Genomic DNA, 1,129,734 nt, shown 5'->3' with positions numbered 1-1,129,734 from the left:
GTTCCCACATGGGAAGCTGGGACTGACAGAGGGGAGCTCACCTCGTCTTATGGATCCAAATCTTCAACTTTCAGGTCAACCATTCAGCCGGCACAATCCATTGCACCATTGCGGCCCCTAGTTAAAGCGATGTCATGCTGTATTAATTCGTACAATTTTGATGCCAACCCTAGTTTGGCAAGGCTACAGAACTCTTTTGGGCAGAGAAGGCACAAAACCTTGTGAAATGACAACTCCTAGATTCCACAGCATTCGGCCATGGCTATGAAAGTGATGTCAAACTGAATTGTGCACTCTCAGCCACCCGTTACCCACTCCTCAGGTTAGGCTCTCCATCTCCAAGCCGAATGTGAGTAATTTTTCCCTTGCTCTGATTTAAAAAGACATTTAAATACCCTAAAGGCACCAAATACCATCTGATCTTGAATGTTAAGCAGAGTGATCCCTGGTTAGTATTTGGATGGGAGATCGCCAATGAATTTCAGGTGCTTTAGGATATATTTCAGAAGAGGGAACTGGCAAAACCATCTTTGAGTATTTCTTCCCAAAGAAAACTGTAAAATTAATGTGGTTGACAGGCAACTTGAAGGCGCATATACACACAAATACTTGTCTTATTCTTTCAAGTTGCTTGTGTTTAAAGTTCCCCCCAGTGATGCTGTCCATACATTTTATTAAATGGTATTACTTCTTCTGCATATTGTGAAGTTCTGATGTTTGCCTTATATGTTGCACCGAGTGCCTGATAGATGCAACTCTTGCTTTTTAATCAGTCTGATAAAATAAACATCTCACTTGCCTTGGAAATACAGTATTACATTGACAATGTATGTTGAACTTCATCATATGGAACTCAGCAACAGATTGACTAAATAAATTGATACAGCCTACTGGAGTCAGTCTTGTGGATTACATAGGATCTTGCTTGTTCTAATTTACTAGTGTATTCATCATGAACTTTGGATGGGAGCAGAGTAATTTAATGTTGTCTAAGTGTACCTTGATGTCTACAATGTTCTACTCAACTACCTGCATTCTCTCTAGTAAATAGCCGATTGTGAAAGGAATAGAAAAAGGTGTTACAAGGCTGAAAATGAGAACAAAAACAAGTTGAACATTTGAATCTTATGATTTACAACAGCCTGGTTACTAACTGGAATTTATGCCTTTGCTTTGAGGTATCTATTGTTTTTATGCCTGCTCCTGCAATCTATATTCTTATCTTAATTAAATATTGTTTCCCGGGTAATACTTCTTTAAAAGATAATTTTGTACCAGAGGCAGAAATAACTTGAAAAGGATAGGTTCTTAGAACACAAAAAATAACAGAAACTCAAAATGTTTCAGAAATATTTTTGTTCAAAACCAACAATACACTAGAGTCTTGCTTATCCAACATAAACAGGCCAGCAGAATGTTGGATAAGCCAAAATTTTGGATAATGAGGGATTAAGGAAAAGCTTATTAAACATCAAATTACGTTATGATTTTACAAATTAAGCACCAAAACATCATGTTTTACAACAAATCAATAGAAAGGCAGTTCAATACATGTTAACATTATGTAGTAATTACTGTATTTATGAATTTAGCACCAAAACATTGCTGACTACACAAACATTGACTAATAAAAAACTGACCACATATAAAGATAGAATTGTATAAAATGAACTTATAGTAACAACACTGTCGAAAGTTCAGTCCTGTGAAGATTATAAAAAATCTGTGATTCTTGCTTGCCTAGAGAAACAGCTGTGGATTCTGGTGGGAGGAGATTGTGTTGGATAATACAGAAAGTTGGATGAGTGAAGGTTGGATAAGCGAGACTACTGTATGTCTATCTGAATCAGTGGTTCTCAACCTGTGGGTACCTAGGTGTTTTGGCCTACAACTCCCAGAAATCCCAGCCAGTTTACCAGTTGTAAGAGGCTGAGGGGGGAAAGGAAAGAATTGTGGGAATTGAAATCCAAAACACCTGGAGGGCCAAAGTTTGCCCATGCCTGGTTTATACTGTTTGGTTACTTCTATTATTAATGCAAGCATATTGCAGCTGTGCAGTAAAATTTGAATTACACTTATTTGTTAGCTGTTTAAATTACTGTATGCATTTATCAAAATGGAGTGATAGATAACCAAATGGTTAACTATTTTGAAGGCAGAATAAAGAGAAAATATTATTAACAGTTAAATTTAACTATGGGCAACACGTTTTTAAACTACCCTTGAGTAAAAGGAAGCATGTGGCAGATGTTAAATTTCACAATACTGTATTGATCTTGACCGATTTTTAAAAAGAATTTGACACCATGAATGTGTACATACCTTTGTCTAGATTAGCATTTCCTGTCATGTATTTGGAAAAAGACAATTGATTTAACAATCCCTACATGTATTTGAAGACAAGATTGAACAATAAAGAACAAAGCATCAATTACAAGATTTATTTGATAGTTCAGTTTTTGGTCATCTCCAGTTTCCAAGAAAATTAGTAACTTCTGAAAAGATTTACAGTGATACAGCAATAAACAGATTTGCTCCTTAAGCCATATTCTGCAGCTTCAATAAAAAAGGCAAAGGACACCATCTGGTGGCAACAGAATGTTTTTGAAAATACTAGTATGTTTAAATCTACAGTAGGAAACTTTGTTAGAACCAACAAACTATTACAAAACATCTGAAAAACTTGGGTGAATCTTAATAAAGGTATTGCTCAACTGTAGAATGTGGACACTTTTCCTCCTTGTGAACCAAGACATTGCTTTTTGTGTGCTTTAAGTTACAAAACCTTTCATACTGTATTAATGGGACTATGGGAGCTTGTTTTTTAAAGCAAACATTTTACATTTTTCATAGCAATCCCTCTATCTCTTGATATTTTCTTCCAGCATAGATATTAATTAAATTGCTTCAGAAGGTTAATGAAAAAAGCTATAAACATCAGTATTGGAAATAGCAACCTTCTTAAAGCTTCTGCTAGTAATTTGTTTTGTACATGATTCTGTTTGCTTACTTACTTGTATATGCATGTTTTGGTATGCAGCTTTCCCTTTACTCTATGTTTCTTAAGGTTGTGGGAGGGGCTGCAAACCACATGATCAGATCTAGGAGTGCTCAGAGCCGAGACTCCATTTTAGAGCACAAGAAATGCTTTAGCCTTGAGTTGCTTCTGACTTAGACTCCATTAGAGAACAGACTCCATCAGATGCCATGTGGACTATGGACTGTTAAGAGCAAACTCATGTTGCTCTTGATTATAAGAAAAATGCCCTATGTTATCTGCATAGAGAAACCACTTCAAATCCTATCTGAAACTGGATCGACAAATTATGTACCTGTATAATAACTTTATTTTTGTATCCCGCTTCCATCTCCCTGAAGGGACTTGAGGCGGCTCACATGGGGACAAGCCCAACCAACACAGTTAAAATAAAGCATAAAATTTATAAAACAACATAATAACAGATAGACAACAAACAAAATAACACAGTACAAACATCATCAAGCCAAGTGACTGTATACTGAATACATGAAGATTGTGAGTAAATCAGATATGTTACTTTTAATGTAGTCTACTTTATTTTTGTCTCTTGAGAGCATGATATAGAAACAAGATGTTTTATGGGAGAATAGATGTTTTGGGGCTCTGAAAAGAAACACATCTGAAGAACTGATGTTTTTGTGCATTGGCATAATCTCTGTTCTTAACAGATCAGAGACAACTAGGTTAGCAGTCTAACAACTGGAAGGCAAATTGCCTTGCATAAGTACATGTGGATATATACCACTGAAGAGAAGATTTTACTCAAACTTTTGGCTCTTCTCTGGAAGATCATACTTTTACAAGAGGTTATGATTTTCAAATGGTTGTGAATTCAATTTTTTCCCCAAAACGTTATGGAGATTCTGTTGTTCCAAAAGGTTACAATCCCTTAAAAGATCATGCCTGTCCAAAAATAAGCTAAAAGATATATTATAAAAAAACTTGATAATAATTAGGTGGCAGCAGATGCAGAAATTGGCATGTATTACAGATGTGCTGGATGGATCATATTCTGAGCAGAATATTGCAATGCTGTGTATATAAAGAATCTGAAAGAAACTGGAGAAACATTTAACTGCTAGAATGCTTATAGGGGCAGATAATTTTATATTCCTGAACCAGTTTATTATCAGTTACATCCAGAAAATTTAACAGCGCTGGCAATAACCTTCGAGAAAACCCTATAGAATTAATAGGATTGCTATAAGAGTACAGGCAATTTGAAGACACACACACCTGAAGGTAAAGAAATTTACATTCATATGGACTTGCTAAACTCCAAGTCAGTCTTAGGGCCATTCCACACAGTCATATAACCCAGAATATCAAGGCAGAAAATCCCACCATATCTGCTTTGAACTGGGTTATCTGAGTCCACACCGCCATATATTCCAGTTCAAAGCAGATAATGTGGGATTTTATTCAGCTGTGTGGAAGGGGGCTCAGAGGCTCTGCTCTTAAATCTGTCATTAATTGTAAGTAGTTTGGCGATAGGCAGGAACAGGACACTTTTGGAATTCACTTCCTCTTGTGGTTTTTTCAGCAAACGCTCAAGGATTAGCCCTTGTGCAACCATTCTGATTCCCATAATGGTTGCAACAATGCTACCAGTCAGTTGACACATCTTTTTAAAAGTATCAAGCAGCAAAATATAGAGGGCTGCCAATTTAAAGAAATGCTGCCACAAATTAGACAAGTCAAGGCAACATCACCAAAATACGTATTAAAAGGGCTACCTAGTCCATTCCCCATCAAGAAATGTAGTATGCCAAGATCAGCAGAAAAGCATGCTTTGTATGGAAGTACCAGTTCTAAATTTAAATTCATGTCATCTTTAGTTGAAAAGGTGGGGCAGGAGGCCAAAAGAGATGGAAGTGGGAAATGAGTTTGAGGAAAACATTTGACTTAATTGTCCGAGAGTCTAGCACTGTGGGCAGGCCCATAGCCAGGATTTTTTTTGGGGGGGGGGGGGGGACTGAGTCTGAGTGAGAGAGGATCTACCTTAGCAAACCTTTTGTATCGTTATCCCAATACCCCCATGCATAAGGGATATATTGAGCATGGTGATCAGATCATGATATGAATAAACATAACTGTTTAAATAATACCAGTAAGGCCTTCTTGCAGACCACCCTGAGAATTTTGGGGGGGGGGAGATGCTGAAGCCCCTTAAGCCCCCCCCCCCCCCGCTACATGCCTGACTGTGGGAGTAACTAAAGAATTGCAATGGGCTCACTCCAAATGATGGATAGAGTTCTGGATGCTTGCAGGACTCTGTTCTCTGAGTTTGTTTGCGAAGCTTCGGACACAGAAGAGTACGTACAAAGCAATTGTGGGTACTGGTTCCTTACTTACTTAGCCGATCCCTCATTGTCAGAGTATGATGGCCTTCCAAGTGTAGTGTCTTGGCGGTGGGTATGTAGCTGACTGTAGAGCCCTATTCTTGACCTGCATGTTCTTCCACAGTGAGGACATTGGTTTCCAGGTGGAAGGCCGTCCCGATCTGGGTTGGCCTGACGCACCTTCCTCTTGACACATTTCTCCCTTTCACCCTCCATTCGTGCCTCTTCAAATTCCACAGCACTGCTAGTCACAGCCAGGGCCGGTTTGACCTATGAGGCCCGTTAAGCCGTGGCCTCGGGCGCACGCCGCTAGGGGGCGCTGTCGACGCCTCGACAGTGCCCCATAGCACCGCCGCTGCCGCGCCGCGCCAAACGGCAAAGTTCGGAAGTTACTGGATGCAGGCGCAGATCGGCTGGGCGATCTGCGCCTGCGTCCAGCAACTTAGGCCGGCTAGACCAGGGCACGCTGGGCAGGAGGCGGGGCACTGTCAGGGCGATGCCCCGCCTCCCGCCCAGCGTGCCCTGGCCCCGCCTCCCATGCTGCGTGGGAGACGGGGTCAGGGCAAGTAGCACGGGAGGCGGGGCCAGGGTTGGCCCCGCTTCCCGCGCTACACACCCTCGTAGCAAGGCCAGCCATGCCACAAGGCCAGCTAGACCAGGGCACACTGGGCGGGAGGCGGGGCACCATCAGGGCGGTGCCCCGCCTCCCGCCCAGCGTGCCCTGGCCCCGCCTCCCACGCTGCGTGGGAGGTGGGGTCAGGGCAAGTAGCGCGGGAGGCGGGGCCAGGGTTGGCCCCGCTTCCCGCGCTACACACCCTTGCCCGTCTGGCCTTTTCCAGCTGTAATCTGGCCAGCTGGACCACCGCTGTAGTCTGGCCAGCAGGAAAAGGCCAGACGGGCAAGGGTGAGTAGCGCGTGAAGCGGGGCAACCCTGGCCCCGCCTCCCGCGCTACTCGCCCTGACCCCGCCTCCCACGCAGCGTGGGAGGTGGGGCCAGGGGAAGCTGGGCGGGAGGCAGGGCCAGGGCGCGGGAGGTGGGGCCCGCCGGCGCCGCGGGAGGCACATGGCCACGCCTCCCGAGGCACCAGCGGGGGGGGGCGCTTTTCCCCAACCCCGCTTACTATTGTAAATTTTCTCCGGCCGGCCCTGGTCACAGCTAACCTCCAGCTAGAGCACTCAAGAGCCAGGGCTTCACAGTTCTTTGTGTTTATGCCAGTTTTTAAGGTTGGCTTTAAGCCCATCATTAAATCTCTTTTCCTGTCCACTAACATTCCACGTTTTGTTTTTGTGTTTTTTGTTTTTGTTTTTTTCATGTCAGGAGCGACTTGAGAAACTGCAAGTCACTTCTGGTGTAAGAGAATTGGCCGTCTGCAAGGACATTGCCCAGGGGACGCCCGGATGTTTTGATGTTTTTATCATCCTTGTGGGAGGCTTCTCTCATGTCCCCGCATGGAGCTGGAGCTGATAGAGGGAGCTCATCCGTGCTCTCCCCAGGTGGGATTCGAACCTGGCAGCCTTCAGGTCAGCAACCCAACCTTTAAGTCACGAGGCTTTAATCCATTATGCCACCAGGGGCTCTCCTGTTCTTGAGTTGGGAGCATAGTAACTGCTTTGGGAGATGGTGATCGGGCATTCGGACAAAGTGGCCAGTCCAGTGGAGTTGATGGCGTAGGAGCATTACTTCAATGCTGGTGATCTTTGCTTCTTCCAGCATGCTGACGTTTGTCCGCCTGCTTTCCCAAGAGATTTGCAGGATTTTTTGGAGGCAAGACTAATGGAATCGTTCCAAGAGTTGAATGTGACATCTGTAGACACTCCAGGTTTCGCAGGCATATAAAAGGGTTGGGAGGAAAATAGCTTTATAGGCAAGCACCTTGGTCTCCCTACAGATGTCGCAATCCTCAAACACTCTCTGCTTCATTAGGAAAAATGCTGCACTTGCAGAGTTCAGGCGGTGTTGTATTTCAGTGTCAATGTTTACTTTTGTGGAGAGGTGGCTTCCAAGGTAGTGGAAATGGTCAACATTTTCTACCATTACACCATAAAGCTGTATTTCTGGTATTGCAGCGGGATTGGCTGGTGACTGATGAAAAAGGTTTATTCAATGTTCAGTGAGAGGCCGAGCTTCTCTTATGCTTCTGCAAAGCATAGTGGTTCCACCTCAACCAAATCAGTGTTTCCTCTCTTCACGTGTCCCTGACCCCTTGACTATGTGGTCATGACACAAAATCCCATAATGCTCCAAGTGACTTGGTGAAACAACCAACTTTAATGCAAAAGACACCGATTAACCTTATTCTATATTTTCTCATACAAAATGTCCATTATCCTCCCTTTGTTCTCTAGGTACTTATCTGTTAATTTCCAGAGACTGAGGGAATAGCTGCCGAGAGTAAATGGCTACTAGCTCTGCCCCAGCCTTCACAAAGCAATACCCCACTGTAGAATCTTGATTATAAATGTCACAGATCTTTGATTAGATTGAAAAAGAGAGGAGACACCAAAGTTAACTGCTATAGAATTCTGCTTTTAATTTAATTTTCTGAATGAGGAAAGTATGCCAATGTAAGCATAAGCAGGGATGAATGGGAAAGGTCGTTTTTAAAAGCCTTTAAATTACAATCACCATCATCATGGAATTTACAGGGACCCAGACATCACCTGCAGTTAGTAAGCATCCCATGTTTTTGCAGTACTTCTGCAGTTTTCTTACCATAAGAAAAACAAAGTAACTGCACAATGCCTTTTTACAGATAATGCTAGGAGTAGTTTATCTAGAAGCACCTTGGCTAGTAAATATCTCTTCCTCTTTTGCATGTAATAAGTGTTGTATCTTACAAAAGGCTGATTGCACAATTGTTACTTAGTATAAAATATCAATGCTATTATCTCGTTAGAACCAGTAGGAGTCATTTTATTTTGATGGCAATAGCTACATTGTTAGACCTATTCTCAGTAAAAAAAAATGGCTAATGTTGTGGTTATTTAAGATAAAACTATTGACAGCCACTGAATGTAATGGCATTTCAAACCCAATATATATCAAGTTGTATAAACATAAATGTAGGGTGAGAATAATGCCACAACTTCTGCATCAAGAATTCAGAGCCTAAAACAAGGAGGAGAAGGTGCACTAATCTTCTCTCAAATTGAACTTACAAATTAAAAATCGTTTTTATTGTTACCCTGGTACAAAAATACAGTACAATATGATGAAACAAGGCATCCACCAATAACATTCAGCGAATGAGAGATTTTTTTCACACAAAATACTTCAGTTTCTTTCATTAATAACGGACCTAAAGAAAACAAATGCACAAATGGAAAAGCAGTATTTCTGTCTAACTGCAACCAAAAAGGAAGACAATGACTCAATATTCTTCATGCTGTGTCTTCAGCAAATAGGAAAGTAAGACTATTTAGCTTTCATGGTAGAGAGTATCAGTTCAGCACAATTTTCTCAAACTGTGCTCCCTCAAATGTTACGGACTTCAGCTCCCATAATTCCTAACAGCTGGGAAGCTGGCTGGGATTTCTGGGAGTGGAAGTCCAAAACACCTGGAGGAGCACAGTTTGAGAAACACTGGTTCGGCATATTTGGCTTGCTGAGGCCTAAGCACATGGTGCTCACCCAGCGTTAGGCAACCTGAACGCCTCCATATGGTTTGAAATACAACTTTCACCAGATCTGCCCAACAAGATCTATTGTCAGGAGTGATGAGGCTTCACTAAAAGACAGGTGCAGGGTTGCCTATCTCTGATGCAGTTCATATTGAAGTAAAAACCAGATTATTGATCGCAATCCTAAATATCATTATTCTAGATAATAGAAGAAACAATTGTATCAGACTATCATTATAAAGTAGGTATCAGCCTTTTCTTAACATATAAAATGGAGTTTAGGAAAGAGTTAGGCTTCAACTACCACTGCAATATTGATTTGCCATGTGGCTAATGTTGAAGCAGTTAATTTACTTTAAGCATTATTTCTCTTATAAATATGCATTTTAATGTAAACAAGAGGAAATAATGGTTCATTTATTTCAATTGTGTGAAAATTAGATAGTATTTGATTTAGTAAGTAGTCAGTAGGAAAAAGTTTTTTTTTCAGTGCAGCTACAATTCCTTATCTGGAAAAATATAGGGAAAATCAGAGCTTTAAAAAGTTACTCTTAATACCACAAATCCCCAAAACTGCCAGAAAGCATGGGCAGTATTTATGGTAGTCCAGGAACTCTGAGAATTATAATGAAAAGGTAACTTTTCTAAGTTCTGAAGAAGATAAAATGGTATCATTTTGGAATCTGAGCCTATATAAAATATGTCTTGGCTTCATTACAATTCATCTCCAAGATGTTTTTTCTTGAAAGCATCACCTGTCAGCTTCTCTTGGGCTTCTTTCATACCCTGGATGACTGAAAAATAGAAGCATAAACAATATTTCAAACTGTTCAGGTTATTTGAACAGCAAATTCAAAGTCCATATACAACGTAATTTTTATATGTATTACTGGCAAATACGCCAGGGTTTTTTTCCTTTTTGACTGGTTTTCCCGCACTTTCTTCCCATTTTATACATTCTTCTCTTCTCTGATTCTAGCCCCTGCCCATACCAGTCATTAAGCAAAGAACATTAGTCAATATGAGAGAATTTGTTATTCAGATTGAGTGAAAATGTGTAGTAAATTAGTTTTGTGTGAAGTGGTTGGAGAGGACAAAATAATTATTGCGGGTGCTGGGTGTTTCTGGAACTGTTTTGAGTTTTCTCTATTTTGCAGTTTTAGTCTCTTCTTCTGAGATGCTATTATATACTCAGAAACAAACAAAAGGACTTCTGAAGTTTGAATGCATTTTTCAGATCACTTTGGAGGGAGTCAATAACCAAATAGATGACACTGTAGACTACTAATGCCACAGAGTTCATTATATAACCCTTTTTTTACCATGGATAAATCCTTGAAATAATTTTCAGGCCTCAGGGAATCCCTGCATTACAATGATTATATCTATACCTTGGGGAAAAATCTCCAAAGTAAAATACAAATTGCTACAAAACTGTCATGGCCACTGTCACCTCATCAAAAGCTTATTTAAATATAATTTACACATACCTTGTTCAGCATTAGTATAAAAATACTTGTAGCTAGGATTTCCTTTTTCGTTTATGATCTCTGGATGCACTTTCCCACTGGGATCTAGTAATAAACATAGTATAAATAGAAGGTTTATGAACTGAGTTGCATAAAACTGCTAATGCATAGCTTTTATCAGCAAAACTGGAAGAAAGGCAATTCAACCACTGCACTTCCAGGTTTTTCGATGCCATGAAGAACTACCAAGGGGAGGAAAGTGGAGGAAAAGTCCCATTTTACTAGTGGGACATCGGTTAAATGCAATGCCTCACTCACCCAAGAAAAGGATTCTGGGAATGTAACCACCATCAGGGCTAAAAGCTTCATCCTTAGGTTCATCTTCATCCTGCAAGAGAAAGAAAGTGAAGGAACACTAGTAATATTTCCAGATAAGACTATCACAATAAAGTACAGTAGAGTCTCACTTATCCAAGCTAAACGGGCCGGCAGAAGCTTGGATAAGCGAATACCTTGGATGATAAGGAGGGATTAAGGAAAAACCTATTAAACATCAAATTAGGTTATGATTTTACAAATTAAGCACCAAAACATCATGTTATACAAGAAAACATGTTATACATGTTATACAGAAAAATTAGTTCAATGCGCAGTAATGTTATGTTGTAATTACTGTATTTACTAATTTAGCACCAAAATATCACAATATATTGAAAACATTGACAACAAAAATGGCTTGGATAATCCAGAAGCTTGGATAAGTGAGGCTTGGATAAGTGAGACTCTACTGTACTGTTATGTCAAAAAGGAAGGGCTTTCGCTTATTGATTTTTTGGGGGAAATTCCCCAGAAGCACTGTTTTTCAGCTATATTTTCCATATCACGAAATGAATATTTGCAATTGCTGAGGGCATATTAGATTGTAGTCAAACTATGTTAAAGATCACAAAGTACAGGGGCAGAAATTCTCCCAATTTTGTATCACAAGGTGGTTAACTGAGACTCACCTCAAGGTTCACCATCACAAAGTTATGGGCAAGCTCTGAGATTTCCTTTGAGTCTGCAAACTTTGGTTTCAAAGCTAAGGAAATATAAAAACCAAACATTAAATTAGGCAAGAGATCAAACAAGCACACATTTTAAACATTTAGATCTACCAAATTAGATCCCACTGAAATCAATATAGAAAGTTTAGAATAATTAAATTAAATTCCAGTGATTTCTAGGGGAGTCATGTGAACACTTTCCTAGTAATAAGCACACTGATAGCACAGGTACAGTAGAGCTGCGGTTATCCGAGATAAAGGGGCAGGCCCCATCTCGGATAACCTAACGGCTTGGATAGGGAGAGGGCTCGCCAAGGGACGTCTCCCCGGATCTCCCTCGGCCGGGCCTTTGCTGGAGGAGGGGGTTTCCTCCAGAAATGGCCTGGCTGAGGAAAACTCGCAGCATGCTCCTCATTTCTCGGAGGGATGCCTGTCCCTCTGAGGGGCAAGGAGCGTGCCACAGGTTTTCCTCAGCCAGGCCATTGCTGGAGAAAACTCTTTCCTCCAGCAAGGGCCCAGCCAAGGGGGAGATCCGGTGAGACATCCCTCGGCGAACCCTCGCCCCTTGGGAGGCAACCCACAAGAGCTGCTGCAGCAGCGATTGCGGGCGCTTCCTCCTCCCTCTCCCTCTCCTTTTCTCGCGCTCCCTTCGCTCAAGAGAAGGAGAGGGAGAGGGAGGGGCGCACCCGGCAGCGCCTCTGATAAAGCAGATCTCGGTTAACTGGGGCTCTATGGTACAACTACATTGTAAACACAATGATCTTAATCTGGATCAAGGTTGCAATTTTTGGTATACATTGTTTCTAAAGCACAGCATTTCTTCTAAACACATAAATTGCAAGCCTGGACACACTTATATGAAAGTAAGCCAAAGGCCCCTTCTACACAACTGTATAAAATCCAGATTATCCGCTTTGAACTGGATTACATGGCAGTATAGACTCAGATAATCTAGTTCAAAGCAGATCATGTGGATTATCCACCTTGATATTCTGGATTATCTGGCAGTGTAGAAGTCAATTTAGGGGCTTTTTATAGGGATGTACTGTCAGTCAAACTATTTGGGAACTGTTTAGTAAAAACCTATGTTGTTCCACGTTTCAGTGGGACATTTTGTAATTGGATTAAAATCTTCCCAGATTTGTTAACTTCCCTTTTATTACTTTTAAAAAACAAGTTCATGTTCATTCTTATATAATAAAAAATTGAACAAAGTAGATGCTATACAAATAAAAAGGAAAATACTGTCAACCTTGCCTGATACTTTCCTCTGGTTTTGTGCAAAACCAAATAAATCTTAAACTAAAAATATATAATTGAAATGAACTTCACTTTCCCACTGGTGAACAAAGAGTTTATTCATTAGTATGGCAAACAACTATTTTTTTACCTGTGGTAACTATTTTGTATCTATAAGAATAATCTTACGAATGTATATATAAACAGAATACATAACAATTTTTTATTAACTGTAAAATTATATCTTTTACATATAGTTATCAAATGACAGATGTTGAAGTGATATCAAGAACAAATAATTTATCTCACCCTTGCAAGCACCACACCAGGATTTGTGAATGATTACCATGAGAGGTAACCCACTAAAAAATAAAAGAAAGAAAACCATTCAAATACACAGTCAAAGTACTTTTATAGCTACAATCCTAAACAATCACACTATGGACAATGAATACTGAAACCTGTGGAAACACAATACCGTTTTGATTCGGAATTTTTCCTTAAGCATCATGTGCATAGGCAAATCTGTTTGGACCAAATACAGACAGTCCCCAAGTTACAAACATTCAACTTAAAAATTACTCATAGGGCTGCTGTGAGTTTTTCGGGCTGTATGGCCATGTTCCAGTAGCTTTATCTCCTGACATTTCAAAGGATAGTTCAAATCACAAAAGCCAGGCTACCTCTATACAAATACCCTCAACTGATTGACTTTGCAGCTGCAAGGCTACTCAATGCAAATCAAGTTTGCTAATTGCAATATTCACACCTGCTTCAAATAGATAAGGACTCTTTCTCCCACCCTGGACATGCCACAGACTCATATATGTACTCCATTTGCCTCACCTCCAACAGACCTCTGAAGATGCCAGCCACAGATGCAGGTGAAACATCAGAAGAGAATGCTACTGAAACATGGTCATACAGCCTGAAAAACTCACAACAACCCAAATTACTCATAGTTTCAAATGGGGGTTAGACAATTAGAAGTGAGAGAAAACTATCCCCCAGAAGGGAAATTCACTCCTGTAAGAGTTATAATGGGGAAAAGGTGTTTCCGCCAAAGCTTTATCTCCAATCCTTGTTTCCACAACAAGTCAATGTTTTCAAAATCCAGTTATCATGGACAGAAAGTGAGGTGAAATCTTCTGAACACCACAGATAGCAAAAGAAACACCACAGGGGAGTTAATCCTTCCCTGAGCTATCCACACACACACACACACACACACACACACACACACACAAACATGTGTGTATGTGGGGGGGTGTATTTTAATGTCAGGAGTGACTTGAGAAACTGCAAGTCGCTTAAGGTTTGGGAGAACTGGCTGTCTGTAAGGACGTTGCTCAGGGAACACTGGGATGTTTGATGTTTTACCATCCTTGTAGGAGGCTTCTCTCATGTCTCCACATGGAGAGCTGGAGCTGACAGAGGGAGCTCACCAGCTCTCCCCAGATTCGAACTGTTGACCTGTCAGTCAGCATTTCTGCCAGCGCAAGGGTGTAACCCACTGCGCCACCAGGGGCTCCTGTGGCTGAACTTACACTTAAAAAAATGTACCTGTTCTGACTTACAAATTCAACTTAAGAACCAACTTACAGAACCTATCTTGTATGTAACCTGGAACTGCCTGTAATATTATCTCAGCAGTAATTTTAAACTGCTTATAATCACATGTGTCTCTTTATCCCAATTCATATCTAACTGTATGTCATTTCACTGAATAAGCTAATCATCACTGTGGTCAGATAAAACTTGACTGATTTCACTGTTCCCAAGCTGACATTACTATAACAATTTTTCACTTATCTAAACAATTACTGAATACAGTAGATACTCCTTGCTAGCTATACAGAAAACAGTTTCATGTTCTATGTAATCAGTGGTTCCCAACCTTTTTTTGACCAGGGAGCACTTTCCAACATTAGTACCAAAAAGGTTACGAATCCGTTTTTGGTCAACTTTAGATTCGGTTTGGTTATTTGGGGTGGTGATTCAGAAAACTGCATTGGATAGACCACATAAACTCTAGTTTCTGATACAGAACATATGCCATCCAGTAGTCGCCATCTGCTCACCCACAGAAAACCATACTTAATAATCTAGAGCTGATGTGGTCTATCCAATGCAATGGTCACCTCTGTGGAAAGGAGTGGAAATAAAATAAATAAAATAAAATGAATAAAGCGGAAGAAGGTTCGCAGACCAGATTTTAATCCTTACAGCCCACTGCTGGGCCGCCACCCAAAGATTGAAAATCACTGATGTAACTGAACACCTTAAATAATTATGTACATACATTAACATTTTCTTAATCATATAGTCACTACATGAGTAGATATTTTCCCCCTATTATTCAGTACAAAGATAGCAAAGCTACAGTAGGAAGTTATTTTATGTTACTGTTAAACAATTGTAATCTTTTAAAAAAACACCCAGAGATCTAGAAGGAAATCTAAATTTACCTACCAAATAAGACTGATTAGGAATCAGCCATTGTAATTTATTACTACCATAGGAGCCCCCAATAGTGCAGTGGGTTAAACCCTTGTGCTGGCAGCACTGCTAGCTAACAGGTCAGTGGTCCGAAACTGGGGAGAGCGGATGAGCTCCTCTGTCAGTTCCAGCTCCCCATGCGGGGACATGAGAAAAGCCTCCCACAAGGATGGTAAAACATCAAACATCTGGCCGTCCCTTGGGTAACATCTTTATAGACAGCCAATTCTCTCACACCAGAAGCGACTTGCAGTTTCTCAAGTCACTCCTGACACGAAAAAAATTGCTACCATAGGGGTTTGATACAACACAACATTATTATGCAATATAAAGTGTGGCTGCTTAAGAATACAACCTTATTGTACAACATACCTGGCAGCTGCCTCCTTTTTCCCATCTTCTAAACTCCTCCAGTGAATATGATCTCCAAAGCCTTGTCAGGAAAATGGAATGTACATTACATAATGTAAAACAATCACAGCAAATAAAAAATAATTTATCATATTTGACCACAGCAAAGAAAAGCATTTCAAATGGTAATACCAATAGTATTTCTCAGAACATCCTCTATGAATACATGATGTATACCTAAGTTATTCTGGGGCAAGCAATGCATGGAATGTTACCATAATTTATCCCTCCCTTCAGAAATATACTATTGAAATTCTTCTGCAAAACGTTTTTTGAAAGTTGATCTGCAGGTACATCTCCTGTTGTTGTTCTGAACTGCACCTTCAATTTGATTTCAGCTTAAGATGACAATATAATGGAGTTCCCTTGGGAAGACTGGTTCACACATTTGTTCTTGCCTTTTTCTTAATCTCAGAGCAGGCACATTATTGCAGTGTTTAAAGCATCAGGTAAAAACCTGTTACCAAAAAGTTTTAATAGTGCATCCTATCAACATCCAATTAGAAGCAGTTTGATGAAAATTTGAATTCAGTCTACCACTGCTGCAAGGAATACAAATTCTACACTGAGCGTAATTATAACACAAATGGAAAATAAGCTTACTAAAATCATATTCTCCTAATACAAATCTATGCTGTGATTGCACTTTGGATACTGTTTACAATTTTGGCCACTGCATTTGAAAAACATACTCCAAAGATAATAATGTCCCTCAATAGACCCTTGCGCTATGCTGCCTGTACAAAAGGGCAATCAAGGCGAATAAAGGTCTGGAACATCTTCCTTATGAGGAAAGGTTACAACCTTTGGGACAATGTTCATTGAACTTCTAAAAGGACATGACAGAGAAATATAAAAATAGCTTTATGGGAAAAGGAGAAAGAGAGAATATTGATAAATAGCAGAATTTGCTACCTGTAGATATAGTAATCATTAGTTTGAATAACCTTAATTCAACAAATTTGAATAACCTTAATTCAACAAACAAGGCTACTAGTGATAATTGTTATAAATAGTACATCCCCTGTATCCACAGAACTGGTACTTGTGGCTTTATTTATCAGCATCTGGCAAATTATGTTCTCTCTAGGTAATTTTTCTATGTACTGTAATTGTATGGCATTATTGGGCGAGAAGCCCTTCATGTCAACAAGGTTTACTATTATCTGTGGATTTCCGTATCCATGTGAAGTCTGGGAATGTATCACTTGTGGATATTTGGGGGAGGGGGTCATACCATATTATCTCTAATGCCAGTGACAGTATTCCCCTGAATATCCATTGTTGGGGTATATAAGTGTCAATTGCACTCATAACTTCGAGGCAGGATTCCCATAAATACTACTATGGGGCTACTACCATGTTTCCCCGAAAATAAGACAGTGTCTTATATTTATTTTTGCTGCCAAAGATGTGCTAGGTCTTATTTTCAGGGGGTGTCTTATTTTTACATGAAGAAGAATTCACATTTATTGTTGAACAAAAAAATGAACATTATATACTGTACAGTAGTTGTCATCACAAACCAGCATAACCAGACAAACTGTGAATCCTATCAAGAATTTCTTGTTACTACCATTATTTCCATGTACAACTGGTATGTACATTTACCAATCCTGCATGCTCTGGTGTTCAGTTTGGCAGGCGCTGGGCATGCTTCCAAACAAAAACTTTGCTAGGTCTTACTTTCGGGGGAGGTCTTACATTTAGCAATTCAGCAAAACTTCTACTAGGTCTTATTTTTCGGGGATGTCTTATTTTCAGGGAAACAGGGTATGTGAAGGCTGCTGACTAAACAAGCCTTTGGTCTACTCCACCATGGCTGTCCTAATTTTCTTAAATAGATCCCACTGAATTCAAATGGGGTTGCTTTGGAGTTAGAACTGCAGATTAAATCTCATTGTTTTTTCTTACAACCTACAGCTTATATTTTAAGTGGAGTTAGCTGTCTTACGTTCTCCAGCACTTTCCATATATTTGTGGAAAGTCCATTTATAAATATTAGATAAGATTCCAAATTATGCTCACTGGGGAGGTTGAGGAGGCACTCTTTGAGATACCACTGCAGCTTACTGATCTTTTGGAAAAGTCCCTTGATGGCTCCTGAGGAAATCGTCCGACATGAGAGGTAAGAAATGGAGAAACCTACATTAGGTCCCAGTGCCTTCCATGGACAGAAGTGTTCTTAGAGTAGTCAGTCACAAGTTAACCTGATTCAATCATTTATTATTCTCATAATGTTTCAGAGGGAGATTATTACTAAGCATATTTTTTAAATGACACATACAAAATCACCAAGAGTCATTTACAGATTACAAACATCTATACGTTGCTATTTAACTCTTGAGTTATACTCCTTCCTATTTATTATGACTTGCTTTTATTTCTGGCGATTTAACTTTGCTTGATTTGTTATGTGTTTTATTATCATTTATACTGTTGTCTTGTTGTAAGCCGTTCTGAATCCCTTTGGGAGATGGGGCGGGATATAAAGAAAGCTTTATTCATTCATTCAACTCCACCAAACTACAGATTCCAGGATTCCAAAGCAGTATCAAACTGCATTAATTCAACAATGTTGCACCTTTTGTTTGTTTGCAATTTCCTTCTTTGCTCAAGAGCAACTCATGGCCTACGCCAGGGAAACTGCTCTGTCCCTGCTCTGTCAAAACAGATGGGAAAGTTGAACCAATAAGAACTACATTTTCACATAAAAATGTGGATTTTTATTGCTCTGTACGAACAAGCTGTAGATGATGATGGTTATTATTATGGTCTTGTTTAAAAAAAAAAGGATAGAAAGGTAAAAAAAAAAAGCAGGTAAGAATCTAAAGGGGGAGGAGGGGTGAAGGATAATATACCTAACCTTTTGCAAGGGCTTCTCCAGCAGAAACAACGACCAGCAGCTGGCAAAGGCAGCACAAGGAGAAAGTAGCCAAGGGGGCCTTCATGACGCCAAAGGAGCTCTTCCAAGGGAAAACTACTCCGATCCACACGGCCAAGAAGGACCCGCTGTATCCCAATCCGCTTTCCCTTTTTTTAAAAGAAGAGAGGAAGTGATGTTATCAGGCGGATATAGGAGGCGCTGCATGCATTTGGGTCCGGGGTAAATTGGGCGAGAGGAGAGGAAAGGAAAGGAAAGGAGGCAGTCCTGAAGTTACCTAATGAGAAAACCATTCAAAATACCAATCCTCCTCGTTGGGAATTTCGACTTGAAGGTATTTCAAAAACCAAAATGAGCGGTTAGGTTTTTAAAAAAATGTCTAAATGCTGGGTTGCTGTGAGTTCTCCGGGCTGTATGGCCATGTTCCAGAGGCATACTCTCCTGACGTTTCGCAGGCATCCTAGAGATTGTGAGGTCTATTGGAAACTAGGCAATTGGGGTTTATATATCTATCTGTGGAAGGTCCAGATTGGGGGAAAGAACTCTTGTCTGTTTGAGGCAAGTGTGAATGGTGCAATTGGCCACCTTGGTTAGTATTGAATGGCCTTGCAGCTTCAAAGCCTGGCTTCTTCCTACATGGGGGTATCCTCTGTTGGGAGGTGTTAGCTGCCCCTGATTGTTTCATGTCTGGAATTCCCCTGTTTTCTGAGTATTATTCTTTATTTAATAGTATTATATTTTAAGACAGTAGAGTCTTGCTTATCCAAGCCTCGCTTATCCAAGCCTCTGGATAATCCAAGCCATTTTTGTAGTCAATGTTTTCAATATATCGTGATATTTTGGTGCTAAATTCGTAAATACAGTAATTACAACATAACATTACTGCGTATTGAACTGCTTTTTTGGTCAAATTTGTTGTATAACATGATGTTTTGGTGCTTAATTTGTAAAATCATAACCTAATTTGATGTTTAATAGGTTTTTCCTTAATCCCTCCTTATTATCCAAGATATTCGCTTATCCAAGCTTCTGCTGGCCCATTTAGCTTGGATAAGTGAGACTCTACTGTATATTAGCTCCATGTTAAGTAATATAGTACCTTCATGTTTTCATCCACACTGTAGAAACAACGCAGGTTTGACATTATTTTAACTGCCTCGATTCCATATTATGGAAACATGAGAGTTGAAGTTTTACAAGGTCTTTAAACCAACCATCGTTGAATCCTAGAGTTGAAAGAGAAATCGTGGGCCATCCAGTCCAACCCCCTGCCAAGAAGCAGGAAATTGCATTTAAAGCACCCCTGAAAGATGGCCATCCAGCCTCTGCTTAAAAGTCTCCAAAGAAGGAGCCTCCACCACAGTCCGGGGCAGAGAGTTCCACTGCTGAACAGCTCTCACAGTGAGGAAGTTCTTCCTAATGTTCAGGTGGAATCTCCTTTCCTGTAGTTTGAAGCCGTTGTTCCGTGTCCTAGTTTGCAGGGCAGCAGCAAACAATCTTGCTACCTCCTCCCTATGACTTCCCCTCACATATTTGTACATGGCTATCATGTCTCCTCTCCTCCTTCTGCAAGCTAAACGTGCCCAGCTCTTTAAGCCACTCCTCAAAGGGTTTGTTCCTTGATCATTTTAGTCGCCCTTCTCTGGACACATTCCAGCTTGTCGACATCCCCCTTAAATTTTGGTGCCTAAAATTGGACACCATATTCCAGGTGTAGTCTGACCAAGTCAGAATAGAGGGGTAGTATGACTTCCCTGGATCTAAACACTATGCTTTATGCAGGCCAAAATCCCATTGGCTTTTTTTGCCGCCGCATCACATTGTTGGCTCATGTTTAAGTTGTTGTCCACGAGGACTCCAAGATCTTTCTCGGAGCCCCAGACATTCCACACTTGCCTAGTTTCCAACAGACCTCAAAACCTCTGGGGAAGCCTGCCATAGATGTGGGCTAAACATCAGGAGAGAATGCTTCTGGAAGCAACGCAGTGATTCTGGCCATGAAAGCCTTCCACAACACATTGAGATAAAGTCTTGGGAAGGTAACATATCCATGAGGTTGGCATTTGAGCTTATATGTGTGCTTTTAAGGAGCCCCTAGTGGCGCAGTGGGTTAAACCACTGAGCTGTTGAACTTGCTGACTGAAAGGCTGGTGGTTCCAATCCGGGCAGTGGGGTGAGTACCCACTGTTAGCCCCAGCTTCTACCAACCTAACAGTTTGAAAGCATGCAAATGTGAGTAGATCAATAGGTACTGCTCCAGTGACCTTGGGGGAACAACACCGGCTCTTTGGCTTAGAAATTGAGATGAACACCAGCCCCGCAGAGTCAGACATTAGATTTAACCTTTATTTATGTGCTTTTAAGGCTCCTTTCAGATTATGGCGACCCCAAGAATTTCATAGGGTTTCCTTAGGCGAGGAATACTCAGAGGTGTTTCCATCATATCGTTTTGTTATATAGCTGTTATCCGCGGACGTACCTGTTCCTTTTAGCCTTCTTGAGGAAGACTGCAACTCCCACCATGCACCGCATTCCCGCCACGCCTCCTTGAGGCTCGACGCTTTATTCATTGTCCTCTCGCCGGTGGGGGAGGGGTTATGCAAATGAACCTGCGTTCCCTTCCAATCGCGCGGGAGGTGGGCGGGGCGTCGGTCCCGTGGTCCTTTCTCTGGGCCCCTTCCTTTCCTCCTCCCCCTCCCTCCCCCGCGCGCCTCGCCGCCATCTTGTTCTTGCCGCGTGTTGCCTGCGGGAGGTTCGTCGGATTGAGGTGAAACTTCCTGCTTGACCCCCACATTTCTACGGCCCTTGTGTCCCCCCCTTCAGGGCCTCCCTTTCCCCCTCCATAGGCCGGGCTGCGGTCTTGTCTGAACCCTTCTTCTCCACCTCACACGCGAGGCCGCCCCACGGACGGTGGGAGGGGCTGCTGATGGGCCCAAGAGCCAAGGGAGGAGGAGGAGGATGGGCTTGGCTTGGCCTGGCCCTCCCAGCCCGCCTGGGCCCTGCGCCCTTCTTCGGAGGAGATGGAGGTCTAAGGAAGGGCCTTCCTCTCCCAAGGCTTGGCTTTTGTGGAGCCCTTTTGTGCTCCCTTCCCAACACAACCCACGGGAGGCCCCTCCTGTCCCTTTCCCTCAGAAGCAGCGTTGCCATTGAAAACAAGAACTTCACTCTTCTTGGTCGCACCTTATTCTTCCATAGAGGGGGATCATGCTGTCTCCTGGCCTCCCTTCCTGTTGTTATTATCAGGGGCGCCCGCCTCTAGCCTTGAGATATGATATTATAGAGGGGGCTGTATTATTCCCTGGCTTCTCTTCCTATTGTTAGTAGTATTACTAGTAGTAATATCCCCCTCCAGCCTTGAGGAGTGGTGGGATAACAATAGTAACAATAATGGTAATATTTATTTATTTATGTATTTATTTACAACATTTATATCCCGCCCTTCTCACCCGAAGGGACTCAGGGCGGCGTACAAAATTGGCAACAATTCGATGCCAGCACATAATTAAAACAGCAATGAAAATCCAATTAAAACAATATAAAAATATAAAACATATGATAATAGTGATTTACCTGCCTCTCAACAATCGAGGAGGGATTGAAATTAGCATTGAGGTATCTTTCTATCAAAGCACAGTTCCCCTTTCCTTGGTGGCACCTTATTCTTCCATAGAGGGGATGATACTGTCACCAGCCTTATCTTCCTGTTAGTAGTAGTAGCAGTAGTGTCCGATCTCTATTCTTCCATAGGGGGATAATGTCACTGCCCTCTCTTTCAGTTATTATTAGTAGCAGTGGCACCCAGTCTCAAGATGAGAGATGGGATTGTTATTGTTGTTGAGTTGCTGTGAGTTTTCCAGGCTGTATGGCCATGTTCCAGATGCATTCTCTCCTGACGTTTCGCCCACATCTATGGCAGGCATCCTCAGAGGTTGTGAGGTTTGTTGGAAACTAGGCAAGTGAGTTTTATATATCTATGGAATGCCCAGGGTTGGAGAAAGAACTCTTGTCTGCTTGAGGCAAGTGTGAATGTTGCAATAGATCACCTTAGCATTGATTAGCCTTACAGCTTCAAAGCTTGGCTGCTTCTTGCCTGAGTGAATCATTCGTTGGGAGGTGTTAGCTGCCCCTGATTGTTTCATGTCTGGAATTCCCCTGTTTCTGAGTGGTGTTCTTTATTTATTGTCCTGATTTTAGAGTTTTTAAATACTGGTAGCCAGATTTTGTTCATTTCCATTATTTCCTCTTTTGTTGAAATTTCCCCATGCTTGTGGATTTCAATGACATCTCTGTGTAGCCTGACACGGTGGTTGTTAGAGTGGTCCAGCATTTCTGTGTTTCCAAATAATATGCTGTGTCCAGATTGGGTCATCAAGTACTCTTCTATGGCTGACTTCTCTGGTTGTATTAGTCTGCAGTGCCTTTCATGTTCCTTGGTTCATGTTTGGACACTGTCTTTGATGGGTCCCTATGTAGACTTGTCCACAGCTGCATGATATATGGTAGACTCCTGCAGAGGTGAGAATTCTCCTAGGCAGGAAGCAACCAAGTTTAGAACCTGCAAAGCTATTCAGTGCTAATCTAGGTGATCAGTTGCAACATTCACACTTGCCTCAAATAGATAAGAGTTCTTTTTCCCATCCTGGAGACTCCACTTGCCTAGTTTCCAACAAACCCGGAGGATGCCTGCCATAGATGTGGATGAAACATTCAGAGAGAATGCTTCTGGAACATGGCCATGCAGCCTGGAAAACTCACAGCAACCCATTTATTTCTGCCATGAAAGCCTTTGACAACACATTGAGGAATCTTTCTATAAAAACACAGCCCCCCTTTCCTTGGTGGCACCTTATTCTTCCTTAGAGGGAGATAATGCTGTCACCCACCTTCTCTTCCTGTTATTGTTAGTAGCATTAGTGTCCTGCCTCTAGACTTGAGAGATGGGGATGTTGTTGTTGTCTACCGTGCAAGGGATTGAATTTAACATTGAATAATATTTCTTAAAAAACAACCCCCTTTTCTTGGTGGCACCTTATTCTTCCATAAATGCTATCACCTGCCCTCCCTTCCTATTGTTATTAATAATAGTAGTATCCCATCTCTAAACTTGAGGAGAGGTGATATAATCGTAATAATAATGATAATAGCTGCTGTTATATATCTGCCTCTCCACAAAACGTGAGGTGAATCAAAGGATTGAGGGGGGGGGGGGTGTTATTTCTTGGCAACCGCAAACCAACTCCCCTTGGTTGCAGCTTATTTTTCCATAGAAGTGGATAGTGCTATCATCTGGCTTTTCTTTCTATTATTATTAGGAAGGGAGGGAGAGATGATGGTGATAATTTCTTTTTACCTGCCTCTCAAGTCTCGCAGTGGGATACAAAGGATTGAATATAGGACTGAATTTGAGAAAGTTTCCCTAAAACCTCTTATTGGGCCTTGTTTTCTCGAAAATGCACCTTCCTCTAATCTCCAGGAGTTGGACCAGGTTGAGCATTTTGAAGGGGGCTGCCACTGAGTATTTCTTTAAAAACACAAACCCAACCTTGGTTTCACCCTATGCCATAGAGGATTATGCTGTCACCTGGTTTCTCTTCCTATTATTGCTGTTGTTTAGTACTGTATTTAATATGTTGGAAGCCACTTGGTCCTTTTGTGGGAGAAAAACGGGATAAAAATAAAGATTAATTATTATTAATATTATTAATCGTAGTAGTACCTTGCTTCTTGCCTTGAGAGGAGAGATAATAATTTACCTGCCTCTCAAGGAGGAGTACAAGGGATTGCATTTAGCATTGAGGAAGCTTTAAAAATACAAGCGTCCTCTCCTTGGTTGCACCTTATTATTCCGTACTGCTGAATAATTCTATCAACTGATCGCTCTTCCTATTATTATTAGTAATAATAATAGTAGTAGTGGGATAATAATAGTAATATAATAATAATAATTGTTATCACTTACCTGCCTCTCCTCAAGTCTTATGGAGGGATACAAAGGATTGAATTTAGCATTAGGAAGGGGGCTGCCATTGAATAATATTTCTTTAACAACAGAACACACTTTTCTTTGTTATACCTTATTCTTCAGTGGTGGATAATACAATCAGCTGTCTTCTCTTCCTATCATTGTATTTCTTCAGTTCAAAGATACATTTTCTTTTATATAAGCAAATCTTAAAATGGGATGTGTTTTAGAATCAGAGGTGTACCTTATGTATTTTTGTTGGTGGTGGTGATACTACAATTAGGGTGTGTATTAAAATCTTTGGAGTCTTATTATTTGAAGTAGTAGTAGTATCCTGCCTCAAGGCTTGAGCAGAGGAGAAGGAATAATAATAATTGTTCTTTTTTCTTTACCTGGCTCTACTCAAGGAGAAGGGGTACAAAGGATTGAATGTACCATTGGGAAGGGGGGTTGCTATTGAGAAATATTTATTCAAAAACAAAACCTACTTTCCTTGGTTGCACCTTTTTCTTCCATAGAAGAAAATAATGATGTAACCTAGCCTTTCTGATAATAATAATGAGTCTACCTACCTTTCCTTAATGTTTGAGACAGGGCATCAATGATTTCATTTAAGATTGAATTTGAGAGCCTAAAACTCTTAGTGGGCTTAGTTTTCTTTAAAAATGCCCATTCCTTTAGTGTCCAGGAGTTGTTACAGGTTGGGTATCCCTAATAAAAAAATCCAAAGTGCTCCAGAATTGTCAGCATGGGTGGCAGACGTAGTGATCCCTTCCCTCAGAAATATTGGTGGGTGTTGACATTGAGTATTCCTTTGGAAACAGAAACCTACTCTTGTTGGTTGCATCTTATTCCAACCTTGAGGCTAGGCAAGTACAAAGGAAATATTTTTCCATAAATGTGGATAATGCTGTCAATTGGTTTATTGTCCTCTAATAATAATCATCATCTTTACAATATTTCTTCAATTCTAAGACACCACTGTTTCTAACACACCCTAGTTTCAGTACCATAACCAATAAAAAATGCATAAGATATGTCTGTCATTCTAGGTTAAACCCCATTTTTAAAGATGTTTATATAGGGAAAATGTGCCTTAGAATTGAAGAAGTAAAGTACAGTATTAGTATTACTCTTTCTTATTTGCCTCTACAAATGACTGAATTTAGGTTTGAATTTGATAGATCTTCCCTTACATTTCTCACAGGACCTTGTTTTTAAAACAGTGCCCCTTCTCTAGTCTTCAGGAGTTGGTACAGGTTGAGTGTCCCTTATCAAAAATGCTCCAGAGTTGTTCTCATGGGTGGTAGAGACAGTGACACCTTTCCATGCACAAAATTATTTTAAAATACTGTGCCCATAGGCTTTGTTTATATGATGTAATATGCCATATAAATGCATTTTATTTTTAAAATGTATTTTATTTTTAGACTTTGGACCTGCCTTAAAATACCTCATTGTGTATATGCAAGTACTCAAAAAATTGAAAAATCTGAAATACAGAACATTTTAGATCCCAGACATTGCGGATAAGGATTATTCAACCTGCTAATATGGAATCTTTTCATCCACTGTGTAAATAAGATAAAGTCTTCTTATATTTTGGAGAGCTTTTTTCTCGTTCCTTTTAAAAGTGCAAAATTTTCATTGTATTTGAATTTCCATAATCAAAAATAGGTTTATTTAAAAAAAATAGGCCCCTATGTTATGCAGATTGATGGTTCTTGAGTGCTTTTTCTAGGTTTGAAACCCAGTGCATCTATTTGTGTAGTACAGTAAGGTTACTGAAGATGTAGTACAGTAGAATTTCGCTTATCCAACATAAAAGGGCCAGCAGAATGTTGGATAAGCAAAAATGTTGGATAATAAGGAGGGATTAAGGAAAAGCCTATTAAATGTCAAATTACATTATGATTTTACAAATTGAGCATCAGAACATCATGTTTTACAACAAGTCTACCACTTGTTTGGGAGCGTGGCTGCACTTATGTTGTTGGGCGTGTTGGCCCACTGTACGTTGCTGCCTAGAGAAATAGCTGTGGATCCTGGCGGGAGGCAGACTGTGTTGGATAATACAGAACGTTGGATGAGTGAAGGTTGGATAAGCGAGACTCTACTGTAAATGTTCCTTTCCATGACCTACTGGATCAACATCTTCTATAACAGTTGTTCTCAACCTGGGATCCCCAGATGTTTTAGGCCTTCAACTCCCAGAAATCCTAACAGGTGGTAAACTGGCTGGGATTTCTGGGAGTTGTAGGCCAAAAACATCTGAGGGCCCCAGGTTGAGAACCACTGCTCTATATATAACAGCAGCCTGATTTCTCAGATTATTTGAGACAAAGTGGGAAAGAGTTTTCTCCTCAAAGAACTTGGTTCTCCTGGATCTCATTTTGTTCTGGCTGTTAACTTTCTTCTAGAAATGGCTTTTCTTACTCTTCCCACGACCTTCTGTAGACGTGCCAAGGAATCCATTTCTCAAGGCTGAAATGACAATTATTATGTCTTTGTCTCCTTTTTAATCTGAATGTTTTTATACTCTCTGAGCTGAAAGCATCATGCAATAGAGTTGTATCTTTGTCAAGTTATTGATAAAGACATTGTGGTTTCTTATTTCTGGGAACAATTTATTTTCCTTTTCTCAACTCATGAGAGCACTTGAATTTGGGAGATTCTGTATTGCTTCCTTGCCAAATGTAAAATCAGATTTCCCTGTCATTTTCATCTTCGATATTTGATTCCACAAAGATTAAAGATGGTGATTAATTTGGAATTCCATTGCAACAATGGTTAATATATAAATAAAATATCTTTAACTTTTCCTGAAGTGGGAATGGTATAATATAGAATAGAATTCTAAAAAATTAAAAGCAAGCATATCTAATCTTTTCACTCCAGTGTGAATAAATTGCTGATTAAAAGTAGATTTTGGGTTTTACTTGTTATTTGACAAGTGTATCTTTATTTCTCTTGTCCCATCCAGTTTCTAGAGATATATTGGATCTATAGCATTTTGTGCTATGAGTTTAGAAGAAAATCTCAATTCTTGCTAGTTTGGTTACTGTAAAATCTTGCTGTTTAATTCTTACTATATTTGGTTACTATAAGACAAAATAAACAACTGAGAGGGGCAGATTTTTATTTTGTTTTACTTACTTAGTTTGGTCACTGTGTGAACGGGGAGTCAGATTTAACCTACATGCTGTACTTTTTCAGTCTTAGGGTGCATCTACACTGTAGAATTAACATAGTTGCCATGTCTCCATAATGTGGAGTCATGGGTATTGTAGGTTTCGGAGTCTTTTACCTTCTCAGCCAAATGGTGTTCACCAAATGCTCCCAGGATTCCAGAGCATTGAGCCCTGGCAGTTAAAGTGATGTCAAACTGCATTAATTCTGTGATGTACCAGCATACTTAGTGATGTTGCTCATTTATGTAGGGTAAAGCAAGTTCCTCACTTAAGAACAGCACTGTAGAGACAAAAGTAGCAGTGAGAGGGCAATGGCAGGGCAAGGAGGGGGGGGGGGGGGGGAGAGAAAAAACTATTTTCTTAAAACAGAAGCAGAGTTAGGTCCCTCAATTTCCTTTCTCCAGACCCCCAAAGAAGTTGGATCAATAATGAAATGATAGATATTTTGTAGGTTGCTTATGTTCTAGGTCACATTAAATACACACATTTAGTTTTAACAAATGGTGACTTTAACAAACATTTCATTTAAAAATGAAATCTGAGCATGTTGTAAACATAGCATATTTCCTTACTTTTCAGATAAAGCAAGATGAATCAAGAAAAACTCGCAAAACTTCAGGCTCAGGTCCGAATAGGTGGAAAGGTATGAACAATAAATACAAAAGTAGTCCGTTTCCATTATAACTATTTGTATATATGTGTGTGTATGGAAAATATAGACTGTAAATATGTATACATATAAATATTTTGCATATTTTACTCTATGGGTTTTTTGAGCATTTATTTAGACTGCTTTCTGTTCTAATGCACTATTGTTGTGGTGGTGATGACTGCATTGTTTTAAGAAAAGATAGAAGCATTTTCTGTTATGAAATTGTTTTATACCCACCTGTACTTGATAAATATGGCAGATCCCTCCCACCCTAAGGCAGGATTATATGTTAATTAAACAAGTATGTCTGGTGGTATTTAAGAACACTGGAACTTCTTTGCAGGGGTGTTAGACAATCCCTTCTCAGGCTCACAAACTATCCATTTTCAGGCTCATTTTCTGCTAAGGAAAAGTGACATACGTTTTGTGCACCCTTGAAACTGGGGCCTGTCTATACAGGCCACATACCCTGAATCAAGCCAGAAGTCATCCTGGGTGTTCAGATGATGTTCAGGGACTTTCAGCCCCTAACATACCATAAAGCTGATTAACCCAATTTTACTCAGTGTCAACAGAAGTCAAGAAATGCTACGGAGTTTACCCAAAACTGGAGTAGCTCTGCCCTTTGGGGTTGGTATGAATAGCGGAGTTGGTTTTAATTTGAACTGATCCAGCTGTTCACATGGAACAGTGGATGTCTCATCACTGTAGCAGAGGCCACAGAGCTCCAGAGAGTTCATGGAGGTTGCCAGACACCTTTGCTGGTTCAGCAAAGACGACAGCACGACTTGGAGAAAGTGGGGGCATTATCTCTCCTTTACCCAGGTTGCACAGGTGCCTTTGGTGACATCAATAACGGCACCTAGCAATAGCCAGGAGCTTTCTGGAGCTTCATTGCTGCTACTACAACAACAAAGACTGGAAGGGTGACCATCCAGCAGGGGTTATCAAGACTCTTCTGCAACTGCAGTGTTTTGGAAGTAGAGAGGCTTAAACACCTCTGCAAGACATGGGGCCAGTCTGAAGCAGCAAAGCTGCAGACTTGTCTGGAATTTAGGTGCCTGCGTTGATGGGCCCTAGGAACTGAGCCAAGACTGAGAAACACCACCTTTATTATATAATTATGTAACCTATCATGATACGGTTTATCAAATGGAAGAATATCATCATTCCTTTTATCTAAGTTTTGATACAGCAATAGGCTTCTGTTGAAATAGACTTTTGCCCATACATTCCCATACTGAAGTACAGATTCAGCATCCCTTTTCTGAAATCTGAAATGCTCCAAAATTCAATATTTTCCACATTGGTGGCAGAGATAGTGATATCTTTTGCTTTTGATATACAAAAGTGTATACAAACTTTGTTTCATGCACAAAATTGTGTAAAATACTGTGAACAAAATTACCTTCAGGCTATATGAATAAAGTTTATTTGAAATGTTAACGGATTACTTGTTTAGACTTGCGCTTCACCTTCAAGATACCTTGTTGTGTATATGCAAGTATTCCAAAATTCAAAAAAAATAATCTGAAATTGCAACATTTTTGGTTCCAGGCATTTTACATAAGGGATACTCAACCTGTATAATGTTTAAGGTGATAAAAATGTTTTTCTTCATAAAAGAGCAACATGTTTTCTTTATTGTGTCTCTTAGGGTACAGCTCGTAGAAAGAAGAAGGTAGTCCACAGAACAGCCACAGCTGATGATAAAAAACTTCAGAGTTCGTTGAAAAAATTGGCAGTAAATAACATTGCTGGCATCGAAGAGGTACAAATATTTTCTGCTAAAAAAACAGATAACCAAGATAGATTCTGTAGGTTGGTCCTTAAGCTGAATTTGTATGCAAGTTGGAACAGGTACATTTTTAAATGTACCTTCATTCGTGTGTGTGTGTGTATACACACACACATACACATATGAATGAAGGCACACTTTATAATGTACCTGTTCCGACTTACATGTGTGTGTGTGTGTGTGTGTATAGATCGATAGATAGATAGATAGATAGATAGATAGATAGATAGATAGATAGATAGATAGAGGTGTGTGTTTTGCTGTTTGTGCCCCTGTACAGCAGATTTCACCTCACTTTCTGTCCCTTTGAGAATAGGATTTTGAAAAAATTGGCTTCTTTTTGGAAGAAAGGATTGTGGTGAGAAAGACCCCTTTTTCTCCATGATAACTCTTTCAGGAGTGAATTTCCCTTCCTAGGGGTAGAATTCTTTCACTTCCTGTTGCCTCACCCCTGTTTTTCACTATGAGTCATGTGTAAGTCAAATGTTTGTAACTCGACTGTACAGTGGGGGGCTGGGGGGCGTTCCTAGGCTTACTGTGGATGCTCAAGTCTTGTGAAGTAGTAAAGTGGTGCCCCATATACAAAATGGTAAATCAGGTTTTGCTTTTTAGATTTTAAAAAAAATATTTTCTAACCATTGATAATTTTATCCACGGAATGGAAGCGAAACTGTATTTTATTTTGTACTAACTTATTCAGATGCATTAATATTAATATGTCTGAAACAGGTGAATATGATAAAAGATGATGGAACAGTTATCCATTTCAACAATCCCAAGGTCCAAGCTTCACTTTCTGCAAACACTTTTGCAATTACTGGTCATGCTGAAGCCAAACCTATCACAGAAATGCTACCTGGAATCTTAAGCCAGCTGGGTGCTGACAGTTTAACAAGTCTCAGAAAGTTAGCAGAACAGTTCCCAAGGCAAGGTAGGTATCTTGTCCTGAGCCAGCTTATTGAAGATTTTGAATGTTTGTGCATGTTTTCATTACCATAAACTGTCTTAGTAAAAGAAGAAAATCCTATTAAAATTCTATTAAGCTTCATTTCTCACTGGATAGGATACCTAATTTCCCTAAAGTGTGCTACAGTTTCCATAGTACGACTAACTGATCCTACGTATGCTTATTCAAAAATGAATCCCATTGCATTTAATGAACCACACTACCATGTACTTGCAGTCCCCATATTACGAACAAGATAGATTCTGTAAGTTTGTTCTTAAGTTGAATTTATGTTTAAATGCAACTCCAACTACACATACACACACACACACATATAAAAGCTTTGGATAGCATAAGGAAAGGTTAACACCCCTGTGGTGTTTGTTTTGCTACTTGTGCCTGTTTGGAAGACTTCACCTCACTATGACAATCGGATTTTGAAAAAATCAGCTTGTTGTGGAAACAAGTGAGAAAGTTTCTGTGGAGACAACTTTTCCCCAGGATAACTCTTTGAGGAGTGAATTTCCCTTCCTATTAAGCAGATTTCTCTCACTTCCTGTTATCTCACCCCCATTTTTAATGATGAGTCTTCTGTAAGTCGGATGTTTGTAACTTGGGAATTGTCTGTAGTTTTACATTTGATAGCAACATTTAATTCAAACCTATATTAGTATGGCTAATTTTTTCCGTTTCCTACTAGCCTGTGCATACAGTATGAATAATTTTGGAGTTCCTTAAATGTAATATTTCAGTGGAAGTAGAAAATGTCTCCAGCAAGGGCCTGTCCCTCTGAGAAACGAGCGTACTGTGGGTTTTTCTCGGCCAGCCATTGCTGGAGGAAACTTTCCTCCAGCAAGGGCCTGGCCAAGGGAGATCTGGGGAGACTTCCTCGGCGATCCCTCGTCCTATCCAAGCCGTTCGGTTATCCGAGATTGGGCCCGCTCCTTTATCTCGGATAACCGCAGCTCTACTGTACAAATATAAATATTCTAAAGTATGAAAAAATCCAAAATGTTTCTGAGCCTAAGTGTTTTAGAGAAGAGTTACTCAATCTGTAATTACACGATTGTAGTTCTGCAGTGTAATTCTATGTATGTCTGCTTTCCATATGACCTCCTTATGTGTGGTATAATTATTACATTTTATTTTTTTAGTGTTGGATAGCAAAGTACCAAAATCAGAAGATATTGATGAAGAAGATGATGATGTTCCTGGTAGGATTTTTTTTGCTAAATCTAAAACTGATATTAAATAATACAGTTTTAATGAAAGTTCACTTGACTAAATTTCATGATAATTATATATAGAGTCTTCTCATAGTATTGAGAACAGATATTGATATTTATAAAAAAATATCTTAGTGGGCATACCTGCTTTATGTTGTGTCCATAACAGGACTGGATATTGTGAATGATGATCATGATGATGATAGTGATGATGATTAGTTCTTTTATTGAACAACTTGCATGCAAATTAATCCCATTCCACATTTGTTTGCTAGAAGATGTTCTTGTAGTACTATTGTAGAAAGAACTGTCCATAGAGACAGTGAAAAAACAGATTTTTCCTTTAATTTAAATAGCATATTCTGAATAGTAGAACAATCTTGCAAGAATAAGCAGGGCCAGAAAGCTGGATAACTAAATTAATCATTAGTTGCACAATTAATCATGCTTCCTCTGTACTCCATAGTCACCATACTCTCTCTTTTTTTAATTCTTTCAAAAACTGCATATAAACTCAGTTTCCTGAATGTGGTCATGCACCCAACAATATCTAATATTTTTGTATCTTGAATACCAAAGTCTTAAGAGAGCTTTATAGCAACATCCAGCTATCAGAACCTAATATGGCAGCTCTGTAACTGTTCACCCAAACATGTTTAGAAAGCAGCCTTCATACTTTCATATTCAATGCCTTAAGATCCTGATGTTGCCGAACACATGAGAACATTCAGACATACATTTCTGCATTAAAGCGTTTCACAATTACCACTCCACCCTGAAAACTCAGTTTTTTTTTGGAAGTCAAACAGAATCAGACCTGGCAAGTATTTTTAGATGGAATACCACCAGGGTAGAGTTGAGAAAAATTGTGCATAGAATTGTGACTTTTGGATAGTTAAGAGTTGACAGGACTTGCTTTGATGAACCAGTAGCCTGGCTTGATGTTTCAGATTCCCTTATCATGTACATTTAAAACTGAATTATTTTGCAAGGTCTGAATGTGCATATAGTATATTGGCAAGATTGTACTACTTAGTTGTTATGCAGAAGTCTGTTTTCTATAAGCAGCACTTGTGTTTATAGACTACAGTCCTTAGCATTGTTACATTGGTGTAAAGACCACTGCTAAAGTATAATTTTTTTCTAATCCTGGATAAGATTTCATGGTTAGATAACTTTTGTTGGAGAAACATAAATTACTCATAAATTATCATTTACTCTTGGGTGACAGACACAGATACCAAGATTGCTCCAGAATTAAACTGGCGCAGTTTAGCTGTTCTAGAACTAAACTGGAGTTAATTGATTAGGTAATATCATATTTCTTCAACTGGAAGACACCATTGATTGTAAGTGCACCCTAATATCAGTACTACCACAACTAACAAAAATACAGTGGACATCCCTGTGATTCTAAGTTGCACTCCCCGCCCCCTTTTTATAGATGTTTATATTGGGAATAATACATCATAACAGTTGAAGAAATACAGTAATAAACAACATAGGCTTTTTTGTTAATGCTGGAAATATTTTTTCTAGTGGCAGAATTGGACAGGGACTGTGTAGGAAACTTTCCTCTCCTCTGCAACCACCAGTACATCTTCAAAAGACTATGTGTGGAAGGGACTAGGGCCCCTTCCACACAGCTGAATAAAATCCCACATTATCTGCTTTGAACTAGAATATATGGCAGTGTGGACTCAGATAACCCAGTTCAAAGCAGATATTGTGGGATTTACTGCCCTGATATTCTGGGATATAGGGCTGTGTGGAAGGGCCCTAGGAAACCCATTGAAGCCGGTCCTTGAGTGATGATAACACAGAATAGATAAAAGAATGTTTTGTTGAAGTAAAAGTTGAATGCTGTCAAAATGCTGTTTTTAGGCTTTTGTAAAAATAGTTTCGGTAAAATATATTTCTAATGAAAATGTTTTTCTTTGACACTTGTTTAACTGTTCCTGTATTATGTTTGTTTGTTTACAGATCTTGTAGAAAACTTCGATGAAGCATCAAAAAATGAAGCTAATTAATTCACTAATAGTTCTGGAAGTTGACATGGACTAGATTTAAGAAATCAGCTGTGTGGTTCCAAAGTTTTACAGAAACAGTGAACATTTACCCGTTTAATAGTTCAGTAATATAAAATATTTTGTATTTTGATTATGCTGCTTGTTCAGCATTTCCTTTCAGTTGATTTTTGCATTTTGCACTTACTCCTGGGATCTACCTTTTCAGTTAAAAAGAAGAAATAAATAAGACATTTTCAGTGCAGATTAAGGAGTGTGCGCCTGTGTGTGGATGTATGTATGTCGCTTTATGTAACCGTTAAAGAGGGAAATGGAGGACAGATATGCTTGACTCCCTTCTCTTTCTAAAGTAGAAATAAAACAAGTCTTTAATTTGGTTACAGTAACTTTTCTTATCGCAACCAGGCAGTTCTCATGAAATATGAAAAATGAGTTTACCTGTCCACGTTTCATGAATTCCCAGTGCTGCACATTAAGTTGCATTTGGGTTTGAAATAGGGATAAGTCTTTATTGGGCATATTTCAAGAAGTCCAGATACTGCTCACTAATTAGCATTTCATTTTATGTTTTAACTATTGTGTTTGCAAATGTATTTCTCTTCTATATTGATTGTGTATCTGTGGAGTTTCCCCATCGACTCTCTTTTGATTTTAAATTGTACCAAAGACTGGATATTAACATGCATGTTTATTGCAACATATTTTTAAGAAACACTTCTGAAGAGCTTCCCCCCTCTATAAAGCTCTTCTCTCTTTCACTTTAAAGCTTAAGTTGCATTCACATGTTATGGGATAATCTACTTTGCCTTGGATAAAAGCACTATTATTTGAAGTGCTTCCCATCCCGTATGGGCAGGTACCAACCCTGCACCTGTGGCTTGCACTCGTTAAAGAGGCCCAAATGGTATCCTTTTTCAGGATAGCTGGGAGAAGCCCACAGTATCTATGGTTGTGATAAAAATTAGAGGCTATATTCTATTCAGTGACTAATCCATTGCTTTGTGGTTTTCTCCTTGGTACAATTGTCCGTCTTTTCGTTTGTTCCCCTCTTCAAAATGCTGAGTACTGTTCCACCCTTTTTATCTTGGCTAAGCAGTACTCATCCTGACTTGTGGGTTTATTTTTTCAGTGATATTACTCAGCTTTGATAGGAAAATATCCCTCTTTCCTCAGACTTTCAGTAGGAAATGGTGCATTGTTGTGCCAGCTATAGATCATTTGTTATAAGATGTAAATCAGTTCTAGTGTTATAATTTAGCTCCTAAGGGCGTGTGAGCCATTGTCTTCCAGATTTTTGAATCTGGATGTGTTATTTTGGTGATACAGAAGGAACAAGGAAAGAGTCATTGGCTGGTGTAGCGTTTCTACAAACTTTCCAACCTTGAAGGGAATGCCCCTGTATCTTTTATCTGCATTGTAGATTTGGGAGCATTTAATGGGTACTGTCACATTTGAGAAAACAAAAACCCTCCTCTGGTATGGAGGACCTTGTGGTATCACTGGTACAGTGCAGTATTTTATAAACCCTTCCTCTAAACTGCTGAATGTGAAGCTCTTCCTAGCAGTTCTTCAAAGGTGCTTGATGTAATCTTTGCAGCTGTGCATCCTTGTAACCTTTGTCAAGGGCAACTGCGGCTTGGGAAAGCCATCTTTCTTATCAGCTTACTTTGGCATACTTTTGAAACATATCGGCTTTCTGTGCAGATATATACATTCAGCAACTATACACTTTGAGGCTCTCAGCCTTCTAGTGACTTCAAACTGAACCACGAAAGCGGAGCTTGTAGTGGTTTGTCATCTGGACTACTTACTTGATTTTATAGACTTGTTCAGTTTTCTTGTTCTATTTTATACAATACATGGATCTTAATAAAATAACTCAAAGGAGGCAGTGATCCCTCTTGTGTGTTATCTCCTTCTCTCATCAGTTTTAACAGAGGAAAATAATGTTTATGTAGATAGAGCTTTAATCAGCAATATACTTGTCATAACACAGAGGGATTTTTTTTTAACATTTACTTTCTTCTGTACACAAGCAAATGACAAACATTCATCCTTGCAATGTCTTTGCTCTCACTGGATATAGCAAATGAATAGAGCATTTTTATGGAAAGCTTGTATTGATTAAAATTGAGTGTACTCCCTTAACACATCATGGCTGTGCTACTCTAATAATATTTTTATTTCCCCCATTAATAATTCGTATCAGTTCACGACTCATGAAATTTAATTTCCTGTTAATAAGTATAAAATTAGAAATGTCTTTAGCAGAGTTTCTTAAAAATTGGAAAAGGGTTAGATTGCTTGCTTAACAAAACACATCAACAAAATTCCTACTGTATACTTTTTAGTTACAAATTTATTTGTAATCTTTATTATTGCTTTTTTTAAAAAAGGAGCAACCTAACTTGCATAGTGATAATTACTTTTGCTGTATGAAAATAACTGTTGATCACCTTTTATTTTGCTGGCGTACTAAAGCTTATAGAAAACTATTAAACTGATAATTGAAGGTGTGAACAATTAAGGCTCTTGTCATGTTGCCCAGTTCTCCCTTGGCAATTTTCTGGTACTGACATCCCTCCTAGGTCAATCCATCATAGTATTCTTTATCTGATAGAATGGGGTATAGCAATTAGAGATGGCAATTTATAGGTAATTATCTTAATAAAAATGAAATTCATAAACTCTATCAAGTTTTATTTTAATTAGTGCCTTCCTGAACACATTTGGTACAGTGGGTGCATCTAACTGTGCAGTTAATGCACTTTGACACCACTTTAACTGTCATGGCTTAATGTAATGGAATCCTGGGGTTTGTAGTTTTACAAAGTGCTTCACTTTCTCAGCCAAAGAGTGCTGGTGCTTCACCAAAACTACAAATATCTGGATTCCATAGTATTGAGCTATGGCAGTTAAAAGTGGTGTCAAGCTGCATTGATTCTGTAGTGTGTAGATGCTCCTGATGACATGTATTACAGATGAAACATTAGAATTAATTGTCTGTTAGACAGTGTGGCTCTGTGGAACCCTGATCTTGAAAAAAAAATTGTGTCTGGAGCAACTTGAGAAACTGCAAGTCGCTTCTGGTGTGAAAGAATTGGCCATCTGCAAGGACGTTGCCCAGAGGACACCCGGTTGTTTTGATGTTTTTACCATGCTTGTGGGAGGCTTCTCTCATGTCCCCGCATGAAGCCGGAGCTGATAGAGGGAGCTCATCCGCGCAACCCAACTTTCAAGTAATCAGTCCTGCCGGCTCAAGAGTTTAACCGACTGCGCCACTGGGGGCTCCAATCTTGATGCTATTGGTGTATATTGAACTGATTTGGACCAGAATAGATTTTATTTATTTATTTGTTTGTTTATTTATTTGCAGTATTTATATTCCGCCCTTCTCACCCCGAAGGGGACTCAGGGCGGATCACATTATATACATATAGGGCAAACATTCAGTGCCCATATACACATAGAACCGAGACAGACACAGAGGCAATTTAACCTCCTCCTGAGGGGATGTTCGATTCTGGCCACGGGGGAGCAGCTGCTTCATCATCCACTGTGACAGCACTTCCTCATTCCAGTGTCGTAAATTAGTTAAATTTGCCTCCCCACTTTATAAGTGGTACCTTATTTCCTACTTGATAGATGCAGCTATCTTTTTGGTTGCTAGGTCAGCAATGAGCAGGGGCTATTTTTTATTTTTTTTAATTGACGGGTGCTCACCCCGCCATGGGCTGGACTCGAACTTGACCTCATGGTCAGAGTGATTTATTGCAGCAGGCTGCTCACCAGCCTGTGCCACAGCCCGGCCCCTAAAAGGGATTGCTATTATTTATAATCTGCAGATAACCTTACTGGAGGGAAATTATTGCAGAGTGATAAAATACGTAATCCACTTTGCAGAGGCATTGTTTTGGTTCCAGCTAGATGTGAAATAATTATGCTCTTAAAGTTTAGCTTGTTAGAATCATATTAACCAGGAGACTTGGTGAAGTGGGTTAACCTTGCTAGTAGGTTATCTTTATGGAAGAAAGATCTCTGAAGCTTTGTATAACATGAGAGACTACTTGGTTACATACTGTTACCAATGTTAATATATTTGCTGATCTACTTTTTTACCTCAAATTTTAAGTCTATATGGTTTAAAGCAGTGTGGTCCAACCCATGGGCAGCATGTGGCCCGCCAATTAATTTTTGTTGGCTCTTGCCCTTCTTACTGGAAAAAATATTTTAATTTAACATTTGGGGAAAAAATGCTTACCCTTCTTGCTGCTTTAAGTTTTTGAATAAAATATGTAATTCGTTTTCTTTCTGGAATGTCTCTGGTCCTCACATTCCTATCCTAAAGTTTGATTGGCCCTTGGGTAACTAAAGGTTGGACCATACTGGTTTAAATAATTCCAACTCTTCTCAATGGCTGCTCATGGTTTCATATGATCCTGCTTTCAAGATACTGCTATCAGCATTGCAGCAATTGCAGAGGAGCTATGCATGAATACTCAAAGACTATCATGAAGAGGAAAGCTGCTCAAGTTTAGGGATATTAATTTGAGCAAACATAGTCTTGGGGAAAAAAACATTATCACTACATATGAACAGGGGAAGGATGAAATAATGCAACAATGCTGAACAGTAGAACCAGTTCGGTATAATAACCTTGGATAGGTAAAGGTTTCCCCTGACATTAAGTCCAGTCATGTCTGACTGAGGGTTGGTGCTCATCTCCATTTCTAAGCCGAAGACCCGGCATTGTCCATAGACACCTCCAAGGTCATGTGGCCGGCATGACTGCATGGAGCGCCGTTACCTTCCCGCCAGAGCAGTACTCATTGATCTACTCACATTGGCATGTTTTCAAACTGCTAGGTTAACAGAAGCTGGAGCTAACAGCGGCCGCTCATTCCGCTCCCGGGGTTTGAACCTGGGACCTTTCGGTCTGCAAGTTCAGCAGCTCAGTGCTTTAACACACTTCGCTACCGGGGCTCCTCAATAATCTTGGACAGAGTAAATAGATTTGCAGAAAATGCAAGAAGCTGCATGATACCTAGCCAATATGAATACTTATCTCTCGGAAGTTAAGGCAACCATCCTTTTATTACTACTGTTGTACCTTGTCACCAATTAATAGTTGCTTCCATATATTTCATGACATCTCAGGGGGCACTGAGTGTTCTATTCATGTCATAGGAGAAAATTAGAATAATTGTGATCTGACAAATTGTGCATGCTGGTTCAAGAACATAATGGGTGGCATATTAAAGATATATTCTACAGCAGTGGTTCTCAACCTGTGGGTCCCCAGATGTTTTGGCCTACACAATTTGAGAACCACTGTTTTATAGCAATGGTGGAAGCACAAGGGTTAACATGAGAAAGATACGTATTTTCAAGGTATATACCATCAGAGGTAGCAATATGCTGATGCCAAATTGTCATATTCTGCAGTGTTAGACATCAGCATATCATGTGAAAACCATCCAAGGTGATAACTGATTTATCTGTCTGTTACAACTATCTGACCCCCAAATTTCACTGATAGTTCACCTACATCTGCAACTTATATTTTGGAAAAGACTTTTTGTGCTCTTTATTATATTTGTTAAATAAGGTCAACTCTGAAGTCACTATTGTCTTGGAGAAAATTGCTACAGCAGCTCACCATGTACACACTATATATTTCTTTAGTGACTACTCCCTGAGATTTCATTAATGTAATCTCACCCAAATTCAAGGATTTTTGTACTAATATATAGGGAAACCTATACAAAGTCCTACTTTGCTGCAGACACAGAGGTGATCCTGGGTTTTTTAAAGCCATGACAAGCTGATAAGGCTTCAAGTAAAGCTCTGGATATGGACTGGGTCTCTCATCTGAGAACTACCCTGAGTTTGGTTAGGATGGCACATCCCCCAAAGGATGACTATCAGGTGGTGTTATCAACTATACATGGAAGAATTGTAATCTGCATCAGTTAAAGGACTAACATTGATTGAAGATCTTCAGACTATAACGCGATAATCTATCCACTCAGTTAATGATTCTCAAAATGTAAGTATCTTATCCCAGTAGGCCCAGACTATTCACTACTCCTAATCAATGCAATACAGGAAACTACATTTGTTGACATTTAAGGGAACTCAGGGACAGTTTCCTGCTTTCCCGGGCCCTAAAACATAACAGCCCATGGCAAATATTCTACTTGGATTTCTTGAAGACAACTATATGTGACAGAGGAGGCTCAAATATCTCATCTTTGGTCATCTACACTGTAGAAATCATGCACTCTTAACAGCATTTTAACTGTCATGGCTGAATGATATGGGATTATGGGAATTGTAGTTTTACAAGGTATTTAGCCTTCCCTGCTGACTTACTTAGGCGATCCTTCGTAGTTCAAGGATGATGGTCCTCCATTTCTTGGAAGACACCTGTGCGTGATTTTTTTTAATGTGTAGAGGTCGGTGCACGGCCAGTCAACACACAGTCTTCACATATTGAGGTTCCAGCAGTGGTGTGATTAACGCAACGAGAGTGACTTCTCAGTCCGTTGCAGCCTTCTTCCGCCTTCATAGCCGTTGTAACATGTACCATGTTATCCTCCGCCTGTTCCGCCGTTGAGGTCTTTGGGTCTTCGGATTGTTCTTGGTCTGGATCCTCCCCAGTGGCCAATCCTGGGAGTGTGTGATTCCCATGGTTGTGCCCGCAGGTTCATTGGAACACGCAAGCCCCCTCATCACGTCAAGGTGACAATCCATCGAGGGGACCCTGCCAAAGAGTGCTGATGTCTCACCAAACTACAATTTCCATGATTCTATACCATCAGCCATGGGAGTTAGTGGTGTCAAACTGTCATTAATTCTACAATGTACATACACCCATTGACATAGAAATATTTAAATTAATGTGCATTAAATGTGGTAATCTGAAAGATGCAATCTGCTATAGCATCTCCAGTCATAATCTGCATTCTGATGTTCAGTATGCAACATATGGGTGGCATTTGCATGATATAGTGGTTTGAGCATTGGCTGAATCCGGAGACTGGGTTTCAAATCCTCATTCAGTCATGGAAACCCACTAGCTGACCTTGGTTAGTCATATTTTCACATCCTCAGGCTGACCAAGACAACCACATGATCAATTTCAGGACTTTGCAAATCAGAAGCAAGAAGATATACAACAATATGGGTCATTGTGCGCTTTTAAATATTTATAAAAGAAGTACACAACCTCAATAATCATAACATGTTATATGAACAAATTGTTATTTTCTCTATGCACTGCACTCATAGATGGGTGATTGTGCACTTCGATTATCTCAAGTATCATATGTAAGAAGCCAACCATGTGTCAGATACCTACACAAATAATCTCCGATCTCATCTTTTGCTTACCATAGAAAAATAATACTAGTAATAAAAGACAAGAAAAAAACCATTTTCATATACATGATGAGATATCTGAGAGGAGACCCAAGTTTAAGCACAAAATTCATTTGTTTCATATGCTATGTTTCATAGCCTGGAAGTAATTTTACACAGCATATTTTTATTTATTTTGGGCATGAAACCCAATTTGTGTACATTGAACCATCAGAAAACAAATGTGTCATTATCTCAGCCACCCAGATTGACAATTTCAGATTTTAGAATTCCAAATAAAAGGTGCTCGACCTACATATGTCTACTTCTTTAATTCTGGAATTAAGTTAATTCTAGTATTAAATATACAAGCCATAAGTAAGCATTATGAATTTCAGAAATTTAAAATGCTAAGAACTATTTGCTCTATGATAGATTTTTTTTTTCCTGTCAGGAGCAACTGGAGTTGCTTCTGGTGTGAGAGAATTGGCCGTCTGCAAGGACGTTGCCCAGGGGACGCCTGGATGTTTTTTTTTTATGTTTTACCATCCTTGTGGGAGGCTTCTCTCATGTCCCCGCATGGAGCTGGAGCTGATAGAGGGAGCTCATCCGCGCTCTCCCTGGGTGGGATTCGAAACTGGCAGCCTTCAGGTCAGCAACCCAACCTTCAAGTCACAAGGCTTTTATCCCCTAGGCCACCGGAGGCCTAGGGGATAAGATTATTCAGAAATAATCTTACAGTTAAAGTAAAATGTTACACAAAGTAAATAAAAATAAAATTTAATTATCTGCATAAAATTGAACAATTAATACAATAAGACAAAATAAAATAACAGGAGCAAAATGATATTAGTCAGTTTTTTGTTCTAAACCATATTTTTTTTCTCTTCAGTGTAGCAGAGCTAAGAATAACTTCCCGAGATATTTTCAAAGGAGAAGGATAATTAATCACCATGCATTATAGTATTATCTTTGCTTGTTTGTGTTCTTACAATGCTGTAATCAAAGAGCTAGGTTTCTTAAGCATTTCATAAAAGGCAGTCAACTAACTCGTGAAATCTTAAAACTGGATTTCAATAGCTGTCAGTAATACCAGAATTGTTTTGCAATTATACTCAGATATATTTTTATTGCTAACAAGCTATAATAAACTTTTAAAATCGTCACAACCGACTCTGTTTGATACACATGCTAAACTGTCTATAACAACTAGAATGTGGGTTGTTTTAATTTATGTTTAAATAAAGGCTATAATATTGACATGTTGTTTCACTTCCCTCAAGCTTATGCAAATGCTTAATCTCATACGCATATTTGGGGTTTTCCCTCATACCATCAAACACAGATGGGCAAAATGACATTTTGTCCTTAAACTTATTACTTCTGTGTATATATGGTAACAATCTGAAGCAATTACAGATTACATGATTGTGTATTGTTTTCATACAGGGATGCGCAAAATAGGCACTTTGTAAGCATTGCTTTGTGGAGGATGTTTGTGTTTTGCTAACTCTGCATTTCCCATTATGGATAAATCTGACAGCACTACAACTGCGGAAAAATATAATATGTTCACTGATATTTGAATTCGGAGTTGATCAGTAGACAACTACCTATGGCACAGTGGTTCTTAACCTGTGGGTCCCCAGGTGTTTTGGCTAACAACTCCCAGAAATCCCAGCCAGTTTACCAGCTGTTAGAATTTCAGGGAGTTGAAGGCCAAAACATCGGAGAACCCACAGGTTGAGAACCACTGTATTAGCAGCATGAAGGGGGTCTATGTATAATCTTTAATCATATTTTCACTGATTTACACATGATACATTCAAATTGTCTGCGAGCAAGAGCTACAGCAGTAAAAGAAATAAACGAACCCAAAAATATTAGCGGAAAGCTTTCCTGCTGTACTTCCAGAGTTTTCCATTCGGCATAGTTTTATTAATAGTACAGTAGAGTCTCACTTATCCAACATTCTCTTATCCAACGTTCTGGATTATCCAACACATTTTTGTAGTCAATGTTTTCAATACATCATGATATTTTAGTGCTAAATTTGTAAATACAGTAATTACTACGTAGCATTACTGCATATTGAACTACTTTTTCTGTCAAATTTGTTGTATAACATGATGTTTTGGTGCTTAATTTGTAAAATCATAATGTAATTTGGCATTTAATAGGCTTCTCCTTAATCTCTCCTTATTATCCATCATATTCGCTTATCCAACGTTCTGCTGGCCCGTGAGATAAGTGAGAGACTACTGTACCTGAAAGGAATTATAGTCCTTAAGACTTCAGCCCCTTCCACTGCAGGAGTCTACCGGATACCATGCAGCTGTGGACAAGTCTACATAGGGACCACCAAACGCAGCGCCCAAACAAGAATCAAAGAACATGAAAGGCACTGCAGACTAATTCAGCCAGAGAAATCAGCCATAGCAGAGCATTTGATGAACCAGCCTGGACACAGAATATTATTTGAGAACACAAAAATGCTGGACCATTCCAACAACTATCATGTCAGACTACACAGAGAAGCCATTGAAATCCACAAGCATGTGGACAATTTCAACAGAAAGGAAGAAACCATGAAAATGAGCAAAATCTGGCTACCAGTATTACAAAACTACAAAATCAAAACAGTAGATGGGAACCAAAACTCTGAGGGCTTGACTGACAAAGGATGCCCCCAGGCAAGAGACAAAAACATCTCCAGTGCTGATTAGGGTGATTAACTGAAACATTAATGCTGGCTCCCAGTGACAAAGGACCCTTGCCACACCCCAGACTCTACACAGATATATATATTCTTTCCTTTCCTTACTTAATTTATCCATACCTCACAACCTCTGAGGATGCCTGCCATAGATGTGGGCGAAACGTCAGGAGAGAATGCTTCTGGAACATGGCCACACAGCCCGAAAGACATACAACAACCCTGCTTGTGATTCCTTTATTTTATCATTTTTAAACTTATTTATTATGCAATGCTTTTGACATGAAATAAATAAGCTCCACCTGTGTTTGCTGGGACTTAATTTTGAGCAGGTATGCATAGAAATATGGTGATAGAACAGCAAATGTAACATTTGTGTTCCACTGTCTCCTTTTCCAAATGAAAGATGCTTTAAAAACTTCACAAAGCCTACAATGTGATCTTGCAAAATGTGTATGTTGTTATGAAACGTATTTCTAGTATAGTACCTTGCCACCACAGTTATAGAATAGAAATTCCTGTTGTGCTACATGTACAATCATAACAAACTGACAGGCCGTATACCTAGGCACATCATCTTTTGCAACATATAAAAGTAAACTCCAGCAGAGCGATGCTGAAGGGAATGATGATCAGTGTGAAAATACTAAGCTATGAGTCATTCCACTAGCATTTTTTTCCCATTGCTATTCTGTGAAAGAATGTGTCAGGTTAAGAGAAAGAACAATACAATGACTAATCTCAGGAAGCGATAAGAGTTGTTCCATCAAGCTTTAGAGCATCACATTGTATCAATGTTCCAAACGTTTTTAGATCAAATAGTTCACTGATGCTTTTGTAGTATGCTAATTAAAATAATAATAAACATGTTGGGGCTTCTTTTGTGACTGTACAAATGGTTTGGTACCCACAGCTCTTCTGTATTACGTATGAATTATTAAACATATACCCAGTCAGTAAGTCAAGGACAAATGGTAAGCACATCAACATACTTAACAAGATGTCTCAGCAGAGAACAAGTTCCCTGAACCCTGCCTCCATTGTGTATCGCTTGGCTAATCATATTTCAGCACTGTGAAACAGCAAGAGGGTTTCTTGTTTTAACAAACATTATTTAAGACCAATGTTCTCACGCAAGTATGCTACATCTTATATCAACTCTGCTGGACCAGCCACATTGTCTGAATGCCCGATCACTGTCTCCCAAAACAGTTACTGTACTCCCAACGCAAGAATGGAAAACGACTGTTGGTGGACAGGAAAAGAGATTTAAAGATGGGCTTAAGCTAACTTTAAAAATTGTGGCATAGACCAAGAACTGGGAAGCCCTGGCCCTTGAGTGCTCTAACTGGTGGTCAGCTGTGACCAGCAGTGCTGTGGAATGTGAAGAGGCACGAATGGAAGGTGAAAAGGAGAAACATGGTAAGAGGAAGGGGTGTCAAGCCAATTCTGACCAGGACCGCCTTCTACCTGGAATCTAATGCCGTCACTGTAGAAGAACATGCAGGTCAAGAATAGAACTCCACAGTCACCTACGTACCCACCGTCAAGACACTACACTTGGAGGGCTATCATACTCGGACAATGAGGGATCGCCTAAGTAATCCAATATCTTTGTATTTATTTGCAATAGTACTTTCACACCATGTCACAGAAAGGTAAAATAGCTTAGTTCACTTCAAGAAATCCAAGGTCTGACGTTTTTCCTAATAGCAGTTGAAATACTAAACAATGTTCTAGATGCCAAATTCTGTTTATGGGATTTTCTCCTTGCCAACTACAATAATTTCAGAATAAGTCTAAGGGAACTATTGTACTGTACTGTTAAAGCACTCTATTCCACATTAAGTGCCATGGCAAAAGTATGTGAAATTCTGTGGCTTGTTGTTTAAATTCAGGATGAGAACTCCAGATATAATTCCCTAAACCGCAAATCCTGTGATGTCATATGATGTTGCTATGGCAGTTAAAGTGGAACATAGTGCTATAATAATGGAAGTGTGATAAGAGTTCTAAAATTAAATCTCCTTTTTATTGCTATAACCATGCTACTCCTCTTTTTAATTCCCTAGTGATGCCTTCTTATAATTATCAAAGTAATTGTTTTACTATGTGATTGCACTTAAAATATCTCAGCACCAATTGCTCAGCCCTTAAATACCTTTCTTGGGTGTAATCCAGATCTGGTTTCTGTGTTGCTGGCATGCATACATTATCTGTTTGGGCTTGACTTGTAGGCCTGGATCATATATTTGTAAATTACTCCATGATTGCATTGGCAGTGAGTGAACTATGTTTTTACAATTGAACAATCTCAGCTCTCATAGAATCATAGAATAACAGAGTTGGAAGAGACCATATGAGCCATCCAGTCCAACCCCTTGCCATGCAGGAAAAGCACAATCAAAGTACCTCTCACTGATGGTCACTAGCATCACATAAGATATTTGAACAAAGCAAATAAAGTTACTTAAGAATTGCAATGCTTATCTGTGCCTTCAGCAAAAAAAATGCTTCACTTTATTAAGACAACATGAACATTTTGGGGAGATGTGTACTCAAATTAGTATATTGTGGGAGTATAAACATGGTAAAATAAAGTACATGTTGTTGATTATTTGGTCAGTTGCTTCTGACTCTTCGTGACCTCATGGCCCAGCCCAAGCCAGAGCTCCCTGTCAGCCGTGTCCACCCCAGCTCCTTCAAGGTCAAGCCAGTCACTTCAAGGATACCATCCATCCATCTTGCCCTTGGTCGGCATCTCTTCCTTTTTCCTTCCATTTTCCCCAACATCATCATTTTCTCCAAGCTTTCCTGTCGTTTCATTATGTGACCAAAGTACTTAAACTTTGCCTCTAATATCCTTCTCTCCAGTGAGCAGTCGGGCATTATTGTCTGGAGTATGGCCTGGTTTGATCTTCTTGCGGTCCAAAACACTTTCAGAATTTTCCTCCAACACCACAGTTCCACATCTTCCTTCACTCAGCTTTCCTTATGGTCCAGCTCTTGCATCCATAGGTTACTATGGGGAATATCATTGCTTTAACTATACAGACCTTTGTTGCTAGTTCGATGTCTTTTCGCTATTTTATTGAGATGAAAAAAAATAGTACATAATTTGTGAAATTTTATGGATGTTATGAGCTGTCGCTGTTCTGTATATAGAGATGTATTTCCTCAAAGTATTAATTTACCCTCTCCTCCAGTGCTCCTAGTCAGTGTTAATTCTAAGTTTGTTTTCCTACTGTGCAAGAAGCCAATGAGTCCAAGAGCAAATCTAGCTTGAGCTCTCACAAGAAGCCAATATGATTAATTTCCAAACCATACTTTGGAAATATAATGAGATGACATGACTAACTGTAAATGATACTAACACTCACTAAATTGGAAGGCAAAAGGAAAAGAGGAAGACACATTACAGATGGTCTGGTACCAAGGAGAACCTTATCTCTAAACTGTATGGTGTCACATGTTATTTTGTGTGGCCAGGCATGATGTAGGAATTGATTTATTATTTTGTGTTAAGCAAAGTTTTCCAAACTGTGTGCTGTGATGCATTTGTGTGTCAACTACAGTATGTCGGTGTGCTCCACAAACGTAATGAGAAACCTCTAAGTCTATGTGAAATAAGCAATAACTCATACATTTATATATATACTAGCTTGGGTACGCGGCGTTGCCTGGGTTATTTGAAAAAGTCAATTTTTAAAATTGTACAAAATGCATAAGGTTGTGGGTGAACTACAACTCACATCATGCCAGGTTAACCTCCTGAAATTCCATCAATAGTTAAAGTTTGTCATGTTGGGCAAGTTTGCTCTCTAGATAAATAATTGGTGGGGTCTGTGTGATCTCTGGCTATAGGGTGAACTACAGCTCTCACCATGGTGGGTCAGTTCCCCTCAAACCCCTCCAGTAGGTTAAGTTGGTAATGGTGGTTCTGTGTGCCAAGTTTGATTCCAGTGTATTGTCGATGGTGGTCACAGTGTCTTCGGATGTAGGTGAACTACAACTCCCAGAAATAAAGATTAATTCCTTTCAAACCCCTCCAGTATGTTTAGTTGATCATGGTGGTTCTGTGTACCAAGTTTGGTCCAGGTCCATTGTTGGTGGGGTCCAAAGTGCTTTGATTGCAAGTGAACTATAAAGCTCAGTATCTACAACTCCCAAATGTCAAGGGTAATTCCCCCCAAAACCTATCAGTATTCCAAATTAGGTATTTTGGGTATGAGTGCTAAATTTGGTCCAGATCCATCGTTGTTTGGGTTCACAGTGCATTCTAGATGTAGGTGAACTATAATTCCTATAAATCAAGGTGAATTCTCCCCAAAGCCCTCCAGAATTTTTTGTTGGTCATGCGGGTTCTGTGTGCTAGGTTTGGTCCAGGGCCATCATTGGTGGGGTCCAGAGTACTCTTTGATTGCAGATGAACTATAAATCCTAATACAGTAGAGTCTCACTTATCCAACATAAACGGGCCAGCAGAACGTTGGATAAGCGAATATGCTGGATAATAAGGAGGCATTAAGGAAAAGCCTATTAAACATCAAATTAGTTTATGATTTTACAAATTAAGCACCAAAACATCATGTTATACAACAAATCTGACAGAAAAAGTAGTTCAATACACAGTAATGCTATGTAGTAATTACTGTATTTACGAATTTAGCACCAAAATATCACGATATATTGAAAACATTGACTACAAAAATGCATTGGATAATCCAGAACGTTGGATAAGCGAGTGTTGGATAAGTGAGACTCTACTGTACCTACAACGGTTATGAATCAAGGTGAATTTTCCCCCAAACATCTTTAGTATTTTTCTTTGGTCATGGGAGTTGTGTGTGCCGAATGTGGTCCAGGCCCATTTCTTTGTGGGTCACAGTGCTCTGACTTGATTCAAGGTGAACTACAATTTCCATCATGTGGAGTCAATCCCCCAAACTCCTCCAGTATGTTTAGTTGCTGCTTAGTTCTGCTCTCAGACAGAGTTGAAAAGAGTAGGAAAGGGCTAAGGGAGAGGCAGTGGGCTGGATCATACAAAATCCACACCAACGAAGAGAGAAAGGAACACTGGGAAGGGTCTTTGGTGGGGGAAACATATAAAATCTAGGATGAAATTGTTCTCAAATGAAAACTAGTGGGCCATAGTGTCTGAGGAGGATATTGGCAGGGTTTGGGCTACATGTTCATGATGCTCACTATCACCTGAAGTATTATTGAAGAGAGTCTTTGGTGACTTCTCAGCAATGTGGGTTAAAGGTGTTTGTGGAAGCAGACTCCAGACTGCCACATACACACATACAGATTTTCATTTTTATTATGTGTATAGATAATATGTGTATGTATGTGTGTGTGTGTGTGTGTGTGTATATATATATGAGGAAGATTTTAATGAGATACATTGGGTCCCCATGCATTTAGCTATGGCAGTTTATGCAGTTGTCAATATTCCTTATAAGGGATTGGTTTAACCTCCGGTTTGCTAATAAAAATGAATTACTGTGTCGCTAAATTGTGCAAAATCTAAAAAGTAAGTCAAGAACGTGAAATGTTTGGAAAGCTTTGATGTTGTTTAGTTGGGAACGTTAGTGTGGGTATAATTCAATGGTGTAGCTGTGTTAATCGGGAATATCGAATCTTGTCTAGAGGCTGAGAGAGTCAAGTTGGTAGCAGACGTATTCTTAGATGAAGCTAAATAAAAAGAGTCTGTTAAAAAGGATGCTAGGAAATCTATTCTCAAAGGTACAAGTTGCTTTGCATCAGTGTGAGTAGCCCTAGGCAAGGGATAATAAGAGACAATCTAATCAAGCAATTTCCTGTGGTGTGATGGGACTCTATACTAAAGCAGAAGTATTTAAAAAAAATCTGAAGGTCAAATTAATTTTTTTTAAATCTGGTGATCAAAAGCACAGTTTTTTAGGTGCCAGGGACTACTGCAGTTATAACTCAAAAGATGTGCTGGACAATTGACAATGATGGCAACAATGCATATTTTTATGAATACAGTAGAATCTCACTTATCCAACATAAACGGGCCAGCAGAACATTGGAGAAGCGAAAATGTTGGCTAATAAGGAGGAGTTAAGGAAAAGCCTATTAAATGCCAAATTACATTATGAATTTACAAATTAAGCACCAAAACATCATGTTTTACAACAAATTGACAGAAAAAGCAATTTAATACATGGTAACATTATGTAGTAATTACTGTATTTACAAATTTAGCACCAAAACATCACAATGTATTGAAAATATTGACTACAAAAACATTGACTACTAAAAGGCAGACTGCGTTGGATAATCCAGACTGTTGGATAAGCGAATGTTGGATAAGTGAGACTCTACTATATATAGCTTCATACTCATATCTACCTTGGCCACTGATGGAGCAGTTAGGTATGCATTACTCCAAACACAATAATGTATTGTTAATATAGTGCATAATGATGACATTTAAATAGCTAAAGATTTTCTTGGTTCACTCATGCATCAAGGAACCAGAAGGCATCTAACTGGGAAAACAGCTGTAAAGGGAAAAATATATATTAAAGTGTAAAAAGGTACATGATTAAATACCAGAGTTACAATAATCCATGCCAAAAAGACTAATAAATGAGTCCAAGAGCAAATCTAACTTGAACTCTTACTAGAAGCCAAAATGACTAATCTGAGGAAAGCATACTTTGGAAATATAATGAGATGACATGACTAAGTGTAAATGATATTAATGCTCAGTACAATGGAAAGGAAAAGGAAAAGAGGAAGACCATATTACACGCAGATTGATTTAATCAAGGAAGCCACTGCCTTGACCTCCCAAGACCAAAGTAGAGCTGATGATGACCAGTCTTTTGGAAGAATTGTATTTATATGATTACCATAAATCAAGGCCAAATTGACACCAGCAAACCAGTGTCTGTATAACATAACTAAAAGGTGGCTATATTCATTTGAACTTTCCATCCTTATCTTCGTATGTATTCGGTTTAAGAAATCTTATGATCTGTTTTTCAAGAAACGTTCTTCCTAATTAAAGCCCACATAGGTTGAATATTCCATATCTGGAATGTTTGGGACCAGAAGTGTTTTTTTGATTTCATGTATTGTCTTTATTTAGAAATGCATTCTTTTGCATATAGATACAAAATGAGATATCTTGCAGAGAGGACCCAAGTCTAAACAAGAAATGAATATATACGGTGTGCTGTCAAAAGCCTTCATGGCTGGAATCACTGGGTCGCTGTGAGTTTTCCGAGCTGTATGGCCTTGTTCCAGAAGCATTTTCTCCTGATGTTTCGCCCACATCTATGGCAGGCACCCTCAGAGGTTGTGAGGTCTGTTGGAAACTAATCAAGTGGAGTTTATATATCTCTGGAATGCCCAGGGTGTTTGAGGCAAGTGTGAATGTTGCAATTGGCCACCTTGATTAGCACTGAATGGCCTTTCAGCTTCAAAGCCTAGCTGCTTCCTTCCAGGGGGGATCCTTTGGTGGGAGGTTTTAGCTGGCCCTGATTGTTTCATGTCTGGAATTCCCTTGTTTTTTGAATGTTGTTCTTTATTTACTGTTCTGATTTTAGAGTTTTTTAAATACTGGTAGCCAAATTTTGTTCATTTTCATAGTTTCCTCCTTTCTGTTGAAATTGTCCACATGCTTGTGGATTTCAATGGCTTCCCTGTGTAGCCTGACATGGTGGTTGTTAGAGTGGTCCAGCATTTCTGTGTTCTCAAATAATTTGTTGTGTCCAGGTTGGTTCATCGGGTGCTCTGCTATGGCTATTCAATGCTAATCAAGGTGGAGAAGAAGATGAAGGAGAAGGAAAAGGAAAAGGAGAAAGAAAAGAGGAGTAGGAGGAAAGAAAGGGGAAAGAAGAGAATAAGGAAAAGGAGAAGGAAAAGGAAGAGACAAGGTAGGAGAATGAAGGAGAAGGAGCAGGAGGAAAAGGAGAAGGGAAAGGAGAAAGGGTGAGGATCAGTAGAAATAAAATGAAGAGGAGAAGGAGGAGAAGGAAAAGGATGAGGAAAAGGAGGAAAAGGAAGGGAAAGTGGTAGGAGAAGGAAATGGAGGAGGAGAAGAGGAAGGAAAACGGGGTGGATTAGGAGGTGGAGAAAGAGGAAGAAGAAATGGATGAGGAGAAAAAGGAAAAGGAAGAGAAAGGAGGAGGAGAAAATGGAGAAGGAAAGAGGGTGAGAAAGAAGGAGGAGGAGAAAAAGTAGGAGAAAGGAGAGAAAGGTATGAGGTTAGGCCATCTCCTCTTTGTCCGAGTATGATGGCCCTCCAAGTGTAGTGTCTTGGCTGTGGGTATGTAGGTGACTGTGGAGTCCTATTCTTGACCCGCATGTTCTTCCACAGTGAGGACATCGATTTCCAGGTGGAGAGCGATCCCGGTCAGAGTTGGCTTAACGCGCCTTCCGCTTGGCACGTTTCTCCCTTTCGCCCTCCATTCGTGCCTCTTCAAATTCCACAGCACTGCTGGTCACAGCTGACCTCCAGTTAGAGTGCTCAAGGGCCAGGGCTTCGCAGTTCTCTGTGTCTATGCCACAGTTTTTGGGGTTTGCTTTAAGCCCAACTTTAAATATCTTTTCCTGTCCACCAACATTGTTTTCCATTACTGAGTTGGGAGTAGAGTAACTGTTTTGGGAGATGGTGGTCGGGGATTTGGACAACGTGGCCTGTCCAGCGGAGTTGATGTCGTAGGAGCATTGCTTCAATGCTAGTATCTTTGCTACTTTCAGTACGCTGACACTTGTCTGCCTGTCTTCCCAAGATATTTACAGGATTTTTGGAGGCAATGCTGGTGGAATAATTCCAGGAGCTGAGTGTGACATCTGTAGACCGTTCCCGTTTCTCAGGCATATTACAGGGTTGGGAGGACAATAGATTTATACACAAGCACCTTGGTATCCCTATAGATGTCCTTATCCTCAAACACTCTCTGCTTCATTGTGAAGAATGCTGCACTCACAGAGCTCAGGCAGTGTTGTATTTCAGCATCGATGTTGACTTTTGTGGAGAGGTGGCTGTCAAGGTAGCGGATATGGTCAACATTTTTAAACATTACATCATAAAGCTGTATTCCTGGCACTGCAGAGGGATTGGCTGATGCCTGCTGGAAGAGCACTTTGTGAGGATTTGTAAAAGAGGCACCATGATTTGATGAGTTAACTGGAAAGGGCATGTGTCGACAGCTGATTGGTTGAGCCAGTCAGGAGCCAGAATTCCGATTGGCTCCTGCCTCTAGCTTGGTGCTGAGGCAAAGGGTTTTAACTGCCACTTTCATCTGGGAGAGTGTCAGACCCGAGGCAGCAGGGCACCAAGAACCATACACGGAGGCCAATCTCTATCTAATATCTTTATTAAGTAAATATATAAAAGCAATAAAAACAAGTGAAGAATATAGTTCAGAGGCAGACCTTTCAAATAAGGTCAAATATAGTCCAAAAATGTATTGTCCAATAAATGATATTAGAGTTCAAAGTTTTAATCCAAAACCGAAACACACACTATTGCCAAGCAATAGTGTGGGGAAATGCCAGAGTCTTAGGAGTCCAAGGTAGCTTGACAACAAGGCTGGATACAATCTTGATTCTTTAACAAGGTCCGTGACTAGGAACAAGGCAAACAGAGATTCTTGGAACAAGATCCGTGGTTAAAACAAGGCAAGGCAAATCTTGAATACTTGATCCGGGAAGCAAGGAACTGGGGTTGCGAAGTCCACACACGATCTTACTCCTGAAGCTGCTCTCTTGACTCCGCAAAGATTCTCCCGTGTCAGGCACCTATATTGAGGTCTCGTTTTCCCGCCAACAACCTCTTTCCCTAGAGAACGAGAAGCGAAAGCCAACTTTGTCCAGATGCAAGACTCCTTAGAATTTCCCAAGGGAAGCAGGTCTAATCAGCCTGTTGTTTGGCTGCAATCCGTAAACTCCTGCGGTTCTGTTCCCTCACTCCTCTGTCTACAGAATAGGACTCTCTCCTAGGGAACGGAGGAGAGGAATGCCCAAGGTCTGTTTTACTGAGTTCTTGGGTACAAACATCAACATCCGGCAGGTGAAAAGATTCCGGCTCTTGTTGAACCGGCGAAAACCCCATGTTTTCGTCTTCATCTGCCACGATGGCACTAGGAACAGGACTACAAGGCCCATGAGGCATCACACTATCCCCTCTCCCAAGGCCCCCCTCATTCAGGGCCCCTCCCCGAGAGTCGCGGGGCCGCGACTTGGAAGGGTAGGCCTGGTGGAAGCGGCGGACTAAGTCGGGGGCGTGGACTGTGGAAGCATCTTCCCAGGAATGTTCTTCTGGGCCAAAACCCACCCAGTCAATGAGATACTGAAGGCGGCGGCGATGAAAGCGAGAATCCAGAATGTCCTGCACCTCGAATTCCTCCTCTCCGTCCACTAATACAGGGGCGGGGGGCGGTCGACTCACGTCGGGGCGTACACCATCCGCCGGAAGGAGCAGGGAACGATGGAACACCGGATGAATGCGCATGGAGCGCGGAAGTTGGAGTTTGAAAGTCACGGGGTTAAGTTGTGCCACCACTGGGTAGGGACCAATGAAACGGGCATCTAACTTCTGGCAAGGGCGCTGGGAGGGTAGAAAGCGAGTGGACAACCAAACCCGATCTCCTACCTTGATCTCGGGGCCAGGCTGGCGATGGCTGTCAGCGTGACGTTTGTAGTCCTCCTTGGCTTGATCAAGTTGCTGGTGCAAGAGTTCTTGCACCGCTGTGAGTTCCTGTAGCCAATCTTCTGCTGCAGGGACTTCTGAGGTCTCCACGATGGAAGGGAAGAAACGGGGATGAAAACCGTAGTTTGCAAAAAACGGGGCTTCTTTAGTTGAATTCTGGACACCATTGTTGTATGCAAACTCTGAAAGAGGTAATAGGGATGCCCAATTGTCCTGTTGGTAGTTTACGTAACAGCAAAGATATTGTTCCAAAGTGGCATTGGTGCGCTCAGTTTGTCCATCCGTTTGAGGATGGTGAGCTGAGGATAAACGGGAGTCTATGCCCAATAGTTTTTGCAGGGCTTTCCAAAAACGAGAGGTGAATTGAGATCCACGGTCAGTGACCAAACTCTTGGGCAGTCCATGCTGAAGAAATAAGTCTGCGGTCTCTTTGGCCGTGGGAAGGCCATCGCAGGGGATGAAATGGGCCATCTTGGTGAAAAGGTCCACCACTACTAGAATCGTGGTGAATCCAAGGGATGGTGGTAGATCAGTGATAAAATCAGCGGAAATTATCTCCCATGGGTGAGAAGGTGTGGGAAGGGGATGCAATAGCCCTGGCGGCTTCTCCCTTCGCGTCTTGGAACGCTGGCATATAGGGCAGGTATTGACATAATTTTCCACATCCTTGCGAATCTTGGGCCACCAGAAATCTCGCAAGATGAAGTGCATGGTTTTAAATAGCCCAAAATGTCCGGCAGGCTTGCTGTCATGGCACAAACGAAGTGCCTTTTCTCTGTCGGGGCCTGGAGGGATGTAAACATGATTTCTGTAGCATAACAGTCCGTTCTTAAGTGAGAATGGGAAACATAGTCCTTGGCGGATCTGTTCTTGGGCCCAGGCGTCTGTCTGTTGGCTGGCCCTAATCTCCTGATTGAGAAGGGAATCTGTGGTTGGGGATTTTGGGTTAGGAGGAGCTGGCTCAATTGAAGTGGATTTGGTATTTCCCACTGTGAGCGTGGCAAAGTTCTCGGGTTGCAGCAATCGAGATTCTGAGGTATCTCTGCGCCCTGCTGCATACTCTGGTTTCCGTGATAGGGCATCTGCTTGCTTGGTCTGAGCAGGAGTCACATAGTGGATCCGGAAGTCAAAACGTTCAAAGAACAAAGCCCAGCGTTGTTGCCTTTGGTTTAGCTTCCGTGCAGTCCTTAGGTGCTCCAGATTCCGATGGTCAGTGTGAACTTCAATGGGGAATTTGGCCCCCTCTAACCAATGTCTCCAATTTTCAAAGGCTGTCTTTATGGCTAAGAGCTCCTTCTCCCAAATGGTGTAGTTTCTTTCCGGAGCTGTTAGTTGGCGTGAGTAATAGGCACATGGATGGAGATGTTCTCCCACTGGTTGCATCAGCACAGCCCCTACTGCCACATCGGAGGCATCCGCCTGAACAGGATGAACACATTGGAGGCATCCGCCTGAACAGTTTTAGGATCAGGGTGGTGTAGAATTGGCTGGGTCGTGAATAATCGCTTTAGCTGCTGGAAGCCTTTCTCAGCTTGTTCTGTCCAGCGGAAAGGCTGTTTTCCTCGGATGCAGCTGGTGATTGGGTCAGACCAGCAAGCGAAATCTGGGGTGAATTTGCGGTAGTAGTTTGCAAACCCCAAGAAGCGCTGCACTTCCTTTTTGTTAGTTGGCGCCCGCCATTCCAACATGGCCGAAACTTTTGCCGGGTCCATGGATAGCCCTAGTGGCGAGACGCGGTATCCCAGGAAGTCTACTTCTTGCAAATCAAAGGCGCATTTTTCTAACTTGACGTATAGTCCATGATCCCGCAACCGTTGTAGCACCATTCTGACGTGCTGATCGTGCTCTGTTTGTGATTTTGAGAACACCAAAAAGTCGTCCAAATATATAATCAAGAAACGATCTAGGTAGTCCTGGAAAATATCATTGACAAAATGCTGGAATGTTGCGGGAGCTCCAGATAATCCGAAATTCATGACTAATGTTTCGTATAATCCGAATTTGGTCTGGAAAGCGGTTTTCCATTCATCCCCTTCTCTAATGCGAACCAGATTGTAAACCCCGCGAAGATCCAGCTTGGTGTAAACCTTGGCCCCCCAGAGTCGGTCCAGTAGGTCCGAAATCAGTGGCAATGGGTAGCGGTTCCGCTTCGTGATGTTGTTCAGTGCTCGATAGTACACGACCAAGTGTAGGTCCCCTGACTTCTTTTTCACAAACATCACCGGGGAAGCGGCTGGGGATTGAGAGGGTCTAATAAACCCCTTGCGGAGGTTTGTCTCTATAAACTCCCTGAGAACTTCCTGCTCTGGTTCAGTCAGGGAGTAGAGGTGTCCCCGCGGAATTGGGGCCCCCTCCACCAGATCAATGGCACAGTCATAGGGTCTATGTGGGGGTAGTTTCTCGGCTTCCTTTTCATTGAAAACATCCCAAAAATCCGAATATTTCTTGGGCAGAGTGATGATGGGCTCTGTGTCTGTGGCATGGCAGACCTTGGCTACTAGACAATGATTTTGGCAATACTTTGAGGCGAACTGCAGTTCCCTGTTGGACCAGGAGATGTTTGGGTCATGGAGTGTCAACCACGGGATTCCCAAGATCATGGGGAAATGAGGAACCTCAGTAACGAAGAAGGAGATTTCTTCCATGTGCTCTCTTATCCACATTCTGGTGGGCTCGGTCCATTGGCTTACTGGACCTGTCTTCAGGGGTCGGCCGTCAATGGCTTGCACCACCCGGGCGTTCTTGAAATCATGATATTGTAGTCCCAAGGAGTTAACTATCAATGAAGTTGTTTGTTGCCCCAGAGTCTATCATGGCATGGATCATGACGGGTCCCTTTTTTACTGACCACAGCGTGACCACCAAGAGAAATAGGACCCCCGTTTGCGGCTCTTGAGTGGAGTTTTTGACCGGGTTGGCGAGCCCTTCTACACCCGGTCGCTGGCTTCCCCCGCCGGCTTCGTTCCAGCCGCCTCGGCAGTCTCCGCTTCCGCGGAGGACGCCGCCGCCAGACGGGCGGGGGGCTTCTTCTTTGCTGGACACTCCCTGGCGAAGTGGCCCCCATTCCCACAGTACCAGCACAGATTCAAACGTTGGCGGCGGGCCTTTTCTGCAACATCCAGCCTGGGGCGCACATTGCCCAATTGCATCGGCTCCTCCTCGCTTCCCAGGGGGTTAGTGGCTGGCTGTGGGGGTCTCCATACTGGACGAGGCTGGACACTGGTAGAAGAGGGGGGTTTCACCCCGGCTCTTCCACTCTGGCCCCGGAGCCACTGTTTCTTGTTGGCGAGCAGGACTTCAGCCCATAAACAATGGGCGATGAGTCTTTCAAGAGTCTCTGGGGGATCCACCTTGGAGATTTCTTCCTGCATCTCATGGTTGAGACCCTCACGAAACTGTCCTCTGAGGGCTATATCGTTCCAGCCCGTGTTTTGAGCCAACACCCGGAACTCGGCTATGTACCGGGACAGCGGTCTGTCCCCCTGGAAGAGGCGTCGGAGTTTGTGGCCAGCCGCCTCTTGGTCATCCTCGATTCCCCAGGTATTTCGAAGATGGGCCAGGAATTGCTGTGCGGTGTTTAAGTACGTGGAACCCGCATCATACAGCGCCGTCGCCCATGTGGCCGCAGGTCCATCTAGGAGACTGTAAATCCATGCCACCTTGACATCTTCTTGGGGAAACTCGGTGTGGCGGGCTTCTAGGTATGCCATGCACTGGCGACGGAATACATGAACCTTGGAGGCTTCTCCGGAGAACTTGGTTGGTAGTGCTAGGGCAGGGAGTCGGGCTCCGCGATCCTTCAAGCCCCGTATTTCTCCCTCTTGCTCTCGGAGTTTGTCCCGGAACCGGTTGAATTCATCTTGGGAAATGGTGTAACTGGCTGGTGGTGGCTGGGCAGGGGCGCCCGCTCCAGCTCCTGGTGTAACAGACATATTGGCCTTAGGTTGCTTGGTGCTTTGGGTGGCGGAGTCAAACTGTCAGACCCGAGGCAGCAGGGCACCAAGAACCATACACGGAGGCCAATCTCTATCTAATATCTTTATTAAGTAAATATATAAAAGCAATAAAAACAAGTGAAGAATATAGTTCAGAGGCAGACCTTTCAAATAAGGTCAAATATAGTCCAAAAATGTATTGTCCAATAAATGATATTAGAGTTCAAAGTTTTAATCCAAAACCGAAACACACACTATTGCCAAGCAATAGTATGGGGAAATGCCAGAGTCTTAGGAGTCCAAGGTAGCTTGACAACAAGGCTGGATACAATCTTGATTCTTTAACAAGGTCCGTGACTAGGAACAAGGCAAACAGATTCTTGGAACAAGATCCGTGGTTAAAACAAGGCAAGGCAAATCTTGAATACTTGATCCGGGAAGCAAGGAACTGGGGTTGCGAAGTCCACACACGATCTTACTCCTGAAGCTGCTCTCTTGACTCCGCAAAGATTCTCCCGTGTCAGGCACCTATATTGGGGTCTCGTTTTCCCGCCAACAACCTCTTTCCCTAGAGAACGAGAAGCGAAAGCCAACTTTGTCCAGATGCAAGACTCCTTAGAATTTCCCAAGGGAAGCAGGTCTAATCAGCCTGTTGTTTGGCTGCAATCCGTAAACTCCTGCGGTTCTGTTCCCTCACTCCTCTGTCTGCAGAATAGGACTCTCTCCTAGGGAACGGAGGAAAGGAATGCCCAAGGTCTGTTTTACTGAGTTCTTGGGTACAAACATCAACATCCGGCAGGTGAAAAGATTCCGGCTCTTGTTGAACCGGCGAAAACCCCATGTTTTCGTCTTCATCTGCCACGATGGCACTAGGAACAGGACTACAAGGCCCATGAGGCATCACAGAGAGGGAGGAGAGCAGATGACTGGAAATTGGGAAGGAAGGAGATGGTGACCATACTCTCTGAAGCCTGATTATTTATAAGGCAGATGAGGCATATTTAAAGACTGTTATATACAATGTTCCCTCACTTATCGCTGGGGTTAGGTTCCAGGACCACCCGCAATAAGTGAAAATCCGTGAAGTAGGGACGCTATATTTAGTTTAATATTTATACATTATTTTAGTAGTTATACACTATTTTAAGTCTTTATCAACCAATTGTGTGTTGATAAATCGCCTCCTCCTTCTCTCATTGCAGCTTGGGCTCCTTTTCTCTCCCTTTGGCTTCTTGTTCCTCCCTTCCTTACGCTGTAAATTGTAATTTTTTATTATTTATAATAGTCTTTTAGAGTTTATTGAAAAACAGCGAAACAGCGACTCTGTGGAAAGTGAACCGTGAAGTAGTGAGGGAACACTGTATATTGTTGCTCTGTTTGAACTTTTGAACTAAAGATACTGTTACTCGTTGCACAAGCCCGAGTGACATTTTATTATCCTGCAGGGTTTATCTTGATTCAGAAACTGTGGTAAAGCTTTTATTTATTTCTATAACCCTCAACACACTTTGGTGATGATGAGGGCGGAGATGGAGGAAAAAGAAGGGAAGTACCAGGAGAAAGAAAAGGAGGGTGTGAAGAGGAAGGGGAAGGAAAATGAGGAAGGGGAAGGAAAATGGGTAGGATTAGGAGGTGGAGAAAGAAAGGGATGAGGATAAAAGAAAAAGGAGGAGGAAAGGGCGAAGAGGAAAGAGAAGGAAGGAGGAGGAGAGAGGGAAGAAGGAAAAGGAATAGAAGAAGGCAGAGGAGGGGAAAATGGAGCAGAACCAGGCGGAGTCGCCCCTGGCGGCCTGCGGAGGGAGGCCCGCCTCCTGCCTGCCTGGGCGCTGATGCCGCAGTGCTGTGCGGCGCCTCTGGGTCCCGTCAGGGGGCGCTCGTGTCCCCGGGCTGAGGCGGCTTCTCGAGGAGTCAGTCAGAGAGCGGGCCACTGAGGAGCTCGCCTTTCCCGCGGAGTGGAGCAGAGCGGAGCGGAGCCAGGGCCCGAGCCGGAGCCGGAGCAGGAGGCGGAGGAGCCCGGGCCCTCGCGGAGCTGGCCTTCCCTGCTCGGCACCCTCGCTCCCTGCCCGCCATGCAGGCCCCGCGGCGGCGCCTCCTGAGGTGAGCGAGCCCCTCGCCCAGCAGGCCCTCCTCCTCCTCCTCTTCCCTCCGCCCAGGCCTGAGGCGCGGGGTGAGGAGCCGAGCCGGGGGACCTATTCCCAAAATAGGGCTGGCGGGAGGGGGGCCCTTCTCCCTTCCTGAGGCTTTTGTCCTTCCTGAGCCCCCGAGGGGACCCAGAGGCGCCTTGTCCCGCCTTGTGCCCGCCTCGTTCTCTTCTCCCGGCGGAGCAAAGCAGACCCCAAAGAGTTGGGAGCAGTTCCCTCCTCCCTCCTTCCGAGGTGGCAGCAGCAGCAGCAACAACAACAACCCTCCCCCTAAGCACTGCCCACTCCCCTTCAGGACAGGCCCTGTCGCCCCTTATGACCTTTCCCCTCCTCGTTGTACCCCTCAACACTTCCAGACCCCCCCTCCCCCCGCCCCGGCCCCTTTTCCATACTCCTTGGGCCCTTCCACACAGCCCTGATATTCTGGGTTATATGCCTCTATGGACGGGCCCTGAGTCCACACTGTCACACATCACAGTTCAAAGCAGATATTATGGATTTCCTGCCTTGATATTCTGGACTATATGGCTGTGTGAAGGGCCCTGAGTCCACACTGTCATATATCTCAGTTCAAAGCAGATATTGTGGGATTTTCTGCCTTGATATTCTGGACTATATGGCTGTGTGAAGGGCCCTGAGTCCACACTGTCATATATCTCAGTTCAAAGCAGATTTTGTGGGATTTTCTGTCTTGATATTCTGGGTTATATGGCTGTAAGGAAGTGCTTTCTCTCTCTCTCTCTCTCTCTCTCTGACACAAGATGTGTGTGTGTATATATATATATACACACACACACATACAGGTAGTCCCTAAGGGCCTTTCCACACAGCCCTATATTCCAGAATATCAAGGCAGAATAACCCAAAACATCGGCTTTGAATTGGGTTATCTGAGTTCACACTGCCATGTATTCCAGTTCAAAGGAGATAATGTGGGATTTTATTCAGCTGTGTGGAAGGGGCCCTTGTTTGTTTTTGCAGTTCTGCCTCCTTGCGCCCATCTTTCCTGCTCTGCTTCTTCACAAGATGTATCTATGTACCGTATGAATGGATGGATGAATGAATGGGTGTGCGTATATATGACACAAAATAGGCCATCTCTCTCTGGCCCCTTTCACACAGCTGTATAGAATCCCACATTATCTGCTTTAAACTGGAATATATGGCAGTGTGGACTAAGGGCACCTTCCACACAGCCATATAACCCAGAATATCAAGGCAGAATAACCCACAATATTTGCTTTGAACTGAAATATCTGCGGCTCCGTACACACAACTGAATGAAATATCACATTATCTGCTTTGAACTGGAATATATGGAAGATATTGTGGGATTTTTTACTTTGATATTCCACACTAAATCCACATTGTCATATATCTCAGTTCAAAGCAGATATTGTGGGATTTTCTGCCTTGATATTCTGGGCTATATGGCAGTGTGGAAGGGCCCTGAGTCCACACTGTTATATATCTCAGGGCCCTTCCACACAGCCATATAACCCAGAATATCAAAGCAGAATAACCCACAATATCTGCTTTGAACTGGGTTATCTCAGTCCACACTGCCATCTATCCCAGTTCAAAGCAGATAATGTGGGATTTTATTCAGCTGTGTGGAAGGGGCCTCAGTTCAAAGCAAATATTGTGGGATTTTCTGTCTTGATATTCTGGGTTATATGGCTGTAAGGAAGTGCTCTCTCTCTCTGACACAAGAAGTGTGTGTGTGTGTGTGTGTGTATACACACACACACACACAGGCAGTCCCTAAGGGCCTTTTCACACAGCCCTATATCCCAGAATATCAAGGCAGAAAATCTCACAATATCTGCTTTGAACTGGGTTATGTGAGTCCACACTCAGATAATGTGGGATTTTCTTCCTTGATATTCTGAGATATACGGCTGTGTGGAAGGGCCCTATGTTGCAAACATCCGACTTACAAATGACTCATAGTTACAAACGGGAGTGAGACAACAGGAAGTGAGAGAAATCTACTCCTCCGAAGGGGAATTAATTCCTGAAAGAGTTGTTATCGTGGAGAAAAGACATCTCCATTGAAGCTTTATCATCAATTCTTGTTTCCACAACAAGCCAAATTTTTCAAAATGTATTCTCACAGGTATAGAAAGTGAGAAGAAACAAACATCATGGGTGTTAACCCTTCCATATATATTTATATGTATACACACATATACACATACACACACACACATATGGCTGGAGTTACACTTAAGACGTGTACCTGTTCCGACTTACAAACAAATCCATCTTAAGAAATCTACAGACCTTGTCTTGTTCATAACTTGGGGACTGCCTGTATATAGACAGATACACACACACATACATACATATATACATACATCTGATACATCTGATACGACTCCTGTTTGCAACATGTCTTACCTTGTGCCTGCCTGAAGTGCCTTGCATTGATTTGTCTTAAATATTTGCAAATAATCTGTTCCCTATTAAAATAATTTGAAAGGTGCCACTGTTGCTGAAGGAAAATCCTTTTCAGGACACAAAGTTACTTTTAATCATATTTTTGGTTGTCTCTGTTTAAATAGCATTCATCCTAGTGATAAAACTGACTAGACAGATTTTTCAAGCAGTGTCTTTTCAATTCATAGTAATTTGGATAGAGAGGCCCAGATGATGCAATAAGCTTCTTTACTTTTATTATGGGCATTACAGGAAGTTATCTTGCTTGAATGCTTAGGTATTGTGCATCTAAGGCATTTATGTGTATTAGACTGAAATGCACACGTGGACAACCTATTGTTTTATTAATAGATTTGAATAATAAGGAAAGACTCAGAGTACAAAATCAAGAAACTCTGAATGATTTGCAGTAGTTAACATAAATTTTCAACTCTGAGCCTGTTTTCGTGCATGTATACCTTACAATTGATGCAAATTTCAAAGAAACTAACAGAACGAGTAAGGAAACATAGAGGTCATGCTGGAGGTTATAAGGACAACTGATGTGTAGGACATAGATACCTAGTATGATAATGTCTCAATTATTTAATATAATAAACCCTGAATGTATATATACAGGAGTGAGTGCTGGTTTGAATAGTGTCTAAAAGGTTCACATTGCTCTTATGGGCTTGGCCGAACAAGGAACAAATTGATTAAATACACTTTATTAGTTAGCAGTGCAAAGGTGTATTGATGTGCTAGCAAACTGCAATTGTCTTTTAGGAATGTATTTCACACTCCATATTTTTTTGAATTGTAATTGTTAGAATTTCTTGAGAAAAAATATGTGAAGTACTCTCCAGATTAAACAGTAAACAAACCACTACTTTATATGTTGTCATGTGGTAAATGTAGGGGTTTGAAGGTTTGTGGAAAGAACTTATTTTTATTTCGTAATGGATCATACTGTATTTCTCCACTTCTTAAATACACTCCCCATATAAACATCTTTAAAAAATAGGTTGGGTCTTAGAATCACAAGTTTTTGTTATACAAACAAAGTTGATTTTTTGGTGGTACTGAAATGACTATGCATCTGGGTGTCTTAGAACCAAAAAATATGGTTTGTAATGATTTCTGGAATTTAGATAGAATGCTGACACATTATATCTAAATTCCAGAAATCATATCATATTATTCTAGCCGTATGGAAGCCATTGACCAGAAGGCAGTTTCTTACTGCAAACTTTGAAGGAACATTGTTTTATGTGTTGTCGAAGGCTTTGTTTGTTTTGTTTAGATATTTACTAACAATCAATAAATACGCATGCTTTATGACTTCAAATCTTGAGTTAGATGCTTCTTCATGCTTAAAAATTTCACCTAAATTAACCTTTAGTATACATTTAAGGATTGCAGATGTTGTGTGCACTTTAAAAATGTGAGAAAACAATTAACCTTTCAAGTTCTAAGTAAAGACGATATATATTGTATAATTTAAACTATGACTTATATAGTCTCTCTTTTAGCTGTTTTGATTTAAAATTTGACAGATAACTAGTTATAATTATTTCAGTAAAATACCGCATTAGTGGAGGATGTTCCTCTTTTTCTTGTGTGACTGAACAGATTAATAAATTTCAGAGAGTTGTAGCATTTGACCTGAATCTATTGCTCATATTTAAAGTACAGTAGACCAGTTGAATCAATAGTATTTACTTAAGTACTGACACTAAGTTACTGTTGATGTAATGAGTCTATTTTAATTTGAGTCTATTGCTTGGATTTAGGCCTCTATATGTCTCTTGATGCCTCTTTTTTCTTGAAATGGAGAGTATATTTCTAGTCCACTGGGTTTTATGGGAAAGAAATACAAACTGATACAAATGATCAATAATTGTTTACGCTGTATTCTGATGTGGAAACTGTGGCTTCCTAGATATTGCTGGATACAACTCACACCATGTTTGACTCTTGACCACAAGACTGAGGGCAGATGAGAGCTGAAAACAGCAACAGAAGGGACCCAGATCCCAATACTTAGCTTAAGATGTGTTGTTGTCAATTTATATTAAGTCAGCCTCAACTTATAGTGACCCTACGAACAAGAGACCTCTAAGTTACCTTGTTATCAATAGCCCTTCTCAGGTCTTGAACGGCTCATGGCTGTGGCTTTCTTGTTTGAGTCTATCCACCTTGAATGCAATCATTCTCTTTTCTTACTGCCTTCTACCTTGCCCAGCATCATTGTCTTTTCTAGTGAGGCATGTCTTCTGATGATATGTACAAAGCAAGACAGTCTCAGCTTAGTCATCTTGGCTTCTAGGGAGAGTTTAGGCCTGATTATCTTTAGACTCATTTATTTGTCTTTTTAGCATCCCGCAAATCTTGCTTCCAGCATGTCTCAAATTAGTTTATTATCTTCCTGTATAGTGTCATGGACAATCCTTACTTTGCTATCCAGTAATATCCCTTTACATTTTTAGGTGTATAATTGATAGTACTGTATCTCTTTTGCAAAATGACAAGCCTTGCTAATACATATTTAGGATTGAACTAATAATTGATTACACCCTTTTATTAATGTAATACTAATAATCATCAATTTTATTTATTACCAGTCTCTCCTGATGGCTTGATGTGGGGTACAACATAGACAATAAATTACATAGATAAAAACACAAACATATAAAAAAACTTGCACCAAACACAGATACAAAATTGACATATAGTAGAAACAGAATATAAATCAAAACCTACAATTGAAAGTTGACTGGGTATGTCTCCTTGAAGAGATGGGTCTTCAATTGCATTTTAAATCGCAACACCTTGTTTATTTGTCGGAGCTCTTCCAGCAGGTAGTTTCTACAGTTGTGGGGCAGCCAATGAAAAGGTCCTCTAGGTGACAGTCAATAGTCGGGTTCTGGCTGTTTTGAGTAAGCATCCCCCAGAAGACTTCGTAAGTGTCCTAAAGGGCGGATTGTGCAGGAGAAGTTTTGAAGGATTATATTTTTAAATAATCCCTAAAAATAACTTTATAGGCATATTTCAATTAATAAAGCCTTTGACATACTCATTTTTGCAAAGACTTTTAATGGGAGCCCAACTCATACCCTTTCTTGTCTTATTTTTTTAATCTTTTTCTAGCTGTATTTTACTCCTGCAATGCAGGCATTGGGAGGATGGTGAAAAATATGCTGGGTTGCAATATAATAAAGCCTAACTTGGGAAAGAATGAAATTTTACTCTACACATGATCCTACTGTACCTGTGTGTGCTATTATACAACAGGCAAAGTAAACACCTGCCTCCAGAATCACTTACTGAGCATGTGTGAAGAGTAAAACAGAAAGAAAGGGGGAAAGCAGATTAGTGTGCCATACCAGCAACACTGGCATGCTGAAAAAAAACATAAACTGTTAGTTTTGCCACCAAAATGAAAATGATAAGTAAAGTAGAGGCTGTTGAAAGAATGAAAGGGGGCACTGTTCCATTATCTGGGTGGAGGCCTAAACGGGGCACTAGACAGAGAAGGATAGTCCATTTTATGGGAGGGGAGTTAAAGGAGGAAAAGGATTTCCTCCGTTTTCGCTGGTTAATCTCCACCTCCCATTTCACAAACAAGTATTATTTCCATTAGGGCTACATGGTTGGGGGAATAACAGGAAAACAGGGGGAAATGGTTTTCCTCCTTCAAACCCCCCCCCCCCCCCCCAAATAAAATGGGACTATCATTTTCTGTCTAGTGCCCCCTTTTGGACTCCGTCTGGATAATGGATCAGTATCAAAACATGATTTGGGGAGTTTCCAAAATTTGAATGCTGTCTGGTTTGGGCTCCTTCTATGTATGGATTGCTAGCAGCATTCCCAAACACATGTAAGCCTATTTGAACATCGTGTGACTTAATGAAGTAAATATTCATATGATTGATTTCTTGATCTGGTAAATAGGATCTGTACAATCTGTTTTATTTTTCTCAGTCTTACATTATGGATGTCAAGGTCTGAATGTTGTTTCAAGGAATATTGGGGAGTTGTAGATTTATTTCTCATATATATAGGTGTAATTAATGTAATTAAGTGTTTTTCTCTCTGAAATTTGAACAGAGGCAAGTTCAGTAGGTTCTATCCAGTTAAATTACTAATTTTGACTTAAAACAAAACAAAGGCAATTAATTGATCTAAGAATCTTTGACTACTTCTCAATGTAGTTCTTACAACATGAGGCCAGTCAAATGGCTATTGTTAGTTTTCCACAGATGTTGAAAATCAGTATCAGGCCATTGTGGCTGTTGCTAACAGGGAACTAAGCTGGTTGCAAGCTTATTGGAGCATTCTTGTTGACTTTAATTTGAGCTTGAAAGAAATGGACCTAAAAATAGGTAACTTCTTGTTGTCCTGTAGCTGGATGAAATTATAAATGAGGTGGTATTTCTTTAGTGGAGACTCTTCTTTAATAGTAAATTTTCATTTTGCAAACTGAAAATATTGGTATTTTAGTTGAATTCTATAGGCAGGATCCTAAAGTTATTTCTTTCTGCCTACCTTATTATAGTAGTACCCCATACCCCTAATATTTGCCCTTAAAGTACACCAAAATGTATTAGCAACTTGCTTCTAAAAATGTAAGTTGGAAACGCTTCTTCCCTTTCCACATGTGGGATTAATGACAACCCTCCGAATCTCAATTTATTGCTAGTTTGCTCTTTTACTATAGGTGTAAATCCTGAAATATTCTGTAATTCTTTGATAGCAAGTATAGGAATGCTACACTCAGAATTCAAGACTTTGTGATTTCCTGTTAAAATTATAAAAAAACTCTTATAGTACCTTGTACAAAAACTAGTTCATTCATACATGTAGACTAGTATGTGATTAACCTGTGGGTTTAATAAGACAGCTAACTATTTTTTTTAAAAAAATGCAATTTGTTCTCATTTTTCTAAGTAGATAATAAATGCACTTTTTGTGCACTAGATTATGATTCAAATTGTAAATATTCAACTGCTGTACATGTGTTTTCATTTCTCTAAAATATAATGTTATTAATGTTTTTTTCACATGGAACTCAAGTGGGTACTGTAGGAAAGGGGAGCATTTCTAAAATAATTGTGGGGTATTTCCCCAAAAATATATGTTTCCACTGTAATTCTACTATAATACTTGAAATATGCTGAAGGCTTTTAAATGTTGTTACTTCTGTTAACATAATATATACTCATAATTTCAAGACCAGATATGTGATATTTTCAGAATTGTAGGACTGGCAAAATATGAATAATGTTTCACATAGTTATTTGGAAGAACATTTGGAAAATGGAAAATTACATATAGAAATCTATGTCCAAATCAGTATTGCTTACTATGTGTTGAAGATAAAAAAAATGGTACAATCAGTAGACTGTATCTTTCAAGTTGAAACTACATAATAATTAAAGTAAGATTTAGGAACATGGCAGTTGAGCAGGCAGAATATCTCATAGGGCCAATAGTTAAAATCACAGTGCAGTCTGAAGAAATAGTTGTTTCTGTTGTTCAGCAAACCGGCTGTTAGTTCACTGTTGTTCCAGTGATATGGCTAGTACATTTGGCAAATTCACTTGCACAGTATTCACTGTGAAATCTTAAGTGGTGTATGCTAAGGGTGCTCCTAGTAGTCGAAGTCTGACCACTATGTGGATTAAAAGGCAATTTTAAATACTGCTTAAAGAATGCAATGCGGCTGCCCATCTTGAAGGAAGGCTTCCTGTGAATTAAAACCAAATTATATGTAGGCGTAAGTACCGTAATCATCATAATCATATGGGGAAATTCTTGAGTCATAAATTCTATGACCTATTTATTTAAGAGTATTTCTTGTCTCCTTTTGTAAAACAGAACTTGAGGTCACAGTGTAACCAAAACAAAAATGAAAACAGTTCATCATTTTAAAAATAGGGTTGGCGACATCATGGAAGACAAAAAGGGGTCAGTATAATAAATGCATTTGCCTAGCAGGCCATATATGTCAAAACAGAAGCATCTTAATAATACGGCAGAAGGCATAGGAAATAATAGAACAAATGAAGTACTCTAGTGTAGCCACAGAGAAGGCCACTTCCATTGCTCATGCTAGGCAGCAAAGAGCCCTGTAGGTATTTGAGAATGCAGACTTGTACGAAAGAAGTGGTCCTTACATCTCCTGGCTCAATCCATTTTAGAACTTTAGAGGTGATAACTGACACTGTCAATTATACATAGAAAGTAGTGCATCTGCTTTGATATGCTTGTCATAATACCCTATATATTCATGTATAAGACTGGAAAATTCAGTCTAGTCACATTGTGTTGTGACTCAGCTGGAATCTAGGATTGACTCTGATGAGGAAACAGGGGTCCAGGTTCAGAATCTCCCCAAAAGGCCTGTAACTTTGGAAGATGAGAACAAAGAGTGCAAGTTCAGTTTTCCCACAGGGAGGGATGGTGTTGATGATTCTGAAACCAGCCAAGTGCACACTGACTTGGGAAAGGAGGAAGGCAGGATGGAATGTTCTCAGCCTGATAATGAGTCTCAGCGAAATAACAAGCAAGCTGACCTTGATGAGATAGGCTCCTTGGATTGATCAGACCATTTGGAATTGAGGGTACGCCGTAGTACTAGAATTGCAAACAGGTATGGGGAGCCTAGGGGGCAAAGGAATGCTTTCATGTTTTGCAAAGAGCGTTAAAAGGGGACGTTTGGGGAAAAACGGTTGTCAAAGCAACTTACTTTCACCGGAGAAGCAAGCGCTAGTTTTCCTGCAGTGTCTTGGATTATCTTGCAGTCTATGTATCCATGTTCCTTGGACTTTGTCATGCTTTCTTTGGACCTTGTTTATTCCTTGTGAGTTCCTGATTTGTATTTCAAGATTATATTTTGTAACTGACTTTTGAGATTTCTCTTTTGCTTTTTAAAGAACTTTTTACTATTCATTTTTAATAAACTGAAAAGACTTAAACCTGCTGTACAGTTTGTGTGTCAGAGCAAGGTGAATCAGGGCTGAGGTGCGACACATCCAGCATTGTCCAGCGGTCAATGTGAGTAATTGTACCTTATCAAAAAAGGAATCATGGGTAGATAGAGTAGGAGCCACGGTGATGCAATGGGTTAAACTCTTGTTCGGCTGAACTACTGACCTGAAAGTCGGTGGTTCAAATCCATGAGACAGGGTAAGTTCCCGTCTGTCAGCTCCAGCTTCCCATGCAGGGAGATGAGAGAAGCCTCCCACAGTATGGTAATACATCCTGTCATCCCCTATGCAATGTTTTTGTAGATGGACAATTTTCTCACACCAGAAGCGACTTGCAGTACAGTGTTCCCTCTCTTATTGCAGGGGTTATGTTCCAGGTAGAACATAAGTGAAAACAATAAGTGAAAATCCACAAATAGGGACACTATTTTAATTTTAATATTTATACCTTATATTGAAGCCTTTCTTACCAGCGCCAGTGAGAAATGTGGAGGACTCAGAAGAGGGGGCGGGACTCGTGGAGGACTCAGCCCCCTCTTCCAAGTCCTCCACGTTTCCGGCGTGGCCCGGCTGGAGTGGCAGCAGAAACAGGAACCTGGCTGCCTCTTCCAGGCTCCTGCTGCCACTGCCGCCTGCCCTCATTCACTTACCCACCCTCGCTCACTTGTTCACTCACAGGGTGGAGCGGCGTTCCTTCTTCCCTGGCTGCAGGAGCAGAGGCAGCCAGAGCAACGTGGCAGACATGAAGCAAGGGGGCAGCAATGGGATAAATAAATAAAAAATTTCCCGCGGAACAACGAGTCTGCGATAAGCGAACCGCGATGTAGCGGGGGTACACTGTACTGTATTCTCAATTTGCTTCTGACACAATAAAAAATGAGTAGAGTGATGAAAGGCCAAAGCTTGGTTTTTCTAGGAAGAACTTAAAAGAAGCACTGACCTTTTCTACTCCCTTTGCTGTTGCACCTCTTCTAACCTTTTTGAATGCCTAGTTGGGAAAATGGTGGTGGTGGTTGCCAGGTGTGGTTGTCTATCATACTAATTGACTTGCATGTAGAACACAGATTTTGTTGTATTTTTGATGGACATCTTCTCTGATGAGACCATGCTCTGAATGTGTTTATGTGTCTTTAAGTCACCTGTTTATTTATTTATTGTGTCAGTTAAAAACCTTAGCATTATATTAAATGTCCTTTGACCAATGGCTTTGGAGTACCTCTGGTGTTACTGTAAGAAGGTCCTCCACTGTGCATGTGGCAGGGCTCAGACTGCATTATAATAGGTGGTCTGTGGTTCGCTCTTCTTCACACTCGCATGTTGTGGACTCCACTTTTTGGCCCCATTTCTTAAGGTTGGCTCTGCATCTCTTGGTGTGCAGCAGGGCCGGTCCAATGTGGAAGCGGATTACTCCGCCGCGTTGGGTGCACGTCAAGGGGGGATGCTGTTGAGGCCTCAACAGCGCCCTCGTGTAAATTTAGCGCCCGGTACTGCCAGAGGTGGTCCACGGCCTGTGTGTTTGTCTACTTGAGGCACACACACCTGTTTGGTAAGGCACCAGCACCCTTCCTTTGGCAGAGAAGGCTAAAGGCCTTGGGAAACTACAGCTCCTTGGATTCCATAGCCATATAATACCTTGAACCGGATTATATGGCAGTGTACACCCACCCACCCCACCCCCGGCACAGTTGAATAAAATCCCACATTATCTGCTTTGAACTGGAATATATGGCAGTATGGACTCAAATAACCCAGTTCGAAGCAGACATTGTGGGATTTTCTGCCTTGATATTCTGGGTTATGTGACTGTGTGAAAGGGCCCGCAGATAATTCAGTTCAAAGCAGATATGTTTTGCTAATTATATGTATATATATATGTGTGTGTGTGTGTATGTGTGTGTGTGTGTGTGTGTGTGTATATATATATATATATATATGTCTGTATATATACATGCATATATACATATATACATAATTTACAATAATATATAATATTATAATATATTGTATATGCATATAATATTAATAATATTATTATATTGTAATACAATATAATACTAATAATACAATATAATAATATTAATTATATATTATATATTGCATGTTATATTATTAATAATATTACAATATATAGACATAGTACAATATGGTAATTTATTACCTGTATTGTGCTATGCTAATAATATAATATTGTATGTAAATTTAATTTGTAAGCCACTCTGAATCCCTTTTGGGGTGAGAGGGGCAGGATATAAATGTATTAAATAAATAAATATGTGGGTGATCTGAATTGATAATCTTTATTATATGGCAGTGTAGAAAGGGCCTTGAGGGCCTTCCACACAGGCATATAACACAGAATATCAAGGCAGGAAATTCCACATTATTTGCTTTGAACTCGAATATATGGCAGTGTGGACTCATATAACCCAGTTCAAAGCAGATATTGTGGAATTTCCTGCCTACATATATCAGTGTGGACTCAGATAACCCATATAACCCAGAATATGAAGACAGAAAATCCCACAATATCTGCTTGGAATTGGAATATATGGCAGTGTGGACTCAGATAACCTAGGTTGCTTCCACGCAGCCATATAACCCAGAATATCAAGACAGAAAATCCCACAGTGTCTGCTTTGGACTGGGTTATCTGAGTCCACATTGCCTTATATCCCAGTTCAAAGCAGAAAATGTGGGATTTTATTCAGCTGTGTGGAAGGAGCCTTAGGGGAAAATGATCCTTGCAGTCATAATCTAGTGAAAGTGATGAGCATGGTCCCAGGATCTTATTCTAGGTTTTGAACTGGATTATATTAATATTCACTGCCAGATAATCTGGGATAAGCAGATAATCTGGGATCAGATCCTGGGATATAGGCCAATGTAGATGACGGTCCTGGAGGAGGAATATGGGGGTGGATGTGTGTGTATATATATGTGTATGTGTATATATAGGGAGCTCCCAGTGGCGCAGCGGATTAAACCACTGAGCTGCTGAACTTGCTGACTGAAAGGTTGCAGGTTCAGATCTGGGGAGCGGAGTGAGCACCCGCTGTTAGCCCCAGCTTCTGTCAGCCTAGCAGTTTGAAAACATGCAAATGTGAGTAGATCAATAGGTACTGCTCTGGCAGGAAGGTAACAGCCACCGCTACCACCACCTTCAGGTCAGCAACCCAATAATTTGTTGCCTGTTCGAATTTGGGGAGCATGGTGAGCTCCCGCTGTTAGCCCCAGCTTCTGCCAACCTAGTAGTTGAGTGATTGGTTTTTGGAGGCAGGGGCGCCAAAATTTCTGTTCGCCTACACTTGAAAATTACCTTGGACCAGCTCTGGTGTGCAGTCTGTTCAGCGTCTTCCAAGCCACTCAGTCTTCTGTGTGCCCAGGAGGGAGTCTCTCATCTGGTCACAGACACTGATTGAGGTTCTGTGTTTTAACCTGCTACTTTTGGACTCTCGCTTGCTGAGGTGTTACTGCGAGAATCTCTGTAGATCTTAGAAAACTATTTCTTGATTTAAGGCATTGGCGTTCTGACTGATATCCGAACAGGGGTTGGGCCGGAGATGCCACTGCCTTGGTCCTTTCATTATTGGTTGTTGCTTCCCGGTGGATGTAAGGTGGTGCAATACCAGCTAAACAGTATAATTTCTCCAGTGGTGTGGGGCGCAGACATCCTGTGATAATGCGGCATGTCTCATTAAGAGCCATATCCACTGTTTTAATGTGATGAGATGTGTTCTACACTGGCATATGTATTCAGCAGCAGAGTGGCAAAGCACAAGGGCAGATGTTTTTACTTTGTCTGGTTGTGATCCCCTGTTGACTTTTGGAGGCCTCATGACTTTCATAGAGTTGTCTTATGGAAGGAATACAGGAGTGCATGGTTTTTGCCAGTTCCTTTCTTTGCAATATAGCCTAAAAATAATTTGATGGTCTCCCATTCAGGCACTAACCAGAGTTGATTCTGCTTCGCTTCCAAAATGAAATGGGATTTGGTGCCTTTAGACTATTTAGATCCTATTGTCTCAAAATTACTTAAACAGACATTAATGCACAAAGGGTTTATTCTGTAATGTAACTATATATTTGGTACAAACATCTAGAAGCAGACGTACATGTCTCCCAGTCAGTGTACCTGAGGAAAACAAATGTTCCTAAAATTTACATAAGGTTGGGGGCCGGGAAGTAATCCAAAGAGGATTGTCTCTTGTCTTTACCAGTCTATGTTATTTCATTTGAGATGAACAGTTGACCCAGGGGTGTTGTTTTTATTGAACCAGGTGCTTAGGAACTGAAATAGAGGTTCGGGGCGGGGGGGGGGGGGGGAGACTTATAAGATATTATGCATGTTTTCTGTTTAGTTCATGCAGTTTAAAATTCCTGATTGTATCTTAGAAATATTCCACCCCCCTGTTTGGAGATTGATGTGATTTCTTGGATAAAGCCTGTTTACTTTGACATATGTTACACTCTATAGTATTAATGCAAATCTGGGTCAGCATAAAAAGGCAAGAGTTAAATGTATATCTCAAGTATGAGAGCTGATGTTTTGTTATTCAAATGCAGATTAAAAATTATTGCCTTTTTATTTCCACATGTATTGATTACAAGGTTATTTATCATCAACTGATTATCTTTAATTAGACTTCATTTGTACTAGTAAGTCTTGAGTGTTCTGTAGTAGAAAAGGAGTTTAATATGTTAATCTTAAAATGTTGTGTGGGTGATCAGATTTTGAGCTAAGTTATAACCTAGAATATCTTAGTTTAAAATATGAATTGTGTGCAGTCTTAATGAAATGTATCATTTTTATATGTTTTAAAAGTCTTCTGGCATTTAAATGAACTGTTTTGGAAAGCCTTTAGCAGTTTGTCAGATGCTTCTATGCTGACATTTACTTTCTTTCTGGCAAATAATACTGTAAGGGTAAGAATCAGTCATGTTCTGGGTAAGAGGCAGATCAAAGTGCTTTCTAAAACTGCTAATAGCTGTTCTAGCTATGAATGCCATTTCTATCATAAAGAAGTCTTTGCTTTTTGAATTCACTTTGCTGTGTCAAAATCTTGCTTTGAACACAATTCAGGCTGCTCATCTAGCTGTTTATACACCATTTGATGTAAAACAATCCTATGTAGGATCAGTAGGATGAAAGGAAATGTAGGTGTTACATTGCCTAATACTTGTCTTGCTTTAGTCACCAACTTTTTAAAATTCATAGGGTGAAAATGAATTATTTTGTACTTCACTATCCTGATGTCATTCATTTCTGTTCATGCTGTCATTACATCAGAAGCAAAAATGTCTGAACAGAATTGTGGTCTAGTAGGTCTTTGGTCTTACCCAGTATGGGTTTTGTTCTGTGTCTTTCCTGCACACAACATTTCCAGATTCCATGAACCACACATCACTAATTCTGTATACAATCTTGCAGCTCAATATGCTCACAACTTCAGTTCCCTGCCTCTGTGTATAGTTGACCGACATAAGTATTGATCAAGGAAAGAACAGGGAGCACAATCTATAGCAGTGACAAGAGAAAGAAAAAAAAAATCAACATGAAATTATGTTGGCCAGGGGCTCTGTCAACAGCAAAGAAGCATAGAGCAAACCTTAGTGGTGGTATAATACAACAGAATTATTGCAGAAGATTATACATTTTTAATGTTATTATAAATTATTCATGAGTATTGTAGTTCTTTTCTTTATGTTTAATTATAGTCGGTGATCATGCATCCACATTAGTATAGTGTTTACATTAGTTTAGGATATAAATTAAAATTTAACATCGTTATGAAATATAAGACCTACTCTGATTATAAGGTTTGAAAAAATAACCTAGACCTTAAAAATATAACATGTTAAAAAATCTCGTCCCATACTATCCGACTGCTGGATGTCACTTTTTATGTTTATAAATTGATGCACAGCAGCGGGCCTTTAATCTTATAATTCTGAGGTCAATGCCCATTAACATAGTCCAATATATCTCTAACGTTTGAGCCAGACAGACCTACCAGCACTTGACTGAGGATTTTTTTTATGGGGCTTTTCATAGATAGGGTGTCTAAAAGGCCTATGCTCTAGGACAGAGGTTCTTAAAGTGCAGAGCAAAGCATACTGGGGGGCTCCGTGCTTTCCTCCTTCTCCCTCCCCCTTCCTCCTTCAAGCTTTCCCTCCTCTTTTCTGCCCCTCCCCCTCCCCTACCTCCCTCGCCCCCAAAGCCTTTTTTCCTTACCTTCCTCGCCACCAGATCTTTCTCCCTCATGTTGCTTGCTTCCAAAACTCTTGTTTCCCTCCCATTGCTCAGGGAGTGCTTTGATTGTGCTTTTCATGCATGGCAGAAGGGAGTTGAACTGGATGGCCTCTGGGTTTCTGCTATTGTTGTTGTTGTTGTTTTTGTTATTGTTGTTGTTGGGTTTCTGTTGTTGTTGTTGTTATGATTATGATTATTACTACTACTACTACTACTACTACTACAAAGACTGTGTAGTCATCTGTTGGGAGTGCTTTGATTGTGCTTTTCCTGCATGGCAGAAGAGGATTGGACTGAATGGCCCCTGGGGTCATTCCACTGAAATACTGTTAAGTTTATGGGGGTTACATTTGTTCTTCATTTTAAATATTGTATTGTTCTTTCTTTCTTTCTGTCTTTCTTTTCTTCTTTGTTTTTGCGCTAGGAACTCGATATGTGCAGTGTGCATAGGAATTTTTTCATGTTTTCTTCAATTAGTTCACAATCACTCCATCCATCTGCTACTGGCCTGGCTCGCCTGCCAAATTTTAAAATATATCAAACAGTTTGTATATAAACTTTTCTTGGGGCTCCACGAGAAACTTTTGCTTCAAAAAGGGCTCAGTGGCTGAAAACATTTGAGAACCTCTTCTCTAGGGAATCTATTTCATCCAGTGAGTAGGGGCAAAGTTAGCTTTCAAAAGTTCTAGAGAGATGCGATCAAACCTCTGTGATGTCTCAGAGACCCTCGAGTCATGACCCCGCAGCCATTATAGATCAGACTGAAGAGGATATGGGTTTTTTTCCAACTCGGCAAGATTCTGCTCCCTTCCAAATGTTCCCTGTTGACAGCTTGGGTCCAAAGCTAATTACAAAAGCCCTTGAAACAGAGCCTGGTTCCCCGGAAAGTGTTCCTTTTGATAGAAAATTGTTTCTCAAAACACACTGCTCTGAGAAGGAGATTTGGAGACGAAGCGCGAGATTAGCGGAGAGAGAGGATGCTAATTAAACCGTTTCCCTTGGGAGTTTTCAGGGAGGGTTGCATCTGGCAAAGTTGTTGTCTTCAGTCTGTTTCCCTTGGGAAAATGTGAACTCAGGCACCTGGTTTGGGGAAGATTTGAAGTTCCATAAAAGTTCTGGGCATAGGCTAGATATCGCGGTGTCAACCTGTCAGTTGGAAAGTTAACATCGACTCTAGTTCCTGCGGCGCGCTACTCTTGAGTAGACCGGGCGTTGCGTCTCGTCTCCCTGCCAAGACTGGACTGCGTTTCAGTTCCACCATGACCAACTTGCCTTGCCTTGTTTTCCTGCCTTGGACACTGAACTTGGAACTTTCTTGAGAGACCTTGCTTTATTCCCCACTCAAACTGCCTGGAAGTTTGAGTGTGTTTCGGTTATTGGATTTGAAGATTTAATCTCTAATACTGGACATTAAACTTTATATTACTGGACTATATTTGACCTTTCTTAAAAGGACTATTGCTGGACTATATACTCTGCTTATTTTTGTTTGATTCTTTTATTGCTTTAATAAAGATATTAGATTGTTTATTGGCCTCCGTGTTGGTTTCCAGTGTTCACGCAGCTTAGAGGCGTCACAAAACCCTGGTGCTTTACCACTTTTCAGATGTTTTATATAGGACTTCACGTTACCAGGAGAAATGGGGGTGTGGGGTGTGCGGGGGGGGGGGGGGGCGTATTGGCAAATTTCTGGTTTCAGGAGTAGGTTGTATATTATCTAGCCAGTCATAAAGAGACTGGAACAAAGAAGCCCACCTGTTTGCTAGAATCCCAGAAGAGAGGGCTGTTGTCATGTTGTTCTCATGTCCCGAGACCAATGTCCAGAATAAGGATTTGTTCTTGTTCTTAACTAGCCCAATCAGCCTGTCCCAGAGGATTTTGGTGTGTATATATATATGTATATGTATGTGTGTATGTATATATATATATTAATGCATATAATTTGGGCCTTGTAATCCTTTTTGGTGACTAATAGAGTGGAATAGACTTCTTGTTTAGCCTCTCCATCAGCCTTTAGGCTTGCCTATAGGCATAATTTACAATGTTTGTTGGGAGAAATGCATGCATTATCAAACTAAGGCTTAGAGGGAGGCTTACTTTTTGGGTTTTGTGTGTGTGTGTGTGTTAGGAGCAACTTGAGTCGCTTCTGGGGTGAGAGAATTGGCAGTCTGCAAGGACGTTGCCCAGGGGATGCCCAGATGTTTTGATGTTTTTTACCATCCTTGTGGGAGGCTTCTCTCATGTCCCCGCATGGAGCTGGAGCTGATAGAGGGAGCACATCCGCACTCTCCCCGGGTGGGATTCGAACCTGGCAGCTTTCAGGTCAGCAACCCAACCTTCAAGTCACTTAGTCCACTACGCCATCTGGGGGCTCCTACTTTTTGGTGGTTCTTTAGTATTCTTAAAAATCTGGGGCTTTTGATCTTGGATCAAGTTGTCATACATATCTATAGAATCAGTTTGTGGATATTTGGCCTCTAAAGCTCTTTGTAAAGCATTCAGCTTTTCTTAAGTTAGAATCCCCATTACACTGTAGTTCTTTGATGTTAGAAAATTGCTATGATACAGAGTAGTGGGCACAGCGTGGACTTCTATTTCTTTCTCATAGGGACTTGTGTCCTGGTCTGGTTTTGTGATAGGAAGAAAGCAAATAACAGATTAGAGGACTGAAAAAAACACCCTGGTTTGGATCTTTCTGGCATATAGAACATTTCCAGAAAACACCTGCAAATTTTTGGAGAAATCTCTAAAAGGAGGCATTTAGTTCTTCATGTCTTGCAAAGATGTAGTTTTTAAATACTTTTAATCTTATTTACTTGTTTATATTTGGTATTTTTACTTGCACTGGGGTATGGCTAATGCAAAGAAAGAAAATAGTAAAATCTTCTTCTGAGTTGTTTCTTTATTCTCCCCTGTCACCACAATCTATTCAGAAATAGCCACATTATGAATGTTTAACAGCTACCTAGGTGTATAGTCTCACCTGAAAAAAGCAGTGATGTTGATGGTGATTTCTGTCTTGAATCAACTGATAGTTGCCTGGTTTATGGAATGGACGCTGCTATGAAAAGTATAAAAGTACTTTAAAGGACAATTAAGTACTATGTATTTTATGCAAACCAGATATTAACCTTTATTTCAAAACGTGTCTTCATTTTTTCTTTCTTAAAACTATTGTTATAACTTTTTTATATAAACTTGTATAAAATAGAAAAGTCAAAGTTAATTTTTATGGATTTTAAGAATGTTTTCAAGCCTTAATGCTTGAATCCATGGATACAGAATCTATAAATATAGAGGAACGAAAAAAAATGCATTTTTAAAGAGATAAGTCACTGAACTGCTCTTTCAAGATTTTAACCATCTTTTTCCCCCTTTTACTTTTTCTTCTCTTCTGTCCCTTACTTATTGAAGAGTTTCACTGGTCATTCATTGGAACTTTTTTTCTTTTGGTTCTTCTTGATTGTGCCTTTTTTGCAGTCATTCTTGAAAAATGGCTTTATTTCAGCCCAGAGCTGTTTTCTTGTTCATTAGGTTTAGTGTTCTTTACATGGTCTTTTAAATCTACAGGAATATTATTCATACTATATTTTGATATAATGATTAATATAATATACTTCTTTAACTTTGTCCTAATTTTTGATATAAGTTGTTATTGTCTGTGTCACCAAAGGTTCCTGGTCTTATTTTTGTAAAGAGAATGATGCTTTCCTCATGCTTGTAAAGAGAACTTCTGTTTCCAATTAAAGAGTCCATTTGATTTCTGTATTGGCTGTCTGGTAATGTCCATGTTTGCAGTTATCTCTTTAGTTGGTTGCCTGAAGAATGTGTCAGTAGTGAACTCACTGTTGGCAATATTTTACTCTTCTCCTTCATTTCTTGGACCTAGGCCGAATTCTACTTTGACAATGTCTAGTTCTGCTCTGTTTCCTACTTTGCATTTTGGTTACCTGAGATTACAAGCATGTCTGCTTTTTGTGTTTAATCAGTTTCTTTCTGGTCGCTCATGTAGCAACTACTTTTTCTTCCTTTGTGCCAGAAGCATAATCTTGATTACCATTAAATTGATAGGTTTTCTTGGCAGTTTTATTGATATTCAGTCAGAATTCACATATCCCCTGATTGCTTTTGCTACATTTCACCTCGCTACAATGCCATCCCATTCCTCCCTTGATTACCATTTTCAGAGTAATCTGATTGAAATGTTCTATTCCTATCTACTTTACCTCCCTCACACCAAATATGGTTGTACTCATGCCTTCCATTTTTTGTTGTATGATTTCTAGCTTTCCCTGATTCATATTTCTCACATTCCATGTTCTGTCTACATACATTGTGCAACTTATCTCTGCATGTGTCAGCAACTGAACATCCTTTTGACTTGAATTTGATTGCGTCCTTGGGCTTACCACTCTCAGATTTGATCACTGCTCTTCCTCAATAGCTGGTTGAGAGCCTTTTGACCTGGGAGTTTTATTTTCCAGCACTATCTCTTACTACGTTTTGGATTGCCTTATCATAGGGGTTCCAAGGCTAAAGGCATTTAAGTGTTGTTGATCGTTGCCTTCTTCTGCACAGTACCAACTTGCTCAGTTAACTAAATTTCAGCAGTTTTTGAGAAATACTTCCAGTGTAACCTTAGTTCTGCTGTTGCCCAGTTGTTCTTTGATGCATATAGTCTGACACCTTAGCAAAGGTCTATCTGACTTGGGACACCCTATCAGCAGCAATACTACGAACAGCATAGCCAGCCACATGTTTCACTGGAGCTTATAGATCCATCAAATACCATATCTCACATTTTTCTGATATAAAATGAAAATAGATCATGCCAGTTCTATATAAAATCTAAAGCCATTTAAATGACTGCTATCAAAGCCAGAAACTTTTAAACATTATGGTTTCATGTTTGCCAGTTTTGATCGTCAGTCATACTTGAATATCTGGAGTTGATTAACACATTGGAGATACAAATTGGTTATCTTTAGACTGTACATCTGATATACTCACGTACAGGCAGTCCATGAGTTATGAACGTGCAACTTACGAAAAACTCATAGTTGTGAACGGGCCTCTCCCCTCAATCTCTGCCATAAAATCGTAGCACTGAGCCAAAGCGTGTCTGCATCTCTCCATCCCCTTTTCTTTTTCTTCCTATTGATATCTCTCCACCCCCTTTTCTTTTTCTTCCTATTGATATCTCTCCAAACCTCTTTTCCCTTTTCTTCCTATTCCTGTCAATCTCTCCAAATCTCTTTTCCCCTTTCTTCCTATCGATCTCTCCAAATCTTCTGTTTCCCTTTTTTCCTTATTGATCTCTACAAACCTCTTTTCCTTTTATTCCACTTTAAATCTGGTTGCTGCCTTCTGCAGAATTCTGGGATTTGAAGTTTACTGGGGCTCAGGACGTCTCTGGACAAGCAGTTTAAAGGTCCCTCCCTAAACTACAAACCCCAGAATTCAGCAGGAGGCAGCAACCGGATTTAAAGTGGATAGATGTTCTAGTCAGTGTGATGAGGTCCAGTATATCCTTTATTCTCCCTGTATCTTTCCACCTCTCCTTTCCTTTATATCTGACACCACTTTTAATTGCACTGGCTCAATGTATGCAATGCTGGAATTTGTAGTTTGTTAAGACAGCAGCATTCTTTGGCAGAGAAGGCCAAAGACCTTGTAAAACTACAGCTTCCAAGATCCCATAGCAATGAACCAGGGCATTCATTCCACAGTATAAGTACACCCCAAAGAAGCTCTACAGGATAAACAGGAGAGATTCCTTATTGGAAGGATTAATTCTATGGGTTTTTTCTCCATTACTTGGAAGCTTTGGTGTTTTTTTAAAAAAGGGATTCAAATCACACAGAAACTATTATGTGCATCTTTTTTGGCCAAATTACCTAAATTGCACTTTTTGCTGCCCCTATTCCAAACTACAAATAAATTCAATTTAAGAACAAATCTACAGACCCTAACTTGTAACTTGGAGACTGCCTGTATTTGTGGATGTAGTTCTGTGAATGGTTCAGATATTTACTTTGACATTTGAAATTTTATACCATGGTTTACTGCAATTCTGCTTGTCTTCCTCCTTGATTTATTGTTGTGGCACAAATCTGTAAACAAGAGCAAAAGGCTTACTGTAATTGTTCTATATTTTTATATATTGGTTTTGCTTGCTTTGTGTTGAATTTGTAAGGTGGGTATGATATGTTAAACCAGTGAAATTAATATTCATTTTATATCTATACATACACATAATAAAAGTGAAACTCTGTATGTGTGTATGTGGCTGGAGTACCCACTTCCACAGACAGCCTCCCGTCTCCACAAACAGCTACAACCCACAGTGCTGATGAACCACCAAAGCCCACCCCCACTGACATTGTAGGTTATAGTGAGTGCCATGAACATGTAGCTCAAATACTGCAGCCCACCCCCAAAGAAAAGCTTTCATTTAAGGACCATTTCATCCTAGATTTTACGTGTTTCCTCCACCACAGGCAGGCATCCCAGGGTTCCTTACTCTCTCCACTGGTGTGGAATCTGCCAGACACCGCCCACTGCCTCTCTCTTAACCCTTTCCTGCTCTTTTCAACGCTGTCTGTATAACAAATAGAACTGAGCAGCAACTAAATATACTGGAGGGGTTTGGAGGGCTCCACATGATGGAAGTTGTAGTTTACCCTGCATCACCCCCCCTTCCAACAATGGACCTGGATTACACAGAATCATAGAATCATAGAATAGTAGAGTTGGAAGAGACCTCATGGGCCATCCAGTCCAACCCCCTGCCAAGAAGCAGGAAATCGCATTCAAAGCACCCCCGACAGATGGCCATCCAGCCTCTGTTTAAAAGCTTCCAAAGAAAGAGCCTCCACCACAGTCTGGGGGAGAGAGTTCCACTGCCAAACAGCTCTCACAGTGAGGAAGTTCTTCCTGATGTTCAGGTGGAATCTCCTTTCCTGTAGTTTGAAGCCATTGTTCCGCGTCCTAGTCTGCAGGGCAGTAGAAACAAGCTTGCTCCCTCCTCCCTATGACTTCCCCTCACATATTTGTACATGGCTATCAGGTCTCCTCTTAGCCTTCTCTTCTGCAGGCTAAACATGCCCAGTTCTTTAAGCCTCTCCTCATAGGGCTTGTTCTCCAGACCTTTGATCATTTTAGTCACCCTCCTCTGGACGCTTTCCAGCTTGTCAACATCTCCCTTCAACTGCGATGCCCAGAATTGGACACAGTATTCCAGGTGTGGTCTAACCAAGGCAGAATAGAGGGGAAGCATGACTTCCCTGGATCTAGATGCTATACCCCTATTGATGCAGGCCAGAATCCCATTGGCTTTCTTAGCAGCCGCATCACATTGCTGGTTCATGTTTAACTTGTTGTCCACAAGGACTCCAAGATCTTTTTCACATGTACTGCTGTCTAGCCAGGCGTCCCCCATTCTGTATCTTTACATTCCATTTTTTCTGCCGAAATGAAGTATCTTGCATTTATCCCTGTTGAACTTCATTTTGTTAGTTTCAGCCCATCTCTCTAGTCTGTCAAGATCGTTTTGAATTTTGCTCCTGTCTTCTGGAGTGTTGGCTATCCCTCCCAGTTTGGTGTCATCTGCAAACTTGATGATCGTGCCTTCTAACCCTTCATCTAAGTCGTTAATAAAGATGTTAAAGAGAACCGGGCCCAGGACGGAACCCTGTGGCACTCCACTCGTGACTTCTTTCCAATGAAAAATACTGGAGAGGTTTGGGGGGAATTCACCTTGATTTATAGCTGTTGTAGGTACAATTTTACAATTTTAAAATACTTGCTCCACTATTCTAAAAACAAAAGTGGGAAATTGTCTACCCTTCAGTTATAGATGAACAAGAACCCCTCTCATTCATCAGCATTAGCCCAGGTAGGCTTGAACTGATGAAAATTCAACAGCAGCATATGAAAGTTATTTAGCCCAGTCTAAAATTGCTTGTCTCATATTCTTCACTAAGGGGTTATTTACACTTATTTGTGGTTTTATTATTTCATAGTTGTACCTAGAAGTTCTAATAATTAGAATTGAAAGTATTGATTAAAGTTTCAAGGAATTAAAAAAAAGGAATCAGGCTTGTCCAGATACCTTCCTTTTGTTTTTAATTTTAATCTTTTCTGGCTCCTGTTATGGAAGATAAAGATAATTAATTCAATTCTTCCTTTCTTGGAGTGACTCGTCCACTACTTATACCTCCACACTTGGAAATATGTGGCAACAATTCAAATTTTAAAGTCTCACTGAAGGCCAAACTACACTCATTTAAGCATTTACAAACCTTCCACTGGGAATATATTTCTGATCTCAATCAGAAAATTGCACCCTTTTAGCTTTTTATTCCCAGTAGTAGTTCGTGAAAACAGCACTTTTTTGGGGAGGGGGGACTAATCACCAAGCAGAAGTTGATTTTCAGCAGAAAAAGATATGGGTTGCAGATGAGCTGGCTGCATGTTCTGAATTGTAACACTGCAGTTCCATTTTTGTTTTTAATTTTTGTTCAGGAGAAAAGTGGTCTGCATAAATATACTTGTTTAAAGATGTGATTGATAACATGGTCAGATTGTCAAGTTAGAGGAGGGGATGCTAGATTCTCCACAGCAAAAAGGAGTCATCAGCATGTGTTTTTATGTCTGGACACTAAAGGAAAACAATCCAGATTTATTTATGGAAATATTTATCTCACCCTACCTTGTGGGGGTCTCAGAGTTTGATTAAAAAATTAGTTAAAATCAATAAAAGAAAATTTTAAAACAACAGCAATTAATTGAATAAAGCAAAAAACCCTGATTAAACAATTTAATAAGTAAAAGTACTGAAGAAGTTAAAACACTTTTAAAATGTATTGTACATGCATATTTTATTAAAAACATGTTAATGCCTGAATGGTTTTTTAAATTTTATGTTTTGATTGGTGCTGGAAAGGAACCAGTGTTGGTAGCAGTCAGACCTCTATGTTTTACTGCCTTTTGAAAGTGCTGGTCCCACTGATGAGAATGAAATCAAATCACAATGTTCAGATATGCTTCAGAATATTTAGCGAAAGATACAGTAGGGGGTAGCCAAGTTCTGAAACAACCAAAGTGTTGCAGCCCAGGCAGCGAGAGCACTGAAAACCAACACAGAGACCAATAATCTTTTAATATTTTTATTAAAGCAAATAATAATCTCAAAATGAATTGGTGGAAAAGTTGAGCAAGCAATAGCCCTTTAAGAAAAGGTATAAGAAAGTCCAGAAATGTCAAGGAATATGTCCAGTATTAGAGTCCAAAGTCCGGAAACCGAAACACACTCAAAACTTGTCAAGACCCAGGCTACAGAACACCAATAACCATGCGCAGAGGCCGGATTCTATCTAATATCTTTATTAAAGGAATATATAAAGTCAATAAAAACAAGTGAAGAATATAGTTCAGAAGTAGACCTTTCAGGAAAGGTCAAATATAGTCCAGGAAAATAATGTCCAATATGTGATATTAGAGTCCAAAGTTATAATCCATTAACCGAAACACACACTTTGCCAAGCAATAGTGTGGGGAGATGACAAGGTCTTTTAGTCCATTGAAGCTTGACAACAAGGCTGGAAAACAAACTTGATACTTGGCTAGACAAGACTTGATACAAGGCAACAAGAAGCAAGAACAAGGTCCGTGGCGAGGTCCGCGGTCAAACGTGAAACAAGGCAGGCTTGGAACTTGGTCCGGAAAAACAAGGAACTGGGGTTACGAAGTCCACACACGATCTCACTCCTCAAGCTGATGAGTTGACTCCGCAAGGTTTCCCTTGCGGCAAAACACCTAAATAGGGTCTCGTTTCCCGCCAGAAGAACACTTTCCCTGGAGAACTAGAAGTGAAACCCAACTCCGTCCAGATGCATGACTCCTTAGAATTTCCCAAGGGAAGCAGACCTAATTAGCTAATTGTTTGGCTGCGATTCTGAGGCTCCGGCGATTCGCCTCCCTAGCTCCTCTATCTCTATTATAATTGTCCTTTCGAGAAAACGGGGGAGAATTCTGCCCAAGGCTTGTTTGGCTGACTTCTTGAGGGCAAACATCCTCCAGGTGCAGGGGCTCCGATTCTGGCTGAACCGGTGGAAATCCCATGTTTTCCTCTTCGTCTGCCACAATAGTACTAGGAGCGGGACTACAAGGCCCATGAGACATCACAAAACTGATGATAGCCTTTGAGTGGGGAATTAAGTCAGCAAGCTAGGCAGATGAGCAAGGTCCAAATATTCAAAAATAGTTCTTAGAAGCAAGGCAGGAACTTGAGATCATGGAAATAAATCTTGGTTCACGAAAAGACAGGAAAGTAGACTTAAATCCAAGTCTATTCGTGAGTCGCGGCACCTGCTGGCCGCTTGAGTCAAGGAGCTGGAAACTGGAGACGATGCACCTTCTTAGTGGTAAGCAACGTTGACACCGCAAGGGAAACTACTGGGAGCAAAACTTTTATTGAAGTGCAGAGTCTCCCCCCAAAAGGGGGGCCTTCCTCCCCAAAGTTCCCAAGGGAAAGGCTTCTAGAGAGAGTCTCCACGTTCAGCCACTTCTCCTCCACGCTTGTTTCTCAGATCTCTGCTTGTTTAGATACTCTCTCCAGTTGAAGGACACAGACTCCGGTGAGCTAGAGACATCTGGCAAGGGGGTAGAGTTATCCACAACACTCTCCCTTTCAATTAGAGCTGGCTGTGTATCGTCAACAAGTGGCAGCTGCAAATTCATTGGGTCTTGCTGACTCAGAGACATATCAACATATTCTTCATCCTGGTCAAAGGCGAACCCAGGGTCAGGTACAGGGGCCAAAGGTAGCTGGGATATAACACAAAGTATCATACGTTGCTCTAAGAAGTAATTAGATATCCTATTTCTATTTATATCTTTCTTTTTAAACTTGGTGTTACTGTATTCTTAATGTTTATATGTTCTTGTCCCCGTTAAGCGCTCAGGCTATATTGTATGTTAGCCTCTGAATTTGGCATATTCCTTCCTTTTTTGTATTAATCTCAAACCATCCATAGAAAAGTGAATATGTTCACAGAAGAATTTTTTTCAGTATTAAACATGAAACCATGTTCCCTGATAGAATGTAGGAGCTTGCGTCATGTGTCTTAAATGACACAAGATGAATTAAGACAACTTTCTCTTGTAGTTGTTCTATTGTTCTACTGTGTCTTCAGCTCCAAAAATAGGAAACAAGTCCTATGTCATCTCAGAATTGGGTTATTCAATGACTCGTATTGCTGTGTTGTAACATGTTATATGAAGATTCATAAAGTGGCTTGATACAATTTGGGATAGCAGTATTTTAAAAATGCCAGTCTTGCCTCATTTTTCTCTGTATTACTTTCTGATTATTTGTATTATCTAGATTTTGTAAGTTCAAAGTAGTCACCTTCAGATCATGTGAGTATACCCACAGGTAACTTGTGAGCTAGAGTGGAAGGGACACATCTCTCATCATTTTGGAATAACATGCCTCTTTCTGCTTGTTCCACAAAATGAGAGGCATCTTGTTGATGCCTCTTTAGAACTGCTATGAACAGTGTGAATGTGAGATGGAAGTGCTCTTAGCTACACTTGGCTGAAGCCACACACATTATCTTATGTAGTGTTAGCGAATCTAATGTGTGGTGTTTGTTTTATTTCTAGGATCAAGGAGGGCATACAGAATCAACTCAGCTAGCTGATTGTGCATTATACATCATGGATAGACATTGGCTCAGCTATTTTTTAATGCATGTATAAGAGAAAAAGGTAAGATGTTAGTAAATGTAACTAAACATCAATTTCCAGTCAGGAAAATTTGAATTAGGGCAGTAGTTTTTAGCTTTGTTTTGTCTTTAAAAAGTTTCTTAGAGCATTTTTACACTACAATCCTATGCTGACATTTTCTAAACAGGGCCTTGTTGAGCTCACTGAATGTTACTTTGGCTAAGTATGTTAGATTACAGCTTTAGTGAGCTTGGAACTTTGAAAAAAACATTTCCAACTGTTCCAGTGAAAGATTAAATCATAGCTGCTGTACAGAACAGTCTCATAGAACTGTTATATCTATAGAAGAATTGGATTTCCTTCCTCGGATGAAAAGGTTTGCCTGTGTGTTGAAAAGGAATAAGAAACTGAACTTTGCTTGATGCAGGAAGCAAAACATTATGGGAAATATTGGGTTTCCCACATTATATGTTCTGTGATCAGTAAAAGTAGTTGTAAGCCAAAATGGGGTAAAATTGGAGATTCATTTTTTTTGGTAAATTCCATTAAGCTTTGCACACAGGTTTATAAAATATGCTAAATTCTGGTAACAAATGCAGGTGCAGGACCCCTGTGAAAGTGGAAAAACTGTGAATATCTCTAGGTTGCATCTAGTTGCATTTGTCAAGTAGGGAAAATTTAGGTACGCTTTATGCGGGAGGCTAATTTAACTAATCTACAACACCATAAAACTGCTCACGAGGAAAAGAAGAGGAAGAACAGCCACCAATGGACGGTGAAGCAACAGCTCCCCCTGTGGCCGGAACCGTGAAGCTGGAAAGATGTTAAAAATGCCTCTGTGTCTGTCTAAAACTGAATGTTGTTTGTCTGTTGGCATTGAATGTTTGCCATATATGTGTTCATTGTAATCCGCCCTGAATCCCCTTCGGGGTGAGAGGGGCGGAATATAAATACTGTAAATAAATAAATAATAAATAGGTGCCAAAAACCCTCATTTCTAGGGAACATCGCAGCCGCCTGGAAGTGGTGGTTCTGCTCGTTCTTCACAGGATAGAAGTAGGTGGTTGGCATGTTACCTAGAGGTGTGGGAGCATGAAAAACTAGTGGTCAGCACATTGCCACCAGCAAGCCTTTCGTTCTGCAGGATGATCCTGTTCCAGCCATAATCTGTGCAATTTTTTCTCTCCCACTGCCTTAACACAGTTTTGCATTGCCTATAATGGAGACAGCCACGATTTCTTCTTTGAGAGGAACTTGCTTACTAGTTGTAGGCATTTAAAAAACTTCATTTTATCAAAGGCCAACTTGTGAATAATCAAATCTGTGAAAGTTGACTCTCCCCCATTTGTAGAGCCAACTTGTTTCGTATAAAGATGACTTGTAAAGTTCCTCACTTCTGCCTTTGCAGAGACCATACTGAAATGATTTGATGCATTTTGATAGTTTTGATCTGTACATAATATTCTACTCCTAGCCAACAATTTACTGTCACCTATAAGTCATTTTTCTTTTTTTTTCTTTTTTGGATATGGTACCTTTTAGAAACAACCTTCACATTTTTGAAACAGAATATAAGGGGTGCAGCAATATTTTTTTAGCATTTGGTCCATCAAAGGATGTTTGCTATAGTTGGCATTTTCTCGGCATCTGTTGTGTCATTTTTAGTATAGTTGTACTACTTTCCCAGATAGAGAAAAAGCATTACTTATAAATGTAATGTACTTCAGTACATGCAGGATTCCTCTTTAAAATCTGTAGTAAAGGGGGAAGTGAGGAGGAAAACCCGAATACACTGATGTGATTAATATTTTAGTATTGTGACACGAAGCAGGAAGCTTTTTACATTGTTAACATCTGTACTTCATTCATTTTAACGTATTTTAAATACAAACAATTGTATAGACCATATGTAGTTGTGTTCTAACATTGGTTTGTATGGGCATCTAATTGTTGCCACTGTTGTAAGCCGCCCTGAGTCCCTTCGGGTGAGAAGGGCGGAATATAAATGTGAGAAATAAATAAAATAAATATCCTGTGTAGTTTTGTAAGGGAGCTGTAACCAATGAGAAATGTTCAGTTGATTCTTTGGCTTCATGAGAGGTGTCAAACCTGCTGATAAGGCATTAGCAGTTATTTCCAATATAGAAATTAAACAGCTTCCGTTTGTGTAGAAAGGTATATTAAAGGATTAGCTTTGAAGAATTTGTATTGAAAGAAAAACTAGAAAGAGGACTGCATGTCTGGACAAAGATGAAATGTTCCTCTTAAACACAGTTATTATGAACTAATCACAACTGAATGCAATGAGATTGCCTTCTGAGTAAAATGCACTGTAAATGTTAACTAATTTCAGCTTTGCAGTAACAAGAAGTTGGTGCTGTGAACAAATAATAGTAGACTTACTTAATGCCTGCAATCTGTTTAAATATGCTGAAAAAGCACTTCAGTGTCTTGAATGGCTACTGAAATACTCTTTAAAAGCCAAGTTTGGCTACTTATTCCTTTTGAATTTTGTTTTGTTTTTTTTTTCTTACCCTTTGAACTTGGCATCATTTAGTTTCAGTCTATTCTAGATCGTTGCATACCTTGTTTTCTCAAACAGGAAATGTTGGTGGGCAACTTATATGCTAGACTATTTTGTGAGAAGGTTTAGCAAAGTTTAAATTGTGTCATTACGTATGTCAGGATTACTTGTAGTTCCATTCATTGCAGCTGCATATATTAAATGAATGTGTTGTCTAAATAATTCACTACAAACACGGCTAGCAGTTTTGAATAAATCTCAAACTGTTTTCATGTTCAAATACTGCTTTTGTTGAAAGAGTTGGTTGACTCATTTGCTGTGTGCAGGAATAGGCCAGTTATATGTAGCAGCTGTACTGTTTTAGTGTTCATTTTAAATTTCAGTATTAAATTGTGGTGATATATAGAAAACGCATTCTATATAGAAAAGGTATTCTATTAGTAGAATGTATTCAAATTTCCCATAATTTTATAAAACACTTAAGAAAGCCACTGTAGGCAATTAGAGTACATTCAATAGAATGCAAATATAGTGCGTCTTACTAGGTGCTTCAGGCATGTGGTGGGCAAAGTTAAGCATCACTAATAGTGTTTTCTATGATGCTTTAATCTAGGTTATATGTTTTATACTTTGTATATTTAAGAATAAAACTTTACGAAATAAAATGCCATTCTTGAATTTATAAGGATTATTGTGAATTATCATTAAACAATTCATGAGAATGGTTAGAGTGGTTTTTTGTTTACTGTGTTTAAAAGTGAAGGTACTAAATTGTCATGCCTTCATCTATTTCCAGTTACCATTTGACTGAAGACATAGAAAAACTTTCTGGAAAGAAATTTTTGCAAGTATCTTAAAAGAAACTTGGGAGTTCAGGAAAATTTATGTGGGATGATACTGACCAGGCAACAGGGTTTCCCAACCAGATTTGATGCTTGGATGATAAATTGCAGATGGCAATTTTATTAGATATTGGAGAGTATCTGGATTTAGTTGCTGATTAATTTGTCTTGACCAGATAAAGGATGTATGTTAAACGTACACATTCCAATTGCACTTGAAATATTAAGTTGTACTACACCAGATATAATATATTGCTGTGACCTGCCTTGCATTGGTTTTACTATGCCCTTGTATTGTTGTTCATATGCAGTTTTATTCCACTACCCGAAATATAATAGTATATTACTTTTAATAATACGTCTTACTATATATGTCTTACTATAACATTACACTATAGTTTTCCTTTTGATGTCCTGACTTTCTTTTAAAGAAAAAAAACATGGAGAATAACTGAAGAAATATAATATTAATTTTGGCCATAACAGACCTGTGCTGCAGTTTTATTCTCACTCTCATGTTCATTACTTGCAGTGTTTTTAAGTGAAATGAAATGCGTAGTTTTTTTTCTCCTTCAAGTTCTCACTTATCAGTATTTTGGAGTATATAAGAGGAAGATCCAGCTGAAGTTGTTTGAGAACATGTCTAATTGAAAGTAATGATGTGGAAATTGGAGGCCTGTAGATTGAAATAGGAGTGTTTTTGTAGCAATTATACTTGAAGAGAAGTGTACAATTGAGATTATCACTATTACATTGTTTGGCATTACTTAAAATTAGTGTATTTCCTAAATCAAGATAAAGATATTATATTACTCCAGATAAAACTGCAGAACAACTAAGAGCCATGATTAATCAATAGAATCATGGAATCATAGAATCGTAGAATTGGAAGAGACCTCGTGGGCCATCCAGTCCAACCCCTTCAAGAAGCAGGAAAATCTCAATAACTTGTTCTAGTTGCCAATTGATAATAGCATGCATTGTTCCACAGTTATTATCCATTATCATTGCAAATCCACACAGGTTTACACCTTGTTTTTTTTTAAATCAAATCTTTTTCTTGAGTAGAATTAAAAATAATACATCTTCAATTACTGTGCATTCAGTCTATTACCCATTAACAAATGTCAACAGTGTTAATTAATTCACCTTCACAATAACTGTCAGATTCTTTTATTAGCATTTCAGCAAAAATTGATCTGTTGAGCCAAAGACACCACCACTCTTCATAATTTTTCCCCTCAGTATTTTCCTATGAGAACTTTCTGGTTTACCTTTTTGTGACATAGTTAAATTTAACTATATATTTATTTGTTTAAAAGCTTTCTCATTATTGAAGTTACCTAGCTGATTGATGTTGATGGGAAATTTAGAATTTGACAATACTGCAATATTGGGAAAAAGGAATGTTTTTACAGGAAACAACATGTAAATGGCCTACATTTTAAGTTTTGTAACATTCTCTTAATGTTGTGGTGGGTCATTGGACTATTGCTGGAAGTTCATAACTGGCTGTCTGCTTGACAGGTTCAGATACGAAGCTGGGTGTCATTCCTGACAAATGGAGAACTATTTCCAGGCAGAGGCTTATAACCTTGATAAGGTTTTAGATGAATTTGAACAAAATGAAGGTGAGTAACTTTTGTTAGGACTGGAAAGCCAAACCCATCTTTGGATCTGTGAGTCTGGTTCTGTTTGTCTGTATTTTTTCTTCTGTTGTAGGAGCCATCTGTTCACATGTTTTTTCTTCTTCTGAGAAGAAACACATTACAATCATTTTACTAGATAGGAAAAATGTTTTTCTGAATGTCCATGTAAATGTCTCTTTGGATCACAAGTGTTGTTAGAATTGCATTTATCTTCAATTAGCTCTAATTAATAAAAATTCTGACCTACCTTTTAAAACCCTGCATTGACCACTTTTAAATCTCTTAACCCTAAGTCATGGCCATTTAACTTTGGGTTAGATCCAGAGTTAGGCATATGCAATTAAACTGGCAAGCGTGAGCACCCTCCTTCCTTATGGCAGCTCCCCCAACCTCTTAGAAATGATGGGGAAGTAAAGATAATGTTTCCACCTCAATTTCAGGCCTTCACCCTTCCACCACAGCCTGGCCGATTGAAGGTAAATTTGTGCCTTCCAGATGTTTTGAATTGCCATTTCTATATCTTTTTGTCTATTTAACATCCAATCTGTGACTTATGAGAACTGTCCAAAATATCTGGAGGGCACCAGGTGTGTCTACTACTCTATTGTAGCATTGTCAAAGACCAAATCAATTGAATTAAGATTTCTCCTTCTACCAAAACATTGAGCCCACTTTAGTCTTTAATATAAATTCCAGAATCGAAATAATAATAATAATAATAATAATGATGTTGAGGCAGGTAGTACTGTGTGTGGCTTTATTCCATATCTTTAGAAACTGAGAGATAAGGGAATATGCAATTACTGTAATTGAGCATTTAGGTTATTTTGCTGTTCTATAAGGTACAGTCACTAATAATTCTGTGTTAGATATTTATATGACAGTAAGACAGCAAAAAGTTTAATAAATTTAAATTCCCAAATGACTCCTCTTTTTGGTTGATTATTCCTATAACTGATCTGTCTGTGCTATTTGTCTTGTAAATGTCTGAGTTAAGGTTGTTCTTCATGTTTTATTTCCATCCTCACTGAACTATGCTTGGTTTGTTTCATATACTCTTTTAAGTAGACCTTAAAAGACTCATTTATTCTATGTCATTTTTCCTTAAAGGTTTTCACTGTTGTTGTTTTGAAAATGCTGTTCTCTTTAAAAAAATTTTTGTTGATTTGTTCAAGCGTTTCTGATTCTGCTTTTCAGTTGCTGTGTTTTGTAACTATTTCAAGAGGATTACTTTTCTCCTCTCTCGCCATGATTAAAAATATATATATATTATATTGTATGTAAATTAAGTTGACTAGGCCTTCAGTTGGTCTTAAATCAAAATGCTCTTATGTCTCTCATTTATTAAAGATCTTAATATGAATCTGATGTAGAGCTGAATCAGAAGTAGATGAATATACAATTTATTTCCCTGTTAACATTTTCACAAGAAGGCCATTCTAAACTATGTGAACAGAAACATAAGAACATTCTAGCTCTATCAAAGTAAATAGCGTGCATTTTAAAAGGAGAGAATGAAGAAGGCATTCGAAAACTTGGTTTTTAAGAGTTGATGTATCTGAACTTGGGGTTTTTTTCTCCTGTAGTATGGTCAATAACTATTGACAAATTTATCTTCCATGAGTTTGTCTAATTCTCATTTATGTATATAATCAGTTATTGCCCAACTAATTTGTTCTGGGCAGTTTACTTTTAAATTCATTCAAACAAGTGATGACTGTCATGGTAGCAAATTCCATAAATGTAAAAGCAGTGGTAGTATGAAGGATTATAGCCTTTCCCATTTAATGTGACCAGTTAAAGAACCATTTGACATTAATGTAGTTTGGTTGCTTTTTGAAGGTTTTTTTTGTCATTTGAATGCTGGAAATTGCTTTTTCAGGGCTGATTTGCACAGTGTTCCTTTGAGGAATGAAAGCATTGTTAGTTTATATTTATAACTTATACACCAATTGGTTTTCTTAGTCATATCTTGCTAAAGAATGCACATTGGAAGAGCAAATGTAATTCCTAATGGTAATGTGAGTAAAGAAAACAGAAGAAGCATTTGGAAGAAACTGAAAAGTAGAGGGTAGAGAAAAAAATGTTGAAGAGACAGAAAACAGCATATATGCGTGGATAGGAAATGTGAGGATTGTGTTTAGCCTTGAAAATACCTCTTTTTTTTCAATTTCTTGTTATCACTGTGACACAAAGGTCAAAAAGAAAGGACAGATGAGATTTCCAGTTCTGTCATGTCCTTTGGGTATATTCTCCCTACATTTTGTCAGGTATACAGAATTCGGTAGCAGTAACATGGAGCTAAAAGATGGCTAGCTCAATAATTTTGCTCAGCTAATTCATAAACATTTTCAAGAGAGATGGTAGTTTAACTGATGTAATTTCTAATTTATCCTCCTGGAGAAAGGTTTCTGCTTTCATCCTATCACATCCCCAGCTGAAAACTTCAGAAAATACTTCCTCTCTTGAAGTTGCACAAGTAGAACAATATCATTTGCATATGTGTGTATGTGTGTGTGCGCACACATTTGAGACAGAGAAAGCCCTTTGGTGCACTTTTCCAGAGCATTAATATTTTGAAAAATTTGTTGTGATAGTAGACAAAACTAGATGAAATGGCCACGTTGAATGTGCTTAAAAATATAACAGATGTAAGGAGAGGAATCAGAATTGTGATAGCAATATGCAAGAAACATGCTATGTTATGGATATAAATTCCCTTCTATCCCAGCTACTGTTTGCCTCAGGGAAAATGCTGCAATTGGCAGTTTCTCTCTTTAGGCAAATAGTATCATTTATGGAAAGGGAGTTATCAGGGCTGTGAGGAAAGATTTTTAAAAGAGAGAGCAAATCACCTCAGGTACTGATAGGGCTGATGGCTCTTGGCATTAATAATGCCTAACTTGCTTCTTAACCTGAAGCCTTAATATCACTCTGTACTGCATCTGGAGAAGTGGGTTTATAGCTACAGAAGCTCATGGTAAAATAAAAACCAGTTAAAATTAAAGGTGCTGCTACATCCCCTTTCTTTCTTCCTTTTGATGATGCAAGAAATTAATGTTGTTATTTGAAAAATGCCTGCTTTAGTAGATGAACAAGGTTTATCTTTTGACCATTCACATTTGACCTTCAGGTCAGTGGCTTACAAAGAAAAACATGCTAAAATGTTGCATTGTTTAAAGCATCTTCTCAGGTGTTTAGCCTGTGCATTCTTTTCTCTGGCACTTGAACAGTCACTGAATGTTGCCTGTCTGCCAAGTTCGCTGTGTGAATCAGAAAATAAGATGGGGCTTTTTATGCACTAAAGCAGGCATGGGCAAACTTTGGTCCTCCAGTTGGAGAGCCAAAGTTTGCCCATGTCTGCTCTAAAGACTTTTTTCTTTGACATCTTTTTCGGTTCACTCCTTAGCATTCACCTTCCCTGTTGTTTTTCCACTTAGCCAGTCACCATTCCTTGACCACTGAATCCTCATTTGGCTATTTTTGGAGATGTTCCCTTTTACTAAGTGTCCCCCCCCCCCACCTGTGGTTACCCCAGGTTTACAGATGTTTCTCTTGTTACCATTTTGGCTGCTTTCATGTACTATTATTATACTCATGAAAGATATGAATCAGAAAAACAGTGGGGAGGAGAATGGAAAGTCTATTTCTATTTTCCTCCTTGGAGTGAGTAGATGTCAAGCCTCAGTGTTTCATTTGGTGAAGATTGTACATTGGGACAAGTCACAACCCTGAGAGGCAGGATAGAAGAATATCCCCAATAGGCATTGTAGCATTGTCTTTCAGAAGCCTTTTCCCTACACAAAGAACCATTCCAGCTCATCTGTAGGGAAAAGGCTTCTGAAAGACAAAGCTTGAGTTTGAACTAGGACTCTGAAGACCAGGGTTTGGATCCTCATGGAAATCCACTAGGTGACCTTGAGCACATTACATTCATCCTCAGAAAGAAAGAAAAGACAACCCCCCAAAAGAACAAGTAATGCCAAGAATGCTCCATGATAGGTTGGCTTTAAGGTCGCCACAATTCAAAAATTGCTTGAGGGCACACAGCAACAACAACGAAAAAAAATCAGTCAGATAAATGTATTAATATTGAACTAATATTCATAGTTATGAATGAATTTGTCCTTTAATATTTCAAACTAAACTTCAGATGAATGACATTACATATATTGATATTCTGTATAGTTTTATATGCAGTGTTATTTAGTGGCAATATGGGAAGGAATTGGGGCTACAAAATGCCACAGATTCCTACACCCTTTCTCCTCAAACCCTGTTAGATCTTGGCATGAAATATAACCATTCATTTCTTAGTTTGTTTATACCATAACAACCCTAGTCTTTTGCACATTTGGTAGCATTATCCTGGGAAGTGGATATTCGTTACTTGTGGTCTAGAAACTTTACAGGCATTTTCTAGATGTGAAAGTCCCTAGTATATATGGGACCCAAACACATTCATTTAATTTTATATAATCTGTCTTTTCACTTTGGAAACATGAAAATGTATTTGAAATTGATAAAATTTTGGTCCAATATTTCTGTGTATTCCAAACTGTTACTTGTGTGTGTGTGTATATATATTTATTATTAATACATTTATATCCCACCCTTCTCACCCCGAAGGAGACTTATTATATATAATGCACATAAAGAGTCACCATACTGTTACAGTATTTTGTACAGCGATAAATGTGTAGCATTACTTTTAATTTCCATAATATTTTTCAGTAAAGGAATGCTTTGCAATAATTTTGTCTTATTTAAAATGTCAGTTTTTAAAACTGTTGTAATTGTTTTTGTCTGTTTTGATGCTTTAGTTCATTAGTTTTTTAAATAGAAATGGATTATATAAGTGCACAGAAATTAATACTTTTGTGCTACGTTTTATGGTACATTACGATACATGGATATATTAATTCCAAAAGTGCCCAATAAACTTCATGATTAAAAATAAAGATAATTCTCTTTCATTCATCTTCAAAATTAGCACTGTGTTTAGTTTGCTACACTATACTGTCCCAAATTGCATTGCATAACTTGTATGCTGTCAGATGTAGTTTGGTCTTTCCATGTTCTGATCTGAGCTGATTTTTTTCATTCCTCTGAATTGCATCTAAACATAGCAGTCTAGATTTTAACTTATGCCAAAAATATGGAATAATACGAAGAAATATTCTAAGCCTCTTAAAAGCTGTGTAGAGAACCCCACTTTTTTTAAAAATAAGAGTTTTGCCTTTTAAACTGTCTGGGCATGTCTTGTTTATGAATGCATATAAACTGCCTTAAGGGCAAGATGGATGGATGGGATCCTTGAAGTGACTGGCCTGACCTTGAAGGGACTGGGGGCGGTGACGGCCGACAGGGAACTCTGGTGTGGACTGGTCCAAGAGGTCACGAAGAGTCAGAAACGACTATGCGACTGAGCAGCAGCAGCAGCATAAAATGCCTTTGGTCTCATTTCAGGAGAAAAACAACATACATACATGCATGCATACATGAATTTGAACTTCTGACAGGTTTCTAAACAGATGGAGCCACTTGTAAACAGTCAGAGAGTGCATAAAACCATACCTATAAAGAAAAACACTGCCTTTTTGGTTACTGTGCAGCGAAACCCGCAGCACTGGGGGCCTTGGTCAACTTCTTTAGAGTGTTTAAAAGATGAGGCATGCTAGATGTCTGCCATGGGATTAAACCAATTCACAATGTTGCTCTGATTCCGATTGGAGTCTTCTGTGATACACATAAAAATATGCCAGTACAATTCTTCCCCTGTGAACCAGGGTATCATTTGTTCTTGGCTTAAAACTAGTTTAAATGGAATGGGTTCCCTCAAAACTCGTCCATCCTTGGAGTTCTGTTGTGGAGGATAAAATGGTAATGAAGTGGTGGATGAATGTTAGTGGTTTATTTATTTATTTATTTATTTACAGCATTTATATTCCGCCCTTCTCACCCCGAAGGGGACTCAGGGCGGATCACATTACACATATAGGCAAACATTCAATGCCTTTTAACATAGAACAAAGACAAGACAAACATGGCTCCGAGCAGGCCTCGAACTCATGATGGTCAGAGTCAGAGTGGTCAGAGTGATCATTGCAGTGATTCATTGCAGCTGGTCTCCAGCCTGCGCCACAGCCCGAGCCAGTGGCGGGTGGTTCAAGACATTATTTGAATAAAACCACTACTTTGACTGATTATACCAGTTAAATACTGCTGCTTTTGTTAACTTTGTCAGATATTTATTTATTTCCTCACATAATAGTCACCATCAAATAATAGATGGACCCCCCTTTTTTGGGTGGCAAAATTGGAATTTTAGTATTCCTTGCATAATAGTCACATCCTTAATTCACTCACCTGGGCAAATGACAGAAGGCCGCGATTCCTCCACTCACCTGTTCTTTTGGTACTATGGGGCTCTACTCAGCTGCTACACACCTGTCCATTTGCTGCTACAGGGCTTCACTTGGCTGGCAGCTCCAAGGGGGCAGGTGCTGCTGGAGGAGTGAAGCTCTGTAGCTGGAATTTTTTTAAACTACGTAATAATCTCCTTCCTTTTTTCATCCAAAAATAGGGGATAAAAATTATAACTATTACACAATGAAATGTGGTATTTATTTAACTTTCAAGAGTAACTTGGATGTAGAAAAAACTGAATTGGTTGAATAAGGTGAAGGTTTTGTGAACAAGGTTAATTAAGCATCAAAATATTAATCCAATGTTATCCAGGTTGATGATTTGAATGAAACAAAAGTTTTAGCAGTACCAACTCCTTAAAATTGTTTTACAGAAAGTTCCATTCAAAATAGATACACACATACCCCGCCGCAGGCCAGTTTTACTTTGCTGATGTGTTGTGAATTTATACAAAAATATTTGGAATGCCAGTTGAATTGTAAATAAAAAGGTTACTCAAAATTTATTCACAAGTGGGTGCATTTTAGAGCAAACTATGCAGAAATCTAAATTGTTTTTTCAGGGGAGACCAGAATTAGTTGAGACATCAGGTTTCAAACTGTTTTATTATTACCTTCTTGGGCATAGTAGATAACATACCAAATTTGGTCAAACTGGGATCAAGCATATGTTCCTATATAGAATAATAAACACCTTAATTATATTATAGGTTGGTTGATTTTATTTTTTCATTTTTTTCAGATGAAGCTGTTTCTCCTACATTGTTGGATGCAAAGTGGAATCAAATTCTAGATCCTCCTTCTCATCGGCTGTCTTTTAATCCAGCTCTAGCCAATGTGAATGAATCTACAATTGCTAATGAATGTCCACAGAAATTAAAGACTTTGTCCCTATCTCATTTAGCCACTGGATCAAGAGGTAGTGGTCCCCACTGTTCCAATGGAAAGAATCTTAATATGAACCAAGAAATCCCAAACATGTGGATTGATGATCAAATGACAACAGAGGATCAACCAATAAAGAGAAATGGTAATCAGAGTACCCACTGTAATGTTGTGGATGAAGCAGAGAGAAAATGTGGCAATTGTTTACCAGAGGGAAAAAATGTTGTAGTTGTAGCTGTCATGCATAACTGTGACAAGAAGACATTGCAAAGTGATTCATTGGATTGTAAAAATCACAGTGATCCCTCCATAATGGATACTGTTAGCTTTACACTGGATAGTGAAACCCAAGAAGCTGATCACCTTGATGTTACTATAAATGGGTCTACTGAGAAAGATATGGATACTGAAAAAGAAGCAGTACGACCAAGGAGGCTGCATACAGAAGAAGATTCTGTTAAACATTGTATTGCTTCTGCTTCTGATTGCTTATCCAGTGGCTATTCCTCTTCTCTGTTCAAAGAGAAAGATAACACAAATAAAGACTTCGAGTTCTCAGAAACTGCAGCACCAGGGATGAATGTATTTCCCTTGCAGAGATCACTTGATCCTAGCATTAAAATTCAAGAAAGTTGTACATCAAGTGAGGGTTTTGATACTGATGTTGCTGCTCAGAGAACAGAACGAGAAACTAGAAACTGTTCACATAGTTCATGCAGTGGGGATTTGTCCGTGGAAGCAGAGCAGACAGCCCTGCAGTCTCAGCCAGGGATATCTGAACTCTCTGCAAATTGTCAGCTTAATGCATTTGAAAGTGGCAATCACTGTGAACATTCTGGCAGGCATTTGGATTCTCAGGCTCCTAGTGCTCTTGAAAATGAAACTGACAAAGCTGACAAATCTGAAAATATTCTCTGCACAACCGACTTGCTCAATAAGACAGTTTGTTTATCAGAATCTCAGGAGATGGCAAATGGTGAATTGACTAAACAAAATGATATGAGTAATAAGCAAACACAGGGGGAGAATGAAGGACAGCTACACACAGAGGAATTTTGTGTTAATAATGGAGATGGCAGTGATAGTTTGACAGAAGCAGATGTTGACTTAAAGCAGGTATCTATAGATGAATCTGGAGATCCTAGTCCCACCGACGGCACTGGAACATCAGTATCAAGAGGTCTGCCTAACTGTTGTGATTCCTATGGAATACAGAACTCAATTCTTACTCATATTCCAAAGACTTTGCCCTCTAAGGAAGACTCTGTGACTGAGGAAAAGGAGATAGAAGAGAGCAAATCAGAATGTTATAGTAATGTTTATGAACAAAGAGGAAATGAAGTCTCAGACAGGAGTGGACTCATTTTGAATTGCACTGGTGACCAAATGAAAAAAAAATATTTACATAATTTCTGTAATCAGGTACCAACGGAAGCAAGTCAAGCATCACCAAAACCAGCAGCTAACCTGCAACCTCTCAGTGTTCCTTTTGGTGGTGCCCGACCCAAGCAGCCTACAAATCTAAAATTGCAAATTCCAAAGCCATTACTGGACCATTTACAAAATGACCTTGTTCCCCCAAATAGTGTTAGTAACAGTAAAAATAAAAATGATATATCTGGAAAATCAAAAGTTTCAGAAAACCCAGCAGCAAACGTATTTTCTGATGAAACATCACTGAATGCCTCAGTTGTGGATATTGTGGGGGAGCATTCAGATGAGTCTGAGCCTGGGGTTTCTAGCAGTTCGTGCCTTGCCTCTGATAGTCCAGACAATGACCTTGGAGCTGGCCAGTTTGGAGCTCCTACAAGAAAGCCATTTACTACTCTGGGTGAAGTAGCTCCAGTGTGGGTTCCAGATTCTCAAGCACCAAACTGCATGAAATGTGAGGCCAGATTTACTTTCACTAAAAGGCGACATCATTGCAGAGCCTGTGGAAAGGTGAGTTTGTATTTAATAATAGATTCCTTTCAATGATAGAAGTCATGGTTACAGTCTAAAATTAATTGTGTTATTGTGTATCTTCAATTCATTTCTGACTTACAGAGGGGATTTACTGTTGCCTTTGCTTGAGACTGAGAGTGTATGACCTATCTAAGAGAGTGTCTATGGCTCAGTGGGAATTTGACCTTTCAGAGTCTTAATCCCTCTAAAATAGTTACTTTCTTGGTTTGAAGTATTCTTGACATTTTTTTTCAACGAGACATAGTAAGCATTTGATTTTTTTAAATAATTTCTAAGAATAACAGATGGCTTATAATGGCATTACAGGTATTCTTTTTAAATGATGTGTCTAAATACTCTCTCTTATCTATTAATTATACTCTCACATTATACACTTCTTTAACTGAGAATTTCTAGAAGTACTTTAACAGATCTATGTTCAGAAATTTGGGTAGAGTTTTCTCCTTCAGGAGAGATAAAACAGGGTATTATTATTATTATTATTATTATTATTATTATTATTATTAATAATATTGAATCACAAGTTTTTCTTTTATCTGATTATTCTCATTACGCAATAGATTATTTAGATTATATATAACAGTACCAATATGTTTGTCTGTAATTGAAGTGCTTTAATTTAAATTCTTAAAATTAGTTATATTCTTTAGTGGAAAGGATATTGTACATAAGTGTTTAAATTGTTCTCATCACATCCAGCTAGTCACGAGGCAAGTAAAGCTCCCTCAAATCAATTTGTTTATTTTTAGATTTATTTTTGCATCTCAAATAAAAATCTAATGAATTGTATTTCTTACCCACCTCTCCCCAATGCCCTAGACAAGCTACAGCATAGGTTAAGTGCAATATATCACTAAAGACACATGAAACACGTAAACATTAGGTTAAAACACAATACATCATTCATACATAAACTTCAAATATCCATTTAAAATACATAGTTTAAAATAGATTGGGTAGGCCGTCCATCATGTTAGCTCACTATGTATGCACATATTTTGATAAATCTTAAGCAATGTTCTGAGTGTGGTGTGGCCCTATGGTGTGTGCAATGTGTGGAAACCTATAAAACTAGAGAGGTAAGATGATGTCACATTTTTCGTGCTGAACTTGAATCTGAAGACTGTTTGACTGTTGTGTCACCTCACCTGTAATGCTTATTTTTGGATTTCTTTCTCTGGAATATAAAAGGTAGGCAGAATAGAAGCTGAGCTTGGCAAAGTTTATTTTTTTGGATTATAGCTACTAGAATGCAAAGCTTGTTCACACTTTGAGTGGGAATACTGGTCACCACTGCCTGAACGTTCGTGGTATGGCATCAAAATGTGAAACCCAACAACCTTTGTTTCCTGCCTGGTATCTTCATTGAGAGAGGTAGAGAGAAGTTGGCCCTTCCTGCATGGAAATAGATGGAACACTTTATATTAATCATAATCGTAATCATCATTTATATTCTGCCGTATCTTCCCAGGGGGACTCCAGATTAATAGAGTGTTGAGTCCAATTTTTAACATGACTTCCATTGTCAGTGAAAAATTGTGGATCCCTATATTAAACAGTTTGCTCATGATTCCATCCCTTTTGGGTCATAATATTTTTAAAAACTAGCACCGCTCTCAAGTGTTGCGATATCGTGATATCCAAAAACCATTATGAGGGTTATAAATATGGTGGTTGCTTATAAAAGTGATAAAAATAATAATGTTTATTTGTGATACCCTTTCCACTAAAGGGCAGAACATCAAACATATACAATCAGTCACAAAGACAATAAAACATAATATTATAAATATACTTAAAACCTCACACCATATTTTATGTATTTACTACCATATTTAAGGGTTCCATATTTATTACCATACATGATTTATCACATATAAATACACATATTATGGCGTCTTGATCATATTCATGTTTGTTTTGTGGCCAGCGGTACAAATAAGTCAGCAAAATTCCTTGTTCCCAAAATATTTATTGCCTATCTGTTTGCTTGTAACTATAAGTCATTTATGGTTTTAGGGAAAAGAATCTTTTAAAAATGTTTTGTTTAGTTCCTTGGAATATACTCTTATTTGCTGTAAATGACTAGGCAGTAGGCTATTCTGATATTTACAGAGAACCAGGCAATATCTGTGCCTGGCAAATTAGGTTTTCAGTTGAAACCATACAGTAGGTTTGGTGCGAATATAAGAAGCCAGCTACTCTTTATGTCTATTTTTCTGAAGAATATATAAGCTTGAGATTTGATGTGTGTGTGTATTCCTTCTACTGAGTTTTTGTTTAAAGAGTATACTTGTGGAAACCTTGGGGTTCCCCCAACATTACTTGTAAATCCAAATTAACTGTGGATGCTATTTGGTTACATGAACAGTTCTTTTTAGAGAACTTAATTGCAATTAAAATCTGTGATAATATAGCTTGGGGCCTTATTCAAAATGCAGGCTTGAATATTGTTTTCATCTAAGAATAGAAGATGAATAAAAGATGCAAAAGCAGCATAGTCATGTAGTCTTGTTAAAACATGATGTTTTATGTAGTGACTAATCCATTTTTTAAAACTGAAAAGCTACTGTGTTTTGTACTTCTAATAGGATTTCAGTACATACAAAAAGGTCTCTCATGTTTTAAACTATATAGTCAGGCGAAGATCAGCCTTTCAGATGTTGTTGAATTGTATCCCTAGCAGCCCCAACAGTGAGGAATGCTGCGAGTTGCAGCCCATCATCTAGAAGGCTGTGCTTCGTGAGTGTGCCTTCAATTCACCTATAAATTTAGGGTCACCCCATCTATTTCAAAGAGTTTCCTAGGCAAACAATACTCAGAGATGATTCTGCCAATTCATTTTACTGAAACATTGCCTACAATATTCATTGGCAGTCTTCCATCCAAGACCTAACCAGAGCTGGCTTCACTTAGCTTCCAAGACCACATGGGTTCTAGCACCTTTAGAGCAGGGGTGTCAAAACCATTTTCACCGAGGGCCACATTAGCCTTATGGTTGCCTTCAAACAGTCATTTGTAATTGTAACAACATTGCCCTAGCATTGAAAGCCTCATGGGCCACATAAAATGATGTGAAGGATTGAATTAGGCTCACGGGCCTTGAGTTCGACACACGTGATTTGGAATATTCAGGTCAAAATACCTTTCTTAAAACCAGTTCCATGTCTTCATTTATACTCATTACTGTTGAAATAAAACTTCATTAGTTTTAGCTACTGGAGAAAACATTTGATTGTTACTTCTTAGCTCTGATATTTACACTCCATAAAATGGTGTTACCTACTGTTATTAGTTGCTCTTAGTTTGCCAAATCAGCATTTACAAGTCTCAATATAGCCAAATCCCCAAATTGCAGTAGACATGTGCAAGCCACCTCCTTCAAACAAATGAACATAAAACAAAATTCTGAAAAACATCCCAAATAGCTAAGGGATACTGTGGATCAGTGTAATGTAGTCATTTGAGCATTGTACTACAACTCCGGAGACTCATCGCTCAGCCGTGAAACCCGCTGGGTTACAGTCACTCAGCTGCAGAGGAAGACCAGGGCAACCCATCTGAAAAAAACTTTCCAAGAAAACACTGTGATAGAATTGCAATAGGTTGGAAATGACTTGAAGGCACACAACAACAACACAATGTTTGAAAGTAGTTACTTAGAATTATCTCCCACAGTGTGCAAAATAAACTTCAAAATTTCCATTTCTAACAAGTTTCTTTCGTTTACAAGTTATTAAACTCACCAGTTCATATTTTGTGTGACTTCAAGTCATTTCTGACTCACGGAGGTCCTAACCCAAATGTATCACAGGGGTTTCTTGGCAAGATTTGTTCAAAGGGGGTTTGCTTTGCCCTCCTCTGAAACTAAGTGAATGTGACTCTTCCAAAATCACACAGAGTATTTCTAGGACTGAACAGAGATTCAAACCCTGGTCTGCAGAATTGTAGTCATTTCACAGACCTTTAACAGATCCCACACTGCAAACAATGATAGAATGTGAAATGAAAATGTTTCAATTTAAGTAGAAAGCCAAAACCTGACATTAAAGGTATGAGACATGAATTCCCTATGGAGTAAAGGGAGAGGGGTAAAATTCTGGTTTGTCCTGAGGAAACATCATTGGACAAGAAAAAGATGTCAATGTGCAAGGAAACCTTTACAGCCTGAAAAACTCACCGCAACCCAAAAATCTTTTCTTTTTGAAGCTGCAAGAAAGGTGGATCACAGTGGAGAGCAACCAGCTCATTAGCTTGGTGTGCCAAGTTTTACTGTGACCAGGAAAGCCATTTTGAGATAAGTAGTCTGATGTCACAGGTAGCTAAGGCTTCAAAAGGTTTATTCTTAAGATGCAACAAGACAAGTCAAAGATCGCATGCAGGTTCTATAGATAGCAATCTCATCTGAAGGTGCTTGAAACCTCAAGAACAATCCGACATAAGAATCAAGAAACAAGAAAAGTCAATATGACCTGTTGTAGATGCCAGATTGACTCTCATTGGGAAATAAGTCTATCCTCTGTGCCCTAAGATTGCTAGGAACTTGAGAACATCTATTATCCCCAAGGCTTCTGTAGTGTCCTTTTTGGCTGTCTTGATGAGTTTGGAGGATGGGCAGGTTTTTTGTATCAGCCATAAAGCAGAAGAGGATACACAAACCATGATTGCCAAGGCTGGCAAAAAGGAACTGATGGAAAAGAGCTGTTGAAGCATGTGAAGTGGGATAGGACAAGACTCATATAAAACTGCTTTGCTCAATTCTACAAGTTTCTGACAGAGTCTGAGACACAGATCAGCCCATTTGTGTGAAACACAGAGATCTTGAAGAATAAAGTGATGCTTGTCTAAACAGTAACATCTCCAGTAATTAAATGACTGATTTGAAGAGATTGATTACAAATAAGGCAATATAGGAGGATTCAGATAAGAATTCATCAGCAAACATACAGTGAGTACTACTTTGTTTGATTGGAGACAGGCATGTGACAGTAGAATCCTTCTCTGAAATACTGTTACAGAAAAATATAGGCAGGAGCATATTTAAGTTCAGGTAAAGTACAGTCAGTGCTGCCTAAATACCTTAATGGTGACAGATCTTGTCTAGTCTTGGAAGCTAAAGCAGGGATCCGTTCTGGTTAGGGCTTAAGATAGGAGACCATTGATGAATGCCAGGGGATGTAAGCTGTAGTTCAGAAGAAGGAACTGGCAAAACCACTTTGGAGTTTTTCTTGCTGATGAAAGCCCTGAGAATGATGGACAGTTGGGGGGAGAATGGATGGGGAGAATGGATAGAGTGATTAGCAAAAATCTGTAGATCTGGAAGGTTCGGAAATCATGTTCTGCTCTGGTACAGACCAATATGTGAGAATGCTGAGATGACCACTTGGATAAGATAGGGTTGGAAGTAATCAGTTTACATAAATGTTTCATATTTTCCAGCTGAGAGCTGTCCTAAATGATTATATATCATCTCCATGCCATATGCGAGCTTCTAAGTAACATCTATAGGTATTGCGTGGGCAGTGGCGACCAACCTCCCCCCTCCAGGAACCCACAAGGAAAGACAGATACAATAGGTTTGGGATAACCAAAGGCCACAACTTGTTTATTGGTTACAATGAGAAACAGGTTTGACAGCCATGCACGGGTCCTAGATCAAGAATCGGTCAGCCCGATGCTGACCAATGCCATTTCACAACAGTAGGGGTCCCTGGCAGTGAGCCGACTGGTTCCGGCCTGGAACACTGGGACTGCCGCACCCCTACACCACAAGGACACTCCCTCCTCACCGATAAAGGGGGGAGGTACACAAACCAGATCCAAGGCCATGCCACACACCCCCAAGTTGTGACAAAAGCAAATGCCGAGCAATTGAACAATACAATGATAGAATTTCAGGGTGGGAAGGATGGGACAGCTGAGAGGTGCTGGTCTGCCCCTGCTTTGTTTGCACGCGCAGAACAAAGCATGGCCCTTGTGCAGCTGATCCGGGCGCAGGCTGGAGCAAACATGATTGGCTGCCCAGCCAAGCGCGCCAAAAAGCACAGAGCGCAGGGGCTCCTCGGAAAGAGAACCCCAAAGAGAGGATGGTGGGGGAGGTGCACCAGCCGCCGCAACCTCCCTGCCTGGTAAGTCAGGCAGGGCATTTATAGCGAATGAGCAGAAGGGATATCAGTCAAGAAAACACTGGGAAGTCATTTGAATGTAAATATCAGTGGGCCTTGAACTAAGCAATCAAACATTTGCCTCCCATGCTATTCTGTTTGCTTTTAAATTTTATTTTTAAAAAGTCAATTTTTGATTTCTTTCACAGTGAGTAAATATTTACCTCCATTAGAAATCCTGTTTTTAAAATTTCTATTTTAACATGTAAAATGGTAAAAACATATTTTAAATATTGTCCTTTGAAGAGAGTGACTTATAGTAATCAAATATGTATTCATCTCTAGCATGCCAAATTCTCAATTAATTACATAGCTGTTCAATTTGAAATCCATATAATCAGTTTTACACTTGTAATAAACATTTAATTTTTCTTTGTTTGATTTTTGTTTTGAAGCATTTCTCCATGTAGTTGCATTGAATCTCATCTCAGGAGAAAAGTTGTATATACATTCAATAAATACATAAGAATGAGGAGAGTTTTGTCTTGACCAAATCAACATAGAATTCAATTTGTCTGAATGAGTTAGCCATAAGAGATTGCTAAGTGACTGAATACTGTATATGTTTCCTTATTTACTTAAGGTCTTCTGTGCAGCCTGCTGCAGTCTAAAATGCAAACTACTATATATGGATAGAAAGGAAGCCAGAGTATGTGTAATTTGCCATTCGGTTCTCATGAATGGTAAGTAACAGATTTTGGAACCAGATGTGAGTTCTATGGCCTTTGTGCTGGACATCATATTATGTGCATCATATTGTTCACATACCTTTTTTGATTAGAGAAAAGATTTTTTTTCAATAAAATGTTTACTGAAAATATTGGCAAATAATAATCAAAGCCAAGGACTTCTAATATACTTATAATATTACTTGGATTTTTGTTTTCTAGAAATTTCCCAGATTCATAAAATAAAGTTAGCTAGGTGTGCGCACTTGGGAGTTTTAGATATGATTTAGAGTTAGACAGATAACCAAAGACTTTAATAGAAATAGATTTGAAATTGTTTTCTATTAGTGAAACCTATGCAGTTTTGGCATTAATGATAGGTCACCAAAACAGGTAAGTGTATTTTTTTTGCAATTTAATGTTTTGTTTTGAAACAGTTGTGCAAGGCATGAAAGTGGTTTTGAAGAAAGAAGAGCGAGACTGTAAAATGTGCTTTTATGACTTAGGAGATCAAAGGAAAGAAACACTTGCAAGTGATGCATATAACAGAGTTATCTTGACAGTAGTATCAAACATCTCTACCACATTCCTTAGTTTTGGTGCTTCAAAAAGGATGCACTGTGAATGCACTGCTTAGAAATATCAGCTCCTTTCTATCTAAAAATATTTCTAAGAATTATGTAGCAAAAATTTGTTCTGCTTTTTGAAAAATGATTTCTACAGTATAAGTGCTGTTTAAAATATTCAATACTAACAACCTTCCCTGTAGGTGGATAGAAATGTGACAGAAAATGGTGGATTTATTGCAGAAAATAGTAACATAGATGGCACTGGGTTTTTTTGTTTTCTTTACTGAGGGGAAGAAACACAAGGGAGGCAGAGAAGCTGAAAATCTTCAGGTGTTTCTAATGTACTTTACGACTCCTATATCCGCAGGACTGGTATCCACAGTTTCATAAAAATATGTCCTCTCTAGGCATTTTCTAGATCCTCAAGCAGAAATCTGTGGTATTCTTGGGCCACAAATTCTTCATTTCAATAGGGTTTACTATTATTTCTGATGTCATGTATCCACACAAGGTACGGGAACATATTCACTGCAGATATGGGGTCAGAGTCATACTATACAAAGCAGTTCTTGGTTTAGTTGCAAAGATGGCTGTCTTATCCAGTTAGTGAATAATATTTCTTGTGGTTTATGAATGCTAGAATCTGAAATATGTTCATTTGAATCATTTGAATCTGCAGTTATTTTGGTTAAAGAGGTGTCATAAAATCCATATCATAGTACAGTAGAGTTTCACTTATCCAACATAAACGGGCCGGCAGAACATTGGATAAGCGAAAATGTTGAATATGAAGGAGAGATTAAGGAAAAGCCTATTAAACATCAAATTATGGTATGATTTTACAAATTAAGCACCAAAACATCATGTTTTATAACAAATCGACAGAAAAAGCAGTTCAATACACGGTAACCTTATGTATTAATTACTGTACTTAACAATTTAGCACCAAAACATCACAATGTATTGAAAACATTGACTACAAAAACATTGGCTACTAACAAATTGACTACAAATAAAGACAGAATTGCATAAAATGAACTTATAGTAACAACATTGTCGGAAATTAAATCTATAAAAAGTTCAGCCCTTGCTGCCTAGAGAAACAGCTGTGGATCTAAGCAGGAGGTAGACTGTGTTGGATAATCCAGAATGTTGGATAAACGAATGTTGGATAAGTGAGACTCTACTGTACTTTCAATGAGATGATTTTTTTTCTGTTCCATTACTAATAAGTGATGGTAAGTAAAATTAAATATACAGTAGCTATCTTTACCTCTAAAGTTCTCATGTGTCAGGAACCAACTTTGCATTTAGGTTCCATAAAGCTGCACTGGCCTAGTTGGTAGTTTTAAGTGATAATGCTTTCATGTTTCATGTCAGATCATTTGTATTGTCTGAGCCACTCATTTACCTTTTTCCTTTGGTGCTGGAAATTCTTTATCATTCTTTGCTCTCTGGGGGCTTATATATTTGAAGCAGCAATTGCTCCGTTGGTTCTTACATGCACATTTTGAGTAGATGAGAATAAAGAAGTGTTGTGTTTCTGTGTAGTTTTGTTACTCAATCTTAAATGTGACAGTATATTAATACTTTTCTCTTCTTTTTAAGTGCTTTCCAAATTCTGTTTTGGATAAAAATTGTAAATGGGAGAGGGACAGAAATTTCTTTCATAAAAGTTTTAGGATCAGAATACATTGATATTAATTGTACCTTTTAATATTCTGACTTCCAAAGCTTGAGGTTGAAACAGTATTTGACAATACAGATATATTTCAGTGTTAATAAAATTAGACCAAATATGTTTGTCAGGATGCCAGCTCTTTTCACATAGTTTGAGTTAATGTTATGAGATTTATCATTAATTTTGTATTTTATTTTAATTAACAAACTTGAGTTCAGTCCTGTTCTTTCCTGAGCAGGGAGTGGTGGGTTCTTGGTATTGGTGGACATCCTGTTTTCTAATTTGTTATGGTTCTAGGAAATAGTTTGTTCCAAGTGGCTTAGGAAGAGCTCTAGGAGCAGCTCTGTCCCTGAACTGATGAAATAACAACTGTAGTGAGCATATAGAGATTTAATAGGCATATGGAGTTGAGCTATCTATCATGCCACTTACAAGTTATGAATGCAACTTGTGCAGCAGAGGCAAACTGTATTTCATCACAATGATAATCGCCACCGCGTAATAGTCGTACTTCATTTTTTCCTTGCATAATAGTCGCATCCTTGATTTAGACTAGCTTCTACTAGCAGTTAGGCTTCCTTTCCACATGTCTTGCTGCCCTAAACAGCTTTACCAGCTTGTCAACTCCCTTTCAGCAAGGGTGCTCTACTCACTCCCCCACCCATCTACTCCCCCACCTGTCCACCAGGTGGTGCTTCATTCACCCAACAAGTGCCATGGCTGAGTGAGTGAGCAGATGGGCAAAACGGGTGAGTGAATAAGGTAAGCACTGCAGATAAAACTGTTTAGGGTAGCAAAACATGTGGAAGGGAAATCTAGCTGATAGTAGACGGTTCACAACGGTACAACCTCCCTATTTTTGTAATAGTCACACACCCTTTTTATTTCAAAAAAAGATAAAAAGTATGACTATAATGCAATGAAATAGGGTATTTGTACTGCAGTGGTTGGATAAGTGTCCACTTGTAGTGCGAAGAACAGCACATTTAATCGTCAGCAGTACAAAGCACAACATTTGTAATATAAATGCTTACACAGTAGTCAAGACGAATGATAACCCCTCCTCCACCTCCAATTTGTTTCTGAATCTCAGCTTCTAATCTTGGGAAAAAATTCTGTAGCAATTTTAAAGATCTACAGAAGGGGAGAGCAGCACGAGAAAGTTACTGATTTCTGACACAACCATGTCTACCCATGCTAATATTAGTTTCATATTGGCAGCCTGAAACAACTATCTTGCTTGCTTTCAGAAATTTCCATGTTTCTTTTTTCATATAATTTTTATTGTGCATATATGTGTCTAATTTTAATAATATTTTATAGACTTTTGCTATTTGTTTTTTCTTGGATGGAAAAAGTATCTATTTCATTGGATTGTTGTGTGTTTTCCGGGCTGTATGGCCATGTTCCAGAAGCATTCTCTCCTGACGTTTTGCCCATATCTATGGCAGGCATCCTCAGAGTTTGTGAGGTATATTGGAAAAAACTAAGCAAGGAAAGTTTATACATCTGTGAAAAGTCATTAATCATTTTGATTAGCATTAATGGCCTTGCCAGATTCATGTCCTGGTTTCTTCCTGCCTGGGGGAATCTTTTGTTCAGAGGTGTTAGCTACCCCTGATTGATTCATGTCTACACTTCCTCTGTTTTCAGAGTGTTGTTCCTTATTTGCTGTTCTGATTTTAGAGTTTTTTAAAATACTGGTAGCCAGATTTTGTTCATTTTCATTGTTTCCTCCTTTCTGTTGTAATTGTCCACATGCTTCTGAAACATGACCATACAGCCCGGAAAACACACAACAACTCTGTAATTCTGGCCATGAAAGTCTTCGACAACATATCTATTTCATTATCTTACCAATTGATGTCTATCTTCTTATACATTTGGTATTTTTCTTGTAGTTGTCTATATTAGAATCATAAAAATTGTATGCTGTCTTGTTTTCTTTTTTTTTGGCAAGCGTCATTTTGTTTGACCAATTAATAACTGTTTATACATGGGGCATTGGTCTCCCCCACCTCTGTCCGATAGAAATCTTCTTTGGTAGATATCCACAAAGGTTTTTTTAAATAAAGTCTTGATTTGTACTTTGGATAGTGTATTTTTAGCAGGTGGCTCTTAAAATCGATTAATATTTTTCCATATATTAAGTATCCATGGCATCCATTTTTTAAATCACGTCCTTCTAATGTCAGTAATGTTTTATTTATCTAGAGTTATCCATTCTTTTATAACAACAACAACAACAACAACAACTTTATTTTTGTACCCCGCTTCCATCTCCCCAAAGGGACTTGGGCAGCTTACATATGATGCAAGGTGCCTAAAACAACGCATAAAATAAACATACAATACAAAATAAAACCACTAGTATATAAAACAACTATTTGAACTCAGAACAGTGCCCAATAACCTATAATGTCATCTGTCGTGAAAACATGGCCAACTGTAAACAAGAAGAAAGGAAAGGGATAGTGCAAGTTGTAGCTAAGGAACAAGGGAATGGGATAAAAGTGCTGTGCTGTATCATAATTGCAGATCATTGGGCTAGACATTGTCAAAGGCTTGTCTAAACATCCAAGTCTTTTATCCAAACTAGAGCTGCGGCTTTATAGCATAGCTTAAAGTTTGGTATGTCTTTGACATCTTGCAATGATTTCATCTTAATTCTTGTTGTTTTGCCTTTCCAAATGAATTTGCTAATATTGTTGTTCCATTGAGGCAGGTGTCATTTAATTATATTGATATTGTTTGGAAAAGAAACATAATTTTAGGACAAACATTCATTTTAATTGTAGATATTGTTCCCAGCAAAGAAAGTTCTATCTGGGACCATCATTTTAAATCTTTTTTTATTCCATTCCATGCTTTTTCATAGTTGTTTTATATAGGTTCGGATTTTTCATAGTCATGTAGATTCCCAGATACTTGACTTTGTTGACAATCTAAATACCTGTTCTTTCCTACAAGATTCGATGTTTCTGCTTCTGAATATTCTTAATCATTATTTTTGTTTTCTCTTGTTAAGTCCAGCCACTTTTTCAAAGTCCTCAATAATTTCCAATATTTTAGGTATTGTCTCTATGGTCTCTTTTGTTACTATCATCACAACATGTGCAGAGAGCCTCAATTTGATTTTTTTAAATTTTCACTCCTCTAATGTTGTTGTCATATTTTTTCTTGTCATATTTTTCTTGCTAACACTTCTACCACCATTATAAATAGTAATGGTGATAATGGACATCCTTGTCTTACGTCTTTCTGGATTTCAAATCTTTAAGTCAAATGGCCATTTATTTGTATTTTTTGCATATTGTTTAATATATTTTGCCTCCACCACATTCCAAAATTTTGTCCACATTTAATCGTCTTGAGCATTTCTTTCATACATTCCCAGCTTAAATTGTCAAATGCTTTTTCTGTATCTAAGAAGAAGAGATCACCTTGTTTTTAATTGTGTTTATGGAAGTATTTTATCAAATAGATTATCACTCCTGTATTTTCTCTGATTTGCCTTCTAGGTAAGAAGCCTGCTTGATCTTTATGTATCCATCCAGTTGGTATATTCTTTAGTCTGTTTGCCAGTATTGTCCTGACTCATTTATAATCGGTGTTCATCAGTGAAATACGTCTGTAGTTCTGGACTTATAGGGGATCCTTATCTTCTTTTGGGATCAGTGTAATGTTTGCTTCTTGCTACGTCTCTAATATCCGCTTCTTTAAAAGTATCTCATTCAAAACTTGTGGAAGGTAGTACAAATTCATCTGCTAGTGCTTTATAATAGACTGCAGTGAAGTCATCAGGTGCCTTGTCTAACCATGTCTGCCCATGCTTATGCTAGTTTCATATTGACAGCCTGAAACAACTATTTTGCCTCTTTTCAGAAATGTCCCTCTTCCAAAGCAGTTATTTGTTATCACAGTTTTGATCATTTGTTCTCTCTTGAACAATAATTACTTCTGTGTTTCTAATAAAAGGTAGAAGACAGCCAACCTTGGAACTGTAAATTGCTTTCTTTCTTTGTATGTTTAACTGATTGCTTCTTTAATGTTTTTCCCCCTCTTTGTTTCTTTAGCACAAGCCTGGGAAAACATGATGAGTGCCTCAAGCCAGAGCCCTAATCCTAACAATCCTGCTGAGTACTGTTCTACCATTCCTCCCTTGCAGCAAGCCCAGGCCTCTGGAGCCCTGAACTCTCCACCTCCCACTGTTATGGTTCCTGTGGGAGTCTTAAAACACCCAGGGGCAGAAGGTAAAGAATTTTGTTATATCTCTGTCTACTTCTGCGATTCTTACTTCTCTGGATATTTATTTGTTTAAATATTTATATTCTGTCCTTTATCCCAAGATCTCTGGGTGCCTTAAATGTATTATTATTATTATTATTATTAATAATAATTTCAATTTAAATGCAGATAATTTTATAATATTGTTCTAAATAATGTTTTGGATTTGGAAGCAACAGATCTGATCATGAATTTTCTCAGCAAGTAAGTATGTCTGAGTCTTTTAACTTGTAAAATCTAAATAGTAGCTAACATGAACTGTGCATGTTTCTGCATGTGAATAGGCAAGAGAGAGAAAGAGTACTTAAGCACTGTAAAAGTATTATCAAAATGCAGATTAGCACTGTTTACTTGATCTGAGAGATGTGATGTGCACACATGGGGAAAAACTTTGCAGTCTCTGCTTTGTCTGCTCTTCCTACTACAGCAGAAGTTCCTCTTGCTGAAGAGTCAAGTTACATTTCTAAAAAATCAGTTCTTATTATGGATTGCTTTTGTTACACTAGAAAAAGAAAACTAAATTGTGACCTTGGAAATATTCGTAGTTACTGCTGCTGATTTTTTGTTTGCTGTATTTCTGTATCGTGGTTTGAAATATTAAAGTTGGCTAATTTCATCTTAAGCTTGTATTTCATTTGTAAAGTTGTTCCCAATTTTCTCCCTAGTAGCTCAGCCTAGAGAACAAAGACGTGTTTGGTTTGCTGATGGGATCTTACCCAATGGGGAAGTTGCTGATGCAGCAAAATTAACAGTGTCTGGAACAACCTCTACTGGAGCACTGGCAGTCTCACATGATCCCAGCAAGCCCATGAGCAACAATGCCTCGCCAGTAGAGGTGAGAAAACACCCTGACGTATTTAAGTAGAGCTGATTAAATAACACCAGCACACAAACATAAATGCTTTAGGTAGGTTGGTGTGACACAATGAATGGTTGGTCATCTTTAATATAGGTTAGATCCAGACATAAGTTGCTTTCAGCTCTCTGACTAGCATTCCTCTGTTCATGAAAGAGACATAAATCCAGTAGAAGTGGGGGAGGCAGTGTCCCTTTTCCTTTGAAAATGTCCTCCAAAATGTTGAAAGGGCAGAATTGAGCAACATAAGAAATGGCATCAGGGATCATGGAGAACACCCTCCCCCATCCACAACCAGTTAGTTAACCTTCTAGTGGACTTTTCTGTGAGTGGAATTCCATTGACATTTACTTCAAAAAAACTGATACTATCTGTTTAGTAAGAGTAGGTACTTTTCATCAGGTTATAAACTGTATTTTTTACTTAGGATCCAATACAACAAATTGTTCTGGTATCTTGTGTTTACAGAGAACAACAGATCTAAAGTTTTTTTTTTCTTTTACACAATGTTTTTGTTGCCTCTTGTAGGCTGAAAGCACACTGGCATTTTCAAGAAGTAAAACTCAGGTTGGAAGTCCAGTTGGCAGTGCAATGAATCTTATTCCAGAAGATGGGCTTCCTCCAATTCTCATTTCTACTGGAGTAAAAGGAGGTGAGATCATTACTATCTGTAAATAGTATTAACCAGTTGTTCATCATAGAATAGTCTATGTGGAAACCCAACTTTTCACTCTGTCAAGGCCTAACAGGGATTTCGGTGGGGAAAGCCTGTCTTAATTAGGTGTAACTATATGTTATCTCTTACATAAGGAGGAATTCTGTGGACATTCTCAAAAGAAGATATTTTAATCTCATTGGGGTATTTAAAATGAGACTTTCATCAACAGACATTACTGGGCTAAGTTTTTTTTTATTACTTCTTACAAGAGAAAAAATATCCAGCTATTTCTACTTAGAGAAACTCTTGAAAACTTCTTACCTTTATTATGATGTGCTGTTTTATTATCTTCACTAGCATCATAAGCATTTAAATATAAATGTCTAATTGTTCTACATAAACTTCCCATTTCTAAAAAAAATCTTATTTCATAAAATTCATTATTACTAACTCAATAAATAAATGTCAATATAGTATCAGGCAGTCTTGATAGTTTTGAAGGGATCTCATTAACATTTTTACATGGACTTTCAAAATTCTTTAGCAAGCTCTGGCACCAAAGAATCCAAGATAAATTTAGTAGTTGTTGGGGTAAGAGGAGAAGTCGTCTTATGAACTGAAACTAGTTCAACATCCGGAAAGGGGGGGGGGGGGGGGAGAGAGAGAGAGAGAGAGAGACTGATTGACTGACTGACTGACTAAATGGCTAGTTCTCACAATGGAGAGACTGGGGGCAGTGTTTTTGAAGTTGTTCATGAAAGACCTGAAAATGGGAATGACTAGCAAAGTATCTAAGTGTCCTGAGACACAAAATCATTTTGTGGTGAGAACAAGAGTATGATGTGAAAAGCTCTAAAAGGATAGCTCCAAATGGAGTAATATTATAAATGAGATGGAATGTTATGTAAATGGCATCCCTGAAGTTCACACGTACTGGAATGGGATCTGAACTGGTACCAAGTGCATGAGGGACTTTGAAAAAAATAAGTCTAAGCTATTGAGGCGGGATGAAGATGATAATGATATGCTGTTGATGATGATGCTTCAAATAGCTTTTGTACTCAAAAGAGAAATCAGTAGTTTGACTTAAAATGCATAATTTCTAACTTTCTAAAAGCCCTAGCCATACAGAATCTCCTGTTCCATCTAATAGTTCCAACATATAATATTGAGAAATTGTAAGGGATCTTAAGACTTGCTTGTTAAATTACTCATCTAGATTTTATTTTGACCAAACAGGCCCATTTGCGGGTTTAATTTTTTGGTTAGATTTTTCGCAGATTGGATTAACATGTACTTTCTAGAAATCTCTAGGTCCTTCAGGGTGACTATGTGATCAACATCTGCTAGAAGTTAATTGTCAGGTTACATGGGAGGACCTAGAGATTTCTAGAGATAACAGGTCTCTAAGAACCTTTAAATTTTCCAGTACCTATTCATGATCCACTTCTGGCAGAGATTCAGCATAGAGTTGCCTTGGAGGACCTAGAGATTTCTAGACATGTGTTTTCTCAAATTAAAAGAAATAACATTTTAAAAAGTAATTGTTTTTCCACTTTTGCAGGAGTCTTTCAACTCTAACACCTGTAAAAGTGGAGGCCTACTGTATTTCACTTTTTGAGATCAAGGAATAAAGTTTAGAAAAGCAGACCAAAAGTTCTGCTTCTTTGAAAAATTCCTAGTTGTAGTTTTGATTAAGATTGGTAACATGTATTTTTAAAAAATGACCCAAGCTTAGTTTCAAAATACTGTCAATCTTTTGACTAAATTATTAGTCTGAATAGTGCTGAAATATCAGTTGTATCCTATTACAAAGTTGAATGGAATACTTTACTACAACTACTTGATAGCTATTCTTTTCTCCCCTTTTAGATTATGCTGTAGAAGAAAAACCATCCCATATATCTGTGATGCAGCAGCTAGAAGATGGTGGCCCTGACCCTCTTGTGTTTGTTTTAAATGCAAATTTGCTATCCATGGTTAAAATTGTAAATTGTAAGTAACTTTTTTGGGGGGATGGAAAAATGGCAAACCCCTTATGCATTTAATACATTTCCTTTGATTTTTTGGAGTTTCTTAGTAGATAATCTTTCTCCTGTGTTTGTTCTGTATTTTGAAAGTGATTTGAATAGTACTTGAGTTCAAATATACTCCTTTAGAAATTAAATAGGTTTGTAAGTCTTGCTACTTTACAAAAGCATTGCAAAGGGATACTGGAGTGAAATGTTCATTTCATGCTGTGAATGATGGGTTTATACAATCATGTTCCCTGCTGTCAATTAAGAGTGCAAATAAATGTGTTGCACAAGACCCAGGAGTGCCGATTTCATGTGGCTTTCAAACAATAGCAGCTTCAGAGATGTGAGATTGCAAAGCATGTTGGTCATATTTGGGGAGTTTATCCTAGCACTGTGAGAAATATTTCTTTGTAAGGGTTAATTACATGAGACGAAAATACTTGCCCACTCAGTTTCCTGATCCTGTTTCATACACACCCTATGGTGACTGTTTTTGTTTTAAAAATATGTAATTTCCTAACCAGAGGTTTCTATGTAATTTCTGGTTTTACCTTGGCAAAAAAGTAGACTTCCGCAACCACCTTTAATCGTTTTTCTATTCTACAGATGTAAACAGAAAATGCTGGTGCTTTACTACAAAGGGAATGCATGCTGTAGGCCAATCAGAAATAGTAATTCTTCTACAGTGTTTACCTGATGAAAAGAGTTTGCCCAAGGATATTTTCAATCACTTTGTGCAGCTTTATCGTGATGCCTTGGCAGGTAGGAAAATGGCTTATTTGACAATTTTGTAAGTACAGTAACTAGAATTATTCAGTCACCAGAAGTGTGCAGCAGTAACTTGTAGATTATTTTATCATTTTTGTGCTGAGTTCATGTAAAGGCTCAGGTTTAATTTCTAAGTGATTTTCACCTAAGAAAATGGAATAACAGATATTCCAGGTGTATTCATTATTTGTATTATTATTGTTGTTGGTTGTATCCTGATTTTTCACTCTAAAAAAGAGACACAAAGTTGCTTACAGTAAAACCAGTACAACACAATTTAAAACTTAAAGTGTACAAACATTAACATGAAATTGAATAGTAACATTAAAAATGAACAGTTAAAACCGAGAAATCTGGCCACTAAACCACAGACCACTCCTTATCTTGTAGAAGGGTATTCAGTAAAATAACTAAAATATACTTCTAAGTAACATTTAGGTTGGAATTCTAAAATATTTCCCGAAGGTAGGTAGGAGGCTATAAATGAAGAGGGCGGGTGGACATCAGCCCAACATGGCCCAAAACAGGCATCCCGTAGGAATTCCAAGGGGATGTCTGGGAAGGACTTGGATATGAAGGATTCTAGCTGTCTAGTCCCCCCCCCCCCCAATAGTCAGTCTACAGTAGCCCTGAAGCTCACCTTTAACTGGGCTACTTTAACATGGCCATACAGCCCGGAAAACTCACAGTGACTCTGGCCATGAAAACCTTCGACAACACATCACCTATAACTGTTCTTCTAGTGCAACCAGTGTCCTAGTACATAATGTTATTTTTTCAGAAAACAGTTTTGAGACTGGCTGGGCTACAAGTGTGGAAGATACTCTGCTGTGGATGTCCCCTCACCCCACCCCATATTGCATAGGTTTGCCCTGCCCACTAAGCAAAGGACTTTATCATCATTGTCAGATTAGCTCCTGAACTTTGACACAGTCTACTACAGTTTTATGCAGTTTCACTATATAGTTATATATTTTACAGCTTTTGTATAACACAGTCAATCAAAAAAGTTCTTTGTGTCTTGGTTTTTATGCCTGTACTTTTCTGTTTGGGGAGCTAATTCAGAAAATTACTTTGGATAGACCACATCAGTTCTAGTTTCTTAGATATGGTTATCATGGTTTTCTGTGAAAATGTAGATGGCAGCTAGTAAATTGTATATGTTCTGAATCTCAAAATCAAAAGCTGACAGGGGAAAACTGGTGACATTTTTTCGATTTAGTGGGTCAAATATAGCCAGAAACAGGGCTACAATTTGAGGCACCAAAATGTGTGTTGGCCAGAAGTTTTTTTGAATTCTGTTTTTGGGTTTGTTTGATACACTGTCCTGCAGAAACATAAGGAAAGCAAGGTGTTGGGACTTTACAGTTTTGATTCTAGTTAATCAAAAGCCAGCACTAAGCATTCATTTTTATGATGGGGTATAGTTTGTTTCTGAAGTCTAGAAATGCAAGGCAAACAAATTAGATCATGTGTTTCTGTACAAATAAACAATAATAATTCTTGTTCTGTGAGCAGATGATCATCATGAGTCATAGCACCCTCAGTCAATTCCTTCAATGTTCAACAATGCATTCTTAGTATGGGAGTTCTGTTCTGATGTTAGAAGCACTTGAAAGAGGGCTAGATAATATACTAAATTAAATTAACACAGCAAGAGGTTATCACAGACAGCTTGTCTACCATAAACACAGTGATTGAGGCAACAAGCGTAACCATTTCTTAGAAAGAGCAATGTGTCCCTGTCATAAGAGAGGTACACCAATGTATAATGTCCATACAATGTAAGGGAATGATTGGGAAAAACTTTCCACCATAGCAGGGGTTCTCAAAGTTGTGGAGCCCTTTTTGAAGGAAAGGTTTCTCATGGAGCCTCAAGAAACTTTTGGACACAGGGGCCACATTGCATTTTAAAATTTGGCAGATGGGCTGGGCCAGTGGCAGATAGCTATAGAATGCTTGTGTGAACTATTAAAGGTTCTCTATTAAAAAGTTGTTCTAAGGTCCTAAAAGCTCAATTTTCTTTAGGCCATGTTAAAATAATTGCTGGTCCGAAATAACAATTCCAAAAATATACCATTACCCGTATATCTAGCCATTGCCTATTGTTGATCTTCCGGGAATGCCTGGTACTGTAAAAAGGTTTTAACATGAGAGCAAAAAGGCCAGCAAGGAGGGGGGCTGATTGCACCTCTCTGGGAAGGGAGTTCCAGAGCCGTGGGGCTACCACCGAAAAGGCCCCCTCTCTCATTTCCACCACCCACGTTTGTGATGGTGCCAGGACTGAGAGGAGTGCCTCTCCTGATCTCAGGGCTGTGTGGGTTCGTAAGAGGAGATGCGGTCCCTCAGGTAGGCTGGGCCTGAACCGAAAAGCAAAAATACTCTCAACAGATGGCCACCCAGTGGTTGTAATCCTAAAACTCCTTTATTTTCGCCTTCAATTTCAATGTTTTAACTTATTCCAGGCCTTTTTCCTGTTTCAGCTCTCATTTTGACCTGATTGACAGATTTCAAAATTGAACTTATGGTACTACAGCATTCCTGGGTCAATATTGGGATGTTACATTTTAGAATATATTTGAACAATAAAAAACCTACATATGTTAAGTTACATCTCTAAAATGCCTTTTTGAGATGGAGAGAGCCATTCTGATTTAGCAGAAAAACCGAATTATGAAATTCTCAAATTTTATTCTGAAGCAGTAGCACTATACAGTGTTCTTGTATGGATGTTTGAATTAGTAATGTGAGACAAAACTTGGTGAAGCTTTTAAGAAAATACTAAAACATATCAGTTCGTTTGTTGTTGTGTGCCTTCAACTCATTCACAACATAATGGCAACCCTAAAGTGAACCTATCATGTGATTTTGTTTGCAAGATTAGTTTAGAGAAGGTTTCCTTTTTCTTCTGAGTGGAGAAAGTGTGACTTGCAAAGTCTCCATGTCAGAGTGGGGATTCATTTATTAGAAAAAGAAATAATTCCTTTGAAAACACTGGATTAAAATTGATGTAATTTAAGAGCTTTAAGGGTGGCTTGCTATTTTATATGTGACATACCACATTTTGAATTGCACAATGACTAAAGAACTGTCACTTGAAGTCCCTTAGAGAATGTCAGTGGATGAATGTGCATATTGTTACATACATTGCTCATAACTATTTACATTTTTACTGTGCTAAAAAGCTGTATATAGAGTGAAAAATGGTAAATGTTTTATTTTTAGTACTAAATAACTTTTAGTACTGTACTTTTATTCCAATACTCTTTTAGTTCTGTTGTAAGACCATCCTATGTATAAGTCAGATTAGTGTAGTAAATACGATCAGTACAATGTTCCCTCACTTATCGCGGGGGTTAGGTTCCAGGATCACCCGCAATAAGTGAAAATCCGCTAAGTAGGGACACTATATTTATTTTAATATTTATATATTATTTTAGTAGGTATACATTATTTTAAGTCTTTATCAACCAATTGTGTGTTGATAAATCACCTCCTTTCCCTCCTGTTGCCACTTGAGTTCCTTTTCTCTCCCTTTGGCTTCTCCTTCCTCCCTTCCTTAGGCTGTAAATTGTAATATTTTATGATTTATAATAGTCTTTTAGAGTTTATTGAAAAACTGCAAAACAACGAATCCGTGAAAAGTGAACCATGAAGTAATGTGGGAAAACTCTCTCTCTCTGTGTGTGTGTATAAGGTTTGCATGATCAGTAATGTTTTCTGAGTGTCCTTTATTTACTCAGGCATTTAAATAGGCAACACATGCCTGTTAACAATATTTTTCATTTTTCTAGGTAATGTTGTAAGCAATTTAGGACACTCGTTTTTCAGCCAGAGTTTTCTCAATAGCAAAGAACATGGTGGTTTCTTGTATGTTACTCCTGTGTATCAGTCACTACAGGACTTGGTCCTCCCAACCCCACCATACCTATTTGGGATTCTTATCCAGAAATGGGAGACTCCTTGGGCCAAAGTATTTCCCATCCGACTGATGCTGAGACTTGGAGCAGAATACAGGCGTAAGTCCTTTTACTAATAATATTGGACTTTTACATTGTCATTTTGGAATAACTCTTACAGAAAGGCTAAAAAACCCACAATTTCTTATAACAACATTTGATTGAATTCTTGACTTACTGCTCCATGAAAAAGAAGAAACTTCTTTTCACAGAATGGTTCCTTGTGTAACTATAGGTCTTTCAGTGAAACTTTCTTTTGTTCCCAAAACAAAAGGTTAGGGATCAAAGCATTAAATTATACAAGACTGTATATGTTTAGATTTGCTTTTTGTGTATGCTCTTTGTATGTATATAATAACAAAAACTGCCAAATTCACTCTAGGAATTAAATCCATTGATTTCTGATGTTTGCTTCTTGACAAACATATTGTTGAACCAATTGCTTGTTGTACTTATAACTTGCAGATCCTTTCTACACATTTGTTGTTTTGTCCCAAAAAAATTGAAGTAGCTGAAGGCTACCCAATATTTTAAATTAAAACTGTTTACAAAATCTGGTATTAAAGCCCAATTTCCAGGGTCTTTGTCACTGTTTGAAGATACAGCTGCCCATGTGCTGTTAGGTTTGGAGTTAGATTGCAGTCCCATTCTGTGACTTCCCATTTCTCTGTTGTGACAAACAAACAAGAACTTGGAAGTTCTCACTGGAAACAATAGGCATCCTATCCCAGTGCAGTTCTGTGCTCATAACAAAAAGCTAGAGACACATCTCATTCTATCCCTGGCATGGTCCTAAACCAACTTTGGGTACAAAAGGTGTGAAAATAACTCTTGCGGTGTAAGTATCTGGTTATTATATTTTTAGATCTAGATTTTAACCAGTCCAGTTTGAGTAAACTTCTCGTAAGATAAAGTCGAAGCTGACTTCTTGTATCCATTTTTATTTTCTCAGTGTATCCTTGCCCACTTTTCAGTGTCAGATTTCGTAAGCCATTGTTTGGAGAGACTGGACACACCATTATGAATCTTCTTGCAGTAAGTCTTGCTGTAATCATGAAATAAAAAAGATGTGTTCCTCATTTAAATATATGGTCATTATGAAAATATTGTGCCACTTTCATTTAGATTCAGCATGCTCGAATTAAATAAACAAATGCCATCCTTAAATCTGGAGCAAACTTTGGTGATTTTTGACATCTCTAAAGATATGAACTGGATTTTCAAATAGTGTGAAATGCTTACCTACTCACACTTTTTAAATAATTAAAAATACTTTATGCCTTTGTCCTTGTTAGGATCCTGGTTTACAAAAATCTTTGTGAACCCTAATGGTACAGTAGAGTCTCACTTATCCAAGCTAAACGGGCCGGCAGAAGCTTGGATAAGCGAATATCTTGGATAATAAGGAGGGATTAAGGAAAAGCCTATTAAACATCAAATTAGGTTATGATTTTACAAATTAAGCACCCAAACATCATGTTATACAACAAATTTGACAGAAAAAGCAGTTCAATGCGTAGTAATGTTATGTTGTAATTACTGTATTTACGAATTTAGCACCAAAATATCACGATATATTGAAAACATTGACTTCAAAAATGGCTTGGATTAACCAGAAGCTTGGATAAGCGAGGCTTGGATAAGTGAGACTCTACTGTAATTACATAATTTCCATAGGTTTGCTGTGATAACCTTTGTGAATTCCTTTCTTAAATATCCAGTAGGTTTTACATTTATTGATTCCATGTCCATGAAATAAAACTATTAATCAGGCAAACACGGAGTGCATGAGAGTCAGGGTAATTGCACAATTTAATGAAACCTTAATTTCGTCAACAAAATTAGGGGAAATATTAGAATCAGGCACTTATATAATTAGAATCATAGAATCATAGAATCATAGAATAGTAGAGTTGGAAGAGACCACATGGGCCATCCAGTCCAACCCCCTGCTAAGAAGCAGGAAATCGCATTCAAAGCACCCCCGACAGATGGCCATCCAGCCTCTGCTTAAAAGCCTCCAAAGAAGGAGCCTCCACCACGGCCCCGGGGAGAGAGTTCCACTGTCGAACAGCTCTCACAGTGAGGAAGTTCTTCCTGATGTTCAGGTGGAATCTCCTTTCCTGTAGTTTGAAGCCATTGTTCCGTGTCCTAGTCTGCAGGGCAGCAGAAAACAAGCTTGCTCCCTCCTCCCTATGACTTCCCTTCATGTATTTGTACATGGCTATCATGTCTCCTCTCAGCCTTCTCTTCTGCAGGCTAAACATGCCCAGCTCTTTAAGCCGCTCCTCATAGGGCTTGTTCTCCAGACCCTTAATCATTTTAGTCGCCCTCCTCTGGACGCTTTCCAGCTTGTCAACATCTCCCTACAACTGTGGTGCCCAAAATTGGACACAGTATTCCAGGTGTGGTCTGACCAAGGCAGAATAGAGGGGGAGCAGGACTTCCCTGGATCTAGACGCTATTCCCCTATTGATGCAGGCCAGAATCCCATTGGCTTTTTTAGCAGCCGCATCACATTGTTGGCTCATGTTTAACTTGTTGTCCACAAGGACTCCAAGGTCTTTTTCGCACGTACTGCTGTCAAGCCAGGCATCGTCCCCCATTCTGTATCTTTGATTTGCATTTTTTCTGCAGAAGTGAAGTATCTTGCATTTGTCCCTGTTATCTTGCATTTGTCCCTGTTATCTTGCATTTGTCCCTGTTAATTAAGTAGGTCTACAGTGATGGGCTGGTATGCTGCACTCTATAAAAAGACCGATAACTTCCTAAGTTTCTCCTTCGTGGTCTGTGGAAAGCCAAACTTGTTCGCAGCCTGTTGAACCTGCTGTTTCTGCTTGAGATGGGTGTTCGTGTCAGGGTTGAACAAACCATCATCATGCGCTAGCATATCCTCCGCTAGAATCTTGCCCTTATCAGAAAGCGTTGAAGTACGAAACCGGCATGTCTACGGATGGAAGTAGACAGGGAAAACATCTTGCCCGCATTGTTGGCCAAGTGTTGATGCAAGTCCTTCTAGGCTCTAACCAAAAGCAAGGCTTCCTGATGGTAGGCTTTAGCCATACTCTTGTTCTGGTGGCAAAAGATCCAAAAGTAGAGCCATTTTCTCCCATAGAAAGGCATCATAAGAGAACATGTATGCCCCATAGTGTGCCATCTGGGCAGTCAAGCTTGCATTGGCATGAGCCTTTTTACCCATGGACTCCAGTTTCTTTCCTTCCTTATCTGGGGGGGGTTGGTTGGGAGGTATGAGATCTCTTGCATTTTGCAACGTCTACCACAACCTAATTTGGCTTGGGGGGACAATCTACCCAGTCTGCCGTTGTGAGGTCTACATGGTACCTCGCATCCAACCTCCTAGACACTGCCAGTACCAGTGAAGGTGCCTGGTCTGGATTCTGAGTCAATTGAAGAAGGCACGGGAGCGGTGGTAAGGCTGCTGAGACTACTGTCTGCTGCACTTGCTGATCCAGTGGGTACACTGGATCAGCCACAGGCTCCCGTACCTGCTTTGTGGTTCAAGGCTTTAGACATCCTCACCATAAGAGAGGAGAAGCCAGAAGAATCATCAACAGATGATGAAGTCAAAGGCCCAGCTGCCTCTGTAGATGTAGGTTTATCTACAGAGGATCCTGAGGCATCGCCATGCCTAGAATCTTGGAATGGGGAGGGATGAGATGTCACTGAAGGTCTGTGGGGCGACAACACAGGTGGAGGTGGTGTAGGGTTGGGGCATTTATGGGCCCTATGCTCATAGAGTAGAGCAAAATAATAGGGCCTTCATCCTGGGGAATAATTGACATAGTCAGGCCCATAAGGCCGTTGATCCCGCCTTGGCGATGTTCGCTTGGCATCATGCTGTCGGTATCAATGGTAGCGTGTAGTAGACTCACGCAGGGAGTATTCAGATGGGCTTCGGCCCTTGAAGTAGTCATCAGGTTCAAGAGGAGAGCGGCTGTGGGATCGAGAATGGCACGTAGCCCTTGATGCCAAAGAGAGCTAGAACCGTGATCTCCAGTGGCGGCAGCCTGGTCTCGGTAAGGCTCCACGGCCTGGATGGCACAACGCCCTATGCTGGCTTGCCTGCCGTGATAGTCCTGGTTCTGGGCCTGACATGCCTGGCAAGGCCGCAGCCTGCTCTGTGGGCAGGGCAAGCGTCTGTGGAGGAGGGAAGGAGGCTCCGCCTCAATTTCCAGATGCCGACGGAAGTTCGCTCCACCCCTGCGCAGCCTGAAGGAGAGAAATCTGATCCAGCAAAGATGGCGGCGGAGAAGTGGATGCTGGAGCATGGAGCTTGGAGGAGGGCTGCTGCAACTCGGAGGCAGCCTCTGCTGCACCGCACGACTTTCTCTTCTTCTTGCGACCTTTTAAGGCAGGTGAGGGAGTGCGTGTGGCGTCCCTGTGTTTGCTCTCTCTCTCAAGGTCAAGAGGCCAACAGTCATTGGCTTACAATCGCAAGCCTTACTTCCCAACAACACGCGCTTCAGCCCAGCCTCGATCACGCTCCTCAAAGCAGCAGACACAGGCGTCTGTATGCCAGCAGGGAGGGGGAAAGTATCAGGCAAAATCGAAGCGTTGCTTTTAGCGACTACCTCTTCCTCCTCTTCACTGGAGTCTTTCTCACATTCTCACCACCATCTACGGGCACTTAAACCACTTCCTCTCACCTCCCCTTCTCAGCAGCATGCTTCACCTGTACACTTTGGCACATGTTTGGCTGGCTTTTATTCGGCATGGCTATTCTGTTGAGTTTAAGAAGCAACCACGGTTGGGCGTTGTGATGACAACACCGCCCTCCACTGGGATGAGGTCCATACTCTCCTTCAGAAGGGGGCTATCGTTCCTTTGCATCCCTCAATGTTTTCTTACTCCTTTTTTTTCTACTTATTTCCTCGTCCCCAAAAAGGATGGGGGCCAGAGGCAAATTCTAGACCTTCGCGGTCTTAATGAATACATCCATGCACGACGTTTCCGGATGGTGATGCTCCAAGCCATCCTTCCTCTTCTTCCACGGGATGCATACGCCACCCAGACTTCGGCCTCCTTTGCCTCATGGCATGGCGAGTCCGGCCCCACCACTTTCCAGCTCAGTGACTCGTATCATAGATGCGGCACACCATCCATCTACTCAGCGCTCATATGAGGCTAAATGAAATCGCTTTGCTGCCTTTGCCACTCAACGTGGGGTTGACCCTTTCCAAGCATCTACCTCTGTCCTGCTTGATTTCCTCAGTGCTGGTGGAAGACGGCTTAGTCTCATCAATAAAGTGTTACCTTGCCGTGCTTTCTGCTTGTCGTCGTAGGAAATGCGGTACTTCGTGGTTCCAGGACCCCATGGTACAACTATTCTTAAGGGGCTACAGGAACCTCCAACCGCCAGTCTCTCCCCCACCCCCCTCATGGCAGCTCGACTTCGTGCTTGATACACTAACGAAACTGCCATTCAAACTCATGGCTACGATAGACCTACCATACTTTTCATGCGAAGTTTCCATTTTAGTTGGAATCACATCAGCTCGGAGGGCAAGTGTGTTATGTGCATTGCGGGCAGATGAGCCCTATCTTCATTTTCACCGAGAGAAAGCAGTTGCAACTTTTGCCAAAAGTTGCAACTGCTTTTCATTTACAGCAAGAGATAATTCTTCCTGCTTTTTTTCAAGATCCATCAACCAAGATGGAACGGGCATTGCATTTACTTGATGTCCACAAGGCGTTATGTTTTTATTTGCACAGGACAAAGGACTTCAGAAAGTCCCCAAGACTGTTCCTAAAGTATCGCAATGATAGTAAGGGCTTAGCAGCTTCCCCCCAATGCCTCTCAGCATGGGTGGTTTCAACCATCAAGATGGCCTATCAGATGTCAGGCAGAGATCCGCCTCCACACCTTTGAGGCCACTCTACAAGAGCTGTTGCTGCTTCAGCAGCATACCTCCGTGGAGTCCCTTTGCAGGACATTTGCCGGGCAGCAATCTGGGCTACCCCGCTGACGTTCGCCACGCATTATAAGATGGATGTCCAGTCGAGGAGGCACACCGCCTTTGGCAGAGCAGTACTCTTTTCGGCACTGGCATGATGCCCACCATCCAAGGTTTGTGGCTTGCTATTCTATCACATGTGCTAATTTCAGCAGAGACCACGAAGGAGAAAGGATGGTTGCTTACCTGTAACCATGTTTCTTTGAGTGGTCATCTGTGAAATTAGCACAGCCCTGCCCATCCTCCCCGCAATACATGCTTAGGCCACGAGCCACAACACAGCGGCAGGGAACTGATGTTACAGGGCCTTCTACAGCTGATATAGCCTCCTATGGAGGGTAGGCAGGGGGCCCAGCCACAAGCCTAAAGCTTGCTAGAGGTTTCCACTGATTACTGCACAGGTGCATCAGGTATCACATGTGCTAATTTTACAGATGACCACTCAAAGAATCATGGTTACAGGTAAGCAACCATCCTTTAGTCTTCAACATACGGTTGTGTGGAAACAAGTCATGCTATGATCAAAAGAATTTCCATGGATCCCAGGGGGGAAAAGTTGATGCTGTTCCATTCAGAAAGCATTATAAAACAAATTCTAAGGAATTATGACTCCACCAATGAGGCAGATAATCTACACATTGAGACTATTAATGATCACAGTTAGTCTATCCAGCTATCTTCCCAAAATATGTTTATGAACAAGCCAGTGTGTTATCCAGGAAGTCATTAAAAACTCCACAAGAATGTTTAAGGTTCCTACTGTGGCTAATGTAAATTTTCATTATTCCGCAATTAGAAAGAACAAAAATTACAATGATGGGAGGAGAAGTAGGAGTAAACCATTATTCTCTGAAAAGGACCACTGCACTCCAGAAAGCCTGTTTACTAATATGAATGCTCTCCAGGTCTTCTGGCTCAATGTTCTCTAGACAAAAAAACCAGAAGGAAATATGGAGAAATACTGTCTGGCGAAAACAAACAAACACTGAGTTCAAATAAAATGATCCTAGCTGTCAAACAGGGTGATAGAAGGTCATGATTTGGACCTGTTTTGCTACCTGAGGCTTGTACAGCTTGTTGTTGCCGACACAAATGCAAACTTTGCAAAGTAAGATTATTTTCTTGAGGAGAATGCCAGGTCAGCCATCTGAGAACCTAAGCACGGGTGGGTTATACTGCAGAGTAATAGTCCTCAGGATACAAATGATCCACCAAAGAATGACTGTAGAAGCCATTTCATGTTTTAGTAAGGCTTAGTCACAAGTCCTGAACTAAACGTTTCAGATCTTAAGGAAGGATCTGAAGTGAGCTGTTCAAGCAAGGAAGCCCTCAAATAGTACTGAGCTGAAGCAGTTCTGTAAGCATAAATGGGCCAAAATCCCTTGGAACAAATGTGAGAGAGAAGTTCTAGGAAACTTGAACTTGAAGTCACTGATGCTCAGGAAAATTCCATCAGTTACTGAATCTAAAGATTTGCATATTTTTTGTTGTTACTAGGATTATGAAGTTAGATTGAGATGCAAAAATGTTTAGAAAGTTGGAAATAAGAGGGCAATCATAAGGTGTTCATGAACTTTTCTTGCCACTATAGAGCCCAGTGGCTCTTTTGACATCTGTAAGAAAGGGTGTTGTTGCCCTTTGAACATAAACAATGCCTTGTGGGCTGTGCTTCTCAATATTTATTTATTTATTTATTACAATATTTATATCCCGCCCTTCTCACCCAACAGGGTACTCAGGGCGGCTTACAATAAAACAGACATATAAAAACAGTACAATACACTATAAATCAGTTAAAAAATTAACTTACATAAACATTCATAAAATGCATTTATAAAATATAGATAGGTGTGTACAAGTTTAAAAGACTGGGTCTGTCTGGCCCCACAACCAAGTTTTTACCTTCCTACGGAAGGATAGGAGGGAGGGAGCCTGCCTGATTTCAATGGGGAGGGCGTTCCATAGGCGGGGAGCCACTACTGAAAAGGCCCTGTCTCTCGTACCCGCCAGCCGCACCTGTGAGGCTGACGGGACCGCGAGCAGGGCCTCATCCGACGATCTTAAGCTTCGAGGTGGGTCATAGCGGGAGACACGTTCGGACAGATAAGCTGGGCCGGAACTGTTTAGAGCTTTATAGGCTAAAGCCAGCACCTTGAATTGTGCTCGGTAGCTAATCGGCAGCCAGTGGAGCTGACGTAACAGAGGAGTGGTACGCTCCCTGTACGCCGCTCCAGTTATTAACCTGGCAGCCTCCCATTGGACTAACTGAAGCTTCCGAACAGTCTTCAAAGGCAGCCCCACATAGAGTGCGTTGCAGTAGTCTAAACGGGATGTAACAAGGGCGTGGACCACCGTGGCCAAGTCTGGTTTCCAAGGTACGGTCGCAGCTGGCGCACAAGTTTTAATTGTGCGAAGGCTCCCCTAGCCACCACTGAGACCTGGGGCTCCAGGCTCAACGATGAGTCCAGGATCACCCCCAGACTGCGCACCTGCGCCTTCAGGGGGAGTGTGACCCCATCCACCACAGGCTGTAACCCTATACCCTGTTCAGCCTTCCGACTGACCAGGAGGACCTCTGTCTTGTCTGGATTCAATTTCAATTTGTTGGCCCTCATCCAGTCCGACACAGCGGCCAAGCACCAGTTCAGGACCTGAACAGCCTCCTTAGTGACAGGTGGGAAGGAGTGACAGAGCTGGACATCATCTGCGTACAGATGACACCGGACCCCGAAACTCCTGATGATCTCTCCCAGCGGCTTCATGTCGATGTTAAACAACATGGGAGACAATACAGAGCCCTGTGGGACCCCACAAGTCAACGGTTGTGGGGCCAAGCAGGCGTCCCCCAATGACACCATCTGGGACCGACCCTCCAGGAATGAGTGGAGCCACTGCAGGACAGTACCTCCAAGTCCCATTCCCGTGAGGTGTCCCAGAAGGATACCATTAAAGGTCCATTAAATGTGTGATGTGTTCTTTGACTTCAGGGAAGATGCTTAACAGTAGTGGTGTTGGTGTTGGAGTGGGTGGATGATCCATGACAGTCAGATAGATTTGCTCCTTGTCCCCATGTGAGCCGCCCTGAGTCCCTTCGGGGAGATGGAGGCAGGATACAAAAATAAAGTTATTGTATTATTATTATTCCCATGGGTAACTTCTCTGGATAAAACTGGATAAAACATACTTGGCTTTTTCTTTTGTAAATGTGGGGAATGTGTAGTTCTGCATCCATACGCATTGCTCAATAATATTTTATTGTCTTTGACTCCTCCACCCTCCCTTTTATCTGTGCCCCCTCCCCAGAGATATCTTTTCTTTCTTGAAACCCTCTAGAAGCAACAATTCATCTTTCAAATAGTTTATGGTTAAGCTGCAGTTTAATTTTTAAAATATGCATTGTAATTTTTAAATCAATTTTACTTTTTTTGGCATTCTGTGTGATCTGCCAAATTTTACTAAATAGTAATGTAGTCTTAGCAAAACAATACTAATCTAGTATTCTGTGCTTGCAACTGAACTAAATTTAGAGTTTGTAATATCATTTTTCTATGCCAATACTGTTCATTGTGCTAGTAAAGCTCAACCTCTTGTTAGTGTCATGATTTTAGTTGATCTGTATTTTGACAGGACTTCAGAAATTACCAGTATACATTGCCGGTTGTCCAAGGCTTAGTGGTTGATATGGAAGTAAGGAAAACCAGCATCAAAATTCCCAGTAACAGATATAATGAGGTATGCAATATGAATAAATCCATGACATTCAAGTTGCAGAAGCAACCCACTGAATATTAGACGTGAAATACGTCAGTGTTCTTGTGTGCCTTCAAGTTGCTTGTTGACTTGTGGTGATCCCAGGAGTTTCATAGGGTTTTCATAGACAAGGAATACTCAGAGGTGGTTTTGCCATGTCCTTCTTTTGAAATACTGTTTACAGAACCTAGTATTCATTGACAGCTTCTTGTCCAAGTACAAACCAGGGCTGATCATGCTTAGCTTCCAAGACCTGGTGCCTTAAGAGTTTGATATTGTGCCTGAAATTGCTGTTGAGTAAGGCCTTGTGCCTTGCTCCACATCTGGGAAACTTCAGTGAAGAGGACTTGACACTCCTTATAATTGTGCTGGGGTCATCTTCAAATTATATTTTAAGCTAGGCAGTTATTTATTTTTGAGAAGTGTATTCTTAAAGTGAGGTGGAATTTTATAAATAGCCTGAATATAATCTACCTAACATTTTGTAGGTAGTTTCGATACAAAAGTAGCTACGCAATAATAGTTTCACATAGGCGCTAAAGCTGAGATGAGCATACTTCCGTCTCTTGGCTGTATGTGCTTTCCTGAGCTATATTTGAAGCCTGAAAAGATCCTCACACCTCCCTCTACATCTCCCTGACACAACCTGCAAGCATCTAGGAAGCGCTGCTGGCTGTTCCATCATATTTTGGAGTGTTTTGATGTCTCCGCTCCCCATTTTTAGGCCTACAGAATCCCTTTTTTCAGCCTGTATAGACCTTTCGTTTTCAAAATAGAAAGTGACCAGAGCAGAACATCTGATCACTTCCTGGCTGGGACGACGATCTTAAAGAAGGTGATGTATGCAACACATTGTTGAAAAGGGGGCAAAATGCCCAGTAACCAAGTCATGAAGGGTGTGGGCATAAGAGTGAGAGTGCAAGGGTTAGAGGATACTCATCCTAGGTTCCTGTGGAGAGCCTTGGCAATTGTTTACCTGTATCCTAAAGAGACTACATTTCCTCCAAGGATTCCTCCCACATGCCAGGAACATTTCATTGTCACGTTGCAGTTTGATACTATGTGATAACGCTGTATGTTCTGTTTTTGGTTTGGCTGCAGATGATGAAAGCCATGAACAAGTCGAATGAACATGTTCTGGCAGGCGGGGCATGTTTCAATGAGAGGGCAGACTCTCATCTTGTATGTGTGCAGAATGACGATGGGAATTACCAGACACAGGCCATCAGCATTCACAATCAACCAAGAAAAGGTGAGACTTCCTGCCAATGGCTAGATCATTCATTGTCTCAGTGTAGCATAAATATCCACAGGTCGAGTTACACTGTGTTAGCAATGCAATCCCTACCAGTACACTGAATTGCATTTTTGTACTACTTATGAGAAATTGTGACTGTGCATAGAAGCACTCTGCACATTGGTACACTGTTCTAGATACACCTCTGGATGTGGAACTCTTTATTTCTTTTACCATCAATGTTTGTTCTCCGTTGTCATTAACAGGATTCTGGCCAGTTAATTTTTTTTCTGTACTTCGTGCATTTTTTTGTCATCTCTAATTTTCTAAGTGCATGAGAAATAGGTCTCAACTTTTGACTGAGTGTCAGACACTGATAAAAATAGAGACTTGAATGCACTTTTCTGATTTTGTGTAAACACGATAAATCCAGTCACTGCATCACGTGTAGCTTTTTTGCTGCTGTTTATCTTCATTTTAATGAACATTTTCATGTTTGGTGTGATAGAATATCCCTGTTCAGATGATGTAATGCTGGTTAGCCTTGTTGGGATGATACTTATAGTCTAAGAACCTGATTTTGGGTGACCAATCACATTAAATATTTAGAATTTCTTTTTTAAAATAAGCCATTGTCTCTAAGTAAGCCATGGGCTGTAAGTCATATTTAACCAGCTCTGTCATGATTGTGGAGCAAGATAGTAATGACTTTTTAACCTGATGGGTTACACCCTTATCACCCCGAGATTGCATTTCATTTTGCCTTTTGCATAGCCTGTACTTCCTGTTTTCTCCCTTCCATTCTATAATAATGAAATTATCACAAGGAAGGAGATTTTAAGAGATACGTCCTTAGTGTTTTGCTCACTCTAAAAGAAGCTCAACTTGTAAAACTGTGTTACTAGTAATTGGATTTCCTTTGAATATTTCAACTTGTTATATTATTTTACTTGGCATAATAATTGTTTAAAGGGAGGGAAAATACGCACCCAAGGATATATTATAGCTCTTAACTTTAGTGGACTCATAAGAGCACCCTTTTTCTTCTCAACAAAAAAGGTGATTTCACACTCCTGGAAGCCTTTCAAGTGTGGCATTTTGACATTTTAAGTAGGAGTGTGTGTATCTGTGTGTGTGTGTGGGGGGGGGGGGGGTATACTGTTTGTGTGAATATAAGTGTATATGTATGTGTATATCTGTGTGTGTATATATATATATCCATGTGTGTGTGTGTATGTGTACAGGTAGTCCCCAAGTTGCAAACATCCGACTTACAAATGATTCCTAGTTAACAACGGGTGAGACAAGAGGTGAAAGAAGCCGAATTTTTCAAAATCCAGTTATCACAGGAACAGAAAGTGAGGTGAAATCTTCTGAACAGGGGCACAGACAGCAAAACAAACTTCACAGGGGTGTTAACCCTTCTCTATGCTATCCAAACCTTATATTTATATGGCTGGAGTTACACTTTCCTGACTTATATGCAAATTCAACTTAAAAACAGCCTACATAATCTATCTTGTTCTTAACTTGGGGACTGCCTGTATTTATATTTCTTTCTTCAAGTCAGGGGTTTACAAAATACCTGTGGGAAATAAATAAGCAAAACCATTAGTACTCATTAGTGGCTGCATTATTTTTTCTGTTGTTAATTTTTCTGTTGTATTTGCTGCTTTGATGCTCCGTGTATTTCTGGAACAGTTTGCATATATACATTATAAATTTGTGGGGTTTTATTTTCATTGTTACAGTGACTGGGGCCAGCTTCTTTGTATTTAGTGGAGCATTGAAATCATCTTCAGGCTATCTGGCAAAGTCCAGTATTGTAGAAGGTAGGTTTTGAGTCATCCTCCATCAAGTACATGTTTATTTACTATAGTAGAACATAGCTTGAGTGGTGGTTGGAACTTAAATTGCTTAAAAACATTGCATTGCTATTTTTAAACGAAATACTTGTTCAACTAAATAATGATGTCACAGAGCCCAAATGACAACAGCAGATAAACAAAGTGGAATGTATGTAATAACACATCAGAACTAGCCATGGGGCTGATAGTATCTGTCAGTAATGGAAAACTACTGCACTAAAATAATGGATAAAACTTCTCAATGCCATCTTAGAGGGTGTTTGGGGGGCATCAAAATGATTTTTTGGCAGATGGTGCAGTACAGGGTCTTCCTTTCAATGTCTTCTTGGGATGTTGATGTTGCTTCATAACCTTCCATGATTGCCCATCACAAACACATGTAAGCCCCAAAGAAAATACCAAGACTCAAGAGCTTAAAATCTCGTATCAAAAACCGAGTGTAGAATTTAGCTGGTTGCAGCATTAATCTGGCTAATATGTGTTATATGTGTTATACATTTGGTATTTGATTAAGAACACAACTTTGGGTTGTTTTCACCTGCGGTGTCTTGTCTTCCCTAGATGGTGTTATGGTCCAAATAACAGCTGAAAATATGGACTCCTTGAGGCAGGCTTTGAGGGAGATGAAAGACTTCACTATTTCTTGTGGTAAAATAGATGCCGAAGACCCTCAAGAGCATGTGTACATTCAGTGGGTAGATGATGACAAAAACTTCAACAAGGGGTAATACATTCGTTTCCAGCTGTCATTTTTTACATAAGTTTATGTGGTTTCACTTTTGTAGCTTATAGTGCATTCTGTTTGGAATGGGGAAAGAGAAGGTTCCTCTGCCCATGTGTTGATTGCATCTTAATATTTGAAGTCCTGGTGGACAGGTTTGTGGACTAGGGTCTTTGATCAAATTCATAAGAGCACATTGGATATCATGATACTTCAAATGTACCTGTGTTTTTTCCTTAAGTCAGATGCTTTACACTGGGCAACACACACATTTGGTGCCTCAAATATTAGATCTGTTTCTGGGTATAATTGATCTGTTGATTCCAAAAAAAATGCACGATTTTCCCCAGTCAGCTCTAGTTTTTGAGATGGAAAACATAAGCCATATACCACTCCTCATTCTGCTTGCCCATAAAAATATCAGGATATTTTCATGTAGTGTTTAGATTAATATATTTAAAGCATGAAGGAAACAAATATTAAAAGCATACTACATGAAAATCTGCTTATTTCATACCAAAAGCCCAGAGTTATGGTACAAGCTTTCCAGTCATTTGACACACACATCTAAGAAACTAGAGCTGATGTGGTCTATTTAATGCAAATTTCTGAATCACCACCACAAATAATTCCAAGAACAGGCCTAAAAACCAAGACACTGAGGAATATATTTTTGGGTGGCTGTTATTTACTATTTTTAAAGAGCATCCTTTTTTTCCTGCTACAAAGAACTAACAATATGTTGAAAGTGGATATAAAAACCAAGGTACCTGACAACATAATTGTATACCATTTCTTCACATGATTTTACACAGGAAACGTGTGTTGTATGAAATTATATATTCACCATCCTTGTGAGATGCATACAAATATACTATGCATAAATGCTGTGAGAAAATCCATGAAATAATGGCAGTCCCATTCACATACACTGTCTGGAATAACTAACACTGGAAGAGGATGAGAAAGTTGTGCTGAAGTGGCCATTTAATATATATTTGTGTGGAGCTTTCAGATAAACTTTAATCTCTATTATCCACGATGTCATCCTTAAAATTTACTACAATGATGATGATAAGGAGCATGCTAGAGCAATTCCTTTCCATTACCCCAGGATATGAAAGACAATTTTCCAAATACAGCCTTCTTGCCATGTGATCTGCTTTCATCTGAAGGTTACCTTCAATATAGGGAACTGCCAGCATTTTCCTCCTTCCCTAGTGTTTACAATATCCAGGCTGGAAATAGCTGAATATAGCCACCGTCAAAAGATTGTACAATTTGATGTGATCAGAATAGTATTTATTGAAGACTTTCTGGTATTATAGTCTCTGAAAAAGCCACACTTCATACATAACCTATTTTAATTGTTCATATTACTGTATGCCCATTTCTTCTAGGATGCTTTAAATTTACTTTAAGGGAGTGGGCTTGTTTTACATTGTCCTCAGACCCAGGTTTCTAGTCCTATACTTATAATCAGATTTAAGGAACTATTCTTCTAATAAAGCGGCTTACTTATTCCTTCTTTTTTCTAGTGTTGTGAGTCCCATTGATGGCAAATCTATGGAGTCTATCACAAGTGTAAAGATATTCCATGGCTCAGAATATAAAGCAAATGGGAAGGTTATTAGGTGGACAGAGGTGAGGAAAGCAAATCGTTTGTATGTTACAGAAGGGATCTCATTCTGACCTTGGATGATGAAACTCGTGCATCTGTGCTGATCAACACAAAGTCTAGCTACAAGAGACTGCTGGGAACCCAAAAAGGGATGGATACACTCACTTCCACTAAATATTCTAATGTTAAATGTGAACATATCTCATGTGGTTTCTAGTTTTCCTGGTGTCGGGACTTTGCTAACTTAACTTGGAAACATGTAACATTACAATATTACCATTCAATTGAGAATATTCTGTTAAGAGATAGTATCAATCCCTATCAGTCACTTTTCAAAAGTTTATTTAATATCCAACCTTTTTCTCTAAGTGAGATCAAATTATCTCCCTATTTCCTGTGATTGATAGATAGATAGATAGATAGATAGATAGATAGATAGATAGATAGATAGATAGATAGATAGATAGGTTACCAACTTGCTGTTATGCTTCTGGCTGTTTTTTTTCTGCCTTTCTTGATGCTACTGCTACATTTATAAACCTAGCATCCATTTTTATTTTTAAATATAGCAATCTTTTAGTTTTTGCTGTGAAGAAAGTTTTTAACTGGAATACAATCTGTTGAATATTCAAAATGAATGAATAATATAAATTGCTTGTATCTCCATGTGTTCTCAAGTTGCAACACTAATAAAGTATAGCTAGAGACTTCATATGAGAGCGTTTTTCCCCTTCAGGTTTTCTTTCTGGAAAATGATGACCAACATAATGGCCTAAGTGATCCAGCAGACCACAGCCGGCTGACTGAGAACGTGGCTAAGGCTTTCTGCCTGGCCTTGTGTCCTCATTTGAAGCTGCTGAAAGAAGATGGGATGACCAAGTTGGGTCTCCGTGTTACACTTGATGCTGATCAAGTAAGTAGAAAAACCTGAGCAGCATTTTACCCACCTAAATGGTCTGTATGTATCTTTTAAAGAGCTGTATAATCTACAACTAGATATTTCCAATTTTGGTTATGAAGATCTTCTAACAAACATAGCAATTTCTGCAGTGTGATCTATTTCTGTGATCTATTCTAGTGCTTCAAGTTTGGAAAATAATGTAGGGTTTTGCTTGTGAAGGTCAGAATGTTCGAAGTGACAATTTGATTATTTTCTGGAAGTGATATGAGACTCTGATGTTTTTTCTTAGTGTTTCATAGATAAATATTGAATAAATATCTTTCTATTTCAGTAGGGGATTGTGTAATTTGCTTTTTAAGTATTGTTGCCATGCTTGAATTGGCATGTTAGACACTCATTATATATGTTCTAAATGGAGACTTGTTTGAATCTAAATATTACGTATGGAATGAAGAAGTGCATTGGTATATTTCTTTTCTGCCAGCTGTTGAAGCTGAGAGGTATTGGCTGGTACTGTAATTGAGCAGAATTTCCTTTGCAAGGGATCCATAAGTCTAACCCCCGCCCCCCGCCCCCCCATTAGTATCCATCCATGGTATATCATGGACCCATCTTTGTTTCTTTCTCTGTGAAAACAACAGATTGCTTTATTAATCATTCCTTGCAAAATATTCTTGCTCAATGACTATAACAGCATCTTTATTAGTAGATTATGGTAGGGCTTCTTTTTAGCCCCATTTTCAATACCAACTTCCTTTCGTGTTTGTTTCATCCTTGGATTTTTAAGAAACTTAAAGACGGTTCAATAATGGAGTTTTGTTCCTGAGCAGACAAGACATTGTGTTTCCTTTTTGTTGTGTTTTTCTGTAGGTTGGCTATCAGGCTGGGAGCAATGGTCAGCCCCTGCCTGCTCAATACGTGAATGACCTGGACAGTGCCTTAGTTCCAGTAATTCATGGAGGAGCATGCCAGCTGAGTGAAGGCCCAGTGATCATGGAGCTTATATTTTATATTCTGGAAAACATCTCATAAGAGGACTTCATTTTCTGTTCAGACCTGTTCCAGTAGCAGTTGTATCTGAATCATTTGCACTTTAAAACTGGAAAATTAAGCTTTTTGTTGACACTATTATGAGGGGCGCTGGGGAGGGGGGGCGTGAGAACAGTTGTTCCATAATTCTGAATCGTCTATGCATTTGTTAACAAACAGGATCAGGGCAGCTTCAAAATGGCTATGCTATCTTTGCAGTTAATACATTTCTGTTACAGATTAGAAACATGACGGCCATGTTGAGACAAGTGTAGTCATGTATTCAATGTTAAACGGGTGCAGAGATCATGGGGAGAAAATGTCAACATTTAGTGTGTTTAGATGAACCTATTATGAAGAAACAATCAAGACCTCCATTCTGACCTCATACTGCCATTTATGGTTAATTTCTCTAGACATTAAAAAAGAATCGTTTACATTATTTTGACCAGGTTATTGGTCAAAGTACCTCCAAGGTATGTTGGGATATTTCTATAGTAGGTGTACAGAAAGAAGGCAGCATGACTGAGGGTATCTTTTAACGCCTGCCCCAAACAAAGCAGCAATCTCTCTAAAAGCTATATGTAAATTAAGCTTGCAGTTTTGTGTGTATAAATAGGATAGTTTTGCCTTCTTTTTCCTTAACTGTGAAACTGTCCCTACTTCAAACTGATAGTGTGGCAAACATCTGCCATTGTGAATTTTGGGGAAAATACAACTCAAAAACAACCATGGCATGGGAATTGTTAGCCTTAAAGAGCAGTTACATGGAAATGCTGTTTTCTTTCCAGATGCTCCTGCTTTTTTAGAAAGGGGAATGTCCTTCCCTGGTTTTCCCGATTGGTGTGCACTGTATCTACATGAGCCCTCCCATTATGCCTGCACTTACATAACACTTTATAATCATAGCACCACACTAAGCTCGCCTGTGAGAACTACAGTATAACAATTTGGTGGCCGTTGCATGTTTTGCTTTCACTTCAGGCTGGAAAGCTTGTGCTCTGCCGCCTCAAAAACTGACCTTCACCAGGAGGGCAACCCCAAGTCCTCTTGCTGCAACTTGTGCAACTGGCAAGGAAGGTAAGCGGAGGAATGTGAACACATTCCCATTACATGGAGTTTCTACCCTGAAAATCCTATAACTAATAAGGGACAGCTAGTCAAAGAGTAAGAAAGCAAATTTAGGCTTCAAGCAGAGATGACTGCTTCTATTGAGACTGATTGTCACAAATGTAGAACTTAATACAAGTCCAAAAAGTAAAGAAGCAGGGGCAAGCTTAGTAGAAAAGATAAATAGCAGTTGTTACAGTCCTGTTGAATTTTTAAAGAAAGCCAATGTATATAGCAGTGGCAGCTTTGATAGTTACCTTTTCTCTGTAGGTAGAGAAGTACTGCGTAGTCAAGCTCATTGTTGAGCCAGTTGCTCCTGCTTGCCTAGGAGTAGTAAAACCCTTGTCCCATGGCCTATTGTAAACCACAGCTAGACATTGAGGGACACAAGGGTATTAAATCTAGGATCCAAATGAAAGGTTAAACGAAGTTAATTTTGTTAAATCTGCATTATTGCTGGCCACTTTATCTGAAAACAGTTCTTAGGCTCCTGCAAAAGGGGCTGAATATTGTGTCATGGGATATGGGTCAGGCATGAATAGGCGCCACTGAAATCCTTTGTATCCCAAGGATTCTCAGCAGTTTAAAGAGACGTTTCGTGGGCTTTCTTTTCCTTGCATATAAACTCAAGTTGCTTTTAGGATTTCCTTTCTTCAGCGACAACGTTGAGTTTTCTGGTACTCTCCAACATCAATTAAAATTTGCTACTTAGCAACAGCAGTTTCCTACTTCAAGAGACGGCATCCCGGTTTCATCACAGAAGCAGCTTTTTCAGAAACTCAGTTTTGCTTTAAAGTTACTGAAGCAGGGAGGAAAAAAATGATTTTTTTCTTGCTCTTTCTCCTTGCAGAAGACCACTTTGTTAGGGTTATGCTGGCGCAAAATGCTATTGACTGACTGGTTTGCTTCAACCATAGCCTTTAAAATGACCTTAAGATTACCATATTGTTAAGAAATGAGTACTTGTTTAAATAAAAAATGTACTTTTAAAATTCAGTTAACACTGCAAAAGACTGCATATTATATTTTTATTTTCAACATGTAGTTTTGTATATTAAATTTATTAAAATTTAAAAAAAACCCAGAATACTGTATTGTTTCCATCCACTTAAGACAGAAACAAAGGTTGCCTGACATGGCACAATTAGATTTATGAAGTCATATTTTTATTTCCTGTGGAAATTGTCTCCAAGTCCCCTGCTGTGGCCCATGAAACCAGACTAAAGGCAGGGAAACCCGCCGCAGCTTTGTGAGTTTTCATTTAAAATAAACGGTTAAGAATCCCAACTTCGTCACACAAAGCCAAAATTATGCAATTCTCAAACTCTTAATCAGAGGAAAGCTTCAGTTCAGTTTCAGTTGGGGGGGGGGGGGAACGGAAGAAAATGTGTGTTTAAAAGTTAGCTGTTCTCTCCGTCTCATATATGATAGAGGTCCCTTTCAAAATATTAATGCTAGTGTTATTCTAATCTAGAGTAATTAGAATAAACGGCCAGTGGGAGAGATATAAGCTTATAAAAGCAATGTAAACAGACTGTTAACAGTAATAGCCGTTTCACTAACTCCTCTGTATGTAAGAATAGAGTTTATTCCACAGCTAGGAAATGCACAATCTTATTGGAAAGTTACATGATAAAACTTCCACTTCCGCAGCACATTTTAATATACCACTACTCATCAAAACAACACTTTTTGTCAGCCGCTGCAAATGTATCCCTGTCAGCAATCATTTAACAAATAACATTCATGTAGTACTAATGTTAGTCCCAACAAGTCCTAAGAGAGATCAGTCCATCTTTGTGAATCAGAACCTCCATTCCTAATAGTAGACTTACAAAGCTTACCAACTCATACTATATGATAGTTATGAAAAAAAAGATGTTATGTTCAGTAGTGCATTCATTGAACATCTTTGGTGCTTGCAGAACCTCTTATGTCTCTATAAAGTCCATTCTGCAGCTTTCTTGCATTCCTGGATCTGTAAAGATGGAATAAAAATGGAACATAGCTTTAGAAGTACGGCAGGGCAGGGCAGCAATAATCGGAGACCACGTAGAAGAAGTACAATGTCTTTGTAGCATGCATTCAATCAAAAATGGTAAAGGCAATGCATAAAATGCTATTTACAGTAGAGTCTCACTTATCCAAGCTAAACGGGCCGGCAGAAGCTTGGATAAGTGAATATCGTGGATAATAAGGAGGGATTAAGTACCAAAACATCATGTTATACAACAAATTAGACAGAAAAAGTAGTTCAATGCACAGTAATGTAATGTTGTAATTACTGTATTTACGAATTTAGCACCAAAATATCACGATATATTGAAAACATTGACTACAAAAATGGCTTGGATTATCCAGAAGCTTGAATAAGCGAGGCTTGGATAAGTGAGACTCTACTGTATATTAACATTTTAAAGGTAAATTGATTCCAGTCATAATTTTGGTATAAAATATGACTACTGGAATTCTTCCTGTGGCTATAATATAATCATTCTGTTTCTGAGTAATCTGTAGTTTGACTTAAAGCAGTGTATTTGTCTTACAAATTAAGTCTTCTTAGACTCCTTAGGCACCACAGTGCTATAAATATAATAGAAATAGTTTTAAAACAAAACTTGCTTGAAAAAAAAGCTAAGATCTGTATCTCTATAAATCAAAGCACCTTTCATAATCTGCTTTTGAATATTGAGTAGTTTTATATTTTGCTTTCTATCAGAAATATATTATGTGGAAGATACAGATGCCCTTACCTCAGTGGAATTAATGTTCAAGGACCAGCCAGTTTTCTGTAATTGTTTGAAGGTCTTGCCCAGTAAGTGGTTCCCTGAGTCTCACTTTTACTTCTAGTTTTCCACCAGTAGGCTTTCTACTATCCATAACCTAAACACGAACATATAAAATGTATGGAAGGTAAAATAACTTAAATCCAGAGAATTTTTCCATTTGCATTTTGAATTTTTCCCAGCTACAAGCTTCCCAAAGTATAGATTTCACAAGTGTTAACTTGTGAGTACAATGAGTTTCTATTTGGTATTCTTGTCACCCGTACCATCCCTGGGGATATTTGATGTCACCTCCCACATGGCCTCCTTGCAGCCAATCCAATCAAACCAGTATTTCCTTGACCTCTGAGCAGATTTGTTCTGCTTTGCAGACAGCTGGACTGGATGACTCTTTTAGCCTCTTCTGGCTTTGATTCTATTATTATTACTACTCATTGATTTTTAAATTTTGTAGCCAAATTGTTATTTTTTGCTGCTTTCTTGCGTATGGTAGATGCTAAGCCACATAAGCAACAGTATTCATGCCTCATGACATCGGAAGGAAAGGGGAAATTAGCAATGAATCAAGAGCAGCACAATTTAGAAGGGACTATACTTTTTTTTAAAATTAGGATTTTCCTACCTTGCCTTTTCGTGAACAATATTCTGACATAAGAATATAAGTACCCACATTTAAATATACATGTGGTGTGCGAGATGCCTTCTAGTGTGAATGTAGCACCTAGTTACAGTTGCCTAGAGGGAGCTTTGGTTTCAAAGCCTGGTCTTCCTCCTTTCTGGAAAAGCTCCTGGAAGCTGAGCAGAAGGGAGAGGACCATGTTGACCTACGCCACAATTCTTGCGCTTTAAAAAATGCTCCACAAACTTTACAAAGTTTACAAAACTTCCGTATGTCTACACTTTGAATAACTGGAAAATCCTACAAATAGGGACAGAGTTTGGATCTATTTCCAAATACTTTTGTATTGGCATACAGAGAACATAATTTTAAGATACCACAAGAATGGGAAAAAGCAACTATATCTGCAACAATTCAGTTACACAGAGGAAGTCAGTGCAGTCTACCCTGTTTTGGAAAAAAACAAACCATTTGCATAGCATACAATTATGCTATCACTATAGCTCAGTTCAAGAACAAAACCAGCATTGTACCTCAATGATTTCTCTAATTTCACATTCAGATTCCAGTTTGTCTAGCTTCAAATTAGCTGTTCCCACTTGCTTGTCACTTCGAAAAAAGGACCTGGAGATAGACATTAAGGTTCATCTCATAATAATGGGAAACAATCAGAGCCCCCAAAGTATTCAGAATATGAAGCTGTAATGAAGTTCATTCCCAATCCATATATTTTTGTCAAGTTGACAGTGGATGACAGAGTCCTTTGACTCAACAGAATTCAGTGTAACAAAAGCAACATGTATGGAAGAAAAATAAAATGCAGTATCACTAAAGACTCAGGACAAAAATGATGTAAGTCTTGACTGTTACACACAATTACTAAGTGAGTTGGGGGGGGGGAGGGAGAGAATGAGCTAAGAGCCTTTTGCCAAGTCTGCTAGCTAAAGTGATCATGTCATTTCATCACTGCTAAAGAACAGCTAAAGATAATGGCTCAGTACAATAATAATACAGAATGCAATTTGAATGTCTTTTCATCAGCACTGAAACAGACTTGTAAATAGAACCATACTGTGCTTTCTGCAATCTCGATTTTCAAATGGAGATGACATGTAAATAGAACTTACACAGAAGTACCCTAGCATCTTCTCACAATGTTCCTGAAGGAGATCTTAAAAATGTGTTGAATCTAATAAATTCTCTCCCTGCCCAACAGAGACTTCCCCCTTTCCCCTCCGTTTTAAGAAGTTGTTCCAGCAAGCCCTGGGCTAAGGCACTGTCTCTTCAAATATGAAGAGAGGATATCATAAGCCAGCGTCTTAAGTTTGCAGTAATTCATAAGGCTTGTTGAAGTTATGTCTGTATGTGAGGAGAGGAAGCAGGGAAGAGTGAAAGCTCTGCTCCTTCACCATCACCCTTTTCAGTGCATGGAAGGTAAGGACTTTTGTCCACTGAAAACTTCTGCACTATTAAGATTACTGATTTTCCAACATTCAGCTCAGCTTGGGAAGAGATTGTTTTGACGAAATGGGTTTTTTGTGGCAGCATTCTACAATTTTCTACCCAGAATTAATAAGGCCCTACAGAGCTAGGGTGGTCTAGTGAGCTTTGGACTATGAGTCCAGGGTAAAATCCCTGCCCAGCCCAGCCATGGAAACCCACTGAGTGACCTTGGGCGAGCAACACCTTCAGCCGCAGCAGAAGTCAAATCCAAATTTCTGAATAGACCGTGCCAAGAAAACCCCATAAGTCACCTCGCCATAAGTCAGAAATGACTTGAAGGCACATAAGGTCCTAATTTTGTTCTGCAGAGGCTACATTTTACTGGACAAAATGCTTACCCTTTGTGGAAAATTTCAAATTTAATTCCTTTGGTATGAATTGCTCTCCGGAAACCTCTGTGATTTCTGTTAATGTTCAACTTGAACAACTGATCATATTCTGAAAATCCAAAGGAAGATATAAGGAACACATAAAGCTACTTTGAGTACTACTTCAAGATTGAGTGCAGTGCAAGTGGTCTAATAAAAAGGTTAACTTGTCATGGGAGAATTTTCAACCAAGTAGCCCCCCATAGATGCATATCCTGAGAACTGCACATCATACCATCTGTTTATATCATTATGTACAACGCCAGCTAATGGCTGATATCCTATTTTCACTCCAGAAGCAAATGGCCCTTCCTACTCAAGAAGCAAAACCTAGAATGCAAGTTAATGTTACATACATTATATGACTGACACTAAGGAAGTATGGCAAATTAGCATTGTTGCCTTGTCTGGATTCCAGCCCCCTATCCCACAAGTCCCTGAAAGGGATTCAAAACTTATTCGTTCCAAGTCCTGCTATAAGTAGCTATTCCTTCAGTAGTAGAGCATCTCCTTTGCCATGTATAAGGCCCCAAGTTTATCTTCTCATTAGCTTCATTAAAAAAGGTTTCCCAAATAGTGAGGCTACCTGTGATTTTGGAGAGCTACAGTCAGACAGGCCAGACAACAATAGGTTTACAATCTTACGCTTTGACTCTGGGATAAAGCAGGCTCATATGCAAAAAACCAGAATTGCTATTTATATAATGAACTCTCAGAACCCCCAGCTTTCTGAAAGTTGTAGTTTATAAAGGATGAATTCTTGGTGCTGTAGTCTAAAAATGTTGAATAATTTCTTTCAGTCTAATTCTTAAATAAGAATTCAATTGAGCCCCTGGTGGCGCAATGGGCTAAACCCTTGTGCTAGCTGAACTGCTGTCCGGAAGGTTGGCAGTTCAAATCCTGGGAGCAGGGTGAGCTCCTATCTGTCAGCTCCAGCTCCCCATGAGGGGACATGAGAGAGGCCTCTGACATGATGGTAAAACATCAAACATCTGGGCGTCCCCTGGGCAAAATCCTTGCAGACAGCCAATTTTCTTGCGGTTTCTCAAGTCTCTCCTGACATGAAAAAAAAATTCAACAGATCCCCTCTCCCTATAAAATGTAAGAAGAGACATCTGTACACACCTGGGCAATTGGTGTTTTTAATCACTGAGGTTTTACTTTTCTGGGCTTGTTCCTGTTTTGAAAAAAGAAAACAAGAAAATTTACCCCTCTAATGCACCAAATGCATGCAGCAGAATATACCAATGTTAAAAAGAAACTTTATTTTTGTTATTTTGTAAAATGTCTTGCTCAAATGAAGATGCAACAAAATTCAAATAAGTGAAATAGAATCGTATGATCCAATGGAAGGAGGACCTTCACTACATTTTCTGTAAAAGATGAGACTGATGCATGGAGTTCTCAGTATTGTTTATTTGACTTTCTCAAGAAGATTGGGGTACATAAGTTTGGAATACTTCTGGTGTAGACTTCTAAATAAATTATTTAACTACTATGTCTCTCTCATTAACAATCCAGTCATTACAACAAAATAAATGAACTTCCAGTTCAAAAGCACAGTAAAAAGTGTCCCTGGAGAGTAACAATGTGACCCAATGTGTGTAGATACTTTTAGAATCTAGTATCAAGAAACACAGACTTTATAATCTTCACAATCAACTCTTTTACCCTTAACCCTCTATCAGTATAAATGCCATGGGTGTCACCTATTCAAAAGCGTTATCTCTACTATTGCAGAGAACTCATTACTATTATTCCGCTACAAGCGGAATTGTGTTCCCCAATTTCCTTAAGAAAAAAATGTTGAATTCTCAGTCTGCTCCCTTATATGGAAACAACATATCCTCTCTTCCTTTCAGAGGTGATTTATCTAAAGCAGACAGCACAGGTGCCAATATCTGAGGGTTACTTTTACGTGATATTATTTCAGCCTACAGGTTCAGGATATGAGCCATGTAGAAGATAATTAATGAATTCATTCAGTGGTCCTTTCATCTCAATCTGGTAATTATTTCTCATCAGCTTTGAAAGACTGTTACCAGAAATACAGAGATTACAAGAAATGCTTTGGTCACCCAGAAAAAAAACATTCTATAAGCTTCCAAATGTTTTTGCTTACAACTCACATCAGCCGCACACAGCATACCCAAACAAAAGAGACAATGGGAACCATCGTCCAAAATAATCTGGAGGGTCAAAAGTTCCCTGGCTCTGATATGATTAGTAAATATTATAAGTATGTGAGGAATTTCAGGCTTGAACTGTCTGATTCATTTTTTTTACTCTTTCTCCTGGAACCACCCAGCATTTCCTGGATCACTTTCAAGGACACTTAGAAAGGAACCGTATAAGATAAAAGCAGAGAAATATGAAGCAAACTCCTAAAATATAAAGCTGAAAATACTAATTTCTTGCCATCATCCTGTCAATGTTAAATACTGTACTAAAAAGTAGATTTTTTTGGATGAAGGTGCTACTACTTCTACATTTGATATATAATACAGTATCTACAAATTGAGAAAGAATGATGGCCTTGATATGTACTCACTGTATTAGGGTAATGAAATTCAAATTTCACAAACGCATCCAAATCATTTGGTGCCACACCTGGATAAAGAGAGCAATCAAGTCAATGAAATATATGGTGTGACATTAGAGGTCAAGATTCTTTAAGGAAGCCCTGGCCTTACAAAATACTCTCAAATCCCACTTATTCAAGCACCAACACAAGCCTGTCAGTGATCTCATAGCAAACTACAACAATGGGCCTGTTGTATTTACTGATGTTGTTACTTGTCTTCCACATGGCATCTACGATTATAAAAATACCGAACAAAGGTCAAGTTTCTTGTCATCTTAATTGCAGAGAAATTTATAAAACCTAAGTGCAATCAAACATAGTGGAAGTTGAAGATAAGAGCCACGTTTATAGCGGATGCGCTAATCCACTTAATTACTGACAGGGATTCCAAAACTGCACTGCTTCATATCAAATTTTCTTTTACAAATTTCTCAAACAGGGAAGTAACAAATCATGCTGTTTGAGGATCTACCAAGCCTCTAGATCAAACTTCCAGACAGAATGAGGACTCATCCAAATCACCTTCTATCCTCCTCTATTGACCCCCATGAGTAAAGAATTGCTAAGATAAACCTGAGACCAAGCCAATGTTTTCAGTGTTTCATTGAGGGATTTGAAGACCACAAAGAATCAACATTAGATAAAATGTCAAAGGCTTGGGAGATGCCAAGCCACACCAGATCGCCATGAAGTTCGATGATGAGAAAAATTCTTAAAATTATTACCTGATGGAGCTGGTAGGTTTATTCCTCTGACAATGATGAGGTGCATTTCAGTGCTATTTAACTCAGAAAATATCCTACAAATCAAAAATACCATATGATCACTAGCAATCTCACATGCCATCATGCTCCTATGACACAATGTACAGAGTTAAGAATCATTGGGGAAAGAAAGAACAGTTCCCATTTTTGGTGGCATTCCCTTTTTTTTTTTTTTGGTAAGCTTACTTTTCCCCTAAAATAGTCATAAAAGTATCTGGAAGATTTTTGGTATTTGGACATTTTGGCTCAAAAGTCTGTAATATTCTAGATTCTTTTGATTTCAAAGTAAAACAAACCCCTAAACTATATGTGTGAAAGAGAAAGTGAGTTTTCCCATTGCTGCTTGCATAACATCAGTTTTCTGTACCTTACAATCTTAAAGGTTCTCTCTTCAAAGTGATGGCTTGGGGGATCCAGCCCCTGGGCCTGGGCAAGACGTAAGATGTCCAGATCTCGTTCACAATTCTGAGCCAGCTTTTCAAAGCTGAAACACAGTGTAGAGAAATATCAATACAAACAGCAAAAGTACATGGATAAGTAAGTGCCTGGAACCAAAGTCTGTTGTGGCAAGTGAGTCCTGCCATACTGCTAGATTTCCAGGTGACAATCCCTATCAGAGTGAGACAATAACCGAGCTTTATTTGAGTTGCAGACAGCTTCATGCCAATGGACAAAAGCAGAGCTGTGAACAAAAATGGGCACTGGATTGGTGGTATAATCATTAGAGGTTTAATCTCAATTACAGGTTGTTTCGGGAATCCCATCCTTATACATCAAGACAAAAAACCTGGATTCCATAAAAAGATGATTTACCACTCCTGACAAGCCTTTGTTTAGTGAAAAACAAAAGTGCTTTAAAGTATTTTTTAAACTAGAAATTAATTTTGGGTCTCGTTCAAAAAAATTTTTTTTGGAAAAAATTTAAATCTCAGAACAGAAGAAATTAGTTTGCAAAACCACCAAATTTGCTTGCCCTTGCTCTATGTAAAAAAAGAACATTGTGCACCAGAGTAATGATCATGTGGTCCTAGAGATGCTACTGAATTGTAATTTTCGCAATTTATCACAAATGGTTATGTTGATAGAGATTAATGGGATTTGTAGCCCAACAGTTGTGGTGCAGGCTGGAGAGCAGCTGCAATGAATCACTCTGACCAGGAGGTCATGAGTTCGAGGCCTGCTCGGAGCCTATGTTTGTCTGTCTTTGTTCTATGTTAAAAGGCATTGAATGTTTGCCTATATGTGTAATGTGATCCGCCCTGAGTCCCCTTCAGGGTGAGAAGGGTGGAATATAAATGCTGTAAATAAATAAATAAATAAAACAGAAAGAGGAGGGCAGCATGATTCTTGCCCTGTTATACAAAGTGACTTTTACTAAACTGGTGCAAGACATGAAACAGCAGCACTCCACTGCCAAATCTGAGCTACAGTAAACAGCTCCCCATAAATAGAGTAGCAATTTTTGATCACACATAGCAGAAATGTATCTCACTTCCTGGCAATTTTCCTAAAAGGGTGGAAAGTGTGCTGACATGGGCACAGAAAGGTAACTTGAACAATAAACCTACCGAGAAGTTTCGGCGACATTTCCAAGATGCATGAACTGCTTGGAATATTGCACACATCTCTGTTAAGAAGGAAGAATAGGGCAAATGTTAGAGACAAGTTACTTTTGCAAAATGACTTAACATGGAAGCACTGTGTTACACTAGCTATGTTATACAGTAGTTCCCAGTGATAAAACTGCAAATTACACACATTCATTTTAAAACATGTTTCATTTTATCCACATACTTGGAAAGATGTACATAATCTAAAATTACAATATGATTGCAGATCAAGAATTCAGAATTACTACAAGGGCCTGGAAAGAATTAATTAACACAGTAATGTTAGTAGTGGTGTTGCTCCATTCATACTGTGTTTAGCTGTTTTATTCTCTGTGTACAAATTTCCAGACTTGGATGGTAAATTTAAAACCCTTAAGGCAGCGATTGGCAAATTACATTCTCCCTGCATATATGCACAGGGGGCCCAGAGGAGGCCTGGAACCAAACCTCAGCAGATGCTGGGGGCCCACTTTACAACAAAAGCCCCCTCCCCAAATTACCATGTACAGAAGTGTTCATCTAACCAGTACTGGGGAAGAGGGTTTTGCTGTCTCTACATTTCCTCCATTGGTGAAGATCCAGGATGGGCAAAACCATCAACCCTAATATTACATCTATACAACCAACTCCAGAGACCAAGGATTAAATCTCGGTGGTAATTTGCTTCCGTTCCTCTATCTAGCCTTGCATCAATAGAAAGATATGCACTGGAGAGCATTAGCTTCTGAAGTAACTGGTTTGTGCTCTCTCTTCCTTCTGGTCCACAACCCCCACCCCTTTATGCCTTTTCTTGGACAGGATACAAGAGACAATTCTCTAGCCCAATGGTTCTCAACCTGTGGGTCCCTAGATGTTTTGGCCTTCAACTCCCAGAAATCCTAACAGCTAGTAAACTGGCTGGGATTTCTGGGAATTGTAGGCCAAAACACCTGGGGACCCACAGATTGAGAACCACTGCTCTAGCACTTTTCATGCTGTCCAAAACCTCTTGCCCGTCACGATCAAGTTCCAGGATGGAGCACTAGTGCTGCTGCTTACTGGTCGGGAGGGGAAGAACTAGACTGTTAAATCTCAAAGCAGGAAAGAAATGGGAGTGCACTCACAGATCGAGAGCACCCTTCTATCTCTTCCTCTCAAAGTTATATCATCTGAACAGCCTCCCCTCTTTTGCTCCTTCCAACTGATAAGCAATAGGAGCAGCTGCTGCCCCTCCTGAGATGTGTGCATGAGTGTGTAGGGGGACAGAATATTAAACAAATAATAGCACCTTGTGTTGGGGGATAATTTCCAAAAAAGAAAAAAGCATTTAAAAATGTAATGAAGCAGCAACAGCAGTAGCAGCAGTTCCGCAGCTTCTAGTGCCAGCAGTAGAGCAAATGAGCTTAAGCAATACAGGAGAAGAGCCAAGCTTTAAAAGTTATAAAATACTTTATTCAAAGAACCACATATCTAGATGGGAAAGTTATCAGGGTCTAAACATTTAACTAACTTACAGCAGACATCTTGTCTCTCTCCATGCTCACAGAAGAACAACAAAATGAAGGACTCAGGGACTTGCCATGTGCTCAGAAAAAGAGGTGTGTCCCTGAGATGTATTAGTTTGAGAAGCAAAGGTTACAAACAGAGAATAAAGTGGCAGGCAGACAAAGAGGGTAATGGGGGTAGGGCTTTCCCTCCCAGCTAACTCATCTGCCTAAGTCCTTGATGAGGACTATAAACTTGTGCAGGATGTGGTTGAGTTCCAACACCTTGTATTCTGAACAAAAAGAAACATACACATGTGTAAGTCACACCTGATTCCAGTTTATGTACCCAACTGCCTGAATATAGAGACTAAGAGTCACCAGTTCAGGGACTGAAGCTAACAGCATGGATTATCTGCATGCAGCACGTTTTATGACATCTCCTAGGAGGTGTTGGGGTTGGCAGGGAGCCTCCAGTAGGGCTGATTCTAGGGGTCAGAGGCTCCTCTTCTTCCCTGCGATAGAAATGGGAAGGTGTCTTTCAGCAAGTATACAAAGCTACCTCATGCTGGTCTCTCAGGAGCTTGATGAGCTGACTGTAAACTTCTTCTGCTTTCTGAGAGAGTCTGACATCCTCATGATGGATGAAGATAAAGTCAACCTCGTCATCTGTTGGAGGCGATGGCAACTGCAGAGTGATACAGAAAAAAAATCAGGGAATCTGAATATGGTTCATTTTTTAAAAAGAATCAAGCTTACAAATGCTACATATTTAGTTAAAGAGAGTTATTCCTACAACTTGTCTGAACAAACTGGGACATATAACAACGAAAACATGTCCTTAAACTGAATTCATACCAGCACTAACTGCGTTTATTTCAGTCTCAACTGTCCCAGTATGTAAAGCTAGTGCAATGAAGTACTTAGAATGCTGGACATATCAGCAAAGAGCCCAGGGTTTAAATATCCATTCTGTTTTCAAAATTTTAACTCCTTTCTCTGCAATAGAATCTAGCACTCCAGTCAGGTGTTACGCAAAAATTTTGGTCTTATCTCAGTGCAAGGGAAGAAAAATACTATAACCAGTACATTTTCCTCTTTACATGTATGATTCCTAATTTCATAATTGTGCAAGGTTTAAAATCTATCTGTTCCACTAGAAAAGCTCTAAATTTTGGAAGCTGCATGGAACAGGTTTGATGCAGAATAAGAAAGATAAGGAGTTACAATGTCCTGAGATTTTACTTCAGCAGGCTTTAGTTTATGTTTTTAAATTAATTCACTGAAGAATTTATAGTTTAATATTAAATGACACTGAGGAGAGGAAAGACTCCTGAAACTTAAGCAGCAACTAATTATGTTCATTAAGTGCACAACTGCTTTAAAAGATAAACCCATGAAGTGTGCGTAACAGCATCAAAGGCATCAAATGATATGAGTTGGCACAGATGACATCCCTTTCAAAATATGCTAGCCTTGATACACTTTTCAGCATCTCTCTGCTAACCTTGGAAATGTCGACCAACTTGCCATTTTTTGCCTGCTCAATCTTTGGGTCCAAGCTCTTTGCTGTTCTCAAATACATCTTGGCTTGCTCAAGATCATTTTGCTTCTTTGCTTGGATTGCAGCCTTTAGGTACTGTTTCCTTCTGCTTTCCAGAAATTCAAGATGCTCTCTAGCTGTAAAAATATAAAGATACAGTTTATCACTCATAGGACACAGTGAAGATCTTTTTGCATTTTCATACATTTCAGAAAGTGTCCTGGTTCACTTTCTCTTTTTGTAAAAGAGGATTCTTTTGTACCCAAAATATGAAGGGGGTGCATTTTTGGCCAAAAATATATCAGGAGGGAAATGCTGGGGGCACAGTGTAGAATCGGTTCTCCAAGGTTTCATAGCAGTGGTTCCCAACCAGTGGGTCCCTAGATGTTTTGGCCTTCAGCTCCCAGAAATCCTAATAGCTGGTAAACTGGCTGGGATTTCTGGGAGTTGAGGGCCAAAACATCTGGGGACCCACAGGTTGAGAACCCGTTTCATAGGGAGTCAATGTGCCCTTCTCTACTGGACCACAGTCCATCAAAATGCAAGAGGAAATGAGAACAAAGATCAAAGCTGGTCAAAGGCAAATTAATACATTATATGTCAGTATATCCCCAGCAGCCTTAGTCGGGGCTGAGTTTGGTCTCCCTTCCATTAGATCACATATTCACTTCACCCTATTTAATTATTGGAGAAGTGTAAAAGATTCATCAGTTAGGGTCCTCCCCAAGGGATGTTTTGAACGGATAGCAAAATGTAAAGTCTGGAATACAAGATACCAGAAGCTGCTTGAATTTCACCCCACTCTGTCCAATACACCCTCCATCTTGAATTCAAGGGAGAAGCTCAATGAATCTATTTTCAATCAGAGTGTTCACCTGGATAGGCAGGCTATTAATAACTCAAAATTTTCTCACTGGTTCAGACTGTACAAACTTGACCATGATAGGGCTATCTACCTGACTAGGCTCACATTTCCAAAACTTAGGCAAGCCTTCACAGTCCTTCGTTTCCAAAGTATGCCCACAGCAGTGATTGATGGTAGATATACAGGCATCCCTCTGGCTCTTTGTTTATGTGTGTGTGGGGCCCCAGAAATTGAGGATTTGCCTCACTATTTGTTTTCCTGCCCTCTGTATTCTGAGCCAAGAACTAAAATTCTGGGACCTACTCTTTATCCCCTCCTAATAGATACGGTGTCAGGAAGGATTTTCTATCTTCTGTCTGACACTAACCCTGTGGTTACTCATAAGGTGGCCCTTTTTGCCCTGGCAGCACAGAAAATCCGGGCAAGACTAAGCTCCGATATCGCAGTCGACTGTGCTGGGGATGCTTTTAACTAATAGTGGTTGTTTATATCCAAGGTGTTCCCTGCTTAAGTTTTAATAATGCTGTACTTACTTGGTTTTATCTTGGTTTTAATTATGTTGGTGCGAATCCATGAAATATGTCCTGACATTGATATTTGCAGCATTTTAATGTTTTAATGATTTATATAGGGTTTTAATGGCATGTTTTATATTGTATTTGATGGTCTGGCTTTCGTGTATTTGTTTGTTTGTCTTGTCTAGTAAAGATACATGTAAATAAATAATAATACATACTAACATTTGAAAACACATAATTTCAACACAACACAACAATTCTCTGCCATTTTCTATCATTCTTCAAATATCTGAAAAATGCCAGCATACTTCCAGAGTATTGCCAGAGGGACACAGTTCCTTCAAATGTTTCCTTCAAATGCCAGGCGCCTCATACAAGTAAAACGAAAAACCGGCCAGTAGCTAGCCAGTCCTTACCGATGGGACAGAGGTGCTCAGTGGATGCAGACCTCTCTGGTGCTGTTTCAGGGGAGGACAGAGAATGATCCTTCTCTGGACAGGTTTCTTCTTGAGTGACAGCAGGTGACACTATTAATGGCTGAACAACCTGCACTGGTTTCTTAGGCAGCTGGGTGGGTTTTTTAGCAACTGGAGTGTGCATGGAAGCTTCACCCTGGTGGGATCAAAAAGGAATTGTACAGAGCCTTAATGAAATGCAGATAGAAGGCCCAGAATGAGGAGAGACAATAAACAAATGGATCCCTTCACAGCAGCCATCTGCTTTGCTAATGAAAAGAAAAGAAAAGGCCTTGTCACATTCTGATCTGATCTGTTTGCAGAGGCTTTACAGTTTTGCAACAACATGGGAAAAAGCATGACTAGAATGAGAAGCACTGGGCTCACTGAGATTAGCTTTACCTTTTGTAGCATGAGGTTGTGTTTTGATGGTAGTTGTCCCTATGTGCATTTCCCAATGCACCAGGGGTATTTACTAAATGCAATAGTTTTTTGGTGTGTGTCTGTGAAATGTACCCTTCTCTGATTCCTCTCAATATCACCGCCTACCTTTTCCCCTCTTGGTTTTTCCTCCCTCTCTTTTGATTTCAAACTCCCCATTTGGAAATCAGAATTTTAAAAAAATCTCAAGCAATTCAGTGCAAAAGAAATAATTTTTGAAAAAATTCAACCCATTATTACACTAGTCTGAGCGCACAGAATTTTATATTACAAACTGACAGTACAGAAAAAAGTGAAAAGATAGAAATTGGTTTTAGCAGATAGGAAACTTGAAATTCATAAATGGTGTCTCAAATTATGATCAGTGAATATCTGTAGCCCATGTCATTGAACACCAAAGACACATTTTGAAACAAAAATAACATGAACCATAAAAATGGGTGCACACATGGAATCGAAATTCAAAATCTCCGGAAAAATACTGGGACAGGACAAAATGCTTATTTGACTGAAAGAGTATCATATATACTCATGTATAAGTCGACCTCACATATAAGTCAAGGGCAGGAAAGCATTTCAGGGGTAAGCTGCCCTTGGCCACTGCTGCCATTTCCCCACCCAGACATTCAAAAAGGCCAGAAGGAGTGCCATGGCAATAGAGAATAGAGAGGGGAAGATGATTCATTTAGATTTTCCTGGGATGGACTCTTGCCTTTTGCCACTTTACTCCGAGAAGGGGATGGTTGCTTTCTTGATTAGAATTAAGGTACAGTTCTCATGTTGATCTATGGATCGGTCAGCCCAGATTTTATGGGGTGATCTCTGGGCTAAAATTTCTAAACTTAAACTTGGGTATAGGATAAATATTATAGTAACTAAAGGAAAATACCAGGAGAAACACTAGGACAAGAAAAATAGTTGACCCTCAGAAATAAAACAATAAGTTATAGGTAAAAACTACGATATTCAAAGAAACCTGGTTTAAAACAGAACACAAAAACTAAAACAGGCATGGACAAACTTCGACCCTCCAGGTGTTTTGGACTTAAATTCCACAACAGCCTACAATGGTCCTCCAAATGTTTGGGACTTCAGTTGCCATAATTCCAGAGCTTTGGCCATGCTGACTAGGATGATTTTTAATTGAAGTCCAAAATATATAGCAGACCAACATTTGAGAGCCACTGAGTTTGAAGACAGCCCCTTGCAAACCACTAAAAAAAGGCCCTGGAAATAAATCATTACACCCTGTCAGCTTGATGTAACATCTCAACCTCTCCATCGAGGAGCCAAGTTCACAAATAAAACAGTGAATTTTCTGTGAAAAAGCCGGATGGACCCAGGATTCAGCACTTATTCTGAAAACACACCTCAGGCTCATCCTCTTCTTTGTCATGCTCCTCTTCCTCCAACTTAACCAGCCTATTAGCATTTTCCAGCACAGCAGCAAATGTACTACCATCCTCTGTGGGAGTCATGCCAGGAATTGGAGGGAAACCTGAAAATAAAATGTATGCTTTGAAATAAATGAAGAGGAAAAAGCACATTTTAAAAAATCCAGACCTTAAAAAAAGGTGGATTATTCAAAACTTTAGTTAGGTTAGTGCTTTAGCCATAGACTACAATTGTCATATCCAATGGCAGCCTTGTAGCTAGAAAAATGCACTAACCATTCAATATGAGCTCAGACTGGGGCCTGCAGTTATTTAGTCTTCCACAGCCAGGTAAACTTATGTTAAGAATAAATTAAAAGGAAAATAAGAGCAGTGGAAATCAGAATTTATCCCATTTACAAGCCATTATACAAATTTCTCATATCACTGCTGCTGTTCAGAGTATAGGAACAAAACACAATTTTTACCATGCTTGATCATTTTCACATGCCTGCTTTGCTTGTGATAAAAGTGTTTTAACAATATGCTAAAAGTTGCCAACCAATCTTTCAAATTACCAATGTGAACAAAACATACTGTTTCTTTATTTGTTTGATTCGTATCTTGCTTTTCTACCAGTATGAGATGAAAGTGCTAGGAAAATTTTATACAAGGAAATGCATTCATTTCAAAATCTTACACCACCAATCATACAAACATAAGTGGATTTCCCAGCAGATCTTGCTGTAGACTGGCATGCATTGAGCCAATGGGGGCAGGACCAAAAGTGTGGTTTTGCACTTAGTTCTGGCCTTCACATATTTTTACGTAGTGCACAAGAGTTTTCCTAAAGGTTATTACAAAAGAGTTTTAAAAGCCCTTCCAGAACAGATAATTTAAAGGATTTTGCTACTTCCAATCTCCTATATAAAAGTCTGATTACAGAAAATTCTGAAAGGAAGTGTTAAGACATATTCTCAAATTTCAAAGCTCTTGTCATCCAACAAAAGGCAGTAACTTTCAGGCAATCACGAATGTCAAATGTTGACTTTTCACTAGCTCACTTTAACTTGAATCTGCAAGTCCAAATACTCTCCCTGTCTGCAGTAAACAGCAACTGATATTTTTTTATTTTTTAAAAAGTAAAGGTAGCCATGTAGATCTACAGGAAAAATCTCAAGGCAGTATAGTGTAGTATTTTTATTAATCCAAGCAAAAGGTCAAAAAACTGTGTACAAGAATTTGAGATCTCCACATCTTTTAATCAGGTACAAAAAGCAGAATCCGCCAACAAGCCATTTCATAAACAGCAGCAAACAACAAATGACAATAGTCAGTTTAACAGCACATTCTATTGTGTTGCCAACCCAGTCTTCTGACGGGAGTAGGAGGAATTCTGCTGAAGCCTTCCTAGTAAGTTGTACCAGGAAAACTGCTTATACAAGGAAATCTGATGCATCAACATGCAGCCCCAACAGTCAAACACTTACCAGGAGGAACTGGCAATTCAGCAAAATTCACTTTTTTCCCTGCTTTATGGGCTCTTATGGCATCCTGATATTGCTGTAATAAGAGACTTAGGTCAGAAGAGAACCATTCTGCTCAGGTTGGGAAATGGGGAGAAGTAATAAATATATATATATATCATTCTTATTTCCAAAGTTCACAAATGTTTCTGTTTAGAACAAACATCACATATGTGTTCTAAACATTACATATCATTTTATGAGCACCCCAAGCACAACCTTTTGCAGTTAGGAAAGTGCAAAGCTTCTACCACATAGACTGCCCATTCTCGCTATGCTTGTTTTGGGTTGGATTCAGATTTCTATCACATTTAAAACGCAAATGCACTGAAACTGGTGAGAATTAACATAAATCATGGCTAGTGTCAATCCTAGGGATTCTAGTGGGTCTTCTCCATGTGTGAGAAAGTCTGGACCAAATTTATTAATCACAGTACAACCCTATAAAGTTATACTGAGAAATAAATCCCAGTAAGGTAAACTGGTCTTACACCCAGAGGATGTGCATACTGCTTCAGTGTGTGAACACTTTCATACTTACAAGATCTGGGATCTGTTTTGCAGAAATCTATCATCCACTAATCTTACATTCAATTACTTTTATAAGAACTATTTTAATGCAATAATAACAATAATATTTATTTACATATCACCCAATGCTGTTCTCACATATCATAATAGCTATTTTTGAGACTATGAGGACAGCACATTAGATCAGGGATGGGCTATTTCTGGAGAGGGGAGTTGAATCTCCTGGGAGACACACGGGTTGTCTCATGTCACCAGTTTTCTTATATTTTCTGCCAGTGAAACAACCATAATTCAAAATAAGGCCACATACAGAGAAACAAACTTCTGTGAGGCATCCAAAGGCAACAAAAAAGGGACGGGCAGGAGACAAAGAGACATGTAGCCCAGAGATTATATTTTGCCCACATCTGCATTAGAGGGTCACACCAGAAGATGTACACCCAAGCACACCCAAGTCCTTACTAACCTTTGCTATCCTCTCATGCATCCTGCTTTTCCGACTGTCTCCATTTGCTTTGGCTTGAGCTGCTGCAGTTTTATATTTCTCCAGCCTCTGCTGTAAAGCTTCTAGCACTGTTTTGGGCTGCTGTTGGGAACCTTTGGAAACAAAGATTGAAAGAATGTACTATGTGAGCTCAACCATATGAAAAACACAAATAAGTGAACCACATTGATCCACATGATATGGTTTTTATTTTGTTTCAGTGTGACCCATTCTTCTTCTCCCCACCTCCCAGATAGAAAAAGCTGCATAAGTAACTTAAAAAGGATGACAGCTCGATGTGTTTCTAATCTAAACAACACAACAGAGAGTCCTAGCTCTAAAAACACCTCATCTGAAGCTTCATTACCTGGACCATCTGATGAAGTCACAGGTTGCGAAACTTCCACAGGTACAGTTTGCACTGACGGAGGCTGCACCTGTTCTGGACTTTCAGGTTCTGAAAAAGGAGATGAAAAGGACAAGAATTTCAGACTGTGCTTCATAGAATGCAGGGCACTGCAAAAATACAAAGCCTTTAGTACATTTTGAAGGTAATTCAAAAAGATCTATAAACAGTTCTGAATTGTAAAGAGAGGCTGATGTTTTAAGAATACCATAAATGGAACTCCATGGTAACACTGTTGGAGTAAGACTACCATACACCAATAGGCCCTGTACCGCTTTCAAAACCTTGTTGGTTGCCCAAGTAGATCTGATGCATCACTAAAAAAAGTGTAAGAATTCCATGGCAATGTAACGATTTCCAACCAAAACCAATTCATGCCACAGAGGTGAAATTGAGGTAGTAATTTACGTCTGGTGTTGCCTGGGTGTCATTAGGACTGCTGCCCATCTACTTCCTCCCTTCTCCAGCTCTGAGAAGGCCAGCCTCACAATGTCGCCATGACAACACTCTGGCAATGGTTGGCAGGCTCTCTTTGTGGCTCTTTCTTTCCTTCCTCCGTTTCAGTCATAGAACTTTCTTTTTCTCTTTTCCCTCCCTTCCTCCATCCCTTTTCTTCCCTTCCATTCTCTTTCTTTTGTGCTCTTTCTTTCCTCCTGATACCTTTCCCCTTGATACCTTTCCCCTTTTCCGTTCCTTTCCTTCCATCCTGTTTCTTCCCTCTCTCTTCCTTTCACCTTTCTTTCCCTTCTTTTTCTCTTTTTTCCCCCTTCTCCTCATAATGTCACCTTTCTTTTCCAGTGACATTACAGAGGGCCACTTCATCTAACAAAAGCAATAATATTTATTTATTTACTTACTATACAGTAGAGTCTCACTTATCCAAACCTCGCTTATCCAAGCTTCTGGATTATCCAAGCCATTTTTGTAGTCAATGTTTTCAATATATCGTGATATTTTGGTGCTAATTTCATAAATACAGTAATTACAACATAACATTAGTGCGTATTGAACTACTTTTTCTGTCAAATTTGTTGTATAACATGATGTTTTGGTGCGTAATTTGTAAAATCATAACCTAATTTGATGTTTAATAGGCTTTTCCTTAATCCCTCCTTATTATCCAAGATATTCGCTTATCCAAGCTTCTTCCAGCCCATTTAGCTTGGATAAGTGAGATTCTACTGTACTTCTATCCTGCTTTTCTCACCCAAAGGGGACTCAAAGCGGCTTACAAATATGGCAAGATTCAATGCCACATTACAATGTAAATAAACAGACACATAGAATAAATAAAATATTTGTGTTATTATATTTATTAATCACACACCAGAAGATATCAAGCTAATAAATAAACAAAAAAGCAGATTTAAAATAAATGGAAGATAAATTCAACATGCTGAAGCAGTTCAACATAATAAAAACAAAATTCACAATCAAAGAGACCAAGGCTATTATCAGTGACCCCAAAAGCCTAGCTAAAGATTTAAGTTTTGATTTTTGCTGTAATTAGGCTAAAATGGCTGTCAAGAAGAAAGCATTCCATAACTGGGGCAACACAGGAAAAGGTCAGCATTTATCTCCACTAATCAACTGCAAAAAACAAACAAAAAACAAAAAAAACAGATTTGGCCAAAAATCCCCAGTAAGAACAAATACAAAGAAGATCTAAAATATGGGGCACAAAAACAATACTTTTGTCCAATGTCAACTAACAGAAAGGAACTATAAAGTAAAAACCATCCCTGGCATTATCTGTTGTATACATCAGTTTCATTTTTAAATTCCGGAAAGCAGTGCTGTGACTGACTAAAAAATTCCAGTCTTAGAAATCTTATATTTTCATCGGTTGGAAATTTTTCAGTATAGCTCTTACCCTGTGGTGCTGGGGGCATGTTCTTCAAATCTACTGGCTGCCCACTGTCAAGTGCTTCCAAAACCATACTGAATTTCTAACAAAGAAAGAAAGAAAAAACAAGTAGAAAGCAAATATTTGGAAGATATAGAAATCTAGAGGTCCTAGATTTAAAGACAATTCATGATGTAGCGTTCCCATTCAAGGCTGGAAGCATTTTTAGAATCCTGAAAACCTACTTTAATATGGATATGAGAACTGTGGTGGTCTAGGGACTCTTTCCTGCCTCAGGACCCTTCAAGGCAACAAGGAGAACAACCCCCCTCCCTATCAAATAAACAAAGAAAAAGGCTTTGAGAGGACACAAATTTATTTTGAAAAGTCAAATAATCACCCAGTCAAATGTACACTATAGAACATATCTCTTTATCCAGTGATATCCTTGTATTTGGGCTAAGATTGGCCAACTGTTCCCTCAGATATTTCCAGAAGGCTATTTCAGCGCCCTAGAACTGTTCTAAATTTAGCAAGTGCTTTTGTTATAAGTCAGTACCAATGTTATACCTAAATCAAAATTGAAGCCTGGGTGGGAGGAGTGCGGCATATGAACATGCTTAGTTGGTCACCAAAGGTCTGGGTGGATTACTCTAATCTTCCATTCCATGGAAACTACCACAGAAAACTACACACGTTTTCTAATTTAAATAAAAAATTCTAATGGCACAGTTTGGTTTATCTGGTCAAAGCAGGATTTTTAAAATAATTATACAATCAAGACTTTTTTCTCTATGAAAAGAAGAGAGTAACAATCTATTCATTACTTTCACCAAGGTGACCACCATCATGAAGACAAATTTAATGTATGAGTCAGGTGCATTTTATAGAGACTTTCCCCATCTCTGATTCAAATCAATGCTGGCCAATGAAAGGCTCTACCACATATGGTAAGTTTCATTTCATGATATGCACAGAAAAGGATATTTGACCCAAGGATTTTTGCTTACCCATGTTGAAGTGGCTTGTAAACTCATACAGAGAAGAATAAGTATTCTAGTGAATCAAGATACTAAAGACATATTCAAGCTTGCAGAAAGTTCCCTTTTCTTATGCATAATGATCCCTCACCTTCCCAGTTCTCATATAATCTTTCGCTTTCTCAAGATCACCTCTTTGTTTAGCCTTCAGGGCCGCCAATTTATATTCCTTCTCTCTGGTCACAAGCAGTGATCGTGTGGCAAAGTTTGAGGAATCTGGACAAAACAATAAAGGCAGGCAATAAAACATCCTCTACAGACATCATGAAAAACAAAAATGCCTTCTTTCTGAGGCTGGCCCACCTTCCTGGAAGAGACAAGCAGTAAAACAATTTCATTGTTTTGGCTAAATGCTGATTGGAGATGCTGTATGGGGAAAAGGACCATCCCAAAAACTACCTACTGTTTTCAGAAGTGGTACTTATATCCGGATCATCCATATCTGTGTTCTGGCTTTGGAGACTAGTTGCACTCTCAGAATTTTCCAAATTGCTGGGCTCCTTTAATTCGGGATCTGCTACAGAGTTTTCATTCTCCTCTTGTTCATGTGGTGTAATTTCATCTTCATTTTCTAAGCTTTTAGGCACATCATTGCGATTAATGTCTTGTACTGTTGCCAATGAGCTCTTCCCAGATGCTACAGGTGGTGGCATTTCTTCTGCATTCACTTTTTTACCTTTCTTCACTGCAATTCGCATGGCTTCTAAAGCCTGTCAGGGAATGGGGGACAACATCACTTCACTAATTAAATACTCACCCCATATGATCAGGCCTTGTCATCTATTTAGAATAGAAACACATACAATTCATACCCCAGCATAAACTAAGTGAACAATATTACTTTTTACAGCCAAACAGCAAACTATTTGCTAAAGTATTTCTTATTCCTTTAGAAAAGCTATTCCCTTGCAGATATTCCTATCATTCTTGATCCAAATCAGGCATTCACCAGGGCAGAGGTGTGTGTGGAAGCACTGGGTGGCACTCAAATTCCCTTTTCATTTCTGTATATAAGACAGGGCTTCTTAAACCTTCCGACTTGCAACCCCTTTTGGCATGAAACATTTTTATGTGACTCAAGACATATAAAATAGGTATAAAAACAAATATTTACTGATAATTAATCAGCATTTGCAAGACTTGTCAAAGAGGTTGATTTGCCTTTTTATAAAGTAACAATGAAGCATCTTCTGCAGAGTTAACTGCACAGCAGATTTGTGTAAATGTCTGAAACAGCCACTAGGTTACTGTTACCAATTTTTTTTGTGACCCCAACATTGAGTTAAGCGGGCCCCATTTGGGGCCAGGACCCACAGTCTAAGAAGTAATGATATAAGGAATTCTATCATGTGCATTTTTGGTATCCATGGGAGATTTTGGAACCTATCCACTGTAAATACCAAGGGCACAAGTAAATGAGAAAAATGTAAAGTAATAATCTATACACAGATCCTGTTGAATGATCTATAATAAGTAGCATTTATAAGTAGCTTTCTAGACAAATGTTTCCTTTTGTCTAACACAGATCTTAAACTCAGAATTTCAAATTTTGCAGCCATACTCTCTAACATTTATAGCAAGTAACTCTTTCAACATATACAAACCCAAATTTATTTAGCAACTAACTTCCTATCCGGACTGCTATTTTTCTCATCCAGCTTTGTCAGATAAGTATCTGTTTATATGTTTTAGTGACTAAGAATGAGTATTACAGCATGGAAGTGTAACTGTGATACTAGATTTTCAAAACTCTGGGGATAACAACCTTAATAAAAGCTAGCACCAATTGAAGTGCAACCCACTGCCAAAATCACCACCACAGAATCTTCTCATTATCTGACACAGAAGAAATGCTAATAGGGATGTTTTCTTTACTCTAAGCAACTGTTTTTCTTTTAAAATGACAGAGCATAAGTAGCAGTCTGACAAACCATATAACTGAACTAAAGTGCCACACATTTGCTCTTTTCCACAGATTTATTGTAATGAATTCCTGGAATACTAGTCTGTTTTGAACTGAAAAGATGGCCAATCTGAGGCCAATAAATCAAACCTACCTTGAGGCCTCGCTCATATCGTCGCACTTTGGCACTCTCGCCAGCCTCCCTCGCATTCAGTATTGCTGTCTTGTAGTTACTTATCCTTTCCTCTATTGTTTGCTGTAATTCATTGGAAACAGGAGTCATCTCAAGGAAAAAAAGAAAAGTAAAGTAAATAAAGAGGGATACCTATTTTGCCCTATAGGATTAGAGACCAAGAAGATATTCAAGTAGCAGCCCCAAAACACTCTCTGAAGCATATACAGATAGAACCCTAGACACAGCCAGTCAAATATCTCTCTCCGAAACAGGGGAGTCCTTGTTCTTCTGCAAAAATTCCACAGATCACCTCCAGGCTGTCTGCCAAGGGAGGGACGGTGGAACACTTTGGGAGACATCTGAACCACAGAGTAACATTTAGTCAGTGAAGAAATGATAGAATACAGTTAGAAACTCTTAGTCATTTTAGGCAATAGTTATTCTGGAGTATTAAAGAATTTTCCTCCCCATCTATGAGTGTTCAAGCAGTTCTCTTCATCAAAACTTGTTTAAAATCTCTCTTTTGAACTGGAGATGGAAAAGACTCCACGAAAACTGCTGGCACATAAGCACCAGCAAAACACTCTGTTAATATGCAGCCAATGTAAATAAATAACAGCATTACTTCTCATTAACAAGAATTCTCAAAATAAGGAAATTCTCAAAATGTGTTCAAATGGGAAAAAAGAAACAAAATTAGCCTCAAGTCAGAGTGGATAACTTTCTGGAATGAGCTACACTGGCATCTTCTAAAAAAACTGAGAGCTACCATGTTTTACCACTGTTAAAAACATACTGCCCAGATTTTCAAAACTGCTGTTGCCGATGTCCCAAAACGATATTTGCAGAGGTGTCCATAGGTATTTTGCCTTAGTAGACAAAATGAATGTTGGCGTCCCCCCCTGCACCGCGGGATGCGTGGCTGCGTGATTCGGGAGGCATGGCCACACAATGCAGGACGGGCGGCTACATGACGTGGGAGGCGAGGCTAGACCTGGCCCTGCCTCCTGTGCCATGTGCCCTGGCCCCGCCTTCCGCGATGCGTGCCTTGGCCCCACCTCCCGCGCTGCCTTCTCCTTCGGGCCTGGATGTACCAGACCACATGGTGCAGGAGGTGGTGCCAGACCTGGCCCCGTCTCCCATGCCATGCTCCCTGGCCCTGCCTCCCACGCCACGCGGGAGGTGGGGCCACGGTGCGTGGGCCACAGCAGGAAGGTCCAGCCAGCCTGGATGGGCCTTCTCCTTTGGGCCTGGATGGGCCTTCCCACCGCGGCGGGAAGGCCCAGGCCCAAAGGAGGAGGCGGGGGGTGGAGCCATCCTCCCGGGGGCTCGACTGCGCCCCCGGGATGATGGCGCCACAAGCAAATGCCTTCCTCGCTGGCGGCTGGACCGCCTCTGGATATTTGCCTGTATTTTCTACAGCAGTGATGGCCAACATGGTGCTCTTCAGTTGTTTTAGACTACAATCCTTGCAAGTACATCATGACCAATGATCAAGCATTCTCAGAATTGTAGTCAAATAGATGTGGAAAACATCAGGGATGAGCAAAGTAATCCAGCTACAATTTAGAGGATTTCACCTCCTTAGAACAACACCTTCTCATAATATAGTGCACTGAAATTGTATTGATACAAATTTTCCTTGCCCAAATTCATATCAGCACCACTCCTTCTCCTCATCAGTCATCACACCACTTGAGCAGCTCTCCTTACTAACACTTTCTTCCCTCATCCATTAGATCAGAGGTCTCAACCTGTGGAATCCCAGATGTTTTGGCCTTCAACTCTCAGAAATCCTAACAGCTGGTAAACTGACTGATTCCTGGGAGTTGTAGGCCAAAACACCACAGGTTGAGAACCACTGCAGAAGGTAGGGACAGTGGAGAGAGGAACACCCCTTGGCCTACAGGGAAGCTGCGATCAGACACTCCTTCACCCTGACTCATGTTTTGGTTGCTCTCCCTTTCCCACCAAGAGGAATAAGGCCTATCACTCCCTTTCCTCACCCGATTGGTATTGCAAAGCTTCTGTGTGTTTCTGGGTGCCACTCCCACACATATACATTCCCATCATCTGCTGGTTGATGTTCTTACAGGGCCTTCACACACATGTGGGATTCCTTGGTGGCGGGGTAGCCCACTCCACCTTCCTCCAATTTGGAGAGGCCTAGTAAACTCCTGCTTTTCTTCTGGTGCACAGGTGACCTGGGTAGTTAGCAGACCCCTTGGGGAAGTAGGACCAACCTACAATCACCCCTGCCCCTGTGTATGGTGCTATATGTAAAAGCTTCCTCCCATGGAAGGCCCTACATGGCCAGAGAGCCTTATCTCAGGTAGATGGGTTATCCCAAATCCCCTCTCTCCCCACAGATAATTTTTGCTTCTGGGTGTCCATGCACTCCAACAAATAACACAAACATTTTTTAAAAAATGGAGATGCTTACCATCCACCAATCCATCAAAAGTTTTTAGAACAGTATTATATGTAGGTTAGGAAATAAGTTGTCCCCCATAGTAAAAAAACAAACAAACAAAACTCTCAGCAGCACCAGCCAAGATGGCTAGCGGTCAGGATCATATGGGGCTATAACCCATATAATCCGGAGGTCACCAGATTGGCAAGATGGTATGATTTAAATTGATGGTCTTTATCTTCCTTTCTATCCCAATAACATTTTCAGGCTTAAAGTAAGGATTTTCACCTACCTGTGTCTGAAGATCAGAATGTTCTTCTGTGTCTGGAAAAGATACTTCCATTGTTTCTGTTTCATGCTCATTGCTTTCTCTTCCATTTTCCTCTCCTAGAACTTCCTGCAACTCTGCCTAGAACAAGAATCAGTACAATTGTTGCCACAGAATGTCTATGTCTATTTTAATTCCTGTGTTAAAACAAACCACATAACTATCCAAAGGTAGGTAACAGGAACAGAATAGGGATTCTGTTGGTTGCTCAACACTCTCCCTTCTTGAACTAGTGAGAGTGGTCTTGAGGTTGGTCTTGGGTTTCTGCAGCTAACAGTGTTAATAGACTTCAACATCCATGTTGAGACTGCTCTATCAGGGGTGGCTCAGGACTTCATGGTCTCTGATACAACTATAGGCATATTCTGGATCTTGTGTTCTGTGCTGGATGTGATAATGGTGATCTAGGTATGAATGAACTTTCTCCAGGTGTAGACTCATTGGGACATGGAACCTATGCAGGGATACAAAACTGATTAGGCTAATCCATCTCAGTAGGCGTTTCTTTAAAAGCCTATTGAATGAGCAAATGGCCAGGGCAGTAAACATAATAGTTCCCAAGCATTCCCTATTATGGAGTGGAGCCAACTCCCTGATTTTCCAGGGAATTGGCAAATCAGGTAAGATGGAGACTAGAGTTGGTGGAAGAACTGGAACAAGTATGAGTGGCTAAAGCCTATTTGAAGGCCTACTCCATGGCAATGTAGGCAGCTAAGAAATTTTTTTTCTGGCCACCACTGCATCTGCAAGGAGCCACCCAGAAAAGTTTTTTTTCCAAGCAGTACTTCTGGACAGCTTCAAACTGGAAGCACCAGCTTCTGCAGTGGGACTAGGAGACCTTTTGCACATTCAAAGCTTATGTGCCAGCTGTGTCTGTTCTTGAGATGTCAAATTTAGTCAGGGTGGTACATCTTATTTATTTACTACATTTTTATCCTGGTCTGTCTCATCCCGAAGGGGACTTAGAGCAACTTCCAAAGTGGCAACAATTCCATCTCATTCAAACAAATGTATAAATATAATAAACACATACCTTAAAATCCATAAAATTACAAAATCATAGCAGGTAAGCTGGGCCAGAACCATTTAGGACTTTATAAGCTAAAACCAGCACTTTGAATTGTGCTCAGTAGCAGACTGGCAGCCAGTGGAGCTGGCGTAACAGGGGGGTTGTGTTCTCCCTATAGGCCGGTCTGATGAGCAATCTAGCTGCCACCAGTTGGACTCCTTGAAGCTTTTGAACAGTCTTCAAAGACAACTCCACATAGAGTGTGTTGCAATAGTCTATTTGAGATGTAACAAGAGAGTGGACTACTGTGGCCAAGTCTGGCTTCCCAAGTTACAGGCACAACTGATGTACAAGTTTTAATTGTGCAAAAGCTCCCCTAGCCACTGCCAAGACCTGTGGTTCCAGGCTCAGGGATGAATTCAGGAGAACTCCCAAGCTGCGAACCTTAGTTTCATCCTCTTTGGACTACTGTAACCTGCTCTACTTGGGACTGCTTTTGAAAGGTGTCTGGAAACTTCCACTCCTCCAAAGAGTGGCAGCTGGGCTGTTAACTGGAGCAGGTTACAGAGACCATACTATGGCCCTACTAAAACAGCTCCACTGGATGCGTTTGTTTCCAGGTATAATTCAAGGTGCTCTTTCTGACCAATAAAGCCCAATATCGCAGACTATATTTCCCTGTATGAACCTGCCCAGGCTCTGAAATCATCAAGCAACCCCCCTCCCTCAGTTACATCTCTGTTGCAAACACTAGAGAGGGCCTTCTTGGTGGCTTCCCCAGACACTGGAACTACTCCCCTAGAAACGCCAGAATGGCTTCCTCCTTGCCCTTCCACTGGCAGGCAAGCCCCTTTTTATTCTGTTTAGTTTTTAAAACAGAACATTTTGAAAGATGGATCTGGGTGGACTGAACTGTTTTAAATTACTTTTATCTTTTTAACTGCGATTTATTTTATAACTGGAGACTTGAATGGTTTAATACTGTAAATAGTTTACGGTAGTAATATTTCAAAATTAAATTTCTGTATATTTTCAATTGCTGTTTTAAATTGTAGTCTACTTCGAGTCCTAATTTTGTGAGGAAAATGTGATAAATAAATATAATAGAAATAGTAATAATAGTAATTCCACGTGTCTCAACTGCTAAGATTCAATGGCAGGGTCCTTTTATGTTCAAACCAACTGCATTTTTTTCAGAAAGCCAGCATCACACATGAATAAAGGATCTGCCTTACTTGCTAAAGATAAACATAATTTTCAGAGATAGAAAATTAGATATTCCATGAAGCCCTATACATGATTCATGCACAAAGCCACCCCTTATCTAAGTAGAATCAGCAAGAAAGCTATTCCATTCAAACCCTGGTGTACAGCTTTTAGAATTGGGACAAGTGTTGTGTATTAATGTCTTACATGCTGAATCATCAGCTAAAGCACATCATTCAAGGGCCAATACACTCCTCATTTCATCAAAACTTCGACATGAAGTTATTTCTAGAGTGCTTCACAGCTATAAAGTAACCAGAAGAACAGTGTTGCGCATACATTTTTTTCAGCTATGTCTTGTTGAGTGACCTATCATTCACTAACTGCAAGAAAAAATTCAGGACAAGACCTTACATAACAACATTCTTGCCTGGATTCAGTTAGTAATTTGCAAACTTTAAAACTGACAAATGGGAGAAAACACCATTCAAAAGGACCCCATGATATTTCTGACCCATATTTTATTGATTATGGCATTACATTCACTAGCACTTCCCCTTTAGTGCTCCATCTTGAGAAATATCAAAATTATTTTAATATAAAGATGGTGTATTATAGTATATCTATTTCAAAGGGGGAAATAGTATTAGAAATAAGCCCAGAGAGATTATCAAGCTTTTTACGCCATTTTCTCAGGGCTCCTGCATTCCTAAGAACAAGCCATTCACATGTGAAAGGTTAGGAATGCTTACCTCCTAATGTGAACTTCATTCTTACAAAATCAGTAAAAAATATATTGATTTATAATAATAATAATAATAATAATAAAACTTTATTTATACCCCGCCACCATCTCCCCAGCGGGGACTCGGGGCGGCTAACATGGGGCCATGCCCAAAGCAATACAATATAATAAAATATAAAACAGCATATCATAACATAATTAAAAATAATACAATACATAATAATAAACATCACATCAAGAAATCAAGAAACATTTATGCCACTTTACCCTCAAACTTTATATTGCTGTGGCTGAATTTTCTCCACATACAACACTGACCGTTAATCTCAGGAAATTACATTTCCTTATCACATGGACACATGTGAGCAACTTCCTTTCCTTCACCTCTCCACTTCTGCTTCAATCCGAGAGGAAAAGTCAAAGGGCAAGCAGATATGGCAGTCGGAATCATAAAAGTTAGAAATAAGTATTGCTCCACACCAACATATTATACAGAAATACTACAAGCAACCTTCACTGTAAGTTGTACCCTTCTTTGCACTAAGAAAAATATTGTTACAAAAGAATTCCATATATACCAAAAGTTCGGTATCTTCCTCCAGACCTTCATCATCATCTTCATTCAGGTCCTTCATGCACTCAGCAGCCATTTTTTCAATATGATCCATTGGCAGAGGGGCTGATAAAAATGAAAGAGAGAAATCCTGAGGTTCAGAGAAAAAAATCTTTGGACGTAAATCTTAGAATCGCTGTAACTAGATACAAGAAATTTGCTGTAATTTTATCCATTTCTTCTCAGCATAAAAAACTAGGATGGTATCTACTAGATTCTTTCCTTGCCTTCCTTCTTTAGATACACTAGGAAACGACAGGAAAAACATCTAAGCAATTTAAAATAATCCTTCAGATTTTCACTCTCACAATTCCCAACAAGTGACCATGTTATCTGGAAATGATGGGAGTTATAGTCTAAAATATCTGGAGGAAATCAGGCTAGAGATGGCTGATATGGCAAATAAGGATCGCTGCTAACTCAAACCAATATTTAGCTAATCAAACCCCACCTGATGTTTTGCTTGAAGGCACAAAGGGAAAATGCTTGAAATGACACATAAATCATTGACATTTACAATTATGTCTGGAAAAGAAAGTTATCAGGAGCCTATTCTTCATCTTTGTAATATCAAAAACTATACTTTTTTTAGTAAGCATTGTTCTGTTATCTAGACTGTCAAGTGGATTACATCCAAGTGAACAAACAAAACAGTAGCATCAGGATAACCTTTAATCTAGTGTTTAGACTGCCACAATTTTCCAGTAAAGTATAACCTCTAACAAGCACCATCTTTGTGGCATTTATCTGATCTTTCCTGCACCTTAGTTATTTAAAACTTCATGCAACAATAATGGCAAAACACAACCAGAAAACGAGTATGTTTAGGTTCCTTTATGTTCCCTCTATCTTTCTCAACTTCCATCTTCCACTTCTTTTGTGCCACTGAAATGATTTTTTTTAAAAAAAGATAATAATTTATGAAGCAATTTCAATAGCAAATGGCTGTAGCTTGGTTCTCATTTTGAAAGAAAAGTGAGATATAAATTCAATAAAACAACTGGTTGGACCTAGTGTTGGGTTCAGGGCACTGCAGCTTATGGAAAATGGTGAGGGAAGGGAAAGAAATGTCCTGGCCAAAGTATCTCCCCTCCCCTAATTCCACCACAAATCTTAGTAACCTAATTCATATTTAATAAGATAGAAAATGCAAGAGCCCTTTAAGAATACATTCAGTAAAGAAGGGAATCTAAAACTGGATCCTTTTCAAATTTAGCCTCAAAATGTACTTCCTAGTCTGCTAGCTGTGTTGAAAAATCACTATCAAGTCATTTCCACATGTTTCTCCTATTGCCTTTGTAAATCCTTGATCACGACTTTTACATCTCATCTATAGATCACCACTCCTATTTTTATATTATCATCTCCTCTCCTCCATCACGCTCTGCCATCTGTTCAATCTTTAGTCTCAACTGCTCCATTTGACTCCTATTGCTCAATTCACTGTTTGCTACTATAGTTTCCACAAATATTTCAGCCTGTTTCTGAATCACTATGGAAGAACAAAACCCAAGCAGCCTCCAGTGAAGAAGACAAGCAAATAGATATAGATACTGGGATTATCCAGGTGCTATTGAGCTGCACTACCATCATGCACAGGTTGTACTGGGTAGGGCTGATGGAGTGGAAGCCCCCCAAAACTTGGAACATTTTAAGTTGCCTGTCTCCATTGTATGCATTTTCTTCAAGTAGGTTTCACTGAACTGCTCTGATCTTACTTCTAAAGAGTAATATGTAGAAGGTATGAAACTTTGTTCCTGTATGAGGGTTTCATTAATAGTTGTAAGGGGGGGGGGGGGGGAAGCAAACGCATACATTATTCAGTCCTACAGATGCATTCTCAAAGTAAATGCTACCAAGTTCAATGAGATATATGTATTGATAAATATCTCTTTCCCTTTCTCCCTCTCCCCTCTCTAAATATATAGAGCCTAAAAACAACTTCAAAATTGTTATCTTTTTATGTTAAACAACATTTTCTAGAAAATGAGCTTACTTTTTTCTTTAAGTTTTGTTTTCCCTGTAGGCAAGTTTTCTCCAGTGATAGCAGCCAGCTCTGCTTCTAGGTCCTCATCATCTCCAAGATCCAGCATAACCTCTTCAGGATTAAATTCTACAAAAAGTCCAAGCTGAAACGGGGGTGGGGGCGGGGGTGGGGTGGTGGTGGTGGTATTTCAGTAAAAACAGGCAATTTACACTAACAACTACAACATCCATGTTGCATTGATGTCAATAGCAATGCAACTGTTTTTGTTTTTGCTCAGGTTTATGGCTTTTTAAACCTATCCCAACCATGGTTCAGTTTGCCTGACACAAAGGCATTATCTCTGAAGTACATCAGAGAAAGAGAAGGGCTAGTGTAGCATTAAATCCTATCTTGTTTTTGTAACACTGAATTATGAGTCAAAATTCCAATCAAATGCAGTCTGGTAAATTACTAAATTCAGGCTGCCATGTCATTATAGCTTTGTGTTGTCGAAGGCTTTCATGGCCGGGATCACAGGATTGTTGTATGTCTTTCGGGCTGTGTGGCCATGTTCCAGAAGCATTCTCTCCTGACGTTTCGCCCACATCTATGGCAGGCATCCTCAGAGGTTGTGAGGTATGGAGAAAACTAAGCAAAGAGGTTAATATATATCTGTGGAAAGTCTAGGGTGAGAGGTCAGTGTGAATGTTGTGTAGTTAATCACTTTAATTAGCATTGAAAAGCTTATCTGCTGTCTTCTTCCTGCCTCTGGGGCATCCTTTGTTTAGAGTCGTTAACTGCCGTTGGTTGATTCATGTCTGGAAATCCTCCGTTTTCAGAGTATTGCTTTTTATTTACTGTTCTGATTTTTGAGTTTTGTAATACTGGTAGCCAGATTTTGTTCATTTTCATGGTTTCTTCCTTTCTGTTGAAGTTGTCCACATGCTTGCGGATTTCAATGGCTTCTCTGTGTAGTCTGACATGATAGTTGTTAGAATGGTCCAGCATTTTTGTGTTCTCAAATAGTATTCTGTGTCCAGGCTGGTTCATCAAATGCTCTGCTATGGCTGATTTCTCTGGTTGAATTAGTCTGCAGTGCCTTTCATGTTCTTTGACTCTTGTTTGGGCGCTGCGTTTGGTGGTCCCTATGTAGACTTGTCCACAGCTGCATGGTATCCGGTAGACTCCTGCAGAAGAGAGAGGATCCCTCTTGTCCTTCGCTGACCGTAGCATTTGTTGGATTTTCTTCGTGGGTCTGTAGATAGTTTGTAGGTTGTGCTTCTTCATCAGCTTCCCTATGCGGTCAGTAGTTCCCTTGATGTATGGTAAGAACACCTTTCCTCTGGGTGGATCTTTGTCTTGACTCTCATGGCTTGTTCTTGGCCTTGCAGCTCTTCTGATGTCTGTGGTGGAGTATCCATTGGCCTGTAGAGCCCAGTTTAGGTGGTTGAGTTCACCTTGGAGGAGGTGAGGTTCGCAGATTCTTTGTGCACAGTCTGTCAGGGCTTTGATTGTGCTCCTTTTTTGACTTGGGTGATGGTTGGAGTTTTTATGAAGGTATCTATCTGTGTGTGTAGGTTTTCTGTAAACTGTGTGGCCCAATTGTTGATTGGGTTTGCGGATGACCAGAACCGGATACCATGCAGCTGTGGACAAGTCTACATAGGGACCACCAAACGCAGCGCCCAAACAAGAGTCAAAGAACATGAAAGGCACTGCAGACTAATTCAACCAGAGAAATCAGCCATAGCAGAGCATTTGATGAACCAGCCTGGACACAGAATACTATTTGAGAACACAAAAATGCTGGACCATTCTAACAACTATCATGTCAGACTACACAGAGAAGCCATTGAAATCCACAAGCATGTGGACAACTTCAACAGAAAGGAAGAAACCATGAAAATGAACAAAATCTGGCTACCAGTATTAAAAAACTCAAAAATCAGAACAGTAAATAAAAAGCAATACTCTGAAAACAGAGGATTTCCAGACATGAATCAACCAAGGGCAGTTAACGACTCTAAACAAAGGATGCCCCAGAGGCAGGAAGAAAACAGCAGATAAGCTTTTCAATGCTAATTAAAGTGATTAACTACACAACATTCACACTGACCTCTCACCCTAGACTTTCCACAGATATATATTAACCTCTTTGCTTAGTTTTCTCCATACCTCACAACCTCTGAGGATGCCTGCCATAGATGTGGGCGAAACGTCAGGAGAGAATGCTTCTGGAACATGGCCACACAGCCCGAAAGACATACAACAACCCCATTATAGCTTTCTTGCTAAGTTTGTCAAAGCTAGCAAAAATAATAGATAATAACAGCTAACAATAAACATAACAATAAATTTGGTGTTGTTTTTCATGTAAAAGAGAACTCAATTTAAGGTATTTTGTTTGTTGGTTTTTCATTTCCCGGGAGACCTATCCTGACAATTTCTGTTAAAAAAGAACAACACATGCATTTGCCAATTAATAATAAAATTATGACAAAACGTTTTTGCTGGGGCTTGAAAAGCTGCAGCTTTTTCATATATTGTACTTTCTCAAATATGCTGCTGGCTTTTTTCCCACATGGAAAATTAATGTAAGAACTCCGCAAGCTTTAAAATCCCCCCCTTTTTTGCTAAAGAATTCAGATCTCCCCTCTTTTACCCCTTATGTTACTCATTTGCAGGGGGAAATTCTATAATCCTAAATTGGGCAATACCAAAATGCCACCATTTCAAGTTCTCAGACATCAGGATAGATTGAATTGTTGGGAAGTTAGGCCTTCTTCCCATTTCCCCCTTTTGTAAGGCCAGATTCACTATCATGTTGGAAAGCTTTTTCTTCCACTGCAGCATGTGATGTTTCCAGGCTGCATAACTACTTTCTCTATTAGCATTGTTCTAAACAGCTCAATGATGCTGTCAGGACTTTCTAATCATCCCTTGTTGTTGAAGTGAATTAGACTTCACCCTGTCAGACTAGGCATAATGTAGTCAGATAACAAAATTGGTTTTGTAGGACTCACTGTTGGCTGCTCACTGGGCCTTAGGCTGCATAAGGTGATCTGTAAGGGCCCTTCCACACTGCCCCTTTATCCCAGGAACTGATCCAGATTATCTGTTTATCCCAGGTTATCTGGCAGTGGGTACGCATATATTCCAGTTTAAAGCAGATAATCTGGGATCAGATCCTGGAATAAAGGGCGGTGTGGAAGGGCCCTAAATAGCTGATGGATTCTGTTTCACTGGGGAGGTTATCCTAAGCAAAATGTTGGTTCCTCTCCACTCTAATGACATTTTATTACTTGCTTTAAAGTACTGTATGACTCTTGTATCCACAGGGAAAATTTCCAAAATTCATAGTGGATACCTGAATCCATAGCTAGCCCTGTATTTTTATTATACTTAAGTAAGAAGCATGCATAGACTCACAAACACTTCCACTTATGAGTCTCTTTAGATCCTCCAGTGCTATTCTGTAGTATACTCAGGCCAGAACAATACCATAAAACTGAACTCAAGGATATAGAGAGGCCTCAACACTTCCAGGGAGGAAATGCTTTTTTGAAGCATGAGTAAGTGAAACTATGGGTATCGAGTCTATGGATAAACAGACTGTACTAAAACAAAATCTGCCACATACATCTCTACCAAGCACTCAAGAGTCCCTGCAACACAATACTGTATATTGAAGTAGCTGCTGACTTAGCAGCATTACTGCCAATGTTAGTCCACAGTAAAGTTTTTAAAAATCGATTTAAGTATTCCAATTTTGTTTTAAAGGACAGCAGTGTCCCCAAACATCTGTTATCAGATATTTTCCAGGCATCCAGAAGCAGAAAGCAAATGCTGACTGCAAGTGAACATTTAATAAAAGAATGACCCATCAGGTCACAAATTGAAAGGATAAAAGCACTTGGCAGTGTATAGCCTTCCTATAAGAAATCCCTGGCTTAATTCCTGCCAGGGTTGACTGAAATTCAAGGTAACCTGCCTCTACAAAGGGCTAGACACACCCATTTTCAGTCTTCCTGGATCAACATCTGTAATGAGTGCTCATGCACTTGCAACATAGGTTGCTACAATTACAGCATTTCTCTACTGTTACTGAAGTAAATGGCACAAATTTTTCCACAGTAATTTTAAATCATAAGTAATGTGCCATTGATGAACCTATGGCCCTCTAGATGTTGAACTACTACTCCCAACATTCATCAATCTGGCAAGAAATGGGAAGCAGAGCCTGGTATCTAGTAAGCCACAGGCTCCCCACTTCTCTAGTAACACAACAAAAATTGCTCAAACAGAATGAACAAGGCATTCCAACTAGTCCCAGCATGCTCAGCAGAAAATAGATACCTGTTTTGCAGCAGCTGCAGCCTGACCCTTCACCTGAGGGCTTTTCCTGGGTCTTCTGCCAAGCATTTTGGCTTATTAACAGTCTGCACAGCCTTTTGTTGAGTTCACAGAAGTTATCTACAGACAATGACATGAAGAAACAGTACACAAATTTTTGTAATTAGTATTAGTTCCTTTATAGTAGAATATAACAAAACCAGACCAATTTGCTGTCGTTCTTTACTTTAGGTCTCAATTCCAGTAGGCAGCCAAGCTCTTCCTCTCTGCCACTGCTTGGGTATGGGATGATACGTGTGCCACATCTACAGTTATTGTTGTTGTTATTATCAACTTTATTTATATCCCACCTTTCTCCCCATAGGGACTTAAGGCTAATAACAATCATATAGTTTTAAAGGATATAATTTCCAATTATATTCTACTTTAGATATATGATTATTTTTATATTTGTGAGACATTGAATTTTGGTATTCGTTATGTTGTAAACCGCTTTGAGTACCCCCAGGAGGAAGAAAAGCGGTATAGAAATGCAATAATAAATATAAATAAATAAATAATAAAACACACCTAATACAAAATGAAAATAAGATAGATACAAACATTAAAAAGACAATAAAATATTTGTGAATAAGTACAAGTTAAAATACAAGAAATACAATTAAAATTTCATTGAAAAACTAAATACCCCCTCCCCAAATCCCATCCAAAGCCTCCCCAGCAGTGTCCCTCATCCTCCCTCAAATGCCTGCTGGCAAACAAGTGACTTTACCTGCTTGCAAAAGGCAAGCAGGGATGGGGCCATCCAGGTCTCTCTTGGGAGGGAGTTCCAAAGTCTGGGAGCAAGCACTGAACAGGCCTCTCCTTTGTTCCCAACAAATATGCTTGGGCTGGAGGTGGAACAGAAAGAAGGTCCTCCTCAGACAATCGTAGATTCTAACAGGTTTGTAGACAGGTCCAAATAACCTGGACCTAAGCTATTCATGAAGACAAATGTAGAGACATATCCCAAAACTCAAGTTTATCCACAAGCCAATTCCCAGAGTTGGGAAACCTACCATAACAATAACACCAAACTTTGTGTGTGTGTGTATGGGGGGGGGGGGGGGCTTTATATGTACATCATATGTATCAATTAAGGTCTCAAATTTAATTCAAGAATATCAAATTAAACCTTGTATTCCAAACAGTTCAACTCATTATTTTAAAAAATGTGTATACTTAGAGGTATGGGTGTACCTTCATGTTTATCTTGTGGGTCTCTTAATAGCAAGTTAGCACTCAATATCTAATGAAGAATATTACTTCCCCCACCCAAGACTGAACAATGGCATCCGAAAGCCATTCCCAAACTCACCCTGGTTAAAGGACAAGTCCTCATGAACAACAAGTTAAACATGAGCCAACAATGTGACGTGGTGACTAAAAAAAGCCAATGGGATTTTGGCCTGCATCAATAGGAGTATAGTGTCTAGATCCAGGGAAGTCATGCTCCCCCTCTAATCAGCCTTGTCAGACCATACCTGGAATACTGTGTCCAATTTTGGGCACCACAATTTAAGGGGGATGTCAACAAGCTGGAATGTGTCCAAAGGAGGGTGACTCAATTGATCAAGGGTCTGGAGAACAAGCCCTATGAGGAGTGGCTTAAAGAGCTGGGCATGTTTAGCTTACAGAAAAGAAGCCCGAGAGGAGACATGATGGCCATTTATAAATATGTGATAGGAAGGAGGGAGCAAGCTTGTTTTCTGCTGCCCTGGAGATTAAGACGTGGAACAATGGCTTCAAACGACAGGAAAAGAAATTCCACCTGAACATTAGGAAGAACTTCCTAACTGTGAGATCTGTTCAGCAGTGGAACTCTCTACCCCTGAGTGTGGTGGAGATTCCTTCTTTGGAGCCTTTTAAACAGAGGCTGGATGGCCATCTGTTGGGGGTGCTTTGAATGCAATTTTCCTGCTTCTTGTCAGGGGGTTGGACTGGATGGCCCACGAGGTCTCTTCCAACTCTATGAAAGTGGTTAAGGTCTTAGTTGTTGTTATTATTTATTTCTATCCCACTTTTCTCCCAGATAAGGACTCAAAGCAGCAAACATGTAAACAAAACATTGTATAGCATAAAAACAAACATAATAATCAGACCCAAACATATCTAATAAAAAAATTATACAACCCACGACATACATAGTACAAAACTAGCAAAAACACAATTTAAACATTCAATAGATTTAAAAATCCAACGAATACCCACTCCTTTAGGCTGTTGTCAGATCAATTGCTTGAGGACCTGTGATAGTTGTGTAAGTCTAAAGTGGTGTCAAACTGCATTTGCTGTATAGCAGGCATGAGCAAACTTCGGCCCTCCGGGTGTTTTGGACTTCAATTTCCCCAATTCCTAACAGCCTCAGGCCCTTTCCTCCCCCCCCCCCCCCCCCCAACTTGTTTCCTCAGTTAGAAGTGTTACAAAATCCCTTCGCCTTAGCAAAAGCAAGCTTTGCACCTGGAAGCCTATTAAGGAAAAGAAAAGTGTATTAAGTGTATTCATTCCCTTGGTGCTCTTGGACTGTTACTGTGTTTTACGTATTCCTTGTATGTATTTGACAACTCCCCTCCATTCCTTCCCTTCGCAGCGCCCATAAAGGCACTCCAGTCACGTCCTGGGAGATGACTTGCATGCCTGCGAACAGGCAGGGACAGAGGCGAGGCCAGCTGGCACCAAAGGTAGTTCACACGCATCCTGAGGGGGGAGGCACGTGAGAATGAGGCCAACCCGGGTTCTAAATAAAGGCGAGGGTGCTTCACTTGCCAGCTAAGGGGGTGGAGCCCCCACCACAGCCCCTTCCCACCCCACCCCTGTTTGTCTTTCCAGGCCCAGGCCTGCCAAACAGAGGTGGCTAGGCACTTCACAACAAAACATTGACTGAGGAGGGCGGGGGGAGGAGGAGCGAAAGGAGGAACAGCAGCAGCAGCAGCCCCTGCCGATCCTTCCCCCTTCCTCCCTCCGTCTCAGTCTCCCCAGCAACGGGGCCTCTCCTCAGCACGAGGGCCCGAAGGCACGCGCTCACCTCAGCCTGCCGCAGCCGTTGGGGTCCGTTGGCGCAGACAGGAAGCCGCGGCTCTCCCACTGAGATACATACATACACACAGAGAGGGGGAGAGAGAGGCGCTAGCCGTCCCCGCCCACTCCGGCTCGGCGAGGGGCTGCGCCAAGAGGCCTGGCAACGCGCAGGCGCAGGAGCGCTCTTCAGTGAGAAGAGGGAGAGCCACTGGAAGGGGGCGGAGACATGAGGCGCGGGGGCGTGGCTACGGGAATGAGAAGCCTCAAGAGGGGCGGGGCTAAATCTTCTGCTAGGAAATAGACCTGGAAATAGCAAGGGGCACTCTTTGGCAAAGAAGGCTAAAGACGACCTTCTAAAACTACAAGTGCCAGGATTTACCTAGGATTCCATAGCATTGAGCTATTTCAGTTAAAGTGGTATCAAACTGTATTAATACTACAGTGTAGCTGCACCCCAACATTCACCATTATTACACCATTACTTGGCCATCAGACCTTGAACAGGTAGGAACAGCGCAAGGCCAAGTCACCAGAAAGAACACATTCTCCTGTAGAAACCTAAATGTTGTTTATGAATGAAATGCAAAGATTAAAAAAAATGAAATGCAAAGATACAGAATGGGAGAGATAAGAGCAACGCCTGAAGTAGCACTGCTGTCGTTTATCAATAATAATGAAATATCAAAAGAGCTAAATGAATTAATTCCCAATCTGGTAACAGCTGCAAGATTGTTAATAGACAAAAAATGGAAAGAAGGGGAGGGAGATCCAATTGGAAGAATGCTATAGGGAGATCTGGAATACAGTGTTTCCTCACTACTTCGTGGTTCACTTTTCGCGGATTTGCTGTTTCGCAGTTTTTCAATAACTCTAAAAGACTATTATAAATAATAAAAAATTACAATTTACAGCCCAAGGAAGGGAGGAAGGAGAAGCCAAAGGGAGAGAAAAGGAGCCCAAGTGGCAACAGGACGAAGAGGCGGCGATTTATCAACACACAACTTAAAATAGTGCATAAATACTTAAATAATGTATAAATATTAAAATAAATAGTGTCCCTACTTTGCGGATTTTCACTTATTGCGGGTGGTCCTGGAACCTAACCCCAGCAATAAGTGAGGGAACACTGTATTGCAATAAATGATAAATTGACATGTAATATAAAGATTAAAAGAGGGTTACTGAAAAAGGATGATTTTGGGAAGATATGGGGAAAATGTATAGAATTTGTTTATTTAGAAGGTAAGGGGAACAAACCTGTAATAGAAACAATGGGATTTTGGAAATAAGAATTGTAATTGGCTGGTCTGGGGGTGAAGAGTCAGCACTAGGTGAGGGGAAGCAAGGGGAAGGCAGATAGAGGTCAATATAACAAGTAAGTAATAGAGTTGAAGGATGGATATATTATAGAAATCAAGAAGAGAATGATGCTGGGGAAAATGGAAGGAAAAAGGAAGAGGGGCCGACCAAGGGCAAGATGGATGGATGGTATCCTTGAAGTGACTGGCTTGACCTTGAAGGAGCTGGGGGTGGCAATAGCCGACAGGAAGCTCTGGCGTGGGCTGGTCCATGAGGTCACAAAGAGTCTGAAGCGACTAAACGAATAAAAACAAACTATGTTCTCAGGAACAAAAGTTTACTATAGCGGTGATTGTGATTTCTGATGATCCTGTGTATCCAACAATTTAACCATCCTTACAGAGTTTGTAAGTCGGATATTTGTAACTTGGGGACTCAAAATAAAATCCAAAAAGCAAACCTTGATTTTGCCATGGTAAGGGACACCACTTTCCTAAGCTACAGTATTGTATACAATGGGACTCATATTAGACTAATGGATTATGACCTGTTGGGATCATAACCTATTGGGCTATTGGATTCTGACCTGTTAGGATCACAACCTAATGAGGATTATTACCTTTTAGGATCATAACATATTGGGTAGCAGAGTTTCAGGAGTGTTCCTTTAGTTTATTGGGTAATGCACGATCACTGGGCACATAAATATCTTGTTTCTATTTCCATGATCTCAGCAGACAAAGATTCAAGTAGACTTCTTTAAAATAACATGTTTATTTTACTCTCAACTTCATGTACAGTAGAGTCTCACTTATCCAAGCTAAACAGGCCGGCAGAACGTTGGATAAGTAAATACATTGGATAATAAGGAGGAATTAAGGAAAAGCCTATTAAACATCAAATTAGGTTATGATTTTACAAATTAAGCACCAAAACATTCATGTTATACAACAAATTTGACAGAAAAAGTAGTTCAATACGCAGTAATGCTACGTAGTAATTACTATATTTATGAATTTAGCACCAAAATATCACAATGTTTTGAAAACATTAACTACAAAAATGCGTTGGATAATCCAGAACGTTGGATAAGTGAGACTCTACTGTATTTAAATATACAGGTACATGTCTTGTCTGGTTAAGTTTTAAAACATTTCAGTTTGTATCTTTAACTTATAATCTTTAACAGTCTCTTTAAAACTATATTGCTTTGTACAGTTCTCTTTTATAACAGGCTACTTCGAAGAAAACTTAAGCCTCAACTGGCTTCTAGCTCCTAACACTGGCTTCTGCACTCTAACAGACTCAAGCCTCAACTGTCATCCTTTTTAAAACTGAACATTCTAAACAGTCACTGAACCAGTCACATGGTCTGCAGCCCCTCCCACTGCTTCAAGTATACAGAGCTAAGGAAACTGCAAACTAAAGAAAGCATACACTTCAGGAAATAAACCGACACATTATAAAACACACAAACATCTAATAGAGGCTTGAGAAAGTTGCTATCTCCAACATAGGGGTGATTGTGACAGTTTGTAAGTTGGATGTTTGTAACTTGGGGACTGCCTGTAGTCAAAATGAAATCCAAAAAGCAAACCTTGATTTTGCCATTATAAGGGACACCACTTTCCTAAGCCGTTGTCTACAACGGGACTCAAGTATCAAGATTGTGGTTTCCATGAGAGACCCTAGAATCAGACTCCATATGAACAAAATTTGAAACCTATTCATCCAAAAATACCATCCAGTTTCTTCTACAGCTGTGGTAATCTTGGAGTGATGCATTTTTAAATAAAATTTTATTTTGGCCTTTGGCAGAACTCTCTCTTTACAGAAATAAAAATACTATGCTAATCTTTCTCAACTTTAATATACTCTAGGAATGAGGAAAAAAAGAAAATAACCCTTGGAACTGTATTAGGCTATTGGGCTCACTGGACTTCTTCCATTATTTAGTTATACTCACCCACATATTAATAAAGAAATCAAATTGACATTTCCAGTTTTTGAAGCCCACTGGGAGAATGATTATGTCAAAAAAGGCATGTGATGTTGAGTATTATAATTATGAAAAACTATCAGCTAAAAGTCTGAAAACAGGAACTAAATTCGCATAAATGTAGCCCTCTAAGCAAAAGATGTGCATTGCCATCTAGTGACCATCAATGGAGCATACAATGTTTTAAGTTCAGCTGAACAATAGAAAAGCCAAAGCATGGTTTAAGGAGTGGAACCACCCCAGATTTCTACCTTCCTAATCAGTTTGTCGTATTTTAATTGGAAAACTAATATTAGCAGTTTGCTTCCAAGCATGATTAAAATTAGGTTTACAAAATATAGTCTGAAGATTAGCGCTAACCATCTTTCCCAATTTATTACAATGGCCAATACACATTTTGGTGCCTTAAATGTTAACCCTGATTCTGGGTAAATTTGATCTGCTGATTCAAAAATGGCACTAGTTTCCTCCTATCAGTTCTAGTTTTTGAGATACAAATGCCACATACCTGTCTTCATCTGCTCATCTGATAACCATATTGAAGAAAAACTAGAGCGGCTGCAATCTATCTAATGCAATTTTCTGAATCAGTGACACACAACCCCAGGCAAAGGCCTAAAAACCAAGACACCAAGAAAAAAATTTTTTTGGTTGGACTGTGTTATCAAAGCATGGAAGTTACTTTTATGTTAGTTGAAGGAGTTAAAGTGCAAAGAGCTCACACTTTTTGATCTCAAGTTTATCATAGGAATTTAAGAAGCTGTATTATGTCTCAATTGAGTTTGGGAAGCTGGGACATGGAAACGCTTTAAACAGCTGAAGACAAAGATTTTGGAACAACTTGTTCATAAATGTTGGGATACAGAAGTAAATAAAAAAAACATTGACACAACCTTTTAAGATAAAGAACATTCCAGTTTAATCAGCACCATAATTTAAAATAAACATCTTTGATATTTCATACAAATGTGTTGCCACCAGTGTACAGTTGGCTTCATTCTTCCTTGAGGGCATACATAACATCATCCTGGCTAACATTAAGTCGAACTCGCATGTGAAGATATTTATGACTGGATTCGCACAACAAAATCCTACAAGCACCAAGCCGCGAGGCAATTGCCATTGTGTCTGATAGGTTGGGAGTTTGCAGGCCTTCAATTCTACTCAGTGCAACATGCTGGTGAAATATCTATAGGAACAAAAAAGAGTTCATCTGGTTAGTAAGAACAGAACAAATATTGAAGAGAGAACGACGATTATCCTTCTGCTCACCCAACTAATGAGGTATAGGAGTATATTCTGAACCACAGGATTTTGAAAAGAGATTTTCAAACTAGTTCTGGATTTAAAGTGCACAACTGGGAAGACAATTTGTTGGGTTTTTGTATTAGTCACAATCCTGTAAATACTTTCAACACTATATACTATATATACTTTGCTTATTGGAGAGCTATTGAAGATAGGTAAGTCCTGTTGAAGAGGCTGGAGGCAAAAATGACAATACATGGAAGAGACCCCTGGCCCCATCCTGGCTTGCCTTTTGCAGGCAGGTGAAAACATGTCTCCACCATTATGAGGGGCAGGCTGCTGGGGAAGATGTGGGTGGGATTGGGGGAAGCAATCTAGTTTTTAAATGTAATTTTAATTGTATTGTAACTGTTTTAACTTTCACACTTATGACACAAATACTGTATATAATTGTGTTTTTAATTTTTATATTCATATGTGTATGCATTCACCTTTGTTTTTTTTAAATTCTACTGTATTGTGCCATGTCATTGTTAGCCGCCCTTTGTCCCTATGGGGTGGATAAAAATAAAAGTAAATAAAAAAAATAAATTTGGTCCATGAATATTAATGAATTATAAGGTCACATGTGATAGATTACACTGTAGGTTCCTTAAGTATATAGGCAAGGATTCCATTGTGTACTTGGACTGGATCTTGCTACTTTCCCCCCACCGTACCTTTCCATATACTATAAATCCTTCTGGAACAGTCTTTAAGGAGCACAGAGGTCTGTAATTGGATAGAGGGACGTTCTAGTGGGTACCAAAGGTTTTCATCCTGTTCCTATGGATCCCAAAAATCTAACTTTTGTGTTTGTTGCAGAGGCTGGAATTATAAACGAAACGCATAATCATCAAACTCTCTCCGAAATGCATCTTTAAGCTGTTGCATCTTCCCCAACATGGCCATTGATTGGCTAGTGGACAGCAAAGTTGTGTGTCTGGTAGTGACGTTTCCAACTATGGCTGGGTGCACAGCAACGACATCATCCTCTGGGACAATCCAAGAAAATGCCTGCCACTGGAGGTCCAACTCAAAGAACTTCTCTCTCCATCAGCCAGTAAATCACCATGTTTGGCACGAGGTAGCAATACTTAAAATGTAGTTGGCAAGGGGAGACCTGTTGCAATTCTGCCTATGTGGAAATTTACAAGACATTGCCTGATCCAACATCTTGAGCCAAAATATAACATTGAATCTTGAATGCACACAGCCGTTTTCCATTAGGGGATTTTTGGATGCTATAAAATGATGACACAAAATCAGCTATATTTTTTTTAAAACCTACCTGTTGAACTGTAGCCTCCTCCAGTCCTGATTGGCGAAATTCTGCAATTGTTGCTTTTAAGAAGATTTGCTCCTGTAGAGATGAGTTCCTGAAAGAAAACATATGAACATCATGAAATCAATTATACAAACATAACGATTTTGACCCACAAAGGATATCCTTCGGTGTGACAAGCAATATTGAAAACTGTTAAGAAAAAATATCTAAAAGATATGAAAACAGAGTAATAATCCTAGGCTTACTTCAAGAACTCCCAATAACCATATTTTCTGTATTACTTCCTGTAATTTTCAGGATTCCATTTCATAACTATATCTCTAATTGTCTACACAAATATGGAGGGGATATACAGGCAGTCCGTAGGTTATGTACAACTCAATTTGTATGTAAGTTGGAACATGTATGTAAGTTGTAACTCCAGCTAATATATATACAGTAGAGTCTCACTTATCCAAGTTCTGCTTATCCAAGGTTCTGTATTATCTAACGCAGTTTGCCTTTTAATAGTCAATGTTTTTGTAGTCAATTTTTCAATAAATTGTGAAATTTTGGCGCTAAATTCATAAATACAGTAATTATTACATAATGTTATCGTGTACTGAACTGCTTTTTCTATCCATTTGTTGTAAAGCATGATGTTTTGGTGCTTAATTTGTAAAATCATAACATAATTTGATGTTTAATAGGCTTTTCCTTAATCTCTTCTTATTACCCAACATTTTCGCTTATCCAATGTTCTGCTAGCCCGTTTATGTTGGATAAGTGACTCTACTGCATATATTCTTTAGTGCTGGAAAGCATAGGGAAGAGTTAACACCTCTGTGTCTTGTTGTCTGTGCTTCCTGTTCAAAAGATTTCACCTCACTTTCTGTCCCTGTGATAATTGGATGTTGAAAAATTTGGCTTGTTGTGGAAAGCAGTATTAGTGATGAAACTTCAGTGGAGAGACCCCTTTTCCCCATAAGAAGCCTTTCAGGAGTGAATTTCCCTTCTGAGGGGTAGATTTCTCTCACCCCCCCCCATTCTTAACTATGAGTCGTTCGTAAGTTGGGTGTTTGTAACCCGGGGATTACTTGTATATACCAAAATCAGCAGTCCACAACTCTACCCACTTTCTTTTTCTTCAGCTTAGGTTGTGCATAGAAGATCATGTCCTGCAACTATATAGTCTGACAAGATGCAAGCAGCATAATGATAAAGATTCCCACTGAGATTACAATTCTCAGCTAGAGAAAGATGGGATTTGTTATTTTGGCATTCAGTGTCTCTGCTCAAGGCCAAAGGAAAGGCAATCATTTTTGTATTTCCACTCCATTTTCAGGGAAACAGAGTTGATTCTGACCTCATATGGAACTGCAATATAGAGTCAGGGACAACAGGCCACTGGTGTGCCTTTCTACTGTGAACCAAGTTCCAGTGAGTTCAGTGGAGCCTGCTTATTAGTAGCCAGTACAAAAAGCGAACATCAGGTTTGAAATCACATCTTCTTCAAGCAGATGTATTCTCTATACACCAAGTTCACACCTTGGGGTTTACTTTATGTTAAGAGGACATCAGAATTTACTATATGAACGTAAACTGCATGATTAAACTGTCATATTACCGAATTGCACTTATATAAGATGATGAGAACATTTCATCTATGGCTTCCATAACATGTGCCATGCCAACAAGTCCTGAGTCACTTTTCTGTTCACAGATCTCTGTGGCCCTTCTGCAGATATCAAGGCAACGTCTTGCATCACCAGATAAAGCCGCAACCTAAAAGAAAGTATTTCCAGAAAATAATGTTCCCTAAAACGAATATTGTGGATGGGGGGCAATAAGACAGATCATATATAACTCGTTAACAAGAAATTATTTGCTATAAAATTAATTATCTTCCTGGCCCACAATGTTATCTGCTCTATGATTAACATTCAAAACTCTCTTAAGGCAAGAACATGAATTATTTTGCTTTCAAACTACCATGGATACATAGATTGGAACATGCAAATTGAAGCATATGGTTTAATGTCAGATCAATGACTAAAACAGAAACTAGTCATTTCAAACAGACCAAATGCTGTCAAACATTAACTTCAGAGCACCAAAGCAAAAAAACAAAATTAGAATCAGAATCACCACTGATTTTTCTTAAAACCTAATGGAAGCTAGTAACTGATATTTTTAAAATGGATAGCTATAGAGCCAGAGTAAAATACTTCAGTAAAATATCTGCTGTCACTTTGAACATGAACCTAGCTGCACTGAACCTGTCCAATATGCATTTGGGATAGTAGCCTTATTTTTTAAATACCTTATTACCCTATTTACTCAAATTTAATGCTCACCTTTTTTAGAGAATTACCTCGCCAAAATTAGGGTGCGCATTAGATTTGCATCATACGGTAATCATAGTGCTGAGCAAAAGGGGAAGGTGCTTCAGGAGCTGCACATGTAGCTCTTTTTGAGGGACCTAATCTCTAATTTAACAGTCAGGGCTCAATACTATGCAATCATGGGATTTGTAGTTTGGTGAAGCATCAGCATCCTTTGGCAGAGAAGGCTCAAGACCTTGTAAGACTACAGCCCCAATAACTCCATAGCATTGAACCAAAGCAGTTAAAGTGGATTCATTCTGCAGCATAGATGCACCTCAAGGTCTTCTCTTCCATTGCTGAAAGCTTTTGTGTTCAAATACTTTTGTTTTTAAAGAAGGAATTCTAAGCAGGCAGTCACTGTAATGCACACCTTTTTTGACCAAATTACAAAGAGTTCATCTTTGGTCGCTGCATGTGACATTCAAAAGCAAACACTTTTTTTTATTTCAGAGTTTTGAGAACAAAAGTGTGCATTAGATTCAATGGTGCATTAGACTCAAGTAAATATGAGTATATTCCAATTTAGACCATGCTAACTAGGTCAAGATTTTCTAGGACAAACACAGCAGACATATTTTTACATCAGAGCAACACCTGGATGAATACATCCTGGCGTTTTTTTGCACCTCCAGGATCTCTGTTGCTGACTGAAGGGTTTCCGTCACAAAAAAGACATGCATTTCCTCCATACTTTGATCACAAATGGAATTATAGGTCTAGAAATTCCTTATTTTAAACTGAACAATTACAGATTTTTTTCACTATGTGGAGATGGCAACAAATGGGAAGGACTCACTTTAGATAGAGGTAGCGTTACAACTTTCAACCCTTGGAGGTAGTCTGTCCTGCACTAAACTTACCTTTCTGGAAACAAGCTGAATTGCATCCTCTTCAAATGCTTTCAACTGGCCCATCCGGGATGAGATAATTTTCTGTAACTGTTTGAAGGTATATGGCTGGAAAGACATTCTGGTAAGACCCTGGAGGGAAAATTACTGGACTTTTAGTGTGTATTACAACTAAGGGGCTTGTTTATTCCCAAGAAACACGCCCCTTTATTTCAAGCACAGCTTTTTCTTCTGACTTTTGGTATTTTTGTTGCTTATTTTCTTTCTCTTCACAAGCGAATGATGTAAGAATCTTTCCCTTTAGTTACATCCTTCTCTATAGATTCAGTTTAAAAATTATACTGGCAACTACTCACTTGGGTGAAGAAAACTGACATGTCCAGAAACAATGAAATTCACCTTTGAGTTGCTGATACTGGCCAACACACATTTTGGTGCCTCAAATGTTAGCCCTGTTTCTGGGTATATTTGACCCGCTGATTTTGATTCCAAAAATGACACTAGTATTCCCCTCTTAGCTCTAGTGTTTGAGATACAGAACATATGACATTTATAAATCTTCATCTGCTTGCCCAGAGAAAACCATATCTAAGAAAATAATAATAATAATAATAATAATAATAATAATAATAATAATAATATATTTGTAGATTGCCCTATCTCCTTGGAGGGACTCAAGGCAGTTTCCAACACATATGGCAAACATTCAATGCCAACAAAGAAACACATAACAGATTGTATCATAGAAAATAGAACAGCTATTACTATAAACTTATTATCAAATAGAAATTAACAAAAAAATAACTGGATAATCCTAATAGAAATAATCACATAATATAAATTTAAACATGGTAAGAATTTAAAGCAATTAAAATCTTATTAAGAGAAAAAAATGGTTGCCATCAATTAACAGGACGAGCTCAATTCCAGTGTCTAGACATCATTTAGTATATCTAGACAATGTTATATGTCAAGATGTATTAATCTTCCTTCTCTCTATAGTTCTTTTGGGAGGGAGTTCTAGATGCAGGGAGTGATCACAGAGAAGAGAAACTAGCACTGATGCAATCCATCCAGCAGAATTTTCTGAATCAACGCCCCAAATAACCCCAGAAACAGGCATAAAAACCAAGACACCTAAAATTTATTTTTGTTAGGCCGTGTTAAATATGAAGCCAGTATCCAGAAAAAGCTAACCCATTATCTAGCTCCCATAATGTTTGAAGATGCAAAATTCGAAGCCATAAACAACATGTGAGTAGTGAATAGTAAATGCTCTATTTTTTCTCAAAGCACAAAAAAGAGCATTTTCTTTTATAAACAGATTTACATATCCACCGGAAACCCTGGCTGGCATCCTCTGTGGACACAAGAGTCATACTGTACTGCATAAGAACTGCCACAAAGCTGGAAGAACATACCAGCCTGCTAGCTACTCTGTTCATCATGATTCTCTCTGGCAAATCCATAGTGTTAGCAATGGCTAAAACGATCAGCTTGGCATTTTTCTGGGTTGGCCAGTCAAAGAGATTGTACATCACGTTTTGTTTTCTGGTCCACAAAAGGTCAAGCTGGTCAGGGAAAAATAGGAAACAAAGATAAAAGTAAGAGAAAATGCAATTAAAAGATTTGAGTGAACATAGGTATGCTTTATTTTTAAATTTTTACTTTATACAGGCAGTCCCCAAGTTACAAACAAGATAGATTCTGTAGGTTTGTTCTTAGGTTGAATTTGTATGTAAGTCAAAATAGGCACATTTTTAAGTGTAACTTCAGACAATAGTGTATATGTGTGTGTGTGTGTGTGTGTGTGTACCCTTTACGTACCTTATAAGCTTTGGATAGCGTAAGGAAAGGTTAATACCCCTGTGGTGTGTTTTGCTGTCTGTGCCCTTTCAGAAGATTGCACCTAACGTTCTGTCCCTGTGATAATTGGATATTGAAAAAATTGGTTTCTTGTGGAAACAAGGATTGGTGATAAAGCTTCAGTTGAGATACCTATTTCCTATAACTCTTCCAGGAGTGAATTTCCCTTTCTAGGGATATCTCTCTCTCACTTCCTGTTGTCTCAATCCCATTTTTAGCCAGGAGTCATTTGTAAGTCGGATGTTTGTAACTTGGTGATTGCCTCTATACATGTAGCAAGTATACAAAATAAGGAAGCTCATCTACCACATGAATTGTTTTTGTCATTGCAAAACAGGGATCTTCTGGGTGCATATTTATATAACACACCTAACACTGAGACATAAGACAGTGTTTTAGCTTGTTCAGATGCGAACAATAGATATGTACATCTTCTAGTCTTCTGGTTTAGGAAAACTTGCAAAGCAGGCTAAAATTATATGCTTCTAACAATGTAAGAAACTAACCTTACCTCATCTACCACAAGTACTATAGTTTCCCTTTTAGATCCAGACTTGCAGAACATCTTCTCCAGGAGCTCAGCAGCATGATTTGCAGTTGCCTTCTGGCCTGTCAATAACTATATGCAGCATGGAATTAAGTAGAAATTCAAGTTATGGTCTGAAAATTATAATAGATTCTGCTCCACCAGCGGTGCAGTTTTGTGGGTATTTACTTAGAAGTAAGCCCCACTGTATTTAACAAGGCTTCTCCATGAACCACTTTAGAATTGTAGAGTTAAATGGTCAACCCCATCCCAACCTATAAATCAGTGGTTCCCAAACTTATTTGGCCTACTGCCCCCTTTCCAGAAAAAATATTACTCAGCGCCCCCTGAAAAGGGGGGGCGTGGCTCCTGCTCAAGAGGGCGGGGCTGAGCCTCTCCCCTAGTCCAAGATTCAGAGCTGGAAGTGGGAGGTGGGCGGGGCCACAAATGGGCAGCCAGGACTGGGATGGGCGGAGTTACAAGCTCTGAGGCAGGGCTGAGCTTCTATCCCTGTCCTGCAGTCCCTGCCAGGACACCTGGGGTAGGGCTAGAGGAGGGGGAGGGACCTCTTCCCAAGTGCCTGACAGGGCTGAACCACTATACCCCGCCCTATGTTCTAACAAGCGCCTCAGGGGAGGTATACAGAGGCTCTTGGGAAGAAGCCACGCCCACTCCTCTAGCTCCAACCCCTGTGTCCTAACACCTAGCACCTCAGGGGCTCAGCCCTGTCTCCAGTACTTGGAAAGAGGCCCCTCCCCTCCCCCGTCCCTAATAGGTGCCATGACCGCCCCCCCCTGGATCGCTGCAGCGCCCACCAGGGGGCGGTAGCGCCCACTTTGGGAATCACTGCTATAAATCATGAATTGACAGGAATTAATAATGGGAGCATACACCATCCAACCCCACTTGCAAACCTAGAGTGACTCTAGGGCACCACTACAGGTTCAGTTGCTAAGTCAAATGAGAGCAATATGAGCTCTTCAAACATTAAGTTAACAGCTTTATGTAGCCATATCATACCTATAAATAAAAAATGAAGGTTTCAAAACTTGGTAAAAAGTCACTTTCCCCAAAATGAATAGTATGCTTGCTACAGAACTAGATGCTTAAAAATGATATAAGTGGTTTCTTCCTTGTTGAGATTTCTTCTACCATATCTTCCCATTTATAAAAGCAGGCAAGTTAACACTGTTTTTGTGAGCCTTTTTAGTTCAATGTTTATTCAGAGATGCTTACTACCTTCTCAGGTATCAGAGACATACAGTCTATTTTCTCACCTTTAAGATCTGCACATATGCTTGGTGGGGATCTGTCAACTTCATGCCATTGATCTCTATAAACTGGAAGGATGGTAGCTCATCGTTTTCTGCAGCCTGCTGAAGATAATGAATGACCTCATGAACAGTGGCTGTTTTGCCTGTACCAGGAACTCCAGAAATGTACATACACCTGAAAAATTGAAAAAAGGATGGTGATAAATATGATTATGATGGGTATTTATATCCTGTCTTTCTCTCCAAATTGGAGCTCAGAAAACATATGTTGTTAGATAAGATCTATTTACTATTGATGTTCTGGCACATATGACTGTGTTGAATTTTTAGCGCAATCTGCAAAATACTTCATTTCCTTTTTTTATATCCCATTCACTTTTTTCCTTCCTTCCTCTTCAGTATGAATATTGCTTTGCTTTATACCAATCTAAAAATGGTGGAAGACAACACTCACCCGCCTGTCCGATCAATGAGTTTGCTTTCTATAAAGTTACAAATATCCTGGAATTCTTTTTCACGACAAGGCAAGGACTCTGGGACAGCAGACACATGTAGTCTGCAATTAAAGAGAAACAGAAGAAAGCAGACGTCACTGAAGTATTCAAGAGCAACGTTACAAGAGTTCTAATCAAGACAGAAGAAACAGTACTAGGGCACATTCTCATATACTTCTACACTGGTTCCATTCCATAATTCTTTTAAAAACACTGATGTTCTAAATTTGCTACTGGGAAAAATGACACAAAACATGAGAACTAGAATAAAATATTTAGAAGTGCAAATTATGAAAGCAGAAATAATGTAATAGAAACAAACATATCTAAAACCACACCACATGTTCTGATTTCGCAAGGTTTGTGTACTTTATGCAATCCATAGAGAGGAATTCCCATGACTTATTTTAAATGTAATTTGTTTATCTTCTCTTCTCACATATCAGAAATAGTTTACCTCACTCTAGCCTCTTCGAGTGCATTGGCTGGCTTTGGAGTGGTTTGATTTCGCACTCGGATCCTGGGTGTAGCGTCCCGTGGTGTCTTGGGAGTTCTTGGCTCAGGCTGTAGAGAAATATCACATCCACAAAAATCAGCACACTGTCTTTTGTACTGCATCAAATACCTATTAACAGCCAGCTTCAAAATGCTCACGCAGCAAACATTTAAGTATACCAAACGCTACAAAATAGGTTTAATTTAGTCCAACACTAGGTGACAGCTAAGGTGTTGAACACGAAGGAAATGTGGGGCCTGTACATACTGAAGAACAGATCACACAAAAGAGAAATGGTCTTCTCAGGTTATCTGTGTTCATGCTCCTACAGACAAATAATGCTCAGGCTGGAAACTTGTTAAACACACTATGTTCTTTCACTGGTGCTTTTCTTTCTCTAACTTTCAATATCTATTTCTGAAACTCTAAGAAAATTAACCAATTGTTTAGTTGAAATATTTATACATTAAGATGTTTCTTAAATTGTTTAAAATCCACATTTAAACTTACACATGACATTATATTTGAAAAATCTTTTAAAATGTACATGAACAGCTAATAGTAAAGCATAAGCCTTTCCTTTGATGTTGTGTGTGTGTGTGGGGGGGGGGGGGGGGCTCATTCTGGTTAGTCAATCCTGTGTTTAAATGAAGCTTCTTTCTCAGTTGAGATATATAAGATTGCAGTATCAGTCCTTACGGTATTGCAAAATTCTTTGTTCATGTTGCAGCAATAAGCCAACATAACCATTTTGGATTATCTGCCAATTATTCATAATTTAGATTTCAGCAAAGGACTTCTTTTGGGGGAAATGGATAAAATACCACATTTTTAAACTCTTCTTCTAAAGCAGCAATAATAATACAATTGCCTTATCAATAAAGTAATAAGGGTACATGTTTAGGTGCTGCTGTGTGATCAGGAGCCCAATATAAATGATCACATATTATATTGTAACTAGCTAGGCCCGGCCACGCGTTGCTGTGGCGTTGTCTGGTGGTGTTGGTGAGAACTTGTTGAGGTAGTGGTGGTATTGAATGTCTGTTGTATGGTTGTCCTTATGTTTCGTATGCATTTGGTTGTTTGTGTACTGTGAAAGTGGTGAGGGTAGAGGGGGTCTATGTCCCTGTGTAGTATTGTATAGTATTTATACGTTGTCCATGTGTTGTGAATGCTTGGATTGTGTCCTGCTGCATAGTAGAAAGGGTTGGGCTGGATGGCCCTTAGGGGTATCTCCAAACTCTTGTGCCTGTCCCCTGAGCTGAGTGGGTTGCTAGGAGACCAAGTGGGCGGAACTTAGCCTTGTAACTGGCAGCAATTGGATAAAAACAATTATTCCTCTCCCTGTATTAGGACTTTATTTTTCTTTTCTTTTTGTTGTATTAACCTAGAGGCGTGAATGATGGGTTGTGTTGTCAAATTTCGAGGTTGGGGGGCCTGTAGTTTTGTTGTTTTGTCCGCTGCCCTGATGCCATCGCTCTTTTATATATATAGATTAGAGCCATTATAACGTTGTGATTTGAGGGTTGGACTGGGACTTTGAGACCAAGATCTGAATCCCTACTTTTTCATGAAAATCCACTGAGTGACCTTGGAGGGGTCACATTATCTCCAGCTAAGATAAAAGAGGGTTTCGGAAGGGGTTGCCAAAGGGGGTTACTCCAGAAGAGGGCATTTCTATCCCATTTTGAGGAGCCCAGACCAATTAAGACATGGGGAAAACAGACGGTGAAATCTATTCATTTCCTATTGTTGAAAATTTATTTCCTGTGCCTTAGATGTCCCAGGAAGGTCCAAAACCTAGTATAAAGCCTGGAGGGCATTTGAAGGCATCTGAGATCAAAATGTGGTGATGCCATGCTCCATTGTCTCTTGAGTGGCTAATACAACCTCCTAGGCTTCCAGTTGCCCATCTTTGTCTAAGAGAAAAGTAATGGCAAGCATCCCATTAATAAATCTTGCCTCCTTCGAATAAATCAAGGATAGTGTTGCCATACATTCAGATCTGACTGAAAGGCACATAGTAACTTGTAGTACTTTGATTTCATTTGTTGTTAATCATAACCATGCCTGCTGCCTGATCACTACCGTGTTTCCCCGAAAATAAGACACTGTCTTATATTAATTTTTGCTCCCAAAGATGCTCTAGGTCTTATTTTCAGGGGATGTCTTATTTTTCCATGAAGAAGAATTCACATTTATTGTTGAGAAAAAAAATCAACGTTTATTATATACTGTACAGTAGTTGTCATCACAAACCAGCATAATATGTCTAAGGTGGTAATCAAAAGGATTTCCACAGGCACCAAGTATTTACTTGCAGTCAAGTAAACTTTTAACTAAAATAAAGATTCTTGTCCCATGTTGCCATAAAATGCCATAAAAAGAATATATAGCTCTAAAAAGATTATATACAGTAGAGTCTCATTTATCCAACATAAACGGGCCGGCAGAATGTTGGATAAGTGAATATGTTGGATAATAAGGACAGATTAAGGAAAAGCCTATTAAACATCAAATTAGGTTATGATTTTACAAATTAAGCACCAAAACATCATGTTATACAACAAATTTGACAGAAAAATTTGTTCAATACACAGTAATGCTATGTAGTAATTACTGTATTTACGAATTTAGCACCAAAATACCACAATGTATTGAAAACATTGACTACAAAAATGCGTTGGATAATCCAGAACGCTGGATAAGAGAGTGTTGGATAAGTGAGACTTTACTGTAGCTCTAAAGAGTCATCATCTTTTCTTTTTAGTTTTGTATTACTTCTCAGGTAGTCAAAGTTTCCTAATTAATTTTCTCTGTTAATAATTGTTCACAGTATAATGTTTTTGGTGCGTGAAAAAATGACTACAGATATTCCCCCGAATCTTACAGTTTTGCTTGGATCCTTGTCAGATTTTCTACCAGATGATTTCCTCAAATTTTTTGAAGCAGATCTGAGTTGTCTCTTAGGTGTATGAAGCAACTGTCTGTTTTCTTCTTCCTCATCAATGCTCTCAGAATCAGAACTTCCTGAATGAGGATGATAGTTCTCCTCCTCATCGTTCTCATCTTTATCTGTTTCTAAAACACTAAAGCAGAAAAATGTCATTAGTCATGTTTGGTGTTTTGAATACAAATGTCTTTGAACTACAAATAAATACTGAGGCAGGCTCCTGTCAGCTAAATAAAAATTAAGATATCAAGTACAATAAATTCTATTTATTGCTGTGACAACAGAAGGCCTGTTCACTAGAGAACAGAGGGACTATAACATTAAGTTATATCTTGTATATTCAAAAAAGATGCATGTAGTACTTTGTCCCTCTGCTCTACAATCCACTTTTAGGCAAGCAAATCAAAGTGAAATACTGTTTATCATGGCAGACTCCAAAATCCTGTTACTATGTTCTACTGAATATAACTGCTCCCATTGTTACTTTGTCGGCATGGTATTAATGGCTACAAATAACAGACTCAATAGGAATGTATCAGATGTGCTAGAAATTAATTTCAACATCTGTTTTTGAAAACTACAGATAAACAAAATGATATCTCTTGTCCAGGGGGCATTCAAAATCTGACATTTGTCCAGGACTACTATCATTCTAAAAGTATCCCAAATAATATTTTAGATGAGTTCCATAATAACATAAATGATTATTCCATTTATGCTGTTACATTGTGTTATTTAATTTCGACTTTTGTTTTCAATAGACACCTTCTTTAAAAATGTTTTTTCACAATTGTGTCTTATGACTCCAATAGTATTGGGAGTCTTAAGACACAACTGAATCCCATAATTATGATGCAGGATATGGTTCCTCCCTCGTACTACAGGACTATATCCTGTATAAATATAAGAGTGTGTGAAAGGTGTTAGTAAATCACCAAAGGCTTATCTAATCCTCAGCAGTTGACAATGAGATGATAATGGGAAGCCCACAAGTGGAGTATATGTGCAAAAGGTTTTGTTCCCCAGCATCTAATACTGATTTTATATTTGTAACATGACAAACAGACAATAAGGGTCTTTAGGCCTAGTTGGTTAAATAGAAGTACCATGACAAAACCCATACAAAAACTTTCTTCATAGAATGGAGGATGAAAAGATTTCTCAAGTAGCATTACTAAACTTGTAAAAACGGCAAGTAGCAAATAAACATCTTACTACTCCAAAGGCACAACATAAAAATGTAAAACATTTCCTCCTTTATCCCAGGATCTACCACATTATAATATCCTGGAGGAGGGAAAGAGCCCGGGGCTAATCAAAAAGACCTAACTTTAGGGACCTTGTTGGCCAATGGAATGTATGGAACAAGTGGTGTATTTGTTCCACAAACAACTAAATGCTCACATAAAAGAAAATATTTTATGGAAGACTTGTAGGGAAATATATATATAGGCATAAAAAATCTGGTAGTCAGAACCAGATTTGGACCAATTTTCTTGGATTTAATTGATAAGAGTACACAATCAGTTTTGGATCACCTTCTTCTAAAAAAGCCTTTGTATCAAAGAGTTTAATGTGTATATGTGTGTGTGAGGATGCATACAAGACAAACAGGTTCACCCAAATAGTTATTATATACCTATCTCCGTAATGTACCAGGCATGTCTGGACTTTTGAGCTGCATGCAGAGAAAGTATATTTTCTATAAAGAATATATTCATACCCAAGTTGTTGTGCAATACGAATAGCAGTTTTCCGTGCACATTTCCTGCGCGACCGTGGAGTCAATGCTGGACTTCTAGATCTGAATTCCTGTTCTTCACATAAACTACATAGAAAGAATGACACAGGATTCTCTGAATTCCTTGGAAGACTATCTGATTTATAACTCCAGCATCTTTCTGAAGAGTTTAGTATCACAAAAAGAGGTCCTTTACACTGTAAAATTGACACCCCTTTAACTGTCATAGCCTAATACTACAGAATCATGGAAGATTGTAATTTTTCATAGTCTTCAGCCTTCCCTGTCAAAATACTATTGAGTGTTTCACCCTTTGATTTCATAGCATTAAGCCATAGCAATTAAAATTATGTCAAATTGCATTAATTCACTCAAGTGATAAGGTAGGTACAGACAGCATTTAGTTGTATTCACCTGACTTTAAAAAAACCCCTAAAATGCCAACTTTTATTAAGCAGGCCGGCATAGAACTTCAAATTGAAATGCATCTCAATAACAAGCCCAGATATGTCATTAGTAACAAACCTTAAGAGTTTTCACAAAAATCTAGTCATACACATCTATCTAGGTCTATCCTGTTTTCACCCAAGCAAACTATTTGATTTCTGCACCTTAATTCAAGAGAGAAAACGCCTTTTTCCTGTTAGCAATTGTTAAACCACTAGGAGTCAAAAGCACAAAGTGAACTACTACTGCCATTTAGAGACAAATTAACAGATACCTAACAGATGCACATTAAAACCAGTGTTCCTCATTCACAAAGCCTGTCAGAGCTCTTCAATTGTATGTAATCTGGGAATCAAGTATCAATTTATATGTAGTAAATGAAGGCATGTTTATACTATCATATATGTAATATAAATATTCATGATTCCTTGCAATTCTCTAAATTCTTTACTGTTCTAAACATGGACCCACTAACAAGACCACTGAATGAATGATAAAGATTAGATATTTTTAAAACTCCTTAAAAGTTTAGTTCGAATTGAAGTGCTCATCCATATCAGTCTTCCTTACAATATACATACATAATATCTACATGGCGTTGCTGAAGATCATTTACCTCTGTTGATTTCTAAAATTCCTTGCAGGAATTACTGCTTCTTTCTCCGAGTCTTCCAGATGTATGGCTCTCTTGCACTTATTATCCTGTCTGCCTACATCACTTGAATTAAAAGGAAGGAAAAACAAAACAAAAGCATGATGCATAAAGTATAATATCATTTGACATTACTATATATTTTCCCAATAATAAATCTCCCAAATAAATGGGATTAACATCAACATCAACAAGACAGCACTCTTGGTCTCTTAATGTTCTGTTCTGTTCTAGAAAGCAGGGCTCTTCTTTAGAACTTAGAATTGATTGTAAAAAAAGACTACCAGAAAAAGAGCAGTAAGAGTTCTGAGTTTCCCACATGCTTTAAACATCACATCTATGCACCAGATCAAAGTCTTCTCTGAATCCATTTTACTGCCTGAAAAGCACCGTAACATAAACAGACAAGACACTTTCAGCAATTACTTCACTTTTAGCACCCATGGGGGAAAGTCTGTTAAAAAAATGTTATAACATTTTTTTTCAAATCCAATATTGAGAAAGCTTTTTTTATTCTCTATCCTAATTCAATGGCTTGTACTCTAAAGTTTGAGAACAAAGCATTCCAAAAAATCTAATCAATGTTGTTAAAAAGACACTATATTCTTGTATAGTTAGAATTTGAATCTTATTCTCCCACAGTAGCGTAAAGGGTTAAACCCTTGTGCCAGCTAAACTGCTGACTTAAAGGTTGGCAGTTCGAATCCGCAAGGTGCGGTGAGCTCCCGTCTGTCAGCCCTAGCTTCCCACGCGGGGATATGAGAGAGGCCCCCTGCAGGATGGTAACATATTCGGGTGTCCCCTGTGCAACAACTTTGAAAATGGCCGATTCTCTCACACCAGAAGCAACTTGCCTCAATTCGCTTCTAACATGATAAAGAGAACAACAAACATTTTTGAATGCCATCGATTTGGGAGCAGAAGGCAAAATAATCTTACTTCTTGCATTCCTTAGATCCTTCAGGAATTTCTGTGTCTTCCCTCAACAAAATTACTTGTTAGAATAGATAAAATAAGTATATGTTTCGCAGCAGAAAAGATGTTAGAAAAAGATACTGTCACTTACTTTGTGGAACACTCTTTCACAACTGAATGCCTATTTTTTGGACTGTCATCTTTGTTAGTCTTGCATGGAGACCATAGGCCTCCACTAACTCTTTCAGATGCATCTTCCAGTGGTTTGATGTCTAGAAATGGATCTCCTTCATCATTAGCAAAAGGTATTTTTGAAGGAGAACATTTGATGCCACTGAATGTCACTTTTCGCTTTGTAGCTGATCTCTTCAAAGGCTCAATGAAATCAGAATCTAAGACCTCAATTATTTCACATTCTGCAAATCTGCTTCTGGGAGAATTTGTAGGACCTAAAAACAAGAAATGGATTATCATACTTTCGACATATAGGATGATACAAGTTAACAGAAAAGTCAATAACATTTGGTTATGTAGAAGACACAAGACTGCAGCACTTGATAACAGACAGTTTTTCAAGAGTGATTCACTGAAATCTGGCTTGTTATTTTTTTTGTAATGGTATTTAATTCTGACATTGTTTGGTAGTTTTATTTGCTGACTGTTCATTCTGGGTTTTACTGCTTTTAGTCTGTAAACATGTTTTCATGATACATTATACCCTTTTTAAATTTCACTGAGAGGGATTTGTTTTTGGGGAGAGGAAAGGAGGGAAGTGAGAACCTTATACACCAGAACTTTCCAAATATTTCAAGTTGATTACACACTTTTTAGGCCAACAAAATTTAGCAACACAATAATTCAGATTTAGTAGCAAACCAAACATTAAATCCACCCCTTGTAAGAGATACGAACACATACAAGAATTGAGGTAATGAAATGTATGGTGACACAATATATCTCATAAAAAATTTGTAATTTGCATTTATATTTTTGAAAATGTATGATTTATAAGATACATTTCCAAGATTGTTGTCATTTCTTATTACGTTGACGCAACACACCTGCACACTGCAGCCGACAGACTAATGTGTCGCAACACAGTTTGACAAGCTCTGTTATATACTTATGTATAAATTTGGAAATTTTGGTCAAAAATTGACCCAATAAACATGGGTCAATTTATCCACAAGTTGATGTAAGTACTGTACTTTAACACTTCTCAAAAAATAACACCCCTTTCTTGAAATAAAGTGGCAAAAAGTGAGCTCTTAGGTTCCATCTACACAGCCATATAATCCAGATTATCAAAGCAGATAATCCACATTCTATGCTTTGAACTGGATTATATGAGTCTACACTGCCATATAATCCAGTTCAAAGCAGAGAATCTGGATTTTATATGAGTGTAGATGGGGCCTTACTAAGGCCAACCTACACATGAATATATACAATAGCTAAGTAAATAATCTGTTATCTTCCAGAACTATCACATTGGCACACAATATCTTTATAAAGACTCTAATGTTTCTATATAGAACCATTTGAGAACATACTGTTCAGCTGTAATTTCTTCTTTACTGCAGGGGTATGGTTGCCATTGGCTATTCTCTGGGAGTATCTCCGCTTGGCCAAGGAAGACTTTGAGGCTGAGTGCCTCGATTCCACTTCTGGAGTGTTCTTCACATCATTTCTAATACTCTGAAGGACCTGTTCAGGTTCTGCTGCCAGGGGGCAAATAGTGCGTGAGGGGGTCAGGTGGCACTCAATAGAAAAAATCATGTTGTTACTCTTCAGTTTTACAGTGTCTTTCAACTCTGCCAGGACAGCGGGTGGTAATGGCTTAAATCTCTTTCCATCCCAACATTTTCTTATAAAGAATATTTTTTCATCATTTGATCCAGCAGGCAATGTTTCCCAAGGGGACAATGGAATAACCTAAAAAGGGACCAAAATACCAAAAGTTCAATCATTCAAAATTTGCTAAACCTCTGAATACAGAAGTATTCATCAAATCATAAGACAAAAGAAATGGAAAGTCTAATTTCTACTTCTAACAATTTTGCTTGTAGGTCTCATGCTATACATATGTATTGACTCTTTCTATTAATTGACTCTTTTCTTTGATTGTATATAACTTGATCAAACTCGCATGAGTAACAGCTCAAGTAGGAAAGCTCATTTTATTTTGTTTTGGTGTCATCCAGGTATATTAGAATGCAATTCCCATCAACCTCAGCCACCACGGTCATGGGTTAGAGCTGATATATGTAATAATCTAATATATCTGGAAAACAGATAGAGGAAGGATAATTTAAATGACTGGGTCAACACTGTTGACCTTTAGCAATCGTTCATAGAAATTCAATTGTTGGAAAGCCAAATTGTGATGCAACTCAAAGGGCTCTAATTAAACTAGAATTCTTAAATCTAGTCCCATGAGCTGCCAGAAAGCACCTGATCACAGAACATTATCTGGATTAAACTAATATTGAACTTTCTTCTGGAAAGAGGAATGGCTACAGTGGTGCTTCCCAGTTATTACACACCCATGCATAATTTTCAAGCAAATCTTCGAAACTAAAAGCTTTGATGAAGGGCTTCCAAATATTACAAAAATGCTAGAATCAGACTTTTTTCTCATGGAATCACAAGAAATTTCTCTCCTGCCATCCAACTAGACTAGAAACATTATTTTGGACTACAGTTCCTGGTATCCCCTGAACAATGCAGCCAATAGCATGCTTGAAGGAATATTATGTGAGTTTCACTATAGAAACTTTTCTGAGTTCTGCTTCCACCAGATGAAAATTCAGTACGTATACACACCGTGACATTACTAATAATAGATGTGACAGGTATGCTGGTATCTTGTTCAATGTTTTCATTAAAAAATATCTCATGAGAAGCCTCTTGTCCCAAAAGCAACCGGTGTTTGAGAGGTATTTCCACACTGCGAGAGAACCACTCCACAATTGCATGCCTTTCCTGAGCATCTGAGAAAGAAAAACAACAACAAAGCACTTGAAGAACTTCAGTGTCATGATAATAATATTTTTATGTCTTGCCCACCTCTCCTCACGGCCCGAGGCTGGTTACAACATTGTAAAACACACATTCACAAAAAACATTCTTTAAAATACACATATTAAAACGTATTACAAAAAATACATATTAAAATACAGAAAACAAAGATTAAACATAAGATGTAAGTTTAAAATTTGTCATTAAAACTGTCTGGGTATCCCTTATCAAAAATGCTTAGAACTAGAAATGTTTTAAATTTGAGTTTTTGAATTCTAGAACATCTGTATTTGCATATGCATAAATAATAAGATATCTTGGGGTGGGCCCATGTCTAAACACAAAATTTATTTATATTTATTTATATTTCATGTAGTCCTTATATGGCTATTGAACCATCAGAACACAAAGGTGTTGCAATCTTAGTCACCCATTTGGATGATTTTAGGAGTTCAGAATTCCCACACTCTCATTGTCCCATTACATTTGGCTGCTGGACAGTCTTCAAGTAAAGCAAAGTGTATGCATCTGTTAAACTGCTGCAGGGAATTCTAAGATATTGTTAAAAAATATACACTGATTTTTGAAGGCTGATCAACAATAAGGGACTCAACTTGGATGTGCTTGAAAGAAGAGATTACACCACTTGGTAAGAAGTAGTAGTTGTGAGCAGGCTGCTTTTATGAATGGCTGTCCATCAATGCCTATCTTTTCACATTTTAAGTTTCCAAACACCCTTTGATGCCACTGGCCAAAAAAAGGAACCCAAGCCTATCTATTTCAGTCTGTTCTCCTTCAGACACCCAAAATCCCACTTACTGAATATTAAGAGGAGAGAACAAGTACACAGGTGAATGTAGCTAATGAAAAGAATTGGGGTCAGTGTCACGGTTTTCTTTCCTCTGGCAGAATCAGAAAGGTAAACCCCACCTCTACTGCAGCCTTGCATCTCCTTAAACCTGTTCTTATGAGCTAGGGAATGCTCTGGAGCAGACTTTAGCAATACAGATGGAGAGAGCTATTTGCACTAGGAGGCACCCAGCAGTGTCACACCAAATTTAAGTCATGAAATTAAATGTTGGTACATCTTCATTTCACTTGGGGTCTGATTTTTTAATGCGATACATGCTGTTCTGTAGCCCTAATATTATCATTCAGGAACAACTGTAGCTGTAGAAACAGATTTTGACATCTGTATATCCCAAATTATTCTGTATTCAATCTAGAACTCTATTTTAGTCAATATAAGTTTATAAAATAAATACCTTGCGGGGTTGGAATCTTAATAGCCCTATAACAATGGTTCTACTAGAAAAAAATGCAAACTTACCATCTTCATATAATTTTATGAGTCTTGCCACAAGCAGCTCATCTGTATCCTCAGCTTCTATTAAAATAAATTCTCCAAGGAAAACACAGATCACAGCAACACTTTCTGCTGATTTAATAGCTATTCCCCTGGAAAAAGAGACAAATATGTTGTGCATTCTTATATTTATTTATTTATTTTATTTATATACCGCTCTTCTCCCCCAGGGGGACCCAGAGTGGTCTTACGTAATGGCAAGATTAATGCCACATATAATACAAAATATAGTAAAACAAACGATCGTAAAAACACACTTAAAAACCAATATCATACCCCATTTAAACAGTAAAACACTGTGTGGCCATTACAACAGGGCCAGTAGCATTGGGCCAAAAGTCACAGCCAGTCTGTATTCAATTACACATTAATCCAGCGAATACATCAGATTATATCAACCGTATCTTAGGATGGGCCAAAAGCTTGGTCCCACATCCAGGTCTTCAGCTGCTTCCTAAAAGACATGAGTGAAGGGGCTTCCCTAATCTCCCTTGGCAAGGAGTTCCACAGCCGCGGAGCCACCACCGAAAAAGCCCTGTCTCTCGTTCCAGCCAAATGCACCTGTGACGGTCACTGATAACCAAAAATACTTCCTTTGAACTCAGTTTCTTTCTCATGTCTCCCTGCCTTCAGCTACAACTCTGAACCTTCAGCTTTTAGAAAGCCCCTTAAATGATTCTGTTCTTGCTTTTCTTAACTGAAAGCCCCTCCCAGAACATCTGCATGACACTGCCTTATTCTTTTCCTTTAAATCTCCCCAGGTTAAAAAAAAAACAACAACAGCTGCACAATTTCCTATGAGGATGTCGTAGCAGACATCAACTACTGAAATTACATATGAATAACTGAACAGAGCACATATTTCTTCCCTGTAAATTCTGAATTTATTATTTTTCACTTCACACTATTAAATTGAAGTTTGTAAATTCAGCCAAATATATACCTATAATGGGAGATCTGCAGTTGTTTGTCCACAGAGAAGGCTTTCCCAATCCATGTGTAGATGCGTTTCCTCTGGCTCCTTCTATTCATGTTTTCTGTGAAGTAGAAACTTTAGACTATTTTTGAGTGCATGCACACATGGGCAAGTTACTATAGAGAGAATAAAAGAAATTTCAATTCATGACATCCATCTTTTACTTATGGCCCTTCCAAACAAGCCCTATATTCCAGGATCTGATCCCAGGTTTTCTGCTTTAATCTGGATTATATGACCCTGCACTGCTAGATAATCTCAGATAAACAGAAAATATGGGATCAGATCCTGAGATATAGGGCCTGTCTGGAAGGGCCCTTAAACTACCAAATGACCAAATACATTTAAAAGCATGTGCATGGGGCAGCATCTATGATCTACCTTGTCTGCGAGTCACTGAGTCACAACATAGAAAAATGAGCATATTTCTTTGATTCTAAGACACAATTTCTCCCCATAGAAATATCTCTAATAATTGGGGGAATCTTTCTTATCTATGCATATAGAGAACTTTTTGTCTGTTGCTGATACTGAAATTGGTGCGCGTCTTACAATCAATGGCACCGGATAATCAAAGAAATATGGTACTTTGGAACTGCAAGTCTCCCAATTCCCAGAAACTTGGCTGTTTGTGGGAATTGGCAGAATTGCAAGTCCAAAATACCACTGAGAGTTTCTATGAACTCTATGTGGTGTGGTGGTTTGAGCAATGACAATTGGAATGGCTCTGGATTACAATCTTGAACTATTTGGTTTTAATAAGTGGTGTAATGTTTAGATCAGTGATTCCCAAAGTGGGCGCTACCACCCCCTAGTGGGCGCTGCAGCAATCCTGGGGGCGGTGATGGCCACAGGTGCATTTGCCGTATGCATTAATACATATATCTTTCTGTTTAATTGCTATTAAAAATTTAAATTAATTTCCAGGGAGCGCTGAGTAATATTTTTTCTGGAAAGGGGGTGGTAGGCCAAATAAGTTTGGGAACCACTGGTTTAGATGTTTTAATTTTATTGACTTTAATGTAAATGTTTATTTTAATTGCATGTTGTTTTTTTATGGCACTGAATTGTTGCCTATATGTAAGGCCGTTGTGAGTCCCCTTCAGGGTGAGAAGGGTGGGGTATAAATATGGTAAATAGATAAATAAATAGGACCATGATTCTGGAGACTAAAGTCGGCCATGGAAACCCACTAGGGCTTCATTCACACTGTTGCAGGCTAAATGTAGTTTCATGCCAGTTTAACTGCTATAGGATCTTGGGAATTGTGAGGCACCAGCACTCTTTGCCAGATAAGGTTAAAGGTCTTGTAAAACTACAGCTCCCAATCCCATAGCATTAAATCATGGCAGCTAAAGTGGAGTCAATTTGCATTAAATTCTACAGTGTGACTATGAACAGGTCACACTCTATCATAGTCAGAGAAAAGAAAAGAAACCCCTCTTCTGACCCGAACACCATGACAGGAATGCATCTACACTGTAGAATTAATGTGGTTTGACACACTCAGTGCCATGAGATCGCGGGAGTTGTAGCAAGGTCTGCAGCTTTAATAAAATAATAATAAAATAAGAATAAAACTTTATTTATACCCCACCACCACCTCCCCGAGGGGAGGAGCGGCTTACATGGGGCAGAGACCCAAACAACATAAGGACAAAATATAAGCAATATAATACAAACCACAATATAAAAAAGATAAAACAGTAATACAATATATCAATTAAAACAACAATACAAGGATAAAAAATTGCATTTAAAACACATAAATGGTAAGACCATAATAAATAAAGGATTATTAAAAACCCTCTGGGGCTGATTAATTAATGACCATCTCACCGAAGGCCTGCCGAAACATCCAAGTCTTCAGTTGTTTCCTGAAGGAAGATAGAGAGGGAGCTAACCTAAATTCCCTGGGGAGGGAGTTCCAGAGTCAGGGGGGGGGCACGGCTGAGAATGCCCCCCTCTCTCTCTATCTCATCCCCACCAAACACAGTTGTGAAGAGGGTGGAAGTGAGAGGAGGGCCTCCCCGGATGATCTCAGAGATCGGGTGGTCACGAAGATAGGCTTTCCCTGCAACAGAGAGCTGGTGCTTCACCAAACTACAGCTCCCAGTGGTGTCAATCTGCATGAATTCTACAGTGTAGTTGCACCCAGGGTCGCCATGAGACAGGAATGGCTTGAAGACACACAGGAACGACACCACTGAAACTGACAGGAAACTTTTTCAGACTAAAAGTTTGTGAAAATGAATGTAGCTTAGAAAAATTCAGAATTTTATAATCACTTGAAGCCCCCCACACAGCTGAATACAATCCCACATTTTCTGCTCTGAACTGGAATATATGGCAGTGCGGACTCAGATAACCCAGGGCTCTTCCACACAGCTATATAACCCAGAACATCAAGGCAGAAAATCCCACAATATCTGCTTTGAACTGAGTTATCTGAATCTACAGGGCCATGTATTCCAGTTCAAAGCAGATATTGTGGGATTTTATGCCTTCATATTCTGGGTTATATGGCTGTGTGAAAGGGCCCTGAATCCACACTGCTATATATCCTAGTTCAAAGCAGATAATGTGGGGTTTTATTCAGCTATGTGGAAGGGGCTTCAGATAACACAGTTCAAAGCAGATATTGTGGCATTTTCTGCTTTGATATTCTGGATTATACGGCTGTGTGGAAGGACCCCTAAGGCCCTTCCATACAGCCATATAACCCAGAATATCTGCTTTGAACTGGGTTATCTGAGTCCACGCTGCCATATATCCCAGTTCAACGCAGATAATGTGAGATTTTATTCAGCTGTGTGGAAGGGGCCTTAGTCCACCCTGCAATATATCCCAGTTCAAAGCAGATAATATGAAGTTTGATTCAGCTGTGTGGAAGGGACCTTAGATAACACAGTTCAAAGCAGATACTGTGGGATTTTCTGCCTTGATATTCTGAGTTATATGGCTGTGTGGAAGGACCCTGAGTTGCCTAGACCTTACCTGCCCCTATGAATGCCCCTCCTCACCAGGCAGAAAGATCCTGAAGAGAAATCGGCGTGAAGCACGAAGAAACTCACTTCCTTCCTCTTTCCCTCCCTCTTTAGGACGAAACTTCGCGCCAAAGAGGGTTGACCACGCCCCGGAAGTGAGCGAAGAGAACGTGCCTACGTATTCGCCATGTTTGTTGCTGGCCTAGGCACAGTGTTTAGGACGCTTTTGCCCAGGGTTGAGGACGGAAGGAAGTGACTCCGTAGAGGAAGTGAGGAGCGAAGACTCAAAGCGGAAGTTCTTCGTCGGGGCAGAGGCGAGAGCGCCTTTTACCGTATCCCTCCGGCCTTCCTTCTCCGGCTCCGAGGCCATGGCGAACCGGACCGTGAAGGACGCGCACAGCATCCACGGCACGAACCCGCAATACCTGGTGGAGAAGATTATCCGCACCCGCATCTACGAGTCCAAGTACTGGAAGGAAGAGTGCTTCGGCCTCACAGGTGAGGCTCGGTTGGCGTCTTTAAAGGGGAGGGCTGTTTGAATTAGTATTCCTTTAAGGAACTTACCATACTTTTAGGGCAGGCACATGGGCAAACTTGGGCCCTCCAGGAGTTTTGGACTTCAACTCCCCCAATTCCAAACAGCCTCGGGCCCCTTCCTTTTCGCCCTCAGCCGCTTAAGCACACGTTTGCCCATGCCTGATCTACACTGTAGAATTAATGCGGTTTGACACAGCTTTAATTGTCATGGCTCCATGCTGTGGGTTCCTGGGAGTTATATTTTGTTGAGGCATCAGCACTTGGGCAGAGAAAGCCAAAGACTTTCTAAAACCACACCTCCCAAGAGTCCCTAGCTTTGAGCGACATCAAAGTGGTGTCAAGCTGCATTAATTCTACAGGAGAGGTGTACCTCTAATTATGGGTATGCTTATATATTACTTTCAGTGCAAAGGATTGTCTCTAAACATGTTTGTTTATTTATTTACCGTATTTGTACCTTGCCCTTCTCAGCCCCAAGGGGGACTTACAGTGGCCTCACGTATCAGCAACAATTCAATGCCTTAAGATAACATACAGTTGGTAAGCATCTATATTAAAGACCAGAAAATTAAAACATCTAAAAACGATTCCATCATTTGTTAAAATCACATAATTTAATTCTGGAGACAGTTCATCGCTCTATTTTGAGAGTGATCTGCAAACGAATTAGGGGCAATTCATATTACTGTGCTAAAGTTCCATGTGTTTGTTAATATGTTTTTCAAGCATAGGGAAGCTTGGGGTTTTTTATTTTGTCAAAAGCGACTTGGGAACATACTGCAAGTCGCTTCTGGTGTGAGAGAATCGGCTGTCTACAGAGATGTTGCCCAGGGGCACCCAGATGTGTTACCATCCTGCTGGGAGGCTGCAGTAGCAGCTTTAAGACTAACTGGTTTCTATTTTTGCATGAGTTATTCTTAAAGTTGCTGCCACATTCTTTTCTTTTTTCTTTTTTTTTTTTGGTATTTGGGATATTTGAGTTACTGCTAGTATCTTTCTGGAAAAAAAACCTTCTCATTAATCACCAGCAGAAACTAAATTTCTTTCTGTTTGATTCTTGTTATAGCTGAACTGGTTGTAGACAAAGCTATGGAGCTGCGATACACTGGTGGAGTTTATGGTGGAAACATCAAGCCCACACCATTCTTGTGTTTGACTTTGAAAATGCTGCAGATACAGCCTGAAAAGGATATAATTGTTGAATTTATAAAAAATGAAGATTTCAAGTAAGAAAAAAATAATCCTGTTATGATTATGTAGTTTATGTCAGGCTTCTTAAACTTTTTCCAGTTTTTCTACCTGAAAAGTTTTGTGACCCCAAGTACATAGGTATATAAAATAGGTATGAAAATCAAATATTTGTTGAAAATAAATCAGCATTTGTAAGTCTTGCTAAACAGGCTGATTTTCCGTTTTATGAAGTACATCTGAAGCAATTTCTGCAGAGCCCACTGTAAACACTGCATGTTGCTGCCAACAGATTTGGGTAAATGGGCGACATTCAGAAATTTATGTGACCCCAACATTAAGTTAAGGGGACCCCATTTGGGGTCAGGGCCACTGAAAGTAGTAGTTTAAATTAGTAGTAAGGTCTTTTTCACTAATATTTTAACAGTGTTCTAATCCATAGTGTAATATTTTATAATTTCTACTTGTATTGTTTCTACTTTGCTAAGCCATTACCCTCACCATCCAAAGTTCAAGTTAGTCTTGCGCTATGATAATTACTTGGTGATCTTATTGATGTACTTCAGCTTTTTTTCCCTTTACATTGATTTTACTAAGCAGCAGATGAGACTCCTCGTCATTACTGTAATGAAAAGTGTTATGGCAGTTTCAAGAGAGATCAATTGAAAGGTCGCCTTTTCATTGTCATTGGGAAACATTCTGAACTTTTTTTGTATTTTCTACTTTTCAGGTACGTGAGGTTGCTGGGAGCATTGTATATGAGATTAACTGGCACTGCTATAGACTGCTACAAATACCTTGAACCCCTGTACAATGATTATCGAAAAATAAAAAGCCAAAATAGAAATGGAGGTAAATGGACTGACTTCATAACTTTTCTGTTTGGCTCTTTCCTTGTTTCCAAACCTTTATGAAATTATCAAATGATGATAACATGATGTCCACATGTCCATGGCCAGTTGAAATAGCGGATTTGGAGGAGCCACTATACAGCTTTCTTTTACACTTTGCATTATTATAGAAATTAATAGTAGTTCTCCCTTGTTTTCCAGAGTTTGAGCTAATGCACGTTGATGAGTTTATTGATCAACTGCTTCATGATGAGCGCATGTGTGATATCATTTTACCTAGACTACAGGTGTGTAATTGCTGCATTATGAGATAAATATATATAATTGTATATAAACCTATCTCATGTTAGGTTTGGGGGCCAAAATAATGTATTTTGATATGACCCAATGATAATTCGAGGGTCAATCTGTGAAGAGGTGAAAACACCAATGCTGCCTTAGGGAGGCAGCCACTTACCACCACTTCCCTGTCCAGGAATTCAAAACGGCCAGAAATGGTACCATGGCAGAGAGAGTAGAGGGGGGTTAGTGCTTCTTTTAGGTTTTTCCAGGATGGATAAAGCTCTAGCCTTTTGCCACTCTACTCAAAGAAGGGGATGGGTCCTTTTGATAAGAGTTAAGGAACAATACTCAGATTGACTCACGGATAAATTGACCCAGGTTGATTTTTTGACCTAAATTTCTAGATTATATATAATTATATAGGGGGTAAATTGATTCTCAAATCCTGGGTTTTAAAGAAAAGGAACCTCAGTTATAATGGTTGGAAAAGAGAAGACATTTCTGGATTTGCACATCGGGATTATACTTTCGTGATTTCTTTTTTCCCATTTAAGTATTGCCTGTATTGATTAAATATTTGTCCTTTTCAGAAACGATACGTCCTAGAAGAAGCTGAACAACTGGAAACACGCATTAGTGCTTTGGAAGAGGATATGGATGATGTGGAGTCTAGTGAAGATGAGGAAGAGGAGGATGAAAAGGTTTAAATGATTATTGATTTTTTTATAGTGTGAAAGAATGACATCTGTGTATCATGAGGCCATGCTTTTGTATAGTGCTCAGTTGATAAGCTTAAGACTTGGCCTTAGCTGTAGACAACATTTATATCTGATTATTATGTTGTCCATAATAGAATTGTCAGACATGTACTTTAGAAAATATTTTATGCCTATGAAATAGGTTATTGAATCTAATTAAGGCATTTGCAGTTGAGTATAGAGATGGCATTGCTTTTATGATATTTTGTTCAGAATGCTCTTTTTATTAATATTTTCAGCTGGAGAGAGCTCCCTCACCTGATCACAGGCGAAGAGGCTACAGAGATCTAGACAAGCCCCGCAGATCTCCAACTATGCGTTATAGGAGAAGCCGAAGTAGATCTCCTAGAAGGTAATGCTTGGGGAGTTACCATAATATTTTCAAAACAGTGTGAAACAAAAGCTTAAAAAAGTACAGAATAACATTTGTGGTTTTCCTTCCGGTTTTGTTTTTAGGCGAAGCCGTTCTCCCAAGAGGAGAAGGTAGGAAACCTATTAAGTTAACTTGATTTTTTAAAAACAGTGTAAGACTTTTACTAATCATCTCTGACTTTACAGTCCGTCACCACGCCGAGAAAGACATCGCAGCAAGAGCCCAAGACGGCATAGAAGTAGATCCAGAGAAAGACGCCACAGATCAAGATCTAAATCACCAGGTAATGGTTGTGAAAGGAGGAAGCTATGAGTGTTTCTTTGACATTTTGTCAATCTGTTTCTCATTTTTAACTACTGAGATAAATCAAAATACTTGAACAATTAAAACATTTAAACCCAGTTCATTGCAATTCTGATTTAATTACTTGGTGCTTGTCTTGATGGTGAACAGATTTATAGTATTTTATATTTTCTCAGCAGGGCATCACCGTAGCCACAGACATCGCAGCCATTCCAAGTCCCCAGAAAGGTACGTACTGCACATGTTTTTGCATAATGAAGATAATGTAGGGATTACAAACTTTTCTCTTCTTATACCCAAAGAATTGTCTTTATAGCTTTTCTTCCAATCCTAAATTTAAATACAATTTATATTTATTTGCTAGAGGCTTTGGTTTTCATAAAAACCCAGTTACTTCATAGCAAAAGTATCAACTATTAACTGAAGAGTGATAAGCTGTTATTCTTCTTTCAGATCTAAGAAGAGTCATAAAAAGAGTCGTCGAGGAAATGAGTAACATTATGTACTTCATGAATCTCAGCCACTTTTTTGTAGATGAAAGACGGCAGGACCAGTAGAAGTTGCTTTGGTAGAAAGTTGTTTTAGTATTGCTAGGGTTTGTGTGTGTGTTTTTTTAAAAAAAAGAAAATATGGTGTTATTCAGTATTTTGTTAAAGGGGAATTTTTTCAATCTATGTTCTGGTCATATCTAGAGCTTGGAAATGCTAGAAAACCCAGCCAGGAAGGCTACTGGTCATAATGACTTAGGCATTCTAGAAATTATAGACCAGCAAGATATGATTTCTAGACTCCTCTCCCAAGGGAAACTTATGCTAGAAGATATGAAGTTTAAATTATTTTGAAAGCAAGTGCATACTTGTTATAATAGCAAGACAAGACACTTTAAATTCATTGCCAGAACTATTAGTGAAGCCTTGTCTATTTGGACTTTGTAAAAAACTGATGCGATTTGTATGTAATTCCTGATTTTAACAGATCCAACAAGCTGTCAGAGGCTAATTCTATAGCAAGTTATTTTTATGTGTGCCACAAAAATACTACTGTGATTTATTAAAAATGTTTGATAAACAAGCTAAAGTATATGTGTCAAGGTACAGATACCACGAAGTCAGTCCCAAGTACAAAGTAACAATAGTTTAATGAAGAAACAGCTCAAAAGAATAAAAAATGCTTAACAGCAGCAAAATAGTATTCAAAAACAAACACAGACCAACCAGTCAAAAAGGAGGTAAAACAGACAGTCCCAAAGTCCTAAAAAAATCCCAACCCACTAACCAAAATACCCGGCAGAGGTATTCGCTATCGTTTCAGCTAACACGTTCCAAGATGAAGTAAAGTCGTAGTCAAGCTGGTCCAGGGGTCATCCACAGCAAACAGGATACAGCAGCAGCATCAACGTCCAATCCAAAGTCAGGGAACAAGAGCAAACACAATGTCCAGAAGCGATCCGAGGTCCAAACCAAGAACAGTAGCAAATCCCAAAGAATCCACTAAGTTCAGGAATCACGACCCAGCATAACATGCAACCCAGCATGCACTTTGCCAGTCGCAAGGTCCCTATTGCAACCAGTCCTCCTTTTATTACAAACCTTCCTCTGAGTTGCAATCAGCCAACGCCCCACCCTCAGCTGCTTCTGCATTCTCCTCCAAACTAGAATCAGACAACACCCCACGCTCAGCTGCCAGTTGTGCTGCCTGAGCTGCTCTTTGCCTTGCCTGCCAAGCAACCCTTCTCTTGCTTCTACTTACATCCTCCCAAACAGCAGGCAAATCATTTTCCCTCAAAGTTTCATTCCCAACAGATCTGAATGTGCCACTACTTGTAGGCTCCTCACCCACTTCTGCTACTTTTGTCCAATCCAGCTCATCCACAACCTCATCAGTGTCACTCCCAGCACTTCTCATAGAAACTGCTTCATTGTCAAACCCATCATCCCCATCTAACCCTTCAAAAGACTCTTCATCAGTGGGTTCAGTAAGTATTTGCCGAATCCTCTTCTGCTGTTGCTCTTCTATAGGATCTTGTTCCCAAGTAGACCTTTCTGCCTGCCTACTCTCCAACTCCCTGTTGTTACTACTACTCAGACTCATCCACAACAATATGTCTGTCCTGGATGTAACTATGTCATCAGAGGAGCTTAATTTAATTAGGATATTTTTATAAAAGAGAACTACATGCTAAAATGAGTGAAATTGCTTATATTTCTGCTCTGTATCAAAAATACAATAGAAGCCATGAATTCAATAGGACATGTTTTGGGATAAGGCTGTAGACTTGAAAACATGCCCAAATTTAGATTTACATCTGTGGTTGTGCTTATTCATGAGCTTGCATTTCCCACCTCAATTTGGGGCTCCCATGTGAACAGCAGTCCCATCATCCTTAAGAGGTGGAGTGGGGGCAAGGAGTCCTCCCCAGCACCACCGCTGTCCTATGCTGGGAGGCAGGACAGGGCTTGTACTTTTGTTGTTTAGTGGGAGGGGAGGACATTACTCATTTATATATATATATAGATATACAGAATGCAAAAAACAAATGTAATAAAATCGTGAATGTGTATGCTATTCAAAAGTATTCAAGAGGAAACTCTGAATTCTCCAAGGATGTGAGTGCTCCTAGGTCCGTGATGGCAAACCTATGACACGCGTAGCCATTTTTGATGACATCGAGAAAGATATTTCATCCTCAGCTCCTATACGGCCAGGTGCAGAAGATAAAACATTTGCTGTAGTGTTGACACTCTTGTGCCGGAGGTCTGCAGGCCAAAACAACGGAACTCCGGCACAGAGCGTCTAGTTCTGGGACTTCTGGTTATTTATTTATTTACAGTATTTATATTCCACCTTTCTTTCTCACCCTGAAGCGGACTCAGGACGGATCACAATACACATGTATATGGCAAACATTCAATGCCATTAGACTGCAAAAGCAGATGAAGGCTGCAATAGATAAGAGGCCACCAATCATCATGATAACTATATTTTGGATTAAGTGAGGGGGAGGCTGGGAGAGGCGAAGGCCTGTGCTATGGGTGCCGTTTCCTACCATTAGAAATAGTGAAGTGACACACCACCTGAGTTATGTTTGGTTTTTTGGCGAATTTTGACACCAAGCTCAAAAGGTTGCCCATCACTGTCCTAGGTGAATTTTATTGCTAAAAAACTATTCATTCTTAACTTTATTATTAAATACAATTAAAATCATGTTTAAAACTGATAATTCCCCCCCAGAAACCCACCTGCAACCTCCTCAGCAGCCTGCCCCAAATGCCTGATGCCTGTGAAAAGCAAGCAGAGATGTGGCCATCACGGTCTCTCTTGGGAGGAAGTTCCAACCTCTGGGAGAAGCCACCGAAAAGTTCCTTTCGCATGTTCTCATCAAACAAGCTTTAAAGTGTGGTGGGACAGAGATTCCCCCCAGATGATTGTAGATTTCTAACAGACTCAGACATACGGTCTGTCAGATAACCTAGCCCAATCCATGTAACACCTCATGAGGATTTCTTACAGGTTTGTTTATTCATATGCCAACTTAGGCATCTGAATGCTAGAAAGTAAGAATTCATGGAATCCACAGTAGTAAAAACTGACATCATTACACATACAGAAAAATGTATCTTTATTTTGATTTCTAATTTTGCAATTTATTTTTTTCCTTTTAAAAAGTTTTTGGCACTACATTGCTTTGTAAAGAAATGACAATCTTTAACACATAAAATCCCTTTCTAATTTCTTTTTAGAATAGATATAAAGTCTGAACCAAAGTATGAATAAAGCTAATAGAAAATAAACAACTTAATTTTAAAAACTCTCTTTACAGTTTTATCAAGATAAAATAAAATACAGTTCCCCTTAAAAATAGGGTAATAAAATAGATGACATTTATCACTTATTCTTGTGACATTGGTAAAAACTATATTTTATATCTATGTACAAATGATACAGTTAAAAACAATTTTAAATAATCTCTTATCTAAACATGTTGCAATAAGATTTTATCCTTAACCTGATTTCTTCCCATCCCTTTATTCAAACTTCATTTTTTCTGCTGAATAAAATTCACGTTCAAGTGTGGGTGGCCTTGAGACAGAAGCGAAAACCGCTGGTTGTTCTGCATCAGTAACCCAGCTAAAAGAAAAAATGGGTCGTTATTTTAGGAAATATCACTTCACTGAATTTAGCATACTGGTTCAAAAGCAAATATTAAACTCCCTGCTGCTAATGGAGTACTCATTCTGTGTCTGCTTAATTTTGTATCAATCTTCCCTTGAAGTTGACAATGGCTTAATAGAATGATGCTCTAGAAACCACCATATTTTTAAATCTATCATACTACTGATTGGAAGGCGCACATTAACTTCAATACCACCAGCATAAAAAAGCTTTAGTTTTATATATGAAAAGGACCTCTGATTCTACGATGCGCCCCGTTTTTAGAGATGAGGGAAAGTGCATCTTAGAAGATATGCAATATATACAGCGGAGATGGAAACGTCTACAGTATAGATCGCCATATCAGACAAGGTTCCTTCCCACAGGAAGGACATCATTATGTCAAGATGCAAATAAATAAAATAACCATATTTTAGCTTCTAAGACTTATTCAAAATATGTTTTGTTCTCTAAATACGTGACCTTAAAAGATGTAAAATCATCTACAAAACCCCCCAACTATATTATATGATTTTTACATCTTTCTGCAGGCTCATTTTCAAACTGTTGATTTCTGTTTCAGTGATATTATTTCAGAATGAATAGCTTAAGACAGTGATGTCAACCAGTGGTGTCCAGATGTTTTGGACTTCAGCTCCCAAAATTCCTGACCATTAGGCAAGCTGGCTACAGTTTCTGGAGTTGGAGGTCCAAACACCTGGAGGGCCACAACTCTGACACCTCTGGCTCAAGAGCTCCCGCCAACAAAAGTGGAAAAGTCAGTAGAAGGGTTCCAGTTTCTTGATGTCTTTATTCCTAGTACCTTGGGGGTAGAAAGGTTTGTTCAGTGGGTAGCTGGCATTTCCCTGCTGCACGTAATTTGGAGACATACTGTAAGGCCATGTCCCTCGAAGCAGAGGAAAATGGGCAGGGGATCCATGGTCCCAAGGAGCAGCAGCAGCAGCCGGAGAGGGATTCGTTTTACCAAACTGTCCTTGGAAGGCCTGATCTAAATTTCATTTAAAAGCGGGGGAAATTGAATATTGAATTCACAAGACAACAACCACTTCACCAGTTAACAGTGTCAATTTTTGCCAAATGAACAGTTATGTTTAAATGCATAATTAAACTTTTCCAGCTTAGTATTTTTATCAAAATTTTTGAACACACATTTGTGCAGTGCAAAAGGGAAACTAGAATAAGTTCTACGAACTATACAGGTGGGAAACAAATGTGAAAGAAACAGTTCATAAATGTTATATTCAAGACAAATATTAAAAATATACACTTGTCTGATTATATCAAGGGAGAAAGTTCTCTCAGTATTTAAAAAAATCTGAAGTAAGTGCACATTAAACAAGACATACAGAAAAGTATACGACAGAATCGAGTAGGATAAAATTAACCAGCACTGATCATCTACAAGATTTTACAGAAGTGCTGCAACCCATTTGTTCTGTGGCAGGTTTTAAGTTTTTACTTGGATTTGGATGTAATGCAGTTATTCCATAAGCAGAACATTTCTTCTGCCTTAGAAGGGCATGTTTAGACTCTATTTTAATGTTCTCAAAATTATGAATATACCAAAGCTATTAAACCAAGATTGGTGGAAGGCTAAGGGGCCAAACTGGTCTCCAAGAAGACTTTGGAGGTTTCTGCTCCACATTTCTCCTTCCCAAATATGTTTTCTTCCCTGCACACATCTAGCAGGCATTTTTGAAATATCTGGGGGTAGAGGAGGCTCTGGGTCACTTTAGACCCAGGAAATGCCTACCATTTAATAACAGAAATGGATAGGAAATCACAATTGGTTCCAAAGACTTTTTCATGGATCCTCAAAATGTAGTGGAAATACTTTGTAAATGCTTTCTATTAGGCTTGTGCATTTTGACAGAACTTCAGCTGGCCGGATACTGGTAGACACCCCCCCCCCCCGGTATCTATTTTCACGTGCCTCCCAAAAACGGGTGGGTAGCTGGATAGCAGTTTTTGGTCCATAGCCGAAAAATGCGGCTAGATCTGGCCCACTGGCGGCAATGGGGAACTTACGAGGCTCCCCTTTCAGTTCCTTGGAGCCTTTCCTTTTTTCCTTCAAGGGAGCCTGGGTATCAACAAAGGGTTAAGAAAGCACCCTATCCAGCCCATTATTGGGGAGGGGGGGGGGCTTCACATAGGTTCCCCTTCCATATCCTTAATTAAGACCTAGATTAAACAGGTTTAATGCTTTGTTAAAGCTGTTTCTATTCTAGGGGACAGGCACTGCAGGCAAGCATGTGCTTTCTCTCCTTGCAGCATGTCACGAGCTTTCCAAGGCATTTTAAAGAGGCCCAGGGAAGGAAGAGCAATGAGCTGGAGCTATACTTCCTGGGCTTTATTTGAAAAACTCTTTTTTCTCTACTGCAGGCCCAGTCTGGAGTAGGCATGCTTCAATCTCTTTTCTGCTTCTGATTTAATGCTTCCTTAAACCTGTTTCTTCTTTCTACTCTAGAGGAGAGATAACTAGGTGGCAGTATTTTTCAGAGAATGAGGGTTCTTTTTATTTGCGGGGATTTTTTATTATTATTATTATTATTATTATTATTATTATTATTATTATTATTATCATCTTTTAGAAGTATATGAAGAAAAGGAAGGGAAGGGGGGGGAAGCTAAAAGGGTGACTCTCCCAAGCCCCCAAATGCATGCACCCCACCCACCCATCCCCCACACATCCCCAACTCCCAGTCAGTCCCACTAAATAAAAAAAATCAAGAAAATAAAGGAAAACCAAAAATATTAAACTATGGTGCCAAATAGGGGAGGAGGAGCCGAAATCGAATGCCACGTGGTCCCATTACAGATGGGAATCCATGATGGCTGGGCCCTTGTCGTTATGGGCACCTGAACAAACCGAAGAAGCTAGATTGCCCGAAGGAAACGGCTAAAAATGGATCTGTGGTCAAGCCTACTTTCTATGCAACAAAGGACAATGGGTACAGCTTTCTGGGTAAGCATATAATTGTCTAGTTCCCAACCCCATTTGGACTCCAGCTTTGGTATCCATATTTTTCTGCAGAAAGCCCAAACTTTTATCTTTAAAATGTATCCTTCTAAAGCAACTCACATCATCAAATATTTTATGTGTACTTTACATGCCATCTTGCCCTTTCAAATATTCACAAAATTGTTAAAGACATTAATTCTTATGTGTGTCCTCCAAAAGCACCAGATAGAATGAATCGATTGAGAAATGTTGAGAAAAGACACCATCAGTATTGGTACAAAAGAGGAAACAACAGAAGAGAGTTACCTGCATTCCCCACCGTGCCATTGTTCACCAGTGAGCTTAGAGTCACAGAGTTGTGCCAGTGTCCCTCAGGAGAATTGCTGGGGATTCCTACCGGCCTGGCAGCAGGCTGTGCAAAGATGATACTGGGATCATTCAAGCTTAGGCTGCTCTGATTATTGGGTGAGTTGCTGCTGCCAGCCCTCACAGGGAAAGGAACGTTTGTAGCATGAGAAGGATTACCCGGTGCAGAGTGAATGACAGGCCACGAGGTGTTAGGGAGTTGGATTTGGTGGTGATGCATCTGAAACAGTCCCAGGTTAGGCAAGTTGGGATACTGACCTGGGGGAGATTGGGCAAAGTTAAACAAAGGCAGCTGGACCTGGGTCCCCGGCTGGGGCTGCAGGACATGATTAGACGGGGCTATTGGCTGTGGCTGAGTCTGGTTAATGGAGGCTGGTGGAGAGGAATTCTGGGTAAATTGTTGAGGCTGAGGAGAGTAAGATGACGGATGCGAATCTGACTGAAAAGGGGGGAAAAGAAAGTAGTTTAGTTATTACATGTTATTTTGTGCACCTGAGGTGCAAAAATAACTTTCCTCGATTACTATATAATCCCAAGTCGAAAAAGAGCAAACTACAATCAGTTGCAAAAATATTATTGAAAGTTGATTAATCAAAAAGCTCTATCACTGAAAAACAATTATATTACTAAAGCAAAAGTTAGCAAATAAGTTTTTCATTCACTAGCTGCATCTTAGTTAATTTGGTTTTTCATTTCCTTAGAATTACTGCTAAACTTGCAGTTTCTTCAGTGTAATCACTAAAGTATCATAGTTTAATTTATAACATTTTGGAATCTTTTGGAATAGGTTAAAATATTGCTAAGCAATAAGAGCTCTCTTGTACCAAGAAACCAGGTTTTCCTATACCATTATAAGAAATATTTTTCCTAATAGCATTATTCAAAGAACTACTTTTATCGAAAGCAACTTACACATTCTGATGGCTGCCTAGTGCGCAAAGGCCTTTCCACTTGCTGCGGAATTGATCCAGTTACTGGCTGTGCGTTGACAAGGCTTCGTACTAACTGAGCAGCTGGATAAAATGCACAGAACATGGGTTTTTAATATAAACAAAGAAATCAAGTATGTTGTGATCCAAAGCAATGATTTCTGTGCATCTAGAATTTTATTTACTCAGCATGTTGCAATCATGTCCTCAAACCATTTTTATAACTCAGTATTTTTTCTGCAGTGCTAACTATTCTATCAAAACCAGGAATATTCCTAATTATGTTTGCAGTTCTCAAATAAATATATTTCCTGCTCTTTAGATCCCAGCTGAAGCTCACTCTTAAAAGTCAGCAGAGAAATAATCCTTACATCTCCGGAGATCTCATAGTTTCATATCCTTGCTTTCAGAAAAAGAAGGACTGAAGGGGGACTCTGTTACTATTATGCGAGGAACACCTAAAAATGGGGGTATTTTAGTCACTATTTCACAGTGACTATTATGCGATAAAATGCGTTAGTAGGAAGTGGCATCTGGTGTGCAGGGAGAACATTTCTCCGATCTTGTTTTAAAGCAAAGAGTTTAGGGCAGTGTCAGCATTAATACTTCCCACCCCAAATGAATTCATCAGTGAGAGATTCTGTCATACACATTTTATTTGTTTGGATTCCACCATGAAATTGTTTGGATACCACCCCACAATAAATATCAGAGTATAAAATTGGAAGGAGGATAGTGGTAGAGTATTTTGCTTGAGTTGTTTTTTTTACCTTGAATGCCATTACTTCTTTGTCTTGTTTGTTTGAATTCAGGACAGTCCCTTCGAACATGTCCCACGTCACCACAGATAAAACATCTCTTTTCTCTAGTATCCCTGTCTTCCTCCTTTACTTCCTTTTCATCTTCTCTCTCATTCTCCTTTTTCTTCAATCTAAATGTAAACAAGTATTAACATATTCTCAAAGTTGTGTGGCTACTACAGAAGGCAACCAACCCAGAGGGAAAGAAAAAGCATTGACGATCAATTGCATATCTACTATATGGACCAAACAAGGCAGATTGAAGATGTAAATGAATCTTATTTCAAAAGAACTGTAAAATCTCATCTCTGAATTACTATAAGTGGTCTCCCTCTTTTCTCAGAGGCAATTGAAATCAGAAGTAACCGAAAGGAGGGTCACAGCTACATCATTACCATTTTTTTTAAATGACTCCAAATAACTTTCTGATCTCATTACCAGTCTAATCCTCCGGGACAAATAAAGAGTACTGTTCATGAAAACCTTAAAAAGGTAATGTAAAAGCATTTAGGTAATCTAGTACAATATTTTCATTGTTTTATACCAGCTTTTGAATACAGCCAAAGTTCAATCGCGCGGGGGGGAGAGAGAGAGAACATGAAATTTGAAAAAAGCAGTTTTCAGATCAACAACTTCAAGATGTAGTTTTCAGATAAAAATAACAAGAAAACAGGATGTGAAGAATTGGGTTTCTCTACAAAAACTGTAATCTTTTATATTCAACATGTATTTGTTTTAAATGAGAGGGTATGTAGTTTCCTAACCTCCTCCTTTTGGGGCAGTCCTTCATGTAGTGACCAATTTTGCCACAGACACGGCAACATCTGTCATTGGGTGCCAGTTCTCCATCAGTCAATACTTTTGAGTTAAAAAAATACTCCTAAAAAGGAAAGAAAATATTTTACCTACAAATTCTCTATGTTCACTTTCTACATGAAGAAACTAGGAACCAGGGAAATCACACACACAGAGAGAGGGGGGGAGCGAAAACAGCTGCACAGCATATTAAATATTAACATGTGGGGTGGGGATTGCACTGCTAAAACTTGAAATGTAAAAAAAGGAAAGCTAATCTAAATCAGTACAAACCTAGACTTGTCTGTTCAGAAGTAAGCAATATTGAGTTCAATGAAGCATACTCTTAAATAAGGTATTATAGGAAAGAAGCTGGTAGCTTTAACACGGCGTCAGGCAATCTAACATAGAGTAAGTTTTCTACTACTGGTCATATTTGCTGAGATTAATGGTAATTGTGAACCATAACAAATGGAAGCCCAAAGGCCCCCATCCTGATAAAAGGAATAATTATCAGGACTACATGAATGAGGAAAAGAATTATGAGGAAGTAAGGTCACATGCTTTGATAAAGAGTACTGAAAAGTGCTTGATTCAGCTCTATCAATATTTTTCTCCTCCTCTACCAAATCTGCTATTAAGCACCATCAATTCAACTTTGACTTATAGTGACCCTATGAATGAGACCAAGTTAACCAATCATCAACTCAGGTCTTGCGGATTCAGAGGCATGACTTCCCTGATGGAATCTATCCATCTGAATTGCAATCTTCCTCTTTTTCTACCTTTCACCTTAACAAAAAATGTTGTCTTTTCTTCTTGTGATATCTTCAAAGTATAACAGTCTCAGTTTAGTTTATTTCTAGGGAAAGTTCTGGCTTGATTTGCTCTAGCACCCACTTATTTGTCTTTTTAGATGTCCACAGGGTCCACAGAACTCCTCTCCAACACCATATTTCAAATGAGTTGGTTTTCTTTCTATTGGCTTTCTTTACTGTTCCAGCTTTCACAACCCTGTCCAGAAATTTGAAATGCAATGGCAAGGGCAATTCTAACATAAGCAATTATGTATCTTTACACTTCAGGAGCTTGCCTCTTTCCTTCATAGCTCCTCCTGCAAGTCCTAGTCTCCTAAATGCCAGTCTGGAATTGCATGAGTGTTAGCTACTTGTTTAAAGCACCATACACACATACTGTAATATCCAACCATTTATGCTTATAGCAAAAGAGTGTAAGTTACAAGATGAGAGAACTTACAGCTTCTCTTCCCAAGACTGGATAGAAAGGAGTACCAAATAGTTTTCTCCCATTGATTAATGCCTTCATTATGAAATTGGTCACTATGAAAGAAAAGACAAATATGTGTGTATGTGTGTGTAAATGAATATGTATATGTAGATAGACAGATACAGACACACTAGAGAAGTCATAGTACTTTAGAAATGTATTACTGCTAAGCAGCAGTTTTCAAATCCTTACTTTTTCTAGAAACTCCTGCACCCAAGTTATGATTCAAGTCAAAAGGATCTAAGGAAAGGGAATAAAAACAAGCAGGTATGAAATTTGAATAGGGTTTGTTTCCTATTAATGAATGCTGTTTTTTGTAGCTTCTGCTGTAACAACATTCTCTCACAAGAGAGATCTAGACACACAACATTTTTTAAAAATACCCTCCTATTAACAAAAGGTATTGAAGTAGAAAAAGCAAGATTTTTTATTAAGTTAGTCGTTTAATAATTCCTTCAGAGAATTATATTACATTTTTTTAGATAAAAGTTATTTCACAGGTACCTTCGATAGCAATGCATTTGGATGTCCACTGTTTTTCAAATGTAGTCAACAGCTTCTTCTGCCGAATACTGATGACATATTCCTTGAAGTCAAATTCTTCAGTATAAAATCGCAGTAACCCTAACCAGAGTTCTCCCAGTGATTCTGTGTTTTTCCCAAGAGAAGGTAGTCGTTTTTTCTGTATAAAAGTGATATAATATGAAAAAGACATTTGTTTCTCATAAGAGTTTTAGGATGATTATTAAATAAGACACAGTAAAATACCAATATCTAATCCATGGTGAAGGTATACAGTATATATCTACACATTACCGTGTTTCCCCGAAAATAAGACAGTATCTTATATTATTTTTTGCTCCCAAAGATGCGCTAGGTCTTATTTTCAGGGGATGTCTTATTTTTCCATGAAGAAGGATTCATATTTATTGTTGAACAAAAAAATGAACATTTATTATATACTATACATTACTTGTCATCACAAACCAGCATAACCAGACAAACTGTGAATCCTATCAAGAATTTCTTGTTACTACCATTATTTCAATGTACAACAATCTCTGGTACGTACATTTACCGATCCTGCATGCTCTGGTGTTCTGTTCAGCAGGTATGCTTCCAAACAAAAACTTTGCTAGGTCTTACTTTCAGGGGAGGCCTTATATTTTGCAATACAGCAAAACCTCTACTAGGACTTATTTTCAGGGGATGTCTTATTTTCGGGAAGACACGGTAGCAGAAGAAAACAATCCAAGCATTTTTCATGTTCATGGAAAATCTACCCGTGCAAGCTCTAAATGAGGGACTCTCCTTCCTAACATCCTCAACTGCACTAGACCTATAAAACTGAATTTCACCAAAAACTGTAGTACAGATTGCCTCCTTCCTTTCTGAAATATTTGTTAACTGCTACTATTATTACTAACTTTATTTTATATTCCATCTTTTCCTTCCAATTGGATTCTGTTTCATCTGAAGATCTCACTTCCTAATGATAATAAAGAGTAAGGAAACAAGTTTCTATTAATTAGTATTATAGAAGATGAAAATTGGGACAGGAAACTGAAACGGTCCCTTGCTGCTATTTATATACTCCAAACCAAAGTGAAGCACTAGGGCATTCATTTGTACACTCTACCAGTTTGTCCCCACCTAAATCTCAATAGTCATTTTAACACTAGACTTTATTTCTCTATCTAAAACCAGGAATGTGGGACTACTCATTGCCAGGTCCATTTAGAGAGCTTGCACAGGGAACTTGAAGAAGTTTTTGTTCTGCCACGAGGAAAAGCAATGAAGATGATAGGACAGGGAAGGCATATGATTCCTAAGCAAGTCAAATCAACTGCATTCTATATCTTCTTTTTTACTTGCTTTGCAATCATTTAAAAAATCTCAAGTGTCAGAGAGTGCTGCTTAGACATACAATGTATTTTTCCCATGTTTGTATCCCTTTCATCTTCTTTCTGCCAGTATGCAGAAACAGACTTGTACAGAGATGATTTGCCTTTTTAAAACCTATGTATTATTCTAATGACATTTAACTGAGAACAATATGACATTCCCTTACCCATGTACTTGATATCTATGGTTTCACTTACTTACTCCCATTCTAGATCCCCAGTATTATTTTATGGTATCCTTTCAGTCCAAGCATATCAAAGAACAGCGTACTACAGTGCTAAAATATTTAGGAACACATGGAGTATAACAAGTCTAGACTTAAGAACATACTGATTGTTCTAGAGTTAGAGCATTACCAGTTCTTCAGTATCATCAAAGAAGAAAGCATTCCACCCATCAACCATTCTCTGAGGGATCTGTTGTCCATCAAATATCTAGAATACCATGAGGCAGAGAGAGAATAACAAAACTATTTCTGAAAATGTTAACGGGAGCCCATGTAAATCTTTCTACATTTAAAAATTAATTTTCAAAATGGAAGATGGTGCTATAAATCACACTTTCCAGAAATGATACCAGTTGATCTTGAATTTGGTATATGGAGGGCAGAGAAGATGATGATTGTGTTACTGCCAGGCCAGATTATGCTACATAATCATAATAATGGTACTTTCAGAATTTTCACTATGTGAAAAGCAAGAAGTTTCCATGTGGAATCATGAATGACAGTCTACATTAATTCATAACTTGTGCACTAATATCTCATTATGTGTAAAGCTAGGCTCACAGTGACAACACTGAGAATGTCCAGGAAAAGATCCAATTCTGAACTCAACAACTCTTCAAACAGAACCACAGCCAACCCCATTTTCACATGGAAAGACAACTGAAAATAAACAAGAATTCTCAACACTGACTTTTATGGCATTGTCTCCAAGAAACTTACCTCCTGAAGGACGGGTATTACCGGTGGTTCTCTTTGTTGTAGGAAGTATAACACCATCAGAATATAGGCATATGAAGAGAGACTCCCTCTGGATGCATCTCCAATATCACAGCGCTGGTTAGGGACATTTTGAATACAATGAAGACATGACAAGACATTTAGCTCTAACAATATGCTACTAAGGGAAAAATATTTGTCCATACAGAGAGGTATTTTGTGATGCTGCTACAAAATCTGAGCTCTGTCATGAACAAATGCCAAAGTGAAAAGTACACATGTAAAATAATAATGCAGAAAGTTGTCATATAAACTAAGGTTATATAAAGGTTATATAAACTAATTTCACAAGACCTTAATGAATCTGGACTCCTATTTTTTAAGTTTCCATAACAAACAGGAAACCAATTTTGAAACTAGCAGGTGTTCGAATCACATCTATGATATGTGTTTCTTCTTCCAAAAAGTCAAAAATCCAAATGGTGGCCCCTTGAGTGTGTTTAAAATGTCATCAGAATTTTCTTTCATTCATATTTCATTATAAGTAACAAGCTAAAAGTTAACTTTAAACTTAACTGTAAATTTATAGTACTGATTTTTTTTCATGGAGCATATTCCAAATTGCAAAAGAAAAGGAAGTCAATAATAAGGCCTCGTATTAGGTTTATACCAATACAAATTAGCAATCTCTAAAGTTAGAACTGGAAAGCAAAGGCAATAGACTAGCAAGAAAGTAATCTTGATGTTCACATTTTTAAAAGAACATCAACTTGAATAAGCAGCACCTGCTCTAAAAAAAGATCACTGAATGCTCACAACCCATCTGCTGATCATACCTATACTTACCTTTGCAAAAACTTTCATTGTATATCCTAAGTATTGCACTCTTGGATCAATGGCTGCATATGTTGCAAGCATCCTTGTATTGTGCTGCGCCTTAAAACAAGTTAAGGATTTAGTTGTCAGGCTATGGTTTGGCACTTGCATTGTTTACACTTTAAATTAGGCATGGGCAAAGTACAGCCCTCAAGATGCAGTTGGGATTGCAACTTCTAGCATTCCTCACTGAGGTCTATCCTGAATAGACCTGGTGGAAGCTAAAGTCCAAAAAACTGCCTATTCCTGTTTTTTTTTATAAAGAATGTTTACACTAGCCTGAGAAAACTACTGATCTACAATTGGTGCTGCACATTCTTTTAGGTTAGGGATGCAGGACTCCGCAACAATGGAAAATCTGTGAATAAAGGCCTGCTATTTTTTTAACCTGAGAGAACATTTTTGTGGGCAACTGTAAGTCCTCCAGTGCAATTTTATGGTTGGTCTCAAGCAGAAGCTGACCACATAATTGTGTTAGAAGGCCTACAAATGCTTACATATTTTTTGAGCATGTGTTGAGGCTGCATTGGAAGTGGCAGCAAATACAGCAACAATCAAACCCATGAATGCTTAACTCACAGATGAGAAAGGAAAACTGTGGTTAATTTTAATATTGAATCTAGACGGTTATTTCTAAACTGTCTAATAATACCAAAAAAGAAAATAAAAAAGACTAAGTAGAATTAATTGCTGAGAAGAGTTGGGTTGGGAGAAACAGTCCACATGCAGCAATGCATTAAATATCTCTTTGCTACATTTTTGGCCTTTCTGTACAAAAAGACTACAAAAAGGAACTACATGTGGCTTACAGGTTACACTTTGCCCACTTCGGGCCTAAAAGATAAATATTATCTGCAATTTTTAGGTTTTAAAAAATTAACAGTACTTGGAACAGCATTTTTATTTTTGCTGAAATAAGATACTTGCCAGTGTATTGTATAAACTGATATCTCCTTCTAAGCCACTTCGTCTGTGCTCAAATTTTACTATAGGCACTTTGGCTGTAGTTATAGGCAGGATGTTTCTTAAACCTGAGAAGGTAAGATGTCTATATGTAAAACCAAGAAGTTTTACATACATGCAAATACTAAGCAACATAAACTGTTATTCACATACCTGGATGCTTTTTAAGAACCTTTGCCAAATTTTCAATGATTTCCTTACAATTTAATTTCTGGGAAAAATAAATGAATAAAACACTTTTGTTACTACCTACCATAGATTAAAATACAACTTATAAAAAAGTCAGGAATTTTAATACATATGTGACATTAGAATAATTATTCCTTCAATTATATAAAATTTATTTTAAAAATGAATTACCTCTGCATTTTCATGGCCCTCCAGTGTCATGCAAATATCCAGATCACTGTCACGGAACCCAAACCCATTCTTTGAAGAGCCAAACAGGCACAGCCTGGCCTTGTCTGATTAAAAAAACAGGGTTTAACAAATATTTAAAATTAATTTTAGATTACAGCTGAAGAATTATGAATATATCATATTCTAACATACTTCACAAAGAAACTGTTTAAATTCACATTTTTGCAGCCCCAATATAATTTCTGGTGGCTGTCCTACCATATTTCCAAGTATAAGATATTTGTCCAGTTTCTGAAGTTTCCAAAAACATTTGACAGAGAACTGCGACACATGCTTTAAAATATGTTTTCCTTTTATAGTACAATGTTTTTAAAATTGATTTAATTTCTATCCCAGTTTTTAGTGATAAAGTAATTATATTCAAAGAGGGTTTTTTAAATCTTGACTTTAGTAACACTGATTGATTCAGTTAATATTTTCCGAGCACACACATTATTTTCCGAGCATACACATTACACACATCCAAATTCCTACTTAATCGTAATCAGTTCTTAATTGTTTCATGATCACAATGTTTCTATTTTATTTTCAATTTTCCCATAAGTACTGTGGCCTGATGCCAACATCTGTTCTACTCTCCTATTTAGACCATAACCTGATAAACTCACAGTAACACAATAACCCCCCTTTTGAGAGGAAGACTGGATATAAATTAGATCAAATCAATCTATATAATCCCTCCCACCAAATGCAAATATACTACAATATCTTGGCACCTGTTGACAGAGATATTACGTCGCTCATAAGATGCTTGATAAAGAAAGATTTGAGTGTATTCTTACCAATTTTCTTGCACAGACACAATTCCAAAAGATAACAGTTGAATGTTAGTATGCTACTGAATTTAGTCAACCTAGCTTCAGCTTAGTTATATATTAATACTAAGCTATGCTTAAATGTGATAAATGTGTCTAATAGTAATAGTATTGAGTTTTACATTTTATATATATATATAATAAATTGGATGCTTTGAGTGTCTTTTTACAGAGAAAAAGTGGGATATAAGCAACAACAACAATAAAGCCAATCAGTAAAAAACAGGCCAGACAATTGTAAAAAAGTGTTTTATTTATAAAACAAGGTGTCTTTAATAATTTTTCATTACATACCATTATATTCTTTCCGAATAAATCTTTCCAAACTTGCCAAAATTTGCTCTCGATTTTGTTGCTCTGAGAAAGGAGGCGACAATTCATCTAAACAAATAAAAATTAGATGAAACATTCAGCAATACCTAATATTCAAACTCTTAAATGATACCGCCATAGTCCATAAATAAGAAATGCAGTCTCTACATGGCCCTGGATAAGTCTGCGGACTAGTAAAACATTCAGTCAGAGAAATATTGGCAGATATCTGAGTATCAGATAAAACCCCTGAAATAAAAAAAAGATCATTCAGTTTGCAAAAAGATACCTAGATAGCTGAGGTTAATTTCTTTTGCCAATTTGGTTAGCTGTCATTTATTCCCACACCTATGGTAAAGTCCAAAATATACTGTGGATCTTCAAATGGGAGGAATTCATGTGGCCATTCCAGATTTTGTTTAGCCACAAGCCACAGCAATCTTAGTTACCAATGCTTTTCCAATAGCGGGGAAAGCTTCGAACTATAATTCTACAACATCTAAAGAGCCACATAAGTCCCACTCAAGCCTTTAAGTGAAAGACAACAACACAAAATTATATTCTAGTATCAGATACTTGAAAAAAATATTTCCATTCCCACAAGTAGAAAAAATCCTATCTTAGCATGTGCAGAGTTCAGTTTGTTGTTTAATTTTAACAGAGAACTACTCACTTGGTCAAAACAGCAAATTGTACTTACCAAAGCACCTTTTACATACTAGATCAAGTATTTCTCTAAATCTACTTGTCATTGGCGGTAGTGGTTTTAGATCAATTTTCTTAAAATCTTCCGGGCAATCATTTTTGGAATGGCCATCTCTTTTGCAGATACTGCATACTATTGTTGGAGGCTATGGCAGAAAAAAAATCAATAACCAAAATTATTTTAATATTAAAATTGTTTAATTAAGATATTTTTTTCCCGAAAGACAATTGGTGTGTTCCAGTGAAGAAGTCTTGGATTCAAGTACAAAATTCAATTCACTGTACAGTTTGGGGTATCTGGTATCTTCTCAAAGTTGCTTACTTGTTAAACAATATAATAATCACATTTTCCCAAAGTGGTCCCCATGCCAGAACATTATATGCAGGAATCTGTTATTAGTACTCAGTTCCTTGCCTAATTCAAGTATTACAACAACTACAAAAGGCCTAGTACTTCATGCTTGCTACAGTCAAATGGCCCAGGCCCAAAGCCAAATCAGAATTTGGGATGAGAGAGCTTGTGAAAATCCTACACCAAAGATTGATGGTGGAATGAGGAAACAGGCAAAGCATTTTCAGGCTTGACCTTTACTACACAAAATAACAACTTTCTCTCCACACCATCTGAGCAGTGAAAAGGACTAGCCTGTATATAAACCTATATACAACCATACAAGGGACTTAAATATTCTTTAGTCAGCATCATGCTCAAGAAGTATAAGAAAAGTAAAGGAACCCCCAGAAGAGTGAAATGCATTTGTTGTGTAAATAAGTATACAAATCATAGATGTGATTGTTGCAACAGGAAACAAAATGCAATGTGAAAGACTTGTGCTGAGAAAATCAGTATAGGCATTGGCAAGTTTTGTGCCTGGTGTGTAGTCTAAATAATTCTGTTGATAGCAGAAAATAAATGGTTTTTGAGTAAGATGTTATTTCTTTGCTTTTGCAGAGAAATCTAAATTAGAATTCTTTCTGATATCCAAACTTTGAATAAGTTGGAAGTAATATTGAATTAATTATTTCTATATATGTTTACAAAGTTTAAAAACATGTAAAAGGAATTGTAGAATCTGAACTCATTTGTCTGTCTTAAGACAGGGTTCTACAACGTACTTCTGCACACTGGCCAATCACACCCACTGAAAACTGGATCGACTAAATCAATCTACCACACATAGTTTCTTGTCTTTTTGGGAGACTTGACTTGTTGGGAGAAAGACAAGCCAGTACCCTGGCTTCTGTCATGTTCACATATTACACTGAACAAAACACAGACAATCAGTAGTTTGTTCATATTGCACTACAAGTATGAGAAGCTAAACAAGCACGCAGATTGCCAAAGCTAAACCAGGTTTCTGCTAAAACTAGACTTTATTATAGCCACATCAGCAAAAATATGAGGACACTAGTGCTATGATCACATTGTTGAGGCCTTCTAAAATGTCTAACCTTTGGAAGAATCCTAGAAAGCAGTCATCTAGCTCATAAGACCTACACTTCAATGAACTCATGAGAAGGCCTTGATGGAAAAGGCACAAAGCCTCATGAATCCTGCAGAGGGCAGATTTGTTTTTCCTAGACTTATGCAAAAGTAATACAAAGTCATGAGTCAACCCAATTGCCTATTAAGTGCTTCATTGGACTATAAAGACTTGAACAAATAGTTTAAGAACTCTGGTTCAGTAGATTTATTCCAGCCTTGGGGAATGTTAAAAAAAACAATGGTATGAAGGCACTATGATCTAATGGCTAAAGGATTACAATATGTGACTGCATTCTGGTAATGGAGTAAAAAAGACTAGCCTTACTTTATTTAACAAGCATCAGTGGAAAGACAGGTTAATGAACCTAATACCTTTGAAAATAAATATTTTGAACTCATTTTACCTTTCCAGAAGTCAAAATAAATTTATCAAACACATAATGCATATCTTCCGTGGCGATTTCATCATTAGTGTCTTGAATTTCTCCTACTGCTTGGCAGTTGTGTGAGGTAGCTGATGTGCTAGTGCCTGAGCACATATTTATTTGTGGATATTCAATTATTGAATTCTGTCTGTTTTCAGTGTCAGTTAGTTCACTAACAAAATCAGCATCAAAGGACCTATGTTCACTAAAAACACGATTTTCTTCAGTTGTAGTTTCTTGATCATTCTTTGCCTCAAGTGATTTGTGTTCCAATTCACAGCATTCATTAGCAATAAGGGATACAGTTTCCTCTCTGCTGTCACAGTTTGTATTTAGAATTTCTGGTGTTTTTGCCAGCAAACTTTTTGAGTTTTCAGACGTACGTTTCCTGGATGTTGGTTCCATTTCACTACACTCATTTAACTCACACTCTAGTATATTGTCTGCACAGCCTGCACTCTGCTTCTCTGCAGGGTTGGCTTGCTGTGGAAGGGAACAATTGGCTGCAGGTTCTTCAGGTTTTTTGCTACCAAATTTCCCCTTTTCCTTTTTCCTGGTGTCTGATTTGAGTTTACTTCCATCTTTATTTTGTGGACAGGCAAAATATTTATACGCTGTCCTGAACCTCTCAAGTATGTACTCAAACACCATTTGGCTGTTCAGGCTCCGTGCAACATTTCTTTTTAGTGCAAAAGGATCTAGAAAAAAATAACACAGATCAATTTTTAGCAAAGTATTTAACACATATTTAACACAAATATTTGTGTTAAAGTTCCAGAGCTTGAGAGCAGCCTCTGAGAAAATTTTCTCCTGAGTCCTCACAGACTGGTACCAAGAGAAAGCCCTCTCCCGAAGTTCTTAAACTGATCATACAGAGAGATAAAGACTGTCTGTGTTATGATTGAGCCTCATGGCTCTGTTACTGACAGACGTGGGCGTAAGACTCCTCGGGAGTCAGATACTCTCGAGGAGCGAGAGAGAAAAAGACTGCGAGACATATTTGCAGCACCATCTGACGAAGAATCTTTCGAAGGGTTTACGGAGAGAATGGAGGAGGGGCTGGTTAGCTCAGAGGAGGATGAGATGGATTGGACTCGGGTAAGGGAGGAATTGGGTGCCACTGGCCATGATGGGACAGAAGATGAATGGGGACCTTCAGGATTAGACCCATGGCTTAGCTGGAGGGATGGGACGGGATCCACAGCTGGAGATGCTGTTGGGCGTAGTCAGAGGTGTTCCAGCTCTGACGAGGAAAGTGATGAGGAAACGCCCGGGTTAAGGAGGACAGCTGACAGTGATGAAGATTTGTAACTGGCATAAAATGGGGCTTGGGAGCAATTGCAAATTGCGTCGGGCAAGGTAATCTGGGCAAACGCTTGGGATCCGTGTGTGTGTGGGACGCTTCCCTGAAGACTTGTGTGCTTTCCTGTGCTGAGACGTAAGTTGATTGGAATCCAAGGTCAGACGGCGGGAGGGATTGTGTGGGCATTTGTTTGTGCAAACCTGTGCTTACTCTTATTAGCTTGACCTTCCGTCGTCTTTCTGACGGACGCCATCTCCTGCTTTGAGAACCCGGACTGAACTGACCACGGCTTGTCTTCCCCCCTTCTTGGACTTGGAAAAACTACAAACGTCTGCTTCTGGCTTTGATCTACGGAACGGAACTGGTCTACTCTACTTCTGCAATCCTTGGCTGAATTGCTCGTGTTGGAGATCCTGTCTACTGTGTGTGTGTGGGAGCGACGCAAGTTACTCTAAGCACAGTGCTGGCAGCAGAGAGGAATCTGCTGCCAATTAGTTGCATTCTTTGTATCTTTTGTTCTTTGGCTTTTGTTCTGTTAATACCTAGGCTGAAGCAAGCAGTTTGTTTTTACCCGGATTAAACTCCGGTTTAATCCGGTTTATCTTTTGAACATTTACTTTTGTCCCTTTTTGCTACTAAAGGCAAAAACTGCCTGGCCCTTGTGTTTTTACGGGCATTTTTGAGTTCTGTAATCTAATAAACTCTGTTACTTTGAATCTTGTGGCGTTCTGTCTTTGACAGATTGCCCGACGCCCATAAAAGGTTTATTGCAGCAATAAACCCGTCAGGAAGACGATGGATGAGTTAAGAGCCAAAGTAGACCAATTGCAAACGGCCTTTACCGTAAGCCAAACAGCTTTTGCTGTGAAAGGACATGTTTTGACTCCTGAACGCTTTGACGGAACCAGGTGCAAGTTGCCAACCTTTTTGGCACAAGTGGAGCTTTATTTTTCACAGCTCAGTGTTCATGCTTTTCCTACTGACACTAGTAAGGTGGCTTTTATTTTGAGTTTGTTGACCGGTCCCGCAGGACAATGGGCCACTAATTTAATTTTGGGAAATGACCCAGTCAAGGACAATTTGAATAATTTCAAAAAGTTGTTAACTGATACTTTTGGGGATCCTCTCCGCACGGAGAACGCTGGGTGGGCTCTGTATCGGTTGAAACAGGGAAAGGGGACTGTTTTGGATTACTTAAATAAGTTTAACCTGTATCGCCACCAGCTGGATTGGGGGGAAAATGCATTCATGCTTTTATTTACTGCCGGGTTAAGTGATATGCTCCAGGATGAATTAGCACGCTTGGAGCCGGCTGAAAGCTGGGACGCCTTAGTAGCTAAGGTGCTGCGTTTAGACGCAAGGTTCGAGGCTCGTAAACACTCAAAAGCAATGTGTGCGCCACCCATGCATGTAACCAGGGCACCTGTGGTGATGGGGGAAGAGCCCATGGAGCTTGGGGTCTTTAAAAAACTGTCTACAGAGGAAAAGAGCCGTAGGAGGCAGCTGGGCTTGTGTTTGTACTGTGGGAATGCTGGGCATTTTGCCAAAAATTGTAATGTGAAACCTTCCCAGCTTTCGGGAAAAGGCCAGCCCTAGTGCGACGTGAGTCCAACGCACTAGGGCTCCTCAAGCAGTCAACTGAGGGGAGGAAGCATGTTTTCGTACCCATTACATTATCTGTTGGGGGAAGGGAACTTGTTTCTACTCTGGCACTGCTGGACTCAGGAGCTACGGTCTCCTATATAGATATTGAGTTTGCTAAGAAGCATGGCATTCCTAGAGTGCGCAAGGCATGCGACGTGTGGGTGGAGGGAGCAGATGGGAGACTGCTGGAGACTGGGGTGGTTAACCAGGAAACCTCAGCAGTAACGTGGGAGGTGCAGGGAGTAACGGGAACGTTTGTGTGGGATATTACGAGCTTGCCTAGATATGATGTGATCCTGGGGATGGATTGGCTAGCTGTAGTAAACCCACAAGTGGATTGGGCAACACGTAAAGTGATCTTAAAGAGGCAGGATTGTTGCACTTTAAACGTTACTCATGCTGATATGGAGGGAGTGCCTGCTGAGTATGGGGAGTTCTCTGATGTATTTTGTAAAAGAGAAGCGGACAAATTACCACCGCACAGGCCATATGATTGCGCCATCAAGCTGGCAGAAGGTGCGAAACTGCCAGCAGGGAGGCTGTATGCCTTGACTGTACCGGAAAGGCAAGCTTTGCGGGAGTTTTTAGATGAAAATTTAGCCAAGGGGTTTATTCGCCCATCTAGTTCTCCAACTGCGGCACCAGTATTCTTTGTAGCCAAAAAGACTGGGGAACTTAGGTTGGTCTGCGACTATCGGATCCTAAACAAATACACCATTCGGGATAGGTACCCGCTCCCTTTAATCTCGGAACTGTTATCAAGGGTGCAAGGGGCTAAGGTCTTTACCAAGCTTGACCTGCGGGGGGCCTATAACTTAATCCGTATACGGGAAGGGGATGAATGGAAGACGGCATTTAACACGTGTTTCGGATGCCACGAGTTCCGAGTCATGCCTTTTGGGCTTTGTAATGCTCCTGCGGTCTTCCAGAGGTTCATGAACGATGTGTTCAGGGACCTAATTGACCAATTTTTAGTGATTTATTTGGATGATATCTTGATTTTTTCTAAGGACGAGAAAGAACATCGTCAACATGTCAAGCAGGTTCTGCACCGACTGCGGGCTAATGGGCTTTTCGCCAAGGCTTCCAAATGCGTCTTTCATGTGCCTGAAGTGGAGTTCCTAGGTCATGTAGTGTCAGGTAGGGAACTTAAAATGGACCCACATAAGGTTGACGCCGTCAACTCATGGCAGGAGCTGAAAACTAAGAAGGATGTACAAAGGTTCTTAGGTTTCGCTAATTACTACCGGGAGTTTATTCCGAATTTTGCAAAGCTCACGGTACCTTTGACGCAGCTTCTGCGCAAGAAACAGCCATTTGTGTGGGGGCGGGAAGCTCACGAGGCGTTTCTACAACTTAAGTCTAGTTTTCAATCGGACAACATACTAACCCATCCTGATGTTGACAAACCGTTCGTGGTAGAAGCGGACGCTTCTAGCTACGCGTTGGGGGCTGTATTGTCTCAGAAGGACTCCTCAGGGACCTTGCGTCCCTGTGGATTTTACTCGCGGCAACTAACACCCTTCGAGCAGAACTATACCATATGGGAGAAGGAGTTGTTGGCGATTAAGGTGGCGTTTGAGGTGTGGCGGCACTGGCTTGAAGGGGCACGGCACCAGATCGTGGTCAGATCTGATCACAAGAACTTAGAGCACTTGCAAACAGCAAAGAAGTTAAACCAGCGTCAAATCCGATGGGCTTTGTTTTTCTCCAGGTTTAACTTCAAGGTGCAGTTCGTAGAGGGGAAGGCAAACTTGCGGGCCGATGCTTTATCCCGCAAGCCGGAGTTTAAGACCAATGAGCAGGTTGTATGTCAGACCATCTTGCCTACTGCCTCTCTGTGTGTTGTAGATAATGAGCTCGGGTTACATGACCAGATCCTTGCGGCTCAGAGGGATGATGTGTGGACACAGGAGCAACTGATGCTGCTCTCAGCAGGTAACCGTACCATACTGCCGCATCTACAAGATCAAGACGGAGTATTGGTACGCAGGGGGCAGGTCTACGTACCAGTGGGGGCCCTCAGGTTGGAGGTGATTAGAGCCCACCATGACGAACCCATGGCTGGGCACTTTGGCAGATTCAAGACCGTGCAGCTCATTACCAGGAGCTATTGGTGGCCAAAGATGCGGCAAGACATTCTGCGCTTTTGTGACAGCTGCGCCGTTTGCCAGCAGAGTAAGACGCCTGTTGGGCGCCCTAGAGGGTTGTTGTCGTCTTTACCTGTTCCGGACAGGCCATGGCAAATCATTTCCATGGATTTCATTTCAGATTTGCCTAAGTCTGGGGGTTATACTTGTATTTGGGTGGTGGTGGATTTATTTAGTAAACTGGCTCATTTTATTCCTTGTTCAACCATTCCGGCGGCCCCTACGTTGGCCTTACTATTTACTAAGCACATCTATCGTTTGCACGGAGCACCCGAGGTGATTATTTCAGATAGGGCTCCGCAATTTGTGTCACGCTTTTGGAAACATTTCCATGAGTGTTTGGGGACTAAGTTAAACGTTTCTTCAGCTTTCCATCCGCAAACGGATGGACAGTCGGAACGGGTTAATGGGCTCTTAGAGCAATATCTGCGTTGTTTTTGTTTAGACCAACCCACGGCTTGGGTGAAGTGGCTACCGGTGGCGGAATTTGCTTACAACAATGCGGTGCACACATCTAGTCAGCATACGCCGTTTGAGCTAACTTATGGTTTTCATCCACGGGGAGGTGTGGCGCCGTCGACCAATGTGGTCTCTTCGGACCCTGTGTACCGCTCTACGGAAATGGCTGCATTGCATGATGTTGCCCGTCGCTTACTGCTGGAAGCTAAGGCAACGCAGAAGACTCAGGCTGACCGCCACAGGCAGGCAGGGGAGGAGTTGGAAGAAGGGGATTTGGTGTGGTTATCTTCCAAACATATTAAACAGGCTGGGGGAAAGTTTGCGCCTCGGTATTTGGGTCCCTTTCCTATCGTTAAAAAGATTTCTTCCGTTGCGTTTCGTTTGCGTTTACCGTCTAGTTTAAAGGTCCATCCAGTCTTTCATCGTTCACTGTTGAAACTTGATACCTCTAGTCGTCGTGGTGCTATAGCGGAGGGTATCACTGCCACTTCTCCGCCATCGGGGGAGGAGGCCTTTGTGAGAGGGGATAGTGTTATGATTGAGCCTCATGGCTCTGTTACTGACAGACGTGGGCGTAAGACTCCTCGGGAGTCAGATACTCTCGAGGAGCGAGAGAGAAAAAGACTGCGAGACATATTTGCAGCACCATCTGACGAAGAATCTTTCGAAGGGTTTACGGAGAGAATGGAGGAGGGGCTGGTTAGCTCAGAGGAGGATGAGATGGATTGGACTCGGGTAAGGGAGGAATTGGGTGCCACTGGCCATGATGGGACAGAAGATGAATGGGGACCTTCAGGATTAGACCCATGGCTTAGCTGGAGGGATGGGACGGGATCCACAGCTGGAGATGCTGTTGGGCGTAGTCAGAGGTGTTCCAGCTCTGACGAGGAAAGTGATGAGGAAACGCCCGGGTTAAGGAGGACAGCTGACAGTGATGAAGATTTGTAACTGGCATAAAATGGGGCTTGGGAGCAATTGCAAATTGCGTCGGGCAAGGTAATCTGGGCAAACGCTTGGGATCCGTGTGTGTGTGGGACGCTTCCCTGAAGACTTGTGTGCTTTCCTGTGCTGAGACGTAAGTTGATTGGAATCCAAGGTCAGACGGCGGGAGGGATTGTGTGGGCATTTGTTTGTGCAAACCTGTGCTTACTCTTATTAGCTTGACCTTCCGTCGTCTTTCTGACGGACGCCATCTCCTGCTTTGAGAACCCGGACTGAACTGACCACGGCTTGTCTTCCCCCCTTCTTGGACTTGGAAAAACTACAAACGTCTGCTTCTGGCTTTGATCTACGGAACGGAACTGGTCTACTCTACTTCTGCAATCCTTGGCTGAATTGCTCGTGTTGGAGATCCTGTCTACTGTGTGTGTGTGGGAGCGACGCAAGTTACTCTAAGCACAGTGCTGGCAGCAGAGAGGAATCTGCTGCCAATTAGTTGCATTCTTTGTATCTTTTGTTCTTTGGCTTTTGTTCTGTTAATACCTAGGCTGAAGCAAGCAGTTTGTTTTTACCCGGATTAAACTCCGGTTTAATCCGGTTTATCTTTTGAACATTTACTTTTGTCCCTTTTTGCTACTAAAGGCAAAAACTGCCTGGCCCTTGTGTTTTTACGGGCATTTTTGAGTTCTGTAATCTAATAAACTCTGTTACTTTGAATCTTGTGGCGTTCTGTCTTTGACAGTCTGAAACCTTAAGGTAATAGACATGTTTGAAGGATGCTTTTAGATTCATCCTCTAAAATAACTACTGGTAAATATGTGTTAGGACAAAGTTCATGTAAATGAGACATACAATGAAAATCTATACAACAGACCTGCTGTTATTTGCAGGGCTTTGGTTCTGGGATCCTCCCCAGATAAAAAATGCAGATGACCATTGGAAATCACTGATCCAGATCCAAGAGATCCAGAGAGCCCATGGTATTTTCTGCAATTTGGGGTAATATAGCATAAAATAATACACACAGATAAATATGAAGTTCTACCAATGACAGATATAAGCAAAGTTATAAATAAAGTCTCCCCAGAGCTTAACAGGAAACACAGTTTCTCTCACCTTCAATGGCTATTCGCCTTTTAGGCCAGGTTTTGTTCTCTCTGGTTAAAAGTTCTTGTACCCGTATGCTGATAACGTATTCTTCCAAAGCAAATTCCAGTGTATAAAACTTCAGCAATTCTAGCCACAGATGTCCCAATGATATCTGGTGTGGTTCTTCCAATGCTAAGGGAGACTGAAAGATACAGAAAAGGGAAACTAAATTTTTCATTTGTCGTGAAATGGTATCGTTTCAGGGGAAAAAATCAAGAAAGGTCAATTTCCATTTCAAGGAACAACTACTTACACTGCCATTTTTCTCCTTTGCATTATGCTGGGAGTCTGTTTCTACAGATGATGCATTCTTGTCACCACTGTGCTGTTCACCTTTAGCTTTTCCTTCAGCAGCACTCACGTTTTTCCCTCCACTGTTTGAGGGTTTGTACTCCCACACTACAAACTTTTCATCTTTTATTCTTTTCAATTGGTAGTCATCAGCCTTTTTAGAATCAAAGCCTTCAATCTACAGAAACACAAAAAAAGGCTTCTCAAAGACCAAGATCATACAAGTACTGAATCCAAAATGATACTGACACACGTCACAAAGCTTCCTTTCCTTTATTTCCCTCACCCCAAGTCCTAAAAAGCTTCCCAGAAAATGTTGTTGGGGGTTCCCTGCCCCTTCCCCCGAAGCAGGCTGGGAGAACTAATCGGTTGCAAGTAAAACTCACCCATCACCCGACCACATTTGATACAGACCAAAGAAACTGAGACATATAAGCTTTTATTTTATACTACAGCTTATGGCTAGAAATAAATTTCATGTAGAAATTTTATGGCCAATTCAACTTCTTTACTTTCTCATCTGGGTCTGTGGAACTGATTGCCTGTTTCTTACCATCCAAACTTTTCTACCTTAATTTATAAAACTTACCCAACTGCCTAAATATGATGGTAGTATTCGTGGTTCTCTTTGTTGAAGGAAAAATATCACCATTAAGGCAAAAGAATATGAAGGGATGCCACCTTCTGCTTGACAGTCGATATGGCACAACTACGACGTAGGAGATAAAAAGTTATAGTTCCATTATATACTTATTAAGTCAAAGGCATGTCCTATGTCCTAAGTTTCATTATGAAAAAAGCCAAGACATAAATTCATGTAGAGACAACCAGTTATCACTAAACCAATCTGCCACAGATACCCTATGCTAGACTTTAAAAAAATATGATTAATTAAATTTAATTTGTGTGTATGTGTTTATAAACATACACACACATATATAAAAATTGTATTTTTATCATAGCCTTTTCAGCTATGGAAGTGTTAGGGATTCCTCTTCAGAAGAGGAATCCTTAACATCAGGACAGGAAGCCACCTTGGACAGTGAGAAGGGTAGGATATAAATCAAATAAATAACTAAACGAATTACCTTTATCCCAAGTGTTCACTCAACTAGAGTAAACTCAACTTACGCTTGCAAGTTCCACTAGTCCAATGGGACTGTAGCAGCTGCGACTAACAACTGGGTAGCAAATGTATAATACTCACCTCCATATAATTAATACTCACTCATTTTTAAATAGCCAGGGAGACATTTAAAAACTTAGCTAGAAAAGGGTTTGGGTAAATAACATGCTGCTTACATAAATAAGGGTCACATGGAAGACTGCCATTAAATCCAGAAGATTAAGATTTTGTTAAAACAGACAATAGAGATAGGAAACACACTTGTGCATGCAATCATAAACATGCATTCACTGCTGTAGGGGCAGTTTGTAAGTGACATCCCTGAATGGAATGAAAACATCTGTCTCAAACTAGAAACTACAGCTACAGTCGCTCCCTTGGACTATAATCTAGAACCTGTAGGGGTAAAATCTAATGAACATACTGTTATGTTATTTTTGTATATACCAGTTCAATATTGGGGCTTAGGAATTTAGCTAATCTTTGGTACCTTTTATATATAAAATTTCATCTCCCCTCTTCTGTACCTATATGAGCAGACTCTATGTGATTTAAACAGACAAGAGATGCCACAAAATGGACCATGACTCCAAGATTCCTCTCTGCTCATTAATCATACCAAATATAGCAGAGTTCAATTTCTAACTACAATTCCTTACAGAATACTGGCAGCTACTCCAAATGATCCTCTAAAGTCCTTTAAAGTGCAAGGGGTTTCAGTGCAAAACATGAAAAGTCTCAATGTGCAAATGGAAGAATTGTGTTCAGTTTTTTGGATTTCATCCAAATACTCTTCGCTTTTTATTTCAGAAAAAGAAATACAGTTTAAAGAAAAATAAATATTAAAAGAGCTTTTCTTTATAATATACAGGGGCGTAAGTACCATAAAAGCACCTGGTCCCACCTAAACGTGGAAGGCAAGTAGGAGTTGGCCCTGGCTGGTGCTTGGATAGGAGACTGCCAAAGAATACCAGGTGCTGTAGGTTATAACTACGTATTCCTTAATAAAACCTTATGAAATTCATGGAGGCATCATAAGTCAACAGGCAACTTGAAAGCAGATACACACATCAATCTATATATATTTTAACAAATTTGCAGCTGTTGTAAAACTCCTATTGCATTTAAGCAGGCAAATATTAACATATATACTATATCACTGCATTTATATATTTATATGTGTTTATTTTAAAAACTTACTCTAGCCCAGTAGCGAAAAGCCAACACCAAAGGAACAAGAACTGGTTCTAGTTTGCCGAGTGCAGCTAGTAGGTCAGTCGTAAGGCAGGCCACATCATTTCCAGCACTAACTTTGCAAGTTAAACCACTGACATTGAAAGAAATTTTAAGACAAATTGTAAGCCACATCACTGTCTCCCAGTAACTGAAGTATGAAGACAACTAAATAAAGAACATGCAGTTTTCATCATATAAGCAGCCTATGCTACTTTATTTGCACATGTTGATTTCTTTCCCCAGAAAATGCAATTTATTAAGACATAGTCAAACTTCACTCAATAGGCTTTTTCTACATAAAGAAAGGACATGCCTAGCTCTCCAATTTCTGACTATCACTTTCCTCAGATGGAAAATAAAGTGTATGAAAGAGAGGTTCCTGCCTGAGTAAAAACCATGGCAGTAAAAAACCTTGGAATATCTGGGATATTAGTCATATGGAAAGCCTCAATGTGAAAAAGAAGCTCTCCACTTCTAATACATCAATTCCAAATTAAAAAAAAAACAAGAGTATCCAAGCACTTCCTTGCTTGCATACTGAAGAAAGTAAGGAGAGCAACACCTGAACACAGTTTTGCTTTATTAAGCATTTATAAGTCTTAGTGATTTAATCAGAATTACAAATACGTTCTATTATCTCCAATTTAAATCAATGAAACAAATGTGTTTGACATTTAGCTTGGATCTACTGGCCTAAATACCCTACAGATATCAGTTCTCATCTGATCTTGGATCAAGGTCAGCCCTGGGTAGTGCTTGGATGGGGAACAGTCAAGAAATAACAGATGTTGACTCTATGATATATTTTGGAGAAAAGAACTAAAGATTCCTTGTCTAAGAAAACCCTATAATTCATGGGGTTGTCTAAGCCAATAGGTGACTTCAAGGCAAATGCACAGAGATTATGCTTTGCTGTTCTTTTTCAGAGAAGTAGCATTACATTTCACATGAACATACAATGGAAGATACACAAACCTTTTATTATCTTTACAAAAAATAACAGGAACTTTGGCATGGAAATCTGATTCCACATCTGAGTAACAAGCTGAAGGAGGAAAAAAAACAGAAAAGTACATCAGGGAACAGAGCTCTATTCTACCTATCAATCTAGCTAATTTAACAGAACACAACTATACTATATTCTTTTTCAGATCCATTTATGATCTCAGCATCAATCAGAATATAGATCATGGAAATGAGAAAAAAAACAAGAGAAAACTTACCAATGTTTTTTAAAATTTCAAGTGCTTGTATCAGAACATCTGGATGACTCATCTAAAACACAAACAAGAAAGTTGTTTTACATTCATTTTGATTTTATCAAAGTAAGCAGGTAACAGAACACAACCCAGACCTCCACTGATCCACACAATGAGCAGAGTTCAGTCATCTGCATGTAGAAACATGTAGCACCCAAAGAGCCCAGATGCATTTGCTGCTGTAACCTGAGTCCAGTCCCAGGAGCTGTGCAAAATTAAGGATTTCTTTTCCTCATGGCTAAGCATGGTAGACAGACATATCTAGAATCTTGGAGAGAATTCATGCAAGTATACCAGCGACTTCTCTCTGAAACATGCATATAGGCCAGGGGTCCCCAAACTTTTTAAACAGGTAGTCAGTTCACCTTCCCTTAGACCGTTGGAGGGCCGGACTATAGTTTTAAAAAAACTATGAACACTGCACGTATCTTATTCTGAAGTAAAAAAACAAAACAGGAACAAATGCAGCCTCAATGTTAATAATAAAGAGGGTTGGAAGAGACCCCTTGGGCCATTTAGTCCAACCCCCTCTGCTGTTGTGCACCAAAAGCACAAGCAAAGCACCCTGACAGATAGGCACCCAGCCTCAATGTTGTTAATAATAATAATAATAATAATAATAATAATAATAATAATAATAATATACATCAGACAGTCCTAAACGCTTGGGAAGTGTTTGACTTGTGATTTTGTGATACGAAATCCAGCATATATATCTCATTTGCTGTGTCATACTATGTCTTTGTGTCAATAATAATAATAATAATAACAACAACAACAATAAAGCAGGTTGGAAGAGACCCCTTGGGCCATTTAGTCCAGCCCTCTTCTGCCTTTGTGCACCAAAAGCACTAGCAAAGCACCCCTTAATAATTATTAATTAAATGATAATTAAAATACCCAACCTCTCCGTTTTAATCCATGTTTTATTAGTTCTTGTCATTTGTTTTTATTCGTTAATGTTTAAATTTTTATAATTGTGTATGTTTTTTGTCTATTGTTGTGTTTTATATTGCTATTGTTTTTATTCGGGCTTGGCCCCATGTAAGCCGCCCTGAATCCCCTTTGGGGAGATAAAGGTGGGGTATAAAAATAAAGTTGTTGTTGTTATTATTATTATTATTATTATTATTATTGACACAACGATGTTGTATGACACAGCAAACAAGATAGACATGCTGGATTTCGTTTCACAAAACCACAAGTCGAACACTTCCCAAGTGTCTAGGACTGTGTGATGTATTTTCGGATGATGCGTGCAGATCCCAGCAGGGTGGCCTTTTGCAGTTGGCAGATCGTAATTTTGTCAATGTCTATTGTTTCCAAATGCCGGCTGAGATCTTTTGGCACGGCACCTAATGTGCCCATCACCACTGGGACCACCTGCACTGGTTTCTGCCAGAGTCTTTGAAGTTCAATCTTGAGGTCCTGATAGCGGCTGAGTTTTTCCTGTTGTTTTTCATCAATGCGACTGTCACCTGGGATGGCAACATCAATTATCCAAACCTTGTTCTTTTCCACAACTGTGATATCTGGTGTGTTGTGTTCCAGAACTTTGTCAGTCTGGATTCGGAAGTCCCATATTATCTTTGCGTGTTCATTTTCCACGACCTTTGCTGGTTTGTGATCCCACCAGTTCTTTGCTGCTGGCAGGTGGTACTTGATGCATAAGTTCCAATGGATCATTTCGGCCACACAGTTGTGCCTCTGTTTGTAGTCTGTCTGTGCAATTTTCTTACAGCAGCTGAGGAGATGATCAATGGTTTCGTCAGCTTCCTTGCACAGTCTGCATTTTGGGTCATCAGCTGATTTTTCAATCTTGGCCTTAATTGCATTTGTTCTGATGGCTTGCTCCTGGGCTGCAAGGATCAGGCCTTCTGTCTCCTTCTTCAGGGTCCCATTCGTGAGCCAGAGCCAGGTCTTCTCCTTGTCAGCTTTTCCTTCAATTTTGTCAAGGAACTTTCCATGCAATGTTTTGTTGTGCCAGCTGTCAGCTCTAGTTAGTAGTGTGGCTTTCTTGTACTGGTTTTTTGTCTGCTGTGCTTTGAGGAGTTTCTGATTTTTGACTTCAATCAAAGCAGGTTCTTCACTTTGCTTTACATATTCTGCCAGGGCATGTTCTTCTTCTTTGACTGCTTGTTTTACTTGTAAGAGTCCTCTGCCCCCTGATCTTCTAGGCAGATATAGCCGGTCAACATCACTGCGAGGGTGCAGTGAGTGATGAATGGTCATGAGTTTTCTTGTTTTTCTGTCCAAATTGTCCAGTTCCATCTGTGTCCAGTTTATAATGCCAGCAGTATATCTTATGACAGGCATGGCCCAGGTGTTTATGGCCTTGATGGTGTTGCCTCCATTGAGCTTGCTTTTGAGAATTTTTCTGACCCTTTGTGTGTATTCTTTACTGACCACAGTCTTCACATGTTCATGCTTGATGTTGTCCAGCTGTAATATGCCCAGATATTTATAGGCCTCTGGCTGGTGACACTTTATTGTTTGGCCATTAGGCATATTTATGCCCTCACTTTCAATGATTTTCCCCTTCTTCAATGCCACTGTCGAACATTTGTCCAAACCAAACTCCATGTTGATATCAGTGCTAAAAATTCGGACAGTGTTAGTCAGAGACTGGATTTCAGTTTTCGTTTTTCCATACAGCTTCAGGTCATCCATGTACATCAGATGCGAAATTTTGTGAGAATTCTTAGATGTTTGGTAGCCGAGATTTGTTTTTTGTAAGATTGTTGACAGAGGGATCATGGCAATAATGAAAAGCAGAGGGGACAATGAGTCTCCCTGGAAAATTCCTCTCCTGATGTTGACAAGTCCATAGCTTTCATTTCCAACAAACAGTTCAGTTTTCCAGTGCTCCATCATGTTTTCAATGAAGGTGCCAACGTTTTTACTAATCCCGATGGCGTCCAGGCACTTGATGATCCAGCTGTGTGGGAGTGAGTCAAAGGCCTTTTTGTAGTCAATCCACGTCATGTGAAGATTAGCTTTTCGGCTTTTACAGTTCTCCAGAATCATTTTGTCAATCAATAACTGGTCTTTTGTGCCCCTGCTTTTCCGTTTGTTGCCTTTCTGTTCATCTGGCAAGATGTTTTTTTCTTCAAGATAGTCTTGAATTCTGTCAGCTATCATGCCAGTCAGTAGTTTAAACATAGTGGGCAGACACGTTATTGGCCTGTAGTTTCCTGGTGCTGCTCCTTTTGCTGGATCCTTTTGTATCAGGTAAGTTCTTCCAGTTGTTAGCCATTCACTGATACTTCCTTTCTGCAGCATCTCATTGAATTGTTGGGCCATTTTTCCATGTAAACTAATCAGATGTTTGAGCCAAAATCCATGAAGTTGATCACTACCAGGCGATGTCCAGTTCTTGACTTTTTGCACTCGTTTGCTGATCATTTCAGTTGTTATTTCCATCTGTTCCATTTTGTTCTGTGAGAATTTTCCTTCAAACTCCTTTATCCACCCAGCGTTTTTGTTGTAGTTCTTATTATTTTCCCAAAGCTCTTTCCAGAACTTCGTTGTTGCAGTTTTCTCTGGCTTTATGGTTACTGTGTCTGTTGTTTGGTTCAGACTCTGGTAGAACTGTCTTTGGTCTGATTGAAACAGTTGATTTTGTCTGTACTGGATGATTCTGGCTTCATATCTTTCCATTTTTCTGGCTGTTGCTGTAATTTGTTCTTTCACAATTTCCAAAGCTTCTTCAATTTTTCTAGTGTTCAGCCAGTACTTTCGGATCAGGTATTGCTTGATTTTGTCATTCTTCAGTTTCTTCTCTTTCATATTTTTCAGGTTACTTGCATCTGATCTAAGCTTTTTGATTTTCAACTCTAGCCTGACCTTCCACTTTGGTTTTCCAGTCGATTTTCTTTGGGGCTGCCTTGGTTGTAGGAACCCAAGCTCTTCTGTTACTATCACTGCTGCACTGTAGGCATACTGGTTTGTTTGTTCAATTGATGTTATTTGGACAGTGGAGAGTGCTGCATTCACATCTTTCATGAGAGGCGCCAGGTGTCTCTTGGGCACTGTTTTTAGAGTTGGGAGCCGCTGTCTTATTGCATTTGCTGCAGCATGAGCCATGATCTTATCCTTGAGCTCTTGTTGTCTTGCTGTCAAGGTTCCTGATGGTTCAACAGGTGTTTCAAGTGCTGGTTCATCAAATTCTTGCAAAAGCTCCACACTTTCTTCTGGTTCAATCTGTTCCACCATTCCAAGTGTTGCTGGAGTCTCTGCTGCTGTCTGTGCTGTGGTCTGATGGTAATTTGCTTTGCAGATTTTCTGGATTTCTTCGAGTTCAACTTCACTGAACACTTTGTTTCTGATTATGAATCTTCGTTGGTCAGCCAGTCGGGGTTCTGTTATCTGTGAGTCAGGGTACTCTTGTTTCCATAGCTGATGCATCCTTTTTTGGTAGCCACGCTTTTCAGGTTCAGAGTTGTAATAGCATTTCATGACTGTGCGGTTTTCTGGCATTGTATATTTCTGCCGCTTCTGTGACTGTTCATTTGGGTTTTGATGATTCCGTAGCCCACTTGTCGATGGATGTCCAGAATCAGCAGCATCCACCGCGGTCCTTTTTATCCTGGGCGACGACCGAGCCAGTATAGACTTCGTTTTGGTTTGATTCTCCATATGCTAATGGGTTAGGTGCACTTGGTTGCATTCCTCCGCTGAGGCCTCTCTGGCTTGGTTGGACCTGCCGGTAGTTACACTACCGCCAGCACAGCCCTCAGCATCCTCGGAATGGCTAAGCCCCCCCACCACGTCAAGGTGGCACCTGCGGGGGGGATTATTATTATTATTATTATTATTATTATTATTATTATTATTATTATTATTATGCCATTATAAACAAGCAAAGCTTTGGAATGAGTGCACCAGGCAAGGGAGGAGGTGGGAAAGGCACGCACCTTTCCCTTCTCCCTCGCGCCGCAAGTGCCTTCCTCAGTGGAGGAGGGAGCCGCTGCTGCAAGGGCCGGATAAATAGCTTTGATGGGCCACATGTGGCCCCCGGGCCGTAGTTTGGGGACCCCTGATATAGGCACACTGTATCACAACTGCAGAGGCTTTAAGGGAACTGTAAAGCACCAGGATGATAGACCTTCTTGCTTCTACTTTACAACTTTGATCTGGTTACTAGACTGGATGCAGCTATAAAGCCTGCTAATCTAGTTCTGTCCAGTTCTCTTAAAATCATCAGAATGGTATGTATGTATGTATTTATTTATGAAATTTGCACTCTGCCTTTCCCCAATCAAGGGCCCAAAGCAGCTTACAGCCAATAAAAACATACCATATATAAAAGTTAAGAACAAGTTAAAACCATAAATATTAGCAAGTGCTGTTAAACCCTTATTAAAACCCCCAACAAGTTAGATGAAATCACCATGATAAAACCAAACTGAGTCGAATGGCCTTCTTAACCTTTGGATATCATTATCATGTGGTGGGAAAAGCAAGTTGCTCAACAAATCTGGCAGAATACCCTTCCAGTCCTGGAAACCTACCGCAATTTTGAAGTTATAAATAAGGAAAAAGTTTGCTGACAATCCTCCTGTCTTCTTCATGCAGACTGGATCAGACATTTGATTAGACAATTGTTAGTGTTAGCTCCTCCTACTTCTTTTATATCTCCTGTCAAATCCATGAATACCTAAAACATTTCCTAGATTCCTATAAACTCACATACTGGTTTAAAAAATCCAAAACAATAACCCTATTGGTTTTTAACTGCCCCCCAAAGGCACTTTGAAAGCACTTGTGGATAAAAAATTTAATATGGCACTAGTATTCATAAACTAGTCTATTAGACACATGACAGACTTTTCTCTTCATTCTTTCTCCTTTTTTAAACAAACACATACCTCTCCCCTAAAGACAGTTTCTCACATGTAAGCTTCAATTGTTTCTATGCAATGTTTTTCCAGTTCAGTATGTTTTGTTTGCTTTCCTTCTTATATATAACTTAAGCAAAAAAGTATTTTTCTTTATATTCCATCTATATATGAGATCAACTGTTTCAAAAGGAAGATTTGGCAGTCCTAGTATTAATTACTCTGAGATAAGTAGACTGAATTGAATTAAGATGCTCATACTTATCTATAATACAGTTTCTGTTGGAACACTCTGAGAATGTTTACTTATTGTAATTACAAGCCAAGAAACTTATAGGTTATATGGACTGGGGCAGATATTTAAGATTGCAGATATAAAATACTTCTGTTTGATAACAACTGATATCTCCTCAACTTACCGTAGAGGGAAATTTTATATCAATATTAACATCACTGGTTTTAAAAGCAAATCTAGTTAGGCAGGATCCATACATCCGCAATGTACATTCTGAAAGTAAAGACAGAATTCTATAAGAAATCATATGGTTCTCAAACTTTTTTATTATTGTAATATTAGACACCATGGATTCAGTATCAAATCAATCAAATTAAATCCAATTACATTATACTACATACGAATTTATTATTTTATTTTGCAGTTACAAAGGATTTTGTTATTAGAAAATCAGAAATAAATACTGTTGACTCTACATCAGAAAAAACTAATACAAGACTCTTAACATATATCACCTGGCAAGTGCTGCTGGATTATCTTCTCCATATCACGTACAATATCTTGACGGATTTTGAAATCATCATCTGATATTCCTTGCTCCTTTGCTGCTTCCATCAGCATAAAACTTAAGGCTGCCACTTGTGCAGGGGAAGGGGGAGGGAGGGCACGTAATTCATTTTCTTCTTGCTTTTCCTGAAGAATATTATGAAATCAGATTAAAGTTAGTAATGTAGGTGCAAAAATCCTCAAATCCCAGTTTCTTTCGGGCAATTTTTATGAATTCTTTTAGGAATTGCTAATCAGCTGCCCCCAAAAACCCTTTTTCAACACTTACCATGATATTCTTTTTGTGACGTTTTTCTTTAATATGTTTATGAGCTCCCTGGATATTTTCAATGTGAACTAAGCATAGCTTGCATAGGTACTGGCAATTAGCATACTCTGGAGAGCGCTGTGGAAAAATCATATACTTACAGTTCAGCAGCCATAATTATACAGTACCTGTTTTCTTTTCAAAATGACGTTCATAAAATGCTAAAAGCACATCCACCACAGAAAAATATGGTGGATAACAACTGTCCCTACAGGGTTAAAATGCATTCATTCATATAAGGATTGAGCATCCTTTATCCACTTTTGATTTCTGGTGGTTCAGTATACACACATTTTGTTTTAACTATAAATGTATTTAAAACATCACATGAAATTATCTTCAGACTATGTGTACAAGGTATATATAAACTATAAATGAATTTCGTGTTTAAATTTGGGTCCCAACTCTAACAAATCTCATTATGTATATATAATACAAATATAGACATATAAACCTCCAAAGAAATTGTTCCAAACTTTTCGGATAAGGGATATTCAATATGTAGTATTTTTTAAAAATAGCTCCTTTTTCACCTATCTATAAACTTACCATTAAAAATCTTCTGGTTAGCAAATATTCTGAAGTACTAAAATATGTACCTTACTATTTTATTATATTACTAGCTGTGCCCGGCCACGCGTTGCTGTGGCGAAGTATGGTGGTATGGGAAATAAAGTATTGAGGAATTGGTGGTAGTTAAGGTAAAGGGTAAAGGTTTTCCCCTGACATTAAGTCCAGTCATGTCTGACTCTGGGGGTTGGGGCTTATCTCCATTTTTAAGCCGAAGAGCCGGTGTTGTCCGTAGACTCCTCCAAAGTCATGTGGGATGACTGCATGGAGCGGCGTTACCTTCCCGCTGGAGCAGTACCTATTGATGCACTCACATTTGCATGTTTTCGAACTTCTGGGTTGGCAGAAGCTGGGGCTAACAGTGGGGGCTCTCTCCGCTCCCCCAATTCAAACTTGCGGCCTTTCGGTCCAGAAGTTCAGCAGCTCAGCGCTTTAACACACTGCACCATCAGGGGATATTATTTCCTAAAGGTTGTGAATATACAATATTTCTGATTGTTGTTGGGTTTTTTTGTCTGTTGGAGGCAAGTATGAATGCTGCAATTAGGGAAAATGATTAGGATGTAATGGCCTTGCAGCTCTAAAGCCTAAGTTTGCCTGTCCCCTGGGCTGAGTTGGTTGCTAGGAGACCAAGTGGGCAGAGATTAGTCCTCTAACTGGCAGCAATTGGATAAAAACAATTATTCCTTTCCCTCTAATTAGGACTTTATTTTTCTTTTCTTTTTGTTGTATCAACCTAGAGGCGTGGATGATGGGTTGTGTTGTCAAATTTCGAGGTTGGGGGGCCTGTAGTTTTGTTGTTTTGTTGGTCGCTGTGATGCCATCACTCTTTTATATATATATAGACTATAAGAATCAGAACTTATTTTTAAACCTGTGACATATCTATTTTGCTAACATTTGTGTGTAGAAAATACAGGAAAAAATTGAAAATGAGGCAGAAAAAATCCCTATGATACGAAGGATACAGAGATGTATATGAAAAAGAGTTTTAAAAGGTGACATCAGGAACAGCTGGATAAAAGAATGATTTCAACATTTCACAAAAACAAGCCCCACCTCAAAGAAAGAATATTATTTGATACAGGAAAAATAAATAATGAAAAAGAAAACTACAACGTAAGACTGCAGTGATACCTTGACTTAGGAATTTAACTAGTTCCGTGACCGAGCTATTAACTAAAAATGCTCTTATCTCAAAGCGAATTCCCACTGAAATGCTATTAATCCGTTCCGGCCCCCCAAACACCCCTCCCATTTTTCGTTCCGGCCTTCAGAACACCCCTCCCATTTTTGTTACATGTTTTTAAATAAGAAAATGCACGTTATGGGTAACCAATACAGTAGAACTCCAGTTAACTGAGGCTCTGTATTATCCGAGGCAGCGCCGGGGCACCCCTCCCTCTCCTTCTTGCAAGCGAAGGGAGCTCGCGAGAAGGGGAGGGAGGAGAAAGCACCCCGGAAGTGCCCCGCCTCTTCCTCTCCTTCTCTTGCGTCAAGGGAGCTTGCGAGGAGAGGGAGGAGGAAGCATCCCGGAAGCAGGCCACGACAGCTGCTGCAGCAGCGCTCGTGGCCTGCTTCCCTGGGCCGAGCCTTCGCCCCTTGGGAAGCAGTGCTCGTGGGCTCCTTTCCTCCAGCAAGGGCCTGGCCGAGGGAGATCCGGAGAGACGTCCCTCGGCGAGCCGTTGCCCTATCCGAGCCCTTCAGTCATCCGAGATTGGGCCTGCCCATCTACCTTGGATGACCGGGGCTCTAGTGTAATGTATAAATGCACATTCACATGGACCAATAAAAAAGAAATATAAACTTTAAAATGATAGAAGCACAAAGTTGTGGCAAGGAAGCACAAAGGCAGAGGCATCCTTTTCTTCATACTTTACTCATTCCAGCCTCCATACCTCCTCTTGCTCTCTCTCCCTCTTCATGAAGACAAACATACCAGGAAAAAACCACACAAAATCAACTAACCCAAATTTCCTCAAAGTGGATAAGCACAAAGCAGACAGCAATCTCCCCATTCCGACAAGACCACAATGCACGGAGGCTGCTCCCTTGAAGCCCTAAAACCTTGTACTCTCAAGCTAACACTCTGGTGCTCGTTCTCAACTTAAAACACTGTTCTTATGTCAAAGTGAGACTCAGGCCGAGCAACTGGTCTTAATTCAAAACACTCTTAAGTTTGGACACTCTTAAGTGGAGCTTCCACTGTATATATTTTTATGCTCTCGGTAGAGTCAATCAGAGCTTAGTCTTTCATTTGTATACATGGTAGAATTGTGAGTGGAAGCTGGAAATAAATTACAAATTTTGATTCCTATAAAGCTTGTCGTATACACCAGCTAATGTGCAAGATTCGTTTTTTCACACATTTACTCAGTCCAATTCATATGGCAGCAGATACACAAATTCTGGCTTGTAAAGGAGTATAAAGCAATATGAACATGCTTCTCTATTGGTTACTATACACCCATGTGAATGTATTCTAAATTAAAGGAAAATATATATTACACTGACACAAAGAATGCATGATGCCAATCAGAAATATCCACATCAAATCCAAAACACAGCTGGAAAGGAGCCAACTCACACTACAAAACCTGGCAACACTTAGTGAATCCATCACAGGGCTTTGCTAGCAAAATTCTTTCAGAAAAGGTTTGCCAGTGCTTTCCTCTCAGGCTGAGAGAACTGTGCTTTGCCCATGGTCAACCAGTCGGTTTCATGGACAAACAGAGATTCAAACTCAGCTCTCCAGCGTCGCAGTCAAACACTCAAACCACTACACCAAAATGACTGCCATATACTGCAATACTGTACTAGAAAGTAGTCCAAAGAAGAAAAGAACATAAATTTAACTCCTTGCTTACTTTTTCCAAACGGATAATATAATCTCTTTCCAGTCGTTCTTCTGCTTGTTTCAAGCCAAGTTCCTGTTCTGTTATTAGTGTTGATTCACCAGTTACTGCAACATTTTCTAAGCATTTAGCCTCTGAATTAGTTTCTTTAGAGGAATCAGGCGGCTTTGTGTTACCTGGTAGAAAGATAATTTTTTAAATAAAAACCTTTACTTCAGTAAACAATTACGAAAAATATTTTGTAATATCATCACAACCACTGCCACAACTGTCACTCTAATTAAACATATGTGGTGTGTTATTACTTGAAATAGTGAATAATGTGCAAATGCGGTCTCAAACTCATGACAAATTCATGGTCCAATTAGTGTTATTTCAATGATATAAATGAAGAGATTAGACTTTATTATTTATTTGCCAAACACAAGTCAGTTTTCAGGTTGTATTTGATTTGTTGTGTCAGATATATTGCATTTTCAAAGTGCTTCCCAATGGAGATTGTGCCACAAAAAAATAAATCTGACACAACTAACTGAAAGACTTGGCCTACAGCATCCACTACACACTACATAGATTTATCTTTGTAACTGTGTTCCAGATCTCAGTTCAAAAACCTACCCACCAAGTGCATGCAGGTTATGGGACATATGGACAGTGTGATATCAAGTATTGGTGTGATCCAATAGAGTTGACATAAAACTAAACAGGGTGAAGAATGGTCTAAATTATGCCTTACTTTGTTTACATATATTTCAAACTAAGAACGAGCTTATCAAGAAGGAATAATGTATAGAAGCTGAATGCTGCACTCACATGCATCTTCTGGTTTCTGTTCCACTGCTCTCAATTCTGCACTGCTTTTGCCTGAATCACCAGATCTGTTAATTTTGGATATATCTTCTCCTGGCAGATTTTTCAGTTCTGAACTTTCTCTTTGGGCAATTGGTAAGGTTTCTGTGATGGCTCCATTCTCTGAAACATAGGAGCTTGGAGGATTCTGATCTGTATGCTGATTTTTTAACTGATGTAGATTTACTGTGGTTTCCGATACATTTAGTAACCTTTCTGCTTTGCTGCGACTTTGATCCTGAACACTTGATCCCATTTTTGTACATCCAGGAGTACAACTGTCTGTCTTACATGATTTATTTTCTCCTGACTTTTCAGGAGAAACAGCATTTTGTTTATTCTTTTTTAAACTGCTCCCACTTGAAGAACTTTTCCCAGATCTGTCATTTTTATTAGTTTTATAAACTGGATTGGTTGCAACTCTGACAGCTTTGCTTTTTTCACAGGCAGTATGGACAGATTTTCTTGTATCATGATTTCCACTTTTTGAGCTCTTTCCCTCTTCCATTATTGAGAAGGCCTGCTCCATCTATCACTTCCAACTATTTGAATTGTAATTTTTCAACTACTGTATCAGTGGGGCAGAATCTTGTGCCCAAGCAAGATTTCCCGCTTGCCTGCAGGAAAAAATATGATCAAATATCAAAACATATTACCAAAACACAATGTAATTCTAACACTACAAACCTTTGAAAAACATAATGCAATGAATAAACACATGAACAATATAAAATGTATTGTTAAACATAACCCCAAAATAATTGCTGTTGTGTGCTTCAAGTTGCTTCCGACTTATGGCAATTCTAAGATGAACTTAGCACAGTGTTTTCTTTGCAAGGTTTTTTTAGGAGAGGGTTTGCCTTTGCCTTCCTCTGAGGCTGAGAGAGTGTGACTTACTCATAATCACACAGTGAATTTTCATGGCTGAGAAGGAATTCAAACCATGATCTCCAGAGTTATAGTCCAATATTCAAACCACTATATTATTATTATTATTATTATTATTATTAACTTCATTTATATCCCACTCTTATCACCCCGCAGGGGACTCAGAGCGGCGCACAACATACATTTAGACAAAAATTCAATGCCTCATTATACAAAGCAAATAAAACATAACATAAAATCAAAAGAAACAATCAACATATAAATACAATTTAAAACCATTAACATTAAGATATTAAAACATAAAATAGCATCTAGAAACACCCTACTAGCCTCCCCCCCCCCCCCCCCGGTCATGATCTTATAGTACTACACTGGGTATCACATAAAACAATATCCAAAATTTTGTGCTAGGGAACAAAAAGCTTATGGAGGTAGTTGTGGCAAATAAAATATTCAAAATCATAATCCAATTATACCATGAACTATTTTTATTAGGACTACAAAGCAAACATATGAAATCACTAAATGCTCAAACACTACAATGTGTGTTAATTGGAGCAAGAATGTTATTATGCCCAAAATTGGGGAAAAAAACAGCAGAAAAGTATAATGCTTGGGGGGAGGGGATCAAAACAACTACAGAAAGAGCTACGACCATTTAAAAACTTTCTTTGAAAAGAAAAAGGCACACAACTATGAACTAAGAGCTTCAAATAAGTTTGATGCAGAAATAATGTTATATTAAAATATCTAGAAACAACAATCAGTTAGAGTTTAACCTAGCATTGTTAACTTGGAAGATATTTGTCACATATGTATGTGCAAGTAATAGTGTTTCCTATCCAGGAAATGGGAAGCCAATTGGGTGGCGCGGGGGGGGGGGGGGAGTTGTACTATTCTATTCCATTTTATCTTGAACAAAATATATAATGCCTACAAAACAACAGTGGAGAAAAATTAAAAAATCTTACTTAAAAAAGAAAGAATTTCTTCTGTAGGGGTAAGAAGAGAATTAAAGTGGAAGTGGTATAGGAAAACAACTTACTTTTTTATCTATATTGTTCTTTTAGATTTGTTAGTCAAACTAAGGGTTGTCAGTCAATTACCCATGTTAAGGCTGCAAATTGTTACAATTATTTTGTTAAAATATTACCAGTGTACACTATTTTCATAAGCCTTACATGAAATAATTTAGTTTTTACACATACTTTTGTCAGTTGCCAAAATAAGTTTACTAATACTGTGTTAAACATGGAACTGATATGTTTATCCTAGACAGTGATAACTGTGCATCTTGTAAATATGATGGAATCCTATAACATTGGCTAAAATCAAATGAAAAAGATTATTATGTTGTCTATTGGGAAAACAGGATAGGTACCATTCCTTGCTTTAATAGAAATGTAACACTTCACATGCTCAAAACGTGAACACTAAACATTTTAATGATAAAATGTATCAGCCACCTGTACTTTATATCCGAAACTTAAGTTGTTTTATGTTCTATTAATAAAATGGTTTCAATTTGGCTCAGACAACTGAAGAACCAGGTAAGTTTCACTTTCATTTCATGTTAAAGTTGTTTTGTATTTTCCACCAACATTATCATCGGATGTAATACAAAGATATAAAGTACCGAAAACAAAACATTCACACTACAGAAATACAAAAGGGGCAAAATGTTAACATTAAAAAAAACACCTTTATATTGCAGAGTTGTCAACTATTTAATATACTAATTATGTAAAACTGATAATAAATTAAGAAATTAGACATAAATAGTTTGCTTCTTGATCAGACCTAATTAAGCAATATTTCTGTGATACTAGAATAAAAAGGTTAAAACACTTTAAATTGTTCAGCTCTCTGAGTTATGCATCAACTTTCAAACCAATATAGCTTACCGACACTCAATCCTGTAATTCATGAATTTATTGTCTAAATTAGTTTGGGTGCAAAATATCTGAGATGCTCAGACAAGAGAATAGTGCAGCGAAAAACAAAATGTATATTTAAGAAGACAGGGTCAAACTAAACATGACACTAGCAATGTTGTACATAACATAAAGAAAGATGGGAATTATGAAGATTTTGGAAGTAAAAATACATAGATGAGAAGTTTGAGACCCTTACCTCACTACAGAGTTTCTCCTCAATGAAACTTCAGTATTACAAGTGATCTCAGCTCAGAGGAGATGCCCTGCAGCAGGGAGGTAAAATATAGATGAGGGAGGACTATATACTTTTCATCCATCTCCCCTTCTTCATTGCTTTTAAAATTAGACCCTCACCTTTCTTTTGTATGTGATCTAGTCAATTCCATTTATAAATTCTACACCAAACTACACTTTTCCACAGCTTCTCTACATTTTGAAACTTGAGAAAAAGCTACTCACACATTTTAACATTTTCACCTAAATGGACTAATAATTATACAGCTGACATTCATGTCATTAACATACAAACTTTATTTATTTAGTTCAAGTATAAGTTGCCAAATATGGGAAGATATTTGGATCTTTGCAGATATTATCAATGTAACTCCTGATTTGTGAGAAATGCCTTTGTTTTTATATTAACTACTTTGCACCAGCATTTTCTACCCCTGTTAAGAAGAGAAAATACCACAAGGCCTACTTACACTAACATTCATATTTGAAAAAGACTGCACTAACATGAGACACACTGATTATTTCTAGACTGTACTGCCTTCACTTCAGAATTTCTGATTTTTTATATTTTTGTAACTCAACGAAAGATATTAAAAGCATGGAACATTCCAACTGTTATGAACAACCTTATTCTCCAAAAACATGCATACATAGCTTTCTGCTATGGGTTATATACAATGACAGGAAACATACATACTGCAATTAAGTTTGCAACATAACAAAACCAGGTGCTGTAGTTTTTTTTACTTTGAATATGTTTTAATGGTTTTTAACTGTAATTTTAAAAATATTGGTTATATTTAATTCTGTTTTAATGTTTGCATGTTTGTATATACTAATGTTTTTATGCTAAGCCACTTTGAGTCTCCTTCGGGTGAGAAAATACGAGGTATAAATAAATATTATAATAATATATGTTCACATACGTATAGTCAAAACATGCATACATTATTTTTGTATTAGATTTTTAACTTTATAGAAAACGTAGTTGCATAATTGAGCTGAAAAGAAATACTTTTTTAAGTATCTAAAGAATGGTAAACTGGACGATCACCACTTTCTTGTTTGTGTGTCCTACCATCAGTTCTATTAGCAAACTCAAGTAAAGAGTTACAACAGCTAATTAATAAAAAAGAAAAATATGACAAAAGATTTGTGGAAGAACCCTAAAACATAAAAAAATATTTTTAAAAATTTACAGAAAAAAATGTGGAGGGAGGGACACATCACCCAAAAGCCCGAAGAGAAAAACAAGGGCTGTACATGAGCATGGACAGTGGTCAGAATGTAAGGGAAGGGATTGGGTTCGAAAGAAGACACAACCTATTGACTGAAACAGAAGCATGCTCCATTGCAATATTTTATTCAAAGTCCCATTTGTAATTTCAAAGGTAGTTTTTCTTATTCTAAATTTTAAGAAGCATATGCTTCTTCTTCGTCCTAATTGGCCAGAAAACTTTACTAATAATATAAGTCCTAAAACATTCACCAGTGTGTAAACCACTGTGCTTCCTGAAAACCACACACAGGGCAGCACATATATAAACAAACACAGAAATCTTGATATCACATCATACACATTCAGTACAAAATAAGGAATATAATAGAAAACTCTTTTTCCTTTGGGACAAGTTTGGGAGAATCACCAAGAGGAATTTGATTATTATGAAGGTCAAGCCAACACCAATTTGAGATTATTGATCATACTTCCTAAAATAACTATAGGTTGTTATATGACTATCATACATGAAATTAACACTCCCATCTAAACTTATCTATTTTATTTCTCAAATTATGTCAAAAAAAACTGGAATACATAAATCTGATGCAACAGGAACTTTAAGTCATGCTGTTGTCAGTGTTCAGAGATCTCCGTATATCATAAATTACACAATTCTTGCTATAAACTGTACTATAGCATTAAAGTATGACTGTTATTACAGTAGTTGTAAACCGATGCTTATCTTATTTACCTACCATGCTCATGTACTAAAAGGCTCACATTTATTGCAGAATGCCAAATAAACCTTTTTGTGAAAAGCCACTGTGTGAAAAGCCATTGTGATGATCTTTTATTATTACTTGAATTTATAGGGGATCACTGGCTCCTGAATTGCTAACATGCTTCATTCTGCATAAATGTCATGATAGTCCACAATTCTACAGAATCTGTACAAATGGAGAACACGATGAAACAGGCCACAAGTACCATTTTGCAACATTCTTTTAGACAGTGGTTTATTGATTTTTGCTATACATTGCAGCCACAATATCTACCTTTACTTCTGAAATGTGTATTCTTTATTTCTGCCTCCTGCAAAATTAAGATAACCACTTCGTCTTTTAATCAGTTGATGGCTAGAAAATATTTTGTTTTGTACATAGAGAAAAGCAGTTGAGTGTTACAGGAGAATCACAGAGCTGGAAGGGTCCCCAAGGGCTACCCAATCCAACCCCATTCTGCCATGTAGGAAACACAACCAAAGCACTCTTGACAAATGGCTATCCAGCCTCTACTTAAAAACCTCCAGAGAAGATGCCACCACACTGCAAGGCAATGTATTCCACTACTTAACAACTATGATAAATTCTATAAGCTAGCTGGCATTGCCCCCCTCTGATGTGCGACAGGAAGTTGCTGCTAACTAGAAGAGAAATAAGGTTGAACATTGTGAAAGCCATCCACTGCATGGCTATCAGCCTCCTCCCAGTAGACTCAAATCAAGGAAAAGCTTCATGATAACCACCACTCCTCTTAATGTTCCTCCAGCAATAGCAAGAATATCCATGTGGGCAGCTAAACCAGGAAATCCCAAATGGATGGCCCCCCAAGAGGGTCTGCTTCCAGGGGCAAGAATGGAAGCAGAATGGGCAACTTGGGCAAATTGCCAAGAATGAGCAGAATGGGCAAATTGCCAAGAATGGTCAACTTGGAAGTCTCTGAACAGAAGTGGAGTGGGCAGATCAAAAGACAACCTGCCAAAATGGCACTACCTAGAAGAATCCTCCACCTTGTGCAACGGTGAAGCAGAACAAACAACTCAGCATCTGTAAGCTGGTCCACAATGCTCTGCCTCATGCACAGAGGAAGAATTGTATAAAGCTACAGACAATGCAGTTGCTGTTGCCCGTTTTTGGTCTAAAATTATTTAGTTGTTTGTACTCCCTCTATTTTATCAGTTTTATACTTATTTATTCAATACTTTTGATATGAAATAAATTCTGCCTAATGTTTCAGTGGAATCTCTTTTCCTGCAATTTGAACCCATTGCTCCACATCCTACTATCTAGGGCAGCAGAAAACAAACTTGCCCCCTCCTCAATGTGACATCCTTTCAAATGTTTAAACATGGCTCTCAGCCTTCCTTTCTCCAGGTTAAACATACCCAGCTACCTAAACTGCTCCTCATAGGGCTATGCTTCCTGATCTTTGATCATTTTGGTCGCCCTCGTCTAGTTTGTCAATATATTTCTTCAGTTGTGGTGCCCAGAACTGGACACTGCATCAAAAGCATAACATACGAACCCCGAAAACTGGCATGGGCAAACCTGGGCCCGCCAGGTGTTCTCGGCTTTCCAACTCCCACATTTCCGAGCAGCCTCAGGCTGAGGGGGGGAAAGGAAGGGGCCTGAGGCTGTTCGAAGTTGGAAGTCCAAAACACCTGGAGGGCCCAGGTTTGCTCATGCCTGCCTTAAAAGTGCATTAAGTTCCTTAAAGGCATACCCGCCCTTTTTAAAAACCAAACAAAACTATGGATCTTTTTATCGTGCTTAGTAATGGGGCTGCGCAACAAACACGGCCTACAATGACCTCACGCTCGGAGGAACAGCACAGAGCCGAAGAACTGAAATCTGGACCGCGGAACGGTGGGCATTTCCCCCCACGAAAGTCCGTCGAAATGGCACGGACAGATCTTGTCACAACTCGGCCTTGGAAACTCCGCGGAAACCAACCCTCTCAGGGGACTCTTTCCTCAAGTTGTTGTACATTCAAAACAAAACAAAACAATTCTTCGAATCCGCAAGTTGTCAGCCGACAAGCCGCCACTCCCCGCTCCGTTGTCCTGTGAGGAGGAGGAGGGCCTCTCCTCCTCAACTTTCCTCCCTCGCGAAGGAACGAGAGGGGTCCTGGCTTCCCTGAGGGAAAGGCGGCGGCTTAACGGAGCAGCAAGAACAGGCCAAGAAGCGAAAGGAAGGCCCAGGGAGAGCCGTCCCGAGGAAGGCACGGGAGGGAGGCGCCTGGGGTAACCCTCGGCCCCCCACGCTCCTCCCCGCGGGTCCGAGGCCTACCTGCCCGTCACCCGAGAGCGGCCCCCGCCGCGCCCCGCTCCATGTCCCGCTCCGCCGCTCGGACGAGGCAGGCCCCGGCGGTGCGAGCGAGCGCCTCAGACTGGGCCCGCCGCCATGTCCGCCGCCGAGCGCAGTGCATTGTGGGGGACAGAGAGAGAGAGCGAGCGAGAAAGGGACGGGGTGGGGGGAGGCGCCGCTTCCCTTTTCCTCCGCCTCAAGAGTTGGCCCAGGACTGCACGGCCTCCCCTTTTGGCCTGCTCTCTCTCTCTCAGTTTCCTCTGAATCCTTTTAAGTTTTGATTCTAGCGAAGAAAGGGGAACTGCCCCAGAAGGGGACTGGCATTTGTTATTGTGTGCTTTCAAGTTGCCTCAAACTTGCCTCAAACAGACAAGAGTTCTGGGTTGCTGTGAGTTTTCCTGGCTGTATAGCAGGCATGGGCAAACTTGGGCCTTCCAGGTGTTTTGGACTTCAGCTTCCACAATTCCTAACAGCCTCAGGCCCCTTCCTTTCCCCCTTCAGCCGCTTAAGCTTAAGCAGCTAAGGGAGAAAAGGAAAAGGCCTGAAGCTGTTAGGAATGGTGGGAGCTGAAGTCCAAAACACCTGGAGGGCCCAAGTTTGCCCATGTCTTCTGTATGGCCATGTTCCAGAAACATTCTTTCCTGACGAACCACTGATTGCACAGGGAAGCTGATGAAGAAACACAACCTACAAACTATCTACAGACCCACTAAGAAAATCCAACAGATGCTACGTCCAGCATGCTCCTCTGCAGGAGTCTACGGTATAGCATGCAGCTGTGGACAAGTCTACATAGGGACCACCAAACGCAGCGGCATTGCCCAGACACGAATCAAGGAACATGAAAGGCACTGCAGACTGGCTCAGCCAGAGAAGCCAGCCATAGCAGAGCACTGTTGTATCTCAGCAGGATTTCACCTTGCTCACAGCACCCATCAAGAAACCAAATGTAAAAGTCAAAACAGTTTATTAAGAAAGCATATATCAAAAGGGTAAAACATTATGGAGTAAATAAAGACTAAAATCCAAGAGTTGGTATCGCAGGCAAAAGTCATAGCCCAAAAAGCCAAGCCAAACTGTGTACAGAGAATAATCCACAGGCAGCAGAAATCCCATAATAAGATTTAAAACTGGAGCATGAAGGCAGGATAAATCCAAAATACAAGATTTAAAACCAGGAGCACAACAGGAGTAGAAATCCCAGAATAATCCATGTAACAAGGAGCCAAAACGAGCATAAATCATGGGTCTCCAACCCAAGCTTGAATAGAGAACAAGGCCAACGAACCTCCTAGGTTGAGTGATGTTGCTAGATCTACAATCCTTTCACAGAACTCTCTAAGGGCTGCAAAACATGAATGCATTCTTCTGCACCCCCCGCTTCTCCCTATCTATTATTTATTTTATTATTTTATTTACATCATTTATATTCCGCCCTTCTCACCCTGAAGGGGACTCAGGGCGGATCACATTACACATATTAGGCAAACATTCAATGCCTTTTTAACACAGGACAAAGACGAACAACATAGCTCCGAGCGGGCCTCGAACTTATGACCTCCATCTATCCAATGAAGTCTCTCAGCTTTTCTGCACCTGATTCCCTCCCCCTTCAGAGCCAGCCAGGAATGTTTATCCAAATCCACTGTTCACTCAAATGAGATGGTATTTTGGATGCAGTTACTAGATGAAAGCTCACCTCCCTGACTTCTGGATTCCAAAACATCAGTACTTTCACACGGTAACACAGAAGCAGGCTTTTGCTCTAACAGCACCTCCTGTTCCCCTGTTTTGGCTGTATCTGAATCCAGCATTCTCCCTGGCTCTGAAACTGAATCTTCCAGTCTCACAGGCCCTGACACCATAAATCCCTCATCGTCATCAGGTTGAACCCCAACAAGCACTTGATGAACAAACCTGGAAACAGCATACTATTTGAAAACACAGAAATGCTGGACCACTCTAACAACCACCATGCCAGACTACACAGAGAAGCCAATGAAATCCACAAGCATGTGGATAATTTCAGCAGAAAGGAGGAAACCATGAAAATGAACAAAATCTGGCTACCAGTATTTTAAAAAACTCTAAAATCAGGACAGTACTTAAAGAACAACATTCAGAAAACCAGGGAATTCCAGACAGGAAACAATCAGAGCCAGCTAACACCTCCCAACAAAGAATTCCCTGCATTATACTAAACTGGCTCTTGTGAGAATAACGGTAATCTATCCTGACTCTCCTTCAATGCAGTATCTCAGCAGATACTGCCTTGGCCACATTGTTGTGTGCCTTCAAATCATCTCCAATTTACAGGATTTGTTCCAAAGGGGGTTGCTTTTGCCTCCCTTTGAGGCTGAGAGAATATGACTTCCCCAAAGCCACCCTAAAGATTTTCATGGTCTAATAGTGATTTGAAATCTGCTTTTCAGAATGATAGTCCAATACTCACTGCTTCTCCACCAACCCCAGAATAGTCAGAAATCACATAGTCAGTAGTGGCCAAGCTCAACACCCAAATACCCTGAAATAGGCCCCAGAAAATGTGAAGCATATTGTGCAGTGTTTTACAGGTGAAAATTGAGGCGCCAACCAACATCAAATTGTGGTCAAGATTATTATTGTGTGTCTTCGAGATGAATCTATGATATTGCAGGGGTTTCTGAGGTGAAGTGCCTATGTGACTTCCCCAAGGTCACCCAGTGGCTTTCCATGGCCAAGCAGGGATTCAAGCCTAGATTACTGCTTCTATGTGGGTCCTGACACCAAATTGAGTCCTCTTACCTTGGTGTTGGGGTCCTGAACAATTTGACAACAGTAAAAGGTTTCTGAATTACACCTAGTAGCCTGTTTTAGACTTTTACACAAGTCTGGTGTGCAGTGTTTGCGATGGACTCTGCAGAAGATGCTTTGGGTATAAACTCTACAAAAAATAAATTCAGCCTGTGTAGCAAACTTAGAAAATGCTGATTTGTTATCAGTAAATATTAATTTTATACCTGTTTTATATACTTATATAGCCGGGATCATATAAAAAATTATTAGGCTAAAAGGGTGGAAAAGTTTAAGAAGCTTTGGTCTAGAGTCATAATCCAATACTCAAACCACTATTCCATGCTGGATTCCTCAAGATTATTATTTTTCATTTGTATAATGCCATCACTGTACATGGCACTTCACAAGAACAGCAAGACAGTTCCCTGCCTTCAGGCTTAGAATCTAATTAGAAAAGACACAAAAGGCAAAGTGGGTGGCAGCGTGGGAGAGGATTACGTTCAGCAGGTAGCAAAGAAGAACACATTACACGGGAGAAACTGAGGGTCCTTCCACACAGCCATATAACCCAGTATATCCCACAATATCTGCTTTTAACTGAGTTATCAGTCCACACTGCCATATATTCCAGTTCAAAGCAGAAAATGTGAGGTTTTATTCAGCTGTGTGGAAGGGGCCTGAAAAACCCCTTCCTTTTGCCAGAGCTACTGGGAAGGGCCTGATTCTGGCTCATGATGCCCTCTCTCCTCTGCTGATTTAACTGAATGCAAACTACTTTTGCCCTTTGAATACTGTTTGCAGTTTGAGGACAAAGGGAGAAATGGGAGGAGATGATGGAAACCAAACTGAGTTCTGGCATTGTGAAAGAGTTATGGTGTAATAATATAAAATAACACACAAATCAATGCTGCTACTGACTCTTCAGCAATGATCCCACAAAAGAATTAAATATTTTCTTCATGCTTTCAGTGTCACACAAATATTTTAGCGCAAAGGTCCAGAACTACCAGTAAATTGTTAGTGCTGTCGTACAGCACCTTAGAGCAATGACACTTCCTTTCATTAAACTTCAGAAATTAGTTTACAAAAGCTAGTTTAGACAAATGTGAAATTACAGTAAAAGTTTGGAGAAACACCTTACAGTTGATATCACCAGCCCACCAGAGTTATTTTTCAAAGGCATTGCTGCCGTTGTTGCTTTAAATTGTGACCAATGTTTTAATAACTATATCTTCCCCAAATATCTGATAGAGAACCACTCATCTCTAAATGTGTTGGTCATGATCTATTAATGGGTCTGATCCCATGATTTTTGTGAAATAAATTCCACTGAGTTCAGCAGTCTTGATGCCAGGAAGGGTTCAGGCTAGCATGGGGATTTGATCAGACCCAGGCAAATTATAAATTACTAAATACAATTATTCATATGCATTAATTGTCTTTGTATTCTTGCCCTTTCTATACTTAAATGGATTGGATACAATGACCAATGAGATAGATATATTTTTATATTTCTCTAACACAATCTAAGGTAAAGGTAAAGGTTTTCCTCGGACATTAAGTCTAGTCGTGTCCAACTCTGGGGGTTGATGCTCATTTCCATTTCTATGCCAAAGAGCCAGCATTGTCTGTAGACACCTCCAAGGTCATGTGGCTGGCATGACTGCATGAAGCTCCATTACCTTCCCACCGAAGCAGTACCTATTGATCTACTCACATTTGCATGTTTTCGAACTGCTAGGCACAACCTAGGTAAAAGGTAAAGGTTTTCTCCTGACATTAAGTCTAGTCGTGTGAGATTCTGGGGGTTGGTGCTCATCTCCATTTCTAAGCCCAAGAGCCGGTGTTGTCCGTAGACACCTCCAAGGTCATGTGGCCAGCATAACTGCATGGAGCACCATTACCTTCCTGCCAGAGCGGTACCTATTGGTCTACTCACATTTCATAGAATAGTAGAGTTGGAATGAAATGTGAGTAGACCAATAGGTACATTGGTACCTATTTGCAAGTAGGTACATTTGCAAGTTTTCGAACTGCAAGGTTGGCAGAAGCTGGGTCTAACAATGGGAGATCACCCCACTCCTTGGATTTGAACCGCTGACTTATTGGTCAGCAAGTTCAGCAGCTCAGCGGTTTAACCTGCTGCGCCACTGGGGACTCCGGTTCACTGGGAGCACAACCTAGCGAAGTTATTTAGTAAAGTATTTGTTTGTCACCTATTGTCCTGCTAATGTTTCTCAGGCAAGATACAACACATAAAATCATTATTTCGTAACTAACCAAAGCAATTTTAAAATAACACAAAAAAACTACCAAAGGCCAAATCGGGTTCCTAGAACCAGAAGTGACATGAACAATCTTAGCTGTTTACTAAAAGCTCAAAACAAATTGAACCAGTATGACTTTTCTCAGAACAGAGAAAGCCAAGTGCCATATATTAACCAACCAGGAGTGCATCTACACAGTAAATATAATGCACTTTGATGCCACTTTAACTGCCATGGCTTAATGAAGTGAATCATGGGAACTGTAATTTTACAGTGTTACCTGTTACACCATTTTTTTAAACAAATAATTGTTGGGGGTAGGGATATAGTTGTCTCCTGGAATCAAATCCAAAAGCATACCTCATGTTTATAATATCCTGGAGAAATTATATCATGGAGGCAATACTCAAAAATTCCACCTCTAAAAAGGTAAGTGACACCACAATGTCATGACAAAAACTAAATAATTATGTTAAAAAGGAAACGATGAAACCAGTTGTTTCAGTAACGTTCTTGCACAAGATCTCCTGTCTTGTGGTAAATTTTTTTGCAGTGACAGCATCTTTTTGAAGGCTATCAGGAAATGTCTCGATTAGTTATACAGTTTTACTTGCACAATAATTAAGCTAATGTAATGCAAATAAGAAAATGTGTTCAATACAATAGGGAAAGTATACCAATTGCATCTGGAAAACAATTTCTACTTGTCTATTGGCCATTTTATTTATTTCTGCTGTGAATTCTTAACGAAGCTCTAGTTCACTGGTTCTCAACCTATGGGTCCCCAGATGTTTTGGCCTACAAACTCCTAGAAATCCCAACTAGTTTACCAACTGTTAGAATTTCTGGGAGTTTAAGGCCAAAACATCTGGGGAAGCACAGGTTGGGAACGACTGCTCTAGGTAGTCTTTTTGTCTCAAAGACATTCACGTACAGGTTGGGTTGCCAGGCAGGGAAAAGGTGCAACTCCAATATTTTTATCAATTATTTTGATGATGGGATGGAGGGAATTCTTATTAAATTTGCAAGTACTACAAGATTGGTAGGGGTAGCTAACACATTAATGCAAAAGAACCTTGATAAACTGGGTTCGAATTAATAAAATTAAATTCAACAGAGGCCAATAAAAATTTCCACATGCTGGCCAACAAAACTAATACACAGGTATGTGATGGGGAATACTACATGCACAAAGATCCTGGGGATTATCGTTGATCATAAATGGAACATGAGACAGCAGTGTTATATTGCTGCAAAGAAGGCAAACACTGTCTTAGCCTGTATTAATAGAAGCATAGTTTCCAAGTGAAGGGAATTAATAGTTCCCCTATATTCTGTGCTGTTAATATCTCATCTGGTGTACTGCATTCAGTTGTGAGTGCCTCATTTTAAGAATGCTATAGACAAGTTAAAGTGTGTTTGGAGAAGGGCAATGGAGCTAATAAGAGGTAGAGAGAACAAAATGTATGAGGAGAGATCAGAGTAACTGAGCTTGATCAGTTTGGAGAAGAGGAGACTGAGAGGTGACATGATTGCACTCAATGGCTGCCACAAAGAGGAGGCTTCTGGCTTGTTTTCTGGCGTCCCAGGGGGCAGAAATAGGTCTAAACTTACAGAAGAGTAGATTTTGATTGAACATTAGAAGGAACCTCTTGACCATGAGAGTGGTTCGTCAGTGGAACCAATTGCCTAGGGAAGTTGTGGGGTCCTCTTCACTAGACGTCTCCAAAAAGAGGCTGGATAGCCATCTGCTGAGACACTCAGGGAATCCTGCATTCATCAGAGAGTTGGGTGTGATGGCCTCCAGGGTCTTTTCAAAATCTGTAATTGTATTCTTCCTCTCCCTTTCTACCATGGAGGCAAAAGTTGTGCTAGGAGGGGTGGCTACAGCTCAAAACATTTGAAAACATTCTGCTCCACAATCTGTTCAGGATTAAAGTTACAGGAGTTTCATCCCATACCCATCTTGATAATCTTACAAGGCTTTCTTCTGGCAAGGATTCAGTTTTGGTTTATTGGCTCAGAATCCATCAATCGCTACGTCTAGGCACTGCTCCAGACCCTCTTTGGTCACACTTGATTCAGATGTAGCAAAGAAGAAGCATTGAGCGCCATTAGTATGTTATCAGCATTAATGTGATTGCAGCCAGACAAGAAAGACGTGATGGCAAGTCATATATTTGTTGTACTAGCAAAAAATAATGTATTGTGGCCATTTATCTATTATACTGGCTTTTATTTCGTGTCAAAAGCATTGCATAATAAATAAGTTTAAAAGTGATAAAATAAAAGAATCACAAACAGCTAAATAGTTTTGGACCAAAAGTGGGCAACAGCAATCGCATTGTCCGTAGCTTTAAACAACTCCTCCTCCGTGCATGAGGCAGGGCATTGTGGGCAAGCATACATATGAGGAGTTGTTTGTTCAGCTCCACAGTCACACAAGGTGGAAGATTCCTCCAGGTAGTGCCATCTTGCCAGGTTGTCTTTTGATCTGCCCACTCCACTTCTCAGTCTGTTTAGGGACTTCCAAGTTGCCCATTCTTGGTTTGCCCCTGGAGGCAAATAATATACATAATAGATATAATAGGCTGACAATTATGTCTATTATACTGGCTGTTACACACACACACACACACACACACACACACACACACACACACACAATAGATAGATAGATAGATAGATAGATAGATAGATAGATAGATAGATAGATAGATAGAATGTATGTAAGTATGTATGTATGTATAGCTAGATCCAGAATGGACTACTGTAATGCACTCTACATGGGGTTGCCCAGTTTGGAAACTGCAGCTGATGCAAAGGTCACCTGCCAGATTACTAACTGGGGCTAGCTATAGGGAGCATACCATGTCCCTACTGAAACAGCTCCACTGGCTTCTGACAAGTTTGCAGGCTCAATTCAAGGTGCAGGTTATTACCTATAAGTCCTTATACACTTCGGATCCAACCTATCTTTGAGACTGCATCTCTTTCTATGAACTGGGATGGGCTTTGAGATCTGAAGGGGAGGCCCTTCTCTCGGTTTCACCACTGTCTCAAGAATGGTTGGTGTGGACGAGAGAGAGGGCCTTCTCGGTGGTGGCTCCCGGCACTAGAATACACTCCCAAAAGAGATTAGGTTAGCCCCCACTATTCAATCCTTCTGACCCAGCCTAAAAACATGGATTTTTAAACAGGCCTTTGACCTCAAGTAGGCTGTAATGAGCTCATATGGGTTTGACACTGGCACTTTAGTTTGTGAATTGATGGCAGTTAGTTTTTATCTACAGGTGTTCTGCATGTTTTAAACTGAGCTATTTTATTTTATGTTATGTGTGTTGGTAGTGGTTGTTATAATTTTATGTGTTATTGTTTTATACTTATGTACTGTTTTAGGGAGCCCCTAGTGGCACAGTGGGTTAAACTGCTGAGCTGCTGAATTTGCTGACTGAAAGGTTGGCAGTTCAAATCTGGGAAGCGGAGTGAGCCTTTGCTGTCAGCTCCAGCTTCTGCCAACCTAGCAATTCGAAAACATGTAAATGTGAGTAGATCAATAGGTACTGTTCTGGCAGAAAGGTAATGGCATTCCATGAAGTCATGCTGGCCACATGACCTTGGAGGTGTCTATGGACAACACTGGCTCTTTGGCTTAGAAATGGAGATGAGCGGCAACCCCCAAGAGTCGGACACAACTAGACTTAAGGTTAGGGGAAAACCTTTACTACTAGCATTTTATGTTATATACTGGACCCTGGAATGCCTTTGTAAGCCATCCGGAGTTCCTTCAGGGAGACGGTGGTGAGATATAAGTTTATTATTATTATTATTATTGAAACAACGGCGTTGTATGACACAGCAAACAAGATAGATATGCTGGATTTCATATTGCAGAATCACAAGTCGAACACTTCCCAAGTGTTTAGGACTGTGTGATGTATTTTCAGATGATGCGCGCAGATCCCAGTAGGGTGGCCTTTTGTAGTTGGCAGATTGTAATTTTATCAATGTCTATTGTTTCCAAATGCCGGCTGAGATCTTTTGGCACAGCACCCAGTGTGCCCATCACCACCGGGACCACCTGTACTGGTTTCTGCCAGTCTTTGAAGTTCAATCTTGAGATCCTGATAGCGGCTCAGTTTTTCCTGTTGTTTTTCATCAATCCGACTGTCACCTGGGATGGCGACATCAATGATCCAAACCTGTTTCTTTTCCACAACTGTGATGTCTGGTGTGTGTATTATTATTATTATTATTATTATTATTATTATTATTATTATTATTATTATTATTAGATAGATGGAGGGATACAGCCACTTGGATATTTGGGAGAGAGGCTATGATGAACTGATTTATCATGTATGTAGAAAAAAGGGGGACATATTCAAAGTGCACCTACACTAGAATTAATGCAGTCTGGCATTACTTTTAATTCACACGGTTTAATGCCATGGAAGTTCGGGAATTGTTTGGTGAGGGACCAGCATTCATTGGCAGGATTCCATAGCACTGAAATTAAAGTGGTGCCAAACTGCAGATGCACCGCCAGATGTGAGTTGAATGAACTGTTCGCCGGCCTTATAGTGGGTTTGTGATTTGTTTGCTTTTTAAAAAAGGACCCTTTGGCATCCGGGACGGGAGGGGCGTTGAGATTTTTCAGCAACGGCGCAAAGCGAGGCTGAAAAGAGGCAGCGTTGATGGAAAATGGGATCACAACGCCCCTTCCGTCCAGCATGATAGACCCCGAAGGCAGCTCGGAGCCGGAGAGCCACCCTCCTCTCGTCTCCAAAGTTTTCCTGGTCCCTTTCGCCATGCTGCTGGCCGTGGGCGCCTTGCTTTTCCTGGCCTTTTCCGCCTCTCAGACCAAAGAGGACAATTTTTACGCCTTTAAGGTGGTCAACATCAGGGGCAAGCTGGTCTCCCTGGAGAAATACAGAGGCGCGGTAAGTTCGCATGAGGGAGAGATGCCGCCGGCCTCGAAATTCACCAGCAAGGACTCGCTCCGCTTGGCATGCCTGCATGGAGGATGGGGAGGAAGGGGTGGCCCACGGTCTCTCGTGGGGAGGCTGCACGTTTTGGCGAATAATAATAAAAGACCTAAAAGCTTGCAAGTCGGGTCCTATTTTGCTCAGTCTTTCCTCTGTTGACGTGGCACTCTCGCAGGACATTTCCCCACGCTTTTCTGGCTTTCAGTTTTAACCCACAAAACACAAAAGCACAGGGTTGGCATCTCTGCTGTGTTTTCTGAAACCTTTATGCCTGGCAAACTTATCTTTCGTTGAGTACAGACAAAACCAAACGTTTTTATTTAACGGAGAAAAGCGAAGTAAGCCTCATCACACTAGAGCAGGCATGGGCAAACTTGGGCCCTCCAGCTGTTTTAGACTACAACTCCCACAATTCCTAACAGCCGGTAGACTGTTAGGAATTGTGTGAGTTGTAGTCCAAAGCACCTGGAGGGCCCAAGTTTGCCCATGCCTGCACTAGGGCTTGGATCCACTTTAGGGAGGGGGCTTTAAACAGCTCAGCCAGACAGGTCCTGGGCCTCACCAAACTACAAACCCCAGAATTCTGCAGGAGGCAGAAACCGGATTTAAAGTGGATTCATGCTCTAGTGAGATGAGGCACTTAAATGAAGGATGGCCCAATATCTGCAGACAGGAATCCTGTATCTCCCTACCAAACAATGTGTGTAGTGTGTTGTCAAAAGCTTTCATGGCCAGAATTACTGGGTGGTTGTGAGTTTTCTGGGCTGTATGGCCATGTTCCAGAAGCATTCTCTCCTGACATTTTGCCCACCTCTATGGCAGGCATCCTCAGAGGTTGTGAGATCTGTTGGAAACTAGGCAAGTGGGGTTTATATATCTGGAAGGTCCAGGGTGGGAGAAAGAACTCTTGTCTATCTGAGGCAGGTGTAAATGTAATTGGCCCACTTGATTAGCATTTAATGGCCTTGCAGCCTGGAATCCTGCCAGCTAATATCTCCCAACAAAGGATTCGCCCGGCAGGAAACAGCCAGGCTTTGAAGCTGAAGGGCCATTCAGTGCGCATCAAGTTGGCCAATTGCAACATTCACATTTGCCTCAAACAGACAAGAGTTTTTTTTCTCCCACCCTGGACATTCCACAGATATATCAACCCTACTTGCCTAGTTTCCAATAGACTTCATGACACGAATATGATATGAATAAGGGTAAAAATATAATAGGAGAAAAGCTCCACAATTCTTGTAGGTAAAGAGATAGAACCATCCGATAAAGACCATTAGGTAAAGAAGGGAAAAATCTTTACCTTGCGTATTAAAACAACTCAAGAGAGACGCCAAATCTTCTAATAAAGGAACTCTTCAGAGTTTCAAAATAGCTTAGATAAACTGACACTCCCTTTCGTAGAAGACAGAAAATTATCTTGTTAGCATGCCTCGACCTTCAGACTGTTTAGGATTCTTAGTTTTAGACAAACTTAGTCGGTAACCCATAGAGTTACGTTATCAGGGTGTTTCACTCTGCGTCATCTTCTCACAATCCATCAGATTTCACAACCTCTGAGGATGCTTACCATAGATGTGGGTGAAACATCAGGAGAGAATGCTTCTCAAACATGGCCGTTCAGCTTGAAAACTCACAACAACCCAATGTGTGTAGTTTCAAACTTAAATAAAACTATATTTGGGCTTTAATATCCCCAAAACACCTGTCCAATCTTAGAAAAATTCTCTTTTACTAGTTCTGTGGATTGTTTCATTGTAGGGTTTTTCGTCATGTTCAGGAAAGTTATAAAGTAGAAGATTGTATTACAGGTGGTTTGCCTCAATCAAGGGAGCCACAAATAGCTTGGAAAGGTTACAAAACCTATGCAAAGCTAGTAATAAAAGTCTCTCTTGGAAGTCTCTCATTCATAGGGTTGGCTGTGGAACTGGCATGATAATAGTCTTTTGAGAGTTGGAGTAGGACTCAGCCTTAAAATGAAAACAATAAAAGAATAAATAATGCCAAGAAAATTCAGTAGTTAAGATTAACATAAATCAGAGTCGACAGTACAAAATGATAACAGGAGACAGATTCTGTGTCCATTCCTATTCCCTTTCGTAAGTTCAAGACCGTCCAGGGAAGTCATGCTGCCCCTCAAATCCGCCTTGGTCAGACCACACCTGGAATACTGTGTCCAATTCTGGGCACCACAGCTGAAAGGAGATGTTGACAAGCTGGAATGTGTCCAGAGGAGGGTGACTAAAATGATCAAGGGTCTGCAGAACAAGCCCTATGAGGAATGGCTTAAAGAGCTGGGCATGTTTAGCCTGCAGAAGAGAAGGCTGAGAGGAGACATGATGGCCATGTTTAAATGTGTGAGAGGAAGTCATAGGGAGGGGGAAGCAAGCTTGTTTTCTGCTGCCCTGGAGTCTAGGATGCGGAGCAATGGCTACAAACTTCAGGAAAGGAGATTCCACCTGAACATTCAGAGGAACTTCTTCACTGTGAGAGCTTTTTAGCAGTGGAACTGTCTTCCCCGGAGTGTTGTGGAGGTTCCTTCTTTGGAGGCTCTTAAACAGGCAGGATGACCATCTGCCGGGGGTGCTATGAATGCGATTTTTCTGCTTCTTGGCAGGGGGTTGGACTGGATGGCACATGAGGTCTCTTCCAAGTCTATGATTCTATGTTATGAAAAGAAACAATGTATTTCCATAAATAGTCTGCTTTCTTTTACCATATCTTCAAGAAAATGCCTTAAGGTCTCTTGTTCAGAAGCTTAGTTTAAAGACAACATGGGCAAATAACTTTTGAAGATGAGAAAGCCATATTAGTATAGATTTTATTTAGATGACTAAATAACACGCACACACACACCTTAAAACACTCTGCTATAATTTTCTCTGATTGATTTTCCCAGTTCCTACATAATTCAAATGATCAGCTGTTGAACACTTTGCAACAAATGCTTTCACTACCAAAATACATGTATAAATGAGGCAGCAAGGTTCAGCTCTCCATTCAACCATGAAACCCACTGGGTGACCTTGGGCAAGTCACACTCTCTCAGCCTATGAGGAAGATAGAGAAAAAAATTCTTTAAACAAATCTTGCAAAATTTTTTTCCCAAAAAACAAAAAAACCCCAATCCAAGCTGTGATAGTATCCACAAGCAACAGAAATAACTCCAAGGTACATAAAGAAATCATATTTAATTACTTGAATTTTTATTAGATCTAAGTTCCAAAATAATGTTTTAGCATTTGTTTTAGCCAGCATATTTTGTGATTACTCTCCAGATTTTCACCACATGCTTATTACTTCATTGCTTTTAACATTTCCAGAAGAGACACATATGAAGTGCTTATAGTACACACTAGATGGCAAACTTGATTCATATTCTCAAAATGCCAGTGTGATAAATACATTGGTGGATAATGGCTTTGTTCTTCTCTGTAATTAGAAGCTATTTAAAATCCCAACAGGTATGGTTGTAAATTTCAGCTAGAAATGTGCACAGCAGTAAGAAAATAAAATATGCGATAAAAAACAGGTTTTTGTGCAGTTGGTGATACCGTATGGAGTTTAATCAGGAACAAGGATATTTCATTAAACAAAAAAAGATTGGGGGGAAAAAAACAAAGAAATAGAAAATGAAAATCACTACTGTTACAGTTCAATCTTCATGACCTTATTTTAAAGTAGATTACTGAGACTAAGTACCTGAGTGCTCTCTGTGATGTTAAATGTTAAGTGATGATGTTAAAAAGGGGTGCTTAAAGCCTGATTCTGACCAAAAATGCACATATTCGCATGACTGTATATCCTTGCAGTCATGGAAAACACATGACTTTCTTCCTATACCCTGATGTGGACTGCTGAGTGCACGTGGGTGTTTGAAAAGCCTAACACAGCTGATCGGGCTGTAAAAAAAAAAAGCAGCCATTGACACACAGGTGGCTAAATGGAAGCACAGTTGAAAAGCAATTACAATTAGAACTTTTTGCAACCATTCCTTTGTTCTAAACTTTATATCAAACAGAGCTTGAATTTATAGTTGGGTAAGGAGAGAGAATAAAAAATTTGCTTGTGTGTACATTGAGATATCCGCATGAGGTCCAGCGCATGTCTGAGAAAATGCGGGGAAAAGCAAACTTCTGGCAGATGTCCCCTGTCCATCTTAAATGCTGTAAATAAATAAATAAATAAATCTTGCAGATTTTTAAAACTCCCTACAAATGAAGGTGTCAAGATGGCAGGGGACTATTTCCTGGGATTCACAGGTCTGTGTCTAGACTTGCTGCCAGGTCCCACATTTTTTAAACCCACCTATTTGATCCGCATTTTGAGGCTGTCTGGAAATGCCCATAATTGTATGCCTGGCTATAGAGACACAGCTGGATATTCGTCTGACATCTATTCTCTGCTGACCACTAAATGGGCTGTAGCAAGAGACAGGTGGATTTTCAGGGCATTGACAATTGTTGAGCTAAGAGAATACTGAATTTCCGCTCTGCAACAACACCCAAAATGATTCATGTCAATACTAACCAGACGTATCACACTAACAAGATGCCAGTCTATATTTTTATAAGAGGTAGGTTTAAAAATAAGAAAAAGTAAAACATCTAACATCATTTGTGCGTTTGGTTGGTTCTAACCTACTAAGTTGCATGGTTTGTTAAAGGGGTAGCTTTACTTGTTAAACTTGAATACCATACTTATATAGACTCTATAATAATAATGTTGTCTTTTTAAAAAGTGAAACTGTCCACTAAGTAAAACAAAAACAAAAATCTCCTCATGAGAAACTCAAGTCTAATTCTAATTGTTACTTTTCTTTTAGGTCTCTTTAGTTGTCAATGTTGCAAGTGAGTGTGGATATACTGACAACCACTACAAAGACCTTCAAAAACTGCAGAGAGAGCTTGGCCCATACCATTTTAATGTGCTGGCATTCCCTTGCAATCAGTTTGGACAGCAAGAACCAAATACTAATAAAGAAATAGAGAGTTTTGCTCGGAAAACATATGGAGTCTCCTTCCCCATGTTCAGCAAAATTGCAGTCACAGGCAATGGGGCAAATCCAGCTTTCAGATATTTAGTTGGTAAGTTGACAGGTGGCTTGAAGGTGCTCACAGCACATATACACACAGAACAGGAATGCTAAAGCCTCGGCTCTGTTTATCTTCTGGGAACTGCGAATGATTTATGATGGCAAAGCCATTTCAAATCAAGTACACTGGGAAATCAGTAGTGTTCAGCGAAGCTCAAAGCACTTTGATACATTCAAGGTTAAATTGTGAAAAAGCATTTGTCATGATTACTTTCAATCCTTCCCCTCCTTCCCCGGCAGTTGGACAACAGCTATTCAATTAAGGTTTAATTGCCTTGTCCTTCGACTTGAAGTACCATAGAGTTTTCTGAATCACTTGTGACTCAGATAAATTCTGTTCCTGGAAAAATGGGAAAGGGGGTTTCTGTAGTGATATGGGAAACTAGCACTTTAGGTGATGTGCCTTGATATTCTGGATTATATGGCTGTGTAGAAGGGCCCTTACTCAGCTAGACTGAAAGACAATGAAGATGTCTATCGAGAAGACTGATTGATGCTTAAAATTCAGCCTAAATCCATGAATTTTACTGTTTATATGAAAGAGTCAATGTGCTGAAGTAGGCAGTGTTGAATTTAGGTGTGGACAATACAAGCCATCCAGAGTTCATGGATCTCAATGGATATTTGTAGATAACTCACTGTCTGTCTAATCTATCTCATGAATGTCTATGATGGACACATCCAGACATCCAGAGTTCATGGATCTCAGGCCCCTTCCACACAGCTGAATAAAATCCCACATTATCTGCTTTGAACTGGAATATATGGCAGTGTGGACTCAGATAACCCAGTTCAAAGCAGATATTTTGGGATTTTCTGCCTTGATATTCTGGGTTATATGGCTGTTTGGAAGCGCCCTCAATTGATATCTGTAGATAAGTCACTGTCTGTCTAATCTATTTCATGGATGTCTGTGATGATGAAAACAGTCTTTGGCTATTCTAGAGCGAAGCCCAAATAGAGCTAAAATAGCTACGTAGAACTCTACAGAAAATATTTATATTGTAACTATTTGTGTAATAACCTGCAGAATATACATATTTTATGCCTGTTTCTAAAGCAATATATTTTCATAGGTTTTAATTTTGTAAATATTTAAAATGTATAAAGGTGAATTAATTTCTCAGTCACTTTAGGGAGCTACTGAAAAAACAGTAAGAAAATATAGAAATGTCAAAATATGACCAGAATATTCTAATAGTTGCTATAAATTACATCAATTTTCAAGACTTCAAGTTGGTCCCATTTGACTAAAATCATTATGGATGACACTGATATGTCATTGTTGGAAAACTGCTGAAACACTGACTTTTTCTAAAGTGTTGCTTAACTATCATTTTCATTTTGCTTATCAAAATGTACCCTTTGATTTAATGTGCCTTTTCAAAAGAACTTAATAATAATAGAATCATATGTAAGATGTTCCAATTTTATCTATATAATTTATTTTTCTGGACAGAATCCATTAATGAAGAGCCAACCTGGAATTTCTGGAAATACCTTGTAGATCCAAATGGAAAAGCTGTAAAGGCCTGGGACTCTACTGTCACTATTGCAGAAATAAAACCTCACGTCACTGAACTTGTGAGAAACATCATCCTGAAGAAAAGAGATGAACTTTGATTTTTAAAAACATTTGGGGGTTTTTGTATGTCCAATTACAATTTGGTCTGTTATTCTTATCTCTTAAAATTCCTAAAAGAAAATGTGTTCAAGAGAAATAATTTTCATCATTCTGAGTTAGCTTTGTTTTCTCTAAACCTGTGTTTAACTTTTGATCCTCCCAATATGTTTTTAATTTCTAGGTCCTTCTAGAAACTATAGCCAAAATGTCTAATGGTCAAGGATTCTGGGAATCAGAATCAAAACCTATGCACTACCAAAAGTCTACTGCCATTGCCCTGAGTACACGTTTCCTTTGTTTTACATTCTTTTCTTCCGATTAAACCAAATGGAAATTGTTCTCTCTTAAGATAAGAAAACCTGATGCAATGACTTTATTTCTCATTCAAGTCACTGGTTGATTACAGTGAGATATAATTAGAATCTCTATGCAGAAACCTCATTTCAAAATGAATTTCCTAGAAAAATCTTATGAATAGCAATTTCCCATCATGAATGCTATTGTTATTTATAAAACGAAAACAACAACAAAATAGGTAATTGGATAGAGCAGTCATTATGGTGGAAAACTGAGGGGTCCTTCCGTTCTCCTTGAACAGCTTTTGTTGTCCCCTGGTGCATCCACACTGAAGAATTAATGCAGTTTGACACCGCTTTAACTGCTCTGGCTCTGTTGCACTATAGCCCTGGAATACCTTTTCACTCAACACCACACAATGTTCAGATAATCAAATAAGTGAACATTCATTAATGAATAAGTATGAAAGGAAAAAGGCAAGTTAATAAAGAAGCAGCAAAAGTAAAACAGTTACCGGTAATCTGCCTTCTGAAACTATATTATATGGCAGTATAGGTGGTGCATCTGCCTCAACCAAACTATAAATCAACCCGGAAAATTCACAGCAACCCAGTGATTCTGGCCATGAAAGCCTTTGACAGCACTATAGAAATGTTATTTTTAGTTTCTCACTTTAAATGGAAAGATGATGTAAACTCTTGGAAACCATTTCCATACAGTAGAGTTCCAGTTAACCGACTTCCGGTTATCCAACTTACCGTATTATCCGACGTGCCAGGACGGCCCCTTGGAGAAGCCCGGTGCATGTTGCTAGGCAGCAATGCACACAGGGCTACCCTAAACCAAGTGCTTGCCATAGGGACAAGCCTTGTCCCTCCGGCGAGCACTCGGCCCTTCGGAGGCGCCCTGTGCGTGCTGCGGCTTGCCGGGAGGGATAATAGGGCCTCCCTATTATCTGTCAGTTCCAGTTATCCGACATTCAGCACACCTGTTTATGTTGAATAACAGGAACTCTACTGTAGCAAATGCAAGCGTGAATACAACAACAGGCAAGTTGTAAGGCAAATGGTATATACAGATAAAATGAAGACCTTAAGAATGAGCAGCTGTCACACAGCTTTTGTTCTCTTTTTTTGCTAATGAAGTGTTGATGGGTGCTATCAAAGAGTTGCTGTATTTGAATTCAGGAAGCTCTTATCAGTAGTTGTGCGAGGACATTTTCATGATTAGGTAGAAGACTGGTCAGTTGAATGTGACTTGATATTGAGCCAAGATGATCTGTTCAAATCCTTCAAAGTTATGTCATAGTTGGCTGGAGTTTACTTTTTAAAAACCCATTATTTTCCAAGGCTACTTTGGAAGTATATATACATTACAGCACACCAAAAGAACACGTTTGTCTTCTTCATAAATTTGTGATCTTAGTGGAAACACATGCACTCATACTCAAGCTCTTTGTGATTTTTGTATGGACTTGTACATCGACTAAATTTTCCAAAAGCAAAACTGAACAAAATATCTGACTTTTAATTTTTTCCAACCTACGTTTAAGTGTTATAGTTTAAACAGAACTAAATTGCAAATATCCTGTCTCTTAAAAACAAACTGTCAAACTCACTATAATTATTCCAGCATATGAACATAAGAAAATAAGTGGTTTGCCACTTACTGAGCTGACAATTTTTTCCAGGAAGAATGTATTTAATTCTTCTTCTATAAGTTCCTTGTTTAAAATTCCCTTACTCTTACAGCTGCCATTTTATCATTATAAGTACACACAAGATTATGATCAGACTTCCAGCCTGAAAAGTTTACAACTGCAACAAGCTGATGCCCTTGATCAAACAGCAAATAGGTAAATACAGTAACTATAAGAGGAGAATTATTTAGGAGAGGAATGTGTTTTGTCAAACCAAAATACTAAATATGCTCCAGCATCATTAAGCAAACAGGAAAATAGATATATTTAGCTGATCTAATAAATATCCAAGTTGCTCCTGACATGAAAAATAATAAAAAATATAACATCAGATTAGTAAGATTATAGGAGCCAGGCTTCAAATGTATGGCATAGCAATACTGAGATTATGATATTGGTAGATGCAAGTCATAGAGTCATAGAATCGTAGAGTTGGAAGAGACCTCATGGGCCACCCAGTCCAACCCCCTGCTAGAAGCAGGAAAATCTCATTCAAAGCACTCTCGACAGATAGACATCCAGCCTCTGCTTAAAAGCCTCCAAAGAAGGAGCCTCCACCACAGTCCGGGGCAGAGAGTTCCACTGCCAAACAGCTCTCACAGTGAGGAAGTTCTTCCTGATGTTCAGGTGGAATCTCCTTTCCTGTAGTTTGAAGCCATTGTTCCGCGCCCTAGTCTGCAAGGCAGCAGAAAACAATCTTGTTCCCTCCTCCCTATGACTTCCCCTCACATATTTGTACATGGCTATCATGTCTCCTCTTAGCCTTTTCTTCTGCAGACTAAACATGCCCAGTTCTTTAAGCTGCTCCTCATAGGGCTTATTTTCCAGACCCTTGATCATTTTAGTCACCTTCCTCTGGATGCTTTCCAGCTTGTGAACATCTCCCTTCAACTGCGGTGCCCAGAATTGGCATAAAGGACAGGGATTGTGAAGATATTCCAGAATCAAACCCGAAGAAATAGTCAGTTTGAAAGCAAATATTTTTTTAGAAGACCATAATAAGATAAAATATCCCTCTGCGGTGTGTAACATTTCTCTTGACGAAATTTCAGTTTTCTAAACTTCATAGCACAAGAACAAGGAACGTCTGGCCTCCACATATGGCTGGACTGCAACTTCCATTAACATTATTCGAAATAGGCAGAGACAATTATAACAGCTGGCTTCTGAGTCATTGGAATATTACTGTGTGGTGCTCGAAGTGGAACGAATCAGACCGAACACGGCTGCGCCTCTTTCTGAAGGCGTATGCCGCAGCAATAGATGCTGCAAAGAACGCCTTCTTTGCAGCTAATATTGCATCCGCGAAGAACCGTCTGGCGGAGCTGTTTCGAGTTGTTAGAGGTTTGTTAAATCCCACCACTCGAGATGGGATCCCTGACAGCTCGGCAGCTCGCTGTGAAGCATTTGCTCGGTTCTTCGCGGATAAAGTCGCTCTGATCCGCTCTGGCTTTGACGCCATATTAACGGCAGTCTCCGGGGATGTAACACGAGTACCTTCTTGTCCTATTTTGATGGATTCTTTTCAATTAATTGTGCTCGAGGACGCGGACAAGGTGCTTGGAGAGGCGAGGGCTACCACATGCATCCTAGACCCCTGCCCATCCTGGCTGGTGAGAGAAGCCAGAGGGGGATTGGCCGAGTGGGTGAAGGTGGTGGTGAATGCTTCCCTTAGGGACGGCATTGTTCCAGCGAGCTTCAAATTGGCTGTGATAAAACCGCTGTTGAAAAAGCCATCACTGGACCCCACTCAATTGGATAACTATCGGCCGATTTCCAATCTCCCCTTTTTGGGCAAGGTCGTGGAACGGATGGTGGCAGTGCAACTCCAGGCATTCTTGGTAGATGCTGGTATTCTAGATCCGGCACAGTCTGGCTTCAGGCCGGGGCATGGTACCGAGACAGCCTTGGTCGCCTTAGTCGATGATCTTTGCCGTCCTCTGGATGCTTTCCAGCTTGTCAACATCTCCCTTCAATTGCGGTGCCCAGAATTGGACACAGGTGTGGTCTAACCAAGGCAGAATACAGGGGTAGCATGACTTCCCTGGATCTAGATTTGCATGTTTTCGAACTGCTAGGTAGGCAGAAGCTGGAGCCAACAGAATGCTCAAACTTTCGTACAGTGGCACTTATTTCACATGGCAGTAAGGTAATACTCAAGATCCTGCAAGGCAGACTCCAGCAATACATGGAGCGAGAGTTGCCAGATGTCTAAGCTGGGTTTAGAAAAGGCAGAGGAACGAGAGACCAAATTGCCAATATCCGCTGGATAATGAAGGAAGCCAGGGAGTTTCAGAAAAACATCTATTTCTGCTTTATTGACTATTCTAAAGCCTTCGACTGTGTGGATCATAATAAATTGTGCCAAGTTCTTGGTGGTATGGGGATACAAAGTCACCTTGTCTGTCTCCTGAGAAATCTGTATAAAGACCAAGTAGCCACAGTAAGAACAGATCACGGAACAACAGACTGGTTCAAGATTGGGAAAAGAGTATGGCAGGGCTGCACCCTACCTATTTAACTTGTACGCAGAACACATCGTGCAATATGCAGGCCACTCTGATGGCTTAAAGCAAGGAGGAGCTGAGGAGCCTTATCACCAAGGTGAAAGAAGAAAGTGCAAAAGTTGGGTTGTAGTTAAACATCCAGAAAACCAAGATTATGGCAACCAGACTGATTGATAACTGGCAAACAGAGGGAGAAAACATGGAGGCAGTGACAGACTTCATATTTCTAGGCACAAAGATCACTGCAGATGCAGACTGCAGCTAGGAAATCAGAAGACGTTTACTTCTTGGGAGGAGAGCAATGGCCAACCTCGATAAAATAGTGAAGAACAGAGACATCACACTGGCAACGAAGGTCCACATAGTTAAAGCAATGGTATTCCCCATAGTAACCTATGGATGCAAGAGCTGGACCATAAGGAAGGCTGAGCAAAGGAAGATAGATGCCTTTAAACTGTGGTGTTGGAGGAAAATCCTGAGAGTGCCTTGGACTGCAAGGAGATCCAACCAGTCCATCCTCCAGGAAATCATGCCTGGCTGCTCACTGGAGGGAAGGATATTAGAAGCAAAGATGAAGTACTTTGGCCACATAATGAGAAGTCAGGAAAGCGTGGAGAAGATAATGATGCTGGGGAAAATGGAAGGAAAAAGGAAGAGGGGCCGACCAAGGGCAAGATGGATGGATGATATCCTTGAAGTGACTGGCTTGACCTTGAAGGAGCTGGGGGCGGTGACGGCCAACAGGGAGCTCTGGCGTGGACAGGTCCATGAGGTCACGAAGAGTCGGGAGTGACTGAACGAATAAACAACAACAACAATCCCCATGATTCCATAGCATCAAGCCATAGCAGTTAGAGCAGTATCAAACTACATTAATTCTACAGTGGAGATACACCCTCTGTCCAAGCTTTAAAAGAGCCATCCAATGTTGTTAATTCTATACCTCAAACAGCACAATACCTTTAATAGTAACTAAAATGTAGGATGGATTCACTGCCGCACTACCATGGAAGCCACCTCTGGATAGTAATGGATGATGATAGAAACTACAGTGAAACAATACCAGAATGGCTACCACGCTCCTCATATCTGTTTTAGACCAGTGGCTTATTATTAATCTTCATGCAATTTTATCAGATAAAAGGCTTTAATGGACAGGTTCAGCAGCAGCACAGGTCCATAGCGGATTGCTCCTCCTTGCCATCTCAAGAATGAAAGGGGTTCATTGACATTTTACATTTTAGATGTTCAATGGGTGTACAAAGCCATGTTGAAATACAGAGAATGTATGCTTTGAAGAAAACAAAAGCCTTGGAAATTACACTGTTTAATTGATGACCATGTTATACAGCTACTACTATTGTCTAATCAATATTTTACAATTAATGTATTCACATGCTCTCTACACTGTTTCCCCTATAACACCAACCAAACATGGTTAAGTATTTTAACAACATGAATTTAAACATCAAAAAGCAAAAATAGTTTTTGGCCCAAGTGAGAACTATCTGAATTATATCAAGTCTGTGCCACTTTTACATAGCTAAATTCCAATAGCTCTCATAACTTAGACATCGTTGGAATACTTCCATTTTCCATCCCAACCTTGCCCATCTTTGTTTTCTTGCACAGGAGTCATTTCAAGATGGCGAGGAACTGTCTCAACGTCACTCTGGAGAGAAAATGTGCGGAAAAGATTTGATATAGGCTCATCAAGGTAAGCATCACTGGGAAATGTTTTCAGTGAGTGAGTATCTCTGATGCCATCTGATTGCTCACTCCTCCTGTCTAGTTGGGGATTCCTCCCTGATAGCTGGCTTCTTCTGTCCTGAAAAACACAGAAATATAAAGTGCCGAAATGCACACAGATTTATACTTATATATCCGGATATATCTCATCCTGATAGCACATTATTTTCAGAGTTCTGGCTAACTAACTGATTGCTGTAAAGGTAAGACACGTTCCCCAGATTTACAGCTGTCAGATTAGTGCATTTATGGATTTTTTATGAAGTACGACACCTTTTGGTCATCTAAATGTACATCAGCGAAGACTTCGTCAGGTGGTATGTTCTCATCTTCCACTGGCATCTCCTCTTGCAAGAGATCTGGCTCCACAGCATAAAGGACGGCATCATGTAGAGTTGGAAAGAATCGTGCTTTAGTGACACAGTGGTCAAAAAAATCCATCTTTTCAAAAGATCTCATTACTGTGGCTGTGAGATTAAAATGCAGAAAGAATTATGTGTCACCAGCTATGCATAGATAGATACTGTTCATGTGAATGATATCCAAAACAGCTAGAGAAATAAAATTACAGTACTTACGATGACATGCAGCTATCAGAACTGTGATGCCAGTATTCTGAAATGCATGACAAAGCTGTAAAAGGAAGGCAGTATATTAACAGTAGTTGTGCCTATATCTTTTATACATAGACTGATACAAAATTATTTCAAGGATTTAATTCGCTTGCTTTTAGTATGAAGATTGGTGGCAGGAACAATTGCTGCTGCTTTCTGTACTACTTTAAAATCAGAACTTTACAGAAAATAATACACCATCCTCTGCAAGATATATTGTTGAATCTCTCTCCCCCCCTCTCCAATTCAGCTAACAAGCTAGAGATGTATGAATTATATTCTTTAGGCCTATGATTAGATAATAAATTATACATTCTTCTTTTGCAAATATAGGCATAACATGGCAAAAAAGCATATTTTCCATTCTTGACCTAATAGAGCATTCTAGAAATTATTTATTTTATGGGAAATAAATTTTAGGAGACAAGTCTTCCTTTATGATGGGTCTCAGTTCCCGAGATAAAGGCAAGATATAAACATAGATAATTATAAATATAATAATAATAACCACATCATATGATATGATACTTGAACACCCCATTTTTATCCTTCAGTTCATACTGCTATATCCACACAAATCTAACTGGTTCCAACTTAAAAGTAAAATGTCAATTGTTTATTAGACAACTGCAAAAAATGATCATCCCACCTGCAAATTATCTGCATACAAAATTTTAATATTTCACAGTGATATTTAAACAGGTTCTATGCGTCAGACCAGGGGTCCTCAAACTATGGCCTGTGGTCCAAATCCGGTCTGCCAAGGTCTTTTGCCCACTCACCCTAAACTTTACTCTCACCGCTACTACCACCACCTTCTTCTTGCCTTTCCTTTCTCTATTTCACTCCTTCTTGCTCCTTCACTCTACTTTCCTCTTTATCTCCCTATAAACAGGAAATCTCTGCACACATGTCTTAACTCTCCCTTCCTTTCCTCTCTCTAATTCCCCCCAAAAGGGAGGGGGGAGGGAGGGAGGAAGAAAGAAAGGAAGGAAGGAAAGAAGGAAGAGAAAGAAAGAGAAAGAAAGAAAGAAAGAAAGAAAGAAAGAAAGAAAGAAAGAAAGAAAGAAAGAAAGAGAGAGAGAGAGAAAAGGAGGTAGGAAAAAGAGGAAAGGAGAAAAGAAAGGAAGAAAGGGAAACAGATGGGGAAGGAAGAGAAGAAAGGGTGAAAGAAAGGAAGGAAAAAGAGAGGGAAATAATTCAGAAGTGTGGTGTAGTGGTTTGAACCTCGGACTATGGCTCTGAACCCACTGGGTGACTTTAGGAAAGTCATGTTACACTCTCTCAGCCTCAGAATATGTATCTCTCTCTGCTGAATATGCATACCCAGTGTAGAACACATCTCGCCACGCTAAAACAGTGGATGTGGCTCTTAATGAGATGCCACATTATCACAGGATGTCTACACCCCACACCGCTGGAGAAATTATACTGTTTAGTCGGTATTGCACCACCTGACATCTGCCGGAAAGCAACAGTCTAAAATGAAAGGACCAAGGCAGTGACATCTCTGACCCATCCCCCATTCGGATATCAGCCAGCATGCCAATGCCTTAAATCAAAAAATAGTTTTCTAAGATCTACAGAGATACTCGCAGGAACAACTCAGCAAGCAAGAGTGGAAGGCTAAAACCCAGAACCTTAAGCCATGGCTGATACCGAATGACAGACTCCCTCCTGGGCACACAGAAGACTGGGCGACTTGGAAGGCACTAAACTGACTGTACTCTGGCACCACGAGATGCAGAGCCAACCTTATGAAATGGGGCTACAAAGTGGAGCCCATGGCATGTGAGTGTGGAGAAGAGCAAACCACAGACCACCTATTACAATGCAGTCTGAGCCCTGCCACATGCACAATGGAGGACCTTCTTATAGCACCACCAGAGGCACTCCAAGTGGCCAGCTACAGGTCAAAGGACATTTAATATAATGCCAAGTTTTTAAACTTTTTTTTGTGTTTTTAAATACATTACAACTATACCCTCGGTTCGCTTCTGACATGATAAATAAAATAAGCCTCAGATGAAGATGAAGTCAGATCCCCTTTGAATGAAGCTTGACAAGAAAATTCTATGATAGGATTGCCTTAGGGTCACCCTAAGTCTGAAATGACTTGAAGGCACACAACAACAACAACAACAACAAATTCTACTCTGCCCCCCCCCCTGGCAGCAGTCTGAGGTACTCAGTTTTAAAGGTTTGAGGACCCCTGCTCTAGAAGAAATACATTATTAATACATCAGCTAAGTGGCAATAATTTGGGTTACTTACCCCCCGTAATAAGTAAGATGCTTGCAGATCAACAAAGTGCACCATGCTAAAGTCCAAAATAATGGTGTGTATCATATACACTGCAGAATCTGAATCAAGCGGGTACAACTGAGTTGTGGATTTTGTTAAAGGAGGATCTGAGCAAGGCCATAATTTGATCATATTTTCTTTCCTTTTTATAAAATTATTTCCTTCTACTCTTTCTCCGATAGACTGCACATAATCAGTATCAGAAAGATATCTACTGTCATTTCTTGTCCAGCGTACCAAGGCCAAAGATGAAGAAGAGAATGACTCAGATGTATGAACTCGCCGGATAAGTTTCTCTGTATAAGGCACCTAGAATGCAAGGGAGTTGAGATTTTGAACCATGGTAGGATGACACTGCAATTCATTTATGTATTTTTCTTAATTTTATTTAATTATCTTTAACATGACTGGTGTGGTATATTAGTTAAATGGCTGAACAATAATTTTTAAGATTCAAATTCTAGCCCCCAGTAATATAGAAAACATACTGGGTGACCTTGAACTTGCTACTGTCTCTGAACCAGACCTACTGCACAGGATTGTGGTGAGGATAAAGTGGGAGGGAAAGCCATGCACCATGCCTTGAGCTCATTAGAGTAAAGGTGGAATATAAATGAAAAGAAGATACAGTAGATAAAAAATATATGGATTTTGAAAAATATGACTGCATCATACATCCAGAAACCTGACACATCTAAAACTGCTACCATTCTTCATTTAGGATTAATGACAGCTTGGTTTTTTTTCAATTTGAAAGCATACAGTTGGGCTGGAAATGACCAAAGTGAAAGTAATCTACAAGCAAACTTAATTTAATTTTAGCAACATAACTTAAGAGTAAATTTAATGCCAAACATTTTTTTTGTTTTGATTGATTGAAAAAACAGTGAACTGGAAAGTAAATGCTAGGTTATCTAGCTATATCTGATTTATTGTTGAATCAGTAATACTGATTCAGTGCCAAACTAGAAATGGCTTTTTCATTCTGATACGGGCATATGAGAATGCACGGAGATGTGTGTTGTATTTCCTCCTATTCCCTCCCTCCACACCAGTATTTTACGCTGAAAAGAAGCAGCAGCAGCAACCATTATTTTAGATGTTGACTATAAGGAGCTGAAAATCAGCTCAAGGGAACAAAGACATAAATGCAAAAGATTCTGTATATTAGTTCATCGCGGGCCTCTGAATATAGCCTACAGGACTATAACTGCGAGCAGTATGCCTACCATGATTGGTAGATATTGATCTTGCTATCCTCCACAAAGGAGTTCCTGTCCTCCTCCCTATTCTATGTAGACTATGGCTATGCCAAAGAAGGTCTTTCTCCTTTCATAGGTATAGCAAAAGTTCCCTTTGCCCTTGGTAGAGAGGTGAGGCCAGTCCACAGCAAGGGAAGAGGGATTCTCTTACATTAACAGAAGCTGATTTACAATACAGATGATATAGCAACCGGCATTGCTTTCTTTTTCCCTCCAGTTATCTGTTCCTAAGGGGTATCATGTTTAATATATATACACTGACAGATTGAATGTTGTTATTTTCTCAGATTCTGTGCATATACACAAGTTTGGTAGTTCTAGAGTTCGGATCTGGGGAATGAAAAACACTTGCCTCAATGGCTTCTGATGGGGAACTCTAAAAATAATGTGATTAAACAAACAAAACCTGAAGCATGAGGTTTTTAGACAAATTGATCTAATTTACATATGTTTTAAGTGTTATAATGTATTTTAATGATGTATTTTTATAGTTTTAATTGATATGTACTGTTTTTGTTTTATTATTATGTTCTTGGCATTAAATGTTGCCAACTGTTGTAAGCCGCCCTGAGTCCCCCCCCCCCCCTTCCCGGGTGAGAAGGGCGAGATATAAATGCTGGAAATAAATAAATAAATAATAAAAGTTACAAAAGAGAAATCACTAACCCTGGGTAATGGTTCAGGGGGATCACAAACGCAGGAACACTTCAAATCCTTGTTCTGTCCTCTAATGGTAGACATACTTTGTGAGATCAAAGCTCTCATCTCATGTTCATTCAAGGGCACAGCCTTCATATCCATCTGAAACAGAAACAGGGGCAGTTTATTGGAGACATCAGTTCATCCGAAGCCAGAGGTGTGGAATTCCTGGCCATTATCATTAGAAAAGCAGTGATTACCTTACGCAAAATGTATCTTTTGAAATTCTTCATATTTGCAAATGAAATAGAAGCACAGCACTGGAATATCTTCAAACCTTGAATCTCTAAAGCCTAAAAAATCAAAGCAAAACTTTATTTATTTTTACAGGCAGGACTTGCAAAAACTGTTATAGCATGGTATGCCATCCTCTTTTCCTAAATGTATTATTCCATTCCCATCTTTTTTCCTTTTCTGTCCCCTGTGAGTCAGTCACCATGTTCAGTATTTACTTAAGTTCTCCCCTCTTTTCTGTACTTCTGCAAACAAAACACAAGTAGCAACACAGCCGGTGTGTCACAGGTATACTTTTCTTGTTTATGTCAGGGGTAACAAGGGAATAGCAAACAGCACACATTGTAATTGTTGACTGCATTCTGACAGGAGGAGCATTATGCCCCATATTTTTCAGAGCTGGTGTCAGAATGCCAGAAACTGTGACTTTTCAAGTATAGCTCTTCAATTTCAGTCACAACTGTGGTAGTTATTCTCAGTGCTCTACCAAAATATAATTCCTGGAATCAATTAAATCAGATGTATTATCAACTACTGTTGTGTTGGTGATGGGGGATGGTTATATCAAATAATATTAACACCTCCCTTACCTCATTGTAATCAGAAAAACTGCGATAAATATTGGTGCTTGGAATCTGGCCTAGGGTCAACATCTTCATTCTGAAACAAAATATATGTTAGATCTGCTTTCTCAATTAGTAGAACCTACTACAGTACTTTAAATGCTAGTCTCTCTCTCTTCCCCATATAGAAGTATGCCTTTAGTGAGAAAATAATTTATTTACACTGCAGGAAGGAAAACGCGATGGGCAAATAACTATTTAACTGAGAATGTGACTTTAAATGATTATCTAAATTACAGCCAGCTATTCTTCCCAGTTTCCTATGGAATAGATATGCTAATCCCCCTTGCCACCAAAAAACAAATAAGAGGCTGGTCTTATTTCTTACTCTACTATGGAAACAAAACATTCGCTCAAATATGGTGCAGACCACCTCCATACTGTAAATTATCTCACAGTAAAATGTGATATATTGTGTGCTATAAAATTTAACATTACAGTTTGTTATGTGCTTGTTGTGTAGTCACAACTTGGCTAATGAAGCCTGGAATTCAGAGGATATAATATCGATATTTATTTAATTAATTTTTTAACAGTAATCCAAGTATGTTTATCCAACATTTTTTCCATGTCAGGAGCGACTTGAGAAACTGCAAGTGGCTTCTGATGTGAGAGAATTGGCTGTCTGCAAGGATGTTGCTCAGGGGATGCCTGGATGTGTGGGAGACTTCTTTCATGTCCCCGCATGGGAAGCTGGAGCAGACAGACAGGAGCTCACCCTGCTCCCCGGATTCGAACTGCCGACCTTTCGGTCGCAGTCCTGCCAGCACAAGGGTTTAACCATTGCGCCAACTGATATCCACAGATGAAGAATGCAACTACCTAGCCACCATTCTTTTTAGCCACTATGTTCTCTCCAAGAAAGTGCTCTTTCCTTTCCATAAAAGCGATCTTTCTCTACATTTCTATGCACACATTTCTTTCCCCCCACATACATTAATCTAATACTATACTACTAAAGGAGACAGTACCTTTGTGACCTGACACTTATTATGAAAAAGGCAAATCCCATAGCAATTCCCAAGCCTATATCCAGACCAAGGCAGAGCACAGCTAGAAATGTCACAATCCAAATACCCTTTAAGAAAAGATGAAATAGGAATAATATTAGCTATTTAAATATAATAGTAGGGCACAAGTATAACATTGAACCATTATGTACTGGAGATAAAAGAACAAACTGTGCAGGAATGATAGGGCCTCTACGTTTGGCTGAGAAAGAAAATGTTCAAGAATTCTTAAAAGATTTTGTATCTCAGCTGAACGTGGGGTCCTTTTTTTGTGTCAGGAGTGACTTGAGAAACTGCAAATCGCTTCTGATGTGAGAAAATTAGCCGTCTTCAAGGATATTGCCCAGTGGGTGCCTGGATGTTTGATGTTTTACTATCCTGTGGAAGGCTTCCCTCATGTCCCCACATGGGGAGCTAGAGCTGACAGACGGGAGCTCACCCTGCTCTCCCCAGATTCGAAACTCTGACCTTTCGGTCAGCAGTCCTGCTGGCTCAAGGGTTTAACCCATTGCACCGCCGAGAGCTCCAGTGGGGTCCTTAAAACTACTTGATAATTTTGAATCATGGTCAGTATTGTTAAGGTTGTAATCCAAACAGTATCCAAAGCTCTGCTTCTATGTTGTATTGTTTCAGTTAGGATATGATGATCCTCTCTGATAAAGCATATTAGCACCGTTGAAACAAAGTTATACAGTAGAGTCTCACTTATCCAAGCCTCGCTTATCCAAGCCTCTGGACAATCCAAGCCATTTTTGTAGTCAATGTTTTCAATATATCATGATATTTTGGTGCTAAATTCATAAATACAGTAATTACAACATAACATTACTGCGTATTGAACTACTTTTTCTGTGAAATTTGTTGTATAACATGATGTTTTGGTGCTTAATTTGTAAAATCATAACCTAATTTGATATTTAATAGGCTTTTCTTTAATGACTCCTTATTATCCAACATATTAGCTTATCCAAGCTTCTGCCGGCCCGTTTAGCTTGGATAAGTGAGACTCTACTGTATGTCCATGGAAATCCCCCTCATCTGCTTTTGTACTTGACTTCAGAAAACCTCCCCATTTTCAGTGATATCTGAACTATGAAATTGTGATTTAAGAGCTTTCTCCAAATCAAAATATGTTTTCCAAGATTTCATGCTGGACTCATATCCTGATCTGAAGGAACCCTTTTCTTTATAAGTTACAGAGCTTCTCCTTACACCATTAGTAAAAATATACATTTAGAAAGAGAAGATTTAATCATGGTTATCTATCATCTTACTTATACTGATCCCCTCAACCAACAGAATTTAAAGATATATGGCCGTGGATAACTCCATTGTTGTTTGGATATATATAGCATGAATCTGCCAGCCCATTTCATTTCTATTTCCCATTTTTGTAGATTGTATGACACTTACAAAATCGTATTTATCTTGCCTCCACAAGAAAGGAATATCCATAAATTTCTCCAGAAACGGGAACATGTTGGCCAGTATAATAGCAGCTAAAACAGCCTGTGCAAAGTAGTAAAACATTAATTTGCCTTTTTCTGAAAAAAATACTATGCACAAAATATATTGAACATCGTTAGACAATCTGTCAGAACAGACACTTGAAATAACTCACTAGTAGGAAAAGGCAGGTTTTGTTTCATTAGCAAGCTAATGTTATATTAGCATATGTAATGTATATTTCTAGAGCAACTCTTTGAAATGGATGCTGTTCAGATCTGATAGAATACAATTACAAGGCCAACACTTGGAAATAACTAATAAAAAAAATGAACCATGAAAATGAACAAAATCTGACTACCAGTATTTAAAAACTCTAAAATCAGGACAGTAAATAAAGAACAACACTCTCTGAAAATGGGCATTACAGAAATGAAACAATCAGGGCCAGCTAACACCTCCCAACAAAGGATTCCCCCGGCAGGAAGCAGCCAAGCTTTGAAGCTGCAAGGCTTTTCAATTCTAATAAAGGTGATTAATTGCAACATTCATGCTTGCCGACAAGAGTTTTTTTCTCCCACTCTGAACCTTCCACTTGATTAGTTTCCAATATATACCTCACAACCTCTGAGGATGCCTGCCATAGATGTGGGTGAAACATGGCCATGGCCATACAGCCTGGAAAACTCACAGCAACCTAGTGATTCTGGCCATGAAAGCCTTCGGCAACTAAAGAAGAATTCATCTGTTGCCCCAACTGACTGGGGCAACAGATGAATTCTTGTTGACTACACATAGAAGCCATTCAAATCCACAAGCCTGTGGACAATTTCAGCAGAAGAAAACCATGAAAATGAACAAAATCTGGCTGATAACAATTTCGACATTCCTTTTTTAAATTATGAAACACCAACAATTTTATTTTTGAACAACAATAATTACTTCTATTTAGTTTGATATTGATCATTTTAGTGTTATTAATGCTATTTTACAATTTAATGATTTAACAATTCTTCAAGATAGATTATTACTGAATTTCCTCATTGCTTTATTACCAATTAATCAAGTTTCTTTGACGGTTTAACACTAATGTTAAATCATTCATGCTCCTCAAATCTGTTATAGGCAAATGGCAGATAGTGATGGTGGTAGTTGTGGTCCAATATATTTAGAAGGAATTGAGTTGGGAAAGGTTGCACTGTAGTTTGTACCACCATAGTCAGTGATGATACTTTCCTGTCAAATGTGATAATCTGCAATTGCAATGGTCCTAAAAAGGCTCTGCATCTAGATAGATAGAATAATCAATAGATATACAGTATATATATTGGCATCCTGTGGCAGTAAGTAAAACTAATCTCTAATGCAGAAATGAAGAGGATTTCCCCCAGTGGTTGTCAAATGCATCCTGCCAAACTCATTGAAACATCATGATCCAGCTGAAACTGTATTGGTCCCACTGGACCCTCATTGCCACTCCTATCTGATCACAGAGCTCTGTGTGAGCTCCTGGTTGTCAAAGGCAAGGAAAGAACTAGGAAGGAGGCTGATCTCATCCCCTTCTTCCTGGTTGCATGGGCGCCTCTGTTGATGTCAGCAACACTGAGGAGCTCACATGGAGCTCTGCAGCTGGCTGGGAGTGGCAATGCCGGTGGCATGAACATTATCATCTTTTTCCCAAATCGAACCAGATCCAGCTATCCACAATGTCCCAAAGCTCCAGGACACTCTGGAATTTTAAGCAAACTTCAGAACATCCCTGACTTTGCCTTAAGCAGGGCAAAGTCCATTCAGAACTTGCAATACCCATCCGAAATGCAAAAGCATTGTGAAGACTGCCAATAGTGAAATCAGGGTGACTCCAGATTTTCATGCCTGTGGAGACTTGCTCTTAGTACATGGTGAGAAAGTACTATTTGGAACGTCCATGACCTTCCTCTTCCCCATTACCTCTCTCCTCAGTTGACTTCATGGTTCAGGAAATGCTTCCAGGAAGGAAGGAAGGAAGGGAGGGAGGGAGGAAGGAAGGAAGGGGCCATTTATTTTCTAAAGCCAACAAATATGGTAATGTTCATATTGTTATCGAGCAATTTAGAGCAGCAGTGGATAGTGAGATCCAAGCAGCTGTGGGTTAGGCCTGGTGAGAAAAAGAAGCCAATAATTCCAGAATAGATCTCACCAAGCTGAAGCAGAAGCCACCAAGGTATTTTATTTAATTTCATCTGAAAGTGATGCCAGCCCAGGATAATTCACCAAAATAGGCTGAGATACATAACACAGCAAAACATGCACTTTTATAGTTTTTTTCATTTGAAATTCCCACGTCCACCCCCTGAGTTGGCTTGGCACTGATTGGTCAGGGTGTTTCTGACATCATCAGCCTGGGAGGAGCAGCTGGGGGGCTTGCGTGCTTATCCAATGAGAGCCTGAGCTCCACCTGTGATGCTGCCTCCCTGCTGGCCAATGGTGAGAGTGGATGCAGCTACAGCAAAATAAAGAGAAATATTTGACATGATGACAGGATTATGGTTGGTCCTTTGTTCAAATGATCTGGCGATAGCCAAATCCCATCCAGCCTGACCTGTCTATTTACATGAAGATTTGAAACAACATTTTTCCACAGACACAGCATCAGTTCCATTGTTAACTAGCAGCAATCCAGATATCTTGATGGGATCAGATGATTCTAGCTCCTGGGAAGGGGAAATGTCATTGTGGGGAAGGTTGCAACCTTCCCTGCTCCCCATAGAGAGGAAATGTCCTTTATGAAGAATGATTAACATGTCCAAGCGCTTCTCATCTTCCCAAGTGGGAAGAAAAGCCAATCGTCTATTGTTCCCTGTGTTGGATGCATGGAAGTCCTTTGACAAAGGTGATGGTCTAAGGCAGGGGTCCCCAAACTAAGGCCCGGGGGCCGGATGCGGCCCTCCGAGGTCATTTACCTGGCCCCCGGCCTCAGTTTTATAATATAATATATTGTATATACATATAATATGGATAATAATATTATAATGTAATACAATATAACACTAATAATAACATATAATATTAATTATATATTCTATATTACATATAATATTACTTATAATATTACAGTATAGTGGTATAGATCAATAAAGTAATATATAATGCTAATATTGTGCTATGCTAATACTATAATATATTGTATATACATATAATTTGTAAGCCACTCTGAGTCCCCTTTGGGGTGAGAAGGGTGTGATACAAATGTAGTAAATAAATGCAGTAAATAAATAATAAATAAATAAATACATTTTAGACTTAGGCTCGCCCAAAGTCTGAAATGACTTGAAGGCACACAACAACAACAACAACAACAACAACAACCCTAATTAACTTGACTATCTCATTGGCCAGAAGCAGGACCACACTTCCCATTGAAATCCTGATAAATGTATGTTGGGTTAAAATTGTTTTTATTTTTAAATATTGTATTGTTCTTTCATTGTTATTGTTGTTTTTGCACTACAAATAAGACATGTGCAGTGTGCATCGGAATTTATTTGTATTTTTTTTTAAAATGATAATCCGGCCGCTCAACAGTCTGAAGGATTGTGGACCGGCCCTCGGATTAAAAAGTTTGAGGACCCCTGGTCTAAGGCAACCTGAAATACCCAGATCTTAGAACTGTTGGTCAGAGTTCACAACGGGGTCACCCTGCTTCATGTTTTATAAAGACATACATATAATCATATAAAATGATACAAAAAGAATAACAAGATTATACATGCACACACATGAGGGGCTGTGTCCCCACATGTTTGGGTTTACACACAGATTGAGATACACCAGGTTCTCTAAGGGGCTTCTATCTCCCTTGATCCTCTTGTGGGGAGGAAATATGAAATTATAGAAAAAGACAGTGGGACATTCACAAGAGGGTCCAGGAAGGCAAGGACACCTAAAAACTAGATGGGCTGACCCCCCCTTGGGCAGGACAACACATGCAGAAAGGACATGAATGAAGAAGGGAGACCATCTAGATCTCCATATCCACAGGGGGTTGGGTTGACAAAGGTGATGGGATAGGAAATCTAGTGCCAGGGAGGGGATTATGAGTTAAATAGTTAGTGAGAGTGAGAGAGAGAGGGGGAGAGAGAGAGAGATGGGAGAGAGAGAGAGAGGCTATCTAGTGGATGATGTGTTTTAGTAGAATCTAGTCTAAAGCATCAAGGGAACAGAAAAATGTGTGTCAAAGGTGATACAGAGGCAGAAGGATACATTTCAAATTTGAGAAGGAAAGGAAGCTTGGCAAAAATCAAAATACCTTTTGTGACATGGTTTTCCTTGGGACCTTCTGCTATAAATATACAAAATGTAAAATATAGAATATAACCCTTGGTCAAAGGTACACAGATTTAACATGGGAAGCATTCCTTGTGGTGGTTGTTGGTCCCTTTTGCAAATTGTCCAAGATTTAACTCTTATTATCCAGCCTGGTGTCCTTGGCAAAACTATAAGTTCCCTGATTATAAACTATCTTCTATTTGGGGGGGGGGGGTCACCCTCAACTACAATATGGTGAAAAGCTCAATGTTTTATAGATAGACATATTCTTAATTGTCCAGTTACTCCCACCATTTTACTGAGATTCTATTATACATTAACTTACATTAGGAAGGTACTGGAAGTAGTATCCCAACTTTAGCACGATCCCCAGCATTAAGGAAACTCCAATAAGAGCTGCAAGCTAGTTAAAAGAACATACTGTATTACACATTTGTTCTGGAATCAATTGGTTTTTGCACCATTCCTGAGTTCATCAGCAGAAATCCATATTGTGTCAGCCATCACGTTCATCTTTCTTGGATTGCATTCAAAACCATGAGTTCAAAGGAGATCAGCAAACTTAAGTGTCAGCTTCTATCACATCATTAAGTATGTTAATAATTAACATCATCAAGAAATATAGCTTTAGACCAGTAGTTTCACACTACATAATTATAATTTGGTGCTTTGTTATGTCATACTGATGACATTTTCCCCCTGGGAACAATTATAATTGCTGAGGATTTTCATTCAGGACTCAAACTACCTGGAGTGTCTGAACAAGTGTATGTCAATAATGGTAATTTTCAGAGGCTTGCTCCATCTTCTGTCACCAAGAAAGGCATGGCTGGAAGGGAGAATTTTGATGGTGTAGCCGTTTGATCTTGGAAGCTAAGCAGGAACAACCCTGGTTAGTACTTAGGTGGGGGACTGTCAATGATTTCCAGGCTATATTTCAGAAGAAGTGGTAAAACCACCTCTGAGTACTCCTTACCTACGAAAAACCTAAAAAATGCATGTGATCACAATGTCAAGCTTAAAGGCACATCTACACACAGATATATGCATATTGTAGAAGTTCAAAGTAGTTTCTTCTTCCCTGTATTTTACATAGATGCTTAATTTCTGGAGTAATTTTAGTTGTTTTTGATCTTGATCTGTTTAATGTTCCTGGGTGTTTTTTTTTTTTGGAAGATTTTACAGTGTTGTAAACTGCGTTCTGAAAACCCTAGTAGAGATAAAGCATGTTAAAAACGAATATTTTTGCAAACAGAAATAATCGTCTTGAGTGAAGGATTCCTAAATCTCAGAGAGATTTTATTCCTTTACTAGCTTGGGGACCTGGTGGTGCCCAGGTTTAGAGAAGAAGGCATTGAACTATAGCCATTTGTGGAGGCAGAAGGCTGTCTGTGTAAGTAGACACCTCTGCCACATACACGCATACACATTTTTTTACTTTTACTTTTATTATACTCGACTCAATACATTTTCCCAGTTTTTTGTGGTAAAATTAGGCGCCTCGACTTATATTCAAGTCGGCTTATACTCGAGCATATATGGTATTTCTGTGTATAGATATAGATCAGGCATGGGCAAACGAAGGCCTGGAGGCCGAATGCAGCCCTCTGGGTGCTTACCTCAAGCCCTCCTCATTTTCCCTGTCCTCTCAGCATAACGACAGGGTGGCCCGCCGCATCCTAATGCAGAAAGGACAGGGGAGGAAGGCACACAGCAGCTGAGAACCCTCTGGAGCAGGGGTCCCCAAACTTTTTAAACAGGGGGCCAGTTCACAGTCTCTCAGACTGCTGGAGAGCTGGATTATAGTTTTAAAAAAATCTCAATGTTAATAATAATAATAATAATAATAATAATAATAATAATAATAATGAGGGTTGGAAGAGACCCCTTGGGCCATTTAGTCCAACCCCCTTCTGCCTTTGTGCACCAAAAGCACAAGCAAAGCACTCCTTAATAATTAATTAATTAATTAATAATTAAAATACCGTAATAAAAAGCATGGTGCTTTTTATTTAATTGGGATCCCGGTGGTGAAGTGTGTTAAAGCACTGAGCTGGAGACTGAAAGGTCGCAGGTTCAAAGCGGCCGCTCTTAGCTCCAGCTCCTGCCAACCTAGCAGTTCGAAAACATGCCAATGTGAGTAGATCAATAGGTACCACTCCAGCGAGAAGGTAACGGCGCTCCATGCAGTCATGCCGGCCACATGACCTTGGAGGTGTCTACGGACAACGCCTGCTCTTTGGCTTAGAAATGGAGATGAGCACCAATCCCCAGAGTCAGACATGACTGGACTTAACGTCAGGGGAAACCTTTACCTTTACCTTTTAATAAAAAGCACAAGCAAAGCATTGGAAGGCACACCTTCCTCGGTGGCGGTGGCAGGAAAGGTGCATGTGGGGCAAGTGAGGAGGCGGGAAAGGCGTGCACCTTTCCCTCCCCCCTCACCCTGTGCGTGCCTTGCTTGGCAGTAGGAAATGTGCACACGGGGTGAGGGAGGAAGGTAAGCGGTGCCCCTTTCCCTCCTCCTTCATGCCGCATGACCTTCCTTGATGGAGGAGTGAGCTGCTCCTGCGGGGCTGGATAAATGGTTTTGGGACGCATGTGGCCGGTGGGCCGTAGCTTGGGGACCCCTGCTCTGGAGTACTCTCAGCCACATCATGTCTTGCCCTCCTCTTGGCATAAGGCAGGTACGAGCAGCTCCGTCCTTATGCCAAGAGGACGGCCCAAGGAAGGCATGTAGTGGCTAAGAGCGCTCTGGAGGGCTCTTGGCAGTTTCCTGTCTCACCCTCCTCCCAGCATAATGCTGAGAGGACAGCCCGAAGCTCAGGGGATGAGTATTGGGAAAGTTGCCGCATGTCTCGTTTTCCTCCCAGCATAAGGATGGGATGAGCAGCCCCATCCTTATGCCAAGAGGACAACCTGAGGATGACCTGGGCCCTGTCCCGCCCCCTCCCACCCCTACCCTCTCACAGTCCTTCTCCCTCCTGGCCTGTACAGTATATCTAATTTAACAAAAAAGAGATGGAATATTTTATATGTAATCGCCCTCGTCCCCCACTTGTATCCATCCCTTTTCCACTATTTTCCCCCTTCCTCTCCGGTTCACCCCCCTCATTTTAGGTGAATTAACTAACCTGAGTTTTTCCACCAGACTTCTCCTGAATAACAGTTGTAGAAATAGCACAGCTGACAACAAAGCTCTTAAAAAATGAACTGAAGATATTGCATAGGCCAATTGCCATTAAATCCTGCATGTGATAAATGAAAATTCATCTTGGTCAGATTATTGTGATTAAAAACGTATACTCATGAAGAATGATCCATTTATAGCATGCAAAGATAAATTGTATTTATTAGGGAAAGCAACCTTATCCTGTTAGGACCTGTTAGTGAAATTTGTGGCCTCTATTTATGCAATGGAATTTGTCACCCCAAAGCTGTATAAGTCGGTGAGTAGGTACTGTATGACAGAGATTAATATATAAACTGAAAAAGCTAGTTGAGATACCAAATGAAGCAGAAGGAGATTGTTGTGAATCCCCCCCCCCCACCCATCCCCACCCCACACATACACTGCCTGGATCATCTGAAGGATGTTACTTGGGGAAACCGTGCTTCCTTTGCCGCAGCTCTGTGCCAGAAGGCATTGCCCTTTACAAAGGATTGTAAGGAACACAGGTTTCTTTTAAAAAAAATACTTTATACAGTTTGGCACCGTTTGCTTATTTGTTAAAGAAAAAGCAAGCCTTTTCCTTGTTTATGTATGCTAATTTGTGCTGGGGGATGGAAAGAGAACCTCTGAGACCCTTTCTACACTGCCATATAAAATCCAGATTATCTGCTTTGAACTGGATTATATGGCAGTGTAGACCAATATAATCCAGTTCAGATCATGTGGATTATCTGCTTTGATAATCTGAATGATATGGCAGTGAGGAAGGGGCCTGAGAGGAGAAGTTCGAGTGAAAGATTAAAAAACTTATGTAAGCATTGTTTCTGTCTTTCAGTGGATAGAAAGAATTTTCTATCATACACTTTGGACCACATTCCCAGAACCCATCGGCTGATATATGATGTTTACCTCATACCTGGGTGTGTCTGACGTGATAGTTATGCATATTTGCATACTTCTTTCCCACAAAAATGAGAAGGAAATAGCTCACTATTGCCAGTGATGAAGCATGTAGTGCCATATTCTTCCATTTGGAAACATCTGGTAATACAGGATACAGAAAGCTGAAAGAAAGGAGATATTGTGCGTCTTCTTTTGCATTGTACAATTAAAGTTCTTGTTAACTCTGTTCAAAAGCAATGGCTCTGGAGATCTGTTTTTGTGTAGGACAACAATTTTCTGTTTCACTACAGCCAGTTTGACAGCTAAGAAGATAGTGATTAGCTATGGCATGAGAAGATCCTTTTAGGTCTCAAACATTTAATTTTGAATATTTATTGTTAGTAGTCTTAGACAGTTTACTGAAAGATATAGCGCTTTTAAATGATATACTTTAAATACATTGATGGACAGATGTCATTTGAACCAGGAATTAACCAACTGCTATACTATGCAAGTGGTGTGAACTCAAGTTGAAAATGTATATGGGGAGCTATTGAGAAGGAACTTTCTATACCAGTGGTTCTCAACCTGTGGGTCCCTGGGTGTTTTGGTTTACAACATCTGGGGACCCACAGGTTGAGAACCACTGCTCTATACTAATTCAGATGTTCTTGACTTTGGAAAGCAAATGACATCAACATGTCATCACAGCAAATAGTTGCACGTCAGGATGGGCAGATTGTAAACCTGACTAAGGAGTACCAATAAATTTGTAAGCATTCGACCTCGGCACAAACTCTTAATGTACATTGTATGGAGAGGTATACCAAATCTGAGGGATGACTCTCAAGACCATATATACATACATCTGTGTCAAATTTGGATAGCAATATCTAGTAAAGTGATATGTTATATTAGCAGTGGATTACTAACCTTTGTGGAGCCAGGTTAAACACTCCTTTACTGGATTCAGCATATAGTCGTGTTTGGCTCGAAATGATGGTAAATACAATAATCTGTAAAATAAAGCATAGAATTACCTACCTCCAAAATAAAATAAAAGGCCTCCTTACCAAGGCACAAGACTCACCTTAGTGCTATAGCACTGATAAATAATGCCAGGGAGCCTTGGGGAGGGGAGAAGGGAATTCCCTTTGTAAAGCTCCTTGGCATTTATCAACTGATAATACCAATCCCAAAATGCCATTATCGGAAAGGCAGAGTGGTTTACATATGACCTTAGCAGGCGGGTCAAGAGTCTTTCATGTAATAGTCAACATTAAAAAGAAAGAAGGATTTGCATCAGTGGTATATTTGTTTCATTTTTCATTTTAATTGGTTCATCTAAAGTCGGTGAATGTCACTAATACTGCAGCTGGTAAGAGATAATTTTCCCTTCCCATGTGTGGGGACAATTTGTTATTTTCCACCTAGAATTAGCTTAAAGAAGCATACAGGATAACTCTAAGCATGTAATTAATGTCATGTGTAAGTTTCTTAGATAAGGCAGCATCTGGGAAAGAACACTGGCAGAAATATTTTCACCTAAAAAGGAAGAGTGACCAGTGCTCCTTAAAGCAGTGCTAACAATCTGTGGTTCTCCAGATCTTGCTTGACTCCAATAGCTATCAATCCTAACATAATAACCAGCTGTCATTATCGATGAGTGTTATAGGAAAAAAATATGGAAAGCCATAGGTTCCCCCCTCCTATATTAAAGGGCCAAAGCCCAACATCTATTATAATAATCTTTGGTCCCATCTACACTGCCATAGGAAATCCACATTATATAGTTTGAACTGGATTATATCGCAGTGTAGGCTCATATAATCCAGTTCAAAGCAGATAATATGGATTATCTGCTTTGATATTCTGGATTATATGGCAGTGTAGAAGGGGCCTCAGTCTTGTACCCCTCCAGGCTTGAAGGGGCCAGAAAAGTTGACCATAAAAAACAAACAACTAGAAAAGTGACTAGAGTGAAAATGCCTCTACATAATATGTATAATACAGTAGAGTCTCACTAATCCAAGCCTCGCTTATCCAAGCCTCTGGATAATCCAAGCCATTTTTGTAGTCAATGTTTTCAATATATCATGATATTTTGGTGCTAAATTCGTAAATACAGTAATTACAACATAACATTACTGCATATTGAACTACTTTTTCTGTCAAATTTGTTGTATAACATGAAGTTTTGATGTTTAATTTGTAAAATCATAACCTAATTTGATGTTTAATAGGCTTTTCCTTAATCCCTCCTTATTATCCAAGATATTCGCTTATCCAAGCTTCTGACGGCCCGTTTAGCTTGGATAAGTGAGACTCTACTGTATTGCTAAAGCTAATGTTTGAAATTTTCCAGGAGCACAGATTTTCCCATTCCATAGTGTTTTTGATCTTGACATAAAGAAACTGACTGGAAGGAAATCAAAACATTTGAAATGTGATGCTGGGGAGGAGTTCTACAGGTTACATAAACTTCCCAAAAGATGAATTGGGAGTAGATTGCTTCAGAGGGTGGTAGATCTCCTCTGCAGGTTTTTAATCAAGGTAGGATGGCCATCTGTCAGGGTGCTTTGATTGTGTTTTCCTACATGGTAGGGGGTTGAACTGGATGGCCCTTGTTGGTGGGACATTATTCAAACATTATTCAAAAAATCAAAATACTTACTAAAAGAAGCTCCATGGGAAACTCCACAGGGTAGTGTTTGTAGGTTATCTTAATGCATTTACTGACCCTCAGCAATAGCATTGAAAGCAAGAAGAGCAGTATACTAGTGGAATTCGCTTTTGGAATACCCATGCAGTAATATGCCAGGTTCTGGGGGGAAATATCAAGAAAAAATTAGAATTAGTTCATTTTTAAGGGCTAACTTGCTATTACATGAAGGTGTCTTGAATATGAATGGCTGAGTTTCAGTTTTAGAGATGTGTTCAGCAGTGTGGAAAGCCATTAGCATTTCACTTATGAAGTCGGTAGTCTGCCTATATGTCAGAACTCTGTTATACAATGTTCCTTGAAGAAATTGGAACATAGCATACAATTTTTTTCACTGTTTCTACTATGTGCGCATTTACTTTTGATTTTCTTTCTAACTACATTAGCAGAGGAAGGAGAAGTAATCTTAGGCCCCTTCTATGTTGCCATATAAAATCCAGATTACCTGATTTGAACTGGATTATATGGCAGTGTAGACACAGATAATCCAGTTCAAAGTAGATCATGTGCATTATCTGTTTTGATAATCTGGATTATATGGCAATGTAGAAGAGCCCCCAAGTATGCAAGTTTCCATTGGCCTGGTCTTCTCAGACCACATCTGCAATTCTACCTATTTTCTATCTGCACCTAGTGTTGTCCACTATCATAACATGTTTGCTGTTGCAGGCTTCCTTCTCTGCAATGATGTCATAGCTTCACTATACTATTGTAACAGGCATCCTACTAGCGCACAAGGGCATTTGTGGATGATAGGGCTGTGGCATTAGTCATTTAATGTAGCCAATAATTCACTTCACCGTTTTATTTTCCATCCAGGTTGGAAATTCAGAGTTGGGTATGTGCTGCTAAACTAAATAGGGATTGCTGGTGCTAAATACCTAATTCTAATATTTCTGAGATTTCATCAGCTTCAGCATTAACAGATTTAATGATGTCATTATGCATTTGCTGCTGTTGTTTGAACTGACAATTACTTGTAACAGTAATGGCTAGTTGCATTTTTAACTTGCTGCTCCCTATCCATGCTTTAGTCCTGTGAACCATTTGACTTTGTTATTTGTGGTTGAGTTTTTCATCTAAAGTAAAATAGGAAAATCTTTTGCACAGCAATCCCTTACTCATTCTGAAATTCAAACCTATGGCAAAAGTTTGGAGTTTGTGCTATGATATAAATAATAAGCTTGTTGACTGTCTGTAAAGATGGGAATAGAAAAAAAAACCCATCATAGCTTAGTTGACTTCACCTGAGCACAATTAAACTAATATTAGAATTGACAAATCCAGACAAAACCCTTTTATAAATATTCTAAACATTTTTATTTAGAACCTACAATCCTCAGAACATGTGAAAGGCGTCTGTATGAGTACACTATCATGCCACATTGTCGTCTTCTTATTTTATTATAATTTAGCATTCTTATTACAGTACTGGAAATATCATTGAAGTTATGATGTTAGATGTTAGCAACAACCATGAAGAAGGTGTCTTGCAGCCCCATCACACTAGAGCATGGACCCACTTTAAATCTGGTTTCTGCCTCCTGCAGAATTCTGGGTTTTGTAGTTTAGTGAAGCCCAGGACTTGTCTGACTAAGCAGTTTAAAGGCCCCTCCCTAAACTATAAGGCCCAAAGTTCTGCAGGAGGCAGAAACTGGATTTAAAGTGGATCTCTGCCCTAGTGCAGTGATTCTCAACCTTTGGTCCTCCAGTTATTTTGGACTTCAACTTCCAGAAATCCCAACCATTTTACCAGCTGTGAAGAATTGTGAGAGCTGAAGTCCAAAACACCTGGAGGACCAAAGGTTGAGAACCACTGTCTAGTGTGATGAGGTCCTTGATCTACATGAGCTGTCCTACAACTGAGCAGCAACAGCACACTTTCTACCTTTCTATTTCCCCTTTTAAAGCTTGGCAGGGTCCAAATGGACAAAATGGCCAATAATAATTACTATATATACTTGAGTATAAGCAGAATTTTGAGCCCTTTTTTAGGGCTGAAAAAGCCCCCTTCGGCTTAGACTCAAGTGAAGGTCCTGACTAGCTTATATTCAGGTCAGCTTATACTTGAATATGTAAATTACAGTTTTATGTAAATATGCAAAACATTTAACCTACCGATGCCTCAATTAATGTAATTTTATTGGTATCTATTTTTATTTTTGAAATTGACCAGTAGCTGCTGCATTTCCCACCCTCATCTTATACTTGACCCAATATGTTTTCCCAGTTTTCTGTGGTAAAATTAGGTGCCTCAACTTATTTTCAAGTTGGCTTATACTTGAGTATATACAGTATTTTTGTCACCGACAATGCTTCACCTATTTTGCAATAAAGCAGTTTGAGGACACTTTTAACTATTACTTGCAAGCTTTGCCTTGTTACTTCTCAAGCTGACCTTTTCGTTTCTGTACCAAGAAACATGACTTTGAATAAAAGGTAGATTTACTCACATAAAAAAATGCCAAAGGACCTGAATGAAAGTCGATAACAATCCCAAAGATGAAAGAAAACTGGGACATAATAACATGCAATGCTGCTGCAGTGAGGTAAGCATTCATGAGACTTTCCGATACATACGTTGTGACAAATCCCAAGCCAAAAACACCTAAAAGGATCTAAAAGGAAAACAAGAGAAAGTCAACATAAGAAATATGAAATTTCTAGGCCCAGACATTAACGGCAGCTTCCTACAATGCCACCTGTACCTATAATGGGTTGTCATATTGCCCAGTGGGAGTTTGAAGGTGCTAGGCTTGTATTCTATGTTTCAGGTTTTGCAAGGAGTCCCTCTATCTTCCAAACTGGGCAACTTTTTCAGGTAAATCTATATTCATATTTCCAACTGCCTACCTCCTAAACTCAACCTCTTTTCCCCAGTAAAAAGCATGTTGCACCCCTAGGATATAAGAATAAAGTATTATTATTATAGGCTGCGTAGGCACCTCAAAACCACACTGGAGCCCCAGAATATAAGCAAGCAAGCTGTTTATTGAAGATTATATGCAAACATAGAAAATGAGTTTAAATCCACAAGAACAACGTACTTGAAAATCTTGAAGCAAGAGTCTATCAAAGTCACTCAAAGAACATAGTCCAAACTGGATGCCAAAGTAAGTCCCACGAAAGATATCACAAATAGTCCGAACAATTAATCCAAGGTATGAATCAAGCTGGAAACACAGAAAGCAACACTGGAATGCAGGAACAAATTTCAAGTTTAGACCAAAGTTCAGAGTCCAAGCTGGAACACAGGGCAAGGGTCTGGGCTGGAACAAAACTCCAAACTGCAAAATACTAGAGCATTCAACTGGAAACACAGGAACAAGCAAGGCTGGAACTTGAATCACGATACAAGGCTGCAGAAATACACACGAAACAAAGATCTTCCTTCTTGGATTTTTAATGTTACCACCTCTGTGTCAGAGAAAGCACCCCTTCTTAAGGGAAATTCAAGGTCCCACCTCATGAGAAGGTTGCTCATCATTTCATTTCAAAAGCAAACGCCTACTCCTCCTAACATACTCCTTTTCTTTTCTCAACTGAGTTATCGCTCTCCTCCTGTCAAGCACATTATTCCTCTCCGCTTTATCACTTCCAGCATCCGAACTGGAATGTCCATCTGCCACCAGGAGATCCGACCTTGATTGCTTTGAGGAATGCGGTTCAAACTGCCTACTTGCAACCATTCTGTCTCTGGTCCCAGAATCCATTGGGATAAACTCCACCTGCATCTCAGGCCCAAACCCAGAGTCCTCTGGTGTGATGCCTCATGGGCCTTGTAGTCCCGCTCCTAGTGTCACTGTGGCAGATGAGGATGAAAACATGGGGTTTTCTCCGGATCAACAACAGCCGGAATCTTTCCAGATGCCTGATGTTGATGTTCTCGCCCCAGAGCCAATTAAGACAGACCTTGAACAGCTCTCACCTCCCTTTGCTAGGAGACAGTCCTTTGCTGCAGACAGGGGAGTCAAAGAGCGGGTTCGCAGGAGTTTACGAATTGCAGCCAAACAAGACACTGATTAGCCATGTTTCCCCTGGGAAAATCCAGGGAGTCTCACATCTGGAGAAAGCTGGGTTTTGTTTCCCGTTCTCCAGGGAAAGAGAACGCTGGACACCTGTTTGGCGGGAAAACGAGACCCAGATATAGGTGCCTGGCACGGTTAGTCCGGTGCGGAGTCAACTGAGCAGCTTCAGGAGTGAAATCGCGTTCCAGCCTTGTGTGGACTTCGCAAGTCCGCAAATCCAGTTTCCTTGCCTTGCTCATTCAAGTATTTCAAGAATTGCCTCGCTTTGCTTCTAGCCACGGATCTTGCTTCAAGAATCAAGTTTTGCCCTCGTACCTTGTTGTGGACTTTTACCTTGGACCCTGAAAGACCCTGGACGTTTCCCCACACTATTGCTTGGCAATAGTGTGTGTTTCGGTTTGGATTTAACTTTGAACTCTAATATCATTTATTGGAAAAAACATTTCTGGACTATATTTGACCTCATTTGATAGGTCTGCTTCTGGACTATATTTTCTACTTGTTTTTATTACTTTTATATATTTCCTTAATAAAGATATTAGATAGTTATTGGCCTCCGTGTTTGGTTCTTGGTGCTCCGTAGCCTTGGGCGTGACAGTTTGACTCTGCCACCCAAAGCACCAAGCAACCTAAGGCCAATATGTCCGTTACACCAGGAGCCGGAGCGGGTACACCAGCCGGGGCACCACCGGCCAGCTATACCATCTCCCAGGATGAATTTAACCGGATCCGGGATAAGCTCCGAGAACAAGAGGGGGAGATCCGGGGCTTAAAAGACCATGGAGCCCGACTCCCTGCTTTGGCGCTGCCAACCAAGTTCTCCGGAGAAGCCTCCAAAGTTCATGTATTCCGTCGCCAGTGCATGGCATACCTAGAAGCCCGCCACACCGAGTTTCCCCAAGAAGATGTCAAGGTGGCGTGGATCTACAGTCTCCTAGATGGACCTGCGGCCACATGGGCAACGGCGCTGTACGATGCGAGTTCCCCATTCCTGAATACCGCGCAACAATTCTTGGCCCACCTTCGGAATACCTGGGGAATTGAGGATGACCAAGAGGCAGCCGGCCACAAGCTACGCCGCCTTTTCCAAGGGGACAGACCGCTATCACGGTACATAGCCGAGTTCCGGGTGTTGGCTCAAAACACTGGCTGGAATGACATAGCCCTCAGAGGGCAGTTTCGTGAAGGTCTCAACCATGAGATGCAGGAAGAAATCTCCAAGGTGGAACCCCCAGACACTCTTGAAAGACTCATCGCCCACTGTTTGCGGGCAGAGGTCCTACTCTCCAACAGGAGACAGTGGCTCCGGGGCCAGGGTGGAAGAGCCGGGCCGAAACCCCCTTCCACCGCCAGCGTCCAGCCTCGTCCAGTCTGGAGACCACCACAGCCAGCCTCTACTCCCCTGGGAAGTGAGGACGAGCCGATGCAGTTGGGCAACGTGCGCCCCAGGCTGGATGTTGCAGAGAAGGCCCGCCGACAGCGTTTGAACCTGTGTTGGTACTGTGGAAACGGGGGCCATTTTGCCAAGGAGTGTCCAGCAAAAAGGAAGCCCCCCACCCGTTTGGCGGCAGCGTCCTCCGTGAATGCAGAGAATACTGAGGCGGCCGAGATGAAGCCGACGGGGGAAGACAGCGACCGGGTGTAGAAGGGCTCGCCAACCCGGTCAAAAACTCCACTCAAGAGCCGCAAACGGGGGTCCTATTTCTTTTGGTGGTCACACTGTGGTCAGCAAAAAAGGGACCCGTCATGATCCATGCCATGATAGACTCCGGAGCAACCAACAACTTCATTGATAGAGACTATGCCAACTCGTTGGGACTACAATACCATGATTTTAAGAATGCCAGGGTGGTGCAAGCCATCGATGGCCGACCCCTGAAGACAGGACCAGTAAGCCAATGGACCGAGCCCACTCGAATGTGGATAAGAGAACACATGGAAGAAATCTCCTTCGTTACTGAAGTTCCCCATTTCCCCGTGATTTTGGGAATCCCTTGGCTGACACTCCATGACCCAAACATCTCGTGGTCCAACAGAGAACTCCAGTTTGCTTCAAAATACTGCCAGAACCACTGCCTAGTAGCCAAGATCTGCCATGCCACGGACACAGAGCCCATCATCACCTTGCCTAAAAAAATATTCGGACTTCTGGGATGTTTTCAATGAGAAGGAAGCCGAGAAATTACCCCCGCATAGACCCTATGACTGCACCATTGATTTGATCGAGGGGGCCCCAATTCCGTGAGGACATCTCTACTCCCTGACTGAACCAGAGCAGGAAGCTCTCAGGGAGTTTTTAGAGACAAACCTCCGCAAGGGGTTTATTAGACCCTCTCAATCCCCAGCCGCTTCCCCGGTGCTGTTTGTAAAAAAGAAATTGGGGGACCTACGCCTTTGTGTGGACTATCGGGCTCTGAATAATATCACGAAGCGAAACCGCTACCCATTGCCACTAATCCCGGACTTATTGGACCAACTTTGGGGAGCCAAAGTTTACACTAAACTAGATCTTCGTGGGGCTTATAATCTGATTCGCGTGAGAGAAGGAGATGAATGGAAAACCGCTTTCCAGACCAAATTCAGATTATTCGAAACGCTAGTTATGAATTTTGGTTTGTCAAACGTGCCCGCAACATTCCAGCATTTTGTCAATGATATCTTCCAAGATTATCTGGACCGCTTTTTGGTTATATATTTGGACGATTTTTTGGTGTACTCGAAATCACAAACAGAGCACGACCAGCACGTCAGAATGGTGCTACAACGTTTGCGGGACCATGGACTATATGTCAAGTTAGAAAAATGTGCTTTTGATTTGCAAGAAGTAGACTTCCTGGGGTACCGCGTCTCGCCACTGGGGCTATCCATGGACCAGGCAAAGGTTTCGGCCGTACTAGAATGGCGGGCGCCAACCAACAAAAAGGAAGTGCAACGCTTCTTAGGATTTGCAAACTACTACCATAAGTTCATCCCAGATTTTGCCCGCTGGTCTGATCCAATTACCAGCTGCATCCGAGGAAAACAACCTTTCCGCTGGACAGAACAAGCTGAGAAAGGATTCCAGCAACTGAAGCGGCTATTCACGACCCAGCCAATCCTACAGCACCCCGACCCTAAGACCCCCTTTGTTGTCCAGGCGGATGCCTCTGATGTGGCGGTGGGGGCCGTGCTGATGCAACCAGTGGGAGAACATCTCCACCCACACCATCTGGGAGAAGGAGCTTCTAGCCATCAAAGCAGCCTTTGAGAACTGGAGACATTGGCTAGAAGGAGCCAAATTTCCTATCGAGGTTCATACTGACCATCGGAATTTGGAGCACTTAAAAACTGCACGGAAGCTAAACCAAAGACAGCAACGCTGGGCTTTGTTCTTTGAACGTTTTGACTTCCGGATCCATTATGTGACTCCTGCCCAGACCAAGCAAGCCGATGCCCTATCACGGAAGCCAGAATATGCAGCAGGGCGTAAAGACATCCCAGAAACCCAATTGCTGCAACCCAAGAACTTTGCCACGCTCACAGTGGGAAATACCAAATCCACTTCAGTTGATCCAGCTTCGCCTAGCCCAAAATCCACATTCACAGACGCTCTTTTCACCCAGGAGATCAGGACCAGTCAACAGACAGACGCCTGGGCCCAGGAACAGATTCGACAAGGACTACGCTTCCCATTTTCACTTAAGAATGGGTTATTATGCTACAGGAACCATGTATATGTTCCTCCAGGGCCCGGGAGAGAGAAGGCTCTCAACTTATGCCACGACAGCAAGCCTGCCGGGCATTTCGGACTGTTTAAAACCATGCATTTGATTTTGTGAGATTTTTGGTGGCCCAGGATCCGCAAGGATGTAGAGAACTATGTCACCACCTGCCCTATATGCCAGCGCTCCAAGGCACAAAGGGAGAAGCCAGCAGGACTCTTGCATCCCCTTCCCACACCCTCTCGCCCATGGGAGATAATTTCGGCGGATTTTATCACAGACCTACCACCGTCCTTTGGATTCACCACGATCCTAGTGGTGGTGGACCTTTTCACCAAGATGGCCCATTTTATTCCTTGCGAAGGACTTCCTACGGCCAAGGAGACTGCGGACCTATTTCTTCAACATGTATTCCGTTTGCATGGCCTGCCCAAGAGTCTGGTCACAGACCGAGGATCTCAATTCACCTCTCGTTTTTGGAAGGCCCTACAAAAACTATTGGGCATTGACTCCCGTCTATCCTCAGCTCACCACCCTCAAACGGATGGGCAGACTGAGCGCACCAATGCCACTTTGGAACAATATCTTCGCTGTTATGTCAACTACCAACAGGACAATTGGGCCTCCCTGCTACCGCTTTCGGAGTTTGCTTTCAACAATGGTGTCCAGAATTCAACCAAAGAAGCCCCGTTCTTTGCAAACTATGATTTTCATCCCCGTTTCTTTCCTCCTGTTGTGGAGACCTCGGAAGTCCCCACAGCGGAGAATTGGCTACAGGAACTCACAGCAGTACAAGAACTTTTACATCAGCAACTTGATCAAGCCAAGGAGGACTACAAACGCCATGCTGACAGCCATCGCCAGCCTGGCCCCGAGATCAAGGTAGGAGATCAGGTTTGGTTGTCCACTCGTTTTTTGCCCTCCCACCGCCCTTGCCGGAAGTTAGATGCCCGCTTCATTGGTCCCTACCCAGTGGTGGCGCAACTCAACCCCGTGACTTTCAAACTCCAACTTCCTCGCTCCATGCACGTTCATCCGGTGTTCCACCTTCTCCTTCCAGCGGATGGTGTGCGCCCAGATGTGCACCAACCACCCCCTGCCCCTGTTTTGGTGGATGGAGAAGAAGAATTTGAGGTCCAGGACATTTTGGATTCTCGCTTTCATCGCCGCCGCCTCCAGTATCTGATTGATTGGGTAGGTTTTGGACCGGTTTTGGACCCTTCATCACTGGCTCAACTCAGGCCCCTCCTACACTTGCTATATAATCCAGATTATCAAAGCAGATAATCCACATTATCTGCTTTGAACTGGATTATACGAGTCTTCATTGCCATATAATCCAGTTCAAGGCAGATAATCTGGATTTTATATGGCAGTGTAGAAGGGGCCTCAGCAGTCTTTAAAGACACAGCTATAAAAAAATAAAATGCAGTTTCATTTCCTACCTGAATCATGCCAACTAGAAATGTTGTAGATGCAGTGTATGTTAAGACCTCCATGTACTTTTTCGTAAAGGTTGCATCAGAGAAGCTGTCCAGACTGTTATTACCAGGTGGCCTAACATTGAAATCAAGAGCGTTGTGAAAGTTTGCCATCATTACATTCAGAATGCTGAAAGATCCTGTTATGAAAAATAAAAATAATTAAAGCCAACTCCAAAAGCAATTCTAACTACCACTTTATTTACTTACTAATATGCCTTTATTACTTGTATTATTATTCTGCCCTTCAATATATAAGTATCATATCCTCCAACTGTCCTGATTTGGCAGGGACAGTCCCAATGACTCCTTTTGTCATCTATATTGATCACTTAGGTAGGTGTAGTGGGAAATCAGCTTTGTAGTGGCTAAACGGGGCGCCACCTTAATACGAACTTTCCTCAAATTACCCAAAGTTGGTTTGGGGAAAGGGTTAGGGTTGACACCAAACTGGGAGAGATAGCTAATACTCCAGAAGACAAGAGCAGAATTCAAAACAATCTTAACAGACTAGAGAGATGGGCTGAAACTAACAAAATGAAGTTCAACAGAGACAAATGCAAGATACTCCACTTCGGCAGAAAAAATGGAATGCAAAGATACAGAATGGGGGACGCCTGGCTGGACAGCAGTACATGTGAAAAAGATCTTGGAGTCCTTGTGGACAACAAGTTAAACATGAGCCAACAATGTGATGCAGCTGCTAAAAAAGCCAACGGGATTTTGGCCTGCATCAATAGGGGTATTGCGTCTAGATCCAGAGAAGTCATGCTCCCCCTCTATTCTGCCTTGGTCAGACCACACCTGGAATACTGTGTCCAATTCTGGGCACCACCGTTGAAGGGAGATGTTGACAAGCTGGAAAGCATCCAGAGGAGGGCGACTCAAATGATCAAAGGTCTGGAGAACAAGCCCTATGAGGAGCGGCTTAAAGAACTGGGCATGTTTAGCCTGCAGAAGAGAAGGCTGAGAGGAGACATGATAGCCATGTACAAATACATGAGTGGAAGTCATAGGGAGGAGGGAGCAAGCTTGTTTTCTTCTGCCCTGGAGACTAGGACGCGGAACAATGGCTTTAAACTACAGGAAAGGAGATTCCACCTGAACATCAGGAAGAACTTCCTCACTGTGAGAGCCTTTCAGCAGTGAAACTCTCTGCCCCGGACTGTGGTGGAGGCTCCTTCTTTGGAGGCTTTTAAGCAAAGGCTGGATGGCCATCTGTCGGGGGTGCTTTAAATGCGATTTCCTGCTTCTTGGCAGGGGGTTGGACTGGATGGCCCATGAGGTCTCTTCCAACTCTACTATTCTATGATTCTATGATTCTAAGGGTTGGGATGGTTCCAAAACAGAATGGGCTGCAACTGTCCCCATTGCCACCCTGCGAATTCAGGGAACACAGGATAACAATCCCCCCACCACTTGTGTCATGGCGGTCTCCATTCATAACAAAGTCTTCCTCTGCCTGCTCCTCATTCCCTTGGTGCTACGTTTCTCCAGCTGACATCACAGCCTTCAATGATGGACAGGAAGGACCTGTGTTGCACCCAGAGACTGCCACGACACAGAGGATGGGGGATGCAGTTAGGGTGGCCATCCAGTGGCACCAGACCACTTTCACTTCTGCTGGGTGGTGCAGTCTCCCTTCTGCCTCCGTAGTGGTTCATACCCAAGGTCAATCCAGCATCTGGCTTCTCAGATTGGCCCCTGGTGATGGGATCAGGCATCAGCAAATTTCTACCCTCCATGTGTTTTGGAGTTTGATTTCCAGAAATCCCAGCAGCTTAATGGCTGTTAGCAATTGTGGGAGTTGAAGTCCAAAACACCTGGAGGACCGAAGTTTGGTGTAGAGTAGACCCACTCCAGGATTTCTTAGCAGGAGTATCACAGATTAACCAATCTTGATCAATCATCAACTATATTAAAAATAAATATTAATAACCACTTTAATTTAGTCCTTTTAATAGAAACTATTATTTAATGCAGTTTAACTTTTATGTTAAACAGGGTGTTCAGTGCAAATTATCTTTTTTTAGCTGAACTCCTTCATTCTCATTCTGGGAGAAATGTGGGATACAAACAAAATAAATATATAAATAAAAATATTATAGAAATGGACTTGTCTCCCACTTCTCTTGTTAGATAACCATAATCTAAATGAAAAAGAACAGTACTTACCGATTGATATATGGCGTGATGTTCCAAATATGACATATGTTAAAGAGCAGCAAAATGCAGAATAAAAGCTATTGACAACTGGTAGTGGTAATCCAGTTAACAATATTCCTGATAGTCCTGAAATAAAATTAAAAATATATGCCAGACATGTTAATCAAATAGCTTTAAAGTAAAAAGTTCATTATTAATTTTTGTTGCAGAACATCAAGCCAACCCTCATTCATTAAAGTAATGAAAACAATTTGTGGCATGTTTTTCCTCCTTTTTTTCCTCCTTCAGCTAGCCCCTAAATGTTTGTTTTAATTTGTCTTTGACATAGGATTAGTTCAGCTTCTAGCCTGATATCTAGGCTAATTCTTTGATGTATTTTTAAAGCAATAGGATTAGGGATTTTTAAAATGGTTTTAATAACAGGAAAATGTTAACGCATTAGGATAACCTCATTGCAAAATACTTTTTAGAATTTTTTAGTTCTAAAATGTGGCTTACATTGAGGAAACTTTAACACTTATAAAATTCCCATTAATACTTTTTAGAACTTTCTAAAAAGTGGCATTATAATACTTTATTTTTTAAAATGACTTTGCAATATATAAAGGACTTTAAAGCATTAGCTCTCTCTTTTTCTTTTTTTCTTTTTTGTTGCACAACCCAGTATTTCAGTTCCAACCTCAAAGATGTTCAATAGCAATTATCTGGCAAGATGAAAGAGAATGGCCACCTGTCTGATGTTATAACGGAATACACCTCATATGTGGTGCAACTCAAGTGGTAGACTTGTCCCACTACTTAATAATGCTGGTTGTATTCCAGTTCTAGAGAACATTATATACCTTCTTTTTTAGGTATATGAGAAATATGGGGGCTGAAAACAAACTGAATTTTGCAAAATGATGATGTCCTTTTTCCAGTTAAAGCAATCAATTTAAGGGGGGGGAAATGAAAGTATTAATATATCAGGTTCCCTTTGCTCTGCTTTCAAATTTGCTGCACTATGTAAATATTTGTTATTTTTATTGTCTGTTTCTGTTATGACTGGTTGACTTAATCAATATACTTTTTCCTCTCTCAGTTTGACTGTCACTCTCACTCAGTCCTACTTAAACTATACAATATGTGGTACAGGTATAGATTAATTATTGTTCTTGTGAGATAATGGTTGCCTTGAGCTAATGTTTAGAAATTTTGGATTTGCTGGATTAAAGAGATTTGTGTTGTAATTAAATTCATTGAATTTAGTGGCATGGTTGGCCTTACAGAGTGAACAGAATGAAGTGGCCACCTCAGGCAGAAGAAAATGGGTATCTTAAAACAGTAGCAAATTCCTAGGTATTTACTTTGTTATCTTTTTTTCCAGCATTGTCAGCATAAATTATTTTTGTAGTTTCTGACTTGTGTGCCAGTTTTTAATACTATATGGCTTGGCTTTGGAGAAGAAATATATCATTTGGACTCCAGTCAGTGAAATGTCCTGACCATTGAGGGGTCTTGAACCAATTGACTTCTCTAAGCGATTAGCTAGGATAAAATGACTGGTGGAATATAACTGTAGCATATGATAAATTCAGATCACATATTGTATTAGTAAACTGAGTCTATGCCAATTCTGAAATGTTAAGGAACAGGATTCAAGATAATAATAATAATAATAATAATAATAATAATAATAATAATAATAATAATAATAATAATACACAGAGAGAGGGGGGGGAGAGAGAGAGAAAGAGAAAGAGAGAGCGGGGGGATAGACATAAGATTAAACACAATAAAATCATTTGTACCAATACAATGTTAGTTAAAATGTATAGTTTAAAACTGACTAGGTTGGCTTGCCAGATGACCAATGGATCAACAATTGCAAACCAGACAGATAAAATAAAATGCTGGGCTTATTTCTACTGGCACAGATTTCATGTTCTTTGATACCCCACAGGATGATGATGATGATGATGATGATGATGATGATGATGATGATGATGATGATGATGATTTATTGTGTGCCTCTCCTCATGGATCGAGGATAATGACAACATTAGATCTGTTACAGCAGTGGTTCTCATCCTGGGGTCCGCAGATGTTTTTGGTTTACAACTCCAAGAAATCCCAGCCAGTTGACCAGCTGTTAGGATTTCTGGGAGTTGAAAGCCAAAAAATATCTGGCGACCCCAGGTTGAGAACCATTGTGTTAGATTCAGGGCTGGGTACAATTGAGCCTGTTGATGGTCTATCTTACCAAGAAAATTAGTGACCTTAAATTGAAAGTGCAATTGAAGAAACCTTGACTACATTCTTTCTCCTAGAAACTCACTGGGAGATCCCTCATTGCCACAGAAGGTCTAAATGTAATATAGACTATGTTCAGAGGTTCCCTTCACAATGTCATGTGTCATGGTAATTTATGGAGTCAAAATTATTCTTAGCAATTTCCAAAACAAGCTAAACTTACTAAGCAAAAAAAATCTGATCATAGTCACATTAATACAATTTTTACTTCATCTGAACATTATTTGGATCACTTAGACTTTGAAGAAATAGAAGTTAAACAATTTTAGAAAAATCTGCTTCCAGACTATTTTTTTCTAGATGCATTTTGAGAAGACACTGGTAAATTGGTACTAATAATGAGCAACTTTCTAGTTACAGAAGGGGGAGATCAGTGGTTCCCAACCTGTGGGCCACGACCGCGAGACCTAAAATAAGGTCTTCAAGACATGTGGAGAAAATCAGCTCTAGATTATTAAATATGGTTTTCTGTGGGCAAGCAGATGGTGACTACTGGATGGCATATGAAATGAAAGCTGATGTGGTCTATCCAATGTAATTTTCTGAATCAGCACCCCAAATAACCAAATTGAATCTGAACTTGATCAAAAACTGATTCATAACCCTTTTGATCCTAATGTTGGAGAGTGGCCCCTGGTCAAGTGGTCCATGGTAAAAAAAATTGGGAACCACTGAGAAGATACTGGTATACTGGTACTACTAATGAGTAGCTATCTAGTTATAGAAGAGGTAGATGATGGTGGCTCTCCAGACGGTGCTGGGCTGTAGCTCGTATAATACTTCACTGTTAGTTATGTTGGCTGGGAGTTAGGACTGATGGGAACTGTAGACCAAAAGTGTCTGGAGTACCACAGATGCTCATCCCACTATACATAGAGGGATAGGCATTTCCCCATACATGGACAAGACTGGATGATTACAATTATAAAATATAATATTAGCCACCTTTGAAGCATATCAAAAGACAATAATCTTAATCTTGATAATTTGGTCTAAAAATATAAAAGAAGTATTGTCAAAAAGAAGAATATCATATTTACCTTGAAAGATCTGCACCAAACCCACAGTTATGCCCGCGTGAATGTCTCCTAGAATCCATTCCGTGATACGATAAGAAAAAATCCAGTTTAGTACGGGAAATGTCTTGATGAGTAACTCCTTGAACCGTGCACATGAGAATCTGAAACAAATTGGACTGTGTAGATAAATTTACCATCTAGCAAATCTCTTCCATCCTCCACTTCAGATGTTTTATGTAATTCTTATGGTACAATAGTGATAGATGATGAGGTGTTATCACAGTACAGATACACTTTCATGATAGAAATGTATGGAAATATGCAGTATAAGGAGAAACCAAAATAGTAGAATCTTGGATCACCCACTGAAGGTGTATCGTGGAAGATTCAGGATAGATAAGAGGAAATATTTCTTCACCAAATGCAGAATTTACAATCGCAATATATAGCTATGACTTGGATGGCTTCAAAGGCGGCTTGGATGCATTCATTGAGATTAGGTCCATCAATTACTACTGCCCAGCCAGGTTTAATCACGAATTTTAAACTTACATCTTATGTTTTTAATCTTTGTTCTGTGTATTTTAATATATATTTTGTATAAATATATTTTAATATGTATATTTTTAGAATGTTTTTAGAAGATTGTGTGTTTTTAGCGATGTTGTAACTTGCCTAGAACTGTACCGCAAGGAGAGGTGAGTAAGAAATAAAATAATTAGCATTATTATTACATTATTATAGGCAACACTCCTCTGTATACCAGATTTTAGAGAGAAAGTTTGAGAACAAGCTATAGCAGACATGTTTTTCTAGGAGATTTCCCATAGGAAGTGACAATATGAAGAGAGTACTGGACAAGATATCCAGTTATGGGCTGGTTATCTTAAATGCATGGTGTTGAAGATGACTTTTTGCCTTATTCATTTTTACATGAGCAGTTCAAGCTACCTTTGTCAGCTAAATGGCAATATCTACAACCGAGACCCCTTCCACACAGCTGTATAAAATCCACATTGAACTGGATTATATGGCCATACAGCCCGGAAAACATACAACAACCCTGTGATCCTGGCCATGAAAGCCTTCGACAACTCAATATATGGTACTTTATATTGATTTCAGGGGACTGTTTGGCTGATTCTCTACCTATTATCTTTCTGCAGGCTAACAAAGACCTTTTAGCTCAGACAGCCTTTGGCATTTTAAACTCTGCAGCTGTTAAAAGGTTTGAGCTGTTTGGGTGCTGTTTGATGTGTTTTGTGTTTTTAACAGCATTTTATTCTGTCCTTGTGTTTAAATTGTACAGGCATTCTCCAAGTTGCAAACATCCAACTTATAAACAACTCGTAGTTTAAAACTGAGGTTAAAAATAGAGGTGAGACAACAGGAAGTGTGAGCAATCTACTCCTAGGAAGGGAAATCCACTCCTGAATTATCATGGAGAACTCCTGTATCTTAAATGGTTATATAAAAGAAGGAACTTCATTGGCTGGAACTTGCATGACAAACAACATCTTCTGAAATTCTCTTATACGTATATAGTTTTAAAGGTACAGGAAGCCTGTTGTCTGATTTCTGTTTTTAATAGCAATTTATTCTATATGTATGTCCTAGTTGTATTTGTTTTTAATCAGAATGTGCTTACTGTTTTTACTTGGTGACCCTGAATGACATCAATATGCAAATACCAAGATATTCCAGTCATTTAATTACAATACAAGGCGGTATTCAAAGAAAAGGAATAAAAGTCTTGCTTGATTCTTACCTGCATTGAATTCTCCGTCCAGGTGGAGGGGTCTCAAAGTCCTGATTGGTTTGTGAATAAATCTTTTGGTCATGATCTCGTTCGAATTCTTCTTCATTGTACACTTTTCTGTTGATGGTATATGTCACTCTAAGTGGCTGTCTTTCATTGGCGATATTAACACATGGTTCAATTTCGTCATATGTTTCCTGTTGTTAATGTTTCATATTAAGACAAGAAAGAGTGAGATCCGGAGATTTTTTTTAAAGAAAAGAACCCATATTTTCCCTTCCTGGGTATTAATGCTTCTAAAATGCTTCTCTTTATGTGTGCTTTTTTAACTCTGGTATGAGATATATATATATAAAAAATATGTAGATATATCATTACGGTGGTATGGTATATATAGGAGCCCCCGGTGGTGCAGTGAGTTAAATTGCTGAGCTGCTGAACTTGCTGACCGAAAGGTTGGCGGTTTGAATCCAGGGAGAGGGGTAAGCTCCCGCTGTTAGCCCCAGCTTCTGTCAAGCTAGCAAATGTGAATAGATCAATAGGTACCGCTCTGGCGGGAAGATAACGGTGCTCCTTGCAGCCATGCCGGCCACATGACCTTGGAGGTGTCTCTGGACAACGCCGACTCTTTAGCTTAGAAATGGAGACGAGCACCAACCCCCAGAGTTGGACACGACTAGACTTAATGTCAGGGGAAAACATTTACCTTTTCTATGGTATATATTCCATTTTGATTTTATATAAAGTTGAAATTATAAGTTACAAGTATCAAACAAAACAAATAACATTCTGCTAAAATATACATAAATAAAATACATTACAAACAAGCACAATGGAAATGGAGAGACTGAAAGAGCAAGTGAGAGAAATTATGTGTAAGCAACTTACAGGCTTGGTATTGAAAGATAGAATATGAAATTAACTAAATAACAAGAATGACAAAAAGAAGAAGCAAAACATTCTGAGTCCTGCATTAAAAGCCAAATGAAACGTGAGGTTTATTACATTAAATCAATAAATGGGCATGTTTCATGTTAATATTTGTGGGTGGAGGGGGGAACAGAAAACAAGATTAGGACAGGGTATTAAGTGTGAGTAACATCCCCCTCAAAGCTGCTATTTGCTCCAAGAAGGAATCCCCTATGGTCATCATAACTGCAGGGAAAGGGGAGAATATAATGAGGGAATTGTCCCCAAATAAGAATTCGGTCAACTGAAAAATAATAAATTCATAACAGATATGTTTTAAATATTATACTTTGACCTCTGTTCATAATATTGCAAAATTAATGTGCTACTGAGAGAAAATGCAGAATATGCCCAGGGGAAAAGTCATTTTCCTAATCATGTCTTAATTGTATCATATGTAAAACAACATTGCCTCTTCCTTCCTTCTTGCTACTTTAATTTTTTTTTCGTGTCAGGAGCAACCGGAGTTGCTTCTGGAGTGAGAGAATTGGCCGTCTGCAAGGATGTTGCCCAGGGGACGCCCAGATGTTTTGATGTTTTACCATCCTTGTGGGAGGCTTCTCTCATGTCCCCGCATGGAGCTGGAGCTGATAGAGGGAGCTCATCCGCGCTCTCCCCGGGTGGGATTCGAACCTGGCAGCCTTCAGGTCAGCAACCCAACCTTCAAGTCACAAGGCTTTTATCCCCTAGGCCACTGGAGGCTCCGCTGCTACTTTAATGTGGCTGGCTTTTCTTATTTTCTCATCCCACAAGTGTAGTCACCCTAATTCCCACGAGAAAGGCATTTGATGCAACATAGTTCAATGTACTTTGTTTTACATACATACATCTGCAAACCCCCTCCACTCCCTAAGCTGAGCATTTAATAAGAAGAGAGGCAAAGATTAGAAGACTGACTTGAATCCAGACAAATTACATTTTGGTGCAGAATGTTTAAAAGAATAGAAAATTGATGAGACACAGAGAGAAATAGTTTACATGGCCATGTTGGTGATTACAAAGTGACCTCAGAGGCTGAGGCACAGATGGCATTTAGGCTGTATTGATCTGTTTCGTTTGAAATGTCATTAGTGGTAAAGTTCCTTTAAAAAGAACTAGTTACACAGATAATGAAAATGCCATCCCTTAATACGTAGTCATCCCTTTCCCTGGAAGATTGATTGGGTGGCTTCACCATTTAATGCTTCCATCTAGTGACATTCAATATTGTTTGTGGGTCAGAAACTTCAGTTGCAATGTAAGGAAAACAATTGTTTGTGAAGCAGCCAAAAACAAAGTAAAATTAATACAAACAGGCACAACATATTTTGTTACTTGAGTAAAGGACAAGCTGTCTCACCACCCACTGTGCACCTAGATCTTGAGGGATTATGGGAAAGGTGTAATACAGAGAAGTAACCTTTTCAAGATCTATTGAGACACATACAGCTCTGTGATACAAACAGATGTGCATCTGCCACCTAAGTTAGCTATCTACTCTGCCCAATGCTAGGGCTAGACCTATATACAGTATTATAGTTCATTTCAATATATTTTCTAATAATTAAGACAAAACTATTCATATTAATTCCTGCTTTTCTTATTGTTCAGCAGTAATGTCAAAGCAGCTGTTTCCTCACCTAAGCTGTTGTTTGATTTGGTGGAAGATCAAAATGCTTGGACTTTTGATTTATTATTACAACATGATATCTTTAATTGTATTCCATAAGTTCTAGGATGCATCTAGCTAACCTAGGTGGCAGATGCACATCTGTTTATGTTACAGAGCTGTATGTATCTCAACAGATCTTAAAATGTTACTTCTCTGTATTACACCTTTCCCATAATCCCTCAAGATCTAGATGCACAGTGGGTGGTGAGACAGCTTGTCCTTCAACCCGGTAACAAAATATGTTGTGCCTATTTGTATTAATTTGCAGAATGAATGCAGTTTGACACCACATAAACTGCCATGACTCAGTGTGATGGGATCATGGGAGTTGTATGTAGTTTGATGAGGCACCAGCACTCTTTAGCAGAGAAGGCTATAGACTTGGAAAAACTGTGAATCCTATGATTCCATGGTACTGAGTCATGACACTTAATGGTGTCAAACTGCATTCATTTTACAGTCTGTAGATGAATCCTTAGTCCCCCAACCACTTTAAAGAGGAGTGATTTCCTTTTAAAAATAGCATGCCCATTTAAATTTCATATTATTGACTCTTTTAACATAGATATACCATTTTATTTCTCATTGCTTTCCTTTCACTTACCATTTTGAGCCCAACCTGTCCTCTGCTTCTTTCCTGTATATTATCATGCTACTGGTTGCTCTATATCAGTTAGAGCTGTTTAGAATTTCTGCCTCATTTTGAACATTCTGTGACTGTCAACAGAATGCAGACTGAGGTTGAATGTTCCATTAAATGATGTCAACTTTGTCCTAGCTCTGCTTGGTTTATTTGGCCCCTTTCACATAGCTGTATAAAATCCACATTGAACTGTATTATATGGCAGTCTGGACTCAAAGAATCCAGTTCAAAGCAGATATTGTGGATTATCAGCCTTGATATTCTGGGTTATATGGCTGTGTGGCAGGGTCCTTTGATGGTTTGTGCATGTTATGAAACATGAATCCCATATCTAAATCCACAGTTCCCCACTCATTTCAGCACTCTGTATAGTAAAGGCTCGCAGGTTCATCGGAACATGCAAGCCCCCTCACCACGACAAGATGACAATCCATCGAGGGGGATGGTGTTTGATTCCCCTTGTTGATGGGAAGCTTCCCACCGGTGTGGAAATCATCTATCAGATAGATGGCAAGCTATTTAACCTCAGCAGACTGAGAGCCAAAACCAAGGTCACCACAACATCTGTTATAGAACTCCAATATGCCGACGACAACGTAGTCTGTGCGCATTCAGAAGAAGACCTACAAGCCACTCTAAACACCTTCGCAGAAGCATACGAGAAGCTTGGCCTCTCACTGAACATCGAGAAAACCAAAGTGCTTTTTCAACAGGCACCAGCTAACCCCTCTGCAATGCCAGGAATACAGTTTAATGGTGTAACATTAGAAAATATTGACCATTTCCGCTACCTTGGCAGCCACCTCTCCACAAAAGTCAACATTGACACTGAAATACAACACCGCCAGAGCTCTGCGAGTGCAGCATTTTTCCGCATGAAGCAGAGAGTGTTTGATGATCGGGACATCCATAGAGATACCAAGGTGCTTGTTTATAATTTATTATTTCCAGCATTTATACCCCGCCCTTCTCACCCGGGGGGACTTATAAAGCCATTGTCTTCCCAACCCTGCTCTACGCCTGCGAAACGTGGACGGTCTACAAACATCACACCCAACTCCTGGAGCGTTTCCATCAGCGTTGCCTCAGAAAAATCCTGCAAATCTCTTGGGAAGACAGGCAGACAAATGTCAGTGTGCTGGAAGAAGCAAAGACCACCAGCATTGAAGCGATGCTCCTATGCCATCAACTCCGCTGGACTGGCCATGTTGTCCGAATGCCCGATCACCATCTCCCAAAGCAGTTGCTCTACTCCGAACTCAAGAACGGGAAATGTAAAGTTGGTGGGCAGGAAAAGAGATTTAAAGATGGGCTTAAAGCCAACCTTAAAAACTGTGGCATAGACACTGAGAACTGGGAAACCCTGGCCCTTGAGCACTCTAATTGGAGGTCAGCTGTGACCAGCAGTGCTGCAGAGTTCGAAGAGGCACGAATGGAGGGCTTAAGGGAGAAACGTGCCAAGAGGAAGGAGCATCAAGCCAACCCTGACCAGGACCACCTTCCACCTGGAAACCGATGTCCTCACTGCGGGAGAACATGCAGATCAAGAATAGGTCTCTTCAGCCATCTACGGATCCATCCCCAAGATAGCGAGGACAATCGTCCTCAAACTACGAGGGCTCGCCTAAGTAAGTAAAGTAATAGTAAAGGCTATATTGTAAAATACTAAAGAAAGAAAAGATCAGAGGTATCTTTTAGGATATTTACTAAGGATTTTTCTTTTTTTACAATTTTGTTCTCATTATCCTTGAGTTTTTTCTTTTTTTCCAAGTAAAATTTTACCACTGACGTAATCACATTTATAAATAACTTTTATTGGTTTTATACAACCATATTTGCATTCCAGATTTTTCTATTAGAATTTGTCAAAATTCAAATGTAGATGAAAGGAATGTGAGACAACCAGCCTGCAAAGTTGCTAGTAAAATTAAAACTGAGATTCTCGACATGTGGAATATTGTATTTGGAATTACATTCTGTGCTTGTATAGTATTATGCCTGCATTACCAACAGATTGAATATGCCCCAGGGCATGAGCAAATGATAGCTTCCTTACACTTAAAACAACAACAAAATTGCACATTTTCATAGAGGGCCACACCAGCTGTTGGATTAATGGACAGAGAATTCATGAATACAGAGGGCCAACTATATATTTTTTACACAGTGCACTTTAGTTTTTACCCAGTTTGGGTCCCAAGACGTTATTGAACGATAACTTCCATCACATTTGATTATCTGCTATGAGGATGGGGATGATGGGAATTGCAACCCAACAGCACTTGTGGCTGTAAGGTTAGGGAAAGGTTAAAATACATTTTAAAGTCCGACATAATATCCACATGCCTTGTATCTAAATTCAAACACCACTCTCATGAATCCTAACTAAACAGAACAAACTGCAACCTTCCTGATATTCCTCTATCACAAATCCCATCAGCTCTAGTCATGATGTCTAATGATGAGGAATATAGCAGTTATAGTCCAGCATCTGGTGGCCACATAATATGACATTGAGGGCCAGATTTGGCCTGTGGGCCTTGCGTTTGAGACATGTGATGTAGATCAGTGTGGTCCAACCTTTGGTTACCCGAGGGCCAACGAAACTTTAGTATAGGAATGTGAGGCTTCAATATGGCCATTATATGGCTGTTTCTTAAAACTTAAAGCACTAAAAAGGGTAAACGATTCTTTTCCAAAGGTTAAATTAAAATATTTTTCCAGTAAGAAGGGCAAGGGCCGACAAAAGGTGGGCCGCATGTGGCCCAAGGGCTGCAGGTGGACCACACTGATGTCGATGATAAAAAGGATGTAATACATGTCCAAGAGAAACAGACATATATTTTTATGAGACACCAACTTGTTTCTGATAGAAAACCAAACCATATATGGACAATATACAATGCCCTCACATAAGTTTTTGTCAGTTATATAATTGCAAAGGAAGGAGATGGGTATTGTATGTCTAGACTGCAATGACTGGACATGCTCAAACAAGATTGCAATAAACTGGCCCTGTGGGATTTCACTTTCCATGTACTGACCTGCACTGACTTGGGCAGATGTGATAATTATGGGGTTTGTTTATGTGTTAGAGCACACTGAACCCCACCAATGATGCATCTAGAGCAAACTTGCCCAACATGACAAACTTTAAGTACTGTTGGAGTTTTTTGGGGTTAACCTGGGATGATGTCAGTTGTAGTTAATCCACAACCTTATGCATTTTGTACAATCAAAAAACTGACTTTTTGAAATAACCCGGGCAATGCCGGGTACCCAATCTCTTATATATGTGTGTGTGTGTGTGTGTGTGTGTGTGTGTGTGTGTGTGTGTGTGTAATTTATTGCTTCACATAGACTCACGTTTGTCATTACATTCCTGCAACAAACTTACACACTATTGCCGACACACTTAAGTGTCACAACACACAGCTCTGATCTAACGAAAGAAAAGTTATATGATGCTGTAGAGATGGGGCAAAACTAGTGACCTGTGTTGAACTTCAGAAGGCTCCTCCATCCATATTTGCTTCATCCTGAAATACAACAACATCCATCAGTGCAGCAGTCCCTTTGAGACAATGCCCAACTGTATCACTTTATTGTTTTTTAATTGAAACATCCCAATACATTAAAATAATAAAAATGCAGACAAAGGAAAAAAGAAAGAATAAGCAACGACTTTCTTAGCAATAGTTATATATCTTAATATATAGTCTTCCTTCTGCAGCTAAAGCACTATTTCTAGACTTATTTTTTAGACAAAACATTTAGCTGCCGTGGCTCAATGCTATAGAGTCATGGGATTTGTAGTTCTACAAGGTCTTTAGCGTTCTCTTCCAAAGTGTGTGGGTTCCTCAGCACACCATGATTCCATAGTATTGAGCCTGGGTGGTAAAAGTGATGTCAAACTGAATTAATTATACAGTGTAAATGCACCCACAGCCTTAGGACCAGGTTAGAATTGCCCACTGGTCTAGACATCATATTCCTGTTGGTTTGCTCAAACAAGATTGCAATAAACTGTCCCTGTGGGATTTCACTTTCCATGGACTGACCTGCACTGACTTGGACAGACATGGTAATTATGGGGTTTGTTTATGTTAAAGCATTTATACTTCACTCTGCATTTGGAAAGGCTCACAGAATCTTAGCAAGCACTGTCAACAGGTGTATAATCCAGAAAGAAGGGCACAAAACAAAAAGGGGTGAGAAAGAAAGCAAAAACTGTGAAGAATAAATCCTGGTAGGATTTGCTTTGTTTGATGTCTGTCTGTTCCAGCTTTCTCCCGAGAGTAAGACTCCAAAGGCACTTTGTGGTGCAGCAATCACTGGATTGCAGTTGGGACAAGCAAAGCTGACACACTGTCTATTAAGAGAATCAATCCTGAGCCTTATTAGTGTTTTTGGACATAAAGGCAACATTTATGTCTGATCTATGATTACTTTTCTTATGCCCCACAAGGTTGGGATGTGAGAGCTGACTAGCATAGCTTCCTCTGGCTTATTTGCTTGATCATAGAGACCCTTTTGGTACATAAATGTTTCAAAACCAGGTCTCATCATCCCCATGACCTCAACTCACTTTTCCCAGCCATGAGATAAAGTAGGGGTTAAAATATTGGAAAAACAAACCCCTCCAGCCTAAGTAGAAAGGGCCTTACATTGTGATTCTCATGGATTCAAACAATTTATTCTGTAAATGTGCCTTGAAATATTCCTATACTTTGCTTATGAGTACAATTGGATATAGCGTTCACAGTTGCTACTATGGATTAAATTTATTATTAACCACTATTTCTGGTTATGACAACAGCTGGATTCCTAATATGGATCAAAACAATAATTTATTTCATAAGTGTGACTTTAAAGTTTCTTCTGGTTTTGAATACAAATGGATTGTTAATATGGATTGAAATGATAATTTCTTTCATAAGTGTGCCTTGAAAATTTCCCCTACTCTGGTTCTGAATACAACTGGATTGCTAATATGGATTAAAATAATTCCTTTCATAGCTGTACCTTGAAAGTTTCTTCTACTTCTGGTTCTGAATACAACTCCATGCTAATATGAATTAAAGTAACAATTCCTTTCAAAAGAGTGCCTTGAAAGTTTCCTCTGCTCTGGTTCTGGGTTCAACTGGATTGCTAACATGGATTAAAATAATAATTTCTTTCATAGCTGTGTCTTGAAATTTTCCTCTATTTCTGGCTGTGAATACAACTGGATTGCTAACATGGATTAAAATAATACTACCTTTCATAAGTGTGCCCTCAAAATTTCCTCCGCTCTGGTTCTGGATACAACTGGATTGCTAACATGGATTAAAATAATAATTCCTTTCGTAAATGTGCCTTGAACGTTTCCTCTACTTCTGATATTGAATACAACTGTTTTGTTAACATAGCTTAAAACAATAATTTATTCTGTAAATGTGCCTTGAAAAATTCCTATACTTTGCTTATGAGTAGAACTGGATTTAGTGTTCGCAGTTGCTACTATGGATTACATTTATTATTTGAAAGCTTCCTCTACTTCTGGTTCTGAATACAACTCCATGCTAATATGAATTAAAGTAACAATTCCTTTCAAAAGAGTGCCTTGAAAGTTTCCTCTGCTCTGGTTCTGGGTTCAACTAGATTCCTAATGTGGATCAAAACAATAATTTCTTTGTGTTGTCAAAGGCTTTCATCGCCGGAATCACTGGGTTGCTGTGAGTTTTCCAGGCAGTATGGCCATGTTCCAGAAGCATTATCTCCTGACGTTTCTCCCACATCTATTGCAGGCATCCTCAGCAGTTGTGAGGTGTTGAAAGCTGGGCAAGTGGAGTTTATATATCTATGGAATATTCAGGGTGGGAGAAAGAACTCGTGTCTATTTGAGGCAAGTGGAAATGTTGCAATTGGCCAGCTTGATTAGCATTGAATGGCCTTGGACCTTCAAAGTCTGGCTGCTTCCTACCTGGGGGAATCCTTTGTTGGGAGGTGTTAGCTGGTCCTGATAGCTTCTTGTCTGGTATTCCCCAGTCTTCTGAATGTTCGTCTATATTTACTGTCCTGATTTTAGAGGTTTTTAAAATACTGGTAGCCAGATTTTGTTAATTTTCATTGTTCCCTCCTTTCTGCTGAAACTGTCCACATGCTTGTTTGTGGCTTTCAGTGGCTTCTCTATGTAGCCTGACATGGTACAGTAGAGTCTCACTTATCCAACACTCGCTTATCCAACGCATTTTTGTAGTCAATGTTTTCAATCAATTGTGATATTTCGGTGCTAAATTCGTAAACACAATAATTATTACATAGCATTATTTCGTATTGAACTACTTTTTCTGTCAAATTTGTTGTATAACATGATGTTTTGGTGCTTAATTTGTAAAATCATAACCTAATTTGATGTGTAATAGGCTTTTCCTTAATCCCTCCTTATTATCCAACATATCCGCTTATCCAACGTTCTGCCGGCCCGTTTATGTTGGATAAGTGAGACTCTACTGTAGTTGTGAGAGTGGTCCAGCATTTCTGTGTTCTCAAATAATACGCTGTGTCCAGGTGGGTTCATCAAGTGCTCAGCTATGTCTGACTTCTCTGGCTGAGTTTGTCTGCACGCAGTGCCTTTCATGTCCCTTGATTCGTGTTTGGGCCGTGCTGCGTTTGGGGGTCCCTAAACCCTTTCATAGCGGTGCCTTGAAAGTTTCCTCTACTTCTGGCTGTGAACACAACTGGATTACTAACATGGATTTAAATAATAATTCCTTTCCAAAAAGCGCCTTGAAAGTTGACTCTGGTTATGAGTAAACCTGGGTGGCTCGCGCGGGGGGGGGGGGGGGGTCACTTTGTGGGAGCGGGGCAGAGGGACACTCTACCCGTCCTGCCTAAAAAGAGAGCTGCTATAGCAAAGCCCCCCTTGGTAGTCCCACGGCGGGGAAGGTGGAGGCGGAGCGCGGCGCCGGGCGGGAAAGGCGGAGGGAAGGAGCTGCCTCTCTGTGTCTCTTTCTCGGGAAGGCAGGCGAGGCAGAGGAGGAGGGCAGCCGTCTTTTCCCGCCTTCTCCTCGAATCCCTTCCTTCCCTGCCCGTCGAGGTGTGCTTTCCCGCCTCACCCGCGGCCATGGGCGCCGCCGACTGCACGAGTTACGTGACGGCGGAGAAGGTGCTGGTGGGCGCCTTCAGCTGCCCGCGGGAGGGCGGCGAGGCCAGCGCCATCTACTGCTGCGGCTTCCAGGACGTCAAGTACTGCTGCGACGACCCCCACAGCTTCTTCCCTTACGAGCACAACTACATGTGGTGGCTCAGGTGAGCGGGGCGGGCGGAAAGGATGTATGAAATGGATGCATGCATGGGAGGGACTGCCTCAAAGTCCTTGCCGAAGCAGGAGTTATTACTCAACACACCTGGAAAGCGGAGGGAGAACATGGGAGGCTAGGACTGGGAGACATGGGTTCAAATGACAGACAGGAAAAGACATCCTGTCATTTGAACTCATTGTTCAGCTGTGGAACTCTCTGCCCCGGGACTTGGTGGAAGCTCCTTTTAAACCAGGCATGGGCAAACTTGGGCCTTCCAGGTGTTTGGGACGTATTTATTTATTTATTTCCATCATTTATATTCTCACCCGGAGGGACTCAGGGCGGCTTACACAATTGGCAACAATTCGATGCCGACAACATAGTTAAAATCATAACTATATAAATCCATTAAGAACAATTAAATACAATATAAAATATAAGACATATGGTTCAATCAGTTCATCCAAGACTTCAACTCCCACCATTCCTAACAGCCTCAGGCCCCTTCCTTTTCCCTTATGAGCACAATTACATGTGGTGGCTCAGGTGAGCAGGTTGGGCAGAAAGGACTGGGAGCCATGGATTCAAATGACAGGAAAGGAGATCCCACTAAACATTAGGAAGAACTTTCCTGACTGTGAGAATTGTTCAGCAGTGGAACTCTTTACCTCAGGGTCTGGTGGAAGCTCCACACCCTGGGCTTTAGCAAGCTGGTAAATCACCAGCAGTAATAAGATCTACCAACCAAAAGATGACCAGTTCTAAGCCCCGTTGGGGTGAGCCACCTGACTGTCAAGCCCAGCTTACTGTTTACCTAAGCAGTTCAAAAACAGCTTAGAGCTGTAAGTAGAGAAATTAGGTACCGCTAATCCGGGGGGGGGGGGGGGGAGGTATTTTATGACACCATAAAAGGAATGAAAATGCTGGTGACCAAAAGGAAGGAGGAAGTCCTGATGGCCCCATGACTGAATCCGAGCACAACCTCCAAGGCACAGAAGCTCCACAACACTCAAAATACTTTGGCTCTCCAGGTGTTTGGGACTTCAACTCCCACCATTCCTAACAGCCTCAGGCCCCTTCCTTTTCCCCCTCAGCCGCTTGAGCAGCCTGAGGTTGTTAGGAATGGTGGGACTTGAAGTCCTAAACACTTGGAGAGCCAAAGTGTGCCCATGCCTGGTCTAAACAGAGGTAGGATGGCCATCTGTTTGGGGTGCTTTGATGGTGCTTTTCATGTGTGGCAGGGGGTTGAACTGCATGGCCTTTGTTGTCTCTTCCAACTCTATGAGTCTAAGAATCAGTGAAACATCAGGAGAGAATGCTTCTGGAACATGGTCATACAGCCTGGAAAACTCACAGCAACCCAGTGATTCTGGCCATGAAAGCCTTTGATAACACATTTAAGAGCACCAGCCGCTATGTAAAATCATTATAGTTGGTGCTCTGTATTCACTGATTCTTAGATTCATAGAGTTGGAAGAGACCACACTCTCCTGATTCTCTCCTGATGTTTTGCCCACATCCTCAGAGATTGCGAGGTCTGTTGGAAACTAGGCAAGTGAGGTTTGTATTGTTTCCAGGCATGATCAGGGCCAACAAAGGATTCCCCCAGGCAGGAAGAAATGTGAATGTGACAATTAATCACCTTATTAGCACTAAATAGTTTTGCAGCTTTGAAGCTGCAAAACTATTTAGTTCTAATCAAGGTGATCAATTGCCACATTCACATTTGTGTCAAGCAGACAAGAGTTTTTTCCCCCACCCAGGGCATCCCAGAGATATATAAACCCCACTTGCCTAGTTTCCAACAGACCTCACAACCTCTGAGGATGTCTGCTATAGATGTGGGCAAAATGTCAGGAGAGAATGCTTCTAGATCATGGCCATACAGCCCGAAAAACTCACAGAAACCTGGTGCTCTTTAGTTTTTACCCAATTTGGGCCCCCAGATGTTATTGCATGACAACTCCAAATCACTTAATTATTCACCATAGTTTTGATGTTGGAGATTTCATAGTCAGGCGTCATATCCACAAGCCTTGTTTCTTCATCCAAATCCCACTATCCTGACTACATAGAACAAACTGCACCCTTCCAAATGTTCATGTATCACAGCTCCCATCAGCTCTAATCATGAGGAGTGCAGGAGTTGTAGTCCAGCATCTGGAGGGCCACATAAGGCAAGATTTGGCCTCCAGCCCTTGAGTTTGACACATGCTCTATGTGTTTTCCAAACATTTTATGTTGGTGGCATATTTTTTAGATGTACATCTACGTAACTTTTATAAAAAAAACAGGTAAGATTACTTAAGCATGAGTTGGTTTTGAGAAACTCTTGCTGACTTTTAGTGATCATGGCATTCCCTTCTAAGTGCTTACAGATTGTTTCATGATTTGCTCTAAAATCTTTCCTAGTATTATAGAACAGGGCATTAAATAGACAGAGAAAATGCTGTGATTACTAAAAGTCAAAATGTGTTTCTCAAAAAAAGGTCATTCCAGGCTAATCTTATCTCTTTTTTGATGGAGTTCTACTAGTGATTAAATGAATGCAATAGGACTAGTCTTGCTACACAACATTAAGGCTAGGTTGCTGTCAGTTTTCCGGGCTGTATGGCCATGTTCTAGAAGCATTCTCTCCTGACGTTTCACCCACAACTATGGCAGGAATCCTCAGAAGTTGTGAGGTCTGTTGGAAACCAGGAAAATGGGGTTTGTATATCTGTGGAATGTCCAGGGCAGGGGAAAGAACTCCAGATAAGAAACAATTAGGGCCAGCTAACACCTCCCAACAAAGGCAGGCAGGAAGCAGCCAGGCTTTAAAGCTGCAAGGCTTTTAATGCTAATCAAGGTGGTCAATTGCAACATTCACACTTGTCTCAAACAGGCAAGATTTCTCTCTCTCACCCTGGACCTTCCACAAATATATAAACTCCACTTGCCTAGTTTCCAGAACATGGACAATAAATGTTGGAAATGCAAGGCAAATGAAGGTACATTCTTCCATTTATGGTGGACATGTAAAAAAACATCGGATTTTTGGAAAAACATCCATGCCAAATGTCAAAAAATTCTTTAAAAATCTTTTCCAATGAAGCCAGAATACTACCTTCTGGGTATGTTCGATTTAGGACTATTTGCAAATCAAAATTTGGACAAAATGTTTACTTTTTTAACAGCAGCGGCAAGAATAGTTTTCTCCAGAAGTTAGAAGCTGGATACTATTCCTGAACAGAATGATTGGATTATTAAAATAATTGAAATGAAAGATATGGATAAATTAACATTTTTATTAAAAGAGAATAATGGTCGTGGATTGAAGAAGACAGACTGGTCACCTTTAGAATATTATCTTAAGAAACACAAACGACATGTTTGAAGTGTACAGATAGTCTAACAAATTGCTACTGTTTACTGTTAACTCTGTTTTTACTGTCAGAGAAAACAGAGAAGCGTTGAGGGATTTTCAGCCTCAGATGTCATCAAAGGTGCCAAGCAATCTCTCTGGAAGGGAGTCATTTTGAGAACAAATAATGTACGAAGCCTCTCTAACTTTATATTTTCACTGCTGTCCATTTTAAAAACCTCGTGGTGTTAGAGATGCATATCTATTGCTTGCAGACCAGTGCCCAGAATCATACAGATTATGTCCATGTAGGTTTGTACATGAGAGATAGATAAATCACAGAGTGCAGGGATTTGGAATTTAAAACTGGTGGCAGAAAAGGCATCCTTCCATCATGGTTTCTCCATGATTTCTCCAAGAAGGTGGTGGAAGCTCCTAACCATAGCCTCTCACTGTGTGTGCCAGGCAGGAGAGTATGTGTGTGGCAGAATGCATGGGGCCTTGTGTGTGCCAATGTATAATTATAGGGTTTTTATTTGCAAAAAAAATCCTCTTTACAATTGTGGCCTATTTTAAGTAAAGCAATTGAAATCTCTGCATGGGAGATAATTCAAATACGCACACTTTGCTGGGGTGGGTAGTAGTCAAAGTTTTGTCACTCCTTTTTATATCTTTATCAAATCACTAGCTGTGCCCGGCCAGCGTTGCTGTGGCGTTGTCTGGTGGTGCTGGTGAGAAATTGTTGAGGTAGTGGTGGTACTGAATGTCTGTTGTATGGTTGTCTGTATGTTTAGTATGCATTTGGTTGTTTGTATACTGTGAAAGTGGTGAGGATCCTGTGTAGTATTGTATAGTATTTATATGTTGTCCATGTGTTGTGAATGCTTGGATTGTGTCCTGCTGCATAGTAGAAAGGGTTGGGCTGGATGGCCCTTAGGGATCTCTCCAAACTCTTGGATTCTATGCTTCTATTATTACCATCATCTCATCATCATCATCATCATCATTATTATGTAGAGGCTGGATGGCCATCTGTCATTATGTTGTCGACCGCGTTTTAGGGGATCGGGCCCTTAAGGAGAGACCCGATCCGGTCCTGAGAGAACGGACCTTGGCGGAGCCAATAGGAAAATATGAGCCGCAATACAACCTGAAGCCGAAATGAAGAAGGTCCGCCAAAGTTGAAGGAAAATCCGCCAAGGAGTCTTTATTGAGCAATTCAGCTGAAGAGGACTCTAGTAGCGATCATTCAGTCTACTAGGGTACCACATAATCAAAATAAAGCCATATTTATACAAAATTTCAGTCTGACAGCCCTTTGAATTTCCCGCCCCGCTCCCCCGCCCATCTGATCATTGATAGGCTAGAAGGTTGAACGAGGCGGGCTTTCGTTTCCCGCCTTGCTCCGTTGGCCCAATAGGAAGCTACCTTTTGTCTCTACTCGGGCCAATCAGGAAAGAGAAGGCGGGAGTTATTGAAACTATGGGGTGACAGGGCAGGAACTGTCAGATTAAGACCTGCTAGACCGATTTCTAAAGGGATTAATGGCAGCAATCAAGGGTGTCCGGGTTTCTGTCACGTATACAGATTTCAGATATGCCTTGGGGTGTCAGAGATGGAAGCAAAGATGGGTGGTGATGAGCCATATTGACAGGCTCTGCAGGGCGCCTTCCTGAGGTGTCCTGGTTTTTCCTTTGGGTGAGATATGACAATGTTTGCCTTGGGGCGAATCACCTTTAGGTCAACACTCCGAATTCGGCGACTCAAGCCCTATATTGTCCATGCAATCTGAATTTGATTGGGTTTAGCGGTGGCAGATTATCCTTTTGTTTTTGGGAAGGGAAGCCTGGGTCATAGAAAATGGGATAGGTTCTGGGGTTCAGGTTGAGTTCAAAATATTTCCTATTTGATTTCATGACTTGGCAATTATATGAAATAAAATGAAAAATAAAATAAAGTTGGAATATAAACCCTGCTGGGAAAAATACATATTTTTTGGGGATCCCAAAGAGTACAAATACATATAGGCAGACAGATAGATTTCATGGAAATAAGGGAGAATCCATAAAAGTGAGTTACATTGCCTAAAGGGGAATCATGAATGATATAAACAATTGAAAATATTTGATAAGAACGAAGTTCATAACATCTGGAGAACCCAGCATGGAAATTCATAAAAGTGGAGTTTTAGCAGCATGATTTTACAATTCATGAAGTTGTTATCTCTTGCCTCAGAGTGCAGGGATAATCCACAGTAAACTCCAGTAAAAAGTCTCAATCACCTTCTACTATAAATATATGGAATATAGAACATAAAGTCTTGATTTTTGAACTATCTTTTACAAAGTCCTGGGGGGGAGGGTGTTCACCTCGATCACAAGGAGTGATTGGATTGTGTCCTCCTGCATGGTAGAAGGAAGTTGATGTGGATGATCCTTAGAGGTCACTCCAAATCTTAGGATTGTATGATGTTGTTGTTGTTATTATTATTAGTATTATTAGTATTGAGAGGCTGGGTGGCCATCTGTTGGGAGTGCTTGGATTGTGTCCTGCATGGCAGAATTGGGTTGGACTGGATAGCCTTTAGGGGTGTCTCCTAACTGTCTGATGGTATGATTCAATGTGTATTATTATTGTGCAGATATTGGATGGCCATCTGTCAGGAGTGGTTGGATTGTGTCCTTCTGCATGATATAAGGAAATTGAACTGGATGATCCTTAGTGGTATGTGCTAACCTTAGGATTGTATGATCTTCTTCTTCTTATTATTATTATTATTATTATTGAGCGGCTGGCAGGCCATGTGAAAGGAGGTGGAAAGAGGAGTTTTTGGAGGAGCCTTTTTTTCCCTTTAAGGCTTGAGTTGGCTGTTTGCTGGGTTTCCTCCATGAGGAAATGTGCCTGGGGGAAGAGGGCAGCGGTGGTCAGAGAAGGGCGATCTGGCTGGCTGAGCCCTTCCCTCCTTTCCCTCCCAGATCGTCTTTCCCTGGGTCCCCCATACCTTGTTGTGTTCTGAAGAGATTTTATTTTCCTTTGAGGTTCGGGGGGGGGGGGGAGGTGGAAAGAGGAGTTTCTGGAGGAGCCTTTTTTTTTTCTTTGAGGCTTGAGTTGGCTGGGTTTCCTCCATGAGGAAATGTGCCTGGGGGGAGAGAGCAGCGGTGGTCAGAGAAGGGCGATCTGGCTGGCTGAGCCCTTCCCTCCCTGATCCTCTTTCCCTGGGAGTCCATACCTGTTCTGAAGAGAATTTTTTTTTCCTTTGAGGTTTGGGGGGGGGGGGGAGGGGAGAGAGAGAAAGGAGGTGGAAAGAGGAGTTTCTGGAGGAGCCTTTTTTTTTTTTTTTTTGAGGCTTGAGTCGGCTGGCTTTCCTCCGTGAGGAAATGTGCCTGTGGGGAGAGGGCAGCGGTGGTCAGAGATGTCAGTGTTCGTAGTCAAAGGGGTTTGGGTGAGTGAATTGGGCGGACTGGCGGGAAGCAGGAATTGGCCGTTTTTGCACATGCGCAGATGGCGCAGCGTCCGTAGTCAAAGGGAAGCGCAAGGAGGGCTTCTTTGAGCAAGCGGAGATGGTGGGTTGTGGGTTGTGTGATTTTCTGTCCCTGTGAAGGTGCATGATGTGATTTGTCATTGTTTCAACCTTAAGGCATGGATGTTGCATTGTGTGGTTAAATTTCTATGTTGGGGGGTGTTTAATTTTGTTGTTTTGCTCGGCGCTCGAATTCCATTACTCTTTTATATATATAGATTATGCTACTCTAGTGCCTTATTTTTTTTCTCATGTTTAGGAATCCACTAGGCAAACGGCTTTGTTTCCTGACTTCCTCCATTAATTATTTTTTACATCTGTTTTGTGCATTTGTTTTTTTTTTTTTTTTGCCTGTATCCACACTTTTTGGTCTGTCCCTGAGAGTCCCAGTAGTCTGCAGTATATGATATGAAAATAATTTTGGTTTGTTACAAATGTAGCATATTAATTTTGTCAAGAGGCCTCTCTTTCCAATGTCGTTTTCTTTCCCAGTTCCCAGATGGCTTGCTGCTAAATGGCTGAAATATTTCTTTTAACAGGATTATTCTAAATTTAGCCTTTTTCATGCTCTCAGATCTCATAGCAGAGCACATGCATTGATACAATTGGGAGATATCTCAGATTTCTGGGTTGGAATGGCTGACTGAAGTCAACAACTGTGAGCAATTTGCTACAGGATGGGATTCTTTCCACAGATAATGCCAGTCCTGAACATTAGGAAAAATTTCGTGACTGTAAGCACTGTTCAGCAGTGGAACTCTCTGCCTCAGAGTGTGGTGGAGTCTCCTTCTTTGAAGGCTTTTAAACAGAAGCTGGATGGCCATCTGTTGGTGGTTCTTTGATTATGATTTTCCTCCACCCCAGGGGGTTGACCCAAGGTCTGGATGGCCTTTCTGGTCCCTTCTGATTCTGTGATTCAATGAATAAGTTTGGGCCAGCAAAAATCTTTCCCTGGATCAAAGGGAGCCTGGGAGATAATCCTCAAAGATGTGCAAGCCTCATTCCCGATTATTAAATTGCTACCTTGGTGGTGAGCGAGACCAGGTGGAATAGTGGAGACAGACTGTGAGTTTACCCAGTCATATTAAAAGCCTACCAGGTGATGGACACAAGGTCCACAAAACTAGCTTTGTTAGTTAAATGAAACAAAGCATTGGCCCATGTTTAAGAGAGGCTTTCCAAACCCGATAGTGAGAGCAGTATTTGTGATGAACCTCTTTGGGCAATCAAGAGATTATGAGCAAATTGACTTTAAGTTTTTAAAAGAGTTTTTGGTAAAGAGTAAGAACTGAGGGGGAAGTATTTTACTGAGAGAATTAAAGACCAAAGAGACATATATCTTTAACAAAACATAAGAATAATAAATTTAAGAAGGTTGGAAACCTGATTTCATAGAATCATAGAATCATAGAGTTGGAAGAGACCTCAGGGGCCATCCAGTCCAACCCTCTGCCAAGAAGCAGGAAATCACATTTAAAGCACCCCTGACAGATGACCATCCAGCCTCTGCTTAAAATCCTCCAAAGAAGGAGTCTCCACCACAGTCTGGGGCAGAGAGTTCCACTGTTGAACAGCTGTCACAGTGAGGAAGTTCTTCCTGATGTGGAATCTCCTTTCCTGTAGTTTAAAGCCATTGTTCCGTATCCTAGTCTCCAGGGCAGCAGAAAACAAGCTTTCTCCCTCCTCCCTATGATTTCCCCTCACATATTTATACATGGCTATCATGTCTCCTCTCAGCCTTCACTTCTGCTGGCTAAACATGCCCAGCCCTTTCAACCGCTCCTCATAGGGCTTGTTCTCCAGACCCTTGATCATTTTAGTCTTCCTCCTCTGGACACTTTCCAGCTTGTCAACATCTTCCTTCAATTACAGTGCCCAGAATTGGACACAGTATTCCAGGTGTGGTCTGACCAAGGCAGAATAGAGGGGAAGCATGACTTCCCTGGATCTAGATGCTATACTCCTATTGATGCAGGCCAAAATCCCATTGGCTTTTTTAGCTGCCGCATCACATTATAACTCATGTTTAACTTGTTGTCCACAAGGACTCCAAGATCTTTTTCACACATACTGCTGTCTAGCCAGGCATCCCCCATTTGGTAACTTTGCATTTCATTTTTTCTACCTAAGTGGAGTATCTTGCATTTCTTTACTTTTGAAGCTGTGAATAGAAACTGAGAGTTAAAATGTGTGAGTTCTCATCAGAAGGGACATTGTGTTGATGATATGACCCACTGTAGTCACTAATACGAAAAAAAACAAAACAAAAAACAGCAGATAAGTTGGCAGCTTATTGACCCAAATATAACCAAATATAACTTCTGGATTATAAATGCATGCTTACTGGATGGCAAAGATGACAATGTTTAAAGAAAATGAGAGTGTTTGGAATTATTATTATTATTATTATTATTAACTTTATTTATACCCCACCTTTCTTCCTGAAGGATCTCAAGGCGGCTAACAGTCCACACTAGACAAGTTTAAAAAGTGCAATGCAAAGGTTAAACAGTGTGGTAAAAACAGCATTAAAATACAAGAAATACAGTAAAATGGCCTTTAAAACTTATATCCCCCACAATCCCACCCAACCTCCCCAAGAAGATTTAGAAAGCCAAGAGGACTAAGCAATCTGGAAAAAAATTATAAAGAGCCTAAGTTGTCAAGAAAGCAGTTTGAACCAGATGATGGTAGTCAGTAGCTGGAGGAGAATTTTGGGAGAAATGGAGGTCTCATCCTCACTGACTATATAATCCAGTTTAAAGTAGATAATCTGCATTCAGAAACTGGATTATATGGCAGTGTAGATGTGGCCTGAGATGTATATGGTTGAACAGCTCATTCAGGGCATGTAAATGTGAAAGCTCAGGTTGGAATAAAAGATATGGAGAAGGGTAGGGATGGTTTTGACAAAGAATTGTGTTATCTGAAGAATTTATGATCAAGAAATTTAGTTTCAGTTCAAATCCATCTGTCAGCAAAAGGAGTCTCTCCTCCATCAAATGCTACCTGGTGGCAATTTCCTGGCACCACAGAAAAACTGGGAAAACTTCCTGTTTCCAGGACCCTCTTATTTAGCTCTTCCTCAAGGGGCTCCACCAGTTATATTCCCGTCCCCCCATGTGGAACCTGAAACTGGTTCTATCCTAGTTCTCCAAACCACCATTCGAACCCTTGGCTTCTGTAGATCCAGCTTTCTCTTGTGGAAGACAGTGTTTCCTGTCACAGTCACCCCAGCTGGACATGCTAGCGAACAGTGTGCACTGCGAGCAGACTCGCTATAACTTCATTTCCACAAAGATAAGGTGGTTCTTCGCACTGATGTTGCCTTCCTACAAAAAGTAGTCTCCTGCTTCCACATTTGCCAAGACATCACCTTGCCTTTTGTCAAAATCCCTCTTCTGCTCTAGAAGTGGTTCTTCATTCCTTGGATGTGCAAAGGACGTCCACAGGACATCAGCGCATAGAAATCACCTAAACCAGTGTTCTCAACCAGTGAGTCCCCAGGTGTTTTTGCCTACAACTCCCAGAAATCCTAGCCAGTTTACCAGCTATTAGGATTTCTGGGAGTTGAGGACCAAAACATCTGGGGTCCCACAGTTTGAAAACCACTTACCTAAACCATTCTTCAAATATCACATAGATGTTCTGGGTCAACCAGTCACCTCACAACATCTTTCCTCTTGGATCACAACAACTATTCGCCTGGCCTACTAACTTGCAGGCTGTCAACCACCACAACAAGTTAAGGCTCACTCAGTCAGTGCAATGGCCACACCACAAACTTTTTTTGCACGGAGTCCCTCTAGATGACATCTGTTGGGCAGCAACGTGGTCCACTCCTCTCATGTTCACCAGCCATTACACACTGGATGCCTTGTCCAGGAAGGAACCTGCCTTTGGCAGAGCCATGCTTTTCTCTTTACTGGCATGATCCTGCCTTTTAAGGTGGGTAGCTTGCTAGTCACCCATATGTGCGATTTCACAGACAAAACAAAGAAGGATTGCTTGCTTACCTATAACCATGTTTCTTCGAGTGGAGATCTGTGAAATTCGTACATCCCTGCCCATCCTCCCCGCTGTTATCATGCCTCTTCTCCTTAGCTGCTGGCCATAGTGGCTGGGAAACTGAGGTTCAGTCCCACGCATGGCTACTACTACTATATGAGGAGAGTGGGTGGGACTATTGCCAAAATGTTTTATTCTAGAAATCTAGAAGATTCCAAACTGCACCATGCATATGAGGCCAAATCCATTTGTGGAATTTCACAGATCACCACTCAAAGAAACATAACCATTACTGGCAAATAACTAATTCTCCCTTACCCTAGAGCTGTGGTTCTCAACCTGTGGGTCCCCAGATGTTTTGGCCTTCAACTCCCAGAAATCCTAACAGCTGGTAAACTGGCTGGGATTTCTGGGAGTTGTAGGCCAAAACACCTGGGGACCAACAGGTTGTGAACCACTGCCTTGGAGTAAGATGTGCTTTGGGACTTGCCATTTATTTGACCAGTGTCCTTCTCCTTGCTAGTTGAGCAGACATCACAGATGCAGCAGGTGATGGCCATGTGCTTTCACAGAGCTCCATTGCTGTCAGGGAATGGTAGTGGCAACATGGAGGATGGGCTGATATGGTCTGCAACTGTCTCTGTACCAATGCAGTCTTGCAGTGGATTCTGCCTGTCTGGAGTATAATGCTCTGGATGTGTCCCATCTTAAGCAGCCAGCAGAGGCGGTCCAACCATAAGGCAAACTAGGCATTCGCCTGTGGCGCCATTGTCCTGGGGGCGCCATCATCCTGGGAGGAGGGCGCCAATCTCTGCCTCCTTCTCCTTCGGGCCTCCCAGTGCCCGCGCTGGGCCTTCCAGCCAGCGCAGGCCCGCCTTCGCACCATGCGAGCCCACCTTTGGGGCCTTCAGAGATTGTGAGGTTTGTGGGAACTTGGAAGCTAGGTATTGGGGTTTATATATCTGTAGAAGATAAGAGAAAGAACTCTTCTTTGAAGCAGGTGTGAATGTTGTAATTCATCACCTTGATTAGCATCTAATGGCCCTGTGGCTTCAAGGCCTGACTTCTTCTTGCCTGGGAGAATCTTTCTTTGGGAGGTGTTAGCTGTCCCTGATTGTTTACTGTCTGGATTTCTTCTGTTTTCAGAGTGTTGTTCTTTATTTATTGTCCTGATTTTAGAGGGGTATTTTTAATACTGAGTGTTATCTGGGTTATCTAAGTCCACACTGCCCTATATCCCTGTTCAATGTTTAGTGCTAAATTCGCAAATATAGTCATTCCTACATAACATTACCATGTATTGAACTGCTTTTTCTATTGATTTGTTGTAAAACATGATGTTTTGGTGCTTAATTTGTAAAATCATAATGTAATTTGATGTTTAATAGGCTTTTCCTTAATCCTTCCTTATTATCCAACATTTTCACTTATCCAACGCTTTTATTTTTCGGTGATTGGTTTGGGGGGGGGCGCCAAAATTCTGTTCGCCTACACTTGAAAAATACCTGGGGCCGGCTCTGGCAGCCAGTATAGACTTTCCTTAATTCTTTAGTCAGCTATTATTTAAAAATTGTAAATAGTGTTCTTACAAACCTTTCTTGTTTTTGCACAGGATTTTTTGGTCTGTTTGGTGCCTGAGAGTGTGCAGACATTCCCTTTTCTTTATCCAATTATATATTTGTTTGTAGCCAGTCAAGAAGGAGAAAAGGGTTTACTCAGATCAAGTCTATGTGCATTAAATTCCTCTGATTTCCATTTGATTCCTCTGATCTCTGTTTTGTGTGATTTTAGCCAACAACACTGGTTCCATTCTATAACGCTAGTTAATACAATCATGTGATTTGGTCTACTGATCTAAATATTGTCAGGATGGGTCAGTAATGAATTGCTGTGAAATGATTTGGCTCCCACAAGAACATTAAAGACAAATCCGTTTTCCCTATGGTGTCAAAACATCTGTCTTCCTCCATTAAATACATGTACGATCAATGTTTTCCCAGGTTTGATGGTGCCCTTAGTGAAATTACATTGCTTTTTCTTTCCTCAGTGTTGGAGCACTTGTTGGCTTGTCAGTCGCAGCAGTTGTCCTGCTGGCTTTTATGATCACTGTATGTGTTCTCTGTTACTTGTTTATCAGCACAAAGCCACGCAGAAAATTGGATACAGGCTTAAGCTTAAGCTTACAGGCAACAGGTAAGACTCCCTTATTCAACAGAAAATATGCAGACATATTCAGTAGAGCTGAGCCATCTTTCTATTTGGATTTTAATGTGTTCTGATATTATAACTCTGAAAACCTTCCTTAATTGAGAGTAATTATTTTGAGCCTATGAAGTCAATGGGTTCGCCATAAGTTGACAGGTGACTTGAAGGCACATATATATATTCAATAACAGAAGATTGATGTAACATTTACCCCTGCTGCAAGTCTAAAGAAAATTTGGTAAAAAGAAAAAGAAAGGTTCAGAAGATGCATAGTAAAAGAAGAACTCCTAGCCCAGATTTTCAGCTCAACTAAAAAAAAGTGGTTTATCAAAGAAAATGTGGTTTCAAAGTACCTAGAGCAACCTTCTTTTTATTTCAGATAGTATGAATTTCATGATGCTATGCCCAAAGACCAGATTATTACATCCTCAGCAATTTGTCTTGGGAAGCCTAAAAATATGTTGAAAGAGAAATAATGTATATTACATATCACTTTCAGAGTTTCTTCTTCTGCCTTTTGAGACAGAAGGAGCAAAAATATTGAGATCTTAAATATTCTTTGAACAGATGAAGATTGACACTTGCCTTATCAAGAGAGATAGATGAGATGTCACTTATGTGGACTAAAACACTGGAAAAAAACAGACTTCAATTTTCCACTTAGCCATGGAAACCCACTGGGAGCCCTTATGCAAGTCACATTTTCAGTCCCAGAGGAAAGCGAGGGCAAGTCCCCTCAGAACAAATTCTGCAAAGAAAAACTCTTCAATAATTTGCCTTGAAGGCCTATAACAACAAAATGTCTTCACTCTTCTGCTTATTATTCATATTATTTTAAAGCTTGGTTGCTTTCTGAACTTTCATCTTTTGGAAATTTATGACTGACCTAGTATTTTAGGCTGATCCAGATTTATGAAATCATCTACATGTTCATTTAGAAGGAAAACCCATGGAATTAAATGGAAAATACTCTTATGCAATGAATATACGATTGTAGTATTCTTTTTCAGCACTTGAAAGGTATATTTTACCTGTGTTCATATGCTTCATACCATTAGGAAATGGGAACCAGTGTTTGACACTAGGTGAAAAAACTGAACTACTTTTAATTATGTCCCCAGCAACAACAGATTTCATACTCCATCTTGGAAATTACAACAATATGGATAAGAGTGAGCAGATCCCTTAGGCCTAAATCCAGTTCCTGGTTCCAATAGAGTAAATTCACTAAATACATTCTGAATGGTACATGAACATTTTCTAATCTGCCATTTGATTCAATTACTCTACTTTAGTTGGGGTTAGTGATCGGATTTATGCCTAACTCTAGCCACAATCTACAAATTGATAAAATATCAACGTAGTGACTGGTGAGTCCAAAAAGGTGTGTTGCACACTCTCCAGTGTTTCACACTTGGGATATGTGTAGCTAAGGAATATCAAAGTATGGCAAAAATTAGTGAGGAACACACAAGCTAAAAGAGGCTGCAGTGTATATCTTTTGCAGTGTTCTGGAAAAGACAAGATTCTCCATCCTCTCTTCTCCCCTTTGCTAAGTTAATGAGAAACTGCTTTTGCACTTTGGATTTAGTTTACAGAGCTGAAGTGAGCAAAGGACAAAGGGGAAAACTGGGAGGAGGAAAGAGAAACTTGAACATTTTAAAAGCAGTTGAAAAAGTAGGATGACAGAGGATTGATTGGGACAATTCCTGTCAAATCTAGACAGTTGAAGGGTGTAATATTGGATCCAAGAAGAGTACAATTACATCAGGAATCTGATCAATCAAAAACAAGAAAACTGCCCTAATACCAGGTTCCTCTGTCTGAAGCATGCATATTCATGTTATCAATCAGTTTTGTTTGTTGTGGCTTCAGTTGTAAACTAACGACTATCATTGACTTTCAGCAATGTTCTGGATTGAGTTAGCCCTGCTTTTGTGCAACATATACACCTTTCATGATTGTTCAGTTACAGAAGATTCAAAAAAGTTTCCTCAGATAGTTCTGCATCCTAACAAAATGTTAATAAATAAAATTGCATTTTATTATGGAAGCCAAAAGCAAGTCCCATTTACCCTCCTTGATATGTACCCTGAATCAAGTTGCAGAAGCGTGAAATTATTACCTTTTATGCAAGGATATGAGATACGAATTTCCAATGCATTTTCTAACCTACATATCTGTATCCTTTCTTGTTTAAACCACATTCTGAAATCCTTTTTTTTTTCTTCCCACGTTGAATTTTGAGCATATTTTCCATATACATATTCCAAAATGTATGGCTTTACCTACACATACTTTCTAAAGCATACATTTGTACATATTTTATCTTATTTTCTAAAACCTGTTGGGGAGAATCTTTGGCTAGCCTCCTGTTGAACCTTTATGTTGGAGCATGAAAGAAAAGTGTTGCAAACAAGAAATAGGCTTGGTTGGAGTCGGCAGTTTCCTCCTCCCACTGACAACAACAGCAGTTTTTTTTGATACTACTCTGTAATCTGAGGGGGCTGCAGTGGCGTAGCAAGTTAAGCTGCTAAGCTGCAGAACTTGCTGACCAGAAAGTTGACAGTTCAAATCTGTGGTACAGCGTGAGCTCTCGTTGTTAGCCCCAGCTTCTCCCAACTTAGCAGTTCAAAAACATGCAAATGTGAGTAGATTAATAGGTACCACTTTGGCGGGAAGGTAACAGTGCTCCATGCAATCATGCTGTCCACATGACCTAGGAGGCATCTTCGGCTTAGAAATGGAGATGAGCACTACCCACCAGTCAGACTCAACTAGACTCAATGTCGCGAGGAAACCGTTATCTTTACCTTACTCCGTATTCCTGGAAAATGTGCAATGAAAAGCAATAACATACCTCCATATTCATTTTAACCTAGATATTTTTGACATGTATGCATGATTTTTGCATATAAATATTCCACAGGTCTCATAAATATAGACATATCTAAGAGCCATTTTCTCTCACTCAACAAATCTCAGGAGGATGTGAATTGGGTAATTTTAGTGAGAATCTTGCATTTTTTGCATCCCTACTTATAATTCTTATGCAAAGAAAAGACATTATTCCTAAAGTGAAAAAGGCCTGATCCAAATAAAGAGGTGCAAAAAGGTTTTTAGATGCAGTTTGCAAACAGACATCAAAAGAAGAGCTTGTACTTGATTTTAATTAGAAAGAAGCTATCATTCTAGTTTCCCCCTAAAGGAGAAGCTCTTTCTGACAAAAACAAAAAACACCCTTTAATTAATAACCCCTAATGCGACATTGACCAGTGATGCCAGGAAATGAAGTCTACTGATTGAAAAATTCTCAATCCTAGTGTCTTTTATCACACTTACTTTGTTTGATTTTGTACCATGTCAAAGTATCCATTCTATGAATTTATGTAGCTTGACTACATTTCCTCCAAAATAAGAAAAGCTACACCTATCATTAGCAATTTCTGAATAATTATTTTGATATTTTTCAAATGGGTAGAAGCAAAAATATTAGTTGCTGAGTGTTAACAGCACAACTATTATTAGAAAAAGTGGAAAACATGCAACTTATTGAGCACACGTGATATCTGGGGAACATTTGAACCACAGGTGGGAGAGCTTTGGGCCGCCACGTATTCTGGGATTCAGTTCCCCCAAAAAAAGAACTAGCACAGCCAATCGTAGGCGACTTTAGAGGCTGCATGGTACAAGTAGGCTTATTAATGTTTTAAATGCACAGTTTTATTTGCACAGGGAACTAGTAATTTCAAAGTTGTTTTCCTATTTTTATGGCTTTGTTTAGCCTGTGCTGTTTGAGATCTTCTGCCCTTAAGTAACAAAAATGGTAAACTATTAATTATTGGTTGTTTTTGCTTTTTTCCATGCTAAGGGCTTGTGCAATTGTTTTGCCTCTGAATTTATTGGTTTCTAATATCCTTGCATTTTGACATCACTTAAGGTTGCAGTCTTGTAATGCTTATTTGGAAAAACAAAGCATTTAATTCAATGCAACTTACATTCTCCAACTTCAAATGGATGCACGGAACTGCAGATAATTACAAACTATTGAAATGAAGGACTTCTTATCCAAGAATACTATAAAATTGTGCTGGAGGACTTAGAAAATGCATATAGAAGATGTATTGTGTCAGACTTGGATAAATGAAACCATGGATAATGGTCCTACTGTTATGGGGGTTGGACTGTATAGGCGTTTCAGGCTGTTGCCTCATATATTTCCTGGATCCATAATCAGTAAATATGATTTTTGGATGTTACTATATTTGTTATTTTTTCAAAATCACTACTTTTATAATCTACTTTACATTATTAGACTATAAAGTTAGAGATGGCCATAAAAATAGGCAACTTTCTTTGATGCCTTCAAGTCATATCCCATCTATGGCAACTCTATGGTGAACCTATCACAATACTTTTGGCACGATTTGTTGAGAAGGTGTTGGTTTGAACACTGAACTTCAGAGTGTGATTTGCCCAAGTGGGATTACAGGGCCAAATAGGAATTTGAACTTTGGTTTTCCAGAATTGTAATTCAGCATTCAAAACACTATATCACACTAGCTCAGCAACCTTTCTCGGAGATCTGCTTTCCTAATTTGGGGTGGGGAAAGAAGGAGGACAAGTTTTTTTCTCCTCCATTTATCTATCTCAACTGGATAGAATCCCAACTGAAAAGAACCTTTCTGTTAATCCTGTCCTGGCTCGTCCCAGTTACTTGTCGATTTATGGTACCCCTCAATTTCATTGAGTTTTGTTATGCAAAGAATACTCAAAAGATGGTTTTGCCAGTTCCTTCTGAATTTTATCGCTTTTTATTTTTATATATGTATGCATGTTTATTTTAAAGTGTAATAGCATAGGAGCCATGTTAGGAAGAGAAAATAGTGGAGGGGAATCTAGCCACATTTAATTTTTAGACCTTTGCTAATTTAATTTACAAGTTCCAGTTATTTCCATATGGAAATCCTCTTCAACTTTACTGTCTATTAAGCAAAGGAGCCTTGCAAACATTGCTGACCATGAATATAAAGGCAGTCACTAGTAGACAGGAAGGAAATAAAGGTACCGATTTTTGTTGGGGTGGAGAGGAGCAAAGGTTGTTAATTACAGATATAATTATAAGAATTTTCAAGCACAGCAAATGTGCCAGTTGAATGAGCTGCATTCCAAGTCATATAAAATAATTAGCAGTTTCAATGCTAAAAGTGATCACTCAGCTTCATATTTAGTGACTATAGCAACCTGGTTTGAAACATACTGTATATCAATAAGGATTTATCTTAATCCTTATCTTCATAGAAAATCTTTTACACTAATACTATATATATCTCTGCTGACATCTCATTTATTGACTTGATCTTACTGCAGTGAAAGCGTACCTTTACACTCCTATATTTCAATGTACCGATACAACCATTGCAGCTAAACTGACATTTTGAATTCCTCTTAGTTATTAATTCAAGATTTATTTATGAGGTTGCTTTGTCATAATTATGTAGCTGTTAATTTAATCTGGGAGTAGATACCAGTGCTTTGAATAAATATTCTCTGCTTTAGTATAAATAGCAAAGCATCTTAAATAGTTTGCTTGGTACAAATAATAAATAAAACCTTGTATGTCATGAAAGTGAAGGTGAGAACTGGAAAAAGTAAGGTTCATTCAGCCCTTCCAAACTAACTTGGTGAGGGTAAATCCAAACACTTCCAGATGTTGCTAAGTTACAACTCCCATCATCACTGACAACCAGCCATATTAGCTGGGACCGATGGGAGTTGGAGTTCAGCAACATCTTAAACATTACTGGTTCTCCATCCCTTCCCAAACTATTGGAATACTTTTCCTCAGATCTGATAGCATATATTTTAGGGTGTTGGGCATTACAGCTGTCCCTCTACAATTGCTGGTTAAGCATTCACATATTTGATTATTTATGAATTGCTGTATTTGTCATTGCTGCCTTAAATATTACCACTAAGCATTTGCAGGTCCTCCAGCATAATTCTGTAGTCAGTTTCTGCTTGACTTATTTCCGGAGGACCCAAAAATGCATTTAGAAATGTTCTCTCAAGTTTAAAAATTAGCATTTGTGATTTTTATTTATATTTGTGCTTTTCCCACTTTGCAGGTTTCCTTAGCCCTGCAAATGTGAAGAGACTACTGTATATAGATCTTTGAGTGTGGGTTATTTATATTATGCAAACATGTTTACAACAATCTGCCAGCGGAGGCAATTGTCTATGCATCTCTTAAAACGTGTTGCAGTTGCAGTTCATGAAAGTTTATGTTAAAGGGGGAAAAATGGTTGTCTCTTGGTCACTTTTGCTGCAATGAAGTAATATTCACACACACACACACACACCCCACATACACACACTTTGTAATTGGAAATGCCTGTTTTTTCAGTTTGATTTTTTAAAATATTTTTTGTTTTGTTTTATGTTTCAGATGTAGAAACTAGGAGGAATTCTTTATGTTAAAGAAAGATATGTACAGGCCGGTTCCTCAAACAAATAGGTACAGTACTTTTCCTATATGTTCCCTATTTTCCACTTTGCAGCCAAGACTCCATTTCCATTTGAGATCAGGAGCTATGGGATCAGGAATGAGATTCTATGAGATTTCATCTGCTGCAAAAGAAAGATTACAAACCATTCTACACTGCTGACTGTAAAATAATTAATACATTCCACTTCTATTAATGGTTGTAATACTTAAGTGGTACTTTGGTGTGGTTGTAATATTACATGTATGCCTAATCAGCACAGTCCTTTTAACAACCCTGTAAGCTGGGTCAGTATTTATTAGCACTGTATTGTAATGTGAAACTGGGTGCTGTGATAATTAATTTATTTTATTATGTTATGTATTCATTTAGCTTATAACTTGCCTTTCTCATTGCACAGGACCCAAGGTGGCTTGACTTATCTAAGAACATTCTGTTTTGTGCAGATTGAGTTCTAGGATCACTGATTTTTCAGGGTTTTTGAGGGGGAAAAGTGGGAGTTGTGATTTTTTCAATTACAAAAAAAATCTTATCTCATTCTCAGGGCAAGACCATGCTATATACACCTAGGCTATATACACCTAGGCAAATGATTGTGATTAATATTAAACTAGAGAGGTCTTTGCTCTCATCCAGCATGCTCTTCTCATCTTCTTAATTTGGCCTTTAATAGGTAACTCCTTTGTACCAGGGTTGGATATCTTTGTAATGAGTATCTCAAGCAATGCTCATTAGAATGCAATTTCTGTGACCAGAAAGATTGCTGCTACCACTGTTCCCTTTCAGATAAGAAGAAAAAGAAGAAATTGGATCTTTTTGCAGCAGTGCTAATTTTCAGTGGTGTGCATTGTTGCAGCAGCAGGAGCTGCTGAGAAATGGAAAATAGACAGGGAAGCAACATGTGGCTGTGAGCAATGTGTTGTCCACACCTGCTTTATATCAAATTAGAGAGTTTCCAGTTGGCACTAGAAGTATCAAGCTTTATTATGGAGGACACAATTGGAACCTTTTCATGAAAGTAACTCTCAAAACAAACCTGCAGCCCCTTCAGTTAGGAAGATAGGGTTCCCTTAGAAAGAAGCTTATGTTAAGAGGTTTAGCATTGTTCTGCTCCCTAAATCCTGTTTATGTGCCATAATAATGACAGACCTAGTGTTGGAGGAAAGGGAAGATAAGAAGTCATATTGAAAAGATCAACAATTTGAGTGTCTGCATCCGGGCAGGGGTAAATCAGCAGAAGCATTCAGTCTTTAAAGGGAATCTATGTGATAAATACTGATTTATCTGAATAGAGGGAATTACATTTATTGTGGTGAAAGCTCTGGTCTTCTCGCTTGGCAAGAGATATTTCATGAAAAGAATCACAGATCAATGAGGATTTAGAGTAAAAGAAAAATAACAAACCAAACCTCAGGGGAATTTTTTTAAAAAAAATCTGTATTTCATGCTTTAGACAATAAATGGAATATACTATTTTGAGTCTCATTATTTTGGATGACAGAAAATAGAATACATGGGGTTTTTCATTTATTTTCAGAGTCCGGAATCCATAACAGAACATAGGGGTCAGAAATAATTTATTTTCAGAATTGTGAACTACACGCTGGGTATACTATCTGGAGGGATTCAAGAAGCTATCATTCTAAAAAAAAAAAAAATTCCCTCAACTTTGCCTTGTTTAATGACATCACAGTATTGTATCAGAACTTCAGCTCATAACAGGAGACACTTACCATGGTGCTGTCCAGTGCTGATACATTCTGGCACTGCAATCTATCTGCCTCATTTAGGATGCCGCGTGTTATTCCTGCCATAATAAGGCATATTCCCTTGAAAGCAAGGGCTAATTATAGCAAACAAGTGAAGTAGAGTGTAGAGTAACAGACTAGGACTTGGAAGACCCAAGTTCTAGTTCTCATTGGGTCACCTTGAGCCAGTCATTTGATCTCAGCCTGGCCTACATTATAACAATACAGTGAAGAGAAGATGGCCACGTATGCCACTTTGAACTCATTGGATTATTTATTGTATCAGAAGTGAACAGAGGGTACAGTTGTAATGTATTTAAAATACAAACAAAGTTTTAAAAACTTTGCATTATACTAAATGTCCTTTGACCAGTAGCTGGCCATTTGGAGTGCCTCTGGTGTTGCTATAAGAAGGTCCTCCATTGTGCATATGGCAGGGCTCAGACTGCATTGTAATAGATGGTTTGTGGTTTGCTCTTCTTCACACTTGCATCTCGTGGACTCCACTTTGTAGTCCCATTTCTTAAGGTTGGCTCTGCATCTCGTGGTTCAGCACCTTCCAAGTTGCCCAGTTTTCTGTGTACCCACTGGAGAAAAGACAGGATATAGAATAAATGACTACATAAGTACTTTAAAGCAGGGACAGTGGAGTGATGACTCCTAGTTATCATCACAAGATTGTTAATTTTTATCTGTTAAAATATGAGCCAGACTGCAATTCTATCCCAGGACATTATTGATCCATCCTGCTAGGTAGAAAGCCAGGGGCATACTCCTGTTAGTACATACAACAGAGAAGAGTTGATTTAAACAAAGAACAGAGAAATAGCCCCATCATATGTAGGTCTCAGGGTTGATGAAAGGCCTTCCCTCCATCCTGCCACTGGTGAGCAAAAAGAATTAAGAGCAGCCTGCATTTACTGGATTTAATCCCTTCCAGAGCAGCTGAGTGGAATTGATAGGAGTTGAAAGCCTAAACATCTAGAGACATTTTGGGAAATTGATGGAAGTCAAATGTGATAAAAATAAATCTATTGGAAAATGTATTATAACAGTACTCTCTGTTTGTTTTTGTAGATGAAAATTGCATCCTTGAGAAGGCACCAGCAATTCAGCCTCCAAAGAGCTAGAGAAAAAAATGAATTCAGAACTGTAACCTGGAGAGCAAAAATCCAGTGCAAGAACCTAAGAGTTCCTTGAAATGTGTTTTTAAGCCACTGTGATCCCTGTTAAATGCTAAGGAGCCAGGCAGAACATATATCCATGGATATAAAATCATCATTGTAACCATTCATGCAGCATTGTAGGCCATGATCCAGGGACCCTTTAGCCTTTTTGGAGACAAACATTGTCTTATACAGTTGGCCCTCCGTATCCATGGATTCCACGTCCATGGCTTCAACCATCCACAACTTGAAATTACCCCCTCCCCCAAAGAGACAACCCAAAAAGCTTTTAAACTGATGTTAATGTTATTTTAATTCATTATGTATTTCAATTGTTGTTCATGTCCTTAACTGCATAATGTGTCTGGTTGTTGCTGTGTTTTAATCTGTTTTCCACTGCCTCAACCCATTGTAAGAGGTTGGTGAGAAATTATTGTTGTTGCTGATGATAATAATGTTGCAGTGGCCATGTTTACAAGAGTTACAAAGTGGCACTTGTGTCTTTCAAGGTTTGCACTGTTTCTGTTTCTCACATATATGTATATATGAGGACAGGAGTCCATTTCCATAAATCTATATTCATTACAGGAAAGGCATTTTGTATTGAGCAGAGATGTGCAACTCAAATCAGTCTGAGGGGCCACTTTTCTATTTTTCCAAAGTCAGTGCAAGTGAAATACATCATCACATTATCAACAGATAGTTTTTTTCTCCTACAGTACCAATACATTCTTTACAACTTTTCTCCTGTTGGTGTTTTATTATTTTTCACCAATGAAGACTTCTCTGAACTCTTTGTGTTCATTGTCTCCCCCTCCCTATTTTGGCTTATAGCATATAACATATGTATTCAAATCTAATGTGCCATCAAATGTAGTGTGCACTTCAATTTTCAAAACCCTGAAACAAAGATAAAAATTGCTGGTGAATGTAATGTGCAACAGCAAAAAGTGCATTCTTTGTAATTTGGCCAAAAAAGGTGTGCATTACAGTCACTGCGTGCTTAGAATTCCTTTTTTAAAACCAAAGTGTTAGCATACCAAATCTTCCAGGAATTGAAAGGAAAACCAGAGAAATAGGTAACCGTTCCCTCAAGGAGTTTCTCCTGTTTATCTTGCCTCAGCTTCCTTGAGTGAATCGATGCTACAGAATGAATGCAGCTTGACATCACTTTAATTGCCCTGGCTCAGTGCTATGGAATCCTGGAAGTTGTAGTTCTATCCGCTCTTTAGCCTTTCTGTCGAATAGGGTTGGTGCCTCCCCAAACTACAAATCTCAGGATTCCATAAATCAAATCATGGTATTCTAAGTGTTATTTAACAGCATACATTTTGTTGTTGAAGGCTTTCATGGCTTTGACAACAAAATGTATGTTGTTTGATAACACTTAGAACACGAATCAAGGAACATAAAGGCACTGCAGACTGATTCAACTGGAGAAGTCAGCCATAGCAGAACACTTGATGAACCAACCTGGACACAGCGTATTATTTGAGAACACAGAAATGCTGGACCACTCTCACAACCACCATGTCAGACTACACAGAGAAGCCATTGAAGTCCACAAGCATGTGGACAATTTCAACAGAAAGGAGGAAACCATGAAAATGAACAAAATCTGGCTACCAGTATTTAAAAATACTCTAAAATCAGAACAGTAAATAAGGAGCAACACTCAGAGAAATTCCAGACATGAATCTATCAGGGGTAGCTAACACCTTTGAACAAAAGATTCCCCCAGGCAGGAAGAAGCCAGGACATGAATCTGGCAAGGCTATTCATGCTAATCAAGGTGATTAATTACAACATTCACACTGGCCTCCAACAGACAAGAGTTCCTACTCACACCCTGGACCTTCCACAGATATATAAACCTTCCTTGCTTAGTTTTTTCCAATATACAGTAGAGCCTCACTTATCCAAGCAAAACGGGCCGGCAGAAGCTTGGATAAGCGAATATCTTGGATAATAAGGAGGGATTAAGGAAAAGCCTATTAAACATCAAATTAGGTTATGATTTTACAAATTAAATATCAAAACTTCATGTTATACAACAAATTTGACAGAAAAAGTAGTTCAATATGCAGTAATGTTATGTTGTAATTACTGTATTTACGAATTTAGCACCAAAATATCATGATATATTGAAAACATTGACTACAAAAATGGCTTGGATTATCCAGAGGCTTGGATAAGCGAGGCTTGGATTAGTGAGACTCTACTGTACCTCACATCTAAGACATCTGCGATAGATGTGGGCAAAATGTCAGGAGAGAATGCTTCTAGAACATGGCCCTACAGCCCAGAAAACACACAACAACCCAGCATAAATTTTTATAGTATAGGTGCATCCTAGGTGATGCCAAAGTCCTTGGATGAAAATACACTGGAAGTAATGCAGTGTGACACTACTTTCACTGATATGACTCAATGCTGTGGATTCATGGGCGGCAGTAGTTTACAAGGTCTTCGGCCTTCTCTGCTAAAGAATGCTGGTCCCTCACCAAACTACAACTCCCATCCCTTGCCATTGGCTGACATCTGACTACATGTAGAGGAGCACATATATGTTGGGTTGTTGTATGTCTTTCGGGCTGTGTGGCCATGTTCCAGAAGTATTCTCTATGGCCACACAGTATGGCCACACAGCCCGAAAGACATACAACAACCCTGTGATCCTGGCCATGAAAGCCTTCGACAACACACATATATGTTTTTAAAAAGGAAATTGCTAATCGTTATTTAAAATACGTCTCCATATTATATTGTCCACCTATACTTAACTAAATCTTATGAAACTGAGTTCATGCAAGTGACTGAAAACGGTAATGATAAATGAAAATGTGAACATTTATGGTTGTTTATTAGCTTTTTGTGATGGTATCTTTTGTCCTCAATGTTAGAAATGTCTCTCATCTAAACAAAAGCATGACAGCCTGATGATTTAAGGAAAAACTGAAACAATGTGCATTCTGGTGCAAATCTTAAAATCTGTATTATCTTTGTAATGTTGGAATTGCTGTGTCTGCTCCTGATGGTGCAAAACATGCAAACAACTGCCTGTCATTCTAAATAGACAAAGTGTATTATTCACACCTTCACAATCAATGACTTGGACCCTGTAATGTTATTCTAGTGCCCTGATTTTTCCAGCCTAATTTGTATTGGCAGCCAGTTCAAGAGTGGCCTTTGTGTGACAGCTTTTCTATACTATCATTGTAATATACAACATCCAGTTCTTTCTTGTAATTACATGATGGGGTCAGTTCAGAAAACATTAAAGACATTATTTCTGAGGTTTCAGAAATGGTTATTGTCTTTTTCAAATGAAAGAAACCTGGCATTTCTCAAGGGTGACAAGTGGGTCTAAAAATGGAAAATATTCCTTTTCAAGCAATAGCTTCTAGTTAGCTTGACATGTGGATTCAATTTGATTCAACAAATATGACTAAGGCAACACATTTGGTTAGCACTCAGGAGTTCAATGCTGAAGGATGCATACAGCTATCCATGGATTTAGTGGTGACTTTGGGTGCATCCTCACTGTAGAATTAATGTAGTTTGACATCACTTTAACTACCATGGCCCAATACTGTGGAATCAAGGGAACTGTAGTTTTATAAGGACAAAAAATCTTGGCCAAAGAATGCTGATGCCTCAGTAAACTGAAACTCCCATAATTCCATGGCAATTAAAGTGGTGTTGAATTGTCTTCACTCTTCAGTGTAGATCAGTGGTTCTCAACCTGGGGTTTTGGCTTACAACTCCTAGAAATCCCAGCCAGTTTACCAGCTGTTAGGATTTCTGGGAGTTGAAGTCCAAAAATATCTGGGGGGCCCAGGTTGAGAACCACTGTTTTTGTTGTTTATTCCTTCAGTCGCTTCTGACACTTCATGACCTCATGGACCAGCCCACACCAGAGCTTCCTATCGGCCCCAGTTCCTTCAAGGTCAAGCCAGTCACTTCAAGGATACCATCCATCCATCTTTCCCTTAAGAGAGAACCACTGAGAACCACTGGTGTAGATGAAACCCTAGTTGGGGAAGCCCATATATGTCATTCGTGGAGTATGTATGGTTTTCTCTCAGATGAAATTAAAGGAGAAACTTGCCATATCCTGGTTTTGGCCATCTGCTTCTTGCACAGAGAAAGGCAACTGAATTGTTCTTAGGCTAGAACTTAGCTATTTACATAAACTTAGCTATTTACATAATGTGCCTTCAGCTATGAAGTCCCTAGAAATTATAGCTGTATTAAAGATGTATCCATTAGACTAGAGCATACAAAGGACCATTTTGGATCAGACCAAAGGCCTATCTAGTCCAGCATTTTCTTCCACAGAGCCAACAAGATACCTGTGAGAAGTCCATAATCAGGACTTGAGTTCAGTAGTATAAATCTTCCCCAGCAAATGTTATTTAAGGCTCTGATATTGTAGATAACACACAGGCATACTTTAGTTGATTCTGGCTTATCCTCCATAACTATGTGCTTATCTATAACAAACAAGATAAACCACAGATTTCATTACAAAGCATGTGTGAACAGATAAACACAGAAAAGAGGTAAGCAGAGAGGACAGATTCTTCATCTGGGCTTATTTTTGGTGGTGGTGATGTAGGAACCAGTCTCTTTTCTTTCCCTATTGTTTCTGCCCCTGGTAGCAGATTTCCTGTTAAGCAATGCCTGGATACACATCTGCTTTGTTAACTAGCTATACCTGAATTGAGATAATGATCAATAATAATTCATCAGTTTAATTTTCCTTTTAAAGCTGGCCATGTTGGTAGCCATCACTGCTTCTTCCATTAGCACGTATGGATTGACAGTATGCCATATAAAGTACTTAAGGATATGGTAGGTGGGAGAATCATATACAATATATGAAGGCAGGATAGAAAAGCTATGTGTATGGATAATTTCCACTTCCATTGTGAATGACAAAGGCAACAAGACTGGGATTATTTTCATAGAACCATAGAATTGGAAGAGACCACCAGGACCATCCAGTCCAAGACCTTGCCATTTTGTGTGTGCATCACTGTCACAACAGGATCTGTTTTCTCTCCACAGAAGTTTGTCAATTATTTAGAAATGCCAGATACCTTTTCTTTTTAGCTGCTCTGTTGACTGTTGGCTGCCTACAGTTCATAGACATTTGAAGCTTGAACCAGTCATTCCTTTCCCTTCTGCCTGTATGACTAAAGGCTAATTTAATGGCACAGCAGGCATGAGTGTTTTCTAGGGGGGAAAAAGGTACCTGCCTTACCTAAAAACACTTTTTTAATGCCTCTGACTATATGCTTCATTTTCTTTTCAGTATAGAAGCATGCCCTAAAACCCAGCTGAGATTTAGCGGCTGTTTATTTTTCATTCTTTTCTCCCTAATGCTTTTGGTTTTGCTTCCATGGCTTGGCATCATAATGTGGTTTGAACATTTCAAGTGTTTACATAGCAGCTAACAAAAGCTGCAAATGAGGCTTGCCAGGAAGAAAATGCAGTCTGGCCTGTAGGAAGTCAGTGTTTGGACCACAGCGCAATTCTCCTACATCTGTCTTTCTTGTTCTGATAACACCCCCGCCCCCACCTATACATTCAAGTTAATTAAGTCTGCAATTCATTTAGTCTGGCAAGTAATGTAGTATATGTATAGAACAATCTGTCTGACAGAATATACATTGTAAAGTTCCACTGATGTTTTATTTCTAGAACTGTTTATTTCTCCCAATGTATACAGTGTGTTGTTAGCCCCAGCTCCTGCCAACCTAGCAGTTCGAAAACATGCAAATGTGAGTAGATCAATAGATACTGCTCTGGCGAGAAGGTAACAGTGCTTCATGCAGTCGTGCTGGCCACATGACCTTGGAGGTGTCTACAGACAATGCCGGCTCTTCAGCTTTGAAAAGGAGATGAGCACCAACCTCCAGAGTCAGACACAACTAGACTTAATGTCAAGGGAAAACCTTTACCTTTACTAATGGTTTTCATATTTTTGACAAAGAATCAACTCTGGATTTTAGTTAAATCTTAAAAAAACCAATTCTAGATACAAACTGTAGTTTGTGTATAAGGTTCAGGACCTTGGATAGTTACTTTAAAGATAAAATTAAAAGCTGATGTACTGTCCCACTGAACATGGAAGCCACTCCACCAGCTGCCAGAGCTGCTAGTTTTTAAATCAGCATGGGAACACTGAAAGCTGCCAAAAGAGCTCACTGTGGCACTGATTATCTAATAAAATAATAATGCTCTCTCAGTCTGAGCTTGATTAATATGTGAAACAGTAAAAACCAATATTTTTAAAACTTGATAAAAATACAATGCTCACTTCATGCAAAGGAAATTACCATTAGTAGGATGCAGCTGTGGTATTGATTGAAATAAATGTATTCCTCTCTACAGCCCAATGCTCTTAGAAAACAGCTTATCACTTATAATGTTACTTTTTAAAACCTCACTCCGCCTGTTGATTTCCCAGTTGCTTAACTTTTTGAAATGTATTTCTCCTGCAGTTACTTCAATATCATAATTTGCAATGCTCCATCAAACAGAACCTTGTGCATTTGTTACCTTAATTATTTTGGCTCATGCAGAATCTTATGTTCCTCCCCTCAAGGAAACTGTAAGTTTACTTCTACTAAAAATATTATAAATATTTTCAACAGAGATGGAGAAATATGCAGAATTTATTATCAGACACTACAAAGAATTTCCAACATTACAACATGGCTTGTAGTTCCCTTAGGCTAACCACTCTGCCGGTTCCATATATGGAGTCTTAGTATGATAAAGGTAAAGGTTTTCCCCTGACATTAAGCCTAGTTGTTTCCGACTCTGGGGGTTGGTGCTCATCTCCATTTCTAAGCTGAAGAGCCAGTGTTGTCCATAGACACCTCCAAGGTCATTTGGCCGGCATGACTGCATGGAGTGCGTTATCTTCTTCCGGAGCTGTACCTATTGATCTATTCACATTTGCATGTTTTCGAACTGCTAGGTTGGAAGAAACTTGGGCTAACAGTGGATGCTCACTCCACTCCCTGAATTCAAACCTGCGACCTTTCGGTCCGCAAGTTCAGCAGCTCAGCATTTTAACATGCTGCGCCACCGGGTGCCCTATATGGAGTCTTAACCTCCATATACTGTATACTTGCTGGAAGGCATTGGGGTCACAGGAAAGTTCTCATTTACCAGTGAAATGATGTTTCATTTGTCTGCTCTAGGGGCCCATTTATGCCTATAGTAACATCCATAGGAACAAATCTGCTGACAATATTAGCACTAGGAGGACCATTGACAGGCTATGAAATACGGGATTCTTGACACTGGCCATTGAATCAAAAGCCCCCATTTCCCCCTTTGGTTCCCTAGGATTGAACCCCATGTCTAAGCCGTTATTTCCGTACTGCTTCCATTGATTTTTATGGAAGGGGAACATTAAAAAATGTGGGGATCATCAGACCATCAGTCTGCCCCCTCCTGCATGTGCCCTTTCCCCTGATCCTGGCTTCTAGCATTTTAACATTGCTGCCATGATGTTGACTTTGCAGCACGTGTCTCAGGGTTAATTTGGGTTGTTCTGTGAGTGCTTAGTGTCTTAATATACTAAGACATATCTATTTGTATCACAATATTATGTGACTAAGCAGGGATCATGAATACAGATCAGTTGTGGATGGGTAACTCCAGAATATGCAATGATAATAATAATACACTTTATTTATATTCTGCCCTTCTCCCCTTGGAGACTCAGAACAGATTACAGCATTTACATACATAGGCGAACATTCATTGACTTTTACAAACATATACAATGAGACACACAAACACAAACAAAAGCAAAGCTTCTTCCATTTGAGGCTTCTGGAGGCAGTGCTCATCTCTGGCTCTGGGAGTTGCTTTTTCTCTCCATTTTCAAGCTGAGGAGCCTGCGTTGTTGCCTACTGGTTGTGTAGCCGATAAGATTGCTTGCCTTTTCACCACTGAAGCAGTACCTATTTATCTACTCATGTATGCTTGTTTTTGAGCTCACCCCGTCTCATGTATTCAAACTGCCAATCTTCAGGTCAGCAGTTCAGCAGCACAAGGGTTTAATCCATTGCACCACCACAGCTCCTGAGAGATACAATGCATCCATCATTGTATACTGAATTCCAGCCAATATTTCCAAGTTCTGGGTCCCATTCAATATTATACATAGACTACTGAGAATAGTTTAGTTTTATGGATAACCTTTTGTCATGGATATTTAAGTACATTTCCCCAAGGAGAATGTAGATTTCAATCTTTGCAGAATGTGAACTGGAAACAAATTTGCAAATTTTACATGTGAGGTTTACAGCAATAATGGGTTAGAGAATTGGAATGTCTAATTCTGAATCATCACTGGCCATTGGTTTTTAACATATGTAACTAGTAGTGCTACAGATCTCTGACAATGTTTTATACAGCAAAAATTGCTCTTTCAAGTACACTGGCCACTGCAACATTTGTTCAAAGAAAGGGTTTTAAAAAATATTATTTAGTATAATTGTATTAATTGTATTTGAAGATGTAATACTGCTAATGCCTCCTTAACATATGTTTTTGAATTGTTCCATAAAAACTACATTTTGGAAAAAATACTCACATGAGAAAACATGGCTTTGGAAAATTATTGATATTCAGGGACCTATATACTCTTCTGAATTGTTTATGGATTTCTTGGAAATAAAACAATGGCCAGAGAATTATTTGTTCCTTTTTGACTGCTAAAAGATTAAGGCTTCATTACTGGAAAGATAATTTTCTCCTTAGTGAGACAATGGATAGAATTATGGAAACTAACAATTAATGTGATTATCTCCCTTCCTTTTGTATTTTTTAATTTTACTGCTTTTGTTATATTGGAACATGATTGTATATAATTGAGATCTTTTTGAAATTAAAAAACATCCAGCTCTATAGAGCCCAAGACTCCGAAAAAAATTGCTTCAATCATTTTCATTTAAAGATGTTATGCGCAGAGCATATCTAACCATCAGATGATAATTAATACAGATGATAATTAGTGGCTAGGGTATGTGATAGTTGCATTCAGCTTCATTGATGAATCATAAGGATAGGAACAGTGATGGCAAGCATTTCTGTGTTTTACTGTTATAAAAATGTTATATGCATCTGTCCAGGCTGTCAAAAAGAAATAGTGTAACACAGTACTGCCTTGAGATGTCCGAAGGAAAAAAATCAATTAAATCTGTGCCTGCAGCATTGGCCAGTTCTCTAATTTTAGTAGTTCAGGCTGCACATAGCTATTTTTCTTTATAGCTTTTGATATTTATAATGCTGGATTCCAAATCAGCCTCAGAAATCAACTGAAAAACAACTATGGCTGCAATTGGACAGGGATCTCATGGACCATGGAAGTTTGGCCACCATAAAATGTTCCTCTGGACAGCCACTCTGAATAACATCTGAAAAGGAATTTAATTTATTTTTTTTGTATAAGGAGCGACTTGAGAAATTGCAAGTCACTTCTGGTGTGAGAGAATTGGCCGTCTGCAAGGACGTTGCCCAGGGGACGCCTGGATGTTTTGATGTTTTCCCATCCTTGTGGGAGACTTCTCTCATGTCCCAGCCGAAATAGTCACAGTAGAAATCTTGTTTCAGATTTCAAACAGCGCTTGTTGCAGTTTAAAATACCAGAACAAACTTAATTATACTTGCAACATCTTACAATACAGTTAAACATTATGCATTGTAACTGCAATAATTCACATTACAATTCCCAGAAATTTAAGACACAGAAGCAGATTGGTTTGATTTGTGAAATCATCCTGGTTGGTTGCACACCTTTTAAAGCCTTTCACGCTGTTTGAAGATGGTGGAAGTTGTAATACGACACATCTGGAAGGTCGGGAAGGCTGCCTAACCATTTTGGATGAAAATTTAGATTATCCTGGTTCAAGCACCTCTCAGCCTAACATGCCTCACCAAATTATTGGGAGTATATAATGATTTTTTTTTTCATGTCAGGAGTGATTTAAGAAACTGCAAGAGAATTATGAGAGAATTGGCAGTCAGCAAGGACATTGCCCAGGGGATGCCCGGTTTTACCATCCTGTGGGAGGCTTCTCTCATGTACCCGTATGGGAAGCTAGAGCTGACAGAGGGGAGCTCATCCCACTCCCTGGATTCAAACCGCCGACCTTTTGGGGGCAGGAATTGAGTTGTCCAGTGGGAGTTCAAGGTGGTTGGTAAGATTAACAGGGGGAGGGGGAGGAAGCTTATTGGTTGATATGTTTCTGTTTGCTGGCAAGAGAAATAACTAATAGCCCCTGGTTGCCATGTGGCCAAAACTAATCCAATGGTAATAGTAAAAATAATAATAATAACTTTATTCTTGCATGCCACCATCTCTCCAAAGGAACTCAGGCCATACCTCACAACCTCTGAGGATGCCTGCCATAGATGTGGGCGAAACGTCAGGAGAGAATACTTCTGGAACATGGCCACACAGCCCGAAAGACATACAACAACCCTCTGAACTCAGGGCAGCTTACACACAGCACAAAAGTGCCTAAAAACAGAGCATAAAATAAAACACAATATAAAATGCAATTAAATAAAACAAATAAGCATATAAAACAACCACTTAAAATACAATGCAATGAACACATGAATATGGCAAAACCATCTTTTTTCTTCCAATGTTACTTTGGGTTGGGGGGGAATTGGTGGCTGTCAATACACATTAGGTATGGCTTATAAGGGAGATGTGTGATGGTAACAGGGGTCAAACCAGGGAAGCATACTCCACACTGGGGGTTGAATTGTTTTGCAGTGTGGATGCAGCCTGCGCAGGCTTTTTGTAGCACTGGAGAAAGACTCACTGTGGTGTTATTGAACCACGGTAAACCCCGCACCCCCCGGAAGACTTATAGTTCACCAAGGGCTCAGAAATAAATATATGATTTTTTTTTCCTTTCTAAAAAGACCCTTTCCGGTCTTGTGCAAGTACAAAGCATCAGAAGATCGAGATTGACCACCAACAGCTGTAAACCTCTAAACTTTATCGTATCTAACCCTTCAATAAACTGTATCAACTTTACGATTTTGTCTAACTTGTATCTTTTAACTGTACACTATATCTATTTCCTATATACACTGCATATGAATTGCTTTATAAAATTGTACAAACTGTAGCTTAGGGACAGCCACCCTCCATAACCCTGCTAAAATATCCTAAGGCTAGAATAATAATAATAATAATAATAATAATAATAATAATAATAATAATAATAATAATAATACATCACACACTCCTGGACACTTGGGAAGTGTTCGAATTGTGATTTTGTGATATGAAATCCAGCATGTCTATCTTGTTTGCTGTGTCATACAATAAAATAATAATAATAATAATAATAATAATAATAATAATAATAATAATTTATTTCTATTCCACCCTATCTCCCCAAAGGGACTCAGGGTGGATTCCAACAAAAGTGGGACAAATTCCCCTGGCTGTTTCTCAAGCCAGATAATCGTCAGATTCATTGTTTATATGTAAGGATAGATGATATTTATTTATTTATTTATTTACAGCATTTATATTCCGCCCTTCTCACCCTGAAGGGGACTCAGGGCGGATCACATTACACATATAGGCAAACATTCAATGCCTTTTAACATAGAACAAAGACAAGACAAACATAGGCTCCGAGCAGGCCTCGAACTCATGACCTCCTGGTCAGAGTGATTCATTGCAGTGATTCATTGCAGCTGCTCTCCAGCCTGCGCCACAGCCCCGAGCCCAATGTCATCTAGATTAGCTCAGAAATGCTTGTGCGATTCCCCCAAAGCTAAGAGTCTGTTGCCCCTGCAGAAACAGAGACTTAAAAATATGTATATTTGTTAATTCTTTTATTTGACAACCCATCTCTTGATTGCCCAGGATCGGACCTTTGTTTCTGAGTCTTACACCTTTGTTTCCTGATCCCTGTATCATTGATTGTAATGGAAATGGACAGTTGTGCTAATCAAAAGTTCATCAACATATCACTAGCATTGTTTTCTCTGGTTCACACCCTCCCAGGGGGTGTCCCAATAGCTGATTGGTCCTTTGCCTGACCTGTTCCCAGCTGTCATTCTCCCCCCCTGGAAGGGAATCCCCCCCTGGAAGCTGTGATGTCAGGGGAGCCTTCAACCATCCTGGAGCGGATTCTAACCAGTCTTTTTTTCTGTCCAATTAGAGGAGGGAGTGGAAGGTTTGAATGGCTGTCAGGACTGTATGAGATGTATGCTTGTACATTTTGAATGAAATTGTTTGTACAGCACTTGCATCCTTTTTTGGCCAATAAACATCTGTGGCTTGTCTTTAACCTGGTGAGTTGTTTCTCTGGCCTGGCCCTTCTGGTTTTAGCATATGCTGACCAGGCATAGATCCTTTTATCCATGATCCTAGCTAAAAACACTACAATGGCAGGGTTCACATGGTAGATATAGTTTACCTAAATTTCAAAAATAATTTTGATAAAGTCTCTCACAAAAGACTCCAGAACAGAACTACTAGTTGTGGATTGGCAAAATAAAGGAAAAACAGAGTCAATTCTTGCAAAGGAAAATCAGCCAACAAGAAAAGACAGAACAGATGCTCAGTACATTGAAACTCCTTGTGACATCATCAGCTCTCTACCTTGTAACATCACCAGGCTTCTGCTCATAGGTCTCTAAGATGATTATACTGGGGAATCAGCTCATGGAAATAATGCATTTTAAGTAATATTCTTGCATACATTTAGGGATAATGGGATGTGTTGTCGAAGGCTTTCATGGCCGGAATCACTGGGTTGCTGTGAGTTTTCCGGGCTGTATGGCCATGTTCCAGAAGCATTCTCTCCTGTCATTTCACCCACATCTATGGCAGGCGTCCTCAGATAATAGAATATATTACAAATAAGTTGATGGCAAAGTTTAGAAAGAATAATGAAACAAAGTACAGTACTTTTTAAAATCTATGTTCTAAGTTATGCTGAATTACACTATCTTACCAGGGGTCATTGCTTCTGTCAATCAAGTCAATTGAAGACCCTTTAAGAGGACAGTAAAATTCACTTTGTCAGTGAATGACATTTTTATTAAAATTATTTTCCTGTTTCTATTACCACCTTCACAATAGGCAATTTAACACTTGAAGTAAAGCATATAAGTGAGTTAAGATACAAGACCTTCGATATTGGCAAAAGAGTTACAAAACCTAAGTGAAGGAGATGGTTGGTTCTTGTGCATGGAATAGGAGAAACCTATTGTTCCATTCTCTCTCCAAAATGGCTGTTCTTTCTTTAAATGTTAAGCTTTTTGATACTGAGATTTTTAAAAGACATTTATTTCTATTCATTCAGAGAGAGAAAGAAAAAGACAAGTACCTATTTTCTAGATTATTTGATGATCCATATAAAGGGAGAAGAGAGGCAGACAAAACCTAATATAAGCCAAGCCTTGACAGCAGCTTAGCCCAGCTACAGAGATGGAGGATGATATCAGTGGACACATTAAAGGCAATTTATGACAAAAAAACCCATACTTAACAGGGCCAGATCCTGCTGGTTTTTTCTTGAAGTAAAATACTACCCATAGGAATTTAATGACTAGAATCAATGCAATGACTACTTTTGGGGGACAAGAGTGGAGCAAGCAGACATAAAAGCTATAAATCAGACTACTGCAAGAGTAGGTAACATTTATGAAAAGTAGATTACATGCAACGTTTGGAATTATATTATTAATCAGGTTCCATATCCAACACTTAGAAATAAAACATGCCCCATAGACAAAGTAAGTCCAACCCAGTGAGATCAGTGACTTCTCCATCCTTGAAAAGTTTCAAATGTTAGTCTATCCCAGGCATGGGTAAACTTCGGTCCTCCAGGTGTTTTGGACTTTAACTCCCACAATTCCTAACAGCCTACTGGCTGTTAGGAATTGTGGGAGTTGAAGTCCAAAACATCTGGAGGACCAAAGTTTGCCCAATTCTGGTCTATCCATTTAAAGCAAGGTAATGAGTAAAACAAATATTACAAACTCTGACTTTTCTTTCTTCTATGAACAATAGTTTCAAGCTTGCCAGACAGGGGAATGTCATTTCTAATGGGGGGAAAATAACTCTCTTCCTACCTTGAAAGATTCAAACAATTTGAAAACCTCTCCCTGAATTGTTTGAAGTGTGGAAGTGATTTGGGTACAGATTAAACAAGGAGGTGGTAAAGGGGCTGTTACTTAGAAAAGTGGTTTTCTACCCACATGTGACTTATTCCGTGTAATTGCTGCTGTCAAAATGTGACACCTCCTGTCTGCTTGTTGAGGTTACATTAGCAGGGCTTTTTTTAAAAAAAAAATCCAAAATAAATAACAAGAGACTTCCAAAGATGTGACAGAATTGTTCATATTGACTACACAGAGCAATTTTGTGCTTTAGTCCTATGTCTTTTATAAGCTCCTTGCTCCTCTAATTTATTAAACATCCTTGTCTATTTGTAAGGGAAAAAATAACTCTTCTGGCCTGTTTTATATTTGCATTACAAACATATCCAGAAATTCTGAGTTACCGATGTAAAATTTTAAGATCACAGAGAAATTGTTTCTCTCTTTTTTCCCAGCAAAACATATAGACTTTATAGGGGTGATGGGTTCCAAAATGAGGTGTCTGTTAGTGTTTGGGGGGAATTTCAGGCAGACAAAGCTGATGTTTTGAATTCTTCAGATCATTCCAAGGCAATAGGGGAAAATGAAAGTACAATTTCCCTAGAGAAAAGGCCTTGGGAAGATGAGGTTACAAGGGAGTGTAGATTAGATCTGAGAATGCAGGGCATGAAAAGCAAGCAGACTAGATATTCTCAGAGGATTTGAGATAAGACCTTGATGTCTGGATGTGTTAGGCATGATGTCATGGGTGCCTTGCTGGGCTTAAATTAAGTGGTTTGGCTCCAGGCCTTTCAGAGGAGAAAACGTTGCTAATGGGGATCAGTCTCCTATTCATGCTTCCAAGTTCATGGTTCCTGTATTGTCCTGTACTGTTTCATGTTCCTGTTTATGTCTATATACCTTTGGAGAATTTACCTTGGAGAGATTCCTGTTTCATGTTCCTGCTTATGCCTATATATCTTTGGAAACTTTATCTTGGAGAGGTTCCTGTTTTCATGTTCTTGCATATACCTTTGGATTAATTCTGTGTTCTTGGATTCTTTGGTTTTGGTGTTTAACCTAGCATTTTTTGATTACTGCTACTGAACTCTGGCTTCTTTTGTGTATTTCATTTTATATCCTGACTGTCTCTTTTAGATTAGCCTTTTCCCCTTTTTATATACTTTCTCCAATAAACAATTTATTATTGGATCACTGGATTCTGATGTGGTGCTGGGTGAAAGGGGGTTTCAGTGCTAGAGTGCAAGAGGAATACTAAATGCGATGGCAATTTATGGTGGATAAAAGTTTCTCATAAGTGAGGACCCTTCCATACAGGACTAAAACCCGTGTCAAAGCTGGTTTAAGTAACACACTTCGACACAAGTTCCAGTCCACACCTACCCACCCAAACATGGGCTTTCTCTGAGAGCAGGGCGATGACTATATGCCATCCCAGGACAAATGTTATTCCTTTCTTGTTGTCATATTCTATTTCTCTGAATTGATTACTTAGCACAACAAAATAAAACTTGGTGTCTTGGTTTTTAGGCCTGTTTATTTTTAGAGTAGGACTTATTTTTGGGGAAACAGGGTTTAATTAAGTAAGTAGCTGATAGAGAACATTGGCCTGCATTTTTTACATTGTATGCTAAAGGCTGTCAGAACATATGCCTAACCATAGTTTGCAATTATGAGAAATCAATAATTGGTAGAGAAGACAGAAGTCTGCAGATGGTAAGCTAACATTTTATTAGTGCCTTCCAAATTAATCATGTTTGCTGTTATATTTATTAATTAACCTAATCAGGTTCAAAATGTACCCTCTTCTATGTATGGGCACACCATTCCAAACTAGAATTCATGTTCTGGTACTATTCACAGTAAATAAAAGGTCCTGTTATTTTCCAAAAGCTTTTATACATCTTTATGAAATGTTTTCAAAATCCATTAGCAGTTGCTGAGGCAAATTCTAAAGTGTACTGTTCAAAATGCCTAAAAGTCTAATGTTAGACTTTTTCAGAATTTCAACAATTGAAACTATATGGCTTTCTAGTGGAAATAGGACTAATATTCTTTGTATGCTGCTTTTCAATAGGTCAATTTGTCCACGGCTTCTAATGCAGAAGGCAGGGTTGTGATCTGCAGTTTTTCATTTGGCTTTCGTATTCAGTTGTGGTCAACAAAATAATGTTATCTAATTTTGGAACAAAGAATATTCTCTAAATCTATGTAATGCTAGCACTTTTTCTGAAGTGATTAAGTGATTAAGTCAAAATGCATGTTTACCATGAAAACAGAACATACCATTAGCATCCTTCTGTTTCATCATAAATAAACTAAATGAAAGCTTCTATTGCTTACAGATAAAAAGGTAAAGGTTTCCCCTGACGTTAAGTCCAGTCATGTCTGACTCTGGGTTTTGGTGCTCATCTCCATTTCTAAGCCGAAGAGCCGGCGTTGTCTGTAGACACCTCCAAGGTCATGTGGCTCGCATGACTGCATGGAGCGCCATTACCTTCCCGCCAGAGCAGTACCTATTGATCTACTCACATTGGCATGTTTTCAAACTGCTAGGTTGGCAGAAGCTGGAGTAACAGCAGGCGCTCACCCTGCTCTCGGGGTTTAAACCTGGGACCTTTCAGTCTGCAAGTTCAGCAGCTCAGTGCTTTAACACACTTCGCTACCGGGGCTTACAGATAAATATATATATATATTTAAAAACCTCATATCCTAGATCTTCACACTACATATTCTTTGTGCTATGATTCTATTTTAATTGTCATGACTGAAACCTATGGAAACCGACAATTTGTAGTTTGGCGAGGCACTAGAGCTCTCTAGCTGAGAAATCCAAATACTCCTCCCTATCTATCCCAGAGTACACTATATTTTAAAAAACAACCCTATTAAATAAAAATGGTAGAACAGAATAAATTTATTAAATACAAGAATCATAGAATCATAAAGTTGAAGCATCCAGTCCAACCTCCTGCCATACCAAAAAAAATGCATTTAAAGCATTCCTGACAGATGGCCATCCAGCCCCTGCTTAAAAACCTCCAGAGAAGAAGACTCCAACAATATGCTCTGAGGAGGCAGCATATTCCACAGTCAGACAGCTCTGGCCATCAGGAAGGTCTTCCTAATGTTTAGATGGAATCTCCTTTCCTGTAATTTGAATGCATTGCTCTGTGTCCTGTCTCTAGAGCAACAGAAAATATGCTTGCCTCCTCCTCAATGTGACATCCTTTCAAAATAGTGTTTATTTGCTGGAAGCTCAATAAATTATCAGTTGAAATGTATTTATTGACAAGTATAGTACCATACATTGAGCAAACTCCAAATTATATGTGGAAACATACATGAATTCTAGTTTCATATTTGCCTTTAATAATGCAGAATTTGTTATTATCATGGTCTATCTATCTATCTATCTATCTATCTATCTATCTATCTATCTATCATCTCTCTCTCCCCCCCCCAACCTTTATAAATACATAAATACATGTATATAAAATTATTCAATGTCATCTTCAAACCCTCAATGGCCAATATTTAACAATCTTAGAACAAATAGTTAAACACCAATGCATTACTTCACAAGATATTTGCCAGCATGCTTCTAGCAGCTAGATAGACCATCTCATTGCACATAGGAGCACTCAGACTTTCACTATACATTCAAGTTATTTTTTAGAGTGAACTAGGATTTGTGAAACTTGAAAACTTTTCAATTTCGTTAGGAACAGAATGTAATTCAGATAACGTTGACTGAGATGGAGGTTAATGAAATCCATACTGATAAATTAGTTAGAGGCCTTGAGACTTCGAAAATAAATGGTGCCTTCCTGTAATGAAAAGAGCAATTGCAAGTGCTCAGAACAGGTTTCCAGTAAAGTGACTCATCAGTACCTTACCATTTGCTCCTAAAGTTTGATTATGAAGGATCTAAAGATAAGTTGCTGATATACCCTCTCTTCCCTCTCTACCTTTGACAACATATATTATATTTTTAAAATTAAAAATGTTCAATTGATATAACGGAAAAATAAGAAAAGGGAAACCAAGAAAGAGGAAAAAGGGGGAGGTAGAGTTATTGTTAGTAGATTAAACCATGACAAATATTAAATATTAGCTTGGGGACCCGGTGGTGCCTGGGTGTTTTGAGAAACTTGTGTGCCAAGTTTGGTCAGAATCTGAAGTTGGCTGGGTTCAGTGCTGTCTGTATAAGGATGAACTACAACTCCTAGAGGCTAAGGTCAATCACCCCGAAACCCTGCCTGTATGCTCAGTTGGGCATGATGAGGCAGTAGCCAAGTTTGGTCCAGATCCGACGTCAGCTGGGTTCAGGGCTGTCTGTATAAGGGTGAACTACAACTCCCAGAGGCTAAGGTCAATCACCCTGAAACCCTGCCTGTATGCACAGTTGAGCATGATGAGGCAGTGTGCCAAGTTTGGTCCAGATCCAACGTCGGCTGAGTTCAGTGCTGTCTGTATAAGGGTGAACTACAATTCCCAGAGCAAGAAGTGAGTGAAGCTACTTGGTCCATCCTCCCCCAATCTGCCCCAGGATGGAAAGGGGTTCATTGGGGTTCTGTGGGCCGAATTTGGTCCAGTTCTGGCACTGGTGGGCGTCGCAGTAGCCTGTGGGAGCCGTAGCTATTGAAAGTACTACAAATCCCATCACCCATGGTCCATCATCCCGCAAACGGCACCATGGGGAGTAAGCGTGTCCAGTTTGGCCCAGATCAGTCATTTGTGGCGGTCGTAGTTGTCCGTGAAAGTGGCGGCCAATCAGAAAGCTGCCACATACTCCACCGCATAGATACATACATACCCGCATACATACAAACATTCACTTTTATTATATACTAGCTTGGGGGCCCGGCGGTGCCCGGGTTATTTGAGAATGGAATTGTTTGCCTTTGTTCCAAGTTTAGTCTCGATCCAGTGTCAGTTGTCTTCAATTGGTATGGGTGAACTACAACTCCATATGTAAGTCCATGGTCCATCCCCCTCCAAATAGCGCCAGGATGTAAAGTAGGTCATGGGGACGCAATGTATCAAGTTTGATCTTGATCAGTCATTGGTGTGGGTTGCAGTGGTCTGAGGAAGTGAGTGAAGGTACTGTAAATCCCATCTTCCCTGGTCAGTTGTTTCCTCAAACGGCAGGAGGACTTAAAGCTGGCCACATTGCACTTGTGTGTCAAGTTTGGTACAGTTTCATCATTCATGGGCATCACAGTGGTCTGTGGGAGGTGAATTGGATGAAGGTACTGGAAATCCCATCATCCTTGGTGCATTCTCCTGCAAACCACACCAGGACATAAATTGTGTCACATTGCACCTGTGTGTCAAGTATGGTACTGTTTCATCTTTCATGGGTATCACAGTGGTCCATGGGAGGTGAATTGGGTGAGGGTACTGCAAATCCCATCATCCATGGCCCACCCTGCGCCAAACTGGACCAGGGCGCAAAGGGGGCCACATTGCACCTGTGTGTCAAGTATGGTACAGTTTCATCATTCATGGGAATCACAGTGGCCTGTGGGAGGTGAATTGGATGAAGGTACTGCAAATCCCATCGTCCTTGGTCCATCCTCCCCCAAACTGCTGCAACATATAAAGTGTGTCATTTGGGATATATATACCAGATTTAGTTCAGTTCTGTCATATGTAGCAGTTGCTGTGGTCTCAAGAAGCGAGTGAAGGTACTGCATTGTAGCGGAACCTTTGTGCTACGGTCCTTGCGAGCGCAGTGGGAGGAATTGGAGACGGACAACTGGAGTCTTTCCAAGAAAACAGTTTATTGGCAAGCGGCCGCTGGGGTTCCCCCTAGCACAACACAGTGCTTTCCCAGGGAGAACCCCCAGCTGAGTAAATATTTATACACATTACAGGGTTCGGGTTATGCCCGCCCACAAGCAAATTCATTGGCTTAGAGTTGTGACGCGGCTCGACTTGTATCCAATCAGCGCTGACCAGCGGCCCGGGTGCACTCTTTCTGTGTCGTGTTCACAATCACTCAGAGCGCCTGCGTGCGCACGCGCAGTTTGTTTATCTTTAGCTTTCATTTCTTCAGAAACACGTGATTTCCCAGAAATCACATGTTTCTGTGAGCTTATGCACCCGGGTCGCTAGCCGTCGCCATCTCTGCCCATATATGGCATTTCCTGGGGTTCTTTAACCTCCCGCCTCACTCCCCCATTTTCTTTTTGCGAAGCGCGTGTACAAAAGCTGAAGCAAAGCATTATGGTTCCATCCAATCCCGCTTGGAGTATGGCTATCTTTTCTCCAGGTAAAGATTGTGTGATACACCTAGTACACATTTGCTGTGATGACTCATGGGCCTTGTAGTCCTGCTTATGACACTGTAATGCCTGATGATGAAGAAAACTTGGGTTTTTTACCTTCCCAGTCTGAACTGGAATCTTCCCAGCCAGATCTTTCCCAGGCAGATCTGGGAACCTTGCACCTGCAAGAGAGTTGTGACCCAGAAGTATGTCAAACAAATCCGGAGCCCACTTCTCCTGTGTTCTCCCGCCATGAGTTTTGTAAACAACAGAGAAGTTTGGAAGCTGCTTCGCGCAGGAGTGCGAGGATAGCAGCCAAGAATTCAGCCAATTAAGTCTGCTTTTTCGTGAGAATCCTTAAGGAGGCAAACATCTGGTCTCAAAGATTAGCTTTCGTTTCTGGTTCCCAGAGAACTGCTTCGGCGGGAAAGTTAGACTCTATATAGGTGATTTACCCGCGAAGTAACTTCGCGGAGTCAATTCGTCAACCTCCGGAGCGAGTTGTGTCTGGACAGCGCGCTCCGTTTCAAGCCTCGCTCCTGCTCAAGCCTTGCCCTGCTTTCCAGCCTTCGCTCCTGTTTCTGCCTTTGTTTACCTACGGACCTTGCTTGTTTCCCAGGACTAAACATTGCCTTGTATCACGGATTTTACCAAGTTTTTCCACGGACCTTGTTCTTGTTCCTTGTTACCTTGTTCCACGTTTTAAGCCTTGTTTCAAGTATCAAGTTATTTCCTAGCCTTGCTCAAGTTTATGGACTAAAGGACCTTGTCATCTCCCCTCACTTTGCCTGGCAAAGTGAGTGTTTCGGTTATTGGATTACAACTTTGAACCTTAATATTTCATATTAGACATCGCTTTTTTGGACTAATTTAGACCTTTCCTGAAAGGTCTGCTTTTGGACTATTTCATATACTTGCTTTTATTAACTTTATATATTCCTTCAATAAAGATATTAGATAGATTCTGGCCTCTGTGTTTGGTTATTGGTGCCTTTGCAGCCTGGGTCCTGACAGTTTGACTCCGCCACCCATAAGCACCAATTAACCAAGGCCAGAATGTCGACCGGAGCCGCGCCGGCTGGGCAGCCGCTCAGCTACACCATCAGCAAAGATGAAGTGGATCGCATCCGTGACAGACTCAACGCGCAGGATGGAGAAATAAAAGGATTGAGGGAGCGCGGAGTCCGCCTCCCGGCCATGGCGTTGCCAACTAAGTTTTCTGGAGAAGCTTCCAAGGTCCAAGTTTTCCGCCGCCAGTGCCAGGCTTACCTAGAGGCCCGTGCCGCCGAGTTTCCCCAAGAAGACATCAAGGTGGCGTGGGTTTACAGCCTTCTAGACGGACCAGCGGCCAGCTGGGCGACGGCCCTATTCGATCAAGCCTCTTCCCACCTAAGAACAGCGCAACGCTTCTTGGATCACCTTAAGGAGACCTGGGGAATCGAGGACAATTTGGAGGCAGCCGGCCATAAACTCCGGCGCCTCTTTCAAGGAGACAGACCCATGTCTCAGTACATAGCTGAGTTCCGAGTGCTGGCCCACAGCACCGGCTGGAACGATGTAGCCCTCAGGGGACAATTTCGGGAGGGTCTCAACATTGAAATGCTGGAAGAAATCTCCAAGGTGGACCCTCCCCAGTCCCTCGAAGCACTCATTGACCAATGTTTACGGGCTGAAGTCTTGATTGCCAACAGGAAACAATGGGTACGTGGTCAGAGCGGTAGAGCTGGGGCAAAACCCCCCGCTCCCGCCAGCGTCCAGCCGCGTCCAGTGTGGAGACCCCCACCACCAACCCCATACCCCAGAGGGAGCGAGGAGGTGCCGATGCAGTTGGGCAACGTGCGACCCAGGTTAGATGCCGCCGAGAAGGCCCGTCGCCAACGCTTAAATCTCTGCTGGTATTGCGGAAATGGGGGCCACTTCGCCAGAGAGTGTCCAGCCAAAGGGAAGCCCGCCGCCCGTCTTGCGGCGGCGTCCTCCACGGAGACGAAGGCGTCTGAGGCGGCTGGCACACAGCCGGCGGGGGAAGCCAACGACCGGGCGTAGAGAGGCTCGCCAACCCGGTCAGGAAACCCATTCAAGAGCCGCCAACCGGAGTCCTGTTCCTTCTAGTGGTCACCTTGTGGTCAGCAAAAAGGGGACCCGTCATGATCCACGCCATGATAGACTCCGGAGCCACCAACAACTTCATTGACAGAGAGTATGCCGACTCTCTGGGATTACAATATCATGACTTCAAGAATGCCCGTGTGGTGCAAGCCATAGACGGCCGCCCCCTCAAAACGGGGCCCGTAAGCCAGTGGTCAGAACCCACCAGGATGTGGATAAGGGAACATATGGAAGAGATTTCTTTCTTTGTTACCGAGGTTCCCCATTTCCCTGTGATTTTGGGAATCCCGTGGCTGACTCTCCACGACCCAAGCATCTCCTGGTCCAACAGAGAACTACAGTTTGCTTCAAAGTACTGCCAAAACCATTGCCTCGTAGCCAAGGTCTGCCATGCCACAGAGACCGAGCCCATCATCACCCTGCCCAAGAAGTACTCCGAGTATTGGGATGTATTCAATGAAAAAGAAGCCGAGAAATTACCCCCACATAGACCTTATGACTGTGCCATTGACTTGGTGGAGGGGGCCCCGATCCCGCGAGGGCACCTATACTCCCTGACTGAACCGGAGCAAGAAGCTCTCAGGGAATTCATAGAGACAAACCTTCGCAAGGGATTCATCAGACCCTCTCAATCCCCAGCCGCCTCCCCAGTGATGTTTGTGAAGAAGAAGTCAGGGGAATTACGCTTGGTGGTGGACTATAGAGCATTGAACAATATCACCAAGCGGAACAGTTATCCCCTGCCCTTAATCTCGGATCTACTGGACCGACTTCGAGGAGCCAAGGTCTACACCAAGCTGGATCTTCGAGGGGCTTATAATCTAGTTCGCATCAGAGAAGGGGACGAGTGGAAGACTGCCTTTCAGACTAAATTCGGATTATTCGAGTCCCGAGTTATGCATTATGGATTATGCGGAGCCCCCGCAACGTTCCAGCATTTTGTCAATGATATTTTTCAGGACTATCTAGATCGGTTCTTGATAATCTACCTGGACGATTTTTTGGTGTTTTCTAGATCACAATCAGAACATGAGAACCACGTCAAAATGGTGTTACAACGTTTGCGAGATCATGGACTTTATGCCAAGTTGGAAAAATGCGCTTTCGATCTACAAGAGGTAGATTTCCTTGGTTACCGTATCTCGCCTCTAGGGCTCTCCATGGATCCAGCCAAGGTTTCAGCAGTATTGGAATGGCGGGCGCCAACTAACAAGAAAGAGGTGCAGCGTTTCTTGGGGTTCGCGAACTATTACCGCAAGTTCATTCCAGATTTTGCCCGCTGGTCTGACCCAATCACTAGCTGCATCCGTGGAAAACAGCCCTTCCGCTGGACTGATCAAGCAGAGAAAGGGTTCCAGCAACTAAAGAAATTATTCACGTCCCAGCCAATTCTACAGCACCCAGATCCTGGAACCCCTTTTGTTGTGCAAGCGGACGCCTCGGATGTGGCAATTGGGGCTGTACTCTTACAACCGGTGGGAGACCACCTTCATCCCTGTGCCTTTTACTCCCGTCAACTAACCACACCAGAGAGAAATTACACCATTTGGGAAAAGGAACTACTGGCCATAAAGGCAGCCTTTGAAACTTGGAGACATTGGCTAGAAGGGGCCAAATTTCCCATTGAAGTCCACACTGATCATCGAAATCTAGAACATCTAAGAACTGCCCGCAAACTAAATCAGAGGCAGCAACGTTGGGCTTTATTCTTTGAACGTTTCAACTTCCAGATCCATTATGTGACCCCAGCCCAAACCAAGCAAGCAGACGCCCTGTCACGTAAACCGGAATACGCTGCAGGACGCAAGGAGACCTTTGAATCCCAACTACTACAACCCGAGAACTTTGCCACGCTCACAGTGGGGAACACCAAATCCACTCCCATTGGTTCAACTTCCTCTACTCCAGGACCCATCTGTGCTCAAGAAATCAGGGCTAGTCAGCAAGCAGATGCCTGGGCGCAGGACCAACTTCGTCAAGGTCTGCATTTTCCCTTTTCGCTTAAAGATGGACTGCTTTGCTATAGAAATCATGTTTATATCCCACCCGGACCGGGCAGGGAAAAAGCGCTTCGTCTGTGTCATGACTGCAAACCAGCAGGGCATTTCGGACTATTTAAAACCATGCATCTGATCCTAAGGGATTTTTGGTGGCCCAAGATCCGCAAAGATGTGGAAAAATATGTCAACACCTGCCCAGTATGCCAGCGCTCCAAGATAAGAAGGGAGAAACCCTCAGGGCTTCTACATCCCCTTCCTACCCCATCTCGCCCATGGGAAATAATTTCTGCGGATTTCATCACTGACCTACCACCTTCCTGTGGATTCACCACGATCCTAGTGGTGGTGGACCTTTTCACCAAGTTAGCCCATTTCATACCCTGTGAAGGTCTCCCCACGGCCAAAGAGACTGCAGATCTATTCCTTCAACATGTTTTCAGACTACATGGATTGCCCAAGAGTTTAGTCACAGACCGTGGATCTCAATTCACCTCTCGTTTTTGGAAGGCACTACAAAAACTATTGGGCATAGACTCTCGCTTATCTTCAGCTCATCATCCTCAAACAGATGGGCAAACGGAGCGCACCAATGCCACCTTGGAGCAGTATCTTCGCTGTTATGTAAACTACCAACAGGACAATTGGGCTTCTCTGTTACCACTGTCAGAGTTTGCTTATAACAATGGAGTTCAAGCTTCTACAAAAGAAACGCCGTTCTTTGCAAACTACGGCTTCCACCCACGTTTCTTTCCCCCTGTCATTGAAACTTCAGAAGTTCCCGCAGCAGAGGATTGGCTGCAGGAACTCACAGCGGTACAACAACTTTTGCTCCAGCAACTGGACCAAGCCAAGGAGGACTATAAACGCCACGCTGACAAACATCGCCAGCCGGGCCCCGAAATCAAGGTAGGAGATCGGGTTTTCCTGTCCACTCGCTTTCTGCCCTCCCACCGCCCTTGCCGGAAGTTAGATGCCCGTTTCATTGGCCCCTATCCAGTGGTGGCGCAATTAAACCCCGTGACTTTCAAACTCCAACTTCCACGCTCAATGCGCATCCACCCAGTGTTTCACCGTTCCCTGCTCCTTCCGGCGGATGGTGTGCGTCCTGATACAGACCAACCGGCTCCCCCTCCTGTTTTGATGAATGGGGAGGAGGAGTTCGAGGTTGAGGACATTTTAGATTCTCGCTTTCACCGCCGCCGCCTGCAATATCTCATTGACTGGGTGGGTTTTGGCCCTGAGGAGCGCTCTTGGGAAGACGCCTCCACAGTTCACGCTCCTGATCTAACCCGTCGCTTTCATCAGACCTATCCCACCAAACCGCGGCCTCGCGCTTCGGGGAGAGAGTCCCAGTTTGGGAGGGGCCCTGAGGAGGGGGATAGTGTGATGACTCATGGGCCTTGTAGTCCTGCTTATGACACTGTAATGCCTGATGATGAAGAAAACTTGGGTTTTTTACCTTCCCAGTCTGAACTGGAATCTTCCCAGCCAGATCTTTCCCAGGCAGATCTGGGAACCTTGCACCTGCAAGAGAGTTGTGACCCAGAAGTATGTCAAACAAATCCGGAGCCCACTTCTCCTGTGTTCTCCCGCCATGAGTTTTGTAAACAACAGAGAAGTTTGGAAGCTGCTTCGCGCAGGAGTGCGAGGATAGCAGCCAAGAATTCAGCCAATTAAGTCTGCTTTTTCGTGAGAATCCTTAAGGAGGCAAACATCTGGTCTCAAAGATTAGCTTTCGTTTCTGGTTCCCAGAGAACTGCTTCGGCGGGAAAGTTAGACTCTATATAGGTGATTTACCCGCGAAGTAACTTCGCGGAGTCAATTCGTCAACCTCCGGAGCGAGTTGTGTCTGGACAGCGCGCTCCGTTTCAAGCCTCGCTCCTGCTCAAGCCTTGCCCTGCTTTCCAGCCTTCGCTCCTGTTTCTGCCTTTGTTTACCTACGGACCTTGCTTGTTTCCCAGGACTAAACATTGCCTTGTATCACGGATTTTACCAAGTTTTTCCACGGACCTTGTTCTTGTTCCTTGTTACCTTGTTCCACGTTTTAAGCCTTGTTTCAAGTATCAAGTTATTTCCTAGCCTTGCTCAAGTTTATGGACTAAAGGACCTTGTCATCTCCCCTCACTTTGCCTGGCAAAGTGAGTGTTTCGGTTATTGGATTACAACTTTGAACCTTAATATTTCATATTAGACATCGCTTTTTTGGACTAATTTAGACCTTTCCTGAAAGGTCTGCTTTTGGACTATTTCATATACTTGCTTTTATTAACTTTATATATTCCTTCAATAAAGATATTAGATAGATTCTGGCCTCTGTGTTTGGTTATTGGTGCCTTTGCAGCCTGGGTCCTGACATTTGCATCATTATTGGAGTGCAGCACATAACTATGAGAACAATGAACAATCCTAAAATCCCTACCAACAATATGTCCTTCAACCATTCTACTGAGGGTAACCAGCTAGTCACCCAGGAGAAGGGAGATCAACCTCCTACCTCCTGGACATTATTGTAAATTAACTTTTGCAATGACTCGATGTCATCTTCAATAGTACTATTCAAGTTATGAAATTTCACTACACAACACCCTCTAACCATGGCGCATAAACCCCCCCTGGCCGCCAGTAGGTAGTCAAGGGCCAGCTTATGCTGTAGGGCCATCTGGCTGATTTCTTCTACTTCAGACTGGATTTCCCGGAAAATTTTACCAGTGGCATTTATGGACTTTTCAAGACGGCAAGTCAGGCCCAGAACACTTCTACGATTAGCCTGGGCTACAATCCCTGGGTAGGCACCCAGGGTCAATAAGCCAGTGACCAAGCCTCCTCCTACACGAGAAGCTTCTGAGCCTGACAAAGCCTTATTAATAATTACTTCATCTATACATTCTGGTCCCAGAGGATCGGTTTGGATTATGTCTCGCTTACGTCTAAGTCGTGTTTTATGATAAACTCTAACGGGGAAAGTTAAGTATCCTATTCCAACACATTGATAGCCTCCTGGGTGATAGTTTGTTGCCCACTTATCAAAAAAGAACCACAAGTTGGGGTCTCTGATTAACCATGAAGGCGGCATATCAGGCAGGGTCCTAACGGGCCGTCTTACCTGACCAGTCCCCCAACTAAGATAAGGAAGGTATCCCATCTCACCATCAGTAGAATTGTCAGTTTTGAACATGTCCTCGGGGGGAATAGGTTCGGGGGGAAGATATTAGGGGTACATAGATGTCCACTCAGTATCAGCTAGATTAGGGAAGGCATATGATCTGTTATACAGACCATGTAGATAGAAACGGTCCCGGCAATAGGAGTAGTTTCCTAACCGGGAAAAGAATGCCTGTCTGGGTCCCCAATGTTTCCACATGGAATTATCAACCTCCGGCCCCCCATTGGCAGAAGCACAGGCCTCTTGTGGAGGCATGATATCTGAAACGCCGGAATCGGGTGGAGTTTAACTTCCGGGATATGCTTGAAAATAGAGTGGGTGGCCACGCATTCTGGACCTTTACTAGTCCCTCTAAAACAATCTGTGGTTCATCAATCAAATCGGGAAGAAATGAAAAATCTCCTACGGTGAGGGGGTGTTCATAAATCAATGTTGCCTCTTTCCCATGTTGTTCAAACATATAATTGGCATGTTCTTTTATCCAATTCCCATGTGCTCTTTTTCCAAAAGAAAGAATAAAACTCAGCACAAATAATATACCAAAAACAGTACGCTTTCCTCCCCTCCTCATAACTTGTCTCCCACTTTTTCCTCTCAAAATGTCTAGCCACCATCTCCCAGAGAGCGCCTTTGTTGGGCCATGCTGCGACATACTTGACCACCGACGCTCCGTTGCACCCGAAGGGATCAGCTTCATGGCCTTGTTGACCCCTCAGGGAGTTGCCGGATGATCCTGAGTCTCAGGTCCTCACCAGGAACTCGCTCCGTCCGCCACTCCTCAGGTGCTAGTTTTACACGTGTGTAATGTATCCACGGCTTAATCTCCTTCACCTTCACTGCAGTGGGGGTAGACAGGAGCACAACATAGGGTCCTCGCCACTTGGGTCCCAATGGCTCAATCTTCCAATCCTTGACCAAAACCTCGTCACCTGGTGAAAAACAATGTAGAGGTGTGGTAGGGAATGGTGGGTTCAATTCAGAAATGTATTTTTCTAACTGCTGCATTTGTCTGCCCAAAGCCTGAACCTGGGCCAATGTCTGTTTCTCTCCTATGAGGTGTTGCTCAGCTCCTGTCTCTAAGGCTCCCTTCAAGTTCAAAGGGGGTCGTCCATAGAATCTTTCAAAAGGGGAGAGTCCTGTCCGTTTGTGTGGTGTACATCTGATTCCTAATAATGCCATGGGCAAAACCACCGTCCACGGCAATCCTGTCTCCTGGCAAAGTTTCCCAAGCTGAGCCTTTAATGTCCTATTCATTCTTTCCACTTTTCCAGAAGATTGGGGTCTATATGCACAATGTAACTTCCATTTTATGCCCAAAATTCTACATAATCCTTGCACGGCCTGTTGAATATATGCTGGGCCATTATCTGATCCAATTTCCAAGGGTATGCCAAATCTGGGAATAACATCTTTCATTAGAGCTCTTGAAACCTCCACAGCCTTCTCAGTCTTTGTAGGGTAAGCCTCCACCCATCCTGTGTATGTGTCCACGAACACCAGTAAATATTTGTATCCTTTGTATGGGGGCATTTCTGTAAAGTCAGTGACTAAAGCTTCAAAGGGTACCCCACCCACATGTTGGACTCCTGGTGGCTTGAGGGGTCCTTCTCTGGGGTTATTTTTGATACATGTCCAGCATCTTCGGGCTGCTGCTGCCGTTAGGCTATGTAATCCATCGATATACATCGATATACAACTGTCGTCCTAGCAGATTTGCCAATGCCATTTTTCCTAAATGTGTGTTTTGGTGCATGTGTTGGACTATGTGCCATGCCAAGTCCTTAGGGACGTAGACACGGGCGTCTGGCATCACTATGAGTTCTCCTGACCACTGACCCTTCTCCTTTAAGGCCCATTCTTCTTCCTCTGGTGTATATGTAACGTTATGTTCAGTTAATTCTACCTGTAGGGCCATTACCTGATGTTCAATATGGGGCAGCCTAGCTGCCTCTTTGGCTGCCAGATCAGCCTGCCTATTTCCTTGCACTACGGGATCGTCTCCACGTTGGTGCCCTTTACAATGCATCACAGCCACCTGCCTTGGCTTCCAAACCGCCTCCAGGAGATCCACAATCTCTCCGGCATGTTTCACGCACTTTCCTCCAGACGTGAGGAGCCCGCGCTCCTTGTACAGTGCTCCGTGTGTGTGGAGGGTAGTGAAGGCATATTTTGAGTCTGTGTAGATGTTAACCCGCTTTCTGCTTGACAATTCCAACGCTCGGGTCAGGGCAATCAATTCGGCCTTCTGGGCAGAAGTCCCCGGGGGCAGTGACCCTGCTTCCAGCGTCTCTCCCCCCCACCGGACAACCGCATAACCTGAGTGTCTTTGATTATTTTCCATAAAGGAGCTTCCATCTGTGAACAGAGTGTCGTCCACTTTCGTCAGTGGCACATCCTTCAAGTCCGGTCGACTGGAGAATACCTCGTCCATCACCTGGGCACACTGATGGATCGTGGTGTCTCCTGGAGTCGGGAGCAGGGTGGCCGGATTCAGAGTGGAGCAAGTCTCCAGGGTCACCAGTGGGTTGTCACACAGCAATCCCTCGTATTTCATTAACCTCTCACTTGTGAGCCAGCGTGGTCCCTTAGTGTCTAACAGTGCCTTAACGCTATGGGGCACCTTAACTGTCAGTGGCTGTCCTAGGGTCAATTTATTCGCTTCTTTGATTAAATCTACTGATGCTGCCACAGCCCTCAGGCAAGGTGGCAATCCACGAGCCACTGTGTCCAATTGCTTTGACAAGTAGGCAACCGGCCTTTGCCATGAACCTAGTGGTTGGGTCAATACTCCAACCGCTGTTCCTTCCCGCTCTGCAGCGAACAGAGTGAATGGTTTTTCCAAATCGGGCAGTCCTAATGCTGGAGATGACATCAATGCTTCTTTTAATGCCTTAAACGCCTGTTGACATTCTTCTGTCCACTCAAACGGATCTTCTCTTCCACCTCTCGTAGCCTGGTACAGCGGCTTAGCCAACACGGCGTAGTTGGGGATCCACTGTCTGCAATATCCTGCTGATCCCAAAAATTCCCGCACCTGTCCCCGGGTACTGGGAGTGGGAATGGCGCAAACAACTTCCTTTCTTTCAGCTCCTAACATCTTCTTTCCTTCGGTCAGATGGAACCCCAAATATTTCACCGTGGGACAGCACAACTGGGCCTTTTTCCTTGACACTTTGTAACCCTTCTCTTCCAATTCCTTGAGTAACCTCAAAGTATGCTCTCTACAGCCCCCTAGTGTCCGGCAAGCGATAAGCAGATCATCTACATATTGAAGCCAAATTCCCTCTTCTTTAGGTATTACAAAATCTTGCAAGTCTTTGGCCAGGGCTTGACCAAAAATGGTCGGGCTGTTCCGGAACCCCTGAGGAAGGCGTGTCCAAACATACTGGGTCCTTTGCCCTGACTGCTGAGATTCCCATTGGAAAGCAAAGATCGGTTGGGATACGGGGGCCAATCGAATGCAAAAGAATGCATCCTTTAAATCCAATACAGTAAACCATTTGGCAAATGCTGGTACTAGACTCATCATGATGTATGGATTAGGCACTACTGGGGTTAGGGGAACGGTGGCTTGATTCACAGCCCGCAAATCTTGAACTGGGCGATATTCTCCTTGTCCTCCAGGTTTCTTGACTGGGAGCAGGGGCGTATTCCACGGGGAACTGCATGGTACCAATATCCCATGCTGCAGAAGTCGCTCTAGATGCTTTCTGATCCCCTGCACCGCCTCTCGACTGACGGGATACTGTGGCTTACATATGGGTCCCATTCCTCTTTTCACTTCCACCACCACCGGTGGAACATATTTAGCTAATCCTGGAGGATTATCTTCTGCCCATACTAAAGGAGTCTCATGCCATGGCCACTGTATTTCTTCAGTAAAAATCCTAACTTGAAACAGTCTCCATTCCTCTTCCATGGGACGTGATATTTCCATTTGTCCATTCTTCATGAACTGGAGTTGTGCTTGTAATTTTGATAAAATGTCCCTTCCCAACAAAGGGACTGGGCAGTCTGGAAGATATAACATCTTATGCTTGACCTGATGTCCGGCCAGATTGCAGGTGCGTTCCTTGAGGAAGGGGCACTTCTGGGTCCTCCCAGACACCCCTATTACTTTCGTAGTTTCCCGAGTTGGTGGACTAATTTTTGTATTTACTACTGATTTTTCGGCACCTGTGTCCACTAAAAAGTCCAATTGTTGGTCCCCGATTTCAAGTGTGACCATCGGCTCCCCGGGGTCCAACAAAACAAGAGCCTGGCTTCCTCATTCCTCTCCTCCATCCATATCTTCCCATTCTTCTTCCATCACAGCTGCTGCAGCTATCACCTCTCTCGCAGGAAAAGGTACGTAGTTTCCACGTCCTCTTCCCCTTCCTGGGTTTCTTCCTCTCTCAGGCCTTCCTCTTCCTCTCGGTCCTTCCTGACTTCCTTCTTTTCCTTCTAGGCATTCACCTTTCCAGTGTCCAAACTTCTTACATTTAGCACATTGGTCTCGTCCTAACCTCCGAGGGGCCCCTCTTCTTCCTCCTTGTCCCCCTCTGGCATATCCTCCTCTTCCTCTCTGTCCACTTGCACTCTGTTCCATCATGGTAACTAATGCTTGGTATTCCTGCTTCTTCTTCCTGTCCTTCTTCTCCTCTTCTACCTGGTCCCTTGCCATATAAACCTGATCTGCGAGTGCCAACAATTCATTCATAGTCTTTCCTAGAAATCCTGGTTGCTTTTGAATCTTTCTCCGGATGTCAGGAGCCGCTTGACTGATAAAAGACTGTTGAATCGCCCTCCTACCGTTTTCATCCTCCAAATTATACGGGCTATACTTTCTATATGCTGCCTCCAGCCTTTCCAAAAAGGCTGTTGGTGACTCAGATTTTTCCTGTACCACTCCCTGAATTTTTATAATGTTGATGGGTCGTGGCGGGCCCCTCTTTACCGCTTCTACGCTCTTTACCGCTTCTACACTTATACGCTGGAATCCTTTCAGTCTCTGCAAATGTCCTTCTTGCTCGGTGTCCCATTGGGGATCTATTTCCACAGGAAACCTCTGTGCTCCCCACTCAGCTGCATCACCATCTTGTGGGGCCCCAACCTGGGCTATGGCTACCCCATTATTCAACACTGCTCTTCTCTCTTCTGATGTGAACAACATATTCAACAATTGTCTGCAATCTTGCCAGGTGGGATTATGGGTTGCCATAATCCCTTCCAATAGCCTAGCCATAGCTTGGGGTTCTTCACTATAAGGTGGAGTATTATTCTTCCAATTCAGAATATCACTACTACTGAAAGGCACTACCTGGTATGCTTGAACTATCTCATTCCTGTTGTTCATCACAGGCACCGTCCTCAAGGGCATCTGGAGGGCCGGTCCGGTCGGTGAATCACTAGGCCACACCGGAGCTCCATGTCTCCGAGTTTGTGCCGGAGAAGCATCACTGGGCATCTGTTGTGACTTCTTCTTTTCCTTCGTTTCCTCCTGATATTTTTCTAGGCTAGGATAGTGTTTCTTGGCTGCTTCGGTTGACTCTGGAGAGTAGGGTGGGGGTCCCGTTCCTAGTGTAGGTGCACCGGGGACTGTTCCCTGGGGTGGGGGCGGTGGCGGTAATAATTCCTGTTGTCTGGCCTGTACACTCAACTGTAAATCTGGGTAGTCCTCCTCGTTGGATTGGAAAACTTCCTTCTTTTTCCCTTCCTTCTTCACCACCATACATTTGCCATTCTTGCACTGTCGAACCCAATCTGGATCTTCTCTAACTACCCGTTCCCAGGTAGCAATATAGACCCACTGGTTCGGATGATTCACAGCACAATATTCTTCCACTGTTCGGATCAGTTTCAGATCCCACGTCCCTTCTCCTCGCCAACCTAACCCAAACTCTGGCCATTCTCCCTGACACAAATTCCTCAGTCTATAATCTCTCAGGTCCCTTGGATTGCCTGCTACGGCTCGGGTGGCAAAAGAGCCAAAATTATCTAAGATGCATTGTAAGGGAGTGGAACTCTTTGAATTTTTCCCTCCCATCCTGCCTAATAGAGGGGACTGCCTTGGCCTGGGCACCCGGACACTCAACGGTATGCGTCAGGAATCACAAGACAGAGCCCCTTTCTACCTCCCTGGGAACCTTTGTGTGTCCCTCCCGGCGCCGGTGTTCCCTAGTGTCTCACTTAACCACTATACATGCCAGATTTCTGTAGACGTCGGACCAACCTTCGCCCCTGGACTTTTCCCTGGATCCTTTTCCCTCCTGGCTGGTTTCTATGGAACCTCGCTGGTGTTGCAGCTCCCTCTGTCGGTCGGCGTTGGCTGTAGAGACAAACACCGCAGCCGGTCTTAGGATGTTCAGGGGCCCCTTCCTCGTCTCACGGTAGTTGTCTCCGGCCCCCGCCGCCGAGTCGGGGCCGTCCTGTCAATGGGATCCGCCTCCACCTCCCTGGCCCGTCTTACAGGAAATCATGTCGGGGTCACCAGAAAATGTAGCGGAACCTTTGTGCTACGGTCCTTGCGAGCGCAGTGGGAGGAATTGGAGACGGACAACTGGAGTCTTTCCAAGAAAACAGTTTATTGGCAAGCGGCTGCTGGGGTTCCCCCTAGCACAACACGGTGCTTTCCCAGGGAGAACCCCCAGCGGTGGGCTGAGTAAATATTTATACACATTACAGGGTTCGGGTTATGCCCGCCCACAAGCAAATTCATTGGCTTAGAGTTGTGACGCGGCTCGACTTGTATCCAATCAGCGCTGACCAGCGGCCCGGGCGCACTCTTTCTGTGTCGTGTTCACAATCACTCAGAGCGCCTGCGTGCGCACGCGCAGTTTGTTTATCTTTAGCTTTCATTTCTTCAGAAACACGTGATTTCCCAGAAATCACATGTTTCTGTGAGCTTATGCACCCGGGTCGCTAGCCGTCGCCATCTCTGCCCATATATGGCATTTCCTGGGGTTCTTTAACCTCCCGCCTCAGCATGTCCCATCTGTGTGCCAAATTTGGTCCAGTTCCGTCACTGGTGGGCATCACAGTGGTCTGTGGGAATCGTAGCGATTGAAAGTACTACATATCCCATCACCCATGGCCCATCATCCTGCAAACGGCACCAGGACATAAAGCGCATCATGGGGTAGGCTCTCTGGAATTGTGGGAGTTGGAGTCCAAAACACCTGCCCAAGTTGGCTCATGCCTGGTTTAAAGGCTTCCATACAATCCTAGAGTTAGAAGGGGGCCCCAAAGGCCATCTAGTCGAACCCCCTTCTGCTGTAAAGGAAGACACCATCCAAGCCCTCCTGACAGATGGCCATCCAGTCATACATACGATTGGGAGATAGAGAGAGTCCTAGATTTGAAAGGGGTCTTTGAAGGTCATCCAGTCCAGCCCCTTCTGCCACAAAGGAAGAGACCATTCAAGCCCTCCCAACAGAAGGTCATTCCAACCATACATACCATTGAGACATTTATTTATTTATGTATTTATTTAATTCTGATATTTCTCCCCCGCCTTTCTGCAATGGACCCAAAGTGGCTTGCAAGGTCATTAAGCCACGTGCTAACATCCACCATATAAATAAAACATAAAAGTAATGTCAAGCAATAGTAGTATAAATAAGAAATAGCAGGGTTCAGTGGGGCAGGTGAACTACAACTCCCATATGCAAGTCCATCATCCATGTTCCATCCCACTCCAAACAGGGCCCGGATGTATAGTAGGCCATGGGGACTGTATGTGTCAGGCCTGTTAGAGTGAGTAGGCCAAAGCCTGCTCTGTGGTAGTTTTTTGCCTCAGTAAAAACTGGGGGGGGGGGGGGGGGGAGTAAATGATCCTTAAAAGGAAAGAATAAAAAGATAGTCATTATTTTCTCTTTAGTCTGCTGTGAATAGTATTTACGTACTGCCGCCTTACCTTGTTGAAGGAGAGTGCTGTATCCAAAAGACACAGGCAAAAGCTGCTCTGTTTGGAACCATGGGGAACAGAGAAGATGGCTGCCTCTTTTGCGGCCTAGCACAATGGAGCCAGGCTGCAAGGCCTGAAACATGTTAGCAAAATGATCAAAGGAGGCTTGGATTGGGGCTTTGGGGGCTAGAAGTGTTCATAAGCATATCGTTAAAAAGATAATAACAATGTTCTCTGCTGTCTTTTGAGGCAAGTAGGGCCTTACAAAGAAGTTGAAAGCTGAGGCAAGATGGCGTCTTCCTTTTCGGCCTAGCAGCGAGGGGCCAGCCTGGAAGGCCTTAAACATGTCAGCAGAGGGGCCAAAGGGGGCCATCCGTTGTCAGTGGGTTCATGGGGTGATGTGTGTCAAGTTTGGTCCAGGTCCGGCCTTTCTGGTGGTGGCAGTGGTGTTTTGGATTACCAAAGTGTAAGCCGAGGCTGTTAACTGTCCCAAAGCTAGCATCGTTCTGAGGAGAGAAGTAGGCCGAACGAAGCCAGTTGGTAGTAGTTTTTCCCTCAGCGATCCCAGTGGCCGGTGAAAGTGGCGGCCAATCAGAGCTGGCCCATATTCCGGCTGGCCAATTAGAAAGCTGATCCATATTCTGCGAGGCCAATCAAAACGCGAGCACATATTCCGCCAGGCCAATCAAAACGCTGATACATACTCCGATTTCACTTTTATTATATAGATAGATAGAGATATATAGATGTTGCAAAAGAAGAGGGAATGGGTTAAAGAAAAGGAGGAAAGACAATTATCAAAGTATAAAGTTTTCTTAATGTCCTTATTACATTGGGGGAAAGCATTTAAATTAAAGCATTTTTTTCTTTTTTAATATATCTATTAGGTAAAGGTAAAAGTTTTCCCTTGACATTAAGTCTAGTCATGTCAGACTCTGGGGGATGGTGCTCATCTCCATTTCTAAGTCGAAGAGCCAGCGTTGTCCGTAGACACCTCCAAGGTCATGTGGCTGGCATGACTGCATGGAGTGCTATTACATTCCCGCTGAAGCAGTACCTATTAATCTACTCACATTTGCATGTTTTCAAACTGCAAGGTTGGCAGAAGCTAGACTTAACAGCGGGAGCTTTCCCCACTCCCCAGATTCAAACTGATGACCTTTTGGTCAGCAAGTTCAGCAGCTCAGCGGCTTAACATACATCTATTACTTCAAATCAATTTGTATTAATTACAAGGGTTATATAAAATACCAGAAAATCCATGTATCTATCTACTATAGTTATGGGAGGAATTATGTTGTCACCAAACAATAAGTCTACTGCTGTATCTTCTTCCAGTATTATCTCACAATCTTCTACAGCCTGGCATCCGGGACGCATTCCCCACCCTATCTTATCCTATCCAATTTGTCATCAATTCACTCCTTTGGGTTTCACACAAATCTACCATTTGCCAAAATATGCGATCCTATGCTTTCCTTTTCCATTTCTGGCTGAATAGCTTAACCAATAGTTCATCCCATCAAGTACGGGGCCTGCCCAAGGGTCGCTTGTGGCCTCTTGGTATCCAGTTCATTGGTTGACATGTCTATCAGTTCATGTTGTAAATTTTCTGGATTGTTGGCAAAAAGGACGCAATTGTCTGCAAAGAGGAAATGAGAAAGTTGTTTGCTGTCAAATGAAATCCCGCCTTTAAATTTAAATTTTTGGAAGAAGCTTTCCAAAGTCGTCACAAATGGTTTTGGCAGTATTATGTCTCTTTGATGCACTCCTTTGTTTATTGTGATATGGCACACTTCTGACAACAGCTCGTTGTGCACCCTGTATTGATACTTTTTATGATGTTCACTTATGCTGGATTTACGCTGGCTTGGTGTAGAGTGTTAAGGATAGCATTTATCTAAACTGAGTTGAAGCCCTTTTGGTAATCAACGAAAGCAAAACAAACCGGAACTTGAAATTCTCTGCTTTATTCCAGTAACTGTTTGACTGCATGGATTGAGGGTAGAGCAGCTGCGTCTGAAGCCTGCTTGTTCTCTGTTGATTTCCACATCTTGATATATTCTTTGTAGCAGGAGCTTTGTGAACAGTTTATATAGTTGAGAGAGGAATGTAAAAAGACGATAGTTGCTAAGGCTTTCTGTGTCTCCTTTTTTCATTAGAAGTATAGTTGTCCAATCTTTAGATAAGATGGCATTTCGCAAGTATTGCATAAAACATTCTGCGATCGCCTTTTGAAGATGATAACCTCCCACCTTTAGGTGTTCTATTATTATTCCATCCTTTCCTAGGCATTTATCTGGATTCATTTTATATTTCATCTACCTCACTCAATAATGTGATCTCAACATGTGGTTTGACTTCAACTACCTGCACCTTGGAATAATAGAAGTCTTTGCATATCTGTTACATTCCCCGGCCAGCTTGATCAACTCTCAGCAATTTTGGGGTTGATGGGGATCAAAGCAACAACATTTGGAGGATACCATATTTGGGAAAGCAGAAATGAGGGCTCATGTTGTAGCTCAGCCGTCAGGTTCTGCCCTTCCGCAAGAGATGGAGGGTGAATCAGTGTGATTCAGATTTTGGGCCCCTCCGGGATTTGGATCAAAGTCCAATGGCTTTGCAGGTGCCCGAAGTTGTGCTTACTGAAGATCTGTTAATTGGAGAACATTCCAATGTTCAGTCAAGGTAGGTTTTTCCAGATGTTGTTGTGGCAGAGGAGGATGTGGCTTTTGATCGGAGGGAATCTTTTGCAAAGGACAGGAGTTGAAGGAAAGGGGTGAGACAAAGTCGGCGCTTGGCTCTCAAGTGCACGAATGAATACCTTTTCCCATGTGACGTTCTGCGCATCCGGACTTTCATTGCCCGGTAGCCTTGAGATCTCCTTAAAGGGGCCTCGCTTCCTGTTCTCGTGTCAACATTGCCATCCTTGGAAGAGGACTCTATGTTCCAGTATCTTGCTCCTTGTCTTGTTCCCGTGCCTTGTTTCAGGATTTCCAAGCCGAGTTCGTGCCTTGTGACTCTCAAGTATTCCTTGCCTTGCTAACCTCGATTCCATGATTTCCTTGGTTTTGCTTCCCATGTGGATTACAGTTTGTGGATTTCCAATGTCTTGTTCCTGTTTCTGGCCACTTCTGGCTGATCCTGTTTGGACAACGTTTATGGACTAATCCTGTTTGGACAATGTTTATGGACTAACCCTGACTTCTTGGTGTACTAACAAGTTCTATTTGTGAATTACAATATTGAGAGACTTTATTGGACTTGCTTTTGGACAATTAAGGACATTACCTTATGAACTATTTTCTCCATTGACTTTAAACGCTTTTGCTAGCATATATATATTCCCCAATAACAGGCCCGGTCCAACGTGGAGGCTGTTGAAGTGGCCGGCTCGGCCGTCCGTCAAGGGGGGCACTGTCGAGGCCTCGACAGCGCCCCCGTGTAAATTTACCAAGGAGGGAGGTGGCGGCGGCAGTGGAAAACATTGACTCCCTCCTCGGTGAAGAGCTAGGCCTCAGATGAGGCCTTAGCTGAGGAGGGAGGCGATGGTCCCCGCCGCCGCCACCTCCCTCCTCGGCGAATGCAGAAGGCCTATCTGGGGCCTAGCTATTCTCACGAGGACTCGTGAGGTCTCGCGAGGACTCGCGAGACCTCGCAAGAAAAGCTAGGCCTTAGATAGGCCTTCCGTGTTCGCCAAGGAGGGAGGCGATGGCGGCGGGGACCATTGCCTCCCTCCTCGGCGAAGGCCTCAACTTTCGTCGAGGAGGGAGACGATGGTCCTCGCCGCCTCCACCCTCAGCGAACGAGGAAGGCCTACTGAGGCCTAGCTATTCTCGCGAGGACTTGAGAGACCTCTCAAGAAAAGCTAGGCCTTAGTAGGCCTCCCCCATTTGCCAAGGAGGGAGGCGGCGGGGACCATCGCCTCCCTCCTCGATGAAGACTTCAATTTTCACCGAGGAGAGAGGTGATGGTACCCGCCGCTGCCTCCGCCCCCGGCAAACGTGGAAGGCTTCATCTGAGGCCTAGCTTTTCTTGCGAAGTCTCGCGAGGACTCGTAAGGTCTCGCGAGACCTCACAAGAAAAGCTAGGCCTCAGATGAGGCCTTCCGCATTCGCAGAGGGCGGAGGCGGCGGGGACCATCTCCTGCCTCCATGGCAAATGCGGAAGGCCTTGTGAGAAGAGCTAGGCCTCAGTTGAGGCCTTCGCGTGGGAGGGAGGTGATGGTCCTCCCCGCCGCCGCCACAGCTGCCGCCGCCGAAGGAGGTATGTGCAGGGTCTTGAGGGTGGGGGGGGTGCAATTTCGGGGGGGGCACGGTCACTAGGTTCGCTTACAAGGCGAAATTACCTAGGGCTGCCCCTGCCCAATAAACTGCTTTGCTGTTGATCCTGGCTCCGGTATGGTTTTCAAGGTGCTCTTGCAGCCTTGGGGTGTAACAGCTCAGCTGAAATTTGCAACTCTGTTGAACATATTCTGTACCACCCCCCGTGCTGTCCATGGTCCAAAACAGCATACATCTCTAATCCATTTATCTGTATTTTGTTGCTTTATGCTCTACAGGTGTTTCTGCTGCATTAGTTGTTCCTATTACCCTGCTTTGTTTCCTTGTGCTTCTGGTCATATTGTGGTGGGCTTCCATGACTATCCACAAGACCCGCAGTCTTATACACTTGCACAACTCTCTTGGCTGACTATAGTGGGCATAATTCTCTAAAGACTTATGGGTCAGATGGAATAGGTTTTATTTTTAATCTATATTACCAAGGTTGACCTAGAAGACATTTCAAAGAATAGCTGACATGTACCTGATTCTTATAATCAATGTCTTAATCATTCCTTTCAAGGTGCAAGGCAGTGAAGCAACCACTTCATTTTGTGTCAAGCACTCTCTATCACTCTTTTCCGTAGAGAAATAAAATACTATGTTTTATCTGGAAATTGCAAGGCTCTGTCTGATTTGTCATGGAGACCTCAGTGCAACTATATTCCCATTAAACTACCAGAATTACATTCTATTCATGTTTCCTTATTCCTATTTTATAGCCTGATCGAAATGTAGCTAAAATAAGTTTTGCCTTGAGAGAAGTATGTTCCGGTGTCTTTTCATGGCAAATTATGTTATTTTTTAGATGTAAAAGCAACCTTGGTTCTGAAAGAAGAAATGTAAGAACAACTGTATCCAGGCATATATTACATAAGGTTCCTACATAATGCAAAGGCAGCTTCTAAAAACCTTCAATTCAAGTGATTTCAGAAATGATTACTATTTCCAACCTAGATATTTTTGTAGTAGCTATCTCATCTGTCCAGTTCAATGCTGTGTTTTAAGAAAGATTCAGGTTGGAACATCATGTCATACTTCATCGAGTTCAAGTGGTACATGTACCACTGGCAAAATCTTGAAAATTTATCTCTATATCAATTTATTGGAGAATTAAAAATTGGATACCATAGTAATGAATAAGATTATAACACACAAATATATCTGGGAAGAAAAACCTAATTAAAGCATTTTTGAGCAGTACATGTGGTCCTTGAAGTTGATTTTATATTCCCTCTCTTCCCCAAAGTAGTGCCACAGGGGATATTTTTCTTTTCATATCTATGGGATAAGAAATCTCTGTATGGGGAGAATTTTAAAATTAAAAAATAGCTGGGAGGTAGAAAATTTAAATCTCTCCCACCTGCACTTGTGCTTTACGCATTCCTATTTTAAGGTAAAAATAATAATGGGATTTAATACTGAATGCTATACATTTAAGTAGTTTAGCTCTGCACTTATTTTTTTATGCCCCTCTCTTCACTTCCCCCTTCCATTTTGTGGCTGTTAAATTATAAACCTGTGGTCTGGGATTATCATTGTTTAATTGACTCAACATAAATTGCTCTGTCGGCCTTTTCTGCTGAACATTAATAGCATAACAGCCCATGGAGTCATATACTTTATATAAATACTAATTCCTTTAAAAAATCAGAGTTTTCAAAATCAGTGTTGTTCATTAGATCCAATTTCTTGAAATATTTCAAGTTGCTTGATGTGAAATTAAGCCAACCCCGTGATCTGATCACTGCATTGTATCTTGTTGCAGTGGTTCACTCGAGTCTGATCTCCTCCCTAAATATTCTCAAGTGTTCATGTATCTGTATATGGAAGAATATACGAAAGAATAATAATTTTCTAAAAGAAATGAATAGATAATATAGAAATGCTTCATTATATATAATGTGCATATGCAATAGTTGTCTATTACCTATTCACATATTTTGTTAAGGTAAAGGTAAAGGTTTCCTCTTGACATTAAGTCTAGTTGTGTCTGACTCTGGAGGATGGTGCTCATCTCCATTTCTAAGCCAAAGAATTGGGTTGACCATAGTCACCTTCAAGGTCATGGCGGCATGACTACATGGAGTGCCGTTACCTTCCCACTGGAGTGATACCTATTGATCTACTCACATTTTCATGGTTTTGAACTGCTAGGTTGGCAGAAGCTGGGGTTAACAGTGGGAGCTCACCCTGCTCCCTGGATTTGAACAGCCAACCTTTCAGTCAGCAAGTTCAGAATCCGCCTGGGGCAGATTTTGTTATTATATACTTAATAAAATAGTTAAAAAATAAAAAATGTACCTGTATATGGGAATTTTCTTTTGCAAAGGTAACTCAATCGAGCAGATAAAAAGGAAAAAAGAGCTGTATAATGGCTATTGTAACATATGGAATCTGCCTAAACATGATGAAACTTTTTTTTTAAATCTTCCATTTGTTTATGGCAGAGGTAACTCTCTGTAATGGAATTGGGCTTTCATAAAATTATATATGAAAATCCCTGAGAATAATATTCAGCAGCTACAATGTTAAATAGCATTCTGCTTTCATAATTTTAGCATTAAATAAATTGATTTTTGCAGAGAAATTACACTGTGTACAGCAAAGGCAATTTGACTAGAGCACATCGCCTGCTGTTCTTTCTCCACAACATGGATATTTTAAGGGCATGGAAACTGTTGTTATGTGCCTTCCAAGCTGAATTCAACATAGAGGCACCCAATCATAGGATTTTAATAGCAACATTGATTCAGAGGATATTTCCCATTGTGTTCCTCTAAGGCTGAGAGAGTGTGACTTATTCAAGGTCTCCCATTGCAATTCTATGGTCAAGCGGGGATTCCCAGACTGTTAATCCAATACCCAGATATCTGTACCACCCTACGTTCCATGGAAACTGCATGACCTAGGAAAAATTATGGATTTTTTCTGCCATATAGAACTTCAATAGTAAATGTATAAAATAATGGGGGGGGGATCAAAAGACAAGTGTTGATTATTACCAACACTGCATCCTAAAAAATCTACACAATTATATAATGTTTTAACACTATGTTCCTCAAAATTCCACTCTTTCCTTTTTCTATCCTTTGTCCACATGTAGTCATTTCAGCTAGGACTGTGGCTAGAAAGGTCCATGCCTGGTGAGCATCCACTAAATCAGATCAGCCAGGACAGAGAACAAGCTGTCTGGGTTGAAGGCAAGTCACAGAGGTTAATTACAATTCAGTCAAAAAGGATGCAAGTACAAGCAATATGCTTCAAAAGATATACACATAAATTAACACAGAAATACATGATATATCATACATTTCTGACAGCTATTCAGACTTCCTGCTCCCTCCCCTGATTGGCTGAAAAAGAGGCAGGCTAGGATCTGCACCCAGATTGATCGGTGGTTCCCTTGACATCACAGCCTGCAGGAGGAGATTCCTGTGATGGGAAGAATGACAGCTGGGGATTGGCCAGTTCAAACAACCAGTCCATTGCAGAGATGCCCCTTGGGAGGGTTCAGTCCATGAGGAAATCGTGGTATGGATGTGCTGATGAGTCCCTGATGAATCAGAGTGTCCAGTTCTGCGTGAGACAAAGGTGAAAAGCCCAAAAGACAAAGGTGGTGATTTTAGACAATCAAGGGCTTGGCTGCTGGCATAAGGAGTTCATGAAGTCCTAACTACTAAGCCCTCTCTTCCATAGGAGCGGCAGACTCTCAGCCTCAAGTTAAATGGACAAACATCCTGAGTTTGCCCTTGTGACAAAGAGGATCACCTATCTGCATACATACACAAAAGTTTTGATAGTTATCTGGCTTGAGAAATAGCTAGAGGGATCCTGGCTGTGATTGCCTTTCCCAAGGAATTATGCAAATGGAGGGCATGGAGAGGTAGCTGCCTTCTAGATATACCTTTAGATACATTACATTTGATACAGTTTATACTTTTAGGAATTGGCACAGTGCATAAAAGATACAAATTATACAAAAATCATCACATTCATACATTTTATTAAAAGATTAGATTTGCTAGAGTTTGTAGGGTACAGTTGCTGCTAGGTCCATTCCAGAGCCTTTAGAGCTTTAGTATTTCACAACTTTGTAGCCATGGAAAATGTTTTAATAATAAAGAAAAAGTCACATATCTTGCTTGGAGTCTCTTGGTGATCTATACATCTTTTTGGGGAAGGGGGTGCTGTTGCTCGAGAACACACATATAATTGCAAGTTCAAGATAATATTCCTTCTTGTTCTGAACAAAGTTGTGCTCTCTTTCAGTTTCATTGACATTCTTTTTAAATCAGGCTGTGATTTTTTTTGGAGCTGGTAGTGTCTTTTCTAAATGGCAGTATTTCTCCTAATTTAGCTTCTATAATTGTGGTTTTAAATAAACCACTGGGTTGTGGAGAGAGCTGATTACCAGTTTCCCACATCTTATTTTAGCAATTCTCTAATATTTAAGAAGTTTCCTTTTCTGAAAAAAAAAACTTTGGTGGTTTTCCTTCATGACCTATAAGTAATTAGATTTGATAGTGTGATGGTTGCTGTGTCCAGCCATTCCAACTACTGTACATTCAAGTCTCATTCTACTTCCTACATCTAGTGTTCCTTGATTTAGGAAGCACGTTTATCTTTTCAATACAAGGGCAGTTAAAAAAAACCTATTATTCCAAAAGCCTTTTAATATGGAAAATGTTTAAAGAATGGGCTAGGGTGTACTGTTTTAATAGCTTGTAACCCTTATAAAATTGCATTTAGTCTTAGTGATTTTAAGCATTTCAATACTGTCACTATTTGGATTCTATTTTCATGTTTGCTTTTTGTATGTTTTTAGCTGTATTGTTCTTTTAAATTGGATGTTGTCTTGATTCCCAGGTGGATATAACTAAAAGGAGGAATAAGAAGGACAGTATAGTGGTAATGAATATATGAACTCATGGAGTTTCTATACAAGTTGCAGCAACAAATCAGTTCTTGCTAATGGTAACAGTTTGCTGCTCTGCTGGGTAAGCTAGAAATGTGTATTCAACCCTTACTTCTTGTCTGGAGCTAAGTCCATCTGAAGACCTAGAAAAGCATATCACTTCCACGAAATTTCAACTGGTGCCCTGAGAGCGGATAGTTCTTGGCTGAACAGAGAGTTCAGAGCACTCAACTGGAGTGTGCTGTACTGAAACATTTTGTTGTTCATCTTCTCTCATATGTTTGGTCTCACTTTAATTTATCTAATGAGACAGGCCATGCTGTATTGAATAGATCAGGTATACCATGAAACCTCTGTTTCCAACCATTCGGAGTTTTCTCAGTAGCAGAACCAACGTAAACTGGCTCAGAACATCAGCACAGACCTGGGGGAACAAGTCACATCATTCACAAATGTGACAAAGCCATTATCTTTGAGTTTCAATCCTGCATCAAAGATCACCATTCCAGACACATGCTTTTTTTTAGGATTAATACATAACAGATTTTTCACATCCTTTGTTACTGTTTTTGTTGTATACCTTCAAGCCATTATCTTTCAGTTTCAATCCTGCATCAGTGTTGATCATTTGTTGGAAACAAATGCTCTGATACTTAGGAAAATATTCTTTATAAATTACAAATATTATTTCTGCATTAAAGAGAGAGAAATATTCAGATCTTCCCCTGTTAAGAGCTAAAAATCTTCATAAGGCTTTTGTGGTTGAGAAGTTATGTATCCCAATTTAGTTATGGCAAAAGTAGGTACACTTGTAATATTATTCAGAAGGAAGCCACTATAACATCATAATCATTTGCTTAAAGTCATGGCATCTATTACAGGATCACAACATCTCATCCTGTGCATATCCTGAGTTGCATTGCCTTTTTTCAACCCATGTTTTAACAGAGTCATAATTCTTTGTGTTACATGGCAGCCTTGTGTCCTTTTATGTTTTAAAACTTTTAGGAGCACTTGCTGTATTGATTCTGCTGCATATTGTTACAAAAGGTCAAAGAAGCATTATGGTAAATGCTGATGTTGAAAAAAATCTATTATCCAACCACTTCAAATACTATAAAAAGAGAAATGAGAAAATACACTAGTTATTTTTGTCTTCATTAATGTGGACTATCAATACTTTCAACTGATACCCATATAATTCTCTAGTTCCTCTTCTTTTCCTATCTCTTGAATACAAGTATAATAAAAGAGATGGTCTTATATAACCTGTTTCTTAGGATAGCGTGATTTTTTTCAGATAGAGATCTAGAAAAACATTTTCTAGTTTCTTTTCTCTCTCTTATCAAGAAAATCTTGTAATGAATATATTAGCAAGCTTGCGCATGTGTACTAGTTTTTCTCATCATTCTATTTTGCATATTTTATTCTCTAATTCAGACTTCCTAAATCTGGCACCTTGCAAATGCCTCCTGCTTTGCAGTCTGGGGAATTTTAGTCCAAACCCATGTCAAGGAAAACTGCTTTAATTTCAAATTACTGGTACTTTGAATTTACAGTACTTCTCTTCCATTTCCACATATCCCAGCCCTTCCAAACCCAATACCATCCTCTTGTGTTCAACTAAACTCCCTTTATTTTACAACAATCTTGGGATTTCATATACTGTTCTCTCTGATTGTATTATTCCTTAACATAGTTACACCCTGTTCTCACTAAGCTGGACTATATCTTTGTATTCCCCTTCTCTCTCTCCAACTCTTTCCTAATTATATAAACTCTTGTTTAAATACAGTACTTGCTATAGAAAACATTTCAGTACTCTGTCAAGAGTTTCTTGAGAAAATTAGTTCTATGCTTGTTTGGAACACTTTATTTATTTATTTATTTATTTATTTACTTACTTACTATATTTATATCCCATCTTTCTCAACCCCTGGGAGAACTCAAGGCAGCTTACAAATGGCACTGCATAGTGAAACTTTTCCTTCTACCCTGTCCAGGCTGTGTTTTGCATCCAGTTGACCCAACTGCTCTCAAGGTTTTGAAGCATCTTCACTTTTTCATATCTGGAACTTGCTCAGTGGTCTCAGTTGTCTTAGTTCATCAATTGATTTTAGCATAATTTTATCACATCACATCCTTTTTAGCTGGGCCCCTTTTGTCCTGCTCTCTCCTGATTCTTTTCAAAGAACACTGTCGAATAAATACAATATGCAAGGAAAATAACAGCCCAACTCGCTTCAACTCCATTCTCTACTTCTGTATCATTTAAAAACCTATGCCTTCTTGCCACTTTGTGAACTTTGCTCTTTAAATTTTCCAAATGCTCCCTTAGGTTCTACATGTCATTTACATTCATTACTCCAAAATGTAATTCTCTGGCTTTTACTTCTTCTGGTTTGTCTAGGATATATTTGAGGACTCATTGGCACTTTTTTTTTGTTTCAGCAGTGTTTCAAATAAAAATAATGAAAACATCTTCTAACCTTCACCACCAGACAGCTCTTTGCCCATTACCACTGTGCCTGACATTAGTTCCCCTTGACTACTAACAAACTAACATCTGAGGAACCTTTGCTGCCATCTGTTGCTGCAAACAATCCATGTTTATCTATCTGCTAGTTTTATACATCAACTGCCAGATTTTCCTTCCGAAAAGCACAGCGGGATAATCCATACAAAATATCAGCACACTGAATCCTCATTGTGGATTCATAACAAAAGTTGCATACATTTGTACAAAGAGGAATGAACCCAGTTATCGGTTATGTTATCCAACTATAGATATCATTGCCTCTGTCTAGATTTTGTAGAAAGAGCTTCAATTAATCCTCTGTTGTCCCACTTTTTTGACTGCATTTAAAGTAGTCCACAATTTCTTTCTTCTTCTACACCTCTCCCCCATTTTGTTCTCAGATTCAATTGCTGCTACTTTCACCCTTTGGGCGGGGTGCGACTATTATGCAGGGAAAGAATTTTGCAGCTACAGCCTTGGCTGCCAGCTGAGGGAAACCCCATAGCTAGTGGTAGCCAGCCTCATCTCTCTCCCATAGTGACTTTGTAGCTCTCTCTCTGACAGTGTCACAAGTGTCCAACCACAATGCTGGTTTCCCTGCCTTGTGTGATAAAGCTCACAGTCTTATGTCTACTTCCCATTAGGAGAGGGAGAACACAAGGGAGGAGCAAAGCCAAGTTCCCCTTTGAAGTGGTTGCACTTTGAGGAGAGGTGGCATGGGAAGCTTTGATAGCTCAATTAGGGGGAACAGCAAAACAGATTTGGTCAGCAGGCTTCTCTCCCTTGTAACTAGTGTTTTCCACAATCTCAGCCAACCCTTCATCCTTTGGGAAGGCACTCTGAGCAGATAGTTCAAAATTGCATTCATGATGTATACGTTTGGGACACTACTTTTGTTCTAAACAAGTAGCTAATACTGATAAACAACTGAAAATATCTGTACACCACTACATTTCTGGTTTGTTACACTAATACCACTGTAAGATGCTGTAAAATCCTTTGTTGCTGGCATTGTTCATCCTATGATCTGTTTCTCATTACAATTCTGATCAAAGGAGCAGATAAAATCACAGCTCTGAAGCTCTCTTCAGGCACAGAATAGTCCAATTAGTGGTATGTCAAAATGCTTTTCAAAAATTAAATCTGAAGAATTGAGGATTGTCTCTTTAATGAATCTTTCAACACAGAATTATAATGATCATTTCCTGTATAAAGTTTTGCTTAACACTGTTTTAATAGTTGCTTCCTTAGACAATTCTTAAATTATTTTAATAAAGGTATGTAAGATAGTATTCACAGCATTAAAAAGTAAAATCTACAAAAATAGTTGAAAAAATAGTAAATGTGTTTTTAAAAAAAAAATCAGACAGGTATTGTTAAGAGAAATAAATGTTTTAAAAACTGAAAGATAGGAAAGCATTATGCAAAAATAATCATGGAATAATATGGGGAGGGGGAAAGTACACTAAGAAGTTCAAAGCATGATTGTGTTCTTTCTTCCTGTGACAGCAGTGAAAAACGGCACATAGAGGATGCATTAAATCTAGACACTCCAGCTAATCAAGTTAACATTGTAACAAAAGCTGCTCTAGCACCATCAAGAATTAATTCAGTCACATTGCCCTAAAAGCTTGGCTGTATGCAGAGCTGCATATAGAGTGAACTATTTATTCTCTTTTGGTTAGAAAGGCATTAAAGACAGGACTTATTAGATGAATTGCATCAAAGCTTGAGGATTGCTTGTACAATTGATTATTCTCATGTAGATGAATTGTGACAATTCTATGTGTAGGAGAAGATTCAAGCTCAAGCCTACATGCTGCTTCAATTATTTGCCACCTTTCATAGAATCATTGTTGGAGGAGACCACACGGGCCATTCAGTTCAATCTCCTGCCATGCAGGAACAGCATATTCCATCATTGAACAGATCTTGCCGTCATATTTTTTTCCTGCTAATTGAATTCATTGCTCCATTTCCTATTCTCTACAGTAGCAGAAAACAAGCTTGCTCTCTCTTCAATGAGACATCCTTTCAGATATTTAAACATGGCTATCATGTCTCCTTTAAATCTTCTTTTCTATAAGCTAAACATACTCAGTTTGCTAAGCTGTTCTTGGCTTGCAGATCTTTTATCATTTTGGTCATCCTTCTCTGGACATGTTCCAGCTTGTCAATATCTCACATGGAATGTGGTGTCCTAAACTAGACACTGTATTCCAGGTGAGGTGTGGAACTATTACTTCTCTCAGTCTAAATGGTATATCTTCAACATGTTACTGAGTCCAGTGGCTGGCTGATGAGACTCTTAAAGATCCCTCTGCTTCCTTCTTTGATCAAAAGATGACCTTAAGTGTTAATTCAGTGTTCGTGGATGAATTTTCACCTTCATTGCGATTAGCCCACCTTCATGGGTAAATTTTATTTTCTCTTTCTTATAGTTAGAATTGCTTTATTTCAGAACAGAGCTGTCCAACTAGTTTTAGACTTCCACAAGTATCCACCTTTCTTCCACACTAGATTCCTTCACTGACTACCAGTTTGGGCCACATCCCATTTTAAACTTTTGGTACTTGCATTTAGGGTTCTGCACTCTAATCTCCTCCGTATTTGGCAGCTTTACTAGCATGGCACCCATCGCCTAGGAATTTAATATTTATAGGTAAATTATTGTTGTTGGTTTCACCGATGTGAACTGTTTTGTCAATGCTGCCAGTCCTTCAATATCTGTACCTGTAGGACAGTCTTCTTTGGGGTCTCCAGCTAGAGGAAGATGGGATCTGTTTTTTTAAGGGGTCGAGGACCTTGCTCTTTGATTTGCCAGACTATATTCCTGAGCAGTGCTTGAAGTTGTTCAGATAGATGGTGGCTGATGGGATATTTAGATTTCCAATATATCATGCTTTTCTCAGTATCTCTGATGATGTATGTTTAATGTTCTGCCCTTGGGAGAAATATTATCATTATTAAGTAATAAATATAGTAATAAATATGTATGATAATAAATGTATTTAAAACTTCTAAAAATATTACTCCAAATTAATGAATACAGTAGAGTCTCACTTATCCAACGTAAACAGGCCGGCAGAACGTTGGATAAGCGAATATGTTGGATAATAAGGAGAGATTAAGAAAAAGTCTATTGAACATCAAATTATGTTATTATTTTACAAATTAAGCACCAAAACATCATGTTATACAACAAATTTGACAGAAAAAGTAGTTCAATACGCAGTAATGCTATGTTGTAATTACTGTATTTACGAATTTAGCACCAAAATATCACGATATATTGAAAACATTGACTACAAAAATGTGTTGGATAATCCAGAATGTTGGATAAGTGAGACTCTACTGTAGTTTATTGCCCTAGTACTTACATGATGCTACAAACTGGTTCGTTTTTCAGATTTCAAGTTAGCATCCCTGAAATAAACTATTTCCCAAGAGCCTTCTATAGCAAACACACCAGAAAAAAAAACTACTTAATGTGTGAACTTTAATACATGAGTGCCCCCTAGTGACTGGGAAAAAATAAAAGCATATTATTACACTATTCTGAAAGAGCTCATAAAATTCAGTCAAATTTCAACAGTACATTTCAAAGTAACTGAGCCAGACTGACATTTTTACATAGGATAAAGACACACTGAACTCAGCAAGAATTACATCTGAGTAGATGCTTATTACATGTACTGTTAGCTTTCCTATTTTAGGGATCACTGACTCAGCTATCAAAGCTGATGTTTAAAGATACAGAATAATCCAATTCATAAGAACTTACAAAGAAAGCAAAATATTATTCAGAACAAGAATACAAACTGAAATGCTTTGCACAAAGCTGAGGTCTGAAAGGATACTTTTTTCTGGATGAACGTTGCATACAGAGAAACATTGCATAAAGAGGAAAGTATTTACTGCTTCATGAAGTTGCTGCTAGGGTTAAAAGTAGTTTTCATAATCACAAATACAGTGGCCATATTTTCTGTTTTACAGCGGGCAGTCCTTTGTCTGAAGGGCAATAAGGAGACAAGTCTCTGTATGAAGATATTCTTGATTTTAGGGGTAGAGAAATATACTGGAAATGACTTCTTGTATCCATTTGACAAACTTTGTCTCTTCCCCATATGAAAAAGAGAAGATGAATGAAATCTTCTCAGCTCGCAGGGGAAAGCACCAGTTGAAACTGGAAAAACATCCCTGCTGTTTATGACTAGTAATAAACATCTCCTCTTCCAGCAAGATGGCAAAGGAGTGATGTGAGAGGAAATCATCCCAAGTCAAGAATCTATGGCAGTTTTCATGGGTCAGATGGAGAAACATCACATCCAAAAGGCTCCCTCCTCTGGTCTATCTGAAAAGTTGTCCAGCCCAAGTCCAATTCAAGAATAAATAACCAGATGGAGGGAAGAGGGACCTTGGTGCTCTCCTTCAATGGCTGACAGACTGAGCAGGTATGCATCACAGTATTCTCCAAATGTGGTGAGATGAGATGCATTCCTATTGAAATTATTTCTAAATGTTCTCATCCAAATGTAAATTACTATTTTATGCACAGGTATGCTCACTTTTGGGTGTTTGTGTGTACATAAATTATCATCCCAAGATGCCAGCTATCTTTGAATGACCCAAATCTTGCTTGTATCTGGCTTCACCCCCTAAAAGAGGGTCCTGGGGCTAAAAATAAGTTACAAATAGGTTGCTTTAATTTGGCAGTCTCTAGATTAATCACGTTTTCTCTTGCTGAGGTCATCCATGTGAGCAATGGACCATTTATTAAGATGCAGACAGAATTACTTGATTTTAGTAACATCTAAATAAACAAGTAGTGAATTACTCAAACCATGATTTAGAAGGGGAAATTTTTCTTACAATTCTGTAGTCAAACAGTGGGAAAATGCTTCAGACTTAAGATAGAAAAGTCTGAAGCATTTTCCCACTGTTTGATTACAGAATTGAAGAGAACACACACTGGAATGACTGCAGTGCTAATTGTAGTACCTCATTCACATAACCCACTACAGAACCAACTGATCATCATTTTCTCCCATTGGTGTCTTTGTAAGTCTCAGGGAATGGCCTGTCTATCTTCTTTGAGAACTAAAATTAGCAGACAGTGTTTGTCAGAAAAGGAACAAAACTAACACAAAATTTTAGTCTTTAATTAGAACATTATTTTAATTCATTGCATGTCACTGTACTGTACTGCAATTACAAGTATTTACACACAACAGGATCTTATATGCATGATTCTGTGCACGCCTATTCAAAAGTAAGTCCCACTGATTACAACATCCCTGTTAAGGAGGGTTTGAAAACATGTGGCCTCTTAGGTGTTGAACTAACTCTCAGCAGTTCTACCTAGTAGGCAAGGATGAAAAACATTGGAGCTATAAATTCAACATTAGAAGGCAGCATGATTCCCACCTTTGCTGTTAGGAGTCTATAGGACAGCAGCCTTTTCTTTCTCCTTGTCTCCTTTCCCTCTTTACTTCTCTGCTTGCTGGAAGTAAATAGAGGACTGTGGTGCAAAAGGGAATTGCTCTACTAAGAAAATAGGTTCCTTTGCATTGCATACATTTTCTGGATGTCACAAAAGATTTGATTGTTCAACACATTGAAAAAAACACATTCTAATGTGAACAGACATTTTTGTTCTGACTTTAAATAGGACTTTTTCATTTCATATTTTAGATTAATTAAATTTACTCCCCCAAAATTAACACCCTAAAATATACAGGCTATTAAAAAACTTGCTTTCACAAATATATCTTCAATGTGTACAATGAAGCGGCTCTGTAGACCAATTTTCTGCACCGCTTAATAAAATATGCTTCTTGTGAAGGTTGTAGATCACTGGACTAGGCTTACTCTCCAAATGTTAACGATCTTGCAGGTATCTGTTGTTCCCTGTGCAAGTCTTTTGCTCTATTCTTTAGGGTTTCTGCCTTGGCATCATTCTTCTCAACTCCATCTCCCAGTTTATACATTCGGCTTGCATTAGCACATGCCCATACATGGCCCAAATCACATGCTTTCAGAGAATAGTTCAGGGCCTGGTTCATATCCTTTGCTATCCCAGGGACTCCTTGAAGATATATTGTACTAAGGTTAAAACAGCTGGGTGCAAAACCCGCATCACAAGCTTTACTGTAATAGTCCCTGGCAAGGGGTGCATTGGGCTTCTCATCATCATTCACCCGTCCATCATGTACCAGCAATCCAGCATTGTGACAAGCATCTGTGGATTTCTTCCCTCCTTTCTTACAAGATTTCAAAAAGCAATTGTATGCAGTTTTCAGGTCTAAAGGGAGGCCACCTGCAAGGAAAATACCGATACATTATTTACACTACGGGTATAAATAAATGTGTACCTACTGCTCCTCTGGGTGATTTGCAGTAGATTAAGCATTTCTAACTTCTTAAATAATAATGAAATAATGACTGTTTGAAGAAAGCAATTGGATTTATCTATAAAATCTATAACCTTCACTCATTTCTGGCACTCAGAACAAATTCCTGGTTTCAGAACAGTTTCATTTTAAATGTATATTTATGCACCAGTCCCCAATTGGTGGATTCTGGTGTACTAATTTTAAAATGACAACACGCAAACAAATTCTGGCAGCATGAGGTCTGCCCAACTTTGGTTTACATAGAGCATTTCCAAAATGCTTGAAGTGCTTCACATTTGTAAGTAATTCTTGTAAAATGCATGAAGTGTTTCACATTTGTAAATGATATCTATAAACGTACTCAATTTTATTTTTCCGCATTTATTTATTTATTACAACATTTCTACTCCACCCTTCTCACCCATTAGGGGACTCAGGGCGGCTTACAAATATAAAACACGTATATAAAACAATTACAAGCACATTTCAATCCATTTAAATTAAATTACATTAAAACATTCATAGATATACATATAAATATACATTCAAGGCACATTCTGAGTCCAACCCGGGTCTGTCATTATATCTTAGATCATATAATTGTAATTAATGCTGCTATTATTGGTCAAAAGCCTGGTCCCATAGGCAAATTTTTACTCTTTTTCGGGAGGATAGGAGAGAGGGAGCCTGCCTGTTTTCATTTGGGAGAGTGTTCCATAGGTGGGGGGCCACCACTGAAAAGGCCCTGTCTCTCATCCCCGCCAGCCGCACCTATGAGGCTGGTGGGACTGAGAGCAGGGCATCCCCTGAAGATCTTAAATTACACGATGGCTCATAGCGGGAGACACGTTCGGACAAGTAAGCTGGGCCGGAACCGTTTAGTGCTTTATAGGCTAAAGCCAGCACTTTGAATTGTGCTCGGTAACTAATCAATCAAGCTAATCAAACATTACAATCAAAAAGGCTATGATGAAGTGACAGTTAATTTTTTTTATCCTGGGTAGTATATGAACTGTGGATTTCATGGTTTATAGTTCATTATTTTAACTGCTACACTGATCTCAAATTTACCCACACATATTCCTCTGTCTAAACTATCTGAATTTTCTTTTTTCTTACATTCAGAGTTAAGCTGGGTAGTACATTTATAGAGAAGCTCTTCCTTACCTTTTCCAGTTGCATAGTAAGCTCCAAGTTTGTAGCAGCTTTCACTGTGTGAATTAGTTTCACAATTCTCCTTTAGCACTTTAGCAGCTCCCTCAAAGTTTTTCTTCACTCCTTCTAGGTATTCTGCCAGACGGTGACAACCTGTGGTTTTACAATGAAGCATAGGTGATAAAGAATCATGGTTATGCTTCACCCACTGTGTTTAACTTGCAAGATCAGCTTACTTTTTGGTTTTGTTTTCATCAGTTAGGATGAAAACAAAAAAGCAGTTTAAATTGTTCCTAACATCCTTTGCCTCTCAGTGTAGAGAAAGGCACTGGGAGGGGGGTGACTTCTGAATTAGAAAAGTAATGGGATTCGCCATCTGAGTTACAGATGAGTCTGGTATTATAATGAGTAACTTTAATCTTGTAAACCACTGATATATACTGCCTTAATATTATATTTCAGAATAGTATGAATGAGCCTTTTGTCTAGATACATAGTACCTTCACTCCTTTTAAATAAATCAACATGCTTCTAACCACAGTTTTCCATCTCATTGGAAAAAAAGAAATTATGGCTAGCACCTTGAGAACAAGTCAAAATACTCAACAAATGTAAAACCATTATTCAGTATCCCATCTGGCAGCAAAACTAGGAACTATAGTCCCCAGTTCGTATATAATGAGACTTGGTGTGCTACGTTAGAATCATAGTTGGAAGAGGCCTCATGGGCCATCCAGTCCAACCCCCCCCCCCCCCCCCCCCCGCCAAGAAGCAGGACATTGCATTCAAAGCATTACTAAAGAAGGAGTTTGTCTTGGCTTATTAAGATAAGATATGATAGTCTGAAAGCAGGCAATGCAGCCAAAGAGTAATATTGAATTGTCCAGCAGTTTGACCTACAACTAAAATGAAATCCCAGTCTTGAATATATCTACTGGAAGATCTCAACTGAATTTTCTTTAAGTTTACAACCACTGTTGACAAAGCTAGTCCTAATCATTTTACTATAGAGCCAATGATTTCAGCATTGGACTACAACTTTAGATCAGAGTTCGATTTTATGCTTGGATATGGAAATCCAAAGTGGTGTCAAACTAAGCTGATTCCAGTGTGTGGAAGCAAACATGAAAAGGCATGCAGTTCCCACATTGCAGGCCTCCCTCCTCACCGTCGGGCTCCTTCTCCTTGTAGCACTGGAAGCTGTACTCGACGCCCAGGTTCTCCAGGTAGCCCTTCACCTCCTCTTCATCCTCGAAATTGATCAGCCCTGCCATGTCCCGCCACAAAAGAGCATCTCCCCCTTGAGGCGCTTCCTACAAGGTGAAAGCGTCCCAGAAAAAGCCTTCCCCTCTTGCGGCTGGCGGAAGGGAATCGGCGACGGACACAATTACACATCCGCTGAGGCTGAGAGGGCGGGGTGGGTCGCAGAATGAGCAGTGACGTCAGTAGTTGAACTACTCATCCTAAGAAGAAACCCTGGCTGACTCTCTTCGGCCCAGCTGTTAATTAAAGGCGCAGGAATGCTATTTTTGAGGGTACACAATTATATTAGTTCGACACTACTTTAACAGCCATGGCTCTCCATCCTATGGAATCCTAGGATTTGCAGGCTATTATTATTATGGAACTCTCTGACAGGGAATTGTAAATATCCCACAAAGCTACAACTCCCAGGATTGCATAATGTCCTTTGCATTTTTATTGTCTCCCAACCTGGACCTTCCATAGATATATAAACCTCCCTTGCCTAGTTTCCAACAGACTTCACAACCTCTGAGGATGCCTTCCATAAATGTGGGTGAAACATCAGGAGAGAATGGAACATGGCCATACAGCTCAGAAAACTCACAGCAACTCTTTTTTATTGTCTCTTCATCAGGAGAAAGGCAGAATAAATAATTCAGTAAATAAATAGAATAATAAATAACACCAACAGCTTAAAGAAGGTAACAAAACTACTGTGATGTAGGAAAGTTATTGAAATATTTCTGTTCTTCAAGGCTTTTCACTTTTATTGGTTGTATTTTCATCTCTTACCCTTTATTATTACATTCTCTGTTTTTGTAGATTACACTATGGAACAAAAATTGAAAAAAAATCTGTACCTAGTTTGAAAGTGTTATTTTCTGTTTAATTGTGTGGTACTTACATTGAAAGTACAGTAGAGTCTCACTTATCCAAGATAAACGGGCCGTCAGAACATTGGATAAGCGAAAATCTTGGATAATAAGGAGGGATTAAGAAAAAAGCCTATTAAACATAAAATTACATTATGATTTTCCAAATTAAGCACCAAAACATCATGTTTTACAAGAAATTGACAGAAAAAGCAGTACAATACACAGTAATGTTATGTAGTAATTACTGTATTAACGAATTTAGCACCAAAACATTGCAATATTTACTACAAAAACAATAACTACTAAAAGGCAGACTGCCTTGGATAATACAGAACCTTGGATAAGTGAAGCTTGGATAAGTGAGACTCTACTGTAGTTGTTGAACTCCAGAAACCTCATTTTCTTGGCTGTCACAAACAATGATAAATTGTTTGAGACTTGGTGAGATATTCATTGAAAAACTATAGTAAAATGTGCTGCAGGATGTCCCACAGTTTTTGCAGTTTAATAAACTTTTCCCATGTTTCACCGCTCAGGCATAATGCATAATAACAATAATAAAATCTAATAAAATATATTATCATGCATTTTGAGGAGCCCCCAGTGATACAGCAGATTCAACCGCTGAGCTGCTGAAATTCCTGACCAAAAGGTTGGCAGTTCGAATCTGGGGAGAGGGTGAGCTCCTGCTGTTAGCCCCAGTTTCTGCAACCTAGCGGTTCAAAAACATGCACATGTGGGTAGATCAATAGGTACCACTCAGGCGGGAAGGGAACAGTGTTCCATGCAGTCATGCCGACCACATGATCTTGGAGGTGTCTACAGACAATGCTGTCTTGTCATCTTAGAAATGGAGATGAGCACCAACTCCCAGAGTCGGACACAACAAGACTTAATGTCAGGGGGAAACCTTTACCCTTTACCTATGCATTCTGAAACTGTTATATGGCAGCCTAGATGCGGTCTGAGTGCTTGAGAGAGTATATTTCAGAGTACTGGAGTTCAAATGAAGCCGAAAGCTTTGCTCTTTGATTTAGAATCCTCTTATTGTGTTTGGAATTCAAAGACATGACTGTGTTAATCTGGGATAATAGTATGCAAAGGGTTCTTGTAACACCTTTGAGACATAGGGCCCTTCTAGGGCCCTTCCATACAGCCATATAACTCAGGGCCCTTCCACAGAGCCCTATATCCCAGAATATCAAGGCAGAAAATCCCACAACATCTGTTTTGAACTGGGGCCCTTTGGCCCCATCCACACAGCTGCATAAAATCCCACATTTTCTGCTTTGAACTGGAATATATGGCAGTGTGGACTCAGATAACCCAGATCTAAGCAGATATTGTGGGATTTTATGCCTTGATATTCTGGCTGTGTGGAAAGGCCCCCAGTTATCTGGGGCCCCTTCCACACAGCTGAATAAAATCCCACATTATCTGCTTTGAACTGGAATATATGGCAGCATGGATTCAGATAACCCAGTTCAAAGCAGATATTGTGGATTATCTACCTTGATATTCTGGGTTATACGGCTGTATGGATGGGCACACTGCCACATACAGTAGAGTCTCACTTATACAACATAAATGGGCCGTCAGAATGTTGGATAAGTGAATATGTTGGATAATAAGGAGGGATTAAGGAAAAGCCTATTAAACATAAAATTACATTATGATTTTACAAATTAAGCACCAAAACATCATGTTTTACAAGAAATTGACAGAAAAAGCAGTACAATACACAGTAATGTTATGTAGTAATTACTGTATTTACGAATTTAGCACCAAAATATCATGATGTATTGAAAACATTGACTAGAAAAATGTGTTGGATAATCCAGAACGTTGGATAAGCGAATGTTGGATAAGTGAGATTCTACTGTATTGCAGTACAAAGCAGAAAATGTGGGATTTTATTCAGCTGTGTGAAAGGGGTCCCAGGCAGGCCCTATATCCCAGGATCTGATCCCAGGTTTTCTACTTTAAACTGGATTATATGAGTCTGCATAGCAGATAATCTGGGATAAACAGAAAATCGGGGATCAGATCCCGGGGTTTAGGGCCTGTCTGGAAGGGCCTATGGGGTGCATCCGCACTGCACAACTATTCCAGTTTGATTCCACTTTTATCTGACATGGCGCCATCTTGCATAATCCTTCAATCTGTGGTCTGTTGAAGCACGGAAGCCCCTTCCACACAGCTGAATAAAATCCCACTTTGAACTGGAATATATGGCAATGTGGACTCAGATGACCCAGTTCAAAGCAGATATTGTGGGATTTTCTTCCTTGATGTTTTGGGTTATATGGCTGTGTGAAAGGGCTGAGGGGGGAAAGGAAGGGGCCTGTGGCTGTTAGGAATGGTGGGAGTTGAAATCCAAAACCCCTGGAGGGCCCAAGTTTGCCCATGCCTGCTCTACAGGGAGACCCAGGGCTGCGTCCCCTTTAAGGGAAGCTCTCTCTCGCTCTGTGTGTGTGTGTGTGTGTGTGTGTGTAGAGGCGCCTGTTTGGTCGGGTTTCCCTTGAGGCCGGCTTGGCCGGGCTTATTCACTTCCAGGTCGAGGGTGACAGCTGGGCTGTACAGGGAGGTGGCTTGCTCCTTGGATGGTGGTCGGGGCCCGCCCCCAGAAGCAGCAGCAGCAGCAGCCTCAGGAGGAGGAGGAGGAGGAGGAGGAGGAGGAGAAGGAGAAGAGAAGGGCGAGGGCTCCTCGGTGCAGAAATGGTGAGTGGCTGCGGGGGGAGAGGAAAGAAGGAAGGTCTTGGAACAGCCACCCCTATGGAGATGCAGGAGGGGGGGGGGAGGAAGATCGAGGGAACAGCGGGTGGAATCGGGAACGTTCCTTCCCGCCTCAGTCAGTCTCTGGGTAAAATCTGAAGAAAAAAAAAATCTTCTGCCATTGGGATCAGAGGCGAAAAGGACATTCCCAGTGGGAAGAAATACCTCACGCAACATGTTCAAGAAGAGAGCATCCTGTCCCTACATTACTACATCCCTCATCTGAAATGTTTAGGACCAGGCCTGTGTTGGGATGTGATACCTTTGAGGAGGAGGAAGGATTTCCCAGCGGAGGAATATATCTCACATGACATAGAATCATAGAGTTGGGAGAGACCTCATGGGCCATCCAGTCCAACTCCCTACCAAGAATCAAGAGAATCGCATTCAAAGCACCCCCAACAGATGGCCATCCAGCCTCTGCTTAAAAGCCTCCAAAGAAGGAGCCTCCACCACACATCTCTCACGGTTAGGAAGTTCTTCCTAATGTTCAGGTGGAATCTCCTCTAGACATGTTCAAGACAAGAGTTTAGTTCTCCATTGGGTATCCCTTATTTGAGAACCCTTCCACACAAAATCCCACAATATTTGCTTTGAACTGATATATATGGCAATGTGGATTCAGATAACCCAGTTCAAAGCAGATATCATGGGATTTACTGCCTTGATATTCTGGGTTATATGGCTGTGTGGAAGGGCCCTGAAATGTTTGGCACCAGGCCTGTTTGGGATTTGATAACTTTGAGGAAAAACAACATTTCCCAGTGAATGAATTATAGGATCATAGGGCCCTTGCACACAGCCCTATATCCCAGAATATCAAGGTAGAAAATCCCACATTATCTGAGTGTGGACTCCAATAATCCAGTTCAAAGCAGATAATGTGGGATTTTCTGCCTCGATATTCTGGGATATAGGGCTGTGTGGAAGGGCCCATAGAATCATAGAGTTGGAAGAGACCTCTTGGGTCCAACCCCCTGCCAAGAAGCAGGAAAATTGCATTCAAAGCATCCCCAACAGATGGCTATCCAGCTTTTGTTTAAAAGTCTCCAAAGAAGAAGCCTCCACCACACTCCACGGCGGAAAGTTCCACTGCTGAACAGTTCTTCCTCATGGTCAGGTGAAATCTCCTTTCCTGTAGTTTGAAGCTGTTGTTCCGCATCCTAGTCTCCAGGGAAGCAGAAAACAAGCTTGCTCCCTTCTCCGTATGACTTCCCCTCACATATTTATACATGGCTATCATGTCTCCTCTCAGCCTTCTTTTCTGCAGGCTAAACATGCCCAGCTCTTTAAGCCACTCCTCATAAGGCTTGTTCTCCAGACCTTTGATCATTTTAGTTGCCCCCCTCTGGACACCTTCCAGCTTGTCAACATCTTCCTTCAATTGCAGTGTCCAGAATTGGACACAGTATTCCAGGTGTGGTCTGACCAAGGCAGGATAGAGGGGTAGCTAGCCTAGTTTTCCAACATACCTCACAACCTCTGAGGATGCCTGCCATAGATGTGGGTGAAACTTCTGGAGAGAATGCTTCTGGAACATGGCCATGTAGCCTGAAAAACTCACAGCAACCCAAATAAATAAAACTTTATTTATACCCTTCCACCATCTTCCAATAGGGACTCGGGATGGCTTACAAAATAGCACACAATGGTGCCAATATACAACATAAAATACAGTACATCAACATCAATAACACATCAATTTACATAAAACCACAATATATAGAAATTAACAAAAGCACAACTCAAATTAAGTAAAATGATCAGTAAAACGCAGCAGTAGCCAGCCACTCAGTTAAAAAGGGGCCGTATACTCCTGAAAGCATTATTATGTGGAAAAGGTGTCTCAGTTGAAACGTCATCACCAGACATTGTTTCCACAGCAAGTCACAATTTTCAAAATACAGTTCTCTCAGACAAACTAAGGTCAGTGACATCTTCTGAACAGGGGCACAGACAGCAAAACAAACTCCACAGGGGTAGTATTAATAATAATAAAGCTTTATTTATATCCTGGCCCCTCTTCCCAAGGGGACTGGGAGCGGCTTACAACAAGGAAAAATATAAATAATAATAATAATCACATATAATAACTAACTCTTCCCTATGCTATCAAAAGCTGAAGAATGTATATATTTTGTCTGGAGTTGCACTTAAACATGTACCTGTTCCAACTTACATACAAATTCAGTTTAAGAAAAAAACCATTGAATCTATCTTGTTTGTAGTTTGGGGACTGCCTGTACATGTATGTAAATTCAAAATTGCACATCTTGGACACATGCTGTTCATCTGTCTTTCAAATGTGCCTTTTAAACATGATCTGAAGGTAATCTAATACACAATCGTTCTAATGGTTTTGTTGTCTGCAATCCAGATGAGTAAAATCTGATAGGGGAAAGTTTCCAAGAAACTATTAGAATAGACACTCAGGGGGGAAAGTAGGGAAAGGGAAAGTAAGAAAGAAAAAGTGAAAAAAGATTTCCCAGTGAAAAAAAATATTTACTTAGGTCTCCATTGAAATATAAGTTGACAATCCCTTACCTGAAATGATTAGTGTCAGGCGTGCTTAGAATTTGCTAATTTTTGGATTTTTGAATACACAATCACATCTTGGAGATGGGACCATAAATTGAAACACTGCATTCATTTGTTTCATGTGCGCCTTATAATTTTGTGCTCAATATTTGTAACAATGTTTGAATCGAAACTACAGTTATAATGTATAAAAAAACCCACAAACAAAATTAAAAAGTTGGCATTACACTAAATTTACTTTGACCAGAAGCTGGCCACTTTGAGTGTCTCTGCTACTGCTGTAAGAAGGTCCTCCATTGTGTATGTGGCAGGGCTCAGACTGCAGTGTAATAAGTGGTCTGTGGTTTGCTCTTCTCCACACTCACATATCGTGGACTCCACTTTGTAGCCTTATTTCTTTAAATTCTCTCTGCATCCCATGGTACCAGAGTGCGCTCTGTTCATTGCATCCATGTCTCCAAGTCTTCTGTGTTCCCAGGAGGGAGTCTCTCATCCGGCATCAGCCACTGATTGAGGTTCCGGGTTTTAACCTGCCATTTTTGGACACTCGCTTGTTGAGGTGTTCGTGCAAGTATCTCTGTAGATCTTAGAAAGCCATTTCTTGATTTAAGGTGTTGGCATGCTGGTTGATATCCATACAGAGCATTGGTTCTCAACCTGTGGGTCCCCAGGTGTTTTGGCCTACAACTCTCAGAAATCCCAGCCAGTTTACCAGCTGTTAGGATTTCTGGGAGTTGAAGGTCAAAACATCTGGGGACCCACAGGTTGAGAACCACTGGTATAGAGGATGGTACCAGAGATGTCAATGCCTTGGTCCCTTCATTATTGGCTGCTACTTCCCAACGGATATCAGGTGGTGCAATACTGGCTAAACAGTATAATTTCTGCAGCGGTGTAGAGTGTAGACATCCTGTGATAATGCAGCATGTCTCATAAAGAGCCACATCCACTGTTTTAACGTGGTGAGATGTATTCCACGCTGGGCATGCATATTCAACAGCAGAGTAGCAAAGTGTAAGGGCAGATGTCTTCACTGTATCTGATTATGATCCCCAGGTTGTGCCAATGGCATCTATAGACACAATCTAGGCTAGTGTGAGGGAAAACTCTGGAAAAGTTTGAAATGAACCATTGGAGAAAAGGGATTTTGCAATGGAGAAATATCACACATAACATGTTCAAGAAGAACGTATGCCCCTTTTATCTCTCAATTGAGATTCAAGTTGGGTATTCCTTATCTGAAATGTTTGGGATCAAATGTGGTTTGGATTTTTCCTTGATTTTGGAATACCTGTATGTGCATGCACACACACACACACCCACACACAATCTTGGAGATGGGACCTTAAGTTGAAATATGAGATTAATTGTTTCACATGCACTTTATACACACAAAGATAATATTATATAAATAACTTTATTTTAAAATGCATTTCCTGCTTCCCTTTGGTTGGTTTCTACATAATAATTTATTTTTTCTTCCACCTTCCAGCAAGCTATATTGTAATATAGCAAAGTTGTAATAATGTTGTGCATGAAACTAAGTTATACATTGAACTATCAGAAAGCAACATTGTCATTCTCTCAGCCACCCATGTGGACAATTTTGGGGGATTTGTATAAGGGATCTCAACCTGTGTCAGCAGACATCTGTCTTCCACTTCTACGTTACTAATATGGATTCAAATAATAATTTCTTTCTAAAATGTGCCTTAAAAGTTTATTCTATTCTGGTTGGCAAAATGGGTTGCCTGAATTTAGCAAGAAGTGCTAAGGATAGTTGTAGTGACCTTGGTTACTAGGCAGCTCTGTATAGTGAGAAAATAGCCGCTGCATGTGTGAGAGAGATAGAAAGGTAAGACTGGTTTTGTGCACCGAGCAGCTACAACAAAAGCTCCATGGTGACAGCCATACTGCAAGGACACATAATGTCTGAAAACAGCCTGCTGCTTAATATGACCATAATAGCATTGTGCTGATAATGTATAAGATAAGATTTTCTCATTTTGAAAGCTATGACACATTTCAGTCGCAGTTTAAAGTCATAATCATGTCTCATTTCACAATGGCCACAACATGACAGTCCTAGGATGTCAAAATCTGTTGCTGTAGTGTGCAGCACTTATATGGTGCACCTACACTATTAAATTAATGCAGTTTGACAGCACTTTAACTGCCATGTCTCAATGTTGTGGAATTATGAAAGTTGTAGTTTTATAAGGTCTTTAGTCTTCATTGCCAAAAAGGTACTTGTTCCTCCCATGATTTCATACCTTTAAACCATGGTACATAAAGTGATGGCAAACTGCATTAATTCTAAAGTATAGATGCACCTGTTACGATTTGCCTAAGGTGGATTTTTAGCGTAGAATAGGGACTAGAGCTCTCATCTCTTGGGTACCTAGGGTGCATCTACACTGTAGAGTTAATGCAGTTTGTCATCACTTTAACTGCCATGACTGAGTGCTATGAAGTCCTGGGATTTTTACTTTGGGGAGGCACCAGCATTTGTTGGCAGAAACGGTTAAAGACTTTGTTAAATTAAAACTTCCAAGATTCCATAGCATTAAACCATGGCAGTTAAAGTGATACCAGTCTGCAGTAATTCTACAGTGTAGCTAAGTGTAGATGAATGCTTAGTCTAATGCACAAACTACTATTTTGCAGTGGCTCATCTTAATAGGTAACTAGTTGCAAAGGAGAACAAAGCTGTTATGTTTTTAAAAAGCTATATAGAACAGAGAATTTGGTGAGATCCAGTTTGTCCTAAAGGGACAGAAATAACTCTAAATACGTAAATGTAAATCCTAAATATACATGAGCTTGCATTCCTACTTCACACTGTCTTGTGAGAGATAATAATTAACAATTGTCATCAAATTGCAGTTTTGACATTAAAATACTTAAACTACATCGGTTATTCTTCAACACATTTCAGTCACCTTCTTGTGTAAAATAGGGACTTTCCAATATATGCTGACATGGGTAGTGTGACTAGTCTTATCATTGTTAAGGATTGTGAGTTGAAAACTGCAGGTTTTGTAATACAGCCAGAGTAAACAGACTAAAATAAGAGAGAATTATTGTGTAAATGGATCATTTAGAGGCAGTTTGGTGGAATTAATTTAGCTAGAAGTTTAAAAGGAGAAAAAACTTGCTTTCTTGGAAGACAGTGATAACATGATAGTTATTTTTTAAAAAAACTTCTATACAAATCCTTGCTCATTCATGGAAACCCATTGAGTGAGCTTGTGTAAGTGATATTTTCTCAGCCTCAAGGTAAGGCAAAGGCAAAGCCTCTCTGAACAAATTCTGCCAAGAAAATCCCAAGGACGAGATTACTACTTCAATTAAAGGAAAATCTTTAGTAACTTTTAAAAAATACTTGAAAGGCCCAAATATACTGAGAAAGAACAAAATAGATGATTATTTGCTTTGAATATTAATATGAGTTAAACTTGTAGACAAGTTGTAACAATATAGGATAAGAAATATAGAAGTTGGAAGTACAGAAGTTGGAAGTCATGTTGTTTTTGTATTTCAATGTGTTTTTTAAAATGTTTCCGTGTGTTTTGTCATGTGATGTTTTGAGTGTCTAGAATTCCAATAAAATAATTGCATCCTGGGATTTTTTGTTTCATGAGATACTTAGAATTCACTGCCAGGGAGATCTCATTCTGTACATCAAGAAATAGCACTAAGAACTACAAACTTCAGGATTTCATAGGTGGGAATTATGGCAGTTAAAGTGAAACCATGTTTCCATAATCATGCAGTATAAATACACCCTCAATTAGTTTGTGATTTTTAAAATCTTTAGCTGAGTATTGTTTAATGTGCTCTTGGATTTAAAACACATCACACTAATAGAAGTGCTGATAGTTGTCTCTAGATATGTCTGTTATTTCTAGATATGTCTGTTATTTCTGCAGGCACAAAAGTTAACTTCGTATGGAAGAAGGGTTGATTCTAATAAACAGAGGGACAAATGAATAAAGCAGAGTTTCTCAAACTGTGCTTCCCTAGATGTTTTGGACTTCAGCTCCCACAATTCCTAACAGCTGGTAAACTGGCTGGGATTTCTGGGAGGTGAGGTCCAAAATATCTGGAGGAGCAGAGTTGGAGAAACACTGTCATGGCATATAACTGGTTAGATGGCACAGTGGAACTGCATTTGAAACAACATTTTGCTGGTGGGAAACAATAACAATGTAGCTGTAGAGCTATCCCATGCTTACAGATCTTTTGAAACATCTGTTAATAGCGATTCTTGTGATCTTCAAAATACAATAGAGTCTCACTTATCCAACATAAACGGGCTGGCAGAACGTTGGATAAGCGAAAATGTTGGATAATAAGGAGGGATTAAGAAAATGCCTATTAAACATCAAATTACGTTATGATTTTACAAATTTACAAAACATGATTTTACATCATGTTTTGTAAATTTGTAAAATCATAACGTAATTTGATTTTACATCATATTTTACAACAAATTGACAGAAAAAGAAGTTCAGTACACGGTAATGTTATGTAGTAATTACTGTATTTACAAATTTAGTACTAAAACATCACAATGTATTGAAAACATTGACTACTAAAAGGCAGACTGCGTTGGATAATACAGAACGTTGGATAAGCGAAGGTTGGATAAGCGAGATTCTACTGTACTCTGATAGTGCCCATAGGCCATTTTATTATAGTTGACTTGCTAAAAAAAAGTGGCTGTGTGTTGAACTGCTATCTTTTCTTTGCATCAGTTGGTATTACATTACAGTATATATAAAAGCAATGATATATAGTTAATAAGTGATGTGATTTGTACCCAATTTAAAAAAAAGTAGTGTGCTCTAACTGTTCTGAGAAGTGAAAGTTACTTTATCCTTCTAAAAAAGTCTTGGTTCTAGACCAGGGAGAATACTGCTTCGCTTTACTGCTTTAATAAGTTCAGATTTCAACCATGCATTGTAGGAGGAAATTGCTTTATTAACTTTCAAGGATTACTGAAAACCCCATGAGTGAAATACTGTGGGAGGAAATCTTTTTCCCCCTGAGGATTATTTCTGTGCTGTTCATTTGAGTTTTGCTTATTGTGGATCGATTTTGTGTGTGAATGTGATTTAAACCAACATGCACATATAGATGGGTATTCATATTAAAACATAACTCCAAACTTTTTTAAAAAGTGTGTTTTTTGAAATGCCATCAATGTGTTCTTTAAAGCAAGAGTTACTCCTGGAAACCATGTATAAACTTATTTTAGAACATGGAACTGTAAACACCTCTTCACTTTGTATTTATAGGCAAAACAGAAGTCTTGTATTGAGAATATTCCAGTGCTAACAGACATTGACTTTCGTTATCCGTAAGGATAATACATTATACATGCTTAGCCAAATTTGTTAATTCACAAAAAATAGGGATTCATAGAATCATAGACTCATAGAATAGTAGAGTTGGAAGAAACCTCATGGGCCATCTAGTCCAACCCCCCGCTAAGAAGCAGGAAATTGCATTCAAAGCACCCCCGACAGATGGCCATCCAGTCTCTGCTTAAAAGCCTCCAAAGAAGGAGCCTCCACCACAGTCCGGGGGAGAGAGTTCCACTGTCGAACAGCCCTCACAGTGAGGAAGTTCTTCCTGATGTTCAGGTGGAATCTCCTTTCCTGTAGTTTGAAGCCATTGTTCCGTGTCCTAGTCTGCAGGGCAGCAGAAAATAAGCTTGCTCCCTCCTCCCTATGACTTCCCTTCACGTATTTGTACATGGCTATCATGTCTCCTCTCAGCCTTCTCTTCTGCAGGCTAAACACGCCCAGCTCTGCAGAAGAAAAGGCTGAGAGGAGACATGATAGCCATGATTCAACCTATCAGTCCTAAAAACAGATTGAAAATCAATTCAAACTTTAAATTTTTTTGTTGCCATAGTATATCAAGGCCACCAGTTTATTTGTGCTATGAAGCTTTGTAAATTAACTTAACAGTTTTAACCTTTGTGAATAATTCAAGCGATGCTATCAATAATTTATTTTATAATTATTTTTCTTTCTTCCGAGATCATAGCAGAATGATGAACTAATTGCTCTAGATTTTAAGCATGTTTATAATGCTAACCAAAATGTGTTTTATGACCAAAATGATATTTAGTCCATTTACAGATTATTATTAAGAAGCGGGCTGGGAATATTTGTGGGTGGTGGCAGGTAATCTTGACTGATCGTCAGATTGTTAATGCAAGAATATGCCAGTATTGGTGCAAATCACACTTACTCCCAACAGAGTAAAATTTTCTTACTGATTACTAGAACCTTTGACCCAGCTGGCCAACTCAGGGTGCTGTTTAATTAACTAAGGTGACATTCCTGTGCTAGTCCTCTAACCCTAAAGCCTTATTGCTGTCAGCTGTGTGACCTGTGGGTGCAATCTCCAGACCACAGATTGCTTTAGGACAGTCTGGGTTGATCAATAACTCTGATAAAATTGATTAAGCCGTTACTCTGCAGTGCTTATTGTAGCGATAAGAGGTCTTTCTTTCTCTGTTTTATATTTTCATTTTTTATTTTTAAAAATTCTTTTTCTGAAGAAACAGTCAAGCTCTAAATATGCATTGAAATACATTATCTTGTCTGTATATATCTGAGAGAGCTTTCACTTGAGTATCCACAGATTTTAGGATCTTCTGAGATTTGGTTTCAGGGCCTCCCTGGATATCAAAATATGAGGATGCTCAAGTTCTATTATAAATAATGGCATCTCAAAATGGTATATCATATAAAAGCGCTAAATCAAAGCTTACCTTTTTGATTTTTTAAAAGAATTTTTCAAGCCATGGATGCTGCAGAATCCATGCATACAGAGGGCTAACTGTAATGGGAGCATTACTTTTTTTTTGGGGGGGGGGGAGTAAAGACTGAAGGTATTTTATATTAGAGTTCTTCAGAGTTTATTTTAAAAACTTTCATGGGGTGAATCAAAAGAACAAAAAACACATAAAAGCGCTGCAAAAGAGAATAGATACTAAGGTGAATTGGTGTCCTGGAATGAAATTATTCCTCTTAGTTTGCAAAGGGGTTGTCACAACTATTTTTAAAATTGGCTGGGGGAGTATGTATTAGCCTACGGAGCCTGCTTTTTTGAGAGTGAGTCACCAAGTTTTCATTATTCCCTTAAGCAAGTGAAAGCTAAATAATTGCAAATGTCAGATATGAGGGGGAATGTAAGAATAAGCTGGATAATCTTTCATATTAAAAAGAAGACAGTCTAAAGCTTCAGCTCACGATTATCTTGGTCACTATATGTGATGCCTATTATCTGCAGTGCACTGCTATAATAGCATGGAGCAGTAAAGGTTGACTGAATCCATTTTACACCCACCAAGCTTAAACTTAAACAGTCTGCTTTGGCCTATGCTTGAGTTTGTTTATTCATATTAGCCTTGAATAACTGGTTCTACACTTAGGGGCACAGGAAAGTGAAAAAAACAAATAAAAATACTATGTTTTTTAAACCTTAGAGAACACTTCTCTAAAAATCTCTAGGTTTTCCTGCACAAAACTGGTCAGCATCCATTGGAGATTGACAATAGAATTGAACTAGGGGAAACAGAAATTCCTAGAGGTCTTCTATTTCAGACTCTCTAGGTCCTCCAATGTTATTCCATAGTCAACTTGACTATAAAGTTGCATTGGAAGACCTAGAGATTTCTAGACAGAACATTTAAATAAAATCTGCAATTAAAACATGCAAATGTGCAGAGCCACCTATATCTGCTTTCAGTGGTTAAATTTGTTATGTTATTTAGATTATTCTAATACTATTTTCCTGTACTTATTAGAAGGGTTTCTGCTATGTATTTTATGTCAAATATTGAGTAAATAAATAAGAATAAATGAATCATGTAACCATATTTAAACAAGGAAGCTGAATAATTTTTCCATCTCACGGTATCATGTATATGCATTTTAGCAAAATAAGCCACTTTCAGAAGCTTGCTATTTGTCACTTTTACATGAAAGTTCAAACTTCCTAGGAGAAGCAGTTTGCAAAATACGCAGCTGAATCTGTATTGAAAGGCATTATCAGTTCTGAATAACTTCTATTGCCCTGCTCAAAAAAGCTCTTACCAACTTTATGGAGCAGATTATTCCTGCTAACAAGTCAGGATTGTGGCTGACTGTACAACAGTTTATTACTTCTTTAAATGGTCTCCTTAAATGCCATTTTATGTGCTAAGTGTCTTACTGTAGCTATAAGAATTTTTATTTTAGAAAAGATAGCTAAGTACATTTTAAAAATGTACATAGCTATGAAAACTTTTGCTATATCTTATATCAGTATCCAGATCTTAGCTAGAAGCAGGGATAGAAGGTACTGGTTTGGGTAAATGTACACCTCCATGTTATTAATGATTTTGTCAATGTGTATCAGAATACATTATTGATAAATGTGGTGGTTTATCATTTTTATTGCCTTATTTTATTCGTTCTCATTAAACTTACTTCAGCAACTTGTTGAGAAGTACTCCAGAAATGGAAGAAATAAAGGGATTATATAACCATATCTTAAAGTTCAAAACTGCACTTCCAGTAATTTTGCTAGCATTACAGTTGAAATATTGAAAGATAACTGTACTGTCCCATTACTGAAAAATAAATTTTTTGCAGTTTAACTTAGATGTATTTTGTGAAATAGGTAAGCACTTTGTAGAATTCTGATTTTTGTAACATGCCACTAAAAGTATCTCTCTTAGTTTTTTTTAAAGGTTAGAAGGCAGAATGTTACTAACGTCACGTATTTGTAAGTATAATAGCAAAAAGTAGCATGTGTATACCATGGAACTGTAATAGTACATTTATTTTCTGAAAGCATCTCTCCAGGTGCTGTTTTTTCATTACCCCAAATTCATGTGACAGCAATGGGAGATTGTCCACTACTGCAAATAATATGCAGAAATCAGTGAGATTACTTGTGACATATAATTGTGTTTGTGTGGTTTTTTTTTTTACAAAAACAACTGTTTAACACCAGGCATTGTCTGCTCTTTGATAGGAAGAGGCTTCACCATATTCTTTGCTTGACATCTGCTTGAATTACCTAACTTCTGACCTAGAGAAGTTCTGTACAGAGAGACAGGATGGGACATTATGTTTGCAAGAGCCTGGGATATTCCCACAAGAAGTGGCCGATCGATTGCTGCGGACAATGGCATTTCACGGTAAAACTATTCTTTGGGATTCAGTAACTAGAAGTCCTAAAAACAGTGAAGTGCAATGTTAGGAAAAGTAACTGTTTAAGCTATTGCTTGATTAGCCTGTATAAGGCATTTTACCACAGTATGCCTTTTGTATCTATGGGGGATACATTTCTAACCTTCTGCAGATAATAGCAAACCCTGCTGAAATGAAGAACTTTTGTCCTATAATATCAGAACCACACTAGGGAACCTAGAAAATGCCTAAAGATTACATTTTTGTTGGACATAGATAAACGAAACCATAGATACGGGGATTGTATTGCAATTGGATTTTTCATCTTGTACTGTGGTGCTAACAACTGTTGTGGTGCAAGCAGTATTTATGTCAGTAGCTAATTGGTAGTGGGAAAGTAAAACAAAAGTATGGAACATTACTTTGCTAAACTGTAAGTTATTTTGTGCTATTTGAAAGCTGGGAGCAAGACTATATAGGTGCCTATGTCAACATATGACTATGCCCTCTTCCCTGCTCTCAAGCTTCCCATCAGGATATGGGTTTGATGGAAATTATAGGAACTCTGGGACAAGATGGCAATTATCCTTTACTTCAGTCCTAGTGCCTTACTAAGTCTTGTATGTCACAACTTGAGTGCAACACTACATGGCACAGTTTGGAACCTTTTCAGTACTACATACTGGAGCTTGTAAAAGTTCATTTGTTGGGCTACAGCTCCCAAAATTCTTCAGCCAGCACATAAATGATATTTTAGGAGTTTTCCAAATTCTGCTGCATGTATATTGACTCCACCTACAGGAGATAAAAAAGAGGGAAGCCTCAAATTGATTCATTACTGTATTTATTGGACGTACATCACACCTCTATCCTACAATTGGAGCATCAAGGTAGCATATGGTGATACTGAACAAAATATACAATGAAAACACAAACAAAGTCAGAGATTAAAACAGAATTAAAGAGACAATTTAAAATGCTTTAAAAAGGAAAGCTAGGAGTGTAAGTGACTCCTTTCCCCTCTGGCAGGGCTACCCCTTTCTTCTGCTGTATCCCTGGTCTTAGATCTGGTAGGAATTCCTTAGCTATGGCATCCCTCCCACAATGTGGAAAACCTTTGGACTCCAATTCTTAGAACCCCCCCCCCCCCCCGCCCTCAAACAGCAGGACCTTTCATATTTTTACAAGAAAATGTGTTACTGAGTTCTTACTGCCTTTTTCCTGTTTTTGCATCCTTTTCATTTTCACGCTCTCACTCACTCCCACCCGTGTGTGCACAGGACTGCTAAATGAAGCAACTGTGGGCATTTTTCGAGGCAACCAGATGCGCTTGAAAAGAGCTTGTATCCGCAAAGCCAAGATTTCTGCCGTGGCTTTTCGGAAAGCCTTCTGCCACCACAAGCTGGTGGAGCTTGACGCTACCGGGGTGAATGCAGACATTACCATCACAGATATCATCAGTGGACTTGGCAGCAATAAATGGATCCAGCAGAATCTTCAATGCCTTGTGCTGAATTCATTAACTCTTTCATTGGAAGATCCTTATGAACGGTGCTTTAGTCAGCTGACTGGTCTTCGCGCTTTGAGCATTACCAATGTTCTCTTTTACAATGAAGATCTAGCTGATGTGGCTTCACTTCCAAGATTAGAGAGCTTGGATATATCAAACACCTCTGTCACTGACATAACTGCACTTCTTACCTGCAAGGATCGCCTCAAGTCTCTTACCATGCACCACCTGAAATGCTTGAAAATGACCACTACTCAGATTTTGGATGTCATCAGAGAGTTAAAGTTCCTGAATCATCTTGACATTTCAGATGACAAGCAGTTCACATCTGACATTGCACTTCGGTTGTTAGAACAGAAAGACATATTGCCCAATCTTATATCTTTGGACATCTCAGGAAGGAAACATGTTACTGATGAGGCTGTAGAAACATTTGTTAAACAGCGACCCTCAATGCAGTTTGTGGGGCTTTTAGCCACTGATGCTGGCTACTCGTTATTCCTTACTGGAGAAGGAAACTTGAAGGTTAGTATTGATTTTCGCTCCCACTGCTTCCAGAATGTATTGCTCAAAAGTAAAGATATAACTCTTCCTGTTTCTCAGTTTCTTGCTAATTTTCCTTAATTTATTAGCCACATTCTGCTTTTGCCATAGTACTTTTCACTGAGATGTTCTATACTCTGAGTAATGTAGACCAAGGCTTCTTTTCCACTCATGATCCCATTTGGCCTGATAAATGCTTACATGACCCCTGGTATAAAGATATAAAATTAAATATTTACTGATAATAAATCAGCATCTGCAAGGCTTGCTAAATTATATTGATTTTTCTCTTTATGAACTACAGCTGAAACATCTGCAGAATCCATTGCAAACACTGCAGAACAGATTCATGTAAATATTCAGAAAATCTTTTAATGTTTCTAAATTTTTGGGGTCCCAACACTGAGTTTGTGCTCGAGTTGCACAGATAAGAAGCAGTGATGTAGACAACTATTTCTTCCTCGTACAAGCTTTCAAAAGATCATTTACTGATTATGGTTGGTCTTCTTCGTAAGCTGACAGAACTTCGTGGGGTTTTATTGACAGAGTTACAAATATCCAGTACAATTATGTATATATAGGGCACAAATGAAACCTTTTCATTTTTCTGAGAGCCTTCTTTTCAAAGATTCTACCAAGGAACATCTCTCTGACTGCTTTTCAACCTTCCCTCTGCATTTATTGGGGCACAGGGAAAGAGAACATCTTGTGAAATAGCATAATGTATTGAGCATTGGTGAATGTTTATTATTTTCCTCAATATTTTTCTTTTTAAACAATTCTTGTGCAAAGCTTTAATGTGGTGTCTTAGGCTTTGAGGGGTTTTTTTTTTTACAACCCAAGAGTTCTCAAAGTCCTTAGTGCGCATGTCAAACTCAAGAGCCACAGGTTGAATCTGGCCCTCTATGCCACGTTATGTAGCCCTCCAGATGTTAGACTACAACTCCTGTATTCCTCATTATTAGACATCATGAATAAAGCTGGTGGGAGTTTGTGATGTAATAACATTTGGAAAGCGGCAGTTTGCTCTGCTCAGTCAGAATAGTGGGGCTACAGTTTAAAATCAAGGCTTCAAAATGTCCTTTCATCTTTCCCCAACCTCAGAGCCACAAGTGCTGTTGCCTTACAGTTCCCATGATCGCTAGTACACATGGCAGATAATAAATGTGATTGAAGTTATCGTTCAGTAACTTCTGGCGGCACAAACTGGGTAAAAACAAAAAAAGGCTGACAACTGTGTAAAAAAAAAGTTGTCCCTCCATAGCCACGGATTTTCTATCCATGGATTCAGCTTTTCTTTGAAAGCAACCATAAGGCTGATGTGGCCCTCAGTGAAAATTAATTTAACATCCCTGACTTAGTGGATCCTCTGAGGCACCTTTTCAGAGAGAAACTTGTCTGTAAAAACAAGCGTGCACAAATTGTGTGCTGTTGTTTGCCCCTCTATATAGAGTTGGTTATAAGCCAGTCAAAAACCCATTACTTGTCTCTTCTTTTGCAGCCTCATTTGTCACTGTCCTTTGCAGGATATAGGTTTCTTATTCTTCAAAAACCCAACACTGTAGCAATGACAACTTGCTTGTATAGATTTCTAGAAGACTCTTCTGTAGTGATTCCCACCATCTATAATTTCTGACAATATGTACAGTATGTGGGGCTGCTTAATTTCTTTAACCTGAAGAAGAGGAGAATAATTGTCTGCCTAGAAACAAGTGGCATAGGTCTAAATGATTATTGCACATTTCTGCTTTTCAGTATATTATCTTTCTGACAATCAGTGGTCAACCAGCAGTTTGTATAGTTTGTTTTATATATTGCACTTGTTCTGCCTTTGTACAGGCTGTAATATGTTTGAAAAGTACTCTTCAGTTGAGTTGTTAAACACATATAAAAACTGAAGGCAAGAATTGGTTAACAAGGGTTATTTAATAGAAGTGGCTCTGTAAAGTGAAAGACACTATAGAGAAATTGCTATAAACTGAAGCAGGATAATGCACACTGGAGATTAATTATTTTGCAGGTATAGATTCAGCTTTTGTTTCTTAATAGATTTACTGAAAGTGTTGTGAATGTAGATCAGTAACATGTATTTTTATCTAACAGCACAAGCTAAATTGTATTGTCTCATGTAGAAAAAGCTGTCTACAACATCTTATTTTCACTTAGCTCAGTGGTTTTCAACCAGGTGTTTTGGCCTACAACTCCCAGAAATCCCAGTCAGTTTACCAGCTGTTAGGATTTCTGGAGTTGAAAGCCAAAACATCTGGGGACCCACAGGTTGAGAACCACTGATTTAGCTGGAAAGTGTTTTCATTGAACTTATTAGGACTTAATTCTGAATATACATGGATAGAAACCTATTCTGAATTGACTGCTTAGCTTAAGCAGTGCCCAATGAAATGAGAATGATTGATAATGAACAAGCTAAACATCGACAACAGTTTGTTGTGCACAACTTCCGGCATTTAATCACACAAATAAATCTGGGATCTTTATATTACCTATATTTCCTTCTACCACAATTGCAAATTGCACTACATTGTGTTTCTATGTTACAGGTATCTGGAGAGGCAAATGAAACACAGATTTCTGAAGCCCTGAAGCGTTACAGTGAGCGGGCGTTCTTTGTGCGAGAGGCACTTTTTCATCTTTTCGGTCTTACCCATATAATGGAAAAAACAAAACCAGAAATCCTAAAGGTAGAGCTAAATAGCACTGATAGGTATCTTTAGCTTTGAGAATGGGATCTGAAGAAGTGTTGTCTTCAGAAAAGTTCAGATCAAATTGAATCAACCTTGATACGTTTGAAGAAGATTAGGGGAAAGGGAATAACTGTGGATAATAATAATCAGAAATTTGCGCAAAAAAAAGGAACTATCATTTGTATAGATCATATCAACTTGAAGGACAAAAAGTGAGGGACTCCCACAATAAATTTGCCACACACACAGTTTGGAATCCCACGGCTGGAGCTTTGAAGCAGAAATTCATTCCATAGATACCTTGTCTGATGAGGTCCTTATGATGGACAGAGCTCTTTGAATGTGAATCTCTACCAAGCAGCAGTAAACTAACGAGTTCCTGTGGGGAGCCAATTTGCTGCCATCCTCCCTAAATGACTAGTTGGGGTTGCAGCAGCAGAGATAAAATCCTAGCAAAGTGGCAGGTTCCTGACCCTCTCAAATTAAGAAGAGGAAGGCAAGGGGAGTAGACCATCTGACTAATGCAGCCATCACTAGGAGAAGGAAATGTTGAGATGTTGTTCCCTTCTTGGATTCTTTAAAGTAAATGTCACAGTTTGGATTTTTTATGTAACAACTAGTTTAAAAAAAACCTTGCAATTGATAGGCTGCTTATTTTTTATATACTTTATTTTTATTCCGCCTTTCTCCCCATAAGGAGTCAAGGTGGCTAACAGTGACATTATAAAAATTTAAAAATAAATGGTTCAAATAATTTTGGTACAGGGCTTGGGAAATTAAATTTTATAGCAATCGAAAATTGCATTTTATAGTTCATTTTTTTCCGATTCCTATAAAATTTCTTCAGATGGATTTGATACCTTTTGAAAACAAACGCCACATATACATTGGACTACACAAATTAAACAAATATTTGTGTCATGCATATATAAGTTAAAATACAGTTAAAATACAATTAAAATTACATTTAAAAACTAGACATGCTGAAGATCCCATAGCTAATTATATGCCTTTTAAATGTAAAAGGAATTTTTATTTGGTCTTTTTGTTTGTTCTCAGCTTGTAGTTATTGGGATGAGAAATCACCCTCTGAACTTGCCAGTGCAATTAGCAGCGAGTGCCTGTGTGTTTAACTTGACCAAACAGGATTTAGCTACAGGCATGCCTGTAAGGCTTCTGGCAGATGTTACTCACTTGCTCCTTAAGGCTATGGAGCACTTTCCCAATCACCAACAGGTAAGCGAACTGATGATTTTTTCCCAAGGGGTGTGTGTGTGTGTGTGGGGGGGGGGATTTCTGAACACAGAACTCACACACAATATCAATTTCCAAATGTAACAAATCTCTTATAAAATTGGCCTACTTAGAAGAGGTAGAATATATAACTCTGTACTAGTGGACTTTAAAAAAGTGATCTGTATTAAACAGGAACAAGCAATGTCTTCTCAGACATTTTGTGAGTCAAATGGTTTGAGTCTTCCCACCCTGTAATAGATTCAGATGCTACTTGTTGCTGTGAATGTGGACAATATGCCTGTTGCTATTAATATAGCCCATGGCTAATGGATTCCCATTGCTGCAAAACTGCATTAATCATTATGTTGGTGATGTTTCAACATTTTAGACTGCTGTAATTTTAACACTATTACACAACCCCCTTTCTGCTTATATCATCTTACTGGTTGCATTTGCATGTAATGCTGAGGGATGGCTTGAGCATTTAGAGAACAAGCCCAACCTTCCCTTTAGCTCATATGTGTTCACTTCTCTTTTTTTGAAGGAGTACAACATTTTGTGTGTGTGTACGTATGTGTGTATGTGTGTATATATATGAATGACTTTGACATCTTATGAAGGCCTGTGAATACTTTCACTTCACTCCATTTTCTTTCATATTTTCTAAACAAATACATTTGCAAGTGAGATACAGTAGAGTCTCACTTATCCAACATAAACAGGCCGGCAGAACGTTGGATAAGCGAATATGTTGGATAATAAGGAGAGATTAAGAAAAAGCCTATTAAACATCAAATTAGGTTATGATTTTACAAATTAAGCACCAAAACATCATGTTATACAACAAATTTGACAGAAAAAGTAGTTCAATAACCAGTAATGTTATGTTGTAATTACTGTATTTACAAAATTAGCACCAAAATATCACATTATATTGAAAACATTGACTACAAAAATGCATTGGATAATCCAGAACGTTGGATAAGTGAGACTCTACTGTAATTAAATAAATAAAAAGATTGCTTTTGAATTGTTAAGAATTTGTTAGATTCATGACACTGGAAAGTGAAGTTCAGAAATGATACCTGTGAAATGCTTATTGATGAGCAACATTTTGCTCTTTTACAGCTGCAAAAGAACTGTCTCTTGTCATTGTGCAGTGACAGAATACTTCAGGACGTTCCATTTAACAGGTTAGTTTGTCTTCCGGAGTTCTATAGAGGGGGAGTATGAGTTTCAGGCTGCTGAAATGGCTAAACATTACTGCTTAGCAATTTGCAAACCCCTTATTCCTGGGAAAATTAAAAATTCTGAATAAACTTTAGGAGCAAATAATGATTTATTGCTCACAGAAAAAAACCCTAACCTGACTGCATTTGCCATTTTTTCATGAAATAACAAGTGCCATTTGCTAGATCTACATTCATGCCAGTTTTATAGGGTGATTGAGTTTTTTTGGGTTAGGAGTATGCCTCCCCAGTTATAAATTATTAGTGCTGATTTTGTTTGTATTCAGAAGTGTCTTTCAATTTATCTCATTTTAGATCTGGAGGTTAGGTATTTTGAAGAATAAAAAAGTGGCCTTGTTCATGAGCTATAGCCTGGCTCAGTGGTTCTCAACCTTTAGTCTTCCAGGTGTTTTGGACTTCCAGAAATCCCAGTCAGTTTACCAGCTGTTAGAAAGTGTGGGAAATGAAGTCCAAACCACCTGGAGACCTAAGGTTGGAAACAACTGGTCTCACAGATCTCCAGCCTCTGACTTGGTCTGAGAAAATGTCCATATTCATAAATAGTGCCAAGTTGGATAGAAAATCCACCCACTACCTTCTGATCTAGCAAGAAATAATTATATACTACCTAGAATTAAGTTCCACATTGCGTAATCATTAATGCATACCCACGTAATTTTGGCATTTAAAATCAGTCTTTGTATCATGCGATTTTCTTGTTAGTGCAAACACTTCATGGCTTTTTGTTGCATGTCCTGATGAAGAAGACTTGGAAGCAAATAGAGAGTTGATTGTGATTTTAGTAATTGCAGCCTTCAGTATTTTCTTGCTGTCCTCCCATGATAATAGTTTTATGCTTTTCTGCCCATGCTCTCTACCTATCTGTAGTCTCTACCTACCTGTAGTCTCCACAGTCTGTGCTTCATCCCAATTGCAGACAAAAAGGGGGAAAAAAGATTGAATAATATATGAAGGTTGAATTGGTTTTTTAAAAGTTCTCTTTTAGTGTCCCTTTTAGATATATTCATTGTTGTGGATTGCTTTTCTGATTCTGAGGGAGAAGGAGGACAGGTGGTTGAAGAGGCAGCACTTGGGGATTTGGGGTTAACTGGTGAGAAAGAAGAGGAAGGAGGAGAAATGGCAGAAATCCCTACTTTTCTGGAGTGACAAAGGGAGAAAGAAGGCAGAAGGAGGTCAGCTAGGCTAGCAGAGAAAACACTGAACAATCAGACCTCGCCTAGGGTCAACTGTGCTGGGAATCTCAGGGCTATAAATTTGCAGCAAGGTCAGGGGCCAGTGCTGGCTGCAACCATCTTACTTTCGAGGGAGATTCTGTTATCAGCACCGTGCATGGAATCTCTGAAGCCTCCTGTTGTTTACAACTTGTAAGCCTATATATCAAAGACTTTATTTGTTGTCTGCCATGAAGACTTTTTTTACATTTGCTTGAAGATTGTGCTGTATCATCGTGATTGTACTTTCTGTTTTCTAAATTGCATTATCTTTATTTTGGTTGAGATAAACCTTTTTTATTTGCTTTCACTTGTGTCTAAGGCTGTTTCTGGTGTAGAATTGGACACTCAGGAAACACAGCCCACTGTACATCCCATTGTAATTATTAAAAAGATGTAAAAATAAATGCCAAATGCTGTACAGTAAAAGGTATCAGAAAGGTTAATGAGAGTGAAATAATTACAGGTTATTCCTGGAGTGGGACAGCATTGTGGGAAAGCAAAAAAATTCTTGGTATATGAAACATTAATCCCAAACTTATTATAAGCATTACTTGGCAAAATATACACATGTGTGTGCTCACCCACAATTTTTTTTTAAAAAGGATCAGCGTTCCATTGTGAGAACTACTTCTGTCTACAACCATGCTTTTTTAAAAATCATGTCAGAAGAGACTTGAGAACATACTGCAAGTCGCTTCTGGTATGAGAGAATTGGCCGTCTACAGAGACATTGCCCAGGGGCCCGGGTGTGTTACCATCCTGCTGGTAGGCTTCTCTCATGTCCCCACAAGCTAGAGCTGACAGATAGGAGTTCACCTCATCTCGCAGATTCAAACCGCCAACCTTCAGCAACGCAACCTTCAAGTCAGCAGTTCAGCCAGCACAAGGGTTTAGCCCAGGGGTCCCCAAACTTTTTAAACAGGGGGCCAGTTCACGATCCTTCGGACCGTTGGAGGGCCAGACTATAGTTGGCCACCAAACAATAATAATAACAACAACAACAACAAAGAGGGTTGGAAGAGACCCTTTGGGCCATTTTGCACCAAAAGCACAAGCAAAGCACCCCTGACAGATGGCCTCCCAGCCTCAATGTGAATAATAATAATAATAATAATTAAAGAGGGTTGGAAGAGACTCTTTGGGCCATTAAGTCCAATCCCCTCCTGCCTTTGTGCACCAAAAGCACAAGCAAAGCACCCCTGATAGATGGCCACCCAGCCTCAATGTTAATAATAATAATAATAATAATAATAATAATAATAATAATAATGATGGTTGCCGTGGGGGCCGGATAAATGGCTTCGATGGGCCGCATCCGGCCCCCGGGCCTTAGTTTGGGGACCCCTGGTTTAGCCCATTGCGCTACCCAGCTCTTTCACAACCATACTAGTGTAGCATGAGAGAGAGATGATGTATGTAAGAATCTAGTGCAGGTTGCTCTGTGTGCTTTGTAGAACAAGGAGGTTAGACTACTAGAAACTATTAAAAAGGGTCCTCATCCACACACTTTTGAGGAATATGAGCACCCTTTACCTCTCAGAACCCCAGATGCTTTTTTACAGCACCCTAAGACTTAAAATATTCACAATCTGCTGCTATCATGCTCTTTCCTAGTCCCACTAATCAATTAGTAATTGGAACTCATAACATTCTCTGCTGAACAGATTAAATCAAGACAATGACTTTGTGACACTGTTGGCCCAAATTTTGAAATATTCTTGTTGTGTGCCTTAATTATATTCTTTCATTTAATATGGCTGTGTGCCAACATGAGATCCATCTTTGGGAGAAAGGTGGGCTAACATAGACAATAAATAGATAGGAAAGACCAAGGAAAAAAACATTTTGTTCATTGCAAATGCCTGAGGCCAGCTTATTTTTTGAAAAAATGCGTATGTATTTTTTTGTCTTAGGTGATGATTGATGTACTTTTCTTTTTTCTGTCTTGAAAAGTATGGTATGTTTATTTTCTGATGTACCACTGTTTTGTGAACTTTCTATCTGTTTCTTTTCAGGTTTGAAGCAGCCAAGCTTGTCATGCAGTGGTTATGTAACCATGAAGACCAGAACATGCAGAGAATGGCAGTTGCAATAATCTCCATTCTTGCTGCAAAGGTGCGAAACTAGGCCTCACGGATTTAGTGTCTGTAACTTGCTTAAATCACCAGTCTTTCCAACAGTCATCTGACATTTCCATGTTTTATTTTTTGCTTACAGCTTTCAACAGAGCAAACAGCTCAGCTCGGTGCCGAGCTCTTCATTGTCAGGGTAAGTTACCTTTGGAAGCTAATACTTTATGTGAGAGATGGGAGAAATTTCACAGCATATGGTTATAACGCTATGATTCCCACTTTTTACTGCTATGCTCCACTCCTGTGGAATCTTAAGACGTACAGTTCCCCACGACATCTGTAATGCCTCCTCAAACCACAAACTCAGGATTCCTAGGATGCAGCCAGAGCGGTTAAAGTGGAATTATAGCACTATAGTGGAGTGGTGTGAATCAGCTCACTGTCAACTACCACTCTTCCTTTGATTACATTTGACACATATTTTATTGATGCTGTGCCTTTGAAAAAATATTCTGATGAACTGGACACACATAACTGGTTACGACTGCATCTCCTCAGATTCAGGGACAGGTGTGAACTGTGATGTTTGTTAGCGGAGGGGGTCTATTTTGGTTTTACCTCTTTATTTTTTGACTTTTGATCACAAGTTCCTGTCAGTATGTTGTTGTTTGTAACATTTATTATAATCATAATATGCTCAAAAAGGGGAAAATGTTATACAGTGTTGACCTAGCAGTGTGAAGCATTTATAAGAAATATATGATTTTACTGTTCAAAGAAATTACATAGAGCACCATAATTTGCTAAAGATACCTGTAGCCTTTTGTCTACGATGGATACAAGGCAAAAGGAGAAAAACACTCAGTTACATTCAAGCCATTTACTACATTCCCTGCTCCCTACAAGGCCTTGGACCCATATTGGCTATGACATTCATACATTTCATTTCTCCCATTCTGCATGAGAAGGCAAGGAATCAGAAAGGCACTTAGCTGATATTAGCCCAAAGTCTTTCTAGAACTCTTCTCCCAAGCATATATTCAAAATGATACCACAGAGGGATTGAGAATGTAATGCTGTATGTGTTCTTGCAATTCCTTGGTTCTAAGTCAGATAGGCCCCTTATAAATGTATATGAGTCAATGCTGTTGGAAATTAATAGTATTCTTTTCCACTTAAAATGGAAATGGCAAGGCTGGGCCCCCACTGCAGCAGGGCAGGAAGGTTCGTCCCACTATTCTACATCCTATTTGATGCAAAAACAAAGGACCTTATTACTACTTCAAATATCATTGCAGCAGAGCTGATTACAAACATGTGCATGCTGCCATTGTGCAGCCTGAACCTCAAGAAGCCAAAAGTTGAAACAGATAGTTTGGAAAACAAACATTCTTGTTTTTTCTTTTGTTTAGCAACTACTGCAAATCGTCAAGCAAAAAACAAATCAGAGTGTAGTAGACACTACACTTAAGTTTACACTGAGTGCACTTTGGAATCTCACGGATGAGTCCCCAACCACATGTCGGCACTTTATAGAAAACCAGGGGCTGGAACTTTTCATGAAAGTCTTGGAGGTGAGAACTGGAGCATATTAGTGTTGGGACTGGCATTTCTGTTTCTCATGCAGCAAACTCCCAGGTCTGCTTGTAAAAGTTGCAGGCTGACAATCTAAACAGGCGAGAGGAAGGTTTCTTCTTCTGACTGAAACCACTTTTACTTATGTTAAAATAGTGAGGAAGCAGGATGCCCCCATTTCTCCTGCTGTAACTCCTGCTACTGCAAAGTTGGGAACTGACTCCAGGGCTGATTTGGGTCAGAAGAAGTGTTCTTTCTATTGAACTTGCCCTGATTCCAAAACTGCCCCCTGCTTCCAGGCAGTTATTTCAAAGTTTAAAGGCCCAGCTCAACTTTGTTTCTGAAGGCATTATGGAAGGGGAGACACTGGGCTTTTTGGATCACTTCAAAGTTCCTGTTTCTTGTGCTTGAGATGAAATGTCTCCTAAAAATTTCATGGGATTACTCAAGCAAAGGAAAAAGTTCTCCTGTCCATGGTTGTTTCCCCCCAAAGCAGCCATGCCAGCAGAGTAGGTGGAGTGCCCCTTTACATGCAACACCTTCAGTGTTTAACCCAAATCCTGCCCATCGCATACCAGAAAGACTCATAGGTACCCATTTGCATGCTTCCCACACTTTCTCTGATTGCAGTCCTTCTTATTTTGGAGGTAGTTTAGGAGTTGGGGTTGCATTTTTAAACAATATTTGAATATGTTGATTTCTCACAATTATTTGAGAATTCTTCTGGGTATCTATTCATAATGAAACCTAAATATGCATCTCATCTGCCAAAAATGGTTGAATAAACATAATAAAAAGTTGTTTTTCTTTACAGTGTTTTCCATCTGAATCTTCTATCCAGCAAAAAGTTCTTGGCCTTTTGGTAAGATGGATAGAAATATATATATATTGACTGATATGAGACAATTTTGCTTTCTCTTTTTTCTGTTATCTGTCTCTTGCTCCATTATATTATAGAGGATTCTTTCCTTTTCATGACATTTCATTAATTGTGGCTGCAGTCAACCAAACCCTGTCCTGCTCAGTGCCCATTGGTTTCAAAATCATTTTGTAGAAGCATTAGAGTCCTGCTGAACCAAGATTTTATCAAGCCAAACATCAGCCATAGTCAACCTGTTGCCTCTAAGGAAGCCATGAGGAAGATTTTCTGTCCCGTCATGTATGCATCGTATTGCAGTTTGAGTCCCCTTCAGCTGCTTTGGTTCCAGCCTATGGAATAATGGGATTTATCATTTTGTGAAATGTTTAGCATTTTCTGCCAATGAGATCTAGTGCCTTCTGAAAGTAGAAGAATATCAAGAACTTTCAGCCAGCATAACCAATGATATGGAATTGTGTGAATTGTAATCCAAAGCATTTAGAACTAAGACGTCAGCAAACAGGAAGTGAAGATGATTGCCTCCCTTTCTAATGCTGTTGATTCTAACTAGCCTCATACAACTTCACCAATGGACTAATAGCTTTGACAGCTGACTATGATAATGGCTATTTTTATTTTATTTGTACAATTTGGATAGCACTATTAGATCCGTCTTTCATGAATTTACCTAATACCTTTTTAAAGCCACTTAGTCAAATTGGTATTCCCACATTTTATTCCAGTGAACTCTAAAAAGCTTTTTGGTGTGTGAAGAAATATATTATTTTGAGCCCCTGGATATTGACAGTTGGTTTAATTTAAGGCTGTACATAAATCGGCTCAACATATTGTTGCAGCCTTGTTCACAGGTGGCAAAGTGGGAGGTATTTTTCCAATTCTCATGGTAGATATGCACCAAAATTTGCTGGCATTGTGAGGGAGGAGTGGACAGGGGCAGCCTCCTTGTTATGTTTTTACAACTATTCTTTTGCGGCTGAATGTAGGGCCAGAAATAAAAGTCTTGCTGCACTTTTAGAGGCCTGACTAATATGTTCTTAATGCTTAAATTGCTTGAAAGCAATACCATCAATAGACTGTTTGTAGGCTGGGGGACATGGTAAGGCCCTTTGTGTAATTCATAGGCTTGTTACTCTTGAACACTGTCTGGAATATGGCTGCACTTTTTACAGATGAAGGCAGGCTAATCTTTGCTCAATCTAGAAAGACTTTTTTTAACACAAGGAGAATTTGGCATAATTTTCATAATTAAATTATGTCCTCTTTATACAGAACAACATAGCAGAAGTGAACGAGCTCCATTCAGAGCTCATGTGGAAAGACTTCATAGACCACATCAGTAAGCTGTTGCACAGTGTTGAAGTGGAAGTCAGTTATTTTGCTGCTGGGATCATTGCACACTTGATATCACGAGGGGAACAAGCTTGGACATTGAGCCGCAGCCAGAGAACCTCACTCCTAGAAGAGCTGGTATAGTTGAGACTGAAAACAACTGATCATGTTTATTCCAACACACCATTGTTAACTTTCAGAGTAATTCCATTTCCTCCCTTGTCTTACAGCACTCTGCCATTTTGAACTGGCCTACACCAGAATGTGAAATGGTGGCATACAGGTAATTATAACCTTGAAAGCTTGAGAAAAAGATTAATTTGCTGGAAATTATACTATTTCTTTTGCTAATTGTCTGTCAATCCGAATATTCTGGTTTACGTGGTCTGTTATAAAGGCACATTGCCTGGTTTTAAAGATCTCTTCAAACATTTCAGCTTTGATTCTGTACAAAGTGATTAGGGAATTAAGTCCATTTAACTCAGTGAGAATTGCTTCTCTGCAGACACATAACTGATGATAATATTATAGTAAGATCCTGTTAATGCTTACTCATAAATAATTTCCATTATGTTAAAAGGGCCTCCTTTCACCTGAGTGTGCATAGTATTGTAGAGGTACTGAATTCAGTACTTCTGCTGTGAGATAAGACTGAGAAATAATGTTATTTATTTCTTGAAACCTTACAGTTTGCATTGTTACATGAAAGATTATTGATATTTTCATATGTGTCCAGGATTAGGTTACTGCTGTTTTGGAAGTTAGAGCAGATTTGTTATTTTATGTGATGAGATTTTTGAATTAATACATTTGCAATTGTTTCTCATCTAGTCTACATCAGATCCCCAAAGGCCATGGTCCTTCTCCAGAAATAACGCATTCTCCCAAAGTACAAAATTATTAGGAATTGAAATTGTCTACATCCCATAGGGAACATACCTGTTTTGATTGTGCAAGTTTTGAGGTCCTACTCCCCAGAATATAGCATATAGAAGACAAGATTTTGTGCATATGTAAGAGGTGAAGGGGTGTTGGTGGACAGCAAATTCTGAAAACAGGAGCAATTTCTCCACAGTAATATTTTACCAAGAGTTAACAGAGTTTGGGAGATGAGGGGCTCTGTAGTTGATGCTTAGTCAATTTTCTTGCCATTAACTTTGTGTGGGAAAGTATTAACTGAGGATGAGCTAAACTACCATGCAAGCAGAGTAAAAAGGGGGCTTTCATTTTTTTTCCTAAAAAGTGAGTTTGATTGGGGCAGATTGCAGTGAAAATTGTCTCTGCTTAAGATATTCCCAGAGGTAGTGTTTATGCTTAAAATTGCCTTCCTGCCCTTTAAGCTTTTTTCTACTGCACAGGAAGTCTGAAACCTGACACCTAAGAGACATGTCTTTGCAATCTGCTTGGACCAATACATTATTTTGTGATGTGCATCATAGAAATGGACAGAAACAGCCTCACTGAGACATTTACTGTCCCTTTCCATTGCTAGAGTGCTGGAAGTGTGGTGGTACTATAGACTGAATCAGAATATATAATATTCTTTTTTTTAAAACAGATTTATTTTACTAATGCAGTTCCTTCCTTTGCATTTTGTTCATAACCAAAAACATGAGGAGGGCCAATTCCACTTACAGCACAGATGTTTCGTCAATGCAGAGCCTGCTTTCTGAAAGCCTTCAAGCTGCTTACGAGGATACTGTTAAGAAATAAAATACTAGTGGGACATGCCTTCTCTAACTGTATAGAAAAAAGATTCACCGTCTTTTGTAGGAAAATATAGTGCCATTTTCCTCACTTTGTTGAGCCATTAGCACTACTGAAGTATTCCTTTGGAACCAGTGATGAAGTAATATAAAGAAGATACTTGTCTGCACATCTTTGTATATATGAGAGCATTTGAGAAAGGGAGAGCATGTGTTGACACATATGTTACTCTGTCCACAGCCTAGGATGGGATTGCCTTATACACTCTGGTTTTAAATTAAAAATTACATGTCAAATTAGTAGTAAACAGAAGCTGTTGAGGTTTCTCATCTGGATATCTTTTGGCTAAACATACACAACAGACTTCAACTGTTACCATGTAGGGTTTTACCTATATGATTGTGCCTCTATTTTCCCCCTTATTTCCAGGTCTTTCAACCCTTTTTTCCCTTTACTTGGTTGCTTCATGACTCCTGGGGTACAGCTGTGGGCAGTATGGGCCATGCAACACGTTTGCAGCAAAAACCGTAAGTAACTCATTCAATATGTAGCTAGAGCAGCTGATAATTCTTGTCATGCTAGCCATATATCTGATTTTAAAAAATTATTTTCTTTAAAGAAAATGAAGAATTATAACAGTATTGTAGCAAATTTAAGTATTATGTCTTGATTTTACAGATCAGCTCTTAAAGTGGGTAGGGGGTTGTTTCACATGTTTAGAGTTCTGGTATATATTCTGAAGCACTGGATTGAGTTTTAGATCTGGATCATGGAAAATAGGCTGAAATTCTTCCTCACAAGCGAAGCCGAAGGGACTCTAGGGCAGTTTACAGAAAAATGACAAAAAATGGCAAACATTCAATGCCAAAAATCAAATGGACAACCAAAGCAAAAACATAAAATAGAGAGAACTCAATATAACTTATAAACAATCAAAAACAAGGGTTAAACTAAATAAACATATAACACAAAGAATCATACCAATTAATATACAATACATTAAAAGCACAATATAGCATAACATGTCAGCGAGCAGAAATATCCGTTTTTTTACGTAATGAAAAGCAAAGTACAGGATAATGAATAAATGAATAAACAATATCCAGTAGTGTACCCTACCTAAAAGCAGACCTATCACTTACTTGGGTCACTCCCAGAGCAGAAAATAAAAAATGCATTTAATCTATTCTCTCTAGAGAAGTACTACAGAGGTCCATGCAAAAGAGATATGAGAACAAAAAGCTTGTTTCTTGGGTTGTTGAGACACAACCAGGAGCCATTATGGCTGTGTTGGTGGTAGTTAGCAGATAAAAATATGTCGGGACACACTGAAGATTGGCAGTGAAAAGAATACATGTGGTATGGAGGAAGGAATTGGTCTGGGCTGCAGAATAAACATTTGGTATCTCAGGATGCTTGCAAATAAGCTTTTTATTGTGTCACTGCCTTACCTTAAACATGGAATTTTAAACATGGGCAACATTATTTCCTATTTACTGTCTTCCTATGTTTTTCTACTAGTGCTTGTCTTTTCCTTGACACAAATAATTTATTTAAAGGGGGGGGGGGGGGAGAGATCTAATAATTACACTGTGTCTTTTAGTGGTACCATGAATGGTTTCTCTGGGAGCATCCCCAGTCCCAAATACTATCAAGACACAGCCACAATGTAAACTTGCTTGTCTTTCAGGTCCTTATGCAATAGGTGTTGAGTCCTAATTCTCTCTTCATCGTCAGTCTGAATCTGTGAGACAGTTCCCACTATTTTCCTAAGACAGACATTTAGAGTCTGCAGATGGCAAGTGAGAACTCAATTAATTGCACTTACATTTTATTCAATTAAAGAACAGCAGGCAAGAGATGAGAGGGACTTGCTACAAATAATCAGGGAAATAATTTTTCAAAATACTTTTGTGGTTTCAATTCAAATTCTGAATTGTAAATATTGTATAAAAGGTAACAAGTAGGAAGCTACACACAAAGGACTCAGCTTCATTTAATTTCTCTCTCCCTCTCTTGCTTCAGCCGCCAGGTACTGCAGCATGTTGATTGAAGAAGGTGGATTGCATCACTTATTCAACATCAAACAAAACAGCCAGACTGATCCAGATGTTCAACGAATTGCTATCTCAATCCTAGATAGTTTAGAAAAACATATTTTGCGTCATGGGCGACCTCCTCCTCCTTGTTAAAATGTAGGCAGAGCTTAGCCAGTTGAAAGTGAAAGAAAAATACATAACAGGGAATAGGTGTCTCAATTATCCTCTAATAATCCCTTATGAAGTGTCTCTAATTGGAACACATCCAGTTACAGGGATCACCATTAGATCTTTTTTGCCAGCTGTTGCGAAGAAAGTAAGTACAACTCATGGCTGGCAAATGTTGTATTTAATGGTCTCTGTGTCAAGGGTATTCATGAGGATCTAGGATAAATTCCTAAACTAGTCATGTCTATTGGATCACCTCTTGCTGTGGGGAAAACATGCAGATTGTACAATTCAAATGCACGTTCAAATGAAACTTCTAGGAATTTGTGAGATCAAGTACAGAAAACCTTTTCTGCTTGCTTCATCCCTTCAAAATAGTTGTTTTTAAGTAGATCTGTTCACCAACTCAGTATTTGAATAGAACTGTTTGTGCCTGTCATGTCAGCACTTTTGAGCCTGAAATGTCATGCATCCACATATTAAAACAGAACAGGTTATGAGTAAGGTGACCAGGGATCTGCTGTTTCTCTGGGGACTTTTTAGAAACACATATGGAGACACCAGATTCATCTATGTTCCACTTACTGCCTCAAAAAGAAGTACCTGAGTTCTGGACCAACAGTTTAAATTCCCTGATGTCCAATGATGAGAAACTGTTGGTAGGAACGAACCTGACTTCTGTTCCAGGGAGCCAAAGGCATAGGAGATATGAACATTCCTTGGAATTTTTTGAAAAGGAGAAGAAAAAGAACAAACCATGCTATTACACTAAGTGTACGTTTAACAAACAAGTAGGAAAACTTTCCACCACAAGGATTGTAAAGGTGGAAAGAAGATGCTAAGATTCTGGGAAGGTACGAGAACAAGAATATCTGATCACCTTATTTATGACAGACTATGAATTGCTTTGCTCTTTCTCGTAAATACTTCATCAGTATTTGTGCAGTGAACTTTATGTGCAAGGCAGGACCATACAAAATCTCATCCAACATCCTTTGTTAAGTCTGGTGTAAATTACATCATTGTGCGGAGTATTACAGTTTTACATAAAACTTCCCATGATTAAAAACTTCCTTTGATGTGTACTTGTGAATGTTTTCTGTGACGTGGTGAAATTACGATTATACACAAGGTCTCATATAAAACAGAGCTGATGTGATGCAAACAGTGCCATGAGCAATTATCTTATTTTCAAAGAGATGTTTCATAGCATGTGAGTCTCCAGAAGTTGCTGGACTGCAATTCCTAGCAGCCCCTAGTCAGTGAAGAGAAATGCTGGAAGTTGCACTCCCAAGAACTGGAAGGCTGCATGATTTTAACACTTCTATAGTTTGCTTCATAATTCTGTGAGAAGTATATGGATGTTTAAATAGTAATGCATTTCTTCAATTGTTCATGACATTGATTGTAAAATGCACCCTAATTTCAGTACCAACTATAACAAAAAAATATAAGACACATCTGCGATTCTAAGACACAATGTTTTTAGAGATATAAAATAAAAAGATGGCTTTGTTGTTTTGTTATTTAAATGAGTATTAGCAATTGATGTGGAAATTAAGCAGACAGTGAATATTGATTATTTCATCCACAGTTTATCATGAGATATAAAAATAACTGTGGCCACTGCGAGCCAAATACCAAAACCAATTTCTCTGTCTTCCAATTTGTGCAGGGTTTAGTGATTGTTTTCAAAGACAGCAGCCTTATGATTAGCATTCAGATTGTATCTGGGCTTGCTGCTTAAGCAGAGAAGATATCAAATCTGTTTCCCACAACCCCTCGGCAAGTCAGACTGTACAGAAAGTGTAAAGCCAGGCATGTTATTTAAGAAAAGGAAGCAAGAATTTCCATAAACACCTCTCTGTGTTTCTTCCAACTTATTTGTTTTCTTATTAATATATTTAACGAATTTGCTGCCCTTTCATGATACCCAAAGTCAACTGTCTCATTGCCATCTCTCCTTTGCCAAGAGTCCTAATTTTAAAATTGTGGCTTCAGTTAGAATTTCATTGTGAAAGATAAGGTGGCAAAAAAGGATGATATGATGCATAGAGATACCTGATGCCCCAACTTACTAGGTCTGATACAAAGAACACACCATGTATGAACCTTGCTGAAAATATCCCACAGAATGGCATACAATCTCTACACACCCCTTTTGACACCATCAAATAAGCCCTACCCAGAGTTCTATGCACATATTTTTACCCTCTGAATTTTCAGTAATTATTACTACTCAGCTTCTAAATTGCTGTTTTATGTGGCTATAAAGTTTTAATTTTGCTGATTGTTTTAATCCATGTTGATTGGGCTTGTTCCCATGTGAGCAGCCCTGAGTCCCCTCGGGGAGATGGAGGCGGGATACAAAAGTAAAGTTATTATTTTATTTGATCAAGGGTCAGCTCCAATCACAACACAGCATAAATATTGGTGTTTACTTCTGAGGTGCTCATGTTTTTTCGATAAAAGAAGCAAAATTATTATATTTATACCCCCTTTTTCTCTCCACAAGAAAACTCATTGGTATCTTAAAAGTATAATTCTAAATATATTTACTAGGCTAGGAAATAGTTTCCACTGAATACAATAGAATTTACTTGAGTGAACATACATAGGATTACACTGCTCGTGAATGCTTTCTCTTCAATTATATCTGAGGATATATGTAGCTACCACTACAGTCAGGTGGAAATTCTAATAATTATTTTCCGCAATGTTTTTAATTAAAACGTTTAACATTTTGAAAAGCCACAAATACAATACTTATGCATACATAAACATAGATATACCTAGCAACAATTACATATCAAACTACACAGCATACATCTTTATCTAATTTATATAAATAAAAAATGTAATGTCTGTTTGTGAGGGACCTCATATTTCCCGAACTACTTCACCAATTACTTCAAAATTTGGACACAACATAGCATTTGAACTGGCAAGTGTTTTAAAGTATTCACATACCTACTATTATACACTTGTCACACCTGAGACAGGTAAAACCATGCTTAGGTTCACAATGCCATCTGTTGGACAAACAAGCAACAACTGCTGTACTACAAACTGTTTAAGCATATTGGCATCCCTACGAATGTCCCGATCCTCAAACACCCTGTCCTTCATTTGGAAAAATGCACTCGTAGTGCTCAGGCAGTGTTGTATTTCTGTATCGATGTAGATTTTTGTGGGGAAATGGCTGTCAAGGTAGCAGAAATGGTCAACATTTTCTAATGTTACACCGTTAAGCTGTACTTCCGGCATTGTAGAGGGATTGGCTAATGACTGCACTTTGGTTTTCTTGATGTTCAGTGGGAGGCTAAGCTTTTTGTATGCTCCTGCAAAGGTGTTTAGAGTGGCTTGTAGGTCTTCTTCTGAATGAGCACAGACTACGTTATCATCTAGTTGCTGAGATATGGTTATTTTTTATGTTTGTAATTTTACTGCATATAGTTACATATGTTGTAATAAAACAAACATAGGAAAAAGATCATATACTTGTACTAGACTTGATATATATTGTTGGACTAATGGATTATGTCCTGTTAGGATCATAACCTGTTGTGACTGCGCCTTCGGGGACTGTGGATGATGGTGGTGGGATCAGGAGAGGAAGGAAAAACCCTCGTGAGGAGGGCTCGTTGGAGGATTTGTACAGAAAGAGAATTAAGGATCTCAATGGGTAGTCTTCTGAGGAAGATTCAGATGGGGAGTTTGTGGAAGAAATGGATGCTGGGGAACAGGTGGTGGCTGAAGAAGTGGGCACTGACTGGGCATGGGCACCGGAGATGCCTGGGGAGGAATCGGGGGCCATGGATACTGCTGACACTGGGGAAGCTTGGGTGTCTTCAGAAGCAGACCCCACTTGGGCTGCTTGGAGGAGTGAGGATGGATCCCCAGGTGTGCACGGTGTTGGGCGTGGGCAGGTTGATTGGGATTCTGATGAAATAGGCATGCCCGACCCACAAGCTTTAGCTGTGTGGAGTTCTGATTCGGATTAAGGATTTGGGACACCTGCTCTTTGGGCGTTGGTGTTTGGACACCCAGGGAAAATTGGGATAAATTGGGAATGTTTAGTCACTTCACTTTGTGTGTGGCAAGGTGTTGCTGGGCGCCACTGGGACTCCTGTACGTGTTAAAGAACACTGGACTGGGACTTTGCTTCAGATGTAAGTTAATCTGGGTTGTTCTGCAACGGAGGGCTGGAACTGTGTGGGTTTTCCTGGACTGCACTGTTATTGCTGTTTTGCATTAGCTGCTGTTGCCTCCGTTGCCTTGGCTCTTTGTGCCATTCCGTTTCGTGGACCTTGAATTGATGACTTACAACCCCTGGACTTTGGACTGGAATTCGACTCTTCTTCTGCCTTTGCTCTTTGATTTGTGTCTACCCACAGCTCTTAACTCCTGGCTTGCCTCCCGACCTTGCTGCTGTCTCCTTTCCTGGCCCTGGACCGACCTGACGACATCTCTTCACTTTATTCCTTGACCTCCTGGCATTGTCTGCACTCTTGAAGTGGATTATTGCTGCCCCTGCTGTTTTGACTCCGGACTGATTTGACGACATCTCCTTGCACTGTCCCTTTAAATCCCAAAGCCTGGTGCTGGCCGCAGTAAAGGCTTGGAGCCGCTTTCTCTCCTTTTTCACGGGCTTCCAAGTTTGTTTACAAGCTACTCTCACTGGGGAGCTCCTTTGTCCAGTGTGAGTTTCTGTTTGAGGCTTTAAGTTTGAACTGCTAAGTTTGGGACTTTGGGGAGTTTTTTGGGAGTTTCCAAGTCTTTGCTTTGTTTTGGTTGCTTATTCCAAGCCAACTCAGAACGTTTTGAGCTGAATTGAAGCACCTTTAGTTTAATCTGGATTATTTGCTTGAATAATCCTATTTATTTGTTAAAGCATATTTTTTTGATATATTTTTGTTTGGACTGCCTTAAAATACTGACGGTTAAGTGTTTTACGCCATCTTTTATGTTTGTGACTAGTTTTTGGGCTATTTCTTGAATAAACTCTGTTTTGCTCTCTAATTGGCATCTGACTTTTGACATAACCTATTGAGTAGCAGAATTTCAGGAGTGCTCCTTTAGTTTATTGGGTAATAGAAGATCACTGGGCATGTAAATATCTTGTTTCTATTTAATGCTCTCAGCAGACAAAGATTCAAGTAGACTTCCTTAAAGTAACAAGTTTGTTTTACTCACAACTTCATGTATTTATATATCCAGGTACATTTCTTGTCACGTTAAGCTTTAACATGTTTATCTTTAACTTATAGTCTTTAACAGTCTCTTTAAAACCATATTACTTCGCGTAACTCTCTTTTATAACAGCCTACTTCCAAGGAACTCAAGCTGCAATTGACTTCTAACTTCTAACATTGGCTTCTGTACTCAAACAGACTCAAGCCTCAACAGTGATTCCTGGACTTTCATCCCTTTTAAAAACTGCATTCAAAACTGTCACTGAACCAGTCACATGGCCTGCAGCCCCTCCCATTGCAAACCAAAGAAGACATACACTTCAGGGAATAAACGACACATTATAAACAGACAAAACATTGGATAGAGGCTTAAGAAGGTTACCATCTCTAAAATACTTACATACATACATACATGGTAAAAGCTAAAGGTTTTTCCCTGACATGAAGTCTAGTCATGTCTGACTCTGGGGGTTGGTGCTCATCTCCATTTCTAAGCCGAAGAGCTGGCATTGTCTGTTGACGCCTCCAAGGTCATGTGGCTGGCATGACTGCGTGGAGCGTCGCTACTTTCCCGCCAGAGCGGTACCTATTGATCTACTCACATTAACATGTTTTCGAACTACTAGGTTGGCAGAAGCTAGGGCTAACAGCAGGAGTTCACCCCACTCCCCAGATTTGAACTCCCAACCTTTCGGTCAACAAGTTCAGCAGCTCAGCAGTTTAACCCACTGTGCCACCAGGGGCACCACATACATACATACATACATACATAAATATAGTCTAGTTCAGGCATGGGCAAACTTGGGCCCTCCAGGTGTTTTGGACTTCAGCTTTCACAATTCCTAACAGCTGGTTAGGAATATACACATGCAAGAGTCTAGTTACCAAAGACGTTGCATTGGAGCAGTGGTTCTCAACCTGTGGGTCCCCAGATGTTTTCGCCTAACAGCTGGTAAACTGGCTGGGATTTCTGTGAGTTGTAGCCCAAACACCTGGGGATCCTCAAGTTGAGAACCACTGCACTGGAGGTTTTTAAAAGGGGGTTCAAAGAGGGTGGCCAACTTTGGCTCAGGAGGGTTTCAGCCATCCATTGTTCGGTCATCGATTTCTCTCCCTCTTTTCTCTCTCGCAGTACTGACGGCTTTTCCTTCCTTTTAGCCCCGCCTCCCCACTCCTGCGCGCATGCGTTCTAGCCACTTCCTCTTCCATGAAGGAGACCGAGCCGCGCTGTTTCTTTCTCAGTCCGTGCTGCCCCGCTTCCGGTTATGCCTGCTCCCTTTCCGCTTGGGCTGCGTTTGAGGCCGGTCCTCGGCCATGGTGCGGTTCCTGCATATCCAGAACCGGCAGCGAGCGCCGCTGACCTTCTGCGGGGAGTGCCCTTCCGTGCAGGTGGATGGACCGGGGCCGGGAGAGAGAGGAGGGCAGCGGGAAGAGGGACCGGGCTTGGGCCATGGGGACTGTCCCCGGGAGGGGCGGTTGGCGGGAAGGCGCTGCTGAGGCGGAAGGACCGAGTCCTCATGTTTTGTGGGGAAGACGTGCGCCTCTTTCCCCACTATGTGCATAATTTGACACTTGTTCCAAGGCTATGAAATCATGGAGTTGTACTTTGCTGAAGCCCCAGCACTCTTGGGCAGAAGAATCTAAAGGCTTTTAGAGATCTTAACCTTTTGGAAAACCAGAATCTCCATAACCTTTTGGGAAAAATTGGCGTTCTCAAGCATTTGGAGATTATGACCAGGGAGCCAGCGGTGGCACAGCAGGTTAAAGCGCTGAGCTGCTGAACTTGTGGACCGAAAGGTCACAGGTTCAAAGCCGGGGAGCGGAATGAGCGCCCGCTGTTAGCTCCAGCTTCTGCCAACCTAACAGTTCGAAAACATGCAAATGTGAGTAGATCAATAGGTACCGTTCCAGTAGGAAGGTAACGGCGCTCCATGCAGTCATGCCGGCCACATGACCTTGGAGGTGTCTACGGACAATACCGGCTCTTTGGCTTAGAAATGGAGATGAACACCAACCCCCAGTTGGACACGACTGGACTTAATGTCAGGGGAAAACCTTTACCTTTAACTTTTTTTTTTTTTTGTAAAAGTATGATCTTCCAAAGAGGAGCCAAAAAACTCATTTGACTAAAACCTTTTCTTCAGTGGTATATAATCACATGCATTTATGCAAGGCAGTTTGCTCTCAGGGCCCTTCCACACAGCCATATAACCCAGAATATCAAGGCAGAAAATCCCACAGTATCTGCTTTGAACTGGGTTATCTAAGTCCACACTGCCATATATCCAGTTCAAAGCAGAAAATATGGGATTTTATTCATCTGTGTGGAAGCGGCCTCCGTTGTCAGACCTAGTGGTCTCTGATCTGTTAGGAACAGAGATTATACCAATGCACAAAATATAGCAGTTCTTCATAAGTGTTCTTTTCACTACCCAAAATTCTCCCATAAAAATCCTGTTTCTATATCATGCTCTGAAGAGACAAAAATTAAGTAGTTTCATGACCTTCATGTATTCAGCATACAGGTACATACAGTATAATTTCTCCAGCGATGTAGAGCATAGACATGAGCATGTCTCATTAAGAGCCACATCCACTGTTTTAACGTAGTGGGATGTATTCCACATTGGACACGTGTATTCAGCAGCATAGTAGCAAAGTGCAAGGGCAGATGTCCTCACTGTGTCTGGTTGTGATCCCAGGTTGTGCCAGTCAGTTTTGTATGATATTATTTCTAGCATCCACTTTTTGCTTGATATTCAAGCAGTGCTTCTTATAAGTCAGAGCACAGTCCAGGGTAACTCCCAAATATTTTGGTGTGCTGCAGTGCTCCAGTGGGATTTTTTCCCAGGTAATCCTCAGAACTCAAGATGCTTGTCCGTTCTTAAGATGAAAAGGACACATCTGGGATAAAAGCTATTCTTCAGTCTGTTTGTCCTTGTCTTTGTCACATTGTAACTTCAGTTTGTTTGTCCTTGACTTTGTCACCCTGTACCGTCTGCCAGGTGGCAATAATTCCAAAGAAGAAGAATATGCCAGGTGAGATGGATCCCCAAGAATGCTCTGAACTTTCTTAAGGCAGCAAGAATTATAAAGTTCTTTCAGAGAGAGGAGGGAGCAACCAATGATTCGCTGTGCAGATGTGGAGACCCTTTGGAGTGTCTTCCTATCTTCCACTGTGCAGCTGCCAAACCATGCACAGATGCAGTAGGTTAGGACACACTATAGCACAGCGGTAGAAAGTCACCAGCAGTTTTTCATTCTGTTGGTAGCTGCTTAGGAGTCTCAGCTAGTACAGTCTCTGCTGAGTCTTCTTCATCAATACTACCGTATGAGTGCCCCAGGTTAGGTCCTCCTTGACAGTGACACCCAGGAACTTAAAACCAGCCACTTGCTCCACTTGGTCTCCATTTATGACCAAGGGCTGGATTTCTAATCTGTTCTTCCTATTCTATTTTTTCTTGTCAGGAGTGACTTGAGAACCTGCATGTCGCTTCTGGTGTGAGATAATTGGCTATCTGCAAGGGGGCTGCCCGGATGTTTGATGTTTCTAGCATCCTGTGGGAGACTTCTCCCATGTCCCCACATGGGGAGCTGAAGCTGACTGTCGCACCTCAGGTTAGCTTCGCCTTGCTATATATACCAGACAGCACACAGGTTGAAGTCTTTTGTAGTTTATTAGAAAGTAGAAGATAAAAAGTTATTTTAAAAACAAAAGTAAAGTTCCAAAAGATTGTTACAAAACAAAGCCTTAGAGAATAAGCCAAGAAATCACAAGGAATAAACAAAGTCCCATGAACATGAATCCCATAGGCTGCAAGATAATCCAGGAAGATGAGACCTTGCTTCTTGGTTGAACGAAAGTTGCTTTGACAAAGGTTTGTCTCTAAACACACTGCTTTAATACCATTTACAAGGCATAAAAGCATTTCTTTGGCCTCTGACCTCCTTGTTTGCTATTCTCACACTTATTCGAACCCTGAATTCCAAATGGTCAGCTCGATCTAGAGATTCCGTTTCATCAAGGTCAGCCAGCTCGTTAGCGTCAGCCTGCTTGCTATCAGACTGAGAACTGTCCTCCTTTTCTGAGTTAATTTGCACCTGGCTAGTTTCAGTATCATCAACATCATTCCCTGCTGTGAGAAAAACCCTCTGTTCCTCATCTTCTACAACAGAGACATTCTGAACCTGATTTTGAACCTGAATCCCACAATCCCCATCAGAGTCAATTTGAGGTTCCAGCTGAGTCACAACACTGACATAGGGGAGCTCACCCAGCTCTCCCCGGATTCGAACCGCCAACCTGTTGGTCAGCAGTCCTGCCAGCACAAGGATTTAACCCATTGCGCCACTGGGGGCTCCTATAATCCACTATGTTCTTCCTATAATCCATTATGAGCTCCTTGGTCTTTTTGATGTTTAGAACCAGATTATAAGGCTGTTCGGCATTGTGGGAGCTGAAGTCGAAAATACTTGAAGGACTGAAATTTACCCATGCCTGAAGTAGACTCAGTTAACCACCACACCATCATCAGAATTCTCAAGCAGCTGGCAACTTCCTCCTGAAGAAATAATACCTTAAATAAAAAATTAAAAAACATGTATAAACTGTTACATGAAGTTTCTCTTTATTTGTCTCGATTTGCATTTAATTACGGTGTTTTAATATTAATATCACGTTAATACGGAGTTTATGGTATTGTATAGTATGCGATATAGTTTGGACTATTTTTAATAGTAACTCAAGCAACCATAAGATATATATAAGATATATCCCCATGGGTGCTGGTTAACCGAGGGTCTACTGTATATGTGAGTATTTATGTGCAGGCTGTCGCCAAGTTATAATCATCCAACTTGCTAATGACTCATAGTTACAAACGGGGGTGAGACAACAGGAAATTAGAGAAATCTATCCCTCGGGAAACTCACTCCTGGAAGAGGTATCATGGAGAAAAGACGCTTCTATTGAAGCTTTCTCAGCAATCCTCGTTTTCATAAAAAGCTTGGGGACTGGTTGTATATGAGTCTTCTTTTTTTTAAAAAAAACAACAACTTCAAACTAGGGAAATAACCACTTCCTGGTGGAAAAGTTCATTGGCCATCATTAAGTCCTTCACCCGATGAGGACACTTCCATCTTTGGGGAAAAGGGGCTAGTCACAAATCCAGCACTGAGCTGCTTTGATGGTTTGTTTCTGCATAGCAGGTTTTAGTCTGGATGTCAACCTTGTTTCAGGAAGCCTCGAGAAGGGAAAGAGAACCGGGGGTGGGGTGGGGTGGCGGTGGATTCTGCTTATGCAAAAACTAGGCAGGTGCGCACCCTCCTTCCACCTGACTAGTGACTTCAAGGGGCAGGTCCCCTGGATATTGTCTGCAAGCTGAAAGCAATCCCATTGCCTGTGTCCAGCATGGAGAGAGTGAAAAAGATTCTGATTCTTTCAAAGGATTTCTCCTCACTTTCTAGCTACTTTGCTAAAAACGTGTCAAGTTTATGACAGCTGGGGATGGTCCCTGTAAAACGAAGATATCTTTTTCATGTGACTGATTTTGTATCCCTCTATAATGTATATGCACTTACTATGTATATGCAAATGCAGGTGTCCCAAAAACTGGGGTGGGGGGAATTCTAAAGCACTTCTGGTCTTGAGTGTTTCATATGAGACACAATCTATATATGCTTTGGAGAGCTAATAAACTCTCCAGACAAGAGTGTTGTTTAGTGTAAAGGGGTTGCTGATGAGAAGGGTGTCAAGTTGAGTGTGAGTTTGGGATTGTGATGACTCATGGGCCATGTAGTCCCGTTCCTAGTACTATTGTGGCAGATGAAGAGGAAAACTTGGGTTTCCCACCGTTTCTGCCAGATTTGGAGCCCTTGCACCTGCAAGATGTTTGCCCACAAGAAGTCAGACAAACAAGCCTTGAGCAGAAATCTCCCCCATTTTCTCGCCGGGATTATTATAATCAAGATAGAAGCGCTCGAGAGGCGACTCGCCGGAGCGCTAGGATAGCTGCCAGACAATTAGCTGATTAAGTCTGCTTCCCTTGGGAAACTTTAAGGAATCATGCATCTGGACACAGTAGAGGTTTCGTTTCTTGTTCCCCAGAGAAAGTGTTCCTTGGCGGGACAACAAGATCCTATTTAGGTGTTTGTCCGCAAAGGAATCCTTGCGGAGTCAATTCGTCAGCTGGAGGAGTGAGATCGTGTGTAGACTTCGTACTCCAGTTCCCTGCTTCCCGGATCAAGTTTTCAGCCTTGCCTCATCCCGCGTTTACCACGGACCTTGTTTTTGCTCTTGTTGCCTTGTCTCAAGCCTTGTTCTAGCCAAGTATCAAGTTTGCCTTCCAGCCTAATTGCCAAGTTTCTATGGACTTAAGGACCTTGTCTTCTCCCCACACTTTGCTTGGCAAAGTGTGTGTTTCGGTTATTGGATTATAACTTTGGACCTTAATATCACATATTGGACATTATTTTCCTGGACTATATTTGACCTTTCCTTAAAGGTCTACTTCTGAACTATATTCTACACTTGTTTTTATTGACTTTATACATTTCCTTAATAAAGATATTAGATAGATTCTGGTCTCTGCGCATGGTTATTGGTGCTCTGCAGCCTGGGTCCTGACAGGGATGTATATGGAGGGAAATTGCCTTCCCCTGGATCTGTTGCTGAACTTTTTGTCTGAAGATGTATGGAGTCTGCTCTAAGGAGGCAGTTTCAGATAAAGTGTGTCATAAATTTATTTTATACGTAAATGTTGACATAGACTTAGGCCATATCCAATGGAGGTCAACTGGATGATTTAGTTTTGAGGGAAATCTTGGACAATGAACCTGAGACAATGAAATTCTATTTAAAAGCATGCCCATCTTTAGACATTTTTCCTTGTTAGGCAAATAAGAACATGATTCTGGCAGCATATTCAATGGGAAAATTTTATAATCTTGCAAAATTATCACTTATGGACACTCAATATTTATAATATGTGTCTGTGCGTGCATAATCTTGATTTAATGATGGGTATTAAATGTAGGCACTTTGGTTTATTGTGAGTAGAATTTTTTGTAATGTGTCTTAGTAAAGTGTTGTAAACACTGTCTTACTAATTACTGCTGTTTTGTTTAGGCCGAAGCATCACCATATTCTCTAGTTGACATCTGCTTGAATGCCTTAGTGGCCGATTTAGAAAAATTCTGTGTAGAAAGGCCAGATGGGTCATTGTGCCTCAAAGAATCTGAACGGCTTCCTCAAGAAGTAGCTGATCGATTGCTGCAGATAATGGCATATCGAGGTGAGCATTATTACCGTGCTAGCAGTAGCAGAACATTTGGTACCGTTGTTCTGAACACGAGATCACTAAAAAAAAAAAGCACATCTTGTTCTATTTATACCATATTTCATTAGTCTTGGCTAATTATTTCTTTCATATGTGTATGTTTCTAGTATATGTGTGTCCTACACTATTTTTAATAAGGATTTGCGTGGGAGGGGGATGTCCTGGAACCAATCCCCCACAAATGCTGAGGGGCCACTGTACTTTTATGTCAAATATCTTTGCACTGCTTTGGAAATCATACAGTGGGAATCAGTTGACCTGATTTCATTAAATTTGTTTGTATTTTCTTTTCTCAATAGAGCTGCTTAATGATGGCACAGTGGGCATTTTCCGGGGAAACCAAATGCGTTTGAAGCAGGCTTGTATCCGTAAAGCGAAAATCTCAGCCCAGTCCTTTAAGAAGGCCTTCTGTCATCATAAACTAATTGAACTTGACGCTGCAGGAATGAATGCTGCTGTTACTGTTAGGGATGTGGTGCATGGACTGGGCAGCAGTACCTGGATCCAGAACAACCTCCAGTGCCTTGTTTTAGACTCATTAACTCTTTCCTCTACAAATCCGTCTGAAAGGTGTTTTAGTCAATTATGTGGTCTTCGCTCTCTGAGCATTACAAATGTCCTTTTCCACAATGAAGATCTAGCTGAAGTTGCTTCTCTGCCAAAATTAGAAAGCTTAGATATATCCAACACTTCTGTTACGAATATAACTGCCCTCCTTGCTTGCAAGAATCAACTGAAGTCTCTAACTATGCATAGTCTGAAATGTTTGAAAATGTCTGCCCTAATGTTCTTAGCTGTAATAAGAGAATTGGAACATCTGATCCATCTTGATATCTCAGTTGAACAGCATTCCACATCAACCATTCCCCGTCGTTTGCTAGAACAAAAAGACATTCTTCCCAGTCTTGTGTCTCTCGATATTTCTGGAAGTAGGAACATTACTGATGAGGCTGTGGAAGCATTTGTCAGACAGCATCCAAGAATGCGTTTTGTCGGGTTGCTAGGAACTGAAGCTGGATACACGGAGTTCCTTTCAGGAGAGGGAGCCTTGAAGGTTTGAATTTTTAAAATATTCTACTGTTACAGTTAGTGGACTTTTCAGTTTGAAGGTTTGAATTTTTAAAATATTCTACTGTTACAGTTGGTGGACTTTTCAGTTGGTGATCTATTTCCAGTTCATTGGCTTAATTATAAAGCAGTCACATGCCATGAAACAAGCCAAACCTGCTGCAAAGCAGGAAATTGCTTTTTCTTGGTATGCTGATACACTGTGTATAGCAACCAGACACCCCACTGCTTCCACAGAGCAACGAGAGCTTGTTGGGCAGGAAAGTGCACAAAGGAGAAAAGATCTTGTCTATGTGTCCTGCAGTGATGCAGTAATTAAGGAAGTAAAACAAGTAGGGAAGAATTTCAAAAAAGCTTTGGGGTGATTACAAAAATGTTCAGTTCTGTCTGAAGCCTCTGGCTAGGCCCATATTCTTCTTAATCAGATATACTTATGATGGAACATAGTTCACTCTCTTTCAGACTATTAGAGATATGAAAGAGTGATAATATGACTGGCCTTTGGTTTATTCAGTATAGTATGTCATCTTGTTGCTTCTAAAGGTATACAGATATTCCAGTTCTGTCTTCCCAACAGGATGCAAGTTAAATCATGAGAAACATTGAGTATTTGGGGGTTCTTTCCATATCCTAGGATGGCTAGGTAATGTTAACATAAGAGTATCAGGATCACATTTTAAACTAGATGTATCAGGCATGGAATAGATGTTCTGACCTTTGAAAGCTAAAAAAATGAATTCTTTATGTGTGAAAAGGTATCGGGAGGAGAAAATGAAATGCAGATTTCAGAAGCCTTGAAACGCTACAGTGAAAGAGCATGTTTTGTGAAGGAGGCTTTCTTTCATCTTTTTACTCAGACATGTTTTCTGAGAATTACAAAACCTGAAATTTTAAAGGTAAGAGGTATTATAACTTGAAAGGAGTAGTTGGTTACACCTTTAGTGTGACCAATTTTGATATCTCTTATTTGGATCTTTCTAATGTGACATTTTCTTTCTGTTTAAGTTCATTGGTTTCTATCTATATCTATAAAACCTTCAGACAACTGCTTATTACCATATTCCTGATCTTATTTTTAATTTAGTTGTCTTCTATGTGTGCTGTGTCTGAGTCTGTCTTCCTTGCTTTGCTTATTGCAGCTTGTGATTATTGGAATGAGAAACCACCCTTTGGACTTGGCAGTACAGTTGACTGCGAGTGCCTGTGCCCTCAACTTAACTAGACAAGGCTTAGCAGCAGAAATGCCTGTTCGTCTGCTCTCCAATGTAATCCAGTTGCTGCTAAAAGCTATGGAAACATTTCCTGAACAGCAGCAGGTGAGTCATAGTTAGTCATTCTTATAAAAGGATCTTACAGTTTGAGCAGTTCAGAATGTTTCCTGAGCAAACTAAATTTTGGAAATTAAGTTTAAACAGATTCTCCTCCTTACAAATTTTTGCTGACTTTCAATTCATCACCCAATGTATGCCTTATGTGTCATGTTTTGCCAAGTCCCAGTTATCCAAGCAGGATTTCACAAGCAACAGAAGATCAAAACAAAGTTCCAATATATTAACAGAAAAAGCTGCAACTGCTGAGTCCTTGTAGACAGCTATATTAGGGGACATACACACACAAGACATTCCGTGTGAGACTAAGACAAAGCCTGAGTCCAGTTTGCCAAGCTGGAGGAGTTTCAGAGTTCAGTCAGGAACAAATATAAGCCACAATCTCAGCCCAAATTCTATAAAGCTATAGTCTGAAATCAGCAGAGTCGGAAATTTAAGTATGGAACCAAAATACAATAGTCAGAATCAAAATTCACACCGCAAAGCAATGATGTTGTCTCACAGCACAAGGCTTCACCTTGAGAGCGTTTTATCCCATGCTCTCTGGTGTTGCCTTTGTAGAGCCAATTTCTCTGCTAATCGCACAAACCTGCAGGCTCCTGCAGGCTCTTATTTGTGTTCTAAAAGGGTTGGTACAGTTAACTTTTCACCAGTCTGCCCTGGCTTTTGTTTTCTCCCTCTGCTGGGAAGTGGTGGCTACTGCTGAAGGCTCCTCTTCTGCAGTAACTAAGGCCTGATTTTTTTTTTTTTTGCTGGGGGGGGGGGGTGGCAGCTGTTGGTCTCCAACTCCATCACTAGCCCTCCCAACAACGCTTTGTTTGTCCTCACTCTCAGAGCTGATCAGGACAACATGCTTTAAGAACAGACTGCTAAGGTATGCCTAATAGAGCAAAATACCATCAACCATCTTTGGAAGCTTGGAATTATAACAAAATACTAACTTTTTACTTTAAGAGGAAAACACACTATCATCCATTTCCAAAGATCTAAATAAATGGGTGATGTCTTTAAGTCACCAAACACATTACACATTCTTTTTCTTTTTCTCTGGGCTGGGTAAATGCCTGTAAATGTGTTGACCCATGCACATCATTGCAACCCATTTCCAGGACATCTGCCCTGCCACATACTGCCACTGGCAGAGTGGAAGGGGTGTGTGGATGTGTCCATGAGGTTTTCTTCTTACAGGGTTCTTGTGTTAATGGAGTCTTCATCCCCTTCCCTCTCTTCTCTAGACAGTGAATATGTGACTGGCCCCTTTCCTCCAAAAAGAAGAAGTGGGTAATTAAATGTTTAGGTGTTTGCAAAATGGTGGAATTCCAGATTGAGAGACTCAGCCCATATTTGAAGTATTTCAATCTTCAACTTGAATAGCTGCAGTAACCCAATTACATGACAAACATGTCAGAGCGCGCGGTTTGGATAAACACACATGCAGCGGAAGATCAACGAAGAATCACTGGCACCAATAAAGAGGCTGAAGCCTGTTTGGCTTTCTACAAAAGATTTACTGACAAACGGAAAACTCTCAAGACGATATATACATACAGAGTGCAAATAGGCAGAGAGCAGAGGGCAGAGGGAAGAACAGATAACACAGCAAGCTATTTATAACCACCCCTGCTGTCTGATGCAATACACAGTTAACTCTTTACACACTCGCATAGTGGACAGCAGACAGCATGATGCAATCTCCAGCTCACATTGCAACACTATAACTCAATTACATTTAAACAACTCTATATACAATCATTCCCACTGCAACAATTCCCCCTCTTTAAATGTAATTTAGTCATCACAGTTATATACACAGCTCAAACACACTTCAATCACCTTCTATAACATTGTTACACTCTGAATGTCTAACTTTGCAACTGAGGTTAAACAAACAAATACAAAATTTCTTCTTACATGTATGGGGAACACTTTCACAAGTTTACAATTCATTACACACAATCACCAACAACTATAGACTCATTCTTCAACAATTACAAATCTACCTCTACTAACAAAATCTTTTGCCACAGGTGTTTTATGAAACTTCGTTGGATCATATGTATATGGCACTAAAGCATATCTCTTCTTCTCTACACTAACATGACTCAAATTTACCTCTTCTTTAGCTTCTTGTTTCACCTGTGTGTCTACACCTTTGTTACTAGATCTTCTTCTTGTTCCTTGTTTCTTTGGTGTACCTTGAATTGCTTTCTTCGGTGTTATGCATTCTGATTTCACTGACTCAATTACTTTCTTAGATGTTTCTTCACTTTCTACATTGACTTTAGCTCGCTGAAAACCATGTAACTTATCTACATTGGAATGTATGTTATTCCAATCTCTGGGTCTTTCCAAATAAGCCATCTTTGACCATTTCACTTTGGTAGGTGTCTCTAAGAACTTGTAAGACTTTTTACTGTACCCAATGAATGTCATTTCTTTGTATTTTTCTTTCTTATTTGCTTTCTCACTGGCTGGGATGACTATATTTGCTCTCTGGCCAAATATTCTCAAAAACTTGTAATTTGGTACATGATCATACAACTTTCGAAAAGGAATGTCTTGCACACACTCATCCCACAGCCTGTTTGTCAAATAATTACATGTGTGTAACACTTCTGGCCAATAATTGTTAGCTATATGACTGTCTTTAAAGATACACAATTTCATCACATTTAAAAGCTGTGCTCTTTTTTCAGCAACACCTTCACCTTTCATTTGTTCAGTTTCAATCCAATTAATATTCTTTGACCTTAACAATGCTTTAAATTCACTGCCACAGACTCCTGCACCTTTGTCAATTATTAAAGTGTCCAATTTCTTTTCATACACATTTTCTACCAAACTTAGCCAATCACTCAATTTTCTAGTTGCTTCTGATAAGTCTGCAAAGAAATATGCATAACCGAATCTGCTCATTCTTTCTACAATAAGCATCATATATTTTGATCCACCAGTACTTTTCTCAAGGACCTTCAATATGTACATGTGCCTTCTCAAACATGCCATCCACACTTATTTTAGACCTCTTGTAAAACTTTACAGGCTCTTTCTTCACTTCATTACATATGGCACAATCTAAATCATAGTTACATGACTCCATTTTGTAATTAGGGCACAAATTAAGTGTCTTCCTTAATATTTCCATGCTAGCATGACCCATCACTCGGTGGAATAAATGCAGACAACTATCATGTTGAATTTGACACACATAACTTCTACATTTTCTCCATCAATGCTGTTCACTTTTTCAAACATTTCATACATTCTGTTTCTTTTTACTCCTTTGCCAACCAATTTTCCTTCCCTATCACGAATATAGCAATAAATTCCTTTAAAAAACACTTTAAACTGTTGATCAGTCAATGTGGCTACACTTAACAAATTTGTCTTAATTTCTGGCACATACAAGACTTTCTCCAAATACAATATTAAACATGGAATATAACAGGTTCCAAATTTAGAAAACAATTTAAATGACCCATCAGCCAAAGTTACATTTGCTCCTTCCAAATCTTGAACAGAGAAATATCGTTAGTAACATGATGAGTGGCCCCTGAGTCCAAAACCCATTTGTTACTTCTTTCGCTGTCTCCATCTTCATTTGCAGCCATCAAAACTCTCGGCTCAGGGTTGTTGTTCAGTCCACTTCTCCTGTGACCACCTCTGGTTTGGCGTCCTCTTTGATGTCTTTCTTGGCTCTGGCAATCTCTTGCTAAATGTCCTGGCCTGTTACAAACAAAACATTTCCTTACAGCTCTAACACTCGCACAAGCAGTCTGGCTCGGCGTCTCTGGAGTTGACTCCCCCTCGCTCTGTTAACTTCTCCCACACGAGGTTTCGTTTTCAAAACGTAGTCGTTCCACTTCCTCCAAGTTCCTGGAACACACTAAATCCAGACTCAGATCTCCTTCAGGCACATTTTGCAAGGAATGCAACAGATGATCCCATTCAGCAGTTAAGCTCGACATCATAATATAAGCCTGTTGCTCTTTGGCAATCTGAACACCTCTGTTTTGGCATTCAATAAACAAATCTTTCATCCTCTTAACATGTTGCCTCACATCTGCCCCTTCTTCAAGTGTTGTTCTAAAAAGTCTTTTAGTCCAAATCATTTTCCCATGAGTGCTCTGTCTCTGATGAACTTGCTTCAACACATTCCATACCTCTTGTGCAGTTTGCAAATTCTGCACATGAACTAACTGACTTGGCATTAAACTCAAAACCAATGTTGCCAGTCCTCTCTCATTTTTAACTGCGTCTTGTTTCGTTCCTAGAATAGTATTTTGTAGCCCTTCTCTGACTAACAGATGCTTCACATAAATGCTCCACTCCTTATAATTCTCATCATTTAACTTATCAAACACAGTCAAAGGATTTGAACTCGCCATCCTTGCCTTCCTGGGAGGACCCTCGATTCCCCGAGATAAAGCCTTTAGCAGCTGACGAAACACACGCTCAGCACAGCCTGGCAGTCCTCAACTTCACAGGAATTTATGGCACTTTTATGGCTTTTCCTTTGAACCTTCGCCTCGTAAATCACTTCGAAGCCCAGCACGCCCCGCTGCGAAGCACTGCTTTTTCTGCTACAGGCAAAGCTTGCTTCCACCGAAGACAAACTCTCCCCCTCCAGCAGGTTAAGCACGGCTCACCGGAACGGCTTCCTTCTCACAGCTCACAGCTCAGCTCACCACTCAGCTCCCGGACCTCTGGCTCCACACAGACTGATCAGTATACTGGGTACACTGGAAACTGGTCTGGTTCTGGCACAGTCGCAGGTTCTGGAGTAAGCTCTGGTGCTGATCCAGCTGGTCCTTCTGGTCCCCTTCTGGATTCTTCTGAACACTGGTCTGGCGCAAACCTGGGCCCATAACCACTGTCAGAGCGCGCGGTTTGGATAAACACACATGCAGCGGAAGATCAACGAAGAATCACTGGCACCAATAAAGAGGCTGAAGCCTGTTTGGCTTTCTACAAAAGATTTACTGACAAACGGAAAACTCTCAAGACGACATATACATACAGAGTGCAAATAGGCAGAGAGCAGAGGGCAGAGGGAAGAACGGATAACACAGCAAGCTATTTATAACCACCCCTGCTGTCTGATGCAATACACAGTTAACTCTTTACACACTCACATAGTGGACAGCAGACAGCATGATGCAATCTCCAGCTCACATTGCAACACTATAACTCAATTACATTTAAACAACTCTATATACAATCATTCCCACTTCAACAAAACAGATCTGATACAATAAAGTTTCACTTCTTGATCTTTAAGAGAGCAGTGGCACTTTTAATTATTGTCTGAACAACGAAAGATTTCTGCACGTTCACAGAATGGTATAAACTGTCCTAAATGTTATCTTTAGAATGTATTTATTTATTTATTTTGCAGATTTCTGGTCCATAAGTAGAAGCCAGTGAATCCTCTCTGGAACATGCTTCCCCCAATACAGAGTTTATTGTCAAATAGTTTATCTTGACAATAGTTTAAATATACTACTTGAAGAATACACATTGGATGAATCATTTCATATACTGGTTATCACTCTTGCTTATAAAGCCAAACACTTCCCTACAAAATACAAATCATGTGTTCCTGAGATCTTTGCCCTTGAAATAATTATACCTAAAATATGATTGTTTTGTGATGTTTAATGCATTATCTCTTTATCTTTCTCCAGATCCAGAAAAACTGTCTTCTTTCATTATCCAATGTCAGGATTTTGCAAGATGTTCCATTTAACAGGCAAGTGACACTTAAAACAGTACTTATAAGTTCAGTTACTTAGTCTGATAAGAATCCACAGGGTTATTATTAAGTAGCATGTTCACCTATCTCTTAAAATGCAAAAATACAATTTATACAAATACATCATGAGATACAAGTCTTAACCTTCCTATGAGAAGTGTAACAGAAAATGTCTTCATGTCCATCTAAAGCTAATTTTATTACAATGCCAGCTAGATTAAAGCTGCTTATTTAAGTACCATTCTACATGATTGAGTCATCCAATAAAAAAACAGGTATCGCAAGAGTCCATGAGGCCAGGTAATGGGCACATCAAAGATTTTTTTAACAGAAAAATGCACGACTGTGCAGTGGTCATTCATTTAGCACTATATGATGGCTACAGTGCATTGGTTGAGATATTAATGCAGTTTTCTGATCCTTACGTAGAGGTTAGTATATCCCCTCTGGAGAATGCTCCCCCCAATACAGATTTAGGTAGCTGAGATGCATATTGAGGCCACTTCTGTTGCTGTTCAAAATAAAAGAAAGCCCTGAAGCAGGGCCCAGGACAGGCGATAACCTTTGACAAACAGATTCAGTTATTACCATCTTTGATTAAAGAGCTTGGAAACTCTGAGACCATGGAGAGCTTTTACCAATAAACAGTACTGACCTAGAGAGATGGCATGGCTTTCACATCTGATTTGGTATAAAGCAGCCTTGATATACTTGACTGCGAGAATTACAAAGCAGCTACTGCTCATCCTAATTATGCATATTCGGGGTGCCCAAAATTCCATTGGAAATGAAATCTGACCTTGTTATTCAACTATTTTCAGTTCAGATGATTACACCTCTTTCCTTTGTCCTTGTTAAGAGAAGGCTTATCAAAGCTGTACAGCATATAGATGTATTTTACATACTGGGCAGAATATATTTTGCAATTCACAAGACTTTAATCTTTAAACTGCTCTTGAGATGGTCAACTTGGTTATCTTCATACATATCAGCAGGCTATAAGTAGGAACATAATCTCTTGATTATACTGAGTTACTTAAAAAACTGATGGTAAAAAGGGAGACTACTTCACCACATAATAGTTGCAATTTTATGCTCTTTTATGCAAAAAAAAGGGGGGGGGTGATGCAACCATTATATGAAGACGAAAACGTGTCTTGGCTTTGCTGGTTTCTGAGAGATTAGGGAAAACCCCAGCTAGCTCTGTTTCTGGGTTTTATTTTGGGTTTTGTTTGTTTGTTTTTTGGTTTTTTGATGTGACTGTTACATGAGGAAAGGGGGAGGGGAACAATTTTGCGACCAAAAAGAGGGTGTGTGACTATTATGTGGTGAAATATGGTGTCCTTTGCCCTTGACAGCATCATAAAACATTTCTTTCTTTTTTTTCAAATTGTAGTTTTGCAGCTGCCAAATTTGTTGTTCAGTGGTTGTGTAACCAAGAAAATCAACATATACAAAGGATTGCAGTTAATATTATCTCTATCCTGGCACTTAAGGTATGTGGTTTTTTTTATTTGAACTGGTTTGGTTTTATTTTGAACATCTTATTTATGGATTACTTTAAAGTATCTACTTCATTTTCAGCTTTCTGATGAACAAGCAGCACAACTTACGTCAGAGTTTTACATTGTGGTTGGGGTGAGTTATAGGTCCGTTCCATATGTAAGAGTACTGCAACATGTTTAGGGAGTGAGAATTCTATTATGTAAATAGACTATGTTTTCCTCCTTCCTCGTAGAAACTTCTTGAAATAATTGAACAGAAAACCAATCAGATTGAATTGGATACAACTTTCCATTTTACGCTGAGTGCCCTTTGGAATCTCACAGATGAATCTCCAACAACCTGCCGTCACTTCATTGACAACAAAGGATTAGAACTTTTCGTGAGAGTTTTAGAGGTGAGCATAGGAGGTGTCCTAACCTGTTGGTAAATGGAATTGTACTTACCCTTAATTCTTATTATTTTTGTTTCTCTTCACAGACATTTTCTTCTGATTCTTGTATACAGCACAAAGTCCTTGGCCTTCTGGTAAGTTCAGAATTAAGTGCAATGTGTTGGCATTATTGTAGGTTTTTAAAAAGTGTGTGTACGTCTGCTACTTTTCTGGATAAAATAATCCCTCTTGCTTTTTGTCAAAAAGTGGAGGAAATAAATGGCAGTAGTAAAACAAACAAACAAACCCAAAACCTAGCCAGCCTAAGTGAGTTTTGTTTTGTTTTTTGTTTGTTTTTTTGGCATTGCCAAAAAGCAAGCAGTTTTTGGCAATGGCCAAAAATACGACATGTGCGTTTATTGCGGTGGGGAGATTTAAATGCCAGCTCTCTATACCAGATAGCATGAGAAGCACTGTGCTAAAAATTATTCACTATAACGATAGTAAATGGAGCATTGACTTTTTGCTCCCTTTCTTCATAACTATGTTTTGTTTCCTGACATATCAGAATAATGTAGCAGAAGTGAGAGAGCTACATCCCAGGTTAATGCAGAAGGACTTCATGGATCATGTCAATGAATTGCTGAGCAGTGCTGAAATGGAAGTTGGTTACTTCTCAGCTGGGATTATTGCCAATTTGCTATCAAGAGGTGAACAAGCCTGGACATTGAGTCAGACATTGAGAAGATCCCTTATTGAAAAACTGGTACGTTGGACTTGGTTGCAAACTTCCTCTGAGTAGTTTTAAGAGCTCCTTCAAAAATTGACACTGGCTTTCCTTGTTTGCAGCATTCAGTCCTCTTGAAGTGGCCAACACCAGAATGCAAGATGGTAGCACTTCCAGCATATAGGTATAACATTAGTTAAAATATACTGTATACTGATCAATACCTGCATACTTTATTCTGTCATTGGAGAAACCTTATAGAAAGTGTTGCTGTTAAGAAAAAGATGTACATGTGCAAAGCCATTCATGCTGCTCTTTAATAAAGTTATATGCTGACTAAAACAATAACTCAAAACTTTTTAAACAAGACTTTTAATCAAAGAATACTAATTCTGTTGTCTCAAAATCAGCGTTTTTTGCTTAGTTTTGGTTATAAGGATAAGTGCAGAGATTGTATTGGGGATCCCTTGACATGGTTAAGGTAGCAAGATCAATTTGTGTGTTAATGTGCATCAATTCTTTCAGTGAATTTCCCTCTCACCATTTCCCCAAATGAGTGTTTCCGTCTAGGATTTTGAAATGGGCTGACAAACATAGATGGGGTGAATGAACCAAATTGAAACAAATGTTTGCTAGCTTTGAAAGCAATGATTAACTACAGCAAAAAGGGCCTAAAAGGTGGGATTTGTGCCTGAGATGTGGGGAAGTAGCTGAGAGCATGTGATCCACTGCCTGCTTTTCTTATATTGTAATAAAAAGAGAGCCACTGTGATTTTGTGAACAAGCCAGTCTTTTGTAATTAAAAAGGGTACTCTTAGTCTCATGGTATCTCGTACTGTACTGCTGTACTGTAAATTCTATCCAATTGAACCTCTCGCTCTTTTCCCCCTATTGGTGTGATAAACTGCCTCTAGAATTTCATTTTCTCCAGTCCTACAGTCTTTGATGATTTAAAACAATTTATCAAATTTCTGATCCACTATTATAATGTCAGTCAGGATCTCAACAAATTAGTCTGCTTTTACCAAATGTTTGCATGTTGAGTTATGGTTCTTATCGAGACATATACTTATGAGCCTCTAGTAAATTTTATTTGTAATGTCTTCGTCTGTGATTCTGTTTGCAGTGACATCTCCCAAAGGATTTTTGCCATTATAAAACATTGCTTTGAATGTTTTAATTGAACATTGAGTGGCATTGTTGTCACTATCAATAATTTGTACCCACAAATGTTTGCAGATAGGATTTTTACATGCTCTAACAGTATGTTTACTCAGAAATAATTGATAAACATGTGGTAACTCTCCTTCAATTCATAGATCACTCAGAGCTTTCTACCCATTGCTAGACTGCTTTGCTTTACCTGGTGTACAGATATGGGCAGCATGGGCCATCCTGCACATTTGTTGCAAAACCCGTATGTACTTGGTTTTTAATAAACATTTAATTTTGATGTTTATTCTTTCAAGCTTGTTAGTACAAATGTCTAAGTTTATCTCAGTAGAAGGTGAAAATACATGCCATATGGATTCAGGCAAAAGATTAATTGGTGTGGAAGTGCCCGTTCCTCCTGGTTGCAAGCATTTAACTTTCATGCTTATCCTTTATACATTGTGCAGTTTTAACTGTTAGTGGTTTTGAGTGCCCTTGAGAAAAAGAAAGTGGGATGTAAATATAATAAATAACAAATTAATGCTTGTTAATACATATGTGTAAGCTTATCTTAGTGGAAGTTGAAGATTCACGCTATATTAGTTCAGTTTGGACATTAAGTTGGTGGTGAAGTACCCCTTCCTCCTCATTTCTTAAGCTTTCCAAGCTTTTACCTTCACTAAATGTAGTTTTCTGGAAGATCTCAGCTTGCAAACTGTGATTAACACCCTGTTACCTATACAGAGTTTGTAAATGCCCATTTAAAACTGTTTTGCAAATCAGGATTGGAATTTGGCACAGCCAGTTTTGCTAAACCACAAATGACTTGAAAATAGACAGCAACAATGAACTATAATGGTTTTCTGTTAGAGCTGGATGGCAAAAGAAGCATATCTTACTACAGGAAATATCTTTTTAGAAGGCAGCTAATCTCCAGTTCTTCAATAAAAGTTACAATTACAAAAACTCAAAATTCATTGTTTCTTCAGTAAAAAAACACCATGTTCTATCTTGCTGTTGCTTTAACTAATAGGTTAATAGCTTCACTTGAGAAGATTGCTTAAATGTGGTTAGAGGAAGATACCAGTTTTCTAAACACTGTAATTCAAGTAGGATCCTCTAGTGAACAAACTCTTATTTCTCTTCAGCTGCCAGGTACTGTGCCATGTTAATAGAAGAAAATGGACTACAGCATTTATATAACATCAAAGAAAACTATCAAAGCGATCCAGATGTCCAGTATCTAACAACTGAGATACTAACTTATGTGAACACTCACATGAAATATTATGGGAAGTTTAAACACCGAAAGGAGCTGCAAACCAAATCAAATGGATAACAGAGGGCACAGCTGAACCTTCATCCTGTACTGTTCGCAATGTGTGCTGGCGATTTATACCAGTCATTTCTGACCCAGATGGCCCTTCTTGTAAGATGTGAAGATGCTTGTATGCTGCACACATCTCGAAGTTTACAAGGTGCTTCAATTTGTAACTTCCATTTTAAGAGGGGAAATAAGGTCTGTCCCTAAACGAAACTACTCAGTAGTTTTGTAGGATGAACTAAGTCTGTCATTTACAAACAGTCAGTTTCATAGTGGCAGTCTCGAAGACAAGAACATCACAAAGCTTTAAAACTGTTTATTCTCCTGCAGGTAATGCCCAAAATGGCAAATTCAGGTCCTCTTCCATCATTACCTATGTTCTATCAACAGCTGAATAAACAGTAATGTTTTATTATTGTTGAGCAGAATAAACATTGGTATAGTCTTACTGGTTTGAGATGTAATTCCTCTTCCAAAAGTTTCAAGAAGCTTGAGAAGAGTTCTGAAAATACTAGGCACAGGAAGACTAGTTTCAGTTAATATATGTTGGATGAGTCTATTGGAGACTGTTAGGCCAGGTAGACGTTTTCATGAACTGGTCATGCAACACTTCTAAACGTGCATGGTCAAAGAAGGGAGATTTTTGGCTGCTAGTCAGTTGTGTATTATATCACCAAGTCTAGCATAATTGCATTGTTTTGAGAGTTGTATATCAACTATTTTTGTATAAGGTCAGGAATGGGATCATTCAAAGTGCTCTTTCAGTTTTTGTATCAAAATTAAAAGGCATGTCAATTGATGGCACATATAGCTGCACGTTTTTATCAAGCTAGCTAGTAAGAGTGAAGCGGAAGCTTCACCAAGGTCACCATAGTATTATCAATAGAATACTAAGGCTATAGAACAGACTTACTTCACTCTAGCTGTCATTTTTCATTGATAATGTAGATGAAGTATGAACGCAGTGAAGGTATTGTGAGGTATAAGTGAGGCTTGGATTAGTGAGACTCTACTGTACATACATATACATATACATACACACACACACACATTAATCTTATAAAAGCATTTTTCCCTGAAATATTTGTTAAACCCTCCTACAGATATATAGGCATTTCCTCCTGCAAGCCTTTGCAATCCCTATGTACCTATATATCTGAACCTATCTGTCCATATACATTAATTTTATATATTTTCCCCTGATATATTTGCTGGTGATCTCAAAGAAAATCGCAATGCGTCTTCCCTTCTTCATTTGCTTCCCATACCTCAAAGATCATTCGCTGCAGTCCAAAACAAAATGTGGATCCAAATGGGTTTGTATTGTTTGGAGAGGATGACCTGGAAAACAAAACAAAACAAAACAAAACAAAGACTTAGAGATTCTAAAGAAAACCAGTGAGAAAGTGAGAAACTATATGTTGTGTTATATTGAGATGGGTGAGAAACGTCCCAGACCCACTCCAGGGAAACAGCTATTCTAGAGGAGATTCGGTTATGAGAAGTACATTCTCCACATTTTTGTTAACTTGTGGAGAAGAAAGCATGGGTGATTGTAAAAGATCTATGTTTCCATAAAATGGTTTAAATTGTTTAAATTAAATTTAAATTCTGCAAACCACTTCATAGAAAATTAGAATAGTTGGCCCTGAAGCAGATAGATTGTACTATCTAGTTGGGACTTCACTTATTATTAGAAGGGGAAATGCCTACCTTTGGCAGGTATTTTGCTTCTTTCTTTGCTCCAGACTGTTGGTACCATAGCCTTGATATTTGCCTTCTTAAAAATTGACCAGTGTCAGCGGACATGCCATATTGTTTGAAATAAATCATACAAACAATACACTTTTGTAATGTGCTTTTTGCCATGGTATCTATCTATATATATAAAAGGATAAAGTTGCGGGCGCAGTGACTATAACAACAAAACTAAACATCCCAGAAATACGAAACTTGGCAACACAATGCAAAAGCCTTGCCTCCCGGTTACAACAACACAACCACACCACAAAACCACAATCCGGACGCACAGCAATCACAACAACACATCATGACTATAACAACACAACTAAACGCCCTAGAAATACAAAACTTGGCAACACAACGCAAAAGCCTTGCCTCCCGGTTGTAACAACACAATCACACCACAAAACCACACTGGACCCACAAAACTCACAACAACGCATCGTGACTATAACAACATAACTAAACACCCCAGAAATACGAAACTTGGCGACACAATGCAAAAGCCTTCCCTCCCGGTTGTAACAACACAACCACACCACAAAACCACACTCCGGACCTGTCCTGCCACGAGGAGGCAAAACATTACCTGCTGCCCTGTCTCTTTAAGGTTCCAAAGGGGCGGAGCATAGCCTTGGCCCCTGCCAGCCTGAAATGGCAGTTATTTTTGTCAGTTAGAATTTGTCAGTTGGTGAGGCACTGGAAGGAAGTGTAGGAAGTAAAAGGATCACAGAAATTCACGTCACGTTGGAACTGTATTCAAATTAGATTAAAAAGCCACAGACTACAGCAATGGAGAAAGCCATGTCAACAACACTGCATTGAAGTCATCTCAAAGATACAAAGAATCCAGTCATAACAAGACTTTATACTCTGTGGCAATATCTATCCAGAACTGCATAGACTCAAAGATTTCTTTCCTCACAAGAGACTTCATAGTGGCAACAAGAGGAAAAGAGATCAATTTTGTCTATTAATAAAATATTTTGTTTCACAACTACAGTCTCCAATCTGTCCTTCATGCTATGAGTCCTTCCAGTTCATTTAAGTTAAGCATGGAGGCAGAACAGGACCCATAAAACTCACAACAATGCATCGTGACTATAACAACATAACTAAACCTCCCAGAAATACGAAACTTGGCACACAACTAAATGCCCCAGAAATACAAAACTTGACAACACAATGCAAAAGCCTTGCCTCCTGGTTGTAACAACACAACCACTGCACAAAATCACAATCCGGATCCACAAAACCCACAACAAAGCATCGTGACTATAACAACACAACTCAACGCCCCAGAAATACAAAACTTGGCACACAACTAAATGCCCCAGAAATACAAAACTTGACAACACAATGCAAAAGCCTTTCTTCCCGGTTGTAACAACACAACCACACCACAAAACCACAATCCGGACCCACAAAACTCACAACAACGCATCGTGACTATAACAACACAACTAAACGCCCCAGAAATACAAAATTTGACAAAACAATGCAAAAGCCTTGCCTCCCAGTTGTAACAACACAATCACACCACAAAACCACAATCCAGACCCACAAAATTCACAACAACGCATCATGACTATAACAACACAACTAAACGCCCCAGAAATACGAAACTTGGCAACACAATGCAAAAGCCTTGCCTCCCGGTTGTAACAACACAATCACACCACAAAACCACACTGGACCCACAAAACTCACAACAACGCATCGTGACTATAACAACACAACTAAACGCCCCAGAAATACGAAACTTGGCGACACAATGCAAAAGCCTTCCCTCCTGGTTGTAACAACACAACCACACCACAAAACCACACTCCAGACCCATAAAACTCACAACAATGCATCGTGACTATAACACCACAACTAAACGCCCCAGAAATACGAAACTTGGCACACAACTAAATGCCTCAGAAATACAAAACTTAACAACACAACGCAAAAGCCTTGCCTCCCAGTTGTAACAACACAATCAAACCACAAAACCACAATCTGGACCCACAAAATTCACAACAATGCATCGTGACTATAACAACACAACTAAATGCCCCAGAAATACAAAATTTGACAACACAACACAAAAGCCTTGCCTCCCAGTTGTAAGAACACAACCACACCACAAAACCACAATCTGGACCCAAAAAACTCACAACACATTGTGACTATAACAACACAACTAAACCGGATGGCCATCTGTCTGAGAAGTTTGGGTGGGTTCTTCCTCCATGACAAAAAGAAAGAAAGGGGTTGGACTGGATGCAAACTACAAATTCCAGCACCCCATGGCATGGAGTCCATGCATTTCAATTAGAGGCCTCTTCCTTCTCCCTTTCCCCGCCATCCAACCCATTGACCCAGTTCCATGGATCCGCAGGCAGGAAAGGCTGGGACGGATAGAACGAAGGAAGGAGAGAGGGAAGGGAAGCGAAGAAACATCAAGTACAAGAGCCCTCTCTCTCTGCCCGGAAGGCCAAGAGCAAAAGGGAGAGAAAGACCATTGATCCGGTTATATTTACCCTCCTTTCTGACCAGTGTGTTCTTATCAGCGAGCTCAGGATCGGAGCAGAGAAAGGGAACAGCATAGGAATAAAGGAAACAAGGAGAGCACCCACTCTATCTATCCATCCACTCATCTATCCATCCACTCACCCACTAATAATAAACACCTACACAGGCAAGAATCAGCCATGCACTGAGTCTACAAGGCCATTCAGTGCTCATCCACCTCCCCAATCCCTACATTCACACTTGGCCTCCAAAAAAACAATTACAATAATAACTATGACAACAACAACAATAAGAATCTACACCATCACAGGCAAGAAGCAGCCAGGCACTGAGGCTGAGAGGCCAGTCAGTGCTACACTGGGCCTCCAAAAAACAATACAGTAACATCTAACTTATCCAGCCTTCATGACCACTATAACAACAACAATAATAAACACCTGCACAGGCAAAAAAAAAAAGACTATTGTACCACAATAAGATGTAAACCACACTCAGCAGAATCAGACATCACGATTAACAACAAACAAAAGACAACAAGTATCTCAAGCAATTATCAATCAACACAAAAATTGAAGAAGGTAACAGACTTCAAATACTACTACTAATGTGACTATAAAGAAGGGTGGAGGTCACAGCATAAATACAACCTAATGTAGACTGACCAACACCACCAGACTAAGCCACAGCAACGCGTGGCCGGGCACAGCTAGTATTTCTATAGTTTTTGTTAGCATTGTTAATATACAAGAGTTGGCTTATGTTTGACTTTCCCAGTTCTTGTAGGAGCTTTTCTGGTTTCAAGGACTCCTGCTCTTTGGCAATCTAAATGAACATTACAAAACCACCCACTATGATAAAAATGGTTGAGTTGGGGTAGTGAAAGAACGAGGGTGGGAGAAAATGAGAGAAAACAAAGGTATATTCTTGGTTGCTTCATTTCTTGTCCAATATATACAAAACAGATTTTTTTATCATGCAAGCAAGGACACGGTACTAGTTTAATCTTTTTATCTAGGACATTTGGTCAACAGCAGGCAGATATCTTGTACTGAGACAAGATATCCAAATTCCTCTGTATCTTTATTACTGCCTAGCTTTTATGCTTCAAAACTGTACACAAGTGAAACTTCAAATTTCCTGAATACAAAATTTTATGTAGAAATGTATTTCTTAAGGCACAGCCTTCCTTGAATTCTTTTCACATGGAAAAGATTTGACGGCATCACTTTCCAATGAATTTGGGTTCTCTCTTCTCTATGAAAGCAGCCATCCCTTCTTGACGGTCTTTGGTAGGAATATTCTGGAATTAAAGTACAACAAGCAATAGTTAATACTTCTGCTTTTATTATCTACCATGTTTGACATACTGCACAAAAGTGTTCCCTGTCTTTGTCTTTTCTAAAGGACGTTTGGTGGAACACAGTTCCACTGACGGTAAGATATGCATCTCTTTATCTGTATTATTCAAGGGTTCAAGGAGTGAAGGAAATTGAAACACTCCACTACATTTCTGAGGTTGAAAGGAAATGGTACAGACTATAAAAGCATGTGGTTGCTCTTGCTGATCTTCACAAATGACTACACAGCTACAATTCTTTGTATTCAAGCACCATACCTAAGTGTATACTTTTAAAAAATGTTAACCAACCTGTGCATAGCACATCCGTTCAATAGCCATCCCAGAAGCAATGTCTACCTGTGAAAGAGGAAATAGGGAAATTGTATGCTGGACAAACACTAAAATACTAACAACTTTGTGTATAATACTACTAGAAACAATTATGTTTAAGTGTCATGGGAAATTATTGAGATTCCACTGAGCAAGTCTTCAGTGGTGTGCACAAGATCTTATGGCACTCTTAAGAACACTGTTTATTGAAAGAGCAGCTTTTAAGAAGTAGATTCTTTCCCATCACATTCATGCGTCTGATAGTGGTACATTTACTCAAGGGTTACACAATATTTTACCCTGAGGCTACATTCTCTCATGGAACATCGGGGCTGAGCACGTTTTATTTTTTCTAACACTGCCATATAAAATCCAAGTTATCTACTTTAAACTGGATTATATGGCAGTGTAGGCTCATAGAATCCAGTTCAAAGCAGATAATGTGGAGTCTTCATTGTCACCAAATATGCTTTTTAGAAAACCCTAATTGCTATATGGGAAGTTATCGCTAATTAGATAGAGAGGGACACGTTTTGCATCTGTAGCTGCACCACCTTAAAATCACACATGTTTTGTGTAGCAATTGGGCTTTTTAAAGGCACCTGTTAGCGCCAGTGGGGCCTTAGTCTAACTCAGAGGTTCTCAAACTTTTTAAGCCGAGGGCCGGTCCACAATCCTTCAGACTGTTGAGGGGCCGGATTATCATTTGAAAATAAAATACAAACAAATTCCGATGCACAATGCACATGTCTTATTTGTAGTGCAAAAACAACAACAATAAGAACAATGAAAGAACAATACATTATTTAAAAATAAAAACAATTTTAACCAACATACATTTATCAGGATTTCAATGGGAAGTGTGGTCCTGCTTCTGGCCAATGAGATAGTCAAGTTAATTAGGGTTGTTGTTGTTGTGTGCCTTCAAGTCATTTCAGACTTTGGGCAAGCCTAAGTCTAAAATTTATTTATTTATTATTTATTTATTTACTGCATTTATTTACTACATTTGTATCACACCCTTCTCACCCCAAAGGGGACTCAGAGTGGCTTACAAATTATATGTACATACAATATATTATATTATTAGCATAGCACAATATTAGCATTATATATTACTATACTGAACTATACCACTATACTGTAATATTATTAGTAATATTATATGTAATATAGAATACATAATTAATATTATTATATGGTATTAGTGTTATATTGTATTACATTATAATATTATCAATATTATATGTATATACAATATATTATATTATAAAACTGAGGGCGGAGGCCAGGTGAATGACCTCGGAGGCCTTAGTTTGGGGACCCCTGGTCTAACTGCTGTGGAAGGAGGGAATTTGGGGAAGCCATTGAAAGTTTCTGTTCTAAGGCATCTGATGCCAGTCTTTAAGGTGCCGCAAGGCTTTTGTTGGCGACCAGAGTTTAATATAGTCTTCTAGGAATCTAATACAACACAGTATGCTGTAGTTCAGTTTTTGCTTGAAGCAATTTTTAAATGTCGGGCTCAATTCTATAAGCAAAGCTGAATGAGTGATATGGGAATGGAGGTGAAAACAGACCGCTTGTTTGAAAAATTAGAATTGCAGAATAGGAGAATAAAAGAGTTCAGCACCAACACATTCTTAAACCTTTGCTTCAAGCTGTCTGGTATCTACTTTCCACAGAAACACATGTTGTTGGGGTTTGACTAAGATTTCCTTAAACAGTTAAGATTAATAGAGTAGTCCCTGCTTTGTGACAACATTTTAAAATAAACATACATAATACATCATTACCTCAATCCCTTTGTTTATAGCCACTTTGCCCATTCTTACTGCTATTGGGGCCTTTAAAAGAAGAGAAAAATGTGAGTTACTACATGTACAGACCAAGAACATGAGAAAGATGTTTGTGTGTTTCAAATCAAAGTGAAGAATATGCACTGACCCGAGGAACAATCTCTTTGGCCAAAGTCAGGGCTCTTTGGTAAGCTGCGTCCCCTTCATCATTCTGTGGAACTGAATGATTGACAAGGCCCATGGAGAGTGCCTCCTGCCCATCAATCTGCCGACCAGTGAAAATAAGTTCTTTAGCCAGGCTTATTCCAATGCAGCGCGGTAGACGCTGGGTTCCACCTGGGCAGAAAAAGAAAACCATAAATGTATGGCAGCCCTGACAAGAAACAACTGCTATGGTTTCAATGTTTGAATACAATAAGTGAAAATATTCCTATAGTCTCTATCTGGCTCTCAATACATTTTTCAAATGCTTCTCTAATGGCTGTGAAGATTTACTGAGCCTGAACTTATCGCCTACTTGCATGCCCCCTGGAATCGCTGGGACTTTCTTCTTAGCAGGCACATCTTAGAATGGCATAATTAACAGCGTAAAGAGGCCCTACATAATAACACTATGTAACAAAATTTGGAAAAAATCTGTTCCTGGTTTCAAAGTGTTATTCCTGTTTAATTGTGTGGTACTTATTTTGAAAATAGTTGTTATACTTCAGAAACTTCATTTTTGTGGCTGCCACAAACTATGTTAAATTGGTTGGGACTTAATGAGATATTCACTGAAAAACTATAGCAAAATGTACTGCAGGATGTCCTGCAAAAACAAAGTTCTTACAGTTTAATAAACTTTTCCCATGTTTTATGATAGAATCGATTAGAAAATGACATTTATAACCCAGGAACAAAAATTGTGTTACATAGTGTAATTATTGGAAAATTTCATTATAACAGCTTTGGGATTGAAACATCAGTATAAGATGCGCAGGTTTTTTTTAAAAAAAAGATTACACATTTTTAAAACGATACAAACAGTGGTGAAATGCAATAGTGTAAGTGAAATTTGTGCCATCACAACTCACTATTGTGGGGATCAAAATTATTTACCAACCATGCAATAACCACAAATCCCCATCACCCACATTTTCTTAGAAGCAGCCCCTCAGACCCAAGCATTTCCTCATAAGTGGAGAGCAGAGGGAACAGCAAACAAGCATACTGCTATTTTTGCCAAACAAAAAAGATAAATTTGCATTACCTGCACCAGGAAAGAGTCCTCTAGTTGTTTCAATCAGGCCCATTTTAGCTGATGATGCTGATTTAAGGAACAAACAAGGAAAGGTTCTATATTAGCACAAATTAAGTACGAAACAATAACAACAACAACAATTGTAATATTCTACTTTTATCTCTTGATTGAGATGCAAAGTGGCTCACAAAATTAACAAGAACAATATAATTTAAAATCCACAATGTAAGAAATATTAAAATAGTGCTAAACTTTGGCTGCCTCAAGACAATAACTGCAGGAGAACCATTCCAGTTGTCACTTTCCATCAGATTATGATTTCATAAACTCTACAGTCTTCATTTCAACTCTTAATTATTCCTGTAACATGAGCACAGGATATGATGGTGAACGTACCCGCTACTCGAAGGTCGCAAGCCAGTGCCAGCTCCAACCCTCCACCCAATGCGTAGCCTTCAATTGCAGCAATGGTAGGCATTGGCAGTGCAGCTGTAAACATGAAAAGAGTGAGCCATTGAGTGCAGCCTTGTTTAAATTTAATCAGAAAGCATAACAGTTTATGGATGTGCAAGGTTTTAAAAAACTTTTTCCACTCATCACCCCTTTTTGCTTGAGAAATTAGTTTGCAAACCCAGGTATATAAGTATATGAAATAGGTATAATAAATCATCATTTACAATGCTTGCTAAAGTGTTTGATTTTGCTTTTTATGAAGCACAGCTGAAGCATTTTCTGCAGAATCCATTAAAAACTCTGTGCATTGTTGCTAACAGATTTGTGTAAGTGCCTATGTGGTACTCAGAAACCTTTTAATGGTGGACAATTTTTCGTGACCCCAACACTGAGCTACAAGGACCCCAAATGGGGTCAAGACCCACAGTTTAAGAAGAAGCAAATTCGACCACCACGTTTTAACAATTAATCTACACAGGCAAGGATGTAGACCGATCCCAAATGGCATATATGATTTTCAAACAGGAGGAATTCCTAATTGGGGAGATGGGCTAAGTGAAGTGTGCAGACAACCCCTGAACCCCAGTCCTTGTAGCCTCAAAGCCCTATGAAACAAAATTATAGGGGAGGGGGATTTTCAGGCTTCTTTCTTCTTGCAAATGAGCTTGCTGAAATTTCTTATACAGACATTTGTTTCCTGCATTCTGGTAATTTGCCCAAAAGCTTTCTTATAGCTAAAATGCTGATTGGAAGTGATCTGTTCAAACTTCATTATATGGCCAGTGTAGAACCAGCCCAAATCTCATTAGCCATACTAGATATGTATAGGTAGATTGACATGTAGGTATCGTTGTTTTAATCCCCAGGGCAACATTTCCTAATCAGGAAAGCAAGCAAACAAACCTGTTTTTACTTTGTAAACTGCCTTGAGACCCAGAACTGGGAAAAAGCCAGGCCATAAATAAATAAAATAATAAGCATAACAATAGTAAAATATCCTTCCAGGTAGAATAAGGGCTAAAAACTGATACCACCCCCATATGCACAAGGGATACATTCCTGGACTTACTGTGTAAATGGGAAACCGTAGATAATAGCAAATTGCATTTCAAATGACTGACTTTCGATAGAGGCATACAACAGATTTGTGTGAGAACCAGGAAAATGCCGAGAGATAACATATTTTTGCCGGGTGGATGTGTTTTTTGTGTTTAGGTGATCCCTTATTGTCCGGGTATGATGGCCTTCCAAGTGTAGTGTATGGCAGTGGATACATAGGTGACTGTGGAGCCCTATTCTTGACCCACATGTTCTTCCACAGGGCGGACATCGGTTTCCAGGTTGACGGTGATCCTGGTCAGAGTTGGCTTGATGTGCCTTCCTCTTGGCATGCTTCTCCCTCCATTCGTGCCTCTTCAGATTCCACAGCACTGCTGTTCACAGCTGACCTACAGTTAGAGGGCCAGAGTTTCCCAGTTCTCGTTGTCTATGCCACAATTATAAGTTTAGCTTTAAGCTAAATCTCTTTTCCTGCCCACCAACATTTTGTTTTCCATTGTTGAGTTGCGAGTATAGTAACTGTTTTGGGAGACAGTGATCAGGCCAGTCCAGCGGAGTTGATGGCGTAGGAGCATCGCTTCAATGCTACTGATCTTTGCTTCTTCCAGCATGCTGACATTTGACCTCCTGTCTTCCCAAGAGATTTGCAGGATTTTTCAGAGGCAACGCTGATGGAATAGTTCCAGGGGTTGAATGTGAAGCCTGTAGATGGTCCATGTTTCACAGGCGTATAACAGGGTTGGGAGGACAATAGCTTTATAAACAAGCACCTTAGTATCCCTACAGATGTCCCAATCCTCAAACACTCTCTGCTTCATTTGAAAATATTCTGCACTCATAGAGCTCAGGCAGTATTGTATTTCAGTGTCAATGTTGACTTTTGTGGAGAGATGGCTGTCAAGGTAGCGGAAATAGACAACATTTTTTAATGTTACACCATTAAGCTGTATTTCTGGCATTGCAGAGGGGATAATGAAAATTAACATGCTGGCCTTGTTTGTTTATATCAAAACAAATTTAACATGTTGAGGACAACTTGCCAATGCCATCCATCAGGCTCCTGAGCTTCTGGACAAAAAGGTCTGTTTCCACATCAGTCATTGAAGCACGCTCTTTTAAGTCAGCACCTGCAATTTAAACAGGAAATACAGTTTACGAGTACAGAAAAGAATACTGGGAGTTGAACAGCAATATTTTAACATTCCCCCAATTCCCCAGTGAACTACAAGAGATGCTTCCAATCCAATCATGTGTTAAGAGAAGCCCTCATAATATGAGGCAGTTTAAATAATAGCTTGCTGAATCTGATCTATAGAATATAGTTATAAATATATCATTTTAAGAATATCCATCAGGTTTGGAAGTTTTTAAAACCAATTATTATGGAAAAATAATTATTTTCCATTCCCTCCATGCCATAAATGATATTTGTTGTTACTGTGTGCCTTCAAGTCGTATCAAGGTATGATGAAGTGAAGGAAAATAATAATAATAATAAAAATAATATCAAGTAGAATAACATGACTTGTGAGATATTTACAATTGAAATGCATTTCCATCCATCAATTCATTTTTATTTTATCATTTTTTTGGCTTTTCATTTCCTTTAGTCAGAAGAAACCTTGACCTACCTGCACAAAATACGCCTGCAACATTGCTCCTAATTATTACCACGCGAACACTGTCATCAAAATGGAGAGCATCAAGGGTTTCAAACAGCTGGAATGATAGAGAGAGAGATAAAATATTCACAAGTTCAGTTTATGTAACAGAGACTGAAAGAAAACTAGACTCCATAGTTTTATTTAGTGATTTTATTATGTTGATGCAAGTAAGTGGATCAATTTTTCAATGTGCAGGTGGATTGTTCCAATACGGTATTCCCACTATGACACTGTCTAACTTTATGCAATGCTTACTCAGTGTTCAATCTTTTCCTGTCATGTATATTTTACTTCAGAATCTATAAGGTTTACTAAGGGTGCATCTACACTGTTGAATTAATGCAGTTTGGTAGCACTAACTGCCATGGCTCAATGCTCTGAAAAGGGGACGTTATTTGATGGTTCTATCCACAATATCAGGCAGAGAAGGCTAAAGATCTTGGAAAACTAACTCCCGGGATTCCATAGCATTGAGCCAAGACAGTTAAAGAGGTGTAAAACTACATTAATTCTACAGTGTGTGGATGCATCTCAAACCACAGGGTACTTGAGATAACGCAGCTAAACTTTCAACACAGCTATTTTTTTTTTCAAATTGTATTTACAAAACTGAAGACCAAAGGAAGATTTCCACTTACCTCTTCCACAAACACTTTCCCCAGTGAATTTTTGGCACGTGGCCTGTTCATCAAGATTTCTGCAATACCTTCATTTTGAAAGAAACAAAAGAACAACAAAAACAAAGCTCGATATAAATACGTATCCCCACATACTGATATTGCACGCTTGCATCGCTGGGTGACCCTAAGGTGAATCTATCATGGAGTTTTCCTAGCAATGTTTGCTCTCTTTGACTTTCTCTGAGGCTGAGAGAGTGTGCCTTGTCCAAGTTTCCACCCAAACAAGCCTCGTATTATGTGGCAATTAAGCAAAACTGCAGGACTGCTGGGGCAGCAATTTACAAACCTCTCGTAAAGCAAGGCCTCAAATGCTTTAACATCTATGTTTGGACCACCAGCGCTTGCTGCTGTAACACTTACAAGAATTCTTGGTATTTCATTCAAAACGTTCATAAAAAGATGCCTCCATTGTGGTAAAGCATAAAGGAACACTAAAACTCCTGTGTTTGTAATAAAATTACATATCTTTCCAGTCAACATTTTACAGTTTTCTTGTAAAATTGAATACTGTCCGTCCTCCACATTCATGTCCATCACCGCTCAAGCAGGGAGCTTTGAAATGGTAAACAGAAGCTCTCCGAAGCTTTAGGTGCTCTTGCTGCCTATTACAGGAAAAAACAGCTAATTCCTAATCTTTCTAAAACGCAGACATGTGCTTTTCATCTTAAGAACAGGCAAGCATCTCGAGCTCTGAGGATCACCTTGGAAGGAAACCCAGGAGCTTTGCAGCACACCAAAATATCTGGGAGTAACCCTGGACCGTGCTCTGACTTACATGAAGCACTGCATGACTATCAAGCAAAAAGTGGGTGCTAGAAATAATAACATAGGAAAGCTGACCGGCACAACCAGGGGATCACAAGCAGACACAGTAAAGACATCTGCCCTTGTGCTTTGCTACTCTGCTGCTGAATATGCATACCCAGTGTGGAATACATCTCACCACGTTAAAACAGTGGATTTGGCACTTAAGGAGACATGCCGCATTATCACAGGATGTCTACGCCATACACCGCTGGAGAAAATGTACTGTTTAGCCGGTATTGCACCATCTGACATCCATTGGGAAGTTGGAGCCAGTAATGAAAGGACCAAGGCAATGACATCTCCAGCCCGTCCCCTGTTCGGATATCAGCTAGCACACCAATGCCTTAAATCAAGAAACGGCTTCCTAAGATCCACAGAGATACTTGCAGGAACACCTCAGCAAACGAGAGCCCAAAACTGGCAGGCTAAAGCCCGGAACCTGATACCAATGGCTGATACCAGATGAGAAACTCCCTCCTGGGCACACAGAAGACTGGGTGATTGGGAAGGCGCTGAACAGACTGCGTTCTGGCACCATGAGATGCAGAGCCAACCTTAAGAAATGGGGCTACAAAGTGGAGTCTGCGACATGCAAGTGCAGAGAAGAGCAAACCACTGACACTTACTACAATGCAGCCTAAGCACTGCCACATGCACAATGAAGGACCTTCTTTTATGAAATTCTATCTTTATTTGTAGTCAATTTGTTAGTAGCCAATGTTTTTGTAGTCAATGTTTTCAATACATTGCAATCTTGCAATGTGCTAAATTTGTAAATATAGTAATTACTACATAACATTACTATGTATTGAACTGCTTTTTCTGTCGATTTGATGTGAAACATAATGTTTTGGTCCTTAATTTGTAAAATCATAACGTAATTTGATGTTTAATAGGCTTTTCTTTAATCCCTCCTTATTATCCAACATTTTCCCTTATCCAACGTTCTGCCAGCCGGTTTATGTTGGATAAGTGAGACTCTACTGTAGTTTCAAACTGCATTAAATGATCAATGACAATGGGTCCTGAATCTTTGCAGTTACCATAGTGCCAAGCTGCATCAATTATACTGTGCAGACACACGTTTGGAGATGGGACCCAAGTCCAAACATGAAATGTATGTACATAGGCACTTTAGTCTTGTGGCAATTTTTTACAATACTTTTAATACTTTTTTTCACGCAACTGTCAGGACACTGAGCCACAGCAGTTAGTGGCGCCAAACTGCACTGATTGTCAGGGCCGTAGCCAGAAAAAAAAATTGGGAGGGGTTTTGAAAATTTCGGGGGGGGGGGTTGAACCCCTAACCCCCCCCCCTTCCCGGCTACAGACCTGTCAATATCTGCTTGAGATAGTGCCTGGAGGGACTCTTCATGTTTTGCGTCCCATAGACTTAGAATGGGGATTTGGCTAACCAGTTAAAATTCATGAGTAAACCAGGTTTTTTTTAACCTGAAAAATTTCGGGGGGGGGGGGGGTTGAACCCCTAACCCCCCCCCCCCCCCCCCTCTACAGGCCTGCTGATCGTAGATCAGGCATGGGCAAACTTGGGCTCTCCAAGTGTTTTGGACTTCAGCTCCTACAATTCCTAACATCTTTGTGGAAGCTGAAGTCCAAAGCACCTGGAGGGCCGAAGTTTGCCCATGTTGCATCCTCAGGGACTCAAATAAGCAATTTTGGAGTGTGGTATTGTGGAATTCCGGCGAAGGGCGCCGAATTTGCACCAGAAGGCGCTATTTCCCGCTTTACCTGGAGTTACAAACTTTTTTTTTTGGGGGGGGGGGGTGTAGTCGCTGAGCGGCACTGGGATTGGTGGCTGGAGGCTCAGGTGGGGCCAAAGAACAACACTCCTCCTTGGCCCAGTGAGTGCCCTTTCCTTGGTGCAGCGGTGCCAAGAGTTCACTTTGCAAAGCCCTCGTTCTCTTTGCAACTCACCGCGCTTTTCCTCCGCGTGGACTCGCAGGAGGACCTCCTTGGATCTCCCTCCGGACGCGGGTCTCCTCGGGAGGAGGCTCAAGGGGCCCAGCAGCGCCCGCAGCGGAGCGGCTGCCCTTCCCAGGCGGAGCATCGCCTTGCTCTTCGGAGGGGCAACCCAAAGGGGCGGCTCTGTGCTGCGCCTGCCTTCCTTCCTTCCTTCCTTCCTTCCTTCCTTCCCTCCCCGACTCAAGGCCCGGGAGGAGCCGCACCGGGCAACGCCTCCTGCCATCCACCCTCCGTAGCCAGGAAGCCCTCTTCGCAAAGTCTCAAGGCCTGCCTGCCTGTCTAGGGTGCCTCTTGGCATGAGCAAACTGCCCCGAGGAAAGGCAGCAAAGGGATCTCTCTCAAGGCTATATCTACGCTTGTATAGAAGGAATGCAGTTTGTGGCCATTCTCACTGCCCTCCCCTCTGTGAGATAGAAAGCTGGAAGTTTTAGTTTCCCAAGGCCTTCAGCCGTCTCTGCCACACCACTTTCACTGCCCCTGCCTCCATGCATTAGAATGCTGGGAGTTGTAGTTTCCCAAGGCCTTGAGCCTTCTCTGCCCCACTACTTTTAACTGCCCCAGCCTCCATCAGTAGAATGCTGGGAGGTGTAGTTCCTCAAGGTCTTGAGCCTTCTGTGCCCCACCACTTTCACTACCTTGCCATATTATGCTGGGAGTTGTAGTTTTCAAAAGTATTGTGCCTTCTCTGCCTCACCACTTTTAATTCCCCTGCCTCCATGCAATCGAATGATGGGAGTTGCAGTTTTCTAAGGTCTTGAGCCTTCTGTGCCCCACCACTTTCACTGCCTTGCCATATTATGCTGGGAGTTGTAGTTTTCAAAAGTATTGAGCTTTCTCTGCCCCACTACTTTTAACTTCCCCAGCCTCCATCAATAGAATGCTGGGAGTTGTAGTTCCTCAAGGTCTTGAGACTCCTGTGACTCACCACTTTCACTACCTTGCCATATTATGCTGAGAGTTGTAGTTTTCAAAAGTATTGAGCCGTCTCTGCCCCACCACTTTTAATTGCCCTGCCTCCATGCAATAGAATGATGGGAGTTGCAGTTTTCTAAGGTCTTGAGCCTTCTGTGCCCCACCACTTTCACTGCCTTGCCATATTATACAGAGAGTTGTAGTTTTCAAAAGTATTGAGCCTTCTCTGCCCCACCACTTTTAATTACCCTGCCTCTATGCAATAGGATGCTTGGAGTTGTAGTTTCCCAAGGTCTTGAGCCTTCTCTGCCAAAATGTCTTGAGCCTTCTCTGCCCCACCACTTTCACTGCCCTGTCTCCATGCACAGGATACTAGAAGTTGTAGTTTCTCAAAGCCTTGAGCCTTCTCTGCCAAAGAGTGTCCCACTAAAATCTAACTCCCATGATCCCACAACCATGGCAGTTCAAGTGATGCCAAACCACATTCATTCCCTAGTGTGGATGCACCCTTAGTGAAGCGTGTACATCAGGGGTCCTAAAACCTTTTAAGCTGAGAGCCAGTTCATGGTCCCTCAGACTGCTGGAGGCCGGACTATAGCTAGAAAAATAAAATGAACAACGTTCTCTGTACACTGCACATATCCTATTTGTAGTGCAAAAAAAATTGAAATAACAATACTATATTTAAAATGAAAAGCAATTTAAACCAACATTAACTTACCTGTATTTCAGTGGGACGTATGAGCCTGCTTTTGAGAAAGTCAAGTTAATTAGGATTGTTGTTGTGTGCCTTCAAGTAGTTTCAGACTTAGGGTGACTCAATAGTTTAGAACAGGGGTCGGGGAAATAGCCTTAGTTTGGGGACCCTTGGTGGAGATATTGAAGGGAAATACATATAGCAGGGAAATACCACATAAACATTGCATAAAGTTGGTGCCATAGTGGAAATGCAATCCGCCAGTATACTGAGCATTTGATCCATTTAGTTGCTATGGCAGTTCAACTGGTGTCAAATGATTCTACTGATTTAATTTAATTTAATTTTCTGATTGATTTGATTTTCCTGATGGTCATGTGTCTTATTTGTTTTAATTAATCTGACGTGGTGGTTGTTAGAGTGGTCTAGCATTTCTGTGTGCTCAAATGATATGCTGTGTCCAGGTTGGTTCATCATGCTGGACCACTCTAGCAACCACCATGTCAGACTACACAGAGTAGCCGTGTAAATCCACAGGCATGTGGACAAATTCAACAGAAAGGAGGGAACCATGAAAATGAACAGTATTAAGAAAAACTCTAAAATCAGGACAGTAAACAAAGAACAACACCCAGAAGACAGGGAAATTCCAGGGAAGAAACAATCAGGGCCAGTTTACACCTCCCAACAAAGGATTCCCCCAGGCAGGAAGCAGCCATGCTTTGAAGCTACAAAGCCATTCAATGCTAATCAAGCTGGCCAATTGCAACATTCATACTTGTCTCAGGCAGACAAGAGTTATTTTTTCCCACGCTTAACCTTTCAGAGATAAAAAAAAACCCGCTTGCCTAGTTTCCAACATACCTCGCAACCTCTGGGGTTCCCTGCCATAGATGTGGGCAAAATGTCATGAGAGACTGCTTCTGGAACATGGCCATACAGCCTGGAAAACTCACAGCAACCCATTATTATTGTTATTGACACAAAGACATAGTATGACAAAGCCAATGAGATATATATCTTGATTTTGTATAATAAAATCACAAGTTGAAAATTTCCCAAGCGTTTAGAACTGTGTGATGTATTTTCGGATTATTATTATTATTATTTTATTGTATGACACAGCAAACAAGATAGACATGCTGGATTTCATATCACAAAATCACAAGTCGAACACTTCCCAAGTGTCTAGGACTGTGTGATGTATTTTCGGATGATGCGTGCAGATCCCGGTAGGGTGGCCTTTTGCAGTTGGCAGATCATAATTTTGTCAATGTCTATTGTTTCCAAATGCCGGCTGAGATCTTTTGGCAGGGCACCCAGTGTGCCCATCACCACCGGGACCACTTGCACTGGTTTCTGCCAGAGTCTTTGAAGTTCAATCTTGAGGTCCTGATAGCGGCTGAGTTTTTCCTGTTGTTTTTCGTCAATGCGACTGTCACCTGGGATGGCAACATCAATGATCCAAACCTTTTTCTTTTCCACAACTGTGATGTCTGGTGTGTTGTGTTCCAGAACTTTGTCAGTCTGGATTCGGAAGTCCCACAGTATCTTTGTGTGTTCATTTTCCACAACCTTTGCAAGTTTGTGATCCCACCAGTTCTTTACTGCAAGGAGGTGGTACTTGAGGCATAAGTTCCAATGAATCATTTGGGCCACATAGTTGTGCCTCTGTTTGTAGTCTGTCTGTGCGATTTTCTTACAGCAGCTGAGGATATGATCAATGGTTTCGTCGGTTTCCTTGCACAGTCTGCATTTTGGATTATTATTATTATTATTATTATTATTATTATTATTGTGTAGATGCGCCCTCTTTCCTTTTTCCATTGGCACACTGTTCCTTCAGGTAGCACATTAACCAAAGTGTGCAAGTTTGCTTTAAGTAGGCATGAATGAGTATAAGGCCACATTGATGCCATTATGGGCATAAATACACTGACCCCTTGGAATCTGCAACGGTGCGTCTACACCAGGGGTCCCCAAACTTTTTATCCAGAGGGCCGGTCCACAATCCTTCAGACTGTTGAGGGGCCGAATTATCATTTGGAAAAAAATACAAACAAATCCCTATGCATACTGCACATGTCTTATTTGTAGTGCAACAACAACAACAACAAAAGAACAATACAATATTTAAAAATGAAAACAATTTTAAACAACATAAACCTATTAGGATTTCAATGGAAAGTGTGGGCCTGCTACTGGCCAATGAGATAGTCAAGTTAATTAGGATTGTTGTTGTTGTTGTTGTGTGCCTTCAAGTCATGTCAGATTTTGGCCGAGCCTAAGTCTAAAATTAATTAATTATTTACTGCATTTATTTACTACATTTATATCCCGCCCTTCTCACCCCGAAGGGGAATCAGAGCAGCTGTATGTACATACAATATATTATATTATTAGCATAGCACAATATTAGCATTATATATTACTATATTGAACTATACCACTATACTATTCTATAATATGTAATATATAACATATAATTAATATTATTATATGGTATTACTATTAGTATTATATTGTATAACATAAGATTATTATCAATATTATATGTATATACAATATATTATATTATTAAAACTGATATAAAAATATTATATTATAAAACTGAGGGCGGGGGCCAGGTAAATGACGTTGGAGGGCCGCATCCGGCCCCCGGGCCTTAGTTTGGGGACCCCTGGTCTACACTGTCCAGTGAGTGCTATTTGACACCACTTGAACTGCCAGGGCTCAATGCTATGGGATCCTGGGAATTGTAGTGAGCCATGGCAGTTCAAGTGGTACCAAACTGCACTCATTCATCGTAGATGGACCCATAGCTCAATCCATGAGGAAGGAGACCAGTTTGGGGAAGGCTGATTTGGAGCACTGTCGCTTTAAGGGTCGAGGCGGAGCGATGGAGCTCAGGCAGCCGCCCCGGCTGCTTGAGCTCCATCACTCCGCCTCGGCCCTTAAAGCGACAGTGCTCCAAATCAGCCTTCCCCAAGCTTTTGACCTTTGCACAGTGTTATCTTTCCCGGGGAAGAAGCTGCATAAGAGCTGGAGAAAGGCGTTTGCAGTTGAGCAAAAAGTCAGCAGCAGTTGCATTATTAGCCCCACGCGGAGGGACGGACGGTTCAGGGCCATGGATCCATCTCGGCTCAAGAGAGTCTTCGTGGTGGGAGTCGGCATGACCAAGGTAATGGGAAGGGTCTGGGCCGGGTCAATGCTATGGCATCCTGGTAGTTTTACAAGGTCTTTAGCCATCGCTGCCAAAGAATGCTAGTGCATCACCAACTTACAAACCCTAGGATCCCATAGCATTGAGCCATGGCAGTTAAAGTGGGGTCAAACCGCATTTATTATGCAGTGTAGATCAGGCATGGGTAAACTTGGGCCCTCCAGGTGTTTTAGACTTCCACTCCCACAATTCCTAACAGCTTATCGGCTTTTAGGAATTGTGGGAGTGGAAGTCCAAAACACCTGGGGGGCCCGTTTGCCCATGCCTGCTGTAGATGCATCCAGAACCTATTGATCTACTCACATTTGCATGTTTTTGAACTGCTAGGTTGACAGAAGCTGGGGCTAACAGTGGGAGCTCACCATGCTCCCCGGATTCGAACCACCGACCTTTCGGTCAGCAGATTGAGTAGCTCAGCGGTTTAATCCATTGCGCCACCAGAGTCTCCACATATTCTCTACCTGTCCCTAGATTGAAATTATTGCAAAATACCTACTCAGGCTGTATTGTTGTAAATGTGAACCCTCACTAAAAGCCAGAATCTATCCTGGAAAAGATGTTAATAAAGTTAAGCAGGGACAACTAGAGCTGAATCTACACTGCCATATATCCCAAGATCTGATCCCAGATTATCTGAGTCTCCACTGCCATATAATCTGGGATAAACAGAGAATCTGGGATCAAAACCTGGGATATAGGGCAGTGTAGAAGGGGCCGGTTATTACATGAATGGGAGACAGTCATGCGCTGCAGGCTATATTTCAAAGGAATGAACTGGCAAAACCACCTCTATGGGGTCCGAATAATGACCACATTGCAGGTAGAATCTGCCAACCCTGATTTTCAAGACTAGAGCAGAACTATGGAATGTGTCTTTTAAAGTTACATAATTATATATCAAAGTTCACATGGGATGTATGCACACAGTGAAATGGATGCAGTTTGGCACCACTTTAACTGCCATGGCTCAATGCTAGGGAGTCATGGGAGTTGTAGTTTGGTGAGGCACTAGAACTCTTTGGTAGAGAAAGCCAAAGACTGCAAAACTCTTACTCCTATAATTCCATGGCTTTGAAGCATAGCAGTTAAAGTGGCATCAAACTGCATTAATTGTACAGTGTAGATGCACCTTTTGGTGGCAATTAAATATATTCAGGCATTGAATTGTGTATGGAATCTGCCCTGAGTCCCTTCGGGGAGATAGGGCAGAATATAAACAAAGTAGTAGTAGTAGTAGTAGTAGTTGTTATTATTATTATTATTATTATTATTATTATTATTATTATTATGTTTGCCACCTCTTTGTTACAGCAGATTGTTAGTATAATATCTAGCATAAGGGAATACTCTTGTTTTTAAGCAAGGAATTATGCAACATCAAACCTTTGTACTATCTGTTACTGTGTGGATCAAGAAGCACCTCTACATTCACAATGCAGGGAAAGATTTGAGGGAGGAGGGGAAATAATTCACATGGAGAGACTATTTGCCTTTTTTCTTTTAACAGTTTGAAAAGCCGGGGACTCGTGACAATTTTGATTATCCTGATATGGCTAAAGAAGCAGGTAATGATCAGATATTCTTTGTAAAAGAATATAAACTTTATATTATAAACCAACCGCTGGGCAGTTTTCCCAGTCCTGTAACCCTGACCGGTTCCTACAAACAGTTGCACAGCAGTGGGTTGTTGTGAGTTTTTTGGCTGTATGGCCATATTCCAGAAGCATTCTCTCCTGACGTTTTGCCCACATCTATAGTATGCATCTTCAAAGGTTGTGAGTTGCACAACAGCCAAGTTTCACAAATTTAGGTGTGCCTGAGCATTAGGGATCGTTTGCTTGGGACATCATCAAGGAGGAAGGGAAGTTGGAACTGGCAAAACTCCATGTGGTTCTCTTTTCCTAAATACTTAATTGTCTAGAGAAGAATGGGGATAGAAGCAAATGTGAAGTTAACTACGTTTACCCCATCATTATAAATTCTATTATTTTTATATGAGCTCCCTAATTTTGCATGATTTTAGTCTTCCAGATGTTTTTTGGCCAATGGTATGGGATTATGGGAGTTGTAGTCCAAAATATGAAGGACCAGATTTTTTCCATCCCTGTCATAAAGGGTTGGTAAAATTTGCAGAAATGAGATTGTCCTATGTGTCAGAATGATCATGATAGATATTTATTATTGAGCTTCTCATCACTTTGCTAGGGCCTCTGGGCTGATGCATAGCATTAATAAATTTTTACTTTTAATGCCTGAAGCAGTAATCGCCAATCTTCTGAAGTTTCTGTGATCTGAAGTTCAAACTATCTGGAGAACTAAAGATTGGGAACCACTGTCCTGAAAGATTAATATTACAGGGCAAGTGGGAAACTAATTCTCCTACTGTCAATTGTTTGTCCTCAAACCTGGCACAGCCTGGATGAGGTTAGATAACAGCAAATAAAAAACAACAACAAACAAAATAATAGTAATAAACAAAGGATGCCCCAGAGGCAGGAAGAAGACAGCAGATAAGCTTTTCAATGCTAATTAAAGTGATTAACTACACACATTCACACTGACCTCTCTCACCCTAGACTTTCCACAGATATATATTAACCTCTTTGCTTAGTTTTCTCCATACCTCACAACCTCTGAGGATGCCTGCCATAGATGTGGGCGAAACGTCAGGAGAGAATGCTTCTGGAACATGGCCACACAGCCCGAAAGACATACAACAACCCTGTGATCCCGGCCATGAAAGCCTTCGACAACACATTAGTCATCCCACAGTTTTTGCTAGTAGAATTTATGTCTCTTGAGGCAAAGGGAACCGATTGGCTTGAACATTATTCTGTGTAGGGCTGAGTATCAACTAACATTTCATACTCTGGACAAACTCTGGGCAAGTAGTCTCCTAAGACATGGGAACCTTATTAAACTTGATCAGAATATAACATATATGCAATTGCCATATCGTTGGCACCTATTTTCAGGATTACAGCCACTTGAAAAATATTGCCACAACAGCTTTGCTTATTTTAAAATACCACATACGTAACACTGGTTATGGTGGAATGCATGATGCATCCATCTACAGTATCTGTAATGAAATATTATAATAACAGCAGACCTCTTGTCTGAACAGGCCCAGGGTTTTAAGAAATAATAATCCTTTCTGGAGAGTTCATGAATGTACTTGCACTCCATTTGCTTTTAAAATGTAGTTTCCCTCCCCACAAAGAGTTCCTCATTCTGTTAAAAAAATTGAATATTTTTATAAGGAGTTTTTATTTTTAAAAAATTTATTTATTCAGGTCAAAAGGCTCTTGCTGATGCAGGTGTCCCATATTCTGCTGTGCAACAAGCATGTGTGGGCTATGTTTTTGGTAAGTATGTAATGTTCCTGTTAAGGATTTGGACTTTTTTCTGTACGTGATTCATTATGCCTTCATATTGAGATACAGTGAATGTAGCTGCCCAAAGACACAATTCTCCAAAACTGAGAAGCTTAATGCTGAGTTCTAACATTAACTGCTAGACATGCTAGGTATTCTGTACTCTAAACTGGGATATATGGAGGAAAATAATATATCAACATTCCTGAGTGTTTTGTGATTTATGTTCCTGCTAGATTGATATTCTGTCTGCAAATTATTGAAATTTAGTTGTATTATTAGCATCTTACAGTATAAAACAAGGAAGTCGTGGAGAAAGAAAATAATGTGAAGGGAAAAAACCTTTAAGATTAACTCGTTTGTACTTTAGATAAAACCCAATTCCTAAATGCAGTACAGTGACATTAAAGCTTTGGGTTATAAAGTACGTTGATATAATAGTTAAGAGTGAGAAAGTATGTAACAGGATCCAGAAAAAAATCAAAATTATTTCCCTTGTCCTAAATTTTCGAAGGGCTGGTCAAGGTGATACAGGTCTTTCAATCATTGTAGATGCGTGAAAGAAATCTAATTAAAAGTTAAAACTTTCTGAGAAGACTCCTTTCATTATATGTCAGGTTCTACAAATATACAAAAGCTTGCTCTAAATTAAAAACCATTATCTTTTTTCTCCCTTACCCTTCCTCATTTTTGTCTACAAGTTATATAGTATGTTCTGTGTAATTTTTGGGGTTGTTAGCACTCTAAATATGGCATTCTTGGTCCTTGATATAAAGCTTGTTTTTAATGAGTACTTTTACTCAAAATTGGAGCTGAGCTGCTGAACTTGCTGACCGAAAGGTTGGTGATTCGAATCTGGGGAGCGGGGTGAGCTCCCACTGTTAGCCCCAGCTTCTGCCAACCTAGCAGTTCGAAAACATGCAAATCTGAGTAGATCAATAGGTACCGCTCCAGCGGGAAGGTAATAGCGCTCTATACAGTCATGCCAGCTACATGACATTGGAGGTGTTTATGGACAACGCCGGCTCTTCGGCTTAGAAATGGAGATGAGCACCAACCCCCAGAGTTGGACACGACTAGACTTAATGTCAGGGGGAAACCTATACCTTTACTCAAAACAACACAGACCTTTGAATTAACTCTGTGCAGCTAATTAATGCAGATGTGTGCAGTGGTTAATTCAGAATTTAAGACAATTTGGATAAGATGCAGGTATATAGGAGGCTATGTCATTAAGTTTGGAATAGAAGGGATATAAATAAACATAATACTTGGAAAAAATCATAGATAAATGTTCTCTTCTTAACGGAGAATGTGGATAGCTCTCCCAACCTCTAACCCAGAACGCCTGCTATTGACTTTACCAATCACTGTGTTAACAAATGTTGAATACTTTCCCCCATTTTATTAGGAGAATAGAGAATGTGATATAACTTTTCTTAACAAAGTGACTCTACACTTTGATTTCTTTACATAAAGGTGATTCAACCTGTGGCCAGAGAGCTATTTATCACAATTTGGGATTAACGGGTATTCCTATTATTAATGTTAATAACAACTGCTCAACTGGATCTACGGCATTGTTCATGGCCAGACAGTTAATACGAGGAGGTGAGTTTTGTTATTTGCTTCTACCAAATATGTACAGAATGATTTATTCTGTGGATGTTTTAAGGAAAAATTAGAGAACCTTTTTACAAAAATAGTTTTAGGGAAGGAATGGGGAATTTTGATCCCATGGGACAAACTCATACCTCTAGGGACCTCACTCCAGACCTCCAGCTGTTCCCCCAGACAAATTTGTTTGCCCTCCACTGCATTAAAACCATTCCAGATGATTGATTTTCTTTGTCATGTACTCTCCACAGCTGCAAAACTGCATAAGTAGTAAAGGAGAATGCCTGAATGCAAAAATATCTTCTTTATTCTTTCTGTATCAAAAAAGAAGAAAAGGCAAGGGCCAGATCTATAATTCTTTTTACCTTTGACTTTGGCTGTATCCATTGCTTTAATTCAGATCTCGACAGGAAGACTATTCCTTACCCACTGTGGGCATTTAAACATAGTCAAAACAAAAAACAAAAACAAACCAATAACAACAAAAATATCATCTTCTGAATATTTAATTTTTATTTTCTACTGGTGAAAATTTGCTTAGCAAAATCAAGGAAGGATAAGGATATGCTGTTGGGAAGGTTGTGAGTGGGATTTGTTTGGGGGTGCATTTTTAAAATGCATTTTAATTGTATTTATTATATTTAACTGTATTTTAAGGAGCCCCCAGTGGCACAATGGGTTAAACCCTTGTGTCAGCAGGACTGCTGACCAAAAGGTCAGCGGACCGAATCTGGGGAGCAGGGTGAGCTCCCGTCTGTCAGCTCTAGCTCCCCATGCGGGGACATGAGAGAAGCCTCCCGCAGGATGGTAAAACATTAAACATACAGGTCTCCCCTGGGCAACATCCTTGCAGACGGCCAATTCTCTCACTCCAGAAGCAGTTTTCAGTTTCTCAAGTCGCTCCTGACATAAAAAAACCTGTATTTATCCTAACACACACAGTACTATTTAATTGTTTTTAAATTTTTGTATTTGCTTTGTTTTAAACTAATCAAAGTGTGTGGTTGTTAGCTGCCTTGAGTCCCCTTGGAGAAAAAGGCAGGGTATAAATAAAGTAAATAAATCAATCAATAAAATAAGTATAAGAAAGTCAACACTGATTTTCTAATGAAGACATTCCTTAGTTCTGATCTTTGAGTTGTTAACATTGCAGCTCACTTACCTGATAAAATTCTTGTCAACTGTAGCATAATTCTGTGCTTTAAAATTAAGCAGAACATTTATGTGTATAACTTCATGTGTACATAGATATATACATAGATCTATCAGAAACAATTACAGTGCTAATGGTTAAATAAAATGAATTCCTACTTAAGTCTCTTCTCTTTCCTCCACTCTTCAAACGCATCAGTTTTGCTATGAGTTTGAATTTTGTCATTTGGAAACAAGCTGGTAAACCTTTTTACATTATGCAACAGAATAAACTGTGCAATGTCACATGATGTTAAAATCCTAAAAATACATTTTTAAAAAAAACAGGTTTCTGGTCTGTTCTTGCCTGGACTAAAGTTTATAATATACAGTATATTCAAGTTTAAAACACTGATTAAATCATACATTTTAAGAGTCCTGTAATTTATATTTAAGGCTTGGCTGACTGTGTCCTGGCTCTTGGATTTGAGAAGATGGCAAAAGGACCCCTTTCATCAAGTGGCGTAAGTATCTAAACATGTAAGGAAATAGTATTGAAGGGATACTAGATTATTATTAAACTGTACCAGAGGGAATTCAGGCATGTTCTGTTCTCAACTGTGGGTTTGTTACTAAGGTAACTAAAGGATTTCCTCCCATGTTGGAACTGTATTTATCCAACACTCAAAATCATAATTATTATTTCTGAAAAAATGTGGCTTTCTCAAGCAATTATCATTATTATCATTATTATTATATGTAGAATCATAGAATCATAGAATCATAGAATAGTAGAGTTGGAAGAGACCACATGGGCCATCTAGTCCAACCCCCTGCTAAGAAGCAGGAAATCGCATTCAAAGCACCCCCGACAGATGGCCATCCAGCCTCTGCTTAAAAGCCTCCAAGGAAGGAGCCTCCACCACGGCCCCGGGGAGAGAGTTCCACTGTCGAACAGCTCTCACAGTGAGGAAGTTCTTCCTGATGTTCAGGTGGAATCTCCTTTCCTGTAGTTTGAAGCCATTGTTCCGTGTCCTAGTCTGCAGGGCAGCAGAAAACAAGCTTGCTCCCTCTTCCCTATGACTTCCCTTCACGTATTTGTACATGGCTATCATGTCTCCTCTCAGCCTTCTCTTCTGCAGGCTAAACATGCCCAGCTCTTTAAGCCGCTCCTCATAGGGCTTGTTCTCCAGACCCTTAATCATTTTAGTCGCCCTCCTCTGGACGCTTTCCAGCTTGTCAACATCTCCCTTCAACTGTGGTGCCCAAAATTGGACACAGTATTCCAGGTGTGGTCTGACCAAGGCAGAATAGAGGGGGAGCATAACTTCCCTGGATCTAGACGCTATTCCCCTATTGATGCAGGCCAGAATCCCATTGGCTTTTTTAGCAGCCGCATCACATTGTTGGCTCATGTTTAACTTGTTGTCCACGAGGACTCCAAGGTCTTTTTCGCACACACTGCTGTCAAGCCAGGCGTCCCCCATTCTGTATCTTTGATTTCCATTTTTTCTGCCGAAGTGAAGTATCTTGCATTTGTCCCTGTTGAACTTCATTTTGTTAGTTTCGGCCCATCTCTCTAGTCTGTCAAGATCGTTTTGAATTCTGCTCCTGTCTTCTGGAGTGTTAGCTATCCCTCCCAGTTTTGTGTCGTCTGCAAACTTGATGATCGTGCCTTCTAACCCTTCGTCTAAGTCGTTAATAAAGATGTTGAACAGAACCGGGCCCAGGACGGAGCCCTGCGGCACTCCACTTGACACTTCTTTCCATGATGAAGACGACGCATTGGTGAGCACCCTTTGGGTTCGTTCGCTTAGCCCATTACAGATCCACCTAACCGTCGTTTTGTCTAGCCCACATTTTACTAGTTTGTTTGCCAGAAGGTCGTGGGGGACTTTGTCGAAGGCCTTACTGAAATCCAGGTACGCTACATCCACAGCATTCCCTGTATCGACCCAACTCGTAACTCTATCGAAAAAAGAGATCAGATTAGTCTGGCATGACTTGTTTTTGGTAAATCCGTGTTGACTATTAGCAATGACCGCATTTGTTTCTAAGTGTTCGCAGACCACTTCCTTAATGATCTTTTCCAGAATTTTGCCTGGTATTGATGTGAGGCTGACCGGACGGTAATTGTTTGGGTCGTTCTTTTTTCCCTTCTTGAAGATAGGGACCACATTCGCCCTCCTCCAATCTGCTGGGACTTCTCCCGTTCTCCAAGAACTCTCGAAGATAATTGCCAGTGGTTCTGAAATAACTTCCGCTAGTTCCTTCAGTACTCTTGGGTGTAGCTGATCTGATATGTACTGTCCTTATATCCCACTTTTTTCTCTCCCAAAGAAGACTCAAAGTGGCTAACATTAAAAATTATAACAATGTATAAATTAAAACTAAAACAAACATTAAAATATAATTAAATATAGGACTATTAAAATACATAGTAAAAGCCAATAAAACTTTAAAATATATTAAACTACACAAAACACAGCATCTCCTGGCTCAGTCTTAAAAACTTTCTTTTTAAAAACACTTCCAGTTCTCTCCATGTATTTCATCCCAGTAAGGAAAGGGGTATTTGGTGAAGCATTGGTATCTGTCCGTTACGAGGAGCAAGTATTTTGTATCTGTGCAACTGAAGCTAAGTTACCTACTACATGTTCATCCCTTAATCGGTCATCTTCTTGCATAGCAGTGTTACTGCACTACTGAGAATCAAATGAACCAGATTCCTGAATGACTCTTCTGTATGTTAAATGTAGAACAAAAGATGTTCCAACATTTGTTTCAACCTTCCACAGGGTATCTAGCATGGAGATTATTGAAAGGATGTTTTCAAAACATCTTCATGCTAGCCCACAAGAGCACACTAGAGACATTCCTTCTGTTTTGTATTGCCTTGCTGTGGCTAACATATTCAACTCATTTGTTCCAGTCCATGGACAGGGTGAATCCAGTAGACAAGCATTTGGAACTGATGGTAAACAAATACGGCCTAGCAACAGCACCAGTTACACCACAGATGTTTGGAAATGCTGGCAAAGAACATATGGACAAATATGGTATGAAGTGTTGTCAAATGTATTATATCCATGAAGAATATGATTCTGATCAGAATCCATAGTTTTTATGTTGACCCACAAAAGAATAAAGGTTCCTCTAAACCAGTGGTTCACAACCTATGGGTCCCCAGGTGTTTTGACCTACAACTCCTGGAAATCCCAGCCAGTTTACCAGCTGTTAGGATTTCTGGGAGTCAAAGGCCAAAACATCTGGGGACTCACAGGTTGAGAACCACTGCTCTAAACACTACTCTAGAAGGGGAACATTGTGGGGAGGAACATAGTATTTAACTTTTTCCAATGTTGTGTATAGGACCACATAGTTGGTCTTGACTTCTGTTTTCTAAATAACAATAACGGTATATTGAATGACACCATCAATGATGTGCCAGATTACTACTCAAAGATTCATGTACCAGAAATTTGAACTCTTGAAGAGGCATAATTTCTGTTGCAATGCATGGGTTTTTGAAGTTCTGAATTTGTTTGGCTTTCATGACTTCCTAAGTCATAAAAAATGGATGCACTTGCAGATGACACCCTACTACAAGCAGAAAGTAGAGGGGAAAATGGAACAGCTACTGAAGAAAGTGCAAAGGCAGGTTTGCAGTTGGACAAATAGAAAACAAAAATAATGACAAAAGGCAATTTACATGACTTGAGATAGTGTAAGATTTTCTATATCTAGGCCCAACCATTAATCGAATTTGGGACTGCAGTAAAGAAACCAGAAGAAACCTCGATCCTGGAAGGGCAGTTATGAAAACTAGAGAATGTCCTGAAGATATATCATTGAATAACAAAGGCAGGATTGTCCATGCCATTATTTCCAATTTCTATGATAGAGAATAAGCTCACTTTGAAAAGTGCTGGGACAGAGTTCTGCAGATAAGCTGCATTGCCAAAAAACAAGTATGCCTTCTAAGTTACCTGTTAGCTTCTGGCAGTCTTATGAATTTGATAGGGTTTTCTTAGGCAAGGAATATTCAGAGGCTCTTTCATCTGAAATAGTCTACACCTCCAGGTATTGCTTGTCTCCCACCCAAGTATGAGCCAGGGCAGACTCTTCTTAGCTAGATCTAGTGTCTCAAGGGTATTTACGGTCCTTCTTCATTCATAGGGCCACTCTGAGTTGATGTCAGCTTGATGGCAGTTGAAAACAGCTTGCCTCTAATGCAGAAGAGCTTCTGTAGGTTTTTGAGGCTATGTGACTGAACTTATGCACTTTATTTGCTTGGATTCAGACAAGTCTGGGTTATAACAAAATCAGCATTTCGTAGACATTTTATACTAGCCAAGGAGGGATTTTGAAATACAAGGGTTTTAATTAATCCTGCCTCTTTGGCTTTTTAGGGACAAAACCAGAACACTTTGCAAAAGTTGCATGGAAGAATCACAAACATTCAGTTAATAATCCGTAAGTACAGAATTATATATAATATGCGCCTTCCTACAGCACCTGATATTTGTTGGTGGTCTCCTACCCAAGTACTAGCCAGGGAAGACTCTGCTTAGGGTTCAGAGGCAGTATTGCTCAAAATTGGGTAGGCAGCTTTAGAAAACATGAAGTTTTAGCAACCAAGACATCTATATATTAAATTTTCACAGCCTAAAACATAGTGGCCACATATCCAATTCTGTTTTGGTTTTTTCTAAATCTTAGAGTGGAGATTAAGGGCACTCCTAAATCACAGATTTGTTCCTCCTCTTTTCATGTAATATTCCTTTAAGGGGCACCAGGGTCGTTCCAAAAGGGTCTGTAGGTAACAAAAATATTCCTTTGCCCATTCACTCTGAATACAAAACACAGAAGACAATAACAAAAAATAATAATTAGAAAGTTTGTGCAGCAAATAGTAGAGCAAAAGGCTCTTAGTTTGATCTAGCAAATACATTCAAATGGAAATGTCTTGTAGAAATTAAGACAATGATATGGTGCTTTTGCTTTGTTGTTGTAGATAGCGTACTAATTGAGATGTTTCTTTTCTTTTGCTCTTGACAGAAATTCCCAGTTTCAAAAAGAGTACAGCTTCGATGAAATCTTACAGTCCCGCAAGGTTTATGATTTCTTGACCATCCTACAATGCTGGTAAGAATAGCACATTTGAAATTATCCTCCCTTTTCTTACTCATTTACACACTCATGTTTTTTTTTCCAATCTGTTAACTTGATATATTTTTTAAAAAACCCTTTTCCTTACTGTTTGTAGTAATTGTACCTGCTTCAACATGTCAGTTGAGTTTTCATAATGAAGCGTAGATGTTAAATAGGGTAGGTTTGGGGTAGCATAATGATTTTTTGTATTGGTGGTGTTCTTTTCACCTGGTGCCAAGAATTGAACCTGTGACCTTTTGTATGCAAAGCTTGTGTTTCACATCTGATCTAGAAATTCAACCAGTTTGTCTGAACTTAAAGACAGTTTTTAGGAATTTTGGAAACTAACTGTAATTAGGTGGCTGTTTTGCATTGTTCACAACTACAGTGTAATATTTCTCTTACTCTGAAAAAAAATCTCACTGTCCTTTTGCAAGGATTTGATGTTGATGAATTTAGATACAAGGAGGACTTGTAGCTGCTTCTTGTCACTACAAGCAGCCTTTTTTGATTTAGGAGTTTTTGCTTCATATAAACGTCATGGCTGTAGATGTTTGCCTCTCCCAGGAAAAACACACACTTTAAAGACCTTTTGTTATTTCTGAGAAGACAAAATATTTGCTTTTAATGAGTGACAGTTTTTTTTGTTTTTTACCCCAGTCTCTTTTTGTTTTTCTTTGAATAAAAGACAAACGTGATTAAAACGTAAATTTCTCTATTTTGCTTAGTCCAACATCTGACGGTGCAGCAGCGGCAGTGTTGGCTAGTGAAGAGTTTGTGAGGAAGAATGGCTTGGAGGCAAAGGCGGTTGAAATTGTGGCCCAGGAGATGATGACTGACCTTCCAAGCACCTTTAAAGAGAACAGTTGTATAAAAATGGTAGGGTTCATCTCTTAAATTATGTAATGGCAACTTCCACAACTTCTGGAACTGTCAGTTCATATTTTACAGAGTCTAAAAATTTCCTTAAAAGTTTGCTAACAGTATAAAAGATAAATACAAGCTCTGTGTGGAGGTACAAGCCAAACAAAATGGAGTAGTGAATTAATGTATCAAATAGCAGGATTATTATTTTTAACTAAATTGTTTTTGTTTTGAGGTGCATTCAGTTTTTTGGTTCATTTTTTATTGTGTCAGAAGTGATTTGAGAACACACTGCACATCGCTTCTGGTGTAAGGGAATTGGCCGTCTGCAAAGACGCTGCCCAGCGGACTCTTGGATGTATCACCATCCTGCTGGGAGGCTTCCTTTATGTCCCTGCAAGCTAGAGCTGACAGACAGGAGCTCACCCGTCTCATGGATTCGAACATCAACCTTCAGCTCAGCAGTTTAGCCAGCACAAGGATTTAACCCATTGTGCCACTGCAGCTTCTAGTTTTTTGATATAAGCTGAATGCAGAATGTGCATGGAGACATGGGAAATGTGTTCAAGCCAATGCGTACAGCTCATTATTGCATACAGCTCTTAGTGTATATTCTGTTAGCAGAATACAAAGCTGGCTGGATAAATTCCTGTTTTGTAGCATCACTTGAAGATTATGTTTCTTGACATGGATACTTGAAGTCCTTGTTTTCTGAAGAGAATGTATTGTTGCTAACACTTAGTTCTTCTAATCTGCTTAGTCCTTAATAACTGTTGCATGTATAAGAATACAAGTAAAATAAATTTATTACCTGCCTTTCCTTGCATCTTGAGGCAGGGTGCAACAGGGTTAAAACACAGAGAGAGAAACAATACCTATTAAAATATGTATAACAACATACATACAATACCATATCAATAAAATGCAGGTTAAAATTCACAAGTTAAAATGTAATTTACATTGTAAAAGTAACTATTATTTGTTATGCTGAGCTAACTGTTTGATTAGAGTCAAGAGAACAGGAAATAGTTTTCTATTCTAATAGCTTTTGCTTATATCTTATTAATAGATTGGGTATGATATGACTAAGGAGGCTACAAAAAGATGTTTTTCCAATGCTGGACTGAAACCTGAAGATGTGGATGTGATAGAACTACATGACTGTTTCTCTGCTAATGAATTAATTACTTACGAAGCTCTGGGACTTTGCCCTGAAGGTATTCTTTAAACATTAGAAACATCAAACATCTTGGATAAAAGTCAACACAAAATTAAATATGTTTAAGCCCCAATAAACTCCTCAAAGATGACTTCTGAGTCATTCTGCCCCTGCTTCCCCACAAAATAAAAGCAGTATAATACCAATGCTAGAATTCCATAAGCACCATCCTACCAAGTTGCTCTTCTAGAACACTGCAAGAACATCTAGATTTAATTAAGGCACTGTACGGACTTCCGGCTCAGTTCTGGGATAATTGCCCAAATGTGGGGATTTTTAAAAAAAACAAAAGAGCATAATCTCTGTGAAAAAAAGTATAAGATTACAATAAAGAAAGCAAGAGGGAATTTGAAAAGCAAATTTTAAAAGGAAGATGCAGCACATCTTTAAATGCATTTCAACAGGAAGCTGGCTGGGTTAAATGAATTGTTTCCATTAACTTTTCATTTGAGACCTATATCTGAATCAATTATTAACAGGGATGAAATATGAGGAACTCGTTCACTTATGACAGAAATGAGCAGATTTGCAATTACAACTTAGAACTCTCTGGGACAAAATAGGAATTGCCAAAGTACTCTTAAAGAACTTGAAAAAGAAATTGTTGAATAGGCAAGTTTGTCATTAAAACTAGTCTCCTCATGAAAGGACTGGAGTCCATCAAATGTAATTTCTTTTAAAGAGATCCATAGGAAACCAAGAAATGTTCAGATTTTTTAGTCAAAGTTTTATCATTGATATTTTCCAAGCAAGTTAAACATATATAATACTGTTTGAGAGAGGGCTATTGGAAGAGAAAATTCCTATGGTGTTGAAGACAAATCATCATGATTTCTGGAAGTCTATTCTAATCAGGCCTTTGGAATCCGTTTGACAATTTCAATAAGTGATGTTTTTCTGTCTTTATGGTTTTCCCTCTCTCCCCCCTGAGAAGGAGGAAGGAGAACACATTGGTGGATAATGTATGATAGTGAGTCTCTCAATAAAGTGGAGGCCAAGAAAGCATAAAAAAAACCAAGTGTACAAATAAGGACAGTTTGGTAAAACTCATATGTCGTAACACAGAATTTCAACAAGTTTCTTGCGTCTCCCTTCTTTGTAAAACTGTCAATCATGAGGTAAGTGAACAGGTTATTTCAATGGTCCCCAAAAATAGGGTCCGAGAGAAGGAATAAAATACATAGCTTCAGCAATGAGGAGAAGCAAGTAATAGGTTTTTTCTAAGGGCCAAGAGACTTGGAGGTGGATCAGTCCCTCCAATGAAATAAAGCAGATGAGGTTTCAGAAAAGAGAAAGCATATAATAGGCAATACAGTAAGGTGCTAGAATAAATGGTTTTTAAAAAGATCAACCAGTTTGTGCACTAAATAGAACATCAGGGGAATGAGAAGTTCAAAGCCAGTGAAATGACTGGAATCAGCCTGTTGCCCTCTGTGAAAGTACAACTCTTATGATTCTAGGTGTGTAGGTGACATTCATTCAGAGATTTGCCATGTGAAAAAAGGAGAATTATTCATAGGTTTGCAATATGAAGGAAAGGAGAAAATGAGATAAAAAGAACATTGTTTGAAGTATTCGTTACAACTGAGATTAGTTCCAGAGCTGGGGGACCACCACGGAGAAGGCCCTCTCCCTTGTCCTGTGGTTGGTGGAGTCGAGGGAGAGGGCCTTCTCCATGGTGACCCCCCAGGAAATCAGGCAAGCCCCTACCCTACCCTCCTAATTTTGAGGAAAAGCATAAAAACCTGGCTTTTCCAGCAGGCCGTTGGTGAATGATCCTCCCCCTCATGACAGGTCTCGTCCTTGTGATCAATACCATATCTGTTGCACTTTATTCTCCTTCTGCTGGAAATAGCTCCCATGTTTACCTCATCCCAAGCCCTTTACCAATTGTAGCACTGTGGTTACCTACTTCACTCTCTAGTTTACAATTCACTTTTTCAGCCCAATTCGTTTTTATGAGCTTGCTCAGGTTTTTAAATTATTTGTGTTACTTTTGTTGTGATTGTTATTTTATTATGTTCTACATGGATCTGTATTTTATTTAGATGTGTTTTATTTACAAATGATTGTAATCACCTGGGCTTGGCCCCATGTAAGCTGCCCCGAGTCTCTTTGGGGAGATGGAGGCGGAGTATAAAAATAAAATTATTATTGTTATTATTATTATTAAGGTACAGTTAGGATTCAGAAAGTACCTTTAGGGGAGAATCAGAAAGCAGTTTATGCTAGTTTTATATGCCAGCATAGTATTACAAGTAGAATATTGGATTGGAACCAGGAAGATATTTGTGCTTGTATTGCCAAATGGAAATAATAGAATAATAAGAGTAGGAAGAGATTAGATGGCCTATGTGGTCTCTTCCCGTTCTTTTATTCTAAGATTTCCACTTGGAAATACAAGCACAAATATCATCTATGGATTTATTAATTCCTGCTATTTTATGGTTGATCCCCCTTTTCTAGCCAATCATCATATTTTATGAAATTGTTATTATTCCTCTATATGCCACTAGAGGGTGTTTGATTTCACTTAAGGATATTGAGATTTGACGATCAAGGGAAAAAGTCAGCATGAACATGCACCTAGTTTTATTTACATAGTGTATCTTTTAAAATTTATCTCCTGTATCCCATAAGGAGCCCCCGGTGGCGCAGTGTGTTAAAGCGCTGAGCTGCTGAACTTGCAGACCGAAAGGTCGCAGGTTCGAATCCGGGGAGCGGAGTGAGCACCTGCTGTTAGCTCCAGCTTCTGCCAACCTGGCAGTTCGAAAACATGCAAATGTGAGTAGATCAATATGTACCGCTCTGGCGGAAAGTTAACGGTGCCCCATGCAGTCATGCCAGCCACATGACCTTGGAGGTGCCTACGGACAACGCCGGCCCTTCGGCTTAGAAATGGAGATGAGCACCAACCCCCAGAGTCGGGCACGACTGGACTTAACGTCAGGGGAAACCTTTACCTTTACCTTTACTATTTCATATGCTTGTAGATTTTGGATGCTTGTTAACATGGTTTTAATAATTTTTATTCTGAAAAAAGAGCCACCTTAAAATCTTTCATTTTGTAATTTTCCATTGACCACTCATTGATTCCTTTTTCAATTGTTACTTTGGGAATGTAGTCAGCTTGGTCATTTCACATAGGTCCCTCAAACAAAATATTGTTTTTTGCTTTCCCTTCAGAGAAGCTGCTTATTGGAAAATGAGCCCTCTAGAATAAGTCAATTTGGATTGAGGAGTACTTAAGCCTGCACTTCTACCTGTTTAGGTAAAGGTTTCCCCTGATGTTAAGTCCAGTCATGTCTGACTCTGGGGGTTGGTGCTCATCTCCATTTCTAAGCCGAAGAGCTGGCATTGTCCGTAGACACCTCCAAGGTCATGTGGCCGGCATGACTGCATGGAGTGCTGTTACCTTACCGCCGGAGCAGTACCTATTGATCTACTCACATTTGCATATTTTCGAACTGCTAGGTTGGCAGGAGCTGGGGCTAACAGCGGGCGCTCAAGTCACTCCCGGGATTTGAACCTGGGACCTTTCGGTCTGCAAGTTCAGCAGCTCAGCGCTTTAACACACTTCGCCACTGGGGCTCCTTTTACTGCTTCTTTATTCCTTATACAATTTGGGATAGGTTGGAAAAAGTCCTTGAAGACGTCCTCGCCCTCCCCTAAAGCTGTTTCTCCTTAATGAAGCTGTAATCAAGCAAACTTAAATCCTCAAGCAAACTTACTTGGAAGTATCTTCTCTCAACTGGAAGAGATTAAGTTTTACTTCCAAGAAAAATGTGTTGATGACAGAATCAACTGATTTGATATATTGCCAGTCCATCATAATTCAGTTCAGAATTTCCCATTATAGTACAGTACTTAATTTTTAAAAATCTGCTCTTCCCAGGATTTTTCTCAATACATAAGGAAAAAAGGGCAGAAAGTATAAGTTCAAATATGGTCATATGTGTACAGTAAGTCTCATGTGCTCAGTAAGCTTTTCCTGCATGGCATGGGGTTGGACTAGATGGCCCATATGGTCTCATCCAACTCTATTATTCTATGATTATTCTATGATTCTATAAGTCAAGGGATAGTAAAAGCATTCCTTTCAACTAAATAGTGTCGGTTGCAGTGCCTATTGGATTTGTTCATAATGATTTACCAGAAGTTGAGAGGATCTTATATGCATTTAGTATCATTAATAATTAGTAATCATCCCCCCTTTCTTTCTTTTAAGGAAGAGCTGGTGAACTGATTGACAGAGGAGACAATACCTATGGTGGGAAATGGGTGATAAATCCAAGTGGTGGTTTGATTTCTAAGGGACATCCACTGGGTGCCACAGGTAAGTTCATTGGCTCTTTTTCTTAAGAATCTAGCACCTGCAGGTGGTAAATGGATGCTGTGTGGTTCTTGTGATTATTATTTATTATCATATATTTATATAGGTCACGACTGGATTTAACGTCAGGGGAAAACCTTTACCTTTACCTTATTTATATAGTGCTGTCTGTTGGTAATGGCAACCTCCCAAGCCTTTTACTATTTATTTGTGAATATCTATATATATACACATATACATACAGTAGAGTCTCACTTATCCAAGCCTCGCTTATCCAAGCTTCTGGATTATCCAAGCCATTTTTGTAGTCAATGTTTTCAATATATTGTGATATTTTGGTGCTAAATTCGTAAATACAGTAATTACAACATAACATTACTGCGTATTGAACTACTTTTTCTGTCAAATTTGTTGTATAATATGATGTTTTGGTGCTTAATTTGTAAAATCATAACCTAATTTGATGTTTAATAGGCTTTTCCTTAATCCCTCCTTATTATCCAAGATATTTGCTTATCCAAGCTTCTGCTGGCCCATTTAGCTTGGATAAGTGAGACTCTACTGTATATATATGCTAACCTATATTCTATGTACAGTAGAGTCTCACTTATCCAACACTCGCTTATCCAACATTCTGGATTATCCAACGCATTTTTGTAGTCAATGTTTTCAATATATTGTGATATTTTGGTGCTAAATTCATAAATACAGTAATTACTACATAGCATTACTGCGTATTGAACTACTTTTTCTGCCAAATTTGTTGTCTAACATGATGTTTTGGTGCTTCATTTGTAAAATCATAACTTAATTTGATGTTTAATAAGCTTTTCCTCCTTATTATCCAACATATTCACTTATCCAACATTCTGCCGGCCCGTTTATGTTGGATAAGTGAGACCCCACTGTATATGTTGATTTGCCAGTTTGACTGTACCTCTTTGGTGTGGGAGGGGTTATAGACGTGTGATTATACTGAGCATGTTCAGATTCAGGTCTCCATTTTGTATTCAGTGTCTGCTTTACACCTCAGTGGAGGTGGATGCATGTTTGCATCAGACCTCAGTGGAAGTGGGTGCATTTTGCTGTTTGGACTTCAGTAGAGAAGTGTAACTTATGGACTTCAGTGAGTACAATTATACCTAAGACTATGAACTATTGATGAAGAATGATACGCTCTCTACTCAATACATAGAGAACTACATCCTACCTATAACTGAACCTTAATAAGAAATGTACCTGTATGGTGAATTAATGCAAGATGTTTGTGAGTAAACAAGATATGTTAATTTTCAAGGAAGACTGTTTTTTAAATCTCTGAATGTATATTTTAAACTAAGAGGTTTCAAGGGAGTGTATATCTTGTGGGCAATTACAATTACAACTGCAGCTACAATTTTGACTTCAAAGAACAACTATTCTCTGCTAACCAAATATATTTTTGTAGTGACATGTCTTTGTATTTGGCAGTTCAAAGACATAGTCCTTCAGTTTAGTAGGACACAGCTGAGTTACCTGTGTGCCATTACATGAATGCTTATGAATGTCGCTTATTCAAAGGCTTGACTTCTAACAAGGTCATGCTTTTCTTTACTAGTGGTTTTCAAAAGGTGGTCATAGAATCATAGAATCATAGAATAGTAGAGTTGGAAGAGACCTCATGGGCCATCCAGTTCAACCCCCTGCCAAGAAGCAGGAAATCGCATTCAAAGCACCCCCGACAGATGGCCATCCAGCCTCTGCTTAAAAGCCTCCAAGGAAGGAGCCTCCACCACAGTCCGGGGCAAAGAGTTCCACTGTCGAACAGTTCTCACAGTGAGGAAGTTCTTCCTGATGTTCAGGTGGAATCTCCTTTCCTGTAGTTTGAAGCCATTGTTCGGGGTCCTAGTCTGCAGGGCAGCAGAAAACAAGCTTGCTCCCTCCTCCCTGTGACTTCCCTTCACGTATTTGTACATGGCTATCATGTCTCCTCTCAGCCTTCTCTTCTGCAGGCTAAACATGCCCAGTTCTTTAAGCCTCTCCTCATAGGGCTTGTTCTCCAGACCCTTAATCATTTTAGTCGCCCTCCTCTGGACGCTTTCCAGCTTGTCAACATCTCCCTTCAACTGCGGTGCCCAGAATTGGACGCAGTATTCCAGGTGTGGTCTGACCAAGGCAGAATAGAGGGGGAGCAGGACTTCCCTGGATCTAGACGCTATACCCCTATTGCAGGCCAGAATCCTGTTGGCTTTTTTAGCTGCCGCATCACATTGTTGGCTCATGTTTAACTTGTTGTCCACGAGGACTCCAAGGTCTTTTTCGCACACACTGCTGTCAAGCCAGGCGTCCCCCATTCTGTATCTTTGATTTCCATTTTTTCTGCCAAAATGAAGTATCTTGCATTTGTCCCTGTTGAACTTCATTTTGTTAGTTTCGGCCCATCTCTCTAGTCTGTCAAGATCGTTTTGAATTCTGCTTCTGTCTTCTGGGGTGTTGGCTATCCCTCCCAGTTTGGTGTCATCTGCAAACTTGATGATCGTGCCTTCTAACCCTTCGTCTAAGTCGTTAATAAAGATGTTGAACAGAACTGGGCCCAGGACGGAGCCCTGCGGCACTCCACTTGTCACTTCTTTCCATGATGAAGACGACGCATTGGTGAGCACCCTTTGGGTTCATTCGCTTAGCCAATTACAGATCCACCTAACCGTAGTTTTGTCTAGCCCACATTTACTAGTTTGTTTGCCAGAAGGTCGTGGGGGACTTTGTCGAAGGTCTTACTGAAATCCAGGTAGGCTACATCCACAGCATTCCCTGTATCGACCCAAAAAAAAAGCTACTCCCCCTCCTCTCCCCTTTGTTCTATTTCTGTGAAAGAGGTTATAGCCCTCAATGGTTAAATTCCAGTGATGAGAGTCATCCCACCAGGTTTCAGTGATGCCTATGACATCGTATGTGTGGTGCTGTGCTAAGAGTTGGAGTTCGTCTTGCTTATTTCCCATGCTCTGAGCATTAGTGTAAAGACATGTAAGCCCCTGTGACCTCCCCTCGAGCTGTTTATTTGGGATTATTGTGCTCTCTGTACTTGGTCCTTGCTGTGTTTGTGCAGCCCTCCGTTTAGCCTTTTGGCGGTTCCCTGTGGTCGTGGGTAATATAGTGTTCGCCAGGCTGTTGTTCCCCTCCCCCAGTGGATCTAGTTTAAAGTGCGCCTGATGAGGTTTGTGAGTCTGTGTGCAAAAAGATGTTTTCCTGCTTGTGTGAGATGCACCCCATCACTTGCCAGTAGGCCATCCTTCTGGAAGAGTAGACCATGGTCAAGGAAGCCAAAATGCTCCTCTTGGCACCATTTTCTGAGCCAGTTATTGACCTGTACTATTTTTCCGGCCCTTGTAGAGCCGTGTCCTACAACGAGGAGGAGGGATGAAAAGATCACATGTAGATTATACAGTTTTAGCTTTGTTCCCAGAGCTCGAAAATCATTTGTGATCTTTTGAAAAGTATGCCTAGCGGTGTCATTGGTACCTACATGGATCAGCATAAGGTGGGGAGGGTGATGGGGCTTTAGGAGCCTGCTGAGCCTCTGAGTGATATGGTGTATTTTTGCCCCCGGGAGGCAGCATGTTTCTTGAGCCATCCCATCCGGTCTGGAAATGATGGCTTCTGTTCCTCTAAGGAGGGAGTCACCTACTACCAAGACCTGTTTCCTTTGAGGATTGACAGGGCCCCTTTTGGTCTCCACGTGTTCATGGAGATTCACATTTGCCAAATGGATATGGCATCATTTTTCCTGTTCAATAAAGTTATGATTGCCATTTATTTTCAAAGAGATATGTTGTCCAGAGACTGGGTGCAGTTATTTCCAATACTGTCAATATAGAAGGCTTTTTACATGACTGGTTTACTATGGTTAATTATCCTCTCCTTTCTGTGACAGTCCTTGGGGTATTTAAAAAAGAGCAATCCTCTTACCCCTAACTCTTCTCTTTGCCAGATTGAACATGCCCAACTCCCTCAACCTTTCATCATATGTTTTGTTCTCCAGACCTTTTGTCATCCTTGTTGCCTTTCTTTGAACCTGCTTCAATGTGTCTATAATTATGTATCTTTCTTAAAATGAGTTGCCCAAACATGAACCCAGTACTCCATATGATGACTAGCCTGTGCAGAATATCATGTGACTTCTTCGAATTTTGAAACTATGCTTCCATTCATACTGGCTAAAGTGCATTTACCTTCTTTGCTAAACAGGTCTCTACATTTATGAGGGCTTCCTCAAGCCTTAGCATTTTCTTCTAAAAGATTACTTTCTATTTAGAAACTTCAGAAATACAATATGGGTTTCTGTTTATATCAAAGGTATAAAAACATTTCATTTGGCATGCCTTTGGCACACTTGAAGAACCTTAGATTCAAATTTAAATATTTGAAAGGATATCATAAGGAAGAGGGAGTAGGCTTGTTTTCTGCTGCCCTGGAGACTATGACTTGGAGCAGTGGATTCAAATTACAGGAAATGAGATTCCACCTGAACATCAGGAAGAACTTCCTGATCATAAGACCTGTTCAGGAGTGGAACTCTCTGTCTCGGAGTGTGCAGGAGGCTGCTTTGGAAAACCAAAGTCCTAACAATTTTAACTGTAGCTTTTTGAAATTTTCAAGAAACTCCACAGGATTATCACTAAGATCCTATACACTTTTCACACTGCCAGTGAAGTTACACTGGATCCCGGTGGCATAAGGCCAGGGACACAGTGACACCAGCAGCATTGAGCTCACCTGTTGTGCGAAGTTGAGAAATAGTTGGCTACTCTAGGAGTTGGTGTTGTATAACTTGAGAAAATGCAGCTGCTTGTACAATTATTTTTATACTAATATAGTACCTCAACAATATTCCAGGCCATATTTCTAGCTTCCAGCCCCAAGCTAAAAATAATTTAATATTTTGCATTTCTACTTTCATTGAGTTGTAGTTGTTTCATGTATGATGCACTCTACTAGTTCCATATTTCACATTTTTAAGAGAAGTTACAAGATCCATGAGTTAAAATTCCACTGAACCCACTTCTTTCAAATCTTGAATCCGACATCTGAGTAAATCTAATAGCTACCTAGAACTGCTCTTTGTAATTGTCTCCAGCATAGAACAGTTTCCTATGTGAATTTTTGCTGTTCTGTCTTATAATCATGATTTTGAAATCTAATCTTTGGAGTGTCAAGGACTCTGCCTTCATGTAGAAAACTAGACTTTGGTCCTGCAGGTCTGTACAAATAAAAGTTTGATATGTGTTATGTTAATGTTTGGGTTGACTTTAGCCTTCATTCCAGAAGGAGATGTGAGCGCTTATGGTTCAGAATGATTAATTCTTCTCTATTCGAGAATATCTTCTCATAGGTTTTTGGGTTTTAGTCTCTTTAAATGTAGTGATAAAGCAGAGTTGATGCATGAATCCCTGTGGTGTGTGTCACTTGCCATATAGGGACTTTAGGAATATAAGCATTCATCTCTGCTGTGACCCTTGAAGCACACTTGTCTGCTGGCTCTTTTTGTGGCATAAGGCTGCGAGGCATTAGGAAATGATATAAAAGAAGTCTGATAGTCTATTTCTCCTGGGAAAAAAGGTTATCTAAATTTAACATTGTGGGGCAATGCAGAATGCATGATTTGTTGATTTGTGTGAAAGATGCATCTTTGGGGGTGGTGGTGTCTGAGTAGATGGCGATAGTGCATGAAATGTAATTTCCTGCCCATGTTTGAACTGGATCCTGTCTGAGGAATTTTCCACTATTTTTCCCCCACTATGACTCCTGCCAATAAGTGGCCTCCAGTCAGTTTCCATCAATAGAGTGTAGCTGTAACACTATGTAACAAAAATTGAAAACAAATACGTTCTTGGTTTGAAAGTATTTAATTAATTGTGTGGTACTTACTTTTAAAGTAGTTGTTATACTCCAGAAACTTTGTTTTTATGGCTGCCACAAACTATGTTGAATTGGTTGAGACTCTATGAGATGTTCATTGAAAAACTAGAGCAAAATGTGCTGCTGGCTGTCCTGCAAACACAAAGTTTTTTCAGTTTATAAACTTTTCCCATAGGTATAAAACTGTGATTCTGTTTTAGCTACTGTGGCTCCATTTTAAAGACTACTGGGATTTGCAGTTCAGGGAAGTGCTTTTAAGAACTTCAGTGGTTTCCCAGATTGCAAGCCCCAGAATTTCATGAGATGCATTTTGCAGTTAAAGTGTGAAATGATCCCTGGTCTGTTGATATCATTCTGGGAGCTAGAGAGTGACAAGGGGTGCATGTATATTGTAGAAATAATGTAGTTTGACATCACTTTAATTGCAATGGCTCAATGATACGGAATCATGGGAGTTATAATTTAGTGAGGCACCAGGACTTTTTGGCAGAGAAGGTGAAAGACTTTATAAAACTACAACTCCCATGATCCCCTACCTTTGAGCCATGGGAGTTAAAGTTGTATTGAATTGTAGACATAGCCCATGAAAGAGAAATTAGAATGCCTAGAGGTGTTTTCCTTTGTGAAGATATTTGCAGTTATTATGGTACAAAGTCGTTCTTATTGTGGCAGAATTTACATCCTTTAAAAGATCGGGGTCCTGTGATGTCATCAGCGAATGCTAGTCTTATTTACGAAGCAATCTGTAAAGCCAGATCTGGTTTAGCTGTGTCACAGCCTACACTCCAGGGTGATTCCTTTTAAAACGTTCCTTCAGTGCCCCATTTAAGCTTAAGAGCAGTGTTTCAACCTCAGAATTAGACTAATTAGACTTCAGGTTTAATTCTGGTTTCACTTCAATACTCTTAATGAGTTAGCACAAGGAGACAGTCAAATTAGTCCTAAGTTACTTTATGCATCCTGGAGGCAGATCTGATTCCTATTTCATTTTTTAAAAAATCATTGGTTTTAATAACATATACCCTTAAATGGCAAAACATACAACCTTTAAATGGAGATTTTAAAAATCTTGTCAGAAGCAACTTGAGAACATACTGCAAGTCACTTCTGGTGTGAGAGAATTGGCCATCTACAGAGCGATAATGTAAATGGGGATTAGCAACTACAATGACTAGGTCTTCCAGCATTAACTATGGAGCAATAACTGGGAAATGTTTTCACCTTTGCTTTGCTATATGGAATGCTGGCTGTTTCAATGGTAGCATGCAGTGTTTTGCCATTTAAATCCATGTGTTTCAGTTTAACTAGTAAACAAACATCCAACAAAGGATTCCGCCAGGCAGGAAGCAGCCAGGCTTTGAAGCGGCAATGCTAATCAAGGTGGCCAGTTGCAACATTCACACTTCCCTTAAGCAGACAAGAGTTGTTTCTCCCACCCTGGACATTCCACAGATATATAAACCCCACTGGCCTAATTTCCAACAGACCTCACAACCTCTGAGGACGCTTGCCATAGATCTAGGCAAAACATCAGGAGAGAATGCTTCTCGAACAAGGCCATACAGCCCAGAAAACTCAGCAATCCAAACATGTATTGATTCTCGGACGAATGTAGGATGAAATGGTGTTCAAAGGGTTAAGGGCTTTTGTTGGTATATGCTTGACATGGCCTCAAAAAGCCCTAATGAGATTCATGGGGTTTCCATAAGTTGATAGATGACTTGAAGGCACAAATATAAACATACACAAACACAGTAGATTTGAGGCTTAGAGGTAGCTAAACATATTCATTTGCTTTAAAACAAACCTGTGTATAGAAATATATTGAAAGTGTTCTAGAAACACTGAGGATATGATGCCACATGTTGGGAAATTCTTTAGACTAGAATTTAATAGCTAAAACAAGGTGGCGACCCACAGACCCTGGTGAGTTTCCAGAAAATAAAATGAAAATGAAAATAATGGGCACAAATGTGGTGCCAGTGCCTGTTACATGGGGAAAAAATAATTGCCAACCCTTCACTTGTAGCTTGGGAAGTACTAAGTTACAGTCAAAACTGTGGTCACAATGTTATGAAATATGCTAAAATAGAAGCTTAAATTTCTGCACCAGAAATTTAGAAAACATTCCCTTTTTGGAAAACATTTGGAAAAGCTTGCTGAATCCAGTCTTACAGAGGTTTGCATTTTTCTGCTTGGTTTTTAGAGTATTTTTTTCTTATGCCCTCCTTTTGTGGTTTGTTGTTTGAAAGTGTTTATGATTAGTGTTTTTTTTTTCTGTAGGGACGCAGCTACACTGTTGAAGTAATGCAGTTTGACATCACTTTAACCGCCATGGCTCAATGCTATGGAATCCTAGGAGTTGTAATTTTGTGGGACAAGTACTACATGGCAAAAAAGGCAAAAAAGCTAAAAACTTTGCAAAACTACAACCCCCTTGATTTTATAGTATTGGGCCTTGTCAGCTAAAATGGTATCAAACTACTGTAATTCTATGGTGGCCCAGCGGTGGTGCAGCAGGTTAAACCGCTAAGCTGCAGAACTTGCTGACCGGAAGGTCAGCAGTTCAAATCTGCGGGCCAGGGTGAGATCTTGTTGTTAGCCCCAGCTTCTGCCAACCTGCAAATGTGAGTAGATCAATAGGTACCGCTTTGGCAGGGACTCCATGCAGTCATGCTGGCCACATGACCTAGGAGGTGTCTATGGACAACGCCGGCTATTTGGCTTAGAAATGGAAATGAGCACCACCCCCCAAAGTCGGGCTTAACTAGACTTAATGTCAAGGGACAACTTTTACCTTTAAATTCTGTCATGAAGAATGATGCACCCTAAGACTGCAGTCTACTCTTTTGAACACAGCGGCTTATACATCTAAGGGTTCAATTCACATTGTAGAATGAATGCACCACTTCAACTCAATGCTGTAGAATACTGAGAGTTGTCATTTTACAAGATCTTTAGCCTTTTCCTCCAAGGAGTGCTGGTGCCTCTCCAATCTACAGTTCCCAGGATTCCATAACCTTGATTTGACGTTAAGTCCAGTCATGTTTGACTCTGGGGTGTGGTGCTCATCTCCATTTCTAAGCCGAAGAGCCGCCGTTGTCTGTAGACACCTCCAAGGTCATGTGGCCGGCATGACTGCATGGAGTGCTGTTATCTTCCTGCCAGAGGGGTACCTATTGATCTACTCACATTGGCATGTTTTCGAACTGCTAGGTTGGCAGAAGCTGGAGCTAACAGCGGCCGCTCACACCGTTCCCGGGGCTTGAACCTGGGACCTTTCGGTCTGCAGCTCAGTGCTTTAACACACTTCGCCACCCTTTGCTATGTTATGTATCTTAGTCTATTTTTGGCGAACTATCGCAGGCTGGCATCACTTCCAGCTGAAATTAAATAAAATTCTTCGGTGGCTTCTGCTTCAACCTGGTGAGTTATATTCTGGAAATTATTGGCTTCTATTCTCACCAGGCCTAACTCACAGTTTGGATCTCACTGTCCAATACTGTTCTAAATTGCTCAACAACAGAATCATGGCAGTGGAACTAATGTCAGGCTGGATTAATTCTATAGGGTCGATGTATCCCTTATACAGAGAAAAAGCACCAATCACCAACAGTTTCAAACAAAATATCATTTAAAAACATAATAAAATCTTTCTAGTACCATGGCAGTTGATGTAGTGTCTAAATGGATTAATTCTACGTTGTAAGTGCACCTGAAGTTTAATTGGTCAAGGATTGGCCTTGGATTCATGGAATACTGAAGTGGTGCAACCAGAATTGCCTCTTGAGCAATTTGGAAAAACAGGTTTCCCCAGTCACTCCGTACAAAGTGCAGCTTTCAGGTTCCATCAGCCAAAGCTGTCGGTTGTGCAAAGGGAATAGCCTCCCGCTCTCCCGGCTTCCTTTGTGCTTGCTTCCTTATGCACATGCGCTTGCACTCTTGCTCCATCTGCGCTCTCTGTGCTTGATGCCTTAGGTCTGGCTCAGTGTGCCGAACTCTGCTGGCAGCTGAGAGGAGAAGCTGCAAAGAGACAAGTTCCTGGTGCAAAGGTGGCCTTGCAGCACAACTTGGGCCTTGGTGGTGCGGTTGTGGTCTCCCTTTACACAATGGGCTTTCCTGAAGCCGCAAGGTGAGTGTGCGATCCTCCTTTTTTTGTACAAACATCCTGTGCATTCATCCATATCAGGTTTGCACTTAAATTGTCCAGTCGTTGCTTTGCCTACAATTGCAATACATGATTAAACACCTTGACAATCCCCTTTAGGATAACGCAAATATTTCCGGCTTTCATTCCTGTTAAATCACAAGTAGACAGCCAAGAATTCCCTTTGCTTCATTTTCTTTATAAGCACGAAGATGATTGGTTCTGACTACAACACACTTGCTCAGCATTTTTTAAAGGGATAACTACATTGGTTTCTTTAGCTACTTGAAACTCTCCTTGTGGTTTTGGTTGTGGATTGAGGACTTAATTGTGTTTTCCAAAGACTGGTCCCATGTTCATAATAATAATAAAAACAAATGTAAGCAACAGTTAAAGGAATGTGCAGAGTTGGCATTTTCCACGGAAAATTCAACACAAGGAGTAGAAGTTGACTAAAAGAAACAGGGGTCTAGGGTTTCTGAAATTTCACAGTACATTCTGTATTTAGAACAAGGAAAGTGACTTTGATGTTTCTCAGACATGAAATCCTATTTTATTTTCCCTCTGGAAAAATATGGGTAGCGTTCCTAAAGGGTGTTCTCTAAAGCTAGGAAACCTAGAAAATGTACCCAAGCAATCATTTTTAACTACTAGGCAGTAACAAATATTTCATTTATTGTTTTCTTTTGTTGTTTTCTTACTTAGGAATGTCTTTTTGGTGCAATCCTGTTGTCTAACTTTTTTAAAAATGTCAAAAGATGTCTTTTTTGGCAGGGGTGGGAAATCAGTATTTGTAAGTTTTAGTTCATTTGCTTGGTGACATGTGGAAAGGTTTTCAAGTAGTACAGAGTGGCTGAAAAATCACAGATGTTTTAATAACTTTTTGAAATGTATTTTTTAATTCTACACGTTATGTAAGGTATGTATTTCCCATATATACTGTGTATGATGCTACGGTATTGTGAATTAAAAACTCAAAATAAAGGAGTTATTAAAACTCAATTACAAGGTGTAACTTTTGGCCTACCTTGGAGTTTGATTTAAATTCTTAGAACTGTATGGAGTATTTTTAAAAAGGTCTTAAATAGGCCTTTCTAATTTTTAATAGGTTTTTAAGATTACTACTGTAAGTAATCTTAAAGTAGGGATGAACTTCCACACAAGGAGATCGACACCTTAAGAGATGCTTAATTCATATGAGCAAAATTAAGAAACTCTGATAGTTATCAAATAATTGAAAGGTATTGCATAACAGATGTTATTTAGACTTGCCTTGTTACAAGAGTGGTGTGGGTGTAATTGTAACTTGCTAGGATGTCCGATTTAGAGATAGCTTTTTGCAGCTTCTTACCCAAGGTGTCTGTGCCCATATGACATGTACAACAGACTGCATTCAATAAATGCATAGTTCCATTTGAATCTCCCTGTCACTTGCTTTTAAGCTGACTTGTTAAACAGTACTTTCAATATTTGATTTTCAGGATTTTCTTCTGCAGAAGTACTTTGCAGTCTAAAGCAAGACAATTTCTCATCTTCAGCCAAACAAAAGGCAGAACTACTTTTGTGCTAGTTGTCACCTTTTTAATTGAGTCCCAAATGGCTCTAGTTTTATGGGTGTTTTGTTGGCAGGCATGTTGTAATATAGCTTGGGCACATCAAGTACATATATGGTACAGATTTAATTAACCAGAACTCAAGCAGCTGGAAATTTTTTAAAACTAAAATTGCATACTGATTCCACAAAACAGTTTTATAATACAGTAAAACTATGTTACATTAAATTAAGCTTGTCTTTGTTTGCTTTTAATTACTGTGTTTCAGTAATTAAACACAATCTTTATAGACAGCTATTCTCTCACACTAGAAGCGACTTGCAGTATGCAACCAACCAACCAAACAAACAAACAAACAAACGGACCTTTTCAGGACCAACTATGACAATAATTTCAATTAATATCAAAGGCATGTTACCTGCCAAAGAATACCTGCTTTATGTATTGTGTCTAGATAAGAAATGTGACATGCTGTGTGTCCATAGGGATAAACAACAGAAATGAGGAATGATCTCAGTGGTGGAAAGACCACATGCGCAGTATGGAAGTGCTGTTTTTGTAAAACCAGGCCTCCAAGTCAGCAGTGCCCATAACACTGAAGGAAACAATATAGAGGTTAAAACAGTAGAGCTTAGTAACATCACAATTATCTCTCTGTACAAGCCCCCAAATGAAGGGGTTTGTTTCTCTCCTGAGAACTTTGATAGGCATCAAAGAGCAGTAGAAATTGGTGACTTTAACAGCCATTGCCACTTATGGGGCTATGCTCAGGAGGATAAAAATGGAGAGGCTGTCCTTTCCTGGGCTGAACTGCATAAACTATTGCTTATTCATGGTAGTAAGATCCCACCATCCTACAACAGTGGGAGATGGCACCAAGGATATAACCCAGACCTTCTGTTTGTGAGTGACAGTATCATGCAACAATGCACTAAATCAGTGGAACCACTTATACCAAACAAACAGCATCGGCCAATAGTATGCCAATTATTTCCAACTATAAGGGCTCAGGATATTCAATTTAAACAAAGATTCAACTTCAGAAAGGCAGATTGGTCTAAATTCTCAGATATGTTAGATGCCAAGATTATATCGATCACCCCAACCCTTGAGGAATATGAGTGCTTTATTAAAATAGTAAAAATCTGCTCACTGGCTTCTATAAACAAGAGGCTGCAGAACGCACTACCTTCAGGGCATTACTCCTGATACAGATTCCTTGTTGGAAGACTATTACAGGCTCCACAATGAAGACTCATTTAGTGAGCAAACTCTTCAGGCAGCGCAGAGCATTCTGTCCCCCGATTTCTGAAGTCAAGAAAGAACAGTGGAGGCGTGGAGGCTGTTAAGATGGTTGAGCAATGATCCCTCACAAACTAATATCCATGCCAACATAAAGGTAGATCAGATAGCAAATAAACTTCTGAAGAATGGGAAATCCAATCTTTCCACCAAACTAGGAAGGAAACCAATAGTCAGACAACCAGATAATGAGCACAACAAGAATCTTGATGAACTTTTTACATCTACTGAATTGGAATCGGCTCTCAATAAATGTAAAAATGGCAAAGCAGCTGGCCTGGATGATCTACGGATAAAACAAATTAAGAATTTTTGTCCAAAAGCAAGGTGCTGGCTACTGAAGCTGATGAACAACTGCATTGCATCCTGTCAGGTCCCTGAAATCTGGAGGAAAGCAAGAGTCATAGCCATTTTGAAACCTAGCAAAGACTGTAATGATCCAGAAAATTATAGACCAATATCCTTGTTGTGCCATTTTTACAAAGTTCTGGAGAGACTTATCCTGCACAGAACTATGGAAAAATAGATCCATTTATGATCCCACAGCAAGCTGGTTTCAGGAAAGGGAAAAGTTGCACATCACAAGTGTTGAACCTGGCTCAGCACATAGAGGATGGTTTTGAAAGGCAGCAGATTACAGGAGCTGTCTTCATAGACCTGTCAGCAACATATTATACTGTAAATCATTGCCTTTCCCTGAGAACATTTATAATACCCCAGCTCACCACCTCACCCATTTCATAGGAAATCTGCTACAAAACAGGAGCTTTTTTGTTGAGTTCCCGGATCAAAGAAGCAGATGGCAAAAACAGAACGGCCTGCCTCAGGGGAGCATGCTTGCTCCATCCATCAATATTTACACAAATAATCAGCCGCTGCCAGAAGGGTCAGAGAGTTTTATCTATGCTGACGATTGTCCCATCACCGCTCAAGCAGGGAGCTTTGAAATGGTTGAACAGCAAAAAGTCGGTGCTAGAAATAATATCATACGAAAGCAGACTGGCCCAACCTGGGGATCACAACCAGATACTGTGAAGACATCTGTCCTTGCGCTTTGCTACTCTACTGCTGAGTGTGTGTGTGTGTGTGTGTGTGTGTGTGTGTGTGTGTGTATATATATGGCTGAAGTTACACTATCTTGTCAATAACCTGGAGACTGCTTGTAGTTGCATGGAAAGTATAAAACAGCAACTATATTCCTCAATTTTTCATCATTTAGGTAGATCTTTTCCCCAATTCTAGAATCGGTTGTTTTATTATGTATATTCTGTTTTTATCTTCACACTTATCATGAACAATGGACTGAAAGATTGTGCCTTGTCCAAAGTAAATTGCTTAGCTGAGTAGAGATTTTCCACCTCGGTTCAAAGAGTACTTTGTTTCAAACTCCTTTTCATGGCACAGAAATCGATTTTGCTTGAACCACCCCTTCCACAGCGGCTGTGTTTGTTGCAAAATTGTGTTGTTAAAATCTGAGCTGCTAATACAGCATAGTTACACAACTGAAGAACTGGGAGTGGATAGATTGGGTAATTAGGGTAAAGGTAGCTGTGTTTCATCAGTTTCATCTCACAAATGCCACAGTTATTGTTGCTGATAGCCAGCCCTGGCTATGGTTGAAGATATTGTGCTGAGACTGAGAAATCCTAGCAATTAATCTTACAGGAATAAATTGCACAGTTTATTCATGCTATGTAAAGTAAATGTAGTCGATAGTAGCTAACAAAGTTTGCTTTTTCAGAGGGCCATACAGCCTTCCTTGGATAACAACAATATATGACATTCTCACTCCTGTCTCTCCAGTAAAATGAAGAAAAATCCTTATTTTGCTGATACGACTGATATTACGTGACCTTCTCCCATTTCAGGAATCGGCAAATCCAAGCTGTTCCCACCAAGACAGAGGTGGATGGATTTAAGGCAGATCTTGTCTTCAAAGAAATTGAAAAGAAACTTCAAGAGGTATATAAGATGAGAATACATGTTCATGGAGTAATGTTTAGACAATTTCAAGCACGTTATTCATGTTTTGGCAAAACCAGGTTGTCTGTCCTTTCTTAAGAGCAAAAACCTGTGTGTGTGTGTGTGTGTGTGTGTGTGTGTGTGTGTGTGTGTGTGTATATATATATATATATATATATATATATATATATATATATACACAGTATATATAAGTATATTCCATCCACTAGTTCTCAAAAAAAAAAAAACCAAAACAAAACAAAAAAAATGACATTGGAATGATACAAATTAACTCCCAAGGCAATCATCAGATTATGAGCATAATTTTTGAAATAATGGCAGGACTAAACTACTGCATTGTACCTTAAACCTAAAGATATAGTAAAAAAAAAATCTATAAAAGATCATGGTCAACTTGGTTCTCAACTTGTGGGTCCCCAGGTATTTTGACCTAAAATTCCCAGAATTCCCAGCTAGTTTACCAGCTCTTAGAATTTCTGGGAGCTGAAGGCCAAAACATCTGGGGACCCACAGGTTGAGAACCACTGTGCTAGATTATTTGTTTATGTATAAATTGACCCGGTATTTTCATTTGAAATCCTAGCACAAATTGCCCTCTCATTTCTGGCTTTGAGTTACTTCTGTGGGCAATGTTTAGTTTGCATGAAGGATGTTTCAAGTTAGAATTTGCAGCTTCTAGCTTTGGTTCTAAATATGTTTCTGATTAGCTTAGTGTTGGACCCTACAATTATTATTTTTATGGATTCTCTAGAGGGCTGAAGAAGTAATCCGCAACTTCTGGGATAACACCAGCTGATAAAGACACAAGACTGAAAGTGTAGCTTTCTTCTCTTTCCCGTTCAGTTTTTTTTCTCCTGCCTTGACAGCTGGTTGAGGGTCTTTTTCTCTCTCATTGTGTGTTTTAAAGTGCCAATTTGGACTGGAGAAAAAAATTGAAACAGTGGCTTCAAGCTTTTGGCATTTTTCAGTTAGTGTCTCCCTCCTTAATTTTCTGATATATCTGAGGTCTGCCTGCAACATGCTAGGAGCAATGAGGGGAAAGGTTTTGTGGGATTTCCTAGCCTTTGAGCTCAAATACTGGGAAAGCCTATAATTTTCAGAGTAATTTCCTCCCTTTACAGATGGTGCATCCATAATGGAGCTTTCAAATTTAATACGTGGTAGGCACCAAAAACACTTGCTCATTTATTTAAGACCGTGGTTATCAACCTGTGGGTCCCCAGATGTTTTGGCCTTCAACTTCCAGGAATCCTAACAGTTGATAAACTGGCTGGGATTTCTGGGATTTGTAGGCCAAAACACCTGGGGACCCACAGATTGAGAACCACTGTCTTAAGACAAGTTACCCAAGTATATAGTGAATTTGCCTTTGGGTTGTATGCCAAGACTGTGGATGGAAAAGAGTATGTTTGGATCTGTACATTGAAAATTGTTCGTGGAGATGGGTTTTCAGGTGGCTTTTTTTCTACCTGTGTTGATTCCATCCTAGTCAAGGATAAGAGTGAAATCTGAAACAATGAAAGTTTAAAATTAGCAGAGTTTGAAAACACTGGATGTGTGAATAAATGGATATCCATTTGCTTTAATTGTGATGTGTGACTGCTACATACTCTTCCAGGAAGGAGAACAGTATGTCAAGAAAATTGGTGGAGTTTTTGCCTTCAAAGTGAAAGATGGCCCTGGAGGTAAAGAAGCAACTTGGGTGGTTGATGTGAAAAATGGTAAAGGCTGCGTGGATGTTAACTCAGGTTAGTGTTGCTTTTTCATACTGTAGATGTTTATTATTTTGTGGGGATCAAAGTGTTTAGGCTTTTAAGCACTGGAGGCAGTATTGCAAGATAAGAACGGGTTTGAAGAATACAAGGCTAGGTTCACTAGGTGCATTATTCCAGGGACCATAAAATAATATCAGAAATTTTTGTGTTCACTGTCTGTTTTTACAATCTCGTGTGCCCCACACAAGATATTGTATCTGGCCTTGTTCAACTGTTCAAATGCAAAATAGGGAAGCTATATGATCTAGATGGGGTTCCCAAGCATTTTTGGTCATGGGACCCTTCAGAAGAGGGTTTTTTCCTGCAGAATCCTAATTCTTTTTCTGATTTTCTTGCAAAACTCTAACTGCGTCCCTGAGCATTGTGAACCCACAAAGTTCTTCTTTCATCTGTTCCTATTGTCTAGCAGTTTGAGATAATGTAGGTTTGGAAACAAAGAGATTCAAATTTCATTTTCAAAACAGAGATAGATTGAATTTTAATAAAATCTTCACACTCTGACACAAACTTTTTAAAAACTGAAAAGAAATGCGTAAACCCCTATGATGCTTTTGAAGAACCCTAAGGTTCCATGGAACACAGTTTAAAGCAAGGCAACATTTCAAGGAGCCTGATGCAAAAAGGGGGCTATTTGTGACATACTTTACTACTGAAATCACATTATAATACTCTTCAAAATCTACTGAGATCATATTATAATGCTCTTAAAAAAAAAACCAAACCATTAGTTCCCGGCTGAGTGCTACTCTCTTAATAGCATTGGTCAGACTCTCTGCCTAACACACCAAAACTAATGTACTTTAAGTGTGGAGAGGGCAAAGCAGCAGAGTTCCTCCTTTTCTTACTGCCCTGACCTCTCATGCACTTGTTACCCCATTCCCACCTCCATAGCAGTTAGGTTTGGGGGATAAAATCTCCCATGGGAGCCACTAGCTGTGGACCCATCACTTCCCTGCTGCTTATAGGCTTGAAAAAGCTTTCATGTTGCTGCTCAGGAAGATGAGTGAGCAAGGAAACCGCAGGCAGGTTGGATGGGAAGGTCCTATGGGAAGTTGGAGAAATGTGATTTATGGAATGTTCTCTTTCTTTGAACTCAAGCCTGAAATCAGTTTTGGTTATCTTTTACATGCCATTCTTTTGAAAATGCTTAATTCTGTGAATATTGTCAGTTGACTTAACTTTTCTCTTGTTCTGCTGCTCTACAGCTGTTTTGATAATATTGTTCTAATTATTTTTGCATTGAAATTGCAAGACACCCTGGCCGCCTCTATGCAGCGTAGAAATGCTTTAAACAAATGAATAACATCTGGAGGGAGGCATTTGCCTTTCTGCATTCATTGCTTTTGCTATTAAAATTGGAAAGTAGCTTTACTTTATTGATCTGATGAAACACAGGGACATCTCATCTATTAAAACAATAGTAAATGTTCAAATCAGCCCAAATTTGAAAGCTGACAAAAGAATATGAGCCATTTCTTAGTCGTCGCTAGTATAATGACATTATCCAGTACAGGCTTATTATTTTTTCATAACTCAACATTATGTTTTGATTAAATGTAGCACTAATACTGGCTTGTAATGCACAGACTAGACTTGTGCACAGATTCGGAGTAATTGGTTTCCTTCGGCCAATCCGGCTTGGCCGGATGGCTGTAATGGTAAGGACGCAGCCATCACATTTTTTTGTTCGTTACGGGACCACATGGCAGCCAATTATGGTTCCACCTCCCTTATTCAGCATTATTTGCATGAAGAAGCTATCGTGTGCTGTGGCTGCGTGGGATTTCCTGTGAACTCTGCGTTTTGGGCCAATCTGAATAGAAGAATGCTGTGACGTGTCTAACGCGCTGCTTCCTTAACCCTGTTGCTGAAACCCAGACTCCCTTCAAAGACAGAAAGGAAAGGGTCCCGGGATTGATGCTTCTTTAATCCCATTGCTGAAACCTAGACTCCCTTGATAGGAAGAAAAGAAAGTATCCCAGGAATGGAAAGGGGAGCCTTGTAAGTTCCCCATTGCCACCAGTTTGGCCGGATGTTCCCGGATCTTTTGGCTGCCTAGCTGAAAACAGATGTTACCATTACCCGATTTTCGGAGGTCTCCGAAATATGGATCTGGGTGCCCAACAAAATTCAGATGCCAAAACCGAATGCCCTCCAGCCGAATTGCACAAGCCTAGTACAGACTGTGTTCAAAAACGGAGTTTATTTTAATATTGGAATGTTTTTTACGGTACTTAATACCAAGCGTTGATTCTCTGAAACTGAAAGTAAAGATTAGCAAAGTCTAGCAAAGGATGTGGCAGAGAAGAAAAGGAAAGGGGGGATTTTATGAATCTATCTCATTACTTAGAAACATTTCAGTTTGGGCCCAAATGTGCTTAACTATGGTTTAATGTTACCATACATACGAGCCTAAGGTGTATGCGTTATTAGGGTAAGCATTAGGCACTACTTTTCCAGTAACAAAGTAGAGTATCCTGATTTATATACTGGGAATGTACTGCCTTTCTGCAGTACAAATTCTAATTTGAGGAAAGACCTCAGGCACTCAGACAAGTGAGTGACTGCTGCTTCATACTTATACAAAATTATCAATTGCAAAAGAATTTCTGAACGGAAGGAAATGTCTATTCTGAACTTTCTGCTGACTTTTGAACTTTGTGCTATCGGTGAGTAGATTGTCCTTGAATCTAAGAGAAGTTTTTTTTTCATGTCAGGAGTGACTTGAGAAATTGCAAGTCGCTTCTGGTGTAAGAGAATTGGCCATCTGCAAGGATATTGCCCAGGGGATGTCCGGATGTTTTGATGTTTATACAAAGCATTGGGGAGAGGAATAAGTCTGGCCGTTCTGTAATAGTGATTGTCATTATTAAGATTCTAACTTGAAGCTAATGTGCATAATCTTTCGGTCTGCTTATAGATAAAAAAGCGGACTGTACAATTACCATGGCTGACTCTGATTTGCTGGCTTTGATGACTGGCAAGATGAATCCGCAAACAGTAAGTAAAGCACAATGGAAATTGTATTAAAGTTGAATATAAGTTTAATATAGAGTTGAATATAACTTCATGCAGAGAATAAAAGAAAATAGTCAGTTTCCCCTTTCCTTCTATGTTCTTTGGATGCTTCTGAGCACCTGTTTCGTTCAAAATAGCTAAAGATTACAAATACAGATTGTTTCCACTAATATACTTCCAGAGCATTTGGCAAAGTATTAGCTGGCTGTTGTTTAAGTACACACTGTTTTTTTCCCTTTGGAATAAACTTTTATTATTTGGCTCGATGCATAACTAATGGAAATAGTCGCAGATGATTTACATAACTTTAAAACAGACACTAAGGTATTAAAAATGGCTCAAGATTTTCTGTACAATGGCTCAGTCATTTATCAGAATTGACACCATCATAAAAGAATCAGAAGAAGATTAGGACTTGGAAGGGAAACTATGGAAAGAACTAGCATGGTCTTTATATCTAATGATATATCATGGAACACTAAAGTTAAGACTATCCATGCCACTGTATTTCCAATTTCTATATATGGTTATTAAAGCTGGACAGCAGAGAAAGCTAACAGGAAGAGAATCAACTCATTTGAAATGTGATGCTGGAGAAAATCTCTATGAATACTGAGAATCTCTAGAAAGACACATCTCTGGCAGGCATCCTCAGAGGTTGTGAGGTCCTCACAACCTCTGAGGATGTCTACCATAGATAGCGAAATGTCAGGAGAGAATGCTTCTGGAACATGGCCATACAGCCCGGAAGACTCACAGCAACCCAGTGATTCCAGCCATGAAAGCCTTCGACAACACAAAATTGCAATTGGTTATGATTTTGAAATAAATTATTGAAGAGGGCGAAAATTCACTCTGAAGCAGTGAGAAGCGCCTTCCAGAATAGTGTGATTTAATTATTTTTATTTGTTCTTTCCTTCTAGGCTTTCTTTCAAGGCAAATTGAAGGTTGCCGGGAACATGGGCTTGGCTATGAAGCTACAGAATCTACAGCTTCAACCAGGCAAAGCGAAACTTTGAATCACTTTCAATCAAGATGCAGTCAAGACTTGAAAATCAAGTTTCTTAAAGCCTAGGCTGGGACTAGATGTTGGAAGTAGCATGGTACAGGTCTTCTGCATACGTGTGATCAACTCTAGCTTTCCAGGAGTCTCTGTTTAATGGAGATTTCAGCAATGCCTTCCAAAAATCAGTCTAGACTATTGCAAAGTACTCTACGACTGTTTATAATGCTTAAGAGCAACACAATATATTACAAACCCTGATTTCAGTCCATCTTAAATTTATTTTTAAAATATTAACATATTAAAATAAGGCATTGATCTTCTATTCCTCTTGTGATTTTTTAGAATTAAAAAGTCAATAGGAAAATGTAATACAATATTACTCATTTGGCGAACATTCTTCCATAACTTCATTTTTATCTTAGATTATTTTTCATAACGAGTCAAGAAAGCCCTCTCTGTTTTGGCTTGGATTCAGAGAGCAATTTTAAATAGGCTAAAAGACCTGGATTTATCTAATTATTGTTTTCTTTAAAATACACATATAAGTCTTGAAAATACATGATTTGAAATTCCTTCGTTTCAAATTAGGTTTGATGTCATGGGGAAGGTTGGACTACTACTACAGATCCAGAACTTTCCTAGGGTAGCAGATTTAGCTATGTGTTTCCTTGCATCTTAGCTTTTATCTAATAGAAATATCTTCTTCCTCAGTTAACATATTGAACCATCTTTAAGCACATCAGATTGTTTCTATTAATTAACTGTAACATTAATTGTGCTTTCTATTCTGAACATATTGAATTCAGAAAATAACACTTTTTAAATAAACGGTTTGATTATGATATACATAATTCTGGAAAGTGGTAATTCTTTACTAAATTAATATCTAATATTCTAATTATTAAATTCTTTTTGTTTGGAGGTAACATTTTGATCTGAAAGTTTCATAGTAAACTTAAATCGATTCTTCAGTTTGTGTTTGTGGTGTTTTCTTGGTCAAACTTGGATTATAAACTAGAATTCATGAAAGCTGCATGTTGCAGGAATATCCGAGAGCACTGATATGATTCCCAAAGAACAGCAATACAGAGACTGTATTGGGGGGGGGGGGGGGGGTCAGATTCATGTTTTGTGGGTTCAGCAGACTTTTGCATTATAATTAATTGGGTATTCTGCTCAAACTGAAATTTTGGATTGGGCCAGATAGGGCCCTTCCACACAGCCATATAACCCAGAATATCGAGGCAGAAAACCCCACAATATCTGCTTTGAACTGGGTTATCTGAACCCATTTCGCCATATATTCTTTCCCTTGAATATACCTTCTGCCAAAATGTATCACTGCCCCTGGAGAAGTGAGGGGGTAAAAATGAAAACAAACAGAAATAATATATTTTTCCTTTATTGCCTTACAAGGGGCTTCCAAGGAGAGAAATAAACCATACACCGCAGTAGACTATATAATATTTCAAATTAAAAACATGTGCATGAAAATTCACTTACAATAAATATGTAAGGGCCTTCCTTTAACAGAGACATGGTGCAAAATGTCACAGACCCAGAATCAGTTAAGCATTCTGTTCGTTGTTTACTTCATGACCAGAGTACAAAATGACAAATTACTCTCTATACTTATATAGAAGTCTAAAATATTTAGTCAGAAAATCAACCCAAACCCAGGTCAATTTATCTGTGGGTCAATGTTTGATGTTTTCCTCTTCTATGACATCCACTGTACTGTGAGTACTATATCTTAATACAGTAGAGTCTCAGTTATCCAACATAAATGGGCCGGCAGAATGTTGGATAAGCGAATATGTTGGATAATAAGGAGAGATTAAGGAGAAGCCTATTAAACATCAAATTAGGTTATGATTTTACAAATTAAGCACCAAAACATCATGTTATACAACAAATTTGACAGAAAAATTAGTTCAATGTGCAGTAATGCTACATAGTAATTACTGTATTTACAAATTTAGCACCAAAATATCACGATGTATTGAAAACATTGACTACAAAAATGCATTGGATAATCCAGAACGTTGGATAAGCGAGTGTTGGATAAGTGAGACTCTACTGTATATCAAAAAAGGAACCATCCTCTTTTCTGAGTATAGTGTCCCCCAAGCCTGCTTTCAATCTATATATGAGATTATATGGTAACTTGTCAGCCGAGAACACATATGGTATATGCAGATACTGCTGCAAGTAGAAAAGTTGGCAAAGCACCAATAAACATGTTTTAATGGTGGTATATGGGAGTTCCAGTTTGCATAGTTAAGGACTGATTATTCTTTTTTTTCTCTAAATTCTGCCCCACAAATGGCCTATATTCTGTGGATCTGCAATAATGTATAAACTCAGCATTTTTCTATTGTGCTCATTTAGAATATTTAACCAAAACTTTGCATAAGGTAAAACTTACAACTTGCTTGGCTGGAAGTACACATGCCAATTGCTTAGTAATATTTTAAAACTTTGTGCTATATACTTTAAGCACAGAGGAGACATGATAGCCATGTATATGTAAAAGGATGTTATAGGAAGAGGGAGCAGTCTTGTTTTCTACTGCCCTGAAAACTAGGTCTCAGACCAATGGGTTCAAATTACAGGAAGGGAGATTCCACCTGAACATTAGGAAGGACTTCCTAATGTTCAGGTGGAATCTCCTTCCTGTTCACTGTGGTACTTTGTCTCAGAGCTGATGGAAGCTCCTTTGGAGGCTTTTAAACAGAGGCTGTATAGCCATCTGTCAGGGGTGCTTTGATTGTGCTTTTCTTACAAGTCGGGGTTGGACTAGATGACCCATGTGGTCTCTTTCAGTTCTATGATTCTATGAATGTTGAATGACTATACTTGTTTTTCCCCCCCTAAAAAGCTATGAATAGGTTCTTCATGTAAATCTGTCTCTAAAGTAGGAGCTTTATGGGTGTTGGTGGACTATGGCTCCCATCAAACCTGGCAAAAATAGTCAATAGCAAGGGAGCTGCAGTCCAGCGTTTGTCAGTCAATAAATTGTCAAACCCTACTCTCTGGATTATTTGATACACACTTTTGCACTGTCTCAGTTGCTTTATGGTCTCCACATATGGTCACTATTGGCTAAATGCACTCTTTGTTTCAATTTTATTTATTTATATATTTATTTATTTATTTCCAACATTTATATCCCGCCCTTCTCACCCGAAGGGACTCAGGGCGGCGTACAAAATTGGCAACAATTCGATGCCTACACATAATTAAAACAGCAATGAAAATCCAATAAAACAATTAAAACAATATAAAAATATAAAACATATGATTAAAATTTAAAGTACTGTTCACATTGCCACAAGGTGATAATGCTAGGTGAATTGATGACGTGACCTTCATGTCTACTTTGCTCATCATTTTCATGTATACACCAAAGATTTGTTTGCACAAATGAAAATATGGCAAGTATTCTGAAGATGAGAGTATTATATATACTGTATTGTATATATTTTTGTACTAATACAAAAATAGCTGCTGTTGCAGTAATTCCTTAGTGAATGTATTCAGAGTACTGCACTAGAACTGTGAAATAACAAAATTGCATGTTGTTAACATTGCAAATAAACTGACATTGTGGGTCTTTTCACATTGCACAAGTATAGCAGTTTGATTCCACTTCTTTTCGGTGGCTGCATCCCATAAAATCCTTGAACAACTTATATTTTGCAGAGCCACTAGATATCTCTCTCAGAGAAAAACATTTCTTCCTAAACTGCAGATCCCATGATTCCCTAGAATATTGCCATGGGAGTTAAAATGGGATTAAAGTGCTATAATTGTGTTGTATGGAAACAGCCCTCATGTTTGTATGATACATTTCTATAAAGTCCAAGATTACCTTTTATAACAGCTCTGAGGAAACTGGAATTTAGGGATCAGATCTGTGTAACAGAATGTTGTCAGTGTAGAAAACATGGGTCGTGACTCACTGAAGTGGGAATAATTTATCATGCAGCCGGATCATATGCATGATTCTTAGGAAGTTAGGCAGAGTTTGTAATGAGTTTTATCCACTGAAAAATGGGCATATGTTTGTAATTGTAATTGTCTAGGAATAGGTTTTTTGGATCACACAAAATATTAAAAGACCAAAGAAACGCTGTCTTCTTTCAACATTTACTGCCACAGACTACTAATGTTCGCATATAATATTTCTTGAGGAAGGAGCTGAATTTTCTGGTGGTTTTAAAATTCCTTCTTAAATACACATTCATCAAGGACGAAATATTGCTGCATATGGAACACAAATGCTGGAAATATGCTCTGGCTTGACTGGAACCAATTTAGGTCACAGTTACAAACAGATGTGGCACTTGCAGAGGTGGCAGCATGATTTAGCTCTGATCATGTGTTTTATTGAGACAAATCACAATGACTTGATGAGAAGTGGCACCTTAAAACCATCTACTCCTTGTTCTGCTAGGAATGCCTTCTGAAGGAGTTAATACGGATAAAAGGCATTTCATTACAGTTACGTTATTCTTCAGCTCAACAATTTACACCAATTCACCAGATACATACATATGGGTGTGGTTAGTCATTCATCCATTGCAGGAAAAAACTTTTATTTGTATGCAGTTTAGGAGCTAGCGTGATATAGTAGTTGTGTTTTACGAGAGACTGCCAATGCCACTGTGTTAGTTTTTTACAGAAGCATCTCCACATGGTACAAAAGCTGGGAAAGTCTTGAGTGCTGGGAATCTGAAAGTTTGCATACTGTTGCCAGAGAGTGTACTCAGATCAATCTCTCCTGGGTATCCAGTTTACTTGAGAACAAATTATTTGATATACAAAGGGATTCTGCACCTCTGCTATCCATCCTGTCTAGTTCAGCTGTCCTGGTTCTCTCCTCCAACAGATTTTTCAGGTGAGAGAGCAGAGGTAATATTTTCCTGGGCATCCACACCAATCCCATTCTTTCTTTAGGCTACAGTTCAGAGGAAGGAACTGGCAAAAGCACTTCTGAATATTCCATGTCTAAGTAAACGCAATGAAATTAATGGGGTCATCATAAATTGACAGGTGACTTAAAGGCACATAGATACTAGACTCTAAGAGTGCATTGGCTCTATCCAGTACTTGCAGGATGTTACCATTACTCTGAAAAGGACTGAAGATTATATCGGGGTCTTTCAGGAACTGTAGTTCATGGAAGTGTGTTAGCAATCTTCTAAAGATAATTTTAAGTGTATCACTCAAAATTCTAGGCAGTATGAAATTGATATAGATACACCTTAAGGGCTTTTTTAGATTGAAGGTTTCCAGCCTTAGCAACAAAAAACACTAAGTAACAATTCCATCTTCTTCAACAGATTTTCTGTGGTAATAAAAAGGAATAAAGATGTGTAGAAAACAAGATAGGGTTACAAGTAGAAAAGGAGGAGGCTGTGTTGACACAAGACAGGATAGTGGCACGATAACAATTCGTCTAGCTGTGGTTTTGTGCAATTTGATCATGCTGGTAAATGACTAGAAACATGAAATTTTTTAATAAAACACAAATCCAAAATCCTCAAGACTTCTCAAAAGAACAACAAAGCTTTATGGGCCAACCAAATTGCAGAAAACAGAAGCTTTTAAAGCTCTGCTGGCTCTTTCATCAAACAAAAGAAGAAAGGGAAAAGGGAAAAATAACAGCATTACAGTGACAGGACAACCATTTGTATCCAATGATGTCTGCTGTATTTCAGTTGGTTTGGAGATATTGCATGCAGACAAATAGCAGTAAAATTGAAACTCCATTAGTAACAATTAAATAACTCCACTGGGGATTCAAGCTGTCTCCATCTCTTGTAAAGTCTCAAGGCTCTTTCTTAGGCAGAGGGCATTGAATTTCTCAAAAGGTCCACATGATATTTTGTCTGGAAATAAATTAGATGCTGTATAGGGACTTATAGTTCAAAATACAGTTTTACCTTTGTTGAATGTGAAAGCCTCCAAGGGTTAAGTATCATATATGTGTGTGTGTGTGTGTGTGCACACACCTGATGATCACGTGGCTAATGGAGTTTCAAAAACTTGCATGTCATGTTTGGTGCATTTTGGTTGGCCACTCTTTTCTGGATTTAGGATTCAGTTTTATTTTTCTGTATGGCCCACTCAGCTGCTCCTGAATATATTTTCTAATCAAATGTTTAAAAAGAAAATCACATCTCAAGGTGCTTCCAATTACATGGCTTCTAGCATTGGATCAATATTCCATCTTTCCCTTTTTACTTGGGTGGGTGCATGGATATGCAAGGAAAGAAAACAGGAGAAGAACTGGAGGGAGACTTACAAAGGAAGAATGACAACATCTAGACCAGTGCTTCTCAACTTGTGGATCCCCAGATGTTTCGGCCTTCAAATCCCAGAAATCCTAACAGCTGGTAAACTGGCTGGGATTTCCGGGAGTTGTAGGCCAAAACACCTGGAGACCCACAGGTTGAGAACCACTGATCTAGACACCATACAATTTGTTGTCTGAGGCCAGGCACTCGCACAACCAAAAATCGACGTGGAAGAACCAAGACTTGATATTTCCCAAAGCCTGAGTCAGAAAGCAACAGCATGGAAACAAAATGCAAAAAAAGTATTTCTTTCTGTCACTATGAAACATATGAAACAAATATTGACATGAGCTGCTATTATACCTTATGTATTTGCTACACTACACTTGATCCCAATGTTCTTCCTTTTTGGATGGAGGTATTTTCATCTTCCAAAATCACAATACTCTTTCCTTTCTAGAAATATCTGCTTTCTGGCGCCACTGTTGCATGTGTGGTCTGTCAATGTGAGATTTGTGTAATGAGATTGTTTAAATGTAATTTGTGCCATGCTTGTATCCCGGTGTCATGGAGTACGCAGACTATAGAGGCAGAGGGTGAAGAGTGCAAAAGAAGTCTTACAGCTGAGTCATTTTGCACAAAAGAACCAATTTGTTCAAGGCAAACTTGCACTGCCCTCGTTGGCTTTTGGGAGTCGTTCATGCTCCAGAAGTGGATCCATTCCAGTTGTAGGAAGCCAAGATTTGAGACAGAACAGCAAGAGAGACTGGAAACAATAAAACTTGAGACTGAGCAAATGTTAAAGTGAATGTGGAAAGGACAACTTGAAGATTTTTTTATTCCCAACAAGTAGATGCTTTTTACTCACAGGTATAGTACAGGTTGTGACATGAGGATTTGTTGTTGTCTGTGATTTCGTTGAATGTTTGCTATTGTTACCAATGTATTTCGATCCTGGTTCCAGTTTGTTTCACATGTCACTCTAATATGCTGTCCTTTTACAAATGAGAATCTAAAAATGGCACATGCTAATGATTTGGATGATACTCTGCACCAAGGTCAACTGAAGGACTGTCACGGTGGTGTGACTGCAGTGGCATGGGGTGCATTGAGGGCATTATTTTATCCCAATAAGAACCATCTCCACTCACAAAAAGTTCCTTTAGTCCTCAGATTTCTAGCTCTGAAATAACTGAACATTTCACTTGGGCATTTAAAAATACAATTTATGCATTTAAAGAAAAGGAACTGATAAAGTGACTAAGGAAATATAATTTTATCGTGTTAGAAGCGACTTGAGAACATACTGTAAGTTGCTTTTGGAGTGAGAGAATTGGTCATCTACAGAGACGTTGCCCAGGGGACACCCGGATGTGTTACCATCCTGCTGGGAGGCTTCTCTCATGTCCCCACAAACTAGAGCTGACAGATGGAAGCTCACCTCATCTCGCGGATTTGAACCGCTAATCTTCAAGTCAGCAACCCAATCTTCAGGTCATCAGTTCAGTCGGCACAAGGGTTTAACCCATTGTGTCACCACAGCTCCTAGGAAATATGAATACAACAAAACAAAAAGTTCTAGGAGTAAATAATTGTCAATGGCTCTCTGCAATGCCATAAAAAACAATGACTAATGAACAAATTAATTGAAGAGGCAACATTCTTATTGGGGGAGTTTTTTACTTTTGTCCCCACGATAGCTACCTTTGACTGACACTCAGATTACAGTTGCACATAATAAAGTCCCATGGGCAAGCTGAGAACTTCAAAGATAGGGAATTAAAATGGGACAGGGAGGAAAGAAATAATATTTGTGCTTTTGAAACTCAGACAGCCCCAAACCCCTAGTGTAAAGAGAGAGGGGAAGAGCAAACAAGGAAAAATTGGTGTTAAAAAGTTCAGGTGGCAGGGCTGTAGAGGAAATGCAACTTTTGAAGTATAGTTCTCTCTGCTCTATGTGTTACTGCTTAGAATTGATTGCAGCAATCAATTCTAATCATGTAGAGCCAAGAGAACTATACTTTATCTTGGTATTTTATCTTGGTGTGCACAGAGACTATGGTGATAAAAGTCACTGGATATGACCAAGTCACCAAATTGGCCACAGTGGTCCACGTTCTTGTTACATCTCATCTAGACTATTGCAACTTGCTCTACGTGGGGCTGCCTTTGAAGACTGTTCGGAAGCTTCAATTAGTCCAACATGTGGCAGCCAGGTTTCTTACTTGAGCGGGGCACAGGAACCACACAACCATTTCTTGCGTCAGCTCCACTGGCTGCCAATTTGCTACCGAGCACAATTCAAAAGCTGGCTTTAGCCTATAAAGCCCTAAATGGTTCTGGTCCAGCTTACCTGTCTGAATGCATCCACCTTTATGAACCAGTTAGAGCATTAAGGTCGGCTGGGGAGGTTCTGCTCTCAGTCCCACCACCTTCACAGGGAGGAAAGAAACAGGGCCTTCTCGGCTGTGGCCCCTCAGCTGTGGAACTCCCTCCCCAGTGAGATTAGATTGGCCTCCGCCCTCCTGGCCTTTAGAAAGCAGCTCAAAATTTGGCTGTAAAACAGGCAAGCAGATAAAGAAAATCATGGGAGTGATGCAATTTTTAAATCTACAGTTTAATGTTTAATATTTTATCATTATGTTGCTCGTTTTTAGATGTACAGTAGAATCTCACTTATCCAACATTCGCTTATCCAACATTCTGGATTATCCAATGCATTTTTGTAGTCATTGTTTTCAATACATCATGAAATTTTGATGCTAAATTCGTAAATACAGTAATTACTACATAGCATTACTGAGTATTGAACTACTTTTGCTGTCAAATTTGTTGTATAACATGATGTTTTGGTGCTTAATTTGTAAAATCATAAACTAATTTGATGTTTAATAGGCTTTTCCTTAATCCCTCCTTATTATCCAACATATTCGCTTATCCAACATTCTGCCGGCCCGTTTATGTTGGATAAGTGAGACTCTACTGTGTAATGTTTTTATATGTTTATATGGATGTGAGGCATTGAATTTTTGCCATGTATAATGCTGTACAGTGTTCCCTCATTACTTCGCGGTTCGCTTTTCGCGGATTCGCTGTTTTGCGGTTTTTCAATAAACTCTAAAAGACTATTATAAATCATAAAAAATTACAATTTACAGCCTAAGGAAGGGAGGAAAGAGAAGCCAAAGGGAGAGAAAAGGAACCCAAGCAGCAACAGGAGGAGATGAAGGTGATTTATCAACACACGATTGGTTGATAAAGACTTAAAATAGTGCATAACTACTAAAATAATGTATAAATATTAAAATAAATATAATGTCCCTACTTTGCAGATTTTCACTTATTGCAGGTGGTCCTGGAACATAACCCCAGTGATAAGAGGAAATACTGTATGCCGTTTTGATTCCCCCCCAGGGATGGGAAAAGTGGTCTATAAATGAATAATTAATAAATAAATAAGTAATAAATAAATAATAAATTCCTATCACAAGCTATGAATTTCTTTCTCCCCCACGTCTCTTCCCCACCAATTCCTTCCACTCTGTTCACTTACATTTTCCCATATGGTGACTTTGGAAAATTCCTCTCTGCATAGAAAAGGACAGGAAATGCTCTTTGGGAGAGAGAGGGTTGCCTATTCTCTCTCTCTTGCTCTCCCTCTCCTTTTTTATTTCAGCTGATCACATCTGGAAAGGATCTAACTCGGGAAGGGGAGAAAGTGTTCGGCACTTGAAGTGAATGTAATTGACATGGCATGAGCAAACACAGCATTTTTGGGGGGGACCAGAGAAACACTGTTCTCCAGATACTTCCATCCCTATCAACTGAGCAGAGGTGAGTCTATTTCAGCACCTTTTTTGTTTTGAAAATAAGACCACTGTAGTAGCATGAGGCTTGGAAAGATAGCGGACAGCTCTTTTCATGTTGGCTGCAGCTGTCTGAGAATTCACAACACATGCACAAAAATGCAAAACCTGTTAGTGCTGCGTAGAGATAGTACAGCATGTTAAAAATATCCCAGAAAAATGCTGGAAATACCAGGAAAATTGACTCTATATATACTATGCATATCTAACTGGGGTGTTTTTCCTCCTGGTGAGATTTCAAACCACTCTTAAACTCTCGAGTGATGCTAGGTACATTGTTCCCTGTACCTAATGGTGTACGGGTGCTGATCTTGAAAAGCAGAAATTAATCTGTTGGGCTCTGATGCAAAAATAGCTATTTTCTATGTATCTCTTATTCTACTTGATTGTACTTGATTTTGCAGGATCCAAGTCAAACATTAGTAGAGTCCTTGCACAGACTTGAGTGAGACAACAAGCCTTGGATGAGGTACTTTCTGTAACAAGAGTGGAATTTTTATTTAAAAAGGAAAATGGATTAGCTTTTTTTGGACTGCAAAAGAAACCAAAACCACTAGCCTAGTTTTACTGCCCTCCTTGTTGAAAGCCAGCAATTTTTTATTATCCCAACAGCTCCTCTGTTATCCCAGAGTATCTACTGTTTTGTGGAGGGAAAGGAGGGGAGATGATACTAGTGAAGAGTCTTATGAAGCACAGTGAAGCCGGCAAAATGCATACCCTCTTCATTTCAGGATTAAAGACTTTGTTGATTTAAAAAAAAAACCCTTTTAATCCATCAGTTCATCTATGGTCAAAACAGATATCCTGCTTTTCAGTGAATGCATTTACACTGGACCCTTATATTCAGAAATAGATGTTATTACGTTTGATGGTACACATTGTGATATATTATATTATATTGTTATTATATATATGGGAGGTTCAGAAGACAAGAACCTCAATAGTGGGTGTTGCATTATCAGGGGCAGAGATGCCATTTAATACTTGGTATATGAGAGAAGTGGATCAACAAACAGTTTGGATCTAAGACTGAAGCTAGAACAAAATCTTATACTGTTCTTTGGGAAACTGTGGTCCCTTCTACACTACCATGTAATCCAGATTTTTAAAGCAAATAATCTACATTATCTGCTTTGAGCTGATTATATGAGTCTATGCTGCCATATAATGCAAAGATGATAATCTGAATTTCATGTGGCAATGCAGAAGGGGCCTGAGTTATAAGGAACAAAAACCAGGATATCAAGAGGCTGTACTAATCTTCCACATGTTTAAACTGTGATTTAGAACAACTCAAATATTTTTACATTATTCATTCAAAAGGATATGTTTTATTATTTTAAATATGTTTGCTTCTTTGTAAGTACTTTACACCCAAAATATGTGGTTTTAAAATCCCATTGCTTTACTTGGGCACCTGTACCTTTAATGATTGTGTAGAGGAGGGAATGTCAGCAAGTGTCTTTTCTTATCGGCTTGCATGAAAAATACAGAAGTTCTCTCTATTTTTCAATTTTGCAATCCTCATTGTCTCTTGATTTTCCTTTAATTCTGGACCCTTCTACACTGTCATATAATTCAGATTATCCAATCAGATAATCCACATTATCTGCTTTGAACCGGATTATATGAGTCTACACTGCCATATAATCCAGTTCAAAGAAGATAATCTGGATTTTATATGGCAGTGTAGAAGGGGCCTCCATGTACTTTGTTTTCCTAGATGGTAAATACGGACTTAATTGGTAAGTCCAATTGCTGAAGCACATATCTCCAGGGAAAGGGAAAATAAGTTAAATGCAAAGAAACCCATTCTTCTTAGTTTGATATTGTTTCATGACCCTTTATTAAGTTATATAGAGTTAATGTTTGGAGACCATGGAAGGTAGATGGAAATTCTCTTGGTTTAAATGGAAAAGGTTGGTTTTAGAGGGAGGGCCAACATAGATTATATCAAATGAGTGTTCTAGGAAGTGGTTACAAACATTAGGACAATGAGAAAGCAGAGACAGAACTTTTTGAAAGAACAGCAGGTTACAGCAGATCTCTGGAAGGCTGAAAGAAGAAAAGTGAAAGTGACAGGTGACAGGAGAAAATGTTCTGAAAGTTAAGGATAAGGAGCACATCCAAAACCAGCATAAGGATTTAAGGAGGATTATCACATGATCATAAAACTAATACCAGAAAGACAAATTACTTTTGGCATCAGAGTCCTGTAAAGATGCAAAGGGGAAAAAGGAGCAGAACAGAAGCCCAAGAAGTGACAGTAGCAGTAGATTAAGGATGCATCTACACCAAGCATGGGCAAACTTTGGCCCTCTATGTGCTTTGGACTCTGTAGGCTGTTAGGAATTGTGGGAGTTGAAGTTCAAAACATCCCGAGGGCTCAAGTTTGTCCATACCTGATCTACACTGTAGAATTAATGCAGTTTGATACCACTTTAGCTGCCATGGCCCAATGCAAAGGAATCCTGAGATTTGTAGTTTGGTCAGGCAGCAGCCCTCTTTAGCAGAAAAGGCTAAACGTATCTTGTAAAACTACAGCTCCTGTGGTTCTATAGCATTGAGCCATGGCAATGAAAGTGGTGTCAGACTGCATTACTTCCTCAGTGTAAGTAGATGCAGCTCAAGAAAGAGAAAACCAGGCCACACATGCAGATTCAGCAGAAAGATCAGAAGGATTTGAATTTGGTTGTGTTGTAATGAGAGAAGAAAAACACAATGAGTGGAATATGTGGAGCAAAGGAGAGAGAAAAGAATCAACAGTTCAACAGTAACATTATAAATTGATAAGGAATGTTTACAAGGAGAGGAGGGCTTAAGGAGGAAAGATGAAAAGTCCAATTGTGAACATACTCAGCATGACTTGAAGTTAACTTGCTATAGCCTACTACAGCACACTAGGAAAATCCACACCTGCCAAAAACTTGTTTTTTATTAACTATTAAGGTAAAGAAGCTAATTTTTCATTGTGTTTATTTACTGCTATTTTGATTCAGAAATCATCATAGGCATATTTCTGATTTAGGAATTACACTTGTCAACCTGTGGTGACCCAGGGTTCTCTTAGGCGAAAAATGCTCAGAGATGGTTTTGCCAGTTCCTTCTTCAAACTATAGCCTTTAGCAGCAGATGTTTGGAAGTGGTTTACCACACAAGTACTAAAACTAGGGCTGATCCTGCTTAGCTTCCAAGATCAGACAGGATCTGGTGCCTTTAGGATGCTTAGGTGTAACATTAACAATTTAAGGCTTGGTTATCAATATGAGATATTCAGGCTTCTATATTGTTGTGCTGACATTGAGGTTTGTGTGTCAAAGACCTGATCATGATTGGCTGCTTACTGCAATGTTTCCTTGGTTTCAGTGGCAATGTCCCTGCAGTACAGATCCCTGTTTCCTGTGCTGTGGTTGTTGGTGCTCGGCTCCAGCAGGATTCAAGGGCAGAAGAATGAAGACAGCAATGAGTTCACAGAAAATTCATCTGAACTGCTTGATCTGGAACACAATTCCTTGGCTCCACAGTGTCCGAAGAAATGTGCTTGCAGCCCAGAAGGAATTGTGGATTGTGGAGGGTTTTCATTGAAAGAATTTCCCATAGATATACCGGAACAGACAAACCACCTTTCCTTACAGGTAAGGAAAAACAAAATAGGGACTGCAAAGAATGAATCCTGTAGTTACTGCCAATTAGAGGAGGTTCACTGTTTCAATGAACTAATGTAAGTCTTATCCGGGAAGCCGCCAATGGCGCAGCAGTTTAAACCACTGAATTTGCTGACTGAAAGATCGGCGGTTCGAATCCAGGGAGCGGGGTGAGCTCCCACTATTAGCCCCAACTTCTGCCAGCCTACCAGTTTGAAAACATGCAAATGTGAGTAGATCAATAGGTACCGCTCCAGCGGGAAGGTAATGGAGCTTCACGCAGTCATGCCGGCCACATTACCTTGGAAGTGTCTACAGACAACGCCGGCTCTTTGGCTTAGAAATGGAGATGAGCACCAACCCCCAAGTCGGAAATGGCGACTTAATGTCAAGGGGAAACTTTTACCTTTACCTTTACTAAGTCTTAACCAGCAACAGCTGATTCAATAAGTTTAGTCTAGCTGGAATTAACCGTGGGATCTGGGCCTATTTCTGCGGTCAAGATCCCTGTTGTCTTTTGCCTTGTAACTCCCAACAATAACGTACCATTTTCAAGGCTGTTAAGATTGTCAAAAGAAAATCATGTAATTTAGCAATTTAATAGATATAAATCCCCTGTAATGTGATAGAGTAGAGGCCCCCTCTAATGTAATGATTTCAATACTGGAATTGGATGCTGGGAGACCAGGGTTTAAATTCTTCCTCATTTATGGAAATCTGCTTGGTGACCTTGGGCAATTCACACTCTCTTAGCCTCAGATGAAGGCAAAGGCAGCCCCCTCTGAACAAAACTGGCCAAGAAACTCTGATAGCTTTGCCTTAAGTTCACTATAAATAAGAAATGACATGAAGGCACATGAAGAGACAACAATAATATGACAGATATGAGCTAAGGCACCCTAATCTTATTATACTGTATTATTAGTCCAAAAGGTATATTCTTGTCAGACAAGATGCAGGATTCTGTAAAATAAAATAAAAAATATGTAAAATTGCATAACTTCCTAAGCGCCCAGACTCATTATGGCCTTCATCCAACTAGTCTACTTGATTCTGGAGGAATGTTTGAGCTCACATAACAGCCACCAGTGCCAGCTTTTTGTTTAGTAACTTAAGAAAGCTTCCAAAATATGAGAGATCTGCTATTGAAAAGGCATGAGGCTGGGGCTGGTATATGTATATGGCATGGCCAACCTTTGGATGGATCTAAAGTAGCTGTTGCAGCCCTCTGTACAGACAAGCAAATCAGAGGACTTGATTTGCCAGGCTGTGGTGCAGCTGGTTAGTAGCCAGCTGCAATAAATCACTACTGACTGAGGGGTCATGAGTTCGAAGCCAGCCCACATCGGATTGAGCGCCCAATCATTAAAATAGCCCAGCTCGTTGTTGACCTAAGCAACCCGAAAGATAGTTGCATCGATCAAGGAAATTTAAGTACCGCTTATGCGGGGAGGCTAATTTAACTAATTTACACCACCATAAAAATCATCTAGCAGCGTGCGGAAAGGAATGAGGAAGTAATCCATCAAGGATTCTGTGTCACAGTGGATGATGAAGCAGTAGCTCCCCCTGTGGCTGAAATCGAGCATACCCTCATGAAGCAGGGAGCTGCAAAATGTTAAATTGCCTCTGTATCTTTGTCTCTGTGTTCATATGGCATTGAATGTTTGCCATGTATATGTACATTGTGATCTGGCCTAAGTCCCCTTCGGGGTGAGAAGGGCAGAATATAAATACTATAAATAAATAAATAGTATTACCATACACAAGTCCAGTCAAGATACTGACATTCTTGTAATTTTGATCCAAATGAAGAGAATCTTCAATGCTATCTTTCATTTTATCAAGGGGAACAACTTACCCTACTGTCTTGAGCTTCTAACCCCTCTTTTCCCTTCTTCCAGAATAACCAGATAGAAGAAATATTTCCAGAAGAGCTTGCCCGTCTCTCCAAACTAGAAACGCTGAACTTGCAAAACAACCGTCTCACTTCCAAAGGTAAACTAGAACAATCTAAGATGGGTGCAGCCTGAGGCTAACAGCTAACTAAGATGAATGTACAGAAAGAACAGACTGTGAGTTGTATCCTGGCACCCTGGTTACCTATGCTTAAGTACAGTCCATCCTCTAGACACTTCTCAGTTTCTCTTCCCTTGGAGTAGGAGAACCTTGCTTCAAGACTGTTTTGGGTTATATACAGTCAAGGAGCTGTATATAACACAATTCAAGAAACGTGGGACACAATCTTTGGACCTGGTCAGCAGTCAAGGTTCAATATATTGTACAAGCCAGGAATCACTCGCAGAAGAGAAAGGGAAATTATACAGAGATTCATATATTATCATCAGGTTTGCTAATGTCTCTATAGCAGTTCCTTTGTCAAGGAATAACATATGGGGCTCTTTATTGTCAGAACTATAAAGTTGGTTGAAGGAAAACGCTAATGGAAGAAAAAGATACAGCAAGAAAGATGTGTCTTTTGGGACAGAACAGGCATGTTCAGAAAATTCTTCCTAGTTCCAAAAAAATATGCAATTTCAATATAAAGGCAGTCCCCAAGTTACAAACATCCGATTTACAAACAACTCCTAGTTAAAAATAGGGGTGAAACAACAGGAAGTGAGAGAAATCTACCCATTGGAAAGGAAATTAATTCCTGGAAGAGTTATCAGGAGGAAAAGGTGTCTCCACTGAAGCTTTCTCACCAATCTTTGTTTCCACAACAAGCCACATTTTTCAAAATCCAATTATGACAGGGATAGAAAATATTCTGAACAGGGGCACAGACAGCAAAACAAACACCACCCTTCCTTATGCTAGCCAAAGCTAACGCATATATACTTTTGGCTGGAGTTACACTTAAAAATGTACCTGTTCTGACTTACATGCAAATTCAATTTAAGCACAAACCTACAGAACCTATCTTGTTAGTAACTTGGGGACTGCCTGTATTGAGATTAAGAATTGTTTCCTTTATGCGTGGGTTTCCTAATAGGGTTGTCCAAATATTCGTTATGTTTCTCGTTTCGTAATTATTTCGGATTGTTCTCATTTTTTGAAACGAGTATTGAAACGTTTTCCCTGGGCGCAAATGGCAATGTAATTCGAACCATCATTGGCCCATTCTCTAATTGTTTCTTAAAATTTTCGTTAATTTTTTTCCTTCCAAATTTTTTTTTTAATATTTTTTAAAAAATATTATTTATTTATTTTTTTGTTTCTGCAACCTAACATGAATGGGAGCCTAGCGCAGCCTAACATGGCTGCTCCCTGGCCAATCAGAGTCTTCCACGATGGCTCCAAAGGTGGGGGCTAGCGTCCTCCGTGTCCACGTGGAGGATCTCTATGAAAATCCCCAACCGCAGCCGACCCAAGCCATTCTGGGTTGGGACACTGAGGAGAGAGGGTGTTTGGCGCACGCTGGGAAGCTGCTGCTTGCTTGTTTGGGGGAGAGAGGGCTAACTGGGGGTAGAGTGTTTCTGTTGTTGCTGGTTCGATATTGTGTTTTTTTGGGGGGAAATTGGCTGGGGGCTTGGGGCAGAGTCCTTGCTGTGGCTGGCTTTAGGGAACTGTTTTTTTCCAAAGGACGTCTGGTTCCTGCAAGTGCATTGCTTCCCTCCCGCTCCGTTTGTAATCCCAAGCCCCCGGGCTGAGTGTTATTGCAGCAATCACAAAGACACACATTGCTTTCACACCTAAAGGGTACATTGGAAGTAATAGTTTCCAAAGGACGTGGGGCACCCGCCAAGGCATTGCTTCCCTCACGCTCCATTTCTATTCCCAAGCCTTGGGCTGAGTTTTATTTCTGCAATCACAAAGTCAGACATTTATTTGATTCAATAGAGGGTCCACAGCAATTTATAGTTTCCAAAGGACATTGCCAATCCTGTCAAGGCATTGCTTGGCGTGTGCTGAGTTTCTAATCCAAAGTCTACACAAGTAGAAGAGGGACTTTTACAGTGATAAGAACCCAATTGAACAGGAAATAAGACTTTCAAACCAGGAACAGGTTTCTTCAAATATTGAAAAATAGTGTATTATAAAAAGTTATAAAAATTCGCCAAAAATCATAGGAGACAGGAAACATTCTGCAATTTGTTGAGCAAAGAGTGTGGAATGTGTTCTCCCACTGTACCAAATTTGATGCGAATAGCTCAAGAAATGAGGGCGGGAGACCCCCAGAAAAGTCCCCCCCCGGTTTCCTGTTTTTTGGCGATTGCGCATGCACGTCCGCCATTTTAGAAACATTTTAGAAACATTACGAATTTTCGGAAATATCTGAAAATTTTGGGTGAAACATTTAGAAATAATTTCTACATCGAAGAGCCGGCACCCCCTACTTTAGAAACGAGAACTGAAACATTTTTTCCATCGATTGGACAAGTCTATTTCCTAAGTACAGGTTTCCTAATTGCCATATGTAAGCAAAACAAATGCCTGTAAGCACAACAGAAGCGAGGAAAGGCAGAGGAAAGGAGGGTGAATAGAGACATCTGCTACTCCTGAGATGCCTATTTGCCAATGGCATGTCTTTCAGTGAGGTCTTCAGAATGAAAGTGCTCTGTAAGGAATGGCTTGAGAATTTTCTCTAGAATGACACACGCAATTGTCAAAGTCACCCTTTCAAGCATACCTTTACTGTCAAGGTCCCCAGTGAACTAGAACCAAGAGGATCCCAGCCCAAAAAGAGCTTTTGGGTGGTAATGCCCTCAGGGTGGTCTATCAGTTTTCATTGGAGATGTGTTTTTTAGAGGTTGGGTGACTCTTTTAACCAGAATGTCTTAGCTGTGGGCTGTGGGTTTATTATCAGCAGAGGGTTGGACTTGGTGAATTTAGTGGTCCCTGAACCATATATTGTTGCAATTATGTGATTTGTTCCAATATCACTTTGAAGTATGATTCAACTATTATTTCCGTTGGAGTGAGAAGAGGATGCCCTTCTGATCCTTTTCTTTCAGGCAGCAAAATATGTTGGTTGGGCCTGCCCTGTGCTGACAAAATAGATGATAAAAACAGCTTATCTTTCAACTGTCCACATTTGGCAGGGCTGTCTTGGTTAATCCTTTGCCATCCTACTTTCTCGGCTGTTTTTAAAATGTCCCAGCTTTCCTTCTATATTTCTCACTTTCTTCCTTTGTCCTCCGCTTACTGCCAATGGTGCAGACGGGGTTAGAGACAGCTTTGTGGGCTACTAAAGGGAATATCTAGAGTCAGGGTCATAGTTTATCTGTCAAATAAATTAGGCCCCTTTCCTTTACTGGTTTTCATGATGAAAGCTGGTTGTCATGGAATCTGTCCTTTCTTTTAGAACTGTTCTGAGATGCACACGTGTGACTGAATTAAGAAAAAACGATAATGCTGAGAGCAGTTCAGCATCAAATAAGCTGCCCAGAGGGGTTAAATTGTCATCTTCCTTGGAAGTTTTAAATACATATACCGGTATATATAAATAAAGGATGTTTTAAGTACAGGATATTATGTCCTGGAACAGGGAGTTCTAAAATTATTTTTCTTTCTTTTTGGTTTCAGCTGTTGTTTGCATTATCCCTCTATTATATTGTTTCAGCTTACAAGAGGAGGAATGAAATGGATTTTGATCTTCTCTTTAGTTTGCTTTAGGTGACTGAGTCATTGTTCGGAAGTCATAATTTCCTGAACTTTATTTCTAGGCACTTACATACATATGATCCATCATGTAGCAAAATATCTTGTCAGGGAAGCTATTCCAAAACTGGGGAAGCAAGGGGTAATGGGAACAGGTTTTAGATTCAAGGTCTGGCAAAAGATAATGGGTTAGCAATAGACATTTGGATGATTTCTAATGGACAGGTAACTTAGTTCATGTCATTTAACATTATCATCAACAAATCCAGAAAGTTTGAGGTAAAGCCAAGTATTCTGTGTATCTTGTTTGCATTCAATTTCATGGGATTTTCTTAGTACCACGAAACCCATCACACAATCTTTCCTGCCATCCGGTGTCATCCATTGCATTTCATTCTCAAAATGTGTAGAAACAAGGGAGAAGGGGAAATGGGGGAAATAATATTCTGATACCTCGAAGTGCTCAAAAATGGAAGAAAGTGCTCAAAAATACACCAGTGTTGTTTTGCTTCAGTGACATGGAGCCACTGTAATTCCTTTGGGTGGTCTTCCGGCGAACATGGACACTCCGAATCTTGTCCCAAGTCCTTCTGGGTTTTTTTTTAGTGCCACTGACAGAAATTGCACAATGAAAAGCTATCACTACTGCAATTGCTTTCTTTCCTCCCTCTGCAGTATGCTGTGCTTTCACAATATTGCTATTTCAAACTTGTTATTTTTTTAAAAACTTATCGTTGTCACTTTAAAGTTCAGAAATCACTACTTGCAACCTTATATTTCTTCCCCACATTAGAACTTAGGAGTGGTCCTGTTGTCCAGGTGCTTCAAACTATCAGAAATTCCTCTTTTGAAGTACTGCGAGATTTCAGAGTTCTGGGATTCCGAAAATATACTAATTAAAACAAAAAGAAATACAGAGTGGGTGGGGACAGAACTTGCCTGTATGATGGGTAATAATGTGGGACACAACAGGCTAGGGAAGATATCCATGTGATGGTAAGCATTGAAATGTAAAGCTCTGTTTCGGGATGGAATACTACGATTTCAGACTATTCCCCTCGCTTCTATTAGCTCATGTGATGAGGTCCTTAGTCTACCTAGGAAGCCATATTTGAAACTGAGGGCCTTTTCAAAAGTAGTTTGTGATCTAGGACAGGAATCTGCTGTTCAGGTAAAAAATTAAAAATGCTACAGAGTACACCAGAACTGTCAGGTGTGCCTGAAGTATCTGTCTGAGTGGCTGCAACCCTATATATGAGCAGATAAAAAATAAAGTAAAACATATTGGGCCCTCAATATCACTGGGGTTTGGTTCCAGGATCCTCCACAGACACCAAAATCTATGAATGCACAAGTTCAATTATACACAATGATGTAGCAAAATGGTGTCTCTTATGTAAAATGCAAAACAGAAAGGGTTGTTTGGGGGAATTTTTTTTAAAAAAAATAAAGATTCAAGTTGTGGATGGTTGATTCTGTGCCTTTAGAAACTGTGGATATATTTTCTGCAGGCACGAGTAGCTGACTGCACTATTTGGATATTTATAATTATTTTTAAAGAAAGAAAAACATTAATACAGATATAAATCCTTCAGGGGACGCAAATACTTGTTCCAACTGCTTTCTCTTGGAATATTAATTATCCAAATACTTCTGTTATTTGAAGGACTTCCAGAGGAGATATTTGACCAGCTGGAAAATCTGAATTATCTCTACCTTGCAAATAACCAGGTAAGCAAATGTGATTGTTATAACAGCTGCTGTTGAGCGTATTTGTATATAAATTGCCTAGAGAGAGACTGTGGAGTATGGAAGGTTAGAGAACATCAAAAGATATCTATATAATGAGAGCAGGGAACAAAGCCATCTTCAGACACAAAGATGCAGCTAGAGAGATGTGGTAATTTTATTTTGGACATATCATGAAAAGAGTTGATTTGTTAGAAAAAATAATACTTGGTGAGGGAGGATGAAATGAGGAAGACTGTATTGCAGTTTGATGGACTAAGGAAACCACAACTCTGACTTTATAAGCACTGAGTTGTGATAAACCTTCAAATCGCCTTGTTGCTAACAGGATAATTTGAAGATCTATTATTCATCATAAACTAAAGTAAACTTGATAGCAAGGAACAACAACAACAACGAAGAAGAAGAAGAACACGTAACAGCTTGAGGGGAGTATAAAGCAGCCCATGTGCTGTAAGTTTCCCACATGTGGTAGAGACAATAAATGCTTCAGGGTGTCATAGCTGATAGGTGTTTATATCCTAGCAGTGTGTTTTCAATTTTTACAGTGTTGTAAATGAAAAAAACAATGTGATTGGATTGAGTGTGATTTAAGAGCATCTGTAGTACTCAAAAGGATTGTATGGTTCAACTTGGGGTTTCTCCAGATTTCTGTAAAGAAGTGTGTGTTCTCGGAAGAACACTGTATTTCCTTGAGTTTTGCCAGTTGTTTTTATCTTTTTGTCCACTCATTCCAGTCTCTTTTGGGGCGAAAAAGAAACCTGCTTTAGGATGAAAATAAAATGTTTCAACTAGTGCCAGGAATTGGCAAGAAATACTCTGCAGAAACAGAAATATCATTTGAATATATATATCCCACAATAATTATACCAAATGCCCCAATTTGCCCACATTCTTAGAAGAATGAATAGTCAATTTAGTGCAGAAAAAATGATAGTGTGATTTTTGAGCATGATTGGCTCTTAGCTACATTGCAAGATCTCTGTTGTGTACATGGATGCACAAAATTTTCAACTGCTTTTGCATGAAGATTTATGCAAATGACATTTTTATGATTTTATTGAGAGAAGGACCTCATTTTGCTCTCCTGATAGCAATGAAAGATGTTCCTATCTCCTTTCAAATCACTACGTTTAATTTTCTCATTCCTGCTGACTCCTGAAGAATCTTAATTGGAAACTGAGTTGTCAGGGTGTTACTTACAAAAAACAAAATATATAATAGTTAGATAAACACATCTGGTTAATTCCATCAATGTGGGCTAGATCAAAAGCATCTAAATCATTGGCCTTTTAACTGTGAATGCGAGCATGCCTCCTGAAATTATTGTCGTTTTGGAAAAGTCCAACCACAAAACATTATCCTGTCAAGTCGATACAAGGAGCAAAGCTGCAAGAACCAAATTATGGACAAGACAGGTTCTGTAGATTTGTTCTTAAGTTGAATTTGTATGTGAATCAGAATAGGTAAAATTTTAAAGTATAATTCTAGCCACACACACACATCTTTATCTTTGTATGGCATAAGGAAAGGTTTACACCCCTGTGCATTTGTTTTGCTGTCAGTGTCCCTGTTCAGAAGATTTCATCTCACTTTCTGTCCCTGTGACAATTGGATTTTGAAAAATTTGGCTTGTTATGGAAACAAGGATTGATGATTAAGCTTCAGTTGAGACATCTTTCCCTCATGATATCTCTTTCAGGAGTGGATTTCCTTTCCTAGAAGTAGATTTCACTCACTTCCTCTTGTCTCACCCATTCTTAACCATGAGTAGTTTGTAAATCAGATTTTATAACTCAGGGACTGCCTGTATAGAAATTAGTGGATGAGATTTTATTCACTTTTGGAGCAACTCTGTACAGCCCCCCCCCCCCCCGCCCCGGCCTTTTTTTTTTTTTTTACGGTACCCAATGCATGAGTATAGTTTAAAACTGAGGATCTGGGTGGTCATCATATGAAAGAAAACTGCAGTAACCCTATTGACTTTCTAGATTCACCCTTTTGTTGCTGAGGTGCAACATCAAACTGTTTCTCCAGTAACATCATGTCCTTTCCTCCCATTTACAACAATTTTCCATATGACAATTTTGGCAGGGAGAACAGCTCCATAAAAGTGGAACACAAGCCAGGTTATGACTAATATTCCAAACCTTTCTGTCTGGCCCCCCTGCTCCTTGCTCTGTGCGATAAAATAGCCATTAACCTTTCCTGTTGTTCCTTCTGCTGAATTAAAACTGCACCCAAATATGAAAAATCATACTAACTCAAAAGGTGTTAGAATGAAATGTTGTAAACACAAATAATTCACTTGATGACTTTGCATATTTGGAACCAGGCAAATATGTTAAAATATATATACCGCATTTCACCACATAATAGTCACATTTTTTGCCCTTTTCCACCTTCAAAAAGGGGGTGTTTGACAAGTGGTGAAAATTTGGAAGCTTTTGGGGGTCTCAACCAGCCAGTAGCACAGAAAGACCCCACAGGCCTCTCCTGCCAGCATGCGAGTATTATGTGAGGAATACAAATATATTGCTACAGGGCCCCCAAAATGGGGGTAAAGCTATTGTGCCATGGTGACTATAATGTGATGAAATATAGTATTTGACTGTTGGAAATGTTGTAGAGGATGATCACTTTCAGCAGCAGGGTAGTGATAAGTTGGAATTTGTTCTGTGATAGGCATTTTTGGACACCTTCCACTCTACACAGCTGCATCATTGTGATCCAGCTTAAATTAATATAGATCCATAGTCTATGTTACATGGTTTTCATGGTAAGTTTTGTTCACAGGAAATTTGGCTTTACCTTCCTCTGAAGCTGAGAGTGTGTGACTTGCCCAAGTAGTTATCATGATTGTGCTAGGATTTGAAGCCTAGTCTCCAAAGTTACAATACAACTACCATGCCATGCTGGCAATATCTGTTTATGCTCTATTCTGCTAGAAGTTTCAGATTTAAACACTAGAGGACCCTGATATGTACTCATGTATTCTCATAGGACTTTACTGGGAAAGAGCATTGCACTACTTTCTGAAAGGAATGAAATATAGAATACAAAATGTATTTTTTTGCCTCAGCCCACTTTCCTAACAGCTCCAGCCACCCACATCAAAAACCCAAAGCATAATAAAAATCCTCAATAAAACATTGTTTTCTAGAACAATTATTTATATCAATAAGGAAGGTAGAACTTTCTTATTGTGAAGAAGCTCTATGGTGAGGGACCTTTGAGATGTCAGTCTTCTCATTGAATATTATCACTACCTGATAGTTTTCTGCTGCAAAGTTTGACGGGGTGTTGGAAATTTGAAGCATTTGTGTCCCAGACAATGATCTCTGCCTCTGGCATCACATTATATTTCTCTTCCAGCTCACAGGGGCTCCAAAATTCCTCCCAAGGACTTTGATCAGTGCAGATTTTGCAGCCAACAATCTCACAAGGATTTATGATCTCACATTTGGACAGAAGCCGAACTTGAGGTACAGAGTAGGGTTAAGAGACAAAGGAAGGAAAATTGTATTCCTCCTCTTGTGGTGGATGAAGAAAAAAATGTTTAATAAAATTACTTGTGATGTACCTATTATATTTGGAAGAAGGAGGTTGTTTATCTTAGGCATGCTTCAGACAAGTGCAAATTGGTCCCTTCTGCTTAGTGTCACTTGCTTTCATCCAGATAACAACCACATCGGAAGGTTTATCATAATATATGTATATTATGTAAGTCAGAAATGTGTCTCATTGGTTATATAATCTGTTGTTCATGCAGGAGGGGATTTTCAGCTTCTATTTTAGCTTCACTCAAACATCTTTTTTACAATAACTCATTAACTGCAATAAGGAAAAGTTAGGTTGTTATAGACAGCTCACTTCTTAGAGTGGTGAGAAGTTCAAGAGGCATATCATTGCTCCAAATTGGGTCATTTGGAAAGGTGTGGAGTGTTAAACATCTCTTACCTGTGTACAATGGTTCTGATCTGGCCTAGATTGTCTTTGTTTGCTTTGGAATAAGGAATAAAGTGAGACTCTGTGTGCATTTACAGTGTAGAATTAATACTTTTCAACACCACTGTAACTTTGTGCTGTGGTTTTATGGGTATTGCCACAAGGATGATAAAAACATCAAAATACCTGGGCATCCCTTGGGTTACGTCCTTGCAGACGGCCAATTCTCTCACACCAGAAGCGACTTGCAGTTTCTCAGGTTGCTCCTGGCACGAAAAAAAAATGGGTATTGCCATTAGCTTTCCCTGCCAAAAGTGTTCTGGTGCCTCACCAAAATACAAATCCCAGATTCCAAATCATTAAACCATAGCAGTTAAAGTGGTGCCAAGCTGCATTAATTCTACAGTGTAGGTCCACTCTTAAGTCTCTTGAAGACAGCAATATATGTTTTTTAAAAAGCTGTCCTCAAAAACTGAAGAGCATTCTGTTGTATCCCAATGCACATACTTTAAAAATGCACTCTTCACTTGTATTTTCTCTCACATTTTTCTTGCACCATGAAGTATTTTGTTAGCGTTTCCAAGTACTTGACTAATGCAAGACTATTCCAGTAAAGATCCAAGGGCTGCCTTCCTGGAACAGACAGTGTCAGTGGCTAGCTGGAAAAACATAGAAGGCCATAAACTCTGAAAGGAGCCAAACCAGATGGGATGCCTGATCATGTGATGCTAAACTAGATAATATACGTAGCTGAAGATGTGCTGTTCAAAAGTGCCAAAGATTGAAACACAGCACTACCCTATTCACATAGAGAGGTTACTGTTCTGCTTTTCAGAGTGAAAATAATAGGTAAGGAGATCCCTGCTGTCACCGGCAGCCTCCCTCCCAACATATTCATTTCCCAATTACTTCACAATAAGTCCAGTATTAGAAAATAAATTGGCTAGGCAAAAAAGTCCGAGAATGGATCCATGGGTAAGCAAGCTGGTGAGAAACAATGCTCTTCATCTTTGCACTTCTTTGACTTAAAGCAGTGATTTATCTCTTTATATATGATGGTTCCATTCCGTGTTTACATATGGAGCTGTCACAATCTTGTCTAGCTATGCACCAACCCACACTATTGAATCTACTATGCCAGGACAAATAATGCCACAATTGTGAATACATAGTGTATCTGACTAGAAAGTAGTTGCAATGCAGGGTGCCAGTCACTAAATGTATTAGACTTATTGTGTATCTTATCATTTCCAAGGCTTGATGACTGTAATTGTAACTCATTACAATTTTTCATTTTAATTACCTTAATAAATACATCACTCTAACATGAGTTTAGGATTTTGTTGTGTTTTGCTCCAAGGCCAGCATGGCTATTCATGAATAACCATATATGATAGCTAACATATTCCTAATCAAAGGAGAAGTTCAGGACTCATATTCAGAAAGCCTGATGGGAAAAAAACCAAGCAGGGTGGTCTATAAGGATTCCTAGCTAAGTTTGGGTAAGTTTGTTTGTTTGTTTCTCCTTTATTATAGGTCGGTGTATCTCCACAATAATAAACTTGAAGACCCTGGATTACCAGAGAACATGTTCAATGGCTCTGACAACGTGGAGGTCTTGATCATGTCCAGCAATTTTTTAAAATATGTTCCCAAGAATCTGCCACGAGCACTGTATAAGCTGCATTTGAAGGTACAATGTCAGTCCTATTCGCTTATTCCCTTTAGAGTGTTTTTCTGCCTGTTAGAAGTTGGGGTTTTGCAAAGCTGACTCCTTCCAGTCAGTCTGTTGTATTTATAGGCTGTTTTCTCTCTGCCCAAGGGTGTTGGAGAGGCTCACAAAACAATAAAAACCAGCAAATACAATAGAAATGGCAGCAGTAAAATAGCAATACCAGGCTGCCAACAGGATTAGTCAGACTCAAACAGAACTCGACCAAACCCAAGCAAGTACTGGTTCCACTCCACCAAGGAGGCTCTGCTCTTATGCTGAGCTTGTCACCAACCAGAGGGGATGGGAAGGGATCATGAAGAGCCTGATGGTTGTGTTGCAATTGTCTGGAAAGCTGACAGAATTATTTTGTGCCACCACTGGCTTTCAGAATACTTTATAGACAGTGTATGCCATGGCATTCTCCAGGCAATGCTTCTGCCACTTTAGAGAGTTTCCCTATGTACTGTGAGGAGGAAGATGTTAGGTTTATGCTTTCTTTTATGTGCTCCATTTCCTGTGCTTCTTGTGGCAGAATAACAAGTTGGAGAAGATCCCCAAAGGAGCATTCAGTGAGCTCTTAGGACTTCGAGAGTTGTATCTGCAGAACAATAAACTAACAAACGAGGGCATGGACAATGAAACCTTCTGGTGAGCTTCTCAATATTCTTTACTCTCTTGCTATGTCTCATTAGTCATACAACAAGGTGTACTTTGCACATTATTGGGATTAAGCCACAGTAAGCATATTAGAAAATCACTCTATCCCTAGCAATGTGTGAGGAGTTTTTGAATGGGTGTGGGTGTCAGTGTGAGAGAGAGGTTTCACTCTGTCCCATGTGCAATATATTCAGAGATAATTGAACAATCGCTATCCCACCCATTTATAGCCAGATTGGTGAACATGCAATTAACAACCATGTTTTACCTCTAGAATCTTTTAACTAGAGATGAAAGAGAGAGATTGGAAATATAGCACACATTTTCCTTCAACATTGTATGCCTTCTGCTCTATGTGTGGGTCAGTTATTATTCCCACAGCTCTCCCATCATGTGACACTTTCTGAGTTTATTGAATAGAAAATATGGAACCAAATAGCCGTATACCATTTCATTATTTCTTTAAAATCTATCAATCTTTTTCTCTGTTGGTCTATCTGTCTTAGTTTTTCCCTGCCTTTTAATTGACAATATTTTTATTTGTTTTTTCAAGGAAACTGTCAAGTATGGAGTATCTGGATTTATCCAGCAATAACCTCTCTCACATCCCAAGTGGCTTACCTAGAAACATTGTCCTTCTCCACCTAGAGAAGAATGCCATTAAATCAATCGGCAAGGATGTCTTAACACAGATCAAAAATCTGGAATACCTTCTTCTTCATAATAACAAATTGAAGGCTCGTGGGATCCATCCCCAGGCTTTCCAGGGTCTGAAGAAACTGCACACTGTCCATTTGTATAACAACCAGCTGGAAAAGATTCCCAGTGGGCTACCCAGGCGGGTGAAAACTCTTATGATTCTGCACAACCAGATCTCAGAAATTAGCAGGAATGATTTTGCTACCACTTATTTTATGGAGGAACTAAACCTGAGTTACAACAAGATCATCAGCTCACAGATTCACCGGGAAGCCTTCCGTAAGCTGAGGTTATTGAAATCCTTGGACATTTCAGGGAATAACCTTCAAACCATGCCTTATGGCTTTCCAAAGAACCTGCTAAGTCTGAAGCTAAAAGTGAATGAAATCAGCTCCATTCCCAAGGGCACCTTATCTGGAATGTCAAAGCTGCAGGAGCTGTATATGAGTAACAACAAACTCAAAGTCAGCTCAATTTATCATGGATCATGGCGGGACCTCACCAGCCTCAAGGTAGAGTTACAACCCTATAGGTCACATTCAATTGTTTTCTTAATATCATGCCTTTTTCCCAATATGGGACCCAACTTGGTTCACACTGTAAGATAAAAGAAAATACTGCTAGCATGACTACTATTTATTTCTTACCTGCCTCTCCCTATGAATTGACATAGAACAATAGAACAAAATCCAGGAACAAACAGGCACACAACACAGCAGAAAAAAATCCACAAATAGCAATTTAAGTACATAACAACAGAGCATAATATTAGTTTTAAAAGCATACAAATAAATCAATCAATTCATAATTTAAAATTCATAGTTTTTAAACTATCTAGATAGTCCTGTTCAAAGAGATTGGTTTTTCAATGCTGTTTTAAACAGAGACAGTTGTTCAATCCCTTCTGGAAGGTAATTCCACAATTTTGGAATTTCTAATGAAAAAGTCCTCTGGTTAACTTGCCAGCCTGGCCCAGGATAACTGGAATAAATGTCCTCCAGAAGACCCAAGTGTAAGGGGGAGGGGGGGTTATAGAGGAGAATAATGACTTAATAGGAAACCTGGACCCAAACTGTGTAGGGCTTTAAAGGTAACAACCGACACTTTGTATTTTACCAGGAAATTAACCCACAGTCAATGAAGTGGTTTTAACATAGGTGTCATGTGAGCACTCCTAGATGCACATGTAACCATCTAGATGCTATGTTTTGCATTAATTGAAGTTTTCAAACTTGGTATAGAGGTAGTCCAATATACAGCACATTCACAGAATCCACCCTTCTGGTACCCTGTGCATTGGACTAGCATGTGCACTATTGTCCTAGGAAGCTCTAGGAAATGGCCAGATGATATATCAGCCAAAGCGATAGTATGCACTCCTCCTGGCCAGAGAAGACACACTATCTGTAGTTGATGCTATTTTTGAGGGAATTAAGAAGTGATGTCAGCAAAAGTGCCAATGATGGCCAGGAGCTCTCCAGAGCTCTCTGTCCATTTGCAGCGGAATAGAAGAGCAAACATTTCCACTCTTTCCCATTGGCTCTAGGACTCCCTTGTTTCTCCTGCTCTTAATTTCTCCTTGTCTCCATTTCTTTGTACTATTTTTAAAACTACACATTCACCTTCTCCACATCATTATTTTAGCCCATCTCCCCCTCTCCTCTTTAGATCTATTTGCAGTGTTCTTTACAACCATGTTAGTAAGATGATTGTCAAATGTTTGGCTGTGTTTTGAGATGTGGCTGCACAGTTGAGTTGTAGCTGGATGGCTGAATGAGCTACAGTCCCAGTTTGCTTTTTGCTTTTTCTTTTTGGTTGGCTTCACCTCAGCTGTCTTCCTCTTGGCCCTTGCTTTCTTTAAATTTCTTCTGGCAGCTTGGTCAGCTGAGTGAACAGGGATGGCTGTAGTTGTTAATAAATGTGCAGCATTACAAAATCTGGCATTTAGTGGACAAGAAGGTTTTGGACAGAGGGAAAGGACTAGCCTAGTGACTGGTGATGTTCCCCTTCACTCTGCAGTGGAAACTTCTTAATTTTTTTCTGTGAATTTTGAGAACTTTCTCCAAGGCAAAGATTGTATGCCTTCCAACTTAAGACACCCCCTTTTTGGCTCTCTTAGCTTTCCTACAGCATGACTCCTGCCAGTAATGGTCAAATAATTCAGGCAAATTACTGTTGATTTATGTGCCTAAATACCCAAAAGGTACCAGAACCCGTCTGATCTTAAAAAGCTAAGCAGGGTTAATACTTGAATTGGGAACCTGCCAACAAATACCAGGTGCTGTAGGTTATCCTTCAGAGGAAAGAACTGACAAACCCATCTTTGGCTATCTTGCCTAAGAAAATAATAAGATTGCCACAGGTTGACAAGCAACTCAAAGGTACATAAATAAATAAATAAATAAATATTACATAAATAACAAAATTGTTAGCTGCAAATACGTCTGAGCTCAGAAAGACTTATTCTCAGGTAAATATGGCTTATTCCACTTTTTTTTATTTCTGTTTTAAAATTAAATATGGTATAATTGTACATTTTATTAAGCATAGTTTTATTATTCTTCCATATTTTATTTATGTTTATATACATTAATCTAGAACGATGCTTGGGATTTTCATGTTTCTGCCTCAGCACACTATGTTCCCACTGCAGGCCAGCCCAAAACCTGTTCCCTTGAAAGCATGCGCCTTTTCATTACTCTTTGTGGGTGTGCTTGTCGGCTCATCTATACTGGTCAGAGCGCTGGAGGAGTCTCATGCCCCTTTCCTAACCCAAGGTAGCTGTGAGGTGAAATCTACATAGTTCAGCTGGGCCAAAATTGATTCATGCAGTACTGTGTACTGTATGAACACACATCCATACATATCACCCATTGTTGCCATATAATAATGCACAATAAGTTTTCCTGAACCCAGTGTGACTTATTTCTGCACATAATATAGTTAATTCCATCTTTTCTATGCAAACTGCAGGTGTCTCATTACTCTCAAATCCTAGGTAAGCAATCTAGACTTGAAGAAGCATAAAGATGTTTTTTCATTAGGTGTCTCAGCTGATTCTCTGCCCTTTGCTCTTTTTTTGCAGACATTAGATATGGCTGACAACCAATTGACTTCTATTCCTTATGATTTGCCAGAATCCTTAGAGTATCTTTACCTCCAGAATAACAGGATCACCACTGTGCCAGAAGATGCCTTTGAATCCACACCCAACATAAAAGGAATCTATCTCAGGTTTGTACCCTAGGAAAGAAGGAATTTATTCTCCAAGGTGCCTGCCTCTCTTAAAGGCCCAGATTCAAATAACTGTTTGGCATGCCGAAGAGCTTGGGTACACCCAGCAGGGTTTCTTTAATATTAATTAAAATGAACACTGGAAACTTACCATCACATACTGTATCATATATTGAAAACTTCTTTGAAATTCCAAAAGTAGTTGATAATGTGGTTTGGGGAGATTATGTCTAAGAAATATAAGTTCCAAGCGTCCTGGACACAATGTAGTTATTGGACTCTGACCGTTATTATGCATTGTGGTTTGAGCATTGACCTACAGTCTTGTGGACTAAAACCCTGTTCAATTCCTGTTCAGCCAAGGATGACCTTGTGCAACTCATACAATCTCAGCCCCAGAAAACCCTGTAATAAGGTTGCCTTAGGGTTGCCAGACCTCAGAAGCATGTTGAAGGCACACAATAACAACATCTGGTAATCCAGAAAAAAAAACTTGGGTGGCATAAATACCTTCACGGCAAGACAGCATTACTATTAGGAACATGCACTGCCCTTAGTAGGAGCTTTAGATAAAACAAACCAGCACATTGTTAAGCTGTTTGTTTGTTTGTTGTTGTTGTGTTTCTACTGTCAATAATACTCAGTGATGCTGGTTTATGCGCTAAAATACTTTGGCTGGGTTTGGCTGTCTTATAAGTTAACTTGGAGTGGAAAGCGAGTAGTATTGAATTTCTTGCTAGATTTCAGGCAACAAAATGTCTTGGGTTAGTCCTGTGAAAAAACATTAGCAACTCATTAAAAAATCTCTGCACTTAATTTCTTTTTTTTTCAAGAATATAATGGGCATTTTGCACTCCTTGAACACACATGAATAAATGTCTGTACTTGTGAAGGCACACAGAGCAAATGATACCTGGGCATGATCCTTTTTCTGTATGCAGATAGAAATCTCTGCACACTTTAAGATGCTCATGAATGTGGAAACCTCATGTGGATGGAAGTGGGGTTAAAATAGTGACACACGAGCAGAATATTGTTATAAATAGATATGACACCATTTTTCTCATTCCAGGACCATTGCATGGTAAGTGGAGACCTCTTCTTGAATCAGAGTCTAGTAGATTTCATGAAGGGGATTAATATTTGCAAATAAACTCACACTTGCTTTAATAACATGAATTGCCTTTTTTAAAATTTTCCAGGTTTAACAAGATTGCATTCAATGCAGTAAAAGAAAGCACCTTTCAAAAACTGAAGCATTTGCAAGTTTTGGACATTGAAGGAAACTTTGAATTCAGTGACCCTTGGAAAAATGTAGATCATTCTGAGGAAGACATGGAAGAAGAAGAGGAAGAGGAAGAACAGGAGCTGGAAGAAAAATGAAAGCAAACATTGTGTGTATTATATGGTGGAAGATTACCTTTAATGCTACACTGTCTCTTTCCTTGACCCACCTTCCTGTGACCAAAAGTCTCTTTATGACCCAATCTTGTGAGCAGCGAACAAATAAATGTATAATGAGACATAAATCTAGCAATATTACAAGGTGATCAGGATTTGGTGCAAGGATCACAATACTTTTACCAACACAGTACTGTCAATTCTATCATGGCTTTGACAAGGCATAGATAATCCATGGTTATTGTGCCATATGTTGACTGTGCATTATTTGTGATTACACCAGTTTCATTCAGGATTTTGTAGCTCACATATATGCACAATTAAAAAACAACCTGCAGGTACCCTATGATAGTATTCATGATGCAACCAGTCTCTGCACTGTACTTGTGACAGCACATATATAGGTGTTTTTCTGAGGCTGCTTCTCAACATAGAAAGCTGCCTTGTACTGATGGAGCAATTTAGTTCAGAATTGTCCACAGCATGCTGACTAGCAGGGGCTCCATAAGGCTTCGCATTAGGGGTAGGGTAGGGATACTAAGGGTTGAACCAGGGTAAAGCAGAGAGGTTCCCCCATCTCTGGAAATGAGCAACAGCCCTTCCCCATTCTCTAACACTTTCTTTTTCCAAGGAGCAGTAAAACCGGGGTCTGGATATTCTTTGTGACTGAACCTCTACCAGGCAAAATATTTAGGAGTAGTTTGCTCCACAGCAGCCACAGATACATAATGAGGAGTCCACACATACTGACATGGAAATGCCTCCAAACCCTTTTTGCAGTCCACAAGGCCTGATGGGCTGGCAGCACATCGACACCAGTGCCTTGTCTTCTTGGGTGTCGTTGCTGGTCTTTTACTGTCTAGACCAGGCACAGGCAAACTTCGACCCTCCGGGTGTTTTGAACTTCAAGTCCCACAATTCCTAACAGCCTACCAGCTGAAGGGCCAAAGTTTGCCCGTGCATGGTCTAGAAGCAGCTTCCTGTCAGAACCATGCTGGTGACATTGCTTCTGGTGATCACTTGGTTGGTGAAACAGTGGTCGGCTTTTTTTGATGTGTGGATACTGGAGCACTCCATATCCAGGCCCATTCAGCTGTCTACACATCAAAAACATTGGGGGTCACTCTAGAGTAATCTGCTGTTCTTCTTGTGATGAATTAATGGTTGGAAGCAGAGTTCTGCTGCAGACCTTGTTGAATGTCGTGTGGACTGCTTGCAGCAGGGATGTTGAGATGTTGAGAAAGAATGAGCAAAGACTCCTTTGGTGGGATGCTTTTTAAAAGAGGTAAATGCAGATACCTGAGTGCTTTGATGATAGAATCCTGGGTCACTGGGGAAATATAGGCTTGATTAAATGGAAATAAATGCATTGTTAGCCATATCTGCCTCAGTTTTGATCCCTTGATTGATTCTCTTTGAAACGAGGATCTCTGATGATATCATTAGTATAAACATCTAATTAAGTGTGATAAGATGCAAGGAGTTCATACATAAAATTCTGATTTCATGTTTTGCAGGAACTAATTGAGTAAAACATGTATCTCTCATGTATATATCTATATGTATCTCTATTTCTATAGACATGCAGATAACTCTTAGCTGAAGGTGCAAGAAATTACATGCAGGTGTTTGGATTATGAGATGGTTGCTGAGGCCAGTTGAACATAGTTTACTAATATAGGAAGGGGAGATTTTCAAGTGTTATTTTGTATCTTCTACTTTATTTTCGCCAAGTAATTTCTGAATCATCAGGGACTGGTAGGGAATTTACAAAAGCTGGCTTTTGTTTCTCTTCTTATGTTACTTCAATAGTTTTCATCTGTAAACAACTGTTGGACTCTTTAAAGTAAATATCCTAGAACAGGCTTATGATGCCAGCACCACTTAATGAATGATTATATTCAGATAGAAGAGCCATCCGATGACAATGAACCCATCTTTTCACTCTGTTCAATATGTATATTTGGATTTTTAGAAGTCATATTATGGCTGGACCCCTTTTATAATTTATCCCTGTTTCCAAAGCCTGCAATGTGTGCATCTACCTTTCTTGAAGGTTTAAAATATCAAATCATTCTATTTTGTGAAAATTAAAATATATTTTGCTTTTTGTCAGACTTTTGCATGTATATTTTTATGTGAATGTGTGTGTGCATATGTGTAGGGTGCTAATGCCCCTTGGAAGAAGAATTCACGTAATAATATAATGAATTCATAATGGAAATGTAATGTGAAAAGTTCCACAGCTTCTTTTGATTCCAATAATTGATCAGACAATTTTAAGGGGGAGGAAAATGGTTTGCAATTAGCCTACTGATGTCTCTGGTCAACCTTTTGAGAAGATTTGGAAATTCATTATTCCTTTAAGTAGGATTGAATACTGCAAGGCCAAGAAAAAGAGAACACGTACAAACTGATATATATGTTCTGCATGGGAAGTGTGACCTCAGGAATGTAGATATGGGTGGGTGTCAAATACATTGTAGTAACTTAAAACTTGGGATCAGCATTTAGAAAGAAGATTTTAGTCATCCACAGGAAAGAAGTGGCCAAAATGACCAAGGAAATGTGAACACAGCAAATATGAGTTCTCTGTGTGAGGGATTTCCCTGTCTCAGTCTTTTCAATGCTAGAAATTTGGAAACTGAAGGAAAATGTCATGGAGAGGGTTGAATTATTTTAAGGGTAATGCCCTCATCCCATTACACTTTTGCTTCCAAGCACGAACACACATTGCAAAATAGCAGCAATTAGAGTGGTTATGTGCTGCCAACAAAGAGGGAAGACATTCACCAGAAGCAAAAAAAAGCATAAAATGTATGTAAATAGTGTATCTCACAGTGACAGCGAATACCACGACGGCGTGGTCTGTGTGTCACGCAATGTGTTTTATAAGTGTTTTCCTTTCTTATGGTTCCCACATCTTTAAAACTGGACTTCGACTGGATACCTTCCAAACAGAGAACCATATTCTAATGGCTAGCCTCGCAACAAAACTTTGGCAGTCCTATTAAAGCCCTCATAATACACTGGCTTTTCCAAGCTTTCTACATAGAGTTTTCTATAGTAATAGCTTTTTAAAAAACTGGGCCATTCTTTTGCTCCTCCTAACCTTATTTAAAATTACTCTGCTCATTTGTGAATGGCCTTTTATTATGTTGCATCCATCCACCACTTGTTCTAGAACAAAATGTAACTGATTTATGTGCGAGCTGCATTGTTTTGGTTGTGGGTTAGTAGAGCCCTTGGAACATGTGCAGCGATTGCGATTCAAGCAGAGATGTTTCTAACTGTAAACCAGCAGGGAAAACACCTGATAAAAACCCATGCCAGCCAAAAGGGCCAAGAAATCTTGATATTAGCGTGGCTGTCAACTTCTTCCCCAAGCCGGGCCTCTCCAAAGAATCGTATTATTGCACAATACAAATGCAGCTGTTGCTGTTGACCAAAGGCCAGGGTTTATAAAGACAAATCCCAGTGCCTTTCAGCAAAGCAGAGCCTCTGTTGAGGAATGCCACATGCCTTTACACTGTTGAACAACACCATTTAGTGTGGTAAATGTGATCCTTTCTTACAGGCTTTGAAATTTTAAGTGATGTGTGCTGAGCAATATACAACGTGTTCTATACAGGGTAATGGTCAATAGGCAAAGACAGAAGGGAGAAATTATGGTCATTTTTATGCTTCTTTGAGTTAGCCAGCTGGAGTTCAGTAGCACCTGCCCAGCTACTATTCTACCTAAGCCATTCTAATCATGCTTGCCTATATCACCGCCAGTAGATACAATCCATGAGAGTGAAAAGATGGATTTACCTGGAGTTTTTATTCAAATATTAATGCTGCTTACATAAGTATTAAACCCATTGAGTGGGGGTTAAGGTTAACCACCCAGCATAGGCTAAAATCCAGACCTGATACATTGTCTCACTTTTATGGAACCCATCAACAGTCACTGCAGTCAGTGGACTATACTATAGTAAATGATGCTATAGTATGTTTGTATACTTTCCCTTCTTTTGCAGTATAAATTAATTTATATTGCTTTTGTAATTATGGGACCATGGCCACATTATATGGTAGAGGAGGGCTAACTCATGCTTTAACTGCTGGTTTCTGATGTAATTGAAGCAGCTGCCATGTCCTCTGCTGAGGGCGTTGAAGTGATTACAAAAAGGCTGGAAAGTGTATATTTAAAATGCAGGTGAGCAACTTCCAGCATTTAGATATCTCAACAAGAGAAACCAGAAGGGAAAGCTTTTAAAGTTATTTTTGAGATATGGTGTTGCTTTTCACAAATTCAACTCCTTTTGGGGCTTCAGAACCATAACTACTTCTAAAATTAACATGTTCTATGTAAGTGGTTTTCAGATGTTTCATTTATTGAAAACATGTATGTTATAATAACCATGATTATGTCCTCACAAAAATTAAGATAGAGTCATTTGTAAAGAAAATGTTTTGTTTTGTTTAAAGAAGAAAGCACTATCTTTCACATTGAGGCAAATATCTTGTTTGAGTTCTGGAGCTGTCATCTAAAACTCTCCAGTTATAAAATGATCATATCTAAGACAAAAGGATGGGCCGTGTAGCAAATAAACCCTCACTTATAAGCAAAGATTACTAAATTGAGGCTATTGTAGTCTGGACACATTGGAAAAGACAATAATGCTTGGTTGATAACTGGGGCTCTTGGATGTCTTTCATTCAAAGGGTCACATAACTCAAAGTTAATTTGATGGCAAATGAGAACAACATGAACACAGCATAAGTATGCATATGTTGATTGCTCATATGTGAAACTCCTTCAGAATCAAGTTACAACCGAGTTGACCAAAGCCATTAAACAGATGAATAACAAATGTTATATGTTCATGCTGAAGTGCTTTGTAAATATAGGTCTAGATCCTTGTACAATTGCATATTGTACAACTGCAGATGAGCTTAGGTTTTACAAGGACATTTCAAAGCAGATTTATTGGGTGCATTATTACATGGAACTGTTGGAATGTTAGGAATTCATACTGTTTACACAGTTCAGTCCAAGAAGGAAAACAAATATAAATCTACTTGTATTCTTGCTTGCTGTCAACGCTGCATAGGAATGCTCAATTAATTTGGCAAGCTTAATTCTTGTCATTGTTAAATTGGACTCGTTTTTAATTTTGTGGAGCTGCACAACACTCTTACCATCCTTGAGAATTCTCAGTTCTATGAAAGATGCTAATCATGTTTTGAGGGGTAGGACACCTAACCTCACTTTATTGTCCAAGAGTAATGTAATTGGTTTAAACTATTACTTCGAGGACTCCATCAGTATGACAATAACTACTGAATATGAGATAATAATCATAACACGATTGTGTGTGTAGTTTAACTCCATGACTCATTTTATCATCACAGCAGTCTGGTGTGGTGGGCTAAGTCAAGTTAATATTGATCACTGAGTGAACTTCAAGGCTTTGGATGGGTCAATCCAAGGGTGGAAATCATGATAACCCTCAGATGTCATTGGACTGCCATTCCCCAGATTTCCCATCACTGGCTATGCCACCTAGAGCTACAGTACAATATCTGTAAGTTCCCATCGACAGGAGACTTTAAACTGGGACGTACTTGCCTATTTCCATTCAAAATCACACAGATCTTCAGGTTAAGAATAAATGGATTTTGCAGACCTCTATACATTGAGGGCAAGAGCTGTAACTAAAGTAAAATGTAATGGTGTCCTGTTATGCTTTGGGAAACCAAAGTACTCATCTTTTGCCCACTCCCTATTGTTTCTGGATATTTTTAAAAATGTGAATATATTAGATTGTTTCTTGGTATTTTAACATGGTAAGTCCAGCTGATCTCAATAAATCCCACAGTGCTCTGTTTTGACATCTGTGAAAGCAAGCCTAGTGGGGCTTAATGGGACTTGTAGCATTCAAATACTGAGAAGCAGCCTGACACACTTTTGTCATACTGCTACTTCTCTCAGAACAAGATAAAATAGGAAGTGTAGGTAAACACGGGAATAGTTGTAAGTTTTTTCTCAGCATTTTAATGTTGTAATGGATTCTTCTTAACTTTAAGATCGGTGGAGTTTGGGTTGTTTTGAGAACTGGGGGAGTTATTCATCACTAACTTATCTTTCTTTGTATCTATATCTTTTCTTGCCATACCCTCTTTATTCTATTTCCCCTTCCCTTCACAATTGCAATTAGCAATTATGTTTTTGTTTATGTTTTCATAAATCCTGTTGAAAACAAATAAAAATTACTTATCAAAGAGAACTGGGGGAGTTAGTGTCACTTTGTTTTAATGTCTCCTGTTTTCCTTCTCCAGTCCATGGCAGGGGATCTGGACTTGAAAAAAAGCACACTTTGGTGCAATCATCTGTGTAAACTGTCTGTATAACCAGTGTAAGTACTTTGCCAATATTTACCACCAGGAATTTGAGCTGTTTCCTGAAGGAAAATGCAGTTTTCAGCAGGAGGAGAAAAGCAAAATCCTGATTTTGGCCGAAAAAAGAATAATAATAGATTTGTTTGAGTTATTCAACTCAAAACTGTTCAGGAACAGGAAAGACAAAGTTTTATATTCCAAAGAGTAATCTGGTTGAAATCACGAGGTGTAAGTTGATTATGACTTTATTTTTCTGGGTATGTTCTAAATCTACCAGGTCCAAACCCTCTTTATCATAATGATTACATTACCAGAAATAAAACTCTCTTATTTTTCCATCCCTTTAACAACAGTGGTTCTCAATTTGAGGGTCCCCAGGTGTTTTGGCCTACAACTCCCAGAAATCCCAGCCAGTTTACCAGCTATTCAGATTTCTGAGAGTTAAAGGCCAAAACATCTAGGGACCCACAGGCTGATAACCACTGCTTTACGATTACAGTGATTCTTCTTTTTATAGCATATAATTATGAGCAAAGTGGTAAGGAGTTGTTAATATAAAATAAGCTAATTTTAATAAAGGACTGACTTGGTTTTCAGCACACTGTCCGTACTCTTGTTCATATTCCAGTTAATACTCTTATTTTCCACATGAGACCTGCATGTCATCCTTCACAGAAGTTTCCAAGGCATGCTACCTGCCTAGTAATTCAATTGGGTTTCATTATTGCTTTCACAGTGAAGAAACTTTCTAAACCTCTTGAGGAACTGTGGGCCAGATTTCCCTAGAACATAGTTTGAAAGCTCTGCAGGAGTTTATCACATGATAGCTTTGTTATATGATTGCGCTGGGTTAGTTTTGTGTTTGATATCTCATTTCCCCACAATATTGGCGGTTCACTGGAAGCTAGCTAGTGGACCATATTCCATTGTCTGATAGCCTTTGTAGAAACATAAAAGACAACCAACCTTGTTCAAATGTTACACTTGCTGATAAATTGAACACATGAACAATTGAGTGGATCTGTGATGAATCTGCTGACTCTGACATCACTCTGTGTGAATATATTGCATTAACATCTACAAGTGTGAAGGCTTCCATACAACTGAAAACCCTACACAAAAGCCTTAGCAAATATTGTTATGTACATGAAGGTTCCTTCCCTGAACATACATGTATACTATATGTGGAACCAAGATGGAAGTCTTGACACATATATCAAGCTGGTCTGCTTCTGGCTTTTATCTTCAGTTGACTTGCCCTAATAATAGAAGAAAACAAATATCTATTAATATCAGGCTAGCAAGACAAAGGGGAATCTGGAAAACAGAGCAAGGGGTATTTTAATATCAGTATGCTTGGGACTCTTAAGAATTAAATTACAGTATCTGGTCTCTTAAGCATAATGTCATTTTTTCTAAGTCTCCCATAATATTAAACTTGTGGTGCTGGAGTTGGAGCCTTCCAGCTACTATAAAGAGTGTTTATGGAAGAAAAATGAAACAGAACTGAAAAAAGTGAGCCCTTACATCTGGGGAGGATCCACACATTCCTTTTCTCCAAGTATAGTTTTGGAGAAAATAATGAAGAAATCTGCAATAATTACTGAAGTGATGTAAACATTGGAAATTCTCTAGATATGTATTTAGTCTACTTTATGGCTCCACTCTAATGGCGAACATGAAACCTTGGGCCAAAAGTTCTCTGCTAATGATTTTTAAGAATGTTGCACCATTGGTTTAAGTGATCAGCTTTCCTCTATTATTTCTTACCATTAGTATTGTTATCTGTTTTTCCATCCTAATTTTGAGCCTGTTTTTAGACATCGCTAATTTCTTTTTTATTTAGGGAATAGGGCTGAATAATAATATTTTCCATGTCAGAATTACTTCCTTTCCATTGAGAAATCTGGTTTAATTCTGCTCAAAATGCTGCTGTGATCTACAGATGGTTTATTTTATATTACTATCTGAGGGTGTGGAATTTTTTTTGTCTCTTGAGGAACTCATGAGAACCATAAGTTCTCAGTACAAAGCATTTACACATACAGCTTACATAATCAACAGCTGTGATGATATACTGTAGGAAAATAAGAAGTGAAAAATATCTGTAAAATCTAAGATTGAATTCACAGGTTGCCCTTTTCCCCTCTTGCAAAGTATTTCCTGTTGGAAGCGGGCAAATAATAAACAGATGCATATTCTGCAATGTCTATTTGTTTTTAGTCCTGAGAAATTGTTAAAATGTAAGCTACTTTTTCTATATCACACTTTACAGACTGGCCTTGCAAACGATTTTGCATTACAATACCAAACAGAAAGCACCCATTAAAATAGACAATGAAACAGAAACATAATTGTCTTGAAAAACTATCTCATTTCTTTGCATTTTGTGTCAGGAACTGGCTATTCTTCAGAAAACTCTGCTGCAGAAATTGAATCAGTGGAAAACCTGAATTTTGGAGTCAAAATACTGATTTAGAAATTGTGTATAACAGAAAATCAGACAACAGTAGTTTTAACTCCGAAAATAAAAATAAGCTCATTCTACAGCTGCACAGACAACCACGTTTCACAATGGCATGTTTATTAAAAACATTTTCCATCAAAAACACAGATAATAAATACATTGTTTGATAACTGTTAATACTGTGGGGTTATTTTATAATTTAAGGATTCAAGAGAGGAAGACAGGAGAGAGCAAGAGAACGAGAACACTCAAGTCGCCCAGCCATTTGTGTGTGAGAGTGTGTGTGCATAGAAAACAAAAGCCAGCAACCAGAACAAATTCCAATCAAAATCAAATCAGTTGCATATGGTGGAGATGACAGAACTGTTCCCCTTTCCTCCAAATGGCTCTGTGGCTTTTTCTCAGAACTGTATGACATAAAACTCTCTTCCTCTCTCCAGTGAAGGAATAAGGCAGGGGCGAGAGAACAGCAAATTGCCAATGTACTGAGTAGCAGAATCCAAGGTAGGAGAAAGAGGAGAAAACAGAATGCACAAGGGCATGCAGATCAATGGGTGAAGTCGCGTGCAAACTGAACAGAAAGACATCTTCCATGACCCATGTCCCTTCTGCAAAGCAGGCACTGAACAGGAGAATACCTTTCAGATCCAGAAGAAGCCATGTTCCCAGTGTTCTGGAACAAACATGGCGCCCCAAAGAATTATCACTTGCAGACACAGTCCCAAAATGCATACCTACATCGGTCTCTGCTGATGATGGGCACTGTCTATAACCCTAAGTAGCTTCTTTGCAATTCTGCCCAAGACCAAAAAAGAAAGAAAGAGGTTCATGTACTTTAAAAAGATTTACATAGCAGAGAATTCTGGCATGTGTACATTGGAACACAGAATTCAAATGAAAACTACACTTACCAAATATTTACTTACTATATTTTATTGTGGCTTTCTTCCAATACCATTGTGGTGGCACGTGTCATCCCCATTTCCCTATTTTATCATCATCACAGACACCCTTGTGATGGATGGTGGACTCACTGAGCAAAAGCAAATGGCCCAATTCTAGCCGATGTGTTTCCAGATTGAATGTGGATCCCCTCAATCTCAATCCAAAGATTTACACCCTCACAGTAGAGGTGTCTTGGCCTCTATGTTCAGCAAATAGACTGTGAAATTGGCACAGTCTATTCAACCACTGAAGCACTGTGTCTTGTCCCCTACATCATGCTGTTCCAACTTCAAATGAAGCCACCACCTTATTGGAAGCACAGGAATATATGTCTGGACATTTGGATAGGACCTAAAGGAAGGCCACCCAGGGTAAAGACTGATCGAGTGGGTGCGAGGGAGATATAAATATGGTTTTAATTCAGAGACACAAGTCTACAGATAAAAATAATTGGAACCTTATGAAGGAACAATATTAAAATGAAGTTAAAATTGGTTCCCAGCCTGTGTTTAGTCTGGTACCGAAGCACAAAGTCTATATTAATAAAACCGGGCGAGTAAAGATCACAATATGTACAGTCTATACAAGTGAGAGAACATTATGTACTCTTCTTTAGCACCATGGGTTCTCATTGTCCAGACTAATTCCTATAGTGCTAGGGCTTGGATGGAAGGAAGAATGAAAAAGAAGCATGTATCTGGCACTTGGAAGGCAAAAATGATGGGATATTTGTAGACGGTGGCTTACTACCCAAGAAAAAATCTCCCAAAATGAGACCTCCTTCAAATAGCAAACTCCTTAATCAGAACTCTTATTAGTTCTCAAGGGAGATAACAACAAAAGTGACCCAAAAAAAAAAAACATTCAATGCTTTAGAAAATTGAAAAACAAAACCCTAACCAAGTAACAAATGTGGTTGGTTGCAACTTTTTTTGTACAAATGTCAATGTTTTGAGAATCTCTAATGTACGCAACTCTTTTTATGTTTTATCAATACTTACATTATTGTTGCATCAACAGAATTAGAGAAGAAGAGCTATTTAGAGTTTAACTGAAAGGTATGGAGCTATGCAATCAGTATTTAGATACACTGATTATTGAAATAGAACATTTGATAATATGTAATTTTGCAACCAAGAGTAATTGTCACATGGCAACTTTGGCTGAATTCACAAGGAACAGTGAACCCCAGCTTCCGACTCACACATTACAGTATATGAGCAGTGAATTATGCACTACATAATCCCATTTTCTCCTTTGAAGGAGTCCCAGAGAAGAAATTTTAAGCTTCTACATGTTTTCTTTACAAAGCCACTGTTATTTGTTCTGACCAATTAAGAAACTTTGGTTAGTGTTAACTATAGTTTATTGAAATAAGCCAAGACAAATAGCAATTGTGTGGTGCTGATTTATTTCAATAAGCTATATTTAACATTAATCATAAACTACTCTGGCTCAGTCACAGCTGCAGTTGGTTCAAAAATTGAGATAAATCCTCTATAGTAGACTCCCTGAAATAAATGCAATTTCTTAGTCAATGCTAATGTAAATACCATTTACTTCAACAAGTTTACTCTAGTTGGGACTAAACTGGATTTTCTCCATTACAGTTGGTTAGACATATAAAAATAAGATTCTTTTCCAAATAGGAAATAATATCCTAAACTATGGCTAAGATAGATTTCTCTTCAATTTACTGCTATGTCAACCAAATAAATGTAAAATATTCATTGATTGAGGTTAAAAAGTAAGTGCAATTATGACAAGTCAATTTGAAGCTACATATAGTCAAACATGGCATTATTGAATACCGAAGGGTTATCTTCACTATCAGTATGATGAAAGGAATGTGACCACTAAGAAATTGTTGGGATCAGGGATTTTTGAAGTGCATTGGAGATGCAATTGCATCAGCTTGTCCAAAGAAAACCACTCCTTTTTCATTTTTGTTTTATCAAAACCAACCTGCCTACTGAAAAAGTCCCAACCGTTTTTCTTCTTCTCAGATGTTCACAGCTGGCCTCACAGCCTCAGTTTGTATATTGCAGTCATTCCATGCTTTCCTATTCAAGGCAAGAGGCTGACTCCCAACTCCAGCTATGAGGTAGTCTTTAGGTTTCTGACAACAGCAGAAGTAACAGCTACACATTGGTCTCCAATTCATTGATTTCAATAGTACAGTGGTCTTTACTGCAGCATTTCTCTGTATGAGTGTCTGTGGGAATTTCTTCTTCCTCCACTTGGATAGGTATGTGATGGTGTATTGACTTTGATGACTCAGATCCATGTGGCTCATTCATGCTTTTCACACAACCATTTCTCTGGTACATGATCTGGTGGATACTAATGGGTTTTGTGTCACAAATCAAAGGCACCTACAAATAGAACAGGGAAGTTCTGATTAACATTACCCATCAATATCACATTGTCCCCTTTCTTTATGTGTGTGTGTGTGATTATACAGCAGAGTCTCGCTTATCCAACCTTCGCTTATCCAACATTCTGTTTTATCCAGCACAGTCTGCCTCCTGCCCGAATCCACAGCTGCTTCTCTAGGCAGCAACACGCAATGGGCCAACACACCCAACAACAACACAAGTACTCCCAAACAAGTGGCAGACTTGTTGTAAAACATGATGTTTTGGTGCTTAATTTGTAAAATCATAACGTAATTTGATGTTTAATAGGCTTTTCCTTAATCCCTCCTTATTAACCAACATATTCGCTTATCCAACATTCTGCCGGCCTGTGTATGTTGGATAAACAAGACTCTATTGTAATGATATTTTAGGCATAACATATTCAAATCAAGATGGTTATGTTGACGTGCTTTAAATTACACATGCATTTAAAAAACTGACAGTTACTTGTTTATGAATGGATGGATGATATAGAGTTCTTCCAGGCAATGAAATTGTTTTTGAAGTTGCAGTATTGGAAGTTCTTGTTTTTTTTAAAAAAGATACCCAAAGAAGGTTTCAGTTATCCCAGACTTTTTCCTGGCCATTTAGAATATCATTTGCAACACTGTATTCCCACTCTTGATTTTTTTTTTAAGATCTGAGATAGATTGGATAAAAGATCTTCTTCCCTCCTCTCCTCATAGTACATAATTGAAATGGCAGGTTTTGCACTAAAGCTTTAAAAAATTGGAGGAAGAAAAAAGACCATAAGACCATAAGATCATCTCAGCAAATTACCGGGGTGATTATTTTTATTATTATTTTTAAATTCCCGAATATAGATCCAAAGAATCATTACAAATAGCTCCTCTCCCCCATGAAGTTAGTGGATATGAAAGTGACAAAACTGACAAAACCCAAGAACTCGCATGTCTTTTAGACCTATCCGAGAGACCCTATATCAGCACCTGCCAAGTGGTCAAACCTCAGAAGGGGCCTTTAGCAAAGAGTTCCCTGGATATCTTCCTCCACAGTTGGAACATGCTTGTTTATATCATCCTCTGGCCTCAAGAAAAGGTGCTATGAAGAGTAGACACCTCCTTGCTGGTAGCAAAGAGGAGGTCAAGGAAGACAAGAAGTCCCAAGCGACATTGCTTATGAAAAGGTACCACTAATGGAGTGGGGATTAATGACGATGTCTTGCCCAAGGGTCCTCTAAAACCTGGAGTTGTGATAATTCAAAGACCCGGGTTGTGGCGCAGGCGGGAGAGCAAGCCAGCTGCAACCAGCTGCAATGAATCACTCTGACCAGGAGGTCATGAGTTCGAGGCCCGCTCGGAGCCTATGTTTGTCTTGTCTTTGTTCTATGTTAAAAGGCATTGAATGTTTGCCTATATGTGTAATGTGATCCGCCCTGAGTCCCCTTCAGGGTGAGAAGGGCAGAATATAAATGCTGTAAATAAATAAATAAATAAATAAATAAATATCTTATTAATTCTTCTCACCTCAGTTCCATCTTTGGTAAATTCTTTTCTGCAGATATGTGCCATTATTCCAGCTGCAAGAGCATCCCCTAAAACATTGATCATTGTGCGAAATCTGTCTCTGTCAAACAAAGAGAGGGTATTAAAGAAGTTTTCGTTCCTTCTTATGTCAACACTCAATCCTACATTTTTTCTGTTATACTTGTGTCAAATTTGCTAAATAAGCATGAGAGGCATCTCTGTCTCCTACCTGCCTACCTACTGCCTGTTACCTGCAAGATAGGCAAGGCAAGATGAGTTGGTGGGTCACTTCCTAGCAGATCCAGTGTTGTCTCCTCTAGGCAATGACCAACCAATCAGCTCACTTACTTACCTTCCTTTCTTCCCTCTCACTCCTTGGAAATGATGTCCTTGCAGGGCATCTGACTACAGGAAATGAGCTATATGAATCTCCCTTGACTTTCAGTGAAACAGAAATGGCCATGTTGGTAAGGGTTCTGCATAACTTAAAAGGTGGATTTTTGGAGGAATTTGGGTCATTGTCCAGTCAATACAAAAATTCTGACCTTTGCAGAAAAAAAGGTTGCAATGGCATGAGTCCAATGTATGCCATGGCAATTCACCAACAAGATTTTATGTCTTTATGTTTGGCTCATTCTGAGATTTACAGAGAACACAGAGATTTACAGTGTGAAGGTTACACTACTGATTTCAGGGGCTCAACGGTGTTATTGGTTCCTTGAACAGTGGTATTTTCTGTCCATGTAAAGTTGTATTCCTCCCACTTAGAATTGTTTTCTAGATGAACTGCAAAGCTCATAATACGGTAATTATTATCTGGGAAAGGTTGAAAGCTCCAAACATCTAGGCACTGTCTGGTTGGGAAAGGCTTTCCTAAAGTGTGAGATCTTATCTTACAATGTATACAACCAAATCTGCCATTCGTGTACATTTCTTTTCTTCATTTTTTGCCATACCAACATGTACCTGTCACTTGTTCTTCAAATATCTTGATTAAAAGTTAATAAGTAATCATGAATTATGACTGGAAAATTCTTATTAGAAATTTTTTGAGAGCCTCTTACCATATGTTGAACATTTCTCTGATCAATTGACTCACTACACTATTTCTGCCTCCTCTCAATCACGAAGTATGGTCTGCACAAAAGAACCAGAGATTCCTGCCATAGTCTGTTGAAACAATTAGGTATTTAACAAATGTAAGGAAGGTGAATAGGAAGCTAATTCCTCCCTGGATTTTGTGTAAATAAAATCCAGCTCCATGTAACTAGCATTGTGTTGCTGGTTTCTGGGTTCTATTTAATTGGCAACAGGAATCCCTGAGTGGGTTGATCTGGAATTAATTTTACAAAGTGTAGAATCTGGTACAACAACTTTAAAGACTTTATAATGAAAGAAAGAAATCTTCTTCTTCCATCAGTCCAGAAATATTATTACACTTCTGTGCATAATGAAAGACGGAATCTTGAGCCAAATACTAAAAATAAATCTGGAGCATGTTTTTAAGTCAAATACAGAAGAACAAGGAAAAGCAGAAAACACATTCCTCCCAACTGGAAAAATAATAGAGTTTAGTCCATAGATACAGAAGAAATTAGGGGACAAGAATGTGACTGGAGATGAAAATTAGTATGCTTGGCATTATGTTTAATCTCTTATTATTAGTATTTATTGTTACGTTAGCTACTATGTTTTTGTTTTAATTTTTTAATTTTTTCTCTTTGTAGATAGATATTATAAAGTAAATAGATATAAAGTAAAAACAATTTCATTCTAACTTTCAGCTTTTTACAGATCAATGTTAAAAGGGAAACATTTTTAAACTGTACCTTTTAAGCTGTTTTGTAGAACACAAAAATTGGGGGAAAGGGCAGGTGTATTAGCTGGGATGATTCTTTGTACATAATTTCCAGCTCAGCCAAGCTCATCTTGGCAGGTCTACTTTAAATCTGAAATATATCATGTGATCTCCAGATTTTCCAATGCAAACAAGCACAGCTGAAAACTCCATCACCTTAGTTAATATATTAATGTGGGTTATAAAACTGAAATTTGGGAACATCCAGATGTTTGGCTTAACAAAGTGCAGGATGGTCCAAGAGCAGCTCTGTCCAGGTTTTGACTTGCTTAACTTAATGGAGAATAAAGTTGGGTTGAACCACAAAGGGTTTTATATGCTGTTGAGGACACATGTGTAAGCAAATATATTGGTTTGATATTGGTCCTTTCCGCTTTCCTACTGTCAAACCTAAAGATAAACTCAGTGCTTGTGGATTTATCACTCATGTGTTAATGTGGAGCCTGAATCATAGTGTCTTTGGGGGACGGGAGGAGAATCCTCTCACAAGTTCCTTGGGGTGGTTAGGGGAAGCGGAAAATTGGGCTGTTATGTAAATTTCCCATATGCCCAGAATTATGGAAGGGCACTGCGAAAATTTAAACAGAGTAACTGTCAAATTAAAATGTGGATCTCTCAGGATGGAGGACGGCTAGTCCAGGGACAATGTTTCTTGGAAGATACGTGCTTTGACAGTGTCCCAAAACTGTCATGTGTTGAAGACTTGTTTGCCTTCCTCCTTCACATGAGGTGTGTGATAGAAGGAGCGCATAGGTGAGCATTGCTGAGCCTTCTAACTCCTGCACTGTACATGCCGTAAGTCTATGCATTGCTACTTCTCTCTCTTCCTGCCTTTCATTAGCTGTTGGAATCAGAAATTGAAAAGGTGATAAGAGCAACTGATTGCAAGGAAATCTTCTGCACTTCTTTGACATCCTGCTACACATGACCTTGGCCACTGAATCAGGTCTATCAGGTCTTCATTAGCCCTAGAGTTTGACTGTGAGGGTGGGAAGAATAAGACATATGCCTTCAAATGCAATTTGCTAATCAGCTCTGCATTAAGGACAACGTAGGTGGTGGAGGAAGGGAAGTATATATTTAAATTTTAACTACAAAGCTTTGTATAGTATAAAACATACAAACAAAAGAAAATATAAAAATGACAGCGACAGTTAACAAAACTACTAACTTACCACACCACATGGTAAAATGCTACATTACAAAAATAAAAAGTGGGGTTGGGAAGGCAATTGCACCTCCTATTTATTTATTTATTTATTTCCATCATTTCTATGCCGCCGTTCTCACCCGAAGGGACTCAGGGCAGCTCACAGTCTGGCAAACTTCAATGCTGATATACAGTACAAAAAGATATAACGTAAGTAATTAAAACAGTTAAACAATTTAACAAAGTACAATAAATAGATTTAAAACAACTCAATATAAAATACAAAACCTTACACATAAATCCTTTTTTGTCCCCTGAATACTAACCACTGTACCTAGGTCTGATAGATTATAGAAAGTGGCAAACGTTACATTTAAAAACATTACGTCAGATACAGTGATGAAATATAAAAGAACGGCCATCATCATTCATCCCATTGAGACAATGCCCTGAAGCAGGTAAGTCTTTGCTTTGGTTCAGTGAAACAGTTGCTATTTGGTTAATATGCCAATGTTATCAATGGAGAACAGAACTAGAAAAAAAATGCAACAAAATTATTGGTGGACTGGACTATCGTTTTCATGATAATCCAAGTCCACCTTTTGGATCACCACGAACAGTCACTAACAAAAGTGCCCATTCCTTACACAGTCTACTTGGTTTGAAGATGGTGGAAAATCTCAAAAAGCTTTCAGTTACTTACAACGCCCAATCAACAGCAATTATTAGAGTTATGTCATCTGTAGGCAGACCCACTGATGTCAGAACGATGACCATGGTCACAAGGCCAGCTTGTGGGATCCCAGCTGCACCTATGCTGGCAGCCGTCGCTGTGATACTTTAACAAACAAGGAAAAAGGCATTAACAATGTAACACAGAAGACATCTTTCAATAACTCTGCATGTATTACAGCCAGATTTGGGCACTCCTTCACAAGACATAACGATGTTTAGCCTAATAGACAACATAATCAAATAATTCCTAGAAAAGCTCAAAGAGAAGAAAACCTGTCTTACTGTCTCAGAAAAGGTAGCTGCTCCTGACAAGACCTTTGTGCTAAAATAGGAAAGGCTTGCCTGGCAACAATCCATTCAATATGTGTGCTTCTTTAAAAAGTATGGAAAAAACAGTACTAGAAAGCTTAACTAACATTTAGGACAGAGGTAATTGGAGTACAGAGGATATTTTTTTTGTCTCAGCCACTGTCCTGACCACCACTCCCCCAAAACACAAGTTTTCTAAAACTCCAAAATTGTCTACATGGATGGTTGAGATAATATCACCTTTCTTTTCTGATGGTTCGGTGTACACAGACTTTGTTCCATGCACAAAATGATTAAAGGTATTGTATGGAATTACTTTCAGGGATTGTGTATAAAATATATATGAAGTATAAATTAATGTCATGTTTAGACCTGGATCTCATTTCAAAAATACATTATTATGCAAATACAGGTATTCCAAAATCCACCCCCCCCCAAAATCCAAAATACTTTTGGTCTCTAGCATATTGAATATGGGAAACTCCACCTACATTGAAACTATATTACACTATTTATTTTTTTTAAAAGACTCTCCAGTTCCCATTGCATTTCTTCTAGATTCTGTCATTGATATGATTCACAAAAATGTGCATGTTAATTGAATTCATGTAAGTGTTTGTCTCATGAGCTTAATTGTATCTTGATGATGGCAGGAATTTTTATGGAAACTGCCAAGTACCATATAATCCTACCAGTAATGAGCAAGTATTTGCCAGTTGCTTACATATATTCCAAAATGGTATTTTTCTGCCACAGGTAACAATAATTTCAATGCAAGATAAACCATATAGGAAAGGCAGTTAGTTTGTGCAAAAGAGACAGGGAATAGGTGAATTCTCCAGAAAGGAAACATGGATTTTCTGTTTACCCCAGGTACAAAAGTTGTTGCACCAGTCTAATATGGTTGTGACTGGTCACAATCCAGCACAGAGAAACAAATGGGGTTGTGTTTAATTAAGTAGGGATTGAGCTGCAGTCCTCAAATATGATTACAGTTAAATTGTCCTGAATCGTTCAGACTGGGCAAGCTTGGGATATCATATACAAGTAGAAGATGTTCCAAATAACTAACTCAGGGGAGTTTGTCAGGGACTAAGATTAAATCAAGAGATCAATCTGAAGGTTATAATTCATTTTGGATTTTTTGGTGAACCCTTATGGCAGGGGTTCCTAAACTATGGCCCGTGGATCAAATGTGGCCTTCTAAGGTCATTTGCTCAGCCCCTGCCATAAATTTTAAACTTAGGGTCACCCTAAGTCTGAAATGACCTGAAGGCACACAACAACAGTCCTAATTAACTTGACTCTCTCATCCGCCAAAAACAAGCCCACACTTCCCATTGAAATACTGGTACATTTATGTTGGTTAAAATTGTTCTTCATTTTAAATTGTTCATTGTTCTTTCATATATTTTTTTGCTATGTGCAGTGTGCATAGGAATCCATTCATGTTTTTTTCAAACTATAGTCTGGCCACCCAACAGACTGAGGGACCATGAAAAGTTTGAGGATCCCTGCCTTATGGTAACCTATTGCAACATGTGACTTAACATGCCAGATGCAAAGCACCAGTCAGAGACTGCCTTACCAGGGCTATTGAGCTATGTTTGGCTTGATGGGACACTCACATGTAGAACAGGCTTGCTCTAATATGACCTTCAGCATAGAGCAAGGGAAATAATTGCATCAACACTAATTGCTGGAATCTCCTTGCTCTTAGCAGTAATTCCCAGAAACCACCAGAACTAAAAAATAGAAATCATAGCTGCATAAATGCGGCCCAGCATAAAGCTGATTAGTGTGATGCTTATGCAAGCAGAATGACAGTATTACTAATCTAGCAACAATATCAGTAGTAATTTCAATGTTTGATAGAGGGGTTGTTTTAGGGGATGAGAGCGGGTTCTGATTATTATTTATCTCACCCTCAAGGGGAATGTATTTCACCTACTTCATCCCCTTTCTAGTCCAGAAATTACATGACAAGTAACATAGGTACCCAGCAAGTGTTCTCCATTTGCTACCCCCACCTCCTTTTAGCATTTACACAGAACAGCTTGCAGTGAACAGTCAACAAAAAGGAAAAAAATAATATACTTTGCTTATATATTTTACAGTTTGGGCCCTAAGCTACTATGAGCTTGTGAAATCTAGTGTTTAACATAAACATAAACATAAACTCAGGATCCTCCGGGATCTCACCCTGACGCAGGCGAAAATGTTGGATAATAAGGAGGGATTAAGGAAAAGCCTATTAAATGTCAAATTACATTATGATTTTACAAATTAAGCACTAAAACATCATGTTTTACAACAAATCGACAGAAACAGCAGTTCAATATATGGTAATGTTATGTAGTAATTACTGTATTTACGGATTTAGCACCAAAACATCACAATATATTGAAAACATTGATTACAAAAACATTGACTACTAACAAATTGACTACAAATAATGACAGAATTGCATAAAATGAACTTAGAGTAACAACATTGTAAAAAATTAAATCCGTAAAACATTAAGTCCTTGTTGCCTAGAGAACAGAAAGAGCTGTGGATCCGGGCAGGTGGCAGACTGCGTTGGATAATCCAGAACGTTGGATAAGCAAAGGTTGGATAAACGAGCCTCTACTGTACTAGTGGTTTTAATTTGTTTTGTACTATGTTTATTTTATGTGTTGTTTTAAGCCCTTTGTGCTATATGTAAACCGCCCCGAGTCCCTTCAGGGAGATGGAGGCGGGGTACAAAAATAAAGTTATTATTATTATTATAAAATAACAAGAAAGAAGTTCCTGCCCATAGCAGGCTCCAAGTGCCATTCTCTAACCTGATGAGTAATCAGACATTGCCGCATAATAATGGGTTTTGAGAAAGCATGTACAGAAGAAGTTGTGGCTTACAGGATCATCTGATTCTGAGTCTTGTTATTCTAGAAATGTACAACTAAAACCCTTGCAAAGAGATGAACTAAGCTTGATGTAACTCTCAAGGAAAAATGAGAGCTTAAGTCACATATGATGAACCCACTTTCAAAACTACCGTGTTTCCCTGAAAATAAGACAGTGTCTTATATTAATTTTTGCTCCCAAAGATGTGCTAGGTCTTATTTTCAGGTGATGTCTTATTTTTCCATGAAGAAGAATTCACTTTTATTGTTGAACAAAAAAATGGACATTTATTATATACTGTACAGTGGATGTCATCGCAAACCAACATAACCAAATAAACTGTGAGTCCTAGCAAGAATTTCTTGTTACTACCATTATTTTCATGTACAGCATTATTTTCATGTATGTACATTTACGAATCCTGCATGCTCTGGTGTTCTGTTTGGCGAGCATAATTCCAAACAAAAACTTTGCTAGGTCTTACTTTCGGGGGAGGCCTTATATTTAGCAATTCAGCAAAATCTCTACTAGGTCTTATTTTCTGGGGATGTCTTATTTTCAGGGAAACAGGGTATGTAGTCACCTAAAGGCATAATAGAAGTCAAGTGTTGCTTGTTTTCCTAGTTCATTTCTTTCCACAGCCACTCTTCTAAACTATAGGGACAGTTTATTCCCTACATATTCATTTCAATAATATTTGCCACCATCTGCTAGGCAAACTTTAGGAAGTTTAGTTCAGGCTATACTTGAAAACCACAGCGGTGAGGTTTTTGAAAAGAATGGTAATATACAACAACACTCAGTCTAGACATGTGAAATAAATGGAATGAGAAGTACTTTGTCTTTGCGAAAAGTATGATTCACAGCTGCACCTCCTAAGGAAACAATAAATAAGGAAACTCATGCACAAAGCAATTTCCAATTCATATCTTACTGGTCAGTGGGAATAATCTATAGAACTGGCTAATGGATAACATTATTTCATCCTAAACAATTAAAAGGTAAAGGTAAAGGTTTCCCCTGACGTTAAGTCCAGTCATGTCTGACTCTGGGGGTTGGTGCTCATCTCCATTTCTAAGCTGAAGAGCCAGCGTTGTCCGTAGACTCCTCCAAGGTCATGTGGCCGGCATGACTGCATGGAGAGCTGTTACTTACCCGCCGGAGCAGTACCTATTGATCTACTCACATTGGCATGTTTTCAAACTGCTAGGTTGGCAGAAGCTGGAGCTAACAGCGGTCGCTCATGCTGCTCCCGGGATTTGAACCTGGGACCTTTCGGTCTGCAAGTTCAGCAGCTCAATGCTTTAACACACTTAGCCACCAGGGCTCTTCCCTAAACAATTACTCAGTGTACACTTTTGAATGAAGAAGTTCAATGCAGAGTAGTATAGAACTTTCTGCAACAGACAGGAAAGCACTGTGCTATCGTGTTAAAGCTGCTGAATAATGGAATTTTTACCTTATGGTGATGATCTGTCCAAAATCCAGTTCATAATTGTTTACTTGAGCAATGAAAATGGCAGCCACTGCTTCATAAAGGGCAGTCCCATCCATATTGATTGTGGCCCCCACGGGGAGTACGAATCTGGCAATTCTTCTGTCCACGTGGTTATTCTCTAACAAGCACTTGAAGGTTATAGGCAAAGTGGCTGAGCTGTCAGAAAAATACAAAAATGATGAATTTGGAAAAGAAATGCGAAACTGTGGTTCTCAAAATGATTAAGCAACCATCATGGGAAAACAGGATGTTTTATCAACAATGTGGGACCAAGCTATGCAGATTTCTAGCATCATGTTCATGAGAAGCATGGCTTTTATTAATCTGTACATATTAGCCAATGGCAGCATTAACTGCCAAATTATAGCAAAATAAACATTTTTTCTTCTGCCAAGAGATACTTCTGCGAAGGGGTTGGGCATAAGCCAATGGAAATATGGCAGATATGTGTTAGTGTGTCTTTGATTTACAGAAAGAAGATAGCTGTCAAGAAAGTGGTAAATAATATAAGCACAACCATTATATTATTATCTATATATATAAAAGAGTGATGGAATCCTGGCACCGAGCAAAACAACAAAACTAAACATCCCCCAACCTCAAAATTTCACAACACAATCCATCATCCATGCCTCGAGGTTGAAACCACAAAATATCACGTCACGAACCTCTACAGGGCCTAAAAACCCCCAAAAAACGGAGCTATTCCGTGCATTTCCAATGGGCCACAGCAACGCGTGGCAGGGCACAGCTAGTATATTATATACCGTATTTTTCGTTTTATAAGACGCACTTTCCCCCCCCCCCCAAAATAGAGGGAAAAAGTCAGTGCGTCTTATAAACGCAATCTGCGTCCAGGAAGGGAGAATGGGGACGCGCGGACGGCACAGATCGCCCCATTCTCCCTTCCTGGACGCGTCCGCAGATCGCCCTGGCCGTTGATGGGCCTGTGCATGTGCTTGAGCAAGGAAGCCTCCGTTGTGTCACGTGAGGCTCAGAGGGCGGACGGAAAGGGTCCTCGGGCTCCCATTCCTCCTGCCCGCAGGGCCTGTTCTTGCTGCTGGCCTGCACACCCCCGCCTCCTCCTCCCAGGCCTGCGGCCTCTCGCCGGCCTTGCCAGCCTTGCCGGCTGCTCGCCTGGCCACGATGCCTGCTCCTGCCTGACCGGTGCCTGCCCCCACCTGGCCACAATGCCTGCTTCCCCGCCACCTTCGCCTTCCCTTCCACCCCGAAGGCGGGATGGCGCCGCTGGACCATGGTGCGCTTCTCCGTCCTCTCCAAGGCAAGGAAGGAGGGAGGCGGGGGAGCCAAGCCAGCAAGCGGTAGCAACAGCAGCAGCCCCCTCCTCTGCCTCCTCCTCCTCCTCGGCTGGGGCAAAGGCCAGGTGAGAGGCAGGGGCCCTTCCTGCAGGCTTGAGGGACTCCTCCCTCCCTCCCTTCCTCCCTCCCTTTGTCCCTTCTTTCTTTCTTTTCCTCTTTCTTTCCTTCCTTCTTTCCTCATCTCCTTTCTTCTGCCTCCCTCCCGCAGCTTAATTTTATTTATTTATTTATTATTAATATTAATTATATTATATTAATATATTATATAATATAACGTATAAATAATTATATTTATTAATAATTAAATAAATAAATTTATTAGTTTAATAATAGTAATACCCCTTGTGACGGCGCTAGTGGCGCCATCTATATGTTGGAACTATAAGTTTCAAGATTTGAATTGTATCATGCCTGATTTTGCCCTTACCCTGTAAATGTAGTTGGATTGGTTATTTATATCTGTCAATCAATGTTGTTTGTACCTGTTACATTGCTCACTCAGCAAAACTGTTTGGCTCCACCTCTTCCTGGAGTAGGACTGTGTTTCCTCCTTTTCATTCCATCAGCAAGTTCTCTATCGGATGGACGTGAAAGGGAGGCTTGGCTCAAAAAGCCCTTCAAAAGTTACCTCTCAGCACCAATTCTGAGGTTCTTACCCTTGGGACTCACACTTCATGTTCAGGGCCAACCTGAACAACGTTGAGGAGTCTCAAGCGCCTTCACATCAGTCCTTTGGCAACAGAGGAAGACTCTTGTCTTCAGATATAGGTCATTGGACTGAGGCTGAGTTTGCTCCGGCATTGACAGCCAGAGAAAGAGGGATCTAGAAGGCTCCACGGACTTAAACAATCAAAGACTGTAATGTATATTTTCTTTTACCCCCTTTGTGAACAATAAACCCAGTTTTTGAGTTAACTACCGTGTTTTGGTCCTTGGGAGTTCCAGTTTCCCTAAAGGAGGGCAAGAAGCAATCCCCTGGGGAAAGATGTCACGTCCATGCCTCTTTCACTAAGAGTTTACAGCCCCAGGCGCGACGGCACACCCCTTATCCTTATTTAATGTGATAATAATAAATGTATTACCTGTCTCTCCTTATCTAGCCTAACAACAACAACAACAACAACAACAACAACAACAACAACACATTTATTACCCATCTTTTCATAACTAGGAGGAGGAGGATGATAAATTTATTGTGTTGTCAAAGGCTGGATTGCTGTGAATTTTCCAGGCTGTATGGCTATGTTCCAGAAGCATTCCCTCCTTTTTCCCTGTGGTAATCCTTTGTTGGGAGGTGTTAGCTGGCCGTGATTGAGGATTCCCTGGCACCCTCCCTCTTCTCCCTCCCTCCTCCTCTCCCTTTCTGCCCTTCCTTCTTCCTTTTCTCCTCCTATGCTTCACTCCTTCCTTCCTTCATCCCTTCTTTCTTTCCTCCTTCTTTTCTTCTTCCCTTCTTTCCTGCCTCCCTTCCTCCTTCCTCATCTCCTTTCTACTGCACCAACATACATTGGCCATTTTCCCAGTCACTGGTGGGGTTATGGCTATGTTCCATAAGCATTCCCTCCTGGCGTTTTGCCTGCATCTATGGCAGACATCCTCAGAGGTTGTGAGGTCTCTTGGAAACTAGACAAGTGGGGTTAAATCTATCTGCAGAAGGTCCAGGGTGGGAGAAAGAAAGAACTCTTGTTTGTTGGAGGCAGGTGTGAATGTTGTAATTGGCCACCTTGATTAGCATTAAATAGCCTTGCAGCTTCAAAGCCTGGCTGCTTTCTGCCTGGGGTAATCCTTTGTTGGGAGGTGTTAGCTGGCCCTGATTGTTTCCTGCCTGGAATTTCTCAGTTTTCTGAGTGGTGTTATTTATTTACTGTCCTGATTTTAGAGTTTTTAAAATACTGATGTTTCACCCACATCTACTAAGTTTGTCCCCACTTCAAGTAAGTCACCCCAGCCTTGCCATCAATGGGGCGATCTGTGCCGTCCGCAGATCGCCATTCTCCCTTCCTGGACGCAGATCGCCAGGGCGATCTGCGGACACGTCCAGGAAGGGAGAATGGGGCGCGTGCGCACACAGCACAGATCGCCCCATTTTGCCCTTAGTTCCTGGACGCAGGCACAGATCGCCCGGGCGATCTGCGCCTGCGTCAAGGAACTAAGGGAGAATTGGGCGATCGTCCAGATCGCCCAATTCTCCCTTACTGTTATGTTATTTTATTAAAATGTTCTAGGTCATCTTTTAGTTCAAATTATTTTTCCTCATTTTCCTCCTCTGAAAGCTAGGTGCGTCTTATCATCAGGTGCGTCTTATAAAGCGAAAAATACGGTAATTGAAAACCCTTAGTTTCTGTTGATTTTTCCCAGATCAAACTAGAGATCTTATTCTATTTTAAAAGTCAATTCACTTTATGCGACTTGAATTTAAAAGTCAAGAACTCTCAGTAGGCTAAAGTTCTATGTGTCTAGATTCTGTGTATTTCATAGAATAGTAGAGTTGGAAGAGACCTCATGGGCCATCCAGTCCAACCCCCCGCTAAGAAGAAGGAAATCGCATTCAATCGCATATTTATTTTTGGAAAATAAATAACCTGATCATATGACATTTGATCTTATCTTAGGTTAATAAGGTGTTCCTTGAGTAACCATGCATTACATGTCATATACCAGCATTTTTCAATGACAGGGAAGGGTATGTCACATTCCAGATGTCATTGGATAGCTGCTATTTGCTATGCTAGATAAGCTGATTGGGTATTGTAGTTCAATAACATCTGAAGACAACATATCTCTGGCCTTTGTCAACCATAGTGCCCACTCGATGATCCTAAGCTATAGCTCCCATCAGATTCAACAAAATGAGAAATTGTTAGGGATAATGGCAGCTAGAGTTCAAAACATATGGGGATTTTATCTGGGAGGAAGTCTGCCTTGCATACTTTGGTTTTGCTACTTCTTTGTGAGCAATTAGGATTGCACAAAATTTGTATAAACATTCATTAAGAGACCAAGATGCTGTCAGTGTACATAAGACTATAACTGGACAAGTGAAATAGGCTATTATCAAAGTCAGTTGCAGACAACTGTATTTTATCAGTTCAACCACTATTTTTATCAAATGAGCACTCATTTTTATACAACTACACTGATGAACTGCCATCAATGCATGCTGTAGACCAGAAAAAATATTTTGAAGGCTGTAAGTCTCCATCTTTGTATATAGACATGTCAGTGACTCAAAAAACATGGACTAGCACTCCTTTTGGGATGTTGATTTCCTAAATGTACATTGTTTTTTCAGGTTAGTAGAATACAACAGCAGCTGAAACTTTTGCTGCAGCTGCTGCTATGATCTACAAAGCTTGGGTGAGAGTTAGCATATGACATGACTCAGAAACTGTTTGAGCTCCAATCGAATTCACCAGTGTTGTCTGTCTAGAATATTTAGTATTACAAAGTAATGCTACATCAGAAGCATTACAGAAAATGAAAATGGTGCCCCTCAGTTCTCTAATGTTGTCTATCAACTCAGAGATGTTACTGCCAAAGAACATGAAGTACAAAGAGGTCCATGAGATAGCACTTTTCTGAGTGACTTCCTGGAGACAGCCTTATATAAAACTTAAGTTTTACTGTCAAAGTCAGTATCGAGGGCCACAAATCTAACTAGAATGAGACAGCCACTGAAAACAAATAAGGTATTCTCTTTTCCACAAATACAGTTGATCCTAAAGGTACTACTGTCTTTGTGCAGTTCAAGTAATTAGTTGAAGAAGCCTTGCTACAGGTAATCGTTATCTGAGATGCATCAAGGTGAACATGTCTTTCAGGATTTCTACTCTTACTATATGCGTTGTGACCTAATGCTAAAGGGCAAGCCAGACTGAAATGGATCTAGATAAGCAGCTTCAGTGAGATGCTTCAACCCAGCCCCTAGTTCTTCGGTGAGGTTATCTACAAATCATGTCTTAGACATTAACATTATGCAATGGCCTTTCTGTGAGTACTATTTATCCAGATACACATCAGTAGAAAGCACTGGTTTAGCAGTGGCGGGGTATAAATAAATTATTATTATTACTATTATTATTATTGTTATTATTATAGCATCCAAAAATCATTATTGCATGCTTTTCTGTCCACAATTTGATCATATCCAGCAAGACATCAATTTCAAACATTCCAAAATTATTGTTTCAGTTATCTCATATAACTCTGCCTTTCTCATGCATTTTGAACTTTGCCTGTGTATCACATTCAACACCAACATTCAACACCACAAAGTTTCCATTTGCACTCTGAGATGTCTGTCTATATGATATAAACATACTCCCTTCTATGCTAAAACAACTGAATTAATTTATTAATTACTACCAAAATTGCTGGCATATGATATATGGTTTTATTCTGCCTCTTTTTTATAATTAGGATTATACAGTTAGTCAGTTGGGAACATCTTGTATTATATGATCATAGGACAATATCTGAAGAAATATACAACAGGGCACAACATTAGGTTGTCAGGACACTTCCAAACTTCCAGTACTTCTATTTGTCTAATGAAATAAGATCATTCCTATGAAAAGAGTACATTTTCCCAGATTACTTTCTTCTTCATTTAAGAGGTAAGTGTGGTATATGTCACCCCAAACACACCAACATTGAGAAACCGGAAGGATCAAACTTTCTAATATTTCACAAAGATTAGCAAAGTTTTTTATTCCTTCCTATACCTATCCCTAAGCCACAAGTGAAACTAAATAATCAATTTTTGAAAATCTCATAACTGGCCATATTCAGAGTTGAACAACCACAATGAGCTTGTTTGCTTTGCTGAGAAATTCCAATTTAGAATTAGCCTATAATTCTCCAAACCCCTGGAGTCAAGTCAACTTTAGTGAAGTATGACCTACTTCTTTCTGGCTACTAATGTTTATGATTTCTCCAACAGGGTTGGGTCAATCTTCATCCAACTTGTGTGACATCAACTAAAACCATAAAGCTAAGAAAACTTCTGGTATAGATCCTATTTTCAATATGGAGTAAAAATCAGAACAGGTCCAAGATGGAAAAAAAAATAACTGGGGGTTCTCTAAAGCCAAGCAATAGAATTTGGCATAGCTCTGAAGTATTGCTCAATCTAAGAGCATATAATAGGTAGCACCATTTGTCAAGCACCATTTGGGAGACTACCATTTGTTCACCAACTGCTCCTGGGTCAGTTGGACTGTCTACAATAGTGTTTGTCACTTCTGAATCCAGGGGTTGAGAGATCTGGTGTCTAAGTAAGATAAACCAGGAGTATGGGAGCTAGAACATCAACAAAAATCAGGACCTGTGAAATCAAATTCAGCAGATGATTCCTATGATAAGCCATTGCTCTAGAGATCAATTCATTCTGCACAATTCATGGTACCTGGATGATGTGGCCAAAGCAATAAGCAAGGCTTGAAGAATCCCTCTGATGAAGACAATGGGGTTCTTCTTGGTGATGAAAAAGTACATCATTGGCAGAATAAAAAGACCATGGACCACCAGGCCACACACAACAGTAATGGCATAGAAGCCAAGCTTCTTCCCAATAGCTGATGGATCATCCATTTCCAAGATCTTACCAGCAATTAGGAACACTATTCCAAATGGAAAATACCTGAGAAAGAGAAAGCTGTGTGAAAGAATACATCTACACAAAAATGGAATAGAACTAATTAATATATAGACTATGTTTAGAGCCAAGTTGTACACAAAACAGGAAAATGTGATTACTTTCCACTGGCTTTTTAACTGAAATCCACTGTTGAGAGACTACACCATTTATTGCTGCAGCAGCAATGAACTGTCCCTTTAAGTTACCTGCCAATCTATGGTACCCCATACATTCCATGGAGTTTTCTTAGGCAAGAAACACTCAGATGTGGTTTTATCAGTTCCTTCTTTTGAAATATAGTCCACAGCAGGTGGTAAGTGTCTGTGATCTCAAAGTACTAATCAAGGTTGACCATGCTTAGCTTCCAAGATCAGACATGATCTGATATTTTAGGGTACTTAGGACACAGTGAGTTTTTGTGCATATGCTGAAATTCCCCAACATACAGCATATTTCCAAACAAAAATAGCTTCTGTTCACAAGTTATGGAGAGGGTAGAAAATATTATGTAAGTATTCTCATGTTTTTCCTCTGGAGTTAGGACAAAAAACGAGACTACTTAACTCACAAGTAAAAGATAAAGGTCATAGCACTTCAGAGCTGAAACTGTTATTAAAGCACCGGTCCCCCAACAGGAGTACAATGGAAAATAATGAGAATAATAGCAACAATGGATTTGGAAGAATAATCACAGGTCTTCTGCATCACATGTAGGTTAGACCCTGAGCCAATTATTCCCAAGCAGCTTATCAGGAATTTCACAATCAGAAGATTGGGAATGATAAACAAGCTTGCTTGAGTTTCCTTCTTCATTACCAATTTCTTCCATATGCAGCCAGCAGAGACTTGTGGCTGAGTTTTAGGGTTTAGTCTTAAGTCCGTGCACACCACTGCCTCACACTGTTCACCTTGAGGTAACCCAGAGTCTCCTGCAATGCATTGGAATCCTATGGCAGACATCAAGGGAATCATTGTCAGAGGATGCAGTGTTGATATTCATAAGGACATCATGATGACAGAAAACTACAGATTGAGAAGAATTATTAAATGACATAGGCACTGACTTTACACTTCAATTCCTACTATTAATGTTCAGCAAGGTGGTGCTCAAGGCTGTCCCTTCTCAAAGAGAATATACATGTGAATGTCTGTTTTATTAGCAGCACTTTAGAGCTTTCATTCCCTTTTTATTGCTGTTGATTGTTAGGGCAACTATGCCATTGCATCAGAACCTCTTTCTATGAAGACTGTTTGTTGGTTGCTGTGCATAAAACAAATTCATACACAGGTATCTTCCAAGCAAACCAAAACCAACAAAAGTCCTATGGCCATTGATGAGTGACAATGGGCGCAGGACTCTGAAATCTGGAAGCCCCTATCACGGACCAGCACATGGGTGATGGGGATGGATTCAGTCGTTCTAACTCAAGGTTTGAGGCAGTTGAGCAGCTATATCCATGAATGAGCAGCTCTATTTAGGATCCACTCTACTCACTCCATAACTCACACAATTAACATTCTGAATTTAGGACTGCTATTACTGCAAGCAAGCTGAGGCATTTTAAAACACCTAGAACTGGGAAGCCCTGGCACTCGAGCGTTGTAACTGGAGGTCAGCTGTATAGATTTTGAGAAGGCACAAACAGAGAGTGAAAGGAGAAACGTGCCTAGAGGAAGAAGTGTCAAGCAAACCCTTGACATGACTGCCTTCCATCTGGAAAGCTATGTCCCCACTGTGAAAGATCATCTGGATCCATAATAGGTCTTCACAATAACTTACGGACCCACCACCAAACTCTACCCTTGAAAGACAATCATACTCGGCTACAAGTGATTGCCTGAAGAGCGTTATTCTTAAGTGCCTTCAAACTGTTTCTGACTTACAGCAAACCGAATCATGGGGTTTTCTGGGGCAGGGAGGTTGTGATTTGCCCATTGTGGGTTTCCATGGCCAAGTGGAAACTCGAACCTTAGCCTTCAGAGTCATAATTACTCTCAAACCTCTACATCACACAGGGTCTTTGATTCCTTTTATGCAGCCTCATTTCACTGTTCAGGCCACCCCACCAAAACACACTTGAATGTGGAAGTAGCAATTATGTCAAGCAGCACATTTACTCACCATACAGAAATAGCCACTATCTTCATGACAGATTCATTTAAGCACTGGCAAAAACTGACCAAGGGAACTCCGCTGTTACCCATTCTGCCTAGCATTAGTCCTAAAAATAGATAAAACATAATTATTCAATTGTTTCACTATTAAGGAAGTTTTGATCATATACTACATCAAACTCTGAAATGTGCACAAAATACTTAAGTCTGAATAGCCAGATGAATACTGCAGTTCTAAAGTGAGACATACCTGCACACAACCCATACCAGCACTGATTTATGACACATTTTCTGATTTCACAGTCTATGCAAAAGAGTATTTGAGGTTAATCTTACAAAGATATTGAATGGACACAGTATCTATGTTCTGAAGTGAACTAGCCTTTGTCCTTTGAAAAATGGGCATGATCGCTGCACATGTTTTGATATTTCTTGGATTGCTGGGTCCAAATTTGGGACGTGCAGACAGGAGCTGCCTCATTCTGGGTTGCTACTGTGCATCTTCTACACACAACCACCATGAGTGCCATTACCACTGTCACTTTGACCAGAAGCATTTATTTATTAGTTTATTTTACTGCCTCCTTTCTCCCAGAGCAAGACCCAGGGTGGCTTCCAAAATTCGCAATGTTGCTTGAGATTATGCTATTGCTCCATATGATGGACCCCAATTGATATCACAAAATCTAACCAATACAGACACAAGGAAAGACTGTAATATTCTATAAATGTGTTCTAACACAATCAGCAATTTATTCTTAACCTCCATAGCAATGGAGATTGAAGCCTCAGCTACACCACCCCACACTACCCAAAGACCATACAGCCATCATGAAAGATCTAGAGATTTCTATAAATTAAAAAATTCCAAAAGAATGTTTTTATTTATGGTTTTTTCACTTTAGTGGGGGATATGCCCCTAACCCCAGTGAAAGTGGAGGGCTTACTGTACTTAGAAAAACACCAAGAAATGGTGCTGCCTTGTCCCCTTTTTTATTGTAAATTGCTGGGTTTATTGCAGGATGAATAAGCTATACATAGCTGATGTTGGAAAATGACACTGAATAAAAGAGTGCATCATGTGGAGTGCCAGAAAGCAACTGCATTGACCCACATACAAAAAACCTTCTAGAATATAACAATCTTCCCATCTGGTTTCTCTTTAAATCCAAAGATCATTAATTGAAAGAAAAATATGCGCTAGTTACTCAAAGAACCAGTTCAACAAGCAGATACATTTCAAAATGATTAAGTCAAAGTGACTCCTTAATGATAGTCTGTTCAGCAAATGTGTCTTGATCAAAAGTTCATCTTGTTCCATGTCTGCATACGTAAACCAGATTTCATATCTTGCACTAAACTTGATTCAAGAGGTTGAGCCATCCATTACTCTTCATCTAGCCATAAATTGCAGATTCTACAATAGGTTTTTCTTTTCAACTAACAAGGCAGATCAGTTTGTAAAGCCAGCTATGGTTATTGTGAAATGAAAGCTTTATTTAAGAAACAGGCAGTTGGAAAAGAGTGTCACCACACCATAGTTGGATTAAGTCAATTAAAAAAACCAAGGGCAGAGTCTGCAAAACTTGTTCAGGACAGTAGATTACAGGGTGACTTGGAGGCCTCTTGTTCACAAGGGCCATCTTAAGTCAAAGTTGACTTAATGGCAAAAAAATACACCAACAAAAAGATTTAACCTGCCTATAAATTCAGAACTAGAGAAGAAATGCTTGTATTTCACATTGCGTCTGGTTTTTACGGGAGTAGACAGTCCTTCAATTAATCTGGGAATGAATTGTAAAGAATTTGAATTGTGTCCAGAAATTACCATCAGCCAGTGGAGTTATTACAACAAGGAAGTCACATCATTGTGCAATCCAATCCTATGCATTTTTCTCCCAACAAGTCTTGCTTTCAGATGTATGTTAAGATGGACTTCTGCCCAGCATGCTTAGGACTACAGCATAAATGTACTCTACTCTTTTTTGGTTGCCATCATTGGAACACATTTTTGCATGTGAGGTTCAACTGGTAATCAGTTAACAGTGTGATTATTCCTTCTGGAATTATCTGTAACTCTTTTACCTTATACATTAAAATTGGGAGGGGCAATTGCAGTGGGCCAAAGGACCCAATCTTCTTCCCTACGACTATCTAGGAGCTACACAGATTATCACAACTATGGGGGCCATAGCAGTACACCAAGGGCATGTGTGTGGATGTTGCACAAGAAGTTACTGAATATGTCTTCTGCAACAACATGATTTTGTCACTCACACGATTCCAGGATGAAATGGAGTTTTAGTGAAAACTGCCGATCAGCAAGATGTCAGGGATGCTGTTCTTTGTATTATCCAAGAGAAATAGCACCCTCTTGTACAACAAGAGGGGTAGGGGATGCAAGCAAATAGAACATATAAAAAGTGACCTGAACAGTAAGTTCACAGGATTGCTTTCATTAACAGCAGAGGATTTCACACTATTATCTAATGAAAGGCATCCAGAACTGACTGGGGAATAATGGATCTGTGCCACCATATATACAAAATATCTACTTTGCTGCTGATCTCAGGCACTTTTCCGCCAAGGATTAAGGGGAGGTTGTAGGTTGTGTATGGTCTTATATTTGCAATGAAGGCATTAAAGGTGCTTTTCCTGAGACGTAGTCCACACATTTGATTTTATGCTACAGCTCTCTGCAAATAAAAGGAGCAGCTGTCTGAACTCTGGGTGTAACGTCAGCTGAAAATGGTTAAATAGCTTTCCATTTCAATTAATCTGTTAACATGCCTGTTCCAAAAACTGGAATTTACAGCTTAGATATCATGACTTATCTCTTTCTGGGAAGAGGACATCTAGTACATGAATCAAACCTCGATTTAAACATGTGATGACTAATGCCAGCTAGACTTATGCTTTAAACAATATCCACACTGTTCAGACTGGAAACAATTAAAGTTGATGGTAAAATCAACAAGAAAATTACTACTAAACTAGATGCAAGGAAAAGATGCAAGAAAAAGTTAGATTCCACTGCTCTCTGCAGGGCATGCAGAGAACTATTTGACTGACTGTTATGTAGCAATTCAATGACAGCTTTTGATTAAACTAAAAATTGAAAAGCATTTCAGAATTTCATCTCAACATTCAATAATTGGCAACATGAGGCAGTAGACAATAAGAAGAACACATGCTTATTCATTATGATTACTGCTTAAAGAGCACATTAAATAGGAGACAAATGTTTCAGGACTCTTTAATGCAATTCACAATCTACCCCCCTACTCCAAATAATAGAATCTTGTAATCTATTTAAATCTGCAGTCCGATGATCAGGTATCTGGGAGAAATTTGGAGAAGTGGAAAACTACCCTGGAAAGTTCTGATTGTATTTAATACACACTGAAAGTTGGTTCTGAACCAGTGCAGTTTTGCAGATTAATTTCTTCCCCAAGTGATAAGACAGGAAATGTGGCCCAATTTATTCCACGTGCACTTGTCTTTTAAGTCTTTTTAGTAATAGCACTAACAGAAAACTATGTTCTGTGGACTGTAAAAGTTTACGGAAGTGTGCCTTTACCCACAGTTGGGTTCCTCATTCAGAAATACTCTCCTCTTTCTTTGTTGGGTCTACTTGAGTAAAATAATATTTCATGCTGAATTCAATATACAGAAGTTGGATAACTCAAATATGTGTGTTTGCATGTGCGTTATCTAAACACCCACAGATTATTATATACATTTCAGGATATTTCAGTCCTGCGTGTGTTGAGAAATCCAGACTAAGCATCCCCTGCTCAGTTGCTTAACAGTAGCATTATTCTTGTAAGCCGTTCTCTTCATTCAAGGACCAAATACATTGTTATTGTTTTTCTTTCATTCAAAGCATCTGTTCTTAAAGATAAATATTTATCAGCTGTGTAAGATGGATTCAGTTTGAACCTTCTTTCGCAACACAATGTTTACAATATTGTACTAGCTATATATGAGCTGAACCACCAATACTAAATAATACTTATGTAAAAGAAACATATTTTTGTTCCTCTGATTGTAGTTACTTTGCTAAAACTCTATCATTGAGATTGGGAAATATGTAGAGAAACAAGGGGGATGGCATAAGATGTGTACTCAGGACAATAAGAAACATAACCATAGTGCTCAACTACTAAAAAACTGGTAAGCCATACTTTTCCAAGGATAAATTCTCTATAATAATAAGCCAAGGAATGAGAACATTAGTCTTTCCTATCAAATACCAGTCTTATTCTGAATCTTTTACACTGTATCCCACTCCAACAGCTATAAATATTATTTATAATTTGAAGCTCTAATATCATTCTGTACTCCATCTGAAGAAGCAAGTTTATATCATAAAAGCTCGTGATAAAATAAAAACCAGTTAGTGTTAAAAGTGCTGCCATTTTCCTCCCCCCCCCCCCTTATTCATTTCCTTTTAAATATATGGGTTTCAAATACATACCCATAGTAGCAGAGAATATTACAATGCCCAACACATTCATGCCATCACTGGTGCCTGGCTCTGATTTGTAAATCACTTCTGGCGGTGGTGTGATATCCAAGGCAAAATTCTGGATGTTAGATCCATTTTCATCTTGGACCCCATAGATTATTATTCGGCGAGTGGTGCTGTCAGATACTACCTTCTCAGCTTTGACAATAGGGATGCTTTTGGTTCGGTACTGAAAGGACAAAATTAATCACTGTTAAATGTGAAAGGATGTAGAACATTTCAAATGAGAAAATCCATGAAGAAGAGCTGCTATAATCACATTCTGTGATGTCTCATGGGCCATGTAGTCCCGTTCCTAGTACTATTGTGGCAGACGAAGAGGAAAACTTTGGTTTCCCACCGTTTCAGCCAGAATTGGAGCCCTTGCACCTGCAGGATGTTTGCCCTCCAGAAGTCAGCCAAACAAGCCTTGGGCAGAATTCTCCCCCGTTCTCTCGTAAGGATAATTATAATCGAGATAGAGGCGCTAGGGAGGCAAATCGCCGAAGCGCCAGAATCGCTGCCAGACAATTAGCTGATTAAGCCTGTTTCCCTTGGGAAATCTTAAGGAGTCATGCATCTGGACACAGTATGGGTTTCACTTCTTGTTCCCCAGGGAAAGTGTTCCTTGGCGGGAAAACAAGATCCTATATAGGTGTTTACCCGCAAGGAGATCCTTGCGGAGTCAATTCGTCAGCTTCAGGAGTGAGATCGTGTGTGGACTACGCTACTCCAGTTCCTTGTTTCCAGGACCTTGCCACGGACCTTGTTCTAGTTCCAAGCCTGCCTTGTTCCCCGGACCTCGCATCGGACCTCGTTCTTGCTTCTTGCTTCTTGCTTCTTGTTGCCACGTATCAAGTCTTGTTTGCCAAGAATCTAGTTTGTTTTCCAGCCTTGTTGTCAAGCTCCATTGGACTAAAGGACCCTGTCATTTCCCCACACTTGCTCGGCAAGTGTGTGTTTCGGTTATTGGATTATAACTTTGGACTCTAATATCTCATATTGGACATTGTTTTCCTGGACTATATTTGACCTTTCCTGAAAGGTCTATTTCTGAACTATATTCTTCACCTGTTTTTATTGACTTTATATATTCCTTTAATAAAGATATTAGTTAGATTCTGGTCTCTGCGCATGGTTATTGGTGCTCTGCGGCCTGGGTCCTGACAGTTTGACTCCGCCACCCTAAGCACCGATTAACCTTAGGCCAGGATGTCTACAGGAACCGGGGCGGAAGCCCAACCACTCAGCTACACCATTTCCAAGGATGAATTAGACAGAATCCGTGATACACTCCATACGCAGGAGGGAGAAATACGGGGCTTGAAGGAACGAGGTGTCCGGCTCCCTGGCCTGGCGCTTCCAACCAAGTTTTCTGGAGAAGCCTTCAAGGTTCATGTTTTCCGTCGCCAATGCCAGGCGTACATAGAAGCCCGTCAAGCCGAGTTTCCCCAAGAAGACGTCAAGGTGGCGTGGATTTACAGTCTCCTAGAAGGGCCAGCGGCCAATTGGGCGACGGCGCTATTTGATGCGGGCTCCATGCACCTAAGTTCCGCGCAAAACTTCCTGAATCACCTTAAGGCGACATGGGGAATCGAGGACAATGTAGAGGCGGCCGGCCACAAACTCCGGCGCCTTTTCCAAGGGGACAGGCCGTTGTCCCAGTACATAGCCGAGTTCCGAGTGCTGGCCCAAAACACCGGTTGGAATGATATAGCCCTCAGAGGACAGTTTCGTGAGGGTCTCAACATTGAGATGCAGGAAGAAATTTCCAAGGTGGATCCTCCAAACTCTCTTGAGAGACTTATTGATCAATGTTTACGAGCCGAAGTCCTGCTTGCCGACAAAAAACAGTGGCTCCGAGGCCAGAGTGGAAGAGCAGGAGTGAAACCTCCCGCTTCCGCCAGTATTCAGCCACGTCCAGTGTGGAGACCCCCACCACCAGCCCCATACCCCAGAGGAAGCGAGGAGGAGCCGATGCAGTTGGGCAATGTGCGTTCCAGATTAGATGTTGCCGAGAAGGCCCGCCGCCAACGTTTAAACCTCTGTTGGTACTGCGGGAACGGGGGCCACTTCGCCAGAGAATGTCCAGCCAAGAGAAAGCCCGCCGCTCACTTGGCGGCGGCGTCCTCCGCGGAGACGGCCGAGGCGGCTGGCGCAAAGCCGGCGGGGGAAGCCAGCGACTGGGCGTAGAGAGGCTCGCCAACCCGGTCAAGAACCCCACTCAAGAGCCGCAAACCGGGGTCCTATTTCTCCTAGTGGTCACGTTGTGGTCAGCGAAAAAAGGACCCGTCATGATCCATGCCATGATAGACTCAGGAGCAACAAACAATTTCATCGATAGAGAGTATGCCGACTCTCTGGGATTACAATATCACGATTTCAAGAACGCCCGGGTGGTGCAGGCTATTGATGGCCGTCCCCTAAAGACGGGTCCAGTAAGTCAATGGACTGAACCCACCAGGATGTGGATAAGGGAACACCTGGAAGAGATTTCCTTCTTTGTTACCGAGGTGCCCCACTTCCCTGTGATTTTGGGAATTCCATGGCTGACGCTCCACGACCCAAACATCTCCTGGACCAACAGAGAACTACAGTTTGCTTCCAAATATTGCCAAAACCATTGTCTAGTAGCCAAGGTCTGCCATGCCACAGACGCTGAGCCCATCATCACCTTACCCAAGAAATATTCAGACTTTTGGGATGTTTTCAATGAAAAGGAAGCCGAGAAACTACCCCCACATAGACCATATGACTGTGCCATTGACTTGGTGGAGGGGGCCCCGATCCCGCGAGGACACCTCTACTCCCTGACGGAACCAGAGCAAGAAGCTCTCAGGGAGTTCATAGAGTCAAATCTTCGCAAGGGATTCATCAGACCCTCTCAATCCCCAGCTGCCTCCCCGGTGATGTTTGTGAAAAAGAAGTCAGGGGACCTACGCTTGGTTGTGGACTATAGAGCATTGAACAATATCACGAAGCGGAACCGCTACCCCCTGCCTTTGATCTCGGACCTATTAGACCGGCTCCGGGGGGCCAAGGTTTACACCAAGCTGGATCTCCGGGGGGCTTACAATCTAGTTCGCATCAGGGAGGGGGACGAGTGGAAAACCGCCTTCCAGACTAAATTCGGATTATTCGAGTCCCTAGTCATGAATTTCGGTTTATCCGGAGCTCCCGCAACGTTCCAGCATTTTGTCAATGATATTTTCCAGGATTATCTAGATCGGTTCTTGATCATATACTTGGACGATTTTTTGGTGTTTTCTAGATCACAATCGGAGCATGAGAAACACGTCAGAATGGTGTTACAATGATTGCGGGATCATGGACTATATGCCAAGTTGGAAAAATGCGCTTTTGATCTACAAGAGGTAGATTTCCTGGGATACCGTGTCTCGCCACTAGGGCTCTCCATGGACCCGGCAAAGGTTTCAGCAGTATTGGAATGGCGGGCGCCAACCAACAAGAAAGAAGTGCAACGTTTCTTGGGGTTCGCGAACTACTACCGCAAGTTCATTCCAGACTTTGCCCGCTGGTCTGACCCAATCACCAGCTGCATCCGTGGAAAACAGCCTTTCCGCTGGACGGAGCAAGCAGAGAAAGGGTTCCAGCAACTAAAGAAGTTATTCACGTCCCAGCCAATTCTACAGCACCCTGATCCTAAAACCCCTTTTGTTGTGCAGGCTGACGCCTCCGATGTGGCAATTGGGGCTGTACTCATGCAACCAGTGGGAGAACATCTTCATCCTTGTGCCTTTTACTCCCGTCAACTAACAGCCCCAGAGAGAAATTACACTATTTGGGAGAAGGAACTTTTGGCCATAAAGGCAGCCTTTGAAAATTGGAGACATTGGTTAGAAGGGGCCAAATTTCCCATTGAGGTTCATACTGACCATCGTAATTTGGAACATCTAAGAACTGCACGCAAGCTAAATCAGAGGCAGCAGCGCTGGGCTTTATTTTTTGAGCGTTTTGACTTCCAGATCCATTATGTAACCCCAGCTCAGACCAAGCAAGCAGATGCTCTATCACGGAAACCAGAGTATGCTGCAGGGCGCAGAGAGACCTTCGAATCCCAATTGCTGCAGCCCAAGAACTTTGCCACGCTCACAGTGGGAAACACCAAATCCACTGCAGTTGAACCAACTCCCTTTACTCCAGGACCCCTTTGTGCTCAAGAAATTAGAGCCAATCAACAGGCGGATGCCTGGGCTCAAGATCAAATTCGCCAAGGACTACGTTTCCCTTTCTCACTTAAGGACGGGCTATTATGCTACAGAAATCATGTCTACATCCCTCCAGGGCCAGGCAGAGAAAAGGCACTTCATCTGTGTCATGACTGCAAGCCAGCAGGACATTTTGGACTTTTCAAAACCATGCATTTGATCCTACGAGATTTCTGGTGGCCCAAGATCCGCAAGGATGTGGAGAAATATGTCAATACCTGCCCGGTATGCCAGCGTTCCAAGACAAGAAGAGAGAAGCCCTCAGGGCTACTGCATCCCCTTCCTACTCCATCTCGTCCATGGGAGATAATTTCTGCGGATTTTATCACCGACCTACCACCCTCCCTTGGATATACCACGATCCTAGTGGTGGTGGACCTTTTCACCAAATTGGCCCACTTCATTCCTTGTGATGGCCTTCCCACGGCCAAACAGACTGCAGATTTATTCCTTCAGCATATTTTCCGGCTACATGGATTGCCCAAGAGTTTGGTCACTGACCGTGGATCTCAATTCACCTCTCGATTCTGGAAGGCACTACAACAACTACTGGGCATAGACTCTCGTTTATCTTCAGCTCACCATCCCCAAACAGATGGGCAAACGGAGCGCACCAATGCCACTTTGGAACAATACCTTCGCTGTTATGTAAACTATCAACAGGACAATTGGGCATCCCTATTACCTCTGTCAGAGTTTGCCTACAACAACGGTGTCCAGGCTTCAACCAAGGAAACCCCGTTCTTTGCAAACTACGGATTTCATCCACGTTTCTTTCCTCCTGTCATTGAAACCTCAGAAGTCCCCACAGCGGAGGACTGGCTGCAAGAACTCACAGCGGTGCAACAACTATTGCTCCAGCAACTGGATCAAGCCAAGGAGGACTACAAACGCCACGCTGACAGTCATCGCCAACTGGGCCCCGAAATCAAGGTAGGAGATCGGGTTCTGCTGTCCACTCGCTTTTTGCCCTCCCACCGTCCCTGCCGGAAGCTAGATGCCCGTTTCATTGGTCCCTATCCAGTGGTGGCGCAACTTAACCCCGTGACTTTCAAACTCCAACTTCCGCGCTCTATGCGCATCCATCCAGTGGTTCATTGCTCCCTGCTCCTTCCGGCGGATGGTGTGCGCCCTGATGCAGACCGGCCGGCCCCCACCCCTGTTTTGGTGGACGGGGAGGAGGAATTCGAGGTTCAGGACATTTTGGATTCCCGCTTCCACCGCCGCCGCCTTCAGTATCTCATTGACTGGGTGGGTTTTGGCCCCGAAGAACGCTCTTGGGAAGACGCTTCCACAGTCCATGCCCCCGACTTAGTCCGCCGCTTCCATCAGGCCTACCCTGCCAAGCCACGGCCCCGCACCTCGGGAAGAGGGCCCATTTTGGAGAGGGGCCTTGAGGAGGGGGATAGTGTGATGTCTCATGGGCCATGTAGTCCCGTTCCTAGTACTACTGTGGCAGACGAAGAGGAAAACTTTGGTTTCCCACCGTTTCAGCCAGAATTGGAGCCCTTGCACCTGCAGGATGTTTGCCCTCCAGAAGTCAGCCAAACAAGCCTTGGGCAGAATTCTCCCCTGTTCTCTCGTAAGGATAATTATAATCGAGATAGAGGCGCTAGGGAGGCAAATCGCCGAAGCGCCAGAATCGCTGCCAGACAATTAGCTGATTAAGCCTGTTTCCCTTGGGAAATCTTAAGGAGTCATGCATCTGGACACAGTATGGGTTTCACTTCTTGTTCCCCAGGGAAAGTGTTCCTTGGCGGGAAAACAAGATCCTATATAGGTGTTTACCCGCAAGGAGATCCTTGCGGAGTCAATTCGTCAGCTTCAGGAGTGAGATCGCGTGTGGACTACGCTACTCCAGTTCCTTGTTTCCAGGACCTTGCCACGGACCTTGTTCTAGTTCCAAGCCTGCCTTGTTCCCCGGACCTCGCATCGGACCTCGTTCTTGCTTCTTGCTTCTTGCTTCTTGTTGCCACGTATCAAGTCTTGTTTGCCAAGAATCTAGTTTGTTTTCCAGCCTTGTTGTCAAGCTCCATTGGACTAAAGGACCCTGTCATTTCCCCACACTTGCTCGGCAAGTGTGTGTTTCGGTTATTGGATTATAACTTTGGACTCTAATATCTCATATTGGACATTGTTTTCCTGGACTATATTTGACCTTTCCTGAAAGGTCTATTTCTGAACTATATTCTTCACCTGTTTTTATTGACTTTATATATTCCTTTAATAAAGATATTAGTTAGATTCTGGTCTCTGCGCATGGTTATTGATGCTCTGCGGCCTGGGTCCTGACACATTCTTAACTGTGAAATTTTATAAGCAAAGAATGCACAGTCTGTCACCGAGTTCTAGGACTTTCTGCACAATTCGTGTGCTGCGGAACAAATTTTAAGTACAAAATCTATATCCCTCGGTTTGAACTTTCAGAAGTAGAGCACTGTATCACAATACTTAAGAAAATTTGATCTTTTACTGCCCTCAAAGCTAAAAAATGATAACATTTGCATTTTTAAAACTTAACCATCTGCTTCTGAAGCCAATAAGGAAAACAATAATCACATTGTTCAAGCAAACCAAAATATAACAGTATGGAAACAATCACTTTTTCATCTTCCCTCCAATTGTGGTATTGTACCATTTTGGTGAGGCATATTCCCACAATTCCCACACTGCCTCACATGTCTGTTCTACATTGCACATGTCTGCTTTTTATTCCACCCACCCCTTTTTATTCCATAATTATGCAGTTTCAGTGCTGTTTGCAAATTGAGTGCACTGTCATAACTGCATAATAGTAGAATGCTGGTGACCCCCCCTCCCATAGCAATGCAATTGCACAGTTTCAGCAAAAGAAAAAAATAAGAATAAAATAAAATGGAGTAATGCAGTAAAGACACATGACTTCATGATGCTTGGGGATATGAAGGAAAGAGGAGGAAAATTATGCCCATTCACACCACATGACTGCTGGTATATTGGAGGCGCAGTGCAACAAAATCAACGTATCAGTAATAATAGCTGAATGGTAGTAATATCGGAGCCATTGACAGGGTTTTCTCATTAAGAAAAAAGATGTAATCAAGTAATGGTAGAAATGCAATTCACAACTGGGGAGTTGTGTGATAAGGAAAGATCAAAAATACAACTAACCCTGTGCAATTATACAACAGTTAACAGTATGTCATATAGGAACATATGTCATGTGATAGACCATAGATTTCCAGGAGGTCCTTGATAAGCAACAACATAGGTTATCCTGTTTTATCTACTTGTTAACATTGTTCATATGAAGGATATTTCTCTAGTACCCAAATTAAGAAAGATGTAGGCACTCACCTGTTTAAAAGTGGCCTCAACAAGGTTTGCAGGGAACATATTCCTGAAAAGAGATGAAAATTGCCAAATAATTACAATTTGCAATGACTGGGCATCATATTTGTACGCTTGCCTTCTTGCATTTCTGTGACATTTGACTAATAAAAGAGGTTCAGCTGCTTCAACAGATCAATTATTTTCAGTCTTTCTAAGTTCTTAAAGTAACAAGCACTTTGGCAAGATAAAACTGAAACGATGGGCCCTTCTACACTGCCACAAAATGCAGCTTGAACTGGCATTGAAAATACCAGTTCAGAGCTGCATAAAGACAACATATATCTGCTGTATTCCACTGCAGTGGCAGGAGACCAACCACACAACCCAGTTGTGCCAATGCTGGTTTGGCACAACCTCCTGAGCCCGGCTTTCACACTGATTCCCCTTAAAATGATGGAAAATGGCCCTTACTATTGCAGGAGATTGTTCTCTTCCTGGATTGCATTACTCATAATGGGGCAGAAAGCTCGCCTCCCCTCCTGGATAGCATTCTAAGTGATGTTATTCAGGAAGAGGACAGCCTCCTGCGATACTAAGGATGATCCTCATTGTTTTTGTGGTGAATCAGAGTGCAGGGAGGCTCAGAAGGCTCTGCCATCCCACCTTCCTGGGCTGTGAGGATACCACCTACCATCACATGGTGATCCCAAATGGCAGTCTCCATTGCCACAGCATTTGCAAAGATCTGGATATTCCTGGAAGATTTGATTTTTTATTGGCTTTTAAAACCTGAGATTAAACTAGAGTAAAAGTCTCATACTGAGTATGTTATGATTGAGCCTCATGGCTCTGTTACTGACAGACGTGGGCGTAAGACTCCTCGAGAGTCAGATACTCTCGAGGAGCGAGAAAGAAAAAGACTGCGAGACATTTTTGCAGCACCATCTGACGAAGAGTCTTTTGAGGGGTTTACGGAGAGAATGGAGGAGGGGCTGGTTAGCTCGGAGGAGGATGAGATGGATTGGACTCGGGTAAGGGAGGAATTGGGTGCCACTGGTCATGATGGGATAGAAGATGAATGGGGACCTTCAGGATTAGACCCATGGCTTAGCTGGAGGGATGGGACGGGATCCACAGCTGGAGATGCTGTGGGGCGTAGTCAGAGGTGTTCCAGCTCTGATGAGGAAAGTGATGAGGAAACGCCCGGGTTAAGGAGGACAGCTGACAGTGATGAGGATTTGTAACTGGCATAAAATGGGGCTTGGGAGCAATTGCAAATTGCGTTGGGCAAGGTAATCTGGACGAACGCTTGGGATCTGTGTGGGACGCTTTCCTGAAGACTGGTGTGTTTTCCTGTGCTGAGACCTTGACCTTCCGTCGTCTTCTTGACGGACGCCATCTCCTGTTTTGAAAACTCGGACTGAACTGACCACGGCTTGTCTTCCCCCCTTCTTGGACTTGGAATCTACAAACGTCTGCTTCTGGCTTTGATCTACGGAAAGGAACTGGGTCTACTCTACTGCTACAATCCTTGGCTGATCTGTTCGTGTTGGAAATCCTGTCTGCTGTGTGTGTGGGAGCGACGCAAGTTACTCTAAGCACAGTGTTGGCAGCAGAGAGGAATCTGCTGCCAATTAGTTGCATTCTTTTGTATCTTTTGTTCCTCGGCTTTTGTTTTGTTTATCCCCAGGCTGAAGCAAGCAGTTTGTTTTTACCCGGATTAAACTCCGGTTTAATCCGGTTTATCTTTTGAACGTTTTTCCTTGCCCCTTTTTGCTCCTAAAGGCTAATACTGCCTGGCCCTTGTATTTTACGGGCATTTTTGAGTTCTGTAATCCAATAAACTCTGTTATCTTGAACCTTGTGGCGTTCTGTCCTTGACAGAGTATGTTGTTTGGATGACCCAGGCTAATGTATTTCCTATGCTGCACTTTTGTGGCAGTGTACATGATCCCTATATGAGATTCTGTTAAGTAAAGAATCAGAACGACTGCACTGCTTTCTAAATATTCTTATTCTTAGACATGTGGGAGCACTGGAATTTACAAGCTCCAAAAGGCCTGAAAATCATCTACTATTTAAGCAGAATTCACCATACATGTTACACACCCATTATATGATTTTATTGTCCTCGAATGGTATTTATGAAGTGAAGGAGGATTTGCTATTGTTTTAATTCCTCCTATTGTTTTGGGAGCTTTTGTTTTCTGACAGTCAGTAAACCCAACTCCTTTCCTAGCCCATGCAAGCCCTAAAACATGGTGAAATTGACCTGAGGGCACAAAACATGTCAAAATGTTCCCCATGTTCCCTAAAGGTCACCTGAGTTAAAATATATTTGACCTTTTCATTTTGCAAGGAGATATCCTGGAAGGTGAATGTGGCCCTCTAATCACCAAGAGTTGTTCATTTTTTGATGAATATGACCTCAGACAGTGCTTGCAGATAAGGGTAATACAGTTGGAAAAGCTAGATTGTTGCCCCAGAGATAATGTCCTACTTTTCAAATGCCAGAAAAATGTTTTCCAGGAGCAGAAAGACCACTAAACTAAATGTTTAGTTACTCTCCACCATCAAAAGAACAGCAATAGTGTTTTATAGAACAGTAAAAAGATCACTGAGAAAGACGTGCACATCTGGCCACATGTTTTCTAAATGGAAAATTTCCTTTCATTTGTCATTCAAAAATGTTGTTGGCTCACCCGCAGAATTTATTTATCAGAGCAAAAATTTCATTAACTAATTCATGTGATTTTTAGATGAAAGGTGCTACAGACATGCAAAGGATTATTATGCTGATTAAATTATAGTTTAGTCCCTGATGGATAATTAATCAGGAGCTCCAGCTTTCCATTGAGGATTTTTCTTCAACCTGGATTGAAGAGGAGTTGCGCATGTGAGCCATGACCGCTTTTGGAGCAGGGAATGAATTGAATGGGGCCTTGCATTCCTGCAACAATAATTGGCAGCATTAAAATGCAACTAGTACTACTTGGGAGAAGAAATATCAGATGGTCAGTAGCTAGATTTAATGTTAGCCAAATTTGTGGAGGATTACAGCATTTTGTTTCTTTTTCATTCTTTATCCAGCAGGAATTACAATGCTCCTCTTAATACAGGAGGCTGGAATTCTTCCAAAATATTTTAAGTAGATTGTTCTTGTCGTTTTACATAGTGAACCATTCTTTGAGAGTAGCTTTGCTGAAGTGACCAAAGTGATCTGGTAAGAGGATGCCAGATTATACTTGTAAAATCTCTATTTTCTATGTGCGTGAGATATGCTGAGAAAGAAGGAGGCGGAGGAGGAGGAGGAAGAGGAGGAGGAGGAGGAGGAGAGGAGAGGAAAGGAAATACTAATTTGCAGATTTCTCAGCAAGCAGTTTGTAGGAGATTCTCATCTTCCATCTATATTTAATACATTACAGGAACTTGCTGTAAGTGTGATATTTAAGATGGCCCCTACATGTCCCTTCTACCTTTAGGAGGAACATGTACTCACTATTGACTACATTAAATATCTGAGTATTATTATTATTATGCTTATGTTTATTTGTCTAAAGACATAACACCTGCATTGAGTAACTGCCTGATTGTCCTGGTAGGACAACAAATTGCCTCCCTAACATACCTGCCTAGTTATAAAATGCAACCTTTTTAGTGTAATTGACAGGGTGTTTAGATTATTTACTTATTCATTTCTGAATTCCCCCAATTTTTTATGTTTCTTATGAGCGTATTTTTGTAAGATACCTCCTTGTAAATTGTTGCACATACATTTTCTGTGTTCCCTCTAAGGATATCAGAGAAATCAACGATTTCCTTATATAGTCAGCCTGTGGTATCCAGGATTCTGTATCCATGGATTCAACTACCCATAGCTTGAAAATATTATTTTATATAAAAACACAATTTTACTGTATCATTGTATATACATGGAGGTGCTTCCAGACAGTGCCAACATGCGAATTTTCAAAGAGGGATAAACAAACCCAGGACCTGCCTGCGGGTCCTCACACAGACCCACAGGTCCTGGGCTGTCTTCCCTCACCGTCCTTACAGCCTTTTTTTTTTTTTTTGGCTCAGAATAAAATTGAGGGCAGACAGGAAACATCTGCCAGAAGTTTTTTTTAAAAAAAAACTTTGTTATATGCTGATCCTTATATGCCCACATGCGAATACCTTTATATAAAATATGAAGAAATTCCCATGTGCACAATATGAGGATCAGCATTTAATGGAGGGATTTTTTTAAAAAAGCTTCCCCCAGATTTCTCTTTTTCCCTAATTGTGTTTTCATGCTTTGTTTAAATTTAGAAACTTTAAACTAAAGATTTTCAGAGAGCTCCGATGCCTCTCCTTCCTGCTCTGTTTAAGCTAGCTGGAAATCAGCTGTGTCTCTGTGACAGCTGTGTCTTCTTTAAAATGGACCTGCAGTCTCCATGGGTGGGAGGAGCGGGGGGGGGGGGGGGGAAGGAGCGGGGGGGGGGGGGGAGGAGGTTAATCACACATTTTACATGACTGCAGGGGTAGACACAGTCCTGCAAAAATGCACATTTCCCCGCCAGAACTGGGATAAAAGAGAACTTCTTTATCCCGTGTTTTGGCTGTGTTGCTCTGATTCACCACAGATTTACTAGTAACCCTAGCCACTCTCCCCCTTTAACCTGTTCTCTCTAGGTTTTTTTTGTGCTGTGTGGAAGGGCCCTGACTGTTGAGTATCCATAGATATTGAGATCCACAGAGGTCCTGGAACCAAACTTCAGTAGATATGAAGGGCCCACTATACTCTATGAATCATAATATCAGAGGTTACTGATACTTATAACTTAGTAGTTATTGCTGTGGCCTGCAATGAACTGCACTTGGATACCAATATAGGTTTAAAATAGGATAGCATGAACATATCAAGTATTTATACAGATAAATTAGTACAGCAGAAGGTTCTGTCAAAGAGATTCACAAATAAAATGATAAGAGACCACCATTTAATAAGTGCAAATACTTTCTGCATTTAAAACAGAAGCAAAATCAGGTAGCCATGTTTCTCTGTTAACAGGGCAATTGAGGTCATATCTTTTAGAAGAACAAACAACCTCCAGTGTGCAAATTTGGCCAGTTAGAACTGTTTCTCAAGGATGGATAATATCACTGTTCAGAATTTGGGAAAAGGTACTTCATTTTCTAAGACATACATATTTTACTTCAAATGCCCAGAAAATGTGATAAAACTTCAATGAATATGATGCACTACAAAAAAATCTAAATGAAAGGCAGCATGAGCAGGACAAAACAGAAACAAATGCAAAATTAACACTTCAGGAAAAGGGCATGCATATGTTGTCTCTAAGAATGAGAGAAAAAACAAAAATAAAGCATGTTCTGCTTGTGCAATCCTGATCCCTGATAGTTTTCCCTAAACATGATGTTTAACAGTCTAAATCTGCATTATGTTACATGAATTATAATTTAGACAAACTGGGATACATCTCAGAGCCTTTTGTTATGGAATTTCCTTTTCTTTTAGCAGGCACCTTCCTTTTGAGCCCAACTAATTGAAGCCAAACACATAATAGAGGCTTGAGCTGGATAAGATAAAGCAAAATTAATGACAAGCCATTAATAGAAACAGTGAGTAAGCAGTGCAGTTGCGTGGGTGAGAGAAAGGTAAATACAAATTGGAAAGGAGTATGGAATACTGCTGCCCAACGAGGTAAATTTAATAACCAGCCAGGTACACATATGAATTGTCCATAGCTATAAAAATGCTAACTCTCTACTTAAATCTATGTTCTGTGTATTTTAATATGTATTTTATAAAAATATTTTAATATGTGTATTTATATAATTTTTACAATGTTTATGTATTTTAATTATGCTGTAACCCACTTTGAGCCACAAGCTGGGCAGGTAAGAAATATTATTATTATTACTACTACTACCACTACTACTACTTGTTTCAGCATTTTAATTGTGTCCCACAAAGTTTTCTTTGGAGGCGTCAAGGCTTATCAGTACAGTTGGTCTTGCACATTTGTGGGTTTGACTTTTACAGATTTGATTACTCATGGATTTGATTAAAATGTTGTACGTATAGGATCCTGCAGATCCTGCAGTGTGACTCTGAGATCAACCCCCACCAGAAGCTGACCACAGAGTCATGCTGCAGGACCTAGAGATTCTTACAAAGAATATCTCTCTAGGATTATCTATGCCTTCCCTCCAATGTGATTTTATGGTCAATGCCCACTGGATGTTGACCACAAAGTTATGCTGGAGGACCAAGAGATTCCTAGAAAGATGTTCTATCAAGTAAAAAAACAATACTTATTAAAAAATTGCACACACACCCCCGTCCTCCCCTCCCCCCTTTTATGGCGGTCTAAACCCAGCAAATATGGAGGGCCAACTGTACATAGCTTTGCTTCTTGGGGCAAAAATACACCATATCACTCAGAGGCTCAGCAGGCTCCTAAAGCCCCTTCACCCTCCCCACCTTATGTTGATTCATGTAGGTACCAATGACACTGCTAGACATACTTTTCAAAAGATCACAAATGATTTTCGAGCTCTGGGAACAAAGCTAAAACTGTATAATGTACATGTGATCTTTTAATCCCTCCTCCCCGTTGTAGGACACGGCTCTACAAGGGCCGGAAAAATAGTAGAGGTCAATAACTGGCTCAGAAAATGGTGCCAAGAGGAGCATTTTGGCTTCCTTGACCATGGTCTACTCTTCCAGGAGGATGGCCTACTGGCAAGTGATGGGGTGAATCTCACACAAGCAGGAAAACATCTTTTTGCACACAGACTCACAAACCTCATCAGGCGCACTTTAAACTAGATCCACTGGGGGAGGGGAACAACAGCCTGGCGAACACTATATTACCCACGACCACAGGGAACCGCCAAAAGGCTAAACGGAGGGCTGCACAAACACAGCAAGGACCAAGTACAGAGAGCACAATAATCCCAAATAAACAGCTCGAGGGGAGGTCACAGGGGCTTACATGTCTTTACACTAATGCTCAGAGCATGGGAAATAAGCAAGACAAACTCCAACTCTTAGCACAGCACCACACATACGATGTCATAGGCATCACTGAAACCTGGTGGGATGACTCCCATCACTGGAATTTAACAATTGAGGGCTATAACCTCTTTCACAGAAATAGAACAAAGGGGAGAGGAGGGGGAGTAGCTTTATATGTCAAAACCAGTTACATTGCAGAAGAAATGCAAGACTGTAATCCGGGAAACCAGCTTGAAAGCATCAAGGGAACCGGGACTCAAAAAGATCTTGTCGTGGGTGTCTACTACAGACCTCTGAGTCAGGATGAAGGACTTGATGAAGCCTTCTGTCAACAGCTGACCAAACAGGCACAAAGAAGAGATATAGTAGTCATGGGCAATTTCAATTATCCCGATATCTGCTGGAAAACAAACTCAGCCAAGAGTACAAAGTCCAACAAATTCCTCACTTGCCTTGCAGACAATTTTATGGTCCAGAAGGTAGAAGAGGCAACAAGAGGATCAGCAACACTTGATCTAATCTTAACAAATGTGGAAGACCTGATCAATACAGTTGAAGTGGTTGGATCCTTAGGGGCAAGTGACCATGTGCTCCTGGAGTTTGCAATACAAAGGAATGCTGAAACTAAGACAAGTCAAACACGCATTCTCGACTTTAAGAGAGCTGACTTCCAAAAAATGAAGGAATTACTGAGCGGCATTCCATGGACGCCAATATTAAAAAACAAGGGAGTTAAGGATGGATGGGAGTTTTTCAAAAGTGAAATACTCAAGGCGCAAATGCAAACAGTGCCAACAAAGAAGAAAAATAAGACAAGTGCAAAGAAGCCAGAATGGATGTCCAAAGAACTTCTAACTTCTAACTAAGCTCAAAAGTGACATGCACAAGAAGTGGAAAAGGGGAGAAATCACCAAAGAAGAATTCAAACGTATAGCCAACACCTGTAGGGAAAAGGTTCGCAAGGCTAAAGCGCAAAATGAGCTCAGGCTTGCCAGGGACATAAAAAACAACAAAAAAAGGCTTTTTTGCTTACGTTGGTAGAAAAAGGAAGAAAAAGGAGGCGATAGGGCCTCTGCAAGGAGAAGATGGGGTGATGGCGACAGGGGACAGGGAAAAGGCAGAACTGCTCAATGCCTTCTTTGCCTCGGTCTTCTCACAAAAAGAAAGCCATCTTCAACCTCAGCAACATGGAATGGACGAAGGATTTGGGGAAATCCAACCCCAAATAGGGAAACAAGTTGTCCAGGAACACCTGGCCTCTCTAAACGAATTCAAGTCCCCAGGGCCAGATCAGCTACATCCAAGAGTATTGAAGGAATTAGCGGAAGTTATTTCAGAACCACTAGCAATTATCTTCGAGAATTCTTGGAGAACGGGAGAAGTCCCAGCAGATTGGAGGAGGGCGAATGTGGTCCCTATCTTCAAGAAGGGAAAAAAGAACGACCCAAACAATTACCGTCCGGTCAGCCTCACATCGATACCAGGCAAGATTCTGGAAAAGATCATCAAGGAAGTGGTCTGCGAACACTTAGAAACAAATGCGGTCATTGCTAATAGACAACACGGATTTACCAAAAACAAGTCATGCCAGACTAATCTGATCTCTTTTTTTGATAGAGTTACGAGTTGGGTCGATACAGGGAATGCTGTGGATGTAGCCTACCTGGATTTCAGTAAGGCCTTCGACAAAGTCCCCCACGACCTTCTGGCAAACAAACTAGTAAAATGTGGGCTAGACAAAGCTACGGTTAGGTGGATCTGTAATTGGCTAAGCGAACGAACCCAAAGGGTGCTCACCAATGCGTCGTCTTCATCATGGAAAGAAGTGACAAGTGGAGTGCCGCAGGGCTCCGTCCTGGGCCCAGTTCTGTTCAACATCTTTATTAACGACTTAGACGAAGGGTTAGAAGGCACGATCATCAAGTTTGCAGACGACACAAAACTGGGAGGGATAGCTAACACTCCAGAAGACAGGAGCAGAATTCAAAACGATCTTGACAGACTAGAGAGATGGGCCGAAACTAACAAAATGAAGTTCAACAGGGACAAATGCAAGATACTTCATTTCGGCAGAAAAAATGGAAATCAAAGATACAGAATGGGGGACGCCTGACTTGACAGCAGTGTGTGCGAAAAAGACCTTGGAGTCCTCGTGGACAACAAGTTAAACATGAGCCAACAATGTGATGCAGCAGCTAAAAAAGCCAACGGGATTCTGGCCTGCATAAATAGGGGTATAGCGTCTAGATCCAGGGAAGTCATGCTCCCCCTCTATTCTGTCTTGGTCAGACCACACCTGGAATACTGCGTCCAATTCTGGGCACCACAGTTAAAGGGAGATGTTGACAAGCTGGAAAGCGTCCAGGGGAGGGCGACTAAAATGATTAAGGGTCTGGAGAACAAGCCCTATGAGGAGCGGCTTAAAGAGCTTGGCATGTTTAGCATGCAGAAGAGGAGACATGATAGCCATGTACAAATACGTGAAGGGAAGTCATAGGGAGGAGGGAGCAAGCTTGTTTTCTGCTGCCCTGCAGACTAGGACACGGAACAATGGCTTCAAACTACAGGAAAGGAGATTCCACCTGAACATCAGGAAGAACTTCCTCACTGTGAGGGCTGTTCGACAGTGGAACTCTCTCCCCCGGGCTATGGTGGAGGCTCCTTTCTTGGAGGCTTTTAAGCAGAGGCTGGATGGCCATCTGTCGGGGGTGCTTTGAATTCGATTTCCTGCTTCTTGGCAGGGGGTTGGACTGGATGGCCCATGAGGTCTCTTCCAACTCTACTATTCTATGATTCTATGATTCTATGATATAAACAGATTTAAGCCTAATTTCTAGAACAGGGCAAATCAAACATTCATCAAGCTGTAGTCAAAAACAAGAACCCAAATTTTCTCTTGCATTATTAAGAAAAATGTCAAATTTGTTTAATTTTATAATTTACTTTGAATCTGCAAGAGAGGGACAATAATAAAATAAATGGTTAACAACTGCTCATTAAGAATTCATAGATGATCTTAATGAGTTTCAACTTATATTATGGGGAATGTTCTATATTGGGAAAGAGACCATAACTGGGTGAGAGACAACATCCTCCACCTGCAGAAATTCCTGGGCTCTATTTCCGACTCCTATAGCTTAAAGCGTCACAAAGTAAGCAACAGGAAATACCTCAGCTTATGACACAACAGAGGCAGTTCACTGTCAATCAGTGTAGTCTACACTAAGCCAGAAGTACAAAGAGTGTAAACTGGTTTGGAGAAGTGATTATAGTTCTCCTATGTCTCATGTAGCATGACCTGTCCTAGGGACAATCCTCACTACTTAGTACAGTTGCTAAGAACAAAAGAATCTTCTTTCCATAATGCATAGAACTCCCAAAGATAAAATGGAGCCCCCAAAGTGTAAATTGTGGGGCGCTGATATGAAAAAAAAACCAAATATTATAGTGGCTGTTTGATTTGTATTCATTGGCATGATCTATTTTATATGTGCATGTTGTTACCCCCATCTTTAAATTAGAGGGGGAGGATCCAAACAATTACTGTCAAATCAATTTTACATCAATACCAGTAAAGATTTCAGAGAAAAGCATTAAACAGCTATTTAAAAGAAACACCATGATTATTAAATATCAACATCAGTTTCTCAAAAACAAGTTGTTGCTTTTTTTCGTGTCAGGAGCAACTTGAGTCGCTTCTGGAGTGAGAGAACTGGCCATCTGCAAGGACGTTGCCCAGGGGACGCCTGGATGATTTGATGTTTTTACTATCCTTGTGGGAGGCTTCTATCATGTCCCCGCATGGAGCTGGAGCTGATAGCGGAAGCTCATCCGCACTCTCCCGGGTGGGATTTGAACCTGGCAGCTTTCAGGTCAGCAACCCAACCTTCAAGTCACTTAGTCCACTACGCCATCTGGGGGCTCCCTCTCAAAAACAAGTCACACCATACTATATTTATATTTGTGTTTGAAAGAGATACAAGCTTGGTTAATATTAAGGCAGAAGAACATATGGAGTGTGGCAATCTAGCAAACTAGCTATACGTGAAATAATTGCATGTCAGTAACATTTTTGAAATGTATGTAACATTTCAGTAAAAAAGAAAATATTTTTAAATGATTATCATTGCACCCAACAGGAAAATGATGAAATAAAAGAACCAAACTGACAAAAATAGAACAGATTTTTAAAAACATACTGAGCAAGCAGTGAATCAAAACCCAGAAAAACAGGAAATTGAAATAAAACTAAATTAAAACATTAGAAATTAACTATTAAAACACTGTCACACTTGTAATAGAAATTTAATGAATATCCACAATGGTAAAATGTGAGGATTGTTGCGTGTTTTCCGGGCTATATGGCCATGTTCCAGAAGTATTCTCTCCTGACGTTTCACCCACATCTATGGCAGGCATTCTCAGAGGTTACCTTACAACCTCTGAGGATGCCTGCCATAGATGTGGGTGAAACGTCAGGAGAGAATACTTCTGGAACATGAGCATACCGCCTGGAAAACACACAACAACCCTGTGATTCTGGCCATGAAAGCTTTCGACAACACGGTAAAATGTGAATTTACTGTATCAGAAATGAAAGGACTAGGCAATATCTTAATATTGCAACTAGCACTAAAAACCTTGTATTAATTAATTTCTTGGGGAAAAAACAATCCTGAAGTTGTGGAAAGAAAGGACAAAGGGTAGTTAGGAAGGAATCATATAATTTGTATATTTGTACCCAGGTGCAAGAAGAGATCTAACAACAAGACAGAAATCACACTGTGCTGTTTTATATTAAGGACCAAGTCCACTCTGCAAAACAAAATCACCAACCAGCACACAATGTATTTGTTCTGAAAAAAAGAGAGCAACAATTATAGTAGTTTTAGCTGTAAATAGGGACATGTGAGTCATGGATCTAGGTGTTTACCAATCCACCCGTTGATCAATGAGCCTGATATTCTGGTCCACTGTTGGAGACCTTGGGATGACAAGAGGAATGTGGGAATAAAACCCCTTTGTTGCAGTCCTTCTCAGAACCAGAGGCTGCCAGAAAGTTGTCTACCCACTGAGTTGGGGCAGACCTGACTCCACCACAAACACTCTGGGATCCATAAAGGGACCCCCATATGTTATCAATGTTTAAGGGGCACTGGTAATCAATGTCTTAGATCCATGACTCATGCCAACCACCCTGCAGGGTTGTGACAAAAAGAAACTAACAGAGTGGCGTAAACAATCATGATATATAATGACAGGGTGGGATGACACCCAGAAGACAGGATAGAAGTTGGGTACTATCTCTTGTTTCCTTTTGGATTTGTATACCACAACATTATATTGTGCTATTGTGGTCCAAAATAGGCATAGTACCACCTCCCCAGCACTTGTTTTTCTCCAAGGGCCACACAGCAAAAATGGCCTGTTACATTATTCCAGCTTTAAAACAAATATTAGCTGCAGGAGCAAGAACATATCAATTTAAATTCCCAGATTTCCCAAACTGTCAGAGCAGTCTTATGACTGTAGTTTAGTGAACTGGTGGAATTTCCTGCACATAGGACTATTTTGTAATTAAATGTACTGTATACTGTCAGATCTGACTATTGATTAACTCAGTCACTGTAAAAAGTACACAGTGATTTCAGAACAAATTGTAAAATGCATCATATAAATAAATGCAAAAGGTTACTTTTCATAAAAGCATTAAGAATAAATGTATTTACCGAATTAAGTCCAATAATGCATCGGCTGAGCTCATGATTGGCTTCCCACTTTCCTCAGTGTTCTCCTTTTGGGCTGCCCCACCAGGATGGATGATGGAGACCATGACGATGCCCACAACAACAGCCACAAAAGTAGTCCAGAGATAGTAAGTGACTGTAATGATACCTAATCGACTAGATGTCTTGGCATCAAGAGCTGCTAACCCAGACATTAAGCTGTTGAAAGAAAATGGAAGAAACATATAACTTTTTCCAGTCTTAAATGAATGATATTAACTACCATATGCATCCAGCGTGAGAGCAGAGAAATTGAGGATTTTACGCTTCTCATTAACTCATTACATCTCCCTCTCTGAGCAAAGATGACCAAGGAAAGAATTTGCTAGACTGGGAATTCATGAGAATTTGCTGTGGAGTTCACATTTCCCCCCAAATTTCTATCGATTAGAGTTACTTCTCAAATTATTTTAATGCTTGTACATATATACTGACTGAATTATAATTTGATTTACTTAATTAATTCCCCCCACTATTTTCACATTCTTCTTTTTCATTACATGCTTAATAGTGTGGATGTAGAAACTATTTTTGAAACTGGACTAATATAAATTACTATTCATCTGCATATCAAAAAAGTAGGATACATCTAATGTTAGTCCTAACTAGAACAGATCTATTGAAATAAATGGTACTTATAATTAAATCATAGAGATGGAAAAAGACCACAGTGGTTCTTTGATAAGCATGTGTAACATATAGTGATTTATAATGATATTAACAACATTGGTTGATTTAGTATACATAACACTAACATGCTAATAAATAGATTTAGAAAATATTTTCCTACAACTGGTTCAGAATGTCTAAGAAGAGAAAGAAAGAATATAGTGTTATAAAAAGTTTTGATTACCTGTCCTTTACAACATCTTCCCTTTCCGTGATGATTCATTAGACATGTGCTAGCACTTATTAAACTACGAACAATAACTTGAATAAGTTTTACCCCTCCCTCTCATTTCCTAATGTATATTGTTGAAAATATCAATATTTTTTTTTAAAAACAACAACATTGGGTCCAGAACTGAACTTCTGTAGCTACTTCTCTCCAGAACAAAGAGCAACCATTGGTGAGTAACCTCTGTGGTCTGTCTGCCAAACCAACTGTTAAGCCTACAATCCACCTCCTTGCCTTCAAGAATACCATGTCAAAATTCTTATCAAATCAAAATATACTACATCAGTGGTTCTCAACCTGTGGGTCCCCAGGTGTTTTGGCCCACAACTCCCAGAAACGCCAGCCAGTTTACCAGCTGTTAGGATTTCTGGGAGTTGGCGGCCAAAACACCTGGGGATCCACAGGTTGAAAACCACAGTACTACATTCCAGGACTCTCTTGATCTACCAAGCTTGTAACTCTATCAAAGAAAAAGATAAGTTTAGTTTCATATGACTGATTTTTGACGAACCCATATTGGCTTTTAGCAATGACAGCATTTCTTTCTAAGTTTGCACAGATTGTATCTGTGTCAAGTAGTTGTTTGGGTCATCTTTCCCCCCTTTTTTTGAAGACAAGATTTGTTCCAGGAGAAGCTGGGACTTCTCTAAGAATTCTCAAAGACTACTGACAATGACTCGGAGTTTTTAGTACTCTTGGATGTAGCTCATCTGGCCCTAGAGATTTTAATTCATTTAGAATAGCTAGGCATTCCTTTATTGCCTCTTTATCTGGGCTGTAGTTCTCCGACTACGTTATTTATTCCATTTTCACCAGTTACAGCATTGCCTTTCTTTTGGAAGAAGACTGAGGCAAAGAAGGCATTAAACAATTCAGCCTTCTAACTCTGATATCATTTCACTATTTTCTCCACACAGTGGAACAACCATTTTCTTATTCTACCTCTTGCCTCTGAACATAATCAAAACTTCCCCGACCCCACCACAAACAAAAACCTTTTCATTATTTATAATCTTCCTATCAAGCCTGAGCTCATTCTGAGCTTTAGCTTTACTAATTTTCACCCTACAAATATTGACTATTTATTTGTATCCCACCTTTACACACCTCCTCATTGGAATGGTTTTGTCCTCAAAATTTCGACCCCACCTCATTCCAGAATAATAACTTACATTAAGTCTCTGGAGCCCATTTCAGTCCAGCCCAAGCATTACTGAGAGGATTAATTTAATCAACTGACTGCCCAACTGAACTGGGGAGATGTAAAGGAAATGCTCCTCAAACAATGGGATAGTCCCACACCCCTCTCCTTTAGAGCCTTTTCCCTAAAAAGATTTTGAAACTTCTCCCTTTTCTGCATTCATGTTTATGATTTATTAGAAATAAATATACAATGGGAATGGGGACGACGACAATGGCTTGTGAATATATTGGGTACACTGGACTAGACAGTAATAATAATGATTTATGGGACCCTGGGAAATTTTAAACTGAAAAACTGGTTTGGCATCCTGTTGAAAGAAAATCCTCTCAAGCAGGCAAAGCAATAGGAAAAGATTTGTTTTAAGATTCAATTAAGATCAGATATCCAGATGTGTTGGAAAATATCAAATATAAGCTGTGCCTCTATGTGATCTGTATTGTTTTGTATGCTTTCCATTTAGTTTTGAATAAACTTCATCTTTGTCTCTGAAGTTGGCACTCTTTCTGGACTCATAATCCCATTCTGGACTATTTACATTGTCTTAGACAATTTTCCAACAAGTCTTGTCCTTTTTGTCTTGGGAAGGCTTTCCAAGTTGTCTCAGCTTCAAATGGACAAATAGCAGCTCTTAATTTTTCCTGCCACAAAGGAGACTCTGTCCACCTCTGACATCACAGGAAATCTCCAGCCAGCAAAAGCTCAGATCTTGGCTTGGCCATCTCTGAGCCAATCAGAAGAGGAAGTGGGTCCTTTGAATGGCTGTCAAAGGGGATAAATGTCTTGCACTGTATTGTATGCTTATGTCCGACTCCTTTTCAACTGAGACTCTTTATCTGGCCTGAATGTAGTAAACCTCTGTTATTGCCTTCAAACCCAGTCTACATTTTTTCCTGGCAGTCACGATAGTGTGCCGTGCTGAACGATGGATTCACTCAACTCCTTAAGTGGCTAGCTAATTGAGAATACAGTTTCCTCCTCATTGGAATGGTTTGTGATTTTAACCTTAATATCTTATCTTTAATAAATTTGCATGCACCGTGATTGAACTTTCCTTTAAACAGTTCTGACCATGGGATTTCACCATGCTTTCTCTAGCTTCCTTTGCAAGTATAAGCCATTGCAAAAATAATGAAATAAAATACAGCCTAAGGATTTGGTATAAGATGAAACAAAGGCCCATGAAAGCAAAAGGAAGCTATCTAAACTTTTAAATCTACTTCCCAAAGTAGATAGCAAGTTTCCTTTCCTGGAATATGGCAACAATTTGACAAAATTGTGCAGAGGTCAGACTGAAGTGCAGCTTACCCTTTAACATAAATTTGGCAAAAACACTGCAGTGGGATTTAGCATTCAGTCATCCAGTAAATCAATTAAGAAAATGCACTGCTTTTCAGCTTGGCAGTCTCTAATCCTGCAGGTTTTGTTTTCAGTTCATTGTGTACTGTGAGGGAAATGGGTATAAAAATAAAATGAAATTAGATTTCACTGTAATTTCAGCTTCACCCTCTGCAATGAAATCCCTCCCCTGCAACCCCAGGAATTGGGGGGCTGGTTGTGATTAAATGACACTATGATTTTGACCAGTATGTTTAAATATGCTGAATGATATTAACTGCTCCATCAAATTAATGAAAAGGGGTTAAATTAATTCTTATGAGGTTTAATGCACAAAAAATGCAGATGTATTGTTTAGTTTAACAGACAAACAAGAGATCCAAAGCAAAAGGTTCAAGACTTTAGAAGCAAAATTCTTATCAGTTCATGTGTGAATAGTGATACATGTGAGTCCCCTTCGGGATGAGAAGGGCGGGATATAAATGTTGCTAATAAATAAATAAACAAATATTCATGGTAACTCTTTCCAGAAATCCTATGTAATATAGTTCAACTTCTAAGGACATGATTATGTACTCTTATTTACATTATAATCTGGTTAGCTAGTATACTCTGAAAGAGAAAGGTAAATTACAAAAAAACCCCCTATGCTTCTTTTTTCCATATAAGCCCTGTAGATCCTGACTTCCTTGAAATTAAGCATAGCTTTTCAGAGAAAATAAATAAAACTACCCAGTTCTCCTGTATTCCATTTTAGTATCTTTAAAAAATTGTTTCATGCCTTGCTGACGATAACTAGTAAGGAAATTGATTTTTATCTACTTACAGTCCTACATTAGAGACTGCAGTATTTAATATGTATTTGTTGCATGTGTTATTGATATGGATATCAGCCCCTCTATGCATGTTACATAAGCTGATACCAAGTCCTCAAAATGTAAAAGAACAGGTTCTTCCAACTAGCAGAAGCCAAAAATATTATATAGCCTCTAAAGACTGCCCCAGCCACACAAAACAGTTGTAAAAATTAATAGGAAATTGAGAAATACATGGTGTCTCCAAAATGTACACACACTTAACAAGATTAAAGATTACAACAGTAGAGAAGTATCTCAAAATTACAAGAGAAACTTTAAGCAAGGTTTGCAGCTTCCTACTTTGACAATGCAAGCAGTGCATTGCTGCATAGAAAAAACAATGTAAGCACCCTAATAAGCACTTCTAATACTCACCATTGTTAAAGAGGTAAAAGTGTATAGTTTTTGGGAAACCCTGTACATGCTTTGTGTTCTATGATAGCTTTGTACAAGAAAGGGCAAAATTTCCAGACTCCTACCCAAATCTACAGAACAGAACCGCTTTTAACAAGGACTGTTCTTGTGCTTTTTCCAATAATTTCATGTGAAAACTAAAATCTATTGGCTTCCAGATGAAGTGCGTGTGTGAAGAAGTTTCAAGAAAGATGCAGTAATGGGGAGGAAATTAATTTTAATTGCTCAATAAGAATTGATGTTCATGAATTTATAAATTCAGATGCCAGGTCTTATCTGTTCCTGATTTATGAGTTATGGAGCTGTGAAAGGAGAAATACGTTTCTCACATCAAAGGCTTCCAACATTACAGCAACGGTTTCTGACTAATGCTTATCTTGATGCCATGAAAATAATGACTTGATGAATTCTCCAGATCAAGCTGCTGTTAAATTCATATCAGGAGGCCAAATCAGAGTGTTTCAATGGCTGGCCAGGATATGAATGCTATGGAATCCAAAGGAACTTTGGCCCATAATATAATCAGATGGCTCATATTGATGAAGTGGAAAGGAATTATTAATTATTAATGAATATGCATATGGACTTGGGTGAAAACTGAAATATTTATTCGTGTTGTGTAGTAATAATATTTGACCTTCAACTCCCAGAAATCCTAACAGCTGGTAAACTGGCTGGGATTTCTGGGAGTTGTAGGCCAATACACCCCAGAGTTTGAGAACCACTGTTCTATACCCAACAAAGGGAAAAACAGATGTTACTTGTGGTATAACTAGCACTGCAGCTTCAGGAATAGGTTTCACTATTTGTAAAATATAAGTTAAATGTAATTCAGCCATATGTTCTAATCTGGCACCAAAATAAGTGGAATATTTCATATTGGTGAGATGATGCTCCATGATTTATATGGACTTTAAATTAAGGTAAAATAATGAATATGTGGTGAGTCCAAAGGTAAGCCAACAAAATGATCTATTGCAGTGGTTCTCAACCAGATGTATTGGCCTTCAACTCCCACATCTGGTAAACTGGCTGGGATTTCTAATAGGTGTAGGCCAAAACACCTGGGGACCCACAGGTTGAGAACCACTGATCTATTGGTTCTATAGTCATTGCTTGATAGATGTTGCCTGATTACCAACTGTATTGTGGTTTACAGTTCTGTCTTATCATACGTTAGCTCCAAGGTGACAAATCCTAGAGGGGTCTAATAATGAGATTGCCCTGTCTTTGGAACATGTCCATTAATAAGATCATCATCTGTAATAAGATTACTTTGCCACCAGTTAATGTAACTATGAGGTTGGAGATGTAATGGTAAAGTTCACAAAAGTAATTAACTGTTGAAATGCACTCCATCAGAAGTACTGACTGGAAAGCTAAAAAGGTCATACCAACTGTATCCTGTTAATATCATTCAAAAGTCTGGAAACCGGGATGCTCCAGCCAGAAGATGACAAGGAGAGAAGAAAAAAGACATACACACACACATTACTTCACACACTATGCAAAATATTGGCCAAAATCCAGCTGGTACCTCTTACTAATTATAAATAGCTTTTGTCAGCTCAACTCAGATATCCCCCATCTTTTCTGTGTATATGCCAAAAGACTACAAAATATTAATGTAAATTCAACTGATTCAATTAATCTACTCTATTTGGGATCAGCAATTGGATTTAGGCCACTGTCTATTTCTTATTTTGCACAAAGTGAACATTGTTGCATTAAACTTAATGTTCAAGCTGCAGATGGTACCATACTTTTCCATGGACTTGAAGAATTCATTGACGTAACATGGAAATGGAGCCAGATTTGTAAAGACAAAAAATCTAAAGGTAGGCTCCTATCCTATTGCTACCCTGCTTTAAACAGTTGTAGCTTACAATTCACATAAATGTTAATAGAGCAACAAAAGCACAATACACACACATTTTCCACTCAGGTGAAGGTAGCAAGAACATGGGAGCTACAAACCCCTATAAGTTTATCATTTGAAACTATATTTAGTACTTAAAAATAATCATTCCTTGAAAGTAATTGCAGGTTTTGAATTATTTGGTTTTTTCTCTGAAAAGACCTTTAAATGCCTAATACATTCACAATCATTTACATCACACCGAAGTATCTAAGGATGCATCTACACTGAAGAATCAAGGACATCTGATACTCCTTTCACTGCCAATGTTTAGTACTATGCATCCATAGCAGCTGTAATTGGGGAGTCACCAGCACTCTTTCATAGAGCAATCTAAAAATGTCATAAAACTATAATTCCCAATGTTCCATAGCACTGGGCCATGCCAGTTAAAGTGGTGCAAACTGCATTACAGTGTTTCCTCACTTATTGCTGGGATTAGGTTCCAGGACCACCCGCAATAAGTGAAAATCCGCAAAGTAGGGACACTATATTTATTTTAATATTTATACATTATTTTAGTAGTTATACCCTATTTAAGTCTTTCTCAACCAATCGTGTGTTGATAAATTGCCTCCTCCTCCTGTTGTTGCCGCTTGGGCTCCTTTTCTCTCCCTTTGGCTTCTCCTTCCTCCCTTCCTTAGGCTGTAAATTGTAATTTTTTATGATTTATAATAGTCTTTTAGAGTTGATTGAAAAACCACGAAACAGTGAATCCATGAAAAGTGAACCGCGAAGTAGTGAGGGAACACTGTAATTGTACAATGTAGATGCACCTTAAGATTGAAGTCAGTTTAGTTTTGGTCTTCAAAGTCCAGCTCTGTTTATCTACTCAGGGCTCTGCTAAAACAGCTTTCTCTGTTTGTGAATGATGTGAGCATCAAACACAGAACTCTGCAAAAAGGGTCGGTCACAAAACCCATTCATCTTATGCCTCTCTAGCTTGTTCCCTTCTTCCTCATGAGAAGCCATCTGGATATTGCTTTGAAATAGATGGATTGTGGATAAAGCTGTCAAAGGGGATTAGTGTGATTAGAAAGGCATTAATCCTGTCAAGAAGTAATGGTCAAGTATTAACCACCAGCAGTCAGCACAAGTCCCATGTTTGTTTTCATTCATTCACTTCTTAGTCATATTCTCATTTTATAATTGCTTGCTGTGGAAAAGCCCTTTGTAAGGAAGATTACCCAGCAAGAGTCCCCTTCGACAGCGACATTAACAATGATTAGATGTGGCATGATTATCGTCTGGCAAAACTGGAGCTCTGAATTCTTTGGTTTGTGATTGGCTACGTGTCTCTACCAGTTGTACTTCTCATTACTCTTCATGACAAGGCCATTTTCTGGGGTGTAGCAGGGCAGAAAGATGTATTTTTCTATAACATCTTGTTAAACAAATAGTTTGTTAAAGAAACTTTGGAAATTCCCCCTCAGTGGCAATTTATTCATAAAATAAATAAATATGTTTACAACACGTGTAAACATATTTTGTTGCTGCGTGATATAAAAATCCTTCTCCATGAAAACCATGATTAACCTTGCTTTAGACTAGAGTGGGGAAAAGGGGTCATTTCACGGATTATTTCAACCAGTGTGGATGTTAATCACATAATAGCACAGATGTTTTTCTCTCTCTCACGATTTCTGAATATTCAGATTTGGATACGACAGTGGACACTTGGACAGCGACAGATGCAGCTTCCTTCTTATTGCTGCAGTGGCATACCAGTGAGTCTAGCCATTATTTTGGTACCTATAATCAGCTTTTAATACAGATACAGAAAAAAATAATAGATATTGGGCCTAAATGTTAGCATTTATGACGTATGACTGAAATGCAATGGTATGTAGATTACTGATCTGCAAATAATGGGGAAAAGATGGCCTCACTGTTGCAAAACACTGCAGCAATATGTCAAAAGAAGCTGAAATTTTTTTAAAAAGATTCAGAGGGGTTTTTTTTTTGCTTCTTATAGTGTTATAAAGCTACAGCTCTGTCAGTTCTATTGCTTTTACTTATTATTGATACTTTTACTTATTATTGATACGTTCTTTAATTTTTTTCTTGGTTCTGACTATTTCATGAGCAGTATCAGATTTTTTTTTATCCAGTCTTTGTTCTTACTTCCAAATACTGAAATTCTTAGTAGAACTCCCTGAATTGTACTGTTTCTCCCACAATTTGACTTATCAATAATAGAACTTCATCCCATAATCGTATTTTTGGGCACATTAGCCACATGTGGTTAATTTCCCCATAGTCTAGAAATTCCATTATTGATCCTATATAGTTTAAGTGGATAATAGCTGAGCATTTTCTAAATTAAACACAGCTCTTAAAAACAAATAAATGAGGATAACTTGTTCAACAGAGAAACAGAGCAGAAAGTATGATCACAACCAGCAATATTATGAATAATCATGTACAAGATGATTGCTTTATACTTTGCTAGCTAGAATTTGAACAAGCAAAGAAAGAAAATACAGCAAGGTTGAAAAAGCTCTACTCACATTCACTTGAATGTGAATAGGATGCTCCACACAACTAGGCACTCTGATAAAGGAGTATAGTTGATAATGGTGGTGCATTGTATTCATGCTTAACTGAGGCCTACCTGCACTGCCATGCAATGCAGTTTAAACTGGATTATATGGTCAGTATAGACTCATATAATACAGATTGAACTGCATTGAACTGGATTATATAACTGCCATAAAATCCAGTTCAATCTGCATTATAACAGCAATGTAGATGGGGTCTTAATGTAAGCAGAACTTCTTTTCAGATTTTGCCACTCATTACACCAAGTCTGAAAAGTGTGTGGTGGGTGAGGCTAGTGCACAGCAGGCTTGTTTGTCTGTAGGATTCCAAGATGTGAACCCCTTCAACTCTGCCAGATAAACCAGGTCATCAAAGCAGAAAATCCACATTATATTATTTGAACTGGATTATCTTAGTCTACACTGCCATATAATCCAGTTCAAAGCAGATAATGTGGATTTTATACAGTTGTGTAGAAGGGGCCTAAGATCCTGGACAGTATTCTTTCTAAAGGAAGGAGAAGTGTTTTGAAAGAGTTGCGCTGTTAGTTGCAGTTTTTTTATGCTATTTCGGAGGGCCTACAGTAGACTCCCCAGAGGTCACATCTTCCTTCTCTCTTTTATCTCCCTTGTTGGATGTGTATTTTATTTGAATGATATGGTAACAACTGTAGTTAGTGGACAATTATTATGTTTCATGACCTCATCAGTCAATGTCCCTAGGACTCATGCATTAAGCCTTAGGGTCAGATCATTAAATCTCAGCATTTGGGATACTCTTGACCTTGAAGCCCAAGCCCGATATCCCACTCCCATGTCTACCCACTCATGCTAAAGATCTTAGTTTTAAGGTCTTTCATCATGAAAGCCAATGTGGTGTGGTGGTTTGAGTGGCCATGGAAATCTAGCAGGTGAGCTGGAGCAAGGCACACTCTCTCAGCCTCAGAGGAAGGCAAAGGCAAATCCTCTCTGTATAAATCTTGCAAAAAAATATATCCCATGATAGATTCACATGTGTGCTTGAAGGCACACAACAGCAATAAATGTTTGATTGAAGTCCTGTGCCAAGCACACTACTTATTAGAAATGCATGGTACAATAATAAAAAGTAATGCTTTCTTTTCAATAGTGGCACCAGTTTTGAAATGTCAACTCTAAAATGGGACACCTTGGGGCCTAATTTGCAATCCTCAGATATCAAGTGAAAACATTTTTATTTACTCAGACATTTTAATGTGTATACTCAAACTACTTCATAATTTTAGTTTTTTTACATGCCCAATTTCTCATTGCTTGGTGTCCTGGGGACCCTAACAACAACTAACATTCAATTTGGTATCTCCTGTATTATATAACCCAGTAGCCTTCTCTTTAAAAAAAGAAAAGCTTATCCATAAAGTTGTACAATGCATTACCATATTATGACTTGGCTGATGATATCATTTTGAAGTTTTAATTAAATTGGGATTGCTTAATTTAGTTGCAGTACACTATAGGATAGCCTATGCATAGTATGGATTTCCTGGATCCTTAACATAAAAATAAGGGTGTTCCTCTCATTCTGAAACAAGGCAATTGTATTTATTTTATCTTCTCTTTACTCTCCCTATTGTTTATCTAGCAAGTGCTAATTCATGCGTCTCTGCCTTTTTTTATATCTGTTAGGGCTGTTAGAAGCAATATACTAGTCTACGTGCTTGGGAGCTAGTACACTAGTTAAGTACTTATCTCTGCTGTATAATATCTGGGATAAAATGATGTCTGTCATACCAGTCTGAAACAAGTGTTCTTAAGCTATGCTCTTCTACTTTTTTGCATTATAATAAGAAAAAATATAACATAACCAAGGACCCCTCTCTTTAACCAAATTGTAGTATTTTGATTCCCCTTTAACTGTCATTTTTCCATCCAATGTAATCCCGGGATTTGCAGTTTGAGAAAGCATTCAGGGTTCTTTCCCATTCCATGATAGTTTAAAGTGGTATCAAAGTACCATACCGAAAGTGCTCCAAATCACAAACCATCCAAACCATCAAAATTACAGAAGATAAAAGTATTTCAAGGGGACAAGCATACAAATCTAACAAATGCATTCCCCCCAGTCTTTGTTGATGCAGAGTACATAAACATTTGTGTACACATTTCACCTTTCCAAAGAATTCCTTAATTTCCATGTTTATTGCAACACATATATTTGTGATTACTCATGGAAGAAGCCTCTTGGATATAATGGATAGAGTATTGCTCTGGGTTAATAGATCTGGGTTGAAGTCTGGATAGAGTCATGAAGTTCACTGGACCATCCTTTCACCCTGGTCCCTGACCTATCTCACAGGCATTGTATGGATAAAATGAAAAGGAGAGGAGACTTACTTCTTAATTATTGCACCATTTTTCCAATATAGAATCCAAGGCAGTTCATGACATAATTAAAGAAACAACAACTTAAAAATATAAGAAAAACTGTTAAAAACAATTAGTCGTTTCTCCACATTTTCAGGTTTGATGTTTGAGAGTTGATTATTCACTGATATGATTAAAATGTTGTCTCTAGGAATCTCTAAAGGCCCTTCTAGACTACCAAAAATCTCAGGAGGAACTGGGTTATTTTAACCCAGTTCCTCCTGAAATTTTGTTCCCATCCCCAAACCAAACGTGTTTTCCCTTACAGGGTGGCTAGATGACATCCCAGGTCAACGAAAGGGAAATATCTCCTCTCCCCCATCTCCTGATGCATCCTTTTCGCATGTCAGTACTCTGCAGAGGGTCCTGCACTGCAGGTAGGTGCCTTGGGCAAGCTGCTTGGGGGGCAGGGGTGCCCTCCTGCTCTTTCAGGCTCCAGGAGCCCAAAGAACCAGAATGGCTGTGGAGATTGACTGCAGAAGCAGTCCTGGGAGTCAATCTACACAGGGCCCATACATGGAAGGTCCAGATATTTCCAAGTGTTTTATTAAGCCAAAACAAACTGGGGAATTGTTTTCTCTGTATTAATTCAGTTTTACCTGAGGCATCATTTGGACACCTCAGGTAAAACAAAGATGGGTATCGGATTAAAGCCCTGTCTGGAAGGGCCCAAGGTCTTCTAGTTTAATTATTTAGTTACTATCTGTCAGAAGGTGACCAAAGAATTGTGTGGAAGGACTATAGACTTCTGGAGAGGATACGTTTCTATATATCTTTAGGTCCTCCAATATGATTGTGGTCAACATCTGACAGAAACTTTACCAAAGAGTCATGTTGGACAGAAACTTTACCAAAGAGTCATGTTGGAAGACCTAGAGAGGTATTCTCTCAGGTAAAAAGACATATTTTTTAATTCATGGTTTCCCCACTTTTAAAGGAGTCCTGCCCCTAACTACAGTGACTGTGGAGGACTGACTGTAAATGGTTTCCACTGTGGCAGGTGGTTGGGTTGGATGGTGTCTTCCAACTCTATGATTCTATGAAATAAGCTATCCTATTAAAATAGTACTAATTTAAACAGTTTAAATGATTTACTACTGAATAGTGAAAATAAAAGTACAGGCAGTTCCCGAGTTACAAACATCCAATTTACAATCAACTCATCATTAAGAACGGGGATGAGACAACAGGAAATGAGAGAAATTTATCCCTCAGAAGGCAAATTCACTCCTGAAAGAGTCATCATGGGGGAAAGGTGTCTCCACTGAAGCCTTATCATCAATCCTTGTTTCCACAACAAGCCAATTTTTTCAAAACCCAATTATCACAGGAACAGAAAGTGAGGTGAAATCTTCTGAGCAGGGGTACAGACAGCAAAACAAACACCACTGTGTTAACCCTTCCTTATGCTATCCAAAGCATTTTTGTGTGTGTGTGTGTGTGTGTGTGTGTGTGTGAGGCTGGAGTTACACTTAAAAATGTACCTGTTCTGACGCACATTCAACTTGAGAACAAAACTACAGAACCTATTTTGTTTGTAATTTGAGAACTGGGTTGTTGAGAACTGCCTGTATAGGGGAGCCATGCTGCTATAAAACTCTTTTGCTGTACTAAAGCCAATCTGAATAGAGAGGGGAGAGAACACGAGATGTCTTTCATGGGGAAGGGAGTTTCACAGCCTGGGATCAGCCATCAAGAAAGTGTCCTCATATTTCCTTACCAAATGGGTCTGTAACATGATGAGTATGAGAGAAAGCCCTTCCATAATAATCTTGACAGGCAGCTTCATACAGGGATAAATCAAGTAGCTTGAAAAGCACCAGTCAAGACTTTGAGATAGTTAGAGCTATCTCATGTGGGGGACCAGCATTTTTTATTTCCAATGTGCCAGTCATGCATACCATATTTGTTCTCTCTCCCCCTCCCAAATGGGATTTTTTTATTAATTATTATTATTTGATATGCATAATCATAATTACATTTTCCTTTTCCATTCCCTTCTCCCTCCCCACCCCATATTTGTTCTCGTTGGCTACAGCTGCTTTTTTCTTTACTGGAAACTGTCTGCAGACTGCAGATGGAACAGCAGTAGTCCCAGAATCACTACTCTGAGTAGTACTGGTCTAGACTCAAGCCTTATAGGGCTTTATAGCTCATAAACATCATTCTGAATTATGACGGTTCAAGATTATTAAAACGTTACTAATGGGTCCTCGGTATGCAATGGAGTTTACTTCTAGGACACCTGTGGATACCAAAATCTGTGGATGCCCAAGTCACATTATATACAATGGTATAGTAAAATGGTATCTAGGTTTGCTTTTTGGAATTTTTGGAGAGTGTGTGGGGGTGGGGGTGGGGGAGAATATTTTCAAGTCATGGATAGTTGAATCTGTGAATCCCTAATTCATGGATACCGATGGTGAACTGTATATTATCTAATAGCACACATAGTGATGCTTGATACCTGTGCTAATAAAATACAGCTGTCACCTGCATTTTCATGTGGTATCAAAACATGCACAGGCTAATTTGTATAGGATATCAAAATATAATTTCATAATATGTCCATAAGAAACCAATCTCACTCTAATTAGAATCCATTATCTTCAGCAGGCATAAGTATACTGAAACATCCAAATGTAATCAACACCACCAAGCTGTTTCTGGGCAACAATATGAAAGCTTATTAAATTATGATTAGGTCTGATATAACTCCAGCAATATCTTATGAAACACACCAAACTGTTCAGAGGCAAATGCATTACGGCAGCAGCAACAGATGGCCTCCAGGTCTGAAAAAATAACCTGAAATAACCATTGACTAGATGAAGTGAGAGCTTAAGATATTGAATAGAAACTCATCACTTAAAATGGTATAGAAGTGGGTAAAACTTTTTTTAATATCAGGATTTCCCTAATCTTATTTTAACAACTCATCAACTAATGGAAGAGAAAAAGAATAAATAGCTACCTTGGAGACTATCCCATCAGAGTATCTGAAAATAAATATTGATTCATAAATTGTGCCTGCCTTTGGACACAAACCTACTTATTATCATAATTGCTGTTTAGTAAAATATTTATTTATTTATTTATTTATTTCCATCATTTCTATCCTGCCCTTCTCACCCGATGGGACTCAGGGCGGCTTACAAAACTGGCAGAATTCGATGCCAATACACAACAATACAAAAGAATAAAAACATAAGCAGTTAAATACAGATTTAAAACAATACAAAATACTTGAGCCATTCATCCACAAAAACCTTGTACATAAACCTTAGTCCAGACCGAGTTGAAGCCAACAAAACTTATTCTTTGAACTCTTGCTCATATAACCAGGTCTTCACTTTCTTTCTAAAACTCAAAAGGGATGGAGCCTGCCGGATGTCATTAGGGAGGGAGTTCCACAGCCGAGGAGCCACCACTGAGAAGGCCCTGTCTCTCGTCCCCACCAGCTGCACCTGTGAGGCTGGTGGGACCAAGAGCAGGGCCTCCCCTGAAGATCTTAAATTACGTGGTAGATCATAGTGAGAGACACGTTCGTACAAGTAAGCTAAGTAAAGTATTGGCTCACTCAACACAAACTAGAATGTTACTATGATATAATATTTGCTTCACAATCATTAAATAAGAAAGAAGCTAAACACCAAGCCAATACACTGATATACGGTATTGTACCTCAACATTTTAGCCTTTGTAAAATATTTGGCATGCAAGGTTTGAAATACATAATTTTAGATACTTTCTAGATGGATACGGAAGGCTGATTACATAAAGTGGAGTGGCTGGATATGGCTGTGTAGGACACAGCCTAAATGCAACATGTCCCCTATATGTTCCATATATAAGTCTAGAAATTATAGTAAAAAAAATCAATCCAAAAAACCTGAGCCAACTTATCTATGGATCAATCTGAGTACTGTGCCATAACTCTTACTTTAAAAAAGGAACCATCCCCTTCTCTGGGTTGAGTGGCAAAAGGAGAGAGCTTAGTCCATCCTGGGAGAACCAAAAAGAAGCACTGACCCCATCTACTCTCTTAACCACAATATCAATTCTGGTCTTTCTGAATGTCTGGGTGGAAAAATAGCAGCTGTGGTCAGGGGTGGCTGACCTCATGATAGAGTTTGATGTTCTACCCTCTTTGTGAAATTCCCTCAACTTATCCATGGGTTATATCAAGATGCATAATTTTGGTCCCAATAATTGCCCTCAATTTATATATGAGGTTGACTTATTCATGAGTATATATGGAAATCAAATAGTCTATTATTGCTTCATATTATACTCATGCTGCACCACGAACCTCCTCAAAGACACATTGACATATTAGCACTTCTCTGATTTGCAATTTCAATCTTCTAAGAAGTAGATATTACAAGTATGGCAAAAAGGAACACTAAGAAATTGGGACCTAGATTCAAGGGAGAGTCATAAAACAGAGTTTTAATTACAGTATATGCCCAAACTCAGCTCCCAAGATGCAGCAAAAGTCATACAAACAAAAGACTATCTTGAAATCACACTTTTGTTTTCAGCCCCTTTATCTTAGTCTGTCATCACTGAACAAAGATATTTAAGCAAACGATAAATGGCATGAAGTGAAGCATGCAAAATTATTACAAGTAACAGAAGCAACTTCAAAATATATGTTATGGTTGAGCCTTATGGCTCCGATACTGGGAGACGTGGTCGTAAGACTCCTCGGGAGTCAGATACTCTCGAGGAGCGAGAAAGGAAGCGGCTGCGGGACATATTTGCAGAACCATCTGACGAGGATTCCTTTGAGGGTTTTACTGAGAGAATGGAGGAAGAGATGGTTAGCTCAGAGGAGGATGACATGGAATGGACTCGTGTGAGGGAGGATTTGGGTGCCACTGGCAATGATAGTATGGAAGGCGATTGGGGACCTTCAGGATTAGACCCGTGGACAAGCTGGAGGGATGGGACGGGATCCACAGCTGGGGATGCTGTGGGGCGTAGTCAAAGGTGTTTCAGTTCTGATGAGGAAAGTGATGAGGAAACGCCTGGAATTAGGGTAACAGCTGATAGTGATGAGGAGCTGTAAACTGGCATAAAATGGGGTTTGGAAGCAATGGCTAATTGCGTTGGGCAAGGTAATCTGGACGAACGCTTGGGCTCTGTGTGGGAAATTCCTGAAGACGGGTGTGATTCGTTTGCTGACTACGTAAGTTACCAAGGACACTGGGCATAGACGGCGGGAGGAACTGTGTGGACTTTTGTTGTGCAACCTGTGCTTAATCTTAATAGCTTGGACCTCCGTCGTCTTCTTGACGGATGCCATCTGTTTATTCTGGACTGACTGACTGACTGACTACGGCCTCGGACTCTCCTTCCTGTGATTATCGTTGGACCTGGTGAACTACAAACGTCTGTACCTGCCTTACGACCTTCGGACCGGATTGGAACTTCGCTGACCGCTTCTGCCCTTGAATGCTGCGTTTGTATCTGGAAATTGCTTGCTGTGTGGAGGAGTAACCTCTTAGTTACTCAAACATAGCTTTTGGCAGCAGAGAAGCATCTGCTGCCAGTTTTTTGTATTCCTTTGAACCTTTTGTTCACCAGCTTTTGTTTGTTTTAGTCCCAGGCTGAAGTAAGCTTTTTTGGTTTAACCCGGATTAAACTCCGGTTTAATCCGGTTTATCTTTTGAACGTTTTCCTTGTGTCTTTTTACTTTTAAGGCCAATGTTTGCCTAGCCCTTGTCTTTTACGGGCATTTTTGGTTCTGTAACTCCAATAAACTTTGTTATATCTTATCTTGTGGCGTTCTGTCCTTGACAATATACCTGTGCTTCTTAATAGACAGGTATAGAATTGCACTGTAAGAGTCAAAATGTCTTTACAAAATGTAGGCTGCTTTTATCTATTCTGAAAATATACAAAAATTAATTTTGTCTGGAAATTAGTATTATTTACACAGTTCTTTGTGGATTTAAATTGTACAGGAAATATGTAAGAGTGACAGTAATTTCATCACCATTTAGCAGTGCATAAATAAAGATAGGATCAGGTGATCATAGGTCCTATCATAGTCATTTTATTCTGCACATTTAAAATCATACACAAGAGCTGAAATGGGCATGACTGTGGCCAACACATATTGTTCACACAGACACAGTAGGTGGAAATCTAACCTTTAGAGTAAAAAGAGTGCGGGAAGCTCTCCGCATCCCTGGACTCTGCGTCCATGGATTCAACCACCCATAACTTGAAATTATTAAAAAACAAAATTCAAAAAGCTAATCTTGATTTTGACATTTTATATAAGGGACACTATTTCAGTGTGCCATTGTATATAATGTGATGAGCATTATCTATGTGTTATCTATGAAGGATCTTGGAACCAAACCAAGGACACACTGTTCCTGAGGTATAGACTTGTACTTTCCCTTTTTATGACTTATTCCCCTCAATTTTGTTGCATTATGGGTAGCTCCTCTTTGGGAAAAAGAAAAGTTAGATCAACTAAGCAGCAGAGTTTTAAGAGAGATGCACCGAACCTCTGGCATATTCTTTTGAGAGAAATTAACTTAAGTTAAAAAAATAAAAGCAGGCAGCATTTGGGAGAAAATGCTGATTACATTGAAACACATAGTCTAGTCATACATTGATTGATTGCCTAAATTTTGATTAACAACGGTTTTAGGGAAAAGAGTAGTTCAACAGAGTTGGGTCTCATTCTCTTGGAGAAAGTAGAAGAAATGAAAGAAGGAAGTAGAGGGAGGAGTTTCTATTTGACCAAAGATACTTGGAGCTTCTGGGCCTACATGGGCTGGTTGCCTAGATCCAATGATGGCCATGCATTACTATCTATAGTTTAGCAAGTGGAGAGAACTTTAAGGAACAGCATGAACAGAGACACATGGGAGCAGACACATGAGGAGAATGCTTAATTAGACCATTTATTTTCCATAAATGTATTCATCCAGGCACAGTTCTGACATTAAAAGTGGGCCTGAGAATAGAGTAAAATAATGAGCACAATGGGCTATGGATAGAAAAGAGTGCAAGGTAAAGGGCTGAGACTGTTTTGCTGTGATATCCCCCACTCCGTCACTTTACATATCAGGAGGATGTGTAGTTGAATAATGGCCCCATTACATTCAATTTGGACCAAAGAGTATCCAATGCCGATATGCATAATCATATGTGTTAAATCTATAACATTTTGTAGCAAGAAGGAACATATTACTTTAATCCTTTATAAAGTGACTTATAGAGGTATCTCATTAATATCTCACCAAATATCCAAAGCTAATGGCAGATAGTAACAGCACAAAGTGTATAATAAATCTTTGAGTAATTCAGTAATAAATGATTAGATGCCCCGAGCCCTAGGGAAGTGGTGGCATATAAGTTTGAATAATAAATAAATAATAAATAAATTATACAGCAAGACTGGATCTAGGAGTTACACTTCTTTCAGATTGTTTCTCCATAACAATATAATCCCAATGAGGCTTACTTCCACATTATTTGCTTTTAAAAATGCAGCATTGAAGCATGGCTGACTTTCTTTTTAGAATATGCTGTACATATTGCAAACTATGGTTTGAGCTGCTAGTTATTTCACAATATCTTTCAACTCATTCTGAGGATATGCATTTAGAAAACTTCCTATTGAGGTCTACCTGACTATTTTTTTTTCTTTTTTAAAAAAATTACTTCAAACTTTCACATGGAGCATCCTGCTCAATCTGACTTCAGAGTTTGGAAATATGCTTTTAAGAATAAATAAATAAATGAAATCCTCTACTTGGTTTGAACATGTAACACAATACTGTCTGGATGTCTAATCTGTTAGACTAATCTGTTATATTCACCAGTAAGAAGCTCATCTTGATAAATGTTTTGTGATGCGCGGACCTAAAATGCCAAAACACAAGCAAATAAAATAATAATTGCAACTGCAAGGAACTGTTAGTTATGAACCTACAGTATGCTCTTTTAAAAGGGGGTATGTTTTTACAGATGCTGACAAAGTGATTGGTGACTCAGTAGGGTTGATTGATTTTTCATCAAACTACATTAATGACAACAGATGGTCACTAGTAACCAAAGACTGCCCAAGAAAGTCCAGAAGGGAGAAATCTTAGCCTTGTCATTCACAGAGCTGTTAAGCCGGGATGACTGGCCAGGTCTCTCTTTTTCTTCACTTGTTATTTGGCAGTGCAGTCTATATATGAGAGAAATGGCTCTCGGAGATAATGATTTACCAAGATGATTCTATTGAAGTTATTGAAAAATTTGCATGGACAGAAAAGCTTAAGAATACACTTTGAGATAATTTCTGGTATCACTGTAAGTTTTTATTATTTAATGCGTATGTTTACAAAAACATAGACTCAGTTTGAATTAGCTGTATCTCTGCAACCACGAACAGCCCATGAAGGAAACTTTAACCTATTGAAAGGATGAGGCATAGAGTTTCAAATTATTCCCACTAGATGCTTCTCCCAGAGCACTAACATCCCCTAGCCTCAGTTATTTACAAGATGGATACTTCGCAATATAAAGATTAATGAGGTATTGTCCATTTGCAAATTTATTGTTTTAGACATGTTTCTGGCCCAAAATGGTTATCAAAACTTGATAACTCATTAAACCATTTGTAACTTTTTGTGTAACTGTAACATGTTGCATAATTTTGAAACATCCTGTAAATATAAATATTACATTTCTGTCACCATTTAAACTGACTTACTTTAACCTAATTCCTTTATAGCATCACACTGCCTTAGTGGTAGGTAGCCCCATCCCCCTCTCTGCTAAAGATCCTGGCCTGGGGGGCAACTTCAGGATGTGAGGGCCATCTGATATTCATTGGTGGTCTCCCATCCAGGAACTAATCTGGGTTGCTTAGCTTCCAAGACATGAGGATCTGGGAGACCAAGCTTTCAAGGAATTATAAGTTAAACTAAAACAAGCCATCTCAGACTTTAGCAAACTTTGGACCTGAACTCTCACAGCTGGCACAAATCTACCTGTTCATCAGATATACTAGCCATAAGAGATACTGCAAATCAATAACTAGCAAATGATCTTGCCATATGAAAGCACTGGCAAATAGTTGTATTTTATCTATCACATAAGTGATTGTAGGGAGTCAGAAGCTCGTTGTGGCCCATGTAACACATTACATAACATGTTTTCTTGCTAGCATTATTTCCAAAACAGGGGAGTATTCATGCATCATTTTCAATATACAGTAGAGTCTCGCTTATCCAACATAAACAGGCTGGCAGAATGTTGGATAAGCAAAAATGTTAGATAATAAGGAGGCATTAAGGAAAAGCCTATTAAACCTCAAATTACGTTATGATTTTACAAATTAAGCACCAAAACATCATGTTTTACAACAAATCAACAGAAAAAACAGTTCAATACACAGTAACATTATGTAGTAATTACTATATTTACGAATTTAGCACCAAAATATCACAATGTATTGAAAACATTGACTACAAAAACATTGATTACTAAAAGGCAGGCTGCGTTGGATAATACAGAACATTGGATAAGCGGAGCTTAGATAAGTGAGACTCTACTGTAATAGTGTCCATTAACAGATATTCTTCACTTTACCAGTTAGATATAGCAACCAGAAAGCATCTAAAATGGTGCTACCTAACTCTGTTTGTTATCACAGATGGTGAAGCATTAATGGTAAACTACATTTTTATGTGCAGCTATATTTATTAGAGTTCCCATTATTATTATTTTGTAAATTATGTAAGAAAATTGTGCTTGAGAATAAAAAGGGAGATTCAATTTTTCCTGGCTTTTTTTCTTTGCTCAAAACCCTCCTTACTTCCCATGGCTCTTCCTCATGACATGAAGGACATGTTTACTTCAGAACTATTGTGAACAGCATTTTTCATTCTCTATATATTTATCCTCTCAAACTGTATACTGTATGAACATCTTGATTAAAACCTTCACATTTTATAGATCAGCAGATCAGAAATATGCATTCATTGTATACCTACTATCTCCGTTAAATTTGCTTTCAGGGTACAATCAATTCAGATACACCTGGAAGTGTGCAGTATGGTTTTCCAAAACAACCTCTTATCCATTAACATACCTTGAAACAACCAGAGGTAGAATCAACATTTTCAGCATTCTCATCAGCAGTTCTCCAGGAAACTGGAAATAACTAATTTCCTGTGAAATGAAGAGATGTATCAATTACTTGAACATTTATTACTCTTCTTTTAAAAAAAACCACAGTTAAAATGCTGCAGTCTGTTTAATTTGATCTCAGTGGATGCTCAGACAGAAGAAAATTAGAGAGATGGGAAATAAATATGAAATAGTACTGTGGTTTGGGTAAGAATAGTAGGGTTTTCTTATGCTTCAACACCACCACCACCAACAACAACAACAGTTCTTTTGGATATGATCCCAGTCTTAATTGCATTTACTTCAAAATATTACTCAAAGTTATCAGATAATATTGAATGTTAATGTGATCATTACAATATAAGAAATCATTTGACTGTTAGTGCAGACGGAGGGAATGGTGCTAAAGGCTCTGTCAACTGAGAGACATCTGTCCATTTCTTTAGCAATATGTCAATCCCTTGTAGGTTGATATTTATATTAAAAATTTACACTATTAACAAAGGGCTGAACAAACCAAAAAGGAACCCAGGAGCCATAAAGAACATCTGCTTTGACAGACACTTATTATACCTTATTTTGTTGGGTTTAATAGTTGCTTCCCATATATCACAGGATTTAGAATGAAATTAATTTGGCATTTAGTAATAAAAAATAGTTCACAACTAGATACCTGAAGCTTTAAAAAGGGATTAGATCCCATTATTTCACAAAAATATTAATAAACCTATTTCTCTTTCATACAGTCTACTCTGGATGAAAGGGGAAATGAAATTAATTATGCAAATGAATTCATATTTTTTCTAACAATTAATTTTTTAAAATGTAATATTATGGGCTATGCTTTGGTTGTAAATTAAAATATTTAATAGTTTTTATTTAAAACAATTTAACTACTTCAGAATAAATGGCAGAGTGAATTACTTCTTTGTATTCTGCAAGGCGACAAAATATTTGCTCAAATATTATCCATCTTTCTGTAAAGTATCAAAAATTCACAACAAAATCAGTTTTGAAAGATCTAAAAACAATTCACACCTAACATTTATTCACCTGTATAATTATAAAACAAGTTCTTATGAGATCTCAGATCCCTGGAACTGTGTATTTTATGTAGCTAATTGAAACATTCTTCTCTTCAGTAAAAGTTCCATTCTTTAAGGACAAGTAGCGTGCTTCACAAAAATTCCATCTTATCTTCAAATGTACCCTTGAAAGGCTGACAAGTTGCCTTTTGTCTCCAATTTTGTTATATAAGAAACACTCTTTTTCTTACCATCACCGCCACACCTACTTGGGTCACTCACCTGTTGGGAGAGGCGCCTGGTCCTGAGGAAGAATCCGAGGAGGCATCCAATGATGACGGATAGGACCGAGAGAATAAGTAAACCATTTCTTTTACACACATCCTTGATCCGAGCCAACATCGCATCAAAGCCCACTGCCATGCTTTCCCCGGTGATCTCTGGAAGCAAATCAGCATCCCATACACAGAGAGACCTCACCAGCCGCTCTTGTTAGAATAGCTGTCTCTGGATTGCTATAGATTAGATCAAAGCATTTCTAGTGCTGCTTAGGTGACCTGCAAGGTCACCTCCTCTGCCAATAGCCACCAAGCATGTAGCTGGCATTATTTCCAAATTAATACCAACAATCCTATTAGTGACTACATCAATAAGAACCTGGAAGCAGATTAGGGACTCTGGAAAATTAGAACAGAGCAGTGTCGTATTTTTGAAACAAGAGTGATCTCAAAGCGAGGCAACACCCAACACGAGAAACAAATGAATATCACTTACTGATTGTTCCACTCTTAGAAATAAATCAAAAAATTAAAGCAAACGATAAGAAGAGGAAAGCCTAAGGAGACACTGTGTTTCCTATTCGCGGGCTGGGTGAGTAGCACTTAGGTTATCACAAGAGGGCAAATTAGGTGAAAGATTGCATTTCTTTAAGCACCTTTACTATTGGTATAAAGAGAAAATGTGTAGACATAGTATCTGATCTTAGGTAATATGCAGGATCACCTCCAGTCAATACTTGGATGGGAGACCACCAACCAATATGAGGTACTGTAGACTGTATTTCAGAGGAAGGAACTGGTAAAATCACCTGAGGATTCATTGCATAAGAAAAGCCTCTGAAATGTATAGGGTCAGGATAAGTCAACAGGCAATTTGAAGGCCTTTGCATTATTATCCCATCCTTATTTTCCATCTTCATAGTTATAATTCCACACCTTGTTGATGGGAAGCTTCCCACCAGTGTGGAAATCACATATTGGAAACATGGAAAGCTCTTTAATCTTAGCAAATTGAAAGCCAAAAGGACATAACAACTTCTGTTAGAGATGATAATATAGTCTGTGTCCATTCAAAGCCACCTTAAACACGTTTTGCAGAAGCATGTGAAAAGCCTGGCCTCACAGAACATTGAAAAAACCAAAGTGCTGTACCATCAGACATCAACCAACCCCTCTGCAATGTCAGAAATAAAGCTTAATGGTGTAACACTAGAAAATTGTGACCATTTCCGCTACCTTGGTAGCCACCTCAGACATTGACGCTGAAATACAACACTGTCTGAGCTCTGTGAGCTCAACATTGTTTCGAGTAAAGCAGAGAGTGTTTGAGGATCAGGACATTCATAGGGATACTAAGATGCTTGTTCATAAAGCTATTGTTCTCCCATCCCTGTTTTACGCTTGTGAAACATGGACCATCTACAGACATCACACCCAACTTCTGGAATGCCTCCATTAGTGTTGTATCCGAAAAATCCTGCAAATCTCTCGGAAAGATGGGTGGACAAAGACCAGTGTTCTGGAAGAAGCAAAGACCATCAGACCTAAAGCGATAATTCTCTGGCATCAACTTAGCTGGACTGACCACATTGTCCGAATGGCTGATCACTGTCTCCCCAGATTTAAAGATGGGCTTAAAGTTAAACTTTAAAAATGTAGCATAGACATGGAGAACTGGGAAGTTCTGGCATTTTGAGCTTTTAACTGGAAGTTAGCTGTTACCAACAGTGTTACAGATTTTGAGGAGGTATGAATAGTGGGCGAATGGGAGAAATGTGTCAGGAGGAAGGCTCGTCAACCCAACTCTTGATAGCACTGTCTTCCATCTGGAAATCGGTGTCCTCCCCACGAAAAAACATGCGAATTAAAAGTAGGTCTCTACAGTCAACTGTGGACCCCAGCTAACAGTCTGGGAAACTTACAGAGAAGGGAACCAAAAACACAAATGCACACAGAAAGGCACACATTTTCATTCTTCTTTCTCAGCAATTGACTGCGAGAGACAATACAGTGGAGGTCCCATACTTGGCCCCAGCTATACTGACCATTTTATGCAGTTTGAAGCCACAAAATCCCACAAAAGCATGCAAAATAAAACCCTTAATGTGTTTTAAGGGTTTGTGTAAACACCATCTGGGCCACAAACCGGTTCCAGATATCCTATGGAATCATTTGCAGAACCAATTTGAAACTGGGGCCCCTTCCACACAGCTGAATAAAATCCCACCTTTTCTGCTTTGAACTGGAACATATGGCAGTGTGGACTCAAATAACCCAATTCAAAGCAGGTATTGTGGGATATTCTGGATTATATAGCTCTGTGGAAAGGACTTGCATTAAATGGTCAGTGTAGATGAGGCCACAATGCACCTTCCTTTCACTCCACAGTACTCATCCCTCCTCTTCCTATTCTTCTTCGTCTTAGATCCCGCCACACAGTAAAAACAACAGCAAATTTATGCGCCTGCGTCGAGGCCTGATGGATTGTGAGTTATATAGTTTTCCAGTCTTCGGCTGGTTTTATATTTGAGGGAGAACTGCGTCCTCTACAGGCAGAATAGAAGTCCCGTCCATTGTGTCGAGGGGGCGGGCTATGGAAGGGCTGTGCTGATTGGTCACTCGAATCCCTTTTGCCCGACACGCGCTGAGATTGGTCGGTAATGATTGGACAATAGAGCTGTCATTTATTTCCATGGACATTGCAGGCCTTTTTCTGTGGCCAACCAGGCATAAGCGGACTTCGGCCCTTCAGGTGTTTTGGACTTCAACTCCCAGAATTCCTAACAACCTCAGGCCTTTTCCATTTCCCCCTCAGCCGCTTAAGGCCTGAGGTTGTTAGGAATTCTGGGAGTTGAAGTCCAAAACGCCTGAAGGGCCGAAGTCTGCCCACGCCTTGCAGGTTCGCTCTGAAGCGCCGCACAGAGGCCTCCTCTTCCTGGTCCATCCTCCTCTCAGAGCAAACTCCTCCCAAGGGCGGCCTCCTCTTGCTCTCCTGCTCCTCCTGTCATGGCGCTGCTGGGCCTGTCCTCCTCGCCCTTCCGCGGAGCCCCCGCCGCCCGCCTCCCGCCTCTCCTCTCGGGGCCCCGGCGGAGGCACTACGGCCAGGAGACATCCTTTCCCCAGCACTTGCACCGCAGCCTCGTCCCCACCTTGCATTACCAAAAGAGCCTGCCCCGGTAAGGTCACGCCGGGCTCCCTTGGAGGAAGCATCGACACCGGGGGTTCACACCTCTTGGGACTGCCACGACTCAGAATCAATGCAGCTGTCCTGAGTCACCAGCCCTCCTTGGCGGAGAAGTCAGAAGACCTTGTCAAAGTACAGCTCCTATGGATTCCATTGCCCTGAGCCGTGGCAGTTCCAAGCGGTGTCAAACCTCATTCATTCCACAGTGTGGATGTACCCCAAGAAGCACACTCATTCATTAGTAGGAATGGATTGTTTCTCGTGCTAAATGTACAGTGTTGCACTGCCGTAATTTTAATTAATTGCAGCCTCCAACTTGGCACTGCGGTAAGTGTAACAACAAAGTGGGAATTAATATACTATGGGAGAGAAGTGTGACTCTTTTTTTCATTATAATGTTGTCATGTATTAAAGTGACACACACACACACATATACATACAGTATATATATACATCACTATATAACATGATTTTTGTTCCTGGGTTATAACTGTCATTTTCTAATTGTTTCTCTCATTAAAACGTGGGAAAAGTTTATTAAACTGAAACAACTTCATTTTTGCGGGACATCCTGCAGCACATTTTGCTATAGTTTTTCAATGAATAGAGTCTCAACCAATTAAACATAGTTTGTGGAGCCACAAAAACAAAGTTTCTGGAGTGTAATGACTACCCTCAAAGAACTGCACAATTAGACAGGAAATAACACCTTGAAACCAGGAACAGTGGGTTGCTGTGAGTTTTCCAGACTGTATGGCCATGTTCCAGAAACATTCCCTCCTTACGTTTCACCCACATCTATGGCAGGCATCCTCAGAGGTTGTGGGGTCTGTTGGAAAACTAGGCAAGTGGGGTTTATATATTTGTGTAAGGTCCAGGGTGGGACAAATAACCTGTCTGTTGGAGACAAGTGTGAATGGTGCAACTGACCAGCTTGATTAGCATTGAATAGCCTTGCATTTTCAAAGCCTGGCTGCTTCCTGCCTGGGAGGAATCCTTTGTTGGGAGGTGTTAGTTGGCCCTGCTAGTTTCATGTCTTAAATTCTCCTGTTTTTCTGAGTGTTGTTCTTTTATTTACTGTCCTGATTTTAAAGTTTTTTTTAATACTGGTAGCCAGATTTTGTTCATTTTCGTGGTTTCCTCCTTTCTGTTGAAATTGCCCAGATGCTTGTGGATTTCAATGGCTTCTCTTGAAAATCAGTAAATAAAGAACAACACCCAGAAGACAGGGTAATTCCAGACAAGAAACAATCAGGGCCAGTACTGCATCAGTGTTTTGTGGATATTATGTTTCCTAGAGCAGACAGTGAAAAAGGAAACACCTCTTTCAAAATATACAGTACCACGATGAGAAATGTATTAGGAGTTTAGTATGAGAGTGAGAGAACAATCTGAGTTGCAGCTATTAGTGAAAGCCTTCAACCATGTATTGTATGTGGGTGAAAGGTTAGTGCTAAGAGGAGGACATGATTTCTGTGATTGCTATCGCATATACATTTACATTAATTAAATATGTGCCCTTTTACCTCCTTAAAAATGAGTCCCAAAAGCAGAAGACCAGAGGAAGTGAAATTATTTTGGATTTTTTACCTTACATGTTGTTAATTGATGCTTAATTCTTAATAAATAATCATACTTAGGATCATACTGTGAAGATTATAGTTAAACACTGGCACCATAATTCTTTTGGTTCACTACACAAGTGATTTTCCTTTCTTCAGATTTATTCAACAGTGACAAGGGAAGGCAAGCAAAATCTGTTGGCTCCAAGCAACCTATTCTACAGCCTTTCTGCTTTCTTAGGGTGCATTTACACAGTAGAATTAATGCAGTTTGGCATCTCTTAAGCTCCCAAGGCTCAATGCTATGGAATCCAAGGAGTTGTAGTTTTACAAGGCCTTTAACTTTCTCTGGCAATTAGTGTTGGTGTCTCACCAAACTACAACTCCCAGGATTATATGGCTTTGATTCATGACAGTTAAAGTGGTGTCAAACAGCATTAATTCTTCAATGTAGATGTAACCTAAGTCACTATGGCTGTCTGTTTTCCCTCCTGGCACTGCTACCCGAGGAGGATTTTTCCTAAATACCCATAAAACAGACAGTATAAATATACCTTTCTTTGACCTATTCTCAATATATTTTTTCCAGTATTTCTTTCAAGATGAACCATCTCCAAGCAAGAAAACTGATAGCAAAGATGGCAAAAACCTGATGTAGTTTACATATTTATTTATTTAGTTTATAACCTATCTTTTTCCCAGCATGAGCTTGCATGGGAGTGTCAACAAATATTGCAGCATAGGATACTCCTGTTCCATATTGAGACCAGCCAAACATGCTACTAAAGTTTTGGTATTCATCTTCAAAATCTGTCCCCCAAATTGCCCCTCCTTATGTATGAATGATATTGTTTTGTCTACAAAAGAACTGAGGCTCAGAGGATAAGTTTGCTCTTTAGCTAATAAGATCTATTGTCCATCATGAACTGTGACTTGAATTGATGGAAACGTCCTATAACTTACGTAATTTACAGCTCTATGGCTCTGACTTTGAAAGAGGAGATCAGACTCATTGTCGAAATTCTGCATATATTTCTATTGTGTCAGGACAAATGAAGAGAGGATGGCTTAGAAGGGTTTGGTATGGATAGATAAGGATACCTTTTGAATCCAGTTTGGTTCATGGGTCTCATGACATGGGGGAAATACACACTTTCCCTTCGATTACTTGTAATGGCAATGAATGTAGTGGAAGGACTATCCTCCTCATTTACTTTTACTCTGCCTACAGAAGCATGGTAGAGTTGTGGATGCTGAGGTCCTTGAGCATTTCTGTCCCACCAGGCCTTTACAAATTGATAAATGTTGGGCTGTTGATGGTGTCTGGTGCTGTTTTGAAGATTTTTAAGGGGTTTCATGGAGTTTTAACACATTTTAATAATTTGTTATTATTTAGTTTACAAACTTTTAAATCTTACATTTATACTTTATTCTCATGTTTATACATTTTTAAAGTTGCTTTGTTTTTAATATGTTGTGAACAGCCTTGAGTCCCATTATCAGGATAATGGCAGTATGTAAATGAACAAAATAATAATAATCATCTTAGAATCCCTTTTAAACCTATATTTCAGCTATAAATTGCTCAGTAGTCTAATCTTGAATGAGCAAGTGTTTTCTTATGTGCTTAGTAGAATGCTTAACATCATTTTTAGATTGTTTTAATTCTCTCTCCCTTATTAGTTTGCCAATTCCAAAACTTGAAGATACAATTAGAAGATACTTGAATGCACAAAGACCTCTTCTAGATGATGACCAATTCAGGTAAGAACAAAGAGGAAACCAAGGATCTAATTCACAATGTTGACAACAACTTCTGTGCTCTAGCACAGAAAGCTAAGGTCTCTAGTGCTGCATCCCAAATATTCTTGCCTAATTACACATATCACTTATTTGAGAAGATTTAGGGTGGAGAAGGGAAAATCACACAGGATTTCTATGGATTAGTTGTCATTTGGTATTTATCAAGATACTTTACCTCTCAGGAAGAGGCACAGCAGCTTAACTAAATTTCTTTTTCTCTTTTTTATATAAAGGAAAACTGAAGAACTTGCTGCCAAATTTGAGAAAGGAATTGGCCGAGAATTACATGAGCAGTTGATTTCACAGGACAAGCAAAACAAACATACTAGTTATATTTCAGGTAGGAAACTCATTGTGAAACTTATTTTCTTGATTTCTGTTCTCCAAATTGCTGAGTTAGAAATCACTGTGATCTAGTTTAAAGTCAGATTATACTCTTATTGCTGCCAAAAGAATGTAGGCTGGTTTATTCACTCTTATATATCTTGTGTGAATTGACATAACTACAGTAGAGTCTCACTTATCCAACATTCTGGATTATCCAACGCATTTTTGTAGTCAATATTTTTGATGCATTGTGATATTTTAGTGCTAAATTCGTAAATACAGTAATTACTACACAGCATTAATGTGTAATGAACTTCTGTCAAATTTGTTGTATGACATGATGTTTTGGTGCTTAATTTGTAAAATCATAACCTATTTTGATGTTTAATAGGCTTTTTCTTAATCTCTCCTTATTATCCAACATATTTGCTTATCCAAGGTTCTGCTGGCCCGTTTATGTTGGATAAGTGAGACTCTACTGAACTAAGAATTGGCTTCGATCTGAACTAAGAGAAGACTTCTTGAACATGTCCCACGGTTTTCAGCAGATTGGTTCTAAGTTTATTTAAATTGGGCTCAAACCCCCTATGTTTTAAGGAAATGTTGGGTGACATGAAAATTGGATGCTCAATAGTCCAGTCACTCCTGCATGTCACTAATTAAAGCTGTAGTCACTAAATTTCATGTTTGTTCTAAAGATAAGCTGTGTGTGTTTGTTTACATAACCTAAGAGAAAAGATAGTAGAGCATATACACTCATTACATGCAGACAATTTGTTTCTACTGTCCTGTATTAAAGAAATTTAGGCACTTTGCAAGAACGAACTTCACCTGGGGTATGATAGAAATGTTGCTAATCGGATTTGACTTGTGGTATATCTATACTGTAGAATCACTGCAGTTTGGTAGCACTTTAACTGTCATGTCTCAGTGCTGTAGAATCCTAGAATTTGTAGTTTGGTGAAGTACCAGAACTCTGGCAGAGAAAACTAAATACCTTGTAAAATGACAATTCCCATTATTCCACAGCATAGCTGTTAAAGTTGTGTCAGACTGCATTAATTTTACATTATAGATACACCTTAACTAAGGGGCCACAAACTCATAAGCCATCTCACTGGAAGCCTCTATCTATTTTTACAGCTTCTTTCTGATTTGATGTCTGTTTGGGGACAGGAGATAAAGGATTTCCACTCCTTCATCCTAAAGAAATCTGGCATTTAAATTCCACATTGATGACAGTTGAGGCTTTAAAAACTGTAGTTTTAACATGTTTTTTTTTGGCAGAACAGTTGCATTTGTGGAAGAATGGGTAGCCATCCACACTACTATACTAACACTCAGAAAGCTGCCTCTCCTACACTGAAGTGAGCCTTTTAAAACCATCCATTGGTGCTAATGGTTTATTTGAGAGCCTGGCTGCAGAAGGGTGTGTGTGTGTGGGAGAGAGAGAGAGAGAGAGAGAGAGAGAGAGAGAAAACGAGAACATATGAGCATGTGGGAGAGAGTGGATGTCAGGGCATAGACGCATAGCTCTATCCACTTGTTGGCATGTGGCACTAGTGTGCTTATTCCAAAATTCCCACAGTTCAGACCAAAGCCTCCTTTGGAGCAAACATTACTATACTGCATGGGCCAGTGGTATGTCCTACAATATGGAGCCTGTTATAGCCCTGCTTATTCTCTTAAATGGTAAAATCGTTCAGGAACATTAATGTAAAGGAAAATATATTGTTGCAATAAAAAGACTATACATTTGTGATAAGGAAACTATGTATTTAAGGAAAATAATGATTGTTACAACCAGTGACTGATTCAAAATAAATGTACATCTGTTACAGAGTATTCAAGCACCAGACTTCAGAAAATCCAGCTTAGTCCCAGCAGTAAAATTGCCTCTAAAAAGACAGCCAAGATGAGAGAGAGAGAGACAAGGAGGCATGCTTCAGCTCTTAAGAAAAGAAATGTGTTTTTAAAAAAATATTTTGCCAAAGAACCAGAACATGAAATGTGCAACCAGCAGAAGACAAGGGCAACCAAGGAAGGGAGTCAGCAAATCAAATAGGAGAAAGTGAATAAAGAGAAGAAAAGCAAGCAAGCAAAGGTTTACAGCATTTAGTTTAATCAATTTTAAATGTTAATTCAGTCCTCAAAAAAGTTTCCCTGTAGCATGTATTCTGCTGGTGCCTATAAAAATATCCAGGAGAGTATATGTACTTATGCACACTTGGTGTTATTATACATTTAATCCCCCCCCCCCCAATGAAGATGAGCCAGATCCTTCAGAATATTGAACAAGAAAGTGTGTGAATGGTTGTCATATAGATGGGACATGATTCTGTTGTTCTCTCCTTTTATCTCATTTGATATTACATGGAAGTAGCATAAGTGTTGCAAAATTTTGTCTTAAGTTAAGGTTGGGAGGATGATAGGCAAATGGAGCTTCATTGCCTGAAGCACAAATGTTGCAAGATATTTATTTGTTCAATTGAAGATGGGAAATATGATAGGCAAGCAAGAGCAGGTAAACTAACCTAGCTGATTTTGATATGGAGAAGTGTGTTCAGAGAGGAGTATGAGGAACAAGTGCTTCATAGTGTTCACAAGAGGGAAGCTCTTTGTCTTCTGTCATAGCTTGTATTCCATAGATGAGACAGAACACACATCTTGATCTATGAATTGGTATCTCTGAGTGACTTTCAAACAAGGCACCCATTTTCTCTTGTTCCTTCACCAAGATTACATTTGCTTTAATTCTGTTTCCTTTTAAATATTTTGTAAAGGTAGAGGACATTTACAGTACAGGCACTATTTGGTTTTATACTTCCCCAAGCATTTTTGTTGTCATTCTGACTTTTGTGGAGCACAGCACTATACTAAGATATACTAAGAAGAATTTTCAGAATATAAGCTGGAAATTTTTCTAATATATTTGTCATGCTACAGGTAGTGTGTAGATTGTTACTTTTCATCTCCTATTAACATTTACTTTGCAGCCCTTATATTTATGAAGATAATCTACAGTTCTTAAGTCTAAACTCAATCACATTAGTGGATAGAATGAAGACAGGGATTAGAAGTGTATCTTGTCTAAGGAATTGAGACTTGTATAAAAGATGGAAAGGACAGCAGCGATAAAGGAAGATGACAAGGAAAGACCAGAAGAGACAGACAGACAGGCAGGAAGGTAAAGAAGCTATTTTTGGTTTTGATTTTCACATTCAAAAACAGTACATTGGTAAGTTCCAAAGGAGAGTGATTTGTGAATGGGAATTAAATGTAAAATTGGATCCTAAACCAATGTACTATAAGAGTCATATGTTCAATTCGCAAAGAATAAACAAGCAGTCCCATTTTGGATTGCAGGAACCTGAGGTAGAATTGAATCACATGAGAAGACATTGTTGAGACGTGATTTGCTCCCAGTCAGTCTCCAGAGAGGCCCCAGCTCCTCCAGATTTTGAGGGTGTATGAGGAGGGAGGCGGAAAGGAGGTTTGCTTCCTCCTTATTTCTCAGGTGGAAGCACTTCTGTCCACAGAATAACTTTATTGGATTTCTCTCTTGCAAATTGATCTTATGTGGCATCTTATAGCCAACAATAATCACATGGCTCTTTCAGGATTGTGACACATTTATAACATGTATTCTCCTTTTGGTCTCTATCTTTATTTCTTTTACCACCTCTCAACGTTAGGTCCCTGGTTTGACATGTACCTAAGGGCACGTGAATCAGTTGTTTTGAACTTCAATCCTTTCATGGTTTTCAATGCTGACTCCAAAGTGGATTATAACAATCAGCTCACAAGGGCAACTAACATGACTGTTTCTGCTTTGCGATTCTTGAAGACTCTCAGGACTAACATTTTAGAACCAGAGGTTTTTCACCTGAACCCAGCCAAAAGTGACACTCAAGCTTTTAAAAAGTTCGTTCGTTTTGTGCCTCCTTCTCTGTCATGGTTTTGTGCCTACATGGTGAATGCCTACCCACTAGACATGTCACAGTACTTCAGGCTTTTCAATTCTGCTCGACTGCCCAAGTCTAACAAGGATGAACTATTTACAGATGAAAATGAGAGGCACTTATTGGTGATTAGAAATGGAAACTTTTATGTATTTGATGTGATAGATAGAGATGGGAATATACTGAAGCCTTCAGAAATTCAAGCACATCTACAATTCATCCTTTCTGACAGTAGCTCAGTTCCAGCATTCCCTCTTGCGTGTCTGACTACTGAAAATCGGGACATATGGGCAAGGTTGAGACAGGAGCTACTGGAAAATGGGAATGCAGAAGCCTTAAGAAAAGTAGATTCAGCAATATTTTGTCTGTGCCTTGATGATTTTCCAATTAACGGCTTGAACCACTTGTCCCATACCATGTTGCATGGTGATGGCATCAATAGGTGGTATGACAAGTCATTCAACCTCATTTTAGCCAAAGACGGCACTGCAGCAATTCACTTTGAACACTCTTGGGGAGATGGTGTTGCTGTTCTTAGATTCCAAAATGAAGTGTTTAAAGATAGCACTCAGACACCTGCAATTACCCCTCAGTCTCAGCCTGCTGCTGTTGATTCTGCCTCATCTGTACAGAAACTGAACTTTAAATTGAATGATGCCTTAAAAGAAGGAATTACCCAAGCCAAACAAAAATTTGATGCTACTGTGAAAACATTGACTCTGGAGGCTCATCAGTTTGAAAGAGGAGGCAAGGAGATGTTAAAGAAGCATAAAGTCAGTCCTGATGCTATTGCTCAGCTCGCCTTCCAGATGGCTTTTCTGCAGCAATATGGGCAAACTGTTGCCACCTATGAATCGTGCAGCACTGCAGCTTTCAAACACGGTCGCACTGAAACCATTCGTCCTGCCTCCATTCACACAAAGGCATGTTCAGAGGCCATTGTCAGAAAGTCATCCAAGCACAGCGTAGCAGAGCTTCAACAGATGATTGCAGAGTGCTCTAAGTATCACAACCAGCTCACAAAAGAAGCTGCTATGGGTAAGTGTGAATGTGAAGCTGTTCTGTTTTTCTTCTGCAATTTGCATGGTAATACCAAGCAAGCCCACCTCTTTACTAATGCAAGTATGCTCAGCCCTCCTAACCTTTTAAGGATAACATTTAGGATATTTGCACTAGATATTGAATAATCTCACATATCCAGTACATGACTTGAATGAAAACTTTTCTCAACTTCTCTGTAGTATCTTTAAATCCTATTCAGTTTATCTTCAACTTCCTAAATGTTTGAAAAAGATTGCTGTCAAAATAGATCCTTCAGAGAAGCCAGTCACACTGGAGTACGACATTTCTTACAAGCTCATTATACACAATGCCTTTTTCTTTCATTGCAGAGGAAAAAATTCATTAGAAATCTGGAATATTAATATACTGGGCTCTAGGTATCTGCTGGGATTTGGTTCTAGGACCTCATGTGGATACTGATTTCTAGGTGCAGGGCTCCCAATTATATACAATGGCATTGTAAAATGGCATTCCTTTTATAAAGTACCGAACAGCTCAAATGAGTGCCAGGGGACCTGTGAAATGATGGAAGGCTACAGCAGAGTATGACTACACATTAGTGTAGTGCTCAATGCATACAAAATCAAGGTTTGTTTTGGGATTTTTTCAAAAATATTTTTGAGCTTTGGTTGGTTGAATCTGTGCATGCTGGGCCTGTGATATAAAGGGATGACTGCACTCAAATTTTGTGACAACTTTAAATAGGGCTTTTCATCCTTCATTCCTGCTTCTCCTTTTAGAAATATGGCAGTAAATATGTCAATGTACACTCTTGTGAACATTGAGAGCTTCCTAAGATTTTATGAGACAACCTTTATATAAGTACCTCTTATCTGTGAATTTGATCCTTCTTGTAGAGGAAAAGAAGGTTTATAGTTTCAAATAAACAGTAGAGACTCTAAACTAACACCATCAGGAGTTGCCTGGTTTTTTTCTGCATATGCAGCCTAAATTCATGGATAACAATGTTAATGTTTGTTTAAAATTGTTAAGCTAATTTGCTTCAAAATAATTTAACATGCCTGAGTTTGGTTTTGCAGTGCTATTCACTATTGCATTTTGTGTTGGCAGGCCAGGGCTTTGATCGGCACTTGTATGGCTTGCGATGTGTGGCGGAATCTCGAGGAACCCCCTTACCAGAATTTTATCAGGACCAAGCCTATTCACAGATTAATCACAACATTCTCTCCACAAGTACTCTGAGCAGCCCTGCAGTCTCCATGGGTGGATTTGGGCCAGTGGTCCCTGATGGTTTTGGTGTAGGATACGGAATACACAATGATTGGATTGGGTGTAATGTTTCTGGCTATCCAGCGAGGAATGTGCAAGAATTTGTCCAGTGTGTTCACAAGTCACTGGACGATATTTTTAATGTTCTGCAAGGTAAACAGGTTAGTAACTGAGCCACAACAGGATTGGCTTTTAAAAAACTTGGGTGATACCAGTTCATCTTCAGATAGAAAATTATTTTTAACAATTCTAGCTGGATGTTCAGGTTAGCACCTACTTCTGGAAAAAATGCCAGAATTAAAATAATGTGTTCAATTGTTTTAGTTGGGTCTCAACATAATCATGTTTAGAGTCTGGTAAGCTAAACTCATACAGATACTTAATTTTAATACTGATTGTAAAATAAAATGTATTTTGTGCAAGTATCTGCCAAAGACATATCACTGAAGATTGAGGCCTAAATCTTTTTCTTTGTCTCAACTAGACTAGAATCAATAAATCAATTAAATTTATGTATGTGTTGACTCAGCAGATGATTCAATGAGCTAGCTCTGGTTGGGACTAACCAATAGCATACAGGCCATATTTAGGCTGACTGATGTACTGTATAGGGTTCTTTCCTTCTTAATGTATACATCAATTTGATAATTTTGAAATAGAATCGTAATATAAACAGACATGTTCCCGACATGAATGCATATAGAGAGAGTTTGGTTCACGTGCCTAATTCAAACATCCCCAATCAAGCCTTTTTGTTGGAATACATCCCAAGAATGAAATCTTTTTGAGCAAAATTCATCCACCAACTGTGAAGGCCTTCCTAAAATACCAGTTTTCATATTATTTCTCCAGAGAGCTACATTGTGATAGTGTGTGACTTATAAGAAACAGTTAGGTGAATCAAAGCAACATCTGTTAGAATAACTAATCTCACTCTTCAACTGGGAAGACTTCTGGTTAAAGTAAGCTTTAATTGTACAGATGGTTGTTTAGAAAATTTAATTTTATCATCATGTAACTTTTCCAACAGGCTAAGCTAGAGACTTCAGACTTACCTGGTTTGAGTCAGATCTCAAAGACTTTTAATTTAAAAAAATCAAAATGTTTGTAGAACAATTTTTGCATTCCTCCCTTACCAACATTAAGTTTCTGCTGGACTTCACTTCAAACATTTTAATTCTTCTCTAAAATGTGTTTTTAACAAGTGATCTCTTAAGACTAATACCTCAAAGACAAAATGAATTTGAAAGAATCTAAATATACAAGTTGCACTGAGGATGATATGCACTTCGAACAGCTGCCTTATTTTTCTTATTATATTTAGCTAGGTATCAATCTAAAACGTGTGCTGGGAACAATTTAGCCTCATTTATTCAAGTGAAACTTAAATGTGAACTTCCAACAATCTTGAACTAAATATTCATGTTTTTGTGATGAGAAATTACAGCTGAAATAAATAACTTGGAAATGAAGGTTTGTTTATTTGTATCCCAAATGGTCTACACAATCCCCATATTTTTGATCACTGAAAAATTGCATGCATGAAAAGCTTTCTTGAATAGTGGTGGATGAGGGGAGAAGAGGAATACGAATGTTTCCTTCTAGGGACTTGATTTTTCTTACGGTCTAAGACAGAGTCTCTACTCTGTAACAGCAGATACAGTTAATAGCCTTTATGCTAGTGGTTCGCAACCTGTGGGTCCCCAGGTATTTTGGCCTACAACTCCCAGAACTCCCAGCAAGTTTACCAGCTGTTAAGATTTCTGGGAGTTGAAGGCCAATACATCTGGGGACCCACAGGTTGAGAACCACTGCTTTATGCTAACAAAACAGACTTCTATTGGCTGGGAGTTCCTCTGATTTTTTTTTAACTTCTTTGGTGCTCTGTGTTACATCCCATACTATTTATGAAATCACCTCATGATCCCTGAAAAGGATCAGAATGCAAAAAGACATGAACATGGAGGTGGGAAAATTTCACTGCAGGACTGAAACTTTGCCTCTGGATTCTGCTTATGGCTATCTTCAAATAATAAAGAGTCCAAGATTTTATTACATTGCCATTAGGTGTACTGGAGCCATAAGAGGCCTGCTATTCCTCAGTGAAAGGTGAAGGCATTTTTCAGGAATTGCAGAAGAGCAGGATTTTCACATTAGTAAAAATACACTATTAACTGTCAAAATACTTTAATCAAAAGTGTAATGCTATTTACACAGCTTTATGTTTCTCTGAAACACTTTTAAAATCCATTACCTTCAAGAAAAAGAAAGCACACACTTAAAATGTCAAATATGCTGACAATATGTTATATTTTTTGTGTTAATGTAAAAGATGACAAGAACTTAGGCTTATGATATGATTTCATGTCAATGAGACAGCTATTACAAGAGGTAAGGATTTTCTGCCCCAACCGTACTGCTATATACATCAATTAAAATGTAGTGATCCTTTCTATGTATCCACACCTTTCTGTGAAGTAGAAAGTATAGGACTTTATTGCAGATTGCACACAAACAAATTGAACAACATGGCGATACAGAAAATGATTTCTTACAAAACAAAACGTTTCAGCATTTCACAAACCTATGCGTAACTTCATAGATGCCAACTGATTCCTTTATCTTTTCATCATACTCATTCCAATCCTGTGGGAATAAATAGACAATGTTAGCTCTGAGTGTCTCTATATCTATATGTACATGTTGGGATGAAGCTACAATATGGGATCTTCCAAGGTACACAGTTTGATTCTGTCTTGCATTTGATATAAGATCAGGGAAAGCTTCAGCTTTAATTCATCTTATTACCCTTACGCTTCTTAACATTTCTGACTTACAATGTCTCTAAGGTGAGCCTATCATGGAGTTTTCTTGGCAAGATTTCTTCGGAGGGGGTTGCCTTTGCCTTCTTCTGGGGAGAAAAAAAGTGACTTCCCAAGGCTTTTCATGGTCGAGTAGGGTTCAAACTGTAGTCCAACACTCAAATCAGTCTACCACACTGGCTCTTGAGCTAACATTTTTAGCTTAGTGAAATAGACCTTTTGCTCGTGAAGTCTTCAGTTGTACTAACAGGTTCACTATCACTCCGGATGAAAGGATTAAATTTACCAAGCTATTGAGTCACTAGACAGACTAGGTTTCTTGCCAAGGAACAGAATTGACAGATACTGACACTCAGAGATTAGGAAGTCTGATGGTGAATTGTGAGCTTCCCAAGGAGATTGACATCCTCCATAACAGTTCTGTCACAAAAGACTACTATAGTAAATCAAGGGGAACTGCTTGCCATCTTAAGACTGTTATCTGAATAAATGATTGCAGGGTGACATCTACCCCAATGTTACTTAAGAAGAAAACTTTTGTTGCCCCTAGTAGATTCTTACTGCTAGTCATCTACTACATAATGCTGAAAGTAGGAGTGGGGAAACTGCAACCTTTGCGATCAATGGAGAAGCACAAGGGTTTTTCGCACCCTTCTAACTCCTTGCTGGGCACCCCCAGGACGTCTACACCCTGAAGAAAATGAGAGGCAAAAAGCTACACTTGGAGGTATCTTAACAGTGATTCAATGAAAAGAATACACTCTCCCAAAACTCAAAATTGATCATGAACTGGAAGTAATGTCGCATTTAATTTTCAGCTACAAAATGGCTGATTGGCAGCCACAGTCTGTTGGAGGGAACAAAGGAAGAACCTGACTCTCATATCCTCCACAGTTGCTGACCCCCACTCAGAAGCATATTTGCAAATACAAAAAGCTGTGGCTGATTACTGGAGCTTATTGCATACACAAATACCAGATTTCATCTATTGTACAGTATCTCTAGACAAGCCCAAAAGAAGATTGCTGTATGAACTCTGAAAAGCTGCTCACAGTCCAAATAGCTGTAACTGATTGAAGTTAAATGGAAGTCTGGTGATCTTAGGTAGTTTCATGTATTTAAAGAAGAGACAACTTTTAAGCATAACATATTTTTAAAGTCTCAAGATTCTTTCAGCTACACCATATTTTGTGTTTGTCATTAAAAGGCTGGTTTGCAATAGCTAGGAATGGGGCGTTTAACCTTTTCGTTGGATGAAAATCACTTATTCGAAGTTGAATTATATGAGAATTTCCCATTGGCGTCAATGGGAAATTTGCTTAAAACTCAAATGAGCTCTAGGAAGGCAAATGTTGTTGGAATATGGCAATGAGAAATCTTCAGCTGCCATACACTGAGATGCACAATTGTGATCCAGAGACTATGTGAGCTTCCCTGCAGGTGCTACTTACAAGAAATATATATTTAACGGCATTTCCTGGTAATGCAAAGACTGAAAACCACAAAATTCAGAGAGAAGCATCCTGATCCTTTTAGATGAGCAGCTTGGTTAAAGTTGCTTGGTTAAAGCACTGAATACGGAGCAGCATCCCTTTGACCCCAAGACTTCAAAGAATATGGAAGGACAAGACTATCTTTTTTAAGTTTAACAGTCTATTTCTGATCCCAAGCCCCAGAGAGCATGAAGGTATTTTTTTTGATAAATATGATCAGAGACTGTACCTTCTCCAACAAGTTGATGTCGCTGAAAGATGTGCCAGACTCTGCACCATTGGCAGCAAAACCAGCCTATAAACATATAGAAAGCTCATACTATCATGTACACAATCTTACAAACAGAAAGACAACAGCAAAAGAAATAGCATTCAGAAGCCCTTAGCCAAGCTAGTGACAGGACTTGTAGTTCAAAACAATCACTCTTCTAATAGCTGTCTAATTCAGGGTAACATCACAATCAAGTTAAAACCAGCTGATTATTGGACAATCTTATAAATATTGTTGGACTTCAATGCCCTACGCCTGTGGGCTCCTAGAATACTGTGTTTGGCCCAATCCCTACTTTAAGGTATCACAACATGCATCTGTTTTAGCTTATTTCTGCTAAAGAAAATCTGCCCCCTGCTGGCTGTAAAAACAAACAAGCAACATCCAAAAGCATTTCAAAAGGAAATTTTACACCAGGATGGAAAAAGTGTAGTCCTCCAGGCATTGCTGGATGTCAATTCCCAGGAGCCAATGTTAAGAAATTTTGGGAGTTGTAGTTCAATATCTGGAAGGCTGAACATCTTCCACTGCTGTTTGTACAGGCAGTCCTCAAGTTACATACAAGAGATGGTTCTGTAGGTTTGTTCTTAAGTTGAATTTGTATGCAAGTCAGAACAGGTCTGGCAAAAAATGCACTCTTTGTAATTTGACCAAAAAAGGTGCACATTATAGTTTTTGTGTAATTAGAATCCCTTGTTTTAAAAACACCAAATCTTCCAAGCAATGGAAAGGAAAACCATAGAAATATATAACCCTTTCCTCCAGGAGCATCTCCTGTTTATCCTGCCTCAGCTTCCTTGAGGTGTACTTATGCTGTGGAATGAATGCAGTTTGACACCACTTTAACTGCCCTGCTTCACTGCTATGGGATCCTGGGAGCTGTGGTTTTACAAGTTCTTTAGCCTTCTCTGCCAAAATGCCAAACAAACTACAAATACCAGCATTGGATAGTATTGAGCCAGGGCAAATAAAAGTGGTGTCAGACATGAAGGAGAGGTAGAGGGAAGACAAAGGAGATATTGATAGGAAGAAAAAGGAAAGGAGGGTGGAGAGAGATCGATAGGAAGAAAGAGAAAAGGGGCTTGGAAAAATATCCATAAGAGAAAAGGGGGTTTGGAGAGATATCGACAAAAAGAAAGAGGAAAAGGGATGGAGAGATCCAGAGAAAGGAAAAGGAAAGGGGGTGGAGAGATCCAGAGGAAGAAAAAGGAAAGGAGGTTTGGCGAGATATAGACACACTTTGGCTCAGTGCTAAGATTTCATGGCAGGGGCGGGGAGAGGAAAGGCCTGTTCATAACTATGAGTTGTACACAAGTCATAACTCAGGGACCACCTGTATATATAATTGTCAATTCCAGCTATAATTTCTAATAGCACTTGCTATAAGTCATTATGACTATCTGGCTTATCTCTGCATGCATAGAACATGACCCCCGGTTTGTAAAATCAGATTGTCGTAAGAAACAATCAAGAGGAGAATGGAAGTGAATTATGGACATTGAACTCCCAAGATCTGTGGTTAAAGCTAGGATTAAGTTGAATCGGTATCAACAATAGTATGCAAATTCCCTTGTTGTCATTCTAGTTTAACTCAGTCTGAACAAGGTGTAAAAGTATACTTGGAGTACTATGTAATTACAAGGCTGTAGTCAAAACTCTAATCATACACACATATAGTAAGATCACCATAACGCCCTTAAGTTGTCTTTCTCACTCAATATTGTCACAAAAACAGTGCCAAAGATATATTGGTGCCAAAGATATATTAATTTAGGTCTAATAGACAGTTCAAAGAAAGATGCTCTGAAAATTGTAAGAAGTAACTTGCCTGTGGTTGAAAGTCAACTGGTTCAAGGCCACGGCATTCAAACTCCACTATCGTCTTAAATGTCTCATTATCTTCAGCCTAGAATTAAACCAAAACAGTAGTTAGCTTCCGTATCAGAGAAATGTGGCCTGGGAGGAACACACAGAATATATTCCCTAGGTCATCATATGCCATAAAAATGCATTAGATCTATTCTAACAATTGCAAAAAAACCAAAAACACTTCTACACCCCCAGAAATAGTTCCATCACATAGTAAAAGCCATAAAATATTCAACTGCAAAATTTAAAAGGCATTGGTAGAAGAAAATATGTATTACACAGAGAGTAAGGAGGGAGAACAGATAGTTATCCAAACCACTTAGAAGTCAGCTCTGGAGGGATGGGGGGGGGGGGGGTGTTGTAGGGAAGAGGAAATATGTTTCCTCCAAGACTGGCTGAAGGATATCTGCTGGTGTCGGATCTAACTGGATTATGGCTTTTAAACATTTCCAGATATAAAAATAATTAAACTTGCCATATTACCCATAACAATAGAAGGAATTTGACTTACATTGTAAGGTTTCATTGTATGACTCAAAATATCTGAAAATATAAAAGACAGTACTAAAGATCACCTGTAATTAGTATTTTAAAAGTATCAATGTAATGCACAAATCAGTTCACTGATACTTACATTTAAATAGGTTAAGTGCAATTAAATATAAAATCCTACATTAATGGGTTTATAAATTGAGTTTCTCACTTTTTAATGAAAAAGGGAAACAAAACCACAGAATGATCGACAAATTACAAGAAAAACAAATGAACAGTACTATTTATCTCTTTTTCCAAGGATTATATTTCTCCTGGGGCAGGGATTATGCCCCATTCCCATTTCACATTTAGAATTATGAGCAAGGAAGGGAGACAACGTGCCTCAAATGTAGAAAGCAGTGGGAATCAACAATGCTGGGGAGCCACGTGACAGACAGAGCATCTTGCCAAAAATTAGACCCAGAAAGATAGAGGTGATAGGTACCACTTTTCAGAAAGTATTCCTGAAAATAATTCTCAACTACATTTTTTCGTAATCAGTCTCTCATTTATTTATATCTCATTACCTGCTTTCTAAAGCAGAAGCTACACCCCAGTATTTTAAACATTAAGATTTCATAAAAAGAACATATTGGAACCAGAAAGGCTAAGTGATGAAAACCAAAATGCGATTGTCTTCCTGTCCAACAAAACCTGTGGAATAAAATGACCTTCAGCAGGCAAAAAGCAGCAACAGAGACCACCACTAACATTTACTGGGCAAAGCATTCTTTAATTTTGGTGCAACCATTGTATTGTAGTTTCCATTAATGAAATCATATTTAAAATGTAAGTGTCTAGCCTAAACTGAAAAGAATCAGATGTATTTTAACTTGCAACTGCATGAACAATATCCAGCCTACCTATGGAGTTTTCTCGGGAACACAGCTTGCATTTCTGCACCATTGTGGCACTCCCCCGGCCTCCTTTGAGAGGATGGCTGTCCTAAAGAATATTTTGAAGGGAAGATTACTTATCCTCAGAAAAAAGTCTAACTCCAGTGCTGTACTGGAAATGCTATTTTATTTAAGACTAAAATGTTATACTGTACATACATAGATTATTATTTATTTAAGAAGAGCTCACGGATAACAACGGAGAGAATTGCCCTCACCGCAGGTAAAATCTGACCTTATAATAAATACTCAATTACTTCTTCCAAAAAGCTTTTTAAAATGTTTATACCTCACCAACCATAGCAGGCCAATCTAAAGATAATGGCAACCTTTTCATTGCATCACTGCATACAAGGAAGCCAAGACACTGTGAATATGTGGAGTCACAAATTTAATGGGTTGGAGAAAAAATGAAAAAGATGGCAGTGCTAACCCACTGACTATGAAAGCAAGGTAGCAGATGCTCACACTCACAACCAATAATCCTCTGTCAATATGTCAGTCCAACTCTGAGCTATGGGATTTTGCTGCCCAAAGGATGAGTAGAGAATACTTCTTGTACAGAAAAAAATTCAAACAGCAAATGTCCAAATTTTCCATGCCACTCATCAAAATATTTCATATACTGGTGTATATATAATGGTAAACTTCCTGAAACAAAGTAATATTTTAATCTCCATACATATGAGCTCAAAATGCTGAACTCAGGATTCAAAATGCTGAAAATTTTGTTTAGGGCTACAGACAGCCAACTGTAAGTAGCTCCGGTGTATATGTGAGAGAGATGCATTGGACATTTACTATACTGTTCTCTGTTCCAAAGCTCAACAACAGCCAGGAGGAGAAAATGGTATCAAGGTTGGATATAATGGTAAAACATTTGTGCAGCAAAAATAATCATTTTCACCAGTCTAGACCTCTTCAAGTGTTTTGAGCTAAAGTTCTCTTTCCCCCTGATCTCTGGCTATACTGGGGAAACTGTTGGCTAAAATGTTAGCTACACCAGAAAGTTGGCCTCTAAAAATGACAATGGAATCATTTATAAGATTGCAATTCTTTATAAACTTATTTGAGAATAAATCCTGTTACATGAAGTGATTTCTAAGCAAACAGATGTGGTATCCACTATTTTTTGGTTCCAGATCCCCCCCACCACCCCCAAATCTGTGGTTGCTCAAGTCCGATTATATACAATGGTGTAGCAAAATAATGTTCCTTGTTTAAAATGGTAAAACCAAAGTTTTGGGAAAAATTGAAGAGAGAGGGAAAGGAATTATTTTTAAGCCACGGATGGTGCAATTCATGGATGCAGAATCTGTGGCTAGGGAGGGCCAACTGTATAGCATTTTACCTATCATTTGCATGCCTTGGCCCATAGCAACAAATTCCTGCTTGAACTATATAATCAACGCCTCACCACCAGACAGATGTATTTGGGTCATGCAAGCCACAAAATGTTTCAAGCTCTGAATTTTACTTTTAATGTCCACTTTTGCACACATTATGAATGGCACAAGTGTATAATCTTTCCCTGAAAACAAATATAAGGGATCTGTCAGATGGACAGCAAACATAAATGATGCTGCTTGAAAGTGTGTGTATGTAAGTAAATATCCCAACCCTAACACAGTTATTCAGTTTCACACACATCATAAATGATTCTTCATATTCTCATTTTGATGCTTACCATTAGTCGTAGATATTGCCATTTTTCTGAAACTTCACCACAGTTCCCACATTTCAGCTGGAAAAAAACCCCAAAATTAATGTAGATTACCACCAATATGCAAACAACTGAAGACTCCAAATGCAAAACAATACTGATGCTGAGATCAAGATGTGCCAAGACATACATGGATGTGAATGACGCAGTTCTAACATATTCTCCACAAAAAAACCTCATAAATATGAAAATCCTGATCATATTTTTTGGGAAATAGCATTAGAGACTTATAAAACATTACAAAATGTCTTGATCTATAGCAGTAATCAGAAGCATTAGACTTTTAACTTAAGGCAGCCTGCTAACACAGGCTGTTAGTTAAGTGAAGAAAAACAACATACCCATAAATAATTGTATGCACTCTTAACAAGATAAAAGATTCCAACAGAAGAGAAGTGTTGCAAAATTGCAATAAAACTTTAAGTGATGTTGGCAATGTTGTGCTTTGACAATATGAGTACATAATTATAGAGTTGAAAGAGATCCCAAAAGCCATCCAGTCCAACCCCATTCTGTCATGAAGGAAAACACAATCAAAGCCCTCCCAACAGATGGCCATCCAGCCTCTGCTGAAAAACCTGCAGAGAAGAAGACTCTACCAGGCTCTGAGGCAGCACATTCCCCTCTCAAACAGCTCTTACAGTCAGGAAGTTCTTCCCAATATTTAGCTGGAATCTCTTGCAATTTGAATCCATCAAAAGGTTTCCAGCTGTGTGATGATCATCATGTTTAAATATTTGAAAAGATGTCATAAGGCAGAGGGAGCAGGCTTGTTTTCTGAGGCCCTAGAAATTAGTACACAATGGAGCAACAGGTTCAAATGACAGGAAAGAATATTCCAATTGAACATTAGGAAGAACTTCATGACTGTAGGAGCTGTTTAGCCATGGAACTATCTCCCTTGGAGGCTTTTCTCTTTTCTCTCTTTTAAGCGATCCCTCATGTCCGAGTATGATTGTCTTCCAAGTGTAGGGTCTTGGCAATGGGTCTGTCGGTGGCTGTAGAAACCTATTCTTGATCTGCATGTTCTTTCGCAGTGAGGACATTGATTTTCAGGTGGAAAACGGTCCTGACCAGGGTTGGCTTGATGCACCTTTCTCTTGACATATTTCTCCCTTTCTCCCTCCATTTGTGCCTCTTCGAATTCCACAGCATTGTTGGTAGGAGCTGATCTCCAGTTAGAGTGCTCGAGGGTCAGGGCTTCCCAGTTCTTGGTGTCTATGCCACAGTTTTTAAGATTAGCTTTAAGCCCATCTACATATTTCTTTTCCTACCCACTAGCATTCTGTTTTTCATTCTTGAGTTGGGAGTACAGTAACTGTTTTGGGAGGCTGTGATCGGGCATTCAGACAATGTGGCCAGTTCAGTGGAGTTGATAGCGAAGGATCATTGCTTCAGCGCTGGTGGCCTTTGCTTCTTCCAGCACGCTTCCAGCACATTTGTCTGCCTGTCTTCCCAAGAGATTTGCAGGATTTTTTTCGGAGGCAATGCTGATGAAATTGTTTTAGAAATTGAGTGTGACATCTGTAGATGGTTCATGTTTTGCAGGCGTATAACAGGGTCGGGAGGACAATATCTTTATAAACAAGCATTGTGGTGTTCCTACAGATGACCCGATCCTCAAACACTCTGCTTCTGGGTTATTGTGAGCTTTCCGGGCTGTATGGCCATGTTCCAGAAGCATTCCCTCCTGACGTTTTGCCCAGATCTATGGCAGGCATCTTCAGAGGTTGTGAGGTCTGTTGGAAACTAGGCAAGTGAGGTTTATATATCTGTAGAATAATGTCCAGGGTGGGAGAAAGAACTCTTTGTCTGTTTGCGGCAAGTGTGAATGTCGCAATTAGCCACCTTGATTAGCACTGAATGGCCTTGCAGCTTCAAAGCCGTGATGATTCCTGCCTGGGTGAATCCTTTGTTGGGAGGTGTTAGCTGGGCCTGATTGTTTCTTGTCTGGAATTCCCCTGTTTTCAGAGTGTTGTTCTTTATTTACTGTCTTGATTTTAGAGGTTTTTTAAATACTGGTAGCCAGATTTTGTTCATTTTCATGGTTTCCTCCTTTCTGTTGAAATTGTCCACATGCTTGTGGATTTCAATGGCTTCTCTGTTTAGTCTGACATGGTGGTTGTTAGAATGGCCCAGCATGTGTTCTCAAATAACATGCTGTATCCAGGTTGGTTCATCAAGTGCTTTGCTATGGCCAATTTCTCTGGCTGAATCAGTCTGCAGTGTCTTTCATGTTCCTTGATTCGGGTTTGGGTAATGCTGTGTTTGGTGGTCCCTATGTAGACTTGTCCACAGCTGCATGGTATATGTTAGACTCCTGCAGAGGTGAGAGGATCCCTCTTGTCCTTTGCTGAACATAGCATTTTTTGGATTTTCTTAGTGGGTCTGTAGATAGTTTGTAGGTTGTGTTTCTTCATAAGCTTTCTTATCTGGTCAGTGGTTCCCTTGATATATGGTAAGAACACTTTTCCTCTGGTTGGGTTTTTGTCTTTACTTTCGTGGCTTGTTCTTTGTCTTGCAGGTCTTCTGATGTCTGTGGTGGAGTATCCGTTGGCCTGTAGAGCCCAGTTTAGGTGGTTCAGTTTCCCTTGGGAGGAGGCAGGGCTCGCATATTCTTTTTGCATGGTCTGTCAGGGCTTTAATTGTGCTTCATTTTTAATCTGGGTGATGGTTGCAGTTTTTATGTAGATATCTACCTGCGTGTGTAGGGTTTCTGTAAACTGTGTGGCCCAATTGTTGATTGGGTTTGCGGATGACTAGGACATCTAGAAATGACACTTTTCCTTCATTTTCTTTTTCTATGGTGAATTTGATGTTTGCTTTCAAACATCTGTTTCATTTGGAAAAAAGCTGCACTCGTAGAGCTCAAGCGATGTTGTATTTCAGTGTCGATATTGACTTTTCTGTGGAGAGGTGGCTGCCAAGGTAGTGGAAATGGTCAACATAACACCATTAAGCTGGCATTGCAGAGGGTTGGGCTTTTAAACAATGGCTGGATGGCCTTCTGTCAGGGGTACTTTGATTGTGCTTTTCCTGCATGGCAGGAGGTTGGACTAGATGGTGCATGTGGTCTCTTCCAACTCTATCATTCTATAATTCTATGCATGCCCTTCCTCATCAGAGCCTACCTTGAGGTACCACCGAAAGTCCTCCCCGACAGGCCTGAGGTTGGTAATGTTTTCCAAAGTGGCCTTGAACTGCAGCCCGATCTTCTGCAGAAAGAGAGAGGGGCCGTCAGGTCACTTAACCCTACCCCAGCCCACGCTCAAGGGATATACAGTATATGTCTCCATTGAAGAGGGAGAGCCTTCTCTTACCCCCATGACAGGAAAGGACAGGTGAGGAGAAGGGTTCCTCAAGAACACTATTCAGGGCGCAAGGCTTCTGCAGCTGAGGAACGGTGAACTGGCACCGAAAAATGGGAACAGCTGCCACTCAAACATCGCGAGGCTTCAGACTCGTCGCTTCCTGCATAGACGAAGTTGTATTCAGCACAACAGCCGCGAATTGCCCTGATCCAAGATGGCGTCCGAGCAACCGTTCTCAGCCTTTTGTCGCTCCCAATATTTCAGGCTTCAACTCCCAGAATTCCTGAGCCATGGCCACACTGGTTGGGAGTTTTGGGAGTGGAAGTCCTAAAATCTGGAGAACCAACACTTGGGAACCATTGCTGAAGAAGCTACAGTAGAGTCTCACTTATCCAACATTCGCTTATCCAACGTTCTGGATTATCCAACGCAGTCTGCCTTTTGGTAGTCAGTGTTTTTGTAGTCAGTGTTTTCAATACATTGTGATATTTTGGTGCTAAATTTGTAAATACAGTAATTACTACCTAGCATTACTGCATATTGAACTACTTTTTCTTCCAAATTTGTTGTATAACATGTTTTGGTGCTTAATTTGTAAAATCATAACCTAATTAGATGTTTAATAGGCTTTTCCCTAATCCCTCATTATCCAACATATTTGCTTATCCAACGTTTTATCAGCCCGTTTATGTTGGATAATTGAGACTCTACTGTATCTGGATTATGGGTTGCTGTGAGTTTTCCGGGCTGTCTGGCCATGTTCCATAAGCATTCTCTCCTGATGTTTCGCCCACATCTATGGCAAGCATCCTGAGGTTGTGAGGTCTGTTGGAATTCTTGGAATGTAGGGTTTATATATCTGTGGAAAGTCCAGGGTGGGAGAAAGAACTCTTGTCTGCTTGAGGCAAGTGTGAAGGTTGCAATTGATCACCTTAATTAGCATATAATGACCTTGCAGATTCAAAGCCTGGCTGCTTCCTACCTGTGGGAATCCTTTGTTGGGAGGTATTAGCTGGAATTCCAGATATGAAACAATCAAGGCCAGCTAACACCTCCCAACAAAGGTTTTCCTTAGGCAGGATTTGAATCTACAAGGCTATTCAGTTCTAATCAAGCTGGCCAATTGGAGCATTTACACATGGCTCAATGCTATGCTATGGAGTCCTAGGGGTTTCAAACTGCATTTACACAGTGTAGACCAAACATGGGCAAATTTGGACCCTCCAGGTGTTTTGGATTTCAATTCTCGCAATTCCTAACAGCCAGTAGGCTGTTAGGAATAGTGGGAGTTGAAGTCCAAAACACTCGAAGGGCCCAAGATTGGCCATGCCACACATTCTTCAACTCGCAGTTTTGGTTAGCGTTGCCATTGCCTGTAGGCATGGGTTGTGGGAACTGTTGTCCTAAACACAAAACCAAACCCCCTGGCATCCAAGGCTAACACTCTGTAGACTGAATAAGGAGACTGCATGTTTGATTGTGAAAGATTATCCAATTGTTCGTTTTTACATTTGTTGGGGAAAGTGAGAAGAGATGCTTGTGGAAATTTATCTTGTAGAGAAAGGCCTTGGATGGTTCAGGAAACGAAGGTACCATATGCTGCTCTGCCTTGGGCAACTAAATGTGTTCAGCTGAGCCTTTCTGAAAGGTAGCAGATTCTCCAGGCCTGAAAATAATGTAGCTGCAATGTTATGGACCTTTTGGGGAGGAGGATGTTGCATTTATTAGATAAAAGAGGGTAATGCAAAGTATGCAAGATGCAATAAGGAAAGTGTGAGAGGAGTGACGAATGCCGAGTGTCCGTAGCTGAGGATTTTGAAAAATCTCAGTATGACAGAATGAAAGGTTTGGTCAGTCAAGGCCAGGATTAGGAGTCTGTCAGAGGTGGAGATTAGGAGAGTTTGGGTTAGAGATAGAGGCATCAGGATTAGAGCTATGACATGAGAGTTGTAGTTTCAGTCGGGATATATACAATATGTATTAAATAAATTTCAATCCTGTTTAATAAAATCATTACATTAGCCAACACACATTTGGTGCCTTAAGTGTTAGCCCCTTTTCTGGGTATATTTGACCAGCCGATTCCAAAAACGTCATCTGCTTTTCCCTAGTTTTGAGATACAGAACATACATAATCTATCAGTTGCCATCTGCTCACCTATGAAAACCATAACCCTTTCTGAGAAAATAGAGCTGATGTCTATCCAATGTAATTTTCTGAATCAGCGCCTCAAATAACCCCAGGATCAGGCCTAACAACCAAGATACCAAGAAAACTACTTTTTTTGTTGGACAGTTGCTATTTTCACATTATTCTGTTGAGCCTTTAAAAAATACACGTTGGAAAGCTTAAGTTCAATAGTTGATGGCAGCAGTTGCTACAGAAAGTTGGTGTCCGGTGGGATAAGATGAAGTCTTGCACAGGAGGGCAGTTAAAAGGTCCTCACACAGTAGTGGGAGAGGGTCCTTAACAGTTGATGGCAGGTGAGCAATTAATGAAAGCCATCACATTTGGTGACAGAGGAAGAGATACATGGAAAGCCTTACTGTCAATTAACCATTGCCAAAAGATGTGTATCATCAAAAATTAGTTTTTATAAATTACTCATGGTAGTTTATATAGATAAAAATTGAAAAAATGGTTTTATATTCTGAACAGGATAGTACATCTCATCTGAATAGAGGATTATGATCTCATGTGGCTCATGTGCCTGCTGAGTGTGCTATTCAAGTGTTATTCATACCTTACATTAATCTTTAAATCAGACTTGAGCTAATCAGACAGTGCACCTTCAAACAGAAGATTTGTCTTCTGGTAGACTTTCAAATTTAGGACTGTCCTTTGAAAAACAGGACACACAGGCCTGTCTGGCAAGCAAATGCAACCAGGAAACAAAGTGTTACAAATATGTTCCCTGAAACAACAAGACCATCCCTACCCCAGAAAGGCCCCAAGGATTAATGTAATGTTATTTCTAGTTAGCCAAAATGGCAATTGCAGTGGCGTGTTGTGGGCACAGGATGAGTAAAGCAATGGGCATGCAGCCTTCCAGGCTTTTGAAACATATTCTCACTATAACTGGTGGCCAATTTCACTGGTCTCTCCTCCAAATTTTTGCATAATAAATAATGTCATCATACAAGTACTGAAGAAATCCTACTGCGTGCCACTACTCTAGTAAGCACTGCCTACTATATGTTCCTACTCATCTGGTTACAGCTTTAACCTACATTGAAAAATACCCTTCCACTTTTAGAAGGGAAGTGACAAAGCTGGGGTAATTTTTAGAGGTGACCAGTTCCATTTCATTAATTTGATTTCCTAGAACCGAGAAGCTATCATATTGTATGCAAGGAAAAAACTCCAGTTATATAAGGTCTTCCTTTTCTTTTGTTATGTGTCAATATGCGGATATCCATGGTTTTGAAAATGAGTTGTGATTACAAAATATCATCCATGATATAAAGTCTTTGAAGGTTTGTTTTGGGATTAATGAGGGATAACTGGCACACTGAATAGTGTCCGAAAAACAACAGTGTGGACCTGGATATTAGAGTATTAGTATAGTGTACTGTTACTGGATTCCCCCCCCCCCAAAAAAAAACAAAAAAACCAAAAACAAATGAGAGGAAATTTTAGGATAAGCAAGGATTAACTTCCCATCCCATGTGGCACAATGCTCACCAACCATCCCACTATAAAGTGGCTTCTCAGTGCAGCACATGGCGAACATGCTAGCAGCTTTGCTCTTGAACACAATTCACTAAAATGAAAAAAATGAGCTTTTCTGCATATAAATCATGGTAGTACCTAATACCTGATTATAATTGTGGATTGCAACTAACCCTGATTAAACTTTAAAAAAAGCAATTTTATCTTTATCCCAACCAATGCAGAGGTTATGAGATATCCAGATATCTTAACTCTCACTCTTGTTATTGACCAGCAGAAATTAAGATACTCTTAAATAAATCTACAAATCTCACTTCAGAAAGATCATTGTGGAATACAAATACTTTCTAAGTTAAAAGGAAGCTTTACAGCATTTATTACATTTATTCTGTAAAAAAACCTGACATACACAAAAGTTATTTAGGAGAGAGAAGGAATGAAAGTGACCCCACCCAAAGAAACTTTACAGTACAAACTCAAATCCATTTTACAATTTAAATTGGCTTAATCTTAAAGTGTAATCCAATGAGACTGAAGACTAGACACTTGAGGTCCTGGACAAGGTAGTAAAACACTCTTAGACCTTCTGGATCCCTAAAATATAAAAAGAAAAAGGAAAAGGTATTAAATACTTGAATTTGGAATTTTGAGACAAACCTATATGATCTAGGTCAGGGGTCCCCAAACTTTTTAAACAGGAGGCCAGTTCACGTTGGAGGGCCGGACTATAGTTGACCACCGAGCAATAATAATTGATAATAATAATAATAATAATAATAACAACAACAACAATAATAAAAAAGAGGGTTGGAAGAGACCCTTTGGGCCATTGAGTCCAATCCCCTTCTGCCTCTGTGCACCAAAAGCACAAGCAAAGCATCCCTGACAGATTTTAATAATAATAATAATAATAATAATAATAATAATAATAATAATAATAATGGTTGTAAGAGAAGAAGAGACCCCTTGGGTCATTTAGCCCAACCCCTTCTGCCCTTGTACTATGGGGACCGGATAAATGGCTTCGATGGGCCGCATCCGGCCCCCGGGCCTTAGTTTGGGGACCCCTGATCTAGGTCATTATTTATACAACAAAAGTAATGTGAGAGTATTCTAGCTACTTAACAAGACTTCAAGCATACTTCAGAAGCACTGCAAGAATTATTTGATCTGTCTTTTTGTACCCAAGGACAAATTGGTTTGGAATTTTTTAGGGCAGTGGTGAACACTCCATAGTGCATGGTCTACATGCAACCATTAAGCTGTTTTTTTTTCACACCCTGCAATGTTCTTTTTTAGTCTGGGGAAAAACTTTCCCATTCCAGAATGCCTCAAGCAGCAATAGTTTTCACTTAGAATACGGAACATGGCTACACAAATCCCCTTGGAAATCAAAAACCTAAAACCAGATACAGACTTTCAGGCAGGTTTTTTTGTAGGGGGATGGTGGTACCTTTCGGGACTTATTGCAACCGATGTTGGGCTTTGGATGTGAAAGTTTAAGGCCTCAGAGACTGCTAAGTCCTCTACCTCTTGCTTTATCACAATGCTGTTTTATACATGTTTGCTTTTGTCCACTGATTAAAGACAACCCGTACATTATGAAATAAAATGTTGTGACTGAGACAACTTCAATCTGATCATCTCCAAACTGAGTTAAATTCTCATCAGTAAAACAATGCAATATCATAAAATTGTTTTCAGATCAGAAACGTATTTGTATTTTAAAATTCCCAGTGGCTTCCTAAGGGAGCTGAAATAAAACTATATGCTTGTCTCATGGGTGCTTCTCAAACCCGTTCTATTGTGTTATTTTATTTTTATAGCCTTAATGACAAGGTTTAGACCCCACTCTCATTTGAGTCATGTACAGGGACAACATCAAAACCAAATTCATTTGCAGTACTAGGGATGAAAATATATATTCAGAATGGCCAGTTTTATGTGAGGACTTATCTTCTCAAAACATAAATAGTTTAGTAAATATAGACAACAGTGTTCTTGGAAAATAGCCTTATACTGCTCATATTGGCCTGTCAAGAAAAACATTAAAAATGATTCGTAGAACACTTACTTGGACTGATTTACATCAATAAGAGAACCAATTTTTGAAGTAGTAAATGAAATGTGTTCATCACCAATTACAATTTCGAGCTCCTAAAAACAAACAAAAAATATATTACTCGTGCGAAGATCTACAAGATTATAATTAATCCATTTCATTTCTGGCTGTAATTTTTCCAAGCATCCCTAAACATTTCTCCATGCCTAAAATAATACATTTTGCCATCAATCTTGAATCCTAGATATCAATCCATCTGTTTACAGAAAGGATAGTAACTATAAGGTGTTTAAAAATGACACAGCAGAACATTAATAATCACAAATGTTACTTGCTGCCGTACAAATGTTGTTCAAACATATATAGATAGCCAATAAACTTAAAACTGTTGTACTGAATTTGCTCACCTGCCGACCGACTCTGTCTGGTGGAGGCCATAAAGCATCATCTTCTTTTGTAATTTCACTGTCATCAATTATTCTCTTTAGTTCTTCCATCACACTCTTGTGCACGTAGGCCTATAATAATATGTTTATTTAAAGACAAGCAAACTGGTATAAAAAAACCCCAGATGAAGTGGAAGATAATGGCATACATTTTCTTCTTTCTCACTGATATTCGCTGTCCATGGGAAAAATTTCATGGGAATTGGGAAAACCTATTTAAGATGATTTTTTTAAAAGCATCACTCACCTCTTTTCTGATCATGACATCATTTTTATAATTGCTGTTGTTTGCATATCTGAGTTTACCTGTTGAAAAAATTAAACTAAAATTACTTAAGAAGCAAGGTGGCATACCTTTAGTGACTTCATTTATTTCTTTGAAATGAAAGGACTGTGTTAAAGCCTATGTAACAGGATACAAACACTCATTCACACACACAAATATGGTTGTTGCAACTTCTCTCCATCCCAAATTATTCAAACTGGTGGCAGGCAGTTTTTTCAGTCCCATGAACCAAGAAAGGGCAATTAAGTAAAGGTGCATCTAAACTGCAAAACTAATGCAGTTTGACACCACCTTAACTACCATGACTCAATGCTAAGGAATCATGGGAGTTGTAGTTTGTTGAAGCACCAGCCCTATCTAAAAGAGAAAATTAAAGCTCATGTAAAAGCATAACTCCCACGATTCCACAGCATTGAGTCATGACAGTTAAAATGGTATCATGCATTAATTCTACATAGTGAATATATCCTAAGTAATACCTAGGCTAGGGGAAATAGGACATTACTACACAGTTCTTTCAAGATGTCTGGCTCATAGCACTTGCTTAATTTCCTTCTTTTCATATGTGATATTGCAACTATACCCAATTGCAAGATCCTCTTGTTAGCTGACAGTTCACAAGTCAGCATCCTTCTTTCAAAATAACTGCTCTCAGTTGCTTTAGGAGTCACTTCTTTCTTTACTTTGCCAGTCAAGAGAGTGGAAGATAGACTGGATACTGGATGCCTATATTCTCTAAATTGCCCCATTCTGAATGGTGTTGGAAACTAGGTAGGAACTGCTCTGGTTACTAACTGAAGCTACCTACAGGGAGCACATGATGTCCCTACTAAAGCAGCTCTATTGGCTCCCAATAAGTTTCCAATTCAAAGTGCAGGATACTGTCTACAAAACTCTAAACGCGGCGGTTCGAATTCGGGGAACGGGGTGAGCCCCAGCTTCCCATGCAGGAACATGAGAGAAGCCTCCCACAGGGCAACCCCTGGGCAACGTCTTTTTTAGATGGCCAATTCTCTCACCCCAGAAGCGATTTGCAGTATGTTCTAAATTTGCTTCTCACACAATTAAAAATTATTATTATTATTATGAATATCAGATACTGTAAGCTATATTTCAGATGAAAAGGCTTGGAAATAAACGCCTCTTGGTATTCCGTCTAAGAAAACCCAATGAAATTCTTATTTCCCCACTTTCTCCCTATCGTGTTCCTACATCGAAGTGACTGCCTCCTTCTGCTCCTAAAGAGACCTTATTGTAACGACCCTGATAGTATTTTAGCTCTCTGATGAGAATTCCTGTGCGATGACGACTGCATGGCTGGCCTATCTTGGAAGACCTTGTCCGCTTCTCCAGACTCCATGGCTTACTTGGTCGCACTAGAGCAGGCCTCTTCAGACTGCGGCCTTCTTGCTGTGTGGGCCTCCAACTGCTAGAAGCCCTAGCCTTCTTGTGCAATAGCCAGAGATTCTGGGAGTTGGAGGCCCAAAATGCTGCAGGGCCGCAGTCTGAGGAAGCCTGCACTAGAGGCGCCAAATGCCAGCCTCCGTTTCTCAGCCGAACAGACCAAGTCGACCCCCAGAACCCTTTCCTCCTCCTCCTCACCGTCGGGCCGGAACTCGAACTCCAGGAATTCGTGGCCGAACTTGCCCTTGTGCCCGACGTAGTAGCGCAGATAGAAATCGCTCGCCATGGCCCGCTCTCTGTGTGCGCGTCGCGTGGGATTTTACGTCACGAGAACGCGCGAGTCGTGTTACTCTGTCTCCCTCTAAGAGCAAAACAGCCCCTAGAGGTAGGAATTTGTAGAGTGACACGCCCATCGTGATCTCAGTAGAAACCACTTCCTGCTGTAGAATTAAGCCCCGCCACTCTTCACATTCCTAAGTCTATATGGCTTCCACCAGAGCTAAAAGACCGGGTAATGATAAGGGAATCTGGATGCTGAAGTCCAAAACCTCTGGACGATCAGAGTTTGGGAAACGCTGCTAGAGCGAAACTCGTCGTCGTCGTCTCACTCGTTCAGTCGTTTTCGACTCTTCGTGACCTCATGGACCAGTCCACGCCAGAGCTCCCTGTCGGCCGTCACCGTCTCCAGTTCCTATTCGGCCCTATTGTTGGTGCAGCTACACCAAGCATGGTAAAGCTTGGGCCCACCAGGTGTTTTGGACGCTTAAGCGGCTGAGGGGGAAAATGACAGGGCCTGAGGCTGTTAGGAATTGTGGGTGTTGACGTCCAAAACACCTGGATGGCCCAAGTTTGGCCATAACACAATTTGAAACTGGTATGGAAAAAAATGGTTTCTTTGTGCAGATGATTACATAGGAAATCTTGGAAGAGGTCTGAGGCCCAGAGATTGCTTGCTATATTGTATGTATACACAGTAGAGTCTTGCTTATCCAACGTTCTGTATTATCCAACTCAGTCTGCCTTTTAGTAGTCAAATGTTTTTGTAGCTAATGTTTTCAATACATTGCAATGTTTTGGTGCTGAATTCGTAAATAGAGTAATTACCACATAACGTTACCGTGTTATTTGTTCAGTCGCTTCTGACTCTTCATGACCTCATGGCCCCCCCAGCTCCTTCAACATCAAGCCAGTCATGTAATCATAATGTAATTTGATGTTTAATAGGCTTTCCTTAATTCTTCCTTATTATCCAATATTTTCACTTATCCAACATTTTGTCGGCCCATTTATGTTGGATTCGCGAGATCCTATTGTATTGGTATGCAGTTTTTGTTGTTGTTTGAGGTTGTGGGAGGGATTCCAGACCATGTGACCAGATCTGGGACTATTCAGACTGAGACTCCATTTTAGAAGTCAGTATGTATGTTGTCAGTACAGTTGAATATTGTATAGTAGTCAGTATGCATCAGTCACTCTGTACAGTAAATAGTTGTGTATAGTATAGCAGTCAGTATGCATTAGAAGTTAATTGAGTACAGTATGCGTCAGGAGTGTTAGTCTGTATGCAACAGGAAAGAGACTCAAACAGAATGTGTAAAGAATGGACTGTTTAAACTTTGAACCAATAAGCAATGTATATCTATGCTGAACACATGAAGTTTTGTAAGTAAATCAACTGTTAACTTTTAACGAAGACTACTTATTTATAGTCTCTTGAGAACATGATTTAAAAGCAATATATTTTATGGGAAAGAATATGTTTTCTTTTGGGCAATTGAAATAACACTTCTGAAGATCTATATATTTTATGGATATTTACTACTATGTAAGGAGGAGATTAAGTCAAGCGAGTTTTTAACTCTTCTCAATGAGATCATACTTTACAAAAAGGTTATGATTATTCCAAATAGTGTGAATGCCAATTGATCTCCAAAAGGGTCATGCTTTCAAATGGTTATAGAGATTCTGGTTTTCATGCCTTTCCAAAATATTCTTTATTGGTCAGGCCTCATCTGGAGTGACTTCAGTTCTGGGCATCTAATTTTAAGAAGGACATAGACACATTGAAGCAGGTTCAGAGATGGACAACAAGGGTGGCAAGAGTATGGGGAACAAAGATGAAAAATTAAAGGAACTGGGCATGTTCAGCTTGGTGAAGTAGACAGAGTGGTAACATGTTTGCATACCTCAAGGGAGGAGGAGACCTGTCCTCTGATGCCTCAGATGGTTTGAAGTTACAGGAAAGCAGATTTTGATTGATTTGAAGGAACATATCGCCAGTAAGAGATATTCGTCAATAGAACCAATTTCATAGAGAAATGATGGTGTCTCATTCTCTAGGTCTCCTCAAAAAGAGGTCTGGATGGCTACATGCTGGGGATGTTTAGGTAGAGATCCTACATTGAGTAGGAGGTTGGACTCAATGGTTCATGAAGTCTCTTCCAACTCTTATGTTTCTATGATTCCATGCCTAGCAAGTGATGAAAAGATCTTTCTCAATCCCAACTGTTGGGGGACTGTAGTTCAGCCTTTTGGCCATTATTAGTATGTAGGGTTCCACAGGGGTCAATACTGTTCACTAAGCTTTCAACATCTATATCAGTGGTTCTCAACCTCTGGGCCTCCAGGTGTTATGGACTTCAGCTCCCATAGTTCCTAACAACTGGTAAACTGGCTGGAATTTCTGGGAGTTGAAGTCCAAAATACCTGGAGGCCCAAAGGTTGGGAACCACTGATCTATATGAAGCCACTCTCAGAAGTCATCTGGAGCTTTATCTCTCCTTGATACCAAGGAGTTTGTGGTAGTACCGGATCATTGTCTGGATGAAGTAAAGTATGTGTCAATAGACTGAAGCTTAATCCAGATAAAATGGAAGCGCTGCTGGTCATTAGTAAAACCAGCCTGCGTTTGGGATCATAGTCTGTTTTGAATGGAGTTGTTTGCCTTCTTAAATACCATGTTTTTAGCTTGGGGATGCTCTTGAACTCAGTCTTGGTCCTGCAAAGCTAGGTTCCTAAGGTGGCCAGGAACATCTTTGCCCGACTTTGGCTGATATGGCAGGTCCTCCCTATGGGAAGACAAGGGCTGCTCACAGTGATTAATGCCTTAGTTACTTCTTGGTTAGACTACTGTAATGCGCTCTATTCGAGCTGCCCTTGAAAGACGTTCAAAGGCTAAAGCTAGAGCAAAATGCAGCAGAGAGGTGCCAGGTGTGCACTTTAGAAATAATATAACACTGGTCCTGAAAGAACTGCTCTTGCTTCCAAATATAATTCTATCTGCTGGTGTTGACTTACAAAGCCATAAATGACATGGAGTCAAGACTGCCTCCACTCAGACAAACCTGCCAGAAATTTCAAATCTTCAGATGAGTTCCTGCTGTGTGTTTCAATATTTCATGAAGTTAGGCTGATGAGTACAAGAGGGCTTTCTCTGTAGCAGCATCTTGACTCCCTAGTCAAGAAAGTTAGGCTGGTTCCATTGCTTTTAGGCTTCCAGTGGGCTGCCAAAACAATGCTGTTCTGCATGGCATTCCATGTTTGGAATTGCTGTTTTAATAGTTTCAAAGCGAATGAGATAAAGGCTAAAATAGGAAGGTCACAAGTTCCTTAAAACAATTGTAAATAAGTCACTTGACCATGATAAGTGACAATGACATCAAGGCAAAGATGCTTTTGCAAATTTTGAAAGGGTGCAGTCTCCTTCCCCATCTCTCACTAAAATGACAAATATATTAAAATACTTATAACTTTTTTTTAAAAAAATGAGGTTGTTAAAACTATGTGTATTGTAATTTTTGTACATTTAACTATAAGCATTTTTATACCCCTGGTGGTGGCGCAGTGTGTTAAAGCGCTGAGCTGCTGAACTTGCAGACCAAAAGGTCCCAGGTTCAAATCCCAGGAGTGGAATAAGCACCCACTGTTAGCCCCAGTCCTGCAAACCTAGCAGTTCGAAAACGTGCCAATGTGAGTAGATCAATAGGTACCGCTCTGGCGGGAAGGTAACGGTGCTCCATGCAGTCATGCCGGCCACATGACCTTGGAGGTGTCTACGGACTACGCCGGCTCTTCGGCTTAGAAATGGAGATGAGCACCAACCCCCAGAGTCGGTCACGACTGGACTTAACGTCAGGGGAAAACCTTTACCTTTACTATACCCTCTTCGGGACTCAAGTGTTGTTAAATAAGATAATACATTGCAAGTTGCCAATAAAAATTTAATATCTCTATAGAAACAGTGCACTGCCTTACAAATGTATTCATTTGGTTTTCAGTACCCCCTACTGATGTTAAGTACAGTAAATGTTATCACAGCCCTTCCCATCCCAGCTCCCTAGACCTTTTGTTCAGAATAAAAACAGAAACACAAAAGGCACCAAGCATGTATGCATCCCAATGGTACTTCAATATGACAAGACAGAGGTCAGAACTGGTTACAATGTTAAACAAGATTCTAATGTTCCCAATTACGTATTTAAAATAATCCATTTTATCTTTTTTTAAAGGAAAATTTGGTTACTGACTTACAAATCTGAAATTGGAAAGCAGGAAAACATCACATCATAGTATTTTACAATGGTCTGGGGAAAAATCCCAGGTTTTTTTTAACATGGTATTTGTACAAGGATTTGCTTTTAAAAAAGTATCAAAACTGTAGATTCTTCAAATCTATTTACAGATTGAGGTTAGTTACAGTTATTACAAACAAAAGTTTTTTCTCTCCTTTCCATTCGTTTTTTCATACACATAGTGCATGACTGTGTAGTATCTGAGCAGAGCAGCTGCAACAACGATCAAACTGCATCCTCACCCCAGCTTTTTCCAGTATATATTTATTGATGGGTTTCTATTCTTAAATCTAGCAGAAATAAATTATTGTGCAGTACACATTAGATATAGAGTAATATTTCCAAGGTGCAAATATACATTTAAAAAACTTTAAACGTTAACTAAGACATGTGGGACTAGTCCGAAAATATGGGTTTATTGGTCATTTGTCATCAAGGGATGATTTATCCAAGTGAATGAATGAATGTTACAGATTCATCATCATGAACACAGCTTCCACAGCAAACCATATTTTCAGTGGAGACACTTCAGAGAGCCAACTGGAAGTTTTTCACATTAATGAACGAGAACCTGCTGCTCGACTGTAAAAAGGAGTCTTAGAATTGATTGTTACATGGGCAACAAGGAATCCAGAATTGTAAGATGTAGGTGCTGTTGCCTTTCAACAGTTGTTTAATAAACTGCTTTTAAAACATGAAAATTACAATGAAAAAGGGAGATACAAAGGTGCAAGGTGTAATGTATGGCAAAAGCAGTTCTTGAAATCATGGAAGACCAGCTCAGGCTGGGGACAATCTGACTTTCAAGCACTTCTTTTGAAGTTTCAGGAATGGATGTTGCTACAAAAAAGTAATTATGTTCAAGTATTTGGTTCACTGCTCATGTAGGTACAGTACTTGAAGTCTGCAGCTTGATGTGTGAAACAATTGCTTGAGGTGGCAAATCTTGAACTGCAATGGCTGCTTTATAGATGCAAGTCTCTGACTGCAAAGTCATGTAGGGTATTTCCAAATGAATTTTTTATTATACAGTTATTCTGCCTCATTAATGGGATTGTATAGTGGACTCAGATCACACCTTCCTTCAATTGTTTGGCTTCCCATATTTTGCTGCTACTTCTTCCTTAAATTTTCCTTACCAGAAAAGAATCTGTTAAGGAAAATAAGATGGATGGCTGCAAAAGTGTCTTTTAATCAATATTAGGGGTTCTATGTTTAGAAGCAATCTTATTCTCCTCTTTCATAATAATATTTGTCACCCATTAATCCCTTAAACCAGAGCCTTCCAAACTGTGTATCAGGACACACTATTTTGTGCCTGTAGTCCCTTATGTGTGTCGTAAGAAAAATGCTCCTCCTCCCAACAAACAAAGGCTGGTGAACTAAAGCAGTCATGAGACCTTAAAGATTCAGATTTCTTAGCAGTAAAGGTCACTGGATGATATAGTTTAAAAAAAATATTCTGCCTTTATGGAATCTTTTGTAGTCATTGTCTGCAAAGGAATCCTGTGTGTTGAGGATACATTTTAGATCATGTTCAGACCATATGAACCCTCTTAGTCTGTCGTACAGCAACTGAAAAGTTCACTGTTGAGTACACACCAATTTCCCAATCATCCATTGTGGAAGAGAAGGAGTGGCAGCAACGAAGGTAGGCTCATCTTCACAGACCTTTTCATTGAAGAACTGTTAAAATACTCAAGGAGTTGTTAGAACACAACTCAAAACTACTGAATAAGGAGATGTAATATTGAAGTTTGGAGGAGATATCATCCCAGAAATCTTCATCCAGGCCAAACTGACATGAGATTCTGAGAGTTATTCACTGAAAAGTAATGTTAACTGCAACATGTTATGTAGAAATTTAGCCCCAACATACAAATGGATCCACAAGTCTTCAGAAATGGGTCTGAAGTACATATAAATGAGAATATATTTGAACTAGCACATTTTATGCATTCTTATACTGAAAAGAGCATATCTGCTAGCTTGGATCCTGGCAATAATTCTGCCTGGTAAATGTTCCATTTTAGTGGCTTTCCACAAGAAAATTAGTATCTTGCTAAAAGGCACAATGAAATGTGTACAAATATTGTCATCCTCCAGGCCAACCTATTTCGTTTTTAAAATATTTTTCTTTAAGAAATGTTACAAGCTAACACTGATCTTTGTTGGAATTTTTATGTCCTTTAGAAACAAAAATGTTTTTGTTCTTGAAGACTTCGCAAATAAATTTTAGGTTGCAATTTTTAATCCAACTAATCATTACACAACTTACTCCTGAGTAAAACAGGCACAGGGCTGCAGTGTTAAAGTTACCCCTCTCTTCATATGAAAGCTATTGGTATGGAGAGAGACTTGAGGGTGCCTTTCTACCAGAAGGGCAGGTGCATGAAGAAGTATATGGAAATATACTAAAAGTAATGTCAGAACAAATAATGCTAGCCAAAATGAAATAAAAACAGAATGACACAAGTTGTGTTGTCTTGAGTACAACAGTCTTCAGTTTCATTTGTTTTAACATCTTGAAGTTAAAGAAATAGGTTGCAGAAGTGTGTTAATCCTTCTAGATACCTTTGTACTGGTTTCTGTTACAACCAAATCACAACAAGCATCATCAACAACAAGTGAGTGAGACACGGTGGCCAATGTAGCCATTTACAAGCCAAACCTGTATAGGCAGGATAAAATTGATGTCTTCGTTTGCTTTCTGGATTAGTGGTCCTTTAGCACTGTTTAGTTATAGTTCAACATTAGTATAGTAATGTTTTACCCATCAAAGAGCTTCCCGCATACTAATGATATTCTTTAATAATCTGTAGTCAATTCAGTCGTAGGTTGGTAAATATTCTCCCCTGGTGTTTTCTGTTTGAGGTTCTGCTGGTTTTATTGCTTCCTGAAGATCTTAACCAGGGAATAATAATGAATTGCCAAACAATTTTGTTTTCATAGTGATTAAATTATTGTAATAGTGAAATAATGTTATTTTACCATGCAAACTTCTTAAAAATTGGAAGACTGGTTAAAGCTGTGCCATGGAAGAGAACCTGACTTGAGGTAATTCAGAGAGGCTATTCAAGGAACAGTCATTTAGTTGCAATCAATAGGAAGTAATAAAAAGGTAGGACCTGCAAACTGGAAATATCTAACTGAAAGCACATGTACCACGAAAAGATTATGGGTTGCTTTAACTCACTACACAGAACAGGCTGGTGCTCCAGTTGTCTTTTAGAAACAACAAAAATCCATACATTATATTGAAAGTACATAGGAGGCCAATCCATAAGATTGTAATAATGTGTAATGATGGGAAGTCACTAGTACCAACCAATAAATAGCAAATAGATAGCGTAGGGGTGGGATGGAATAAGATGGAGCCCTTGGATTACATGCAACCTGATTGCCCTTCCAATTTTGTAGGGATTGACATCACACCTTCAGAAGCTCCTAAGTGGAAAACAGACCATTTAAGGCCATTTTCAGGCTGTAACCAGGTCTTTAAAAATTGCCTCCTTGAGGCTAAATTAGACATATGACTCTCCGAAAATGGCTAATCACCCCCTGAAAGCTCCAGGGGCTACTCTTGGTCATTTTTAGGCCAAATAAATGCAGGGGGAGAGTTCTTGAAGGTTCTAGGGGGTTGGGATGGATTTCCAGTTCCCGAAAGTTGTTTGTCTCTAAACTAGTGCAAAAGCCATCTCAGATTATTGTAGTTGATTTAGCCAGCAATGAACATCAGCAGGACAGTGTCTTTCAGTAACAGAGAATGAGATTTTCTGTATGCATTGATAGAGAATTATATATATATGTTTGGATATTGATGCCAATACCCTGCATTCCACAACTGCTGTTTCTACAACCCAATTCACATTAAGAATGTTTTCCACCAAACCTGAGGGACTTAACTCCAAATATGCACATTTAGGATTATGTGGTACCCCTAGTATTATGTGAGAATAGTATTTAGTTATTCTCATTATAGGAGAAAACCTGCTATTAGTAAACACTTCTTTTTTGAACAAAAAGGAACACTCCTAGACCCAGAATATTTTAAGGTGAAAAATTCCAATAAGGCTAACAAGCCAACTGAAAAAATGTTTACTGTGAAGTACATCTCACTGAGCTTGATGGGATGAACGCACTGTAAATTTGCTAAGAACTGCATACAAGCTTGGACAAAATTTGGTTTGTTCATCATATGACTACTTTGTTCTTTTGACAGTGATCAACTATTCTATTCTAACAGCTGCATTTCTTACTCAGTAGTTTCAAATGTCAAAGTAAAATTTCCACAAAACCTCCCATAAGAATTTTTTTTACTCTACTTCCCATACTGCTGGGTTAGTCTTTCTAAAATATATTCATTTATTGTATATATATATATATATTTATATTTTATATAGAGATTTATTTATATATGGAGATGTCTATATACCTATCTAGCTTTGATAGGCATAGACAGAAAATCTATGCACAGCGAGCCAAACATACAAAAAATAAATACTCTTATGCTCTAGGTATATTTACAGAATAAATCTTATATCCAGAGTTTGTTAATAAATATCCTAAACGGCTTGTATAGATCTCTTTTTTCATGTTGCTGGACAGCCACAAAGTATGTTTGATATATTTACAAAACTTCTATAAATATAGTTTTCAAAAATGACCTGTAAGCTACTGACCCGTGGGTCTGGCTGGTTGTATACGTCGAGTTAGTAGCTGAGCAGTAGAGCAGGCTCCTCACTATTAATAGATGGATAGTGCAAGAAGTTAAAAAGGTGTATAAAAGATTATACATACAAAACTCTCACATCCTTTGGATGTTTGTAGTTCATTTCAACTTTGTGGTTACCCTTCTGCAACATAAACAATAATTAAAAGGGCAAGGGAAAGGGATAAAAGAAGGTGGATTCCATGATCCACAGCAGATCTGTTCAGTGCATATCTATCAGTCCACTGGCTGTAGGGATAGAGGAAGTGCTGTCTTCTCAGGGCAACCCATCATCTTCTAGACTTAATGCGACACGCTGTGGAGGAAGAAGAGAGGCATTGGTTAGTCTGATCAATCAGATGTCTGTAATCACGAGGGCAGGAAATATATTTTTATAGGTCTGTAAACTGTTCTGTGAGGCTAGAGTCGGTATTACTGTAACAACGCTGCTAACAACTTTCTTTGTAGACCATAGTTTCTAACAACCTTTCATAGACTACTGTGGACAAAAGGAACTGCATCTTGGGGGAAGAATGTCAGCAGAATGGCACTTCAAACTGTCCAGACTAGTGGCCAGAAGTTACAGAAAGACAAACTAAAAGCTGGCACACAGACCTCTGCAGACGGTTCCATTAAAATTTGTTTGTCTGTTTAAGTCATGCACTTACAGCCCACCAGGATTCCTAAGGTGATGGGTTAATTGGGATAATTGGTTTAACATCCATTTTATTATATTGTATTTTGCTGCAGATGAATTGTTAGCATTCTGACAATACATTGTATATGACCTTAACTTAGATCTGGGAATAGGCAACCTGATACCCTCCTGATAACAACAGTGGTGGGACTTATCTGTGAGAGGGATGAGCCTATCTACTGGAATGAGATGGATCAGCTGCTCTCATGGTGCAGGCACAATAATTTGGTTCTTATGATCAATAAGACCAAGGTGTATATACTAGATTACAGAAGGAATAGATAAGAAATTCAGCCTTTGGTTATAAAAGGAGATTGAATGGAGTAGGTAGAGGTATTATCGGAGACTTTTAAGGAACCAAAAAATGGATTGAAAAACTACTGGTGACTTTCTACTATTGTGTTATGGAGAGTGTTCTAACCTATTGCATCTGTGTATGGTTTGCTAATTGCACAGTAGCAGATAGGAAGGTGCTCTAAAGGGTTACCACAACTGTCCAAGGAGTTACGGGTTGCCCTCTACCCTCTTTGGAAGAACTGTATGATTCCTGCTGCCTTAAGAAAGCTCAAAATATTATTAAGGATCTATCTCACCTTGGATATTCATTTTTTGAATTATTACCATCTGGCACATGGCATAGGATGTTACAAACAATGACACATAGGTTGAGAGATAGCTTTTATCCCAGAGCTGTGACTATATTGAACTCTATGGTTTCACACTGATGTGGTATGAGGAGTTGTGCAATAGTGACTGGAATGTAGAAGAATTATTTTTTTGTTTTGTAATTCTACAAATATAATGTGATTGGGGATTACATTTAATTTTGTCGTACAATGACAACAAAAGCTATTCTATTTTATATTTTGAGCTACACATTCTGCAAATTGCAGGGAGTATGTCTAATGGGCACTGAGTATGCAATCTGCAATCAAAAGTACCAGAAGGCACTATCACTGGTTTTGGGTGCACCTACACTGAAGAATTAATGCAGTTTCACACCACTTAACTATCATAGTTCAATGATATGGAATCAGGGGCATTATAATTTTAGAAGGTCTTGGTCTTCTCTGCCAAAGAGTGCTGGTGCCTCGCCACACGAAATTCCCAGGATTCCATAAAATTGAGCCATGGCAGTTAGTGTGGTATCAATTAGCATTGATTCTACAGGGTAGATGCACCCTCAGATTAAAAAAACAACAACAACAAAACAACAACAACAAAAAACCCTATATCTCTGCAGAAATCAATTTAACTAAAATGGTTTAAGTGCTCAGTTTTACTGTTCTAAATCAAATCTTCATTTATGCCAATGCTATCTATCTTCAAAGAAGGTTCAGATCATTTATATCAATTGGACCAGTTCAGCATAAGAAACTATCACACACTTTAAAACTACACACAGACTAGAGACTCAGGGAAGCCCGCTTAATAGGAAACAGGTTACTCCCAGCTTCTTCTTGTGACGAAAAAATGGGATCTATACTTGCTCATGCCTATTTTCTGATGCATTGAACAACTGAATATGATATAGTCTATGTCCCAAATAATTGTAGTCTTAAGGCAAAATCCATAGCACTTGCTTCAGATACAGATATGAAGAAATAGCACATGTAAGACCACAGCAGTTCATGTGTACCTGACATTTGCTTCTTTTCTTACTTGCCATACAACTAAAATGGGTGACCACAGAATGGACATCAGTTGTGCAGTTTTAATTTATTATGTTCTGCCTCCATATTGTGAAACTAGATTATGTAATAATTGTGACATACACTAAAATGCTTTGATCAGCATGATGGTTTTCTTTTTGATTTATGCTGATTGCCTATTCACAAAACATGATTCTAAAAGATTGGTAAGAAAGGCATCATTAGAGACTTACTGCTGGGTACACATGCCCAATCTGTGTCGTTCTCCCAATATGAATTTCATCTTCATCTTCCTCTTCTGTAGTCTTCCTATATACAGGGTTATCAAAGTTCATGCTTTTTGTGTTTTTCCGTTTCCAGTTTCTCCAGATGAAGTACCCTCCCATACATAACAGACCAATTACCACTAGGAGAAAAAGCAGGCAGAAAGAGAACAAATCAACATTTCTAATTGTTTCAGGGAACTATAGTTCTCCTAATAGATATCTATGTTCTAATTTCTTAATGTCAGGTCAGGACAAAAGTGCTGAAATATACCGGAAAATTCACCCAGAAAGAAGGCAAAACATACTTACCAACAGGAACAACAATCCCAATGATGGCTGCCATCACAGTTGATCCAAAACCTTGTCCATCATTAACATCTGCAAGCACAGAAGATCAGACTCAGAGCAACAATAAGCATTCTGATATACCGAATTGAAATTTAAACAATTATTACTTTTTAATAAAAAGCTTAGAGAAATTAACATCCTAGTCAACATCAAATGCTTAGCCTATAAATCCCAAAGCTAAAAGAAAGAATTTGCAGACAAATGTATGGGTATAATGTATCAGAGTTCAGAACTGTCTAACTGGATTCCACTAAAATGGGGAGGGGCTTTAGGTCCAAAACAGAATCTGTGGGTCTGGTGAGTTTACTAGATTGTCTTGAACAGTAGCAGGATCCTCAAAGTGCTGATATGATTCTAGGATTCGTTAAACAGAACTTTCCAAACATTTTATATTGGTGACACACTTTTGAGACATGTATCATTTTGCGACACAGTAATTCAGTTTCACTAGCCAACTAGTGAATCAACCCCTTATAAGAGATTCAACCACATACATAATTGCAATAATGAAATGTATAGGGGCACATCATATCTCATGAAAATCTTTGATTTATATTTTTAAAAGGTATGATTTGTAAGATAATAACATACATATCCAAGATTTTTGTTATTTCGTATTACATTTGTGCGACACACCTACATACTTTAGTCAACATATTTGTACCCCACCTCCATCTTCCCGAAGGGACTCGGGGCGGCTTACATATGGCACAATACATAAAATAAATAGACAGTACAATACAAAATAAAACCACGAGTAGATAAAACAACAATTTGAGCTCAGAACAGCACCCAATAACCTAGTGTCAAGATGTTGCAACACAGTGTTTGGAAAGCTCTGCATTAGAGCAGTGTTTCTCAAATTGCTCCTCCAGGTGTTTTGGACTTCAGCTCCCAGAAATCTCAGTCATCTTACCAGCTGTTAGGAATTATGGGGGCTGAGTCCAAAACATCTGGAGGAGCAGAGTTTGAGAACCACTGCATTGGAGTATGGATAGAGATATCTGAATTAGTGATGCCCTGCAGTGTTCATTAGTAAACCCTATGTTGAAAAGTAACTTCTACATCTTCTGTATCTTCATACATGATAAATGGCAAATGTTGTTTGCTCCGGTTACCTGTATTTGGAAAAAATGTGATGACACTTGTGTATTCTCGCTGGAGAATACACAAGTTACTTTTGGAGTATGGACTCCAGTGGTTAACCGTTAGTGGATTTGGGACATTGCAATTTTTTTTAGGCCTGGAATGTCTTACACAATGATGAAAAAAGCTGGAAAAGCAAGGCTAGTCATGTATATGAACTAAGTTTTTATAGTGCTGTGAGAAAGGCCTATTGGAGGCCTATTTCAGAAATGAAAAAGATGAGAAATTGCTATGTGGCAGGGCTATTGGAAAGAGAACTAGGGGAAACTTTAAGGAACATTAAAAAGGAGTAGCATTCAAATCAGTTTGGAAAAATCTGGGTTAATCTATCAATGTGGGATTTTTGGATGAATCTCAGGATTAACTCTGCTATCCTTAAAATAGGCTATAAAACAATTTGAAAAAAGGGGATGACTGAAGATGCTTATGAAACCAGATCCTCCACAATGAAGTCCATATTGAGATAACATTTATATGTCTGAACAGGAAGGCAGCAGATAAAAGCATCTTGTTTTACCTTCTCGAAGCTATGCATACTCCCAACTCAAACATATTACACTATTACCAGACAACTTAATCAAGTTCCAAGGGGGGAGGAAAACATGACTATATTGGCTTACAATGCTGGGAGAGATTGCTGTTTCCAGTTGTCGTTATTTTGGATTCTGCTGTTGTGGTTGTTGTTGTTTCTGAACGGAGGCTTGTAGTGCCAAGGACAAATTGTGTTGTGGTTTCTTGGCCTTCTGTACTAATGTTGCTGGTGCTATTGGTTGTAACAATGGTGGTGGTGGTTGTGGTTGTTGTCATTATAAGAGCAGTACTAATATCAGTAAAATTGGGCAAATAAGTTGTAGTAGTAACAGGCACATGAGTTGAGGTAGGTGGAAGGTCTGCAAACATAAGCAATATATAGTTAGCAACAGCTACACCAAACAATTTCTACTTAATGTATCTAAACCAGATAAGATCATTAAAAATATAGGAAAAGTGAAGCCTTCCACATTTAGAAGATTATGAAAGATAGCCAATTTGTCTACTCAAATATTTATTGAAAATATCAGATTGTTGAAGAAACAGGAAGTAACCATCTTCTTCCCAATTATATGATTAGCTGTACAGGACTTATAATAACTACCCATTTTCCTTTTCTCATCGCTTTAATTCCCACCATCAATCCCCAGTCATTACCACATGATACGTTATGTGTTTCTAAAGATACATTAGAGTGGGAGAAAATACAAAAAGGGATTGGCTGCAATCTCATTCAGAAAAAAGATTTATGGTTGAAGTTTAGAAGGGAAATTATGGAAATAAAGAGTGAAAAAGACAGTAAATATGAAATACTTGAATCCAGAATTGTAGGTACCATGTTTCCATTGATAACATAATGCAAACATGCCCCAAATCCTGGGCACGAGAAGGTTCATAGAGCGAAGACAGCTCTTCTTACCTTGATAGCACTTTTTCATATCAGGGCCCAACCACATATTGTCAGGACAAACACATGTATACTTTGGGGAATGTGGAGAAATCTGGGGCGCAGGAAGACAAAGATATTCACAGCCTCCATTTAGTTGGGAGCTCGGATCACAAGCATTTGGAGCTATAAGGGGGGAGATAAAATAAGAGGGATTTATGCTGATTGTTCTTGTTAGTAATTTGTGAAAGTTCAGTACCATGAAATCTTTGCCACTATGGTAGTTCTGAATCTGACACTCTGAAGGCATTTCCAACAATGAATGCTACAGAAATAAAATGGTGGGAATATTTTTATTCTTTTAGATTTAAGAGTTCCTGTAAAGTTTTACATAAAATATTCCAAAGCAGTGCCCCAGTATAAAAACAAGAAAAAGGATGCTGTTGTTTCTCACAGAGGTAGAATCCAAAGACATAGTCGTGTTTGTCTTGAGTATGAGTATGCAAAGGGATCTTTATACTACATTAGAGACTAACTTAGAGACCAAAGTTGGTAGTGTAATATTTCATAGATTAAATTTACTGAGAAAATGGACTGAGGGCTGATCTACATAAGCCACAAAATCAGAGATGGGTGGTTACGCTGGGGCACTTACACTGCAAAGACATCAGCAAAGGTGCCTGTGCAACCAGGGGAAAGGAGGACAATTCTTCAGGAGTGCAAGAGAAAGGGGATGGTGGGCACTGGCTTGTAAGGACCTTGTTCTGAATTAGAACTGGGCCAGCTGTCGACCTCAATCACAAAGTGTAGGGCTGCTCAACAGTTTAGGCAAAACTCCAGAGCATCCCTGACTTCTGCTAATGTAGAATACAACCAGATTAATCGGCATTATTCCATGTTATGGATTGGAAGTCTTTGGAGTGTGAATGTCCACGAGTGACTTCTAACCTGATTTAGGGTTTCTGCTCCTGGTAGACAAGTCTTTGGTCTATGAAACCTTATGCTACCAGCTTCTTTTCAATAGTTAAATTTTAAAATGTTACAAAATCTCTTTCCATGTTTTGTTCCTCGCAGTGGAAGTCCTACTGTAATATCTGCTATTGAAAACCAGTCACTCTGGTGTCTACTTAAAAGAGAGGTGGGCAATGCTGACCCTGAAACCAATTGATAACTGCCCTTCCCAAATCCCCCCCCCCAAAAAAAAAACTGTTTAAAAATAAAAATCCAGAAGTGAAAAAAAATCACTGATTTTTAAAAAGATGCATCTACATATATAACTGCTAGATTTTACTGAAGAGGGGTCATACGCCTTGCTTTAGGGAAAAACAGAAATTTTGTGCGCGCTTCCATTAGCAGCCATTTTTCCTTTTTGTCCTCCCCCAGTGGGGGATTTTTGCTTGTTGTTGGGAATAAAAAAAATAAAGAAATCCTGTGGTCCACGGGCCTAGTGTTGCTTTAAAATTTTCTGTTTCTTCAGCTTGTGCAAACATTTCATTTCTTTTAAAGATACTATTGTATTTCTTCCATTCTAAGATGCATTCCATTTTTAGAGATATTTAAGGGGGGAGCATATCTTAGAATCGGAAGAAATACAGTATATGAGCAGCAGAGGGCGGAAACACAGCATAAAAAAGCCTAAATGTGTTGGGATTTGTATATAATATCTACTTGTGTATAAATCAAGGACATTTTGTGGATTTTGACATGACCAGTGGACTATTTGGAATTCCTGAGAAAGTGACCGCTGAAGGTCTCCATTTGAGGGGAAGTGCCAGAGAGCCTCTGCTGTTGCATAAACCCACCCAGGTATTCAAAAGGGCTAGAAGTGGCATCACAATGGAGAGAGTAGAGGGGGCTGGTGCTTCTTCTAGGTTGCCCCAGGATGGAATAAGCTCTTGACTTTTGCTACGCTGTCCAGAGAAAGGGATGGTCCCCCTTTTTATATAAGAATGAAGGAATGGTACTTACATAACCAGTGGTTAAGTCAATGCAGGTCTTTGAAGTCAAATTTTATCTAAATTGTCTTGATTTATGCACAAGTATAATATGTTACTCCTTTTTATATAGCTTTTTTTTTTGAAGATCAAATTTCTGCAGATTTTTGTGGTCTAACGAAAGCTACCTGAGTATTAGTTTTCAGTAGGTTAAATGGTTTGTTAATAATGTTTCCTCAGTGCAGACGTGTTAATACTCTACTAAACTGCACAAGAGTTTGGAAACAATGATAGACCCATGAAAGCCAAGGCACCTTCCCATGAGCTTGCTTTCTGTTTCTGTCAGTCCATCTTGTCTATCTTACTACAGAACAAAGAGATTTCAAGTAATATAGTAAAAACAAATTTAAAAACCAAAGGGTTTTCCTATTAATATAGTGTTTTGCCAATATTGCTATGCTAAATAGTGGATTTAGACTTTGCTAGCTTTGTTGTATTGGAAGAAATTATGCTCTATAATGGAAATATGACTTACCTTTAGGTTGCTTCAACTCATGAAAGACTACAATATCATGGGGATTATTGAGGTTCTCAGCTAAAATGGAGATATCCAGACCATTCAGCCTATTGGCACTGAAGATGGCCTCATTTTCTAAGTCAGTCCAGAACACCCTGTCCTGCAAAAACAAATATATCTATTATTTTTTTGATACCATATTAAAAAATAATGTACAAAATACAGTCTAATGAGCACTTTGTCCTATCTAATAACCAATCCAAAGTCCCGGATCAATTTAGCATTAGCATTCAGCACCTTGTAGATTTTTTTAGACCTTAGATCAGAGTTTTTCAAACTGTATGTCACACGTTAGTGTGTTGGCTGCAGTGTGTAAGTGTGAACATAAGGAGAGACCTTGATGTCTATGTGAAATAAGCAAAACCACTGAAATGTGGAAGCTTTAAAATCCTTTGATGTCTCAATCTAATATTCCACCAAATATTCATCCCATCAACCTTGTATATCTCATTAAAATGGTAAGCTGTTATTTCATCAGTGTTACACATTTTTAAAAATTCTTGCACATATACACTTATGTATATTTTGGACATGTAGGCTATTATCTTACAAATCATATATTTTTTAAAAAAATTAAATATATAAATGAAAGGTTTTCATGATATGCGAGGTGCCCCCAAATGTTATTACCATTTATGCATGTGTCCGAAACTCTTATAAAGGGTTGGGGTTTAACCTCCAGTTTGCTCTCAAAACTGATTTACTGTGCTGCAAAATGATGCATGTAAAAAAGTGTATCACCAACATAAAATGTTTGGAAAGCACTGGCTTAGATTAAACCTATAACGGACTCAACACCCCATTGGGATGGGAATCATCAGTCACCATCATCCACAAGAAAAACATTTAGCCACCACTTTCACATGTGCATGGCAGTCAGAAACAATGGATAACGCCTCCATGTGTGGAAGCCTATGGACAAATCTAAGTTCCTCTTCCCTGGCACTGGACAAAGAGCAGCCCCCCCCCCCCCCCACACAAGGCTGTTTTTTCAGCTGTCTGCTCCACCAACCTCTTTCCAGTTCACCCTTTACCTGACTATAAGCTGAACATTTCCCATTTCTGTCCTATACTATGTCCTGTATGAGAACAAAGGATGCAGTCTCAATCAAAAGTACCCAAGGCAGGGGGTCAGGCTACTTGTGAATCTGCCATAACAGAAAGGCAGGCATGCCTGCCCTTTTTTTAAAAGGCCTGCTTGTGCTTTCGAATTTCTCTGACTTGTGTGGTCATGATGGTTGCTGAATAGGATTTGCGGGGATTTATTAGAAAGTGGAGTGATCCCTTGGCATCCAGTGAAAATAGCATTCCAGGCTAATCTTCCTTCTCCCTCCAAAGGTGTGACCTGTATTAAGCTAGCTTCTGTGTATAACAAGTCCCTGACAGTTTCACAGAGGTGAACTTTGTAGTTTGGGATAAACAGTAGAGAAGGGTAATCCAAGGGCTAAGAAATATATCTTTCCTTGTGATTCAAAGTGAGGTACATTTAGTAACAACACCTATCAATTAGAAGATGCGTTAAACGGACAAAGTGAGTTTAAAAGGTTATTTTTAACTACAGAGCTTTCATTTTCTTTGCGGAAAGATAAAGACAAAGGTGAAATGGCAAACGCTTTTTTAAAAATTGACTGTGGAGAAGTGAAAAACAGAGTTTTTGAGAATATGGATTTAGAGCTTATCTTGTTTTCTAATGTATAATGGATGATACAGGCAAAATGCTTTTGCTATTAAATCCCTTAGCTTTCTCTAATACACGGAGTGCAGTCTTGAAACATTAGGTGAAAAACTTTTCACTAATAAGTTGCAACCTATCATCAGAGGTTTGTGTACAACATCACATCACCAAGTACCAATTATATCAATGTAATCCCCATTGCTAATAACTGTCTAAAAATACTTTCATCTCACTGTCACCATCCCACACTTAACCATAGAATTGGATACTCCAAGGCTGAACTTGTTTTTGAGGAAATAGGTTGTTTTCCCACCAAAGCCTCATGCTATTCTACATTTGTTAGGATTAAAAGGACACATACCTTTTCATATTAGTCTTCTTCACACTGTTTCAAAATTATTCAGATATTTTCCCACCTGAGGTGGGCTCATGAGGTTGACCATAGCTAATTAATCCCATGATATCCCACCACCACTTTTCTTGAATAAGGTTTACTCATGCACAAGTCCTATCATTAGGGTTGCCAGAGTGAAAACTGGAGAAGGTTCCCTGTGCCCTTAAAGGCGAAATCGAAAAGGAATTTCATCAAGTGCTGGATGTTATCTGATTGTGTAACAAGCAACATCTATTGGAATTCCCTCTTCTAAACAACCATGAAAGATGTGGGAGCTGTCTCCAGTTTTTTTCTCTGGCAATCTCATCTATCATCATAACAACAAAAATCTGACCATTACTCCTTGTATCCAGTATTGGTACCTGTTGCTTCTCATTCTTACTGCAATTTTGCCTTACTTTACTTTCTATTTAACACAGGGCCCTGTGCTGTTCTCATACCTCAAACACTGCTATTCCAAATGGGTGGCTAAGGTCATCCACAGAAGATATGAGAACTTTCCTGTTGTTGCCATTGAAATCTACACTCGAAAGTAAGTGCAGTTTGGAATCCACCCAGTAGAGACGCTGATTCAGCAAATCTGAAGAGCAAACATACAAAGGCAGAATTATATCTGAATGCCTTTTTGTCTTGTCACTTCTGGGAACTGTAGTAGAAGCTGTGCTGTTTTGACATCTTGAAGAACTCTTCATCATTTTCCTTACCTTTCTGGGGAGACTGTTCTCTGCAAATGTGACTTTAGTGTTTCTACACCACAGCTTGTAAATTAACTGTTTTGGACAACATCTCTCATGTTTCCAAAGCCCATGCTAATAGGAAGATTCTGAGAGCAGTAATCCAGAACACTAACTTGACAAGCTTTGTTCAATCCCAAACCAGGGTCAGCAGGCAAATCCCAAGAAGATACAAAAGAAGCTGTCTTACATGTGAAACCTCCTTTAGCTGCATTAATCTTGACATAAGCAGTTATCAGGTTTAAAAACTAAACCTAATGCAGTCTTAATTAAGGCGCTACCTACCTACACAATTAATTTAGAAAGACAAAATTTGTGATTTTATTTCAAACTGCTTTTCACTTTTCTTAGGAGGGAAGGGAAGCTGTATCATTTTGCCTGTGGGTGGAAAACCAGCTGTGGGTAATGGGGAAATGTTTATTCTGCCTCTTTTTTTTCAATCCAGCCCTTTCTGTTCCCAATTGCAGAATCTCTGAGTAAAAAAAAAAGAGAAAGGTCGGCTGGGGAATGTGTGCAGATTGATCATCCATCTCACATGTACCATCTAGTTTGGCCTCATGGAAAGATTTTGAAGGAGGTTTGCATGGCACACAAATTGCTGAAGCAGCAGGAAAAACTCAGGATAAGCTGCCTCAGCAAACATTTGCATTAGACTGAACTGACTGGCCATATATATAAGTGGTGAAAAACCCATCTGAGACTTGTATAATTGGGTTTTTTTTCCTCCTTGCTTAGTTAGCATTACAAACTCCTTGGAAAAGGCCACTGTTCAGTGATAGAGGACATACTTTGCATGTAAATAGTCCTGGATACAGAGATCTCCACATCTGCAACTTTGAGATTCTTGCCTGAAATTCCAGGGAGGTGTTGTCAAACAACATAGAAAATACTGATATGGTGTAAAGAAGCTTTCTGTTCCTATGAACTTTGTAATGATTTGGTCCAAAGTTTTGAAACTTACCTAATGTGATGCCATTGGGCCATTCAATGTTGTCTGTCACAAGCACTTGCCGATCTACACCGTTCAAGCCAGCTTTTTCAATTTTTGCAATGTCTCCCCAGTCAGACCAATACATAAACCTGCAACAGAGAAGAAGGCAGATGCTGGAAGGTTTTGTGGCATGATCAAGTGATCTCTGACACTCACTTTCTTTAAATTTAAAGCTGCAATGCTACAGACTATTGCCTCCTTAAACACATTTAAACTACTTAAAGTATGTTGAGTAAACTGGATTCTGTAAAGAGGATTAATTAATTTATTTGAGAGCAGCGATGCCTCCATAAAACAGTATTTAAGGAACTCCAGTATCCATGAAGCAGGAAATCAAGTAGTCTTTGCTCAGTATAAAAGAAGTGTTATGAAAGTGGAAATTTTTTTAGTTAGGAGCAAGAATGGACAATTTCCCCATATCTCTACCTGAATGCAGAGTGGGCCACACTTTGCTGCTATGTCCATCACTTTTGCTGCTGGAATTCAGCAGTAGGGAAACATGAAAATCTTCACTGTCATTGTAAAGTGTTGTTTTTCTCTTAAAACAAGGCACACACTTTTTGTGCACCTTTATGAGTAGATTCATGCAGATAAACTCACAAGCAAGATTGGATCTGGGATAGGGCTCTTGTAACTTAAATCCTTGACAGATCTTGGAGCAGAACAAAGTACCATAGGGACAAAGATCCTCTTTCACCTTACAAATTTTTAGCCACATCTATCCCCATCTAACACAGTTATTGCTTCACTGATAATGACAGAGGAGAAGAATGGTGGGGGAGCTGATGACAATAACAGAGCAAGGCGCTCCTCCATACCCACCTGTTCCTAATGTTACAGGGCCTAAGACCAATTTGGCAACACTACAGGAAGCGCTTGGCTCATTCAGAACCAAAATGGAAGGCCATAACTTTCTGTATTATTAAATTGGCTGTGGCAGTAGTGATAGGGGGACAAAAAGAAAGGAAGAGAGAGAGAGAGAGAGAAAGGGCTGCCCATGATCTGCAGGCCATCTGTTTCTCACTCTTAGTTAAGAATGGTTAGATAAACCAAAGAACAAATAAAGCCTCATTGGAATGGGACAAGTGAAACTCAAAGGAAAATAGTACTAGAAATAAGAATACAAATAACACAGACACCTTGCTCTAAGAGATATTCCACCATATGTTAGCATTTCTAACAATCAGTGACCTCCAAATCCTCAATTAATCATGGAGTAATCTGTCCAGTATCTTAATGATACTCAGTATCCGGCAATTGTTGTTCCTGCATGTTAGAATATTACAATAAACTTACCTATAGTGGAAACTCTGATTACATTGTATGCTATAGTATATGTGCAAAAAAGATCAAGGCAGAACTAGGACTATGTTTGCCAATAAAAATAGTGTTCTCTCTCACTTACCCCCGTGTTGGATCCACAGCAATTGCTCGGGGCTCACTTAAATTAGTACTGAACAGTGTCCTTCTCTTACTCCCATCAGTAGTGGCAACAGAAATGGTCTTGTTTCCTGAATCTGTCCAGTAGATGTTCTTGTGGACCCAATCCATCGCCAAGCCTTCAGGAGAGTTTAACTCACTGTCAACTAGAACCATCTGGTCTGCTGTGTTGCTGGCTTTATCTATGTAGGCACTGAGGACAGGAGACCCAGATAATTACTGATGGTGACAAATGAAAAGCAGCTTCTACAGATTTTCAAAGGAAAAACACAGTTCAAATGTCAAGTTTAAGTGCTGAAGGGCCTCACTAGGCTTGGTTTGTCTCATTTTTCTCTTGGATTGGATCTGTTTAACTCTACTGATCTCTTACTGCAAAAGGGACCAGAGGAAGGCAGTTTTGACTTCTGGGCCAGTACCTAGTACTGTACTACAAATATTGGTGAGCAGAGAGCTGGTAGATGCATGTGACAGCATTTTCCCTGGAGCAGTAACCCAACCAAGGAACTCTTTCCATACCTCCGATCTGAGTTTCCAGCAGGCCATGACGAGTGTATCATTTTGATTGGATTTAAATTCTTAAAACTAGGATCTCTGCTCTGGCTGTTTTTAAAACTGTTTTTTAATTATCTTGTCTTAGGACTGTTATTACAGAGTGTGTTTATTGGTTTTTAGTCATGTCTTTAATATTTTAAGTGTTTATATCCAATGTAATTTGCTTTGGGGGCACTGGTGGCTTGAGCAGTATTAAAAATGCACTGAATAAGTAAATACGTGTTCATGCTGGAATAATTCCTGCTTTTACTCCTTGGTAAATTTACTTTAGATGCGTCCAGAAAAATAAAATCTAATTTGGTAGATAGAAAAGTGAATGTAGCTTGTATCTTTTTGTTATTTGGTTTTGTGCCACTCCTTCCATGGATTCTATTGATTGCATCCTCTAGATCAGGGGTCCCCAAACTAAGGCCCGGGGGCCAGATGCGGCCCTCCAAGGTCATTTACCTGGCCCCCGCCCTCATTTATAATATTTTATATCAGTTTTAATAATATAATATATTGTATATACATATGATATTGATAATAATATTACCATTTTATACAATATAATACTAATAATAATATCATATAATAATATTAATTATATGTTATATATTACATATAATATTACAGTATAGTGGTATAGTTCAATATAGTAATATATAATGCTAATATTGTGCTATGCTAATAATATATCGTATGTACATACAGCTGCTCTGAGTCCCCTTTGGGGTGAGAAGGGCGGGATATAAATGTAGTAAATACATGTAGTAAATGAATAAATAAATAATTTTAGACTTAGGCTCTCCCAGAGTCTGAAATGACTTGACACACAACAACAACAACAATCCTAATTAACCTGACTATCTCATTGGCCAGAAGCAGGCCCACACTTCCTATTGAAATCCTGATAGGTTTATGTTGGTTAAAATTGTTTTGATTTTTAAATATTGTATTGTTCTTTCATTGTTATTGTTGTTGTTTTGCAATACAAATAAGATATGTGCAGTGTGCATAGGAATTTGTTCGGTTTTTTTTCCCTCAAATGATAATTCGGCCCCTCAACAGTCTGAAGGATTGTGGACCGGCCCTCTGCTTTAAAAGTTTGAGGACCCCTGCTCTAGATGCTCAGAGCGTGCAGGAGGGGGAGCCCTTTTCTTCCTAGAGGACACAAGGATTATAGGAGAACTATTACAGAGCATCCGCTAAGAGTGTGTATGGGCCTTCACCTTGAATATCAACTTGTGGTGGACCCCATGAATCACATGAGGTTTTATTAGGCAAGGAATCCACAGAGGTGGTTTTGCTAGGTCCTTCCAAAGAGTTTCCTGAATAAGCTTTTTACCTATGTGGTCTCTTTTCTCTTCCTTGGTGCACTTTAATGTGATTTCTTCTGATGTCACAGTTGCTGGCTATGCCTTAAGAGGTGAACTGTGATGAAAACTCCAACTACAAGCTCTGGTTTACAGCCAGAGATTAAACTAGTTTCCTAGAAATAGTTTTTAACAAACATTACAAGTATTATTTTGTCTAGTTCCTTGTTTTAGATGTTTGTCTGTCATCCATCTGGCGAGGACCTGAGATTTCACCAAGAGCCCTGCTTGTGGAGAGCCAACTCTTTTTCCTCTTCCAAGAACAACTTATTTTTTTGTAGAAAGTACTGAGCAGGAAGCGAGAAAAACCACCTTTCCTTTCTCTCTTCTCCTCCTCCACAGAAAATAGTATTTGATTTCGAATCCTGTTTGTTTGTTTACTTATTTATTACAGGAGGGACAGAAGGCACACCTGAGCACTTTTTGCAAAAGCTAGGCTCATGGCAGGAATGAGACCATTTCTTCTTTGAAAAAAATAAGAAAAGGTGGCCACTATCATGGAAATTTTATTTTTGCAGAAATACTTTATTTTTTAAATGTATTATTTATGCCAGTGGTGTCTTGCTGTGTGTTTCCTGCAGAATCCCAATGGGCCCAATGCAGAATCTCAAAGGCCAAACAGCCTTTTCTTTTCTCCATGGAGAGATGGGGAGGGGAAGAGATTCATAACTTCTTTCTTCTTGCTGGGCTCCCTCCTTTCGTGTGTTCTCAAAAAAACCGAAATTGTGGGATGGAAGGTAACTTCCCTTTCTCACCACATGCTGTGAAACAAAGGGACAGTTTTTCTCTCTCTTCCTAAAACATTTGCAGGAGGCAAGCAGCAAGAATCTGGCAAGGAAGATATGATCATGAAGTACTACAAAAGGGCAAACATCATTTCCTCTTCAAGTGGTCCTCACATGCCAAAGGACTTGGTGAGAGAGAAGAGGAGTAGAGTGAATGGGTCTGGTTAGTAAAAGATGTTAACTATTGGTGGGGGAAAAGAGGAGAATCAAAGGAAGGAATGCAAGCACAACATTCATCCCAAAAAAACAAAAACCAAAAACCAAACAAAACACTATTTACTAACAACTCCCTGGTTTGGCTTTGACTTTAGTTACAAATTCATTACTAGCTGACCACAAACAAATGGAGCCCCTGGTGGCACAGTGGGTTGAGTTGCTGAACTTGCTGACAGAAAAGTCGGTAGGCTTGAATCCAGGGAGTGGGGTGTGCTCCCGTTGTTAGCCCCAGCTTCTGCCAACCAAGCAGACAACATGCAAATGTGAGTAGATCAATAAATATTGCTTTGGAGGGAAGGTTATGGCACTCCATGCAGTCATGCCAGCCACATGACCTAGGAGGTGTCTACAGACAACGCCAGTTCTTCAGCTTAGAAATGGAGATGAGCACCAATTCCCAGAGTTGGACATGGCTGGACTTAATGTCAGGGAAAACCTTTACCTTTATAAGCAAATGACCTTCTTGGGCCCTGATCTACACTGCCATATAATGCAGTTAAACTGTATTCTGAAGCTGCATTATATGGCCATGTAGATGAGGCCTCAGACTTTCATCTACAATTTGGAGAGAACAGGTCAATTTAGGCTGTAGAAGGTGCTGAAAGACTTATGAAATACACACTCTGAAGGATTAGAGACATACTATTTTAATGCAATTATTGGATGTTTTCATTTGGTCCTTGTACTTGTCAGGTGCTATGAGAACTTTGTGCTGGGGAAAGAACAGAGTATAAACACCTTATGCCTCCAAAACACACAGATTATCATCACCAGTATTTTATTATTAGCCCTGTTGTTTGATCATCCACTGGGCTCTGCTTCCAACACAGCACTACCTGCCCATTTGAGGAGGATATGATACTCTATCTATTCTGGAATGATCAAAGCTGAGCAAATTTGCATGGGTGGATGTATGTAGAAAGTCCCGAGTCTTTTGACACCTGAATGTTTCACATGACACCAGATTAGTATGGAATCTTGACACTTTTCAATTACTTTCTTTTCAGATCATGATCATAAATCTGTAGTAGCAGAAACAATGCTGGAGCAGAAGACATGACATGTTAACACTTGTTAGAGAGAAATTGCTATGGGGCTGTACTACAGGATAACTCATTTCTAGTAAGTGATGAAATAGTTGCTTCGAATTGCTTATAGCACATATGTTTTGTTGCTTGTACACATTCCGATAAGTGAAGATGGGAAATGTCTCATGGGCACACACTTCAGAATCAGTACTAAACATCTCCCCACCCCGTCCTGTAAAATAGGGGTAAGAAATTTCCCAATGAGGCAGGGCCAAAAGCAACACAATATGTCTTCTGTTTGCTATTTTGATTAATTTGATTTTAACTCTCCCCCTTTTTTGTATTTTGAGGATATTGCAATCTTTTAGAAATGAGTGAATGCAAGGTGGATTTGTGCATGGCTCTTGGCTGTTTTCAGGTAAAACACAGTTCAAAATTTTAAATAATTGTGGGAGAATGTGGGTCATAAAGTGGGGCTTATGGGCTACATATGATCCATGATCTACTCTTTCCTATGCTGGACTACGTGCTTCTAGGGAAAATAACACTAATTAGGTGCTCATACCATATTCCCTGACATGTCTAAATGATACTAGTGCTATGCTTCATGTTATGCTGTTATGGCTCTCTAAAGATGGTTCATAAAAATTTAAACAACATAATAAAGTACAACTGAACAAATTAAATCACAATATTCAAAACTAAAAACCCTCGAATTCAAATACAACCTTACTCCACAACAAATTCCCACAAGAAACGTAGACTCAGGAATGAGAAGCTCCCTCTAACTCTTCATCAAATGCCCAATAACATTTCCCAAGCAGGACGATGTCAAAAGTAGATGGAATAACCTCCCACAGTGGAAACAGCAGTCTCTTCCCTATACCTCTCAAGCTGCAGCTCAATGATAAAAATGAACAAAACACCAACCTGCTAGTATAGCTCTAAGGCTCAGGGCAAGACTGTCACAGTTGGCAGTGATGGGGAAAATAAATTCTCAACTATAACAGATGTGTAGCTCTTAAGCCTGAAAGATATTGGCTGCCAAGAAGCTTTAGGAGAAATGGCACATTAAATTATTCTCAGGTGTTAATGGGCAGATCCTTTATACAATTTGCAAGGTACACAGCTGATAGGTAAGCCACCTGGCCCCTAGTTTTCTATTTCTTTTTTATTTTTGGTAAGGTTCCAAAATATCCTTTCACTCCTTCCTGGCTGCTTAAGTGTAATTACCTGGTCAAAGTTGGAAAAAACTTTAGTTTGAGACTGTATTTCCAAAAGGCACCCTTTCTAGCTCATAGCTCACAGGAAGCCTGCCTGTCACTGTCTGTACATAGAGAACCTGGGGCAGTTTCAAGGGCAACAGTATTCAGACCTAAAGGTAAGAGAGAGATAGCTACCCTTGCTGCAAAAAGTAAGTGCCATTCCTCTACAAAATTAAATTCAGTCTCAGCATATGTATCAGGACATCTTGGCCCAAAGATACACGTGTCCAATAGACGCATTATCAAGGGCAGTGGGTTTTGACAGACCTACAGGGAAATTGCTGTATCATATAGTCTTCTTTAGTCAACTGATTTGCCAAATGACAATTTCATTTGCTAGCTGAGAACTTGGCCTTCTTACTCAACCGTAACAGCCAAAGTCAAATCTTAACTCCCAAAACGTGAGCCCCAGACATAGCCACTCAGTCAGCCAAGTGACATCTCCCCACCTGTATATCTTCCTGTAGAACAAATCACACCAATAGATTCTGTTTGTTGCCACCTCCACATCCAAAGCAACCACGTTCTTCAGCATGGGGATGATGCGGGAGTAGTCCCTTTTCACCAAGTCAATCTTGCGCACTTCATGACGGTTTGTGAAAATCAGATACGGGCTCTTTCCTGCCACAGGAGAGAAGCAGCAAGTCACTTTCATTTCTAAGCAGCTTAGGGAACAGCATGGTTCTTCGTTTCAGAGTTAGATTTCATTTCTTATTGCTTTATTTTAAAGACAACCCTGAGCTTGAAGGCAAACAGCAGCTTTGCAATTCCTTCAAACTGACTACCAGAACAGGAAAGTCCTACAGCAACTGTTGTATTTGCCAGCACATCACAGTCATATTGGCTATAAATGAATGACAATTCACACATTACTTCACAATAACTTGGCTGAGTGAGAAACCCCTTGCTCATCTGCATACTGAGGATGCAGGCTGCAAGTCAGTTCAGAATCTCCTCTAATTAATATATCACTCTACTAAAATCCAGGTAAATTACTATGAAAAGACCCCTTATTTTGAAATGTACAGATTACGTATGACCATGAAAAACCTGGGAAGAAGTTGTGTTAATTCTTATTCTACCCAGCTATTAAAAATAAACTGAAGATGTTTCTTCCATGTGGATTAAAGTAGTGCTGAGAATGCTTTTTAAAAAGGGATGCTCTCTTCAGCCTCAGACAGCAACCCCCTCTGACCAAAGCTTGCCAAGAAACCTCCCTGACAAGTTTGTTTTCAGGTAGCCATAAGTCAAAAGCAACTTGAAACCACAAAACAAATAGCAAATGAAATGTAAGTCCAGAGGCTAAATGCAAGGTAGAATCAAACCATACAGTAAAGAATAAAGATTCAGTTACAGCAGATACAATAGGCCATCTCAAATGGAAATGAAAGTGCGATGAAAGCTAGATTACAGCAGTGTTCAGACTTTAAGAGTGAATTTACACTGTAGAATTAATGCAGTTTCACATCATTTTAACAATCATTTATTTATTTATTCATTTACGATAATTACTATCTTGCCTTTCTCTACCCCAAAGGAGACTCAAGGCAGTGTTACATAAAAGGCAGCTATTTGATGCCTTGAAAACAATACAACATTAAAAAGACATTTAAAAATAATAGAATACAAGTAAAACAATTAAAACATTTTTAAAAACCATACAATCATAATTGATCACATAATCCACAAGCATAAACCAGGCTGTTCCTATAGTCATAACGTCAATCCATATCTGTTTGTTTATTGCACAAGTTATTTGGCTTAATGCTATGGAATTCTGGGATTTGTAGTTTGGGGAAGCACCAGCACTCTTGGGCAGAGAAGCCTAGTGATCTTGTAAAACTACAACTATCATGATTCCATAGCACTGAGTCGTGGCAGTTAAAGTGGTGTCAATCTGCATTCATTTTACAATGTAGATATACCCTAAGAGGGAATCAGGTATCCATATCAGAACAAAAACACCCCCTCTGACATATGTTCTATGTGTCCTCTTCTGAATTGTAGTATAAACCGTCCCACTACTAGAATCCTTGCTTTATTTGGGTTATCTGAATGAATCATACAGATATGTCAACTCAGACTCAAATGAAGCCTGTAGAAGCTCCTTTTATTCATTGGGGAATGCCTTCTAAAGGTGTCCCTGTTTCCAGTTTAGGCACAGCACCCAAATAATGCTTCTATTTATCTGGCTTGAAAAAAGGCTAAAACGCCACACTAAAAAATTTAAATCTTGCAAATACTCTTTACAAATTCTGAGTTTGGTAAGTATGATTCTTGGTAATTCTTTACTCAAAATACTAGGTAGGTATATTTCAAAGGAAGAAACTAGCAAAAACGGCTGTATTTCCTGCCTAAGAAAACCCTCTGAAATTCATGGTGTTGCCTTAAGTTGACAGGGAACTTGAAGGCGCGCACACACTTACATTGTGTTTTCAAGCTTTGCACAGCTCCTGTTTCTGAAAACCTGTAACTTGGAAATTAGTCCAAATGGAATGGTTTGCATTCCTTCCAGAATGCCTGCCTCTTTGCAAAGAAGATGAAGACAACTAAACCAGCTGTGGAACAACGCAGGGAGCCTCATTTAGCCTGAGGGTTGAATTCAGTTTCAGCAAAGTTCTGCAGGTTGCATTCCACTGGTTAGTAGAACTAATGGCAAATATTCTAGAACTTTTTTTTTTTTTGCTTAAAGCGCTTTCTGCTTGTACTGAAGACTTAAGAGATTCAACAACATTGAAAAAAGGGAAAAACATACAAAAGTTGAGAAATCACAAAATAACTGTGTAGAGGGAAGCTGAGTTGTCTGTCTGGGGAACTCCAAGGTGGTGTTTAGGAAGCCAGGTGGGAATAGAGTTGGCCCCAAGTCTGATGTTTAATTCCTGAACTTTGTAGTAATTACTTTTCATAGATTGCTTGTTTTGGTAGTGTTTCCCCACAGTGAATTATTTTTACTAACACCTATAAATAATCTCCTTTTTTGATCCCTTTCAGATCGTAGATGGCTGAAATTAAATACCACCTTTGTCTAATTAGGATAATATTTACTCATGAACATACTGTCACTGTTGCAGCTCCATCCATTTGGGAATGGCTGTTTCTCTTTTGTCACTTTTTCTGATTCTCAAACCTAATAGCCTTCTAAAGATAACATTTTCCACAGATTATACACAATAGATTTCCTTACCTACAGCTTTGCAGTTTTTGGACAGGGTATCCATCTCGTAACCCTCATAGCATTCACATTTATAATCCCCCTTGTAGTTAATGCAGATCTGACTGCAAGCATCCGTATTTTCGCATTCATCTATGTCTGAGGAGGACAGTTGAAACATAATCAGTAATGTTACATCAGTCGATCAAGAGGACAAAGAGTCAGCCTGAAGCAACTGTAATTATTTGCCTCTGCTGTAGAACACAAAAGGGCTGCTATTTCCATGCAAATTACCTCCACACGTTTTCTTGTCCAGAAGCTTGTATCCTTGAGGACATTCACATGTGTAGCCAATCTTCAAATCTCTGCATGTGTGGGAGCAACCACCATTATTGAGAGCACATTCGTTCACCCCTAGAAAAGAGAGAAGGGTTATTTACTCTAGATAGCCATGTAGTCCTAAAACCCCAGCTTGTCGTCTTTTAAAACGTTAAAGCAACAAATGTCTTCACTGGCTCCCAGGTATCAATAAAAACAATCTCCAGGTATAATGGTATTTCCCAGTAGAAACACCACATTTACATCTCTTTCCCTTGGAGCAGTCATTGGAATTTTCTTAAGAAGACCTACTAACAAAACTTCAATTTAATTTCCATTTCTTTTCTTTCTTGTGCCACATCGTTTTCATTGCTGTGTTTTAAAGGTTTATTTTTACTCAAGGGCAGGATGGAAGTTCTTGATAGCAAGCGAGTTAACTAAATACATGCAGTGATTATTTTGTTTCCAAGCCTCAGTTTAAGTCTCTTATAAGCCAAACAAGGGAAACCAGCTCTGGAGGGAAAGTATGGACCATTTGTTCTCCCACTGGCAGAACATGAGATTGAAAATCCTGTACAATATTATCCTGGAAACTCTAAACTGCTGATGGGGTTGAAGGAGGTCATATCAATGCTGGAAACAACATTTCATTTGCCATTTCAATTAACCTACACAAACTGAGGAACAATGTTTCCCTTCTGGTGTGAGATATGCTGTACAGTTGAATCACAGCCTGCATTTAATAACATAAGAGAAAGGCTGATGGTATGCTTCCCTCTCTATCACTCTGCCTTATTCTATGCCTCTATCTACTGTAGCAGGTGAGAAATTAACTTCAGAAGAAAAAAATTAACAAATGGAAATCAAATATAAATTTTAACTATAGCTCCCAGAACACCCCAGTCACTGGAAAAAAAACACTTCTCTACCAGCCTGGTGAAGCGTGCTCACTAATTCCAAGCAGAAATTTCAACATAGTATTAACAGCACAACACAAAGACCAGAATAGCTGCCTATATTATACTGGTGTTTGCTGGCTGTTGCTCATTATTCGGATTACTTTTGCTAGTGACTTTCCCTACATGAGCCAGTTAGGCTATATGCAAACTCAAAAGACTACTGAAGGCGGTTGAAAGCCAAAGGACAGTTTTCCACATTAATAGTTATTCTTGTTTTCAATGGGGCTTTACGGCACAAGTATGTATGGCCAGGTTTATGCAGCACAGCTTTCACTGGAATTCTAGTTCTCATTGGAGCGCTAACAATCCAAGACAGGTGCAAATTAGCGGTTCACGCAGATAAACAGATTTACATATTCAGCCAAGGGATTCCTATTCAGCACCAGAATTTGAGTCTGTACACAAATCCTTTCATGGAAAATCTAATCTTATGTTTCCTACAGCTTTCTCACCCAATTCAGGGAGGTGGAAGTGATTGTTGTTTATACTGTAAATAACTGAACTACTTCATATTTCCCAAGGAAATTCAGCTTATCCTGCTTAAGTCAACCTAGACCATAGTGACTAAACCCCTTAAAAACTCAAAATCAACAGCTTCAACTGAATCCAGGAAGGAAATTGAAGCCAGGGGAGTTTTTTTGGGGGTGAGGGGGAAGAAGACACTCCACCTATTTAGCCCATGTGTGTGGTACCTCATTGTTTGTTAAAGACACAGTAAAAACCCTATAATGCAGTGGTTCTCAACCTGTGAGTCCCCAGATGTTTTGGCCTTCAACTCCCAGAAATCCTAACAGCTGGTAACTGGCTGGGATTTCTGGTAGGAATACTGGCTACATGGTTCTAGCCAGTGATGCACAAACTTCTGTCCTCCAGGTGTTTTGGACTTCAACTACCAGAAATCCCAGCCAGCTTACCAACTACAGTAGAGTCTCACTTATCCAAGCTAAACGGGCCGGCAGAAGCTTGGATAAGCGAATATCTTGGATAATAAGGAGGGATTAAGGAAAAGCCTATTAAACATCAAATTAGGTTATGATTTTACAAATTAAGCACCAAAACATCATGTTATGCAACAAATTTGATAGAAAAAGTAGTTCAATACACAGTAATGTTATGTTGTAATTACTGTATTTACAAATTTAGCACCAAAATATCACGATATATTGAAAACATTGACTACCAAAATGGCTTGGATTATCCAGAGGCTTGGATAAGCGAGGCTTGGATTAGTGAGACTCTACTGTATTAGGAATTGTGGAAGTTGAAGTTCAAAACACCTCGAGGGCTGAAATTTGTCCATGATTGTTCTAGCCAGTCATGATGGCAAAATCCCAATGAATGAAATATTTATGTGTATATGCATTTAAATAACCTGTCGACATATGATGGTCCCATGAATTTCATAAGGTTTAGTGGGAAATGATTTTGCAATTTTCTTCTTCTAAAATGAAGCCTACAGCACCTGTTTTTTTTTTTTTTGGCAGTCTCACAAGTTCTAACCAGGGTCTACCCTGCTTGGTTTCCAAGATCACACAGACTCTGTTGCCTTTAGGATACTTAGTCAGATACTAATGAAATACCTCTCCTTAAAACTGTTTGACCTTTTTCTTGCAAAAGTATTCAAAGCAAAAGAGTCAAATTCTGTTGACGCCCAAGAGCATATTCGACAATGTAACACTTCAGTCATGTTCACATCAATGAAAATTGCTGTGTTTGATCTTCCTAGAACGGGCTCATACACTCACTCAGCTCCTGGAGTTTCCATACACTTTGTGTTTGAAAGAAATCACTATACTCAATTCAAGACCACTGACTGATGAGGAAACACACCAAAAAAGCAAGAGCATTTTTTCTGGATATCCTTCAATCAATATATTTTGGCTGCTGTAGATAAGTAAGCTATTTTAGAATGGACTTCCAGGCCATGCACATTTACAAAAAATCAGTGACTTAAAAGCATTTTTAATGGGGTGTTATGTGGTTACTGGGCTGTATGGCCGTGTCCTAGCAGCATTTCTTCAGAGGATCCTCTGAAGATGCCAGTCACAGATGCAGGCAAAACGTCAGGAGAACATGGCCATAGCAATAACCACACAACACCCCAGTGATTCCTGCTGTGAAAACCTTTGACAATATATTTTCAATTATCTTGAGGGTTATGACGTATCATGAACATGACACATTTTATGGGAATTATCTATAGATATTTCATTGATAATAGTTTTCTTATAAACACACTTTGCTGAGTGAAATTAAAATGCAGTAGTAGGAAATTTGGCTAATTTGCGCAGCCTCATTGAAGCACTTGTTGTGATTGTTTCTTATGGTCTTCACTGTTTTACAAGTTGTATAGGTCTTTAATTTTGTTTAATAGTGTGTGTATTGTGTTGCTTGTAATGTATGTTGCTGTTTCTATGCAGTCATGCCGGCCACATGACCTTGGAGGTGTCTACAGACAATGCTGGCTCTTCGGCTTAGAAATGGAGATGAGCACCAACCCCCAGAGTTGGACACGACTGGACTTAATATCAGGGGAAACCTTTACCTTTTTTTAAACTGCGCTGAGTCCCTTCGGGGAGAGAGGGCGGTATATAAATAAAGTTTTACTTACTTACTTACACTTACCCAGGCCACAACAGTCTCACACAGAAAGAATGGGTGATTCGCCTGTGACTGATCAAGCTGCATGTATTGTGGATGATCATGTTGGTGTCCCACTGCATTTCTGACTCTTTACAGATGGTGTACTTCATGCACATATACCATGCCTAGAACTGTGCATTCTTGCACAGTATATAATACAATATGTGGTCTGGACAGCAAAGAGGATATGCTCCTAACACTGTTGGCACTATAGTGTCCTATCAATTCTACAGTGTGTGCTTGTATGAACATCTCCAATAGATATCTCACACTGAAGAGGGTGCAAGCTTGTTTTCTGATGCTCTGGAGACTAGGACATGGAGAAATTGATTCAAATGACAGGAAAAGGGATTCCACCTGAATATTAGGAAGAATTTCCTGATAGTAAGAGCTGTTCTGCAATGGAATACGCTGACTCGGAGTGTGGTGGAAGCTTTTTCTCTGAAAGATTTTAAGCAAAGGTTGGATGGTCATTTGTTGGGCTGCTTTGATTGTGTGTTACTGCATGGCAGGGGGTTGGACTTGATGGCCCTTGTGGTCTCTTCCAACTCTATGATTCTATGAAAGCACACAAAGTAACCCTTATACCTTACAATCACTAGTACGAACTATCAGAGGAGGTCAGGTGACCAAGGAAATTCTGATCCTGTGATGCCATCAAACCTCTCGGAATAAGAATGGATTGATTTCCCAGCGGAGGAGGAATTCCACTTAGAACAGTGGTTCTCAACCTGCGGTTTCCAGATGTTTTTGGCCCACAACTCCCAGAAATCCCAGCCAGTTTACCAGCTGCTAGGATTTCTGGGAGTTGAAGGCCAAAAACATCTGGGGACCCCAGGTTGAGAACCACTGACTTGGAATGAGGCAAAATCTCCAACTCATGAAATTAGATACTATTTCCTTTGACTCCCAGAGATATGATAACAATCAGGTCTTCTCATTTCCTAGCATCCTAAGCACATAGTGAATGAGAGGGATTGTTAAAAACATAGAGGTAGAAATAAGAAGGGTGTACTGTACCACATGCTTTTAGAGGTTCATCAGACCAGTCCCTGCAGTCCCTGTGTGAATCGCACACCTTGACTTCCTCTATGCACTCTCCACTCTTACACTGAAACTTGTTGGGACTCTCGCACGCCGCTTCTGTTGTGTCAGGCAAGGAAGGGAAAGCAGCTGAAGTTAGATTAAGCACATGAAAATGAAGATAGAACATTAGCATGCAGGACTGGTGTAATTTAAAAGAAATGAGATGGGAGTTAAGCGATGAGATATTTAGTGGCAACGTATGAGAAGAGCAATGCTTGTTAAAGCTCTAGGATTTCCCTGCAGAAACATCCTTGATGGAGCATTCTATAAGTTCACTATAAGGAGCAATCATACACTAGCTCTGGGAAATTGACTGGATGCTGTCCCTAACATCCAAGTTTTTTTGAGTAATGATTTCTTCCACACTTTGTACTCAGGATGAAGGTGCGGTCATGCATACCATTAACACAGCCAGCTTCATCACTGTTGTCTGGACAGTCATGGACTTTGTTGCATTGTTTGGCTCCATGGATACAAGTCCCATCGCCACACTGGAATTCATCGGGGCTGCAGGTCACCAGGGCTGGAAAACAAAGGAATAGAAAGAAGCTTTATGAGCTGTTGTGTGTTTGGATACGCCTATGAGGTTAAATAATCACCAGGGTTGCTTTCAGGGCCTCTGGGAAGGTTGGGGGTGACCATTTTATTTTTCATCCTCAAAACCATCCCGTCTGGTGAGTTAGACTGAACAATGGTGACTGCTGATCTCGGGAATTACTCATTGATAATCCAGGTTTCAGATAAATTATGTTTACACTTCATAAGTCTGCTATTTGGGGATGACAGATCCTGCTAATAACACTTTCTCCTACCATTTGGATATCCTTTTCCATCCTAGTTGCCTTCCATCTATTTTATTCCAAGCCCATTTGCTTAGGAACACATCCCAGATGTCAGGAAAACACACTGAAGACTTCAGGTGAAGCAAAATATCTACTTCACAGCAAAATTTCGAACTGTACAATTGCTGCAGCCTCCCTGAAAACATTGATTTGACTGTTCCCTTCGTCACTCCCCAACCCTCGGGGAATTGCCTCCTCACTCTAAATGACAGAAAATCACTGCCCTTGACTAGCTAGTGCAATACAACACGTGTGATCCAAGAATCTCACAGCAAAGTCGCCCTGACAATTTAACAAACTGTCCTCAACAGCAGAATTATGGCTCTACAATATACCCTGGAGGCAACGAGCAAGAACATAGCAGGTACCAGAATGCACCACTTAATATGGCACTAATGTAATTCATCATGCAGGACAAACACACTACAGGGACCCCAGATCTCTGTGGTGAGCCATGCTTCAGCAAACAGAATGCTGGCATAAAGCTTTATATATTTGTTGCAATTTGTATCTCATCAAAGCCTTTAAACAGTATCACATGTACAAATGCATATGTGTAGATTACAGTATTCACTGAAAGGTAGATGCATGAGTGAAGCAAGGCTTCCACCTCAGCAGATTCTAAAAAGCAAAATTTGGAAAAGTTACTTTTTGGACTGTAGAGGCCCGGAATCAATATGGCCAGCAACTATGTTAACTGAGTATCTCTGGGAGTTATATTTCAAATAGGTAACATTTCCCATTTCTGCTAACAAGATCCCTCTACAACTCCCACATGGAGATACAATAATATACTTATGTTACAACATGAGAATTTGTTTGGAATGCCTCCCATATTTTTGGGATTTCTATTTTATTCCCTTGTTTTAAGGAGACCAACTGTCAATAACAACAACGACAATTTTAAATCATGCTTTCCAAAGTGGCAAACTGTCAAACCACAGCCTACTTCAACTTAAACTACTACAGTCTAGTAACATTAATGGCACTAAACCAATGAAAACAATATTTTTACTCTTCCCACCTGGGGATCCAAGTGGTCATGGAACCAAACTTGTTTTTTATCTTTCCACAAAAGCCTCTCAGTGCTAAGAAAATATTTAGCATGTTCACATGAAACCATTGATGGGGACCGGACATAAAAGGATAAAATTCTGCTTAGTACTTGCACATGGAAACAGAGGTGTGACAGTATCAATTCACCAACACTATAAAATGGGAATACAACAGAGAAATTTGGAAACACAATTCATTATACAGAGTATAGTAAGCTGAGAACGTAAGAGGATGGGACACCATGGGGTTATTCAACACAAATGCCAACAAGAAATGTGAATACTAGAAGGATTCAGAGGCTAGTTTGTACTCATGTTCTGTCATATAGTGAAATCCACCCATCAAACTGCTTACAACATCAGATGCCAACTAGTATAATACAACAGATGGACACATTTGGAGCAATTAATCCAAAATCACACTTGGGAGCTTGTAACACAAATGGAAACTATTAGGTTTGCATTTGTACAGGGTTGCTTCCAAATACTTATACTAATCAATCTAATCTCGCTCCATCCGTTCCTCCCTGAAATACTCCCCATGCTGGTTTTCCACAGACCTGTAAGTGCTTCATGTCATTAAAGCAGAGATGGAAATCATGTATCCTCAACATGTGGTTGGACAGGACTCCCATAACCTCTCACTATGGGTCAAGCCGGCTAGAGCTGCTGGGAGTTGCAGTCTGACAAAGACTTGGAGAGCTGTATGATTCTCATTCCCTATTTTATAAGTATTTATATGAATACTCAAGTCAGAAATATTTGCCTTATCTTGAATGTTTCTAGCTCAATACTACCTGTTTAGATCAGCAGTCTTTTTCTGGTGTCCTAAGCAAATTATATCTGCTTACTTTTGGGACATAAGTTGTGATTGCCTAAGCACAAGACATTACCGGTGATTGAAAATATATTACCTGTATATCAATATCAAGAAAAATCAACTGCTATAAATGACTTTTCTTAATAAAACCTTTTATTTCTTTTTCCTTTTTTGCCCATCTTGTCTTTTCTATCTGCCAAAAGATTTTCACTCATTGTCACTGTTAATGTTCAGCCTGAATGCAGATTTCATTCCTTTAAAATTCTTATGACAACAAGTGATATATATTGGCCTTGGTACAGATTTGTTTTAAATTGCTGATGTATTTCTCTTATGCGAAGTACAATGACAAAGTGATGTTCAAATGTTGGTGTTTTTGTGTTCTAGATCCAAAAGGATAACAGGTCTGCTATTTGCCAGTGGCAGGTAGTTTTTGTGTCAGTGAATCTTTTTAGGGTATTGGTTTGAACTTTAAAGCAGCTATCCAAAGTGTATCCCCTCTCCCAAACCTCAGACTAAAATATGAGCAGATTCATCAATGACTGAGGGATATCAGAATATTCTTCTGCTTAGAGTAACTAGTAAGAGAACATTTTGAACTTTGCACAATAAAACATGCTACATTGGAATGCACTTCTTCATCAGCATTTTTCTGAGGAAGGAAAAACCCAATGTGTTTTCTCAGATGTAATAATTCTGTGCAACCATATCATTCTCACCCCCATCTCATGCTCTTTTAACTCAACATTTCCTGTTTTGCTGAACCAGTTATGTTCTCTGATTTGAGTATACTCTGTGAACCAGGACATCAACTTTGGATCAAAATATGTTTTGATATCTAAATTTGTAGGGAATGCCCACACCAGTGATTCCCAGCTAAATCAAAGAAAATTACATCTTAAGAAGTCAGGATAAACTGAATTAAGACATACAAATGGAGGGCAAAGTAGAGGAGGGGAATTAAGCATATATCTCATTTTGTGGTGTATGTCAAAATCAACTTCAAATGTATTTTCGTCCTGGTCATCAAAATGCCTTGTGCTGGATAAGTTATTGCATGGCATACCTGTAGCTTCTGAACACACTATCTAAAATTAGAAAGTCATAGAACAGAACGTTGGACTGTTTTACACTGGATCTTTTGCCACTATATGAGCATACAGTGCCAAAGTGTCCAAAGACTGGGAATCTGTCATAATGTATGAAAGGGAGACTTCAATCCAGAGTTATATTTTGTTCCTGGTATGAGCAATAGATAACTGGAAAGCAATAAATCCTGTCTGATCTTGAAGGCTAAGCTGGTTCTGGCCTGGATGTGGAAATTGTTAAGGGATATCAGGTACTATAAGCTATATTTCAGAGGATGGCAATGGTAAACCACCTTGGAGCATTTCTTGCCTAAGAAAACCTTATCATCAAATCATAAAATAATAGAGTTGGAAGAGACCATGTGGGCCATCTAGTCCAACCCTCTACCATGCAAGAAAAGCACAAAGTATTATGAAATGGATGAGATTGCCAAAAGTTGACAGATAACTTGAATGTGCACATGTAGAAAAGCAAATGAGCAATACATCTCCAGTGTATGAATACTGAGATTTTCCTTTAAATTTATGAGTGTAGTGCATTTGATAAATTCACATGCTATTTAATTATTCCTCATCATTTGGTATGCAAATTGCAGGAAGCTTCCTAGCAAGATCTGAAAAGATTCAGTCTCCATATACAAGAACTGTCTACCTGTTGCTGGTGACAGTTTTTTAGACATTCTGGTTACATGTAGTTGTAGCATTAATAATTCATTTCATTTCCATGTTGCAATTATAAATATTTCAGTGAAACATTTTCTCCATTTCCTTCTCTCTTTCGCGGTCCTTGGGTGAATGACCAGCTTATGCTATTTAGCATCTGAAAAATGGATGAAACATTCCCCAACTCTGTGGCTATGTGTGAAAGAGCACAAACGTAGCTGAAAGGAAATCCATTATTCAGTAACTTGGGGCCTTTAACGACTCGACGACTTACACAAGCAGAACTTCAATCTTTTTTTATAGGACAGATAGCTTCTTCAGCTCCAGGGAATGTGTTCTTTGGTATGGTGTAGATTCACAGACAGAAAAGTAGACTGAAAAATGTGCTTTTATGGATAGTCTTGGGAGGATTAATTAGCCAGTCAATTGAACATATTACCAAGTATCCTATTGTATATACAACAGCTAGCAAAGGTTTTAGCTAGAACTATAGTTTCTACAGAGTAGTGGACATTTTGGCTGGAGGATTCTGGAAGTTTAGTCTAAAATTAGTTTTCCAAGTTCTAAATCATATGCAGCCACTGAATTCAGGAGAAGCAAGAAAATATGCTCAATGCCTGGCAGCCAAGTCTATCTTTTCTAGGATGAATGATTGCTCACAGTTTCTGTCCCATTCTCTTTAGATACTCACGGCAATCCTGCTCATCTGACTTGTCCTTGCAGTCCTCATCTCCATCGCACTTCCAGTTCAGATGGATGCATTCACCATTGCCACACTGGAACTCATGAGCTGCACAAGTGCTCGTAACTGGTGGCTTGGTTTTATGGCCGCACTTTTCCATGAGCTCATCCGACTGGTCTTCACAATCAGGGTGGTTGTCACAGACCCAGATCTGTGGGATGCACTGGCTGTTGTTGCACTGAAACTCGTTGGGGTTGCATGTGAGGGGAGGGCATTTTCTCTCATCACTTCCATCACCACAGTCATCATCACCGTCACACACAAAGATTGTGGCTATACAGGTCTTGTTGCTGCATTGGAACTCGCTGGCCGAACAGACTACAGAGAAGAACAAAAGAGATGAGTTAGCTGAAAGTTATCAAACAGAAAAGTGGTAGGAGGAACCATAAGACCATCCAGCTGTTGTTGGGCTGCCACTCTCAACAGTCCTAAATCAGCACAGCCAATGTTGCAAAAGGCTGAGAGTTGTCATATAACAACATTTGAAAGGTCACACTATTATCAACCCTTCAATAGAGCTTCTTTTTCACATTTTTAGTCTATGGGGAGCCACCCTCATCCCAAATCTCTTTCATAAAAAATGCCAGTAACATTCATTTTCATGGCTTGAATTTCAATATGCTTTTAATACTCATAATCCTCTGATCTAGTCTGATGCCTCCATTTAGACACAAAGCAACAATTAAGCTCGCTGACCAGTTAGATCCACTATTTGTTCAGGATGAACCACATTTTATTGCTCATTTTTGTTTTTCACTCAAAATAACATGCATTTTTCAACCTAGGAATTTCCCACACTCCCAGTAATGAACTGCGGGACCCAATGAAGCTGATAATGTGTGAAAAAGGTATTAGGAGGGGAAAAATAACATACGACACACTCAAGATTATTGGAAATACTATAAAATATATTCAACAGAGAAAAATCTAGTTTCATTGCTTGCAGTTCTTGGATGTCCTGGTCTCAACAAATCCATTTATTTATTTATTTATTTACAGCATTTATATTCCGCCCTTCTCACCCCGAAGGGGACTCAGGGCGGATCACATTACACACATCAGGCAAACATTCAATGCCTTTTTAACATAGGACAAAGACAAACAACAAACATAGCTCCGAGCGGGCCTCGAACTTATGACCTCCTGGTCAGTGATTCATTGCTCTCCCATCTGCGCCACAGCCTCGGGCTATGATCCATGAGGGATCATTTTGGCCCATGCTATCCTTAGGCCTATGAAGAGTATAGGAGTACAACAGGAATGACAGGAAGGGGAGAAGTGTTTTCAGTTGTGCCTTACTAGACGCTTAAGAAGCAGTCACTGAAACATGCCCAAAGTTGCATATCTCTGTACAGGCTCATTTGCTCATGTTCTTTCAATGAATGTTAATTCACTGAAACATATGCAAAATTAATGTCTGTTGTCTGGCACGAAGGCTGGACTAAACAGGGCCAGGGATGAAAGGAGGGAGGCCAAAATGGTCCAAAATCTCTTCCAAGCCTAAAAGCAGCCAGGTGGCAAATTTAACTTGCGGGTTGGTCAAACAGTAAGAGTAAACCACTGGCCAACTCTGGAGGAAAAGGACAACAAAAATAGAGTATATACAAAACAGTGGTAAGGCCAGATGGGGAGGCTAGAAATATGGGTTTACTATTTAATAACTGAGTGGGTCAACCAATGAAGTGTGTAGCATTACCTTACAGGCTGCTTATCCAAACTACAGTACTCTACCTTCTGGCCTTTCCTAGTTGTGACTTTAATTCCCCTTTAGGTGTAAGAAGATTTCAGAATTCAGAATTTCACTGTGTTTTGAGCACAGTAAGAGGGATGCACTGGCCAAATACTCACTGAGGTATGCTGGGACTTAACTTCTGAGTTGTACTGATAAGTCCCTTAGCAACACACTTATCTGGAAGTCACCATGTGGCATTAACATACAAATGAGACTGTTCCGAGCTATAAAGTTAGGCAGGACTCCTTGCTCCTGCCCTCCCATCTCTGCATGCTTGATTTAGAGCCGAACCGGAGGAAGCAGTTCAGATTAAAGTTTCCAGGTGTCCTAGCTACAGGCAATTAACGGTCACTTTGATTACCAGAAGAAAATCCATCTTCTCACCCTCATCAAGAACTCCCATAGAACATGCTTAATTGTGTGTAATTTGCTTGGTTATTAAGAGGAAAAAACCTGTTTGAGTAATTTGAAAGATCCACAGGGAAATGATCATTTTTACAAATTATGCAAAATGAAATTTCAGTCTTGGAAAATAGCTCTTTTAATTGGTGTGGGTGAGGAGTATTTCATCTAAAACATGATTTTCTTTAGTAGTAGCTGAAGAAGATAGTGTTCGTTTTGCCTTATTCCCATGATAGACTGCAGTTTACTAGTTGCTAAGAGAATAACACCATGGGGAAAGGAAATGGAGGTAGTTAAGGGAGACTGGAGAAGGTAATTCAAATAAAGACTGGCCTATTAATCTCTGTTTAAGTGGAAATAAATCTGACTAGATGTATGCCCGAATTCTGGATTTCTTTAGTTGACTACATTTGTACTAACATGTAGCTAGGTGTCCAAAGAGTATCTTAGAGGCCCATCCATATAACTGAAGGCTAAATGCCGGTGGTGCAGTGTGTTAAAGCGCTGAGCTGCTGAACTTGCAGACCAAAAGGTCGCAGGTTCAAATCTGGGGAGCGGAATGAGTGCCCGCTATTAGCCCAAGCTTCTGCCAACCTAGTAGTTCGAAACTATGCAAATGTGAGTAGATCAATAGGTACTGCTCTGGCGGGAAGATAAAGGCACTCCATGCAGTCATGCCAGCCTTGGAGGTGTCTACGGATAACAACGGCTTAGAAATGGAGATGAGCACCAACCCCCAGAGTCAGACATGACTGGACTTAACGTCAGGGGAAACCTTTACCTTTACTAAATGCCAAAGAGACTAATGAGGTTGCACTCACCCTGTTTGGCACCAAAGCAGGGCAAGGTGATGAACTTTTATACTAAACGAAGGGGATGGGTGGGAGACAACCTTCCCCAATCTTTTCTTGCCACCTTGTCGTTTAGGTTTCCCCCCCTTTTCAATATTCTAATAGAAAACCTCCAACATAAAGTGAGCAGACAGGTAAACATGGGTGAAAAACAGCAGGGCACATTATGATAAGGTGAGGAAAATGAAGTTTTTGCTTCTCTCCTCTGCATACTCATTTTGATTTAGAAACAAGTTAATCACATCCCCACTCTCCCTTCAAAGCAGAATAGACAAGTGTCTGTTAATTAAACTTCCACACATCTGATTTGGCCTTAGGTAAAATAACCATGTATATCTGAAAACAGCCTGAGGTTCTTTTTCCTCCCCAAGCATCTTCAAAGGTTCTCACTTATGAACACACTTAGCATCCTATTTTAGCATTGTGCTTAAATCTTATTGTGCTTTAACTTTTAATGTTTCTATGATCCAGAGATAAATAGCATTTCAAGCAAAATGAAGATAATCAGATATATTTTCCTCTGTCTGTGGCTGTGTTTGTGGTGTGAGCTTAGGGACAACAGTGTACCAAAGACTAGGAGTAGAGGGAGATCAATATGCCAGAATGTAGCATCTCTCTTAAGGCTTCCTGAGTTTTGAAATAAAAAATCTGTGGTAAATTGGAATTTGTTATACATCTGAAAGTTTAGATAACTGATCTGGAGACTACAACCTTGAGCTAACAAGCACTTGTGACACTTCTCTGGCTTCGCATAAACAGCCTCACATGGAAAAATGAAGCCCTAAACTCACCAATAATGATTTCTTTGGAATAATGATATGAGCCACTAAAAGAGGATTAATTTCTCTCGCTCAGCATTCTGGGACTCATTCTAAACATCCAGATGTCTACGATTTCAGAACTTTATGACCCTAGTGGACATAATACCTCCCATGACTACCTTAGATAACACTTCCTAGCAGTGTAGAGTAACCCCTTCTCTTGGTTTTCAAGTATCTTGTTCTTAATTGACACTTGATAAAATTGGCCACTGGACTTATTCATTTGTCTTAATGGTTCAGTAGCTGGCCTCTTAGTTTACCAGCTCTATTCCCCTATTAGATAATAATTTACAGTACCACAAATAGAAGTTTTCTTGAAAGGATCAGACTATCTTAATAAATGTAAAAGGGGCTGTGTCTATACTATACTAGGCTGTTAGGAATTGTGGGAGTTGAAGTCCAAAACACCTGGAGGGCCCAAGTTTGCCCAGGGCTGGTCTATACACTGTTTAAAAAGAAAAGAAAATCGCTTTTGTAGCATTTGAATTCCGTAATTACCAATCAAAGAGAAAAGTTTATCTGCTTTTGGCAAGGGTGTAACACTTCAAGTGTGAATTTCTTTCCATTTCAGGGGATTTAATGAGCATATCTCCTTCTTTCTTCATTAAGGTGCCTCCACCCTTCCTTCTGCCCACATACCTTTTTCTCTGCCTTTTGAAATCTAACCAAACATGTAAATCAAAGAATTCCTCGCATATGCATTAAAATGACCCTTCATCAGCATATGAAACAAATTAGTACAACTGTTCCCCCTTATCTCCTCTATGCCTACCCATTTACCTATGTGCTCTCCCATCAAAGCCCATCTCAAATCATTAACGGAGGCAACACTAAATGATCATAAATTAGATGTGCTGGCTTTGTAATAAGCCATCTGTTTATGCTATTTGATTCCACTACTTCTTATGTTATGAGCTCTTTAACGTATATAGTAAGGGAGCAGACATTGATCTGTTCCCCTGGTTTCTTAGAGTACCAAGATCCAAGGGGAAAAAATGCTGTATTTGCAAAAACTGTATAGAAACCACTTTAAAACATAAAAGGTTCTGAAAAGAAAGCTTTAAACATTTTAGATAAGAAATGTTTTGCAGAAAAAATACAAGTCAAAATAATAAATAACAGATCTTCTTTATCTTTTCTTCTCTGTTTCAAACATAAGGAGTAAGGGAGGATGCTGAACATCTAAATCAGGGGTCCTCAAACTTTTAAAGCAGAGGGCCGGTCCGCAATCCTTCAGACTGATGAGGGGCCGAATTATGTGTTATGATGTGTTGTTCTTTTATATTGTGTTATATTGTATTGTTTTGGGCATGGCCCCATGTAAGCCGCCCCGAGTCCCCATTGGGGAGATGGTGGTGGGGTATAAATAAAGTTTTATTATTATTATAATTATTATTATTATCATTTGGGGGGGGGAAACGAACAAATTCCTATGCATACTGCAGGTGTCTTATTTGTAGTGCAAAACAACAACAACAATGAAAGAACAATACAATATTTAAAAATGAAAACAACTGTAACCAGCATAAACCTATCAGGATTTCAATGGGAAGTGTGGGCCTGCTTCTGGCCAATGAGATAGTCAAGTGAATTAGGATTGTTGTTGTTGTGTGACTTCAAGTCATTTCAGACTTTGGGCGAGCCTAAGTCTAAAATTATTTATTTATTCATTTACTACATTTATTTATTACATTTATATCCCGCCCTTCTCACCCCGAAGGGAACTCAGAGCAGCTGTATGTACATACAATATATTATATTATTAGCATAGCACAATATTAGCATTATATATTACTATATTGAACTATACCACTACTGTAATATTATATGTAATATATAACATATAATTAATATTATTATATGGTATTATTAATAATATTATATTGTATAACATTATAAGATTATTATCAATATTATTTGTATATAGAATATATTATTAAAAATGATTTAAAAATATATTATAAAACTGAGGGCGGGGGCCAGGTAAATGACCTTGGAGGGCCGCATCCGGCCCCCGGGCCTTAGTTTGGGGACCCCTGATCTAAATAACCTAAAGGAGCCGGATCTGATCTTGGAAGGCTAAGCAGGTTCAGTCCTTGTTAGTAGTTGGACGTGAAACAGCCTGCACATCCGAATAGCCTAAAAGAAACAGATCTGATCTTGGAAGCTAAACAGATTCAATCCTTGTTAGTAGTTGGATGTGAAACAGCCAACCTAATAACAGATGCTGTAGGCTATATTTCAGATGAAACCATCTTTGAGTATTTATTGCCTAAGACAACTCTATGAAATTCATAGAGTCGCCATAAGTTGATAGGGGACCTGAACACACATAATAACAATAACAAAAATATTTTTATTTATTACCCACCTCTACTTGCGATTCAAGGAGGTACACAACATAGTCAAACGTATCTATAAAATTACATATTGCAACATATTTTAAATGCAACCATAAAATCATATAGTCTCCTTGTGGAGAGAAAAAGCGGGGTATAAATAATTATCACTATCATCATCGTCATCATCATCAATTAAGCCAGCATTTTTCAACCTGGGGGTCACGAGGGGGTGTCAGAGGGGTCACCAAAGACCACAAGAAAACACATATTTCTGATGGTTTTAGGAACCCCTTTGGCAGAGAAGGCTGAAGATCCCTCTGCCCATCCTTCTCCCAAATGACAAAACCAATCCTCCCCAACCCACCAGTATTCAAATTTCGGCGTATCAGGTATTTGTGCCAAATTTGGTCCAGATCCATCATTGTTTGGGTTGACAGTGCTCTCCGGATGTAGGTGAACTACATCTCTCCTAAATCACTGTCAATTTCTACCAAATCCCTCTAGTATTTTGTGTTGGTCATGGGGATTTTGTGTGCGAAGTTTGGCCCAATTCTGTCATTAGTGGAGTTCAGAATGCTCTTTGATTGTATGTGAGCTATAAATCCTAGCAATTACAACTACCAAATGTCAAGGTCTATTTTCCCCAAACTCCACCAGTGTTCACATTTGGGCATATTGAGTATTCATGACAAGTTTGGTCCAGATCCATCATTGTTTGAGTTCACGGTGCTCTCTGAATGTAGGTGAACTAAAACTCCAAAACATAAAGTCAATGCCCACCAAACCCTTCCAGTATTTTCTGTTGGTCATGGGAGTTCTGTGTGCCAAGATTGGTTCAATTCCATTGTTGGTGGAGTTTAGAATGCTCTTTGATTCTAGGTGGACTATAAATCCCAGCTATTACAACTCCCAAATGACAAAACCAATCCTCCCCAACCCCACCAGTACAAATTTGGGTGTATTGGGGATTTGTGTCAAATTTGGTCCAGTGAATGAAAATACATCCTGCATATCACATATTTACATTACGATTTATAACAGTAGCAAAATTACAGTTATGAAGTAGCAACGAAAATAATTTTATGGTTGGGGTCAGCACATAAGGAACTGCATTAAGGGGTTGTGGCATTAGGATGGTTGAGAACCACTGAATTAAGCCATACACATATTAAAATACATGAGACAAAAATTTTAAAATGTTAAAAACATAGAATGTAATTTAGAAGTCATAGTAAATATCCACTAAAAGCGGGCGGGGGGGGGGGGGGGGGGTAGAGGATACCACCTGATCTAATGCATGTATCTAATGACTAAAACCCTGAAATTATGCAGTTTGAATACATTGACACAATGCACTTCATTTGCTACCATTAATTGTGGGCATGCATGCATTTGCATAAAACACAAGGCAGCCATGATTAATGGGTATGTAAAGGCCACCCTGCTTTATCCATCTGCTTCATAAACCTGTTGAATTCTTTATTAATCCTGAATTCAATTGTTAATTCCAATTATCCACTGAATCAACAGTATTTGTTGGTAATTCGGCAATTAATTCAATAGGTCTATTCTAACTGGCCACAGACTGGATTAAGCTCAGGTGCTCTGATTATTTGCTTAACCAGTGTTTTGCTGCTCTGGTCAGTTTTAGGCCCCTTCCACACTGTCCCTATATCCCAGGATCTGATCCCAATGGGGATATAGGGACAGTGTGGAAGGGGTGGTGGGGGCTCATATAATCCAGTTCAAAGCAGATAATCTGGGATCAGATCCTGGGATATAAGGCAGTGAAGATCCAGCCTCTGATCTAGCCTAAACTATCTTGATATTTGAGCTAGTAATTCCAAATGGTGTTCACTAGGGAAGTAGAAAGAGCAAACAAAACAAAGTGTTTTCATAAGTTAATTCTTTAAAAGCACCCCAAGGTGTTGGAGTGGGTGCCATTTCTGTTCTATGGAAGATAGACTTAGAAGTAGGAATATGCTTTCCCAGAGGGTGAGAAAGGTTTAAACAGTTCACAGAAAGTTCAAAATAGATTATAAATTACCATAAACTGCTTAGAATTTTTTTTGTTGACTGACCAAAAACAATTTAACCAGTTAACTGGTTAATCACTCAATTAGCAACACTGGGCATAGTATTTATTAAGGGTAGGAGTTTTCCTCAAAAAAAACCATGATTTGTTGTTAACCTAAACATAGAAGTATACAATTTCATGGCAGTTTCACAGTGTGTGGGTCTATCCCAATACATTTTCCACTATGCCCTCATGAAATAATGTATCAGGCCATTTAGAGCTTTTGGTCCTTTGCACAAAATTGGCAGCATAATGGACAATTAACATTCTCAGGGTGTTGCTTTCAGTTTGTACTATAATTGTTCTGAAAATGGAATGACACAAAATAGACCTACTTATTCTGCAGTTTAAACGAGACCTCTCAGCTATGCTCCCAATTTTGCAAGGACTACCATTCCAGAAACTTCCCCAGAGACAAACAAGTCTCTGTGTGTATTATTTGCTCTATAGCACGTCATGCTGAAGCGGCAAATATTGTTTGTCACATTGTTGAAAAATTCATTGCAATTTGAATTAAGGCAGAAAGTCATATTCCTAAAATGGTTAAAGTGACATTCTGAAATGCATTTCTTGAACCTGTTGTAGATGCTGTTATGGATTTCCAAAATGATCTGGAAAGGAACAGCTCATAAATGCTAATTGTGTGCCTCAGTGTTGCCCTTGGCAAGGAACCTTAACAATCATTCACTGTCTCATAATCCATTTTGTAGTTCTTTGATTAGGTATCAGAGACATCCAGAAATGGAGATGGGATGAAAGATGTAAGCTACAAGGATGATAGAAGAGGCCACATGAAGATGCAAGTTTCACTTTTTAAAGATGAGAAGGAATGCATCTCCAAACTAGGCTGGAAGTTGGCTTTGCTGTGAGAAGCACAGCTTTCAATGACACTCCAGACGCATACAGGCATGCCCCAGGGTCCAGAGCAGGCATGGGCAAACTAAGTCCCGGGGGACGGATGCGGCCCCTTGGGCGCTTACCTCAGGCCCTCCTCATTTTCCCTGTCCTTTTGGCATAAGGGCATGGTGGCCCACTGCATCCTTATGTAGAAAGAATGGGGAGGGAGGTACACAGCAGCTGAGAGCCCTCTGGAGCACTCTCACCCACTGCATATCCCTCCCTCCTGCTATCATAAGTAAGGTGCAAGTGGCCCTGCCCTTATGCTGAGAGGACGGCCTGAGGAAGGCATGCAGCAGTGGAGAGCCCTCCAGAGTGCTCTCAGCCATCGCTTGTCTCGTACCCCTCCCAGCATAATGCTGACAGCCCAAAGATCAAGGGGGAGGATCGGGGAGGAGGATTGGGGTAGTTGCCACATTTCTTGTTTTCCTCCTGGCATAAGGATGGGGCAAGCAGCCCCATCCTTATGCCAGGAGGACAACCTGAGGATGACCCGGGCCCTACCCTGCCCCCACCCAGCCCCACCCTCTCACAGGCCCTGTCCCACCAAGAGCGTGCCTGCTCCCCCCCCTGGGCCGGCCCTCTCAGTCAGACCCACAATGTGGCCCCAAGGCAAAAAAGTTTGCCCATGCCTGGTCCAGAGACTACTTCCAACTCATTTTTATGTCCACCCTGGGTGTCCACAGGTCCTCTCCTCCCAAAAAACTATACATGACTGGCAAGTGCTTTTTGGATTTTTAAAGAAACCAAACGTTCTCTCAGGCCAAATATGAACTTCTGTAAACTTCTGGAGGTGCAATTGCTCTTTTTCATGCAATTCCCCCTCTCAACACGGGGCAGATAGTATGACTGGCAGCCGTACTGGCAATCCCAGCAGAGGACAGGCTGCCTATGAGTTGAAGTCCAGTTCCCACTTTGATGACACCCAGTTTTGGCAAGGTGTTAATTCAGAAATGTGCTAGTGAAATAAATTTTGTGTCATTGTTGATGATGACTTCATTTATAGGACACCTTTCTCCCAGAGTGCGACTCAACGTAACTTCTAAATACAGTGAATTAAAAAATGTCCACAATTAAATTAAAAAACAATTAAAATCACTGCAAAAAGTATGCAATCATTCAAAACACAAACGTTTCAAAATACAAATAACACATCCCAGGAAAAGGCACCCAAACTCACACTCTAAAATCATGCTTAAATGGCAATGAAGACATCACACTGTGTCATCCGAAGAAAATATATCTTTGTATCATAATGTATATAAATAGGATCAATGCCAGCTCTTCGGAGTGACAAGGTGATCCCCCCACAAATGTCCTACTAGGAGAGGCTCCGAATAATACACAGAGATGCAGAATAGTTTAAGAAAGAATCATTACCCATTTGTCTCCAGTGTAAGAATGCATCCATGGAAAGCTTTATGCCTATTTATATATGTGGACATCTAACTTTATGAAGGTATGAAATACAAATTTGAGATTTCAAATTCTGAAGCAAATAGCCCGAGGGTAAGCATGCCCTAGGAATGTGTCTATCCCAAAAAAGAACCTGTTTCCAACTTTTCATGCCCACAGGCTGCTCCCAAGTCAGTGGCAGAATAAGAATAAAGTAAGCTGATCAAAAGGAATAAGTAAGATTCACTTCAGTGGGAGAACCTTGCAACAGGAGAACCAGCAGCCCAGACTCCCAGCGGTGCAGCCCTTCTGAATAATGATGTACACAGCCATGTTCAAATGTTCGTAGTACAGGATAATGTACATTGCCCCATATAAACTCTATTTTCACTAATTGAATTCTCCTGAAGGGAATTATCCATTTTGGCAGAGGTGAAGGCGGCTGCACTGCAAAAAGGTAAATATTCATAGAATTTAGCACATTTTGTCATTAAATCCACTGAACCAAAGGAGAAAAAGATCAGCTGGATTTTGGCATATCAAATTTTACTTATAAAAGTTTGTGACAAAAAGAGAAATGGGAGTGTTGGAAGAAATGATGGGGGAAAGGGAGATTCGCCAAACCAGATTTGAATAAAATACAAGATAAAAATATGTATATTATAAAACAGTATGATGCAAGCCCCTGGTGGTGCAGCGGATTAAACTGCTGAGCTGCTGAACTTGCTGACCAAAAAGGTTGGTGGTTCAAATCCGGGTAGCAGGGTGAGCTCCTGCTGTTAGGCCCAACTTCTGCCAACCTAGTAGTTCAAAAACATGCAAATGTGAGTAGATCAACAAGCACCGCTCGGGTGGGAAGGTAACAGAACTCCATGCGGTCATGCTGGCTACATGACTTTGGAGGTGTCTACAGACAACGCCGGCTCTTGGGCTTAGAAATGGAGATGAGCACAAACCTCCAGAGTCAGAAACGACTGGACTTAATGTCAAGGGAAAACCTTTACCTACCTTGTATTTCTTTTAATTTTACTGTGTATATTTTTTTTGTTGTTACTCAGTTTACACACACACCCCTCCAAAATAGGATTTATGATAAACAGAAGGGTAGGGCAACCTGTACACTCTTCCAAAGCACACTCGTTCAGCAACATAATCCATATTTTGATTAATATGGAATTTTTGTTATAAAAGATGATACGGAGGATTCCTATCTTCAAGAGTGAGAAGCACACAGTCTTCTTTTGATCTGTAACAAACATCAACATGCTTAAGGCCTATGAAGTGCAAAAAGTTCCTAAAAAGTATTCGGGGATGTTTCTAGGACCCCTTATCTTCCTGAATAAGTAGAGCAATATAGTCAAACTACTCCAGATGGGTGAGAATATGATACATAAGGCTATTCATTTGGTTCCGTGTTATGCTGTAGTTTGAACACAGATTAGCAAGTTCAGCCAATCCTTGAATTCTTCCTTTACTAATTACTAGCCACAGTATGACAAGGAGTAAATACCTTCAATTACACTTTTACTAAATATAAAATCTGACAGCTTGACAAGGAGTAGATAAAATCTTCAATTACACTTTTACTAACTGTGAAATCTGATGTCCCCAGACTATAACATGACACTTCCTGTTTTCAAAATGCCTTCTAGAGAAAACGATGAATCCCTAGTAAAATATTTTTTCCTTAAGACATTTTTTTTCAAGTAAAATAAAATTTAGGAATAATCTAAAATTGGGGTTAATGTCAAACAAAATAACAGATTTGTCAAGCGAAAGTCTTTGATAAATCAAATAAAGCAGAAAAAATACTACACCCTTAATTTTCCCTGCTGTTTAACTATTGGACAGCTGGAAGGATTAATGTTTGTGTATTATGCCCTGGCTATTCAGAAATTAAACATAGTGTACAGCTGCAGCTTTATCACTGCTTAAGGTATTAGAACTCCTTAGAAAACAGGAGCAATTGCAGAGAAATCCGCATCGCTGTTAGGAAAATATCTCATTCCATATTAAAATTTATCCTGGAGGATTTTTTTAAAAAAATGCTTATGTGGTTTCACCCACACAATGAAATGGGTGTGGTTTTGGCATGAACATATAATTTCTTTGTCATAATTAAATGCAAAGCAGCACATTCTTGGCACATTAAGCCTGACACTTAAATTGCACAAATAAAAAGATGTTACAAAAGCTCCTCTCCTTGCTAGAGTGTCCATTCTAAGTTGGAGCAAGAAAGGGTAGGGAAACACAGGTGCACTTGCTTCTCTTGCACAGAGAAATTCCCCACGTGAGGCTACTTAGCATGAAATGACATATATTTACACTGTTGTGAGGTTGGGTTAGGTGAGAAGCAGAAAGCTGTAGTTTAGATTTCCAAGTTCCAAGTTAGCCATTCACTTTCTGGAAAATCTTATGCAGAGGAGAGAAGCCTCAAGCCTGGGTCCCAATCCAGTCTTCTAGATTTCATCAAAAGACATATCCATTCCCCATGATACCATTGTTGGTAGTCTCCGTGGTTTTGCAATGGCCCCTACCTCCCAAATCCCATTCTAAGAGGAAGATGTGCTTAACACTTAACTATGGGGAATAAGAGCCTTAAAAGTGAAAATGTGCTGGTCTGTGTGATCCCATATATTCACTTTAACAATCGGAATGGGGTACTTGAGAAGAACTCTTAAGTTGGGTCTTCAGGCTAAAACATATCCCCATCCTTGACCTAGGGCAGTGGTTCCCAAAATTTGGTCCTCTAGGTGTTTTTGGACTTCAAATCTCAGTAGCTCCAGCCAGCTTGGCCCAACAGCCCAGCATTCTGGGAGCTGAAGTAGAAACCATCTGGAGGACCAAAGTTTGAAAACCACTACTCTAGACTCTAGAGCAAACCCTTCTTCTTTCATCACCAGGAGCCAAGATGCAAAATAAAAAAGATTGCATTTTATTTTATACAACAAATAGAGGAGTGTTACAGCTGCTTCACCACAGAAAACCAGTAAAAGCCAGCTTCTGGTAAGAGGAATGTGCATTGAAGGAACAAGTGCATGAATTTTATTACAGGAAGCCGCCATGTTATCCCAGTCAGGAGGAAACTGTTGGAAATGTGCAGTTATCTTAAATTATGTTCATGTGTGATTTATACTTATTTTTACATGGTGGTCATCTAGGAAGTTAGTGACATGGCCCATAAATTAAGAGTATAATGTGCATCATATAATAGTAGTGATTCATAGAAGTAGGAGATGATAGAAAATGAATCCTAGGACAAAGTGCCTTCTCTCTATTCACCTGTCATAGAAAGTGCACTCATGCCATAATAATAATGGAAAATGTTCATCCTGTAAGAAACAAACCCTGAAATGATTTGGGTACTCTTCAGAAAATAACACGATTGCATTGAAAGATCTAGTAGATTTCCAAGTAAGGAGCCTAGTCATTGGTATGCTTTGTTTCCATAGGATAACAACAAAAGAATAATTAATTCACTACATTCTAAGACATTTTGGATCATGCTATGATATACACATACAACAGCACATGGTATTTCTATCGTCTGAATGAAAACCTGCCAAAACACTTGCTGGAACAGGAAGGAGGGATGGATTTTGCTTAACCTAATTCTATTCTTAATAAGTGACACTTTCAGTAGAAGTCTTGCTAGTTTACAATGGTATCCTGACAAAATCATCCCTTTGGATGCCCAACCCAATAGATCAATGGAAAAGAAACATATTCTTCTAAGAATATCAATATTTTATTTGGGAGACTACTAAACAGCAGGTAGTTTAGTCCTCAGAGCTGAATTAAACAGAAAGACTGTGTTATTAGTAAACACTGATTAAAGCTAAAGATCTGATAGTCACTGGAAACACTTAAAATCAGATTAGTTGGCATTGCTCTCTCCCTTGAGGGAGGGTAGAAATCATTGTAGTACACAATGAGAATCTGAAAAGGAATTGGACTTCTCCCCCTTCCCCGTTTTTGTGTGAGTACAGATGTGATGTGGGTTTATCATACACCTTCCCCCTAAATCACAAAGGACAGATTCAATATTCTTGGGCCTTCACACATCAGATCAGGGTCAGATTGATGATAAAAGTTTCCCTTGTGCCTTGGCAGAAATGATACCTCCCAAGTAAGTGGTGTTCTATATCCACCAGGGAAATTGCTTGGTAAATAGTGTAATATATTCACCAGGGAGATTGCTGACTGACCTCTTTGTCATATCTAACACAATGATCATGATGATAGGAGCCACAGCTAGCAAAGGTTAGCATGTCCCAATCTATTAAAATGTGCAACAGAAAACAGCTAGAATGAAGGATACAAACACCCTGATGTTAGTCTTGGAAGACAGGCTGAGGCATCTGGAGAGAAAATTGGTGGGTATTAATTCTTCCCTGAACAGTCTTTTCCCCAGATGCATTTATTTATGGGCTATATTTCAGAGCTAGGAATGGGCAAACCCACATTGGAGTATTCTTTGCTTAAGAAAACCTGAGGAAATTTATGAGGTCACCAAAAGTCAATAGACTTGAAGGCACATTCACATACATATTGCCAGTTCCTTCTTAGCTAGGCTCGGCCTTGGAAATAAACTAGCCTGTGAGGGTGAGAGAAAGAGATACATCCTCAGAAGGCACTTGCAGGAGGGAGTCCATTGGATCAAGAATATTTAAACACTCCCTTCTTTCTTTTATTGATTATCTTGATCACAAGTGCGTGATCAAGCCCCCGGTGATGCAATGGGTTAAACTCTTGTGCCGGCAGGACGGCTGACTGACAGATCGGCAGTTCAAATCCAGGGAGAGCAGGGTGAGCTTCCTTTGTCAGCTCCAGCTCCCCATGCAAGGACATGAGAGAAACCTCCCACAGGATAGTAAAGCATCAAAAACATCCTTGCAGACAGCCAGTTCTCCCACACCAGAAGTGACTTGCAGTTTTTCAAGTCGCTACTAACACGAAAAAAACGTGTGTGAGTTAGCAAACTTGACAAACACAGGTTTGGAAAAGATATGTAGTTCTATTCTAACTCAAGCATTGCCAAAAGAGACTTTTGCTACATGCAAATTATTCATCTAAATAATACATGGTGAGGGAAGAATATTGTGAAATGCTACAGTGTTACTCCAACAAGAAATACTATAGGCATGGTCTGTAATACATAGAATATAAAGTACTCAAGAGGGATTTTTACCTGGGAAAAAGGTACTGTCAGGGTCTTTGCAAGATCAAAGCAAGGCATTGGCATCAGAGCACAGCAAGTTGACCTATGGGTTGACTAGCCAAGCAGCAAGCTAATGAGACCAAGGGCCTTCCATAAATACAGTAACCACAGTAATCACATATGCATTCCTGTTTCACTTTATGCCTTGTCTCCTGTGTATCAGACAAAGGAAGCTTATTCACAAAGACAAGAGCTTGGGAAAGTTATTTTTGGACTACATTTACCAAAATCCCCCAATTTCTCAAGATGCTTACATGCAAGAAACAAACCAGCTATATGGCATCTATGAATCTGCTGAAACACACAGAGGAGAGCTGAGAAGATAGTTTCCCTTTAAAAAGATGAAGCCTAAACTTTTCAGAATTGATCACTCTGTTCACTCTGGGATCTAGTCTTCCCATTCAAGCAAGTCTGATGTTCCTCTGCAAATCAAGCTGCAGGAAAGCAAACGAGAAAGACAAAACAGTATCCATCCTCCAACTCAGTAAACAGAAACAATCCATGGAGAAGTAACATGTATCCCCACTATTCTTGTTGGATATGGAAAAGAAACAAAGATGTGAGAAAAAAGAAGGAAAAGATTCTGCAGATAAGATTAGAAGGATTTTATCAGATCTGGATAACAGAAAAGATTAAATCAAGCCTTTGAAATGTAGAAGCCTTGAAAATAGCAGAGACGTGTCCATGTTCACTCAGAGCAAAACAGCTTAGCTTGACAACTAGAGAAAGAGAAACCCCACAATCCAATATCCAAAGAAAAGCAATATTTCCGACTTATGGTTGCTTACTTATCAGGGTTTACAATTTATCAACTTTTTTTAAAGCCAAGGCATCTGACTGCAGTCAAAACATATAAAACAGGTAACGGTTTTCCCCTGACATGAAGTCTAGTAGTATCTGATTCTGGGGGTTGGTGCTCATCTCCATTTCTAAGCTGAAGAGCCTGTGCTGTCTGTAGCCGACTCCAAGGTCATGTGGACGGCATGACTGCATGGAGCGCCGTCACCTTCCTGCTGGAGCGGTACCTATTGATCTACTCACATTTGCATGTTTTCGAATGACTAGGTTGGCAGAACCTGGGGCTAACAGTAGGAGCTCCCCCTCTCCCCAGATTTGAACCACTGACTTTTTGGTCAGCAAATTCAGCAGCTCAGCAGTGGATCAGCTGTCCATAGTGGTCTTCAACACATCTATGCAACAGATAAGAACATGGGAATCCGTGTGTCTCTATATCCAATGTTAGCATGAAACATGGCGCAATGGGTTAAACCCTTTTGCCGGCAGGACTCTTGACCAACAGGTTGGCAGTTCGAATCTGGGGAGAGCATGTGAGCTCCCTCTGTCAACTCCAGCTCCCCATAGGGGACATGAGAGTAGCCACCCACAAGGATGGTAAAACATCAAACAACTGGGTACCCCCTGGGCAACGTCGGCCAATTCTCTCACACCAGAAGTGACTTGTAGTTTCTCAAGTCGCTCCTGATATGAAAAAAAATCTTATAAATTACTATGAACAAGCAGTTTTTGACCTGGAGAACTCAAGATTCTGCTGTCTTGTATAATGCAATACAAAAGCATTTACCCAGAGCAGCTAGGGTAGTCAGAAAAGGCCAGAAGCAAGGGCAAAACAAAGACAAGTCAGTTAATTTGTCGCCTGAGTGGGTGCACAAAGAATATGAATAACAACATGGATATGAAAGCTGTATTATTTAGACTCACTATTAGTACAGCCAGCCTCGTCAACTCCACTTTCACAGTCCTTTTCTCCATCGCATCTCCATGAAGAAGGAATACATTTGTTGCTGGAATCTCCACAGCTGATTTTTTCAGCTAGGCATACTTGTTTGGCTGCGAGGGAAAGCACATAACAAATAAACATTTGTTTTAAAAACAAATAACTGACACATATAAAACAAGCCATTTAAAAATGAACCACATATTTATAGGTCATATTTGGTTTTTTTGGCTTTGTTTAGAGTGAAACACATGTTAGCATAATGGATGGTTTTGCTTTGAGAGCAAAAGGAATTTTTCACACAAAGGTCTGAAAGTTTCATACAATACGCTTCATACAATTTTGCTTTCCAGAATGACTAAACGTCACCCAGATATTATGCAAATAATTTCACTGACACACTTCTGAGTATTTATTGGCTTGCTCTATATTGTCACTATGTGGAGCAAAATAATGGAGCTACAAAAGAGAGCTCCCTTCAAAGACTGGCAGACTGGATAATCAGAAAACTCTAGTATATCATATGGAAATGTAAGTGGTTGAAAATCAGAAAAAATGCAACTAAACTCAGTGGCCTACATACTGCTGCACAGAGAGTTAAGATGTGTAGTTCTGAGCAATTTTAGAAAAGTAAAAACAACATGAAAGAGAAACATGACTAGTTGACACCCAAAACCCACAAAGAGTGTACTCCTGTTTTTCTTTTGTGGTAGGATTCATAACACTGAAGTACTCAAGTCACAATATCATTGTAAGCAATAGACAATTCACTAAGTTGATCTACAAGTTGCTATGATAACACAGTTGGACAAACTCTCAAAATAGTATTCCCCTTTTTGATTTGGGAGAGATACAAATGCTTCATCCCCAATCGTAGACCAGGAGCAACAGGAACACCCTTGGGAGAGTAATGGGCTCTCGGATGTATCTCAATGGATTGTCATTGATGAATGCACTGGGGATGTTGAGGAGGAGGACAACACTTTACACCTACATGATTCACTTCAACAGGAACACTCTTCAGGGGACATACACACTGTCTTGCACAAAAGGGACCCTGTCAATCCTCAAAAGAAACAGGTCTTGGTAGTAGGTGACTCCCTCCTTAGAGGAACGGAAGCCATCATTTCCAGACAGGATGGGATGGCTCGAGAAACATGCTGCCTCCCGGGGGCAAAAATACACCATATCACTCAGAGGCTCAGCAGGCTCCTAAAGCCCCATCACCCTCCCCACCTTATGTTGATTCATGTAGGTACCAATGACACGGCTAGGCATACTTTTCAAAAGATCACAAATGATTTTCAAGCTCTGGGAACAAAGCTAAAACTGTATAATGTACATGTGATCTTTTCATCCCTCCTCCCCGTTGTAGGACATGGCTCTACAAGGGCCGGAAAAATAGTACAGGTCAATAACTGGCTCAGAAAATGGTGTCAAGAGGAACATTTTGGCTTCCTTGACCATGGTCTACTCTTCTAAGAGGATGGACTACTGGCAAGTGATGGGGTGCATCTCACACAAGTAGGAAAACATCTTTTTGCACACAGACTCACAAACCTCATCAGGCGCACTTTAAACTAGATCCACTGGGGGAGGGGAACAACAGCCTGGCGAACACTATAATACCCATGACCACAGGGAACCGCCAAAAGGCTAAATGGAGGGCTGCACAAACACAGCAAGGACCAAGTACAGAGAGCACAATAATCCCAAATAAACAGCTCAAAGGGAGGTCACAGGGGCTTACATGTCTTTACACTAATGCTCAGAGCATGGGAAATAAGCAAGATGAACTCCAACTCTTAGCACAGCACCACACATACGATGTCATAGGCATCACTGAAACCTGGTGGGATGACTCCCATCACTGGAATTTAACCATTGAGGGCTATAACCTCTTTCACAGAAATAGAACAAAGGGGAGAGGAGGGGGAGTAGCTTTATATGTCAAAAACAGTTACGTTGCAGAAGAAATGCAAGACTGTAATCCGGGAAACCAGCTTGAAAGCATCTGGATAAGAATCAAGGGAACCGGGACTCAAAAAGATCTCATCGTGGGTGTCTACTACAGACCTCCGAGTCAGGATGAAGGACTTGATGAAGCCTTCTGTCAACAGCTGACCAAACAGGCACAAAGAAGAGATATAGTAGTCATGGGCGATTTCAATTATCCCGATATCTGCTGGAAAACAAACTCAGCCAAGAGTACAAAGTCCAACAAATTCCTCACTTGCCTTGCAGACAATTTTATGGTCCAGAAGGTAGAAGAGGAAACAAGGGGATCAGCAACTCTTGATCTAATCTTAACAAATGTGGAAGACCTGATCAACACAGTTGAAGTGGTTGGATCCTTAGGGGCAAGTGACCATGTGCTCCTGCAGTTTGCAATACAAAGGAATACTAAAACTAAGACAAGTCAAACACGCATTCTGGACTTTAAGAGAGCTGACTTCCAAAAAATGAAGGAATTACTGAGCGGCATTCCATGGACGCCAATATTAAAAAACAAGGGAGTTAAGGATGGATGGGAGTTTTTCAAAAGTGAAATACTCAAGGCGCAAATGCAAACAGTGCCAACAAACAAGAAAAATAAGACAAGTGCAAATAAGCCAGAATGGATGTCCAAAGAACTTCTAACTGAGCTAAAGCTCAAAAGTGACATGCACAAGAAGTGGAAAAGGGGAGAAATCACCAAAGAAGAATTCAAAAGTATAGCCAACACCTGTAGGGAAAAGGTTCGCAAGGCTAAAGCACAAAATGAGCTCAGGCTTGCCAGGGACATAAAAAACAACAAAAAAGGCTTTTTTGCTTACGTTGGTAGAAAAAGGAAGAAAAAGGAGGCGATAGGGCCACTGCAAGGAGAAGATGGGGTGATGGCGACAGGGGACAGGGAAAAGGCAGAACTGCTTAATGCCTTCTTTGCCTCGGTCTTCTCACAAAAAGAAAGCCATCTTCAACCTCAGCAACATGGAATGGACGAAGGATTGGGGGAAATCCAACCCCAAATAGGGAAACAAGTTGTCCAATGAAAGAAGCCAAGATTTATGTCTGAGGACATATTTAACCTTTCACCTGCTATTCAAGTTCTAATGATCTTTCCCCTCTCTTACAATCTAAGGATGGCTACCTATGGCTATTTTTAAACATGGCATTACTGATTCAAGAAGAGCTTGGAAAACTCATTTTTCTGGACTACAACCCCAATACTGGCTGTTATCCCAAAAAAAAAAAACATATTTCCAAGCTGTCAACACAGGTTTAGTTTGGTCATTGAATTTTGGCATGTAGATCTGATTTTGAAAGTTGTAATATACTCCAGACTGGCCTAAACATTCCACTTTTGAGAGAAAGGACATGGTGCCAATCTTTCTTTCTTGCCCAGAAATGGAGTGGATTGGCAGAGAACTTTGTTTCAACACTACACTTTCATTTCTCAATATCTACCAACATTTGGTATAACTAGACTTGACCCTGTCTCTGCACCACTGGCCCGATATTAACAAACAAAAAAGAACTGATGAGGACCCTCTCACTAAAATTGAATGGGAGGGACATATTCCCACAGTTTCCCGTAAAAATGTTTCCCCCCCTACCCTATCCTCTGCCTTCATTACCACAAAGGAAGTCAGTGAACCACATTTGCCCTCTTTAACATCTTCTTAGTGGGTTTCCAATTTGAAAGCAATCAGAACAGCTATACAGACTTCTTTCTGGCTATCATGCTCTGTAATAATGAAAGACTATGAGAAGCAATCATTAAAACAAAACATTTTACCTTTTGGAAAAGAAAAATTGAATAATTGTAGAGGAAATTCTGTCAGAAACTAATCTAGTAAAAATCGTCAAATCTGTTTGAAGGAACAGAACTCATTTCTTTTCTGACAAAAACCAGACCATAAGAGGGAGCAGAAGACAAAGACATTCCACTACAAAGCAAGATCCATGTGTAAGATCCAAAGCAAGATCCTGTTGGGTGAGAAGGGCGGGATATAAATATTGTAATAAATAAATAAATAAATAAATAAGACTCCTAAAGATCACTTCATATATTCTAGACCACATCCTGGGATGGATATTAAAATTTATTTCATAGAGAGTACTCCGAAGTATGAAAGTGATATGGCTGAACGCTCTATTTTCACCCCTTAGAAGTCTCTGAGAAGAGAGCGAATCATTGCAGAAGGAACAAGTTATTTACATTTAGATGTTTACAGATTTACTGTAGTGCTTTTATTGTTAGATAATACTGTATGTTTTCCCCCTTTTTTCTAGCAAATGGTATTGAAGTTCCTTGTTCAGAAATTTCTTGACTTTTAGTGGTACATTTAGAATGCCTCAGAGTATTCATTGGCTGAAATGCAACAAAGAGCATCTTCCAGTATATTGGGACACGTCTCTGTTTTCTTTCTTGGATTTTATTGGATGATATCCTGGTTTTGTTCTTTAGGAAAAGACGTTAGTCATCTCAGTAATTAGGCACATTTTAAACTAAATCTGAGCAGTTAATTCAACAAGGAGAAACTAGCAGTTGCCAACATATATCAACGATAGGCTGTGAGTTAAACACAAATGGCAGCAAAACATACATATTGCCAACTTTTGGCTTTTCAATCTAGCTGTTACACTGTAAAACACACAATTAAGAAGAGGAACTGGAAGAAATGACGAATGAAAAAGTATTGTCCGAAGGAACCAATACTATTTTGCATCAAATTCTTGTGCAATAAAAGATCAAGCTATAAAAAAGAAATGCTCAGTTGCAGGCATGGATCATTTCTGCTCATATGCTTCCTTAACTTTTTAGGTTTTTGTGGATGCATGTTCAAAATACGTTCTTTCATGTTTAAAGTGTGTTTTCATCTTGGAAGAAAGAGATTGAGGCTGGTATGTTGACAGTGATCACTGTCAAGGTTTGTATTGATACGAAATATAGGGGAACTGGGTTTTTCTGAAGCAGCCCACTAAAAAGACTTGGTTAAAGATGTCAGACACATCAAGACCAATTTATCACAATGGAGCACAAATGCCAAGGATGGACAACAATGCTTTATTTATACAGACACAAGGGCAAAGACGACAAGACGGTTCCATTGACTCGCCACAGCCAATGGCCCATTCATTCTTCTTGTTCCCTTAACACACCAACACGGCCAATTCTTTCACAGAAATCGTAGAGCCTAACTGGCGCCCCACTGCTTGGCTTCCCCTTGCGCCACTGCTGAGCTTTTCAGGCGTAGGACATTATGTATATTCAAGGAAAAGCAGAGATAACAGAATGGGTTTGCTTTCACAAGACCATTTGTCAGGTTCTCACCATACAGGTACTCTGTGAGCATGGGCTAAATAGAATTCAGCAACTTCCTTTTGTGGGAACCTATAGATCTTTTCAATAGCAGCTAGACAGCATCCGGGAGTGTGAAAAAAGGCCCATTTTTGTGGAAATGTATCATCTTGAAACCATGAGGCCCCCTTTCCCACCACAACCATGTTAAGATTCTTAATTTCCTCTCGAAACTATGGATTAGCACAAGAAAGCAGCTACTTTATTGTGGTAGCAACCGAGTCTCGGAGTGGAAATTTTGTAGCCTTCCAGATGTTGCTCCCAGCATTTTCCATTGTTACCTATGATGCCTAGGGATGCTGCACGTTGCAGTTTAACCACATCTAGAGGGCCAAATAGTTCTCACATCTCATCTAGACAAATATAAAATGTGGCATGCCAGTGTGACACAGAAAAGGCAGTTGTAGATACTTTCCTAGGTTACTACCCCTCAAGATATTATTAACCTATATTTAGCACATAGACATTAATATTTAGATGAATAATCCCATCATAAAGAATCAGGATATACAGTGTTCCCTCACTACTTCACGGTTCACTTTTTGCAGATTCTCTGTTTCACGGTTTTTCAATAAATTCTAAAAGACTATTATCAAAAAAATACAATTTACAGCCTAAGGAAGGGAGGAAGGAGAAGCCAAAGGGAAAGAAAAGGAGCCCAAGTGGCAACGGGAGGAGGCGGCGATTTATCAACACACTATTGGTTGATAAAGCCTTAAAATAGTGTATAACTACTAAAATAATGTATAAATATTAAAATAAATATAGCATCCCTACTTCGCAGATTTTCACTTATTGCGGGTGGTCCTGGAACCTAACCCCTGCGATAAGTGAGGGAACACTGTAACCTTATACATTCTAGGTTGAACTGTTAGTTTCATTTACTTCAGACTGAAATAAATTATCCTCCAATAAAACTAAGTTTTTCACATTAATTTCATTGGGTAATAAGAACAATTGGATCCAACCCATTGCAATTTATACAGGGCCACAAAACGTTGATGCTATTAACTATTCCTGGTACATTAATAGAATCTCATGCAACATTACCATGCCCACTAATTAAATAATCAACATTTTGTGCAATCACAAAACATTCAGTATCACATGCTAGTATGGAAGTAAAAAAAATCCCATAAAACAAGCCAATTTAATTTAGTACAAGATGGGAATCTCTAGTCCAGTGGTTCTCAACCTGTGGGTCCCCAGGTGTTTTGCCCTACAACTCCCAGAAATCCCAGCTGTTAGGATTTCTGAGGGTCTGAGAGTTGAAGGCCAAAACATCTGGAGATCCACAGGTTGAGAACCACTGATTTATTTTCTTGGAATTCAACAAACTACTGATCATACATTATCAATGGCTTGGGCAAATGGAAACAGAAATTCTAAAAATTTTGGAGGGCCACAGATTTGTTAGCATTGGTTTATTAGAAAGAAATCTTCTCTCTGGGGCAATAATTACCCCTGAAGCCTTACATCATCTAATTTTCAGTTTAATATAGACTTTGACATTCATAGAGGTAATTTTCCAAACAAGTTTAGAAGGCTCAGAATCAGAATCTGGAAGTTTTAGTACTTTTAGTAGTAGTAATACTAAGGCAAAATTTGGAAGCTTCCTTCACATCCCTTAGCTGAAGGCATCCAATGGTGAGGAGTATTATGAAGTCAAAGAAGAACAGTAGGTTCAAGGCACTAGCCTTTCAGAGGAATGATAAACCTTAAGAGATTTTGTGCACTCACAAGGTCCATGAGGCCTGACAACAGGAAAACAAGAATGATATGAAGAGTTCCAGGTAAGCTGGGTGAATTTCAGGAAATATGGATTATGTTTGCAGAACAAGCTTTGGACATGGTACACATCAGAGATGGATCTAACTAAGCATAGCTAAGTCATTTTGAAAAGATACAGCATTTAAGTGAGCTAATACTACAATGTTAAGATACTGCCTCACAGTAACATTTTATCACTGTTGGTAATGTTTCCTAATTTGAGGATCTGCAAGACGTTTTATCTTGTTTTACGAAAGATAAGAGTTGTAATATTTTTAGGAAACATAAAGCTTGTTTGGTCCCATTTTGTGTAGAAAATGTCTGTCAGTTAAATAAATAGTTTACTTCGTGTGAAAATATGTTTTCTTGCTCTGAATATTGTGGACTGCCCTTCCTTTTACAACTGCAAACACTCTGGTGAACAGAGGTCATGATTAATTCCCTGAAACACTGGAGAATTTCCCATGAGGTCAAAAAGAAGTCATTCAGTGCAAGGTTTTTTAAATTCATGTGAGCTAAGCTGATTAAAAAGGAGTTCTTTGGTTACTTTTGAAAAAAGTGAAAGGTATATAAAAGATCCAACTATAGCGGTCAAGAACGACATATGTACAGTATATGAAATGTATACATATGTGGACAATTAATAAAACTCCCACCTCTGATGAAAATTGTTGAGTTTGCAGATTTGCATAATTAGCTTATGGCTTTAGGGCTTTGATTGCAAATTACTACAAGAGAAGCCAAAGATGTTGGGAAAATAACTAATATGCAGAGTAAAAATTTATACTCAAAATGTTTAGCATTATTAATAAGATCATTGCTTTGAAGAATGATTAATATCAGCTCTCACTAAGAAATTTGTCTGATAGTGGTTATTTCCTCAAATTCCCAGGGGAATAATAAAGGATTTACTTGAGTTTATGTCTTTTGCATGAAAAAGCACAGCTCTCTCACAGATATAAAAGTCCTACTATTCTGTTGGCAAAATTGCTTTCTTTGGTCAACTAGGTTATATAGACAATTTCTCCTGCATCCCTGTTTCCTGACTATGTAGATAAAAGAAAGCTTGTTTATCTTGCTCATCAGTTCTTGGAGATAGAGTCAAATCAGTACTTGTCTTGCTTTCATGAAGGTTAACACACATAATTATCAACTTGCAAGACAAACAGTCAATGAGCAAGCTCTGAAAACTCCAAATTCTATGCTTTATAGCAGGAGTAGAGTATGGTGACAGGTGTTATTTCAGGAAAGATAATCATGTCATTATAAATTAGCCTACTTTTGTAATCAATGGTGCAGGTCAGATAGACAGCTCTCCAGTAACACTGATATGTGCTGCAGAAATAAATTAGCTCCAAGAAACTGGTCTTACAAAGTAAGTAAGACTTGCTACGAGATGGAGCTGTACATGGGGCTAAATGGGCAAAATTGGATCTATCCTGGCTGGGGATGATGGGATTTCTGCTCCAATACAACTGGAAGTCACCAAGTTAAGGAAGGTAAGTATCTGAAAAGAGAGTTCTAAGTATTGCCATCTGTTTCTGAGTTTGAGGACTTTAAAAAAGATGGGCTATTCAGATTTCAACATTATTCAACAGCAAACAGATGTAAGAGGGTCATTCTGAAAAACGCTGCCAGCCTGTGAACCCATAAGTCTCCAAAATGAGAGGAGCCATTGTGAAGCAAATTGCCATTTTGGGACTCTCATGAAAGACCATGTGTCATTTCTAAAGTCTAGATCCATATGGTCAAACTGAACATTTCCCTTAATTGCTTTAGAAAACGAAGAAGTGGAAGTATCAGCAAACCTTAAGAGTTGCAGCTGGTCTAAGAAGCAAGCAACAACAGCAGAATCTACAAGCCTGAATAAAGAAAACAGCCATTCTGCACACCCTGAGCTTTGGGTGTACTTGCAACTTAATATTTTGTTCCTGAAAGGAATTGAGGAGAAAGAATAAAGGGGGCAAAATGGGAATTAAATAAAGAAAAAAAAGAAGATAAGAGAAAAGTCCATTTTATACCATCACTACCACCACAGTAACGGAAGAACTGAACAGGAAAGTCTGAGCAATTTTTCTTTGGGGAGCCACATTACTTACGGGCAATGATAAACTATGATACCAGCTATAGCTAGCTAATTTTCAAATATTTGTAGAAACCAACTAGCAAGGTGTCCAAAGCCATTATGGACAATGGCCCATAACCCAATAAAATCTAGACTTTTACAGGTTCCCATCCTATTTACCAGAATATTGCTCTTGTCTACCCTGATAATTAAGCTAAAGTTAGAATAATAGAATAATACAGTTGGAAGAGACCACATAGGCCATGTAGTCCAACCCCCTACTATGAAGGAAACGCACAAAGGTTTTTAGAAAGGGAACATGGCCACCACAGCTAAATAACAGGAAGAACATCCATTCAACATGGTGACGGTGGACGTAAATTCTACGGACATGATGAATTGCCACAAAGGCAAATTGATGTCCTTGGAGAAAATGATGCCTGCAGTCTCTCTAGAAATGACTAAAGTGAGGCCATTGTACTCTGCACATATCATAAGACTATATGATTGCCTGGAAAAGAGAATGCTTAGCTAAGTGGAAGGAAATAGAAAAAGAGGAAGAACATATTACAGCTGGACCCAATCAAGGAAGCCACCATTATGATTTTACAAGACTTTAGTTAATAATAGGGGATCTTGTAGATTTCTCATTCATAGTCTTGCCATAAATTGATGGTAATTAACAACGAAGTGTAAAATGACAAGTTTGTTCATCTTGCATTATGGAGCCCTCGGTGGTGCAATGGGTTAAACCCTTGTGCCAGCAGGACTGCTGACCTGAAGGTTGGGTTACTGACCTGAAGGTTGTCAGTTCGAATCCGGGAGAGCATGAATGAGCTCCCTCTGTCAGCTCCAGCTTACCATGCAGGGACATGGCAGAAGCCTCCCACAAGGATGGTAAAAACATCAAACACCTTGCATTAGGAGCTCACATCTTATCACAACTATATGCTCTTCTGCTTACTCTCTTTCACACATGGCATTATAAATCCTTATCATGGAAAAAGGACTGAGAATCAGTAAATTGAGAATTGTACCAAGTGACGATATTGGTAGAGTCATGGTTCTCAAGCTGTGGGTCCGGAAGTGTTTTGGCCCACAACTCCCAGAAATCCCAGCCAGTTTACCAGCTATTAGGATTTCTGGAAGTTGAAGGCCAAAACATCTGGGGACCCACAGGTTGAGAACCACTATTCTAGAGTGTAATCCCATGAGTAACTTTTCCAAGCTCTAACAGTGAATATGACTGAGCTCCATCATCCCTTACTACAGTGTGCCTCATTCCATTTATTTCTTTATTGTATCATATAATTGAAAAAACATGGTACTGGAATTGCTGAATTTAAGAAGCTAGCAGAAGGAATGAACTCCTAGTGTATTAGCAGTGTTAAAATGTAGTTTCTTCTTCACAGCAACAATAAAAAAGAGTGAACTGGGCATATACAAATATTCACATTTTTGAAATTTGTTTAAAATCCCTTATCATCCAGTGTTATGCAGGCTTTCAGGGTACAAGATTTGTTTGTTTCTGAAATCCTGCTCAGTACCTGCACTCAGTACAGCATTATAAAAATAGTGTTCCTATAACAACAGATTGTACATTTTGATTATACGATGAGAATTAAAATCAAAAGGAAACTTCAATACAATCAATGTGATAGCATTCACAAGCACTCATCTGCAAAAACTATTCAAACAAGTTGCATTCTACCCTCCCACAAACAAATGCCCCAGATACTGGAATGAAACGCACATTTGCTTGTCTCAAAGATTAAGCCATGCATGTCTAACTACACATGGCCAATCCACACCCCATTGCTATCCATCTGCCTCTCTCACTCCTAGTAATGTTGGAAATCTGCATCTGAATCCACATGCTTGTTCCACTTAGACAAACAAACAAACAAATAAGAAAGAAAAAAACAACTGGGACAACTTTGTTCTTGGCTAAGAACAGAATGTGGAAACGTTAATTTTTCAGTCACTATGGCCATGTTTGTAATTTGTCTCATAAGAATAGCATACCCCAAAGTAACTTTTCAAGGCTCTGTCCAAGAGGCTTGCAATTTCAAGTTTATATTACCTTCCTTCTTACAGTTCATCATATAGTCTGATAGACACAGACAATTGCTTCAAAAGCAGTCTTCTCCCAAATGGTTTGCACTCACAGATCACTTCTCCAAAATGAGTTAAAAGTAGCCCTGGCAGAAAATAACATAGCTCAAAAGTACACAGGGACATAATTTCACATCATCCTACTCAAACTACGAACATCTTAACTACAGCTGTACCATAGCACAAAAATTATGATATGCAGTCAATTTCATCAGATATTCTCCTGTTGTTTCAGTCACTTCTGGATCTGCAGTCTTAAAATCAACACAAGCACGAATTTTTCTACAGGGCGTTGTGGCTGAAAGGCTCATTACTTTTTTATTGCTTCAAATTTACTTGACACTCTTTGATTTACACAAATTGGTAGCTTCACAGACTTCATCTGTCCCATGTGAAATTGTAGAAAGTGGAAATTTAGGGAATAATTAGCTATGTCAGCTAGCTAGGCAAGTTTCACGTTTAGAAAAAATGCCTTCTTCATAATATTTGCTGAGATGCAAAATCCCATCAGGAGATATGGATTTAGAGGAAACAGTAAGTGGCTAGGTCAAAGGGTAATCGGTAGTAATTAATTTATGTTACTCACTATTAATTAATATGGAATACCAGTGAATTCTTTTAAAAATAGCTCATGGGATATGCATGTGTGGCTGAAGCTCACAGTGCAAACAATTTTTTTGCATCTATGTCCATTTTGCTTTTCCACTATTAAGCTTTCAACATGAAAGAAGTCAGCAATATATTAAGAGGCAGAAGTCATTAAAATGTAGTTAAAACAGTTTTGCAGACTGGAGCAAAAACCAAAAACACCCAAACACAAAACCCAACATCAGGAACAAAAACCCAAAATAAAATACCACCACCAAAACAATTTTGAATTTTTCTAATTTCAAAGTGTTGGGTATGAAAATTGGCTAACGGAGAAGAAAATACATTATTTTGAAACATGTTGTCACAAAAAGATTGTGCAGATCTCACGGACTGTTGAAAAGACATATGAATAGTCCTCCTCCTCCTCCTCCTCCTCCTCCTCCTCCTCCTCCTCCTCCTCCTCCTCCTCCTCCTCCTCCTCCTCCTCCTCCTCCTCCTCCTCCTCCTCCTCCTCCTCCTCCAGCCATGGTAGTTGAAGTGGTGTCAAACTTTATTAATTCTACAGTGCAGATACAGCCTTAAATCATATAAAGCTTGAACTCTCATTAGCAGTGAATATGACTAAACTGTCATACTTAAGACATATAACGAGACAATGTGACCCGCTTGAAAAGACAGCTATGCTTCGTAAAGTGGAAGGCAGCTAGTAAAGAGGAAGACTGCATTACAGATTGATCAATTCAATCAAGGAGGCTACAGTACTGAGTTTGGAAAACCTGAGTAGGGCAGCTGACCAGGGATCTTAGAGTCTCACATTCATAACTTCACAGATAAGTTGATGTTGATATGACATTACTAACAACAAGATTAGCTTAATGCAAATGCTTCTGGAGATGGTTTCCACTGCACATAATTTATTTATTTATTTACATCACTTTTACCCCGCCTTTCTCTCCGAGGAGACTCAAAGCGGCTTACAGTAAATAGGCAAAAATTCAATAAGTGCTCCATCTTGACCTACATAAAGTTTGAAACTAGGAATGTTCAGAATATGTCCTCACAAACTCTGCTTAAAGAATGGGCAGATTAAAAATGTATCAAAAAGTCACCCACTGATGAAAGAAAGAAAGAAAGAAAGAAAGAAAGAAAGAAAGAAAGAAAGAAAGACAGACTTAAGTAGAATTACATGACCACCTCACATCTGTTACATTATAGGAACATGCTCAAATTTTCAGTCATATTTGATGCTCTCACAAAAGAACATTGCCCCTGGGTATTTCCTTTACATTCTGGCAGGTTTAATGTTGTATTTCCATGCTTTTGTTCTATAAAGTTTAGACCCATAAGCTTCACATTCTAAGGCTTTTAAGCGCTCAGTCAAATCTGCCTTCAGGGATCGCCCAAGGAATTAAAACAACAAGACGTGGGTAGCCCGAGGTAGACTTTGAACTAAAGGTTGAACTTAATTGTTTGGGAAATGTTGGGGATACTTGGAGGTAATTATTAAAGCCAAAGAGCTGCCTGACTGAAGTATGCTTTTGAGTAAGTCAAATATATTGGGAATGTGGCTTAGAGGAGCTCAAATGATCAAAGGAGGCATCACGTGGAGAAGGGCTGAGGAATTCCTCAGTCAGCTAATTGACTGAAGTGATAGTTTGAGGACAAAGACAAGTCTCTCAGTACAAAAAACATTTAACAAACATAAAAAATGATATTACCATAACTGATATGGTAATTGCAGGTACTCCTATGGGTGGAGTTTCCTCCCACCCTGAGGGTATCTCTGCATACTGTGTACATGATTTCACTCTTCCGTTCCTACACTAAACAGTTCCCATTTGCTGTACATATTTGCGTCCTCCCTCTTAATAATTTAGGGCTGCATGACATGAAGTTGCATTCATCTCTGGAACTTACATAGTAGGTTAACTTGAAAGTTAATAACTGGCTCAAGGTGACAACACATACGTTATTCTTAATCAAAGATCTGAACTGAAGTCTCTGTGATTTGGATTCTACACTTAACCAACACACCGTACAAGGGTAATGTTCAAATTTTCAAATACACTGACATTTAAGAAACTCGATAAACCATTATACAAATGGTTACACAAAGTGCATTGCTATCACTTCACTCATATTCATATGGACAAAGAGGTGACAACTAAATCGTTTTGAGCAGCTACAGATTCATTTGAGACTCCTACATCTTTCTCAAGGGCAAGGAGGAAAAAAATGTTCCTTTAGAGCCAAATTATTTATTTATTTATTTATTTATTGATGTATTTACAGCATTTATATTCCGCCCTTCTCACCCCAAAGGGGACTTAGGGCAGATTACAATGAACATATATATGGCAAACATTCAATGCCATCAGACAAACAACATGCAGTATAGACACACACAGAGGCAATTTTAACATTTCCAGCTTCATGAGGGTATGCTCGATTCTGACCACAGGGGGAGCTGTTGCTTCATCATCCACGAGTGACACCGAGTGCTGTACTTCCTCATTCCTTTCCACATGCTGCTGGTAGTTTTATGGTGTTGTAAATTAGTTAAATTAGCCTCCCGCATAAACTTCCTAGTTGACAGATGCAACTGTCTTTCAGGCTGCTTAGGTAAACAGCAAGCTGGGCTATTTAATGGGCGGGGGCTTAATCCAACCCGGGCTTCAAACTCATGACCTCTCGGTCAGTAGTGATTTATTGCAGCTGGTTACTAGCCAGCTGCGCCACAGACCGGCCCTGGTTTGCTAGAAGGACAATGGCCAAACATGAAGCAATGAAGATGCCTTAAGATTCTCAGGAAAAGAACACAATGTAATCAACTCAAAATAAAATTGAAAAATGAGTTAATGGTGGCAGCACCTTGTTAGCTAGGAGGAGTAGAATATTATCTACAGAGCCCAACTATCAAAATGTATCAAATTGCTTCTGTATTTTATAGCAGAAGAATGCATATCCTCAGCATGTTTTTCCAATTCCTGTAACATTTGTTCAGATGGATTTGGATTTGGTACCTTTTGGAAACAAGCTCCACCCACAATCAGAGATAGTGAAGTGACTGCTGCAGGAGTCTTCCATAGATGGGAAGTCTGATAATCTTCCTCAGTTGGAAAGACCTCTTCCATTGGGGGAAATCACTGGATCGAATTTGTTGGGTTGGATGCAATTATACCCCTCAATGAAAAGAGTTTTTTCATCTGAGGGAACTCTCAAGAACAGAACTGTTGGGTAAATCCAGTCGTTTCCCCTAATTTTACTGACTGAATGGGTATGTTAATGCTACTGTCAGAATAAAGATAAATGCTTAAACAAGAGCATATGAAAAGTTTCTAGGAGACTTATAACAGGCAGTATGGCATTTCTCATGCTTCTGTTCATGCAAGTTATTATAGATAGAAAAACCACATCTGGTCCCCCCCCCCATACAAATTGCCCTTATTCAAACTGCTAAACAGGACATCCATGGACAAAAGTCATATTGCCTTATACGTTTAAAGGGTTTAACTGCTTATTATTATTAGATTTATTAGTGAAATGTCTCCCAATTGTTTTATTTGTATATCTAACTTGCTATTCTTGAGTTGTTTTATAAGTATACCTTGATGTTGTTTATCTGACTGTTAATGATTTGATGTGTTTCTTTATGTTGTTGCTGGCATTGAATGTTTCCCATTTTTTGTTGGAAACTGCCCACCCTTGGGGAGTCCCCTTGGGGAGATAGGGTGGGATAAAAATAACATTGTATTATTGTTATTTATTATATTTTGCATGTGGAAATGCATTTTGAGATTGAACCCAATGCAACTGTCCAGAGAGGTAGAGGCAAATATTTCATTCGGTAATAGGTTGGAACTGGATGTTTTGAAACACAAATGCATATTGTTAGCATATTTGAATGAAACAAAAGATATATAAGTTGGATTACAGGGGGCAGACACTGTCAGTATATTCATATCCAAAAGGTGAAGAGACACAGATTACTACTGAAACTGAAAAAAGCTAGTACCTGTGAAATTCATCATGAATATTCATGACATTAATTGCATAACCTATTTCTGCCATTGTTTTGATATTAATAAATGACACAGCTACCTTAGAGTTTATAATTAATATCTACTCAGCCACTTCTAAATATAATAATTATTTGTGGCCTTTAAAGAATCTAAGCTGCACATTTCATCAAATTCTCCTTTTGATTAAAAGTGTGTGAGGGGGAGGGCCTCCCAATGGAAGAACTCATATTGGATTTCCACTTCTGAATTTTTGTTTTTATTGAAGTGAGGATAAAGGGCCCCATTTTGACAGAGCATGATTTCCCAAACTTAATAATTAAAACAATACTGTTAATGAAATGTAAAAGCAGTATTTTACCAATGCAGCCCACCAATGTTTATTTGTCCTTAAGAGTCCCAGTTCCATTTTAATATCTTATCCAGAACTCAATCTATGTAACTCATGGCCTGTCTGTTTCTCAAACTCCACTGGCTTCCAGTATTTTATTTTATTTATTGTGTCAGAAGTGAACCAAGGGTACAGTTGTAATGTAGTTAAAACACAAAGTTAAAAACTTGGCATTACACTAAATGTCCTTTGACCAGGAGCTGGCCACTTGGAGTGCCTCTGGTGTTGCTGTAAGAACGTCCTCCATTGTGCATGTGGCAGGGCTCAGACTGCATTGTAAGAGGTGGTCTGTGGCTTGCTCTTCTCCGCACTGGCATCAAGTGAATCACAAGGATAACCAACACAATGAGTATAGTATTGCCCTTTGGCGTCCATAATGAGCAGTCAGTCTTTCTTCCAACTTCGAAATTGCAGAAGTGTGTGGAAATAGTCTAGGAAGTTACTGATCTCTGCCACTGTCACGGCAGCGTCATTCAGCAATGCTATGTTGTCCAAAGACAACTTCACCATGCAATGCCATAATAGTAATTCTCCCATCAATTTATACTCCAAAGCATGAAAAATAAGTTGGATGATGTCTAGATGGGACTGCTATTTGATGGGACATCCTGAGGTCTTTCAAACAGTGGTGCTAAATTCAACAATCTCTTGTTTTTTCTCCTTGTAATGTGCTGGATATGGGAGGCTTGCCCAGACTGGGATCTTAGTGAGTTTGTTGGGTTGGTCATTAATGATAGATGGTTCAGCAGCAGGTTATAAATCCCAATGTTTTGTTCATACAAAGGAATAAATGCTATGGGTGAAGAAGACCCCTTTAAATCCAAGAACATTTCTATTTTGACAGATAATTATCTACACATAGAGACATATTTCTTTCACACACAGCACTGCTGCTGAATATATGTATGTGACTCAACATGAAATGCTACTTGCTTATATACTTGTAAGGATTGGCTCAACTGGTGAGATTCATTTACAAACGATGGTTTATTTGTACATCTACACACCACTCAAATTTGCCACTGAGCCAAGATGATTTTCCCCTTTCCTTTCATGATAATATTTGTAAGTGAACCCCACACAGCACCGGTTTACTATCTGGCAAGGCATAAAAGGGATGCTTGTAATTATCTTTGATTCCTCTTCCATCCTGTCCTCCCTCGTCCAACAGACATTGTGAAATGAATAACTCAAAATGAGGTTAAACAATGAGAAGAAAACTGGCTTGACAGCAGTTTCAATAGCTGCAGAGTGCCTTGAAGGCTGGGTAGAAGTATAAATGTTCCTGCATCCTCTCTAAGTGCATTACATTCTAAAGCAGCTTATTTTAATCAAAGTTATCATGCCAAAAGAAGAAACATCCAGAGCACATTTAAATAATAATACCCATTTATATTTTATCCCTTCATTCAGATTGCAACAGCCCTTGATCCACTTATGTCAAAGGAACTATGACAGGCTGGAATAATCCATACATACTGTGTGTTGCTGGACATTTACTTGATGGAGTGTGGTTTATATGAGGAAATGGACTATAGTCACATGATGGAAAACAATTGCTGATTAGTTTTCCAATGACATTTGATACCTATTAAGTCTATTAAAGGGAAAATAAAATCCAGGGAACTATAAACAAATAAAGGAGAGATAAAAGTAACCATATCTAACAAAAATAAGACATTTTATATTTTAAAAGTAATAAGCACAATGTACTAGAGGCTGCATAATGAAATATCACTTTTTTCTCATTGGACATTGCAGAGGATTGCTTTCAGCTGCTACCAAAAATATGGAGGACTCAACGTGTGTAAGATAGATTGCCACTCACTGATACTAATATATGGAGGATTCAAACTCGTTACCACTACTAACACTGCCACCAATGTTATATTCAGGAGCCTCCTCTGTGTTAGGATATTTAGAAACTCACACGAGACACTTTATGTGTGGAAAAACAAGAAGTTGTTGTTTATTTGTTCTTAAACAGCAAAGATGGGTAGCAGTTTCAATAACAAGTTAGGCTTTTCTCTTACAAAGGATGGTTTTATAACTTGAATTGTATGGAAATATGTTCCTTCACACAAGAAATACAAACAGGACAATTTAAACCTTTAAATCCACTTCTCCTGGGATTTAACACCAGCACTCTAAACTATAGAGTCTCAATATAGTTCTCAACCTTTCTTCCCCAAAGGCTTTTAACTATATTCCTCAAAGAGGTATCTCTCTAATAACACAGTTCCCAAGACTATCTCTATCATCACACTCTAAACACCAACCAACCCCCTAACTGAATGAAAAATTCTCTGGCTGCATAACTCCAACTGTCACTTTGGCTCCGCCCATCTCCAGTTGCTAAGTAACTCTCCCCATTTACATCAACCAATCAGACTGCACTTCCAGTAATGGCTGTCTGATCGCTCCTCCCTCTTGTTCTACTTAGCTTTTGCAAGCAAGGCCCGAAGCTACCTCTACACTGACCTTGTAAAAAAATAAAAATAAGACATTTTATATTTTGAAAGTAATAAGCACAATGGACTAGAGGCTGCATAATGAAATACAATTTTTTCGCATTGGACATCTACAGAAAGACATATGTAATAATAATAAAAGAAATGTATTTTTTTCTTCTTTGTTGTATTAAGGCTTTCCTAATGACATAGCAACATTCTCGATGTCATTATTGCTGTATATCATTTTTCTGGGAAAATGTTTCATTTCAAAGATTTAGCAATCTACCTTTATATAGATTAGACTCAAAACAAAAACATTACAATACGAAGTGTCCCAAACTAATTGAATGGTTATCTTATTTTTGTTGTGCTCCTTAGAGTGCATCTACACTGTAGAATCAATGCAGTCTGACACCAGTTTAATGTCATTGTTCAATGGTATGGAACCCTGGGACTTGTAGTTCGTAGCACTACAAGTGCTGTAAAACTACAACTCACATGATTCCATAGCTCTGAGCTATGGTAATTAAAGTGGTGTCAAACTGCATTATTTCTACAGTGTAGATGAATTCCACAACATAAGAACATAGAAAGCTGCTTTAAAGTGAATCAGACTATTGGCCCATATATCTAGTGTTATCAACTCTGACAATTTCCTAGGGTTTCTCTCCTAGCCCTGTGTGGAGGTCAATGATATTAAATATTTACATTATGCTTATTGTAACATCCCGGCCATTTCTGTATAGAAACACAAGCTCCAAAAATATCTGGCCACCTTTTTCACATAACGCAGATGAAGTACAGAACAGTAGTCATCATTAGAACTAGCAATCTTTTCGCTTGTATGATGTAATAAAGTTCAAAGCATGCCAAACATTTCCCAGTCTTTCCCCCATTAAAGTACATTTTTTTTCTTCTCATCTCATGCCTTTCCCACAGAAATGACCTTGAAGTTGGCATTGCCAGGTTTAAGCCTCAACTCCCATGCCATAAACAATCCAGCATCAAAGCAGTAGATAATGGCATAGTCAAAAGCACGGCAGCTCCAATAATTCTACATAAAACTTATGGTAGGATTTTGGCGTCGTGACACATATTTTATTTTTCATGAGGGATTTAACATTGCTTAATGTAACTACTGAAGAACTAAGGAGGAGGCAAAATTTTCCATTAAAAGAATCACTTTGTAATGCTCCCCCCCTTCCAGCAGATATTAGGCAGATAGGGAAAACATGGCAACAACAAAAAATTGAACCAGTGAAAGCCATTATATTACCTGCATTCTTTCCATTTTGAAGAGGACCTATATAATTTTCCATTATCATTTTGATCACTTGGTTTGTCACATTTTTATCATGATTGCTCACTAGACTTTATTGTAGCTTCAGCTGCCTATGAATGCAAATATCCTATGAATGCAAATATCTGGTAATATCCAGATTGGTGTTTGATCTAATTTTGTATCTCCTGGTGCTTTCTGTGAGATTTTGGTCTTCTCTTTTCAGTGGCATTGTATTTTAGAGGCTTACCTCAGTTAAAAAAGGTACTTTGCTCCGAGACATAGCATCTTTAACAGAAACCGTAGTACGATAATAAAGAATAAGAAGCAGCCTATTCTTTAGGCTATTCAAAGCTTGGCAGGAAGCTGCCAGGCTTTGAAGTTGCAAGGCCATTCAATGCTAATCAAGGTGGTCAATTGCAACATTCACACTTGCCTGAAACAGACAAGAGTTCTTTCTCTCACCCTGGACTTTCCACAGATATATAAACCCTACTTGCCTAGTTTCAAACAGACCTCATAACCTCTGAGGATGTGAGTGAAATGTCAAGAGAGAATGCTTCTGGAACATGGCCATACAGACTGGAAAACCCACAGCAACCCAGTGATTCTGGCCATGAAAGCCTTCGACAACACTATACTAAAAAGGTGAGGTGTTCAGCAAGTTTCAGGAAACTTTTTATCCAGAATTAACAATATGCATATCTGAAACGAAACAACTTGGTCAGGTAAGCTTTGCATAAATAGATAAAAGTATTTAGATGTAACCAGAGACTCCTAGAAAGCATCCTTCAGAATGGATTTTATAGAATATTCTTCAGCAAGGAATACTCAGAGGAGGGTTTGCCATTTCCTTCCTCTGAAATACAGCCTACATCACATTGTACTCATTGACAGTCTCTCATCCAAGTACTAACTAGGGCTGAACCCAGCTTAGTTTCCAAGATATGACAAGATCTGGTGCCTTGAGGGTATTTAGGAATAGCACAAATAGCAACCCATAATATTCTGAATAATGGGACTCAAATTTGGAATTCTGCTCCACTAAAACAAACACAAGTCAACATATGGTAACTTGTATACTCCTCATACAGAGATGCTTTCTGACTGCTCCCATATTGTCAGTTTTATGGCTGTTTCACTTGCTCTACAGGGATATTTGTAATCCTGAAACTGTGCTCTTGTAAAGTTTGTTCTCTAGTAAACAATATGTATTATTTAAACCACCCGAGCTTCCATGGATAATAGAAAGGGAGTATGAATTGCCATCCCCCTACCAAGTAAACTAAGCAACCAAATATACTTGTTATATTTTTCAAGGATTTAAATATTGCTATCCTTATGCTGTTGACTTTTAATAAGGAAGAATATATTTATAGACCTTTTGTAATATTTATAAAAACTATCTGTTTCAGGAATGTAGGTGTCTGCAATGCAAGTGAACATAGGTCTAAAATTGAAGTTCTTTTTAGCTTAGGACAGAAACCTGTTCCATTCCATACTGCTGTCAGGAGAGGAATAAATTCTACAAAATGAGGAAAATCCAGTTCGGAACCCAAAGAGATAAACATTGCCCAATGAATGTTCAGGAAAGGATTGAGTACTTCTTCCTGCATGGAACAAGCCAGTCAAGTTTTTAATATAAAAGAACAGGATTATATGGACTAATAATATCTATGGTGTTGGGTGTGAACTCCTTCCAAGAAAATAACTTATTGCTCCATTAATAACTAGGGACCCATTAACACTGAACAGTTATAGCACTATTATTCCAGTTTAACTGCCTTGGTTCCATTCTTTGGAATCCTGGGGTTTAGTTTGATAAGACACTAGACTGCTGTAGTTGAGAATGTTAAAACGCTTCTCCCTATGCTCTCCATCCCAGGATTAATAGGATAGAACCATGGCAGTTAAGGTACTGTTCCGTCCCCACATTAGTGATTTATTTGGAAGGTGTCTGTTAAGCAGGGAAGAGATCGAATGCCACACATTTGAAGTAAAAACAACAATGTATTAAATAACAGATCTCAAACTTCCTCTCCTCAAGAGGTTTACAGCCAGTCTTTGTGAGGGGAGTTAAAATCCTTGAAACACAACTACAGTTCTGGCTGTATGTCACTTTAATATGGTCTCAATTGGATTTCAATATGCTACATCTCCAACGTGGCTTTACTTTGTGTCTTTACTTTCATATAGCTTTGATGTAACTTCTGTGACTTGTGTGGCTTGCGTGCGTGGCTTCAACGTGACTTGTATAACTTGCGTGGCTTCGACGTGACGTTCTATTTTGTGGTTCTTTCACCTTCCTTACTCTTCACCTTCCAAAACCACACTGCCTGACTCCTTGAGGAGCCAGAAAGGATTTGGCTAAGGCTCCGCTCCTGAGATGAGTCTTAAAGGGACAGGGCAATACAAGGAGGAAGAGGTTATCTAGACTAACCCCTCAAACTATACATAAAATGCTAATCTCCTCTAACTAAATGAGGGCTTAACAGGAGTAAACAATGAGAAATCTTGAAGAGGCACAGCAAGTACTATACATATGTAGTGTGAATGGACCCCTAAGTTTGAGCACATTTCCTTTTTTTTTGATCCAGGAAGCTGTGTGCAAGACAGATGGATTTTGTGCATGTGTTAGGAAGTGAAGGATATTATTGCTATAAGGACTTAAATGCTCCCTTGGTTAATAATATTAATAAGAAATAATTTTATTTCTTACCCGCCTCTCCTCGTGGCTTGAGGCGGGTTACAGCATCACTAAAACATAATCATATTAAAAATTCTTTAAAATACACATATTAAAACATATTTGTACAAAATACGCAGAAAAAAGATTAAACACAAGACACAAGTTTAAAACTGGCTGGGTGGACCTGCCATAAGAGATAGGTCTTCAAATGTGTTTTCAATTCCGACAGCTCATTTATACATGGTAACTTCTAAAGGCTGGTGCACAGCTTTCATATATGACAATGTAGATAGGTATACGCTTATACTCACACATTATATGCAACATCTTGCAACCATTATTTTTAGCCAGATGGATGATCGCTGTAGAATGAAACATGCTATTCCAGGACCATGGACAGCTCCCTAGAGAAGTTGCTGTTTTAATTGCTGTATGCAGATTTCATTTTCAGGCTCAAATGCTGGTCTTTCATAATTCTTTGAGGATTGTAACATTTATTGTTCTACCACCCTTCCTTTCATGTATACATTTCACTCACAAATCAAGGATAATTGTAAATATATAAAATAATTATAGTTTAGAATAAGCATGTTAATAGCAATAAAGTCCGTAGCAGCTTGTTATAGTATCTAAATAGGATTTTGCAAGTGTCTGGGTATATAACAACAACAACAACAACAACAACAACAACAATAACAACAACAACAGATGTTAGTTGATTATATAAGTATCTAATATGGAACATTAGTAAGAGATTGCATTTCAGATTGTGTTACATGAATTTCTAGATCAGTTATTTTGATATAAACTAGTATTTGTTTTTCCTTTGCATAAAATCAATTAATATTAACACAATTGTCATACTGCATGTCTAAAAAGCAATGTGATCTGTTGACATCCAACAGAAGGGATGTAGAGAAGAGAGAGACCAAATCTCAAGAGGCTGAAAAAAGATGATTTTATTTTTCTATTAGCCCAACACATTTCAGGCTGTAATATTTAATGGCCTTCTTTGGGAGAATACAACTTTAAAACCACCAACATATATTCATAGATTAAAGCATGCAACCATTTTGTGGAAACGCTTTATGTTAAAACTGCATGATTTCAATCCTTATACAAAACAGACAGCAGGGAAAAATAATTTGGTAGTTAAAACTTTTCTCTAAATAATGTAAAGCCTCCTTTGTTTTTATTACATTTTATAGGATAATAAATAATAGTACATATTAATATCTTCATATTCTATGTGAATTTCATTTGAAATAGATGCAAAATTCAGCCTTTTATTGTTGTCTTTGTTTAATAAACATAAAATTCATTAAAGTAATAATGCAAGAATTTTCATGTCAGCTTCTCTCTCAGCCCTGGAAGAAGACAAAGGCAAACTCAGTCTGAACAAATCTTGTCAAGAAAACCGTACAATAGCTTTGCCCTAGAGTTGCCATGAGTCATAAATGACTTGAAGACACACAGCAAACAAAGCTAGTACAGTTGCATTGCATTACATATCTGCACAAATGATTATGCAACATGGCATAACAGTTGCATAAAACAATTAACTACGTATATATCCACGTACACATCTGGTTGCAAAGTGCTTGTCAAAGAAGACCTTAAATGGACGCACAAACTCTTGTACATACACTTTGTATTACTACTTGTACAATAAAAAGTATTTTTGCTACTGTACTAACTCTGAAAATGTTCTAGGACTGACATAATGTGTTTCAGTCCAGTTAGATACAGACCATTAACCATAATTGTTTATAGTCAAAATAAAGGAAAGGTCCAAAACTTTGTGTTAGAAGCAGACTTTGAAAATCTTTTGAAATCCCAATTTCAATTCCATTCTTGCCTGACTCCTTGAAAAAAAAAGTTACCCATTGAGCAATCTAGCCTGCTACCACTGCCTGTTACATAGATTACCACTGCCTGCTACAAAAATTAGTAAAATTAATATGTTACATGCAATGTGACAGAATGTTGGGGGTATTTTTAGTTTTTTGCTGCAGGTCTTCTACTTACATTTATCTATAGTAATTTTACTATTTCTACTATTACTGTCTCTATTGTGTATGTCTAATAAGGTAGAAAGTTGATAGAAAAGTATGCAGGTTGAATCCTTGGAGTTTAATATAACATATACAAGATTTATGCAGGATTGTCTGTTCATTAACTGGCTCCACCACAAAGTTAGCCAATATTCTATTTTTCTAAAGCTTTTTAAAATGGCTCCATAAACAAAATAATTCAAAGGAGCAATTTAAAATTATACCTCCTTTAGGAATTTAAAAATAGCTTGATAGAGGCAATATTAGGTTGTTAAAGCATTTTGCTAAAAACCATTTGATTAAAAAAACGGTGATCCCATTAAAATGCTCACTTTAGCTTCCCAGAAATTGTAAGAGAATTCATCTGGGGTTATACCAGTAAAGATTTCCTGAGAAATTGACCATCTTCCATTGAGTCTGTTTTTTCTATGCCGAAGAAAGATATCTCAGAGCACACACAAGTACATATACAACATGTCCCATTGTTCTGGGATGTCAAGAAAATAAGTCTGTTGAAGTGGATTTATTCTAGTTAAATAACAGTAAGGTTGTCAGATTCTGCATCCAACTATTCTGGATTTTCCCTCAAGCTGTTACTCAAGCATACATATAATGTGTCAGGACAAATGCAGAGAAGAAATTCAAAGCAGATCTGTATGCATTTGATAATATGCCAGGGAATTTAAAGCCCAGAAAAATCACCTGTTATTTTACAAAAAGAGATTACTAGTTATTATGTTTATGAATGAACATGTGAAAATATATTGTCTCAAAAACCACACCAATTTGATTCAAGTGGGGTGGGGTCAATTGTCCAGACTGAGCCTCTGGACGAAGGAGAACCCTCTCCAAAACTAGTGAACCCAGGTATGAAAAAAGCGTAACTGCAGCCAATAGTCAGGCAACTGGAAAGCTCAGCTTTTCTCCTAGTGATGGACAATGTTGTTTACAGGAAGAGGTCAAATGAACTCATTGTGGACCTCACCGTGAACTGTGCCATCTAAACATAGTTGCTTCAGGCTACAGAGATTTACAGGGGAAGGAAACTGCTTAGTTAATTTAAACCCAGCCAATGGGATAGTGGTGTTGCATTAATAAGAAGGCTCTGACTGAAAGGGAGACAGACTGGCACAAAACCATATAAATATGTTAATGTCACTGCAGAGATGATTGCTTTGGTAGTACATATGGCTGTTAAAAAGAAAGCCTTGTTGGAAATTTATGTGCAGCTTTCTTAATTAGAGAGGAAGGCAGAATTGACTCGTAGCCTTTAAAAAATAAAGAGAAAAGAAGCTAGATAATTTTATATTCTCTCTCCATTGCACACTGATGAAAACAAGCATATCATTGTCCTTTTGCTGTCACTTACCAAGAGAGGCCACCCATGTGGTGTGTGGCTTGTAATTCAAAGTATGGTCTGCAGATCAGCTTAGACAAGTTGTTATACACATGCAGACCTGATGGAAAAGTCTGGAATGGAAGGCATTTGCTTCACTCTACTCTGGATAGTTTAAATAGAAGACCAGCATAAAACTCTAATGAGTAGAACAAAATGTTAGCAGTCTACTGATGTCACAACAACACTGTGACCTCTTAATTATTTCTGGAATCAGCATAGTCATTCTGTCTCCAGTTCTCTGTGTTGCAACCAACATCTGCATGCCAACTGGATATGCATCTGCTGTTGTTTTCTAACAGCTGTATAGTCTGGACAACCAATGATGAAACATGCAGAATGCTTTTCCCTTCTGCTAGAATCATAGAATAATAGAGTTGGAAGAGACCTCGTGAGCCATCCAGTCCAACCCCCTGCCAAGAAGCAGGAAATCGCATTCAAAGCACTCCCAACAGATGACCATCCAGCAATTCTACCACTACTATTCACAGGTCCCGCTTACTACCTTTTCTTTCAACTAGATCCCTATGAAGATAAATATCTTCAGCTATCTTCCCTTACCAATCCCAAATGGCACAACAAGGCATCAGCAAATGTGCCCCATTATAGAACTCTTCTATATTGCTTGATTTTGGCATGCATAAAATGTTCACAGAGGAACTTGGGAATTTTGGCCAGAATTTGGGAATTTTCCTTTTATGACAACTGCTCAGCAAACATGGTCCAGGCCTGCAATCTGGAGAGGTGTTATTCCCAAAAGTTAACTCTTCCAAACAATGCACGAGTCTGTCATAGTTATTTACAAGCTCCTTTATTTTCTACATTTAAAAAAATATATGAATCTTCATTTATACCCTAAGCAAAACATGTACTACGCCAATAGCTCTTCTAAGGTCTTTCCCTCAAACAAGTTTCCTCAGACTAATCATATTCAAACACACTCTCACTCTTGTGTATTACTGATATTTAAATTCATTTTTCCTTGGGCTAAATCTTCACCTAGTCAGCATTGGTGGCTATTTAACAACTCTCCACTGTTTCAGATCAATGGAAAACGGATGATCTGACCCAAAGGGTGAGAATAACAACACAGTAAAAGATAATAAAGAAAAGTGGAGGTTTTCTTGACACTTACAATTATGTCACATGCGCAAATAAGTGTATCCTACAGAGGAAATTTGCTACATTTGGCTTCGATGACTGCAAGCATTTTATTTATTTTTTATTTTTGTGGAGGGGAGTCATTAGCTTCCTTTTGTTTTGCTACTCATTTTGAGTACAGTTTTATGAATGCCATGCTTTCCCTGAAAGTTGTGAACAGCAATTATAATATGAGATCAATGTATTGATTTTATAAAGTACCCCATAGAAGCTAGGAAAGATAGATTCCTCTCCAAGTGTCACTGAAGCCATTATTAGGTCAGTAGAAAAATCACTGATTCTGACAGATTTACATCCTAGCTAAAAAGTAATACAACTTTTCCTAGATATTAATATCTATATAAATGGAAGTAATTGATAGCCATCACCACTCTCCCAAATCGTTGGGTTCACAGGATCTAAAGCATGAATACTGGCAGACATTTTGGTGAGTTGTCTCAAGAAGATTTAAATCTGCATCTAATAAACCTTTAAGAACATCGCCAGCTCTGAATCAGCATTTGAGAACAAAATTACCAGCACTGATATATGAGTAAGTTTGTTTTTTAAAAAACCATAAACAGATGTCTGAACACAAACACTTCTAACTTGAATTCCAACGAGATTCTTACAAAAACTCTGTATCAGTATGTTTCTACAGAGAGAAGAAGGAATTACAATACAATTCACTTGTGTTGTGTATAGCTGTAAATAGGTATAGCTAGGCATCACAACACCAAATTACAGTAGGCTCATTTCCCTACAGGCCCTGTATCATTTCTGTAACTCTCTGGCATAAATAACATGCTTGATGCCAAAGTAAACAAGATACCCAATATGTTTCCAAGCCCTAGGTTTACTGTTTTGACTTACAACATTTCAGTAAAATAAATGGTATTACATTGGAAATTTTCATGGTATTACAGATTCCTTTTTCTTTGTGCCATTCAATTTCCATTCTGCTAGATGATCTCTTGATCTGAGCTACCCTTTGTCATTTGCCTCTGAGTAGTTTGCCTCTATGGTGAATTAATTTTCTCTGTTGCTTACTGAGATCAGCCATGCAAGTTTCCAAAGGTGAATGTTATAGCTTTGCATAAGATGAGACAGAAGAGTTGGCCCTCAAACTGAAGGTTTTAAAAAGGCACCAGTAAATTTTCTAGTTGAATGTGTTATTAGTAGTGTGGTGGCAGTAAATGTGTTTGTGTGCATTTTTGTGTTATGGGTGTGTCAGAGAGAGAGATAGAGAGCAGAAGGAAAAGAGTCTGTTCATTTTGCCAGTTCACTTTACAAATTATACATGTATACTTTGAGTATACAAGTCAACCACATGTATACGTTGGGGGGAAGTTTAGCTGCCAAAATTAGATTTTGAGATGACCCATAAATAGGTCAAGGATCATTTCACAGAAAGGGAAAGCACCAGCACTATCTAGGGAGCCATCTGCCCCTGGACAACATTGCCACTATTACCACACCCAGGCATTCAAAAAAGTCAAAATTGGGGCCCCAGTAAAGAGAGTGCAGGAGGCAGTGTTTCATTTAAATCCTCCCAGTATGGATGAAGCTCTTGCTTTCCATCAGTCTACTCAGAGAAGGGGACAGTTCCTTGTTTTGATAAGAGTAAGGTACAGTACTTACACTTTGTGAAGTCGGGTTTTTGGGGTCAATTTTAGGACTAAAATTTCTAGACATACACAAATATATACTGTACTACAAAATTAAATTACAGAGTCACTTAGCAGGCATACTTACTGCATGTTGCTTCAGATTCATCAGACCCATCTGGGCATTCATCTTCTCCGTCACACTTCCACCTTGATGGAATGCAATGGCCGTTGTTGCAGGTAAAATCAGTTTCTGCACAGGTCTTCTTGGCTGAAAGGAAAGAAAAAGAGATGATAAAATACAGTTCAACGGGTCAGTTCTTTGTCTCTTTTAAAATTAAGCAAACACTCGCCATATGGGGAAAACTAATTTTATATTACATCCCACTATCTTAATGATATGTTGGCACTTGAGCAAGAGAGACTTGGCTTCACATTTGCCCACAGAGACCTCCCTTGTGAACAGGAGATGATCAAATGAGGCTAACCTTCATCACATCCATCCAACTGCAACACATTCATCCAGCTGTAACAAGTGGGCCCCACTTGTTACATAGCTTGTATTGTGAAACACTGGACATGAAAATAGTCTAGGGTTTTTAAACATAAGCACCTAAGAAGAGCCATGTTGTATCAGATCTATCTAGTAAAGCATTCTGTGGTCAAGCACTTGACAATTAGAAGCTCATGAGTTGACACATCTGCAACAGCATTTTTTAAATTTTATGATCCTCAGCAAATGGTATTGAGAAGTATGCTTTGATACTGGGAGTAACGTAGTATAGCTAGTAGCCACTGATAGAAGCATCCTGTACAAATCCTGTACAAATCTGTACAAATCCACCTTTTAAGCTGTCCAAATTGGAAGTCATCTTTACTTCTTTTGGTATCAAGTGCTTCCATTCAGCTCAGGCATGGGAAAACTTCAGATGTTTTGAACTTCAGCTCCTACAATACCTAACAGCTGATAAGCTGGCTGGAATTTCTGGAAGTTGAAGTCCAAAATACCTGGAGGGTTGAAGTTTGCCCATGCCTAATTTAACTGGACAGTTTACAGAACTGCTTTTATTTTCCTGTCTGAATCTTCCACCATTCAACCCTAACGTATGAAACTACATTCTAGTATTTTGAAAGAATTAGAACAAATTTTCCCTATCCATTTTCATCACACTAGGCATAATTTATGCAGAACTATTACGTTTTCCCATTGTTGTTGTCGTTGTTGCTGTTGTTGTCCTATTTTCTATCTTTCTTTTTAGTTTTATCATTTTATTAGCCTTAGAATTGCGAAAGGAGGCACAAGTGGCACTACAGCAAAATATGTTTTGTATGGTAATGGGAGAAACAAAAAAGTAGTAGTACATGGAAATAACCTCTTGGTCTTCCATGCTTTATTTTGTCAAATAATCCAGGGTTAATAGTAAAAGTGAGATGAAACAATATTTGCATAAAATACACAGAAGATTCAGGTAAGCTTTTTGCCCCCCAGACAGAAGGTTTTCAAAGGGCATCAGTAAATATTCCAATTCAAGGTGTTGTTAGTGTGGGGTGGGGTCAGAAACAGATACTGAGATTGGGTACAATTATACATCAGGTCATCAGCATGATTTTGACAACATACAATACAATGTAAAATAGTTTAATTGTAGGGCTGCAACCAAAAAAACCTGAGGAATTGTAAAAGAAAATGCTGCGGGTTGTAAGAAATCCCCAACTCTTTTAAAGAATTACACTTCCAGGATTATAAAGTAGTTTATGCTTGTAGGGCAGACACGGCAGGTACGAGTTTTGGTGAACATGAGCTTAACATTAGCTAAAAATAGAGATTAAACCTTTCTATCCTGAGTGACAGGGGAGGATGACAACTCTTGCCAAAACCTTCCCACTAAACTTATTTCAGTAACATTGAAGAAACAGAAAGAAATACAGATGGCATGAAAACATATTGACAATGAATTTGCGAATTGGAACAATATTAATATTGTTACATCAAAATCAAATGATGTGCTGCAGAAGGAAGTTATGTCAACAAATAGACACACATGCAGGTGAATTTTAATTTTCTGATTAAATATGCAGTTTTTGCTGTGGAATCTCACAAAGCAATGCAGTGGAGCTTCATCAAACAAAGCATCATCTGCTCAGATAAGCTCGCCATGAAAAACAGAGTATATTTATTTCCCTTGCACAAAACATATGAATTACAAGTCTTTACCACAGTGTCAAAAGTGACTGCTATGTACAGATATGAAGTGACTAGCTGAAGATAGGTGAGTACAATGACATTTATTTTGCATTCTCCCAAAGATTTGATTCCCTGATTTTAGGATATGTTGGCAACATATGATATTGATTTATGCTGACTTAAATCATTTAGGCCACGTTTGCCACTGACTGGAAGCAGCAGTCTAGGATTTCAGACAAGAGTCTTTGTTATGGATGCAATAAATGAGACCTCTGTCTTTCTGAATGAAAAGCATGGACTCTGCCACTGAACTACAGTTCCAAGTCTTTCACCTGATACAGGTTGAGCATTCCTTATTCAGAATTCCAAAATTCAAAATTTTCCAAATGAGAGGCCGAGATAGTGACACTTTTGCTTTCTTATGGTTCAATGTACACAAATGTTTTTATGTGCAAAATTATTAAAAATATTATGTATAAAACTACCTGAAGGATACCTGTATAGGGCCTATATGAAACATAAATCAATATCTTGGGTCCCTCTCCAAGATATCTCATTACATAGTAAAGGTAAAGGTTTCCCCTGACGTTAAGTCCAGTCATGTCTGACTCTGGGGGTTAGTGCTCATCTCCTTTTCTAAGCCAAAGAGCCGGTGTTGTCCGTAGACACCTCCAAGGTCATGTGGCCGGCATAACTGCATGGAGCGCAGTTACCTTCCTGCCAGAGCAGTACCTATTGATTTACTCACATTGGCATGTTTTTAAACTGCTAGATTGGCAGAAGCTGGAGCTAACAGCGGGCGCTCACTCCACTTGATTTGAACCTGGGACCTTTCGGTCTTCAAGTTCAGCAGCTCAGTGTTTAACACACTTCGCCATGGGGGCTTCTTGCATATGTACATGCAAATGCAGGTATTTGAAAATTCAAAAGAATTTAAAATCAAAAACACTTTTGGCTGCAAGCATTTCAGATAAGGGATACTCAACCGGTACTTTCTACCTGTCACTCTTCTCCTGAGGTCTAGGTTTTCTTGCTCTCATTTCTGCTTTGCAGGCAAAGGTGTCATACACCCATCTCACTGGCATTGACGTCACTGTTTTTGACATTATATAGACGACCTAGGCACCCATGAGCTAGGCAGCCAAATACTTAGATATGTAAGGAAGCCTTTGAATCTGAATTCCAACGTCCATGAGAATGCCACTCTTATAAACTTATCCAACATAAATTTTAGACATCATAGATTTCAGATTTCTCAGATATAAAGCAGACAGTCCACTAGGTCTGAACTGGCATGGGCTTTGAACATTTTGACAAATTAAAAGTTCAGTCCATATCATTTTATATAACCAATTACAGAACATAATGGCTGTTTCATTTATATTTTGGACATTCATAATGCTGTGATGTAAACTTGTCTGAGTTGGACAATGGAAAGATGTTAGAATAAAGGAAAATAAAAAAGGGGGAAACATTGTATAGTACGTATTGCTATTCTGTTTCGTGAACATGCTGATACTGAAGACACTGAAGGGAGTACCTTTATCCCAAAACTACATTTCAAGAAAATATAAAAGGTGCATAATACTAGGGTTCAAGCTATAGGCTTAACATGCCATTTTCTAATGGTCTCCATATCCTGTATATATTGATGATGCCAATTATATAGCAACACAACATCTAACAACTTCTTTGAAGTACGTGGACAGTAAATGTGCATATTGTGTTTGATCCCTTTTTAGCTTAGAGCAACTACTTTGTTACTGCAATATTCAACACGAGGTTTCTATGCATCTGCTCCTAACCTGCCACTTCCATAGCCATTTATTAACCTTGGTTTGCCAGAGCTGTTTCTCTAATTTTGCCCAGCCTGATGTCTGCAAGAATGGGATGCTGTCAACATCAGGGTCTATCAGGATTCCTGAGCGATGGAGATATGTGGCTCTTTCATCTACACAAACCTTCTGGTACCAGATGGTGTCACTGATTGCTTTGTTCCCCTGACACTGCTTTTTGGAAGCACAATTAATTTATTGTTGGGAGCCACAAAGGAGGGGAAAACAAAATACATTGTTGACAATGAACCACAGGGTAGCATTTGCAAGGTGTTAATATCCTCAGTGTGTATCTTCTGAATCAGAGGGTTTGAAGCATCTCCTTCCTTGCAATGTCATATGTGCCAACCCAACATCTGCGGATCAAACTACAGGGACAAACGTTGCCGCTAAGTAAACCTACCCAGGAGGTCTGGCATTCTGAGTCAGATTAATAGGGGAAAAGAAATCTACACGGTCTTTCATCTCCATTGAAACAATCCAAATTGCTTTAAAGGACACTGCTGAGAGACATAAAACTCCAGGGTTGTAATTATTCCAACTGCAACAGAGTTCAGGGATCTTGAAATGTGAACACATGCCCAATGTGGAAATCCCTTTCTTAATTAAAACAAACATATTAAAACAAATGCAACTGAATATGATTAACCTTGAAGGGTTTTATGCAGTCAATTTTATTTTCCCCTCCCCTACCTTCATCTCAAGAAACGCAATGTTCCTCTAGAGAAATGGTGGTCATGTGTCAGAACAATGCTCATGGGTCGTTTATTCATTATTAATTATTACCAACTATCATTTCAGTCATTCAGTGAAATGCTTTATTATAATTGTCTTATTTATCCATAGAACATAGCTAGAAAGTAGGGGTTGTGATTGAGATTTCTCCCATTGTATGGATATGGGCTGAAGCTGAATGCCTTGCTGGCTCAACATTCTTCAAGAAAGGTAAAGGTAAAAGTCTAGACATTAAGTCTAGTCGTTTTTGACTCGGGGGTTGGTGTTCATTTCCATTTCTAAGCTGAAGACTCGAAGACGCCTCCAAGGTCATGTGGCCGGCATGACTGCATGGAGCACCATTACTTTCGGTACCTATTGATCTATTCACATTTGCACATTTTCGAACTGCTAGGTTGGCAGAAGCTAACAGCAGGAGCTCAACCCGCTCCCCGGATTCAAACCACCGACGTTTCGATCACCAAGTTCAGCAGCTCAACGGTTTAATCCGCTGCACCACTGGGGCCTCTCTTCAAAAACACAATCTAATGGCAAAAAAAACCCTCCAAATCCTTCCTTGCTGAAGGGCTTCACAATGGAAGGAAGGAAGGTCTCATAAGATCAGAATAAATAAAAATACCCATTCCTCCTAGAAAGTAAAGGTGCTAAAGAAAGAGAGAGAAAGTGCATGTGTGAATATGCATACGATATCTAGGAAATATTATTCAGGGTTAGGAACATCCTGTTCAAAAAGCCATAAAAAACTAAAAAAAAGACAACCTGAAATTAATTTTCTTGACTTGCTTTGGTTTTCTCATCTTAATCTACCTTGAAAGAGTGATATATCAAGCAAGAATGGTGAGAAAGACACTGAGGTAAGCCATCATGGAAATGAAGATTTGAAGGGAAAATCATTACCAACATAGATGGATTTTAAACCCATTGGGAAATCTGCATTAAGGGAATTGCTTCTGTTTCTTCCCTAAGGAAACATCAAGACAAAAAAGTTATCCTTTGAATAAGAAAGAATAACGTTTAAAAAGTGGGAATATTCCCATAATGGACCTTACGTTGACTGTGTTCATGTATTTACATGCAAATATTGGGATAACAGGTCTAAAGAACAATTTCCCATTACTTGAGAACAGTTATGTAGCTAGGTGGGCACTGTCTCCCAAATCTGAATTCTGGACAAGGACTAAATTTACGCCATCTTTTTCTGTGTGCATATGCATAAGCACACTTGTGCACACAAATATTTTCTTTTTAGAAGGACAGGCCTGGAACTTGAACTGTCAGAAAAATGTGCCACAAGCATTTCTGCATATCCCTATGATATTATACTTCTTATTACATTTTAATGTAAGACACTTTGGGAGCCAATGGCTGATAAATAGGATTACAGCATCACAGAGTTCAAAGAGACCATAAGGGTCATCCAGTTCAATCGCAGCCATGTAGGAACACACAATCAAAGCACTCACAACAGCTATCTAGCCCAGGCATGGGCAAACTTCGGCCCTCTGGGTGTTTTTGGACCGGTAGGCTGTTAAGAATTGTGAGAGTTGAAGTCCAAAACACCTGGAGGGCTGAAGTTTGCCCATGCCTGATCTAGCCTCTAAAAGCCTCCAGAGAAGGAGACTCCCCCTCGCTTCAAAGCAGTATAGTCTACTGTCAAATAGCTTTTACTGTCAGGAAATTCTTCCTAATGTTTAGGTGGAATCTCTTTTCCTGCAAGTTTAATCGATGGCTCTTTGTCCTAGTCTTTACAGCAGCAGAAAACAAGCTTTCTCCTTATTCAATTGCCTTTCAAATAAATAAACATGTCTATCATGTCACCTCTTAACCACCTATTCTCCAGGAGATTTTCCCCTTTCTCCATGTTTTGCACATTTTTCTCTTAAATCTTAGTTTAGTTGAAAGCTTTTTAGACATCATTTGGGTTATTTCGTGACCTCTCATTTTTCTTCCTCATTGCAACAGCTTGAAATTGTGCCTTCAGTGTCTCACTTCTAAGAAACTCCCATCCATCATGAACTCATCTTCAAATTGCTTGCTGACTTATATAGTGATCCCAGGAATTTCATAGAGTGTTTCTTAGGCAAGGAATACTTAAAGCAGTGGCTCTCAACCCGTAGGTCCTCAGATGTTTTAGCCTTCAACACCTAGAAATCCTAACAGCCGGTAAACTGGCTGGGATTTCTGGGAGTTGTAGGCCAAAACACCTGGGAAGCCACAAGTTGAGAAACACTGACTTAAAGAATGGTTTTGCCAGTTTCTTTCTTTGAAATATAGCCTACTGCATATGGTATAGCTTACAGAACACGTGGTATAGCTTCAAGGCCCATGGGAAGAATCCGGACACCATGTCATTTTATGTGGCTCTACAGATGCTGGACTACAATACCTATATTCCTCATCATTAAACATCATGACTAGAGCAGATGGGAGTTGTGATACAGTAATATCTGAAAGGCTGCAGTTTGTCCTGTTCAATGTAGATACAAGGCTTGTGGACACGATGTCTGACTTTCACATGACATTTAAACTTTACCCAACTTCAGAGCCATAAGTGCCATTGGGTTGCAATTCTCATTATCCCCCGTTCATATGGCAGACATAATCAAAAGTTATGGGAGATGTCATTCAATAATATTTGGGGACTCAAAATAGGTAAAAACTAAAGAGCATCGAACACTATATATATAAAGAACTTATAGTTGGCCCTCTGTATCCAGAGATTCTCCATCCATTGATTCAATTGCCCTTTGAAGCTGACCATAAGGCTGATGTGGCCCCCAATGAAAATGAGTTTGACACCCCTAGTTTAAGGGCTTCCATCCAAGTACTAATAGAACTGACTCAAATGTATTGGATTACATCATTCCCAGCTAGCATTGTCTATGGTAGCGACATTTCTAGATAATACCAGCTTGAGGAAGCCTGTTGAAAGCATTATACCTGCTCACAATAGTAATGGATCTTAGTGCTGTACATCTCAACTCTACAGGTGGGACTTCTATGAAGATGCCAGATACCATAAGAACACAAATCCTGGCACTCTAACTAGACCAAAGTAATAAATGTTGTGATCCAATAACATCAAGAGGACTGCCACATTCTTTCTCAACTTTTCCCCTGTATACAGCAGAATATATTTTCATGTTTTCAGATTTATCATTTTCTTAATACATTACATTCTCTTCTCTGTCAGCTACAGGAGATAATCATTATACCTGGTTAACAGATATGAAAAAGAAACTCAGAAACAGCACCTAGCCCAAGAGCATTTACTATGAGTGCAAACTATAAATTGCTGGAGTTCTATGTCACAAAAATCAAGCAGAAGAGGAGAAAAACTCTAAGGCTATAGAGAACAATGGATGATACATTGTGACACAGCCACTTTGATTTACGTATTACTAAAGAAGAGGATGAAACCTGTGTTAGAAACCTTCCAAAGCAATTGTTCAGCAACTCAACCATGCTACACCCATTCATCCACACCTGTACAAAAGGTAGTTTAAGCTGCTGTTCTGCCTGTTTCTGATATTCAGCAGTATGGCCAAACACCTTACACAGAGGATAAAACACCACTCTTAACTACTAACACATCTGAACCTTGCGAAAGCCACATCAATTGTTAAGACACACAGAGATCCCATTTATTTGGATTGCTAATATATTTGAAAAGGAGAGACAGTATAAGAACATTTTCAGGTGAACTCAAAGAAGCAAAGAGCTGGTGTTTGTATCTGATGTGGTAAGCAAGATATTGCATGAAGAAAAATCCCTTGGACTGATGATTTTTATATTATTTTTGTAGTGGAGATGGATCTAGATCAGTGGTTCTCAACCTGTGAGTCCCCAGATGTTTTGGCCTTCAACTCCCAGAAATCCTAACAGGTGGTAAACTGGCTGGGATTTCTGGGAGTTGTAGGCCAAAACACCTGGGGACCCACAGGTTGAGAACCACTGATCTAGATGGAAAAACATGTGCAACCTTTTTTGAGTCTCCATGTGCTATTTTGACTACAACCCTCATCATCTGAAGTCATTAGCCAGGCTGTTTGAGTCGTAACTATAGTCAAAGAGCATTTGAGAACCCATGGTTGTGAAAAAGGAAATCTAGCATTTCAAAATACAACTGATAACAAATATTATAATTTTAGATTGCAATTCTGGAACATATATGGCACTAAGTCCTAATGAACTCACTGGGATTTACTTCTGATCAAACATGAATAGGACATGCACTGTAAAATTGCTTCTGCTTTTCATTTCATTTTGTTTTTTTTTTAATTTGAAAGACAAGTCTTTTTTCACATTCATAAAATCTGATGTATCAGTCAAAAATTTGGAGAACTTTATGAACTATACATTCTTAATAGTTTAATCTATATATCACCCAGAGATCTTGTCACATGGCACATCAATATCAATATTATATGATACATTTTTAAAATACTAGGAATATTGCAGAATAGCCTCTGTCACCAATTTTGGAATTTTTGGTGGAAGTGGTAACAGTTGCTCAATAGTATAGAAAATGTCAATTTGCATTAGTGATTTTCTTCCATACTTTTTTCATTAGTTTGGCAGATTGGCAAAGTAAAGGTATGTCACTTGACCTTTCCACTGTTGCTAACCTGCTTTCACTAATACCATTACTAATAGGAGTAGGAGCTGGGTCTTATTTCTCTCTCTGTGTGTGTATGTATGTATGTATGTATGTATGTATAAAACCTTCAGGAATCCATCTTTCATGGGTGTCACTCTGGGAGGCCTAGGGGCCTCATATCAGCAATGGGAATTAAATTGGATCAACAGCCAGAATAACCTGGATAAAATTAGAGGCCTGGTTTTACCACTGTCTATAAAGGGGATGTTGGTTCCTATCTGTGAAAGGTTTGGAATAGTTCTCTGCTGTGTATCATTTACTGCATCATTAACCCCAAATAAAGCTTGTCTTATAGCAGTTATGTGTGCCAGTGCTAGTATTTGGCAATGAAAGAACACGGGGGGTTTGGAACTACACCCAGATGTGGCATAGAATATATTATATGAAATATAATAGATAATGATTTTGGAAGCCAAGTAGAGTGAGGCTGCCCTTGAAAATGATGCGGAAGTTGCAACTAGTGCAAAATGCAGCAGCTAGACCTCTGGCTGGAACACCATAAAACACCCATATAACACCATTTTTAAAGTACCCTGGCTGTAAATAAACTTCTAGCCTGCATTCAAGGTGCTGGTGACTACATTTAAAAGTTTAAATGGCTCGGGATATGGATACTTACCTACCTGAGAACTGAAATCTGCTGAATATGCCCTCCTGTGTACCATCACTGGGGGCAAATACACTGTGGGAGGACATGGAAAAGAGACATCCCTGTTGTGTCACCGCAATTCCAGAATAACCTCCCTTCAACAACCAGAGCAACCACTGGGGTTTTAGGAATGTCTTCAGAGGCTTGTTGGTTTTATCCAATGTGTACATATGTTATGGTTTAGATTTCTTTAAATGATTTAAAATGGAAATTTGTAAATGAAAAGGCAATACAGGAATACTTCAAATAAATAAAATAGTAATACCGTATATACTCTAGTATAAGCTGAGTTTTTCAGCCCTTTTTTAGGACTGAAAAAGCCCCCCTCAGCTTTTACTTAGGTAAGGGTCCTGGTTGGTTTATATTTGGGTTGGCTTATACTCGAGTATATATGGTACACTTATTATTTTTCTCTATTATTATTGGTATTATTACATTTATTATTTTACTCTTTTATTATTGTTATTACATTTATTATTTTACTCTATTGTTATTAAAAGGATACATAAGTACATTTACATTGAAGAAGATGATAATAATGATTTAATAAGAGTTGGACAGTCTTATCTTAAATTACAGTTTATGTAATTTTCAAAAACATTTAACTTACAGATGCCTCAATTAATGAAATTTTATTGGAATCTATTTTTATTTCTGAAATTTACCACTCTTGGCTTATACTTGAGTCAATGTTTTCCCAGGTTTTTTTGTGGTAAAATTAAGTGCCTCGGCTTATATTTGGGTCGGGTTATACTTGAGTATATATGGTGATTACTTCAAATATAACAGGAAAAACCTCTACACTTCACAGAGAGGGATATACATGGATGAATAGCTTTTATCCAACTACCTTCCAGGATGCAATTGCTTTTGTAGTCTACCTTCCCATAGTCAAAATGCTGACAAATCTGGTAACTGAAAGAGATTCTGCAATACAGTTGCCAGTTTACCAGGATAGCCATATATTTCAGTCTGGATAACAACAGGAAACCCTCTTAAACATGTCAATAGTTAGTGTCATATGGCTGGACAGGATGGTTGCTACATTGACCTCATCTACCATTCTTCTCCTGTTACTTTCTCACATTCAACACAGCAAAAAGGGCACCACTGTCAAGTTCTCTTAATGAAACAGGAAGGAAGAACATTGATCTCTGTGCATCCTACAATATGAGCCCGTCCAGAATTTGAGATCTTCAGTGCGGGCTCTTGGTAAGTTAGCATACGTAAGTACATACAAGACAGCTTCTCTGTAGCAGGATTTTGATTGTGGAACTCTATCACAGAGGGTAGTCAGTCCGATTTCATTGCTACTAGACTGCTGGCAGGAAGAAAAACCATTTTGTGGTTATTGATCTTTAACACGGATTTCAAAATTGCCTTTTAAATTGGCCTTTAAAATTGTTTCTGATCTTTTTGACACAATGCTTTATCTTTTTGTTGTACATTGCTTTGGGAACGCTGGTGGACTGATAGATGTAACAGTTAGCTCACAAGACAGCTATAAAGACAGGAAGGAAGGAACAAGCTTACTGTAGTCAAACCATACTTATAGCTGCTGCTATAACAACATTGTAAAAGGAGAGAAAAAGAAAAAAAAACCCCAGTTTATTTCATCCCATATTTCAAAACCCTATCAAACAGACATGAATCTTGTCAGATAGGTGTCTCGGTGGGCATTCAAAGCCACAACAGAGGGCAAAAATCTGTGTTTTTGTGCTTTTGATTTCTGAATTGGTGGGGAAGGGCAGCTCCTTTTGTTTAATGCTTTAAACTCAGAGAAATGAGAAAGAGAGCTTCACTATATAAATGGCTGCTTTAAAGGCAGCCATCTGTTCTAGTTTTTATGGGCTCATTCAACAAGGCGATGCCAAATCCTGCAAGCTGTAACGTTTCTGCTGCAATCAACCATGGGTTGTGTTAGCGGAAATTGGAAGATCACAATGCAAGGAATGCAATCAGCCAAGAAAGCAGGTAGAACACCATGAAGTATGAAATGAAAACCTTTGAGGAAGATATTCTGGTGATCTGGGAGAAAGAGTACCAGCACATGCTTGAGGAAACAGAGAGTGAAACCAGGTACTTCCACCAGTAAATGAAATTTGTCTTGAAAAAAGCCTGAGGGAAGAGGAATAGAGACTCATTCCAGAAAGAGTCTCTAAGCAGCCAAAAGGTTCAGGCCAAGTAGCTCCTCAGAGAAACTCAAAATTGCAGGAGACCAATTAGGACCAATTTAAACAAAAACTAACGCTGCCTGTCAAAGAATTTCAAAAAATGTCTTCTCATCTGACCCCAAGATCAACAGATTTTTAACCTGGCAGTTGGTTTAGTGTCCTCTGTTGAATCTCTTCGGGCCAACACAAAAATTCTAGAGATAGTGTTATGACCTTTAATTAGACCTGACTTTTGAGGCATGCCGTGCCCTCTAGCAAAAGCTCCTTTGTAAGATGATGAGTTTACACAAGCCATAAAAAAGGTCTGCAAATGTCTTCCTGAAGGCATAAAATATTGCGGCAGATTGACAAGACCTATAAATTAATATGCCAGTCTTTGCTTACTCAAATATTGGTGAAACCCCCAAGCAAAATGTGCATGCCTGGTCCTTGCTCAGAGTTTAACATATGCCTTGAAAATGATTGGGAAGCTCTATGGGAATTGGAATTTAATATACAAAATGCCCAAGGCTTGCTTCTCAAAGTGAAAGTATTCCAGACTTTGTATACATATTTGACAGGGATCTGCATGCCAAAATTCCAAAAAAAGGGCAAGAAATATTGCAGGGGATGATGCTATGTTTAATAGTAATGATGCCTCACCAAACTACAAGACCCAGAATTCCATAACATTGAGCCATGGCACTTAAAGTGGTATCAAACTGCATTCATTCTATGATGTACCCCAGATTTGGTGGTGTTTGGAGAGTGTAGAAATATATGAATTTAAAAGACATATATAGAAGTATGTTCTAAATTTCAATTTTGCCTACATATCATTTTAATGTTCAGGGGTGTCGATGGGTACTGAAACAGATTTTCAGATACACATATATCAGTCTACAAGGGGAAAAACCATTCAGTTTTGATTTTATCACAGTAAATTCTTTTTGAAAATCACTAATTGAAATTTTAAGGAATGCTTAGGATGAGCTGGAGATCTGGATTTAGGGAAGCAAAGCTTCTTCCCTAAAGTCCTGCACAGGAGAAAGTCTCAATTCATCCCAGTTGCTTGGATTACATAATATGTGCCAGTCCAAACAATAAAAGCATGAGCTTTATTAGACCATCACTGACGATCAAAATCACCAGTCAATCAGGATTAAGAAATGTGCTATAGAAATGTTATCTAGTATGAGTTACATCCCATATTACGAGCTTGCTAAGTAAGATTTGAAGGCAAGCATGTGGACAAAAAAGGTTGTTCTAAGCTGTGTTCTTGAATCTACAGCAGGCATGGGCAAACTTCAGCCCTCCAGGACTTCAACTCCCAGAAATCCCAGCCAGTTTACCAGTGGTTGGGAATTGTGGGAGCTGAAGTCCAAAACACATGGTGGGCCAAAGTGTGCCCATGCTTGGTCTACAGCAAGGGTAAAGAGCATGTGATCCATGAGAAATGCTGGGACTGCAGCTCATATCAGCCTTAACCAGTATACCTGATGGGGAAGGGTAATGGAAACTACAATCCAATGACATCTGAGAAGACACTCATTTCTCTTCCATGGTCCCTAAAGCAATCCAAACGTCCAATTATAATCTTCCAAATCTGGCTGCATGGCTTTCTTTCAATTTAGGTTAGTTGGCAATTTCTTTAAGAGGTAGCTTAATATATTCATATTATATATGCAAAAATCTGCGTAGTTTGGACATATCTCAAGGATAAAAAGTCTCATGAATAGGATTTCTTATTCCAAAAGTGCAGAAGTAATTATTTTTTCCCCTGGAAAATGTGTTTGTGAGTCTGGAATAACAGAAAGGCAATATTGGTTTTGTGAGCAGATTTATTATTAGTAGCCAACTGGCAAATGCATTGTTAGACTAAGTATGGTGCAGAAATGAAATGTTGCAATTATATACATTGATTTAAGCACTTTGCTGTTGGATAGCAAGGGAAATACATTAAAATGTTATTGCTGCTCGACTTGAACAGAGGCGATTTTTCTGCATTAGAATTTTATTCTATTATACAATAGCTTTCTATATTAAATTGTCATCTTAAATAAATTCATAATGTTTGTGAGTACCTCATCATTCCCAACAAAATGGACAAGATTTTTAATACAACTCCAAAACAAAGCTATTGACCATTATTAATTACCATGGAAGAAGAAAGCCACCTCAGACTTTAGCATGCAAATTGTGCACATAACATACTTATAAACAGGAATGTGAAAAACTTACAGAAGTCTGATGTTATTTCTCAAGTCTGAAACTATTCAAACGTGATAGAATTCAAATGTTAAAGTCTATTCATTAAAGCTTTTATAGCTCATGAATGCAGAAAAAAAAGTTTGAAAACTATATTGCAATTTCTTCTAAGTTAGGAGTTGTAGCAATAAGATGTGATATCAGTAAGTGTAAAAGAACAAGGTTGTCCAGATACTTGGTCTCGTCAGCCATTTAAAGTCATGTTCGACTTACCATGCCTATGCTAACTGAACGTCGTTTCTTTTTACTGAGTGGGCCCCCATCTACACTGCCATATAATGCAGTTTGAAACTGCACTATATGGTCAGTGTAGAGTCATATAATGAAGTTTATCTATTTTTCTGGTTTGGTGAGGAACCAGTACTTTTTGGCAGATACGTCTAAAACCTTGAAAAACTACAGCTGTAGGACTCCATAGCATAGAGCCATGGTGTTAAATTGAATTAATTCCATAGTGTAGGTACACCGCGAGTCATCCCCATTTGGCTGATTTAACTGAACTATAGTTTAGGCCTATAAAGAGAAAAGAAATTAGAGTTATTGCTCAAAAGCTTCTCTGTATTTTCCCCCCTCTATAGGCACAAACCAAAAAAGATTAGTGAGAAAATATGGGAGAAACTGGGCGTATAAATTTGAAAAAGTTAGTGCAGGAAATGAAAAAGCAGCACATTGCAGTTGCTGAATGCAACTCCCATCTATAATAGGAAGACGGTCCCATAAATTTAGTTGACAAAGTATATGCATAACACACAACAGACCAAAACATGAACGTACTAAGACGATGACAGGCATCCTTTGTAACTTGGTCATATTCAACAGAAAGCAAGGATTTGGAACCAAAGACTGTTTCATTTATTCATGAAAATGTACTTCACTTTGCACTTGACTGAACCTGATCACCAATAAATCTGGTGGCATTATACATAAAAGCCATTTTAATAAGACTCCTCAAAGCCAACATCAGTTGAAAACTGAACAGCAGGCCTATCATAGAATCATAGAATCATAGAATCATAGAATAGTAGAGTTGGAAGAGACCTCAAGGGCCATCTAGTCCAACCCCCCGCTAAGAAGCAGGAAATCGCATTCAAAGCACCCCCGACAGATGGCCATCCAGCCTCTGCTTAAAAGCCTCCAAAGAAGGAGCCTCCACCACGGCCCGGGGGAGAGAGTTCCACTGCCGAACAGCCCTCACAGTGAGGAAGTTCTTCCTGATGTTCAGGTGGAATCTCCTTTCCTGTAGTTTGAAGCCATTGTTCCGTGTCCTAGTCTGCAGGGCAGCAGAAAATAAGCTTGCTCCCTCCTCCCTATGACTTCCCCTCACATATTTGTACATGGCTATCATGTCTCCTCTCAGCCTTCTCTTCTGCAGGCTAAACATGCCCAGCTCTTTAAGCCTCTCCTCATAGGGCTTGTTCTCCAGACCCTTAATCATTTTAGTTGCCCTCCTCTGGACGCTTTCCAGCTTGTCAGCATCTCCCTTCATCTGCGGTGCCCAAAACTGGACACAGTATTCCAGGTGTGGTCTGACCAAGGCAGAATAGAGGGGGAGCATGACTTCCCTGGATCTAGACGTTATTCCCCTATTGATGCAGGCCAAAATCCCATTGGCTTTTTTAGCTGCCGCATCACATTGTAGGCTCATGTTTAACTTGTTGTCCACGAGGACTCCAAGATCTTTTTCGCACACACTGCTGTCAAGCCAGGCGTCCCCCATTCTGTATCTTTGATTTCCATTTTTTCTGCCGAAGTGAAGTATCTTGCATTTGTCCCTGTTGAACTTCATTTTGTTAGTTTCGGCCCATCTCTCTAGTCTGTCAAGATCGTTTTGAATTCTGCTCCTGTCTTCTGGAGTGTTAGCTATCCCTCCGAGTTTGGTGTCATCTGCAAACTTGATGATCGTGCCTTCTAACCCTTCGTCTAAGTCGTTAATAAAGATGTTGAACAGAACCGGGCCCAGGACGGAGCCCTGCGGCACTCCACTTGTCACTTCTTTCCATGATGAAGACGACGCATTGGTGAGCACCCTTTGGGTTCGTTCGCTTAGCCAATTACAGATCCACCTAACCGTAGTTTTGTCTAGCCCACATTTTACTAGTTTGTTTGCCAGAAGGTCGTGGGGGACTATCCTTCAGTCCAAACCTGTTACAAGGGAACCGTGCCAAGCAAATGCCTATTAATATTCTAACACAGAGTTCTGGTTTCCTTGGTTTTTTTGTGTTCATGCAACAGCTCAAATAATCATAACTTGAATAATTGGGACAGAAGGATTTACTTTACTCTTGTTTATGTAGCGTTCAACAAAACAGCATGCTATTAGTTCTACAGTAAACTAATTATTTTCTTGCAGCTAAATTCAGAGCAGGTCATAATTCTGATGAAAGTCAGCATGGTATAATGATTTGAGCACTGGACTATGACCCTGGAGACCAGGTGAAATTGTGGTATATTAACCCAGAAAGTTTTTGGTCATGACACATGGAATTGTGAAGGGACACTGCAAGGAAGGAGAAACTTAATAGATTGGGTTATGCTCAAATGGACCATTATCTCAAACACAGGTTAGGGCTGATGTGCCAATTAGTTCAGATACATATTATAACACTGCAATCTGCCCATCTTTGTGTCAGCAGTCTCACATGCTGACTTTTTTTTATCAACAGATACATTATAACTGAACAAATCTAAAATGTGAAATCAATCTTGTCTTTCATTATGACTATACCCTAACTGAACATTTTTGTAGGTTCCCTGTTTAGTCATAAGATACCACTTACTAGAAAATATTTTCTAATTTTCCATGCACAAGTTACGTCTAACTAGTCACTGATCAAAGCTATATGATGCATTCTTTTCATTTAAGCTACAATTTCCCTCCTTCTCCAACCTTTGAAAGCATTTGAATCACAATATTCTACTGCAAATCAGATAAGAGCAGAGACAGCAAAGTGATTTCTTATTGATCTGTGAATCATGTGGTCAAGTAATAAGGTTCAGACAAATATCCAAATCTTGAGAAGCCATGAGAAAAATTGGTAAGCAGCTTATTACATTTTATCTCATTACAATCCTTGAAGATTAGACTATATTAGTAAATATTTCAAAACAAAGAGAAGAACAGAACAGATGCTTTCAATTATAACATCTTCATCTAAAAGCACAGATTCAGTGACACAAATGTGGACACAGTTACAGCAGTTTCCTAGAAGAAGTCAGAAAAGTTTAATCATGCCTTTTATTCTGCATGACCTTTGAAAATTATAGTTAACCTTCTACAGTATATCCAAGGATTCTGTATTCCCAAATTCAACCATCCACAACTTGAAAATATCCTCCAAAGTTTTTTTTTAAATCAAAAAGCCAACATTGATTTTGCCATTTTTATATAAGGGATATTATTTTACTACACCACTGTGCTTATGGGACTTGAGCAGTTATGAAGTTACTGAAGGCACACTGTAGTTGTAACAGGATACCAGTGCTTTTCTTTATTTTTATGCTACTTATTTATAGTGCTTCAAGCCCATCACAATTGCCTGGTGAAGGCAACAGCTACCAGTACCTACATGGTTCAATACATTCACTTGCAGAATCTTTCAACAAGACCTCTACATGTTCAAAAATGACACTGCTTTGGCACAATGTAATAAACTAGCTGAATAAAGTTCTTAGAGCAGGGGTCCCTAAACTAAGGCCTGCAGGCTGGATGTGGCCCTCCAAGGTCATTTCCCCGGCTCCCGTCATAAACTGTAGACTTAGGGTCACCCTGAGTCTGAAACTACTTGAAGGCAAACAACAACAATCCTAATTAACTCAACTATCTCATCAGCCAAAAACAGGCCCACACTTCCCATTGAAATACTGGTAAGCTTATGTTGGTTAAGTTGTTCTTCATTATTAATATTTTATTGTTATTTCATAATAAGACATGTATAGTGTGCATAGGAAGTTGTTCATTTTTTTCAAACTATAATCTGGGTCTCCCGATAGTCTGAGGGACCGTGAACCTTAGCTTAAAAAGTTAGAGGGCCCCTAGCTTAGAGGGCTGAGCTACAAACCCTTTAACTCCTCTGTTGTAACCCTTCCTCTGACATGAAGTGATTAGCACCCTCAATTCTCAATTCAATATGGAGACAATGCTTCCAACCTGTTTTATGGGACTGTAATAAAAATGACGCGAACCAAGTGAGTTACGTAACCTTGTCCCTGGGTTACAAGTCTCGGAAGACTTGGGTATCTGGTACTTTGTGCAGCATCTTGGATTTATATTAATTCTTGACATTCCTGTGTCCTGTTTTGACAGATGCTGGATGTTATACATCTGAACCTCTCTAGGATATACAAACATTTCGGAATGTATAAGGCATAGGCATGGGCCCCTGTCATTTAGCATGTTTGCCGTTATAAATCTGTCTTTTTCATTTTCCACCTCATTCTGTAAATTTAAACATCCCCCCATCTGAATCTCACACATTCTATTTTCACCTACAATTTCCCATAATGGTATATAACATTTCCTAATAACCATTTTTGCACAGACTTCTGGAGCTAAGGGCTACACTACAAAATCTGAGAAGTGTATAATCCAAAGGGTAATAGGGTTCCAATCATCATTTTAGTCTGGGAGCTCAAATTAAACATGTTTGCTTTAAAATGTATGCTAAAAAAATCCTTCTCCATTCCTATTAATGCATTACCACCAAAAGCCAGTGTTAAAATTATACTTAGCTAAGAGTTTGGAGGATGACTTCTTATCTTACTGCCGAAATGTTCTACTTACTTTTTTTCTGAATAGTCCTCCTCAGTTTGTCAATGCTGCTTATGTTAGGATTTTAGATTAAAACCCATATTTTCAGGTCCTTGGGAGCCGGTGCATCACAAAACTCAGTTAAATAGCAAACCCATTCCAGTTATTAAAGCTGCCAAATCCTACAGCTCTGCAGATTGACCTGAGTTTCATTAGAACTCCTGGCAACTCCTTAATTAAAATGCATTATTTATATCTGGAAGCCTTGATGGCTGTTTATGGAATTTAGGCAATTACATCAAATTAATCCTAGCTACAACCAGCATGCTTGTTCCCACACTCTAGTGTTAAGATAATCTCCCTTTCTCCCAAAGGGTTTGTCCACAAAGCCCTGCTATATTAACTATGCCTTTTTTTCTGTACATTACCACAAAAATAAGCAAAGAAATCAAAGGGGACAGAATATTGCTAATGCAAAACAATTTGAATAATAAATAGAAAACAATCCTCTTCTTAGAGGAAGGTTCTTAGAAATGAGTTAGGCTACTGATATCCATAATAAAGAAGCTATCCTACCTTACATGCTCCCTTCCTCCTCTTTATATTCCTAAGCATTCTTTCACAAGTTCTGAAACGAATCTGAAAAGTGAACATGATTTTTTTTTCATGTCAGGAACGATTTGAGAAACTGCAAGTCGCTTCTGGTGTGAGAGAATTGGCCATCTGCAAGGACGTTGTCCAGGGGGTGCCGGGATGTTTTACCATTCTACAGGAGGCTTCTCTCATGTCCCTGTATGGGAAGCTGGAGCTGACAGACAGGAGCTCACCCTGCTCCCTGGATTCACACTGCCAATCTTTTGGTCAGCTGTTAAACAAGAGTTTAACCCAGTGAACATGAATGATCCAAGAAGACTGAAACTCGTGAACTTAAATAGGTCGGATATGATCAAGGGTGGGATGGAACATTACTAGGAGACTCACACAAGTAGGCTTTATAAAGAAAGAGCAGAAAGAGCAGAACGGGGAGAAACTCATTTTGCAATCTTAATGGAAAGAACCCAAATGGCTGATATTCATAATTCAGGATTACTGCACTCTTCTGATAGTTAAAGCCTAACCAAGCATAGAGACCAATCTATTTGTATTTCACAAAAATTAGCCTATCAGCTTCAATGTATTCCAGAGAGCCATGCAGTTATAAGATATTGGTAAGTATTTAGAAGAGCTGACCTTCGTTCTGATTAAAACACTGATTACCTTTCTTTGACCCAAAGTTCCCAAGACACTCTTAGAATTTTTCAGTTCTAAGAAGAAGGAGGGGGTGTTTATTCCATTATTACGTATTCATTTATCAGTAATTCCCTTGGTTTTTCAGGAAGATGTGTATCTTAAAACATAGTTAAAAGATAAAATTGACCATCTCAGTAAAAACATATAGCAAGAGGATGACTATTTTTGGGATAGTAGACACACATTTAATTTGACTCAAAGGAGAGGTAGTGTAGTGTAGTGATTTGAGTGTTGGGCTAAAGCCGCTTCCACACAAGACCGCATGAACTGGCATTAAAAAATGCAAGCTTCTGCCACATTTGGAGGCAACACACAAGGGCAAAATCCCACCTCATACATCCCACCTGTGTGGGTGCAGTCTTCGCATGACCAGTGCCACCCTCCCACTCCTGTCCTCTTTTCACCAGAAAAACAAAGGGAAAGCCTTTTAAACTGTTCCTAGAGGCTGATTGTTCCCTTTTTCATCCACAGTGATGGTGCAATGGAGCTTGGGGAGGGAAGCCCCCCTCCATCACAGATGACAATCCCAAGTGTCTGTCTCCATAGACCCCATGCCCCATAACTGAAAGATCCAGATTTTTGCAGGAATTTTTTACCCAGGTATGAATTAGATTAAATGGTTTACTCCAGGGTAAATGCATTAGCTTCTTTTTTTCATGTCAGGAGTGACTTGAGAAACTGCAAGTTGCTTCTGGTGTGAGACAATTGGCCTTCTACAAGGATGTTGCCCAGGGGACGCTCGGATGCTTGATGTTTTACCATACTTGTGGGCGGATTTTCTCATGTCTTCGCATGGAGCTGGAGCTGACAGAGGGAGCTCATCCACGTTCTCCCCGGGTTGTATTCGAACTGGCAACCTTCAGGTCAGCAACCCAACCCTCAAGTCAGCAGTCTGCTGGCACAAGGGTTTCACCCATTGCACCACCCGGGGCTCCTGGTGCAATGTTTGGATTCCACTGCACCATCTACACTGGTTTATTTGCCAGTTTAGATGGGCCTTAAAGCTTTGGGAGACCAAGAATTCTTTAACATTGGTGAGAAACTGGAGATCTCTGGCTGAGAATTATAAATGCCCTCCCTTGACAGTAAATTCTAGGATTCCATAGGATGTTGTCATGGCAGTTAAAGTGGAATTATAACTGAAGCATGAAAGGTCTCAAATATTCAAAACCTTACTCAGCCACAGAAACCCACTCCTTCAGAGGAAGACAATGGCAAGCATCCTCTGAATAAACCTTACTATGAAAACTCTATGATAGTGCCACCAGAAGTCGGAGGTATACTTGAAAGTACAGAACATGCAGCCCAATCATATCTTTGGATAAGGTTTAATGGTGCGTTCTCCCAAATAAGTGTACATTGCATTTAAACCTTACAAATTCACTTTTCTTTAGCTTTAGTGTCTCCTCATATGCCCTCAAAAAGGCAGATGTTTGGGGTGGGGGATATGCTCGTGAGGGGCTATAGATTACAAGGAGCACTAATGAAATCGTCTTGGTTCCTTTTAACTGTAAGCGAGTATTGGGATCTGATTGTGCAATCTTGTCTAAATCCAAGCTAAGCCATGAATTTCACAGCTGGCAACTTGTTATCTCATGGTTTGTTGAGAAAATAATCAAACAGATAAAAATAACAAATATACACCAAAAAGCGCTTGAAACTTTAAAAGTACTCTTCATATAACTACTGTAGGAGCAAAAACAGTAATATGTGATAGAAATGTGAAGAACTGCATACCCAACTATTTCCTTGGAATCATTTTCTCTGAAAATTCTGGAGATCAAGTTGCAAAGCTGTTTTAGATGTGGGAGGAAATGCCTTTTACCATACATGTTTTTAAAGTGTATCAGAAATAATAAATAGAATAATGTTTTGGGTACTTTTTTGTATTTGTTGTTATATAAAAAATACTAGGTTGGGCTGGATTGAACTTGGAGTAGATTGTTTGAATATGGCATTCAAGTTAGTCATGACAAAACCAAGTCTGACTGATTGAAATGGGTCTACTTAAAGCATGATCAAGTCTGGATCTAACTCGGCATCAAATGACAAAGAGCTAGTATCAAGCTTTCAGCTGGATATTAAAAAGGCTTAATGCACTAAACCCAACTCTGTGAATTAATAATATTTTTGTCTTCCAGAAATATTCAGAACTAATAATCAGGCTCTCCCCCATTTTAAAACCTTCTCAAGTGCAGAGTACTGGCAGTCTTCTCATGTGAAAAGCTTTTATTTCTAACCCCAGGGTTGTTTGCAGTTGACATCCAGGACAAGAATAATGGATGCTTCCTAGGGAGTTTGAACTCCAGGGCCGAACAGTCATGAATTACATGGCCAGCAGTTTTGTCTGTGTGTCAGTGTCCCCTCCTCTGCTTGCTCCATTTTTGTTGCCACCGCCAATAACATACTGGAGCTCCCATTGACTCTTCTGATGGTTTAATAGTAGCCGTTGTTTACACAGTTGTCATTTAAATTTGCATGCAGCCTTAGTAGACATCAAATCTTACCGTAGCACCCCAAAACGTAATTTGTATTCCAATGGTTGGAGTTGTCTTGGTAACGCTTAGGTGACTGGAAAGCATTTGCTGAGGGGAAGTTTCATTTCACTACTGCTCACTGATCTCCATGTGTCTTATAACAAGCTATACAGTGTTTGGTAGCTTTGGTGCCTTTTAACATGGCCTCACAACCTTCCAAGTCTTTGTGTGGTCCGCCTAATTTTGCCCTGCCACCCTTTGGCTAGGGATCTGAACATGTACAAAACCAATAATCAGAGCTATTTTTGAAACCGCAGAGGTAACTAAATGCTAAAAGTAAATACTGGTGCTAATACAGCTGGAGCAAGAAAATCATAAAGAATACATGTAAGAATGCTGGAGCAAGGTGGATAAGAATACAGGCAATTCCCAAGTTATGAACAGGAAAGGTTCTGTAGGTTTACTCTTAAGTTGAATTAAGATAGAATAGGGAAAGGTTAACACCCCTGTGGTGTTTGTTTTGCTATCTGTGCCCCTGTTCAGAAGATCACAGCTCACTTTCTGTCCCTATGAGAATTGGATTTTGAAAAATGTGGCTTGTGGAAACAAGGATTGGTGAGAAAGCCTGTATATATATACAGTAGAGTCTCACTTATCCAACATAAACGGGCCGGCAGAATGTTGGATAAGCGAATATGTTGGATAATAAGGAGAGATTAAGAAAAAGCCTATTAAACATCAAATTAGGCTATGATTTTACAAATTAAGCACCAAAACATCATGTAATACAACAAATTTGACAGAAAAAGTAGTCCAATACGCAGTAATGCTATGTAGTAATTACTGTATTTACGAATTTAGCACCAAAATATCATGATGTATTGAAAACATTGACTACAAAAATGCGTTGGATAATCCAGAACGTTGGATAAGCGAGTGTTGGATAAGTGAGACTCTACTGTATTTAAGTATACAGGATCATAACACATCCAGGCATCCCGTGGGCAACGTCTTTGTAGATGGCTGATTCTCTCAAACCAGAAGTGATTTGCAGTATATTATTATAGAATCTCAGTTAATCAGTATTCATGGATAAGTGTAGTTTTTGGTTGGTGAGGGTTACTATTAAAAATAGGCCTAACTAATGCTATACCTTATATCATACTCTCTGCATTGACTTAATACTAATAAAGGTAAGGTAAAGGTTTCCCCTGATGTTAAGTCCAGTCATGTCTGACTCTGGGGGTTGGTGCTCATCTACATTTCTAAGCCAAAGAGCCGGCGTTGTCCGTAGACACCTCCAAGGTCATGTGGCTGGCATGACTGCATGGAGCACAGTTACCTTCCCGCCTGAGCGGTACTTATTGATCTACTCACATTGGCATGTTTTCAAACTGCTAGGTTGGCAGGAGCTGGAGCTAACAGCGGCTGCTCCCACCACCCCCGGGGTTTGAACCTGGGACCTTTCAGTCTCCAGCTCAATGCTTTAACGCACTTTGCCACCGGGGCTCCTTTAATAATACTAATATTGAAATGCAATAATTAAAAACAAATGAAGACAAACAAATGAAGACAAATGACAACAAATGTAACATAACACTTCTGCTAAAAATTGATTTCATTTTAATTTTTATTTAAAGTATTCAGTATTTTTGCTGGTATTTTGAGAGTTCCAGTAGCTTAAGTTCCACTTGAATCTACTGCATTATAAACTAAACAATTACAGAAGTTCTTTGGCCCAAATAAAAAGAGCTGATCAAGTATTCCAAATTATATTTTTAGCATCTTTGAGTTATGGAATGCCACAGATTTATCTACCTGTCAATAAAGTGTCAGCTCTTTGGTTTCTTTGCCACCCACCACCTGTCTATTCACTCTCACTTTTCCAATAACCACTTTGTAACTTAAACCACAACAGCACCAAGGACAACAATGCAATCCTTTCATCAAATGCATACCCACCAGGATTTCCCAGCCAATCTGACATCTCTGATTACGCTCTACGAACAATTGATGTTCTGAAACAAATATTTATCACTTTCCAATCTTCTAAATACATATATTGTAAGTTATATTTTTAAATGTTTATCTAAAAGGTTGTAGTATAAAGAAGCCCACATCTTCAAGGCACATAATTCAGCACCATGCATAACATTGCTATGGACTGAATTCCCCAAAATGTTCTGGGCTGTCATTCAACATGATGCAAACTTCAAAGCAAGCAAAAGCAGGACTCTAACATACCAAACACTCATACATCCAGATAAAGATTTTAAAATCTTGCTTTAAATTAGTAGCAATAGAGTTTCTGATCCCTGTAAGAATTTCTATGTACTGAGGACTATATTCACCTTTGCGTTGTTGTTTGGACAAGGATTTAATGTATATAGAATAATAGAATAATAGAGTTGGAAGAGACCTCGTGGGCCATCCAGTGGGCCAAGAAGCAGGAGGATCACATTCAAAGCACCCCTGACAGATGGCCACCCAGCCTGTTTAAAAGCCTCCAAAGAAGGAGCCTCCACCACACTCCGGGGCAGAGAGTTCCCCTGCTGAACAGCTCTCACAATTAGGAAGTTCTTCCTAATGTTGAGGTGGAATCTCCTTTCCTGAAGTTTGAAGCCATTGTTCTGTGTCTAGTCTCCAGGGCAGCAGAAAACAACCTTGCTCCCTCCTGCGTATGACTTCCCCTCACATATTATTGTTATTCCTTGATGCCAATGAAAATTCCAATGTCCCCCAAACAGGGCCAAATACTAACAGCTAGAACATCTCACTTAAGTTGTACGGCATCATGATTTGCCAACAAAACAGCATGGGATTTTTTCTGGGCCAAAAGTACATCTCACTTGTAAAAACACACTGCACTTGTTTCTTGTACTGGCAGTTTTTTATTTGTAGCAAAAATGTATACGTACATGATACATAGCAAATGACCGAAATTTGTGGGAAATATTTACAAATGTTATGTAAGAATACTGAATGCCTACACCATGGAACTATTGTGTGGATTTGGTAACAACGGATAACTCATATCTTAATCAACTACAGTTAAGAGACACTACTTCTTTTCGAGATATTGCATTACAATGCCTCAGATTATTATTGACAACTTTTTACAACATTTCTACATCTGTCTAGGCCACTTCCACATCTATCCAGACCTTTTTTTTTTTTTGCTTAAACAAAACTGCATAAGCTACAATGTTTGTCTGCTTTTTATTTTTTTTTAATTCCCTTCTATCCTACACTATTTTTTTTCAAATGGCGTAAAAGGATCAAAGGCACGTTGATTTTCTTATGTGAAAGTGTGGTAATGGTCATCAAATTAAAAGGCTTTAAAAGGGGATCAGACAAATCCATGGATGGATGTATCCACCTATATTTATTTTATACCATTATATTCTGCCTTTCCTTCAGCAAGCTCAAGACATGTGGTTCTCCTCCCCCCCCCCCACTTTATCCTCACAACAACTTTATAAGGTAGGTCTGGCAGACAGAAAGAGAGAGAACCTGTTGAAGTTGATGGCCCAGTGATGACAAGAATCTGGAGTTTTACAAGTCCCAGAGCAACACTCTAATCACTGTACTCTACTGTCTCTATACCTATTTGTCATGCAATAGCAGGTTCACAATTACAGGTTGCATACACCTCATCCAGAATTCTGAACTCCAAAACACTTCTGGTTCCAAGCCTTTTGGATAAGCAATACTCAACCTATATGATAACTATACAGTATAATAAAAGAGCAGGAGGGCTTACGGTTATGATAGAACCTCTCAATAAACCAGTTATAGCCAATGCAGCACATTCAACGTGCAGGTTTTCACTACATTCATTACTCCAAACCAGAATTTCATTCCTTTAAATTAAGAAAAGGCAACAGGTTCAATAACATGCATGGCTGCATCTAGTAGACCTATAGTTGTAGGGCAGTAGTTCTCAACCAGGGTTCCCCAGATGCTTTTGGCCTTCAACTCCCAGAAATTCTAACAGATGATAAACTGGCTGGTATTTCTGGGAGTTGTAGGACAAAAACATCTGGGGAACCCTGGTTGAGAACCACTGTTGTAGGGCGAGTCACCTGCTCTGGTTGGATCTCTGGCCCCTAGGTCTACTACATATATGTCTTTATGAGCATCATGACTAAACATTATGAATTTGCCTTAGAGAAACATTTGTATTTTCCAAAATAACAATAATGTGTGGATCTGACCATGGTTCACTGGGAACTGTCTCAGATCTGTGGGGTCTGTCAATGAACTGGTATTTGGAAACCTGTTATCAAATACTTCTCCCTGCTATCAGATGCTGGTTACACTACACAGGTCTCATTCAATACCCTACAGGCAATAGGGCCATCCAGAAAAAAAAACAACCATTATGTATGTTAGAATAATGCAGTCAAATCTGATTGTTGGAGCTTGCTGGATCTCAAATCTATATCTATATAACTATATATCTATATATCTCCATCTATATCTATATCCATAATAAAAGTGAAAACCTGTACGTGTGTATCTATCATGGGCCCTCCAGTCTCCACAAACAGGCTATAGTTCCCAGTGCTGAGAAGCCACCAAGTCATTCCCTTCTACTGACATTGCGGTTACAGCAAGCTCCATGAACATGCAGCCCAACCCCTGCCAATGTCCTCCCCAAACACTACGGCCCACCACCCAAGGAATGCTTTTATTTGGGGACCATTTCATCCTAGATTTTGCATTTTCCTCCTCCACAGGCAGGCATCCCAGGGCTCTCCATTGCTGTGGAATTTGCATGACCTCACCCACTGCCCTTCCCTTGCAAACTGTCTGCAGAACAAACACAGGAGAGGAAGAGTTTGGGGGACTGACTCCACATGGCGGAAGTTGTAGTTCACCCTGCATCAAGTCAGCACTGTGACTCCTACTGGGGAATGTAGAGGAGTTGTAGTTCACCTACACCCAGAACACGACGAACCCAAACAATGATGGGTCTGGACCAAACTTGCCATGCATACCTGATATGCTCAGATTTGAATACTGGTGGGGTTGGAGGGGAATTGGCCTGGACATTTGGGAGTAGTGGGTACTGGGATTTATAGTTTACCTGCAATGAATGAGCACTTCGAACCCCACCAATGATGGACCAGGACCAAACTTGCCACACAGAGCCCCCATAACCAATAGAACATATTGGACAAGTTTGGGGGAAAGGGAGTTATAGTTCACATGCATCCAGAGAAACTGGCCCACACCGACAATGGACCGGGACCAAACTTTGCACAGAGAAGCCTCATGACTAACTGAACATACTGCAGGGGTTTGTGGGAATGGCCCTTGATTCTGGGAGTTGTAGTTCACCCACATCCAAAGAGCACTGAACTCAGCCAACAACGGATCTGGACCACACTTGGTACACAGACCCAAAATGGCCAACTTCGAAAACTGGCAGGGTTTGGGGAGGATTGACCCACAATTCTGGGAATTGTAGTTCACCCACTCCAAACAGAATACATAACATTCAAGGACAAATCATGCCTTTTTCAAATAACCTGGGCATTGATGGGTCCCCAAGCTAGTACATAATACAGTAGAGTCTTGCTTATCCAACCTTCGCTTATACAACGTTCTGGATTATCCAACGCCTCTTGCCCAGATCCACAGCTGTTTCTATAGGCAGCAAGGACTGAACTTTTTATGGATTTAACTTCTGACAATGTTGTTACTGTACGTTCATTTTATGCAATTCTATCTTGATTTGTAATCAATTTTTTACTAGTCGGTGTCTTTGTAGTCAATGTTTTCAATACATTGCAATGTTTTGCTGCTAAACTCATAAATACAGTAATTACTACATAACATTACTGTGTATTGAACTGCTTTTTCTGTCGGTTTGTTGTAAAACATGATGTTTTGGTGCTTAGTTTGTAAAATCATAACGTAATTTGATGTTTAATAGGCTTTTTCTTAAGCCCTCCTTATTATCCAACATTTTTGCTTATTCAACGTTTTGCTGGTCTGTTTATGTTGGATAAGTGAAACTCTACTGTATAAGAAAACAAACAGTCTATAATTACAAACTGAGGGAAGAGAAAGAACAAACGCTTACATTTTCACATAAATCCCAACAATGTTCTCTAAGCTCCCATGCCAGATGATGGCTGCAAGACACAACTGTTTATAGAGAAGAATCAAAGTTAATGGGATTAATTTCATCTTCTCCTCATTCTAATATGCGAATAGCTAAAGAAGCACCAGGAGGAAACAACACAGCAAATCCACAAGAAAAGAGTCTATAGAAGTAAATGCTTGCAAATTCCTGTGGAATTCTGGGAGATTAAAAATAGGTTTGTACTACAGTTTGAGTATTCTTTATCTGGAATGCTTGGGACTAGAAGTGTTTGGGATTTCATACTTTGGAATATTTGTATTTGCATATATGAATATAATGGGATATTTTTGGGAGGGGAACAAATTCTAAACACAACATTAATGTATGTTTTATATATGTTCTATATGCATTCCTCAAAGGTAATTTTAATAATATTAATTTTGTAAATGAAACTAAGTTTGTGTATGTTGAACCACCTGAAAGCAATGGTGTCACTATCTCGGGGCCCTTCCACACAGCCACTTTACCCAAAATATCAAGGCAGAAAATCCCACAATATCTGCTTTGAAGTGGGATATCTGAGTCCACAGTGCCATATATTCCAGTCCAAAGCAGATAATGTGGTATTTTATTCAGGTGTGTGGAAGGGGCCTCAGGCATCCATGTGATTGTTTGGGATTTCCAGGTAAGGGATGTTCAATCTATAATAGGGTTGTTCTACTGCAGCTGGGACTGGGAAGTTTAACTGCAACATCATCAGTCAATCAATGCATTCTTTTTCCTATACCAGATTTATTTCAAAAGAAAAGAACTGAAACAAAGGGGATGACGAATCTACTTTAAGATCCCTTTGTTTCATCCTTAATTTCATTGATCAGGAGCTCTGCAGACACTAACCATAGGAAAAGCCATTCAGACAAAAGGCAAAAAGAGAAGCAGAGAGCAATCTTTCATTCCAAGTCACGAATTCAAAACTCAATTCAAGTCAGTGAATCGCCAACAAAATTCAAATGTTTATATTTCAACAAAGATAAAATCCCACTGGGAAAATGATTTAACATATGGTCTTGGGGATGGGGTGGATTCAGGATCTCAAGAGACATCTTGCTTGAAAGAAGTTCATAATGCTGGAAAGTTCATTTTATTCTAGTTCTCCATCAGGTCCTCTCCTAGGAATACCGTTATACTCTCAGTGAAGGTGTTATTAGCAAGCCAATCTCCAAACAGCTTTTTAAGACAAGAGAAATAACATTTTAAAGCCTTAACTGGTATGGCAGAGTTTGAGAATTCCCCATCTTTTTTATTACAACTATATTCTAGTCCAGAAAGAAAGAAAAAGTACCCAGGTTCTGTGATAGGATAATAGTCCATTAGAGGATCAACAGTGGACATCAAAGAAAAAAGCTGAAAAGCGTACAGTTTGAATTATTTCATGGTTGGTGGAATTCGCCTAATGCTGTAAAACAGGGGTCCCCAAACTAAGGCCCGGGGGCCGGATGCGGCCCTCCGAGGTCATTGACCTGGCCCCCGTCCTCAGTTTTATAATATAATAAATCGTATATACATATAATATTGATAATAATATTATAATGTAATACAATATAACACTAATAATAATACCATATAATAATATTCATTATATATTATATATTACATATAATATTACTAATAATATTACAGTATAGTGGTATAGTTAAATATAGTAATTATATAATCCTAATATTGTGCTATGCTAATAATATAATATATTGTATGTAATATAATTTGTAAGCCACTCTGAGTCCCCTTTGGGGTGAGAAGGGTGTGATACAAATGTAGTAAATAAATGCAGTAGATAAATAAATAATAAATAAATACATTTTAGACTTAGGCTCGCCTAAAGTCTGAAATGACTTGAAGGCACACAACAACAACAACAACAACAATCCTAATTAACTTTACTATCTCATTGGCCAGAAGCAGGAGCACACTTCCCATTGAAATCCTGATAAATGTATGTTGGTTAAAATGGTTTTTATTTTAAATATTGTATTGTTCTTTCATTGTTGTTGTTGTTGTTGTTGTTGTTTATGCACTACAAATAAGACGTGTGCAGTGTGCATCGGAATTTGTTTGCTTTTTTTTTTTCAAATGATAATTCGGCCCCTCAATAGTCTGAAGGATTGTGGACCGGCCCTCGGCTTAAAAAGTTTGAGGACCCCTGCTGTAAAACATCCTTTCGATTTTAAAAAGTTCACACTGCAGATACGAAGTATGAGTCAGAGACTGAAATGACTTGAAAAAGAAATAAAACAATATTCCCTAAGCAGAGCAGGATATAATTTCTTTTTATTCTTGTATTCCATAATACATTCCTATATTAGAAGTACACAACTTACTTGATTTTAAGTGTTGCTTACTAGTGAGCCTACACACACAAAAAGAATAAAACAGTCTATGCATGATGAATGGTCACCAGTAAGAAGCTTTGGAAAGACATAATTTCAAATTCATGATGAGATGAGATCTCCAAATAATCTGCAATAACCACTTGAGAGTTTCAGCTGTATAGAACAATATAGTTTTCTGGCAATGGTCCTCCAAGTGTTTTGAGGCCTCTACTGAAAAGGCTAGTGATCAGGGTTGAAATCCAAAGGTTTCCCCTGACGTTAAGTCCAGTCATGTCTGACTCTGGGGGTTGGTGCTCATCTCCATTTCTAAGCCAAAGAGCCGGCGTAGAAATCCAAAACATCCAGATCGCTAAGGACTGAGCAATAGTGGCACGAACAAATATTTACGATTCTCCTGAAGTGGTGCTCTCTCTGATGACAATAGACATATGGAGCTAGCACTAAAAAAGTGGAATACAATATGGAAGTACTCTCTCAATTAAGTTACAAAAATTACTAGCCTTCTTGCGAGGGTTAAAAAAATCTTCTCCAATAATTTATTACATCTTTATGCTGAGTGCAGAAGAAGGGACTTTCCTCTCTTTCACTGCTTGTTGTTGCTGTTATGTACTTTGAAGTTATTTCCCACTGACCTGAGGGCAAATTTATCACAGGGTTTTTGTCAAGATTATTTCGTGTGTTTGTGTGTGTGTGTGTGTGTGTGTGTAGATCTTTGCTTCTCTTTAAGGCCGAGAGAGTGTGATTTGCACAAGATCACCCACTGAGTTTCCATGACTGAGCAGGGATTTGAATCCTGATCTCTGGATCGTAGTTCTGCAATCAAACCACTGCCCCACGTGGGCTCCCCTCTTCCACTCTATTTGGTTACTTTTCTGGGTAAGTGGAAAGTTAAGGCATCCTCTTTCTCCTTATTTCTACCCCCAGCCAAGTTCATTCATCTCCACACATGGTTTCTGTTCTCCCTTTGCTTATGGCTATGATGCAAGCAAGTGCTGCAGTGCCAGAGTAATATAAACATTTCATATGAAAGGACAAACCAGGGGGAATTAATAGTCCTCATATTATTTCATTTCACACTAAATATTAGAAGACAGCCAAGGAAATCAATATGAAATCTATTCTGCTTCATATAAAAATATTTCCACAGCAAAGAAGGATGACCTAAAGAAAAATAATCAGACAGCTCAGTGGACAATGGGGGAACTGAATTTCAGAACAAGAGCTGATATCCAATGATATCTATGGAATGTTTGGAGAACAAATGAAATATGTACCCAGAGAACAAAGCTGACCTATTTAATAATGTGTTGTGCTGTCAGAAGAATAACAGAGAATAACCATGTTCATGGAAAGCAGATCTATGCAAAAATAGAACAGCAGCATTGAAAGTTTTTAATGGTCCCAAAGCTTTCCACTGTCACAGACAGGATACTAGGATAACTGGGGCCAGGCTGTGGCGCAGGCTGGTGAGCAGCCTGCTGCAATAAATCACTCTGATCATGAGGTCATGGGTTCGAGGCCAGCCCGTGGCGGGGTGAGCACCCGTCAATTAAAAAATAAAAAAATAGCCCCTGCTCGTTGCTGACCTAGCAACCCGAAAGATAGTTGCATCTATCAAGTAGGAAATAAGGTACCACTTATAAAAAGTGGGGAGGCAAATTTAAGTAATTTACGACGTTGGAATGAGGAAGTGCCGTCACAGTGGATGATGAAGCAGCTGCTCCCCCCTGTGGCCAGAATCGAACATCCCATCAGGAGAAGGCTAAATTGCCTCTGCATCTGTCTCTGTCTCGGTTCTATGTGTATATGGGCATTGAATGTTTGCCCTATATGTATATAATGTGATCCGCCCTGAGTCCCCTTCGGGGTGAGAAGGGTGGAATATAAATACTGTAAATAAATAAATAATAATAAATACATAACTGAATTTGCAGTCTCATTCAATAATAAATGATCACTTTACTGTTCCTGAAGCAAAGGCAAGATTCCTTACATGTAAAATAATGCCTAAGGGTCATATGATTTGAGGTTTGAATCTGCACACTGAAACCTTTTAGCACTTTTGGTAGGTAGGCAGCACTAAAGTCTTTCCCAAGGTATGAATGTTTCTCAACAATTTTATCCTGGAGGAATCCTTGAAATACTTTTCAGGTTTCAGGGACCCCCTACAGAAAATTAAATATATTTATAGAGACCCAGAATTATCACAATATTTCACAGAAACCCTGGTCTAATCCAACAGTTTATGCATGATAGCAAGAGGGTTTGGCACAATGGGAGTTCCTCCCAACTCAATTTCTAAGAAAAGTGGGGTTGACACTTAACCTGTGAACTCCTTGCTGCGATAAGGATCCTTTAGAGGAATGGAGTTCTTAAGATCTCTACAATTTAGGAAGCACTGCTTCTTCATGGCCCTTTTAACCTTATTAGCCTAATTTGACCAAGAGAAAGAAAAGCAGAAGCTTAGCTATTCCTAAGTGGGTCCATTAGACATTTTAGATCCTTTCCTGTTTGTATTATCCAAAGAATAATTTGAGGTACTGCAAGGCAGCCAAGCCAATACACATGAAACACATTACGTCTAAGTGAATTAATATGCCTCCAACTTCTTGATCTCTCATAAAGGCTTTGGACTGGCACTACATGAGACATGGCATCATATCGTCCTTACAAAATATGCGCTGTCACAAGCAACCCGACATGGATCAATGATAATGAATACAAGTGGCACTCAATATACACCAGAAGCGACTTGCAGTTTCTCAAGCCGCTCCTGACACAAAAAAACCTTAATTTATATATCCAATCAGCATCAAGTGAGAATCAAGTGAGAAAATGGCAACTCTTGTTTTGTGGGCATTTCCTAATGCCTATATAGCAGCAAGAGGAGCGATAAATGCATGGATCTTAATAGAAAACAAGATCCACATAGGAATGCCTGAAGTTAATATTTGATTTTCCGAAATCAAATACTTCATTACTTAATTGCAAATGCAATTTCTTCTGTACAAACACTTGCCTTTATTATAACTTTAACATGATTATAGCTAGATACATCATTAGAAAGGAAGAGGGAGTGAAATTAGTTGAGGTGGGTTGTTTTCTTTGAAAAATGTTAAAGGATGGATATGTGTGTGTGTGTACGTAAGTGATCACATAATTTTGTGTCGTAGTATATAGTTTGTGCTACAAATTTACTAGGAAGAGTAAGTGCCTGATATTCAGTCTTTGGGGTGGCTATTCACAATGCTCCATAGGCCTTCTTGACAGCACGCGGGGCAAAACGAGGGGAAGGATGTGTTTTGTGTAGATTGTTCCGCATGTTCACATATACTAAGGGACTTAGTTGTAGGATGGGAAAGTCTAGATGTTACTAGCTTGCAAGTCCTATTGTCCCTCAGTTATAGTCAGCATATGGAGGTCTATAAATTCTGTATGTTAGGATTAGGGTCCATTACAATGGCTACTAATACAATCACACATTCGTAGCCCTCAGCTAAACTGGCTAAGTCTGATGCATGCTGAAGTTCAACAACATCTAGAGGGCTACAAATGTCCACTCCTGACCTAACTGATAAATGAATTAGCAGGAGACAAAGCACACACCTCAGGGTCAACTAATCTTTTCCAGAATGGTTCATTCTGACCTACTGACCTTCCAGTTGAAGTACCTCAGGATACGATAGATTAATAACTAAAGCCAGAGTCTCAAAGGCAACAACTTCAACGTGCTACTTGCCTTTTCCCTGACTCTGGAAGTTGAAACCAGGCTGAACATAAACGCTAGTAACCCTTGAGGCATGGGGATGGGGGAGATCTACCATTCCCTTCTACCCAGGAGCATTTCTCTCTTCAATAGCATCGCAGCACAAGAAATATGTGTGTGCATGTGTCTGTGCAATGCCAGCAGCAAGATGGAACCTTTAACTACTAAAGGCCCTAGATCATTTGCTCTAATTGCTCCATTAATAACCTAGCATTTGCCAAAAGATATACTCCATCTGTATTTTTGTAAATAAAACACTAGTAAATAAAACACTATAAAAGAAAATAAATCTTATGAATGTGTATTCATAAATCAATCCCATTGAGTCCACTGGAGTTTACTCCCCAAAATCTCAAGATTCATACCACTTCCATGGCGCATTCCACTGCTCAGGAAATAAAGGCTCACATAATATTTGGGAATATCTTTATAGAGTTCAGAAAAACTATTTTGTTTCAATTAGTACCGACCTAAGAAAAATACTATCACAATACTTAAAGCAGAAAGATAAAGTTTAGAAAAATCAATTCCTTGTGGATAATGACAAACTCTGTGTAGCTTCTTCTGGTTTTCCAGGTAGACTCAAGATCACCATTCACACTTCCATTTCTTAAGGAGCCTCGTTGCTTTCGCTGTCCATCTCCAAAACGTGCAGACACTGCTTCATTCAGAGCATTTGGAGAATGATGGCTGCTATACATTCAAAGCAATCCCTTTGAAATATTTAGGATGTTTATGATCCAAGTTGCGACTAAGAGGTGGAGGAGGAATAATAATAATCAAGCAGTATTAAGTGACTTTACAGATGCATAAGAACAGGACAAATATATGTCTCATTAAGCTTGGTGTGGCAACATATATCTGATCCAGTGCTGATTGAATTATGTCTTTACAGACTTAATTAAAGAACATCTGCCTAACAATCTTGAATAGGGCAATCTGGGGCACCTTTCCCATCCCATCTGCTGCCTTCCCTTGGGACTCACCAGGTCGGCCCTTGCTACTTACCGCAGAATGAATAATCCTATTTGAATTGCCCTTTTCACCCGGTTTTCTCTAACTGCATGGGATTAATTTATTACTTATCTTGAAAAAACCTTTTCTTTGTTTTGATCCATTAAGCCCAGATCACTGTGATGATTCAAACCAGGTAATTTGATCAGAGGAAGTCAGAAGAGATTAAGTGACTCTATGATTTCCATGATAAGAAATTGGCAAGATGGCCTAATATTACAGATGAATGACTATCTCCTTTCAACAACAGCTTGGTTTTGCACCCTGTTGTATAATCTATAATCTCTGCCAAATTATTGTCCATCTTGTTTATTTATTTCAATCTTCTGGCTTGTCAAGCCCAACAGTTAAATAAAATGGGCTAAAAAAATATCACCATGTGTATTCAAAAAAGTACTTGTGCTTTTCACTGGTTAGGATATTCTGCAGGACCATAAAGGACAGGCCAATTACTGTTAGGAAAACACCATACAATGATTTCTATCAACAGCTGAGTACCTATTTCTGCATGCAGCTGATCTACCTCCCAACAACAGAGTGACTTCAGCTGCATAAAACATTATTTGTTGTGCTGACCAAACTGACCCCAAGGTTGTATATCTGTTCTTTCTTAAATTTTCTAAAGAAAGAAGTTAATTGCTAAGCACAACTCAGCCCTTTTCAGACTGTGCCAAACTAGTTGTATGCCTGTGGCATTGCAGACCATTTTCAGTTCAGATTCAGTTTCTGGCACACCTCTACTTGTTCACATTCAAAGTGGTTTGTGACAGTGTGCTGAAAGCCAAATTCAGCCAACAGCAATAGCTGCACATACCAACTCCACGTGGGTTTAAGCACCTGCATATCAACATGGGGTTGCCAGGTGCTCCAGTAATTGAAAGAGAATATGAGCTGGGGAAAGATAACTCTGCATATAGGGAGTTCAGAATATGATGGGGCAATTTTAGATTCAGGAGACAGGGTAGAATTGGCTTAAGTTAATTTGCAAGGGTATTGCACCTTGCAGAACTCTTTGCATCTTTCCTGACATAATGAAAATATACTCCTTATATGATAGACATCTTTTATTCATTTCAATACTCTTACTGAGATGCTTATACACATGCCTGGAAATTATTATCCCAACAATTAAATGCACACAGTTGGTGCACATATCCTTTTTTTGCTTATTCAACTAAGTTTATTCTAGACTAGCACTTGTCATGCCTAATTGAATATCAATTCCTTTCTTCTTTCTTTTCCAAGATACATTAGGGAACCTAAAGGACAGTGGAGAAAGTATTAACCACAAATCCATTTAAACAATTAGAAAAAAGAAGTCTGTTTCTGTACCAAGCAGAAAAGTTTAATGCAATTCCATTTCCCTTCAGTATATCTCAATTAATTAGCAGGTTTGGTCATAAAAACATTGCGTAGGAGGGATATAATGTAATGCAGGAGGCAAGATAGGCATTCAAAGAAAAGAATTACTCATCAAATTTGCAAGTAGTATTGGAGCAATAAGGGATGTATTCTTTTAAAGATAAAAGCTTATCCAGGTTTCAAAGAAAATTATATTTAAATATAATAAAAACAGAATGCAGACTTTGTTTCTCCCCCACCCTAGTGTAGTCTACCATGAAAGAAGCCATTTGGATACTTAAATCTTCAGCACCTTTTTTAAAGTGGTTCCTTTCTGTGGTGGCCCATCAAATGGCAGACATATTTTAATAGGAATATACGTTTCATCTATACCTGTTATGAGCAATTATTCTTGCAACACAGAACTGAGAATGGCAAACTATGGCCATTCTGAAAATGATTTCCACTCCAGTCAGAACAAAAGCATGGAAAGGAAAGAATGGGTACAATCAATTGAAGCCTATAGTTCAGTAATTCCCAATCCTTTTTTTGACCAGGGCCCACTTTGACCAGGGACTACTTGACCAGAGACCACTTTGACCAGGGGCCACTCTCCAACATTAGTAACTAAAGAGTTACGAATCAGTTTTTGGTCAGTTTTAGATTCAGTTTGTTTATTTGGGGTGCTGATTCAGAAAATTGCGTTGGATAGACCACATCGGCTCTAGTTTCTGATACAGAACATATGCCATCTAGTAGTCGGCATCTGGTCGCCCACAGAAAACCATATTTAATAATCTTCCCTTTCTCTCCCCCCTCCCTCCAGGTTTTTTAAACTGTATGATTAAGTTCTCAATAAAGATCATTTAAAAAAAAAAGAAAGGAATATTTAATAATCTAGAGCGATGTGGTCTATCCAATGCAATGGTCACCTCTGTGAAAAGGAGCAGAAATAAATAAAATAAAATAAAATAAAATAAAATAAAATAAATAAAGAGGAAGGAGGTTCGTGGACTGGATTTTCATTCTCGTGGCCCACTTCTGGGCTGCGGCCCATAGGTTGAGAACTACTGCTATAGTTCCTGGGCCCATGCACCCAATGCATTAAGGAAAAACCAAGGCTATTGATTTCAGTCATAATCTGAGGATGATATGAAAGTATGTTTCCATGTTGTCTATATGGGGTGTCCACATCTTGTGGAGATTTGTTGGAATCTATGGAAGCAACATTAGAACAAAATAGACTTGTAGGAGCTGCCTTCAGGTATTCAAAAACTACCATAGTTTCTATATGTGAGCACTGGAGGGCAGAGACAAGGCTACCAAATTAAAATTCCTTCCGTATGCTTGGTTCCCTCCATAGGTTGAGAAGTCTTCTCTGTCTATGATCCTGAAAAATCAGTGTTCAATGCTGTTTGTGTGTGGATACTTGCCTTCAACTTGCCTGTTGACTTATGGTGATCCCATGAATTTGATAGGGTTTTCTGAAGCAAGGAATCCTCATATGTGGTTTCACTACTCCCTTCCTCTGAAATATAGCTTATCACATGTGGTATAGTTGACAGTCTCCCGTCCAAGTATGATCAAGAGCTGATCATGCTTAGCTGCTAAGATCAGATGGGACCTAGTGGCTTTAGTGAGTTTACTCACAGGAAAATATGCATAGGGTCCCTTATAATATTTATTTATTGTTGAATTTCTAACTGTTTTCTTAAAAACAGGGTGCTCAAATGTGGCTTCCTAGATATTTTTGGACTGCAATTCCATATTCTCTTACCAGTATAGCCAGTGAATCCTTACATAAGGGTCCAACATATATAAGAAAAGCCCATCCTCATATTTCCTTCCTATAAAGCTCATAGTTATTTGAAGTAGGAAAGTTGCAGCAATGGAGTTACTTTTTCATCCTACCAAGTAGTTTGCATAGGAGCAAATGATTTATGTGTGAAGTGAATTAGACTTCCTATGGTATATTTGTGGATCTGGAATAGTGCAAAACAACGTACTATCATATCTGACTATCAATATTAATTAAAGAGCTAGGAATACTAAGCAGGTCTTAATTGTTTAGAACAGACAGTGGATTTTGGATCTGCAAGAGTAGGAAGTTTAGAAGAGTGAAGGCTCGTTACACTGGACTCAGATAATTGATACTTGGGTATGGTTAACAGGCAGTCTTCAGTCAAGGCACTAGACAGATCTTTTGTTTGAAACACTTTTCAGTTTATACCATAGGGACCCTTCCCTATGCTACTGGACTATATCTCCCACAATCCCACAGCCAGAATACTACCCTAGGATCATAACTATTCTGTGTATTCCAGCCCATTTCTGTTTTCCCAATGTAGAAACTTTCAGGTCCTTTTATGACACCGTCCATAGTAATATGTTGATTGAATCTAAATTTTGTCACAGAACTCTACCTCCATATTTGAGGAAGGATCCCTTTATAATAAATAATGTAAATGCAACCAGTTGTGCTAACAAGCTGCTCTTTGCCAAAACGCACTTGCCTATGAACCAAAATAGAAATAGTCCATAATGCATAAGACAGGCTACTAGAAAAGAGTTCCTTTAAAAATACACTTATCTAGTTTCATATTCTGCCACAAGTTATTTCTCTTCATGCTAAAGCCTTATGCCTTCTTTCCTCTAGCTTGACATCACTATGGGCAAATGATATTTGGCTTGACACAAGACAATTAAAATAGAAGGCACTGGCGATAGAAATGGTTTTGTTGTTTCCTGATCCTGAGGCATTAACTTTTGTGCTGGGAAGCTGATGCTCCTTTGCTGTCTCCTATTATACATATGGAACTGCTTTGAACTTTTGAAAGAAATTATTAGTGTAGTCCTGGATCTAAATGACAGTGTTGTTTCCTTTTTTAAGATAGAAGTTATTTTTACAGAAGCTTTGAATATAGTCAGGCTTGGCTATCTTGCTTTCTTATGATTTGGACTGAGACAGTCAAACAGTGCAGATATTCTAAATTTACTGTATAATTACATCTTTGGTATGACAGTCTAGGTATCATAACTAACAATTACAACCCCATTAGCTGCACAACCCTCTGACAGATTTGCCTCAACTACACTTTTAAAAAGGACATACTTTCACAATTGCCTTTTCACTCACATTCTCACTATTTGTAAGTTTCTTAATGCAATTTTCTTCTTAGTATCCTCGTTGCCTGCTTTTCCTCTAGGATGCCACTGAGCCAGCATGGATATATGAGTGTGTCAGATAGCAGAAAATTGAGTTCAAATCCTCACTTAGCTATAAAACTCACTAGATGACCCTCGGTCAGTAACTGTCAGTCTAAGCCCCCTCACAGGTTTGTTAAACAAACATGTCCATGTAGGAGGTAGTGGCATATGCATGCTGGCTGGTAAGGAAGGCTAGCATAAACAAAACCATCATAACCCTCCCAAAAATACCCACTCAATGACTGGGGACAGTGCAGATTCTGTGCTTTCAAGAGCTTTCAGAGTTGCATGTCACATTCATTTTGCTAATGAGTCAACTGCCATATAGAAGAAAGGTCAGACATTCTATAATCTCAAAAAAGGCTGCAGCAGAAATTAGACATGGTGCCTAAATCCAGGAGACTAAACCTGATGAGCCAGGACCAGCTGGTGGGAACAAGAGTAGAACAGCAGCACATTTCTCATGCTCAGCAAGTCAGAACCTTTGTCAGCTCTTTCTCATATGTACAAGAAAACTGTCTCACAGGCAAATGCAAACATCTGGGCTATAATTAATGGGGTGTTTTAAACACCCACAGCACACTTTTCTCTCTACTGTATCCAGAAAATAGAGCCATAATGGTTATTTAATGGGTTCAGACACAATATTGTTGAGTGTCACAGCTTACGCCCATTACATTCCTGGGGTAGGCAAATGAGGCAAACTCACAACAACCCTATATTTCCTCAACACAAGAGCCTTACAAAGCAAATCTTGATTTCAAAAAATTTATCTGTACATAGAATGCTTGAGAGTTAAGGAAAAAAACAGAAAATAATGCAATACATTTTGAAAAATCCCATTAACAACTCCTTTGAAAGAATAATTTGGATCATACTCATAACCCACACAAGGCCTGAGAATTCACCCAAGAGGAGTCTGGTGGAGAAAAAAAAACCTAGCATCTGTAGCTGGGATAATGGCAGGACCAGTGACTGGTTATCAAAATCAGTCCCTCTTAGCATAGTACCTGACACTAAAGCCTAAGGCCTAAGGTTATCTACTTTGAACTGGATTATATGGCAGAGTAGACTCATATAATCCAGTTTAAAGCAGATAATGTGGATTATCGGAGGCCCCGGTGGTGCAGCGGATTAAACTGCTGAGGTGCTGAACTTGCTGACCGAAAAGTTGGCAGTTCAAATCCAAGGAGTGGGATGAGCACCCGCTGTTAGCCCCAGCTTCTGCCAACCTAGGGGTTCGAAAACATGCAAATGTGAGTAGATTAACAGGTACTGCTCCAGCAGGAAGGTAACGGTGCTCCATGCAATCATGTTGGCCACATGACCTAGGAGGTGTTTATGGACAACGCCGGCTCTTTGGCTTAGAAATGGAGATGAGCACCAACCCCCAGAGTAGGACACAACTAGACTCCATGTCAGGGAAAAACCTTTACCTTACCTAATGTGGTTTATCTGCTTTGATAATCTGGATTATAAGGAAGTGTAGAAGGGGCCTAAATTGTGATTTGATAAAAATGCTAGTTGTGTTTTTTCCATAAGCACCAAAGGATGGCTATCAGCATGAAAGGCATGCTGGCTGAGGACAGATTTTAATTTAATTTAACGAAAGAGAAAGAGGCATTAATTTAAAACAGCAGACATACACTCACAGTTCAGCAAATCTTCTGCCTACAGAATTATAAGCAATTATACACCCCAGTGTCTGTACTGATCATATTGTAGTGTGATTAGAATATCCAGTGTCTATATACAGTAGGCATCTCTCACAATCAGAAAATCATTTGGATTAAAAATTAGTCTCCTGAAGGCATTTCATTTGATGTCTCTGACCTCTGCCACACCAATCAATAGAATGCAATGATTTGTAATTTTATTTTAACAACAGATTAGGGGGGAAAACTTTAAAAAGCAATTTGCCTGCAACAAAAGTCAACATTATTTATTGACAGAGCTGCTTTTTAATAATTAACCCTCTAGTCAGAAATATATCCTTGATCAATTTGGTATTTGCTGGAGTCAATGAATGTGTGTGTGTGTGTGTGTGTGTATACGCACATACTGCTGAAATATTATTTTGGTTAATAATAGAGGCAGATCCATTTACATCACCAAGTACCAATTTGGTGTCCGTACTTGGAAGAGCTGTTATTGAGCATTTCTTAATCTTGTTTTGCCTAACTGGTGTGCTACACAATACCTGGGTATAAGACAACCACTCTTCCACACTGCTATAGAAAACTATTTACATTTATATCCGATTTATCCTCCAAAGCACTATGTGGTTAATCCACCCTCTTATCCTCACAAAACTCCTCTGAAATAATACAATTCAAAGAAACAGCAGGGTTGCATCAATATCAGTATAAAAAGATAGAAAGGAATTCTATAGCACCTCTGAGACTAATTGAAAGAAACAAATTTCTCGTTTGAGCTTCTTTGTGGACTCCAGTCCAATTTATCAGATGCAGCTGATGAGGTTCACAAAACTATACATTATTTTTAGCCTCAAAGATGTTACTTTAATAGGTTAGACTCAGAAACTGTGAATGACTTAAGGACACCCAAGAAAATGGTAACAATCTGATCCTGCATCTCCAAATCCTTAGACTCCAATTCCCAGAAACCTGACTAAAAACTTGGAAATGTTTGTGTTTAAAACTACTTCACGTTAATTTGGAAGTGTGCTAATATTAACTTGAATTGTCATTCACACAGTGGAAAATTCAAAGGCTTGAATCGACATGGGTGGTATCTGGCCACCCCTTGCCAGAAGTGCAGGCATTCAGCTTTCGTCTTTCTGTAGCTACCAAGTGCAGGTGCAATCGGCATTTTAAACTCCAGTGTAGAAGGACCCTGAGTGAAAGACATTTCTAGCATAAGCTTTCACAGACTCCAGTCCACTTCAACATATGCATGGAGTGAAATTTCTCTGACAGACATAGATACCAGAAGGTTTGTGGGCAGGGAGGAGTTGTAAAAGAAATGTAAAACATATGATATATGACAATATCTAAAGGATAGTAAAGGAAAAAAGGTGGGTGTTAGTAAACACCATTTTACTACATCATTTTAGATAATGGAACTTGAGCATCCACAGCTTTTGGTGTATCCAGGGAGGTCCTGGAACCAAACCAAAAGCCCTCCCTCCAATGACATTGCAAGTAATAGAGAGCGCTGTGAACATCTACAGGAGCCGTCAACCCTTATCAATGTCCCCCACAAATACCATTCTGCCCACCACCCAAATGAATGCTTTCATACAGGGACAATGTAATCCTAGATTTTATGTGTTTCCTCCATCATGGACATCTCAGTATTTCTCACCCTTTCCATTGGTGTGGAATTTGCATGATCCCGCCAAGTACCTCTCCCATAACCCTCTCCTACTCTTTTCTTTGGCACACAGCAGAGTGGAATTGCTCAGCAACGGAACATACTGGAGGGGTTTGGGTGACTGCTTCAACATGATGGAAGTTGTAGTTCACCCTGCATCAAGACAAAGCACTGTGACCCCCCACCGACAATGGACCTGGATCAAACTTGCACACAGAATGCCTATGACCAACTGGACATACTGGAGAGGGTTGAGGGAGGGGGGCTGACCCACCAGATTGGAAGTTGTAGTTCACCTTGAAGCCAGAGAGCACACTGAACCCCACCAATGGTGGATCTGGAACAAACTTGCTCATCAACTGAGCATACTGGAGGGGTTTGGAGGACTGACTCAACATGATGAAAGTTGTAGTTCACCTGCATCCAGAGAGCACTGCGAACTCAAACAACGACGGATCTGGACCACAATTGGTACACAGACCCAACATGGCCAACTTTGAATACTGCTGCTATTTGGGGGGAATTGACCTTAGATTTTGGGAGTTGTAGTTCACTCACATCCTTATACATTTTCTAATGGGAGCATTCATTGAAAACAAAAGCAATGTAGCATTACAAATTAACTAACCCAGCCATCGCCAGGGACCTGAGCTAGTACCAAATATTACTCATTACTGAAGCCATTAATATTGTCTGTGTTTAAATATTTATATAATATTTTTTTAAAAAAATGTTAGAAGTTTAACAACTGAAAACTAATTTCAATGCATTATTTCTAAGCTCTCTGGTTAATGGTGAGTAATGTTGGGCCTTGTAGTTCAACACATGGAGGGTCACAGATTCACTACTCCATGAAAGGTCTACAGTTTCTATACCTGATAATACATAGAGAGTATACAGGTGTACAAACACCCTGAAGGCATCTGATCCTATCTGATCTTGGAGGCTAAAAAGAGCCAGCCCTGGTTACTTCTTGGATGGAAGACTGTTTCCAAATGCAGGAAAGAACTGGAAAGCTCCCCTCAACAGCTGACTTGAAGACACATATACACACATATAGAAAAATGCAACTCTTCTTTTACTGACATAAATAGATTTGGGGTCTTTATTTCCGAGCACTAACCTCAATCACACTTTATTTATCCATAAATTGTGTCCCTTACAATACAATAAATCTTCCATCATTCATAAGCCTAGCAGATGCAACTCTTCAGACAATCAATCCTCCTGAAAATGTGGTGTACTAAGATGGAAGGCACTACTCTGTGCAAGCCTTTGTCAAGCTAAAATAGTAAACCCAGTGCTGTACTTTGTCATTATGATTAATTGCCAAGTGCTTCTTCCTTACTCTGCCAGTTAGAAAATAGAATTCAGAAGTAGGCTATTTCAGAAGAACATCATTAAAGCTGAACAAGGTGTTACTATCTCTGCCTGGATCTAATTCATTATTTAAGATTCTCAAGCATCCGAGTGCATTTTCTGCATATTAATATACGCAGGAAAAGGAAATGTGAGAAAACTAAACAAATAGGTTTTCTGAGAAGTGAAGTGAAAATTTGAGGCACAATGGGGTGAATTGGGAAAACTCATTCTTTTATAATAGCTGAACGGTCAGTAGTGGAAAACACACATCCAGATTTCCTGCATAAAACACTTCTATGTTTTCTTATGAACAGATCTTCTCCAGTGTTTTAACTGTTTGGAGTTGAAATGCAGAATACGCATGCTCAGCGTGGAATACATCTCACCACTTTAAAACAATGGATGCGGCCCTTAATGAGACATGCCACATTATCACAGGTTGGCTTTGTCCTACACCACTGGAGAAATTATACTGTTTAGCTGGGATTGTATTACCGGGAAATAGCAGCCTATAATGTTCGGATATCAGCCAGTAAGCCAACATCTTAAATCAAGAAATAGCTTCCTAAGATCTACAGAGATACTCTCAGAAACGCTTCAGCAAGCACAAGTCCAAAAGTGGCAGGTTAAAACTCGTAAGCACAACCAGTGGCTGATACCAGATGAGAAACTCCCTCCTGGGCACACAGAAGGGTGGGCAACTTGGAAGGCGTTGAACAGACTGTGCTCTGGCACCACGAGATGCAGAGCTAACCTTAAGTAATGGGGTTACAAAGTGGAGTCCATGACATGCGAGTGGGGAGAAGAGCAAACCACAGACCACTTACTACAATACAGTCTGAGCACTGCCACATTCACAGTGGAAGACCTTTTCACACTGACACCAGAGGCACTCCAAGTGGCCAGCTTCTGGTCAAAGAAAATTTAGTACAATGCCAAGTTTTTAACTTTTGTTTGTGGTTTTTCTATACATTATAACGGTATTCTCAATTCGCTTCTGACATGATAAATAAATATTTTGAACAGCTTTAGCAATTGGTGATGCTAACAGACTACTTGCTGTTGTGTGCCTTCAAGTCATTTCCAACGTGTGGCAATGCTAAAATGAACCTATCATAGCGTTTTCTTGGCAAGATTTTTTTCCTGAGGAGGTTTATCACAGCCTTCCTGTGAGATTGAGAGAATGTGACCTGTCTAAAGCCACTCTGGCTTTCCATGGCCAAGCAGGAATTCCAACCCTGGTCACCAGGAGTCCTAGTTCAACAGTCTAACTACTAAGTCACATTGGCTCTTCAATAGACTGGTAGGGAGTAGATAATATTTCCCTTCATAAAACAAACTGATGAGATCCAAAGATCTTGCACTGAAGGCAAAACATAATCCCACAGCCAATACCATCTAGAAGATTCACCCATAACTCCCAGACTAGAACCTGTCACAAATATTTGTAAGATGAATAAACTTGACAGGTTTGCTATGATCCCCCTGCATAGCCTTCAACAAACCACTCTTCCAGCCCCATCAGTGCTGCAAGCTAAGTATTTTAAAATAAATCAACTGCTAGGAAAATAACTGTCATTTGTTATAGCAAAATGACATACATAAAGTAAAAAAAGATAGGCTATAAAATGGAATGAGGTGGAGATTTAGTTGAAAATCAATTGCAAATAGATATGGAGGATACAGTCCTATCTTCTGAATAGAGACTGTGTAGACACAAAAACCTGGAAAGGCTACCTTTTTGCACTATAACTCCCAGAATACCCAAGCCAGGATGGCCAATGCTTGTACCAATGCCCTTCTGCAGGGTGCATATGGCCACATCATATTATTTCCTATGCTCTTTTTCAATCATGCCACATAAGAGAGGATTTTAATGAGAACGATGGAAGGATTGACCCTCTTATTGTCAGTCATGCCCTGAATTTTGTCAACTATGAAGTATGCCTATTTCCCCAAAATTGCTTAAGGGTTGATAAGTGCACCTAATGAACTGAAGTATTTTATGGAAAGGCAAAAGTGAGAGATTTCCATTTAAATCTCAATATATCCAGAAGGAAATTAAATTCCAATCTCTTTTAAAACACATTCTTTCTCTTTTTCCTCTGTACTTTTTCCACACATACACAGAAGCACACACAAAATACAACAGAAAAAAATCTCCTGCTGCCAGTGCGATACTCCTGGCATTTCTATCACTGGGATATTTGGATCATTCTGGTAGGTAATAAGTTTTTATTGAGTTCTCAAAGCTGCATCATTCGTCCATCCGACTTTTTAATTTCCCACATGAACGGCTCCCTGTTACATTAGCTCATGGTGTGTTTGGGCAGGCTATAGTTCATGCTGAGTGAGTGCCTGAACCCAACCCTGGCAACATTCCCTGTGAATACCCAAATTGAAAACTAGTGCTCTTTCACAGCAGCATTCAGGTGCTGTTCCTCATGCAGATGGCTAATTTGCACAGGGCTATTTATGCCAAGACAATTAGCTGGCATTCTCTCCAACTAAATTACTTTAAATGATCATGAAACCTGAAGAGTCAGCTTTCTATAGGAAGGAGTCCGAGGAAACAAGAGCATCGGAGAGTGAAATGGTTCAAGTAGGTATGGTTCAACTTGCAGAAAGCACTTTTGTCAAACAAAAAATGGGTTCTAAAACCATTTCTACCATGCTATGTGATTATCTCTTCTCTGGCTGTATGCCTAGAAAGTGTGAGTGAAGTGTATATCTTAAGTCAAAAGTATGTATGTAAGTGAATGGAGGAAAATAATATGAGGGATGTCTTGGGTCAACAATTAACATGTTCCTGCTGTACTAGATATTAATAAAAAGCTTTAAAACTAAGCAGGATGTTCATCTGCCTTTAAAGCTTAATTTGAATCCTGTCAATCTGAAGACAAACAAGTTCATTTGACAATCACTGTTCTGACAATTTCAATCTGAATTCAATAACACGTCAAAGCACAGGCATCTAAACTTCTATGCAAATATTTCCAGAGGAATAACTCTATTTACAGATTGGCAGATCGGTCTATTTCCAGATCAGGACCTGTCTTCTCTACAGTCTACATCCCATCCCTGTACTCATCTGCATTTTTAATGCACAAAAATGATTTTGGAACTATTTTACAAGTTACACATTTCTGGGTGTGCTTTACTTCAAAATACACTGCATTTATCCTACACATTTACATTCTGAAATGACCTCTGCTAGGTTTTGAGCCCACACTGTATAAAAATAATAATAATCAAAAACCAAGCTACATAGCAATTTAGAAAGTACTTAATCAGGTTGGTCATTTTAAAAATATGGCTCAAATAACTTATTGCTGGTCATCACGGAACATCTTATGAGCAGCAAGAAAAAGCTCTGTTAAAAACCCAGTTTATTATGGTATAAGTGTCCACAAACTATAGATCTTCTTCCACAAGATGAAGCAGCTTCTGGTCCACAGATGTTCATACCAAGTTGGTAACTTTCAGGGTAACAGAAGACTCTTCATGGTTTTCGCAAGTCAACAGACCAACATATTTCACCTCTCCTAGGAAAAATGATACTAACAACCATGCACAATCTCTTTTTAAAAGCTGTGATTGGACAAAAGATTAACATCTCTTTACTGAGATTCATAAGATGCTCTTCCTGTGAATCCCTGAAAAAGATACACTGAAAGTAAATTCTACAAATCACTCTATTGCTTTTTGGTGTTCTGTGATTGAGCGTGTTTTTCTTCCTGAAGTAATTAGGTTGTTAAGTTACCAAAGTAATTAACTTGTAAGGTTGTCAGTGGGTGTTCCAATTCTATTAACACACAGCTAATTACAACCCCCTTAGCAATTTTACTCCAGCTTCTCGCACCCATTACAAGATTTGTCAGATCTGGTCTGAGGGTCACATCTCACATATATACCCCAACTGGGCATAATCAATGCTATTTGAGGCTAGCCTTGAAATAATGTATGCTATACATTATACCCAGATGGTTTAGAACTGATGAGCAAGTTCTAATATAATTCTTGTCACAATAGCCACTTCAGGGGTTACCAGGTCATAATTCAAAATGTTGGCTATGATCGAAATATACAAAAGGAGTTGGGACCAGGCTATTTGAAAGACCTTATTATCATTCTCCCATACCAATTAATCTAATTGCGAGATTCTCAGATCATATCCTCCTGTTTTCTGGCAACATCACAACCACATTTGGCAGGAAAACAAGAAAGAGGCTGTTTGGAAGTTCCTGGGAAGAGAAGCCAGGTTAGCTCCATCTACATTGTCCTTCTTCAAATGAGCCAACATAAGACTCATTTTATGCAGATATGACTTTGGCCTTTAAGCCGGCTTGTTTGCAGTAATAGGCTTTGACTTGTGGGTGATGTTTATTTTTATGGGTGAATTAATTAACCTGGGTGAATTAATTAACAGGTGTTTTAATTAACCTGGGTTTATGTTTGCATTATATGATTGGATTCCACTGTGTTGCCTGCTTTGGGCACTATTGGCATCAGAAAGATGGGTTATTAATTCTATAATTAAATGAATAAATAAATAATATTCACAATCCATATGGATGCTTGTTTTTGAGGCAGAGCCTCACATATGAGATGGGAAGTACTGTTTTGGTAGCTTTTAAGTGTAGCGAACCACCAAATGTATGGTGATATGCAACTCTTGAGGCCCAATATATAAGATTAAAAGGAGAAAAAGAATGCAGACAACTCAAAATGAACAAAATAAAACAGAAAAGATGGGAGGAAGATGCATGAGGGGGGGGGGAGGAGATCATTGGAAAGGAGTTTAAAATCTAGCTAACACTGCTGGAAGGACAAGAGACTGAGAAGAGGGAGGAGGAGAAGGCAAAAGTAGTTATGTAGTCGCCAAAAACTCACAAATAATCAAATGTGCAAAAGAAAAAAAACTCACAAATGTGGAGGGCCAACTATATAATCCCTGCGGATTTGATAAGGATTCTTCAGACTATTGGTAGCAGTTCCCCAAAATCTCCAGAAGGTAACACTGATGCCATAGATTGAATTTGGGACCTTCTGCATCCTAAACAAGAATTACCAACTACCACCCGAAAGAGGAAGCACAAGTTGTTCAACAACAGACATATATAAACCTGTTCAGTGTGTATCAAAACAATTATGGGACAGGTGGCAAGCCCTGCAGACACCAGAAGATGGGTTAGCTAGAGCATAACAAAATAGGAAACAGAAGGAAGGGGATTGATTTATTAGATATTAGGCTTGTGGTGTTATCTATGTATATTGCTGCAAGCTCAAATAGCAACAACAACACTATTGTCATAGATAGTGACCCAAAGGTATGTATCAGAAAGTTCCAAATTCACTTCTTCCATGAACTAAATGGCTCTAAACAAACCTCTACAACACAAGGAAAATAATACCACCTACCCCACATAATTTTTGTAAAAGGTTACTAAGGTAAAGGTAAAGGTTTCCCCTGACATTAAGTCCAGTCGTGACCGACTCTGGGGGGTTGGTGCTCATCTCCATTTCTAAGCCGAAGAGCCGGCATTGTCCATAGACATCTCCAAGGTCATGTGGCCGGCATGATTGCATGGAGCGCCGTTACCTTCTCGTCGGAGCGGTACCTATTGATCTACTCACATTGGCATGTTTTCGAACTGCTAGGTTGGCAGGAGCTGGAGCTAACAGTGGCCGCTCACGCCGCTCCCGGGGTTTGAATCGATTTCATCTAAAAACGTACTATACAATAAATGTACTCCCTTCCATATATTTGTCAAAGTGCATTAAGTTTAGTAAAGGAAGCTTTTTTCTGGATCCATCCTTTTCACAAATGGTATAATAAGATTTCCATCATGGTCCGAACTCCTTAATACAGTGGTTCTCAACCTGTGGGTCCCCAGGTGTTTTGGCCTATAACTCCCAGAAATCCCAGTCAGTTTACCAGCGGTTAGGATTTCTGGGAGTTGAAGGCCAATTTGACCTGGTAAGTTTTGGAAAGCAGCAAAGGAGCACCTGGTTAGAAAAGTCTTGGACGCTTGTCCATTTTATGAACTGTATTTATTTACTTACTTACTACACTGCCCTTCCACCAAAAAGACACTCTAGGACAGAATCCACTGTAAACACTGCATATCAGATTTGTGTAAATGTTCAAAACAGCCAAATGTTAAGAAAAAGTTTAGTGTTGCCAAATATTTGGAGCCCCAACTTAGGTTTGAGGCCCACAGTTTAAGAAGCAGTGTTCTAGGTGACAATATAAAGATTTTAAAACCTCTTGTTCAAAGCATAAAGTCCAATAAATGAAAAAGTAGACTTCAACTTAAAAAACATAGCCAGCATTCAATCAGTTAAACTTCATTTAAGAACAGATTAGCTTGCATGTTGAAGGCCTATCTGAATTTTTTTTAAAACATCACCCTATCATTTTAACTCTGAGTAACACCATATGGTTATTTGTTCTACCAGAAGAAAGCCGCTGAAAAAATGGAAACTTGGTAAATCAAAACTGATATACATTGTATTGTTTTAATGGGTCAACTTTAATTGGAACTAAAATCTGGATTGGTGCTCATGTATGATAAAGACTGACTATTGTTTTTCCCCTTCCATTTATTGAGTTCTAGTCTGGCTACTACTGAAATAGTATCACAGCTCAAGATACATCCAGACAGCAAGTTCCCCCATTTAGTATTATGAAAGTAAATTATAAAATAGAAAGGAAACTACAGTAGTCACCAAAAACTGGCAATATTTGATATATGAAAGCACTATTATTGCTAGCCGCAAACCCAGTTTGCTCTTTGAACTATCATAAGTCAGTCATTTGCATGATCCCTATAAAGATTATGGCACATGGACAAATGGGTATATTAGGATTGAAACATTATGGCTAACATTTGAAAATCCCTTCTGACATATAAACTGTATTAAACATTCTACATGCATTTGCCAGTATTTTACATGAGGTACTTTTTTTTACAGGTGATCTCCAAGCAGTTCTGAAAACTCTGCTACAATCATTATTCTTCATATTGGTCTTTAATGTAGCTGAAAAAACTGTCCAAACTATTTGTATCTCTATAAGCACTATATACATAAAAATACTGCATGCACTGATGCAAGTAATGTGAGAGCAAAACAACTCTGGCAGTGGAAAGGTTTAAATAAAAACCAATTATTTGTCACAGCTAAGCTAATACAGCACTCTTGTAAGTTAAACCATTTTATACTATTGTGCTACACTCTGTGGAATAACATCTAAGAAAAGGAAAAAATCCATAAATAAAACCAATATGGTGCTTCTTTCATACATTTAGAGCCTGGTAGCTATAACAATGTTCTCAGAAAGGAACAGGCACTGCCCACAGGTTGTGAACAGAACTAATTTCCAAAATACAGAAGCCTTGTATTTTAAAAAGAAGTTCTGTATTTTGTTTATTGATCTAAAGCTAGGTACAGTAGAGTCTCACTTATCCAACATTCGCTTATCCAACATTCTGGATTATCCAATGCAGTCTGCCTTTTAGTAGTCAATGTTTTTGTAGTCAATCTTTTCAATACATTATGATTTTTGGTGCTAAATTCGTAAATACAGTAATTACTACATAACGTTGCTGTGTACTGAACTGCCTTTTCTGTCAAATTTGTTGTAAAACATGATGTTTTGGTGCTTAATTTGTAAAATCATAATGTAATTTGATGTTTAATAGGCCTTTCCTTAATCCCTCCTTATTATCCAACATATTCGCTTATCCAACGTTCTGCCGGCCCGTTTATGTTGGATAAGTGAGACTCTACTGTAGTAGTTCTCCACATCAGATAACTACAGAAAAGACACAAGTTTGGCAAGAATATAAGACAAGCCTCCTCTGTAGTCATGGGTAGACTATAATATCCCCTTTAGTTGCCTTTCACAAATTCACAAACTCTTTCAGCAGACCCAACTGTAAATGTCATAGGCATCCTTGTACATATAGTATGATTCACTGTGTTAAAAGAAATGAAACTAAAAGAAGACTGAAAAAGTTATCAAAAATAGTATGGTAAAACATTCTAATGGGACCTTAAGATTCAAACTGATGAAGAAATAGAGCATCCTATGGCAAATATAAATGTGACTGAGAAAAATGAAGTTTGGGTTTTAAATATGGCAGTCTCTGAGATAGCTGAAAGGAAACAATGACATAGAAAAGATTCAGACATATCAAGATTTACAAATTGAGATTCACTGCTTCTGTGAAAAGGAGCCAATTGTGGTTCCAGGGGAATTCCAAGCAGAATGACAAGACATCTGAATTATATTTACACAGACAACATCGCAATTACAAAAAGTGACTGTTTCTGGAACATGACTGGGAACCATTTCTAAATTACATATAAATAAAATAATGAAAGATTACATTTTGAGGTTTAGAGTAATAAATCCTCTGCAAAGGAAAGACAGCTAGAAAAAGCAATGCAGAGTATCCATAAATAAGGATAGCCTTACTATTTGCATCTTGTTTTCAGCTTGATCAGTGGGAAGTCATATACTGATCTGAATTTTGTGGGGTGAGGGTGTGGGGGAGTCATGTGATTTAATGTATTTGCATGTGAGGTGCTATGGTATGTTAGTATGTTTTATAGTGATGTATATTAAAAAATTAAGAAATCAAAAAGCTGAATATGTCATATTGCCCAACAATACACTAACAACGCTCCATGCAGCCATGCCAGCCACATGACCTTAGAGGTGTTTACGGACAACTGCGGCTCTTTGGGTTAGAAATGAAGATGAGCACCAACCCCCAGAGTCGGACACGACTGGACTTAACATCAGGGGAAACCTTTACCCTTTACCTTTACCCTTACACTGATTCCTAGATTTTTGAACACAATCTCAATTTCATGTTCCAATACATCAGTCAATAACTGAAAAACCAAACGATGATGATGATGATAACAATAATGCATAAATGAAATTATAATTTAAGAGGAAGAAACCGTTCTTTTGTATTGCATAGACTGAGAGTGGCAGAAGCAAAAGACAGGGAAAAAAGATACTGTTAAATTAAAACAATTCAAGTTCAGAAACTTTCACATCAAAGATAGAAAAAAACCAAACACCACACATCTTGTGAATTTTCACTGATAAGCTTGACTAGCCTCAGGGAAACATTTCTTTAATCTTCACAATCTGATTTGGTCAAAGAATGCACCCAGCCATGGATCTCTCTAAACTTAAAGAACATTATTTCACCATTGGATCCTTTGATACAATTTCTGTCACAGACAATGATCTATATCCGATGTCTTGAGGATCATTCTCTGCCTTCTCGCCCTCTATGAGTAAATTTACTTCACAGAATTTAAAGCTAGGTTTCAAAACATGTCATATTTAACAAATGGCATTTATGTCATCCCAATGTAGTTGTTGCAAGCTATTGGTGCCCTCTTTTTCCACTTTGTATTCTCAATGCATCCTCAACAAAGCAATCAAATGTTTAAACATTAGTTTCACTTCTGTTCACAGCTGAACTGTGCATTGATTCAGAACGTGAGCAATTCTGGATCACAGCAAAAATGGACAATACATTGAGAAGCAGTTGTTAATGTATCTTTAATGTTGCTGGTCCAATGTTATTAACCTTCTGGTTACTATTATTAGCGCAATCAAATGAAAATGAAAAGTTATTTAATCACTGCAAATGGTTATCATTGTGAAAATGAACCCTTTAAAAGATACTTAGGAATGCCGCATGCTTCACAAACCATTAACAACAGTGATATATCACATTAGCTATCAGAGTATTTAGGTAATGGCTGTCAGAAAACTGGCTGTCGGAGACTGTGTTGAATGAACTAAAACAAATATTTTACATTATTGGATGTACAGTAGAGTCTCACTTATCCAACCTTCGCTTATCCGACATTCTGTATTATCCAACACAGTCTGCCTTTTAGTAGTCAATGTTTTGTAGTGTTTTCAATACATTGCAATGTTTTGGTGCTAAATTTGTAAATACAGAAATTACTACATAACGTTACTGTGTATTGAAATGCCTTTTCTGTCTATTTGTTGTAAAACATTATGTTTTGGTGCTTTATTTGTCAAAATAATAATGTAATTTGATGTTTAATAGGCTTTTCCTTAATCCCTCCTTATTGTCCAACATTTTTGCTTATCCAACGTTTTGCCGGGCTTTTTATGTTGGATAAGCGAGACTCTACTGTATGTGTCATTTCAAAAGTAACAGAGCAATTTTGCATTCCAGATCAGTTTTACCAGCTATTAGGATTTCTGTGCGGAGCCTCCGGTGGCGTAGTGGACTAAAGCCTCATGACTTGAAGGTTGGGTTGCTGACCTGAAGGCTGCCAGGTTTGAATCCCACCCGGGTAGAGCGCGGATGAGCTCCCTCTATCAGCTCCAGCTCCTTGCGGGGACATGAGAGAAGCCTCCCACAAGGATGGTAAAAACATCAAAACATCCAGGCATCCCCTGGACAACGTCCTTGCAGACGGCCAATTCTCTCACTCCAGAAGTTACTCAAGTTGCTCCTGACACACACAAAAAGGGGGATTTCTGTGAGTTGAAGGCCAAAACATCTGGGGACCCACAGGTTGAGAACCACTGGTCTATTCATTTGCAGTGTGGTCTTTCTGTTTTCCTACTGCCTTCTACCTTATCAAACAATGTTGTCTTTGCTACTGAGTAATATCTTCTCATGATATGGCCAAAGTATGAAAGTCTCAGTTCAGATACCTTGGTTTCTATGGAAAACAGACCATATACTCCTTTCAAAGCCTGTATATTCACTCCCTCACAAGTCTTCATATTTCATAGGACAGATCTATTAGTTATGCATCCAACTATCCAGCCCCATGCCAGGTCGCTGAAGCTTCACTCAGCCAAGGTCTTTTGAAATACATGCTGAATACAGAACAAGAACAAAACAAGCTTCCCACCTATGTGTTGCCACAGGTATCATTCCAAGAGAGAATTTACAGTTTTGAGTAAATTTCCTGATGAGAAAAGTTCACTATATTGAAAATGTTCTTAAGACTACTCATGAGTGAATGATGAGTTCTACTTAAAAAGAAAAACAACTTTGCTGAGGAAATCAATATCCACTTGATTGTTAGACATATTGAGAGAACAATCCAGTTTGTGTGCTCACATACTAAATAGAAACAGTATTTTGCTTTGTGACATTATCCTTTAATGTGTCCTGATTGAATGGCATATATTATTATTAATGCAATGGTGCTTGAAGAGCCACAACCTAAATCACCCAGATTTATGGAGCTGTCTAAGGACCCAACTGAAAGTGTGTGTGTAGGTGTTTTCTGCTATAAGCTTTGTTTAAACCAAGACACTGACAATAACTTACTGCATGAAATTATCTATCATATCTACATATAGCAGTGGTTCGCAATCTTTCTAATGCCGCGATCCCTTAATACAGTTCCTTATGTTGTGGTGACCCCTAAGGACAAAATGATTTTTGTTGCTACTTCATAACTGTAATTTTTCTACTGTTATGAATCATAATGCAAATATCTCATATGCAGGATTCATTTTTATTCAATGGACCAAATTTGGAATGAATACCCGTTACATCCAAATTTGAATACTGGTGGGGTTGGGGTGTGTGTGTGCGTTGATTTTTTTCATTTGGGAGTTGTAGTTGCTAGTATTTATAGTTCACCTGCAATCAATGAGCACTCTGAACACCACCAATGATGGAACTGAACCAAATTTGGCACACAGAACTCCCATGACCAACAGAAAATACTGGAAGGGTTTGGTGGGAATTGACCTTGAGTTTTGGAGTTATAGTTCATCTACATCCAGCCTTTTCTGCCAAAGGGGTTCCTAAGACCATCAGAAATATGTGTTTTCTGATAGTCTTTGGCGACCCCTCTGATATCCCCCTTGCGACCCCCCCCCCACAAGGGTCCCGACCCCGAGGTTGAGAAACGCTGATATATAGGATCTACTTCCTATAAGGTCCTACAAAAAGGTTTGATTATAAAGTCCACCATAGCTACTTTAGCTATAAAGGAATTAGATCAGATCCTCAAGTGTAAAAATATATAGTTAACAACCAACGTTAGAATGACCCATGCCATATTTCCCACTTCTGTGTTTAGTTTTGATAATGGACAGTAAATAAAGCTGACAAGTAGAAAATCCACCCATAGGAAATGTAGTCCTGAAAGAGTTTTACAGAAAACACAGGCTGTCAAAAAAGATTTAAGACCAAAATTAAGCCAGAATTCTATCCTATTTTGAGCATAGAATGAGAAGCCATGTCTCATTGGAAAGGAGAATAATGTTTAATAAAGCTGAAGGCAGAACTAAAAGAGAAACACCATAATACAAAGGGATGTATTTAATGAAAGAAACAGCCTTAATTTGCAACACTTGACCAGGATTATTGATGTCTGGTGATCCTGGAGTCTAGTCGTGTCCGACTCTGGGGGTTGGTGCTCATCTCCATTTCTAAGCCGAAGAGCTGGCATTGTCCGTAGACACCTCCAAGGTCATGTGGCCGGCATGACTGCATGGAGCGCCATTACCTTCCCACCTGAGTGGTACCTATTGACCTACTCACATTAGCATGTTTTCGAACTGCCAGGTTGGCAGAAGCTGGGGGTAACAGCTGGAGCTTACCCCACTCCCCAGATTCAAACTGCCAACCTTTCGGTCAGCAAGTTCAGCAGCTCAGTGGTTTAACCCGCTGCACCATCAGAGGCTCCATATTGTGGGTTATCTGCCTTGATATTCTGGGTTATATGGATATGTGGAAGGGCCCACCGTTACTTTTTTACAGTCCTACAATTCCAAACAGCCCTTTGATGTGATCCTCGGTAAAAATTAGTTTGATATCCCTGAAGTACACCATACTGCCCTTTGTCTCAGATTGGTTTAAGAATAATTTACAAAACATGGTGTTTAATTTGTGGTAGTTTCTAAACTGTAATCTTAATAAATAGTTGCGCAGATAAGAAATGGAAAAATATATCAGTGTTACTCAGGGTTGCACATGAAAGGGTAATATTGCTTTAACTAACGACAAAGTTTCAACAAAATCTGTGTATATGAGTGGAATTAATATTTTAAGGGCAGGTTAACCTTATGTGAGGAGGGGGAGGAACAGAGGATTTCAAGTGGAGGGAAAATCCTGACTTTAGATCTCTTTCATTCTCAGCATCTGCCTTAAAGAAGGTGATCTTTTCACTCCTGCCTGAGGGAGTAGGCCAATATTCATGCATCACCAAAGAGGCAATTGGGACCCACACATCTCACTTCTCTTTCTGCCATGGGTGGATAGGAGACAGCAAACTTTGCAATCTGCTATGGTATTAATGCCTCATAACTGATACACATTTCCACATACATCTATATCAACCTAGAAAGTGAAACTGGGCATTGGGACCTGTGCTTTATATGCACGCTCTATATACACAGACACACGCACAAGATAGAGAAGAAAGAGAGAGAGAGAGAGAGAGAGAAACAAACATTTGTTCCAAACATATGGAGAGACCCTGCTGGAGGCCAACATTTAATGCTCTAGTTAATAGCATTTTTTTTTTAAAAAAGAAAGAAAAACAAACCACATAGTGCCAAATACACACACTAATCATATTTACAGATATTCAGGTGCAATGGTTTCCTATTCTCTTTAGGGCCCTTCCACACAACCATATAACCTAGAATATCAAGACAGATAATCCAAAATATCTGCTTTGAACTGGATTAATTGAGTCCACACTGCCATATAATCCAGTTCAGTGTGGATTTTATACAGCTGTGCAGAAGGGGACTTAGTTGTTGCTGAAAAGCCTACTGTACAAACACCTAGGATCACAAAGATGCATCCCTGTTTCTTCAAAATTGTGGGCTTAGGATAAATGTTCAGTTTTGCTTAAACACAAGACGCTGGCAGGTGCCCACTAAGAAAAATCTATGTTCATTTGCAATGATCACTTTTAGTGAAAAGATGAATTTAGATTTCATATTAGAACACATGAAAGTGCTGTTAAATACCTCCCACAAATATCGCAGCAATTTCTCTTGTGCAGAAAAAATGAGCGTCTGGCTGATGCTTTGGGCTGTTTGTCATTCTGGCTAGACTGCTCAAGATTGCTGCCAGCGTTTTTGCCCTTTCCACTCCATAAGCTGGTACCCACAGTCAATGAGGCTAGATTGTCTGGTCTATAATATCTCAAGTGTGTTACATATAACCCTGTTCCTCCTCAAGTATTATATACATGCTCCAGAAAACTCAATTACAAACCCAACCTACACATTCCTCATTGAGTTTTTCTTTTCTTTTTTCCTTTTTTTTGGGGGGGGGGGGATAATTCAGCACCATGCCAAAAAAAAGTGAGGGAGGGATGGAGCAAGGGAGGGAGAAAGGACCATTGAAATGTGCACCAATGGCAGCTTTTTTGAAAACATCTTCAGGACTCTACATCCCCAGATTTCTACACCAAGACCAGTGGGTTTCTATGGCGAAGTGCAGATTCAAACTCTAATCTCCTGGAATCCCTGCCCAACACTTCGACAACTATGCCACACCAGCTCTATCACTTTATGAACTGATCTTTAATTAATGTTTACCGCTCTCTCAGGAGAGAGCTTGAGTCAACAAATTTATTATTTATTTATTTATTTATTTAATTTATATACCGCTCTTCTCCCCCAGGGGGACCCAGAGCGGTCTTACATAATGGCAAGATTAATGCCCCATATAATACAAAATATAGTAAAACAAACGATCGTAAAAACACACTTAAAAACCAATATTATACCCCATTTAAAACAGTAAGCACTGTGTGGCCATTACAACAGGGCCAGTAGCATTGGGCCAAAAGTCAGAGCCAGTCTGTATTCAATTACACATTAATCCAGCGAATACATCAGATTATATCGACCGTATCTTAGGATGGGCCAAAAGCTTGGTCCCACATCCAGGTCTTCAGCTGCTTCCTAAAAGACATGAGTGAGGGGGCTTCCCTAATCTCCCTTGGCAAGGAGTTCCACAGCCGCGGAGCCACCACCGAAAAAGCCCTGTCCCTCGTTCCAGCCAAATGCACCTGTGACGGCGACGGGACCGAGAGCAGGGCCTCACTGGAAGATCTTAATCTGCGGGGCGGCTCATAGGGGGAGATACGTTCGGAGAGGTAAGTTGGACCAGAGCCGTTTAAGGTTTTGTAGGCCAAAGCCAGCACTTTAAATTGTGCCCGGAAGCTAACAGGCAGCCAGTGGAGCTGCTTCAACAGAGGAGTTGTATGCTCCCTGTACAGCGCTCCAGTTAATAACCTGGCTGCGGAACGTTGGACTAGTTCCAGCTTCCGAACAGTCTTTGAAGGCAACCCCACGTAGAGCGCATTGCAATAGTCCAAACGAGATGTAACCAGAGCGTGGACCACCGTGGCCATGTCAGGCTTCCTAAGGTATGGGCGCAGTTGGCGCACAAGTTTGAGTTGTGCGAAGGCCCCCCTGGCCACTGCCGAAACCTGGGGTTCCAGGCTCAGCGATGAGTCCAGGAGGACACCCAAACTGCGAACCTGTGCCTTCAGGGGGAGTGCGACCCCATCCAGCACAGGCTGTAACCCTATACCCTGTTCGGCCTTACGACTGACCAGGAGGACCTCTGTCTTGTCTGGATTCAACTTCAATTTGTTCGCCCTCATCCAGTCCGACACAGCAGCCAGGCACCGGTTCAGGATCTGGACGGCCTCCTTGGAAGCTGGAGAAAAGGAGTGATAGAGTTGGACATCATCTGCGTACAGATGACACCGAACTCCAAAACTCCGGATGATCTCACCCAGCGGCTTCATGTAGATGTTAAACAACAAATGGTGTCTTCCATCCTGCTTGTGGGGAATTTAAGTGTTATCTAAGACCCCAGACCCCCCAAAAAGATCAACATTAATTATGCCCAGTAATTTATAGTTTTACCAAGGATGAAGGACCCGCGGAGCTGGAAATGGCTTCCTTCCTCAGGACCCCCCAGAAGACCAGCAGCAGCTCTTCAGATTTGATCCCTAGACCCCGACCAAGTTGTTTGGCTCGGGCCGGTCAGCACTGGCGGGTCTCTGCAGCTCTGGAGGAGACCGATTGCTTGTCTCCCTCTTCACAGGAAAGCTGGCCGGGTGGCCACAATGTAACCAAAACCCCTCCTTTTGACTCTATGTACCTCTTCTCACTTCTCCCTCTCAGTTTATTACTTATTTGTATCTTTCTTATTCTCACTTCTACGAATGTGCATATTAGTGAAGGAGCCAAAATATGACAAATGCCACCAATAGCGCTTCCAGCTGTTGCTTGGCTGTGGCAAAACCCCTCTTCCTCACTCCTTTCTCTTCCGCTCTATGAATGATTAGCATAAAGCAACACGCCAAGTGTAGTTTCTATTTCTACTTTTTAATTATTTTATTTCTATTATTATCATTACAGTGTTCCCTCCCTATTTTGCGGTTCACGTTTCGCTCTCTCACTGATTCGCAGTTTTTCCTGAGCGGTGGCACATGTGCAAAAGGTGCCAGTTTACCTTTTGCACATTCGCCCTCCCTCTTGTTGGCGTCCAGCCAGGCCACTCTGGATGCCGATGAGAGGGAGGCGCATGCGCAAAAGGGAAACTGGCAAGTGGCGGAGAGGAGGCGCAGGAAGAAGGCTGTATTATTAAAATCTCTATAAAATGAAGGCAAATGTACATGACTCCGTGAACTCTAGTAACCTCTTTTGTGTCACTCCAGATTCCACCTTCTGAGCCCAGCATAAGAACCTGAGATGAGACATAATCTCTGTGGCAAAAGACCTTCCTGGACCTCAGCAGGAGATCTTTGGAGCTCCTTGCCACCCCACGAGACAAAGGTCCATAACAGAACTGTGATTATGATCCCATCACCAAACATACATCTTGGGAACTCCTTCTTTGTCTCTTGGCATGGGGCGATGTCTGTGACAGTGACATCTATTAATCCTGTAAAGTAGGCTCTCAGACATCCCTTTGTTCACCACATCCATCATTATACACCTAGGGGTGAGCGCAGCCCCTGGAGCTCCCTCCCTTGGATCGCCACTCCAGGACCATTGAGAGCCTTAGGGATTCCCTGCCCAGCAGGGAGGAGATCCCCAGTCTCTTCATCAATCAGGGATCAAGGGGGCAGCGACCGGCTTATCGGAGCCCACCAGTCAGGGAAGGGAAATTTCAAAACTAGACCATAGTGGTGAATGGAATCTTATATTTATAAAAATGTCTGTTTTACAAACAGGCTTTATACTTTGTACTTTGGGGAATCTGTGCTGTACAATTATCCTTTTCGCGCAAATAGAATAAAGTCTCTGTCATTTGCCTTCATCTGAGTAAGACTTTCCATTCCTGATTTTCCTCCATGGTTAGCGAAGCTTGTCAGGTGATCCTTGCCTTCCATGGGACATGGAAATCTTCCAGATATTGGCATCATAAGCAGCTCTTTAAATCTAATTTACAAGCAGAATATGCTGCCAGAATGGTATTCCTCACGACCAATAAAAATGCACACATACAGCCTATTTTGCTTTATGTAAAAAGGGTTACAGAAATTATGCCAAAATGCACAGAGCAACTAAAAGAATTTATAACCTGAGATCTACAGATGTCTGCAATATTAAATGGAATTTACATCACACATAAGTATAGCAGAAATAAAATTATAAATAAGTAATCAATCTGAGATCACCAAAATCTTACCAAGAGTGGTAAAAGAATGACTAAATTATTTACAGAATAGATTCAAAATAGAGTGGAGTTTTACTTTTAGAAATCAACTACAAAATTATAAGCCACATCCCATTTATCTACAAGCAAGGATCAAGTATTACTTTTTATTTGCCAACAGAAGACAAATGACCAGATTTAAAGTTATTGGCCAAAAGCACTGAATTATAACAAGACATTTATTTCACTGGGTTTTCTAACAGTTGATCAACCACAAGAAAACAGCACAGCCTCTTTCAGCTAACAGCAACTCAATGCCCACAAGAAGCAAACTGCTGGAAGATCTTTGATTTTATACCTGGAGCAAAGGAGGGCACTACAGGGGGAAAGCAAGATATGGTTCACAACCCTACAGTGCTGTTTAATGAAGCAAAGGGGAATGGAATTGATTGACCCCATCAGGAACTTTCTCTAGCTCTCTCGGCTATCACATAACTCAGAGAAGGTGCACGGATTATGTCTTCAGCTAGTGCCCATTTGGTAGAGTGCTTCCAGGATACTGAGGACATTAGAAACAGCAGTTGAAGTCTCTTGCCACAAATCACAGACATCTGTACAAAGCTACATCCATGCAGACATTCTCTTTTGTTATGTGTTGAGTCTTAGCACATAAAAACTGGAAAATATATCTTGCTACCAAGAAAACATATTGTTCTACTATGGGGTTGGGCAATCTATGGAAAGCCATAAAATCTCTCAGGCCAAGATTGATTCTTACAATTACATAGTATGATACATTTCTTGCATTTTTTTACATGAAATAAACATAATACTTTACTCATATGTTCAAGACTTACCATACACACATACTCAAATATGTCCTAAAAGGCACATTTGATTTTTTGTATCCCCTTTTCTCATCATTCAAGGTAGAAAACAGTTATCAGCTTTCATACTGAGCAGCAGTTTTTGGTGTCATTGCACTTACTTATTTGTGTGTTTTTAAAGAAGTGAATGCTAATGAATTAGTTTTTTTGTACAGTGACCACATTCACATTGATATGGTTTTTTAAGGGGTCCAAAATATTACTAATACCAGATCCAGAATCACTGCATAACCGACCACTTTAGATAACTCGTTTCAGTCCCAACTCTGAAATACAGTAGAGTCTCACTAATCCAAGCTAAACGGGCCGGCAGAAGCTTGGATAAGCGAATATCTTGGATTATAAGGACTGATCAAGGAAAAGCCTATTAAACATCAAATTAGGTTATGATTTTACAAATTAAGCACCAAAACTTCATGTTATACAACAAATTTGACAGAAAAAGTAGTTCAATACGCAGTAATGTTATGTTGTAATTACTGTATTTACGAATTTAGCACCAAAATATCACGATATATTGGAAACATTGACTACAAAAATGGCTTGGATTATCCAGAGGCTTGGACAAGCGAGGCTTGGATTAGTGAGACTCTACTGTACCTCAGTGTTGCCCAAAACTGACTCAGTAGGAAGTCTTTTGAGCCGCTTTCTGTTGTGACTGGGATTAACACAATTTAGTATCGGTGGCTTCTGCCAGACACCTGGACTTACAGTTATTTGCGAAGTCCCAACCCAAGGTCCTGAAAGGACTCTAGCCTCCACGCTGTGATAATCATAACCCCAGTTTCTATGGCTACTCCTCAGCAATCGACCAGAAATGCTTTGGATAAAAGTTAGGCTTTTTGTTCCTTTCATTCCTAATTCATGTTGGCTTTCAGGTACAATAGGAAAAGCAAAACACTGCCCACATTAAAGGGGTGTGTGAAAGAACTTGTGGCCAGGCTTAAAGGGTCTCCAACAAGAGGTATTTACATGCCAGGAACACAGCGGCCAGCTTTTTCATTCACTTTAAATAGGGGGAAAGAAGTTGTCATGGCAGTGGCAGAAGGAAAGGCATCTATGGAGTAGACATTTACCAACTTGGCTTTAAACTAAGATTGTTGTTTTCCTGCCCCTCTACTGTGGAGAATCACAATGCCTGTATTTAGCTGTCTGTTACAAATCATTTCTCTTTTCTGCACACAACATTAGCAGTGCCTGGGCATTGTATACCAAAGGACGCTGACAGACAGATGATAGAAAAACACAGGCTCCAAGCAGAAGGCATAGGGCTGAGGGTGGGAAGCGACAATGCTTTGCTGAGCCGCTCGAGAGTCTTATTTAATTGTTTTGCCGAGGCTTCTGATGACCATTAATAGACTAATGTCCTGTTCTCCCAGCAACACATTAATCCAAAATGTACCTCACAATGTTCATCAGCCATTCCATTCACCCATACAGTGTATTTTGCCTTTCATTAAGACTCAGTTGCCAATTCAGTTCTTCCATTGCCTCCTTGGCAGAAAAAGGGGTAAACATGGCTGTGTTTGCAGTGTTTTAACATAAATCCTATGCAATCACATCCAACATACACATAAAGAGAACACATATTTTATTATCATTGTCACTTTACAGTGCCGACACAGTCAAGCCAAGGCTACTGTTTCTTTCCCTTCAGCCTTCTGATTTTCTTCTAATAAATACCTTATGAATTGCAGCACTCAGCTCATGACTTGTATTCATATGGTTGTATTATTATCCCATGATGGTTTTCAGTTCCACATGATAACTACGGTATGTCTTTTGTTTTTTTCACTGCAACTGACATGTCACCATCATTAACCATATTCCAAAAATTCTGGATAACATCTTCAGCAAAACAAAGATGTTTTGAACATAATAGAAGATGTTCAGAAAGATCTCTATTTCTGATGTTATTTGAGAAAGAGGTGTCCAATTTCACTTCCCCTCTGTGGTATGCTTTCCTTGAAGACAAAAAGAAGCAGAAGCTACTCATTATTCTGTAATGATATTTCACCAACAGCCTACACTAGATGTCATGTGTTTTCAAATTGTTTCTGAATTATGGTGAACCTATCATAGGGAACCTATCAAGTCCTTGCCTGCCTTTGAGACTAAGAAGGCGCAACTTGCCCAAGGTCACCCAATGGATTTCCATGGTCAAGCATGGACTTAAGCCCTGCTATCCTAGTGTCCTAGTCCAACATTTAAGCCACCACACCATGCTGGCTTTTGATCAGATGACAGTAGCACAATACTACCAGATAAAAAATCCCTCTCTAGAGCAGGAATAAATCTTGGTTGAGTCACCAAGGCGAACAAAACGAAGTATATTTCCTCTGACATCTTCCCTCTCAATACTCCACTTACCTATCAATTTTCTGAGGTAAGCATCAGTTAAGACCTCATGCTTTCAATTACGTCTGTCTATCTCTTCCACCTACCCTGGACCCTAGTTGACAAAAAGGTATTTGACAACATATGCCCATTTGTTTGGCAACAAAATTCTTTTATCTAGGTTAAGGATATGCTCACCTTTGACCTATACAAAAAGCTTTTATGCCTAAGCTGGATAAACAGAACTTACTGCAGTTGTCTCTAAGAGAACAGAACACTTAACAACACAACACAGCAAATTGACAAAAACTGTAGGAATAAATCTCAGCTTTCATTTCAAGATAAGTGGTATGTTTCGGCAGAGAGCGAGTACCATTTGGAAAATACCACTCTACAGTTCTATACCGGGTTACAGCCCCTGTAACTTCACTTCAAACAAACAAACATTGAAGATATGCAAATATGGCAATATATTTAACATACTGCCAAATTATGTGATTATTGTGATGAGTCATCTACCAGTGCCATAATATGTGAGGATTTGATTTCACCTGTTTAACACTGCAGCAGTAATGTAAAAGTGTCCTTTCAACCTGGATAGGCAATCCTGTCTGCATATAGTTTCTCTATCTAACATGTAAAAACCCAATAGGTCTTTAAATCTAAAACAACAAGTGAGTGATAGGTCTGGACACACTTTGTCCAAGTTGTATAGATGAAGCAATACAGATCAGCACAGAGGAATCAGATAGAGCGCTAACAGAAACAGCATACATGGTCTCATTTTTTGGTATCACACCATGATCCAGTAGAAGAACTGAAGTACTCCTTACACCTTTAGACCCACCAGTTTTTAAATACCATAAGCTTATCTGCTTCTTTCAAACTGGGAAAATGGCATGCTGGCAATGTTTAGCTGAAGCCAAATAACCCTCATTTCTGATTTCATGGCATTCTCATCTTTGCAATTCAGCCTTTCAAATAACATAGAAGGCTCAGCTTCCAACATTCATTGCACTTAGCACTATGTTGCTGAACAACTCAAGTTTGCAACACATGGAGTAAGAACAGTCAGTTTCTCTATGCAGGGTTATCATAGTGATTACAGTATATACTGCCAGATAATAGGAATTTTGAAAATGTCACAGTTATAGTTGCCTGGACATGCAGGTTGAGTTGTTCCCAACCAATCACACTTCCCAGCGAATTGCCTCAAGATTATTTGCTAACCTCCCAAATACTAGTTGGTCATCATAAAGGGAAGATCAGGGGTGTAACCTGAAATATTCTTTTGCTAGTGCCCAAAATGTGTTGGGGTGGATAGTTTTGGGACAAAATAGGTATATATTTGGCCGTAGCACTAAAAACCTAATGTGGTCAGAGTCTAAGGAGGAATGGAGAATGTGTGATCTTATGCGTGTTACTGGAATGACGTCATACAAAAATGCTCATTTTGTTCGCTATACCTACTCGCTACCATAGTCAACCTTCTATAGTCATGGGTTATCTCATTCTTTCTCAGCACAAAGTTTATTGCACCATTTACTGCAGTTACATTATTGGAACTTTGTGACTGAAAATTTGTGTTTCTCCAGGTTCTTCACCACCTTTCCAATATCAATGATGGTTAATTAAAATTACCAGCTAGGCAGAGGACAAATAAGGTACATTAACAGTTTAGAGTCATAAAATGGTAGCTAGTTAACAGTTATTCAATTGTTATTATTGTATTTTTACTACCAGGGATAGGGACAAGGTTGCATAACATTTTCTCCCTCACGATTTAAAAACACTTGGCTGCTTTAGGCACTAGTGAATACCTTTATTTTGTTGAATTTGCTGTTCTTTTTCAGGCAGCAAAATGCACTGAATGCATCAAGCAAAATTACAGGCTGATATATACTCTCCAAATATTGTAAGAGACAGCTGAAATAAGAAATTTATCACAGGGTCCAATGAAAGCCATAAAGCTATGGTCTACAAGGCAGATTTCTGGTAATTTTATCAACTTCTGTTTATGCAGACATTTAATTAAAAGGCTGAAGCTTTAGAAATGAATCCTATTAAGCAACCACTAACATAGTTCAAGAAGCAAACATACACCTTTAAAACAGAGAAAATAATAACAACTTTGCAGAATTTCTTCTTCAATTTCCAAATTACATCATTAATACATATTATGTATGTTATTCTTGATGGGCTTCAGCATTGCAAATGAAGCATGTTGCTATTTCAAAGCCATTTTTTCTGTCCACATCTTTAAAACAAAGAACAAGCAAAACCCCCAAATAATTCACCTAAAAGAGTTACTGCAAAAGAGATATGGGATAAGAAAGAATAAGAATACAAAATTCACATAAATATGACTGTAAATACAAATCCTTAAAGAAATAAAGAATTAGTATTATGGGTATGTAACTAACTACTTAAGAACTCGGGTCTTAATGTTCAGAATGGGTGCCTATTGCCTAATTATTATTAAATTTATCTACCATCACCTTTTTCTACTATGATTTCAGGGTTTTCTTTTGAACCTTGGAAACATGAAGCAACAAAGAAAATAAAACAAAAGCCACAAAAGATTAGCCTTTGATGGATTAAAGAGACTACATTCCGAGAAAAAGGTTCCTGAACTTGTATATTCATACACATTTCTAAACCAGTCCCTTTCTCTCAGAAACAAAACAAACATAATAAGTAGATATCAGGATAGTTCATTGGATTGTGATGTTGGCAGAGAATAAGGACATCCGTGTCATAAATGGAGGACATACATAAAATAAAGCAGCCCATTCCATAGTCACTCCACAAAAATCATGTCCTACTGTTTCCTCACTGATATGTAGCATAAGAAAGTGAGGCTAATGATATTCAAGCAGTCCCAAGTTGCAAACATTTGACTTACAAACAACTTATGGTTACAAGCAGAGGGTAAAACAACAGGAAGTGAGAGAAATCTACCATTAGGAAGGGAAATTTACTCTTGAAAGAGTGATCTGCGGGGAATGGTGTCTCAACTGAAGCTTTCTCACCAATCCTTGCTTCCACAACAAGCCAATGCTTTCAAAACCTAATTATCACAAGGTCAGAAAGTTAAGTGAAATTTTCTGAACAGGAACACAGATAGCAAAAGAAACACCACAGGGGTATTAACCCTTTCCTATGTGATCCAAAGCTAGATATATATATGTGTGTGTATGTGTATACAGTGTTCCCTCACTTATCGCAGGGGTTACGTTCCAGGACCACCCGCAGTTAGTGAAAATCTGCGAAGTAGGGACACTATATTTATTTTAATATTTATATATTATTTTGTAGTTTGGGGAAGTCACAGGCCTTCAAGTTAATTGGAACAAATCAGAAATTTTATTATTTAATTACACTAAAGAAGAGGAAGAGAGAATAAGAGAAGGGGGTTTGTGTAGAATAAAAATAAAGAAGTCAATAAAATACTTAGGAATCAACATATCTAAAGAAATTGGCAATTTAGAAAGGGATAATATAATCAGATTAAGAAAAAATGTTAAAGACACTCTGGCTAAATTTACCAAGCTTAAATTGTCCTGGTTTGGTAGAATTGCATTAATAAAAATGAAAATATTACCCAAAATAAATTTTTTGTTTAGAATGCTACCTATCAAAATTTCAACTGGTGAAATTACAAATTGGCAGAATATGATAAATACCTTTTGTAATGGGAATAAAAGGGCTAGAATAAATAAGGAAAAATGGTATAAAATACAAAAGAATGGAGGTCTGGGAATACCAAACTTAAAACTATACTATATGGCAAATCAATTAAGGTATATTATTGAAGGGATTATAGGACAAGAGGATTTAGAATGGTTAGAAGAAGAGAGTAAAGATATAGATATGAAATTAGAGAATATTTTCTTCATAGGGAAAACTAGGAATTCGGAGAAGAAATGGTATAATAAAATAGGGAACCCCTTTTTAAAAAATATATTAGAAATTTGGGCCAAGTATGAAGAAAAACTAATACCACCAATCTCCCCATTAACATCGGTGTTAATTACAAAAAATTTCCCAATGAATCTCAAAAGGGAGTTAGAAAGAACATTTAAAGAAAAAGGAATGATGAAATTAAAGGATTGGGAATCAAAAATGAAGAATCTAGGAGAAATAAGGAATCAACTATCAGGGAGTATTGGGTGGTATAAAGTTCTACAATTGGAAAGATGGGCAAGGGAAATAAGAAAGAAATATAAGGGAGATAGAGAACTTACAAAATTTGAGAAGATGATTAGTCAAAGGGGGGGAAGGGAAGGGAAAGAAAGAACCAAAGGTATAACAAGTGATATTTACAAATTGCTAATAGATAAAGAGCAGGATCACCTTAAAGAAATGTGGGAGTTAGATTGCAATAAGGAAATACACCCTCAAATCTGGAAAGAAATGTGGAATATGCGTATATTAAAAAACATGTCTATAAGAATAAAAGAGAATTATTATAAAGTGGTTTGGAGATGGTACCTCACGCCAATTAGATTAAATCAAATTGATAAGAAATACTCTAAGCAGTGCTGGAGGGGCTGCCAGGAAAATGGTACATATATACATATGTGGTGGTCCTGTAAATATGTTCAAAAATTTTGGGAGAACGTTTTTAAAGAAATAAAGGGAATCACCAAAACAGAAATAATAGGAACGCCTGAAATAGCACTGTTGTCATTTATGGATAATAATCAAGTATCAAAAGAGTTAAAGGAACTAATCGCCAATTTGCTAACAGCAGCAAGATTGTTAATAGCCAAAAAATGGAAAGGTAGTGAGGAGTGCCAATTGGAAGAATGGTATAAGGAGATTTGGGATATTGCGATAAATGATAAATTGACATGTAAGATTAAAATTAAAAGAGGGATATTAAAAAAGGGTGATTTTGGGAAGATATGGGGAAAATTTATAGAGTTTGTATATGTAGAAGGTAAGGGGGAAAAAACCTGTAAAAGAAACAATTGAATTTTGGAAATAAATATTGTAATTGGCTGGTCTGGGGTGAAGGGATACCACTAGGTGAGGGGTAATAAAAGGTAAATAATATGAGTATGTAATATAGAGAGTGAAAATACTATATGAGCTTGATATACATAACTCTGTATTGCAAATTTGTTTAAGAATGTATAAGTTTTAAGTATAAATAAATAAAAAAATTTAAAAAAAAGAAAAAGAAAAAAAAGATGCAGTAAAATTTCTTGTAGTACCCCCAGAGTTTTGGAGAGGAAGCTTATTGATTGCCACAAAAACACTCTGAAACCCAAAATTTGGAGAGGGATAACAATAAGAGTGTATAGCCCCCGAATGTTCACTGCAGCCCCTCCAATATCTAGCAGCTTCCCACTCATATCTAACAAATGCAAGTAACTGAAACTAACAAAAATACCCTAGCACCGAGAACAGAATAAGTTAGAGATTCCCTGGCTAGAAATTTTCATTTGCTTTTCTCTTTTTTCTCACAGGCTCACACGAAACAGAGAACTATCGGTGCATATTTAAGGAAAAGGCAGCAACATCTATTCCCATGGTATATGTTGCATATACACACAGAAGGTACACACAGATGGAGAGAATGAAAAAACGTAATGAGACCAAATTGAAATGTGATTTCCCCATTCCCTGGCAACAGGAATTTGTTTTGCAACAGAAAGAAAGCCTTTTGTATGCTATACTCATTGTGGGCAGCTAAGCCATACCGATCTCCACTCGCCTCCCCTGCTTGCCTTCTATCATTAAAGCCATAAACTGTCAGGCAAAAATAGATGTCAAAATTAAATAGCTCCTCTATAAATTGAGCTGCATCGAAAGAAGGGAAAGCAGATGCAGAGCAAAGAGTGGCTTGCCAACGGATTATTAACTCCTCAGAGAGAAGTGTCACACTCAAATGATGCAAGAGAGTTTATCGGCAGCAACATGGGAGGCCTGTTGTGGTGCAAATGAACCAGGATTATTCATTTGTGTGCTCTTCTTCTTCATCATCCCCCTTTTTCTCAGTGGGCAGGATAATACTACAAAGTAAAACACACATAGTGATATAGGTGGGTCACTAAGCTGTTGCTGGCATCAGTTGTGACAAATCACAATCCCATTACAGACAGCAGTGAATATCAGGCCCCTTCCACACAGCTGTATAAAATCCACATTGAACTGGAATATATGGCAGTGTGGACTCAGATAATTCAGTTCAAAGCAGATATTGTGGATTATCTGCCTTGCTATTCTGGGTTATATGGCTGTATGGAAGGGCCATCAATCCACCTAAGAAAAACATGGAATTTGTGGGGAATTTATTTAAAGTTAGTACCTTGTTTCTAATTTGCAAGTACAGTGTTCCCTCACTAATCGCTGGGGTTAGGTTCCAGGACCACCCGCAATAAGTGAAAACCCGCGAAGTAGGGTCCCGGTGGCGAAGTGTGTTAAAGCACTGAGCTGCTGGACGTACAGATCGAAAGGTCCCAGGTTCAAATCCTGGGAGTGGAATGAGCGCCCGCTGTTAGCTCCAGCTTTTGCCAACCTAGCAGTTCGAAAACATGCCAATATGAGTAGATCTCAATAGGTACCGCTCTGGCGGAAAGGTAACGGCACTCCATGCAGTCATGCCGGCCACATGACCTTGGAGGTGTCTACGGACAATGCTGGCTCATCGGCTTAGAAATAGAGATAAGCACCAGCCTCCAGAGTCAGACATGACTGGACTTAACATCAGGGGAAAACCTTTACCTTTTTGGGGACACTATATTTATTTTAATATTTACACACTATTTTAGTAGTTATACACTATTTTAAGCCTTTCTCAACCAATTGTGTGTTGATAAATCGCCTCCTTCTCTTTCCGTTAGTGCTTGGGCTCCTTTTCTCTCCCTTTAGCTTCTCCTTCCTCCCTTCCTGAGGCTGTAAATTGTAATTTTTTATTATTTATAATAGTCTTTTAGAGTTTATTGAAAAACCGCAAAACAGCAAATCCGCAAAAAAGTGAACCGCGAAGTAGTGAGGGAACACTGTACTCACATTTAGCTTTTAAAGGCAGTAAGTACTGTACATTTCTAGCAGTGTAAATAGGCAAGAACGAATTAGAATCATAGGAGTTGGAAGAGACCTCATGGGCCATCCAGTCCAACCCCTTGCCAAGAAGCAGAAAAATGACATTCAAAGCACCCCTGAGAGATGGCCATCCAACCTCTGCTTAAAAGCCTCCAAAGAAGGAGCCTCAACTATTAATTTGCTAGTGTTCAGATGATGCTCATCTCCAAATATTGAAGATAGAGAGACAGATCGATAGACAGACGTTTTAATCCAACAAAGTGTTAATGCAGTTTGAGCAAGTTCTCATTTTTCCTATACTAGAAAGAATAGAAACAGCATATAGAGCTGAGGAGGGCATCATGCAGCAATCCAAATAATAACAGACTGCAAGTCCCAGTAGCTCCAGACAGTATAACCAGTTTTGGCAGCAGTGGCAAAGAGAATGAAAGAATGGAAGGGACAAAAGAGTAGCCCCTTATCACATTGGCTTTAGTATTAAAATAATTTTCAGGAAAACAATGGGATAGTATCTTCAAAAAATATCTCATGTTTAGAACTGCCAACTCAGAACATACTAAATGTATTATTGGGTATAAATATAGGAATCACTGGAGCTCCCGGTGATGCAGCGGGTTAAACTGCTGATCTGCTGAACTTGCTGACCAAAAGGTCAGTGGTTCGAATCCGGGGAGCGGGGTGAGCTCTGACTGTTAGCCCTAGCTTCTGCCAGCCTAGCAGTTCAAAAACATGCAAATGGGAGTAGATCAATAGGTCTGGCAGGAAGGTAACAGCGCTCCATGCAGGGTAAGCAAAATACAACCACCTTTCTTCTAGAACAGTGTTTCTCAACCTCGGGTCCCCAGATGTTTTTGTCCTTCAACTCCCAGCTGGTAAACTCCCAGCTCCTAACAGCAGGTAAACTAGCTGGGATTTCTAGGAGTTGTAGGCCAAAAACATCTGGGGACCCCAGATGGAGAACCACTGTTCTAGAAGTTAGTACTGTCTGAAAATTAATCAGTTTCTGTTCTCAGATGGTGCCCTTTTCCCGGTTTGCAAGCATCCCATTTTCCTTATATCGATGTCTGCAGATCAATCCCATTTGCTTTGGCACAATTAATTTGCTTTGAAAACCGTCCTGAACCCACATGTCTTCTTATGACCAGTAAGATTCAATGAAAAGCCGTATTAATCAGCTTTATAGTGTTATATGGCTGATAAAATAGAAAAAAGGCCATTAGGATTTGTAAACAAGACTGCTATTTACCAAGCACATCAAGGCTTAAATTGTTCCCTTTCATCTTATCTTGACAGCGGGTAATCATTTTATCTGTTCCATTCCATCTACATGATTTCTGCTGCTGTCACCTGAGATAAAGCTTAAGAACAAGCAAATCAACTGCCTTCTTGGAAGTCAGAAAACCAGCCAACCAAAGATGAAGGCAGGAAAGAGGAAGAGAGGAAAACTTGCCAAAAATAAGAAAAAATGTGACATAACAGGGGCAGAGGTGGGAAAAAACAGGTAGTATTTTTACTTTACCTTTTACAGTTGTAAGAAAGGTGCTCCTATAGTCCTTTTAGTCTACAGGCACAATATTATTTTTAATTGGCATTAATAGATAAAAAATAGACACAGCAGGTAAACTATGAGGAGAGATAAGTAAAAGGATGGAAGTCTCTGGTGTACAATTTCTATTGTTATTTTTGGTTTGCATGTAAATCTTCAATGTTGAATAGCTTGTCAGTAATACTTGTGTTCTCAAAACGCACAATGATACTATTTATTGAAGTTATACGGATTTCTCCAGGGTGGGAAATGCTGCATTATTTGCACTCATTTCATCTGGTACTAGTCACCTGAGACAGCTGTTCAACTATGCTAAAAGGTTTCTCCCACATATATCTCAACACTAATTTCAATGCAAATTACTTTCTGTGTTCTCCTCTCCAGAAGAGAAGCTAATGTCTCCCCAAGATGCAGGATTATTTTATGAAGGGTGAGGACAGCAAACAATTGTTACCGTCGAAGCGAGCAAGCCGCTCCCTTAGCTGTTCCAGAGGACAGCTTCTTTGTAAGGGTGCTAACCTGTATTTCAATGACATTTCAGCTCCTCTGCCTGCACCTGTACAGTGACAGAACAACAACAAAAATTAAGCCCAGTAAAAGTGTAAGTTAGCCAGAAAGTAGACAAAAGCTTAGATCCTGATGGCTATGATAATATCCTCCTGCCCTAGAAAAGCTTTTCATCCCACCCCACATTGTTCTGGAGGGCTCCCCAGAACTTTTTCAGGGTATGAAAATTATAGGTTGTGAGACCCAGTATGGTATAGAGCAGCTTTCAAAACTGTGTGCCACAACACATTAGTATGATGGCTGCAGTGTGTGGGTGTGTCGCATGAACATAACGAGAAACCTCTGAGTCTAAATCATATACTTTTAAAATATAAATAAAAGGTTTTCATAAAAAATATTGTGTCCCCATACATTTTGTTATTACAATTTATGAATCTGTCCATATGGCTTATAAGGAGTTGGCTTAACCTCCCATTTGCTAGTAACACTGAATTATTGTGTCGCGAAGTGATGCATGTCTAAAAAGTGTGTCACCAACATGCAATGTTTGGAAAGTTCTGGTGTAGAAGCTTGAATGTTGGACTAGGACTCTGAGAAGCCAGGATTTGAGAATCTCTCAACCACAGAAACCCACTGCTGGGTGCCCTTTCGTAAGGTACATCCTATCAATCTTAAAAGGAGGTGATGGCATACCTCCTGCAAACAAATCTTATCAAGAAAATTCTAGGATAGGCTTGCTATAAATTGGAGTCTTCTTGAAAACATCTAACAAGAGCAATAGGCCTTGGTTGAAACAATTATTTTGGAATTCAGTTGCTAAAACCCCCAGCATTGTCTGGCCACAACAACTACATGATGATGGGAAAGTTTTATTTCTGGGCACGTATTTTAGAATACGGCTTTTTAAGGTCATGGTCACAAAGGACCTAAAGCAAAGCAGGCTCCACTAGTAAGCCAGGGGCCATGAGAAAAAACAGCGCCAAAGAAGACTGAATAGAACTTGCCTTTGGTGTTTTACTGCATCAAACTATAAACAATTTATGGGATTCCACCCAGCATGGAATCCCATAAATTAATTGTTGGGTCACTGGGGAAACTGGATACCGCCATTATCCTGAAGATTTAAATAGCTCAGACCTTAACATGTTATTCTCAATCTCTACTTTCCTGGCAACTCACACATAAAACCATTACAATATGAAGGTGACTTGTAAGCATTGATTTAATCTTTGGAGTAGAACCAGACCATAACCTTTTGCTGCCTTTGGCTGCTTCTCAAATAAAGGTACCAAAAGCCAAATCGTTTACTTTGACAAACAAATCCTACAAGCACCTTTCTTTATTAAATAAATGACCAGCAAGTTGCCACTTGGGGCCTCCTTTAATGGTAGATCCAGACCTGGTTCCACAATAATCACTTGGTAACTGCTACGAGATGAATGAATCCATAGTAATAGCCATTAACAACTTTATCTAAACCAGTGGTTCTCAACCTGTGGGTCTCCAGGTGTTTTGGCCTACAACTCCCAGAAATCCAAGCCAGTTTACCAGCTGTTAGGATTTCTGGGAGTTGAAGGCCAAAACATCTGGGGACCCACAGGTTGAGAACCACTGATCTAACCCCCCCCCCCTAAAATCCAATGCATTTGCAATTTAAAACAGTTTTAACAATGTACAAAGGTCAACACTGAAATAAATTAAACTAAACACACAATACTGATACTATTTAAAAACCTGAAAGAGGATAAAAAGAACTTAAGAAACTTTTCATATAAACAATCCAGTATCCTCCAAACTTCTTTTAAAAATCCCTTTCAGTTCTGATATCTTGTCAGAGTAAAAACTGATTTTCCTTGGCAAAGGAAGGTCAGCAGAAAGGGGAGACTGGAAAAGGCATCCCAGAGCATGTAGGCGGGCACTGAGAAGGCTCTATCTTGTATCATCACTCACTGTTCCTGTGAATGTGGTAGGACTGAGAGAGGATCCTCTATTGAGAATCTTGGGGTCTGGGCAGGCTTGTATGGAAAGATGCAATTAGTATTGTGCTTCTTATTACAGGACAGCAACCATTTAGTTAGAAGACTACAGGAGACATCCATCAAACTTCCCCCTGCTTGGTTTCCAGCTTTTGCATCTGCAAAGCTCTTGAGGCCAACTACAACGCACGCACGCTCACCCATGCATATTCATTTGCATTATGCTACTCCGCAGCTAGCCTAATAGTTCTCTGCATACATTACAACAATTTTCTCCCAGATTAGCCCTCACGCTTCAACTGTTTGTGGCAAACCGCCGACCTACTGCAAGCCCAACTCTGACATGTACAGATCAAGCAGCTGGCTCACACTGGGACTGTTCCTCCTTGGACTTTGGCAAGGGAGTAGTCGCTCACATTGCTCTGGATGATGTGCTCTTGTTACAGTAAAGCACTTTTCCTTTCACCTCTAATCCATGCCATTGAGAAGTCTTCAGGAAATGCTGGGCTGTAATCGCTGGGCTGGCTCTTAATTGAAGAGACTGCATTAGGGATCTTCCAGGCGCTTCAAGAGTTTTCCTGTCACGCCAGATAGGCAGTGGATGTTAATGCGCCCATAGGCTCTGCACTACTGCCACTTTATTTTTTGATAGTTAGCATATTATTTCACAGTCCATGATGCCAGCTAATTCACTTGAGTCAGAGAAGGGATGCAGAACATGTCCAAAGAACTCAAGAGGTCTTCTGCTGCCAAGCTGTACCAAAACTTACTTTTGGACAAATGATTGAGTCATTAAGGCACTTTCTGTCATACCCAAATCTTACGGCCCCTACAAGTGTGATAAGCTCCTATGAATTGGGAAGCTTTAGAATAGGACTTAATATCTTGGTCTGAATTCACTATGTGGTTTTCAAAGTACCACCATGACTAGCAACCATGAGTACACCTCTAAGAAGCAATAAAAGGAAAGTGCTATTGTCTTCATATTCTGTTTTGGCATTCCCAGAGGCACCTGGTTGCTCACTCAGGCTGGATCTATACCTCTACAAAGCAGATAATCCAGACTATCTTATTTGAACTGGATTATATGAGTTAACACTGCCATATAATCCAGTTCAAAGCGGAAAATATAGATTGTATATGACAGTGTAGATGGGGCCTCAGAGAAAAGATGCCTATCCAAGCTAGTTACTAGTCTAACTTTTTTTCTCATCAAGCCATACCCAAAGACTGGCATCATTCTTTGCGGAATTCATCCCCCATGGTGCAGAATATCATCCTTGCAAGGTTTCTGAGCAAGAAGGCAGAAACATACTTGTTTGGTGCCATTTACCATGGCTAGACAGAAAGTCAGTCAACCATGTGCTGGTGTGGTTGGCAAGCAAAGGCCCCCAAGTACATTAAAACAATAACAGAAACATGTGTTCAGAGTTGGGAAGAAACTTGGACACCTTTCCTTGCATCACTGACTGCTAGCTGACAAGTGAGCCAATTTGGAGGAAAGATAGAATGGCTAGTTTCCACCTTATCTCATTAATTTTGTAATTGGTTAAGCAGCTGACTACTGAGCACAACTTACGGACTGCTCCTTAACTGAATACAAATTGGCCATCCTGGCACTTCTCGATTTATTTTTCTGAAATATTTCTACCTGGATTTGCACTCTTTTTTCTAAGACCTCAGTGTATCTTGACAGCACAAAAATCCATATAATTTTAAAACAGCAAAGCAAAGACAGGACATCTGATCAGAAGTAATTTTTTTAAGAAGCCAAGGGAATAGCAATCTACAAGGCCAAAAGCCTGTTGAAACAAATGTTTTCAATTGGCATTTAAGTACCATTAAGGTAAATTGCTTGCTCCCTGATGAGACTTCTCTGTAGAACTACCCTTAATCGGTTATCTGGTCAAGGGCAGAGAGATGTCAAAGGAAAAGGGACCATGTACTGCAAACAATAAAGGTTTTCAGAATAGAATGGTCATATGCAAGGTTAAATTTAATCCTTAAAATACAGCATTACTCACAATCTCTTAAGTATTCCTTTGGCCGAACAGAAGCAGCAGTTCATCAGATAAGTGGATTATTGGCCTGAGAATTGGACGGTGACTCTCGAATCCCTGCTCCATCGTGGAAACCCACTAAGTAGCCTTGAGCTAGTTCCACTCTCTCAGCCTTGACGGAAAAGAAACGTAATTCCCCTCTGAACAAATCTTGCCAAGAAAATCCATAGATTCATCTAAAGTTTGCCATAAATTGGAAATGAAATGATCTGAAAACTCACCGCAGCCAACACAAATCCAGACTCAAACAGGACAGACATATTTGATAGCAAACTGTGGTTTAAAAATACGTGTGAATACTGAAAGACAGGGTTGATATTAAAAGGTTCCTTGAAGTTTCATTCCTTCTGTCAGTCACTATGTCTCCAAAAATTCAAAATGGCGTGATATTTCAGTTATTTTCAAACTTCTATATTTATAATGCAGTTCATCCTGCACATTTGCGGATTTGGCATTCACAATTTTGATGATCAGTGGTTTTAAGGGATGATGCAGCAGGCAATTTCAGTTATCACCCATCCCTCATTGATGTCTTTGAACCAGCAGACTTTGGTGGGGAGTGGATGATGGGATTGCCACTCCACTACCCCTTGACGCCATGGAGAGTAAAGTACAGGTGACTCCAGGAGCCCCCCCCCCCCCAAAAAAAAGGTCTACAAACCAGCATATCTGGGGTGGGAACAACTGAAACCATCACTACTCTGTTCTCCTTCGCTTCAGGGAGCAGAATGGGGCAATTTCCATCACTAACTACCCCGTGGTTTGAAGACTTTGGTGAAGGGTGACTGAAATTGCTATTCAGCTCCCTGTAGCTTTGAGAAAGGGGTAAGGCAAGGCTTCTTACCAGAAATACAAGGAAGTCTTTCCCTACCCCTGGAGTAATTAACTGTGAGCGGGATGATGGGTAGCAGAGTGAAATCCAAGAATTCACCATCCCGGTCTTCACCTCCTTCCTCCAGACTGTCTCCCGGTGTGGAAAAACAGCACCGGACAAACACACTCCAGCAGACGAGGATTCGGTTGGAAATCCAACGGCAATCAATCTTTATTTACAAGACTATATACAAAATAGAGTAAATCAGTCCTTCCTCCATGAGTGCTCTTGCCGAAGCGAACTCATGCACACACAGCACACTGCTCAACGCTGCTCAGGAAACTCCTCTGCATTCCACAGGAACAGGAAAGAAAGTCCCGGCCAAAACAAACTTGACCCCATTGGTCCTGTGATACATCAATCATAGCAGACTCTCATTAACTCCATAACTGCTGGAATGCCTTGCCGAAAAACAAACACATAAGGCATTTCTAATAACCCAGATTGATTTTAACATTTCACAATACACAATACCCTGACATTAACTGTGTCTCCACATTCTCTGTGTCATGATTAAATATGAATATATGGTTTGAATGGAACTGTATGAAAGAAAGAAAGAAATGAATGAGAGCTAATAAGTTTGAAGACATCATTCTGAAGATTAAGGCCTGCAACGACTAACTGCCTGCTTGCTGAACTGTAATTAAAAGTTGCTAATAAGAATATTCCAGAATGGGAGATGCCTATCATTAATTTACAACTTGTGGAAAGCATCAGCAAAATATTGCTATATAAGTAACCTTATAACAATTCAGAAATTGTGACATACAGGGGAGCTGTTCACCCGCCATGCTCTATGGAGATGGTGTATGGAATGTTAGATCTGTTATGGGAAAGCAGGATTCTGGTCACTTTGGGACTCCTTTTCTCAAGGGAAGAGGAAGGAGTGCATTTTGCAGTCATGATATATATTTGCAGTATGCCAGTTCGTCTGTAGGGAAGACAGGTTTTGGAAGTTTTGGAACTATGCATTGGCAGGCTGCAGGGAAGCAGGGTCTGGCCTGAAAAGTATTCTTCTCCAAGGAGAAAGAAAAAATATGGTAATATTTGGATGTATGAAGATGAATGCATGTACATGTGTGTGAATACTGAGTAAAATGCAATTCCCCTTTGTTAGCCAATGTAACTGTTTGTGAATCCAATGTAGTTACATAGAATCTGTATATCTGTTTGTCTGTCATTCTTTGTGTAAAAGTTCTGATATACCCTCTCACACTGAAATTTCAATAAAAAGAACCTATGCTTTAAAGTTATTGAAAAGTTATTTGTGACATCTGCCCCTAATGCCCATGAATGTTGAGAGCTGGCTATATGTCATACCTCTGATTATGCCCTCCATGCAGGCATGTAGCCGGGGGGGGGGGGGGGGCGGCACTTGAGGGGCTTCAGCCCCCCCCCCCAAATTCTCAGGGTGGTCCGCGAGAAAGCCTTACATTTATTATTTAAACTGTTATGTTTATTCATATTATGATCCGATCACCATGCTCAATATATCCCATATGCATGGGGGTATTGGGACAACGATAAAAAAGGTTTGCTAAGGTAGATCTTCTCTCACTCAGACTCAGCCCCCCAGGCAAACCAAAATCCTGGCTGGCCTGCCTCCATTATATGACAGCGAACTGCTATTTTGAGGGTGTACTCCAATGCACTTCTGCTTGAAGGTGTGTTGCTCATTGAAGTTCATGGGATAATTTCGGTTAAACAGACACAGTACTGAATTTTCAGCTCTCATAGCCTTGAATATGCCAATTATCTGCCAACTTACAGTGACTCCAACTCCCAAGATTTTCTTAGGCAAGGGTTACTCAAGAGGTGATTTTGCCAGTTCCTTCCTCTGGTATTCATTGGCAATCTTCTATCCAAGTACAGTAGAGTCTCACTTATCCAACATAAACGGGCCGGCAGAAGCTTGGATAAGCGAATAAGTTGGATAATAAGGAGGGATTAAGGAAAAGCCTATTAAACATCAAATTAGGTTATGACTTTACAAATTAAGCACCAAAACATCATGTTATACAACAAATTTGACAGAAAAAGTAGTTCAATACGCAGTAATGCTATGTAGTAATTACTGTATTTACGAATTTAGCACCAAAATATCATGATGTATTGAAAACATTGACTACAAAATGTGTTAGATAATCCAGAACGTTGGATAAGCGAGTGTTGGATAAGTGAGATTCTACTGTATTAACCAGATCTGACCCTGCTTATCTTCCACAATCAGACAGGATCTGGTTTCTCTAGGTTATTTAGGTCACTTTGATAGCCTTTGACAGCTGAGCACAAGCTGTTGAACTTTTCTCATATAACACATTCACACTGATCTTAAAATATTAAAACATAAACACTATATAATATCAACTAATTCTATCATAATGCATACTAAACTTCAGTAAATCATGGTGTGCATACATGGTAATCTGGCACCTAGAGTGAAATTTATCAGTTCTTCTATTGCTCCTTGACTCTTTTCTTATTTTGCAGAATCTGACAAGCAAAATATGAAGAATAATCGGGGACTTCCTATCTTCTCGTTCCCATCTTCATGCTATCAAAATATTTCAGTCTGTTACTCATTAATCTTCCTATTACATATATGTAATAATGTTACTCTGCTGATGCCAATGGGGATTTAATGCCTTTCGCTAGGCACAAATAATTGAAGTGACTTTTAACTACTCCAAAATTAATGGCACAAACTGACAGAGGGAACTTTAGAAGTAGAAACAATTGCAAACCTGAATTATATACATTTGCACATTTACTTCTAATCTTAGTGAATTGGGCTGTGTCCCCTTACAGTAGTGAAAAACACAGGGAGGACCATATTCTATTTTTTCAACACATTCAGTTCAGGATTGGGTTCATGTTCATACTTCATGAACTCCATTCAGTGTTACAACTTAATCCTGATCTATGCCTGTTGTCAATTCAGACTTTAACCAAACAGGAGTATTCCCCTTAACATATTTTAGTGCTTGAAATCAAACCAACTTCCGAATGCTAAGAGGATGACTTGCTGACCATTTATTTCAATTACATTATAATTAAGCAATGGCCTATTCAACTCTAACATTCATGACAAAGTACTTAGAATTCATTCATCAGTTTCCAAGTACATGTAATTTTGGTTGCTGTCTTTTAGCCAATGTTCAAATTTGGTCTTTATAACAGGTGTTTCCTAAATAAACAAGCCAATGAAGCATCAAAAGAGACAAAAATTGGAGAGCACCCAATAAAATCCACACAAAAAATCTAGAGACACATTTCAAAGTGCTCAATAGATGGCTACATTATTGAGCAGTTTGAAACATGTCTTCAACAACGCAGCAACCTCTCTCCCATTTTGAACAATTGCTCAGTTGAAATGAAGACTGTAAGAATTGTTATGATGTGCTTGCTGATCTAATCTCCTTGATTTCTGTGGACAACGTTTCAATTTATGACCATGCAAACCACATATATTCAAAAGTAAGCTACCTGTATAAACACTTGTAACATAACCATGATGAACAACAGGAATTCATGTTGTGGGTAGATGAGGACACTGCTGCCTACTAAGAATTCTGCCTTCCTAATAAAATTATACTTGAAATCTCAAATTTCTGACATTGCAGTAACTTAAATTCCTTTGGTTGAACATTTAAAAATACAGTTCAGGCATCAAAAGAAAAGACTAGGCAAAGTGAATAAAGAATACAGCAAATTGAGTTCTAAGTATCAATTATTTTCAGTGTATTTTGCAATGTTAGAAATTTGGGGACTGAAAGAAAATTTCACTGCAGGGCCTTCATTTTGCCCTCTACCCAGTCACATGTGTGATTGCTGCCCCATATCTTTTTCATCTTCTTTGACCGTAACCTTCCCTTCTCCACCAGCATTATGGGCATCTTCAGCAGCAACAACACAGAGCAGCACAAGGCTAGGAGGTACATTTAAGCAATCTATAGTGCAGCGATTCCTCTGAATCATCTATAATGTCTTGTAAAATTTATGTCAGTTTTAATATCCTAACTAGCCCACAAACCTCCCTAACATAATAAAAGGGTCATATGCCCTCTTTTTAACGTTTCAACAAAGCCATGTTTTAATGCATTTGTGAGGCAATGCCTTAAGATATTTTTCCTTTACAGTCAAGTCCAAGCTTTTCCCTCTGTAAATGTTAGCAGAAAACTGTCACCAAGAAATAGGTCAATCTTGTTTCCATGTTTTCCCCTCTTAGCTTTTCTTATAATTTGCATTTGTTCTTTCTGACTTTTTGCCCGATTCAACATCACTTAAAAATGAATTGGGAAGGAAAGGAAATGAAGTAAAATAGCAATAAAGGTTGCTGCTCAGCAGCTGTCATGGGGACACATGAGATAAGAGTTTGTGGCATCCATCCAATAACCTAATTCAGAGGTGGTCACACAGCAATTAACTTCAATTAACATTCTTTGTTGGCTATCTGAGCAATGACCCTAAGGATGGCCCATGATGGGCACAAATCGAGTACTGAACCACTATTCCATAGAGATAGGCACCATGCATTAACTTTGTCACACAATCCTCAGGAGACATAACCAAGATTTTTCCATAAGCTTATTAAATGCAAGGAATCATTATAAAAATTAATATAGTTACAAACATTATTTATGCAATCATGACAAAGCCCATAATTGATCACAGAGTAGAGAAAAAACGATACAGCTACCAGTTTTAATGCCAGAAAGCGCTCCAAAACACCTCTAATTTCTGTGGCAGCCTTAAAACATGAAAAAGAGTGATGAACAAGAATTCAATTATGCAATGAGAAATAGCTTTAATTAGCCAGTTAATTGACTCCCTAGTTGCAATAAGTAATATTGCTTGTTCATACCAAGAAACAGCAATTTCTCCCAGCACTTTGCTTGTGAATCAGTGCTGTCAGTTAAGGCCTCATTGGCAAGAAAGGTGAAGTGTCACCCAGACTAAAATTGCATGGATTCTGTTCAGGACATGTCCAATAATTTTTTAAAGATCTAATGCATGACTGAGAGAGATAATGAAAGCCAATGCTACTAGCCACAGAAATAAAAAGATTAGCAGATACCAAATATAAGTCCACAAGCTAATCTTGTCTTTGGGGAGAAAAGCTATATAGAAAAGAAAAACCAAAGACAGAAAACACCAGCTAAGTAATTTAAAAACACAGTGGAATGCACAGTGGGAATACATTTCTTGAAGGATCTCTGCTACAGGTATTAAAAACATTTCCATCCATCACAGGCCAAATGTCAAATCTTGCCATAGATTCTTTTTGGAGTATCTTTATTGAGATGGGATTTGGTCTGGGTCTGAGAGAAACTTGAGTAATCGGTTCTATTCAGCCAAAAGCAAGAGATTTTCCAGAGGGCAGTGGGACAAGTGAAGAAGGATCAATGGGTAGACAAGAGAAATCCGGAAAGACAGCATCTAAGCAAAAATAAAAGGATTAAGATTAAGCTTTAATTTTTCACAGAGCAAAGTATTTTTGTAAAAGCAAAATACCTTATCTCACCCAATGTGACAATGGACAAATCAGCAAGTACAGCTGATATACAAAGCACAGGTAAGTAGAAGTTTTAATCTAAAAGACTCTGACGTGTTTAGAAAGGTGTGATCAGGGGTTCAGAAAGAGCAATAACCTGTTTTTGCATGTAAGGTACAGAAATAAAGCTTAACTATGTAATACTACACCCTTAGTGTTCATAACTAATCAAAAGATGCTTCAGTTCTGTGTCTACTCCTTGCTTACCTTTAAAATTTAAAAAGGTCAAAGTACTTGAATTGACTAGTGCAGTCAGGGCTTAGCCTTTCTTTGGGCAGAATGAGGCAATTGTACGCAGGTGCTTGTATGCTTATTCTTTATCAGTCCTTGGTCATTCTTTTTCCGTGGAAACAAAATGTTAAATATCCCCCAAAGAACCATATCCCATCTCATCTTGGATGCTAAGCAGAGTCTTCATTGGTCAGTACTTGGATTGGAAACCACCAGTGGAAACCATGCACTGTAGACTGTATTTCAGAGGAAGAAACTGGCAAAACCACCTCTGAGGATTCCTTGCCTAAGAAAACCCTATAAAATTTATGGGGCCACCATAAGTCGACATGCAATTTGAAGGCACACACATTTATCAAGTATTGTTTTGTATCATACCTGTCCTGATCATCCAAATTTGTATGCTGCCCCCATACAATTACTTCCCGCTGTTAGTAATTGTGGGAGCTGAAGTCCAAAACACCTTGGAGGACTGAAGTTTGCTTGTGCCTGTACCAATCCATCACCAACATCAAATGGATTCATTTGGCAGTGCAGCAAAATTCTTTTGTTAAATGAAGAGGATGGGGTGATGATGTGTTTTATGTCAGACAGCAAAATATCTGGGGTTGGCCTGAATACTGGGCTTGTGTTACCCTGACTACTAATTTTATGAACTAAACATTGTGAGAAGAGGTCTGAGAGCAGGTATTGCATTCCAAAACACCTTCCCTGTTCCCTCAAACCTCACCAATGAATCACCTATGCTGGTCCCCTTGTATTTTGTTGATTTATTTGTAATTGCACTTTGTAGAGACACACTCTGTAGTTTGCCATGAATTGCATAACACCCTGTTGGTCTCATGTATGCAGCCGCACCAATTTGCAAATTGTGGTTTTGTATCTACAAAATTTGCAGGATCCGAATTACAGAAGCGTTTTGCAAATTATGAGTGAAACAGACTTCAGAACTCATAGGAATAAATGTAAATTGTTTTAACTTCACACTAAGTTTAAGGCTCTTGCACTATTTATACTCTATGCTCTCCATTCCTTCACTGTTCTCTGACAAAAGAGAAAAGAGCAGTGCAGAGACAGAACATGTTAACAAAATGTAATCCCAAAAGTAGAGATCAGGTGGTGTGTGTGTGTGCAATGAATCAAGGAATGAGAAAAATATAGCCTTAAGAGATGAAGAAGGGGTAATATAGGACATAGAAAATCACTGGACCTACATGAACATTGTTGCTTCATAAAGAAAGCGTACCAGGTGAAACACTAATTCTATGAGTCTTAAACATTTATAAATTAATACAAAGTGTATTGGGTTAGGAAATGTATATGAAGTCAAACAAAGTAGCTGAGCCAGAAACTACAGATTTGACACTTGGTAGAACAACACCCTTTGGGGTTTTGCTTTTCTCCAACTTTTACATGTCCAGAAAAGTGGGCAAATTGCTCATTTATAGCAGTGCATATTAAAAATAGGAAGCAACAGCGAGATCTGGACATGCATATGAGAAGTAATAAGGCCAGGAGATGGGAGAACATATTGTCAGGTTGAGTTATAGCCTAAATGTGACACATTATAGTATCTCACTGAGAAAATGCAGAAGGGTTCCACATAGCATTTTATAAAGCAACATACTACTGATCACCAGAGACCCATCAGGACATTTGAAAGTACTTGCCCCTAGACAAAGAGCTTGACACTTCAATTATTCCCTAGTTTTCTACCCTGTCAGATTATTATATTTTTGAACAAAATCATTCCTTTAGTCACTGAACTTTCCATTCTACCACTCAATATCTTCTGAGTATTTCCTCTTAGTAGGCCATGAACTCCACTCTCCTCATGCTATTAAGACAGAGTAGGTATGAAGGAAGTCATCAGTATCAGCAGAACTACAGCCACGAAGAATGGCTGGAGAGTTCTCCAGTGTCTCGGGAATCACAAAAGACTGATGACAGGATTTGGTAGATTTATACAATCTGTGTGGCTGTGAATTCTCATCAAACTCTTATCGTGTAAAGCCCTGGGCTTCCGTCAGAAAGCTGCAACCTTCCAACAGCACTTGCTGATATCTTAATGAAATTTTCCTGAGGGGCAATGTTTTTCTGAACCCCTCTCAGAGAGCAGTATGTGTTTTTTTTAAAACTGGCAGGCATGATTTTTATATGCTACACATGCTGCACACCTTTACTGTGACTGAGGAAAAGAAATGATCCCACCGTCTGTCATAAAAATTACTCAAGGCAAAGAAAATGCTCAAAACCATGCTTTATAGGCACACCTCGCTACCCAGCCATGAGCCCCTTTGAAGAACCTGTTCAACCATGGCCTCATTTTGTATCTAGTTGACAGCATGGCAAATGCTATGCTGTTCCTGGATAGCAAAGGCCCACTTTTTCCAGGTAAATCCCAGGGTCTTGCATGCCATCCCTATGTGAATGGAGAGACTTGTTTCAAGTATCAAGAAAAATATTAAAATATTTTTGTGTCTTCTATTCTCCAATTCCATACCAAGCATCTTAACTATAGAACTTGACAAGTGACCTTTAATAATAATCACATGACGAGTAATGTTATAATGATGCACTGGCACCCAGCACATCATCTCATCACCACTCCATTATTCTTTCAAAATGTCACTTTCCATGACCTATTTAATAGTCACTTCATGTGGCCACCTGTGGAAAATAACAGCCCTGTATAGACAAAGCCAGGTAAGTATGTCTGGAGAAATAACTGTTTTTCTCCAAGTACCTTTTTAGGTAATTCAGGGGATTATATGTAATTTACAGAAACTGTGTTAAGGTGTTTGGGTCTAGTAACATCCATGTATTAAACTGCAAAAATGCTAGATGTCAATCAAGTCTACCATAATATTATCAGAATCTTTGTGCTTGGAAAATATCATGCCTACCGAACAATGCTGGAAACATAGTATGCAAATGTATCTGTATGTCACTGCCACTATTTTGCCATGTAGAACCCCCACTAGAAACTATCTAGAACAGTGGTTCTCAGCCTGTGGGTCCCCAGATGTTTTGACCTTCAACTCCCAGAAATCCTAACAGCTGGTAAACTGGTGGGGATTTCTGGGAGTTGTAGGCAAAAACACCCGGGGACCCACAGGTTGAGAACCACTGGTCTAGAAATCTTTGAAAGAATCATTATATTGTTTTCAATGTATATTTATCACATATTTTAGTGCACATATTAATGATAAAATTGATATAGAAATATAAATATTCATTTTTTTCCTCATCACGTCTATTACAGATAGTTGTTTAAAAGTTGACCTCAAGTATAAACTGAGAGCAAGATTTTGAGCCAACATTATGGATTTGATAAGTCAAGGTCACTCCAGGAATAAAAGAAAGCACCAGCAATGCCTTTGAGGCCAGCTATCTGTCCTTGGCCACTGCCACCAGTGTCCTGTCCAGGCTTTTCATTACTCTACTTGGAGAAGGTGATGGTTACTTAAAAAAAAACAAACCTTAAGGTACAATATTAACTTTTATTAAAATGGAACCATCTCCTTCTCTGAGTAGAGTGCAAAAGGTGAGAGTGTGGTCCATTCCAGAAGAACCTAAAAGTAATACTGACCCCCCCCCCCACTCTCTCAGTGCTCCTTTGAGGGGAAGCGCCAATGAGCTTCCATTCGCTGCCCAGGGACTCAAAAAGGCCAGAAGGAGTACCATGGTGGAAAGAGTAGAGAAGAAAGAGTACAGGGGTTGTACTGTACAGTACTTTGACAGTTTCTGTTTTTGCTATAGGGAAGACTTATTTTGTTTCTCTTTAAAGTACTGCAGGCACCATAACACTAATTTCCATAGTAGTAACTAATATTAGGGATCCCTAATCTGTGAATGTGACCTGGTATTCTTTTTTTGCTATTTATACGATTTTATTACTTTCAGTTTTCCAATCATACATCATTATAAGCATCCATCCATTTACATTTTTTTCTAAAATGGATGTATTTTGTATCCAAATTTTAGCCTTCCTATCTACCATAACTACCAACTCACAATAGTTGTTTCTGTGTGCCAGCTGCAAGGCTAGCCCCCACCCTCCAAACCTTCTGCACACAATTATAGACCTGGCTTTTCCAAAAAGCCTTCAATCATGTTTATACTCTCTAATAATACATATAAGGGCCTTTAGATTCTTTATTTGCACTTTACAATTCTGAGATCGAAAACTGCTGTTTATCTACATCAATTGCTGCATTTTACTGTTTTTACCAGGGGGTACTGTGAATGTATGACGTTGTGTTCGACTGTTTACAGTCTATGTTTTGTTTTGCACTTGTTGTATTTTGTATGTCACACCTTGGATGTTCTGTGAGCCACCCCGAGTCTCTCCAGGATATGGTGGCAAGATATACATTATTATTATTATTATTATTATTATTATTATTATTATTATTATTATTATTATTATTATTATTGCTACTACTATTAGATAGTAAAGCTATTCTGCACAGCAGAAAGTCCCTTTTCCAGCTAACAGACAGAAAAAACAGTTGCATTATTCTCCCACACAGACTCTCTGCCAATATCCTTGAAAATCTTCAAAAGACAATGAGAAAAAACATTTTGGAACCTTCTCATTTTTTATTTATGAAAAGAATTCATTCATTCATTCTCCCTTCTCAGAAAAGCAGAAATCTATTATGAAGAAAATGGTGATTTGTGCTAACAAAAGGTCCCCAGACTCTTTTCAGGAATTCCTCGATGACAAGACTAAAAATGATGGACAAATAATTCTAAAAATAATCTGTGTGTTTTTATGGGCCTTCGGATGCAATGAGCAGCAATGTTTCACAAATTCCCAATGTTGCATAGTTCCAGCTTGTTGAACTGGGCAAAGTCAAAGTACAACAAACCCTTGCAGTATCACAAACAGACTTTGAGCAAAACCCCAGCATCATGAGTCCTATAATTCTCTGGTGATGGAGTAGATACAAGAAGGGATTCCAGAAGGTAAAAGGTCTGAAGAATACCAACACTACCTTAACAGACTGGAAATGTGATTTTCCTTTAATATAACATAGATTAATAATGAGGCCATTGATCTAATGAAAGCAACACTGCTACAAACCAACAGCTTTAATATTACTCTCTATCTGACTGATGGTGCTCAGAGAGAGAGACAGAGAGGTTTAAAGTCTAAAATGGAATAGAAATATAAGAAGCAAACAACATATCAAGACTTTGGGAACATTGTCTTTTTGGAAGACATGGTTACTGTGTAATCAAACTGTGACTATGAAAAATAAACCCTCTGGAATTCATTCCAGTCTTCTCCAAGCCAAATGCTTATATTTGTATTACTTGTTCCAAGTTCACAATTCAGTGGCAGCTCCACAAAAACCATGTGAGGTCGATAAGATACGGAAAGGGAACAGCATGTCCAGGGAGGCAACCAAATGGAGAGTTCACATTTCTTACACATCTAAGTCCAGTGTTCTAGTCACTGCATTAAATTGTTCTTTTCAAATGTAATTTTGTACCTCAAATTAAAATCTTTTGTTATGAAGCCCAATACACCAGGCAGATAGAGGCAGAGCCGCCCAAACACAACAGAACAGAATGGACAGGAAATTGCGATAAGGAAAAGGAAGGGAGGAAAAAGCTTTGAGAGCCTTATTAGCACCCTGTCTCTCTAAATGGCAAGGAAAGAGAAGTAATTCTCCAACTTTATCGGTATTCTTCATCTCCTCCTGAGAGGCGCAATCACAGCTTCTCTTATCTAGTCTTTCAGAGGAAAATTAAATGACACCATTTTCACTGCAGCTTCAGCTGGAAGCTAATGCAATTATCAAGGTGATAGGGGTAAACAGATTTCCTTCCAGCTAACAGTAGCTAACCCAGGCAAGCGAGTGTGGGATCTCCCACACATACTCTCCTATAAGCATGTTACAATAGCATGGGAAGGACCACAGGACCTTCTCTACCAATGTAGTGCAAGGACAGCACTGCCCTTGGGATGGGAGAAAGAGGGGAGGTTGGCAAGGAAGAGAGATAAAGGCATCTGCTCACATTCCTGTGTGCTCTTAATGCAGTTTTCACAGGCAGAATGAACGCAGGTATAAGCCAAATCCCATGAGGGAGCTTCACTACGCATCTGTAATAGCAATTAGGCAATCTCATTTTCTGTGTCAGTTGACCTACGGAGAGTTGAAAGCACCGAGAAAATTAAGGTCAAAGAATAACCAGGAATCATATATTTAAAGGGGAAATTCCCAAACACTTCCTTTTGTCCAAGGACGGATCTCAAAAATAATGATACCCTGTACTGTCTTTGGGAAACCTACAGAGAGTATACAGTTGTAAAATGTTTTTAGAAAATTCAGAAGTGCTATAACAGACCCTTATATTGGAACATCTCTTATTGTTCAGAGGCTACCAAATCCAAAAACTACAATTTCTACTACTGGATTTGGGGAAAATGTCCTGGACACAACAGCACTCCCAATAAAAAGGAAACATAAACTTTTTTACAGTAACAATCAATGGCATATATGGTATGATCTACAAATAAGTGGGGTAAGAATGAAAGAAAAACATAATTCAGCATCCTATGAATAGAGACAGAGGGTGGTAGCAACAATTCTTAGTCACAAAAATTCCCAGCTGCAAAATCTGCCTTGTTACAAGGACTGAGGAACAAACAACTTTGCATGAATGGGATAATCAAATGGGTTTCTTTGCACTTGTAAAATTACTCATTTATTCTTGTGGGAGACATACAAAAAGTTTTCCAACTCTATATTTCTCATAAATGTATTCAGTTCTTGCTAGAAATGTAACCATTTTAAAGAGCTTTTTCATCTCCTCTACAGAACTGACTCCGATTTCTATTTCCACAAGCCATCACTATCCTGGGTACTCTTAGCACCTACCTTCCTTGTCTTTCTATAAAGCCAATATTTATCTGGTACACTTTCAAAAGTAAAAATAAGTTGAATATAATTTTAATACACTTATTGCCACAACAAACCAAAAGGGAAACTTATCCACCCTTTTCAGATGTTCTAACCTGCTATACAATTATTTGGGAGTACAAGCTCTGCTCTTATCTTTCACTGTCCATCAGCTGGAGAGAGGGCATCTCCAACTGAAAGCTTCAACTCATGTTGGCTCTTTGCCCAACCTAAAATCTTGATCCAGTGTTGTAAACTATACCTTGGACCTATAAAGCTAGAGCAATTGCCTCATTTCATATGTTTCGCATCCAACTCATGAAGGATTTAAGAGTGGAGGGTTAGTGCTCTTCTTCCCACACTTCCTTATACAGATCAAGCATTTTTAATCTGGAATTCCAAAATTCAAAATGATTCAAAATCCAAAAATGTCTATACGAGTAGCTGAAATAGTCACACTTTTTGCTCCACCGCATACAAACTATGCCTCATGCACAAAGTTACTGAAAGTATTGTGTATAAAATCATCTTCAGACTATGTATACCAGATGTATATGCAACATAAATAAATTTCATATTTAGCCTTGGTTCCTATCTCCAAGATATGTAAATGCAAGTATTCCAAAATCTGATGGTGGAGGGATCCAAAATACAGAACATTTTTGATAATGGATAATCAACCTGTATAATTCTAACTACACACAAAAGTAGGGTTGATCATATTATTCCAATTTCCTAGCTGAGGAAAAGGAGTATAAAGGTAATATCCCTCCATGGCTTACCTTGGATACTATCCCTGGACATTTAAATGCATCAGTGTTCACACACTAGTTTACTCAATCTTTCATGACAGTCTGTCATTTCTTCTCTTCAGGAATACAAGTATTGCTTTCCATTTATATTTCCTATATGAATTTCCTGGATAAAGCATCATAACCATTTCCAGGTATGACATATTGATTCTTCCTAGGCTTATAATGTCCCTGATGCATCCTCCCAGCCAGTTCTTTTTAAAAAATCTTTCTGCAGACTGTGACAGGGATTTTCACTCCCACATAAACACAGCTGGTTACATTTCCTGATAATTCATGCTAAAGAAGTTAAAACAGACTTTGACAATGAACACAATGAATAGGGTTTGATGAAGAAAATGCAAGAAATTTGTTCAAGAAACTATAAAGATATACATTTTCTTGCTCAGTGCAGTGGCAGAGAAAGAGCTCCTGAACTGCTGCCTGATCTGTGCACAGTGTCAGTCTCTTTGGTGTGCTGTACCATGGAAAGTGTAATACACCAAGACAATGAAGTAGAATGAGTGCAAAAACAACTTTGATTCTCTATAAGCTTCTAAAACCAACAGTAGCCAATTCCCACTAGACTCACAAATGGGATTCACAAAAAGGCAATCTATCTTCCTTGGTAAGAGCAGGCCCACTGATCTTCCACAAGATCTAGCTCCATCAGGAACTGTATGATTGAAAAGCTTCAGGTTCATTTTGAACTATGACTCCCCAAATTTCCCCAGAGTGGCTTGTGGACCAGTTAGTTCAAACACACACATCCATCACTTGGTCACTGCAGCATTTAAGATTTCATAAATGAATGAGCCATGGATGATCAACCTTTTATGTTTATCATCTCAAAGTCTAAATCTACATGTGTTCTCAAAGGCTTTCATGGCTGGAATCACTGGGGTACTGAGAGTGTTCTGAGCTGTATGACCATGTTCCAGAAGCATTCCCTCCTGACGCTTCCCCTGCATCTATGGCAGGCATCCTCAGAGGTTGTGAGATCTGTTGGAAACTAGGCAAGTGGGGTTTATATATCTGTGGAATATCCAGTGTGGGAGGAAGAATTCTTGTCTGTTTGAGGCAATTGTGAATGTTGCAATTGGCCATCTTGATTAGCATTGAATAGCCTTGCAGCTTCAAAGCCTGGCTGCTTCCTGCCTGGGAGAATCCTTTGTTGGGAGGTGCTAGCCGGCCCTGATCATTTCCTGTCTGGAATTTCCCCTGTTTTCTGAGTGTTCTTCTTCATTTACTGTCTTAACTTTAGAGTTTTTAAAATATTGGTAGCCAGATTTTGGTCATTTTCATGGTTTCCTCCTTTCTGTCGAAATTGTCCACATGCTTGTGGATTTCAAAGGAGCCCCCCAGTGGTGCAATGGGTAAACCCTTATGCTGGCAGGACTGCTGACTGACAGGTCAGCGGTTTGAATCCAGGGAGAGAATGTGAGCCCCTTCTGTCAGCTCGAGCTCCCCATGAGGGGATATGAGAGAAGCATCCCACAGGGATGGTAAAACATCAAACACCCGGGCATCCCCTGGGCAACATCCTTGCAGACGGCCAATTCCCTCACACCAGAGGTGACTTACATTTTCTCAAGTTGTTCCTGACACTGAAAAAAATGGCTTCTCTGTGTAGTCTGACACACTGGTTGTTAAGAGTGGTCCAGTATTTCAATGCTAATCAAGGCGGTCAATTGCCACATTCACACTTGCATCAAACAAGCAAGAGTTCTTTCTGCCACCCTGGACTTTATTCCACAGATATATAAACCCACTTGCCTAGTTTCCAATAGACCTCACAGCCTATGAGGATGCCTGCCAGAAATGTGGGCAAAACATCAGGAGAGTATGCTTCTGGAACATGGTCATACAGCCTGGAAAACTCACAGCAACCCAGCAAATCTACATGTTCAACTGCACGTCTTTGACAGCAAGGAAATTAATGATAAGATGCAAATGTATGCATTGACCAGACATCACTAACTTCGATTACCATAAAGAAATCTGTTTTTCTGCCAGAAAGAGGAGTTATCTGGTGTTATGAATCCAATACCCCTGAAAGTTTTTGAAGCATACAGGTAGTGACTATGCATCTAGGTTTCTTTTTAAAATAGGAAATTGTCTTAGTCATTTCACAACATATATGTCCAGAAGGACAGAAAGGCTATATCAGCAATTAATTGAGTGTTGTAAATAATCTCACCAATGACAGAATTTAACAGAGAAGATGGCTCCCAGGCATTCTGAGATGAAACACAGAGGGAGTGTAAGACAGGGCAGAATACCAATAAGAAGAGGACTTCTAAAAAGAAAAGCGTTATAAATTAAGGCATCTTAATTTGACAAGGAATAAGAGTTTCATTCAAGATCTAGGACCCTATTTTATCTAAGATAGTGCTTTGAGCACAGTACAGCTCTGGAGACTATGGTTCAAAACTTCACTCAACCATGGAACCCACAGCCTCAAAGGAAGGGAAAGGCAAATCCACACCTGAATAAATTTTGTCAAGCAAACTATGCTATAGGGTCACTCTAGGGTAACCATGAGCAGGAAATGACTGGAAGGCACAGAACAACAAAAAGCAGCATTAGGGAATTGCACACTTATTATATCAAGCTTTTAGAATAAAAAGCACTTAACTATTTTATACACAATTTAGGAGCTGTTTCGGGCACTGCAGGAGAGAAGACTTATACCTGCAACGTGTGTATTTTTTCTTGGGACAATTCAAGTGGCAGAAAACAACAAAGGTTTTTCTCCCTTGTCAAGACAGAGCCTAGAAAATACATTATATTCAAAATGATACTGAAGGCTTATATTTTTTTTTCTTCTTTTAAAATTCTTGTTTTGTGAGTCTAGCTTTATTACCACAGGGAATGCCATTCCTGGCAGAAGGAACCCAAGACATATTTATGGGAGTGTAAGAACAAAAGGAATACATAATATATCCGCACCAGTGAAAAATCTTTAGTTTGATGCTGCTTCATATTGATGAAAACATTTTATCCATTATTAAGTTAAAAGCTGGTATCAGTAAATGCTCCCCCATCCCCACCAATCAAGTATTTAAAAAATTAGCAGTAATTTGTTTTCCCATATTTAAATGCAAGTCACAATCACTGAAATTGGGCCTGCCTCCAGGGACAAACCAAGAATGGGCAACTATGAAGTCCCTAAATAGACTCAGAAGCAGAGTGGGCAGATCAAAAGACAACCTGGCAAGATGGCACTACCTGGAGGAATCCTCCACCTTGTGTGACTGTGGAGCAGAACAAACAACTCCACATATGTATGCTTGCGCACAATGTCCTGCCTCATGTACAGAGGAAAAGTTGTTTAAAGATACAGACAATGCAGTCGCTGTTACCCATTTTTGGTCTAAAACTATTTAGCTGCTTGTGTTCCCTTTATTTTATCAGTTTTAAATTTATTTATCATGCAATGCTTTTGACACGAAATAAATAAATAAAATCACTGAAATGGAGAGAAACTAAATTAAAAATGTGGGAATATATTACAAAGCATATTGCTACCAATCCCCAAATAAAAATGGATGGCGGTACAGAGGATCAAATCATTTCCTGAAAGGACTGGCACAGAGATGCTACATTAGTTTGGGGAAATGCATGGGTTAAGAGGGTCTTAACTGTATCATATAGTGCTACTACAAGAGATCACTTGCTAGCAACACTCACTTATACATAGAATGAAAGTTTACATCAGTTCTCAACTGCCCAGCAATGAATACACATAGCAGAATGGCCAAGACACAATGCTTATGCCAGACAGTATGCACACTGCCTGAACTGGAATGCAGCCAGATGTATAGGAAGAACCAGCCTAAAATAATATAGTCTGAACACATCCTAATGAACATACTCACCACAAAGGTTTGAGAACTCTCCTCCATAATGTGCTGAATTTTGGTGAGTAAAGTAGGTGGGCAGCAGCCAGTTACTAGTTTCCTCCTTCCCCCATGGACAACTGTATCACAGATGCAAGATCTTGTACCCACAACATTTATGTGAAGGAGAGGAATTATCTCCAACCAATGCTGATCAGTCCCTCAGTCAGAAATATTATTTAAGTGTTCAGTCATAAGGGAGTTATTTCTGAGCTTCCAAAGTTAAACTAACCTGGAGTACTTTGTTGGACAAAGTTATTGTTTAGAAGAGAAAGTTATTGTTTACCTTTCTCTCTCTCTCTCTCTCTCTCTCTCTCTCTCTCTCTCTCTCTCTCTCTCTCTCTCACACACACACACACACACACTCTCTCTCTCTCTCTCTCTCTCTCTCTCTCTCTCTCTCTCTCTCTCTCTCTCTCTCTCACACACACACACACACACACAGCTTCATCTACACTGTAAAATTAATGTGGTTTGACATCATTTTAACTGCCATGCTATGGAAGCAAGGAATTGTAGTCTGGGATGGCACTATCACTCTTTCATAGAGAAGGCTAAGGCTTCTTAAAAATACCTCTCCTGTGATTTATGGCATTGAGCCATGGCAGCTAAAGTGATGTCAAGCTGCATCGATTCTACAGTGTAGATGCACCCACAAATGCCTTAGTTTAGACATTGTCATCTGAGTTGAGCTACAAAAAATACAGAAGTTATCCAGGATTTGGTAGGCTACAACCCACAGTTGTACCCATGTTAGTAGTTGAATCAGTATGGTCACTTCTGTATAAAGCAGTTGTTCTCAACCTGTGGGTCCCCGGGTGTTTAGGCCTACAACTCCCAAAAATCCCAGCCAGTTCACCATCTGTTAGGATTTTTGGGAGTTGAAGGTCAAAACATCTGGGGATCCACAGGTTGAGAACCACTGATATAAAATGAAGAGAAGATTTCCTGATTTTGCAATAGTTGATGTAATTTATACTTGAATGCACATTTTAATGATGGCTACATTGAATTCCTAGTGCTAAATTCCGTAATATATCAATTCTCCTCACTTCCCACAATACTGCTTTTGGATACCACTCTGTAAAACATGACAAAATATTACTCTTACTCTTACATGAGGCAATTATGTTTTAATTAAATGAGAAGACCCATGGAAAAATTGTCTTTAGTTTTTTTTAAAAAAACAACAACACTGAGGCAATCATGGCGATTCTATCAACGTCCTTCTATATTCATAAACTTGAACCATTCCCAAAGGATTTTTCCTAATTAAGCTGAGCAAAGAGAAATGGCCCTGGGACCCCTTTTCCTACTCTGCAGACAACCATTAACCATTTTCTGTATGTCACATTTTTATGTGCTTATGTGTATTTAAACCTATATTTAGATTTGAGATCAATGTGATACACCAGATACACAATTGGGCTTGGACCAGAGACTACGTCTCACACAACTAGGAAACAAAGATGATAGATACAAATAGTAGAAAGCTTCTAATCTGTGGTTGTCATTGCAAATTAATAGCCAGATTGGCATTCCCATAGAAGTCATTCAGCAAAAGGAGTATACGTTTATTTTGCTATTTGCTATTTTGTATGCCATTCAGTCTCTATGCATCACAATATTTATTTAGTATAATCAGATTACCTGCATTCATTACACTGACGAAGACCTCATCCTGTAGTCTTTCTGATGCGTAATTATGAGACTGCTAGATTGGGAGTTAGGAGATCTAGGTTTTAGTCCTTGGGCCAGATATTTTCTGTCATTTTATCTCACAGCATTGATATGCAACAATGCAATGAAATAGAGAAGAGCAAAGAATTCCACCCTGAACTCATGGGAAGACAGAATATAAAGAATACAGAAATCAATACTGGCGAATACTACTATATACTATTATTAGACAGCCAGTGTGGTGTAGTGGTGTGGGTGTTGAACTATGGCTTCAGAAACCAGAATTTGATTTTGCACTTGACCATGGAAACTACTGGAAACTACTGGGTGAGTCAAATGCTCTCAGTCCCAGAAATCCTGTGATAGCCTTAGGCTTGTCATAAATCAAAAACGAGCAACTTGAAGATGCACAATAAAAATACATTTATTAACAGAAGAATGATTACAAAATATTGGACAGATGAAAAGCTATAAATGTTTATTAAGTGCAAAACAACTACAAAATGACAAAATCACTAATTTATTTTTCAAGGCAAAAGTCGTGATTATCTGCTTATTTAAATCAGTAGATAAGCTCTAATAACCAGGGTATGGTATAACAAAACATAAAGTAGTGTGTAAAAGGAAAAGAAAGAAAGCTACATGAACTGTCAAACAATGGCAAATATTTTTGGAATTAAGGGAGTCTAGTCAAAAACATATGGAGCCCCTGGTGACACAGCGGGTTAAACTGCTGAGCTGCTGAACTTGCTGACCGAAAGATCAGCGGTTTAAATCTGGGGAGCAGGGGGAGCTCCTACTTTTAGCCCCAGCTTCTGCCATCCTAGCAGTTTGAAAACATGCAAATGTGAGTAGACCAATAGGTACCGCTCTGGCGGGAAGGTAACAGCACTCCATGCAGTCATGCCGGTCACATGACCTTGAAGGTGTCTATGGACAACGCTGGCTCTTTAGCTTAGAAAAGGAGATGAGCACCAAGCCCCAGAGTAGGACACAACTAGACTTAATGTCTTTACCTTTACCTTACCCTAGACAAAAACATGGGGCACTCCAACAAATTACAAGGGTTGCTCTCAACCAGTACTTGTTGAGATACTTATACTGTATATCTCTAGAATTACCTCTGGTCAACCTTAGTACCTAGGTTATTTTTAGGACAAACAAAAACTGGAGACACATGGAGAGAAACACAGATGTCACTCAGCAAACCACTTTAGTTCTCAATCTCTTCTATGTCATCCAAATGTAAGTAGATTATAAACATGAGAAATAAGATGACATATAAATGTGTTGTTATTTGTGTGATAAGACTTGTTTTCCTGACAAAAGCCTCACAAGCCAAGCTGTATCACTACAGTTGTGCAGTGGCTCACTTTATATTTATTTGAGGGATAGACTACAATGTTACCTACTGTTATAGAATTATAGAATCATAGAGAGCTCGTGGGCCATCCAGTCCAACCCCCTGCCAAGAAGCAGGAAAATCGCATTCAAAGCACCAGCATTATGCTAGGATATAAGCATGGTTTTTGCCAAAGTTAGAATCATTTGTTCTTAGACACATTGACAATTCTAAATGCAGCCCCCTTTCAGCTTTCCCATTCTATAGCATGCTTTATCTGCCACAAAGGTGCCCTATCTTAGCAGGTGCCTGGCTGCGTCTCTAAACAGGGGTATTCTCATTCTAATGTGTGCCCTGAGCTGAGAAAAGGGAAGAGCTAAAGGGAAATGCAGATGGAAGGGAGGAAGAGGAAACAGAGTGGCAGTGAGGTTGTGCAGAGAACTTTCCTTTAAACCTAGCAATATCCAACAAAGCACATGGAGCAAAAAACAAACAAACACTCAATTCACAAGTGCTGTAGTTAAACAAGGAGAGTCAAGAACTAATCTACCATGTTAATTGGATTGAAATTTTGGAGTTGGTAGATTTTAGTAGCAACACAAACAGACAGAAAGAAAGAAAGAAAGAAAGAAAGAAAGAAAGAAAGAAAGAAAGAAAGAAAGAAAGAAAGAAAGAAGGAAAGAAAGGCTCGTTCCACTGAGGCATGGAGCCAAGGGAGCCAAGAAAAGGCAGGAAACACTACTTCGGAGAATGCCAGTGACTATTCAAAGAAGAGGCTGTCATCAGGAGAATGAAGGGGGCAGCTGATTTCCAATGAAAGCTAGCTTTTCCTCCTTACTGTTCTCTTCCCCATCCCCTTTTAAATCAAAATTTTGTTTCCCAACTCAGCAACTGGAGAGGATTTGCCACAATGCTATTCCAATCACTACAGTAATAAAGATGTTAGCATAAAAAGTCAGCTAAGCAGCAAACTGTTGCATAAGGGTAGTTGGCTCCAATTAGCTGCATTCTTTCTGCACTGAAAGTGCATACACATGGAACTATGTACTTTTAATAAGCAGGATCAGGGCTTTTAAAAGCGAATTATTGGAAATAAACATGAGCTCACGTGAATTTCCAATGTGATTTAAGAAAGGGGGGAAATAGATGAGACAGTAGTTAACTGGGAACCAACCAATCAATCAATAAACAGACAAGCCAGACTAGTTACTACATATTGGATGTTCTATGCAAACAGCAACAATTCCTTTCTCATTAGGAGGCAAGGAAGATGTCACAGTAAATGTTACATTATACATGTTATTATTGAGACTTCAAAACAAAGAAGCTGATTGCTTTGCTAAAAAAGAAAATGCTTAATTCTTGATGGCTTAAGTCTTCAAATCCTTTTCCAAGGAGAACTAGACATTATCACTGCTAGAAGTGGGAAGCAAAACTCCCCCCCCCCCCCCCACAGTGCTCCAAAATCTAGTGATGCAAGTATTTGGAAAATTTCCCCAAATATAGGGGAAAGGGATTAAAGTGTAACATATCAGTAAAACTTGGCTCAAATTTCTTTTACCAGAAATTTTCACGGGACTGCAACTCTTTCCATGATTAGAAGATATTATTCCATTTGAAGCTATAATCTCTCCTATGATGTTATTCCCCCATTCAAATCAAAGCACATTACCCCACACGTTACTCATTGTCTTCATTCAATATTTGGGAGGCCAGTCTTCATCTCTAGACATTAGAGACCTCTTGTTGACTGAAGGATCAGACCAAGGCATATTGCTGTCTGAAGTGGGTCAGCAAATAACACGCTGCACTCACCTAAGATAAGGCGCATAGGACCCAAAGCCAGCCAAGTTGTTTTTGGCACCTGTGGCAGAAAATCCCTTGAGGCCACTTCCCATTCCTAGCAATAAAAACATAGTTATAACAAATCATATGGTAGCTTTTTGTGATACCCAAGATAACTGATGGAGGGGAGCTCCATAGGGCCATCTCTGCTACCTTATATAGTGGGTCTCTACCAGCATTCGCATAATAAGGCAGAAATTTTAGAGCAGCAATGGTTAATTTATTTTTAATATTTAAATTTACTTTTAAAGATGACATCAAATAGCCAGTCATTTAAAAATATATTATTTGTACTTTCAAATATTACAGATGACAAGCAACATCTTGAGACCTTTCAGTCATTTGTGTGGATCTTTGCTGTGACACGCAAGCATTATCTAAACATCTAAACTTTTTGCTTCAGAATATTTTTCTTTTACTCATACATAAATGTAAACCAGAAGAATAAACATGTTATATATTGGTATGGAACACTGGAAATATGTAGTGGGCTAGATTCCTTTTAAGGATCAGATAATCCCTGCCTCACCAAACAACAACTCCTGCATTTCATACATAGCATTGAGACATGGTAGGTAAACTGGTATTAAACTGCATTAATGCACAATGAGGAGGTCCTCTACCATGTTCTCCCTAGAAGATCTCAGAGTACAATAAACTGCACCTAAGACATACAGGTCTCTATAGGTAATAACCAACTCTTGAAATGTGCCCAGAAAGTGGCCTAACTGCCCGTCCTCTTTGTAGCCAGCTCCAGCAAACAATTTGGCTGCAGATCTTTGGACCATTTCCAATCAGTATTCCAATCAGTATCCATGTAGAGTGAATTATAGTGAGCCAAACAGGATTAAAACATGTATTATTGTGGCCAACTACGACCTATTGTCATATGAGAAAATCCCCACCTTGCAAAATTCACTTTAGCTTTTGGCTTTCGCTTCAAATTTTTCACCACCCTTTTCTCTTACCTACAAGGTTTTAGTCATTCAGTATATCATTTTTGCTATGCGGTGGTTTACTTTTATTATTAGTAGCATTATTTATTAATGGGCTTTGGGGGCTTCTTTTATTATATCTTACATCAGTTTTGAATCCACAGTTAAGAGAGATGCAGGCTATAAATCCAGTGAACAACAACCATTAGAGAAAAATGTCTACATCACACTCTGTCAGGACCCAGGCTGCAGAGCACCAATAACCATGCGCAGAGACCAGAATCTATCTAATATCTTTATTAAAGGAATATATAAAGTCAATAAAAACAAGTGAAGAATATAGTCCAGAAGTAGACCTTTCAGGCAAGGTCAAATATAGTCCAGGAAAACAATGTCCAATATGTGATATTAGAGTCCAAAGTTATAATCCAATAACCGAAACACACACTTTGCCAAGCAAAGTGTGGGGAAATGACAGAGTCCTTTAGTTCAATGGAGCTTGACAACAAGGCTGGAAGCAAACTAGATTCTTGGCAAACAAGGCTTGATATGTGGCAACAAGAGGCAAGAAGCAAGGGCAAGGTCCGAGGCTAGGTCCTTGGAAACAAGGAAGCTTGATGCTAGAACAAGGTCCATGAAACAAGGCTTGGAACTTGATCCTGGAGGCAAGGAACTGGAGTAGCGTAGTCCACACACGATCTCACTCCACAAGGTGACGAATTGACTCCGCAAGGATTTCCTTGCGAGTAAACACCTATATAGGATCTTGTTTTCCCGCCAAGGAACACTTTCCCTGGGGAACAAGAAACGAAACCTATACTGTGTCCAGATGCATGACTCCTTAAGATTTCCCAAGGGAAACAGGCTTAATCAGCTAATTGTCTGGCAGCAATCCTGGCGCTTCTGCGATTCGCCTCCCTAGCGCCTCTATCTTGATTATAATAATCCCGGCGAGAAAATGGGGGAGATTTCTGCTCAAGGCTTGTTTGGCTGACTTCTTGTGGGCAAACATCTTGCAGGTGCGAGGGCTCAGTTTCTGGCTGAAACAGTGGGAAACCCAAGTTTTCCTCTTCGTCTGCCACAATAGTACTAGGAACGGGACTACATGGCCCATGAGTCATCACACACTCTGCTTATTAAAACATACAGATAAACTGCATGCCTCTGAATTCTTAACCTGTGCTTCAATTCAGGCAAAATTGTGGGGATACTCTGGAGTTTGCTGGAGACTCTGAAGTATCCTGGAGTTTCACAGCAGTGAAGAGGTGGATCAGGTCTGTTTTAGACCATCTCCTGCCCAGGTGGACACCACCAAATCACTTTCCCAGAGGTAATCAGAGCAGAGAAAGGGGATGATTCATTCAAGCACCCGGATATCACCTGCTCTGTCTGTAATGTCAGAACAGGGCACCTACATGGCCAACAAGAAAAGGAGATCCTATTGGTGGTCATGCAGGTGTCCATTTCTAATATCACAGATGCAACAGGAGATGGTGAGGTGCCCAAATAGAGCTCTGTGGCCAGCAAAGTTTTAAGGCATCAACACGAGGATAAGATAAAAGCCCAAAAGGGTTGATGCAGTCCCAGCTCATCTGGATAACGGCCTCAGATTTAGCATATATCTATTTACACCATGGGCTGGTCCATGAGGTCACAAAGAGTCAGACGTGACTGAAGGAATAAACAACAATAGCCTACCTAGTTTCAACACATCTTAAGATTGCTATGATCTTGTTCCGGCATGATACAATTTTCTTACAAACTACCGAGTATGTAAGAAGTCAATATCATCAGGGAACACTTATTATTTTTCTCTCTAGTTACCAGAATATTTATGGGGTTTTTTTAAACTATGGATAATTTAAAAGTATATATGCATTCTGCTTTCCCTGAATGGAGTTGTACTGAAATCTGGGGTTGTAGTACTGGATATTGATTAATATATTGTCTAGCTCCTGTTCATGGGGAAAAAATAAGAAGCAATGCTACTACTATCCATGTTAGTAAGGAGGACAATTTATTTTGTAACACACTTTCAAGATTCTTTAGCTATTTGTGCATTCATAAATGCATTTGTGCACTTATTCAATAGAAAATGTAACTATAATATAAGCAAAACAGAAAACGCTTTGTTCATGTCTCAGTTCTTGGGGGCACAAAAGAGTTAATTAAAAAAAACAAAATCCTTTTGTCACACTCAGGAACAAATTTCAGATGGGTTAACGCAGAGTACCAATTCCACTACAGCCTTAAATAATAATGTTGGGTAAGAAGTTTGTATTTTGGCTTCTGTTCTCCATCGTCTCATCACAAACATTGCCAGGTTCTACAATCTACCAGCTTCCACAATGCCTTAATGAGCAGCTCCTACACTCACCGTTTTGATAGCCTAGCTAGCTATCTAGACACTTTCTCTTAGACATGAAACTTCAAGAGAGAAAAGCTGTCAGCTCTGTCTGGTATTCCAAAACAAAAGGGAAACACACCGTGCGGGGTTTTTTTGTTTTGTTTTTTGTTTTTTGCAAGGCTTTATTTTCTGTGCCATCTGACAGACACAGAGGCAATAGAGACTTCATGTGTAGAGACTTCATCAGGCAAACAAATATGCCTCAAACCAATGCATTTTCCAATAACTATGGCTTTTTTTGCTGTTATTCTGGTCTGGGCTGGAAGGATATTTCCAGTACATTCCACTCAGCTGTAGGCACAATAGGAGCAATTAATTATAAAATATTCATTTAAGGAAGAAAAATGAAATCCTATTATACAGTAGAGTCTCACATATCCAAACTTCACTTATCCAGCGTTCTATATTATCCAACTCAGTCTTCCTTTCAGTAGTCAATGTTTTTGTAATCAATGTTTTCAATACATTGTGATGTTTTGGTGCTAAATTCGTAAATACAGTAATTACTACATAACGTTGCTGTGTATTGAACTGCTTTTTCAGTCCATTTGTTGTAAAACATGATGTTTTCGTACTTAATTTGTAAAATCATAACGTAATTTGATGTTTAATAGGCTTTTCCTTAATCCCTCCTTATTATCCAACATTTTTGCTTATTCAACGTTCTGCCAGCCCGTTTATGTTGGATAAGCGAGATTCGGCTGTAATAAGAATGCAAAATAACAGCACATTTCCTCTGGCTGATTAAATACAAGAGGTTGGACATACAGACCCATACAAATCACCCAAACTTAACAGCATCCCAAATTGTCCCTTCTCTAACCAAAGAAAGGTGATGGAATTATAGGTCAGGATTCTGTTGAAATTGATTCTGAGAAGCCTAGTTCTCCAAAATAATATTTCCTTCTTAGCTACTGTATCTGCAGCCCTTTCCTTCCGGCCTACCATTGCCTATACAGTAGAGTCTCACTTATCCAACATAAACGGGCTGGCATTACGTTGGATAAGTGAAAATGTAGGATAATGAGGGATTAAAGAAAAGCCTATTAAATGTCAAATTATGTTATGATTTTACAAATTAAGTACCAAAGCATCATGTCTTACAACAAATCTGCCACTTGTTTGGGAGTGTGGTTGCACTTGTGTTGTTATTGGGCGTGTTGGCCTGCTGTGCGTTGCTTCCTAGAGAAACAGCTGTGGATCTGGGTGGGAGGCAGACTGCGTTGGATAATGCAGAACGTTGTATAAGCAAAGGTTGGATAAGTGAGATTCTACTGTACTTGCATATTACAGTGGTGCCGTAGCTCAATAGGTTTCAACTGTAGCATTGGTGGTAACTGAAACTATATATCAAAAATTTCCAAATGCTACAAATTATAAAAAAGGGGTTTTTTTTAGAATTGTACAAAATACATTTGAGTTCAGATGTAGAATCATTTGGAAAATTCTTCCAATATGGCAACCATGTATTAGAATACAAACTGGTGTTGGAAGGCTGAATCTGAGGAACCAGTTACCAAGCATTGAAATATGTCTGCAAAAATTCTTACATCTTTGCAGATATGTGAGTTTTACATCTGTAACCATGTGCACTTGCATTTTATGCGGGCACATACCAATCATATAAATGGGTTATACAATATACTCAGCTTTGCATTATATACAAATATCTTAAAATGTTAATACTATTTTAATTTGGTAGGGAGGAGGCTGCCATGATCATGCTGCCATTAACTGCACAGTTTCACCAGCTTCCAAGAAACTGCTTCATTTGATTGGCATATATTTGGATCATAAACCATCCAAAACCCTGAGAGGTGAGTTTTCTCTGCCAGCACCGCTTGCTTCCACTACCATTAACTGTGCCATTCTTTTTCACATAACATTGTGTGCAAATAATACTGAGGAAAGGGAATTTGTGCCTATTTGTAAATACTACATTTTTATTTAGTCAAGGTTCAGGTGGTCTTCTGGTCTATTGTAGACCTCAAAAGGTCACTTCCGTGTTTGGAAAAATACCCTGTTGGCCTACAACAGCTTGGCAGATATAAGAAAGAGTGGGTAGGGGCACTTTCTATATATGTGTGTGTGTATGAAGTGGGTCTGCATGTAGACCTTGAGATGCAGATTTTCTCACTCCAATCCAGACCCTCAGTGATTATAGTCACTCTTTTCTTCAACCAGTTCATCACCAAACCAAATGCTTTGCTGCATAAGAAACAGGCTGAATCTGTTCCCTTCAATGAGAGTGTAGAAGAGTAAATACTGTTCTAGTGGGTTTGTTCCCTTCAGAAGATGTGAAAGTCTCTCTTCATTAATATCAACGCAGCAATTATTCTGGATTTTCCGAAGCTATCTGCTGTCTGGTAACCACCAGTAATTGGTGGTTCTACCCAAAAGGAAGCATCTCAGTTTTACAAAACATTTCATAAAACAAATGCTAGCTTCCAGCTATTTAAACAACAAGTTGCTTCATACATATATAAAAGTATTTCTGTATGTCAACATCTTTCATGTATGGAAAAATATATTTATATGGCCTGCAGTCCATAAAAGTTTGTGTCAAATAAAACAACGTAGCCTTTAAGGTGTCACAAGACTTTTTGTTGTTTCTGCTGCAACATAGCTAACTCTCTGCTAGCTTCTTAAAATAACCACTGATGGATTAAAGTAACAAAAACATTAGTCGTTACTCAAAATTAGTGCTGTGGTATTTAATGACTGAAGTAATAAAAAAGGAATGTGGTTAAAAATGTGAATATCTTAAGGGTAATGAACTGATTTTTAATAAATTGTTTACAAGGTCTGCCCAGAAAACAAACAATGCACACTGTACTGGCTGAAGTAATGAGGCAAATATTACAACAAGATGGATGTGGATGTGATTTTTAATAAGGTAAAGTTTTGCATCTGTGGAGAACATATCTCAAATGAATAAATGAAGAATTGAAACAAACAGGGGAAATAATGTTATTCATTCATCTTATTGTATGTGCACAGAGTCATTACAGTTAAGAAGTATAAAAACAGAAAAGCTCCATTCAGATCTAAGCATCTAAGAAGAGAGAGCATGCTAGCCTCTTCACTCCGCTCTCTGCATGTTTCCAGGTGAAAAACAACATTCTGAAGAAAAAAGCCTCAACTTTCCATGAAGACTCTCCATGTGATTCAAAACACTGGGAAATGAATGTTTCAAACTGTGTGGAGAGCTTGCTTTCCATTTGTAGAAACCATTGGCAATAGCACTGTTAGCTATTCCACATGTAATCCAACAAATGCTACATTAAACAAAGGACAAGTCTTCTGTAGGAGACTACCGTATACCATGCAGCCGTGGACAAGTCTACATAGGGATCACCAAACGCAGCATTGCCCATGAACATGGAACATGAAAGGCACTGCAGACTAACTCAACCAGAGAAGTCAGCCATTGCAGAGCACCTGATGAACCAACCTGGACACAGCATGTTATTTGAGAGCACAGAAATGCTGGACCACTCTAACAATCACCATGTCAGACTACACAGAAAAGCCATTGAAACCCACAAGGATGTGGACAATTTCAACAGAAAGGAAGGAACCATGGAAATGAACAAAATCTGGCTACCAGTATTTAAAAGTCCAAAGTCAGAACAGTAAATAAAGAACAACATTCTGAAAACAGAGGAATTCCAGACAGCTAATAATCAATTAGAGGCAGCTAACACATCCTAACAAAGGATTCCCCCAGGCAGGAAGAAGCCAGGCCATGAAGCTGGCAAGGCCATTAATGCTAATCAAGGTGATTATTTACAACATTCACACTGGCCTCCAACAGACAAGAGTTCTTTCCCCCACCCTGGACCTTCCACAGATATATAAACTTCCCTTGCTTAGTTTTCCAACATACCTCACAACCTCTGAGGATGCCTGCCATAGATGTGGGCAAAATGTCAGGAGAGAATGCTTCTGGAACATGGCCATACAGCCCGGAAAACATACAACAACCCTGTAATTCCGGCCATGAAAGCCTTTGACAACACATTATTCCAAATGTAGCTTACAAAACCAAAAGAGAAAGGCAGTAGCTAACCCTTTTTGAACAAATCTTGGCTAGAAAACTCCTTGATAGATTTGCCTTGGGGTCACCATAAGTTAGAAATGACTTCAAGGCACACAAACGCAACAACAATAACAGCAACAGCAAAAGAGGATTTATAACAATGCATTAATCTGGTTTTGCCTGGTTGAACCAGATGCTTGCCCATACATTAGTGCCTGTCCCTAGTAAATATTAAAACATCTTTTTAAATTGTTTTTGCTCCCTTGCAATTAAATGGTGATAATGATGCATTTGGATCAGCAAACTATTTCTTTATTGAACAATAAACCTCTCGCGATGCAATGTAATGATGCTGGTAATATACATCCCTCCACCTGGCTGCCTTCCATTTCAACTCTCCAGGAACAAATTTATCCGGCTCCTCTTCAGCCATAACAATACTTTTAGTGTATTATCCAACAATACAATTACATGGGGACATACTTGAACAGCACAGACTGATAGGGACGTACTCTGATAGGGACACACTGTATTCATGTATTTCTTCAGACTTGCCCATCTATCTCCTCTAAATAGCTCCCCACTCTTGTGAAACACACACATTTCCTACCAGTCTTACAAGTCAACACTCTGTCCTCAACACAGGAAAAGGGAGAGATCGCTGGTCAAGGAAACATTGTTTTGATAGCCAAGATTTGTGATACTGTTTTAATGGCCAAATTATAGTCAATGCCATTGCTCTGCTTCCAGAGGACACTTCTAGTAAAAACTGAAAACCCAATCTGATGTTAGGATTCTAAACCCTAGTTACTTCAACTCAAACTTTAATGCCGCAGTCCTTGGTTATGTGTTGTGTCAATTATCGTTATTTTATAATTCTCACACACTGATTTGCCATCAACAAAAGGAGATCTGGTGTTACACCTGGGTCAAGCCATGATCTTTTAAAAAAGAGTCATGGAGAACAGATAAATTGGTAGTTTTTTTGAATGTAAATGTAAATTTTAAATGTAAATGAGCACACATAATAGGTATATATATATTTAAAGCAACAGAGAGTATAGTTAAAGTAACAGTCTGAACATCAGCAGTACTAGGAAACCTCCAAAATGGCCTATTCAATTAGAAAAAAAGTATCTATTAAGTAATCACTTCAATTACCAGGAGTCAAAATGAAAACCATTTATCTACAGGGCAAAGTTACAAGTTATGAAAAAGTCACTATAGTCTACTTCACACGCTACAGGGTCAAAGAAACAAAGCGGGTAAAGAGGAATTGAGAGGTTTTACATCTGGTGTGTAGCTCCCCACACCTACACAGTTCCCATATAAGGGGCCTTTTAACACACACCTTTATGAAGAACTGAGAAAGCTATTGTCAAGAATAATGAAAAATAATGGGAGCCAGGGTGGTATTGTAATTAAAGTAGGATCTCGGAAATCCAGTTCAGGATCCCCACTGAGCCATCGAAAATCACAGGGTGACCTTGGATTCTTTTCAATTTAACCCACCTTAGACTTGTTTTGTAGATAAAAAGAGGATGAGGTGAACCATGTACTCGGTCTGCTCTTGGAGGACATACATGTAACTAATGAATAAAACTAAACAATGTGGCTAAAGCCCTACAGTGCACAACTATGCAGTGAGCAAGTAATGCTAACATGTGTTTTCCCCCCCAAGGATTTTAGCTTATTTTTAATGTCATTTTTGCAGTTCAAATTTTCTCTATCTAGAATGCTCAGAGTGTGCTCAGGTTTTCTTTTACAAAACTCTCGCAGCCAACACGTAGAGCACATGAACATGAGAAAGAGAAAAAGAGAGACAATGTGTACACACAGCTGGCTCAAAGGCCACCAAAAATACTTTGGTCATGGCTGAATTTGACTTTGAACTCTGCAGTAGGAAAAAGAACTGCAGTCAAAGACTGAGAATTAATTCATTGTTCTCACTTGTTGTGTTCGAAAAGTAAAGTTACCATTACTCACTGCACTGTTTTTAAAAATCTCATTGTCGATCAAATTTCATTTCTATCTTTTGTTTTAATATATGAGAATGGTGTAAAATACGAAAAATTAGTTTCTTTAAAAATAATTTAAAGATATACCAACAAAATGATATTGCACCAGTGAAGTAGCTTCATTCCCACTCACAATATGTTCAAAATACAATTTTATTACTCCCTCATTGCCAAAAAATAATCACATTACTTCTATGTAACCGCTGTATGAAATTGCCATAAATTATCTGAAGCACAACACTGTCTTATATTGCAACCAACCAGACATTAAAAGTAGCATATGTGTAGCTGGTTCAGTAAAGAGAAATTACAGCTCTCTTTTTTCTATACAAAGATGAAGTCTTATGCCTCAGAAGTCTCCTACCTTAGAAGTATCACAAAAAACCTAAAGACGGACACAGTAGGACTCAGAAGGAGAAGGTAAAAGTGCCAACTACCTCTAAAAAAAAGTCCCAAACTAATCCTCTGTGGCGCAGAACCCACACAGAAAACTGCAGATATTAGGAAAGGGTGATGTTGAAATATTTAGTGTTTTTAGAAGAAAAAACAGCACAGAATGAGGTGGAAGAACTAAGAGGTTTTTGTGAAAAAGAAAGCTCCTCTATGTTCAGGCTCCCAATCCATCTATCAGTCCAGGTGAAACATATTTGGCTTACTGTAAATTAACACAAAAACATTCTGGCATGCACTCAGTGAAGAGGCAGCTACAAATAATCTGGGCAATAAACAACTCAGCATGCCATTCTTGGCAGAGTGCCTTTTTCTTCACATCAGTGTTTTCTAGTAAAATAAAAAGAAAGAAAATTGCACTCACAGGCAACAACTTTTACCTCCAACAATAAATGTCTTCCATCCTAACATCTACAAGAAAAATCAGGATGGACACAAACATCTCATGGGATTATAGAGGAGGTAGCCTTGGTACCAAAGTGAAGTCCTTGTGTCATGAGAAGAAACTTGTTGCCCCAGCCTGATTGCACATCCTGCATGGCTTCAATGACTCTGGCCAAATCATTTTGTTGCTATATTCTTCTGCCTCAAAGGGCTGTTTAACACATTCAGAATTAAGAGTGTGTATCATCATATTTCAGATCTATAAATGCATCTGCTACATTATATTAGAGGGCAGAGATGTGTGCCTGGCTGCAATTCTTCAGGTCATTAAGGTGGTCTAGAAATAGTATTTCCCAAGATAACCAGGCTGTACTATGTCAGGCATTGGAGGTGGTGTGTTTCTTTCCCTACAAATACATGTATTGTGAAGCTGACATGTTTTGTCACAATTGAGCACTGCAGATACCATAGACATAAAAAACTAGAGAAATCATTACATAAGCTTTCCCTTCATACTAACCCATCCCAAGAAGGTAAAGGCCCACTGTTTCCCAATAGGGCAAGCTTCTCATCATCCTGGGGGGCTCTGGCACTGCAGGGATGCTAGATCATTGTCCAAGTCTAGAACCAATAATGCATAATCCATGTGCACACTGAAGAAATCTTTCATCAGCGCTATCCCATCCATCCACCGGTCTAGTAGCACTTGTTTGAATTAGGGCCCTGCTCAATTCTGGGAAAAGGAAGGGTGGTTTGTGCTACAAAGCACTTCAGTAAATGGTAAAATAGCTCTGTCTACACAGATGCTGCTGAACAACTCCTCTACTGATCCAAGTCTCTTGGTCAACTCTTGCTATCCACATCCCGGCAAGGCCTCCTGCCCAATTTTTGCTTCTGTTGCTTGTATTCTCCCATACCAACTGTTTTTGGCAGAAACTAGCACATCCAGCCAAGGATCTCTTACATGATGTGCAGTTTGGACCTCCATTGTGAAGCGAAAATAAGCCGAAACACTCATCTTTTCCAGAATGATATTCACGCACTCTAGCCTGCAGCTGCTGTCCTTCTGGCTAATGAAACATCATGCCAACTCTAGACTAATTAATTCTCTAACTGTTAGAGAAACCCAACAAGGTTAAGAGTTTAATACTATTGGAAATGAGTAAAGGAATATTTTCCAAGAGCATTACAGCATAGTGACCTACCATGCCTATTAGCACCTATCACAATTCTCCATTAAGAGAACTATAGTGTCTTATGAAAGAAGTATCCACCCCATTAATGCTACACACCATTTATACCAAGCAGGCATCATTAACCTGAATCAGTTCCAAAAAGACTGCTCCCCCACTTCTTCTCCTTAACTGCATGGTTGTACTGCCATTTATCAGCACTGAAAGTGGCAAGTAGTAGCAGTAGCATAGCAATAATTCTAATGTACTTAATCACAGTTACACTCACTTCTTAAATTCCACTCTGAGATTCTATAAACACAATATTGCCAGAGAACTGAGAAGGTGAATTTAAATCTAAGCATATTCCTTTTCTATGCAAGATCCCTGCCCTTGAGAATGCTAGAAATGTGGCCACATGCCATAGCCTATCAAACTAATAAATATACTTGTGTATTAGCTGTAGGGAAATGAAGAACTTTTGTCAGCATCAATTATTCCTGTAATCCCTTCCCCCCTAGAAACTTTGGTAATATCAATTACAGGGATGGAAAAAGCCACTAAAAATAAATGTCCGTCACCCAGCAAATTGAGGGATTCATAATCGCGCAGTCTCATCCATGCCCTGACACTCCCATGAGTGTATGTATGTATTATTATTTCCTATCCTATTCTGTTTCTACTTTATTTTTTATGTAATTTTGTTAAGTTCCAAATTTTGACATCAAGGTAAATATAGTTATGGCTATTGGATACCTTTATTTATTTCACATTACTTATTGGCTTCAACTATTATTCATAGCTACTAATGTTCACTTGCAAGGGCAGCCTCATAAAAATACACTTGCCTAGACAACTTTTAAAGAGCCAAATTCTGCTCTGCAATGAAGTTCACTGGATAGCCTTGGGACATCATCTTTCAACCTCACTTGTCCTCAGTTTTCTTCAAAGAGACTGATAAAGATGCCATAAAACTTTTCTACTAATGAGAAATTAGTAGCATACCCCACTACATGACTCAACTAAGGCCCCATCTACACTGCCATATAATGCAGTTTCAAACTGCAGTGTAGATGGGACCAAAGTATGCATGTTTGGGAGCAAGGAAAACATCATATGCTAAAAAGCTTTTGAAGTATAATTTTAGGATTAAGAACAAGGATACAAAAGTAGAGATAAGACACATGAAGCACCATGGGAATAGTATATGAATTAAGGGACTATGGTGAAAAGATAAGTGAGCAATGGAGTAGGATTTGAAAGTCACAGTCAAGTCCAAGGACCTATATAGGCTGAATATACTAAGCTATACTCCACAATGAAAATACTGTAATATTGTTTAAGATGACAATATTACAGTATTTTGTTATTTTGTTATTACTATTGTTATCCAAGCATTCTCTGAATTTTCTTAATTGGTAGCAGAGAAACTAGATTCATTCATTCATTTCCTGAGTATTACAAATTTTGAGCCTCAGACACATTCACTTCTGATTTAATATTTGTTCATAGTTAATACTGCTTAATAATGTATCTGTTTAATATCAAAGCTATTTACCATAATATTATCAAAACTAAATACTGGCAACCTATTCTTAGACTCCGTTCACTATATTAAAATGGAATGTAATAACGTCTTTACCTAATTCATTCTGCTAAAGTATAATATGAGTTAAGCTAGATACACCTATGAGTAGAATGTGATGAAACTGACAAATTAGGTCTCTTTTAAAGTTTTTTTATTTGGTGCACTTGATGAATTCTACAACTCATTAAATCAGACAGGAGAGCAAAAAGTTGAGCACAATTAAGGCTAAGCACTAGAAAGTATGAAACAAGACTCCCACCCAGCAAGACACATAAAAAGACCTTCATTGTGTCCATGAACACTAATTATTTTGGGATGAGTTGAGAAAAGCCATCAATGATCAAGGCAGTGACAACCAGACTAAAATCACTTTACCAACATAAATAAGTCATATTGGGTCACAAAAGGTTTTACAACTGCATTTTCTTTGATTTTTTTATGCAACACAAAAAGTGAGTTCTAGTGCTATTAATATAACATCTATTTTGACAACTAATTTATCTAAATTAATGCAGAATGCTAAAGTAAATAGGATTTCAGCTGATCTAACATATCTCTTCTTATGATATTATGTCCTAAATCAAATAAACACATTTAATCACATTATTCTATACTTTTAGTTTGAAGTACAACAGTCAAGACCAGGGTGGACATTGAAAAGCAGTCAGGGGCCACACAAATCTCCAAGAAGACCCTGGAGGGCTGAACTTCTACACCTACGATACTTTCTAATACTCGAAGCATACACATGAACCCTCAATGTACTCCAATACCCTCTAGCAGACATAGGACCCACACAGCCATATAACCCAGAATAGCAAGGCAGATAATCCACAATATCTGCTTTGAATTGGATTATCTGAGTCCACACTGCCAACGTAGAATTTATACAGCTGTGTGGAAGGGGCCCCAGTGGCAAATTTGGTTATGCTTTTGGCCTCCTTAATATCCAGTTCACTGGTTTAAAAAAGCCTCTCCTACAACAAATGGGAGGCGATAATGTGTTGAAATTGTACCCATGGAACATTGTGGTATCTTTTTTAGAACTTGGCAGCCCTGAACTCATGCAAATAGTTCTAGGAGGCCATATGTAGTCCATGGATAGTGTTTTCTCTGCCACTGGTTAGGCAAAGGCTTGCTGCGTCATTCAGTTCTAAGCCTAAATTTATTTGATCTAGGTCTTGACATGATATAAAGTTAGTGCTGCAGAAAGTCCACTACAACCCAGTATTAAAATCTTCAAAATATCTAATTCCTTGAGCCTATACTAATGACAGGCTAAAAAGAATAAAGACTTTAAAAATCAAAATATTCTATATGTATTGCCAGGTCCAATAACTCATTCTTACAATGGCTGCCTTTCCAGATAAAATGATGGATCACTCAATCCAATAGTCAATTTCATACAACAGGTGGGCCAAATTGCCCTATAAATTCCGAAGCAAGGCGCAAGTGTCACAACTGCCCTACAAAGCCTCCAAGTATCGTAATGGACCCAGTGTCTGCTGCAATTTCAACTCATTGAAACTGGAAAGGAATTCATACAATTTTCTGCAGAGCAGATTCCTTCCTTCCCTCTTTTTCATTCTTCTTTTTTATTATTAGATTTGCCAATGTATAAGTCCACCCCATGTATAAGACAAATGCAGGTTTTGGGGCCAAAATTACATTTTTTATACAACCTATGGATAACTTGAGGGTGATTCCACAGGGAGGGGAACGTATCACAGTTGCTTCAAGCTAGCAGTTTCCCATGGCTACCACTTCCCACCCAAATATTCAAAAAGGTCAGAAGAGGCGCCGTGGTGGTGAGAATGTAGGGGCTGGTGCATCTTTTATGTTCTCCCAGGATGGAACAACTTTCACCATTCACTACTGTAATCAGAGAAGTCTAGAGTTCCTTTTTGATGAGAGTAAATACAGTACTCACAATGACCCATGGATAAGTCAACACTGTTTTTTTTGGGGGGGGGGGTGTTACTTTTTGACTTAAGGCCCTTTCAGACAGGTCCTATATCCCAGGATCTGATCCCAGATTTTCTGCTTTAAACTGGACTATATGAGTCCACACTGCCAGATAATCTGGGATAAACAGAAAACTGGGGATCAGATCCTGGGACATAGGGCCTGTCTGGAAGGGCCCTAAATTTATTTATTTGAAACATTTATATTCCACCCTTCCCACCACAAAGTGGACTCAGGCCAGAGCATAACATGTATACAGCAAGCATTGTATGCCAGGACATAAAATAATTATGAATATACACAAACATTAAAATCAGTTATATCTACTTTAAAATCAGCTGTTTAAACCAACTCAAGACACCATGCTGGCTCTGGTCAGCAGTATAGGTTTCCTATAATTGCCTCATTGCACTGCCCCAAAGGCTTGGTCCCACAGCCAGGTCTTTACCATTTTTCGGAAGGACAGGAGGGACGGGGCTGATCTAATCTAATCTCCATATCTGGGTGGCAATCACTGAGAAGTCCCTCTCTCTTGTCCCCACCAAACGCACCTGTGACAGTGGCAGGTCCAAGAGTAGGGCCTCCCCAGAAGATCTTAATCTTCGCAGTGGAGATCCATTCAGACAGGTAAATTTCTAGACTGAAACATGAGTTTATATGGTAGTTAGTTACATATATAATTGATTATCCTTCAATGAGCTCAGCACAATGGCAATGACAGTGTTCCTCGCCACCTTTGATTTCATAACCCTGAAATAGAGTAACTGCTTAAAAGTCACCCAATGAGTTTAACCATTCAGAAGGAATTAGAAATTGGAACACCCAAGTCCTTGTTCAGCACACGAAGCACTACACCACAGTACCCAACCAAAAAAAAAAGGAAAGAATTACTGTATTTCATCACATAATAGTTACATACCCTGCCCGCGTGCCTGCCTCTTGGAGCTACAGAGCTTCCCAGCTGAGAGAAACCCCTCAGGTGTGCGGGCAGTTGAAGGTGGGAGAGCTATGAAGCTTCCCTCAGTTGTTGGAGGCCCAGGAGCTCTTGCTGGGAGAAGCATGCCTGCCGGCAAGAACTATAAAGCCCCTCTTGGCTGGCAGAACCCGCACACAACTGAGGGAAGCACTGTAGCTTCTAAAGATTTCACTGCATAATAGTTGCACTCCCCTCCCCCTCCAAAAAAAAGGGGGGGGGGAGTGCAACTATTATGCAATGAAATGTGGTATTTCTTAAGGGAAGTGGGAGTTTTCCTTGCTTTCTCATCATGTTAAAAATGGGAGCAGCTGAAGCAGTGCCATTGTCAATGTGTGGAAGGAAAATTCCTTTTAGCAAAATTTCAAAGAACCTGGTAATGGGACTCCTGGGAGGACAGGCATTACTCTTCTTTTATTTCAGAGCAAGTTCTCTGAGTCTGAGTCAAGAGCTTTTCCAATGGCCTCCAAGAGAGTTTGTATAAGACTGAGGAAGCACATTCCTCAGTGGAAAGTTGTCGACACAGTAACTGACCTAATTATTTTGAAATGTCATTCTACCATAGAAAATGTTGATTTTCTGCACTGCGATATTGTTTGATCATTGTAAGAAGAATCCTGATCACAAGGTTTTTCTCCCTACTTTACTGGGAGAAGGAAAGGGTGGGAAAAGATAAAAACAGATTCTGTATAGAATAGTATAACATTGGAAACAACAGGATTTTTATTGACAGTGAGCCACGTTAGATTCTATGGCAGATGCTACATCTATGGCACCCCTCACACCTCTGAGGATGCCTGCCATAGATGTGGGCAAAACGTCAAGAGAGAATACTTCTGGACCATGGCCATACAGCCCAGAAAACATACAACAACATAATTTTTAAAAGTATTTTTTATTAAATCATTTTCAACAAGATATAAAATATACATATATGGGGGTTTTAAAGCAGGGGAAGTAAGGGGAGGGGAAAGGAGTATGGGAAAGTGGGGGTTGAAAAACAATGGGGGGGGAAGGGGGTATTGGTAGGCTTCCAATCCTCTTTGTTGTCCTATTTAGAATTTTGTTTCTATTCTACTTCTTGCTTTCTAGGTCCTATCCTTTCTAGACCATGACAGACCATGACAATATTATGTAGATGTTTAGTGGCCCCATCATGGGCACACAAAAAATCTACCATGCATATGAAATCAGTAAAAGGTAAAAGTTTCCCCTTGACATTAAATCTAGTTGTGTCTGACGCTTGGGGTTGATGCTTATCTCCATTTCTAAGCCAAAGAGCTGGCGTTGTTCATAGACACCTTCCAGGTCATGTGGCCGGCATGACTGCATGGAGCACTGTTACTTTCCTGCCAGAGCGGTATCTATCAATCTACTCACATTTGCATGTCTTCGAACTGCTAGGTTGGCAGAAGCTCAGGCTAACAGCAGGAGCTCACCCCTCTCCCCGAATTTGAACCGCTGACCTTTTAGTCAGCAAGTTCAGCAGCTCAGCAGTTTAACCCGCTAAGGCTTGGAATATTTTCTTTAAGTGTCTCAGTCACAACTATTTCCATCAGCATTCTCAAACAATATATATCCTAGCAGAGCAATCATTCTATCAGAGAAACAGAGAAGGTGATGATTTTGATGTCAGTAGACTGATGAATCTCTCCAGGCCAGGGGTCCTCAAACTTTTTAAGTGGAGGGCTGGTTCACAGTCCCTCAGACTGTTGGGGGCCCGGACTATGATGAAATAGTCAAAATTAGGATTGTTGTTGTTGTGTGCCTTCAAGTCATTTCACACTTAGGTCAACCCTAAGTCTAAAGTTTAGGACAAAGGCCAGGTCAATCACCTTGGAGGGCCTTAGTTTGGGGACCCCTGATCTAGACAATCTCATAAGACCATAGGTAAGCAAAGAGATCTCCAAAGACCATCTAGATGGTCTCATAAGACCATAGGTAAGGAAAGGGACCCTCAAAGGCCATCTAGATGATCTCATAAGGCCATCAGAAAACCATAGATAAGGAAAGGGGCCCCCAAAGGCCATCTAGACAATCTAATAAGATCATAGGTAAGGAAAGGGGCCCCCAAAGGCCATCTAGACAATCTAATAAGATCATAGGTAAGGAAAGGGGCCCCCAAAGGCCATCTAGACAATTTCATAAAACCATAGGTAAGGAAAGGGACCCTCAAAGGCCATCTAGACGGCGTCATAGGACCATAGGTAACAAAAGTGAGCTCCAAAAGCCATCTAGATGGTCTCATAAGGCCGTAACTAAGCAATGAGACCTTCAAAGACCATCTAGACGATCTCATATGGCCATAAATAGACAAAGAGACTTCCAAAGACCAGGTAGACTTAGGTCAACCCTAAGTCTAAAGTTTAGGACAGGGGCCGGGTAAATGACCTTGGAGGGCCGCATCCGGCCCCCGGGCCTTAGTTTGGGGACCTCTGCTCCAGGCTATAGTTTGATCTTTAAAGAAGCCATTCAAGGTTCTGAAACAGTTTAGAGGATACCATTCATCACCGTGTGAAAGCCGATTTAAAATCTGGACTAAAGCCCAAAGTGGATTCACCACCACATTGACATTAAAGCCTCCAAACTGCACTGCAGGTAGATTGTTAATTTTCTGCATTACAACACAGCTTGAGCAATAAAAGGCTGAAATGATCCAACTCTTGTCTGGTGTCAAAAAACACAGGTAAAACAAATAATATGTGATTATGAATTCAAGAATTCCTACATGGAACAGTACCTTTAAAATTCCAGCAGCAACAGCCACAAGACTATTAAGAAAAGGATAGCCAGAGTACCATTCATTTTTATTTCAGTCAAACCTTTGTTTCTTATCTTTCCATGTTTTTCTTTTTACAATACTAGCCTGATGTGTTAGAATGCAGGCTTAATGGTGAGTAGAATTCCTGCCTCCCTGGAGGCGTATGAGATGCAAATTGCTCTTGTTTTGAAGGAAAAGTATGAACTGTAGGTTTCCTTGCTTTCTTCTATCGGTTGAATCACAAGATAAAGGTACCAAACAAAGCTTATTTTGCCCCTCCCGCTAAACATCTAACAAAGTGCTGCGGCAGTACCACAGTCCATGAAAAGCACAACCCATCAGATGCCTACTGGCCTAGTTTCAAAGGAACTTTCACATACACAAACACCTTTGAAAACACTGTTATATGGGTGAGCCTATTTGTTTACAAGTCTGCAACACTGCTACGTTAAGAGGGAAGGGGTGGGGAGAAGCCAAACATGCCCAGGAGGACGTCTCTGTAGCCAGAAACACTGAGCTGTACTGCAGTGCAGGTTTCCAGAACATCTGTTCCACAAACCTAATTAGCCCTCATTTTGCAGCAGCCAAAAAAAATCATCATCAGACATGAAAAGTTAAAAGAGTTCAAGCCTTTTAGGAAATGGATTTAAAAAAAAGCAGGAAAGATTGAGGCACTTAAAGTAGTAATAATTATAAAGATACTTGGGTAGCTAACTGTCAAAAGTTAATGGAAAAGTTCACATTGGTTACTAAAAGAGATTTGGCACTGGCATGCTACTGAACCATTACTAATTCCACGCTTCTGCAAAGAGGCATGAAAAATCTTGCCTTACCTGGTTTTTTGAATGAAGGTAGACCGATATTGCTAAGTAGCTTTGATTTCTTTAAATTATGGGTTGTTGACACCTATAGAATTCTGAAGCCTTTACTGGATATGTTATTAATTCCATGCCAAGGCCAATGTGGCAGAGGAGAACAAGGAAAAAATTGCCTATAGTGTCTGCACTTCAAAACACCTGGGAATCTAAGGGCAGGTTGTGTTAGCTCTAGTTCACTGCCATTCTTAAGAAGGAAGCAGTTCACTAAAACAATGCTGTAACTGCAATAGCATGTGCCCAAAGATAACAACCAGAAGCTATACGGCCCTTCCACACAGCTCTATATCCCAGAATATCAAGGCAGAAAATCCCAAATTATCTGAGTGTTGACTTAGATAACCCAGTTCAAAGCAGATATTGTGGGATTTTCTGCCTTGATATTCTGGGATATAGGGCTGTATGGAAGGGTCCATAGTTACATAGAGTGCCAGAATCTGAGAACATCCTCTTCAAAAAACAAACAAGTTCTGGCTACATTCTGTGCCAGTTATACAGACCTCAGATAAGGATGACCACACATACGTAGATTGAATATTGCTCATGAATACTTTATCATACTTGATCCTAACCTTTAGAAAGAGAGTAAAAACTCTCTTTCTAAAGAGTGGCTGTGGGAGCAGGCCTTTGATAAGTGCAATAATGTTATCTGGAAATCATGCAATAGATTATGGAATGGCTTTAGACCTTGTCTTTGGATGACGAGTCTCATATTGAGATGTATTTTAATTATGTTTTATGTCTGTTTGAATTTTATTCATTTTATGTATTTTATGCCAAAGGCACTGCACAGGTTCCGTTTGTAAGCCGCCTTGAGTCCCCCTTGGGTGTGATGTCTCATGGGCCTTGTAGTCCCGTTCCTAGTACTATTGTGGCAGATGAGGAGGAAAACATGGGATTTCCACCGGTTCAGCTTGAATCGGAGCCTCTCCACCTGGAGGATGTTTGTCCTCAGGAAGTTAACCAAACAAGCCTTGGGCAGAATTCTCCCCCGTTTTTCCGAAAGGACAATTATAATAGAGATAGAGGAGTCAGGGAGGCTAATCGCCGGAGTCTCAGAATCGCTGCCAGACAATTAGCTGATTAGGTCTGCTTCCCTTGGGAAATTCTAAGGAGTTGTGCATCTGGACAGAGTTGGGTTTCGCTTCTTGTTCTCCAGGGAAAGTGTTCTGTTGGCGGGAAAACAAGACCCTATATAGGAGTTTTGCCGCAAGGGGAACCTTGCGGAGTCAATTGTTCAGCTTGAGGAGAGAGATCGTGTGTAGACTTCGTACCCCAGTTCCCTGTTTCCCGGATCAAGTTTTCAGCCTTGCCTTGTTTCACAGATCAAGTTTCCAGCCTTGCCTTGTTTCACGGACTTCTCTGGACTCAGTTCATGTTTCATGTTTGCCTTGTTTCAAGTTTTGATCTAGCCAAGATTCAAGTCTATTTTCCAGCCTTGTTGCCAAGCTACTTTGGACTTTAAAGACCCTGTCATTCCCCACACCATTGCTTGGCAAGTTGTGTGTTTCGGTCAAGCGGATTATAACTTTGGACTTTAATATCTTATATTGGACATTATTTTCCTGGACAATATTCGGCCTTTCCTGAAAGGTCTGATTCTGAACTATATTCTTCACTTGTTTTTATTGACTTTATATAATTCCTTAATAAAGATATTAGATAGAATCTGGTCTCTGCGCATGGTTATTGGTGTTCTGCAGCCTGGGTCCTGACATTGGGGTAGAGAAAGACAGGATATAAATATTGAAAATAAATAAATAATAAATAAATAATTGTTTTTGTCCCTTTCTACACAGCTGTATAAAATCCAGATTATCGGTTTTTAACTGGATTATATGGCAGTGTAGACTCAGATAAGGGATTATCTGCCTTGATGTTCTGTGTTATATGGCAGTTTAAAAGAGCCATGAGAAACTCTGAGGTTCTATAAAATACCGATGATTAAATGACAAGTGCTGTGAGTAGGCTGAACTGAAAGGAGTGCTTTGGCTTTGTAGTTCCTTTGGCCAAAAGTATTGTTCATTGTCGGTTTGCTTTCCTGCTCAGTTTCAGGATTCATTCCAGTTCCATGTTTCATTTGGGAAATACGGCAGGGTTGCAGTTTCAGTACTAGCCTACAGTCTGATTTGAATATTATTATTATTATTATTGCTGTTTAGAATTGCTATATGATGGTTCATCTAAGACTGCACATACTCCTACAGCAAAGGCTTGAAATCTTATGATACCCACTAAACATGTCTGGTGAGAATACAGTACTTTCTTAGTAGCCCTCCATTGGCAGGCAAATACATTTTTATTCTAACAGATTTCAGAAAACTTTTTTTAAACAAAGAAAATACTTTTAATACTGTCTTATAACGTTTTATGCTTTTTAACTGTTTTTTTAAAAAGTGTGTAGATTGTTTCATTATATTTAAAAATAATTGTATATCCTTTTACTTGTACGCGGTTGTCACTATCTCAGTTGTAATTTCTGTAAGCCATATTGTGTCTCATTTCTGGAAAATGGACAGAATGGTATTAATAAACAACAGCAACAGCAATAGGTTTTGTGCCAGTAAAATTTGGTCCATTGGCACCAGTGGGGAAACTTTACAGGATCATTTCTCCGTCATTGTTAGGCCTATCAACATGAAACTTGCTTCACTTGTAGGGAACATTTACATCTGCATGCCCACCAAGTTTCAGAACGTTTCACCAATTGACTGATTTTTGTGAAAAATTTTTACCATAACATTTTTTTAAAAACCCATAAGCAAGGGTTCTGGATCGCACAAATTCCCTGAATATGGTACACCAAAATATTATTGTGCACACTCCTGATCTCCAACCATGATAGAGGATAGAATAATAACAACAACAACAACAACAACAACAACAACAACAACAACAACTTTATTTTTATACCCCTCTCCATCTCCCCAAAGGGACTCAGGATGGCTAACATGGGACCAAGACCAGGTAATTACAATAGTGCAGAATAAAATACATACATAACACACATCATCAGCAAGTAAAAGATAAAAACACAATTGTACACAGTGACATGGTAAAACAGTAACACAGTAACAATAGCATAGTAAAACATAGTTTAAAAACAAAATGATTTAAACAAGAGCAAACTGGGCCAAAGTGCGAGGAGTGTATATTGTAAACCCGATGGGTGAGGTAGATGGATTAAGTACTACATTTAATGGAAGGCTTGGGGTGGGGTAAATGATGAAATTATTTTCAACTGAAGTGACTGAATAGAAGACCTGAATGCAGCATAAAACCAAATACAAACATTCCATTTGAAATCAATTATTTTGTGCAATAGGGACAAGTATATCTGTGCTGCAGACAACAGATGAGAATCATTGTTTTCCACAAAACAGGATGGATAGACTGCATATACTGACGCCATTGCCAGACTTCAATAATTTGTTCAGAATAGCAGATCCCTTGCTGAACATAGAGTTGCTCTAGGCAGATGTCACAGTGACTCACCAAATACATCTCCCTCAAGCATAAAGCAGCTACTCAATTGGCCCTGGGCAGTAGGCACTCCTTTTTTGGCATGACAATTGAGGACCAAATTAACTTACCCAAAATCACATACTTTCTGGCACCTGTAAATAGACACAAAGCTGCAATATAGCTACATCTGGAGATCTTTAGAACAAAGAAAGCAGGAGGCTATGCTAATTAGACCCGACTTAGAAGTCTTAGGACACAAAGGCCTTTCAGAGCAAAATGATGAATGAAATGTACATAGCAAGTGGCAATAGAGCAAAAGTTATTCTTCCAATTCTATGTTTCTTTGGGATCAATTATTCCTACTTTATAACCCCAGGAAGAGAGATTTTCAGCAATAAATCCTTACTACCAAAACTCTTCCTTTAAAAGTTAAGAGCTAATCTGATGCGAAGCAGTCGCCAAACACTTTCACTCACTCTCTACCCTGAAACAGGAGACACATCTCATTCACAAGATGACTCATATCATAACTGAGCACTTGCTGGTAGATTTTCCCATAGTTCTCTCTGTGCTTCATCCAGCCTCCAGCCACCAGCAGATTTGGAGAAATCAATTTTGGGTAGCTATCCTTCAAAATTTTCTATTTTTAAAAAAATTAAAAGATTTCAAAAGCACATACTAGGAGGCACAAGCCCTCTAATTCAAGGGGCACATTTGAAATGATGTCACAAGGAAGAGGGAACAGGCTTGTTTTCTGCTGCCCTGGAGACTGGGGTGCATCCAGACAGCACCTAAGGTGCGCGCCCTCCCGCATTTTCCCCTGGGGTGTCCATGCGACGTCTCAGGGAAAAACAAATGGTTTCAGAACAAAACAGGAAAACCCTGCTTTGTGCTGAAGTAATTTGTCTGTTGGAAAGACACATAACCCAGAATATCAAGGCAGAAAATCCCACAATATCTGCTTTGAACTGGGATATCTGAGTCCACACTGCCATATATTTCAGTTCAAAGCAGATAATGTGAGATTTTATTTAGCTGTGTGGAAAGGGGTCTTAGACAGTTTGCCTGGCATCTGCCATTTTTGGTACAAGCAAAGTTTTTCTTGCTTTTCCAGGCTTCTTATTTTGGAATGTATATAACACATTTTAAACATGAATAATAAATACATCATCTGATGGTACATAATTTTTCTTGAAAAGGTATCACAGTAAGATTTTAGGACTTTGACATCAATTTTTTCTAGCTTTGAATGCTGCCCATCTACAGAAGTGTCAGCTTTTGTTCACTTCTAACAAAATAGATGCTAGAATTAATTTTTCATTTCCAGGTTGCAGAATTAGTGTGCTGCATCATAGCCGACTTAAGTGTGCAACTGCAGCAACAGAGAATACTTTACACAGTTTAGGATCCAGCCCTATTAAATTGGAACCTACTTTCCTTCTCTCCCTTGGGCAACAATTAATAAGCTCTCCTTGGCCAGAGCATAGAAAAGTTGTTTTTTTATGATTACAACTCCTATAATCTACCAACCAACTTGTTTCCTTGGGATTCTTGTTATTTTTATCCGTTTTAACTTTAGAGATACAATTCAATACTTCCCTCTGTAGAATGAGGGCCCCCAAAAAATCACCAAATATAGCAGGTCTAGCTTACCACCGTCTGAGTAACGCACATTAAAGTTTAAAGTAGCTGTACCCAAAAATACTGTAATGTCCAGCCTCTATAATATCTATCTGCAATGCTCAAATCCTATCCCAGTCAATAAGATAAATTGCAAGGCTGCATCCTCTAGGAAACGGATTTGGCTACCAAAAATACAAACTGCTGCTTTCCAAATCTAGTAGTTATGATAAACGAAACATTTTTAGATAAAGATATAACCAACCAAACTTTTGTAATCTCAAACTCTGGAAGATGCCACTAACCAAGGAGTTTCAAAAGACAAAGTGAAACAGATTAAAATGTCAAACAACACAAATATTTATTTATTTATTATTTATTTACAGCATTTATATTCCGCCCTTCTCACCCCGAAGGGGACTCAGGGCGGATCACATTACACATATAGGCAAACATTCAATGCCTTTTTAACATAGAACAAAGACAAACAAACATAGGCTCCGAGCGGGCCTCGAACTCGAGTGATTCATTGCAGTTAATTGCAGCTGGCTTGCTCTCCCGCCTGCGCCACAGCCCGGGCCCAAATACATTTGCTGCTTTTGAGATATATAATAAAGTTCATGCTCTGTGACTTTTGTACTTTGGACAAGGCAAGATTTAGAAAATAAAAATAATTCTAGCAAATACGCCAAGAATTCCAAGAAAAGAAATGTAGCTACCCTACTTTTTAAGGCTGGGCCAATACAAGCAGCCCTAAAAAGAAGGAAACAAAAGGAAACAGAGTGTGAAAAATACAATTTCAAAACACAGTAGACAACAGCTTCATCCAAACAGGTCATTACCACATTTTGGTTTTTCACAGAATTTAGAACTATCATGATCTGTTATGTCTTTTTGTTAGTGCTTAAACTGTATCTACATAATGGCTGGAGTTATTATTGGTGTTTTCACTGACTTTTCATTCATGTTATCATCTTGCAAGTGTGGACACAGCTGTTAATGAACATTATCCTTTTTTGTAAAAATGTGTGCTTTCTCCAATCACATGCTCCAAAGGAGCTACCTTTAAATCCCAATAATGTGTCATTTTGATGGACGTGCATACATTCTTTATCCCAAAATAGATAAACTAACAGTCTAAAAAATATCCCTCATTTTGTGCAATTTGATCTTGCAAAAGAGGAAAAAGTTGGTATTCTTTCACAATCTGAACATGCAACTTCTCATAAATAAACGTCACAGCAACACCTCCCCAGGCTGCATATAAGAGCTCAAACCAGCCTTAACTGGGCTGGCCTGTAGTGAACTTAGGATGTTTGTAGTAACTTCACTGAAAAAAAGCTGTTTTTTAAAAAATAACCATTTTCATTTAACCTTGCTAATGACAACAGTCTCAGAAATCATATTGCTTGTAAACTTTGCAATCATGTTAAATAGTTCCTTCTTCTAAAACCGACACTGTGCAGTGAAGTAACTGCGCCCATTTGTCTTGTAAGTACATCCACAGTTCCTATGCAGATAAAAATATCTCCTGTCATATGACACTTTGTAAAACTCACAAACAGGTTCATCATTTAGAAAGATACACTGTCAGATAATACTGCCTGCATTTAATATAAAGTATGAGCCCATAATCTGTGTGACCAATTCCCAAATACTCGTGTTTGAGAAAATATGTTCCTTATAAGCATTTTCTAGATCCTCCTGGTAAATGCTTCTGCCAAAACCTAATTATAGAATTGTGCTGGAGGATCTAGTGAGGTCTATAGAGGTATTATTTCTAGGCATTTCCTAGTTCCTTCAGTGCAACTCTATGATATGTTTCATCCAGAAGTCATTCATTCAACAGGGTTCACTATTATCCACAGTTTCATGTAACCGTGCCACCAAGTATTGTAACCCTTGCAACTACAAGGGTTATATTGTAATTAGAAGAGTTCAGAAGAAAAACTGCAGCACTTCTTATTAGCTGTGCCTCTCATTTAAGTTTTTAATGGGAAAACAACACTCTCAAGACTAACAGATCCATCATACATTTATATGAATTTGTTATGCAGCCTTGCACTTTATCCCATGGCCTTGTCCCATGGTTACAGCTCTATACTTATTCCAATTCCTTGGCCCTATTGTTTACAGCCTGACCATGTTTACATTAGCTATCACCACTGGCGGATAAGCGCTGTTTTATTCTGAGTTTTATGCTGTTGTTACATGCTTATGTATTTTATTCAATTGTATTTTATATTGTGTTTTATTTCATGTCTTGCTTTTAGGCACCTTGTGCCTTGTGTAAGCTGCTCCAAGTCCCTTTGGGGAGATGGTGGCGGGATACAAGAATGAAGTAGTTATTATTATTATTGAATTAGAGGCAACTTCAGATGCAGTTTTTGTATGGGAGTAACTGTTCTACATCCAACTGATGGTACACAAGAAGTCAATAGCTGCCTGCATACAGTTAAGACCCAAGGACAAATATAGCAAATCACAGCTGGGAGTTAAGAGAGGACACTAGATAGGTACTGAAGGTCACTCAAGCAGAAAATCTGAACAAAAAGCTAGTGCACTCCACTGAATACCATGCTCAAATCTCAATGCAGATATAGTACACATTTATAATTTAGCCTTTGGCAAGCCACTATTTCCAGTCTCTACTGAAAGCCCACTGAAGAGAATGCAGCTCATTAGACTCACTGATAAATGAACAATATTTTGGTTTACTTAAGAATAAAAAGAACAAATTGTGCTAGAAAACTGCCACGCTGTAAGGAGATTCATATGTACTTTTGTGGAAGACAAATGCCAGGATGCTCCAACCAGCATGGCTGAGGGTCTCTAGAAATTACAATCCAAAGACCAACTTCTTCAAGTTCAATTACATGTAAAGGGGAAACGTTTACCTAAAGTCAAAAATACACTCAAGCAGTGGACTAAAGACAGAAAATGTGTCAAGTTAAGTTGCTGATCCACTAAACTCAGCACTGACTGATAATTTTTCAGGAGTTTCAAGAAAAGATATCTCCCTATGTTACCACAAGAAATCTAGGATGAGTGTGAGACCTTCTTGATATAAAGTAGTGGTTCCCAACCTTTTTTTTTGACCAGGGCCCACTTGATCAGAGATTACTTTGACCAGGGACCACTTTGACCAGGGACCACTCTCAAACATTAGTATCAAAAGGGTTACGAATCAGTTTTGGTCAACGTTAGATTTGGTTTGGTTATTTGAGGTGCTGGTTCAGAAAACTGCATTGGATAGACCACATCAGCTCTAGTTTCTGATACAGAACATATGCCATCCAGCAGGCGCCATCTGTTCGCCCACAGAAGACCATATTTGATCATCTAGAGCTGATGTGGTCTATCCAATGCAATTTTCTGAATCAGAACCCCAAATAACCTGAGGAACAGACCTAAAAACAAAGCCACCATGGTGCCCCCGCTTCCAGATGTCACGTGGAATGGCTCCGCTCAGGGGGAGGGAGGAGGAAGAGAAACAGCAGTCAGGAGGCTTGTTGTTGCACCTTTTGTGGGTAGTCAGCCTCTCCATTCCCAGCATCTCAGTTGCCTCGGCACTATAAAAGGGTTTTGTGAGACCAATTGTTCTTGTTATAACGGTGTAATAATGGTAAGTCTGTGGACCATATTTTTGTTCTTGGGGACCACTGGTGGTCCATGGACCACAGGTTGGGAACCACTGATATACAGCATATCTTGTCACCAAATTAGAACTTAACATCAATGAATCTTCCCCAGTTATCCCTGGTCAAAGTAATCCCTGGTCAAGTAAGATTGGGAACCACAGCTTTATAGTTTGTCAATTAAAGATGTCAGTTATTTGAGAAGATAATTCCTTTATGTATATGCAACCTTATTTTGAGCATTCTCTTTTAAATAGCAACAGGCATACACCATAGGTTTGCAGCTGCAATAACGCGTATGCAACAGTTTATTCTTGGGAGGGCAGGCAGTTGATGCCCACATTGGATTTCAGCGTATGACATCTGACTATTCCTTGGAGAATGCTGAAAAGTGTCACAGCTGGTAGGAATTGATCCAGTGAGGCCAGTGAGTTTTAACAATAATTAATCTCAGTATAATCATCCAACCCAGCAGCTGGTAAATAAGAGTACACAGCTCTGGAAAAAAAGCACTGTAGAAAAGATTTCCCCTTACTCCCCCACACTGTGACCATCAAAACAACAGACAATGATAGAAGGCAGATCTAGCCTGCCCTATGAGTGGAGAAAGGAGAGAAAATTATTTTCCAGGAATTGTACAGAAGCACTAAGAATGTGGTCCTGGAGGGCATTTCAATTCAACAGTCCAGTGAGGGAGGAAATGTTCAAGAACCAACAATGATTGTGTTGCATGAGAGGAATAAATTTACTCTGAATCCTGGGGCTCAAAAACTGTTTTGTAAAAGATTACTTACAGTGGGTCATATTTGTTGTTATAACCCCACTAAGGGGAAAAAAACTACTTAAAATGCAATGTATCCTGCCTCTCCGACCCAGTTCATAGAATAATCCCACATGAGTTCTTCATGTGTGATAATAGACTAATCTGTTCTGCCAACCCTGAATGAGCTCCATCACTCCAGTGGCACCATCAATGGCAACTTTTTTATAAGTTGTTGGACTACACTCTTAGCTGGTATCATAAGTTCTCCACTCCAACTTTAAGTAAACATTCCTGGGAAACATTTTAAGATATTACTCTAATCAGATTTTGTATTTCCAACACCACAGGGCAGACGCTTGCACACTGTTTACTAAAGTATATAAATTATTTTTATACCTGGAAGATTTTTTACATTTTTTATAACCAGCAGTTTGAAAACTAATTTGCACTGATTACATCAAAAACTTTTCCCTTCCTTTACTTCAATGATATGTAAATATTCATGAAAATAAGATGAAATGGGTATTTAAAATAAGTTCAGCTTCTCACTTTATGAATCTTCCCAAACACACAGCATAAAACTTCTTAGTGACTACAAACAGCTGTCGGAGCCAGAGGACAAATACATCAATTTTTCAAAAAATAAAAAAAGATTCTCTGGGCCATGAACAATTAGGATATCAGCTCAAACATAACCATTTGTGATGCTTAATCAAGCTGCAATACAACCCTTCAGCTCAGAAATTAAACAAATCATGTCTTCTAACATCGACTCCTCTTTAATTAAACCTCTCTGCTAAAACATTTTTTCTTATTACATTCTAAGAGAGTTTGTGCTGTTTATTAAAAACACCAGACAACATTTTTTCTCTGCATACATATCTCAGAGAATGCACAGCATCACACTCAGGTGCAGTTGTAGGTACTTCTCTCTACATATCTCACAAAGTAGATTTGGTCTATGAAATCGTATGGTACCAGCTTTATTCTCCCAGTTATTCTCCAAGGTGCTATAATATCCCTTTGCATTTGAGTTCCATGTTACCCAGTAATTAGAAAGCTCTAAAGCACCCAAGAAAATCCCAGCTGAGCAGCATACTCAGTAGCTGGCCTCAGGCTTTTTCAATTTATAGTACACATTAGCAAAATAGGCACCAACTACCTCAATAAACTGTAGCAGAGGCAATTGAAATCCTTCTAAAACATCTTGCCAAGCAGAAAAACATGTGTATTTGAAAGCTTTCATGGCCAGAATCACTGAGTTGCTGTAGGTTTTCCGGGCTGTACAGCCATGTTCTAGAAGCATTCTCTCCTGATATTTCGCCCACATCTAGATGTGGGCAAAACATCAGAAGAGAATGCTTCTGGAACATGGCTGTATAGCTCGGAAAACTCACAGCAACCCTGAAAAACATGGTCTCAATACTAGTACAAGTCAATGTGATATTAAATATGTTGAAAAGAGTGTCAAAATTGACATTTCAAGACAGGAAACAGCTAATTTATAGTTTCTACACATGGATCACAATTCTTCTCCAGTTTCTGAATGGTTCTCTGCAGAAGGAAACAGCAGATATTATGATCCATTTCAGTTGTACTGCTAAGGTTTCCACATGGTTTTCTCTTTGTCACTAATGGCACGTTGAGTTAATATTTCTGTTCCTTGTTTACTGACAACACAATTTAATGTTTTTATCAAACAATAGCATCCTTGGAAGTCATGGAAGAATCGAGGATGGAGAGGATATAGCATGCAAGACCCATGGTGCTCATAGAGGAAGACACATACACACACATGGATTCCTGAAATTGCGGATGATCACGTGAGTTACGTTTTGATTATATGTGGGCTGGAAGTACAATAGCATTGATCTAGAGAGGCCCATAAATACTTATGAGAAGGAGGGTTTTTTGTAGCACAGATAAATGAAAACATGGATATCAATCAACATGGATACCCACCAATAAGAGGGTTGTACTGTATTTCACAGTCAAAGTTTACCTTGTACTCTTCAGTTCTGTAATTAATATTGCCTCACTCAAATATATCCATGCTCATCTCCTTCCAAAACCAAAACACAGAAATCTTGTATCCTCTTCAAATTTCTGATGATATTTTTAACCTCAGGAATCTTAGCAACATTGCTCCTGAGAGCCAATTTTAACTTTTTCCCTCACTAATTTAGAAATCCTACCTGCCACTTTACATAAACTTCAGTATAGCAACTTCCTGATACACAGCCTAACCTCCTTTGCCTTTCTTGAGTAGAGCTTCAAAGCTGACAGGAGACTTGTTCTGAGCTCACCTCCATACCAGTCCTCCATACCAGTCTGACTCTGCAGCTATGCAGTGAACATGGTTGGTTGACCACTGTCTGGTTAGTCATAGATGCAGGCTATAATACAAAAGAACACTAATCCACTCTGAGTCTGTACTAGTGTGAAGTGCCCAGGAACAAATAAATAATAAAAGGGAATGTCTGTGTATCTGTCTGAGGTAGACAGATCTCATGAAATCATACTGGATACTTAGAAATTTGACAGAATGATCCCAGTTGCAGTGCTCAGTTTCAGGTCAAAGAATCAAAAATCCAAAGATGTTAACCTGCCCTAGGTCATCAACGATTTGTGATAGATGCTCCAAAATATAGCTGATTTTGGTTGTTCAAGTTGCGATGTCCAAATTGCAATTTTAAAGGGACAAGAAAAAAAGAAAGTGGAAATGCTTCATTAATGTAAAGGACTTTTTATAAGGTTAAAAAAAAGAGAGGTCTTTCTCAAGGACTGAAGTCCTGATTCCTTAGCCAGGCAGCAAAATGGAAGATGATTAAGCAACTGCTGGTCAGGTTCTTGAGGTCAAAAGCTCCAGATCAGAGTCAAGAAATGGGTCGACAACTGCCCCATCAAGTCCTGCAAAGTAGATGTGCTCTGCATGCATTACCTGGGGAAGCTGGAAGACAGGACAGAATTTGACAACAGTTTGGCTCATAACCAGCCATTTGTCTTCTCCTTGGAGATGGGACAAGTAATTAAAAGCTGGGGTCAGGGCCTGCTTGGGAGGGCGAGGGTGAGGGCGAGAAGGGGGAGTTGGTGATTCCATCAGAATTGGGCTATGGGAACCGAGCAGCGCCAACCAAAGTCCCTGGTAGGGCAATGTTAATTTTTGAAGTAGAACTGCTGAAGATTGAGCAGCAGCAGGAATTGTAGCTTTGGCAGAGGAGAGGGACATTAGAGTGAGTGAGTGAGTGGCATGAGAGGAATCTGAACAAGCGACTCAGGATTTGTTTGTTATGGATGGGCCAAATAAAAGCACAGACCAGGAAAAAAAGAAAAAGAAAATGGGAGAGGCTTCTGTGGCAATAATGCTGGTAAAAAAGAGCTATTGGAGGTGTTAGTGGAGACCTGAGTAGCGCTGGGTACATTTAAATTAAATATTTGTTAACATAGAAAGTAATTGCATTTTCATTGTTCATGTTTTCTCTGCAACTAAAAACTAAAAACTTTCATTCTAAATGAAACCAGAAAATTCTTAAACTAGACCCACACCAAAAGTAGTAAAACTGACATGCAATTATATTTCTGAAGAAAGAAAATAAGGATTGTTTACAATCAATAAATAGCCAGGAGACTAATAAAAATGAGAGCGTGAGTGTGGAGAAATACTCAGTTCAGCTCCACTGATCATGCATATTCCTGCCTCCCCAGCAGAATCCTCTAGGCTCCTTGGAGTTATATAGGTGGCCTCAGGGACTCCTGCCAACAGGTCTGTTGCACTCCTACCAACATCCCTAATGAGGGAGGTGACCAAAAAAGAGAGGAAAACCAAATGAAACTGGTCTTCCTTTTGTCTTAAAACTAAGAGATAAAGGAATCAATATTTGCCAGTCTCCAAAAGAGGTGGTAAAAATTATATTCCAATTCAAAGACTGTAAATGAAAAAAGAAAAGAAAAAATGGCATGTATCTTAAAGTCAAAATCCCATGAAACACAATTCATTATTTTGAGCACTTCCACTGAATTTATTCACGACATCTTTTTTGAGACACATATTCTAAACCAGGTGCTTTTCAGTTTAGGTCTAAAGCATACCTGTAATTCATCCCATTTCTTTGCAAAGCTTTGCCACCCCTTACTTAAAAAGTAAAATCAGAAGATGTTTTGTTGACATATACTACAGTATCACAAAAACATTAAATAACATTCCATCAATGAATAGCAGACAATCCCATGATCTGTAGCCAAATCCACCAACAGCAACTCATTTTCTTTGTTGGAATTTTTTATTGATTGATATGCTCTCAGTACAAATTGTCAATTACAGTTTATGACTTTCATCTTCTGCAATAATGAACACAATCTGATGGAGAGAAAAATATTTTGATATTCAGTACTTCACTAGACTTGAATGCATATTTTTCCCCGACTACAAAAATGGGTGGCCTTCCAGAGGCTATCAAATGAAAACCTCATTACCCAGCATAGTCAATAGTGAGGAATGATGGGACTTCATTTCAGCAACACGTGCAGGGCTGCATGATTCCCATTCCTACCTGCAAACTCTCCGGCCAGTGAGCCATCCAGGTTATAAGTCAGAGAATGAAAAACAAAGCATTTATGTATTTGATTCATACGCTACCTATCTCCCAAAATGGAATTCAAGGAGGCTATATTTACCAACTCACAATAGTATTGATAGTCCCAATATGTTTCTACCTATGAAAATTGTACCCACCTCTCCCCAGATCTGTTTTGAAGCCATATGATATGTCCCTGGACAGACTGTAGAACTCTCTTTGAGACAATAATTTTTCCCTGCATCTTAATTTTCTTTATTAAAACAACAATCCAAACATTTTACAGGTGTACAAGAAACAAAATTGTCATGCAGGGCCAATCCATACAATGCCTAAGTTACATGAACCAATGTAATTTCTCTCTTATTGTTTGTATGAAAGCACAGAAACATTTTATGCATTGGCAAGCAGTGGATATTTTATGCATCCACCAATGGTGGTAACTACCGTATTCATGAGCTAGCATCACTGGGACATGACATCAGCAGTAATTAAGGCTTTGGTTGCAAATGCTTGCCAACACAGCCATCTCTTGTCAATTCTGGAATCAAAGCACACATATGCATCACAATAAACCAGATCCAGTACACTGGCGCTAATGAACTACCATCAGTAAATAGCAGATGCTAGAGCAAAGGTGGGAGGGCTGCTCCTGCTATGAGCTGCTTTTAAATTCTCCCAAGTGTCTCACTGATCACTCCTGGAAACAGAATCCTTGGATTAGATGGACTGTGATCTAATCCACTCTTCCCCCAACCATGGCTATGCTGGTTAGAAATAACATCTAGAAGGCACCATGTTGGAGAAACCTAATCTAATCCAACAGGCAACACTTTATATTATTTTAATTTGGACAACTTGGTGCAGCTATTCCACTCCTTAAACTACAGGTTAGAGCCTACCATAGGCTCTAACCACTGCAGGAGTCTACCATATACCATGCAGCTATGGACAAGTCTACATAGGGATCACCAAATGCAGTGCCCGCCCAAACATAAATCAAAGAACACGAAAGGCACTGCAGACTAATTCTACCAGAAAAGTCAACTATAGCAGAGCACATGATAAACCAAACTGGGCACAGAATATTATTTGAGAACACAGAAATGCTGAACCACTCTGACAACTATCATGTCAAACTGGACAGAGAAGCCATTGAAATCCATAAGCATGTGGACAATCTCAACAGAAGGGAGGAAACCATGAAAATGAACAAAATCTGGTTACCAGTATTAAAAAAAATCAGAATCAAGATAGTACATAAAGAACACCACTCAAAAACAGGGGAATTCCAGACAGGACACAATCAGGGCCAGCTAACACCTCCCAACAAAATATTCCCATCACCAAAGTCTGGCAAATCCTCTGTTTTCTCACGGCCACAGACTCTTTTTGGGGGGGGGGGACTGTGTGCGCTCAAGCACTGCATATGGGTACTTCTTCATCTACACAGACAGTAGAAGCACATAAAATATCGCAAAGAACACCACTCTGAAAACAAGGGAATTCCAGACAGGAAACAATCAGAGCCAGCTAACACCTCCCAACAAAAAATTCCCCCGGGGAGGAATCAGCCAGGCTTCATTTCGCCTAATTGAAGCATTCATACTTGCCTCCAACAAACAAACAAAAAAGTACAATCAGAAATATTGTATATTCACAAACTTTAGCAAATAATATCCCCTGGTGGTGCAGCGTGTTAAAGTACTGACCTGCTGAATTTCTGGACCGAAAGATCGCAGGTTTGAATTGGGGGAGCGGAGAGAGCCCCCTTTGTTAGCCCCAGCTTCTGCCAACCCTAAAGTTCAAAAACATGCAAATGAGAGTAGATGAATAGATACTGCTCCAGCGGGAACGTAATGGCACTCCATGCAGTCATGCCACATGACCTTGGAGGAGTCTATGGACAACGCCAGCTCTTTGGTTTAGAAATGGAGATAAGCACCAACCCCCAAAGTCAGACACAACTGGACTTAATGTCAGGGGAAAACTTTTACCCTTTACCTTAACTACCACCAATTCCTATATATATATATATACACACACACACACACACACACACACACACACACACACACCACTTGCCTCATTTCCAACAGAAGCTCTGAACAAACCTCAGAGGATACAGGCCACAGATGCAGGTGAAACATCAGGAGGGAATGCTACTAGAACATGGCCATACAGCCCAAAAGACACACAGCAACCCAGTGATTCCCGCCATGAAAGCCTTCGACAACAGATAGGCTAGAGATCTTACGTTAATATCAAAGTGTAAGACACTTTCTTCATTATTGGCATATAGTGGACTCAGTCCATCAAGTGATAAGGATTAAACCTTCTTTTGTGGGTTTGATTATTCATGGATTTGATTAAAAATGTACTCTCTAGGAATCCCTTGGTCTTCCAGTGTGACTCTCTGGTTAACTTTCTCTAGTTCCTACAACTGCAACTCTGGAGGAATTAGAGATTTTTAGAGAGAATACATCTCTAGGAATATCGAGTCATCCAGAGAGATTCTATGATCAAGTCAACTTCTAGGAAAAATCAACCATAGAGCTATGGTCAGTTTTCAACGAACCATATCATAATAATCTACTAGAAGACATAGAAATTCTTAGAGGGGTGTTCTCTCAGGTAAAAAAATATCAATTTCTTTATTTGTGGTTTTTCACTTTCACAGGGATTCTGTGTCCCTAATCCCAGTGAATGTGGAGGACTAACTGTAGTACAATTATACTAAAGCCCAATTCAACAAAACCGAAGAGAAGGCACCTGTTAAGTTCTGCTTATTTCAAATGTTTTGACAAGATGAATCTGTTAACTGCAAAGTAGTAAACCCACACACTGAAACACAGCTAAGGAGAACAACACAATGCAAGCATAAAATGCAAAATTGAACATCACAATCACTAGAAACTAAATATTTTCACCAAAACCATTATATAGCCATTATCGAGTAATAATATTAAATCAAAACAAGAAATACATCTATTCCAGTTACTCCAGGAAAATACTAGCTGGTGAAATTCCAATTCTCTATTTGTGGAAGTCTCTTGGTTTGTTGCAGGAAACCGGACAATAACAAAACAACTAATGAAATGAGCCAGGATTAGGGATAAAAAAAGGATTCACAAAATAACATTAAGAGATGTATAATCAACAGTCTTTGCTCTTCTATTTTTTCCCAGGGATTATTCCGCAGTTGATATTTGTTATGCTTATAAACCTTCACAGCCACAGAAAGTAGGTTTATCACATCCTTTTTAGTGTTCCAAGTTTAAGAGATAAATCATTAAATGACATGTTTCACTGACAAACAGCTATTCATCTCTACAACAAAAATATAAAAATATGTCTTCTGCGATAATGATATCTAGGCCAAGACCTTATACACTTTTAGCACAAATATATGCCAGGAATTACTTCAGGTCCCACAGTCACACAACTTACAACACAATAAGAACCAAAGCTTTGAGCTCTTCCTTTGTGTGACAGCTGGATAGCTCCTCATTCGCTGAATTGAGAGACTGAAATAAAGACTGAATCTAGTTTTGTTGTCTATCATTTAGATGTCAATTCCAGTTATACCAGTTTAGAAGTAATAATCACTCAGGGTAATATTAATTTAAAAGGCTGAACTGTGGGAAAGTGTGAAGGAAGAGTATGGATCTATAGGAGATTCCCAGGGTCTAAGTCACAATATGGCAACTGATCATCAAGACATATGAACCACAACAGTAAAAGGAAGGAAGGAATACACAGGAAGAGTCTTTTCTTTCATTGTCATACAACAGCACATAATTCTTTTTTCTCCACAATTATTAGCCTACCCTGCCCAAAACAGAACTCTAAGAGTTTTAGCCAATGCAACCATGGCATAATGGTTTGTACGATGGACTATGACTCTGGAGTGTGCATGTGTCCCCCCCCCCCCCCCCCCCCGGTTTAGTGCCATTTTTGTACGGTCTGGTGTAGCAATCACTGCAATTACTCTCACAGAAGTGAACAACATTGAAATCCTGTCTGTGGAACTTGATAGTTACAGTGTATCATCACTCTATAAACCACCTGGGGCTGATTTCTATTTTACGCCACCAACCAATTGCCACAATCATGAAGCCCATTTTATTGTGGGAAATTTCAATAGCCATAGCTGTGTCTGGGCCTATGACAAAGATTATAGAAATGATGAAGCAGTTCTAACGTGGGCCGACAATAATAGAATAAGCCTCCTTCATGACAGTAAATTACTACCATCATTAATAGTGGCCAATGGAAGTGTGGTTATAACCCTGATCTGATTTTTGTAAATGAAAGCATAATCCACCAATGCATTAAAAGGGTATTAAACCTGATATCTAAAACTCAACACAGACCAATATGCTGCGTAGCATATGCAGCTGTAAGACCAAAAAGTGTCCCATTCCGCAGAAGATAAAATTTCAATAAACCTAACTGGCAGGGCCGGCCGGAGATATTTTTTTATGTAAAGCGGGGGTGCTGAAAAGCGCCCCCGCCACCGGCGCCCTGGCCCCGCCCAGCGTGCTCTGGCCCCGCCTCCCACGCTGCGTGGGAGGCGGGGCCAGGGCGAATAGTGAGGGGGCGGGGCCAGAGTTGGCCCCGCCCCCCGTGCCCTGGCCCCGCCTCCCACGCAGCGTGGGAGGCGGGGCCAGGGCACGCTGGGCGGGGGGGCGGGGCCAGAGTTGGCCCCGCCTCCCATGCTACCCCCGCTCGCCCGTCTGGCCTTTTGTAGCAGGCCAGACTCAGCGGAGGTTTCTCCAGGCCGCGATTGCGGCCTGGAGGAACCTCCGCTGAGTCTGGCCTGCTACAAAAGGCCAGACGGGCGAGCGGGGGTAACGTGGGAGGCGGGGCCAGCTCTGACGCCGCTCCCCCCCCCCCCGCCCAGCGTGCCTTGGCCCTGCCTCCCACGCAACGTGGGAGGCGGGGCCAGGGCACGCTGGGCGGGGGGGGCGGCGTCAGAGCTGGCCCCGCCTCCCACGTTACCCCCGCTCGCCCGTCTGGCCTTGTGTAGCAGGCCAGACTCAGCGGAGGTTCCTCCAGGCCGCAATCGCGGCCTGGAGAAACCTCCGCTGAGTCTGGCCTGCTACAAAAGGCCAGACGGGTGAGCGGGAGTAGCGTGGGAGGCGGGGCCAGCTCTGACGCCGCTCCCCCCCCCCGCCCAGCGTGCCTTGGCCCCGCCTCCCACGCTGCGTGGGAGGCAGGGCCAAGGCACGCTGGGCGGGGGGGGGGGGGGAGCGGCGTCAGAGCTGGCCCCGCCTCCCACGCTACTCCCGCTCGCCCGTCTGGCCTTTTCTAGCAGGCCAGACGGGCCAGGGCGCACTGGGCGGGAGGCGGGGCACCGTCAGGGCGGTGCCCCGCCTCCCGCCCAGCCTGACGGCGCCCCCCCGGGCCTGCGCCCGAGGCGGCGGCGTCAGCTGCCGCATGAGTGGGGCCGGCCCTGCTAACTGGACAAAGTTTACAGAGACCTTGGAAGCTTCTATTTCTGATGTAGAACCTTCTATAGAAAGCTATAACCTGTTTGTAGAAGCTGTGAAAAGATCCTCAAGGCTCTCAATCTCTAGAGGCTGTTGCACAAGCTACCTACCAGGCCTAAATGAAGAATCGCTAAATCTCAAACTATTTCAAGAGAATCCACGCAGAAATGAGACTATAGCAGCCGGCCAAAAATTATCTACTGCCATAGCTAATGCTAAGAAAGACCGACGGATAGAGCTGCTTGAGAATCTTGATATGTCCAAGAATAGCCGAAGAGCCTGGCAATTGCTGAGATGCCTGGATAGTGGCCCTCTGGTCAACTATGGACATGCAAACTTAACACCAGACCAGATAGCTAACCAGCTAATTCAGAATGGAAAAACCAACTGCAATAGAGTAAAGATGAAAATCAGCAGGGTACCAGAACTTGAAACCCAACAGTTGTCTTCTCCTCTAAACCTGAAAGAACTCAGAGAAGCTATCAAGCGATGTAAAACTGGTAAAGCACCTGGCCTAGATGACTTAATGATGGAGCAAATCAAAACTTGGGGCCCAAAGCTGAAAACTGGCTTTTGAAATTCTACAATCAATGCTTGGCACACAAACAGATTCCCAGAGTATGGCAGAATAACACATTACATAGTTACACTAGATGTAAGATTCTAATCTGAAGCCACTGTAATATAAAATCCAGATTATCTGATTTGATTATTTGGATTATATGGCAGTGTAGAAGGGGACTGAGATATCAACTATAGTGGCGCTATTGTACAGCAATGTATGTATGCAACTTCAAGTCATCCGTCAACGTGTCAATTTGTGGAGACCTTGTGTATTTCATAGGGTTTTATTAGACAAGGAATGATCTGAGATGGTTTCCCCAGCTTTTTCCTCTGAAATATAGGCCCCTTCAACACAGCTATATAAAATCCACATTGAACTGGATTATATGGCAATGTGGACTCATATAATCCAGTTCAAAGCAGATATTGTGGATTATCTGTCTTGATATTCTAAGTTATATGGCTGTGTGGAAGGGCCCATAGTCTACAGCAACTGGTATTTGTGGTGGTCTCTCATCCAAGTACTAAACACGGCTGACACTGTTTAACTTCCAAAGTCAGACATGACTGGTGACTCTATCAGATAAGAATGGGAATAGCACCCTCTTCATGTCTTTTTCATTAGATTAATTGGTCTATTAATCTAATGCCAAAATCACTGTTCCCTGTACACGAAGGGAAGTATAATTATTACATTTTCTACCCTACCTAAGTGTTTCAAAACAAAAGAAATGTTATTTCATCATATTTAAAGAAACACTGCTAACAAATAAAGGTAGACACACATGTCTTTTGGGTTGGTTTCTATATCCCTAATGTATCTTCTTCTTTCCAAAAACGAATTTTTAAAAAGCTAGTAGTCAATCATAGGAGCCCCTTTCCACATCAAATCTGCTGTGATTAGTTTTGCTAGAATGCCAGAAATGTTTACATGCTAAAAAGAATCTTTTCATTAAGCAAACACAATTTTATGCCTTATGTCTCTATTTGTTCAACCATTCTACACAACTTTCAGAGCAGGGATAATTAGTTTCCAAAAATAATTTGTTCATCTTATTACAATGTTTGAAAAGAAGCCCACCATTGCATTATTGGAAAAGTAACTTATTATCCTGCTCATTTTATTTTTCATTACAGCATCATTCCTACTGATTATATTCCAGTACTACCCTGCGAAAGTGCTTGGTGGCCTCTCTAGGTCCTCAGTTCAATTCTGTGTTATTCTTCTGGCCAAAGTATGTCAATATATAGGGTTCACTTTTATCTATGGTGAGATCTTGGAGCTTATTCCAGCAGATACGAAGTTCATACTGTACATCTGAAATGTAAACTGTAATGTAAAATGTAATACTTATATTCCTGCCCCAAAGTAACTAGAAGCAAGTAAATTCATCCCTTGTGAATCATTATTTCCAAGTCCTGTATTCAATAACTTTGGCTAGATCTACACTACCAAATAATGCAGTTTAGACTGCATTATATAGTCTGTGTAGACCAATATAATGCTGCTTGAAGTGTATTCAACAATATGGATCTACACTGACCATACAATGCAATTCAAACTGCATTGTTTGCATTGTAGATCCAACCAGTGCCTATATTATCCAAGCCAGAATTTGAAAAAAAATTACTTGTGTAGACTGCAATAGTCATGCTAGTTGGCGGATTCTGGAATTTGCTGTCTGAGAAAGGAACTTTCCCACATTTCAAGCTGCTATCACAAATATAGTGGAGGAACAAAATGTGCTCAGGGAGGCTGCGTATGAGTTGGGCCCCTTCCACACAGCCATATAACCCAGAATATCAAAGCAGATAATCCACAATATCTGCTTTGAACTGGATTATCTAAATCCATACTGCCATATAATCCAGTTCAATTTGGATTTTATACAGCTGTGTGGAAGGGGCCTTGGGGCTCTCCAAGACTGGCCCTATATCCCAGGATCTGATCCTAAGTTTTCTGCTTTTAACTGGATTATATGATTCCACACTGCCAGATAATTTGGGATAAACAGAAAACCTGGGATCAGATCGTGGGATATAGGGCCTGTCTGGAAGGGCCCTTGGTTACTAAAAGGACTCCCTTAAATCTAACATTACTTTAACAGAGAACAAGCTTTGGCGTATTCAGTAAGCAGTACAGGAGAAGTAAGAGTCTGTTTAAAGAAAACTGCTTATAAAAAGCATGGAAGGCACGTGCAACCAAGTCCATCACACATTTCCTCCCTCCCCTGAACAAGCATAGCTTTTCCACTGTGTCCTGTACAATAGAATATGGTATATTGAAACTAGGGAATATGCTGTTACACCTATTACACGTATTTTATAATCTGATTATTTTTATTTCAGCTATCATTTCTGCAAATGAAGATAAGTAAGTGCAATAAGTGAACATTCAATTTTTTTCTTAGCAGCTAAGGGTGTTAAACGCTCACTTGCAGCTTGCCCCAAGCAAGCGGACATAAACAGTATACTTTAAAGCTGCTTGGGGGTAATAATTATCCTCTTCTAAGCAATTTGCAGTTTATTAGTTAGGTACCAATTAACCTTTATCTCCTGTGCTGAATTTTAAGAAAACAGTAACAGTAAATCTGGAAGATCTGCTCCATTTTCATTTCTCCAAACCCAGAGAGCTACCTTCTCAAGGCACATTCATATCCTGTCTCTGTGTTTGACAGCTGGGTTTCCAGACAATACAGGCCTCAAGCTACAATGAGCAGGAACCAAGGAGAAAATGCATTTAGGGAGACTAAAGACACAATTTCATAAGAAGGGAGGGGAAAAGAAACAAGATTTTGCGGGACTGCTGTTGGGTACAGCACAGAATAAATTACAAAAAGACAGCAGCATTTTAAAATGTATTTTGTTTTTAAATACCACCTACAGCAACGTAACTAGAAATATATGCAAGTAACGATATAGCTATCCCACTTTTGATGAGATCAGTGGTAGTTTTCACAAGTACCCTCAGGGTAGATCCAAACACTTTTTTACAGAATTTTTTTTTATTAAACATATACTTTGCCAACTTGCCATGAAGCATGGATTGCACAGAGGATTGGATCATTTTTTTTACCTTGAGAAGCCAGACTTGGCTATGGTGGTTCATGCCTTGGTTACATCCCATTTAGACTACTGTAATGGGATCTAGATGGGGCTGCCCTTTAAGAGTGTCCAGAATCTTCAATTAGTTCAGAGATCTGCAGCCAGGTCATTAACAGGTGCTGGACACAGGGAGGATGCTGCCCCCTGCTAAAGCACCTGCACTGGCTGTCAATGCCTTTCCAGGCCCAATTCACGGTGCTGGTTTTGACCCTTAAAGTCCTAAATGACTCAGGTCCTACTTACCTATCTGACCGCATCTCCTTATACCAAGCTGCTCGAACATTAAGATCTTCTAGCAAGGCCCTCTTCTCATTGCCGCCACCATCGCAAATGTGGTTGGCGGCGACGAAAGAGAGGGCCTTCTCGGTGGCTACTCCAACTCTTTGGAACTCTCTCCCCAAGAAAGTTAAAACAGCTCCTTCCCTGACATCTTTTAAAAAGCATCTAAAGACCTTCCTGTTCACACAAGCTTTTGACGAAAACACTTAGTTGCAACGACAGGAAGGCTAACTTTTATTGAGTCATGCTAAGATCATCACCTGTCTTGTCGAATTGCCTGCAATAACTGTATTAGACAAATATTTTAAATATGTTTATTCATTTCTTATTGTAAATTTGTTTTTATATGTTATTATTTTACATATGTATATTGTTTTGTATTGTCTTTATATAATGTTGTAAGCCACTTTGGGTCCCGTTTAGGGGGGAAAGCGGGAAATAAATAAAGATTTATTATTGTTTTTATTAAACAGAGAAGGCAATGTGAAGTGGCAGCAAAAAAAACCAATGAGATTTTGGCCTGCATCAATAGGAGTATAGTGTCTAGATCCAGGGAAGTCATGCTACCCCTCTATTCTGCCTTAGTCAGATCGCACCTGGAATACTGCGTCCAATTCTGGGCACCGCAATTGAAGGGAGATATTGACAAGCTGGAAAGTGTCCAGAGGAGGGCAACTAAAATGATCAAGGGTCTGGAGAACAAGCCCTATGAGGAGTGGCTTAAGGAGCTGAGCATGTTTAGCCTGCAGAAGAGAAGGCTGAGAGGAGACATGATAGCCATGTATAAATATGTGAGCGGAAGTCATAGGGAGGAGGAAGCAAGCTAGGACGTAGAACAATGGCTTCAAACTACAGGAAAGGAGATTCCACCTGAACATGAGGAAGAAATTCCTCACTGTGAGAGCTGTTCGGCAGCGGAACTCTCTGCCCCGGAGTGTGGTGGAGGCTCCTTCTTTGGAGGCTTTTAAGCAGAGGCTGGATGACCACCTGTCAGGGGTGCTTTAAGTGTGATTTTCCTGCTTCTTGGCAGGGGGTTGGACTGGATGGCCCACAAGGTCTCTTCCAACTCTATGATTCTATGAAAATCTATTTCCGGCTCCATCATGTCTTGCCATGCTTTGCTGTTTTAAGACTTTTTACTGGCCCTGGCTCGAAAGAGAGGACTGAACTAAGCAGCAGAAAGCTTATGTAAAACAGCGGATCATAATGAATGTACATTGTGAGAAGTGGGTGGGTTTATTCATTTAGATGCTTTTATGCCATCTTCCAGAGCAAACAAAATCACTCAACATGGATCAAAAACATTAAATGGTTTTAAGTATAACACACTAGCATAGATGAACCAGATGAATGTACTCAAAAACAGATTAAATGGTTGAATATAACAAAAGATAAAAGTGGCAAGTGTTTAAGAATCCAGGCCAGCATCATCAATTAAAAGCAAAGCAGAAAAAAGAACTGCAAAAGCAAGGGGGACCACTGTTGAAAATGCATTGTCTCTTGTACTGGATAACTTAATTAGTCTTGGTAGTGGACTGTGAATGGGACCTCTACAACCAATCACGGGGCTCAGTTAGTACAAATGTATGCAAATTTCACTCACATTATCCATGCTCTCAATTATCATAAAATGAATTCTTACATCCCATTCTATAGTCAAATTGGGTTGAGCAAATATTTAACAAGCAAATGCACACCTAGTTCTGCACTTTGACGCACAGAAAGGGGTCAATAGCAGGCCAGCAACACTACAGATTTTTCATTGAACATCTAACCTATTCCATCTCAGCTTCTTCTGAACTTATAAATTTCAAAACCAGTTTATCAAGGTGAGATGTCCCGTCAGAAACGTCCAACAATCACAAAATGGATACTGTAATTCTTTGAATGGCAACATTAGCTCAATGAATAGCATCATTTTTAAACACATAAGTCATTTATGACAAATGACAGCATGGAATCTGAAATTTAAAGACCAACTTCTACCCTTGCCTATTATAATTCCAGCTTCCATGTTCAAGGAGCCCTACGTTTTGTAGTGCTAGACAAATATACAAAGTGTCCATGGACAGTTATTGTGTCTGGCTTCATTTTTCTATAAAGATAGTTTGAATGTTCTGTTGAAACATAATAACCTTGATGTCTTTTTTTCAGCCTGTGCTGCCTAATAGCAAGTGTTATACAATATAGATATGAGAGACACTATTAAAATCCTCATATAGGAGACATGGTGTGAGCCCATTTTAACCAGGACAGATCAGGGATTGGAGACAAAGAATAAATAGGAGACTTAACAGCTGGAAGCTGATTTTGCCCAGTATTGGTATAAACTAAGCACAAACAGTCTATGTCAGTGGTGTGCTTTATATCCTCAAATGTTTTGTTCTCCAATTATCAAAAGCCAGAGAAGCATGGTAAATAGTTACAGTAGTTGTTATGGGATTTACAGTCTATGACAGTGGTTCTCAACCTGTGGGTCTCCAGGTGTTTTGGCCTACAACTCCCAAAAATCCCAGCCAGTATACCAGCTGTTAGGATTTCTGGGAGTTGAAGGCCAAAACATCTGGGGACCCACAGGTTGAGAACCACTGGATTATGACATCAAAAGAGAGCATGAAGATGTCTACCCTGGTGTGATTGAAGGGTCATGTGCTTTAATAGATCAATTTTTCTAACTCAATGTCTTCCAAGTTACAAATACATGCACACACTCCTCTCTTCTGATGCTCGAAAACCAGTTATCTCTATAGCAGGCATGGGCAAAATTTGGCCCTCCAGAGGTTTTGGACTTCAACTCCCACAATTTCTGGGAGTTGAAGTCCAAAATATGTTTAATACTGTTTATATTTAATCCTGTTTTAATGTCTGCATTCTTGTATATTTTAAATTGTATGCTGATGCTTTTCTAGGACGAAATCTACCCCAAGGATGCACACAAATTATGTTCTACAGCAGGGATCCCCAAACTAAAGCCAGGGCCGGATGCGGCCCTCCAAGGTCATTTACCTGCCCTCCGCTCTCAGTTTTAGACTTAGGCTCACAAGTACCCAGCCTTCCAAGCAGCAAGCCTATTCCATTGTATTCCAGCTCACCAAACAAGGATTTGCATAAGAAGAAAACAGCCAGGCTTTGAGGATGCAAGGCTATTCACTGCTATTCCACCTGGCCAACAAATGATTCCCATAAGCCACAGCAACGCGTGGCTGGGCACAGCTAGTATAATATATTGTGTATACATATAATATTGATAATAATATTATAATGTAATATAATACGAATAATAATACAATATAATAATATTAATTATATATTAAATGTAATATTACTAATAATATTACAGTATAGTGGTTTAGTACAATATAGTAATATATAATGCTAATATTTTGCTGTGCTAATAATATAATACGTTGTATGTACATACAACTTGTAAGTCGCTCTGAGTCCCTTTCAGGGTGAGAGAGGGTGGGATATAAATGTAGTAAATAAATAAATAAATGAATGAATGTTGGGGATTTTTTTGCACTACAAATAAGACATGTGCAGTGTGCATAGGAATTTGTTCGTATTTTTTTTCAAATGATAACTCGGCCCCTCAACAGTCTGAGGGACCATGAACTGGCCCTCCACTTTAAAAGTTTGAGGACCCCTGTTCTACAGTACACATGTCAAACGGAAGACCCGCAGGCTAAATCCAGCCTACCACATCATTTTATGTGGACTACAAGGTTTTCAATGCCAGGTCAACAAAGTTGCATTTATACAGTCTTACAATTACAAGGAGCCCCCAATGGCGCAGTGGGTTAAACTGCTGAGTTGCTGAACTTGCTGACCGAAAGGTCGCTGGTTTGAATCCGGGAAGCGGCGTGAGCTCCCATTGTTAGCCCCAGCTTCTGCCAACCTAGCAGTTTGAAAACATGCAAATGTGAGTAGATTAATAGGTACAGCTCTGGCGGGAAGGTGACAGCGCTCCATGCAATCATGCCGGCCACATGACGTTGGAGTTGTCTATGGACGCTAGCTTTTTGGCTTAGAAATGGAGATGAGCACCAACCCCCAGAGTCGGACACGACTAGACTTAATGTCAGGGGAAAACCTTTACCTTTACCTACAATACAATTACAAACGGCCCTTTGAAAGCAACCATAAGGCTGATGTGGCCCTCAGTGAAAATGAGTTTAACACTCCTATTCTACAGGAATAAGTTAGTTTATCAACCTCTTCTGCAAAACTTACTTGTCTGTGTAAAAAAGGATTGTGAGCATTAAAAAAAATTATTGTGATCCACAACCTGCAATGGTAAAGGTTTGTTCCCTTTTTTATTTCAAAGGTCTAGCTCTCATGGGGACTAGTGTTAATGACTGTGGCAATGATCAGATATAGAGGACAAACGCAGCATTAGGTAAATAGCACAAGTAAGCACTTCTTCCGTATCTCATGTCTCCCACTAGATCCTCAGCCAGAGTACTTGTGGTTTACCAGAACAAATACCAAGGGCTTTGCAAATTAGAACACAGCTTTTGCTCAGTAGTTATTTCCCTAAAACAACATGCATTTTCAAACACACACGAATACATAGGTTTTTATTTCCACCACCAATGCCAAAACATTACCACTGTTCTGCAGACAGAATCAAAAATAGCGTTACATTCCTCTTCTGTCTATCAGTAACCTCTTGTTCCTCTGTCATTATTATGTAATGTAACTTCTCTAATACTTAAATCAGCAGGTATCAATAGTCCATGAAACTTACACAACACAATAGGTATCCCAATACAGGCCCTTTCTGATAACATACTCCAATACATGGTAAAGGAGTTGGCTAAGATTTGCAAGATCTGGGTTCAAATCCCTCAGTAAACCATGATGTTCAGTCACAGTGAAATTCTAAGCACATTTAAGTAGAATTGCCAACCACTGAGCTCTTCAAGCCAAGTATTCATAGTACACCACAGATGGGTAACTTTTAGTCCTCCAAAGGTTGGAGTACAGCTCCCATCTTCACCCACCTTTGGTTATGCTAAGGCTAATGGAACTGCAGAGTATCACACATTCTGCACCCAATGGTTTGGGACACACTTACCTTCGTGACCGCATCTCCCCCTATTAACCTGCACGGTCTCTTCGTTCATCGGGGGAGGCCCTCCTCTCGCTCCCACCACCCTCACAATCACAGTTGGTGGGGAAGAGAGAGGGCCTTCTCCATTGTGGCCCCTCGGCTCTGGAACTCTCTCCCCAGGGAGATTAGGCAGGCCCCTACCCTCCTTACTTTTCGGAAGAGCCTGAAAACCTGGCTCTTCTAGGAGGCTTTGGCAAGTGATTTTCACCCTTATAGTTAGGGATTGCCTTGTCACCTACAATTATCTCTATAGCACTTTATTCTACTCCTTTTATGCCTTCCCAAGCACTTTATTTGGTTAATGGTTCTGGTACCTACCTCTCCCCTGATTACATTTTACATTACACTACACGCACTTTCTCTGGCCCAGTCCTTTTTTAGGAGCCTACCCAGGATTTTATCTCTGTATGTTAACTGTATATGTGATTTTATGATTTTATGTTTTATTGATTTGTATTATATTGTTGCGTTTTTATATTGTCTGTTCCACCTGGGCTCGGCCCCATGTAAGCCGCCCTGAGTCCCTTCAGAGAGATGGGGCAGGGTATAAAAATAAAGTTGTTATTGTTATTATTATTATTATTATTATTAACTGTGAAGAAGCCCCAGTTGGCGCAAGGGGTTAAACCCTTGTACCGGAAGGACTACTGACCAAAAGGTCAGCAGTTTGAATCTGAGAGAAGCCTCCCACAGGATGGTAAAACATCCAGGCATCCCCTGGGCAACTTCCTTGCAGACGGCCAATTCTCTCACACCAGAAGCGACTTGCAGTTTCTCAAGCAACTCCTGACATGAAAAAAACTACCCAACTGTGAAGGGCTGTAGCTTAACTGAATGGACCAGTCAGTAATATATGACTTAATTTAACTAAAAGCTTATGACATGGATAGAATGGAGAGAGAAAAATAATCACTTGTGATATGCTATGCTGAGCTCCTTAGAATAGTTTTGGTGGGGGGAGGGGGTTGTGAGACAAATAAACATTTGGGTGTCTAAAACAAACTCTGGTCTTTTTAATCAACTGTATAATGAGTAAAAACATGTTATTTTCCCTTATCTGAAATGCTTAGGACCAGAAATGATTTGGATTTTGGAATACCTGCATTGACATATTTATACATAACAAGATATCTTGGAGATAGAATCCAAATCAAAATATGAAATTCGTGTATGTTTCATATACACCTTATAAACATAGCAAGAAAGTAGTTTAATATGTGAAATGGTTTTGTGCATGAAACATTTCAACCATCAGAAAGCAAAGTCACTCTCTCAGCCTTCCATGCAGACAATTTTGGAGCATTACAAATTTCAGGGATGTTCAAGCTGTACATTCGAAATGGGGAAAAAACTGTTCCCATTATCTTGCAAGACCTTTATTATATTGGATAGCCATCACTCCAGTCAGCTTATCGCACTTTAATAACCATTTCCCTTTGCATAATACAAACACATTTGTTTCAAAAACTCTTTTGCGCTATGGAAAGGTTTCTTATGAATGAGAACACAAAAATACTAGAAATTCAAGTTGAACATTGATCATGTTTTTCTCCAAATCAAAAGCATGTATATGAAACATCAATTTAAAAAGTCTGCAATTGCAAGTATGAGATAAGCGTGAGTGGGCTGACTAACTGAGGAAAGCACAGATATTTTGAAAAGAACTTTAAAAGCTATCTTCCAAAACATGAAAGGCGCAGCTTCCACAGCCTAGGGCACATTGACACCATAGCATCAATGTAGTTTGAGTCCACTTGAAGTGCTATAGCTTCATGGGAGTGTAGTTTTTCAAGGTTTTCACTTCCAAAGAGTGCTGGTGCCTCACCAAACTACAACTCCCAGAATTCTAAAACATGAAACCACCAAAAACATTAATGTAGTATTAATATGCTGATAGTTGTGCCATCACCGCTCAAGCAGGGAGCTTTGAAATGGTTGAACAGAAGCTCGCCAAATCTTTTGGTGATCTTACAGCCTATTACAGAAAAAACCAGTTGATTCCTAATCCGTCTAAAACGTAGATGTTTGTTTTTCATCTTAAGAACAGACAAGAATCTCGAGTTCCGAGGATCACCTGGGAAGGAATCCCACTGGAGCACTGCAGCACACCAAAATACCTGGGAGTTACCCTGGACTGTGCTCTGACTTATAAGAAGCACTTCTTGAATATCAAGCAAAAAGTTGGTACTAGAAATAATATCATACGAAAGCTGACTGGCACAATCTGGGAATCACAACCAGATACAGTGAAGACATCTGCCCTTGCTCTTTGCTACTCTGCTGAATATGCATGTCCAGTGTGGAATACATCTCATAAGCCACATTAAAACAGTGGATGTGACTCTTAATAAGACATGCCACATTATCACAGGATGTCTACGCCCTACCCCACTGGAAAAATGATACTGTTTAGCTGGTATTGCACCACCTGATATCCATCAGGAAGTAAAGGTAAAGGTTTCCCCTGATGTTAAGTCCAGTCGTGATCGACTCTGGGGGTTGGTGCTCATCTCTATTTCTAAGCCAAAGAGCCGGCGTTGTCCATAGACACCTCCAAAGTCATGTGGCCGGTATGACTGCTTGGAGTGCCGTTACCTTCCCGCCAGAGGAAGGTACCTATTGATCTACTCACATTTGCATGTTTTCGAACTGCTAGGTCGGCAGGAGCTGGGGCTAACAGCGGGCACAAAACCTGGGATTTGACCCTGGGACCTTTTGGTCCACAAGTTCAGCAGCTCAGCACTTTAACACACTGTGCCACCAAGGGCCCCCCATCAGGAAGTTGCAGCCAATAATGAAAGGACCAAGGCAGTGACATCTCTGGCCCATCCTCTGTTCGGATATCAGCCAGCATGCCAATGCCTTAAATCAAGAAACAACTTCCAAAAATCTACAGAGATACTCAGCAAGCAAGAGTCCAAAAGTGGCAGGCTAAAACAAAGAACCTAAATCCATAGCTGATACTTGATAAGAAACTCCCTCCTGGGCACACAGAAGACTAGGAGACTTAGAAGGTGCTGAACAGAATGCGCTCTGGCACCATGAGATGCAGAGCTAATCTTAAGAAATGGGGCTACAAAGCGGAATCCACAACATATGAGGATGGAGAAGAGCAAACCACTTACTACAATGCAGCCCAAGCCCTGCCACATGCACAATGCAGGTCCTTCTTACAGTGACACCAGAGGCACTCCAACTGTTTCTGGTCAAAGGAAATTTAGCATAATGCCAAATTTTTAAAAACAATAATACTAATAATAACTTTATTTTTATATCACGTCACTATCTCCCCGAAGGGACTTGGGACGGCTTACATGGGGACCAAGCCCAGCGTAAATAAAGATTACAAGCTAAAACACAATTAAAAACACATAAACAATCCAATTAAAATAATTAAAAACAGCAGAGTAAAAACATCACAAAATACGTAAACCAACATCAACAACCAGTAAACCAGTACATGGTGGGCATGGTCAGATTCAAGACGGCAGGGCAAGGACTTGTTTTTGTTTGTGGTTTTTTAATCGGTGTATTCTCTGTTTGCTTCTGACACAATAAATAAATAAATAAATACTACATTGTGGATGCACCCTCAAACAGGTCTATGCAGAAATTCAGTGGGGTTCCTTCCAAGGCATGCATGTTCAGGGTTGCAGCCCAAGAGATTTCCGCCTTACGCATTTGCCTGCGAGAACTGGCTGGCAAGGAGATGAACACTGCTTCGCTGACGTTTGTTGGTAAAGAGCTTAATCATTCCTGGCCCTAAAGGATCCCAACATGACTGTGCAAGAATAGCGCAGAGGGAGTAAATTTAGCCTGTCAGCGGGGATCCTTGCACCATTTCCTCTCCCTCCTCCTCCTCCTGAGCCAAGGGCAGGGGGGCTGGCCTCACAGGAGGCTGGTCCAAGGTGTGTCTCTCCCCCTTCCTCCCCATTACACTTTCTTCCTTTCTTATAAGGAAGCCGGTGCCACGTGACCCATCTGGCGTTGCCCCGCCAGCCAATCAGAAGAGTCCCCGGCCGGAGAGGCACTTTCATTCATAAAAGTGGGAAAGGATGGAATCTTACAGGGAACTTCGACAGAGGATTTCTCCAAACTGGGGTGGGGGGCTCATACTTAGGGAAACCACTCTCTAGAACCCGCTGGAGTTGGAAAGCATTGAACAGACTCCTTTAGCCGTTGGATAAGAGGCAAACTATCGATCCTGGACCTTCCACAGGTATATAAACCTCACTTGATGAGTTTCCAAGAGACCTCACAACCTCTGGGGATGCCTGGCGAAATGTCAGGAGAGAGTGCTTCTGGGACATGGCCAGGAAAACTCACAGCAACCCAAAGCAGGGAATTAAGTCCATCGGAAAAGGCACGCAGGCGGCAGAGACAGATGGGGAGGTAAACACAGCAGGCAAAGGCTCCTTCCTAACAAACACGGACCCCCAAAGCTGTGGCTGTCAGAAGCCTGAGAGCCCCCCTCTCCGTCCTCGGTTGTGTACTCACGGCAATCGGTTTCGTCGCTGTTATCCGTACAGTCGTCATCCTCGTCGCATTTCCAAATGGAAGGGATGCACCGCTCGTTCCGGCACTGGAACTGGTCGTCCTCGCACTCCTTGGCCGAGCCTTGGAGGATAACAACAAAAGGCGAGCCAGAGAGGGGGGGGGGGGGGGGGGAGAGATAGAGACAGAGTCAAAAGCCTTTGAAAGGGTGGACGGGAGGAGGAGGGGACGACATGGGGAGGATTTACACACACAATCCGCTCCCGATCCCGCTGGCAAATCCGGAGCGCGCCTCTTAGGCCACATTTCTCGCCACACCGCCGAGCGCACAAAGCCCGTCGCTGCTCCTTCTCTTCCCCGCAAACAGATCCACCCCAGGGCCCTTTTTAGGGGAGACGGCAGCTCTCATATAAGGTGGGGTTTAGGGGGAAACGGAGGCAAAGAAGAGGCAGGCGGAGGGGGGGGGGGGAACCACAACAAAGGGTCATTGCAAGCCAAGTCCGGGCGAAGGCTTAGAAAGGAGGCGAGGGAGGTGCAACCAGGGCCAAAAGCTTCATATTAGAACATTAATAATAATAATAATAATAATAATAATAATAATAATAATAATATTTCTCAGAGGAAGGAGAGGGTCCAAAAGCTTCCTATTGTTATGGTTAGAATGATTTTTAAATGTCTTGGAAGGAGAGGAAAGGAGAGCGGGAGGAATGAATGAACGAATGAATGGGCAGGTGGCGGAGGCGCCTGTGTTATGATCGGGACCTCGCTCGAAAGGCAAGACAGGGCAAGGCGGGGGATTGGAAGCCATTGAATGCCTAAGGATGGGGAGATCTGTGTGTGTGTGTGTGTTTGGCAGGGAAGGGAAATGGTCCTCCCCGCCCCCTTCCTTCCGAGCCCCAGGACCCACCTTTAGCGATGTGGAGCTTGAGCAGGAGCAGCTGGAAGAGCAGCAGCCGGGTCAGAGCCGGCCGGCCCATGGCGCGCGGGAGTGGAGCTCGTTCCCAGGTGGATGGGTGGGTGTGTGGGTGGCGAGAGAGGGTGCGATCGGCCCTGTCCCCTGCCTTCCTTCTTCTTCTTCCTCCTCCTCCTCTCCTTCCTCCTCCTCCTCTTCCTCCCCCTCCTGGCCGGCCCGGCGCATGCAGCCCCGGCGCTCTACCTCTGCCAGCGGAACTGCGGGCTGCCTGCTTCTTCTCCTCGCCGGCGTGGGGGCATTTCAAGCCAAAGCCGTGACGACGGCGACGCGCCCCACTGGGCGGGATCTCGGCGCGCGCGGACGAGAGAGAAGAGAGAGAGAGAGGCGCGCGCACACAAGCTGAGCTCCTTCGCCTGACCTGGGAGCCGCACCACGTGGCCTCCGGGCCAGGGGAGCTCGGGCGAAACCTTCCCTCCTTCCCTCCACGCCTCCATCCAGAACTAGGGCTGCATCATCTCTACACCGTGTAACCACCAGCGCTCAAGGCTTTGGATTCCATCAGGACTCTGTTGGCAGAAATGGTTCAAGGACAGAGCACTTGATGAACCAACCTGGACACAGCGTATTATTTGAGAACACAGAAATGCTGGACCACTCCTACAACCACCCTGTCAGACTACACAGAGAAGCCATTGAAATGGCATGTGGACAATTTCAGCAGAAAGGAGGAAACCATCAAAATGAACAAAATCTGGCTACCAGTATTTAAAAAAAAAACCTCTAAAATCTGGACAGTAAATAAAGAACAACACTCAAAAACAGGGGAATACCAGACATGAAACAATCAGGGCCAGCTAATCACCTTCCAACAAAGGATTCCCCTAGACAGGAAGCAGCCAGACTTTGAAGCTGCAAGACTATTCAATGCTAATCTAGGTGGTCAATTGATACTTTCAGACTTTCCTCAAACAGACAAGAGTTCTTTCTCCCACCCTGGACATTCCACAGATACATAAACCCCACTTGCCTAGTTTCCAACAGACCTCACAACCTCTGAGGATGCCTGCCATAGATGCAGGCTAAACGTCAGGAGAGAATGTTTCTGGAACATGGCCATACAGCCCAGAAAACTCACAGCAACCCAGTGATTCCAGCCATGAAAGCATTTAACAACACAATAGTTAAATAGTTCCAAACATCACAACTCCCAGGATTCGGTAGCACTCTTTAGCGATGGTAGAGCAAGAGAGGAGAAGAACAGAAGATGCTAGAAACAAAGTCCAGGTCCTTACATGTATCCTGCACAGAGATGCGGAATGGGGGACTCATTTTGCCACATGGAATGAGTGTGATGTATAACACACTCTTTAGTGGTCAATGCAGGGAAATAATGAATCCTCTGGATTTCTGCCTGCTGATTCAAGACATGTCAAAAGAAGACGACACCAATATAGGGTTGCAAACCACAGCCAGAGAGCCAGCATGGTGCAGAGGTTTGAGCTATCAGCCCTTCCAAACAGCCATATAACCTAGAATATTAAGGCAGAAAATCCCACAATACCTGCTGTCCAGGGCTATAGCCAGGGGGGGGGGGGTAGGAGTTCAACCCCCCCCCCCAAAATCAGGTTTAAAAAAGCTTGGTTTACTCATGAATTTTAACTGATTAGCCAAATCCCCATGAGTGTCCACTGACGTTTATTGATGGAGCCTGATTTCTAAATTATTTTGCGTTATGGAACTACTCTTCATGATTCACTAAAAAAAGTTTCAACCCCCCCCCCCCCATTTTTTCTGGCTATGGCCCTGGTGCTGTCCAATGACTTCTGTCCAAATTCATGATTTCTGGCCAGTAGCCTAGAGATCAGATCCTGGGACATAGGGCAGTGTAGATACAGCCTCGGTCCTTCCAAAATGCAAATGCTAAGAGAAATAGTAATATACTTGTTAAAAAACAATCCTCTATACATGCTCAAGTAAGCTCTGTGCAGTAGAGTGTACTGTTCCTGTGTTTCTATCTATATCTTTGATTGGGACACAGCTGTGGGATCGTGAATGGTTGCAAACTATCAATTTTGGAAAGTAAAAAAAAGATCCGGGATGTGACATTCTATCATCGGAAGCCCCTGGGGCAAATCCCACTCTCAAATTCAGAGGAAGGCAAAGATGGCAGCCTCCCGCTTCAGAAGCCTCCCACCATGCCCCCTCCCCATTTGTCTCCACAATCATCTCCCCAGGACCCCCGCCAGCAGACCCCCCTCCCCCTCTGATGTCATGATGCCTCCCACTCCCTCCCTTTCCCTCCCTCCCCCTCCCCTCCCTCCCTCTGATGTCACACTGTCTGCCCCTCCCTCCCCCTCCCCTGCCTGCTTCTGATGTCACGATGCCTCCCCCTCCCTCCCCCTCCCCTGCCTGCTTCTGATGTCACGATGCCTCCCCCTCCCTCCCCCTCCCCTGCCTGCTTCTGATGTCACGATGCCTCCCCCTCCCTCCCCCTCCCCTGCCTGCTTCTGATGTCACGATGCCTCCCCCTCCCTCCCCCTCCCCTGCCTGCCTCTGATGTCACAATGTCTCCCCAGGCGACTGGACTGCTGCTGCCTCTCAGCCTCTTCAGTGCTTCCTCTTGCCTCCTTCTGCCCTCATCGCTGCCCTGCCCTGCCTGCCCTTAGCCTCTGTCCTTGCCTCCTATTGCGTTTCCTGGTATTTGTGTTCAGTTTTTGTTTATTGGTTTGCTTTTTGTTGTTGTTGTTGTTGTTGTTGTTGTTGTTGATATTTGTTTTTATAATTGGTTTGTTTGTATCTTTTCTAGACTGTTAATTGTTTTTGTTATTGAGTGTGTTGTTTTTTGAATATATTTCTTTGTAGTGTTTGTTATTTATTCTTATTCCTATTATTAAGTTGGTGTTTGGTAGTAAATTTATTTGTAGTATTTGTTAGAGTTTAGAATCTTTATTATTTAGCTTTGTTTTATATATATAGTATACATTCATTTTATTGCTTTTATTTATTGGTTTGTATCATTTTTATTTTGTTTATTTTGTTTGCAGCATTTTCTTTATATTATTATTTGGTTGTTTTTTATTTGTTTTGTTTTTGTTTTGAGATTTTTTTCTTTGTTGTTTTTTTAAAAAAACGTAATGGAGGTATTCGACATGCTGAGTACTGGCCTGCTGCTTCCAGAGATCAGGGTCATTTACTTAAGACCCCTGACTCCGAGGAAGCCCCCGTGAAGTGGCCAGTGCCACCCATCCAGAATCAGTGGCTGAGCAGGCAGAGGCGCCCCTTGTGGGAACTGGGACCACAAAAAGCCGCCCAAGTGGAAATCTTGAGGGCAAAGGTGAAAAAGCAGCGCGAGGAAAGGGAGTTGCAAAGACCAAAACAGGAGCCCCCTGTCTTACCCAGGAAGCCCCATGGCCTCGGAAAGATCTGCAAGGAAGAGCAGCAAGAACAGTATCCCATCAGGCCATATCCGGCCTGGATGTGTGCGCCAGTTGGCAAATGTTGAAGAGACTGAAGTCAAGAGACAGCAGTCCTTTCTCCCTAAGATGCCTAACAGTGCCGACCAGTGGGGCCCAGCCAGGATCATTCCCCTGCCTTAAACAGGTCTGCGCCCTCCTCCCACAACAATGCTATCACCTTGCCCTCTTCCCAGACCAGTTTCCCAGCCTTACCGTTTGCCGAATTTAATTTGAATGGGATAATTTGTGGAATATGATCAATCTGAACAATAGGCAACTTCCAGGCAGCAATAAATCCATCTTAATAAAAGGAGGCAATTTTGCTGTTACCACCAGCACGATCCCGTAGAAACATTATTGCCAAACTTGAATCAGTGATTGACTGTCCCCGAGGAAGAAGCAGCAGAAGTTAGAGGGTAACAGCGAGGATCCTGAGGAAGCAAAACGTTCCTCCAGCAACATAACAAGAAAAGAAAGAAAAGCCATCAAAGACCTCAGTTCAGATCCAGAAATCATTATTCTTCCAGGAGACAAGGGGAATGCCACAGTAATCATGAAAACAGAACAACACAAAGAAAAAAAATCAGTCTACTCCTGGATCCCACAACATACAAAAAACTTAAACAGGACCCAACCAACCAAATCACCAGAAAAACCAACACTTGATGTGATGTCTCTATTCACCATCCCACTCCTTAAGTGGAATTTCCCAGAAGACATCACAGCCCTGTGTCAACACTGCCTCGCCACAAGCTGCTTCCAGTGGGACAATGAATTATTCGAACAGAAAGATGGAGTAGCCATGTGGAGATATCTTAACCCTGTCATAGAAAGTTTAACATGGAACACTTTGAGGAAAAAACCCCTGGAAACAGCACCAAAAAAGCTCCCTGTATGGTTCCGATATGTGGATGACACCTTCATCATTTGGAGCCATGGAGAATTAAAACTGAACATGTTCCTGGACCACATCAACAACATCGACCCAAACATCCAATTTACTTTGGAAAAAGAAAACGAGGGATCATTTCTAGATGTCCCAATCATCCGCAAACCAAATCAACAATTGGGCCACACAGTTTACAGAAAGCCTATGCACACTGATGGATACCCACATAAAAACTCCAACCATCACCCAGGTCAAAAAAGAAGTACAATTAAAGGCTCTGACAGACCGCGCAAAAAGGATCTGCGAACCCCACCTGCTCCAGTGTGAACTGAACCACCTAAACCATGCTCTAGAGAATAATGGGTATTCTTCGACAGACATCAGAAGAACTGCAAGAACAAGAAAAGCCACAAGAACAAAGACAAGATCTACCTAAAAGAAAAATGTTCTTACCATACATCGAGGGAACCACTGATCACATAGGGAAGCTAATGAAGAAACACAATCTCCAAACAATCTACAGACCCATGAAGAAAATGTAACAAATGCTACATTAAACAAAGGATAAGAGGGATCCTGTAACCACTACAGGAGTCTACTGTATACCATGTAGCTGTGGACAAGTCTACACAGGAACCTCAAATGAAGTGCTCAGACAAGAATCAAAGAACACAAAAGGCATTGCAGACTAATCTAACAACCAGAGAAGTCAGCTATAGCGGAGCACTAGAGGAACGAACCTGGACACAGAATATTATTTGAGAACACACAAATTCTAGACCACTCTGACAGCAATTATGTCAGTCTACACAGAGAAGCCATTGAACTCCACAAGCACCAGAACAAAATCTGGTTACCAGTATTAAAAAACCACCAGAATCAAGACAGTAAATAAAGAACACCATTCAGAAACAGGAGAACTCCAGACAGCAAACCATCATGTGCCAGTTAACACCTCTCCCAAACAGAGGATGCATCCAGGCAACAAAGCCCAGGCTACCTCTGTGCAGATACTCTCACTGATTGGCTTTACAGGTTCATGGCTACACAATGTTATTCAAACTTGCTAATTTGCAACATTCACACTTGTTTAACAGACAAGGTTTTTTTCTCCCACCCTCAACATTCCACAGATATATATACTCTCCGCCTGCATCATTGCCAACAGAACCTCTGAAGAAGCTTGCCACAGATGCAGGTGAAATGTCAGGAAAGAATGCTACTGGAATATGGCCATGCAGCCTGAAAAACTCACAGCAACCCTGTGATTCTGGCCATGAAAGCCTTCTACAACACATTAAACTTCTAGTGCCTTCTTGGATGCCAGCTGATCTGTCTGCATACGAAAAAGCAGCCGTACCCCTGCTGCAAGGAGTAGGCAACATGACCACCCGATCCTTGTGCAAGCAACACGTTTTGTTGCAGGAACCATGGTTGCTGAATATTGCATGGATGATACAGGGGGGCAGGCAATTAGATAATATCAGGCCAAAGATTGTATTTCTCAATTCTTTGGAATCAGGCTAGTGTTGTGAAGGGGTTTATCCAATCCTCATTTGACCAAATAGGGCTTGAAATAGCAAATGGGCTTGAAATGGACCACTGTGTACCCCAGGGGGTGGAGTATAGGGGGCACTCGCAGAAGACTATTGTTATCTCGAGGAGGCAAGCTAGGTGGGGTGCACAGTTGTCCCATTTTTCTATACCGATTGCCCCTTAAAAATCCTAAAGGAATGAAACCTCTTTTAAGGGAAAAAATGTCATTTTTCCTCCTTTCTTATGCCTACTTAGAACAAATTAGGATGGAATGAGAGGGCGAACAGCTGGCTGATGTAAAACGAATGTGATCCATTAACCTCTTGGCTTGAGTAAGATAGAAAAATCCTAACATCTCAGCCTAATACTAAACCTCGACACAGGCTGAGATCGGGAGAATGCTGCATGCTGGTTGCCAGCCCGGGGTTGTCCTGGTTGCCGTTCAAGGGGTTCCCAGCAATGATTGAGGAGAACTTGCTTGGGTCTTCTTTCTTCTGTTTTTGTCATCATGTCTCTTTCTCTAATAAATTTATTTCTGGAATTGTTACCACTTCTTGTGCTTATTGCCTTTGGATCCCGAGGTTGAATGTGTTACAAGTCCTGCTAAGATTTGCCTAGGTGTGCTGTAGTGTTTCCCACAGTAATACTCCTCTTCATCCTCAGGATGCACACCATTGATAGTGAAGAAGTCAGTACCACTTCCTCGGCCACTGAAGCCATCTGGGGTCAAAACAGCTGGTAGCTCCATCAATCAGCAGCTTAGGCTTTTGTCCTGGTATCAACTGGTAGAAGTTCATGTCAGAATAGGATGAAGCATTGCACTTGATGCCCCCTGGATTTTTCTGTAAAGAGGCCGGGGTCTGAGTGACAACAATTTCCCCACTTGAGGCTAGAAGGAGGGAAATTAAACATATGAATCAAATGTTGATTTTTGCCTAGGAGCTGAGACATAAAGATCATCCCAATAAACCAATGGTTCTCAGCCTGTGGGACCCCAGCTGTTTTGGCCTACAACTCCCAGAAATGCTACCCAGTTTACTAGCTGTTTGGATTTCTGGGAGTTGAAGGCCAAAATATCTGGGGACCCATAGGTCGAGAACCACTGCAATAAATGTACCTTTAAAGATATTCAAGATGAGACATATCAAAGATTATTCCAGTGCTATCAATTAAACAATTTCTTCTTTTAATTGATCAAACTTAAATAGAGAATGATTCAATTCTTTATATTTTCTTTTTCCTTTGACTTTATCTATCAATCTTCCCCATTTCAGATATCAGTTCTTTTTGATTCGGCCTGATATATATTTAGTTCTCCTTTCAAGGATGTAATCCTGAAACATAAAATCAGCTAGGTATTCATACCATTTTTAACTTCCCACTTTGTTTGCTCTTTCCAACCCAAGGCAACTGTTGCTTGAGTGGCAACTGTCATGTATTTTATAATTTCCCCCCAGTCCTTAGTGTTTTCGTTCTTGTCTAATTCTTTATTTTTCAAAATCAATTTATGTCCTGTTAAGTCTTCCATTTCCTTCTTTACCTTGTTATAATTTTTTGTACTTTATCACATTCCCACCACATATGAATATATGAGCCAAATTTTCCACATCCATGCCAACACAATTTTGTGGTTATTTTAGTTATATAAATTAATTGGATTGGGGTTCTATACCATTTAGTCATTATTTTCCTTTGTGTTTCTCTAATACATATCTGCTTGATTTTTTTAATTGAATTGATCCAGTGTTCAATGTCTGAGTCATTGATATTCAGGTCCTCTTTCTATATGTCAGCCAATGTTTGTTTCAATTTATATTATTTTTCAATTAATTTCTTATATATAAAACCCATCAGGCCTTTCTCCTTTTCTAATTTCCACTTTAAAATTTGGTCAAAATCTGTTTCTGGACCTTCCTTTTGTTTCCAATTCACAATCCTTTGTTTCAGTCCATTGCAAAGAAGCCAGTTACTTTGACCACAAATGTCTTTTATCATTTCCCAATCCTTAGTTGTCCCATCTGGGTTTAGGAGGTCTCTTATCAATTTCATTCCATTTTGTTTTAAATTTGTTATCACTTTACCAAATATCTGTTCCTTTTTATTGTCTAAAAACCCTATTGGGAGTATATCTACTTTATTTATTGGTAATTTACCTTGACAGTTTTTCAACTATTTAGACAGGCTAGCAAGAAAGGGGTGGAGCTAGCTGAAAGGAAAAAGGAGGGAACATTAGAAAAAGTTTCTCAGTTTTTAACTAGGGAGCTAGAAAGAAGACATCTGTATTTGAGTTTTCTAGCTGGTGAGCTAGAAGGAAGATGTATGCGTTCAAGTTGTAGCTTCCAATGTTATATTGAAGTAATAATAGACTAATTTAAGTCTGAGTTCTCAGTTTGGTAGAACTGAGAGGAATAGGGAGTCTTTTGAGACTATGTTTCAGTCAGTTTGACTATAGTGAAGAGTAATTTTGAGATTGAAGTACCGAGTCAGAAAGGCTGAGGAGATAGATAGATAGATAGATAGATAGATAGATAGATAGATAGATAGATAGATAGATGAAGGAAAAGATAGTGCATCGACAAGTTAAACTAAGTTTAAGGGTTTGGAAAATTATTTATCAACATCTTTGTGTAACCAAGTGAGTGCAAGACAATATCTATTATAACCAAGTGGAACTGAAGTAAAAAAGAACCTTTGTAACAAGATACATATATGTGCCAAAGAATTCATAAATAAACATTTATTTGTTTCAATAAAGATAGTGTCTTCAAGTTGTGAACTGCACTACTACAGAGTTTGTGAGGTTTCTACCGTTGCTCTCCCCATAGCGCCTCTTTGCCTCATACACGTGCACGCACACGCATATGTGTTTATTGTTGGCAGTGGCTGGGATCCTGAAACAGAGATTTCCCCCTGCCTGATCATGAAGTGCTTCTTACATATTTATTGGTGGCAGTGGTGGGATATTAAGAAAAAGATTCCCCCCTGTCTGAAACAGCCTTGATTTTACACCATTAAAGGAAGCTTGGATCCCTCAGACAATGAGGGAAAACCTAAACCCAAGTCCACATACATAAATTGTAATAACTAAATGTATCCACATACAACAGGTCTTATGAAAAGCTTCTGTGAGTGATTTGAGATCTGCTGAAACCGTGAGTTCCTCAGCCCAGCATGTCTAGCTTCCCGGAAGCCCAGATTAGACATAGGCCCCTTCCACATAGCTGTATAAAGTCCACATTGAACTGGATTACATGGCAGTGTGGACTCAGATAACACAGTTCAAAACAGATATTGTGGATTATCTGCCATGATATTCTGGGTTATATGGCTGTGTGGAAGAGCCCATAGAAAAGCATGACTTTTTAGAGATCATAACCTTTTAGAGAATGGCCATTTATAGACTTTTAGAGAAGAGCCAAAAACACGTTTGAGTATAATCTTCTCAAGTGATATACAACCAAATGTAATTATGCAAGCCAATTGGCTTCAGCTGTTAGATTGAATAACTAGTTGCCTCTGGTCTGTTAGGAAACAGAGAATATGCCAGTGCATAAAAAATAGCAGTTCTTCAGAAGTGTTTTTCAGTGCCCAAAATATAGCTAATATATCTCCCATAAAACATCTTGTTTTATATTATGCACTGAATAGACAAAATAAGTAGACCTTGGTAAAAATAACATATTTGGTTTAGTATGTCAGTATATTTATTGATCCGCCTCTGTGAAGGGTGCAATCAGAAAAGAATGTGGGTGTGGCATTGGACAATGGGCTCATAATGAGCTTAATGGTTTGACTCCAATGGAATAGAGTTAGTCCAAAGTACATAATTGGTGCTTGAAGATGACCATTTCAATGGGTGCTATATGGGTGAGGCTGGCTCGAGACATGGGAAATGGACTGTCCCCACAGATAGTTCTGATCATATCAGAAAAGAACTGGAAACAGACCCAGTCGCAATGATACAAATTCATTGTGTGTTCCCCTCACATCTCCCAGTTCACTGTGGGGAAATTATGGGAATTGGAGGGATAATTGCCTAGGGTTCAGGTGTGTTATGCAACGTTCCAAGGACAATTCATGAGAAGGGTACTTTAGGACAAAGGTATGTGCACTTGCTGTATCCCAATGGAGCCATGTCATACTATTTATACACTTTATATCATTCATAATTTGGAGCCTGATTTCTCAATATCATTTGCATTTGCATTTTAAAACACATATGATTGATTACTTATTTCACATAAACTCATAGGTTTCTCCTTACAGTTGTGTGACACACCTACACACTACAAATGACACACCAACAAATTGTAGCTAAGGTGGCACCAAACTGCATTAATCCTACAGTGTAGGTGCATCCCTGGCAATCCTATAACAGGGCTTTGTGCAGCTAGGAGTGTGTGCAAAGTGGGTTTTTGTGGCCAAGCGGGGATTCAAACCCTGGTCTCTAGAGTCCTCAGCCAACAATTAGGCTCCTTTCACACAGCTGAATCAAATCCCACATTATCTGCTTTGAACTGGAATATATGGCAGTGTGGACTCAAATAACTCAGTTCAAAGCAGATTTTGTTGATTTTTCTGCCTTGATATTCTAGGTTATATGGTTGTGTTGAAGGGCCCTTAGGCCACAACATAAGGCCATTCTTACCTTCAAGGCACAACTTTTATTTTTAATCATCCCTTCTATATGCCACGTTTTGTTGACTGGCAAATGACCTACTTACCTGGCTATTAATTGGTTGAGAAGGGTCTCTTCAAGGGGTGCTGTACACGAATCCCTCCATATCCACAGATTTGGTATCCATGGTCAAGTGCCATCGAGTGACTAAGCTATATCAATTACTTTATCCATATATTCTTAATAGGGCCATTCCTTCCTGCTCTGCTGTCCAATTAGGGAATGCAAAAATGTCTAGGAAAAATCTGAAAAAGGCTGAGATCCAGCATAGCAAGTGAAATGAAGCTGGTGGTACTGAGGTCTACCCAACTATATCTGAAAACAAGGGCCCTTTCACACAACCATATAACCCAGAATATCAAGGCAGGAAATCCCACAATATCTGCTTTGAACTGGAATATATGGCAGTGTGGACTCAGATACCCCAGTTCAAAGCAGATATTGCGGGATTTCCTGCCTTGTTATTCTGGGTTGTAGGGCTGTGAAATATCCTCATTGATTTACTATTCTGCCTGGTTATCTTCAAGCCTTTAGCTCATTTTAGCCATTGAACCCAGACATCCTGGGCTATAGGAATACGTACTCAAAACCTAACATCAGAGACAACCACTTCATTGTGGGTTGGTGCATCCAGCAATAGCCAGAGGAAATAGGAAAGAAGTAGAACTAGATGGGCGAAACAGAAGTCAAGCAGAGCAATTATACTAAATGCAGTTTCTGAAAACTGAGGAGGTAGACTATAGCTAATGTGTAGAAGAGCAGGGGGAAGTTTTTACTTTTCAATTTTTTGATTTTGTAACTGAAAAACAATTTCCTACCAGCCCATCAAATATCATTAATAGAGGTAGTTCTATAAATTACAATACCTCTGTTATTTAAGACACTACCAAGTCACACACAGAGACACACGTGAGAGGGAGTAGGGAGGGGAGGGTGAGAAATAATTATATATTGTCGAAGGCTTTCACGGCAGGATTCACTGGGTTGCTGTGAGTTTTTCGGGCTGTATGGCCATGTTCCAGTAGCATTCTCTCCTGACATTTTGCTTGCATTTGTGGCTGGCGTTTTCAGAGGTTCTGTTGGCAGTGAAGCAAGTAGTGTGTGTGTATATATATACACACACAGACATACACATATCTGTGGAATGTTCAGGGTGGGAGAAAGATAATCTCACTGATAGACTTTGCAGCTTTTCAAGATTGTTATTTGCAACATTCACACTTGCTTAAAACAGACAAAGGTTTTTTCTCCCACCCTGGACATTGCATAGATATATATACTTGCCTCACCTCCAACAGAACTCTGAAGATGCCAGCCACAGATGCAGGTGAAACATCAGGAGATAATGCTGCTGGAACATGGCCATACAGCCCGAAAAACTCACAGCAACCCAGAAATAAAGACAGATAGATAGATATATGCGCGCACACACATATTTTAGATCCTGTTTCTTGAGTGCCGCAACTCTGGATTTTCCTCCCACAGAAGAGAAACAACCCTAACACAAATCAAGCTTTAATTCCAACTTTGCCTCCCAGACAGCTTAAAACACCATGCTCTCTATCTATCTAAAAACTAGGGTATTCCCATCCACATTTGAAAGTGTTGAAAGCCTCAGGCAGAACAAATACACTGTGATATTTCTATCCATTTCTGAAGTCTCACAGAGTGCAACATTTTACTTTTATGTGAAAACAAGAGCCCTAAACCTGAGTGAGACTATCAATCAACATCTTACTTGTTCACAGGCACCAAGTTCCTGTTTGAAAGATCAGATTTCCATTGGTGTGCATTCTGTTTAATGTGTTAGGAAGCAGGACAAAGAAAGATCTCAGTTTTCTAAAAAGTATTTTGGCAAAGTACTTCTCACTGGACCTCAAATACATGGCTGTACTGGTTACGTAATGGCTATATTGGTCTTCAATAATGCCCAGTAAGATAATTCAGCTATGAAGGATAGTGCACTGGTTATGCATATTAGAGAGAAGAGCTGCCGTTCAAACCTTACTTCAGATATAACAGCACTTGAGTAATCTTGACTAGCAATTTCAGGGTTATTCATCCATGGCTCCTCATGTGCTGAATGAATATTTCATTAACCTGACCTGTTCTCAAAAAATATGGGATTTTGACTTTTTTGTACTGCAGTTCTCTTAACCTTCCAGCCAGCTTTGCCCTAACTACTGGTGGACATGCATTCATTAATGGGAGAAATAGACCAGCACATGAATAGCTCTGTTTTATGCTAGAAATCATAAGATGTGTACTTCTTGGACAGAGAGCAATGACCAACCTCAATAAAAGTAGAGTAGAGACATTACACTGGCAACGAAGATGCGCATACTTAAAGCAATGGTATTCCCCATAGTAACCTATTGATGCAAGAGCTGGACCATAAAGAAGGCTGAGTGAAGGAAGGTAGACACTTTTGAATGATGGTGTTAGAGGAAAATCCTGAGAGTGCCTTGGACCACAAGAAGATCCAACCAGTCCATACTCTAGGAAATTATGCCCAACTACTCACTGGAGGGAAGGATATTAGAGGCAAAAATGAAGTACTTTAGCCACATCATGAGAAGATAGGAAAGCTTGGAGAAGACAATAATGCTGGGGAAAATTGAAGGAAAAAGGAAGAGAGGCCGACCAAGGGTAAGATGGATAGATGGTATCCTTGAAGCGACCGGCTTGTCCTTGAAGGAGCTGGGTGTGGCGATGGCCGACAGAGAGCTCTACCATGGGCTGGTCCATGAGGTCACAAAGAGTTGGAAGCGACTGAACAAATAAAGAACAACACAGCAGTGTATGTCTATGCATCTGCCATGGTAAAATCAAGGTTTACATTTTGAAATTTTAAAAATAAATACATTTCGAGCCATATTTGGTTGAATCTGTGAATGCTGAATCCATGGATATGGAGGGACAACTATACACAACTGTACACAACTGTATCCTGACTGCTCTAGTTTCCTATTGAGGTAGAGAAATCTTTAAGCATTCAGGAATAGTGATGAGAATTTCTTTTTCACTGATTCTTAAAATGTGATTTCTGGAGCTGAAAAACTGGGCTCATAAGTATTGGGAGGAGGTAGCATAGGCAGGAGGTATTACCTTGTTTCCTCCAAGTGTGTTATTGAGTATGTGAAGGAGCTCATCTCTCTCTGTATGTCCATTTACCTCACAGCTGAAGCCTTCTCCCTATAATTTGCAGGATAAGTCATTTATCCATTTCTACCTCACTTATTTGCCCACAGGATGCTCAGAATGTTTTCGCAGCATGAAATGTTTTTAAAAAACATATATCAAAAAGCAAATCACATTAACCATCCTATTATAAATGAGCAAAAGACAGCAGTTGTAATACCTAGAATACAGGTTGGAACAGTCAGATCATTAGATCATTTAACTCAAGACTGTGATAGAGGCTGAGCAGTCCTTATCCAAATTCCAAAATTCAAAATACAGTCAGCTCTCCATATTCAATGAGGTTAGGCATGCAAGTCTCCCTTTTTCCGTGAAAGTGAAAAACCACAAATAATGACATTTCTATCTTTTATCTATAGGAATGTATAGGTCCTCCAGCATGACTATATGGCAGTGGTTCCCAACCTTAGGCCTCCAGGTGTTTTGGACTTCAGCTCCCACAGTTCCTAACAGCTGGTAAGCTGTCTGGGATTTCTGGGAGTTGAAGTCCATAACACCTGGAGGTTGGGAACCACTGCTATATGGTCAACTTCCACTGGAAATTGACCATAGAATCACACTGGAGAACCTAGAGATTCTTAGATAGAACATTATAATCAAATCTGTGAATCACACTTGTAAAGCCAAATCTATAAATCTGGAGGGCTGACTGTACAGAAAGATCCAAATTTGCTTATATGAGGGGCAGATAGAGCATTATCTACATATCCACCATCAAGATACTATACTTGGAAGGCCATCATATTCAGACAACAAGGGATCGCCTAAGTAAGTAAAGTAAGAGCAATATCTTTGTTTTCTGTTGGTTCAGCATATACAAGCTTTGTTTTCTACACAAAATTATTTAAAGCCTTCTGGCTATGTGTGTAAAATGTCTATGGGCCCTTCCAGTCAGGCCCTATATCCCAGGATCTAATCCCAGGTTTTCAGGTTTAACCTGGATCATACGAGTTCCCACTGCCAGATAATCTGGGATAAACAGAAAACCTGGGATTAGGTCCTGGGAGACAGGGTCTGCCTGCAGGGGCCCTATGAAACACACATTAATATTGTGTTTAGATTTGGGCCCCAATTCCAAGATATCTTGTTATGTACATATATGCAAAAATATATGCCAAAATCCTCCCTAAAAATACATCTGAAATCCAAAACATTTGTTTTGTTTCAGATAAGGGAGACTCAACATTTAGTCCTCCAGAGTCTAGATGTTTCGGATGTGAACTCGCAGAAGCCCCAGACAACAAGGCAAATTGTAAGGGATTCTGGGAGTTGAGATCCAAAACAGCTGGAAGACCAAAGATGGAGAACCACTGCCCACATTCACTAGGTTTCACCTTCCTAGAATTTGGTATTTGCAGAAATCAGCAAAATGATATTGCAAACAATTACTTAATCATCAGAGTTGGGGCTAGTATCACTTTTATACAATGCAAATGAATTGCTGCCTTATAAATAATTTATTGTGTATTTATGTTTGGCAGCACGCTTACAGCTTGCATATACGGTAATTGGAAATGCTTAAATGCCCTGTCACTCTCTCTCTGGTTTGATAGATCCTGGAACATCATACTCATGGAGAATTTAACTTAAAAAGTAAAGACTGCAAGAGAGAACAAAGTTTGTGAGACTCGATACATGTTAACAGTTATGTAAATGAAAATACTGTACCAGTTTTCTCCTTCCCTTTTCTAGAGAATGTTTTTTGGAAAGATACTATCATTGTTGCCATGTCAGCCGGAGATTTCTTATTTGGATAGTCAGGACAAATTAAGTCAATAAACCATCAAGTACTAGATCTGGGTAACAGTGTTGGTTGGTTATTTTTGACTTAGTAAAATCTTTTTAAGAAAAACAAATTCGAAATGCAAAGCCTGGTAAAGCAAAACCAAAACAGCAGAAAGATAATGAGCAAGGTGCTAGCCTAACCTCTCTGGAAAGGGAATTCCAGAACTGGGAGCAGCCACCAAGAAAGCCCTACCAATATACAAATGACCATTTTGGGACAGAGAGAAGGTCCCAGAGGATCTCAAAACATGGGAGGCATAAAAAGGTAAAGGTAAAGGTTTCCCCTGACATTAAGTCCAGTCGTGTCCGACTCTGGGTGTTGGTGCTCATCTCCATTTCTAAGCCAAAGAGCCAGCGTTATACATAGACACCTCCAAGGTCATGTGGCCAGCATGACTTGGCATGGAGTACCATTACCTTCCTGCCGGAGCGGTACCTATTGATCTACTCACATTTACATGCTTTCAAATTGCTAGGTTGGCAGAAGCTGGAGCTGACAGCGGAAGCTCACTCTACTCCTCGGATTTGAACTGCCAATCTTTCGGTCAGCAAGTTCAGCAACTCAGCGGTTTAACCCACTGTGCCACCAGGGGCTCTATGGGAGGCATAGAAGGCATGAAATCTGGGACTATTTGCATCCAAAATGGATAGTCTTCCACTGAACAACAACTCTTCCCCTAGGAGCAATCAAGCTGGAGAAACAACATTTGTCACATTAAGAGAGGTGTTGAACCTGAAACAAAAACAGGCCAGAGAGGCATCCAGATTGATATCCAGAGTCATCAAGAAGCCTGTCTCTTCTGCTTGTTTTCCTAAAAGCCCAATAACTTGGCACTAGCATCAAAAGCTGCTCCTATTACTGAAGGTACATAGAGACCATCTAATTGCAAGACCTAAGATCCCCACTCATCAGTCTTCTTTGTTCAGACTCATTTCCACTACGGTATCTCCCAGCAACCTTTAGAGACCATCAATATGAAGTGTGCAGGGAGATGTAATATTCTTGTTGCTATTTAAATACGTTTTTAATTTTAATGTGGCCTTCATAAGACATATTAAAGGGCTGTTTCATCTTGATGCATATTCATTGATAGATGTTTTGACTAGCCTTTCTATATAACTGCTTGAGTTTTGTTGAGTCTTACCATTGTTAGTGAATTGGCTTGCTTTATTTTACTACAGAAAAGTGGCACACAAATAAACCAATACCAATTACCGTTATGACTCTCTAAGAAGAGTAAAGGATATATAGCAAAGTACAGGGACCCCTTCTCACTCCTCTGTTTACATTTTCTGAGGTTATATCCAACATTATGTGAGCATATATCTGGTTACAGAAATGGAATTACCCTCCCTTGTCTTCACCGCATGTGATTCCAGCTCTTTAAGCCATGCAAATTGAATGCACACAGTACTGAGGCCTAGAGACCAGATTGGAATACTACAGTAAAACAGCATCAAAAACCTAATCAGTATACCAAGGTGTCACCAGATGAAAATACCCAGCCCAATGTAATGACATAACACTTGTGAAGAAATAACTATGTGTTGATTTTAGATAGAAGCTGGTGCCCAATCATTTGAGGGTGTTGTAGCCCAGACACCTATGTGTCTCCTTTTCACCCAAACACCACACAGTTTAAAGGTATTCAACAATAAGTAATAAATTTATTAAGAAAAGTGTATATAAAAGAAAAGGCAGGTTCAAAAATGAATAAACAATAATCCAAAAGTTATTCCAAAATAATTTGAATAAGCAATCACCAAGGCACATTCGAAATCCAGACTTAAAAAGCATTTTCAAAGTAACATCCATAAGCTTGACATTCTTGGGCATAACAATTAACATTGACCAACTCTGAACATGAATCCTAAAATCCCAAAAGATAAAAATAAGAAATTGTAATCCAAGGGTTTCAAAACTTAATCCAAGTACAGTAATATAATCTAAAGTCTTAAAAACTTGAACAAAGAACTGTAATCCAATGGAGAGGCACTGATCTTAAACAGAAAAGCAAGGCACAAAATCAATGGCAAACACTCTTAACACAGAGCTCCCAAAGCTGGCGACTTGACACATGAAAATCCAATATTGATCTCACAATGAACATTGTGGCAGATTACTCAAGAATTCTAATTCTTATCCATGACATCACTCTATCTCACATCTGGATTCCCTTTGCTTATTTTTCAGCCTCTGGGAAAAACGTAGTTGTCTCTGCTTCACGCATTTCTTCAGAACTGTAATTGTTGATCTAACCGAAACATTCCCATAATCATGAGAAACACTTTCTTTTTCCCTAAAAGAAATTCTACTTGTAGCATTCCCATCCTCCAAGGAAACTTCCTAAGACCCCACAGAAGTAACAGACTCAGAAGTAAAAACCTCAGGCCCCACCAAAAGGTCCCCCTTCTCATCCTCAAAGGCTTCACAGGCCTCAAGAGGGGGAAATTTGTCATCTTTAAGTTTTATCAATAATAATGTGCAATATATGAAGCAAGTCAGTGGTCTGTATACAGCTTGTAATATTTATGACAGGGCTTAAGTCAAAGCAGAAAGCAAAGAAGGAAGTAGAAGGAAGATGTGAGATTCATCAGATTTAGATGAGCAATTAATTTTCCCTGTTTTGAACTCTGTACTGAGTCAGGTTGATGGTATCTAATCACATTTTTAGCAGCTTACACTTTTATTGGTTTAATTGGTAGATCTGTTAAACTAGGCTTTAAGAGTTTTAAAAACTGCTGCAGGCCAGTTAGGGATAGCAAGCATTAGTTGGAACTGCTATGAGTTATGATCATTCAAATCTTTTAGGATATTTTGTTTTTGATATGTTCTGATATGTTCCACTAACAGAAAATGAAAATGAACAATATTCAATATTTTTTTTTCTTCTAACAACACACAGCAGGTTCATTTGCTAGGCTATTACAAGGAAAGTGGAGAAAGACATTTAGCAAGATTTTAAAGACTAATTCATTTTAATGTGAGGTTTTGCTGATTTCTTCTTCAGATGAACTGATAAGAGTAGACTATCCAAGACATTAATGTACGGTTCTATTGCTGTGGGAGTGGAATCAGAGTGCAATGGGATACAGTAAATAACTTTTATAATAACATTTGCTATTAGCTATCTTACACTTCCTCCTGCTTTTAAAAAGACATCTGTAAATGGCAAATGAGTGAGAAAAATAATATTTAATTGTTATTCTTTAAACAATGGAGAGACATGCCTTTTAAAGAAATTACCATCCTTCTTCAGGAAGGTTAAATGGGTTAAAAGTAGCTATACATTCATGGTGCTTTGAAGACTATATAAAATCTTGTGTTTTAGTCCTGATTTAGGACTATATCTGCTTAAAAGTCCACATGAGTAAGCAGACATAGAAGTGGAGTCTGTTTCTTGGGGTACATCTACACAGAAGTTTTACCTAGTTTAAATGTCATGGCTCAATCTTATGAAATCATGGGATTTGTAGTTTGGCATATGAAGCTAAAGATCTTATAAGTGCTTTGCAGATTATACAAGATCTTGTATTTTAGTCCTGATTTAGGACTATATCTGCTCAAAAGTCCAAGTGAGTAAGCAGACATAGAACTGGAATCAATGTTTCTTGGGGTACATCTACAATGTAGAATTAATGCAGTTTGACCTAGTTTAACTGTCATGGTTCAATCTTTTGAAATCATGAGATTTGTAGTTTGGCAGATAATGTTAAAGATCTTGTAAAACCACAACTCCCATGCTTCCATGACATTGAGTCATGCCAGTTAACGTGGCATCAGACTATATTAATTCTGCAACATTGATGCATGCTTAGACTAGAATATTTATATCATAATTTTCCCAATTTAAAAAATAATCACAAGACTCTGTAAGTCACTAATGAATTGTGCAGATAGCTAATGCCTTTGAATTATAGAAAGAAGGAAAGTAATCTGTCATTGGGTTCTGTTTATTGGCAACTTGCTGTGTATTAACACCAATTTATTCCAACAAACATTTTGTCTCAGTTTTCAGCATGCCGATTTACTACAGACCTGTGGTAGTAAAGGAGCATGTGATAAATGAGCACAAATAACTAATTTGTTCTGAGTCATTACATTCCATCAGACGGGCACTGCCACATTTCAGAAAAGAGTGTACAAAAGTACAAGTTGAGCTTCATATATTTAGAATCATATTTTTTCTCTCTCTGCTACCAATGTAGCCAATGGAATTATACTGGTGTAATATCATTGTAAATGTGAGGAGAATACAGTCTAGAGATTATGCTTGAAAGAGGCAAAGCAGCTTTAGTTATACGTTCCCGACATTGTGTTCTTAAGCCCAACTGAGATACAATGCTTCCTCTGTGGAAAATCTGAACATAAAGAGAGCGGGATTTGTGTTGCATTGTGCAAGTATTGAACCTCGACAAAATACTGTAACAGATTTAGTAACAGACAGCACCACTAAATGGTGGTGGGCTCTTACCTGAGATAGCCTGCTCTTCTCTCTGGTACTATGAAATAAATCCTGTGTAAGATGGAAACAGTGGACTATGGCAAGGGGGTGGGGAATAAAAGCAGCAAACAGCTAAACGGAATGATAAATTACAAGGCAGTCAGATACTTAGAACGGATTGACTTTGAACACTTGTCTCTGGCATTATGCACAACACAGAAAAAGCCATTTGTTTGATTACTAAATGATTTGTACATTTGCAGTCTCCAGAGGGCTCCTGTTCAATTCTCTGGTGACCCTCTGCTAAAAACAACCAGGCCTAGCAGGCATCATTATGTTAGATTCTTCATTATGCCAGCATTCCTGAAATGATACAGCATAAAAAAATCAGAGAGCGATCTGCTGTGTTAATTTAACATTTCCTTGATCTTTGGCTGTAAGCAGACTTAGAATCATAGAATCATAGCATTGGAAGAGACCCCAAGGGCCATCCAATTCGATTCCTTGCCACACAGGAATACACAATCAAAGCACTCCTGACCGATAGCCACCAAGCTTCTGTTTAAAAACCTTCAGCAAAGGAGACTCCACCACATTCCAAGGCAGCATATCCCATTGTCAAAAAGCTCTTACCTTCAGGGAATTTTTCCTAATGTTTAGGTGGAATCTCTTTTCTGTATCCGAGGCCCCTTCTACACTGCCAGATAAAATCGAAATTATCTGCTTTGAACTGGATTATATGGCAGTGTAGCAGGGGCCCTAGTTTCTGGAGCAGCAGAAAACAAGTTTGCTCCTCTTCAATATGAATCCTTTCAACTATTTAAAAATTCAAACATGAATATCATGTCCCTCTTAACCTTCTCTTCTCCAGGCTAAACATATCTGCACCTCATAGGACATGTGTTGTGGCTCAGCCATCATGGCCCAGGTTTCATCAAGAGTTAAGAGTTAGAAGCAGATGAGGCGATGGATTTCGAGGGCATTCCTGCTTCGGTTCCAGGCCTCATGGTTCCAGTTTCCAGCTCCTTGCCTTCTCTTCTGAATCCGTGCTGAGTTTCCAGTTTCAGGAGAGCCGCGACTCCCGAGTAGACCTTGCCTTGTTACCATGACTTCCTTGTTCCTGAATCAAGATTGACTCTGCTTTGTTTACCTTGCTTCCTTGACTTTGCTACGGGACTTTTCGAGCGGATTTGCAGTGCTTTGTTTCTGCTGTTGCTTCATGGACAAACTTTGATTTTTAAAGGAAGCTATTGAGCTTCACATGTGGATTACAAATTGGACATTGATAAACTCTTTCTGAATTGTGATAGACTATATATTATGGACTATTTCTTACTCTGACTTTCCCCCTTAAATGCGTATATATATATATATATATACACACACACACACACACACACACACACACACATATTGCTTCAATAAACGGCTTGTGTGTTATATTGGCTCCGATCTGGTTTTCGAGTGCTCGCACTGCCTTGGGGTGCAACAACATGGTTTCCAGATTTATTACGATTTTGATCACCTTCATCTTCCACCATGTCAATATTATTTTTCATTTGTGATGCCTGGAACAGGCCACAGTATTCTAGGTGATGTCTGGACAAAACAGAATAGAGTGGCACTATTACTTTCCTCATACTAGGAACTACATTCCTATTGATGTCATCTAGAATCACATTGGCTTGTTATAGCTGCTACATTGCACTTTTGCTCTGTGTTCAGCTTCTGGTCTACTAAGGGCTCTACATCAGTGGTTGTCTACCTGGGGACCCCAGATGTTTTTGGCCTACAACTCCCAAAAATCCCAGTTTACCAGCTGTTAGGATTTCTGGGAGTTGAAGGCCAAAAGCATCTGGGGACCCCAGGTTGAGAACCACTGTTCTATATGGTCACTAAAATCCAGTGATAGGCTGAAGCATTGCTACTTTGGCCCTGAAGGAGGTGTTTACATCCTCACTCACAATCTGCACCCATGGTGGGAACAGAATCCAGACTGTCCAATCAGGCCGATCCTGGTTTGGTTTCATTGGATGGTCACCCTTACCTTTGCTGTCATTTGTTACAGTGACCACAGAGATCCAGAGAGGTGCCTTTGCTTACATCAGCAAAAGTGCCCATGCAACCTAAGGAAAGGAGGGGGAAGGCACTTGTCTCAGTATGAAATGACAGCTGTAGAGCACAGGGAAAACAGGATGGCAGCAGTGACCCATGTAGACAATTAGATTGGAGCATTCCCCAACTTCTGCTAACATGGGGTAAAATCGGGTTAGCAAATTTTATCCCATATTAGGGGTTGGGAGTTCCTGAATGTCATGTGGCTGTTTAGGAGTGATTTGGCCTAACTTGGAGTTTCTAGACAGTGTGTAGATCAATCCTAAGAGTCCTAAATTTCTTTCACTTATACTGTTGCCAAATGATGTGTCACCCATCCCATATCTTTGGCCACTTCTACGTGTGCATGAGGTGCTGACGTGACCTGTAGGGAAGCAGGCAGGAGTAGCCTCCACCCTTTGCAGGTGCCCAATGTATTTTAATGATACAATCCATCACCTGAGGCTCACTGCGTTTACTTTCTATGGCTTCCCATGTGGTCCTCTCTCCACACTGTGTGGCAGGTTTCATGGGAAGAGAAGGGCTTCCAGTTTTCAGATAAATCAGGTTCAGAAGTAAGCAACTGCAGGGTTGCCAGTGCAGTTTCTGTGGGTTTCTGATCACTAGTCATAATTCAGGTAACAGGAATCCAGTCCATCGTTTCATCTGTGATATAGCACCCTTAGGCTCAGATCACTCATCCTCCTTTGAAGCTCAAGGTTCATGACAAATAAAGCAAAGGAGTGGCAATCCAAATAAGAAATGTCACATATTTCACTGCATACACTGAGTCTTTGGAAAACAAATATCTCTGGCTTCTAGCCATACATTAAGACAGAGTTGTCAGAATGAAACCTGGAAACAGCTCCTATATCTCTGATATTGACATATAAGGTAGACAATGATCACCATGCATTGCTTTAGCCCTCACTCAAAGTGGGAATCATCTATCAGCTGTCCACCGGTGAGCGTCTGCCATTCAAATCCCAAATGATGTTGTCAGTTTTTACTTTTCTGTGAATATGTAAATTCTTGTCTCATTCTCCACCCCAACTATCAGCTTTCTTTGTTTATATGCTTGTGCATAGTGTGGAAAAATAGGACTTAAGGAGGTATCATCTGGCTTTGGGAGTAGAGAGGAAGTCAAAACCTCTGCAGTGAGGCAAGGCAAAGAGTCAATATCTTACCATGGACTATAATATTTACTCGATTCTAATGCGGCATCGAATCTAATGCGCACCTCAATTTTCTATACTCTGAAATCAAAAAAAGTATTTGCTGCTAAATGTAATGCACAGAAGTAAAAAGTGCACTCTTCGTAATTTGACCAAAAAGAGGTGTGCATTAGAATTCCTCTTTAAAAACAAAAGTGTTAGAACACCAAAGGTTCCAGCAATAGAAAAGAAAACGGTTGCATCTCTCCTGTAGAATAAGTCCACTTTAATCACCTTAGTTCAGTGCTATGGAATCACTGGGGATGTAGTTTTTCAAGATCTTGAGCCTTCTCTGACAAAGAATGCTAATGCCTCACTAAACTACAAATTCCATAATCCCAAAGCATTGAGCTGGGCCATTATATTAGAGACGATGTCCCTGAAAAAGAAGCTCCAGGTACTCCTGAAGCAGCTTCCCCTTTTGCTTTGGCTCAGCACCAAAATTAGGATGCACATTAGGTTTGGGTAATATTAGGGCCCTTCCACACAGCCATATAATCCAGAATATCAAGGCAGAAGATCCCACAACATCTGCTTTGAACTGGGTTATCTGAGTCCACACTGCCATATATTTCTGTTCAAAGCAGATAATGTGGGATTTTTTTCAGCTGTGTGGAAGGGGCCTAAGGCCTCTTTCAATACAGCTGTACAAAATCCACATTGAACTAGATAATATGGCAGTGTGGACTCAGATAACTCAGTTCAAAACAGATATTGTGGATTATCTGCCTTGATATTCTCAGTTGTATGGCTGTATGGAAGGGCCCTAAGATTACTATACAACCCAAATCTAATGTGCATCCTAATTTTGGCATCGTAATTTAGCCAAAAAAGTGAGCATTAGATACAAGTAAATAGGGTAGTTCTGAAAAAAGGGAAGGTGCTCCAAGACAGGAGAAGGACTGAAGGTGTTTCTTTTAGACCTGAGTTGGAGAGGAACAAAAGGATTTACATCTCGTATAATATAAATCAGTTTTTACAAAATGGAAAAGATCCTTTAAATCATTCTAACAATAATGCAGAAACAGAGAAAGACTGCATGAACAACTGTGTTTCCAGCAGATGTTGAAAACCAAATGCAGCCTTGTACTGTGTGAGAAAAGGCTTTTCAGAGGATAGTTGCCTGTGCCACCACTGAGAAGTTTCAGGGTCCTTCTGCACTACCATATAATTCAGTATATCAAGGCTGATAATCCACACTATCTGAGTCTACACTGGATTATCTAAGTCTACACTGCTTTATAATCCAGTTCAAAGCAGATAATCTGGATTTCATACAGCTGTGTAAAAGAGGCCTCAGCCTTACAGTGCCATGCAATGGCACAACCAATAAGGCCTCTCTTGATTATCTAAAACATCACTTACATGAAGCATATATAAGGGGAATTGTTTCTTGAGGTAGTCTTGCATTAAGATATTTAACAACAAAACATTCAAAGGCCTTTGGTAGTTTTCAATGCAGTTTTTTAACACCTGCAATGTGACCACTGTAATCATGGGGGATATGTTCCTGATTTTACCATGGAAACAGAAAACTGTGGATAATAGCATATTCTATTGACAGAAATTAATTCCATCAGAAATTATGATATAATTGCCCTGGAGGACTTACAAATTCCTCGAGACGCATTATTTCTAGCAATTTGTTGGTTCCTCCAACATCACAAACATCCCATAGAATCACCTGGAGGACCTAGAAAATTCCTGAAGAAGAAATATTTTGTTGGATGTAGGCAGGTGAAACTATCAGTACTGGTCCTGCAAGTACAGGGAATCATACTGTATATAACACTTAACAGAATTTTATATTTAGCTGAATAATGTAGCTACTGTATGCTGAATTAGCTGCAGCTGCTGAACCAGTCTAAGCATGAAGTTACTGATACAAGAATCACAGCAAGCTGTTAATAAGTACTCCCAACTATGAAGGGTGTTAGTGACAGATCGCTATGCAGGACATTGGCTAAACGATGTACCCATTTCTACAGAAGGAGCAAACCTCATCCAGGGCAGATATTCAGACACATTCTTGAACATGCAAACTCTCCCACTCTCTCAGTCTCTGCCTTGTCAAAATTGAACTTTAGTTTATTTATTCTGTTTCATCCTGTTCGTAAATGTATCTAGGCAATGATTCACCGTGTATACGGTATCCCCCTTTTCATAGAGATGAGTGTCATACTGGTGACACCTTGCCTTAAATCCCTTAATCACTGATCCCAAAGGCTTTATATGAGTGTTAAAAATTCATGAGGAGAAAATATAATACCCCACGGCATCCTACTACTTCTAAGAAACTGAGATACAGTCACACAGTCTTATTTTTCAGAAAGTAACTTGTATTTAAAATCTCTGAACTGCCAACTCACTGAGATTGTCCTGAAGACACTCTGGTCAAGGATATCAAATGGCTCTGAAATCTGAGGAGGAATAACTGGGTCATACTCCATCATATTTTCCTTTTCCCCCAAAAAGGTCATCAGGGTGACAGGATAGCCACCATGAGCACTGAAGATAGCTCCTGTACTTTTAATGGTTATGTAGAAGAGGAGTGCCTTGGACCACAAGAAGATCAAAGCAGTCCATACTCCAGGAAATAATGCCCAACTGCTCACTGGAGGGAAGCATATCAGAGGCAAAGATGAAGTACTTTGGCCACATAATGAGAAGACAGGAAAGCTTGGAGAAGAGAATGAAGCTGGGGAAAATGGAAGGAAAAAGGAAGAGGGGCCGACCAAGGGCAAGATGGATGGTATCCTTGAAGTGACTGGCTTGATTTTGAAGGATCTGGGAGTGGCAACGGCTGACAGGGAGCTCTGGCGTGGGCTGGTCCATGAGATCACGAAGTTGGAAGCAACTGAATGAATAAACAACAACAGAAGAGGAAACTTCAGCTAATATTGCTTTTTACTTGACTGCGTGAGAAACAACCTTGTTGAAATGTCCTCTTCTATAGAATCATTAAAAGTATAGCAGCCATCTCAGATTTATTCTGTCAATTCAACATGATCAAGGCCAACAATGTCGCAAAGGCAGGTCCAAATGCAGATTAGAATGGGTCAAAGGAATCTGTTTGTTGCAGAGTACTTGAAACTGGGATGCAAGCAGAAGCTCAAAGACAAAGCTGCAAGAAAGGCATATTTGTAAAATAATGTTAGCAATTCTCTGACTTTTCTGCTAGGATCTCTTCTGGATGGGCGCAAACATGCAGGACCTGTCGTGCTTTTACCTGAGGCATCATTTGGGATTAATTGAATTAATTAGACACCTGGTAAGATCCAGATCTTAGGTAAAATCTGGACCTTACCAGGCATAGGCCCTGTGTGGATTGGGCCCAAGAACCACATCACGAGATACCCGGGCCCAAGCCACATAGCCATCTCAGACTTTCAAGCTCCAGGAGCCAAAAAACCCAAGAGGGCACCAACCCCCTCCCTCAAAACCTCAAACCCCAAAATAAGCCCTATTTTTTTTAAAGAATGTACCCAGCCTCCATTAAGGTACTCCTTGAGTCCTCTTGGCACATAGAAATGATGCGTCAGGAGATGCGGGCGGGAGGAGTGATTTTCCTCCTCGGCCTTCCCCCGCCACCTACTCACCCCTGGGAAATGTAATTTTGTGTTTTAAAACCCGTAAGACCACTCAGAGCTTGGAATAAAATGTCCCTTTTTATTGTTCTTTTGGTATCTGTCAATGCTAAAGTTTAAGCATGAATTTAATTCACCTGACTCATTTATGCTGCTTTCAAGATTTTAGGCTTTTATCTCAGTGTCTATTTTCATATTTATGTCTTAACCTTTTTATATATAAACTACCCTGGGAACATAACTTAAGAGAAATATAAAATAATTCTAAATACATTTTAAAAACCACAAATATTCCACCATCAGATACACAATGTCATTATTATAAGCTGGCAGATAAGAAAAACAAAGCAGCCATTCATACCAGCAACACTTTTTTTTCTAATTGTGCTATCAATTACTGTTATTGTGAGGGTCAATTTGCTTATCAAATTGTACATAGATTTGTTGCAGACCGAACTGTTTGCATTTAACTGCAGTTTGATTACACTGTTTATAAATTTCTTTATGCTTGTGTGGTGTGTGTACGCACATTGGCACCTGCCAAGTGAGGATAACACCAGCCACAGCAGGTCCTACTTGTGCTTTTCCAGATTCACTCTGCTTGCTCCTAATTGCCACACAATTATCAAAATCAAAGAGAGAGGCTTAATTGTGATAATGATTCCATCTTCCTTCCTCTCTATTTCCTCCAGATCAATCCCTATTGGTTTTAGCAAACTGATTTGTAGTCAGATAAAAAAATAGTCATATCATTAAAAATGATTAAATAACTCACTGTAAAAATGTATATGTCTATGGAACTGTTAAGCTCTATTTCTGAAAAACTGCTCAAAGTTATCTACCCAAACTTCCAACAGGACCTTTTATGCTCAAATATTGTAAAAATATAGACTATCAACATCTGAGTAACAGTGTGTTGGAAGACAATATGTAAATCCTGGTCCAACTCAGACAAGGAAACATTAGATTTTTGGACCATAAGTCCTTGAATCACCCAGCCCATTTGTCTAAAGATCAGGTAGCCCTAGTTGGTGTGGTGGGAAGGAACTCTTTGAGCATTTTAGGATAAGTCTGGGGGTATAGTCACCAAAATATAATCTATCAGCTGAGATTAATAGCATTTTTAAAAATTAAAGGAAGTTGCCTTGGGAATTGGAGGTCTTTCTTGCTAGAAACTGCTTCCAATTTAAGCAAGCAAGCAAATAAGCCAAGTCAGTCAATAAGCCCTCAAGCAGACTTATTTCTTTCTGTTATTGCTTTTTTGCATATATTGTTCCTGCTTGGGTCCTAATTGTTTATTTGGCCCCTGCAGTTTCATTAAAAAGATTATTCAATTATAAATGAAATAAATCCATGAATGTGTACTACAAACAACCCTATTGATTGTGTAATAATTTTTATAGCTGCCCGATCCTGACATCCCTGTGAGACTCACATCTATTAAGCAGCCCATTGCAAATATTTTCCTCCGTGAGCAATTTTAACATACTTTATTATTTTTTAAAGGAAGAGCATCCTTTCAAACCTTTATTAAAAATTAAGTAGCATGGTTGGCACCCTTATAAAATTTTCAGAAGCCAGTACTGTCAATACGCTTGAAATTACAGTCGCATAGCTCCCCTTAGAGTTGACGTTGCCAGCACATCATCATCTGGCTTCAAAGCGGCTGCAAAAAGCAAAAGGAAATTTCTAAGAACTGGTTATCAGACTGTGTCTCTGAAGCAACACAGCACAGCCTTCAAACACACAGAAACCCAAATGGGGAGAACTCAATGAAAGCTACCTTGTAAATAAGCCACCTTGCTCTGTTGAGGAGGCAATGCTTTCATGTGGAAAAGAAGCCAAAGCTGACATTTCTTATTGTCCTGCTAAAAAAGAATTTTGAAGACAAAATGAATTAGTGATCACACAGCCACCACTTAAGTCAATGGTGATAAAGCAGGTATGGGCAAAGTTTTTTTGCCTAGGGGCCACATTGTGCGCTCAACCAAAAAGGGGCGACCTGGGAGAGAGAGGGCCTGTAAAAGGGTGGGGCGAGGAGGAGTGGGGCAAGGCCCGGGTCATCCTCAGGTTGTCCTCCTGGCATAAGGATGGGGCTGCTTACCCCCATCCTTATGCTGGGGGGAAAACATGATATGCGGCAACTGCTCCGATCCTCCTCCCCTGATCTTTGGGCTTCCTTTCGGCATTATGCCGGGAGGAGGGTGAGGCATACGTTGGCTGAGAGCACTCCAGGGGGCTCTCAGCTGCTGCATGCCTTCCTCCCGTCCTTTCTATATAAGGATGTGGCAGGCTACCATATCCTTATACTGAAATGACAGGGGAAATGAGGAGGGCCTGAAATAAGCACCCAGAAGGCCGTATCCGCCCCCCGGGCCTTAGTTTGCCCATGCCTGTGATAAAATTTGCTCTGATAAGATACTTCAGGCTTCCCCAAGATACTGAACTTTTCATGAGTTTGACTAAAATTCTCATAATACCATGATATAACCCATCTTCAGTTTAATGAAATTTATAGACAGATATGTAATTGCCAAATAGAGACAAAGACGAACCCTAAGTAAAATGATCATACTGGCTGGGAATTCTGGGAGTGGTGATCCAAAGCTGTGGGGTAACTGAGTCTACAATCTTTATATACATTCATCAGGAACCAAAATCTGAATCGTTCAAGCTATAGTATTTCCTGTTTCTATTTATGAATGTGAAAGCTCGAAAGGGAAGAAAGTCATCGGCAAGATAATCAATACATTTTAAATGTGGTGCTTGAAGAGAGTTGTGTGGATGCCAATGGACTTCCAAAAAGATTAATAAATGCATCTAAGCTCAAACCCGAACTTTCACTAGAAGCAAAGAAACAGAGACTGTGTTATACTTTGGATGTATCATGATACAGCATGAAACTGAAAAAGGTGAAGATGCTCAGTAAAAAGATAAGGCACTAAGAAAAGAGGAAGACCACTCTATGGGTGAGAGTGAGTTTTCAAGATGTGAACAGGGAAGTTGATGAACAAGGGTCTTGGACATCTGTCATCCATAGGGTGACCACAAATTAAAGTCGACTTTACAGCAAATAACAAGAAGTGCCATTAAATTCAGTAGAACTTCCTTCGGGGTAGACACATATGGTTTTGTGCTGTAAACTCTGTAATCTGTAAAATTACAATTGGTCAGCTTTCGCCGATGTTTTAGAAATGTAGCATCCTCCAGAGTCCTCAAAGTACTGTCTTTTGCCTCAAAGATATGAACTATTACATTTATGAGATCAAATGCCAGGGGAGTTTTCTGTTTAATAGTTCAATTCACTCTTATAACTGCCTGTAACCAACTTGTCTCATTACTTGGGCTTTTGGCTGGGAAAACCTTTTGAACGCCAAGAGAAACATGTGGCAGATTTAGTTTGGTCCTGTTTGTTCAAATCCCATTTCAATAATATGGAACTTTCAAAGTACAGAGACTTAATGGACTCGTGATTCCCTACACCTCTTATCAAATTACTTGGCAGAGGAGACATTCAGGGTCAAAGCATATGGATAAATCTGAATGACAGAGGGGTTGTTTAGGAAAGGCCTCTCTATTGTTTCAGAAAACAATAAAGCACAGTTGGCTATACAGTATCATTATCTGAGTTCTTGTAAGAACTGGCAGTCAGCTAACTTAATGAGATGGAAAGGTAGTTTTTGAAGAGTGCCCAGAGCTTTTAAGAAAAGAACAATTTAACTGACTTGGCATTATATACTCAGTGTGTTCTCATTAAGGCACTGGCAATAAAACAGTACATGGGCAAGTCAATGAATGCTTCAGAAATCCCATCTCTCTGGACAGATATCAGAAGATTTGATGCATGACAGTGACAGTACTTTCAGAACTACTCTTCCTCATGATGGTGTTACATAGTGGGAGACATCTAATGCAGAGAAGAAAATGTCAAAATTTCCCTAGGAACAAATTACACAATGTTGTGTTTGTAAAACGGACACACAACTTGGAAAAGTTGCTCCAAAATATCACCCAGAAGGAAATTGGTAAGTTTGTTTGCTATTTTGTTCATTTATAGTAATGTACAGCATTTAACCATAATAGAAAAGGTCAGGAAAGGTGGAGAAAAGGTGGGGAACTAGGCCAACTTTCTACAAACTTGAGTCACCCAGATGTGTTTGTTCTTTATTTGTTCCGTCACTTCTGACTCTCCCTGACCTTATGGACCAGCCCACACCAGAGCTCCCTGTTGGCTGTCATCACCCCCAGCTCCTTCAAGGTCAAGGATAACTTGGTCAAGCTGTATCTTCCCTCACCCCCAGAAAGCACTGTGATCTGAGATCTGCTAAGGTTAAGGAAGGCTGTGCTAAGAATTCATCATGTTGTCATTACCATTCCAAGATCTAAACAAGGTTAACATACATGTTACAAGGAGATTAAGCTGTGGAAGGTGCGCACTGTACTCATATATTCGTCCAGTTTTGATCTCACTGGGTACTATCAAATTTAAATTCCAGCCTCTATTTGGCAGTAGGCTCAGCCTAAGCCTACTATACCATTCCCACATTCAAGTAAGCCACTTTGGCAAGTCTTCACTTTGTACAATCCAGACCTTTTTTGCAGCCATACAAACTGATAGTGTTAATTTGTTAGGTGCTTGCCAAGACTAGATGTAAATTGTGCTAATTACATTTTGCTTTGCTTGTTGTGGCTTCACTAGAGAGTTCTTAATCCTGCTACAGCATAACATTTTATGTTTTTTTTTAAAAAAAATCTGAAATCTGTTATTACTACATCAATTTCAAACTGAATTATACAATGTTGTAGATGTGAATCAAGGAAGTTAAAGGTTGTATCTGCATTGTACAGTTAATGTAGTTTGACAACACTTTAACTGCCATGGCTCAATGCTTTGGAATGATAGGAGATGTAGTCTTCGGGAGGTACCAGCTCTCTTTGGTAAAGATAGCTAACGACTGTGTAATATTACAACTCCCATCATTCCAAAGCAATGAGACATGTTAAAAGTTGTGTCAAGATTCATTTATTCTACATTGTAGGTGCACTCAAAGTGATGTGAAACTGCTACACTTAAACCATGGGAACACACCCTTGGATGCCACAAGAACACATATTCAATGATACCAGAAAGTAACAAAGAAAATTTAAGTCTAAAGGCCACTGAATATCCTAGTAGTAGATTATTTAACTACAGCTGGGATCCTGTTAGTAAAATATATAGGTAGAAATGAAAAGCATAACATCACAAAACTGGATGTCAAAAAGATACAAAATACCAGTAAACACAGAGAAAAATTAATCAATTCAAATAAAGAAATAAATATACTGTATATACTCGAGTATAAACTGACCCGAATATAAGCCGAGGCACCTAATTTTACCACAATAAACTGGGGTAAAATATTGACTCGAGTATAAGCCGAGGGTGGGAAATGCAGTTGCTACAGGTAAATTTCAAAATAAAAATAGATACCAATAAAATTTCATTAATCGAGGCATCAGTAGGTTAAATGTTTTTGAATATTTACTGTATTTCAAAGAAAAATAATAAACTAGCTCTATAAGTGGAAAAGTAAGGGCAACAAAAACAACATGGTATCAGCAATAACCTAATAATAATAATAATAATAATAATAATAATAATAATAATAATAATAATTCCTTGACAAAATTGAAGGAAAAGCTGATAAGGAGAAGACCTGGCTATGGCTCACAAATGGGACCCTGGAGACAGAAGGCCTGATCCTTGCAGCCCAGGAGCAAGCCATCAGAACAAATGCAATCAAGGCCAAGATCGAAAAATCAGCTGATGACCCAAAATGCAGACTGTGCAAGGAAACCGACGAAACCATTGATCATATCCTCAGCTGCTGTAAGAAAATTGCACAGACAGACTACAAACAGAGGCACAACTATGTGGCCCAAATGATTCATTGGAACTTATGCCTCAAATACCACCTGCCAGCAGCAAAGAACTGGTGGGATCACAAACCTGCAAAAGTATTGGAAAATGAGCACGCAAAAATACTGTGGGACTTCCGAATCCAGACTGACAAAGTTCTGGAACACAACACACCAGACATCACAGTTGTGGAAAAGAACAAGGTTTGGATCATTGATGTCGCCATCCCAGGTGACAGTCGCATTGACGAAAAACAACAGGAAAAACTCAGCCGCTATCAGGACCTCAAGATTGAACTTCAAAGACTCTGGCAGAAAGAAGTGCAGGTGGTCCCGGTGGTGATGGGCACATTGGGTGCTGTGCCAAAAGATCTCAGCCGGCATTTGGAAACAATAGACATTGACAAAATTATGATCTTCCAGCTGCAAAAGGCCACCCTGCTGGGATCTGCGTGCATCATCCGAAAATACATCACACAGTCCTAGACACTTGGGAAGTGTTCGACTTGTGATTTTGTGATATGAAATCCAGCATATCTATCTTGTTTGCTGTGTCATAATAAAACAATAATAATAATAATAATAATAATAATAATAAACAACTTCATTTGGATCCCACCCTATCTCCCCATGGGGACTCAGGCCGGCTTCCAACATAGTAACAGGCAAACATTCAATGCTTATATAAACAATGCAGAGCTAGATATAGATCTATAATTATAGATACTAATTTCACATATACATTTCCCCCTGAAACGTTTGCAAATCCCCTCTGTGTGTGTGTGCATTTCCCCTACAATATTTGCAAGATATATATATATATATATATATATATATATATATATATATATATTCATATCTATCTAGACATGTCTATATATATTTGTGTGTTCATTTCCCCCCTGTAATATTTGCAAGCCCTATATATAGGCAGGTAAGAATATATTCATATCTATCCAGACATCTCTCTTTATATAGATATTTGCAGAGACTTGCAAACATATGAGGGTAAATTCATATATAAAAATAATGTATATGTATGGCTACAGATACACAGGTACATGGATCTATATGTATAAAGGATTTGCAAAAACCTGCAAACATATGAGGGGAAATTCATATATAAAATTAATCTAGATAGATACACATATAAAGGTACACTGAGATGGCAAAAGCTTGCAACAGGTTAATGCCTATATATCTGTAGGAGAGTTTAACAAATATTTCAGGGGAAAATGCTTTCATAAGATTATGACTCAGCCAAGAGTACAAAGTCCCACAAATTCCTCACTTGCCTTGCAGATAATTTTATGGTCCAGAAGGTAGAAGAGGCAACAAGGGGATCAGCAACTCTTGATCTAATCTTAACAAATGTGGAAGACCTGATCAATACAGTTGAAGTGGTTGGATCCTTAGGGGCAAGTGACCATGTGCTCCTGCAGTTTGCAATACAAAGGAATGCTGAAACTAAGACAAGTCAAACACGCATTCTGGATTTTAAGAGAGCTGACTTCCAAAAAATGAAGGAATTACTGAGCGGCATTCCATGGACGCCGATATTAAAAAACAAGGGAGTTAAGGATGGATGGGAGTTTTTCAAAAGTGAAATACTCAAGGCGCAAATGCAAACAGTGCCAACAAAGAAGAAAAATAAGACAAGTGCAAAGAAGCCAGAATGGATGTCCAAAGAACTTCTAACTGAGCTAAAGCTCAAAAGTGACATGCACAAGAAATGGAAAGGGGAGAAATCACCAAAGAAGAACTCAAACGTATAGCCAACACCTGTAGGAAAAAGGTTCGCAAGGCTAAAGCGCAAAATGAGCTCAGGCTTGCCAGGGACATAAAAAACAACAAAAAAGGCTTTTTTGCTTACGTTGGTAGAAAAAGGAAGAAAAAGGAGGCGATAGGGCCATTGCAAGGAGAAGATGGGGTGATGGTGACAGGGGACAGGGAAAAGGCAGAACTACTTAATGCCTTCTTTGCCTCGGTCTTCTCAGAAAAAGAAAGCCATCTTCAACCTCAGCAACACGGAATGGACGACGGATTGGGGGAAATCCAACCCCAAATAGGGAAACAAGTTGTCCAGGAACACTTGGCCTCTCTAAACGAATTCAAGTCCCCAGGGCCAGACCAGCTACACCCAAGAGTACTGAAGGAACTAGCGGAAGTTATTTCAGAACCACTGGCAATTATCTTCGAGAGTTCTTGGAGAACGGGAGAAGTCCCAGCAGATTGGAGGAGGGCGAATGTGGTCCCTATCTTCAAGAAGGGAAAAAAGAACGACCCAAACAATTACCGTCCGGTCAGCCTCACATCAATACCAGGCAAAATTCTGGAAAAGATCATTAAGGAAGTGGTCTGCGAACACTTAGAAACAAATGCGGTCATTGCTAATAGTCAACACGGATTTACCAAAAACAAGTCATGCCAGACTAATCTGATCTCTTTTTTCGATAGAGTTACGAGTTGGGTCGATACAGGGAATGCTGTGGATGTAGCGTACCTGGATTTCAGTAAGGCCTTCGACAAAGTCCCCCACGACCTTCTGGCAAATAAACTAGTAAAATGTGGGCTAGACAAAACTACGGTTAGGTGGATCTGTAATTGGCTAAGCGAACGAACCCAAAGGGTGCTCACCAATGCGTCGTCTTCATCATGGAAAGAAGTGACAAGTGGAGTGCCGCAGGGCTCCGTCCTGGGCCCGGTTCTGTTCAACATCTTTATTAACGACTTAGACGAAGGGTTAGAAGGCACGATCATCAAGTTTGCAGACGACACAAAACTGGGAAGGATAGCTAACACTCCAGAAGACAGGAGCAGAATTCAAAACGATCTTGACAGACCAGAGAGATGGGCCAAAACTAACAAAATGAAGTTCAACAGGGACAAATGCAAGATACTTCACTTCGGCAGAAAAAATGGAAATCAAAGATACAGAATGGGGGACGCCTGGCTTGACAGCAGTGTGTGCGAAAAAGACCTTGGAGTCCTCGTGGACAACAAGTTAAACATGAGCCAACAATGTGATGCGGCTGCTAAAAAAGCCAATGGGATTCTGGCCTGCATCAATAGGGGAATAGCGTCTAGATCCAGGGAAGTTATGCTCCCCCTCTATTCTGCCTTGGTCAGACCACACCTGGAATACTGTGTCCAATTTTGGGCACCACAGTTGAAGGGAGATGTTGACAAGCTGGAAAGCGTCCAGAGGAGGGCGACTAAAATGATTAAGGGCCTGGAGAACAAGCCCTATGAGGAGCGGCTTAAAGAGCTGGGCATGTTTAGCCTGCAGAAGAGAAGGCTGAGAGGAGACATGATAGCCATGTACAAATACGTGAAGGGAAGTCATAGGGAAGAGGGAGCAAGCTTGTTTTCTGCTGCCCTGCAGACTAGGACACGGAACAATGGCTTCAAACTACAGGAAAGGAGATTCCACCTGAACATCAGGAAGAACTTCCTCACTGTGAGAGCTGTTCGACAGTGGAACTCTTTCCCCGGGGCCGTGGTGGAGGCTCCTTCCTTGGAGGCTTTTAAGCAGAGGCTGGATGGCCATCTGTCGGGGGTGCTTTGAATGCGATTTCCTGCTTCTTAGCAGGGGGTTGGACTAGATGGCCCATGTGGTCTCTTCCAACTCTACTATTCTATGATTCTATGATTCTATGAATGAACATATATCTTTCCTCTTTCTGACTTGCAAGGGTGTCTTTCTCTTTTTCAAAACATTCCCTTGATTAAGAGCGAGGGAGGCTTTGCAAAAGAAAACACACTGATAAGGGAGGAGAAGAGAGAAATAGATCACATATTGCAAGCAATAGCCTGCAGGCTCTGTTGCTGGCCTTTACCTTGACCAGATTATAAGCCAGATATAAGGGGAGGCTTTTTCAGCTCATAAATAAGGGCTGAAAAACTCGACTTATCTTCGAGTATATATGGTAAATATGATACATATTTTGCAAATAATGGTCTAATACTTAACATAAAAGAATCAGCATTAAAGCCACAACATGGAAGATTAACAAAGGCTAAAGTATAGAGCTTCATGGGGGAGATTTTGAAATATTACTCCATAATCTACAGATCTCTCAGACTCACAGGATCCTAGAATTTGAATAGACCATAAGAGCCATCCGGTCTAACCCCCTTCTATATGATTGAGCCATAGCTAAAGTAGAATCATAGTGTGATAATTGCCACTCATGGGACTTTACCACAGTCAACCCCTACAGGCCCAGCACCTGCAAAAATCCAGACTTCATCTTATGTTTCAAATCTTTGCAGGTGTCAAATTAATCCAAAGAAAACTGGGATATCCTGAGGTGTTATTTGGATGCCTCAGGTAAATCTGTTACCTATTATGGGATTTAGGGCAGTGTAGAGCAATGGTTCCCAACCTTTTTTTGACCAGGGACCACTTGACCAGGGACCGCTTTGACCAGGGACCACTCTCAAACATTACTACCAAAAGGGTTACGAATCAGTTTTAGGGGGCCGGGCTGTGGCGCAGGCTGGTGAGCAGCCTACTGCAATAAATCACTCTGACCATGAGGTCATGAGTTCAAGGCCAGCCTGTGGCGGGGTGAGCACCCGTCAATTAAAAATAAAAAAATAGCCCCTGCTCATTGCTGTCCTAGCAACCCGAAAGATAGTTGCATCTATCAAGTAGGAAATAAGGTACCACTTGTAAAGTGGGGAGGCAAATTTAACTAATTTACGACGTTGGAATGAGGAAGTGCGGTCACAGTGGATTATGAAGCAGCTGCTCCCCCCTGTGGCCAGAATCAAACATCCCCTCAGAAGAAGGTTAAATTGCCTCTACGCCTGTCTGTTTCTGTCTCGGTTCTATGTGTATATGGGCATTGAATGTTTGCCCTATATGTATATAATGTGATCCGCCCTTCGGGGTGAGAAGGGCGGAATATAAATATTGTAAATAAATAAATAAATAAATAAATAAATAAAATAGTCAACTTGAGATTTGGCTTGGTTATTTGGAGTGCTGATTCAGAAAATTGCATTGGATAGACCACATCAGCTCTAGTTTCTGATATATTTATTTATTTATTTACAGTATTTATATTCCGCCCTTCTCACCCTGAAGGGGACTCAGGGCGGATCACATTACACATATAAGGCAAACATTCAATGCCATAACATAGAACAGAGACAGAGACAGAGGCCTCGAACTCATGACCTCTTGGTCAGAATGATTTGTTGCAGCTGGCTGCTAACCAGCCTGTGCCACAGCCCACATATGTCATCCTGCAGTCATTATCTGCTTACCCACAGAAAACCATATTTAACAATCTAGAGCTGATGTGGTCTATCCAATGCAATTTTCTGAATTAGCACCCCAAATAGCCCCAGGAACAGGCCTAACAATGAAGGCACCAAGAAAATGTTTTTTGGTTGGGATGTATTATTATCCGTAATAGTAACAGTGGGGCCACGGACTATATTTTAGTTCTTGGGGACCACTTGTGGGAACCACTGCTCTAGAGATTCCTAGATAGAACATAATAATCGAATCTGCGAATAATCATATTTACAAAAATCAAATCCACAAATGTGGAGTACTGCCAGTATTCAGACTGAAGATGTGTTTATATCCCATATTTGTAAATAGAAAATGGAGCTGTAAACACACAAGTGTCACCTGCCATTTGTTTACCCAGGTAGCAAGTGATTTTAGTTAATGCATTGTTTTAATTTTTCTCTCTCCAATTTAATGCGGATCATACTCTCATTTATATAGTATGTCCATGACTGGAAACTTCACTGTATTAAAATAGAATAGCTATTTCAATATTATCCTTGACATTCATGCTCCACTTCTATTGATATGTTTCCTTGTTTAATTAAACACTGAGTATAGTATTAGCTTAGGTCCTATCCTCTTTTTTAGAGGTGAAGGTGAGCTAAACTTTTTCTTCCTCTGAGCTAAGATGGTTTTGCTGAGAAATTAATTGCTCTGCTAGATGTTGCGGAGATCCTGTCCTTTGACGTGTATTCTCAGGGCTGTATTTAATAGTGCATTGTGTCTTAGGATTTCATTGATTTCCTTTTTACTCTCAAGGGAAATTTATACAGGATAAAAGACTATAGTACCAAACCACAGACCACATGAGAGAAGAACACGTTTATATAGATATAAACATGTGGATGTATTGTATTGGTCCAATGGGCAAATATATAACCAGTGGTAAAGCTGTACAGTGTTATTATGCTGCAAACATATGTGTAAAAATGTGTTTTGTTGCAACTACAAACTGGCTTTGTTATGTTGCAAGTATGAAGATCTGAATAGGCCTTGAAATTTTATTCGATTTATATTCCTATGGTTGGGGTTGATGGCTTATGGGAACTGTAGTTCAACATCTGAAATGCCACAAGTTTCCTAACTGCAACATTCTGTGATATGGCCTTCCAGATGTATTTGACTATATCCCAAGCTACATGGCCAATGGCTGGCTAGGGAAGGGATTGTAGCTGTAATGCAACACATTTAAAGCACACCACAATTAGAAAAGCAGCTTTAAAGAAGTGTTTTAAGAGTAGCACAAGATCACAGTGAATAAGAAATCTGGGAAATGCATATGATTTCTTAAACAAAAATGTGCTTTATTTTCCTTATTCAGAAAAATATGATGACATATGTAACTTAGAGACATTTGCACACAGAAGTTTGTCTGCCCCGTTCACATTTCCTAACAAAACCAAGGTAGAGAGAGGCAAAATCTTTGTGGATGATAGCTCCAGATTTTGCAGTTACCTTGCCTGTTCGTTATGCTTCAACCATCTTAATGCTTGACTGATACATACATTGAATGACATTTCGTTGAGAAGTTCTTCTAGTTCAGAATAGTGATTTTCTTTTCCTTCTGAAGGGATTGTAAGAAAACAATGTAGAGACCACATTGCTAATATCATGGACCATTTCAAATCCTAGAAGATTCTGGGACCTGTAATCCAAACTCTGAATGCAATATTGCAAAGTTGCAAATTGATATCCTTGTATGCATGTCAACATTATCAATCAGGAAAGAAATCTGGGGAAAACCCCAAGTTTCCCCTTTGACATTTATAGAGGAAATTCTGAAAGAATAAGTTAGTTAACAGCCACAGGTTGCTTATCAGAGTATTTCTTTATCTGTGTGTCCCTGAGAGCCCTGCACAGTCCTGTGCATCTTTTATGCAGGCTCAGTGCAGAGGTAATGTATAGCTCAGTGACCATGAGTTGAAAGATGCTATCAAGTAGCCTTTTGTTGTATAATCAGCCTTCCACATGTGTGAGTTGTACTTTTTTGGAATTGATTATTCATGGATTTGATTAAAATGTTCTCTCTAGGAACCTCTAGATCCTGTCATGCAATGTCATGGTCAGCTTCTGGCAGATGTTGACCATAAGCAGTGCTGGAGAAACTAGAGATTTCTAGAGAGGGCTTCTCTTTTTTTATTTGCATTGGAGGATCTAGAGTTATTTATTTTATGAGTGCTCTGTGCATTTAGCTCCAGTAAATTTGTAGAGCTGACTATATTTTGCTTTGTAAACAAAAGAAGCAAGTAAACCACTTTCAACAAGAAATTTAAGAACTCACTATCATGTAATGATAGGTTGTTAGTGTGCTCATTAGCTCCCCTCGGGTTTTGTATCAAGATGGCCAAGCTCATGATCTTGTTAAACAAGTTTTACTTCTTCACTGTGCCCAATGAAGCATGGAACACCTGACTGTCATACTCCTTTGTTTGAAAACAATAGAAATGAAGCATACCCTTACACTGCTTAGTTGAGCATAAATCAGTTATGCATGCTGCTTAATTAATACATTTTCGTTTCCATATTCATGTCCTCAATAACAGGGTTCAATGGACTTAAATTCTGAATTAAATGTTATCTAATTTGGCTTCAGTATTACATCGATAAAGGCTTCCACATAATCAGGTCTGACTTCCAACAGCATATTAATAGAGAATAAATGTTATATTAATAAGAGTGATAAAAGGGAAGAAGCCAATCAAATTAAAAATCACCAGAATGTATCAGCTTTAAACACATAGCATTATAATATACAGTTCTAATAATTATACTTCCCTAATGATATTTACTGTTTGTTTGTTTTTCTCCTCCAAACATGTACAATCCAAGAGAAAAGGAATGCTGAATTTACAGCCAATTCTTTCCCTAGACTCCCACAAAACAGAAGGTTGAAACACATATATTTACAATGACATTATTGTAGCCAACAAATAAACAAAATGGGAAAGTATGACACATTAAATAGCAGTAATATAAAAATGGCCCACTGCAGCCCTACAGGTATTTGTAAATCAACTACCTCATCAAAAGTGTTTTGAAAAAGACAGTGGGACAAAGGCAAAAGTAGGAGATCAGCAAGTTCTTAAAGAGGCTTGTTTACAAATGGCCTCATTGCCACGGTTATGCTGTAACCCACGGAGAGGGCACAAACGTATGACTTTGATGGGCCTAGATTGAGAACATAATGAATTAACTATATTATGCTCACAAAGGAACTTCACCCGGGTCTGGATAACAGCATATTGCATAAGGCATTTTATAAAAGGTAAAGGTAAAGGTAAAGGTAAAGCTTTCCCCTTGACATTAAGTCTAGTCGTATCAGACTCTGTGGGGTGGTGCTCATCTCAATTTCTAAGCTGAAGACCCGGCATTGTCCGCAAATGCCTCCAAGGTCATGTGGGCGGCATGACTCCATGGAGCGTCGTTACATTCCTGCTGGAGTGGTACCTATTTATCTACTCACATGTTCATATTTTCGAGCTGCTAGTTTGGCAGAAGCTGGGGCTACCAGCGGGAGCTCACCTTGCTCCATGAATTCCAACCAGTGAACTTTTGGTCAGCAAGTTCAGCAGTTCAGTGGTTTAACTCACTGCACCACTGGGGGGCTCCATAGGCATTTCATATAAAATGTTTAATTGCAGTTATGGATCAGCATTCATGAGAGCCAGCATGGTGTGGTGGTTTGAGTGTTGGACTGCAGTTTTGGAGACCAGGGCTTAAATCCCCGCTCAGCTATGAAAACCTGTGACTCTGGACAAGTCATGCACTCCCAACCCCAGAATATCCTGTGATAGGTTTACTATAGGGTCACCATAAGACAGAAACAATTGTAACGAAACACAACAAAGAGGCGAGCATCATAATCCAACTGCTAAAGTAAAGCAGAATTAGCATGGAGTGAAAGAACAGAAAGAATCACAGTATGGGACATCTTAGACTCATGGCTCAGTTTACAGATTTGCTTGTATTGATTTAACTACCTTTTTTCTATCTCTCATACTCACCTCATATCTGCCATTGATCTAAACCAGGCATGGGCAAACTTTGGCCCTCCGGGTGTTTTGGACTTCAACTCCCACAATTCCTGACAGCCTGCCAGCTGTTAGGAATTGTGGGAGTTGAACTCCAAAATACCCGGAGGGTCAAAGTTTGCCCATGCCTGATCTAAACCCTTGAATGGTGTGGACATCTGCATTGCCACAGCAAAATCAAAGTTCATCCAGTATTATCTTTCTCACAGTTGCCTTCAGAGAGTTCAAGCAGTGCACAAACACAATAATAGTCTTTTCCTGCAGTTTGTGTCCTAAAAATGGTATTTAGCAAGAGATGCCTGCTGAATCTGGAGGTTCCCAATAATCACAGTGGCCATCACCCCTCTTACAGCAAGCAAACATCAGACAGCGATTAAATACTATGCTTACTGGGCATGATCTAATGCTATTTTGCTTTTTTTGCAAACCTTCATCATACCTTCAAAACTGGTTTATATATTTATTTATTTATTTATTTATTTATTTATTTACAACATTGATACCCCGCCCTTCTCACCTGAGGGGACTCAGGGCGGCTTACAAAACTGGCAAAATTTAATGCCCAAAATGCAATCATAAAAACAAAACAATATAAACAGATCCATTAATAACATTGTTAAAACACATTATAAAAACCTTAAAAACTTATATATAATTAATTCCATTCATCCGAGATCCTCATGCTTCATCCTTAGTTCCGGAGGTATGGGGAAACCCTTCAGATCAGAGTTATTGAAGGAGATACAGAGGGCTGCCTAGAACTGGGAGGGATAAATCCAATGCTGCTAGCCAATCCAGCACCCAGTACGATGATGTTGGGTTTAAGCTAACATTCAAATAATATTTCTTTACAATGTTATCAAAACTCCATATATTCGTCCAGTTTTGGGCAAAAATGTTCCCTTCTTTTTCTGACTCTTACAACATAGTCATGTGTGTATGAAGCTCAGTTCACCATCACAATGTTAATGACCATCTATTATATTTTTAAAAACCCACCCTATTGCTTTATCTGCAAACATATTGTTTGATTTAGAATGACACTACAATGTTATGCTGGGAAATTGTTATCTGCAGTATCTGACATTTTGAAGATTAGAGTTAAAGTTTTAAAAAAGTCTATCCCTTTTTCTTAATGAGGCATTGTATAGCACTAGGAAAAATCTTCCATTTTAATTTCTGTTTTAATTAAAGGATCACCAGTGTATTGCTGCATAATAATGGCAGCACTTAACAGTAAAATTTATTACACTGCTACAATTATGCCGCAGGCTGTATTCTCCTATTCTGAGTGTATTGATTCCTGTTTCTCTTCAGGGCCCGGATTAGATGACTACAAGATGATAAATTGGAAAAAGGAATAAAAAATCTGAAAAATGAGATGCAGCAAAGAAGACTCCAATAAAAGGGAGGGATACACACACACACACTTGTAAAATCAGGGATACCAGGCTTAGAAGTAAAATCTCTGTGAATTACATGGAATTGTATCATCATCATCATCATCATCATCATCATCATCATCATCACCATGATCATTTATTTCCCATCTTTTCTCCAAGACCGGGATTCATTGTATAGATCATGTGCTTGAATCTGTTCATGGCACAAATGTGATGCCATCACAAAATAATTACACAGGTCTGTGATTTAAAAACCATTTTCAATATTGTAACTCTTTTAAATGTATTTTGAGATGCTGAATTTGAAAAACACAATAAAAATGTATTGCACACAGTCCTTTCACAAATTCATTTTTTAAATAAAATCAATTGTTACTCAGTTTCCATTAAGTGTGGATGCTATGTTCCATGTGAATTTCATTTAGTGCTTTTGGATGGGATTTTTGTGTCAGGGAATTAAAGTTTTTTGAAAATCTATTTGAAGGTTCTTTATTCTCCAAGAAATCATATTCATTTACATATCACAAAATAAAAATACCAAAGCAAGTTGTGAAAAAATGCTATATGTGATGGAATAAATCTGTGGTCATATTCTGGTCGAGATTCCCACCACCACCTTGTTCAAAACTATTCATCAAAGATAACAGGAGACTTGGACCTGGATAAGAAGAAACACTGAAATCAAGAAATAGGAATGCAAAGAGCCAGGGTCCTGGTAGAAACAATACTGAACATGGAATTCTCTACGTGGCAACTCAACACTATGTGGATTGGAGCCATCAAGTTACATTGACCCTGTGAATGCTGGAAGCCTGGAGTAGAAGCCAATGAAATTATGAAATCAATGGAAAGGAATTGTCTGCTTATCTGTATGCATGCTTTTCATTTCGGTTTTCATTTAGATATGGCCTAGAGCTATGATGGCTCAGCCATGCATGTTTTCGCAACAAGGAACCAAGCATTCATTTGCAAGGCACAGACAAAACTTCCTATCACTTTACATCACATCTCTGTCACAATGCTGTTATGAATGCAAGGCCAAAGGATGACTTGCATACATGAATATGTCATTACAGATATAAAAAACAGACATAAAGTATTCAGAATCATCATTCAGCTACCAGTCACCATATATGTACAATAACCAGAGGTACAGACGTCAAGTACACATACATGTTAATTAGGGCTCTGTAATCTAGATGTCAGAGATAAAGTTTAAAAGTTGTATATACAGTTTTACAGTGTTAAAACAACAGTTTGTACCCCACCTTTCCCCCCAAACTGGTACTTGATGTGGCTTACAAATTAAAATATGATACATTCAAAACTGGCACAATATCAATCATCAAAACAAACATTTTAAAACATATGAAAATATACAATTACAATTATTTTTAAAAAAAACAGTTAAAAACAATACATTGGAAATAATTAAACTTTGACTTCTGGTGCCCGTATGAATGCAAGACCTCCTATTCTTGCAGACTCAGAGCTGTGGCTTTCTTGTTTGAGTCTATCCATTTGTAATGTGGTTTTCGTAAGTGCCTTCTAACTTACCATGAATTGCTGTTTTTTTCTAGTGAATCATGTCTTCTCATAATATGGCTAAAGTAGAACAACCTCAGTTTAGTCAACATGGCTTACAGGAAGAATTCAGAATGATTTACTTTATGACCTACTTGTCTGACTTTTCAGCAATCCATGGTATCCACAGAGCTCTACTCAGCACCATATCTCAGATGAGTTGATTTTCTTCATATCCACTTTTTTTTCACAGAAATGGAAATTAGATCATATGAACAATTCTGTTGTTAATGTTCAGTGATATACCATACCTTTACACTTCACAGTCTTGTTTAGTTCCTGTTAGATAGCCTAGATGTGGCTAGAAGTGGCCCTACCCCTCCATACTTCTTTCAGCAGAGAAAAACTATATCCACACTGGCACACTTCCATTGAGACTACTGAAATTTGATGCCTTATTTCTTTCTGTCAACATCTACTCTTCTCTGTGATCCATTGTGCTCATTATACCTTGCTTCATGCCTGTAAGAGCTAGGGATCTTTCTTTTCTTTTTTCTTTTTTGCTCCTGAGCACAGGTACAGCATTGTTGTCTATCAAATATGACAACATCAATATACAGAGATGTTAGAGAATAACACTAGCACATATACCAGTCTCCTGCACCAATGAATTTACATCCTAAATATGATTTGTTGGGGAAACAGTAAAAGATGAGCAAGGTGAGATACAACAGGAGAGCAACAAGAAAATCTTGATAGCAAATACAGCCAAGCAAACTTTTTAAAAGCATCTATCCAGGCTCATCCAGAAAGGGAAATGAAGTCTGTTTAAGTGTGGAGACTTTCAAGCTCTTTTGGTTTTGATTTTATCTGCATATGCATGTATGGGAGTCCCCAGTGGTGCAGCGGGTTAAACCTCTGAGCTGCTGAACTTGCTGAATGAAATAATAATAATAATAATAAAACTTTATTTATACCCTGCCACCATCTCCCCACAGGGGCTCGGGGCGGCTTACATGGGGCAAAGGCCCAAATAACATAAGGACAAAATAAACAACAACATAATACAAATCACAATATAAAAAGATAAAATAGTAATACAATATGAAACAAGAGTATTATAACAGTTAAAACCAGTCAATTAAAACAACAATACAAGGATTAAAAATTGCATTTGAAACACATAAATGGTAAGGGCATAATAAATACAGGATAAATTATTTTAAAAAACCATCTGGGGCTGATTAGTTAATGACTGTCTCACTGAAGGCCTGCCGAAACATCCAAGTCTTCAGTAGTTTCCTGAAGGAGAGTAGAGAAGGAGCTAACCTAATCTCCCTGGGGAGGGAGTTCCAGAGTGGGGGGCCACAGCCGAGAAGGTCCTCTCTTGTCCCCACCAAATGCAGTTGTGAGGAAGATGGAAGCGAGAGGACTTCCCCGGGAGATCTCAGAGATCGCGTGGGTGCATAGGGACGATGCGGTTACAAAGATAGGCAGGTTGGCAGTTCAAATTTGGGGATCGGGGAGCTCCCACTGTTAGCCCCAGCTTCTGCCAACCTAGCAGTTCGAAAACATGCAAATGTGAGTAGATCAATGGGTACCACTTCGGCGGGAAGGTAACAGCGCTCCATGCAGTCATGCCGGCCACATGACCTTGGAGGTGTCTAAAGACAACGCTGGCTCTTCGGCTTCGAAATGGATGTGAGCACCAATTAGAAAGCCAATTATGAGTGGCTAACCATGTTCCACTAATATCACTGCTTTTATTAAGCAGTTTCTTTATACTTTCCAGTCATCATATGGAACTTAACAATTGTATAGCAGGTGTTTAGAGAGTTTCTAATTAGCATTTGCCTTAGTCTAAAATGAACCTGCTGGTCATGTATTCAACTTCCTCATTTTCTTTCAAAATACTGTATGTTGCCAGCTTGATAGGCTTCTGATTTTTTCAAATGTATAAAGAGATGGTCCAGTTTCAAAAAATGTTAGCAAAGGATGGTGTTTCAACTGCATCTCAAAAGCATTTCGGTTCTCACTGATAGAATAGCTGATCCATAAGTTAGACCTATAGCCAAATGACATACACATTAGAATAGAAAATTAGAATCTGCTTCATTCATTTGCAATGAAAACCATGAAAGAAAGATAGAGACACTGACAGAAGCCTTTTTTTCATCAATCATCCATTTGAAATTTGACTATCCATAGAATTAAAAAGGTTTCTCTCTCTCTTGTTTTAAAGGCCTTCATTTGCCATCCTTTTTATCTCCCACCTTGCTCTTTGATGCCTCGTATCAAAGAGCATTCCACTTTGGACTAATAGAAAGCAGCCTGAGCCCTCCTGCAGATGACTTGCTAATGAAGCTGCTGTATATTCATGACCATATCTTAATGCCAAAAACCTTGTTCTGATCCACAGCTCCACTCACTGCATGTGGCTTTGCCAATGAAGGTACAGTTGAGCTGCCCTTTATGAAACACAGAGAAATAAAACCCAGTCCTATTTGTTTCTCCATGCGATCGTGAACCTGATCATCCACATGAGCATGGTTTTACTTATTGAATCAGTCTGAAATTTAACACATATATCTTAAAGTGACAATAGCAAATTCAGTTTTCCAATTGTGGGCATTTATGTGTTCAAAACAGCCAGTATGGTCCATGCATGAGAGGGAGGCATAACGCAGATTTTGTTTACTTCATTAAAAATGTAAAGAAATGAGTGTGCATGCTCAGTAACTTCAGAATGTTGGTTGACTATTGGAGGGGGAAGGCAGAATACTCAGAGGAGGAAAAATGCTGAGTCTTGGGAATGACATTGCTGGCTGGGGTGCATCTACACTATCAAACTAATGCAGTTCGACAACACTTTGACACCTTAAAGCTACAGAATTCTGGGATCTGTAATTTGGTGAAGTGGCAGCACTCTTGACAGAGAAGGCTAAAGACCTTGAAAAACCCCAACTCTCACGGTTCAATAGCATCAAGACATAGTTGTTAAAGTGGTGTCAGACTGTGGCTGAATCTACACTGCCCTGTATTCCAGGATCTCATCCCAGATTATCTGCTTTGAACTGGATTATATGAGCCTATACTGCCAAATGATCTGTCATAAAAATATAATCTGGGATCAAATCCTGGAATAAAGGGCAGTGTAGATCCAGCCTGTGTTAATTCTACAATGTAGACGCATCATGGCTCACTGGTACTCGAAACAGAAGCATTGATGGTCTCTGCAGCATATACAGTAGAGTCTCACTTATCCAACGTTCTGGATTATCCAACGCATTTTTGCAGCCAATGTTTTCAAAACTTCATGATATTTTGGTGCTAAATTCGTAAATACAGCAATTGCTGCATAGCATTACTGCGTATTGAACTACTTTTTCTGTCAAATTTGTTGTATAACATTAAGTTTTGGTGCTTAATTTGTAAAATCATAACCTAATTTGATGTTTACTAGACTTTTCCTTAATCTCTCCTTATTATCCAACATATTCACTTATCCAACATTCTGCCGGCCCGTTTATGTTGGATAAGTGAGACTCTACTGTAATTACAGGTTCCTTCATAACAGTATATCAATCTCTCGCTATATACAAATCTAGGGACTTTCACACCATTGCAAAGTGTTCCTTAGGAAAAGGAGCATAATTCTTTCTCCATGACCACTTAGAGATGATATTATTAGGAGGAAGGCTTTCAATCTATCAGTCACAAGAATATCCTGGCGCAAGCCAGGGTTGTACAAAAGGAAGAGGCTCCACTTGAAGCTGATTGGAACCAGACTGCTGGTGCATTACATATAGAAATGGAGGAAAATGTGGGTGGGTTGGTGGGAACATCAGGAACTGGGAAACATTCAGTTAAGGTTGAGTCATTATCAAAGTATGACCATAACCATGTTTCCAGTTGTTTAGATGGGGATGGAACAGTAGCTCTGCAAGAAAGGGTTGCAAAACTTAGAAAAATGTGTAGTAATATGAGATAAGGTAGGGGTGTACAAAATTATAGATCATGTGGAGGGAGAACCTTTTATTTTTCTGTCACAATACTAGTAGCTGGGGCCACCCACTGTAGCTGAATGGTAGGAGATTCTACATACACACTGCACTGTGGAACTAATTGCCATAAGATGTAATGATGGCTGCAAGTATCAGGGACATGACACAACACACTGTTCTAGATACACAACCCACATCACAGCAACACAAACATGATAAGGAAGCCTTTGGGGAGGTCACTTCAAATATGGACAATCCTCGGGTTTGGAAGAATGTCACCCTTAGAAAGAGACACAGGACCAGGGAGCCTCCTCAGAATATTTCTGCTCAGCTGATCAGAAAGTCCAACATCTTGGGGAGGACCACAATTACTACACAGTGGACTGTCCTTGATCAATGTGTGGGGGATAGCCCTGAGTGGGACAACGCTTCACCACATTCACCTTACACAAATACGCAGATGCTCCGTCCCCAGTTGTGGACCAGGTGCAATAGGAAAATACTCAGGAGAATGGCGGACTCTTGGATGCATCCTTGACAAATGCACCAGGGATGTCAAGGAGGAGGATGATAACATTTTACAGATTGGAGGGTGCTTGGCTCAACAGCAGTACATGTGAAAAAGATCTTAGAGTCCTTGTGGACAACAAGTGAAACATGAGCCAACGATGTGAGGCGGCAGCTAAAAAAACCAATGGGATTTTGGCCTGCATAAATAGGATATAGTGTCTAGATCCAGGGAAGTCATGCTACCCCTCTATTCTGCCTTGGTCAGACCACACCTGGAATACTGTGGTCAATTCTGGGCACTGCAATTGAAGGGAGATGTTGATAAGCTAGAAAGTCCAGCGGAGGATGACTAAAATGATCAAGGGTCTGGAGAACAAGGCTTATGAGGAGTGGCTTTAAAAGGTGGGCATGTTTAGTCTGCAGAAAAGAAGGCTGAGAGGAGACAGAATGTCCATGTGAGGGGGAGTCATGGGGAGGAGGGAGGGAGCTTGTTTTCTGCTGCCTTGGAGACTAGGATGTGGAACAACGGCTTCAAACTACAACGAAGGAGATTCCACCTGAACATTAGGAGGAACCTCCTAACTGTGAGAGCTGGAACTCTCTGCCCCAGTGGATGGCCATCTGTCAGGGGTGCTTTGAATGCGATTTTCCTGCTTCTTCGCAGAGGGTAGGACTGGAGAGCCCACGAGGTCTCTTTCAACTCTATGATTCTATGATAACCTGCTGGGGAAAATGAGACAGAATAATAGAATCATAGAGTTTGGAGAGACCACATGGGCCATTCCGTGCAACCTCCTGCCTTGCAGGAAAAACAGGAGGTGTGGTTACACTCACATGCTGGTTGCAATCAATTGACCATTGTGTGATCAAAACATTGGACTATGTCAGCCTTTGGTCTGAACCAGCATGGCTCTTCTTATGTACTTACAACTTCAAGTCATATACAAAATCTTCCAGGCCTGTCATAGGCCTGCCATCAAACAGGCGATATACTTTTATGGTTTCCACTCTACCTGCAGATGAACTATGATGACATTTATCTCCATTGTTACTATTCCAAAGGACCTGTTCATTCCAACCTTATGTTGACTGAAGGTCAAACTAGAATTTATCGTCAATCTGCCTTCTGGTGTCAGAAAATGAGTTGTATAAGCAAGTTTCAGAGCAGTCACATTTTATCTGAGACATAACATTTTTTTGACTGAAAACTGAAAGATTTCCCCTCTCCACTTGTCACAGATAAAAATTCAACCAGTTCCCCTAATTCTAATGGACATTTGTGGATTCATTTCAAGGTCCTGTCTTTTTAACCTTTGTTTCAGGCAAAGATGACTTTTTCAGTCAAGGGTGTTGATGATGGTCACAGATTCCTCCACAGAGATGGAATTTCTGTTTGCCTATTTGCACATTATCTTGCAAGTTCCTGATCTCTTGCTAATGAAGACATCTAACTCAGAAGACATGTGTGGCTGTAACTCTGCTGAGAGGTCAAATGGCTAATGCTACTTTCCTGGAACGTGCTTTAGTCAGCAAATTTACTGAAGCCAACCAAGTGATACCACAGTCATTTGTTTTATTCTCCTGAGAAACCCACTAGGAAAAAGAAAAGCGCACAATCATTTCAGAAAGGTTTATTTGGAAAGAATTGGTTTTTCCTTAAGAAAATAAGAATTATTGACTGACAGTCTTTCAATTCTCATTTTTCAAACCAGAATAATTGGCTCACAAAGCAGAAATATTTAATTGTTTCTGCTATACAACTACTTTACAACTGCCTATGGCAGGGCCGGTTAAGCTGAGGGCCGGTTCACAGTCCATTGGACTGTTGTGAGGCTAGGCTATCATTTGGAAAAAAACATGAACAAATTCCTAGACACACTGCACATCTCTTATTTACACTATAAAAATGCAGTGTGCATAGGAATTTGTTAATATTTTTTTCAAGCCCCAACAACATGAAAGAACAATACAATATTTAAAATGAAGAATCATTTTAACCACCATAAACTTACCAGCATTTCAGTGGCAAGCGTGGACCTGTTCTTGGCTGATGAGATAGTCAAGTTAAATAGGATTGTTGTTGCTGTGTGCCTTCAAGTTGTTTCAGACTTCAGGTGACCCTAAGTCTAACATTTAGGGTCAGAGCCAGGCAAAGGACCTTGGAAGGTCTTATTTGGCCTGTGGGTTTTAGTTTGGTGATCCCTAGTCTACAGTATCAAATTTTCTTGGGAAACTGGGTTACTTTAGTATATTCTGCACATATAATAGTACGAAATGCATCCTTACTTGCTTGGGAACATGTGCAGATGGTATGACTGAGTGCACCTTGCTGTGACATATCGACTGCTTAAGGAAGCTCTAAGATACAACCTTAACAGAATGATATTTCTATTTTGAAATAGTCCTACATCCTTCCATCTTTGCTATTGGAGAACTGCCCATTTTGATAGAAGTTTTATGATACCAGATCCTTTCTGATCTTTGAAGCTAAGCAGGGTCAGTCCTGGTTAGTACTTGGATGGGAGACTTTCAATGTGTACCAGGTGCAGTAGATGATATTCCAGAGGAAGTAGTTGTGTAAACCATCTCTGAACATTCCCTGTTTGAGAAAACCCTATGAAATCAATGGGGTTTGTCAGAGACAGAGCGCCACCAAATAAAGTTCAACACAGTTTATTAAAGTTACAGAACTAAAAAATGCCCGTAAGAAACAAAGGACTAGGCAAACACTTGCCTTCAGTGTGAAAGGATACAAAAAAAGACTCCGCTGGTACTAAAAGCGGTTCGAAAGATAAACCGGATTTAACAGGAGTTTAATCCGGGTTAAACCAAAAATGCTTACTTCAGCCTGGCAATTTAAACAAACAAAAGTTGATAAACAAAGATTCAATGAAACATAAATAACTGGCAGCAGATTCCTCTCTGCTACTCAAAAGCTACAAATGAGTAACTAAGGTTGTTACTCCTCCGTGCAACGAGCGAAATCCGGATCCAGGCACATCAATCAGGGTAGCAACGGTCAGCAGGGTCCCAATCCGGTCCGAGGTCGAAAGCCAGGTACAGATGTCTTTCGTTCACAAGTTCCACCGATAGCCACAGAAGGGATAGTCCGAGGCCGTAGTCAGTCAGTCAGTCCAGCGTCAATCCAGAGTAGGCAATTAATGTCCGTCAAAAAGACGACGGAGGTCCAAGCTATCAAGATTAAACACAAGTTGCACAGAAAAAGCCCACACAGTTCCTCCCGCCGTCTATGCCCAGTGTCCTTGGTAATTTACGTATTCAGCAAACGAATCACACCCGTCTTCAGGAAGTTCCCAACAAGAGCCCAAGCGTTCATCCAGATTACCTTGCCCAACGCAATTAGCCCTGGATTCTAAACCCCATTTTATGCCAGTTTACAACTCCTCATCGCTGTCAGCTGTTACCCTAATTCCAGGTGCCTCATCATCATCATCCTCATCAGAGCTAAAACACCTTTGACTACGCCCCACAGCATCCCCAGCTGTGGATCCCGTTCCATCCCTCCAACTCGTCCACGGGTCCGATCCTGCAACCCGCCAGTCGCCTCCCACACTATCATTGCCGGTGACACCCAAATCCTCCCTCACACGAATCCATTCCATGTCATCCTCCTCAGAACTAACCATCTCTTCCTCCATTCCCTCGGTAAAACCCTCAAAGGAGTCTTCGTCTGTTGGTTCTGCAAATAAGTCCCGCAGCAGTTTCCTTTCGCGCTCCTCAAGAGAGTCTGACTCTCGAGGAGTCTTACGACCACGTCTCCCAGTATCGGAGCCATAAGGCTCAACCATAACAGGGTTCCAATAAGTTGACAGGTGCCTTGAAGGCACACAAACCCTCTCTTTCCTTCTATTTAATTCTTGATTTATCTGTATGTCATACAAAGGCATGAAAGTTGTCCTTATCTAAGATGCTAATATAAAAAGTTCAAAACAAATGAAGCACACATAGACAATTTTGCAAAATTTATTTGTCAATGCTCCTAGCAAACAATCTCCAGCTTCGCAAGCATGAATCAGGAACAATGCCTTTGGCTAATATGGAAATTATCAGCGTTTGATCACTATTCTACAACGCTTCCTCTGAGAAAAGCATTTATTTTATTTAATGTTACATATTTAAATGAGTTTTATTCTGAATATGATGCATTACTGAAAATTTTAAAAATTGCCAGGAGGGGAGAGTTAATATCCACATTTTAAAATTAAATATTCCTCATTGGGAAAGAAGACTTCAGATGAGTCTTCCAGTCTAAGATGACCAACGTAACCTCATTATCAACTCTGTAATTCCAGAATTAATGAACCTATCCTACAGCCCAGCTGTCAAATCCCCAAATTTAACATCAGGAAAATAAAATAGCAAGATGTAAAACACAATAGAAATTCATACTACATGAAAAATCAAGCTTAAAACAGCCTTTATATGCAATGAAGGAAAGTGATTTGTTTCTCTGCAGAAAGAGTCTTTCAGGTGGGACATGTTGGTATTTTTAAAAATCATTTTAAAGCTTCTTTAAATTAGTATTTCAATATAATGATTTGTTTAGTTGCTTTTATATCTTTTGCATTTTTCATTGTTTTCATTGCATTTTGTTTCATCTCATATTCTGACTTGTTTTTGGCACTCTCGTGGGAGCAAAGTATAATATAAAATCAATAAATAAGCAACCAAATAAAGTACACATGCACACAAACAGAAAGAAAACTTTTTGGAGGAAGAAAATAAAACACTGCTTGATCCCTAAAGTTTGGTTATATATTTCACCTCATATTTCAAATGAGGATGCAGTCAGCTGCATGTCAGTGGAAACTGACTGCTCCCTTCTCTTTCTCTTCCCTTTTTCGCTATCTCACAAATCTCCCTCTTGTGCTTTGGGACCTACCCATAAAGGTTCACTTTGCAGCAAATGGGAATGCATGTCCGTCTCCCATCAGAGCAGCAGCAAATGTCACTTCCATTGTCTAGCCGACAAACCTATTCATACAATCCGCAATACAAAGAGTGCAAGAGATGAAGAGAAGTCTTTCATTTTTGGAGAAAACCCAGGAAATGGCACACGGTGTCAGGTGAGACGATATTAATTAGATGTGGGAAGCCATCCAAGAGAATACAAAGTACAGCAGCCCCCAAACCTGATGATCTTTTATCTCTTTGAACTGAATACCACATCAAATTGCAGTCACAAATAATTGGTTAGTTTTCACATTCGTAGAACTGCCAGATTCTGGACGAATCTATTAAATACTATTTCTTAGATCCAAGGTAATGACAATGTTATATCTATTATATTCAACAGACATATTAATTCTGCTCACATCATTGGGGATGGGGCAGGGGGAGATCCATATGAAAATCCAGCATTCTGCAAATAGAATTAGCATGTAAATTAAGGAAATTATGTAATTATAATGCACATAGAGAGGTTTTTTTATCCCCATGTGGCATACACATTTAAAGCAGTTTAAATTAAATCACCCAACAAGTAAAACCAAGCAAATTACCAAGCAGCAATCAGCAGAAGCTAATTTTGTCAATCAGGCCAATCTTAAATGTATACTTCAACGTAAAAGACTAGCACCGATATTTGACATATTGCTATATGTTTCTATTTAGAGACGCTTCTGTATTTGAAAAAATCAAGATATTTATCAGATAGGTCCAGGAGACCAACCTTGTGGTGAGAAGGAAGGCAGTTTCCCTTAATTGTATGCCTGTACATCCAAATAACTCAATGAGGTTACATCAGATACATAATGTTCTCTATAGCTTTATAGTACTTGTTACTGGAATTTGAGAGTCAAAACTTGCTAGGTAGGTAAAGATTTTCCCCTGACATTAAGTCTAGTTGTGTCCAACTCTGGGGGTTGGTGCTCATCTCCATTTCTAAGCTGAAGAGCAGGTGTTGTCCGTAGACACCTCCAAGGTCATGTGGCCAGCATGACTGCATGGAGCACCATTACCTTTCCACTGGAGTGGTACCTATTGATCTACTCACATTTGCATGTTTTCAAACTGCTAGGTTTGCAGAAGCTGGTGCTAACAGCGGGAGCTCATCCCACTCCCCAGATTCGAACCACCGACCTTTTGGCCAGCAAGTTCAGCAGCTCAGCAGTTTATCTCTCTGCACCATTGGGGGCTCCTCAAAATTTGCTAATTGGTAGGGTGTGGATTTTTTTAAAAGAAACTTGTTTGTACATATATTGGGGGTTTGGGTGTAATTATTGAGGTAAAATTACTCCCTAAAATAAAAAGTGGTGGATTCAGGAGCCTTTGGAGGACTGGCAGAATGTTTTTGAAGGCTATGAGAGTAACATTCAGGGGGCTGCTTTCAACTTGCAGACCAAGCTTTCCCCATCCCTGAGGTAAATAAAGCATCCTTAAATAAGCAGCAGAAAGTATTGAGGAGTTAACTGGTTTTAATCAGCATGGCTAGAAAGATGAAACTGCCTCTTAAATATTTCAACATGGCTATCCTCTAGAAAGTGTTTATGACAAGCACATAATTGTGCACGGAAAAAGACAAATTGGAAGCCATCCAAGCTCATCCATATTTAAGTTTATGTGCTCGATGCAAACATGGCTTAGGGAAAAGCAGCAACAACACTCAGCAAGCTCCTGATAGATGGAAGAAAAAAAATGTTGGCAGAGGTGACAGGGAGGAATGGAAGAGACAAATAGGCAAAGCTCATAGCAAAGACCCATCTGAGAATGCAAATTGGCCTGGATGAAACAAACAAACAAGCATTAAGATAATTAAGACTCAAGATTCATCATCAGTGTACAGATAAGTGATGAATCTCGTGGTGTCACTAGAGTTGGTGTCACCCAGTGTGATGTTACTTACCCCCACAGGAGGATAGGCGACTCTCTCGTTCAGAATCACAGTTGTGTCCTAGGTGTGCTGGTTGAGGCTGAAGTGGTTTCTTGTCCTGAGAACTGGGATGAGTGGTTTAAGAAGGAGCAACTTCATATGGATCCCACCAAAGGTCATGATCTAGCAAGTTTCCCCATTCTCTTCTTTCTCCTCTTCCTCCTTCTCCTATCTGCTCCTCGTCTTTCTCTTCCCCTCCAGGATACAAAACATTTGGTAAGCTTTTTGCCTCACTAAAGGGAGGGGGAGGAAGAGTTGGGGCCTGTATTGTTTGGTGTTACTCCTGATGGTGTCACTCAATGTGGTCTGCATCCCCTGCACCCCATGTTACCAGATGCATTTCACCAAAACATAATGTTTGACTGGAATCCATGAACATAAGCACAAAAGATCGTAGAGACAGCTTTCTTGCCTTCAAAAGACAGTCTAAAAGTAATAGCTGAGAAAACCTCTATTTAGACCATCTAAAATGTCAAAGACATTGTCAACGTTGATTCATCCTCATTTTGTATCTGACAAATCTCAAGGAGTCAGGAGAGACCGAAGATTGAAAGACCAACAGCCATCACTGGCCCCTAAACGGTTTGGGACCCGCCTACCTTAGAGACCGCATTTCCCCCTATGAACCCGCACGATCTCTTCGCTTGTCGGGGGAGGCCCTCCTCTCGCTCCCACCACCCTCGCAGGCGCGGTTGGTGGGGACGAGAGAGAGGGCCTTCTCTGTCGTGGCCCCCCAGCTTTGGAACCTGCTCCCTAGGGAGATTAGGCTGGTCCCCACCCTCCTCTCCTTCCGGAAGAATCTGAAAACCTGGCTTTTCCGGAAAGCCTTTGATGAGTGACTTTTGTTGGTTTAAGATGCCTGCCTACGTAATAATAGACACACTGATCTGCCCTCTTATTGTCACTATTGTCATTTATAGTACTTCATTGACTATGTCAATTATGTAACTATCTCCCCCCGACTTGACACATTCACCTTTTGGCCCAGACTTGTGTTTGATATACCTCTTTTAATATTTTATCTTGTAAGATTGTCCTTTTCGATTGTTTTACCGATATTGTTGATTTATTGTTGTAAATTTGTGTTTTTGTTTTGATTTTATATTGTGATGTTGGGCAAGGCCCCATGTGAGCCGCCCCGAGTCCCTTCGGGGAGATGGGGCGGGGTACAATAATAAAATTATTATTATTATTATTATATGAGATTTAAAAGGCATTCAGAATAAGACATATACATCGAATCTTTTATTTTGAAACACTGTGACCCCAATAATCGACTACAATATTTACATGCATATTTTTTTAAAAGAGGGTTTGTTTGTTTCGATAACAGCAGTGAACTCAATGATGGCTGGTTTTCTAATACATTTTTGTAGCTTCAGTTCTCTGCATGCCTTATTGTAGCAACATAAGTAAAGAAGTGCCACAGACAGGGAGAAGAGAAAGGACAGCTACAAAAGGAATGGGATATTTAGCAGGGGATGAAGATTCACTGGTGGTAAATAGATTTAGCCCTGTGAAATATCAGGATCCCTAGATGAAAATGGAAAGCAATCACATTGAGGCTCTTCTTCTTAGCAAATGATAATGCTATTTCTTATTGTAGGAAATACATTATGAAAGGGAAGAGGATAAAAATGCCTAGCTCTGCTGTCTGACTCTAGTTGATATGCAAGACATTGTGCTTGCTCTCAGTTCAAATGAAGCCGTCTTTCTAAGTCTTCTAGGAGGAGGAGGAAGTGAGCCTAGCAAACTTCAGAGTTTGAAGTTAGGATGGGAAAGAATGGTTAACTTGGGTCAGAGCAATTAAATAGCACTTTAGGAAACTTGAGGAAGTTTGTGTTGGTTCCTTCCCATGTATCTCAAGCATCTTCAGTTTAAGCCACAGTCAACCTGTCACTTCCACACATAGAGCATGGCTGGGCAACTGTGTTTGGGAGGTGTTTTTGATCCTACAGCTTGCTGATGAATTTTGAATGACACAAAGTTGGGGTGTGACATGAAATTGGCTACATTTTTGGCTTTTGCATTGCTTGGGAGTGTAAAGGTGGCAAACAGCTATGTTTTGTGGTTCAGGCCAAATTGGGGATCAAAAACTACACATTTCTTTAAAAAAACATTTGAAGGTCTTCAGGTGGTCCTTAGTGGGCATGTGCTCTACATGTGGCCTGGAGATCACATATTCCTGACCCTTGGCCTAGAACCTCTGCAAGAAAATGTTGGCAAGAAGAGACATAAACAATGTACTGGTGCTTCGCAGTTATTTTTTGGTTTTTAATTTTAGCAACAGAGACATCAGCTACTTTTGAAGGGATTTAGAGCAAAAGAACACAATTTCTGTAAAGTGCCCATTCAGATTTTATATGGTTTACTGTAATAATTGTGAGTCATTTCATGGGTTTTTTCCCCTCCATGCGGACACATTCAGTTGAATGCAGCTCACCAGCTCCCTCAGGTGAAAATCTTGCATTTTCTGATTGTTGACAATTTCAGAGAGATATTCCCAAACTATGATGCCCAAGTTAGGACCACACAGCTCTGTTGCAGAATGTATTCCTCAGCATTACCTTATATATGATATATACCAAGGAACTTATTACATTAAGGTTGAGATTTGCCATGCATCATGGTGAATCCGTGGGGTCCCAGAGAGGGAAACGTGGAGAACATGTCGCCCCATGCCTCGCATTGCCCAAGTTACTGCTGGCCCCATTCCTCAGGGGAAGCATCCACCACCAGGCTAACCCCATTGTTGCAAAGGCAACATGAAAAGCCTCCCGTGTTGGCGTCGCGATGGTGTATGCCTCTTGCTCTCTCCTTTTGTCACAGAGTCCTGCCAAAAGTAGATATACATTGGGTAATGGGCTCCATGACAAAAGGGGTGAGCAAGCGGCATATGATGGGCAAATTAGCTTGTATGATGAGATTGTTGGGCAGACATTCAGCTTAATAGAAGAAATGGAAGCTGGAAGAAGGCTGGATAAGATCGCTCTTGAGTTCCCTTCCAAATGTACAGTTCTGTGATTCTATAGAATATAAGACACTCCATGTTTCTATATAAGGAATTCAGTTGTTCATATAAGTCAATGAATTTAGTATAGCCACACATAATAACAGCCATTCTAGACGTAGAGTGCTATAAGTTCTGTTAATAGGTGTCTGAGCATAAGATCTTAAGAGACACAGTTGACCCAAAATGGAAAATCCTTGAGTTGGCTAGAAAGAAAGAAGTGTGAAAATAACAACTGGTTAAGTGCGTACAGGAAGTGTAATGTGGCACAATGATCTGAATGTTGAATTATGATGCCAGAAGAGCAGGGCTGAAATCCCTGCTCAACTATGGGAATCCCTTGGGTAACTATGGGAAAATTACACTCTCTCAACCTGATAGCAGAGCAACAGCAAATTTTACCAAGGAACAAATTTTACCAAGAAAACACCATAGTTGGCTTAGGGTTACCATAAGTTAGAGATAGCTTGGAAGCACACCGAACCGTGACAGTAACAACCAAGATCAATAAGTATTTTGAGACTTTGATAAATAATGAGAAATAAATTAATTCGTCACTTTGAATTGCTGCTGTGTTGTTAGTTTTATTCCTGTTGCATATCAGATGTTTTGCATTTCTTAATGGTAAATATTATACAACAATAGGGCAGGCTGCTCTAGGCATTAGCAGAATCTCCTTTACTGGAGGCATTTAAACAAAGGCTGGGCAGTCGCCTGCCAGCGTCAGTACAACTGTATCTTAAACAGATTGCTTTTAAAGTTCCTTATAAGCTTTGATTGTAAGCCACTTTGGAGACACAGCTAGGACAGAAATGTCAAGATAGGATGTGCCTAGTTCCAGTATGAAAGACCAGCAACACAGGTGAGCAAACTTTGCCATTGCCATTCAAGTCTCATTCAAACAGCTTGAAGTATCTGTTGATGTGAACCAAGAATAAACAATTTGGTAATTGAAAGCTTCAGATGTATGCATCCAACTACAGTTTGATGAGACCATTGTGTACAACTTTTCCCTTTATAGGGATCTCAACAGTACATATTACTAAATGTTTGAACCTTCTTCCTTGTCTTAAAGATAACACTATTATCTTTACTTACTCGCCTTCATGAAAGAGAATACAAATGACCTTTTAAAATTGACTACTTCACAGGGATTTGATCAATATGGTGTTCATTTTTCATTTTTATTACATGTTTATTTTTTACAGTTTACATTTAAATCATGTGTATTTAAACTCAAGGCCTCCTGACATAGGGAAATGTTTCATTTTTAATCATGGACACAATTCTTATCACCCTAACAACTTTGAAGGTGCATGATGCTCAATTCCTTCCTTCTCTTCCTCCACTTTGCACACCAAATTATGCTGTGACTTGACTTCTGTTTTGTTCTTGCCTCATTTTCCGCAAGTGGCTCATTAGTTCTGCAATTTTTAAGTATGACAATATTTGTCTCCAGGTTGCTGAAATGATGGGAATAAACAGCATTCATCTCAGAGCTGGATTAATGGCTGCAATGGCAATGAAAGTGCCACAGTAGAAACAAGCAAGCAACATGTCTTTTATAAATAATGATGATGTCTGCTTCAATACAGCATGAGTGATTCTAAGAGGCGGATAATTGAAAAGAGGCCTCATCTTTTTTTAGTGATGCCATTAAAGATCTTCTCCAAAAGGAAACAGAGTATTCTGAAGACTAATGGGCAAAACCTATCCTACCAATACACAGTTATACGGGGAAGATATTTATGTTGGTTGGCATCTCAAGACACAGAAGAGAACAGAGTTCCAAAACAGTGATAATTTTAAATGCAAAGCTACCACCATTCATCTTCCAAAATGCTGCACACCTCTGTTCTGTGGTGCTTTTTATAACACAAATGATGCCATTCTTAAAGCCATTACTGAGTGTAAATAATTGGTCTTCATGAGTTCTGCATGAAAGCTTATTGAATGTTATTTTGGAATGCATAACAGAACAGGAAAATGACCTGCCATAAATAAAATGTATTGTTCCATGGTAATCTCATGTATAAAACAAATCTGGCAGTTAATTCTCCATAAGCAAGTTTCTTTGGCGCCTACTGGGCCTTACAGACTAGAATTGTATTATAATTTTTCAGTATGTTGAGAAAGGGTCCACAACTGTCAGAGAAGAAATGACAATCAAGTTGTCTCCAGATCTTGTCAAACTGCAAGTCCCAGCATTCCTCACTATTAGGTATGCTGGCTAAGAGGTTCAGAAAATCCTAGTTCTTTAGTTAACCTTAACTTAGTTAAACTTCTTGATATAAAAACAGGATTGTATTTCATCTAATAATTTCATTCAATTAGCTAAATTATATATTATATTATGATGTGAAAAGGAAAGCAAAGCAAAGCATACTTCATAGTAGATGTTCCCATCTGTGGCAATGTTACACTTGCTTTCTGCTTCAGACTCTATATTTCAAGCCATTGGGGTGACGAAACCATTCTGAGTGTTAGTTTTAATTTTAGGGTGTTATCCAAGGTGCTGAACCATATTTTCAAAATAGGACATACAGTATAAAAAGCAGTAGATTCACTGTCTCATGAACAACTGAGTATATTCTCATATACTCAGAAAATATTTACAGGCTGCCGTTGCACCTGTGCTACAAAAAGCAATTGAAAACAAGAAGGAAATCAATTGCTGACAATGCTCCCCAGTGTTTTCTCATATTTGAATTTTGAGTGCATATTCATTCAACTCACTTTTTCTTCTTCGTCAGTTTGTAATCATAATACTGAACATGAATACAGCCATTTAGCTGCAGCTGTTTAAAACAGTCATTTATTCTCAGCTTGACTGAAACTGAGACTCTTAAGTAATCCATAAATAACATCAATCCATTTCCAGATAATTGTCTTTGGAAATTAATATGAAAACAACAAACATTAAAGGAACCCCTTCCTTCTTCCATGACATTCTTTAAAAGTTTGTTTTCTCTCCACTGGAACAAAACATCATTAGGAAAAGATACTTCTGATCATACACCGGAAACGAATCCCAGCACGTATCCATAAACAGAATTATCCAATATCAGAGCCATTATTTTTGCTGTTACAATTGGATCCCCAGACAGGAGACCTCCAAAGAAAGGTCAGGATTGTTAAAAATACAAAGGTCATTATTGGTTCAAAGGTTGGAGAATCATCACATCACATACTTCTAATTATTTGTTGTTATGTGCCTTCAAGTTGCTTATGATTTATAGCAGGAGGCGAATCCATCACAGGGTTTTCTGTGGTTGAGAGTATGTGGCCCAAAGTTACATAGTAGGTTTTCATGGTTGAGCAGGAAATCAAGCTCTGCTCTCAAAAGTCATAGTCTTATGCTCATACAAATCTATATATAAAAGGATAAAGTTGTTTGCACAGTGACTATAACAACAAAACTAAACGTCCCAGAAATATGAAATTTGGCAACACAACGCAAAAGCCTTGCCTCCCGGTTGTAACAACACAACCACACCACAAAATCACAATCTGGACCCACAAAACTCACAACAACGCATTGTGACTATAACAACACAACTAAACGCCCCAGGAATACGAAACTTGGCACACAACTAAATGCCCGAGAAATACAAAATTTGACAATACAACGCAAAAGCCTTCTCTCCCGGTTCTAACAACACAACCACAATACGGACCCACAAAACTCATAACAACGCATCGTGACTATAACAACACAACTAAACGCCCCAGAAATACGAAACTTGGCATACAACCAAACGCCCCAGAAATGCAAAACTTGACAACACAACACAAAAGCCTTGCCTCCCGGTTGTAACAACACAACTACACCACAAAACCACAATACGGACCCACAAAATGCACAACAACGCATCATGACTATAACAACACAACTAAACGCCCCAGAAATACGAAACTTGGCACACAACTAAATGCCCCAGAAATACAAAACTTGACAACACAACGCAAAAGCCTTGCCCCCCAGTTGTAACAACACAACCACACCACAACACCACAATCTGGACCCACAAAACTCACAACAATGCATTGTGACTATAACAACACAACTAAACTGGATGGCCATCTGTCTGAGGGGTTTGGATGGGGTCTTCCTCCATGACAAAAAGAAAGAAAGGGGTTGAATTGGATGCAAACTACAAATCCCAGCACCCCATGGCATGGAGTCCATGCATTTCAATTAGAGGCCTCTTTCTTCTCCCTTTCCCCGCCATCCAATCCACTGACCCAGTTCCATGGCTCCGCAGACAGGAAAGGCTGGGACGGATAGAACGAAGGAAGGAGGGAGGGAAGGGAAGCGAAGGAACGTCAAGGACAAGAGCCCTCCCTCTCTGCCCGGAAGGCCAAGAGCAAAACGGAGAAAAAGACCATTGATCTGGTTATATTTACCCTCCTTTCTGACCAGTGTGTTCTTATCAGCGAGCTCAGGATCGGAGCAGAGAAAGAGAACAGCATGGGAATAAAGGAAACAAGGAGAGCACCCACTCCATCTATCCATCCACTCATCTATCCATCCACTCACCCACTAATAATAAACACCTACACAGGCAAGAATCAGCCATGCACTGAGGCTACAAGGCCATTCAGTGCTCATCCACCTCCCCAATCCTTACATTCACACTTGGCCTCCAAAAAAACAATTACAATAATAACAATGACAACAACAACAATAAGAATCAACACCATCACAGGGAAGAAGCAGCCAGGCACTGAGGCTGAGAAGCCAGTCAGTGCTACACTGGGCCTCCAAAAAAACAATACAGTAGCATCTGACTTATCCAACCTTCATGACCACTACAACAACAATAATAATAAACACCTACACAGTCAAAAAAAAAAAGACTATTGTACCACAATAAAAATATAAACCGCACTCAGCAGAATCAGACATCACGATTAACAACAAACCAAAGACAACAGGGATCTCAAGAAATTATCAATCAACACAAAAATTGAAGAAGGTAACAGACTTCAAATACTACTACTAATGTGAGTATAAAGAAGGGCGGAGGTCACAGCACAAATACAACCTAATGTAGACTGACCAACACCACCAGACTAAGCCACAGCAACGCGTGGCCGGGCACAGCTAGTACCTTATAAAAGAGATTTTAACTGTACGGATTGTTTAACTGTATTTTAACAGTAATTTTCTATTTATTTCCGTTATGCTTTTGTAAATGTTTCCTGCAATATTTTATATGCTGCCTTTAATCCCTCTATTGAGGGAATGGTAGAATATTAACTATTTATTTACATCAACAATACAAAGACAGATGAGTGAGTGAGTGAGTGAGTGAGTGAGTGAGGGTGTCAGAGATCGACAGTGCTACCCTACAACATGTCTAATCAGAAATACTTTACTTACTTAGGCAATCCCTCGTAGGTCGAGGATGATGGTCCTCCATTTCTGGTGTCTTAGGGGTGTGTCCGTAGGTGGCTATTCTTGACCCACATGTTCTCCTGCAGTGAGGGGATCGGTTTCCAGGTGGAAGACGGTCCCGGTCAGGGTTGGCTTGACGGGCCTTCCTCTTGGCACGTTTCTCCCTTAAGCCCTCTTCGAACTCCGCAGCACTAATGGTCATAGCTGACCTCCAATTAGAGCGCTCAAGGGCCAGGGCTTCCCAGTTCTCAGTGTCTATGCCACAGTTTTTAAGGTTGACTTTAAGCCCATCTAATCAGAAATAATCAGAATTAATCAGAAATAGGAGACATTGAATTCAGTTAGCTTTAATATCAGATAAGCATGCTGTAAGAATCAGTAAAATTATACAGAGAAACAAATGCTGAGAGAGGTGATAGGAAAATAAACTGTAATACAGATACATGGTTGTTATTGTTTTTTTATGAAAACCAGGCCAACTAATGGTATACACAGACATCAGTTGGCATCGTTTCAGTTCATGCAAACCCCAGCCTTTCCCTTCATTCCCTCTCCTTCTCACTCTCTCTTTCAACACACACACAAACGCACATATATAGAGAATGAGTGAGTGAGAGAGAGAAAATCCAGGAATTAGAAAGAAGTAAAGTTCACCAGAAATCTGAGTTACTTCAGGAATATGAAAGGTCAAAAGTTTGAATTGTTTAGTCCTCAGAGATCCTCCCCACAAACCAACTGTAAGCATCTCTATCAAACCACAAAGCTCTTCCTTCTGAGGACCCTACTTCCTGCCATCTCGTAGCCTAGTGATTCAGTATGGTATTGCAGGCTACAGACACATTTGAATCAATCAAATTAATTAATCAATTAAAAAGACAAATTGAGATGCAACACTTTCTCCCACCCTGGACATTCCACAGATATATAAACCCCACCTGCCTAGTTTCCAACAGATCTCATAACCTCTGAGGATGCCTGCCATAGATGTGGGTGAAATGTCAGGAGAGAATGCTTCTGGGACATGCCCATACAGCCCAGAAAACTCACGGCAATCCACTGAGATGCAACTCTTTAGTGTCTCCTTAGTATACATGCTGTCAGACCTCTGTCAGCTGGGCACCAAGAACCATACACGGAGGCCAGTCTCTATCTAATATCTTGATTAAGGGAATATATAAAAGCAATAAAAACAAGTGAAGAATATAGTTCAGAAGCAGACCTTTCAAATGAGGTCAAATATAGTCCAAAAATGTATTGTCCAATAAATGATATTAGAGTTCAAAGTTTTAATCCACTTGACCGAAACACACACTTTTGCCAAGCAATAGTGTGGGGAAATGCCAGAGTCTTAGAAGTCCAATGAATCTTGACAACAAGGCTAGAAATAAACTTGGTTCTTTGACTATGTCCGTGACTAAAAACAAGGTAATCCGTGGATCCTGGAACAAGGTCCGTGGTCGAAAGCAAGGCGATGCATAAACTTGAATACATGATCCGGGAGGCAAGGAACTGGGGTTACGAAGTCCACACACGATCTCACTCCTGAAGCTGATCTGTTGACTCCGCAAAGAATCTCTCACGCCAAACACCTATATTGGGTCTCGTTTTCCCACCAACAATCTCTTTCCCTAGAGAACGAGAAGCGAAACCCAACTCTGTCCAGATGCAAGACTCTTTAGAATTTCCCAAGGGAAGCAGGCCTAATCAGCCTGTTGTTTGGCAGCGATCCGTAAACTCCTCCGATTTGCTTCTCTGACTCCTCTGTCTCTAGAGTAAGATTCCTTCCTGGGAAACGGAGGGGAGTAATGCCCAAGGCCTGTTTTACTGAATTCTTGAGGGCAAACATCAACATCCGGCAGGTGAAGGGACTCTGGCTCTTGTTGAACCGGCGAAAACCCCATGTTTTCATCTTCATCTGCCACGATAGTACTAGGAACAGGACTACAAGGCCCATGAGGCATCACACATGCCTAGTTTCAGATGTCTGCATTTCATGATTTTGGGCAGACACATCAGTAAGATGCCAGTATCTGTGGGGAAAACGCTTCTGGCTGGATTGCTGTTGCCTGAAACAACAGATAAGATCAAACACCATTAAATTATTTGAGATCTGGCCCCCACATACCAAAACGTTGTGCCGGAAAACTTAAAAATTCCTCTATATCATATGGTAATTCCAAGGCAAAGCATACCACAGAATTTCCTGGAGGACCAAACAAATATGTAGAGCAGGGGTCCCCAAACTAAGGCCCGGGGGCCGGATGCGGCCCATCGAAGCCATTTATCTGGCCCCCATGGCACAAGGGCAGAAGGGGGTTGGGCCAAATGACCCAAGGGGTCTTTTCTTCTCTTACAACCATTAATAATAATAATAATAATAATAATAATAATAATAATAATAATAATATTGAGGCTGGGAGGCCATCTGTCAGGGGTGCTTTGCTTGTGCTTTTGATGCACAAAGGCAGAAGGGGGTTGGACTAGATGGCTCAAGGGGTCTCTTCCAAACATCATCATCATTATTATTATTATTATTAACATTGAGGCTGGGAAGCCATCTGTCAGGGGTGCTTTGCTTGTGCTTTTGGTGCACAAAGGCAGAAGGGGATTGGACTCAATGGCCCAAAGGGTCTCTTCCAACCCTCTTTATTATTATTATTATTATTATTATTATTATTATTATTATTATTAATTATTGCTCTGTGGCCAACTATAGTCCGGCCCTCCAATGGTCCAAAGGATCGTGAACTGGCCCCCTGTTTAAAAAGTTTGGGGACCCCTGATGTAGAGAGACCATTTATCCCTGGCATGGGTAAATAAAACTGCAGGTGTGGATTATGCAGTTATGGGGATCTTACTACATACACACTCTCTCCATCACTTTTATGATTCAATACAAAATCTAAAATAATATAGTAATGTGAGCAGTGCTTATCTGTCCATATGTCTTTAAAACAGAATCTTTTATGATTTAAATGTTACTCCTCTGGAGAGCAATTCAATGATGGATTAATTTACCATCATATCTTAATCAGTCCATGTTCATTTGGTCATTCTGAAGACCTCAATAATCCCATGGCATGTAGGATAAACACTGCCTTATTGCAATAGCATTCTGCTATCATTCTGCTCAACTGTATCTGCAGCTCCTGCCCAGATGGGAACCTACCCTTCCCCCAAATGCACATATTGAAAATGCTCCATCATTATCCAGCCTAGACAAGATGTGATCAATGCAGGATATTATTAGAGGAGGCAGCTCTTGCCCCGTGGCAGGTTCTGTCTTTAGCCAAGTAGATAAGGGCCCCATCATTCAAATATAGCTGCATGATTAATGTGATGATTGGCCTCAACTTAATTTGAAATAAACATCCTTTTTATTAATACATGCCAAAACTACAAATCAGATAACTACAGTGAATGCACTTTCGAAAGGCAACAATGATCCTTTGTATTGTTGCATATTTCCCCTTCTTCACAAAAAGATATCTTGATAATTTTGGTTGCTTTCATGGGCTATAGAAAAAATATGCTAATAATAGAATGACATAAACACCACGTTGCTTGGTAGCATCCACTCTTCACATTTAACAAATCCTGTTTGGCAGCTATTCCTCCATTTTGGATGTATCTTTCCTTGTTTACTGGATTGTCATTTTGCTGAAAGTCCAGTCATACTGATTTCCTGTAGTTTTCTTCCCATTGCTAATAGTGATCAATATTACATAGATTTTAGAAAGAAAAATGAATAAATATGGTAGGATTCGATCACATAAGCCTTTTCACCTTTATAAAACTAATTGAACTTTACTGAAGGAGACAAATTACTCCAATACTCATCCATTCCCCACCCCACCCCCCGCCCCCCGCCAGCCTTTAGATCGGTGCCAAAGTATAGTTCTCCAAATGATGGACTGCAAGTCTCAGCAGCCCTAACTGTCATAGTCAATGGGGAAAAAAATATGGGAATCTGGAAAACAATTATTTGTCCACCCTTTCTTAACCATTTTCCACTTGTGGGCCCTTTTTGCCTGAGAAATCTTTATCTGACACCAGCTATATAGGTATATAGGTAAAAGGTAAAGGTTTTCCCCTGACATTAAGTCTAGTCGTTTCCGACTCTGGGGTTGGTGCTCATCTCCATTTCTAAGCTAAAGAGCCGGCGTTGTCTGTAGATGCCTCCAAGGTCATGTGGCCAGCGTGATCACATGGAGCGCCATTACCTTCCCTGTGGCACAGTGGGTTAAACCCTTGTGCCAGCAGGACTGATGACTTGAAGGTTGGGTTGCTGACCTGAAGGCTACTGGTTCGAATCTAACCCAGGGAGAGCGCGGATGAGCTCCCTCTATAAGCTCCAGCTTCATGCGGGAACATGAGAGAAGCCTCCCACAAGGATGGCAAAAACATCAAATTATCTGAGCATCCCCTGGGTAACGCCTTGCAGACAGCCAATTTTCTCTCACTAGAAGCGACTTGCAGTTTCTCAAGTTGCTCCTGACATAAAGAAAAAATACTCTTCCTGCTGGAGTGGTCCCTATTGATCTACTCACATTTGCATGTTTTCAAACTGCTAGGTTTGCAGAAGCTGGGGCTAACAGCAGGAGTTCACCCCGCTCCCTGGATTCAGACTGCCAACCTTTCAGTCAGCAAGTTCAGCAGCTCAGCGGTGTAACCCTCTGCACCACCAGGGGCTTCATATAGATATATAAAATAGGTATACAAATTCAACATGTACTTATAATAGTGTTTGCAAAGCTTGTTAAACGGGCTAGTTTTCCTGTTTGGGTTCCCCCCCTATCCTTGTGCATGAAGGTTAGAATGCAGGCAAAACCAAACTGACCCAAGGCTTTAAGTAATGTGTCTGAATCCTTGGGTGTTTATCTGTGTCTGTTCAGCCATGTTAGTTGAAGAACCCCTGCTGTGCCTAAATTCTTAGACTGACATGAAAACTAGCATTTACTGAATATAGGCATGTTAAGGTTGCTATTACTAACAGGTGAGGTGACAGCAGGGGTTAGCTCTGGATCTATCTGCCACATGCTCCACTTTGAGCTTGAAACCAATTCCTGGCATTATCACCCCGAATGCTCAAAAGATTATCTTTCCAGTGGCATGACAAATGCTGATTCCTCATCTTGGCAGATGCATGCTGTTGGCTTTCACCTAATTTGTGGCATGATGTGTTTAGCTTCTTTGTTATATGTGTAAGCCTGGAGTGTTTCATACTGTCTATGAACTCTGAGCTGTCAATCTTTTGCCTGAGCAGAAGAGGAGAAGAGGCTGGCTAGAATCATACGTGGAGATCGAAGTCGGATTCCAAGATTAAGGACTTTATTATATTTCACTTTCTCCGCACTGGATTTCTTGCGCACAGAGGAGGAAAAAAGAAGGAAAAAATATGGCTGTACTTTTAAAATATCATGATTTTTATTTTAGCATGAGCTTTCATTGATATAAATCTACTTCTTCATATGAAATACAGAGTAATATTAAAGCCTCAGGTATAAAGCATATTTATACAATTTTGAGAGTGGGGTAGAATGTCATAGGAGTCAGAAATCATGATTCTTGCTCTAAAAATTTCAAGAGCTGGACTCAGTGATTCAGGTCTTTTAGTTAGTGCTGATGCAGTACATCTGTTTACCAAAGGACAGTTATTTTGGGTTCAAAACTCTTAGGCCCCCTTTACACTGCCAGATAATCAAGGTTATCAAAACAGAAAATCCACATTATCTTATTTGAACTGGATTATCTTAGTCTACACTGCCATATAATCCAGTTCAAAGCAGATAATGTGGATTTTATACAGCTATGTAGAAGGGACATGAGAATATTCCTTATGCTATATGCCCAGTGACAAGGATTCTTGCATTAATATATGTAGTGTGCCATGAAGCCATTATCTTCTTTTTGGACTTATGCTAATAGACTAGAATTTGTGAATATAGTTCAATCCAGCTGTTCCTCTTTCTAGTCTTTCTTTCTATCCTTGTTCAAGGACTGTAACTGTAAATCCTTTACTGTATGTCCAAGGAAGGTTGAAATGTTCTGCAACTGTTTATTGAGTATGCCATTTTTAATGTCAGAGCTGTATTCGTTTATCCTCTTGCGTAGAGACTGTCCTTTTGTCCAATGCAGAGTACAAAAGGGGGACTATAGGTGATTTCTAGGGACATTTTCTTATTTTAGGGTTTTGGTCTGTCTTGTAGTAGAGAGTTTTGGTGTTAGTCTTGTCTTTTTATTTGTTTCTTCACTTCCTTAGATGGATATTATTGTTTGAGAAATACCTACTGCAAATCCAATATTTTTCAGTCTCATGGGTCTGAGTAGATGTGGTTTTAATCAGCCATCTTAGCTGCAAACAACACATTTGGAAGTGTATTCTGGGTGAAAACTGCAGCAATTAGCGGGTTTGATTAGAAGTCCTTTGTGCAACTGAATAGTGGTATCAAGTAAGTGAATGTGGTATATGAATTGTTCCAGCATTATCACCATGATGATAGGGTGGTTACTCAGGGCCCTTCCACACAGCCATATAACCCAGAATATCAATACAGATAATTCACAATATCTATTTTGAACTGGATTTTTTTTCATGTCAAAAGAGACTTGAGAAACTGCAAGTTGCTTCTGGTGTGAGAGAATTGGCTATTTGCAAGGATGTTGCCCAGGGGATGCCTGGATGTTTGATGTTTTTACCATCCTTGTGGGAGGCTTCTTTTGTGTCCCCGCATGGGGAGCTGGAGCTGACGGAGGGAGCTCATCCACACTCTCCCCAGATTCGAACCAGCAACCTTCAGGTCAGCAGTCCTGCCAGCACAAGAGTGTAACCCACTGTGCCACTGGGGGCTCCTTGAACTGGATTATTTAAGTCCACACTGCCATATAATCCATTTCAATGTGGATCTTATACAGCTGTATGAAAGGGGCCTCAGACAGGCACTACAATATGGGATATTTGTCAATTCTTAGAAGTTTACTCTGCAACACTACCAATAAAATCCAACATTTAAAAGGTTTGTAAAGAAAGACTAGTATCTTGTTTCTGCTGCCTATTAGCTGCTTTCCAACTATCACAGTTTGGGACAGTACCAGTTAATCTCCTGTCATCCTGATTTCTCAGCTGCTTTTAAAAGATCCCAGTTTCTCTCTCCTCTTCTTCCTTACCCCTTTTATTTTCAGCTCACCTCAGTTGCTGCAAAATGAATTCAAACTGCAAAAACAGTTCAGACTCATATTCAATCTGTGAAATGTTAAAAGACATTTACGCCAGTGATTTCCAAACTCTGGTACTCCAGGTGTACAGAACTTCCACTCCAGAAGTCTCAGCCACTTTGACCAGTGATCAGAGATACTGAGAGCTGGAGTTTGGGAATATTGTTTTATATACAGTATTAAGCCCCGGTGGCACAGTGGGTTAAACTGCTGAGCTGCTCAACTTGCTGACCAAAAGGTCAGCGGTTTGAATCTGGGAAGCGGGGTGAGCTCCCGCTGTTAGCCCCAGCTTCTGCCAACCTAGCAGTTTGAAAACATGCAAATGTAAGGAAGGTAACAGCGCTCCATGCAGTCATGCTAGCAACATGACCTTGGAGTTGTCTATGGACAACGGAGGCTCTTTGGCTTAGAAATGGAGATGAGCATCAATCCCCAGACTAGACTAGACTTAATGTCAGGGGAAAACCATTGCCTTATACAGTATTAATCATGTTTTCTGACAAGAAATTATGTTTGAATGGAGTCAAGTCCCTGTTAAGAATTTCCTTTGCCCCTTCACTCTGTTAAATAATTGTATTTCTTAGATTAAAGATGCATTTCCCCCCATGTACACACTTCTAAAAATGGGTGCATCTTCAAATCATGGGTGTGTCTTATGTACGACTGTATCTTATGTATTTCTCTTGGTGGTGGTGATCCTGAAATTAATGTAAGTCTTAGTGTGGAACTCACATTACCAATACACAAAATTTAGGGAATGAGGTACATTGTTTCAGGTGGAAATATACATATAGTGCAGCTCTTTTTCTTGTAATAGCCAAGATATATAAAAGTCAGAAAATGTGTGTCCCTCCAGATGTTATTGGACTAAAATTTATCCAACTGAACTAGCCTAGGCAATGTAAGGAATGATGGGATTTGCAGTTCAACAGTTCAAGGGCCACATATTGCCCATTCCTGAAAAATATCCTCAGGAAAACTTTTGAAACTTTAAAACTAAAGTTTTCCAACCAGCTAGACAGTTAAAAAGATGAAAGGGTAAGGGAAAATAACAAGGATGGAAAATTAACAGAGTAGTTTATGTAGCATAATATGTGCATAATGTTTTGAAATAGAAAGACATAACAGCCAATATGGAGATTAAATTAAATATACATACAGCTTCATGGGGATGTTTTCCTTGACCTTTCTGGCACTTCTTTGCATTTAATCTTCCTGGCTCTTAACAGATTGGTTTCATAAGAATTACATTCAAAATTCCAGGGTTTTTTTAAAACTCAGAAGCATTTACACAATGCTTCATGAATATTTACAATACAAATTTGCTTCTCAGCTGGTGGCTACTCCGTTGGTTTAGCTCTAGCTGACTGTATGGGAAAATATTGTGCACCTGCGGAAATTAAAAGGAGGGATTCGGGTTCTCATAAGTTAGTAGCTGAAAAGGCTCCTGCTGAGGTTTTTTTTTAAAGTTTTTTTGAAAGTTGAAAATAGGAACAGGCCTTTAGCCAAAGCAGATCAGAGTCTCAGTAATTCTTATAGCTCAATGATTTCATTTTAACTGTGATAGCCTCATTCTATGGAATCCTGAGATTTCCAACTTCTTCCTTGATTGAACCAGCATTTTTCTGGCATTTCCTTGTGGATGCCTAAATATCTACACGCTATTTACCTACTCCATTTTGCTTTCGATCTGCTAGGTAGGCAGAAGCTGTGCTAAAGGCCAGGAGCTCAAACTCCTGGACTGCCTGTAAAACCATTAGAGCAGTGTTTCTCTAATTCTGCTCCTGCAGATGTTTTGGACTTCCACAATTCCTAACAGCTGGATAAGCTGGCTAGGATTTCTGGAAGCTAAAGGCCAAAACACCTGGAGGGGTAGAATTGGAGAAACAATGCACTAGACAGTATTGCAGCAACACCTTGAAGACTGACATATTTGTTATGGCATATGTTTTCATGGACTAGGATCTTCTTCATTGGATGTAAATTACCAAAGCTCATCTTGGCTTACAGCAATAGGAAATATGGTAAATTATGGTGACATAAATTCTTATGTGTAGAATTCACCACGGTTTCCAATTTATTGCCTGCAGATAATATACTTTTCTTTGTCTTTTTAATCTAGCGTAGCATCCTTTTTATTTTCTTGCATCTTCTGTACTTATTGAATGAAATAGAAGTCCTAACTGATCAAACAAGTAGGTTCTGCACTATGCAGCTGAAAACATTATTCAAAATGGCAACAGAGACATTGCATTGGCAGCGAACAATACAAGCCAGCAAAAGCAGGCAAAGGAGGTCTACTCACATCTGACAAATGGCTCACATATTTTAAAAAGGTTATATATAAGTTCTTTGCCCTTTGGAGTCTTTGGGCATCACAAGTAAATGACATGAAAAATAATTATGTGTGCTCAGTATTTAAACACAGAGCCAACACTGATTGTGCTTGTCAAGTAGAATTGATTTTTGGCATCACTCCTACAGATTTAAATGGGTTAAGGCACATATATCCCTTCAGGACCCACTTCTAACATACTCCAACTGACACCTTTCTGCCCCAAGCTTACAAATGCCATAACATTCTGAGCAGGGAAAGAAAGGTTTCTTGTGGCTAATTGAATGTTAGAGCCAACTGGAACAAAGCTCACTTAGTGAGAGCACAAAGTGAAGCAAAGGGAATAGTCACATTTGTGTACATCTTCAAGTATCTTTAACATTTTTCTTTGTTCCTTTATTGTTTGCTTATTTTGCTGAGAAAGGACTTTTTTCTTTGTCTCTCATCTTTCTGTTGCCAAGACAAAAGTGCTATGTTTCTCCTAAGCAAGCATCCCAGCAGTTTATGGTCTGTCATAACAACACCTTATCTGATATTCTGTTATTTTTATTACTGATTTTGATGCCTTTGCACATATTAAGATGGGCTGAGAAATCTGTAGTACTCAACCTGGATTTGGGTTCCACTTCCCACCAAATCCTAACAGCCTGCACAATTGTGAGGCATGGTGGGAGCAATTTTATTAATATATTGGGGCCACACACCCATTATTCCTGTGTTATATCTAATGACTTCATCACATAGGCTGCCAGAATCAACAAGCGACTGTCATCGGGGGGCATGGGGGACCCGTTGCCCCACACCCTGCATCACCCAGCTCAACAGGAAGCTAATATCACAGAGGTAAGTGACAACTGTGCAGCTTCACCCCATTGCTTCCTACACAACACAGGAAGCCTCCTGCGGCATATGCCAGCTCTACACTAGTTGACCCATGGAGCGCTGGCAGAGTTCCTCTGCATTGTGAGATGGGAGCTGGCAGGCTCTGTGGATGAACTAGGTTTCAACCAACATATGCCGGTGAAAAAAAATCCCTATCTGATGAGATTGATTGATTGATTGATTGATTTATAGTATTTATATTCTGCCCTTCTCACCCCGAGGTGGACTCAGGGTGGATCACAATGCACATATACATGGCAAACATTCAATGCCATTAGACATACGACATATATAGACAGCTACAGAGGCAAATTAACATTCCAGCTTCTGACTTCATATGGGTATGCTCGATTCCAGCCACATGGGGAGCTGTCACTTCATTGTCCACTTGTGACACCGAGTTCTTGATGGAGTACTTCCTCATTCTTCTGCACGCCACTGGAAGGTTATGGTGTAGTAAAATTAGTTAAATTAGCCTCCCCATATAAAGCGGTACCTAAATTTCCTACTTGACAGATGCAACTGTCACGACCCAGGCTGCAGGGCACCAATAACCATACACAGAGGCCAGAATCTATCTAATATCTTTATTAAGGAAATATATAAAGTTAATAAAAGCAAGTGTATGAAATAGTCCAGAAGTAGACCTTTCAGGAAAGGTCAAAATTAGTCCAAAGAAACAATGTCCAATATGGAATATTAAGGTCCAAAGTTGTAATCCAATAACCGAAACACTCACTTGCCAAGCAAGTGAGGGGAGATGGCAAGGTCCTTTAGTCCATGAACTTGAGCAAGGCTAGGAAATAACTTGATTCTTGGAACACAAGGCTTGATTCAAGGCAACAAGGAAACGAGGAGCAAGAACAAGATCCGTGGAATTACTTGGCAAAATCCGGAAAACAAGGCAAGGCTGAGTCCTGGAAAACAAGGCAAGGTCCGTGGAGGTAAACAAGGCTGGAAACGGGAACGAAGGCTTGGAAACGGGAGCGAAGGCTTGGAATCAGGAACAAGGCTTGAAACAGGAACGAGGCTTGGAAACGGAGCGCGCTGTCCACACACAACTTACTCCAGTAGCTGACGAATTGACTCCGCAAGATCCCTTTGTGGGCAAAACACCTAAATAGGGTCTAGTTTTCCCACCAAAGAGCAGTTCTCTGGGGAACCAGAAACGAAAGCTAATCTCTGAGTCCAGATGCATGACTCCTTAAAGTTTCCCATGGAAAGCAGGCTTAATCAGCTGAATTCTTAGCAGCTATCCTAGCACTCCTGCGAGACGCTGCTTGAACTCCCCTCTGTTGTTTACAAAACTCGTGGCGAGAAAACACAGGAGATTTAGGCTCAGGGCTTGTTTGACAGACTTCTGGAAGACAAATCTCTTGCAGGTGCAAGGTTCCCAAATCTGGCTGGGAAGGTTCCAATTCTGACTGAGACGGTGAAAAACCCAAGTTCTCCTCTTCATCTGGCACTACAGTACCAGAAACGGGACTACATGGCCCATGACTCATCACACTATCCCCCTCCTCAAGCCCCCTCTCAAACTGGGACTCTCTCCCCGAGGCGCGAGGCCGCGGCTTGGCGGGATAGGTCTGATGGAAGCGGCGGGTTAGATCAGGAGCATGGACTGTGGAAGCGTCTTCCCAAGAGCGTTCCTCGGGGCCAAAACCCACCCAGTCAATGAGATATTGTAGGCGGCGGCGGTGAAAGCGAGAATCTAAAATGTCCTGAACCTCAAACTCCTCCTCCCCATTCATCAAAACAGGAGGGGGGGCCGGTCGGTCTGTATCAGGGCGCACACCATCCGCCGGAAGGAGCAGGGAGCGGTAGAACACTGGATGAATGCGCATTGAGCGCGGAAGTTGGAGTTTGAAAGTCACGGGGTTAAGTTGCGCCACCACTGGATAGGGGCCAATGAAACGGGCATCTAACTTCCGGCAAGGGCGATGGGAGGGCAAAAAGCGAGTGGACAGAAGAACCCGGTCTCCTACCTTGATTTCGGGGCCCGGCTGGCGATGTTTGTCCGCGTGACGTTTATAGTCCTCCTTGGCTTGATCTAGTTGCTGGAGCAAGAGTTGTTGCACCGCTGTGAGTTCCTGCAGCCAGTCTTCTGCTGCGGGAACTTCTGAGGTTTCAATGACAGGGGGAAAGAAACGTGGATGGAAGCCGTAGTTTGCAAAGAACGGGGTTTCTTTAGTAGAAGCCTGGACCCCATTGTTGTAGGCAAACTCTGACAGCGATAACAGGGAAGCCCAATTGTCCTGCTGGTAGTTCACATAACAGCGAAGGTATTGTTCCAAAGTGGCATTGGTGCGCTCAGTTTGCCCATCTGTTTGGGGATGATGAGCCGAAGATAAACGAGAGTCTATGCCCAATAGTTTTTGTAGTGCTTTCCAGAAACGAGAGGTGAATTGGGACCCACGGTCTGTGACCAAACTCTTGGGCAATCCATGCAATCTGAAAACATGTTGGAGGAATAGATCTGCAGTCTCTTTGGCCGTGGGAAGGCCATCACAGGGAATGAAATGGGCTAACTTGGTGAAAAGGTCCACCACCACTAGGATCGTGGTGAATCCACAGGAAGGTGGTAGATCAGTGATAAAATCCGCAGAGATTATTTCCCATGGGTGGGATGGGGTAGGGAGGGGATGCAGAAGCCCTGAGGGCTTTTCTCTTCTTGTCTTGGAGCGCTGGCATACTGGGCAGGTGTTGACATATTTTTCCACATCCTTGCGGATCTTGGGCCACCAGAAATCTCTTAGGATCAAATGCATGGTTTTAAATAGCCCGAAATGCCCTGCTGGCTTGCAGTCATGACACAGACGAAGTGCTTTTTCCCTGCCCGGTCCTGGGGGGATGTAAACATGATTTCTATAGCAAAGTAGCCCATCCTTAAGCGAAAAGGGAAAATGTAATCCTTGGCGAAGTTGGTCCTGTGCCCAGGCATCTGCTTGCTGACTAGCCCTGATTTCCTGAGCACAAAGGGGTCCTGGAGTAGGGGAAGTTGATTCAATGGGAGTGGATTTGGTGTTTCCCACTGTGAGCGTGGCAAAATTCTCGGGTTGTAGCAGCTGGGACTCAAAGGTCTCCGTGCGCCCTGCAGCGTATTCCGGTTTCCGTGACAGAGCATCTGCTTGCTTGGTCTGGGCTGGGGTTACATAATGAATTTGGAAGTTAAAACGTTCAAAGAATAAAGCCCAGCGTTGTTGCCTCTGATTTAGCTTGCGGGCAGTTCTTAGATGCTCTAGATTCCGATGATCAGTATGGACTTCAATGGGAAATTTGTCCCCTTCTAACCAATGTCTCCAAGTTTCAAAGGCTGCCTTTATGGCCAATAGTTCCTTTTCCCAAATGGTGTAATTTCTCTCTGGTGCGGTCAATTGACGGGAATAAAAGGCACAAGGATGAAGATGATCCCCCACTGGTTGTAGGAGTACAGCCCCAATTGCCACATCGGAGGCGTCCGCCTGCACGATAAAAGGGGTTTCAGGGTCTGGATGCTGAAGGATTGGCTGGGACGTGAATAATTTCTTTAGTTGTTGGAACCCTTTCTCTGCTTGATCTGTCCAGCGGAAAGGCTGTTTCCCACGGATGCAGCTGGTGATTGGGTCAGACCAGCGGGCAAAGTCTGGAATGAACTTGCGGTAGTAGTTCGCGAACCCCAAGAATCGTTGCACCTCTTTCTTGTTGGTTGGCGCCCGCCATTCCAATACTGCTGAAACCTTTGCCGGGTCCATGGAGAGCCCTAGTGGTGAGACGCGGTACCCCAGGAAATCTACCTCTTGTAGATCAAAAGCGCATTTTTCCAGCTTGGCATAAAGTCCATGATCCCGCAATCGTTGTAACACCATTCTGACGTGGTTCTCATGTTCTGATTGTGATCTAGAAAACACCAAAAAATCGTCCAGGTAGATGATCAAGAACCGATCTAGATAATCCTGAAAGATGTCATTGACAAAATGCTGGAACGTTGCAGGAGCTCCACATAAACCATAATTCATAACTCGGGACTCGAATAATCCGAATTTAGTCTGGAAGGCGGTCTTCCACTCGTCCCCTTCTCTGATGCGAACTAGATTATAAGCCCCCCGAAGATCCAGCTTGGTGTAGACCTTGGCTCCTCGAAGTCGGTCTAGTAGGTCCGAGATTAAGGGCAGGGGATAGCTGTTCCGCTTAGTGATATTGTTCAATGCTCTATAGTCCACCACCAAGCGTAAGTCCCCTGACTTCTTTTTCACAAACATCACTGGGGAAGCGGCTGGGGATTGAGAGGGTCTGATGAATCCCTTGCGAAGGTTTGACTTTATGAACTCCCTGAGAGCTTCTTGCTCCGGTTCAGTCAGGGAGTAGAGATGTCCTCGCGGGATCGGGGCCCCCTCCACCAAGTCAATGGCACAGTCATAAGGTCTATGTGGGGGTAATCTCTCGGCTTCTTTTTCATTAAATACATCCCAATATTCTGAGTACTTCTTGGGCAAGGTGATAATGGGTTCAGTGTCTGTGGCATGGCAGACCTTGGCTACAAGGCAATGGTTTTGGCAATATTTTGAAGCAAACTGCAGTTCTCTGTTGGACCAGGAGATGCTTGGGTCGTGAAGTGTCAGCCATGGAATTCCCAAAATCACAGGGAAATGGGGAACCTCGGTAACAAAGAAGGAAATCTCTTCCATATGTTCCCTTATCCACATTCTGGTGGGTTCCGACCACTGGCTTACGGGACCCATCTTGAGGGGGCGGCCATCGATGGCTTGCACCACACGGGCATTCTTGAAGTCATGGTATTGTAATCCCAGAGAGTCGGCATACTCTCTATCAATGAAATTGTTTGTGGCTCCTGAGTCTATCATGGCATGGACCATGACGGGCCCTTTTTTTGCTGACCACAAGGTGACCACTAGAAGAAATAGGACCCCGGTTGGCGGCTCTTGAGTGGGTTTTTTGACCGGGTTGGCGAGCCTCTCTACGCCCGGTCGCTGGCTTCCCCCGCCGGCTGTGCGCCAGCTGCCTCAGACGTCTTCGTCTCCGTGGAGGACGCCGCCGCCAGACGGACGGCGGGCTTCCCTTTGGCTGGGCACTCTCTGGCGAAGTGGCCCCCGTTTCCGCAGTACCAACAGAGATTTAGGCGTTGGCGGCGGGCCTTCTCGGCGGCATCTAATCTGGGACGCACATTGCCCAACTGCATCGGCACCTCCTCGCTCCCTCTGGGGTATGGGGCTGGTGGCGGGGGTCTCCATACTGGACGCGGCTGGACGCCGGTGGGAGCGGGAGGTTTCACCCCAGCTCTACCGCTCTGGCCTCGGACCCATTGTTTTCTGTTGGCAAGCATGACTTCAGCTCGTAAACATTGATCAATGAGTGCTTCAAGAGAGTGGGGAGGATCCACCTTGGAGATTTCTTCCAGCATCTCAATGTTGAGACCCTCCCGAAATTGTCCTCTGAGGGCTACATCATTCCAGCCGGTGTTGTGGGCCAGCACTCGGAACTCGGCTATGTACTGGGACATGGGTCTGTCCCCTTGGGAGAGGCGCCGGAGTTTGTGGCCGGCTGCCTCCAAATTGTCCTCGATTCCCCAGGTCGCCTTAAGGTGGTCCAAGAAATGTTGCGCTGACCTTAGATGTGGGGAGACTTGGTCGTACAGTGCCGTCGCCCAGTTGGCCGCTGGCCCGTCCAAGAGACTGTAAATCCACGCCACCTTGATGTCTTCTTGGGGAAACTCGGCAGCACGGGCCTCTAGATAAGCCTGGCATTGGCGACGGAAAACATGAACCTTAGAAGCTTCTCCAGAAAACTTGGTTGGCAATGCCAGGGCCGGGAGACGGATTCCGCGTTCCTTCAATCCCTTTATTTCTCCCTCCTGCGCATTGAGCTTATCACGGATGCGGTCCACTTCGTCCTTGTCGATGGTGTAGCTAAGTGGCTGGCCACCCGGCACGGTTCCGGTAGACATTCTGGCCTAGGTTAATTGGTGCTTAGGGTGGCGGAGTCAAACTGTCACGACCCAGGCTGCAGGGCACCAATAACCATACACAGAGGCCAGAATCTATCTAATATCTTTATTAAGGAAATATATAAAGTTAATAAAAGCAAGTGTATGAAATAGTCCAGAAGTAGACCTTTCAGGAAAGGTCAAAATTAGTCCAAAGAAACAATGTCCAATATGGAATATTAAGGTCCAAAGTTGTAATCCAATAACCGAAACACTCACTTGCCAAGCAAGTGAGGGGAGATGGCAAGGTCCTTTAGTCCATGAACTTGAGCAAGGCTAGGAAATAACTTGATTCTTGGAACACAAGGCTTGATTCAAGGCAACAAGGAAACGAGGAGCAAGAACAAGATCCGTGGAATTACTTGGCAAAATCCGGAAAACAAGGCAAGGCTGAGTCCTGGAAAACAAGGCAAGGTCCGTGGAGGTAAACAAGGCTGGAAACGGGAACGAAGGCTTGGAAACGGGAGCGAAGGCTTGGAATCAGGAACAAGGCTTGAAACAGGAACGAGGCTTGGAAACGGAGCGCGCTGTCCACACACAACTTACTCCAGTAGCTGACGAATTGACTCCGCAAGATCCCTTTGTGGGCAAAACACCTAAATAGGGTCTAGTTTTCCCACCAAAGAGCAGTTCTCTGGGGAACCAGAAACGAAAGCTAATCTCTGAGTCCAGATGCATGACTCCTTAAAGTTTCCCATGGAAAGCAGGCTTAATCAGCTGAATTCTTAGCAGCTATCCTAGCACTCCTGCGAGACGCTGCTTGAACTCCCCTCTGTTGTTTACAAAACTCGTGGCGAGAAAACACAGGAGATTTAGGCTCAGGGCTTGTTTGACAGACTTCTGGAAGACAAATCTCTTGCAGGTGCAAGGTTCCCAAATCTGGCTGGGAAGGTTCCAATTCTGACTGAGACGGTGAAAAACCCAAGTTCTCCTCTTCATCTGGCACTACAGTACCAGAAACGGGACTACATGGCCCATGACTCATCACAGCAACTGTCTTTTAGGCTGCATAGGTCAACAGCAAGCTAGACTATTAATGGTTGGGAGCTTACTCTGACCTGGGCTGGCTTCGAACTCATGATCTTACGGTGAGTAGTGATATATTGCAGCTGGCTACTAACCAACTGCGCCACAACCCGGTCCTATGGTTATGAGAGTACAACAATTAAGAAGAGTCAGATTAAACCAAAGGGTTATGTCAGCATTTTGTGTTTATGATTGCCAAGCAGGTAACTGTGGGAATCCCACAAAGAAGACATTAGATCAACAGCACCCTTAATATTAACTATTTCATTTCTAGCTGGTTGTACAACATGACAATAAGGACTATGGTATATTTTTTTCTGTTAGAAGCAAAATAACCCATAGCTGTGTCACTCCTTTACTTATCACAAAATTACACTTGTGTAAGAGGAACTGTGTGGTTATGCTTTCTGGTTCTTGTCCTATGCTCCAGTTAGCAAGTGTCTCATGAACCAGGTGATGGGAATGCAAGAGCTGCTGAGTAGTTAATCTATCCCAGGTCAGTTACAGGGTATCCAGGAGGATGAAGGGAGAAGCAATAGCATGGTCACCAGAAGTTCTTCAGCAAGTTTTTGTCCAGATAAACAAAGCCAGCAAGTAGTAAAACAGTCATAACTCATAATCAGTCCAAAGTCAGGAAAGCAGGAAAGCCAAATGAGTGCTGCCAATTGCCAAGACAGAATGGTTGAGAGCAGCAAAGCTTCCAGGGAGCTACTGGGAGATTTATAGACAGTTGTCTCAAGATCTCAGGTGCTTGATACGTTAGTGTTTCCTAAATGACAACTACTGGGGATCAGCATAATCTCTCCTTGTCCCTTTAAAGCTCTACAAATGATGACAACATGTCTTTAGCATCCACAATCACCTGCTGGAGAGTAAAGGTGTACCCCCTCCCCCATCTCAGACCTCCACATTCTTGGAGCTATAAATCCCTGGCAATCTGCCTCCTCTGTATCTGAATCTTTCAACTTCAGAGAGTGAATTGTGGTAGCACTTACCCTATCTTTGCTTTTTTTTTCAGACCCCAGGCCACACCATATATACTGAAGATATGAATGGAACTTGCTTCAGAAATATTCTGTGAGATTTGGTTCTTCTCTTATGTAGCATGTATGTATCATGCAATGAGCTACCCAAGCCTCCTAACCTAAGAACCACAGCTAGCATGGTAAATACTGGGGAATGGCCCATCAAGCATGGTGTGTGTATAGGCAGTCCCTGAGTTATGAACATTCGACTTACAAACAACTCATAATTACAAGCAGAGGTGAGACAACAAGAAGTAAGAGAAATCTATCTCTTCAAATGAAAATTCACTTTTGGAAGAGTTATCATGGGGAAAAGGTGTCTCAACTGAAGCTTTATCACAAATCCTTGTTTCCACAACAAGCATTTTTTTTTCAAAATTCAATTATCACAGGGACAGAAAGTGAGGTGAAATCTTCTGGACAGGGACATAGACAGCAAAACTAACACCACAGGGGTGTTAACTCTTCCCTATGCTATCCAAACCTAAATATGTACATGTATTTGGCTGGTTTTACACTTGAAAATATACCTGTTTCAACTTACAAATAAATTCAACTGAAAAACAAACCTATAGGAGCTATCTCATTTGTATGTTAGGGACTGCCTGTATACGTTTATGTTTGTGGATCTGGTGCAATAAAGTTAAGACTCATGCTGAATTTTAAAATCATTATATTAGGAAGACTCTTTTGGGAATACGGAACAAATATCAACAAAGACTTTGTTCTAAGATAAGAAGCTTTTCTTAGGACAGAATGGGTTAAAACAGACATGGTTGTTTTACAAGCATCTTTTGTACAAGGAACAAGATAATTGGGAGCTTAAATCAAGAGCAATGCTCCTTAAGGAAGGTAAAGATCTTAATTGGTTTTCCTATTTGTAACTTAACGAGAGATTTAATCAAGATTAAAGAGATTGAGCCATAGAGATTGGAGAAAATGAATTTTATTTAGAACTTCATAAGGATGATGAACAAATAAAAAGTGTATGGATATCTTCTGAAATTAGAAACAGATGGTGAATCTATATGATAAGACGGGTCAAAGATTTTGGGTATAACATTCAAATGAATATATGGGATCATTGTGGTCCAAATATATAATTTATTTTGTGTAGTGCTCCAAATGAAAATGGATAGAAAATGATGTTTAGATGATATCTAACTCCAAACACGTTGTCAAAATGTTTTAAAATTGTTGAGGTTATCTGAATAAAGATGACTTTATTTTTTTTATATGTGGTGGACATGCAGGAAAGCAAAAAACTATTGATCTAAGATTCATATGTTAATTCAAAAGAATTTTAGGGTAGATTTTACAATGATACCAAAAATATTTGTCTTGCGGATTATTGTTGGGTTATCTAAGCAATCATGCATGCATTTTCAATGTGGGATGGTTTATGTAGTTAGTTATGTCTGTTGCTTAGTAACCTGAGCCAAGCTGCATTCCAGAGTTGATGACACCATTTAAGGGTTTTGCATATGAAATGGGAAATGGGTGTATCCTTTCTGGGGACACACAGGAAGTGATGTACAGATGCCTCTTCCTGTCTCTTCCTCTTTGCTCCTGACCATGCCATGCTGATGTTCCTGTCTGTTAAGAGATATGTAGTTTCCTGAACTGTTTTTCTTTGGAACTAAGATGTTTTTGCCTGTATGACCATCATCATACAAGATTGTGAGTAAACATATTTTTGCTATTTTATTTGATGTCTCTGATGCTTATTTTATGCGCATGACTTTTTAAAGGGAAAGGGAGGCTGGATATTTTGTCTTATTGTTTAATTTCTTTTTACCTCTGCTCACATAAACCCCTAGTCTTCTGCGTTTTTACTGCTCTGCATGAATGTTTAACCATATTGGAATCATAATCTTAACAGGTTATGAAAATATATTCCTATTAGGTTATGGGCTGTCACGACCCGGCTGCAGGGCACCAATAACCATACACAGAGGCCAGAATCTATCTAATATCTTTATTGAAGGGGTATATAAAGTTAATAAAAACAAGTGTAGAAAATAGTCCAGAATTAGACCTTTCAGGAAAGGTCAAAATTAGTCCAAAGAAACAATGTCCAATATGAAATATTAAGGTCCAAAGTTGTAATCCAATAACCGAAACACTCACTTTGCCAGGCAAAGTGAGGGGAGATGACAAGGTCCTTTAGTCCAAGAACTTGAACGAGGCTAGGAAATAACTTGACTCTCGGAAAAACAAGGCTTGAATACAAGACAGCAAGGAACGAGGAACAAGAACAAGATCCGTGGTGTTTACTTGGCAAAATCCGGGAAACAAGGCAAGGCTGGGTCTTGGAAAGCAAGGCAAAATCCGTGGAAGAACAAGGCTGGAAAACGAAGGCTTGAATCAGGAACAAAGGCTTGGAAGCGGAGTAGCTGTCCACACACACTACTCCAGTTGCTGACGAATTGACTCCGCAAGATCCCTCCGGGAGCAAGGAACCTAAATAGGCCTTGTTTTCCCCACCAGAGAACACTTCTCTGGGGAACCAGAAACGAAAGTCAATCTCTGTGTCCAGATGTATGACTCCCTAAAATTTCTCATGGGAACAGGCTTAATCATCTGAATGCTTTGCTGCTATTCTCAAACTCCTGCGATTAGCCTGTTGCACTCCTTTCTGCTGGAGAATGTAATTACGGCGCGAAAAAGGGGGAGAACTCGACTCCGGGCTTGTTTGGGAGATTTCTGGAAGACAAACCTCCTGCAGGTGCAAAGGCTCAATTTCTGGCTGAAATGGTTCCCTTTCTGGCTGAAATGGAGGAAAACCCAAGTTCTCCTCTTCGTCAGTCACAACAGCACTAGGAATGGGACTACAATGCCCATGAGTCATCACATGGGCCCAGACACAAAAAGGGGATATATTTTTAAAAGAGCAATTTTAAGAGGTAATATTTTGTTTTGACTCTTTGTTTGGAGAGAAGTTTCTGAGCTCTACAGTAACGAGAGCTCACACATTGAGAAGGCATTTCCTGCTTCTTTTGTTCTGGCTGAGGCTTGAAGATTGCCTGAAGGCAAAGCCTTTGTGTTGTAAATAGCCTGGCTGCATGGTCGCCATTTGAATGTTTGCAGGCCTTGCCAGCCAGAGGCTTGACTTTTAAAAGGACACTTTTTTTCCTCCTCCTTTCTCCTGTGCATGTGCTTATCAGAGAACCATTTTGATTTTTCTTTTTGGCAAATTTTTCATTTTAAGCCAATATTTTGAGATTTTGATTTTGATCTTTCATTCTTTTTGGAATTCCTATATTTTTGATTGAAGAATTTTGATTTTTGGAATTTTGTTTGAAAGATGGATGATAGAGAGAGAATGTATTTGTTGAGAGATTATTTGAACAGCCATAATTTTCATTATTGGCATGATAAAGTGTTGATACTCCTTGAATATGAGAGAGTGTTGGATTGTATTGAGAGAACATGTCCAGAGTCTAATGAGGATGCTATTTCAGATTGGAAAGTGAAGGATGCAAAAGCCAGATATTTGATCACTTCTTCTCTGAAAACTAAGCAAATGATGTATGTAAGAGATTGTGTAACAGCCAAGGATATGCTGGATGCACTAAAACGCACATTTGGCCATATTTCAAAGCTGGCTGCTATTGGATTGTTGAAGAGACTTATGAAAACAGAGCTTAATGATAAGAAAGAGTGTGATAAACATTTAGAAAATTTTACAGAAATGCTTGATAAGTTAAAGATGTCTGGTTTTAACATTGAAGATTTTCATAAGGTTGGATTATTAATAGGCTCTTTGGGCAATATTTTTGACCCATTTTTGTCTTCAATTGAGTCCAATCCAGATATAACTTTTAATTTAGCCGTTGCAAGGTTCAGAGACTTCTGCAATGATCAGCATAGAAGTTCACATGTGGATAGCCCCAAAGCAAATGAACCAAGTTACATGGCGTCAAGTCGCCACCCTCATAGGGGCGGAGCTTCAAGGGACAGCCCAAAGGGGAGTACATGTTTTAATTGTGGAAAATTTGGTCACATTGCTAGATTTTGTCGCCTACCAAAGAAAGATGGTACGCCATCTGGTGGCAATAAGCAAGTAAGGCAAGAAAAGAAAGTTTTTACAAACAAGCCTGCTGGAAACAGACAATCACAAAGAGGCTTGATGGCTGCTCATTCTATTTTAACAATTAATGAGAACAAAGACAAAGAAGATGTTTGGATTGTTGATTCAGGTTGTACACAGCATAGCTCAAATAACTCTGAGAATTTTGTTGAACTGAATCAGGGAGTTAAAGGTGATTTGAGAATAGCTAATGGAGATTTATTGAAAATAAAAGGATCTGGAAAGTGTATTGTGAAATGTAGTTTGCCTGATGAGGTTGCTGTAACTGAGATTTCAGATGTTCTTTACATTGATTCACTTCAATGCAATATGCTAAGTGTTAGTTCCATGGACAAGAAGGGATTTGCAATTCATTTTGAGAATGGTCAATGTGATATTACAAAGGAAGGTGTTTTATATGCCAAAGCTTTTGAAAAGAATGGAATGTATGAATTGTGTGTTTCATCTGAGCAAGCCAACATGGTTAAGACACATGTTGATGGAAAGAATCTTGAAATTTGGCATAGACGTTTTGGTCATAGAGATGCAAATGCAATTCTGCAGTTGCAGAAGGACAATTTGGCTACAAACCTTGAGATAAGCAATACAGCTTTTGATAAATGTGTAGTCTGTGTTCAACAGAAAGCAGTGAGTCCCTCTTTTCCAGTCAACACAGAAAAGAGATCTACTAAGATTCTAGATTTAATTCACAGTGATATTTGTGGTCCCTTTAAGACTTCATTTGGAGGAAATAATTATGCAGTTATTTTCTTAGATGATTTTTCAAAGTTTTGTGTTTCTTATATTTTGAGAGACAAATCTGAAGCTCAAGACATGTTGCAGAGATATGTTGCTATGGTGAAGACTAAGTTTGGATGCACACCAAAAGCTATTCAAACTGACTGTGGTAGTGAGTACACTTCACATCGCACACAAAGGTTCCTGGGAGACAATGGAATTCAGCATATTATGAGTGTTCCTTATACTCCTCAGCAAAATGGAGTGGCTGAAAGGAAGCTTAGGTCTCTAGTTGAGATGACAAGGTGTATGTTAAAAGATGTAAATCTTCCAGATTGCCTCTGGGGCAAAGCTTTTGCCACTGCTACTTTTCTTCAGAATCGTCTACCAACGAAAGGTACTACTAAAACTCCTTTTGAGTTGTGGACTGGTAATGTGCCAAGTATGAAACGCATCAAAAAGTTTGGAAGTATAGCTTATGCTTACATTCCCAAGCAGAAAAGGCACAAGTTGGACTGTAGATCTGAACAAACTATTTTAGTTGGTTATGCACCTGCAAATAAAGGCTATAGAGTCATGAACTTAATGACTGGTGAAGTATCTACACGACATGTAGTGCATTTTGATGAACAGAGCAAAGTCAATCTAAAAGGGACTGTGCTAGATTTTTCAGATGAAGAAGAGAATACTACTTTACAGCTTACAGAGTCCATTGATGATGTACCAACAATTTCTTCAATTGACACACTGGAAATGTCACCGGAGTTCATCCAGAGAGGCAAGGAACGCACCACAGACACTAGAGGCAGTACGCAAACAGGAGGGCCAGAAGATGATGCTGGTGAGTTGTGTCCTGGAGTAGATGGATCTGCGGAGGTAGGTTGTCTTCCAGAACAAACTCACAGGTATTCATTGCGTCCTAACAGAAGTGTACCACCCTCGAGATTGTCTTACCTTGCAGAGTCAAAATTATCCAGTGAACCGTCTACTATAGAAGAAATTGAGATGCTACCTGCCACAGAAGCTGAACAGTGGAGGAAAGCAGCACAAGAAGAGATTGATGCTCTACACAAGAATGGAACTTGGACATTAACTGAACTTCCACCTGGTAAGAAGCCAATTGGATGCAGATAGGTATTCACATTAAAGAAAGATGCAGAAGGAAGAATAGAGCGCTACAAAGCGAGACTAGTTGCTCAAGGATTTTCTCAGAAGTATGGAGTGGATTATGATGAAACTTTTGCACCTGTAGTGAAACACAGCACCATAAGACTACTTCTAAGTATTGCAGCTTCAAAGAAGATGACTGTATGACATCTAGATGTTAAGACTGCATTCCTGCATGGAAAGATTACGGAAAGTCTATTTATGAGACAACCACCTGGTTTTGAGGACAAGAGAAGACCTCACCTTGTTTGTAAACTTCACAAGGGTTTATATGGACTTCGTCAATCAGCAAAAGCCTGGAATGACAAATTAGATGAAATGCTGAAGCAATTGGGATTCAAGCAAGGAGAAGCAGATCAGTGTTTGTACACTAGAATCAAGAATGGACATTGTACTTTTATTCTGACCTATGTAGATGATCTTATTGTATCAACTGAATCAGATGGTGATTACACCGAGGTTGTACAACATTTGAGCAAACAAGTTGAATTGAAAGAACTTGGAGATGCTACGTACTATCTTGGAATACAAATCAAGAGAGAGGAAGATAGATCTTTTCTCTTAAGTCAGAAGCAAAAGATTATAGATTTGCTGGAAGTTACTGGACTTCAAGATGCAAAAACAGTAGCTACACCAATGACTACAGATTTCTTGAGAAACAATGAAGAAAGTGAACTTTTGCCAAACAACAACCAGTATAGAACTGCTATAGGAAAGCTCCTATATTTAGCTACCAGTACCAGACCGGATATATCGTCTGCTGTTGGAATTCTAAGCAGAAAGGTCAGTGCACCTACTCAGAGAGATTGGATAGCTGTCAAGAGAGTTGTAAGATACCTGAAAGGAACAATGGACTTACAATTGAAGTTACCAGTAAGTGACAAACCAAGATTGATTTGTTACTCAGATGCTGACTGGGCTAGTGATTCTTCAGATTGTCAATCAACTAGCGGATATTGTGATGACTCATGGGCCTTGTAGTCCTGCTCATGACATTGCAATGCCTGATGAAGAAGAAAACTTGGGTTTTTTACCTTCCCAGTCAGAACTGGAATCTTCTCAGCCAGATCTTTCCCAGGCAGATCTGGGAACCTTGCACCTGCAAGAAAGTTGTGTCCCAGAAGTATGTCAAACAAACCCTGAGCCTACATCTCCCGTGTTCTCTCGCCATGAGTTTTGTAAACAACAGAGGGGTTTGGAAGCAGCTTCGCGCAGGAGTGCGAGGATAGCAGCTAAGAATGTACCCAATTAAGTCTGCTTTTCGTGAGAATCTTTAAGGAGTCAGACATCTGGTCTCAGAGTTTAGCTTTCGTTTCTGGTTCCCAGAGAACTGCTTCGGCGGGAAAGTTAGACTCTATATAGGTGTTTTACCCGCGTAGTAACTTCGCGGAGTCAATTCGTCAGCCTCCGGAGCGAGTTGTGTCTGGACAGCGCGCTCCGATTCAAGCCTCGTTCCTGCTCAAGCCTTGCCTTGTTTCCAGCCTCCGCTCCTGTTTCCCAGCCTTTGTTTACCTACGGATCTTGCCTTGTTTCCCAGGACTAACCCTTGCCTTGTTTCACGGATTTTACCAAGTTATTCCACGGACCTTGTTCTTGTTCCTCGTTACCTTGTTCCACGTTTCAAGCCTTGTTTCAAGTATCAAGTTATTTCCTAGCCTTGCTCAAGTTCATGGACTAAAGGACCTTGTCATCTCCCCTCACTTTGCCTGGCAAAGTGAGTGTTTCGGTTATTGGATTACAACTTTGGACCTTAATATTTCATATTGGACATTGTTTCTTTGGACTAATTTTGACCTTTCCTGAAAGGTCTGCTTCTGGACTAACTTTTACATTTGCTTTTACTAACTTTATATATTTCTTAATAAAGATATTAGATAGAATCTGGCCTCTGCGTATGGTTATTGGTGCTCTGTAGCCTGGGTCGCGACAGTTTGACTCCGCCACCCTAAGCACCAATTAACCTCGGCCAGAATGTCTACCGGAGCCGGACCTGGACCGGGCGGCCAGCCGATTACCTACACCATCGACAAGGATGAGGTGGACCGAATCCGTGATAAGCTCAATGCACAGGATGGGGAAATAAAGGGTTTGAAGGAACGCGGAATCCGTCTTCCGGCCATGGCGTTGCCAACCAAATTTACTGGAGAAGCTTCTAAGGTTCATGTTTTCCGTCGCCAATGCCAAGCTTATCTAGAGGCCCGTGATGCCGAGTTTCCCCAGGAAGACATCAAGGTGGCGTGGATTTACAGTCTCCTAGACGGGCCAGCGGCTAACTGGGCGACGGCTCTGTTCGACCAAGCCTCCCCACATCTAAGGTCAGCGCAACATTTCTTGGACCACCTTAAGGCGACCTGGGGAATCGAGGACAATTTGGAGGCCGCCGGGCACAAACTCCGCCGCCTCTTCCAAGGAGACAGGCCCATGTCTCAGTACATAGCCGAGTTCCGAGTGCTGGCCCACAACACCGGCTGGAACGATGTTGCCCTCAGAGGACAATTTCGGGAGGGTCTCAACATTGAAATGCTGGAGGAAATCTCCAAGGTGGATCCTCCCCAAACGCTGGAAGCACTCATCGACCAATGTTTACGGGCTGAAGTCATGATTGCCAACAGAAAACAGTGGGTCCGAGGCCAGAGCGGTAGAACTGGGGCAAAACCCCCCGCTCCCGTCAGCGTTCAGCCGCGTCCAGTGTGGAGACCCCCACCACCATCCCCATACCCCAGAGGGAGCGAGGAGGTGCCGATGCAGTTGGGCAATGTGCGTCCCAGATTAGATGCCGCCGAGAAGGCCCGCCGCCAACGCCTAAATCTCTGCTGGTATTGCGGGAATGGGGGCCACTTCGCCAGAGAGTGCCCAGCCAAAGGGAAGCCCGCCGCCCGTCTTGCGGCGGCGTCCTCCACGGAGACGAAGGCGTCTGAGGCGGCTGGCACACAGCCGGCGGGGGAAGCCAACGACCGGGCGTAGAGAGGCTCGCCAACCCGGTCAAGAAACCCATTCAAGAGCCGCCAACCGGGGTCCTGTTCCTTCTAGTGGTCACCTTATGGTCAGCAAAAAGGGGACCCGTCATGATCCACGCCATGATAGACTCAGGAGCTACCAACAATTTCATTGATAGAGAGTATGCCGACTCTCTGGGATTACAATATCATGACTTCAAGAATGCCCGTGTGGTGCAAGCCATTGATGGCCGCCCTCTCAAGACGGGCCCCGTAAGCCAGTGGTCGGAACCCACCAGGATGTGGATAAGGGAACATATGGAAGAGATTTCCTTCTTTGTTACTGAGGTTCCCCATTTCCCTGTGATTTTGGGGATTCCATGGCTGACACTTCACGACCCAAGCATCTCCTGGTCCAACAGAGAACTGCAGTTTGCTTCAAAGTACTGCCAAAATCATTGCCTCGTAGCCAAGGTCTGCCATGCCACAGACACCGAGCCCATTATCACCTTGCCAAAGAAATACTCCGAGTATTGGGATGTATTCAATGAAAAAGAAGCCGAAAGGTTACCCCCACATAGACCTTATGACTGTGCCATTGACTTGGTGGAGGGGGCCCCGATCCCGCGAGGGCATCTCTACTCCCTGACTGAACCAGAGCAAGAAGCTCTCAGGGAATTCATAGAGACAAACCTTCGCAAGGGATTCATCAGACCCTCTCAATCCCCAGCCGCCTCCCCAGTGATGTTTGTGAAAAAGAAGTCAGGGGAATTACGCTTGGTGGTGGACTACAGAGCATTGAATAATATCACCAAGCGGAACAGCTATCCCCTGCCCTTAATCTCGGATCTACTAGACCGACTTCGAGGAGCCAAGGTTTACACCAAGCTGGATCTTCGGGGAGCTTACAACTTAGTTCGCATCAGAGAAGGGGACGAGTGGAAGACCGCCTTCCAGACTAAATTCGGATTATTCGAGTCCCGAGTTATGAATTATGGATTATGCGGAGCTCCCGCAACGTTCCAGCATTTTGTCAATGACATTTTCCAGGACTATCTAGATAGGTTCTTGATAATCTACCTGGACGATTTTTTGGTGTTTTCTAGATCACAATCAGAACATGAGAACCACGTCAAAATGGTGTTACAACGATTGCGGGATCATGGACTTTATGCCAAGCTGGAAAAATGCGCTTTTGATCTACAAGAGGTAGATTTCCTTGGATACCGTATCTCGCCTCTAGGGCTCTCCATGGATCCAGCCAAGGTTTCCGCAGTATTGGAATGGCGGGCGCCAACTAACAAGAAAGAGGTGCAGCGATTCTTGGGGTTCGCGAACTACTACCGCAAGTTCATTCCAGATTTTGCCCGCTGGTCTGACCCAATCACTAGCTGCATCCGTGGAAAACGGCCCTTCCGCTGGACTGATCAAGCAGAGAAAGGGTTCCAGCAACTAAAGAAATTATTCACATCCCAGCCAATCCTTCAGCATCCAGATCCTGAAACCCTTTTTGTGGTGCAAGCGGACGCCTCTGATGTGGCAATTGGGGCTGTGCTCCTACAACCGGTGGGAGATCACCTTCATCCTTGTGCTTATTATTCTCGTCAACTAACCGCACCAGAGAGGAACTATACCATTTGGGAAAAAGAACTATTAGCCATAAAGGCAGCTTTTGAAACTTGGAGACATTGGCTAGAAGGGGCCAAATTTCCCATTGAAGTCCACACTGATCATCGGAATCTAGAACATCTAAGAACTGCCCGCAAGCTAAATCAAAGGCAGCAACGTTGGGCTTTATTCTTTGAACGTTTCAACTTCCAGATTCATTATGTGACCCCAGCCCAAACCAAGCAAGCAGACGCCCTGTCACGTAAACCGGAATACGCTGCAGGACGCAAGGAGACCTTTGAATCCCAACTACTACAACCCGAGAACTTTGCCACGCTCACAGTGGGGAACACCAAATCCACTCCCATTGATTCAACTCCCCCTAATCCAGGGCCCATCTGTGCTCAAGAAATCAGGGCTAGTCAGCAAGCAGATGCCTGGGCGCAGGACCAACTTCGTCAAGGTCTGCACTTTCCCTTTTCGCTTAAAGATGGACTGCTTTGCTATAGAAATCATGTTTACATCCCACCCGGACCGGGCAGGGAAAAAGTACTTCGTCTGTGTCATGACTGCAAACCAGCAGGGCATTTCGGACTATTTAAAACCATGCATTTGATCCTAAGAGATTTCTGGTGGCCCAAGATCCGCAAGGATGTAGAAAAATATGTTAACACCTGCCCAGTATGCCAGCGCTCCAAGATAAGAAGGGAGAAGCCCTCAGGGCTTCTACACCCCCTTCCTAACCCATCTCGCCCATGGGAAATAATTTCTGCGGATTTTATCACTGACTTACCACCTTCCTGTGGATTCACCACGATCCTAGTGGTGGTGGACCTTTTCACCAAGTTAGCCCATTTCATTCCCTGTGAAGGTCTTCCCACGGCCCAAGAGACTGCAGATTTATTCCTCCAACATGTTTTCAGACTACATGGATTGCCCAAGAGTTTGGTCACAGACCGTGGATCCCAATTCACCTCTCGTTTCTGGAAGGCACTACAAAAACTATTGGGCATAGACTCTCGTTTATCTTCAGCTCATCATCCCCAAACGGATGGGCAAACGGAGCGCACCAATGCCACTTTGGAACAGTACCTTCGCTGTTATGTAAACTACCAACAGGACAATTGGGCTTCTCTGTTACCACTGTCGGAATTTGCCTACAACAATGGAGTCCAGGCTTCTACAAAAGAAACGCCGTTCTTTGCAAACTACGGCTTCCATCCACGTTTCTTTCCCCCTGTCATTGAAACTTCAGAAGTTCCCGCAGCAGAAGATTGGCTGCAGGAACTCACAGCGGTGCAACAACTTTTGCTTCAGCAACTGGAACAAGCCAAGGAGGACTATAAACGTCACGCGGACAAACATCGCCAGCCGGGCCCCGAAATCAAGGTAGGAGATCGGGTTTTTCTGTCCACTCGCTTTTTGCCCTCCCACCGCCCTTGCCGGAAGTTAGATGCCCGTTTCATTGGCCCCTATCCAGTGGTGGCGCAATTAAACCCCGTGACTTTCAAACTCCAACTTCCGCGTTCAATGCGCATTCACCCAGTGTTTCACCGCTCCCTGCTCCTTCCGGCGGATGGTGTGCGGCCAGATGTAGACCGGCCGGCCCCCGTCCCTATTTTGGTGGATGGGGAGGACGAGTTCGAGGTTCAGGACATTTTGGATTCTCGCTTTCACCGCCGCCGCCTGCAATATCTCATTGACTGGGTGGGTTTTGGCCCTGAGGAACGCTCTTGGGAAGACGCCTCCACAGTCCATGCTCCTGATCTAACCCGTCGCTTTCATCAGACCTATCCCGCCAAGCCACGACCTCGCGCCTCGGGGAGAGAGTCCCAGTTTGGGAGGGGCCTTGAGGAGGGGGATAGTGTGATGACTCATGGGCCTTGTAGTCCTGCTCATGACATTGCAATGCCTGATGAAGAAGAAAACTTGGGTTTTTTACCTTCCCAGTCAGAACTGGAATCTTCTCAGCCAGATCTTTCCCAGGCAGATCTGGGAACCTTGCACCTGCAAGAAAGTTGTGTCCCAGAAGTATGTCAAACAAACCCTGAGCCTACATCTCCCGTGTTCTCTCGCCATGAGTTTTGTAAACAACAGAGGGGTTTGGAAGCAGCTTCGCGCAGGAGTGCGAGGATAGCAGCTAAGAATGTACCCAATTAAGTCTGCTTTTCGTGAGAATCTTTAAGGAGTCAGACATCTGGTCTCAGAGTTTAGCTTTCGTTTCTGGTTCCCAGAGAACTGCTTCGGCGGGAAAGTTAGACTCTATATAGGTGTTTTACCCGCGTAGTAACTTCGCGGAGTCAATTCGTCAGCCTCCGGAGCGAGTTGTGTCTGGACAGCGCGCTCCGATTCAAGCCTCGTTCCTGCTCAAGCCTTGCCTTGTTTCCAGCCTCCGCTCCTGTTTCCCAGCCTTTGTTTACCTACGGATCTTGCCTTGTTTCCCAGGACTAACCCTTGCCTTGTTTCACGGATTTTACCAAGTTATTCCACGGACCTTGTTCTTGTTCCTCGTTACCTTGTTCCACGTTTCAAGCCTTGTTTCAAGTATCAAGTTATTTCCTAGCCTTGCTCAAGTTCATGGACTAAAGGACCTTGTCATCTCCCCTCACTTTGCCTGGCAAAGTGAGTGTTTCGGTTATTGGATTACAACTTTGGACCTTAATATTTCATATTGGACATTGTTTCTTTGGACTAATTTTGACCTTTCCTGAAAGGTCTGCTTCTGGACTAACTTTTACATTTGCTTTTACTAACTTTATATATTTCTTAATAAAGATATTAGATAGAATCTGGCCTCTGCGTATGGTTATTGGTGCTCTGTAGCCTGGGTCGCGACAGATATCTCTTTATGTACAGAAATGGTCCTATTGCTTGGGCCAGCCGGAAGCAAGAATTAGTGGCTAAATCCACTACTGAAGCAGAATACATAGCCATTTCCCTAGCATCAGATGAACTTTTGTGGCTTCATCAACTTCTGACTGACTTTGGAATTGATGAGCAGAAGCCTATTCAAGTGTTTGAGGACAACCAAAGTTGTATCAAGTTTGCCAAGTCTGAGAAGATGATGATGCGTACAAAGCATATTGGGATAAGGTACCATACTGTACGCAAACTTTCTCAAGATGGAATGGTTGAACTGACATACTGTCCAACAAAGGAGATGGTGGCGGACATTTTGACTAAACCGTTACCTAGAGATGGTTTCCAAGACCTCCGTGTCAAGAGGGACTAATTGTTTAAAATGCATGTCAGATTGAGGAGGGCCTTTGGGTTATCTAAGCAATCATGCATGCATTTTCAATGTGGGATGGTTTATGTAGTTAGTTATGTCTGTTGCTTAGTAACCTGAGCCAAGCTGCATTCCAGAGTTGATGACACCATTTAAGGGTTTTGCATATGAAATGGGAAATGGGTGTATCCTTTCTGGGGACACACAGGAAGTGATGTACAGATGCCTCTTCCTGTCTCTTCCTCTTTGCTCCTGACCACGCCATGCTGATGTTCCTGTCTGTTAAGAGATATGTTGTTTCCTGAACTGTTTTTCTTTGGAACTAAGATGTTTTTGCCTGTATGACCATCATCATACAAGATTGTGAGTAAACATATTTTTGCTATTTTATTTGATGTCTCTGATGCTTATTTTATGCGCATGACTTTTTAAAGGGAAAGGGAGGCTGGATATTTTGTCTTATTGTTTAATTTCTTTTTACCTCTGCTCACATAAACCCCTAGTCTTCTGCGTTTTTACTGCTCTGCATGAATGTTTAACCATATTGGAATCATAATCTTAACAGGTTATGAAAATATATTCCTATTAATTATGGATAAAGAGCTGGATAGTAAATATGGACTACTCCTTCAATATGTAACAACAGTGGCAAGAATAGTGTTTGCTCAAACTTAGAAAGAGTCTAAAGCACTGATGATGGAGGAATAGATTGCTGAGTATCTGAGTTGTCTCAAATGGCCCACTTAACATAGATATTAAAGAATAAACCAACTGAAGAATTTTTGAATGATTCAAAACCATTTATAGACTTTTTGAGCCATAAGGAATTTACTAAAGTAATAATTTATGTCTATGGTTACTAGTAATTTTATGAGTTGGATCGTTAAGGGTAGAATGGTATATTCTTTCTTTCAATATTTATATCATTAGAGTTTCAGCCTGGGGGTGTTGGGTCAAAGTTCATTAGTACATTAGTGTATTAGTCACTTATTGTTTAGTGTTTTAGATTAGCGATTTGATAGCTAATTTAGTCCTAGGTAAATTATAGCTAGTGCAATGCATAGCATGTGGAGCTGTACATGAAAGGCTTCTTGAGACTTCAGCTTCTAGATTTATAGCTAGTTGAATGCTGTAAATGCTAAAGATTGGGGCCTGGTTTTGTGCGGCCATACAGCTATGAGCCTAAACCATAAAGACTGCCACATAGATCACACCAGAGCCCAAGTTATTCAGAATGAAATGTGACTTAAAACTCCATACTCTTTTGAAGCAGGTTATTTAAAAGTCTGACCTTCATTCTGCCCAAATAAAATTCCTTAAAGGTTTGTAAGGATATATAAAAAACAAAGCTTCTGCAAAATTGGCATCCAGACTTTGAGAATTCAAAATCAGTATTTGAATCCTCATTCAGCTGGGGACTCTTCTACACAGGCACTAAAACGCAGAAAAAATCAGGATAAAAGGAGTGGTGGCTAAATGACATTTAAGGAAAATGCGCACCGATTCACATTACCAGCTGCAAAACATGTGTTAAAACGGTGTGCTTTAAATCCGATTTTGACCAGAAAATGGGGATATTTGCATGACTTTATATCTCTTCAGTCAAGGAAAGCACATGACCTCATTCCTATATGCTGGTGTGGACTGCTTCAGCGCATGTGCATATTTTAAAATTACAAAACAGCTGATGAGAGCTGTAAACAAATGGAGCCATGGAGACACGGGTAGCTAAATGGAAGCAGAATTGGAAAGAAATTACAATGAGAACTCTCTGCAACCATTCCTTTGTTCTGATGTTTATGAAATTAAATAGAGTTTGAATTTACAGGAGGGTGAGGAGAGTTAATAAGAAATCTGCTTGTGTGTACATTTAGATATCCAAATTAGCACATATGAGATCCAGCTCATCTCAGAGAGTCAATTTAAAAATTTTAAAGTAAATTTCCAACGGATGTTCCCCCTCCATCTTATGGATTTCTAAAATCAGCTACAAATGAAGGTGTCAGGATGCCAGGGGAACATTTACCGGGACTGTCAGCTCTGTGTTTGGACTTGCTGTCAGGTCACATGATTTTTTTGCCCAACTTCTTTGACTCGGATTATGATGCGATCTGGAAGCGCCCTGGGTGAGCTTGAGCAAGTCACATTCTCAGCCTGAGAGGAAGGCAATTGGAAATACCCTCTAAATAATTCTTGCCAATAAAACCCTGTGATAGTCACCATAAGTTAGACAATTTCTCTTGTCTTCTACAATGTATAAGTGACAAAAAGTGTGGATGTCACATTATTACCTAATTATATTGTCTATTCTTTATACCTGCTCATGTTGTATGAAATTAATAAGCACTTTCTGCACATAGCAATCTCCAAGCTAGATAAGATAGGAACTTGGGGTCACAATATAGCCTATGAAATAGACAAACATCATGCATTCAGGCTTTTGATAGCTCCCAGAACCAAGTTGTACCTGACTTGCAGCAGTAAGTGTTTGGAAAAAAATCAATGTTTCAGGCTCTGCATATATTCATGTCTCTTACTCTCCTTATTCTCAGCTCTATAAATGCCACCTGGATAATCAACAGTAACACATTCCTGAACTTTAAATTGATTCATGTTATTAATATGTCACAGCTTTTTCTATAATGCCTGTAGCTCATTTGTTACTTGCTCTTTTGAAAGCCGTCATGTCTGATGGGCAGCAATTTGTATTTTTTCATAAAGGTTGGTTGCTATGGGTACCTTTGACCTGGACTCAACACCTGTTTGCATATACTCCCCAGGAGAGGTGCTCCGTGTGAATTTTAGCATTGTAGCGAATCATAGTAAAAACTCACAGAAGCAGATTGGTGGTGGGGTATGCATTCAGTTTTTCTACTTTGTATCCATATCCCGTTCTTCGGAAAGGGATAAGGTGAATAAATGTCAGAGGCAGTCACATGGGTTTGTTTAGTGTCTCTGCCCCTAAGGAGAAGGCAGATGGGTGCCTAGCTTCATTAAGCACTGCTCTTTCTATCCAATTAAGAGGCAGAACTGATGGGCCTTGGAGAGAGTTCCATCTTAAGAGGGACAATGTGGAACACAACAGGAAAGCTAGATGAGAGGGCAAGTGTCTACAGAGCCAATGCAGAAGGTCTGACAGCAAACAGGAATGACCCCATTGCTTTAAAAATTACATACAACGAAGAGAAAGTAGGCATTGGCATGCCTAGTGCATTAGGTTCAATGTCTTCCTTCAGCTTAGCATTATTGCTTAAACCATTTTCTCATGTTTCTAAGGGATAAGTGATCACCTTCAAAATCTCTTACAATTGAATCATTTGGTGACAGAATTCCTCCTTCTGTAATATCCCACTTGAGTGAGCATATGACCTTGAGACCTAACTGTTATCCAGAACCACTAATTCTAGCATCATTGATATTTTGCCCTATCTTATCTTAAAACTATTGGTCCAGGTTCCTGCAGTGTTGTTTATGCTTTCACCTTGCATGAATTTCTGTGGTCTTGTGTCCACTTTCAGCACGCTCACCATGCTTTCCCTGCTCTTGTGGACTTCAGCCTCCATACTGGCAAGTGCAGATGCAACTGGACATTGCAGTGTCTCCGGAATCTTTGGTCTTAATCCTGATCTAATCATATATCCAGGCTATTGTAACAGAGCTGGGAAATTCTAAGGTGCCTTCCACACAACCGAATAAAATCCCACATCTGCTTTGAACTGGAATATATGGTAGTGTGGACTCAGATAACCCAGTTCAAAGCACATATTGTGGGATTATTCAAAGCCTTGATATTCTGGGTTATATGGCTGTGTGGAAGGGCTCCACGATAGCACAGCTTTGTTTGCTCAGTACAAGGCAAAAGAACATTTCTGCCCAGCCAAGTAAGCCACATATTTGATCATTACTTGCATTTAGCAAAACTGCTTGAGTGAATGATGATCCATTTCCCTCATGGCGTCATGCTGAAGTAGATACGATAATAACAGTCAATAATAACGAGTTCTTTTTTTCTTTTTCTTTCTCCAACACAGCAGAAAATTAGTTGAAACCTGATTTGCACTGCAAAATTGTGCTTTCCAATCCACTCACTCCCAAACACAGTGGAAGCGAATGTGATGTGATCTTGCAGTCATGCACTTTTGTTTTATTTGTTTCTTTGTAACACATCATGATGTTTCATAAGAAGTAGGAGTTGTTTTGTGATGTTTTATCATATGGCCAAGAATTGAGGCAATGCTTGCACTTACTGCCAAGCATGTTGGATGGCCATAAATAAAGATAAAGTATATTGTCTGTTTTCAAATATCAGGGTCATTTTCCATACTCTCTGTGTTTGATGTGACATTTATAATGACACCACTATCTTTCCCATGTACTCTTTTTGTGGAAGCTGGAATTATCTTCCCTTGTTGTTTCTTTGCCTTTAGATAAGAAGCACCTGCAGGTAATACAAAGTCGATAGATAGTACTTCCTTAAAGAAGAATAAACTCCACCCTGGATCTAGGTTGCATGTAAGGCTGTGGTGTTTTGAAATGAGAACTGTCTGTTGTTATTGTTATAACTTATTCATAGCCCTCCTTTTCCGAAAAATGGAACTCAAGAGCAATCATAAGATGGGCACCTTCGAAAGGCTCTCCCCTTCCTTTCTCCCCTTAAAAGTATACATTAAGTAGAGGAGATTTTTCTTATTGAAGACTTGTAACTGTTCTTTTGTAAACCACGAGAAACTGCCTAAATAGCCTAAAGGCACTGGCTTCTGATCTTAGAAGCTAAGCAAAGTCAGGCCTGGTTAGTACTTGGATGAGAGACCACCAACAAATATTAGGTGCTGTAGGCTATATTTCAAAGAAACAAATTACCAAAACCACCTTAAAGTATTCCTTACATAAGAAAACCCGATGAAATGGAATTTAGGTCAGCAGGTGACTTGGAGGCACATACAGAAAGTACAAGAAGAATAAAATTAGTTTGAAAGGTTGAGATTTACCTGATAAGCTAGGTGCCCTGAGCCTAAAGTACAAAATCAGAATGTCTCCCTTTCTAGAGGTTACTTTTTGATTGTTCAGCTGCAGTTTTCTTTGGTATCCTTTTAATAGGTTATGATATTTCTTTAAAAATAAAGGTAAAGGAGGAAATTTCTTGTAAGGGTTTGTTTTGAGTGCAAGGGCTCTTGGAGAAAGTAGCTGTGGAACCATCTCTTGGCAACATGTAATTGGTACTCATTTCCTCTAAACCAGTGGTTCTCAACCTGTGGGTCTCCAGGTGTTTTGGCCTACAACTCCCAGAAATCCCAGCCAGTTTACCAGCTGTTAAGATTTCTGGGAGTTGAAGACCAAAACATCTGGGGACCCACAGGTTGAGAACCACTGCTCTAAACAACTTTGAATAAAATTAATATTGAGATCACATGTATTAGAGAAGCATCCAACTCATGAGAATTTAATAATGCTCTGTTTATGGAGGTGAATGACCTGTGGTCTGCTATTCTTCTCCATCTGCTGCCTGAGGTAAGAGCTCTGTTCTGTTTTGTGGGAGGGTTGGCTGAGAATGACTACTGATGATGGTGTGCCTATCATATGGTACTACATCAATGCAAAATCAGCTTCATGTAAGGTGCATCCAAACTATAGAATTAATGAAGGTTGACATTACTCTGACTGCCATGGCTCGATGTTTTGGAATCATGGGAATTGTACTTTGGTGAGGCACTAGCACTTTTTGACACAGAGTTCCAAAGACCTTGTAAAACTACAACTTCCATATTACTGAGTCATGACAGTTAAAGTGGTACCAAACACCATTAATTCTACAGTGTAGATGTACCTGTAGTTACTCAGCACTTTGACCACATTGGGGACCTTTATTGTATACATCTACTTAGAGAGGTCAACAGAAGGGGGAAATAGCACTTTTGGTGATATTCTGATTTTTGTCCAACAAGATATGCTGATGTTAATATTGCATGACTATTATTAGTCTGTTCTAATTCTTTTTCTTTCCCACCACTTAGTCTCTGACCAACTTGCCATTTTGCTGATTGCTCAGATTACAAAGTCCAAAATTCCCATTTTACAAAATTTCACTACTCACATGCAGACACTGTGGTGGGTCCGCACATGTGTGTACGCGCACATGTGTGTGTATATACACAATATTTTAAAAGTTACATTAAAAGTAAAAAATCAAAAATCAAGAGACTATAGAATTAAGATAAGAAGCATAGAATAGATCATAAAAAGTACTAAGAAAAGGAGAGAAATCAGAAAGAAACATAGAAAAGAAAAAAGAACAGAGAAAAGAAAGAACACATCATTTTTGACCAGCATAATAATAATAATAATAATAATAATAATAATAATAATAATAATAACAATAGAAACTTTATTTTTGTATCCTGCCACCATCTCCCACACAGGGACTTGGGGCGGCTAACATGGGACCAAGCCCGATTTACCACAATACAACAAGATAAAAATACATTCAAAACAAAAACAAGCATCATCAACATTTAAAATTATACAGAATTTCACCATTTTAAACAATAGTATAATAATAAGTAAAACCGACCAAGTAAGCACATATAACAAATTAAAATAGTAAAAGACTGGGCAATAGTATGAGGAGTGAATAAATAAAATCTAATGAGGTAGATAATAAAGTGCTGTAGTGTAATAGTATTCAGAGGTGGGATAAATGGAGAGAATTATTTTTAAATAAGGGCAAGAAAACACTCCATCAGGCCCGGAGATAATCAAAGAATGAGGAGTTCTAATCAATCATTGAAGGCACACTGGAAGAGGCAGGTTTTTAAAATCTTTCTTAAAGACTGCCAGAGTGGGTGCTTGTTTGATCTCCCTGGGAAGGGAGTTTCAGAGCCGAGGGGCCACCACGGAGAAGGCCCTCTCCCTCGTCCCCACAAGCCGCGGTTGTGACGGAAGCGGGAGCAAGAGGAGGGCCTCCCCGAAGATCGAAGAGACCGCATGTACAAGTGGCAGCTTTGAACATTACCAAGTGAAACTAATGTTCATTTTGAAAAAGAAAGATTTCTACCTTTCTTTGCCTTGTACATTCAAAGCCATGTACAAGTGGAAGAAATTCGACATTATAAAATGGCAAAAGGAGCCAAAAAAATCAAGCAAGAAAATACTGTACTGTCAGGACCCAGGCTGCAGAGCACCAATAACCATGCGCAGAGGCCAGAATCTATCTAATATCTTTATTAAAGGAATATATAAAGTCAGTAAAAACAAGTGTAGAATATAGTTCAGGAGTAGACCTTTCAGGAAAGGTCAAATATAGTCCAGGAAAACAATGTCCAATATGTGATATTAAGGTCCAAAGTTATAATCCACTCCACCGAAACACACACTATTTGGCAAGCAATAGTGTGGGGAACTGTCCATAGACTTTGAGGCTTAAGGTAAATCCGAAGGAAACTGGAAAACAAGGCTTGAATCTGAGAAGCAAGGTCCGTGGTTTAAAACGCAAGGCAAGGCAAGACTTGAAACTTGGCAAGATCACACTTGAAGCAAGGCAAACATGAATCAAGAACTGAGTCCATAGAAGTCCATGGTACAAGGCTGGGCTGGAAACTTGATCCGGGATCTGGGAACTGGAATACGAAGTCTACACACGATCTGACTCCTCAAGCCGACGAATTGACTCCGCAAGGATTCCTTTGCGGGCAAACACCTATATAGGATCTTGTTTTCCCGCCAAGGAACACTTTCTCTGGGGAACAAGAAACGAAACCTAAACTGTGTCCAGATGCCTGACTCCTTAAAGTTTCCCAAGGGAAACAGACTTAATCAGCTAATTGTCTGGCAGCTATCCTGGCGCTCCGGCGAGTCGCCTCTCGAGCGCCCCTATCTTGATTATAATAATCCCGGCGAGAAAATGGGGGAGATTTCTGCTCAAGGCTTGTTTGGCTGACTTCTGGTGGGCAAACATCTTGCAGGTGCAAGGGCTCCACTTCTGGCTGAAGCGGTGGGAAACCCAAGTTTTCCTCTTCATCTGCCTCAATAGAATCAGGAACGGGACTACATGGCCCATGAGTCATCACATGTACTCCGTTCCAGTGCTACATAAAAATGTATGTCTTTTCAAAAGCTTTGTGACAAATGGAAACAGAGACTATACAATTTCTTTGTTTCCTCAGATTCACGAAAAGTATTAGTTATGATCTATGTATGTCATATATGGCTTAGGTCCAGACTGCCTTACAGAATATATATCTTCAAATGAGCCTGTGTAGACCTTGAGATCTTCTGGATAAATCCTTCTTTATGGACCTTATCCCACATGCACTCCTGCCCCGTTTCAAAACAGTTCTAAGCCATTGAGGCTATGAAAAGTAACTAAACTTATTCCACGATGCATGGGGACTTCCTATCTGCAGCCATCACGATTTGAGAGTCAAATGTCATAAACAGTCACAAAAAAGGGAGGGGGGAGAAGACTGCCTGAGATAATCTTCTGGGCTCAAATGGGATATTCAATTTCAAAAGTCCAAAAACACATGAAATGGGAGCTGTCAGAATTGCTCGCATTGAATCAAATCTATGATGTGGACAAAGCCTCTTTGGAGGCTTTTAAACAGAGACTGGATAGCCATCTATTGGGGGTGCTTTGAATGAGATTTTCCTGCTTCTTGGCAGAGGGTTGGACTGGATGGCTCACAAGGTCTCTTCCAACTCTATGATTCTATGAAATGGGCTGTCTCCTAACCAGCAGTGAGTCCCAAGTACTCTGCCATAATTCAGCTGCTCAATCCTTTTTAGTAATTTTTTAACATTTAAAACTAAGAAATATTACTACTTTAGTAGATCGCCATATTTCTTTGCCTTTAATAGTGATGTATTTTGCTTTTGCTATCCTTTAAAAATGAAAATCTTAATACTGCGAGAGTAAGATCCCTCACAATGTAGAACAGTGGTTCCCAAACTTATTTGGCCTGCCGCCCCCTTTCCAGAAAAATTATGACTCAGTTCGCCCCTGGAAGGGGGCGTGGCTTAGAGGGGTGGGTGTGTCTCCTGCTCAAGTGGGCGGGGCTGAGCCTCTCCCCTAGTCCAAGATGCAGGGCTGTGAGGGGAGGTGGGCGGGGCCAAAAATGGGCGGCCAGGACTGGGATGGGCGGAGTTACGAGCTCTGAGGCAGGGTTGAGCTTCTATCCCTATCCTGCGGTGCTTGCCAGGACACAGGAGGTGGAGCTAGAGGAGGAGGCAGGGCCTCTTCCCAAGTGCCTGATGGGGCTGAACCTCTATACCCCGCCCCCGTGTTCTAACAAGCAGCTCAGCCCTGTCTTGCACTCTTGAGAAGAGGCCCCACTCCCACCCCTAGCCCCACCCTTTAGTCCTAAAAGGCCTCTCAGGAGAGGTATAGAGGCTCAGCCCTGTCTTCGGCTCTTGGAAGGAGGCCCCACCCCCTTCCCTAGCTCCGCCCTCTGTGTCCCAACAAGCGCCTCAGTAGAGGTATAGATTCTCAGCCCTGTCTCAGGCTCTTGGGAAGAAGCCACACCCACTCCTCTAGCTCCGTCCCCTGTGTGTCCTAACAGGCGCCTTAGGTGCTCAGCCCTGTCTCCGGCACTTGGGAAGAGGCCCCGCCCCTCCTCTGGCCCCGCCCCAATGTCCTAATAGGTGCCATCACTGCCCCCCCTCGGATCACTCCAGCGCCCACCGGTGGGCGGTAGCACCCACTTTGGGAATCACTGATGTAGAAGATCCACCTTTTTAAAAAAAGTGGAGAGAGGACAGAGAATCCACTCACTCGTAGGATAAGGATGAAAATGGTTAGCAACGGAGCAACCAACAAATTCAGCCAACATGTGATAAGTAATTAATAATGGAATATAGTGATTTGCAACACTGCAGAACTAAACCCCACAATTACATGTAGCCTCCCACATGGGATAAGGTCCTATGTCCCGCCACATTGAAAGGTATAGGTAGTGAGGTACAAGACAGAGTCTTCTTGGTGGCTGAACCAAAATTCAAATTCCCCCTCTCATATTAACCTTTTCCTTGCTATTCTTTAGTCAGAAGGCAAAGGCTTTTCTATTCTGGCAGGCCTTAAAACTGAAGCTTTTTTAAAAGAAAAATCTTTAGAGGGGGCTGTACTATTTTAATTGAGTTTTCACAGTCTTCAATTCTCCTTAAGGTAAAGGTAAAGGTTTTCCCCTGACGTTAAGTCCAGTCATGTCTGACTCTCTGGTTCCAAGCATTTTGAATAAGAGATACTCAACCTGTATTAACATTAATCAGAAAAGGCAGGAATTGTTCTTAAGATTCTAAACTGAAAGGAATACTTTCCCCAACTTTACTACTACAACTAAAGGATACTGATGTATCAACAAAATCTTATGAGTGAGGTGCATGTGAATGCACAACGTATTAACTCCAAATACATTTTTAAAGTCTATATGCTATCAGTATCTGAAGTCTGAGGCAGGAATACAAAGTCTGTGAATTCCCGATGCAGACAATGATGGTTATCAGCAAATACAAGCTCTATTTCCATCGCTATCAATGCCTATCTTTATGTACAGACTATTGCATTAGAATTAGGATCAATGTATGAGTATGGTTATGTGTATAAGTTCAACCTCCTTCCAAATACAAATCCTCTGGCTAAACCAAGCATAGTCTGTATAATAGAAAAATAACCATGGAGATAATGAAGATTGTAGAGATAATGAAGATTAAGGGAAATGTTATTCTCTTTTAATATGATACTTGGAAACAGGAGTGGAGCTATTATTCAGCAAAGTAAATGCAACAATGGATAACATTAACAGTGTAATGTGTCTTTGACAACACAGAACAGCTTTGTTTTTTCCCAAGCTTGGCAACATGCCAAAACAGTAGATAACTAGATGAGTTATTTCCATTGGAGAACACTATTACAGGACTCTTTGGAGAATTTGGGGCACTGAATTCAAAAGAACCACCCAGTATTTTTTTTTCTTAACAAGAGAAAAGCTACACATCTGTGAACCACTTTCTGAGAGTATTCTCTACATGAGGTTTGGGAGAAGAGAAAAGAAGAGGCACCATAGAAGGAGTGTGGTGAGAGTAAACCCGGTAAACTTTGGGAGTAGAATAACAATGCAGAAGCAACAAGCAGATACATCTTCCAACATTCTGGATCGGAGCAACTATCTGACATCATGGCACCCCTCCTTGCTTCTTCAATACCGTCTCGATTGGATCTTAAACTAATAAATTGGAGGCCGGTGTGCAACTTCTGGAGTTGCATGTGTGAAATGTGCTCTCCTCATTTGGGATAGCTTACAGAAGGCAGAGAAATAAAACTGTTGACAAGGTGTATCATTCCTGGTTACCATATATATGTGTATCATTAGGGATCTCCTGAACCAAAGGTCCAATATTTTCTTTTAAGAAACAGGCAGTTAGTAGCATGTACATAGCCAATTCAAAAATCACCTGCTGGTCTGGAGAGAAAACTCAAGACGATGCCAGAACATTTCTTCAGGTGGTAAAAGAGTATAAGGACGGAGGAAGGATCATAATGAAAAAGAAGGGTTTGGGATGAGTGTTGCTAGGTTTTTCAAATAACAATAAAAAACACTCTATCTTTGACCTTCAGGGCTGACAATCAGGAAACATCTATATACAAGTTTGTTTTCTATTTAAATGCCAGTTCATACAAATGCCAGTCTGCAATACAGTCATAAACTAAATGATTCACACATCTCTTCCTTTATGAAGGTTTCAGACCCTAAAATACAGGATGTTTAGTATCTTATTCAGTCTAATGAAAAGCTTTTCGGTTTTCAAATGGGAGACAACCCTTATAAATAAGGGATACTTGCCAATCCTACAAGGGACATGCTTTTTGTCCTTCAAATAAGGAGTTTCATAGCTGAGCAGGGATTCAAACCCTGGTCTCTAGTCATAATCCAATGCTCTATTTTTTTAAAAACAAAAAACAAACAAAATAAAAACCAACAAAATTAGTAATAGATTGAGGTACATGTAATAGCAGTGGATTATTTTACTAGCACTGTAAGGGGTAACACGAATGGATTACTTTTTAAAAGCTTTGACTGAATAACTGAAAGGGGCTACATTCCTACATTAACCCAGGGCATTTCTTGACATTTCAGTGATGGTTTGGGAGTAGATTTAGACTCAAGGCAAATAAAATATTTCCATGGCTTAAATAGAGGTGTATCCTCTACCTGCATTTAAAAAATGAATGTGTTAGAAACAGCAAGAAAATGACTAAGAATGTGGTTTTGCTATGCTACAAAAGCCAGAAGCTTATGGGATCCGATCTTATATTTGCATCTGGCTCTTCAGTGCTAAATAACATTTATTCTGTTATTTTCTGGGCAATTTTTAAAAAGTCAGTGTGGGAACGAGCCCTCATTGTAATTTGATCATGTCACAGGATTCACTAAAGAGGGACAGGTTGCTTACCTGTAACCGTGTTTCTTCGAGTGTACTCTGTGAATTCGCACTAATGGAGAAGGCTGCGCCTGCGCAGGCTCCAACGGATACTCTTCCAACCTAAAGTTTGAAATTTGGCGGTAACCCCGTCCCTCTCCCCAGAGGGTATAAAGGGCGCCCTCCGCGCTCGCTCTCCAGTTCCTACGCCGCAAAGGCAGCAAGAAAGGGAGAGGTTTGCATGTGGGGAAGGAAGGGCGGGATTGTGTGAATTTACAGAGTACACTCGAAGAAACACAGTTACAGGTAAGCAACCTGTCCTTTTTCTTCGTGTACTCTTTGAATGCACACTAATGGAGACTAGCAAGCTGAGGTGTAGGTAGGTGGGATAGCAAACCCGATAACAAGTTTAGTGTCCAAACAACACATTTATTGAGCACAAGGTGCAAAAAAACAAGTGCAATAGTCAGAGAAAACGATGCAACAGCATATAGTGCAAAAAAACCGATCCTTGTTATTAGGATCCAGAACACAATCACAACATTGTATGTGAGCAATAGTCTGTAAGAATTACAGAGGTAAGTATAGACCGATTCCTTTAAACAGAGGTAGAGGTATTCATGAAATACATTTCAGTGCAGTGGGTAAGTATAGTACACAAGCACTACGTTAATGAACCCATGAACATATCGTGTAAATAAAGGCTGAATGATAGCGGTGAACTTGTAAGAAAGGACAGCAAAAAAAACTGGTTTTCAGTAAGGCAAGTAACGTTAGGAAAGGCAGGAGGAAAGGATAGACCTGGCAAAGGCCGAGTCCTTGAGGTTCTTTGAGTCCATCCTGTAGTGTGAAACAAAGGTGGATGGAGTGGACCAGATAGCCGCTCGACAGATGGAGTCGAGAGGGACACCCCTCAGGAAGGCAGTAGAGGTGGAAAGGCCCCTCGTTGATCTAGGGCGGATCGAAGAGGGGGGTTGGCGTTTAGCCAGCTGGTAAGCGAGTTCGATAGTCTGAGCAATCCAGTGTGAGACTCTTTGAGAAGAAAGTGGTTCGCCCAGCTTATGGGTAGCATAAGCCACAAACAGTCTAGGTGACTTACGTATGTCCTTAGTCCTGTCCTTGTAGAAAAGGAGGGCTCTCCTGACATCCAGGAGATGAAGTCTCCGCTCCAAAGAAGAAGAAGGATTAGGAAAGAAAGCAGGGAGTATTATGTCCTGGTTAAGGTGAAAAGCAGAGACCACCTTAGGTAGGAAGGTGATGTCCGAGCGAAGAACAGCCCTGTCGTGGTGGAAACGGAGGTAGGGTTCGTCCACCCGAAGAGCAGCCAGTTCCGAAGGCCTGCGCGCAGAGGTGATAGCGATTAGGAAGGCAGTCTTCCAAGAGAGAAGGTGAAGGTCTGCGGAGGCCATAGGTTCAAAGGGAGCTGAAGCTAGTTGAGAAAGGACGAGTTCGAGGTTCCATCCGGGAGTCGGAGGTTGAACTGGAGGGTGCAGGTTGTTGTAACCTCGAAAAAAGGTCTTAATGAGGATGTTAGAAAAGAGAGAGGGTTGTCCCTGACGTTGGAAATGCCAGGAGAGAGCAGCGAGATAGGATTTTATCGAGGCCAGAGAGAGTTGACGATCCGCAAGAGAAAGTAGGAAGTCCAGGACCAGCAGGATCGAAGTAGAGGAGAGATCGACGTGTCGGTCCCGAAGGAAGGTTTGGAATTTTGCAAGCTTGTAAGCATAGGCCTTTGACGTGGCCGGCTTATGGGCGGGACGAAGGATCGCCTGCAGGTCTGGGTGGAGAGAATTTAAGGAAGTATCCTCCAGGCAGTCAGGTGTAGGGATGGGACGTCGGGGTGGAGGACCTGTCCCCTCTGTGAAGATAGTAGATGAGGGAGAGTTGGGAGAGTGCGGGGAGGATCCGCACACATCCGGAGTAGAGTTGGGTACCACGGCTGGCGTGGCCATGCAGGGGCAATCAGGATGGCCGATGTCGGCGTTAGATAGAGTCTCTCTATTACCCTCGAGATGAGAGGGAAGGGAGGAAAAAGATAGACGGGCTCGAGAGTCCAGTCGAGGAGAAACGCGTCTCCGAGACAGCCCGGAGTCGAGTTTGGAGGTAGTCTCGCTCCAAAGCGAGGAAGTTGAGCATTCGAGGGGGAGGCAAAAAGGTTCAGAGCTGGCCAGCCCCAATCGTCGAAGACGGATTTCAGGATCGAGACGCCACTCGTGGGGTGAGGTCGTTATTCTGCTTAGAGAGTCTGCTAGCGTGTTTTGAGCCCCCGGAAGGTGAACCGCCGACAGGGTTATGTCTCTCGCTATGCACCATAGCCAAATGTCCATCGAGAGAGCCATCAGTTTCCTCGAGCCCGTACCCCCTTGTTTGTTGATGTAGTACATAGCTACTATGTTGTCCGTTTGGATCAGAACAGTCTTGTGGGGAAGAAAGCGAGCAAACGCCCGGAGGGCTTTGAAGATTGATAACAGTTCTAGAAAGTTTATGTGGTGAGACTTCTCCTGGATGGACCAAAGGTCCCTGACAGTGAGGTTTGACATGTGGGCTCCCTACGCAAAATTGGAGCCGTCGGTCGTGATGGTGACTGACGGAAGGGAGGGATGGAAGGGAAGTCCCACACAAACGTTCGCTGGGTCCTGCCACCAACGAAGGGAGAGGCGAACCTGGTTCGGTACCGTGAGAAACATTGAGCTCGAATGCCGATGGGGTTTGAAAGAGTCTATAAAGCATCTTTGAAGAGGTCTGAGACGTAGTCTGGCGAAAGGAGTAACCATGACCGTGGAGGCCATGTGACCCAGAAGGACCTGGACAGAATGGGCTCGGATCCTGCGGTTGCGGAGGAGAAGAGAAAGGTGTTGTTGAAGGGCTAGGAACCTGTCCTTCGGTAGGGAGGCGGTTTCCGAGATGGAGTTGAAGAGAGCTCCAATGAAGCGGATTTCTGTGGCTGGGAGGAGTTGGGACTTTGCGACATTCAATTGAAGGCCCAGCCGTTGTAGAAGAGAAAGAGCTTGAGAGACGTGGTTTTGAAGGGATGAGGGATCGGACGCGACAATCATCCAATCGTCCAAATAAGGAAAGACCATTATGCCCTGTTTTCTTAGGTGCGCTGCCACCACGGCGACCACCTTCGTAAAGACCCTTGGGGCCGTGACGAGGCCGAAAGGGAGAACTGTGAACTGGTAAGACTGTCCCAGGAGCTTGAAGGAAAGGAAGCGCCTATGAGATCGACGTACCGAGACGTGGAAATACGCATCACGTAAGTCTATAGAGGCAAAGTAGTCTCCGTGTCGGAGCATCGGGAGAATGGAGGCCACCGAGACCATTCGAAATTTTGAGAGAGTGGGCGTCAGGCCCGTCGTTGGGGTTGTGGCATAGCTGCAGCACTCTTGCCCCGACCTTTCGGGACCTGGTGCTGGCGGCGAGGTTGTTGCTGATGACTGTGGTGACTCGAGCTTGACGAGCGTCGAAACGGTTGGTGACGAAAAGGCTGAGGGTAGCGACGGTACCGTTGCGGGAACCATCGGGTCCGCTGAGCCTGAGGTTGATCAGTCCCGCACTTTGTTGCGAGGATCTTGAAGTCATGATTGGACTTCAGTTTGTCATCAGTACCAGAGTTGAAAAGGCCCTGAGTGTCAAAAGGAAGGTCTTCGGTCACTTGTCGAGAGGAAGAAGAGAGTCCTGAGGACCGAAGCCATGCATGCCGTCTGATCGCAACTGCGTGGGCAATCATTTTTCCGGCGGTATCGCCAGTGTGTTTAGCCATTTGAATTTGGTGGTGTGCGAGGGAGTCCGCCTCCTGTTGGAGGGTCGAAAGGACTGACCGGTCCTCGTCAGAAAGTTTGGCGAAGAAAGGTTGGGCTTTTTCCCAGAGGATCTGTTGATAAGCGCCAATGCAGGCCCCGTAGTTCGCCATGCGGCAAAGGAGGAGAGCGCCGGAGTACAGCTTGCGGCCTACCGCATCGAATCGTTTACCTTCCCTGTCGGAAGGGGAGTTGGACTGTCGACCCGACGATTGGGAGGCCTTTACCACCATGGAGTTTGGGTCAGGGTGATGCTTGAGCCATTCCAGGGCTTCATCATCGGTTCGGTACCAGGCCTCTATTTTCTTAGAGGTTGGAGGTATCTAAGATGGAGTCTTCCAAGATGCCTGGATTACGTCCAGGAGGTATGGAAGAAAAGGCAGCAGGGTGGCTGGCGGGGCTTGAGCTTGGACCCTCTTGAAAACGGGGTCGGTAACAGCTTTTGAGGTTTGCTTAATTTCCATCCCCAGAGCGTCTGCCATTCTGACCATCTGGTCGGAGAAAGCCCGGATATTATCCGTCAGGGAAGGTGGGTCGACCTCGTAGGCGTCGTGAGGCGGGGAGAGGTCGAGACCGAGAGAGACAACGGAGGCGGAGAGGATCGACTCGGGGTGTTCGATATCGGGGTCATCCTCCTCGGGCCCTTGAGGGGACCGGGGAGGAGAAACAAGCGCAGAGTCCTGATGAGGTATCACCTCAAGAGCAGCGGGAGCCGGCTGTGGACGAACGCCCTAGGACGCGGAAGCCTGGGCGGCACGGGCTAAGCACGTCATTTGTCTACCCCTCTCGGGTGTTTGAGCCGGGGGAAAAAGCTCTTGTCGAGCCGGAAGGCGTGATGGCGCTGGCTGGGGAGCCTTAATAACTGTCCTGACCGACCGGTCGGGAGAGGCTTGAGCATCCGCATCCGAGGACTGACCATGAGGAGAGGAAGAGGAGCGGAGGCGTTGTGCTGGTTGGATAGGAGAGGATCTCCTAGAGGAGGCCACAGAGGAGGGGACGTCCTTCTTCGAAGAAGCTGAGGAGGACGACCTCTGGATCATTCGTTTCTTAGCTGGAGGTTGCTTCGACGCGACCCTCAGCGATTTCCCCGGTGTCGGAGGGATCGGGCACACAGCTGCCGAGTCAGACTGGGCTCGTCTGGATTCCTCCTGAGCCCTCTTAAAGGCAATCTTCATGGCGGAAGAAGATGGCGGCGAAGCCAGGCGGGATCGAGTGGAAATGGCCGAAGTCACCGAACTCGAAGTCGATGAAGGGCCCATTTTGCCCGACCGGGTGGAAACCGTGGCGGTGGTCACCGTGCAGGGCGGTTTGGCTGGTTTTGGTCTCGAAGTTTTTGAGGTTTTGGATGATACCGACGGAGCAGGCCTGGACGCCATCGAGGCCGAGGTGGAAGTAGAAGCCTCAGGAGCAAGAGTTTTTCGTAGAGAGCTGCGCAGAGTCTCGCAGCCCTATTTCTTCGGGCCTGAGCTGTAAAGGCCAGGCAAAAGCGACAGGTACCGACGACGTGGCTTTTGCCGAGGCAGAAAAGGCACTTAGCGTGACCGCCGGAATCTGGAATCTTAGCGGCACACTGAGTGCACTGCTTAAAACGCGTGGTCGACATAAGAACGAAGAGTCCGAAGTGAGCTTTGCGGCGGAAAAAAAGGAACTGGAGAGCGAGCGCGGAGGGCACCCTTTATACCCTCTGGGGAGAGGGGCGGGGTTACCGCCAAATTTCAAACTTTAGCTTGGAAGAGTATCCGTTGGAGCCTGCGCAGGCGCAGCCTTCTCCATTAGTGTGCATTCACAGAGTACACGAAGAAAAAGCTATGTGTATGTTGCATTTCTTCTTGCTAAAGCATTTTCTTTTCCTGCTCTCTTCAGTGACATAGAATTTTTGTCAGACTTGAGATTTCAATGACCTGGAAAACTCCATTATCTGTAAGCATTTGTTTTGATGAGGAAACATGTTTAAGGGTCCAGCTGGGGGCATCTGTCATACTTATTTATTTCAGTAATTGCTACGATGTAGAATCAAAAAGTTTCTGGTTTTTTGTTCTTCTTCAAAGAATTGTGTTTATCATTTTGAGAAAAATAGTATGAGAAAATAGTGGAATATAATCACACAGAAAATGTAAATGGAGATAGATTTCAACAAACACAGCAGGGAGCAAAATTAGCATTACTTTCAGATTTATGAAAAATAGAAATCAAAGCTGTGTAACTGTTTTCTTTTGGCCCCAGGAATACAAGTAGCTGGCTACTATCTAGGCAAACATCTGTGTTATGTTTATTTTCTATGGGATCAAGGATCAAATGTGTATTTTATTGCTCATTCTTGTTCACCTACAAGGAAAAGTGTTTTTAAAATCCTGGTACAATTTGTTTGATTGCCACATGGATTGGGTTGCTTCATGTTCTACCCCAAAAAGAGGTTTATCAGGCTTTGGTTTGATCTTGGAGAGATTTCCCTGTGCTTAAATACTCTGAAGGGTCAAGATCCTGTCTAGTTAGGACTTGGATGGGGGACCCCAAAGCAATGCCAAGTGCTGTAGGCTATATTTCAGAGGAGGGAGTGGCAAAACCACCTCTGAGTATTCATTGCTTTAAAAATTCCTATTAAATTAACGGAATCATCATAAGTCAACAGGCAACGTGAAACAATGCATATACACTGAGTGATTCGCAATAAATTGCCGGAGATTCTGACATCTAATAATTCTGTAATAGTAAGCATAAAAGTAACATAAAGGACTAAATGTAATTGTTAGTCACAGCTAGTATAGATTTTCCAACTCAGTTGCTGATCAGTAAATCAGCGTTCACATAAAACATATTGACTGAACATGTCCACTCCAATTGGAACCTGAAACTGGCTTTGTTTTAGATCCCAAATGTCTGAAACGTGACAACCATTCTAAAATTTTTGTATTCAGATTCCAGATCCAATTCTATCCATCCAGGTTGCTGACTGGATTCTTCAGAAGTCACAATATGAAAGTTTCCTATTCTAGTTAATCTTTGCCTAAACTGATATTTGGTGTGTCCTTGGTTGTTCTTCAGGCTGGATTTCCAGCTTTGACCTTTCACTTAAGTTTCCTCCCATTGGCCCTAGATTACCTCACATAAACATCTACAGATCATTTTTGAGCTGCTTCTCTTGAGTAGATGGCTATATTCACTGCACTTCCCCCTCGATGGATTGTCACCTTCTCGTGGTGAGGGCGCTTGCGTGTTCCAATGAACCTGCAGGCGCAACCACCGGAGTCATGTACTCCTAGGAGGGGCCGTAGGGGAGGAGCCCAACAAAGAACAATCCAAAGACCCAATGACCTCAAAGGCAGAGCAGGCAGAAGATAACATGGCCCATGTCACAATGGCTGTGAAGGTGGAAGAAGGCTGCAACCGATTGAGAAGCCATCATCATCATGTTAACCATGCCACTGGAAATTCACCTCACTTCATGAGCACTGACCTCCACACATTAAAAAAAACCTCATGTACGGGCATCTTCCAAGAAAAAAAACATTCACTGAACTCAAAATAAAAGCAGGAGTCTTTTCAACACCAAATCATTTCAATGCTCTGATTCTACTTTAACACACAATTCAGTCTTTTGGGATTTGCAGGGGATTTTTTTTAAATTTAGAATTCTTAATCACATAATTGGGGTTTTGCCAACTACAAAACCTAATATACTATAGAATGCAACCATGGTAGTTAAAGTGGAATCATAGTGCTATAATTGTGTGAAAGGTCCCCAAATTTAGCATTTCAATAAGAAACATTGGACGCTGCCTCATACCACATCAGACCATTGTTCCATCAACTTCAGGATGTTCACAGTGACTGACATAAGCTTTCTGATATTTTTCCTGCTGTACTAGGGCTTGGAAAAGTGGCTTTCTTGTGCCAGTTACCAAAATAGTGGTGCCTGCTGTTCTGGTACAGCTTGAGGCGGATGGGTTCACTGATGGTTTATACAGAATTGTGGGATTTCTTGTGAGATTCCCTGGGGCACAAAGTGTGGAAGATTCAAGTCAGAAAAATGATGGTTCTCTCTGGGAAAAATCTGACTCAGAAAGTACAAGGCCTCAAGGTCAGTTAGAGGAGCCAGAAACTGCAACATTAGATAAGGAGTTGGGCAAAGAGCTAAGTGATACGGAAGGCTCCCAGGAAAAAAAACACCTGGAGCTACAGAGATTAGTCTTTGTTTACAAATTAGAGCAGAAAATAGGCAGCGCCAATCTGAGTGCTTGTGTGGGGAAGTTGAAGAGAAAATTTGTGGGAAAAGAAATGACTTCATGGGTGCTTATTAATTAGCAAGTGGTTTACCTAAGAGTCAATTCAGGCAACATAGTCTTCAAGTGAGAATTATCAGTGCCATAACACCAGAACACTAAAATTTTAATGACTAAGGACAAACTCTTTTTTCTTATGATACCTCACAGCCAGTCTTCTAGGAAGTTTTCATACTGATTGAATAATTATATTTTAGATCATTATCCTTAGTTGAAAATGAGACAATTAATACAATACGGACTAAAGCCACACATTTCCTAAACCCAAGCGAACATTTATATAGTATTTCTCTTCCATATATATATGCATGTCAAACCTTCAAAACAAGTCTTTAGAGAAATGAAAATGGTAGCTTTTGTGCTGGGTTGTTCTTTAAATTGTGTTTAGGACAGTAAATGTTTTCAGTGGCAGATGACTTTTTAATTAGTTCTGTAGTGTCTTTGAGGCAGCCTGTGGAATCTGATTTCAAGTCAGGAAGAAAAGGGGGAATATATAAAATAAGCTTAGTTCATCTGAAAACTCACTTGCAGATTACATTAAAGAAAGTGGAAATCAAACAGTGCACTGCACCCTTGACTGAACAGCAAAAATGATCTCATTATGCACAGCCAGGATAGCACATGCAAGAGCTGTGGATTTATGAGGACAGCAAAAAGCACACTTGTTTTTGTTTTCTTTCAATATGCTATGAGCTGCTTTTGATCTCAGGTTTACAATAGCTTTGCACCAGCCTATTCTAATTCACCTCACTGCAGAGTTCTGCCAAATTGGTGGCAGTCATGTTACTCCTCTGCAAAAAATTATTTACTTATTTTTCTGCCCCACTTCTTAAACTGTCCTGTGAATAACTTTACAGTTTCTTTTCTTTTTGTGACTGATACACACTATCATCTGACTCATTTCCACACTTATCTCCCTCCCTTAAGGAGTTGAATCTGTGTGGGAGGATTCATGTATCAGCATTTTCCCTTCATACATTTACGCGTATCAACATGTGCAGGGAAGATCTAGTTTATCCTACATATTCTCTATAGGTTCTCAGTGTTGATGTATCTTATGATATTTTGAGACTGAGAAACCTTAGGCCTCATCTACATGGGCATCTACATCGAGGGCAGTTCCTAGCACTGCTGTTTTAGAATGGCCTCAGATTCTGTGGCAGCAGAGAGAGTGGAGTACTGAGCATCCAGTTGGGCCAGACCCAGCTTTATCTTTGCTGTTGTTTATCAATCCTCCTTCTTTCCCCAGGTTGCACAAGTGCCTGAGCTGACATCAGCAAAGATGCTCAGTGATGGCCAGGAGTTTTCTATGGCTGCTGCCAAAATGATAAACAGCAGCCCAGGTAGGATCCATTCCCTTTTCCTAGCACCATGTAATGCAGGGAAAATAGGACTAAAATAGGATAGCACCACTAGCCCATGTTTTTTTGTTTTTAAATTTATGTCCCTCACAATAAAGGTAAGGGAAGATAACAATAATTGGACCGAGATTCTAAAATATATGACAGCCGCAATACAAGCCACAATAGCCCGAGGATGGAGGGATGAGACAAAATGGAACGTAGAAATTTGGTGGTCTTATATATCAGAATACATAATCAATGATTTCATTAATCAAAGGAAAAGAAAATATACAAATTGTCTAAAAGAACCTGACTGGTTCAGGAAATGGTCAGTCCTAATTAACAAAATAGATGGAGACGAAAGATACACCACCTTGAACCAGGCGTTCCACACAGTTAAAATGATACAATGATAATATATTGAATTGCTGTTCCAGGGGGGAGGGGGAACAGGGGAGGGGGTTGGGTGTTACATTCCAAAGGATAGTTTAAAATGTCATTTAAGCATTACTTACTTTTGGTATTCTGTATATTGAAATAAGACATGCATCGCTAAATTTTTGTTAATTGTTGGAATGTAATAAAAAATTAAAAAAAAAACACCACTGGCCCATGTGAACAGCTGTAAATCTCAAATTAGAACTGGTTCAGCTGATCACAACAACTTCAAAGTGCGAACTACTTTAGAATTTCAGAGAAGCTTCAGAGAATTCCTGACTTCTGCTAGCTACCAGTTTTATCCCATATTAGGAGTTGGAAGTCCCTGAATGTTGTGTGGACATCCAAGAGCGATGTTGGGTTTTGTGCCCCATGTAGACTTACCTTTACTTACATTTCAAAAGCTACCATTAGGTGGAGTGCGGAAACTTTCTCTGGCCTCATCTACACTCCCATATAATCCAGTTACTGAATCCAGATTATCTGCTTTGAACTGGATTATATGAGTCTGCACTTCTCAGCATGAAGAGCAAACACAGGCAGTCCCTGAAATACAAACATCTGAGTTACAAATGACTCATAGTTAAGAACGGGGGTGCTATTCTTAGGTGTGGTACACCATACTATTTCTATTGCTAGTATGAATCTGGAAATCCAAAAATGATCTGTATATGGGATGAGAGAGCAGCTTCCATCTTGTTTCTTACCACAGGCAATAAAATATCTTGACTTTGCAAAAACGGGGGCTTTAAGAAAAAGCATGAGAAAACAATGATCAATTGTATGTAACATTCTGCAATGAACCCTTATTTTACTTATTTGTACTTAATTCATTTTCATATAGATGAGGGGTTTGAAACATTGGCAACCAATGACAATTCTTCGGGGCTTCAGGAAGAATGTTAAGACATGGCTTTGTGCGCAAGCATTTAATGAATAAGTACTATATTTGACATGGTCTGAACTTAGGTTTATGTGCAATGGTTCCTTGGAAGAATGGTATTAAGTAACTATATGTTTTAAGATTGACTAATGTATTTTATGGATTATTGTTAATGGTTTTAGATGTGTTGCTGTTTTTATTGATGTGTTTGTCATTGAATTTTGCCAGTTATTGTAAGCCACCCTGAGTCCCCTCGGGTGAAAAGGGCGGGGTAGAAATGTTGTAAATAAATAAAATAAATAAATAAGTCTACCAGCAGTCGCTGAGCTCACAGAAAAGCAAGATTTGAATTTCAGTTATTTAGATTCCAGTCATAGGCTTTTCGATTTTATTTGATGGAAATGTTTGAACTCACTCTACAAAAAAAGAACAAATGGAAGAATTCCATCTACAGAAGAATATTAATATTTGTGTAGCAGTTTCTTAAGAGGACAAACTGAAGATGACATTGCATCAAAGAGACGTCTTTGGTCTACAGTAATTGATAATGACATGCAGTTATCCATCTGAGGAAAATAGAAAAGGACAGTACAGAATAGTTAACATTAATTTCTTATGGTCTATTAGTAGTTTGCCATGTTCCCTATTTTGTGAACATATGGCAACATTTAATTGTCACCAACGTCTTTGTTGTCCTGGGGTGACAGACTTACAATCAGGCACTGTACATATTCATAGCACAAAGAGGAATTGCCTAGGAATTACCTATCAATTGTGGAATAGTTCTTTGTAGCATTCCTACTGTCAGGGCTCAGTTCTAGAGGTACTGTGAAATTAGAATCAAACCAAAAAAATGAAAAGGAAGCAGCAATTTGACAAAGGTTCATGGAAAAATTTGGTAATATCTTTGCTGATTTCTTTAAGGGTACTCATTGTCAGGAAGTTCTCATTGTCAGGAAGCCCCTGGCAAAGGTTTCCATCTGTCTTACTTTGCACACAGGCACCCCAAAAGAAAGCACACCCAGCAAGCCCTTTCCTTCAATCTTCCCCTAGATATTCCCTAACCCATCCCTCCTCACTTGTTCCACCCCCCCCCCCCCCAAAGGAGGCCTCCTGCAAAGCCTCATTTTTGAGAGATATCACCCCAAAAAGCATCCTAGCAAACCCTCGTTGTCCTCCTCACTGAGACACCACAAAAGCAAGCACTGCAAACCAATCCCTCCCAACTTCTCAGAGGGACCCAGCACTGGGGGGGGGGGAGGCGGGCCCAGCGCTGGGGCGGAAGGACCAGGTGGCCGCAGGCTGAACAAGGCCCGAAGGAGAAGAAGGCGGGGGGTGGCGCCATCCACCCGGAGGCCTCAACTGTGCCCCCCGGGATGATGGCGCCACAGGCAAGCACCTACTTCACCTCGCGGTTGGACCGCCTCTGGATAGGGTCAATCTTAGGATTGCCAGAAGTTAGAAATGACTGAAGACACCCAACAATAAACTAGCACTTAAATGTATTATCTTTCTCAAGTTCATTATAGGTTACAGAGCTGTTTGGCAGTGGAATTCTCTGCCCCAGAGTGTGGTGGAGGCTCCTCCTTTGGAGGCTTTTAAGCAGAGGCTGGATGGCCATCTGTTGGGGGTCCTTTGAATGTGAGTTCCTGCTTCTTGGCAGGTGGTTGGACTGGATGGCTCACGAGGTCTCTTCCAACTCTATGATTCCATGATTCTATAATCCATTGTTTATGTTTTTCTTACAAGTGTTTCATATTGGCCCAATATATACCAACAGTTTTATGCAGTTCAAAGCTAGCATCAAAGCACAGCAGCCAGACAACAACCTCACACAAAAGTGTGTGAAAGAAGACCCCCAATGTGCTTTAGTGCTCTGTGATTTGTGTAATAATAATCTAGGCCATAAACAGGTTCCAAGATTTCTTACGTAATTATCTGCGCAGTGACACCACATTCTTTGAAACTGTATTAAATGGTCAGTGTAGATGTTCCCATTATTTTCCTTAGGTTGGCTTCATGCCTAAACTAACCAATGCCTATGCTCTTGGTTTCATGTACACAGACTTTCCAGTATTGTACTTTGTTATACATTATATGCTTTGCAAGTATATTTACTGCATTGGTTAAATTTGGCAAAGTAAAACACCCTATTATTGTTCAGCCTGTCACACCATAAGTCAGAATCTGCTTGGGACTTCATCAGAATGGTTTAGGGCTCTGTTTCCATGTGTTTAGGAAATGGAGCCCTATGGGAGTCCCACAGAGGCCATCACATGATGCAAGGCAGGCATGGGAAAACTAAGGCCTGGGGGTCAGATACGGCCCCCTGGGTGCTTACCTCAGGCCCTCATTTTTCCTATCCTCTCTGCAGGACACAGTGGCCTGCCACATCCTTATGCCAAAATGATGGGAGAGGAAGGCACGTAGCAGCTGAGAGCTTTCTGGAATGCTCTCAGTCACCATGTGTCTAGACCTCCTCCCGACATAAGAACGGTGCGAGTGGCCCCATCCTTATGCTGAGATGATGGCTCAAAGAAGGCACGCAGTGGCTGAGAGTCCTCCAGAGCACTCTCATCAGCCACCTGTCTCGCCCTCCCCCGGCATACTGCCCAGAAGACAGCCCAAGGATTGGGGGAAGAGGATGGGGAGGGGGATTGGAGGGGGGAATGGGGCAGTCACTGCATGACCCACTTTCCTCCCAGCATAAGGATAGGGCAAGCAGCCCCATCCTAATGCTGGAAGGGCAACCTGAGGATGAACCTGGCCCTGCCCTCTCTTGAACAATTTCCCACCCAGGCCTGCCCTACCCAGTGTATGCCTGGCCCCCCTCCCTCCCAGCCCAGCCCTGCCCTCCTGGTCCCAAGAGAAAAAAGTTTGCCCTTGCCTGATGTAAGGGCATTCCTGGTGGTATTCCATGGGGCTCTGTTTCTGTAGCACATGAAATGGAGCCCTACACTCATCTTTAAAATTTTGGATGTTACACAACTCCAAGGGAAGAAAAGTGTGAGAAAGTGGAGGAAAGATGGGCATCTACAAGGTAAGAATGTGGGATGGCTGAGGAAGATGAGGAAAAACCGGAGGGAATGGGGTAAAATTCTCTCCACTTTTCCCTTGCTCATGGGATGAAGTCCCTAAAGACATATAATAAAAATATAGTACAAAAATGCCATTTCATTGATGTGGGGAGGAGGTGGAAAACAGATCCTGATATGGTTCACTCCCTGCAACCACCACTACTTTAGACCCAATATTGGACCAGGAGAAGCAGAATGTGTGTATTGGTCCTTCCTGATTTATTTATTTATTTATTTATTTATTTACAGAGTGGCTTACAACAGTCAGCAAATTACATTGCCCACAATACATTCAATAAAACAACAACATATCAACAAACAATAAAACAGTACCACATCAATTAAAACTCTAATTAGACTCTATTAAACCATGAATTATAAAATTTAAAATGCATGTATAGTTAAATTCGTCCACAGTTTTTTCCAATAGTTTTATATACCAATAGTTTTCAATACGAGCAGTTTGAAAGACAGGTTTTTCTTTTTTTTAAGAGGAGAAATGATCAGGGACCTTTCTATCCTAAATATCAAGAATTTTTTATCAGTCAAGCATGCTTTTCTATGATAAGCATGGCTGAATTGCTAAATATCAATGAGCTCATAGAGTTGAACAAAAATGAAAGGGAAAGATTTAACATGATATTCCTGTCATTCCAAGACAGGCTGTAAAAAGACTTTACTTACAAAATGATAGAGACATAAAGCATTAAAGAGAGTAACCCGGCCATAGAATCATAGAATCATAGAATAGTAGAGTTGGAAGAGACCTCATGGGCCATCCAGTCCAACCCCCTGCTAAGAAGCAGGAAATCGCATTCAAAGCACCCCCGACAGATGGCCATCCAGCCTCTGCTTAAAAGCCTCCAAAGAAGGAGCCTCCAGCACACTCTGGGGCAGAGAGTTCCACTGCTGAACAGCCCTCACAGTGAGGAAGTTCTTCCTGATGTTCAGGTGGAATCTCCTTTCCTGTAGTTTGAGGAAACTGCCATCTTGATTAATTCACTAGGAAGGACGACCACATTTCAAATATCCCCAAACACAGACAGAAATGCAGGCAGATATATGTAATAGGAAAGAAGTAGATCCAACAAGAAAGACTGCTTCATGCATATTATTATTTATGAAGTACTACTATTACTGCTACTGCAAAAAGATGTAGTTTTTTCAACACTAATGCAGCTTATTAAAACAGAAATAACAGCAAGCAAAATAGGTCTGGGCTGGAAAATTTTTGTTCAATATTGTAGCTGTTTTTAAAATATCTTTTAGAGTGCTAAATTTAAAAACACAATAAAAATGTCATGCTACATACAGTTTTAACACAAATTGCATTAGTAATTCCAATACTAATTTCATCCAGTCACCAATTGCAACATTAAAATGTCCAAGTTGTGAAAAATAGAGCAAATCTGAAGTAACTTTTAGATATAGAATGCCAAAGTCCTAATAAACCAGCATGATTTTTTTTCAAAAAAAAATTTCAGTCCTCACTTTTTCAGGCCACTACTTATTGCTCTTTGTCTTAGTCTTTTTTTTTATTTCTGAGAGAACAAAAATGAATTTTAAGGCATTGGAAAGAAAACTAGGAATCAGGTGAATGCTTCACTTGAAATGTTCTACACTCAAGGAATCATCTGTGAAAAGGTTATAATATGGTGCTAATTTGCCCTACTTCTGCTGTTGATTCTCAAGAAACTGCTTGACAACTCGCTGTGCCTGCTTTAAAGGGTTTTTCTAAACACAATGTTTTGTCTAGCCGTCCTCTGTCAGTCATTCTGTGATTTCAACTTAGAAATTTAATGAGGTATTTGTAATTCTCTGCCAGAAAACTGGAAAATGGAAGTGACATGAAAGTTTTAGTGACTCATAAAGCTACAATTCCCAAGATATCATACCATGCAGCCATGATGGTTAATATCGAAGTGCTATAGCTTCAAAGAAACCTATATCAAGTTTGTATGCGGGGAGGAGTTTCAGGAGGACCAGAAGCTAATTATGACATTTTGGAACCCACAATAGGCTGGTTCTTGTTATTTATCTTCAAGTTTTGAATCTATCGGCAGGTTTTCTTGGGGGGAAAAACTGTTCATAGAGGATTGGACATTGTCTACTTCTGAGTCTGACGCTTGGGCAACAGCACCCAGAATGTTTTCATCGTTTAGTGGGAATTTGAACCCTGGCTTTCAGATATAGTCTAACATTTAAACTAATTTTTTTCATGTCAGGAGCGACTTGAGAAATGGCAAGTCGCTTCTGGTGTGAGATAATTGGCCGCCTGCAAGGACGTTGCCCAGGGAACGCCCAGATGTTTTGATGTTTTTACCATCCTTGTGGGAGGCTTCTCTCATGGAGCTGGAGTTGATGGGGGAGCTCATCCACGCTCTCCCCAGGTTGGATTCGGACCGGCAATCTTCAGGTCAGCAACCCAACCTTTAAGTCATCAGTCCTGCCAGCACAAGGGTTTAACCCACTGCGCCACTGGGGGGCTCCATTTAAACCAATATACCACACTGGCTCTCATAGCATAGGCTGTACTCCTACCAAAATGTGCTTTTCTAACTAAACTGGAAATAACTGGAAGTTCACTTCTAGCTGCTGAGTTGCACAATAATATAATACTCCATGTCCTGCTTTAAACAGCACTGTTGCTGCTGGAGGCTGCCAGAAACAGAAATTCTCCTTAGGGGGAAAAAAATTAAAAGTGGAGAGAGTCTGAGAAGGTCTATAGATTCAAAACAATCTAAAAACCAGGCAGGAAGGAGCACTATGGCAGCGTATTTGAAAAGAGGACAGATCCAGTAAGAAAACGGAATTGAGCACGCTATAAGGAGAGATCTTATACTTAGGTATAGCCTTTCCCAACATTGTACTTTTCAGACATATTGGATTCTCACCATCAAAAGGAAAAAATATAGTGTGGACTTTATGGCCAATCTTGAAAAGTTAGGGAACCATAACTTTAAAAAAAGACAGAAAGCAAGTTTGAATATTCTAATGACAGAAGGAGAGTCTAGGGCACTGCTAGTCACAGAACGTTGTGTGATGGGCGGCGTGGGGCTCTATCCATTAGATGGGGGGAAATCATCCTAGGAGGCTAAATTCCCCCATCTGATGAGGTCCTTAAACTGTGGGTCCCGATCCCAAATGGGTCTCCTTAGCTCAATGTTGAGGCCATGAAAAATTTGGCAACAGTCACAGTTTTCTGAATGCAACCCCCATTTACCCAAATCTGTGAGTAAAGACCTGTGGTATTTACAGCACACTCTGCAGAAACATTTTCAGCTTTACTCCACAAAAAGGGAAGTGCCCATTTAGCAAGCCTTGCAAATGCTGATTTATTTTCAGTAAATGGCTGATTTTGCTGCCTATTTTATATATCTATATACTTGGGGTCACATAAAAGCTTCTCAGGCCAAAAGGGCTTGCAAATGGAAAAGGTTTAAGAAGCCCTGCTCTAGGATAAATGGTGGCCACCTCCATGGTCGGTCCTGGAAACAAATATTTTAAATACCAAGTTTGTGGGAAACAACCAATTACACAAATTAATGTGTTGATGGTAATAAATTAATTTCCAATGTCTAGCATTTAAGGATTGTGGACCGGCCCTCTGCTTAAAAAGTTTGAGGACCCCTGCGTTAAATCCACAGCTGGGCCATGACGTTGAGTTGCTCTTGTTACTGAAGCTTTCTGCATTCTTACCCACTTTCCATGTCCTGATCCTTTTATAGATACCTCTGTTCATTGTATAGATAGTGATACCTCTGATGCAGTGCATGGAGACCCATCGTGCTTGCAGGGCAGCAGCGTTCTACACTGAGGGAAGATGAAGTAGTCACCTGGCAGTTTTAACTGCAAGCTGTATTATTGACTTTGTGGTGTATTGATTAAGGCCAGCAGGGCTGGTTTACCATCTTTTGACGGAATGCACAATATGGACTCCAGAGTCCAAACCCAGCCTCATCAGGCCATTAAGTTCAGAAATTAAAATCAGCTAATTGCACCACCATTAACTAACTTGCTCCTTTCACACATTGGCTTTTAGATCCCCCTGGGTGAGACACGTGAGGCGCATATTTTAGGCACAGCCAAAAGCAAAAGCTATTGACTCTGATCAGTGTTTGATTTTTCTGTGTCTGAGGAGAGCCTTTCCCTTTCAGTAGCTCTAGGTGCGGAGAAGAAGAAAAGATTCAGTGATTAAGCCAGGCTTCTATTATTTATCAAAGCAGTTCTCTCCCTTTAGCAATTATAACAAATCCCTTCCTGCAAGATGGATTCCCCCTGTACCTCGACAAACTTTAAGATTCCTTTTAACTTGTTTTTCTAGCATCAGGTAGACAGATGTAATTTAGGCTGTCTAGAGTGAAGCAGTGGTTGAAAGCACTGACTTCAGTGGTGCTATGCTGTTGATGAGGTACCATTTCCACAGACAAGGATTTGCAAAGAGAATGAGAATAGTGTGGGCTGCAGAAGATGTAAAGTTCCTACGCCTGCATTGCAGTCATCTGTATTGTGATGCTTCCTTCTAGTAACTTCTTTTTAAATAATACATTGGTGAAGTAATGTACTGAAGAGGACTTTTTTTTAGTGGATGCTTCCATTTATTGGAAATCCCTATAAAGGAAAGCTACGCTAGCTTCCTTCTTTTTGTCTATCAAGCAGCAGGCAAAATTCTTGGCAGTTAAACTAGATTTCTCTAAAGGGAAAATTTAAACTGAACAAGAACTGCCTATTTTTTAAAAAAATGACTGCTTGCTTTTAAAGCTGGTTGTTTTAATTATTGCTTTAACTTTTGCTGTGTCATTAATTTTATTGTTAGCAGGCTTGAATCTGGTACAAAAGGAAAACATAACCAACTGCCTAAATATGCTGAAGGCATCAGATCTGATCTTGGAAGACAAGCAGGGTCAGGCCTAGTTAGAGACTGGTGGGAAGGAGCAAGTGCTATAGGCTATATTCAAAAGAAGTCTTTCTTACCTAAGAGAATCCTAGGAAAAATCATTGGGGTTGCTATAAGTTGACAGGCAAAGTGAAGCCACACACAATATGGGATACACTCCCAGGCTTCACATGGGTACAGAAACTAAGGATAACAGTGAACACTATGGAAATTAGACTTGTGGCCAAAGAATACCATATTTGGTTGGATACAGGGAAATGAAATCGTAAATACTGATCCCATGAATATAGAGCTCATCAGTATTTTGCTTTATGTTAAGTGACTGATAACTGATCTTTTGAAATTATTTCAGGTTACAATCTGAGAGAATAAGGCAATGTAAAGGAGTATATATCATTGCACAGCTGGCTCTTTATAGCCATGGATTCTGCCATCCATGGCTTGAAATGTGTGTGTGCGCGTGTGTGTGTGTATCCACGAAGCAAATCTTGATTTTGATATTTTATGTAAAGGACACTATTTTACTACACAAATGTAGTAATGGTGTAGTAAAATAGTGTCCTTTACATAAAACATCAAAATCAAGGTTTACTTCTTGGATACACACAAATAAGATGGTTTATATTTGCTATTATTCTAGCATATACAACTAATAAATTATTTACATGTAGGCAAAACTAAGTTCAAGTAGGTAATGGTAAAAATCTGTGCCACATCATAGAAAGATAATATATTGCAAAGACAATTCTTAACACATTGAGAAAGAAAATATACATACGGTACCAGTATTTATGAGTACACAGAAAAAGGGCTACACAATTGCCTATTTAAGTGTCCAATTTTTTCCATCCTGCCTGCCTTTTTTCATTCATTAGCTTCTATCATATTATGACTTCAAATTTGTGGATAGGAAGGCTGATTGGATGAAGAAGTTTGTTTCCCTCCCTCCATGCATTGTGCTGTTAGGGAATAAAAAGATGCCCCAAATGGCATAAGCTTCATACACAAAGAAAACAAATAATCATGTCTTAATGATCATTTCAGCTATTGACACACTTTGAATATATGTCCTACACTTGGGATATTGGGCTGCAAGACATCCCAGAGCTCTTAGAGTATTGTAATTATGTGATTATCAAAAGAGCATGGCTAATGTGGTTCAAGATGGACAAATTTAGCCTGGGAGGGAGACAGGACTAATATCTCTCAACTCTTGGCCCTAACTATGACTGGGATGATGTCTGAAAATGGAATGATTTGCTCCTTACTCTCAGGCATCATGTCTTCTGTCTAGCTGTGGAAGGTGGTGATTAAAGATCCTGTATCATACTATTTATTTATTTATTTATTTATTTACAGTATTTATATTCCGCCCTTCTCACCCCGAAGGGGACTCAGGGCGGATCACATTATATACATATAGGGCAAACATTCAATGCCCATATACACATAGAACCGACACAGACACAAACTATCTATCTGTCCAAATTTGACAGCCTCAATCAATTTTTCGTTCCACCTTTCAGCTATTTTTAGCATGCCTTGGTTTATCTGTCTTACTGCTACTTCCCCTCTTTGTACTTCATCTGCCTCAATCTGAGTTCCAAGCTTGCAGTAATTAATTCAGAGGAAGGGAGGCTGAATCTTGCGCCTCCAGTAGGCTCAAGCAAAAGGAAAGGGCTTCAGCATCTCCAAGCTTGCGTGTTATTCTCCATTAATAACTTTTTGCCATCTTGACCACACTCTGGTCACATATGTTCTGATTTCATCTGTAAAATTTAGGGATGGATTAAAAGGACAGATGAGGTAATAGTATGGGCCAACTAGTAATGTTTGTTGTAGAAAAGGATGGCTCATAATTGTTGAAGACAGAAACTGTCTGGAGCATCTTAAAAGTCAGAACAGTCATCTGGGAGATGTGATGTGTGAACAATATCTCCTGGAGAGCTCATCCTATATAATTGCAAATAAATACAAATGTAAATAAATATTACAGAACAATGTAGACTTCTTGGAACTTTACACTAGTTGAGAAAATGCATCACTCCATAAGCTTTACATACTAGATTGACTGGGACACAACGGTTGATATAGGAAGACAAATAAAAACAATGCTGGTAAATAATTTAGTGACATTATTGCTTCAGTCACTTAATGTTTTGAAAGATCTCTCTGACTTTATCAGTTCTAAGGTTTTGTTTTATATGAATTACTAGCTGTGCCCGGCCAGCTGTAGCGAAGTATGGTGGTATGGGAAATAAAGTATTGAGGAATTGGTGGTAGTTAAGGTAAAGGATAAAGGTTTTCCCCAGACATTAAGTCCAGTTGTGTCTGACTCTGGAGGTTGGTGCTCATCTCCATTTCTAAGCCGAAGAGCCGCCGTTGTCCGTAGACTCCTCCAAGGTCATGTGGGATGACTACATGGAGCGGCGTTACCTTCCCGCCGGAGCAGTACCTATTGATGCACTCACATTTGCATGTTTTCGAACTTCTGGGTTGGCAGAAGCTGGGGCTAACAGTGGGGTCTCTCTCCACTCCCCCAATTCAAACCCGTGGCCTTTCGGTCCAGAAGTTCAGCAGCTCAGCGCTTTAACACGCTGCGCCATCAGGGGATATTATTTCCTAAAGGTTGTGAATATACAATATTTCTGATTGTTTTTTTTGTTTGTTGGAGGCAAGTATGAATGCTGCAATTAGGAAAAATGATTAGGATGTAATGGCCTTGCAGCTTTAAAGCCTGGCTGTTTCCTCCCTGAGTGAATTTTTTGTTGGGAGGTGTTAGCTGGCCCTGATTGTTTCCTGTCTGGAATTCCCTTGTTTTCAGAGTGGTGTTGTTTGCGATATTTTATGTGCTTCTACTGTCTGTGACCCTGAGAAAACAGGATTTGCCAGACTTTGATGATGGGAATACTTTGTTGGGAGGTGTTAGCTGGCCCCGATTGTTTCCTGTGTGGAATTCCCCTGTTTATTTACTGTCCTGGTTTTAGAGATTATATTGTTCTGCATTATTCTATCCCAGTAATTATTTCATATTAAAGAAGAATCTCACTTATCCAACATTCGCTTATAAAATGTTCTGGATTATCCAACGCAGTCTGCCTTTTCATAATCAATGTTTTTGTAGTCAGTGTTTTAAATTCATTGTGATATTTTAGTGGTAAATTTGTAAATACAGTACAGTAGAGTCTCACTTATCCAACATAAACGGGCTGGCAGAACGTTGGATAAGCGAATATGTTGGATAATGAGGAATTAAAGATAACCCTATTAAACATCAAATTAAGTTATGATTTTACAAATTAAGCACCAAAACATCATGTTAGACAACAAATTTGTCAGAAAAAGTAGTTCAGTACACAGTAATGCTATATAGTAATTACTGTATTTATGAATTTAGCACCAAAATATCACGATATATTGAAAGCATTGACTACAAAAATGCGTTGGATAATCCAGAACGTTGGATAAGCGAGTGTTGGATAAGTGAGACTCTACTGTAAATACTACATAGCATTACTGCGCATGGAACTACTTTTTCTGTCAAATTTGTTGTATAATATGATGTTTTGGTGCTTAATTTGTATAACGATTACCTAATTTGATGTTTAATTGGCTTTTCCTGAATCCCTTCTTATTATCCAACATATTCACTTATCCTGCCGGCCTGTTTACGTTGGATAAGTGAGAATCTACTGTATATTTCTAATCTTATATTATCTGCTCAGAACTGGATTATGAGGCTCCTTCTTCACAGCTGTATAAAATGCACACTGAAGTGGATTATATGGCAGTGTGGAGTCAAGATAATCCAGTGCAAAGCAGATAATATAAGATTATAAATGGGTTATATAGCTGTATGGAAGGGCCTTGAGTCTACACTGCCATATAATCCAGTGCAAATTAGATAATCTGTGGAAGAAGCCTAAGTGAGGCCTAAATCTGCCTGTCCCCTAACTGAAACCTGGCTGTCCCTTGGTTGCTAGGCAACCAAGTGGGCAGAGATTAGCCCTCTAAACTGGCAGCAATTGGATAAAAAAATTATTTCTCTCCCTCTAATTAGGACTTTATTTTTCTTTTCTTTTTGTTGTATCAACCTTGAGGCGTGGATGATGGGTTGTGTTGTCAAATTTTGAGTTTGGGGGGCCTGTACTTTTGTTGTTTTGTGAATTGCTGTGATGCCATCACTCTTTTATATATATAGATTTGTTACTATCTTCAAAGGGTTTATTGTAAGGTAGGTAAAAATAAAGCATTTCATTGTTGTTAATATGATTTGTAGTTTGCTTCCACATACTGTAATGCTCAGTGTACCAAAGATGTAATCACACTATATTATGTGCTGGTTTGCTAACTGCAATTATTTCTGTTTTGTGATAAAGAGCAGCTAGCTCTTCCCGTTGGAAAGGATAGAGCACACTGTTATATTTTCCCCAACGCTTTCCCCCCCTTCACTCCTAGCATGCAGGATGTATCAGATATTAAACTGACATTAGATTTAATCCTACCTGAAAGGGTAGGAATTAGGTAGAGCACCCTTTCAGTACACTGGCATTTCATGTTGAAAAGAAAAGATAAAAATAATCTCATATCAAACGTGTACACCAGGAATTATCCTTTCTTATACAAATATCACAGGAAAGTACTACTCCAAACAAGCAAAGGTATCCGATATGAAGTCTATACTGTAATAGTGTTACCACTGGAAGGAAGAACAATGCTAGGAGTTTTATCCATTTGAGAAATAAGATAATGGAATTAAGAGACAGACAAGATAGTAACATTTCAGTTGTCCTTTTGATAGCCCAGCTGTGTTTAGAAAGCTAACTCACAAAAGCACTTTCTTGCAATTCCCACCAAATAATGGGGGAAATGATTCCAACAGCCCAGGAAGCAGAAAAAAGCACATTTTGATAAGTGGAAAATATGAGCTGTAGGATTAAAACAAATTGGATTATTTATTAAATCTCTACCCCAGTTACAGTTTGAGTACCAGTCGTAAGGCTGAACAGGGAATAGGGTTACAGCCTGTGTTGGACAGGGTCGCACTCCCCCTGAAGACACAGGTTCGCAGTCTGGAGGTTCTTCTGGACTCATCGCTGAGCCTGGGGCCCCAGGTCTCGGCAGTGGCCAGGGGAGCCTTCGCACAACTCAGACTTGTGCGCCAGCTGCGCCCGTTCCTTGGGAGGTCTGACTTGGCCACGGTGGTCCACGCTCTGGTTACATCCCGTTTGGATTACTGTAACGCGCTCTACGTGGGGCTGCCTTTGAAGACGGCCCGGAAGCTCCAATTAGTACAACAGGCGGCAGCCAGACTAATAACTGGGGCGGCTTACAGGGAGCGTACCACCCCCCTGTTAAGCCAGCTCCACTGGCTGCCGATATGCTACCGAGCCCAATTTAAAGTGCTGGTTTTGACCTACAAAGTCCTAAACGGTTCCGGTCCAACTTACCTGTCCGAACACATCTCCTCCTATCAGCCCACGAGAATCTTAAGATCATCCGGGGAGGCCCTGCTCTCGATCCCACCTGCCTCACAAGCGCGGCTGGTGGGGACAAGAGACAGGGCCTTCTCGGTGGTGGCTCCTCGGCTGTGGAACTCCCTCCCCAGTGACATCCGGCAGGCTCCATCCCTTCTGGGGTTTAGAAAGAAGCTGAAGACCTGGCTATGTGTGCAAGCGTTTAATGAATGAACTCAGTTAGCGTTGACATGGATTGGATTAAGGCTCTTGCACAAGGTCTGATGGATGACTGGCATATATATTCACCGTTGCACTGTGTTAAATCTTTTATATATTGTATTTTAATATGTTATTTAACTATTTTAACTGTTTTATTATTTTATTGTATTATGATATACTGGTAGTGATCCTGCCAGTTGTGTAAGCCGCCCTGAGTCCCCTCGGGGAGAAGGGTGGGATAGAAATATCGGAAATAAATAAATAAATAAATAATACCATCATCGACACAACTTTTATGAAGCTGAATCCTGCTTTCTGTATTGCTTTCCCCCTCAAATTTCTCAAATAAGACAACCCAGAGGTTGCTTTTGGATGTTGCACAAAAATGCATCACAGCAACTACCATGAAGCTTTTTAACATTGACATACTTGTCAGAGTAATTTATGCAGCGCAACAGCAGTTGAATGGAGTCAGTGGAACGCAGAACGAAGAGACACCCAGAGACGTTGGTAAAACTATATACAAAGTTTTACTGTACAAGACAAACAGGCTTGCAGACAATAGACACAGGACTCTCACTCTAGGCAGACAGAACAGAACAGAACTGATCTGATGCAATCAGTAATACATACACACTTGTGTCTGGACACTCCCCAGCTCCAGCCACACATCAAGGTCATCACAGCTTCTTGGCAATTAACTCTTTACAGACTATAGTACACTCTGGATGATGCAATCAGTATGCAATACTGACAAGACACAAATTGCATTTAAACACTATCAATACACAAATCCCACATTAACAATACTAACACTAAATTATGTCCTAGGCTTAGATTTCAGTGCTGAGTTGTTAAACTTGTATCTATACCTGCCAGTTTTCATGTTTTCAAAATGCAATACTGTATTTGTCAACATTCAAGAATTGGAGCCCTTAGAGCTCTTTCCTAATACATAATTATAGCATTATGTTTCCACTTTAATTACCGTGTCCCTATCCTATGAAATCCTGGGATTTGTAGTTTGGTGAAGCACTAGAGCTCCCTTGCTGCTAAATCTAAATTCCTTCCCTAACTTCATCATTGTATATAATGGGACTTGAGTACAGCAGATTGTGATATTCACGGGGAGTCCTGGAACCAAATCTCAATGGCCACTAAGGGTCCATTTGACTTATTTACTTACTTGTTGAAGAAAATTAATCTTGCCATCATTTGGAACTGTCCTGATGGAGAAAAATAATTGAGATAGCAGATAAACCATGTAAAATCTAATGAGCAAATCTATGGCAAATAGGCTAGCTCAGAAAGATGCCTAAGGCAACATTCTGGTTTTCTCCCAATGCAAATTATTTTCTACCTTGAATTTGAAACAATATGACCATAGCATGATCAATTCACCTCAAGGCCATCATCAAGTCACCTTTAGGCTGTCCATTTTAATAAACAGGTAACTCGCATTTTTAGATAATTTCAAGTTATGGTGACCCCATCATGGGGCCTTCTTGGCAAGATTATTCAAAGAAAGTTTACCATTATCTTTCTCTTAGCTTGAGAGAAAACATGACTTTCTTTCAGGGTTAGCCATTACACATCACTGATTCTTATACTTGTTTTTTCTATTCAAAACACAGAAGCAAGTGTGCTCTAGCTTGGCAGGGAGTTGGACTGAATGGAAATTTTGGTGTTTTCCATCTCCATGATTGCATGTTTCTATAAACTCGTGCATTTTTGCTACTAATAAAATAACACCTTACCATAGTGGCTGTGCTTTATGGATTTCCACAAAGCACATCCTCTGCTCCTGGGTTCCTGATCCAGATGTAATCAATAACATGCTCTCTGCAAAATTAAGGTCACTCATGCACTTCCCCCTCAGGGTTGGCAAAAGCTAGTGTTTATTTTCTTTATACCCTAGAGAATCTACCAAATTTTGAACACACAGAGGAACTAATCTTTTCTTGTTCTTCATGGCAGGCTATGCAAAAAATCATGGGGGGGATTCATCTTCCTCCTATTCTTCAATAAACAGAGAAAAAGAGATACAGACTCTTGCCTCAATTGAATTGAAGTTTGATAGTGAGGAAAACAACAAACTTAATGCTTTCTGTCTCTTGTAATCTTCAGATCATTGCACAAGTGTCAAAGACAACTGGGCTTCCTGTTATTTAGAATCTAAGATTGGGCCTAATTGGCAAGAAAACCTGGACACATCTCCAAGTAGAGATGCACTTTCAGGACTTACCTTGTTCTGTTTCATGTCCGGCTTTTGTCAAAGCCCTGTTCTGTTTTCAACTGACCTCCTGAAATCAGGAGGGCTTACAGGGCCTGGGCGTGTTGGCCCAAAGTCCGCTCCCGTAGGCCCAAAGCTCTCGGGCCTACGGGTGCAGGCTTTGGGCCTAGGCACCCGGGCTTCACAGGACCTCCAGCCGAGTGCCAAGTAAGGAGCGATCCTTACTCGGCAATCAGCAGTAGGCCCTGTCACTTCTAGCTGTTCCCACAAAATTACCACCTTTTGGTGAGTGCAATAGGTTTTTTGTGGTTTTGCAAGGTTTTTCAGATGTACTCTTATGACCTCATAATACTTACCTCTGGAAGTGTCGTATGGTGCTCCACTCCAGCTGGAGGACGGACGGGCACACCACCGATCACATGACACAGAACTTATTGTGGAGGCCCTTCCTCCAACTGGAGTGGAAGTGTCGCTTGACACTTTCCTCTCAACATTGGATGCTTCCTGTGTTGTGCTGGCTACAATGGAGACAACACTCCTGCGCTGCCTGGGCAACACTTTCCCCGTGTGATGGTTGCTGTGAGGGAGTGGCATGTGAGGCAACAGATTCACCCCAGCTGCCCCTCAATTTAGTGGTGAAGCCAGGCAAAACCAGCACTCTTTGACAGAGAAGCCTAAAGAGCTTTACAACTACAACTCCCATGATTCCACAGCATTAAGCCATGGCAGTTATAGTGGTGTCAACTTGCATTAATTCTACAGTTTAGAATCATCCTTGGAGGAAAAAGTACATTCCCTCCTGGTGAGCAGGCATGTGGAACTGTGGCATTTGTTGGCTGAGAAAGTTTGGAAGAAATACTTCACAATTTTCTTAACAGACTCTCCGAGAACCTTCTCACATGCACTGCTGGAATCGCGCTGGATCACAGATTGCTGTGATTTTGGTGGCACCCGCCCAGGAGGTGTGGGGACCTGTTATCCCATGCCCTGCACTGTCCCCGCTTCCCCCCACCTCATCACATGGGGAAAGTCTCCTTAAGCCAGCTCGACCCATTTTTCCCAATGGAAATATGGGGAGCCTCTTGTCAACCGCTACTTTTCGGCAGCGGTAGTGTTTTTGCAGCAGTTGAGCAACAGAGCCGCCCTGGAAATACTTCTCTGGGGTGTGATGGGAGCTATTGGGCTCTGTGGCTGAACTGCTGAACACCTGTTGCTGCTGCCAAAAATAGCCGGTGTGAAGCGCTCCCTAGACTTCGAAGGTCCCTAGACTTTGAAGTTTGCTTTGTTTTCAGCTCTTATTGCATGCACAATCAGGTCTGCCTTACTTTCTTCTTGAGCTCTGTGCATGATAGTGTTCATGAAAGTCAAATCAACAAGAATTGCCATGTTCATGTCACAGGCATACACAGAGGAAAATCGAGCATTTAGATCTACAGGAAACAGGTCACAGGAGTGGAATGCTGCTCCAGGGCATGACAATATCCTCATATGATTTCCTTCTCAGAATCTGACTCCTCATTGTGCTAAATATATAGCCTGACACTAGATTTTTGAATTCATGTCATAAATTTTTGTGTGTAGTGGTAGGTTACACCAAACTTAAGTAGAACCTAAATACACACAGGATATGAAGATTGATTCCAATTAGACTCCTGATTTTTTTCAGGATCATGACTAAGACTGGAAAGGAAAATACCGTAACTTCTTCTGGAAGCGATGGAAAGAGGTAAATGGGGGATAGCTGCTTACTGCCAGACATTGGTGACTAATATATGTATTGGCAGGCTATTGATAGATGGATGGCATGAAAGTGATGAGAGATGCTGAAGACTTTCAAGCAATCTTCACACTTAATATATTGGCCCCTCGTCATGCCCATAGGTTACTAGAGCTCTGCTGTTCTTCAGGTATCTTCTGGAAGAACTTGATTTGCTCATTTCCATATTAATATTGAACAACAATAGTGTCTCAAGTGCTAATTATAAAGAGATTGTATGCACTGTATTCCATTGTACAGAAAAATAGCAGCTATGCTTATATCATTCTCAACATATTGGATCCTTTTACACAACGAAACAAAGCACATTACGGATTGCTTGCCCCTGACTTAACTTTTTTTTTTTTTTTTGGTTTGGAGAATTATTTTTGTAACTAAAGCTCCTTAAAGGAAATACAGACCTTTCCAAGCTCTGAAAACATCACTGCCGATCCTGGAATGTGTACACATTGATCCAGTTAAGTAATCATTAATTGATATGGCAAGTACTGATCAGCTTGTCTTCATGTGGTTATTCTGGCATTTCCAGTATTGTGGAAAGTATTGTTATAGAATATATTATCTCCAGTTTCACTCCATGCAGAATGCTTAATTGGCCTTAGGGTACTTTGGAAATGAAATGCCACCTGCTTAAAACGCAGCAGGTACGACATTTTTCTGATTACAAATGTAACCAAATCAGTTACGTCAAGAAGATTTCAGGCCTGGCAAAGCAAATACGCGCTTCCACAGCTTGCTGTAGCTAAACTATTCACCTATAGTATGCAGAGTTTGGACATTTTACTTTCTGAACTGCATCCCTCAGGCAGCATTGCCAGTTTTCAAGCACTGATAATATAAAACGGACAATTACATTTAGACAAATTATATTGTTAGATTCCATCATTTTATTCCTCAATCTTTACCCAACAAATGCATCTAAACCAAAAAAGTGAGATCCAGGAATATAACCGGGAAGTTCCAAAACAGTGCTAAAAATTGCAGCAGTCTGTTGTCAAAGGCTTTCATGGCTGGAATCACTGGGTTTCTGTGAGTTTTCCGGGCTGTATGGACATGTTCCAGAAGCATTCTCTCCTGATGTTTCACCCACATCTATGGCAGGCATCCTCAGAGGTTGTGAAGTCTGTTGGAAACTAGTCAAGTGAGGTTTATATATCTGTGGAACACCTCTGAGGATCCCTGCAATAGATGTGGGTGAAATGTCAAGAGAGAATGCTTCTGGAACATGGCCATACAGCCCGAAAAACTCACAGCAACCCATATTTTTTGTCCAATATCCTGATTTAGGAGATTGTCAGTTGGAATGATGATATGACATCTAACTTCTATAATATTCTTAAAAACTTGTCTGGGTCTGAAAACTAAGGTTCTCCCACATTAGCAATGATACCTTTGGAACCCTACCACATACAAGAAATTTTGGGCTTACTCAGAGAGCAAAAGCAGTATATTAATAGTTATTATTTTTGTTTTGGTTGTTGTTGAGTGCAGTGTGCTAAGAAGGCTAGTGCAGAAGCATGCGGGTTGCTGCTCCAGGGTTCTTGTTCTTCAAACTAAATATGGTTTTCCATGCAACAGAAATCTGGGTTGTTTATTCCCTCTTCCTTTTACAAAAGCAGTTTTTCTAACAAAAGTAGTTAAACCTGAGGAAAATTACTTGTCTGTTTGGGTTAACTGGGGGCCCCTGGTGGCACAGTGTGTTAAAGCACTAAGCTGCTGAACTTGCGGACCAAAAGGCCCCAGGTTCAAATCCCGGGAGCAGAATGAGCGCCTGCTGTTAGCCCCAGCTCCTGCCAACCTAGCAGTTTGAAAACATGCGAATGTGAGTAGATCAATAGGTACCGCTCCGGCGGGAAGGTAATGGCGCTCCATATAGCCATGCTGGCCACATGACCTGGAGATGTCTATGGACAACGCCAACTCTTCGGCTTAAAAATGGAAATGAGCACCAACCCCCAGAGTCGGTCACGACTGGACTTAACATCAGGGGAAACCTTTACCATTACCTTTGAGTTAACTAGCAAAATTGTAGGTTGTCCCTCCTCCCTGTAACTCCTCCAGGAAAGTCGAATAAGAAAAGCTAAATAGGGTTATTATTTAGTTGTTCTCTGGACAACTTTCTCAACTTACCACACAGTCATATAGCCCAGAATATTGAGGCAGAATACCCCGCAACATGTACTTTGAACTGGGTTATCTGTGATGCCTCATGGGCTTTGTAGTCCTGTGCCTAGTAACATTGTGACAGATGAGGATGAAAACATGGAGTTTTCTCCAGATTTACGGCCAGAGTCTGAGTCTTTCCAGCTGCCTGAAGTTCTTGTCCAAGAATCAATTAAAACTGACCTTGGTCAATGCTCACCTCCCTTTGAGAGAAAACAGTCTTTCTCGACGGATAGGGGAGCGAGAGAGAGAATTCGGAGGAGTGCCCGTATTGCTGCCAAGCAAGATGCTGATTAGCCATGTTTCCCCTGGGAAAATCCAGGGAGTCTTACACCTGCAAGCTGGGTCTTTCGTTCCCTGTTCTCTAGGGAAAGGGATCGCTGGACGCTGTTTGGCAGGAAACGAGACCCAGATAAAAGTATCGGGCTCTGTTAGTTCTTTGCGGAGACAACAGCTCAGCTTCGAGGGTGAATTCCATGTTTCCAGCCTAGTGCGGACTTTGCCAAGTCCGCGATCCAGTTTCCTTGCCTTGCCTTTCCAAGTTTCCAAGAATTGCCTCGCTTCGTTCTTAGCCACGGATTATGCTTCTTGAGACAAGTTTTGGACTATCTGCCTTGTTTTAAACCACGGACCTTGCTTCCTAGATTCAAGCCTTGTTTTCCAGTTTCCCTTCGGATTTACCCTGAGCCTCGAAAGACTTTGGACAGTTCCCCACACTATTGCTTGGCAAATAGTGTGTGTTTCGGTTGGATTTTACCTTTGAACTCTAATATCATTTATTGGACAATACATTTCTGGACTATATTTGACCTTATTTGAAAGGTCTGCTTCTGAACTATATTCTCCACTTGATTTTATTACTTTTATATAATTCCTTAATAAAGATATTAGATAGTTTTATTGGCCTCCGTGTTGGGTTCTTGGTGCTCCGCTGCCCTGGTGCATGACAGTTTGTCTCCGCCACCCAAAGCACCAAGCAACCTAGGCCAATATGTCGGTGACACCAGGAGCCGGAGCGGCCGCGCCGGTTCCCAGCTTCACCATTTCCCAGGACGAGTTTAACCGGATCCGAGACAAGATCCGGGAGCAAGAAGGAGAGATTCGGGGTTTGAAGGAGCGAGGAGCCCGTCTCCCAGCTTTGGCGTTGCCAAACAAATTCTCCGGGGAAGCCTCCCAAGTCCACGTATTCCACCGCCAGTGTATGGCGTACCTAGAAGCCCGCCACACGGAGTTTCTTCGAGAAGATCTCAAGGTGACGTGGATTTACATTCTCCTAGATGGACCGGCGGCCACCTGGGCAACAGCGCTCTACGATGCGGGCTCCCCGTACCTGGCTACCGCACAACAATTCTTGGCTCACCTACGGAATACCTGGGGAATTGAGGATGATCAAGAGGCGGCCGGCCACAAACTCCGGCGCCTTTTCCAAGGGGACAGACCGCTGTCACGGTACATAGCCGAATTCCGGGTGTTAGCTCAAAACACCGGCTGGAATGACATAGCCCTCCGAGGCCAGTTTCGTGAGGGTCTTAGCCATGAGATGCAGGAGGCAATTTCCAAGGTGGAACCCCCAGACTCCCTTGAGAGACTCATTGCTCATTGCTTACGGGCGGAAGTTCTCCTGGCCAATAAGAAGCAGTGGCTCCGGGGCCAGGGTGGAAGAGCCGGACCCAAACCCCCTTCCACCGCCAGCGTCCAGCCTCGCTCCGTTTGGAGACCACCGCCACCAGGCCCCAGCCCCTTGGGAAGCGAGGACGAGCCGATGCAGCTGGGCAACGTGCGCCCTAGGTTGGATGTGGCAGAAAAGGCCCGCAGGCAGCGTTTGAACCTATGCTGGTACTGCGGAAACGGAGGCCACTTCGCCAGAGAATGCCCAGCTAAGAAGAAGCCCCCTACCCGTTTGGCGGCGGCATCTTCCACGAGCGCTGAGGCGGCCGAGATGAAGCCAGCGGGGGAAGACAGCGACCGGGTGTAGATGGGCTCGCCAACCCGGTCAAAGATTCCACTCAAGAGCCGCAAACGGGAGTCCTTTTTCTTCTAGTGGTCACACTGTGGTCAGTCAAAAAAGGGCCCGTCATGATCCATGCCATGATAGACTCTGGGGCGACCAACAACTTCATTGATAGAGACTATGCCGACTCTCTGGGATTACAATATCACGATTTCAAGAATGCCCGGGTGGTGCAAGCCATCGATGGTCGACCCCTGAAGACGGGGCCAGTAAGTCAATGGACCGAGCCCACTCGAATGTGGATACGGGAGCATATGGAAGAAATCTCCTTTTTCGTTACTGTCAGAACCCAGGCTGCAAGGCACCAATAACCATACACAGAGGCCAGAATCTATCTACTATCTTTATTGAAGGAGTATATAAAGTTGGTGAAAACAAATGTAAAAGTTAGTCCAGAAGCAGACCTTTCAGGAAAGGTCAAAATTAGTCCAAGAAACAATGTCCAATATGCAATATTAAGGGCCAAAGTTGTAATCCAGTAACCGAAACACTCACCTTGCCAGGCAAGGTGAGGGGAGATGACGAGGTCCTTTAGTCCGTGAACTTGAGCAAGGCTAGGAATTAACTTGATACTTGAAAACAAGGCTTGAATCGTGACACAAGGTAACGAGGAACAAGAACAAGGTCCGTGGAATTACTTGGTAAAATCCGTGAAACAAGGCAAGGTTTAGTCCTGGAAGGCGAGGCAAGGTCCGAAGGTAAACAAGGCTGGGAAGCAGGAGCGAAGGCTTGAGAACAAGGACAAGGCTTGAACAGGAACGAGGCTTGGAACGGAGCGCGCTGTCCAGACACAACTCGCTCCGGAGGCTGACGAAATTGACTCCGCGAAGTTACTTCGCGGTTAAAACACCTATATAGAGTCTAACTTTCCCGCCGAGAGCAGTTCTCTGGGAACCAGAAACGAAAGCTAATCTCTGAGACCAGATGTTTGACTCCTTAAAGATTCTCACGGAAAGCAGGCTTAATTGGCTAAATTCTTAGCAGCTATTCTAGCACTCCTGCGCGAGGCCGCTTCCAAACCTCTCTGTTGTTTACAAAACTCATGGCGAGAAAACACAGGAGATGTAGGCTCAGGGTTTGTTTGACATACTTCTGGAACACAACTCTCTTGCAGGTGCAAGGTTCCCAGATCTGGCTGGGAAGAATCTGGCTGGGAAGATTCCAATTCTGACTGGGGAGGTAAAAAACCCAAGTTTTCTTCTTCATCAGGCATCACAATGTCATGAGCAGGACTACAAGGCCCATGAGTCATCACAGTTACTGAGGTACCCCATTTCCCCGTGATTTTGGGGATCCCATGGCTGACCCTTCATGACCCAAGCATCTCCTGGGCCAATAGAGAACTCCAGTTTGCTTCAAAATACTGCCAGAACCACTGCCTAGTGGCCAAGGTCTGCCATGCCACGGACTCAGAGCCCATCATCACTTTGCCTAAAAAGTATTCGGACTTCTGGGATGTTTTCAACGAGAAGGAAGCTGAAAAGCTACCCCCACACAGACCTTATGACTGCACCATTGATCTTATTGAGGGGGCCCCAATTCCGCAAGGACACCTCTACTCCTTGACTGAACCGGAGCAAGAAGCTCTCAGGGAGTTTTTAGAGACGAACCTCCGCAAGGGATTCATCAGACCCTCTCAATCCCCAGCCGCTTCCCCGGTGCTGTTTGTAAAGAAGAAGTCAGGGGACATACGCCTTTGTGTGGACTATTGGGCTCTGAATAATATCACAAAACTAAACCGTTACCCCTTGCCATTGATCTCGGACCTGCTGGACCGACTCCGGGGGGCAAAAGTCTTCACCAAACTGGATCTCCGTGGAGCTTACAATTTGGTCGCATGAGAGAAGGGGACGAATGGAAAACCGCCTTTCAGACTAAATATGGGTTATTCGAGTCGTTAGTAATGTCCTACGGTTTGTCTAATGCTCCCGCAACATTTCAGCATTTTGTCAATGATATCTTCCACGATTATCTAGACCGGTTCCTTGTTTTGTACTTGGATGATTTCCTGGTGTTCTCAAAATCACAAACAGAGCATGACCAGCACGTCAGAATGGTGCTCCAACGTTTGCGGGACCATGGACTATATGCCAAGTTAGAAAAATGTGCCTTTGATTTACAAGAAGTAGACTTCCTGGGATACCGCGTCTCGCCACTAGGACTATTAATGGATCCGGCAAAGGTTTCGGCCGTGTTGGAATGGCGGGCGCCAACTAACAAGAAGGAAGTGCAGCGCTTCTTAGGATTTGCTAACTACTACCGCAAGTTCATTCCAGACTTTGCCTGCTGGACAGACCCAATTACCAGTTGCATCCGTGGAAAACGGCCGTTCCGCTGGACAGAGCAAGCTGAGAAAGGGTTCCAACAGTTAAAGCGATTATTCACGACCCAGCCAATTCTTCAACACCCTGACCCAAACACCCCTTTTGTTGTCCAAGCAGATGCCTCGGATGTGGCAGTGGGGGCCGTGTTGATGCAACCGACAGGAGGACATCTCCACCCATGCGCCTACTATTCCCGCCAACTAACAGCCCCGGAGAGGAACTACACCATCTGGGAAAAGGAGCTTCTAGCTATCAAAGTAGCCTTTGAGAATTGGAGGCACTGGCTCGAAGGAGCCAAGTTCCCAATTGAAGTTCACACTGACCACCGGAATTTAGAGCACTTAAGGACTGCCCGGAAGCTAAACCAAAGGCAACAGCGTTGGGCTTTGTTCTTTGAACGTTTTGACTTCCGGATTCACTATGTGACTCCCGCCCAGACTAAGCAAGCCGATGCCCTATCACGTAAGCCGGAATACGCAGCAGGGCGAAAAGACATCCCAGAGACTCGATTGTTGCAACCCGAGAACTTTGCCACGCTCACGGTGGGAAATACCAAATCCACTTCAGCTGAACCAGCTTCTTCCAGCACAAAATCCACATCCACGGACTCTCCTTTTACCCAAGAGATCAGGACCAGTCAACAGACAGACGCCTGGGCCCAAGAGAAGATCCAACGAGGACTACAGTTCCCATTTTCACTTCAAAATGGATTATTATGCTACAGGAATCATGTTTATGTTCCTCCAGGAGCCGGAAGGGAAAAAACTCTCAGTTTGTGCCATGACAGCAAACCGGCTGGACACTTTGGACTGTTCAAAACCATGCATTTAATCTTGAGGGATTTCTGGTGGCCCAGGATTCGCAAGGACGTAGAGAACTATGTCAACTCCTGCCCTACATGCCAGCGCTCCAAGACACGAAGAGAAAAACCTTCGGGACTTTTACATCCTTTGCCCACCCCCTCTCGGCCGTGGGAAATAATTTCAGCGGATTTCATCACAGACCTACCACCGTCCCTTGGATTCACCACGATCCTAGTGGTGGTGGACCTTTTACCAAGATGGCCCATTTTATTCCCTGTGAGGGGCTCCCCACAGCCAAAGAGACTGCAGACCTATTCCTTCAGCATGTATTTCGACTACATGGCCTGCCCAAGAGTCTGGTCACTGACCGGGGGTCTCAGTTCACTTCCCGTTTCTGGAGGGCCCTTCAGAAACTTTTGGGTATTGACTCTCGCCTCTCCTCTGCTCACCATCCTCAGATGGGCAGACTGAGCGTACTAATGCCACTCTAGAACAATACCTTCGTTGCTATGTCAATTACCAACAGGACAATTGGGCATCCTTACTACCGCTTTCAGAGTTTGCGTTTAACAATGGTGTCCAGAATTCAACCAAAGAAGCCCCCTTTTTTGCAAACTACGGATTTCATCCCCGTTTTTTCCCTCCCGTGGTGGGAACCTCAGAAGTCCCTGCAGCGGAGAATTGGCTACAAGAACTCACCGCAGTGCAAGAACTCCTACACCAGCAACTTGACCAAGCCAAGGAGGACTATAAACGTCATGCTGACAGCCATCGCCAGCCCGGCCCCGAGATCAAGGTAGGAGACCGGGTGTGATGACTCATGGGCCATGTAGTCCCGTTCCTAGTACTATTGTGGCTGATGAAGAGGAAAACTTGGGTTTCCAACCGTTTCAGCCAGAATTGGAGCCCTTGCACCTGCGAGATGTTTGTCCACAGGAAGTCAGCCAAACAAGCCTTGAGCAGAAATCTCCCCCATTTTCTCGCCGGGATTATTATAATCGAGATAGAGGCGCTCGGGAGGCGACTCGCAGGAGCGCCAGGATAGCTGCCAGACAATTAGCTGATTAAGTCTGTTTCCCTTGGGAAACTTTAAGGAGTCATGCATCTGGACACAGTATGGGTTTCGTTTCTTGTTCCCCAGGGAAAGTGTTCCTTGGCGGGAAAACAAGATCCTATATAGGTGTTTACCCGCAAAGAAATCCTTGCGGAGTCAATTCGTCACCTTGTGGAGTGAGATCGTGTGTGGACTACGCTACTTCAGTCCCTTGCCTCCAGGACCAAGTTCCAAGCCTTGTTTCACGGACCTTGTTCTAGCATCAAGCTTCCCTTGTTCCATGGACCTCGCCACGGACCCTGTTCTTGCTTCTTGTCTTTTGTAGCCACGTATCAAGCCTTGTTTGCCAAGAATCTAGTTTGCTTCCAGCCTTGTTGTCAAGCTCCATTGGACTTAAGGACCGTGTCATTTTCCCACACTTTGCTTGGCAAAGTGTGTGTTTCGGTTTTGGGATTACAACTTTGGACTCTAATATCACATATTGGACATTGTTTTCCTGGACTATTTTTGACCTTTCCTGAAAGGTCTACTTCTGAACTATATTCTTCACTTGTTTTTATTGACTTTTTATATTCCTTTAATAAAGATATTAGATAGATTCTGGTCTCTGCGCATGGTTATTGGTGCTCTGCAGCCTGGGTCCTGACACCGGGTTTGGTTGTCCACTCGCTTTCTGCCCTCCCACCGCCCCTGTCGGAAGTTAGATGCTCGCTTCATTGGTCCCTACGCCGTGGTGGCGCAACTTAACCCCGTGACTTTTAAACTTCAACTTCCGCGCTCCATGCGCATTCATCCGGTGTTCCACTGTTCCCTCCTCCTTCCGGCGGATGGTGTCCGCCCCGATGTGAGCCGGCCTCCCCCCGCCCCCACTTTGGTGGACGGGGAAGAGGAGTTTGAGGTCCAGGACATTTTGGATTCTCGTATTCATCGCCGCCACCTTCAATACCTGATTGATTGGGTGGGCTATGGACCAGAAGAACGCTCTTGGGAAGACGCTTCCACAGTCCAAGCTCCTGACTTAGTCCAACGCTTCCACCGGACCTACCCTTCCAAGCTGCGGCCCCGTGGATCTCGGGGAGCGGGCCCGGTTGGGGAGGGGCTTGAGGGAGGGGATAGTGTGATGCCTCATGGGCTTTGTAGTCCTGTGCCTAGGAACATTGTGACAGATGAGGATGAAAACATGGAGTTTTCTCCAGATTTACGGCCAGAGTCTGAGTCTTTCCAGCTGCCTGAAGTTCTTGTCCAAGAATCAATTAAAACTGACCTTTGTCAATGCTCACCTCCCTTTGAGAGAAAACAGTCTTTCTCGGCGGATAGGGGAGCGAGAGAGAATTCGGAGGAGTGCCCGTATTGCTGCCAAGCAAGATGCTGATTAGCCATGTTTCCCCTGGGAAAATCCAGGGAGTCTTACACCTGCAAGCTGGGTCTTTCGTTCCCTGTTCTCTAGGGAAAGGGATCGCTGGACGCTGTTTGGCGGGAAACGAGACCCAGATAAAAGTATCGGGCTCTGTTAGTTCTTTGCGGAGACAACAGCTCAGCTTCGAGGGTGAATTCCATGTTCCCAGCCTAGTGCGGACTTTGCCAAGTCCGCGATCCAGTTTCCTTGCCTTGCCTTTCCAAGTTTCCAAGAATTGCCTCGCTTCGTTCTTAGCCACGGATTATGCTCCTTGAGACAAGTTTTGGACTACCTGCCTTGTTTTAAACCACGGACCTTGCTTCCTAGATTCAAGCCTTGTTTTCCAATTTTCCTTCGGATTTACCCTGATCCTCGAAAGACTTTGGACAGTTCCCCACACTATTGCTTGGCAAATAGTGTGTGTTTCGGTTGGATTTTACCTTTGAACTCTAATATCATTTATTGGACAATACATTTCTGGACTATATTTGACCTTATTTGAAAGGTCTGCTTCTGAACTATATTCTCCACTTGATTTTATTACTTTTATATAATTCCTTAATAAAGATATTAGATAGTTTTATTGGCCTCCATGTTGGGTTCTTGGTGCTCCGCTGCCCTGGTGCATGACATTATCTGAGTCCACACTGCCCTATATCCCCGTTCAAAGCAGATATTGTGGGATTTTATTCAGCTGTGTGGAAGGGGCCTCAGTCTTTCTCACCCTACTAGCTTAGACATGATGGATGGCAGAACTAGCTACAGTAATTTCTGAGAAACATGGCCATTGTGTCATTCAAAGGCACTTTCTTGAAATGAATTTCTTTATTTCTTGAATTTTATCCTACCGTTCCTCCATAAATCAGTGTCAAGATGGCTCACCATAAGAATGAATTTAAAAATACTGTTAGAACACCTGACAATTTGAAATATTAAAATGAAATTAAATTTAAGCCGTAATTTATCACACATCAATAAAGAAAATGTGAAACAGTCTTTACCTCTCAAAATAAGGAAAACGGGCAGAAGGTACCCTACCATCCCTTAGTAGTGCATCCCAGACTTCAGGGGTGTCTAATGGAGGAAGAGGTGAAGCTGTCGGGGCAGTTAATAGAGAAAGAGGGGCTTCAAACACAAAAATGTTAAGCTTGAAAGTTCACTCTTTGCTTGTTTATTTAAACATCTGGGCAAAACATTGCTGCGATAGCAGCTGTGTGCCAAATAGTGATACCAGATTAGGCTGTGCAATCCCATTGCAATATTCCATTCTCTGGTGCTTTTGCTTCATTTCTTCTGTCATTTTCCTTTGTACAGAGAATCTAATAAAAAGGAGAAGAAAAGGGATAGCTATAAAATGATTAGAGTCTGTTTGTCTGCAAGCATGTAATGTAATCTGTACCTTTGAATGCTCAGAAATTTGCTCTCTCTTTTTGATTTGAAAAGTCTAACAAATCACACCAGCACCATCTCACTCCCCTGAATTGCTTGTCTAGCTTTTGCTCACAGCTTGCTTCCTTAGCTTTGCCTTCCATTATGCCTCAGGTTTTTACTACTTGAAACAACTGTTCTTGTTCAGCCTATGGGTTTTGAGTATGATCTGACTTCAGAACTGGTTACAATTAGTCAAGTAATACTCTTCTCTTTTTCTTTTTTAAAAATATTTTTATTACATTTTTCTGCACATAGAGTGAAAACAATGGTGCGTATAGGAAAGCTAGGATGAGAAAAAAAAGGAGAAAGGGAGAAAAGAATAATTTTTTTTAGGAGAAGCAAAAAGAAAAAAAGAAAAAAGGTATATATATATATATATATATATATATATATATATATATATATATATAAAGTATTTGCCTTCCAATTCGTTCCTTTCAGGCATGTTTCATATCCATCTTATATAGTTCCCACCTTCTATCTTTTATGTTTATAAGTATCATTATCTTACTGACTTCTCATATTGGTTCTATAATTAATGGTGTTCGTTGTTTCTCTAGGAAGTCCTTGACTCTTGACCAGTCTGCTATTTTATGTCCTAATTTTATTCTCTCGGTCAGAATGCCCATTTGCATAATCTCAAGTATTTTAGTAGTCCGTTCATATATGTCTGGTATTTCTCTTTGTCTCCATTTTTTTTTGCTATGATAATTCTACCAGCTGTAGTTAGATAAAAGAACAATTTCTCTTGGTTTTTGTCTAGTTTGATGTCAGTGATACTCAAGAGGAAGTATTCTGGTTTCATTTTAATATTGACCTAGAGGATTTCTTCCATACTCTTCCTAACTTCTTCCCAGAACTTCTGGATTTTCTTACATAACCACCACTGATGGAGGAACGTACCTTTCGTTGTTTCACATCTCCAGCATTGGTTAATAAGTTCCTATAGAATTTTGCCAGCTTCTCAGGGGTGAGATACCACCTGTGGAACATTTTAAGCCAGTTTTCACTTAAGTTTATTGAAGCAGTATATTTTAGTTTTTTGTTCCACATATTTTCCCATTCCTCAAGTTTAATTGTCCTGTCGAGGTCTTTGGCCCATTGTATCATGCAGGATTTAATCAGTTCTGTTTCTGTGTCCCACTCTAATAATTGATTATATAATATTTTTTAGTTTTTTGTTTCTTTTTCATTATTTTATCCCAAATATTCTCTTTGATGATGAAGCCCTTTACTTTATCTTCTCAATGCTTGATTTTTTTCAAAAAAAAAAAAAGAAAGGAATTTTTGCCACATTGAAATCTGGGGCAATTTTATCACAGAGAAAAATTAAATACACCGTAGGGCAGCATTCCAAGACCTGGAACCCAAATGTTTTGGATAATAACTCCCATAATTCCTTACTACTGAACATTCAGACAAAGGCATCAGACTGGGGGAGGTTGGTCAGGGTAGTGTTATACAAGTGGGAAGCTATTTTAAATAGAGGAAAGTGAAGAACCTGTGTCATTAATATTCCTATTACCTATCATTACACTCTCAGTGACCACCATAATATATTGGTCCTGAGGTGGCCAGAAAACATTTACAATGCATGGTGAGAAAGTTGTATCCCCTGTTCAGCTAAAAAAGACAACAGAACATAAGGTGTGAGATACAAATGGAAGAAATTTGCTTTGATAAGTTAATTTCTTACCGAGCTCAACTCTATTTGATTGGAACTTTTTGATAGCGACCTTCTTTTTTGGAATTTTGGGACAAAGAAATACCACATTGTATTGTATTGCTGACACATTAAATTCATAGTGGGAGGGAGACAACACAACATTGTTTTAATTTATGCTTGAATTTGGTTGTACTTACATTTGTAAGTACAGTAGAGTCTCACTTATCCAAGCTAAATGGGCCGGCAGAAGCTTGGATAAGCGAATATCTTGGATAATAAGGAGGGATTAAGGAAAAGCCTATTAAACATCAAATTAGGTTATGATTTTACAAATTAAGCATCAAAACATCATGTTATACAACAAATTTGACAGAAAAAGTAGTTCAATACACAGTAATGTTATGTTGTAATTACTGTATTTATGAATTTGGCACCAAAATATCATGATATATTGAAAACATTGACTACAAAAATGGCTTGGATTATCCAGAGGCTTGGATAAGCGGGGCTTGGATTAGTGAGACTCTACTGTACAACCAAAGTCAGCTGCATTCAAAGCACTCTGCAGATTCTTCAAGGCTAAAATAATGGAAACAGAAGCAGGTGCAAGGTTAACATGTCCTTCGCCATTGCCAACATTATTTTGAAATTTAGACATTCAACAACTTAGCAGCTATTATAAGATACAAATAAAAATCTTAATGATTCTGCCAACAAACCTCCTAGTTCTTTACTGGTCTTGAGAACAGTCCAACAGATTGCTAAGAAATGCTTTCTTCAGTATCATTATGCCATTGTTAGCTTTCAGGTCACAATTTCAGAACTAAAAGAGACTGTGGTAAATGCAAAATCAAGAATCTATAGATATGTAGTAGAGCCTTGCTGGACTATCAAACTAAGGCCCTGATCTGGATCAGTATGTCTCCTGGGCAATTTCAGGAGCCCCCAGTGGCGTATTAGGTTAAAGCCTTGTGACTTGAAGGTTGGGTTGCTGACCGGAAGGTTGCCGGTTCGAATCCAACCTGGGGAGAGCGCAGATGAGCTCCCTCTGTCAGCTCCAGCTTCCCATGTGGGGACATGAGAGAAGCCTCCCACAAGGATGATAGAAACATCAAAACATCTGGGTGTCCCCTGGGCAACGTCCTTGCAGACGGCCAATTCTCTCACACCAGAAGCAACTTGCAGTTTCTCAAGTCGCTCCTAACACGAAAAAAGGATAATTTGAAAATAAACGCTGCATTCAAGGCATAGATGATGAAGGGAAGATATCATGCCATTTGACCTTAAGATGAAAGGCCTACAAGTTAAGTGCAGTTTTTCTTTTCATTTTTGCATAATAAACAAAGCTTGACTCCAAATGAGCTATTGAATTCTTTGCCTATGGAGACTGAGACCTAATTTTGACATCTGTGGAGAGGAACCATATGGAGAATAAATAAATAGAATACATTTTTTTTCTGAAAAGCTGTGACTTTAGTAAGTCCTTTGATGAATATTATTTGTTGAGTCAGGTTCTCAGATGAAGCAATGGTACATGTTCTATCCACACATTCATGGTTCTCTAAATATGGGACTTAATTTTTTTAAAAAAATACTGCTTCATGTTGGCTGCATTGTGACCCAGTTCCCTGGTTTGCCAGCTCAAGTTCTCTCACTGAAGTTTCTAAGTGTGACAGGCTTTGAAAGCAAAAGGGCACAAATGCTAAAATCACAGATTTTACTGTAGGACATACTAGTCCTTTTTGAATTTGCTTTAAAAACGAAGCTTGACAGGTCAGGAGTGGCCAAGGCCCTGTGATTTCAAGGCTATAGCCTGGAGTTCTGGTGGCATCTTTAAACATGAAACATTAAGCATCAACTTATGTTGCTTAGAGCAATAATTCAGACAGAGAAACACCAAAGTCTAACAAATAAATGCAACACAGTGCAGTGAAGTGCAATGAAATCAGCAAAGTTACACTGACCTAGATACAGTATGAATATTATGGGTTTTTTAAAAAAAAATAGCAGCTCTGTAGTGGATCAAGAAGAGGACCTAAATACCCTAAAGGCACCAGATCTTGTCTAATCTTGGCAGCTAAACAGGATCAGCCCAGGTTAATACTTGGATGAAAGACCACCAACAAATCGCACACTATATTTCTGAGAAAGGAAATGGCAAAACCTCCTCTGAGGATTCCTTGCCTAAGAAAACCCTATGAAATTCATGGGGTTGCTGTAAGTCACCATGAACTTGAAGGCACATACACACACAGTGGATTAAGAAGCTTTAGGCCACATTGGTTTAAATCCACCGTTTATATTGACCAAAGCAATCCTGCTTGACTTAGCTCAGAAGTGGATAATTTTCCAAATCTGTATATACATAGAATGCTGTTTCAATAACAGTCTCCCATGGTCCGGCGTCTTATCAGTTCACTTACTCAGTTTCACTGCCATGAAATTCTGTCTTGCACTTCAGTAAGAAAGCAATTTCAGAAAAGCCACTGGGAGCTGGATGGTGTTCACATTCCGACTCATTTCTAATGTGCCTAAGCTTCCTTTCCTTGCCATCACTTCCCTTTTGGAGTCTGCCCCCTCCCTCCATCATACCCAGGGAAGAGTCCGAGAGTGAATGATGATCCTTCACAAGTAAACAACAGCAAGATAATTATTAAACTACTACTGAAGTCTTGTTCACACAGTATAGTTTAATAATTGGAAAGGATATGCTATTTCTGTTCTCCAGATGTTACATTTTGCTAAATTTTTATTTTTATTTTAATCTCTGTATCAATAATTGAAAATTAACATTGCATGGGATTTAAGTATCACATTGGGTAGGAGAAAGAAAAATAAAATAAAGCAAATAAAATAGATCATTTTAGGAGGAAAAAACCCACGACGAGTCCTATATACTTTGGACTGCTTTGTGCAGTTTCTTTTATTCCACATCCAACAAAATATGCCTTCTCTAGGCATTTTCTAGATCTTTCAGCATGATCTATGGTATTCTTAACCAAAAATACTTTGCTTCCATAGGGCTTGCAATACCCCATATTGAATATCTACGACTTTCAAGATCCATGCCAAATCAGGGAACATATTATCACTTGTGAATATGGGGTTTGTACTATATCAGTAAGGTTTTGTACCAGTTAGTAGCACTGTCAGAATTACAACCGTACACAGAACAACAACACCATCCCACACATAAACACACACACACACTAATTTAAAATCCCCTCTCCCATTTCTGTTGGGAATATAACCCTAAATATTCGGTTTCAAATACGTAATCTAATTGCTGTAGATTTTAAGGCATGTTATGATGGCAGAATTCATACTCTCTTTATGTTTCCTTTACAGGATGGGGACTTATTGGTGATCCAGTGCCAAATGGAATTAGTTCAGCCTTAGCTGTGCAGAATTGGTCCTGGCTGCTGCTGAAAAATTGCAGAAGTCATTTCACTGCTGAAATAATCATGGAAAGTGGTAACTCAACTGTGTTCTTCAATCTCCCCAATTAGGGCCAGAACTGCAGCAGTATTACCTGGCATCAGAAACTAGGGCTGGAGTCAAAGGTTGCCATTATCTGGCATCTGCAAAGGCCCACTTCTTCACAGGAACCCACTGTAGATCGGATCTTTGCCCATTGTTTCTTATCTATGGTGTTGCTGAGAGGTTGCATTATAAACAAGCAAGTGGTAAAAGTGAGAATAAAGAGGATATTTGTGGTCTGCACAAGATGGTCCAAATTGGATCCTGAAGGAAAGTAAAGTAAAACACATTGCAATTAGCAGATATGGTAAGCAAGAGGTAAATACATTTGGAACATTATCGGCTTCATCAAAGACATGATATAGAGGACATCTCCATTAGAGTGGCTCAGAGTGGTGAGAGGCTTAACCTAGGTGTCCTCCCTACCGAACCTATTGCTTCAATAGCTCACTGTAATACCTTTAAAAACCATTTTGCGGATAAAATTTTACATAAGAACTGACTTAGATGCTGTCATTAGAGAAGAAGTCAATCATGGGATTGCACTGGATCAATTTCGAGTGGTACTGTTGATGTGGACAAGCTGCTGGGACAAGTAAGGGAGACAACCTACTTTCTTGATTCCTGCTCCCCTTGGATGGTCGTCCAGGGAGAGATGCAATTCGATCTCAAATACAACATATTATTAATGCATCTCTTAGGGAGGGGAACTTTCCAACTTGCTTAAAAGTAGTTAGTCCACTGCTGAAAAGACCCTTCCTGGATCTACTGGAGCTTAATAATTATAGACCAATCTCTAAACTTCCTTTTTTGGCCAAAGTGATTGAGAAGGCAGTTGCCCTCCAATTCCAGGCAGTCTTAGATGACACACACTTCCTTGACCCATTTCAAACTGGTTTCAGAGCAGGATACGGAGTTCAGACTGCTAGGATTGCCTTAGTGGGTGATCTCCATCTTAACACTGACACGCGGTGTATGTCCCTGTTGGTGCTTCTAGATCTCTCTGCGGAGTTTGATACCATCAACGATGTCATCTTCCTGGAACACCCGGGAGGGAGGGGGGTTGGGAATAAGAGGCACTGTGTTGCAATGGTTCCAGTCATATCTCTCAGGCAGGTTCCAGACGGTAGTGCTAGTTGTGCCTGACTCTGAAGGTTGGTGCTCATCTCCATTTCTAAGCCGAACAGTCGGCGTTGTCCGTAGACACCTCTAAGGTCATGTGGCCAGCATGATTGCATGGAATGCCATTACCTTCCCGCCAGAGCGGTACCTATTGATCTATTCACATTTTCAAGTTTTCAAACTGTTAGGTTGGCAGAAGCTGGGCTAACAATGGGTGCTCACCCCACTCCTTGGATTCGAACCGCTGACCTTTTGGTCAGCAAGTTCAGCAGCTCAGTGGTTTAAACTGCTGCGCCACCAGGGGCTCCCTAGGAATTGTAGGACCTAAATATGGTACTGCATGCCCTGATAACCTCAAGGTTAGACTTTTGTAATGTGCTTTACATTGGGCTACCTCTGTACCAAGTTTGGAAATTCCAATTAGTTCAAAACACAGCAGCCAGGATAGTTACAGGAATATTTAGGAGTGAGCATATTACACCCATACTAAAGTCACTCTACTGGTTGCCAATTGGTTTCTGGGCAAAGTACAAAGTGTTGGTTTTGACCTTCAAAGCCCTACATGGTTTGAGTCCAGGTTACCTACAAGATCACCTTCTCTTGTACAATCTACCCCTTAGGACACTTAGGTCCACTGGTGGGTGGTTACTCCAACTGGCAACTGTCATCAGCTGTCCCAAGACTGTGGAATGACCTGCTGGAAGAGCTTTGGCAGCTAAATTAGCTGTCAGAATTAAAAACGCAACTGAAGACCCATCTTTTCCAGCAGGCCTATCCAGTCAATTATAAGTTGTGAATTTTAATCTGCATTTCATCAGTGGATTTTAAATGGTATTTTAACTCTGTGTATTGTGTTGCATGTGTTTTAGTAGCATGTTATGTCTTGTTTTAACAATGTTGTACCCCGCCCGCCTTGAGCCACAGGGAGAGGTGGGTAATTATAAGTTGTGAATTTTTATCTGCATTTCATCAGTGGATTTTAAATGGAATTTTAACTCTGTGTATTGTGTTGTATGTTTTGGAGGGTTGGTGCTCATCTCCATTTCTAAGCCAAAGAGCTGACACTGTCTGTAGACACCTCCAAGGTCATGTGGCCAGCATGACTGCCTGGAGTGCCGTTATCTTCCCAGTGGAGCAGTACCTATTGATCTACTCACATTTCCATGTTTTCGAACTGCTAAGTTGGCAGAAGCTGGGGCTAACAGCGGGAGCTCACCTTGCTCCCCACATTCGAACCACTGACCTTTCGGTCAGCAAGTTCAGCAGCTCAACGGTTTAACTTGCTGCATGACTTGGGGCTCCTTCTATGACACTGCAAATCAGCATTATTCTAGATGCCTCCAAGTTTATTCACCACAATCCATTGCCTCTCTTTCTCCACTCATTTTATTCAAATTTCTCCTGGCAACATGTATGCCAACTTGCAGAGACCACTGGAAACGGAAAAACAATTAAGAGGAGGCAACATTCAGCTAAGTTCAACTCCTTTTCGGCTCGTGCCAGCAATCAGTTCCTTAGGCACTCAATCTGTTCCTTCTTTGTGTTTTCATCTGTACTGCATCATATTCCTCCTTTGACAACCTCGGGTCTATATCTAAGATCAAACAATATCAGCATAAGCTCCCTGTAGATACTTTAGTTCTATCTGTAAAACACAATGCCTCTTCTGACACTGGAAGGGTTAGCTTATTTAAAATTCTGGACAAGTTTGGCTAGCCACTGGGGTTGTAGTGATGGATGTGCATGCCTTATATGCTTCGAAGAAGAAAAAAAAATCAACTGGAGGAGCACAGCTTATAATGAGGACTTGTTGCCAGAAGTCAAAACCTAAAGAAACTCTGATCGAACTTTTCACTAGGAAAACAGAATGAAACAGTATAAAACTTCTTGACACAACTACTTTCTAACATTTACTCTGTTCTAGGTTTCATTGTGGGCAAATTGCTTCAGGGCAAATTAGAGAAGATATTTCCTTTTTATAAGGCTACAGGCTGAGATTACTCTGACTTTTAAAAAATTATTTAAATCTCGATATGCAATCTCCCAATAATCTCCTTTAGAAGCCATCAGTAATAATAAAAGAGTTTATTTCTACAAGACTGTAGAAACTTTTCCTCGAAGATCATCCCCTTCATTGTTTAACTTTGGAATTCATTGCTTCTTTTGGATTTCTGGGATATATTGAAGCCAGTGTTTCAATTCCATATTAGATGCTTGCCTCTGTGTTTTTTTCTGGAGGGCAGAAAGCTTATACTTCACAGGTGTTAAATATGGATCAAGCTACACCTTGTTAATTGTGTAACTGCATGTCATGTGTCTGTCTGATATTGTTTGGATATTTTTCAAAGGTACTATATGGAAGAGAAGCTAACCAGGACTGAAACTATGTCCTTCAGGAATGATGGTATGCATTATTTCTTTTGATGAACCACCATCTCAAACTGCTTTTTGACATCAATAGCTGCTTTTTGCCTGCAGATATTTTTCCCCATTCCATGCTAGGACTGAACCTATCTCTTCATGCTCCACAACCCCAAAATGTAGATGCTATCTGAATAAAGAAACATACTAAATTGATCACATTCCTATCGACCCTGCCTCTGTGATAGGAATGCATCTAACCATCTTCCTTGATATTACAAGAAGAATGTCCATCTTGGGTTTTGACTACCTTTATTAGAAATTGTTATGCACCATCTGAAAAACAGTACTCTGACATTTTAAAGATTTTGCCGGGGGGATTGCTATATAGCTTCCAAATGGGGAGATATATGCCATTAAAACTATGCCAAAAAAGACATACTTAATGGCTGTGTAGTTAAATCGCCTCCTGGAAATTGAGAACCAAGAGGAAAATAATGTGATTCTTGACAATTGATCCAGCTAGTATCTAGTATTATGTCACAGTTTTTGTCTTTCTCGGTTTTTTTTTAAAAAAATATTCAAATAGACATACATTTACAAGTGTTTGTTGCATACAGTGCAATGCTTCCCAGCTATTCATGTTCCAAAATCATTTTTCAGATAATATATTTTCTTTAAGAGGTCACAATCTTCTATTTACAGTAGAGTCTCACTTATACAACATAAACGGGCCTGCAGAATGTTGGATAAGCGAATATGTTGGATAATAAGGAGAGGTTAAGGAGAAGCCTACTAAACGTCAAATCAGGTTATGATTTTACAAATTAAGCACCAAAACATCATATTATACAACAAATTTGATAGAAAATGTAGTTCAATATGCAGTAATGCTATATAGTAATTACTGTATTTAAGAATTTAGCACCAAAATATCACGATGTATTAAAAACATTGACTACAAAAATGCGTTGGATAATCCAGAATATTGGATAAGCTAATGTTGGATAAGTGATACTCTACTGTAAATAGTACATATAAAGGTATTATAGGCTCCAAACTAATATCCATTTCTTCCTTGTCTACAGTCTATATACATTTTTAGATTAATTTTACACTGAGATGTTGGATCATTGGTTGCTATTCATTAACAAAGTTCTCTAAAAGTTTTCCTCTTAAGAGTACAGTTATTTTATCTATTATCAACAAATCTGTAATGTATTTTTCCCATTCTTCTAAGGGATGTATCTCTGAGGTTTCCAATATCTGGCATATATCACTCGAGATGCCGCTGTCATGTAAAACATTTTTTCTGAATTTCCTTTCTAGTTCTTCATCGGGCATGTTCAAAAGGTACATTTATGGTGTCATTTTGAATTGTGTGTTTAATATCTTTTTGAGATATGCATTAATCTGTTTCCAGTAGTTGTTTACTTTGTTGCATGACCACCACATGTGGTAAAATGTGCTTTTTTCTTTCCCACATTTCCAACATTTGTCAGTTCAATTGTACATCTTTGCTAATCTCTCTGGAGGGAGATATCACCACAGGTGCATTTTGTAGACATTTTCTTTTTGATTTTGACATGCCATGTACTTCATTCTTCTATTCCATGACTTTTCCCATTGGACTATTTTTATCTCTCTATGTTTTGAGCTCATCTAACCATTGAGTCTTTTACTACTTCCTCTTCTGTGTACCAAGTCAGTAGATTTTTGTGTATATATGATATAAGTCCTCTATTTTAACTACTTTTAAAATAAATGAGCCTAAATTACTTTCCTTGCATTACACTGGAATGTAATGCAGCTGGACCCTGGTCACTGCTTACTGTTGCATAAGAAGTTTGTTTAAAAAGTCACCCTGCTAGACGTGAAATGTGTCTGAGTTTTGCTTCATCTTATAAAATCATGCTGGTGGCTTAATAGAGAATGCCTGTTCCATTCATTTGACAGACAATGGAGGAAAATTGCTTGGGGGTGAAGGGGTGGCCAGAATGACCTGCTTTCCAGCTGATGAATGCTGTCTGTATAAGGCCTCTCTCCTTTTCCCCAATGAAGTTTTGATGTGATTCATGAATTCTGGACAGTTAACTGACAACAGAATCCCAGCGATTGCTTTGGGGAAAATAACCTTGCATGTGTTTTGAATGTCAATGATTGAACTGAGAACAAAATAACACAAAAGTTGTATGGAGGTCAAACCTGACAATAAAACATTGTGGGGTTTTGTAGTTTGTGACCCAGAGATGAGAGGTGGGGGAGGTATGGAGGGAGAGACGGAGGAAGGGAGAAAGAGAGAAAGAAAAGGAGAATCTCTGGGTTAAGCTTGTCCATCACTGTACATTTCCATCCACTCAGGAGAGACATCCTTATGGTGGTACTGATAGTTAAATCTCCTATTCATTTTCTGTTGCAATCTATTTAGGAAGTCCCTATTTTTGTTTAGCTTGCAGTTGCAGGGACCAATAATTTACAAATTCTACATTTTATCCATCATTCAGAGCAAACTAAGACAGAGCACATAAAAGCACAGGGCATTCTTTGTTCAAATAATTTCCATACGTCGATCAGCATCTAACATGACATCAGATGAGAACCTAGTAGCCTGACAGATCCAGGAAATGTCAAACAAGGACAGAAATTGCCAGAAGATTGTGGTGATTATCTAGAGGCAAAATGGGCAAGCCACATTGTCATCTTCAGTTTGTGATCGAGGTGACCACCCTCCCCCCCAGGACTTTGTAAAAGATAGTTCAAAAATCAAGACTTTATGTTCTATATTCCATATATTTATAGTAGAAGGTGATTGAGACTTTTTACTGGAGTTTACTGTGGATTATCCCTGCACTCTGAGGCAAGAGATAACAACTTCATGAATTGTAAAATCATGCTGCTAAAACTCCACTTTTATGAATTTCCATGCTGGGTTCTCCAGATGTTATGAACTTCGTTCTTATCAAATATTTTCAATTGTTTATATCATTCATGATTCCCCTTTATGCAATGTAACTCACTTTTATGGATTCTCCCTTATTTCCATGAAATCTATCTGTCTGCCTATATGTATTTGTACTCTTTGGGATCCCCGGAAAATATGTATTTTTCCCAGCAGGGTTTATATTCCAACTTTATTTTATTTTTCATTTTATTTCATATAATTGCCAAGTCATGAAATCAAATAGGAAATATTTTGAACTTAACCTGAACCCCAGAACCTATCCCATTTCTTATGACCCAGGCTTCCCTTCCCAAAAACAAAAGGATAATCTGCCACCGCTAAACCCAATCAAATTCAGATTGCATGGACAATATAGGGCTTGAGTCGCCGAATTCAGAGTGTTGACCTAAAGGTGATTCGCCCCAAGGCAAACATTGTCATATCTCACCCAAAGGAAAAACCAGGACACCTCAGGAAGGCGCCCTGCAGAGCCTGTCAATATGGCTCATCACCACCCATCTTTACTTCTACCTCTGACACCCCAAGGCATATCTAAAATCTGTATATGTGACAGAAACCCGGACATCCTTGATTGCTGCCATTAATCCCTTTAGAAATCGGTCTAGCAGGAATTAATCCGATATTTCCTGCCCTGTCACTTCATTGTTTCAATAACTCCCGCCTTCTCCTTCCTGATTGGCTCGAGTAGAGACAAAAGGCAGCTTCCTATTGGGCCAACAGAGCAAGGCGGGAAACGAAAGCCCACCTCGTTCAACCTTCTAGCCTATCAGCGATCAGATGGGCGGGGGAGCAGGGCGGGAAATTCAAAGGGCTGTCAGACTGAAACTTTGTATAAATATGGCTTTATTTTGATTATGTGGTACCCTAGTAGACTGAATGATCGCTACTAGAGTCCTCTTCAGCTGAATTGCTCAATAAAGACTCCTTGGCGGATTTTCCTTCAACTTTGGCGGACCTTCTTCATTTCGGCTTCAGGTTGTATTGCGGCTCATATTTTCCTATTGGCTCCGCCAAGGTCCGTTCTCTCAGGACCGGATCGGGACTCTCCTTAAGGGCCCGATCCCCTAAAGCGCGGTTGACAACAAGTTCAAGGAGAAAGTGAATTATTTTTTTCTACTTTCCCAACTATTTTCATGCCAGCTCAAATACTGAGCTGGAAGCATAATAGCTAGCCTGTATGTAATGGTGTGAATCACTGCATGAAACTGTGGAATTTGAAAGAAAGGATATTGATAATACGTACTTCATGCAGTAACTCTTCCAGATCTTTTAGAAATCTCCAGTACTGTCAAATTTACCTCCAATATCAGCTTGGGGGGAAAAAGGCCACAGGTTTTTGTTTACTGAATTGTGCTCAAAGTCAGTCTTGCCATGCAAGTAGAAAATCCTCTGCTCTATTTTTCATGACTTGAGAAGACCTGAGTTTTCTCTTTTGACCTCTCAAAGATTTATTATATTTTTATCCTTCATCTTTACAGCAATCCCATGAGAGATAATGTCTGTCCCAATATTACACACAGTAGGTTTTAGCACTGGTTTGAATTTATATTGTTGAACCTACAGGTCAAATTACCTGCTGCACTAAAATTATAGTGTGATGCTACATATGGAGTATTGGGTGCTCTTCAAGAGATCTTTTAAAAGATCTTTTAAAGCAACAACTCCCATGATCTCATAGCATTGAGCCATGGCAGTTAAAGTGGTTAAACAGCATTCATTCTACATGCACCCTAAGATTAAATTATTTTGCATAGTCTTTGGTTTTTAAATCCAGGTCTCATTGTTTTGTCTGTTTTAATTATCTATGGTTTTAAAATTATTTCTACAATGCCATTATAGAACATGTTGTCGAAGGCTTTCATGGTGGAATCACTGGGTTGCTGTGAGTTTTCCAGGCTGTATGGCCATGTTCCAGAAGCATTCTCTCCTGATGTTTCTCCCACATTTATGGCAGGCATCCTCAGAGGTTGTGACAAGCCTGTTATTATAGAATGTTGTTATTTCTCTATTGAATGTTTTAACTGTTTTGATCTGTTCTAAACAGAGCCAAACACTTTAAATAAAAGTTTTGCTCCAGTGATTGCACTGGGAATATATATGATGATCTCTGTAATGGAGCCTGTTTAGTTATGAAATAAAAGGTCTGACAGAAAAATAAGTGTGCTGTCTCACTCAACTGAAATATTTGCATTTAAGACATGATGCTATGCCATCTTCTGAACCAGATTAACTTAGCAAATCCCCTTGTAAATGTGTTCATGGGCTGCAGCCTGTCTTTTTTAAAAAGTCCCATAATTACTCAAAATGATCAACCCTCTCTTATCAACAGGTAACAAGAGACCTTTGGGTATCCAGTTAGCCAAACAGTTAATAATATTTATCTTGCAGCTCCATCTGCTGTCAGAAAGTAGCATGGCTTTGAGACTGAGGAATTATCCTGGATTTGAACATACCAAATCTTTCAGCTCTGTATCAAACTCACACACACACACACACACACACCCCTATTAAAATGATCAAAGCATGCATAGTTACATATATATGCCCTTTCATGGGATCTAGCATGGTTTGACTGATGATACAAACAAAACAATTATAGCAGTTTAAGCTGGTTTAATTGCTTTGTTCTTCATAGAATACAGAGGTCCCTTCCACACAGCTGAATAAAGCTCCACATTATCTGCTTTGAATTGGAAGATATGGTAGTATGGACTCAGATAACCCCGTTCAAAGCAGATACCGTGGGATTTTCTGCCTTGATATTCTGGGTTATATGGCTGTGTGGAAGGGCCCTAGGATTTGTAGTTTGGAGAAAACACTTGAAATGCTCTGTTAGGGAGCTTTACTGAGCTTCAATATCATGTTATTCTAACTCTATCTAACCAAACTACAAAAACCTTATTTCTGTGGAATGAAATAATGGCAGTGAAGAGGTTTTTGGTTGATATAATGGTGCAGAGTAGCTATACTGCAGAACTCAAGGAGAATGGAATTTGAATTCCCAATAGATCCTGGAAGTTGTACAAGTCACACTCTCTCAGCCTCAATGGAAGGTGATGGCAAACCACCTCTGAACAAATCTCACCACAAAAATTCCATGATAGGTTCACTTTGAGATCACCATAAATTGGCGATTTTCCATTTCTGACCCTTCAGATATTTAGGACCATTATCATAATCTCTGACCATTTGCACTTCTGGGTGGGGCTAATGAGACATTTGGAGGATCAAAAGTTGAGAACCACTATTTTAGACCCCTTCTACGCTGCCATATAATCCAGATTATCAAAGTATATAATCCACTTTATCTGCTTTGAACTGGATTATATGAGTTTATACTGTCATATAATCCAGTTCATAGCAGATAATCTGGATTGTATATGGCAGCGTAGAAGGGTCTTTAGAGTTTTTATATCAATAATTCCTTCTATTTAAGAGAATGGCACGCCTTTAACACAAACTGATTAACGATAGCCGTTTATTTTGGCTGCTTTAGGCACAGTCAACTGCTAAATCCCACTATACAAATTTACTAAAGAATTTAATTGATGATATGTATAGAAAGTCTAGAGACTAGCAATGACTGCCTTGTTTACCTAGAATTGCTTATGCCCTTTTGTTTCACATAGTTAACAGAGGGACATCATTATGCATATCCTGTGATGTATTTGGATTGCTTACAATTTCCTATTTTGTTCGTCTCATGGAATGATTCCAAACTCCAGCTAAATATGAAATGAAAGAAACCACAAAAGAATTTTTTTCTTTCCTCTGGATCCTAAAACAGAATGTTTAAAAATGTTAACAGCAAGAGCAACATATAGTATATAAAACAAGAGACTGAGATAAATATTATCACCTCAAAGAAATTACATATTCTAAATTTTTATCGGCTTCCTTCATTGCTCTGGTTTATGGCTCATTTAAACCTCTTCCTATTAAAGCCTTCTTTAATGGCCAAGATGTATTAAAAAGCATTAAGAGCTGTTCTGCTTTTACAGCTCACTAAGAACAGAAGCACAAAGTTGATAAATCTACCACTTGTTTTTTTTTAAAAAAAACTCTGATCTGATTCCTTTCTTCACACAGGAAACATATTCAGGATAGACAGGTTGTCCATATTCCAAAATTTAACAAAATACAGAATCCACAGAATAATGATGCCTTTACTGAGCCAACTGAAATGCACAAAACATATCATGCAAATGTTTGAAGCTTCACTGGTCTCTTTATCAAGAAAATTAGTTAAAATCAAATGGGGTGAAAGTGACAATATTACATTTTGTTTACTATTCTATTATCAGTAAAGATGATCTGAGGAAATCTCAATGTAGGGAGAGGTCAGCCCCTTTTTGGTCATGCAGGGACAAAAGAAAAGAGCAGTACGAGACAAGCAATACAATTTCAAATCCATTAGCAACAGAAAATTAATTTTCACTGAGATTAGGTAGACTGTATCAACTACCTCTTTCTTTGGTAGTAGGTAAAGGTAAAGGTTTTCCCCTGACATTAGAACTAGTCGTGTCCAACTCTGGGGGTTGGTGATCATCTCCATTTCTAAGCCGAAGAGCCGGCGTTGTCCGTAGATGCCTCCAAGGTCATGTGGCTGGCATGACTGCATAGAGCGCTGTTACTGTACCGAGCGGTACCTATTTATCTACTCACATTTGCATGTTTTCGAACTGCTAGGATGGCAGAAGCTGAGGCTAACAGCGGGAGCTTATCCTGCTCCCTAGATTTGAACTGCAGATCTATCGGTCAGCAAGTTCAGCAGCTTAGCAGTTTAATCTGCTGCGCCATCGGGGGCTCCCTTTGGTAGAGAACATTAGATTTCTCAAGAAGTCTCTTCACTGGACTACAGCTAGCAAGTTTTACCTTTCCAGTATTGAAATGGTTTTTCAGATGCAATAGTACAAAGACTTCTTGAGAAATACAGGTCAACTAATTTAAGTGTAGGTTGCCTAATTTAGATCATGCTTTGACAAAAATCCAGGTTGGAAGATATTGTAACCTGAATGTTTCTGAGAATATCAACACTTCAGAATACACAGCTGCTTCTAGTACACAAGTTTGGGTTGTATTTTATTAATACTAAGATACAAACGAACAACTATTTATAATTATTTCCATTTCATTTTTATACTGGTGTCTAGGTTAGGATATTTTTCCAAAGGACTTGTACATATTCTGCTCCTGGCAGTAGGAATATGTACTTCATTTTTTTTTGATGTGCATGTGGGGGGGGGGGGGGATCTTGAAGTTTGCTGTGAACAAAACCATTGGGACCTGATTTCTGCAATTTTTATCTGTCTAATATTTCCCATGGATGATAATAAGGTGGGATTCTATACTAGTCGTATAAATAAATACTTGTTTTGATATTTCCCATGAGCGACAAAGTTGATGCAAAAACCATGGCTTCAAGGTCTAGTATGGAATGTGTCAGTTCAACAGTCAGAAAAATGTAAAAACTGTCAAATCAGTTTAGGCAACCAAACACACATTTCAGAGACACTGTAAGTTTAGTGAGCTATTAGAAATGCCTTCAGTGATACTGGATGGTTGGTCCAGCAATTTCAAGGTGACACACTGTCTTTTTTTCTATGTCAAGTGACTCAAGTTCATATGTACACTTTGTGGCAACAAAAAACTAAAAGACTTATGGGACCTTCTGGGAGAAGTACACCAGCTGTCATATTCAACAAGAGACAGAGAAATACAGTTTGCCAATGTCACAATGGATAGCCTCTCTAGTGTGATCTTGGAAGGTCCATCTAGTCTGGAAAATGATGAATATAGAGAAGGCCATAACACATGGCTAACATGTATCTTAACAACCATTCTGTCAGTTATTGAAATATATGTCACCTGTGACATGTGACAACTTATAGAAGAATATGATAAATCATTTTGAAATAAATAATTTCAGTGCTCATTATGGGATAGATTGCTAGTTGATGATGCTGTTTCATGTTATGTTATTGTCTTTTGTAATGTTATTGATTTTATTGAGTTATGTTTTAATCTGTGTTTGGTTTTAATTTATTATTGGATTGGGCGTGTTCCCCATGTAAGCCGCCCCAAGTCCCTCCAGGGAGATGGAGGCAGGATATAAAGTTGTTGTTGTTGTTGTTGTTATTATTATTATTATTATTATTATTATTGTTATTATTATTAAATCTGCTTATGAAACATTTTATTTTCCAAGTCTTGTTCTGGGATGTTATTTAGTGGCATTGTTATCTAGTACAGCTGTGCATTTTTCACTTGTGCTAGTGGCATTGTTCACATAGCCAATTCCTGCAAATACCATTTGACATGTGAGGTATCCAACTGAGGTAGAAATGAAGAACTAAACCTGCAAAACTCAGACAAACCCAAGATCTATGATTATGACTATGACTACATACAAGCAAAGCTGTAAAGAAAATAAACTATTGGAAAAACCATTGTTGATACACCATCAGTCATCTGGAATGGAGTCTCTATGGGCTGCAAACTTACAGTGATGTCACAATTATTTGTGTATATCAGTTGTGTATAACTCTGAAAAGCTACTTGACAGAAGTATCTTGTGAGGCATCTAGAAACAATGAACCCATATCATTCTTACCAGTCCTAACTACATCTATGCACCACTATCAGTGCTCTGTAATGCTTAATTATAATTCAACCTTATTCCAAAAAAATATGCTTTATGGATCTTTTGTGTTTAAATCTCCAGCTGCAATAAGAACAATGTATAAAATGGATGTTTCACAGATGCTCATTATGAAATACATTCAATGGAAGAGTTGCAATCTTCAGTCAATATAAACTGATGATCACAACAGAGAAATGTATTCAGAATAATTTTCATGTCAAAATATAGCCATACTTAGAATAGTTTGAAAGAAAAGCAAATGAAAGGAGAAAAAAAAAATCTGATTCATTTTGGGTTTTTTTTTACAAGTGCCCTTTTTTACTAAAAAAAAACAACTAACTCTTGCTTCATAAAAGAACGATATATTTGTTCTTAAAAGATTTTTTAACTTTGCTTGTAATTTTACTGATATAACACTTCTGACATATGCATCTATGTCGGGTTCAGACAAGCCAACTGAAATATAAGCTAAAACATACTCAATGAACCTCCTATTCTCTACATTTATTTGTTTTTCTTTAATAACCTGTAATATCAAATATATTATAAGGCTCATGGGGGCTGGACTGTGGGTGAATCAACTTTGTAGAATTAACTCAGTTTTGCAACACTTTAACTGCTATGGCTCAATGCTATGCAATCATGGGAACTGTAGTTTTGCAAGATTTTTAGCCTTCTTTGCCAAAGAGTCCTGGTGCCTCACCAAATTACAACTTCCATTATTTCATACATTGAGCCATTGCACTTCAAGTAGTGTCAAACTGCATTAATTCTACTATATGGATGCACACTACGGACACCAAAGCATTGAGCCATGGCAGTTAGCATTGAGTGGGGTCAAACTGCATTAATTACATAGTACCATACATATATATGTCTAAATAGGCATTGGACCTCAGAAATTATGCTTGGACTCTTTGGACATAGCAGGAATACAGGAACAGCTTAACTATATATATATTTGAAAAGTTATGATGACAAAAGATTGAAAAGATAAATGGCTACTATTATCTAACATTGGTAATGAAATGTATTAGTACACATACAGGCAGTACCTGAGTTACAAACATCCGACTCAAAACAACTCACAGCTAAGAATGGGGGTATGACAACAGGAAGTGAGAGAAATCTACCCCTAGGAAGGGATATTCACTCCTGGAAGAGTTATCAGAGGGAAAGATGTCGCCGCTGAAGTTTTATCACCAATCCTTGTTTCCTCAACAAGCCAAATTTTTCAAAATCCAATTATTACAGGGACAGAAAGTGAGGTGAAATCTTCTGAACAAGGGCACAGACAGAAAAACAAACCTCACAGGGGTGTTAACCCTTCCCTGTGCTATCCAAAGTGAACCTATTTTGTTTGTAACTTGGGGACTGCCTGTAATCTATATTACATCTATCTATCCATCTAGATCAATCAATCTATATATAGCTAGCTATATAATGCATAGTGTTATATTGGTAGTAGTATTGGTAAGACCATATATTTGAAATAAGAGACTTTAAGGAAAAGGAATTGCTTCTCTGTTTGAAGTGTTAAGCCACAAATTGCGAACACTGTCTGAAAGAAAGCCTGCACATTTACACAGTAACCACAATAACTTTATTTGCTATGGTAACAATAAGTCCAAGTAAAATTGATGAGAAACTATACATTATGGGAAATGCAGAAAATCCTGAGTAAAGAATATACGTATTCGAATTTGTGAATTCCAACGGAATAGCAAACTGTAGGATGGTTGCTAAAGAAAGATTAGAACTGCCCCAAATCAAGAGCTTTCAAACCTTTATATGAAGGAGATAAGTTGCCTGCTAAACAAATTAACTGCATTCCTAAAATGTAAAGATAATGCATTTGTTTTGTTGTTTTCCAGCATAATAACAATTGTCTTTACTCTAAGCATTTTTTTAAATGGAGATTACCATAAAGCTTGTGGTAATGTAGTTTACCCTGGTGCAGTACAGGGCCCTGGAAAAGGAAAGCCAAAAGTCCTGACATGTGTACACAGTTCCTCCTTGATCATATATAAGTGGGCTTTTTGGTCCACTGTAAGTTCTGTGATCCCCAAATACCTTCCAAAATGTAATAATCACTGCCTATAAACTTACAATTTTTTAGCATATGTAATCTGCAAACTCTGTTACTTCATCCCCAAAATGACATCATGCAAATGTACTGAGGATTCTGCAAAGTATTTTATCAGAATCAAGATGGCTTCTGATACTGAGAACTAACAACTTGACCAATTCACAATAATATTTAATGCACCACAATAGCATTATAACCATCAACTTGTCCAGCAGATAATAACTGGAAAACTATAAAACATTTAATAGCCTATTAAAACACAAAAGCATCTTATATATTTGCACAAATGCGACCAAAATAGAATTACGAAAATGATACTTTTGCTAAATTATGTGCATTAATGTTACAGTAAGCAGTTATTATAGCTTGTTGAATAGACTGCTGGAAGGCTGTTCTGCTGGATTTTAGATTAGAATAAGGCTATAATGAATTTCTATGGTCCACTGGAAGCCACATGGATGGTGGACTAGAAATTGTCATATATCAGGGCATCTTTGAAGCACCAGAAGCCACATGTTGAGTGCCTATTTTTGAGAGAGATTCTTCTTCAAAGAAGCAGGCATCTCAGGCGGTGGGGGGCGAGGCAATCTGAGATAAACCTTAACGGAGTCATAGATGAACCACTGCAGGGCAGTGAGAGTGCCGATCATCAGGATGCGGGTGAAGAGACCTTTCCAGATGCCATACATGCCCAACCTCTTGAGGACACCCAGGGCAGTGCTGCCCTTTTCTTTGTTGAGCACCGACACCACAGAATCAGCCGGGTGTGAGACTATTGCGCAGAAGATGCCTGCGATATATCCGCCAACAAACGTGACTCCCAGTTGCTCCATCTTGCTGCACTTATCACGTGGCTTGGGGACGACGTACTTATAGAGAGCCTCCACAGTGCGCTCGAAGCAGGAGAACTTCATCATGGTGTACGGGATCTGCCGCATCCACAGTGGAGAGACTCCCTTATAGAAAGCCCACAGCCCTTCTTCAAAGTACATCTTGGGTACAGCCTCCCGCAGCGTGTTTGCATAGCCCTGCTGGGTCTGGATCCGGACCTTGACCGCTTCCATGGGGGCCAACGCAATGTCGGCGAAGAACTCAGCACTGGCCGAAGCCGCAAGGTAGATGCTAGTTCGCCACAGATAGGCTTGTTCAGGACCTAACAAGTCGGAGTAGTAGATCTTGAAGAACTCATAGAGACCAAACTTGCCAAGTCCTTGCATTGAGTAACCGATGGCTGTTGGGGCCCATCCCTTGACCAGGCCACGCATCCCCTCTTCTTGCACGGTGCGGTTTAGGCCTGGGACAAGGCCTTTGTAGCGGTATGGGTCCACCTGCATCCGGCACTTCACAACATCCAGGGGTACAACAGCCGTATGGGTCAATCCACAGCTCAAGACGCCACCCAGCGAGCAGAGTAACAGATATGTCAGTGACCCATACTCGCAGGAGTCCTCCTCCTGATCTTCAGGGGGCTGCTGCTTCTTGGCGGAAGAAGCTGCTGACAGGAAGAGCCGATCCCTGCGCATGGAGTTGGCTCTGTCGTTCATGGAGGCCTCGGTGAGCATTTCACCATAGCTGCTGGAGGCATCACAAGATGAATGGTGACCACTACTCCCTTCTTCTAAGCTCCAAGATGTGGGGCAAAGGATTGTCCAAAGCTGAGACCAGAGCTTGGGGTGTGGGTATATGCTCCACTTGGTGGTCCTCATTTCCGCTTTCTCCTGGCTTCCAAAGGCTTCACTCTCAATAACATTTGACTTAAGGCTCCAGGAGGAGGAGGCCTCTGTTTCACACATCCACAGCGTAGGATGAAAAGAAAACAACCCCATGCTCCTTGTTTCCTCTTTCCAAGGCTCTTCTTGGTCTGCTGAAGGGCGTGACATACTGAAAGCACAGAAGGAAAATCCTGCATAAGCCTGGAATCCATTCTTTTTAATATACAGTAGAGTCTCACTTATCCAACATTCGCTTATCTAACTTTCTGGATTATCCAATGCATTTTTGTAGTCAATGTTTTCAATACATCATGATATTTTGGTGCTAAATTTGTAAATACAGTAGTTACTACATAGCATTACTGGGTATTGAACTACTTTTTCTGTCAAATTTGTTGTATAACATGATGTTTTGGTGCTTAATTTGTAAAATCATAACCTAAATTGATATTTAATGGGCTTTTCCTTAATCCCTCCTTATTATCCAATATATTCGCTTATCCAACATTCTGCCGGCCCGTTTATGTTGGCTAAGTGAGACTCTACTGTATATATTAGACTTTTAAAAATGTAACTCAAATCCAACAATTTAGGCCCCATCTACCCTGCCATATTCAGAATGCAGATTAACGGCATTAAACTCAATTTTATATTGTTTGGCGGTGTGGATGGAACTTCAAAATATAGAAAAGAATATTATTATTATTATTATTATTATTATTATTATTATTATTATTCTAGGAGCCCCCAGTGGCGCAATGAGTTAAACCCTTTTGCCGGCAGAACTGCTGACCGAAAGGTAGGTGGTTTGAATCCGGGGAGCTGGGTGAGCTCCTGTCTGTCAGCTTCAGCTTCTCATTCGAGTACCTGAGAGAAACCTCCCACAGGATGGTAAAACATCCAGGCGTCCCCTGGGCAACATCCTGGCAGAAGGCCAATTATCTCACACCAGAAGTGACTTGCAGTTTCTCAAGTTACTCCTGACACACAAAAAAAACATTATTCTATTTATATACCACTGTTTTCTCTTAAAGAGACACAAAGCGGTGAACAGTGGTAATTAAAAACTAATAGTATAATATTCCCACTCCATTATATCCCTAACCCTGCCAACAAAAACTAACAAACTCTATCCTCCTTTTTTCAATAACATCACCACTAGCAGCAACAACAACAACAAACTATTAGAAACACAACTGACTTCTCCCTTCTCAAGTCTGGAACTGATTCCACTTCCCCAACTGCCAGGAACTCCTGGGTTCTTCTGCTCATAGAGAAATAGCCTAGAGGGGCCCTAGAGAAGTTCTTCCTAGAGGAGGTCACTAGCCACTCTAGCCCACTCCACCTATGGTTTGATGAAAGCAGGAAGGCCTGGCCTCCAGGAACAGGAAGGAAAAAGTCTTGCATTGTTAAGAATAGAGGCCTGCTAGGATTTTCTTATTGTAGGCTGTGTTTCTTCATCAGCTTCCCTATGTGGTCAGGCTCATTAAGAAAATCCAACAGGTACTGCACTCAGCAAAGGACAAGAGGGATCCTCTCACCTCTGCAAGAGTCTACCATATACCATGCGGCTGTGGACAAGTCTACATAGGGACCACCGAATGCAGCAGCATTGCCCAGACACGAATCAAGGAACATGAAAGGCACTGCAGACAATTCAACCAGAGAAATTAGCCATAACAGAGCACTTGATGAACCAACCTGGACGCAACATATTACTGGAAAACACAGAAATCTGGACCACTCTGACAATCACCATTTCAGACTACACAGAGAAGCCATTGAAATCCACAAGCACATGGACAATTTCAACAGAAAGGAAGAAACCATGAGAATGAACAAAAGCTGGTTATCAGTATTTAAAAAAAACTCCAAAATCAGGACAGTAGATAAAGGACAACACTCAGAAAATAGAGGAATTCCAAATATGAAACAACCAGGGCCAGCTAACCCCTCCCAACAAAAGTTTTCCCCAGGCAGTAAGCATCAAAGCTTTGAAGCTGCAAGGCCATTCAGTGCTAATCATGGTGGCCAATTGCAACATTCACACTTGCCACAAGCAGATAAGAGTTCTTTCTCTCACCCTGGACATTCCACATATATGTAAACCCCAGTTGCCTAGCTTCCAACAGACCTCACAACCTCTGGGGATGCCTGCCATAGATGTGGGTGAAACATTTGGGGAGAATGCTTCTGGAACATGGCCATACAGCCCAGAAAACACACAGCAACCCAAAACTTCTTGCATCTTTGTGGTAATTTGCACCCAGTATATATGTACATATGTGTGTGTGTGTGTGTATGTATCCATTCATCTACTTAACTGTAATGGTTATTCTGGTTTATTTCATTCATGAAACAAAGCCTGAGTTTTCCAAACATAAACATGTCCACTGCACACGTTTAAGAAAATACAAGGCAAATAACCCATTATTTTCTCCATTCCACTGTGATGCTTAATAAAAATGTCCCGATAGGGGCAGAATAGTTTGTTTTTATCTGCTGGGAAGTAGCAAAAATATAGAGAGGGCAATGACTGGAGGAGGCAATACAACATAGGTCATTTTCTCCAACAACTGAACCCCTCTGGCAGAAGGTGACCTTTCGGCAAGAGTTGGATCTAACAGCTTCTGAAGAGCTTTTGACATGATTTTATATATTCTATGGCATTAAAAGTTGGAAACAGTTAAATGTATTGTCCAATAATTCATGACCTAGATTTCCTTTTTCTCTTTATTTTCATTGTTTGATTTTCTTCACCAGAGAAATCTTATGTATTCTAGAAGGGTAGTTTTGCAAATGACTACACCTAGACAACAATAAAACTGTATACATGACATGACATTAAATCAGGATGCCTGCACTTTAAAACCTGCAAGGTAGAACGAGGCACAAGACACCTTTTGGGTATGTTTTCCAGGAGCAGCAGCCAGTAAAATCTGTATTTTCTAAATATGCAAGAATACAGGATCATGCCCTTGTAGAAAGCAATAAAGCCCACATTATTTGCCACTGAATCAATACAGTACAGCCAGTGTCCCTACCTTAACTCTTGATTGTTGAGGCCAGCCAAAGTGATGAAAATTCCTTTACATTTATTTATTTATTTATTTATTTCCATCATTTCTATTCCGCCCTTCTCACCTGAAAGGACTCAGGGCGGCTTACAAAACTGTCAAAATTCGATGCCAATACACAACAATACAAAAGAATAAAAGAATAATAAAAGAATTTAATGCTTTATGGCAAATAAGTGCTGCATAATTATATTTGGACAATGAAAAGCCTTGCAAGATACTATTCGTTACTGCTCCCGACCCATGATTCATAGCAGTACAAGACAAGTACAAGAATGGTAATGAACCAAACTCTCGTTTTGTGTACACATGCAAGGTTTTAGACATGCATTTGCCTAACAGGCAAATGACAGACTTTTAGCAGATAGCCATGGGTGCATCTACACTGTAGAATTAATGCAATTTGACATCACTTGATTGCTATAATTCAATGGTATGAAATCTTAGGAGTTGTAGTTTGATGTAATGGCAGCATTCTTTGGTAGAGAAGGTTAAAGATATTGTAAAATAACAGCTCTCATGATTCCAGAACATTGACCCATGGCAGTTAAAGTGGTGTCAAACTGTATTAGTTCTACAGATGCACCTTTAATTGCTTTTGCCATGCCCTGCAAATTGATAGATTTAATGTATTGGTAATCTACATCCCTTGATAGCACTGAATGCCACAAACAATATGCAGCAAGTTTCGTGTCTATACTGGACTTTTAGATTCAAGAAAGTTAATGTAGGATCATGCAAGTTTGCTTACTCTCTGAAAAATCATGTGAAGATCTTTCAGAATTGTATGTTTAATGTTGGATTTTGTAAAAAAAAACTTCCTTCTATTTTAGTTGTTTTGTTATGTAATAACACTACTCTCCCCCTCCAATAATGTTAATAACCAGTTTATATATTGGTGGGCTGTAGACTGACGATACACTCTAAGTAATCCTGAAAAATGATGTAACTGGAAAGATCCAAAGGAGGCTATAGTGTGACCAAGGTGAGAAATTTCTTTGACACTTGTTAAATTTGAGCACTAATAAGAAAAAATTGTAATTTTTCTTCAAGCAGTCAAACCAGTAGAAATCCATGGGCACAAGATCTCTTTGTGCATAATTTCATGCACTTTCCTCTCCCTAAACTGGCATAGTGTGTCCTTGTAATATGTCTTGTGCCTTCAAGTCATTTCCAATTTATAGCATCCCTAAAGCACTGAGCTGCTGAACTTGTGGACCAAAAGGCCCCAGGTTCAAATCCCAGGAGCGGAATGAGCGCCCGCTCTTAGCCCCAGCTCCTGCCAACCTAGCAGTTCGAAAACATGAGAATGTGAGTAGATCAATAGGTACCGCTCTGGCGGAAAGGTAACGGCGCTCCATGCAGTCATGCCGGCCACATGACCTTGGAGGTGCCTATGGACAACGCCGGCTCTTCAGCTTAGAAATGGAGATGAGCACCAACCCCCAGAGTCGGTCACGACTGGACTTAATGTCCGGGGAAACCTTTACCTTTACCTTTAAAGTGACCCAGATACCATTTTGATGGCTGAAGAGCTGAGGAACCTTATAACCAAAGTAAAAGAATAAAGTGCAAAAGCTGGTTTGCAGTTAAAAACCAAGAAAACCAAGATTATGGCAACCAAGCTGATTGGTAAATGGCAAATAGAGGGAGAAAACATGGAGGCAGTGACAGACTTTGTATTTCTAGGCACAAAGATTACTGCAGATGCAGACTGTAGCCAGGAAATCAGAAGACCCTTACTGCATTGGAGGAGAGCAATGACCAATTTCCTGTAGTAACCTATGGATGCGAGAGCTGGACCATAAGAAAGGCTGAGCGAAGGAAGATAGATGCTTTTGAATTATGGTGTTGGAGGAAAATTCTGAGATTGCCTTGGACCGCAAGAAGATTCTACCAATCCATACTCCAGAAAATAATGCCCAACTGCTCACTGGAGGGAAGGATATTAGTGGCAAAGATGGAGTACTTTGGCCACATAATGAGAAGACAGGAAAGGTTGGAGAAGATAATGCTGCTGGGGAAAATGGAAGGAAAAAGGAAGAGGGGCCGACCAAAGGCAAAATGGATGGATGTTATCCTTGAAGTGACTGGCTTGACCTTGAAGGAGCTGCGGGTGGCGACGACTGACAGGGAGCTCTGGTGTGGGCTGGTCCATGAGGTCACAAAGAGTCGGAAGCGACTGAACTAATAAACAACAACAAAGTGACCCAATCGTGGGAATTTGGGGGCTGAGAGATTGTGGATCACCCAGTGGGTTTCCATGGCAAAGTGAAGATTCAGGCTGGATCTACACTGCCATATAATCCAGTTTAAAGCAGATAATCTGGATTTCATATAGCAGTGCGGGGCTCCATTTACACTGCCATATAAAATTCAGATTACCTACTATAAACAGAATTAGATGGCAGTGTAGATCTAACATGGATGGTGCCTCAAATCCTGGTTTACATTTGTCCAACTCTCAAACCAGTACACTGCACTGTTAGTCTATCTTCTGTTCACATAATACTTTAATACAACCCAAAATACAATTCATAGCATTGGACTGTTCATAAAGTATTACGTTCAATATAATATTTTTGTAAATGCATTGATATTGTATCTATGTAAAGGCATGGTTTTTTTTAGTTGTTTTTAATGCAGTATGTTACCACGTTTTGATTTTAAAATAATTTTTCCAATCATTATTTTTTTTCCTGGAGTATAAATAAACAACAGTATCTGAATATCTAAAGGATTTTTAATGACTTTAAAAACAAGGCATTTTAAATAAGATAACATTATTCCTTCTTTGGAAGAATCCTTTCTAATGAGATAAAATCACCTGTGAGATTTGAACCAAAGGGAAAATAGAAATAATTAAAGAACAAAGGACACATTCTCTGTTTTCTTTAATTTTGCAAAACATCGAAACAGTGTAGGAATATATTTTAGAGATTAACATCTGGCTTGCTTTGTTAAGTCACTGAATGCATTCCTTACTTATTCAGTGGTGCTTTATAAAGAACCACTACAAGCCACTCGGGGATTTCTTTTCTGTAATTAAACAAATTAGTTGAATTAATATTATATGTATGATTATATTATGTTAAATCGTGTAGCCAAAACTGTTTAACCGTGAACTGAGCAAGACCCAGACTCTTATCAAAAACAGCAAACTGACTCAAATATTATATTTGCCTGAACTATTATAAACAACATACATCATTATTTGAAAGTTCAGATTTGTTTTCATATTCTTGACTTTATGAACATAACATATAAACTTGTATCAGGATATGCAAGCATTTTTTATTTTTGTAAATATGTAATACTGAAAGTTGATCTAAGAATAATAAAAGTACAATAGAGTCTCACTTATCCAAGCTAAACAGGCCGGCAAAAGCTTGGATAAGTGAATATCTTGGATAATAAGGAGGGATTAAGGAAAAGCCTATTAAACATCAAATTAGGTTATGGTTTAACAAATTAAGCACCAAAACATCATGTTATACAACATATTTGACAGAAAACGTAGTTCAATACATAGTAATGTTATGTTGTAATTACTGTATTTACGAATTTAGCACCAAAATATCACAATATATTGAAAACACTGACTACAAAAATGGCTTGGATTATCCAGAAGCTTGGATAAGCGAGACTTGGATAAGTGAGACTCTACTGTACTGGGGAATCTGTCTCATCCTGCCCTAGAGATGAAAGATTGATTACCTCCTTCAATAAATCACCCCTTACCTTCTGGCTCCTAAAAATGCTCAAGGTGATAATGGAAATTGTATTGTTGAAGTGCTAATTTATACTGAGAAGTAGACAAAGATCCTTGTAATGTCTTCTGAAATTCAATTCCGGGTGTCAAAAATTTAAAATTTAAGTTTATCACTACCTACAACTTAGAATTTAAGCAAATGCTGTAGCCTAGGCAAAGTTTAAATCAACCATATATATCTAATCCCAACTAAACAGTGTGAGGGGACCAGCATAGGCATCTACTGTGCTATCTGCTTGCAATCTACACTACAGAAGGAATGCCATTTGACACCACTTTAACTGCCATGGCTCAATGAGATAGAATCTTCAGAGATGTAGCTTTACAAGGTTTTTTATCTTTCCCTGCCAAAGACTATTGATGCCCCACCAAACACCAGACCCCAAGATGCCATCACATTTGGCCATGGATGGCAGTTAAAGTGGTGTCAAACTGCATTCATTTGCAATAGTTGCACCCAAAGAATACCATCCATAAATTATTACAATAATGCTTTCCTGCTTCAAATTCATGTTGAAGTGCAGATAATTCATGTTCAAAGCAGATAATGTGGATTATTGGTTTTCATAACATGGATTATATGGCAGTGTAGAAAAGTAGAAAGTTTCAACTTTACAAAGCTCTTCCTCTTTAAGTTCTGGAATAAAGCCAAATCTGCAAGTTTAGGGATACCTTGCAAAGGCTTGGAACACAGTGTGTCAAAGTTTTATTTATAAAATGCTTTTCAGAGAACACCTATTTGAAAACATAGTCTTGCTACATACAGAACTCTTAATTTCTTTTACAAAATACAAGTCCTGGTGACTACTGAACTTGGGTAGTTAGCAGGCACTTTTCTTTCTCCTTTGTGCTATGCCCCAGGCTTTAGCTACCACATAGTAACAATTTCATGCAACTGCAAGAGCAGATTTCAGCCCAGGATTTTCTTCACTCCAGCAGTGGTGCATGACTATAGACAGCTCCCTCCATGGAGTCTCCAGATGCAGCTCATATCCGAGCCCCCAAATGCTCTCGCTGTCGCAACCATGGCTTTGTGGTGCCAGTGAAAGGCCATGCTGGCTATTGCCGCTGGAAGCATTGCCCTTGCGAAAAGTGTGCTTTGATCACTGAACGGCAGAAGATCATGGCGGCTCAGAAGGCCTTGAAGAGGCAGGGATCTGATTCACCGCCCAGGGAGGCACTGCCTTCTGTCCAGTGCAGTCCCAATGATGAAATGGATGGAACTGCAGCTGGAAGTAAAAAGAGCTCCAGGAGGAACACCTCTGAGCCCCATGTTGCTGGGCATGAAGAGGCTAAGGGGACCTCTGCACCTGGCCAACCCACCAGGACAATGCCTGACCAGATGCCACCAAAACCTAGCTCTCCAACCTTCATAGATTTAGGTAGGTATGCCATCCATAGTTCTTCTGCAACCATTTATACGTCCATGGACATTGTTTCTCTCCGTTGCACATGATCTCATTTCCTACATGGGCTGGAACATACCAGTTGTCCTGAAAGTTCGTATCTGGTATTTTCTGCTGTAGGGGATTGTTTTTTCCCTGAAAAAAAAGTTATTCCTATTCATTTATGTGTTGGTAGCTTCCATATCCTGCTTGAGCACTTTGTAGCTGCATAACTTCAGTTTTGGAGGCTGTTTGTCCATGCTTCATTGTTGCAAAGTCCTATTTATTTCAGCAAGCTTTTGTATTAAGAGTGAAATGGGTTGCAGCTGGCCCTGTGTAAATAGATTTAACAAGACATCTAGTAGTACTGGTGAGAAAACACCTCTAAATATGGAATAAAGTTGTATTTTGCAGACAGCACCATGCACAGCAGGAGCATTTTGCAGCAATTGCACATGAAATAGGAAGCTAGTGCTGAACTTGTTAAAAACTTAATACTTATGAAGTATTAAGAAATCAATGACAACTGCTAGGCTTTAGCCTAGAACTTGAATTTAATCATTATTGATATTTTTTTGCATTGCATTGAAAATGGAAAATGTAGATGTGTTTTGGGGGGAAATTACATTGTGTCTGGGCAATACAAATAAAATATACAGTAGAGCAAGTGGACTCAGGTTGGATCTACACAGCCATATAATCCAGTTCAAAACAGATAATTTGAATTTTATACGGCAGTGTAGAAGGGGCCTTAAGCAACTGGCAAAAATACTACATTTACAAAACTGTTTTTATAATACAATAAAGCTGTTACATTTGTTTGTCTCAGTTTGCTCTGATTTACTGTATTTCAATATTAATGTCAAGTCAATACAGAGTTTATAGTGTGTGGTATAGTTTGGGGTAAAGTATTAAGCCTATATTTCATAGTAACTCTCATGCAAACAACTACATTTATCCGGCAGCATCTGCCAATCTCCATGGCTGCTGTTAACAGAGGCCTCTTCTACACTGCCACATAATCCAGATTATCAAAGGAGATCACACACATTATCTGCTTTGAATTGGATTATATGAGTCTACACTTCCATACAATTCAATTCAAAGCAAATAATCTGGATTTTATATGGAAGTGCAGAATTGATCTGAAATTAGAGTTTAAAAAAACTATGTCTGTACCTTTTAGTTTATCTTTGCAGTTTGATGTTGGACATTTAGGTTTTCCGAATATTGGATTTACTCCATGCCATTTTACAAGCGACCTAAGGGCCCTTCCACATAGCCATATAACCCAGAATATCAAGGCAGAAAAATCACAATACCAGCTTTGAACTGGAATATCAGAGTCCACACTGCTATATATCCCAGTTCAAAGCAGATAATGTGGGATTTTATTAAATTGTGTGAAAGGGGCCTAAGAGAAAGGAAATACAGTACTGTGAATTTATTCTCTTGATAGTATAAATCTTTGGGGTTATTTTTTTAAAGCTAGTATATCACCTGTTTGCAGGTTCTGCAAATTCAGTTTCCAGGTATAACTTTGTTTCAATATGACATGAGGTTAGTTTCTAAACTTTCAACGGCTAATCTGTGACTGACAGAGGCATCTTTTAGACATTTACACAGTTGTATAAAATGGGAATTCACGTGCAGCTTTAAGTGTATTTAAACAACTCAACAATTTCAATGGGGCTTCAATTGCAAGGGTGTTTCCCATAGAACTCATGCAATGTGACCCTTTCCCTAATGTTGAATGGAGGGTTTTTAATAGGTAAACAATTCAAAGTTAGTTTGGAAATCTACTTTTAAGAGCTACATACAATTCAAAAGCCACAGCAAGACTCATCATTACTTGTGTAATTTAAAACTGAGAAGTTCCAAGTGTTGAACAGCATTCAAGTAGTTGAGAGGGCACCTAACTGTACTTTCAGGAATATTTACATACAGTAGGTCCGCCACTTTCACAAGTGTTAGGGGTGTGGGACCCCTGTGGAATGTGGAAAAATTGCAAATAAAATAAAAAACTTGTTATTTAAGCGAACATCTCTCTAGGAGACCCCTTCTACACTGCCATATAATCCAGACTATCAAATCAGATAATCCACATCTGCTTTGAATTGGATTATGTGAGTCTACACTGCCATATAATCCAGTTCAAAGCAGATAACTTGGATTTTATATGGCAGGGTAGAAGGGGCCAGAATCTCTAGGTCCTCCAGCAGGACTTTATGATCAACTTCACCATAGAATTGTATTGAAGAGACCGCAGATGTTTAGAGAAGAACTCTTCCTAGGACTCTCCAGTGCTCCAGGACATCTTTGACTGGACTTAGAGATTCTTTGAGAAAACATTAATCAAATAGAGTTGTACTGAAGACCTTAGAGATTCCTACAGAAAACATATTGATCAAATTCACATGTTAAACCCACATATATGGAATACCAACTGTATTGTAGGAGCACAATACTTTGGAGGAACTAAACTATATAGTAATCTTCTATGCATCCTTGTAGACAATAGTTGATGAACACTATGTATTCAACCTAGACATTCTATTTTATTTTTATCTAGACCATCCTACTGTGCCTCTGGAATGTGCAGCAATGTGTCCAGAATTTATAGAAAGAGAGCCTCCCAAAGTATATCCTGGATACTCTGGCATGTATCCTTATCATCCATTTCCTCTGGGATTCGCCATCAACCAACCTGGCTACAGAGGCCCAACGCATGCCCCTGTCCTACCCCTGCAAACAGGTTACAGACACTTTCCTAGCAGTCATGGGCCAGGGAACGTTGCTCCTGTGCCAGTAAGTCATGTTTTCTCCACTTTAACGCTGGTTTAAACAGCTTTCCCTTAGCTGCAGAGATACATTACCTTGCTATTTTAGTTATTGTAATGGCAAGAACATTAATCATTGGAATAGTTTGAAAGGATTAAAGTACATTAGTGACTTGGAATACAAAAAGAAGGACAGGACATATGGCACACCTTTAAGACAAATCAGTTTTTATTTTTGCAAGAGTTTTGTGCTGATTGAACTGGCTTATATGGCAATGTAGACTCATATAATCCAGTTCAAAGCAGATAATGTGGATGATCTGCTTTGATAATCTGGATTATATGGCAGTCTAGAAACAACCTTTAATGATTCTATACTGACCATATAATGCAGTTCAAATTGTATTATATGGCAGTGTAGCTGGGGCCTTCTACCCACTTTTCTTGGTGCAGTACTAAATGGTACTTTTAGTAACATGTGACAAAGAAAATGTGGGTTTGGCCATTCTTCAGCATTCTTAGTAATGAAAAGTATTATTCATATTTAAAATAATGTGTTAATAATGAATAACTCTCCTGATCCATTAGTTTTATTTTTCTCATAGTAGAAGAATACAATAAATTGTATTATGTGTGCCACATAACCCTAAGCATATTGTTTTGCTTGATGTAATAATGAAAAATACATTTTGACTTAGATTACTGAAGATTGGCCTTAGTAGCATCCTAGTTTACATGGTGGCTTAGTTCATATCCTCAAAATCATTATTTTTTTAATCAGAGACAAGATGCAGGTGGGGATTTTCGACCAGCTTATTACGCTCCGATGTCACCTTTCATGCCTCCTAGCTTCCTACCAGGCATTCACTATATTCCACCACCTCTTCAACTGAATGTTGTGACTGAAGCTACAAAGGAAACATTGAGTGAGTATTCAGAGTGTAGAGTTATACAGGGTTTATGCTGATCTTTGGAATATGTACCTGTAATGAGATGTTTTGGAACTTTATTAATTCACTCTGCCCTTCATAACGTTCTGTCCTCATCCCCAGACTTAACTGATATTCTTGTGCTGACCAATAGTCTACAACTGTACAGCCTTCATTTGGTTTCAGGAGCCCTGCAGGTATCCACAATGTGAATGCTCAAGTTCTATTAAAGATGGGGTATGGTAGAAGCAATTACCAATTTCCACCTTCAAGTAGCATCAGTGAACAACTGAAGCCCCAGCCATACAGGCACTGTAATCTGGTTGGAAGTCAGCTCAAGGTTGGTGTTTCTACAAAACATTCACATGCATTCCGACCTCCAAACTAAATCCAGCTGAATACTGTGCATTTAAAAAGTTGCCAGTTCTGAAGTCAGTTGTTGATGAAAAGTTCTGCAAAGCAGAAGACGCATTTGGAGCATTCACCAGGACAGGGTTAAAGCTGCAGGAGTCAGAGATGGAACCCAGATTTTATTTCTTTAATTGCCATATTTATATCCCACGCTCCTCACCCCGAAGGGAATTCAGAGCGGCACACATCAAGGCACAATTCGATGCCATGCAACACATATACATTAAACATTTACATTAAAACAACTGCTAAAAAAATTCAACAATTAAAATCATTAAAATTACGTAATCCAATATCATAGTCCAGGCCAATCCAATTATCATTGCACCATTCCACATTCACATATTGAACTGATAGATTATCCAAAGGGTTGGTCCCACATCCATATTTTCAGTTTTTTTATAAAAGTCAAGAGGGAGGGTGCTGTTATGATGTCACTAGGAAAGGAGTTCCACAGTCGAGGGACCACCACTGAGAAGGCCCTGTCTCTTGTCCCCACCAACTGCACTGCGAAGGAGGTGGGACTGAGAGCATGGTCTCCCCAGATGATCTTAATCTCCGAGACATTTCATAGAGGGAGATATGTTCAGATAAGTAAGCTGGGCCGGAACTGTTTATAGGCTAAAGCCAGCAATTTGAAGTGTGCTCGGTATCAGACTGGTAGCCAGTGGAGCTTATGTAGATAAACAGCTTGAAGGGAAGGTAAACAAATGCCTCCCCCCAGCAAGGAAAGGGCAGTGATCTCATGGGAACGCCTACTCAATGACCTCTGTTGCCTGGTCTTCCTGCAGTTATATGCCACTTTCAACCGGTGCATTTTGCAGAGAATTCAATAATAAAATACTCCTGGGTTTGGATAGATTTGAATCATTGGAGCTTTATGGACTCCATGGGAGCTAGCAGCCAAGTTCCTGGGGTGTCTGTGTAGGCACTCTGGAATGAACTGGATGTCTTTGATCCACATCCTGAAACACAGTAAATGGCTGTGTGAAAGCACCCTCAAAAGGAGTGCTGCAACTGCACGCCATGTTCCCGTGAAAATTGTTTGCCACCCTGAAGTTGGCGACACCAACCACCCCTGCATGGTCGCTCACAAACGGAGAAGCACTGCTGGTGCTGCCTATTGCAGGGCGACAAGCAACTTCAAAATAAGGCATTGTACATCTGTTCTAGTTTGAATGTTTGCAGTTCCTCTATTTTTAAAAGTTAGCATTTGCATTATTTTCTCAGACATATACAGGGAATGTTTTTTTTTTCCTATAGAGAAAATATGTGACCTAAATACACTTTCTGAAGCTGTGTGATCTAGGAAGGACCATACTACCTGCTGTTTTATATCTGTAGTTTGGATGACTCAAAAATTCTTCACTTTTTATTAGTAGTTTGTCACAGCCTGGGAAGCTGTGTTTTGATAAAGCTGCTTGCCTCTAAATGGAACTGCTTTTTCCTTGATGGAAGCCCCCAAAAAGTACGTTCCACCTTTGCTGACAGAATACTCTCTTCTCTAATTTCTCACTAAATCATATTTTTCTAGTTGTTGATGGCAAAGCTGACATGTTTCAGCTAATAATGACAGACTTTTTTGACCTCTCCATTAAACACAAGCATCTTGAGCTGTGAAATTGCCTATGGTGCAGCCATATGTGCATAATTTTGAAGATGTATGGCCTATCTGGCTTACAATTAATTGCTTATTAACCCCAGAGCAAGCAGCTGCTACATATTTTATATAAGAACCCCCCAACTGAATTTATAATATGAACACTTTGTATTGTCAAGGAATCTAACTGATAGGTTTTATATTGCACTCTCTGAAATGGAATTGTAAGTACTTGACATTTGCTATTCGAGTTAGCCACAAGTGAGCAAACTGCTAAAAAAATTAGTCTTGGGACACATTTACACTATCATATAATCCAGTTTCAGAAAACAGATTAACTGCTTTAAATTGGATTATATGAGTCTACACTGCCATATAATCCAGTTCAATGCAGTTAATCTGCATCCAGAAACTGGTTTATATGGCAGTGTAGGTGGGGGCTTGGATATGTGCAGATGCCATCTTAATGTGCATGTATGCAAAACATGTCATGCTTTGGTTTCCTTATTTGAGCAAGAAGTTGGACTTACTAGACCATGAGGCTCCTTCCAATTCTGTGGTCCTATAACACTGTGGGGGAAAAATCAAATACACAAGTTTCTTGTTACAATATCTTTTTTTTAAAAAAAACATGGTGTTAAAAACAGCTTTGGGATTCCTTGTAAAGCATGGAAAAAGTTAAAACAGTCAACCCAACCCAAAGTTGCATGTTACGTTCTGCTTCTGTGTTTCAGCTGCCACAGCAGATAGCCAAGATTCTGGAGTGATGTGTGAACAAAGCCAACCATCTTCTCAGGAAGATTGTCCCTCATACACTAAGCGTTAAGTTTACTAACAAATCCATGTTGAAATGTTACCTTCATGTAATGCATTCGTAAAGGTATTGTTTTGTTCGGTTCTTGGCTATCACTCATCCTAGTATAGCCATAGGTTTAGAACATGAAAACATTTTAGTTGTTAAATTCACAATTGTTGGCCTCTTGTGCATTATCCATAATGGGTGTTTTCCCAACAAGTTTGCCATCACAATTGAGGTTTAGAAAGAATAGGCTTTACTGTAGTGTTAACAGCATAGTTCCTTCTGGCTGGATGTCAGTGGGATAACAAAGTGTGCAGCCTGCAGTTTTGAAGCAAATAAACACTTGCCAGGTTGAGTTATATGTCAGTTGAGTGACTTTATAACAGATGATAATGCTTATTTTCACTATTGCTACCAATTCTTCTGTACCAAGCTCTAGTGAAACTCTCAGATTGGTTTTTTCTTTGACCAGTTTGCTGGTCTATCAAGCTTTGCAACTTTAGACATTAAATTTTATTTAGTTCAAACCCCAGGGGAGGCACAGGGGACACGTGGCTGGGCTTGGAATGACAATATAAATGTTGTAATCATTTATCAGCAGGGAAATATTCTCTCTAAGGTGCCATACAGTCCAGTTTCAGAATGCAGATTTACTGCATTGAACTGGATTATTTGAGTCTACACTGCCCTATAATCTAGTTCAATGCAGTTAATCTACATTCTGAAATTGGACTATATGCTAGTGTAGATCCAGCCTAAACTACATTTCCATAACTTGATCCCTTCTAGCAGTAATACACAGTCTGGGCCATTCCGAGCCATTATATAGATAAAAGCATTGAGCAGCTTTGAGACGATGCTGTCTATTCTAATCTGTGAATGTGGAGAGACAAGTGTATTTATTAAAGTTGTACCAAGGTTTATTCTTTTTATCACTATCTAATGTGTTAGCCCAGGTTTTACTTTAAAGAAATGCCTCTCCATTAGAAAAGGCACCGTTCTTGCCTAATATAAATAAGAACCACATATCCTTTGTAATAATGTAAAGGCAAAATTTTGGTGAAGATTAAAGTACACACCTTAATTTACTGTTACCTGTTGTTTAAAGACCTGTTATGATCGGTTTTTTGTATACAGTGGAATGAAATATATTAAAATATTAATATTACCGTTGTATTTGGTATTTCACTCTTTTTGTTCTACAGTCAGATTTCAAATGTTTTGGACAGTGGTTGGGGTGGTTCTTACATCTTAATTTAATTTCTACAGGTTTTTTTAAAAAAGAAAATCATGGGAAATTCAAAGTATTAAGGGATGTACATTCTTGTAGAGGTAATTTTTTGAAATTGATTTCAACTTGACTTCGTTCCTAAGCAGCAGTTGTACAGTTAACAAAATTGCACTATTTCCAAAGGCTTTAAAAAACAAAGTGTCAGGAATTTTAATCAAGATTTGTTGCATCCTGCCACTGTGTTTGGCAAAAGATTCAGATCTTCAGTGAACCAACAAAAACAGTGCTTTATGGTGCAAAACAATTTGGTCACAATCTGTGATACAGTAGAACCTCGGAAGTCCGAGTTAAATGGGCGGACCTCAGCTCAGTCAACCCGGATCACTTGGATTACCAGGTTCCTTGCTCTCCCTTTGGCGGCCGCTTGGAGCCAGGGAAGCCACACCCGCTTCCCTGGCTCCAAGTGGCCACAAAAGGGAGGAAGCCTCTTCGTTCAGCCACTCGAATTGCACAGAGGTTTGGACAAGCGGGGCTCGAACGAGCAGGGTTTTACTGTGGATGTTTTGTTATGCAAACTGAAACAAACTGGATCAGAGGAAAAGCACTGCAGTCTCATTTGAGCGAGGCAGTTGCTTCCAGCTGCAGAGATGAACGATCATAAAAGGAAAGCAAGTTACAGTTTTTTTAAACTGCAGGATTTTTTTGTCTTTGCTGTTAACACTAAATTGACTTTTTGTGTGATGCACTTTGCCTCTGCGAGAGGAAGCTGTCATTTGCTAATCTTTAGTCAGTCTTTCACAAATATGGTACTTCAGATTTAAAATATCGAGCAGCCTAAATCTCTGTTTAGACATTTAACATTTATTTTAACATTATTAATTTAAGTCGTCAACATTTAAAGATGTTTTATTTGGATATTCTTTATTGGGGCTGGGGGTGTTTCTGATATTTTAATTTCAGGGGTTCTAAAAAGTTCACAAAGAACCTGGAGTACCGTTTTCCACCTTTATTAGAAAAAACAGTTCTTTCTGTTTTTCTACTAACTTTTGCTACTTCTTGGTTTTGCATCAGCATTGCATGGCACAACGTAACTTTTTATTTTGATAAATAACGTCTTGCTTTTCTTTTAAAGTATTTGTAGTACAAATCTTTAGGCAAGTAGTTGGATCGCCAAGGGGGATGGTGACAATCGTTTTGGGGTACAGGCATCTGATTTTTATTGGGCACACACACATACACACATGTGCATATACATGTCTATACAGATATCTCTGCATATAAGGACAAGATTTAAAGTCTCTTTCTGCCTCAAGACCTAGGAATTTCTGATATGTATATAGTTACTCTGTGTACCCCAGTGATCACAAACAGTGGTCTTTGAAAAAGAGAAGCTGGGCTACAAGGGAAAGGGAGTTGGTCCCTCCAGTTTCAAGGGCTGCACTAAGAATTAACATAGGATATAAAGCTTGGCACTGAATCCTAACTATAAGTGATGCTAAATGTCTTGATGTAACATCATTTCAAAAAAAAAATGTCTTTAGCAGACAAGTCTTAAATCTGTATTGGGACCACAGCATGTCAAGAGGGAGTTTGATTCTTCCTTCCCTGCTGCAATCCTGAACACCTCCTGCTCCCCATAGGTATAAATCAGGTTAAACCTGGAGAGTGTATATCATGGCTGTGTAGAAAAGGATAAAGGAATTCCAGCAGATGTTGCTTGTCATGCAACCAGATAACAAGCAATACTTGTTGAAATTTTCTCACTTTCCGCAACGATTAAAGGTAGATAGTTCTTTTCCAGTTTTCATTCTAGCAACCCAAGACAGCTTACTATATGTGTTGCCTAGAAATGCGAAAATATAGCAGTGGTACCTTACGTTGAAGTATGGGGAGATGCAGTTACTCAGTGCAGCCAATAGATCAGCTATATATTCACTTAGAAATGGAGATTGCAATTGGTTATATGCACAGCAAATAGCTTTTTTTGCAGTACTGCAAACATAACAACAAACAGTGTTCTGTGGCACGGCCATTTAGCACTTCAGCAGCCTCTTAAACTACTTCAACAGATGTCTGGGAAATGATGACAACCTCTTCAAATATGATATCTCGTCAAAATTGATTTTTCTTCTGAAAAGCTAAACTGGTTAAGTGAATATTGATTGTATAGTGAGAGGATTAAGGTGAAACTCAGATACAGCATTTTCAGAACCAAATACTGTAAAGTCATCAAAAGAAGATTAGACTTGTTCTCTTCTCCCGCCCACTGCCAGAGAGCAAGGCTGCTGTGTGAATATTTATAGGGCACCTCCATTTTCAGAGCCTGGTAGCAGCACAGATGGCGATGCCTTGCCTCCACTATCCACCTCCTGAGAACTGGGGTGTCAAATGGAACTCCATAAGGCAGCCCCATCTTCAGAAGCTGGTTGTGATGTAGGTAGTGATCCCTCACCTCATTGACCTTCGGAGCATGAGGATGCTGTGTGAATGCTTACATGACATCCCCATCTTCAGTAACCAGGTGCAGCTCATCTCCTGAGGACAGAGCTGCCATATGAATGTTCAGAGGGCAGCCTCATCTTCAGCAGGTAGATACAGCATGAGCAGTGATCCTTTGTGCCTTTCACCACTCCACTATTATTTCACATATACTGTCCAGTATACAGTAAAATATAAATGCTCAGCAAAATTGTAGAAATGCAAAAAAAATGTGTCTATTCTTCATTAGCTTCATGGTGAAGTATCTAACTGTAATTGTTTTAGAGACAGCTGACAAAAATAGTGTACAAACCGATATGATACACATTGATGGGAGTTTGCCCAGTTGCCAAAAAGCTCTGCTGTCCTTAATTTCTCTAGAGCAGGAGTTCTCAAACTTTTTCAGCCACACAGCCTTTTTTGAAGCAAAAGTTTCTCATGGAGCCCAAAGAAATGTTTATATATTATATTATATAATGTATATCAGGCAAACTTTTGACGCATTGTGTTTTAAAATTTGACAGATGGGAGAATGTTTGTGTGAACTAATTGTAAAAAAAAGCATGAACAAATTCATATACACACTGTATATATCTGGATTGTTGTGCAAAACAAAACGGAAAGAAAGAACAATAAAATATTTAAAATGAAGATCAATTTTAATCAACATAAACTTAACAGTATTTCAGTGGAAGACCCAGGTGTCATCCAGTTCAACCCCTCCTTTGCCATGTAGGAAAACGACAATCAAAACACCCCCGAGTGGTGATGGGGAAACAGGGTTTTGGAATCAAACAAGGCAAAGAGGAAAAGATGTGGGCGGTGAGGAAGGTGAGGAAAAGGGGCTTTTGAGGGCAAGAGAGATGGTGGGAGGGGAGGAACAGGAAAGAGGAGGGAAAGATTGGAGAAGAGGAGGAGGAGGTAAGCGTGGAGCCAAGGGCTCCACAGAGCACACGTTGAGACTACTGCTCTACAGTCTGGATCACATAGTAAGGATTGTCTTTCTCTCCTCAATAGTGAAGAATTCATCTTGCCTCCTTGGCTATTTTTTTCTTCTCATTTGTTTTGTTGATTTGGCTGGGATATATTTAGTTATCTGAAAAGGCATCACTTTACTATCATTCTTGAATTAGTTGAATCTCTTTTATTAATTGTAGTTTATTTAAAAAGAAGACAATTTTACAGCACTGTCATTGTCCAAAGTATGTCCCTTACCTGTTATGTATAAACCACAGTTCTTTAGACAGGTTTTCACAGATTGTATCTTAAAAATCCCACTTCACTTAGGCAAATGATTGGCTGCTGTGTGAACAGAATGCTGGGCTTGGTAGACTGTTGATCTGGCCGTTCTGATGGTGCTGCCAGCATGTCTCTTCCTAAGCAATTTGCTTGAACAAGGAGGGTGGCATTGGCAGTGCAATTCTAGAACTCTTGAGTGAGATCAGTTGTCTGAATCCAATCCAATTGGGCTTTAGATGTACAGTACATTTGGCACAGACATTGCCCAGATGGATTGCCTGTACTACAGAGAAAGAGATTGATAGATGGATGGAGTGAAGCCATGGAGATTAGCCTAGACTTTTCAGCAGCCTGCAAGCCACAGACCATGAGGCCTTTTTGGATAGACTGTTGAGAGTTCAGAATTCAGAGCACTGTGGTGCTTAGGACTCACAATGTAGGTAAACCAGCATTGCAACTGAAGCAGCATCTTTGATGTGGTCCTTATTGTATGACATCCCACTGTCAGTCTGCCTCCCCCCCCCCCCCCCACGATTCTCTGTTATTAATGAGTAAAATCAGTCTTATTGTTTCTAATTCTGCAATATTCCTGTCACCTGCCTTTGTGTGATGGATCCTTTCTGCTTCTACGCCAGTTTGCATCAGAGAGTGGGATTCTCCTCCTCTTCCTGCTCTCCCTTGCTGTTCCCAAACTGCCTGCGTTTTTCTTTCTTTTATATTTATATATATGTGGCCTTTTGGTTTTTAAATACTGAAATTTTACAATTGTTATAAAAATAATAATTAAAACGTAAGGAGCAGCAATAATGTGGGAAGATGGGGTTACAAGGTTTTGTGGACCTATCATCATGGGACCACAGATTGACAAATTGGCTCAATTGCACCAATAAAGAGAGGTGCAATATCAAGGATCCTCCATGTGATATGCATCTACTAACTTAACTGTAATGGAATATCAAGTTTTTCAGTGAGTAGTTCTGAAAGGTGATCACTTTAATGAATAAATCAATAATAAATTGCCATAATAAATAAGGAAATATGCAAGCCATTATATTAATCCATCTGGTGTGTGTAACTATAACTATATATATAGATGCTATTATATGATAGGTGCCTGGGTATCACCTGATTAAAATTTATATATGCAATCACTGTTAAAGCGCATCTTTCTGGTACATTTACTTCTGAATACAGCAAATACTTCATCTGTTGTGTTTGGTAACATCTGTTTTGTGCTCTTTTTATTTAAACTATAAGATGGCCAAAGAAGGAAAACAGTGTTTCCTTTTTTAGGATAACATCAGATTCACATGTCAATATTTCTCTTTCCCCATGCACTCCATCATAGGTTTATTTTTTCAAACACTTTGACTTCTTTTAAGGTAGGTTAAATTCCAGAGCCAACCAGAAAGCATCCATTTGATCAGCTTTATGTTGCATGCTGAGTTGGTTGCATTTGTTATGTCTAATGGCAGACAGATTTTTCTCTAAATACTGAACCTGGGTACTCGCATAGTTTTTCTGTTTTTATTGCAAACATGCAATTCATTGCTCCAATTATTACATTACCCAGAAGCACAGTATACTATAGCACTTTTTAAACAAAGTAGATGGCAGTCCAAATATCTGGAGGGTTAGAAGTTCATCCTGGTAAATTAAACCGAATTCATTACATTTTTTATCCTTCTGAAGGGAAAAGCTGAAGTGCTTCAGTATTTTGGTTAAAAAAGAAATTGCAATAATATTTATTCCACTGGACAAATTCTGGACCATTACTTTCACAGTAAGGTTTGAATCCCACGAAGTGCCTTGGGTTATTCATGAATGTGTCAATAGTGAATTCTTGTTCATTGTTACAGATCTCTTATTTTTTACATTTTCATATCTTACCCAAACACTTCTTTGTCTTCTCTGTCATACAGTCAGGCAGAGAAGTAAACCCTTATTCCTCTGTCTATCTTAGGGTAAATCAAAAAGTGTAAGCTGTCAAGGTGGGGTTCTCAGTCATTCTTATATTACTATAATGGTCATCGTATACTTTGGGCTCCCTTTGTCTCAGAGTGTAAGTACCATTGTGTTTATTTCTAGCACAGCACAACTTATTTCTGCTTAGTGAGTGCTAAGTCAGGAAGAAAAAAAGACTTGCATGTTATGTGCTGCTCTTAAATCAAGGATGATATATCTATGCATCAAAACTGTATTTTTTTCCAGTTCTAAAGAATTTCAGTAGAGTGGGTAGATACTTCTTCCTCTTCCTCCTTATCCCCTGCCGCTTTTCTCATAAATATGTGTACACCAACCCACCAACCCCAATCTTCTGCCCACCCCCTCCCCATTTACTGTTCTTTTCTTCCACACTTCAAATGATTAGCAAGGAAGGGCAATTAGAACAAACAATTAACCTTCCTGTCATTTCCCTGGGATGGTGATGAATGTTTTTATGAAAGAAATAAATCATTTGTATGGACAGAAATAGAAATGCATTTTAGATATAGCATAATTTTTGGAATGTGATCACTTTAATATTACCTAACTTTCAAGTAGTTGTGGCAACACAGGAAATGTTTGGATAATTTCAAAGTCGAGTATGAAAAAAGACAGTGTGATTTATTTGCGGTTACCTATGTTGCTGTGTGCTACCTGAAGAATGAGTGACATCTTAGAATAATTGGAGGATTGTCCAAGCCAAGTAAAGCAAGTTGAAATGTCACTGATGAAATATATTAAGTAGAGAAGGGTAGCATAGTGACTAATTTAATATACTTTACAGCAGAAATTTCAAATCTCACTTTAGGCTCATTGGTAGGAAGGAGACAAGTGACCCTTCAAATGTTGGACTGCAAGTCTCATTGCCCTTGAGCAGACTGAAATTGTTGGGAAAACTGGAGTCCCCTCAAAAATGGAGGGCCATAGCTTCCTCAACAGGACAGATCATTGTTTCTGGATGCTGTCTAATATTGGGTTAATAATGATATTCTACTCTACAAATGTGTTTTATTATTTTCTCATAATATTTTAGATAATTTGCTTGGGTATGGGCGACATGCTTCCGCCTGGATGTATGAACACAAAAACCACGCCAACACGTTGTGTTTTGGGTAAAAACTTAGCCACAACATTTTTATTGGTTACAGGAACTAGGGTTGGCAACCACGCATGGGTCCTGGATCATTGATCGGTCAGCCCGATGCTGCTCGATCACAAAAACCAAACCAAGGCGCGACCGAAACCAGACCCGGTAATCGGTCCCCAAAGCGCCGCCCAGTGGACGCAATGATACTCCCTCCTCCTGCCAATGGGGGGGGGAGTAAGCATAGCTGATCCGGGGCCCATGCTAAATGCCAAAACAAGAGTTGTGACAAACAAACACTGAATAATGCTAACTTAACAATGACTGAATGTAGGGTGGGCGGGATGGCAAGTGAGAAACGGCTGAATGCCTGCCCTGGTCCTCCTGAGGGCCTGGGCAGCAGCTGGGCCCGCCCCCCATATATGGCCTGCCCAATGGCAGGCAGGGGGGTCCCTCCATCCATTGGCCCAGAGGCCTGGCGGCGGGAAACTTTCCCGCCGCCCAGAGGGCCTCTGGGAAGAAGAAGGCTCCCTGTGGCCGCCATGATGGGGGCGGGAAGCGCCCTGCCCCGCAACAGGCCTGGCCTGGTGAGTCAAGCCATGCGTATGTATATGAGGTAAGCACTTGTGTAAATAAAGCAGTGTACTAACATTGAGATGAGTGCAGGTCTCAATACCGTTTAAGTCTCCATTATCAAGAATTCCAAAATTTGAAATACTCCAAATAACACAGTTGTCCATACCTGAAAGTTGGTACCTGAAAGAGTGATTCCTTTCCTTTCTAATGATTTAGGGTACACAAACTTTATTTCACGCTGAAAATAATTAAAAATATTGTATACAATTACCATTAGACCTGGTGTATATGAAGCATAAATGAATTTCATGTTTATGTAAGCATATGCAAGTACAGTAGAGTCTCACTTATCCAACACTCGCTTATCCAACATTCTGGATTATCCGACGCATTTTTGTAGTTAATGTTTTCAATACATCATGATATTTTGGTGCTAAATTCGTAAATAAAGTAATTACTACATAGCATTACCGCGTATTGAACTACAGTAGAGTCTCACTTATCCAACATTCTGGATTATCCAACACATTTTTGTAGTCAATGTTTTCAATATATCGTGATATTTTGGTGCTAAATTCATAAATACAGTAATTACTACATAGCATTCATGTGTAATGAACAACTTTTTCTGTCAAATTTGTTGTATAACATGATGTTTTGGTGCTTAATTTGTAAAATCATAATCTAATTTGATGTTTAATAGGCTTTTCCTTAATCCTTCCTTATTATCCAACATATTCGCTTATCCAACATTCTGCCGGCCCGTTTATGTTGGATAAATGAGACTCTACTGTACATGTATTCCAAAATCTGCCCCTTCCCCAAATCCAAATAATTTCTGGGTCTAAGATTTCAGATGAAGGACACTCAACCCATACCACATATAATTTAATGAAGTTCTATCATCTGTCCCATCCGCCTCCCAATTCACAATTTCCCTAAGCTAACCATTTTCCTAAACTAAATATAGAAATGGAACAGACATGAGATCAGTTTATTATGGTCCTATAGTGGCAGATACTTTTAACTCATGCCAGAAAATGCAGAAGAATATTCTTTTTAAAACTCACATAGAGATATATACAAACAGTGTTTCAAATGTTGACATACAGATCTTGCGTGAATGTGATGGTGTAGTGCACAACACACAAGGCTTTTGAGTGTTGATTTGCTCTTTGAAGTGGCATTTGTTGGCCTTTGTGCTGGGCCAGTGGAAATGTAACCTTCCGGGCCCAATTCAAGCTTCATGTGATCACTTACAAAGCCCTAAACGGTTCGGGACCCGCCTACCTTTGTGATCGTATCTCGTTCGTCGGGGGAGGCCCTCCTCTCGCTTCCACCTCTGTTGCAAGCATGACTGGTGGGGACAAGGGAGAGGGCCTTCTCTTTGGTGACCCTCCGGCTCTGGAACTCGCTCCCCAGGGAGATCAGGCAAGCCTCCACCCTGGCAGTATTTAGGAAGAGCCTAAAAACTTGGCTCTTCCAGCAGGCCTTTGGTTAATGAACTCCCCATCCCCATGAGAGATCTATATCTACGGCCATTTGCTCATTTACTGCACTTTATCCTGCCCTATTCGTTTACAGTTACAGGGTTCGCCCCACCCAAGTTGCCCCATTGTTGATGGTTGCATTCATTCAACTACCTCGTGATTTAATATTTACACATTGCACTTTACCCAGTTCGTTTTTATCCTATTATTTGGGTGCCAAATCCTCGTTTAATATGATTTTAACATGATTAATATTTATTTTGTTTTGTTTGGAATGCTGGATTTTAATAACTGTGTTTGTATTTTGATGTTTCTTTATGTTTTATTGTTTTATCCGGGCTTGGCCCCATGTAAGTCACTCACTCTCTGTGCTATGTGATTATTGTCCTTGTCCACTTTGGAAGTGCCTTTTTCTGTACAGCTCTAATATCCGTGATTTATTAATCACCTCCAAATATACCCTAATTTAAAGGGTCAGCAATTAGTCTATGAAGAAATAACTAAAGATACATCTCTTCTAAGTCAAAGATCATTGTCCTCCCATTGTAGACCTCTTTTAGTTTCCTCTTCGTCAATGTGGCTTCTGCCCTCTTCCTTACTATGTGGTTAAGGAGAAATGAAATAGCTGCTTGGTGCCTCCTGATATTGCCACTATAGTGTGAGACGTCCTGTGCTTGGAAAAAAACTCCTGATGGTTTTGCTGTTTTAGTATCGTTTTAATGTATGTGGTTTAGAATTGGTTTCACATTTTATAGTCCAATTGGAGGATTTTATTGATGAGAGTCTCTTAACCCAACAAATCATTAAATGAGAAGTACTACCATATAATGAAAATAGAAACAAAAAAAGGAATCCCTAGTCTCCAGCAGTATGTCTGTCAACATAGAATAAATGGACAACATGTATACAAAATATGACTTGTTTATTACAGTATATAGATCTTGGTCTATCTAGTTCTGCTGCTCTCCAGGGACAGTATAATATGTTTCACTGCTAGAGGTAAAGGAGAAGGTGGCATCAACTTATTACACACATGCATCCACACAAGCTAATCTGGTAGATTGAAATGTCCTTCAGTATTGAATATTTGGTTGTGTCCTCTATTAGACCTGAAAAGGGCAGGTTTAGGGGTTCTGTGCAGACAATGTGGCACATGGTCCTCTAACAGAGGGAAATAATAAGAGACTCACCATGATTTTTAGGGGGTTCCTGCTGCTCTCACTGAAAGTCTGCTGTCTGTGGCCATCCCATATTCTGCCTAATGGCAGGACTGGCCCAAATGGTCCCATTCGAATGCAACCCTCTCTATTCCTTGCATCTTTATTTACTATTATAATTGTTATAAAAGAAAAACATGACAGGATAAAAACAATTATCCATCAATAGTTTAGTTCTACAGAGAGCATTTCTTATTTTAAACATATCTGTAATTCCTTTTGGTCTGAGTAGTACAATGTTTACTTACGCTTGCATGATAAAATCTTGGCCTTTAGCTAGGCAGTAAGGCTCTGCACTACAATTCAGTTCAAGAACTTGATCTAGTGCTCCCTCTTGTGATAAAAATTTAGCTTGCAATTCATCCAGCATCTCTCAAATGTTGATACAAGGCAGGATTTTGAATTACAGGAAATTATAGAGAATGGTTTGTATTCAGTACAGACTCATACATGGCCCTGGCCAAATGGGAGGAAAACCATTATTTTTTGTCCATACTCACTAGAACATAGTTGGCCACTAATACAACCACAGGCAATCGCTCTGTGGTATATGGCAGATCTGCTTGTTTTTTATACATTCTTTCATCCTGTCTTCTACTTGTTCCTTTTGGATATATTAAGCCATTAGAATTTGCGAGAGAATTCTGGAGAATGGTTTCTTCAGGTTAAAATCTAAAGTAGTAGCAGTTTCAGTTTCAGTATAGAGGTTGTGCATTGTCCGTTAATGTCATTTATACACAATTTTTGGAAGAAATAAAATAATAATTGTTGCAGCTGAATGTCTTCAGCTTTGAAATTATGGCAACCACATGAATGAGAGACCGCTAAGCCAGTCTGATCAACAGCCATGCTCAGATCTTGCAAACTCAGGGTAATGGTTTCCTTGATTTAGTATACTCATCTGTAGAGTGGTCTTCCTCTTTTCCTATTCAAGTAATAATAATAAGAAGAATTTTTATTTGTATTCATCCCTATCTCCCCAAGAGGACTCAGGGTGGATTCCAGCATACGCATAAGCAAACACAAAGGCAAACATTCAATGCCTAGAAATAACCATAACACAGATAAAGGTAAAGGTTTCCCCATCCAGTTCTGAGGGGTGGTGCTCATCTTTTTTTTTTTTAAACATTTTTATTGGGTTTTACATTCATAATTCATAATTCACAACAACACTACTTCCCTTTTATCCAATATTTTTTCCCTCCCTACCACCCACACCCTCCCTCCTCAACCACAGTATGTTTATATTAATCTTGCAGATCCAGCCACAGGTAAAGTCTTTGTATTTTTTCTTTAATGTAATCGTTGGCTCCTCCATTTTTCACCCAGTTGAAGTAGTCTTTCCATCTGTTTGTAATGTCCTTTTGTTTATTCATTCTTGTTACTTGGTTAGTCATAATTCCTGTAATATCTAACAACACTTGATCATACAAATAATCGTTCCAATTATTTAACGTCCATTTCGATTTGTCTCTCCATCCTCTAGCAATCACAGCATGTGCTGCTCTTATTGTTACTTTCAATAACTCTTGACACTCAGTTTTTATACTTGGATGATCCAGCACTCCCCAAAGTAACAAATCATTATTAATTTGTATTGTTATCTGTAATAAGTCCTGGATTTTCCCTTGTATCATTAGCCAAAATTTTTTAAATTCAGAACACTCCCACCACATATGTGAATAAGTGCCCTTTTCTCTATTACAATGCCAGCACTTTGAATTCTTCCCTTTTATCATATAAGACCTGAACAACTGTTCTATACCATCTTAATACCATCTTTTTTTCTAATTCATTATATTTTTCTGTTTTTATTTTATTTATGTTCTTAATTATTTCATCTACTTCTTGTGTGCTTAATATTTTAACCCCATTCCATTTGTTACGTATTGCTCGGATCATAAATTCCTTATCTTCTACCATTAAATTGTATATTTTTGCCTCTGTTCCTTTACTTGTTTTTTCTCTTGCATTTAGCAATTTATCTACCTTCAGTTCTTCAGTGGGCTGTGCACCCTCTTTTTTTACTTTTTCCCAGATCCCTCTTAATTTTAACCAATATTCTTTCCCCCCTTTTTCCAAAGGTCTAGCCAGTTAATTATCCCTCCATCTTGTTTCCACATATCTTTTACCCTCCTTAATCCTTTTTCTTCTAAGGTATTTACCAACCTTTCAGGGAGTCCCATGCTCTTAATTGGGGTCTTTCCAGAAATTTTATTTGCCCATAGTTTTTGCCATTTTTGCCAACATTCAAACTCAATCTTTCTTGGACCTGTTAGTTTTTCTTTTATTTCTTTAATATCTCTAGTATATAGCCCATATTTTCCCCGCCCTTCATTTATTTCGTTCTCTACTTTTATCCATTTATCTTCTCCCTTTAAACTTATTTCTAGTAAAGATCTTAGTTGGAAGGCCTCATAATAGTTTTGTAGGTTTGGAAATCCCCATCCAAGTAATCTTCTTGGGGTATATTGAATCTTTTTCATTATTCTGTTTCTCTTTTTTCCATATATCCATTCTCTCAAGGTATTATCCCATTCTTTTATTTGTCTATAGTCTATTTTTATTGATAGGGTTTGGAACAGGTAAACTAATTTGGGTATAATGCACATTTTTAGTGCTAATATTTTTCGTGGGATACTTAATTGTTTATCTCCCCAGGATTTTAATTTTTCCTGGATTTTTTTCCATATTGCCCCATAATTGGCTGCTTTTAACTTAGTTATTTCTTTGGTAATGGTTATACCTAAATATTTTATTTTATTTCTTATTATTTTTATGTCTCCCATTTTTGTCTGCAGCTCCTTCTGCTCCTTTTTCCCCATATTGTATATCATCATTTCTGATTTGCTCATATTCACTTTCAATCATGAATACCTTTCAAAATCTTTTAATATTATTTGTATTTCATGAATAGCTTCTGCTGGGTTTTCCATTATTAGTAAAATATCGTCGGGGTGGTGCTCATCTCCACTTCTGGAGGTGGTGCTCATATCCATTTCTAAGACGAAGAGCCTGCATTGTCCATAGACACCTCCAAGGTCATGTGGCCAGCATGACTGCATGGAGTGTCGTTACCTTCCCACCAAGGCAGTACCTATTAATCTACTCACTTTTGCATGTTTTCAAACTGCTAGGTTGGCAGAAGTTGTAAGGTGTTGGAAACTAGGCAAGTGGGGTTTATATATCTGTGGAATGTTCAGGGTGGGGGAAAGAACTCTTGTCTGTTTGAGACACGTGCAAATGTTTCAATTGGCCACCTTAATTAGCATTGAAAAGCCTTTCAGCTTCAAGGTCTGGCTGCTTAGTGCCTGAGGGAATCTTTTGCTGGGAGGTGTTAGCTGGACAAAAGATTCCCAACAAAGGATTCCCCCAGGCAGTAAGCAGCTGGAGTTTGAAGCTGAAAGGCTTTTCAATGCTAATCAAGGTGGCCAATTGAAACACACCTGCCTCAAACAGACAAGAACTCTTTCTCCTACCTTGAAAATTCCAGATATATAAACCCCATTTACCTAGCTTCTAACATGCCTCACAACCTCTGAGGTTGTTTTCTGCTGCCCTGCAGACCAGGACACGGAACAATGGCTTCAAACTACAGGAAAGGAGATTCCACCTGAACATCAGGAAGAACTTCCTCACTGTGAGGGCTGTTCGACAGTGGAACTCTCTCCCCCGGGCCGTGGTGGAGGCTCCTTCTTTGGTGGCTTTTAAGCAGAGGCTGGATGGCCATCTGTCGGGGGTGCTTTGAATGCAATTTCCTGCTTCTTAGCAGGGGGTTGGACTGGATGGCCCATGAGGTCTCTTCCAACTCTACTATTCTATGATTCTATAAGCTGGGGCTAACTGTGGGAGCTCACCCTGTTTCCTGGATTTGAACTGCCGATCAGGTGGATTCTGATGGTTTTAAGGTATTTTAGACCTTGTTAAAAGGAATGTTACTTTTTGATTCACGTTAATTTGTAGTTTACTCAAAAGTATTGGTTTCCCATTTCATAAATGAGGGTTGTTTTCTTGACGGTGACATGGGTGGGAGAATAACAGGAAAACAGAGGGAAATGGTTTTACTCCTTCACCCACCCACTCCCGCCACCCATGTAAAATGGGCTCCTTCTCGCTCTCTTCTTAACTAAGAATAAACTCGAATTTTAATAACAGCAAAGGAGTTCATCCAGTGAAAAAACAAAGCTAAAGGAATAATAGAATGCAATTTCAAATCAAATAACAGGGAACATGTCAGCTTCCTTTCTGAGATTCTGTACCTGGATTTCCAAACAAGAATGAGTCCACTAGGCACTTATTTACAGATTATTTTGAAAATAGTGTTAACAACAAATTCAGAACTGCTAAAATAAGGTGCCATTTGTATGTTAAAAAGAAAATAACTGTTCTGATCTATAGAATGTAGAAACAGAGAGAAGTTCAAACTCAAAGAATTGCAATGAGGTTCATGATGAATGGAATGTTTTTGTTTGTTCTTCCAAACACACTGACACATTTAAATAATTGCCCATTGGAATCAAAGTTTAATTGACACAAAAACATTTCTAGACAGCTTGCAAATGAATGAATTTCTTCCAATCGATTATGTGGACTATCAATCAAGAGAAAGCCAAAGACGTTTGCTGTTCTCAAGCTTTTAATCTTCAATGTCTGAGCTCAGTTTGAGCAATTGAAATGGCACTTCCTGAGCTCTACAATGTGTTGCAGATGTTTTGTCCAGGGGCTTTGTTTCGCATCGGAGCTATCAAACTTAGAACAAATTAAACATTAAATTGGCAGTACAGCTTTGAGTATGCATGAACAGTACTGTCAGGTGTTAATAAAATTTAAACTGGCAAATGCAAAACTCATTTGCACAGCTGTCAGTTGTATCAGGAGGTATCAGGTGTGACGATAAGCTTTGTTTTCTGTTCTCTAGGAGGATTCTGTGCATAATTGTAAGCAGTCTTTCGCCCAAGAGAGGACTTTAAATAAGCTGTGCTCCTGATTTAAGTTCTAACAAAAATTGCCAGGAAAGCAAGAACATTGTGCAATTGAAGGCTTTAAGGTTTTGTATCATCATGTTGGAATTTGTTCATAAAAAAGGCTTCAAAATTTCATTGGTGCTACATGAGCTTCCTTTCTCAGTTGTTATTTTAACTCTGTTACTAAACCTGCCAATCTGTGGATGGCATGGAGAATTTGTGCTCCAGCTTCAAGGGAAAATATCAGTTCAAAACATGATTGAGCAGAAAATGAATGAGCACTTGCATCCACCCTCTGCCCTCACATCTTGTGCTTCCTTCTTTTCTCTTGTTCTACTCAAGAGTAGGGTTTGGATTAACAATGGTTCAATAGGAGCAATTGCTCCAGATCCTTTTTAGACTAGAAGAGTTGAGTTGAGTTGAAGGGGGAAAAGCATAGCTTGCTCCCTGTTCTTTTCCAATCACTTTCAGAATCTTCCAGTGTTTTGGTTATCATCAACATTTTGATTGTTATTTGGGAAACTGAGTAAAAACATATGGAAACAGACTAATAGTTTAATCCAAGATGCAGGATTGAAAATGTGTTTACATATCAATTTTTTATGTATTTTGTTTTATTTTCTGTGCTCACTCATGTGCACAAAGGGGGTGGGTGCTAGTTTGACAATTGTTCCAGGGCCTTAACCATCTTAATTTGTCCTTAATTCAGAATATTTCCTTATGAGTAAACTTAAGCCTACTGAAATACTTTAAAGGCATCAAATAATTAATACCTTCAGGAACCATCATTAATACCTTCGGGCACCAGATCTTATCTGATCTTGTAAATCAGTTCTCAACCTGTGGTTGCTCAGATGTTTTAGCCTTCAGAAATCCTAACAGCTGGTAAACTCTGAGTTTTCTGGGCTGTATGGCCATGTTCCAGAAGCATTATTTCCTGATGCTTTGCTTGCACTTATGGCGGCATCCTCAGAGGTTGTGAGGCATGTTAGAAGCTAGGTAAATGGGGTTTATATATCTGGAATTTTCAAGGTAGGAGAAAGAGTTCTTGTCTGTTTGAAGCAGGTGTGTTTCAACTGGCCACCTTGATTAGCACTGAAAAGCCTTTCAGCTTCAAAATCCAGCTGCTTACTGCCTGGGGGAATCCTTTGTTGGGAATCTTTTGTCCAGCTAACACCTCCCAGCAAAAGATTCCCCCAGGCGCTAAGCAGCCAGACCTTGAAGCTGAAAGGCTTTTCAATGCTAATTAAGGTGGCCAATTGAAACATTTGCACATTTGTGTCTCAAACAGACAAGAGTTCTTTCCCCCACAGATATATAAACCCCACTTGCCTAGTTTCCAACGCCTCACAACTTCTGAGGTGCCTGCCATTATGCAGGCAAAACATCAGGAAAGAATGCTTCTAGAACATGGCCATACTGCCCAAAAAACTCACAGCAACCCAGTGATTCTGTCCATTAAAGCCTTCAACAACACAGCTGGTAAACTGGCTGGGATTTCTAAGAGTTGTAGGCCAAAACACCTGGGGACCCACAGATAGAGGACCACTGTTAAACTGAGCAGGGTCAGCCCTGATTAATACTTGAGTGGGAAACTGCCAAGGAGTATCGGATGCTCTCTGGGTCAGTGGTTCTCAAACTTTGGTTTTTCAGATGTTTTGGACTTCAGCTCTTAACAGCTTGTAAACTGGTTGGGATTTATGGGAGTTGAAGTCCAAAATAACTGGAGGTCAAAGGCTAGCTACTTCACTAGCTTATATTTCAGAGGAAGGAACTGGCAAAACCACCTGAGTATTCCTTGCCCAAGAAAGCTTTATGAAATTCAAGGGGTCATAAGTCTACCAGTGACTTGAAGGCACATATACACATAGAGATTTCTTTTTGAAAAATGAAAGGAAAACTTTTTTTAACGAGGCAGAGGGAATATAGCCATCTTTGCTGGATATATAAAGTTGTGGCTTTTGCAGTCTGTAATCCAAAATCTTAGAGTTGATCAAGGGGAATATCCACCTCTGTCTGCACCATGGATCAGTATTATGTAGCTCCCAAGATATTGCATCTCCCAATATTCCTTACCAGGGACTACTCTGGCTATAGGATTCTGTGGAGTTGTAGTTTAACATCTGGAGTGTAGGACAATTCCCCACCTCTGCTTTACGCTAAAACTGTGGAGTATGTTTTTCCATCTTGGAATAACAGAACCTCATTCCCTAGGGAGATGACATTTTGATAGTGTTTTGTTTCAAATCGTAAAGAAAACACTATCAAAATTCTAGCAACACTTTTCCTCCATCAAGTACCTTTTGTGTGTACTATTCCCCACTAAATGAGCAAGCAGAAAGAGTTTCATTCCTTCCACTATCTCCTAAACCTCATTGTCCTTAGGTGACATATTAGCTGAGAATTATGGGAGTTGTGTTTTACTACAAATGCGAGAAGTAGGGATAAATAAACAAAACATAAACAAAAATCTGCAGTTAAATGCCCAATCAAGATCTGAAGCACAGATGTCTAAATAGTGATATTAAAAAAGCTGATCTCACTTCATGCTTATCCAATTTCATCCCACAGCTAAACAGACTCCAAGGATTATGAAATGATAACAATGTGGGTGTATTGACATACAGATTGTTTTAGCTATTCTGTTTAAACTTATAATTTAAACTGCTTTAAATGCCATCACAAATGTCCCACGATGAAGCATTTTTTCAGTCCTCTTCTTTTCCCATTAGTAGACCGTATTGACTTGCTAGAACTATAGTACAACAACGTTTAAAAAAGGATTATATTTAAGGACAGGACTGGAAACTGTAGTTATTGGTTCAACTTTCTGTTCTATTGGATCCTTTATAGAATTCCTTTCCAAAATGAATTCCTTTACAGAATGACAAGGGAAAAATAACTCCAGAAGAAAAAAGTTACTTTTAAGAATCCCAGACTGAATTGATATTATAAAGAGCCATTGTTAGATATATTCAATGATAGTTTTTTTCCCATCAATAAGGAATTAATTAGCATTTTTTAGTATCTGTAATGAAAGATCTGTACTGTATTGGAATTGGTTGCCTAGCCTTTAAAGATGTTTAAGTATTTTATAGAGGTTAGTATTGTTCCTGAAGTGTCTTCCATAGTAAGACTCGATCTACAGCTGTGAAGAGCTAGTCACACTATGCAGCCAAATGCACAGACTTCAATCTGCAGAGTTTATTCCTCAAGAGGATATCTCATTCCAAATTTTCTTTTTAAAGCCATGTAATTCTTGTACTCTTACCTGGAATGTTCCAGGTTCATTCTGAATGTAATTTAACAGGGTTTGGGACAACCTTATATTATATTATAAATTGGCAAACAGCTTTGTCCTAATAGTGAAATAAAACAGAATGCTGCTCTCTGCTTTTTGGGTGTCCTGTTACTTCTGATTCTTTTAATTATCAATGGCAATATGTTATCGTTCTATAATTGAATTAAACACATATGGATTTGATTAAGTAACCATCATTTTACACGGTTTCTATCATGATCTGTTCTATACAAAATGTTCAAAAGTGCCCTAATTGCTTCCATATTGGTGGTTGTTAATATAAACAAAAAATAACTGTGTTTTCTTATTTCTTGTATAGTTGCCACCATCAACTACCATGGGTATTAGAATACCGGTCAATTCCCATTACATGCAGTCATTTATTTACTTTGTTATCATTATTGCTTTAAAATTGTTAATTAATATGACTGATGGATGCAAACTTGTAGAAAAACACTCAGCTAATTTCACAAATCTGATGCAACTTTCTGATTTACACGTAAAACATCCTAATTTCCCTCCTATTTGGCAAACAGAGCAGAACTCATGTTATTAAAATTGCATTGGGTTTGTATAAAACTTTTTCGTAAAGTTTTATTACCAGTTGCCAGCCCATAATGGCTTCCTGCCAGTTTATAGTCAGAGACACAGCTTGGCCTTTCTCTGCAGGACAGAATCCAACCCCTCTACTTCAAGCAGAAAGGCAAAGAGGTACATCACACATTGATAGATAGCATTTTTAAAAAAGGTGTGGAGGTTGAAAAGATTAGGATAACCCCTTGAATAATGTAATTGTGTGCCAAGCTGTCTTCCTGATGAACTCCCCTTAGTTCCATCTCCAGATTTTGGGATCCACTTGGGCAAGATGTCATTCAAGCTTATTAATAGGAGTTCTTATTCAGGAAACAGAGCCTAAACTAATCTCAGAAATGCCCATTCTATGAAATCTTGGTATCTATAATTCTGTAAGGAGTGTTTGGAATTACTAGCCAGAGAGCTCTAATGCCTCACTTAACTATAAACTCCACAATTCCATTGGATACAGCCATAGCAGTTAAAGTGGAATCATAGCCCACAATTGTGTTGTATGGAAGGAACATACTTGGTATTAAGCAGTGGCCATTTATTAATGAATTAAAACATTGTGGAGATAATATGTTAATCGCCATATGTTGATTACTATACACCAGGGGTCCCCAAACTAAGGCCCGTGGGCCGGATGCAGCCCACCAAGGTCATTTACCTGGCCCCTGTCTTGAACTTTAGACTTAGGGTTGTCCTAAGTTTGAAATGACTTATTTTTATTTCGTGTCAAAAGCATTGCATAACAAATACATTTTAAAATGATGGGAAAAAAAGGAAATCACAAGCAACTAAATAGTTTTAGACCAAAAACGGGCAACAGCAACCGCATTGTCCGTAGCTTTAAACAACTCCTCCTCCATGCATGAGGCAGGACATTGTGGGCAAGCATACACATGCGGGGTTGTTTGTTCAGCTCCACAGTCACACAAGGTGGAGGATTCCTCCAGGTAGTGCCACCTTGCCAAGTTGTCTTTAGATCTGCCCCCTCCACTTCTGAGTCTGTTCAGGGACTTCCAAGTTGCCCATTCTTGGTTTGCCCCTGGAGGAAGACCCTCATGGGGGGCCATCCAGTTAGAATTGCCAGGTTTAGCTGCCCAGAGGGACACCCTTGCTGCTGCTGGAGAAACATCAAGAGGAGTGGTGGTTCTCATGAAGCCCTTCCTTGATTTGAGTCTGGTGGGAGGAGGCTGATAGTCATGCAGTGGGTGGCTTTCACAGTGTTCAACCTTATTTCTCTCACTGTTAGCAGCAACTTCCCGTCGCACGTCAGGAGGGGCAATGCCAGCTAACTTGTAGAG

The 1,129,734-nt window shown here is 39.9% G+C and overlaps 23 protein-coding genes, 2 long non-coding RNA genes and 1 pseudogene across 45 annotated transcripts; 14 read left to right on the top strand and 12 right to left on the bottom strand.

The window, feature by feature from the left end:
* Positions 1 to 9,717: 9,717 nt before the first annotated feature.
* txndc12 (thioredoxin domain containing 12) lies at positions 9,718 to 21,074 on the bottom strand. The gene is given in 8 exon segments (NM_001328230.1): positions 9,718 to 9,797; positions 10,494 to 10,577; positions 10,791 to 10,860; positions 11,480 to 11,553; positions 13,067 to 13,119; positions 15,629 to 15,689; positions 18,534 to 18,700; positions 21,031 to 21,074. Coding segments are annotated over 8 exon segments (633 nt in total).
* btf3l4 (basic transcription factor 3 like 4) lies at positions 18,731 to 36,876 on the top strand. Of its 2 annotated transcripts, none has more exons than XM_003220307.4 (6): positions 18,731 to 18,885; positions 28,284 to 28,347; positions 30,014 to 30,127; positions 30,884 to 31,085; positions 32,255 to 32,314; positions 34,310 to 36,876. In XM_003220307.4, exons 2-6 carry the CDS (start codon positions 28,294 to 28,296, stop codon positions 34,354 to 34,356), a joined length of 477 nt encoding a protein of 158 aa, XP_003220355.1. In that variant the 5' UTR covers positions 18,731 to 18,885; positions 28,284 to 28,293; the 3' UTR covers positions 34,357 to 36,876. The 2 variants fall into 2 exon arrangements, with proteins under 2 accessions (XP_003220355.1, XP_003220354.1); XM_003220306.4 differs by lacking the exon at positions 18,731 to 18,885 and adding an exon at positions 21,191 to 21,318.
* A 23,829-nt stretch (positions 36,877 to 60,705) lies between these two features.
* Positions 60,706 to 143,816, top strand: zfyve9 (zinc finger FYVE-type containing 9). Of its 4 annotated transcripts, none has more exons than XM_062978307.1 (19): positions 60,706 to 61,156; positions 88,534 to 88,638; positions 93,490 to 93,593; positions 100,782 to 102,865; positions 109,637 to 109,736; positions 116,048 to 116,224; positions 116,927 to 117,093; positions 117,643 to 117,766; positions 119,645 to 119,767; positions 120,397 to 120,552; positions 124,353 to 124,577; positions 125,470 to 125,552; positions 134,120 to 134,224; positions 135,344 to 135,494; positions 137,231 to 137,311; positions 137,909 to 138,071; positions 139,607 to 139,712; positions 140,426 to 140,602; positions 141,461 to 143,816. In XM_062978307.1, exons 3-19 carry the CDS (start codon positions 93,524 to 93,526, stop codon positions 141,620 to 141,622), a joined length of 4,254 nt encoding a protein of 1,417 aa, XP_062834377.1. In that variant the 5' UTR covers positions 60,706 to 61,156; positions 88,534 to 88,638; positions 93,490 to 93,523; the 3' UTR covers positions 141,623 to 143,816. The 4 variants fall into 4 exon arrangements, with proteins under 4 accessions (XP_062834377.1, XP_062834375.1, XP_062834376.1 ...); XM_062978305.1 differs by having other exon boundaries at positions 60,707 to 61,156; positions 116,924 to 117,093; XM_062978306.1 differs by lacking the exon at positions 88,534 to 88,638 and having other exon boundaries at positions 60,707 to 61,156; positions 116,924 to 117,093.
* Positions 143,817 to 144,297: 481 nt separating this feature from the next.
* On the bottom strand, positions 144,298 to 183,395 carry cc2d1b (coiled-coil and C2 domain containing 1B). Its single transcript, XM_003220286.4, has 25 exons — positions 183,230 to 183,395; positions 180,169 to 180,285; positions 175,843 to 175,975; positions 173,812 to 173,912; positions 170,238 to 170,354; positions 167,512 to 167,640; positions 165,858 to 166,164; positions 165,546 to 165,670; positions 164,442 to 164,517; positions 162,530 to 162,619; positions 162,145 to 162,275; positions 161,112 to 161,184; positions 159,619 to 159,746; positions 157,769 to 157,964; positions 155,934 to 156,106; positions 154,989 to 155,114; positions 152,922 to 152,980; positions 151,721 to 151,837; positions 151,315 to 151,388; positions 150,557 to 150,615; positions 149,131 to 149,182; positions 147,976 to 148,075; positions 146,668 to 146,758; positions 145,483 to 145,612; positions 144,298 to 144,707 (listed from the first exon to the last, which is right to left on the bottom strand). The coding sequence occupies exons 2-24, from the start codon at positions 180,232 to 180,234 to the stop codon at positions 145,493 to 145,495; spliced, it is 2,643 nt and encodes an 880-aa protein (XP_003220334.2). The 5' UTR covers positions 180,235 to 180,285; positions 183,230 to 183,395; the 3' UTR covers positions 144,298 to 144,707; positions 145,483 to 145,492.
* A 4,019-nt stretch (positions 183,396 to 187,414) lies between these two features.
* orc1 (origin recognition complex subunit 1) lies at positions 187,415 to 212,181 on the bottom strand. 2 transcript variants are annotated; one of them, XM_062978303.1, is made up of 18 exons: positions 212,034 to 212,181; positions 209,004 to 209,097; positions 208,025 to 208,152; positions 206,500 to 206,666; positions 205,227 to 205,608; positions 203,825 to 204,122; positions 202,723 to 202,824; positions 201,642 to 201,746; positions 199,856 to 200,054; positions 196,927 to 197,033; positions 196,430 to 196,531; positions 195,979 to 196,150; positions 194,687 to 194,794; positions 193,731 to 193,880; positions 192,322 to 192,441; positions 190,702 to 190,859; positions 189,099 to 189,186; positions 187,415 to 187,709 (listed from the first exon to the last, which is right to left on the bottom strand). In XM_062978303.1, exons 2-18 carry the CDS (start codon positions 209,090 to 209,092, stop codon positions 187,515 to 187,517), a joined length of 2,670 nt encoding a protein of 889 aa, XP_062834373.1. In that variant the 5' UTR covers positions 209,093 to 209,097; positions 212,034 to 212,181; the 3' UTR covers positions 187,415 to 187,514. The 2 variants fall into 2 exon arrangements, with proteins under 2 accessions (XP_062834373.1, XP_008107787.2); XM_008109580.3 differs by having other exon boundaries at positions 212,060 to 212,180.
* Positions 212,182 to 212,249: 68 nt separating this feature from the next.
* prpf38a (pre-mRNA processing factor 38A) lies at positions 212,250 to 217,386 on the top strand. Of its 2 annotated transcripts, none has more exons than XM_008109579.3 (10): positions 212,250 to 212,521; positions 213,627 to 213,786; positions 214,479 to 214,600; positions 214,801 to 214,886; positions 215,472 to 215,582; positions 215,879 to 215,991; positions 216,096 to 216,122; positions 216,198 to 216,295; positions 216,492 to 216,543; positions 216,769 to 217,386. In XM_008109579.3, exons 1-10 carry the CDS (start codon positions 212,392 to 212,394, stop codon positions 216,809 to 216,811), a joined length of 942 nt encoding a protein of 313 aa, XP_008107786.1. In that variant the 5' UTR covers positions 212,250 to 212,391; the 3' UTR covers positions 216,812 to 217,386. The 2 variants fall into 2 exon arrangements, with proteins under 2 accessions (XP_008107786.1, XP_003220356.1); XM_003220308.4 differs by having other exon boundaries at positions 212,251 to 212,521; positions 216,495 to 216,543.
* A 2,531-nt stretch (positions 217,387 to 219,917) lies between these two features.
* Positions 219,918 to 266,755, bottom strand: tut4 (terminal uridylyl transferase 4). Of its 3 annotated transcripts, XM_008109581.3 has the most exons (31): positions 266,606 to 266,755; positions 262,278 to 262,344; positions 259,221 to 259,873; positions 258,420 to 258,583; positions 254,944 to 255,060; positions 254,624 to 254,801; positions 254,293 to 254,381; positions 247,998 to 248,049; positions 247,750 to 247,819; positions 246,739 to 246,865; positions 245,002 to 245,121; positions 244,375 to 244,590; positions 244,089 to 244,263; positions 236,457 to 237,175; positions 234,562 to 234,712; positions 233,844 to 233,930; positions 232,675 to 232,778; positions 232,468 to 232,525; positions 232,279 to 232,382; positions 231,322 to 231,411; positions 230,479 to 230,592; positions 229,889 to 229,966; positions 228,132 to 228,309; positions 227,820 to 227,867; positions 227,598 to 227,680; positions 226,310 to 226,425; positions 225,516 to 225,676; positions 224,729 to 224,829; positions 223,757 to 224,255; positions 221,291 to 221,476; positions 219,918 to 220,443 (listed from the first exon to the last, which is right to left on the bottom strand). In XM_008109581.3, the coding sequence occupies exons 3-31, from the start codon at positions 259,783 to 259,785 to the stop codon at positions 220,352 to 220,354; spliced, it is 4,842 nt and encodes a 1,613-aa protein (XP_008107788.2). In that variant the 5' UTR covers positions 259,786 to 259,873; positions 262,278 to 262,344; positions 266,606 to 266,755; the 3' UTR covers positions 219,918 to 220,351. The 3 variants fall into 3 exon arrangements, with proteins under 3 accessions (XP_008107788.2, XP_003220335.3, XP_016848734.2); XM_003220287.4 differs by lacking the exon at positions 262,278 to 262,344 and having other exon boundaries at positions 266,606 to 266,744; XM_016993245.2 differs by lacking the exon at positions 266,606 to 266,755 and having other exon boundaries at positions 262,278 to 264,245.
* A 9,570-nt stretch (positions 266,756 to 276,325) lies between these two features.
* Positions 276,326 to 283,730, top strand: gpx7 (glutathione peroxidase 7). The gene is made up of 3 exons (XM_003220310.4): positions 276,326 to 276,608; positions 281,479 to 281,740; positions 283,208 to 283,730. Exons 1-3 carry the CDS (start codon positions 276,363 to 276,365, stop codon positions 283,369 to 283,371), a joined length of 672 nt encoding a protein of 223 aa, XP_003220358.2. The 5' UTR covers positions 276,326 to 276,362; the 3' UTR covers positions 283,372 to 283,730.
* Positions 283,731 to 289,009: 5,279 nt separating this feature from the next.
* slc26a8 (solute carrier family 26 member 8) lies at positions 289,010 to 328,664 on the bottom strand. Of its 3 annotated transcripts, none has more exons than XM_062978302.1 (20): positions 328,571 to 328,664; positions 325,356 to 325,543; positions 323,609 to 323,748; positions 320,286 to 320,402; positions 318,075 to 318,250; positions 311,354 to 311,518; positions 308,853 to 309,002; positions 307,112 to 307,194; positions 306,213 to 306,360; positions 305,259 to 305,372; positions 302,450 to 302,527; positions 297,784 to 297,879; positions 296,332 to 296,438; positions 295,328 to 295,397; positions 294,704 to 294,796; positions 294,471 to 294,605; positions 292,780 to 292,851; positions 290,203 to 290,257; positions 289,898 to 290,091; positions 289,010 to 289,703 (listed from the first exon to the last, which is right to left on the bottom strand). In XM_062978302.1, exons 1-20 carry the CDS (start codon positions 328,571 to 328,573, stop codon positions 289,443 to 289,445), a joined length of 2,445 nt encoding a protein of 814 aa, XP_062834372.1. In that variant the 5' UTR covers positions 328,574 to 328,664; the 3' UTR covers positions 289,010 to 289,442. The 3 variants fall into 3 exon arrangements, with proteins under 3 accessions (XP_062834372.1, XP_062834371.1, XP_016848736.2); XM_062978301.1 differs by having other exon boundaries at positions 292,513 to 292,851; positions 328,571 to 328,663; XM_016993247.2 differs by lacking the exon at positions 305,259 to 305,372 and having other exon boundaries at positions 292,513 to 292,851; positions 328,571 to 328,663.
* A 6,906-nt stretch (positions 328,665 to 335,570) lies between these two features.
* On the top strand, positions 335,571 to 361,687 carry shisal2a (shisa like 2A). The gene is made up of 4 exons (XM_003220288.3): positions 335,571 to 335,902; positions 348,814 to 348,959; positions 355,420 to 355,488; positions 358,303 to 361,687. The coding sequence occupies exons 1-3, from the start codon at positions 335,718 to 335,720 to the stop codon at positions 355,449 to 355,451; spliced, it is 363 nt and encodes a 120-aa protein (XP_003220336.2). The 5' UTR covers positions 335,571 to 335,717; the 3' UTR covers positions 355,452 to 355,488; positions 358,303 to 361,687.
* A 49,223-nt stretch (positions 361,688 to 410,910) lies between these two features.
* Positions 410,911 to 414,696, bottom strand: LOC100563146 (cytochrome c oxidase assembly factor 7). The gene is made up of 3 exons (XM_003220311.4): positions 414,478 to 414,696; positions 413,322 to 413,462; positions 410,911 to 412,078 (listed from the first exon to the last, which is right to left on the bottom strand). The coding sequence occupies exons 1-3, from the start codon at positions 414,581 to 414,583 to the stop codon at positions 411,627 to 411,629; spliced, it is 699 nt and encodes a 232-aa protein (XP_003220359.1). The 5' UTR covers positions 414,584 to 414,696; the 3' UTR covers positions 410,911 to 411,626.
* Positions 414,697 to 417,920: 3,224 nt separating this feature from the next.
* LOC100558936 (protein zyg-11 homolog B) lies at positions 417,921 to 449,243 on the top strand. Its single transcript, XM_008109583.3, has 14 exons — positions 417,921 to 418,150; positions 429,788 to 429,953; positions 431,226 to 431,980; positions 434,557 to 434,697; positions 435,760 to 435,936; positions 437,065 to 437,129; positions 440,416 to 440,515; positions 440,618 to 440,668; positions 441,885 to 442,046; positions 442,862 to 442,909; positions 444,197 to 444,394; positions 444,487 to 444,539; positions 446,393 to 446,490; positions 447,989 to 449,243. The coding sequence occupies exons 1-14, from the start codon at positions 418,148 to 418,150 to the stop codon at positions 448,153 to 448,155; spliced, it is 2,184 nt and encodes a 727-aa protein (XP_008107790.1). The 5' UTR covers positions 417,921 to 418,147; the 3' UTR covers positions 448,156 to 449,243.
* A 5,315-nt stretch (positions 449,244 to 454,558) lies between these two features.
* LOC100559131 (protein zyg-11 homolog B) lies at positions 454,559 to 475,775 on the top strand. The gene is made up of 14 exons (XM_008109584.3): positions 454,559 to 454,754; positions 460,492 to 460,657; positions 461,002 to 461,756; positions 462,526 to 462,666; positions 462,910 to 463,086; positions 468,786 to 468,850; positions 470,250 to 470,349; positions 470,438 to 470,491; positions 470,592 to 470,753; positions 470,837 to 470,884; positions 471,298 to 471,495; positions 471,579 to 471,640; positions 472,776 to 472,873; positions 473,757 to 475,775. The coding sequence occupies exons 1-14, from the start codon at positions 454,680 to 454,682 to the stop codon at positions 473,945 to 473,947; spliced, it is 2,292 nt and encodes a 763-aa protein (XP_008107791.1). The 5' UTR covers positions 454,559 to 454,679; the 3' UTR covers positions 473,948 to 475,775.
* A 3,321-nt stretch (positions 475,776 to 479,096) lies between these two features.
* echdc2 (enoyl-CoA hydratase domain containing 2) lies at positions 479,097 to 489,695 on the bottom strand. Its single transcript, XM_008109585.3, has 10 exons — positions 489,499 to 489,695; positions 486,715 to 486,782; positions 486,044 to 486,131; positions 485,453 to 485,539; positions 483,297 to 483,389; positions 482,910 to 482,966; positions 481,809 to 481,996; positions 481,658 to 481,708; positions 479,844 to 479,891; positions 479,097 to 479,495 (listed from the first exon to the last, which is right to left on the bottom strand). Exons 1-10 carry the CDS (start codon positions 489,629 to 489,631, stop codon positions 479,418 to 479,420), a joined length of 891 nt encoding a protein of 296 aa, XP_008107792.3. The 5' UTR covers positions 489,632 to 489,695; the 3' UTR covers positions 479,097 to 479,417.
* Positions 489,696 to 494,039: 4,344 nt separating this feature from the next.
* On the top strand, positions 494,040 to 533,723 carry scp2 (sterol carrier protein 2). Its single transcript, XM_003220291.3, has 16 exons — positions 494,040 to 494,336; positions 495,886 to 495,943; positions 497,675 to 497,746; positions 499,235 to 499,366; positions 500,960 to 501,027; positions 503,436 to 503,562; positions 504,916 to 504,979; positions 505,565 to 505,651; positions 506,386 to 506,536; positions 507,591 to 507,738; positions 511,969 to 512,076; positions 521,947 to 522,100; positions 526,839 to 526,932; positions 528,572 to 528,701; positions 531,649 to 531,728; positions 532,670 to 533,723. The coding sequence occupies exons 1-16, from the start codon at positions 494,055 to 494,057 to the stop codon at positions 532,763 to 532,765; spliced, it is 1,851 nt and encodes a 616-aa protein (XP_003220339.2). The 5' UTR covers positions 494,040 to 494,054; the 3' UTR covers positions 532,766 to 533,723.
* An 8,949-nt stretch (positions 533,724 to 542,672) lies between these two features.
* On the top strand, positions 542,673 to 567,690 carry podn (podocan). The gene is made up of 10 exons (XM_008109586.3): positions 542,673 to 542,891; positions 546,290 to 546,558; positions 548,472 to 548,565; positions 553,838 to 553,902; positions 557,296 to 557,405; positions 559,405 to 559,561; positions 560,115 to 560,230; positions 560,793 to 561,450; positions 564,024 to 564,172; positions 565,375 to 567,690. Exons 2-10 carry the CDS (start codon positions 546,295 to 546,297, stop codon positions 565,553 to 565,555), a joined length of 1,794 nt encoding a protein of 597 aa, XP_008107793.1. The 5' UTR covers positions 542,673 to 542,891; positions 546,290 to 546,294; the 3' UTR covers positions 565,556 to 567,690.
* A 6,833-nt stretch (positions 567,691 to 574,523) lies between these two features.
* On the bottom strand, positions 574,524 to 647,506 carry slc1a7 (solute carrier family 1 member 7). 3 transcript variants are annotated; one of them, XM_003220312.4, is made up of 11 exons: positions 644,686 to 647,305; positions 643,341 to 643,420; positions 621,601 to 621,816; positions 608,866 to 608,908; positions 601,271 to 601,490; positions 596,798 to 596,897; positions 594,445 to 594,678; positions 587,680 to 587,874; positions 582,991 to 583,125; positions 579,280 to 579,379; positions 574,524 to 577,747 (listed from the first exon to the last, which is right to left on the bottom strand). In XM_003220312.4, exons 1-11 carry the CDS (start codon positions 644,824 to 644,826, stop codon positions 577,514 to 577,516), a joined length of 1,698 nt encoding a protein of 565 aa, XP_003220360.1. In that variant the 5' UTR covers positions 644,827 to 647,305; the 3' UTR covers positions 574,524 to 577,513. The 3 variants fall into 3 exon arrangements, 2 of the variants coding, with proteins under 2 accessions (XP_003220360.1, XP_062834370.1); XM_062978300.1 differs by lacking the exon at positions 594,445 to 594,678; XR_010005410.1 differs by lacking the exon at positions 574,524 to 577,747 and having other exon boundaries at positions 580,344 to 583,125; positions 644,686 to 647,506.
* A 49-nt stretch (positions 647,507 to 647,555) lies between these two features.
* cpt2 (carnitine palmitoyltransferase 2) lies at positions 647,556 to 659,283 on the top strand. Of its 5 annotated transcripts, XM_003220293.4 has the most exons (5): positions 647,556 to 647,857; positions 651,111 to 651,191; positions 651,464 to 651,570; positions 655,253 to 656,557; positions 657,653 to 659,283. In XM_003220293.4, exons 1-5 carry the CDS (start codon positions 647,688 to 647,690, stop codon positions 657,982 to 657,984), a joined length of 1,995 nt encoding a protein of 664 aa, XP_003220341.1. In that variant the 5' UTR covers positions 647,556 to 647,687; the 3' UTR covers positions 657,985 to 659,283. The 5 variants fall into 5 exon arrangements, with proteins under 5 accessions (XP_003220341.1, XP_062834368.1, XP_016848739.1 ...); XM_062978298.1 differs by lacking the exons at positions 647,556 to 647,857; positions 651,111 to 651,191 and adding an exon at positions 653,399 to 653,661 and having other exon boundaries at positions 654,554 to 656,557; XM_062978299.1 differs by lacking the exons at positions 647,556 to 647,857; positions 651,111 to 651,191; positions 651,464 to 651,570 and adding exons at positions 652,945 to 653,661; positions 654,554 to 654,744.
* A 698-nt stretch (positions 659,284 to 659,981) lies between these two features.
* Positions 659,982 to 670,941, bottom strand: czib (CXXC motif containing zinc binding protein). The gene is made up of 8 exons (XM_008109591.3): positions 670,740 to 670,941; positions 670,551 to 670,634; positions 667,384 to 667,440; positions 665,664 to 665,745; positions 664,778 to 664,809; positions 664,226 to 664,303; positions 662,356 to 662,421; positions 659,982 to 660,457 (listed from the first exon to the last, which is right to left on the bottom strand). The coding sequence occupies exons 1-8, from the start codon at positions 670,743 to 670,745 to the stop codon at positions 660,380 to 660,382; spliced, it is 483 nt and encodes a 160-aa protein (XP_008107798.1). The 5' UTR covers positions 670,746 to 670,941; the 3' UTR covers positions 659,982 to 660,379.
* Positions 670,942 to 674,755: 3,814 nt separating this feature from the next.
* On the bottom strand, positions 674,756 to 678,964 carry magoh (mago homolog, exon junction complex subunit). Its single transcript, XM_003220313.4, has 5 exons — positions 678,800 to 678,964; positions 677,159 to 677,217; positions 676,873 to 676,983; positions 676,478 to 676,560; positions 674,756 to 674,997 (listed from the first exon to the last, which is right to left on the bottom strand). Exons 1-5 carry the CDS (start codon positions 678,885 to 678,887, stop codon positions 674,898 to 674,900), a joined length of 441 nt encoding a protein of 146 aa, XP_003220361.1. The 5' UTR covers positions 678,888 to 678,964; the 3' UTR covers positions 674,756 to 674,897.
* A 4,597-nt stretch (positions 678,965 to 683,561) lies between these two features.
* On the bottom strand, positions 683,562 to 922,782 carry lrp8 (LDL receptor related protein 8). 5 transcript variants are annotated; one of them, XM_003220314.4, is made up of 19 exons: positions 922,412 to 922,782; positions 921,508 to 921,627; positions 766,257 to 766,379; positions 737,180 to 737,308; positions 719,672 to 720,040; positions 714,913 to 715,035; positions 714,447 to 714,569; positions 709,801 to 709,920; positions 709,540 to 709,665; positions 706,805 to 706,976; positions 701,120 to 701,347; positions 699,685 to 699,803; positions 698,430 to 698,569; positions 695,879 to 696,020; positions 693,443 to 693,595; positions 692,613 to 692,882; positions 690,808 to 690,876; positions 690,466 to 690,638; positions 683,562 to 688,199 (listed from the first exon to the last, which is right to left on the bottom strand). In XM_003220314.4, the coding sequence occupies exons 1-19, from the start codon at positions 922,479 to 922,481 to the stop codon at positions 688,161 to 688,163; spliced, it is 2,808 nt and encodes a 935-aa protein (XP_003220362.2). In that variant the 5' UTR covers positions 922,482 to 922,782; the 3' UTR covers positions 683,562 to 688,160. The 5 variants fall into 5 exon arrangements, with proteins under 5 accessions (XP_003220362.2, XP_008107799.2, XP_008107800.2 ...); XM_008109592.3 differs by lacking the exon at positions 714,447 to 714,569 and having other exon boundaries at positions 922,412 to 922,781; XM_008109593.3 differs by lacking the exon at positions 737,180 to 737,308 and having other exon boundaries at positions 922,412 to 922,781.
* Positions 703,623 to 706,914, top strand: LOC107982801 (uncharacterized). The gene is made up of 2 exons (XR_001730245.2): positions 703,623 to 704,009; positions 705,070 to 706,914. It is a non-coding gene; the product is annotated as an uncharacterized LOC107982801 (long non-coding RNA).
* On the top strand, positions 712,253 to 717,395 carry LOC134298372 (uncharacterized). Its single transcript, XR_010005411.1, has 2 exons — positions 712,253 to 712,677; positions 713,204 to 717,395. It is a non-coding gene; the product is annotated as an uncharacterized LOC134298372 (long non-coding RNA).
* On the top strand, positions 900,810 to 901,297 carry LOC134298371 (peptidyl-prolyl cis-trans isomerase FKBP2-like; annotated as a pseudogene).
* A 168,529-nt stretch (positions 922,783 to 1,091,311) lies between the features above and the next one.
* Positions 1,091,312 to 1,094,983, bottom strand: LOC100560319 (solute carrier family 25 member 3-like). The gene is made up of 2 exons (XM_062978295.1): positions 1,094,734 to 1,094,983; positions 1,091,312 to 1,093,701 (listed from the first exon to the last, which is right to left on the bottom strand). Exons 1-2 carry the CDS (start codon positions 1,094,937 to 1,094,939, stop codon positions 1,092,345 to 1,092,347), a joined length of 1,563 nt encoding a protein of 520 aa, XP_062834365.1. The 5' UTR covers positions 1,094,940 to 1,094,983; the 3' UTR covers positions 1,091,312 to 1,092,344.
* Positions 1,094,984 to 1,101,136: 6,153 nt separating this feature from the next.
* dmrtb1 (DMRT like family B with proline rich C-terminal 1) lies at positions 1,101,137 to 1,109,470 on the top strand. Its single transcript, XM_062978294.1, has 4 exons — positions 1,101,137 to 1,101,763; positions 1,104,339 to 1,104,574; positions 1,105,328 to 1,105,472; positions 1,108,221 to 1,109,470. Exons 1-4 carry the CDS (start codon positions 1,101,349 to 1,101,351, stop codon positions 1,108,310 to 1,108,312), a joined length of 888 nt encoding a protein of 295 aa, XP_062834364.1. The 5' UTR covers positions 1,101,137 to 1,101,348; the 3' UTR covers positions 1,108,313 to 1,109,470.
* The last annotated feature ends 20,264 nt before the right edge of the window (positions 1,109,471 to 1,129,734 follow it).

Source organism: Anolis carolinensis, chromosome 4 (assembly GCF_035594765.1).
Source record: "Anolis carolinensis isolate JA03-04 chromosome 4, rAnoCar3.1.pri, whole genome shotgun sequence".
NCBI lineage: Eukaryota > Metazoa > Chordata > Lepidosauria > Squamata > Dactyloidae > Anolis > Anolis carolinensis.
The sequence above is the reverse complement of the archived record's forward strand: the minus strand, read 5'-3'. Positions and strand labels throughout refer to the sequence as shown.

What these genes read in the sequence shown, in the direction of transcription:
- shisal2a (XM_003220288.3), top strand. Translation starts at nt 335,718, where the DNA reads ATGGGCGCCGCCGACTGCACGAGTTACGTGACGGCGGAGAAGGTGCTG. An exon ending in AACTACATGTGGTGGCTCAG is followed by an intron (nt 335,903 to 348,813) that starts GTGAGCGGGGCG and finishes TTCTTTCCTCAG; the next exon opens with TGTTGGAGCACTTGTTGGCT. An exon ending in CTTAAGCTTACAGGCAACAG is followed by an intron (nt 348,960 to 355,419) that starts GTAAGACTCCCT and finishes TTTATGTTTCAG; the next exon opens with ATGTAGAAACTAGGAGGAAT.
- LOC100560319 (XM_062978295.1), bottom strand. Translation starts at nt 1,094,939, where the DNA reads ATGCAAGACTTTTTCCTTCCTGTTCCTGGAGGCCAGGCCTTCCTGCTT. An exon ending in CCAGACTTGAGAAGGGAGAA is followed by an intron (nt 1,093,702 to 1,094,733) that starts GTCAGTTGTGTT and finishes CTGTGCTTTCAG; the next exon opens with TATGTCACGCCCTTCAGCAG.
- prpf38a (XM_008109579.3), top strand. Translation starts at nt 212,392, where the DNA reads ATGGCGAACCGGACCGTGAAGGACGCGCACAGCATCCACGGCACGAAC. An exon ending in AGAGTGCTTCGGCCTCACAG is followed by an intron (nt 212,522 to 213,626) that starts GTGAGGCTCGGT and finishes TTCTTGTTATAG; the next exon opens with CTGAACTGGTTGTAGACAAA. An exon ending in CATTCCAAGTCCCCAGAAAG is followed by an intron (nt 216,544 to 216,768) that starts GTACGTACTGCA and finishes TTCTTCTTTCAG; the next exon opens with ATCTAAGAAGAGTCATAAAA.
- scp2 (XM_003220291.3), top strand. Translation starts at nt 494,055, where the DNA reads ATGGAGCTCAGGCAGCCGCCCCGGCTGCTTGAGCTCCATCACTCCGCC. An exon ending in TGGGAGTCGGCATGACCAAG is followed by an intron (nt 494,337 to 495,885) that starts GTAATGGGAAGG and finishes TTCTTTTAACAG; the next exon opens with TTTGAAAAGCCGGGGACTCG. An exon ending in GGCTTTCCTGAAGCCGCAAG is followed by an intron (nt 522,101 to 526,838) that starts GTGAGTGTGCGA and finishes CTCCCATTTCAG; the next exon opens with GAATCGGCAAATCCAAGCTG.
- magoh (XM_003220313.4), bottom strand. Translation starts at nt 678,887, where the DNA reads ATGGCGAGCGATTTCTATCTGCGCTACTACGTCGGGCACAAGGGCAAG. An exon ending in GTTCGAGTTCCGGCCCGACG is followed by an intron (nt 677,218 to 678,799) that starts GTGAGGAGGAGG and finishes TTTTTTCAACAG; the next exon opens with GTAAACTCAGATATGCAAAC. An exon ending in ATTGATGTAAATCAGTCCAA is followed by an intron (nt 674,998 to 676,477) that starts GTAAGTGTTCTA and finishes TTTATATTTTAG; the next exon opens with GGATCCAGAAGGTCTAAGAG.
- LOC100563146 (XM_003220311.4), bottom strand. Translation starts at nt 414,583, where the DNA reads ATGGCAGGGCTGATCAATTTCGAGGATGAAGAGGAGGTGAAGGGCTAC. An exon ending in CAAGGAGAAGGAGCCCGACG is followed by an intron (nt 413,463 to 414,477) that starts GTGAGGAGGGAG and finishes GTAAAACCACAG; the next exon opens with GTTGTCACCGTCTGGCAGAA. An exon ending in TTACTATGCAACTGGAAAAG is followed by an intron (nt 412,079 to 413,321) that starts GTAAGGAAGAGC and finishes TTTTCCTTGCAG; the next exon opens with GTGGCCTCCCTTTAGACCTG.
- LOC100559131 (XM_008109584.3), top strand. Translation starts at nt 454,680, where the DNA reads ATGGTGCGGTTCCTGCATATCCAGAACCGGCAGCGAGCGCCGCTGACC. An exon ending in CAAGATGTTCCATTTAACAG is followed by an intron (nt 468,851 to 470,249) that starts GCAAGTGACACT and finishes TTCAAATTGTAG; the next exon opens with TTTTGCAGCTGCCAAATTTG. An exon ending in TTTTCGTGAGAGTTTTAGAG is followed by an intron (nt 470,754 to 470,836) that starts GTGAGCATAGGA and finishes TTCTCTTCACAG; the next exon opens with ACATTTTCTTCTGATTCTTG.
- slc26a8 (XM_062978301.1), bottom strand. An exon ending in ATCACGCCATATATCAATCG is followed by an intron (nt 318,251 to 320,285) that starts GTAAGTACTGTT and finishes TTTTCATAACAG; the next exon opens with GATCTTTCAGCATTCTGAAT. An exon ending in ATCACGTCAGACACACCCAG is followed by an intron (nt 305,373 to 306,212) that starts GTATGAGGTAAA and finishes TATCACATGCAG; the next exon opens with GATTTAATGGCAATTGGCCT.
- gpx7 (XM_003220310.4), top strand. Translation starts at nt 276,363, where the DNA reads ATGGAAAATGGGATCACAACGCCCCTTCCGTCCAGCATGATAGACCCC. An exon ending in TGGAGAAATACAGAGGCGCG is followed by an intron (nt 276,609 to 281,478) that starts GTAAGTTCGCAT and finishes CTTTTCTTTTAG; the next exon opens with GTCTCTTTAGTTGTCAATGT. An exon ending in AGCTTTCAGATATTTAGTTG is followed by an intron (nt 281,741 to 283,207) that starts GTAAGTTGACAG and finishes TTTTCTGGACAG; the next exon opens with AATCCATTAATGAAGAGCCA.
- cpt2 (XM_003220293.4), top strand. Translation starts at nt 647,688, where the DNA reads ATGGCGCTGCTGGGCCTGTCCTCCTCGCCCTTCCGCGGAGCCCCCGCC. An exon ending in TACCAAAAGAGCCTGCCCCG is followed by an intron (nt 647,858 to 651,110) that starts GTAAGGTCACGC and finishes CTCCCTTATTAG; the next exon opens with TTTGCCAATTCCAAAACTTG. An exon ending in ACATACTAGTTATATTTCAG is followed by an intron (nt 651,571 to 655,252) that starts GTAGGAAACTCA and finishes TCTCAACGTTAG; the next exon opens with GTCCCTGGTTTGACATGTAC.
- orc1 (XM_062978303.1), bottom strand. Translation starts at nt 209,092, where the DNA reads ATGAATAGAAGGAGCCAGAGGAAACGCATCTACACATGGATTGGGAAA. An exon ending in ACAGAGTAGCTAGCAGGCTG is followed by an intron (nt 192,442 to 193,730) that starts GTATGTTCTTCC and finishes TTTTCCCTCCAG; the next exon opens with GGTCTTACCAGAATGTCTTT. An exon ending in TCTTATATAAGTGCAATTCG is followed by an intron (nt 189,187 to 190,701) that starts GTAATATGACAG and finishes GTTTTCTTTCAG; the next exon opens with GAACTCATCTCTACAGGAGC.
- lrp8 (XM_003220314.4), bottom strand. Translation starts at nt 922,481, where the DNA reads ATGGGCCGGCCGGCTCTGACCCGGCTGCTGCTCTTCCAGCTGCTCCTG. An exon ending in CGAGGCTGGCTGTACTAATA is followed by an intron (nt 720,041 to 737,179) that starts GTGAGTCTAAAT and finishes TCTTCTCTGTAG; the next exon opens with TCTGTTCGGCCAGCGAGTTC. An exon ending in TTCTACAGGAAGATATACAG is followed by an intron (nt 701,348 to 706,804) that starts GTGGGGAGATGT and finishes TCCTGTCCTCAG; the next exon opens with TGCCTACATAGATAAAGCCA.
- dmrtb1 (XM_062978294.1), top strand. Translation starts at nt 1,101,349, where the DNA reads ATGGAGTCTCCAGATGCAGCTCATATCCGAGCCCCCAAATGCTCTCGC. An exon ending in GGAACGTTGCTCCTGTGCCA is followed by an intron (nt 1,104,575 to 1,105,327) that starts GTAAGTCATGTT and finishes TTTTTTAATCAG; the next exon opens with AGACAAGATGCAGGTGGGGA. An exon ending in AGCTACAAAGGAAACATTGA is followed by an intron (nt 1,105,473 to 1,108,220) that starts GTGAGTATTCAG and finishes TCTGTGTTTCAG; the next exon opens with CTGCCACAGCAGATAGCCAA.
- cc2d1b (XM_003220286.4), bottom strand. Translation starts at nt 180,234, where the DNA reads ATGCTTGGCAGAAGACCCAGGAAAAGCCCTCAGGTGAAGGGTCAGGCT. An exon ending in TGAGCACCTCTGTCCCATCG is followed by an intron (nt 156,107 to 157,768) that starts GTAAGGACTGGC and finishes ATATTTTTACAG; the next exon opens with CTAGAGAGCATCTTGAATTT. An exon ending in AGTTGGTCGACATTTCCAAG is followed by an intron (nt 155,115 to 155,933) that starts GTTAGCAGAGAG and finishes ATCACTCTGCAG; the next exon opens with TTGCCATCGCCTCCAACAGA.
- czib (XM_008109591.3), bottom strand. An exon ending in ATACAATGAAACCTTACAAT is followed by an intron (nt 664,304 to 664,777) that starts GTAAGTCAAATT and finishes GTTTAATTCTAG; the next exon opens with GCTGAAGATAATGAGACATT. An exon ending in CAGTTGACTTTCAACCACAG is followed by an intron (nt 662,422 to 664,225) that starts GCAAGTTACTTC and finishes ATATGTTTATAG; the next exon opens with GCTGGTTTTGCTGCCAATGG.
- tut4 (XM_008109581.3), bottom strand. Translation starts at nt 259,785, where the DNA reads ATGGAGCAGGCCTTCTCAATAATGGAAGAGGGAAAGAGCTCAAAAAGT. An exon ending in ATATAAAATTTCCCTCTACG is followed by an intron (nt 248,050 to 254,292) that starts GTAAGTTGAGGA and finishes TTTGTGTTTTAG; the next exon opens with ATGAGTCATCCAGATGTTCT. An exon ending in TTATTTTGACTTCTGGAAAG is followed by an intron (nt 234,713 to 236,456) that starts GTAAAATGAGTT and finishes TTTCTGCCATAG; the next exon opens with CCTCCAACAATAGTATGCAG.
- btf3l4 (XM_003220307.4), top strand. Translation starts at nt 28,294, where the DNA reads ATGAATCAAGAAAAACTCGCAAAACTTCAGGCTCAGGTCCGAATAGGT. An exon ending in ACATTGCTGGCATCGAAGAG is followed by an intron (nt 30,128 to 30,883) that starts GTACAAATATTT and finishes TGTCTGAAACAG; the next exon opens with GTGAATATGATAAAAGATGA. An exon ending in AGAAGATGATGATGTTCCTG is followed by an intron (nt 32,315 to 34,309) that starts GTAGGATTTTTT and finishes GTTTGTTTACAG; the next exon opens with ATCTTGTAGAAAACTTCGAT.
- podn (XM_008109586.3), top strand. Translation starts at nt 546,295, where the DNA reads ATGTCCCTGCAGTACAGATCCCTGTTTCCTGTGCTGTGGTTGTTGGTG. An exon ending in TCTACCTTGCAAATAACCAG is followed by an intron (nt 553,903 to 557,295) that starts GTAAGCAAATGT and finishes TTTCTCTTCCAG; the next exon opens with CTCACAGGGGCTCCAAAATT. An exon ending in GGACAGAAGCCGAACTTGAG is followed by an intron (nt 557,406 to 559,404) that starts GTACAGAGTAGG and finishes CCTTTATTATAG; the next exon opens with GTCGGTGTATCTCCACAATA.
- slc1a7 (XM_003220312.4), bottom strand. Translation starts at nt 644,826, where the DNA reads ATGGCAGTGGGCTTTGATGCGATGTTGGCTCGGATCAAGGATGTGTGT. An exon ending in GGACAGATCATCACCATAAG is followed by an intron (nt 583,126 to 587,679) that starts GTAAAAATTCCA and finishes TGTTTGTTAAAG; the next exon opens with TATCACAGCGACGGCTGCCA. An exon ending in TTACCAAAGATGGAACTGAG is followed by an intron (nt 577,748 to 579,279) that starts GTGAGAAGAATT and finishes TTCTATTTGTAG; the next exon opens with GTGCCTTTGATTTGTGACAC.
- LOC100558936 (XM_008109583.3), top strand. An exon ending in CCGAGCTCTTCATTGTCAGG is followed by an intron (nt 440,669 to 441,884) that starts GTAAGTTACCTT and finishes TCTTTTGTTTAG; the next exon opens with CAACTACTGCAAATCGTCAA. An exon ending in ACACGTTTGCAGCAAAAACC is followed by an intron (nt 446,491 to 447,988) that starts GTAAGTAACTCA and finishes CTCTTGCTTCAG; the next exon opens with CCGCCAGGTACTGCAGCATG.
- zfyve9 (XM_062978306.1), top strand. Translation starts at nt 93,524, where the DNA reads ATGGAGAACTATTTCCAGGCAGAGGCTTATAACCTTGATAAGGTTTTA. An exon ending in CCATTCGGTTCTCATGAATG is followed by an intron (nt 109,737 to 116,047) that starts GTAAGTAACAGA and finishes TTGTTTCTTTAG; the next exon opens with CACAAGCCTGGGAAAACATG. An exon ending in TTCTACTGGAGTAAAAGGAG is followed by an intron (nt 117,767 to 119,644) that starts GTGAGATCATTA and finishes CTCCCCTTTTAG; the next exon opens with ATTATGCTGTAGAAGAAAAA.
- echdc2 (XM_008109585.3), bottom strand. Translation starts at nt 489,631, where the DNA reads ATGCTCCGCCTGGGAAGGGCAGCCGCTCCGCTGCGGGCGCTGCTGGGC. An exon ending in GGAAAGTGTTTGTGGAAGAG is followed by an intron (nt 486,132 to 486,714) that starts GTAAGTGGAAAT and finishes CTATCATTCCAG; the next exon opens with CTGTTTGAAACCCTTGATGC. An exon ending in TGCAGGCGTATTTTGTGCAG is followed by an intron (nt 485,540 to 486,043) that starts GTAGGTCAAGGT and finishes TTTAAATTGCAG; the next exon opens with GTGCTGACTTAAAAGAGCGT.